At 37.4% G+C, this 1153433-nt stretch overlaps 2 protein-coding genes across 3 annotated transcripts; both read right to left on the reverse strand.

Annotated features, from left to right (window-relative positions):
• Positions 1–68401: 68401 nt before the first annotated feature.
• Positions 68402–856457, reverse strand: LOC134535514 (homeotic protein ultrabithorax-like). Of its 2 annotated transcripts, none has more exons than XM_063374651.1 (3): positions 855160–856457; positions 317539–317873; positions 68402–70714 (listed from the first exon to the last, which is right to left on the reverse strand). In XM_063374651.1, exons 1-2 carry the CDS (start codon positions 855791–855793, stop codon positions 317578–317580), a joined length of 930 nt encoding a protein of 309 aa, XP_063230721.1. In that variant the 5' UTR covers positions 855794–856457; the 3' UTR covers positions 68402–70714; positions 317539–317577. The 2 variants fall into 2 exon arrangements, with proteins under 2 accessions (XP_063230721.1, XP_063230722.1); XM_063374652.1 differs by lacking the exon at positions 68402–70714 and adding an exon at positions 196490–197350.
• Positions 126783–129626, reverse strand: LOC134535275 (uncharacterized). The gene is made up of 3 exons (XM_063374348.1): positions 129453–129626; positions 128924–129086; positions 126783–128731 (listed from the first exon to the last, which is right to left on the reverse strand). The coding sequence occupies exons 2-3, from the start codon at positions 129084–129086 to the stop codon at positions 127107–127109; spliced, it is 1788 nt and encodes a 595-aa protein (XP_063230418.1). The 5' UTR covers positions 129453–129626; the 3' UTR covers positions 126783–127106.
• Positions 856458–1153433: the final 296976 nt, after the last annotated feature.

Here is a 1153433-nt window from a genome sequence, read left to right on the forward strand (position 1 = left end):
AGGTTTAAAAAATATATCATTTAAAAATTACAATTCCATGCAATTATTGCTAATTTAACAATTTTTTTTAAAAGTAAAGTAAAGGCAATAAGAATATTTTCCCTGAATTGATATTTGATTTTAAAACAAATCACCGTGTTATTGAAACAAGTATTTTTTTTAACTAGATATAAGTTTGTCCAAAAATAAATAAATATAGGTATACACTCTACATTATTTAACAAAAAAATTTAAAATGTAACTTATAGTGTAGTAAATATTTTCTTGAATTAGGTATTAAACTTTATTAGATAGAAAAAGTCAATATATTAAGAAGTGCTATTAAGATTTGTATAAGAATGATTTAAGTTCCGAATAACATTTGTGGTAAGAAATATAATGTTACAAAATTTTTTAATTTAACAAATAGTTTTTACCAAAAATGTATAATAAAATTGTAATCTTATGTCTAATAATAGTCTTAAAATGTTGATGGGGCCAGTAAAGTGGGTTTAGTTTTGTGCGCTTATAGCCAGCATTAACCTTCGAGATTCCAACGGATCTGACCAAAGATTTCATTTCATCAGGGCTGTGACGTCACACCGACAGCGCGGTGTGAATAGTCTTGACACATAAAAGAGTTAAAATTCGACATTTTTCTGGGAAAACCATGGAAGGAACGTGATTTGAACCCTGTCATTCCCTAGGCCACAATTTCTGTATACCTGGAGTTCAGAACAATACTCCTTAAACAAAGTAAGTTAATATGATAGTGTAAAACAGTATAATTGGCTCAAGTCAGTCCAGGAACGCCAGTCCGTTTGTTTATAGGACTGGACAGGCATTCAATAATTACAATAATAATCGTAATGGTATATAGACCACGCCTATAAAAGATTGTTTTAAATAACAGTATATTCACGGAATTTTCATCATCCAATTCACCCCAAATAAAAAATGAGTTATTCATAATTTCAGATAGCTGGATCTTCGTAAAAACTACGCTATATTTCGACTTCCGATTTCTGTGTATGGGGTAAGATAACAACACGAAGAAATAAAAGTGTTTTTGTAGGAGTCTTAAAATGTTTTAGAATGTTTTGCTATTATAACAAGATTATTCTTGTTAATTCATCTTTAGAGTAAGTAAGAACAGCACCCTTGATTTAAAGAATATAACCGTACATTTATGAGGATCCCTGAATGATTGGTAACCCGCGTTCTGCGTAAATTTAAGAAGAACATTTTCACCAATGCAGTATAAACTTAAAATCTTCTTTGCCAAGTGGATGGCCACTAGTGTGAGTCATGGTGGATGCTTTTGGTCCAATGTTGAAGAAACAAGGGACATTGTAAATAATGGAATTCGTAAAATGACAACTTTTTTACTCAATTATTTTTGTAAATTTTGGTGTTTTTTTGTTGTACAATTTGTAAAAACAAATATATTGTTTTTGTATTTGAATTAAATAAAAAAGTACGTAGGTGATAGTATGAACGATCTACGTATCATATTGCAACTGTTGTTTTGTGAACAGTATTTGTAAACAATTTTATTGTTTATGTGAATGTCAGCGTTCGTAAACAAACATCATTAAATGTTTTGCAAGTGAAGTTGGGTAATGAATATCACTGGTACTGCTTTCACTGTTACACATTGCAGTAAATTTACGGACCTTTTAGCAAAGAGTTCACTCAAAATAAACGAAGAGTCTTTCATATAACTTAATCTTCGTGGAAACAACCCCGTATTTTGACTTCGGAGATCCACACAAGTGGAAGAATTAACTGGTTTTTTTTTTTTTGCAGTAACTTAACCAGTTTTTGAGTGTTTTGTTTGTTTGCAAAGATTTTCTTGTGGATTCATTTTCGATGTAGGTGAACTTATTTTCCGTAACTCTACAAAGATAGCGATGAATTTACGAAGATCCCTAGATAACTTGTAACCAGCTTGTTTTTTCTTGTTAATTTGAGGTAAAACATTTTAGGAGTGTTTGAGAACTGTCAAATTTGAAACAATTTACATCACATAGACTATAGTTTTGCGTCGACAGATAAACCTTGAAGCTGGCTGTGCTCCGAGTCAGGGAACACGGACATCATCTCGATTATCGATAAATGGTGTAGATACTGCATTCTATGGGGCTTTAAGACGCGATCGGGAGGGATAGCTTACATCTCGCCTCTTGAAATGATCGCTGCGTAACGTCAGTATATCTCTCGGCGACTTAATAAAGTTGTGTTATTGTTTCCGCGAGTTACTTTTATTGGCCATCATCCTGCCTTGCCAATTCTTCCATTCCTACTCTCTTGTCATCACCATCATCCTTCCTCCTCTCATCCTCACCTCAAGTGTGCGTTTCCTGTCGCGTCCTGTCGTGACATCACCATCGCAGACATAAGGTTGGCGATAAATGTTTCCAGCGACAAGTCCAGTTGTCGTGTCACAAGCTCCGTCATACTAATGTCGTGAAAGGCAAATTATTTCCTGCTCCTCAGTCTTTAACATTCCATTCCTCCTACCGTACTTCTTCTCCTCAACTGGTTTCCATCCCTTTTCCAATTTTATTTTACTGGCTTTCTGCGTCAGTCTGTCTGAAATACGGTTTCAAATGGGGTTGGAAACATCGATTATCTGATGTAATGTTTTATTTATATACTTTATATACTTACTTTTATAATACGAAGTTAAGGCATTTAGCCTTTTCTTACGCTTAACAAATAATACAGTAAACACAATGATACATTAAGAACAGTTTTAAAAACAATACTTAACATTATTATTCTAAACTTTTGAATAAATAATAAAATACACACATTTTTAATACTTAAAAGTGAAAATAGATGTAACAAATATAAAGAAAAAAAATTAAACACCCATTAAGTAATAAATGTGATACAAAAAAAATGAAATGAAAAACATAATAGGAATTTGCTAAATTTGTATGTAAACTCTGTTTATCTTTTAATACTGTTCATCATATGGAAATATTTAATCCTCTCACAGTTGTATATTAAGAACACACAAGGATCCTCTGAGGTTATAGCTAACACGTAACGCTCATGTGAAGAGTGTCTGTGCTCAAGCCCAACATAGCACAGTAGCGTAGGAAAGTACGTATGTCCGAGCCCTGGCTGTGGATGTGGGTGGGATCAATGACCGATTGCTCAGACGTCACGGCGGCCATCTTGGTAGACCTTGACTTTGATCTTAGATCTTGACCGCGGTGGCCATCTTGGATCCGCCTTTTTGTTTTCTCGAACTTTCCGCCATTTTTAATTATGATGTCACCATTGCATTTTTCTTTATTCCCGCCATTTTGGAAAAACTTTTTTTGTATGCCAGAAAATCGGTAAAAACTTTAAAATTGTAAAAAAAATCAAATTAATAAAAATTTAATAAAATGTTATTTTAAAAAACGCACTTACGTCATGGATCTCTGAGTCCTCAGTTCGAAACAGGTGAGGGCATAATAAAAATGGCGACCGATCCTTCCTCCACGGAAGCCGCCGGCAGACTAATCTCCCACCACTAATGCCAAGGTATATATATCGGCAGCTAGTATGATGTAACGTCCGCCATCTTGTTTTTGTCTGGTAGAATCCACTGCTCCCATGTTTGTTTAATTTTAACCCACTAGAGTGCAGTTATAAAATTATTATTGTGATACCCGCCAGCTTGAAATTTGGATGCCATCTTGGAAATTCGTAATTATTTAGCTATAAATTCGGGAAAAATTCCAAAAATTCTTTTTTAAAAATCTCCATTTTAAATACTGATAGATTCGATCGATTCCTGCCATTGCTGGACATGCGTTCGACAATGCCGATTTTAATGTCAAAACATTGGATGGGTTAAAAAAGGTTCCATGCAATGGGAGGTCTGGTTATAGTGCTGAAGAGCTCCGCAGTTTGCAGCTTCAGCGAGGGAGACTCGTGTGACAAGTCCCTGAGCTCGCATTTGGCGTGAATCTCTCACCTATCTTAGATGACATGAGACAGGAAGTCGGAACTAAATAAAGAATTGTGGAAGCTCATCTCGGACAGTCTTGAAAACCCTCCTGTCATCTCAGAAGATGACGTCTTGAACCAACCAGGTCCATCAAAGAGGGCAAAATTTTATTAAAATAAACTCATCCTCCAAATTAATTAAATATGTTAGATTTTCAGATATTTTTATATAGTATAATAATTATAATGATCATTCTAAGTATTAAAATACATTGAAAGTAAATGTCAACTACTTCTGAATTTTTGAAATCTGTAAATAAAAATAAAAATATATCATTTTTTGCTCAACTGTTGGGAGGGTGGTCACTTTGAGGTCCCCTGAGACCCCAGAAGAGTTAATAGAGATGGTGGGAGGAGGTTTTTGAACAGTAAACTAGGCCTTCAGACACCTAAATCTACTGAATAGGATGAATTTTTCCTAGAAATCAAGTAACTTGAAAAATAGGCCAAACTTTGAAAAGCTGAATCTCCGTTACTATTGGTCTTGTAATAACACTTATGGTACAAAATTGTTGAAATTTTAATCTACTTTAAAGGTAAATAGAACACTTGTTGCCGATAAACCAGTCCTTCCAGGTCAACATCGACAAAAATTGAAAAAAGGTCGAAAATTTCGAGGTTTTCTTGATTTTTTTTTTACTTTGACGCGGTCGTCTGCCGAGGTTGAAAACTTGTATTTAATATTCCCTTTAACAACATATCAAAAAATATCTGATTTGATGAATTTTTTGATGTCTAATATGACTGTACTACATAAAACATAGTACATTACTATCAGGCATTAATTCCCAAGCTGATTTAGGTAAATGTCTATTTGCAGAATCTCTTACCAATCAAGTGTTAAATATTTTTCAACGATTGTTTATACAGTCGTGAACACGGTAGTTAAGAATTAAAATATGTTTTCTTAACGTATGAATTTATTTTACTTAGAACGTAAATTAAAATAACTCATCCACAACACTGGCATCATTTTATTACTAAGTTCAGCTACATCGCTGTACGTAAAGAAATAAATAAAATATTGCTCAATGTTTTCGACAGAGGTATTAAAATACGATGTTGTTTACCTTCACAAAGAACGCCGGAAAAAATTGCGACTAGCAGGAAAGCAGAGTTGCCAGATTTACTTATATATAAATTTTCGTTCATTTTTAGAACATTTTGTAGAATATTTTGTCACATTTATAAAAAAAACCATTAATTGATCATTATTGTAGAATTAAAATTGGATTTATTTTATAAAAGAAAATTGTTTCTCATTTTTAGGTAAATGTTTTTCACCTGTTAATCAGTACGAATTTTAGTTAAACTTATAAATGTTTTTTATTTATGTTATTAATTGGAAGTCTAATTGTTTCAAATTAATCTGCTAAATATGAATTACTTTATCATCGTACTTAACAACATTTAAATAAAATAAATTTTAATGGCATTAAAGTATTTTCTTGTTTTTAACATATAAGTAAAATGCTTTCCTCGGTTCATCAGGACTATTACAATTTGGTTGGTAGTAAACGCCAGCCACATAACCAGCATTAACGTGATGAACAATACGCCTACGTCACTTAAATCACCAATTTAAACTAGAAACACTCTAGTAAATTGGTCAGAGAAATTAATAGAAAATATGTGTGTTCTTTATAAGGTGCATAGAATTTTGGCATCAAAATAAAATCACGTTGTAAAACAAAATAAATATACTAGTTACCTGGTTTATAAAAACAATGAATACGAAAGAGTTTACACTGTAATTTCTTTGTAAATGGAACATAAATATTGATGTAAAATAACAAATGTTTTCAAATTTGTACATTTACATGAAAACAGCTCTATCACTACAAAGTAGTGTTTGCAGTAATATTGGTTTTGGATTCTTACCCAGGCATTTATGCTTTGGTGATGTACCAGTACCTCCAATATTTAAAGTTATTTGTAATCCGTTTACCTGGATAGCTTTCCAGTAATGAACTGGGCACATTAACAAGCATAATGAAACCAAATTGAGTCCAATTATTGATTTTTCAATTATGCTTAAATTAAACGTCAATTAAAAAGTAAAATCATGCTTCAGTTTTCGTAAGAAATACTCACAATTGTCTCGAGAAAAAAAACGTATTAAATATATGTAAAAATAGCCATAGCCATGCGTTTTACGAAGTAACATCTTTCTTGGCAACTATTTTCCAAAGGAATCTTTTGTAAAAGTACAGAAGATCTATTTCTCTGTGTAGCACGTGGAACTGAAACAACCTGCAAGTACATACTCGCGCGGTGACTATAGGGAAGCCTACTTTTCACAGACGAGAGAGCCAAACTCCCGATCGTGCATCTTCGGTTTTTTTTTGTTCATTGTAAATAATTATGGCGGTATTGATAAAAGGAAAGACCATAAACAAGGCAATAGTATTTATTTGTAATTGTTTTTAGAGGAGTGTCCGTGAATGTTTATTTTGGACAACTCATGATACTAATGGTGAATTAGGTTAGGTTAGCTACATTATAAATACTTTAAAACATTTTGGACGGTTAATTTGGTCAGGATAGCTACATTAAAGATACTGTGAAATCATGTAAACGGTTTCCTAGCGCTGGATAGCTACATATTAAAAAGTTATTTGCTTATTTGCTAAGCAACCATAAAATTATTTTACAGTATTTTTAATGTAGCTATACTTACCTAATATAACCAATCATCCACAATCTTTTAAAGTATTTATAATGTAGCAAACATATGATGTATGTTAATGAATAATTTTAAGAATGTCATTCTATAAGTTAAACCCGCATATTTGGAGAATAAATGCCCGCGAATTTTTTCCCCCCAAATAAATACACCTATTGTGGTACGGAAAAAAAGCGAGCATGAACTTCGGGGAACTTCGGGTGTGGCTCTCGTCAGGGGCGCAACAACAGGGGGGGGGGGGGGCAGGGTGTTTTGCCCCCACCCCCCTTCTGAAACCTTGAAGTGGGGGCAAACGGGGGCAAAGAAAGTGCTGTGTAATCAATTTTTAGATAATAAAACTGCTTAAATAGCACCATTTTCCACCTTGAAATACAAATTTTCCCGGGGGAGGACCCCCGAACCACCCGCTTCAATAGGGGGGATCGATGATTCTTTATAATAATGTATATTGCCCCCCCCCCCCTTTTCGGAAATTTAGTTGTGGCGCCCCTGGCTCTCGTCTGTGAAAAGAATGCCTCCCACTGCCGCGATTCCGGCAACGTGGCAACGCTGGTTCCTCGGGGAACAGCTGATGACTCACGGGCCGCCATGTTGTCGGAATCCCCCGTGGAGCCGCCTGGCGGGCAGATGCTGAAGCTCCGGAGCGGTCACGAAGCGAGGTGGAACAACATGGCGCGGAAACTCTCCCGCTGGTTTTCCTTTCACGGCTGTCGGAAGATGAGTTGCGTCCGACCACGCGCCAGCTCTTTGGACCGGGGAAAAAAGGCCCCGGCGAGACACCAACATCGGTGTGGACCGTAAGTCTCGCAGCGCGCCCTTTGAAAACCTTGAAATTACGACATTCGACATTTTTAATTTTGAGGTTAACAGCTCGTTTACATAGAAGACTTTGGAGATGAAGACACGAGTTGGGGAAATCCCAAACAGGAATCCACCTTGGCCAATGGTTTAGGCACTGACCCGGAATCGTCCAGGAGTTCTTTTGGTCGACCATGGAAAACCGAAATCTTTATGGCTGGACAGGAATTTCAAAACCGCATAGGCCTACAACTTTTTTGATTCGTTACTAAAAAATTGATTGCAAAACGTGGGCTGATAATAATGGTTAGACCAGTTCCAAGTGACTATTGAATGCATTTCGTTTTGAACCGACATATTCCGACCATAGTTCGGACAGAGTAAAATAAAAACTTCAAGCAAACCGTATTTGGCTAGCTCACAAAAAATATTGATGAAGCAATATTGGAAATAAGCACGACGGACAATATTTCGTGGAAAGAAATAACATTGAGTAACGACAAAAAAAAAGTGTATTTAAAAAAAATATAGGGTAAATCCAGGAGAGATGGACCACCTTTTTTGAAACTCTTATAATTTTGTTATTTGTCAAGATATTGGTGAAGTAAATTTCGCTATGATATTCTGGTGATCTATGTATATGAAAAGCAAAGGTACCTATATGTAGAAAATTTACGTTAACAAAGTGAAGAAAAATGTTGAAAAATTTTGCAGTACTGGTCCATCTATACCATATACCTAGGGTTAGATGGACCAGGCTATATGGGAGAGATGGACCAGAATTGAAAAAGCTATTTAATATTTATGACTAACTTTAAATTCAGATTTAAGCACTCAATTAAATAAAATCGTTTCTGACGTACAACAAGTCTACAGTGCCTATACATTAACATGTTTTACAAGGTCTTTCTTCTTTCAGATGTAGTTTTTCAAAACCCGTAAAGATTTTAGTTCTTTTTTTCCACATACATCGCACTTATTTTCATACTTTGTGCAGTTCTCAGGCAACCAATGGGAACACACTGTGCATTTAATCCAGTGTTCTGTACCTTTTGTAGTATTGTAGTCCTCATTAAACCCGACACATTCATCTTCGTCCCAGTCACCATCATCACTGTCATCATACAAAATTGGCTGAGAAATCCTTTGGTGTTTGGTTTTTAATGTTTGGTAGGCATAACAGTCCTAGTTAGGATAGCTTCTTCTCTCCGTCCTTTTCTTTCTTCTTGTTCTTTTATTTTCTTCAGTTTGTCATGTTTTACTTGGGTAATACTTTGTACATTATCCTTAAAATTTAGTACTTTTGAAACACTTGCACTCTTACAACGGGCTGTAGTTTTTTGTTAAGATTGGAATAGGTGAGATGTTGTTCAAAATTTTTGTTGGCGTGGGGTTTTCGACCTCTTTGACTCCGGAGACAATGGTGGGCCCTGACGAAGTTCCAGGAGTCGCCAGGCATTCATCACTGATAGGCTGTTCGAAATGTCTTATAGGCAGAGCAGATTCGAGTGGAGGGGTAGACCTATCGGTGACTATGGTTGCTTCTTGGTTTGATGACAAACCAATGTCTCGAGAGTGTAGTTGAACAAAGATCGTTTCAGTAGCTTCAGAAAGTGGCGTTTCACTAGAACATCTTGTGTCAGGGGTAATGATTATTGAATCTTCACTAGGTGTCAGGTAAACGTAGTCTGGTATTGCAGACATGTTTAGCGGAATAATTCCACATGCCTTGATGCTGGAAACTGCATTTTCTACAGTCGCTGATTTGGACCAAGCACGTCTTAGCAACTTGTCAAATTGCAGTCTCGTAATCTGCTGCAATGGGTTGTTTCTCATGAACACATTACATTATTTGTTGTAGTTAGACTTCAAAGATTTAAAAAAGCTTCTGTCAAGTGGCTGGAAGAAATGGGTCGTGTGACTAGGAAGGCTAAGCAAAATTATATAATTTTCATCAGCGAATTCAAGCATTTCCACACTGATGCAATGGGAGGAGTGTCCGTCAAGAATCATCAGTACTTTTCCAGCAGGCTTTCTTTGCAAAAAGTCATGTTTCAACCAGTCGAAAACAAATTCAGAGGTTATGTAAGCAGATTTCACGTTCATTGCAATCATGGAACCCGGAGACATGCCATCACTGAACTCCTGTTTCTTATTCTTCCCTTTAAAAATGCAATAGGGAGGAATGTTGTTGCCCTTGCCATTGAAACAACATACTAGCCATGCGGACGTGCTACCCACCAGACCAATAACTCAATTATTGCATAGTACTTTTAAACAAATTTATATCTGTACTAAACAAGGGTCAACATAATAGGCGTATTGATCTTCAAAATCAAATTTACATTCGAATATAAAATTAATTTTTATACACAAATTGACTGAATTATATTTCAAATGACTACAAAAAGTTGTAAAAAATTATTAAAGGCTGTACGAGGTAAAGTGAGCATTTCGCAACTTTTAAATACGAATAAGAACACGCGACTAATGAGAAAACTTCATGTAATAGGCTCATATGCGATTATTTATATCCTATTTAAAAGTGGCCGAAAGATAATAATTTGATCGAATGATAAAAATAACTATGGCCTCAAAAGTGCTCACTTTACCGCATACAGCCTATATTGTATTTTTGTTTTTTAAGTAGGCCTAACGGAGAGAAGAATTTACCTTAAAAGTTTAGAAATTAACCTACAAATTACTTAACAATATGTTTTGTGACTAATTTTTTTTTGTAGAAACGACATTACAAATCTACAGCATACTCATTAATAATACGTAGGCCCATTTAAAACGATGGTCCATCTCTCCCACGATGGTCCATCTCTCCCACGATGGTCCATCTCTCCCACTTTATTTTCGTCCATCTATCCCGATAGTTAGGGAGAGTTGGACCAGGCCACCATTACGCCCCTGTTGTGCCCAGCGTAGCTACTCAACACTACAAAGATACGTTTAGCTTGTTTACATGTTGTAAGGAATGATGGTTCAAAAATATTGCAAAATACTGTCTCTACGACACAACTGCGTTCACATTAACGAAATTTTTGACCTACCTGTTTTCTATTTTCTTTAATGTCTTCTCAATTTACTCATACAAAGGAACTAAAACAACACAGCAAGCGCAATACGGTTGCCACGACACATTCCTACCAACCATGGCGCTTTCTATTAGCAGGTTCGTGAACTATGCCACCGGTCCATCTCACCCGGTGGTCCATCTCTCCTGGATTTACACTATTAGGTTACTCCTTTTTACTTTACAATTCGAACATAATTTACTTTACGAAATTCAAGTTCATGCTTCAATATTCCCCTTGAACAAATAAAAAAGTTAATTATAATTCACCACAATAATTAAAAAAAATTAAATAAATAAGTATACAAATGGAAGACTTACGCAGCCACTGTGTGGAGTTGCTTGTCTTCGGATTGTAGCAGCGTCAACGACGATGATATCATTGACGTCTCTGTCGACTTTGCGGTCGCCATCATCAGTAATCAGTAGGCTAACCTAATGAGGTCATTGCAAGTTCTCCTGTCTTTTAATTCTCTCTCCTGATAGGGCAATGATTCCCGACTGGCTGCAAATGGGGTGAGGAGGTGGCAGGGGGTGATTAATCAGTAGGTAACTGCTCCATGATGATAGCGACTGAAACGTCGGTGATAGGTAGGCCTACCTTCACCTTTGACGTGGCTACAACCCAGAAGCCAAGCAACTCCAAAGAGGTACGAACTTTGGATTCACAATTGTATTATCTTTGAAATATTTGTGCAATGCGAGTGCATGACTTAATGTAAGCTTTTGTAAATACGCCATTGCTAAGAACATGTATGTCTGTAGAAGAAAACTATAAAAAACCCAAAAGACAAAAAACACAAATTAAGCAAAAAAAGTTGCTGTTGTCAACAGGATATAAACACCACATAATATTCCATAACAGGAATATTGTCAACAAACATTGTTGACGAAAAGTTAGATGGACATTCTACTTTATTCGTTCTCTCTCTCTCTCTCTCTACTTATTGTTACGCCCCGATGAGTCATCTCTTTACGTCACCCTACCTGGTGTAAAGAAGTTTCACTTCTGTGCATTTGTTGATGGTCTTTTTTTCCCCTCCGTTGTGCGTGGCACAAAAGCAGCGGCAGGGGTGGAAGGCTCGAAGGCGACTGAATGCCGTGAGTTCGGGGCCCGCGCGGAGGCCATGCGTCATAGCAGATAAGGGCAGGTTGAAAGACGAGGTGGCACTTTTCTAATTGCGCGATCGCCGAGAATTAAGGGCGGTATCAGCTCGCAGCATGCAGCGGCGCCCCCGCCATTTATCAGGCTCATGGATGAGAAGTCGTGATGCATGGCGTCCTACCCTCCCACCCCTATCTCGCCCCCCCCCCCCAGATGGGTGGAAGGATGGGGGCAACGGTGCCCCCTTTCGCCAACCCCTTCTGGGCCTGGGCGCACAGGGAAAAAAAAAAACCACCCGCGCTATCTGCGACCGCCGGCCCACGCACGCTCGCCCGGGACAAACAAAAAAAAACATTTCCCTCACGGCAGCCTGGAGGTGACTTCTGTGTCTTCGCGGCTCGCCTCACGTGACACGTCCCGCGCGATCCTTTCTCCGAGTCGCGGGTTCGAATCCTGGGGTAACATTCTGCAGTATAATCTGCCGTGAATTTTAAGAAAATTTTTATAGCAGCTTGAACTTTCAGCCTGAACTCGAATCAAAACTATAATTTACACGTTTACATTTTAGAAATATTTATATCTGAAATATTTTACGCTTTTGAAGAGAAGGAGAAGGAAATTCGTCTTTGATGATTGTGTTTATCAGCTGGCTGAAGGCATAGTAATCGAATTATTAATGTTTAATATTTAGTTTGAATTTCGCATAATAAAAAATACTGTAAGTGCTAATTTGGTAACATGATTTCATCAATTAAACGAAAATTTGAATACAATTAAAAGTCTCATCTTGAAAAAAAAAAAAACTACTTGCAGGAATTTTTTTCTCAGGAATAACCAGAAACACTCGGAGAAAACCAACAGATGTTTCACCGGTAATAACCAGGAGCACGCGGAGAAAAAACCAACAGAAGCCAGGTCAGGAATGACAAAAAGCATTCGGAGAAAATCATCAAAATTTTTACAAGATTTATCAAATATTAAAAGAAATAATCAGGAGCACACAGGGAAAACCATCATACATTTTGCTAAACCTAGCTCAGCGAATAACGAAAAATTATGTTTAAAAAATACAAATAAAAAATCTGGCTTGTGCTAGAACTCAATATTTGATGAACAATGAAGAAGTTCACAAGCTGACAGAAGTTGTTGGTATTTTTAAGAAAATATTCGCACCTTAACGAAGTAGTCACTTTAGATCAAAAGTATACAAAACCTATCATATTTCAAATATATTATACTTCCCAATGCACTTGATACGTTGTATTAGAACAATAACTGTATGAAAGAAAAATTTTCCACTTAATTTTTAGGGTTATGGCCAATCATTTTACTAAATGAAAATCTAGTGATTTTTTTTGTTCGACACCAAATAGGCTATATGCTCTTTTAAATTTCGAAAAAGAGAAATAAAATATTTAATATTTAGAATGAAGTAATTTACTAATAAAATGTTGTAGATAACAAAAATAAAATACCAAATACTTTAACGAATATTTAACTGATTTCGGGCTTTTGCTTTATGGCCCTTTGGGTTCTCGAAAGGGCGCAAATCTACAGGATTCGTTTGGTGTGATTGGGGGGGGGAGATAATTTACAGGGTTACCCACGTGGCTCGAATGTTTTGCACGAGGGGTTTACCAACACGTGATCGCTGGACTGTGCTTGTATGTTGTATACTTCCCATAATCTGGCCTACATGCATGCAATAAGCAGAATAATATACAGAAATTGCTCCAGAAGACATAGTTTTGACATCTACTCTTTTCACAGTCACGCTTTTGCAACTACAGGCGGGCCCCTCTCAGTGAGGGGCGTCTTAATTCCAGGGGGGCTCTGCCCCCCCCCCCCTGAACTATCTGGGATCAACGCTTATGAGTTCTTGTATATTCTACGACCGTGCTCTTCTATTATAACAGTTAAAAATTCACCGGCCGTCTTTAAGACTATTCACATAAGCGATGTGTGTTTTTAAGCCATTTGAACATTCTGTAAATTATTACAGAACGGCTTTTATACGTTTCACCGCCCACTGGTAAATACCTCAAGCCAGGGTTTAGCAACATAGATCTTACTGCGTCCAAGTATTCGGGGAAGGGTGTTAAGAAAATTTATTGATATATTATGCACTACCCTTGACCTACTTCACGAAGTAAAAGCTTTCAGACATGCGTCCTTCTTCCTTACGTAATACTCAATTCTTCGTGATAAGAATTTCAGTTCTTGCAAAATAACTTCGGTAAAGGATTAGGTATTTATAGCAACAAAAAAACCACAATAAAGTCGACAACTTGTTTCATTAAAAAAATTGTTAAGTAGTTTGACTATACAGAAAGAAAAAAAAGTATAGGTATATAGTTTAAGTGGTTGACCGACAAACAGTATTATGATCCTATTTATTGTTTTTTTTAATCTATTGATTATATTAGGTTTTGGCCATAAGCAAGGACATACTCCAAAAATGATTGTTTGAAATGAGGATTGAAATGCCATACTGATTACACAGAATTCACAAAAATAATTTTAAATATATGTACTGTTGTCAATATAATTCGGTGAAAAAACTTGGTTCGCAAGGGTTTGCTCAATTAATAAGTACAGTTTTATTTATTACTAATGTATACAATATAATTTAATTACTGCACTCAAGATTTCTGTCCCCAACAATGAGTGTTACACTGATCATTGAAACACTAACACTTTCCACTCGAGCTTGGCCCGACAGTGGCTCGCTCTTCTGTCTGCCTCTGTCCGCTTCCTTCGCACACTCACCCACACCACGCCGCAGTGCAGTCCCCAACTATCGCTCGTCGCACCCGACTGGCGAACACTACTTTACATTTATTAGTGTCAAAGCCTCTGTTATCTAAAGGTTTAACAGATCTTTGCGCACCAAAATGTGGCTACAATTTACGGCTAACAAAAATTACAAGTGGCTGTATGTCTTGTCGTAAATAATAATCGAATACAATTTCACAGAGCATTCTACCACGGAAATGAAGCCTACACACAGGAAGGGTATTAACTTTCTTCAATCATTGTTTCCCGAACGAAGAAGAAAGAGCCACGAAACCTTAAATCCAACGTCTGTGACATTGTGCGGATCACCAAGCAGAAAACCGTTTTCAAAAAAGGTTTCACTGCGGATTATAGTCCCGTACTTTTCCGTGTGACCCATGTCCGCGAATCGGAGCCTAGGGCCTACTACCTTGAAGATTAGGACCACAATTCTATTCGTGGCGGCTTCTGTGAAGAGATTCAGCCTATGATGTATCCCGGTACATACTTGATGGAGATTTTTAAACCCAGAAAAGGTAGATCCTACATCAATGGTGTCATACTGGCGGATATAATGTATTCTTTGGAATTATTGGTAGGAGGTCTGTCTGCCGGTAGCTTCCGTAGAGGAATGATCCGTTGCTATTTTTAATAGAATGACCTTGCCTGGTTTGAACTGTAGACTCCGTGTTATTGGTACATTTTTAATCAAAATTTAAGTAATTTTTTTATAATTTTTGAATTTTCCCCCAATTATCTAGGTTAAAAAATATGGATTTAACTATGGTGAATTTTTTTCCAAATTTTATTAATAATTATTTATAAATTTTATAATTTCCCCAGTTTTTTTGCTTAAAATTACTGATTTTTAAACATGGTGGCCCTAACGAAATTTGCAACTATACATCATACACATCCAATATGGGTGTCGTAATGAAAATTGAAACGTAAGAGAGTGGTGCATTCGATTCCAAGACGGTGGGTTCCAAGGTTGAGGAAAATTCCAGAAAACAGAATGGCGAAAAAAACAAATTGCGGAATTCAAGATGGCGGATTCGAAATGGCTGCCGAGGTCAAGATCAAGGTCTGAATCAAGGCCATCTAAGATGGCCGCCGTGACGTCATGGCGGTCGGTCATTGACCACATCGCCACCGACTCCGTCTCCCCTCCCAGATCCAACTCCGGCCAAAATAAACTACTCTTGGGATCACAAAAGTAGCTCTCGTAAAAATATTATATGCTCTTGGTTAATTACTGCACAACAAATATGAGTGAATCTTTCAGTACTTGCCAGATGTGTATCCTACAGCCTCCGTAACGAGCAAAAAAAACATAAGTTCTAACGTTTCAAATACACTTCTGATACGAAATTCGGGCCTCGGCAAAGGAAATTTTATGTATTTTTTTTTTTTTTAAATAATTTAAAGCGTGATAAATACACTCAAATTCTGTTTTCAGTATTTATAGACGCGTAACAAACGCAGTTTTGGCAATTGGAGAAAGAATTCGCTACTGGTGCAGCTACATCGACTTACTGATCATTTGATTTGCAGAGCAAATTTTTAAACTATAAAATGAAACGGCTCCGATAAAACTGAAAAAGAGATGAAAAAGTGCTAAACACCTGATTTAAAACCTGATTGTCGACAAGGATTTTTTTTTTCAAAATACTTCCATCTTCTTGAAATTCACTTAACAATTGACACTGTTACGTTTCCCTTTGTCTCTATGAACTTTGGTTAGTGCCATCATCCACAGATGGCAGCGCCATTGTTGTTACAAATTTCCGTCTCTTTACTTCCGTCGCATTCACGAATTACTCCAACAAAATGCCGTATACCGAGAACTAATATATTGAACATTATAAATTATACAAGTGAATTTTTAAAAGACCTGGCTTTCAAAAAAAAGGGGGGGGAGGGGGAAGAAATTCTGATCCCCAGTGGTAAGTAAACTTAATCCTGCTAGAAACATTATTCAAATATATCACTTTTTTTTTTCTCCACCAACCCCAGCCCCCAAAATATCAGATTATTTGACATATCCCACAGTTATACAAATGTTACATATTAAAACATTTTGTACATTACTAACTTAAAATAAAGATGGAAAGAATATGTTACAATTGAATTATTTCATAAGCGATAAAAGGTAGTGTGTATTTTGGTACACACGTTTGAAGTTACACTGCTATGGCATTATTAAAGTATTAACCTGAAACAGTTAAAAACACATATACTTAGTATACCTACCTATGTTTGTAATTTTTATTTTTTGCTTAAACAACTGAAATCAGTCAGCAAATACTTCCTTCAAACAAACATTAACTTTATTGAGGTGATTAAAAATTAAATATTTAACAGTTAAAATTTCTTTAAGAAATTATTTTATTTTTCTTTCGGTTGGATGGATGTAGGCTAACAAGTTCTGTGACTCTACAGTATTATGGACGATGCTTTATATCTACATTTCAATGTTAACTAAAGTTTGAAAAATTATAATGCCAGGATTCTGACCTATTATTTAGTTATCCGTATCATCTTTTATGGTTATAAATTATAACATAAAGCATTAATTTGTTGTATTAATTTTTTTAAAAATATTTATGAGCATTTTAAATTTTGCATTGTTTCGAAAGCAAAATATACGGATGAATAACGCGGGTACACCATCTTTTCGAGATTTCTGAGACTTCCACAGATGGCAGCACCGTGTTTACATTTTTTTTTCTTTCCTAACGACTTTCGTTCCATTCGCGAAACTACTCGTACCATCTGCCGTTTACCGAGAGTTAAGATATCAGACGTCCAAAACAATATTTATTAAAAAAAATAAAAAATTACCATAAAATAAAACGCGCTATTTCCTTGTTTCAGACATCGCCTAGGGAGAAGGCAAACCCGAGCAGCGCGGGCAGTGGAAGGAGCAAGGAAGGGTTGCCCCACCCGTGACGCACGGCCGGAACTCCGCGCATGCGTCAGAAAGCCCGCGCGGACAGTAACTCAGGAGCGCTTCTGGCCGCGCGGCGCGCACCGAGGCCACCGCCCCGCCGTGTGTCGCGATGCAGTATGCATGTGGCGGCCGGGGCGAGGGGGTGGGGAGATCCTGGCAGGATTACAGGGGCGCGCGGCAGGCCCGGTCGCGAGCGGAATAATTCCTGGTTAAGGGCGAGGCCAGAAGTGTCCTGCCCGCCAGTTTTAAGCTCGGCCCGGCGATAAAGATGTCCGCGGACATTATTGAGTGGCTTATCCGTAATAACGGGCCCGGGCAGCCGAGAAGAGGAAGAGAGACGGCGGAAAGACGAGGCACGCGCAGCGGAAGTGGAGGGAGGAAGAGAGCGGTACACTCCGTTCAGGAAAAAAAAAATAAAAACAATTGAAATACGAGTAGGGAACCTACGAATCCATGAGGCTGGCCCACTGAGAACAAATTCTTCACCATGTGTTTATTATAGTGATCAGAAGTTTTGTTATTTTATTTCATAAATGCTGGTTATATTTCACCTATAATATATATATATATATATATATATATATATATATATATATATTTCCTTCATTTTACAAAAATAAACGTGGAACAGCTATGCAGTGGTGTATTTATAATCTTTATAAAAAAAAGAGTAAAAAAACACAACCTAAAGGAATTTTTGTGCAACTTATGCATTTTTCAAATGCTCTCAGTAATACTTGCGCATTATTTAAAATATTTAACTGACGTTATATAAAAACAAGATTGATGTGTCTTACATGAAATCAATTTACTGTCTAATAAAAAAAATTCCACTCAGTTAGTTAAGAGACTATACAAACAGAAAACTAACTCAGCTGTAGTCAATACATTCCTTAGCAAATAAACTTTGGTTATAGGCATATATTAATCATTTAAAGGCTTGGCTTACACACCAAATTAATAATTGAGTTTACTTGTTACTATTATTTTAGGGAATTTTCTGTTAATTTATTTCGATAGCCTTCTCGCGTTCATTGTTTGGTCACAAATTTTCTTACCAGATGTTTAATAAACGTTATTTTCATGTAGGCCACAGAATTAATCATAATAATGAACACTTATGTTACTTATTACCACTAGTGATGGTATTTAGTAAATTCCTTTTTCTTCAATGCAAGAGTAAAATCGCACAAATAACAGTTTTTAAAAGGAAACTAAGAAAACAACCCTGTATTTGAGACAGAGCTATAAGTTGAGGTAAAAAATAGGCTATACACAGTATTATTAAAGCACAATGTGAAGACGTTGTTTATAATTCATTTACAAATGAGAGTAGGAATTTTCCTTTTTAAATAGGAATACCTTAAGCAAAAGGAATGACGCCAAAAGCTGGACACGAATAGTTTCAAAATGGCGGTAAGTGCACGTCAGTTATCGACCCGTCGTTGACATGAACGATCCATCAATTATTGTAGATTGGCTACTTTTGATCCATCACGGTGTCATCTCAAAAATGCAGAATTGCAATATTATCTATACAACTGCTTTCATTATTCTTTCATTTATTTATTTCAAATGTAAAATTTTTATGAATTGATGATTTATGCCAACAGAAAAAGTATATTTCAAAGGGAAAAGTAAACTAGGTTTTATTGATTTTTTTATTCATAAAACGGTTTATTAAGCGACACTTTCACTTTTTTTTCTCGGCAAAACGGGATAAGGTGTAAAAAATAAACAACAATCGTGTTTACTTCAACCAGTTTAAGATGTTCGTTCTTTGAATGGTACTTGCAGCGGGAAAGATTCATTTAAGATCTCTTTTGGACATGCGCCATTGCTGGCGTTTGCCTATAATAACATTCCAACTCAGTTCAAGTAGTTGATAGAAATTGACACTTCGGGAGTCGTTAAGTCGACTCTTGACTCGCATATGAGAGGCGGCCACCTATATTCAATTGAAACAGTTCATCCCTAAGAGGATAGGAAAGGTCGCATCCTGCATGTATGAAGAAAATATAAAACCAATAAGAAAATCAGAACGACTTGACAGAAGTCTAGGGGTAATTGGTATTGACGGCTAGATATTTTCATTACTGAGAAATGAAAGTTCAGAAATACATTGAAAATTTAAAAATTAAAAAATGTCAACGGTTTTCATTAAATAGGTGCTCGAAACAAAAATCAACAAATATAAAATTAATTGGGCTGTTTTATTATTAAAAACCACAGGTAACAACTCTATAACTATCAAATCTTAGAGCGAATAATATTTCAATGTTTGGATTTTGACAATTGCTTAATATAATTTTTAAATAAGTTAAAATTACCTTAAATGCTAATATATTTTTCGTCTAAGATTCGCTTGGTTAAGATATTTTTTCTTATGTGATTTTAATAATTTTACAGCTTAAAATGTTTTCATATTTGTTAAATTTTTTTATTTCATTCCCTTATTTAATGAAAAACCGTTTGAAATTTTATTTTAGTCTACAACCCGTATTGAATATTTAAGTAGGTTAATGTCTCCGTGATGTAAATATGTATCTGACAAAACATACCCTATAGAATTCTGTCAAGTCATTCAGATTCTATATTGTTTATATATTCTCATCATTTATGCACAACGTGACATTTTCTATCCTCTTGAAGTGGTTTACCATTCTCATTACAAGCAAAAACTGGATCAATTACCATATGTACTTTAACAGTATTAGCTTATAAATAGAGACCTGTAAAATTCACGCTAATTACTGGGGCCAGGCTAGAATTCATAAATGTATACTAATAAATTCGATGTCCTTCTTTCCGGGTCACGCATGATTCGGTCATATTTTTTCCTGCGCTCTCAAGTCCTAGTTTTACTGTATTTTATTTTTGGTGGACTGCTTCTTATCAGTTTCTAATGAAATATTTCAGTTTGCAGCTATTATTTATTAGTCGCAGAAGCTAACATGGATCCTGGATCGTTGCCTGCAGCTGTATCGGAAGAACACTGCTGTAGAAACTTCAGCAAGGAATTTGCCCTGATAAGGAATTTTAGACGTCACGAGAATAATGATTGTGTTAGAAACCCACTATGCAAAATTTTAAGGTGTGATCGGTGTAGCATGTTGTTTACACGAAATGATAGCTTAAAAAAAAGGTCAGAACTTGTAAAACCAAGCACACTTTCGAGATAGAGGACAGCGATAAATCCACTACACTAATGAAGAGTGTGCTGCATGACGACAATAATTTTTCTTATCTTGAAAGTCCTTTTTTTTTTTTTTAGCACGCCTGATCTCGACAAAGAACTTAAATAGAAAAATGTTTACAGTTTAAGGAATACTGAAACCAATGGAATCACTAATAGAAAAAGTGAGAATACATTCAAGCCCATATCAGGTAGATTCTCCATACGTTGTAATAATGACGGACTCTTAAATCTGAAGCTTTTAGACGATGAAAAAGCTTCGACTTCAACGATTTCAAATTCTTTCAGTAATTCCGGTGAAGTCATTGACTTCTACGATGAGGGCGACAGTGACTCTGACGTATGTGACAAAACCAATCACTGTGATGAAGTACCTGAAGCTGGAGAGACTGAAGACGGTGTTGAAGCCCTGAGACAAAAAAATGGAAACGACGTGATGATATAAATTATTTTGATCAAGCTTACGATGATCACTGGGACGATAGAGATCTTAAAAATATCAGTAATAAACATCCCAGGAAGATAACGATAGCAGAAGAGATTGATTATACGAAATGGGAAAATACTAAAATATTGGTCGATCGTCTGAGGCTGATGGCTTCGCTTAGGGCAGGAAACTATTTGCACCTTAATGAAGTAGCCTTCATACTCAAAGAACTGAGGAAAGCTGTCTACATAGGTTCAATAATGACTTGTTTTACCTGCATTTGTATATAATTAAAAAAATACATTTCGTGTTTCAGAAAATAATGTTTTATTCCTCGATTTCTGATTTTTAATTCCGAAGGAGTCCTCGCAACAGCGTGTTAATGTGTGAATTGAATTTTAATGTGTGCATTGCGTGTTAATGTGTGCATTGCATGTTCATTGTGTGTTCGGTGTGTGCATTTTGTGTTCATTGCTTGTCCAGTATGTGTACTGTGTAACCATTGTGTGTTCTGTTTGTGTTCTGTGTGTCCATTGTGTGTGTTGTATGTCAATTATGTGTACTGTGTGAGTATGCTGTGTCCATGGTGTGTACTACGTGTGTACTGTGTGTTCATTGAATGTCCTTTGTTTGTATTGCGTGTCCATTGCATGCCCTTTGTGTGTACTATATGTTCTTTTCTTTTGTTGAATGTGTGTCGTTTCGTTAAATCTGTGTAGTCAAGATTGAAGTCAGGTCAATATTTACCTAATGGTTCGGAGAGGTCTGGTGTAACTGTCTGACACTGGACATGGTAAGAATTAGATCTATAGTCTATTACTATATAGAATCGTTTGTAGGAGAGAGAATGATTAATAAACACCACGAAATATAATGGGAAACAAAATTAAAATTTAATTTAAGCTTTAGTTACTCTTATTACCGTCTATGAATCAAACCAAGGACGGAAATATATGGAGTGAAACTTATATTAATAGACGATTTGATGATTTTAGAATTTTCTCCTAAATTATATTTTCATTATTACGAATTTCAAAGATGGTGGGCAATATGTTTTCAAAAGCTTATTGGAGGGTATATTAGACCAGGAACCTAAGCTGATTTTAGAATTTTTCACCATGTTTTATTGAATAAATGTTTTTTTATACCTAAAATTACCTTCCTTCCAATGACCAGCGATCGAACCGACAGGAACCGATCAAATCAATCAGTAAATTAATTTCAGAATTTTTTGATGATTTTTAGAAATTTTCTTGAATATCTAGCTAAATAAATATAGAATTTCAAGATGGTGGTCAAGACGGCCGACAAGATGGCGGATGCCATGTCAGTTGATTGTCTGTTAATATATAAAACTGCACTCTAGCGGGTAAAAATTAAACTAAAATGGTTGCAACCCATTATAGCAGATGTGTTTGTGTTACATGATACTGTCGGTCCTAGCATCGTTTACTGAAAACAAGATGGCGGCTGTGCTCTCTAGCAGGTGATGTGTGTTAACTAGCGCTCCTTGTAGCTGAAAATAAAGATGGCATCAACATCCTTAAGATGTTAAAATGATGGCTCCCATGATGCCAGAATCGAAAACAAGTGGCTGTGACATCAGATCCAAGATGGCAGATATGTTATTATAATCAAGATGGCAACCGTATAGAAAAATTCCAAATTTGGGGATTGGGGTGTTTGATGACATGATGGCGACATTCAAGATGGCGACTGAGGTCAAAAGTCATGGTCAATGGTCGAAATAAAGGTCTAATGGAAAAATAAAATTTCAAAGTCAAAATGTAAGGTCAAAGTCAATGGTATAGGTCAAAGGTGAAGGTTCAAATTCAAGGTCAAAGATCAGTCATCCAAGATGGCCGCCATGACGTCAGAGGTTGGTTGGTAATTGACCCCCTCCTAGGGAATCTGAACTTGGACCCTGTGTCAGAACATACATTCATATACTACTCATATGTATATCAATGTCAAGCGTACACAAAATTATTGTATTTTCATAATACTTGCAGTTTTTAGAAGAAAGTGTCTCCCAAACCCAAACTGTGGTGAAAATTAAGTTCAATTAAATATTGGTTTTCTTACAACAAAATGTTAGAAAAGGTATAAAATCTGATTTGAAATATTAATATAACTTATTAGGGCTACAATTTTTTTCAAATAATTCGTTAGTAAAACGTAAAAAAATGTTTTTAATTATGTAAAAAATATTATATCCACACAATATTTCATATAAAAGCAGTTCCGTCAGAACAGAGTGGTGACCACCACCTGGACCCTCTCTCACTCAAGTTTGTATGACGGTGGTTAAAAACCTTCTGGAACTCAATACAAAAAACATCGGCTCCGAAAAAGGCGCAACTGGAGATATTCCCTGTTTTACGCAGAAAACCCAAGTTTCTTCTAATTTAAAGCGGGTGCCTTGCAATTTAGAAACGGGGTGCCATCCTCAAATTTATACACCATCGTGCCGGAGTCAATCATTATTAGACTTGGCGAGCAAAAAAAAAATAAATATCCCACTTCACTACACCGCTTATAGGAGCTGTACAATGGTAGAGCGCAGTGGTGTGCCCGAGGAGATATTTTTTAAACCTCCCTTTCCACCGTTGCAGTAACGGTGGGCTGGCTGACTAATGGGCTTGAAGCTTAGGCATACGACAATAAGTTCTCATACAGCTCCCTCACGAGCATACATTTAAAAATACGCATTCGAATAAAAAGAAACACTCCAAATATTACCGCACGCTAAAACGATCCCTCCTTCATTTTAAGCGCCGGCATAAATTAAAAAACAAATGTTTGATACGTAGCCAAAAAGTATAAATTACTGGCTACCAAGCTGCGCTGTAGCTTCCTGGTGCAAGCTTTTTTTCGCTCTCTTTTCTTTATCGTAAAGCTCTTAAATGCTTCATCACATATTTTTAATTCAAAAAAATTATTCCCAAAGTAAAATAAAAACATGAAGATCGCTTTTATATTTAGGAAAAAAATTAATCCAGGAATAGATTTTTACATACAATTTATGTTTCTAGCTGAAAAATAATTACGTGGTGTAGAATTCACACATTTAGTTAAAATTTCGATTGTAAAAATAGAGGTTTATTTTACTACAAAAATTTGATCGCATATATATTAAGGATACTTTTCAGTCACTGGTGATAACTTCACGGTGTTTGATAAGGGAAGAATTTTCGTTTTAACAAAGAAAAAAATTGTAATGCCATTGCTATCATTTTAATTAACATGCATTTAAATTTATAGTTTTTATAGGTTATTTTAAAGAATATTTTACATTTAAGTAAAAACTAAAAAATAACAAACTTTGTTAAATTATGTATTTTATCAAGCAACACTAACATTCATTTCATACGTTTGCCGCATATCCAGCCTCGGAAAAAATAGCACAATGAATAAAATTCCGAGTGTTGAAGCCTGTATTTGATAATAATTTCACTATTTTAAATTTGTCGTAAATGACAGTTTTCTGTAAAACCACAACCAAAGACAAGTAAATACTTTTTTGTTTTACCAAAGTATAATGCTATATTTGTTTACTCAGTCATTTAAAAAGTAAAGGAAACTCACTTATATTTCACTAAACTGCCACCGAGTTAGTAAAAGATACAATCAGAAATTCACTTCAAATCCGTGGAATTTACATGGTTGCCATTGTAGTGTGGTAGGCATGTCTTGCATTATAATTTTCACTGATATAAGCCAGGGGCAGTGGGGTTCTTAAGGTTAGGACACGTGTACATATATAAATTCCTAATGCTACTATTAAGTTGTGTTTGCATTTTCATTTCACTCAAGGCTAGACTCGACATGCCTATGCATGGTCAGACCATTTAAAAGTGCTCATTGATATATTAAAAGGTCACATAGGTACTCTAACGGTCTCCATCATTATTATCCTCGTTTCTAAATGGCTCGTATCATCAGAGGCCATGTCAAGAGCACTGTAGTCCAATCATCAACGTGAGTAAGCTGTATGTGTTCTTCAAACATACTTAGGTGACCAATGAAGCCGTGAAATTATCATGGCTATAGTTGTGTTATTATTCGGCCCAGGCATGGGGTTATATTTAAGAAATATCTAATATATACAATTAAAAAATAATAAGAGTGGTATTCCAAGACAAAAAAAAAGGGTTTATGTATTGAATATGGTATATATGTACTTAACCGTATTCCTAGTGCACGATAGGACACGGCCTGTCCCTTACTTTTGGAGAACGGATTTTTGGTGTCCTATCCATTGCCGGTCTGTCTCCTAGATTCCGCGCATGCGTTGTTTACGTCCTTATGGCGGACCACAATTTGGCGCCATTAACTCGTATATAGCCAACTTTTGTGATCATCGCGTGACGTACCAAGAGTGTTTGTGCCAAAATGAAACTTTGTGATAGCGAAACTATCTTGCAATACATTTTGTATACTTCCGTGATAACAACAGAGAAATAACAGAACTTGAAAAGTAGCTACTTGAGAAATTTAGAAAAAAAAAAAGGATCTATTTATATATGATGGTGCCGTCCTCTCATAGCAATAATTGTATCGATGGTTACGAAACTTCCACCACAATGAGTTGAAACCATTTTCTAGCCTCGCGCAGGGCACCGTTTATTATAACGGTTGCCGATCCGTTGCCTTGATGGAATCGGTTTGTACACGTTCTGCAATACGGCCTACGAGTTATGTTACGGTCGTATCCCAACAAAGGCTACCCCACCCGAGCGGACTGGAATACAACCCTTAGTGCGGACTGTAGGTTTGTTAGATCCTCGAGGAGCAGTTTGAGCTCTGCGGCCTACAACTGGTGAATGGGATGCCTGAGTCTCCCCTCCGCGGGCACGTAGCCGTTGTAACGGTGTCTCTCTCCCCCCCCCCCTGCCCGAGCCAATCCCAAAGGCTCCAGGACGGCCTTACGTTCCTCCACAGACGCCTCCGGAAGCGACCAGGCACGTGTAGCTCGTGGCTACTTCCCTGGTCCTCGGCTGCAACTCGGCACTCGGTCACGTCATCTTCCACTCGGCACTCGGCACTCGGTCACGTCATCAGCCACTCGGCACTCGGCACTCGGTCACGTCATCTGCCACTCGGCACTCGGCACTCGGTCACGTCATCTGCCACTCGGCACTCGGCACTCGGTCACATCATCTGCCACTCGGCACTCGGTCACGTCATCTGCCTACACGGCACTCGGTCACGTCATCTGCCTACTCGGCACTCGGTCACGTCATCTGCCACTCGGCACTCGGTCACGTCATCTGCCACTCGGCACTCGGTCACGTCATCTACCACTCGGCACTCGGTCACGTCATCTGCCACTCGACACTCGGCACTCGGTCACGTCATCTGCCACTCAGCACTCGGTCACGTCATCTGCCACTCGACACTCGGCACTCGGTCACGTCATCTGCCACTCAGCACTCGGTCACGTCATCTGCCACTCTGCACTCGGTCACGTCATCTGCCACTCTGCACTCGGTCACGTCAACTGCCGCCCGGATTGCAACAGACGACATGATTTACTAGATCCTCAATTTTATCGATTAAACCCGGCGTCGAATAATAATATTTTTTGAATGCCTTGCGATTCAGATTCAATCCCCATTCAGATCCTTTTTTTAAATATTTTTTTAGTAAAACAATAAATAACTAAATAAAAAAAGAACAGAGGAATCAGAGGGAAATTCTCGGTAATTTCTATGGAAACCAGTTGCAGAAATTGTGGGCTATGGTTATTTTCGCATACATTTAATACTTTTTTCGACCCAATACTGAGTATTTCTTATGAAAATTGACGCATAATTTCATATTTCAAACGATTTTTCATTCAAGCATACTCATTTTGAGAATGGAAAATATATCCAAAAATTCATAAATAAGCCTTTTTTTTGTACCATGCTTATTATAGCCCCGTTAATTCTGGAAAGCCATTCAGGGAACGGTTTACTTTAACTATTGAAGGTACTGGGACATACTGCACACATTAAAAGCATAATGAAACAAAATAAAGTACAATTATTGAATGTTTAATTATATTGGATATGGATCTAAAAAAATATGCTTGAATGAAAAATACAATTAAAATATAAAATTACGCGCCAATTTTCGTAGGATATACTCATTATTATTTAGGAAAATTTATTTCGTATATGCAAAAATAACGTTAGCCATGTGATGTAAAATGTTACAATATATTTCTTCAAGTAAGTATTAAAAACTATTTATTGGCAACTGTTTTCTAAAGGAATCTTTTTTCAAAGTACAGAAAATATTTTTGTGCATAGAATAAATTAATTATTCCGAAAAAAAAACTGTTTAATTACTAAGGTTTGGCCTCACACCATATTGTTTTTTTTTTCGTTTTTTCATTACTACTTTTAATTAACTGCTATTTTTAAAATTTTAAAACCATAACTCCCATGCATTTGTTGCTCTGCCATCAATATTATCAATAGATATTTATTGTAATATCATGGGTGTGAAAAGACGTGCAAGCCATCAAAATTATCATCACTTGTGCACCTTTTTACGCCCATTACATTAATCTTACTGGATAATTTTTGATAATATTTATGACAGAAAAATAAATGCAAGGGAAGTATCGAGTTGAAATTTCATAAATAGCCTAATCATTAAAAAAAATAATGACGAAAAAATAAAATAAACATGGCGTGCTAGACCGGAACTTAAGTAACACTTTATTATCAGTACATTGGGACAGAATGCGAAAACGATATTTTGCATCAGAGAAAATTTACTTTAAATTACTACGAATCACGTTAAACTGCATGTTTAAAATCTCAGAACACTTTTTTTTTCTTTCAAAAATTCTAACGAAACTAATAGATACGTACTGAAAATTATTCTTTGCAATGGGGCGAAATTAATTTGAATCATTTCTGACGTACACCATTGCTATTTGGCGTATATTCAAAATAATGATTCAAATAAAATAAAACTAATTGAGGCAATTTTTTGTTTGCAGACTAAAACATTAAGCCTTATTAAAAATACCTCGAGTATTCGCCAACTGAGCTTTTTAAAGCGGTTACAAAAAATTTAGGACTCATTCACATGAATTATTTTATTTACCAACCATCACTGATTTGCACCGAATTTTCCTGCTGCTGAATTAGAGTGACTGTTTGTCACGAGTGCAGATAACTAAATAAGAGTTTAAAACATCCATCAATATAAAAAAAAATATTTCAACATTTTGGTTTCCCCTCATTTCCTCTTGACCTACTTTCTGTAGGCCACCTTTAATTTAAAATCAGAAGCATCAAACACACAACCCGCTTTCTATACCTGAAAACCTTTTAACGGTAACAGCCATCAGAATTAGGCCTACTTGATTTATTTACGCTACCACTCTAGATATGTATCGTGATTTTCCATTTTTTTTTCGATTATTAGCTTCCTGTTTTTGATATTTTTATCCCTATAAATATGTTTTACCTATGTAAACATCTACAGACTGTATTAGACAAGTTACCCTTACAGAAATTTAAAAAAAAAAACTTTGTTTCTGACGTTTTTTAGTTGACTCAATAGTTTTGAGAGCTCTATATGCATAATTATTGTGTGAAATGATTTGAATATTACTTGTATATGTAACATGTTTTAGTAGATTATATTAATTTAATTTTCTGGGCCAGTTAGTTCCATACCCTCTTTTAGTGTTTTAAATCCATTTTTTTTTCAGGACATATAAAAACTTAAGAAGTAACACAAATTTGTTGAAAATTTTTTTCAATAAAACCTTTTTCATTATATTTTGGTAGTGGCTTATTTAACTAGTATTTACAAAGTCTTAACCATGTCAGCATTCAAAAATTATGCAAACATGTACTGTATAACAAAATAAAAGGTGCTTATTCTACGTACAAAAAAGAAAAAAACATCACACCTTATTCTTAAATCTTAAGTCTAATGTAAATCATGCACACATCATTTTCAACATTAATTGGGAAAAAAATTAATATTTATTCCTCTCCATAATTACTTTAGCACATCTGCACTTTTTTTAAGCCAAATTGTTAATCTTCGTGAACAGATGCATCCACCGCGTTTGTCTCAGATCTTTTATTTTTATTTCAATTTGTTTAAATTTATTTACCGGATTTTCGAAACAGCATTTAATCGTTCAAGCAAGGAATAATTCACCAAAATATACTTCACGTCGATATGTAGTTTCTTCTCCTGTTTTATATTTTTTATCTTTAAGTGTGTTGTGCCTCGCGTCTGAGCATTTTCAACTTATAGGCATTTTTATTCATGTTTTTAAAATTATTTCTGCAATGAGGGACTTTGATTTAACACAGTTTTGCACTTGCAGTTGCAACTGTTTTGCCTTAGGTAACTTACTGTCATCGACGATGTTGTCATTGTGTTGTTCATTATATCTGTTTATCTTAATCGTTGTGTTCGTATATTTGTTGCGTTGTCCAGGTTTTTGTTGTCTTCCTGCATTTACTGGCTCGTCGTTGCTAGGCAAATATGTTCGTCTGTGCTGTTATTATTTTTTCATGATTAAATTACACGGAATTCTTGTGTTGTGTTATATTTAAGTTGGAATATGGTCGTCTAGTCGGTCGTCGTTGTGATGTCCATAATTCCTGTTTATTTACACCGTTGGGTTTATCTGTTTGACTTCAGCTTATTTAGGCTTGTGCTCTCTAAGTTTATGTTTTCAATTTTTTATTTCTTAATTTTCGTTTTTGAATTTTTTTCTATGACAAACAGTGCAAACCCCAAAGTCATATACAAGAAATTGTATTAAATGGATTATAACATTTTTTAATTTCTGCACTTCCCTTCGCTATTTTCCCATAACGTAATGACCTTGCGTTGGCTGTTGTGTATTTAATTTTTGTTAAGACGCTGCATTATTTGATATGCATTGGATTAAACGTTTTTTTTTTACGTTTTCAACGGTTTCTACATTCATCCATTCGACTTCTGTCCTGAGGATGTCTCCACAGTGCGCAGCTAACGGGAAATCGTTTTTTTTTTTAGAGACGCACTAAATTTTATTTACATTTAATTATCAGCTAAGCCCTAAAATTTCTGTGTCATTATTTCCAATCGATAATTGATAAATCTAATTTCTCACATTAAGTTAATAATTTACAAAGTGCCCTTTATTTCACTTTCTTGATAATCTTGATTAATTACTGTTATTTTTTGAATGGGTATAAAAAAATTCCAAGTTGAAAGACCAGTAAAAAAAATGTAGTAAAATATAAAGTTATTGCGTTAAGTCTTTTTGTGTGTTTTAAGTATAAACTATAACGTTGTTTCGTTACGAAAGTAAAACATGGTCATTATAAAGATTCCAAACAAAATTAGATAGTAGTAAGAAATCAGCACGCATCCAAAACTCTATTTAAAGGAAAGGATTATCATTAACAAAAGGACCCTTTACAAAACCAATAAAAGAGCCTGTAAGTTGAACAGTGTTTGAATGAAACAAATATAAAGTTTCATGGTGGTACTTTAAATCCAGTTACACTTCAGTCCCACTATGGAAACGCTTGAAACCTGGGACTTTGCCGGACTCGTTCTTACACAGTAAACTTACAAATTTTCCAGGGATCGTCGTTACTTTATAGTTATTTTCGTAGATTTAAGTGCACTAAGTTCACTTCCTTCGAAAATGAATCCATAAGAATAATTTCTGTATATTGTATCAGATTATTCAATAGCTGTTTAACACTACTAAAAAAACACATGTACATCTGTTGCATAGTAAAATATGTACGAAGATACTCTGTAACGAGTGTAGCTACACCCCTAGATTTTGGATGGATACTGTATCGCAACACACCGTCTGCCGCGGCGTGCAGGGCGAACAGGGGAGCTGAATTGTTGCCCCTTGGAAGGGCAGCCCTTCAGGATTTTTCTGGCAATAGTTAGTTTAGGTTAGTTTAGGTTAGGTTAGGTTAGTTTAGGTTAGGTTAGGTCACTTTACAAACTAACCACTGTCAGAAAAATCCTGAAGGGCTGCCCATCCAAGGGGCAACAATTCAGACAACCTTTCAGAAACACTTCTGTCAGAAAAATCCTGAAGGGCTGCCCTTCCAAGGGGCAAGTTTTCAGGATTATTTAAAAACTTAAAGAAACATGTTTTCAGAAATGGGATGGGCTGCCCTTCCAGTCGCTGTACAAACAAACCATTGCCAGAAAAATCCTGAAAGGCTGCCCTTTCAAGGGGCAGCATTTCAGTCGCCCCGAAGATACTCAGTAACGAGTGTAGCTACACCCCTGGATTTTGGATGGATACTGTACCGCAACACACCGTCTGCCGCGGCGTGCAAGGTGGACATGAGCGAAGGCAGGTTCGGATTTCGGCGCGGCCGTTTCGACCACCACTATGGGAAACTGAAGCCAAGCCATGCGGGAGCCTCGAAGCTAGTGAGTTCAAGAGCTATAAGTAGAGACCTGCAAAATTCGCGAATTCATTTCGCGCTAGGCTAAAATACAAATAGTTATACCTCAGTGCTGCCTCTGCTATTGGCTCACAACTCACCTGGGTGACTCTGGACCAACGAGAAACACCCAGCCAAAGCTTTATCGAATCACAGGCTGCTACGCTGGGACGTCTCACAAGACAGCAGCCAATGAGTGGGTGGCATTTGACCGAGTGTACGTAGAACTATGGAGTTCATCCTGGAGGTCATTGAACCCGCGAATTTTTCCGGTCCCTAGCTATAAGGAATGTATCTTGGTAAGCGTGTTCGTTGAACAAGAAAGGGGGGGGGGGGCAGATAACCCACCAACCAGGCCATCGATGAGAGACCTCCGAAGACCGTCAGACAAGCAACACCTCTCGTTGGTCCGGATCTCCGGATAATCCGAATCAGATATGTAGTAATTTTATTTAACGTCCACATTTTTTTTTAAAAAAAACTAAGTTGGCAAGAACGTAACTAAAAGTAAGCCTAATATTCACTTTTTAGTTTGATTCAATGTACAGTTCCTGCATAGATGGCAGAATCATGGTAGTAAATTGCTTTTTGTTGAGTTTCAGCAAGCGCACCGGTTGACAAACGCCATGGCTAATTGCTGTGTCAGCACGACACCACTTCAGCCGAACTATTTATGATAACGCGTGAGTCACCGTGCTTCATTAAAATGTCTTACATGTTTTACACAGGGAAAGTGGATGAATTTGTTGATAAGAAATGATGTAAAAAGTTAATTTAATACTATTAAATGTCTTGTAAACAATACAGCGCATGAATACTAAGTATTTTTTGTTACAAAACTGAGTCTTTTATAGGTAAAACGGTAATTATGCTTATTTTATGATTTTTTTTTGCTTATTACCCATATTACCCGGACTATCCAGATTTTCGATTGCCGGATTGCCTTCATTTTTAAGATGTCCGGATGAACGAGGTTTAACTGTACAGGAAAACCAGTTTCCCGAAGGTATTATCAAAAGACTTGCTAGCTCTTCGAAATTCTGTTTTTAGATTGAGCTTTGCGGTTTCTTTGCAGACAATGAACTTACAAAAGCTTTAACAACTATTCATTTAGGATTGCTGCTTGTTATATAGTAATTACAATTCAGTATGAGCGTTCGAAATTGAAAGATAACATCACTCGGAACCAATATATATATATATATATGTATATAGTTTTTAAAGGTAACGAAATGCCCTTTAGAAACCATTTTCGAGAAATATTACGTTTTAACCTCCCACTTATATTTAAGTAACTCCCCAAGCTTGTCAGGAAGGCATGATCCAGTGATGTTACTGGACGCAGCTGGTCAGTAAGGAGGAGCTGAATTGTTGCCCCTTGGAAGGGCAGCCCTTCAGGATTTTTCTGGCAATGGTTTGTTTGTACAGCGACTGGAAGGGCAGCCCATCAAATTTCTGAAAGCATGTTTCTTTAAGTGTTTAAATAATCCTGAAAACTTGCCCTTTGAAAGGGCAGCCCATCAGGAATTTTTTGACAGTAGTGTTTTTGAAAGGTGGTCAGAATTGTTGTACCTTGGATGGGCAGCCGTTCAGGATTTTTCTGACAGTGGTGTTTTTGAAAGTTTGTCTGAATTGTTGCCCCTTGGAAAGGCATCCCTTCAGGATTTTTCTGACAGTAGTGTTTTTGAAAGGTGGCAAGAATTGTTGTACCTTGGATGGGCAGCCCTTCAGGATTTTTCTGACAGTAGTGTTTTTGAAAAGTGGCCAGAATTGTTGTACCTTGGATGGGCAGCCCTTCAGGATTTTTCTGACGGTATTTTTGAAAGGTTGTCTGAATTGTTGCCCCTTGGAAGGGCAGCCCTTCAGGATTTTTCTGACAGTAGTGTTTTTGAAAGGTTGTCTGAATTGTTGCCCCTTGGATGGGCAACCCTTCAGGATTTTTCTGACCGTGGTTAGTTTAGGTTAGGTTAGGTTAGGTCACTTTACAAACTAACCACTGTCAGAAATATCCCGAAGTGCTGCCCATCCAAGGGGCAACAATTCAGACAACCTTTCAAAAACACTACTGTCAGGAAAATCCTGATGGGCTCCTCTTCCAAGGGGCAAGTTTTCAGGATTATTTAAACAATTAAAGAAACATGTTTTCAGAAATCGGATGAGCTGCTCTTCCAGTCACTGTACAAACAAACCATTGGCAGAAAAATCCTGAAGGGCTGCCCTTCCAAGGGGCAGCATTTCAGCCGCCCCGTCAGTAAGGTGACCACGGGACCACGCTTGCTGCTCTCAGATGGACAGCGTGCTCTGAGACCGGGACTGCTGTACCCGTCGCGACCCAGATGGACGGTCGGCGCGGTAATAGGTCGGGGCGCGCGGAAGAATTTGCGTCGCGCGTCGGAGGATTAGCGTGAAGAAGAAGAATGGCCGGCGCGGATGCTACGGTCAGACCACTAATTACGGGAGGGTCAAGTGGTCGGGGAGGGGGGGGGAGGGGGTGGCTGTGTACCGGGGACATCTGGCGCCCTTAATCCGGGTGATTTGCAGCCGGAGCCCGGAAAGGGAGAGCGGTGGAAAGGGGCGCGGGGGTGGACTTAGTGACTTAGGGAGGCCGGGGCCACATGCGCGCCGCCGGCGCGGGGGTTCGAACAGCGGACTGCGTGTGGCGCCCGGGGGGGGGGGGGGGGGGGTGTAACTATGCGTTACGACAGCACTTTTACACCGCCGCCGAGTACCAGCTGATACTCCGTGATGCCACATTACTCGTCGCCACGTTCCACTTAGTTAAACATAACACGTATATGTTCTCAATTACAAATATTATATGAATTAATATTCATTAATTTTTAAAAGGCACCTAGAATTTTTATTTTTTTTATTTTGAAAGCAGATATTTCAACCATAAATTTTAATTATTTTCTCTAGTGACGAAAAAAAAATTTAATAAATAAATCTGTGTTCAATTTTACTTAGTTCATTATTTTTTTTTAAAATACAATTTAAATTGATATCAAAGTATCAAGCTTTCATTATTTTTATAGCCGTTTAAACATTAAAATTTCATATTTTCCCATGCTTAATTAATGTTGTAAAAATTTGTTGTGTCTGTCCTTTGAAGTATGTTGATAGTTCCAGTTTAGTCACAACATTCTGCAAAATTTTCTTTATATAAAGGAATATTAATGAAACTTTTGTTGACCACTAAGAACAAAATTATATTTATCAAAGTACATTCATTTATATTACATTTTGAACAATAATGTAATATCTTATCATTATTAGAATGATTTATATTACATTTACAACAATAATGTAATATCTTATCATTAGTAGGTATATTTCGAAGAAAGACTACCTATTGTAGCCGTTACCATGGGGAACTTCCAGAAAATCTTTATAAGCCTTTATTTTTTTTTTTCGTTTCATTGTCCATAGACCCCAAAATCATCGTGAACTCAAATGTATGCGTGTGTCTGTGTGTGTATATATATATATATATCACCATTTTAATTGTTTTACGAATCACTTCGAAACTGATATATAAAATAAAGTACTTGAAATTCTCTTTCGAGTTCGTTAATGAGCAAAATTTCTTGAAAGATGTATAAATGGGGAATGCTTTTCGATAAACAGAAAAATCGCTAAAGATCCCAATACCCATTTGAGCGTATTATAATTTATCGGAGTAATACCAAAAACGTTTGCCTAAAACATTTTTAATACGACCAACCATAACAACAAGGGGTGAAAAAAAAACAAGGGTTGAAGGACAAATAAAAAAGCATAACTCCCTTAGTATGTTCAGTATCGAATCCGTTCAGCTTAACTGTAAATCTTCAATTTTTGGCCTAAAATCTTTACTGAAACGATTTTTGATAAAACGAACCATTGCAGCAAGCGGGTGATAAAAACAGGGGTAGAATTAAAAACAATTCATAATTTCCGTACCATGTACCGTAATAACTCCGTTATTTACAGTAACATTTAAATACTGTCTACAAATTTCGTTGAAATAATTTTTCATGCGACCAACAATTATAAAGAGGGGTGAAGAAAAAAAAGGGATAAAAAAATATATAACTTCCTTAGTAGGCATGCTATTAAATCTGTTAAAATTAGTTGTATACCTTAAATATATATTCAAAATCTTTTGCCTAAACGATTTTGGATACAACCAACGATCCCTGCAAAGGGTGGAATTAACAGTGGTAAAAAAATCATAACACCCTTAGTAAGCTTACCATCAAATCCGTTCAAATCGTTTGTAAATATTATAATTTTAATCGAAACTTTTGTCTGAAACAATTTTTGTATAGACTAACCATTCCTTGGATAGGCTGGAAAAAGAAACAAGGGTAGAAATAAAAAAAATTATTACCATTTACACCTTAATAGGCATAGTATGAAAAATCGTTCAAAGCTTTTCAATGCTAATGCGTTTAAAACATCCGTAATATTTTCGCTGCATGGAACATGACAAATTGTACATTAAGTTTTGAAATATACCAGAAGTTTATAAAAGTTTTCCGAACAATTACAGAATAAGAAGTGCTTCGAAATCTACCTACGCCTGTAGACTGTGCCAAAAGTTTTTTTTATATATTTGAAGTCAAAACATCCGTAATAGACATAAAATAGACGTAAATAAACATGAAGTACTTAAATAAATTACACTCTAACGGCACACACACACGTTTGTGGATTTTAAAAACGGCACCAGAAATTTACGTGTCTATGCATGGTTATTAAATAAATAATTCTAAAAATGGGAAAACATAATCTAAAAATTTTTGCTTGGCCTTAACCATGTTAGTATCTGTCTTTGAAAAAATGAGCACCTTTCAGTTTTTCTGCTGAAGCACACAGCTGTGTTTTTATTTTATTGGTTGCTGATGATGATGGTTAGAGATCTGGAAAATTTCCGTGTATGAGATTAGGTAGATGGCACGTGTATGTCACCTTCTCTTCGGGTTGAACATAATTCAGCCAGATGCTAACCTTTTTCATTGGCTTCCAGTCTTTCAGGGCGTGTTAAAAAAAACACGTGGTCGAGTGACGAAACAACTTCAAGTGTCCAAACATTTGCAACATAGACTGTCACCAGAGTAACGTGAATTTTGGTAGTTTATACTTAGTATAGCTCGTATTTATTGTTACGTTAGGAATTCTCAGGTGTTTGATGAATTTTTTTTTTTTAGTAAAGTAATATTACGATGATTAAAATTTATGATAACTGTGGCTTTGTGTAAGTGCCCAATTTTCCAGCATCAAAAAGCGTTCCTCCTTTGAGGAGAGATCACTTCCTAATTCCCCCTCCCCCCCCCCCCCCCTTAGAGGACGAAGAAAGCCTTCTGCCACCCAGGCGTGGACTAGTTCCTGAGGAGACACACAGAGGGTGCCAGGTTCGCAGCTTGATATTCCGTGCGCTTGTCGCTCCACTTTGTCTCGAGTAACCCACCCCCTCCCCGACCCCTAACACTAACCTTGTGAAACCTTGATTACCCCCCCCCCCCTCTGACGTCAGGTCTGGACGTCTGGGAGCGCGCACCTGTGTGCCTGAGTTACGAGCGATACTTCCATCAGCGGCGAGGCGAATAAAACTTCTCCCTTGAGTGGTTAGAGGGGGGGGGGGGGGTTAAGGATCTAATAATGCATCAAGACTATTGTCATTCTCCTAACGCTGTCAAGAAAAACATTTATACTTCAAGACGAAACTAAACGGCGATTTATTTAACGTACATTATATACATATATGCTAATACATCTCAACAAATTGACTAAATTTTATATTTTAAATAAATCCATATTAGTATAAGTATTAGCCTATGCCTAAATGTCTTTTAAAATAAAAGCCCATCTTTCCTTTCTCAGTTATGATATTCAATATTTATTACTTCTGTAAAAAGTCTAATTTTTTATAAAATTAGGTAGGGTATTATTTATTTTCTATTTTATTTTATATAGCTAGCGTACTAAGTGGCGCCTTATCGGGCAGCCAAGCATCGTGTCGAGTTCTAGATTTAAACACCTTTTTAAAACTTGTTAAGAATTTATAAATATATGCTAGAAAAAGTAGTGGAATTGAAGAGATTTTGCTCCTGCGTGTACTAAAAGTTTATTTTAATGATTCAGGTTAAAACGGAATGAAAAAGGCAGAAATGGAAATTTTCAATAAAATTATTAGATTTTATTATTTAAGTTCAACATTTTTTAATGTCATGTAGGGATGTAATAAATTGAAACTCGGTATAATTTTTTCTGTATTTTATTCAAATTTTTATGCTGTTAATTGTCAATTATTTCTTAATCATTAAAAAAATGGCAACGTGAAATTGATTGGCATGATTGACAATTTTTTATTACCTAATGAGTAATGATAAATCTATTGTTTCTTACTAACGCAATGAATAAAAGTATTTAACTTATTTTTGGCGGAATAAATATACTAAGAATATTTATTTTCAAAAAGCGTGAGTTCCATACACTTCCACTATAAACAATTTGGGTTACAACGAACAATTCCCTGTATTGAAAAAAATTCTTTGTTGCGTGACTTATTGGCTGTTATCAAGACATCACGCATATACCTCAGCTATTGTGAACCGTCTTTATCGAACTGGTTTGGATGCCACTTTAACCTCGGAGATACAGAATAAGAGGTATACTTTACGTTACAAGAAAGAAATATGATAAGCTGTACACAAAATTAAAACGGATTTATGCAATATATGAATACCAAAAAAATTGACCGGACTGATAGTTTAAACAATATCAGGAAACAATGTTAATTGTGTATTTTTGTAGTTAAAAAAAAGATTAAATAGGCAATATGCTCAAGCAAAGTTTGTTGATATAATTAAATATCTGAAAACGCATACATATCGTCAAAAAATATTGGACACCCTCAACGAAAATTATCACAACGTCACTGCTGATTCGGGTGTTTGATTTTTGAAAAGTCACATTAAAAACCTGGATCAGTGAAAGGATTATTAATGAAAATTTTCAGCAGTCTGATTATTTACAAAAAATGCAAGATTTGACCGAAGGAAATTTAAATAACATAGAAATATACCTACACTTTTTTTAATACGTTTGATTGAAAATTAAAACAAATTGAACAAACATATTAAAACAGTAGATCTGTAAACACGCTGCATATTTCAACTTTTTTGTTTCCAAACATTGTAGCTGACTATAAAGGACTGTTTCAGAAATAGCGAAGGGTTTCCCCACACAGTCCTGTTCGTGGCGTGACGCCCTAATAGCATTGCGTGCATGTTGAAATAGCAATATCCCGAACATATAATGTCCTTTCGTGAAGAGCGAGCAATATATTATAGGCCTACAATGGTGGGTGAAATAAAACATAACAAAAACCGTTCCATAGCGACAAGAAATAGGACATTGTGGGCCCACAAATTTGAAAGTTAGTACGAAGAAATATTTCCAAGTTTTAACTGAAGAGTTTTGTGGGAAATTACAACATTAATTTTCGTCAGCATAAAATATCAAATATTTTAGAAAAAACTTGTGGCGACCACATAATGGTTTTATTTTACTTGAAAATATTTATGAAAAAAACAATGTTTTGGTATTTTACTTAAATAAAATCAAGCTAGTGCTCAAGTGTTATTTCTGTTAAATTGTCACAAAAATTAACTGTTCATGCAAAAGTCCGGCTTGATTTATAATTATGTGTATCAAACTTTAAACACAACTGTACAAAGCCCATTTTAGACTTATTAAAAAATATATCTTTTAACGATGCGATTAGAGACACTAAATTAATTTTTTCATTACTGTTCTAAGTTAACTAAACATTTCTAACTAAATGCTTGCTAAGTATCTTAAAAGAGTGTTATCTAACAATACAGAAAATGTAATATGAAACTTTTTTTGCATCATTACAAATTTATTGTATCAATTATTTGAATAAAAAGAAGTCTCGCAATCATCACATAAATCAGGAATTTAACTTTTCAGTTTTATCGGCTTAAAATGGTTGCGTCACTGAGAGAATAATTTCGACAAATATTTGTTTTAATGGGACAAATTAAATACATTTATTTATATTTAATTCCTCGAAATATTATTTAATACACCATTTTGGGTATATGAAAAAAATTCTGTATTTACTTTGAACAATTTAATCAAAAATCAGTCATTTCATATCTAAATCCCAAAAAAAAAAAGGTTTGGAAGAACCACCAAATTTATTGTCTGGCTTTATTTTGTTCAAAACGTGTGTGTGTGTATGGCGTGATTGTTAATACAACCTGCCACAGACACTAATTATTTTTTATCGATATAAAATACAGATTTTAAATTTGCTCAATTCAACCATATCACATTTTTTTAAAAAGTAATGTCCCACAGCTCAAAGCGAGACAGAGAACAGTTACTAGGCCACTTAAATACTTTCGTAGTTTCTGAGTCACAGGCAAATTAATAATCCAAACCCTGCACCAAATCATTAGATTCTGTTTCTACTAAATAATTAATCGGGCTTCAAAGCACTGTCTACCGACAAGTGCACGACGTACGAACATGGGTAGAGACCGGAAAAATTCGCGAATTCATTTCGCGATTGGCTAAAATACAAATAGTTATATCTCAGTGCTGCCTCTGTTATTGGCTCACAACTCACCTGAATGAATCTGGGCCAATGAGAAACACCCAACCAAAGCTTTACCGAATCACAGGCTGCTACGTTGGGACGTCTCACAATACATCAGCCAATGAGTGGGTGGCATTTGACCGAGTGTACGTAGAACTATGGTGTTCATCCTGGAGATCATTGAACCCGCGAATTTTTCCGGTCCCTAAACATGGGTGGTAAATGAAAAGATACACACACTCACCAAGTTTCTGGCAAATTCTACAAATGTCCAATGAGTGTGCTCTCGATCACCCGGATCTCAACCTGGCGAGATTACAGTTCTCTCCACACGTTACCTAGCATGTTTCTGTCAATGCCTGTCACAACTACAGTGATGCGTTCCTCCAGTTCTGGCAGCGTTGTTGGCATTGGGGATACGTAAACTTTGACCTTAACATAGCCCCCCAGGAAGAAATCCCATGGCTTGGTAACCCGGTTACCTGGGGGGGGTGGGAAGGGGCGCGGCAACAGAGGAACATCGCCCGGATCAGCGATGTGGCAGCTCGCTGTAGTGAAAGGCTCCGACAATTGTGCTCCAGTGAGGTGGAGCCCCGTTCTTTTGAAGGAACCAGCAATCAGTTGTGGCAATAACCACAACTGCAACATATCCAGGTACACAGAACCAGTCACCGTCTTCTCGATGAAGAAAAACGGGGCCATAAACCTTGGATATGGCACAGAAGACAATCACGTGAGGCGAATTTGTTTTGAGCTTCACACAGACACGCGGAAATTTAGTACCCGACACTGTCACATAGTGAAGATTCACCTCGCGAGGTCATCATTATCTTCCATAGCTTTCTGCATTCGGGTAAAAAAAAAAAAAAAACTCCAATGATCATCCGGAGTGAGGTGTCGTAACAGTTGCAAACGGTATAGGGCTTAGAATTCAAACGCCACCGCAAAACATTCCACGCTGTTCTCTGCGGAATAGCCAGTTCACGGCTTGCATGTTCTGCGCACAAAGCTCAATCTCGGGAAGCCTTCTTTTCACAGACAAGAGAGCCAAACGCCCGATCGTGCATCTTCGGGTATTTTTTTTTTTGTTCATTGTAAATAAATATGGCGGTGTTGATAAAATGATACTAATGGTCAATTAGGTTAGGTTAGCTACATTATAAATACATTAAAACATTGTGGACGGTTGATTTGGTTAGGATAGCTACATTAGAGATACGGAAAAAAAGCATGAACTTCGGGGAACTTCGGGTTTTGGCTCTCTCGTCCGTGAAAAGAAGGCTTCCCCTCAGTCTCACGCAATCCACGGTTTCCTGTGAGACCCGCGGCCGTCCTGTAGCTACCACTCTGCACAGACAACCAGGATCACGTGACTGGCGAAACAAACGCCAAATGCTCTGGTGACCAGTTGCGGCTTTCCCGTGTTCACGTATACGAATGCACGCTGAACGCTCGCAACCGACGAACGCTTCGCATATTCTAACACACATAAACTCTTCTCTCGCACTGCCGCCATCTTGTAGGATGTCGTCAACAGGCCGGCCATCTAGCGTCGGGTTTTGTGAACTTGGTGAGTACATCCGGTACACTTTGTACGTCCCATACTTGCCATTAAACACTATTATGAAACCTGATGAATAGAGACCTGAAAAATTCGCGGATTCATTCGGTGATAGGCTAGAATTCAAACACATATACCTCGTAGATAATTTTGCTATTGGCTTACTGTTCATCTGGACGAATCTCAAACAGTTATAAACCCTCAACCACAGAAGGATAAAATCACAGGCAAACCGGCTGAGACGACTTAAAAGTCGGCAGCCAATGAACTTGCGTTATTTGCCCAAGTGTACAGGGGTATGTGCAGTCTATCCTGAAGACCATCGAAACCGCGAATTTTGCAGGTCTCTACTGATGAATCATATAAGATTTGCTATGCATACCTGAACGACTTTATTATTTGTAACATTTTAAAATAAAATCTATTTTGTTATCCTATTTTGGGTTGGTGAGAGAGAGGATGTTGGGGAGATTTATTTGGACGATTTAAATAACAAAATTTTCTCTCGATTACTTTAACTATTCATGCTGTAAAATATTTTATACTAACTTTGCAAGTTATTTTTTTTTAAAAATCTCAATGAAGAGTAGTGCAACACTGACCACCTCTTAAAAATAATTATCAATTAAAAAAAGGTGTTGTACAATTTTGAAATCTTTCTTAAATGAGTCATATTTTAAAATAATTTGCTTAATTAGTACGAAATGTCAAAGGTACACGATTAAATTTTTTTCCACATAAGTCGTGCAAAGATATTTTTCAAACCTTCAGCAAGTTTATTTTTATTTTCTATTGTCATCAATGTTGGGGTTATTCAGAATTGCGTAGCAAAAAATAATATAATTATATCATTGGTAAATTCGTAGTTACAGTATCTTATAATTTAGTGCTGGGTAATGCGAATTGACATCGCCTTTCTCGAGTTTCGGGCGTCGGGTCGGCCCGGGATGACGCGAATCATCACTGCCGCTCTCGTCGGTTCGAGAAGGGCACCCCAGGTACTTCAGCAGTGACGACGGCCTCTTCGAGAGCGGCGCGACGCGGAGCGACGGGGCTGTCAGAGTGCGACCGAGTGGCGCGCGACTGTGTGTGGACAGGTGCGAGGTAAGGGGCGAACCACTGTTGAGCCTAGCTCCAGTGTGGAACTTGACAGACATTGAGTGAATTGCGAAAAAACATTTTTAAGTTTCAGTGATTGGCGATCGGGCGTTTTTAAGTAAATTATTTATTAGTAATGTAAATATTAATAATAAATAAAAGTTAGTTGGAAAACTCCCACATATGTCTTAACAACATATAATGTAGCGTAGATGTTATAAATTCCATCGATCAAAATAATCTTTTCATTATAAATCTCAAAATATTAAAAATTCCTATAATCAGCAGTAAATAACCCTATGATTTAGGGTTTGCCTTTAGGTCATTTTCATTAACATATTTATTTTTCTTTATTTGAGTTAGCTACCACTTATGCTTGTAACGTTTTAAACAAATCTTACGCCAAATTTCTGAAGCATTATCATATACAAACAAAATAAAATACTATTCCGACGCTAATGGATGTAGGGACGCATCAGTGGATGCGAGCGTCGCATCTCTAGAAATCTCGATGTTAGTGGACGCGTGTATGTAGGGATGCATCGGCATCCCTTCTGAGAGTCCGGAAGCAACTCAAAGATGACCGCGTCCACAGCGATACACTTCTAGTGGATCCCTGAGCTATAAGTAGAGACCCGGAAAATTCGCGGGTTCAATGGCCTCCAGGATAGACTCCAATATCCTCTACATACTTGGGCAAATGCCTACTGTTCATTGGCTGCTGACATGTGAGTCGTCTCGACTGGGTGGCCTGTGATTCGACACTTCTTTGAGCGAGGGTCTCTAATTGGCCCTCAGTCCTCCAGATTAACAGTGAACCAAAGACAGAAGCAGCAATAAGGTATAGTTATTTTAATTTTAGCATAACACGAAATGAACCCGCGAATTTTTCGGGTCTCTAGCCTATAAGGGATCCATTAGGCTAGTATTCGGTTGCAGCTCAGGCCTTTAGTTGATCAATCGACCCGTAGGTAACATGCTTGTCCTCGTGTCGTAAGGTAGGGGCCGTGTGCTGGTGTGAAACAACCAAGCAAATGGAAACACCCTCGCCTCACCCCGCGCTCAGTCGCGAACGCGGGTGGCTCCAGAGTCGTCGGAACGGCGCTAATCGAGGCGGGGGAGGGGTAGATGAGGGGTGAGAAAGCTAGAGGAGGGGGAAGGAAGCCGCGCGCTCCTTGTTTGATATGCGAGGTCACGCCCAGTTGCGCGTCGGGACGCCCGCGGACGCCCAGCGGAGAGTCGGCGCTGCCACAGCCCGGGGGGAGGGTGGGGTGGAGGCCCGCGCTGCGCCTGTCGCGCGCCAGCCCCCAGCGCGTGCTCGCGTCGACCTGGCGCGTGAGGCGACTGTCGAGCGACCCTCGACGAACCGAACCAACCCCCATCCCCCTTTCACCCGGGGCGCGTCATTCCTCTTGCCGGCCGCCGACTCGCTGGCGCGCCGACTCAGCGCCGCGTGGCCAAAATTAACACCGTCTGGCCGCCGGACACACGCCGTATGCTAATGCGAGGTACCAACCCCGCTCATCCTCCCACAACCTCTCTCCTTCCTGCCTTAACTTCTCCTCAAACGTCCCGCGTCGCATCCTGTCGGCCGCGTGTGGCTGACTAACAGCGCTTGTGGCGTCCGCCGCAGAGACGCCGTCCACGTTACTAGACTACTATTGGCTCTTTCGCGCCACGCTCTTGATGTGCACAACCTATATTACATTTCAGCTCTCGGTACACTGTGTTTCGTGAGAGTAATTAATTTCGCCAATGGAAGACCATCTGTGGCGGATGGCGCTAAACAAAGTTCGCAAAGCCAAAGGGAAACTTCATAGTTTTAACTGTTAAATGAATTTCTAACCAAATTGGGCAGTATTTTTTTTAATAAACGTTCTTGTCGAAAATCAGGTCAAAACCCGTCAAATCATTTTCGCTTTTTATCGGAAACCGTTTCATTATATCTGTAAATGGAACGATTCGATAGTCGACGTAGCTGCTTCAGCAATGAACTCTAGTGAAAGATGAAGTGCGTCTAGAAATTAAGTTGAAAAACATAATTTGCGTATACAGTAGAACCTTGATTACCCGGGGTAGTGGGGGGAATGTCAGCACGGATAAGCGAAAATCACGGATAGTAGAATTTAAATGTAGGTACTTAAGTTATACAATACAGCAAAATTTCGTAAGTAATTTATACAAAACAGATGCACCCGGACTAGTATTTCTTCTAACAGATAATTATAGTCCGTCTTTGTCCATTAAATTTTCTACTTTTAATACGTAGTTTTTTGTATTACTCCTCTCTTGTCCCTTCTCTCATAAAATACATTTCCTTGGTTGGTTTTTTACCGCAAAAAAGTATTTTTAATTAAAACCCCGGTTAACCGATTACCCGGTTAAACGGGTCACGGAGAATCGAGGTTCTACTGTATATGTATTTATCACACTTGGAACAGTTTTCAAGAATTCTTCGATAATTTTCGTTTAGTAATTTCTTATTACAGGTGTATTTGCAACCAGATAACACATGTATTTGCCCATTACCGAGGATGGAAGTTTCACATCTCTGACGAGTACTAAAAGACTCACTCACAACTTTGGAATTTACACTTCTTTAGACGCGTTATGAAAATAATGATTAGAGTGAATTTTTGTGATGCGCGCACCATGCAAAAACATTTTCACAGGCTGAAAAATAGTACATACAAAAAAAAAATTTAATATGGTTTTACATCTCATACATTAGAATATTGGTCCATGTCATTAAAAACGATTATTTATTGCAAATATTAGATAACGATGTTATTTATATAAAATTTATCAAGTGTACTTATCATCGTTTTTATGAAAAATTGTGAAAATTAATTATTACGATGATTGCGTAGCATGCAACAAAAATTTATAGAACAAATGCAAATAAAAATATATATTTGCTTTTATATCATTTTCTTTAGTAATTGACATTGAATAGGGTCCATATAACTTGAAAAAAATATTTATTTTAAATATCAGTGTTCAAAATTGTGTTCCTAACATTTCATGTATAATATCATCGGTAGGGAAGTAATGTTAAGTTTATAGTATTATAAATAATTTGCGTTATATATTATTATAATTTTATTAAAAAAAAATTTAATTAATAAATAAGAATAGACGTTCAGAATATATATTGATTATGTATTAATTAAAATACATTACAATTATTTAAATGAATGATAAAATTAATTTGATAAACATGTTTACATTAATACTTAATAGTGGCATTTACTTAATTACTTTAAAATGAATTAATTTTAATTCAGACAATTTTTATAATGTAATAACATCCTTTATAATTTTTTTTATTCGCAAAGTAAATAAAACTTCAAAATAAACCTAATTTTTATTAATTATGTGATTGTCACTGACTATATGTCAATTCCCCCTGTGTTTCCAGAGCTGGGTGAAGAGCGCAGACAGTCCTCCTCTGTGTCGTCAGAGGACCGCCGTGATCGAAAGTCCAAAAACCTGTGCTTCCAGAGCGGGGTGCAGAGCGCAGACAGTCCTCGTCTGTGTCGTCAGAGGACCGCCGTGATCGAAGGTCCAATAACCTGTGCTTCCAGAGGGGGGTGAAGAGCGCAGACAGTCCTCCGCTGTGTCGTCAGAGGACCGCCGTGATCGAAGGTCCAATAACCTGTGCTTCCAGAGCGGGGTGAAGAGCGCATACAGTCCTCCGCTGTGTCGTCAGAGGACCGCCGTGATCGAAGGTCCAATAACCTGTGCTTCCAGAGCGGGTTGAAGAGCGCAGACAGGCCTGAGCTGTGTCGTCAGTGGACCGCCGAGAGAGAAAATCAAATATGTGCTTCCAGAGCAGGGTGAAGAGCGCAGACAGTCCTCGTCTGTGTCGACAGAGGACCGCCGAAAGGGAAGGTCCAATAACCTGTGCTTCCAGAGCGGGTTGAAGAGCGCAGACAGTCCTCCTCTGTGTCGTCAGAGGAAAGCCGTGATCGAAGGTCCAATAACCTGTTCTTCCAGAGCGGGGTGAAGAGCGCAGACAGTCCTCCGCTGTGTCGTCAGAGGACCGCCGTGATGGAAGGTCCAATAACCTGTGCTTCCAGAGATAGGTGAAAAGCGCAGACAGTCCTCCGCTGTGTCAACAGATGACCGCTGAGAAAGAAGGTCCAATAAACTGTGCTTCCAGAGCGGGGTGAAGAGCGTAGACAGTCCTCCGCTGTGTCGTCAGAGGACAGCTGAGAAAGAAAGTCCAATAAACTGTGCTTCCAGAGCGGGGTGAAGAGCGTAGACTATCCTCCGCTGTGTCGCCAGAGGACCGCTGAGAGAGAAAGTCCAATAAACTGTTCTTCCAAAGCAGGGTGAAGAGCGCAGACAGTCCTCCGCTGTGTCGTCAGAGGACCGCCGAGAGAGAAGGTCCAATAAACTGTGGTTCCAGAGCGGGGTAAAGAGCGTAGACAGTCCTCCGCTGTGTCGCCAGAGGACCGCTGAGAGAGAAGGTCCAATAAACTGTGCTTCTAGAGCGAGGTGAAGAGCGTAGACAGTCCTCCGCTTTGTCGCCAGAGGACCGCTGAGAGAGAAGGTCCAATAACCTGTGCTTCCAGAGCAGGGTGAAGAGCGTAGTCAGTGCTCCTCTGTGTCGTCAGAGGACCACCGTGATCGAGGTCCAATAACCTGTGCTTCCAGAGCGGGGTGAAGAGCACAGACAGACCTCCTCTGTGTCGTTAGAGTACCGCTGACAGAGAAGGTCCAATAAACTGTGCTTCCAGAGCAGGGTGAAGAGCGCAGACAGCCCTCCGCTGTGTCGTCAGAGGACCGCCAAGATTGAAGGTCCAATAACCTGTGCTTCCAGAGCGGGTTGAAGAGCGCAGACAGGCCTCCGCTGTTTCGACAGTGGACCGCCGAGAGAGAAGATCCAATATGTGCTTCCAGAGCGGGGTGAAGAGCGCAGACAGTCCTCGTCTGTGTCGACAGAGGACCGCAGAAAGGGAAGGTCCAATAACCTGTGCTTCCAGAGCAGGGTGAAGAGCGTAGACAGTCCTCCGCTGAGTCGTCAGAGGACCGCCATGATGGAAGGTCCAATAACCTGTGCTTCCAGAGATGGGTGAAAAGCGCAGACAGTCCTCCGCTGTGTCGACAGATGACCGCTGAGAAAGAAGGTCCAATAAACTGTGCTTCCAGAGCGGGGTGAATAGCGTAGACAGTCCTCCGCTGTGTCGTCAGAGGACAGCTGAGAAAGAAGGTCCAATAACCTGTGCTTCCAGAGCGGGGTGAAGAGCGTAGACAGTCCTCCGCTGTGTCGCCAGAGGACCGCTGAGAGAGAAGGTCCAATAACCTGTGCTTCCAGAGCAGGGTGAAGAGCGCAGACAGCCCTCCGCTGTGTCGTCAGAGGACCGCCATGATCGATAGTTCCAATAACCTGTGCTTCCAGAGCGGGTTAAAGAGCGCAGACAGGCCTCCGCTTTTTCGTCAGTGGACCGCCGAGAGAGAAGATCCAATATGTGCTTCCAGAGCGGGGTGAAGAGCACAGACAGTCCTCGTCTGTGTCGACAGAGGACCGCCGAAAGGGAAGGTCCAATAACCTGTGCTTCCAGAGCAGGGTGAAGAGCGTAGACAGTCCTCCGCTGTGTCATCTGAGGACAGCTGTGAAAGAAGGTCCAATAAACTGTGCTTCCAGAGCGGGGTGAAGAGCGTAGACAGTCCTCCGCTGTGTCGTCAGAGGACAGCTGAGAAAGAAGGTCCAATTAACTGTGCTTCCAGAGCGGGGTGAAGAGGGTAGACAGTTCTCCGCTGTGTCGCCAGAAGACCGCTGAGAGAGAAAGTCCAATAAATTGTGCTTCCAGAGCAGGGTGAAGAGCGCAGACAGTCCTCCGCTGTGTCGCCAGAGGACCGCTGAGAGAGAAGGTCCAATAAACTGTGCTTCCAGAGCAGGGTGAAGAGCGCAGACAGTCCTCCGCTGTGTCGTCAGAGGACAGCTGAGAAAGAAGGTCCAATAAACTGTGCTTCCAGAGCGGGGTGAAGAGTGTAGACAGTCCTCCGCTGTGTCGTCAGAGGACAGCTGAGAAAGAAGGTCCAATAAACTGTGCTTCCAGAGCGGGGTGAAGAGCTTAGACAGTCCTCCGCTGTGTCGCCAGAGGACCGCTGAGAGAGAAGGTCCAATAACCTGTGCTTCCAGAGCAGGGTGAAGAGCGTAGACAGTCCTCCGCTGTGTCGTCAGAGGACAGCTGAGAAAGAAGGTCCAATAAACTGTGCTTCAAGAGCGGGGTGAAGAGCGCAGACAGTCCTCGTCTGTGTCGCCAGAGGACCGCTGAGAGAGAAGGTCCAATAACCTGTGCTTCCAGAGCAGGGTGAAGAGCGTAGTCAGTCCTCCTCTGTGTCGTCAGAGGACAGCTGAGAAAGAAGGTCCAATAAACTGTGCTTCCAGAGCGGGGAAAAGAGCGTAGACAGTCCTCCGCTGTGTCGTCAGAGGACAGCTGAGAAAGAAGGTCCAATAACCTGTGCTTCCAGAGCGGGGTAAAGAGCGTAGACAGTCCTCCGCTGTGTCGCCAGAGGACAGCTGTGAAAGAAGGTCCAATAAACTGTGCTTCCAGAGCGGGGTGAAGAGCGTAGACAGTCTTCCGCTATGTCGCCAGAGGACCGCTGAGAGAGAAAGTCCAATAAACTGTGCTTCCAGAGCAGGGTGAAGAGCACAGACAGTCCTCCGCTGTGTCGCCAGAGGACCGCTGAGAGAGAAGGTCCAATAAACTGTGCTTCCAGAGCGGGGTGAAGAGCGTAGACAGTCCTCCGCTGTGTCGTCAGAGGACCGCCGAGAGAGAAGATCCAATATGTGCTTCCAGAGTGGGGTGAAGAGCGCAGACAGTCCTCCGCTGTGTCGTCAGAGGACCGCCGAGAGAGAAGGTCCAATAACCTGTGCTTCCAGAGCGGGGTGAAGAGCGTAGACAGTCCTCCGCTGTGTCGTCAGAGGACAGCTGAGAATGAAGGTCCAATAAACTGTGCTTCCAGAGCGAGGTGAAGAGCGTAGACAGTCCTCCGCTGTGTCGCCAGAGGACCGCTGAGAGAGAAGGTCCAATAACCTGTGCTTCCAGAGCAGGGTGAAGAGCGCAGACAGCCCTCCGCTGTGTCGTCAGAGGACCGCCGTGATCGAAGGTCCAATAACCTGTGCTTCCAGAGCGGGTTGAAGAGCGCAGACAGGCCTCCGCTGTTTCGTCAGTGGACCGCCGAGAGAGAAGATCCAATATGTGCTTCCAGAGCGGGGTGAAGAGCACAGACAGTCTTCGTCTGTGTCGACAGAGGACCGCCGAAAGGGAAGGTCCAATAACCTGTGCTTCCAGAGCAGGGTGAAGAGCGTAGACAGTCCTCCGCTGTGTCGTCAGAGGACAGCTGAGAAAGAAGGTCCAATAAACTGTGCTTCCAGAGCGGGGTGAAGAGCGTAGACAGTCCTCCGCTGTGTCGCCAGAGGACCGCTGAGAGAGAAAGTCCAATAAACTGTGCTTCCAGAGCAGGGTGAAGAGCGCAGACAGTCCTCCGCTGTGTCGCCAGAGGACCGCTGAGAGAGAAGGTCCAATAAACTGTGCTTCTAGAGCGGGGTGAAGAGCGTAGACAGTCCTCCGCTGTGTCGTCAGAGGACAGCTGAGAATGAAGGTCCAATAAACTGTGCTTCCAGAGCGAGGTGAAGAGCGTAGACAGTCCTCCGCTGTGTCGCCAGAGGACCGCTGAGAGAGAAGGTCCAATAACCTGTGCTTCCAGAGCAGGGTGAAGAGTGCAGACAGTCTTCCGCTGTGTCGTCAGAGGACCGCCGTGATCGAAGGTCCAATAACCTGTGCTTCCAGTTGGGTTGAAGAGCGCAGACAGGCCTCCGCTGTGTCGTCAATAGACCGCCGAGAGAGAAGATCCAATATGTGCTTCCAGAGCGGGGTGAAGAGCGCAGACAGTCCTCGTCTGTGTCAACAGAGGACCGCCGAAAGGGAAGGTCCAATAACCTCTGCTTCCAGAGCAGGGTGAAGAGCGTAGACAGTCCTCCGCTGTGTCGTCAGAGGACAGCTGAGAAAGAAGGTCCAATAAACTGTGCTTTCAGAGCGGGGTGAAGAGCGTAGACAGTCCTCCGCTGTGTCGACAGATGACCGCCGAGAGAGAAGGTCCAATAGCCTGTGCTTCCAGAGCGGGGTGAAGAGCGCAGACAGTCCTCGTCTGTGTCGACAGAGGAACGCCGAGAGAGAATGTCCAACAACCTGTGCTTCCAGAGCGGGGCGAAGAGCGCAGACAGACCTCCTCTGTGTCGTCAGAGGACCGCCGAGAGAGAAGGTCCAAAAAGCTGTGCTTCCAGAGCAGGGTGAAGAGCGCAGACAGCCTTTCGCTGTGTCGTCAGAGGACCGCCGTGATCGAAGGTCCAATAACCTGTGCTTCCAGAGCGGGTTGAAGAGCGCAGACAGGCCTCCGCTGTTTCGTTAGTGGACCGCCGAGAGAGAACATCCAATATGTGCTTCCAGAGTGGGGTGAAGAGCGCAGACAGTCCTCCATTGTGTCGTCAGAGGACAGCTGTGAAAGAAGGTCCAATAAACTGTGCTTCCAGAGTGGGGTGAAGAGCGTAGACAGTCCTCCGCTGTGTCGCCAGAGGACAGCTGTAAAAGAAGGTCTAATAAACTGTGCTTCCAGAGCGGGGTGAAGAGCGCAGACAGTCCTCGTCTGTGTCGACAGAGGAACGCCGAGAGAGAAGGTCCAATAACCTGTGCTTCCAGAGCGGGGTGAAGAGCGCAGACAGTCCTCGTCTGTGTCGACAGAGGAACGCCGAGAGAGAAGGTCCAATAACCTGTGCTTCCAGAGCGGGGTGAAGAGCGCAGACAGACCTCCTCTGTGTCGACAGAGGACCGCCGAGAGAGAAGGTCCAATAACCTGTGCTTCCAGAGCGGGGTGAAGAGCGCAGAAAGTCCTCCGCTGTGTCGTCAGAGGACCACCGAGATCAAATGTCCAATAACCTGTGCTTCCAGAGCGGGGTGAAGAGCGCAGACAGAACTCCTCTGTGTCGACAGAGGACCGCCGAGAGAGAAGGTCCAATAACCTGTGCTTCCAGAGCGGGGTGAAGAGCGCAGAAAGTCCTCCGCTGTGTCGTCAGAGGACCACCGAGATCAAATGTCCAATAACCTGTGCTTCCAGAGCGGGGTGAAGAGCGCAGACAGACCTCCTCTGTGTCGACATAGGACCGCCGAGAGAGAAGGTCCAGGCGCGACGTCCGGTCCCCGCGGCGCCGAGTGCTCTACCTGACATCCGGCCGGCGCTGTGACGTCACGGCGCCGCAGTTCATTCCTCCCTGCGCGGCGCTGGCGCCCTGCCACGGACACAGAGTCGCGACTCGAACAGAGTCGCGGTCTGGACCCTACTGCGTCCCAACTTCATGCATATTGCTGGCCTACGCTGTTTTGTAATCGCAAATCCTCACGTTTACAAAACATACTTTCAGCATTTTTCAGTGATAAGGTAGCAAGCAGTGACTTTACTTACCACTTTTAGGGCGCGTATTTTCTGTTTAATATAATTCTAGTTGCTTGCCTCCACTTGTAAATAATTATCTACCAACCACTGTTAAGAAAATCTTCAACCACTTATTATAGGATTAAATTCTTGGCAAATAGATGTTAGGGCACATTTGAATTGTAGCATGTTAATTTTTGCAGCAAACTCTATGAAACTGACCACCTTCATACGAATCGCACTGCCAGTATGGTTGCCATCCTGGTGTTTATTGAATTACATAATTAAAATAAATTTAATTTTTAATATATATTTCGTGTGTATTATATCAGAGTGTTATATTCATCACTATTTACGGGCACCTTACAACTAACTAGTACCATTATAGCGAAAATACTTGATCCACATTAATCAGTCAGATCTACATAATGTACATGTGAATTCTAGTCAACTAACTAGCTCTGTTTCCTATGCAAGAACCCGGGTAAATCTCTGAGTATAACAAATTTAGAAATTTCACAATTTATACGATGGTGTTGCATATAGCACAAATGACATTCAGTAATTAAATTTTTAAAAAATAAACGTAGCACAATCAAAGTATACACGTAAAATCATTTCCTGGCATATAATTTGTTTCAAATTATTTTAAAAAGTTATTCTTAAAAGTCGATCAATATGTTTCAGAATTTTCTAAGTGACGATTTTCCTTGCATTGGTTTAAGCCTTATCTAAGGTCATAAAATTATATTACAAGTTTTCACCGATATTTTCAGTTGTGATGTTGTGATGCAGTTTAATTCTCCTGAAAATGCCCGTACAAGACACTTGCGTGTTGGATAAACAAATATAATTTTTTTTACATTATTAATTTTGGGCATGATAATTAAAGAATATATACCGTGTCGTTATGCAGAACTGTAAAAATAATCAAGCAGCATTGAAAAGTTTTAAAAATAAAATTTCCAGCCCTGAATGCATAATATTAACATCGGTAATAGTGGCCACAGTTACCATTTACGTAATTATACACTCTCTTTTTAAAAAAATCAATTAATTTTTCGTATGTCGGACGTGTAAATTTGTAATTTTTCTTTTGTACGTTGCAGCCACAGGCGCGAAGCAGGCACCAGCGACCATCTGTGTGGCTGCGGCAGTCGTCCCACGCCGCCGTCGCGGTATGAATACTGTACTGCCGCCGATGATGGAAGGGCTTCCATCGCATAGAATAATCATTGCTCCCGGGCACCAAACCAGTGACCACAGCGCCTCCCTCCCTCACCCCCTCCCCGGGCGCCGTGATGAGGCTCGTTGTGATTACCGCCGCCCCAGCCCGTACACCCCGCGAATCAAAGTTTCATGAAGGGCGCAAATCACGGCCGACCCCCCACCCCCCTCCCGCTGAAGCGGTGACTGATGCGGCCGGGAGACATGAATCACGGATGAGGTGCGCACCGCGCGACAGTCGCCCTTATCAGCGCGGGACATGCCGACACCGTGATAACTGCCCTCCGCGCGAAGCCGGCCGGAACAACAGTCCAACCGCCACCGCCCCTCCCCTTTCACTTTCACCCCCTCCCCACACCCACCACCCCTCCCGCGACATAACAAACAAACTTTCTGCGCACCGATGATTTTCTACATTTGAGTTATGCAACTCTCCGCGGCCAGTTTTTCAACTCCGACTACGACAAATAAAATACAGACGACCGTGTGATACGCATATATTCCTGTCAAGTCTTTTTTTTTAATTATTTACATTGGTTTTCTTTCTTAATTGTAAATAATGACCATTAAATTCGTCACAATTCATGTTTGGAGTTCACGTGCTGCACCTTCTCATTGACAAGAAATTACAAAATTTACTTTCCCTCAACCATCTTTAAATTTACTGTTTATATTGATTTTAGATATTCACAAAATACAGCATAACTCAAAACTTTGCTTTTTAAATTAAACATATTTACTACTTACTTTGAAAGTAAGAAAACATTGTAGGTTATTGAGTTTAAATAGCGTAATATTAGAAACAATTAAATAAATTATGTGCACATGTAAACATGTTGTATGTATTACCTATTCAAGAATAAACATTTTACTTGATTCCGGGTAAAGCAAGTAACCCTATATTTTATGTAGTTAGAGACAAGACTGGTTGATAAAATATAATTAAATTTGTACTTTCTTTTCAATTAGTTGTATATAAAGACAAATTTTCTTTATAGAAATAAGAAAATATTTTTTTAAGAAATGTTTTCTATGGAATTTAACAAGTCACAAATTCTTCAAGATTTTAGTCCAAAGCCTTATATCAGGAAACCAGATAATGGTCTCCAGTGTGATCCTGGAAAATTTGAAACTTTTAAGACAGGGAATGTTTTGTTGGCGTTCTGACTTGCGAAACTCTTTTCTTCTAAACCAGTCAAACCATTTTTAAATTATATATTTTTTTTTGTAAATCGTCATGACAACGCTTTGAAGCTCTATTGGTTCATGTACGGTAAGATACTGTCATTATTGTAGTCATTAGTTAAGTCTGTCATTTACATGTTAATTAGCTGCTCCATTTATTGCCTCGCTACAAAGAAATTACTCAAGCGCAAATTATTTTTTTTTGAAGATGAAATTCAACTTGATAGTGCACCCACTTTTCTTATATGCTCAGTGGCGCACTCAGCATTGAATGTTGGGAAGAGGAGGGTGTGTAAGACCGTAGGTTTATGAGTGGTATTGAATGGTGATAAAATATTTTTCAATTTATTTCAAAGTTTAGGCGCAATCTGGAGTAGATTACTTATTGTTATACGCATGGTGAAAATATATAGGTGTGCATTTGCACACCTATCTCTGTCTTTGTTTAACAATTTGTGACGTCACTCTGAAAGTATTTTTCTATGGTAGATGGATACAGAAAAATGTACAACTATGTTCGAGCGTATTTTGCTCAAACTGCGACTATCAAAAAATAATTTAAGATTATGGCAGTTTGATTTTTGTTAAAGAAAATTAGAAGAGACATTGGTACTTATGATTAATGTAATTTTCTTTCTCCGTCTGACCAAGGTTTCAAATGAACAAAATCTACGAGAACTTTTAAGATTAACTAGTTTTTAATGTATCTCGGAGTGGTTGTAGTTTTTGTTTCATTGAAATACATTTAAACCACAAGTTTGGCTGAAATAAATTTATACTACAATTTTAGCGGTGACTCCAGTTAATCGTTAACCATCGTAACTAAACTGCTTGTAATTATTAATGTAGCTAACCAAATAACTAAAATTAACCAACTATTCAAATGATTTTCCAGTATTGTAGCTAACATAACATACTCAACATTCTATTCAAATGTTAAACAACCGTAAACGACTTAAAATATCTCAATGCCAATTTACATCAACTAAAATAGCATTAAGTAAACTCAAAAACTCAATTTCCATAACTTTATTTAATTTTTTTTAGAAAATTATCAAAATAATTACCTAAAAAACAAATGAAACCTACTCTGAAACATTAATATTAACTTTAGGATTTTTATTCCACAAATGTTTGTTATTCCTATCAACAGATTCTTACAGAAACGTATAATTGTATTAACTGCAACGTTTTGTTTTACTTTTACAGTTAGTAATTTAGGACACTTAATTATATTCTCCATAGTTAATGTATGTTAAATTGTACAAAAATATATTAATATGAGATCAATTTTCCCCCGAAAAATCGAGACTTGCATACGACAGATTAAGGACGTGAAAAGACTTTGGTGAAATTTGGGGTACAAGAAATAATACACAAAGTAATATAAATATTTAATATTAAGAAACTGTTTGATCTTACATTTTTTATATTGGGTAATTTACTCCTGTACAGATGGTAAATAACTTAACAAATATATACTGTTTTTTTTTAAACATGCAAAATCCCTTGTATTATGGAATTTACATTATATTATGTTTTAGATTACTAGAGCTCAATCAGTAAGTTGTGATATGTTAAGCATATTAAGTGTATCATTATCTTCCTAAATAAATATTTTGTATACCATTCGACCCAATTTCTTAATCTCTGAGCCGTTTTAAATCTGATGTGAAGTAGACCATTCCTTGTTTGGACATGTTATTTCTTAAGTTGTGTGCTTTTGCCTCTGCAGGTTGTAAACAATAGAGCAACCAGTTTAAATTAACCACACATTCAATTTTCACTGAATTTGGTAAACAAATAATTTATTGAGTACCAAGTTTACTTCTTTCCTATATTAATCTGTTAAAAAACAGTAAGAAAGTTGATAGGGTGGAATAGTTAGTTAAAATTAATATCTAAGTAGGTTTGATACCAAAATTCCTGACAAAATATACAATAATTAATTATATACGCGACAAACAATAATTTTATTTTGTATAATAAGCTCCTAATAGGTCAGCTTAAATATTATTTTTCATACTACGCAGTTTCCTTCATCAAAGGCCACACGTGTGCCAACTATGGTCATAAATTCCTTTGTGAAATACTTTACCGTTTGATAGAAACGAGCAGTGAAGATTAAAATAAAATAATTATCATTAGTGTTACCTTTTTATTTCTATAATTTTTATTTATTTTTAAATTTAATTCGTTCAAATCTACAAAAATATTATTGAGCCATATTTATTATTAAAAACCCTCATTACATTTATTCTTGTACCTACTGTATTTTATATTCTTGCCATAATGGGATATGGCTGCTAAGTGATATAATTTCAATCTTTTGTATGTGTTAATTACTTAATATGAATTGTATAGTTATATGATAAGAATAACTACTTAAACATGTATAAGTCCCAATGTTTTTTTTTCCGGAACGCACAAAGCTATTGCAGTGAAATGCAGAAAAAATATTACATGTGAAAGTGACATATGCTATCAGTAAAATAATTTGTTTCAGGATATATTGAAGGTAAATAAACAATTTAAACGTTCAAACCAAATATATTTTATTTTTATTACTGTTATAAATTTCTGATTTTATTACACTCCACTGTGTCAGAACGTGACTATTTAAACTCGTACTGAATATATGATGACGTTTACAATAGATGCCCTTAATTTTTCAACAATTTGTTACTGGTCCCTTATAAGATACGCAAATGGCATAAAAAGTTATAGCATCAAATTATATAAGTTTAATTTCATAAAAAAATATTCTGATCTAACGCACTTAGCAGGTTAAAAGCCCCAACATAAAGTTGAAATGCTCAGAGTTAATCCTACGATTTATTATTCTTAGCGTGCTTAGATGCATGTCAAAAAAAATATATTTTACCTGTATATTGACAAGTCTCGACTAGAATCTGATTGTTTGTCACAAATTTGTAGGTAACAATGATTAACAGTTTCAAAGTAAATTACCTAATAAGACCGTCAGAGAAATCACCGAAGTCTGAGATGTCGGCATGTCAAAAAATGTCGAAACAATTAATATTATTATCTGAGAAAAGTTTTCGGCACAAAAAAAAGCAAACACAAAAAAAGATGCTGAGTAAATAAATTGTTAGGTCATATAAAAAAAAACCAAAAGGGACATTTTCTGCACAGGGAATCATTCAGCTGTGAACAGCAAATCACGCTGAAATGTAATTTATTTTTTTTTTTCAGTGGGCTAAGCCTGGCGTTCGGGCGACAGATTTCCTGCTCGCGCCGGTCCGAAAGACAACACAATTGCTGGCCGCGAGTTGAGAGAGAAAAGCCGTGTTTTATGTGTGTTGCGTCCCGCCCTCCGGGCCGGGCGATCATTCTTCAGCGCATCAATAATTAGCTCCGCGACCGTTCAAAACCGCACGCGTCGCGGGAGATTTATGCGCCATCAAACTCGGCGGTCGTGAAGCAAATCCTCTCCTCCCCCCTCCATCGTCCACGTACCCTCCCCGCAATCCAACACTCCCTCAGTGGTCGAGGTCGCCGGAAAATTACCCTTACGGCAGCTGGCCGCGCTGGTTGTTGGGGCAGGGGAGGCGGGGGTGTCAGGACGTTTACTGGAAAAGAGAGTTGAGGGGGGGGGGGGGGGGGGGGGGGGTCGGCGAGCGGCTATGGTAAATCCTCGTGGATTACGGCCCGCGGGACGATCGAGAAGGGGTGAGGGGAAAGGGGTTCGTGAGGAAGGAGGGTGTAAAAATCGGCCAATGAGGGATGGTGTTTGCAGGTGGATGGGCTGTGGAGGAAGGACGTCACGATGGTGAGTTGTGTTGTGGGGAGGGGGTGCGTGCATCTATCGGGGTAGTTTGTCACCCCTGGTGGGTTTAAACACCCGCGGAAGCTAGAGGGGGGAGGAACGCTTTCCCTCTGACAGGGTTCCGCAACATCCTTGCAGCCTAGCATTCTCTCTCTTCATCTCTCTCTCTCTCTTTTGACCACTCGTCACCGCCGCCGAGTATTTGAACCTTTTGTTTATAAGGCCGGCATTTCATGAACCACAAATAAGGGTTTAGGTGTTGAATGTGCTGCATCTGTACCCTAACCGTTTTCCTAGTGCACAATAGGACACGGTCGATTCCCTTGTTATTAGGGAACGTATTTCGATGTCCTTTCTGTTGCCGACTTGTTTCCCGAATTCCGCGCATGCGCAGAGCTCTCTTTTTCTATGATTTCATCCAGATGGTGGACTCGCATCTGGCGCCATCAATTCTTGTAGGTACAGTCGCTTTAGGGAACATCGAGGGACATACCAAGCGAGTTGCTTGGCCAAATGAAGCTTTATGGTAGCGAAAGTATCCTTAGTAAACTTTAAAGGTCATAACAAGAAAAAATCACATCTTAAAAAGTAATTGAGAAAATTTGAAAGGCGGTTCTTATTTTGAGCGGTGGTGCTGATATCTCGAGTATTTTTGCAGGAACAGTTGTATTGATAGTTGAGAAACGTCAGCTAGAATGCGTTGAAACCAGTTTATAGCCTCGCGTAGGGCTTAAACGGTTGCGGATTTGTTTCCCTCACTGGGATTTATGTTAGGAAACGTTCCGTAATACGAGTTTGGTTACGGTCTTATCCCAACAAGGCAGTGCTTTTTCGCTACCTCATCGGAACGCCTTGAAAAACCGCCCTAATAGTAGTCACTTTCATGGAGTCAAACTCCCAAATAATCCGCGCTTGCGATTTTTTATTATTTTCTGGTTGCGTTAGCTGTGTTACAAAATAATATTCTCTAAGGAATTCGACATTTTGTTTTTTGAACTTGGAGGGCGGGTCTAGACGATAGACTCTATAATCGTACCAAAAAAATACTGATCTACACTAAATTGTGTGTTATGTTACGAACACAAAGTTTGCTTGATTTAGTTGTGACCATCGGAAGAGTTGATCGGGCGCCCGACTCAATTTCAGTGAATCTTAGAGTGTCTTTAATCGCAGCCGTTCTAACGACCACCTGTTAGGCGCCACTGAGGCTCACGCCGTCCTTCCCGTCGCAGTCTGGTGGCTGCTCTATCGGCAGATCGGGGAGTTATAATCTAAATCACAAAGATTAAATAGTCCAGTCGGTGGTGACCCTATACTTTGAGGGGCACTGGGATATTTACTTTTATGGACACCTTACCCTAAGTATTTGAAAAATTTACTCTTCCAAACCACGTTATTAACCCAAACTGTAACTTAAAACTCCACGATGGTTTTGTTAATTTATCTTAGGAAATTTCAATATTCTTTCGTGACAAATTATCCTCAGGTCAGTTTTATAAATGCTTACGATCAAATCTCCGGTAGAATATCGTCATTATACGTGTAAATAAAATCATTGAAAATTTTTGTAATACGAAATCATAAATGTAAATAGGTATTGACCAGCGAGTTAAAACACGAGGATGATATAATTGTAATTTTCTTATTCACAAAAATGTTCGCATTTTTAACAGAACACAAGAAAAACAAAAATAAATAAAAATGAAAAATCAGCGGCGTGGGACGCTGGCTTTCTCTTCTATAGAGCCTGCCCGAGACCAACTTTCAGGTAATCGGGAGACAAGAAAGTCTAAATATTACGAGGGTCATTTGAAATAACGTATGTTTGTAACGCATTCTAAATAACGTTTGTTTCTCTAGATATTTTTATGTAACATAATGTAACCAATAATGTTCGCAGTCTTTTCACGGCCATTGTCTGAAGTTGCTTGGCTTCTGGGTTGTAGCCGCGTACTTGGCGAATAATTCACCGACGTTTCGGTCAACATTGCAGTCTCCATCATCAGGAAACAGTTAGGTACCTACTGTAGGTAGGTAAATGAAGTAGGTAACTGCTCCCTGATGATTGCGACTGCAATGTCGACCGAAAAATCAGTGAATTATACGCCAAGAACGCGGCTACAGCCCAGAAGCCAGGCTACTCCATAATGTAACCAAACTTATTTTACTACACAAATGATCCCTTAGTTATTATTCTTTTGTAGTCATAATATAAACATAAATATTTATCATAGCGTATCACCAGTCTCTGCCTGCTGCACACCCAGCTACCGCCATTAACGTCCTCAGCTAAATGTCTGCGCGCCAATAGAAAAGCGCCACGCCGTGGTGACATGAAACAAACCACGCTAAGTGTCGCATTCACGCCAGCAGAGGCCGAAGGGTTGTGCCCACACTGGCGCGTTTTTAATCGAGCCACTTCCAGCATTGCAGATGTTTCTTCGAGTGTTGGCGGAATCTAGTTTCCACGCCGAAAGGTTAAGTTCAGATGTGCAGGAGAGAATCGCAATCTGGCACGTGCCTGCAAAGGAACACACACGGAGTTAAAAAAAAAAAGTAAGAAAGCGTTATGTTATTGCTCAACGAAGAGTCCGATGGATACAATATATTTTGTTTATGTAACTGGTGAAACACGCGTATATTATTTATAAACTGTATTATTTCATCTTTTACATTTTCACTTTCATTTAAATTTGGATTTATGCACAGAAAAAATAAAATTTGACGTACCCCTGTTTTTCCTCATTATAGATAACAACTTTTTCTAATTTTATAACAATTGCTTCTTTAATACAGGTATCAAAATTACTATCGTACTTGTTAGTAGATAAGCTGTTAAGCGTAATATTAATGAAAAAAAAACTTTTTGCATATTCAGTCTCTCAATTGATTAAATATTTCGATATGATTTTTTTAATAAAACAAAACTTTCACTCTTATGTGGTAAAATAATATATATAAAAGTAAAAACACGCTATGAAACTAATTATGTATTTTAGTCTTTCTCTGTTTCTTACCGTCTGATATATTTGCTTCGGAGATTTTATTTATTATTATAAATCCAACTTAGACCTCTTCTCTCTCCTTACATTCTATATGAAAAAAAAAACTATACTAATTCATTATAAAGATCATTATTGCTTAGTTTGTTATCGCCTGCTTGATTTATTTGGAGATAAGATTTATTACTAAATAATTCTGTGCTTTTTACTATATTCGATTTTAAATTTATTTAAAAAGCAAAAAAAGGTAGATAATTAATTATGTACCTTACGTACCCTTGGTTTCTTGTTTTTGTATTTGCTTCGGTGATGTTAATTTATTTTATGTAAAAATTTACCTAAACCCTTTTCAGTCTTTTTGTATACGATTCTTGAAAAAATTGTAAAAACACACTAAGTAACGCTTTATTCATATACGTTGTGCTTACATTCTTACTTCCCATTTTATTTAATTCAATCATTGCATTTTTATTGTAGAACAATATTCACCCCCTTTTCTCTCTCTTTGTACATTTATATAATTTTTAAGAAATTGTAAAAATGTCATAAGTAACTTACACTATAAATAATTATTTTTTTATTTTCCTAACAACATTTATTTGCTATAGGGATATGATTTATTACTATAAAAACTAACTTTTCCCATTTTCACCCTTTTGCGGTCGAATTAAACGTCACAAGACACGTCACTTTTCATGTAAGTTATTATTGCTCCGTTTTTACGTTTAACTTAATTTTCTTTAAATATATGATTTTTTTTAATATATATATAAACATGCAAAATAACTTGTCATATATATTATTCGTGCTCATTTTCATACCTTCCGCTTGAGTTGCTGTAATTTTTTTTATGAAAAAAAACCTACCCTATTTTCATTTTTTTTTTAACTTTAAAGTTTCTTAAACAGAGAAAATGCAATACTTAACTCTATATACAAGTTATTAAGTTTCGTTTCCTAAAGTCAAGTTCTAGTACAATGCATTTTGCTTCTTAAATCAAAACCTACACTTTTTACACCCCTTATGGTTTGTATCTAGCAAAATGATTAAAAAGTATGGCTACGTTTTGTTAATTTTATTATCCTATTCAATACAGAAGACCCTGATTCGCTAGTTTCAGAGATGTAATATTTTTAAATTAAAACTTAACTTGTCCCATTTCACACTCTCAACAGTAAAATAATGAAAATAAATAAATTCGTAATTCTATACTCTTAGTTTCTTACCTGTAGTTTAAGTACATTTGGAAGTATACGTTTATCTTCTTAAAATAAAACGTAACGACTTTACTTCATTTAGGTGTGTAATTTCGCACAACAGTAAAAAAAATATTATTGGATTTTATATTTACTGTCGATGCCCATTATATTTTATTAGGTAGGCTTGATTAGCTTTGGAGATATGATAAATTATTTTAAAACCATATTGAACCTTATTTTATCCCCATAAGGGTTTAATTTTGAAATAACATGAAGCCAAGTATTAAGTTATGTCGGAATAAACAAACACAAATTTTAACAACTAATTTTTTGTTTTCCAAATAATACAAGTAGTTGTTTCCAATTATTGTGTTTATTATATATCCATTCAATTTAAAAACTTTCCTTCCGGAAGAGTTTTATTATTAGTAAGCATAGATTGCATCAAGCCCACCCCATTCATCTCATCGACCACAACCCTTGGACATCAAAGTTAATGGACCTCTTAAGAAAGCTTTGTAACAAGGACTGTGAAATCTACACGAAAACTCACATCAGCGAGTATCTAAAATTCATACCACGCGAACTGGTAGAAATTTTCATTTTAACCTACATTCGTGTGGCTACACTGGAAAAGAGGGTCACTAGATTTTTTTATAGCAAGACTTTATCTGTTTAATTCCGAAAAATTTGGAAAATATTGTTTCGTTGCTGTTCGTGTAATTCATTCCACAGTTTACGTTCAATATAATGAATAAGAGAAGCAAATATCATCTACTCCTAGATCTCATCGACTTATAGTACTACAACCACATGCCAAAATAATGCAGATTTGTATACTGATCCTCTACCTTCATCATCTAGAGGAAATAATGAAATAAGTCAGCCTTCTTTAATCGCACTACGCGGCAGGCCTAGTTGAAAAATAAATCGCCAATTTATTAGTCATGTTCATCCGAATTAGCTGGACAAGGGCCTCAAGAAATGAGTACTTTGATATCACCATTTCAAAACCAAAAAATGGTAATTTTTAAGTAGTCAGTTAGAAGATATTGATTAAAAGTAGATGTACTGTGACAGATGAAAGGAAGAACATCATCCAGAAAATATTAATGATAGGTCAAGAAGACATGCAGAAGTGATCTTTCTTTGGAATCATCGTCTTCAAATGAAGAAGAGATAGAAGAATAAAATTGTGTGATGATATTGAAGGTTATGATATTGACCTAGTGCATTTTGGTGATGATTTTAACGTGTGTGATATATGCAATGGGTTTGGAAAATATATTGAATTATGGTTCCGATGTAGCCTAATTTTTGTTTCAAACGAGTCAATTCTGAACGCAGGGGCTATGAATCAGCTATGTCACTTTTGTTAATTTCCCAATTATGTCCCAATAGATGGCTATACAGCAGCCGAAGCCTATGTATGTCACTTTTGTTCATTATGCTAGTGTATCCTGATAAATGTAACTGTTTACGTTCAAGAGCTTATATGTTCAATGAAACCACTTGTCTTCTTAACACAGTATGAATAACTAGCAATCATTAATTCTAGAAAATTGATTTTCAAGGTCTTGAATTGTTTGATGTGCAAACTAAGATCCCAAAATATTTACTTCCAGTCAATCATTATGTTGATGGCTCTCTCATGCATGTCCCATAGGCACTTGAAAATATTGAGTATCAAATTATTCATAACTCAAAACGTTAATGAAAACACACTCTTTTATCAATTTAATGTCCAAAGTGAATGTATGAATGAAAAAAAAATGAATTAGATATTGGTGGAGTTTTCACGAGCATGAATGAAGGAAGCAATGAAGCATCAGTTGCAAGAGCAAGAACGCAGTGTTCTTCCACACACGAGACACCATAGTCGTGACTCGATGCAAAGGAAAGAAAATATTACACAATTTGATTGACATTAATAGTTATCATTGTATGTTAATCTTACCTGACTGCAAAAGCGGACGTAACTACCACGCAGTGTATAGATTCGTCGTAAAAATTGTAACCAATGTGATGTAATCAATGGAATTTGTTTTAATAAATAAGTGTATTTTTCCTTGTGATTTTAATTAAATTAATAATTTAAATAGGGGTTATGGTTTTGTCAATTAATAAAATGTTTTTTTTTTATGTTTTAAAAAATTTCAGAAAAAAAATTATTTTCAAACAAAACATGGACCTTATTATCTTATGCTTACGTAGTTCTAAGTTAAACTTTTTTTTAATCCCCCCCTAAAAAAACAGGAGTTACGAAGGGCACATAATATAAACAAAAGTATTTTCCAAATGAATCCAATACAATTTCACCAAATGCACTCTGTTTACAATGTACACTATATTGACTGCTAAACTGCAAAAATTATGTTATAATAATAAGTTTATCAGGGTTCGAAGCGTCCTACTAGCTCGTTTAGCCAGAGAACACAAATATCTCTTACTAAATAAAGACCTCTGAGGTCTCGAGTATCCTGACTTTCTTTATGTTGCAATTTTTACTGAAATAATTAAATTTTGTTATGTTATTGCTGAACGAAACATTATTGGCAGTCCTGGACCACAAAAATACTTAAATGCCAATGCAATTACGTGTAGACAAGGTTCTTAAGAGTTGGCGTCAATTATATTCACCAATACAAGTATAGATAATAGTCACACATACAACTCACTGCGTTATTTATTAACTCTTCCTAAACACTTCCTACGCACAATTCCATAGGTAATTGACTTAACCAAATGACTTAGTCATATCGTGTCACCCTTGTCCGACGGATGTAACAAAATTTCTAAATAAATACACTGATTATTATTTGCAACAAACTCCTACATTTTTACGTTATGATGGCGTCACTTACTTAAGAGTTCTTAATTTAAGCTAGTCTCGATTGATATTGTTGTAATAATAATAAATATCAATCCCTCCTAGAGGGGTCTCGACAAATGACCTGTAACAGAACTACGCATATGCATAGTCGGTAATTTCATAGACACGTATACTATCGAGAACATAAGAAAACAATGAATAAATAATAGCTGTCTGTCAATATTGATATAAATAAAACAGTTTGTACTAGACAGCTGTTTAGTTTAGGCACACTTGGATACGTTGCAGTGCTTAACAACTTGAAGCATTTGAGCGAGATGGTAAAGTCCCACTGTGATCACCCAATAAACCTCTAGTAAATATAAATTTATTCTTAAGATTGGAACACGTTTTTAAAAACCTGCAAAATTCGTGTTATTTTCTAGTTTCGCATTGTATTCCACAAACATGTGTAAAAGTCCACGCTGTGTGTTCATTGGCTGCTGCCACATTCCACATTCTCTTTGGGTCGCGCATGATTGGGCCAGAAGTTTTTCTAGGTGTTTTCAATGTGTTTTAGTTCCTGAGCTTGTCAAAAGACATACTTGCATTCTAGACTGTGAAAAATAATATCGTGAATCCTGCAGAACACCATTCATTGACATATTACAACTTTTTTATGACGATATGTTTTAGTATTATCTTTGAAAGACTTGTGCAATGGGAGTGCATGACATGATGTATGCTTTTGGACATACGCCATTGCTAAGCACGAAAGACGTTTCGGGAACTGCTATCTGCTCCCGTCCTCAGGCAGAGACGCACATAGTACGAAAACACAGGTGCGGCTGAGTAGGGGCTGGAAAAATGAGGGTATTTATCAGAGAATGGACTACATCTTGCTCAGCCAATGGCAGACAAGCTAACTCCCCATTGGTTGTGCTTGCTTAGCAATGGCGTATGTCCAAATGTGGTACTTGGTAGGAGTAATCTCGTGAATGGTACGGAAGTCTATGAAACGGAAATGTTTAACCACGGTGCTTTCATCTGTGGAATTCCCAGAAATCTCAGAAAATATGACAAACCTACGTGATTCATCCGTATATTTTTTTTCATGAACATTGTAGGATTCATGCCATGCATAGTATTAAAAAATTAAACTTAATAATAGTACAAATTGTATTTTAAACTTTATTTTATAATTCAAAGGTCATAAAAAGAAATAATGGCAATTTAAAAAAATACGTTGGAATCATGGCATTAAAAATCTTAGTTATTTTGGAAATGTAGAGATAGTGAATGTTCATCATACTGTAGAGACACAACAAACTGTTTGCCTATAAATTCTATGGCATGAAAAATTCGTAATGAATTTTTTTTTATGTTGAATCTTACATTTTTAACATTCTCAATAAGGTTATAAGATTAAGTTTTTTTTTTGTAATGCCATAGAAGTATAACTTATAACGTTTGTACCTAATTACACTCTTACCTCCCCCCTTTTTATCTTTTTGAGAAAGCAATAGTACCAACTTGTTAAACATAATTATAGTTACATTTTAAAAAGATGACCATTTTTTTTTTTTTTTTAGTTTTTCTCTAAAATGAATAGTACCTACTTAAAAATTTACAGCCGTTTTAAGATTTTAAAATAACTCCTCTAAAGTTTACCCTTAAGCAAAAAAAAAAAATTAGTGTTTCAAGAATTATCAACAAACCAATGAATATCGCCAGTGCAAAAGCGAAATAAGTACTTATTTTTAGCAACAAATAGTTTATTTTGCAACAAGTGAGCACATTACCGGCGAGTGTTTAATGACACGCTCATCTTTTTTATATTCTCATAATGCTGTAGTCCATGGGCGTAGATCCCAGGGGGGCCCAAACCACACACTGAGGGGGGGGGGGGGGGGCGGGAAATTAAGCTTGCAAAATCGTGACTGCGAAACGGGGTTCATAAACATAAACGTCAAAACTATGTTTTACGGAGGAAAAAAAGGGATGGGATGTATCGAAGTATAAAAGTATAAAAGTTATGATGAAAAAAAATTGGTTGTCTTTAAAGTCGGTTAACGGACGTTAGTTTAACGTGACAACGTCATAACAAAACATTGATGAAATTATTGCATACTTTTATGAATAAAATTGAATAATTTTTATTGAATTATCACTATTTTGTATGGATAAAAAGGACTGAAATGAAATCTACAATTTAATTGATAAATTTACTTTTATTTGCACTCATTTATTCAAATATGTTTATTACTTTAACGAACAGATTATTTTAACTATAACTTTTATACATGCTTGCTATTTAACTTCTTCCAATCTGTGTTATTCTGTTAAGGATAGGACGATGATAGGAAAAGTAAGAAACTAATGGGAGTGTATCAAGATTAATGTGCCTCGAAAAAGTCAAATCGATGGTTGTTCCAATCGAGTTGAAAAGAGATAGAAGCGGCGAAAGCGTACAATGAGCGTAACGGGACAACACGTAACGGGACAATGTGTGTAACGGGACAATGAGTCATCCTTTTTCGTGCGTGCAGCTGGCGTTAATCGATTTATTAGACGTTGTCACGTCAAATACTTTCTTTATATTTTAAAGTTTTCTGTTTATTGCGTGGATACAGGCCAAATTATGTGCAGTATACTATATACGATCACACTCTCCTGAGATGACTTGTGCAAATAAAACCGGTCCCCTTTTCGAATCCTACAGATTTTCGACCCTGCTGTTGTCTTTTATGAAATATGTAGTCTCTGTTGGATTTTTTCGAAATCGTGTCACTTATGATGTAACAAAAAGTTTAAGAAATCAGATACAACGGACTGCCTATTTGGCGAACCTGGCCATACATAATAGTAATTTATTTTAACATTTTATTTTTGAAATTGTTTCTTAAAAATTTAAGTGATACATTTTGGATGTGTTAAAAGGTGATTGAAGCATAATTGGGCTACGTAATTTCTGTTAAACAATATTATGTAAAATAATACGTATGTGGATCTTACTGAACAAAAGAGGTACCTACATTACAAAAAAATATATGTTATTTTAAAACTAATGACTTTTATTGAAATAAATTACAGTCACACATACATGTACGTTTACACATACTGGTATGTAAGCACAAAGATTTTTATTTATATTTGAGCAAAATGGAAGAAAACAAAATTAATACAAAAATCAACAACATTAAACAATTTCCTCTAATCTACAAATTAAAAAAGATTTAAAAAATATAAGGTACCAAACTTCAAAAAAATTTAATACATTTAACATCACTGAGGCATGGCTTGCCTGCTTTACGTATACTATGTAATTAAACTAGAGTCATGCACTTACACTGGCAATTTTTTTGACGTATACAAGAACAATTCAACAGCCAAAGCGGCATGCATTATCTTACTCATGAGCCATACATCATTTGTTAGAAACAAAATTTTTCCAAAACGCTTACAACCTACTGAATGGTTTATTCTAGTGATTGAACTATTTTACGTATATCGTTTTCATCAAAAAATCTCGTTTGTCTAATTCATTACACTGTACGACGGAATATCATCCTAAAATTTAGACAGACATGTCACTATGTTTTCTCATGACTTGTATATCATCTCCAAAAAAAAAAATCACCATTCTTAAGTTACCAAATGATGTTACATAAAATTAAAGTGAATTATATTTTTAATGAAAAAACTAAAAACAAGTGCATTCGTGGACGTCAAACATCAAAATAATCTCAACAGATATTTAAATCACGGCATTCAAACAACAGCGATTAAAGTTCAAAACTATATTAATGTAAGGTATGTTTATCAAATGTAACCAATAAAATACAATACAAACATATATAAGGATAAAATAGATTTTTTAAGTGTTTTTAGCAGAGATGATGAACACCGAGTACAAATAACAAGCGCTCATAATTATTTGGAACTTCATTTCAGTGTGCCCTCACATTTTTTAAACACTGTCGCAGTCAGACATAAATATGATTGCATTATTCAACTTATGTGTTTTTTCAGTACTCTTATAACACTACCGCCATTTTGTACCTTAAAAAGTGCAATAATAATTTACAACGCACTCCATAAAACAAAGACGTTAACACGTTGCTCGTACATAGGACTACTTTTAATTTAAACATACAACCTATATTCACACAAATAACCATACGCACAAATACTCCCAAAAAATATATATGCCACAGTTTCATCAATAATATTTTTATTCACTATAATCGTACTATGCACATCAATGATGAGAATGCTTATCAAATATAGTTCATGTTCCATGTTATATTTCGGGTCCAACACATAAACCGAATACAGGAAAAATAAATATGCTGTTCTGAGTTTGCAGTGAGAATAATTTTAAGTAGGCGTCGCCGAGACATTCGGTCACTTAACACGTTGTTCCGCTGTCCCACACTTTTCACACGCACACTTCGCACTGACAAAAAAATATATATGTTGTTCATGATTCGGACCTGCAGTGTTTGCTTCTGAGATTTGCTGCCGTCGCGACTTCAGAGACGACGAGACGCTTGTTTCTTCGCCAGACGAGACAGTTTTGTGGTCGGAATTAGGGAGCATCTAGCGCACACGAGACATAGTTGTTCTCTTTATTCCGCAATTAAGTTAGAAGGCTACACATGCAGCCATGCGAGTTACATCACGAGATAACTGGCAGTTGTATACGAACATAAGTACATGCTGCCAATTAAGTTTGAGTGCAAAAATGAGGTGATAATTTTTTTACTGTCGCTTACCAGCAAAGAAAAATCTGAGCTCGTAAGTATTTAGTCGTAAGCTTTATATGATTACTCCCTGGGGGTGGGTTATTTTCTATGACATCCAAAAGGCGTTAATAAATGCACCAATTAAAAGCTTCAAATTTTAATAATAATATTAAAACAATGGTGAATAAGAATTAATAAAAAAATTAATGTTTATAAGTTTTGTAAGTTTTTAGAGATTAAAAAAAACTTATAAATACTTTTTTGCACTTTTTATGTATCAACGTCAATTTATTTGTAGTAGACAACGTGTAATGTATTTTATTAGCAAAATTAGCGAAATACGTGAAATTTGGTTGGATTGTTTTTTTCGTCGCACGGAGGGTTCTCCGAGCAGGCTGGCAGGGCGGTTATGTCTCGCGTGCGCTGGGCCTAAGACCTTCCTCCGCTAATAGTAATTCCAGTTCCACGAGCTGGCGTCGAGGGCAAAGTCTCTCCTCCAGGCGGCGGCGATAGCGTCCGGGGGCGGCTGGGGGCGGCCGGCGTCCGCGCCGAAGTCGCGCTCTTCCGGCAGGGGCGGCGTCTGTAAAGGGAGCGGCACATCTTCAGGCGACTGACCTCCGCGCTCGCCGCCACAGCACACAGCACAGCACAGCACAGCACAGACACAGCACAACACAGGGCGACATGCTCAAGACGTCCGGGTCCCGCGCCTCCGCAGGAGCTAACACTGGGGCACTTGGTTGTCACTCTGGCACTCAGACACACACACACAGCTGGAGCTGATGGTTTCTTGAAGAATCACTTGCTTCTTTGTGGATTACACACTCAACCATTGTGAATCCAAACTAGCAAAGGTAAATGTGTGGCTTATGTTGAATTCTAAAAATATCTAAACATCCGTACCAATCAAGGTTATAAAAAATATCTAGGTATAAATTATCTAATTTTAAATCAAAGAAAAAGACTTTCAGAAACATTTAGATGGATAATTAGATTTTTTACACTATGAATATGGTGTCGCAAATAACCTGTGATTATAAAAGTTTTTTACAAAAATGGATGTTATAGAAGTTTATCTAAATAAACTATAAATATTAAACTCAAAAGTACCGCGAAACCCGGGAAAATCTTGTATTTTTTGATAATTTTAACAGTCTTATATTTATAGTGTACACTTCCAAGCATTGCATGTAAAATATAGGCAATACTATAAAATTGCAGTAAAAACATACACCTATAATGCATCATTTATGAAATAACAATATATTAAAATATTTTATCGAAGTGGCTAAATAATGTTACAAAAAATATGGCACTTATTTAAATGACTAAACAATTATAACAATTTACTTATTATATAGTATTTATCGTATCTTAAAATGTCAGTGAGTTTTAACGAAAAACTGGGTGAAATTGCGCCATTTCTCAACGTTACAAAGGTCAAAGAATTTAACAATATTGTTTTTGATTTTTATAAGTTCGCTTGCTCAATTAATAAAAATATTTCGCGAAACAGGGAATTGTGAACAAGAATATACCACATTAAATACGAACTGATTACAAAAATGTACCGTCTAAAGTGATTTAGACTTATTGGAAATCAATAATCATGGAGAGAATATTCATGTTACTCACCGAATTATTTTTTATTTCACCACCGAAAAAGTTTTTTTTCATTGGCACTGTATAAACATATATAATTTAAATCCTATTTTATTTAAAAAAATTACCTAAAAATAATTATTCATGAACGGCAAAACAGAATTCCATTAACTTTTGTTACCTCTCTTTAGCGAATTCTGACCATAATTTAAAGTCTGCATTAATATAGGCAGTAATTTTTTGCGAAACAATCTGATTGATAACTAGCATGCAATACGATATGTCTGCGACAGCATTTTCTGCCTTATGATTGGCAGCAGTATGCAAGAGAAACCATTGCCTTAATAGGCCAGGCCATTTAGTAAGCCTTTGCTTCCTTACAGAGTTTTTTGTGATTTGTATGCCGATAACGGGAGTGTAACTTAAAAACACTCAACCAATCTCGAAATACAAAAATTACTTAAGTGTTTCAATACACAATTGGTTTTTAAATATTTTCGCGAAATTTACTGTCTCTAGGCATTAAATAAAAATTACATCCACAGGAAACAATGTAGCATGTTACACAAACAAGTATAGGTATAAACAATTTTATAATCGCTGATATTGCAGTTAATAAAAATATTCAGTTCAGACGTAAGGCCTAATGGAGTAAGAGAGATTACTGCCAATACTTAGACGTATCCTATTATCGGATTATGTCAACGATATATAATATTTCTGTACTTTTATAAAAGATTCCTTTAGAAACGAGCTGCCAAAAAATAGTTTGTAATACTACAATAAAGTAATTGTAGCTTTGTACAACACATGACTATGGATATATTGGCATATTTGAAATAATTTATCGAAATGATGCTATGTCTTACGAAAATTAGCGCATAATTTTATATTTTATTTTATATATCATTCAAGCATAATTTTTAAAACCATGGAAATTATATTTGAATATTCAATAATTGCACTATATTTTGTTGCATCAAGCTTATTATGTGCAATAATTAATACTTGAAAGCTATTCAGGGAACGGCTTACACTTCACTTAAACTATTAGATGTACTGGGACAACACAAAGCATAAATGCCCGGGTAAGAATATGTGCCCAGTATAACTGCTACCACAATTTTGTAGTGATACATTTGTTTTTATGTAAATGTACAAATTTACACTAAATGTGTTTTTACATGAGTATTTCTGTTCCTTTTACAAAAAAAATACACTGCACGGCAATATATCCTGATAAGTATTCCAAGGTCCTCTCGCAGTGAACTAAGGACATCTTTAACTCTGATGACAGTTGAATTTATTCTATAAAACAGCCTAAAAATGTAAGACAATGTATATATATTTTTTTACATTACCGCTATGAAACCACAAGCATGTTTAAATTAAAATTTATTTGTAAACTAAAAGGTAAAACCTTGCTATTATTCAATGGTATTTTCATAGTTCTCTAAGCTTCCATAAGTTTTGCGACAACTACACAGGTTTTATTACTGCCTGCGAGAACAACATCATCAGAAATTCTATGAAATAATGCACTACAACATTAGTTTTGTCACGTAATCCTTTAGATATGAGGTTGAAAACACAAGCAATTGCACCAGCAATATTTTAGCAATGATCTACCATGGTAGATTATCAATAGCTTTCAGTGGAAAAGACTGATTTGTTCTGTCAGGTTCTAATTGAACTATTCCGGAAACTATCTGGCTGTAGACGGGTACATACATAATTATTGATTTATAAAGATATATAATTTATAACACTCCATTTGTAACAGGGGTATTATACTGCCAAATTATTATCTATTAATTGAGTAGTTCTGGGTAATTTTTTCTAAGAATGTCATGTATACATATTTTTAGTATAAAACTAATTTTTGAGGCCCAATTATACAATTAGAACACCCTTAAATGATGATTAAAACATTGTAAAAGAAAAAAATGTTCATAGATCTATAGGCACATCTCCCAAAAAAAATACATTCATTTTCGAATCTTTCTTCCTCGCAGCTGAATTTTAATTAAAAATTTTAAAAGTATAACTGAACAATTATTCGTGCATCGTAACTTCACATCTCAAAGCCAGGTCTACAAGGTAGAAATCTCAGTCGCAGGCAATGATTCAGAGTTGGTATCACGTGCGGCGAGGTGGTGTAAAAAAATATGCCAACGGGCATATATATATAAAAACTTATCGGAAACAGGAGCGACGCCTAAGGATTGGGCTCAGGCTCTCCCGACGCAATGCGCGAGCCCCGAGCCACATAAAAACCTACGCTCATCTCGTGATAAATGTTGATTCAACAAAACTTCATTGTATGAAAAATATCTCCTCTGGGAAACTTCCACTCGTAAATCCGCGAGAAAATATCTTCTCTCTTCGCAACGGGTCATGAGAAGAAGGAGGGGGGGAAGAGAGAGAAAAAAGGAAGAAAGTTGAGGATATCGCGCGTCACTGGAAGAACTCATTTTTCTTCCTCCTTCAGGACTCTTTCCTACTTTTCTTACGTTTATATTTCTTTTTGTTAAAAAAAAAAAATACGGCCGGAATATGAAAAGAGAGACGTATTATACGTGAGTTATCCCACGGGTGTGGATCGTCTGTAATAAACGCGTGTAAATTCGCGTCCAGACAAGGACGCCATGCCCCGAGTGTTGCACGCGAAGAGTTGGGACGGACATGGGGGAAGGATGGGACGTGTTTGCCTGGACGGCCGTTTGTCGGGCCATTATGCCCAGGTGTGAGTGGCGCGCACGGCATCTGGGTCTGGCCCCGGAGGCAAGTAGTTGGAGTGCGCGCAGGCAGAGTGGCCACCTGTTTCGCAGGCGGGCCGTAATTATCGTCAGCAGAGCCGCGAATTATTCGGTTGGATACTCATTGCTTAGCAAAGTAGACTTGAAGCACATTAACACATCTGCTTCACGTTTTTGATTGTCCCCGTGTACCTGAGAAACCTGCCTGGCGTCAGGTGGAGGGGCGTGCTTTCAAGCAACACGGAACCTTGAGATAGGCAACAAGCTTGTGTCGAAGCTTTGATAGGCCTATTCAAACACTTCTATCAGCTGTTCCCTGATTCTACCTTTGAGGTGCAAGTACATGGAGGGAGGAGGTGCGGAAAGCCTGACATGTTCCGGAAAACATGCTTCACGTTGTTGATTGGACTGCATTGCTATTCGCAAACACTTGACGAGTTATGAACAAGGCGAAGAAGTAGTTACGCAATCACAAGACAACTGCAATATCCTCGCTATATTATTTGGCGACAGTCTAGAATGCTGATGGTCATTGAACCACAAGTAATTAACACTTCTTGAAGCCGATAAAGAACACCTACGATGAAAATTTTACATCATGTGTGATCCGGAGAGACGTTTGATAGAATTGGAAATGTCGCATCCTACATGAATGACGAGAATATTAAACAATACTATAATCCGGACGACTTGACAGAATTAGACATGGTTGGTTTTATCTGCTGGATATTTTCATTATGGAGACCTGAACGTACATAAATAGTCAATATAGTGTATAATTAATATATTCTTTTAAAGAAATTGCAAACTGGTTTTTATCAAGTAAAGGCTTGAAACCAAAATATAAACAAATATGAAAACATCATGGCTGAATGATTACTATAATCACAATTGAAAAATCTCTCTGTTAAACAAATCTTAAAACGAAAAAGATTTCAATTTTTATTTAATTTTAACTTATTAAAACATTCTATTATGCAATCCTAAACGAAATAAAATTCAAATATATTTCATTCTAAGGGCTGGTTGATATAGATATTTTTATGTGATTTTAATAATTTTACAGTACATATTTTTTTATAATTTTTTTTGTTTTTTAGTTTTTTTTTATGGAAAACGGTATGCAATTTTTTTAAACTGTACGCTTTATTGACTATTTCTGTACATTCAAGTTTTTTCAATGAAAATATCTAGCCGACAAAACAAACCCCGTCGAATTCTGTGAAGTCTTTCAGATTCAATTATTGTTTTTGCGTATTTTCGTCATTCATTCACGATGCGACCTGGCCTGTCCTCTTAAATGTGGCAGCAGCCCCGGGACACACAACCCTGACTTGACAAGCAAGCGTTTTCGAACTTGATTTGAGCTTTTGGACATACGCCATTGCTAAGCACATGTATGTCTAGAAGAAAACTACAAGAAACACAAAAGACAAAAAACACAAATCAAGCAAAACATTGCTGTTGTCAACAGGATATATACACCACATAATATTCCATAACATGAATATGGTCAACAAACAAATAAAAACAAAGAAAAATGGACTAACAGAACGAAAAAAAAAACCACAAATGATGACAGCACAAAAATATCAAACCCCAAAAAAAAAAAAATGCTGTTGTTGACAACAGCAATTTTTTGCTTAATTTGTGTTTTTTTTGTCTTTTGTGTTTCTTGTAGTTTTCTTCAACAGACATACATGTGCTTAGCAATGGCGTATGTCCAAAAGCTTACATCAAGTCATGCACTCCCATTGCACAAATCTTTCAAAGATAATAAGCGTTTCTGGAGTCTGACTTGGCACCGATAAATATCGCTATTTTTAAATCATTCTACTCATTAGTGCCGAGCTATTCATTTCTGCTGATTTGCTTTAACACGTCTTAGAAACATAGTGTCAGAAGGAGCATCTTCTCAGTTAAGAAAGTAACAATTACATAATAATAAAAATAAATGAAAACTCCACTTATCTCTGATGGAGCTTCATAGTGAGAGCTCTGTCCCAGGTTAGACTAGATACATGTTGCCTGTGGTGTCGAATTCATGTATTTAATATTAAATGTCCGTTTTTTTAAAAAAAGGTACGTATTTTGAACTTTTTTGGTGACATCCTTGGTTTTATACCTTACATATATAATCGGGTCGATATAGTTATTTCATATCAGAATATAAACGCAAACAACACACATTCTATTCGAATACCTTACATTCGTTACCGCATTGGTACACTGGTAAGGGTTTGAACCTCAGATAAAAACAAGAAAAACCTAGCCCTCTCTCTGTGGGGCAAAAATAATATTTTCTAGTTAATGCAGATACATATTAATAAATCACTCAAGGATAAGCCTGATCTTGCAAGTAATTTATACGACTGGGTAGTGACCCATCACACTTTGTATGCGCGAGTCCCAAGATCTCACAAGCCTGGGTCGATTTGGTAGTTCGCTACAAACTGTGTTCGAATTGAAGATACTGTTAAACGGCCTACGCCATATCCAAGTATAGCCTACAGAAAATCAAGTATTTTCGATCTCTTAATCATTTTTAAACACAATCTCGTCACTGGTATGATACCTTATCTATGTATCGTCAACTAAATGAAAGATTGTAATATTTTAGTAGAAACGATATTCTGTGTAATTTTTATATTTATTTTGAAATGGATGAAGGTTACTTACGAAATTAATGTTGCCATAACAACATTCTGTGATAAACATAAATTCTTCAGTAATGAACAAAACTGCCCCAGATAGTACGCAGTACTACAGAACATGTGGGTAGCCTCTGCATACAGTAGAAATCTATGTGATTGTACAACAGCGATAGGAACCAAGAGTGAAGATCGATTCATGGATTAATTCTAGCACGATTTATGTCTAAAACTAATCTATTGTGGCTCTTAAGAAAGAACTATGAATCAGAATTTTTATGTAACATCAACATTGGAATCACTGATGTGGGATTAAAAATTAGTATTATCCCCAAATATGACGCGCGAACATCTATGCATCCTTTAATTACCCATGATTCTCGGTGCGTGCCAAGCCAGTTAATAACATCACTGCGAGTTTCGTTGATGTACACTTCGGTATTACTTCTTGAAGACCTCCAGGTTCGAATCTCGAAAAACCTTCCATGGAATAATCTCGAGAAACCTTCCACGGAGTTGGTTTGTGCGCCAAAATGTAAACATCCGATTCAAATCCTGGAGCGCAGGAAAATCTAGTGGCAAAAAAAGAAGCCAGTAAATCTTTCCGTGGGAAAGCATCTTCCTCGAAACGAAACTCCTGGAAAACAGGAAATATCTTAAGTAATATCTTTTTTTTATCCTAGGGATATATTTTCGTTTTACCCGAAAACTAACTTATCTTTAGTTGGAATCATGTCCCAAACTTTCTGCCGACCGTTCGAAAAGCGCTAACCCGAGCGCAAATAAAAATAAAAAGGAAAATACCAGCGTACTGAAATATCGTAAATACACAAACAACTACTTTGCCTCGCGCGTCTTATGTACGAAGCGAAAAAAAAAAAAAAAGAAAAGTGAGAGCCGTGGGAGGGAAATAAACAGGGCACGAGAAAAATCCCGGAGCGGTATATATAAACGAAAATGAATCCACTTGGCTGTGCTCTTTGCAGTGGAAGTTGAATAAATCCTCCGATTCATGAGCTTCGCTGCATTCACAAAGTCTTCGCGACTCACGGATACTTTATTCGAACCCCTTTCCCCCTCCCCGTGCTTTCCCCCTTTTTTCTCCTCCTTCCCGCCTGCCAACCCTTTCTCCCATGCCCTATCTGGCTCCTTCGCTTCGCCCTTGTATTTATCTGTGTTTGCGTTCCCTCCCACGGGGCGCGACGACGGAAGTCGGGAGACGGCAGAACGAGACCCGGGTAGTGGTGGGGGGGAGACGCCGGGAGACTGCCTGCGAGTCGATAACTCCCGCGCGATCGGCCCCGCCGCAGAGAGCTGCCCTCGACGGTCGCTCGCCCCCGCAGGACGACATCTCGCACCGCCGAGTACAAGCTATATAGAAGTCGCCAGCCCAGGTTAAAATTTCTAATACGGTTTTGAGGTAGTTGGTTAATTCACCGCCGCAATCGCCACCATCTCTAGGGCATCGACTTGTGGTGGTCCCTAGCGGACAAGTGTCGAACTCTTCAAACACCCCTTCCCCCTCCAGTTGAACGAACTTGAGCTGCAGTGAATGATTGGTGGGGGGTGCGGGGAATGACAGCGGGCGACAGAGCTGCGCTCTAACGAGTAAATAACAACTAAGACGATACAGGGCGTTACGGCAGCGCACTGCAGCGGTGAAGTTGCCAAGCTGCTCATCATACGCTTCTGAAAAACGTAGAGTAAACCCTATCCACTCGCGACTTCTATACAGTATATATATTCAAAGGTACAAAACACCTCCTCCGTAGTGACCATACTCACTGTCCCGCGGCGCGCACGACATGTTCCACGCGGATCCGACACCCTCGAAGCAAGGGAGTGGGTAATAAAACATGCTCAGCGCTTGAAGTAATGTCACGGATCCTAACTCACGTCTTAGTTGTCGCAGATACACAGCTAAGTTGAGAGATTTTGACGTGGCAAACGTCTAATAAATCGATGAACGCCGGCTGCGCGCACGAAAAAGTGTCCCGTAACGCATATTGTCCCGTTACGCTGTGTCCCGTTACGCTCATTGCACGCTTGCGCCGAATCTATCTCTCTTCCAATCGATTGGAAGAGCCATCGATTTGACTTTTTCGAGGCACATTAAACTTGAAACACTCCCATTCGTTTCCTACTTTTCCTATCATCATCCTATCCTTAACAGAATAACACAGATTGGAAGAAGTTAAATAGCAAACATGTATAAAAGTTATAATTAAAATAATCTGTTCGTTAAAAAAATGAACATATTTGAATTTTTTTAGTGCAAATAAAAGTAAATTTATCAATTAAATTATAGATTTCATTTCACTCCTTCTTTGTATCCATACAAAATAGTGATAATTCAATAAAAATGATTCAATTTTTTTCATAAAAGTATGCAATCATTTCATCAATGTTTTGTTATGACGTTGTCACTTTAAACTATCGTCCGTAAACCGACTTTACAGACAACCAATTGTTTTTATATTGGTTTTATTTTAACGCGCCTCTCCGACAGTAAGGTCGTAAGAGGCGGTAACGCATAATGACTCAAATTCGAGTTACATTAGGGGAAGGGGTGTGAATTACCCCTGGCTTATATTAATCAAACCATTAATTTATTTTCCTGGAGTTACGTGAATCCTCGTGGAAAAAAAAAAGGAAAAAAATCAGGATGGCTGCAGTTACATCCTGCGCTAGCTCATTCCGTTCTCTATTCGTGATTCTGTTGTTTATGAGCGTTTTTCCACGTCGCCCTTTTGAACGAAAGGCTGAAACGCACAGGCCTCAGTTCAGAATCCCACCGGCTCGTGAATTTGTCATTTAAAACAATGAAAGTGAAGGTCATGTTTCACGAATATACTGTGTATACAGCCTGAATCATGTTAGTTTTAACAAATTTGGACATTTCTCTAAAGTTGTACCTACGTGTAAGTTTCCTTATGCCAGTTTTATTCCATCAACAGGTTTTTGCAAACAACTTCACGCGATTGACAGTGTTCTTAAACAAATGTAATGTGATACTTTGCTAATGACATATGGGAAATGAATGCTTCCGGCAATACCATTGAAAACTGTCAAATTTGAAACATGTTTCATATCCTACAACATACTGTATCGCTATTAATTTTGTTCTATGAAAATGTTAATTCATACAAAATGTACAATTTTTGTGAAGTGACATTCCCATAAGAATGTGTGAGTTAGTAACTTCCACTCCTTAGAAATATTATAAAAAATATATTTTTATGTGAACTTAAGCGTCATCATCTTCTTCGTTCTTATCATCCTTATCATTTTTATACTCATTATCATTATCACCATGCTAATTTCATCACACTTTAAATATTAATTAGCTAAATATACTGTAAATCTTTTGAAATTAACACGAAAGCTGTTGAAACTGCTCCTAGCAGATTCAAAATCGAACAGTTTCAAAGGTTTATCAGTGAAATCCAAGTGATATGTAGGTTTAAACAGTTTCATATATAAATTTCCTTATGAGTCATTTCCTATCGTCATCATAATAATCATTACCTAACGCCTTTATTCTTCTATCACAAACGGTATACAAAAAACCCAGTGCAATAATGGGTCTAATAGGCGTAATCGAAAACTTTACAGAGCAGTGTTCGAAGCATTTGATTATTTAAAATAATTGTTTCTTATTTTGGATGCTATTCATGCACATTTTGAGCTGAAGTACTGCACAACTTGTTTAAAATTTCTGAACCCTTTAAGCAAATAAAGTTTGCGTAGGTAGGGGAAGGTCGGGTAATACCGGACAGCGGGTGATACCGGACAGTACCAGTTTCCAGAGGTGCGCGCTAGGGGCAGCACCAGTCGGTTGTTTGTCTCGTAGGTCTCTGTGAAGGACACGCAGTGTCGCCATTATGAGTTCGTGCGTTGTCTGCTTGTTGAGTAGTGCTACGTTTTATTGATTTTAGGCCAAGATCTTCTGCACGAAGATAACTTTGCCGGGTTGTTACAACATAACAAGTAAGATATTTATAAGTTTAAGTATAGTAACTTGTGTACTAACCATTTATATATTACCATACAGTGTAACATCTGTGTGCGACAAATACTAAATATTTTATGACGTAATTTCGATGGCATGTCCGTCGGGTAATATCGGACAACCTGCTGGAGGGTTATATCGGACGGTTGCGGGTGGTATCGGACACAATGGTAGAGTAATTTCCCGTCTATTCTGATTCAAGTATTCTTTCTATTTGCAGAAAATGGAGAAAAGAAGGGGAAGGTGGAAAGAAGAAGATATGAAATTAGCAGTAGAGCATGTTATAAATAAAGAAATGAGCATTAGAGAAGCAAGTGAACAATTTTCTGTTCCGAAGAGTACACTAGGTGATCGACTCATTAAACTTGGTTCGGGAAATGAGGCAATTATGAAACCACACATGGGTACTTTCAGTAATACATTCAGTGATGCACACGAGGAGCAGTTATACAACCATGTTAAAGCTTTAGATAGACAACTCATGCCATTAACTCGAGATGAATTTCTTAAATTATCTTTTGACTTGGCAGAACACCTAAATATTGATCATCGCTTCAATAAGCAAAAAGAGAGGGCTGGGAAAGACTTCTATTATGAGTTCATGAAGAGGCACCCCGATTTGAGCCTAAGGTCTGCAGAATCCACAAGTTTGCAGCGAGCTGCAGGGTTTAATAAAGAACAAGTTGATCGGTTTTATGAAAAGCTGACTGAATTAATGGACAAATATTCATTTAGTCCATCGCGGATCTTTAATGCAGATGAAACTGGGGTATCCTGTGTTCACAACAATCAACTGAAAGTCATGACAATAAAGGGAAAGAAACAAGTGGGGAAATTAACATCAGGCGAAAGAGGAAGAAATGTAACTGTTCTCTTATGCATCAATGCTTCTGGAGACATGTTTGTTCCCCCACTCTTTGTTTTCCCCAGAGTTCGCATCGATAAGGATCTCACTAAAGATGCTCCTGTTGGAAGTGTGTTTGACGGACAACAAAGTGGTTGGATAACCAAAGATGGATTCCTAAAATGGTTCAAATTATTTGTTGAACGAGTTGTGCCAAGTGAAAAGAACCCTACACTGTTAATTGTTGATGGTCATTCAAGTCACAAGGACTTAGAAGTGATTCTGTTTGCTCGTTCCCACCACGTCCATATCCTGAGTTTACCACCTCATACAACTCACAAAATGCAACCACTGGACAGAGTAGTTATGAAGCCATTTAAGAATGCTTTCAATGAAGCATGTTCTTTGTGGATGCGAAAATATCCAAAGCTGAAAATTGCTCTCAAGGACATAGCTGGACTGGTTAACTATGCATTAGCAAAAGTCTGCAGAATGGAACTCGCTCAATCAGCATTCATGTGCACTGGAATTTACCCACTCAACCGTAGCATATTCACAGACTTGGATTTCCATACTAGTTTGAATGACTTACCAATCACTGTTCAAGAAGAATCTCCACCGTGTGTTCGAAGACAGAGTTCACCAGAGCCTTCAACTTCAGATCAAGCAGTAGGTCTAACAACACAGCAAATGTCAACTCCATCATGCTCCAGAATGGAAGGTTCTGAAAGCACTGTACTGCACACTTCAGCCTTCAATGTAGTAGAACAAATTTCTCCACTTCCTAGCAGTGCAGTTGCCAAGTTGGCCTCACGAAAACGACGGGGAGACAGAAGTGAAGTTCTAACATCTAGCCCATACAAAAATGAGCTTGAAGCAAAAAGATGCAAGTTGAATGTGAATCAAAAGTCGCAAACCACTAAGAAACTAAAAGGGAAACATCTCAGAAAAACATCAATGCATAGAACACCCCAACCAAAAGTTCCATGTGCAACAAACGAAGAGACTACTGACTGTATCATTTGCGGTGAAAATTTCAGTGAGGATTGGATACAATGTACCATATGTAAAGGATGGGCACATGAAAACTGTGCTGACCTTGAAGGGGATGCTGTATTTTATAAGTGTGATGTTTGTAAGAAAACCTAAATGTTATTTACAGGCGGTATTTTGTAAAAATCTGAAGGGGAAATGACTGTCCGATATAACCCTCCAGTTTACTGAAACTTCCAAATACCACTGTTTGTTCAAATGTAAAATACTAATATTTCTAAATGTTTTGGCCCATTTTCTTTATTAGGCATTATAAATAATTAAAGTACAATTCCAGAGACATATGTACATTTCATTTTTTGCAGTAAGTTATATTTTTATTAAAAGAAAACCTAAGGTGTCCGGTACTGCCCGACCTTCCCCTATACATATCCCAATGGTCCGGTCAAAATAGACATTTTAAATAACAAAAATTCCGACTGAGCTGAATTTTGCTAGAGATCTTGGGTACACCAAAAGAAATTAAGTGCCAAAGGTCTCCATAGATCCCATATGTGCTAAAAAAGTTATTCAAGGTCAAAGGTCAATATTTTCTGTGTTTTGGATTTTTATCAAAAACGGTAAGTTTTATCAAAAATATAACCTGGACAAAAATTTTAGATTATAAAATTATCTACAAAAATATTCCTAACACTTTTTTTCCTAAGAATCACCATTCCTAAGATATCGCCATTATAAAAGTTGAAAGAGTTAGATACTACACTATGTATATGCACGCATTTCGACGCCAACTGTCAGGTAGTGTACTTGACGCGTTTTTTTGAATGTGGTTTCCGCGGTAGGCCTACTCCACAATCTGTTATGATGGAGTTTTATGGGAAAGTACTGTATTTACTGCATGATGATTGCTGATTTTCATATTGATATATCTGATTGATTTAAATTGTAGTTCTGATTTCTGTTAATATTCTAATCTGATTCATATTATTCAGATCAACTTCAACAGTGATGTCTTCTTCGATTTCTTCTTCTTCTTCTTCTTCTTCCTCTTCTTCTTGCTGGATGTTCAGAAATTGTTCAACTGTAGATGAATCAGCTGTCTCTTCATCGATATCGCACGAATCTTCGTCTATTGGATTAAATTGAATATTCGAGCAAGACTGGCCTTGAAAATTAGTGCACGCTGGTGAACAACCCAACCCTACTCTTCTACAGTCACATTTAGCAGTACAACATTTTTTTGCAATTGCAAAAAATAGTGTTTAGGAGTTTTTCCGGAAAAGGTGGGAGTATAGTTTGAATCGGTTTCAAAGTATTATCTATTAATTTCCAACCCCAGTCTTCGGGGTTCAGTTGATTGCCTAGCCATGTCTAAACTTGATAGTATACTCGATACAGGGGTTGATGAGCAGAAGCCGATGTTGGAGGAAGACAAGATAGTTGTACTTGTTTCTTGTTCCGTGCATTTTTTACAAAAGTTAAATATCTATACTTGTTGATTAAATTATTATTTTTTTTAGCTCCATAAAAAGCAAGGAGAAAGCGAATTCCTTTTGTGATTATCGTTTGAGGAGGAGAGTCAATATCTTAAAATACTTTAGTGCAATCAATTAAATCATTTTTCTCAAATAATTTCAAAACTGAGATTTTACCCCTTCATAACATTTCTGATTTGTTATTGCAACCGGTCATCGCATGTACAAATTAAACATGGTTTTGACATTTTGGATAAGCAGATAAACGTTTTGAAGAATATATTTTTGTTCGCTGTTGAGCATTTCCAGGTTTTAAATAGTAAATAACTTTATCAATTATTGGAGTCCGTGCAGTAAGAAGTATTAACAAATCAACATCTTCACCAACCACAACAGTTGTATTTGTTGCATTGAATTGTTCAATTGCTGTTTCAATTATGAGGACATCAGCGTCATTTTGAGCTTATTTAACTGCAATATTTTCAGTGGTCAGCTTGTCACTCAACATGGAAATGAAACGAGATTTATTATGAATGTTAGCGAGAAACTGTTGTTGGTTTGGTGGAACTGTCATAAATTGATGAAAGATAATCTCGGAACATGAATATGTTTTCGTAGTCCTGCGATGTTGTTCTGCAGCTTTAATGTTTTTTGTCGAGTCACTATAGCCATCAAATACTACCGTCACTCAATGACCATAGTGTCTGCATAGATACTGAACGTATTTTGCGAAAATGACGTTGAAAGTTTCTTCTCGATCCCACACAACGTGATGTAACAGATATCCTCCAACAATAATGTAACTAGCGTTTGTAGTATCAACTTCAGAATTGACTGATTGAAAGCAATCGTAAATGGCTGACTTTAGTGTTTTGCGCATTAAAAGTGCATCGAAGAGTGATAACGGGTAAGGGGTTAATTCATACTCGAAATTTTTTTTTCCATTTCATTCTCGAACGTCTTAGTGATACTCATGTGTTGGAATAATAATACAGGGTATATAGGTACCTCGTGCCACGTGGACCATATAGTAAGCAGTTGTTGCTCATGTGGGTAGAAAGGACTGGCTAAGGGACAGTTTCTATTGAGTGTATATTCTCAGAATTGTATATATTATACATATAAGAGACACAAATAGACATTTTTATTTATATTAAGTGCCTAACTACGTATTAACGTGGCATTTGTGTGCATATCATGTAGAATCGAACTCCTTCAACTCTTAGAATGACGATATCTTAGGAATAGTGATTTTTTTTTAAATATTGGAACCATTTTTGTAGATAATTTTGTAATCTACAAATTTTTTCTGGGCTATATTTTTGATAAAACTTACCATTTGTAGAAAAATAAAAAAAATAGAAATTTTACCTTTGACCTTGAATAACGTTTTTAGCACACATGGGATCTATGGGTACTTTCGGCACTTTATTTCTACTGGTGTACCCAAGGTCTCTACCAAAATTCAGCTCTGTAGGAATTTTTGTTATTTCATCACTATTTTTATGTCTATTTTGACCGGACTCCAACAGTTGCAACTAAACGAGCTTGCACGACAAAGACGGATTCAAGATCATCTGTCGCACAAACTCTTCTGATGTTTAGTCTGGGTTTAAACTGAATCAGTGGGTGTTTTCGAGCCCGATCAAACACCTACACTTTGAATACGTGTTTTTTTTTTTTGTTTTTTTTTTTAACGCAAATCGTTTAGGCTATTTGTCAAGTGCTGAGCTTCGCTAACGGGTCAACCACCGCCCTTTGTGCAGGCGCGTAGAGGGATGGGCTTTGGGAAAGGGGGGGGGGAGGGTGGGAAGAACGACATTCCGCTTGAAAACATAAATAACAACGTAATTTGAAATTAAAATTTTTCGTCGGAGAGAGTAAAATAAAAATAAAAATAAAAAAACACGCTGCATTAATTCGCCGTTAGTTATCGCCGTGTGTATTCTGGGCGAAGGGCGGGCGTGTGTTTACTCCCCCTTCTCTTCCGCCAGCACACCCCCAAACACCCCTAGTCCTGGTGACGAAGAGGGCGGGACTTTCTTTCTCTCGCCTGCGGAAAGTGGGAGCAAGTGGAGTGAAAAAAAAAAAAAAATGGCGAGAGAGGAGGGAGAAAAGGGTTCGGATAGTTCTCGATGTTGGTCCGTCGCCATGCAGCCAGCCGAAGTGTTGTGCCAAACATGTTGTTGCCAATGTTGGAAAAAAAATAAACTAAAATAAAATGGCCGGGCGAGTGCAGCGGAAATGTGCTCCAAGTACTCGACGATGCATTCACTGGGCGAGGGTTGGGTTTGGGGTGGAAAGGGGTGAGGGGTGTACCAGCCTCCCGGACGCTAGGCGTCTGGACCACCCCTTCTTCTCTTTTACTCCACGACCCATCAAGCCTCCTTCTCAGGCTTGGACTTCTCAGCGGCCTTCGAACCGATGCCCTGTTGCCAAACCGACAGAAATATTCATGTAAAAATCACAGATATTTGTAAAGTTGCACATTAACATGAAAACAACTGTATCACTACAAAATTGCTTTTGCAGTAGTACTGAGTTCGGATTCTTACGCAACATTTATTCACTATGTTGTCCCAGTACCTTCAACAGTTAAAGTTTTTTTTGTAAACCGTTTCCTGTATATCTTTCCGGTATAAGCTGCGCACATCAATCAGCATAATAAAACAAAATAAATTCCAATTATTTTATCAAGTTTTAAAAAAAATTAGGCTTGAATGAAAAATCAATTAAAATATAGAATTATGAGCAAAAATTTTGAAAGAAACAGAGTATTATCTAAAAAAAAAAAGTATTTCATACTTATATGTAAAACTAACCATAGTCATGTGTTGTACAATGTTAATATATTTTATTTGAAGTACTGTATTACAAATTATATCTTGTCAGATGGTTTCGAAAGGAATATTTTATAAATAAGAGTAAAGCAAATAATTTTCTGTGTGCGTTCCGGTCCGGGTAAGCAAATGTTTTTTTTTTCCCGAACTCTAGAGAGCTGGACATCTTACAATAAATGAATGAATGAAATAAATGAATTAGGGCTGAAGGATCCTATTCACCCTCAATGATGTGTTATTGCATTTTTCACGTCATTATTTTACTACAACGACTCCTGAAGTTTTACTTTGTTGGTACCTATGTGCATAACGACCTAAAAAATTCGCGTTATTATTGAAGAGAGGCTCAAATGCATGCCATTGTACCCTCTGGACACACTCTGAAATGCAATAAACAAATAACCAACAAAACACAATTTTAATGACACAGTCACATGGAATACCGGCCAAAGTTAAAATTTCTCAGCATAAAATGGACAATAGACGCCTACTTAAATATTTAAATAAAAGTGTGTGTAGAGTTTATTCATATACAAGTTAATACTGTGAAGTTTGCATATACATACCTCGCACTAAGAGTAAATTTTAGTCCACAAAATGAATCGCACCAAAACATTTCTTAATAATAATAGCTTTTTACGATCATGAATCGTAAAATTAATTGGAGCTGAAACGTAATTACTCATTCCTATCGATGAGATAATATATATTTTAAATATGCCGTGGTTATATCTTATTTACTTTCTCATTAGTTTCTTACGCCTATTAGGTATATGTATCAAGTAAGGAAATAAAATATGCAAGCGCAAACAGTTTATGTAGAATAATTTATGTAGAAACGATCATAATAAAAATACACGGATTTTTCGCAGTTTCATTTCGCAGAAATTGGAATCCTAAACATTAATCTTTTGCACCAAACGGCAGTTATGCTGACATGATTCTCTGTAATCGTGAGATAACTATTACAAGTTATAAGTAAAGATAGCAAAACACGCACCATCCTTAAAGGAGTAGAAGGGATGTGAATGTTGCATCATTACGCAAGAATTTCAGCACGGGACCAAATAAATAAGCTTAAATAATTATACCCTCCTAGCAATGGCAGTTAACTGTTAATCAGGGTGTATTTTAAGTCATGTATTAATAAGAGCTGGTAGAAAATACAATAAATTACATTTTTACTATCCCACTCAAATGCGGAACGAATTTTATATATATTAGTTAAAATGTATAGATTATTATTATTCGAGGGAAAATGTATGAAAAAATCAATTCCACAATACGTGTTCTTATTTTAAGAGAAGGTTCCAATGCATACCATATAAACTTTTGACAGCTCGGAAGAACAATAAACCAATAATACTATAAAAAAATTAATGACCTGACCAAAAGACCAAATAAAATACTGCCGATTTCTAGAAAATTTGTTATTTATGAATATGAAATGTAGTCTAAAATATAATAAATGATTTATGATAAATTTGATGAATTCCAGTCAATCGTTTTAAGAGATATACAATATATTGCAGGAACAATATAAGTTTACTGAGTTGTCTCTGCGGCGATTATAAACAATAAGTGGACTTGTTATTTAACAAGAAAACATACAACTGAAATAACCGAAATTGTGTATATGTACATTTATTTATATATTTGTGTACAGTAATTAATTGTTATTTTTGTTATGAACACCCCCCCCCCCCCAAATATAATGCTAAACACTACTGTTACACATCAATTACAGCTAATTTTTCATTCGTCGCGATGAAGCGAAGAGACAAATTATCCCCCTCCCATCTGTTTTCTCACGTTTGTAGATTAGTGTTTTGACGCCCCACCTTAAATTATCCTCCGGATCACAAACGGAAGAGCAACAATCCACGACGTAAAAAAAAAACACGTAATGGTTGGACACCGGGAACTTCAGCAGTGCTCGCCCTATCACACATTTCCCCACACCCCCTCCCCCCTACCCCTGTAGGCCCTGCGTCGCTCTGTACCGTCCGAGCGCTCACAATTCCTGATAAAATGCTTCTGATGCGAAAATAATCCCGCCACAAGTCAACGACTTTGAAATATAACCGGCTTTTAAAAAAAGATTTTTTTTCCCACCCCTTCCGAGGATAAAAACAGTAGGGATACGGGGAGGAGTGGCGTAAAGGGGTGGGGAAAAAAAACCTGCAAACAAGAACCGACCAACGCTAGCTACCGCAAGTGCAAATTTATCGCCGTCATCCAGCAAGAGCCGCGTTTCCCACCACCCCCCTCCCCCCTTCTTCCCCACTGACACGCCACGCACCTACGCTTCTAAAAACCCCATCGCGTCGTGCGCGAGAGAGAGAGATATATCGGCGAGGCTGGCGCTCAGATGGGCAGATTTACCGCGAAGTGGGTATTACCATAATTACTGCAGCGCTGGGAGCGGGCAGGCGCGGAAAATCAGGCGTCTCCATGGGGCGTCACGGCGCAACGAAGGCCGTCCCTTTGGACGCCCGGTGTCGTCTTGGGCTGCATTCCCTTTCGCGCTGCAGCGCCCGAGTTACTGCATCAGGAGACCAGTGATGACCAAACACATCGAGTCGTTTATATCACTTGTCATTGAAATAAATAGGGTATTATTTCGTATGTCTATGTTTAAAACAAACTTTGATTTTAAATAATTCTAAAACTTGAAGCTTGCAGATAATTATCTAGTTGAAGCAGGTCAACTAATCGTCCAAATGGACGTGTGTAGTCTCATGTAGATATCTGTCATGTGAAAGTGACAACATGGCGTACGAATAGAACCTAGCTCAATGCTACTTTGTTGAGCCAAAGTCACCCACAGCTAAACTCCGGTGAAGAAATATTCACGCATGTTAGTTTAACTTAACATATTTACACACCTGTGGGCTCGTAACTATAATAAGGTGTGTGATTAAGTTAATCAAATAATAATTTGTGTCAAAAAATTACCCCATGTCAAACTAAAGCGTTAAAATATTTACACCAGCAGAAATATTTAGTTACACAGCTAAAACAATATTCACATAAAACAGTTTAAAAATACTGATTTACACAAGTAAAATAAAAAATACATATATGAAAGAACAATATTTTCTTGCAAATATGGCCCGTGGCACGGTGCGCAACAATAAGCTGAAACCCCGTTGTGTTGCCCTCTGCCCAAATACTCTCTAAAGTCGGGGTGCCGTTAGACGCAGGCTGGAAATGATAGTGTGCTGTACGTTTCAGTATGCCTTGTTGTAATCATCTTAAAGAGTATTTGTTTACAACTGGCTCAAAGGTCATCAAAGGCAGACATCATCTAGAGTGTTTGTTTACAACTGGCTCAGGGTCATCCAAGGCAGCCATCCATTTTCAAGAGTGTTTGTTTACAACTGATTTAGTGTTATCAAAGACGTGTCAAGTCCACTGTACGTTCTTTAAATGATTCTTGCAATGGTAAATTTAAATTTAATACAATTATTTGGACCTAAGCCGTTGCAGTTCATGAGAAACATTTTCGTAGAGAGTTTCGAGAAAAAAAGTACTCATAATAACTGAACATAACCAACATCTCTCCATAAATTGGGCTTCGTTATGTTAACGACATATTTTTTGCCTAACAATATTGCCCTGAAAATTTGAAGGAGTTTGCCGATTTCCTCAATTCAATCTAGCCATCTGTACAGTTAACATATGAAGGGAAGTTGAAGGAAACTTAGTCTCCGTGTAAAACTGCAAGATCGCGACAGCATACCGACACATTCAGGCCCATATCTTCAATTTAATTCCTGCAATTTGAAAAACCCCAATACTGGCATAATTCCCATTTGAACTAACTGTTTCGAAATAAATTTTTTCAACAAGAAATCAGGCCTGATGAAAAAAATCATGTAAAAGATGAAATTGTGCAAATGGCTACCCACCTGGCATTATTAATCATCATATGACAACCACCAAATTTCAAATTACTTAACAGATAATTTTAGAAAAAGCAAGGGGCACATTGATATTTCCCTATGTCCGTAGTCTCTCGGAAGAAAATAAGACGCGTGGAAACACTCACAGACTAAGAACAGTTTTCAAGTCACTATACTATTAAAATATATTATTACCATAGTAAAACCAGCCATAGATAAGTTACAATGTCAGAACTGTGTTTATGGATCCCTTGTGAATGTGTTTGCATGTACATTTGAGAAACTAGCAAGAGCCCTTTTAACACGTCTTGAAGAGTACAAAAACCACATAAAGAAAGGGTAAACTCAAAAACCTAGACTTTTCGAACGTGCCTTATACAACATTCATAAAATAGGCCTACTCCGGGACAATTTTATACCTCTCGTACACAAAGAACACCCAACTAAAATGAAACTAAAGGAATCAGCATTTATTATCAGCAGCAACAACATTATCTGTCAACTAAGTATTGAATTTAAAAAATATATGAATATCTGTAATTAAAACTAACACATTAGTTACTACAAAACCCACTTGCAAAACAACACAACCGTTACAGCAAGACGACAGCTAATAACATCAGTCCTTAGGTGCGCGGCCAATCAGAAGATCCCTCGCCTGTCATTGGCTTTGCCAGGAGAGGGGGTCTAACACATAAATACCTCCTGTTTGTGCCTGATGACGGGAACAGATGTAAGTTCCCGAAACGTCGCAACTGTTTGGTCATATGAAGTCTGCTGTTTCCTCTGTGCTGTCTTTGTGTAGTCCATAATACCTGTTTAGTATCATCGAAGGCTTCGTCTGCCTGTGTTTTTCCGACGCTGAGGTCTGCTTGCATTTACTCTTCTTTGTTTAAAATGTTTCGTCGTTGCTACCCCACTGTGTTCGTCTGTGCGGTTATTTTTATCACTAAATTCCTTCTACGGAATCTTCTGTACTTTCTGATGATAAAAGTTTGACCTGAGCTGTTTCAAGCTTGTTCTCTGTGGGCTCATGTTTAAGTTTTTATTTTTCATTCTTGAAGTTATTCCATGACAAACAGTGAAAAACTGCAGTGACGTGTGTCCAAAAAAATTGTATTAAATCCAGTCCATTACAGTGTTCACAATGTGCATCCAATGTACCTGTATTGTTTTTAAGTCTACTTTGCTACATTATTAATTTGTAAAATAAGTGTGGCTCTACCTAACGTAAAATCGTAATCCTATCGTTACTTTTTTAAAGGTAGATTTCAAAGAAAGAATTCCTATTGAAGGCATTATCATGGTGCGAATTCCGGAAAATTTTTATAAGCCTTTTCGTTTCGTGGTCTATTGACCTCAAAACCATCGTCATATAAAAAGTTTATAAATATACATAACATTATTATGGACACGATAACTGTCGTAATTTTGCACAAATCACTTCCAAAATAATACATGAAATAAAGTAATGGAAAACCTTGGTTAGTTCGTTAATAGCCAAAATACGACCAAAGGGGTAGAAATGTGGAAGATTTTTTTTAAGAACAGAAAAATCACCGTAACTCCCATAATGTAACAAATATCGAATCCGTTTGAACGTTTTACAACTCGTAGGGTAATACCAAAAACTTTTGTCCAAATACAATTTTCATAATACTAACCATTACAACGCGTGGAAGAAACAAGGACTGGAGGACAATAAAAAGCATAAATCCCTTAGCAGGCATGAAATCTTATCCATTCAAATTGTTTATAAATCTAATAATTTTTATCTAATTGTTTTTTATCTAAAACCTTTGTATGAAACAATTCCTGACTAAACGAATGATTATAGCCTAAACAGGTGTTTAAAATTTAAACTATACGTACTACCTAAAGGCTTGGTAATTTATTTTAAACCATCTAAAGGTTATTTTATACCTTGGTTCGAAGCAAAGTTTATTACGACACCGTATTAGTGCAAGGGATGAAAAATAGTTTTTGAAAGTCTGAACATGTAATAACTACCATAGTAAGCATAATATTAAATTTTTCTCCGAACAATTCAATGCTGGATACAGCGAGTTAAAAAAAAATCGAATCATTTAAGCTGAATGTAATATGATAAAAGGTTTTATCTATAATTTTGGAATATTGGACAACATATGGGATGCCATGCACATTAAGTTCTGAAATTGTTCCAGAAGTTTTGTAGATGTTTCTAGAACAAAAAAGTTACTTCGAAATCTACCTACGTCTGTAGGCTGTACTAATAGGGATATTTTAAATATCACGGCACTTCTCTTTTTCTTTTTGCTACAAGAACCAAACTGCAGCCAAGCTGTATTTTTTTAATGGAACAAAATAATTATGTAAAGTTACAGATATTTGTTTATCTGCGAAAAAAAATTTGTAATTCTACAGTTGATTTCATGTAAATACATGAAATCAACTGTAAAACTACAAAAACAAATTTCGCCGTTATACATGGTTCAGATAATTACTCTAAAATGTATGCTTAGTGTTGTCCCAGGACCTCCAATAGTTAAGAAAAGTTATTCAATCCTTTCCATGAATAGCTTTTTATTATTAGGTGCCCACATTAGTAAGCATAGTAAAACCAAATAAAGTCAACTTATTAAATATTCAAATGTCTTTTCCGTGGATTAAAAAAAAATATCATGCTTGAATGAAAAATCACTTTAAAAAATAAAATTATTCACCAATTTTCGTAAGAAATGCTCAGTATTATCACGAAAAAAAATGTGTTTCATACGTGCAAAAATAACCATAACCAATGGTTGTTTTTTATAAACTTTACTTTATTTCTTGTGGTATTACAAATTATTCCTTGCTAACTGGTTTTCAATGGAATATATATATATATATATATATATAAAAACATTGGTTATGGTTATTTTTGCACAAATGAAAAATATATATATACATATAACTGTAAGTGTATGTGTGTTCTGTGTGCACGCACATAATCTGATGCATTTCCGTATGCACTTGATTCCTCGTCCACCAGGACGAATAAATCGCGCCAGATTTGACGTAAGCCCGGGGCGATCCGGCTTAATTGATTCGGGTCGCTATAAACACAAATCCTGAGCGCTTATGAACGCACCCGGCCACGCGCTTCAAGCCGCGGGCCCGCGGCGTGTTAACGACCGGCGAGGGAAGAGCGATTAGCTCTCCTCAGGAACAACTCCAGGAAAAGAGAGTTCCGCGCGCATCTGTTCGCCCATCGCCAAAACGCTCTGGCCGGGGTATTTAGCGTGCTTTGGCGAATTCTAGCCGCAGTGTGTTTCGACCACACGAGTGAGTGTAACCACGCTGGTGAAAATGTTCACCGTGAATTTTAAGAAATGCACCAACCATCGAGACAGATATCTTCACTACTTGATGTAAGCTTTTGGACATACGCCATTGCTAAGCATATGTATGTCTGTAGAAGAAAACTGCAGAAAACACAAACTAAACAAAAAATTGCTGTTGTCAACAGGATATAAACACAACATAATATTCCATAACAGGAATATGGTCAACTAACAAAGAAACATGGTCTAACAGAAAGAAAAAAAAACGCAAATGATGACAGCACAAAAAAAGTATTGAACCCAAAAAAATTCAGCACAAAAGTTGAAACGAGACCAAAACAGCAAAACGAAAAGACGAAACAAACAATAGTTTTCCAAAAACAGAAGAGAACGAAAAAAAAAAACCACAAATGATGACAGCACAAAAATATTGAACCCAAAAAAATTCAGCACAACAGTAAAAACGAGACAAAAACACGACAAAATGAAAAGACGAAACAAACACAACAGTTTTCTAAAACAGAAACAAGCGACGTTTCGGGAACTGCTATATGCTCCCGTCCTCAGGCAGAGACGCACATGGTACTAAAACACAGGTGCGACTATGGCAGACAAGCTGACTCCCCATTGGCTGTGCACCATGGAGTTAAGCGGATTGGTTATGGTAGGTTGAGTATTGGCTATTGTTTTGTGCTGCAGGGTTGATTCTCTCTTAATCAAAGGGAACCACATATTTTTTAATTCAATTCTCAGCTGGCTGAAAATATTTTTATTGCTAATAATGAAGGCTGATTCTTTGATTTTCCTTTTTATTTTATCGGGTTCCTGTATGAGTGGTGTGGAGTCTTCCCAGAGAATTTTGTGGCTATTTTCCCATGTATGTTCAGCAAGTCTGGATTTTAGGTTTTCACCCTTCTTGCAGTTGTTTTTGTGTTCTTTGATTCGGGTGGATAGAGCTCTGCCAGTTTCACCTACGTACATGTGGCCACATTCACAGGGGATCTGATACACACAGTTGTGGGTTTGTAATTTTTCTGTGGCTGGTTTCACTTTGGAAACAATACTTTCAATTATAGATTTAGAACAGAATGCTGTTTTAAGTCCATATTTGTTTCCCAGGCGTCTTATTTTTTCTGAAAGCCCTTGAACATAGGTACGGAATGACTAGGGTTCCTGCCGGTTTCTCGGTTTCTGTGGATTTGAATGTTTTGTTGGATTTCATGTGCTGTTTGATGGTGTTGACAGGGTAACCATTGGCTATGAGTTACTTTTTTATAAGTATGATTGTGTTCAACTGGAATAGATTTTTCATCAGAACAAATAATCTCAGCTCGGTTGGTTAGTGTGTGAATTATACCAGTTTTTGTTGTTTTGGGATGGTTGGATGCAAAATTAAGGTATTGGCCTGCGTGCGTAGGTTTCCTGTATACTTTAGTTTCCAGACTGTTGTTTTTTTTTCTGCTGACTAGTACATCCAGGAAAGGAATGCTACCAATGGTATAAATATTAGATGAAGTTTTTTGAAGCTTGACAAGTTTTGGTAAATAAAAATAAAACAATGCGTGTACAAAATATATTACACTTTTAAGTCACTATTAAAATAAAAAAATAATAATTTCCGATGAAAATTAAAAATTGTTTTCAAAATGGTGTAAAAGGCCTTGTTGTAGATTAAAAATTTTGAAAATTACTGTAATGTTTTTACGGTATAGTTGTGAAAGTTGGAAAACAAAACATGTGAAATATCTCCTGAATTAATAATTTTTCTAAAAAATATTTTAAGGCATTTATTATAGATTTTGAACTGTCCATTTGATTTCCAGAGCTTAGCCATGACGCACTAACACATCCTATATAGTTTCATTAAATCAAATGAAACAAAAAAAAATGTATAAGCAACTTAATTGCAACTTCTTGGTTTCACTGCATATCCTCACGTCATAATTGACCGAACATGTCTATTCATTACTAAAAAAATTTTTCTGAATAGTAACTAGATATTTTTTTTTTGTATTTGTTGTATTATTCGTAAGAACTATAGGCCCTATGTTTTTTTTTTTGAAATACAAATTCTTTCTACTTTTCAACTGGATAGTAAAAATTATTATTTTTATTGCTGGAAACCTATATAAAAAATAATAACGTATGTATCTTTTCATCAAAACTGAGTTCCTAATATGGCATATTATCAAGTTAACCAAAAAAAATCAGGTTATCAGTCACAGTCTGGATTAAGAACCACATCAGTTTTTTTTTCCTTCCAGGAATATGGATCCATGATAAACTGTGCGCTCGCCACATACATCTGAATCGCACACTGGAAATGAAGCACTGCGCCGGCTTAGACGCTGTTTGCGTAGCACGATTCGCTTTTCCGCAAACCGTCAACATTAATTATGTTTGGATTCGGGTTGTCCACCAGCCGAACCAGCACACACAAACACAACACAGGACACACACACAACAACAACAAAAAAATTACAACGAGGCGTCGGGCTGAAGCGAACACCAAGCGCCAGAATCTCATTAACTTCCGCGACATTAATTCCTAACGGCACGCGCTAACTCAACTCTCTGCTGCGGTCCACCCATCCAACCCCCCCCCCTTTCCCCCCCCCCCCCCCCAGCGAGCAAACAACAGCGGCTCTTATAAAATATGCCGCTTTGACGGGCAACATTCGAAAACACAGCGGTGGAAATTCTTCACTCACTCCGGTATCGCGTCGACCGCATTGTTTTAATTTAAATTGCTCTAACTCATTAAACACGTATTACAAGCGGCTGTTTCGTCGCATATATTTTTTTTACCCCCTCCCTTTCTAAAAACCACGTCCCGACACAGATTCTAATTTCATGCTGGAAACGACGAATTAATTTAATTCGAAAATAATTTTGGCGATACTTCGGACGTCACATCATGGTGGTGTACAGGTTTTTGATTTCCCCCCCCCCCCCCTAACCATGACATTTCCGCGGGCGGTTTCCGTAATTTGCACACCGCGAACAATTCGTGACACGCGAACAGACCGCGCACTGATGAAATGTCATGCCGAGGTCACAGAGGCGACTCTAAAACGTTAATGCATAAGTTTCCTCTTCTCGCTAACCCCCTTCCCCTTCACAACCCCTCTTCGCAACTCTAACGCCCAACCGAAAACATACGCCGCGGCCATCCATGCATCAAACGCCCGATTGCGATTCGCGTTACAAAACCTATTCATTAAGCCCGCTGCCCGTGACCAGACAAAAAACCGCACATAGATTAATATTTTTTTCCCTTTCTCCCTTTCCCCCTCTCTCTTTCTTTCTCTATCTCTCTTTATTTTTTTTAAATTTTTTTTTGCAGTTTGTTACTAGCCTGCATGCATGATAAAAACTGTTAGTAGAATCATGCCGCGCGAAAACCGGCCCGATTTATTTGCCATTTTTTATGCGTGTGCGTTGATGATACAAACACGGGAGAGCTGTTTTTCATGTAAATTTCTTTTTTATTCTTTATTCATTTTTTTTCGCGAGGGGAAGGGGGAGGGGGTGGAAGAGCACAGAGCACTGGGCGTGATTGCTAATGAACGACGGGCTAGTGAAGCGCATCGTGTGCATACGACCGCTGAAAAAACAACACCGTCATCGCTACGAAGCACTTGGAAACCGGCCAAGTAAGCCAATCTGTAAGTAGGCTTAAAGTGCATTTGTAGTCTAGCGCTTCAAGTACACCTATGATAACGAGTTTTTTGACGTGACGTCTAATAAATTGATGAACGCCGGCTGCACGCACGAAAAAGTGTCCCGTTACGCTCATTGTAGCTTGCGCCGCATCTATCTCTCTTCCACTCGATTGGAACAACCATCGATTTGACTTTTTCGAAGCACATTAAACTTTAAACACTCCCATTAGTTTCCTACTTTTCCTATCATCGTCGTATCCTAAACAGAATAACACAGATTGGAAGAAGTTAAATAGCAAACATGTATAAAAGTTATAGTTAAAATAATCTCTTCGTTAAAGTAACAAACATATTTGAATTAATGAGTGCAAATAAAAGTAAATTTATCAATTAAATTGTAGATTTCATTTCACTCCTTCTTTGTATCCATACAAAAAAGTGATGATTCAATAAAAATAATTCAATTTTATTCATAAAAGTATGCAATCACTTCATCAATGTTTTGTTATGACGTTGTTACGTTAAACTATCGTCCGTAAACCGACTTTACTGACAACCAAATTTTTTCTAGAAGTAAGGCCACAGGACAAATTTCTCCCCGTTCCGCGCCTTGGGAAAATGAACTGGTGAGGGTTCGGCAGGATGTGTTCTTTAAATGTTTCATGCATTCGGGAATTTTGATTCAATACAATACTTTAGACACACGCCATTGCATTTTTTGCACTGTTTGTGATGGAATAATAGTACATATAGTTACGCTAATCACTGACTTAATGGTTGTGTAACGCTGTAGGCTATATAATTTTCATTGCTCTTTGCTAACCTGTTCTTCCTAGGATTGCTGCCGAGTACGTGGTGCAAAGATAATATTCTGACTACATCTTGGTGTTGGGTAAGCCATTTTCCTGCACATCATCGGTAAGTTAAGTATCTTAAACGTATGATTCTGTGTTAATTTGTATAATTCTGTAAGTTAATGATTATGTGTTTGATCATTATCTTACCATACATGACCATTATTTTGCCATAAGTACCTATGCCCAATATCTTCGTTCCGTGTTTGAATGATTAATGTCATAAGGTAGATGAATGGTCTTTCCTTATACTTATGTGGGTATCACCTTTGTATGCAATGAAATATGAAATACATATGTTATTGTTCAATATATCTACACACGACCAACTGTATGTGACTTTCTTTGTCGCGATCAAGATTTGCAAGTCAAGAGAAAGTACAGGCCTATATTAACAAATAATTGAACAAATTAAAAAAAAAAACTCCATACAAATAAAAAAAGTGTTTTAAAATCATAAACCTATTTTAGTGAATGATATTGAATACTGGTCCATATAATAAATAAAAACATTTATTTATAGTGAATATTAGTGATACAAATTGTGTTTATAAATTTGTCAGGTGTATTTATATAAGTGAGCTTATGTACCCGCAGTATTATTTATTTGCATTACAAAATATTAATTATTACGTTACTTTTTAAAAACAGTGTGTTTACTGATTTTCATTAATAATTAAATTTTATCTCTATTATTTAACTAAATTTAATAATTATTTTTATATGCGAATTTATATTAGTAATTAAAACTGTGTATTTAGTTATTTATTTATTTTTATTAAATTTAAACTTTACCAACCGTATTTATAATTTTACTCCAGTCCTTTTTATTTTATTAATTTTAATTATTCGCATGCATAATTAAAGTCAGTTTTTTTATTATTTTTTATTCGGAGCGTAAAAGCCATGAAGCCTAAATGGCGTACCCACAAAAAAGGGCAGTGGCGTACGCACGAGGAAAAACATCAACATATAATGTCAATAAATTGATTTGAATAGGTCATTTACTTTCACTGTAAGTTTAGCGAATGAAAACGTTCCGTATTTATTAAACATAACATCATAGGCTTCTATGAACAAAGCGTCTGCAGTTTTTCGGAACCCTTCTCTTCCAATAACGACTTCGGAAAAGGCAAGACAAAACGCAAGAAAGTTGGACGTTGAACAGTACTTGGTTGCGTCATTGCACCTTGCGTAGTTTGTTAACTGGTACTCTGACAAGCTGTTGCTGAATATTTTGCGTATTGCTATCTTGCGTTCTTGCATCATCCAGGCACTAAGGTTCTATCCCTGCGTTTACCTGAAGTGGTTTGCTGCAATGTATTGTTTTTGTAAATGGAACAGAAATAGGCTATTCATGTAAAATTACAGATATTTACATGAAAACAACTTCATCATTACAAAATAGTGGTTTTTAGTAATACTGGGTTCGGATTCTTAATTCGTAATTTATGCTGGTTATGATTATTTGTAAAGCATCCCCTTAATAGCTTTCCAGTTTTAACTGTGCAGATAAATGAGCATAACAAAGCCAAATAAAGTCAAATTTTGGAATATTCGATTATATCTTCCATATTTTAAGAAAAATGATAGAAAGAAACATCAATTAAATTATTAAATTAAGCTCCAATCGTCATAATAAATACTCAGTATTAACTCGAAAAACTTATTTAATTGTGTAAAAATAACCATAATATTACAAACAATTTCTTAGCAACTGGTTTCCAAAGAATTTTATTTTTTTTTTTTTTTAAATAACTGCACATTAACTGAATGTGTGGTATTGTGAAAACTGTTTGCTGAACATTTTGCGTCGGGTCGTTACCGAAACGCCGAAATACCACAACGCCGAACGTACAATAACGCCGAATACCATAACGCCGAATGCCAAATTGACCGCAACGCCGACAACTAGAAAACTGCTGTGTACCACAACGCCGAAATACAGTAACGCCGAAAAATTTTGCTGCGGGGAGGGGGGGGACACAGGAGCAAAATGAAAAACAACTGAATGAATTTGTGTGCTAAGCTTTCCTAACCTAACCTTTGTGGCAGTCCTGCAATGACATTTTTCGGCGTTAATGTATTTCGGCGTTGTGGTAATTCGGCGTTGTGGTACACAGCAGTTTTCTAGCTGTCGGCGTTGTAGTCAATTTGGCATTCGGCGTTAAGGTTTTCGGCTTTATTGTACGTTCGGCGTTGTGGTATATCGGCGTTGTGGTGCGTCCCCTTTTGCGTCTTGCGATCTTGCGAGCATAAACCAGGTCCAAGTATCCATCCCAGAAATTACCGGGAGTAGTTTCCTGGAACCACGAGAAAATAGCTGGGACGGTATCCTAGCCCGGGTCCTCTGTAGTGCGAGCACCGCGTCATGCCGGCGAGCTGAAGAGCGCGGAGGAAGTTGTGTTCGGGAAGGATGGTGGAGGGTAAGAGGTGGAGAGGGGAGTGGGGAGGCTCGCAGTTGTGTACGTGGCTGCAGGCACGTGCGGATAACGTAAACAAAGCGCGCGGCGGTTTTATTGCAAGCGCGGCTCGCGAAAAGGAGCGGTTGAGGATGAAGTGAGGAAGGAAAGATCAACGAACGCCGACCACACACACACACACACAAGACGACGAAGCAGGAAACAACTATTCGATCATGATGGTACTTGGTACCATTATTCTGGTATTTTGTTTTTTTATAGTACTACTTACCATTATGAAGCCCCGTATACCATGTAACATAATAAACGGTCATGATACGCAAATATCCATTATGTGACTGCAGTGAGATCAAACTGATAAGCAGGTATAATTATTACTTCTTGAATCAATGTTTTGGTTACATAAAATGTTTTCGCTACTTAAGTTTACTAAGTATATAGGCTATGAATGATAGTGTTATTAATTCTTCAAAATAATTCACCAAAACAAAATCTCTATTCCTTTACTTTATGGTAATTAGTGTGTTTAATATTTACAACATAAATTTAGAAGATCATTTATAAAAAAAATAGGGGATTAATATTTTGTCAGAAATGTAGCATTATTTTCTGCCCGTGTACCATTATTTAAATTACCACATAACCGGTTGAGGAGTATTGTCTTTAGAAGATGCGTGCTAAGGGTTGAAGGAGGAGATGGCGCAAACGATGCTGTCGTAATTTATAAACACATAACTTAGAAAAACACAAGATAGAATTTTATAACTGGTGTGTTTCTAAGCTATGATGATTCTAAATTATGAGGTTTGGCGTTGTGTTTCTTAGTTACCTGTGTGTATCTAAGCTATGACAGTTTTAAGTTGCGTGTTTTTATGTTATGTATTTTCTAAGCTATGTGGTTGGACTTTAAATGTTTCTATGTTACTATCGTTATAACTTATGACATTTAAGTAATGTGGATTTTTCGAACATTGTAAGTTATGACTCTTATAATTGGTGTGTTTCTACTTTATGTGCGGATCCCATGGAGCAACACGCTGCGTCCTTCCAAGTTCACCTCCACCCCAAGGATATTGCAATAAATTTACCTCAACACTTTAAAATCCTGTTCGAAATACATACTTGTTCGTTCAGACATGGGTTAAAGTCAGGCTACATTTTAAAATTAAATCTTGTGCGAACTTGGCCATGGATGATTGGCAGATACTGATCTAGAATGTTCAAGTAATCTGTAACGAACTTAATTTGTTCAGTGCTGCGTCACATGAAATTTTAAAATTCCAAAACGTTATTTCGCATAGAAGAAACAATTACAGAAGGGGCAAGTAAAACGCACATGAATACATTCGGTCACAAAATCAAACCTTTTACTTTTACTTTCATGACACTGTTGTTTTTAAAAAACACACAGACACATGTTGGTGTCACAAAGAAATAACCACCAACATTTGAAGAGATTAGTGCCACCACTAACAGTCGGTGTAAAGTACCACAATTTTCTTTCAGGGTACTTATCAGAACAATATCGAGCCAGTTCATAATTGCTGTAAATCTAGTGAATATTTCAAAAGTCGTTCGACTAAAATCGTGTTTTATATCTTTTCAATCTTTTGAGGGAATAATTCTTTAGCAACAGAAGTTGGTATTTATTTCAATGAAAAGTTCCAGGAGCAGGGCCTACATGCCTGTGCATACAAGTTCATAAAGCTGGGTGTCGGTGGAGTTCCGGAATGCCAGTCACTTATAAGTAACATGCAGCTTGTCGCCGCTGATGCGAACAACCAGTGCCAGAGACCGCGTGACGTCACGTGACTGCCACGGGCCTCGAGTCAATCAACATGGGCGGTTGATGATCATTCCCGTCACACCTCAGAGCATCTTTGGTCTGATGAGCGCATCAACAGCCATCACCTATACGACCGCTGTGTGCGCGCCGAATACATAGGTATTTAAGGGGAAGAGTGACGCAGCAAGAAAGCATGCCTAGTTCTGTTACGTGAACTTGACAAGGAAGACGTGAACTTTACAAGGAAGATCGTTGATTCATCGTAGACCTAGCTCGAACCTACGCAGAAATAAAGCTTACGATCTAATCACCACATACAAACCAACATTATTTGGCGAATTATTTGGGTAGCAAAATGGACTTAAAGCACACGTACATAAGCTTCACGTTGGTGAATGGAATACAGTGCTCTTGATACGCGCTTGAAGATCCTGAGCCGGTTGTAATTAAAGAGAACAAATGGGCACCTAATTACGCCAAAGGATTTCACCTTGTTTACGACAAATCAGAACTCTTAAAACGCTATTTTTTTGTAAATAACCACGCTATCATGTATTTAATACTATTAAGTATGTGGCTCGTTAGGATATCTTTCAACTGAATTTTTTTTTTGTGTTTTTACAAAGCAAATCCTTGGAAACTCATTTACCACGAAATCACTTGAAGAACTACAAGGCAGAGCTTTACACAAAATTAAATTATACAATAAATAACTTGTAAAAGTACAAGGACTATTTTGAAATTTGCATTACGTAGAGATAAAAGACATATTTTTAAAATAATTTTCCTGTCTAACGCAATTACATATAAGATCTCTGAAATAAATTTTTTTTCTACATATTGGAACTTTGTTAAAAACCAAGGTATATCTTTTTTTGTTCATTTACATAAAATTTCTATGGAAACCAATTTCCAACAAATAGTTTGTAATAATACAAGAAAACTATTGTTAAATTTACACCACATAATTATGTTTACTTTTGCGTATTCGATATGAAGTACTTTTTTGGAAACAATACTACACATTTACTATCGCACTTACTGGAATTAGCACATATTTTAAATTTTGAGAATATTTTATACAAGCATTTTTCAAACCAAATATTCATCAATTGGCTTTGTTTGGTTTCATTTTGTTTAATACTGAACGCAGTTAGTACTGGAAAGCTATTTAGGTAACGGTTAAAAATAACTATAACTATTGGATGTACTGGGACAACACAAAGTATATATGCCCGGGCAAGAATCCGATCCCACTAATACTGCGAACATTATTTTATAGCACAGCCTACACGCGTAAGTATATTTCGAAGTACCTTCTTATTCTGTAATTGTTCTGGAAACTTCTATAAACTTCTGGAACATTTTAAAAACTTATGTTCATTTTTCCATATTCCAAGAAGTGAAAATATTTCGAATCCTTTTAACTCAATGCATCTAGCATTGAATAGCTTAGAAATATTTTTCATATTATGCCTTCTATCGTAGTAGTAAATGTTTTTATAAAATGCTATTTTTATCCCTTTTACAAATACTTGTTATGGACCAATACTTAGGAAAATATTAACACGATTTAAAACAAATTATAACAAATTTATTGTTTCAACCAATAGCTTAAAAAAATTCTTACGAATTTTACAAGAAATTATATTTGATACCACACCTAATAAAAAAGTTATGATAGGTCTTTTCACGCTTGTTATTTCCACCCCTTGCAGTAATAGTTTGTTACATAAAAATTTACTTTAGACACAAGTTTTAGAACATACTAAGGAAGTTAAAATAAATAAGAACGGATTTAATAGTGTACATGTTACGGAATTTTTATTTATATTTTTGTCCAAGCCCCCGTTATTTTCAACCCCGACCAGTAATGGTTCGTCTTGTAAAAAATTGTTTGAGACCAAATGTTTTATATTCTATAGTTTACCTAATAAGGAGTCGATATTTATTTTGTCCTTCAACCTTTGTTTTTTCCTCCCTTTGAAACAATGGTGGTTGTATCAAAAATTGTTTCAGAGTAAGAGAAATGTTTTGGATAACTTTTCTAAGGTTTACAAACAAAATAAACGTTTCTGATATTTTTACTACTCAGGAATTTATGATTATTTTTATCATTCAGCCCACTTTTTTTTCACTTCTGGCAGTATTGAATAGTCGAAAGTATAAAAAAATATTTCAGATGAAAGTTGTAGACAATATTTAAAGATGTTACATTAACTAACGGATTTAAGTGTACCTACCTGGCACGAAAATTATGTTTGTTTTTTTTATTCTGTCCCTGTTCTTCATCTTCTAGTTCAATTGTTCATTTTATCACAAATTACTCAAGATAATATTATTAAAAAAATTACAAGATTTTTAAACAATTTTAACGGATACGATAGTCAATAGTATGCCTACGAAGAGAGTTAATATTTATTTTTGTCCTTCAATCCTAGTTATTATTTTCACTCCTTGTTATAATTGTTTGACGTATAAAAATTGTATTTAACTAATATCGTGCATAATTTTTAAAGAATTCACAGTACATATGAGCGGATTAATTAGTGTACATGGTAAGGAAATTACGATTTTTATTTTTATTCTACCCATGTTTTATTCGTCCCCTTGCTGCAATGATTCGTTTTTTATAAAAAATTATTTCAGACGAAAGTTTTAGATAAAATTTTTAAGATTTACAGCTAATTCTAATGGATAAAATAGTGTGCCCATTAAGGGAATTATTAAATTTTTGTCCTCCGACTCTTGTTTTTCCCACCCCTTTCTGTTATGGTAGGTATATCAAAAATTGTTTAAGACAAAAGTTTTTGGTGTTACGCCTACGAGTTATAATATGTACAAATGGATGTGATGTTTGTATTATTAAGGAAGTTATACAGATTTTTCGGTTTTTTTAAACAAAACCTCCCTTTTTCTACCCTTTTGTTGGAATTTTGCCCATTAACGAAATATAAGTACCTACTTTATTTTGTGTCAGTTTGGAAGTGATTTGTGCAAAATTACGGCAGTTATCGTGTACAGAACATATTTCAACTTTTGAGTTGACGATGGTTTTGGTTTTGGTGTCTATGGACCATGAAACGAAAAACTATATAACAATTTTTCCGTAAGTCGCATCATGGTAACGGCTGCAATAGGTAGTCTTTCTTCGAAATCTATCTAAAAAATACAATGTATTGTTTTCAAGGAAATAAACGTACATAGACCAAATGAAAGTCATTGCGATGTAAAAAAATTTAAGTAACACAAGAAAAAAAATAAAGGAACTTTATTTTACTTTAGAATTTGTGCATAAGATAAAGTGCATATCAGCTTTACAGGAAATAATTTATTTTAATGTGTGAATCGAAAGAAAACCGGTAGCAAGTGATGAAAAAAAATGAGTAGCCTTAGAGTTTCTTTACATAAAAAACCGAACCAAAATAAGTTTAAAAGGGGGGTGGGGGAAAGTAACTTTTGTGAAGATGAGCTCCGACCGCTTGTAAAGAGGAAAAGGTTATCTTCACAAATGAAAACAAGCCCTAATCGCTAGGGTTTGGTTTCCACCATGTTGCCAGCCCTTATTGGTCGCCCCAGGGGCCGGCAAGGGAAGGGTGGTTTCGGCACCGCCAGCTGTAGAGGGTTGCTGGGGGGAAGGGGTGATGCTCCAACTCACCAATGTAGGAACAAGGGGAGGGGAGGCCGAAGAGGGCAACAAAAAGGGAGGCAGCCCTAATCGATATACCGGGTCAGCTTGGAAACATAGCATGTACCGTTACAGCGAGCATGGGATCAGGCGTTTTCAACACATACCTTCAACACTTTCTGCTAGACACCCGGGAAAAAAATTCGTGGATTCTTTTCGCGTTGCGCGGAATCCAAACACATTCACAATCATATCATTTCTGTGATTGGCTCACCATTTATCTGAAGGACTTTGAGCCAAACGAAAATCTTCAACCAAACAAGTGTCGAATCGGGAGCATCCCAGATGACAGGTCTAACATGTGGCATTTACCCGAGTATGCATGGAATCTTGGAGTATGTACTAGAGGTCATTGAAAACTAGAATTTTTTCCAGTACCTACTTATTACTAGACACCGGAAAAAAAAAGCGATTTCAGTGACCTACATCATCCTCTATGCACTTGGGCAAATGACGTCTGCTCATTGGCTACTGACTCGTTACACCTGTGTAACTGGGATGCCCGTGATTCGATACTTCTTTTGTTGAAGGTTTTTTCATTGTCCCAGGGCTCTTCAGCTGAAATCTAGCCCAATCGCTGGAACAGCGAGAAGGCAAACGTCGGTATTTGGATTCTAGCCTATCGCAAAATAAATACACGAATTTTTCAGCTCTTACTTATTACATCTCATTTCTCGTTACAATCCTATGTCTCTATCACGGATGAATATTTTTACGTAACAAGTTAAATTATATTATAATTAAAATTGTTTATTTATTATTATAACTATCGCAAATTGATTTTTTTTCACTTTGTCACAAGCCTTTATTTTTCGAAACGAAAAAATTATTTTATTTATAAAGAGAGCCAAAATGCAGCATAGCTTTATATATTTGATTTAATGATAGGTTCTATAGGCAATAGGTTACAATTGCTGTTTATGTTATTCATTTTGTAGTTATTCATAGCAAACATGGTTCTCTATTGCATCAAAAAAAAATTCATAAAAAAAATATGTTTAAAACGCTGTAAACTATTCTAAATGACGTTAATGATCCCAATTATACTATACTTAGGGGAACAAAATGTTATAATCAGTAAACATATTAGTCGAAATACCTGCAAAACGCACACATTATCTTTTTGACTAAATATTTTTGTTTTACATTAAAAACAAACCTTCCTGTCATATCAAACTAAATAACACAGTGACTATAATGTATTTTTGACGTGACAACGTCTAATAAATCGATGAACGCCGGCTGCACGCACGAAAAGGTGTCCCGTTACGCACATTTTTCAGTTACTCTGTGTCCCGTTACGCTCATTGTCCCGTTAAGCTCATTGTTCCGTTACGCTGTGTTCCGTTACGCTGTCGGCGAGTGCAGTAATAATAGGATATGTTACAATTGACTAAAAAATTATGGTGATTCATATAATTGATTATAGATATTTGATTACTTACAGTTATTAATATGAAAACGTGTTCATAATTATATTTAAACTTTAAAGCTAAACGCCAGTTTTTAAAATTAATTACAAGTAATCTACACGTGAACTGTTTCGTCAACTGTTTATAAAGTGAAGTGAAAAGTTAATCTGGTTTTCATTGCTTATTACAACAACAATTTTGGCAATAAAGGATAATTATTTTTGCATTTTAAAAATCTGATTACTTGTATAATTTTAAGTATTTATTCATAAAAGTATGCAATCATTTCATCTTTTTTTTGTTATGGCATTGTCACGTTAAACTATCGTCCGTAAACCGACTTTACAGATAACCAATTTTATATGATAAATGTCTAAATAAATATTTTTAAAAATGAAATGTATCATTCGTACAAAAGGACTTAGAGGAAAAAAATGTCGATTTAAAAAGAAGAATAGTTTCTTTGATTCCGAGAGAATATTATTTTTTTGTGGGGGAAGATTGTCGGAAGGATCCCAATGCTTCCAAAAAGCGGACGGCCAATGTTAGCGGGCCTGAGTTACGAGCAGTGCGTGGTACGCTGAGTCCCGAAGAAGCGAAGGGCGGAAGAACTGGGGGATATATATATATATGCGTGGTCTGCACGTACACACACGCACGCCCGTCTGTTATCATGAAGGAGAGCAGCCTGCTGGAAGCAGCACGCAATCACGCACGAACCAGGCAGCCGCTGGCAGTTGCGAGCTCGCCCTGATCGGGAAGTACAACACAGGCATGGTTGCACTTCGCGCCGCTTTCCGCGGAAGGGAAAACTTGCGTGACCTTGTATTTTTCAACAACGTTTGAAACCATTGCCTTACAATACATAGTGCCAATATTATTTTGCTGATTCATAAACAAAAAACAAAACAAAGTAGACTTGAAGCACATTATTTTACATCTACTTCACGTTGATGACTGAACTGTATTGCTATCTATCTATACACCAAGTGCGTGGTTTCATTAAAATATTAGTAAATTAGTTTTTTTTATAAATATGAATTTTTTTTTCCAATTTTTTTGGATGAAAATTACGGAGTTACAAGACGGTCGCCGTAGCAAAAATTGCAAAGGTAACGTCAAAATGCAAAATTGCGGAATCCAAGATATGGAAAAAGAAAATGGCGGCTGCGAAGTCAAATTTCAAAAATGGTTAAATCCAATATGGTGGTCCAAGTCAAGATTAAGATAAAATTTCAAGGTCAAGGTCATCCAAGATGGCGGACAGAATTCACAATCTACACTCTGACAGTTCGGAAACTCTTGTCTTGTCTGCATGAAATTTGCCATATTTGTTTGAAATTTATATAACAGGTACCGCGGAAGAAGGTCTCGTGGCTTACTCTTGGTCTATAGGCATGGCACTGGACATGACCTTCGGAGGAATCTCGTCTATACGCCTGCCAATGGAGATGACCTGGCGTCGTGGTTCCGAGACGTCTAGTCTATACGCCTTTTGATTGGACATTGCTTGGTGGTAAGGTGATGGTGACAGATCCCGATTGCATCGAGGCGACCTCTCAAGGGGTGTCAGTTGAAGGTGTAGATACCATTGTCACCGACAGCACTGGAGGAGACTTAACGTGTAAAGTGTCATCAGCAGCAACTTGTGGTGTTCTTAATGTGACTGCATAAAAAACTAGAAAATTCGCGAGTACCTAATACAGGATGGTAATAATGATACTAATCTTGTTAAATATTAGTACATGTGCTTTAGTCAGTTTATAGGTACGCTAAGGAAAATTGAAAATACACATCAGGAATTGCGACAGACTGGTTACGCATTAATCAGAAAACACACACATATATGTATGTATGTATGTATGTATATTCTGCGGCACAGACGTTTGCACACATGTTCAATGCGATACATAATTAAATATACATTTCTGTCGTTTTAACGAAACTAAAAACTCTAAGATGTGTGCTGTATGTGGTAATCAACCGTCATATGGAAGTGCCCTGAAATTCCGTGCCAAGACATGCAAATAATTAGCTTTTAACTCTAAGAAGACTGTATAAATCGAGTAACACTAGTAATTTGTTTGTTTTTGTACTTGTAGAATTTACATGTTAATATTTTGTTGTAAAAAAAAGGTGTTGTTTTATTTCTCAATAGGTAAAATGTTTTATTTAGAATATATTTTATTAAATTAACTTTTTTTTTGCATCGAGCAAGAATTAAATCAATAATTAAAATGAATCGAATGTAATAAACTGATTATTTTTAATGATTTTGGGATTTTTTTCTGTTTTTCTATGTTAATAATTACAAATTTCCAAGATGACAGTCAAAATGTCATTAGTGGCTTTCTGGAGGCTGGTAGATGAGTAAAGTAAGCCTCTTTTAGGATTTTCCCTATGTTTGATCAAATGTGTTTTTTTTTTAACATAAATTAAATATTTGTATCGACAAAGGATTACAACCAAGGACTAAAATGGATCAAATGATTCATCACATTAATAGTTTTTTTTTTTTAAGATTTGGAATTTTTCTAAATTTCTAGCTAAATAAATTTAGTTTTTTTTTTTTTTAATATTGTGGCCAAGTTGACTGACAAGATGGCGTGTTTCACGGAAATAAATACTTCTGCACTCTAACGCATAAATATTAAACTAATATGGTGGCAACACCTCTAGAAGACGATGTGCGTACTCTGAGAAACTAGCGCTCCTTTTTTGTAAAAGTACGCAACGTTTCCCTGTGCTTTCTTGTGGGTTTTTTTAAATTCTATTTTTCCCCTCGTGTTTATGTCTACATATAGTATAATTTTTGCTTGTTTCGCTTCATCCTGTTAATGATTCTCGTTGTCCCTTTGCAAGAAGAGACTATTATGTTTGGTATTGCTGTTTGTGGGCGCTACACAAGGTTTGTGGTGTTTCTCATCATTGTTATTTTATTATATATTATATTCATCGCCTTGGCCTCTGTATTCTATACTCACTGAATAAAGTATTTTTGAAAACCAAAACCCAGTGTCTTGTGAACTACTGCGCCCAATACTTCGCTTGTACTGTTGGCGGCACCTGTCACTGGTGAGTGTGAGGGTGGGATGTTGAGGGGAGGGGTGATGGCGAACACGTGTTCCTGCAGGTACGAGCGCGCGGCCGTGATGGCGCTCAGGCGCAAATTAACGCCGGTCACTAATCAACGGCGCGGCCGAGCAGGACGCGGAGGTAAATCGTGATTAGCGTCGCGTCAGCGCGGCGTCCCGGGGGCGCGCCCGCCGATGAATATGGACGACCCGACGCTACAGGACGCTCTTCCGTGACGGCGAGAGACATGCGTCCTCCCCCTTCTCCCCTTTTTAACCTTCTTGGACTGCCCCCCCCCCCCCCATCTTTTCATCAATTACTTCACGTACCTTACCGCTAGGCTGCGTGCATTAATCGTGGTAAAATCTGAACGCGCATTAACCTGCAATAGAGACCGGAAAAATTCGCAGATTCCTTTTGAGATAGGCTGGAATCCAAACTCGTTTAGCTTAATGCTGCGCCAGTGATTGGACCTCAGTTCACCTGAAGGTCTCTGAGCCAATGGTAAACACTCAACAAAAGAAGTATCGAATCATAAGAATCGCAGTAAACAGGTGTCCCGAGTCGGTAGCCAATGACCAGGTGATAGTTGCCCGAGTACATTGAGAATCGTGGAGTCTATCCTAGTGGTCATTGAAACCGCGAATTTTTCCAGTCCCTAGCAATACGCTGTGTCCCGTTTCGCTAATTGTACGCTTGCGCTGCATCTATCACACTTCCACTCGATTGGAACAACCATCGATTTGACTTTTTCGAGGCACATTCAACTTGAAACACTCCCATTCGTTTCCTACTTTTCCTATCATCGTTCTATCCTTAACAGAATAACACAGATTGGAAGAAGTTAAATAGCAAACATGTATAAAAGTTATAGTTAAAATAATGTCTTCGTTAAAGTAATAAACATATTTGAATTAATGAGTGCAAATAAAAGTAAATTTATCAATTAAATTGATAGATTTTATTTCACTCCTTTGTATACATACAAAATAGTGATAATTCAATAAAAATTATTCAATTTTATTCATAAAAGTATGCAATCATTTCATCAATGTTTTGTTATGACGTTGTCATGTTAAAATATCGTCTGTAAACCGACTTTACAAACAACCAATTTTTTTTTAAGTAAGCCGTAATATTTAGATGATTCAGGTTAAGTTGGACTCCTTTTTAACCATTTTAACCCTGGAGTATGAGACAAATCACACGTATTCTAAAAGCCACACCAACACCACATCTCCCACAGTTTTGGCATAGTTCCTCCCCGACAACCAAACAAGGACACATAATTCTCAAATATCAAAAAATCCTGCTCAAACACCTTCACCGAATTGTTCCAAACCCTAAACTCCTAAGATCCCAGGAAAAGTTCCACCTCGGAATCAGTGTCTTTAATCCTAACATCTGGAAGAAAGAATGACATCAAATGAATAAAAGGAACCACACTGTAATCCGAGACTCATACTCAACTGTTCTGATCTCCCCAGAAAAGTGTGGGAGTGTGGTCAGCTGTTAATAGGATCCAAGTTGGTCTCGGCACGATGGTAAAATGAAGTATTGCCTTAGAGACTTCTCGTGCGAGTGACAGGAAGCACAAAATATCGGTCACATACAGAGTAAAGCACGGATAACTTTTTTAGGAACAGTGACATTACAGATGTGTGTAACCTGGAAGAAAGCCTTCAAATGGCTTCAAAAATAATATATATATATATATATACAGTTTTAACTTGAGATATTTATATCAAGAGTACCTTTACTTTTAGTAATGTTTTATACATTTTTTCTTTGTTTTAATTTATTTTTACGAATAGCAGAACGCAAAAATTAGCAATAACATTTTTCTCTCTTTTGGCACTATTTTGTAGAGTTCAAGCATGTTCATAAATAAAGAATGATTATTTTTTGCGATAATATTTCGAGAAAAAATCTATGTCAAAACATCATCAGTATTTCGTGATTTTTAATTTTATTTTCGGCATATGTCTACACACTGCACACCAGTCGCAGCAATTGTGTGCGGAAGCGAACGCGTCCTGATTGGCCCAACAGAATAATTTCACTTGCAGACCGCCGCCAATCGCGCGGGCATACATTATTGCAGTCTATGAATGTTCGTGATTTTTCGTGAGAAATACTTGCCCCCCGTCTATAACTACGAATAAGCGCATGCAACATTAAAATTCCGTCCTTTCATTCACTCTGAAATAAACTGACCACAATTTCTTACCACAAAGAGGTCACGGTCATAAGTTTTGCTTCGGGTGTTTGCTTGATGTACAACTATGTGTAGACCCTGCGACGGTCGGCAGTCCATCGACCCGTGAAGTTTACAAAGCCTTTGCCGAATATCAACACGGATCGTGATAGGCCCGCAAGGGATTCGAATAAATTTCATGTTGCACGCTTCAATTGAGCGCCAGGTGGCACTTAATTTTTTAAATTTTTTATTTTTAAACTTGCTTGCACATCTGAGGCGGCAACGGGTCTTCGGAGTCGGTATTATGCTGCACGCACAAGTTCATACACTCTCCCCTCTACAAAAGAACTAAATTAGGAAGACGTCCCCAGAGTGCTGAAGTCACTTAAATACTAACTTGAAATACAACTGGCTAACTCGCTCCCTCCCTGCCAAGTACATTTACATAAAAAAAAACTTCTTTTTTTTTCCTCCACCCTCTTGGTTTTCTTTCATTTCGTTACACACCTTTTTTTTACCCTCTGTTGCTTCTTCTTTGTTCCCTTTCTGCCATCGCTTCTCACCCAGCCCGCCTCTTTCGAACCCCTCCTATATGGCATAGTCGTTCCTTACAAGTATTTCAAATTAACCAATGTGGTTACGGTGAGAGGAAAAAATCTTAAACACTCCAAACGGGTAGCGTTCACCCTTTCACGAAGAACCCTTTTCCGCATTAGATAAAAAAAAGGGGGAGGGGTAAATGGGTAGCAAAAAAAGTTAAAGTGTTGATGGCGCAAAGATTAAAAATTGAAGAATATGAGGTGATTGGTTGGGGAACAAACTGAAGGGAAAGGTGTTGATATATTTCTTAAATGGAAGTGTAAATTGCTCCATAATAATACAACTTATGAGAGTAACGGTATTATTAGCTTCGCTACTGAACACAAAGGAAATATGTTTCGGGGTGGAACGAAGTGCGTACAAAAGCCTAAAAAGTATAAAGTAAAATATTATTACTTTGAGTTATTGCAATAATATTCACTAAAGATATTGACGCAGACTTTTTTTTGTGGTAAATATCTTCAAGTACTTTAGTAGTCTATTGTAGGCTACTATTAATGACGATGAATTTTTTATTTTGGAAATTAAGGACAAACATTTATTATTTAAATTTCAAGCACAATGCACGTCAATTTTGATAAAAATTGGCTTACAGTTATTTTTATGTGTAACTGTGAATAAAGTGAAAACAAAATGTGGATACTTAAGGTGTAATCAGCATGGCGTACAAGTTTGTATTTCGTTTTAAACAATCATAAATTAGAAATTTAATTTGTTTAATGATTTTTGTCCTTATGTAAATAGAAATATAACACGTACAAAGAAGTATTTTTTCTGAGGGAAAACCAATTTCTTTATTTAAGACAAAGTTAGGATAGTTGAAAAGGTATTTCCAAACCGTTACAGGCGTTATTAGAGGAAACGAATTCGATGGAAAATTGAACACACTGCCAATATAATATAAAAATAATGATGGCCGTATGCTTTGGAAGATTCTGCTGACAAATTTGTTCGTATTCGTGAAAGCTTGGGCCTAGCTAGCATTTAAAATTCAACTTCCAGGCATTGGTTTCTTGACTGTTAATACATACCATGGGCGTAGATCCCGGGGGGGCCAGGGGGGCCCGGGCCCCCCCTGGAATTAATGGGCCCCTCCTTGGGGGGGCCCACTTTGTAATTTTAAAGTTAATGGTGTACACACCATATATATATATATCAGATTATTATTTACAACGATGACAGACACTTTGACATGCTTTACATTCCTACCTTCGAGTTCCGTAGTTATTTTCCCCTACCCCTTCTGCGAAAGCCATGGTATGGTGTTTTCCAGTGAGAACTTTGAAACCCTTAATTCCTAGAAACCGTTCATTCCAAAGGACGAAGCTAGGGTAGGGTTCCGTTAGCATTTCCTCCCCATTGTTACCCACACTACCTTGTCCTCTGAAAGGACAGTATTATAGGTTTCAGGTAGTCTGTTTTTAAAGTGGTTTTGCTCTCGTGTGCGCCAGTCTTCTGCTTTCTTGGCAAACATAAACATGGATAAGTTCGTGACGCGGAAGAAACGGAAAACAGAAATTGATTCTCACCTGGTAAGCTTGATTGTTTTATAAGTAGTGACTATTATTTAGGTAATATATTTTATTTAAGTGATTATGTAACGTTATTTTTTCCAGTAAATAAACAACTTAATACTTTAACAGTAATTATATTAGAATTTAGTTTATTTACCAACTGAAACTTATATACCATTTTCTGGAATTTTTTAGCTCATCTCCATCCGTATTTAAGTTAATAAGGAAGCAAACACGTCTCTTTCATAACTATTAAGCGGCATATTTTATCTGAATAATTCACTGCCAAAATACTGATTATACTAAATATAAGCCGAGAAATGTATGTGGTTCAATTAGCCGTAGGATAAATTTCATAGTTCTATCTCTGAGACTTTTCATTTGTGTCATTAAGTTTTTTTCTTTTTTACCTCATTGATGCCTTTACTAAATAAAATAGTCTTTAAGGGTTTTAATATGATTCGATCCTTCATTTTATTTTGATCCGTTTATTATTAGCTTTGGCGCTTTGGGTTTTTAGGGCGCATCAAAAACTGTGAACAAAGAATTTCACGAACAGCATTTGAATTGCAGTAATTATGTGATGTGGCATAAAAAACCCGACAAAGTGCGAGTCGGACTCGCGCACGAAGGGTTCCGTACCATTATCTATAAAAAAGGCAAAAAAAAAATCATGTCTGTTGTATGGGAGCACCACTTAAATATTTATTTTATTCTGTTTTAATATTTCTTGTTATAGCGACAACAGAAATACATCATTTGTGAAATTTTATTCCGTTTTCACGTTTGTTGTATGGGAGCCCCCCTTAAATATTTGTTTTATTTTAATTTAATCATTTATTTTTAAATTCAAATTAGAATAAACAATTTTGGAAAATGGTAATGTATGGGTGGGGTGTTATCTATTTGCATTCTATTCACGTATATTATTTTTATAGATTTTTTCATGGATATTTTCAATGATGTTTGAGAGATCACTTCTTATAGTCATTAATTAATAATTACTAAAACATATGTTGCTCTGCTTTATTGTTAATATCACTTACGTAAAAATAAAGTGTATAACATACGAGCTTATCATCCAGAGAAGACTTGTTTCGGTTGACCTCTAGCGCAAAATTCTTAAATCACAGAATTCACGGCCCCCCCCCTGGAAATCCTACAGATTTGCGCCCATGATACATACAGTCAACTCAATCAGGCCAAAATTTCATACATACTTTTGTAGAATGTTGGAGAAACATTACAGTTTTACAGTATGGTGGCATAAGATTGGAGTTGCTTGGCTCTGGGTGGTAGCCGTGTCGGAGGCGAAGATATCATCGAAGTTTCGGTCGACGTTGTTGACGCCATCATCAGGGAGCATTTACCTACTTTGAAAACGAGGAACTCCAGTATAACCGCGTCGAAGGTGAAAACATCACCGACTTATCGGTGAACGTTGCAGGCGCCATTATAAAGGAACAGATACCCGGCTACAACCCAGAAGCCAAGCAACCCGTTAAAGCCTGTGATCTTTGGTACCTATTATATTATTAAAAAAAATTTCATAACCATTGTCGACGAGTGATATTTGCCTATATTATTTTTTCTACCTTTGTACATATTATTACTCCATTCCTTACACTCTTACCTAAGAGATGTGTTGGCCAAGGGATGTTTCTGGTGGCTAGTGCAAGGGATTTCCCTACCCTCAACCATCACCCTCTTTTATCTGACTCTTGGTTTACTCTCCTCCCCCCTCCCTCCCCACCAACACCCCCAACCCGACATGGCTGTTCTTGCGCTTTTAAGTGCGCGGCTCTTAATTTGAATGTAGAACTATGTGACTTCGGGGAATTGCGCCGCCTGCCTCTTTCGTTCCAAACCCTCCTTTCCCCCTTCTCGCCATTCCTTTCACCCCTCAGACACACACTTTTCGTTACTCATTTCTCCATTCTCTTCGCGCTCACTTCCACACGCGCGCGAACACACACTCACGCCGACGCGACGTCTTGTGTTTCCCCAGCTTCTCTGCATGTCCTCCACCCCCCCCCCCCCGGTTCCACATTCCCACGCCCAGAGACAGCAAGCGACCTTCTTGCACGAGATGTTGGAGAAAGATGTTGGGGAAAGTTGATGGGGCAGGCCCAGCTAGCTTAAATATATAAAAAATATATATAGGGGGCCTATAATCAACTTTACACACTAATGTGTTCCATAATGCTTCCCTGGAATATCGCGTGCGACTCGTTCCGATTCATTACCTGCGGTGAGTATTATGTTTCTTGCGAATGCGATCACATGCGTTACTAATTTCTTCACATTACTTTGAATCTAGTAACAAGTTATAAAGAGCATATCTCAGCAGTGATTTGAAACAAATTCACTTGATAAACTAGTTTACAGAAGTTGCATTAATTGTAAAAAAAATATTATTTTACAAAAAGGTGACTGAAAAAAAATTGTAGTTTAAAGAAACGGAAGAAAAAAAATATTGCTTGAAAGTACTTAAAATTTTGTTAACACGTGTGTTTCACTAAAAACATACACGGAATGTTTGCCCTTACGTAATTTGATATGTTGTAGCTACATTTTATGTGAACAAAGATATTCGTAAAAAAACTTGTAAGAATTTTTTCATTCACCACTGATTCAAATTAATTCTTCCGATTGACGAATTATTTCCGATGCTTGGTCATTTTGAGAGTGTCTATCATGAGTCAATCATGACCTGATTAACTTATTTCCGCACCACTGCTCCTCGGAGGCCGTGATTGCCAGGGCATAAGGGTCATGTGGCGAGAGTCATGATCCCGATCACAGCACCCCGGCATGACTCATGTATGAGCACCCCGTCGGTACCTTGGCTGTTCCGAGCCCATCGTAATCTTGGAGGTACCTTCGCCTTATGCCTCTATGCGTAACGGTAACTCAAAACACTTTCAATACAGACACGATTATTTCCCGGATTTTTACTTCAGTGTAGACTTAATATGCCTATTTATAATCAACCTTAATGGGAATGATCATTTATCGGTACTAAGGTTTAATTAAATTTATTATGTTTGATTCTTAAACTTTGACAATAATTCACTAAATTAAAACGAGAATTTTGCACTCATAAATGCAAGCTTCTGTTGGGTGCATCTAGTCACTTTAATCTACGTGCGTCATTTTGACTGATTTTATCATTTTGAATACAGTAACAATCAACAATTAAATAAATTAAGTTATATTACATTAATTTTAGGCAGTTGAAAGTTAAAAAGAATAACTAAGTTAAATAAAAAAGTTAAATTATAACGTTTCAGAAACTCTATATATAAAAATAATAATATTTAAAAGAAAAAGTAGAAGTACATATTATACGACAGTATATAAAACCATACCTAAATAATAAAGAACTCTGAATTATCCAGTTAAAGGTTGACACATTTTTTATTTTATTTGAAGATGATAAAATGTTTTGATTTTTTTTTAGAAAATAAACCACAATTATTGGAATTAAATATCCAAATGCTCTCTCTGGGCAATGGTTTTATGAAATTGAGGAATAGATTAATTTTTATTCTATGTATGCCTTGTCGGATAATTGTAAGCTACATAATTTAACTGATTTTCTCTTCAATGCATACCAACTCGTTATAATATACAATAATTTAATATCAAATACTCTTAAAAGTTAAAAAAAAATTATTTGGGTATTTACGTAAGGTTTTCTTTTAAATGACTCGTAGAATAAGTTTTTGATTGTAATAAGTGATTTGATTGACGTTTTACACATTCCTCCCCAGGCGAGAATGCCATAATGCAGTACAAACTAAACAGGTCTCATAATTTGGTGGGCTACATTTGATTGAGTAATAACTGCTTGTTTATCACTGACTCAGGAGCTCTGTGGCTCAGGGGCTCAGAGTCTGAGGGTCTCAAGGGCTCAGGGTCTCCGGGCTCAGGGTCTCAGGATCTCAAGGGCTCAGTCAGTGGCTCAGGAATTCAGGGGCTCAGAATCTCAAGGGCCCAGGGGCTCACAGGCTCAGACTCGCATGGTCTCCAGGGCTCAGGATCTCCGGGTTTCAGGGGCTCAGTGGCTTAGAGTCTGAGGGTCTAAAGGGCTCGGGGTTTTTGGGGTCAGGGTCTCAGGTTCTCAAGGACTCAGGAACCCAGGGTCTCAAGAGTTCGGGGGCTCAGCGGCTCAGGGTCTCAGGGTCTCCGGGCTCAGGGGCTTGTCGAGTCCCGCAATTTAGTCATCAACTTGGGGCAGATGTATGTGCTCTGTGTCTGCTCAATTAATCCGCGAAATATATATAAATGAAACTGTAAATGTTTCTTCTGCTTTGTAAAGATAAATTTAAAGATAGGGAGATATAGACATAGATATAATTATATAGATGCATAGATAGAGAGGGTGATATACAGAGATATATAGAGTTGTAGAGAGATATGTATGGAGGGATATATTTATATACATATAGAGAGATGTAGACCGATAAAGATAGGGAGATGGATTGAGACATAGATATCAACATGGATACATAGAGAGATATAGTGTTATGAAGAGACAGAGTGATTGGGAGAGATTTGGATATATATAGAGGTATTGAGAGATTTATATAGATCGAGAGATATTGAGAGATAGAGGGATTAGAGAGATGCTTTGTATATGTGTACCTACTTTAAGCAAAAAAAAAAGTAAGTCATAGTAACGCATGCCGGGCATTAACTAGTAATCATATAAAAACAAACAAAAAATGCATAGCCCTTCCTTGTGCTTTTTCCCCCCTCTACTGCGAGGAAAGTGCAAGCACAAATGTTTACATCGATTCGCTCTCGGAGTGCTGACCTCAGTGGAGTCCTTGATTCATTGCAACATTTGGAGGACCTCTGGGGTTCCCACAGCCCTTCAACATTCTGTCCTCTCCCGTCTCTCTCTATCTCTCTCTCTCTCTCTGTCCTCCCACCCTGCATATATTAAACGCGGGAGCGTCCTCAATGCCCAGGGATAAACCAGTCATTCCATCTTTGTTTACTTCTGCCGGGGGATTTTCTGCGGAGGTTATGCGTTCAGCCCGCTTCAAAAATCGCTTATTCCAATGAGGGTCAGAACTGCAGCATTATTGGAAAAGGTCGATAACGAGCGAGCCCACAGTAACTCAACCACTGCGGTGAAATAATATCATCTTAATCTTTGCAAACTTAACGATTTGTAAATATACATCTTTTAAAAAATATTAAAGCTTAAATTACTGCAATTGCAAATAATTTGGTCATAAAAAATGTGTTTACCGAGGAAAACCATTTTCTAACCGATTCCAGTGTAAATTTCCTAATCAGATGACTTCAGAAATTATAAATAATTTTTAAATTTTAATTTATTTATATACTGTTTTATTTCCTTCATATGTTACATATTGAGACGTTTAAGAAAGAATAGAAAATTAATCAATTTTTGAGGAACTTACGTTGCATTAACGGGTAGTATTTATGTTTTATATCTTACAGGCAACGGGGTTAATGAAAGTACGAGAAAACACCAAGATTTAACTTATGTGGAGCATTTATTTTACTTGGAAAACATTTCCAAGAATGAGTCTTATGCACAATAGAGATAGCTAAATTGAAGAGTCATTTACCCATGCAGTTATCATTACCAGCAATTTATTTTTTTGGATGAGAAAAAAATCAGCGATGTAATTCGTCTGGAGCACAATGCTGTAAAAAACCAAAGCCACGGACTCTTGCGAAATATATATATATATATATATATATATATATATATATATATATATATATAAATGTGTGTGTGATTTGAGAAAATAAAGACAATTATAAGGGAGAAATAGTGTGTCCCCAGAAAAGTCAGTACTTGTCAAAGACACAATCTGCAAGTGATTCTACCAAAAAACTACAAGTAAATATAGTAAATTTCAAAATATAATACTTAAAAAAAGGTCAACACAACAAGCAGTTAAAGTGTTTTCGTACTCATTCTACATTGTTTATCAACACCCATGGTTACATAGAAAATAATATTCTTGACTAATATCTGTCGGTTTAGAGAGTGTTATATTGTAGCTGAGTAATTATGAATTCACATATAAATCCTTTTATGATATATTAATATATATATTATAATATATTATGATAAATTAAATAGTATCTAAATTACATAGTAACTACCCTAAAAATTTGTTTGCATTTATAAAACAAAACATTTTTTCACCTAGTCGTGTATATAGTAAGAAATTTAGCATAGTTTACAAAGGAATTATTTGGAAACAAGTAGCCCAAATATTTAATTTTAACTCTACAAGAAACGTATTTTGGAAAATGTATTATTTCTTAATACCATGTTGAATATTGTTTATGACAATACTGTGCAGAAATGATTGTAAAAATTAACAGTGTTTTATTTGTATATTCACACGAAAGCAAGTTGGCAACTATATAGTTTCCTAATAGTCTCTTTACAAAGTCAGTGTCGTCGGGCAAAGTTTTTCCTCCTCCCGCACAAAAAGACTTAACTGTCTGTCGGCTTCTAGCGGCACCGTCCCAGGAAGGTCAGGTGCGCAGATGCGCATCTGTCCAGCGCTTGGTGTCACTTCCCAAGGACAACGTGAACCATTGTCCCTCTTTTTTTACCGGTCCAGGAATTCCCAACGCCGACCACGCCACCTCTAACTGGTATATGTTCAAAATACCACCTCGTCGACTTTTTTTCTTCTTCTTTTTACTCCTGTCCTTTTGAAAGCCAGATAAGAAAGGCTTATTTCTGTTCCCCCGTCGCCGACCTGAACGCGTAACGAATGCCCTACCTGGGCGTCATCGCAGCTCCAGCTTTTTGTCCAGGAACGGACAGGGTCTTTGTTTCCACTAAGGACACTGAACCTGCGGGATCGTGTCGTTGACCCATTTGGAGGGGGATGATGTTCGAGTCGTGATGAATTACCTATCGTGCGTTGGTAGAGCCGGCCTCTATGTCTTAAAGCTTGGCGTAACCCCCCATGTTGTCACTGTGTATTTCCATTTCATTATTTCTCTCTTAAAAAAAAAGCGTTTTAAAATAAGGCAATTTTTTTAAGTACTTACGTTATCTTCTTCATGTTGAGAAGTCAGGAAAATGTAGCCTATATAATAATTATTTTTGCCTGAAAGTCTATACTGCGGATTTGTTTCTACACTCGAACGTGTCTGGTCTTTGGATCACGGGTTATTTGAAACGCACTAAAGGGCTGGAAGCCAATGAATAAAAAAACTAGAAAAACATTCAACCGAATCATGTGCGACCAGGAGTTGAGTTGGAATGCGGTAACAGACAATTAGGACACGACATCGACTTGATTACTCACGCATTTGCCTGGCTTCAGAAAATAACTTGAATTTTGCAGGTCTACAGCTATATATACTTACTTCGAATTAATGGAGCTTTCTTCAATAATAGGGCACTATTTACTTATCTAATAACATCTAAGAAAATTCTGGGCAGAATAAAAGTATTTAGGAACGAAATTAAGAAGTAAGTAGGTTATCCCGGTTGTTACCAGTTTAGTCAATAATACCTATTAATGTGTGATAAATTATCACTAAAAAAAAATTCAAAGACTATAGCTGTGTGTTAAAACTCCATAGCATCGTCTGTGTACCTCGATAGGTTGAGTTTCTTTCATGCACACGAATACTGTCCGCACGCGAATTAAAGTCATTCTTTGCGGAAGCAAGAGTGTACTGAATAAATTTGCTTATTTTGCATACGGCCACCAATCACAAGGAAGTAACCACACTGGAATAGATATGCAATGTTGCAGTTTAATAAACGTAAAGATTTTTTGGCTTTAATTTTATATATTTTTGCTTAAACGACAGAAATCTGTCTGTAAATACTTCAATCAGACTAACCTTAACCTTACTGAGCTGATTCAACATTTAAGTTTTAACAGTAAAATTTTTATCAGGAATTTTTATTTATTCATTATTGTGTCTATTAGGTACATGTAGGCTTACCATTTATAGTGTGTCTATAGTAGGTAAATTTTTTAAACTGTCATTATTTCGTTATATAACCATAAATTATAATATAAATTATTACAGTACCTATAGTTGTACTATTATAAAGATTAGTTTGCACACCATCCCCGATGTTCGCGATAGTTAATACCTATATATGGATGAATCATGTGGGTCCGCCATCTTTTCGAGATTTCGGAGACTTTCCGTGTTTACACAGTTCCGTTCCAGTCTACTTCCGTTCCATTCACAAAGTTACTCCTATTAAATGCCATATACCTAGAGCTAATATGTTTTCAATAAAAAAAAAAAATGTCAACTCATAGTATATCTTCCAATTTTGCGGAGATAATGATACAAATAATGCTTTCCTAAAGTTATTTTTCAAACAACTTATTTGTGGTTTTCTAAAGACGCGGAGAGCTAAACCAAAAAATAAAGCTTATTAAGCCAAATGCTCTGTTTGATAAGCTTAGTAGTTTATTTCATTTTCTTGTCATTAATGTAAATCGTTAAGAGATTTTTCCTTTAATTTTATTACAAAATGTTTTTTTGCAATCATCTTTGGTTGGTAATTTTTTTTTCACAGATATGTAGGCCTATTAAACTTCATTTTCGAACTGTATGTCTCGCAAGCAATCATTATTATGAAAAAAACGTTATTTTTATGGTTATTAATAACAGTTCAATTAAAATCTGCTAAGAAATTTTGAGAAGAAACCAAGAGTGATGTCGTTATAAATTTACAGAAAAAGCCACGAAATAATATTAGTAAAAATAATATGATATTAAAAAATATATAGTGTGAAACCGTCAATACAGCTGTTGAAAACAGCCTCACTAACTTACTTAGCTTCTAAAGGCGGAGTGAAAAACTCAAGGCAGACAAGATACAAAGCTAGTCAGAGGTGTATGTACGTGTGTTAGTGAGGCGGGATGATAAGTGCGCCGGTCGCTGGTGCTTCTAGCGCGGTATAGCCTTTAGGCGCAAGGGTCTGAACTGGCGCGCAGTCTTCTCGTCGTGCCTCGGACAGCTATGAAATTTGAGCGTTAGTCATTACATTATATGTCTGAGAAATGAAGATAAAGGTGTAATGAAAGTCATAGAGTGATTTCAGGAAACTTTACACGGCGTTTCGTGTTTAAAAATTTATTCTGAAAACACGCATTTTAGCCCTTACACCTCTCCAAAAAATTACAATATAAAGAGAAATACGTAAAAAGAACTACTGTTCACCCTCATTGCATTCCTAAATGCTTTTCGTAAACAGACCTCACTAGGATATCTAGAGAGTGGTTTCTTCTGAAACTCTGCGCACACTACATGTGCCCAGGTAGGCGGGCCTCTTAACTTGTACGCCATTACAAACATTCATTTTTTGACGTGAAAACGTCTAATAAATCGATGAACGCCGGCTGCACGCACGTAAAAGTGTCACATTACTCACATTGTCCCGTTACGCTGTGTTCCGTTACGCTCATTGTACACTTGCGCCGCATCTCTCTCTCTTCCACTCGATTGGAACAACCATCGATTTGACTTTTTCGAGGCACATTAAACTTGAAACACTCCCATTCGTTTCCTACTTTTCCTATCATCGTCCTATCCTTAATAGAATAACACAGATTGGAAGAAGTTAAATAGCAAACATGTATAAAAGTTATAGTTAAAATAATCTCTTCGTTAAATAAACATATTTTAATTAATGAGTGCAAATAAAAGTAAATTTATCAATTCAATTGTAGATTTCATTTCACTCCTTCTTTGTATCTATGCAAAATAGTGATAATTCAATAAAATTGATTCAATTTATTCATAAAACTATGCAATCATGTCATCAATGTTTTGTTATGACGTTGTCACGTTAAAGTATCGTCCGTAAACCGACTTTACAGACAACCAATTTTTATTTTTATTCTCTGGATGGCTATCTCTGACGTGCCGGGTTGTAGTTTGACGGAAAATGGCGCCCTCTTCCAGCGAGGAGGACAGGGCAACAGGACGTCTTCATCGTCCGGGCTCGCGGACGGACAGCGATGCGACGTACTTGCGGTGATGCTATCGATGTATCGATGCTGGCGAAAGGCTCGGTCATCGGGGGAAGGGATGGAAGTAGGACCACGAGAGGGTTTGGTAGTGGAAGGGGGGGGGGAATGGAGGGGAAAAGGCAATCCCTCCCGCCGCCCCACACAGCCCGGTACGGCTGCGGACATAAATCTCTGGGCTCCTCTAATTGGCTTCCTCACTACTCCCCACATCCCTTTACCCGCCATGCCCCCCCACCCTCCCTCCTAGTAGTAGGGTTGTGTCCGCCGCGGTAGGAGGCCGAAGGGGGTTCGGTAGATGGGGAGGGTGAAGGGGGTTGGGCACTGTAAAACTTCCGAGATGAAGAAAAATCGGTGGCTCCATCTGGCGTTCGGACGGCAGCTGAATAGCAAAGCGGCAACAAGAGTTTGCGTTCGGAGGAGCTGCCGAGAACTTACCCTCCGGTTTGCTGACTGCTCCTTGTATTTATCGCCGCCGTTTAATGGTCCCGAGTTCGAGCCGCGGAATGAATCCTATGTTAAGGGGCGTGCATTCTTCGCAAAGAAAAAAATATATATTCCAGACTATCCTTGCGTAAAAAAAAGTGTAGCACCGTCCGGGTTTCGTGAATGGCTGAGTTCCTAACATGTTCATGACTATTGTCTATTGACTGCGTCCTGGCAGCTAACAGACAGCTTAGATTAATTTCACACCATTCTCTTTAAAAATATTTAGATGGAATAACAAGCTCTTGTAAATAAGTAAAGTATTTTCCAATATCGTAAGAAAATATATTTATCAAATTCCTTTTTCTTATTAGCTTACGTATTTAAATAGCGGCCAACGGATATACAATATCATTAATAAAAGAGGAAATGATAATTTTCATTTTAAGTTTTTTTAACAGCTCTGAAAAAAACACAAATAAAATTTAACACTGCAAATACTGTATTGCAATATATATATATATATAGGGGAGACCGGGGCTGGTTGTAACAGTTTCGCTATTTTATTTTTTATCTGATCATGGATAATATAAACGGCACTTCTGACTGAGCTAACTTATTCAGTAGTTATTCTACTTTTACAAAACAATTTTTACATAAATTTTCCTCTAGCATATTTTTCTGTACAAATCTAAAACCTCGGAGGTGTAAAGTGTTACAACCTGCCCCGAGGCGGGGCTGGTTGTAACACACATTGGGGTAGGTTGTAACAACATTACTACAAGGTAAAATATAATTTTTACTGGGATTACTTATAACAAATTACTACTTATACAATATATTTCAACAAAAATTATTATTTTTTCACTTGTTTAACTTCAGTTTGTCAAATATTAAATGAACAGTGGTCCTCACTCAGAGATTTCATCTGATTGGCAATTATGACTAATATACATTTTAGATTTTTTTGCACAAGAAAAATGCGACCATAACTGGCAGTTTAGACAACGAACCCACTCCTCTCCTGGTTTGCTTGTAGAGAATGATTCCAAACACACTAAACAAAAGCACTCGCTTTCTTCCTCTGATGAGCTGCACTCTGCTGATCTTCGTTTTAGAGAACGTTTGGGCGTGGATTTTGCAGGCATGCGCGTTTGTGATACATTCCCTTTTATCTTAATCAAGCCTGGTGTTCCTCGTTTCGCAAATTCTTCTTCAATGGCTTTCTTCTCTGGAGTATCCGTCAAAATGGCACTTTTCCTGGTCTTTCTTCCTCCTTTCCTTTTCCTTGGAGCGACTTTAGGAAGAGGTAGAACCACTTCTGGAGAAAACTTCTCTGGTGTGTGGGAACAGTTAGAAAATGATTGAACTGGTGTTCCTTGTGAATCCCTGGACACATCGTGTGAACAACTTGGTGCTAAGTCTGGATCAGGCCTGTCTGTCACAAACGAAGGAGCGAAATCGGCATCCTGAAATATTTCCCTATTATAAGGATGTATTCCACATTTCTCAAATCCTTGTTGGATATTTCTTGGCGTTGTGGCAGTGGGAAAAGCTATCTTTAAGATTGAGGGAATATCATAGATTGACATAGGCTTAACTGTGCTCTCTGGTGTTTTGTTGTTCCTCAACCATGCATCCATTGCCGTATTGATCTGTTTTTTGAGTGGGGCAAAAGCACTTCGATCAAGTGGCTGAAGGCGATGAGTGCAGTGAGGTGGGAACGATAGCATTACAATGCCATTTTCTTTGGCAAAATCTAAACAGTCAGGAGCTAAATGCGACTGATGATTGTCTAGAAGGAGGAGGATAGGTTTCTCTGGGCTCGAACGAATACAAGAAACAAAATGCTTAAGAAAAAGCAAGAACTCTACCTCCGTAGTCCAGCCAGACTTATTTGCAGCACCTATACATCCAGTTGGACCATCTCTGATGAAGTGATCATAATACCTTACCCTAGGAAAAATAAACATAGGAGGGATAGCATTTCCAGCAGCATTTACTGCTACAGTTAGAGTAACTAACTGCCCTCGTTCAGATGATGTCATTGCTCCAATTTGTTTTACCCCCTTTCTTGCTACGATTTTTGAAGGATTCTGGACAGTAGTGACCCCGGTCTCATCTACATTCCAAATGTCATTAGCTGTGAAAGAATGGCGATCATAAACTTCAGAGAGTTTGTCAAAAAATTTTGAAACGTTGGCACGATTAAAACTAGAAGCCCTTCCCAAACTAGTTGCCTCTGGAGTCCGAATGGAAAGGTCTGGGTGGCGCTTTAAAAAGGAAGAGAGCCAATCTGCACCTGCTAGTTCTTTGTCACTCCATGTGTTTGGCATGGGAACATTATACTTCTTCCCACATAAGAATGCAAGATGACGTACATCACGTGGAGTGAGTCCAAAATATATGTCAGAACATGTTTTTATGTAGGAAACAAGAGCGATCTCTTGCAAAGGTGTAAATACCTGTCTGTTCCCATAATAACCAGCCAAAGGTTTCCACTCCTCTCGAAAATTAATATCGACTGCATTTAAACCTGAAACAATAGAAAAACCATACAGGCCTATGTTAATTTTGCTCCTGTTTTCACATAAGAAAATCTAAACTACGCAAAACCATATTTTTGTACTAATACAATAAAAAACGTTTACAACCCATTGTTGAGACGTATTTATGTTAGAAATCAAGCAGATGTAATTAAGAAAATTCATTAATGAATGCAACTTACGTTTGTTTTTCTTTTTTATGTACCTCCCAAGTGTCACATGGCAGATGTTGTACGTTTTCGCAGCATGCCTAACAGATCTTCCTTCTCTTACAACTTCAGCTGCTTTCTCCAACATGTCAATAGAATATTTTCCTTTGTCGGTTTTTCTTTTGTAGTTACGCATCTGAAATTAAAATTTGACTGGAAGTTATTAATTACATCTACAAGATAAAACCGTTTAAAATGTATTTTTTTTCTTTCATAAAAGACTTAAAAGGAACAATAAATTAGGAAAACGTGGTCACGGGGTAGGTTGTAACAGTACGTGGGGCAGGTTGTAACAGATTAATTTCGCTGTTACAACCTACCCCATGTGACATCATTATAGAAAACATTTAATTTTACCATATAGTTTGTATTTGTTTCCAATGCCAACAAAACATATCAGAACCTAAAGCTTAGGAGATTATTTTGCCCCGAAGACATTTTCTAAACTCCCTATACATTACGTACAATACGAATGTCAGTCAAACAAACAATATTTACTTACCTCGTCCAAAAACAAATTTTTCCTTCTTGTCGCCAGTGAAATCGTCCGACTGCCACAGTGTTACCACTCGCACTGAAGGCATCATAATGTGCCTTGATGGCTGAAACGATGATACGCTCTTGTGGCTGGTCGTGGAACTATTCGCCCTGTTACAACCTGCCCCTGTTACAACCAGCCCCGGTCTCCCCTATATATATATATATATATATATATATATATATATGCTGTACTAGATGTTCAAAAAATAATAACATTCAACTGAAAAGCAATATAAGTAAAATACTTTTAAATATCCCTGTGGTTCCACCAGACATTTTTAGAAAAGCCAAGATTGTATTGCAAATCCATTTCACTTCAGACTAGACCCAACTGGCGCATACCTGCACAATCCAGCCAATTTAGACTGCTCATTGAGGTCAACACCTTCGACGTGATTGGGTAACCACTTATTCCTCTCCTTGTTCACAACTGGCTCAAGGTCGTCGTCACTGTAATCCAATCATCAGCGTGAAGCAGATGCAGACGTTTTTCAAGCACACTTTGCTATCTAATAAATCTGCGAAACGATCTTGACTGTAGTGATTGGTAGTGTCAGTTCTGGCCACCTGACCATCTAGAAGTCGGGATCAGTGAGACGTGATGGTTAAAAACTGGTTAATTGAGCAAGGTGGTTCAGAGCACCCTTGGCCAGATGATAAACAAAAAAAAAAAATACAGCCCGGCGAATCAGCGGAGACGAAATACAGGAACAAAGCAGGGTGTGGTCTGAGCTTTGGGCGGCCATAATGAAAACGGCCATAAATCCGAAGGCCGCAGGAAAAAGAGAAAAACATAAAAAGAAGAAGGGGGAAGTGGGAACAAAAAAACACGAGACTACGACGTCTTCATTACTCCCGGGACTGTAGCTTCACGGGTGGGCAGAACCAGGCGAAATATAATTGCGCTGACCTTTGCGAGCAGGTGGTCATTCGACAACTCGGACCTCCGCGGCTTGAAGCAATCAAGTCCATTAAAGCAGCGTCGATCAGCAGCGAGACTTGAAGGCAAAAGGAGTGAGGGGGAACCGAAAGGAATGTACATCGACGCGACTCATTCTGTTAACAATGATCGCAGGATTTCGCAGCCAAATTCTGGAGTTGCTTGGCTTCTGGTTTGTAGCCGCGTCGAAGCCAGGCAAACTCATTATCATTCCGTTTCCAAAATGGAAGATCTGCAGGGTTTTATTGCCACGAGCAATCCGGCCAAGTAGAAATCTAAATGCTCCAAAACCTCAGCCCATTCGAGAAATCCAAAATCAAACGAATTATGTCTAGGCTTACTGAACGTGGTAAACATGGGTTTTCTATTGTTATGATTCAACTATAAGATGATCTCAATTCTTTACCATTCTAAGACAGAGTGATAGGGGCTCAAGACTAAGAATGAAAGACAATTCAATATAAAGACTTGATCTACTGTCACGTACTATTACAGTGTTAGTTGTCACCTAATTCCGACAATGATTAGGGAGTCTCGCTACCACACCTCGGCAGGTTCCTTACCCACGCTGTGCTGGGTCGCGCTCGCGGCAGGTTCTCGACGACGGACTGCGGCGGCCGAGGACCACGGCGCTCCGTGGTTCCGGCGTCACGACTTCAGCCGTCCAGTCGCCGGTGACCAGAAGAAGCCCCTTCTCGACGGTGGCTGTCGTTTTTATTCTTCCGTCCGCGTCCGTGTTGATGTTCCGTGTTGTCCTCTTTTCTCATGCAGCGGCGGTCGGCCTTCGGCGACCCGCGTCGCTGTTTCGCTGGCGGTGTTGAAAATGCTGACACCTCGTGTTTGACTCAGGGCGAGCCTCGAAGCCGCTTGCCAGAGTGCTCAGAGCGAGTCATAACACTATGCATTCATTCAACCTTATAAATATTCTAAAATTTTGTTCACTCCTGTGTATTGGGTATTTCATTATTATTATATTACTTTATTTTAATGGTGGTTCCTGTTGATATTCTACAATAAATCTCTCGCATTTGTTGTTACAGTTAGTGAAAACGCGGCCGGGTATTTTTTTTCACGAAAAAATTAAAACGTTTTAAAATTTGTAATTTATAGGACTGCCCTTTAAATAATATCAAGAAATGACAACACAATAAAATAACAAATTGGCTTGTAAGGCCAAAACTTAAATTGAGATTCCCAAGTTCTATTATAGACTAAAGCACTTAGCAAAAGTTTTAAGAGTGTAAGTTAAATTAGTTTATGTGAGAGTAAGATTTTCTTTTCCCGATCTCCTTTAAAGTGGCTTTGCTGTACGCTAGTTTTGTTTAGGATATAAGATTATTTTCTTTCAATTTACACTTGAAGCTCGGAATGAAAACACGGCGCGCTCGCATGCTTCACTATTAGAAATTACAGTAAATTTACTAACTTTTTAACAAAGATATTTGCTGAAATAAACGAAGAGATCTTCTTAGTTCCAGATAACTGAATCTTCGTTAAAACTACTCCGTATTATAACTTTCTAGTACCATGCTCCGCTGTAAACAGGGTCAACAGTAAAGTACCAGGAAGAAGGACGTTCAGGCTATAGATAAACAAGTTTTTTAATGTTTAAGTAGTATACCAAGATTATTTTTGTAGAATAGTGCTCAATGTAAGTGCAATAGTTAAACATTAATTTACGAATATAACCGCAATTTAACGAAGATACCTGGAATATTTGTAACCAGCTTTCTTTGTAGAATTAAGGTGAAAATGTTAAACAATGAAGCTGCAGGGCTTTCAACAGACGCCTTCGTGGGCTGTCCGCACGTCTCCTATCTCCAGTGGAGGTCACGGATATAGAGTCAGTAACGCTGCAGGGCATTCAACAGACGCCTTCGCGGGCTGTCCGCGCGTATCCTATCTCCGGCAGTGGTCACGTCTGCAGAGTCAGTAACGCTGCAGGGCTTTCAACAGACGCCTACGCGGGCTGTCCGCACGTCACCTATCTCTGGCATAGGTCACGTCTGCAGAGTCAGTAACGCTGCAGGGCTTTCAACAGACGCCTTCGCGGGCTGTCCGCACGTCACCTATCTCCGGCATAGGTCACGTCTGCAGAGTCAGTAACGCTGCAGGGCTTTCAACAGACGCCTACGCGGGCTGTCCGCGCATCTCCTATCTCCGGCATAGGTCACGTCTGCAGAGTCAGTAACGCTGCAGGGCTTTCAACAGACGCCTTCGCGGGCTGTCCGCGCGTCTCCTATCTCCGGCAGTGGTCACGTCTGCAGAGTCAGTAACGCTGCAGGGCTTTCAACAGACGCCTTCGCGGGCTGTCCGCACGTCACCTATCTCCGGCATAGGTCACGTCTGCAGAGTCAGTAACGCTGCAGGGCTTTCAACAGACGCCTACGCGGGCTGTCCGCGCGTCTCTTATCTCCGGCATAGGTCACGTCTGCAGAGTCAGTAACGCTGCAGGGCTTTCAACAGACGCCTACGCGGGCTGTCCGCACGTCACCTATCTCCGGCATAGGTCACGTCTGCAGAGTCAGTAACGCTGCAGGGCTTTCAACAGACGCCTTCGTGGGCTGTCCGCACGTTTCCTATCTCCGGCATAGGTCACGTCTGCAGAGTCAGTAACGTTGCAGGGCTTTCAACACACGCCTTCGCGGGCTGTTCGCGCGTCTCCTATCTCCGGCAGTGGTCACGTCTGCAGAGTCAGTAACGCTGCTCAACTTTCAACAGACGCCTTCGCGGGCTGTCCGCGCGTCTCCTATCTCCGGCAGTGTTCACGTCTGCAGAGTCAGTAACGCTGCAGGGCTTTCAACAGACGCCTTCGTGGGCTGTCCGCACGTTTCCTATCACCGGCATAGGTCACGTCTGCAGAGTCAGTAACGCTGCAGGGCTTTCAACAGACGCCTTCGTGGGCTGCCCGCGCATCTCCTATCTCCGGCAGTGGTCACGTCTGCAGAGTCAGTAACGCTGCAGGGCTTTCAACAGACGCCTTCGCGAACTGTCCGCCCGTCTCCTATCTCCGGCATAGGTCACGTCTGCAGTCAATGACACTGCAGGGCTTTTAACAGAAGCCTACGTGGGCTGTCCGGGCGTCTCCTATCTCCGGCAGAGGTCACGTCCTAGTCGGTGACGCTGCAGGGCTTTCAACAGACGCCTTCGCGGGCTGTCCGCGCATCTCCTATCTCCGGCAGAGGTCACGGATATAGAGTCAGTAACGCTGCAGGGATTTCAACAGACGCCTTCGCGAACTGTCCGCGCGTCTCCTATCTTCAGCAGAGGTCACGTCTGCAGTCAATGACACTGCAGGGCTTTCAACAGAAGCCTACGTGGGCTGTCCGGGCGTCTCCTATCTCCGGCAGAGGTCACGTCTGCAGTCGGTGATGCTGCTGGGCTTTTAACAGACGCCTTCGCGGACTGTCCGGGCATCTCCAATTTCCGGCAGAGGTCTGGTCTGCAGTCGGTGACGTTGCAGGGCTTTCAACAGACGCCTTCGCGGGCTGTCCGAGCATCTACTATCTCCGGCATAGGTCACGTCTGCAGTCGATGACGCTGCAGGGCTATCAACAGACGCCTTCGCGGACAGTCCGCGCGTCTCCTATCTCCGGCAGACGTCACGGAAATAGAGTCAGTAAAGCTGCAGGGCTTTCAACAGACTCCTTCGCGGGCTGTCCGCGCGTCTTCTATCTCCAGCAGAGGTCACGGATATAGAGTCAGTAACGCTGCAGGGATTTCAACAGACGTCTTCGCGGGCTGTCCGCGCGTCTTCTATCTCCGGCAGAGGTCACGGATATATAGTCAGTAACGCTGCAGCGATTTCAACAGACGTCTTCGCGGGATGTCCGCGCGTCTTCTATCTCCGGCATAGGTCAAGTCTGCAGACGATGACGCTGCAGGGCTTACAACATACGCCTTCGCGAGCTGTCAACGCGTCTCCTATCTTAGGCATAGGTCATGTCTGCAGTCAATGACACTGCAGGGCTTTCAACAGACTCCTTCGCGGGCTGTCCGAGCGTCTCCTATCTCCGGCAGTGGTCACGTCTGCAGAGTCAGTAACGCTTCAGGGTTTTCAACAGACGCCTTCGCGGGCTGTCCGCGCGTCTCCTATCTCTGGCATAGGTCACCTCTGTAGTCGATAACGCTGCAGGGCTTTCAACAGACGCCTTCGCGGGCTGTCCGCGCGTCTCCTATCTCCGGCAGAGGTCACGTCTGCAGTCGGAGATGCTGCAGGGCTTTAAACAGACGCCTTCGCGGGCTGTCCGCGCGTCTTCTATCTCCGGCAGTGGTCACGTCTGCAGAGTCAGTAACGCTGCAGGGTTTTCAACAGACGCCTTCGCGGGCTGTCCGCGCGTCTCCTATCTCTGGCATAGGTCACCTCTGTAGTCGATAACGCTGCAGGGCTTTCAACAGACGCCTTCGCGGGCTGTCCGCGCGTCTCCTATCTCCGGCAGAGGTCACGTCTGCAGTCGGTGATGCTGCAGGGCTTTCAACAGACGCTTTCGCGGGCTGTCCGCACGTCTCCTATCTCCAGTAGAGGTCACGGATATAGAGTCAGTAACGCTGCAGGGCTTTCAACACTCTCCTTCGCGGGCTATCCGCGCGTCTTCTATCTCTGGCAGAGGTCACGTCTGCAAGGTGATGCTGCAGGGCTTTCAACAGACGCCTTAGCGGGCTGTCCGGGCGTCTCTTATCTCCGCGCAGAGGTCACGTCTGCAGTCGGTGACGCTGCAGGGCTTTCAACAGACGCTTTCGCGGTCTGTCCGGGCGACTCCTATCTCCGACAGAGGTCACGTCTGCAGTTGGTGACGCTGCAGGGCTTTCAACAGGCACCTTCGTGGGCTGCTCGGGCGTCTCCTATCTCCGGCAGAGGTCACGTCTGCAGTCGGTGACGCTGCAGGACTTTCAACAGATGCCTTCGAGGGCTGTCTGGGCGTCTCCTATCTCCGGCAGAGGTCACGTCTGCAGTCGGTACCCTGCAGGGCTTTCAACAGACGCCTTCGCGGGCTGTCCGGGCATCTCCTTTTTCCGGCAGAGGTCACGTCTGCAGTCGCTTACGCTGCAGGGCTTTCAACAGATGCCTTCGCGGGCTGTCGGGGTGTCTCCTACTACGGCTGAGGTCATATCTGCAGTCGGTGACGCTGCAGGGCTTTCAACAAATGCCTTCGCGGGCTGTCCCTGCGTCTCCTGTCTCCGGCAGAGGTCACGGATACAGAGTCGGTGACTCTGTAGGGATTTTAACATACGCCTTCGCGGTCTGTCCGGGCGTGTCCTATCTCCGGCAGATCACATCTCCAGAGTCCGTGACGCTACAGATATTTCAACAGACGTCTTCGTGGGCTGTCCTGGCGTCTCCTATCTCCGGCTGAGGTCACGTCTGCAGAGTCAGTAACGCTGCAGGGCTTTCAACAGACGCCTTCGTGGGCTGTCCACGCGTCTCCTATCTCCGGCAGAGGTCACGGATACGGAGTCGGTGACGCTGCAGGGATTTCAACAGACGCCTTCGCGGGCTGTCCGGGCGTCTCCTATCTCCGGCAGAGGTCACGGATACAGAGTCGGTGACTCTGTAGGGATTTCAACAGACGCCTTCGCGGCCTGTCCGGGCGTCTCCTATCTCCGGCAGAGGTCACGTCTGCAGAGTCCGTGACGCTACAGATATTTCAACAGACGTCTTAGTGGGCTGTCCGGGCGTCTCCTATCTCCGGCTGAGGTCACGTCTGCAGAGCCAGTAACGCTGCAGGGTATTCAACAGACACCTTCGTTGGCTGTCCACGCGTCTCCTATCTCCGGCAGAGGTCACGGATACAGAGTCGGTGACGCTGCAGGGATGTCAACAGATGCCTTCGCGGGCTGTCCGGGCGTCTCCTATCTCCGGCAGAGTACACGGATATAGAGTCAGTAACGCTGCAGGGCTTTCAACAGACGCCTTTGCGGGATGTCCGGGCGTATCTTACTCCGGCAGAGGTCACGTCTGCAGTCGGTGACACTGCGAGGGGGTGGTCTCGGAGAACCAGGGATCGGCACCAAAGGGAATTCTTGCGAAACCCCCGCGGAGATAGCGAGAAGGGGGGTAGTAGGGGGGAGTGCAGGGCGCACGAAGAGGGACGGCGGCGCCGCTCCTACGGTTGATGTATGGATCAAGATACCGCGGACAAAACAGTTTTCCGCTGGCTTCGCAACTTTTCGGGTTTCTGGTCCGAAGAGATGTCTGGGTATGCGCGAGGGTTAAAAGTAGGAGTGCCAAGGGGAGGGTGAGGGGAAGCATGAGCGGGGAGTTTGGTTGCTGGGTCAGGGGTAGGTTGGCAGAGGGTGGTTCGGGTCGTATAAATTAGCGCAGATTCATGCCCCGGGATAAATCCGTGCGGGCTGGAGACCCTAGTGGAAAAAGGGGGGGGGGGGGATTAGGGGCTAGGGTGAGGGGGCTGCGGAGGTCAGAGAATAGGATATCGCGATCTGCGAGAGTTTGGCTTCCCTCCCCCTCCTCCGCCACTACCACATCCCCCGCGATCCCGCTTCTGGTTGGCTCCCAGATCACGTCAGCACAATCTCCCCCCCTCCTCCTCACCCTCCTTCTTCCTTGGCGAGCGTGACGCTATCTCGCGCCCGGCCTCAGCACCAGTTTTCGTCCCGACGCAACCCGCCGAGAGGTGATAGCTTCATCACGACCGTCTCTGCGCGCGCGCCGGCTTCCTCTTGGCCTGACACGGGGTGCGGCGATCTCCGGAGGCCACGCGCGTTACAAGCGAAACTTAACTTTTTAATACTCAACTGCAGCTATGAATAAAAAAAAATTGGTTGTCTGTAGAGTCGGTTTAGGGACGATAGTTTAACGTGATAACGTCATAACAAAACATTGATGAAATTATTGCATACTTTAAGAATAAAATTGAATCATTTTTATTTTAATAATAAAATAATAAATACTTGAAATTATACTAGTAATCAGATTTTTAAAATGCCTGAATAATTAAACTTTATTGCCGAAATTGTTGTAATAAGCAATGAAAACCACGTTAACTTTTCACTTCACTTTATAAACAGTCGACGAAACAGTTCACGTGTAGTTGACTTGTAATTAATTTTAAAAACTGGCAAATATAATTATGAAAAAGTTTTCATATAAATAAGCTGTAATCAAATATCTATCATCAATTATATGAATCACCATAATTTTTTAGTCAATTGTATTATAACCTAGTTTTACTGCACTCGCCGACAGCGAAACGGGACACAGCGTAACGGAACAATGTGCGTAACGGAACAATGTGGGTAACGGGACACTTTATCGTGCGTGTTTTATCTCCTCGGAGTCTGCAACTGACGTAATAGTTACACTAGCCTACTTTCTGACTTCATCAAATGTCCAAAGATAGGTCATGTGTGTTCATCAAATAAATAAAAGGTTAAAAATTTCTGCAAGTGATGGTTAAAACATTAAAAAAAAACTGACATATAAAGCCACTCTAAGTTATAAAAACGGTAGTTGAGGTATAGGCCGGTATTTAAAGACACAAAAAATAAAGGATCTTGTTTTGAATATGCTCCACCAGTACTCCAACCGTATTCCTAGTGCACGATAGCACACGGCCAGTCCATTATTTTTAGGGAACGGGTTTCGATGTTATATACGTAGCCGATCAGTTGCCAAAATTCTGCTCATGCGCAGAGCTAACTTATTCGTTGTTTTCGTCCACATGGCGGACCCGCGTCTGGCGCCATTAACTCTTATATAGTCACTTATGTGATCATCGGGGGACATACTACCAAGCGTGTTGGTGTGCCAAATTAAACTTCATGATAGCGAAACTAGCCTGGAATACTTACATTTCGAACACGTCGCTAGTATTTTTTGCAATTACAACTGTGTCGACTGTTGCGAAACGTCCGCCAGACTGCATTGTAACCAATTTCTAGTCTCGCGCAGGGCTCACCATTTATTAAAACTGTTGCCGATTTGTTTCCTTACCGAAATTTATTCTGGACAATTTCTGTAATACATAGACACCGGAAAAATTCGCGAATTCATTTCGCGATAGGCTAAAATACAAATAGTTATACCTCAGTGCTGCCTCTGTTATTGGCTCACAACTCACCTGGATGAATCAGGACCAATGAGAAACACCCAACCGAAGCTTTATACGAATCACAGGATGCCACGTTGGGACGTTTCACAAGACAGCAGCCAATGAGTGGAAGGCATTTGACCGAGTGTACGTAGAACTATGGAGTTCATCCTGTAGGTCATTGAACCAGCGAACTTTTCCGGTCCCTAGTAATATATCCCAAACGCTGCCTCAGCGGACGTCTTGGAATACCGCCCTGAGTCTTCCTGAGCACAGCGATGCGTGTGTTCGGGCGAGGGCACAACCTCCCACGTCGTCCGCGCAGTGGACGGAACCGGAAGGAGGAAGACCCGGCTTCCGGCGAAGGACCGTGAGTCCTCCTGAACGGACAGATGGCAGTTTAGATGGCGGCGGCGCGGACCGCCTCGGCTGGGTTCCGTTACACAGCTCCACGCGCATCAGGCTCCAACACCATACAGTCTACGCACAGGCTACGTCGCTATACACAGCGAAAAAAAAAAAAAATATTGGTTGTCTGTAAAGTCGGTTTACGGACGATAGTTTAACGTGACAACGTCATAACAAAACATTGATGAAATGATTGCATACTTTAATGAATTAAGTTGAATCATTTTTATTGAATTATCACTATTTTGTATGGGTACAAAGGAGTGAAATAAAATCTACAATTTAATTGATGAATTTACGTTTATTTGCACTCATTAACTCAAACAGATTATTTTAACTATAACTTTTATACATTTTTGCTATTTAACTTCTTCCTATCTGTGTTATTCTGTTAAGGATAGGACGATGATAGGAAAAGTAGGAAACGAATGGCAGTGTTTCAAGTTTAATGTGCCTCGAAAAAGTCAAATCGATGGTTGTTGCAATCGAGTGGAAGAGACATAGATGCGGCGCAAGCTTACAATGGGTGTTACGGGACAAAGCGTAACGGGAGAATGAGTCATCCTTTTTCGTGCGTGCAGCTGGCGTTCATCGATTTATTAGACGTTGTCACGTCAAAAAAAAATTTCTGTTCTTTTACAAAAGTCTTCTTTGAAAATTAGCTTCCAAGAAAAAGTTTGTGTTACTACAAGAAAAAAATTATAACTTTGAACAACGCATTGCTATTGTTATTTTTTGCATATATTAAATACGTTATTACGAAAATTGGCCCATAATTTTATACTTTAATTTAAATTTCAATCCAAACATAATCTAATATTCAACAATTTAACTTTATTTTATTGACTCATGCTTGTTATGAACGCAGTTAAATGTGGGAAGCTGTTCAGAGAACGGTTTACAAATAATTTTAATTATTGTGGTCACTGGGACAACATAAAGCATAAATGCACGGGTGAGAATCCTAACCCAATATTACTGCGAACACTATTTTGTAGTGATGAAGTAGTTTTTATGTTAATGTACAAATTTACAAATATAAGCACTTTAACATGAATGAATATATTCCTTTTTTTTAAATGCACCTTTTCTTATACTCAACGACATATCTATTGGCCTAGATAAAGTATATAATATTGGTCTGCTGCAAATAAATTAAGGGTAAAGTATTCCATGTTGCTGATCTAAGAAAAGACTAGGAAATGGTACACGATTGATAACAAACAGTTACACACATTCACAAACATTATTCACTTAGTAAGCGAGTCCTGAAATTCAAGTGTACATCGGAATGACACTGAAATGAAGTATGATCTCAAAAGTCACCAGAGGATTTTGGGAAACATCAAATAATAATTTTTACTCGTATAAGCAACATTTTATTTTTTTTATATTATTTGGAGTACCTGTCACGTTGACAGTGAGGCAGTCAAGAGACCAGCCCATTTCGGCTCCTAATGAACACAACATATTTGAATTGGCAAACGAATCTGCGATTTGCTGATTTCGAGAAACAAAAAAAAATTGTGAAGGATAGTTTTTTCACTCGTCAGAGATTTGTAACATTTAACCTCTGTAACTAGCAATTTAATGTTTTCTTATGATGAAAATACACTTAGGTATAATACGAAACTCGAACACGAAATTTAACGAACAATTCGTAAAATTAATGCCGAGTGTGATTAATTTATACGCAAATTGTTTTTTTCAAATACACATCTTGATGCGAATCACGCGTAGTTTCTGCATCCGCCACTAGATTTCGTTGCCGGAGCAGCTAAGTTGACTATTATATTATTTTATTAGCATGACAAAATTTAAAACTATTTAATGAAACGCCTCCGATAAAAGAGAAAAAGACTTGAAAAAATACTAAACACTTGCTTTGTGTCTGATTTCAGCAAATGTCTACAATCCTTCACACGGACTAACGTTGGTCGTCACCCCAGTTAAATTATCAAATTAACAACGTATATTATGCGAGTAACCTAACCGCCCCCCTATAACAGATATTTAATTTTATATGTCAATAACAGACAAAAAAAATGGTTGTCTGTAAAGTCGGTTTACGGACGATAGTTTAACGTGACAACGTCATTACAAAACATTCATGAAATTTCTGCATACTTTTATGAATAAAATGGAATATTTTTTTATTAAATTATCACTATTTTGTATGGATACAAAGAAGGAGTGAAATGAAATCTACAATTTAATTGGTAAATTTACTTTTATTTGCACTCATTAATTAAAATATGTTTAATACTTTACCGAACAGATTATTTTAACTATAACTTTTATACGTGTTTACCATTTAACTTCTTCCAATCTGTGTTATTCTGTTAAGAATAGGACGATGATAGGAAAAGTAGGAAACGAATGGGAGTGTTTCAAGTTGAATGTGCCTCGAAAAAGTCAAATCGATGGTTGTTCCAATCGAGTGGAAGAGAAATAGATGCGGCGCAAGCGTACAATCAGCGTAACGGGACACAGCGTAACGGGACACAACGTAACGGGACAATGTGCGTAATGGGACACTTTTTCGTGCGTGCAGCAGGCGTTCATCGATTTATTAGTCGTTGTCACGTCAAAAGATAAAAGTGCAACCACACAGAAAACAAGCCACAACCAGGTGATGTAAAAAAATGTTCAAACATAGACAGCACAAAATATTCCGTGTAAGGAATTAGTGAAACAGTTACTTCAGCACAGACGTACACAGTTAGCAAACAATGACGTGACAGTAGCAACAATAAAATTAAATACAGAAAAAAAGAACTTGTAAAACTCAAAGAAAAAAATAATAACCCAAAGATGGTACTGAACAGATAAAAAGACCAACACTACGACAACACAGAGATAGTCCGGCGAACCCATCGATGTCACACAACGGATATTCTGGCCACCACAACGACAGCATCACGGACGAACACCGCAGTCTTCCTAAGACAACGTAGTTAGTCAGTCCATCACCTTCTGCACTTCTGGGTAGGCAAACCTCTCGACAAGGTGGACAATGGCCCCGTCTAGAGGACCACTCGCCTAAACTCCCCGCGTGAGGTCAATGGCCATGTCACCGGCCCCACTTTGTCGGTCAGACGGTCCTGTCGACGCTGACCCTACAGCATGATGGCCTGCAACGCTGAGGTACTCGTTTAACGCGCTGTACCTGCTTGTAACTGCTCCCTGGTGATGGCTGGATCGCCACCAGCACGAGCTTCTTATATCCATGGGGAAACGTGACTTGGAGGTGTTTGAGGAGAAGCTAAAATGAGAAGCTGAGGCAACCACTACCAGGATCATTGCCACCCTTCCTCAACCATTCGGCTAACCTGTGACTTACCCAAAGGAATCCCAATCCTAAGAGTATCACGAGGCGCTTAACCAAGTCTATCATAACTCTGGTACCCCTCAGACAACCCAGAGAACTTTTGCTTCCAACCTCTACTAGCTGTCCAGGCTAGTGCCGGATCTTGTTTCCACCTTTCCACGGGGCGGCGACCTCTGAGCGAACAGAGCTGGCTGCTGTGTTGAAACGGTGTGGCGAACTGTTACGAAATATCGTGGACAATTGCGGACACCGCACTACTTGCAGGATCCCAACTGGGAGCTCATTGAGTGGTTCGTCAGCGAACACAGTCGGAGAGGACCGTGTTACGAGACACGACCTTCGCTAGTTCGCGTGATGGTGCCTTCGTACAGGTAACGGAACGCGGTCCCAAATCTTTCTCCCTATTCGTTCCCTACACACCCTCTCCCAGTAAGTACGTCCGTCACCGCGCCTTTTGTGAACCACGTTTTCAGGGAAATCTGCCGCAGGATAGAAGTAACTGATACCGACAGAAGCGTCCTCCACTGGTGTCTGAGCAATGGTTTGTGTCTACGTGAAGCATACGTATCACGCCGAATCAAGAGTGCCAAAAACAATTTAGCGCCAAGTATATGGTTACCCAGAGCTGACAGGAAAGTACCGCCAGACGTTTACCAGAACTCAAAAGACTCTCGAGACTTACATCGGGTTAATAAACTACATAAGAAACACAAAACGCAAAAAGTTAAATTACCACATTTCGGAATACCTAGTTATAACGCAAGAAGCAAAAGCGCAAATCAAGCATAGGCCCCACTTTCAACTTCTTGCGTTTAGGCTTGCCTTTCCATCTTCTCTATTTGAAGTATTGTTTTCCGAAAACGTATAGAGATGCAGACCTTTTGTTTATAGAAATCTACGATTTTCTTTTTTTATCAGAAACTTGAAATTTTACTTTACTAAAACTAGCGCTCAGTGAAAGGAAATAACTATCTTAATTAATATTATAAGGAATTTGACAAATTTATTCATAATAAGAAGCCCGCTTTAGAAAACTATTTCTACAGTTCTACACTTTCAAGTTTTAATGTTGGCGATATCTTTCGAATTGCTTGTTGTATAAACTAAAGCATAAATCTTATATTTGTGGCGCGTTGCGACCTCGTGCTCTAGCGTTTCTTGTGAAGTCGATAAGCTTAGCGTTAGGGAATTTGCGACTACGGTGACCATCAGTGCCAATTCGGAGTGTAACTCAAGTTGATCAAAGTCAATGGAGACGGACGAAGGATAAAACGGTGGGATGGGAGAAACTTATGCAATTCGGTAGTTAGGAGTAACTGGAGCACCTGCGATGTCATGACTCTTTTTCCTTCGCGTGGAAAATTCGGGCGTTGACCTCTTGAGATCTCGCCTCGGGGGCGAGCGAGCGTTGTGACAAGGCCTGATGAAGGTCAACGCCAAGTTCGCAAGGAGGGGATACGTTGCTTGTATCTTGTATGCACTCTTTATTTTGGCCTGCTTGCACGAAGTTAGCAAAAAACTTTATAGCATATATAAATTTTTTCCAATAAACAAAGTTTTCACGTTTATATTTATCAACCCTTTTTCACAGTCACGATTTTGAAGACGCAAGCGGACCCCCTCAGTGAGGGGCTCTTGAACACCAGGGGGTCCATCTGATCCCCCCCCCCCCCCCGGGATCTAGGCACATTCTCACCGCCGTGACAAGCCGCGACCGAAGACCAAAAGTCATATTGCCTACAGGTAGTAGACAGACAGTCATTGGACCGACAGCGGTTCCTCTGACATTTCGGGCAAAATGACTGCTACTTATGATACCCTCAAAAAGAGGTCACCTTCCAGCCTATTCACACAGTTACTTAATCTCGACGCATGAAACACTTACAGAAGATATTCCCGTGTGGCAAGCGCCCGCTCCCCGCACAGGTCAGCAGGGGTGTCCAGGCGCAGGGGTCGAGGGCACGTGACCCGGAAGCCACGAGAGCCAGGCCCACTTGTCAGCCGTGCGGGCTGCGACTGACGCCAAGTGCGGGCTCGAACCCTCGACCCCTGAGTCCGAGGAGGTGAGCGCGGGGGAGTTTATCAAACAGAGAGGGCCCGCACACGGCGACGCCCCCTATTTTTTTTTTCTTCCCGGTCCTCCGAGGGACCATCTCCTTGCCCCGATAAGACGAGGCAGCGGGCCGTGGATGTATCACGCCGCGCGCTCTGGCCCATAAATAAGCGGGCGCCGTAATGCGTCTCTTCCAATTGTCGCCGGAGTTATTTACGGCCGGGGCTCGGATACGATTGCGATTCGAGAAAGCAGAGAGAGCCCAGCAAGGGGTTGGGGGGGGGGGGGATGAGAAGAGCAACGGAAAATGGAGACTTTTTGTTTTTAATGGCGGTCCTTCCAGAGTTTCCCGTCCGATGGAGGAAGGTAAGTAGGTAGGTTTCCAACAGAGCCACAATCATTTCGCGGGTTTTATCGGCTAGCGAAGTACACCTGAAGCACATGTGCATCTGCTTTTCGATGATTGAACGACAGTACTCATGACACGCCCTTTGGCTCGCCTGAGTCTGTTATAAACAAAAAGAAGTGGTTACCCATTCACCTGTAACCCGCAAAAGTATTTGACATGAGCGTGTATCCAGGGAGGATATGGTGCCCTCCCTCCACGGCTCAGGAATTAAGAATCCTCTGGCTGTGGGGATCAGCTTGCGCTTGCAAAAGTGTGACTGTGAAACGGGTTTAATGTCAAAACTATATTTTATGGAAAATGTTCAGTATATTATAAATAATTTTTTTTGCTAATTGCACGCATATAGGCCAAAATATAGGAAGTATACAACATACAAGAATCGTAACCGGAGATGACTTGTCTGTTAACCCTACGCGCAAAACTCTCGAACTTGGGATGTGGCATTATTTTCGACCACCATAAAACTCTAAACAGGATTGATTATGTAGAGACAAGTTTAGCTAAGCCTGGAGTGAAAAGAATTCCTGAAATAGTCGAAGCATTAGCTATCACTACATAGTCTAAATTTTTGCGGTGTACATATTTGTCCATCAGCCTAGATAACAGGATCGTATGCGAACTGGTGATCTTTCCTTTGGCTTAATCCCCTGTTTAGGCTGGCCACCCAGAATCTGGGAAGTTTTATAGACTTTTTCATTTTCTTCAAGTCATGTTAGGCTTGTCAAAAAAAAACGATGGTTGAATAAAATCACGAAAGAATCTTAAAACTGTTTTGGATTGAGCTACTTTAGACAATAAGGAAAAGTGATTTAACTATTACGGCGATGAATTTTTTACTTCAAATTTATAGAAAAGGGATTCTAGCAAAATTTTTCTTTTGGACCTGGTTTAACAACCTTTTTAATTGTTTGATATTTATCAAGTGACAAAAACATGTATGATATATAACCCGCAGCTTCATTCTTACAATTTATGAGTATTGCTAAAAAAAATTACTATTGATACATCAGTATGTTATTAATTCTAAACATATTTACTAAATCAATAGACATAATAATTTTTTTAGGTGTATAACATATTTATTTCATTACAAAACCATTTAAGAATGATATTTTTAAATGGTTATGCTTAGACCTTTTTAATTTGTAGTATAGATTAGATATCTGTTTATGAAACTTCTGTATTAAAGTGTGTGCTGATAAATTTTACCTTATGAAATCACACTTATTATTTGCTCGTATCTGTGTACTTGAAGTAGAGTAGAATTTATTTAATAGGTACTCTTTTGTTTGTAATTTGTTGTTTTGTTTGTAAGAACTGTCACTTTAATAGTAATTTTAATTAAATCATTTTTTTCCCTTAAATTATCTTTTGAGGCTTTAAACCACCCCACAGGATGGGCCTCAACTTAAATATTGTGTGTAGACCAGCTGCAATCCCACAAAAAATCGACCAACTAAACGCGCTGTCTACACCCACGCAAACAAGCAGAGTAAAATAAACATTAGCGGAGAATATTATGAAAATAATTCGCGCAACGTTAGGCCCTACGGTGTGTACAGACAACTTACAATGACTTGTTATTGCATTTCGACTGCGATACATTTATTTTCAAAGAAAAAGCTTGACTTCATAAAAAGCAGTGGTTTTACACGCCTGATCTTACACGTCTGAATACAAAATAACTTACAACAGTAACAAAAAAAACAAAGACATTACAGTACGTTCAAAGATAGAGTCCAAGTCCGTGGGTTGCACTCGTACCAAGATTTTTTTACGGAAATGCAAAGTCTGAAAGGCCTTTGATTGTCTATTGCAAGTTTACTTATTGGGTGACATAGCGTAGGGATTTCTCCACAGCGTTTCGCAGTTGGAAAGGTGCGCAGGTTACACGTAGTGACGTCACGAAGCGTGCACAGCAACCGGTGTTAAATGGGTTGAGCTCGTTATTAACAAAAAAAAACTGAAGTGGAGAAATTAAATGATTTAAACAAAACTTCGAGTCTTTAGCATTATGTGTTCTCTTAATTACTTAATTACTCTTAATTACTTAATTACTTACTTTGTTTGTGAAAGCTTATCTTGCAGCTAACCAACTCCGCAAACGTTAAAGTCAATGTAGAAATATCACTAAATCATTTAAACGATCAAATTTCGGGGACCGAATCTTACAGACGCGGCGCTCAATCAGCACAGACGTGTATAAAAAAAAGGTTTTTCAAAATTCTCGACGACTCGTAATATAGCATGGGAGTGCGTTAAATACGAGTCGAAGGGTGGGCAAACGGCGACGACCTTACTTGAATGTCTCGTGGTTTGCAGTTGTCGAAAGGCCCCAGCTCAGGCCCCGTTGTGTGTGCTTGCAGCCGTCTGGGTCGCGTGCGCCTCGCACACGACTGCTTCAGCGACCACACTCGCTGTCCGGTAACTCGCTCCCTGCTCCCGGGCATTCACTCCCGTCGCGCATCGCAACTGCCGCGCGTCGGCCCACACACTCGTCTCACTGTCAGTCAGTGACGTCACAGCCGCCAGCAGCGCACTCGCGCTACGCGTCACACCACACTTGCTACCAACTCTTCCATTGCCAACTGTCACTTGTGCTCACTCAGGTACTGCAACCCTGCCAGAGTCTCTAACATGTGGTACGAGTGTAATAAATATTTGCCCACGTCTCTGTGCAAATTATATTACCCAAATGAATATGAACACAGTATAATAAAAACAGACTAAACACAAACTACTGCTCGGTAGGCAATACAACTAAAGGGCAACTAGAACTAAAGAAAGAAATACGTCCTAAATGACAGTAACAGAATTATAGCGAAACAAGGTTAAACTCACGTGAGGTGGGGCACACGCCTCACTTTTTACATCGAGAAAGGAACGAACCAAGTATTTAAATAAATCGAGTTAGCCTAATCATTCCATTACTATTGTTTAAATTATATTAAGAATGTTTTCCGAATTTCTAAGTTAGTTATTAAGAATTACCACTATGGCGGCCAAGACGAACACTCTAACAGATGAAAACAAGATGGTGGATCCAAGATGTCTGTCGTGACGTCATTCTGGTTAGCAAAGTGTATACCTACATTGGTATTAGTGGTGGGAGGTCAGTTACAGCTACCACCACAGAAAAAGGTTGCGTAACCATTTTTATTTTTTCTCTTACCGGCTTCGAAACCAGTACTCCGTGATGCAAATGAGATATATATAAAAATTTAATTAATTTTAAACCATTTTCTATTTTCTAGCATAATAATTGCGAATTTTCAAGATTCCGGACGTGAAATCATAATTTAAATAAATAATAGTTAAAAAAAAAACTAAAAAAAACGCTTTCATAGAAATCCAACTAAAAAAATAATTTTTAATAAATTTGAATTAAGAATAGTGTAATAAGAAAAAGTGTATTTTATTGTAAAAAAACGTGGGGTGCTTTTAAAGATATTATCAAAATGATAATCCTTCTATTCATATCTGTCAATAAAATATTTATAGCTATTGACACCATGCACCCCACGCTATTTTTACAATAAAATACATATTTTTCTTATATACATTACACTTAGTTCAAATTTATTAAAATTTATTTTCTTTTTTTAGTTGGATTTTCTATAAAAGCGTGTTTTTTAGTTTTTTAAACTATTATTTTTTTTCATTTTTAGTTGAATTTTCTTTATTACATCATTTTACTATTAAAGTGAGTTTGAGTAGATATTGGCTGCTTTAAAATATATATTCGATATAGCGTGTTCAAGAACCATAGTACACAATATTTTCAATATCCTACTATGAAAATCAATGATTTTCAATAAAATTGGGAAGTCATTGATGTTTATTCTAAGTCAGTAACTTATCCGAAAAATGAGCGATTTGGGCGCCTGCTGCCTCCCTTGGATGAGATAGCCTGTTCTCAGGTTCCCTCCGAAAATTTCATCTTATTCAAAGTCGGTAACTTATCCGAGAAATAGGTGATCGGCGCGCCTGGTAGTTTCCCTTCTTGGTCTTGGCGCAAAGACAATACCAGTTTTAGGAAAACAAAAAATCGCTGATCCTGATTATCCTAGTAAGGATAAAGGGTCTAACTGTTTAAAATATTGAATTGTCATCGGTCCTTGAAAAGTATGCCAAATTTCGAGTTAATCCGACGTTTTGAAGGGGGTCAAAATAGTGTTCAAAGTTTCCGTTACATACTAAGATACATACGTATGAAGCTAATAAAAGCGTGTTAAAAAAGGCAGAAGTTTCTATAACACAATATGGCAAATGTGCAGTAAACAAGATTCCTCATTAAAATTGTATCAAATTTAATTAATAATTTTTTTAATTTTTATGGATATATTACACGTTTACTCTCGCAGGGAATATAACTGAGGACCGAGTTGGATCAAGTAACTAAACAATTGGAGTAAACAATGTTTTTTTAATTTTTTGAAATTTTTTGAAATTGTTTTTTGGCCAAAATTAAAAAAAATTCAAGTTTATGGTAAAGGTCAAGGTCATGATCTATGATGCGGCTTCTGAGGACAAATGCCCCTCTCCGAGGAATTTTGGCCTCTCCAAATTTTTTGAGGGGGGGAAATGGGAAATTGTCCCTAAAAATTGGGAATATTTCACTCGAAATAGGGAAATTTCTATACATTTTGAGACATTTTTGAGGTATATTAGACACCAGTATGGCGACCGTAACGTCATAATCCAAGATGGTGGCCGGCTCCACGACACCACAGCCATAAGTCTGGCCCCGGAAATACATTTAGATACTACTTGTTCATTTATAAGAATATAATAATAAAATATATTATAATGTTGACATATAACACAACTAAAGGAGAGCTTGTATTATTTAACGCGTGAGAAACTTTAAATTAAAGCATCAACAAAAGTACTATGTACTACTGTATCTGCAAAGATGCAAGAATTTAAGGATTTGGTACACAAAGTGATAGGCTAGCTGTAACCAAAATTCGGTGCTTAGAAATAAGTTGATTTTAAAGTGAAAATGTTTTGCTATTGAGGCTAAAACTTACGAGCATTACGAAAATTCCGATAGCATAAGAGGAATAGTTAGCTACGAGTTGGGGGAACCGATAGAGGAGAAGGCAGATGAGAGGTAGGAATGACGCAGCATACTTGCACTCTTGCATACTTGCATACTTGTACAATTTCATACTTGCACACTTGCGCGACAGCATAATTTAGCGCTCGCATACTTATATAATATATAAATATATATATAAATTAAATAAATATAAATTATATAATAATGTAAATTATAATTAAAATATAATATAAATTATATAAATATATAAATTCTATAAATATAATATAAATTATAATTAAATTATAATAAAAATATAATAAAAATTATATAAATATATGAATTATATATATATATATATATATATAATCTGCGACCTCAGGCAAAGAGAATTGTGTTTCGTATACCTAAGCAATAAGTTTCACTTCTGTCGCACGTGGACTTCACGTGTGGCAAATACATGGTTGCAATTGTTTGTTGCAGTCATGTCTGCGGGTGTTCAAGATGCAAGATCACGTCCCAGACAAGAGAGCCACGAGCAGGGCGTCAAGACGCTGGCATCGCAAGAAGGACGGCCGAACAGACGACGCCCTTTATAAATTACTTTTAATCCTTCCTTTTTTTTTCAGCATCCTTTCCCAGTCCTTCGCCGACTTCCCGCAGTGTTTTCTCCAAGGATGCTATCGCAATTAAGGAAGAAGGGCCTTAAATTGCAACGGCGGCATTCCAAAGCGCTGGTCCGTCTGCGGAGAAATTCACCGAGGTCACGCGGTTTCACAGCACAGTGGACCGCTCAAACCTCTCAACACTTTAGGGTTTCAAAAATATAGAAACTTTATGCTATGGCAGAGAGGACATACTTCTTTGAAGTTTTCCCTACTAACAACATTGAAAAACATATTTGCATATATATCCTATAGTACGGATGGCGAACCAACGGCACGTGACAAAATAATTCAGGTACGCCAATAACTGATTAATCTAAGTACTTGATCGCTAAAAGTAACAAAGTACGAGCCTCATAAAACATAAAATACTTAGTAAACTTTACGATGGTTGTACAAATTTCATGTTGCAAATAAAAGAGTTTTTAAATTAATAGCATCTAGTTTTTTATATTTATCCCTCATTATTAATATTACTAAGTCAAAATTCTTTGATTGTACGTATTAGCAATAGATATTTTTTTCATAAATAATGGCACGTGCACCAATAAAGGTTCGAATACGATCAGGATTATGGCCAGATAAAATATTTGTCAAATATAAATCCTATTTACGTAACATTATGCAGTAAATGCAATTTATTATAAAAACATGAAATAAAATGACTAAAGAAAAGTCAAATTATTTATATACGGTAAAGAAATCAAAAATAATATTATTTTTGCAATGACTTTTATGTACCTGTATTCAAATTTATTCGAAAAATGTAATGAAAATGATAAAACTCGTGATATGAATGAACATATTAATGCATTGTGCAAGGCAAAAACTTTAGCCATTTATGCAGTTTTTAATTTATCAAATATATTTAGTACACGTAAGCCTCACAAATGTCTTTTTCCATAAAATCAGATACCGTATTGCAACCATCATTTGATTCGCTATGTTATAATTTATAGTTATAAAAAGTAATAATTACAACTTAAAAAAAATACGCATTGCTATTTTGACAATATTATTTAACACTGAAATATAGAAATAGCGCAGCGTTCATCACGTTCATAAAAATAAGGCAATAAAATGTTAGCCTACATATACCTATTCAACGCCATGTTGAATAAAATAGTTTTTACATCAAGTATTTATTGAGAGACAGCTAAATAATGTTATGGTTTGTTTGTAGGACATAGTTAAAAGCATATTTCTGTCGTTTAAGCAAAAGCAAAGAGTTATAATATGTGATTTCAAATGTTAAATTTTAATCTTGTTTCAATGTATATTTTGGAGTGCAAATTTTATTTGAAAAATACTAAAAAGATAGAACCGCGTTCTTAATGCTTCAGACAACTAACAAAATGATAAATATCTTTGACGCAATGTTCGTTCGAAAACCATTTTCCTGACTAATAAATTATAAGTAGGTATTTTTAAAGTCGTGATTATTATTGTTTTTACTATTCAATTTTTTAACAATTATTCCAGGCTAGTTTCATTACCACAAAGTTTACGTTGGCAAAACCATACGCTTAGTACCTACTTCCCCAATGTTCGCGAAAGTTTATATAGGCCTATACGGCTACATGTTGCCACACGTGGGTACGCTATCTTGACGATTTTGTCTGGTGACAATAGCAGTTTCTGCATGCATGCGCATCGAACTTTCAACCTGTTTAATTCACGTTTTGTAATTCGCGCTAATTACATTACATTTCTGGTACATAGTAAACTTTCAGCCTCAACGCGCCTAGAATTATGTATACCTACCCTCAATAATGCAGGCGATGACAAATCCGCTCTGGGAGGAAATGTCACAGGTTCAGCTTTGAGACATTTACATGCGAAGCGTTTGGTACTCCTGTTGTTAGGCTAGCCCCGAGGAATCAATAGTAGGTACCATCTTGTATGGGTTTTAAAAAGGGAAAATTTTGTTTTATTTTTTCCCCCTAAAATGAATACTTTTCGTATATTTATCAATCTTGGGATTATTCTAAAGTATTCTAATTAAAATTTCGTGTCTGAGTTAGGTATTATAGGTTTATATGCAATATTAGAACACATAAATTTATTTGTTACCGAGGTTAGATGTTTAGACATCACTGACGAGTACTGAAACACTCACATTTTATTTTTGTACTGCAGCAACATCAGCTTGACAACGTCATTTATGTAAACTAATCTACCTATCCGTAAACAATAAAAAGTATACTTTATTCATTTATACGACTTGAGCTATAACCTATATCCTCATTCTTACATACAACATAGTTAGGGGAGAGCTAGTATTATACAATACGTGGAAAACATTAAATAAAACCTTTACCAAAATTATTATTTATTACTTAACCTGCAAAGAGCCACGAATGTAAGGAATTGGTACACAAAGTGATAGCGGTTATCGAATTCCGGTGCTTGGAAAAAAATGACGTTTAATTTATTTTAGCTTTTATGTAGTAACATACACAAGATGGTTGGTTGTTTTTAAATTTACTGTAGGTGTCTTAAGTAAATATAAGAAGCTCTTGAGTTATTATCTGGTTGTACACTTTTTTAACAATTTTGTCTTCACTTTGTATTCTTCAGCTTCCCGTTTATAAAAATGTATATTCATTAAATTATTATAAACAAAATAAAGAATTATGCATGTGCATTAAACTTCAATAAATTTTCGCAACTTTTGGCATTATCTAAAATGAAAACGTGTAGGTACAAAAAAAGGAATACGAAGGGTGCATCATAAATGAGCAAACTCTAATTTAAAGTTCAGTAAATAACGGCGTTCTTCAGACCTCAACCACCACATCGTAATAACGAACTCTTGGATAAAATATTTTCCAGCGACTATAACTGAAATACATACTTGTGTGTACATCCATTCCAGTTTTTTTTTTTTTGGAACCAATACATTTGATCTGTGAGGTTCTTCCCGTGGTCTGACAGTATATTTAGCGAAGTCGACAAGTTGCTATCAACTCGTGTTAGCATATGAATTCACAAACTCGCGGACCGCAACTCGATATCTTCTTATTGGCAGCATCTTCTACCAGACGTGATATGTTGACTTTCCCTAGACTTTCCGTCTATTCCGCCCATAAAAGCAAACAAACTAGACAACAATTCTCTCTCTTCCATCTTTTCCTATCTCAACATTATATAGATATCTTTATTTCTGTTTTTTTTTTTTTTACCTCCTTCTCTCTTACAGTCCGTCTCTTTACTCTCTCCTACACACATACATTTTATTTTTTCTTCTTTATGTTCCATTCGTTCTATCAATATAAATTGCTTGAAGTTTTGGGAGAAAAGTTTCCTATTCTACTTTATACGTTCTATGCTGTATATTTTCTCTCTCACTCTCTCTCTCTTTGCTATCCCTCTCCGTCCGGTTCGCGACCTCAGGATTACAGCGTCACATGTACCACGTCGCGGACATACGGTCGAGCATCGTGCGGTGATGGCCAAGCGACTGTCGCCCTTGTGTCGCCAAGTCGGTTGGTCCATTGTCGGATGCTGCGGCACTTGTGAGATCACGTGCGGAGAGAGAGAGAGATGGCGGCGGGGAAGCGAGATATAACTAGCAAACTCGCACACAACACATTCTACGGCAGCAGAGGGGGGAAAAAAGGGCTGAAAGAAGATGGAAAAGTACTTTTTTTCTTCTTTTTCTCCCGTGAGAGTAGGCCGAGTCGAGCGGTTGGCTTGCGAATATCTTGGTACAGTCAGGTAGAGATAAAAATCTCTTGATTCTTCATTGTTGACTAAATTCGATTTAAAAAAATCGTTACTTTAAATGGTATCTAATGTAAATGAGCTTTTATTAATACCTAAACATTTATGCGAATACACACCAAGATAACTTTTCAACTTTTTTACGTTTAAATATATTCAAACCATACTTATAATAAAACAATCTAAACATTATATTTTCGTGAATTTTTAATAACCAACAAACATTGTAAGAATGTGGCCGAGGGATTGTTATTGAAATGTCAGAATCAAAGAGTTTAATGAATCTACAGAATACACATTCCTAAACAGATTTACGTATGTTGTGAAAAATAAATTTACCAGTTCAAACAATAAACTTTTGATAAACAATAAACAATATTTTATTTGTTGATATTCTAAATAAGCGTGAAAGGATTTTAACAATGAATGTCAAGGTATCAAGTTAATCGCTGTACTACCTAACTGGGGACCTCAATAGTAATTTCTGCGTGTATCATTTCAGCATTTCACAAAACGATTTCAGTTGATCGTCTGTGGAATCGTTTTAAGGATTCTCTTGGATATTATTAGCGGGATAATTTCCAATACATTCGTGCTACTTGTGTGTCCATTTTGTGGTTGCTTTTCATGATGTCCCTCCAAGGTGCAATTATGGTTAAGAGCAAGCTAATTCCGTTGCGAAGGTTAAGGCATTAATGTACGTGGTGATTTTACCAGTAAATGTGGATAAGTCAATTTGTGAGTCAACGCTGATAAGCCTACGGTCATAAATCAGAGTTAAATAAAAAATCAAATTATATAAAACGAAATGCTACTTTGTACAGAATGTTTTCAAGAACTATTATCTTGGGACATGAGCAAAAACATGATGAATATTTGCACAAAAAATATAATTTTTCTGTTCTTTTACAAAAGATTTCTTTAGAAAGTAGTTGCCAGTAAAGAGCTTGTAATACTAGAAGAAAGATTTTGTAACTTTGTAGAACATATGGCTATAGTTATTTTTGCATATATGAAAAACCTTTTTGGAGATAATACTGAGTATTTATTACGAAAATTGTTCCATAATTTAACATTTATATTTATGTTTCATTCGAGCATTGTTTTCTTAAACCACGGAAAATATAATTAAATATTCAATAATTGTACTTTTTTGTTTTATTAACTAGTTAAAACTATTAACCACTATTAACTATTAACCAGTTAACACTGGTAAGCTAGTCAGGGAACGGCTTACAAATAACTTCAACTATTGGAGGTACTGGGACAACAAAAAGCATAAATGCCAGGGTTAGAATTGGAACCCAGTATTACTACGAACACTATATTGTACTGATCAGGGGCGCAACAACCGGGGGGGGGGGGGGCAAGGGTATTCTGCCCACCTCTGAAACCATGAAGTGGGGGCAAACGGGGGCAAACGGGGGCAAATAAAGTGCTGTGTAATCATTTTTTAGATGATAAAACTGCTTAAATAGCACCATTTTCCACCTTGAAATACAAATTTTCCCGGGGGAGGAACCCCCCGACCCCCCGCTTCAATATTATTATCAATATATCGATTATTCTTTATAAATAAATTTCCCCCCCCCCTTTAGAAATTTAGTTGTTGCGCCCCTGGTAGTGATACAGTTGTTTTCGTTTGAATGTACAAAAACCAATGCAGTGAGGAGAGGAATACACTTAATCACATACTTGTTCACTATTATACAGTAATTTTTATTTAAACCTAAAATTGTAACTCGAAGATAGCTGATTCGTGAATATATGCTACGTTGAGAAAAGCGACCTTCAACTCGTAGGACACTTTACCGTTGCGACCACGTGATCCATGGGCAACCGTTTTTCTCCAGTCTGGAGGAAATAACAGGTCATCATGTTGGCATTAGGCGGGCGCACCTAAGCCTCGATGACGTAGTGCCTGCGTCACGGCCAGCTCCCGTGGCATCCATCTTTGTGCGGAGGGGGCGGGGGAGGAAATAAATATAAGGGGAGAGGAAAAGGGAAAGAAATCTCCCTCGCATCAGGCCAGCCACTCCAGGGGAGGTGTCGGGTTTGCCTCTCCTCTACCAGAATTGCAAACTAATCTACTTAATATTCTCGCCAACCTATACATCCTGGCTCCACGGGAGTAAAAAAAGTCCTCTTTCTTATTTTCTTCACACACATACACACAGACATCCATTATTTTTTAAGCTTCCTTTTTTTTTTTTTTTTTTTTTGAGAAAGAACATGTTTCTTGAACCCCTCGTAGGGGTGGCAAGGGGTGAGGCGGGACTTGATCGCAAATTACCCTCTGGGTGGAATGTCATTTTCAGGGGAAAATATTAGTTTCTAAACACAAGCGTTCCCTCTTCAGTCGCCCTTTTTATTTTCGCGGCTTCTTCGCAGCTTCCGAAACCGCCCGAACAAACCAGGATAACAATGAGCTAAATAATGTTACATGTGGATATTAAGAGCATAACACTTCATTTTGATTCATGTTTAGCAATGATTTTATTTGCATGTTTAACAAGGAACCTTTGGCATTTTGCTGCAAAGATAGTTTATTGTAATAATTACAGAGATGCATTATACCATTTCCAACAAAATGTTCTGCTGTCACTTTAAGTTTGTCATACTTGCAGACAATACATATTTTCCCAGAAAAACTATTGATTTCATTAATAATTATTAGTGATGTGTTCTCGTCATATAATTTTAAAGCGCGTAATGAATTAATAATAAGAACATGACTGGAACAAGCCAACAAATATTAACATGAATATACACATTATTCAGTTTTGATGTAGATATAATAAAATTCTTCCTTTAAAACTTTCATCCGCTCTGCGCATTTTTGCAATTCGAAATATGCATACGAATTGTGAAAACATTTATTTCAATTCAAATATCAATAATATGCCGTTACACAGTGTCTTTTGAAACGAAATTTTAAACATTTATTTTTAAACATTGTTAAGCTTAGTTCAGTAGTAATTCTTAAATTAATATCAACGAGTTTAAATTTTGTCAACAGTGGCTCTGAAATTAAGGAATGTAAGTTTTTTAATAATCTAAATATGCAGAAAATAAAACCGAGCACGATTGGTGTAACACATCACATTTATAAAGTTTGAAGTATGTATATGAATTGAACTAAAAATAAACAATAGAAAATATAAATTGTTCGTGCTGAAAATGAACAGACCTATAAACTACATAAAAGAATTTGTTTGATTTCACTGGACAACTACCAAAGATTGTGAATGAATTTGAATACAATTTAAGAACATTTTCCATTAAAGGTTGATGTTATTTACTGTTTTATTGAATTTTTTCCCGATACGTTTAGAACTATTAACTAGCGCTTTAAGAAAAATATTTGGAGGAAATTTTGAATTTTTTTGTCATCATTTACAATCTTTACCTAACTTTTTTTTCATAAGTTTTGTCTTTCCAGGCAAATATTTTTTTACGAAAGTAAATAATGACTTTCACACAAAACCAATTCAACATTTCACAACCATAATATTACTGGCATTCGTACATGCAAAACTGTAATACTAAAGTGAAATCTTAAAGTTACCGATGTTACTAAAATAGTCGCCTTTTTAAAGGCAAAACCTATAATTAGTGGTTTGGTGAAAAGAAATTTGACTGCTAACAGTTTCTTTAAATTAGTAGTTCTTAACAGTGCTTACTTTGTAATTATTCAGAATAACTAAAATATATTTTGAAAGTAAATTAAAACAGAGCAACGCAGAATATATACGAGATAAACTATGTATTCTTCTATCATTGTTCTGCCTCTTTGTGTGCCTTTTTTCTTTCCTGTCATGCCTCAAATCTATACGCTACGTGACATTTTTAGTATGCAGGATTTTGGTTTAAACCGGCCGGGATCTTGCCGTATATTGCCGAGAATTATGGTCAGATATTTTAGCTCTCCCACACGGAATACATTTCCAGAAAGAGAAATATCCTCTGACGTTGCGACCGGAATGAATTAGGAAAGAAATAAAATAAAAGTCCAACCTCAGTGCTGGCCTGAATTTTTTTTTTTTATAATTTATATTTTGTAACAAATATCTCACGAATACCCGAGGACAATTATGCATAACAGTTGCTTGCGGAAAAGGATTTGAGGGAACATACATTTTAAATTACTTTTCAGAAATTACTTCTATAAAATTATATTTTTTCCTTAAAAACAAAAGAATTTTATCGTATGTAATCCCCACAAAGACCGTAAGTGTTTAGCTAAATTACACCATTATACTTGTTTACGAATAAAACAGATTCTATTTCCATTAAAATATGAGCTAAAATTGAAAATTTTAAGGTTTGTCGGCAGCTGTTGTTGCTACTGCATTACGCACATGTGGCGTATGTCGTAGGCTCCATAACAACTAACCGAGTAATTCAAGTTAGTGAGCATGAAGTCAATAATTAAATAGCCCTGAGATGTGCGTAGAGTCCGCAATATTCCTGTACACTCTGTCTCATATGTCTGTGCCAAGTGACCTGTTGAGAGTTTTTGTCTTTTTGCTAATTTATAATTTTTACGAAAATAAATTTAAAATTTGTGCGTATAGCGCAGAAAACTAAAATTTAGCGAATCAAAAAGTTTTATCATGGAAAAATATATTTGAATTTATAACAAAAAAGGAAAAGCGTTGGTTGGTATTATATTATAAATTTTATAATTTTATATTTATTTTTCATTCTTTTTATATACAATTATGATTATTTAATCTCAATTTAATTTGCAACAAATATTTGAAAAAATTGTAAAATGCAACGGGAAAAAAACGAACATCCCTTAGGAGTTGTTCTCAAACGAATCTAGTGGTATGAAAATAGAAATATCCCACTTTGGCAGTTTGATCGAACCTAAAGCCTCTATCTCTGTCTCTCTTTCCTTAATCTTTTTTATTCAGTGAATATTTATAATGTTAGATAACAAATATTCTTATAAATAGATGACAATGAATGATTTAAACAGAAAACTATACTTCACCACTTTTTCTCAGTAAATATATACATATAATTTCAATTTACTGTCGATAATTACATTAAATGACTAGGACAGGATTAAAAATAATTTTCAAACAGAAATGAAAAACTTATCTCCGATTACAAAGAAAATTTGAGAAATTATTAAATTTAGCCCATACAATATGTTTTTCAATTCTCTGCACCAAAATGTGAAGGGCAATGACCAAATATTAATGTTAAAGAAAATATTTTGACTAAATGCAAAATTTTACTGAAAACCATATTTATAAAAAAGGCAAATAATTTTTACCATACCGAAGCCTACTGATTACATATTTTATTTTACAAAAAGGTTAACTTGAAAAACGCATGGCCCTTATATATATATATATATATATATATATATATATATATATCGATGTGTGTATACTATAGACTCCCAAACAGCTGGACCTATTTTAATAAAATTTTCAGGCAATCTTCAGATTAGCCCAGAGTGTGATCAAGTGAAGCAATCGGATCAACAGATATAGGCTATATATTTTTTTTCCAATTTTGTGTCATATTTTCAATACAAAATAATACAAAATTAGATTTTTCTATTTTTTTTATTTTTGAATATTTACAATTAACAGCGATATCAGGGTTGCTAGTAGGTACTATTATAAAACGGTAACTTTCTGTTTGTTTGTTCGAGAATCACGAAAAAACTATTGGACCGATATTGATGAACGTTTTTACTAGAAAGTATTTGGCAAAATTAAAAATTAGGCTATATATAATTACAGAATTTCACCCCTGGGGATGTAAACGTAGTAAATGTGGTTTTAGATAATTAATTATATTTCTGAAACCAATCAAGCTAAAGAAAAGATTTTCGGTACCAATAATTTAAATACATAGCATCTGACCAAAAATTTTAAATCTTACCGAGAAAAAAAAACACAAAAAAAGGGGGGGACAGCAGAAAGTATTTTTAAATATGAATAATACAATCCCAAAAATTAATAAATTATATTAAATGATATTGGGTAACAATATTGAACATACGAATATAAACAATCTTAATTTTTATATGTACTTTGTAAAATTCAACACCCAAGGGGTAAAAAAGGGTATATTTTAAAACGTTAAACGAACACTTAAAAGTCAATTAAAATAAGAGGTTATAAACTAAAAAAGACTTGCATCTAGAGTTATGTAGCTATTGCTCATTTTTTGCGTTTATAAATATTCGTCTTTTAATGGGAGTGAAAACGAGGTGTTTTTTTATTTAAAAATCGTATATCCGGTTTTAATTTTGTATGATGTAAATTAATTGTAAAAATAATAATAAACTATTAAATTATTATTTAAAATATGTGCAAGATTACGCCCCTAATGGGTGTGAAGGGGTTAAGTTTCATTAAAAGAAAAAAATGCATACTTGTAAACCTACTGGATCAAAGAGATATAAATTAAAAAACAACTTTAAGCATATAGAGTTACATTTTGTATTATTTTTTTAAGTTTTTTGGATTTCGTCTTTAAAAGATATGAAAAAGAGGTAAGTTATGATTTATCATAAAATATTAATATTCTCATGGCAAACCAGTTGGATGTAAAAATCTTAGCTTAAGCAACGTAAATAATTAATTACTTAGAGTAATTTGTGTCTATTTATTTATAAAAAAATGTTTTTTATTAGTCACATACTTTTCTTTAAATGGTAAGCTTTTAGCAATACTCTGATATAGCGCGAGCGAAGCCGCGGGTTTTAAGTTAGTTTGACATAAGTATAGAAATGATTTAGCACTATATTTAGAAAATTATTTCATACTTTGGCAAGGTAATATATAAATAAGTTTTGACCATCAACGTTTACACCAATGATTAGATTTTTTTTGTTGTAAGAAAACCCAAGTCAATTTTATATTGTGATAGAATTCCTCAATGCAATGTATTAATTACCATGAAATAAACATTAATTTTGGAATGAATAAATGAACTTCATCCACGACATGATTAAATCAATAGGAAGTGCCAAATGTAAAGAATTGTACTCAAGCAGCAAGTGACTGTTCATTGACGTCCATGCATGCATGAACAGCCCGCCCCTACCACGAAGAGATTCGACCACACTCTTAGGCAATTAATCACGTCCCAGAATTTGGAAATTAGTTACCTGGGTCAGACAGAGTCGTATCGTTTCGTCGTAGTAGTCTCCAGATTAGAAACTTGAAACAACCAAATGCTAAACATTCTTTTGGACATAATGCTTGCCTAAACTTTAAACAGGCTTGACCCGTTCTATGTATTTAATTATAATATAACTTTTAAATTTGTAAAAAATTTGAGAGGCTCAAATTCTACAAAATGCGACATATAACGTGCATAATTTTTGCATTATTAGCTGCCAAAGTTAATTTTTTAAGGTTTTCGCGGGGAAAGTGACTATGAGAACCAAACGGATGACAGAACTTAAATTTATTTTTTATGTTTAAAATCAACTGTAATATCTTATTGTAATCGCTTGTTTCATATAAATTAACTTATATATTTCTCTGCTGTCTAATGTTTGAGAATAGAGCTTTATGTTCACAACAATTTGAACACACTACGAAACATCGCAAGTTATTTCATAGTCTCTACTTATGTATTTAATTATAAGTGTTATCTGTTTTCAATTAGTTATTTCGTGGAAGCTGCCAATTAATTTTCGTAGGCAATGCAAAAATGATTTTGTAATGTCAGTGGTTATAGATATATTGTTCGTATGCTGCAAAAAAAAAAGAATTTTTGACGTGACAACATCTAATAAATCGATGAACGCCGGCTGCACACACGAAAAAGTGTCCTGTCACTCACATTGTCCCGTTACACTGTGACGTTACACTCATTGTACGCTTGCACCGCATCTATCTCTTTTCCACTCGATTGGAATAACCATCGATTTGACTTTTTCGGGGCACATTAAACTTGAAACACTCCCATTCGTTTCCTTCTTTTCCTATCATCGTCCTATGCTTAAAAGAATAACACAGATTAGAAGAAGTTAAATAGCAAACATTTCAAAATTATAGTTTAAATAATCTCTTCGTTAAAGTAATAAACATATTTGAATTAATGAGTGCAAATAAAAGTAAATTTATCAGTTAAATTGTAGATTTCATTCCACTCCTTTGTAGCCACACAAAATAGTTTTAATACAATAAAAGTTATTCCATTTTATTCATAAAATTATGCAATCATTTCATCAATGTTTTGCTATGACGTTGTCACGTTAAACTATCGTCCGTAAACCGACTTTACAGATGACCAATTTTTTTTTTGTTTGTTTCCACTGTTGCGGAGAAGGTTCTACTATTTCAAGTTCAGAACGCCGACATTTCCCAGACCGCCGCGCGAGCACAATCGCGCCTCTCGCTTTGTCCGCGGACCTAGGTGATGTGCTTCTCGCTCCGTGTATATACAGGTATAGCACCGGCCAGCACGCTCGGGCCACGAGGAGTAGGGGGGAAGCGGGGGGGGGGGGGGGGTGGCCGAACAAGAAGAAGAACAAGGAGAAGGAGACAAAGGAGAACGGGCGTACGGAATGGCGTCTTGGCGTGACGGGGAAGCATGGACGTCCGGCGTCCATTCCATCACGAGGGCATATCGCGTTCCCTCCCCTGCACCCCCTCCCCAACCGAACCAACCCGGCGCCTGCAGGGGGTTAATTGAATTTGCAGTAAGGTCGCATTTTTTTCCCTCCCCCCCCCCCCCCACCCACCGGCGCGTGGGTCCATTCAGTGGCGCACCCGGATTGAGTGGCCGGCGGTGTCTGCCGGCTGGGGGGTGAGAATTATGGGGGTGTTTGGGGTTAGTTGGTTCGGCGGTGGATCACGAGGGTGGATGCTGGCGACTCAACCCGCTGAGACGAGCTCCGAGTCGATCCGTGCGTGGCAGAAGAAAAAGTAACTCAGCCTATTTTTTGACGTGAATACGTCTTTAAAATTGCTTCCATAGTGAGAGGCCATTAAAAAAAAAAACCTAAATATAACAAAATCGGGGGATAAAGTTTGGAGTTGCAGCTACACATCTATCATCTACATCAAAAATTTAATTACACCACTGGATAGCAAATTGATCAAAGAATTCGTTACGCTAAGTGAAGACTGTGACGCATCGCGCGCGGTGGAGGGGGAAGCGCCGCGCCGCCATTTTGAGGTCATTTCGCTGATTTTCGAGATTTCAATTTAGTATAACTTTTGACTCGCAGAAGCTACGACGTTCGTTTAGGTATCAATCGTCAGCTATCGTCAAAATCTATCGATTGCATATATAACACATTAGTGTAAAATAGTTACAGTGAATACATATATATGTTATTAAAATAAAAAATATATAATCAAAAATATATCGTGTGCTTAGTGGAAAAAGTTTGTAAGTCCACTTTTTTGTGAAAATGAATTAACTTCACAGATGAAGTTGTAAGGGCAATATCTTCGCCAAGAAAACGTTTGGAAGTCCAAATAATGAATGATTTTGGACGTTTCCTTCTAGCTTTATTTCGGCAAGTCCATTATAACGCTATTCTAGGTAAGCAAAACTTGGTAAGTGAACTAACAGACTTTTTCCAGAAATTGGACTTACCGACTTTTTCCACTAAGCCCACGATATAATGTCGTTCGATACGCGTCAAAAAGCCAAATCCAAATTCAATGATCGTATAGGGTTGAAAAGGGCTTCCAAAAATCAATCGAATGATACCAATAAAACACCATATGACCGAGTGAAGCAGTGCCGGTATCGTAAAATAATGAATGCGGCCGAGTGGATCAACGACGGTGCCAGTACATCTGTAGCTGGAGCGGTTGAAATTATGCAAGTGGATGATGACTTCCTAGTGTTCAAACATGATTATAACATACATAAAATAGCGGTTTTTATATTTTGTATAGAAGATACTACCTGTTAAGTACACGTTTTCGCGTACAACACACGGCCGTGTCCATGACACAGCCACACCCCATTTTTATTTTGTAGCGCGAGATGCACAGAATAACGTACTTTATAAATCAAAACTCACAGGTGCGTTGCCCCTGCGGGCTTTAAGAACGCAACTTCACACACTGGTTGTGGTTTCTACGTCCTGCTGCTGCCATCTTGGTTTTGCCAAGTAACGATAGCTTTGTTATTATTCATAAATACGTTATTCGATGGGCTTTAGTGATATTGCTAGTACATTAAAATTGCATGTCGCGTGTCAGTATGTGTTTATATATTTACATATATAAGCCTGGAAATAAGGTTTCTAGTGGCACTGAGAGGCTTCAAAATATTTTATCCGCAGCGACCATTCCTCCCAAAATCGGTGGATCAAACATGGCATCAAATAGCGATGCAGTTACACCATTCTCTGCAGGTCGTTACACTTTCCGTCACACTTTCAGCGTTACACTATTTTTGTTACTCTACTTTTCGTTAAGCTCTGATGACGTTATCGCCTACACTTATCCTACGGGATGTTAAAAAAAAATTATTTCACTTCCAGAATTAAAATTTGTCTGGGAGGAAATAGGTATAGCCCGAAAAGTGTTTAACGTCACACGGGTTCGCACACAGGTCCAAAGTTCATAGTGAACCCCAAAACCACTCTGATACCAACTATTTTTTCATTTTATACTCCTTATAGTGCGACCAATTAAACAAAGAAAATATTCAGAAAAATAAACATAAGCAAGTCATAGTAACAACTGTTTCATAACTCGTTGAAATTAATAACGACACGTAAAGAACTAATATGAGAGGACAGTCAACTAACTGACACAAGAATTGGTAACTAAAAGAAACTGAAATAGGTATTTCGAGCATGAAAATACGTTTTTGTACATTTACCGATACATCATAAGTAGAGATCCGGAAAATTCGCGGGTTCAATAAACTCCAGGATAGACTCCAATATCCTCTACACACACGGGCAAATGCCAATTGTTCATTGGCTGCTGACTTGTGAGTCGTCTCGACTCGGTGGCCTGTGATTCGACACTTCTATGAGTGAGGGTCTCTAATTGGCCCTCAGTCCTCCAGATTAACAGTGAACCAATGACAGAAGCAGCACTAAGGTATAATTATATGAATTTTAGCGTAACACGAAATGAACCCGCGAATTTTCCGGGTCTCTAATCATAATATTTTAAAAGTACCAAATGACTGGCTACGTTGTGGTATGAGGTAAAAACCACTTGGAAAACTGTTAAAACAAAAATTGAAAGACGTATGGAAAAAAAATGAAAAAAGTAATGAGTTCACTCGCAGAAAATACGTAGAAGTGATTTGCACACAGTTATGTTCAACATCAGTGCTGACAACGCAACGAACACTCGCGTGTGTGTTTCACCGACGCAGTTGGCAGCCACAAGCCTTCGAACTGGGGGGTGGGGGGGGGACGCTGCGAGCTGCAGTATGGCTCAATAAAAAAAACACCCCACTCCTCTCTCCCGTGCTGCAGACTTATCTCCCGTATAAAATATGTATTACCCCTCGGGGGTCCCTTAAGAGACGCCGCCAGCCGCCAGATTCCAAGGCTATCGCCCGACGCGCCCTCGGGCCAATATTTCCACCATTTAGGAAAAGGAAACGCTTCTGATAATCATAAAAACGTCGAGCCACCCCCTTCCCCACCACTCCCTCCTTCCACACTCCCCGAGATCTCTCCTAAACTCCTTGCAATGAATGCCCCGCTTGCACCGGCTGGGATGAGAGATCAAATAAAGTATTGGGTTGAGTGTTGAGTGTAGAATGGAGGAAAGAAGACAAGCATTAAAAAAAAGGTACAAACGACATGCATCCAAGCGATTCCAATGGGAACGGAAAAATCAATGCACAAATATGGTCGTTTGCATGAAGCAATATGATGGACCAATTAAGCTGATGTCTATGATACACATACCGAGAGAAATTATCATAGAAAGCATTATAAAACAGGTGTTCACAATGTAGTGAATCATCTTTAATTTATTAATAATCTAGTTGTTGCATAAACAATAAGATAAATTCCATGATCGGATTTTCAGCTTTCAATATGTTATGATTTAGATGTAGAGGATTTTTTATACACGTTTACTTTCTAGACTGTATTTTGGCAGCTCCGTAACTCCTTGCTACAAATCCAAAGAACAAACGAATTTTTTATTTGTTTTAACTTCCCAGTAAATTTAAGATCAAGACTGTGGTAGTAGAGATCACTCTAATGGAGCAACTGTTGGTTCAGAGTTTATTGTGATTCAGAAACATTGTTATGAATTAAATAGCTGAAGTACCCAGGGCTGCTGGGCTTTACTCATCGGGAAGGGGTTTCTTATAATTGTTTGGAAAGGGTATAGTTTTACTGTCGAAATATCATGTAGACAATAGACTTAATTTAGATTGGAAAAAAATATTTTTTATAAATATTTAGGTATAACTTATTTTGCAAATCTCAAGGGTAAACAATGTTTTTCGTTTGTCCATCAGGAACGTCTTGAGCACGCCACGTATAGTTGTTCCGTTAGAAAAAACACGGCGTTTCCAAGACAAGGCCACACTATGTGATTGCCCCTGTGCCTTTTTGATACTCGTAGCGAATGCAAATCGGATGGGAGTGTACTCGCTTGAAATTTAAGAGCGTATTTGAATCACTGGGTATATCAACGGAATGCGACAGCAAACAATGTAATAGCAATTTACAGGATAGGAAGACAGCATCAGCAATGTAATATCCATTGCAGGTTATGAAGAAAGCATCGAAAATTGCAATAGCCTTGGCCAGAATATGAAGAGAGCATCAACAAAGCAATAGCGAAATTTCACTAACAAGTACCAAAATTATGCTATGAAGGGGCATGGGAAAGCGTGACGGACGTAGTTTTCCGAAATCTCATTAAGACAATGACGTTCCTCTAGTTGGAAGGTCTAGAGTGCAAAATTTAATCAAGATCAGAGCAAAACGGTATGTTTGTATAAGAAGAAAACAAACAAACAAAATGTGTACTTTATATATAGCTATAGATATGAAACCTCACGTAAAGTTGATGCTATGGTAATAAATTAAACATGCTGAAAAAAGGAGAATAATAAAACTACACACATTAAAAAGTAAAAAAAAATGTTTTTGAAACAGAATATGTTTAAAAAATTCATGACACTATATTTTTCTTGACGCCACAAACTAATTAATAGAAAGCATGAAGTACTTTCACGACATATTTTGTGGTTGCCACTTTCTTGTCCGACTGTGTTGATACATAGAAGGTAAATGCAAATGTCATCAAGACTACTCCAGAGTACAAATTGAGCCACGCTCAAGTCCTGCACCATACATCACGATACAATTAACTCACAATTACATTAGGTTCATAATGCAATGGATCCTTTCTATGAGCTGTCCCATTTCTTTCGCATTTTTGATGACTTGTGTAGCGTATGTCCGTGTCTGTAATGCCATCGTTGTCATAATAAATCACTATTAGAGTTTAAAAATGATCAGTCCGAACTAACAATTCGGAATTATCAGTCGTAACGGCAGTGTTTGAGTAAGGAAGGTGGATTGATCAGTCGGTACTGATGGACTGACGCACTGATGTATTTCCATCAAATCGGACTATCGGCTCGAGAACCCTCAGTTCGTGTGTGGGAACAGCGTCTCGCCAGTCCAAACAATCAGTCCATCAGATGATTGTCGTTGCAAACATCTTTGTTTATACTATTTAGTTGCTTTGATTTTCCCTCCCTCCCCCTTTTCTAACTAGCAGTGCAAATGCAACTGCAAAATCCAAAGTTTATTCCATATTCGGCGATGAAACGACACATCAACAGCAACAGCAACCAATCGAACGATCGTGTGTGGGGAAGCACTGAGCACCTGGACTTATTGTGTGCGCTGAGGGTCTCAATTCATGTCAGACTGTCAGCTCGAGCTGAGCGGTCTGAACTGGAAGCTGGACTGATTGTGTGTGCTGAGGGTCTCAATTCAAGCCCGACTGTCAGCTCGTGCTGAGCGGTCTGAACTGGAAGCTGGACTGATTGTGTGTGCTGAGGGTCTCAATTCAAGTCAGACTGTCAGCTCGAGCTGAGCGGTCTGAACTGGAAGCTGGACTGATTGTGTGAGCTGAGGGTCTCAATTCAAGCCCGACTGTCAGCTCGTGCTGAGCGGTCTGAACTGGAAGCTGGACTGAGTGTGTGTGCTGAGGGTCTCAATTCAAGTCAGACTGTCAGCTCGAGCTGAGCGGTCTGAACCGGAAGCTGGACTGATTGTGTGAGCTGAGGGTCTCAATTCAAGCCCGATTGTCAGCTCGTGCTGAGCGGTCTGAACTGGAAGCTGGACTGAGTGTGTGTGCTGAGGGTCTCAATTCAAGTCAGACTGTCAGCTCGAGCTGAGCGGTCTGAACCGGAAGCTGGACTGATTGTGTGAGCTGAGGGTCTCAATTCAAGCCCGATTGTCAGCTCGTGCTGAGCGGTCTGAACTGGAAGCTGGACTGATTGTGTGAGCTGAGGGTCTCAATTCAAGCCCGATTGTCAGCTCGTGCTGAGCGGTCTGAACTGGAAGCTGGACTGATTGTGTGAGCTGAGGGTCTCAATTCAAGCCAGACTGTCAGCTCGTGCTGAGCGGTCTGAACTGGAAGCTGGACTGATTGTGTGAGCTGAGGGTCTCAATTCAAGCCAGACTGTCAGCTCGTGCTGAGCGGTCTGAACTGGAAGCTGGACTGATTGTGTGAGCTGAGGGTCTCAATTCAAGCCCGATTGTCAGCTCGTGCTGAGCGGTCTGAACTGGAAGCTGGACTGATTGTGTGAGCTGAGGGTCTCAATTCAAGTCAGACTCTCAGCTCGAGCTGAGCGGTCTGAACTGGAAGCTGGACTGATTGTGTGAGCTGAGGGTCTCAATTCAAGCCAGACTGTCAGCTCGTGCTGAGCGGTCTGAACTGGAAGCTGGACTTATTGTGTGTGCTGACGGTCTCAACTCAAGTCAGACTGTCAGCTGGACTGGTCGCTTGTGGGGAGTCACAGCAATCGGCAGGTCACATGTTCGTTTCAGGTTTCTGTGCGGCGTGTTAGTTGACCACGTGCTGTACCACCACCCAAGTGGAGGGAACGGCAGAGTCACGCACAGTATGCTGAGTAATTACATGGTGATGAACCATTTCACTTTCACGGAGATTGCAATAAATTATTTTCAGCAATCTTTTTTTTCTGTTTTAAATACACTTTCGTGTAATGAACATACCTAAGATGCGTTACAGTGTCTGAGAATGATGTTCAAATGAATTCAGAGATTGTTGTCATTGGAAAATCCTCATCTGTAAATGACCACACTACATGTTTTTAAAACGAAAATATGATATATGAGAAAAAGATTTTTCGTTTTTACATCTATATCAGAGAACTTCAAACAACACATCTTCAACTCAACAATATTTGGAATTAAATTTTTGTCACGAAAATTACTAGATTACCAATTGTATCCAAAAAAATTTTCATTGCTGATTTTTTTTTCTTTCGAAGTGGAACTTCTATACATGTAAGGTAGGTCGAGGTGATGACTCATCAAATCGAAGCTAGAGTGCAATTTTTCAGGAATGGAGCAGGAAAAGAGAGCGGTAAAAAACCGAGTGCCTACTACCCACTTCGGGCAAGCGTTTAGAAAAGCGATGCCACACTTCAACATGGGCTGGAAACGACGAAGAGTTTTCCCTTAAAAAAAAAATTAAATTAAATTATATTATTATTTTTAAAATTTCTAAATATATTTTGATAGTGTTAGCGGGGGTTTACTTTCAGGTAATGGTTTAGTCATAACGTTCAAGTGGTTTATTGCAGTGTGAAGTTGAAGTTTCACTTCTAACGCGCGTGCGAGCACGCAACCCCCCCCCCCTCCCTTTCACAGCATAGCCTTCATAGTTAGAGACTGCCAACCGGGGAACATCTCTTGGGATGAGGAGGAAGAGAGGAGCGGAGAGAGGGGGGGCACCCTCGACCAATCACGAGCAGCGAGACGGGAAGGCTTGATCCCCAGCGAACATCCTTTTATATTGCGCTATCTTCGGACTCGGGGGGCAGGCTCTCTTTTGTCTCCCGTCGACGACTCAGCAGGGGGTGGGAGGGGGTGAGACGCGGTGGGTGCCGCTCCCGGAAACTGGCCGCGATGTGTCTGGATTGGTCGCCGACGGGTGATCCTTTTCCTCTCCCGCGGGATCTCGCCGGCGGCAGTGATATTTACTGGCGGTCTGCGTCGCCGCTCGGAGGCCCAGTGTATATATAGACATACCCTTCGGCCTGCGGGGGATGGGGGGGATGTGACATCTCCAAGGTCCATCAATCACCGCCGTGAATAAATAGAGAGTGAAGGTGGCGGCTCCGTTAAGCCCGGGTTAACGCCCGCCAAATAAACGTGAAGCTAAAGTTGACACGCACTGGTACACTGTTAAAAGTTTTTTTCACCTAAATTTTACAAAAAAACAAATCTTCGTTAGTAAACGTATATTTTCGTGTAAAAATTACTTTCTTTGATCACTTGTTAAAAATAAAATTAACCTATAGGAGTATTAAAAATCTGTCTTCTTCCTTCCAATGGAATGTTTACACTGTAAACAACAAGAAATATAATAATGTTAGCAGGCTTTCGCGGCCATTGTCTGAAGTAGCTTAAACCTGAATGTCAACTATGATTTATTTCTTCTAAGATATTTTCTGAGATAGTTAAGAATCCTTCGTATGTTTTGAGGTGCATTATTGGATGAACAGTTTGTATATTTTGGTTTAAGTGTGATTTCTTACCGTTTTCTTCTGCGTTAACTCGCTCCATCATATTAGCATCACATTAGCATTTTTCCCAATCCATAAAATTAACTCTAAGTCAAATTGCAGAATTTTGACTTTTAAATTAGTGAAGTAAATTTTGAGTTACCTTAGTAAGTATTTTATCTACCTTCAAGTAACCCAAAGGAAGCACAAAGACGGACATTCAAATTAAAGAAACAATATGGCTCTCTTTGTATTATTTGAATTCCTGAAGTTTTCCCTGCGGTACTGGAGATTATTTCTGATAGACGTTTAAATATTTTTGTGTACAAACAGAATTAATATTAGTTTTTGAAGAAAACAAAACAAAACTGAATAATCTTCCTAGTGTAGAATTAAACCAAATTAAGTCAAACAAATTATAGAAAAAATTATCACGAGTTCATATATGTTGCGAATAACATTGGATCAATTAGTGTATTGTACATAAGAAACATGTTCCCGAAACTACGTTGTCTTGCTGAAATAAATTTTTATTCACCCTTTTGGTGAATTAAAGCCTATTAATAATATATTTCAGCGCAAGAACATTTTAAATAGCCATATTGACTTTGAAACTATTTTGGGCAGTCAAAAAATTGTTTTTTTTTTTTTTGTAGCAGAAAAATTATTTTGCTGTCTCAACAAAACCATTCATTAGTTATGAAAAAAGCTTTCGCTGCCTTTTAATTCTCAAAAATACATTAATAACAGAGACCCCGTAATATATTGTTACAAGTTTCAGTACCCCTGTTTACGTCATGTTATAGGCACATGTTCTCAGAGAAATTATTTTCTCTTCCCCCAACACAAAACAGCTGTACACTCAGATATTTTCCTGTGAATACTGCACGTACCAGAAATAAACTACCCGAGTCCATTAGATTTCAAAATTCCCTTTCCATGTTTAAAAAAATCATTCAGGTACTAACTAGGCCCTGATGATCAGGTTAGCTGTGGTGTTAGGCATTTTTGACTGGATATACGTGAATGTGTGTTAATGTCAATGAATTATTATAAGAACATGTATGAGTAATTTTAAAATTGCTTTTTTTTGGTAATTTTTTTAATATTTCTGTCATAAAATATTTTACAAACCTTTGAAACTATATACTTATATATAATATTTATTTAAGCAATTTTAATTAACATTATACAGCATACAATGTTTTCTATAAAAGAGTGTTTATAATAAGATAATTTTAACTCTTACTGTCAAAAAATATCTCGCCAATGGTTTTATGGAAATTACTTTGTTTTACTGTGTACTGGCGCACTTGGATTTGTTTTATGAACACATCGATTCATAACAGCTCGCTTGGAGTCAAACTCGGCTTAAGTATGAAGGTGACTTCATGCAAACAATATCTTCGGTAAGCAACAAAATTAATTTCTAGAATGACATTTATTTACAAAAAAAATTACTAAGTTACACTTGGATTTATGACGGATATGAATTTATTTTTGGACCGGACTAGGTGCGTAACCGAAAAATAGTGTTAAAAACTGTAGTGGTCCTTCAATATATTGTCACCAGGTACAAACGTATCTCAATAAATAATACTTGCGCGTTTGGCGATGATTTTGGTTTTAAAACTGTTTAATTTCTTTAATTTTGACGTGACAACGTCTAATAAATCGATGAACGCCGGCTGCACGCACGAAAAAGGATGACTCATTGTTCCGTTACGCACATTGTCCCGTTACGCTCAATTTCCGCTTGCGCTGCATCTATCTCTCTTCCACTCGATTGGAACAACCATCGATTTGACTTTTTCGAGGCACATTAAACTTGAAACACTCCCATTCGTTTCCTACTTTTTCTATCATCGCCCTATCCTTAACAGAATAACACAGATTGGAAGAAGTTAAATAGCAAACATGTATAAAAGTTATAGTTAAAATAATCTCTTCGTTAAAGTAATAAACTTATTTGAATTTTTTAGTGCAAATAAAAGTAAATTTATCAATTAAATTGTAGATTTAATTTCACTCCTTCTTTGTATCCATACAAAATAGTGATAATTCAATAAAAATGATTCAATTTTATTCATAAAAGTATGCAATCATTTCATCAAAGTTTTGTTATGACGTTGTCACGTTAAAAAATCGTCCGTAAACCGACTTTACAGAAAACCAATTTTTTTATCTAATATTTTCTTTCATAGTATTTCGAGGAAATATATATAAGGATATTTTTTTTTGCATTTTTACACTAAAACTTTGTCAAGCCTGCAACTAACAAAAAACGTTACATAATCATTCCCCCATTTTGTCCCACGGATCATTGCGCTTGATCGATGTCCTCCCAGAGTTCGTTAAACTTTTCACTCACTTTGATCACGATCACGCATATGTTGAAACGGAATGTAATTTATGGAGAGTTCTGCGCAGCACGCGATAACAGCGTCAAATAAAAACCATCGGCCTGCAGCTGTGAAACCGCGAGAGTATTCGATACCATGTCGATTACGGAATGGACGGGTTGTTACTTGCCAACGCCACAATGACTAGTAATTGAAACCAAACTTTAAACGGTTTACAATGTTCAATGATAAATTTCTTTCCTGATACTCATATCCTTCACTACTGGGCAGAGACTTAATATATAAATTTTTCTGTGAGTCTAATATTTTGTAATGACTTTTTGAAACCATATAAAAATTTAAATAGGATATTTATAAAACATTTATATAACGATACAAATATTCTACAAGCCAGCGGCGAGTCTATTAGTAGGCTTTAACCATGTGTTAAGACTCAACATCACTATTAATGTTTAATTATTTAAATTAAATATGAATTCGACATAATATTGAATTTAATACTGTATTTTTCAACTTGTATTCAATTTCGAACTTTGCAAACATGTAAATTTACTTCTAGTGTTCGTCCATAACACAATATGAGTTTAGCCACAATTATTTGGCACATTCATTTAATTCCAGTTATGCTTATACTTGCTTGTTAATATTCAAACCTTTTAAGAGTGTTTATTGATGAATAACAAGATAACATTAGCAGATTACACGTGACAGGGCAACCACGACATTGCTGCCCAATGGAGTTACGAAAGTATCGTGACTCTAGCAACAAGTTCGAAAAATTTTCAGTTATCACAAAGTTTCCGACATTCAAACAAATAGCAGAAAACTTGTAACAAGTAGCTGATGAACACGTGTTTAAACCAAACAAAATATGTCGTGCTTATGTAGTGGAGCATTGAGAAAGAATTGCCCTTAAACAAAACTAACGTCATGAAAATAGAGTATCACCCCTTGGCACTTAAGGTTACTTCCTTTTGAGTAAAATCCATATATTATGACAAAGAATTAATTTCTCTCCAAGTCAGGTTTGACTCAACAGGTCCACACATAAACACGCAAAGGGAACTTGCTCACAGATTGATACCATTTTCTCTGGAGTGGGTTGCATGTGATTTGTAAGACTGAGATGTATTTTATTTGACTAAAGAATGAATCAAAAGTCTTCAGAGACGACAGCACACTTTTCCAAAGTCGCGCCTCTACTCTAGAGCCGTGAGGCGTTCGATATAGTGCATCACTTCGTTCTCTCTAAAGCTCTCAAGTAATCACTCACTCCTTTCGTTCGAGACGATGCACTCTCTCGCTGGCGAACAAACAGAACTATATTTCCAAAGTCACGACGTCATGTTTCAAATTTTCAGCACACTTTGAAGGTCCAAATTTCTGCTTGCGAATCCCCTAGCATAAACAATGGCCTAAATACTCGTAATAACCAAACAATTTAACATCCTTATAATTAAAATGAATAAAAATATATTAGTTTTTACATACCAACTACTTCATTACTTCAACTCTTTTTTTCACGTATCGATCTGGTGTCCATCAATAATCCCAAGCCTCAGTTGTGAAGGAACATGGTAGACGTCGAAGACCGTCACACGACTTACGCATTCTCGCTCTCTCTCTCTCTCTCTCTCTCTCTCTCTCTCTCTCTCTCTCTCACTCACTCTCTCTCTCTGACGTATTTCTGGTTTAAACGTAGTCTTGAGAGCACAATTTTTGAATGCTTAAATATCATCTATAGATTTTTGTAAACCAACGTTTAACTTCGTACAATTGCGGGAACTTAGTTGACTCTCTTTGAACAAGAACTCACGAAAATAATTTAAAAAAAATATATTCAACAACTTGTTGGGTGCTTGATTTCCGTGATCGTAGGACGTGGGTTGAGTTTAAAGCGAAATAAAATTTATATTTGCACGCCCATGTTTATATATCTTTAAAAAAGTGAGTTGGTCTTTTAGTACTCGCCAGAGATGCATAACATATAACCTCGGCAAAGATCGAATTCACGAGTTATCATGTAGCAAATACACTTATAATACGAATCTTTTAGGCGAAATTTAACGTATAAATTTTAAAAATAATTCGGAGAGCGATAAGTATATGCAAATTCACGCGAAACACACGAAGTTTCCGCACCCACCGCAAGAATTCGCTGCCGGAGCACTTACGTCTATTACTGAATCGTTTGATTAGCAAACCGATATTTTAAACTATTTAACGAAACAGCTCCGATAAAAGCGAAAAAACTTAAAAACCTTAATCCCGGCTTTGCACCTGATTTTCCACAAGGAATTTTATACTTTCTATCATGTTAAAATTCACTAAACAGTTAATCTTAAAAAGTTTCAATTTGGTTTTATGAACTTTGGTTCACGTTAACCGTCACAGATTGCAGCATCGTGGTTACACATTTCCGTTCCATGCGACTTCCGTTACATTCTCGAAATTACTCTCACCAAATGCCGTTACACATAAAAAAATAACTCGTAAGTTGGTATCAGTTGTAGTTTCTAAGACTATCCAGTCACCTGCAACCACAAAAATTAAAAACTTTGTTTATTTTAGGAGCAGACTTCGTTGAAAAATCCGTAGATTTGCTGCAGTTTCAAACAGATTCTAACAGTTTCTAACATCTGAGAAATGTTATTTGAGACCCGCACTAGAACAGTGCCCGGAGCTTTCGTGTCTCTGCAGACCGCGTCTCATTTCTCCGTCCACTTTGTTTCGCCCTGGAAGGGGGTGGGGGGAGGTGGGGACCGAGAGCGGACACGTGACAAACGAGCGGGCCAGGCGAGCGAACGAGATGACGGATGAAGGAGATGGCGAGGGCGGGAGGAGAAGAAGAGAACAGTGGAAGGAAGAGACGGAGAAAACAAATTTATCGCTTGGCCGCCTCGCCTTGCAGCTTCCACGGGGGACCAGATCTCACCCCCCCCCCCTTCCCCCCAACCCTGAAATTCTGATCCCCTCCAACACTTTCCCTCATCCACCCTCCCCTCCCCCACACCCTTATTGCTCTGCAGGGGCGTGGGGTAGCTGCAGATTGGGAACTTATTTGAAATTACAAAAAGTTTCCACCCCCGCCCCTCGGCTGCCACCGCCCTGCCGACTACCACCCCCTTCCGTGGGTTGAAGTATTGTCCGCATACATTAACCACATATGGAATAGGGATACATGCAGGCGACATATTATGTTCTGGATAGGGCCGTGTCATATAACATTGGCACACAGCTTGGAAAATGGAAGAGGGGATACACCAATCCAAACGAAATGTGCACCTACATGAAGAAATTTAACAGTCATCGTTTAGCTTATTTCGAATCATACAATTTATTAGAACATTAAAAATATTTTATGCGTTGACTTTTGTTTGACTCGCAGAATATTTCTGTAAATAGCGAATTTCATATGGTTTCAAGAAAAATCATTTAAAAACTATATGAGTGAATACAGACGTCAATCCATGTATGAGAATAGCAACTGCACCACTATTACATGTAATTTAAGTGACCCAGCACAATTTTGGTACTTTTTTAGTATTTGTTTTAAGTGGTTTTCATTTGATTTCATTTGGTTCAAAACCGTCACCTATAAATATCAGATGAAAATGTTTGTACGGCCCATAACAATACTTAAAAATTTATTGAAAAGAAAGGTGACTTTTAATTATTTCAAATAAATGATTTCAATTCAGCAGCAAAGTTTCCAGTGGTTTTAGAAACTTGTTCTATTAAACATGAGATCAGTGTTGCATATTAAATACTTCTTCTATTATTTGCAATAAGAAAAGTAGCTTTGCTTCAACTTCAGAGGCATGTATTACAGCCCTTGGAAAATACTTTAGATCATAACTAGTAGTTTAATTTTTACTTATTCTTTCAATTCAAACTTGCAGGAACATTTTGCCATTAACACTGTTGAAATAAAAATGTGAGCTAAGTGTATATGTTTCACACGACGCGTTGCTGATTTGATTGTGTATATGTTACAGCTATTCCCGTGTATTTAACTCTATAGCTTTTTGGCACCATATATTTCATAAAATGAAAACAATCAGTCTGCAAATACTTCCTACAGACATACCTTTACTTTTTTTGAGCTGATTCGACATTTATGGTTTAAAAGTAAATATTTCATCACGAAAATCTTATATTAAACATGGCGTCAACTATAAGCTAACAATTTCTTGTGTCTTCAGAATGACTAAAGCTGCACTATCACTTCTATTCAATGTTAACGAAGGGTTGTCAAAATTGTAATGCTGGCATTTTACATAATTTTTAAGTTGTCATTTATTTTATGACTATAAATTATATCAAAATATTATAACGATAGTTGCACTACTACAAAGTTTACTTTGTCTCAACATAAATCTCTTAGTACATCCCCCAATGTTCGCGAAAGTTAATACATACGGATGAATCACGTGAGTGTGCCATATTTTTTTTAGAGATTTATGAGACCTACACAGATTAAAGCACCGTGTTTAAACATTTTCGTTCCAAACAACTTTTGTTCCATGCACGAAATTACTCCTATTAAATGCCATTCACCGACATATAAAATGTTTACAGATCAAAAAAATAATAACTTCTTGCTAGGGACCGAAAAAATTCGCGGGTTCAATGACCTGTAGGATGAACTCCATACTTCTACGTACACTCGGTCAAATGCCACCCACTCATTGGCTGCTGTCTTGTGAGACGTTCCAACGTAGCAGCCTGTGATTCGATAAAGCTTTGTTTGGTGTTTCCCATTGGCCCAGAGTCATCCAGGTGAGTTCTGAACGAATAGCAGAGGCAGCACTGAAGTATAACGATTTGTATTTTAAGCCTATCGCGAAATGAATTCGCGAATTTTTCCGGTCTCTACTACTTGCATATCATATACTGTTAGCGCGTAAAAGCCGAAGACATACTCCAACGGGATTTACACCGACTCTTCCACTCCGTAACCGCCTCGGAGTATCCACTCGGGTGCAGTTTGACTTGCGCTCTTGATGAACATCTCGTCGGATACCAACAACTCCCCTTCATCCATCGCCCCAGCTGTCGAGGATCTTACACCCCCTCCTCCAAGCGTCCTCATCCGGGAGTCATAAAGTTGAAGGAAACTCGTCGGAGATGAATTCGCATCGTCCACTGTTCGCAACGGTTCGGGTAGGGTGGGGGTGAGGCGGTCGGATATTAATCTCCGCGGAACGTTAATTACATGACGCCATATTGCTTGGGGAGAGAGAGGGAGACTTTGGCGGGAGGGAAGGAGGGAGGTTCGGGGATGAGCTACTCATAATTACACCCCATTCATTGCGGGCTTGTGATCGCTCTTATTAGAGAGACACCGCACCGCCGCCAGCTCCTCCGACGGATGGTCGCTGGGGGAGGGGGGGAATGGGGAGTCGAGGATTGTTGTGGGGATAACACTCAGCTGTTGAAAAGGGGGCGGCGGAGACCAGGAGGAATTGAAGCGGGGGAAGGGGAATGGATTCCGAACGAGGGCGCGATGGCCGACCGCTCCTAAGATTGCGAATTAATTGGAGCCGCGAGCGCAACACGGTGATTATCCATCCGCGTCCCCTGGAGCTTAGATCCGACCGCGAACTACTTCCTCGCCGCGGCCATGTGTTCATCTGAGGACCTGGCAGTAACTCCTCGCGACTAGACCATCGGAAAACACTCCAAATATATCCGACTTGTCAGATATGAACACCCCGCAAATAATAATAAAAAGTAATTCTTTTTTTTTTCTTCGGACAACTCGGATTTTGAAATCCGAGTTCTGTACTCCGTTGAAAACAGGGTAAAGAATATTGCAAGTAATGAAAGTGTTTTTACCGAAGACTTAACAAATTTTACGAACGTCTGTTGTTGCTTCAAGATAATCCTAACGAAGATATCTCTAAATTAAAGAACATAGTATGTAAACAGTTTTTTCACCTTAAATTTAAGGCAAAGAATTTTTACTGAGTAAAATGAAAGGTTTTAGCTACAATAATAACTTAATGGAAATAAGCATCGATAAAATATTATCTACTGTTATGAGAAACAATCTTAAAATTATTATAAGCTAGTAAATAATTATGCCAAAAGTGGTATATAGATCTCCATATTGGTTTGTTTCTATTGACCAGCTTAAAACAGTGATTTCCTTTTCAATTCGTTGCTTGACTAACCAAATTATTTTTTATGCTCGTAAACTTGTTAAAGTATTACGTCCACAACCACTTGTTTACACCCGGAAGATACAAACTAGAGTCTGTTAGTTAAATACAGACTAATCGTTCTAATAATTAGTAGTATACGATGTATATACACGTATATGTATGTAGGCATAATTTAATTAAGAACTATAAAAAAATTTAACATCCAATATGGCTGATAGTGATTACGTTGAGGTGTACCGTTTAATTTGCTTCTACTTGTTTAACAAAATTTTTTTGGGAATTATTTGTTATATCAGTTAAGATAACGTTAAAATTCAAGGTGTATAATAAATTAGAGTTTTAAGAAATAACCCAATCTTTACGTGAAAAAGTAAGTTATATAGTGTCAATATTTGTGATCAATATGTGTGTATATATATATATATATACATATATATATACATACACACGCACACACTTGTCTTTTGTATCTGTAACAGAAATATATCACAAAAAATTTTTGAAACTGAACCTGAACGAGAAGTTACTTCACCCCTATAAATTAAAAATTTAAAAAACAACTCGTCAACTGTTTGGTGTTTTGTTATCACATATTACTTGCTGTTAGCACAAACATTGTTAGATATAGGATTAAACATACACAAAAACTGTTAAAAATTCGTCTCGTGAGTAGCAATTCTGTAGAAGTATATTAATACTATTTTAAGAGAACAAATTTTCTACGAAAATTAAAAGATTTTCTATTTTAAATAAAGATTTTATCATTTTTTATTCTTAAGAATTACTGTAGTCTGTGGCTCAAAGAATACTATTTTTTTTATAAAGTACTTCCGATCCAAAGCTGAACTAAATAAATCGGAGATATTTCCGAACCTACAAACTGAAAAAAATGTTTTGCAAACTGAACTGAAATAACTATGTAGACTTACACGATATTTAAAAAATTTTTACACATACTTGAAACCAACTGCATCGCTACAAAAAAATTGTTAGCAGTAATACCGGGTTTTAATTCTTGCCCTGGAATATAGATTTTTGTGTTTTCACGGTATCTACGCTAGTTAAAGTAATTCATAAAGTATTCCCTAAATACCTTTCCACTATTAACTGCGCACGCTAATGCCCATAATAAAACCAAATAAAGTCCAACTGTTAAATATTCAATTAGTTTAATGTGGTTTCAAAAAAATTATGCCTTTATAAAATTCAGTATTGAATTCAAAAAAGTTTTTCGTATACATGCAAACAATAATCTAAACAATGTGTTGTATATACACATAGTGAGATTAAAAGAAAATGGATCTATGATTCAAAATGTAATTATTTAACTAAACGGCACTAACGCCATCTATCAATTACCAGTTTAACCATATTAGTTGGTGTTCCAATGATGCCACATGCACATACACAAAATTTCATATCAATTCGAACTAGGTTCAAAAGATAAACATCACAGCCACCAACGCCACCTATTCGGCACTAACGTAACTATGTTTATCGGAGTAGTCATGTCGCCCTTTATATGTGTGCAAAGATTCATATCAATTGGGCTAACTGTTCGAGTTTTAGGTGAACATACATGCACGCATACATTCTGTTATATATACATATATATACTATACCTTATATAGTATTTTTATTTTCCTTGGCTGGCTTCCAAAAGAATCTTCTGTAAAATTAATTACGTAATTTTTTTTGACGTGACAACGTCTAATAAATCGATGAACGCCGGCTGCACGCACGAAAAAGTGTCCCGTTACGCTGTGTCCCGTTATGCTCATTGTACGCTTGTGCCGCATCTATCTCTCTTCCACTCGATTGGATCAACCATCGATTTGACTTTTTCGAGGCACATTAAACTTGAAACACTCCCATTCGTTTCCTACTTTTCCTATCATCGTCATATCCTTAACAGAATAACACAAATTGGAAGAAGTTAAATAGCAAACATGCATAAAAGTTATAGTTAAAAATATCTGTTCGTTAAAGTAATAAACATATTTGAATTAATGAGTGCAAATAAAAGTAAATTTATCAATTAAATTGTAGATTTCAATTCACTCCTTTGTATCCATACAAAATAGTGATAATTCAATAAAAATGATTCAATTTTATTCATAAACGTATGCAATCATTTCATCAGAGTTTTGTTATGACGTTGTCACGTTAAACTATCGTCCGTAAACCGACTTTACAGACAACCAATTTTTTCTTCTTCTGTGCAGTGATGCGCAGTGCGCGGGACAAACGGATTCCGGCCGACTTGAGAAACGTCCGAGAAGGAGTCTCGTCCTTTGAGCCAGGTGGCGACGATCGCTAGCTTCGGCCCTCGCGCGGCGGGAAACATGAGCTCGCTCGCGCTCATAAACATGAGCATTGAGACTGCGCCCAAGTGGCTCTTAAGCCCCCGCAGCAGTTTAGAAGGTCCCGTCGCGAATCGAATCGTCCCAGAACTCGCCTGCCCCGCCCGACACCCCGCGTTCTTTCTTCTTATTTTTTTTTTTCGAACTATGGGAGCGCGAAGATGAAGACGTGCACCGCGGACGAGAGAGAGAAAGAGAGAGCTGCGTGCCGACCAATCACGTATTAAATTACGTTTCGTGAGCGCGGGCGCAAGGCGCTCAAACCCTCCCGAGGAGAGATATTTATCAGCGGCGAGATTGCGTCCCTGCGATAAATATCAGCTGACAAGCGAGCGAGCTCGGCATGGGATGTGCCGGGCCAGTTGGGGAGCCGAGGAGGATCCTGGTTGGTCGGCTCGTTCCCCGCTGGTAACGTCTCCGAGTCGCGACAGGCGACGGTCTCTCTCCCTCTTCAGGGCATGCCCACTATTCCCCCCTGTCTCCACCAAAAAGAACTAGAGATAAAACCTGTGTTCCAATCCCGTCCGAAAACAACAGGTGTATAATCACAACCCCCACATCGTTAGAAAGCACAGTACATCCACCAACTTTAACGAAGAACTCTCCTCTAATTAAAGAAGAGTTCTTCATAATTTCAGGCAACTGGATCTCCCTGGAAACCACGCTGTAATTTCAACTTCCGAATTCTGTTTTTTACGGTTTAAACGTGTAAACGCACACGTGGAAGAAATGGGTGTGTTTTCGCAACGAGTCTTAATAGGATTCGGAATGTTTTGCTGATATTCCCACATTATTCTTGTGGGTGAACTCTATAGCCGTAAATTTTCGGAGGTAAAAATAAACTTACGAAGATCTCTTGATAATTTGTAACCAGCAATCTTCATAAATTTAAGGTGAAAATGTTTACTTGATAATCGTAAGTATATAGCTCGGGTGGTTTTTGAGAATTCCGCCAAGTTTCAAGAGCAATGAAGTCTATTTTTCAATCATGACAGCACAATGAGTGAAAGTAAATCCTTGTAATATAAATTTGTTAAGGGCCTGACGGAAAATTTGCCTTAATTTTTTTCCAACAACATAAAATGAAACAGAGTGGTTTGAACCTCTGTGGCAAACCAATTAGAAAAAAAAAGAATAATTGACAGTATTTAGAGTTAGTCGGTCGTTGCCTAGCTCTGAAAACTAACATTCGCGGATTCATTTCGCATACTCTCAACCAATAAAGTAATTATATAAGCCTAATGACCGGACACCCTGTTGGGACTATTCGCAAGTCCAAAGCCAATGAAATGAACCAATGTCGTTAGCCCAAGTACACAGGGGACAGTGGAGACTAATCTAGAGATCACTAAACCTACTAATGTTTTTGGTCTCTGTCCATTAAAACAGTGAATGAGAAGTGAGCTATCTCCGATATTTAAATAAGGATTATTTGAAGTTGGCTAACCACGAGAAAGCGCACGAAAGCAGTAAAACAAAGCGGACTGTGGCGTTGCTGTGGTTGATTTGCTTCCCTTCTTACAACTTGCACCGGTTTCTTCCTTAGTCTAACGACCAATAGGCGTTATGGACTGTGTCATGTTCTGACAACAGTGTTTTTTTAACAACTTTATGTGATTGTTAGTACCTACACAGAAAAATTTTTTTCTCTACTTTACAAAATATTCCTTTGGAAACCAGTTGCCAAGAAATAGTTTGTAATACTGCAATACGTTTTTCAATATAATACTGAGTATTTATTACAGAAAATTTGCGAATAATTTTATATTTAAATCGATGTTTCATTCAAGAAAAATTGTCTTATACCATGGAAAAGGTGATCAAATATTCAATAATTTGACTTTATTTTGTTGTATCATGCATTATTATGTGCGCAGTTAATACTGGAAAGCTATTTAGGGAACTGTTTACAAATAACTTTTAACTATTGAAGGTACTGGGTCAACGCAAAGCATAAATGCCCAGGTAATAATCCAAACCCAGTATTACTGCGAAAACTATTTTGTAGTGATGCTGTTATTTTCATGTACATTTGTAAATTTACAAATATTTGTAATTTTACATATATCTGTTTTTATTGTTATTATTGTGTGTTAGCAAACAAACGTCGAGTGTTTATTGGCAAGACGGAGTTGGAAAAGGGATACCACTGCAGTAGTATAGCTTGGCCGGTCCTGAAACAGGATGCAGGTAGTGGATTGAGATTGTCGGTCCGCCATCTTGGATTGTGACGTCACGGCGGCCATCTTGGATGGTTGTGACCTTGACCTTTGACCTTGACCTTGAATTTGATCCTCAAAAATCGCCAAAATCCGCCAAAATTGGGCAAAATTTGCCCAAAATTCCTCAAAATTCGCCAAAATTTCCATTTCTGTGGAAAAAAAGTTCCACCAAAAAATCTCAAAAAATTCCACAAATTAAAAATTTCTCTTTTCGAGGGAAAAATTTCCCGTTTCGAGGGAAAAATTCCCGTTTTTAGTCCTTAAAAATCCCAGCGGCTGAAAATTCCTAAAACTGGCTTAAGCATCCTTAACTCAAGCCTCAGTTAAGCCATTTCTAGGAATAAGGATACCATGACCGCCATCTTGAATTATGACGTCATCGTTGCAATTTCCGTTACGGCCGCCATTTTTAAATTTATTATCCGATTTTAACGAATTTTTTTTAAAAATTATAAAAAAATTCACCTAATAAAATTTTAATAAATTATTAATAAAAAATTACTTTTATGACACGGAGCTCGGAGTCCTCGGTTCGAACCCGACAGAGGCAAAAAAAATAAAAATGGCGACCGATCCTTCCCCCGAGGTGGCTGCAGGCATACTGACTCCCACCACTTTTTATCATCATCTAGTATGACGTCATGGCCGCCATCTTGTCTTCGATGCTGGAAGCCATCATCATTGTATCGTCGGCTAGAGTGCGCCGATGACATGTTAGTTTAATTCGTATCCGCTAGAGTGCAGTAATCATTTATTACTGTGACATCCACCATCTTGTCATTTGGCCGCCATCTTGAAAATCCGTAATTATTTAGCTAGAAATTCGGGAAAAGTTCCAAAATTCATTAAATAAATCACTCATTAATTTACATATTGATTCGATCGATTCCCGTCCTCGGTTCGATACCCGATCGTTGCAATAATGTTTAATCTTATGTAAAAAAAAAATAATTTAAATAAACCATGTTCAACATTCTTAAAGAGACTTTAAATCCTCTACTACCACCATCCTATCAGACATCAAGACCACCATATTGGAAATGTGTAATTTTAATGCTAGAGATCCGGGAAAAAGTTCAGAAATCATTAAATAAATTTCCGATCAATATACTGATTAATTAGATCGACTAAGATCCTTGGTACGATCTAGGATGATGCAAAAAAAAATAAATATATCATCAATTTAACATAATAGTAACAGGTTCGAGGAATTAAACACCGCAAGTTCTTTTACAAACATAATATTTATTACATAATTTCTATTCTACTACAGGATCACTTACGAAAGCCAACAATCTTATAATCATTTAGTTCCGCAGCGGTGTGAAATGACTAATTCTTAGCTCCAATCGGTTTATACTAGACAGAGTCCAGCCAGAACCTTTACAGACATAGTCCACCTCTTCTTGACAGAGTTTCTGGATACCGTTTTTAACAGTTTGCTTCACATCGTTAGAACTGTAAATTACTGCAGCAGATGTCTTGAATGCACACTTCTTCACTTCGTCATCGAACGGATATGGCTTTCCATATATACAGTCCAACCACAAGTTATATTTCAAAGGTCCGTTTGTTGCTACATCATCAGTAAGCTGATTGATTATCTTCTGTCTGATATCGTCAAGAAAATTACAAATGTCCTTCGACTCACCGAACGTATTTAGATAATAGTAGTCTTTCAACGTTCCACGAAATGCAGGCTGCGCCAAGTAGAAGCCATTATCGTTCACTTGTAATGCTACGAACACAGTCTTAGGTTTAGTTCCATGTTCAGACGTCATAACAATCGGTTGCTGGGCATCTGTTTTTTTGGTTGTACGCTTTCGTGTCTCCAATCTAAAGCGAGGAGTCGAAATGTCGGCAGGTAGTTCAGCAGTAGGAGCACAGACTCCACCTTTACATTTTTTCGCATGATGTCGCAAACTGTCAATTCGAGTAAACCATTTAAGGCACTCATCACATCGAAACTTCATGCGAGAAGGATTCTTCGCGCATTTGCTCCGCTCATGTCTTCGTGCATCATGGTAAAATGCGAACGACGTATCACAGTAGCTGCAAGGATACCGTGGTGATGAAGACGATCCTTTCAGACCCGATCCAGATACAGGCGTTGCAACAGTAGTACCATTTCCAGGCATTCTCTTATGCACACCGATGCATCGTTGTTGCGCCGAAACCTTTACTTTCTGCCGCACAGCAGGACCTTTGCATGCCTTCATGTGCGTTTTCATATTATCTTTTCTGGCAAACTGCTTATGACATTTCTCACAAACAAACATTTTACGATATAGGTTCTTGGCACATTCGCTCCTCTCGTGTCGCCGAGCATTGCTGTTGTTTGAGAAAATCTTGTCACAGTAACAGCACCGATGTTCGCTAGTTGTCAAATCAGCATCCATTGAAGTCTCCATCGAGGTCGTATCGTCGATCGTCGTGGTTTCCTGCACATCCAGCTCAGTAGTCATTAAAGTCTCTTCTGCTGGTGGTATCATGTCTGATGAAGTCTTCTCCAGTGTTGTCGTCGTCGTTGCCAACGGGATCTGCTCCACCATTGTCGTAGCTGTCGTCAAGGTTCCCGTAGACGATGATACAACGTCCATCGAGTACGACGTTAAAGTCGGTAAAGATGCCATCGAGTTCGCAAGAACTGGTAATTAATTACGCGACTTATTCACCAGATGAAATAATCTAGGTGATCCTTACACCGTCGACGACAGTAACAAACTGAGCGACCTGCTGTCTAGGACTCACTTATATACATGCTCCGAATGGAATAATACGCTAGTCAAATCAAGATCAATTTATTATAATACTAGAGTCAAAACAACATTAAAAATAGAAGGACCATCAACGAAAAGGCAGCACATTTGGAAGCACCGACAACGAAAAGGCAGCACCGACAACGAAAAGGCAGCACATTTGGAAGCACCGACAACGAAAAGGCAGCACATTTGGAAGCACCGACAAAGAAAAGGCAGCACCGCCAACGAAAAGGAAGCACATTTGGAAGCACCGACAAAGAAAAGGCAGCACCGCCAACGAAAAGGAAGCACATTTGGAAGCACCGACAAAGAAAAGGCAGCACCGCCAACGAAAAGGAAGCACATTTGGAAGCACCGACAACGAAAAGGCAGCACCGCCAAAGAAAAGACAGCACATTTGGAAGCACCGACAACGAAAAGGAAGCACCATCAACGAAAAGGCCGCACCGCCAACGAAAAGGAAGCACATTTGGAAGCACCGGCAAAGAAAAGGCAGCACCGCCCACGAAAAGGAAGCACATTTGGAAGCACCGACAAAGAAAAGGCAGCACCGACAACGAAAAGGAAGCACATTTGGAAGCACCGACAACGAAAAGGCAGCACCATCGACGAAAAGGAAGCACATTAATTTGTCATTGACTGCAATATTCATTGGTTCCAATATTCATTGGCTCCAATATTCATTGGCTCCAATATTCAATGGCTCCAATATTCATTGACTCCAATATTCATTGGCTCCATCAGTCATTGACACCTACAGTCGTTTGGTTCCAAAAGTCTTTTGTCCCCAAATATATTAGGCTAGAATTCTTCGAGTCTAAGAGACTATGAGACCACATGGCTACAGAACTACGTGACTACGAATCTTCAAGTTTACGAGACTGCGAGGCTACAGAGCTACGAAGCCTCTAGTACACAGGTTTACGTGACTGCGAGGATACAGGACTACCAGTCTGCATGAGTACTTGACTACGAAGCTACTCGTCTACAAGGCTACAATTACAGCATCTGTTTTCGTCAGAATTTTCTCTTTTGCTCCAACTGCACCACCAGCATTATGTTATAAGATTACAAGGCCGCCTGCTTACGTAGCTTCAAGTCTACGAGGATACTTGGATACGTAGCTTCAATTCTACGAGGTCCTAAGACTTCATGACTACGCGACTTCGAGCCATGAGGTTACGAGATTACGTGACTACGAATCTTCATGTTTACGAGACTGCGAGGCTACAGAGCTACGAAGCCTCTAGAAAACGAGTTTACGTGACTGCGTGGATACAGGAATACAAGTCTGCATGAGTTCTTGACTACGAAGCTACTCGTCTGCAAGGCTCCAATTGACACATCTGTCTTCGATGGAATTTTCTCTTTTGCTACATCTACACCATCAGCATTATGTTATAAGATTACAAAGCTACTTGCTTACGTAGCTTCAAGTCTACGAGGCTCCAATACATCATGACTACAAGACTACGAACCACGAGGTTACGAGACTATGCGATTGCAAGTCTTCAAGGTTACGTCATCGCGAGGCTATAGGACTACGAAGCTTCCAGAACGCATGGTTACGAGAATGCATGACTAATTGACCGCATGGCTACGAAACTTTATGTCTCTAACTGACTACAATAGCACTATTCAGTGGTGAGAGTTAATTTATTTCATGCAAAGGTACTTGCTGCAAGCAGTTCCGCTTTTTCAACATCAGATGACGTCATGTTTTGCTTGCAGGTAAAATAATATTTATTTATTTTATGCGGGATGCGGGTTGTTCACTATCGGTCGCATAAGAAGAATGGCATCGATAGTCTTCAAGGAGAAGGAAGTTCGTCCTTCCTGCTAGTGCTTCTCAGATTTCTCACGGTCCGCCATCTTGGATTGCGACGTCACGGCTGCCATCTTGGATGGGTGTGACTTTGACCTTTGACCGAAACCGCAGGAATGATCGCAAGCACACGGATTAACCATCATAATATTGGCAAGAATAATCAGGAGCACACGGAGAAAAACGACACATGTTTTCTCTGATATCATAAAATTACAGGAAAAAAAATATTTAAAAATAAAAATAAATTAATAAAAAAATTTAAAATAAAAACAAAAAATACATAAACTGATTCTGCTAGCTTGTAAACTTATCATTGTTGAGCAAAGATAGAGTTCTAGTACAAGCCAGAATTTTATGTATTTTTTGTTTTTATTTTAAATTTTTTTATTAATTTATTTTTATTTTTAAATATTTTTTTTTCCTGTAATTTTATGATATCAAAGAAAACATGTGTCGTTTTTCTCCGTGTGCTCCTGATTATTCTTGCCAATATTATGATGGTTTTCTCCGTGTGCTCCTGATTATTCTTATCAATATTATGATGGTTAATCCGTGTGCTTGCGATCATTCCTGCGGTTTCGGTCGCAATCCAAGATGGCGGACCGTGAGAAATCTGAGAAGCACTAGCAGGAAGGACGAACTTCCTTCTCCTTGAAGACTATCGATACCATTCTTCTTATGCGACCGATAGTGAACAACCCGCATCCCGCATAAAATAAATAAATATTATTTTACCTGCAAGCAAAACATGACGTCATCTGATGTTGAAAAAGCGGAACTGCTTGCAGCAAGTACCTTTGCATGAAATAAATTAACTCTCACCACTGAATAGTGCTATTGTAGTCAGTTAGAGACATAAAGTTTCGTAGCCATGCGGTCAATTAGTCATGCATTCTCGTAACCATGCGTTCTGGAAGCTTCGTAGTCCTATAGCCTCGCGATGACGTAACCTTGAAGACTTGCAATCGCATAGTCTCGTAACCTCGTGGTTCGTAGTCTTGTAGTCATGATGTATTGGAGCCTCGTAGACTTGAAGCTACGTAAGCAAGTAGCTTTGTAATCTTATAACATAATGCTGATGGTGTAGATGTAGCAAAAGAGAAAATTCCATCGAAGACAGATGTGTCAATTGGAGCCTTGCAGACGAGTAGCTTCGTAGTCAAGAACTCATGCAGACTTGTATTCCTGTATCCACGCAGTCACGTAAACTCGTTTTCTAGAGGCTTCGTAGCTCTGTAGCCTCGCAGTCTCGTAAACATGAAGATTCGTAGTCACGTAATCTCGTAACCTCATGGCTCGAAGTCGCGTAGTCATGAAGTCTTAGGACCTCGTAGAATTGAAGCTACGTATCCAAGTATCCTCGTAGACTTGAAGCTACGTAAGCAGGCGGCCTTGTAATCTTATAACATAATGCTGGTGGTGCAGTTGGAGCAAAAGAGAAAATTCTGACGAAAACAGATGCTGTAATTGTAGCCTTGTAGACGAGTAGCTTCGTAGTCAAGTACTCATGCAGACTGGTAGTCCTGTATCCTCGCAGTCACGTAAACCTGTGTACTAGAGGCTTCGTAGCTCTGTAGCCTCACAGTCTCGTAAACTTGAAGATTCGTAGTCACGTAGTTCTGTAGCCATGTGGTCTCATAGTCTCTTAGACTCGAAGAATTCTAGCCTAATATATTTGGGGCCAAAAGACTTTTGGAACCAAAAGACTGTAGGTGTCAATGACTGATGGAGCCAATGAATATTGGAGTCAATGAATATTGGAGCCATTGAATATTGGAGCCAATGAATATTGGAGCCAATGAATATTGGAACCAATGAATATTGCAGTCAATGACAAATTAATGTGCTTCCTTTTCGTCGATGGTGCTGCCTTTTCGTTGTCGGTGCTTCCAAATGTGCTGCCTTTTCGTTGTCGGTGCTGCCTTTTCTTTTTCGGTGCTTCCAAATGTGCTTCCTTTTCGTGGGCGGTGCTGCCTTTTCTTTGCCGGTGCTTCCAAATGTGCTTCCTTTTCGTTGGCGGTGCGGCCTTTTCGTTGATGGTGCTTCCTTTTCGTTGTCGGTGCTTCCAAATGTGCTGTCTTTTCTTTGGCGGTGCTGCCTTTTCGTTGTCGGTGCTTCCAAATGTGCTTCCTTTTCGTTGGCGGTGCTGCCTTTTCTTTGTCGGTGCTTCCAAATGTGCTTCCTTTTCGTTGGCGGTGCTGCCTTTTCTTTGTCGGTGCTTCCAAATGTGCTTCCTTTTCGTTGGCGGTGCTGCCTTTTCTTTGTCGGTGCTTCCAAATGTGCTGCCTTTTCGTTGTCGGTGCTGCCTTTTCGTTGTCGGTGCTTCCAAATGTGCTGCCTTTTCGTTGTCGGTGCTGCCTTTTCGTTGTCGGTGCTGCCTTTTCGTTGTCGGTGCTTCCAAATGTGCTGCCTTTTCGTTGATGGTCCTTCTATTTTTAATGTTGTTTTGACTCTAGTATTATAATAAATTGATCTTGATTTGACTAGCGTATTATTCCATTCGGAGCATGTATATAAGTGAGTCCTAGACAGCAGGTCGCTCAGTTTGTTACTGTCGTCGACGGTGTAAGGATCACCTAGATTATTTCATCTGGTGAATAAGTCGCGTAATTAATTACCAGTTCTTGCGAACTCGATGGCATCTTTACCGACTTTAACGTCGTACTCGATGGACGTTGTATCATCGTCTACGGGAACCTTGACGACAGCTACGACAATGGTGGAGCAGATCCCGTTGGCAACGACGACGACAACACTGGAGAAGACTTCATCAGACATGATACCACCAGCAGAAGAGACTTTAATGACTACTGAGCTGGATGTGCAGGAAACCACGACGATCGACGATACGACCTCGATGGAGACTTCAATGGATGCTGATTTGACAACTAGCGAACATCGGTGCTGTTACTGTGACAAGATTTTCTCAAACAACAGCAATGCTCGGCGACACGAGAGGAGCGAATGTGCCAAGAACCTATATCGTAAAATGTTTGTTTGTGAGAAATGTCATAAGCAGTTTGCCAGAAAAGATAATATGAAAACGCACATGAAGGCATGCAAAGGTCCTGCTGTGCGGCAGAAAGTAAAGGTTTCGGCGCAACAACGATGCATCGGTGTGCATAAGAGAATGCCTGGAAATGGTACTACTGTTGCAACGCCTGTATCTGGATCGGGTCTGAAAGGATCGTCTTCATCACCACGGTATCCTTGCAGCTACTGTGATACGTCGTTCGCATTTTACCATGATGCACGAAGACATGAGCGGAGCAAATGCGCGAAGAATCCTTCTCGCATGAAGTTTCGATGTGATGAGTGCCTTAAATGGTTTACTCGAATTGACAGTTTGCGACATCATGCGAAAAAATGTAAAGGTGGAGTCTGTGCTCCTACTGCTGAACTACCTGCCGACATTTCGACTCCTCGCTTTAGATTGGAGACACGAAAGCGTACAACCAAAAAAACAGATGCCCAGCAACCGATTGTTATGACGTCTGAACATGGAACTAAACCTAAGACTGTGTTCGTAGCATTACAAGTGAACGATAATGGCTTCTACTTGGCGCAGCCTGCATTTCGTGGAACGTTGAAAGACTACTATTATCTAAATACGTTCGGTGAGTCGAAGGACATTTGTAATTTTCTTGACGATATCAGACAGAAGATAATCAATCAGCTTACTGATGATGTAGCAACAAACGGACCTTTGAAATATAACTTGTGGTTGGACTGTATATATGGAAAGCCATATCCGTTCGATGACGAAGTGAAGAAGTGTGCATTCAAGACATCTGCTGCAGTAATTTACAGTTCTAACGATGTGAAGCAAACTGTTAAAAACGGTATCCAGAAACTCTGTCAAGAAGAGGTGGACTATGTCTGTAAAGGTTCTGGCTGGACTCTGTCTAGTATAAACCGATTGGAGCTAAGAATTAGTCATTTCACACCGCTGCGGAACTAAATGATTATAAGATTGTTGGCTTTCGTAAGTGATCCTGTAGTAGAATAGAAATTATGTAATAAATATTATGTTTGTAAAAGAACTTGCGGTGTTTAATTCCTCGAACCTGTTACTATTATGTTAAATTGATGATATATTTAATTTTTTTTTGCATCATCCTAGATCGTACCAAGGATCTTAGTCGATCTAATTAATCAGTATATTGATCGGAAATTTATTTAATGATTTCTGAACTTTTTCCCGGATCTCTAGCATTAAAATTACACATTTCCAATATGGTGGTCTTGATGTCTGATAGGATGGTGGTAGTAGAGGATTTAAAGTCTCTTTAAGAATGTTGAACATGGTTTATTTAAATTATTTTTTTTTACATAAGATTAAACATTATTGCAACGATCGGGTATCGAACCGAGGACGGGAATCGATCGAATCAATATGTAAATTAATGAGTGATTTATTTAATGAATTTTGGAACTTTTCCCGAATTTCTAGCTAAATAATTACGGATTTTCAAGATGGCGGCCAAATGACAAGATGGTGGATGTCACAGTAATAAATGATTACTGCACTCTAGCGGATACGAATTAAACTAACATGTCATCGGCGCACTCTAGCCGACGATACAATGATGATGGCTTCCAGCATCGAAGACAAGATGGCGGCCATGACGTCATACTAGATGATGATAAAAAGTGGTGGGAGTCAGTATGCCTGCAGCCACCTCGGGGGAAGGATCGGTCGCCATTTTTATTTTTTTTGCCTCTGTCGGGTTCGAACCGAGGACTCCGAGCTCCGTGTCATAAAAGTAATTTTTTATTAATAATTTATTAAAATTTTATTAGGTGAATTTTTTATAATTTTTAAAAAAAATTCGTTAAAATCGGATAATAAATTTAAAAATGGCGGCCGTAACGGAAATTGCAACGATGACGTCATAATTCAAGATGGCGGTCATGGTATCCTTATTCCTAGAAATGGCTTAACTGAGGCTTGAGTTAAGGATGCTTAAGCCAGTTTTAGGAATTTTCAGCCGCTGGGATTTTTAAGGACTAAAAACGGGAATTTTTCCTTCGAAACGGTAAATTTTTCCCTCGAAAAGAGAAATTTTTAATTTGTGGAATTTTTTGAGATTTTTTGGTGGAACTTTTTTTCCACAGAAATGGAAATTTTGGCGAATTTTGAGGAATTTTGGGCAAATTTTGCCCAATTTTGGCGGATTTTGGCGATTTTTGAGGATCAAATTCATGGTCAAGGTCAAAGGTCAAGGTCACAACCATCCAAGATGGCCGCCGTGACGTCACAATCCAAGATGGCGGACCGACAATCTCAATCCACTACCTGCATCCTGTTTCAGGACCGGCCAAGCTATACTACTCACTGCTACTACTTTTAAAGTCTGTCAAACTGGAGGCGAGTTGAGTGACACTGGCGCTAATCGAACACGTACAGCACGCCTCAGGCAACGACCACGGGTGGGGAAAGAGGCGATAAACATTCAGCACACAGAGAAAGGAAACAAAAGATGCCACCTCCTCCCTTCTTCCAAGCCCTTTACCGCGATTGGCTCACTTCAATTTTTCCGTCCTCATTCCAAACAAACGTGAATACCTAATATTTCACGTCAACTTGTAACTTTAACTCAAATTTGTGTCGTTTACATTTTGAGGGAAATAAAGAAATTTGGCAGCTCTCCTCTCTTCTTTCGGATAACATTTTAATAAACTAAAAAATATTATTTTTTTTATTTTAAAAAACTATTTCGAAATATAACTTAACTATAAGTATAACTAATTAATAAAACTCGTCATTTTTATTGAATGTAAAATGCAAGTGTTATATTTCAAATGTCGACAAACTAATTTTTGAGGCATTTTACATATACGTTTTGGTCAAGTTCAAAGTCTGGCCATCTATGCTTCCTATAATTTTACCAAAAAATAGTAGTTCTTCATCCTTCAACAATTCAACAAATTTCCCTTGCAAAATACAAAATGAAGCAATGCTAAGTTAACAGTAAAATATCCCCATTAATGGAATTTAAAATTTATACACTATTGGAGTCATGTTTTACCAAATTCATAAAATTATCTATGAAACAATCTGATTAGTTGTATTTGACTCTGAATTCGTGAACTATCAAATATATGAATTATGTTTGACGCACTATGGTCAAGTTCAGTTTGGGATAGTTTAATTAACTATAGAATATTATTATTTTTCTTTTAAAAATGCATACTTACGATGACCGCATATCACCCAGATTAATGACGCACGTAAGACGTTTCACCAATCATATGCAAAGTCGTTATATTCTTGAAGACACTTAAGGCAAGAAATACAATTTTTTTTTTTTTTTTTTTTCAAAACCAGTTCAGTGAATTTGTTTGTGGGTGGAGTCAACATACCTAACATCTGCTGTAATATCTACTAAATACCTATTATGTGTTAAACTCATATTGAAAACAAATCCAAATGTTTAGATCGACTCAGATTTCTATATTAATTTTTTGAGGGGTTGATAGAAAGCAGTAAAGTGAAATATCTACCAACCTGACAGACGTGCGTATAACGAGGCGTCTCCAGATAATCATTCATCTCAAATATCTGTAATTCGTAACGTAACCCTCCTATCGTAAATGATTGTATGAAGTAAATGTATTAAACATATATATATATATATACATTGGGAGAAGAAACACCTCAGAGGCAAGAAAATTTGTGTTTTGTATAGAATTTTGAGTTCAAGCTTGTCTTAATTAATGCGTTTGAAAATAAATAAAACCTAAAATAACAAAACATAAACTTCAGTATGATTTATTGTCATTTTAAATAAAGATATATAAGAATTTTAATATTTAAAAAGTGAATTAAATTAAACTCATTTTCAAATTTAAAAATATCTCTTACTTGATTTTTCGGGCTTATAAGATCTTTTTGCCAAGTATTATAACGTGCATGCATTAACAGCAAAAGCCGGAAAAAAGATTCTCTGGTCAAGATAAATATTACATAGCAATGAAGAAAGTAAAAATTTTAAAATATGATCTTTAAGGCCAACCACAGAAAAAAATTAAAGTGATAGCAAGTATAAAACTTTAAACACATTATTAATATCAGTACAGATAATCGTTTCAGACGAATTCAATTAAGATTCAACTGATGAAAATCTCACATGTAATATTGTTGTAACCAATATTTACTATTGCAAAATATTACAGTTTAAAGGAATAATATTTTTATAAATAATTTTACTTGATACTCAAAAAATTATAATTCTTGCAGTGCGATTATCGTTTAAAAACAAACAAAATGTTAGCAAATAAAAATGAGATGCAAACAAATAACTTTAAGAACGTTTAGAAAAATTCACCCCTAAACTAAACTCATTTTTTATTTATCAAAAATATTTTTTCAATACTTTTATTTTTTAAGAAGAAATGAATTTGTTTCAGTTAGAAGTAATTAAAATACAGCTAAATCATTAGCTTGCATTAGTTACTGTCTTCATTTATCTAAGTACGTTGACAGTAGCTATATATTAAACATTCTTAGCTGGCATTAAAAATAATGTTCCTTTAAAAGCAATGCTTAACAAAGCGTTAACTTTTCATGAATTGATTTTTCAAGACTTCAACGTATTGACAATTTTTACCAACATACAGAATTATTTGTGAAACATAATAAACCTTGAATTTTAAAATTAAAACATGTTTGGGTGTATATTTTTTTATTAAATAAAAGAAAATACAATTGAAATATCATTTTGAAATCGAAATTTACAAAAAAACTTGTTTGAGTGAAAATATTAGGTACATTGTGTTAAGGACCACAAACTTTTTTAATAAACGAAAGAAAATACTTGAAAATAGTGTATATCTAACATATGAAGCTTACTCAGCAAACAAAAAAAAACAATGTTTTTAAAAATCATAACTATACAAATTTGACCAATTATGTGAGGTTACAAAACTTTTGTTTAATCTGGAATGAAAGGAGTAAATTCGAGTAGCTACAGTGTTGATAGAAAGTTTATAAAATTATACACAAATGTAATTAGTTACAAATTGTTCTTTTTATATCCGTAATAATTTGATGGTCTGCTATATTATTTCAATTTGTGTTTGATAACACGCACAAATGCTAAAAGTTACATAAGTGACATTAGTAAATGAGTGAATCGGTAAAATGTAAATCAGTGCCTATTAAAGAAAATTGTTCTTAAGGTCGTATTTGATCAAAAACATTTATAAGATTCTGTGAAATAAATATTTTTATCACTGATTTCATTGTAACTATATGCATTTGTTGGTCGCCAAAATCAACCAAACTACAGTAAATTATACGACTGATCTTTTAGTGTTACAATGTAATTTTCTACCAGACGTAAAAAATAAGTAAATAGTTTTGTATAGTCTTCAGGTGACACATAAACGGATGGAAAGTGAAATGATTTAAATTGCTTGATATATAATTTATGTTGTGTGCAATATTAATATTGCTAATTAGCAGATGCATTAATTTTGATAATTAGCAGATGCATTAATTTTGATTTGCAAAATAGAATTAATTTTACATAAGATCCGTGCTTAATTAAGGTTGGAAGACGTCTTGCCTGAAACTAAACTAGTGTCATAAACCATATTTTATTCTACTCTTTTGTTATATTATACAATTTTTTTTGCTGACTTAAACAGCTCTTTTTGTGTACTCAAAGAATTACAAAACACGTCGGTTTTTAAAATTCTTCCCAGATGAGTTAAAACACACTGCCAACTTACCGCGTTGAGGAAGCAAACGGGTACTTCTATGCTTAAGTATTCACTGGCATAGAAGAAATTTGTTCTTTACCTGCAACAAAAAAAAAGAGATGTGCAGAATTAGCAATACTGATTCATAATATAATGTCTCATCATTATACTAGAAATCTAAAGTCTACAAGCAGAGACGTCACATGCTATAACCAGATAGGATATTTAAATGAAGAAAGGTTGCTGTGCTCTCATCTTTTATTTTAACAGTGACTCTGTCCTGACGAACAGCCATTTGTGCTATAGAAAATTTAAGACATCTGATATGAAGCGTGCGTTGCTCTCTTCTTTCATTTTCTTAATGACTCTATCCTATTGAATAGACCTCAGAATTAGAAAATTTAAGAAAACTGATTTTTTCATTAAAATTATTTATTTTGTTTATTACTCGATTCTTATTCTAAGCTTGTTACAAAAAAATACGTTATACAGAGTTGTAGTTCAATCTTTCACTTTTTAACAAATTACTTAATTTTAAAGATTATTTTTTTACTTTTTAGTTTATACAACTTAGAAAGTGTGTTCTTGTAATTATTTTTTTTAATTCCTCGAAATGGACCACAGAATCATTTTGTGTCATCAGAATCACGGATGCAACTATAAATTACAAAGAGCATACTGATAATCATAGACTAATAATTATTATAAATAAAACTATAATAATACTGAAAGTCCACATTATATAAATTTTGTTATGTTTCTCCAAAAGAGAAAGGGAACATTTCGTTGAAAAGGGCCAGAACCCAACCCCTTGAGTAGGGGGGGGGGGGTTGACCCACCGACGTCCAACTTCGTAATACTCCTCAAAATGCATCAAGAAATCAAATTTCAGAGTCCCGAAAATTTCGAAAGAAATTGATTCAACTCTCCCTCCCCCCTCGAGAACTCATATAAGGGGGTCCGATGGTGTCTGATGATCTTGGGAGCATGTCAGAATCAACGGACTTCAATTTTCCTGAATTTAGAAATATCGGGGGCATGTGACCCCCCTCGAGTGGGAAGGGGGCAGTTGAACCCCAGGGAACATTTTACACCATGCTCCGACCTCTTGGATCTGAAGCAATCTAAATCTAAAAGGAATATATTTTTGAAATCATCGAAATTTTCATGTTTTGCTTCAAGGGAAGCGGGGCAGCCTACCCCCAGGGAAATTGGCCACTATGCCCCGGCCTTATAGATAGGCCTACACAAAACACAAGGTTATTGCTACAGATCAAAATAGTGTTTTTTTTACCCCCAAGACCCTTCCCCTTAACTCTTCAGGTTATAGTCAAGAAATAATTCTATGATCATTCGGATTACATATACTTACAAAGTTTCAAGCCAACACGACAATTAGAAGTAGGCTAATTCAAATTTTAAATTTGATTACATAGTTACAAATGAATTATTATTTTTTTATAAATTCCTCTAAATGCGCTTCAAAATTAATTTTCAAAGTCCCGAAAATTTAGGGACCACCATGGAGGTCCTATGGTGCCAGAAGGCCCCGGAAGCACGTAAAAATTAACGTACTTGAATTGGCCCGACTTTCAAAAATTTGGGGGCAAGTGACCTCTCGCCTGAGGGAAAGAGGTGGGATTTTGTGGACCCTGAATTATTCGGAAGCACTTCAAATCGAAAAAGAATAAATTTTTGAAATTTTATAAATTTTGTGGTTTTAAATCACCCCCCCCCCCCCCCCCCCCCCACTTTTCACTCACTCACACACACACACAAATCTACAAGGGATCAGTTGACTTCGGGCAAATTTCCCATCATGCCCCGGCCTCAGTGATATACAAAAAGCATGGTTATTGCCCATAGCACGAAAGTAGTGGTTTTTTGATCCTATCCCACTACCCTTTCTCTTTACGGATCAAAGTCATGAAATTATTGTACTGTGTTCGGGTCACAAAGTTCAAATCGATACGACGATTAGAATTAGGTTAAAATTGACTTACAAGTATTGATTACATAGTTACAAGTGAAGCTGATAAATGCGTGTTAAAAACTGAAGAACACTGTCAGTGTCGCATAATCGTTTAATATGAATAGAAAATTACAAAATTTAGTAAACATACATTAAAAGTGCGAAAAAAATAATTTCACAACATGTTTTTCCCTATCCTCAATCCAGAGGTATTCTTTTTATCACCTTTCAGACAAAATACAGACTGCTAAAAGATTTTTAAAATACTACTGTTTTAAAATCTTATAACAATTGACACAAAAAATCAAATTCACAAAAAATAGAAGGCAGTATATTAATCCATGATGTAAACTTTGAAGAATACTTTAAGTATGTATCTACGTATATATTAAATGTGACTTTTTTTCTTTATAACCCTTTATTTTCAGGGAAATAAATTCCACTTTATTAGGAATTAATTTTGATTTCGTGTAAAGAAAACGAAAACGAAATACTTATTTTTCTTCAAATGTTCATTAGGTAAAATGTAACAACCCAGTGATTACCATAACCTACAATTTAGAGTATTTTTACACATAGTTGGAAAACGTCTGTGTGTATGTATGTGTGTGTATAACTATGAATAAAAAGTCTTAATTCTAATGGCTACCAACAGGCTCATTATACTGAAAATTACTCATCCTACTGTTAAGTTAGATTTTTAATCAACTCGTAGCTTATATAGACAAAAAAATTAATACTCTGGTAAACCAGACTGCAATTCTCATTCTTTTATATTAAATAGGTATGAAACTGAAGGATTCTGATAGAATGTCAAGTCAGTATTTGTAATAAGCGAACCGACATTGAACAGCAGTTGGCGTTATCTAACCGCACGTATTTTGTAGTTGGATTAGATAAGATTGATAAATTTGTAAAAACTTCTTTTTTTTTTTACTTTCAACATATTTAAAAATAAATTACTTATAATTGCTCATGAATAATTGTAAATATTTCAATTATATGGGTCTAGAAGACCCACATCCTTGTGGCAATGCTGGGCCTGGATGCTCGCATGGACCCCCCCCCCCCCTCAAGAAGCCACGCGAGTCTGAGCGAGGGTCGGTTAGTTCGAGTCCCGGCCGCACCGGCCTCGGGCGGCGCTAGCGGCGCGCGGGACATCAATAAACCTCGCGGGGAACAAGGATCGGCCAGCAGCTGTGAAATTGCAGGATGTGTGACGATAGTTATCAAGAAAACAAGCGAGCAACGAAATGAGGTGCCCCCTTTTTTTTTTAAAACAAATGGAACCCTGGAGGAGGGGGGTGGGGGTGGAGTGAATTAACGGCGAGGAGGACTCCGGGATGAATTTGAAGTGAAAATGTATGGGAGAAAAAGGATTATGCGAGGTAGCATCGGGTAGAGGGGAGACGGGAAAGAAGTGGCGCAGAAAGAAAAAAAAGAGGGGTATGAGGAGTGCGGACGAAGGAAAAGGGGCAAACAGGGCCGCGGAATAAGAATGCGCATATTAAAGGAAGCTAAGGCGATGGATCTTAAGCGCGCGACAGAGACGGAGGGACGCAGGAAAAGAAGAGGGATAGAGTGCGGTGGGGGAGAAAAAAAAACTTTAATTTATGAGGCAAAGTTAAGAGAAGTAGAAGAACGAGGGGGTGAGGGATGGTCGGGGGAGGGGGGCCAAGAAGGGTGGCTAGAAAGTGTGAGCCTAGGCAAAGCAAAAGGAAGCGGGAGTGGAAAAAAATTGTTCCTTCCCTTTTAGACTGTTCCAGGCACTCTGCGCGGAGCGTCAGATGGGACCATGTACAGTCCGTGCTCGCAAGTATTGAACCCACCACACCACTCCCCACAAGATGGATGCCCTTGTCGTGAACAGTTCAGCGCACTGTCATTTCGCGGCGACGATTAACTTATCTACCGAATTTGAAGGATGAAATAATGTGGTTGTTACTTTTAACTGTCGTAGATGTTACAGGACACTTCAGTGGTCAAAGATTCACAACGTTCTAATAACTGCATTTCGGTTGTCGAATGATGCTTGATATAATTTAAATAGCAAAATAAACAGTCGTGACGAGAAGTACAACATTAAAAATTACTCTATCCAAGGAAAGCTAAACATAAATTGCAAACAAATTTAAAAGAAGCAAGTCTTAAATACAGTTTCGAAAAAAATGAAAAACTTCCAAGCATGTGAGACCACGACAATGCCACACACGTGCATACACACCATCTGCATGCAGTGTAAGGATAACTCACAAGAAACCACTATGATCATGCACACCAGGTTTCTGCCATGCCCGCTACTCTGACCGAAGTGTGTGCCTAGTCAACCGAGGCTTTGTTCGTGCAAATCTTAGGATACAGCTTATATTTTGCTCTATTACATTGGAACTCTTATGTAAAAATTACTTTATAAAATCACACGTACTCATTTTACATCCTTTATGGGTAGAATTTCTGAAAATTGTAATAAAATCTGTAGTTATTATTTATTTAGGTACTGTTTAAAATTAAAATCTTATTTTCCACGTGTTTAACTTCAGATACATTTCTTTGCTAAAACATGTTGTTCACTTTTGAATTCCTTTGAGATGGCATTTTGTTATATAAAAACATAGCGATTAATTTATCGAAAAATATTAATTCGATAAAATCGGTTCATTATAATCCGTTAAATCGTTTTTGACTGATGCCGGGACCAACTGACAAACAGATTTAAAATTTTCAATATATATATATATTTTTTATTCCAAATAATGTAAATATGTAGCCGTTTACAGGAGATCTTTTTAATTAGTTCATGAAATATATATAATTGTTACCATTAACAATTTTTTTATTAGTATAGATGTTAGTTTCAAAACGCACTGCAGTTTTTTCAATGGAAATGCATGTTTCTATCCAAAAAATATAATTTTGCGTAGTTCACTTCCCAATCTCCGTCTTCTTCGCCGCCATATTTCCAGCTGCCAAGGTTCCAGCGTGAATTGAACCATCGATTTAAAATCGAGTTGTCGTCGAGGTGGGCTAAATTGAGCGCAAACGAAGATAGGGGGCCGGGAACTGCGCACGGGATGTGCGATAGCTGTGGCCGGGTCATGTCACCGAACCTAAAATTAGCACAAAGCCGGGAGTCTGCATGCACGGGAACAGAGTCTGCAACGCCTCATGATCCGAGCGATACAAACCTGACGGCTCATTAGATGCGCCGTGTCCCGACAGTGTTGTTAAAGGAAGATTTATGCTCTGACAGACTCCGGTAAAAAAATTAAAGGCAGCAGCTCTCCTTGAGTATATTTTAAGCTGTGCTGAAACTTGGGGATTAGCTCCACTTTCCTTCCTAGAGTTTCATTTGGAACTGCACGGTGTACACGAGCCCAACTGTTGGCGGCGTCTTAGTGTCAGCATTAGAAACATGCCGTGCATTAGAAACATGTCGTGGATGACTGGTGCTGCTGAACAATTATGCTATGCACTGTTTTTATTCGAGACTTTATTTGTCCCTCTTTTCCCTCACGTTCTAAATAGTGTGCCTTTTTGTTTAAAAATTCACAGTACATACATGGAACCATTCGTTCAACTTTCACCCGCAACTATGTATTATTGTTACGAAAAAATGTCCTTGAAGATGAACAACAGCAAAGTTTCGTTACTATAAAACGAGAGTTGCTTGCAAAATGTAATAATAAAGCTTGGACAAAAAGCCATAATATTATAGTCACAAATAAATATGTTTGACATTGTGGAAGTCATTCACTTTAAGCGGTATTAAATCCACTAATATATATATAAGTATAAATACATATCGACTTTCTATTGATAAAAGGTTCTTCGAGCTTAAAGTTGTCTATATTTTAGCATTGAAACTTCAAAGCGTCCCTGAAATGCGAAACGAAAATTTGTAGGATATAAAACTCTTGTCTGTTTGTTGAAAGGTAGCTCCATGCTTTGAACACAATTCAAATTGTATTAAACTGCATAACCTGTTGTTATTGTCAAAATTCATTCAATGAGGAAATATTTATTTTCTAATGCCAATGAAAATATATGGCATCCATGCACATCGCTGTTAGTTAAAAAAAAATTAAAAATTTAATACAATTTAATTGAACAAAATGATTCCTATGAAGTAGCTACTAAACTTCGAGAAAATATGCGTTTCTTGATGGTAAAAATAATGACTCGTTACAAATTTCCCTATATTTTGTAGTTCGGACTTCACGAGACAAATAGGTTATTAATTCGTCACATAGGTATACCTATGTGCTAATATAATGTCATGTTACATAGTTCTTGAATGGTTTTAGAGTGAAAAAGTATATTTAGTAAACTAATGACTATTGCATAATAACTGTTATTATAATTGTACCTACATTCACAATCATTTTGTTGCTTAAACAGCATTAATACAAAAAAAAACAAATATAAAAATTAAGAGCAATAAGATTACCTACGCATATGAACAAAAAAAGTAAAATTATTTCCATAATTTTTTTTTGCAAAAAAACTGATTTTTTAAAATTTAATGAATGATTCAATGATTTAATTAGAATGAATAAAAATTTTACCTCACCAGTCAGTCATAAAAGACCCTTAAATAATTAGTCCTTTGTTAGTCGCAATTCAAAAATTGATATCATTAGGGCTTAAAATTAAGCCTTATTTTGGACGCAAGAAATACCTTAAGAAATACTAAAAATAAAATAAATTCTGTAAATGTACCTACTGCTTTTAATCATTCGACCAGTATCAAATTTGGGAACGCATGATGGGAACAAATCACGATAGATTAAAAAAAATCCGGAATAAGAACCGTTTGTGTACACTGGCTTGCGCACAAAGAAAAAAAATTAAATTAACTTGCAATGTTACCACTTTATCTACACTATCGAGCCGTGTTTTGTTTCTGAGAATGGAGGCCACCGCCGGCTCAGTAATTAGTTCACGCCCGAGCAATGATCTCGAACTCTCCTTTATTGCTGCCAACACCACCAATCTAACATTCCCCCACCACACGCTCATCCAAGCCCCTACTTCGCGCCTCACCGCAGCCTCCCCACCCCCAACCCCCTCCGACCAACCCTCCACTAACCATGCTAATGTCTGCCTAATGCGCGCAGCTTTTGTGTTACCCCTTGTCTGCACTCGATATTTCATTCTTTATCTCCGCCTTATTTAACCTTCTGTTCGGGCGCAGGGGTGGCCAAGAAGCCTGCTCCGCGGGTATTTTTCTCGCGGGGTGCCTTCGACGGGGTTATTAACAAGCCGCACCCTCGCTACCGGCGCGTAATTTACCCCCGCAGTTAACTACGCCCACTTGAGAAGACCTGCCGCCCCCTTGTTGAACAAGCCTTCCCGTCGCGACACAACCCTGGGGGTCATGTTCTGTACTTTCACAGAAGATTCCTTCAGAAACCAGATGCTAAGGAGTAGTCTGTAATGGCTAACAAGAAAGGTGTTGTCACTTTGTACAACATATGTCTATGGTTATTTTCGTAAATATTAAATACTTACATTTTTAGACATATTACTGAGAGTTCCTTACGAATATTGGCACATTAAATTTTGTTATTTTAATTGATGATTCATTCAGAGCATATTTTTTTTTAAAACCATGAGGAAAAAAAATTGAAAATTAAATGATTGGACTTTAAACTGGGTAGCTATTCCGGGAACGGTTTACAATTATCTTTAACTACTGGAGGTACTGGGACAACATGCAGCAAAAATCTGAACCCAGTATTCCTGCCAACACTTATTTGTAGTGATACAGCTGTTTTCATGTAAATGTGGTATCTACTACTGATACTTCTGGCACTGCTGCTCTGCCAACAGTGTTCGTAAACAACATTATGTAGTTGTCAGTGTTCGTAAACAAACACTACACCATGCTTTGCAAATGACAGTTGGGAAATGGGTACGACTTTTACTATTTCTGGGAACTATTAAGATTCAGGCAAGTTACACGACGTAGAATTTATAAGCCTGCTTGCAGGTGCTTTCAGTATACTAGAGTTATTTTTATTATCAGAAACTCTTTTAATTTATATAATTTAATTGCTTTAAGAGTTAGAATTTTTCAATTCTTAATTTATGAGGTTTTATCGAAGCCATGTGATTACTTTATTCCTTGTGAGAAAAGTTTTTTATGGCCTTTGTTTAAAATCCATGTTACCAAGTCAAAATTAACTTTTGACTATCGTCTTCAGTGTTCCAGTAATTTTTGTACCACAAAATAATATACCAATTTTATACATTTATTATCAGTTGTTTGTCAACAATCTACGGGTTACATACAACTGGAAAATAAAACTTTAATTTTTCCTTAGTAACTTATTATTCAATATTAAAAACATCCGTCCCGTAAATCTTAAGTGTAACTGTAGTTACTAAACGTCAGCTTTGAGCGTTTAAATTCTGAGATAAATCCAAAACAAAAGAATACTTGAACTCTTATAGAAGTGTATTATTGAGTCAGATCGTTATTAAATATTACAGAACCTGCCTTTTAAAATGACAATTTTATTTTAAGTCACACTTTTAAGAAACCATAATGTGTTGCACTGACTAGATAATAGTAATTGTGGGAATTCCTAACTCTGTATCACAAACGTATAAACATACAAAACGTTATATTCTCTAAGATTTACCGAAAATTTATTATTTTCAAAATCTGCATAAAATTTCCCACCATATAAACGTTTAACCGAACAGAATGTTAACAGGTTTTAAAATATGTAAGGCTTATTAGACATTCTAAAAATTCTTAAATTTTAACTATTTTACTGACGAGGTAAAGTGTTTTTCTTTAAAATTAAAGATAAAAATATGTTATACTTAAGACCTAAAAATAATTTATTAAGTTATTACTAAAAAAATTTAACGATAATAAATTTATGCTGAAATATTAATTTTCTAAAAAATACGAACCTTTTATAAGATAAGGTGAAAGAGAAGGAAAAGTGTTTTATATATACGAGGATACTACGTCAGCATTTATTATTTTCAATAAATAATGTACCGGAATGCTATTTTAATAAAACCGGTTTGCTTTTTTGTATTTTACATTCGTTGCACCCAGCTGCGTTTATGATTTCTATAATTGATTTTCTTCTTATGAATATTATTTTAATACATTACTATTTTAAGTGACATTCCAAATCACTTTATGATTTATTACAGCCTCGTTAAAAACAGGGTAAGGAAATCATGATGAAAATTCATTAATATATTGCCTCCGTGTATAAAATTTTAAATCCAATCTGATTGTGATCTTCCCACGCGCACTTTTATATAATTTATTTTACGTTAAGGCTGTCTATTGTACTTTTCTTTATACTTTTTCTGCTTAAAAGTTCGATTAGATGTTTAGTTTCATATGGTTATTCAAATCAAACATCTAGTTCTTCAAACAACTGCATTTTCTGAACCATTTAGCGGTGCATGCATGCTCAGTTATATGACGTCATCATGACGTGTAGATGCTCCAAACTCCAATATGGTGCACAGTGGACTACAAGACTGAATAATGTCTGCACAATCACTCCCGGTCACTCCTGTCATACGATAAAAAAAAGGATTACGTGTTGTTTTCCACGACTGTGTTACTTTTTGTTATTTGGTAAATATATAAAATAATAATTTGTTCGCTTAAATTTTATAAGCTTAACAAGTATATTTAAAACTTACTCAACATAAATACAGGTAAACGTTATTTTTGCTTATTATATTAAATGTACCTACAACAGATAAATTAGTACCTATATCTAGTCTGTGTGTAACTTGTCTGGGAAAATTAGAGTCAAAGTAGAAGGCCATTGTACCAATGGTCTACGTATTCTTCTGCCAATATTGTTCTGTCAGCAATACTTTGCAAGTGATAGTTGGAAATTGAGTACCTATGCTAGTACTGCTTTTGAGAACTGCTGAATTTGAGACGAGTCTCATGGCACAGACTTTAAAGGAAATCATCCTTCTGATCCCCAACATATTTCATTGTTGTTGCGTACCACCATGTACGACACAACGTACAAACACTCTTGTTTAAGGTTTATTTTTATTTAAACATTCTTATTATAAAATTTACTGTTTTTGATATTTTCAAATTTTTTATTTTGATTTTTTTTTGTTTTTTATTTGGTTTATGAAAATTATTTTAGTTGCACATTTAAAGCTTATCGAATGTTTATTTTTTCATATATTTGGTTTTAAAAATAAACATATACATATATGGAAAGATATACGGAGTGTGTTTTTGAGCTCAAACGATTTGACCACTCTAGTTTGAGTATTCCCAATAGTTGTATTCTGCAATTTATATTTATATACCTATATGCGTATTATTTTTGAAGAGATTAGAGAAAACGGCGGTCTGAAGTGTACCACCATCTAAGCGATAGCCTCGAATGGTTTTGGGAAACCAATGAAATATGAAACCAGGATGCGAACCCAGTGCATCTCCAGAGTGAATTACCAGCCCGCCACCTGTGTCGACAAAAATTGTTTGGAATTGCTGATAATTGTTTACTTATTTGGTATTGCATTGCATTTGTAAGTTAATTATATTAATTTTACTGCCTATGATATTTTAATGGGTGACTTAATTTTATGCATTTTATTTATCGTCATTTCAATAAACTTCGTACCTACTCATTTATGTAATTAAGTGGAAGACAACGTTGCACGCTTTAATTTCGCCGCATTACCTTGTCAATAAAATAGATAGTATTACGCGGCGGGATCGAAACAGGATTTTTGACATGTAGTATTCATGGCGGACATTGCCGTGAGCCCTTCTAACACCCCCCCCCCCCCCCAATTCCACTCACCATAAATAATCTTGGCCCATCCCATTGGTCAACGCACCATTGTAATCTCATCACTCCTTTTAATCTATATTTACCTCGTTACCGACGAGACTTAAAAATCTTGTTTTTTTTTTATCGCCTGAATGACTTGCCTACAGTGCCTATATTAAATGCTTTTATAAAAATAGCCACCTTAGATAATAACGAAGAACTTTCTTTACAAAACTATATAGTAGTGTTCGTAATTTTACTATTATCTCTAAACATTTACCAGTAGGAACTGAAATTACTTATGAACATGAACTCACCAGAAAAGTTTCAAAGATTTAAAATAAAAATCAAGGAAAATTTTTCTAAATGCAAAAAAAAAATATATTTTAAAGTATTGTATAACCTATTTACATTGAAACATCTAGCCTTGAATTCCGGATGGTTTGAACAAAGATTAATTTGCCTGAAACTACGAATATTTATTTGTAGATAAAAAATTTCTAGCCGTGGGTATGTACAGGCATCGCACGACAGTTTGAACGGGTGTTAAAAAAAGGAAAGAAATGGTACGAAGGGTGGTATTCCAAGACGTTCGGGTAAGGAAGCAAATAAGCACTGTCTCGTTGGGATACGACTGTAACCTAACTCGCAGGCCGTATTCCAGGACGTGTCCAAACGGAATCTCAGTAAGGAAACAAATCAGCAGACCGTTATAATAAACGGTACCATGTGCGAGTCTAGAAACTGGGTTCAACGCATTTTAACGGACTATTTTCAACCATCGATACAACTGTTTCGGCAAAAATACTAGAGATATCAGCACCATCGCACAAAAAATTTTATAAATTTTATCAAGTAATTTTTTAGTTGCATGTTCTTATTTCTTGTTTTGACCAATAAAGTGTACAATATGTGTTCCAGGGTAGTTTCGCTTTAATAAAGTTTCATTTGGCACACCAACACGCTTGGTACGTACTCTGATCATGGCACCTGACACGGGTTACCATCTGCACGAAAACAACTAAAAAGTGAGCTCTGCACATGCGCGGAATTTGGGCAACACTAAAATCTATTCCCTAAAAATAAGGGACTATAGTTAAGGACCAGCGGGTTCAATGACCTCCAGGATGAACTCCATAGTTCTACGTACACTCGGTCAAATGCCACCCACTCATTGGCTGCTGTCTTGTGAAACGTCCCAACGTAGCAGCCTGTGATTCGATAAAGCTTAGGTTGGGTGTTTCTCATTCGCCCAGAGTCATCCAGGTGAGTTGTGAGCCAATAACAGAGGCAGCACTGAGGTATAACTATTTGTATTTTAGCCTATCGCGAAATGAATTCGCGAATTTTTCCGGTATCTACCTATAGTGCACTAGGAAAACGGTTAGGGTTCAGGTGTAGCATATTCAACACCTAAACCCTTATTTTATTTTTAGTCTTGGTATACCGGTCCAAATCTGTGAGGTTTTCCCGCGCGTGGACAGAGAACGCGGGTCACCCCTGGGCTCTGGCGACAATCCCTACCCCCCTCCCCCCTGCTGAAGCCCTCAGCTCAGCGCTGCGCCGAACACAGGCATCGCCGCTAGTATTTCAGCACGCATTTACATTCGCGCCGCGAGACAACACTATCTGCATGCAGATGTGTTCTGGCGCGACGAACATCCCCGCACAGGCCGGCGCTAGGCGTAGTGGGGCCGTCGCGAGAGACATAGCAGGGGAGGGGGTGTGTGGAAACGAAGAGGCAGGGTTGAAAACAAAAAAAAATTAAATAAATAAAACAATAATCAGCGCGCCGCAGTTTCGCATGACTAACCACCCGTAGTAACAAACGGCAGAGGGAATAATAATAATAACAGCGACGCTAGATAAGCATCGTTTGCGTTCTCTGCCCCGTTTTACGACCTGAAGACGCGGTGCGAAAAAAAAAAAAATTCCTCCTAATGACAGTCGCGACGCCATGCTAATAAGCTGAAGAAATGGGAGAATTAAACGAATTGCGACATGTTTATCATGTCTGTTTCCGGAGAGTACGCATCGTTGGGTTCCAAGTCTTATTAAGAAGGGGGGCGGGGTACCGGGTGTAGGGTCTACCAGGGGCGGCACTTAGGTCTCTGGCCAACACTCATGTCATTTAACTGCTCTTACATAATTTTAGTTCGCTTGCTGTTTTTATTCTTACGTTTTCACCACATATCCACGATTTTTTTTTGTGCTGTACAATGTCAAGCCAGTTATCAAAATTATGAACACTCGCGTGGATTTTCACCACTTTAAGATAACACTATTTTATACCTAAAGCCAAAATTTTGAACAACAAATTTTCATCAATAGCGTATAAATATATAATTAAAATAAATTTAAATAACCCACACTACGTGTTAGACATAGCATTCAGGACGAATTGTCATTAACATAAATTGTTCCTGCAGTTGATAATTGGAATAAATTAATCCGCAAACATCATTACGTATGACTCATGTCATGATTTTCGTGTATACACATGAAATCATCTGTTCCCCAAATTAATAGTTTCTTATTATTTTCTGAAATTCATCAGCAAACACTTGATGATGAATGCCAGTTTCAGGGTGGAATTTATAACAAAACTGAAATCGTAAAAATTACTCAACAATAATTTTGTGGACCACTAGCAGTATTTTTTCATTCATCTTTATATATTATACTATTTCCATGGTTATTGTGCGTGGCTACTGAATACACATGCCTAGCTACCAACTGGATGCGTCTTGCCACCTCTTGGACGTGCGTTCCAGGCCACTGATTGGACGTGCCTGGTTAGTCAACTGTCATGTATATATGTCCTGAAAACACATGTCAAGGCATGCAAAGGACTTGCTTCGAACCGTACCCTTCGAAGATTGCAGTAATCGTGGAACGGCAGTAATTTAATTTTTTTTGATATTGTACTAATTACATAAGAAATATTTAATTAGTAATTAATAAATTGTTACCTTATTTAATTTTTTTTGCATCGAACAATGATCAAACATAGAAAAGGAATCGATTGAATCACGCAGTAAATTAACTGTATATTTTTTGAGCATTTTTTTTTAAAAAAAGTTAGCTAATAAATTACTAAATTACGTCATGGTGGCCAAGATGGCTTAGGCAGCATACTGGTGTCTATTGGATGAGGAATTTAACCTACTTTTAGAATTTTTCATGATATTTTGAAAAGTTTTTTTTACATAAAATTTTATTTTATCAAGCAAGGATCGATTCAAGGACAAGAATCTGTGACATAAATTTGAGGCTGGTAGATGAGAAATTTATACATCTTTTAGGATTTTTTCACTGTATTTTATTAAATAAATTTATTTTTACCTGATATTACAAATTTTGCATTTAGCGCGGATCGCACCAAGGACAGAAATCAATTGAATCAACAAATATTTTAATAAGCAACATTTCTGACGATATTTTGGTAATTTTTTTTCGAATTTCTAGATAAACTTTAACAGGTTTTCAAAAATTGTAGATTCCAAGATGGCGGATGTGGCGTCGTCCAGAATGAGCGTCGAGGTCCTGATCAAAAACCACGTGCGGCGGACACGCCCGAACATGGCCGATTCCTCACGATTGGTAAGCCACAACTGAGTAAGCTGTGGTCCCATAAGAATAACATGGCGTTCGTATGCCCCCCTTTTTTTACACAACTTACACGGTTTGAAAAAACAAAGCTTGAATGATACATTTATAACTAAATAAAATGATGCACCAATTTTAGTAAGAAATATTCAGTATTATCTTGAAAAATGTATCTTATATATGTAAAAGAAACCATAGCCTTGTGTTGTACAAAGCTGGTTTCCAAATTAATACATATTATGTTAAATTACAAATTACGCTATTCTTTAAGGCTTACATTGCACAAAAAAAAATTTCTGTAGTTTAACATAATATTAATTTGGAAACCAGCTTTGTACAACACAAGGCTATGGTTAGGGACCGGAAAAATTCGCGAATTCAATAACCCACAGCATAGACTCCAAGATCCTCTATGCACTCGGACAAATTACAGCTGCTCTTTGGCTACTGGCTCGTGACAACTATCAACTAGAATGCTTTTGATTCGATACTTCTATCGTTGAGGATTATTCATTGGCTCTGATTTATTCTGACAACCTGTGGTCCAATCACTGAAGCAGCAAAAGGTTAAACACATTTGGATTACATTATATCGCGAAAATAAACCGCGAATTTTTCCGGTCTTTAGCTATGGTTTCTTTTACATTATATAAGATACATTTTTCGAGATAGTACTGATTATTTCTTACTAAAATTGGTGCATCATTTTATATAGTTATAAATGCAGTGTAAGCCATAAAGATTAGCGAACGCACACTACGCCTGCGTATGGAGACTTTCGCAGCGTCCCAGCCGCATGTCCGACAACGAAAACACAGATTTCGCGGTCCATCCTCGACATCCCTCCACTGTTGTCACGGTCTGCCTGCCGCCGTCGCAAAGTTTTTTTTGTTTTTTTTTTTGCCCCTCCGTGACGAACCCTTGCGACGTAACTTTCTCTCGGGGCGGAAAAAAAAACAGGGAAACGCACGTCGTTGTGAAGTTCCAGCCCTTCCAGTAAAAGAGAAGAGAAAAAAATAACGGGTGGTCAGTTTTTTGTCCGGTACCAACTTTCTAATTTCCTGTCCCTCTGGAGTGTCCCGCGCCTAAGAACTCTGGTGCTTGGCCTCAGTGCCGCCGGCTGCTCGGGTTGTTCGAACGTCTTAGCCGGAGACGTGCGGTTTTCGATTTATTAATCTGTGCGCCAGCCTAGAATGCAAATGTTGGTACGCTTTTAGTAGAGACCAGAAAAATTCGCGAGTTCATTTCACGACAGCCTGAAATTCAGATAGTTATACCTCAGTGCTGCCTCTGCTTTTGGCTCACAACTCACCTGGACGACTCTGGGCCAGTGAGAAACTCTCAACTGAAGCTGTATCGAATCACAGGCTGCTACGTTGGGGCACCTTCACAAGACAGCAGCCAATGAGAGGATGACATTTGACCGAGTGTACGTAGAACTATAAAGTTCATCCTAGAGGTCATTGAACCCGCAAATGTTTCTGGTCCCTACTAGAAGCCAAAGGAAAAATTCTGACGAAATCACGTGTGCGACCCGGAGCGAAGGGAAAATTTGGGAGCAGCCAATGAACACACGGCATCTCGTCTTGATTTCGAACATTCTAGCCCGGTTCCAGAATATAAGGCAATATTTTAAAGATGTCTTAGTCATCGTGTGTGTTGCAACAAGAGGATCTCGTGTTGAAATAGTGCTCTTTTCGGCTCTACACGACGTTTCAGAGGCGAATGGGTCGCTGTGCAGAGGTGGAGTCCTGGATGAAGGTAAGTTATGACCGAACTAGCACCTAACCCTTTTTTATTAATCTACAAATATTGTCATTTTTTACCGTGATCGTAATAAGAATTTTTATACTTGGTATTAGAAATAGCTTTACTACGATATTAAAAAATCCTTAAGTCGAGAAATATATGAATTTTAACATCTGAACTGTGTGAAAAACCAATATCAAAATTTTTTTTAAATACTGAATTTTATTAAAGTTTGAGTCATATCAGAATTTTTTTATCAATTATATTTTATATTTAAGATGTGGTTTCTTTGTACTTATATAAAACTAAGGGAAACGCTTTTCGTTTACTTTATTTTTCGATGTCTTGCAGGAAAATCAAAGTTTTTTTTATCATTACTATATCATTATGGCGTTAAGAAATAATACAGACAAAATCCAATTGTGCATATTGACATCCTTACATAATCTTCTAGGCCCTTAAGATAAAATTATTTCATCCTTTTTATATATTTTTTTACTTTCTTGTCCGCATAGATTTCTGCAAAGGAAACTCGGTTGCCTTTCTAACTTTGAATATTTCAAGTGGCAGATGAGGCGATGACAGAGGAGCAAAGGGAATGCGGGGTAAGACGTGTCGCTGACAGGCAGCGCGGGGCCACTGATAGAGGGAAGAGCTGATAACGAGCACACTCTTGTGGATAAGGATGAGCTCTGGAGGGATGCGGGCGGGTGTCGGCTGATCAGTTCTGGGATAACCAGGAACGAGTTCATTAGGGCGTATGTCTTGTTCGCGTGGCGTTGCGGAGTCTGGAGGAGGTATGCTTGCGAGAGGCTCGGTAGGTGAGGCTGTGTACCGTCTACATTTCAATGGCCTTTTCAGTTTTTGCTAAATAATAATAAATATAAGCAAAATTTCAATGTATCTGGATAAATAAAAATATTGATAATATTATTTTCATCACAGAAATAATATATGAAATGATAACTAAATTTGAAATAAGTGGTTATGTTAAATGTATTGTATACTTTCAGTAGGCAAAATTTCCGGCCCCTACCTCTTATAGACTTTGAGAAAAACTGCCTTTTAAAATAACATTGATATAGATAGGAGCGCAAATTTGTGACACGGCCTCTTAAGTGGCATGGCAGTCCTTCCGTTCCAGGCTATCATAAACAAACAACCCGTGTTACACACTACGGCTCTATGTCAGTTCCCCGACCTCGTCATAACCCCGACCGTTTCCCCTGCACTGCTTTGACCTCCCTCCACGATACCTCCTGGCAGCCCTTGGTCCGCCCCGCAGAAACATCACTGTTCCCATTGGCAGTGGTCAAATACTCTCCCATTGGCTGAGGGGAGGTGGCGGACCCGAGGGGTGGGGGGCACCCGAGGGGTGGGTGGGACCCGCACGGTGGTTGGGACTCGAATGTGGAGTGCTCGGGCGAACTGGGTATTAGGCGCTCATAACTGTGTGGGAGGTGAGGGAAACTTCCTGCGGCATTACAAATGCATTTATATGGTCTTTGATCATTGGTCTTTTATTTGAAATATTTACTGCATTCCACTTAAAATATGATGCTGTATGAAAAATAATATCTGCGTAATTCGCATTTTTTTTGTATCAAATACTAGTGTTCTCTCACCAGTCAATTATATATGTGCTTACATGCTTGATTTTTCATGAAAATATTTTTTTTTTAAGTGCCGCAACTATTGGTGAAAACTTACGGGTAAATAAGTTACGAGATAATACAGTAACATACGTACTTAAAAGTGTTCAGGTTATTTATTTCCGGCATTTTTTTTTTTGCGTGAAAATGTTTTGGTTATATTTTGTAAGAATTAAATACAAATAATTTTTTTACTTGGCAAAAAGCTCTATTTGTATCATATAAATATCTTCTAAATCCAAATAAACATTTCTAATATGACCAAAAATTCTAATGAAGGCAACTATTTTGTTTACTGCATGAATTAGTTTCATAAAAATTGGAAATCTACTCCGTGGTTGATCATTCTATTTAGGAAAAGAGCTCAACACGTTTTGGAAATGTATTCGCTAAAATAATTAAACTTTGTATTAGTGTTTATGAAATATTTCGTCAAAGTTATCAGTTTTCACGTTTATTTTGTGTATGATTTCACGACAATAAAAATTATTTAAAGTAAAGCGCTAAGATTTAAATGCATGATTCCTTTTTAAAGTTTTCTCTGTTTGCTCTACTATTAAGAAATTTTTAACAAATTCCCCTAAAGATTTGAAACCACAAATTTAGAAGTATTACACAACACTCGGAACTAGACAATTAATAAGCTGCTGTATTGACAATGAAAATTATGTTTGTGACATCGTTTCTTTCCAACTAATAAAAACTGAACCATTAAAATATTAAGTCATTGTTACAAAAAGAAAAAAAAAAACTGTTTGCATTATTTTAACGTTTAATGAAATATATGTTTATTTTAAGTAGACCTAATGATTGGCGTCTTTTTGTGGTAGGCCTACGTGTTTTTTTTTGTTGCCTTGTTAGGTAGATCTCAAAGAAATACTACCTATTGTAGCCGTTAGTATGGTGCGACTTCCGGAAAATTTTTGTAATGCTTTTCGTTTTAGGGTCCATAGACCACAAAACAATAGTTATCTCAAAAGTTTATATAGCCTTTATATTTATATATATATCTATATATACAATTCAAACTTTTATAGTCACGATAACTGTCGTAATTTTGCACAAATCACTTTCAAACTGATAAATGAAATCTAGTAATAGGAAATCTCGGTCGAGTTCGTTAATGGGCGATATCCGACCAAATGGGTAGAGATGGCTAAGGTTTTAAGGAAAACAGAAAAATCAAAATAACTCCCAAAATATTATTAGTATCACATCCGTTTGAACGTTTAATAAATGTTATGAGTAATACCAAAACATTTTATCTTAGATAACTTTTTGTACAATCAATCATAACTACAAGAGGTGAAAAAATCTGGGTTTTCAATAGAAATCATAACTCCCACAGTAGGAATAATATCAATTCCATTCAAATTGTGTATAAATCCTTTAATTTTTATCTAAAACTTTTGTAAAAAACAATTTTTGATGAGACGAACCATTGGTGAAAGGTGTGGAAAAAAACGGGTTTGAATATTTAAAGATAATAATAATTTCCGTACTATGTACGTTATTGAGCCCTAATCTTTTTAATTGAAAGAGTATTAATTTTATCTACAATTTTTGTCTGAAATAATTTTTTATACGACCAACCATTATTGCAAGGGGTTGAAAAAATTGGGGGGTTGAAAAACCAAAATTCCATATCTTCCTCAGTAGGCACACTATAAATTCCGTTATAATTGTGTATAAATGCTTATATTTTATCTAAAACCTTTGGTCGAAAATATTTTTTTTATAAGATGAACTCGGCGCAAGGGGATAAAAATGTTTTGCGATTAAAATCAAATTAATAATTTCTGTACTATGATCACTATTCAATCTGTTCTTATTCATTTAAATATAGTAAATATTAGATACAAGATACCTCTAAAAAAATTTAATTAAGAAACCATTGTTAATATTTAAAATGTCTCCAAGCGGATATTCATGATTTTTCTGGTAATGTTGTTAAAATGAATATAAGTCACTTTTGTTCCAACATAAAGAAATATAAAGGTCGAAATCTACCTGCTCCTGTAGGCTGCGCTGAAAGGGATTTTTTTCATGTGTTATGTGTCAACCTTGTTCAAACAACTAGGCTTATATATGTGTGTATATATATGTATATATAGATATATAAATCACAGCCAAAGAAGCAAATTGACGCAGTTTTAAAAATCTGGATAGTTTTATAAGTCACTATAGGCAAAACAAATGGTAGTTTTCACTTGCAGGTCATGACATATCTTTTAACACACCTGATTGTTATTGATGAGTTTTTCCGTCTCGTATGACTTCATTTTGACGAAACGTTACCCACCCAGATTAAAAATTTAGTTGGCCTATATAAAAATAGAAGTTCAACGAAATTTGTTTTTAGTAAATGGAATATTAATTTTATTAAAACTGTAATCGGTAAGTCACAATATTCTCATTTTAAGACATCTATAAAGAGAATATGGACATAAAAAGGGATTAAAAATAGAAACGGTAAAAAAACCAATGAAATGTGATAGGCGTGAAAGAGGTCTGAAAGGATAATCCAATTAATTGAATGCAGTTTTAGGTAGATATTGAATAAAGACTAGCTATTGTAGCCGTTACCACTCTACTTCTTTCGGAAAATGTTTATGTAGTTTTTCTTTTATTTGTCCGTCGACTGTTGTTGCCACCATATAAATTAATTGTTTACCCAAGTCATTGCTTATAATTTACTCACATACAATAAAATATTTAAAACCCCATATACGTTCACAACGAGCCTTCGGCAACATTTTCACGGAAAGTATTATTGAATATAAAATTTCATTCGAAACGACGGGACTTTTATTAGCGAAATGTACTGCAAACTTAGTTTTTTTTTTTTTGTTCTTCAAACGTCCTACTGCTACGGCAAAAAGAAAATAAAATCACTACTACAGTATTGTTACGAACTAATGTGGGGAGAATCTTCTGGATCTCAGAGAAAAAAAAAATTAAGAATGAAAACCAGCAATTTGAATTACCAATTTTATTATTTAATTTTTTTTCTTATTTCGTCTTTTAAGCGTGGGGAAAAGGGTTCAGTTATGTTAATTCATAAAACGTTATATCTCTATAAAAATAATGCTGGATGTAAGCTTTTTAATAGTATGATTTAATTAATACTCAGAAAATGTGCCTTCGAAGACGCGGGTTATTAGATAGTCCCTGAATAATACCAAGAATAATAATGAGTCTCGCAATGTCGCGCTGGCCGTGAGAGCTTAGAACCGTTGCAGTGTAAACCCCCTGCGAAACTCGGTCCACTCTAGTGAACCAACCTGTTTAGATAGACTCTCAATCAATACACTATCTTAGAGCTTCAAGAATACGCAAAAATATTTATACCGAAATTTTTCACATTGGGCTCTTCAGTTCGTTGCAAATCTTATTTTTAGCTGTTAGAGTCAACTACATTATTTGTAAGGTATTTTGGGTCAAGGTTGGTAATGAAATAGTCTATTGCAGAACTGGATTGTTTAGTGATTCTGGTGTGCTTATTAATTATTTTATGTAAGTTATATGAATTAAGGATGTGCACTAGTTTTTCTTTTTGCATTAGTCTCTTTTAAGAAGTCAATGTTTAGGTTACCACAGAGTATAATTGTGTTTTCCTTGCTTTGTTTATTATTTTATCCAGTTGTTTAAAAAATGAATCAATGTCTCCGTCAGGTGGCCTATAAATACATAGGCTAATATAATACATCTGTCAAATGCAAGTTTGATTTGAATATAGATACAACTACCTCCATTTATAAGTTCAGTTCGACGATAATTGGAAATCATGGTGTAATTTCGTATTGGGTAAAACGTAATTTCTTCATTATTTAACCAATGTTTAATAAAGCATGTAATATTTGGAGTAGTTGCTTCACTTTTTAATAGTGTAGTGTTAAATAACAAATCGAGATCAGTGAGTTTGTTTCTCAGTGACTGAATATTCTGGTGCAAGATGAGAAGCATAGGTTTGTTAGAAGCATGGTGTTTTCTTGTTTATTGAGAATATTATCTTCAGTTTGTGTACCATATGTATTGCTATTCCTAGATATTAAATTCCGGGACTTTACATTAATACTTCTTTTGACGTGATGTAGGCTACATCAAGCCTACATCAAGTCATGCACTCCCATTGCACAAATCTTTCAAAGATAATACTTCTGTTATTCGGAAAAACATTATTACTATTGTCAGTACTTATAGGTAGTGTGAATACATTCTCACCAAAATCAACTTTACAAGTACTTGTGTTTGAGTTTGAGAACCGAGCTTTACTGTATTTATTATTTATTAGTTCGGTTCCATTCTCTAGTTCCCCTGTACAGTAAAGCCTAAAGGAATAATCTCGGATATGCACTCCCCACCAGACATTGTTTTGGTAGAGCTATGGATTAGAGTAGTCAGTTTCTGTTTACCTTCGCGGCTCAAGTGCAATCCATGCCTGGTAAATAATTTCCTAGCTAACGTACTAGTTTATATAACTTGAACATTTTAAACAAATTACAAACATTGTTGATACTCCTATTTATGTCCTTTCCTGCTACATTAACACACGACAGAGTTGGTTGATCGGGACGGGGGGGGGGGGGGGGTGTAGTTCTGTAACAATCACATTTGTTTCACTAAAAAGTTTCTGTTATTGTTTCAGCACATTAATATCTTTATCACCTTCATTTTTGAAACATCATTGGATCCACCAATGATTACAGCTGAATCGTTATGACCAAGTTTTTTAATCACGTTTTCACTTTTTTCCAGGACAGTTTGTATACTTGCACCTGGTTTAATCATACTACATACACATTTTTCAGGCATTACATTACTCAACACACCAGCTATGCCTCTGCCATGACTGGCAGCAAGGATAACTATGTTACCTGATTTTTTGTGTTTCACTGAATCTTGTTTGATTGTGTGGTCTTGTTTGGTAGCCTCTTCTGCCCTTTTGTTCAGAGCATCAAACTTATTTGATACACGAATTGAAAAATCACACGGTAAAGTTGGCTTGCTGATTTTCCCTTACGCACCACTTGCGACCACAAGCACGGAGAAGGAAGACTCACTGCAGATTATTTACTTTTGTCAGACAGATTTAAGCTCAATTTGCAGTACATTTATGACTTCTCGTAGTGAACTCACCTCTTCCAGAAGTTGGAGGACAAGGACCACCTCCGTTTTCGTAGCACTATCGTCTGAGACAGTTGCACAAATTTGATGCGTTGTGTTGTACTCCCGCGATAGTGATGCCATGTAGTTTTCTTCGTCATCCATTAATTTGTATTACACAAGTGGCACACGTGGCACAGAGCCACTCATTTTCTGGAATATTTCTTTCCTCTATATTGCTACACTTATTGAAGTGATACCATTTGTCACAGTTTTCACATAGAATACCATTTCTTACTACTTTAGTACATTTCCCGCATTTGTTATCTCTTAAAACACAGTTTTTTGGCGGTATTAACGAACAACACTTCCGAGTCGGATGCAGTGACATCATGTTTGGATTTACCCCTAAGGAAGTGAGACAACTTGCGTACCTTTGTGCTAAAAAATATGGACTAAAAATGCCCCCCTCTTGGGCAGAAAAAGAAACAGCAGGAGTGAACTAGTTGTGTGGATTTTTGAAAAGACATCCAGAGCTATCAATAAGACAACCGGAAGAAACTAGCTAAGCCAGGATGACAAGTTTTAACAAGCATAATATGAATTAATTTTACAAGAAACTCTCTGATGTTTACTCACGTCACCCACCAGGGCTACTTCCTTCAAAAATTTGGAACTGTTATGAAACTGGAGTAACTACTGTGCTGAAACCAAATAAAATTGTCGCAGGAAAAGGAGTCAAACAAGTGGGAACAGTCACATCAGCAGAACGTGGTGAACTAGTAACTGTCGCTGCAGCGGTGATTGCACAGGGAACCTTTATTCCTCCTATGATTATCTTGCCAAGAAATAAATTCAAAGACCACTTCATACTAGACGGACCAGCCGGTTGCATTGGTGCTGCTACAGGATCTGGATGGATGACAGAGGACAGTTTTGTGCAATTTATGAAACATTTTATTGCCTAAACCAAACCGAACAGAGACGATACACTTCTATTGTTGTTACTAGACAACCAATCCTCTCTCCTTAGTGTTACAGTTTTGGATTTGTGTTAAGACAATGGTGTAGTACTCTTGTCATTTCCACCACACTGTTCACACCGGCTCCAGCCCCTTGACATTCGTGTTTACAGACCATTCAAGAAACTCTGTAGCAGGGGAGTCGATTCCTGGATAAAAATAAATCCAGGAAAATTTCTTAATATCTATGACTTGCCAAGTATGATTAAAGAATCATTCATGACATTATTCACAACTTGTAATATAATTCAGGATTTTCAGCTGCAGGCATTTTCCCACTGAATGTTGATAAGTTTCAAGACAGTGATTTTGCAGCTTCTTTTGTAACAGATCGTACTCTGCCTGAGGAAGGCATACAAAAAAATATAAGTCAAATAAAGGAAGTGAATGAAGTGTTTTCGGGCAGTGATCACCAACTAGATATCGTCCCTGGGCCCAGCAGTGTCCAAATATCAGACTATGGAGATTTAACGCAAACATTTTCACCTCAAGCTGTTCGCCCGTATCCTAAAGCAGGGCCACGGCAAGAATGAAGTTGAAATAGGAAAAAAAGGAAATGTGCAATTCTCACAGATACACCAGAGAAAACATTGCTGGAAATGGAAAAAGCCGCAAGAGAGAGTAAGAAGAAAAACAAACAAAAAAGTAAAATCTGCCCATTAAAATATCTAAGAAGAAAACAAGAATCAAAAGGAAACTTGAATTCAGGATTGATTCTTCGGAGAATCATCACAACACACTCACTGTCTGAACTGTGGAGAAATATTTAAGAATAATGAAGAATGAGTACAATTTTTAAGGTGAAAAATGTGGTCACATTGGTCCTGTGCTAAAAACAATCCTTTTTATGTGTGTATTGACTGTGCAGATAATGACACAGACGATTTAGAATCTGGAAATTCCGATAGCACTTCCAATGGTGCAATATGCCCCGCATGTGGGGCAAATTGCAACATGTGCAAGTGCTTTTTAAATAGATTATGTCAATGATAAATATTTTTTTTGCAATCATTATATTATATTGAATACTATGAATAAAAAATCATAGTATTCATAGGATGTAAGATTTTTTAAATATTCATAATATAAAACCAGAAAAAAAATTATAACTAATTTTTGTTGCAATGTGCCCCGGCTTCCTCTATGTATTCAGCTATAGTTTTTGTTCTGAACTCTTTCCAAATGAAAAAATATTCATGATGGAAATTTGTTTTTTTTTTTTACTTATTATATAGTTATAGTAATTTGGTTTCTAGTAGAATTATTACTTGGTACCTAAAACCACAGTTTCACTCCGCAACGTCTCACCGACACTTTATTTTCAGTGTTGTGCAAGTCTTCCGCTGCTGTTCTTTCTTAGGATAATACTTTATGGTGATTGCTGAACATTAAACAGAAACTTAGTTTAAAAAACGCACGATCGCAACAGATTTTATTTTGTACAAATACGTTAATTTCAGCTATGTTTCTTTCAAACATTAGACTCTTAGCCAGCGTAGCAAAATGCAGTGCAGCTTCACTGGCAACACCGGCCGGTGTATGTACACTAGCATGTTCAAATGAAATGTGTAGGTTGGCTTAGATTCAGTGCAAAATTATTAATGAGATCCAAAAGAACTGTTTTGTATTAAGATTGTGTACCATGGAAACGTACAAAGCATGTCATACATTGAATTAATACGGCATGAATACAATGTTTACACTTATAGAAAATACCTCTAAATTACTGTAGATTACTGTCGTTATAAAAAAAACCATATTCGTGATAACCGTAGGATATTTAAAAAATTAGATAATTTTTGTAAAAATGCCTTCTCTACATTTTCACTATCCAAAATACATACTAGTTTATTTATTATTTTCACCTAAAATTGTAAATTTAAGTAACAAATTAGTTAACAGTTTTTATTTAGAATATTACGATTAATTGTATATTTAGGTCATACAACACACACACAAAAGTTGGTGAATTAGCTTTTCGAAATAACTTTTTCTCTCCATTATATTAAACGCAACATGTTGGAATAGAAGCTGTATGTTATATTAAAAAATTTTTCTATTAAAATAAATATTCTTTCGATGTTTCTCTGGTGCTCAGCCACACTTAAATTGTTGTGTTTTTAAATATTTTGGTAGAGAGCTGCGTGAGCTACCCTATAACCGTATTTATAATTAGTGTTCATTTCCGTATACAATTAAAATAATAATAAATATAGGTTTAAGTAAAACCACTTTATATTGCGATTTTACCACGAAAAGCGAATACCATACCATATAACAACTTAAAACATATAAAGTCCCGTTTTTCTCTTACAAAATATTATAGTTATTAGTCATTTAATGTGCTTTGTAATCGCCTTCAATCGTCTTGGAATATTTTGGGCGACGTTATAAAAGCGACTAGGCTATAAGGTTATACTTTACTATAAAATTACAATTATGAGAAGGAACCGTTCACTTCAACTTTTGGCATACAGTACTATTTTTTGTGGGCGTTTTGCATCGATATGTACATGCGCTATCAAAATATTGGCTACATACAAACTATAAAAACATCAATCCAAGCCCAAATTCATGTTGAATTATTGTTATATTGTTCGTCTGCTGTTATATGAACACTTTTCAAATTTACAAGAAATTCATTTATTTTATGCAATTTTTTTTGTACTTATAGTGATCTTTGCAGATATTAAGTTAAAATTGGTCATTATTAAAAGTAGGTAATTATATTTTCAGCCAGTTCCATGTCTTATTAGGAGAAAAGTAAGAATAAATTGATCATATTTATAGTTCTAACAGTTCTACGTGACTTTATTCAATCGTTCATACTAGAAAGTATTATTTAATACGCCAGTGAAAGAAGGTAATGTAATATGGCCATCTATGTAAATTGATATCGCGATTTTACGAGCTAATATAGTTTTATACCACCAACGAACGCCACCTCTTATCTCTAAAATAATCTTTAAAAAATACTTCATATTTAATTCATGTTTATCAAGATACGGAAATACAAAGTAGATGATATTTTATTAAAAAGTATGAAATTTACGAACGAGCCATAAAAACTGGATCCGAATAATTCTAAATACTGTAGATCCTGATATCGTTCCAGACAAAACTTTATTTCTTTGTTTTTACGCTGTGTGGTTGGTAGTGTGAGGATCATTGGTGCCCGATTTCAGGAAAAGAGAAGAAATTATATTTAGCCTGTGAGTGTAATCTCTGAAACCTTCTATACTCCAGACAGCATTGTTGTAGCTTCCAGTCAGACAGGATTATTTGCTGCCACAATGACTTGTGTGTAAGAAGTTGAGCCGGAAGCAGCTTGTCGCAGAAGACAAAAACCTCAGCCAGATGCAGGTCCGCCTTCAATCCGTTATCGTTGCTAAGTACCCTGCCGGGACAAGACGATGCCTTTCACACCATTCCCATTCCTTACATATTTTGAACAGCTTTGTTGGGAATGGGAAAGATACCTGGTTGTTCCAACATTACTGAGAATGCAAAGCTCCTCCAACCTCATACCCCGACTAAATGCACGTGTCTGGTAAACCTATCTGACGTTCCTAAACAACCAAATGTATGTTGCTGGCCACGGATTGTACGTTGCTTCTTAATCGACTGTCATGTAAAACTGCCTTGAAAATACATGTCAGTGCATGCAAAGAACTCGATCCATCTTCCAAGAAGACTGAAGAGTTCGAGAAATGCTAGAAATCCTTGTTTGTACTTGTAGAAATAATGTAATAAATTTTCTTATTTGTAATTTTGTTGCATTTTCCCTTGAACATTGTAATTCAATATTAAGTTTAAATAGAGAAATATATTTTAACATAAAATTATCTGCGCCTTACTGGTGGTTGGTGTATGATGAATATATACCTTAGGATTTTTTTTTGTGTTTTCTTAGATATTTTTTCCCCTGATATTACCATTTGCGAATAAGGCAAGAATCGAATACGTGCAGGAATCACTCAAATTAATCCGTAAAATAACAAGCGAATTTTTTGATGATTTTTGGTCTTTTCCCCGAAGTTTTTGGTCAAAATTAAAGAATTTCAATCTTACAGTCCATGACGAGGCAGCTCAGAGTGGCTTGCTTTCATGATTTTTAAGCCATGTTTAGGACATAATGTTCTTTCAAATAGAAAAACCTTTTTTGGTTTTTAGATTTTAGAACTTTTATTTATTTTTTATTAATAAACAGGAAATTTTCTCTTGAAACGGAAATTTTTCCCTCGAAATATGGAAATTGTTAGGAATTTTGAGTCATTTATAAGATATTCCGATAGCGCACACACCCAAACATAGCTGAACTCATACTATCGCTGAAATGGTTTTACTTGTGATGAAAGTTTATTCAAGCAATTATATGGGTAAAATTTTAATTTATATGGTGGCTGCAACCTCTTGCAGACGAAAACAAGTTGGTAGATTCAAGATGGCTGCCATGAAATCATACTGGCTGACCAATCTGTGCTGGCATTAGAAGTGGAATGTCTATCTGCTGGATAAAAATGATTTTAACATAAAACTTAATCAAGCACAATAAAAAAATTGGGAACGAATAATAATCATACAAAAACCACCAAACTCAACATTACCATTTTGCGCAATTAAAACCCTAAGTTTGATAAAAGGATAGGGTTGTTTTTAAATAAAAACCAAAAGCTTCCAATTGAATAAGAAATAGACGTAAGATACTAAAAAAATTGTATCTGAAGTTACGTATTACTTTTTGTCGTTTATTAAAATACATCTTGTAATTACGTGGAAAAAGAGGTAGTATGTTTTTAAACATAACATTTCGGTAACTATTTAAGATGTTAATAAAATGGTAAGATAATAAATTAAAAATTATTATTTTACTTATTTGTATGATTCCGTCCTTACGTGGAAAGGTCGACGTTTCATGTAAAGACAAAAATTAATACTTCCGAAATTAATAAATATAAGAATTAGAAATTAAGAATTAACAACAAGGACATAAAGGTAAGCACTAAGCATATGATTTTTTCTTTAGTTTTTTTGCCTTCATTTTTAATGGTGCGAATAGGGAGTAAGTTATGTTTATAATATAGAAAAATTCATATCTCCATAGCAAATACAGCTGGCTGTAAGCAACTTCACATGAATTACTTTATTAAATTATTATCTGAAATACTTTAAACATGTTTAGATATTCGACCTCAAAGGCAGTTCGTGAAACGGGGCACGTTAGTTTTAATAGTAGTCTACTAAATCATATATTCAAGCAAATTAAGATGTTATTAAAAACTGAGCAAGAATAACATTCAAATGAGTTATTATGATTTAATATCGGTTTTAACGTTTATCATTTTCCCACATTCTACCACAAAAGGGGTGAAAAACCATTTGAATTTGTTTTTATTATAAAAGTCGTATCCCTAAAGCTAATGAAGCGGAATGTAAGTTATGTAGTAGGATTAACAAGCATGCAAAAACTATCGACTCTTTTCTACAAATTACAGAAGTTAACTTTTTAAGAGGTTAAATATTTCAATTACCTACTGTTTTAATATTAAAAAAATATATTATGAACAAATCCCACAAATTTGTGCTTAAGGAAATGATAAATGACCATACCTTAAGCTACCTAAGTTATTCAACATTCTCCGAATTATCACTTGTCAGTCTTAACAGAGGTTAATATTATTTTAAAAAAGTATTAAATTTATTTAATCTAATAAATAACCTGGGGTTGGTTTTTTTCTGGTTAACCAATATTGCTAAATTTACTTAATTCTTAATATTTACATCAGTATCCTAGTGGGAAAAGAAAAGATTGGTAAAAATTTGGATATACTGCTTAGTTAATAACAAAAAAACTAAGATTCAACTAATAAGTTCGATACTAAACTCTATACATGTACTCTAAATTTAAAAGAAAGATGCGATTGCATCAAATATTCTTAAAAACGTGATGTATTTGTCTAAATGTCAGATCCTTTGATTATTCTTTAGCTTAGGTCCAACCATAGAAAATTAATGTGACATTGTAAAAGATTCATAAACTTAATTGAAATAGTATAGATGTAAGTTTAATATATATAATATTTAATTGACTACCTCATGAAATGACAGGACGTGTAATTTCATCAAGGTAAACTATATCCTCGATCAGTCTTAAAAATAAGTTTTCAAATCCGATACCTAATCTTTACTAAAAATTAAAAATAGCATACCCATAACTACTAAGAAAACGGTTATTTTACAAAATATATTTTTATGCACCTGACGATTTATTGTGTCTGTTTATTTAGTTCAAATATTAGGAATAATTATATAAACACTTTTTTAAATTGTAAGATTTTAGCAACACTCTTAAAATTGCATGAGCGAAGACGCGAGTTATTAGCTATTCATTTAATAAGATTCTTCTGAGCGAAGCTTGGTCATCCATATATTGTAAGGAAAATTTGGGTCACGCTTAACACCTCGAATGTTACAAATTTATTTACTTCCAGTTGTTATAACATTTTGAAGTCTTGTTCATGTAATTTTTAGATGAAATAAGTCATGCTTATATTTACTGTCCATGCCGAACATTTCCAGTGTATATTATTGTAACAAACAATAGTCAGCTGAGTCGTCACTAATTTAAGCTCCAATGATATTGTCAAACTTAAGTTATTATGAACATAAATAATTGCACATAATAAAACGTAAGTTTACAAAATTAAAATAATCTAGTTTTGTTCTGAACTATAACATTTTATTTGCAAATTAAAGCTTTTTATGAACTCAATACAAACAAAAAAGAATGGCCACTACCTTGTAATTGAGTTTTTAACGAACCTTAATAACGATAAACCATTTTATCTACCTGAGGAAAGTTAAACACAAGAAAAGTGTGGTGAAATGAAAAAGCTTAACCGTTGTTTAAAACGGAGAGGTAACATTTAACAGTCGTAAATAAAACATTGTTTAACGACTGTGGTTCAATTGGCCCTTAGCCTTTTTTCATACACAACCGTTATATATATATATATATATATATATATTTATATATAAACTGCTAGTGTGGTGGATTGATATTTTAATTTAAAAATAAATCAAACGTAAATTGTTTCACCAATGAAGTCTCGTAGGCACGATCAAGCAGTATACGTCCATGCAATTTCTAAGCGCCGGATACTTCTGTTGGTTCGGCTCCTCTTCTGGAAAAAAAAAAATGGTCTTGCGGGAACGATCATAGCAAGCAAACGTTCCTGCTACCTCCATCTGCTTTGTGGTCCCCGGATACTTTCATTAAGAAAGTGAGCACTATTTCCATTATTCACAGTTAAGAAAAAGGGCCACATAAAAATTTCCTTAAGTTTTTCTATTGGCTTAAACATTTCGTTACCCGCCATTTTACGAGTCTATGCCGCCGCGCGGGGGGTCCCACCCCATAAGCTGGGCAGACAAAGGACTGACAGGATGTCTCGTGGAGGGCGGTGCGGGGGGTCCCACCCCTTCTGCGGGGCGGACCGAGGGCTGGCAGGATGTCTCGTGGAGGGAGGTCAAAGCAGTGCAGGGGAAACGGTCGGGGTTATGACGAGGTCGGGGAACTGTCCACTGGCCACACACTACATCTTCGTCCTTTGATCGACCGATGGTGTTCTGTGCATTAGGTCGAACCATTGTTATTAATTATTAAAATAACAGGTTCAATAAAACTACCCAGAGCATTGAAATAACATCTGTGAAATACTGGCAGCCCACATATTTACATAGCGGCAAGAACTATAGTTGTTTTCGTCACACAAACTCCAGCTACACGATAAAGTCCACGTTCTTGACGCGCTGGATGTCATTCAGTAGCATATATTTTTTATTTGGTAACTTAGATGTCAGTAAGTAAAAAGTAAATTTTTTGTCATTTTACAAACAGAACAATTATTTAGAAACTATTCTCCACGCACATAAAGTTTTGCAAAAAAAAATTCTGAAACTTTCAAAATATTTATTGTAATACCTCCTTCAGTTTATTGTGCTATTGTAAGAGTCAGCAATTTTTACCAAGCACAATATTTGTCTCTAATTTATCTAGGTTTTTATTTAAATTAAACTTAACCTATTATGTTGTAGACTTTATACAAAATAACATGTTCTGTATCACAATAAATTATTTGAAATACAGGATATTGCTATCTGCGTTTCTACAAAATATGTTTGAATGATTCATAAAGCGAAACCTTTAATAATCACAGAACAGTATTCTAATATATACAAACTGCTTACCTGTAATACTTAGTACGATAAAATGATATTAAAGCTAAAGTTGTTTTCTTGAAAATACTGACAAAATTAATGGTGCTGAATAAAATATATTGTAATCGATACAAAATATTTCCTTCTATTGTTAATCAATTTTTAAATTTATTTCCAAATATATATTTAACTCTTAAAAAATTTTTACTTCTTTATGGCACGAGACATTACTGAAAAAAACGAGCGAGGTAGTGCATTTATGAGATACAATTCCAGGGAGCCTCCAGTTTGAATTCCGATTGGTATTCGTCCTTACGTGAGGTTGCCGTGGTTTCTCGAAAACACATTCAAACACGTGTGTAGCCGATTTCTTCCCCTATGATCTGCACAGTCGTGATTTAGTACAATTTCTTGGAAAAACGCCAATGCAGTATTGCACTGTTTTTCATGGGAAAATTTCATAAATGCAATATAGGAAATAAAAAAAAAACATAAACCCTCAGAAAACAAGCCTAAATCAGCTGATGTCAAAAACATAAAATGTGTTCATTTGTGCTGTCGTCGTTGTGTTGTCCATAACCCCTGTTCAGGTTCATAGTTGGGTTTATCTGTTTGACATCAGCTGATTTACGCTTGTTTTTTGTGGGTTTATATTTTCATTTTTTATTTCTTATTTTGCATTTATGTTTTCTTTTTCATGAAAAACAGTTCATAATTGCTATGGCGTATTTCCATGAAATTGTATTAAATCAAAATTCCCCATTGAATGATAACTTTAAAGAACAACACAGTCATGATGATTGTTTACAATCATTTACAATCACATGAAATTATATAGCAACACAGTGGCAAAAGAATACATAGATAATTGGCACTGTTTCTGAGAACTGTCATTTTTGAAATAAGTTAAATGAGACATTCTACAAGCATCTACATATTTCTCTTTGCCAACGAGAGGTTAAGTGAAACAAAAATTGTGAGTGAGTCTTTGATATCGCTAGATATGTGTAACATACCTACCAAGCAAATTCATGTATTCTCATGTTGGAAATACACTTATAATACGAAACGCAGACACGAAATTCAACGCAGAATTCATTAAAATAATGACATGAATCACACTATTGAATCGTCTGATTAGCAGACCTATAGGTATAATGAAACGGCTCCAATGAAAACGAAAAAGACTTTAAAACACTAAAACCCGACTTTGCTCCTTATTTTCGACCAGGAACTTAATTAAAACACTTCCAATCATATTTATTATTTATTTATTGACTTAATGGAGAGATTAAATCTTTCAGCTTTCTCTTACACTTAATTATAGTAAGTACTGCCCCACTATACAAAAGAAAAAACTTCATAACATGTAATAATAAACTAACCTAAAATAATAGCTAAGGAACAAATCCAGACATTTACAATGCTAAGGAACGTAACAAACAAACGTTTAAAAACATTAAAAATTAAGAAGAACTTAAAATAGGTAATACAGCAAACGTAAAAGTGTTTAAAAAAATTAAACATGGTTGTGGAATCACTGGCGACATTGAACAATGTATTTCGTCACGTGTTAAAATTCATCAAAGAGTTAATGCTTTAAAGTTTCCCTTTGCCTAGTTAACTTTGGTTCATGCCATCCAAATGGTTACGAATTTCCGTCCCACTCACTAGAGACCGGAAATATTCGCGATTTCAATGACCTGTAGAATATACTCCATGATTCTATACGCACGCGGGAAAATTACATCTGCTCATTGGCTACTGACTCGTGTCGCCTGTTAACTGGGACGCTAGCGATTCGATATTTCTTTTGATAAAGGTTTTTCATTGGCCGAGTGTCATTCAGATAAACTGTGGCCCAATCACTGATGCAGTTAAAAGGCAAACTTTTTTGGATTATAGACTATCACGAAATGAATCCGCGAATTTTTCAGGTCTCTACCACTCACTCAATTATTCCGTACCAAATGCAAGTACACAAGAGGCTCAAATGTCACGCACATCAACAAACATGTTTGAGAACAGTGTTGATAATTGGACGCAGTTACGAGGCCGGCGAGTGGTTTAAGGGCCATCAGAGTCGCCGCGGCAGTCCATTACGCCGGCGACTCGGGCCGCGCTGCTGCGGCCGCGCAGGCGCAGTAAATCCGCGGCCGCCGTCTGCCGTCTCCGCGCGCCGCCGCAACAGGACGCGCTCCGGCCGGGGGCGGCGCCGGGGGCGGGCCGCAAGACGGACGGCCGACATTAGCGCAGATTTCCTTGTCCATTTGCGCGCCAAACTTTCTGGCCGCCCCCGAGACCTCGGGAACTTTGCTAATCCATCCGGGCGAGGATACACACCCTCCCCGTCCCACTAGCTCAACAGCAACCACCTCTCAGAGTTGCAACGCCGTCGGAGACGCCCGAACGTTTCCGCGCCGACGTACAGCTCATTCACGCAAATATCTTCCAATCCTTTCGTACAGACCTCCAAATTTTTTCAAGTGCAAACGAACGGAAGCTGATGAACAGAAATGTGACACAAATATGGCGGACCCACGTGTAGCAACGTAAACCCGTACATAGTCACCTTCGTTAACATCCCGGGACATACAAAACGTATTGGTGTGCCAAATGAAACTTCGTGACGGTGAAATTACCACGGAATATAGTTTACAAACTAAAATGGACATACTAAAAAGTAATCTCATGTTTTAAAAACCTAAGAAAACTGGAATTACAATGATAGTACTTATTAGATATCTTCCTCTTTCAAGGGTAGAATGTTTCAAACCTCACCAGCGGAAATTTTTTTAACCTTTTTAAATAATGTTTTATCTGCTCAATAAACCTTCATGTTTATTTATAAAAATTATTTACAGACCGATTTCAGTCGCTCAAGCAAAAACAATTAAATGTGTTTTAAAATGTTTCAAGTTAATAATTAGGTAATGCCAAAGATGTGTAAATTCTAAAGTGTGCTGTAATTTTTATTTATGTACTGACTTTATAGTAAATTTTAAGAGTATGGACAGTATTTTATTAAAATTCCTTGTTTAAAATCAGGTCCAAAGCCGAGGCTTGGAATTTTTTTAATTTTTTTTTTTTTTACTTTTAACGGCAATGTTCACGATTCAGGTAGCGAATTCTAGCGACGTGCACAGGATGTAAGTGTTTGATAATAGTATGTAGGCCTTTAAAATATAATATTTTATTATTTAGTTTACTCATCCCTAGAGACCTGCAAAATTCGCGGGTTCATTTCGTGATATGCTACAATTCAAATAATTATACCTTAGTGCTGCTTCTACCACTGGTTCACTGTTAATCTGGAGTAATGAGGGCCAATTAGAGACCCTCGCTCAAAGAAGTGTCGAATCACAGACACTCAGTCGAGACGACTCACAAGTCAGCAGCCAATGAACAGGTGGCATTTGCCCGAGTGTGTAGAGTGTAGTAGAGTCTATCCTGGAGGTCATTGAACCCGCAAATTTTGCAGGTCTCTACTCATCACTCTCGGCATTATTTAAAAAAAATCCTTCTTTAAATTTCGTGTTTGAGTTTCGTATTATAAGTTTGTTTCCAACATGAGCAACATGAGAAACATGACTATGCTGGTTACCGAGGTCAGAGTTTACACATCACTGGCGAGTACTGGAAGACTCGTTCAAATATTTTTTTTTCAATGGTCAACTTTCTGTGAAATTTCAGAATATTGCCGAAACTTTGCTGTCGTCACAAAACTTTACCATACCTTGATGTATCAAAATATATTTAATAAGCATTTCGTTCATTTCCAAACCAAATCAAAAAGTAATTATTATTATTATTTTTAGTAACTTACATTGACATTTGAACCCTCCTGGCAACACAATAATTTTCTTTTTCACAAAATATTTAAAGGAAGATAATAATTGGTTCAATGAAAAGAACTGTTCTAATTTTACAAGAAATTTGGATAGTTATTTTTTTTACCAGACTCGGCGTGGCATAATCTGGTTCGCACGCGCAGGTCCCAACGTGAACGGGAAGAAGTCAGAAATAATTTTGGCGTGACTGAGTCATTCGCTTGTCAGAGTTTATACGCCGTGGAAGGGAGAGGTATCCTTACTTATCCAGTACTAGTAGCCGAGAGAAGTGTGAACTCGTGACATATGGAAACACGCGGCAACTGACAGAGGAATATTAAAAAGGAGGAAACAAACATGTATTTTGGAATAAAATATTTCAAGGTCAATATTCATTTTCAAACTAAGCATACGCACTGTATTCAATTCAGTTTTCGTCTCAAATTGGATAGTCCTCAGAAGAAGAACAATTTGCACCCATTACCTATATTCACTTTCAAAGCATCACATGATATTTATTCACGAACAAAAACATCAACGTTTCAACGTGAAGTTTTTTTACAAACACTGTAGAGAGAACAAAAGCAGGAGTGTACGTATTGATATTACTCTCTTAATCTTAAAAATTGAGACAATAAACGTAACACGAACAATACTCACCAGGTTTATGCAACGCAAGGTCCTAAACTTACAATGGTTTTCTTTGGTAGTTGTAGTAAACTTATAAAATTTAATTAATTTACGCTTCATTTGTAAAAATTTTTGAGAAATTAGCGTTGATAATGTCACATACATTGGCACTGGCACCATGTTTTCGAAATCTTAGCTACAAACTAATTGAATGGGAATTAATTTTACGTAAATTAGTTTTTTTACAGCCATTGTATTAATTAGCTATTAGCTATTCCATGGAGTTAGCGACATTATTCATTCCTGCATTCGTCGCACGAAATACGGTGTTAAAATTCTTTGACTTTCCTCACTAATTGCTATAGGAACACTGCTGTCCTCTTGAGTAACGTAGTAGCAAAAACAAAAAAAAAAATGACCACGGAAAAACAATTTTTCTCAAGGCTCGTTTCACAATCCCATAGAGCCAGTTTCCGCGGAGAGAGAAAAAAATAATTTCGCAGCGGCATTTTATACAAAAAAAAATAGCCGTTCATCAAGCTGAGAATGGAATGAGAGATAGAACAGGAATAGTGATACCGACTCACTAACTCAAGATTTTTAGAGGAAAGGGAATTGAAGACGCTGACAGAGAAGGAGAAATAAAGGAAAATGCTGAAGATGAAAAAATAGTTTTTGTTTTGTCGTCTGAGACGTAGGAAGTAGTCTCACAGACTTGAGATGAAGAGGGAAAATGAAAGAGAAAAAGGAGGGGGCAGAGTCTGGGTAGCCATGTCTGGTGTACGGTTCCAAGAACGTATCCCATTGGTCGAATTCAAATTCCTTCTTCTGACTTCCAACAATCCCCAGGTAACCCTATTTATCATCTTGAAGAAGATAAACAGCGGCGGAGAAAAAAAAAAACACACGCACACAGACGCACGCGCGCGCGTTGGAAACACAAAAATAGAGAATCACAAACTACTTTTTTTTTATTCCAGCATAATACTAACGATGTCAAAAACATTTCTAGATATAAATATACTGTCTGCTAAAGTCGGGTTAGCAGAATTATTCCCGATTATTTTATTTTATCCTGAACAAACCAACTACTAAAACTTCTGGAACTGAATCGATGAGGGAAAAATTTTAAAACTCAACAAACTTTTAGCATAGAGCACCAACGTGAGATACACTTTCTGTATAAGCATGATGCGAGAGCAGAGGGATGGGTTATAACTGTAAAATGCCGAGCATTGTACAATATTACGAAAAACATGAAAAGAATGTGCATGGTAAAAATCTAATGGAATTGTGGCCTTAAGTAAACTAAGCGATAGAAAAAATTATATGCAAATTAATTCTTACTGAAACACTTCCGGATTTTGGCACCGAGTAGTGTGTAAAACAGTTAAATGCTCGTACTGAATTTTAAAAAGTTATTTCGACAAAATGAATTTGAAGCTAGAGTTTTAATTTGCACATTCATAATCATAAATTCTAGACATGAATAATTTGAACCTACTCCATTATGCTCATTAATTGAGACATTCCTGAAGAATGACACTATTACCTGTAGCGTTATAACATGGGCTAGGTGCCTTACAGAGGACTTACGTCACGCATTTGCAAGTTAACTAGTGTACAGAAAGCATATCTTTCCCCAGCTGATAAAAAGCATTATATCATAAAATTATTTCACATATCATTTATAATAATAGAATACCTTCGGTTAGATTTACTTTTTGAACCAAGTTTACAAAATATGTTATTTGACATACCCACCACTTCGTAAATTAAATTAATTTACCGGCGAACATGTATTGCAAATATAATCCTATGAATAGTTCATTTCAAGTATTTATAAAGAGTAGATCTCCGTTTTGAAACTCAACGCTTATTAATAAATATTTTCGATCTTTCAATTCATTAGAGTGTGTAGTAAGATAAAAATTCATATAATGTTAGATTTACTCACTGCTTTAGAGTTTGGGAGGTGGGAAAAAATATCACATTTAGTACATGAGATAGTCACGAACGATCCGTGATTTGACAACTGCGTTTCAAATGTTTTACAGGTGCGACAATCCACAGGAATCTCAGATTGTTATTTGCATTTAATTATAAAAATACTGTTCAATACCAGCCCAGAGCCTTTGTAAAATTATCCACGCCTTCCATAAGTAAGTCACGACAGTTTCGACCGCTAACCAGACATGACTAGAGACCTGCGAAATTCGCGGTTTCGATGACCTTCAGGATAGACTGCACATTCCCCTGTACACTCGGGCAAATAACGCAAGTTCATTGGCTGCCGACTTGTAAGTCGTCTCAGCTGGTTTGTCTGTGATTCGATCCTTCTTTGGTTGACGGTTTACCTATAACTGGTTGAGATTCGCCCAGATGAATAGTAAGCCAATAGCAAAATTATCTAAGAGTTATATGTGTTTGAATTCTAGCCTATCACCGAATGAATCCGCGAATTTTGCAGGTCTCTAGACATGACGCATGAATGCCTGATATACTCGTACTTAAAAACCGATATTTTTCGTCTACATAGATTTTGCTACGAATAATAGGTATTCCACGACTATTCGATGGCTAAGGCAAGGGCAGCGGGTTTTAACTGTGCATCGCACGTGGCCCAAGTCAACACCAGTTTCAAGGTCGCGTTGCGTCGCGATAATTCTTTCTACATAAACGCATGACGTATAGGCCTGAAGCTATTCCTTAAACTTCACCGTCCATAGTCATTGATATTTGAGTGAATCGTTTATAAGTTTTTAAATAAATAATTCGGCTACTAGGTTAGTCGAAAAAAATATAGCTACGTCTGTACCTCGGAGGCAAAACTTTATGACCACTTTTGGGCAAAACGTAATTTCAACCATAAACTTGACTATCGTTTGACATTCTTTATGGTGGCATGCAACACTAATATATACGTCGAAAATTCACATATTTGGGGTATAAAATAGTTGAGTAAATAAGTGCGGAATTCTTTGATTTAATTTACCAGCTCTCATTGAAATAAATATGTTTTTGTGGCGCTAGGTTTACTCGTATCCGGTCCTGTCATTCCTGTTCCAGTCAAGGGGGTGCGTCAAATTTTAGGTCGTTATTTTGTATTTAAGTGAAACGCTGCTAAACGTGTAGAATTTTTTTGTTTATATTCCAAGATTATTAACATTTTTCATGCATAATAAGCTGCCAAGTTTGAATTTTAACGTTTGTGGGGCGTACAAATAAAGAGAATCAACTGGAAAACAGGACTTATCCTGTTTAGGTTTTACGGAAATACTACTGGATACTCAAGAAACAGCTGGTTTTTCTTTCGGATAATTTTATTTAATTTTACCTGGCCCTTTCAAAATGCTCAAATTTTTGAGGATTTTGACAGCTAGCAAAATAAAATTAGTTTTTGAAATATTCATACAAACCCTTTCTTGAAGTAGCCAGCATCACATTGCCTTAAAGCATAGAAAGTTTGAGTCCAGTTTTACAGTTGATTTCTTTGTTTGTACGCCCCAAAAACAATAAAAATATATCTTTGGTAGCTAATCATGCAAAAAGTATACGATATATAATGTTAATTTCATAAAAGTTAACCCGTTTAAATGTCTAAACGTGTATCTGTGATTAACGTATATATAAAATCATGACCTTAATTGGGAGGCATCCCCTCAGGGTGGCCACCTGAATGCAGAGTTCCGGGTGTTAGCCTACAAACCGTTTGAGATTTGTTGAAAGTGTCTTATTACGAACAGCATTTAAGAGACATTGCTCTTGTAGGTACATACAAGTTTCGTTCAATGGTTTCTTTTTTATCATGTGACTTTTTGGACAGCTAAAAAAAGGATAAATGGGCGTTTTTCAAGTGCGTCTTTAGGTATGAAATTTTTTTTAACACAGTTTTGTTAGTAGCATAAGGAATGACTGGGGAGACTTAATCTTCAATATTCCAGCATAAAATGATAGTCACCGCTTGAATTCCCGAATAGAATCGTTACCAACGCCAGTTCGGCGTTCGTAGAGGCGAGGAGGGGCGCGATGCGCGAGCCAGTGTCGCCCTTGGCGCCCAGCCTGGCGGCCGCCTCAACCTATGTCGCTCCTGGCGAGCGCTGGGAAGGTCGCTCGAAGTACACCGCGGCAGATTTCTTCCTCAACACACGCCTGCATTTCGTCGTCGACTGCTGCTGCAAGTTATTGACCTCGTTGGAGAGACCAGAAGCCCAGCTCGAAAAAAATTAATGCAAGCTCCTTTCTACGCATGACGCGACGCATGACTTAGTATTTTATCTCTAGACTGTTGGGGATTTTTACACAGGGAACGGAATAAAAAGTGTACATTTCCCACGCAGCCTAAAAGCACGTTGAAACTGGAGAACTTGAGCCGGTGTTGCACAAACCTTGCCTAATAATATATTCCCGAAGCGTTGAGTGGACATGATTAATGCATTTCCAACCGTATCGTGGAGCTATTGATGAGGGGGGGGGGGGGGGTTAGGAGCCCACGGTAATTTACAAACCGTCAGCGCGAGGTTGGAAGATGAAAACGTTCCCCGAGAACAAGAAACCAGAACGGACCGGGAGATGGCGGGCCTCAGAAGAAGAAAACGTAAAGTATTTCATCGAAAGTCTCAATAAGACCTACAAACATCGACTGCAGGTTCATTACGAAAAAAAAAAGAAAAAAAAAACATAAACATATTGTTTTTAGTGGGGAAAACAGTTTCGAAAAGGATAGCACAATTAATTAACTAGATTTTTTATGGCCTAATATTTATTTTAATAAGTTATAACAAATAAGCTGGCTATCCAAGAAGCTATCGCTCCTTCACAATGTCCTCAAACCATTCTCCCACTGGACCTCGGCAACACCCTGATGCTTCTGTCCCCGATGCACCGGTCTTCGCACATGTAGCCCGTCGCTTGTATTCCACCTTCGCTCACCAAGCGGGTCACTCGCCCTCTTCGCTACACTGCCTCGGAGGCTGGCCTCACCGTTTTTATACCCCTCAGACCCCCTTCTGGAATGTTCTTGCAAGCTTTCGAAGTTTCGCGTCATCAGGGTTGACTTTATACCCGAAGCTCCCAGAACAATGGGTACGGTATCCTAGTTACGTCACTTCACGCAGGCGGGGCTCTGGAAACGTGCCGAAACCTCCAGAGACGCAGAGAGAACTGCGCTCTCGATGAGAGAGTGCAGAGGAAAGGTGGAGCAGGGGAGGGAATAGTGGGGAACCATTGCTAATTGGATTAAGCGTGTAGTCGTAATTGACCAAGATTCACCCACGTGGGCTGGCTATCGAGCTACTCGCTAGAGTTTCGAAACACTATAATATACTAGGTACGTATGGTTTAAAGAGCTTCCCCTAACTGACTGAATACGTTTTTGAAATTGGAGATACGCGACTAGTTTATTGTTAATATTTAATAAGGTAGGTATTTAATATGTAACACTGCCTTACTAGATATTTTTTTTAGTTTTGCAAAGTTCTAAAAGTACCGCCAAACTTAGTGTCGTAAAATGATCTAGTTGATAAACATAACTAGGGTTAACTCCCTTATTTGATATAAATATTTTTAACGCGTTGTACCCACAAGTTTTTTGATGAAATCATTTTTAAGAATGCGATCAATTTTTTCAATTGTTGCAGAAATTTGTTGACAGTTAGTGCTCATTCTTAAATACTTTCTCGTTCAGCTCCATCTTTAAAAGCGTGTTCCAAACTTTGGGATGACTTCATACCATAAGTCTTTTATATTAACAACTTATTTCCTTCGTGACGGACCAGCAGCCAGAGTTGGTCGGCCGAACTCAGACTCAGCCCGTATAAGCATATATAAATAACATATTAGCCAGGCATATCCGTCCTGCAGGAGGATTTATGGGGAGTGAAACATCGTACCCCGCAGTGCGTTGCCTCTCGTCGTATTTATTGATGTATGGCCGGTCGGGCCGTATGCATGTCCGGAGGTGAGACGGGCTGTGGTCTCGCCGTGCGGTGAGTTCGGACTCTTGCCTGGAGATTGTCGTGACTCGCAGCCTAAAACTTCTCTCCGGCAACACAAGCATTAGTCATCCGAGCCACAGCAGGAAAACAGATCCTTTGGTTGTGTTAAGTATAAGAACTTTCTTCGTGAGTATCTGAAGTCCTCGTATGGTATATTTGACTTAGTTGGTTGCTTAGTTGGTTTATTTGGGCCGCCATTAATGTTAATAAATAATATTTATATTTGTAAACTTAGTTGTAAAATAATCACATATACTTTTTTACGAATAAAATGCATCAGCAGCATGCAATAGAGATTGTTCTGATTCTTGTTATGAGATTTCTTTATTGAGGACAAAATACTTTCTTAACAGGATAATAGCCACGCAACATCATAAATATCCTACTATCCTACGTTGTCTTAAATAAACTCGTGTTATTTTTTTCCTAGCTGTTACGGTATAAATTTACTACACGAATGCAGCCTGTTGTAGGTTAAATAAATGTACTACGTAACATTAATAATAGCATAGGTCAAATTGTATTGTAATTTTATAGGTTTGTATAGCACCTGACTGTACAGGTTCTTTAGCTATAAGCAAAGAACCTTAGAACTCTGCTTCACGTTCTGAGAAAATCAAATCAAAACGAAAAAGATAAATGCTTTTCAGCATAAATGAAAAACGATTAATATTTGAGCGATTCTCGAGTAGGCTTCGCAAAGTCAGAGAGGTCTTGGCTGATCAAACATAATGCAACTCGAAATTTTTCTTCATTTTTGAGTTTTAAAGCCATGATGACCATGAGGTAGGTAACTTCGCATCTATAGTTTCTGTTTAAATTCGTTTTGGCATTTACAGATTTAAACTTCATAACTTCTTTACCACCCCAAAACCACTTCATTCCAACTACTACTTGTAAACTTTAACTCTTTACTAAGTTGGTTGTGTTTGCTTTCTTAAGAGATGGTAATTAAATTATTTCCTTCTGCTGAATAAAACTGCTGTTAAATTGTTTTGGAACATACACACTTCTTGCTAGGTTCGTCACTTAACGAGAATTACATTCCTGCACTTTTTAAGTAAATATGTTGCTATTTTTCTCATTAACGAAGCACAGTAACATTAATGTTAGAACCAAATATGTGTTATTCATTAACATAAAATATATTAATATACTAAAGTTAAATTTAAAAAATGTAATCAGAATAAATATTGTATTTACTTATTGGATAACAAAATTGCATACAGGCTTATGGCATCTTCATACTAACCCAGGTCAGCGGAAAAAGAATTAGATTAGTCGAGTACATCCACCTAATTGATGATAGTCGGTATTTATCCTAACAAAAAAATTGCCATTTTGTGTTATGTAAAATTCAGTCGTTCAACTTTCTCCAATCTTAAACATTCTGTGACGGTATCTTAAAATATGTCTGGACCATTAGTTTTCAACCATGTCCGTTTACTCGGGTTTCAGCAAATATTTAGCAATGTCACTTTTCAGGTGGACGAAACTATTTCTTACGCTTTTTTTGGACATTTCCCAAAAAATTCCAAGTCCAGATCTGACTTTGATAATATGAGCAAAGGCATCACCAGGGCTATAAACTTAAAGCGATAAATATTTAATGACAGTTTTTGTATTACAGAGGAATTCTATTTCCAAATACATTAAAATTAATTTAAAATCTTCATTCAACATTTTAGTAAATTCCAGTTAATTTTTCTTAAATAAATGAAAAAAAATATATTTTTAACAGCATAGAACATGTTTAGCAAACTCTGTGAAACAGCATGCCTTCAGTACACTCCAAAATATCAGTACACATGATTGATATTTTTACTTTCAGTGAATATTATTGGGTGTAAATTCATCTGTAAATGTTTAAATAACAGATTGAGTCAAACAATTAAAAAAAAATGTTACCAAGAATTCAATGAAATTGCCATAGATAAGTATACTATCCAACTAACATATAATTTTTGTACTGCTATATTTTTGTCTATACAAACAAGCATGTCCCTAGGAACACTCCTGGTAGCAAAAGTGTATTTATCGTCTCAGTTATGTGCCGTGAAAGAAAAAAAGGCGAATTTCTAAACCAAACAAATCTGGATAACCTGAAGAGAACAAACAAGTGAAACGACATTCGCGAAAAGTCAAGAAAGACGCCCCTTGAGACATCCCAAATGAAGAAAATCTTCTTACGTGCAATATTTCGAGAGGGGTGAGTTTGTTGGGAAAGGTATAGGGTTTAGTAAACAACCCTGCACTTTAATTGGAGTCATATTTCCTTTTGAATTTGCAGTAAATAGCGCGTCCGTCTTGTCAGAAAGAAGGGGGGCTGCGGCCTGTACCAACAGCGATAATGGCTGCCAGGTCCCCGCGTTCACCCGCTCGGATTTATTGTGTGTGCTTTTCCTTTTGTCGCGCGCGGGAGGGTTCGGTACCGTTTTAAGGGGACGAAGAAAGTTTAAAACGAGTGGTTGGGGGTAACGTATCTGCCCTACCCCTTCCCCCAACACTCCTTTCTCGGCAGCGCACTGTCGAACGAACACGTACTGTATAGGTAGAGACAACTGTATTTCGCGATTTCATTTCATGTCAAGGTACTTCACAAAACACTGTAGCTTTTTCTAAGAGTCATGGCAAATTGTGAGGGTGCAGCAGTACGGTGACCACATTTTCATTGGCCCCGTCAAGAGCGGACGACACCTATCACCGACCTCAGCCAATAACCACAGGAGAAAACCTACAGTATTTTGTGAAATACCTTGACACGAAATGTATTCGCGAAATACAGGTGTCCCTATGTATAGGTATACACTCTCAGGAACTGCGCTGTGACGTAACCTCCCACATCACCGTCGTCCTATTGCAACTCCCGAAACATTGTGGGAACGGTGCGTTGCCATTCCTGGTGAATACTAAACACACAGAAAAAAAAAAAATTTCTATACTTAAAAAAAAATAACCTTTGGAAATCAGTTGCTGAGAAATGGTTTTTAAAACTTCAAGAATTTTTGACCTCAAAGAAAGAGAGGTCCACCATCGCAATAGTATTGTCCTGAATGAAGTTTAACCGCAAAAGAGACGGTTTAAACTGGGATGCAACTGCATTTAGCAAGCAGAGAACACCGATTGGTGGATACGAAAGAGGTGACTTACCAGTTTGTTCGTGACACATCGCACCTTCAGATTCAAGTTAGCCAAGCAAAGATAATTAACATATTTTTTTTCACGTCAATAAAACAAGTAAATTGTTTAAAAGTTAATTTTTTTATTAATTCGTTTATTTTGAAACTATTAAAATGTAGCACTACACCGGTTTATAACTGGTATTATTTAACAAATACTGTTCTCTACATAACACTATAACCAATAAACATAACGTAAACAAACATTATAAGTAAAGACTACACAATACATTATTGATTCCGTATGACTATTTACACAAACTTTTGATAACATATGCCGACAAAACGAAGAAGTTATAAACTTTAATTAAATGATAACTACACTAATGTTTTATAGAACATCATCTGCAACATAAATTTTTCTATTTGATGTTTTATTTTTTATTATGGCTGGTGAAACACTATTTTGAAAGTGATATCTTCTTTTCTGTTTGGAGGTTCGGGAGATACTTTGACAAACGATAGTTAGTATGTTTTAGTTTTATGAAATGCTTTACTGGTTCCATGTGCCTAGGTATATTTATGATATCTCACTTGCCGATCTGTGATAGTTTTGTTGATCAGCGTGGCAGTAGCAAGAAAGTGAAATTTTTTAGTTAGACAATGCACCGCCATGAACAGTGTGTCTTCAACACTACACTATCTTTCAAGCAGCAATGCATGTTCCTCAGTGACCGTGAAGACGCTCATGAGGTGCTGGTGGTTCAATCCCCCGCGCATGATGTGATTTACCTCATTACTTTACCCAAGCCAAAGGCCCAAGAAAACCCCAAGTGATTAGGAGTCAACACCATGTTGTAGGGGTTTTAGCCCAAGTGTATGCCTGTTGTCGAGTTCCGTTGCCAACACACATCAGCTTACTGACTCGCAAAAGTCTTTCCGTTATATGATCAAAAAGAGTGATTTTTGTGACGTTAATTCCCTCTGTATATGTGAGTACTAGTTTAAAAAAATTACAATGTATTCTCTTTCACACTTTGAAAATACCTGCAAGTTATATATACAAAAGATGGAGGCTAGAAACTTTCCACAGGTTATGAGTTTATTAAAAACAAACATGAACTCTTAAACGTCTAGGCATGCTTACAAAACCCTCACAAATAGTTAATTACAGTCTTCCTTTCCCCCTCCCTTTTTTTCCAATCCCCTGTTTGCCCTGTTTACAATTTTTTTAAGAGCTTGGAAGTCTGGATCAGAAGAAGTTTAAGTCATGATGAACTATTACGAAACCTTCGTTTGTTGAAATAAATACATCGTTGTTAATTACGCAAATTAACTGTAGTTTCTAGCAGGGTATCGACTATGTAGAGCATTACTGACTCGTGCTTATTAGTACTAGACTATATAATTATCAATGCTACACTGAAAAACGGCCATTTTTAGCCATAATTTCGTTTCAAAGGACGCGAGTTCTTTAGATAGCTGGTGTTCAAACTATCTACCCTTGACGTGTGTTGTGTGTACTGACGATTCCTTGCACGAAGGAAAGAAACGGAACACAAGCAGTGTTAAATTATACTCTCGCGCTCTTTTTGCAGCGTCGCACAGTGAGGCCAAAACGCAAAAAGCTGGCCAAGACCTCAGATTAACTTGTATTCGAACAGAAATTGGTATACAAGGGTTTTCAAGGCCGCTGGTTACAAATAACAAAAATAAAATTACTGTAAACAAAATAGCGGGTCCAATATGGCGGACAAAAAGGGAAAAATATCGAAATTATATAGCAAAATGTTGGGGAGGGGGGAGATTTTAGATGTGGTTTGAAAATTCGAAGGGCTTATGATTAGTAGAAAACTCAATATTCCAAATACTAAAAAAAAAATTAACAAATTATAAAAATCATTTTCATAAAAACCATACCTTTTTTTGGATCTTTGGTTTAGTTTGTCACTTCAAATGTTATATTAAACTATTTATATTTATATTCTTAATTACATAGAATAAAATGTATTTTTTTACAAAAACAAACTTTTCTAATTGAAATCTTCATCAGAGTCAACATCCGAGTCGTCGGCTGAAATGAACCGCTCGTAGCTCGACCGCGCGGACACGACCCAGCAGGTCATCTTGAAGCGAGAGAGAGGGCGTCCGTAACTCCTCGCATTACCGCCAGGGGCGCGCCGCTAGTCATTACCTCGTCGCCGGGCCCTCGTTTCCGCTTCCTTCCGCAGGCCGGCCGCGCGCCCCACAGGTCGTCGATAAAACCGCGCCTCGCAGGGGGGAGGAGGGGAGCGGGGGTGGCTGCGGCCGGCTAGGCATGAGTCCCCGACCTGCCGAGACACCGCCTGGACGTCCCCACCAGGGTGTCCACAAGGAAAAAAATATTTCGTAGTACCAATTTAGGCGAGAAAAAAGTACTAGATTTGAAAAATAAGTCCTAAATTAGGTATAATTGGTTATGGTTTTAACAATTTAGGAAGTTATTACGACATTGCAATGCTCCAACTTAAATATCACACCACACACACACATACATTCCATAACTTGATGTAAGCTTTTGGACATACGCCATTGCTAAGCACAAGTATGTCTGTAGAGGAAAATTACAAAAAAAAAAAAAAAAAAAAAAACACAAATGACAAAAACTCAAATTAAGCAAAAAATTGCTGTTGTCAGGATTTAACACCACACAATACTCCGCAACAGGAATATGGTCAACAAACAAAGAAATACAAAGAAAAATGGACTAACAGAACGAACAAACCCCCCAGAAATGATGACAGCACAAAAATACTGAACCCAAAATATTCAGTACAACAGTTGAAACGAGACAAAAACACAGCAAAACGAAAAGACGAAAAGAAAACACTTTAGTTTTCCAAAAAACAGAAGAGAAACGAAAAAACCCCCACAAATGATGACAGTACAAAAATTATGTAACCAAAAAACTACAACACAACAGTCAAAATGAGACAAAAACACGACAAAACCAAAAGACGAAACAAACACAACAGTTTTCTAAAACAGAAACAAGCGACGTTTCGGGAACTGCTATCTGCTCCCGTCCTCAGGCAGAGACGCACATGGTACGAAAACACAGGTGCTTTTCAATGACGTATGTCCAAAAGCTTACATCAAGTCATGCACTCCCATTGCACAAATCTTTCAAAGATAATACCTATACATTCCATAGTTTTTAAAAATAATTACGCTTAATAAAACATATTGGAGTTACTGTAATATTATTACATTAAAGAAAAAAAGTACTTTATCTAAGCGTAAATGTACTAGACCACTAAAAAAAACTTATAAAAGTACTAGATCTAGTACGAAAGTACTAACTGTGAACATCCTGGTCGCCACTCGACCACGCGGAAAGCTACGGGGAAACCTTCTTTTCACAGACGAGAGAGCCAAACGGCCGATCGTGCATTTTTGGTTTTTTTTTTGTTCATTGTAAATGTGTTGATAAAAGGATACTAATTGTCAATGAGGTTAGGTTAGCTACATTATAAATACTTTAAAACATTGTGGACGGTTGATTTGGTTAGGATAGCTACTGTTCACGCATGCGTGAATATTTGCTGGACATAGACACTTTTTCTCTTTTCATTATGTTGACCTGTTTGTAGTGCTTGGCATTGTGGGTAAAAAAAAACTGGGAGTTTAGCAATATGGCAGTGTGTGTTAGTGGTTTGTGTTTAGTTTTGGTGAAAATAAAATACCTTATCCGGCAAATGTGTTGTTGAGTTTATATATCAAAACAGCTACATTATAGATACGGAAAAAGAAAAGCGAGCATGAACTTCGGGGAACTTCGGGTTTTGGCTCTCTAGTCTGTGTAAAGAAGGCTTCCCAAAGCTACGCCACGTCTAGTTCGCGACGTCGCGTCGGAGAGACGCCCCCCCCCCCCCCCTCCACATGACCGTCAATTGAAGATTCCGACGATGATGGTGTTCCGCTGGCTCTACACAGTAATTGAACGTTAAAAGAAACAAGTTCAAAAAGTTTCTCTAAAAAAAAGGGGATTGTCTGTAAAGTAGGTTTACGGACGATAATTTTACGTAACAAGTTCATAAGAAAACATTGATGAAAAATTGTAGGTATAGGTACTTTTTTTAATTTTTAAATATTATTTACAGTTTTTGCAAATTTAATCTAAATAATTTGTTTAAATATAATAACGAACAATTAGTTAAAAAGCCCGCCTTAACCTGATTGATATTACAGAAGATTTTCTCGCTCGGTGGTTGGCCGGTTCTTTCACGCTAGGCTCAGGCGGAACGTGACAATGAGTCATGCTTTTTCGTGCGTGCAGCCGACGTTCATCGATTTATAAGACGTTATCACGTCAAAAGAAAAGTATGTTTTAACAATTTCATCATTTTATGAAGCAGTTGTCTTGTGATGACGATACCAAAAATTTCTGGATCATTTCAGAATAAATACAAATTAATTCCCATGAATTAAAATACCAGGTATTGTCCTGCATATCCTGCCTTATATGTACATCCATCGATTTGTTCCACAATTCCGCGTGAAAACAGATATTTTTTGTTATCTGCGTATGAGCGAATTCAGCGAGAATCAAACACCCGGTGACATCGCCAGTTTCACCAACATAGCAGACATAGCTAGCATAGCGAACATAGCGAACATAAGGTCCTGTGTGGCCGTAGATTAATATTGCCACTCTTTGAAAGAAGCCATATGTTCTTTGTGGGAAAAAATTATTAACATAAAATAAGAAATAAAAAAATTGGTTGTCTGTAAAGTCGGTTTACGGACGATAGTTTAACGTGACAACGTCATAACAAAATATTGGTCATTTTTATTTTAATAATAAAATAATAAATACTTGAAATTATACTAGTAATCAGATTTTTAAAATGGAATAATAATTAACCTTTATTGCCGAAATTGTTGTTGTAATAAGCAATGAAAACCACAATAACATTTCACTTCACTTTATAAACAGTCGACGAAACAGTTCACGTGTAGATGACTTGTAATTAATTTTAAAAACTGGCGTTTAGCTTCTAAAGTTTAAATATAATTATGAACAAGTTTTCATATAAATAAACTGTAATAAAATATATATCATCAATTATATGAATCACCATAATTTTTTAGTCAATTGTAACATAACTTATTATTACTGCACTCGCCGACAGTGTAACGGAACACAGCGTAACGGAACAATGAGCGTAACGGGACACAGCGTAACGGAACAATGTGCGTAACGGGACACTTTTCCGTGCGTGCAGCCGGCGTTAATCGATTTATTAGACGTTGTCACGTCAAAAAACGAAAACATAAAGTAACAGAAAACAAGCCTAAATCAGCTGATGTCGAAGTGATAAACCCAACGATTCAGTTAAATAGTTATTATGGTGAACACAATGACGACAGCACAGACGTGAGACAGCCCAAGAATTCCGTTGAAGGAAGTTAGTAATGAAAAATATAATAACACCCAGTCGAACACAGTAGGTTTGCAACAACGAGACAATTTAAACAATGACACTAAATGCAGACAGACAAAAACCTGGACAACGCAGAAAATACACGAAAACAACGATGAAGATGAGCAAATGCTATGGACCGATGGCATTTATTTTTTTATCCAGGAAAATTTATTTGCATGTAATTTTGAGTCCTTACCAATTTTTTTTTTCCTTCTTCCTACAGGTGTTTGTAAAATGTCAGGCAAACATTTTTAAATAAATTTTTTGCTTGAATAACTTCAAAAAGTTAAACCTAAACACAAACAAATAAAAATAAAACTTCATAGGTAAAGTTAAAGCTTGAATGGTAAATTTATAAGAACAATTAAATGCAACCACAGCCAAGTTTACACCCTATCAACTTGGTATCAGAGTGAATAATTTAATTTTCACGATTAAACGTCAAATATATGGATTAATAGATGTCTTGACAGTGCAATACATTTCATTTGGTTTATAAATACAACATAAGATTTAGTGCAGAAAAAAAAATTTTTTTGTCATTTGACATGATACTTGTTTGACGTGTGCATGCAATCTAAATTTAAAACTGTTAAAACATTAGTGACATTTCATTGCAGAGTTGTGCCGTTGCACCCCGTAACGTTGCATGTACTCAACTTCTTATGATTTTTTTTTTGCAAACTGGACATTATGTAGGCTCAATTTTGTGAATTTTGAAAATAATTGCTTTGTTATGTAAGTTTTGTAGTTTAATCATATCTAAATGTAAATTGTGAGTAATGTGAAACCTATTTATAATCTAAAGTGAAGTACTTCAAGATATTCATACAACAAAAGGAAAAACTTTAATTGAAAGGACTTCATAAAAAATAAGTACTTGTTTTGAACACTAATATTTAATTGCCTTAATCTTTTTTCATTTACTTGAGATGTATTAGTGATGATTTTGGAACTAAACCTGTATGGTTTTAATTTTTACTCACCATGTTTGACGTCTTGTGTCAATATCTATGGTGTAGCTTCTTAAAGAGATGATATATGTTCCTCTTTCTTCTTCCTAATCGGTCAGCCATCATGTAAACATCATTATTAGAATTCTGTTTTAATCCTCTGGATTATGCGGTGAATTGACATATGTTCCTCTTTCTTCTTCCTAATCGGTCAGCCATCATGTAAACATCATTATTAGAATTCTGTTTTAATCCTCTGGATTATGCGGTGAATTGACTGCCGCTTACCGCCTTTTGGGTGAGTTTTCTTTCTTGATTCCCCCGGAATCATGTTCTTTATTTATTTTTGGCCGATATCTTAATATTGGTGATTTTTTGTTAATTTCTTTTAGCGGTCCTGTGAGTGGCGTGAGACATCTGGGCCATTCTTGATGTAGTCCACTAAGTACGGGACGGGAATGAGCCTTTTCTCCTCCGCTATTGGCATCAGGATGCAGCCTACTAATTAAGGAAATTTTACTTATTTATCTTTCGGCTTCCAGCATGTTTCGGCATGAAGTTTAATCTGCTTTCGGCATCATCGGCTCTATCGCGTAGAAAAATAAACAAGTGAAATGAACTTTCCATCGTTTCGTTAAATGAATAAAGTACATTTTAGTTAGTAACCTCAAAAATATTTTCTGTTATTGTAATTTCAATTGGTGTAAACAGCCATGTGCTTATTGTCTTTTATGTTTTATACTAGTACGGGGCCCCAAGCTTGCAGTTTTAATAATTTGATATTTTGTGAAACTGAATACTCATATCTTTGTTAGTTAAGTATGTGCATGATATTATTTAAATTATTTAAATAAGAATAAATGGCCTGAACCGAAATAAAAAGGTATTACCTATTTCATGTAAAATCAGTTCCTTTCGTAAATTAATTTAATAAATATTTGTGGTGTTCTGTTGGTTGTAAGAGCCACGTGATGAGTCAGTCGGCGTATTCTCTCTACTTGTATACCTCTACACATACAAGACAGTGCCATTGAGCCTAAGGTCCTGGAGCTTCCCTGTTGTGTCCACCCCACAAGGTTAACCTAACCGACTGAGGTGGATAGGGCAGAACAAAGTGTAAAATATTCCATATGGAATCTGAATTTAGAACTTTTAAAATAACTTTTTCAGCAAAATTTAAATGATTTTTCAATATTTTTAACAGTTTAATATTAGAGTGTACATGTCATTGGGTTAGTGGATACATTAACTTAGCCATCTGGTGGAAGTAAACAGAAATAATTTATCGTAGGGCTTCACCAAAAAGTTCAATTAGGCTTAATCAAATCAGAGTCACTCGATTAATGGCTTTGATCATCTGCAGTGCAATTTCGTCACTGTTTTCGGACAGAGTTTAGTAAGAGAAGCAGTCCACTTGAACAGCACCTATGTCAGTAGACGCATGTCAGTTTTAAATAAATAAACGTCGATATAATATTTACCTATAAACCAGCATAACAATAAAAATTCTAATAATTTTAAATATGCGAAGAACTGGTTTTAATTACTTGTTTGGATCAACAATTTTGAGGTATAACGTATTATTTACCAAAGTTAACAGTTTATTGTCATTTTTTACTTACCATTTTAAACAAAAAATAACCATATTTTAATTGTAGGTATTACCTAAACGACTACTACCAAACCAAAAATATGATGTAAATTGTTTTTTGTCAGAGGTGCAATGTGCGATGCCTAATAATAAGTACGCTAACAGCGTGGTGCACATAAATGAATGTCAGTAAAATCTTCGCGCATGCATAGAATGAAACACTTAATTGTACATTTTTATGTGACGCACTCTTTTTAACCGCGAAAAATGCCGCCTGTCCTCTGGTGGCGGGATTAAATTGTTTCAAATGTCATCTCTACACGTACGGCTCAGCGCGGACTTTTTGCGGACTTTTTATAGGAATTTTATAAATTCCAATCGTGCCACGAGAACAAAAGCATACGGTGACACCGAAAGAGATGCACGATATAAAAAAAAATATCCGCGTAATTGTTTAATACGAGCCTATTGTTTATGGCTGGAGCGTGACAGCGACAGAACCAGAGGATAGTAAAAAAAAAGTTATAAAAGATGAGAGAGGGAGAGAGTGGATTCTTTTGTGGTTCGAACCACGTTTCAAACGAACTCTGTTGCACGGCAGCCCCCCATATTGAAAATCTGTAGACAATGCAAGCCGTCAGTTATCGAAGTTAATATTAACCTGCAGGCCGCAAACATGGACAAAATAACTCCTTTCACCTCGGTTCTCTCTCTCTCCATCTTTGTCTCTCTCTCTCTTTCCCTCTCTCGTGTCAGGAATGATTTACGTGCCAAACCATGCACCGAGAGTAATAAAGACACATAATTGAAACAAACGAAAATCAGTAAAATACCGTTTAAAAAGAATAATTTTGGGACTATTTCAAACACTGATGTCCTCTCAATTGTGCTTTTTTTTTTTTTTTTTTTAGACAAAGCAAGGGTTTTGACTGAGGAACCAGAGGAATACAAGCGCTTTATAGTTGCCAATATGTAAGGCCTATTACATTAAACGTATTTCGACTGCAGAAGTGAATATTTTTGCAATGATGAAAAATACAAATTAAAAATAATTTTCTGTACATGTGATACGCATGTGAACTAACGTAGCAATAATAAATTTACCGAAAATAAAAGTTTTCATAAAAAGAGATGTATTTGTTAACTATAAAAGGTCTGCGATTATTACAAGAATTATCACAGCATTAATTTACACTTATGCTAAAGGAAGTCATTTTAATTCAGTGTCAAATATTAAACTAACTTGGCGTTGCTTTAATATATACAACCCTACGAAAAGATTTTTAAAAATTTCTTTAAAAAATTCTGCACATTATAAGCTAACCATTTTGATAGTTTTTTTACAAATGCTTGTTCTAAAGAACACATAATTATAAAAGAATTTATAATTTTTAAATAATAGGCTACTAAATTACGTAAAGTCTTACCACAATATTTTTTGTAACTGAGAACCAATATTTTACAAAAATTAATATTTTTGCAATGTCGGACTATGAATATGTATAATTGCTGTAATGAGGTTGGAATTGGTCATTATAAAAGCAAACTTAAAATATTTTTAAATTTTACAAATAAATTATTTTTCTCTCTTATAATTATATATAATAAAATCGAATAATTTTTTTTATTATATTCAATGGTAATACTGTGACAGTTTTTTTCCTGTACAGTAGAAACTTGCAAATAAAGTTATTGTAGAAACGCCAAGGATTTACTGAAATTGTAATCACTCTAGAGCCACCTTTATTCTGAAAAGTAAACTTAATTTTAATACCAAAATTAAAAATTTTCATGTCGCTTGAAAAAGTTAATAAGGGTAAATATTATTAATAAATAAAAATATAGAGTATATACTAAATTGTGTCTTAAGAGTGCGGTTTGAGTGTTTCCCAGTGGAATTGCATCAGTGACATTTAACTGAATTAAATAGAGGAATATTTGTATATTCCATTACCTTCTTCTTCAATACATACCGGTACTTAACAAGCTCTTCTTTGTTTAGCGAAAATGCTTTTGAAATTTTATAAAACATATTATAAGTAGTTTCGAATATAACATTTTTTTGTCAAAATGTAAAAAAAATTCCCATAGTATGTAAGTTGTCCACTGATTTAGGTAAAACTATAAATTAAAATTTTAACCCACCTAAATTTTATTTGTCTATTTAATTTTGGATATAATTATCGTAATATTATAAACTGTTTGGAATAGTAATTTAATATTTTACTAAACATAATTTGATATCACCTGGAGTGAAAAAATAATGTACCTACTACACCTTGGATGGTTATGACCAATATCCTATTCTAAATGTGAGTTAATAGTTTTTTTATAGCTATCCAAAAATGCATTCCTAATTTCTCAAATAAGCTACGCTTAGCTAATTTGGACTGGAACTGGAACATAATTTATTGTTTAAACCTAGGCAACTTGTTTTTTTACATTCCTATTTTAATCAATTTTTAAAGAAATATTGATGAATATGGAAGGAAGATACGTTCATCGTATTTCACCAAAGGGGTGTTAATTTTTATGAAAACAAATATTTTTCACGTGTGTCCCGAGTTTTATAACTTATCGAGATATGCTGCATTCATAAATCACGAAGTAAATATTCTGTTAATAGTTCAAGTCTCGGATCATGGTGAGTTACTTTTTCTTCATCTTTTTTATCTCCTTTGGAGGTTCCTAACCAGAATGTGTTGTATCAAGAGTTAAAGGTGTCTATACAGCAATAATAATCACTCTACGGGAGGTGGTACAACAAGCCAAAAGATATATCCTGTGCCAAACTCAAAAAAAAAAAAAATCTTCGCTGAAAGATTCGTGCTCACAAAATAAATTTGAGGAACACACCACCTGTGTTGGGGTCGTTCCAAAACATTACAACGTGATATCACGATGACGGCTTGGAAGAACCCAGCGGGAAGCGAATTCGGTCCCTTTTTTTCAAAATTCCCCCTTCCTCTCCCACTTTTCGAACCACCTTACATCACCACGGCCAACACGCTCACACTTTACACAAGACACGCTGGCCGGTGTTGTGATTTTCAATCGATGTTCCTACATGCAACATAAATATATCTGGAGCCTTTGCGGCCATCTACAATTTCTTAACCCCCCCCTCCTCAAAGAGGCTACTTCCCCACCGATTTATTTCCTCCTCTTCGCCTCCTCTGAGGATTCTACCTGTTCGTTTTGTTCTCAAGTTGTTGCTTCTTGCTTGCATTGTCCCCCTAACTCCCTCTCCGCTCTTCACTCTGCGCTCTTTCTTCTCTCGCTGTTTACTCTCAGCGCCAGATCGCGTGATACTGTCGCTACAGGGCGCCCCAGACAATGCTGCCCGCCTCTTATTTACGGCCCCGGAGCGGGGCCTCGTGTTGAAGACGTGTTCATCAGCAGCGGTCGCCGGCCCTCGGCGCGATAAACGTGATAGGTTGCTTTCAGGCGGTGCGCGCCGCATCTCCCGCGGATCACTACACGAGTCATTACGTGACTGCGCTGATTCGTGGAACCCCCACCCCGAGCGCTGCGGGTCACACAAGTAAATGCGCATGTTCTCAATCAACACGTTTCAAAACTACTTCATTATTGCTACATCAGATACTTGAGTGGAATTGACAAAAAAAATTTCTAGAGCTACCTTTTAAAAATTTTATTTCTGTAATGCTACGTAAAGACACACTTATTAAATACCTTCTTGGATAAATTATTTTAAAATAGGTATATTTCAAGCTACTAATACTTATATTTGTACATACAAATTTAAACTTTGGAAATTAACGGTTACGCTGGATTTTAATTTGACGTAGCAATGCACAGGTAAGATAAGTGACTGATCAAATAGCTTGTTTTTATATGGTTTACTCTCTGGCCATTGTCTGATTTCACTATTTTGTGCTGATATATAGGATACAACTTGTTTGGTTCTTGTGTAAAAGAAACTACTGTACATTTTATCAATCCAAATTTTACAAAATTTATATTTGACGCTGAAATATCTTTCTTTAAGTTCTGCATTCATACTGTCGAAATTGACGCCTTATGACGTCACATAAACCCAAACTAAGCATCCTTTTTTGTCACTTTACATACCTACATAGATATTTTGGGAGAAAACTCATTCAACCTTGTTTGGAAATGCGATGTTTTGGCAGCTAAGAAATATATTGAAATTGCTGGAATAACTATGTAATAAAAAATGGAAAAATAATATATATTAAGACATTTTTTTTAAGAAATCAAACACAAAAATTGTATTTAAATTTTCTTAAGTCTTGGCCTCACACTCCATGTTGTTTATTTTAATTTCTTGTCTCTACATTTATTACATGGCTGTTGCTAAACATTTATCAAGAATACTTGCTTGCATTCTATGCTTCGTCTTACATTTTACCAACATATGTTTATTAAATATTACCTAATATCGGTAAACATTCACGCAAGTTATAATTATTACTGTTATAGTTACTTGAGTGACCTTTCACACCTTAGAAAAAATTGTTTTACTAAATATAGTCTATGGTGAGAAAAATTGTGGCCAAACATAATTGGCACGATAGCTATTGTGATAAGGCATTGAAGCGGCTGAAATTCATCGTCAAATCAGTGAAGTGTATAGAGAAAACATTACAAACGATGGAGTGGTACGGAAATGGGTTACAGCTTTAAAAGATGGCTGCACGAGTGTTTATGATGAGGAACGAAGCGTGGCAACGTTCGGTCATTACTGAAGATTTTGGTGCAGATAGTTGACGAAAAAGTGGAAAAGAACAGACATTTACGATTTCTTCCTTATCCGATGAGTTTCCTCAAGTCTGCAATGGTCGCTGAATCAGGCGGCAGACTTATATGAGGATGGGATTAAAAAGCTGGTGGTACGATACAAGTGCCGTAATACTGGTGGAAATTATGTAGAAAAGGTACAGGATTTCATGTAAAAATATTGTTAGTAAAACTCGCCTCGTGGTTCAAAATTATAAATATAGCAAATATACGAAAAAAAATCCAAGATGACCATGTCTAGTCCTCATTAAACGCATATTAATTACGCAAACCATTTTTTTCATCGTTGACCTTCGACCACCTAGTCATGCACACCTGCTGCTACCCCCGCGAAGGGGTGAGGCGAGGGGGTGAGATGGAGACCAGGCAGGCACCAGCTTGGCTGGGGGGAGGAGAGGGAAAAAGTTTCCGTGCCTGCAACTGGGGGCTGTAAAAACTGGGCGCGCAACAGCCACTACCCTAACGGAGTGGCGCAGAGATCTCCAGCTCGTTGCACGTGGAGGAGGGGATTGGGGGTAGGGGAGGTGGGCAGGATCGCGAGAGAAGGGGAAAGATAGCCAACAGAAAGAAAGAAAAAAAACTTGTGTAAACGCAGAGACAATGTTTTTCATTTTCTTTATATTACCCTGGGTACTCGTAAAGGCATTACCCCATGACCGTGGCTAAGGGCACTTGTTTCCCAAAAGCCAATTTATTTTTTTCCCCCCTTCGTCTCTTGTGGGGTGTTGAAGAAGAGAGTGTTGTGGAAGGGGAAGAAGGGAATCGCACGGGGGTTGGTTCTGAGACGGGGTTTCCTCCTCTGGAACCAGAGGTGGGGACAGATTCCGAAGAAGTGAGATCCCATTGCTTTAATTGGCTAGGGGGCTTTCAATGATTGGCCAGTCGCTGAAAACCTTCCCACCGCTACACAGCATAGACGAGTTCTACGTTTATGGATCATGGATTCCCTCCTCAATTGACATTTTTTTTTCTCCTTCCATGAGGAACATACCGGGTGAATCTGAATTCGATCGACTAACTACGACAGCAGGTTCAAAACGAAAAAAAAAAAAAAAATTGAAAAAAACAAACTAATTATGGTTTTAAATACTTTCCAAGGCTGGAATACGCATTTTAAATAGAAAAAGAACCACTAGTTTATTAAAAAAAACCTATAAACAACGAATATTTGGATAATTTAATTGATAGTTTAATGGATAGTTTAATTGAAGCCGTCGTAAAATTTATTTCATTGAAATTACCGCAGGTAACATCCAACACATCTAAGTGACGTGTTGTAACCTCTAAATTCAATGAAAACATTTTTTCAACAGTGACAAGTTTTGATGTAGTTGTAAAACTGTGATCAATTTTAAATTGTCATGATGCTTAGTGTCATGTCTCAAATATTTATTATTATTAATTATAAGCAAGGTGTTCATCTCCAACTTTAAAACTTCTTTAGACCATCAGCCGCATGCACGTTAAAAACTATTTTTTTTCGTGATAAAACTGAAGCTTAGTTGTTCAGTCGAATTCAGACTCGCTCTGGAAAGATTTAATAAACCTCGACCCACGATAATTACGTATTGGTAACATTTCATTTTCAGTATAAACAATAACAGTCATCTCGTATTCAGTTATTGACAGTTCAGCTTAAGAAAGGGTTAGAATCAAACTAAAATACTTTTTTTGTTTATTATGCGTAATAACCAGCTAAAGGTGATGTAACGGTATAACGTTGGACTAGCATTGAATATGCCACCCATTTAAATCCCGGTCTGCTGATTTCCGTATTCCATAATTGTCACGACTTTTTCATTCCTCAGTTCCCCTGATGTGTGGGCCTAATAATGTATCATTTTATATTTACCTCGTTGGTACTGAGATGAAAAAATACACTCCAATTTAACCCAGATAAAAAAAATCTTAAGGAAGGTTTCAATTTCAAGTATTTTGATACCGCTTGCAATAAAGCTTCCGCATTAAATGTTTAGGCTCAGCAAGACACAGTACCTACTTAGCTTTGGCTACTTGTTGAAGTCAACCCTTGCGAACTGGTGCAATTGTCATGACGATTGTGGTCGCCCGCGTGAAATAATAAGTTATTTCCTCCCAGGGATTTTAAAACTAGAACCTGTTAGTAAATATGTGGTTGCAACGAAGTGTAGGAGGTCTGGGAGATAATATTTATGCCTTGACACGCCAAAAATTGATATTAAAGCAAAAAAAATTTGCAAATTCTAAAGTGGCGGGGTCTAAAAATGGCAAATTTTGTTATTCGAACCACTTCCATGGACTTGGTATTTCACTCTGTTCACAGCCTATGAACTTTGAATCTCATAATGAGCTCATTGGCGAGGTGGCCAATATTCTACTAGAAACAGTGACAACAAGTATGAATCAGAAGACATGACCTATTCAGACAGTGCCAGGACAGGGTGTGCCGGAAACTGTGCAATCATAGCAGATGCGAGTTTCGTGACCCGAGCGATACGAGACACGGTAAGCAACGAAGGTCGTAGATATTACCGCAGGAAGATGCTGCGCGATTACGAACACAACATTTTTCGTTAAACTCCGACTATTGATGACGGTGACACGGTATGTACCGTAATTTTTGAGTATGAACACATATTTATGACGGTATTTATTGCACCGCTGCTTACGTTATACACCGCACATGTTATCAGTCGGTTGTGTGAAACGAATAAGAGGTTAGTGATGCGAATTAACTATAACAAGTACCTATTAAATAATGTGAAATTTAGTGGCACGATTAGCTGGGCCTGTATGAGCTGAACTTATATAAAATGAATTTAAAAGTAAACAATATCTGGGTTTAGTAATTGATACCAAAGTACAGATATGCAAGTTTTATGTTTGCTATGGTGAAACCAAGTTTTTGCAACATTGACGACACAAATTTATTGTACTCTGCAATTAAATGAAATAATTACTTAACAAATCTCAGACAGAATTAAATTCTTTTAAAAAAAATAAATCTAGGACTAAAAAATAATAATATATCACCAAAACAAAAAATATTGTTTATTTAACGCAGACATTAAAGGTTCGGTGGTTGCTTGTATTTAATGTCACTGAACTGTACCGTAACTCACAAGTCCCGCGGATCATAACGAAAGACACAAAACACGTTGGTTCGTAATCACCAAATACGGTAGCTACGTGTTACGGCAGAGCAATGGAATGCCGCACACAACTTGTATGCACAAGACGTAGAAACTGGTAACTGCTGGCTCTAGTATTAAAGGAACTTAAATGAGTTGAGTCGAGGTTCCAATCACTCTATCCGAGTGTAAATGCAAAAAAAAAGGGAGAAAATACGCAAGTCAGATTTGGCAACATGAATTCAAATCCCTGCCTGTCCGACAGATTTTTTTATAAATAATTCGCCGGATAATGTAAAGAATAAATTTGTTTTGGTTATGAGAGATGAAACAAATAAATGCGGTGTAATTGTTGTGGATGAAGGATGATGATTGTGGATGTTTCGGAGCCCGGCGCGCGGTGAACATGCACAAAAATCGGGTCACAAAATTCATCCTTGGGCCACCTTCTTCTTCGGCGACGCAGTTTCAGAAGTTCTGGTTCGTGCATGCACAGGCCCAATCGAACCCTGTGCGTCTTGGACAGTTAGTCGCCTGCAACACGGAAGCCGCGAGCGAGCTCCGATGGAACAACACGCAACAACACGCAACAACACAGCACAACCCGTCACCACGCGGCGATGTGGATGTTTCCGACGTGCAGACGGGTGCACGCGACTCCTCAAACATCGGCCATTATTCCCGTCCTTCGAACATAACAGCTGGGGTTGAATTATTCATCGCTGCTGACATCTCGCATGAAATAAACATGTGTGAGAGAGATGGAAATAGTGAAGGACACGTGGTAAGGATTATGTGGACAGTAGAATATAGCTGTTCCATCAAATTTATCACCAGTACCTACTGCAGCAACTTATAACTAAACAATAATTTCTCCTGTGTTTTTTTTTGGCTTGACTGTTATTTTTTATGAATAATAGGAAAGTTAATAATGATTAGACGTTCTCGGATAAAAAATTTTTTTCGGCTAAATTCTCTTTCATATAGAAAACTGATTTAATTTTATACCCTTTATTTTGTACATTGTCCAACGCAATTAAAATTATAACTGACACTTATCAGTCAACTAAACAAATCGATTTGGAACATTTTTTTTTACCTTGTCAGAAAACATTTTAAAACAGTGAAACGTTATTTTTTCGACCTTATATAATAAAATTGGTAATTTCTCCCTTATATATTATAATTTTTGTTTTACAACAAAAATCCAATTAATTTTATGCTATAATAAATGTATTTACTTAAACATATTTTTGGTGACAATGTCATTTGAATTATATTAACATATAACTGACATAATAATGGGAAATATTAAAAGTAATAGGCAAGCATTTGTACTCAGTGTTTATAGTAAACCATATTTAAAAAATATTCATTTCGGTTATATTTCGAAATACATATTTATTCTAGAAATATTTCGGAAACTTCTATAAACTTCATAAACGTTTTAAGATCTTATGTACATAACATATATATGTTCTCCAATATAAAAAAATGATAAATTAAATATTTTCTCATTTTCCATGTAGCGAAAATATTACGAATATTTTGAACAATTAGTATCCAACATTGAATAGCTTAGAACGAATTTCGTATTATATAAAAATAATATACCTAGGCTAATTATTTATTTTTTGACCTTCAAACAGTATTTTTCATCCCTTGCACTAATAACGTGTTAGTATAAAAATTTGATTTGCACCAAGGTTTAAGATAGTATTGCAAATGGTTTAAAATAAAATCGAACGAATTCGTTACTAAGAATTTTTTTTTTTAATTTCAACCCCTGTTTTTACAGTAATAATACGTTTCATCAAACATTGTTTCAGCCAAAGTTTTTGATTAAGTTTAGAATTTATGCAATTAATTATAACGAATTTGATAGTTTCTATATCTATATATATAAAAATAATATTTTTTTTCGTGCCTTGTTATTTCCACCCCTTGAAGTAATAGTTGGTTGTATCAAAATTTATTTTAACAATACTTTTAAAAAAATATTTAGAATATTAAACAAAAATAAGAATGGAAATGATAGTGTACATGGTAGGGAAGTTTTATTTATTTTCTTATTCCAACCTCAGGTTTTTTCAACCCTTTGCAATAATAATTATAAAATTATTAATAAATACTTATTAAATTAATAAATACATATTAATAATTATATATTAAAAATTATAAAATTTGTTTAAGGCAAAACTTTTAGATAAAAAATTATAAGATTTACAAACAATTTGAACGAATTTTAATTTTTATTTTTGTCATTCAACCTTTGTTTATTCCTCTCCTTGATGTCACGGTAGGCCGTAGAAAACATTATTCCAAATAAAAGTTATAGATAATAATTAAAGGTTTTACGGAAAATTATAACGAATTTAATAATTTACATGATACGAAAATGATAAATATTTTAATTTTCTACGCTTAATTATTTCAACCTCCTGCATCATCTATTATTGATATTATTAAAATTGTTTCAGACAAAAGTTTTAGATAAACACTAAGTATAAGTTTTACAAATAATTAGAACGGTTTCGATTGTGTCCTTGCAGTTATGGTTGGTCTTATAAGAAATAGTTTCAGTTTATTCATAAATTATGCAATCATTTCATCAATGTTTAGTTATGACATTGTCACGTTAAACTATCGTCCGTAAACCGACTTTACAGACAACCAATATTTTTTTTTGTTATGACCAATCAAGTGTGCAAATTGTATTCCAGGCTAGTTTCGCTATCATGAAGTTCAATTTGGCAAACAAACACGCTTGGCACGTCCCCCGATGATGAAAAAGTGACTAAGTACATATTAGCTAATGTAACCAGACGCGGGTCCGCCATCTGGACGAAATTAACGAAAAAGTGAGCTCTGCGCATGCGCGGAATTTAGGATACAGATTGGCAACGGATAGGACACCAAAATGCGTTCCCTAAAAATAAGGGACTGGTCGTGCCCTATCGTGCACTAGGAATACGGTAAGGGTTCAGGTGTAGCAAACTCAACTAAACCCTTATTTTTGTGTCTTGGAATACCGGCCATAGACATTCCAGATTCTGAAAAAATATTTTGGGATCTACTTCTGTCGGTCAAAAATTGTCGACTAAATTTTAACTAGATGTCAACGTCATGTTGGTTATTTCATTTTCTATAATTATAATTTTTATCCCATAACTATTTCTGCAATTTAGCACGATGGGGCTCATTAGTGTATGTTCCATAACAGATTTAGTCCCCAGATAAAGGGATAATAATTAATGAACATTTACTTGAAATTGTATACAATTAAAGCTATATCACAATTTTATGTCATTTGTTTTCGTTTATGTAGGATTGATACGTATGTTTCACTATTTAGTATAAATAACTATGACGATGAAGGGCAGATAATTTTCGAAAAAAAAATCTCTCTCCGCTCATTAGACTGCATGCAATAAATTATGCCCTTGCAATATATTAATTGGCTGGAACATTTAAAACACATTTGCCTCCGCACAAAAATATATGTGATAAGAGAGCCGACAGGGAGACATGTGACTGAGAGAAACTTCATAAATCACGAAACACAGACGGTGCTACATTGTTGTGACACAGCTGGTATCGAAGTCATTTCGTGAAAAGTTCATCTTCTTACATATTTCGTATTCTTGCCAATCAGGTACATGGTATTTGCAGTTTGTAAAAAATCAGGCAAGTTTTCATAATTATTAACACTTCATTATGACTGTTTGCGTCATGGTAACTCTGTAGAACTTCATTGCCTGTGTTTCATAAGCTGTAGAATACTTAATTACAATTTAACTTCTATGTCAAAGATCGAAGATACTGAAAATAAAATTATGGCGGGTGTTGCCGAATGTTTTAGCATGTTTACCACCTGCGAGATACCCTTTAATAACTTAAAAACTAAAGTACAGACGAAACAAAACACTAAAGAACATTAACAAGTAGAGGTAATAATCATAGAAAGAAAATTTTACTGTAATAAAATATTTTGGAACAAACGGTAGATAGCTTATTTAAATAAACTTCTGCATGTACATTAACCCGGTGTGTTTATGGAATTATTGGTGAAACTGAACGATGTAAATTTGGCAACCTCACGTTAAAAAAATTAGTTTTTCTAGTCCCGCAACTCCAAAGCAATCCTTTCATAATAATGCGCCACAAATACAGTGAAATAATTGGAATAGTACTGTGTATATTGGGTGGGAATAAAAAGTTTAAAGCTCAATTTTGATCGTGACTAGTCTATTCCGTAACTACACCAGTTTGTTGCGCAGTCTGGGGTAGAATTTTCTTACAATTTTACAAACAAGTGTTAAGTGATTTGAAATTCGTCTTCCACGAAGTCGAAATCAATAAGTGATCGTGGAAACAAAGAATACTTTTCTGCATACATTTGTGACATGCCCGGACCGAGATATAGCCTATTGAGGTTTTGCAAAATGCCTACATTTTTACTTTTTTATTTTATTTTATGGGTAAGTACTACGAAGACAGATTTAGTCACTTAAATATTGTAGCCAAAACGAAATTTTTGTTAGGATTCAGCAAATTAAACATTTTATAACGACTGCACATTAATTATTATGACGTGTTTTTTTTTTTTTTTTGGCCACAACATCTATATCACTAACAAAATTGCTTTACAAGCCATCACAATTTCGGTTAACAGTTAAATTTTTTTTCACAGAGTAAGGTCACAAAAATTTATTTTTTTGCTAGCAGCAAAATAATTTTCTATGATTACAAACATGCATCTATACGTGAAATAAATAAATAAATAAATAAATAAATATGCTTTACAGTCAGGTCGTAAAATAATCTCGAAGATTTGGTAAATCTTTACACTTGATTCCTGAGATCTGGCTAGTCAATTATAATAGTCACTTGTAATATTTTATTTATTTTTTCCCATGTCAATCTATGCACCAAGACTCATCCCTACCCTAGGTGTTGTGTTTATTGCATTTTCATGTCATTATTTTTGTTGGCTACAACTCCTACGGCCGTTTTCATAGGTAGATATATAAGCTTCGCATATCACTTTCCTTGTTAATTTTTTCCCCGACAAATATATTTTATGCGTTATCTGCTACTTGTAAAATGTCAGGCAAATGCTAGTGATGAATTTTTTTTTTTAAACAAATGAATCATGGGTGTTTTTTTTTTTCCAGTTTTTCCAGAGATTTATATAACTTTACATATGAAGTCCTATTTAATTTTTTTTCTTAATGATACAAAATTTTAAATAAATCTAAATTAACGTGTGAAGCAGAATTAAAAGAGTGTGTTACGACTAGTGACAAGTTTAATTTTACATTAAATAACTTCTCAAAAATATATATATAAATGTTAAGTTTTTTTTTACTTATTAAATGACAAAAATATGTGCGTGCAATCCACGCGCGACTGAAATGAAACTTCTTGCTTATTATATTATTAGTTATAGGCTGAGTTCAAAGACCAATATATATATATATATATATACTTACTATATGCCAGTATGCGAGCGACAAATGATGCTATTGTGCAAGTATGCAAGTGTGCAAGTATGCAAGTGTGCTGAGTCATTTCTACCTCTCCCCTGCCGTCTCCACCTCTACCCGGTTCCCCTACCACGTATACCTAACTATTCCCCTCATGCGAAAGGAAATTTCGTAATTTTGTGAAAACACGGACTCAGAACATCGGACAACACGACATTACACGCCCATACACACGCATACTGATCACAGAGTAGGTACCACCCTGGCAGGCCACCCTGACTGGACTACGCGTGTGAAACCAGTCCAAGAGACACCAGCCACAGTGCTCACCAAAATTGAATAGCCATTGACGCCCACCACAGTGCCATGTATGTAAATAGTTAAACTTTAGTGCCATGTTTATGTACAATGAAAGACAATTAGTTACTGTGAATGTGTGTATAATATAAAGTGTAAATATTTTCTAGGTATAGACTCAAAACAAAAACATTGAGCCAAAAGAGGCACCAAAAAACATTACTAAAGATTTTTTTTTTAAATATCCTTCAATTTAAATATTGTTTTACTATAACCATATCAGAAATGTGTATATATATATATAATCTGAATTAGGTAAAAGAGCACTGATTGCTGGAATGCCATGTTGCAATAGCAAGATCTGTAAAGTGTAAAAAAGAGTGTCAATAAAAAAAAGTATTGAATTTTATTTACTTCCGTGTGCATGACCGTACATGGTTGTCGCGTGTCAGGGGGGAGACGTCATCTGGGAGGCCGAGCGGGCGGCTCGCGAGGAAGTGGCAACGTCGCAACGAGCCCTCGGCACGCTGCCATTCAGGGCTCCAGGGGTCCAGCGGCAGAAGGGAGGCGCGAACAATCACCCCTCAGGTCGCCTCCCCCCAGGCCAACACTCGCTACAGGACACCAGGTATACGGGAGAAGACATCTCTGCCATCTTGGCCTGAGCCTTTCCCCGCGGGAAGCCTTCATTTCACAGACGACACAGCCACACCCGAAGTTACCCGAAGTTCATGCTCGCTTTTCTTTCTTCGTTCTATCTCATTGTATAAACCATTTGTGCATTGGCGTAGCTGTGTTCATAAAGTTGGGGGGGACAAATAATGATTTTAATGTCATGTAAACCCATTCCCCTCTTACTATGCCGGGGGGGGGGGGGGGGGGGGTCTGGGGGTCCTCCACCGGAAAATTTTGATTTTAAAAGTGCAAAATAGCGCTTTTTAAGCAAACCATTGGATACATCGATGTTAAAATTATTATTGTTTCCTTAAGATAAAATTTAATGAGTGAAGAAATTACAAATAAAGTTGGGCAGAATAATATTATAAAATAAAAATATCACGGTCTAGAAAGTTGGGGGGACAGTCCCCTCCACCCAAAAAGTTCAGGGGGACACGACCCCCCTGTCCCCCCCGGTTCCTACGCCCCTGCATTGTGGCATTAAATTTTAAGGTCGATTAGGATAGGTTAGCTACATTATAAATACTTTAAAACATTATGGATGGTTGGTTATATATGGTAAGTATAGCTACATTAAAAATATTTACAATGAATAAAAAAAACCGAAGATGCACGATCGGACGTTTGGCTCTCTCGTCTGTGAAAAGAAGGCTTCCCCTTTACCCGCTGGACCAGGCCTCCGCAGTTGCGTGCGATGGCATACCTCGTGGCCCAGCGTGGTGAAAGCTACCATTTAGTGAGGGAAACTGTAATAAGGACGAGATCTCAAAATTCGTGATTTGGAATTTTCGGCTACGCTATGTATATTTATTTATTTTTGAAATTTTCCCCTACATCTCTGGAAACAAAATGGCATATAGGTTGTTTTTTTTGTAAATCTACAAAACAATACCTTTGAAACGGCACACTGCATTCCTGTGCGCTTAGACATTTATATTTAAAACTGTTACATCTGACACGCCAATACTGCAGTCTCCAGAATTGTGATAAAAATTGGACGTTCAATCATATATTGTGTTTGCCACAGAGATGTTTTACTTGAAGCATTACAATAATATATTTTGAAAACTTTTTTAAAAAATATGTGTTGTTTCCACGAACAATACTATAGGCATATATTTTTTTTTTACTGAGTAGGTACCTTTCGAACGATGACCATTGTCAGCTATAATATCTTTAGTACCTTATTTTAAAACTTCAGTATAAACTGTATGAGTTACACGATTTTATTTTGCAAAGTTGTACAACACATACCTATATATCTACATTTTATGTAGCTACATAGAAAATAAAAATGTAGGTATGAATTATAAATTGAAAGTCAGTCTTAGATCAATGTTTCCTGTGGTTAAAATTTGAAACCAGAATAAGTAAATATAGGAATATGATTATTATACATTACCACTTAGTGTTGCTTATATCGGCTTTTAAAATAAAAAGTAGGTACAATGCAAATATTTAATATTATTAAGTTTGCACTATTGTAAGTTTTTAATGTAAAAATAATTCAGGTAGAATGCATAGTCTACTGGAAAGTAACATGTAATATAAATACTTTGCAAATTGAGGTACAAAAATTATCTAGTGTGAAACATTTAATTTTAGCTCCCCTTATTTTGATTTTTTTTAGACATAGGTTCGACGACTACCCTAAAAATTAGAAATTATTTTCGCATTTACCTAAAAATGTGCCTATCTAACTGAAGGTTTCAAGTAATTTATATGGACAATAATTCTGATGTCTCCAACCAAACAACTATTTTATTTTAAATGTCTATTTTTCAAGTGTCTTCGATGTTATAAGGTCCCGTTTTCAAAAGGTTCTACTTATTTATTAAGAAATTAAAATTTATTTAAAATTCTATATATGATAAACTTTTCCTATTACACGGCTAATAGAAACGGTAAGAAGTCATATTCTACTAACCTTTAGTACGAAAACATTGGCCAATTGGAGTTACAAGTAGTTTTTACTTATAAAGTTTTGAAAAATAAAATTGAGAGGCTACTCTAAAATATGTTAATATGCATGTGGAGTGCAGAAATTTTCTAATTTTTCATGTGATAGATACTAATTACAAGAAAAACTGATAATCTGTGAACACGTTTGTGCCGAACGTTTAACGTGTTTATAATAAACGCGGAGAATTAAATAACTGTTTACTCAAAAAGAGTGTTATTTTAAATCTCATAACATAACAATTTCTTTTCTTTAAATCTTGCAAGTGCATTTGTAACATTTGAATGTTATGGCAATTGTTTCCCAAAGATTAATCTTACAGATTAAGTACAGGGTATTTTAAACGCCAGCCAATGTTAGGAATACTTTTTTTCAGATGTACCACCTACAAGATTAAATATGCATGCTTGGTCAAACTGCTTAAGTATGTATTTTTTGCATTATACCAAAGCAACACCAACAAAGCCATAAGAAATATACTTGTGTAAAGCTAGACGTCCGAATCATTCGCGTGTGTGCGTCTTGAGATTAAGTTTTGCTAATGTAAACGTAAATGGCAAAATACAATTATTAAAAAAAAGTTCGTTTATGTGTACCAGGATAGAAGGTTTACGTACGTAGGCCTACACAAGTGATCTTAACAAAAATGGAGAATGTCCGTTGGGTGAGGTCAGCGGCACATAAAATACATTTTCAAAATCGTGGAAATGTATTAATTTCGCTCAGTTATGCTTGTTATTCCGACCGCGAAGTTACAAAAGCGAGCGGCGAACTTGGGTTGTGTTCCAAGACTGATCGAGGGTTAGTGAATCTTAAACACACACACACACAACCCCGCCTTCACCCCACCATACACACACACACACACCAACTACAACCGGCACAAAAGGAACAAAAAACCGTATACACTAGTGGTCCCTAGCGGACGTGTCTGGAACTCCGAACCCTCTGAAATCAATGCTGGGGAGAGAGAAAATAAATCGGTTAACAACGAAACTAGGCCTGGTTCTCGCTGCGTATTACTTACTATTCGATATTGACAAGAGGATTTGTATGTCCCACAAACCAGATTTTTTTTTACTATTTATTTTCATAATTAAACGTTTTACTTTCAAAGTTTGCATTCAAACTTTATAAGTAACTGCTATCTAGCCATCAAGCTAATCGGTGTTCTTTGGAAATCATTATTCAAAGAGTATAGATAGAGAAACCGCTTTAATTTCATGGCGTAAAAATTAGCTAAATAAGATACTTTCAAAATTGTTAACCGTTAAAAATTTACAAGCCATGATTTGGCAACACTGAAAGAAAAAATATTTTTAAATTGAGAGGCTTTGATTTTTTCACAGTTTTTCCGCCGCTTTACACTCAAAATAAGATAGGCCTACATACATACATACATAAACATAATATATGCAGGTTAGAGTAAAACCTGTAATATAATTTAAATTCTGGTTCAAGTTTATTTTTCTTTATGAAAGTATATTTAGTTAAAATAAAATTTAGCCAAAAGAAAACACTTAGGCCACTTGAGGCATGCGTTCATGCACACAACTGTCGGAAAACAAGTACTTACTCTATGTTACCATTCTTCCAGTAATTTCCTACTTAACACCAACTATGAACCTCAGGTGTGGTCGTACCTAATTTAAAATAAACAGCGCTACGAGGTACATTAGATACAGTGGAAATTCAAACTTAGTTTTTTTTTTTTTTTTACTTTTTAGGCGATTTGAGTAAGTTTTAACAAAATCATTATCTGCTCTAGCAAACGCACTGTAATTCCCAGAGTAGGCCTACTGCATAATTCTTGAACGATTTTTGTTTACTGCTAAAATTCACCAACGTGTGTAATAAAGTTGATGTCATTTGATCATTGGATATTAGTTTTCTGATTTTTTTTAATGTGTCTCTCGCTGGCATCTAGTTCTTTAGTGCGTACTAAATTAGCCGTGATATATTGACTTGGCACCTTCACTTCAAGCGTGCAAGCATTTTGTCGCGGAATAATAACGCAAATTTGCAGTAGACGACTTTTTATATACGTAATTTTTTAATCATTTGTGTATAAATGACTATACTTACCTATGAAATATTTGATAACAATTTTGTACCTAATAACATTTTTTTTTTTTCAAATTAGTTGTTTTACAACGCCAGACAAATAAAATGGCATTCCGAAGAGTTCTCCGCGCGCTCTGCCGACTCGAAGGAGAGGTTCCCCCACGGCGCCGGCAGAGGCGCTGCAGTCGCGTCCAGGCGCGGGAGGGGAAGGGAGGGGAAGGTAGGGGTGGCTGGAGGGTGGGGGGAGCGGCCCAAGGAGGGGGAGCAGGAGGGAGTTATTGATCACGTCACACAAGCGGTCACGTGGTACCTTTTGTTCCGCCGCCAGCTGAGTCGGGGGCCGCATTAACTCCCCGTGGCGGTCCATATTGTTTCCAAATGTTTAGGGAGAGAGTGGAAACAAAAAAAAAAAAGAATAAGCGACGGGAGATACATGAAAAGGGCAGGCGACATGAAAAAACAAGGGGTGAGACAGGGGCCGCTGACACAATGTCGATGAAGTCTGGAAACTGGTAAAACAGGGGGAGAAAGAATGAAGTGTTTCAAAGGGAAAAGTTCGGTCACTTCATTTACGGCGCGTTAATACTAGGTCCTAGCTGGTACGCGACTCTATGCGTGGGTGGAATTTAGGGGAAAATAGTTCCTCCTCACTTTGATTAGTTTATTGCTTGAATTTCCTTTTCATTTCTTCTACGAGCTGTGCCTGGAAATTAATATTTTAGAAAAGTTCAATTCCTTTTTACGTTAGTATTTGTGCATCTGTGAAGCTTGTTCACATTTAAATGCACAGCACCTAAATTCTACGTTGGGTAATATAGTTTTAGTTTGGCTGATTATAACCTTTTAATGTTATTGGAAACTTAGATTTTCATTAATCACGATTATTTCCATGAAACAAATGACTTTTTATTTTGCCAACATTTAAAACCTTAGCCTATATTAAAAATTTAATGAAACAGGGATATACGTTTGGCTGTTGTTTATATGGCTATATGCATATGTTAAAAAAAAACTGTAAAACAATGTATAGGTAGACCTAGACCTAAAAAAAAATAATATTGAAGTCTTAAATGGTAGTGTTATTAATCGACTTTAATGTTTTGGCATAGGATTTTTTATTAATTATTATATAACGATAAGTATACGTACATATATGTTTTATAAATCAAATAGGTACTTATTGAATTGTATTGCAAACCTAAATGCAAATTAATACGTCAATCCAAGCATCAAATAAAAGCATTATTTGTGTAGTAGGCTACCTATTTACTTTTACGTTTTGTGTTTAGCCTTTGTTGTAAAATTATTCAATTTTTCTATTTTATTTCTTAATCAATAGAATCTTTTTTTTCTCTCAAAATTCCCAAAAATAATATCTACTAAAACTACAGAATGATAAGTTTACTTTTATTTACGAATAATAATTTTAAAATAAAGAAATTTAAACAAATGCTATATTCAACTGGTTAATTCAAAACTGCATTAGCTATAATTAGGCCTATATATCTATCAAGCGCTCATGTTACAACTAAAATATAAATTCGTTTTTATGTTTAAATAAACATTAATTTAATGAAATATTTTATAAATAAATAAACGATGGTAATGTTATAAATGTAATTAATCTTATGAATATAAACACGAAATCATGGGATAAATATAGCATAACTACAACCCTCTTAAGCCGCTTCATTGTAAAAGCCCTGTACGAGGCGAAGAGGGTCGCAACTGGTGTTACGTAAGGATGACGATGGAAGATAAATCCCTCCTCTAATGATATTGCCTTTGAGTTCCGGGCTGCGGCCGTTTTTACGGCTTTTTAAAAGGCGGTCGATATCGGGCCCGCTGAGAACCGGCCCACAGCGCACTTAGGCTGTTATGGGCCCGTTCCTTGTCGAGATGCGAGCCTTGCTTCACTACTGCCCTAAACGCGACCCAACTGTACTGTACCTAGAAGCCTGAGCCACGCGCAACAGCGGCCCAAGTCGCACGATCGCTGTATTGCCAAATAGTTTGCTTCTGACCCGAAATGGTTTACAGACCTTTCGCGCTACTTCATAGACTTATTCGGAATAATTTCGTAAAAAATATAGGCTACTTGCTCACATACCTATATTTACAAAAGCGTTAAAAGTTAATAGAGGAAATCGTTTGATAACTACAACATTGAAACATTTTATATTCCAAACACTTGTTAGCTATCTTTTTCCCCGGTTCTGAAATAATTTTCATAATAAAAAACATGCTATTAATAAAATTAATATTTCCTTTCAATTTTTTATCGTAACTGGCAGTCTACCATACATCACGTTTCTTAAGCTCTAAATAACCACATTAGATTTTAAAAGATAATAAATTATTCATATATGATTTCCTACGCTACTTATGTCAACTCACTAACAATCATATTCCTCAGGCACACTTTATTTCATCCATCCAGCTTCGAGTATCAAAAACATTTTAAATCACATTTAATAACGAGTAAACATAATATACCATAGCTTTATTTTAAGTGTATGCATTCCACGCATAAATAACAACACATAATAAATATATTATTTTTAATGTAGAAAAATGTTTAAAAAAAAACTAAAAGTAGTCTCCAGGGCTAAAAAAAACTACTTATTCGATGTAAATAATTGACAGCTATAGAGCATCCCACTCTTAGATTGCAGTGTGGAAGTAAATGGGCGCATTCTCTCTCTCTCTAACACACGCCGATTGCCGTTAGCACTGTCCTTGTTTCTTCGTGCGTTGTTGCCAAATATCAAACGAAATTTAAAATTTTAATTTTCGGACCAAGCTTTTTTTCATATTGTATAGAATCAAAAGACGCATCAGGCAATGCTTATTTTGAATACTAAACAATATTTTAAGTGTCCGAAAAAAATAAAAAACATAACTTATTCGCTGCGAACTGTTTTGAAGTATTCCGATATGCTTCACATCAAAAAAAGGAAACCAACATGTGTATTTCATTCATTTTTTTTATTAGTAAATTAATGCCTTAGGACGCCACCGAACAAATGTTAAGACAAAAACTGTACAGGTTTCACTTAAATATTTTTTTAAATATATTGAAATGCATTTTCTCACAAACTGACACATCAAAAAGTTGACCCGCGGAAAAAAATTTTCTATTAAAGATAGATGGGGGACGAAAGCGAAAAAAATGTTCACAATGAACTGAATTAGTTTTTAAAAGCAGCCCCATCTCAATTGCTTCTACAGTTTCCGTGGAAATAGCTGTTAAAGATGTGTCTTATCAGTACAAGAGCGCGCGCTGCCGTCGTAAGAGGAAACAGGGTCGTGTGTTTAGATAAGTGGGGTTCTGTCCTACAAGCAATTTCAAATACATGGCTTCCTTAGTCAACAAAAAATATTATAATCGCTTCTTGAACATAATATGTAAAATGTATGAAATAAATACGAAGGAATTCAATAGCGATCATGGTACAAAATTTTGAATTATTTTTCTATCCTTCTCAACACCAAGCATCTTATCAAACATTGTTTTAGACAAAGTTTTGGAAAATAATTATGATATTATTACAAACAATTTAAACAGATTTGATAAGGTGTCTACTAAGGCAGTTACGTTTTTTGTCCGGTGAAATTTTTTTTCGAACCCATGCAGTTATGGCTGGTCGTATCAAAAATGTATTTAGAAAACATTTTTCGGCATTAGGTAATCCGAGTTATCATACGTTAAAACGGATTCGATATTATTCATATTATGGGAGTTGTTGCGATTTTTCTGTTTTTCAAAAAATCTTCCCCATTTCGAACCAATTGTTCGGATTTTTCCCATAAATTACTCGACCGAGAATTTCCATTACCGTATTTTATTTATCATTTTGGACATGACTTGTCCAAAAATACGGCATTTATCGGGCCCATGAAAATGTGATAAATATATATAATTATATATATATATATATATATGGGATTTTTAGAACAGAAAAGAAAACTATAAAAAATATTCGTCTACAATAGGTAGTTTTTATTTGAAATTTACATAAAAGTGGCATTATTACAAATTTATATGTGTAATAGTATAAAATATTATAAATTACGTTATGATTTCTTAAAATGCTTCTTGTTCGATCCAAATTACAATGACACTGAACTCCTGAAATTCGTAATGTGTTAGAGATTTGGCAACAGCGCGCGCCATAAGCTGTGTACTGCAATCTAAGAGTGGGACGGGCTATAGTACTGTTTAATAGAGCCTACACGAAACGTAAAAATTCATGAATTGGCCTTGTAATTTCTATTTTAATATACGCAATGCCTACAGACTACTTCTAGACAGTTAGTTATAAACACATTAATGTTTTAGACCTGACATATAAAATTACTTAAAAATAATGGGGTTTCACATCCTATTATTATCTTCAATGTTCTTAGTACGTACCTTCTTACCTGAACTGTTGTGTATGACGTGGTAGAGTAAATAAAAAGATTTTATTTTTACTTCATTATTAGTTGGTATATTTTAATATTCTAATGATCAAACAATGCGCAAGATAATATATTTAGTTAAAATTACAAACAATTGTAAATTATAAGAAACTATTTTTACTACAATTTTTTTAACCAAATAAATGTGGAAAACGTTGTTAGAAAAATATTCAGTTGATCGTGTTCAGTTTACATTTGTTTTCCATTAAAACACTAGAAATTTTGTTTGTAAAAGTGGAAAAAAATTTCAAAATTGAGAAGTGTCCGAATTCCTGAACTTAAGACAAAACATTTAATTAAATCTTAATTAAACTGTAACACTATAAAATCAAAATAACCAAGTAACGTCTTAACTATGTAACAAGTGACATTCACTTGAAGATATACCTAATGTTTTATTGCTTGAAAAAGTTTTTCAGCTAAGTGATTACAGGCAAGATCAGGAGTTAATTTCTTGGGCTATTTAAAAGTAACAAAACATTCGGACAACTCTAAAGAAAACGTTTTTAAACGTACCAAAAATTCTATTGCAAGTGGCTTAAAATTATAGGCCTTTTTTTTTTGTATATTTTAGCACGGTAATAAGTTATACTTTAGACCTACGCTTCGTCATGAAATCATTTGACAGTGTGGTTGTAAATAACCTGGCGACTTTAAAAACGATTATAAATAAAATTATTCCTTGTGTTACTTATACCACTCTTGCTCCGAGAGCAACTAACTCATTACGTCAGCCGTCAGTCTTTAATCATTGTAGGTGGCCCCGGTATCTGTTTATGTTACACGCTTCGTTTTGCCACATCTTCCGACATCTTGACAACATCAGTTAATGTTAGCGGCCGAGTGGATGCTTAAACTAGCGTGGACTCTGGGAGCGTGTTTGGTGGTGATTGGGGGGGGGGGGGGGGAGAAGCAGGGTCATAACACTTCACTTTTACGATCCACAAACCTCTTTACGGCCTTTTGATGGCTTCATTAGACAGACCATAAAGATCATGCCGCGCGGCCGACAGAGTCGACGTTTTCACACCCCATAAAAATAAAAATGTGTCGTAAAAGGATTGAGAATAGCTACTCGCGTTACACGGATAGCTAATTAAATCCCAGTACTTTTTTTTTTGTGTTGTTCCTTTTGCTCTCCAGCGTATCCCAGTGCGTGTATCTATCGCCGATAAAAAAAAAATGAAAAGACGGTCCACGATAAAAAAAAATACTTATTAATCTCCTTCAAATTACATTTAAATTATATCTGTATACAAAAATTTACGGTTTCATTAATTTAAATTCAATAATTATACCTTTTGAGAGCGGTGATAAACAGTAAGAAACGACGTGTAAATTGGCAGACATGTTATTTTGCGCCAGTATTTCAATTTTATTTCAGCCACTGGTTGAAACAGTGTGGATTTATGAGGCAGGACGTGAAAACTCACCGCAGGCACAAAAAATCCGTTACGTGGCTGTGCGCCTGCGCGGGGAGACGTCAAGGCCGTGCTACTAGCCCACTTCACGGATGCAAAACAAACCATAAGAAAAAGGGAGGGAGGGAGCTATTCCGGCAGCCATCATGGAAGTGGGCTATTCTCTCCAGCTGCGCATGCTCAGTGTCTGGTTGAAGGAGGGTTTGGGTGTAGAAGGGGAGGAGAGTTGCAGCCACAGCTTCCAACCGCCGCCGCTAGCTGTCTCTGCCGGTGTGGTGTGGATTTCCCCCGTTTGGCGCGCCCGGCCATTAGCTACTAATTTCCGCGGCCAGGCAGCGCTACAATCTGGCGTGGAGCGCTGGCGCTACCTAGGTGGCGAGCGCTCGAACTACGTGGACGCGGGCCGGCGGAGTGATACGTTCCGCGTGCGGTCGCCCGCGGCCCGTCGGGAGAGCAAACAGACGAGTTTATAACCACGGAACGTTTTTACAACGTACTAAAAAACTCTCCAACAGGCACTTGCCACGGTTTTACAACTTTTGTAACCGCCTTACGGGTCGTAAAGCCAAATTTTACGACAAAATTGTGGTCTGTAAATCTTGAAGCGCGGACGAGAGCAGCTATACTGATTCCGTTTCCCCTGCCGCACCGGCTCCACCCCTCGCAGTGGCGCTAAACACTTGTCACGCCCATCGCTTGGAGGAGCGGTATCTCTCGCCAGGAGTAACTGTCGTCGTCACCACGAGATGGCAGTGGAGTAGCTATCATCTTACATCAGCCATGAAAATGCCGTGTTCCAAATGATCAACACATAATTTGTAATTTGTGATTTTGTGATGTTGTCATCATTAACTATATTATATGTGTGTGCGACTTTTTTCATTAACAATTTTCGTCAAAATGATAGTAAAATGTAGATTTTATAGCGAAGGATTTTACAATTTATATAATTTATTTTGATTACTACACCTATTCAAAATGTACAACGGTTCAATAGAATTCGGATGTTTTTATTATATTAGTTAAATTCAACATACTTATTTGATATAATTTTTTTTTTATTTACAATTTTTTTGAGTTGCGTATAATACAAAAGTCTAAAAACGAATTTATGAAAAACTTAGTCTACCTATTTTTTCTACAAACCGTGCCAATTGGAACAATAATTTTTTTAAAGTACAAATGTGGCACCTTAAAGGGGAGGGAATAGTAGGCTATAAATTTAAGCAGTCATTTTTTTTTATTAATTTCAATATTTATTTACTATTTCGTTTACAATTTTAAATTAGAAGTAAAATGCACAGGACTATCTAAACATCATTTTACTTTTATCTTCTTTCACGAAACGAAAAATAATGGTTCCTTCTATAAAAAAAAACACAAAAAAAATAATTTTAATTGACAGTTACACATATTGAAGCAATTGAACAAAAACGTTACATATGACAGCACTGTATACTACACAAGTGGAATTATGTGATTACCTATGTAGGAATCAATACAACTTATTAGCTAATATAAATAGTTTAATTAACACATTTAGGTATTTTATATTTTAAAGGCTATTAGGTATTCAGCAAACACTTAAAAGTTATATTGCCCGAGAAGACTGTGAATAAATTCTGTGTTCAGTGGCTTGAAATCCCATAAGCCTGGAATAAAATTTAAACTAGTTAGTAAAGTTAATTGAAACTAGGACTATGGTATGTGTTAAGACATTTCAGTACTGCGAAAATCCTTGGCTGTAATTTTTTTGAGAGTAAGAACTATCTAGACTGAGATGGCTAAAGAAAATTTTTACCCCAAGGAAAAATTATGAGTTTAAGAGTAACTGATAGGTATTTCTTTCGATACACATAAATTTCTGTTAAAATTTTTAAGTAACCAACAGCCTATTTATAAAAAATTCGCTGACAATTTTGCTCTCAAATTTTTGTCGTATAAGTTAAAACATGTGATTTAAATCGTAATCGCTTTTATTATATAGTTTGTTTTTTAAGAATACAAAAAAGTGAGTTTCAGATAATATTATATAACGAGCAGTTGTATACATAAAATATCAAGACATTTTTAATAGTAAAAATAAATTGGTATTAAGTTATTTGGCTATAGTAGACTATCCAGGCTAAATAAAATAGTTATATTAAAAGACAAATTTATTATAAAAGAAAATAACTTATCTTTAAAACAATAATGAAACTTGGATTTGGTTGGCAAATTTTATGAAATTATCAAAATAAAGATGAATATAATACGTGTGAGCTAAGTCTCTCGGGCATAAGTAAAAGCTAGAAAATTAAAAAGAAGAACAATGAAAGGAACAAACAGAATAAAGTTTTAACTCTAAAAATTGTAAGCTATTGATTATTTCACAAACGTATTCCTGTATAAATATAACTTGTTAAAATTGTTTAATTTTTTACAGCCAGAAAATAAATAAACAGAGCGCAATATTTGTTATCACTAAATATACTTTATTTCACTAACACAAAAATTTTCTACGTTCAATATTCTTGCAAATAATTTTACACGTTTATATAAATAAATAAAATAAATTGTGAAAAAGGAAGTCTATGTAGATTAGGCCTATGTAAGAATAATTTAGATTCCAAAACCCAAAAGAATTTATAAAGTAAATGTATAGTTTCAATTATGGAAATTACAACAAATTCTGTTAACGTGCTAAAATTATTTGGTTGTTATACTTACTTAAAATGTTTGAGAATAAATCAACACTTTAAGCAAACATTAAATTCCACGAACTGAATAAAGCAACACTTCGATAACAACTCAGGAATGGGAAATTTTAAGCTGTTACAAATACTTATGTATTATTTTTATATAGTGAATAATATAATACGCATTACGTACTATAAATTAATCTAAGCCTAAACGCTTGATTAACATATTTTTCTGAGATCAATGATTTTTAATATTAAACCAAGCGTTGTTTTGCTAATCCCGAGAATCTTGATTGATAAAATATGTTCATTAGCATACCAATTTCGAAACAATAATAAATAATTTATCCAAACAAATTCTAGATTTCTCTTTAGAATTATGTAGGAAAAATATATTACTCTTGTTTCATTTCTTACCCTCAACATAGAAAACTTTCAGGAATATTGCACAAGCTATTAACAGAGAAAGTGTAACAAAGAAGAGAGATGGATGTGAGAGTATTGTTCTTTCGGAAGAGTAATGTAGAGACCAGTGAAATTCGCGATTCCAAATCCCTAAAGGATAGACTTCATGATCCTCAATGCACTCGTGCAAATGACATCTGCTGATTGGTTACCGACTCTTAACACCTGTTGACTGGAATGGTCGTGATTCGCTAATTATTCTGTTAAAGATTTTTCATTGGCCCAGAGTCCTTCAGATAAACTGTGGCCCAATCAATAATATCAAAATTATTTGGACTCTGTCCTATCGCGAAGTGAATCCGCGAATTTTACAGGTCTCTAGTAATGAGGCAACTCCTGACAGCTGGCTTGGAGCCGACAAGGGATACCGCCGGCCAGTAGCAGCGGCGCTTGTGGTAGGCTGTACCTCTGCGCTGTGTGCATTGGCTCACAGTATTAGCCGGGTATTTATGGGGGTGTCTGCCTTCTAGCCCCCTCCCCAACCTTTTTAACATCACCCCGCCCCCCGGCGCACGTCAGGGATCGCATTAAGGCCACACCCGCCCCCCTCCGGAGTTACAAATTACTGCCGCCAGGTGCGCGGGTCGCTACTGCAGCCACTGCGCTCCAGACGCGAGGTAACTCGGCGTAGCCGGTCTTCGAACCCGCCCCAAGGGAGCAGTAAATAACGAAAAATGAAAAGAAAAATCAATCATAAATAAGGTCATAATGGCTCAGTCTCACACGCTGGGTAGGTTATTTTATTTTACAATCGATTTTTATCATCTGGTGACTTTTTATGTAAATTCCTCTCAATAACTCTCAAGCTATGAGTTTCGTCAGAAATTTCCTCAAACGATGGTTACTACATAAGTTATTATCTGCTCGAGGATTAATGCCATTTGCGTGACATTTATGGGAGATACCTAATGTTTAGTAAAAATCTGGTGAGAAAAATTTGAGACCCAAAAACAAAATAATGCAAGATGACTGCGGGAATGAACGTAAGAAGGAACACACTAAGTAAATATCAGTGATAAAGAAATGAAGTAACCCAATTTGTCGTTTCAGACTGGGGTTCAAGGAGCCACAAGCCAATGAATGCTACGCTCTCGCTTCTGTCGCTAAGTTCATGTGGAACAGCTATTCGGTCCGGAGGGGCGTTTTTCATGTCCGTTGCTTCCGTTTCATGTTACTTATGCATACAAGCGTTTTAGACGTTCTAATACAGTATGTCCATAAAATAATGTCCCAGTCATAAATTTAAAAAATATCAACTGTAAGCGTTTAACAGTAGCTCAAACCGTTTTTGATGAGCGCATACGCGAGTACTGCTATGAAGTTTTCTCGCTTGCAGTGTCACCTATGTTGAAAGAATAGCTCTCTCCCCAATTAGTAGAGGCTGAAACTCTAAACATTATTATGGAGCCCCTCCCTATTTGAATCTCTTTGTGCGAGAGTGGTTGAACGTCGAAGTCCCTGCCCATTGGATTGGTCGTAATGGTCGAGACGACAGAGCTCTTTTTCTCGCAAGCCTCCACGTTCACCTGACATAACACCATGCGATTTATTTTTTCCTTTGGAGCTTCATAATAGATCGTTTCTACGTTCCGTCGCTAACTAATGATTTGCCAGAGTTGAGACAGAGAATTGAAGAGGCTATTGCTACCATTACTCCGGACGTGTTAATCAAAGTCTGGGAAGAATTTGACTTTAATTTGGATGTGTGCCGTATTACTAAAGATGCGAATTAAATAACGTACATGTAAAGATTAGATAAATTTGTGTTACATATTATTTGACGGCAGGCTAGAATGCAGAAGTTTGTACACTTGAAAGTCCCTGGTCATTGGATAACGGGTTATTAAACACGCGCCCTAAGGAATGAAAAACTCGCAAGGAAACATCCTAACGAATCCTGTGCGACCCGGAGAGAAGGGAAAATGTGGTTGCGGCCAATGAACACATGACATCGACTTGACTGAGTGGCCTACACGTTTGTTTATTTTAGCCTGGCGCCAGAAAATAGCGCGTATTTTGCAACCGTCTTCCTACGTATTTACGTTAAATGTTTTGCTAAGGAATGCCTGTTTAATCAAACGTCAAAGTTGCTCCTGAGAGCTAGTTTATGTGTCTCGAAGGCAGGTAAAGATAGCTAAAAAAAATTATTTATTTATCAGTGTAATGTCTGTATCATTAGCCCGTTAACTGCAGTCGCCTATTCATTTTTAATAATCTGTGAGTCATAGATTCTTTAAAAAACAAAGTTAATTATGATGTGAGGTCAAATAACACTAATTCGTTATGAGGATGGATGAATCTTAAGCTCTCTAACAAACGTTCCATTCAGTTTCACGATATGCAGCTAGGTTGGTGGAACGGCAAGACTCTATTCCAGAGGTCCCTGGTTAGAATAAAGATCCCACAATCCTGATTTGGTATTTTCAGGGTTTCCTGAACCAACTCAAGCAGTGCCAATTCCTTCCCTCAAACCCCCGTTCAGCAAGGTAGCCCGGTGCGCATAGCACAACAGGCAATGAGCAAGGGAATAGATAATTGTAGCCAGCACAACACATCGCCATTTTAAAGGTGTCACGATTTGTTTTGTCGTGGAAAAGTCTGTTCGCTCGTTACAGTGATAAGTCAGTCGAACTTCCTTGTGCGGCAAAACACCGTCAGATTAGAATCGCTTACAACTACGAGACTAATAATACGTCAACAATGGCTGAGCCCACAAGATACATAGACGACAATGTCTGTACGTTTTTGTCTCGCAGAATTTGATTTTCCTGTGACGTCATCGTGCCAGTGCATGCGCATGAACGTCATTGTTACGAATTGGCTTTGTGTAAAGGAATAAAGTTGGTGTAGCGTGGAAGGCCAGTGGACAGTTCCCCGACCTCGTCATAACCCCGACCGTTTCCCCTGCACTGCTTTGACCTCCCTCCACGAGACATCCTGCCAGCCCTTGGTCCGCCCCGCAGAAGGGGTGGGTCCCCCCCGCACCCCCTCCAAGAGACATCCTGCCAGCCCTTTGTCTGCCCAGCTTATGGGGTGGGACCCCCCGCGCGGCGGCAAAGACTCGTAAAATGGCGGGTAGCGAAATGTTTAAGCCAATAGAAAAACTTAATGAAACTTTTATGTTTTCTTAACTGTAAATAATGGAAATAATGCTAATTTTCTTAATTAAAGTATCCGGGAACCACAAGGCAGATGGAGGTAGCAGGAACGTTTGCTTGCCATGATCGTTCCCGCAAGACCTTTTTTTTTTCCAGCAGAGGAGCCGAACCAACAGAAGTATCCGGCGCTTAGAAATTGCATGGACGTATACTGCTTGATCGTGCCTACGAGACTTCATTGGTGAAACAATTTACGTTTGATATATTTTAAAATTAAAATATAAATTAACCACACTAGCAGTTTATAAATATATATAACGGTTGTGTATGAAAAAAGGCTAAGGACCAATTGAACCACAGTCGTTAAACAATGTTTTATTAACGACTGTTAAATGTTACCTCTCCGTTTTAAACAACGATTAATCTTTTTCATTTCACCACACTTTTCTTGTGTTTAACTTTCCTCAGGTAGATAAAATGGTTTATCGTTATTAAGGTTCGTTAGAAACTCAATTACAAAGTAGTGGCCATTCTTTTTTGTTTGTATTGAGTTCATAAAAAGCTTTAATTTGCAAATAAAATTTTATAGTTCAGAACAAAACTAGATTATTTTAATTTTGTAAACTTACGTTTTATTATGTGCAATTATTTATGTTCATAATAACTTAAGTTTGACAATATCATTGGAGCTGAGATTAGTGACGACTCAGCTGACTATTGTTTGTTACAATAATATCCACTTGAAATGTTTGGCATGGACAGTAAATTTAAGCATAACTTATTTCGTCTAAAAATTACATGAACAAGACTTCAAAATGTTATAACAACTGGAAGTAAATAAATTTGTAACATTCGAGGTGTCAAGCGAGACCTAAATTTTCCTTACAATATCTGGATGACCAAGCTTCGCTCAGAAGAATCTTATTAAATGAATAGCTAATAACTCGCGTCTTCGCTCTTGCAATTTTAAGAGGGTTGCTAAAATCTTACAATTTAAAAAAGTGTATATATGATTAATTCCCAATATTTGGACTAAATAAACAGACACAATAAATCGTCAGGTGCATAAAAATATATTTTGTAAAATAACCGTTTTCGAAGTAGTTATGGGTATGCTATTTTTAATTTTTAGTAAAGATTAGGTATCGAATTTGAAAACTTATTTTTTAGACTGATCGAGGATATAGTTTACCTTGATGATATTACACTTCCTGCCATTTTATGCGGTAGTTAATTAAAACATATATTTATTAAACTTACATCTATACTTTTTCAATTACGTTTACGAATCTTTTTCAATGTCACATTCATTTTCTATGGTTGGACCTAAGCTCAGAATAATCAAAGGATCTGACATTTAGACAAATACATCCCGTTTTTAAGAATATTTGATGCAATCGCATTTTTCTTTTAAATGTAGAGTACATGTATAAAGTTTATTATCGAACTTATTAGTTGAATCTTGGTTTTTTTTTTTGTTATTAACTAAGCAGTAGGCCTATATCCAAATTTTTACCAATCTCTTCTTTCCCACTAGGATACTGATGTAAATATTAAGAATTAAGTAAATGTAGCAATATTGGTTAACCAGAAAAAAAAACCAAACCCAGCTTATTTATTAGATTAAATAAATTTATTACTTTTTAAAAATAATATTAACCTCTGTTAAGACTGACAAGTGATAATTCGGAGAATGTTGAATAACTAAGGTAGCGTAGGTATGTTCATTTATCATTTCCTTAGGCACAAATTTGTGGGATTTGTTCATAATATATATTTTTAATATTAAAACAGTAATTGAAATATTTAACCTCTTAAAAAGTTAACTTCTGTAATTTGTAGAAAAGGGTTGATAGTTTTTGCATGCTTGTAAATCCTACCACATAACTTACATTCCGCTTCATTATCTTTAGGGATACGACTTTTATAATAAAAACAAATTCAAATGGTTTTTCACCCCTTTAGTGGTAGAATGTGGGAAAATGATAAACGTTTAAACCGATATAAAATCATAATAACTCATTTGAATGTTATTCTTGCTCAAATTTTAACATCTTAATTTGCTTGAATATATGATTTAGTAGACTACTATTAAAACTAACGTGCCCCGTTTCACGCACTGCCTTTGAGGTCGAATATCTAAATATGTTTAAAGTATTCCAGATAATAATTTAATAAAGTAATTCATGTGAAGTTGCTTACAGCCAGCTGTATTTGCTAAGGATATATGAATTTTTCTATATAATAAACATAACTTACTCCCTATTCGCACCATTAAAAATGAAGGCAAAAAAAAAAACTAAAGAAAAAATCATATGCTTAGTGCTTACCTTTATGTGCTTGTTGTTGATTCTTAATTTCTAATTCTTTTATTTATTAATTTCATAAGTATTAATTTTTGTCTTTACATGAAACGTCGCCCCTTCCACGTAAGGACGGAATCATACAAATAAGTAAAATAACAATTTTTAATTTATTACCTTACCATTTTATTTACATCTTACTTAGTTACCGAAATTTGATGTTTAAAAACATACTACCTCATTTTCCACGTCATTACAAGATGTATTTTAATAAACGACAAAAAGTAATACGTAACTTCAGATGCAATTTTTTTTAGTATCTTACGTCTATTACTTATTCATTTGGAAGCTTTTGTTTTTTATTTAAAAACAACCCTATCCTTTTATCAAACCTAGGGTTTGAATTGCGCAAAATGGTAATGTTGAGTTTGGTGGTTTTTGTATTATTATTATTCGTTCCCAATTTTTTTATTGTGCTTGATTAAGTTTTAAGTTAAAATCATTTTATCCAGCAGATAGACATTCTACTTCTAATGCCAGAACAGTCTGGTCAGCCAGTATGATTTTATGGCAGCCATCTTGAATCTACCAACTTGTTTTCGTCTGTAAGAGGTTGCAGCCACCATATAAATTAAAATTTTACCCATATCATTGCTTGAATAAACTTTCATCACAAGTAAAACCATTTCAGCGATAGTACGAGTTCAGCTATGTTTGGGCGTGTGCGCTATCTGAATTCTTTATAAATGACTCAAAATTCCTAACAATTTTCATATTTCGAGGGAAAAATTTCCGTTTCAAGAGAAAATTTCCTGTTTATTAATAAATAAAAAAAACTAAAAATTCTAAAATCTAAAAACCAAAAAGGTTTTTCTATTTGAAAGAACCTTATGTCCTAAACATGGCTTAAAACTCCTGAAAGCAAGCCACTCTGAGCTGCCTCGACATGGACTGTAAGATTGAAATTCTTTAATTTTGACCAAAAACTTCGGGGAAAAGACCAAAAATAATCAAAAAATTCGCTTGTTATTTTACTGATTAATTCGAGTGATTCCTGCACTATTCGATCCTTGCCTTATTCGCAAATGGTAATATCAGGGGAAAAAAGATCTAATAAATTACAAAAAAAAAAAAAATCCTAAGGTATATATTCATCATACACCAACCACCAGTAAGGCGCAGATAATTTTAGGTTAAAATATATTTCTCTATTTAAACTTAATATTGAATTACAATGTCCAAGGGAAAATGCAACAAAATTACAAATGAGAAAATTTATTATATTATTTCCACCAGTAGGTACAAACAAGGATTACTAGCATTTCTCGAACTCTTCAGTCTTCTTGGAAGGTGGATCGGATTCTTTGCATGCACTGACATGTATTTTCAAGGCAGTTCTATATGACAGTCGATTAAGAAGCAATGTAGAATCAGTGGCCAGCAACATACATTTGGTTGTTTAGGAACGTCAGATAGGTTTGCCAGACACGTGCATTTAGTCGGGGTTTGGGGTTGGAGGAGCTTTGCATTCTCAGTAATGTTGGAACAACCAGGTATCTTTCCCATTCCCAACAAAGCTGGTCAAAATATGTAAGGAATGGGGATGGGGTGAAAGGCATCGTCTTGTCCCGGCAGGGTACTTAGCAGCGATAACGGATTGAAGGCGCACCTGCATCTGGCTGAGGTTTTTGTCTTCTGCGACAAGCTGCTTCCGACTCAACTTCTTACACACAAGACATAGTGGCAGCAAATAATCCTGTCTGACTGGAAGCTACAACAATGCTGTCTGGAGTATAGAAGTTATCAGAGATTTCACTCCCAGGCTAAATATAATTTCTTCTCTTTTCCTGAAATAGGGCACCAATGAGCACAAAGAAATGTAGTTTTGTCTGGAACGATATCAGGATCTAAAGTATTTAGAATTATTCGGGTCCAGTTTTTATGGCTCGTTAGTAAATTTCATACTTTTCAATAAAATATCATCTACTTTGTATTTCCGTATCTTGATAAACATGACATAAATATGAAGTATTTTTTAAAGATTATTTTAGAGACGGGAGGTGGCGTTCGTTGGTGGTATAAAACTATATTAGCTCGTAAAATCGCGATATCAATTTACATAGATGGCCACATTACAGTGCCTTCTTTCACTGGCGTATGTAAATAATACTTTCTAGTATGAACGATTGAATAAAGTCACGTAGAACTGTTAGAACTATAAATATGATCAATTTATTCTTACTTCTCTCCTAATAAGACATGGAACTGGCTGAAAATATAATTACCTACTTTTAATAATGACCAATTTTAACTGAATATCTGCAAAGATCACTATGAGTACAAAAAAATTTTTTTTCATAAAATAAATGAATTTCTTGTAAATTTGAAAAGTGTTCATATAACAGCAGACGAACAATATAACAATAATTCAACATGAATTTGGGCTTGGATTGATGTTTTTCTAGTTTGTATGTAGCCAATATTTTGATAGCGCATATACATATCGATGCAAAACGCCCACAAAAAATAGTACTGCATGCCAAAAGTTGAAGTGAACGGTTCCTTCTCATAGTTGTAATTTTATAGTAAAGTATAACCTTATAGCCTAGTCGCTTTTATAACGTCGCCCAAAATCTTCCAAGAGGATTGAAGGCGATTACAAAGCACATTAAATGACTAATAACTATAATATTTTGTAAGAGAAAAACGGGACTTTATATGTTTTAAGTTGTGATATGGTATGGTATTCGCTGTTCGTGGTAAAATCGCAATATAAAGTGGTTTTACTTAAACCTATATTATTTATTATTATTTTAATTGTATACAGAAATGAACACTAATTACAAACACGGTTATAGGGTAACTCACGCAGCTCTCTACCAAAATATTTAAAAACACAACAATTTAAGTGTGGCTGAGCACCAGAGAAACATCGAAATAATATTTATTTAAATAGAAAAACATTTTTAATATAACATGCAGCTTCTATTCCAACAAGTTGCGTTTAATATAATGTAGAGAAAATGTTATTTTGAAAAGCTAATTCACCATCTTTTTTGTGTGTTGTATGACCTAAATATACAATTAATCGTAATCTTCTAAATAAAAACTGTTTACTAATTTGTTACTTAAATTTACAATTTTAGGTGAAAATAATAAATAAACTAGTATGTATTTTTGATAGTGAAAATGTAGAGAAGGCATTTTTACAAAAAATATCTAATTTTTTTAAATATCCTACGGTTATCAAGAATATTGTTTTTATATAACGACAGTAATCTACAGTAATTTAGAGGTATTTTTTATAAGTGTAAACATTGTAGTCATGCCGTATTAATTCGATGTATGACATGCTTTGTACGTTTCCATGGTACACAATCTTAATACAAAACAGTTGTTTGTGGATCTCATCAATAATTTTGCACTGAATCTAAGCCAAGCTACACATTTCATTCGAACATGCTAGTATACATACACCGGCCGGTGTTGCCAGTGAAGCTGCACTGCATTTTGCTACGCTGGCTAAGAATCTAATATTTGAAAGAAACATAGCTGAAATTAACGTATTTGTACAAAATAAAATCTGTTGCGATCGTGCGTTTTTTAAACTAAGTTTCAGTTTAATGTTCAGCAATAACCATAAAGTATTATCCTAAGAAAGAACAGCAGCGGAAGACTTGCACAACACTGAAAATAAAGTGTCGGTGGGGCGTTGCGGAGTGAAACTGTGGTTTTAGGTACCAAGTAATAGTTCTACTAGAAACCAAATTACTATAACTATATAATAAGTAAAAAAAAAACAAATTTCCATCATGAATATTTTTTCATTTGGAAAGAGTTCAGAACAAAAACTATAGCTGAATACATAGAGGAATTAGTTATAATTTTTTTTTCTTGTTTTGTATTATGAATATTTAAAATATTTAACATCCTATGAATACTATGATTTTTTATCCACAGTATTCAATATAATATAATGATTGCATAAAAATATTTATCATTGACATAATCTATTTAAAAAGCACTTGCACATGTTGCACTTTGCCCGACATGCGGGGCATATTGCACCATTGGAAGGGCCACATTGAAACATTATCTAATTCGGAATTTCCAGATTCTAAATCTTCTGTGTCATTATCTGCACAGTCAATACACACAAAAAAAAGGATTGTTTTTAGCACAGGACCAATGTGACCACATTTTTCACCTTACATTGTACTCATTCTTCATTATTCTTATATATTTCTCCACAGTTCAGACAGTGAGTGTGTTGTGATGATTCTCCGAAGAATCATCACTGAATTCAAGTTTCCTTTTGATTCTTGTTTTCTTCTTAGATATTTTGATGGGCAGGTTTTACTTTTTTGTTTGTTTTTCTTCTTACTCTCTCTTGCGGCTTTTTCCATTTCCAGCAATGTTTTCTCTGGTGTAGCTATCTGTGAGAATTGCACATTTCATTTTTTTCCTATTTCGACTGCATACTTGCCGTGGCCCTGCTTTAGGATACGGGCAAACAGCTTGAGGTGAAAATGTTTGCGTTAAATCTCCATAGTCTGATATTTGGACACCGCTGGGCCCAGGGACGATATCTAGTTGGTTATCACTGCCCGAAAACACTTCATTCACTTCCTTTATTTGACTTATATATTTTTTGTATGCCTTCCTCGGGCAGAGTACGATCTGTTACAAAAGAAGCTGCAAAATCACTGTCTTGAAACTTATCAACATTCAGTAGGAAAATGCCTGCAGCTGAAAATCCTGAAGTAATATTACAAGGTGTGAATGATGTCATGAATTCTTCTTTAATCATACTTGGCAAGTCGTAGATATTAAGAGTTTTTCCTGGATTTATTTTTATCCAGGAATCGACTCCCCTGCTATAGTTTCTCGAATGGTCTGTAAACACGAATGTCAAGGGGCTGGAGCCGGTGTGAACAGTGTGGTGGAAATGACAAGAGTACTACACCATTGTCTTTACACAAATCCAAAACTGTAACACTAAGGTGAGAGGAATGGTTGTCTAGTAACAACAATAGAAGTGGATCGTCTTTGTTCGGTTTGGTTTAGGCAATAAAATGTTTCATAAATTGCACAAAACTGTCCTCTGCCATCCATCCAGATCCTGTAGCAGCACCAATGCAACCAGCTGGTCCATCTAGTATGAAGTGGTCTTTGAATTTATTTCTTGGCAAGATAATCATAGGAGGAATAAAGGTTCCCTGTGCAATCACCGCTGCAGAAACAGTTACGAGTTCACCACGTTCTGCTGATGTGACTGTTCCCACTTGTTTGACTCCTTTTCCTGCGACAATTTTATTTGGTTTCAGCACAGTAGTTGCTCCAGTTTCATAACAGTTCCAAATTTTTGAAGGAAGTAGCCCTGATGGGTGACGTGAGTAAACATCAGAGAGTTTCTTGTAAAATTCATTCATATTATGCTTTTTAAAACTTGTCATCCTGGCTTAGCTAGTTTCTTCCGGTTGTCTTATTGATAGCTCTGGATGTCTTTTCAAAAATCCACACAACCAGTCCACTCCTGCTGTTTCTTTTTCTGCCCAAGATGGGGGCATTTTTAGTCCATATTTTTTATCACAAAGGTACCCTTAGGGGTCAATCCAAACATGATGTCACTGCATCCGACTCGGAAGTGTTGTTCGTTAATACCGCCAAAAAACTGTGTTTTAAGAGATAACAAACTCGGGAAATGTACTAAAGTAGTAAGAAATGGTATTCTATGTGAAAACTGTGACAAATGGTATCACTTCAATAAGTGTAGCAATATAGAGGAAAGAAATATTCCAGAAAATGAGTGGGCCTGTGCCACGTGTGCCACTTGTGTAATACAAATTAATGGATGATGAAGAAAACTACACGGCATCACTGTAGAGGGAGTACAACACAACGCATAACATTTGTGCAACTGTCTCAGACGATAGTGCTACGAAAACGCAGGTGGTCCTTGTCATCCAACTTCTGGAAGAGGTGAGTTCACTACGAGAAGTCATAAATGTACTGAAAATTGAGCTTAAATCTGTCTGACAAAGGTAAAGAAACTGCAGTGAGTCTTCCTTCTCCGTGATTGCGGTCGCAAGTGGTGCGTAAGCGGAAGTTCAGCAAGACAACTTTACCGTGTGATTTTTCCATTCGTGTATCAAATAAGTTTGATGCTCTGAAAAACAGGGCAGAAGAGGCTACCAAACAAGACCACACAATCAAACGCGATTCAGTGAAACACAAAAAGTCAGGTAACATAGTTATCCTTGCTGCCAGTCATGGCAGAGGCATAGCTGGCGTGTTGAGTAATGTAATGCCTGAAAAATGTGTATTTGGTATGATTAAACCAGGTGCAAGTATACAAACCGTCCTGGTAAAAAGTGAAAAACTTGGTCACAACGATTCAGCTGTAATCATTGGTGGATCCAATGATGTTTCAAAAATGAAGGTGATAAAGTGATTAATGTGCTGAAACAAAAACAGAAACTTTTTAGTGAAACAAATGTGATATTGTTACAGAACGACCCCCCCCCCCCTCCCGTCCCGTCCCGATCAACCAACTTGGTCGTGTGTTAATGTAGTAGTAAAGGACATAAATAGGAGTATCAACAATGTTTGTAATTTGTTTAAAAATGTTCAAGTTATAGAAACTAGTACATTAGCTAGGAAATTATTTACCAGGCATGGATTGCACTTGAGCCGCGAAGGTAAACAGAAACTGACTACTCTAATCCATAGCTCTACCAAAACAATGTCAGGTGGGGAGTGCATATCCGAGATTATTCCTTTAAGCTTTACTGTACAGGGGAACTAGAGAATGGAACTGAACTAATAAATAATAAATACAGTAAAGCTCGGTTCTCAAACTCAAACACAAGTACTTTTAAAGTTGATTTTGGTGAGAATGTATTCACACTACCTATAAGTACTGACAATGGTAATTTTTTTTTCCGAATAACAGAAGTACTATATATTTGAAAGATTTGTGCAATTGGAGTGCATGACTTTATGTAGGCTTGATGTAGCCTACATCAAGTCAACAGAAGTATTAATGTAAAGTCCCGGAATTTAATATCTAGGAATAGCAATACATATGGTACACAAACTAAAGATAATATTCTCAATAAACAAGACAAACACAATGCTTCTAACAAACCTATGCGTCTCATATTGCACCAGAATATGCAGTCACTGAGAAACAAACTCACTGATCTCGATTTGTTATTTAACACTACACTGTTAAAAAGTGAAGCAACTACTCCAAATATTACATGCTTTACTAAACATTGGTTAAATAATGAAGAAATTGCGTTTTACTCAATACCAAATTACACTATGATTTCCAATTATTGTCGAACTGAACCTATAAATGGAGGTAGTTGTATCTATATTCAAATCAAACTTGTATTTGACAGATGAATTATATTATGTATTTATAGGCCACCTGACAGAGACATTGATTCATTTTTTAAACAACTCGATAAAATAATAAACAAAGCATGGAAAACACATTAATACTCTGTGGTGACCTAAACATTGACTTCTTAAAAGAGACTAATGCAAAAAGAAAATAGTGCACATCCTTAATTCATATAACTTAAATAACATAATTAATAAGCACACCAGAATCACTAAACAATCCAGTTCTGTAATAGACTATTTCATTACCAACCTTGACCCAAAATACCTTACAAATAATGTAATGGACTATGGACTCTCAGATCATATGGCTCAGATAGTTAAAGTGCATCAATGACATGTACCTGATAGGAAAAATAAAATAAAATATAGGCGCATTTATAGGCACAATAAAACAATTTTCTTAAATATTTTGGATAAGGAAACTCGATGGATATCGATGAAATGACAGCCATTGAACAAAAATTTAAATGCATAACAGAAAAATTAACAATCATCATAAATGCCACATTTCCGTTAAAACACGTTACAACTGACCAAAAACCCAAACAATGGCTAACCAAGGGAATAATTTCATCCAGTAAAAAGCTAAAGAGCTTATATTTATTAAGTAAAACCTATAGTCAGACCACACATTTTCAGCAGTATTACAAGAACTACAAAAAAAAAAATTATAGGAGTGTAATACGACAGGGTAAGAGGATGTATTTACAGAACAGGATAAATCTAAGTGAAAATAAAATGACCACAACATGGAAAATAATCAATTCTGAACTAGGTAGGGACACTAAACTGGCAAAATAAATCAATAAACTAGAAATAAATGGCAAAGTAATACAGGACAGTGAGCAGATTGCTTCAGAATTCAATATGTTTTTCACTAATATTGCTGTACACTAAATTCAACACAAAACAGACAAATAACAGAATCTATTCAAAGTCTGAAACATCATTGTCCCTTTAACAATAAGACCATTTACTTATACCCAACATCAGCAAAAGAAATAATAAAATTTATAAAACAATTAAAAAACTCAAATTCTTCAGATATCTATGGCATATCAAACAAAATGATAAAAGTTTCTGGACATCACATTTCTAAGCAACTATCAAAACTAATGAATGAAGTTTTTCTGGAAGGTATTGTACCATACTGTTAGAAAAAAACAAATAATACTCCCTGTCTATAAAAAAGGAATTACAACAGATGCAGCAAACTATAGGCCTATTAGTTTACTACCAATTTTTGCCAAAATCTTTTAAAAAGTACTTTACAATAGACTATCACTTTTCTTCAGAGACTGCAATATTTTGAACAATAATCAATATGGTTTTCAATAACATAAATCAACATTAAATGCTATACATAATTTCACTAGTAAAGTTATTAACATTTTGGTCTATATTAATGACCTGCCTCTAAACATTCCACAGGCCAACACAGCCGTAACTTATACTGAGAGCTAACATGTTACACATCAGAACATCCAACATCAATTAATGCAAATGAGTCATTGAAGAGAGAAAAAAAATTGCTCTGCGAGGTGAGGTAGAAATCGACAGTGGCAGCCCCAAGTAGCCGAACAATGAAGGCAAGGATGGGATTAGCCTAACTCTCGGCAAGGGAACGAATATCTGAACAAAAATACACGGACAGGTCATGGTCACTAATGTCATGTTTAGATTTACAGGGAATCCAAGAAATAAACCATCCAGCGCTGCGCCTATTTCCTGCCGCTCAAAACAGCTATTAGCCCAGGAAACAAAGAAATAAAAAGGACATATCTGTGAAAAATTTGTGCAAATACGAAATTTTATACATTGGTACAGTTGACTATGCTTAATAACATACCGTTAGTTACTGTTATAGACCTTGTGCGTATCACCGAAAACATGCAATTAAGTTCTATATAACAGCGACTTAAAGCAGTCCCTTAAAATGCTTCCCAATTATGCAGTTTTAAAAGAATTTTTCCAATAACCAATCGGAATAATGTAAAAACGCTATTTAACATATTTATGTTAAAAATATTTCGTGTGTTAAGATTAAGGATAGGATTTAATTCAAATTATTTATAAAGTAAGTTTTATATTTAATCTCTACCACCCGAACAGCTAAAAATAAGATTTGCATCGAACTGAAGAGCCCAATGTGAAAAATTTCGGTATAAATATTTTTGCGTATTCTTTAAGCTCTAAGACAGTGTATTGATTGAGAGTCTATCTAAACAGGTTGGTTCACTAGAGTGGACCGAGTTTCGCAGAGGGTTTACACTGCAACGGTTCTAAGCTCTCACGGCCAGCGCGACATTGCGAGACTCATTATTATTTTTGGTATTATTCAGGGACTAGCTAATAACCCGCGTCTTCGATAGCACATTTTCTGAGTATTAATAAAATCATACTATTAAAAAGCTTACATCCAGCATTATTTTTATAGAGATACTAGCTGACCCGGCGAACTTCGTACCGCCTTAGCGTAGCAATGATGCACTACTTTATTTTGTATAGCTGACCTATCTTAGGTATGAGTACCTATTTAATTTGAACTGAAATCTATAATATCCTCCATATAAAAATGAATCCATAATTCCCTGGTATCACTATAACTGAAAAGGACCTTACTAATTTAATTAAATAAAAAACAAAATATATATTGTCAAAATAGTGTTTATTCCATAGGATTCAATAATTCCACTAATGTTTTTACAAATTGCTATTGAACAACTTGGCATTTTTAAGTAAACAATGAGCTCAATACCACGCGCGCTCTATAAATCAACTAATAGTCTCTGTACCCCTCACTGCTTCTCTCTACTCTAATGCTTTTTGATAAACTATATTTTTAGTTTTATGTTCTGGCGCGTAAATAAATAATGTTGATGGTTTTCCGACACGGGAACAGGCGACATATAATTGGCCATGTGAAAAACATGGATTTTCTAGGTTGATGCCACATACACTTAGCGACTGCCCTTGCGATTTATTTATTGACATTGCAAATGCTAGCCGCACTGGAAACTGTAAACGCTTAAAGCTGAATGGCATGTCGTTCGGTATCATAGGGATGCGTGGGATTAAAACATCTTCGCCTTTGTACTTCCCTTTCAAAATTGTGGCTTCGATGACATTGTTCAATAATTTCTTCACCGCAAGCTGGGTGCCATTACACAGACGTGGCTGGTTTATGTTCCGTAACATAATAATTACTGATCCGATTTTTAATTGCAGATTATGAGGTGGTAAGCCAGGTAATTCAAGCGAATTTAAAAATTCTGTTGGATAATTCACAACTTCATCTTCATTAGTAACGGAATCAACTGATTTGTAATTCTTCAATTCGCCAGCTATTTTCTCTTGAATCAGAAAATTCATTTCGTTCACATCAACATTTTTTGCAGCCAATATAACACGTTCGCTTAACCAAACGTGATTTACGTAATTTTGAGCAATGTTTGGGAAAACCATCTCCATGAGTTCGGTCTTTGATTCACAAAAGTTACAAAAATTGGTAGGGAATGTAATGTATCCAGATGATGTATCAACAGCAATATTACCATTACCAATATCGAGCAGTTGTTTGGAAAAAAGTTCTCCAGGCTGGTCTCCTTGCAATTCGACTCTCATGTTTATACTCAATTTAAGTGTTTTAATGTATTTCCATAAAATGGACGACTTCAAACATGCATTTAGTTCATCAGCTGGCGTTGAGCGTGGAACAACTGGCAATATTTGTCGAAAATCACCTGCCAATAGTATCATTGCACCACCAAACCGGTTTTTGTTATTTCGTAAATCTTGCATTGAGCGATCTAATGCCTCCAAAGATTTTTTGTGTGCCATCGTGCATTCATCCCAAATGATCAATCTGGTTTGCTGCAGCACTTTGGCCATGGCAGAATTCCTCGAAAGGTTGCAAGTTGGAGTTTCATTTATTTGAAGGTTTAACGGCAACTTGAGAGCTGAATGAACTGTTCGACCGCCTTCCAACAACGTAGCTGCAATACCTGATGAAGCTAGGGCTAGTGCAATTCCATTTTGCGATCGAATCGTGGCCAAAATCAATGATAACAAAAACGTTTTTCCAGTTCCACCAGGAGCATCTAAAAAATAAAATCCACCAGTTCCATCGTTCACTACTTTCATGAGCGTATCGTAGGCATATTTTTGTTGTTAAAAGGGGAACTGTTATATCAACCATTTCTCGTAATGTTTCAGAATCGTATTGAGCTTCGCGTCTCAATTTTTGATCAAATGTGTCGTGCATTGGGCGATTGGGTGCTATCATTCCTATTTGTGTTAATACTTTGTTGGTAAGCATCAAGCACATGTCCTCAATTAAAATTAATGCTTCATTGTGAATTTCTTCGTTCATTTGTAAATCTGCATTCGATGTTCTAAGACGCATCTGATGCAATATATCTTCCGCCATATGATCTTTGTATTTATGCCATAAATCAGTCGGTGTTGATGGGAAGCATGTAGACAAAATTATAGAAAATAATGTTCGTATTTGTTTAGCATTTGACAAAATCACAGCATCTTCGAGAGTGTGGTCCCAATGAGTGTCATTTTCTAACAATCCCAAATGTTGACAGGCTTCTCTGTATGTGCCACACAATAGACCATTAACAGTTCGCAGATGTTGGAATGATGTTGGACCACGAACATTTACTAACAGTAAACGCAAATAAAAACACTCGTCTTGACTGGGATGGACAGCATAAAGACGGCCTAGTGCATCGGTGGAAAATACTTGTGGATAACCTGGAACTGGCTGTCCTCGTTTACGTCGTTGAAATTTTTTTGATGATTGATTCCAGGTATAATATCTTGGCATTTCGGAGTAAAGTAGCGTTCAGGCAAAATCATCATTCTGGCACATTTCAATGAAGCTGGTTAATGTTGTCGATGGTGGCCTGTCAACTCGTTGTAATACGTTTGCATCTGTAAAATACACCCGTTGACCATTTTCCAAATGTACGGCCAAGTGAACAACAGTAGGGTGTCGTTCATGTATAGGAAACGAAAATATACGCCACATGCCTTCGTTACTACTAACATAGCGACCCATTTGATATTGAGTGACTTCATCATTTGAATTTTCGGCAGCAACTCCGAAGACAGCCATATCACTACCTTTGTTCACATACTTGCAAATGTATTTAATAGATTTTACGGAATGGCAAAATTCGACGTTTATGTGTGCTTTATATGCCTTGCAGAGTAATGGCGAAAACGGAACAACCCAACGATTATCAACTTCAATGTCCTGTCGATTTAATTTGACTATTGTTGACTTTCCATTGTCATCAATGGATCGGCGGCGATAAAGTGTATATCCATCATTTCCAGTAATAGTTTCTGCTACTAATTGTCTTGGGTAGCGTTTTGAACATTTTCCTTCAACCATACATGGAGAGTTGGGATTTAATATTCCACATGGACCATGTATCATATTTTTTGTAATAACCTCATGTAACAGTGGGTCTTCATTATAATCGGGAATTTCTGCTGATATAACATGATCAATTTCATTCGGTCTTATCCTCTCAACCAACCAAATGAGGATATGTGCATGTGGTAATCCGCGTTTTTGCCACTCAACTGAGTACATCCAACAGCGCGTCTCGCCGAACACGCGATGCTTAACAATAAAATCCATGAGTGATTTTAATTTCATTTTGAACACCCTTGCAGTGATATCGTGGCGATCAATGGGTGATTGGCTAGTAAATAATTCTTGTTGAATTTCTGTCCACTTTGGATTGCATGTGAATGTGATAAACAAATCTGGTGTGCCATAATGTCGTACATAGCACATAGCATCTTGAGCATATTCATGCATATGACGCGGACTTCCGACGTATGTTGCTGGGAGAATAGTTGTTCTGCCAACATTCTGTGCATTTCCATCAGCATTAATGGCATCCCGAAGATGAATGTATTCCTCGGAACGGAGTTTTGCCTGGTTCAACCTGATAAATGTCAATCGTTCAGTTTCAACTTTCACATACATATCCACAGCGTATTGGTGAAATAGACGCCGACATTTTAAGATGTGATTGTCCTCATTTTCCCGAACCATCATTCTGTATGAATAATAATTCATTGAACTAACTTTTTTGTTCGTGTCAGCACCTGTAAACAATTTTTTGTGTTAATTATATAAATTTTAAGTTAGTAAACATATATTTTAATGTAGTAAACATATTGTTAACAATTTACCTGTAACTGGATTTATCATCTTCATTGAAATATGATAGCCGTCTTCACCTTGCCAAAATAAGATAGGATATTGTAAGGCATCATATGATCGATGTGTTTCAGACACACGCTGAAGCTGATTGTTCCGCCGATGTAAAACAATGTCTCGGTTTTCTAAATTTTCACCCACGACAACAATAGCCACTTCATCAATTGTTGGCGCATTAAAACGTCCAGCATGTTGTCCTGCAGGCACCTTATCGGCTCTGATGACAATTTTGTGATTATCTGATGGCATGCGGTCTAATGCAGTTGTGAATAATGCAACTAATTCATTGTGTTGATGGAAAAATGTTTGAAGTTGTTCCACAATGGATCTTTTCACTGAGTTGTTGTGTGCGCAACGCTGATCGACTTCTCTAGCTGAATTGCCCATAAAATATATTTGCAAAAATTTATAGTCTTCATCAGGCATTGGCAATAAGGAACCTGTTCGATGATATATTTGACCCTGAATCTGCAAAAATATAAATATGTATATAGGTTATTGTATAGCAAATTGTAACACCATGTGGCTGGAAAAATATTGCCACAATACTTTACATCATTTTTTCAAATTAAAACTACTTTAAACCTCGACATTGAGCAGCCTTCAATGGCAGCTTTAGGTAATAGTCTTTACCAAGTATTGGAACACCTTGCTCATGCCACTATGAAATACAACATGTTATAAAATGTTGCTGATTAAGTCATTTGATTATAGACTATTATTAAGTATTTGACTTATTGCTTACAAAATAAACACATCACTGGCTCAACATATTTTGCACCAGCTACATGGTTGTAAAACTAAAAAAATTGTTTACCATTATACTTACTTACTTTGAAAGTAGGCATAAAATTGTCTCGAATAACTTTTGTTGCTCCAAATGATGTCATTTGAAAGCAATTATTGTACTGCTGGATATGAGACAAAAAATGATAAGAATCTTGGCAAATTCCAGAAACCAATGAATGTAGTGGCTCTGGAGGCGGTACAAATGGCGTGAATTTGACTTGGCCGCTGGCGCAACACAATCCAGGGGCTTCATTTTTAAATTTCAATGCCTTGCAATGTGGGCACACAATATTCATTAGTCCAATAGCAACAATTTGCTCTGAACTGTAATCAATTGCCACATTATAACTGAATGCAGCTCTGTGGGGATTAAACACAACATTCCTATCTTGATATCGATTCCGTTCAAGTTCATTTCGCGCTTCGCGTTGCTCATCACTTTGATTTGCTCGTATATTTCTTTGACTTGCCGTATTTCGAGTTCTGCGGCCTAAGCTTGTACGTCTGGTTGGTGGGATTGTTAAAAACGAAAATCCAACTGAAAATAAAAAGCTCTCATACATTTTCTGTATAACCATGTATACCAAATTATAGTATTGTGTAGTCACCAAAAAGTTCTAAAAATCAATATGAAGCTGTGAACTTACCATGATTAACAAACACTTATTAGCAAACAAAAATCTTCTTAGTCTTTAAAACAATTATATGTCAAACGACATAAATTTACATTAAAAAAGTTCAAAAATGAAAATTCAACTGTAAATTAAAGAAAACGGTTGTATTCTTCTTTATAAGTAAGTATATCACACAAAAACAAACATAGAAAATGTTTACATAATGTATTGATTTGTTTTTCTATTTTTAAACTGCAACACAGTAATAACGAATTATGGCATGACAATGGCCTAGGCAGAATGTACACAGCCAGAATAGCCTGCGCCAGCAGCTCTGTACCGAATGTACCGGTACAATATGTAGTAAAACACTAATGCTGATAAATATTTCCTAAACGATACAGTTTCTTTACATCCTCTTTGAAGATATTTGCAGCAAACATTCTGTCAATTCTATGTCAAACGTCATAAGGTTACTTTAAAAATATTTATATTGTACAAAGTGTAGGGTTAGTTTGGAAATAATTTTATGTATGGTGGTTTAGTATTCTTAAATTTTCTAATTTTCCGTTAAATTTTTTCTTTCATAAGAACCTTCTCGTGACAATAACAAACACAACAAAAAAAAGAATTAGTGAAATCGGTTCAGTCATTTACGCGTGATGGCGTGGCCAAGGGAAATAGGAATTCATTATTCTTAAATTTTCTAATTTTCCGCACAATTTTCTTAATTTTTTCTTTCATAAGAACCTTCTCCTGACCATAGCAAACACAACAAAAAAAAAATTAGTGAAATCGGTCCAGCCGTTCACGCGTGATGCCGTGACCAAGGAAAACGGGTTTCATTTTTATATATATAGATAACGTTTTATGATTAAACATAACCGAACCCTTTTCCCCACGCTTAAAAGACGAAATAAGAAAAAAATTAAATAATAAAATTTGTAACTCAAATTGCTGGTTTTCATTCTTAATTTTTTTCTCTGAGATCCAGAAGATTCTCTCCACATTATTTAGTAATAATACTGTAGGTAGTGATTTTATTTTCTTTTTGGCGTAGAAGTATGACGTTTGAAGAACCAAAAAAATAAACTAAGTTTGCAGTACATTTCGCTAATAAAAGTGCCGTCGTTTCGAAAAAAAATTTTATATTCATTAATACTTTCCATGAAAATTTTGCCGAAGGCTCGTTGTGAAAGTATATGGGGTTTTAAATATTTTATTGTATTTGAGTAAATTATAAGCAATGACTTGGGTAAACAATTAATTTATATGGTGGCAACAACAGTCGACGGACAAATAAAAGAAAAACTACATAAACATTTTTCGAAAGAAGTACAGTGATAACGGCTACAATAGCTAGTCTTTATTCAATATCTACATAAAACTGTATTCAATTAATTGGATTATCCTTTCAGACCTCTTTCACACCCATCACATTTCATTGGGTTTTTTACCGTTTCTATTTTTAATCCCTTTTAATGTCCATATCCTCTTTATATATGATTTAAAATGCGAATATTGTGACTTACCGATTACAGTTTTAATAAAATCAATATTCCAATTACTAAAAAACAAATTTCGTTGAACTTCTATTTTTATATAGGCCAACTAAATGTTTAATCTGGGTGGGTAACGTTTCGTCAAAATGAGGTCATACGAGACGGAAAAACTCATCAATAACAATCAGGTGGGTTAAAAGATATGTCATGACCTGCAAGTGAAAACAACCATTTGTTTTGCCTATAGTGACTTATAAAACTATCCAGATTTTTTAAACTGTGACAATTTGCTTCATTGGCTGTGATTTATATACCTATATATATATATATATATATATATATATGTATGTATATATATATATATATATATATATATATAAGCCTAGTTGTTTGAACAAGGTTGACACATAACACATGAAAAAAATCCCTTTCGGCGCAGCCTACAAGAGCAGGTAGATTTCGACGTTTATATTTCTTTATGCTGGAAGAAAAGTGACTTATATTCATTTAAACAACATTACCAGAAAAATCATCAATATCCGCTTAGAGACATTTTAAATTTTAACAATGGTTTATTAATTAAAATTTTTTTAGAGGTATCTTGTATCTAATATTTACTATATTTAAATGAATAAGAACAGTTTGAATAGTGATTATAGTACAGAAATTATTAATTTGTTTTTAATCGCACAACATTTTTTATCCCATTGCACCGAGTTCATCTTATAAAAAAATTATTTTCGACCAAAGGTTTTAGATAAAATATAAGGATTTATACACAATTCTAACGGAATTGATAGTGTGCCTACTGAGGAAGATATGGAATTTTTGGTTTTTCAACCCCCCAATTTTTTCCACCCCTTGCAATAATGGTTCGTCGTATAAAAAATTATTTCAGACAAAAATTGTAAATAAAATTAATACTCTTTCAATAAAAAAGATTAGGAATCAATAACGTACATAGTACGGAAATTATTATTATCTTTAAATATTCAAACCCTGTTTTTTCCACACCTTTTACCAATGGTTCGTCTCATCAATAATTGTTTTTGACAAAAGTTTTAGATAAAAATTAAAGGATTTATACACAATTTGAATGGAATTGATATTATTCCTACTGTGGGAGTTATGATTTATTTTGACAACCCAGATTTTTTCACTTCTTGCAGTTATGATTGGTTGTACAAAATGTTATCTAAGATAAAATTTTTTGGTATTACTCATAACATTTATTAAACGTTCAAACGGATGTGATACTAATCATATTTTGGGAGTTATTTCGATTTTTCTGTATTTCTTAAAACCTTAGCCATCTCTGCCCATTTGGTCGGATATCGCCCATTAACGAACTCGACCGAGATTTCATTTATCAGTTTGAAAGTTATTTGTGCAAAATTACGACAGTTAGTCTATCGTGACTATAAAAGTTTGAATTGTATATATATATAGTAGATATATATATATAAATATAAAGGCTATATAAACTTTTGAGATGACTATTGTTTTGGGGTCTATGGACCCTAAAACGAAAAGCATTACAAAAATTTTCCGGAAGTCGCACCATGCTAACGGCTACAATAGGTAGTATTTCTTTGAGATCTACCTAACAAGGCAACAAAAAAAAACACGTAGGCCTACCACAAAAAGACGCTAATCATTACTTAAAATAAACATATATTTCATTAAATGTTAAAATAATGCAAACAGTTTTTTTTCTTTTTGTAACTATGACTTGATATTTTAATGGTTCAGTTTTGTTCAGTTGGAAAGAATCGATGTCACAAACATAATTTTCATTGTCAATACAGCAGCTTATTAATTGTCCAGTTCTGAGTGTTGTGTAATACTTCTAAATTTGTGGTTTCAAATCTTTAGGGGAATTTGTTAAAAATTTCTTAATAGTAGAGCAAACAGAGAAAACTTTAAAAAGGAATCATGTATTTAAATCTTAGCGCTTTACTTTAAATAATTTTTATCGTCGTGATCATACACGAAATAAATTTGAAAACTGATAAATTTGAAAAAAAATATTTCATAAACACTAATACAAAGTTTAATTATTTTAGCTAATACATTTCCAAAACGTGTTAAGCTCTTTTCCTAAATAGAATGATCAACCACAGAGTAGATTTACAATTTTTATGAAACTAATTCATGCAGTAAACAAAATAGTTGCCTTCATTAGAATTTTTGATCATATTAGAGATGTTTATTTGGATTTAGAAGATATTGATATGATAAAAATAGAGCTTGTTGACAAGTAAAAGAATGATTTGTATTTAATTGTTACAAAATATAACCAAAACAATTTCACGCAAAAAAAATTGCGGGGAATAAATAACCTGAACACTTTTAAGTATGTATGTTACTGTATTATCTCGTAACTTATTTACCCGTTAGTTTTCACCAATAGTTGCGGCACTTAAAAAATAATAATTTTCATGAAAAATCAAGCACGTAAGCACATATATAATTGAATGGTGAGAGAACACTAGTATTTGATACAAAAAAATGCGAATTACGCAGATATTATGTTTCATACTGCATTATAATTTAAGTGGAATGCAGTAAATATTTCAAATAAAAGACCAATGATCAAAGACCATATGAATGCATTTGTAATGCCGCAGGAAGTTTCCTTCACCTCCCACACAGTTATAAGCGCCTAATACCCAGTTCGCCCGAGCACTCCGCATTCGAGTCCCAACCACCGTGCGGGTCCCACCCACCCCTTGGGACCCCCCCCCCCTTCGGGTCCACCACCACCCCTCAGCCAATGGGAGAGTATTTGGCCACTGCCAATGGGAACAGTGATGTTTCTGCGTGGCGGACCAAGGGCTGCCAGGAGGTATCGTGGAGGGAGGTCGAAGCAGTGCAGGGGAAACGGTCGGGGTTATGACGAGGTCGGGGAACTGACATAGAGCCAGCGTGGAAATCGCGTTTAGTCAGGACATTTATTCGGGTGTCATTGTGCATAGCTTGACACTGGGGGGAGGGGGGGTGCAATAGGATCCAAAGTGAGGCAGTAAACATGTTCACCGGAATATAAGTGAAACTCTGTTTTAAATTGAAAATTATTTCAAAATAATTACAGATGTCTCGTAAGACTCGTAAATATGCTCGGAATTATAGAAAACAAAAGTCAGACTTTTTCACGAAAAATCCACGGCGCTGACCCGTACTGCGCCTTTCTCTGTATTTTTCTCTCGTGCCTGACATCTGGTTGACAGCGATGTCATTTGAAACAGCGACACAAGAACACCTAGGCGCCCTGTTTAGCTGCGGCTGTAATGGCCCTGTAAGAATAGCGGACCACACTTGGAGACCCTGAGGAACGTCAACCCCCACCACCCCGAGAAGAGACGAATTTAAAAATAGGCAAGAAGTGGACTTGCGAAAGAGAGAGAATGCTTTCGAAATCAAAATACGGTATCCCGAGCAGTTATTGGAACACAAGTAAGGGGACAGTTGAAACAATGTGATCCACAGTTGGCTGTAACTACACGGTAGAAATATTTTTAAGATTGTAAAAATATTTTTTTTGAAATTAGTTGCTAATGATCCTATAAACGAAGACATTGTAAATTTTACAATATATTCCTGTGGAATACCTTTATTAAACTAATGGTGTGTTTGAACGAGTAAATATTGTAGCTTACAAATTATGATAAGAATGGGGCTACAGCATGAATTTTGTAAGTTCCAAAGCATGTGTTCGAAAAATTTAGGGTCTATAACATTGATGTTTTAAGCACTAGGTACAGTAAAATAATCTGCACTCTATGTTTCCAAAAAAGAATACAAATATAATAAGAAATAAATGGCTCCTAGGGGTTATCATTGAAAAGCATCAGCCATTCAACACTCTTCGTTTTGTAACTTCCGCGATCCAACACCTTCACTAGAGACTCTATTGGCCGCTCCATGAACTATTTAACTACTCTCGCTATGATGCCACCTGTTCTTCTGGTGTAGTGCCGTACATATTTTGGTTTTTGATCACAAATTTGGCATATACATACACGCATCTACAAGCAGGCTGAAAAAATATCCTAGTTTGAAGTTTTTGTGTAAACTGATATATTCTTTCTTTTACAAAAAAAATTAAAGTTTTAAGGATAGTTTTATATTCAACGTTACCTCACATGTAATTGGGAGAAAATCGCTGAGCTATGCTTGAATATATCGACGCACCCATGAACATATGTCTAAATATTATATAAAAATATATTGTAGTGCAATTCTGTGAGTTAGTGGATTTACATGGTCCTAAATGCATACTTCTAATATGTTTGACAAAATATCTTTTTTATGCAATGTCTGGAAAATGTATAGCCTACCACTGTCGGAAAATGTTTCCATAAATGGTTAAATCTTCATGATCACAAACCATTCCTTAGCTCAGTTAATTTTAATTTTTTTTTAATTATTCATTGAAACAACGGAAACATCCACTCGCTAGCGAAAAGCCCCCCGCTTCCGTGCTTCCATTCATGGCAATTCCCGTTCGGCTCGACAACTCTCTACCGGCACGCACGCCTGGAAATCTGCTAATTCAATCACGCCCCGCGCAGACCACAGCGGCGCGTTGCGCTAGCGACAATTTACAACATTCCTCCCCACTCCTCACCGGCCCGCTGGTGGGGGTCAAAAACGTGTCGGGGAGGAGGAAGGGGGGTTGGTTGAGAGAGGGTACGTTTCGTTGTCCGGGGAACAACTCGATATTCGGGGGGCAGGCGATAGCCGCCCATGATCACGCGGTGGACATAACGCACATGGACGTGCATAGTTGATGAGCGGAATTCGGAAAGAGTTCATGGTGAGGAGGGGGGAGGGGGTAACTTCGTTCCCCAGTCGCGGCCAACTGCGGGCAAGGCGTCCCCTCTGCCCCCCCCCCCCCACAAGGGAGATGGGGGGTGTTGCAGCTTGACCGCGCGGGGCAACAGACCCTACGCACCCGGGGGAACTGGGCAGCGTTGCATTATTTACCGCATCGGCCGGCGCGCGCAACAGTGGCCGGGCGCGCAAACCCAATAAAGCATTCCGGGGGAATCACGTCGTAAAGTTCGGCGGGCGCGCGCGGGTTAATTCTGCGAGGCCTCGCGAGAGAGCGGGCCGTTTGGAAACACACACAACGGCCCCTCCCCATTGGCCGGCCAGACAACAGCCTTCCAATCAACCTCCCCTCACCACCGCCTCCTGCACACCCCGAGAACAATCATTTCACAACGGCATAATAATACGTTTTCAATTTAACATGAGCTGGGAAAGGGGGGAGGTATGGGGTTATCTGTAGCGCGCAGAGCGGCTGCGGCGACGTTAATGCCGAGATTCGCCCTTTACCGGCGCGCTGATCAGATAGCCGCAGCGCCCGTTGGGCTTCCGCCAGCCAATCAGGGAACATCGCGATCCCTTTGTTTTTGTTGTTTCGCGCTTTCAGCCACGCTTTAAAGTATCGAGATACTTCTTCTCAGGTGTTTTCATCTGGAGAATAAAGGGTTCTGGAGTGAGATCTTTGTTGAGCAGCTGATTCAGTGTAGTTGAAATTCAACATAGTAAACTTTATCAGTTGTACATTTAAATTTGAATATCATGTCGGCTATAGTTCATATAACAAATGTATTAATTAAGAGCTAGAGAAGTATATAACTCATTTTTATACAGCATAGGGACTATCGATTACTAACATGTAGGTACTTTATAAAACGCCTATCTTAATTATGGGGAAATTAATATGATAATATTACTGCAACGTTGTATTTATAACATGAAAATGTAAAAAAATAAATAACATTTTAAAATTAAAATAAAGTACATAAATAAATTAATTCAGATTTTTTCAGGCCATTGGCATATTGTAAGATTTGTCGTCGTTAAGGCAAAGAACTAATAATAAAATATGTTGAAACTTTTAAAGTGTGACGGATTATATATAATAACTAGACAGTTGCCATTCTTCAAAATGAAAGAACTTCTGAACCCACAATGATTTTACAAAGGTGACATTTTACCTCAGCATATACTTGGAATACTGGACCTTCCATTCTATGCCTTAACGAAACCAAATACTTGTTATTTATTTACTATATATATATATATATATATATATATATAACGAATACAACACACTTTAATACAAGATGTTTAAAGGTTTATGTCTTTCCCTGTAAACGTTCCGTCAGACACATGTTTTTTTTTTTCATTTTTTCATTCACAAAAAAAATGATTCGTGTGTGCTGCAAAATATTTTGTGACAATTTGCTTTAGTGAAAATTTAGATGAGAATACCTAAAGATAGCTTTAGGACCAGAACTTTGCTTGTCAGACATTCAAATGTAAATTTTCCACTGATATTATGAATGCATAATTTTGGGGTCACCAAAGATATAGCTTGTTGACATTAAATAAATTTTCAGAACCATAAAAATGTTATTTCGTACATCAACAATTTTATTTTATTTTACTTTAACGATCTACGTGATATTGCTGGGAAAATAATATAACACGAGATGTTTATTTTGATTTTTGTAGTGAGTCATAAATGCTCAAAGATTTAAAAATAAACGCATCACAACGTCACTCTGAAACTAACAGCGGTGATCCGATAGAGATGTCTACTTTGGCCGAATTTTAGGCTGGCCGGCGGCTGAGTGCTACGTTGCGCCTACACATCACGGCTGATATGATAATATTCTGTAAACCTTGTTAGTTCGAAATCATGTTTGCTCGCTCGAACGCCTCCCCGCTCCCCTCTGGCGGGCGCCAAAGGCCATAAATTCGGCCCGGCGCGCGCCTGGCCGTGTCCACAAACGTTGTAATTTGCCCCGTGGAGGACTCCGCGCGAACATTGCAGCTGCACTGCGCATGCGCTGTGTGCTCGCCGATTCTCCCGACCAATCAAGAACCAATTCACCCGTTGAGGGGTTTGGAACAGCAGGGGCTGAGGTCTATATTTCCGGAGCTCCCGGCCAATCATAAAGCATCTCGCGTCGAATGGGGGGCGCGGGAGTGTGTATGAACTCTCGGGACGGTAGTTGTCGGGAGACGGTTCTGGGCCGGGGAAAAAGGGGGTGGCAGCGGTATTGTGGCGATCAGTTTGTTCGTTATATGGGTGCCATATTGTAATAAAAGTTTGCCACCCTACCACCCTCCCAAAACCCGATTATTCCCTAACTGGAGATGGTCCCTCGTGGCGGTCCAATAAAACTTTTACTGCCCGCGCGCAGTTTCCTAGGATCTCGTTCCTAGTCCCCAAGGGCCGAGGAAAACCAGAAATTATGAACTTGGAATGTTATACATAACCTTCGAGTCGAGACTCTCTTACACACACATTGTGGAAATTCTAAGCTGAATAGGCCTGTTCACATTCATTTGGGATTCTTGGAAGTACACGTTAAAAAGTTTGGGCTATAGTTTTGTAACCACGCAGCGCGCACAAAAAAAAAACTTTATAAAGTAAGTAAGCCTAGAATCTCGTGACATAAGACACATAAATCTTCAAGGTGTGTTTCTGATTCAATTAAAAAATTTTCATAATTGATTAGAATAAAAAATTCCAATCTACCATCATAACAGCATTAAATTACTCTCTTGAACAAACAGACAGGATTAGCTATATTTCAGTAGGTACATTGGGTAAAAGTGTGATTGATAAATAATTACGTATCACATTGAAAGAAAACTAGCAGGAATAAAAACATCAGTGAAGCTGTACTCTCTAATAAGGGAACCAACGTTAATGACTCTTAAGACATAATTATGTTTCCAGTTCTGTGGTATTTATTTTTAAAATCGTCGTATATTTGGTTAACGGTACGGATGATTAGAACCACGGTAACAACCTCCACGACCCTTTTACCGGTAATTACGTGGTAGGCTATATGTAGTTTAAATAATTTATGTAACCTTGGCCATGTGCCTTTAGTTACTCTTGCAGTAGCGTTTCTAAATAACGTTTTTAAGTGTAACGACCTGAAATTAAAGTCCTTTTTTTTTTTTGCTTTCAAACAAGCCCAGAGAGTGCCTTGACCCTGGCTGAAAGTCCCTGCCCAAGTCCGGGCAGGAAGTGAACGACCAAAGGACCACGGGACTGAAACCAGGTCCATAAACAAAGGAGTGAACCTGTTTGCCCCCACCCCTCGTGCCACGTGACTGTTACACAGGGACCAGCTCCGCTGCCCCGCATGACCACGATAGAGCGGTCAGCATGTCTGGTGAGCAGTGGTCAAGAGAACTGTAACCAGCGCGGGAGCGGACACTGTTGAACATCCTGTGTAGCGCAAGCGCGGCTGCAGAAGGGGGGCGGTGGGGGCGATAGCCGCTTCCGAGACCAATTTTATTGATTAGTGTGTATTTATGTTTACTTAAATATTTAATTTCATATGTTAAACTTTTATCTCATCAAAAGTTGCATGGAGCTACTAACGTTCTGTATTTGAAACATGTAGGCCTAATTTGTAAATAATATTCCAAGGCCCATATCTGACCACTTTCATATTTTGCAACTACGACCTTTCTTTGTGTGTAATAGCCCCTCCCGTAAAGTCATCCTGAAGTCGCCATTGGTGTAGCACGTCCACGCGTGACCTTCGACAAGCCTTTTCCCCAGCTCATTTCATTTGGGTCCAAAAATTTAATCATTTTCGCACGCTATCGCGGCCATTGTCTTGAAGTAGCTTGGCTTCCAGGGTTGTAGCCGCGTCCTCGGCGAATAATTCTCCGAACGTTTCGGTCGACATTTGCAGTCGCCATCATCAGGGAGCAGTTACCTATTTGCCAAGGACACGGCTACAACCCAGAAGCCAAGCTACTTCCCAAAATTTTAATTTATATCTATTGTAAATATGATTTTCACGAATCCTTCAAGCGACATGAATAATGCCAATCGCCAATCAATTAGGTGTTACGTGTGCTACCTGAAATGTTGTTAAACCTCACCGTCTACGAATCAAATATAAATTTTAAAAACATGTAGGCTATAGGCTAGTGCTATACGTTTCTGTTTAATAATGTAGATGAACTTGGTATTTTAGGCTGACAGGCTATTAGTTTATTTAGAGGAGGGAGTTGACGGTTGAATGTTTTCCATGTTTTTTTGTTTTTTTTTTAAGATGGTTAAATTTTTCTCACCGAAAATTCAGTCAAAAACGAATCGGTGAAATAAGTTACATCCCCGGTGAAACTTTGAAATCATTCGAATAGTTTTTTGAAAGGGTTAATTTCCGCGATTGCAACGGAGCATGTATTTTTTTCAATGAACCAGCAATGAGCCGAAAAAAGAGTTCGTTATTTAACGTGTGTATGGGGCTCGTGGCGTGACTGCAGTTCCCGTTGGAACCGCGGCTCCTGTTGAGGGAGGAGTGGGGGGGGGGGGGAGGGTGGTGGAGTGACCGCGTGTTGCGCGCGGGCCGGCCCCCTCCGCGCTGCGCCTGACAGCCGTCCATCATCGCTACCCGCAGTACGAGTGCCCCCGGCGCTACGTCACTGGCCGCGCCCGCTAGCACTCCCGTCCGTTCGGGCGGGGACGCACCACAGCGCCAAAATACCACAACGCCGAATGCCAAATTGACTGCAACACCGACAGCTAGAAAACTGCTGTGTACCACAACGCCGAATTACCACAACACCGAAATACATTAACCCCGAAAAATGTAATTGCATGACTGCCACAAAGGTTAGGTTAGGTAAGGTTAGCACACAAATTCATTCAGTTGTTTTTTTTTTTTTCATTTTACTCCTGTTGCCCCCCTCCCCGCAGCATAATTTTTCGGCGTTACTGTATTTCGACGTTTTGGTACACAGCAGTTTTCTAGCTGACGGCGTTGCGGTCAATTTGGCATTCGGCGTTATGGTATTCGGCGTTATTGTACGTTCGGCGTTGTGGTAACGACCCCGCCCGGGCTCCAGGACAAGGGAAGCCTTCATTTCACAGACGAGAGAGCCACACCCGGTAGTATTTTTATTGAACATATTTTTACAACCACCGCAATTCTTGTAGCTGTTGTAAAATAATTGTGTTGGGGGGGGGGGGGGGGGGGAAGACAACTTTGAGATAAAAGACGCAATGAACCGAGAGCCGAAGTTTATTGTTTGAATTCCAAATCATTCTGTTTACTACAATAAATCCCACATATACGAATTCTTTCACGATCGTAGCCTTTTTCTCGCGGCAAGTATCCGAGGATGGTGACATTATCTTCGAACACCACACAAGGGAAGTTCACTATTTCGACTCTTTTATACCTAATGGGTGCACTCTTTCTACCACGCCGACAGTATGCAATGTGTCTGGCGATCGTATCCAAACATTCGAAGGTGAACTAAAAAAAAAAAAAAAAACATTAACTGCGCGTAAACTATGATTCCGTAGATACGAAAGCCATCAGTTATGAATAAAAGAATCCATGGATTGAAGCCAAAAAAATAATTGAGGTGTAATTTCTCCAGTAGGCCTATCAGATACATCAGACGATGTTTCAAGCGGGAGGAAAACAAAATTGGTTTTTGTAGCCGTGTTGTCCTCCTATGTTTACCAAAATTGTCGTCCGATTGAGTGGAGATAGTCTCGAAAGAGCGTCTACACCCGAGCCAACGACAACTAAAATAACTACAACTTACACCCCACAACAACTCTGTGATAATTATTTAAATTACAATTTCGGCGGCAGGCTTGCAGGGACACCCATTTTCCTTCCCCCTCAAAGTGACGCGCGGAGACACACGTGATTAAGGGGTCGCAGTAAGGACATCGGGTGAGGGGGGGGGGGAAGGACACAAAGTGCGGCAGCTCGCAAGAAACACGTTTTTGGGTGTAAGGGGGGGGGGGTTAACTAGCACGCAATTAGCGTCATAATCGCAGCGTCCACTTCCCGACCGACGCACGCAAGCAGCCCGCTGTTTGCCTCCGTCATGTGTGTTCCCTGGTGGGGTTGGGTGTTAGCTCGTGGGGGAAGGGATGGGGAGGGGGAGTGTTTTGGCTCGTAATTGTAACCCGCACGCACGCTCGTGAACGCCGAGCCCAGCTCGTAGGATTCCAGCCGAGAGAACCGACGAAATTGAAATATATATTTTTTTTTTAGCTCTAACGATTATACCAACAACACCATGTCAATTAAAGCTATTTATTTTTAACTGATGCTTATATCGTGGGGTTGATGGGAAAGATTGGTAGTTAACAAGTGTCAAGTATTTTTCTGTCATCATTGAGACTAACTTGTACTCATCACAATTTTTTTTTCATGTCTGTAATATCAATTAGAAATTGGCTTTGAGCTTCCTGAATTCTTCCGGACGCCGAAATCGTCCTCTTCGCCCTTGGTTAAAACAACACACCACGTTTTTTTTTAAATTGGGCTTAACAATCTTGTTCCAACAACCCAACTGCATTGCTAAGGAAGACATCCGAAATCAAAATTCAGTCCTCCTATCATTTGTAATTTCTGTAGTAACTTGCAAGTAGATCCTAGAAAATCAGACGTATGCTTTTCATACGTACGTAGGTAATCTTGGAAGGAAGTGGTAAAAAATTATTTAGTTTCTTTAGTCCTTGAAAACCAACGAATGCTGCCATCATACGTCAGAAACTAAATAAAAAGAAATAAATATACAGAGGTAATATTTATTTTCCTTGAAAATCAAATGAACAAAAAAGTAGTTCGCCTGCTATTTAATTTAAATTAACTTAAATATTAATTACAACTTTCGTAATTTTAGTATTTTTCTTTATTTGACGTTGTGTAACGGTTTATCACTATCAAATTTGTGAATGTTTCGGGAGTGCAATAAAACTTTAAAAATTATAAGCAAATTATTTGTTTGTATAAGTATATTTTTTAAACAAGATCACTTAAATATCAACACTACATTTAAAATTGTTTTTCATGGTAATTCTAACCCAAATAACGATACGCTGTCTGCGCGTAGTCACGCAGCATATTACTTTAAAAGGTACACATTTATATTTTGCTGCAATAGCAATATAAAGTGTATAATTCTTTATCTTTTAAATAGCGGTTAGCATATAGTTAAACAAATAAATTGCTTCTTGCAATTATATAAACCAAATAACAGTAATATTGTCTTTGATACCATAAGAAACTCAAGTATGTGCATTAAAATAATATACTGTCTCAAAATTTTAGCGTAGCTATTCAGAAGAAATATTTTACTAATTATTAAGTATTTTTATAATTTGGCTTATTGGTAATAATTGTGGTACTTTATTTGTCTTCTTATTTCGCAAGGTTTTTGCAACTTCAATGGCTATACGAAAACATAATTTTTATTGTTATATTTCTGATGCATGACAACGAAAACAATATTTCTTCAAATAAAATTAAAATACCTGCACACTTGGAAATTACAGTAAAGTTGAAACTTTTCAATGAATTCACCTTTAATACACCAAACGTTCTTCGTAATGTCAGATAACTGGATATTCGTAGAAAACACGTCGTATTTCGACTCCAGAGTTTTGTTTTTAGGATAAACGTGACGTAGAAGAAATAAGTGTTTATGCAGGTGTCTTAAGGGTTCTTTAATGTGTGGCTAGTGTGCCAATATTATTTTCGTGGATGCATGTTAAAATTCAATGCATAGGAAAAAAAATCTGTAAGTACTTTAAAAATTTCCTTTGGAAATTAGTTGCCAAAGAATAGTGTGTAATACTACAAGAAATATATTGCAACTTTGTACAACACATGGCAATGGTTATTTTTGCATTATGAAATACGTTTTTTTAGATAATTCTGAGGATTTACTGCGAAAATTGGTACATATATTTATATTTGTATTGATGTTTCATTCAAGCATATTTTTTTAAACCATCGTAAAGATAAACGAATACTCAATAATTGTACCTACTATATTTTATTTTATTATGCTTATGAATGTACGCATTTAATACAAGAAAGCGATTCAGTGAAAGGTTTACAAATAACTTTAACTATTGGAGGTACTGGGAAAACACAAAGCATAAATGCCCGGGCAAGAATCAGAACCCAGTTTTACTACAAACACGTTTTTGTGGTGATACAGCTGTTTTAATATAAATGTACAAATTTACAAATATCTTTAATTTTACGTGAGTATTTCTGGTCAATTCATAAAAAAAATTAATTTGAGTGTATACTTAGTACTAGAGCTGTAGCAAACCGTATGTATTCGGTACTGAGTAACGGGTGCGCCATCTAGTAACGAGTAACGAAACGTTACACACGAATGCATTTCGTTACTCGCATTTTTCGTATGTTTTACGCATGCGAGTGCTTATTCGTTACAAAGAACGATGTTTGTTTATTAAATAAAGTATAATTTGGAAATTCGTCGTCCAAGTTTTTTTACTGTTTATTAAAGGTATTGTGTGTGTAGACATAGTTTGAGATTGGAACAGAAACAACGAAAGAAAGTATTTTTTTACAAATTATAAATATGTATGTTTTTGTTTTTTATTATCGCTTATTATCACGTTTTTTGTTCTTATGTTAAAAGAGATATTATAATAAAGCCGCTCTAATGAGTTTTAATTGTTTCTTGGCTAACAAAAATTATCAAATATTTTTAATTGTTTATATTCGATTTAAGTATTATTATTTACGCGACGTCATACTGTACGCGTACGCAATACGACTCGATTCGTTGCTGCAACATAAAACAGCATGTTATGCGCTATCAGAAGTAACGAGTAACGTAACGATACGAAAGTAACGAATACATACGGGTACGTTTTTTTCGTTACTTTTACACCTAGGTATACTTAGTACCCGTAAATTAACGAAAACAACCGTAAATTTACGAAAAATTCTGGATAATTTGTAGCCGAGTTCTTCGTTAATTAAAAATGAACATTTTTAGTGGCGTGTAAGGTGGCACGCCGAAAGCAGGGGTTATTCTTAACTCACTGCAGAGTTAAAAAAATTTTGTTTTGAGTTACTTATGGATTGTTGAAAACACAAATAGGCACATAAATCAAACGTGGGACTAACATTGTGTAAGTTTCTTCTTTCCTAAATCTCGAACCAAGACAGACTCGCGATTTACAGATGGCGGTACGTGATTAAAGCGAAACCATCCCGCTGTAAAAGAAGTGTTTCTGGTTACGGCGACGAAGTGTTTTACAAAACCTGTTTTCATATGACAAGTCTGTAAATTAAATCTCTCCACTGATAAACATTAGGTATCATCAGATCAAATGATATGAGAGCTCAGCTAATAGATTCGATTGGGTGTTATGTAATCAAAGCGCCATATAGCAGCAGAGTTATGGATTAATAAATAACATATGACCTCCGCTTATTATTTGATTTAAGTAGAAATTTAAGAAACTATTACATCGTAAATAAAGTTAATTTATACTTTTTTGCCTTGTGTACCCAACAACAAACTATATTGAGATAGTTATCAGATTAATTGTAGGTAATTTTTGTTCTTTTATACTAGCATTTGTTGGCAGAATAGGGGGAGGATTTCTGTCATATAAGTTCCAAGGGTCAATGAAAAAACAAATAATTTTATTTTTTTTCTATGTTTTTAAAATTGAAATTAGCACTTGGGAACTCAGAGGAAAAAATTTCAATTAAAGTCAACACCTAGAGGCTAGCTAAATGCTTACTTAATAGATTTCTATGTCTTTTATTTAACGTGATAACAGATATAGTTTAAAAAATTGGTCCACTGGTTTTCTTGCTGTTGTTTGAAAGTCGCGCAGAGATCTAAATTTTTCATTCCAGACAGAAAAAATTATTAGATAAGAATGTGAATATTTATTATTGTAGGTTACCTCATTTACACTTAAAGTGTTTTTTAAAATTTAAACTTTTGTAGGATAAGCCTCAGGTTAATTACCCATTTATATGCTTAGAGACTTAATCACTAAAAGGTAATTTTTGTTGTGGAACGAGAAAAACAAATAATATGCCTTAGCATAACCCGTCAATAAACACTTTTAAATTAGTAAAATATCTCTAGTTTCATTAAAAGGGATAAACATTGTAAGATTTCTTTATTTTTTTAATCAAACTGTGTTTTTTAGGAAAACGCTGTTTTATTAATGTAAGTTTACATATTTTTGAGTAAATCAGTTAAAATAATCATGCGGTGAACGTAAATATATCAATTTAAACTAGAAATACATTTTTAATAGTCTAAAAAATAAGAACCCTTATAAGCTGTTTGGGCCCTGCATTTATATAAAAAAAAAGTCCTACTACAAAAATTTTAAAACCATCTTTCTAATAAAAAAAGGGTTTCACCAATGAATAATAATTTAAAGTATATGTTATGTCTCAAAGGAACCAAGACGTCTTAATGTATGAAATCAGTGCTTTTATCATATGAGTACCATGCGTGAGCTAGAAAGGGCCAGTAAACCTTGTGCGTTTATCTCTTGAGTAACATATTATTTGGTTTAAAGACTATGTACGGTGCATACGCCGGTACTGCGTGTGTTTTTTTTTTGGGGGGGGGGGGGGGAGACTTGCGTTTTACCCTCGGGTTGAACATTTTCCTGGAGACTATGATTTGTCATAAAATTGAAGGGCCTGTATAGTTATCTACGTGCTTACAGGTAGGCTACATACAGGCCTACCAAAATTATTTATTTATCAAGTACTTCGAACAACATGTTTCTGTTAGTTTCAAATTATCAAAAATTTTAGCATTTACATTTTAAAAAAATGTAGGTACGTAGTCTAGGTAAAAAAAAATTAATAATTGTTATTTCCTGAATTATAAAACAGGCTATGAATAAAAAAGCTACTTTTATAAAAAAAATCTGTTTGATTTTAAAAGTACACATATTGTTCACTACTGATTGACCAGTACAATAAAATAGTCCTTAGTTGGGCGTACTTATGTAATATGTTTGTAAGTTTTGATTTCTAAACTTATATAGTTGTAAGCTAATTTCGCATCAGCCACTAGTGTTGGATAACATCCTGTTAATTATTGTGTAGCTGTCATAGGTTCTTGCTTTTATAATGGTGTGTTCTGAAAATGAATGTTATTGAGAAAAAATTTATACAATTTTAGGGCCACTTTTAAATTATTTTACTCGATAATTTCAAAATCTTTTAAATCACAATAACACACATTGTAAAATAAAACGTACTTAATCAATATTTTTTCTTTAAGCTGTTAGTACGTTCGCTAACATTAAAATAAAACTTATAATTAGTTTTTAATGCTTAAAAGATAATTTTAAAGCATCCACAAGTTCCAACAATAAAGTTGTGACAAAATGTATAAGTACATGATAAAATAAGCAGACTCAAATAGGCTATGCATAACTGAGAAAATAAACATAGGATAAATCTTTTGAATACGCGGGTAGGATCAAACATGAAGCTAAGCATGGGCCAAATTAAGATACATATAACAAAAAAATTTTCATTGGTTTGCAATGTTAAGTAGCGTTCAATAACAAAAAAACTTAGAGCAAAATTTTCGTAAAACGTATCCACAAATATAAGTAATATCAAAAAAATGATAACTTACAAAAATAATACACGTGGTTTTAAACAGTAATACTGGCGAATAAGCCAATGTAGGTCGTGTTGTCGTGAGTCTGCACGCATAAAACATTTTTCCGTACTTTTACAAAAAAAATCATTTGGAAAACAGTTGCTTGGAAAATCTGTACACTACTTACAAGAAAGATATTGTAACTTTGTATGACAGATGGCTATATTTTTGCGTAGACTATATGAAATACATTTTACGAGATAATACCGTATTTACGAAAATTGGAGCATAATTTTATATTTGAATAGATGTGTCACTCAGGCATAATTATTTTAAGCCATGGAAAATATATTCGAATATTAAATAATTGGACTTTATTTTGTTTTTTTATGCTTTTGATTTGGACAGTTAATAAATACTGGAAAGGTATTCAGGGTAATGTTTACAAATAATTAGAACTATTGGGGTAATAATCCGAGCTCAGTATTACTGCGAAAACTGTTTTGTAGTGATAAAAAATTTTTCATGGAAGTAAACAAAGTTTACAAATATCTGTAATTTTACATTAACATTTCTGTTCAATTAAAAAAAAATCGCATGTATGACTAAAATTCTAAAAGATGAAGGGGTCGTACCTACATGATCGTGAGTCTCGGGAATATTCAGGAAGATATGTACACCTATATCGTCGCAGGTCTGCGGGAAAAGCGTCAGAAGAGGTGGGCCTACCTTGTCGCCGCCATGCTGCAGGTAGCCGGACGCCCTGTCCTACTCGGCCTGCTGCTGCTGCGCCGCCGCCGCCGCCGCCGCAGCCGCCGCCTTCTGCGCCTGCGCCTGCTTCTCCTGCTCGTTGAGCTCCTTGATCGCCTGGATCTCCTTCTTCAGCTTCATGCGGCGGTTCTGGAACCAGATCTTGATCTGGCGCTCCGTGAGGCAGAGCGCGTGCGCCATCTCGATGCGCCGCCGCCGCGTCAGGTAGTGGTTCGTGTGGAACTCCTTCTCCAGCTCCAGCGTCTGGTAGCGCGTGTAGGTCTGGCGGCCTCTCCTCCGCAGGCCGTTGGCGCCTGCAACACCGAGGACACGCGCCCGTCACACCCAGCACTCTCTCCTCAAGAGTACACTATCGTGTGAACCTTGACACGCGTCCATCACAACCAGCACACTCTCCTCAAGGGTACACTATCGTGTGAACCTTGACACGCGTCCATCACAACCAGCACTCTCTCTCTCTCGTCAAGAGTACACTATCGTGTGAACCTTGACACGCGTCCATCACAACCAGCACACTCTCCTCAAGGGTACACTATCGTGTGAACCTTGACACGCATCCATCACAACCAGCACTCTCTCTCTCTCGTCAAGAGTACACTATCGTGTGAACCTTGACACGCGTCCATCACAACCAGCACTCTCTCTCTCGTCAAGAGTACACTATCGTGTGAACCTTGACACGCGTCCATCACAACCAGCACTCTCTCTCTCATCAAGGGTACACTATCGTGAGAACCGTGACACACGTCCGTCACAACCAGCACTCTCTCCTCAAGGGTACACTATCGTGAGAACCGTGACACACGTCCGTCACATCCAGCACTCTCTCTCTCCTCAACGGTACACTATCGTGTGAACCTTGACACGCATCCATCACAACCAGCACTCTCTCTCTCGTCAAGAGTACACTATCGTGTGAACCTTGACACGCGTCCATCACAACCAGCACTCTCTCTCTCGTCAAGAGTACACTATCGTGTGAACCTTGACACGCGTCCATCACAACCAGCACTCTCTCTCTCGTCAAGAGTACACTATCGTGTGAACCTTGACACGCGTCCATCACAACCAGCACACTCTCCTCAAGGGTACACTATCGTGTGAACCTTGACACGCATCCATCACAACCAGCACTCTCTCTCTCTCGTCAAGAGTACACTATCGTGTGAACCTTGACACGCGTCCATCACAACCAGCACTCTCTCTCTCTCGTCAAGAGTACACTATCGTGTGAACCTTGACACGCGTCCATCACAACCAGCACTCTCTCTCTCATCAAGGGTACACTATCGTGAGAACCGTGACACACGTCCGTCACAACCAGCACTCTCTCCTCAAGGGTACACTATCGTGAGAACCGTGACACACGTCCGTCACATCCAGCACTCTCTCTCTCCTCAACGGTACACTATCGTGTGAACCTTGACACGCATCCATCACAACCAGCACTCTCTCTCTCGTCAAGAGTACACTATCGTGTGAACCTTGACACGCGTCCATCACAACCAGCACTCTCTCTCTCGTCAAGAGTACACTATCGTGTGAACCTTGACACGCGTCCATCACAACCAGCACTCTCTCTCTCGTCAAGAGTACACTATCGTGTGAACCTTGACACGCGTCCATCACAACCAGCACTCTCTCTCTCCTCAAGGGTACACTATCGTGAGAACCTTGACAGGCGTCCGTCACAACCAGCACTCTCTCTCTCGTCAAGAGTACACTATCGTGTGAACCTTGACACGCGTCCATCACAACCAGCACTCTCTCTCTCGTCAAGAGTACACTATCGTGTGAACCTTGACACGCGTCCATCACAACCAGCACTCTCTCTCTCATCAAGGGTACACTATCGTGAGAACCGTGACACACGTCCGTCACAACCAGCACTCTCTCCTCAAGGGTACACTATCGTGAGAACCGTGACACACGTCCGTCACATCCAGCACTCTCTCTCTCCTCAACGGTACACTATCGTGTGAACCTTGACACGCATCCATCACAACCAGCACTCTCTCTCTCGTCAAGAGTACACTATCGTGTGAACCTTGACACGCGTCCATCACAACCAGCACTCTCTCTCTCGTCAAGAGTACACTATCGTGTGAACCTTGACACGCGTCCATCACAACCAGCACTCTCTCTCTCGTCAAGAGTACACTATCGTGTGAACCTTGACACGCGTCCATCACAACCAGCACACTCTCCTCAAGGGTACACTATCGTGTGAACCTTGACACGCATCCATCACAACCAGCACTCTCTCTCTCTCGTCAAGAGTACACTATCGTGTGAACCTTGACACGCGTCCATCACAACCAGCACTCTCTCTCTCGTCAAGAGTACACTATCGTGTGAACCTTGACACGCGTCCATCACAACCAGCACTCTCTCTCTCATCAAGGGTACACTATCGTGAGAACCGTGACACACGTCCGTCACAACCAGCACTCTCTCCTCAAGAGTACACTATCGTGTGAACCTTGACACGCGTCCATCACAACCAGCACACTCTCCTCAACGGTACACTATCGTGTGAACCTTGACACGCATCCATCACAACCAGCACTCTCTCTCTCGTCAAGAGTACACTATCGTGTGAACCTTGACACGCGTCCATCACAACCAGCACTCTCTCTCTCGTCAAGAGTACACTATCGTGTGAACCTTGACACGCGTCCATCACAACCAGCACTCTCTCTCTCGTCAAGAGTACACTATCGTGTGAACCTTGACACGCGTCCATCACAACCAGCACTCTCTCTCTCTCCTCAAGGGTACACTATCGTGAGAACCTTGACAGGCGTCCGTCACAACCAGCACTCTCTCTCTCGTCAAGAGTACACTATCGTGTGAACCTTGACACGCGTCCATCACAACCAGCACTCTCTCTCTCGTCAAGAGTACACTATCGTGTGAACCTTGACACGCGTCCATCACAACCAGCACTCTCTCTCTCGTCAAGAGTACACTATCGTGTGAACCTTGACACGCGTCCATCACAACCAGCACTCTCTCTCTCTCCTCAAGGGTACACTATCGTGAGAACCTTGACAGGCGTCCGTCACAACCAGCACTCTCTCTCTCGTCAAGAGTACACTATCGTGTGAACCTTGACACGCGTCCATCACAACCAGCACTCTCTCTCTCGTCAAGAGTACACTATCGTGTGAACCTTGACACGCGTCCATCACAACCAGCACTCTCTCTCTCCTCAAGGGTACACTATCGTGAGAACCTTGACAGGCGTCCGTCACAACCAGCACTCTCTCCTTTAGGGTACACTATCGTGAGAACCTTGATAGGCGTCCGTCACAACCAGCACTCTCTCCTCTAGGGTACCTACACTATCGTGTGAATCTTGACACGCGTCCGTCACATCCAGCACTCTCTCTCTCGTCAAGGGTACACTATGGTGTGAACATTGACACGCGTCCATCACAACCAGCACTCTCTCTCCTCAAGAGTACACTATCGTGAGAACCGTGACACACGTCCGTCACATCCAGCACTCTCTCTCTCCTCAACGGTACACTATCGTGTGAACCTTGACGTGCGTTCATCACAACTAGCACTCTCTCTCGTCAAGAGTACACTATCGTGTGAACCTTGACACGCGTCCATAACAACCAGCACTCTCTCCTTAAGGGTACACTACCGTGTGAACCTTAACACGCGTCCATCACAACCTCAAGGGTACACTATCGTGTGTACCTTGACACGCGTCCGTCACATCCATAACACTCTCTCTTCAAGGGTCCTTTGAAACATAACTTCCGAAAATTTAAACAGTGTTGGAAATAACCGTAAGTTTACGACTTTCCAACATCTCAAAGAAAGAACCCGTTCTTCATATTTTATATTGCATTATGGTCGAACACTACATCTTCAAATGTAATGATCTTTAATCTTAACGAAATCTTTTTTTAAAACAATGCTTAACGTAGCCCCTAAAGTTTTTGTGTGTTAACGAACAAAGATAAACAAGGAACATTGGTTTCGTGTGCTGCACAAGTAACTGAAAGAAAAAAATAATTACTGCAAAGTTGTTTTAAAATTCAGTTGGCAGTAGTTTCTATTCATCGCTACTTAACATATTGCGCCATTAATTCATTATCATTTATGTCGGTTGCCAATTGACGTAGATACACAGAAGAAAATCACTAATGTGACTAACGGGTGCATTTATGTATTTCCATTAATATACTTAAGGAATTGTTCACGGTAACCAAATAACATTCGATCCGTGTGTCAACGCTCTTACTGTGTAATGACCAAAAGAGGAAGAAGGATAGGCAGTTAAAAGATATTTTTTGTAATATTTGTTTCTTACTCGTTCGTTGAACTCACCTTCGTTCAACTTCCCCACACGGAACCGTAAATTACCTTTCGCCCTTCTCCTCTCTCTCTCATGGCGTTCCCGCTTTTTTTTTTATCTCGCTTAGATTCGTCTAATACTTCTCTCCGTCCCGCTTTTCCACCCCACCAGCCCAAACCTCGTTTTCATCCTGCCAGGAACATCGGCTCCGTCGGGCTGATATATGGACCCACTACAGCCATGCATCAAACCGTATTTGTCACGACTCCACCGAGACCAAGATAAAATACCTACAAGCATTTTCAAAACACAGGAAAACGTCTGGGTACAGTAGACCACAAATTATGTGGGGTGCCGCATCATAATTCGTAGCGCTAAACGACAGTTAAGGATTTCGATGTTCCACGACTGTGTATTTTTGACCTTTTGGTAACATTAAGTATTATTACAAACCATTTTCTGCACTTACAATCCTGTGAAAGCAGCTAGTTTTTACCAGTGGTAAACTTTAAGGTATAATTTTTATTAGTTATTTTGAAAAATACATGACTAACAAAATCAATAAATCCATGACATGATTTGTTTTTGTTAAATTTATTTACAAAACCCCGTGAAAAAAGTAGTACCGGTGGAACACAGAATAAGATATAATTAATGTGCAATACCTTTTTTGAAAATTTTTAGCAACATCGTAATCACTTTTGTAATTAGCTATAAGCGTCAGTATGAATCTACTTAATCAAAAAAGACTTCTTTTTATAGCCTGTTTTCAGTTATTTTTTTATCTATTTTGCGTTTCGGAGAAGAGAAGGATTTTAATTATATTTCTAAGAAGGGAAAAAAAATTATGTGTTCCATTTAGCAGTTTCATGAGGGCCTACGGCCTGTTTTTTCGATAAAGAATCAATCGTAGTTTGCCACGAATTAGTGCTGCGTGTAGGTATAAATGAAATAAGTAATAGAAACAAATATACAATGTTATAGGTATAAAGATCTTTGACAGAACCAGTAGGTACGGTAACGGTAGTTAAATCATGTATTAAAAATTTTGATTATATTTTATTTAATATGATCAATGTTATTTTGATTTGGTAAGCAATTATAAAACCATTTACTTTAAAAGATTAACAAACTACTAATTTAGGAAATTAATATTTTAAATTTTATATTATTCTTTTATATTGTAATTGCTGAGCAGCAGTCCAAGATGAAAACAAGAAAATATTGAAGAATTCTTATTGAAAACTACAAAATGCAAACTACCAACTGCGAAACCAATATCGGAAAACGGCTTTCATTTATCCTGGTAAAAAAATGTAGGCTTTTAAATCGTGTGGCATTTCATAATGGCCCAAAATAATAACTAAATTGTATGAATATTTTTTTAACACACTTATAGCCATAAAAATTTAACTAAAGAAAATATGATTATTTTAAGTAGGCCTATGTTAAAAATAATGATTATTCTTTATTATTAATATCAATTACTTGATCAGAATATTTTTAACCAGATATTAAAATAAAATTGTCTTAGTTAAATTAAACTCTTCTAGGTCGCGTGAAGGTAAGAATAGTCAGCCGTATAGGATCTATAGCTATCTGTTAATCAGACACATTTTCTTACGTGCACTTAAGTGGTTTCCTCCAATTAAGTAAACCCGTGATTTAACTCCACGAGTCGTCCATTTTCAAAAATCTAAGACTTTTTCTTTGTGGAGGGAACCAGGAAGTTGGTCGTAATAACAGGGGTGGAAGCTATGCTAGAGCCATGCACCCTACCCTACTTGAAAGTGAATCCTCTAATGAGAGGTTTGATGTTAAAAGTGGAGATACTCAACGGTCGAGGTAGGCCACGCTTGAGTTGTTAATGAGAACAGCGACCCAAGAATGCGTAGAATGCCTCAGATTAGAACTTCCATTTATTTATTTTCCTCCTTACCCTTCATCGTATATGAAAGAGCACCCAGCTCTCGGTAGTGTGAAAACGACGAGTAGCTTACATCGTGTGTATCTGTGCTTTTGCGCCCACGCATTGCTACTTATTACCTTGTTTTGGCAACGCTGGATTTTTGTGAGTGTTAAATACCTTCCAGCACGTGTATGCCCAAGTTTTTATTTACTAGGTACCTGTAAATTAGCTTTTTTGGTTAAATTTTTCAATGGTTACTGCTTATCATTGAAAATTTAGTTAAAAGACTAATTGTGCTTTCTATATTATTACATATTTAATTATATATTAGGCTATGTTTATGTTATGTTTATTATTTTTAATATTAATGATGATGAAGCCAATAACAAACAATTTGCAAGAAAATGCGAATTGCCATAACTGCGTTAACAATGAAATATAAAATTAATAAAAAAATAAAAAAATGTACCTGTAATTCCTTGTTACCGAAACTGTTAACGCATCTTTCATTCATTCATGCCAATTGCATAAAAGGTAATGAGGCAATTTAATCTCATGAGATCTTGTTCTGAGTTCAGGAACCCGTCTTACCTGAAGTTATTTCAACAAAAACAGACAAGTGCCTAGACTCGTCTGAGCGCAAGGACAGATTATCTATAGTGCTCCGGGCAACTTTGACCGCGGTGGAATGTGAAGTTAAAAAAAGCTTATTGCAGGGCAATAAAGGGTTACTTTGCGGATGATTAATCGCGAGATTTTGGGACTAGTCCAAAGCTTTTTCTCCACCTCCCTCCTAAGAGCTTTTTTTTCCGCTTTGATCGATTGCAAAAAAAAATACGTGTGCCTCAATAACTCTGGCTAAAATTGTATGTAATGTAGTTAATGCAATCTTGTCCTTCGGATCTTTTTTTCAAATCTACATCTGTAGGTATAGGCTACTCCATTGATAACGCACTTAGTTGTATTCATACCATCCCGTCTCCAAATAGAGAAGCACAATTTGCAGGTCTCTGTAGGCAGGCCTATAATGTTCAGGTGGAAAGAAAGAAGGGGAGGACAGGTGCGATGGAGAAATGAAAGCAGAATCATGTTTGCGGTTCGCTTAACGTCACCATTCATACATCTTGATTTTCAAACAGAAGAAAATTAATTTCATTCCTTTTCCATATAATTTTTTTAAATGAAAACATGTTAAGTCGTCTAATTTGATTGTAGAGAGTTATTTTCATTCACTGTGCAAAAATGTTAAAAAAAAAATAAAATTAAAAGACGTGATGTACATAATACGTAAAACAACATCGTAGCCTTCTATACACACATCGTCTGCGCATTTAAAAGTTTTCGAAACACTTCACTTCAAATATGGAAGGCGGAAATGCAAGTCGAAAAATAAGACGTTGAAAGTAGGGCGATGCTTGGGTTGCGATTTTAGTCTTACGGGAATTTGATGAAGCGGCAGTGAGATTTTTACGTGTTGCGTTTCTTGCGTGTTTCGTGCGCCCGACGCAAGAGCAGCCCGACGGGTGTTCAAGCAGGGAATCTATACAGACGATATAGCCAAACGGCCGAACTGCATCTTCGGTTTTTTTTTTGTTCATTGTAAATAAATATGGCGGTGTTGATAAAAGGATACTAATGGTCAATTAGGTTAGGTTAGCTACATTATAAATACTTTAAAACATTGTGGACGGTTGATTTGGTTAGGATAGCTGCATAAAAGATACTGAAAAAAAAAAAGCATGAACTTCGGGGAACTTCGGGTTTTGGCTCTCTCGTCTGTGAAATGAGGCTTCCCGTTCACGCAGCCCACCTGCGCAGCCCGAGAAGGCCATCGCGCCGGGGAGCCTCCTCATTGGCTGGGCGCGCGCCCTCCCCCTCCCCGGCGACTGGGCGCGCCAGAACCCGACTGACCGCCGCGGCCATCGGGAGCGCCAGAGCGGTCCGCCCCCTGTCGCAGTCTCCAGCTGTCCCGCCCCAAGGCGCAGTGCAGTTAGGAAACATTACCGCACGTTGCAGTTCTTTACTTCGACCTATTGCGTTACAATTCATGCATTTAATCATTGAAATTCGTTTCAATTAAAGTAGGTACACTTATTTCGTTATAAATAGGTTATTTTGATGCTTTTTTAAGATTTTTTTTTACTTCATTTGATTTATTTTATTACATTTGGGTACAAATCATTTTATTTCTATTGTATAGAGTGATTTTGTTTGATGTATTACTAGAGACCCGGAAAATTCGCGGGTCCATTGGCTGCTGACTTGTGAGTCGTCTCGACTGGGTGGCCTGTGATTCGACACTTCTATGAGTGAGGGTCTCTAATTGGCCCTCAGTCCTCCAGATTAACAGTGAACCAATGACAGAAGCAGCACTAAGGTAAAAATTTTTGAATTTTAGCATTACACGAAATGAACCCGCGAATTTTCCGGATATCTATGTATTATTTTCCGGGTCTCTATGTATTACGTAGGGACAGGCATTTTCCGCGAAAACATCTGTACAATTATTAGACTGCAACAAGTTATACCCGCGCCTTTGGTTTCTTCCTTGTGATTGGTGGCCGTCTGCGAGAGAAGTCGTTGCCTTATTTGACCGGGCCACTCAGGACGCGTTTACTTCCGCACTGAGTCACTGTGATTGGTGTTGTTACAATCGATATGTACCTGGGAGAAACTCACCCAACAACGAAACACACACGATGCTATAGTGTTTTAATTTTCATCTAGTCTCAAAATCTTTTCGCGAAATATGCATGTCCCTATGTATTAGATTTCCGACTCATTATTATTTCGGTTATTTCACCATAAAATGTACAGTTAGGCAACATTACCACACATTTCAGCCCTTTCCTTTGATTTATTTCGTTACAATTCAAGCATCTGACTTCCACAGTGACGACCACCCAGGGCCCCGCCAGACGTGAAGCCGCTTTTCCCCCATTTGTTTCCTGATTTTCACACACCAATATGGCGGACGTTTGTTTGTATTTGTATCCGCTGTTCCAGCCTGCTTTTATTAACGACTGTAGTTAAGCTGATCAAAAAAATATTACTGGTTAAATGTATTACAAGTCCAAAACGAATTTTCATAATACAAAAGTAATGAAATGAGTTGCGAACTTTACCTCCTATTTAACCTACAATACAGGTACAGCTGATACATTTGTAAACAAATGTCTGCCATATTGGTACATGTAATACATCGAAATCTCCCTCCTCCCCTTTTTTCTTCACCTCCCTTCCACGCGTCAACCCTTTTACCCTTTCCCGAAGATCTTACAGTTTAATTTTTTTTTTTTTTTTCGATATATTACCCTCCTTTACGATGTAACATGAACCTAATTTCGTACCATCGGTCGTCGAAATTTAAGTTCCGGGTTCGATTAACAAGTTTTTTTAAAGAGGGTTTATTCCGACCTCTCTTTTCTCTGGGGTCTATTCCAAAACCACCCTCCAATTATGTCCGTCACTCAAAAATATTTGGGCACTGCAAAATTAAATGGCCTGGGCTATCCCTGGGCCTCGCCGACTTTCGGTACGAGGGACTCTGGGTTCGAGTCTCAGGAAGGTATGGGTGTGATAAAGTATTGTCTAAATTTTCCAAAAAAAAATATGAAAGTCGAAAAAAAATCCAAAACAAACTGCCAAACTGTCATAAAGTGTTAGCGTTCTGAAAATTGCAAATTACCAACGACCGAAGCATATTTATCAGAATACAATTAAATAAAAAATCCTAAAAACAGTGGTTCGAGCTTCTGGCTGGCGTGCTAAGGGAAAAGGGTTATATTCCAAGGAGGGTAGGGCTTTTCAACTCCTGGAAAACACGCTTCCTGGGTCCAGAGCTGGGTTATCGCTTCACCTTTGCACTGCGGAAAGGCAACGGCTAACCACTGCAGGTTCATATCGCCTAGTTCGCCGCCGTCACGCGATGGTCCTCCTTTCCATGCCGATGGCTGGCATACAATAAAGCCTTTTTGGCCAAAACATGCCTATTCATCGTTCTTGAGTTACGACATTTTCTAATTATAAATAAATTATAAGTTTTACGTCACGCGGTCATTTAAAGAGGTTCTGGGAGACACAGCCGCAAAGATTTCAACAGGCTCCAAACCACTTGAATATTTTTATACTCGGTGAATATAAAATTTGAGTCCTGTAGGGACAAAAGAAATTGTCGTATTTATAAGACGATACGTCAGTTAAATCCTTAGATACGTCTCTGTAATTGCCGTAATTTTGCTAATTAATTTTTTAAAAATGATTTTTTTCAAAGATCGTTTATATAAATGATAATATTTCTAAGCAGTTATTATTTATAATGCATCCCAATAACAGCTCGTTATGGCGTTTGTTTTCGTGCATGGCGGACATGATATAGTCTATTTTCTCAATGCCTACATTGTGCAAAAAAAATTTGAATAGTTTTTATAATGATTTAAAAATGTGTTCCTTATTGCACCAAGTTGGCACAGGAAGAAAGACACGCTTTTCAAAAGCGCTGGAGCATCAGACAGGTGGTAGCAGCGGGAGTAGCCGACACTCACTCGAGTTGGGATCATAAACAGTCGACGGCCGCCGGCGGAGGAGTTCCGAGGCCCAGCCACACACCTGCAGGAGAGCATGAATGAACCGGCGGAGTCCCGATCACTAAACGGCGTTTACCTCCGCCCGCGCGGGGTTTACGAGCCGGCGATCACGCCGCAGAACAAACAATCCCCCCTGTTCCCGCCCTCAATTACCACGCCCCCCTCCGACAGGCCGGTTCCGCGATCCGAGGATTGAGTCGTTCACCAGAAGAGGCCCGTCTTCCGTCTACCTCCCCCCCCCCCCTCCCCCTCTGGCAAGGCGTATTCAAATCAATCCCGGATTGGGTGAGTTACTTTCACAGTCGCCCGTACGCGCGCCTGTAATTTGGCCTGCCATCTTCGCCCGCCCGAACACAATAACTCCGCGTCTTAATGACTGCTTTCAGCCCACACCTCCTTCGCTCCTCTTTGGATCTCTTTTCTTCGTCTTCGGTACCGACTCTCCGTTTGAAGCGGTGCTTCCACACTTTCAGATCTCCAAGCAGATTTCGCAGGCACAAGCCACTATTGTCTAAGCTGGATGGAGCACGCGAAGAACAACCGCAATCGAGCCTATGAAGACCTCACGTTTTACGTTAATGATTTTTTTTATGGACTCCCTCGCGCTTCTCTCTTCTTAAAAATCTTTCTCTTTCTCTTCTCCCCTTCCAGAAGTTCGGACGTGCTCCAGCTATCTCCGGTGGACAGGAGGAGGGTCGTAAACAAGCGGTGGGACGTAAACTTGGTTTACGGGGTCGTATAGTCGAATTACGCGTCAATTAGCGAAACCGGCGTCGCGTCCGACGAATAAAGCAAGTGTTAACTCTGAATTAAGGTGGCGGAGGGGTTTCCGGGCGCAGGGGAAGGTTAGTTTCGTTCTTGGGAAGGAGGGGGGGACGAGGTTAAGATTGAATTAGTCGCCGAGACGGGAAACCACAGGCCGAGCAGTGGAAGACAGGGTTTAGACTGCAGCATCCGTAGACGTGATCGTGTGAATGGCGAAGACTATACAGTTGTTCTGTTTGCTTTACCGGAGCTTTCCGTCATTTTTTTTTTCGTTACTATTTTTTGATGTTCGTTGTGTTCGTGAAATTGATTTTTTTTAAAAAAAAAATCCTGATCGTCAGGTGCAATGTATTACAAACATGAATAAAGTGAATTTGTTACTCAACCAAAAATGTTACCCGGTGGTCATTTTAGCCATTGCCTAACGATGCTATTTATAGACATAAATGTTTGTGGTTTGTTTAATAATTTTGATCACAAATGAGGTAATCATAAACACTGCCTCTTTATGACTCCTAGTTGGGTTTTTTTTCAATCAGATTATTTAATTGACTTTGAAACAATTGTGACGAATTTAGACAATACAAATTTTCACCCATGACTTGCCCTGGATGTTACCTAAGTAATGTGAAACTTGGTAAAATCTAGGTTACATTTAGTTAATCATAATTTATCATAAAAAAGTCGTTTATAGATAATTAACTTTAAAGTAGTGTTAATATATTTTGATCACATAGTCTAAAATAATAATTTGTATGGATTTAAATTTTTAGTTGTGTTTTCCACACAATCTATAAAAAAATAATATTTTTCTCAATTTTTTTTGCATAAAAATATACGAAATTTGTAGGTAATAGGCCTAAAATGTAAAGGTGGAAAGAAAGCGAAATTTAATTTCAATTTGAAGTACATTATTTTCTACTTGAGTAGCTCAAACTTTTATATTTCATAGAGCTGTTTAAGTTATGATGTTATAAATTAAAGCAATTTATAGATTTTTCAACTAAAAGTGGGGACCAATAGATACCTACCTATCGCAGATAAACGAAGAGTTAATGGTTCGAGATATAGATACACTAAGAATATTTGTTGAAACTTAACCGGATTCCTACCAACTAGATCTTTTTTTTTCTTTGTAACGTTAACGTGTACTACGTGTTATACAGAATAGTGCTTAAGCTGAAAACTTGCCAGTTTTTGAAAGTTATGTTAATATTCCAAGATAATCCAAGTAAGTAATTTGTTCAAGTAAATAGTTTTTATACTGGTATATTTTAATGATAACTGTAATTTTTTTAAGATCCTTTGAATAATTTGGAGGTTTATTATTTATTTCATAACTGTAACGTGAACTCATTTAACAGATCTGAATCAGTCAAAATTTGGAGGAAAATTTAAGTCAACAGGTCAAGAATAAAACTTTAACGAAAGCACTTCTCTTCACTATTTTTCTAAACAATTAAACTATTTACTCAAGTATTTAAGCTCATTCCTGTACAGCTTATGACGCATTTGGCAGCCCATTTTTGGAAAAATATCTGATGCCATTATTTGAATTTCGAAAGAAACCATCTATAAGCTTAACCAAAGTTTGATTAACTGTGTTGCTAGGAAACAAGTTTGTTTCTAAATATTTATTAGGAAACCCGATAAAATAAAAACACACGCCGAATACCTTTAAAAAATGTTTTCTCGCCTCCATCCATGGAGCGAGTTCCTAAACAAGTTTTACCTCCCATCCGAGCGATGGGTTGTTAATTCCCACCAGCTCGCGCCTAACATCTTGCACGATAATTTATTGTAAATATGGCTGAGCGGGCCGGAGACGCAACGAAAGATTCATGCATAAAATTATTAATTTAAAAATATAATTTGGTTTAGAACACGCATAAAGGATGTCGCGCACTGAATACTCTCAAGCCAGGCGCGCTGAAATCAGAAGCAAATTAATCGCCAGCCAAGCAAGCGACGTACAGCACAATGCATGGGCCTGAGTGGGTCTAAGTGGATGTTAGCAGCTGTGAGCGGGTTTAGGCAGGCCTGAGCTGGTGTAAGTGGGTCTAAGCTGACGTGAATGGATCTGAGCGAGTCTGAGTGGGCGTGAGTGTTTCTGAGCGGGTATGTGCAGGTCTGAGCGGGTGTGAGTGTGACTAAGTGTGTCTGAACAGGTGCGAGTTTGTCTAACGGGGCGGAGCGGCCTCAGCAGGTCTGAGTTGTTGTTGTGTGTGTGAGTCCGAGCGAGTCTGAGCTGGCGTGAGTGGGTCTGAGCTGATGCGAGTGGGTCTAAGTGGGCCTGTTTGATTCTGAGCGGGTGTGAGTGGGTCTAAGTTAGTCTTAGCTGGTGTGAGTGGATCTGAGCTGTTGTGAGTGGGTCTGAGCTGGTGTCAGTGGGTCTAAGCGGGTCTGACCTGGCGTGAGTAAGTCTGAACGAGTGTACATCGGATCTGGTCTGATCTGGTGTTAGTGGGTCAAAGCGAGTATAGTATGAGTGGGTGTGTGAGGGTATGACTTATTTGTTTCGTATTAATCATATACAACTGTAAAATATCAACAATAGCCTGAAAATTCGCGAATGAAGCCGCGGGTTATAAGTTAGTAACTAATGTATATGTTAACTAATTTCATACTTTTTATGAGAAATTATTTCAAAATTTGGCTGCATACTTTCAGTTTTATGCATTAGCCAGTGTTGAAACAACAACAAAAGCATGAGGAATGCGGATGGTTGGCCATGCAACCTAAAAGAAAATTGTTTAATCATTAAAACAATCATTACTTAAATGTCTGTTAGCATCTGTGGCTGACAAATCTGACAGCCTACACTAGAAAGCAGTTATTAGGAATGGTAAATATATTAAAATAACAAGCTGAAATCATCGGAAAAAAGTTACAGTTTTATAATTTTAAAATTCATTCGCTGAAATTATACGTAGGATTTTACTGATAAACATGAACCCTTTCCAACTGATTCACAGTCAGATTTATTGTATGTGGAGAATATTCCAAGCTATTTCAAGTGTAGAGAGGGTAGCTAGCTATACACAACTCGAAACGTCTGATTTACGCCCTCTTTTATAAAACCGCAGACGAAGTTTTATGATTATTATTATTATGCGGAAGCGAATAGTAAAAATAAAAAAAAATCCGTCCGAGTTGTTCTCAGCACTCCTCTGCAATATGAAAATGGAGAAGGAAGAGAAATTGCGTCGCATTTTTTTTTTATTCGTTTCTTCGCCGCATGCCTTTGCGAACGTCCCTCGCAGGCAAATGCCGCCTCGCAACATCCTGGCGAAGTGAAGAGGATTCTGTGACCGACCCCTCCCCCCGCCCTGCCCTTGCTTGTCGGAGCACCAGGTGATGTATGCCCGTGTTTACACAGTCGCCCGCGCGTCTGGCGAAATAACCCCGCCTCCCCCTTACCTTCATTCCACCCGGGGCGATCGCAGTGCATCATGTTTACGGGTTGATAGGAGTTGGGGCGGCAGTTGGCCGAGATGAGAATTGAGAAGGGCCGAAGAGACAGACGAAGAGAAGGGAGGAGAAGATAACATTTGGGGAATCCAGAATCCACCCTCAAGGTACATGTCCCGTTTTGTCCGTACCATCAGCCGCGCAGTGCTCACATACGGTCACACAGCCAGACGCAGTTCCTTTTAGGTTTCCACTCCGCAGAATCTTCAGCTTTCCTCCGTCTGTTCTTTTCATTTCTTTCTCTCTCTCTCTCTCTCTCTCTCTCTCTCTCGCTCGAAGAATATTTCTCGACAGCCCTTCCTTAACAAGTCGGTCTCCCAAAAAAAAAAAAAAAACCAACTTCCACCACTTACCCTTTCCACTGTCTCCCTTCTTTTTTTCTATCTTTCCCCCTTATCTTGTTTATGTTGACCAATCGGGCAAGAAGAAAAATAACTTCGTGCTCCGACTGTGACTTCGCTGCTTAAGAGTTTCCAATTTCATTTTGTCCTTTCTCAATTACTTTCTCAGAATTTCGTCACGTTCGGTCGTTGTTTTAAAGTGCTGCGGACATCCGTGTGAGCTTTGCTAATAGATAAAACAAAATTATTGTCATTCTTTCAAATAGGTACTACAGGTTAACATTAGTATACGATAAAAAAAACTCACTAAAAGTAATAAATGGCTTTATAATTTAAAAGGGACAAAATAAACTTATCTACTATCCAAGTTAACTAAGAAAGTAAAATAAAGAAAAATAAATATTTCTTAATTATTTCAATTATAAGTAAGGTCTTTTTGTGTTCATTTGTTGTGTAGTATTACACTTTTTTCAGCTACTTTTGTCACCTGAAATTTACTGAGTGTTATTTAATAAAGAATACAACGCGTGACTTTTTAAAACTAGCAAATATCGTTTACTAAATGAATGGTGGCAGAATCAACGACTAAAAACACCACGTGTAACAGATTTCTTGTGATAAATTTAAAAAAAAAAGTAGTCATAAAATTATTGTAAAGACATGAAACAAATAACACGCCACGTGGGACCGTTTCTTAAACCAGCCAAATTTGTGTAAATATTTGAAGACAGACTGGAACCTATGCCATTAAACACTTAAACTGCGTTTTTGAAGGGCAATAAATATCTAAATAAAACCCCTGAAAAAATTACCGAAACAAATATCCGGTCAATATATGATAGACGCCGAATTATTTTTGTACAAATGTATTATTTCAGTAGACTACGGTGCTATAATATAACATTAATTATGCAAGATGCTTCTTTTGCCTGGAGCCACATTATTTCGCGGCTTCAATTTACCCCAGGGTAGACTCAATTTACCTATACAAAATCAAGCATTTTTTAGAGTAGCCTACTCATTGGTCTAAAACAAGGTCACAGCATTTAACGAGTGACAAGTGTTTGGGCAACTCAGTAATTTCTTCGTTTAAAACTGTTTCCGCATTGCCAAGGACTTACAAACAATGTTACTATTTTTTTTTAAATTATTTTACAAGTGATTTAAATTGCAACACATTTTCCAAGAATTCTCCTCGTATAATTACAAGGAAAAGCACTGTATTACAATCAAAAACGTGAAGTCGATGCACGTTTTCTTCAAGCCTGAATTGTTACCCAACGAGTACGCACAATAAGAGTGGCTCTGCTTACATCACATAAAAAGAATTATTGAAGACACGACACTTTAATTGCAGGGAAACAAATCTTCCCGTTAAAAAAAAAATAAAAAATCGAATGAAGTTGGCGCGTATCCAGAGTAAAAATTGAAACGAACAAGGGTTGAATTTTCCCAGTGCTCCCCAATTTTGTGTCGTCTGCGTTTTGGGGGCTCAGACAAGCAGCCTTTTTTTTTACAACCACCCAATTACGAAATTTCATCAAAACCTACTACGCGCGCTCACTCTTGTTTTTCAGTCCACCCCCTTACTCCCCTTCCCCCTCCACACACCAGCCGCCAACCAACTACGTCATCGTAGCAGCTCTCTATCCTTACCAGATCGAACTTTTTTGCTCCTGGATTACGTACGAAACTTTAATAACTTCCCCTACTCGACCTTTCTCACACACTCGTTTTAACTCTAACTACTGTGTTTTTTTTCAAAGTTTTTTTAAAGATTTTGCAGAAAAAAATTACACAACTCCGTCATTTAATAGCCACCTACCATTCCCACAAGGGCTGCCAGTGCTAGTTCAGACCATTACACAAGTCTATCAAAGCCCATTACCACCAATAACCCGAGATGGAGTTACAAAATAAAGCAGTTTTAACAATCGGAATGGTTTTGTTAGGGTAATGCGTGTTGAAGCATTGGCAGCGTGACGGATAAACGAAGGGGGAAAAAAACTTAAATCGTTTCTAACAAGAATTTAAAAAGTCGTAAGAGGCTTTAATATTCCACATTCCTGTTTTAGTCTCCAGGCTAGGTTGATTGCAAAGGATTATTATCCGCAAATTATATGTTATTCACGACCGAGAAAAACAGAAATTTAATAATCAATAATTCATTATAAATGGCTTTGAGTAGTCTTTTAAATGTACCTTTCTTTTGCCATGGTAACAGAAAGTTTTTTTTCTTTCAGTTTAGCGTTGAGTCATAACGTCACCCTTCTAACACTTTAACAAATAATTAGAAGGCGTTTAAATTCATATTGTCATTGTATTATATGCAAAAATAAAACTGCGTGAAAAATGCATTTTTTTGCGAAACATATTTGAAGTAGGTTACATTAAAAATGAATGTTTATACAAAATTTAATCTTTCTGTGTAGTCTATGTCAATAAAAACGTGGGTGGTGTCGTTATAGCAGAGCCTTTTGCATAGCGGAACTTGCGTTTCGATCTACGCCTGCGGTGAGAATAGCGAATTCCGTCTACTGAAACATACAGGACACTTTTACATTAGAAGCAAAAGCAGAACGATATCGCTGCAAAATAGTTAAAATTATTTATAGCTACTAAATACTAATTGCCACTGACTTAGTATTTCACTTAAATCCTTTGGGAAATTAAAAGACAAGTTCACGTTTCCAAGCTCTGTAACTTCAGGAATTAGGAAACAAGGCAAATAATTAAAAAAAAAATTCTACTTTTAACGTGCATTAAATAGCAGCTCGCATTAATTTTGTCTAACTAACAAAATAAAGGTTTGACAATATTAATTTATCTAATTGCAAAGACTATTAGCATAAAAAAATACGAATCTTTAATTTCAAAACAGGCCGTAGCTACGTAGGCTACATGAAGCACACATTTATACTCAGCGTTCGCGTTAAGATAGTACATCCAAGTTTCAACGAAAAATGTTTACTTCATGTGATCTAATGGAAAATTCCAGCGATAATCTCTTCTTAAGTATGATATCGAACAAAATAGCCCATTTCTGGTGGGTCCTGAAAAAGCAGCTACAAAAAATATTAATTAACTTGGGCATTCAATAAACTACGTAGGTTTATGTAGCCTGTGTTTTCTCCAAATTATCGGAGAGGAATTAGCTTTTGCAGAATCAACAGTTTCTCTATAGAAATTGTAAAAGGAGTTTAAATAATGGCAGTTCTTCCTGGGCGTCATCCACCGCCCCCAAGCCGTAGTCAAGACGAACGAACCGAGTTTAATTGGAAGTCTTGAGAGTGCGGTCCCCAGCCGATAGCTTAAGGGAGAGGGTTTGAGCTGGTTTATGGAGGTAGGGGAAAAAAACCACCCCAAAGAAAAGAAGGGTGATGCTGGGGGGGGGGGGGGGGGGGACCTGCATACACTCGCAGAAAATAGGGACACAATTTATACCTTTTTTTTTCCTTTCCTCAGCCCTCCTTTTCGTTTTCCTATCTCGTCCCACGGCCCCCCCCCCCCTAGAACTTCTCTTCTTTGGTAACCACCCCTTTCTTATTTCGCACTTGCAGCCCGCTATCGCAGCTTGCCCCTCTGAGACATTAGTCACCGCGCTGGCAGGCACATGCATAGATACACACACGTAGCTACAGGCTGCAGCCTCCCACAGGGCGGGGTTGGGGGGGGGGGGGGAAGGAGGGTGGCACGCCGGAGAGATAAAGAGCGCGTGCGAGCACACACTGCGTAATCTACGTGTGCGGCTCGCGGCCGCCGCGTACAAGCCCTCCCAGTCGGCTGCAGCTCGTGAGACAGCGAGTAGGACGTCGTCTGCTGTGGCGGCCATAGCTCGGGGTGTCTTGGCACGAAGCTGCGATTCACTGCGATATCTCGCTCAAGTTCTTCACAGCGAAAAAAAAAAATAAACTGTCCAATGACACTGTTTATCCCTAGTGCTAACAAAAAAGTTCACAAAAATAAAGCTAATGTATATGGCAACCTGTGTTTCAGTACCATCGAACACAATACATCTCGTAGTAATTTTCCAAAATAAGGTTTTATGTTTTCTTAAATGGATTTTTTCCAGAGGGGATCGGTTTTTTAAGTACTTTTGTTTGCTTACAGGAAGTATTTTTTTTTTAAAAAAAATTCATTCCTTGTACAAACCTAACATAAAACAACGCGTCATAATGATTTCTGAGCTCAAATATTGCACAGAACCTAACACGTATCTTTAAAGTTTCCGAAGATGGTTCATTTATTGGTAAAGCCATGATTATTTAGCGGATTAACATGGTGTCAAAGTAGACGTGAAACTAATATACATCTGTTCCATGTTTATAATTGGACTACAATGCTCTTGAAACGCTCCTGGCGACCCTAGGCCAGTTATATACGAGAAGTATCAGTGGGTATCCAATCACTTAATTTGTCAAAGGATGTGACCTTGTTATCGACCAATGAGCAATTAAAAAAGGCTAGAACAAATATTGGGCAAGTTGAGGTTAACCTGGTTTGAAATGAAACTGCAAAATAATTTCAATTCTACCCAATAATATTGTAGGTATTTATGTAAGGATAATGGCCTCTACCTGTAGCATGACACGTAAAACCAAACCGAATAAATAAATAATAGTTTTAAAAGCATGTAGGTAAATATGTTTTAAAATAAATGTTCTCCAAATGAAACGGCTTCATTAATATAACTTACTGTCGACTTCATAATATTGAAATATTCAGTGATTTTAGCTCAGTGGAAAACCAAGTATAAAGTCTGTGTCTACAAAATCATATCTTTTAAATGATTATTTTTCTATCATATATAATTATTAAAAAATAAAAAAATTATACCTTTCAACATAATTAATTATCTCAGATGTTTGATAAAAAAACAGCCAAATGTTTATCGTTGCTTTGATAGTATGAATGCAATGAGTTAACTCAGCTTCCAGTATCGTTTACCTCTATCCTTTTTCTATTAAGTCGTTTATCATGGATGGACACAAATAGCCTAAAGACAAGGCAAAACAGCTTGTTCTGCATTCGTTATTAATAGTAAAGCTTATAGCCCAATGTCATATAGCTAGATATTTTTTACATAACATAATTTACAATAAAACTAATATACGGATTCTCGCAAGAAAAGTGTCTCGAACAATTTCGCAAGAGTAAACACGAATACTTTATTATTTAAAATTTTAAAATTAACGAATTTTTAATTAAACTAAACAAAAATTCATTGCAGATATATTCAAGAAATAATACCTATAAAATACACAGTTAATATGAGCACACCTGTAAATATGATCATTTTATATATAAAAGAGTAGTTCAAGAACAAAAGGAACCCAAGAGAAAGCAATAAAATATTACCGTCTCTCGTCACTAGCTGTTGTTTTATTTGTCTTACCATGAAGGATAAGAAGCCAGTGAAAAACACTCAGGAAAACATCCGACTGAATCATGTGCGATCCGGCAGAAGCCAATGAACACACAATGACATCGACTTGATTACGCACACGTTTTTGGATTCTAGTTTGTGCCAGACAATAGGCTCCCAATGGAACTTTTGTTGGGACCAACCTTTTGCTGATTTGCATGAACAAAGAGCCAGTGGATTTTATTCAGAACGAGTTCTTCATATTGTGTATTTCCTTATGTTTCTTCAAATGAAGTCAGACTGTCCGAAGAAGAGGAATACGATCCGTTAGTTACGTGGTGTGGAGTCGTGACAGGAGATCGCCTTTGGAGACCACACAAGTGAATATCGAAGAAAAATTAATGCCAAAGGTCTATCACAATGCATGTTTGCCCAAAATGCCTTGATGACAGGCTTACCAAAACCATGCAACTCTCTATCCCTCCACGTTTCCCTTCCGGCGCAGCATATTCCAATTTCGTTCTTCAACTGATAAACATAACTGTATGCCTCGAACCCAATCAACAAGTGGATTGGACCTTATTTACCTATTATTCTTGTTAGCGATGCGTGGGATTTCTCAGTCTTTCACTATACACTTTTCAACATCGCATAGTAATTTTTCTTGTTACTCTGACTACAAAATTATCATTGCCGCTGTTACATCGTTACGTAACTGCTATCCAACTGTCAAACAAAACATGGATCAACTAACCTAAAAGTAGCTTTGTTTAAGTAAACATGCAGGTTTTTGCCTTTTCATTTTTCGTAAGGATTTTTATATTTTAAGCATTAAGTTCGAGACAAGGGACATACATAACCATTAATGGAACCTCAATTAATCAATTTATACACTAGTTAAATTGTTTGTACTCAGGTACCGCAACATTTATACTTGCTATAGTAGTTTTCCTTCTTCGTTAAATATTTATAATTGATATTTATTGCCAATCAAATGAAAAACTCTGATTCTACCATAAAATATATGGTCTATAGGCAAACAGGTTAATTTATTTGGTAACTGTATCAGTGTAAGTTAGAAGTATGCCTATGTTATATTCTCTCTCAGCTTTTTTAAATGATTTTAAAAAAGCATAAAAGTTTCAAATAATTTTAATGTCATAACATAAACATCACTGTACCATGTATAAAATTCCCAGTCGCTTGGTATTTATTATATTTAATTGGCGACACCATGATTATGAACTGTTTATATTATTAAAACAGATAAAATTTTATTTCAATAAAAAATATTTCACTTTCTTGAATTTCATTTAACTTTTTAATTAAATGTTTTGATTTAAATATAGTTAGATGCGTGTAATATATAATTCTCTTTATATAAGCTCAGAGAATTTGAAAAACCTTGTTGTAATGATCATGAGGTGTAAAACAGCATTCACATTTAAGTTTCTGTACCAACATGTTTTAAAAGAGAATTTATTAATTTTATTGTAACTCGCATTAAATGTAGTTAGTGAGCTGGCAAATTACTTTGTGAACCAGTGTCAATGATCTCTGGATATTTCATGGGGCAGTGATTGCAATGCAAGTCAGTTGGGTCTACAATCTTTTAAACTTAAGTGAAATTAAGTCCTTAATGTAAACTGCATGTTTGTGATGTGTAATTTTGTGAAAATGGAACGGAAGTTGATGAACTGAAATGTGACATAAAGATGACGGACCCACGTGTAGAAGCATAAATCCGTATATAATCACTTGCGTAAACATTATGGGACATACCAAACGTATTTATGAGCCAAGTTAAACTTTGTAATAGTACAAATATCCTTAACTCATTATGTTATAATTTAAAGTCATAGAAAGAAATAGTGAAAGTATTAATAATACGCAATTCAATTTTGACAATCCTTAGTAAACACTGAAAAGTAGAGGAAACGCAACGTTCGTCATACTATAGACAAGAAAATGTTAGCCTAATTATATTCGACGTCATGTTTAATAAAACATTTTCGTGGTTAAATGTTTGCTGTTAAATCTTAAATGATAAATCATCTCAATAAGGTTAAGTTTGTGTGTAGGAAATATTTAAAGAATGATTTATGTCGTTTAAGCATAACAAAATAAACATAAATATACTTAGTTTTATAAAATGTGTTTTAAAAGCTTTCAGATCGATAGGTATATGTAATTTTCAATCTTTATATTGGACCGCAAGTTTTAGTACGAAAAATACTTACTGCGTTTGTAATGCTTTAGAGAACCAAGACAATTTTAAATTTTATTGACGCCATTATTGTTCCAATACAATTTTCCTAGCTAATTAAATTTTGATAATTTTAAAGATGGGATTATTTCTTGTTTTTAAAAATTCAAGTTTACAAAATGTATTACAGGATAGTTTCATAGATGCGCCAGGTATAGCCCCTGGCCACTATGCTGGTTGGTGTGCAACAGGAAATAGTTTTACCGTTTTCCCTTAAAAATAATACTTTTCATATATTTATCACGCTCGGCATTATTGCTCGTTAACGAGGTTAGATGTTTACTTATCACGGGCGAGTACTGAAATACTAGCTCAGATTATTATTTTTTTGTTACTAGCTATAAAATAATATTTTTGTTTCCATGAATATGCAATATATTTTCATGTTAATCAAACTCACTTGATGAAAAAATTATATTTTTTTTTCATTTACTAGATACAATTGTTTTTAACTGTAGCCTTAAAAAAAATATTAAAAATTTGTTTTACAAAACATAGTTTCAAATAGAAAATAAAGTTTTAATGGAAATGCTTGCAGCCAAACATATAGATACATAGTCTACTTTATCGTGTTCACGGGAAAAAAGTCTTTAAAAGAAAATTCTCTAAAAACTGTTTCTTTAACAATAATTCTCACATTTGATGATCAGATAAAACAAGGCCTTTATTGGCAGATGCATTACGCTCCTACGGGTAACGGTAACAAAATTATTTTATCCGCCAGGTTCTTTCCCCGACCCTCCTTACAGAAAAAAAAAATATATCTCCGGCGCAACTCTGATGAACTGGCGCCATTAAGGCGCCGTATCGCGCCGCCTCACTCTTCCTCGAGGAGGGGGCGCCGCGCCGATAAGGGTTATTTTCCCCCGCCGCGGCGGCGCATTAGGGGCAGGGACGCATCTCGCCGCCGCTAAGCTGCGCGCATACTCGCACGGGCTGTATCTCGCGTGCGGCGGGCAGATAGGCGCGCCCTCGGAGCCATCCGCCATGCGTCGCACGAGTGCTGCTGAGCCGGGTGCGCAGTTGGAAAACAATAACACTAACAGTAGGTCTTTTGGAACACCGTGTTTTCGAACATACTGATTCGCAATAGCTAGAGACCTGCAAAATTCGCGGATTCATTCGGTGATAGGCTACAATTCAAACACATATACCTACCTCTTAGATAATTTTGCTATTGGCTTACTGTTCATCTGGACGAATCTCAACTAGTTATAAACCCTCAACCAAAGGAGGATCGAATCACAGACGAATCAGCTGAGACGACTTACAAGTCGGCAGCCAATGAACTTGCGTTATTTTCCCGAGTGTACAGGGGTATGATCAGTCTATCCTGAAGGACATCGAAACCGCGAATTTTGCAGGTTTCTATCAATGGGTAGAGACCGGAAAAATAAGCGCTGGAATTCACATAATTATACCTTTAAACTGTTTTATCTATTAGCTCAGTGTTCGTCTCCACGGTTTTAGGCCAACGAGAAACTCTCAACCAAAGAAGTATCGAAACACATAGGCAAACCAGTAGAGATGATTCACAGGTCAGCAGCTAATGAACTGACGTTATTTTCCTTAGTATATACAGGACTGTAGAGTCTATCCTGAAGTTAATCTATACCGCGAATTTTTCCGTTCCTTATCAATGGGTAGGGGCAGGCATTTTCCGCGAATAAATCTGAACGACTATTAGACTGCAAAAATATGTATCCGCACCAGAGGCTTCTTCCTTGTGATTGGCGTCCATTTGCGAGAGGAGTCGCCTATTTTGACCGGGCCACTCAGGACTCGTTTGCTTCCGCACTGAATTTCTGTGATTGTTGCTGTAAAATTGGACATACGCCTGGAATAAACTCACCCAATCGCGAAACACAGACGGTGCTACAGTGTTTTAACTTATACCTAACTAGTCTCGGAATCTTTTCGCGAAATATGCATGGCCCTATCAATGGGTGTTTTGTGGTGACTGCACTCCCTCTGAAGAGCCTCGACAGCGCAATTCGCAACTGTTCCAACAGCGTGAGTGCGGCCGCGGCGCCGGGCAGTTAGCTCCGAAGGGAGGGTGACTGATGGCGGCGCTTCGCCCGATACGCCCTGACGCGCCTGGCGCGAGGCATAAGTCACGCGGCCTCCGCCCCTCCCTCGCCACACCTCGCTCTCCGGAGAACCACGTCAAAGTTGACACGCTATATGTGGTATCAAAGTCAACACCCTATATCTGGGAACAGGAAAAATTCGCGTTTTCAATCACCTCCTGATGCGATGGACTCCACAGTTCTCTGTACACTCGGGCAAATGTCAGCAGTTCATTGGTTGCCGACCGATCAGACGTCTCAGTTTGGTATTCTGTGATTCGGCAATTCTTTGGTTGAGGGTTTCACATTGGCCGAGAGTATTCCCTACAAGCTGTGTGCTAGAAGTTGAAGCAGTTTGAAGGTATACCTAATTCCGCAATAATTCCGCGATTTGTTCCGGTCTGAAGCTATGACTTCTTCGACTCTCGTCATACTCCTGACTGTAGGTCTAGATTGTTCTAACTGGAGTGTACAGTCAGACGGCGACTGCGACAGCTAAAATGTTTTACGACTTAAGATTTTCCTTTCGCGTTCTTCTTTATTTACAGTCAGCACGTTTGGACAGACGCTTGGACAGACGTTGTGACGCAGTCACACGATGGACAGAATTGTATGCAAATACCTGGCGAACCATTTTCAGCATTTTTTCGAATTTTTTTTAGGTATATACCTTATGGGTAGGGACACCTGTATTTCGCGATTTTTTTTTCATGTCAAGGTATTTCACAAAACACTGTAGCTTTTTCTAAGAGTCATAGCAAATTGTGAAGGTGCAGCAGTACGGTGACCACATTCTCATTGGCCCTGTCAAAAGCGGGACGACACCTCTCACCAACCTCAGCCAATAACCACAGGAGAAAAGCTACAGTATTTTGTGAAATACCTTGACACGAAAAAAAATCGCGAAATACAGGTGTCCCTACTTATGGGGCGATAAAATACATACATGAAAAATTATACATAAGCAAATATGATGGTGAATAGTTCAACTATTCGCATAAATGTGCCAGTTTCTTTAAGTAAGATACCTGAAAATCTTTTCAGAGATGATTTCCTCGCGAACATATTTAATTATTTATATTTAACGTGTGACTATAAACTGGGCGATTTGGCAGAAGGCTGCTAGAAATCAAAGTTTCATGACTTTCAGTAAGTACCATTACTGTCTTATATTTTTCGTGAACGTTGTGACATTCGTGACGTATATTTATCCTATAGCAAGCAAAGCAACGAATTAGCAGCACTGGATTTAACTACATGGGACTTCAAAGATCCTTCTACAATTGTATGGTCCTCTGTCCTGTGTGGTTGTCGAAGTCATTGGCGTGTAGAATTGTTTTCTTTAGAAATGACTAGGCTCCAATTGTAATAATTACGTTAAAAGAGAATTCGTTATGGTCTTAGTAAACCTTTTCATGTGCGATCTTTTACCGAAACAAAATTTTCAAAACCAAATTATAAAAAATAATATTATGCAATATTAACCAATTATGCTTTTTTTTGTTTCTACATCTTCCCCTTAAGAATGGGTAATTAAAAACAATGTGCTTGCATAATGCGTGACTGTCACATGTCAATCAGCCGTTGTTTACATAAATGTTTAAAAGAAAGCATGTTCGGTTGCCTTTGACGTTTGACTCGACATACTCCGGCCATACGCTGGGAACGCGCTCCGTCAAAGTAATCACCATAATCACCTGGCCCACGCCCGCAGATAACGAACCTCCCTTTGCCTCGGGAGACGCGCAGTGTTCAATCGAACCGCGTCTGAAACCCGCAGCCGGTAGACGGTATCACGCTAACGATGACTTGGATCAGGGGGGACTGCGTTCTACTGTCATCTCAGGGAGAAGCCAGAGGCCATGGGGTTGATATGATGGTACTTTTAAAGTACCGTTCACTTAAAGTATCACCTATGATGCCTTTTTTTTTTTTTTTCAACATTCTAGAGTTTCACTGAACCAGCACTCACACTGAACTTGCCAGCCTACGCAGATTTCTCCATCTGCTTCTGTAAGTATATAGGCTATATGTATACAGGTTAAGTTTGATTTCGACCAAAAAACTCGGGCTGCAGATAATGAGTTCAAAACATATATACATTTTATGGTCCAAAGTGCTTCTCAGAGCTTTGTACTGGGAGATGGACAACAATTTTATTCTAAATAATTCATAAAGTATTTGAGAGAGAACACTGAACATCTGAATTATGTTTAAATGTCCCAAGTTCTACAAGTTCCGCGAATTTGTCCCTGTATCCAAATTTTTTCATTCAAATAATTATTTGGAGGAAAAAATTTTTTGTTTTACATATTTTTGGTGAAATGTTACTACCCACTATAATTTCAATTAAGTAATTTTGCTACAGTGACAAAATTCGTGGTGTTGGTAGTAGAACTGCAATCAATTAAACATAATCTAGACGACCAGTGATCTATCTTAAAAACTGTCTCTATTATTTATAAAAAAAATGTTCAGCCCAACTTCAAAAATGTATAATAGCCTTGGGAAGCACTATAGATTATAAGACGTAGTATTAGAGGTTTTCAACTTATTTTTACGTGATAAATTTGCAGCTGAAGTGTACTGGTAGAATTCAGAGTCATTCTGTTAGAAATGTGTATGTAGGCTTTTTGTACATAAAAATCTACAGTTCTATTCCAAGCATGAAGCAACTTTGCACTCTCGATATTAAAAACAATAGGAAGGTCACTTTCACAATACCTACATTTCGAAAATCCCTCCATCCTCTTTTCCCACCCCTTAAAAAGGACTTTGTATTCCTTAGTGAAATTTAGAACACAAACATTCAAAATGAGAGGAAAATTACTGTCTACATCTCAGGTTTCTTTGGACAGGCAACAAAAAACAATGTGTTCTCTCAAAGATTTGAACTTACGTTTATGTGTGTACACACACATATATATGTATTTATATGCATATATATACACACACATGCACACAAACATTCGTTTAGTTGTTAGTATTCTATCCAAAAAAATAATAAGTTTCAGTTTTATTACAGCTTGGTAAAATGTTGCACAATTTAGCTTGGAGAAAAATAAGAAAATAATTATTTACCTGAGATTACAATAAAAAAAACCACCACCATCTCCGAAGTGAAGCCTCGTAACTTTGTGTAAAACCCTGGGAACGCCGGGTGCTTCATCTTGTTTTAAAATAAATTTCGATTATATAAACCAATTATACATTTGCCTAGATACTAGTGTGACAAATGGTTTTTATGATATACACGAAACTCGAAAGGCACAAGAGAATTACTCAATTTTTCTGGCAGAAATTTTAAATTTTGTACGTTGATCTAGAAAATTTATTGTGCGACGACAGGACTCGTTCATAAACCTAAACTTGAACAGTTTTCGAGTTGTTACGTATGACTGAATTTGCTGTAATCGCCTTACGTAACTCTCCGTGTGGTTGCGTGTAGCTAAGGAAACATTATTGACAGCAAAAAGTGGTTTTCTATCACTTGTCAATGCCGCATTATCATACAGCCATTAAAATTAATGTACTTCTCAGATGAAAGGTTGTGGGCATTAAGAAATAGGTGAGTGGTTGCGAGAGTCTAACTGCTTCGGGCAAAACGAGTGCACATGTCGGCAGCAAAAAGTCGCGAATCAAACGTATAATGTACGCCCGGACGCTCGTAAGGCGAGGGTGATAACATACCTACTTCGAGGACAAAGAAGCGAGCAACAAAACATAACCCCTACATAGCTGCTACCCAAAAGTTAAAAAGCCCTCTTCTCACTACTTAAAAATTGAATGAAGTTTGAATGTTCAAGTAGCACAAAGTCTTTGGCAGTCCAGTCTTCAAGAGCAGAAGACGAAAGAGGTTATTTCCGCTGTCTGCAATTGGCTTTCATTTCGAAGGATGCTTGCCCTGTGATTATAATTTCGGACAATTTGCTGTGATAGCGAATAATACGAGTGCAGAGGAAGTCCAAAAGGTAAAAAAAGATATATATTTTTTTGGTAATGTGGGAGGGAAGAAGTAAGATGTGTGCTGAAAGAAGAAACGTAATAGCGTTTAGACAGGTGTTATTGGCAGCGTGCTAAAGTGGAGTAAAAGTCGAAGCAGCCATGCTCACTGACAGTTCAAACGAAGATGTTGTAGGGTGGGGGTGAAAGTAGAGAGAGTGTTTTACGGGAAGACTATGAGGCCGGGAGGGAAGCAAACTTCCCTGCATCGAGCGAGTGGACAGGATCAGCAAGAATCTGTCTCGTCTGTAGATAGCCGCTGTCCATGAAACATGGGTCCCAATTAACAAGGCTCCAGATACGAGTGACGCAAGAAAAAAAATAAAACTTTTAAGGAAGGAGGGGGGGAAGTTGCCTCGGTTTTTCAAGGTCGTGGGGTCTGTTGACCCTCACTTAATTTTTTTTTAAACTGTTGTGAATGCTTTTTCTCCGCTCTCCAGCAAGAAAAACAAAATAAAAATAAAAACTTCCGCAGCATAATAATCCTTGGTAATTATATCATATCAGTTGCCACACACACACACGTTTTACTAATGCATATTTAAAACGCATCTTGTGTTTTAAGTCACGTCTGCCTTCGTCTCCTCAAATTCTGAAAGCATTAAAATGATGGTTTACGATATTATGCTACGGTAATTGTAAGGCTCTGTAATTTTTTCTGCAGAAAATGATGAACCTAAAGAAAAAACATTTTGTCGTAGAATAATTATAAACAAAGTAACACCATTTTTTTATCGAAATTGTCCCAACAGCAACGCTAATAAAAATACAACCTTTGATTTAACCACACAGTGCCTGGCGTCTGAATATTTTTGTAATGCATAGACGCGACTTCAAGATTGTGCGTGCGTATTATTTTAATCTTGTCAGGTCATAAATAAAACTGCTTCGATGTGAAACATTAGCTCTGACCGCAAAGCCTGCAATCATCATTATTCCCGTAGAATTTAAATTGTAAAATATTTAAAATCTTAGCGTAACTTTATCCATAAAATGGTGTTCTGCAGAAAAAAATGTTCAGTTGGTAACCTTTCATTAAAATCCAAAGTAGACACACGTCTTTACCCAAAACGATTGCAACTAGATAATTAAAAAAAAAAAAAATACTAAGAACTCAAAGCTGGGGAAAACATGGTTTAGTTTTTAATTACCATCGTGTACTATTTTAGATATGAATGTACAGTATTATATTAAAATATTGTGCCATTTTGAGGTTAATAACTGAAGTGTACCTGTCTACACAAATTTGTGTGTGTATTGAACTCATTACTGACTTTACTGAAGTACTAATGTAACACTCGTACTAAATGAACATTCGGACGTCCAATAACTGAGAGATGTTCAATGAATATGTAAACGTACTAGTTTTAGTGTTTTCCATACGATTTCAGTAGAGAATTATTAAAAAGAATATACTGTTTTCAATATATCTTGGAAATTCAGGTCTTTTGGATATGCACGTGTTTGTAGTACTACCTTTCAACTTGCTTTTTCTATTTCTGATAACTAGTAATTCAAGTAAATTTTCAAATTTTGAGAATCGGATGCTTCCTTCAGAACAAAATAATACCTCAATACTACAAATAAAATCAAACCAGCTAGTAACCATGCAATCATCAACAAACTAAGCAGACTCTGGTATTACTAAAAATAAACAAAAAAAAATTGTTTTCTAGATAAACATTTTAGTAAATAAGACCACAAGACCACAATCAATTATTTTTAACTGGAAATATTATTCATTTGTAAACTTTATTGTAAACGGTACATACTTGTATTGTTTATATATATCTAAAGTAATAATTTTATCGAATCTTTCGTGTAATGTTGAGTATCAAATATTATTTTTTAATTCTTTGAAAGCTTTTAATGTCTTTTTATCACTCGATAAAATACTGAATCATGTTAAAAATATAATTACAAATTCTTTGCACGTTTAAGACGCTCAACTGAAAAAAAAAAATGGTATGTGCCACAAATAGGTGTCACCCTATAGTTATTAATTTTCAATTCATATTTTTAGCTATAGATTTTTGACGTGTCAAAATTGTAGCTCTCGATATACTGCATTTGGTTGGAGTAATTTCATGAATGGAAAGGAAGTGAATTGGAACGGCAGTGTGACTAAACACGATACTGCCAATTCTAAAAGTCTCAGAAATCTCGAAATATGGTGGACCCACGTAATTAATCCATTTATATAATTTTACCCCAGCTATGGGGAAAGTGCGTGTAATTGTTTTCGTGTGTCGCGAACTATTTATTATTTATAATTATTTCATGTGGATGTGTTTTAGCTCCTGTGTTATTACGAAGGATGCTATTTTGTGTGTTTTACAATGATTTACAAGGTAACCTGCATTTAAACAGGTATTTCCATTATTCTTTCAGTGTGTCACGAGTTAAATTAATTTATTATATTCGCCTCTGACATTAATTAGCATGTGTTTTTTACTTAATTTGTATTTATTGGTCAATTGTTTGCATGAAAATTGCTGGGCTTTCTATATTTTCACAGTTTTCAACCAAAATTTTTTCCCTGAAAATTGTGTAAATTTTGAATAGAGTATCACATGAAATTTAATAACACAATGAAGTCAATATTACCTACACTACTGCTTACACAGTGCGCATAACTGCATATAAGCTGTTCCGAAACTACCCAAAGCAAATCAAATGCACCAAAAATTATTATTTTTTACTACCCCTAACCCACACTGCCTACACCGTACGCATGAACTGCATGGCACCTATTCCAAAACTAACCGAAGCGCATCAAATGCGCCTAATTTGTGAAACGTTTTAGGAGATAAATAAAAATTGTAGGAAGTTGATAATAAGTTTAGGAAATATAAACAAATAAAAAATAAGGATATATAAAAATTAGCCTAACCTAACGTAATGTATAGTACTGTAAAGTAATGTAACTTTACCTAACCTAATCTTGGAAGTCCATTAGTATGATTAGAAGACAAACAAGATTAAGAATGTTGAAACTCTAATAAGGCATAACGTTTCTCAACTCACAGGAAGATTCTTAACTCTACTGAGGTCTGTAACCTCCCAGCGTATGTTGTAGCCAGGGCCATGGTTATATCGATACCTACGTCTGGTAAATGCCTATCCTTTGCGTTGGCGTGTCTCGTCGGCTTATTGAAGCTCGCTAGTAGTAGTTGAACCCATCATTAACATTGTGTCAAATGAGAGATTCCTTTAAAATATTATATTTTTTCCTGATTTCGTTTCATGTTTTTGACATTTTTTCCCCAGATTACTATTTCTTCATTCTTTTTGGTTTTTGGTATATCAGCTTCACTAAGCGGAATGGTAAGTTGCCAGAACTGTCTATATGACCGTGGCCAACGCTCTGGCTCCCGCATGCTAACTTCACTTATCACTTTGAGTCGGCGGCGGGAGAATTACCCGCCTTGTCTCGGCAAGAGCTCACCTGGTAGAGAGATACTTCACCCCCTCCCCCAAACTTCTATCAACCCACCATATTTATCGTGGTAACCAAACCTCCATCCACGGACTTTATTTATGGTTAATTTTAAGGTGATTTTACGTGTTTTTAATTGATGGACTGGTCTCTTCATTGAGTAGATATCTGCCTGGAAGCTTGCAGCATTGTTGTTGAACTTACTTAAAAGTTATGCTGTGTCGTAACGAGAGGGCGGCGTGCGAAATGAAAGTGTATTTTAATTGGTGCTGTTCTTCCCTATAATTTTTTTGGTCCCACTCTTATGGAAACTTAGGGTTTTGTTAATTTGGCTCGCACTTAAGTAAATTTTGCTTGCTTCTTTTGATGTGTTACGTCATGGCTCTCTATGTACAGTATACGGCATTTGGTAAGTACGAGTAACTTCGTGAATGAAACGGATGTCGTATGGAACTGAAATGTGAAGCCACGGTGCTGCAATCTGTGGCTGTTGACTCGAACCAAAGTTCACAAAGCCAAAGGGAAACTTTATAGCATTAACTGTTTAGTGAATTTCAACAAGATAGACAGAACATTAATAAATTAGGTCCAAGCCAGGGTTTAGTTTATTTTTCAAGTATTTTTTCGATTTTATCGGTGCCGTTACATTACATACTTTTAACATTTCGCTCTTCAAATCGAATGATTCTTTAGTCGACGTAGCTGCTCCGGCAACGAAATCTGGAGGCGAGTGCGGAAACTATGTATGATTAGAGACAGGAAAAATTCGCGGGTTCAATGACCTCTAGGATAGCCTCCAAAATATTCTGTACATTAAGGCAAATGTCACCTGTTCATTGGATGATTATTTGTGAGTCGTCTCGACTGGGTGGCCTGTGATTCGATACTTCCATGGTTGAGGGTCTCTAATTGGCCCTCAGTCCTCCAGATTAACAGTGAACCCATGGCAGAAGCAGCACAAAGGTATAATTGTTTGAATGTTAGTATATCACGAAATGAATCCACGAATTTTTCCGGTCTCTATGTATGATTAACGTACAGAAATTTAGTTGAAAACACCATTTGCGTATATTAATCACTCTTGGCATTTTTTTAAAGAATTGAACGTTCATTTCGTGTCCCTAGTTCCGCATTATAAGATGATTTCAACATGAACAACACGAGAAACATGATTATGCTGGTTAACGAGGTTAGATGTTTACACATCACTATGGACCGGAAAAATTCGCGGTTTCGATGACCTTTAGGATAAACTATACAGTCCTGTATATACTAAGGAAAATAACGCCAGTTCATTGGCTGCTGACCTGCGAGTCGTCTCTACTGGTTTTCATGTGATTCGATACTTCTTTGGTTGAGGGTTTCTCATTGGCCTGGAGCCGTGGAGACGAACACTGAGCTAATAGCAAAAACAGCCTGAAGGTATAATTATTGGAATTCCAGCGCATCACGAAAAGAATCCGCGAATTTTTCCGGTCTCTACACATCACTGACGAGAACTGAAAGACTCACTCACCTCCATGACGTCACAGTCTCGTCTCTGAGTGGGGAGTAGAACAAGACGCCCCTTGAATAAATGTGGAAACACCACAAAAAGGAGGGGAAACTTATCAGTAAGTAACCTACCATCTTATATCGGGTGAGGAGGGGAGAGGAAAAAGTGTACTCATACTTCTGCCATCGTAAAGAATACTTAAAAAAAACGCAACTCCATTTACTTTAATTGGTTAAAACCTCAGTGGTAGAATAAAGAAAAAAGGGACTGAGGTGGTGTGGGTGGAAGTATGATAGAAGTGGGGAAACAAGGAAACGTCTCAGGCTGCTGGGATAAGGGCTGCTGCGTTTTGAGGGATGGGCGCCCAGGACAAATTGGATTCGGGCCGGAGATTGAGATATCCAAGGAGCCAATCCATAGTCGGGTCCATTATTTGTGATGAACGGTAGGGGGGAGTACTAACCTCGCAAGCAGGGAGATTGTCTCCCTGCCTCTGGAACATTTGGACAGATAAGAGGAGAAGGGAATAAAGTAAGAGCAATCACGTAACTACACTCTCAGCTTACTACGCACAAAAACATTGAATTTCAATTTACTCTGAAAGAAATCACAACAGCGAAAAAGAAATTCTACAGTTTTACCTTTTTCTGCGTTATAGCATACCAATATATCTTATTTTCAAACGCAAAAGAGGATTGAAAATAAATCGCGCTGTCGCAAATCCTTTCAAACATTTATGTTACTGTTCTATTGGATCAGTAACTAACGACTGCTTTTTGAATTTCTTCTTTAATACTATACATAAAAAAACACTTCACAACGACAAGGACACTTCCCTTCTGTCACATGCCTTATTGTATACTAAAAATAATATGAAGTACAGAAATTAGCTATAAAAAAGTGTATTCCTAGCCTCTCAAATGTAACAAATCACAGAATATTACCATGTATAGCAGGCAACTTTGAGTAAAGTAAACTATGTATATTCATACGAGATATTCATTGATAATTTCCATGTATAGTGTAGCCTACATAATTAGTTTATTCTAATAATAAAATAGTTTGAGGCAAAAAGTATGTACATTGGATGAGTTGATAAAAAAACTGTAAGAAACTGCTATTTACATTATTGAAAATTAAAAATTATAGTGTTTAGAATTTTTGTTCGTTTGTCTGTTCGAGCAATCAAAAGCTACTTGACAGGTTTTTTATGAACTTTTGTTCATTTGAAAGGTCTATGCCTAACTTAAAATCTAGGCAATATTTTACTACTAGCGCACTAAATTGCGGAGAGAAAAAAATACAACCAGAGTTATGGCAAAGGTAATATTCATTGCACTTAAAGTTTCGCAGGGATTTGTGAACAGAAAATGGCTTACCCCATGCTGCATGGACACGTGAAGACTTTTTTTTAAGTTTACGAGTCTTGAGGGTAAAGTTCCACAGTATTTTTTCAGTGTAGCCCGTCCATGAACATGAACATACTTCACTGTTGGTGGCTGCCGTGAACGCTAACCCGCGAACTTTCGTCCTTGCAGAACTGCGCCAACCACGCCAACCACGCGAACCACGCCGACGCAGCGCGGAGTTCACGCGAGTGCGTTTTTCACGCCCGGCACGACGCAGAACGGGAAGCTACTATTCACTGGCCCCGAGAAAGATGCTTGAAAGTGCATCCGTAGGGGCATGCAGATTTCGCGAAAAGATTTCGAGACAAGCTGAAAGTTAAAACACCGTAGCATCGTCTGTGTTTAGTAATTGGTAGAGACCTGCAAAATTCGCGGATTCAGTGACCTCCAGGATAGACTCTACTACACTCTACACACTCGGGTAAATGCCACCTGTTCATTGGCTGCTGACTTGTGAGTCGTCTCGACCGAGTGTCTGTGATTCGACACTTCTTTGAGCGAGGGTCTCTAATTGGCTCTCATTACTCCAGATTAACAGTCAACCAGTGGTAGAAGCAGTGCTAAGGTATAATTATTTAAATTGTATCATATCTCGAAATGAATCCGCGAATTTTGCAGGTCTCTACATATACCTTTAAGCTGGCTTTACTATTGGCTCACTGTTCGTCTGGGCGTTTCCGGGCCAATGAGAAACCCTCAACCAAAGAAGTAACGAATCACTAAAGACCTGAAAAATTCGCTATTTCGATGTCCTTCAGGATAGACTGCACATACCCCTGTACATTCGGGCAAATAACGCAAGTTCATTGGCTGCCGACTTGTAAGTCGTCTCAGCTGGTTTGTCTGTGATTCGATCCTCCTTTGGTTGAGGGTTTATAACTGGTTGAGATTCGTCGAGATGAGCAGTAAGCCAATAGCAAAATTATCTAAGAGGTATATGTGTTTGAATTCTAGCCTATCACCGAATGAATCCGCGAATTTTGCAGGTCTCTAGGTATATGTATATGAATTTCAGACTATCGCGAAATGAATCTGAGAATTTTTCTGGTCTCTACTCATGGAACGGAAATGTGTAACCACATGGCTGCCGTCTGTGGCGGTTTGCATGAACCAAAGTTCACAAAGCCAAAGAAAACTTTATAGCGTTAACTTTTTAATGAATTTTAACAATATGGGCAGTAGTTTAGTAACATTCCTTGTTTAAAATGCAAAGTCAGGGTTTAGTATCTTTTCAAATATTTTTTCGCTTCAATCGGAATCGTTGCGGTCTGCTTATGATATGATTCAATAGTCGACGTCACTGCTCCGGCAGTGAATTCTAGCGGCGGGTGGGGAAACTACTTTTGTTTTGATTCTAATTTTTAAACAATAAATCAATTAAAATATAAAATTATACGCCAATTTTAGTAAGAAATACTCAGTATTCTCTCGAAAAAAAAAACTTTTTTCATACATGGAAAAATAACCATAGCCACATGTTGTACAAAGTTAAATATATCTTTCTTGTAGTATCATAAGAAATTTCTTGGAAACTGGTTTCCAAAGTAATCGAGCACGTGGAGCATGGAGCGATCGTCTCCTTACTGGAAACTGCAGCCAAAATTTACAATCCAGGCATATTTAATAATGTTCGCAGGCTTTCACGGGCATTGATTGAAGTAGCTTGGCTTCTGGGTTGCAGCCATCATCAGGAAGCAGTAGGTAACTGCTCCCTGATGATGGTGACTGCAATGTCGACCGAAACGTCGGTGAATTATTCGCCAAGTATACGGCTGCAACCCAGAAGCCAAGCTACTTAAGATATATTTAAGTCGCGAAAATACTATTTAATTATGTAATTTATAAAAAAAAAATCACTTTGCTGCGGCATCCGTGAGCTCTATGTAACAAACGTTTGAGAAAAGGTTTGTAGCAGTGTGTAAATAGCTTGTTGGCGATTGGCCGCGAGCACTCGGAGGTTGGCCGCACTGCCTCCCCGCCATGACGGGACGGGACGACTCTCCGAGGTTCACGCCGCATGTGTCTCGCATCTTGCCGGCGCCCTGCAGTCACATTATAATGATTTAATGCGGCGCACCTCCCCCCTGCGCCACACCTTGCCCGCCCAGGAGCCGGGATTTACGACCGCCATGCGGGCTTCCCCGCCGCCCGTCTCAGGAATAGATTCCTGCCCCCGGAGTGATCTATGCGCGCGCGGGTCATTGTAAGGTCATCGCGCGAGGCTGCGGTGTGTTCCCGACCAGGAGGGAGGGCGGGCGATAGGTGGCCAGACAGGAGGTGAAAGTTTCAGGAATCCTGCACTCTAAAGAGCTTCGAGCTCCAGGAAGACTTCAGAGACAACTCCTCCACCGCCCATCTCTAGCAACAACGAGAGACCATGTCGTTGCAGGTAAAGCACAATTCTGTAACAGGCAAGTCCGCAAAACCGTCAGACTGTAGTTATCATTGAACCTTAGGTGGTTTGACACGAGCAGTAAGACTAAGGGCCTATTGAGGTCTAGTGCAGGGTTGCAAACGCGTTCTGTGCTTGCTCGCGACTGTACTACTCTCTTACAGCACCCACCAAGAGCTAGTAATCCCCTACTCCTTTCCCCCAAGATACTGAATCCGTGAAGACCAATCACAAGCATGCGGCTGGGCACAAACCAATTTAAAAAAAATTCTGTACTTTTATAAAAGATTTCTTTGGAAACCAGTTGCCAAGAAATAGTTTTTTTTTTTTTGCTACAAAAATATATTGTAACTTTTACAACACATTTTAACTTTGCATAAATGAAATATGATTTTAAAGAAAATCAAGTCACTTTAAACAATTAGCGGTATTTTGACGAATTTAAATGTATTAAAAATCTTAAAAATTGACAAATAAATAATAATAACTAAATTTTGTATTAGTATTCATAAAATTTAAAGTTAAAAAGAGCAAATAATTTAAATAAAAGAAATTATAACATTGTTTCAAAAATTCTATGTTATAATTTCTCTTATTTAATTTCTCTTTTTAACTTAAAATTTTATGAATACTTATGTAAGATTTATTAACTTATTTTAATTTATTCGTCAATTGTTAGCCTACTAGTTTTCTATCGCTTGATTTCCATACATTGGCTCGTTACAGCATTTAGTCTGGAAGTTCAATGGAATTCCTTAAGTTCTAAGTCATCGGAGTTTAGAATTGAATTAATAGTTGGGAATGTCTACAACGAAGGACAATTTTCAATTTTATTTGTCAAACAACTGTTATGGCATACAAACTGTTGAAAACAACAGGGCATATACCGGTTCATGCATCTCTCTTAGGATTTTTTGTAAACCCTGCATACAAGCAGATAGTTTTTTTTGCATTTATTTCAAATTATAATGTTAAGCGCATATCTGCGTCCTCACAAATAAAGCTAACTAAATGTATCATCCACCTATTTAACTGGGTGGAGATTGAGTAACATTATCATAACGAAGACATTTTTTATAGAGTACACAGAGTCGGTCCTGGTTGTCGAAACCTGTTTCACTTTGAGAAGAGGCCGCATTGAAAAGTAATCAAAGTTTTGTTTTTCTCACTGCACGAAGATAAATTTTCCTCCAGAGATAATTGCTTATTCGATATCATCTATCACGAACTTTATTACGTTGTGTGGCTGAAAAGCCTGCCGTTCAAAGAGTTCGTACGTAATTATGTACGAAGAAACTGATCTTTGGTCATTATTTCGTTCAGAGGCGAGCACTTAATGTAAAGAGGAAGCGTGCGGTATGAACTGTCGTTAACTTTGTTTTGTTTCACAAACAGATAACTAACTGGTTATTGATAACTTAGATAAAAAAACGTTAACAACCACACAAGTGTTCCAACAAACAGTTGCAAGATAATTCAGGGCTATGACAATCTGACGAAATATTTTATCGAAAGTTAAACATGTGCTAAATAATACAAACAGAAAACTTATATATTTTAAACTCATATACTCAAAATAGTTTTAATTTTGGATATTAAAATTGCAGAGTTTTTATTCCGTTTGATTAAGTGACATATTTGTTAACCTATAAAGACGATTGAAATAAAGGCACATTATTTATTCATACGCTGTAACGCCTTTATGAAATGTAAAAGACGACAGTAGCTATAAAGAAGAGAAAGCTTCTTAGTGCCGTGCTTACTATGGGAAAAAAAAGAGGTGTTATTCATACGATTATTATTATTTCTGTGTTCCCTCTCCTTTTTACTAAACCGACTCTCACTATAACTTGTGTGGACGTTTAGGACCTATGTGATATTCGATTTAACAGAATGATGTCACCGAAGGTCCTTGTTTCATCACAACTCTAATTTTAAAGCGTTTAAAAGTTTTGTCAGGAAAGAAACTAAAATATATATTTTTTTCCATGCGAACATTTAACTTATTATTAGTCCTTTAGCCACAATGTTAAGATAGCCCACAAAATAATATTAGATAATGAGGAGTCAAAATATGAGGTAGACGTACACCAATAGGCTACACCTATTAGTTATTCAAACTTATTTTCTGCAATGTTTACCTACCACACCAGTTTTGATGTTTCCCTAAAAACATCTATCTCGATTCCAAGAACTTGGCGTTTTACGCCAGAGCGTTCATCTTTCATTTTACTTTCATAAAAATATATTTTTTTTGCCAAATTTGGATTTAAAATTAATATGTCAGCAACATCACTGCCGATTTCCAAGTCTGTATGCTTGACTAATGAAACCTATGCGAGAGCGCAAGTATGCCAGTGTGCTATAATAATCCAAACATTCCATTGGTCGAACCACTCCTGAGCCCCCTCCCGCTCCGCAAAATCAAGCGCAGCCCCCATTGGTAGATGATTTTTGTAAAATCCGTTCTTATTGGATGTCTATGTAGCAAAGGTGTGTGTGTATGCATAGGTATGTGTATATATATACACGTGTCAAATTTCCAGTCTTTAGGTCTTATAGATATGAATAATAATTTGTGGTGAGAGTGTCTTGATTCAGTAAGTGGTATTTCGCTTATCTCTCTTTACTATTGTAAAACTGTAGCTTTCTGTTTGTCTGTTTGTTTGTTCGAGCATCACGCAAAAACTACTGGACCGATTTTCTTATGATTAGTCTTAAAAACTTGTACATATTTTATCTCTCTAGAACACGAGAGCAGCTTAAAAGAAATGAAATATTAGGTTGTGTTGAAACAAACACATGGCGTCAAATATATTTTAAATTGTAGGTTCTATAAAGTATTACGAACGAGGCGATATCTTTTTAGCTTTTATTAGCCTCACTTGTATATATATATTATCAAATTTGTTAGGATTAGACTTAAGAAATTTGCCACAAACGGAAAGAGCTCGAGATATCTTTACATGAACAGCTACTGTCCGATGATTTGGGCGTTTTTTTTATATAGCCTACCAATATTAACTCTAAGCGTTTGCAAATAATGGATCACTGAAGGCAAACTAGCTGGGCAACGCCAAAACTGGCACGTCAGCGTGATTATGACGTCAGAGCACGGATACGTTTCACCTCAAGACCACGTGCTGTACAGCACGGCACGGAACGGCGTACACAGTGCCGTTCATGCCGTTGATCGGCCGGTTGACCCCAAGCGCCTGATGGAGGAATCGGAACTACTGTTCGGCTTGCACGGTGCGCACTGTGCAGGTAGCCGAACACAGGCTCGGTTCGTCGGGCGTGGCGGCCTTCCCCTACTCGCATCCACTCCCCTCTTTCCGATGGTCCCAAGAGACACAGCCCGCGGAGGACTAGACAGGAGGGGGTAGGGGGATTCGTAGGGAGAGATGGCGGCGGAGAAGCTGTCACACGCGGAGATTTATCTCCGAGACGGGAGGCTGCGGGTCCATGGGAGCAAGAAGGGACGCACGCTCGCTCTCGCGGAGTTTAAAACCCCCGGCATCATCAGATCACGACCAGATATTAGTACACGTCCGCCTCGACACGTTTCTCCTTGCCGGGGTGTGTGGTGGGGGAGGGGGTGGGGTGAAATATTTATCGTGCGTTACATTCGTTCTCATCTATCTCCTCCGTAATCTGGCTTTCCCACGTGATGCTATACGCTCCGGCGCGCATTCTATCCCTGCTGAGAAACATAGCTTCGGTGCTGACCCCTGCACTGTGTAGCACCTCAAACGAAAAAAAAAAAAAAAAAAAAAAAGTGACCAGAGTCCTTCAGAACTCGCCAGTGATGTGTAACTCCTAACCTCGGCTACGAGAGAATTTATGTGTTCTCATGTTGCAAATACACTCATAATAGTCTACGTAACTCGGACACAGATTCAAAGTAGAATTCTTTGAAATTATGCAGAACTTAATAAATATACACAAAATGAGTCACCAAGACAAATGAAAGAAAGCATGACGTAAAATCTACATATTTGAGTCATTTTACATAAGTATGTTCGTTGACAATGAACGCATGATTTCGGCTTGAGTGTGGAAACTGTTGTAAAGCATGTCCGAAATGTTTCGGTACTGATTGCTTGTCTATTAACAAGTGAATGGGACCAGAAACAATTCTTTCCTCAGCGATAATTGCATAGTTGGAAGTGTCTTATGTATTCAATTGAAGACAGGAGTGTCCGCAGCTAAGCGAGACTATGTCTCATCGAGTCCAACATCATCAAGATTGAACGCGGAGAAGAATAAACTTTAGAAGTACTTACTCTAGAGTCCGCTGTGTCCACACAGACAGGAATTTCAGTAAAATCGCAGACTGATCAACGAATAGCCTAGGCCTCAAATAAACCAAGAGTTCTCCGTAGTTTCAGATAGCTGGATCTAAGTAAAAATTGCATCGTATTCCGACAAGAGGTTTGTGTTTTGTTGTAAACATGGTAAACATTTATGAGGAAGAAAGATGAGTGTTTGTGTAGTAGATCTGACAAAGTTTTGAAAGTTTATTTTTTTTACGAAGGTATCCCAAAATTTTCGAAAATCTTTGGATAATTTCTATGAAACTAGTGTTCTTCGTAAAATCAATTTTAAAATTGTATATCTACAGTGTACCTCCATTCACGTAAGACGACCTTATGAATTACGTCAAAGCAGTGAAGGCAGCCAAGGTTTCATTTTGTTAAAATAATAAACTAATGATCTTGTTACGAAGGGTATTAAAAATTCCATGGCAGTGTACACAGGCTTAAAAATGACGGGAGTTACCCAGATTACAGTGAGCCCTGAACGAGTGCCGATGACTCAAGACGCCTCGTGCGCAGGAGACATAAAAAAGAGCCTTAATTTCCGCCGAAGCCAGGGATCGAGCCACGTGGGGGGGGGGAGAAAGGGGGGGGGGGGAATATAAATCCATGGCTGGCCGGCCACGCATAATAGATTTGTTCGAGTCATAAATCCGGTCAGCATGGACGGGCAGCACGGAAGAAACTTACAAGAGCCTCCTTGCAGGTCAACGATCTTATATCCTCTCTCTCTCTCTCTCTCTCTGGGGATAGAGACCCGCTGCTCGGGACAGCGACGTCGAACATCGCGTCGGGAGGAGTAATGTGTCGGGGCACTCCGGCCCAGGAATGCGATAGCGGGTCACGCTACGCGCCGAAGCAGCGCTGGGATCGTCGCAGGTCCGTGTGGCCGTTGAACGTAGGAACAGCACGTCGACGGAGCTGACAGAGGCCAGGGGTTCGATCCCCTTCCTTCCCGGTTAAATAAAAAATAGCAAAGACTAAATAAGTAAATTACAGAAAATTAGCTATACATGAAGTTAAAAAGAGATAAATTTGGAAGGAATGTTATAATTCTTGGTGGGTTAAAATGAAGTTACAGTGCTCCAGGCCTCATACACAGAAGCAAAAAGCAATTTTGTTTCTAAGTGGTCTGTATTTAATGCCGGTTTGCAAACGTGTTACTGCAAGTAAGTTGTCTCACACAAACTTAAAATGTGTGTTTCATGTTTTAATAACATTAACATATGCGTATTTATGACTTGTTCCAAACGAAATCATCAAAACATTTGCTTAAGAACAACGCATTTAAAAAACATACAAACCAAAATATAAAATGTACATTTTTATGTAAACTGAGTTCTGAAAGTTTACTATTCCCTGAGATTTTAGTACGATAGCCATTTATTTTAAATTAAATTATAAAAAAAACTTAATCATAAAAAATAACATAATTGTCATACTGGACTCCCCACTTCACAAAATCCTAGCTACGGTCCAATATACAGTGATAGGCAAGCAAAGAAAAATAATCCCTAACTATAACTACACTTCCGCAGACAGAACTATCCTAGAATATTACACTGTAAAATGTTCCAGTAAATTAACTGACTTCCAAAACAAACTTAACCTTAACTTAAATAACGTTCCATCGTCGTTCCAGATAGCTGGATGTTTCTAGAATACAGGCCAGACACTACTGAGTGTTGGGTTTTGCTGTAAAAAGGGTTCGACCTGGGTGTGTACAGTTGAATCGGCAACATGATTTTTGTGAGTTCATGTTTATAGTAAATAAACTCAGTACCCGAAAACACATGAATGTATCCGTAAATTTAAAAATATGCTGAATATAAATTGCAACCATTGTTCCTCGTAAATTTTAGATGAAAATTCATAACACTGATATATTCTCTCCGCAGTAAAGTCTCCATTTTAGAAAATATCAGTAACAAACATTGGAGTTAGGGCCTATGTTTTTTCTGTCTTGTCAACCACAACACTTCCTAGATTGAATTGGGCCCACAACCAAAAGCTCATACATACCTTCTGCTTCTTATGGGTAACTCAGAGGGTTGAACCATATTGCACATCATGCCTCAGCGAAGCACTTACCGATGGCTTAGGATTTTGAAAAAATGTATCGTCTAAAAATCAGTCATTGTCATCGGTCAGTTCAATATGTGCACCAAACTCAGTTGGTAGATGAAAGATTTATACAACTGGAAGAGGTACATTCTCTGAAAATGCTACCATGAATAGCATCAGATTAGTGAAATTCCTTTGGCAAGATTCTATTCGTTCCAAAAAAGGGAAATCAAACTAGGCTTGGGCTTACGAACATTTCGCGAAATTCGGTAATTCAAAAATAAATCTAACATTATTTATTTTTTCTGTGGTTAGTTTAATTTACTGAATCATTGCAATTTTGACGTTCACCTTGTTGGTGTTGGGTGTGGGTAATATCCTATTTTCATAAAATTGCATAAAGTACTTTCACATTTACTGTTTTTTTCTGTTCCAAAATCTTATTTTTTTTCTATCAGTAGTTTATATACATATATAAAAATGAATGATTGTTTGTTTGTCCTTTATGCGTTCTATAGCTACCATTCATCCTATTGCGATAAAACTTTGGTGAGTTGTTGTGCGCATGCCCGCGGAGGTTTCTGAATCATTGCAACCATTTTAAAATAGGCGCGTTTCATATACATTTTAACGGCAGTTGGTATGTTTTAAGTTGTATGAGCGCGCACGCATGAAATAACTCAATTGTATTAAATGTAAAATAGACATACAGAGTGACAGATTGATAGAGAGAGATAGAGTGATACAGAGATAGAGATAGAGAGATAAATAAAAAGATATATAAATATATATGGAGATAAAGGTTTTAGAGGAGAAAGAGAGTGGGAGATATAAATGGGATATATTTAGAGAGAGGTAAAGTTAGAGATAAAGGTAGATATATATAGAGATATACAGAGGGATACAGAGAGAGATATACTTAGATATAGACGGATATTTTGAGAATAGAGTGATGCTTTGTTCAAAAGACTTCTCAAAACAAACTTAAAAAAAAAACAACTAAATACTGAATGAGGCATTGCAACGCATGCCAGGCATTAGCTGGTGAGAAATACAAACTCTTATTTTTTTTAAAACTGTGGCACGCACACGACACCGCAGGCAAGTCGGGAGACACAGTCGCCAACACGCACTCCCCCGCGCTCACGTCGCGCAGTCGCCAGAGACGGCGGCCCTGGGGAGATATGGGTGTCGGCGTCCCGGCTGTAAATAAGGCAATTTGAGGGAGAGTTGGAGATGGCTTTCTGACGGGAGGGGTTGAGGGGAGAGATGGCTCCGTGATCCACGAGCTGGCTGCGGTCGCTGTGTTTGAGCCTGGGATGAGGAGAGAGAGTACCTCCCCAACTGTCCCTCTCTCTTTTTTTTTATTCTACTTCGGTCACACATTAATCAAAAAAAAAATATTTTCGGGGGTGGGAAATGGGCGGGCGAGGCCACTTAACCGCCGATGGTGAATAAGTGCCACGCGGTCGGCAGTACGTCATCGCGCTGCCGCTGTGTATGTGTGGGAGGGGGGAGGGAGTGGCTGAAAACACTCGCCAAGCAAAGAATCGCACCGACCAGATATATTGGATTCTGCGTCGAGACGTCACCTCACCGTGTACGGAAGTTGTTTACGACCAGCGCGGTTTATTCCGCCGCCGACTACTTCGCCGCAACGTTCAGACCTGATGTCACACTAACACTAATTATCGGTAACGTTTGGAGATTACTATGACTACCTACACTGTTAAAAAAAATTTAACCTCCAATTAATAATTAACGCTGATTACACAAATTCCGGGGGACCTTCGTGAATTAACGTAAACATTTTTTAAAATTAAATTAACGGATACTAAGTAACTTACTACGAACATATGTAGCTAATCTCAGAAGTATCATCTTAAAATATCAATAACAGAAAAAATATGATGCTCAAACAAAATAATTAAGTCTACAGCAAAATACATTTTACATCCTTTCAAATACATGCTAACCCCTTTCTAAAACGGAATACAGACTTCTGTATTCGAGATTTATGCGTAGTTTCTACGAAAAATCTTTATTTTATTTGGGTTACGTTCTTTGTTTAAAATCCCAAAATCCGTGAATATTATCTGTTTCTTTCGGTGACTGAATTTCACTGTTTTCGGGTGTTTTCCTCTGATTCTGAAGTGAATTCCACTATCTTAAAAATACAGATTCTCCAGTGTCGTCCACTAACTAACCAGACGGCAAAAGAATTTTGAGTAACTAATATTTAACGCAGATATCTAAGCAGTAACTCTATGTCATTTAAGTGCAAAAAAATGTATGAAAAAATGTCCGAGTTAATTGATAGATTTTTAAGGGGGTAGCATCAAACGTTAGTGAAAACTATATATTTTTTGTAACATGATAGCACATTATTTATCGACACTACGAATCTGAAAATATTTCTCCCACGAACAGAAACTACAAAAACTATTCGAATGGTTTTAATTTTTAAGTAATGAAATATGAAATTTAAAAAAATCATCCATTGTCCAGATTTGGGTAATTTTTTTTTACTGTTTGTGAGAATGAAAGAAAGAATTTAAAACTATAGGCAAAAAGGTAATTTTTTCTGAAGAAGTTGATGTATTAAAAACCTATCGTTGTCGCTTTAAATTCCGAGATTTCTTTTCCGCTGTTTGTGAAAGTATTGGTGGTTTCCCATCCGTGTTGTGCTGCAGCTAGGCGAAGCCAGCCCGGAGCCAGCCAATAGAGAGAGGTGTGAGTGAGACCCTTTGGGAGGGGGGGGGGAGGCAGGTTGTGTGAGCGCGCGTGGGGAGGAAGATAACGGCAACGAGAACGACACCCTTGTGACAGAAATAAATTCTCAATGATTGCTTTCAGTACATCTATCCACAGTATCATGTGCTTGTCGAGGGAGCCATATTGCTCGCTACCGTCATGGCGGCCTGCCGCGCGCGCTATGCCAAAGGAAGAACACAGACCGACACGCGCACAGACTAACACAGCTCCGGTGTGTTTCCATAGCATTGCGTGTGCGCACATTCGTACACAATACGAACATGGAAAAGAAAAACGGGGTTGTCTGTAAAGTCGGTTTACGGACGATAATTTTACGTGATAACGTCATAAGAAAATATTGATAAAAAAAATTGCATACTTTTTTTAATTTTCAAATATTACCTATTTACAGATTTTGCAAATTTAAATTAAATAATTTGTTTAAATATAATCACGAACGATTAGTTGTAGAAATAAACTGAAATCAAATGAATGTCAAGAAATTGTTAATTTGAAATGACGAAATTGGACAAATAAATCAATTTTTTTAAATTGCTGCTTTTAAAAAGCCTGCCTTAAGGGGCCCGCCTACATGCAGTGCAAAGTGAGCTGCAGAGGTTTAACAATCAGTTGTTTTTATCGAAACTATTTGACATGCGATTACCGATTTCGGATATAAAAGAGATTAAGGTACCGGGCATGATCCTAAAGTTGTTTAAGATGTCTCAGACATATAGTCGATTAGTAAATGCATGCTGAATAAGCCTAATTAGCGTATTTTCAGAGGCACGCCAAGCTCACAGTTGCGTAAAACCACTTTTGGATCGTGCACCAATCCTTTCTCTTTCGCTGCGTATATAATTTGCACTAGGTCACAACGGAAAATTTTGAGAAAAACCGTGATTTCTACGACGTGTGCTGCGCGAATGTTCTTCCCGGTATGTGGCGCCGCCACGGCCGCTTGACCTTGGATGACGAGGCAGGATGAAGGGGGGTCTCCGCGCTGCCTTTCTTCCTGTCCTCTTTCAGTTGTGCTTCGCTTGCCCGGACTGAATACTCACCCCGGCTAGGGCGGGCCTGTGGACACCAGACCGGGCTGAGTACACGCGTATTCCACAGTTAGTTGTGTTGAGGCCGAACGACATTAGAATTCAGCGTGACTGCAGGCGGGGTCATAAGGCAAGGTTACGACAGAATGCACCTCGGAAGAAGAACAAAACCATTAAAGGAAGTAAACGCCAAATCGTTGGGCATAAGTAATATTTCATTATACAAGTGATATATTCAAATCGATTTTATATGGCTTTGTTAGTTACGTATTTATTAATTTTATTTTATATGTGGCCATTAATATTTTTAATGGTATAAATTTATATGCAATCAACACTTTTAACCAAAATATGCATTTAACCATTTTAAAAACGCCAAGTTGAAATAAAGAATTTCACGTAACATTTAAAAAAGTATTTTTTTTTAACTTCAATTGTGAATGAACGTAAGAATAAGAAGAGCCTTTTTTTTTGGAGGGGGGGAAGGGTTCTTATTTGGTAAGCAGAATTTGGTGCCCAGAGCAATTAGCTACAAACTGTTCGGTGTGTGCAAACATGCATAAATATTGCAGTATTTCAGACAGTGTAAGTTTAATTTGGACATAGAAGCTTGTCATTATAGTCACAATTAAAACAAATAGTATTTTGCCGGCTGTCCATGGCTGACTGTGATAGTTTGTAGTGGGAACACCTCTACACATTTGAAAATTTTTATACAGAAAACAAGAATAATAAGTCATAAATAGCATTTGTTGCATGTTATTAATGGCCGTACGATTAGTACACACTTCTATGTTTTTTTCCGGTGATTCAAACCATAAACGTCGGAATCTAGCAACATACGTGCGGTTCTGGAAGTTGGAAGTGTATGCGTTCGGAGACGTACACGTGTCAATCTCGCTAAGCTCAGACTCACAGTTGACAAACGGAACTCCGTGAGAGCGGTTCAAAAAAAGTATCATATTGCATTATCGCCGCTGCTAATTGTAAAACCTTGACGAATTCCACAGGTTACTAAGAGACGTGTAATGTGTAGCCGCCGCTAAAATAAGAAAAAAACGACGCTGTGTTTATACTAATATCTCGTGTCACTTAAACCTCTCTGTGCGCTGGCGTGTTACGCATTGCGGAAAAAAGTTATCGTCTGTGCACATACCGTTCCACTCGTCTCACGTCACATTCTCATCAAGCACCCGAGCCCGGCAGTCGGACTGCATGCCTGACATTATAGCCCGCAGAATAAAACCATTTGGATATAAATGTTCAATTTTTAGTTTCTTTTGCTTACGAAGAGGCGACGCCGGACGTTTCGGCATCTAGGACCTTATTCACAATGCGCAGTCCGCAGTTTGACAACTTGCAACCGGCAGGCGGCAGTCGGAGATAAACTGTTCCACAGACAGCAGTCCAGCAGTCGCCAGTCGAGCAGTGGGATATCATCTAACTTCATTTCCGACTGCCAGACCGTCCCGGAGCAATGGCATACAAGAGATCCCACGCGGAATGACTGAAGAGTTTTAACATCAGCCGTCGTGTTTAAAATCTGCATGGATGCAACTGACAAAGTATTTTATAAAATTGACAAAGCTATATTCTGGCTGCAGGCACGGCGGCTCAAACAGAATGGATAAGTTGTTTCTGGTTGAGGCAAACGAATGGTGTTTAACCATTCAAAAACATGGCATATGAACATCCGAGGCCAAACATCCTGATGCCATTAAGACCAGGTGACATCAGGATGAAAGAAGAAAAGTTAGTGCTCCTGGAATACCCTCACGGGTTCAGTCCTAGGAGGTGGAGGTGGTGAGGCTAGGCCGGGCTTCGGCCCGAAACAACTTGCCAGACCGCCAGCTGCCAAAATATTTTCACCTATCAGAAAATCTTTCGCGATGATGTGGTTTAATCAAATACTCCCTTGGTCATGTTATGTAATTTTGACTGGCGACTCCGGAATGCTGACTATGAACTACGTGTTGCCTACCGATGCTACGCTAACTGCAATCCTAAATTTTGCTTTGGAATTATACAAAAAAACATTTACCACCTAAAACCCTGCAATGAAAATATTTAGCAAATATCTCAAATTTTAAAATTGATTTTTTTATGTTACCTTCTTTAATATCGATATTAATGATAATACCAATTTTAAAGCTTTAATAAAACCGGCCCGTTGTCGTATATCAGGTTTTTTCTATTTACGAAATTCATGAACACTATCGTTTTTACATGTTTTATGTATAACGTATTCTATATAACTAATATTAAACAATCGAAGGATTATCAGCATTTGTTGTGAAACTTTCCTATAATGTAATAATAACACGTGTAGGGCCTATTGACGAAACAATCGTTCGTTAAATTTTTGTAATACGTATATATGTAAATTTGAGGCAACATTCCTTTTAAACTTGCTGTGCTTATTCAAAGGAAACGTGCAATTAAAAATAATGCATCATTAGAAATGAAATTATTTTAGGAATGTGTATCTGATGAAAGACGATCCAAGGATGAATCTTTCGCACACACTGTATGCTGATGTAGAATGTAACGCCGACCCTAGTTGTTTCATGGTACGGAAAACTTAAAATTTTGTAATGAAAATTTTTGAACTGTAAATGGACCTTTCTTTTCCATCTACAACGACGCGTCTTCACAAAAAAAAATATTTTTGTCAAAAATATTTAGTTAATATTTTTTCCTTAAAATATTCTCATCAATACTAATATTATAAATGCGAAAGTAACTCTGTCTGTCTGTCTGTCTGTCTGTCTGTTTGTTTGTTACCTTTTCCCGGCTGAACGGCTGAACGGATCGTAATGAAATTTGGCAAGGAGATAGATTATATCCTGGGGATGGACATAGGCTATATTTTGTCTAAAAAAAAAAAAAATAATTAAACGTGTTAAAAAAATATATCTTAATTTTATGTAATGTGTGTCATAGATATACAAACTGTTAGTGTCATTCCTCTATGCCTGCCGTGCAATAGCTTTCAAGCCATTACGTTACGTTTTTCTATTGTAAGGAACTAAGTAGAGAGTAAGAAAAAAATAAAGATCTTGACAGTTTGTAGTGTCACCATATTTGTTTCAATTTTCAATACCGTTTTTGTATATTACAATTTAAATTGCAGAAAAAAATCATGTTTCATAAACACATAAATAGTGAGTGTGTGTCATTTCTCTATGTCCACGAGGTCTTGCCGCGTCAATTTTCTCCTTCGGGCGAACCCGTCCGCTTAGTTAAATAAACAGCTTTTATCGTTGAATGATTTCATGATTTATTTCATGAAAATCTGCTCTCATAAAAAAGTAAGTTTTATAGTCATTCAATAGGTATCTCTTTCTCTCTCTCTCTCTCTCTCTCTCTCTCTCTCTCTCTCTCTCTCTCTCTCTCTCTCTCTCTCTGAAGATCAATCTATGAATCGTTACACATTTATTTCCTTTATTTTTTTTATTTTGATTTGATACAATATGATTTCACTAAAAATCTATTTCTACCCCTTCCTATTTTCATTTCCACATTACGAAGTTTCACTTCTTCCGCGCGGAGGGACTCCACGCAATATTTTTGCATGCAATTAAAAACTATTTTTTAATGATGCCAAAGAAGTATAACTTCTCATGCGCGTACCTAAGTACACGCACCCATTTATTAAATTTAATTTCTTCTATATTTTTTCTCCCTACCTAGGGCACTCATAATTCTTTTAAATTTCACGTGTATGTTTTCAATGTCATTCGAGTTGTACAATTTTTTTTGTCAAATTGGTCATTATTTATACTTTGTTTTATTTTGGAAACATACGTATTTTAGGTATTATGACAAATAAAAAAAAATAATTACACTAATATTCTTAGGTTTTTATTGTGTGGATAGGTTGAAGTTTAATATTAAGTAGGTATATAAATTCGTAAACTTATAAATTTCTTCGAAATTTATTCATAGGTTGGTAGGGCCTACTAATATTTATATTTGTATAGTTTGAAGTTTAATATTATGTATGTACGTAAATTCTTAAACATAGAGTTATTTATTAATTTATTTAGAAAATTATTAGTAGGTAGGTAATAAGTTTTTCTATTTGTCAATATTGTTATTATGGTAGATAGGAGTACAGTAAATGCCTACATTCTTATATTCCTTTATATCTCTTTCGTTTTGGAGTGTTCCCGAGCCATTCGGGGTCCTCAACATCACACACACCCCCCCCCCCCCCCCCAGGTGGTTAAAGCCCCAAAATTTCGAAAGTTTAAATTTTTTAAAAAATCTTTTTTTTTTAGATTTTAAGTGTTTTCGAGTCATTCAGGGTCCTCGAACACCCCCCCCCCCCCCCCCCTCTAGGAAAAAGCCCCAAAATTTCGATAATTTTAGGAATTTCAAATATCTATTCTTTCGAGATGGAGTGCTTCGAAACATTCGAGGTCTTGAACCTCCACCCCCCCCCCCCCCCCTCTCTCCCTTCCCCAAAAGTGAAAGCCACAAAATTTCGAAAAATTGGAGGAAATTGTATTAAAATTAAGTCATTACGAACTAAAGTGTCCGGGGCATGGTGGAACTTTTACCCAAAGTCGACTTCCCACCCAATTTTGAGGGAGGGGGGGGGGATGCGAAACCCCAAAATTTCGAAATATTTCTTAAATTTAAGAATACTTTTTACTATTTGGAGTGTTTCCAAGCCATTCGGGGTCCTCAAACTACCCTCCCCCCACAAGGAGTCAAAGACCCAATAATTAAAAAATTTCGGAAAATTTCCAAAAGCCTATTCTCTTTCGATTTGGAGTGTTTACGAGCCATTCGTGGTCCTCAACAACACACCCACCCCCCTCAGGGGTCAAAACCCCAAAATTTAAAAAAATTCAAGTATCATTCTCTTTCGATTTTTATTGTTTTTCAGCCATTCAGGGTCCTCAAAATCACCACTCCCCCTCTGGGGACAAAGCCCCAAAATTTCGAAAATTTCAGGAATTTCAAATATCATTTCTTTCGAGATGGAGTGTTCCAAACCATTCGAGGTCCTGAACATCCACTTTCCGCAAAAGTGAAAGCCCTAAAATTTCGAAATATAAGAATATATATAATTGGATGTTGGCATGTATGACGTCGATAAACTCTTACACCGTTTGACCGATCGCCATGAAATTTGGCACATCGAAGTGTTTTTATCATGAAGAAGGTTTTTATGCTATCCATTTTTTTTGTAACTCGCCGCTAGATGGCGCTGTAGCGCATCAACTTCTAAACCTTTCAACCGATCGCCATGGGTAAACAGAAAATCATAGGTCACAGATACACAAACAGTAATTATGTATCATTTCTTAATGTCCAACACACTGGACATATCGCTATCCATTTTGCTGTAACTCGCGGACAATATATCACCCGGTGTTCAGCCCGGGCAAAGCCGGGTACTGCAGCTAGTAAATATATAACCCTTATAATATCGTCGAATTGCATTCTTATTTCCATTATTTTTTTCACTTATTGTGACATAGTAGGCTATTCAAAAAAATATGACGAAGTTGCATACAAATATATCGGGGCTCCTTGCGCTGCCTAATGTTTCAAAATGCTCTCGCTGAAAATAATATAATGACTTCATCTAACTTAAGAGCATTTATTCAACTTCTAAAAATCGTAAAAATCGTACTTTATTCATAAGAAAATAAACATTAATGTTTATATTTAAAAAAATGTATTTCACTGGGTGCTTCATTCTGTATATTATTTTTGTTTTTATCTTCTGCCAGCCATTTTACAAAACAGATAATGCGCGTTAGATATTTTGACCTTGAGTGCTTTGCCCTGTGTCGTGCATCTCTGCGCCCGGCGAGCCGAGCCAGTCGCTCGGAGAGAGTGTTTATTAGGCTAACGCTATGTCACGTAAGTTAATACTGTGAAATGTTTTGTAATTTAGATTCTGAATTATTATTTTATTGTTTCCAAGTAAATCTGTCTATATGCCGAGTTTGATGTGCTCTTAATAATTAGGTACAGGCTGAGAATCTCGAACTATGCTATCTTACACCTCTGTCGTGAGGCACCTCTATCAAGAAGTGTGTGACTGAGTGGTATGTTTTGTGATCGAGTTGTAATTTTTGATGTTTAACATCTTGGCTCTCTGTATAAATGGATTGTCCGCAACCGAAATTGCTTTACATATTGTTACAGTAAAAAACTATGCCTGTAAGTACCATGAAGAAATTCAGTCAGTGTATGTTGGAGGATTGCGTAAGCAAGTAACTTTGCATACAGCAATATTGAACTACTTTAATTCTGAATAGGAAAAGCTTAAGTAAGTTTTAATATGACAGTGACACACAAGTTCCTTTCCTTTTGATTCGGGCTAAAGCATACGAAATAATTACAATTTATCTAGCGTAACCACATATTATATTTGTCGTTGTAGCAGTTAGAACCATACAGAAATGGGACCTGTAGAGTGTCAAATATGTAGTAAACAACAAAACAATACTGCCACATACATTATGAAACATAAATTTGGGCAAAGCATGAATCATAAAAATGAGATATGCCATGACTGATTTCCTACTGTTTATGACGTAAATTAGAGGTGTAGTAAATCTAAGTGAGTGATACTTTGGTCTAAATTTGGTAGATTTAAATTTAATTTGAACTTATTGTACTGTAAGGTCCCTTGTTTAAAATCACTGGTTTTTAACCAACTCCACAGTTGTACAATACATGTGAAAAAAAAAATTAACAATAAGAAATCTAGTTTTATATGCACACACACTTTATATGTATATATGTAAATGCATACACATATTTACATATCAAATGTATAGATATACATTTATGATTGCGACCACTACGATGCCCATTCCCTTAGCAGTTTCCATAAAAATTTTCTGTTAGCGCGCCTGCTCCCGTGTGGGTAGCATTTCAGCAACCTTTCAAGGGGTTTGTAACTGGGAATAAAGGTTTTCATACCGAAAATATTAGCTAAAACCGTACTAGAACGTGTTCGATTTTTTCTGCTTTACCCACGAGCCAATGTTGCCAAGATGATTGACCCGCGTGTAAGAACATAAACCTGTATATATTAACTTATGCAAACATTAGGAAACGTATTAGTTTCCCAAATTAAATTTTATGGTATTGGAGTATTCTGAAATATATTTGGTAAACTAAAATAGTTACAGCATTGCTCTACTGATAATACATAATCTCCTACAAAAGTTCCCATTGACTTTGTTGTGCGTCTATAAAGCGCGCTATTTTTCAACTTAGGTAATGGAATATAATTTATTTCGATAAAATATTACTGATTCAAAAAATATGCTTACAGCAAATACCTACTAAAACATTTTATTTGTTTATCCTATTGTTATAATAACATTAAATTTATAGCTTAGTCATTTGGTTTGATTGTTTAATACAAGTAGTTTTAACAAATAATTAATTATCTAAATTTATTAGGAAATTATTCTCCATATATTATTACTGAATAAACTTAGCAAATCATAGAAACCCCACACCTGTTAGTCTAAACGAAAATGCGATGGTTTTCCTTCACTTCAGATTTCAGTTTACTATGCGAACTACTACATTAAACTGAGCGTGTTTATTTGTCTCACTTGTTAACGAAAATTGTTAATTACAATTTCTTTTAAGTAGTAGAATAAGTTAGTAACCAATCAGTATGTACGTACGTATAAAATATGTGAATCGGGACCATTTGGAATTAGTACAATACAAATAGCACATTTAATATTGTGAATTAGTTGAATGAGCTGTCTTATTTATGTTATCTTATGAATATATAATAAATAAACTACATTTGAGCAAACTTCATTAATTTTACAATTGCTCGGTTTTTTTTAATACCGCACAAATTTGTTTTATTTTTTGCAAGTGAAGTCAGGAAGATTAAATACCAAGTTCATCCACCAGGTTACATTATTTTTAAATACACCGTGAGATTTTTTATATATTTTCAGTAATTGGTTGAATGGACAATAACATGTCTATCCTAGCCCAAAAAGCATGATTTGTCGGCAAATGCGTTGTTAGGTTTTCTGTTAGTATTCTAGGTATCGTGTGAATGGAGTAACTAATTATTTCTTCTCTTCTGCTAGATAAACTTTTGCTCATTTTTATCCCCATGGGTATAATTGAAGGTATAGCATAAATTTGGCAGCTGTGTAATGGGCTTAATTTAAATGAAGAATATGCGGTCCTAACCTTCACAAACAATAACTGGAGGATTAAATTCTGAAGTGTAAGAAGTTGAAACGCCAACGTACGAAACATATGTTCCAGATTAGGTTATCAACTAAATTAAAAAAAAATATGCTTTCTTCAAAGTCATTTAAAAACCAATTCCAAAAATTCTTTTTCATCAGAAATTATGTTTACCTTTTTTACTTGCACATACTCCCCTTTAGAACAAGGTTTTTTTTAAACCGATATAAGTTAAATCTACGCTAAAGTTTAATGACAGGAAAATGTATTAAACTGGGAATGTTTATTGGTTCAAGCAGAGCTAGAAAATTTTATCATTCAGTTACCAGTAATTTAATAGGTCTGTACTTTTAGGTAATGTTATATCGATCTTAAAAATTGCAAGACTTGTGTTTCTATAATAAGCAGATAGAGCATTATAATTTGGGAAACTGTTGGCGTAATATAGGCTTATACTGTGCGTCTTGTACGGGATAGCCTAGCGTGTGGATTATTCAGGACACAAATATGCATTGCTGTGGACAGGGAAGCGAGCGGTCGCCAGCTACACGTTCCTTATCACCACGGCCTGCTATCATTCTCTCATTCTCTGCGTCTGTCTTCTCCCCTCCTCACGCGTTGCGTTCAAGGTCGCGTCAAGGAAGAAGGGAAGAGGAAGGTGGCCGGAGCTGTGTCCCCCCCACTCCCCAGCTGCCCTCCTCCCTGCTCAGTGTTTCTTCGACTCGCCACCCTGCTTGGAGGAAAAACTACAACTCTTGAGCCCGAGCGGTGAAAAAATCGGCCACGAGGCGGGCCCCTTAACCTGTTTGATATTATAGAGGATAATCTCGCACGGTGATTGGCCGGTTCTTGCACGCTCGGTTCAGGCGGAACGTGAAAATGAGTCATGCTTTTTCGTGCGTGTAGCCGGCGTCTCAATCCAAGATGGTGGTTCGGCACACGGCACCGGACCCTGGAACCTGGCGCCGGAGGAACCAATATATACTACTCTAGAGGTTGTTTTAAACGTTCATTGTTGCATCACATTGTAACCCCATGTACTAAGTTCAGTGAGCTGATATACGGCTGCTTTGGGCTGGCGATTAGCACAACAAACTGCAATACAATTTTTTCTGGATCGTACGTAACATTTAAGTACCATCTATCAGTAGTGGGTGCAACTTCATGAGTCCGTTAACCATGGTATGAACACTTACAAAAGTTCTGGTGTAATACAATTTTTTTTTCGTAATACTACTACTTGTGGATAAGTTCGGTGTTTTTTTTTTTAAAATATAGCATTTTTAAAAAATTCATGCATGTGTGGTGATCCCGGGCGTTAAAAATAAAAATTAACAAATATAAGACTGTATAGGAATGTTTGCAAGTAGGCAAGCGGGCAAGTATGCGTGCATTTATGCAAGTGTTCGAGTGCGCAAAAATGGATAATAATCATAAAAAAAAATTTAACGCCCCACTTTTGAGCCCTCTAATCCTCATCGTTACACTTTTCGTTAGCTGCTTCAGCGTCACGCTTTTAGTTGCAGTCTGATGACGTCATAGCCTCGACGGGCCCCATACTTCGAATGTCTCGCCGTGTGACGAATCTTCACTGCGGTTGAAGCGGGAAGCCTTCTTTTCACAGACGAGAGAGCCAAACGCCCGATCGTGCATCTTCGGTTTTTTTTCCTTCATTGTAACTCATGATAACTAATGGTCAATTAGGTTAGGTTATGTACATTATAAATACTTTAAAACATTGCGGACGGTTGATTTGGTTAGGATAGCTACATTAAAGATACTGTGAAATCATGTAAACGGTTTCCTAGCGTTGGTCAGCTACATATTAAAAAGTTATTTGCTAAGCAACCATAAAATGATTTTACAGTATTTTTAATGTAGCTATACTTACCTAATATAACCAACCATCCAAAATGTTTTAAAGTATTTATAATGTAGCTTACCTATCATAATCGACCGCAAAATTTAATGCCACGCCGGTTTATACAATGAGATAGAACGGAAAAAAAAAACCGAGCATGAACTTCGGGGAACTTCGGGTGTGGCTCTCTCGTCTGTGAAATGAAGGTTTCCCGGTCGAAGCGGCCCGCGCCGGGCATCTTGGTCGCCGTCCGCCACGTGGTCTCCCCCTCCTTCCCCCTCCCCCTTGGCGCTCCTCGTTGTCGATGCAAATGGATTCCCGCCGCGGCTATCAAGGCGTGTCGCAACTTGCCGGAGCGTCATTTCATATTCCTCCCTAATTAGCGGGCCATTAGGCGGGTCCCGAGCACCGCTGCCCTTCGCCGGCCGACGACATGCCGTCCCTACAGGGAGGCCAGTTCGACCTGCCTACACGCAGCGAAGCCTTCCAAGAGAGGCACGTCCAGGGAGGCCCAACTCAACAGGCGGAATGTGGCCACTAAACAAACTGTGCGGTTGAGAAATGCCAACATCAAAAATTAAGTTTCAAATATAAATAAAACATTACATTTTCTTAAACATAATAACTAGAGACCGGAAAAATTCGCGAATTCATTTCGCGATAGGCTAAAATACAAATAGTTATACCTCAGTGCTGCCTCTGTTATTGGCTCACAACTCACCTGGATGAATCTGGGCCAATGAGAAACACCCGACCAAAGCTTTATCGAATCACAGGCTGCTACGTTGGGACGTTTCAGAAGACAGCAGCCAATGAGTGGGTGGCATTTGACCGAGTGTACGTAGAACTATGGAGTTCATCCTGGAGGTCATTAAACCCGCGAATTTTTCCGGTCCCTAAAATTAACTAAAAAACATTATTTTTTAAAAAATTTTCAGTTTATAATTTATGGAATGCCTTATTGGCGTAGTTATTAAGTAGCTTATACATATTGAAAAAATATTGCACAATGGAATATTTTTTTACATGTTGAATTATACTGAAAGGAATGAAATAGGCATGGCTGCCATGTGCACACGTGCAGAAGTGTGCACGTAGGAATTTTTTTATTTTTTGCAATTGAAACTGAGGTTATGAATTTCAACACTCATACTTTTTGGTTATGCAGATTTCTTTTTTTGAAAGAAAAGATAAAGCATTTTTAACATGGTGGTTTGGTTGTTCCATATTGAAAAATAGATTACGTGAATATTGATTCCCAGTAACGAACCAGCACAAAAATAAAAATAAAATAAAGGTTGCCAAACAGTTGCTTTCGAAAATTTAAATTCATTTAGGTTGTTGAGTCACTTAAAAGTGCCGAGCAGTTTGCTGATTTCCAAATATAATAAGAGCGTTATTATAGCATTGATTTGCAACTCTATCTTCCTTGTTTTGCGGTCACATCGATGTTTATAACTTTCTCAGGGCAGTCAATGGCGTGAGAGAACTGCGTAGCTCAGTTATCAAACGTGTAGCGGATACAGGCTCCGTGTATTTCCAATGAATCCGTTAGTAGACCGTTACTCCAACGATTACCTTAGCAAGAAGTGTGGCGAAGTGCTCGCTTCAATAACTTTATTCAGCGATAAGAATTTTCAAACTTTCAACTCCACCTAACATGTGTGTTGTCCAGTTACAGTTAAGGATAAGAATTTTTGATGCATGTCTAAGATTTATATAACAGTGAAATACTCGATTTCCTGCAACAAATGTCCTCTCTCCGTGGTGCGACTTCACGCACGTGAGGGCGGTCATTGAACAAATACACAGAAAATTTTTTTTCCCTGTACTTTAAAAAAGATTCCTTTGGTAACCAGTATTGCCAAGGAAACTTTTTTAATACCTACTAAATGAAAGATACTGTAACTTTGTACAACACATGGCTATGGTTATTTTTGCATAAGTATATGAAATACGTATTTCGAGATAATATTGAGTATCTGTTACAAAAATTGGCACATATTTTTCTTTTATTTTGAGGTTTAGTTTCCAGCATATTATCATTATTTTTTAAACTTTGGTAGAAATAATTGAAATTTGAACCATTGGACTTAGTTTTGTTATATTTTGCTTTTTAATGTTCGCAGTTAATACTGGAAAGCTAGTCAGGGAACGGTTTACAAATAACTCTATGTCAATTCAATTATTTACTAATCGAGGTAGACATTTCAAGTAAAGCTGAAAGGTTGATTTCAAGGAAAAAGTGTAATTGAGTTCAATTTCATGTTCTCTGTTGATCTTTTTTTAATGGAACAGAAATGTTCATGCAAAATTAGAGACGTTTGTAAATTTGTACATGTACATGAAAACAATTTTCATTATTACATAATAGTGTTCGCAGTAATACTGGGTTTGATTCTTACCTGGGTATTTTATGCTTTGTGTTATCCAAGTATCTCCAATAGTTAAAATTATGTGTAACACGATAAAATTAAGTTTAATTGTTGATTACTATCTTATATTTTCCATGGTTAAAAAAATTCTTCAATTGAACAACCGTAAAAATATAAAATTATACGCCAAGTTTAATCATTTCTATCTCAAAAATTATTTCATATATGCGTAGTATTACAAACTACTTCGTGGGAACGGGTTTACAAAAGTCTTTTTTGAAATAAGTAGTACATAATTTTTTTGTGTATTGCTTATTTTGAACAAGTATCCTTGTATGTGAATAAAATGAAATTACAGGAAAGCTCCTTAGCGTGTGGCTGAGTCTTGGTAATAAAAAAACTCCGCCGTCCAAGCTAACGCTGGCACGCAGCCACATGAATAAAAAAAGGTCCAAAATGAAATACGGACATTTAATCGATGGGCGTGTCCCGGAGGAATCACTCCCCGCGAGCTGCTCACGGCAAGGAGCAGAAATTCAGACATTATCTCAATTGTCCCGGCAGGCCTCCGCTATTAAATATGGCGTGCCACCGTTCCCTTGATTGCTGCGCGGGGTTAAATGAAGCAATGGTTGGAAAAATAAATTAGTAGGAGGGAGTTTCAGCCCTCCCCACGTCTGGAAGTCCGGACGTGTGTTCGTAATCCGTCAGCGCTCGGATGTAAGCCCGTCGCATTGTGCACTCGTGAGGGGACGCACCACAACGCCGAAATACCACAACGCCGAACGTTCAATAACGCCGAAAACCATAACGCAAAATGCCAAATTGACTACAACGCCGACAGCTAGAAAACTGCTCTGCACCACAACGCCGAAAAATGTCATTGCAGGACTGCCACAAAGGTTAGATTAGGTAAGGTTAGCACACAAATTCATTCAGTAGTTTTTTCATTTTGCTCCTGTGCCCCCCCCCCCCCCCCCCCGCCACCACGAAGCAACATTTTTCGGCGTTACTGTATTTCGGCGTTGTGGTACAAAGCAGTTTTCTAGCTGTCGGCGTTGCGGTCAATTTGGCATTCGGCGTTATGGTATTCGGCGTTGTGGTATTTCGGCGTTGTGGTAACGACCCCACTCGATAAACTCTTGGTTCGCTGCCGGGCTGCGACCCCCGCGCGCAGATCGCGTGGGCCACTGTCCGCACGAAGCCGCAAGCCAATCAGCGGTCTTGCATTTCACCCTACTCTGCTGCCAGATAGACACACGGTACGCTAATTGTCAATCAATGTCTGGCTATCAATTAACGTACATTTATAGACTTTTATTGTTAGGGACCGGAAAAAATCGCGGGTTCAATGACCTCTAGGATGAACTCCATAGTTCTACGTACACTCGGAAAAATGCCACCCACTCGTTGGCTGCTGTCTTGTGAAACGTCCCAACGTAGCAGCCTGTGATTCAATAAAGCTTCGGTTGGGTGTTTCTCTATGGGCAAGAGTCATCCAGGTGAGTTGTGAGCCAATAACAGAGGCAGCACTGAGGTATAACTATTTGTATTTTAGCATATCGCGAAATGAATTCGCGAATTTTTCAGGTATCTACTCTAACGACATTACACCCTCCTCTCTCACTCTCGGCTCGTGTCTGCGTTGCTTAGATCGCGTCTCTTCGACGATTTTGAAGGTCTCCAGCTGCGAGGCGTGCGAGGCAAACAAATTTGCTGTCATCGCGGCTGTGTTGTGCTAAACGCGAGCAAACACTACCACCCGGCCCCCCGCCTGTGATGACCTTGTAAACGGTATCTGCTGGCGGCGGTGTTTCGTCATCGCTATGACTTAGCGGACCGTGTCATTCCCGAACGCGATTTTAATATTATTGATAACCATTAAAACAATTTTCTGGATCTTTGATATTACTAAGTTAAGTATCAATAATTTTATGGCCGTGTCAATATAATAAACAAAGCAACAGAAATTACGATGTGACTTTAGAATATAAATTTGTTTCATTTTAGAAAACATCTAAAAATTGCATTGTTATTTTATTCTTTGATAAATTAAAAAATATTGGCTTCCGTTGTTTATTACCCTTTCAGCCACACTTTAAAATTTCCTAAGATATTTTTTTTTTATTTCAAGGAAACATTTTTATATTTAGTAATAATATTATAGTATAATTACAAATCATATTAATATATACATTTTAAATTATGACATATAATTTAATACATTTGTTCACAACCTTAAAGAATGATGTCAACTAGACTGTAGGCTACACCAGACCAAAACATTCAAACTTTAAATGATCCACCATCATTAATATAAAAAATGTTAACCTTTTTAAAAATGATTCATGCAATACGGAATTTTGTTTTAAATATTTCTTAGGCATACGCCACTGCAGTTATGCATTGTATTTCATGGGAAAAGTTAACAAATATAAAATAAGAAATAAAATTGAAAATATAACCCACAGAATATGCCATGCAGTTAAACCCAACGATGTACCTAAAAAAAAAGATTTTATGGTCATCTAAACGATGACAGGACAGAAGAACATATTCAAAATTTAAAATCAGGCACCACAAGAATTCCCTGGAAGGAATTTAGTTATGACAAAATTATAATAACAGCACAGACCTAACAACGACAAGACAGTTTCAACAATAACAGTAAATGCAGACGTATGAAACCTGCTGTGTTCGTCGACGTTGTCGTATTTGTGTTGTCCATAAAACCTGCTTTAGGTTCATGGTTTGTTTCATCAGTTTTACATCAGCTGATTTTGGTCTTGTTTCCTGTACAAATACGTCTAATACGTCTAATACGTCTAATACGTCTAATAAATCGATGAACGCCGGCTACACGCACGAAAAAGTGTCCCGTTACGCACATTGTCCCGTTACGCACATTGTCCCGTTACGCTCATTGTACGTTTGCGCCGGATCTATCTATCTTCCCCTCGATTAGAACAACCATCGATTTGACTTTTTCGAGGCACATTAAACTTGAAACACTCCCATTCGTTTCCTACTTTTCCTATCATCGTCCTATCCTTAACAGAATAACACAGATTGGAAGAACTTAAATAGCAAACAAGTATAAAAGTTATAGTTAAAATAATCTCTTCGTTAAAGTAATAAACATATTTGAATTAATGAGTGCAAATAAAAGTAAATTTATGAATTAAATTGTAGATTTCATTTCACTCCTTCTTTGTACCAATACAAAATAGTGATAATTCAATAAAAAATGATTCAATTTTATTAATAAAAGTATGCAATCATTTCATCAATGTTTTGTTATGACGTTGTCACGTTAAACTATCGTCCGTAAAAGGACTTTACAAACAACCAATTTTTTTTCTTATTATGAATTTTTGAGTTTTTTTTTTCCACGTGACAAACAGTGCCAAACTGTGGTGCAGTAATGTCCGGTAGGTTGTATTGAATCATAAATTGTTTCCTTCGGTTGACGAACAGCCTGAAGGGGTTGACCCGGCTGCCGAGATAGGAGTCACAAGGAACATGGAGTGTGAACCACTGCTGGCGCGGGAGGACTCAGCTCGTGCGACGCGTTGTTCGGCGGCGGCACCGCAGAGGCGAACACGGCGCGCGCGTCTCCAGGGACGCCTCCGAGTGGAGAGGGGGGGGGGGGACTTGTTAGCACCGACGCCAGGGGTGACGCTGTCGAGACGACTAGCGACGGTATTCCCGGACGCGCGAGCCGGGAGTGGTTCATGTCCGCGGGAGTGGTACCCTCCGCGCAGCTGGGGACAACCCGAAACAGCCTCACCCCTGTTCCTACCGACAAGGTCTTCCCTGTCCTTAGTCTTCACTTGAGGCAACTGCAAGTAATTTCGTTTACGTGTAAACATCCAAACTCTCTTCGAAATATTTGTGCAATGGGAGCGCATGACTTGATGTAAGCTTTTGGACATACGCCATTGCTAAGCACATGTATGTCTGTAGAAGAAAACAGTCGCACCATGTGTTTTCGTACCATGTGCGTCTCTGCCTGAGGACGGGAGCAGATAGCAGTTCCCGAAACGTCGTTTTTTTCTGTTTTGGAAAACTATTGTGTTTGTTTCGTCTTTTCGTTTTGTCGTGTTTTTTTTTTTCGTTTCAACTGTTGTGCTGAATTTTTTTTGGGTTCAATATTTTTGTGCTGTCATCATTTGTGGGGGTTCTTTTTCGTTCTCTTCTGTTTTGGAAAACTATTGTGTTTGTTTCGTCTTTTCGTTTTGTCGTGTTTTTGTCCCGTTTCAACTATTTGTGCTCAATTTTTTTGGGTTCAATATTTTTGTGCTGTCATCATTTGTGTTTTTTTTTTTCGTTCTCTTAGTCCATTTTACTTTGTTTTTCTTTGTTTGTTGACCATATTCCTGTTATGGAATATTATGTGGTGTTTATTTCCTGTTGACAACAGCAACTGTTTGCTTAATTTGTGTGTTTTGGGTATTTTTTAGTTTTCTTCTACAGACATACATGTGCTTAGCAATGGCGTATGTCCAAAAGCTTACATAAAGTCATCTAAACTCTCGGTGTACGACTTTTTGGTGGGAGTAATTTCGTGAAAAATGGTAACGGAAGTCGATGCACGGAAATGTAACACAAAGAAGGTGGACACACGTGTAGCAACATAAACCCGTAAATGGTCAATTTCGTAAAAAATTATAGCACATACCAAACGCATTGGTGTGCCAAATGAATGTTCATGATAGCAAACACAAAAAAATGGCGTAGTAAAATGTACCTAATCTCAATTTTTAAAATACATAAGAGACCTAGCATTTAAACGAATATCCTATATAAAGTTACGCTCATCACTCACGCACTGACAATGTCACGCCAAAGACATGTGTACACCTTAGAGACAAGCATAACATGAAGCAAAAATGTTAGCCTACTCCGTGAAGATGTGTTTTAAAATAGAAGATTTAAGTTAACAATAGAGTAACATTTGAAATGCAGATACGTAAGTGAAAAGCACTTTCATTATTAAATTAAATTGTTTGTTGTACCTATTCACCATTTTTGAACGGCGTATCAGTTGATTTATAACTAACTATTAGGCTATACGTATATATACTAAAAAAGACTTATAGATATAGCAGAAAATTTAGCTTCAAACAAAAAATTGTGTAAATTTATCCTTTTTTGGAAAATGTGAGTTGCGTCACTGTGAATCTTTTGATTATAGGCTATTTTGAAATTTGTAGTTTATGCCCTTTCGAAAATCATTTTTTTCTTAAGTTTTAAATAGCCTATACTTATATTTTTGAATTTTTAATTTTCTTATAAACCATTGCTATGTTAGTCTTTAATGTATGTATTATAAAGTATGTTTGTAAGTCCGGATTTGTTTTAGCTGATTTGTTTTTTTTGTAGTTACACCGTTCAGAATTTTAATATAGGTAATATTCTTCTTTGTGGTTATTTAATTTCTTCCTGCTAAAACTATCTATTAATAGTACAGATATATTTTATAGGCATATATATATATTCAAATATTTTGCTTTTTACGTACATATAAAATATTAGGCCTACCTACATATATCAGAAATTATTTTTATTTGCACAATATTAAAAGAAATTGAACATTTTTATATTAATTTCGTTTATATTATATTAAAGTATTATATATATTCATACATTTTCAACGGGCGCCTTACAGTCGGCTAGTAATAAATATTCTTATTTCAATATGACTCCATACTCTGTAGCACAGCGGCCATGTGCGCGCTTCATAACCTGAAGAGACGTAGTTCGAATATCGCTCAATAATGTTAAGGTTTGTTTGTAGGGAGTATTTCAAAAATGAATACAGTCCTTTAAGCAAAACAAAATAGACAAAAAATATATTTGGTGTTATAAATGTGTTTTCAAATGTTTCAGATTAATATTTTAGTAATACCAAAGACGTATAGCGCTAATCGTGTGCTAATCTCTATAGTATTACCTATTTAGTGAATTTTAACCATATGCGAAGAATTTGAATAAAATTCCTTAACAAAAATCAATTCTAAAACCGGAGATTATTATTTTTTTAAGTTTTTTTTTTTATCGGAGCCGCGCTGTTTCCAGTGCATGATGGTGGCAAGTAACGTTTACGATGCAGGCAGCGATTTCTAGCGGCGAGCATAAAGTAAGTTTGTGATTCGCGTCTCTAAATTTTGGTATATATTTGATAAGCATATATTTATAAAGTACAGTATATTTATCACGCTCAGGATTATTTTAAAAAATCCTACTTCAAACTTAGTGTTTGAGTTTCGTGTTATAAGTTGATTTGCAAAATGAACGGCGTGAGGAAGATATTTTTTTTTTAATTTTAAAAATTTATTTTGTCTCAAATTTGCCAAAGAAAATTGTGATCTTTAAATGAAAGCTTATTTATTTTATCAAAATTTAATAATACCAAAATAAGTGAACTGGTAAATTATCAAAGCCACGACCATTTTATTGCTATCTTACTGTCACGACTGTGTATGATTGCTTGTAAATCTGCGTCTACACCTCACAATTAACATTATCCTTTTTTTGTTTTCCATTGTTTATTCTTATTTTTTCATGTTTTTTTAATTTGTATTTGTTTTATATTTCTATAGCGCCAGCCTATTTTGGACTATGTCTGTTGGCCGGTTCTAAATAAATGTATTAATAAAAAAATGACCACTTTTTTAATAATAATATTACACATATTTAGCTTGTCGGTTATTTTTATCACCGACGTGACGACCCTAGTTTATTGATCCTTAGCAAACTGAGACGAAACTAACTTACACCCATGCCTCATCGTTTATCACGTATTCTGAACATCGGATGACAAAGTTATAAAATTCGTGAATATTTTCATTGCATTTTTGATGATATAATTGTTTGTTAGTATAACTACACCAAGATTATTTATTTACAATATATTTTTTCATAAACACCAGTATAAAATAAGTCCCTACTTAATACAAATTGGTCGTTAATCACCTACATTTACTTCCGTCTTCTTATCTCAAAAAGCACGACTGTGAAATGGGTCGAACGGAAGATACATGCAACTAAATAAACGCTAAATAGGAGCTGGAGTAAACGAGAGTAAAAAAAACGGAAATAGCCACACCTACAAAATTTATTTCACTTTGCTAATTACATGCCGAGGGGTAAAAAATGTCGGAGAAAAACTCGCGCTACCTAACAGTCGCTTACCCCGGGGCGGGAAGTAAAGATGGAAGACCCTGGGAGGAGTGATTTATCGGCCATCGGTTGTCATGGCAACACGGGACCCCTCGCCCGGCTAACTGCGTCTCCCCAGCTGTCCCTATTCCGTATTCTTCCACGCCCATCCAGCCCTCCTCCCGTCGACCCTTCGCCCATACATCGGCTCATTCTTCGGGCTTATGGCGGGGGAGAAACTTCCCCCTCCCCACCACCCATATTCTCTGCAGCCCAGAAGAGACATCTCACAGTGGATGTAAAACACCTGTTCAGATTCTCAAGGAACAAATTCCCCTACAAAATATTCTCGGCGACAGTACAAGACGGGTAATTTATCTATAACCAAAATCCTGCGGCTTTTAGATAGAAGAAAACATACTGTCAGGACGCTCTACAAAAATATTCTTTAATCCTAGTTTCAGAGGACGTGTACTATAAATTTAATAAATTATGTCTTCGGTGTGATAGACCGATAAAAAAACGCATACAAGTTGCCAGACTTATTCCCAAATTTCTCAACAAAACTATGTGAATTTTAACACAAGTCGCAGCCTAATATGCCCCGGTTATTTTTGAGTTCTAAACAAGAAAACATGAAGACGAAGCTGAACTATGAAAGACATTGAGAATTAAGCTTGTATTGCTGAATCGGCGAATAAGAATTTCAAAAAGAACAACCACGATATTGTATGCTAACACTAGAATTTTATATCGATTTTCTAAATGATTAAGTATATTCATTTTGATAGCCGATGTCAACTAAAACCAACACTAATTTAAAACTCATTCTATAATTGTTCCAGAAAAGCAAATTATCTAAGTCATTTGTAAATTTTACTGGACTTCAATATTTTGGCACCACACTTAATTTTTCAGAGTAGGCCTAATAATATTATTATTGCATAAAAAATACAATTTATGTGCATGAACACATGTCAGCAGCAAAAATATATTTTTTGATAATTATAATTGCTGTAAAAAATAAAATAAAATTTCACTCAAAAATAAGTATATTTACGGAATTCGGGTATCAGTAACTGAATACAATTTTTTCAACTGTTAGTTGTACTAATGTGTATTGAACTGTAGTGCCTTACCCATTCCACTGTTCCGTCTGTGAAAAGCGTCTTATGGCCAGTTTCATAATAAGCGAGGGTAAAAACACTGAAAAAACGAGAGCTGGCATTCCGTTCTTATAGACAGCTTCTCCTGAAGACCTCCAGATGGCGTGTGGTGTTCGTCAAATGTCACGCGGTAAATTGCTCTCTCGGCGATGATAATTAAAGGCTACTTCACTTGCCGGTCAACAGTGAATGTAGTCGAATGTGAGTCAAACGATCACGCGAAAGTCATTGACGAAGATATTTTTCATTTCGCAGACAGATTCTGTGAAAAATAATATTTTTTATGTCTTTAAAATGAAGAGTTCGTTTTTAAATATAGGTATTTATAGAAAAAAACTCTGTTGAATTATTTAAATATATAAAATTATAAGTTCTGTCTCATTATGAATAAAATTTGAAATTAAAAAAAAACTTTTGCGTTTTCCTTTATACTCATTTTGGTAACGCTTGAGTTACCTCCATTTGCTCTATGGTATGTCTGCTGCTTATCCCAAAATGAGTGTCTCATATTAATGGAAAACAAATAACTCCAATGAAGGATCGTGCTTCAAAACCAACTTCAAGTTAGTCAAGATAAATAGTACGCAAGATGTCAGCAGGTCTGAGCAAAATTGTACTCTTTGGATAAGACGGTAAGTCACTACCGTTCGCTAACAAGCTCTTTCCCCAGCTATAATGCAATGGCTTTGTGAACGTGCGGAAGAGAACTAAGTTTACAAAATGTGTCTAGCAAAACACACAAACCGGATTCCCTGACCTATCCGAAACTTCTTCCGATCTGCAAAAACTTTTGACTAGCCAAAACATGTAGGCCTAATATTGTATGGAAAACAACCAATCCAATGTTATTGCGCTGCTTCTTAAAACACTGATATAGTCACAACGTTCTAACAGATTGTTCAGTGTCGTGACGAAAATGTTTACACACGCACTCGCATAAAGTGACGTTTTAACATCATGTACAGAATACCTTGTCACGTGCCAGAAAATGAAACCTCTGCTAATAAAACTTACCATCAAAATTTCAATAAACAAGGACTGAACCCAAGCAGAAAAATCATGACGAATGGGTCAATGATCCTTTGTCTAACCGTTTATTATAAACTCTCTGACCCAACATATATTTTCCTGATGTTTCCAGGAACTAAACATTCCCTGACTATTTCAGGTTTTCTCTGTTCATCGTGGTTCCGGACACTATATTGCAAGCACGTATTAGCGACATAGTTAATAGTTTTTATAAGCGAGTAATATATTGGTACTTCAAACATAGTATATGTGTTGCGTAACATGATCTCTTCGCGGCTAACATACCTACTGTTCTGGATAGAACTAATTACAGTTACATGTAAATTAGATTTCAGGTGAATTATGTGATGGCTAACTATTTTTTTATTTTTAATTTAGTTTGCATTCAGGTTTTTCTTAGTATTACTTTATCACAGAATTGTTTTTAGTTAAGAGTGAGGAGCTCGCTTCTCACCGGAGACCGCGGAAGAATCTCCGAGCAGCGTTTGCACGCACGCACACACGCAAGCAGAACACAAGCAGAACACAAGCGTCGGCCAGACAAGTGTGAGAGCCGCTTCAACAACGAGCATTTACATAAACACACCCGGAGACACTCCTCGCCCGTGGCTCTCTCGTTCTCTCTCTCTCTCCCATTCCTCCTTTACCTCTTCGCCTGAACACTCGCTACCCCCCCGGGTGAACTCTTCGTACCTGCTCCCCCGCGCTAACTGCTTCCAAGGCACCGACCCCCATCGTCAACACCTTGCCTGCTCTGGAAGCTCGGCCCAGGCGGCTGCAGAGAGGTTTCCTGCCGCCCGGACACGGCGTGATACTTTCCGCGTGCCTGACGAAACAAGTCACCTGTCTATATTTATTTACTGAATTTACACTTCTTTGGGCGCGATATGAAACAATGATGGAAGTGAAAAATTAACGATGCGCGTGCACCGTGCAACGAAATTTTCACAGAATGAAAAAGAGGCTACACACAAAAAAAAAGTCGTCGTAAAAATACAATAACTTATATATTTATATTTCGGCTTTTAAATCTTCAGTATACTTTAGTGAATGATATTGAATACTGGTGCATATATCACTAAAACATGAATTCAATGTATACTGGTGCATATATCACTAAAACATGAATTCAATGTGAAAATTAGTGATAGAAATGGTGTTTAAAAAAACCTTTTCAAGTTTATTTATATAAGAGAGGTTATGTTCCCGTATGTCTAATTTATTTGCATAATAAATTTTAAATTAAAGCATTATTTCTAATGAATAAAATAAACTAACGCATTAGAATAAACATGCATGATATTTATTGATTTTAATTACTGATAAATAATTTTATAAAAATGTTTGTAGGTATTAATATCTAATACTAAAAATTTATTTTATTAAATTTATATTTTACCAACAATATTTATAACATCACTCCAGTCCTTTTATAATTTTATTCTCTTAATAATTGCCATGCAAAACTAAAGTTAGTTTTTTTTTATTTTTCCATGTAAGGAAAACTTCTAACGCACATAAATAAGTACACGCACCCTTTTTTTTATTTATTATCGTCCAAACCACATTTTCTCAATTAAAATATACAATGTAATTTTACAAAAATAATCATAACATAACCATAACAGGTGATAAAATATGTAATAAGACAGAAATAAGATTTAAGCTTTGACCAAAAGTTCTAAGATAAGAGGTATCCATAGCCAAATTTAAACGAAAAGTTAATATTAAGGTAACTTAAAATTAGACATAGGAATGCATATGCTGGAAAGTAAATAGCACTTATAAATCCGGCGATGTCAAAACAATATAAGCAACATTACGTTGAGACTAGTCGCCCAGACATAGGCCTACACACACATATTTAAACAGTAGGTAAGCCGCGAAGTGATGTTGGTAAGTAGGTATTCTAAAGATGTTATTTTCAGTGTGTGTTTGAAATAGCTGGGGTTATTTATTGCCTTAAAAAGCCTGGTCTAGTTCGTTCCAGAGCCTGCAACTCGTGGCTGCAAAAGATCCTGGCAAATATTTGAATGAATGTACGGGTATTGACAGCATAGAGTCCTAGATACTTTAATTGAGGTTGCTTGGCTTGCAAATTATAGTCGCGTCAATGACGACGGGTCCACCGAAATTTCGGTTGATATTACAGTTTCCTTCGATATTAAAAAATAACTCATTTAGCTTTTGGGTAAAGAAAACCCTCAACAAAAATATTTTTGAATTACCCTTCTGTAGGATTAATTTTACTCTCATATACGAAAGAATAGTTTGCTGAGGAAAGCAAGACTCTCTCAGAACAAAATTGCGGGTTTAGTTTTGTTGCGTTAACACTCTTAAATTGTATCATGCATTACTGCAAATGTCTATCAGGTAGGCCTTCAATATAAGCTTATGTTCACATGCATAATAAAAAAATTTGTTTTTTCAATTTTTCCGACAATTTTATTTTGGATTTATAAAAATTATTACTTCTTAATGTCGATCTAAATATTGGCCTTTGAGTACTTGATCGTTAATAATCCCAATTTTTTTTCAGTATTCTTTAAGAATATCTTCTAGAAAATTATGTCTAATATATGCTTTACAAAAATATGTTTATGATTTTAAACGTTTCTCATTAATAGAAAAAAAAAACTTACTGTACCAGGTAAATGTATGAATGTGTAGGTGATTTAAAATAATTTATCTGTCCCAAAATTCGATAAAACTTTCTTTGTCACACTACCACAATATGCACAGGTTATAAAGTGGATAATAGTACTAGGATTAAAAAAAAATTGCACAACCTTTTTTAATCTTAAATCCAACGAAACTTTAAAGAAAATGGTAAGTTATAATTCATTTTAATTGATAATGATTTTAACTGTAAAGACGAAGTTTCACGTGTATAATTAATTCTAGAGCTATGAAAATCAGTAGCCTAGTGTTATTTTTAGACTCCATATATGCAATATGGTTTACGATTTTCAAATGACAACCACTTCATGAAGCAAAATCAATTAAGCATTTATAAATATTTTATTTAAATGAAAATTCATAAGAAGTATATACGCAATCGTAAAAGAGTGCTTTAATTAATGTGCTATGAAGTTTTTGAACGTATTAAATTACAATATAGATGGCCTATTACATTAAACCTGTAAAATAATTGATGCTATTAAATGCTGCTGTATAATTATTAAGTCGTCTGAACGACATGACGTTTTAATTAATAGATGAATATTCATAACTTAACTTTAGGTGCTCTGTGTGTGTTTTAAATTCTGTCACTTTGATTGTATTTTCTTTCTATAACGGGCATATAAAGATATACCTAATTAAGTATGTGCATTTACTTTAGTAATAGGACTCACATGTAAAAAATTTAAAAATACATAGGGAACAAATATTTTAATGCAACCTAACAGTACTGTGCACAATAATTTTTAATTCACGTCACATACGTCATTAATTGTTAAAATATTTTACAAAAATTGATAACCGCAATCCCATCCTACGTGAGCTAAATTTGTTATAGTGACAGACACTTTCTTCAATATTGTAACCTGCCTGTTTTAAAGGTGGACATGTACGGATTATTTACTTAAGTCTTTGATGAAATAGTTTCTTGTAAAAACAATTGCATTATCTAATCGAAAAAAATTTTTACAACCGCTGAAATTTTACATTGAAAAAAAATAAATTTCAAACACAGTACATAATGTTTACGGATTGCGGGGCAGACATCTGACGAGTGACAACTAATGACAAAACAAGCAATTTTTCCGTGCACACAAGCGTGACAAACGAACTGCCGGCTCGACAGTAAGGCCTAAAGGTAGGATGGATGATAAGAGTGACACTAGCTGGTACTTCTAGCGCTTTATCGCTTCTAAGCGCAGGGCTCTAACCTGGCGCGCAGTCTTCCCGTAATGCATAGGGAAACTATGAGATTCGAGTGGTGCCCTTAAAATCCCGTATGTGAGGAACCCCTCCCTCCCACGTCACTCGTCTACCAACCACGCCTGTGCCCGGCAACTGTGAACTCTACCACTGAAGCGACTACCGACCACTCGACAGCCAATCAAGCCCCGCATCGCGTACGGACGCCCCAGAGTTATGACTACTGTTTCCATTTTAATGACGAGCGAGAGAGAGAGGGAAATATATGTTTGATCTATTGGACGGATCGTAACCATCCTCTTGTACATCCATCCTCCTATCATTTTCCCTTCTTTTTTTTCTCTCCCTTTCTTCTCCACCTACGAGAGAGAATTCTGTTCCTTTAGTTTTTTTTTTGTCCAGGGAGGTTTTATTGGCCCGGAACGCGCTCGCTCGCAGCATTTCAAACAGGGGCGGCGTACATCTGGGTCTCCATCTCCCGGGAATATAAAAAAAAGGGGGGGGGGGTCTGAGAGTTCTGGTTTGAGAGAGGCATGAAGGGCGAGAGGAAGCAACGTGTGTTTCATTCTCCCCGTTTACGAGATTGTCTACGTGCTTGATTTTTCACACTTGTGTGCCGTCAGTCGGTCTGCGCCGAAGCGACGGTGGCGCGAACTCACTAGCAGTGGACAGGCGATAAACAAGCGTTACGTATTTTGACGTGACAACGTCTAATGAATCGATGAACGCCGGCTGCAAACACGAAAAAGTGTCCCGTTACGCACATTGTTCCGTTACGCACATAGTTCCGTTTCGCTGTGTCCCGTTACGCTCATTGTACGCTTGCGCCGCATCTATCCCTCTTCCACTCGACTGTTTATAAAAAGAAGTGAAAACTTAATGTGGTTTTCATTGCTTATTACAACAATAATTTCGGCAATAAAGGTTAATTATTCTTGCTTTTAAAAAATATGATTACTAGTATAATTTCAAGTATTTATTCTTTTATTATTAAAAAAAAAAATGGTTCAATTTTATTCATAAAGTATGCAATCATTTCATCAACGTTTTGTTATGACGTCACGTTAAACTATCATTCGTAAACCGACTTTACAGAAAACCAATTTTTTTTCTACGTTATTAAAGTAACAATGGCGGGAATCATCTTATTCTTACAATAGTTTTATTTTGCCTTGTGAATAAAACCTGTAGAATGACCTCAGTATATGACATGGACAAACATTTTACGTGGTAGCTTTAGTGATTACAAATTAATTTGTTTTAAAATTCATATTTCATCGGTGACGTGCTTCAAAATTAGTGATTTTTATTATGTGTTTTAAATTCAATATTTTTTTGAAACAGGAGGTTATCTAGTATAGTATTAGTGCAGCGGATGATATTAAAAAGTCCAATGAAATTTATGAATAAACACACGATATTTAATCTACATTTCTAACTACAGTAAAAAAAATCATCCTCAATTAAAGAACAAAATAAGCAGCTGATAAATTTGTGCGATTTGGTTTCAGGAAGATTCAGAAGAAGAAAAAAACACGTAAATACAAAACGTTATATATTTCCTTGTGTAGGTACTGTAGGATTGCAATATGAGTTGGTACCGTAACGAGTGTGTATTTATTGAGATAAAGTTCTATTTATTTTAGTTCACAAAAAAATGAATAAATTCAAATAAAGAAAAAGTAATATATTTGTAAGTAATAAAATAAAAGTATCATCCCCGCCTCTAAGGGACTGTCGGAACGAGCACACGAGGGACGCCGCCCCTGCGGAGAGAGGGTGGCTGCAACCCGCCACACGCCGCCCCTGCGGTGAGAGGGTGGCTGCAACCCGCCACACGCCGGCCGGATTGCAATAAACTGACCCGGGGCGTGATGCGTCCAGGGCGGGGCGCCGCGGACAATATTGGCCTGTCGGGAGCCCGTCGGCCAGCTGCACCATGAGAGGGGGGGCGGCGGAGAGGGGCGACTCAGGGTCGCTCCGGCCACCATATGGTCCGCCCGCAACCCCCGCCGCTGAGGGAACCCACCCCCCACCTCCATCCCCGCTCGCAGTCGAGGTTCTCCTGAGACACACGCCGCGGCATTCACGAAGGAACAAGTCTTTCGCTGACCGCCAGATGTTGCAAATAAAAAAAATTGGTTTTTCTGTAAAGTCGGTTTACGGACGATAGTTTAACGTGACAACGTCATAACATAACATTGACGAAATTGGCACAAGCGTATAATGAGCGTAACAGGACACAGTGTAACGGGACAATGTTCGTAACGGGACACTTTTTCGTGCGTGCAGCCGGCGTTCATCGTTTTATTAGACGTTGTCACGTCAACATGATACGAAAATCTGACACGAAGCTTTAGTTAAAATTCTATAATATTACCGAGCGTGATAAATATACTCATCGATAATACGTTCACTAATCAAGTAGTAGCTACATGCCAAATTTTCCTGACGCGAGTCGCACACTTGCTTTCTACGCCCGCCGCTAGAATTGGCTGCCTGCATCGAAAATATTTCCTGCAGCAATCACCCGCAGATGGCAGCACAAAACAAACAGAAATTTTAAACAGTTAGAAACGGCTCCGATAAATGTTTAAAAAAAACCTTGAAAAATTCCTATATCTCGGCTCTTGACCAGATTTTTAGCAAGGGATTTTATTGAAATACTCACCATCTTATAAAATTTACTAAACAGTTAATACTTTAAAGTTTTTTCACACGTTGTAAGTTACAATTATCTGGCATTACTAAAATATTAACTTTTTAAAGAATATATTTTAAATCTAAGTATATGCTTGTACATTATTTTTTGCTTAAACTACAGAAATCAGTTTATAAATACTTCATACAAACAAACCTTAACTTTCTTGAGCTTATTCAACAGTATTATTGCATTGCAATGTTATTAAAAAGGTAAAAAACATTCCAGTGACGAGATTCGAATCACGTCATTTGAGGTTAATAAGCGCTCTCTACCGCTATACTACCGAGCCCGTTGACGTATCGGAAGGTGAATATGTATTTTAATCATTGTAATGGCTAGAGACTGGAAAAATTCGCGATTTCGATTACCTCTAGGATAGACTCCACAACCCCCTACCTACTCAGGCAAATGCCACCTGCTCATTGGCTACTGACTCGTGACACCTGTCAACTGGGACGCTTGCGATTCGATACTTTTTTGGTTGAAGGTTTTTCATTGGCTCAAAGTCCTTCAGATAAACTGTAATCCAATCAGAGAAGCAATATAAAGGTACAGTTGTTTGGATTCTATCATATCGTGAAATGAATCCGCGAATTTTTCAGGTCTCTACCCATCGCGCCCAAGGAAGTTTCACTAAAAAAAATAATAATAATACCTGCCTACCACGGAAGGTTGATCCCGAAGTAACTTGCGGCTGTTTCGGAAGGGAGGATGCAAGACAACGCGCGGTCAGGTGGCGGGGACAATGCCGATAAGCCCGGGTAATTGGGCGCGTCGCCCGCCAGATAAACACAGCCGACCACGCGACTGTGACGTACGACCCTCATTGTCCCGCCCTGCGCCCGCGGGTGCCGAAGCGCGCGTTCACCTCCCCTCCCCCAACTGTGCTAGCCCACGCCCACGCCATGATGAAGAGCGGACCGTCGCGTCGGTGCGAAAACTACCCCCCTCCACCCTTCTCCCCGAAAGCACGCAAACCACGCACACACACTCGTTCCCCCGGGGCTACCACTCACGCGTTTTGCCGATCTTCGCGCGACGCGGCCGGGGGCTGGTTTACCGCGCGCCTCCTGGGCCTCGTCAGCTCGCCATCAGAGCTGACCACGGCGAGGGGCGTCCGGGGGGCGCGTGCATCCGCGCTCTCGCCAGCTGCAGCTGTAGCCAGCTGCAGCTGTAGCCGCGGGCTTCCAGCGAGTCAAGCACGGGTCTGCCACTGAACCTAGCTACACACTGCACTAACTACGCAATGCTGATATAACGGAAAAAAGGGGGGTTGTCTGTAAAAGTCAGTTTACGGACAATAATTTTATGTGATAACGTCATAAGAAAACAGTGATGAAAAATTTGCATACTTTTTTAATTTTTAAATATTATTTACATATTTTGCAAATTTAATTTAAATAATTTGTTTAAATATAATCACGATGGTTTTAAAAAGCCCGCCTTAACCTGTTTGATATTATGGAAGATTTTTCTCGCACGGTGGTTGGCCGGTTCATGCACCCTCGGCTCAGGCGGAACGTGACAATTAGTCATGCTTTTTTCGTGCGGGCAGCCGGCGTTCATCGATTTATTAGACGTTATGTATAACGTCAAAAAGTGATAATGCAAAAACCCTAAATAGGCCGCCTAATTTGATTTACGCTCTTTTCCTTATGGTCATAAACCAGGAAAAGCCTAGGGGGCGAATCCACTACGCACCTAAAATGCCCTTTCGCCTCTACGAGAAAGGCAGAAAGTGGGAGTGTATTCTGTCTTTTTTACGTGAAAAGAGCGGAATCTGTTATTATATTGTTGAAAACTGTGAAACAAAGTTCAATGCACACGATTTGGATTGCTTCAGAATTTAAAAGTTTGAACGAGACAGCATTTTTAAACACGCATTCTGGTTATGTTAAAGGACTTTGATTGAATATTCACCGAACGACAAATGTCTTGGAATTAGACCTCTCGAGTAGTATAAAGATCAATTTCTTTTCGCGTGCCTGTACTTGACACATATTCGAGCCTCAGCTGTCAACACGTCATTATCAATTGATTCTCCACTTTCCTTTAACTGTGTTTTGCGTGATGACCTCGCTCTAGACGAGACGTTAAAAAAAAGTCAAAACATATATCTGCTGAAAATTCCTGTCTTGTTTGATGAGTAAAACAACTTGCAGAAGAAATTAGATATCGTATTTAAGTACAGTATAGAAAGCATACTTTATGATATTTGAATCCCTGGAAGAAAAACATAATTTTAAAATAACATTTATGGAAGAGAGTTTTAGAGAATATGATTCATTTTCTCTCGAGAAAATGATTCATTTTCTCTAAATGAAGCTAAATGCGTGTAATTTTATTGTTGAAAAATATAGCACACGGTTTCATCTTCCATGTTCTACATCTGTTCTGCACGGGATGTAAGAAATAACCAAGGTATTTAAAAAAGGAATGGGGGGGAGAGAGGAAGAAATTTATAACGAGGGCAGGCCACCCATTTTGATCACCGTAGCCAATTACAACCCGTCCCCCCACCGTTCTTCCTTGACGCGCAGGATTCAATTCTTGCCCAAAAGGACGATCCTGGCATCTGGCGGGTGGCACACCTTCTGGGCAGCCACCAATCACGTTGGGAACTCGTTGAAGATGGCAGCTGCTACCCGCCCATTACTCAATCTGCATGCAACCCGGTATCCTCTATAAACCGCGAAAAAAAAAAATTATACAACCAAAGATATCTTTGAAAACTAGTTGCCAAAATGTTTTCTTGAAACTAACAAATATATAGGCTTAAATTGTAAACTTAACTCCTGTGGACTGCATAAAAAATTGTTTTATCTGAGCAGACGAATATTTTTTTGTCTAAAAAATTATAACAGTGAAGTTATTTAATTAATTTTGTGTGTTCCACATCAGTGTGTTATAAAATGTACTGTGAATTGATGACTTGCAGCATTACAATAAAACATTTGAGCTACTTTTTTTTTTTTACAAAAACTTCCCTTGTAAAACGATCTTATTATGAATCAGTTATTATAAACCTCTTACTAACCATAAAGGAAGGCAGAGGAAAAGGAAGACGTCTGTTACCGAAGACCTTAAGATACTGCTCGAAACTTAATTTGTTTGAAACCCAAATAATAGTGTAGAAATGTTTTGTGTGTAATCATCATAAGGTTGTATGGTAAATTACCGAAAATCTCAGGACCTTTATAATCACCCTGCTCTCATATATCAGGGACAAAAACCACCGCTATCTTCTTCATATAGGTACGTAGTACAAACACGTGATCACGTTGAGAAAATTATTTCGTAGAGCCAAAGGAATTTTCTTTCTTAAAAATGAATATGACCTAAATACGAGTACGCATCATGTAAAATTTTACCTTCGTTTACATTTTAATTATTTTTTTCTGAATATGAGCAATTTTATTTAATACCTAATTTGAACCAGCATGTTCACCGAAATCCCTCATATAGCATTATTTTATAGATAAAAAGTAACTACTAACTTTAGTGGAAAATTCGTATGGTACTAAAGTATTCATGTTATTAATTGCATATTTTATTGGTAATTTAGTTATTTTATCTGTTACCTTTAATACGGAAACATTAAAGAATTGTGATCGAAAATTTAAGATGTAGCTTAAATTATATGAGAAAATACAGTTTACCAATTTTACATTTATTAATCTCTAGTTAAATAAGCGATTAACATTTACATAAAACATTGTTATTAAATAAAAAGGAACTATAAAATTTCAGGTTTTCAGTGAATTCTAAATATTATTAAAAGCCCTCTGTATACTAAAACCTTATGAGTTATTTATTCATGCCTTCAGACTTTGTGTTAAGCAATTGTATATACTCAACCTGGATTTTTTTATTACGTATTTTGTTTCATTAGGTTTCTGGTAGCTAGGCTTACATTCTCCATGGTTATTTCGCCTAAACTGCAGTGCAAATGCTAATGTTCAAATTTTATAAGTGACAAAATCACCCAGTTTAATCACACAATTTTCTTGTCACGATAGAGTTAAACTATATATTTTTACAGCTTATAACATGCATATATAGTAATACATGTTTGTATGTAACATGAGGAGACGTGTCACTTCTTTTAATTTCCAATGTACAAACGATCTCGATGGTTAAAGAAAAATATTCACAACAATCATGTTTTTTTGCCCGATGAGCCAACAAATGATGAAACCGAGGGTGGGATAAATCTTGAAGGGAGCCTGTACTCCAAATAACTTCCCCGAGAAAAATTGTTATGTATTTATTTTATTTATCGTCTTAATTGGTGGCGAAGTTAAGGCCTTTTCTTACACTTAACCACTTTTCTGAAATTACATCAAATAGTGGAATATTAAAAAATTAAGCATGATATAAGCAGATGTTGACTAAATATTAAGAGAACAGATTAAAATTTTAACTTAATGTTCAAATATTTAATATTACAAAATATTCAACCATAACTAATTTAAAGTAATTAAAATTAAGCATAGATATACATAAAAAGGAAAGTAATTAAACATACAGCAATAGTATCAAAACCGGAGGAAAAAAATAGGCGCTACTACATTAAAACCAGTCACTCGCACATTCACACACAGATTCAAGCAGTAGGGTATAGCGGCGAAGTGGTCATGGTAAGCACTTGTTACAAAGATGTTTTTTTTCAGCCTGTAGTTAAAGGAAGCTAGATTTTTTGTTTGCCTTGTCGCTTTGCGCGAAAACTGCCCGGGAAAGCTAGCTAGCTACTTCCCTCTCGTGGGAACAATCGGAGTTGGCCAGCGCGGCAAGAAAGGAACGCGGCCGTTAAAAGTTTTTCGCGGGCAAATACGCGACGCCATCGCGCTCCCTGCTTCACGGCGCGCCGGCGGACACTGTCTCGACGGGGCGGTGTGTCTGCCCAGGTCGACCCCTGTCTCCATCCGCCGGCCCTCCGTGTCTCCGGGCGAGGGGCAGGTCGCAGCCCCGCGCTTTCCCCATTTCCCCGGAAAGGAAAATCAAAAGCATTTTCCCGGCCGCCGAGCACGCTGCCCCTCCCCACAGACGGCTAAGCTATTGAACGGCCACCCCAGGGTCGCACGGAAGGGCAGATGTCACGCCTGCAGAGATGACTCTCACACGCTCCAAGAACACTGCCGAGCCAAGTCTACTGGAAAACACTTTCCTATGACATGACAAAACACAACCGCGTCTCAATCACGAAGTGATTTATCGAGGGAAAAAAAATATATTGGGGAAAACATTTCGGGCAGCAATTTCCCCCCTATACCAAGAATAGACTCCTGTCCAGACCATTCACTAAAACGGCAACAAAACTCTGTTTCTTTTTCTTTTTTTTTTCAATGTGATGGTTCCAAACGGTTGAGTTTCGTAACGGGAACTCGCACGTTCGGCGAACATTCCAAACTGATGATGGTTCGATGCCCTGTTCCCGAAACGGCTTCGAAAGCACCAAGTCGGTTGAGAATTCTGAGAGACACTTTGTTCGCTTTAGTTGCATGACAGTGGTCTGTAAAATCCAGAGCACTAACCCAGTTTGAGGTGCTTACTTAGCCCTAGCTCGAGAAGCGACTTAAAACATACTGTAAAAACATATAAAACAGTGACATAACATTAAATATGCTACACCTTTTTTAAATACGAGAAACATATTAATAACTGCAGCGCCATGAAGTAGGTTCATATAAATAAAATTAAAGATCAAGACAACTACCATTGATAAACTGAAAAAGTGATTGCTGAAGAACCATCATAGACAAAACAGACAAGAGCATAATCAATAATGTTACATACTTATATATTACAATATAAACTACTATTTTGCTGGATTCTATTGTAACTTTGAGAAGAGGAGAGCACGAAAATTTGCTATAATGGATTGTAAACTATTTGTCTTTGGAGAATATTTGACAAGTATTATATTTTTTGTAATACCACAAGAAATGTTTTGTTCATTTCACAGCGCATTACTGTTGAACATAAAAAAATAATAATTGTATATTCACTTTCACTACAAGCATGGAATTTAAAAAGATGCGTTATTAGATTAAGCATTAAATTTAAATAAAAAAAATCGTGTGTAGGGGCCTATGTGTTGTAGATTGTTAGTTGTGTGACATGAAAGAATTTGCAAATGTGTATTATATATAATTCTTTGTAAATATGAAGAAATAATATCAGCAGGAGAAGGAAAAAAAAACAGTGTTTGTCGTAAATATTTTAAAAAGAAGTTTTCTGGAAAAAATTAGAATGATACATATTTATAAAATCCTTTTCTTCCCCGCACCCATAATGGGTTAACGCTTCCAAATGTTCTGGTCACCGTAAGCCATGTTTCATACTTGAGTAAAGCATAAATTTAAAAAATTTCATTTCATGCTGTAGTTATAATGTACAGGAAGAACATTAATAAATATATATATCATATATATAATACGATATTGGTATGTATGACGTTGATAAACTCCGACATCGTTTGGCCGATCACCATGAAATTTGGCACATCGCAGTGATTTTTAATGGAGAAGGTATTTATGCTTTTGTAACTCGCCGCTAGATGGCGCTGCAGCGCATCAACTTTTAAACAATTCAACCGATCACCATGGTTAAGCAGAAAATCATAGGTCATAGACATCCAAACAGTAATTTTGTGTTAAATCTCTATGTTCACCACACTGTCATATAGCGCTATCCATTTTGCTTTAACTCACGGACAATGAATCATCCTGTGTTCAGCCCGGGCAACGCCAGGTACTGCAGCTAGTTATTTGTATACACGTTATTACACATAATTCACCAAGTAATTGACAATACCTTGCACCGTAGTAAATTATTTAAAAATTTACCCGTCAAACGTATGGGTGTAATGATAAATTAGGAATGGTAAAATTATATTTTCCATGAATGAATTTGATCTCTTCTTAATTTTTGTAAGAACAAATTCAGCTTAAAATAAGTTTACCATATTTGAATCGTTATGTTTCGATTCCATTTTTAAGATAATTACTTATTTTCTTTTTAACTCCAAAAAAATATTTTGTAACTCTTCTGAACATGTAATTCGAATATCTACTTAATAAAACTCTTGTAACACTGACTGACTAACTGACTGATTAGCGTATAGCCTGAACCATTGGAGCTAAAGATTTGAAATTTGGAGGAAATATTCCTGACATTAAGTATTCCAGGGTGGCACTAAAAAGGGATTGTTTAATATTCCATCCCTAAGGTGGTGAAAAGGGGTGTTAAATATATGAAAAAATTAATTTTTTTAAATTACGATAGTGAAATTTTGTAAATATACTCTTCAAAATACCTTGTGTTTCATTAGTTTTGAAAATTCATCTCCTAAGGGCGGTGGTGTTCGAAATCATTAAAGATCTAAATTCCTTTCTTTTTTTTTTTGTTCGAAAATCCCCATGGCAAGAATTTGGCATTGTTTATGCATTCTTGGTCTCCGTTAAAATTCTGCGGGTATTTCCCGTTTTTTCAAGAAAATTAATTGAAACTCAGCAGTGATGTTTGTTATGTTACATAAGACATCATCCGAGAACGAGGTTTGCCGAAAATCAGCTTCTAAAGGTGGTTTAGCCCCTGCAGCGCCAGGTACGCAAGCTGGTGTTTTAAGAAACCTCTCACGCCAGCAGTGACGCATGAGGATAGAAACATGTTGAATCAGGGTTGGTTCAGGGCGAGTATAAAGGAGCGGGGGCCTCTTCTCTTGCAGTTGCCCCGACCCACCTGCCCGGAGTACTTGCGCAAATTAAACTCGGTCTGGTCTCCGCGGGGCAACGACCAGTCATCGATCTGGGGCCTGATAGCTGGACAGGTTTTAATTAACCCGGTCGCTCGAGGTGGGCGGCAGGTGGGGGGGAGAGCAGAAAAACTGGCGGACTGCAGATGCGTGCCTTTCCCGGCATGCCACAGTCCGTACCGCTCAGCTTGTTTGCGGTACTAGTCGTGCCTTTTCCCCGACCACCGCTTGCATAGCAGCGCCAAGGTGTTTGGTTGGGAGCGCGCCGTTTGGCCTAAAATATTTGGCCTAAAACTGTTTCAGAACATTCATTTGGCCTAAACTTTTTTTACCTAAAGTCATTAGGCCTAAAATTATTTGGCCTAAAGACGTTTGGCCTAAACATATTTGGCCTAAAACCCTAATATTGTTTGGCATAAAGTCACATGGCCTAAAAATATTTAGCCTAATTTTAGGCAAAATTATTTTAGGCCTACTGGCGGGTACCCGTTTGGTTTGCGAACACTCACAACCAGGGCCGCAACTCTGAAGGATTCCCAAGGGGGGGAGGGGAGGCCCGAAGATTTGCGCATTGGTTTTAACCAACAGAAAGACGTTGCATACTTCCCATATGTTTGCCTGTATGCACGCGGATAAGTTTATAATACACAGAAAATTTTCAGCGGAACATAGGTTTTTGGTTCACGTTTATCAACCCCGCTTCAAAGTCACGCTTTTGCAAGCTCAAGAGTGCCCCCCTCCCTTCTCTGTGAGGAGCTTCTTGATTACAGGGGGTCCAACCCCCCTTGCCCCCTCAGTAACCACACCCATGCTCACAACCACGTGAAATTGTTAACAGACACTGTTGACACAACATCAGTGGGAGAAGGATACTAATTTTAAGACGTGTAAAATTTTAGGCATTGAGATTATATCATCACCTGATGTCTTCGGCGGAACTGGGGAAAATTTTGAGTTATTAATAAAGGAGCGGAAAATTTCGCTGATTCAGTCGGTCGCAAGCTAGAATGCAAATCTTCAAACTCTTGCAGCGCTTTGATGATTTGGACGCCCTTCTACGACAGTGAAACAACTATGCTTAGCTAGAAGTAAGCGAATCAGGTAGCGCTTATTAATGATAGCAAAACGTTTCTCAATTATAAATCAGCCACTGGAACAGCAAAAAGTTTGTAGAGAAAAAATAAGGCTTTGAATTTTAGATTGCGGTCAAACGAACTCGTGAAATTTCCGGATCTATAGTTATTACGAAGGAAACCATTTATTTACTAATTGCAACAAAATATTGTTTATTTACTACCTGCTACAAAATATTGATTTATGTTCATACAAAAAAATTATATCGCGTGAAATTAGCAATACTTATGCACAATTGATTTAATTTACTTCGCCACGTTAAAATATGTCTATAAATCAATCAATTTCGTTGGGCCAGCAATATTTTCAGCAACAGATTTTGTTTTAAATTTTGTTTCAGTTCACACAAAAGATCTATTTCACTAAATACAAAATAATTTGTTGAGACAAACAAATATAGCATATCATGCTTGGGAAATTAATTCCACGTATGTAGTATCTCTTTCTGGCGCCACCTAACGTCTGATACAATATATTCAACTATGCTTTCAAAACTACTAACTGAAAGCAAGATTCAGGCCGGATTTTAAATTTAAATTTCAGATTATTTTTTTTTTTGTTTCGTATATCTTGTGACAAACGAGTGCATTCTGTACCGCAAATTGAAGTTTGAAAGAAAGGGAGCAAGTTTATAGCTGTAAAAAAATTAATAAAACTTTCCAAACGCAAACTTTCTGTTACGGTGAGATAAATCTACGTGTTGCGAATAAATAAGTCAGGGTGGCGTGTTGCTGCGTTGAAAACATTGGCGGCGCAGTTCGTGGGGGAGATATTTTTTTTTCTCAACCGCTCGTGATTTATTCCGCGCTGAGCCGGGCTGGCGCAGCTGTTACCGTGGCTGTACCGCGGCCAGCAGCGTCCCGTACATGTTTTTAATAAAGTTGGGAAACTCTAGCGAGCTCCGCGCGCGCGTGTGCGCTGCCCAGTTCTAAGTACCAAGTTTCTAAAGGCCTTGCGAAGAAGATAACAGAGTGTAAACAATATTCCTGTATAACATTTACTGGCGACCTTTACTGATGCAGCCTTAAAAAAAAAGAATCCTTTGATGTAAAAGCTGCACGTAGTTTGATTTGGCTCTCTCTCTCACACACAGTCTATGATGCTGGGCTGGGTAGCCTCAGCCTCCTATCGTGGCGACGAAATGGGGTAAAATTTTCCTTACACAGTAAAAAAAAATGTTTATACTTTTAAAATTTTAGTCCTTGGAGTATTAAGTTGCCAACGATATATCCTAACTTGTAAAATTGCAAGGCAGAGATTTGTACCATTGGCAATTTTACAAAACTCTGGCCGGCAGTTTTACGAGTGATATCGTTGGGAACTCAGTTTCCAAGGATTTACCTTATAAAAAATAAAATAAAAATTTTCAAAGTGTATGGCCCTTAGGAGATCGTGTCTGTGGTGTTCCATCCCGTAAGGCAGTAAATAGATGCTACCAGAGACGGCACGTAAACTACTACCCGGCTAGAAAGATGATTGATTCTCTCTCTGTTTAAGTAGGCTATGTAAGAAAAGGTTTAACTTTTACATAACCAGGTGTATCAAAAAGTAAATAAATTTGGGACGGATATTTATTTGCATGTGTTTACAGATTCCCTATGATATTATTTCAAGTAATAATAATAAATGGTAAGCGTTTAATTTTAACAATTTGCATTAATAAGTACACAGAATAAATTTGAAAGTAATTTGCACATGCATTTGACTATCGTAAATTCCAGAAAAATCTCTTATTCTTCCCACAATTTGCAGTGGAGATGTAACTGATCAGAGTGAAGCATCTGCTGCCGACATGCATACAGATTGAGCGTTAACCCATTAAATTGGGTTTATTTCACTTTCAAAATATAATTTTTTGATAAGAACAGATGATTGATGATTAATAATTAAGTGGTGATAATAGATTGCGTTTCGTGTACTACAAAGTTTTTGTCTCCACTGAATTTAAGCTGCTGTTTGAGAAAAGTCAAGAATATATCAATAAATAGCTATAACGTTTTTCTCTCTTATAGCCTACCGTCATGATTATTCAATCAAGTAGTTTTTTTTTTAGTTTTAACCACTAGGTTAATAATATAGGCTACATAACAACTTAATTCTATAGTCCCATTATGAAATTTTTGTTAATAAAAATTTAGAATCAGAAAATATTTATTTTATTTATATAATGATCTCACCCACACACACCACCATATTCTGGTGATAGACTATTTAGGTAGAAGTTTGAAAACTATCCTACTGTTAAAAAACCCCTCGAAAATATTTTCCTTGCACGAGATTCGAACCCACAACCCCTCGCTCGCAAGCTGGCACTTTACCAACTGTGTATACATAAAGCTGTTAAAAAAAAAAATACTGTAAATCAGTGGGATTTACTCCAAAAACTTTTATAACAGCTCAACCAGATTTAAAATGGAACAGTTTAGAAGGTTTTTTTCCGTGGACATTACACAGATCCGCATTAGCTTTTTAACAGTTCCATATTATGTGAAGTGCGGAGATTAACTGTCAACAATGTTAAGAAATTAAAAATCCAACATGGCCGCGGGGGTGGGGAGTAGTCGGGCCGCTGGCAAGCCGCCGTGCAGGTTCTATGGTTGCAGTTGCTGGGGAGAAGGGAAGGGGGGAGGGACTAATGAGGAGGGGTGGTAGGGGTATCTGCCGCGTCTTCGTGGGAGGTCTGGGCTTCTCGACCGCACAGGGGGCGCCACATCGCCGCGGCCAGTCCGCCAGACCACCGGTGGCTCCTTATACAGCCTGTCCCGTGTCACTAGTCTCAGCTTCAACACGTTCTCGAAAGTAGTTCCAAAAAACCAAAAAAATGACTTTTGTTTACGAACACTCGTTCACGTTGTCGCGGGTATCACTAAAGGAACAGGAAACCCTAACAAGGCAGGAAAGAACGGATGCGAGTGTGTCAGAAAATTATATAGGTGCCCAGTAGAATTCGTAAATAGGCTACAACAATTATTTAACAGGAATATTCTCACAAACGAATATCTCATCTCATTTTAGAACTGACATTGATCGTTATGATATTTCACCTAAACTATTTCGATCAGCCAATGGTGAATTGATTAATGCCCCTACCAAACGGCATACACAGACATGTTAGGGGTAATGACGATTCTGATTGTGTACGAAGGTACACACAGACCCTAAAGACACAAGGATACGCATATCATGTTTACTTCTTTCTATAACTGTATTATTTGAGACATGTAAGCCTGGACGACACAGACTATACCCACCCTATCCTCCTCCCTAACCTGTTTTCCCCCTCCAGTATTTCCCAAGCAACCCAACGGAACTGCTACCCGAGGCTATGAAGAAAACTACGTAGTTTTATAGAAATTTTTTACCTCATAAAAACTGTTCACTGATAAAAATGCACAGCAATATTAAAATTGTTAAAATATTTCAATTTAGAAATCATAAAATTTTTGCTAATAAACAGTAATAAGTATATAGCCTACTTTTTTCAAGTATTTGTACTTGCAGATTAATGTTCTTTATAATACAAGTTTAACTGGAAATGAAAAGATTCTGGAACCAAATATGTAAATGATAAAAACTGTTCACTGATAAAAATGCACAGCAATATGAAAATGGTAAAAATATTTCAATTTTTAAATCATAAAAATTTTGCTAATGAACAGTATCTAATTTTTTTTTTTCAAAGCAAGGAAAGTATTTGTACTTGCAGATTAATGTTATTTTTAATACAAGTTTAACTGAAAATGAATAGATTCTGGAGGCAAATATTAACTAACGTAAGGTGTAACTTTAAACGTAATGACACTAGGGCTTGTTTTTCGCTAGTAAGGACAGTACGTTGGTGAATACAAAGTGAGTTTTATTATTCAGAAATATGCTAGCGGTAGACGTGATCCAATCAGATCAATGCTGGTGTAAAATTGTCTACCTTAGAATTAAAATGATTTTAAGATTATCTTTTTACTTGTAGAAACTTAAGCTTCTGTATCAAATGCGATACGAAAGTTTTGTGACAAAAAAACAATTAAGAAATATCACGAAAACTAATTATCAGGTGCTTTTGCTGCCCAATAACCAACGCGAAACAAATGTGCACGTGCTTCAAGTCTACTTCGCTATGCGATGAATCCCGCGTGGCTGCATCTACCGCGGACGAACGCTTGGCATGGTCACCGCGTTTCCCTCCTCAACGCGCAGCTCCAGCCGCGCGCGGTGATTGGTCACTTTGAACGCCAACCACTGTCGTCATTGGCTGCTGCAGCGGAGACAACTGTCCGGCGCGAGACAGCGCTTCACGGGCGCGCGCTGCGAAACGAAACAAAACGCTCCGGGAAAAATATCGTCGAGGGATGAAGCACATTCGTGGTGCCGCGACCGCGCGGAATATTAATCTATTGTTTTCCTCAAATCTGTAGTATTCGTAAGGGTAGGGGGAGGGAAGTCGCGGTAATTTTCTGCGGTTGAAGGTGGGGACGGGAGGTGCAGCCCGAGACTTTTGAACGTGGGGTTAACCCTCATGTCGTCTCTGGATAGGGTGATACGGTGCTCGCATGTTATATACTGCACATATTTTGCCTGCGTGCACGCGATAAGTAGAAAACTATAAAAAACACAGAATGTTTTCCATGAGACATAGTTTTGATACTTAACCCATTTCACAGTCAACGCTTTAGCAATTGCATGCAGACCCCCCCCCCCCCCCCCACTCCTAAAGTGAGGTTTTTTTTTTTAATTCCAGGGGGCTGCCCCCTTACCAACGTATCAACGCCTATGCTGCAAATTGTATTCATTTTGTAGATTTATTTAAAGGTCCTAAAAAAATATACAACCATTACAAAAATATCTTCCTAAAAGATACAATATGAAATTATTATATTATTAAGGAAATAAATAATTTAACAGTTACCAAAACATTTTTCTTTCACTAATCACTAAGGACGGTAAATATTTGCGGTTTCATTGACATCTATTATGTGTAGAATCCACGATCCTTTATCTACTCGGGAAAACTACAACAGCTCATGGATTTACTGAGGAGGCTACTGGCAAGCTTGTTATTCAATACTTGCTTCGTTGCGGGTTATCCATCGGTTCAGATACCTTCAGGTAAAATGTGGTCCAATACTGAAGCAGAAAAAAGTTAAACTCGTTTGTATTTTATCGCGAAATTAAACTGCGATTTTTTCCGGTATCTACTAATGACTGCAGTCATTAAAAATTCCCATTATTTTTGAGGCCAGGCTAGAATCCACAATAGTGAGAGTACCCAAGTGTCATGTGTTCATTGGCTGCTGCCACATTTCACCCTTCCTCCGGAAAATATTACGCAACGTCCGCTGCTTATTTATGTATTTTTTCCGATTTGATTGTATATTCATGATTCGCATTTGAGATGCTTTAAATATGCGAATAATAATTCATTCCGGAAAATAATTAAAAACCGTTCCTTAGTAAAGATGAACAAAAAATTCCAATGATTACATTACGCGCAGAGCATAGAATTGCATAAATTTTTTCATGGCTTAAGCAATTTTTACAACAAGCAAAAACTGGTTTTTACCTAACCACAGTATGTTAAAACTGACTTGATAAATGCTGTAGTTATTACTTCTTACCTTTCAATTAATCATTTTGTTTTGATGGTTAAATAAAATGGATTTCTCTTAATATGGACATAATTAAAACCAAAAAATTATAATATTTGGAAAAATGTTTTATAAATTTACTGTAAACTTTATTATTAAAAACATTTTCGCTTAAATTTATGTATTTACTGCTTACAACTTGATACGAAAAAAATATCAATTAAATTTATAGTCTGGCGCAAAAAGGTGAATAAATCATAGAAAGTTAATAGATTATATATAGGTATATTATTGCACGCTTTATACCATTCATTACGTATGTTACTAGTAGATACTGTTGACAAACATGATGTAAGTAGAACGTAAAATGTAGCGCATAAGAGGTCACTACATAATACTTTCTATAAGTGTGCTGCAGAAGTAAGCTCTTTTATCTAGTTAAAGATTAAAATATTAAATCATTTGGAACATTTCAGAAACTTGATATGTATGCACTTTTGTTTTGTAGAAACGAGGTATTCATAAACATACATTAAAACTACAAGTATACAACGAAAAACATACGTTAATTTAACATTTATATTATTTTCATAAATATAGGTAGTCAATTTTATTTAAAATCGCAAGATGGATATTAAAACAGATTTAGCGTAAGAATTATTTTGAAAAAGTTATAGGTACCTACATTTAATCACATGTATACTTAGCCTACTGTACAGTTCCCAAAGTGTTTACCGCAGTACTTCAAAGAATGATACACTAGAAATATACATATATTTTATGGCAATCTGACTGATTTATAGGAAACAAATAGGTAATGATTATTTGTTCTCGGTCAGAAAATTATTTACTTATTTATAATCGAATGCTACTTTCTTTCGCTAGGCAAGAGAATAAGATATAAAAAGACTTTTAATGTGTTAACCGTTTCCGCTACGTTCCCCATCTCTCCGTAAAGCCCTTTCGTAAGTGACACGGATGGCGCAAACAGGTAAGTAAATCATGGAAAAAAGCTTCTTATAATGACACTCTACGGACCTACACACGTATGGGTTAGCTGTGAATCTTTCATTTTTTTCCGTGTACGTTAATCCGTATGACCAACTGAAGACTAGTTTTTGACCTCTGTAATAGCCATGATTGTTAACGTTTAAAATAAGTCGACACTTGTTTGCAGTACAATAATATTTGTACACGACCAGAGTTCAAGCATAACTTTGTGGTTTATTTTTGTTGTATAACTATCTAAAGTACCCAGCGTTGCCCAGGCCGAACACATCAGAATATAAGGAACAATACTACCGAGTTTCAAGTCTGTAGGACATACACTTCTAAAACAGGAAATTCTGATTTTAAAGTATAATTAATTGCACAATCGCACGCATCAAGGCTACGCATCAGCAAAACCGAGACTTTAATCTTCAGCTTCATTTTGTGTGAAGGCAGGTAACCCTTAGGCAAAATGTGATGGACGCACCAAATGATAGCGCGTTATGCCATATCCTATAATGATGAAGTTCTAAACTGTTATTAGCGCCTTTAGTTTGCTAGCAGTCGCGAGCTTCACTAAGTGGATGGGTTTCGCAAGAAAAAAATATTATAGGAATTTGCCAGAACTTACTATATGACTGTGTCGCGGACATAAAGAAATGACACAAATTCACCGCATGTCTACGACGACCTCCTATGATTTTCGATTATAAACCTGAATTAAACTCTTTTTTTTCACTCCCTTAGGGATGGAATTTCGTTATTATAAGTAGTCCCTCTCCGGCCCATAAAATATCTAGGGCCTATATGCAAAAAAAAAAAATCATGTCGATCCGTTGCTCCGTTTAAGAAGAACTAACAGACATACACACTTTCGCATTAATATGGATATATATATATATACACCTCAATCACGACATTGTTATGTTCTCGTATCTTATTATTTTTTATTGAATTAAAGGTTTTTAAACATATCAATAATGTGTCCATGTCTTCAACCTATAGGCCTACGTCCGCAAATAACCTTTCGGGGGTAGCTTTACGTTGGTTGTGGCTTGTTGCTTGTGGACTCGACGGACGGACATCGAAGCCATGCTCCGTGCGCTGTGTGTCCGTGACACAGCGGCACGGACCCAGTAAGAGGCTGGATCGCGCAGAAGGCGAGAGACACAGAAGGCCGCCGTCTGAGCAATCTGCATGGCCTCCCCAAAGCTCCGCTCAGCCAAACACCGTTGGCGCGGGGGTTTAGGAAGGGGGTGGGTGTGGAGCAGGGGTACGCTCGAGGGGTTATCGAGAAAATCCCTCCTCGAAGTAGCGCAGCAAAGAGGAGGTATTTTCGGAGCGTCCCTCGGAATCCAGCCCCCGGGCGAAACGAGCTTCCCCTAAAGAGACGGCCTTGATCTCCAAGGAAGTATCCGCGCCGCCAGAAACGCATCACGCCTCCCCCCCTCCAAGAAGCCACCACTGGCTGCGGTTTATCCGCGCCAGAGGACCCAGCCCTCTGGTTTCTATTAAAACCCCTCCGCAGTTTCGGGAAAACTGCTTCGGGATCGCTTAGTTTGTTTACGGGCTCGAAGGGAAATGTGCGCGAGAAACCTGCATGATTTTATTTCCTGGGGTTCTTTACATTCTCACAAAGGTGAATCCTTCTTGAGAAAGCTTTTCTCCGAATATCAGGGAATCACATATATATGGTAATAAAAAGTAGAATAAACTGTACATTTTTCTAAATCACCTAAGAAACAGAATTTAAGTAACTTGAAATTTTTGCTAGCATACATCAATTTGCATTGACCTGAAAACATAGGGCCTATATAGTAATAGAAACGTTTTATTAATTTGTCACTTGGGGTTATTATTGCAAAAAATTAAAATGAATCATATAGAAATAGTATATGTACTTAAAATGAAAATGTACGAGGTAAAGTGTGTGTACATTGGATGAAATTTTAAAGAAAAAAATGTTTGGGAAATAGTTACTAACATTATTCGAAACTCAGAAAAACAAAAATTACTCACAACTCAAAATTATGTTTGGTAATGTTTGTTAAATGTTTTGATGGCCACAAAACTGTTGGTTATTTTGATTTTATTTATAGTTACTGTTAGTTTTGTATGATAAAGTTTATATATATTTGAGAAGAATGAGTTTCTGAGTATCATAATTTAAGTTGATTGCAATCTTTTATTTAGAATTTATATTTATTTTATTCAAAAATATTTTTATAGTTAAAATTTTTTTCTTCAATTTATCAATTTCAAAACCTACATAAAATAATACCTTTTTCTATCTAAAATCCAACGTGGTTATATGCAGTAAAGTTTAGTCGCACATGTAACCATGATTCAAAGTAATTCATTATTTTATTTTTATCATCTTGCACGATAAATAACGGATGTAACTTATCTGCACCAGTAGCCTACACCACAAAATACGTTAAGGAACCACGTTTGCCATGATGAATAAATATAAGAAACGTTGAAAAAATATATGCAATAGCAATGAGATTTCTTTAAATTTTCAAAATTTTGTTTATTTATTTTAGTGTTTATATCTCGTGAACTACGAGTACATTGTAGATTTACAAACACAATATCTACATGTCCAGTAAAATGAGGAAGGCAAAAGCCCTGACATAGTGTGAGCACCCATCCTAGAGTTGCCTAGGGTGATTTCCAGAAAACCGTGGAACACATAGGTACATCAGGATGGCTTCGGATTCGAACCCGGGTGCCCCAAATACAAGTCCTTCGTTTAACCGTTGCATCCCTTCACTTGGTCGTGACGCAGAAGCTCGCGGAAGAATCACGAGCAACTGTTGGCATATAAGTTAAAACACGTGCCGCGGTGACGACGCGGGAGGGGAGGTAGGGGAAACAGAGGGAGGGGAGGTTAATTCTCTTGGGACGTGAAGGTGAGAGAAGCTAAAGGTCGCGAGATTAATGCCCTCTAAATGACCGCTGCCCACCAAGAGAGTCAGAAGGGGGGGGGGGGGGCGAGGGTTATTACACAAACGAGTGGGCCGGACCTACCCCTTCACCCCACTCATTTCCCCCACCACATGGAGGTTAAGGGGTGGAAGTGGGTGTAATGGGAGGGGGAAAGAGGGACCACGCAGCGAGCTGGTAATACCGCGCATGACTTAACACGGGATTAGCGAGCGCGGGGGTCGTGCGGTCTAGGGGGGGGGGGGGAGGGGGTTGGAGAGTGATGTATGACGCGATTACTCGCGGGGGTAAACTGCGTGCTGATAACACCTCCCACCCCCCTCTCGCAAATCCCCACAACCCCGCCATAGAGGTGTAGGTATGAAAAACGGGCAAGGTGGCGCCAAGGGAAATAGGAGAGTATACCCCCCCTTCGCTGTGAAACTCACACAATCAGCGAGCAACCCCTGGCGCGGTTGCCACGTTTGCGAACACCCTGTGGTGTGCAACTACCGGGAGTCGCTGGAGGACCTTCACTGGCTTCAACGGCCTCAAGGGTTGGAGCCAACACCCCGCCGCGTGGCGATAAGAGCTGACTCCTTCCTTTTCTTCCCTGGCTACGGATCAAAACAGAATTTATGGCTGGGAAGTGAAACAAATCACTTAAATCTTTCTGGGATAAACGAATCTCAATGAAACATATACCTTTTTTTTTAACATGACGACATAGAAGATGTAGGTCCTAAACAAAAACTCAACTTCAAAAACACGCCAGTAGTATGTAAATGGGGCTCCTGAAACTGGCTTCAGGCTGTGGTGCTGTGTGTCCTTTCCGCCATCTTGGATTGTGACGTCACGGCGGCCATCTTGGATGAGCGTAACGGGACACAACGTAACGGGAAACAGCGTAACGGGACATAACGTAACGGGATAAGTAGATCACGGCGGCCATCTTGGATCCGCCATCTTGGATCCGCCATTTTGGATGACGTCATTTTGTTTTCTAGAAAATTCAGGCATTGTGTTTTCCGCCATATTGGATGATGACGTCACCGTTGCAATTTCCGTTACGGCCGCCATCTTTAACTTTTTTATTTATTATCCGATTTTAATGAAATTTTTTTTTAAAAATTATAAAAAAATTTAAATAATATAAATTTAATAAAATATTTATAAAAAACAAACATTATCGATACGGAGCACGGAGTCCTCGGTTCGAACCCGACGAGGTCAAAAAATTAATAATGGCGACCGATCCTTCCCCCTGTGGTGGCTGCTGACAGACTGCCCCCCCACCACTTTTTTCAAAGCATATATATCGACAGTGAGCATGACGTCATGTCCGCCATCTTGAAATCTGGACGCCATCTTGAAAATCTTTATTTATTATCCGATTTTAATGAAACAAATTCCAAAATTCATCAAAAAATTAACGTATTTGAATTCTGTTTGATTATATCGATGTACGTCCTTGGTTCGATTCCCGGCGAGAGTAAACGATCAATCCTTCCTCCATGAAAGCTACCTAGACTGATCTACCACCAACAATACCAAGGTTTATATCATCAACTGGTATGACATCATGTCCGCCATCTTGTCTTCATCCGCTGGAGTCCACCATCTTGTTTTCGTCTGCTAGAGTGTGCCGATACCATGTAGTATAATTATCTGGTCACCATACTTTTGTCCTCAACTGTTGTCATTGACCTTGGCCTTTGACCTTGACCTTGAAATTTGACCTTGACCTTGAAATTTGACCTTGACCTTGAAATTTGACCTTGACCTTGAAATTTGACCTTGACATTGAAATTTGACCTTGACCTTGAAATTTGACCTTGACATTGAAATTTGACTTTGTCCTCGAAATTTGACTTTGTCCTTGTTGTCCATCATGGATCCGACATTTTATGTTCAGTAGATGCTACCAGGAGCTACCACCTGCTGGAGTAAGCCATCTTGTGTGTGTGTACTCGTATTATAGAGTTCATTTCCATCTGGATAATTTTATTCTAACCCGCTACAGTACAGTAATCATTTATTACTGTGACACACGCCATCTTGAAATTTGGACGCCATCTTGAAAATCCGTAATTTTAATGCTAGAGATTCGGGAAAAAGTTCAAAATTCATTAAATAAATTTGTAATCTATATACTGATTGATTGGATCGACTAAGGTCCTTGGTTCGATCACTGACCGATAAAAAAAACTCTAATATTTTAAAAAGAACCACTAAAGTGACAGGTTTGAGAAAATAAAAAACACCACAAGTTCTATTAAAAAAAATTTATTACATAAATTCAATACACTACTACAAGTACATAAAAAAAACACTGACAAATTACTAAAGCCTTTTTGGATTCCTCGATTCAAACAGTCTTCTTATTGTACGGACTAAGCCTTTTACATGTCTTTAAATGTCTATCCGATCAGGTCATCACCGCAGCCAGAGACGGACTGAAGTTCATATCACTTATATTATCTCATTAGACGGTACAACACATGAGTCAAATCAATAACCATGTTCATTATATGTCTCGGAGCATTTTTTATAATGACGATGTAAGCTATCGAGACGTGAAATTAGTTTATTGCACTTATTGCACTGAAATTGTATTCTTTGATCATTATTAGAACAACCGCTTCTTTCATGTCTGCGAGCATTTGAGGTGATAGTAAATGATGCTCCACAGTATTTGCACTGATGCGAAGTACGCTCTTCATTAATTGAAGAATCCATTGCTGATGATGAAACTTCAGCTGATGGTGGAACAGCACATATCGGTTCGCAAGAACAGGTAATTACGCGACTTATGCACCAGAAGAAACAAACTAGGCGATCCTTACACCACCGACGTCAGTAACAAACCGAGCGTCCTGCTGTCTAGGACTCGCTTATATACATGCACCGTATGGAATAATACGATAGTCAAATCAATATCAATTTACTAAAATACTAGAGTCAAAACAACATTAAAAAATAGAAGCACCATCAACAAAAAAGGAAGCAAATTTGGACGCACCTACAAAAAAGGAAAAACAAAAGGAAGCACCGACAACGAAAAGGAAGCACCGCCAACGAAAAGGAAGCACATTTGGAAGCACCGACAACGAAAAGACAGCACCGACATCGAAATGGAAGCACATTTGGAAGCACCGACAACGAAAAGGCAGCACCGACAACGAAAAGGAAGCACATTTGGAAGCACCGACAACGAAAAGACAGCACCGACATCGAAAAGACAGCACCGACATCGAAAAGGCAGCACATTTGGAAGCACCGACAACGAAAAGGCAGCACCGACAACGAAAAGGCAGCACCGGCATCGAAAAGGAAGCACATTTGGAAGCACCGACAACGAAAAGGCAGCACCGGCATCGAAAAGGAAGCACATTTGGAAGCACCGACAACGAAAAGGCAGCACCGGCATCGAAAAGGAAGCACATTTGGAAGCACCGACAAAGAAAAGGCAGCACCGACAACGAAAAAGAAGCACATTTGGAAGCACTGACAACGAAAAGACAGCACCGCCATCGAAAAGGAAGCACATTTGGAAGCACTGACAACGAAAAGGTAGCACCGACAACGAAAAGGAAGCACATTTGGAAGTACTGACAACGAAAAGGCAGCACATTTGGAAGCACTGACAACGAAAAGGTAGCACCGACAACAAAAAGGAAGCACATTTGGAAGCACTGACAACGAAAAGGCAGCACCGACAACGAAAAGGAAGCACATTTGGAAGCACTGACAACGAAAAGGCAGCACCGTCAACGAAAAGGAAGCACATTTGGAAGCACTGACAACGAAAAGACAGCACCGACAACGAAAAGGAAGCACATTTGGAAGCACTGACAACGAAAAGGCAGCACAGCCAACGAAAATGCAGCTCATTTGGAAGCACCGACATCGAAAAGGAAGCACCATCAACGAAAAGGCCGCACCATCAACGAAAAGGAAGCACATTTGGAAGCACAAGTTACGAGAACTTAGTCTTAGTTAGAAATCTGAATACAAGAAAAAAAAAAAAACATTAAATTTTTATAATTGCAATTATTTATTTCTTTACATTATACAAATACAAGTAAAACAAGCCATTATTATATGTAGCCAGCTTTCCTCAGTTCTTTGAGTATGATTGATATTTCTTTGATGCACGAATAGTTTCCTGCACAAAGCGAGTCATGTAGAAGTCTTAGCCGGTCAACCAATATGTTTGGATCGTTCCATGAAGTGTAATCAGTCTCTTCTACCACCATCTTCATTGCTTGATTATTATAAATATTATTTTCTCTGGTGTCTTCCGTTTTAACACCATCCTCAGGGTTACTTTCATCATCTAGCCAGCGATCATCACAAGCTTGATCCGATTTATTTAATATATCACGTTGTTTCCATCGTTTCGGTCTCAGGACACCACCACAGTCTTCGATCTTGCCTGCTTTAGTTGCTTCATCACAGTCTATACCTTTGTCAACAGCCGCAGAGTCGCTGTAGCAATCACCGTAGAAGGCATCATCTTCACCTAGATTACCGTAAGAATTCGATGTCGATGATGTCGAAGCGTCTTCATCGTCTTCATGCTTCCTTTTTAGGAGTCCATCATTTTTACAAAGTAGGAAAGATCTACTTGAATTCGGCTGGAATGTATTCTCACTTTTTACGTTAAAGATTCTTCCATTGTCTTCATTCTTCCATAAATCATAATTGTCCTTCAATTTAAGTTCTTTGTCGAGATCGGAAGAACCGCAATCATAATCTCTCCCAAGACAAGGAAAATTATTGTCGTAATGCAGATCACTCTTCCTTAGTCTAGTAGAGCCATCGTTGTCCTCTAGCTTGTACACAGGCTTGACGTTACAAGTTCTGTCATGTCTTTTTAAGCTCTCTCTCCGCGTAAACGACTTGCTACATCGAACACAACTTATCATATTACGTAGTGGATTTTTATCACAGTCATTCTTCTCGTGTTGTCTTCCATTCTTTCTCAAGATAAATTCTTTGCTGCAAAACTTACACCTGTGTCCTTTCGTTACAGCAACAGTCACCGAATCAGGATTCATATTAGTTACTGAGACTATGGTCAGATGCAAACTGAATTAATTAAATTAGATACATTACTTAAATATAATTTTTAATATTTCATCTGCAAGAATTAAGTTACATCATACAAAAGAAATTGTTACATGTGGTCTCGATTATTAGCATGTGATGTCGCCACGTGTTGTGTTGAGTCATAATTTATTTAGTTGTTTTATGTGGTATGCGGGAAGCTCACTAACGATCGCAAAACAAGGATGGCTTCGCTAGACATCAAGGAGAAGGAAGTTTGTCTTACATGTTAGTGCTCCACGGATGTCTCATGACATATTATTTGACTGAGTAATGGTTGCTTAATTTTTATTTCCACCTGGTAAAAAAATTACAAGTGCTGATTTAGTAACAGATATTCTCGAATTAAATGTAACTCTAAATAACACGTCATGACTCATTAGGTAAAAAATCCGTCATGCAGAGAGCGGTTTCTCATAATAGACAGAAACACTTGAAGAAACCACAGGAATAATCAGGAGTTCATGGAGAAATCCATCATAATATTGAAAAAATAATAGGGAGCACACGGAGAAAACCATCTCACGTTTCTTTGTTATCATATAAATACAGAAAAAATATTTAATAATAAAATAAATTAATAAAAAAATTTAAATTGAAAACAAATTAAATTGAAAGCAGGAAATAATCAGGAGCACACGGAGAAAACCATCATATTATTGACATGGATAATCAGATGCACTCGGAGAAAACCACCACACGTTTTCTTTGAAATCATAAAATTACAGGGAAAAAATTTTTTAAAAATAAATAAAAAAAAATCAAAAAAGGATAAAATTACCAAAATACATAAAATTCTGGCTTGTACTAGAACTCTATCTTTGTTACACAATGAGAAGTTCACAAGCTAGCAGAATCTATTTATGTATTTTGGTAATTTTTTCCTTTTTTGAATTTTTTTTATTTATTTTTAAAAAAATTTTTCCCTGTAATTTTATGATTTCAAAGAAAACGTGTGGTGGTTTTCTCCGAGTGCATCTGATTATCCATGTCAATAATATGATGGTTTTCTCCGTGTGCTCCTGATTATTTCCTGCTTTCAATTTAATTTGTTTTCAATTTAAATTTTTTTATTAATTTATTTTATTATTAAATATTTTTTTCTGTATTTATATGATAACAAAGAAACGTGAGATGGTTTTCTCCGTGTGCTCCCTATTATTTTTTCAATATTATGATGGATTTCTCCATGAACTCCTGATTATTCCTGTGGATTCTTCAAGTGTTTCTGTCTATTATGAGAAACCGCTCTCTGCATGACGGATTTTTTACCTAATGAGTCATGACGTGTTATTTAGAGTTACATTTAATTCGAGAATATCTGTTACTAAATCAGCACTTGTAATTTTTTTACCAGGTGGAAATAAAAATTAAGCAACCATTACTCAGTCAAATAATATGTCATGAGACATCCGTGGAGCACTAACATGTAAGACAAACTTCCTTCTCCTTGATGTCTAGCGAAGCCATCCTTGTTTTGCGATCGTTAGTGAGCTTCCCGCATACCACATAAAACAACTAAATAAATTATGACTCAACACAACACGTGGCGACATCACATGCTAATAATCGAGACCACATGTAACAATTTCTTTTGTATGATGTAACTTAATTCTTGCAGATGAAATATTAAAAATTATATTTAAGTAATGTATCTAATTTAATTAATTCAGTTTGCATCTGACCATAGTCTCAGTAACTAATATGAATCCTGATTCGGTGACTGTTGCTGTAACGAAAGGACACAGGTGTAAGTTTTGCAGCAAAGAATTTATCTTGAGAAAGAATGGAAGACAACACGAGAAGAATGACTGTGATAAAAATCCACTACGTAATATGATAAGTTGTGTTCGATGTAGCAAGTCGTTTACGCGGAGAGAGAGCTTAAAAAGACATGACAGAACTTGTAACGTCAAGCCTGTGTACAAGCTAGAGGACAACGATGGCTCTACTAGACTAAGGAAGAGTGATCTGCATTACGACAATAATTTTCCTTGTCTTGGGAGAGATTATGATTGCGGTTCTTCCGATCTCGACAAAGAACTTAAATTGAAGGACAATTATGATTTATGGAAGAATGAAGACAATGGAAGAATCTTTAACGTAAAAAGTGAGAATACATTCCAGCCGAATTCAAGTAGATCTTTCCTACTTTGTAAAAATGATGGACTCCTAAAAAGGAAGCATGAAGACGATGAAGACGCTTCGACATCATCGACATCGAATTCTTACGGTAATCTAGGTGAAGATGATGCCTTCTACGGTGATTGCTACAGCGACTCTGCGGCTGTTGACAAAGGTATAGACTGTGATGAAGCAACTAAAGCAGGCAAGATCGAAGACTGTGGTGGTGTCCTGAGACCGAAACGATGGAAACAACGTGATATATTAAATAAATCGGATCAAGCTTGTGATGATCGCTGGCTAGATGATGAAAGTAACCCTGAGGATGGTGTTAAAACGGAAGACACCAGAGAAAATAATATTTATAATAATCAAGCAATGAAGATGGTGGTAGAAGAGACTGATTACACTTCATGGAACGATCCAAACATATTGGTTGACCGGCTAAGACTTCTACATGACTCGCTTTGTGCAGGAAACTATTCGTGCATCAAAGAAATATCAATCATACTCAAAGAACTGAGGAAATCTGGCTACATATAATAATGGCTTGTTTTACTTGTATTTGTATAATGTAAAGAAATAAATAATTGCAATTATAAAAATTTAATGTTTTTTTTTTCTTGTATTCAGATTTCTAACTAAGACTAAGTTCTCGTAACTTGTGCTTCCAAATGTGCTTCCTTTTCGTTGATGGTGCGGCCTTTTCGTTGATGGTGCTTCCTTTTCGATGTCGGTGCTTCCAAATGAGCTGCATTTTCGTTGGCTGTGCTGCCTTTTCGTTGTCAGTGCTTCCAAATGTGCTTCCTTTTCGTTGTCGGTGCTGTCTTTTCGTTGTCAGTGCTTCCAAATGTGCTTCCTTTTCGTTGACGGTGCTGCCTTTTCGTTGTCAGTGCTTCCAAATGTGCTTCCTTTTCGTTGTCGGTGCTGCCTTTTCGTTGTCAGTGCTTCCAAATGTGCTTCCTTTTTGTTGTCGGTGCTACCTTTTCGTTGTCAGTGCTTCCAAATGTGCTGCCTTTTCGTTGTCAGTACTTCCAAATGTGCTTCCTTTTCGTTGTCGGTGCTACCTTTTCGTTGTCAGTGCTTCCAAATGTGCTTCCTTTTCGATGGCGGTGCTGTCTTTTCGTTGTCAGTGCTTCCAAATGTGCTTCTTTTTCGTTGTCGGTGCTGCCTTTTCTTTGTCGGTGCTTCCAAATGTGCTTCCTTTTCGATGCCGGTGCTGCCTTTTCGTTGTCGGTGCTTCCAAATGTGCTTCCTTTTCGATGCCGGTGCTGCCTTTTCGTTGTCGGTGCTTCCAAATGTGCTTCCTTTTCGATGCCGGTGCTGCCTTTTCGTTGTCGGTGCTGCCTTTTCGTTGTCGGTGCTTCCAAATGTGCTGCCTTTTCGATGTCGGTGCTGTCTTTTCGTTGTCGGTGCTTCCAAATGTGCTTCCTTTTCGTTGTCGGTGCTGCCTTTTCGTTGTCGGTGCTTCCAAATGTGCTTCCATTTCGATGTCGGTGCTGTCTTTTCGTTGTCGGTGCTTCCAAATGTGCTTCCTTTTCGTTGGCGGTGCTTCCTTTTCGTTGTCGGTGCTTCCTTTTGTTTTTCCTTTTTTGTAGGTGCGTCCAAATTTGCTTCCTTTTTTGTTGATGGTGCTTCAATTTTTTAATGTTGTTTTGACTCTAGTATTTTAGTAAATTGATATTGATTTGACTATCGTATTATTACATACGGTGCATGTATATAAGCGAGTCCTAGACAGCAGGACGCTCGGTTTGTTACTGACGTCGGTGGTGTAAGGATCGCCTAGTTTGTTTCTTCTGGTGCATAAGTCGCGTAATTACCTGTTCTTGCGAACCGATATGTGCTGTTCCACCATCAGCTGAAGTTTCATCATCAGCAATGGATTCTTCAATTAATGAAGAGCGTACTTAGCATCAGTGCAAATACTGTGGAGCATCATTTACTATCACCTCAAATGCTCGCAGACATGAAAGAAGCGGTTGTTCTAATAATGATCAAAGAATACAATTTCAGTGCAATAAGTGCAATAAACTAATTTCACGTCTCGATAGCTTACATCGTCATTATAAAAAATGCTCCGAGACATATAATGAACATGGTTATTGATTTGACTCATGTGTTGTACCGTCTAATGAGATAATATAAGTGATATGAACTTCAGTCCGTCTCTGGCTGCGGTGATGACCTGATCGGATAGACATTTAAAGACATGTAAAAGGCTTAGTCCGTACAATAAGAAGACTGTTTGAATCGAGGAATCCAAAAAGGCTTTAGTAATTTGTCAGTGTTTTTTTTATGTACTTGTAGTAGTGTATTGAATTTATGTAATAAATTTTTTTTAATAGAACTTGTGGTGTTTTTTATTTTCTCAAACCTGTCACTTTAGTGGTTCTTTTTAAAATATTAGAGTTTTTTTATCGGTCAGTGATCGAACCAAGGACCTTAGTCGATCCAATCAATCAGTATATAGATTACAAATTTATTTAATGAATTTTTAACTTTTTCCCGAATATCTAGCATTAAAATTACGGATTTTCAAGATGGCGTCCAAATTTCAAGATGGCGTGTGTCACAGTAATAAATGATTACTGCACTGTAGCGGGTTAGAATAAATTTATCCAGATGGAAATGTACTCTATAATACGAGTACACACACACAAGATGGCATACTCCAGCAGGTGGTAGCTCCTGGTAGCATCTACTGAACATAAAATGTTGGATCCATGATGGTCGACAAGGACAAAGTCAAATTTCGAGGACAAAGTCAAATTTCAATGTCAAGGTCAAATTTCAAGGTCAAGGTCAAATTTCAATGTCAAGGTCAAATTTCAAGGTCAAGGTCAAATTTCAAGGTCAAGGTCAAATTTCAAGGTCAAGGTAAAATTTCAAGGTCAAGGTAAAATTTCAAGGTCAAGGTCAAAGTTGAAGGTCAAGGTCAAATTTCAAGGTCAAGGTCAATGTTCAAGGTCAAAGGCCAAGGTCAATGATCAATGTCAACAGTTGAGGACAAAAGTATGGTGACCAGATAATTATACTACATGGTAACGGCACACTCTAGCAGACGAAAACAAGATGGTGGACTCCAGCGGATGAAGACAAGATGGCGGACATGATGTCATACCAGCTGATGGTAAATACCTAGTTATTGGTGGTGGTAGGTCAGTCTGTAGGTGGCTTCTGTGGAGGAAGGATCGACCGTTTACTCTCGTCGGGAATCGAGCCAAGGACGTACATCGATATTATCAAACAGAATTCAAATACATTAATTTTTTGATGAATTTTGGAATTTTTTTCATTAAAATCGGATAATAAATAAAGATTTTCAAGATGGCGTCCAGATTTCAAGATGGCGGACATGACGTCATGCTCACTGTCGATATATATGCTTTGAAAAAAGTGGTGGGGGTCATTCTGTCAGCAGCCACCACAGGGGGAAGGATCGGTCGCCATTTTTAATTTTTTGACCTCGTCGGGTTCGAACCGAGGACTCCGAGCTCCGTATCGATAATGTTTGTTTTTTATAAATATTTTATTAAATTTATATTATTTAAATTTTTTTATAATTTTAAAAAAAAAATTCATTAAAATCGGATAATAAATAAAAAAGTTAATGATGGCGGCCGTAACGAAAATTGCAACGGTGACGTCATCATCCAATATGGCGGACAACACAATGCCGGAATTTTCTAGAAAACAAAATGACGTCATCCAAAATGGCGGATCCAAGATGGCGGATCCAAGATGGCTGCCGTGATCTACTTGTCCCGTTACGTTATGTCCCGTTACGCTGTGTCCCGTTACGCTGTGTCCCGTTACGCTGTGTCCCGTTACGCCGGCTGCACGCACGAAAAAGTGTCACGTTACGCATATTGTCACGTTACGCATATTGTCACGTTACGCTCGTCCAAGATGGCCGCCGTGACGTCACAATCCAAGATGGCGGACACCGACACACACACCACAGCCAGAAGCCAGTTTCAGGAGCCCCATTTACATACTACTCACGCCAAAGATCAGTTTTGAACGCATGCGAAAATCATTATTTAAAACGTCGTTAAATTAAGTAGCTACGGATGGTGATTGAAAAATTCTGTCAGCACAGCCGTTATAATTTTAGGCGAATATGTATTGCTTTGAATAAATAACAGTTTGCAAGTTCCGCACACTTGAGAGAACTAATGATTGAAACAGCTTTGTACACTATAATGACATATAAAAAGAATAATTTTTTTTATGAAGTCTATCAGTTAAGTACTCAAGAAACGTGTCATAATATGTACATATACTACACTAATAACTGCACTTTGTAGGTTTGTTTTACTATTTAATCACACGTGTTTCTCTATATTATAGTGCCGGGCTTCATTATATCTTCCTTGCAGATAAAATCTAAAAGCAATATGCTCGAAGTAAATAAGGTACAATAGTAAGAAGTGAAATGCTGGATAGCAAGATAGTGTGTGTCCATTGTACACGAATAATACTACCACTGAGCAAAATTCACAGCGAAGTAGTAGAAACCATTTTGAAGTATATGTTTTGCAGTTATTCAAAAATATTTTAGAGCAGCATAGTGTTCTACAAACATAGATATTCTTACTAAATAAATGCAGTTCAACCTTCTGTGCACTAAAGATTCGAAAACTGGCCAGCTCTTCACTGGCTGGCACATCACAATTTACGTCAGTCAAACAGTAGTCAGAAGCACAAGAAGTAGCCTATATGATTGGCTTACAATGAAATATATATATTTTTATGACCCTGCAAAATATTTAGAATAATTTCGCTTATTCTAAAAAAAAAGTTATAACGTAAATAACGTTACGTTTTGTTTGACTGACCATTTTCCAGGTGCGCAGTGCATCTTAAATACCTACTTACTTCCACTATTAATTGCAGTATTTATGTTGTTCGACTTTAACTTCAGAGGCATGTAGCCTATTACTACTTTGGACTTTAGATACTTTAGACAATATGTCGTAAACATTATATTTTTAACTTCGGTAATTTCGTAATTAACCTGCATCAGAAGATTGTTCATCGAGTTCTGACTCATCCTATCAGTATACTTTTTATGTTAATTTTTTAGACCAAAATTGCGTGGACTGCAAAGTAATTTAAGTTAGGGTGATGACCCGTTCCAGGTCATTACGTTATTTTTTTACGTTTAACACTATTACACTTGTAGAATTTTTTGAGTGGCCAAGCATAAAAAAATGTTAAATATATATTATATGTGTCTGTGTGGCATATGTTTTGCATTATTACCTGGCAAATATGAATTTTTAACATTTTTGTATAGTATAAATAAGAAGAACCAAATAAAAAAAATAACTGAAAATTTTTATTTTTTAAAGGCAATGCTGGTGGATGCTGAGTGGTATGGTTTTATATATATATATATATATATATATATATATATATATATATTTAATTATTTCAGTAAAATTTATTTTATTTAATTAATTCTATTTAAAACATAAAAATTCTGAATATTTTAAAAGACTAGGTAAACCTAATTTTTTTTAAAAGTAATTATGCCTTATTATTTAGTAGACAATATATTTTACTTTAGCCTAATATTAATAGGCTTAAGTTTTATATTTACGCTTCGTTTGTCCGCAAAAAGTGTTACAGTAGCCTACTATGAACAAAATCGTTACATTGCAGAACGTTCGTTATTCGTTTGAATATAACTTAATGTAACCTATGACAGAAATATTCAAACCAAAAACTTGCAAATAAATAAAAAAATATAATATAAATTAAATAATATAAATTATAAAGTATGTATCCCAACCGTGATTCATGTTATTGTTGCTATTTGTGGCATTAGAAATATATTAATATTTTTAATATTTTAGTATGACATACCGTAATTATATGATCAACTAAAGTAGTAACTAATTAATATATCGTGATTTCAGAGACCATTTACTTGGTTTCAGTCATCTGATAATTTTATTGTTGACTTAATTAAGTTATTAATATGTACAATTTCAACAACAATAGGTAGGCTATATATATATATATATATATATATATATATAGTTTGTTCCGCACATTTCTGAACATTGACCAAAAATTAGACCTCTTCGATTTAACTTTATTCTTGCTTGATTTAATCGTCCACGCGTTCCGCTAATCTTAACACCTCTTAGATGGCAATTTTCAACAATGTGTGAAATCCATAGATGTTACGATGATTAGAAAAAAAAATGTTGACCCGAAACGCGTTCGAAATGAATGGCCGCGAGGCTTGGCGCAACCCACGGCTGGCGGGAGACAATCTGGACGCTGTCTCTCGGGCACTCGGAGCGGACCCCCCAGGGCGGCGCCAGACACTTCCCAGCGGGCAACTAGGCCGGCCTTCATTAGCTCGGAGCTGTCCGGACACACTCGACAAGCCTCCACGCGCCACTCAGTCGCCACTCTGTCGCCTTCTCCACTTTTTGTTATCCTTAGGGACCGGAAAAATTCGCGGGTTCAATAACCTCCAGGATGAACTCCATAGTTCTACGTACACTCAGTCGAATGCCACCCACTCATTGGCTGCTGTCTTGTGAGACGTCCCAACGTAGCAGCCTGTGATTCGATAAAGCTTCGGTTAGGTGTTTCTCATTGGCCCAGAGTCATCCAGGTGAGTTGTGAGCCAATAACAGAGGCAGCACTGAGGTATTACTATTTGTACCTATTTTAGCCTATCGCGAAATGAATTCGGGAATTTTTCCGGTCTCTAGTTATCCTTCACTGTGCGAATTTATTCATTTATCTACTCGTCTTGTTTTTAAATGCGGCGATGTTAAGGCGTGGACACCGCCTAACATTACACTTAAGCACACATTAAAAATATATAGCTATATTACTTTTATTAAAAAAATAAACATAAAAAACGAACACTTTTAAAAAAATTACATAAAAAATTAAGAAAGTATATTACGCTTAAACCACGGGAAAATCGTAACGATCAAGAGTTGCAAGTCCAGTGAAAGTGTATATTGAAATCAATCAACAGCAAGGAAGATAATTGAAACATAGGAAACAATTAATCCGCAATTTAGTTTTTAAAGAGGTTTTTCATTAAAATCAATTTTTTTTAATATTTATTTTACACGAGCAGACCCGGCCACGCGTTGCTGTGGCTGAGTGTTTTAGAAGGATTTAAAAGACAAAATTTAACACAGATTAACATAGCCTTTTCAATTCTATTTTATTATTAAATATTCTGATTACCTTTACTTATAATAAATCACAATTCATTATATTAATAAATACTCTGATTATTTCTATCTATAATAAATCACAAATAAAGTTTAATGAAGCGCCAATCGGTGTACAATATTTTTGGTCAGCCTATATTTTGTTAACACAAATAAGCTTGATGGTCTTCCTACACGTGAACATGCTACGTTTAATTATTGCCCATGCGAGAAACATGGATTTTCTAAGTCTAATCCGCAAATAGACATTGTTTGGCCTTGTGATTTATTTATAGCCATCGCAAAAGCCAAATGAATGGGGAATTGCAGTCTTTTGAATGGTATTGGGGAATTTGATGGCATCATTGGAATACGTGGTAGCAGAACGATTTCTCCTTTAAACTTGCCTGTCAAAATAGTTGCTTCGATAACATTTCCGGTGATTTTTTTGATAACCAAACGTGTGCCAGTTTGTGTTACAGTGCGTAATCAGTTTATTATTAATTATAAATTATTAAGACCATTAATCGAAATAAAAACTATCCAATCTCTCAATTTGGAAAAAATTACACATAAATGCCAATTTTCATCGAAATCTGTTGACTTGGTGAAGAGTTCACTGGAAACAAACATCAGGACACTGGATCAGGGGCGTAGCCAGGGAGGGTTTTAGGGGTTCGAACCCCCCCCCCCCCCCACCCCCTTAGCACTAAATCTTTAATTAATTTCTTATTCATCACTCAAACAATTTTCATATTAAAATTAATAAAATTTTTACCATTACAATATTTAAATTTAAGTACCGAAAACTGCTAAAATAGCACTATTTTACACCTTAAAATCCATATTTTCCCGGGGGAGGACCCCCGGACCCCCCGCTTTAATACGGGGGGAAGGGGGGGGGGGCATGCTTCTTAACACCCCCCATACGCTAATCCTGGCTACGCCACTGCACTGGATTTATATAAATTAAGATATGTATGTGAAAGAAATAATTTTTATTTGCACAGTATTCAAATAAATTGAAATTTTAATAAAAAATTTGTGTAAATTATATTAAAGTGTTTGTTATATTCATCAATTTTCAAGGGGCACCTTAGGTGCCTTACAGCCTCCTAGTGAAATATAGTTACACTAATTATTTAATTTAAACTGCAGGCAAAATTACAAAAAAAAAAAAATGGGGAAAATCGATTGAGGAAAACACGCCCTGGATGTCTTCAGTTCTTCAGTTTCCACGTAAAGTATCGGCAAGGGCGCGGTGGGAATATAACTCGCCACGTGTTGCGCATGAATTAAACATGCGGGGCGTCATGCGCCAGACCACGCTCGAAGCGGCCCGAGCATTAAGCGCGAAGGGTTTGCCAGGTGGAGCGGGAAAGGGGTGGGAGATAGGTTGGAAAATAAAAACCATCCTCAACTCGCATGTTCCTGAATTAATTTTGAAAGTAGCGTCGTAATTTTTACCCCTCCCGCGCTGTGGGGCCCATCTGCCACCAGGCTAGGGAGTTGCTTCTGGTTGTTTACCATGTCGGCGAACTTGCGCAAACAAGTCCGCACTTTCGCGTTTGCTGAACTTGCGCCTTTCGGAACAAGGGGGGTGGGGAGAGAGAAGGAGGAGGAAAGCACAGGGAAAGCTTGCTAAGTCGGGGAGGGGGTGTGGCCGCCACACATTAACATTCGAGAACGAAAAATATCATTTTAAACCAGCAAATATGACTGGGAATTTTTTTTCAACACCCTAATCTTTTAAACTAGTTATAGCCTACTATTTCAAAACAATTTCATTATGACTGGCTTTTACTTATAATTTTTTTGAAGAAAAAAAATCCCCAAAGAATCACTGGCAATAGTCATGCCATTGTTTAAATTTTATTTGTTTAAAAAAACCTCAACATTTGGTTTCATAAGAATATTAACTTAAGCTCAGAACTATTTCTATATATTCTTTTAACTTTGGTTAATATTAAAATTTAATTCCTAAATGAAGCTGGCTGATGATTATTTTATTTCCTGTATGTTAAAGTTACATGCATTTTTACATAGGTAGTCATTTACATAAAAAAATATTTAGGAACATGAGGAATCATGCAAACTAAATTAAAGTTATGGCTTATAATGGCAATTGAGTTCAACGTAAATAAATAGTTTGGTATTAAACCATGCAAGTGAATGGGCGTAATAAACAATTACGCAACATATATTCACTATAGTTATATTTATGGCATCTCAACTTTATTAGTTGAGGTAAAAATTAATCATAGTTAACTAAAAATAACGATAGGCCTACGGTAAATTTTTCATGCATCAAAAAGGTTTATTATCTATATTGCACCCATGTTAAAAAATTTAACGAAAATATTTTTAGCTGTGTTCATTAAACTAACTTGGTCTAAAGGTGGTATGATTATATTACTTAAAGCAAATAAATATAAACATACAAAAAGTAATAATTAATATTTTTAATCACTAGCACCTGTTCTTTTCAAAATTTGAGAAACAAAATAATATTTTTTTTTTCAATCTACGCCAAATTCTTGAGAGAAAAAGCATTAACTTTGGCTTGTGACAAAACAATAGTTTTTTTGACAGCAACTATACAACACTTTATTTAAAGCCGGAATTGGAAAAAAAAAATGAAATGGCTGCAGTTGGTCTGTATTTTTTATACGACACAAACAGAAACTTAGTTTTCCTACACGTTTTATGACTGGCACATTAGGCGAAATGCATACATAATTTTAACAAAAAAACATTTGTAAACATGTTTTTGATTCATACACAAGTCTAGTATTATTAATTTTTGTTTATTTGAAATATAACTGCTAAGCAAATTATAATTCATTTACTATGTTTGCGACACACGAAAATACTGGATTATTCCATGAAGGATTTCACAATGTTATAAATATTAATTTTGTAAGAGAGAGTTTTAAATTACTACGAGAAGAGACAGACAGAATGTATTACAGTGTTTCGTGAAGAGAGTAGCCAGTTCTATTGTGCGGTCTTTGAACGCAGAACAAGGCATCTTCGCGCATCCTTCATTTCGTATTCTCTCAAAAAGCTGGGAGTGGACGGAGAGAGAAAGAGAGAGAGAAGAAAATATCCGGGGTCTAGGAAATTCCTAACCAGGACTCGATATTTCCTGAATATATGCGGGCGGTATATCAGCAGCCGCGGCCAGGCAGTGGATCCTTTCATGCAATTCAAAACAGCGCCGCGCTTAGACCGCCCCGCGGCGCTAGAGGTTCGCGCAGCCAAGGACATTACACACTTGACGGACGACAAAGAAGAGAGAAATAAAAAAATAGATTCTCCACGTAGCAGACCATTAACAGGACCAGTTTGTTTCCAAAAGCGCGTTTCGTAAGGAAGGAATAAATTAATGAATCACTCCTGCAAGACTATATAGTTATTTTTATCAGCTTAGCCGAGAGGCAGATTTATGCAAAGAAATAACAGGTAAACACAAGTCCTTAAGGTTTTGTAACCAAATTTTCCAGCAAGGAGTATATTCTAAAACCAATATAATTGTTTAAAATAATATATTAATTTTCTTACAGTTCTCATAATATGTAAATGAATTCGACCATTGTAACCTCTCGTTTATTTGCGAACGCCATTTCAACCTTTATTCACTTTAAGGATAATGGCATAGACCCATTCATCTGTTCAATACTTAAATCAACATATTAATTTTTATTTTTTCAAACTTAACACCAAAAACCCTTCCGAATTGTTCTTTGGTACACAAATTAAATACCGAGTTCTTAAAACTCATCACCATATAAAACATAAGCAAGTTGGTTCCTTTTTCTTTAAAGAAACTCTGTTTTTGTGTTATTCATGAAGGAAAAAAAAATACGTTGCGAATTTAAATATCACGGGCATCTACGAAATTAGCCCCGAAGGGGAAAAATAAAGGTTCTAGGTATTGGCGAAGAAAACGGCAATATTAAGTAACCTTCAAGTGCAAAGCGAGAATGAAAAGAAGAAAAAAAAAGGAGATTGGACAACTGGCGGGGCGACAATGCGGAAAAGGAAATATATGAATGTGCAAGGGGAGTCGAGGCTGGATTCCCATGGCCGCAGTTCGAGAGAAGTTATCTCCCACGCCTCCTAGGAGGAAGGCTTCGTTGCGAGCGCTCTGTGCGCCTGAATACGTAATTTTTCCTGAGGATTGCGAATTTTTTAAAGCCTACGATACTGTATTTTTTTTAGCAAGTGGGCCTCGAAGAGGTCTCCCAACTTTTTTTTTTTTTTCCAAAAAATATATTCCAGCCACGCAGAGCTCTCCACACCGACGCATTTCCAAGTTAGAAAGTTACGATATCCAAGATTTGCGAAGACCTAAAATTTCGAAGAAAAAAAGAGCGTTATTTTTTTGCGAGCATTTAATTTATGCAATAGACCGAAAATACCTTTTCATTATAAAAAAAATTATTATCCCGGAGATGAAAGAACGTAACAGGAGTCTGAATATGGGTCTGTGAATCTTAGGCAACACGCACGACACTGGCCGGGCCATGGAGTTACCGAAATTGTCGTATTTCAAAACATCACTTTGTTTTTGGAATTGCAGCAGCCAGTGAACGGGCCATGAAAATGAATGTGAACGACTATCATTTTCTTTCGGCGCAAGCCGAAGTCTGTTTCTGAAGTTGAGATGACTTCTGAAGTTAACTTCAGAAAACTTAAATGCTCTTTGGAAAAGTATTTCGATAATTTAAATTCTTGTAATAGTAATAACCTTTAAACTGTCGTGATATAAAATAGCTTTATGAAAAAATTATAAAATGTTAATTATTTTAAATATAGGAAATTGTTCTAAATAGATTAATCTTGCTGATAATCTGTTGCAATTGCTCCATTGGATCATGTGAAAACGACTGATTATTTAAGCAAGAGAATTTCGCTTATTTATCAGTGATTAACTCTGATTTTACATAGTTTCATCTCACCCGAAAAAAATTACCATTAACTACACCCTAGAATCTCATCAACTTTCGTAATCTCTAATGATCTGGAGGTCAGGGAGATGTTAAGCTAAATACAATACATTCCACAAATCTGAGTTTGTTTGGTTTACCATGTTCAAATATTTGGCTGTCCCACGCTTAGTGTTCGCCGAGGCACCTGTGAAAAAAATTGGTTGTCTGTAAAGTCGTTTAACGGACGATAGTTTAACATGACGTCATAACAAAACATTGATGAAATGATTGCATACTTTTATGAATAAAATTGAATCATTTTTATTGAATTATCGCTATGTTGTATGGATACAAAGAAGGAGTGAAATTAAATCTACAATTTAATTGATAAATTTACTTTTATTTCCACTCATTAATTCAAATATAAGTATTTATTACTTTAACGAAGACATTATTTGAACTATAACTTTTATACATGTTTACTATTTAACTTCTTCCAATCTGCGTTATTCTGTTAAGGATAGGACGATGATAGTAAAAGTAGGAAACTAATGGGAGTGTTTCAAGTTTAATGTGCCTCGAAAAAGTCAAATCGATGGTTGTTCCAATCGAGTGGAAGAGAGATAGATGCGGCGCAAGCGTACAATGAGAGAAACGGGACAAAGCGTAATGGGACAATGTGCGTAACGGGACAATGAGTCATCTTTTTTCGTGCGTGCAGCCGGCGTTCATCGATTTATTGGACGTTGTCACGTCAAAAAGTGACACCTTAGCTTCAACAGAGTACAGGCATAGTCTGAGCCATGTAACTTGTTCAAAATTTGGTGGTTCTCGAACGTAGTACCAGAATTACCCCCAACTATCATTTGTAAAGCATCGCATGGCGATTGTTTGCGAAAATTGACAATCACATGATTTTGTTTACAGACACTGATAACCGAAGAACAGCGGCAGAATAAATATCTATACTAGTATCCTACTTCTGAGAACGGCGAAACTTTGAGTCAAGCTACGGCAGACAGGCTATGTGTCCATTCCACGGCCTCGGGCGAATCCGGTCTGAGCCTCCGGAGGGAACGGGCAGCGCAGTAATTGGTCGCGGGCGCCGGCCAATCAGAATGCAGCCCGCCGCGCCGCTGCAGAAGCGCGCCTGGCGTACATAAAGCCCGCGTTCATCATGCAACGCGCGTTGCCGAGCAAGAAAGGGGCAGGTGTAGGAGTGGAGGGGGAGATAATCGTCCAATGAACAGAGCTCTTTCGGGAGCGCTGCGGTATTCTCGCTTCTTTTACCTCATCTGAAAATTTAGACCCATTATTTAAATTTTTTTCTTTAAAGATAGAAAAAAGTTGCATTATTATTTCTTCATAGAATCTAGCCTGGTTTCAAGCTAGACACAATCGTAAAAAAAAAAATGTTAGCGAGTCTTTCAGTATTCTCCAGAGAAGTATAACATCTTACCTCGTTAGCGAGCAAATTCAATGTGTTCTCATGTTGCAACATCACTTATAATACGAGACTCGGACACGAAATTTATCATAGAATTCTTTAGAATAATGCCGAGCCTGATTAATATATGCAAATTGTGTTTTAAACTACATTTCTGGATGCGTATCCAACGTAGTTTCCGAAACCGCCGCTAGAATTCGTTGACGGAGTAGCTAGCTTCATTCACTACAGGATCATTCGATTTGCAGAGCATAATTTTAAACTATAAGTATGTATATATTAACGGAGAGAAAACAACTTAAAAAAATACTAAAAACCGGCTCTGGACCTGATTTTCGAAACGGAATCTTATTAAAATACTGCCCATATTGTTGAAATTCACTAAACAGTTAATACTATAAAGTTTCTCTTTGGCTTCGTGAACTTTGGTTAGTTCGATCCGCCACAGATGACACCATCATGTTTACGCAATTTTGTTCAATGCCACTTCCGTTCCATTCCGAAATTTCTTATTTACTGTTGCTACATTTAACCTTCAGCCTGCTTAATGTGTATGGTTTAATCATATGAATGCGTTTTACTCAGAGTGTGTCATCGTCCCATTATGAAACAGAACTGTCATTTAAATGTAGGTTTAATAGTAGCTATAGGTATGTGCAATCCTGTCTGGAAGTAGTAATTCGAACCCGCACAACTCCATACATAGGTATACAGTTGACAATTTGTAAGCCTACTTTTAAGAAGTTATAAATGAAAGAAACAACTGCAATTTTAATTTTGTAACCAATTTTGCTTTTCCGTTCGTGAAATTATTTCACAACGAAAATATTAAAATTTTCTGCTCACCCGAAATGTCGGGTTATAGCATTTTCAGATCATTTTTCGGTTTTATTCAAATATTATAGTTGTGTTGCTATTAAAGGATTGGAAATTTTATTTGTGTTGGTATATTTTCGCCAAATATATTCTGCTGAATGTTATTTGCTATTATTAAAACATCCAGAAAATATTCATAACTGATATTTTTTTGTTTTACTAATTGCGTTGCAAAAACTCACGTGTATGGTTGGTTATATTTCTGTTTTTCCACAGATAGGTATTGCATCCTTGATCTAAGCTACTTTATATCATTTTCGATCATTTCCTTAGTGAATACATGGAACCACAGAAAAAAATCCAACATAAGTCAAATATTCATTGATCCTTATAAAAAAATTCGCTGTAATGACTGTTAGATATATAACAGAGTTTATCAGACACAATCATTTAAAATTTACTTCATTAAATTTGGGTTTGAAGCTGTATTTTTATATTGGTATGGCTTAATCATTTTCGGAACAATCGTTAAGGGCCATACTTTATCCAGTAGCTTCAGCGTATTCACTGGTGCATTCAAAGGCGAAACCAAACTAATTTTTATTAATCAGGGCCCTTATAGACCACTAGAAACAAGTTATAGAAGCTTACCAAATTTATCGATTGGTAAATGTCTTAATGCCAGATTATTTGAAGTCTTGCACATGTGCTATTGGGAAACAATGGGGGGAAAAATCTCCGTTGGCCTGAATGAAATGTGTGTCCTTTTGACGCGATAACGTCTTATAAATCGATGAACGCTGGCTGCCCGCACGAAAAAAGCATGACTCATTGTCACGTTCCACCTGAGTCGAGCGTGCAAGAACCGGCCGACCACCGTGCGAGGAAATCTTCTATAATATCATACAGGTTAAGGCGGGCTTTTTAACTAATTGTTCGTGATTATATTTAAACAAATTATTTAAATTAAATTTGCAAAAAAAACTGTAAATAATATTTGAAAATTAAACAGAATTCAATTTTTCATCAATGTTTTCTTATGGCGTTATCACGTAAAATTATCATCCGTAAAGCGACTTTACAGACAACCCCCTTTTTTTCCTTACAGTAAAGTTGTCTTAACGAGTAGCACGTGGCATTGTTAGCAGACACAATATTTTATTCGGAATAAAGCGAAACTACGTGTTAGTTGCAGTTCCACGGTGATTGCCGGCTCGGAGGCGTGAGTGGAACTGGATTTGAAGGTCCAGGTGATGTCACAGCGGGGTCATGTCACACAGGGGTCAAAGGGCAGTGGGCACCACGCCAATCCTCTCCGATGTAACACCGGCGAAGGTGTCACGGGACGAGCTTGGGGGGGGGGGGGAAGATCCTCGGGGATTTCGCCGTACAAATTGGCCGGACAAGGCAGAAACCCTGTAGAACCGTGGGGGTGGGGGGACATGTATTATATTCCCCGCAGCGAACCCCCGCAGCCCAGTATTCGAACTGCAGCAGCCTCAACCCCCCACCCCCGGCGACACGGTGTTATATTTCGCGCGAGCTCGCGGGGAAATGACGGCGGAACACGGCGGAAACACGGCTCGTCGCCTGCCCCGGCCGGCGGAAGAGCCGTGAAATATCGCCCGGCGCGCACGGCCGTGTATATGGATTTTAATCGCTCTCGCGCGGAGGGGTACACGACACACGCAGCCCCCGAGCCTCGATTCTGCACTGCGACACGTGTCCTTCAGCACAACGTGATGTTTGATTACTATCCGGAACTACAATTCCACTATGGAGCCAATACTGCAGTTATTTAGAAGCCATGAAAAAAAAAATATAACTGTCATTTAAATTAATGGCGAAACTCTTTATTTTTCAAACCATTCTTTGGATTTACAATTGTTGGTGTGCTTATGGTCAAAAATTCAACTGAAAGTATTTACATTTTTATAATTTTTATTTGTATCCACTAATACATAAACTATGTTACAATACTGCAATTTAATTTTGTTATTTTACCAGAAATTTTTTTTTAGTTTTTTCGAACTCGTTTCTGCATAAATTACAAAGACTATGTCGTTTTATGAAATATGTTAATCATACAAATGGAACTAACAATATTTACTTTTTTACGAGTGTATGAGAGTATTGGTATGGCAGGGAGGTGCCATTTAAATGCAAACAAGTGTTGTACAGCATTTACTATGCACTGAAATAATTTTTTTGTATATTTTACAAGAAAAATCCTTGGAAACCCTGTTGCCAAGGATATTACTTGTAAAACTACAAGGCAGAGCTTCGTACCATGTGCGATTTTTCAAGGCTCTGCCTTGTAGTTTTGCAAGAAATATCCTTGGCAACAGGGTTTCCAAGAATTTCCCTTGTAAAAGAACAAATTTTAGAGTGTGTGCCCATAGTTACTAACGGGGCAGAGACTTGGACTGTGGACAACATAGATGATGGAAAGATCACAGCAATAGGTATGAAGTTACGCACTTACGTACGAGGCGAGACAGAATCAGGAATTAGATGGTGCAAGCAAGAACAGGAGTACAGGAACAAAAATGACTGTGTTATTACATACATGCTTCCTACTTGAAGGAATCTGCAGAACATCCCATCCACGTTGTACCGAGATTGCCTCAGCAGAATCCAACTTTTGGACCATGAAGCCACTTGCTGCATCAGCTGACAACCTTCGCAATTCATTCACACGCAGTCCAGGTTTGAATGTAAAGAACAACAGTCCCTGTTTCTGCTCTCATATTGTAAAAACTGTTGAGTCCGTTATGTTAATAAATACGTGATTACAAAAAAGACAGTAGAGACCATTTGATTTCTAACCCTTGAATTTTTGTAGATACGTTTTGATGTGCATGTTTATAGTTGACTAGTATTCGGTTTACTTGTACCTATGTACATCTATCTGACCAGATTTTTTGTTTGTTGTTAATTAATTTTTCTTAGTTTTTTATTTTATAGTTTTTTAAGAAATTTTCCAATTTCTTTTCCTTCATACCTATTAATGGGATCATATTTGTTGGTTTAGAGTTAGTTTTTAATTTTACACAAGGTTTTTTGTGATACATTTTTCTAATTTTTGGAATTTATATATTACTTTAAGACCTGCAATATTTTTATAAACTAATTGCAAGATGTATTAATTAATTAAAGAAATGTCATATACTTACTATATTTATCTCATATAATTATTATTGCTTAGGCTTTGTTTCTGTATAATTAATATAATACCTTTTCTTTAGTACAAGAAAACCTAAAGTATCCGTATTACCTAAATACTTTGTTTAAAATTTTGATAACAATTTACTGAATGCCATTGTTTCTTATAGGCTTGTTTTTAAAGAAAATAATTTATTCTAAATCCTCTATGGTTAAAAATTCAGATTTAGAATGCAAGTATATGTTACCGTGCAACAAATCAAACATATCTAACTTAGCCATGCGAGCGAACCAGACCATAATTTTTTTCTCCTTCTTTAGTTTCACTAATCGCCATCTCGGTATAAAACTCCGAGTAAAATATCCGGCAGTGACAAACACACCACCGGAAATAAAAGGAAAAAAAAATCATTTGAATTCAGAATCCGTCGCAGCGCGCATATATACGCCTGCCTCAGATTCCAAAGGAAATATATACGTCTGCCTAATATGAAAGACACGACGCCATTAATCACGTTAGCATGACGTATGTGGCCCTGTAGCCCCGCCCACTAGCCATGCTGCATTGAATAATAAATTGCGCCAGAGTAGAATGCTGGGGAGTGGGGGTGGGGAGGGGCAAAGCTTCCTCCCACAGAGGAGAGAAATAAAACCAGTCTGGGAGCTTTAACATGGTGGGGACGAGATCAAGGTCAGCTATCGGGTCTCTGGAGCTTGAGGTTCGGGAATAACTGAATAACTCCATTACACTCGAACCGCCAGGAAACCTGTTAATATGTTCTCGTTATTAATGCATTCCGGTGGCCGGGGAGTATAAATCGTACCGCGAGCAATTTAAATCAGAGCTATGGGGGGGATCATTTGTAATCACGGTCATAAATCCGCTGTAGCCTTCGCGGTCATTGGCTTTATACACTGTGGTACAGTCGAACAGTCCACAGACGGGTCTCTGATGTCCTTGATGTCAATGACCATTTAATGCACACTGTACGAAGATATTGGGCAATTAACCATAATTTTGTATGGCTGAAGTCAAAAATTGCAAACGTTAAAAATTGAGTTCCCGTGAACCCACAATGACTTCTCTGCTATTTGTAGCAAAAGTTTAATGTTTAGGATATAGGCTATAGGTAAAACATTTTTTTAAAACATCGCTTTTAATGTATATTTGAAAGTAATATCCCTTGCAAGATTTTGAAAGTTATCAAAAAAACATATTTTACAAGTTATCAGAACCAAAATAGATTGTGGTTCATAACGTCCAGCAATATATTATATATAGTAATAATAAAACTGTTCGATGTAAAAAGTCTGTCATTAAATGAAAAGATAAAATCACTATTGCAAATGGCTATTAACAATATTTAAAACTATTTTTTTTTTTAATTTCTTCAGCTGTTTTTGTTCTGTCATAAATCGAAAACTACTTGACAAACTAAAAAAAAAGTGTATTAATAAGGTTTTTGTCTGACCTAAACACTAGGCTATATATAAACGGTTCCCTAAATTGAACCAAGCGCAGGGTTTATTTATTTTTCTAAAAATAATACATTTATTTTTACCTTTATTAAAGTTTTATGTTGTGTAACTACATACTTAATACTGATATTGAACACATTTTCTGAAAATTTATGTTTTAGTATTCAAAACTCTGTAACATTTTAAAGGATAGTTCAACAAAGACATAATGTACATACATTCGCAGCGGCCTTCGCGTGATTTTGACTCACTGGTTTTCTGTACGTCAGAGGAAACTACATTTTGTCAGCTTCCGAAGCAGCCGAGAGAGTTCGAGTATCCACATTAACTGTGATTGTTACCCGGTGTCGACAGGTGTTGGCCGGGAGTTCCTGAACCTCCGTGTATCTCCACCTCCAACGCTCAAGCTGCATTATGCATTTAATCCACTTCGGCGAGGCATCCACTTTCCTAGATACACGAAAAAAAAAAAAAATTTCGTTCCTCCAAGTTTATTTTTATCAAGCGAAAACACCCCATCTGCTTGTAATTTTTGGTCAGTCTTTGGCTATGCGAAAACGCTATCACATCGCAAAGGTCCGATTAAAATAATAATGATGTCAATATCCGATGCCGCGACACACTTTTGCAAACTATCATGCATGTAATAAACTTGAACACGTTTTATAAAATTCAAACTTTACTGATATAGTAGAATAATAAGCCCTTAACAATCACTGCAATTGGCCATTTTGTTCACATTAAAACATTTCAATTAACTCCGTAAAAATATGTAAGTTAATTATAAGTGCTAGGCCAGGGGGTTTACTGGCCGTATATTACACAAAAATATTGTTATTATTTATTTTCATTGAGGTTCAGAAATCATTGCTTTTTTTTTTTACATTCAGTGAGCAATAAGTAAAAAAAAAAATAGGAATTGAAAAGACATATTTCATCAAAATATTTTTAGCGGGATCCTCATGGCATTTGTAACTCTCAAGTCATGTCAATGTGTCAATATCGATATGTACCTGTAATTTTAATATTTTGATCTGGCATCCAACATCCATTATCCGCACGTAAAATTGTTACATTCCTCGTAGCTTTTCCAATTGAATTGAGAAGGTTTTGTCTGCTACAAAACCAACGTGGGAAAAACAGTACGAATACTTTTCCTCGGGAGAAAAAAATTAATTCGATGGGAAAATTACTTTTTTTTTTAATTTCTACATTTTAAAAATGTTGTTCGTACTGTAATTATTTTACGTGAAAACAACTGTGTCACTATAAAATAGGTTGACAGTAATATACTGGGTTCGGATTCTTTCCCGGACGTTTATGCTTTGTGTTGCCCCAGTAGTAGAGTTATTTGCAAGAGTAGGGGCAGTGCCGCCTGGTGCTTGGTGCTTGGTGCTCTGTGCTTGCGCCCTCTGGCGTCGGCCGCCGGCTGCGAGGCTGCGAGGACGATGGGGAGCCGCAGGCCGACCCTAAGCCCCTGCAGAGTTACTGCCGTGTCAGTAGGATTGAGGCTCGGTGTAAATCCAGCCGGGCCTTCCCCCTGCCCACTAGCCTACACCCCCTCGACCAACCCCTCGCTGGACTCGGAGCGGGAGACGGACACATGTTGGTGGTGACTCGGTCGCTCGTTGGCCGGAGGGAAGGGGGTGGAGGTCGCGACCCGGCGAGGTGTGCGGTCGAAAGGGGAACTCTCACACTCTCTCTCTGATGAGGCAGCGAAGTTCAGCTTCCGCGCGATCAAACAAGCCGGCGCGAAGAAGATTCCGCTAAACTGTTGGGAAACCACGGTGGATTCACTCATTTGTAGAGACCGGAAAAATTCGCGAATTCGTTTCGCGATAGCTAAAATTAATAAAAATAGTTTTACCTCAGTGCTGCCTCTGCTATTGGCTCACAACTCACCTGGATGACTCTGGGCCAATGAGAAACACCCAACCGAAGTTTTATCGAATCACAGGCTGCTACATTGGGACGTCTCACAAGACAGCAGCCAATGAGTGGGTGGCATCTGACCGAGTGTACGTAGGACTATGGAGTTCATCCTACAGGCTATAGAACCCGCAAATTTTTCCGGTAAAAAAAAAAGGTAAACATTTGCGCGAGGAACAGTTGGATCGGACCGACGGCAGTCCTAGCTGCGGTGTTCCGCCGTCGGGAGGGAACAGTCACAGGGCCGGGGCGCTGGTTCGTGAAGCTCATCACGTGGTCTTTGATGCATCGTCCTCCCTGCGACCACCTCCCCCCCCCAAAGGGACCCCAGAGACGACACGAGACACCCCGCCAGGACCAGAACAATGCCGGACCGCCGCAGCCTCACACGACGCGTGTAGCTCTCGAGTTCTCGCCGGTTCTGGCCTCCGCCGTGATTCACGGCCCGCTGCAATCCTTTCTCCCAACTAAGATAAATGTCCTCTTGCCCACAAGCATGCTCAGGTTCTCCCCCACCCCCTCCCGCTCCTACACCCAACAAGCACACACGCACTTATTTAAAAAAAAAAAATAAAGGAAAGGACTGACCTTTCATCCCAACAGTAGACGCGCCATACACCCCATCTCAGAGTTTTTACCTAACACGAGCGCCTTTGTCCAGAGGTCCGCTTTGTTCACCCTGTCGTGAGGCATTGTTTTTTTAAAAGGGTGAGCTCTTGAACTTTCTCTTCTTTTGGGAAAGGGAGGGAGGGGCAGAGCTTAAAGCACACCGCGCAACATTGCGAAGTACCTACCCCTGGATTTCAAGGTATTTTAGAAAGCTTCGAGGAAACCTCATTCAAGACAAAAAAAACTTCTTCAACCACCTCTACCTCTACTTTTTAAGTTTCGAAATATCCACGGAGGCTTCGCTAAAAAAAAAAAAAAATTGAAAAACCAGACTACATATAGACTTCCTGTGTATGCCTTTCATATATTTTTCTTCAACTGTACTCTAGCTTCTTGATTTTACAAAATCATTATTCGTCACCCTACATGGAGTAACCTCCCTCATCATGGCCGGATTTAGGGGAGGGCCTCCACAAACGGAGGGCCCCCACAAACGGAAGGTTCCGTTCATTAACACTAAAATTTAATTTCATATAATTCTTGTCTCCGGATATATTTAAGTATGTTTTTTTTTTAAATACTAAGAGAATCTACTTGATTTCACAATAAATTATTTATTGGAAAACTCGGCTGAAAAAAATTGTTCATTTTATTTGGAAAATAATTTGGGGCCAGGGGGCCTCCGCTCCTCTGTTGCCCCGAGGCCTCCAGACCTCTAAATCCGGCCCTGTCCCTCATTATATAGTCTGATAAAGTGAAGATGAATACTTAAACTTATGCTAAGTGAACAACTTGAAGGCGGACAGAACTCAAACTAAGACTGTGAATCAGATACATTTGGCTTTGAATGAGTTCGGACTGATTACCCTGATAGAGCAGTTTAATGGATTATCAGGACAGCCTCGCTGACAGTCACTGGGCCACGGTAAGGGAGTGGCCAGATGACCCATCCTCTACGAAAGGTATCCAGATTCGATTCCCGGTGGAGTTGAACCAGGGATGCTTTGCAAGCGGGAAACATGACGGACGTTACCGTGAGACAGTTGTTTTATTTGGAGAACTCTCGTTCCTCGCAAAGATTAATTTCTTTGAGCCTCCATTCTTACCTAAGCTTTCTTCATCTTAATAGGGACCTGCAAAATTCACGCTATTACTTAGTGACAGCCTGGAATGTAAATTACTGTACCTGCACTGGAACGTCCCGGCTTGGTCATTGATAGGGACAGGAAAAATTCGTGGGTTCAATGAACTCCATAGTTCTACGTACACTCGGTCAAATGCCACCCACTCATTGGCAGCTTGTTTGTAATACGTCCCAACGTAGCAGCCTGTGATTCGATAAAGCTTTTGTTGGGTGTTTCTCATTGGCCCAGATTCTTCCAGGTGAGTTGTGAGAGACAGAACTGAGGTATAACTATTTGTATTTTAGCCTATCACGAAATGAATTCGCGAATTTTTCCGGTCTCTACTAATGGGTCACTGTTGATTTGGAAGACCTTTTGCCAATTGGAGACCATCAGTCAACGAAATACCGAATCATAGTTACCCAGTTGAGACGCCTCACAAGTCAGCAGCAAATTAGCATGCGACGTTCGGCCGAGTGTGCAAAGGATCGAGGAGTCCAACCTAGGAGTCACTGACCCAGTCCCTAAACATAATCAATGGCGTCGCGTCGTTTGACTCGGCGAATTTCGTTACGACTACGAACATAGGTCGCTGCAGATCCGGCGACGGTAATCCGACCCCCCTTCCATACAAACCCAAAGCACAAGAAGCGCGGGCGAGATTACCGCGGCACCGGCGGGAGCTTTGCGCCCGCGGCGGACTCTTGCTTCACGTGCACACGTGCACACGTGCACACGTGCACACGTGCACACGTGCACACGTACACGCAGCACCGGCGGGGAGCAGCACGCGGCGCGGAACTTGGCGGATACTTGCCGTCTTAGCGGCAACTTCGGGCGAGGCGTAAGGTGTGTTGTGCGCGGGGCGCAAACTTCGGTAATCTCCAGACACAGGAGCGAGCTGCCGCAACTCTAAGAACCTGCGTATTTCGTGGCGAGCACTGCTGCTAATTTAGCTTTTTCCCCTCCCGATCTTCTCTGTAGTATTCACTACATTCGCAAGCCAAACTTCCCCACAGCCAATACAAACAAACACGCAGGGAAGTTAAGCTTCTCGGGCACTCTCAAAAATTGCTTTGTAATCATGATTATATCTTACATATTTTTTAAAGCAAAAAAAAAATAATGAATGTTTAATAAGTACTACGTATATTTTTCACTAGTAAATTTAATTTCAGTCCTTTCGTGATCACGGAGATAAAAAAAAATTTAATGTAAGAGTTTTTTTTGTAGAGAAAAGAATTTTTATTTCAGTAAACTAATATTTTCTTGCATATGAAATAGGTTTAGGGCCCAATCTATATTTCTCGAAATTACCTTTCATAATAAACATCCTTTTACAAGAAGGACCTTTAGCTTATACCTATAATTTTTAGCATAGGCCTACAGGTGTATGATATTAAATGTTACTATTTTTAACTTATGACTACATAGGTTACATAATTGACTGGTTTTTCGGTACATAGGAAACCCATGCCCATAATTTTTTATATCTAACTTACCCTTTGTCTGTCTGGTTTACAAGAAAAAAAACTTTGAGTGAGTTTTATTATTTTTAGTATAGTGCTTTCGTGTTTAGACAAAAAATTTTACCAACTGGTATACATAAAAAATGCCATAGACGAAAGCAAATACTTAGAGCATAAATCGTTTTGCGGTCTTAATGTAGCCTGTATACCTGTAAAATTTATGTTAATTTCACAAACGTGTGTGTAATCAAGTCAATATCATGTTTTTTTATTGGTTGCTGCCACATTTTGCCTTCTCTCCGGGTCGCATATGATTCGATCAGATGTTATCCTAGCTGTTTTTCATTGTATTCTGTTTCTTCAGGGTATGGCAAATAACTCGTGATACAATAACCAGGCACTTTTAAGTGTCCTACAAACTTAAGCATTCTAGACTGCCGGCAGATATTATGTATCCAGAATTTTGCACGTTTCTAATTACGTGGAAACACTATACATGTAAGCTAAGTGAAGCTCTAAATTTTATATTAAAAACCACAAAATTTTACATACAGTGTATTAAATAATAAGTTTTTAATATCAACGACAATCACATTTGTAACCAATAAAAACATTTAAAAAAAACAGTAGGTTTGAGAGTCGTGCGATTTTATTTAGTCATAAATGGTTAGTAAGTCTGTGATATAAAGAAACAATACATTTAGAGCAATAATAGTCAGATATAACTTAATGTTAAAAATAAATTGGGACTGTACTTAGACTGCTTCTAGTTTTATAGCGATGTTTTGCGCAGACATTCCTAAAACCATAGCAGTAGGCCTCAGAAACCAGGCAAGTATTCTGCAAGGATGATTGATAGGGGGGGGGATAGGTTCAGGAGGGAAAAGCGGGCTTCAGCAGAGGCGAAAAGGGAGAAGGAAGACAAAACCGCGAGACTTGGAAGAAGGGGATGGCTGGTGAGGCGAGCACTGCCCTTCCAGTTAGGAACGGGACGAACGCAGGGAAGGGTTGTGTTCCAGACCCAGCACGCAGACGCAGTGATACATCGCAGGCGGCGAGGACGTCTGGTAACACGCGGGGGTGATGTACAACGGGCAGGGTAGTCGTCGCCATGTCAGCGTGGAAGGGGGGGGGGGGAGTCTGGTGCCTAGATGCTGAAAGCGAGCCGCCGGGCAGGGCGAGGGAGGGATCTAGGGAACCATCGCAAAGGCCTCCATGGCCGCGGGCGAGATAACGCCACAGATAACGTGACGCTTTGATGCACGACGGACCCTTGTGCTTGTAAACCCACCCCGGCACACTTTGTCCCCTCCTCATCCTTCTTTGGGTTGGGGGGGGGGGGGGTGTAACGCATTTTCTTTCTACCCTTGCGGCAAACGTAAAAAAAGTGGAGAGAACACGTGGAAACCGGCGGAATGGGCAATAAAAATATTTCCACAACCCCGCCTTTGAAGTACAAAACTATCCGTGGTCACGGAAAATGTGACGAAGTGTGTATCTGGAGATGTTGGGGATGACCTTCCAGTCGCTGCTAATAGGCTATTGGTCGACTAAACACGATCGGAACACGAAACATTGAAACCCGAGGTCATAACTTTATTTTAAAATTCCTGAAAGTTTAACTGCAACACCAGCAGTTGATCCCAGCCAATGCATAAATCATTTTTATTTAATATCTTAAAAAGCTATAATTTTAAATGTATAATTGTAAATTTTAGGAGTGCCATAAAATAAAACCATCTGAATACCTATATTCTCTAAGTCTGCCAAAAAGTATACTTTAAGCCCATACAAGGGATATGATTGACAGTGGAAATGTTATATTTAATGTATAAATTTGACTTGAATAATATGTTTGAATTTTTATTGGGATTTTACATGTTCGATGATTGCCAATTTTTTCTTTCGCTATCTATCTAATGAGATGGTTCATAGTTATTTGGATCTCTAAGAGTAGGAATAACACGAATCAGTGACAGAGTGAGATTTTTTCAAGTGGTCTGTTTGTAGCTACTTTTTATTTATGGTTTTGGGTAATTGGAAACCGCGACGATAGGAGAATACTAAATTCACGCTTGATAAATCTATATAGAACACAACAGAAACTAAACAGCATTTACATCTTGAATAGTTTGCATATTAAGTTTCAGAATTTTTTGTATGATATAGAAAATTATTTTGTAAGAAAGTGAGATCGTATTGAGATTTTTTTCATAACAGCACCAGTTTAAACAAAGAAAAATAATAAATGAACTGGTTTCTATACAAACATCTTGAAGATCTATGAGGTTGAGAAACGGATAATTAATTAATTTAGGTTATAAGTGCAACCATATCAAATACAAAAGTCACAAAAGATAATACAAAATATATGTAAAATTATTTTTTATTTCACTGAATACCCATAATTTTGATGGTAAGTTAAAAAATAACAACAAATAATATACTCCTTTAAGTCTATGCATTTTTTTTATCTGAATGTAAAAACTAGCAACAAATTTGTTTTACAAAATTAACCACGTATTAAAAATAAAATGTTTTTCTAACACATTATTATTATTAAAATAAAATGCCTCAATGGTCGCAAGGACACAACAATAATGCATAGCAACAGATCGATTAATCGATATCAAGTCCTGGCATGAAAATATCGATTAATTAATGTCTGTGTGTCGCTTAAAACACTTCACATTTCTCGCCACCTCACACTCGTTTTTTTCTTTCGAGAAAAAACAACCCACAAGAGGAATCGTAATCACGCGAACGAAGTACCAGTGCCACAATCGATAGGCGCAGAGTCGCAGTCGATAATCGCGCGGAGGCGGCGAGATAACGCGAGGGAAACAGGCGAGCCGCGCAGAGGACGCCGCGCGGGTCGATAAAGCGGAAAGCCGGCAACAATATTGTAACTCGCTCGGGCGAACTTGTGGCTGGGGAGGAGGAGAGGATTCGGGAAAGGAAAGGGAATGGTGGATGGAGGGGGGGATGGAAACGCGAGGGGTGCCAAAGGAGGAAACCCGAGAGAAGAAAGGGGTTGGCGTAAGAAAACTTGCTAAGGGAGCCCGCAAGTGAGGGGCAAAAACCGGCAGGCAGTGAATTAGACGCCGAGCCTTGGGCGGGGGGAAAAAAGCAGAATGAGGTGGTGGAGGACGGGGGGAAACAAGGAATATCCATTCAACTTAGGAGATAAATCTTTTTCTTCTTGTCTTTCCACTAGAAACCCCTCCTCTATAACCTCCCTCCCCCCTTTCCGCACAGGCGTGGGCAAAACCCTGTGAGGCACGCGCTCGCAAACGATACATATTCTGCCGACTTTTGCAAACCATACAAAATACGCAGAAAGAAATTTTACTTACTCAAAATTCTGTCCAGAATATTAAAATATTTCACGTAATTAAAAAAATTACAGCATTTTCTTTATTTATTTACAGAATTGGAGGTTTACTAAAGAGTTTTCACGACATATCTTGAAGTGTCGGCGTTATTTCTTACGCTGATATTTCTTACCCCATCAGTGGGTGGTGCCGGTGAACATTATTTTTTTCGATCTAATACTGACAACATAGTGCATTAATTTTTCCGCAAAAGGCAAAGCTGTCAGCACCTGTAGACTACAACTTCTGAACAACGGCCATATCGATTGCCGAAGCGGAAATAAATTTTTTAAAAGAATCCTGACTCATGTACGATCTATTTTAAGATACAAACTGTCACGATAAGATTATTAATGGTGTCTATTAGTAATGTATTAATAATTATATACATATATCTATATAAAACAACGAAAAACGTCGTTGAATGCTGGATTAAATATCATGTAGGGGATTGTCACCACACAGGTTTGAATTGTCAGAATACTGTGGCCCCCAGGCCACATTTATGTTATTTATTTATTTTAGTTATTATTGATTTTACGAATTATTTCCATTTTTAAATAATTTCTTTTTGTTAAATCTTATTTAATGTTATTTTTGGTTAATTATTTAATTATTGTGATTTTTTCTTTTATAGTTTTATTCTGATTTGGTGTCATTCTAGTTTTATTGTTATTCTATATATATATCGATTGTGTTTTCATGGCCGGCTACTGGGAGCGCGGGTTCGATGCACCGATGACGTCATGAGCGGTCGAGTGCCGGCGGGGGCGGACTGAACTGTGCGCCGCGGTCTGTTGGTATTGGGAGTCGCCGCGACCGGACGTGTGTCGCGAGGCAGGGAACACGGCTTGTCGACTCTGCACCGGCCAGTCCTCACCGGGGCCTGCTGAGATGGTGCCTTGCCTTACCCAGAGGCGTGTTCAGCGGGAAGATATTCGCAAGCTACGCTAAGGTAAAGAGGCGACACATAGCTTTGGCAGTAGCGGGTTGTGGATCAAGATTTATTATTAAAAAGAAGCATAGTTTTGTGAGGCGAACTTTTATATGAACTGCGTATAATGGTGCAAGCTTATGGATTAGACCTTCCCGTTCTTTAAAATGGATAAATGCTCCTTGGCTGGACTATGATAAAGGTGGAGTGTAGAAATTGCTGGTATGCCCTGAAGAGATTTATTCTTTAAATTATTTTTACCTGCGAGATTTGCCCTCAGAACTAAAAACATTTTTTGTGCAGCCGCCTCATTGCGATTGAGTGATTTTTTGCCTGGCGCATTTGACAGAACTATATCTACGTATTTTCTGAAGGTCACGGTTATCAGCTGTTTGATTCGTGGAAGCAAGACCTGCAAATATTTATGATCGTGCACGTAAATAAATCCGGCTCCCAGTAGGACTCTTTTTGGACTTTTATAATTAATTGTTTTTATTATATAGTATTTTTATAGTATTTATATTTTCTGATTATATAGGTATTGTGGATCTTCTGAAGATGGTATTAATAATAAAATTTTGAGTAGCCTTAATCTTTTTGATTGTTGAAATGAGCCAAAGTCTTGCTGTATACGTTCGTAGTATTTATGCCTTTCATAGCTCGACCGCCCGGGTGCGACTTTTTGGAGCGAATTACCTTTTTTTGGTTTTCCTTTTTTTTGTATTGATAGTTACCCAGGTGAGTCGGGGACGGGACCTCCCTTCCAATTTTCCCGGAAGGCGGGTTTCAATACGGCATAATGTGACGCAGTTGAAGTTACTTTTTAGCCTCACAATCGCCATATTGGTCGACACAAAACATTGCGGGAATGGAGCTTGATAACGTTTCAGGTCGGTTAGTAAGTATGAATTAGATACTCCATCGTTAAAAACAGTCATTTTCACAAACAACATAAAAGGCATTAAAACTGTTTACACAGTGCAAAATTTCCACCACACAGTAAAAATTCATTGTGCTTTTTACAAGGAAAATATTTGGAAATCCAGTTGCCAAGGGTATCACTTGTAAGACTTCCAGACAGAGCTGTGTAAAATTGTAATGGTACAAAGCTCTGCCTTGCAATTTTACAAGTGATATCGTTAGCAACTGAGTTTCCAACGATAATCATTGTAAAGGTACGCATTTTTTTTTACAGTCTTCTACCAATGTTTTGGGCGTCTAACAAAAATGGCGAAACAATTAGCTGAAGGAAAATAAGGCTTCACATAGTTGACATGTAATCATGCAGACGCGACCACCCCCTGATTGTTACTAAACTAAACGGTAGGTTAGGTTAGGTCAGCAACATTTAACGTACTCTAAAGTTGTGAAAATCTTGCACATGTAAGTTACACGAAGCTGCGCTTCCCACCGGCGAACTTCGCATATTTTCGGAGACTAAACATCGGATATCTTCGGAGACTGAACATCGAATATGTTCGGACATTGAACTTCGTTTATGTTCGGAGACTGAACTTCGAATATGTCTGGAGACTCTGTCCAACATTTCATTCAGACCATCCTCTGTCTCCTGTAAATTCCTACACGTAATGCATGACAATTTGCATCCCTCATGAATGCGCCCAGGCATGTGTCCATGCAGGTTTTACCTGGGCCCAACCTATCTCTAGTTATAGTCTAGATTGAAGAGTGAGGGGAGTTAGTCATGGCAACAATCCCTTACATGGCTGGCCAATCCCCTCCTAGCACATGATGCATGCGACCCTCTCCCTGCATGGCTAATCCCAGCATGACTAGGCGTATAGGCTTCGGCCTGAGACGCACCTAGGTCCCTCCTTAACCCGGACCCCTCTAAAATACACTTAGTTTTAGTTAGGTTAGAAAAAAAATGTTCGGAGACTAAACTACGGATATGTTTGGAGACTGAACTCGGATATTTTTCGGAGACTGAACGGGGGCCAAAGAAAAGGAAAGTCTTGGCGTTGTCGACGAGGAAGCGAAAATGCACCGGCGGCAGCGGGCGTTTAACGACTGGTTTCAAGTCCCCGCTGGACTCGTCTACGGAGCGGCCCTGGGACCTCAGTCCGCTGCCGCTAAAAGCAGCGGGGTCTGCTTTCATCATATTCCTCCCGTTCCTAATGATCGTCGTTTGTCTGGTGCGCGCGCCTCCGCCTTGCTCACAGGCAAGGAGCTGCTATCGCGCTGGGGAGGGCGTGCCCAGTGCTCGTTGTCTGTGTACATCATGCCGCGAGATGTTTATCCCCATCCCTCCTCCTCTTCCTCCTCCTCCTCAGCATTCTCCCCCCCCCCCCCGGGAGCAAAGCTACGCCGTCAGAAATCACAATAAACCTCGGGACTGTTCAGCGAAGATTGCAGCTCACACCAATAAAGATTTATTCGTGCATCAAGATAAGTAAATGGATCTTCGTAGAAACAACGTCGTCCGAATTATGTTTTTTCATGTAAAAAATAAGTAATCACGTGTAAGGAAGAATTTTTTTTTATGCTGTACACACAACCAGTTTTTAAAGCGATTGTTAATAATCAAAGATCATGCTTGTAAGTTCGTGTTCAAGGTAAGGATAAACCCCAGTAGCTGAACATCTTACGAAGATTTTTGGATAATTTGTGAAGAGTTTGTTCGTTGATTTTAAAAAGTTTTCACGGAGTACGAGCTCCGCATGGGGAAGGAATGGGAAGAGAGCAATCATATTTCGTTATATTTTTTCGGCTGTGATATACAACTCGTCTTTTATTTATTGAATAATTACCACATTTAAAGAAGTTATGAAACATAAAATTAAAAAAAAATAGTAGGTATTTAAAAATATTTGGAAATTATTCAAAATGTTCTAAGCTCACTGTATCAACAGCACAAACCTGTCAACAGTGCGCTGATTTGTATTACAATCACTACAGTAAGAAAAACAACTATTCAATCAGCCACAGAGCGGATATCATTATATTTTCGCAAATACTATTTTATTGATACTTATCTTACTTTAAAAATAAAAAAAATAAAATACGCTGGAAAATTCTGAGAGGATTGGAAAACTGGACCTTAGGTCCATATAGCAGGTAGACGTAAAATGTTAATCCTCCCATTAATTCAACGTTCTTGGCACAGCATATGTATACCTTCACGGGACAAAATATGTCTTGGTTAATCTTACGGCCATAAAGGATACATTGAACTTCCATAACACGTACACACATCCAAAGGCAAAAAAACCAAATACAGTAAAGCTGGTAATAAATATTCTGAGAATAAGAACGCTCGCAAGAGGAATACGATACTTTGAAGGAAAATCTTGAAGTAAGTGTTTTAAATATGTAGTTACTTGTAGGTAGGCTAAATCTTATATCTGTATTTGCAAAAGTTGCCGTGCATAATGGAAAAGTATTTCTTTCATTACCTAATAATACGGAGAAATAACGCTAGCGTTAAAACTTAAAACAAAAAACGTATAGACAGATAACAGAAAAAAACGTTTGTAAACGTTTATAAACTATTCATTCATGTCTACAAATTAACATTTTATAATGATTTACCAAGCAATTTACTGTTTTATTTACGAAATATAAGATATTAATATTTCCTCAAAATTAAGTAGCCTACGTATATAAGTAGAAAAATATTACTTAATAATTATTTAAAACATCTTCCTTAGTCTACAACCCTATATGTAAATTAAATTACAATTCAGTCTTCTTCATTAATGATTTAATTGTTGCAATTATGATTGGGCTTAGGCAGATACATACGATTGTCATCTTAGGAAACATTAATTTTACTCAATCACTCCATCCGTCCTTATTATCTCTCTCTAATTTACATTAACTGTTTAGCCTTGAAGTTTTTCATGAACTATGTTGGTAATATATACAAGCCACTTGTCTTTTAGTTTTATTTTAAAGTAAATATTACATGTTTAATTGAAATAAAATGGTTAAGAATCTTCTATAATTTAATCTGTTAAAATAACAAACATAAAATAGTAAGTCATGAAATGGTAGTTTATTAAAACAATAAGAACTATTACCAGACAATTTAATACAGTATAACTTATAAAAAGGGAACTAATGAAAGTATGTCCATGCCTTTGCACACGAGTCTCTCAGATATATACTCCAGGGAGAAGAAACTAGTGTGTAGAGACCGGAAAAATCAGCGATTTCAATTACCTAAACGATAGATTCCATAATCCTCTATTCATTCGGGCAAATTACATCTGCTCACTGACTACTGATTCGTGACCCCTATTAACTAGGATGCTCGTGATTCGATACTCATTTTGCTAAATGTTTTTCATTGATCCAGAGTCCTTCAGATAAAGTATAGCCCGATCACTGAAGCAGCAAAAAAAGGCAAATGTATTAATTTGGATATAGTTTATCCCGAAATGAATCCGCAAATTTTTTCAGATTTCTACGATTGTTCAATTCATCATTATGCATAAGTAAATTAAGAAATAAAAGTTTGTAATCGTATGATTGTAATTTGAAACCGTTAAAAGTTATTTTTAAAAGCACATGCTTTTTTTTTCTTACCTTATGTCTGGGAAATTTACCGCTTCTGTAGAAACACTCTGTAATTTAAGAATAAAATATTTAGGAAACTAGATTATTGTTGAAATATTTTCTTGGAGCAGCATAAAGTATATGAAACTTATTTGTGCAATTAATGAAACATAAGGATTTTTCTAAACAAGCATCAAGGCTGTGTTCCAATTATTAATTATAAAGTCCCACGTCAGTTGTGTTAGAAAACGTAGAATAATGTTCTAATTGTAACATGCCAATCGAATATTTTCCGAAGTATTTTCTCGTCAAACGTACTAGAGTAAAGTTGTAGGCACTTATTGGCGATGGTGCGCCTCTGTTGTGGGCTGAAGTCCACCGCAGAGAGCAGGCCTTATTAACCTCCCGGGGGCCATGCGCCACTTCCCCGACTGGAACAACTCCCCGACATGGCTTCAGGGAGACATCCGCGCATCGCCCGCCCGCTCTCGATGGCCAATAAAAACCCGGACGGGAACGATTCCGCAGGTACTCGTCAAGCGGCAACCGGTTATCGCTGCCGTTTTGTTTTTGTTCTAGCGTTCTCTCCGATGTCCCGGGCGGTGGAGGGGGGGGGGGGGGGTTGATTGAGAAGCAGAGAAAAAGGGAGTGGTCGGAGAAGAGGAAGAGGAGATAAAGATTGAAGGCAGACCGCCGAGCCAATTACTCGGCGAACTGGGCGCTTCAAATGAAACGTAGCATTTCTTTTTTCCTGCTCTGTTAAGCTAGAAAAGAGATAGAGGGAGATAGTGTGAGAGTGGAAAACTCTGCAAGTTGGCTCATGCCGAGATCACAACAGTGCAAAGGGAGCGACGCGATGGATTCGCATGTTTGTTTAAACCAATTTTTACGGACATACACCATTGATATCCAGCAATGGCGCACCAATGTCTATGAATTGTTTAAAAACCAACCAATAGAGACTGGAAAAATTCGCGAATTCATTTCGCGATAGGCTAAAATACAAATAGTTATACCTCAGTGCTGCCTCTGCTATTGGCTCACAACTCACCTGGATGACTCTGGGCCAATGAGAAACACCCAACCAAAGCTTTATCGAATCGCAGGCTGCTACAATGGGACGTCTCACAAGACAGCAGCCAATGTGTGTGTGGAATTTGACCGAGTGTACGTAGAACTATGGTCATTGAACCCGCGAATTTTTCCGTTCCCTACCAACAAAATGAAAAATCTTAAGTAGGCCTACTTTCCGATCAGAAATATTGTGAAATATTGTAATACGTTAAAATAGAATTGTTTTAATATAATTTTTAAGTATAACATCTTAGCTCTAGGTAGACGGCTTTTGATAGAAGTAATATCGTGAATAGAACGGAAGTCGCATGGAACGGAAATGTGTAACCACGGTGCTGCCATCTGTGGTGGATGGCACGAACCAAAGTTCACAAAGCCAAAGGGAAACTTTTTACTATTATCAACTGTTTAATGAACTTAAAAAAAAATTAAGATAGAGAGTAGTTTGATAAAATTCCTTGTCGAAAATCAGGTATAAAGCAGGATTTTAGTAATTTTTTATTCAAATATATATAGTTTTCAAAATATATATAGTATATATATATTATATATATATACATATGTATACATATATATATGTATATACATATATATATTCAAAATATATATAGTTTAAAATTTCAGTTTGCTAATCAAATTATTCAATAGTCAACGTGTGATTCGCGTAAGAATTGTAGTTAAAAAACTAATTATGTAAATTTATTACGCTAGACATTACCTATCTTAAGAAATCTACGTTAAATTTCGTGTCCGAGTTTCGTATTATAAGTGTATATGCAGCATGAGATCACATGAACTCACTCGTTACCGAGGTTAGAGATGTTACACATCTCTGGGGAGTACTAAAAGACTCGCTTACGTGTTTGTTTTAAGATAATATAGAATTTTTTTTTATGACACTAGTACATCAAAGCAAACCCGTCAACATTTAGGGATGTCGTATACGCATTATTAATACGAAATTAATGGAAACATTTAATATCTAGTGGTGCGTTTCTGTTTGTCGTGGGGATAAAAATGGCATGTTCACAATGATGAGATGTTTTTGTCGCTTCGGATACTTAGCATCGCGTCTGTGGCACTGTCATTCCTAAGCCGTGAGATACGGGAAGTTGCCAAGAATTCTCTATTTGTTCGCACCTCCCTCATGCCGCCTCTTTGGACCAGAGTAGAGTGTGTGTTTTCGCATTGTGATTTCCCTCTCCGGAAAAAAAAATAATTTATGTTCATAAGATGACTACCTATCACGTTATATAAATCAAACTGCAGATCGACATTAAAAACTTCACAGTATCATTGATTATTTATAAACTATACTTTTAAGCCCTCGTGGTAACAGGCTATCTGAATTAAAGCACAATCATCACTATTAATATTTCATAAAAAAGTTACTGAAAGAAAACAAATTTCTTAATTTGTATAGGTGTATTTATCGCTTGTGTTAAAATGTAAAATTATAAAATCAACCTCTGAAAACTTTTCACAGCCTGTGGCTGTGTCTAGTTCATACAAAATTCTTCTTATTTGATACCCTTCTAAGTTGGCACCGAACGAATTATTAAAAGTTTGAGAACTTGAGAGTCTGAAGAGACGACTTTGTGCTGATGTTGATGGGTAGGGGCAGACAATTTTCGCGAATAAATCTGAACGCCTATTAGACTGCAACAAGGTATACTCGTAGCAGCGTTTTCTTCCTTGTGATTGGCGGCCGTTTGAGAGAGAAGTCGTAGTCTTGTTTGACCGAGCCACTAGGAACGCGTTTGCATCCGCACTGAATTACTTTGATTGGTGTGCTAAAATTATACATGTGCCTGAAATATTTACACCCAGTCACAAAACAAAGAAGATGTTACAGTGTTTTAACTTATAACTATGTAGACTAGAAATCATGGCCCTATTATGGGTAGTGAATGTTGACGCACGCGAGCCACGCACGGATCACGCAGCCAATGAGAGACCTTGTATCGCCTGCTGGCCCGGACACCGCCGCCGTCACTCAGCCTTATCTCCGCGGCGCGCGAGAAGAGACGCGCGCCGACACGGAGATAGCACGCGTGTTTGTTCGCTGGGACAGTCGGGTCCGCAGAACACGGCCCCCTCGTGGTCCCGGCCCCAGGCACGCATTGCGTCCCAGCAAACAGCGCCACAGTACAGTCGCTGGTCGCAGCAAAGTGGACACCCACGGCCTGTTCGTCGATCACACGTCATCTCACGCCTTCCTGCGCAGTTATTTTTGACGTTAGAACGTCTAATAAATCGATGAACGCCAGCTGCACGCACGAAAAAGTGTCCCGTTTCGCACATTGATCCGTTACGCTGTGTCCCGTTACGCTCATTGTTCCGTTACGCTGTGTTCCGTTACGCTGTCGGCGAGTGCAGTAATAATAGGTTATGTTACAATTGACAAAAAAATTATGGTGATCCATATAATTGATGATAGATATTTGATTACAGTTTATTTATATGAAAACTTGTTCATAATTATAATTAAACTTTATAGCTAAAAGCCAGTTTTTAAAATTAATTACAATTCGTCTACACGTGTACTGTTTCGTCGACTGTTTATAAAGTGAAGTGAAAAGTTAATGTGGTTTTCATTGCTTTTTACAACAACAATTTCGGCAATAAAGGTTAATTATTCTTGCATTTTAAAAATCTGATTACTAGTATAATTTCAAGTATTTATTCTTTTATTATTAAAATAAAAATGATTCAATTTTATTAATTAAATTATTTCATCATTTCATCAATGTTTTGTTATGACGTCACGTTAAACTATCATCCGTAAACCAACTTTACAGACAACCAATTATTTTTATGGTTGTCCGTGTCCTTGATACACAGGATATCCATAAAAGAATATCCCATATTCAATGGTATATTATGACATAAAACTAACCTAGTTTTTCTTACATATACGGTACACATCCAACCTGCAGTCCAATTCTTTCCACACTTTGGTTAATACTTCCGGAGTAATAGAAGAAATACAATTCTGTGCCTCAACTCTGGAAAATCATTAAGTAGCGGTGGAATGTAGACACGATCTAACAAGAAGCTCCAAAACTGGAAATCGCATGGCTTTATGTCAGGTGAACGTGGATGCCAGCGAAAAAGAGCACTGTCGTCGACCTTTACGACCAATCCAACGGTCAGGGACTTCGACAGTTAAAATTTAAATGAAAGGCACGTTAAACTAGAATTACAGATTCACTCTTAACAAATTACAGAACACAAAACGCTCTACGCTCAGGACGTCGCTATAAAACAACAAACAACAAAGCAGTACTAGCGCATGCGCTTATTGAGTTACTCTCTTTAATTGAAACCTTGAACCAAAACTCTGCAACGCTTACCGCTGATACTATTAATATTTGTATCTGTGAAGTTCTTTTATGAACATACTGTATGTTGGCCAAATTTAAACAATTACTGACAACTTAACAGTTTTCATTCAAATGTTCGCGAATTGCTTGAAATAAACCAAATTTCAAATAGGATTAACTATGATGCTAATAATGATAATTCATACTGCTGTTTCATGGAATCCAAGCACCAAAACCTTTTCCGACATTGAAATTACCCTACTAAGTTACTACAGGAATGATTACAATATACTCTTACTTCAGGCAATTTCCCTACCCCATTCTACATTTTTTTTCTTCCTGTCTCAGCAATATAAGAAATATACTACAATGAAATTTACAATCAAAGCACATTTCACCCAACAGGTATAAAATGAGCAATTGACCATAAAATGTTATCCTGGGCAATATACAGTTTGCAAAATTATTATTTCCATCAAAAATTCATGATTACCTAATACTACCAGTCTTTTCCAGTTTTTAAAATTAAATAATGCGAAATATATTTGACTATGCTTCGAAGTAATACACTTTTATAGTAGCCTACCTTACGTTATATTAATGTTAGTCAAAATCAACTACGGGTTGTTAACGGCCGATAATTTTAAGTATAATAAAGTACATTTGGTTTGAATACACCAAGATTTTACATTTCATTAAAAATTGTGTTAAATCGAAATTCCCCATTTAATATGCTAACATACTGTTTCCTACGTAGATATTTTCCATTACCCTGAGTTTTCTAAAGAATAGACAGAGTAAAGTATAAATAGGGTAGAGCGAGGTGCGCACCCCAAGGGAAGACTCGGCGAGCGGCCACGGAGCTAGAGGCTCTCTCTCTGTCTCTCTCTCTCTCTCTGGCGACCGCGTGACCTCTGCCCCTCCCCCTCAAGGGGTCAGCCCAGACACACCGCCGCTCGCTGCGCCCGGCCGGCTTCCGTTCCGGTTATTAACGCGCTCGTAAGCACTCCATTAGCGTCAACCGCGGCGTTGCGAGCTCCTCCCGACCGCAGATTACCCGCCGCGTGGCCGTTCAGGCTGCGTCCCGCCACCGCACGGACACGCGGACTTCAGCTGGACTCCCGGAGAAGGCGAGACAGTTGCAGTCCCGATGAACAAGCTCATCGGTAAGCAGTGATACAATGATCGCCATCGGGGATGTTCAAATACAGACATTTGCATTCTAGACTGTCAGCAAATAATAACGTGGATTTTGTTGGGCTCTATCAATGTAAACTCAATAGCTTGTGGAATGCTGTTTCTTTTATATATGTAAAGGTCTTTTTAATTTGACTTGTCGAAATGTTATCTCAACCATTGGTTACAAAATAAAATATTCCCAATCACATTTTTTTTTATTACTTCCATGGCAGTTTTAATTCACACACTAAAACTTGACACGGCCAAACACGTCAAGAAATATTTGATGTTTTATCATCTCAGTTTTTGGAAATGGCATTTGGTGGGAGTAATTTCTTGAATGCGACGAAAGCCAACGAACGGAAATGTATCACAACCACGGTGGAATTTTACAAAGACAAAGTGAAACATTATTGTATTCAATTTTAAATTAATTTTAACAAGATGGCCAGAATTTTAATAAAATTCCTTGTCGAAAATCAGATGCAGATTCAGGGTTTAGTATTTATTTTTTTTCAAGAAGTATTTTTTCACTTTTATGGGAGCCGTTCCATTAAAAAGTTTAAAATTTCTATCTCCTATTCAAATGATTCGACTGTCCACCTTGCTTCTCCGACAGAGAATAGGGCTACTAGTGCCGGGAACGGAAACTAAGTACGTGTGATTCACGTCCAGAATATTATCACGCTCAGCATGATTTTAAAGAATTGTACGTTAAATTTCGTGTCGGAGTTGCGTATTATAAATGTATTTTCAATATATCATCACATGAATTTACTCGTCATCGATGTTAGATGTTACATATCACAAAGGTTAATTTTCTAATCATAATTACACTAAAATAATGAGCGGTACTTACCTATAGCCAAACGAACATGTTATAGTGTTAGGTATAGCAACGCGACTCACCTGAAACAAAAAAGACAAATAAAAATTAGTTGAATTTGAGTCAGCAAACTAAGATTAGGTGCTATTAACATTGGTATGTGATTCTGGTGCTTGAGATAATTCGAAGTTATTTACATAGCTATTCACACTATTTAAATATATAATAATAAATATGCAAGAATGTAGGCTATGTTACGAGTTGAGTTTTAAATATACGGACAGTCGAAAATTCTTGGTACACAGAGATTACAGTTTTTAAAATATGCAGAAAAAAAAACAACGTGAATTAATCAGGTCCCTACTTATCAAAAAATCTACGTATGTTTCCAAGTGAACAGCACTGCGCACATTTTTAGAATACAAATGTCGCTCTTTATGTGCTTTTGTAAAATTATCTCCGCCAGACTACATTTCACCCTGGCACACTTTTCCTTAAAAACATTTCATTTAAAAATAAACTTTTTATAAAAATGCACAATAAGTCCTCTGTAAGCTGCACAGAGTTGTGTTTTGAATATTCAGTTTTATTACTTTTTTTTTGTATGGCGTTTTTTGAAAACAGATTTTGGTGATAAAACTATCTGTAAATTTAAAATGATATAGTTTTAAGGTTTTGAAAGTAAAAAAATATATTAAATTAATTAATGTTCGAGTTAACTCTCTTAGATAAATAAAATCTCATAATCGCAAGAATGCCAAAGTTATTATGCAAATTACCTCTCTTTATTCTGTTCTTTTTTAAGGAGAACGTATAGGAACAGATCCATCTGCATTTCAACAGGATTAAAGTACAAAAAATTTTATACCGCTTGACTATGAACCATTTATTTCGTTAAAGCACGTGGAAAGCTTAAAGTTATTAGTGGCTGGCTGCTACAATTTCCTCTATGAACACACTGGCGAATTGAATTGAATTCGTTGTAGGTACGACTTACAACTGGAGTAACTGACAACAGTTAACAGACACTGTGTTATTGTATTTGTGAATCATTTAAGTGTGAATTATGCCTTAAGGGATATTTGACCTCGCCATCTTCCAATTAAAAATATCTTGCAATAAATGTTCCGAATTAGATCTTTTTTTTCTGTTTAACATAACATTGACCTTAGCTTTGACCAATTGTCGAAGTCAACACTCGTGAACTGGTATAGTTCATAGAACTTCATAGTTTCAGTCGCGGGCGCGAAACAGTAAGTAAGTAAATCAACAAGGTATAGAAGGTCTGGGAGATATTAGTTATAGCTTGACGTTATAACAGTTGGGATGAATTGTTCACAATGAGAATCATTGCAAACAAATGGATATATATATAATAAGGCGGGGCGTAATCCCCCTTAACGAAAACAACATTTCAATTTTAAACTGTATAAAATTGTTCTATTGGCATAAAACCCCGTGGAGACCAGTATGTAGAGACCGGGAAAATTCGCGAATTCATTTCGCGATAGGCTAAAATACAAATAGTTATACCTCAGTGCTGCCTCTGCTATCGGCTCACAATTCACCTGGATGACTCTGGGCCAATGGGAAACACCCAGCCGAAGCTTTATCGAATCACAGGCTGCTACGTTGGGACGTTTCACAAGACAGCAGCCAATGAGTGGGTGGCATTTGACCGAGTGTTCGTAGAACTATGGAGTTCGTCCTGGAGTGTCATTGAACCCGCGAATTATTCCGGTCCCTGCCAATGTGGCGTGCTCCAGTGGTTATCTCTCGCCGCTAGCGGTCCGGACGGATGACGCATGTGCCCGGGGAAGGAGTGGAAGGTTGGGGAAGGGAGGGTAAGGCCAGTAATAAAGCCGGGACTTCAGCCGGGCCCGAGATGTCGTCCCGTCACATGAGGAATGCCGCGCGGAGCTGCGGCAATATCCGAGCCACGCCCTTCGCGAGATGCATGGACGGGGGCAGGCGGGTGGAGAACACGTGACACCATCGCAGAAGTGCTCCGATCCAACCCTCTTCCATAGTCACATCTAGCGATCGCATACCCTGCATCACATTTCCAGACGTGCTTCGATTTTGTTATTAAGGGCGGTCGCGCATTCTTTCAAAGAAACTCATGAGTCATGGGTGCCGTCATTCAGAAGGAGGAGAAACATGAACTGAAAGAACCTCATGCAAAATTCTACAGACTTAAAGCATTACAATTTTTTTACGTGATAACGTCTAATAAATCGATGAACGCCGACTGCACGCACGAAAAAGTTTCCCGTTACGTACATTGTCCCGTTATGCTGTGTCCCGTTACGCTCATTTTATACGCTTGCGCAGCATCTATCTCTCTTACACTCGATTGGAACAACCATTGATTTGACTTTTTCGAGGCACATTAAACTTGAAACACTCCCATTCGTTTCCTACTTTTCCTATCATCGTCCTATCCTTAACAGAATAACACAGATTGGAAGAAGTTAAATAGCAAACCTGTATAACATTTATAGTTAATATAATCTCTTCGTTAAAGTAATAAACATATTTGAATTAATGAGTGCAAATAAAAGTAAATTTATCAATAAAATTGTAGATTTCATTTGACTCCTTCTTTCTATCCATAGAAAATAGTGATAATTCAATAAAAATTATTCATTTTTATTCATAAAAGTATGCTATCATTTCATCAATGTTTTTTATGACGTCACGTTAAACTATCGTCCGTAAACCGACTTTACAGACAACAAATATTTTTTTTTGTTTTGTTTACGTTTCATATCGAACATTTTTGACTTCCATAATGCAGAGCTCCCATCTTAAGAGAATTCCAAAGGTCATTACTTAGTGCCTATTGACTATATTATTACTGTTTTTTTTTCATTCCCTAATGTTAATTGTATTCTAAACGCCAGTAACTTTATAGAGGAATCTATTTTAGCAGACAGTCATTATTGACTTCAGTCATTCCGTTAAATAAAAAAAAAAATGAAAAATTAATAGATAGAAAATTTTAAGGCCCTAAAAACCAATATTTATGTTTCGCACCCTTAAGGTATCATTTAAGTGTAAAATGAGGGACATATTATTTTGTACGCTTTTATACCCGACTGCAATTAATTTCACTGAGACAAATGTGTTAGTACAGGTACTGTTAATTTAAAAAAAGCACTGTTTACAATGTAACCAGGGATCTTAGTAAATTTACAGATTTGTTCATAGATAGAAGGGTACTTAAGTGACTTAATTTGAACATAAACACACGAGGAGAGTAGGTATTAGGGTGTTAATAAAAAAACCTCAATAACTTTTAAATTACCTATAGGTCCTACAGTAAAAAAATTCTTCTTTCCATCAAACACAAGATTATCGCGTAGATTTTACGAAGAGCCGGTTACATGAACCATCGAAGAACGTTTCTTTAATTTTAATATTATTTCTAAAAGTAAGTATATGTTTTCTTTAATGTGTAGGCTAGTATCTTAGCTCTCGGTATACTGCTTTGGTAGGAGTAGTTTCGTGAATGGAACGGAAGTCGCATGAAACGGAAATGTGTAACCACAGTGCTGCCATCTGTGGGGTATGGCACAAACCAAATTTCACAAAGCCCAAGGGAAACGTTACAGTATTAACTGCTTAATGAGTTTAAACAATATATAGGCAGTAGTTTGATAAAAATTTCCTTGTCGAAAATCAGCTCCAAAACCGGGAGTTTCGTATTTTTTCAAATCTTTTTCGCTTGTATTGGAGACTTTTCATTATACTTATACCTATTTTATAATTTCGGTCTGCAAATCGAATGATGTAATAGTCGATGTAGCTGTTCCGGCAAGGAATTCAATTGCACGGTGCGAAAACTACGTGTAAATCGTTTTAAATTTCATGTCTGAGTTTAGAATTATAGGTAGGTGAGTTTATTTGCAACATGAGAACACGTGAATTATCTCGTTACCGGGGTTAAACGTTATACTATAGATCTCTGGCGAGTACAGAAAGACTTGCTCACTTTTTTTAATGTAATACTTCATTAGGCGCGTTATAAATAAAATGACGAAAGTTAATTTTTACGAAGCGCGCGCACCATGCAACGAAATTTTTACACGATGGAAAAAAGGCTACATACTAATAAAAATTATAGGTATGCATACCTATGCTTTCAAAATCTTATCCTTTAGTGATTGATATTGAATACTTGTTCATATAATTGAAATATGTATTTATTGTGAATTTTAGTGATATCAATTGTGTTTAAAATAATTTTTGAAGTGCATTTATATGAGTGAAGTTATGTTCGCTTATGCATAATTTATTAGCGCTATAAAATATTAATTATTGCATTATTGTTTGATAAAAAAATTAAATTTAAATTAAATATAGGAACATATTTAGCATATTATTTATTTCAAATATTATTAAATTTTATTTTAATTAATTTACTATATAAAATAATTAATTTTATACTCGTCGTTATATTAATATTGAATACTGATTGTTTATTTTTATATATTTTTAATTTAATATAATATGTACTTTATCAAACGTATTTAAAATATCACTGCAGTATTTTATTATTTCAATTCTATTAATTGTTTGCGTTCAAAATAAAAGTTAGTTCTTTAGTAGGTTCACCAAGTAAGTACCTACAACTTCTAACGCGCGTGCATACGTACCTACACGCACCCATTAGTAGGCACCTCCGCGGGGGCTGCGACAACCCGTCCGACAAGGGAAGCCTCCTTTTCACAGACGAGAGGGCCAAAACCCATAGTTCCCCGAAGTTCATGCTTTTTTTTTTGTATCTTCAATGTAGCTATCCTAACCAAATCAACCGTCCAGAATGTTTTTAAGTATTTATAATGTAGCTAACCTAACCTAATTGACCATTAATAGAGACCTGTAAAATTCGCGGATTCATTTCGCGATAGGATAGAGTCCAAATACTTTTGAAATTATTTTGCTTCAGTGATTGGGCCACAGTTTATCTGAAGGACTCGGGGCCAATGAAAAATCTTTAACAGAAGAATTAGTAAATCACGATCATTCCAGTCAACAGGTGTTACGAGTCGGTAACCAAGCAGCAGATGTAATTTGCACGAGTGCATAGAGGATCATGGAGTTTTTATCCTTTAGGGATTTGAAATCGCGAATTTTACAGGTCTCTAACCATTAGTAGCCTTTTATCAACACCACCATATTTATTTACAACGAACAAAAAAAAAAAAAAAACAACCGAAGATGCACGATCGGGCGGTTTGGCTCTCTCGCCTGTGAAGAGAAGGCTTCCCGTCGACGGGCGGCCAGGCCTGCCAACCGGCACGTGCGAGGCTGCGCTGCACTCCGAGTAATGGCGCGAGGCCCGGATATTGCGCGGTCTCCCGCAGAACGGCAATTACAAAAAAAAAAAAAATATCCCGCCCCCTCCCAGCAACACAACAAGGGAGTGATGGTCCTCGTCCTATGGGAGAGGAGGGCAGAGAAAGGAAATGGGAAGTTGGAGGAAGAAGCATGCCCGAGACGTGACGCGACGGCGAAATGAACGCGAAGGCTCTTCCCCCCCCCCTTCCCCCCGCTCCTAAACCCGAGAAAGACGTGACGAGGATCTTCCAGACAGGCCCACCAACATACAGAGTATCGCACACACGTATACGTATTTCGGCTGTGTCTCGCCACCATTTTGTAGGTGCTTCATCGACGCGGTGTTGGGAAGGGGGGGGGGGAAGGATAGTGTTGGGAGGAAAAACAGGTGACGACGTCATGAAGGCGAAGCGCTCTTCTCATCACGAGGAAGGAAATCCCCACGCCACTCACCGTACAAACGATTCTCTCCACAGACCCGAAAGTTAACTTTAGAGATAATAATATTACAACAAATTTTCAAGACGTAATGATTTTTTTGATTAGTGGGCAAAATATATTTGCAACTCTACAATCAAGACATTGTTCATGTCTAAAGGAATTGGGCACAAAAAAAACCGTTTGTGAAGCAAAGACACTTTTGAAACAAAATTCCAATGTCTCCCATTTTTAAAATGCAGCAAAATTTTTAATGTATATTCTATATATTTTATTAATCTTATTATTTTTTCAAACCTCGTGCTAGGATACGTAGGACTGAAATACAGCTTAAATTCTAAAATTGTCTATTTAATTTTTGAAAATACATTCAAGCCATTTTTCAGAACCATTCATTTTAAAATATAATATTTCATCACGTACATAGAGGAACTAATAAATTTAATAATTTTTATTTAGATTTACATTATACTGTTATGTATTTGAGCAATTGCAGACATACAGCCAATCAGTACTTTTGGAATAAACTGCGAATAGCTACGAAATTTTTGAAACTACTACTTGAGCTGTTTCAACATATCAAACATTTTCTCTTGGATAAAAAAGGCTAGTTCAAACGAGCTTTCAGTTATTTATCTTACACCTCTAGCCTATACTGGAGAAAACCCGTTTGAATGGAACATACCTTTGATATCTTGACAGAAAGTACTTACAAACTGTTACAGTTTATAACCACTTAAACCTATTTCCTACAATGGCCTTCAACATATTCTTGTGAAAAATATATTACTCGTGTCGTATTACAAGGAAAGGAAAGATTATCATACTTGCCTTGAGTAGTAAAGGTTGCATGTTAGGCTACTAACGAAGTAAGTTATCGTAGTGAGTTACCGTTTCTGGCAAACCCACATCGAGGAAAAAAAATAATAAAAATGAAAAATTATACGCTACCGTATTGACAGCTAACATGCAGCACCGTTTACAGTTTTCCAACAGTAAAATAACGTTTACGGAAACGATCATGCCTAACAAATTTATCATCATAAAAACCTTACTCTATGATAATACATGTAAGTACGTCTGATCCTAAACACCTTTTCAATATGCAGTTTAAATTGCAGAAAATTTTATTTCAAGCTCGATTTTATGTTTGTTGTGGTTAAAATACAGTAAAAAATAATTACGTAATATACTAGTTTTGTATTATAAAATTATAGTTAAAAATCATGCTAACTGTGAATTTACGTTCTTATATTTATTAAATTGTGAGTGAATTTCGGTTGGCAACGTAATAAATAATAAATAAACAAACACAAAACACTACTGCAGATGAAGTAGCTCGAGTAATTTACACCTAAAAAATAATAATAAATGATTGGTAAAATTAGTTGGAGTTTGATATCAATTTGACAGTATAATTCGTGTCGGTATAAAATCAGTAATAAACCAGTTTAGATGGGCCTCATCGGTCGTAATGTCGCACATGTCGCTCATGTCGCTCATGTAGCGTGCGAGGGTCGGGGGTTCGATCTCAGCATCGCGTCGTGATCAAAGTTTATGAGCACGGAGTCGTTTCGCAAGTAGTTCGCAGGCCACTATAATCTCGGAGCCTCTGCTCGTAATCGTTTGACTCAAACCGTTTAAAACAAAAAAAAAATTGGTTGCCTGTAAAGTCGGTTTACGGACGATAGTTTAACGTGACAACGTCATAACAAAACATTGATAAAATGATTGCATACTTTTATGAAAAAAATTGAATAATTTTTTCTTGAATTATCACTATTTTGTATGGATACAAAGAAGGAGTGAAATGAAATCTACAATTTAATTGATAAATTTACTTTATTTGCACTCATTAATTCAAATATATTTATTACTTTAACGAAGAGATTATTTTAACTATAACTTTTATACATGTTTGCTATTTAACTTCTTCCAATCTGTATTATTCTGTTAAGGATAGGACGATGATAGGAAAAGTAGGAAACGAATGGGAGTGTTTCAAGTTTAATGTGACTCTAAAAAGTCAAATCGTTGGTTGTTCCAATCGAGTGGAAGAGAGATAGATGCGGCGCAAGCGTACAATGAGCGTAACGGGACACAGCGTAACGGGAGAATGTGCGTAACGGGACACTTTTTCGTGCGTGCAGTCGGCGTTTATCGATTTATTAGACGTTGTTTCGTAAAATAACTGTTTGATAATGAAAAAAAATTCGGCAATGTGATTTTTTTAGGTTGCGGATATAAGTATAGGCCTACCTACATATTTTATTTTTATTTTTGTAAATGGAACAGATATATTCCTGTAAAACAGATGTTTGTACATTTGTACATTTAAATTAAAACGATTGCATCACTACGAAATAGTGTTCGAAGAAACTCTTGGTTAGGATTCTTAACCGGCCATTTTATGCTTTGTGACTTCCCAGTATATACAATAGTTATAAAAATTATTTGTAAACGGTTCCCTAAATAGCTTTCCTGTTTTGACTGCGCACATACTAGGCACGATACAACAAAATAAAGCCAAATTGTTTAATATCTTATTTCATTAAATAGTTTAAACAATAGACGGTTGAATGAAATATCAATTAAAATAATAAATAACATTCAATATACGCAAAGAAAACATTTTTATACATGTGCAGTACTAATTCACAATCACTTTATTGTAGTATTTCAAACTATTCTTGACAACTTATTTAAACATAAATGTTTTTTGAAATTACAGAATTTTTTTTGTGTGAATAAACATTACCGAACTAGGCCTTTATGCAGAAACGCGGGGAGAATGATGTTTTATGGAGGAGGTGGGAAATCATGTTATTTATTTATTTCAAAGTCCCTCCAACCAGATTTCAGATAGCGGTAAACAAATGGAAGTTTGCCCCGAGGGCAGTGGTCGAAGGAGACAACTGATTGTACTCCGGAGTGCGGACGGGTCTGGTCCGCGCTGTCGCCATGGCAACTGCAGGCCGACGGCAACCAATGAGCGCCGGGAACAGCTCTCGCCGGGGTCATCCCACGCGGCGCGCCAATAAACGCCGCCCTCTCAGTCGCGGCGCCAGACAGTACTTCCCCGCCGTAAAACTATATTGCACTTCCATGTGCGCCCCACGAGGATCTTGCTCACTGGCAGGGAATAAAATAAAAAAAACCAACGGAAAAAAAAATCATCAAAGAAAATTAACACGTAAGCGAGTCTTTCAATACTCGCCTGAAATGTGTAACAAATGACATCGATAAAGAGCAAACTCACGTGTTCTCATGTTGCAAATATAGCTATAATGCGAAACACGGACACAAAATAATGCCGAACGTGATAATATACATAAATATTTTGACGTGACAACGTCTAATAAATCCATGAACGCCGGCTGCACATGTCTAAAAAAGTGTCCAGTTACGCACATTGTCCCGTTACGCTGTGTCCCGTTACGCTCATCGTACGCTTGCGCCGCTTCTCTCTTCCACTCGATTGGAACAACCATCGATTTGACTTTTTCGAGGCACATTAAACTTGAAACACTCCCATTCGTTTCCTACTTTTCCTATCATCGTCCTATTCTTAACAGAATAACACAGATTGGAAGAAGTTAAAAAGGAAACATGTGTAAAAGTTATAGTTAAAATTATCTCTTCGAATTCATTTCGCGATAGGCTAGCATCAAAACAACTATACCTTCGTACCGCTTCTGCGATTGGCCCACATTTTATCCGGGGAACTGTGAGCCAATGGGAAACACTAAAACAAGAAAGTGCAGAATTACGGACAGCCTAGTTGAGACGTCTCACGCGTCAGTAGCCAATGAACAGGTGTCATTTCCGCGAGTATTTAAAGGACTATGGAGTCTATCCTAAAGGTCAATGAATCCGCGAATTTTGCAGGTCTCTAGTAATAGGTAAACATATTTGAATTAATGAGTAAAAATAAAAGTAAATTTATTAATTAAAGTGTAGGTATCATTTCACTCCTTTTTTGTATCCATACAAAATAGTGATAACTCAATAAAAATTATTCAATTTTATTCATAAAAGTATGCAATCATTTCATTAATGTTTTGTTATGACGTCACGTTAAACTACCGTCCATAAACTGACTTTACAGACAACCAATTTTTTAAGAAGATAGACTTGTTTTACTAAACCTTAATTCATTCAAACAGTAATGTATTAATGGCGTGTTTTTTATCGACTACATTTCTCGACGCGAATTAAACGTAGGTTTTGCACCCACCGCTAATATTAGTTGCCGGAGCAGCTACGTCGACTATCGAATTATTCTATTTGCAAAGCGAAAGTAGGTAATGAACCGGTAATAGTAAACACCGGTTTTGGACCTGATTTTTTTTTACAAGGAATTTTATTAAAATACTGTCTATCTTGTCAAAATTCAGTGAAAAGTTATTACTTTAAAGTTTCCCATTGGCTTTGTGAACTTCGGTTTACGCCATCCGCCGCAGATGGCACCACCGTGATTACACATTCCGTCGCATGCGACTTCCGTTCCATTCATGAAATTACTCCTGTCCAAATTCTGTGTACCGAAATCTTACATGTTTCATAGTCAAGTATTTTATTACAAACAAACTTTTGAAGCCAGTATGGAGTCTTATAGTTCTTATCACCTTCCCCTCCCCAGCCTCTCCCCTCCTACCGCGGATCGTCAAAACCCACCCAACCATCAAAAGTGATGGACGGTACGCAAAATGGCATGAATGATTCTTTTTTCCTTAAAAAAATGCGTATGATGCCAAAGTAATTCTTGGTAAAATAGTTGCCAAAAAAATTGTTTTTATAATGCTACAAGTGAAATTTTGCACATTTTCTAAAACATTTCTGTGGGACACGCAAAATTTAACCTGTGCCGCTATGTTTATCATTATTTAGGATACTGACATAATTACTTGTTTAGATAAACGATTTTTTTCATGTATCCTGCTTTAATGTTTGAAACATTTGAGTCTTCACATTTATGTTTCTAGATTTTTCGAGAAAAGATGTCAGCAATAAATTTCTAAAATAATTCTTTATAATATTAATAAAAAAAGTAGTTAACTGATTACATGCTGCATCTCAATCGTGATTTTAATTAGTTTATTGACGGTAACTTAACATCTTGTTAATTAAATTATGCTGACTGGCAAATCCGCACACTACACTGGGAAACTGTGTTTGTGTTAGGATAATTCATGCCAAAAAATCAGTGTAAATAACTTATAATTCATATGTTAATCAATTTATCTAATTAAATTCAATTATAGGAAAGCACAGGCTCAAACTGAAAAATTTATTCTTTTAAACCAACCACTATGATTTGAGAAGTCATTAATATTTTTTTTAAACTAAAAATGTAGCTTCTAATATTTTAATTTGTTTTGCAACACATATTTAAATTAACAGTGTCGATGTGTTGTACTGTAATAAATTTAAATAGACTTTATTGTATGTCTGGGAAAAATATAATTATTTTTTAATTATTGTGGACTGTAATAATTAAGATGATTGCTGCAAGTGAATTGTTCAAAGCAATTTCAGTTTAAAGCAAAATCTCCAGTAGATTTTCAATAGTAATATATTTTAACTTATAGGCTTATCTGACAACACAAGAGTTCGGGGCCCACGGGGTAGCTGACGCTAGGAGGCCGAGCGATCCTGCCTCGTGACAATATAATATATATATTTTTTAATATATACTAGGCTATATCAAACCACATTTTAAATATTTCGCGGTCTGGACTACGGAAATCCATCATATTTTGCGTGAAAAAAATCAAAATCCTAACATTCAATTCTCACCAAACGTTAAAATGATACACTGGTTTTGATTGAAGACGTATGTGTTGGGCAATCGCTAAGAAAAAAACCTGGTACAATTGGACATGTCTGCGCCGAACAGATCTGCAAACTACCTTTAGAGCGAGATTTGCAACGAGAAACACAGTTTGATGTAGACGAACTGGGTACTTTTGTCCAAACGAATCTTCCGAAATTGGTTTCAGAACAACGAGAAGCGTATGACAAAATAATGCATTCAATTAGAATCAAAAGAGGTGGGTTTTATTTTATAGCAACTATAGGATCACAAAAAAAAAAACATATTGCACTGGCAATTGCATCACGTGGAATTGTGGTAACCATTTTGGTGGTTGGTCGAACAGCGCATTGAGCTTTAAAGTTGCCATTGAGTATTCAAAATACTGAGTTAACAACATGCAATATCAGAAAAAATTCTGGAATGGGTAAAGTACTACATTCATGTCAACTCATTATGTGGGACGAATGTACTATGGCCCACAAAAAATCATTAGAATCTCTTCATCGTAGACTAAAATACTTGAGAAAAAATAAACAGCTGTTTGGTGGTGCACCGATTTTTATGGTCTGGTGACTTTTTGACAAACACTACCCGATATATCGCGCTCAAAACCCTCTGATGAACTTAATGCATTCCTCAAATCGTCAGTTTTATGGCTCCAAGCACATACATTGTCTTTAAATGCCTAATATGCGTGTACATTTCAAGATGAAACATTGCAAAACCATTGTTAGATATTGGACATGGGAATATGGTGACTGATGAATTCACACAATGTATTCCATTGCCAGCACACATCTGTAAAATCATAGCAACAGCAGACGAATCGATTGACAAATTTTCCCAAAATATCACACAAGCCAAAAGTTATCAGTGGCTGAGTGAACGTACTATATTAACAGCTATAAACAAAGACGCCATTGCAATTAATTTCAGCATTCAAAACAAAATACCCGGAGAGAGGATAACTTACAAGTCATTCGATTCTGTAATGAACTCAAGGTGAAGTAGTGAATTAATCAACTGAATTTTTGATTTCACTTGAATTGCCACGCATGCCGCTACACGTGATGACATTTAAAATTGGCGTGCTCGTCAATCTTCTCTGAAATATCAACCCACCGCGACTTTGCAACGGTACCAGACTTTCAGTGAAGAAAATGATGTACGATATCATCGAAACTACAATTTTAAAAGAACAATTTGAAGGAGAAGATGTAGCCTACTGTGGCCACGCATCCCAATGATTCAGACAGATATGCCATTCGAGTTCAAACGCTTTCAGTTTCAGATGCGACTCGCTTTTGCAATGACCATCAACAAGGCGCAAGGACAATCCTCACAAGCTTTTTGACTGAATTGGAAAATCCGTGCTTCTCAAATGGACAGCTGTATGTGGCTTGCTCACGTGTCGGAAAACCTTCTGACTTATACGTGTCCGGGAAAACTAAAAAAAAAATAATTGTGAATTCAAAAGCTCTTCAACAAACAGATTAAAAAAAAAAAACAATTCTGTTTTTTAACGTGACATTGTGAAGCATGCCGGGCACAGATAGTATGCATTATAAAATAAAATAAAGTTAAATTATTGAATATTTATTAGATATATTTTCCAAGGTTCAAAAACATTATGATTGAATTAAAAATCAATTTAAATATAAAATGATGCGCCAATTTCCTTAATAAAAACGCATTTAATGTAGGCAAAAATAATAACAGCCATGTGTTGCACAAAATTACATTATATTTCTTGTAGATACTATTGCCGACTATTTCTTGGGGCAAACGTTTTCCAAAGGATTTTGTTTTGTAAAAGTGCAGATCTTTTTACTGTGTGTAGCATTATTGTCCCTTAACTTTCGTACTGCGTAATGAAATGGGGACCACTGCAGGATCACAACGTCATGAGAAGCTCAGGGGTGACAAAGCCTCCACCTCCGCAGCGGTGCTAGGTGGTCGCCTTGCTCGGACACGGGCGTCGAGGTGACGTCCTCATCACCGTCACTCTGTCAGTGTCAGCCCACCGGAGAACTGTACTGCGGTCCCGTTCTCTGTTCGTCGACAATGTTCTCTCCTCGCGAGTCCCATCTCAGGGGGCGGTCCCGCTGCGCCCAGACCACATTCTCGTCTGGTCGCGTCGAGCAAGGTCACGACAGCGCAAGGAGGTGACACTTCACTCTCTTGCCTTCCACCACTTCTTCTACTTCTTCTCCTTCTTCTTCTTCACAGAGAGGGGATCCTTGGCCGCCCAGACCGCTACGGTGTCCAACACAGTCCAGCTAGTGCCTGGTGTCAAAACTAATCGTGTAGTAAAATACCTACAGGTGCACATTATCATTCTTAAGAAAAATTAATTATAATATTTTAAAAAATAAGCAAAGAAATTTGAGCGGGACTTCCAGTACACGCCAGTCATGAGTTACATACAACCTCAGTATCGAGCAAAATTTTTATGTTCTCATTTTGTAAAAATACATTTATATGTAATACGAAATTTGGACACGAACTTTTAAGATAAAATTCTTTTAAAAAAAAGCCCGGCGTAATAAAAATAAGAAAATTTCTAAACGAGACGCACAGTAGTTTCTGCACCCAACACTATAATTTGCTACCGGAGCAGCTACGTCGATTATTGAATCATTTGATTAGCAGTGCGAAATGTTTAACTGTATAATAAATCGGCTCCGAAGAAAGCGAAAAAGACTAGAAAAAAATACCGAACCCCGTCTTTAACATGATTCTGGACAAGGAATTTCTTTAAAATACATATAACCTTGTTAAAATTCATTAAACAGTCAATATTATAAAGTTCCCCTGTGTCTTTGTGAAAATTAGTTCGGGTTATCCCCCACAGATGCAGCATCGTGGTTGTTATACATTTCCGTTCCTTGACTTCCGTCGCATTTATGAATTTACTCCCACCAAATTCCGTATACCGAGAACTATTATGTTATATATTTTGAAAAAAAGAAACCTTACGTTTAATTAACACTTGAATATTCTTTGAATTTAATGTCCTCATTAACTATACAAAGACGTACGCAAATTAACGAATATCCTTGGATAATTTGTTACCAGCGTTCTTGTAAATTTAACGTGAGAATATTTAGCAGTGTTACCAGAATGTGGCAAAAGTCACGTCTAAGCGTCTAACGGTACATCTGTTTGATTGGACTAGGGTACGTATTGACAAATAAATGGCGATAAATCACTTACCGGTCGATACAGGAGATGTACCTATCTGCACCCTGGCCGGCCGAGGTGTTATCAGCTCACATGGAGCTGTTGGTATGCCTATTAGGTTCCACAGTCATTTGGGTCCAGAATTGTCGTCCGTTTAGGTTCGAGTTGTTACTGCTAACTCCGCTTCCCTTCGCCGGCCCATCTTTCAGCCTCGTCCGACAACCGCTCCCTTTTATTAAGGTCGGCTCGCAGGGTCGGGACAATATGTACGGCGGCCCTTCCCGCTAAGCCCTTCCGCGTCTCCTGATGGGGGAGGGTCAGAGGGGAGGCCGCATTCTGTCGGCCCACCTCCGACCCGACCCGGGCAACCAGGTCCGAAGCTGAACTCCCCCCTAACCCCTCCCGCCCTACAACCGTCTTTCAGAGCCACCCAGGCTATCCCACAGGCTCTTACACAGGATCCTCCCGCCCCATTTTCTCGCTGACGTTCTCATTAACTCCATTAATTAAGCACGAGTGTTAGCCTCCCGTGAGGGCGCGCCGACATTGTGCTCCGCCCTTCCGCTCTCGGCTACTCGCGCGGGTCGTGGGTGGGGGGAGCTTTTGTTCCCCCGCTTGATTTAAAGACCTTGCAAATTCCGGGCCAGCTTGAAGCAACGCTTGCTAGGCGTGGAGAGTAGGGGGTGTGGAAGCGAATGCGTTTTACGCGTTGCTGCAAAAAGTACACAAATCGCGGCCATTAGAGTGGTGTATGTTGGCCGGGCCGAGCCCTGATGTCGAAGCGTGGAGCCGGAACCGATGTCCGCCATCTTGGATTCTGACGTCAGGGGGCCATCTTGCATTATCTTTGCCTCGACCTTAAAAAATTGCCAAAAAGACTCAAAATTACTCCAAATTTACCAGAAATCTCCTAAATCCGCAAACATTTTCATTTTTTTTTTTGAAAAAAAAAATTCCTCCAAAAATTTCGAAATATCTGAACAAATTAAATTTTTCCTATTTTGAGGGGAAAATTCTTGTTTCGAGGGAAAATTTCCCCCGTCAGTCTTCAAAAATGCCAGAATTTTAATAGAAAATTTTTTAATTAAAACAATAATTATATTTTTATAAAAACCTTCCACCGTTTTCAAATAATGTCATGGCCGCCATCTTGAAAATCTGTAATTAATATCCAAAAATTAAGAAAGATTATTTGAATACATTTTTAATAAACATGATAATTAAAAAACGCATTTACATAATAGATTCTTCAGTTCAAACCTGGTGAGAAAAAAAATGGATACTCGTGAACTAAAGGTAAACACTTTAGTGTTTATCGCTAAGATGTCTAGCGGGCAAGTAAACTTTTCTAACAAATACGAATTGACAGTTTTGTAAGTTCTACACTCCCTTATCTTCAGACTAATTGATTCTTCAAAATTGGAGAAAAAATGCATTGATAATATTTTGATCGTTATAACAATGGAATGTACCATGTGCTTAAGGGCCCCGCCTAACTGTGCATACTTGCAGTGTGCAATGCTTCAGAAGAAAACACGCGATTCTAAAATTCCTTAAGATAGATGAATATTAACATTTTTTGGTAAATTTGTAAATTAGGTCAAAGTAAACTGTAGGACTAATAAAAGTTCCACTTTGAGCACTTTATGGAGGCCTACCCAAATATTTTATAACGGTTGAGATTCTCTCCGCATATCCTAATAGGCACTCAAAAGACTGTTAGTTCCTCTGTCTTCAAATTTTTAAAATCATATATTTTTATCTTTTTCACGTTATACTAAAGGGCATTGTGGGTAATGGCTTACAAAGTCAGTTAGTTTTCTTAAGTACATAAGCGGTGGGACTGTTAAGAACCTAGAGTCAATGCCACGAACATCCCACCACAGAAAAAAATTATGCATTGTCAGCCATAAACCTATTATTATAAACGTTTTTCGTAAGTCGATAAAGGCAAACATTTTGCTATATTTCACATTTTGAAGCATTTTTTTTAGCAAAAAAATATTTAAAACTTTAGCAATAAATAAGCTTTGTATGGGATGACTTACTACTTTATTTTAAGCTTTATGTTGAATTGTGTTTCATAAATGTTTTTAATGTGAGGTTGGTTTAACGATTTATGTATGAATACGCGTATAAAAATATGTAGGTTTGTGACGAAATATTTTTATAAAATAAAAAGTAAGTATAGGTGCTCGGGCTAAATTGAACCGATAGCTGCAAAAATAATTTTTAATTTTTATGTTAACTGAACTTTACTGAACCGATAGCTGCAAAAATAATTTTTAATTTTTATGTTAACTGAACTTTACAAATTTTTTGTAAGTTTGAAATTATGCTACAAGAAAATACTTTCAAATGGCTAGCTGGCAAAATATTTTTGTAACAATATAAATAAGGGTTTGTAGTTTTTCTAAAAAAAAATTTTTGTTTTGTTTAAACCAAGAGCGAGTAGTTTTGTTTTGTAACTTAGGTGTAGACCTATACATGTCATGATATATTAAACCAGTAAAGTCAGACAAAATTCACTGACTGTGTTCTATTTTTAGTGCTAAACAAATATTATGGTTTCTTGTTTACAATATATATATACTTATATATATTTTTGTATGCCTATACATATTTGTGAAAGTTTGAAGTAAAGCGTAATTATTAGAGACCGGAAAAATTCCCGAATTCATTTCGCGATAGGCTAAAATAGCTCAGTGCTGCCTCTGTTATTGGCTCACAACTCACCTGGATGAATCTGGGCCAATGAGAAACACCCAACCAAAGCTTTATCGAATCACAGGCTGCTACGTTGGGACGTCTCACAAGACAGCAGCCAATGAGTGGGTGGCATTTGACCGAGTGTATGTAGAACTATGGAGTTCAGTTCATCCTGGAGGTCATTGAACCCGCGAATTTTTCCGGTCCCTAGTAATTATTGATTATTCTAGTTAATGTTAACTCTGTCTGCAACAGATCACAGGACTTTGACGAAGCCGTAGTTTCTACGAAGATGCAGCTATCTGAAACATCGTTTATTTGAAACGCATAATTTGTTGAATGAAAATCCCTTAAATTTACAATAAATATTCTGACAGCGTAGTGTGAAGAGGGAAAGAACGTTAGGTGCCTTTCAGATGCAGGTTGGTTTGGTGGGGAGGGCTAGAGGGGAAGCCGGAAGTCCGCGCGGATGTGCCCGAATCCTTCGCGAGCAATCAGAGGGTTATCACCGCGTCCAGTGTAACTGCGCCGCCTCCCGCCTGGAACTGTAATTTCTGCCTGACTTTCCTGACCCCTCCTTCCTTTCCATCCCCTCACGCTGCTTTACCGTCCCTCTAGTAGGACCCTCTCACACTGTCAAACATCTGTCTCCAACTATATCTGAGAACAGAATTGGAGAGGTAGTACCTACTGGACGGAAAATGGCTTCCAATTTACTCCATCCAATAAATATTGACACATAGCCTCAAATATTATTTTTTAAATTATTTCACACTATCAATTTTTATTTTTGGTCTGAGCTATCCCAGTCTTATCAATTTTAATCTAATTTTTAAATTAAGTAGGTAATGCTTCACAGTGCTGCACGGAATTTGAAACTTATTAGCCTATGCTATTTGAGCTTTTTGACCTCACGACGTCTAATAAATCGATGAACGCCGGCTGCACGCACGAAAAAGGATTACTCATTGTCCCGTTACGCACATTGTCCCTTTACGCTTTGTCCCGTTACGCTCATTGTACGCTTGCGCCGCATCTATCTCTCTTCCACTCGATTGGAACAACCATCGTTTTGACTTTTTCGAGGCACATTAAACTTGAAACACTCCCATTCGTTTCCTACATTCCTATCATCGTCCTATCCTTAACAGAATAACACAGATTGGAAGAAGTTTAATAGCAAACATGTATAAAATGTATAGTTAAAATAATCTGTTCGTTAAAGTAATAAACACTCCTACATATTTGAATTATTGAGTGCAAATAAAAGTACATTTATCAATTAAATTGTAGATTTCATTTCACTCCTTTTTTTTGTATCCATACAAAATAGTGATAATTCAAAAAAAATTTCAATTTTATTCATAAAAGTATGCAATCATTTCATCAATGTTTTGTTATGACGTTGTCACACTAAACTATCGTCCGTAAACCGACTTAACAGATAACCATTTTATATATTTTTTTATTTTAAATTCTCTACTGACATATCACTAAACATCATATATTTTTACCAGTAAATATAAATACATTTAGCACCAACATTCTCTATACTGTTGATGTTAAATTATGATAGTACTTATATGAGTGAAGGTAAAGTGATTTTTGCTCAATAAATCTCTGCAAAACTAAATACCTTTTTTACAAACATAGCCTAATAACTTAGGTATATTTTAAAGAAATACTACCTATTGTAGCCGTTACCATAGTGCAACTTGCAGAACCTTTTTTATAGTTTCTCGTTTTATGTTCCATAAATCCCAAAAACAATGGTCAACTCAAAAACTTAAAAAAATATATATAGCTATATCACAATTTTGTGATTACGATAACTGCCGCAATATTTCACAAATCTCTTCCAAACTGATACAAAGAATCTAGTAGTGGAAAATCTCGGTCGAGTTCGTTGAAGGGAAATACCCGACCAAAGGGGTAGAAATGGGGAAGGTTTTTTTTATATAATCAAAAAAATCGCCGTACTTCCTATAATATGGAAAATATCACATATGTTTGAACGTATTATAACTCAAAAGAGTAATACCAAAATATTTTGTCATAACTCTCTTCATAGGAACAATATCGAATTTGTTGCGAATTTTATATTAATTTTATAATTTTTATCTAAAACGTTTGACCTAAACTATTTATGAATAAATTAATTATTGCTGCATGAGATTGAAAATGTAAGGACGTAACTTGAAAGAAAATTCTCAACTCCTTTAGTTCGTACAATATCAAATGCGTTTAAATTTATGGCTTATTTAATAATTTGTATCTAAAAATTTTGATTGAAACAATTTTTAATAAAACTTATACGAACAATCATTAGGCACCTGCATGGGGTAGAATAAACTTGGGCTGCAAGATAAAAAAAATCATAACACCCTTCGTAGGCACAATGCAAAATTGTTCGGATATTTTGTAAAACTTATAATTTTTAGCTAAAACTTTTGAATAAAACAATTTTTGATTAGACGAACCATTGCTGAAAGGGGTTGAATGAATGAGGAGTAGAATTTAAAAAATTCATAACTTCCTTAGTAAGAACATAATCAAATCCATTCTCATTGTTTGTAAATCTCATAATTATTATCTAAAAAAAATTTTTGAAACAATTTTTGATAATAGAAACCATTATTGCCAGAGGCTGAAAAAAACTTGAGGATGGAATGATAAAATAAATAGAACTTCCCTAACCGTTACATTATCGAATTCATTATTTTTTTTAACTGTCTAAACATTGACTAAAACTATTGTTAAAATAAATTTTAGTTTACCCAACCATTACTGTATGGGGTGGAAATAACAAGATTTGAATGTAAAAATATTCATTAATTTTTTTAACATATAATTTATTGTATGAATCATAAACTTCAACAAAAATCTTTGGCTGAAACAATTTATGATGAATCTAATTATAACTGTAAAAACATGGGATGAAATTTAAAAAAAATTCTAAACTTTCGTAGCATCAAACCTACGCCTGTAGGCTGTGCCGAAAGGTTTTTTTATATTGACAGTTACTGTGATGCTATGAATTAAAGTTTTAGTTTACCAATTATTATGGTTTACAAATAAAATAAACACCTAAGTGTTGCACATGTCAATAACATTTCATTTATGGTTAAATTGGCTCAAATGTACAAAAACTAATTTTATCTTAATACTGATGTATATTTAAAATTTACATTTAAAAACATGAAGTGAGTCCTTTATTTTATAACTTTATTTTTTTTAAGATTCAGCCAATACTTCAAAACCAATTAAGGACAAATGATTTGTTGGGTAAGAAATCAGGAGTTTTGAATTTAAATAAATGACTCACAATTAATTTGGAGAGATTTTTGGAAAATACTAGTCCCAGCCATGTAAAAAATTACTACCAGCATTCAAAACAGAATATCTTCTTACACAAACAAAACATTTAAATAAAACATAACAACCATTCAACATATAAAAGATTTTTTTTTAATACTCCATTTTACTAAAAACATTATGTTTGCAATTTTCAAAATCATATATTTTAAGCATCTAATTTGAAGCGGCCCTGTTTGGATATCTTTGTACGTCAAAGAGAGCAAATTAGGTACTTAACAAAGACATTACATGCGCACGGAATGTTGAATAGTTTCCACAAGGTACTGTGAACAATATGAGACTCTTCAAACAAAAGCCTAGGGGCGTGACCACTTACCATGCCATTGAATTTTAATGTACGTAAGACAACTAAATCACATTCATATACGTCATAAACTTTTACCCCAACGCATATATAAATTATTCATTTCGTTAAAGCACTATCAAAGCCTGCAAGCTGTATTATTAATGGGTTACTTCATTTGCAACGTTGTCAGTCAACGTAATTAAAGTGCATTCCAACTGAAGTGAGTCCTTAAAAATATAGTAAAATTTTCTGCAGTTTTGTAATCAACTTTTGTAATGACTAAATTTAAGTTGAAAAGTATATTGTTCCACGACTTTAAATGTTTGAATTTCTATTTAATCATTTTATTGATTTCGCTCTGATTTATTTCAAAATAACCTTTACTTTAAATTTGAAATTTTTGCACAGTAATTTATTTCATCGTTGTGAATTATTCAAGAATGTAGTAGCTAAGTAGATAAAACGCAAAATATTTTTAATATTTAGAATGGTTCGTATATTTTATATACCTATAGAAATAGGGAGCAAAATATATATTTATTTTAATATCATATAATATTTATTTTGCGAAATATTTGATCAAGTTTTCAAAACAGATTTTAGGACTGCAAATTAGTAGATGCTGTTAAAGAAAAATTAATTGTAAAATAAACCTCTCAAAAATAAAAACACTAGTAAGATATTATAGTGGTATCAGTAAAATTTTACCATGTTTGAAAAGAACTAGAAATTTTTATTTGAAAAATTATTTTTATACATTTTTTGATATTTTAATTTTCATATAATTAATTACATACTATTATGCTTCAGTAAGTTTCATTACATTCGAACTAATGATAAACTGGGGAGAGTAAAATTGTTTGAAAATCATTTTTAAAAAAATTATGGTTATATGATGTTCCTACTTTATATTTAATTCCCTAGAACAACCTCATAAATAAAACCAAAGAAAAATACATAACTAAACACAGCAAAACAGTACAATATCAGCTGCAGTCAATATTAAAATGACTAGACAGCACAGCAGAGAATTGTGTGGAAGGAATTTAATCAGAAAAATATTTCAGCAAATACGGAAAATGTCAACTGAAAACGATGAGCAGCTGCAAAATAAGAGTAAATACAGACAAACAACAACAATGGACAGCATAGTGACAAACAAACTAACCCAACGATGATATCATCACGAAAAAAATTCTCTGCTGTGCTATCTAGGCATTTTAACATTTGATTGCAGCTGATTTTGACCTGTTATCAGTGTGTTTAAGTTTATACCTTTTTATCTTTGTTTTACATTCCTGAGTTTCTTCTGTGACATACAGTGTAAAACAGCAATTGCTTATGCCCATAAAATTGTTTTAAAACAAACACTGACAGTGTAAGAATCATTTAAATAACATTTTAAATAGTATACGTCTTGTGTTGTAGGTAAAAGGTGTGATTTTGGGTCATCAAACCATTTTTTTATAGATTTTTAAAGTGCACTGTGCTGATATAAACAACAAGCATAAACTGCATGAACTGTTATAGCACATAGATACCAATTTAATAAAATAATATAGTCTCGATGTAATTAACTTAAATGCAACTTTTTCTGAAAGTGTAATGTTGAGGACTGGAATAAGGTATAAAACAGCAGTATGGTTGTGTATATATAATATTTCCAATATTAAAAAGCACAATTAAAATTTGTGCCTTTCTAAAATAAAAATTAATTTCACATTCAATGGTCAAATTTAGTTCTTGGAAATGTTTACATTAATAAAATAGTTGGAAAAAAATTAAATTTTATAGTTACACAAGAGAAGTAATTCGAACGTGATAGTTGGTTAAATTCTGGCTTTATCTGAAGTCCCATAACGTGACGGTAATATTTCAACAAAACATTTTTTCTTTACGTCTAAAAAGGTAAACAATATTATATCTTTTTTCATCGCAAATCGATTAAAATTTTAGAAATTAATGTAGTTTCCTTTTGGAAGATTAATTTATTTTTTGCTCCATGTTGTATTGTCTTTGATAAAAAAAATTATGTAAGATTGAGTGAATGGTTCCTGGATGAATACATGTATAAAAAAGTGTGGGTTTACAACAAAATATTACGGAAAATTTGTTGCCAAAATAACTACAATGTAATGGTAGGCCTACACGGAAAAATACCCTAATTTTTATATAGCTGTCTGTATAACTTGTAACATGTTTTCTGTACCTCCATGTTTATTATAAATTAGGAATTAAAAATACTTGCTTCTTTGAATAAACCACTAGTTTACAGCGTTCCATTGGAAGGTGTCGTGAAATGTAAAATATTACTTATGTATGAATATTATACAAAAAAAAACATTGAAGCAGATAGTTTGACAAATATTTCTTTGCAAAATGACGTAACATTTTTACAGTGCATATCGTAGGCCCTGAAGCGTGAAAGAAGTAATAAGATATTTTTCGCACGGTTTGGCCCGGCTTGATGCGTTGCCAGCTACTACAGAGAAGTTGCCACCATAAACTTGTTGATCCGCTCAGGTTTGGAGACATGCCGCGCTCAATGTTTGATCGATGTGTACGAGAGTAGGCCGTTTAAGTGTTCACAATGGCGTGTACTTGCGTCAGGAATCAAAGGGCGTCAATGTTGAATAATGTTACAAACACAAATCTAAATTTCTCAAAAATAATAATCTTAATTTCATACATGATGTTTTTTTTTGTGAATGACTTCCACGCGCTATAAGAATATACTTATATTGAGAACAAATAATTGACATAGGTATATAATTTTAAATGTTAAATCGAATACCAAATTATTCACGAACATCAAATATCATATTATTCACGAATATCGGATACACAATTATTCACGGATATCAAATTATTCACGAATACCGAATATATGTCGAGTGCTCAGGCACTTCCAGTACCTGGCAAACTAAATTCACGCGCAATATCTGTTTATTTTAAAGTATTTAAATATTACCTCATTAGATTAATTCTAAGATTGTTTTAATTTACTGTAATTTACTGCGTACATAATTATGATAAACGAAAGAAAATAAAGATATATTTTCTCGTGTAGTCCCGGAAAACAATGTTAAATATAGAGTGTAATTTTTAAAATCAGCCTAAGATAAAATTATGCTATAAAAGTAGAATGTATTTGTTTCACTTCTGATACGTAATCTTAACATACAAAACCGTTTTGTGAGTACTACAATAAGTATATCGTTTTTAATAAAGTTACCATCAAATATGTTGTGTAAAACTCCACAACGTGGCTTATTTAGCTACAGTAAGGTGGTTTTGTAGAAATTCCGGAAGAGTTTTGCTGCTAGCACAAAATATTTAATGTTGTTTAACTTATGTTAACAACAATACTAAGTGGAGTCCACTAAAAAATTTAATTCTGTGTTTTTACCATATTTATATAATATTATACATAGTATTAAATAGAAGTTCTATGATGTAAATTAAGACCACATAATTTATTTTTACTTAACATTATACTAGCGCGATTAAATTCATTCTAATCAATAACAGTAAACTCTCACGCATTACAACCGGGGGAAAAGCGTAAGAATAGATAAAACGGTTGTACTTAATTTAATTTTAATGTGCAGCTTAATTCTCTATAACATGGTCATAAATAAAAATAGTATTCAAACGTAAGAATAAATTGGCTAGTTAGATATAGAATAAGATGATTTCGTCTCACATGGTTAGTCTATATAAATATTAATACGCTCTTAAATGTAGGGGATTATATGTTTATAATTAAATCTCATGAGCACAATAATTTTTTTTTTCACTAAACCATTTTTCTAATCACTTGTAACCGTATACAAAATCATCAAAACATTTACAATTCATCTACTAAGAATCTATGTTTTTTTTTTTTTTAAGGCTTATGTCATGTAATATAATTTTCAATAATAATCAAGTATGTTATATAATGAGAAAAGAGTACAAAAATATCATTCAAAGCAGACTACGGCATGAGAAAAGATATCACGTAAACGATGTCACTGCAGCAAACATTAAAAGCAAGTTCTTCCGCAACATCTCCGCGCGCGCATGCCCGTGCGACACCCCTCTCTGCCCTTCCCCCTCCAACCCTTCATCAAGGAATCAATGAACTTCGGTCCCGGTCGGAATGGACACGTGCCGGGGACAATAACAATATTGCAGCACCGACCGTTCCCGCGAGGGGGGGTGCCAACCTCGTAAATCCAAAATGGACTTACGGTCCAACAGCAAGGGAGAAGCAAATAAAAAATAGTCGAAGAGTCGAATAACTAGAACATTGTCGCTGGAGACGTCGAGACTTCCTGCGGCTTCTGAGCCGGCAAGAGTTAAGGCGTAAAGAAATTTAATGATAATTGTTATTGTTTTTGTTGTTGTTGAGCGTGGCGTCGGTCCGGGCCACGTCGAGCGGCGACAAGAGGCAGGTCGCGGAAGGAACGGCGCAGGCACTCACCTTGCTGACGGCCACGACGCCCCGGGCACACGCGACGCCGCCGCAGGGCCGCGCGCACACCACGGACCGGCGTCGGCCGCGGGAAAGACGCGTATCGCCCCGCCGCCGGGCGTTCCCCCTCCCCCCTCCCACCCACCAACACACACCGCGGGGGGAAAGAAAATCAATACGGCCGCGGGGCCTCCTGCTGTCCCCCCTCTTAACAAGCGGGGGCGGCTGTCTCCCTCTAGCCTGCTCCTCCCGCCCTAGCTCTATCTCGCTCGAGCAGCCCGACCCCTCTGCGCGTCCCGGGACATGCGTGACGGGCTCCGCGGAGCTGTCCGTGGTTAGAGCCCCGCGTCCCCTGCGAGTCCGATCTCCCGTATTCCCCACCATCACGCGACATTGGCAACTCTGTGGCTGCTAGCACCGCGAGTCCGATCTCCCGTATTCCCCATCCATCACGCGACATTGGCAACTCTGTGGCTGCTAGCACCGCGAGTCCGATCTCCCGTATCCCCCATCCATCACGCGACATTGGCAACTCTGTGGCTGCTAGCACCGCGAGTCCGATCTCCCGTATTCCCCATCCATCACGCGACATTGGCAACTCTGTGGCTGCTAGCACCGCGAGTCCGATCTCCCGTATTCCCCATCCATCACGCGACATTGGCAACTCTGTGGCTGCTAGCACCGCGAGTCCGATCTCCCGTATCCCCCATCCATCACGCGACATTGGCAAATCTGTGGCTGCTAGCACCGCGAGTCCGATCTCCCGTATTCCCCATCCATCACGCGACATTGGCAACTCTGTGGCTGCTAGCACCGCGAGTCCGATCTCCCGTATCCCCCATCCATCACGCGACATTGGCAAATCTGTGGCTGCTAGCACCGCGAGTCCGATCTCCCGTATTCCCCATCCATCACGCGACATTGGCAACTCTGTGGCTGCTAGCACCGCGAGTCCGATCTCCCGTATTCCCCATCCATCACGCGACATTGGCAACTCTGTGGCTGCTAGCACCGCGAGTCCGATCTCCCGTATCCCCCATCCATCACGCGACATTGGCAACTCTGTGGCTGCTAGCACCGCGAGTCCGATCTCCCGTATTCCCCATCCATCACGCGACATTGGCAACTCTGTGGCTGCTAGCACCGCGAGTCCGATCTCCCGTATCCCCCATCCATCACGCGACATTGGCAAATCTGTGGCTGCTAGCACCGCGAGTCCGATCTCCCGTATTCCCCATCCATCACGCGACATTGGCAACTCTGTGGCTGCTAGCACCGCGAGTCCGATCTCCCGTATTCCCCATCCATCACGCGACATTGGCAACTCTGTGGCTGCTAGCACCGCGAGTCCGATCTCCCGTATTCCCCATCCATCACGCGACATTGGCAACTCTGAGGCTGCTGGCACCGCGAGTCCGATCTCCCGTATTCCCCACCATCACGCGACATTGGCAACTCTGTGGCTGCTAGCACCGCGAGTCCGATCTCCCGTATTCCCCATCCATCACGCGACATTGGCAACTCTGTGGCTGCTAGCACCGCGAGTCCGATCTCCCGTATTCCCCATCCATCACGCGACATTGGCAACTCTGTGGCTGCTAGCACCGCGAGTCCGATCTCCCGTATTCCCCATCCATCACGCGACATTGGCAACTCTGTGGCTGCTAGCACCGCGAGTCCGATCTCCCGTATTCCCCATCCATCACGCGACATTGGCAACTCTGAGGCTGCTGGCACCGCGAGTCTGATCTCCCGTATTCCCCACCATCACGCGACATTGGCAACTCTGTGGCTGCTAGCACCGCGAGTCCGATCTCCCGTATTCCCCATCCATCACGCGACATTGGCAACTCTGTGGCTGCTAGCACCGCGAGTCCGATCTCCCGTATTCCCCATCCATCACGCGACATTGGCAACTCTGTGGCTGCTAGCACCGCGAGTCCGATCTCCCGTATTCCCCATCCATCACGCGACATTGGCAACTCTGTGGCTGCTAGAACAGCGAGTCCGATCTCCCGTATTCCCCACCATCACGCGATATTGGCAAATCTGAGGCTGCTGGCACCGCGAGTCCGATCTCCCGTATTCCCCACCATCACGCGACATTGGCAACTCTGTGGCTGCTAGCACCGCGAGTCCGATCTCCAGTATTCCCCATCCATCACGCGACATTGGCAACTCTGTGGCTGCTAGCACCGCGAGTCCGTTCTCCCGTATTCCCCATCCATCACGCGACATTGGCAACTCTGTGGCTGCTAGCACCGCGAGTCCGATCTCCCGTATTCCCCATCCATCACGCGACATTGGCAACTCTGTGGCTGCTAGCACCGCGAGTCCGATCTCCCGTATTCCCCATCCATCACGCGACATTGGCAACTCTGTGGCTGCTAGAACAGCGAGTCCGATCTCCCGTATTCCCCACCATCACGCGACATTGGCAACTCTGAGGCTGCTGGCACCGCGAGTCCGATCTCCCGTATTCCCCACCATCACGCGACATTGGCAACTCTGAGGCTGCTGGCACCGCGAGTCCGATCTCCCGTATTCCCCATCCATCACGCGACATTGGCAACTCTGTGGCTGCTAGAACAGCGAGTCCGATCTCTCGTATTCCCCATCCATCACGCGACATTGGCAACTCTGTGGCTGCTAGAACAGCGAGTCCGATCTCCCGTATTCCCCACAATCACGCGACATTGGCAACTCTGAGGCTGCTGGCACCGCGAGTCCGATCTCCCGTATTCCCCACCATCACGCGACATTGGCAACTCTGTGGCTGCTAGCACTGCGAGTCCGATCTCTCGTATTCCCCACCCATCACGCGACATTGGCAACTCTGTGGCTGCTAGCACTGCGAGTCCGATCTCTCGTATTCCCCACCCATCACGCGACATTGGCAACTCTGTGGCTGCTAGAACAGCGAGTCCCATCTCCCGTATTCCCCACAATCACGCAACATTGGCAACTCTGTGGCTGCTAGAACAGCGAGTCCGATCTCCCGTATTCCACTCCATCACGCGACATTGGCCACTCTGTGGCTGTTGGAACCGCGAGTCCGATCTCTCGTATTCCCCACCATCACGCGACATTAGCAACTCTGTGGCTGCTAGAACAGCGAGTCCCATCTCCCGTATTCCCCACAATCACGCAACATTGGCAACACTGAGGCTGCTGGCACCGCGAGTCCGATCTCCCGTATTCCCCATCCATCACGCGACATTGGCAACTCTGTGGCTGCTAGCACCGCGAGTCCGATCTCCCGTATTCCCCACCATCACGCGACATTGGCAACTCTGAGGCTGCTGGCACCGCGAGTCCGATCTCCCGTATTCCCCATCCATCACGCGACATTGGCAACTCTGTGGCTGCTAGAACAGCGAGTCCGATCTCCCGTATTCCCCATCCATCACGCGACATTGGCAACTCTGTGGCTGCTAGAACAGCGAGTCCGATCTCCCGTATTCCCCACAATCACGCGACATTGGCAACTCTGAGGCTGCTGGCACCGCGAGTCCGATCTCCCGTATTCCCCACCATCACGCGACATTGGCAACTCTGTGGCTGCTAGAACAGAGAGCCATCTCCCGTATTCCCCACAATCACGCAACATTGGCAACTCTGAGGCTGCTGGCACCGCGAGTCCGATCTCCCGTATTCCCCATCCATCACGCGACATTGGCAACTCTGTGGCTGCTAGAACAGCGAGTCCGATCTCCCGTATTCCCCACAATCACGCGACATTGGCAACTCTGAGGCTGCTGGCACCGCGAGTCCGATCTCCCGTATTCCCCACCATCACGCGACATTGGCAACTCTGTGGCTGCTAGCACTGCGAGTCCGATCTCTCGTATTCCCCACCCATCACGCGACATTGGCAACTCTGTGGCTGCTAGAACAGCGAGTCCCATCTCCCGTATTCCCCACAATCACGCAACATTGGCAACTCTGAGGCTGCTAGCACCGCGAGTCCGATCTCCCGTATTCCCCATCCATCACGCGACATTGGCAACTCTGTGGCTGCTAGAACAGCGAGTCCGATCTCCCGTATTCCACACCATCACGCGACATTGGCCACTCTGTGGCTGTTGGCACCGCGAGTCCGATCTCTCGTATTCCCCACCATCACGCGACATTAGCAACTCTGTGGCTGCTAGCACTGCGAGTCCGATATCTCGTATTCCCCACCATCACGCGACATTGGTAACTCTGTGGCTACTGGCACCACGAGTCCGATATCACGTATTCCCCACCCATCACGCGACATTGGCAACTCTGTGGCTGCTAGAACAGCGAGTCCGATCTCCCGTATTCCCCACAATCACGCGACATTGGCAACTCTGAGGCTGCTGGCACCGCGAGTCCGATCTCCCGTATTCCCCACCCATCACGCGACATTGGCAACTCTGTGGCTGCTAGAACAGCGAGTCCGATCTCTCGTATTCCCCACAATCACGCGACATTGGCAACTCTGAGGCTGCTGGCACCGCGAGTCCGATCTCCCGTATTCCCCACCCATCACGCGACATTGGCAACTCTGTGGCTGCTATAACAGCGAGTCCGATATCTCGTATTCCCCACCATCACGCGACATTGGCAACTCTGCAGCTGCTAGAACCGCGAGTCCGATCTCTTGTATTCCCCACCATCACGCGACATTGGCAACTCTGTGGCTGCTAGCACCGTGAGTCCGATCTCTCATATTCCCCACCATCACGCGACATTAGCAACTCTGTGGCTACTAGCACTGCGAGTCCGATCTCTCGTATTCCCCACCATCACGCGACATTGGCAACTCTGTGGCTGCTAGTACTGCAAGTCCGATCTCTCGTATTCCCCACCATCACGCGACATTGGCAACTCTGTGGCTACTAGTACTGCAAGTCCGATCTCTCGTATTCCTTACCATCACGCGACATTGGCAACTCTGTGGCTGCTAGCACCGCGAGTCCGATCTCTCGTATTCCCCACCATCACGCGACATTGGCAACTCTGTGGCTACTAGTACTGCAAGTCCGATCTCTCGTATTCCCCACCCATCACGCGAAAATGGCAACTCTGTGGCTGCTAGAACAGCGAGTCCGATATCTCGTATTCCCCACCATCACGTGACATTGGCAACTCTGTGGCTGCTAGCACCGCGAGTCCGATCTCTTGTATTCCCCACAGTCACGCGACATTGGCAACTCTGTGGCTGCTAGAACAGCGAGTCCGATCTCTCGTATTCCCCACCATCACGCGACATTGGCAACCCTGTGGCTGCTAGCACCGCGAGTCCGATCTCTTGTATTCCCCACAATCACGCGACATTGGCAACTCTGAGGCTGCTGGCACAGCGAGTCCTATCTCCCGTATTCCCCACCCATCACGCGACATTGGCAACTCTGTGGCTGCTAGAACAGCGAGTCTGATCTCCCGTATTCCCCACAATCACGCGACATTGGCAACTCTGTGGCTACTAGAACAGCGAGTCCGATCACCCGTATTCCCCACCATCACGCGACATTTGCCACTCTTTGGTTGCTAGCACCGCGAGTCCGATCTCTCGTATTACTTACCCATCTCGCGACGTTAGAAAATAACTTGCGTCTTTCCAGAAATATTCTTTCCTACAGAAAAATTGCAAAAAGTGTAGTAGTGTTTTTTATAGAATATCTTAGCACAAACCCGGTTATCACGTTAGACCTTCATCTCTAAGTGGAGGTTGAGCGGCGCAGCCGTAAGATAACGGAATGGCAGCCGGTGGGCGTAGGTTCGCATCCCAGTTTGACCAATGTGACTTTCGTATTCCACGTCTTTCCGAGTTCCCTCCAGGCAAATGCTGGTACCATGTAATTATTTTGGTTTTTGTAAATGGACCAGAAATATCCATGTAAAATTACAGATTTTTATAAATATTGTACACTTACATGAAAAAATCTGAATCGCTACAAATATTGTTCGCAGTAATATTAGGTTCCAGTACCTTTAATAGTTAAAATTTATTTGTAAACCAGTCCCTCAATAACTTTCCAGTTTAACTGCACTCATTAGTAAGAATAATACAAGAAAATTAAGTCAAATTGTTAAATATTAGACTATTTATTCGACAGTTTAAAAATCACGCAAAAATAAATAAAAAATAGAATTATATTTCATATATGAATCAGTCCCTGCAGAAAGTACTTCAGTCATGAAATCATTGAAAAAGAGTTAACTCTATATTAATGGTTTCATATATTGTATAAATCTTTTTACAATAAAAAAACTCATTCAAGAGACTAGAAAGCGGTATAACCGACAGTCAAATTATATACTGTCATGCAGAAAGGTCCTCAGTCAATGACTGAAGACCTTTCTGCAGGGAAGTGTCGTTCACGCTTATTTGACTACTGTTTTGCGCCAATTTTAACAGCTGAGAGTTAAGTGAGGTTTTATTCGCCTATAGGCTGCATAATTATGCTGCTTTTTTTTTTTTTTAGATTTCATTCATAGCTTGTGTGGTATTTTATTAGTAAATAAATGGAAGAAATCCCTAAGGTATGGAAAAAAAATAGTAATATGTCGTCATGGGCTAGAAAAAAACTAAGTTTGCGAAGGACAAATGCAAAGAATACACGGATAACAAGGGATAACTAGTGCCAGACTAACAAACCGGAGCTTACTACAAATTACTACGAATTGAAGTAATGAATACATCATGTCTTAATTAGTTGTATACAGCCGAGTAGGGCCTATTTTATTTTTAAATTCAAACAGTCTTCATAACCATAATGCTTGGAATATTATATAGATGTAAGAGGAAGGACTTTTTAAGAGAATTAGTGAAGTGAACCAGCTTTTCATCCTGACCCGATTCCATGTGCTGTCAACGAAAGATGAGCAGGAAATATTTATTCAGTCCCTCATAGATAGGGACACCTGTATTTCGCGATTTTTTTTCGTGTCAAGGTATTTCACAAAATACTGTAGCTTTTCTCCTGTGGTTATTGGCTGATGTCGGTGAGAGGTGTCGTCTCGCTTTTGACAGGGCCAATGAGAATGTGGTCACCGTACTGCTGCACCTTCACAATTTGCTATGACTCTTAGAAAAAGCTACAGTGTTTTGTGAAATACCTTGACATGAAAAAAAATCGCGAAATACAGGTGTCCCTACTCATAGATAATCACGATGTCAAGCAACGCCTACTTCGTAGAGGAGAAGATACACGAAAAAATACACTGCCAAAATATATACCAGGAAGGCATCTCTAAAACAATCCCAAATGAAGTTTGTTATTTTTTGTGTCACTACTTGAAGGATGTCCTTCCAGAGAGTACTGAATTACATTTGCACTCACACAACTAGACAACTGTAGTGGGTTAAATAAGAATTATTCATTATCAAGTCTACGTTTGTCAATGACTGACCTTCAGTAATTCAACAAAATTGAATACTTCTTCTCCATAAGAGGCCATTCATTCCTTAAGTGTGCATGAACTCACAACATTCACTGTGAACGAAATTATTTCTGCATACATTCTAGATTTCAAGAAAAGGTGACAGCCATACAATAAGAGCTGTATCTAAGAACAAACGTCCTGCAAAAGTGTGCCACGAGCCAAAATATTTATTTTGGTATTAGCAACATGACGCATTTGTTTAACAATACTGAGTTAAGAGGTAAGTTAATATGGTAGCATGAGAGTTCATAAATGGATTAGTGAGTTATACCTACACCCCATCTTTCACAACCCGGGAAACCAATATCAAACGTTCCTGTGGAAAAAAAAGTCAGCCTATCAGGAGTGGTTCCTTTGGAAAAAGGAAAATTCAGTGATTCACATAAACTGTTTCGCTTTGTACCCAACGAACATCAAGACATTTACAACAGCATCGTTCATTGACCGACCGCTACTGAATCAGGCGATGAGGACGAGTAGAGACCGGAAAAATTCGCGAATTCATTTCGCGATAGGCTAAAACACAAATAGTTATACCTCAGTGCTGCCTCTGTTATTGGCTCACAACTCACCTGGATGAATCTGGCCCAATGAGAAACACCCAACCAAAGCTTTATCGAATCACAGGCTGCTACGTTGGGACGTCTCACAAGACAGCAGCCAATGAGTGGGTGACATTTGACCGAGTGTACGTAGATCTATGGAGTTCATCCTAAAGTTCATTGAACACGCGAATTTTCCGGTCCCTAAGGACGAGTAATAAAGTGCATTACATGATGGAAATGACATACGTTTTAAAGCTTACTGACTTTCATGTTTGTAAATATATACCTATGTATACAATGTGTGGTGCATTTTAAAGTAAACAGTATTAATTTTTTGCCAATAATCCTATCAGTTAAATCATTTCAAGTTTTTTGATGATTAGAGACCCGGAAAATTCGCGGGTTCAATGACCTCCAGAATAGACTCCAATTTCCTCTACACACTCGGGCAAATGCCAACTGTTCATTGGCTGCTGACTTGTGAGTCGTCTCGACTGGGTGGCCTGTGATTCGACACTTCAATGAGTGAGGGTCTCTAATTGGCCCTCAGTCCTCCAGATTAACAGTGAACTAATTACAGAAGCAGCACTAAGGTATAATTATTTGAATTTTAGCATAACACGAAATGAACCCGCGAATTTTCCGGGTCTCTTGATGATAGATACAAAATTGCCTAATCACGCAGAAATGGCCTCAGTCAAGATATTTTCAAAAATCATAAGGGTCAAAACAATATTATTGGGATGATTTTAAGTACTATGCAGAATCACATTAATTCCTTTATTTAAAATGAATGTTTTACATTTTTCTGAATAATAGTTTAATAGTAAAATAGTTATTTTAGTTGTCTGAAAACTATGGTTGACTAAGGCCCTGTCTGCAAGTACCAATTCGTATTCAAAAATATCAATGGCAATGTGTTGTACAAATTTACAATATCTTTACTGTAGTATTGCAAACTACTTCATGGCATCTGTTTTCCAAAGGAATCTTTTGTAAAAGTACGCAACGTTTCCCTGTGTTGTCTGAACTATTGCGCCCAATACTTCACTTGTACTGTTGGTGGCACCTGTCACTGGTGAGGGAGGATAGACGCCCCTTGGGGGGCGGGGGTGAGGGGAGGGGGTGATGGCGAACACGTGTTCCTGTAGGTACCAGTGCCCGGCCGTGGTGGCGCTCGGGCGCAAATTAACGCCGGTTTTCTGTGTATGGGTACTTAAAATAGGCCATGGCTGAGTCTTCCCCAGTGTCCTTGATCCATGAAGTGCGTTAAGCGACACAAACAGTAACAGTAGGTCGTGAGCACAAGATTTGACCGCCATGTTTCCCACCCTGCTGATTCACAACAGCGCATAGTTCGGTCGTATGCATGGGTTATAGGTCATGCGCATGGGAGGGTAATTAATATAATTTATTTATGTTACGGACGCATGGCGCAACAACCAATGACAGTAGAGTAGAAAGCGGTTTTTGCGGGACTAGAAAAATCTTGATATTAGTCAATCATAGTTTGGCTAGAGATTGTCTAGATATTACAATGCTCAGACGCAATTCCTGGTTTAAAAATTAATTAATACTTTTTTTTAAAGTCAATTTTTCGTGGTTAGTATTATTAACTAAAAAATGTTTATAACCCTTATTTATTAATATGTTTAAAATTTATTCTCACAAGTTGCTGGTAGTATGTTACGGGATAATCATTTGGTAGTTAATAGTTACTAACAATGTCAACAGATGTCGGATGCAACGCGAAATTTCATTGGCTGAACTAATTTCGCACGAGTCATGTGCAGAGTCATGCACATGGCCTACTATGCACTCGTGTTTTTTTAATTTTAATTGTGAACTCAGCCATATCTTTCCTAATGACCTACTGCAGACCCAGACTAAAAAGAAAAAAAATATATATCTAATGATAACTTCTGGGTCAGAGTACCAAAGTGCGTAGAATTGTCGTTCGATCAATATAATTATTAAGTTTCGTGACATTTTTGTAGTATTGAACGGTATCGAGCTGAATAGTAATGTAATAAAGTTTCAACTAAAGTTTTACACTTTTACGTCCTGATAGGTTCATTTACGAGTAGTTCATTAACATTGTCTAAAGCCACAGCACATTCACGGGTAGGTACAAAAGGCGATGAACACACCTTTTAATACCGTAATCCTATGCCGGGAGTATGAATTACATGTATTTTGAAGGATATAATACAACCACCTCCCGGAAGAAAAGGAGGTGGATGAAAGCAAACTATCAACTGCAAAGATAAAAATAATTGTGTACTTCAACAAAATATTTCTTTGGAAACCAGATGGCAAGAACTAGTTTTGCAATCTACTATAAGAAATAATATTGTAACTTTGTAGGCTACAACACATGTGTATGGTTATTTTGCATTATATGATATAAGTTTTTCGAGATAATACTAAGTATTTCTTTAAAATAACGAATAATTTAATTTTATTCTATATTCCATTTAAGCCCAACTACATTTATTTCAAACCATGAAAAAGATAATAGAATTATTAATTACAACTGCAATATATTTAGTTTACAAATAACTCTAACTATTGGAGGTACTGTGACAACACAATGCATAATTGCCCAAGTAAGAGTCCGAGCCCAGTATTATTACAGTGAACACTATTTTTTAGTGATAGCGTAGACATTTAACATTTGACATAAGTTGATTTGGTCTTTTTCTCCTTTTATTTATGCATTTAGCATTGCTTTCCATTTTTTTTTAGGTAATTCGTAGACGTCCTGTGCAAGCCAGCAATAGCGTATTTCCATAAAATTGTTTGAAAACATATATTGAATGGTGACTTTTGCTTGTATATATTTACCAATACCTTAGAACGTTTTAAATCTTTCCGTATAGATGTCGGTTCTAGACAGCCGGAGTTTCGGTTCCGACGTGTTGGTTAACTTCCCGTCGCGTCTTGTACCTCGTTAGCAGTCGCCCACACCCGAAGCGACGCAGATGTACAGGAGGGGCTGCATCTTGCTCCTGGGGCGTGGCACGGCAAGTGAGGCTGTCACGTGGGCAACTAGCTCTCCCCGCAGCACCGAACAGGGCCGAAGCGGTCCCTCGGCGCCCTAATTAGTTCCGGTAGCAGGCACCGACAGGCAGGCGGGATGCTGCGCCGTTTCCGAGGACTGGCGGTTAGTTCACGCTCGAACCGAGGCGAGCACAGCACAATCGTCTCAACACTACAATCTGAAAAAAAAATAATTTTGACGTGACAACATCTAATAAATCGATGAACGCCAGATGCACGCACGAAAAAGTGTCCCGTTACGCACATAGTCCCGTTACTCTGTGTCCCGTTACGCTCATTGTACGCTTGCGCCGCATCTATCTCTCTTCCACTCGATTGAAACAACCATCGATTTGACTTTTTCGAGGCACAATAAACTTGAAACACCCCCATTCGTTTCCTACTTTTCCTATCATCGTCCTATCCCTAACAGAATAACACAGATTGGAAGAAGTTAAATAGCAAACATGTACAAAAGTTATAGTTAAAATAATCTCTTCGTTAAAGTTATAAACATATTTGAATTAATGAGTGCAAATAAAAGTAAATTTATCAATTAAAATGTAGATTTAATTTCACTCCTTTGTATCCCTACAAAATAGTGATAACTCAATAAAAATATTCAATTTTATTCATAAAATAAAAGTATGCAATCCTTTCATCAATGTTTTGTTATGATGTTGTCACGTTAAACTATCGTCCGTTAACCAAATTTTCAGACAACCAATTTTTTTAAATGTTCCTAGACATATAATAGAAGCTACACTGTTAAAAATTTTCACCTTAAAATTTTGAGATGAACGCTGGTTACAAATGATCCAGGGATCTTCACATATTTACGGCTATCTTCGTAAACTTTCGGACTAGTCAACTTACTTTAAATATGAATCCAAAAGAAAATGCTTAGTATTTTAATAAAAAAATTCTATAACTTGTTTAGTTTGCAGTAAGAACATGCTTATTTTGTCCACCTTGTTAACAAAGAAACGTCAAATCCGAAGTCGATAAATGGCGTAGTTTCTACGAGAGATTCAGTTATTTGAAATTACCAAGACCTCTTCGTTTAGCTGAGTTTAATTGTTCGTTTAATAGTCCGTAAATTTACTTTAATTTCTAACAGTGTTCTGACGTATACAATTGTATGGAAAAAACTTCTCATAAATCCATGGCTAGACAGACTTTTGTTTCACGGACTCATGTGGTAGGAAAGTAGACTTGAAAACACACGTACATTTGCTTCACGTTGATAGTAGGACTACAGTGCTCTCGACACACCCTTCACGGAGCTAATTCAGATATAAATAACAAACTAAAGAAGTATTTTCGCCCAATAACGTGCAATCCTCCAGAGGATGTGACTTAGTTATCGACCAATGATAATTCTGAAATGGACTGATTACGTACAGCCAAGTTGAGTATAGCTTGGAGTGGAAATCTACGAAATAATCGCGGATCCATCCATTGCATATCTCCAGAATTTTCTTAGGAATATATCAAATGCATAGGAAATATACAATGTCTGTGTGATAAATTTACCATACAATTATCGTGATAATAGCTTCCGTTACATGCTTTGAAATGTTACTAAGAACATACAACAAGTTTCAAAGGATTTAAACTGAAATGAAAATTAAATTGGTATTGAACTTGTTTTATCAGTTCTCAGCTTCTCAAAATCGAATAATAAGAGATTCCTGCTCAAGCTGATCATAATTTTTATAAGTAAATGTTGTGTTTAAAAATTTTACCTTATATTTACAAAAAAAACACTGTTACACATTATTCAGGAATCTCTCGATAAATTTACTTTTTGGAATTTACTTTACTTAATTTCAACATTAACTCGCCAGAATCATCCTAGTGCATTATAATTATTAAATAATTTAAAAACTTTAAAATCAAAACCAGAACTATTTGACTCTCTTCTAATGGACGGTTTACCTTGTTTACTACGGACCACAGAACTGGAAATTGGGGTTTTGGAAGTAGTTTATGTGATGATATTTTTATTTGGAGCTACGAAGATCCATTTGTTTATTTGAGGTTCATTTTTGGTTATAGTTCATATATTTACTGTATTTTACGTCTAGCTGGAGTACTCTGTAAACACGTAATTGTTTTACAAATATTTTTATGACCACAATATATGGCTACGAATACTTAGTATTGTTTCACGTCAGTGTGCTGCGTTGCAAAGAACATCTTGCGGCAACAGACTAAGATTTTTATGTGCCTCAGTCCCCTTGGCCAAAGCCCAGTGCTCATAAATCATAAAACATGTAGGGCCTATAAGGTTGGGCGCAGACTTATTATTTACCTTCCATTGGCACGCAGAATCGCCGAGGACGGTAAAGCGTTAGAGTTACATCAAAATGTTTTTATGAATTTACAGTTTCTGGCATATTTCGGAATTAGGTAATACTCTAGAAAATTTCTCAAGTAAATAGCCTTCTTGCATAAAATCCAAAAGCTTCATCCATTTTTAATCACAATATCAATTTATAGTTACCACTGAAATAAAAATTAATCCCGAATTCGTTGAATTGTCCGAATACGTTGTAGGTTTATCTCCAAAAATAAAGCAACTATGATTATTTGGTTTTCTTAGTTAAAAGTAAACAAATGACCATATAAAGTGGTTCTGGGCTTGTGTTTTTTTGGAAGGGGATTGAAATAGAAACACGTATCTACTACTGCACACTTGATTTTGATTTTTTGACATCAGCTGGTATAAGATGTACAAATATTATTTTTCGAATCAGATTTTTTTAATTTAGTCAACACGTTGAGGTATATACGTGAGTCCATTCCTAGTTACATAGATAACAATTTCCATGAAAGTTTTCACGCTATTAACAGCCTTTCAAAGAGACATGAAGCAATTAAAAGATTAAAAATACTATCCTCAGACAAGTGGTGAACTTACAAAGTAAGGGTAAATTACCATGCACTACCTAGAAAGAACAATTAACATGATAACAAAGTAATTATTGTAATCTTAAAAAGGACAAGTGCACTGTTTTTTCTCTGAATTGGAAAACAATTTACTTCAATACACTTGTTTTAGGCGCGAAAATTAATTTTCCCGGTAATAATAATAGCTTTAAAAGCTCGAGCAAACGATAAGTGTAAAAATTCTAGATCCAGCAACCAAAAAATTTGTTGTATCGGTCAGTTATTCTAATTACGCGTTTATCGACATTGCATGAACTGGATCCTGTTCCCAGGAATCAAGTTCTTGCACATAGAGTTGAAAGTATTTTGATACTGGCAAAAAACTGGTCAATAAACCGATAATTACAGCAAAACCTAATGGCCTGAGGTGTACAAGAAGTATCGATTAATATCGCTAAATAACCAGTCACTGGTTATCTATATTCGCCGTTATAGAAATGTTCTTCGAATATACCAGCACTGGCCAAAAAAAGATGACCATGTTTAGCAAGAAGCTTTACTTAATACCCACTTGCGTAAAAATGTAATCACTATAATTATATATTTTTTTCAATTTATATTATCAGTAAAATGTTTTTTTATAATAAATAGGAAAATAGTTTTACAAAATCTTTGAAAACTCTTTCGGTATATCGCAACACATTTAGAGAAACAATATTGAATTGATCCGTTTTCAAAAATAGTAAAACAAGTAACAAGCAAAATAATTTTCTTTAGCGAATTTTGTGTTTTCAGAGAATCGAGATGCCTTGGACTAATTGCAGTCAGATAGAATAAATAATACCTGCATATTTATGAGTAAATAATTGTGTACCTACTACAATAGTAGGAATACGGAAAGAATTGCAAATTACTATAAACGCAGCTTGTGAATTAATTAATTTTTATCTTACATGGTTAAAAATGCCAAACAATTTAAAACATTTTGTAATGCTGGTCAAAACATATACTATTATTTTTCTGTTCATTACCAATAATATCTGCACAACTGTTATTATCGTAGCAGCAATTTCATTGGAATAGAAATCAAATTTTGAAACTTAATTTGCAGTGGGCAGGCTAATTTACATACATACCTAGCCATATGCTTTCGATAAAATTGTATGTTTCATCTCGAGTCTTTTGATTAAAAAAAAGCAAAATGAACCTATGATTGAAAACAGTTAACGGTTTTATCCAAAGAATTCGATTTTGTTTATTAAATAATAAAAATATCATCTCAAAACTAGATGTAGTAGGTATAGCACTACATAACTTAAGAACTGGTTTAAAAAATACACAAAAACACAAGAAACGCAAGATACAAATATATTTAAAAAATTACGTTTTTAAACGCTCCTTTATAAACTATGCAACGCAAGAATCGTCTTATTTTCAACTTAATGCGTTTCGGCTTGCGTTTCCACCCTTCAAGTTCCGAAAACATTTTTTTTGAAGATTCCGCGGTTATGTAAACATATAACTTAAGTAGGCTATATCAGTTTTTACTGGTAAAACATTATTACAGTTAAAAAAATAACACTTTTAAAACAAATGAGTAAAAATTTGATATCTTCTCGTGATACATAAATTATCAAAGATGCAAGGGAAATAACTTTCTTTTGAGCCGTTACACTATCAATTTGTAAAGTTGGCGACTTGTGACTTGCGTGCTTTATGAACCCCCGTGATTTTCTTGCGTTGTTAGTGGTTGCGTTATTTGTGTAGTTTATAACCCGGCCGAATAGCACATTTTCATTATTTTTTATAAATTATTTAATATTTAATAGTATTACAGACTAAACATACCATTTAGTAGGCCCCCAAATACAAAAACGAAAAGAAATGTAAGTTGAAATTTTTAACAATTACCTATGTTTTAGTTGTTACATTCTTTGTAAGATCTTAAAAGTGGCTGGAAATCCTTAATGTTTAGCTGTACGTTAGGTGCAATGCTAAAACAAAATGAAACTTTGAAGAATAATTTTGAAATAAAAGATCTATAGAGGTCTATAGAGTCATTACCTGTGTACAAACAAAACCCTTTTGAATGAAGACATTTTTTTCAAAATTTAATGTTTCTACCTGAAGAAAACCGCCTGATTGGTTAATACCCCGTCCTCGGGCTTCGATATTAAAAAAAATGGGGGGGAGGGGGGGGGAAACAAACGATTTCTTTACCTGAGCAGAACTGAAGCCATTCCTGGGGGAGCCCGCGCGATCGCACACAGCGACTGAAGGAATTTCCACGTCCAGCGCACACGAACAGCGCCTGAGAAGTGTGGGAACACACCACGAGACGGCCAGTGCTGGAGGTAGACAAGACGCACGCATCTTGCGCCCCACGGTTCAAGGCAAACTTCTTCCCGGTAATTCTGGGAAATAACACACCTCAGATTCGACTGTAAAAAAATATATACCTTCGCTGGGTAGCCCTTTTCTTTCTGAACGTGCCCGCTGGCTATTTTCACCTAAATGTTTTTGCTCTTTTCCAACAGGTTGATGGCGTAATCAAGCATATGTCTCCCGCGTTCCTGAAGGCGAGACACGCGAAGTAATGGCGCGAAAAATGGGGCGCGCCCGGCACCATACGTCCTCGGCCATTTGGACGAGAGTCCAAAACTGCGTCGGCCGGGCGAAAGAGGGGTCCTGATGAGAAGGGTGAGTTTCTTTCTCTTTTTTTTTCCCTTCATCCCTCTGGTAACCCAGAACCCCACATCCCCTTTGCTCGACCGGTTGCGCTACTACCCTTCCTGAAACTCCGGGCCCGTCGCGGCTTGATTAGTTTAGTGACGTCAGAGGGAAAGGTGCCAGGGCGGAAAGCGCACAAACAAATTAAATAGTAAAATCCCAGTTGGTATTACTGACATGCATCTCGCGAATTCATTGTGGTTCATTCGCCATCGCCCAAATTGCACGTCTACGCATGGTCTAGCTTATAATACGTTTATTAGATACGGTTAGTTTGGCAAAAATGCGTTGTGCTCTGTCAGATTAAATAACGTAGAAAATTAAAAATATTAGATTTGAAACGTGGGCTATAACAATAAAAATTGAAAACGGTTGCTTACACTAAGGCTAATTTAAGATACATTTTTTTGTTCTGCAATATACCTGGAGACCTTAGACAGAACATGTTCTATCGTAAGCCTTATACCTATACTCACATAAGGATAGACTAGTTCTAAAGTAAGTCCCTTAAAGGTAACAAAACCACGTTGAAAAATATATATTTTAATTTTCAAAATCAGTCATGTTTGGTAACATAATTAACAACCCAATTACAGAAAGCATCATTCCTTTTAATTTAGTAGTTTTGACGTACACTCACCAAATTATTCTTAAAAGAGCATTTGTGACTACAGGAGGACTTTTCATTCATCTAAATATATATATATATAATTAACTAAATTAAAAAATATAAATACCTATATTTAACTAAATGATTCAGCTTGAGGTAAGCTCATAGGTAAGTTATATGTTATAGCTATATAACTATACTATACTAAATAATAAAAAAAAAATATTTTTTTCTCAGTTTCTCGTGAACTAAAATGCTTTTTCAAACTTAAAAATAATTATAAATAAAACTTCGAAAAAAAATATTACGCTATTTAGCCCCACAAAATAAATATTTTATCTAATCATTGCCGTTACGGTAAGCTTTTCTAAGGTTAAATTATAGATTTTAGTTTAAGCCTATGATTTTACCTCCTGTGTTTTACGGAGCTTCTTTTATAAAAACACACCCATATACGTGGAGGTTCTGGTAGGAAAAAAAAGAAGAAAACGCTTTTTAATACGTGGGAAATATTTGCACTGAAAACAAAAATGCATGGAAAACCATTATTTATATCTTTGGAACACCGGCATGTTTTTGCGACGGCTACACTTTACGGGAAATCAATACGAATATCCTGAATGCGTTGGAGGGGAATCTTTGCCCTGCCTAGGCTCATGTAGCTTACAGAAGGAAATTCAAACATTGAAAGCCATAATAATACGTATTAGAATTTTTTTTTTGTGCCCAGAAATATAACTTACAGGTTGATTTTTATTAATTATTTTGTAAAGAAGAATCCAAAATGTCTAGAGTTATAATAACAATTCTGTTTTAGAAAAATTGAAATCTGATGACGCCTTGGCATTTGAGAAATACTTTCCGACTGGCAGTACGTTAGTTCAGCAAGAATTTAGTAAATAATTTATAGTCCACAAATAATTAAATAAAAGTAGGCCTACACAGGTACATAGTTTTGAGAGTTCGGTTATAAGAATACTTGTGAAAAAAACATAAATATATTTTATTTGCAGACATTTCTTTGATAGAATAAATAATTTGTATGTTTTGTACCTTTTATACATTCAGTGAATTTGAACTGATGAAAAAATAATTTCCATTAAAAAAACTTTGCCTATAATTTAATTTAGTACATATAATACAATTCTGAGTTGCCGTAAAATTTAGCTTAGAAATTGCTGCACTTGTGCACTATTTTTTTCATTATTTTCAATCTTACAAAATAACGAAAGTGTTCTTATTTATTATGTCAATTTTAGGTAGGCCATGTGTCCCTATAGCTGACTTATTTAAAAGATGAATACGTTTTAAAATTTTTAATTTACATGAATATTTATTAATTAATTTGACAAATAATAATGAACATATAAAAAATTTTAAATTTTGTATTTGCATGTTACTCTCCAATTAAAAATGAATCAAGTAGGCTACTTAATTTAATATTAGATGATATCGTAATGCTGCACCGCTGATGAAACGGTTGGCAAGTCTGTAAGAACCGTGAGTTACAGGCTCTGGAATAAACTAGACCAAACGACAAGGCAAACAAAAAATCTAGCTTCCTTTAAGTACAGGCTGAAAAAAAAAAACATATTTGTAACAGCTGCTTACCATGACCACTTCGCCGCTACCCTACTGCTTGAATCTGTGTGTGAATGTGCGAGTGACTGGTTTTAATGTAAGTAGTAGCACCTAATTTTTTTTGATACTATTTGCTGTATGTTTAAAAACTTTCCTTTTTATGTATGTTTATTATGCTTAATTTTTAATTCCTTTAAATTAGTTAAGGTTGAATCTTTTGTAAAAGTTAATATTTGAACTTTAAGTTTAAATTTTAATCTTTTCTCTTAATATTTAGTCAACATCTGCTTACATCATGCTTAATTTTTAATATTCCACTATTTGATGCAATTGCAGACAAGTGGTTAAGTGTGAGAAAAGGCGTACCGCCTTAACTTCGCCAATAAAGACGATAAATGAAAAAATTAATAAATATGTTTAATCACTTTCTTTTTTATGTAGTTATGTCTATGATTAAATTTTTTATTACTTTAAATTAGTTATGGTTGAATCTTTTGTAAAAGTTAACATTTGAACATTAAGTTAAAATTTTAATTTGTTCTCTTAATATTTAGTCAACATCTGCTTACATCATGCTTAATTTTTAATATTCCACTATTTGATGCAATTGCAGACAAGTGGTTAAGAGTTAGAAAAGGCGTACCGCCTTAACTTCGCCAATAAAGACGATAAATGAAAAAATTAATAAATATGTTTTATCACTTTCTTTTTTATGTAGTTGCCTATGTCTATGCTTAATGTTTTTATTACTTTAAATTAGTTATGGTTGAATCTTTTGTAATAGTTGAATATTTGAACATTATGTTAAAATTTTAAATTGCTCTCTTAATATTTAATCAGCATCTGCTTATATCATGCTTAATTTTTAATATTCCACTTTTTTATGTAATTGCAGAAAAGTGGTTAAGTGTGAGACGCCAATAAAGACGATAAATAAATAAATAAATAAATAAATAAATAAGATAGAAATCAAAAGTAGTAGCCTACACGTAGCCGCTCCTACCGGGGCCATAGCGGCGCGCGGCTGGCGGCCGCCGGCCCCTCGACTCGCCGCCAGAAAGCGCGCTGCGGCCCCGCCCCTGCGTGCTCCCTGCCGCCACTCGCGTGAACCCCTCCGGCCGCCATCTTGGCGCGCGGCGCGCCGGCCGCAGTCCGGCCGTTGCGAGGCGTCCGCGGGACCCGACCGCGCGTAACACGTCGTCAACACGCACCGTCGAGGGAGGGGGAGGGGGCAAGAAGAATCAAAAGTGTCGTTATGTTCCACGTGACGTGGCGCTCGCGTCTCTCGTCGTTTTCCCGGGGACTTATCACGTGTGATTCTCGTGCGCCGGCTTCCCCTCCCGAGCGACCTGAAGCCACCATTTGCTGCCTCCTGCAGTCCCGGCTTTGCAACGTTTTGCTTTGCTGTAGTGCGCTTTTTTCCACACAAAAAAAAAAGCTTTCGTGTGCTGATACAGGTTTTATTAATTTTCTGCCATTTACAGCTTATAACAGCATGTTTTATTTTTAACCTGCATGATAATTCATTGCATGTTTATGACATGTGTAGTAATTTATTTCACGTCATTTAAAGTATTGTTTTTTAAAAAAAAAAAAGTTTAAACTTAGGTACTAGGTACGTGCAGATTGAAGTAAAATTGATTCTCGAAGGATTATTTTGGAAATAAAAATGTCTACGTCGACCTCGGCGATAGAGTTATTATGTGGTCTGACGGAATCGTTGAGGTTAGCCGGCGGCGGTCGGGTCGATATTTCTTTTACTATCCTTTTTTTTTTCCCCGCGTGGCTCTTCTGTTATTTTTGAGGTCGGTAGTGAGACATCTTAGCGTCTTACTATTCTTGTTTACTTTTAAAGGCACATTAGAAACAACAATAAATTTGAGCTTTTATCAAATTTTAACTATATTACTTGAAAAACTTAATAGCCAAAATAATCCCGAGATGTTTTCGAATGTTTAAAATTTTTGAATCACTAATGTATATTTAATTATTAAAATATTATTGTAATAAATTCATATTTGTTAGTTATATAAATAAATGCTACCACATTTATCGATAGGATCTATAAGCTTAGTAAAATCGTTTCTGTTTCTAACAGAATAAATAGGGCTATATAATTACTAGGTTTTTCTAAATCGTGTATTGTAGAATTGCATGAAAATAATAATAATAATAATAATAACTGTTTGGGGTCATTAGTTTTTGGGTACCTTTAGGTAAAGCATGCTACAAAATTTTGGAATCGAAGCTATTTTTAAATTAATTCCCACAGTCTTATGAAAGACATTAAAGCGAGTTAACATTAATAATTTATTTCAAATGACTTATTAAATACAATTCCTTGAAATCACTTACATTAATATTAGTTATTCATCTTAAAGCATGGTATTGTGGCTTAAGGCGAAATAACTAACATAAGAATTACAAAAGTTAATAAAATTGGTGCTTAGCCTACTCTGCAACTTATCTGCGACATGTAGGTATAAGTAGAAACCTCATAGCATGAACTTAATTGTATCCTTAAGTAAATTAAATCCGCTTAATCATTCAGGATCACAAGAAGCACAAGTACGAAATCCATATCTATATATAAAACAGATGCTACTGTTCCTAAAATATGGTTCAAGAGTTTATTGGAGCATTATTACACTAAAGCTTTCTCTAAGGAGAGACCACTTCGCTCTTCAAGAATAACTAAAGAGTGAACATGATGATTCTGAAATACCTTTTACTTGCATATACATTACACTACGTTTAAGAATAAGTAACGCTACAAAAATATTTTGATAACATGATTTTTCTTCAAGATCTGATGCACCAGAAAGGCCATTACATCGCTGCACATTACTTGGTTAGAGTTTTACACTGTTAAGTTCTTACTGGTACTTTGATTTTTTCTAGCCTAGCCTAAGAATATTATACCTATAAATCAAGAGTATCACACATAATTGCTGCCATAGCAAAATTAGTAAGTTAAAAATGATTTTTTTTTAACCTAGGCTACATATTTTTTACAAATTAATGTCTAAACACTCATGCTTACCTGCTACTAGGTACTAAAGCACTCACTTATGACACAGACACTGATCATTATATATAATGTGTGTATTGCAACAATACAGGTATAGTTAATGATTTGATAAAATAATTACATAGGCCACACTTAATCAGATGATTAAATATGATTACCAGAACTCGTTTTTTAATTATATACTATTTTGGCAGTATTTTTTTCTGGAAATAAGTGCAGTCTGTTCGATATTAGATATAAAAAAGTTACATAAACAGACGTAACAGTTTTTTTAATAATTGTCCATTATGCGAAGGGTATTCAGAGGAGTATTAGTAACATCATAACAGATAAATAATTAAATCCTTCCATAATTGTTGACGGCATGGCAGTTATGACATAGTGAGCCTCGAGCAATTGTATTTGCCCTCACCTGTTTTTCAGTACTGACAGAAAGAAAAACAGTACCTGAGGGGGGGAAAATGAGGTTTTTTCTAACTACACCAAAAAAATCATAGCATGGGTGAAATAATTTTTCATGAGAGAATTAAACATGTTAGCTAACTTAATCATTTTAGGTTTTAGTGGCCAGGTAATATATAGCTGTAGGTATTAATAACTTTGGCTGAAATAAAATATTTATTGAGTACAAAAAAGGTTTTAGGTAAACATACATATAAAAAATTCTTAAGTGATATCATTTTGGGTTTTTTTAAGAGGCTAATAGCCCAAAGACAACCAATTGAAACATTACCTGCAAATGCTAACGAACTTAAAAAAAGTGAAAGAAGAATTATAATATTAATTTTTTAGAAATTATTTTAATCAAACGTGCATAAAAATTGTAGTATTTACTAGCAACGAGATTGTATGTAGTGGAATAGGTAGATATAACCAAAGCTTTTTAGGAACGAATATTTCCATCAAACAACGTCATTAATGCACTTACATAGATCTTGACAAATTTATTTTTATAGTGACGATTAAAAATTAATCATGTAGGTCTATATGTTATTTTATTTTTTTTAAACATTTTATAGTATATATTGTTAGTATTCTCGTACATGTTTTTTTTCTACGTGAATATGGAACGAAATCCATTAATGCCGTTCTGATTTAGGTTTTAAATTGTTTCCCGGAAGCACACCGGAAAAAGCTGAAATGTTTCCTTAAAAATAAATAGAAACATCCTGGTTACTATCAACAAAACGTTAAGCCTATAAAATATGTAAATATAAAATCTTTAGCGGTACGAATGCTGATTTCGTAACCCCACAGTCACAAAGTATTTAATTGCAGTATTTGCAGTGATATTTTTTTCTGGAAAAAGTCAAAATTATTAGTTTGTTAGTAAAAGAAGGCGTTTAGAGTGTAAGAAGACAACAAATTGATGGTTAACAAAAGAGTTATTGGTAGTTTTAAACCAATGGAAATTTCTGATTGGGTTTAGGTAGCTATAATTACATATTTCAGTCCTCTTAGTACCTTAAGTCAATAAAGATTTTACTGATGCACAAAAACACAACATATAATTCGAATTTTTGTAAGCATAAAGTTTTAAATGCAAACTACAACAGGCATGTTTCATATCATGGTTAAAAAATCTTTCTCCGCAAATAAGTAATGCAAACATAAGGGGTAAAAGGAAACAGTTGGGTACTATAAAAATTGACGATTGCATTAATTTCATTTTAGGTACCTTAAACATGAAGAATGGTGAAAAATATATACTATTTTTGTTATTTTGTATTAAACAAAATATATGGTAGTTACTTCCTTCTTTTTTTTTCATTCGAATTTGCAAATATTTAAAACACGCAAGAATTACCAAACAAATACACACAGACTTATTACAGTCATATTTATGGTTATAATTCGAAAATCAATCTAGTGACTTACTTACCATAATTATTAAAAAAATTATTTTTTCCCTAAAATTTCCCAAACCAATCATGCACTTTTAATAACACTAAGTAGGTAGCCTACATCAATTACCTATGTTTTGTGTCAATAATATAGGTAAATACTAGGTAAATTTACAGCATTAATTACTTTAAATGATATTTTTACACCAAACTATATGTGAGTAACATGAAAACCAAAGTTATCTTAAACTTGATAAAACTTAGCCATTTAGTTGAAGTCTAATAATAATATATTTCACGTGAGTCACTTAAAAAAAAAGACAGAAATAATAAGACAGGAAATCGTTCAATGTACTCACATCGCTGTTATTCAAAACATTTAAAATATCAAACATCGTAATAGTCAAAACGGCGGTACAATATGACTATAAATAAGGTATCCCTTATGATACTACCTAGTCATGAGTGAATTCGAACTTCACAAACTTCATATCAAATGTGACACTTATGTCAGGAAAATTTATTTAACAATATTTGTTTAAGTTCACGTTTTACTTCTAAATATAGTTACCTTCATATTAACTATAGGTGTACCAACAAATTAGTACTTTTTTTTTGGGGGGGGGGGGGGGGGGGCGAAAATTTTTCTCAACAGATACTTTCTAACTTCACTGACATTTCAGTTAGATGACACTAATATTTATTTTTTCGTACAATATATACTGAATATTTTTTTGTCGACGAAAGATAAATTTGTACCCTGAAGAAAATAAATAATTATCGACAGAAAATTGCGCTAGAGTCAGTAATAAGTAGGGGAATGCATATTTCGCGAAAAGATTCCGAGATTAGCTGAAAGTCAAAACAATGTAGCACCGTCTGTGTTCCGTGATTGGGTGAGTTTATTTCAGGTACATGTCGATTGTGACAACAACAATCACATGAAGTCAGTGTGGAATCAAACGCGTCCTGAGTGGCTTGGTAAAACAAGGCGACGACTTCTCTCGCAGACGGCCGCCAATCACAAGGAAGAAACCGCTGGTGCGGGTATACCTTGTTGCAGTCTAATAGACGTTCACGTTTTTTTTCGCGAAAAATGCCTGCCCCTAGTAATAAGTGATTTATAATTACGTGTTCGCTGGGTTCGTCTGTTTGTCCCTGTGTTGTCCAAAATGGTTTTTTTTCCATGTATCTACGGTAATTTTAGCAAACTGTCTCGTTGTTGTCAAACCAGTTTGTTCGTAAAATTGCTTCCACGGAATTATCTGTGCTGTCTATGCTTTCTACTTTTGACATCAGCTGATTCTGAAGTGTTTTCTGTGTGTTTATTAATTAAATTAATTTATTAATTAAAAAACTCTAAGAGTGTGTCACAACTTCAAGGGTAGATTTTTATTCATTAATATCCAGAAAAAAAGATGATATTTATTGCGAAAAAATTTCTGAACGCCCCTTAGATTGTTTCCTTGTTACCCTGTTTGGTCGAGCCACTCAGGACGTGTTGGAAGACTGCTATAGTTGTGCTGACAGTATGAAATAAACCCAGCCAACCACGAAACACGGACACAAAGCTTTAACTAGGGACCGGAAAAATTCGCGGGTTCAATGACATCCAGGATGAACTCCATAGTTATACGTACACACGGTCAAATGCCACCCACTCATTGGCTGCTGTCTTGCGAGACGTCCCAACGTAGCAGCCTGTGATTCGATAAAGCTTCGGTTGGGTGTTTCTCATTGGCCCAGATTCATCCAGGTGAGTTGTGAGCCAATAGCAGAGGCAGCACTGAGGTATAACTATTTGTATTTTAGCCTATCGCGAGATGAATTCGCGAATTTTTCCGGTCTCTAGCTTTAACACGCAGCTGGCTTGGACATGTTTTCGCGAGGGGTGCGTGGTCGACCGAGGGGAGATGCCTGCCCGGCGCTCGGCACGTGGCTGGCCAGCGCCAAGGACGACCCAGTAGCCGCGACGACGTCAGGCGGCCTTGAGAGCCGAGGATTGCGTCACTGGACCATCTCCTCCGCGCGAGCCTGGCCGGGAGAGGCACGCACTCCTGGCTCCGTCGACCAGCGCGCTGAGAGGCGCTTGGAACACGGGCTGTGTCCATAATGGCCCGTCTACAATAGCAATGTCCTAAACTGTGTCCGAAGGACACTCGTCGCTGATTGGTCCGCGTGACCCTCTGACGTCATGCGTCAAGTGGGCGAAGGTCCGAACCTACCTGGTCCGAAGACATTCGTCAATTTGAACTTTTTGTCCCAACCTGTGTACTTCGGACACAGAAAAAGAACAGAACACTCGCGACATCTCAATTTCCGGTTCCCGTTTGAAAACGTGGTGTTTGTTTTTGTTATTGAAGGAAATGGAAGGTGTTAGTCACTTATAACTTACATAACTTTCATAAGTTCAATCTCAAACTACAAAGCATCAAAACAATAAACAAAAACATTTGGTTTGGCACATTTACTGCGCTCTGGTGACAACTTTAGATATCAATACATTCGGATATCGGACATCGCAATTGTGGACAGGCAGTTTTCGGTGAGACAATGTGACGTCACTCAGATTCGGATAAGGACACGGACCACGCACAGGTTCGGACTATTGTAGACGGGCTCTAACACACACATCCCTACACCCCTTAGCAAAGGCAGCCACAATGCAGAGGACGCATTTCCGTTAGCACCACCTGTTGAAAGTTGGTCGTACTAATGTTCACGTAGCCATTATGTGGCAGCAAAACGTAAATTACAAAGACCAATTAAAAAAAATAGTATCATAGAGTGGATTTTGTGAATTTTAACGACCAAAATTAATATATTGTTTTGGATCTCAAATTATATTTAAAAAAAAAAATAACATTGATCATTAAATACCCCTATAAATTTGAATTCGCCTAACGATATTTTTTATTAACGCCTCTATTTGTCTCTGTTTTAGTTATCACTTACGATTTATATAAAAACATAGTAAAACACGATTCCGACGCTAATGGATGTAGGGACGCATCGGTGGATGCGAGTGTCGCATCTCTAGAAGTCTCGACTTTAGTGGACGCGTGTAGGGATGCAACGGCATCCCTGGTTAGAATTCGGAAGCATCGCAAATATGGCCACGTTCACTACAATGCGCGTTTAGTGGATCCCTTAGCTAAGGGTTCCATTGAGCCGGCATTCGGATGCAGCTACAATCTCTGTGGCGAAATCGTTCAGAACAAGAAGTTTCATATATTAAGTGTTGGACATTGCGAGTTCTCGCTATAGCCACGAATATACCATGGATTTATTTCACTAAGTACAAGCTGTCCTGATTTCAGCGACGAAGTTACTGATCAGTAGGGACATGTATTTTTCGCTTCAACAGTTTATTCGTTGCAGTTGGCGGTATTCTGCAAGATAAGCCATTGCCGCGTTTGACAAGGTCGATCCAGACGCGTTTTCGTCCACACAAGATTGTGCCATTTGCCTGCACACAACAGATATGTGCATACCTGAGAGAAACTCAACTAATCATAAAACACGTCTTCAATGTTTTTATCTCACCGCTAGTACCGAAATCTTTACGTGAAAAACACATGCCCCTACTGATCAGTAGGTACGCTACTTATAAAATTAACGTGAATGCCTGGTGCCAGGCTATATTTCACTAACATGTGGGTATTCAGGTAGATGTCATGAGTTCATTGGCTGATGCTGCTGCCACATGTTGCACCTTCTCTCAAAAAAATTACATTGGTCTACACAGAGTTATTACCTATGGGTAGAGAGAAAAAAATTTCGCGGATTCATTTCGTGATATTCTCAAATGTGACATAAAGCGGAAGCATAACAAAGGTAACTTTTAATCTGGCTAACTACTGATCAATTATATAACCTCAATAAAAGAAGTATCAAAACACAAGCTACCCAGCTGAGACGCCTCACAAATCAGAAGCCAATGAAAAGGCGACATTGGGCCAAATATGCAGAGGATCGTTGAGTCTATCCTGAATGTCATTGAACCCGCGAATTATTCCAGTCCCTATCAATGGGGCACCACGACATTAGATCAATTAACTTACAATTTATTTTAATGGTGTGTTTTTGCAGATGGTTTTCTCATAATTGAGCTGCTGAAAGCCGGCCCACAGTATCTGGTGTTATAGCTTCAAACACAAATCATACGAAACTTTTAACGTGCAGTTATATAATTACACCCATATATCATGACACAAATGGCTTTTTTCCATCAAAGTTGCACAACACATAGCCTAATCAAAAATAGTAAATCGTGCAGTAGAAACCAAATGTCCATAGTGTAGTAATATGAACCACAGACACAGTTTCGCTGTAAGCCGAAATATCAAGAATGACATTAAGCTTATACGTGGGATTACACTCGAGGAGCTAACTTGTAAAGTTGTGTTTAAGTGTTGCGTGATTTTACACAGTTAAATATGTTTCAAAAAGTACATTATTTAAGATCATGTTTTGGATAATTGTTGCTAAGATATTGAACTGCATTGCTTCAATAAATTTTTTGTGAGACTAACAAAATGTAATCCGTAACTTACATGTTAAAAATAATTTGGTAGACTGCATTAAGCACTTGTTTTTTTCAGATAAGCCCCTAAACAATTAACTGTACAAATTCCTAATGAGTGTATTTAAAATATACACTTTTAAGTTTGTATATTTAAAAGAAAACCCCATTTTTCTCAAAGGGTTTCAAAATAAATCTTAGTTGTGCTACAAACATTTGTTTACAGTGTACGCTTCCGTAGCCTATAGAGTTGACCGGCTAGCGTTTGGATAATTTTCTTTGCTTCGCGTGACGCCCTAGGTTGCTGAAAAGACAAGACCCCAGACAACGTGTATAATTTCGTGTTAGGATAACATTCAAATATGTACTTATCCCCTAAACTGCTTTCGCTATTGCGACAAGGTTTGTAGGGAATGCTCTTGGCTAGCAGAAATTTCTCAACTAAAGAATAACCGAATCAAAGACTCACAAGTTTAAACTTTTCAGCAGTTGGCAGCCAGTGAATAGGTGAAATTTGCCCGAGTCTACAGATAACTGAGAAGTTTATCCTAGATGTCAAAGTAAACGCGGATTTTTTTTTCGGAACCTTTGCTATTTCTTGTGAAACTCAGATTACAATACTAGATTCCTATCAGTAATGCAACATATGCAACATTGTTGGAGACAGAGCTTCTTGCAGGAGAATGTCAATCAGCAATATCGCCACTGTGGGGATCGAAAAATGAAATGAGTGATTAAAGATAAAACTTAGTATGTTTAGGTGATTTATTGGCCTACAAAGAGGACTTGAAGTTCATTTACATCTGCTTTACGTGAATGATTGGGTTATAAGGGTGCTCTTGATACGTCCGTTACTATCCTGAGCCGGTTGCAAGCTAGGAGAAGAAGTGGTTACCCAATCACATGTAAACCTACCAGTAAACACACTAAAAAGACTTGATTATATAGTACAGGCACGTTGGGTATATAGCCTGGAAAGGTTTCAATTAGAGAAATAACAGTGGATCTACGAATAGCGACGTTGCCTCGAATCGTCGCATAAAGTCGAAGCAGTTTGCTCCGTAGTTCCCAATAGTTCTTCAATTAATTTACGGTATAAGTATAAACTTCATCCTGGTACACGAAAAAATAAAATCAAGCAAGCGAAAATGGTAGGTTTCTTGTCATTGAATTCTTAATGTTAGTAGGTCAAGCTCGAATATACGATTCACTAAAATAGTTGGCGATGACAAATTGTGTGATCACTAGAGGTGAATTAATTGGGTTCTGAAGCGAGTGATATTTTAATTACTTGTATCTTTCTTGCGCTGAACATCGGGTCCTGGGCGGCAGTCCTATATTTAGCACGTGAAGGGTTGTTTAGAAGAAGGGGAAAAGGGGTGGGCAGGCATGGTTGAAACACTCTGCCAGATTTTTGGGTGAGGAGGAGAGGGGGGGAGTCGTCTGTGGCGACTCAGGCCGCTCTCGTGATCGATGGATTGGCGCCGACTGATTTACGACGACCACAGATATGGCAGCCCCAATCTAGAATGTTTACTTCTTCACGCTCGACGGAGTTCCAAGTTGGGTGTCTTGGAGAGGGGAAGTGAGGAAATTGGAAGTCAGCAGAGATGATTGTGACCCCGTCTTAAGAAAAAAGATATGCTCATCCGTACCAGTGTTTCAAAATTCACTGCACAATGAAACTCATCTAATCTAGCACATTTCGCCATCCCATTTGATTGTATGCTCGGAACTCAAAACGGTGAAACGCCAGAGGGCGCTTTTCAGCAAACGGTATACACACGCAGTTAACAGCAGCTGTGGTCATTTGAGGCGTGTATCCCCAACGAGATGGATTTTGTACGTGAATAAACAGAAGGACGACATGAGTTGCATGCACGGACTTGCTAGACACAAAGTAAAGGAAGAACGAAATCTTTGCCGAGAACCTTTTTTCCAGCGAGACGCGTGTGAAGTGTGAAGCCTGCGTCACTGCTAGCGACCGCAATTTTGAGCAGTTGCTGTGATGTGGAATTAGTGGAACTTTAATACGACGGATACAACAGTTTCCTTAAGTTCATTTGTGTCCTGTCATTAATTGTTTGTCGCTTGTTTATGTTATTTCGTATCACTTCACGTACCGCCCTCTAGTGCTTCACTGCTTGAGCTCCGAGCATGTAGGCCAATGTGGTGGTGTTTGTTTATCTTGTTGTGTTCTATTGCTCCATTTACGAATGCACTATGAATTTTAAAACATTCTGTAGTCTTTATTTCGTTATACTTATAGCTAATTCTTGCAATATTTCTCGACCAAAACATAAAGGTACGTAACTCCATATCCTAATATGTTGTCAGTTAAAAGAAGAAGATATAGGTATCATTCTACATTTAAGTTAAATACAGTGATGACTGTCAGGAGTTGAATCCAATTGGTCAGATATTCTATATGAATTGCACTGATTACGTGTTACGGGCATTTCAAATTTATTGAACTTTAACTTTTGAAATTGAGATATTCTGATTTTTATTTTAATGAATGTATAAAAGCATGCCATTATGGTTTGTATGGATTTTATTTTCAAATTTGTTACTCACATTTTTGGCGTAGAAAGTGGGTTTTCAACGCTCTCTCTCATATTGTTTATTTATGCACTGAAGTATTGACCAATCTTAGCTAACACTTCCAAGTGCCTAAGCCGATAAAATTTCATGTGAAAATCGTGAATATAGCGGGAAATAATAGACTGTAAATGTTCCGACTCTTGCTAAACGGTAGACAACCTGCTACATTGCCGCAATTAAATAAAGTATTTCATTTTTCAATTTCTATACTGTTAATTTCTTTTATCAATAAATTACGAAAACCTTCGTATGTTTATACAGGTATTTCTTTGGAAAATGTAGATATAGGTACTGAATTTCCTTTCTACTAAAATCACCTCAAGAATAAGTCAACTTGGAGTGTTAAAAATAACTCTTAGCGACTTGTTAAGTCTATGACAAAAAAAAACATTTACCATGCGCACGTTTGCCCTGTCCACAACGAAACAGATCTTGAAAGACGGAATCCATTTGGTAGATGATAAGATGCATCGCCCGTTCTAAAGGTCTTTATTCCTTGATAAAACAGCAAAAATTAGGTGGTAAAGCCCAATTTTGAGGACAGAGAATCGGTAAAATGGAGGTATGGGCATTGGAAGAAAATGGCGCTGCCTATACTTTACACGAAATTCTCAATACCAACTCATATGATGTAGTCAGATCTAAAGTCCATGAAGCCATTGTTTTAAGGTAATAATACTTATTCCCAGGCCAAATTTATCCGAATCGTTTAATGTATTGATACATGAACACAGGGTCTCAGGTCTTGAATTTACACATGTATAGCCTAATATAATTAATAACAACCAGTTTGACATCCCTATATCACAACACTTAGCAAGTTAACCGTGTGAAGTTTAAAATAAATAGGGCACAATCCACACAATAATTATCTGGGGTTATTATAACTTCTTCGAAGAAACAATTATCTGGAACTAAGAAGAAACTTCCGTTTGTTTGATGATTGTTTGACTTCTAGCAGTAAATCATACGTGTGTTTTATTGCAATAACCTACATTTTTGGACATCATTTGGCAATTCAGCGTGTTTGGGCAGTGCGTTAGGAATTTCTTGCTCAGGTTTAAGAGGTAATATGTTCTTTCAAGCCAGAAAGCATTCTCTACCCCACTCACTCCTGCACTATATTATTTTTTTGTCTTCACAGCAAATGGTGCAGCGTATTATTTTTTCCAGGTCTATTATATAGGTGACCTTGCACAGAAGGCGAATAGTTTATCATTATGCAGTCAGGAGACTCAGGAAGTGTTTTTCTTAAGAACAGGATGCAAGGTTAAGCAACGTTAACTAGGAAGAAAGATCTGTTGTGACATAGATATCGGTCAGAACATATGATTATCGTAATGATGAGTCTTTTTACCCATGACATGGGTGTCGCGAGCACAGGCAACGCCACGGAAATGACAGACGTGTCGTTCCTGCGATTGCCGAGGCAGGATGATTCCGCGATGGTTAACCATTGCCTTCCGCGGGATGAAGGTGAAAGGGACATCACAAACACCCAGTCCTGAATCATTGGGAAGGTTGTTAAAATGCCCTATCTGGCCGAGAAAACAACCCGGGCCCCTTCGCCCACTAGCCATACGCGCTAGCCACTGGACCACGTATAGGCGGACCTACTTAGACGTACAAGTACTTTTAAATGCCAAGGTCTTTCTTAAATGCGGGTATCTGCCGTCTCCTTATATGCGAATGTGGCGTAGAAAAGGATTTCGTTAGTTTGTTGAGGCTTGCATCAACGCATTAATCCACCTGTGAACTGGCTCACGTGGGAGAATGTGATTGTGCGATTTTCAACAGTAATAATGAGTACCCCTATTCTCAATATTTACTTGAATATCTATCTACCTTTGCATTATCAAATTTCATTGTTTTAAGCGAATTATTGGTTTTTATACGGCTGATGATGGCACAGTGTTTTTAAATAGTGAACGAAGTGGGAATACTTATGTTTTTATTTTAACGCAAAATCATCTATATACTTAATGCCCTAAATCAATCGTCTAAAAAAAAACAACTGAGCACTTGAATCTCATCTCTTTTTTTACAACTAGGCTGAAGTTAGTACGCAAATGTATGAGTGCTGTCCTTGACAGCAATTTTAACCCTGTTAAAACAAAGTATTTTTTGTCAGTCTTGTAAATGTAAATAAATGCTAAGCTACTTCTACACAAACAAAGAAAATGGCATGAAGGGTGAAACTATTTTGTCAATAAAAAGCATGTTTGGAAGTGAAATTTGTACCGAAACACAGTCGGTAAAGAAGAGAGATATTCTTAAGGAGCATACCATTTCAAAATGATTTTGTGATGAAACAGAACGTATAAATAAGTAGTTGGTGTTATTATTTGATACTTTAAATCTGTTTTATTAAAAATACCACACTGAACATTTTCCTCTTAAATAAACATAACGTACTTAAAATTAATTATTTGACCAAGTAGTAATATTATTTACAATATAAAATGCGATAATTGGCCAAGTTATTTCATACTACGTAAAAGAATTTTGAAACAGAAAAAAAAGCAGACTTAAAAATGTACGATTTAGGCTTAATATTGTGTTTACTTTCCGTATATGTAATCAGATTTAAGATAATCAGAAGCTGGCATAATGTTTTCACCATATTAGTAATGGGTAATCAATATCAGTTTGTTGTAAGCTTTCACTGTAGGCCAAAAACATGTGAAGGTGCTAGCAGACCAACAATCACAGCATAAATAAGAGACCACTGGGTGGTTTGTGACAACGATGGTGGTGATGATGATGATGATGATGATGATGTGTTTGAGAACCGATTGACTGGCCAGTAACGCCCTTCGTTCTGAACACGCGCGCAACTGGCTGCGAGAGAGAACTATCCCCGACACCTGGTGCGCGCTACGAGGCGATGTTTTACTGCTGCTCCGAAAACAGAAAGTGTATTTTTAATACGTTTTCCTTCCTTCTAAACTGTTTTTTTTTTCCTTTCCTTTTGCTTCTTCCTTCCTTCGTACACACGCGCGGAGGAGTCTGAGAGGAAGGACCTCAGAGAGAGAGAGAGAGAGAGAGAGAAAGAGAGAGATTCTTCGGGTTAGAGGGCGGGTGACATTACTCAAGAGGAGAAAGTTTCTTATTTTTGTCCCGGTGTCAAGTCGCGTAAACTCGCAAGGGGGAGCGAAAGAGGAGGGTGAAAAGGAGGGGGGGTATATATATTTTTTTGTGGTTCGGGGGCGGATGCGAAGGGTTTCCGTCGGGCTGATGGGGGGGGGGGGGGAAATAAACTCCTTCAAGAGGGTGACTGCAGTTATTCCTGGCGGCTGTTGCGCCGAGGAAGGAAGAGCCTCGACTTGGGGTCAAGCACGCTGCGCTCACCGGCCAGGCCGCGTCTGTCAGCTGCGTCGCTCCAGCTGCTCCAGCCGCGTCACGTCTCGGACGCAGCTCCAGGAGCGACGCAGTTATTCCCCTTTATTGCCACCGGCCATTTCCAACAGCTACTCCTGCAAGTCCATCTCCGTACCTCCATCGCACAGATATATCACCACACAGAAAACAACATTTATGTACTTTCACAAAAGATTCTTTTGAAAATCAATTACCAAGAAGTAGTTAGTTATATTACAAGAATGATATTGTAACTTTGTACCACATATATCATAGGTATTTGAAATATAAGTATATATATATATTTTTTGAGATAATACTGAGTAATATTTTGAAGAAAATTAGCTCTTTATTTTATATAGGTATTAATACATATTTCATTGGAGGCACTGGGACAACACAAAGCGTAAATGCCCAAGTAAGAATCCGAGTCCAGTATTCCTGCAAACAATATTTTGTAGCCATGTAGTAATTTTCATTTAAATGTAGAAATTTACAATTATCTACAATTTTTCATGAATATTTCTGCTCCATTTACAAAAAAAAAATTCCGTGCATATATTTACATTTTATATATTTATATTATCTAATATCAGTGGGAATTCACGCCATTGATAATAATTATGACCAAATGTATCATATTTTACATAACGAAAATCACGATTATAGTAAAACTTTTTGATAAAATATTGCGACAAAAAATTACAGAAATGAAAAAATATTTTTTAAAAAAGGATTACATTAAAGCGTATATGGCAAAATTGTTCTATGTAAATACGTGTGGCAACTTTCGTTAAATTTCGTAAAATAAAATTGTTAACGTTTTAAATTAAGTTCCTACCTAATGGAACTGATAAACCTATACAACTGTACGAAAAGTTTACCATATAAAGATGCACATATTCTGTCTTGTTGGTAGGATTTACAGTGAGAATAGGAATAAAATCAGATGTTTAGCTTCAGAATGCAAATATTGTAACCTATAGGTAACTACAAAATTTGGCTTACAGTCGATCATTTGCGAACTTCATCACTTAAGATTAAAGGAATAATAAAACAACACTTTAACGTAATAAGAAAGATTTATCCAATATGTCTATAATAACATCTTTAAACATTGCTCTAAACCTCCATAAGCTTCCGACATCGGCAGCCCAGTGTTGGCCTCGTAATTGACTCGTAAAGAGACGGAACAGTTTAGGTCTCAACCAATTGACCTAAAGATGACTTTAAGTACCACTTCATCTGAATACTGGCGTTTGGGACGCCCGAAACTACTAATTGTTTCAAAAGTGATTACATTCACTACTAGCCATATTTGACTTCTCCAAACAAGAAATAATTATTACCATTAGGCCATGGTATTCATCACCAAAACAAGAACAAACTTATGTTTACAGTTAAAAATAAATCGTAGGCTACATGCTGGTTTTAGGTGACATTGATTTATTTCAAATCTGTTATTAGTGAATTATATTTAAGGTATTTCCATAGAACCTACAGACTAACCGATAAACACTGGCTGCATGAAGTCTGTTTGTCATCGGAACCATTTCCAATAGTGAAACATTAAATTAAATATAATTTTTATAGCGGTTAGGCGTAGTATGCCACATCAATTCTTTTATTTTACAAAAAAAAAAAAAAATTCACCAATTAAAACCAGTTGGAACATCTAAAACAACAATTACAGTGATTGGAACTTATAGATGAAAAAGGTGAACACTTTTCATTTCTAGAATGTAATATCCCCAAAATGCATTATTAAACTTCCAAGGTATGGCTTCATTTGTTGTTGTAAGATTTAAATATATTTTTTAAATTTAAATTTCTATAAGAATTTGTATGTCGTATTAAAACATTTTCAATTAATTTACAGTTTTATTTGATTGCTGTGCACATTTATAGATAGTAGCTCTAAGTCAAAATAAATTTGACCTGCTGAATCTCAAGGCAGAAAAATTTGTTTGGTTTCATGGTTAATTTATAGCACTATAAAATATTTTTCACGTGTTTTTTTTTACAAAGAAATACGGGACTGGCCGTGTCCTATCGTGCGCAAGGAATGGGTACAGGTGTCTCTTGGAATACCTGCCTCGAGTCTGCAGTGGAATGAGCCCGCGGGACACCTAACCACGGCTGGGGTTGATTCGCCACGCAGCGCTCGGCGCGGGGAAGCCTTGATTTCACAGACGAGAGAGCCACACCCGAAGTTCCCCGAAGTTCATGCTCGCTTTTTTTTTCCGTGCCACAACAGATGTATTTATTTGGGTGAAAAAAAAATCGCGGGCATATATTCTCCAAATGCGCGGGTTTAACTTATAAGGTCATAAGATGTCATTATTAAAATTATTCATTAACATACATCATAGGTTAGCTACATTATAATTACTTTAAAACATTGTGGATGGTTGGTTATAATTAAGTAAGTATAGCTACATTAAAAATACTGTAAAGTCATTTTATGGTTGCTTAGCAAATAACTTTTTAATATGTAGCTATCCAGGGCTAGGAAACCGTTTACATGATTTCACAGTATCTTTAATATAGCTGTTCTAACCAAATCAACCGTCCAAAAATTTTTTAAGTATTTATAATGTAGCTAACCTAATTGACCATTAGTTATCATGAGTTGTCCAAAATAAACATTCACGGGCACTCCTCTAAAAACAATTACAAATAAATACCGTTGCCTTGCTTATGGTCTTTCCTTTTATCAACACCGCCATATTTATTTACAATGAACAAAAAAAAAACCGAAGATGCACGATCGGGCGTTTGGCTCTCTCGTCTTTGAAAAGATGGCTTCCCCTCGGCGCGGTGCGAAGTAGAAGCCATCTCCCGACAGGCACCGTCGTGGACGGCCATCTCGCGTCGCCCGGGCTGCCGGCGGCCATGCTGCCCTGCTCACTGCTCGCGCCGTTCCGTTACCCGCGCCGTGCGCACCGTGCGTCAGCAGTCGGCGACCTCGACTGCACTGCCGCCTGCGAGTCCACAAATGAAGTAACGTGATCGGAAGAGCGTGACGATGGAATGCACTGGGAAAAATCGATTTTTAAATGTTTTTTTTTTTTTCATTTTGACGTGACAACGTCTAATAAATCGATGAACGCCGGCTGCACAGACGAAAAAAAAGTCCCGTTACGCACATTGTCCCGTTACGCCGTGTCCCGTTACGCTCATTGTACGCTTCCGCCGCATCTATCTCTCTTCCACTCGACTGGAACAAACATCGATTTGAATTTTTCGAAGCACATTGAACTTGAAACACTCCCATACGTTTCCTACTTTTCCTATCATCGTCCTATCCTTAACAGAATAACACAGATTGGAAGAAGTTAAATAGCAAACATGAATAAAAGTTATAGTTAATATAATCTCTTCGTTAAAGTAATAAACATATTTGAATTAAGTAATGAGTGCAAATAAAAGTAAATTGATCAATTAAATTGTAGATTTCATTTCACTCCTTCTTTGTATCCATACAAAATAGTGACAATTCGATCAAAATGATTCAATTTTATTCATAAAATTATGCAATCATTTCATCAATGTTTTGTTATGACGTCACGTTAAACTATCGTCCGTAAACCGACTTTACATACAAACATTTTTTTTCTTCATTTTTGTCTTGAACGGAGGCTCAAGATGTCAGTCTCGCACTCTCGCGTAGTAGAGTATTATTATTAGCCTACCTAATAATAGAGATAATATTTAACGCCTCAAGACTTGTTTATTGCCAGGATGCTCGCGATACACTTTCGAAACGTCAAGGTTTTTTTTTTGTTTTAGAACCATTTCTTCTTTACATGTTTGGCTAAATTACACCTTCTAATTGCACCTTCTTCAGTTATTATAGAAGTGATTAGGTAATAACACATTACCGTAAAAAAACTACATTTAACAGATATATTAAATAAATATTCATGATTTTTACTACTTTTTAATTATTTGATTCTTAAATTGATACCCTACACAAACATTTTAATCATTATTTTTTTAAAATATTAATGCGCTCTTTGAATTGACAAAAGAACTAGCTAGTTGCAGTAGCTCCATCTATCGTGTCCATTGTGAACTCTCCTTGGGTACAAAATCTTCTTGTAAAGAAAATTTAATTACCAGTTATATCATTGGGGCCTAATAATTATTACTATTACTGAAACGTTAATTTTCACGACCATTAACATTTCAAATTCGAAAAGTCGACACTGTTAATTTAAAGAATTCTTTCAGGTCTTTCACGTGTTAAAGTTATTTATTTTTAATCTGTCCAGACATGCGTGTGGATATGGAATTCTTTTTTCCATTATGCGTGGCTATTGGAGTCGCTGATGATGGGGTGATTCTTGCCCCGGTGGTCGAACTGAGAGACCAATCAGCGCGCCGCCTGGGTGATTGGGAGCTTGACCCCCTGACTGCCCATTGGTAGAGACCGGAACAATTTACGGGTTCAATGACCTCCAGGATAGACTCCAATATCCTCTACAAACTCGGGAAAATGCCAACTGTTCATTGGCTGCTGACTTGTGAGTCGTCTCGACTGGGTGGCCTGTGATTCGACACTTCTATGAGTGAGGGTCTCTAATTGGCCCTCAGTCCTCCAGATTAACAGTGAACCAATGGCAGAAGCAGCACTAAGGTATAATTATTTGAATTTTAGCATAACACGAAATGAACCCGCGAATTTTTCAGGTCTCTACCCATTGGTTGATCGGTGATCGGACCACCCTCTGATGGCGAAGCTACTCTGTCGCACGAGCCACGGCCAGCTGTCGGCGGGAGACTGCACTGCACGTCGCCTGCCCACGGTAGACACACGAGGCACTACGTCATACAAATATTCTACCAATCAGTACCTTGTTCCCGAAGTATTTTATTTTAGTACACAGAGAAACCCGTCGTAGCTACATTTGTTTTATCAACCATCTCTGCGGGACTCACAATTTGATGCAGCTACGATTTTGTACAAGTTACACGGTTTTACAAGATGCTTCCCTAAAGTTATTGTAATGGTTTCCCAGCATTTGTAATATATGCTTAAACGCACCACTGACATGCGTAACGCCGCACTCGTGCGGGCCAATGAGCGAGCGGGCGCGCTTCTAATTGGTGAGTTTTTCACGCATCACTATATCCCTTCACGTATTCCGATTAGACTGCACTCCAAGTGCGCATAACATTGTTCACTCGTAGTAACGTCAGTAGTAATTTCCTTATTTCATTCCAGATATTTATAAATACACAAGTAAACAGTTTTGAAAATATTTTTCCATAAAATTTATTTGTAAAATTACACAAAATCTTTCCCCTTACCGCTAAAACACAAGTCAGCTGTCTCAGACTCATCGACCGGCGAAAGGCCGCAGGGCGAATGAAGCACTGTGTACAGGAAACGTTTACCTACTAATTCGTTATGCTAAGTATGCGAGTCCCCGCCTTTAACCCCCCCCCCCCCCCCTACACCCTTTCCCATACTCCGAGCTCCGTTGCAACATAAACACGTCCCTAATTACACCGCTGCGCCGTCGACATGGCTCGGGGCTGGAATGCGGACGCTTCTGTGTCGCTTCAAGGGCATAAATTCCGTCCTCCCCTCCTTCATCGCTGAACCACCCCTCCGTCTGTCCCCTGGGCCATTTCCGCCCCCCCCCCCCCCTTTTCCGAGGCGCGTCAGTGTCGCAAGGAGAACATATTACACAGCGCGCGACTTAGCGACGTTGATTTATAGCGAGGGAATTTGACAGATTGAGAGCCTTGTCTATACTTAAACATTGCTTTATCGTTGACTCTGATAGTTCTGATTGGTGGAAGAGGCTCACGGTGCGTTTAACCATTGAATATATATTTATATATAATGTGTATATATATATAATGTCTATAGGCCTATATGTATTTATATAATTTATATATTTACAATGGTTTAACTCATGTAATGAGTGGGGACATTTTTTTTCCTCGTAAAAAAATTAATCTAATCTCTCAATATGATTGCTTCCTTGTAATCAGCGACCGTCTGCAATAGACGCCTTTGTCCGTGTTCGACCGTGTTTGTTTCCGCACTGAATGGCGATGGTGTGCTGACAGAAGACATGGCAGAAACTCAGCCAAACACGTAACCCAGACAATGCTACGAAAGCTTCCAAGTCACAGCTGGTCTGGAAAATATTTTCGCACAAAATGCACGGCCCTTAAATGACAAAACAAATACTGTTTATTTTTGGACGAAGGCATCGTCTATTACGGCACATATCACCTGAAACTGAAAACCGTGGAAACCTTATAAAAAATACTCCGAGACTAAGAGATTTATTAATCGATTACTTTCATTTTGGCTGACTATAACTGGATGATGGTAAAATTTGTGAGGTTATGATGAGATTTTAAAATACCGTAAATAAAATTTAAATAATACAAATATGTGAGCAAATATGTGTTTCACTACTCGCCAGTGATGTGTGAACCTCTGATCTCAGTATCGAGCGGATTCATGAGTTTTCATGTTGCAAATAAGTTAGTTTGACAATAAAAAACCACTCTCCGAAGCGAATCAAGCGTGAGGTAACAAACCAAGGGAGAATAATGTTGAACTGAGAAATAATAACATTAAAAAGAGGGAGGAACCTTAGTCATACAAACAACCAAGTGGGAGGGTGATTTTTTTTGTTGGGAAATTTTATTTATTAGTGCTAAGAATAACATACTATCACTCTACTCACACGTAGGATAAGAAAATTGATACCAGTATTATACATTTCAAATTAAGATGCGATTTTTCTTTAAATCTTCAAACGATGTAGTTGTCTGTAATGAAGTGAAAAAGCGAAAGTTTAATTTTAATAATTCTGTGCATATAATCAAATTAAACGGTAGTGGAAATGTCAGAGATTACAAAATATAAATTAAAGTTAAATACAAACGAGCGTTTTACATAATTTCTAAATTTGGGCATCTTTATGGAATAAAACAAAGAGAATATACTTAGTCCTTTCAATTTTAAATTCACCCTAAAATTTAATTTTTCTATCATATTTTTATAGGTACTAATATTTAATAAAACAAAATTGTCAAATGTTATGAAGACTTTTTATACCTATTTCTTCATGTGTACAATCTGCGATATATGGTTTTTATTTGAAATAATAATAATTCCCTAATAAATTGTCTAGGAAATACTTGTTTAATTCGAATTAACGTTATTGTGCAACATTTTCCACGTGTAGGTACCTACTCCGCGTTGCGAGGGTACCGGACTAGGCTCGCCAGGGGGTTTATTCTAAGTTTTTCGTTTGTTCTGTAAGTTTTCTATGTCAATTCCGACATACTGCTTGTTCACCGATCGGAACAAATAAGTTTTACCGACAATTTTGTAAAATGCTATTCTGAGTGCTCCATCGGTACGAGGGTCCGCTCCTTCGGCAATGTTCGGGTCTAACGGTTCCCCACCCCTTCTCTTCTGCCTCCTCCTGCCGGGCGTTCCAGACAACCAACATGGCGAAACTAAACAGCCGTCACATCTTCATAAATCATAGCTATTTATTTAAACTCTGCGTTTGCAAAACGTTTAAGATACTGTAAAAACGTGGAAAAACATAGGCCCTGTGTAATGAATAATGCCGTGTCGTAAATGAATGATACATCTTGTCCTTGTTTAACACTAAACAAGGAAAATTTAGTGTGAAATTTTCCCGCTGTATGCTGATAAATTACTCTATGTACCCACACGTGTACATTTGAGTTGGAGGAAAATGGTATTCGTCATAAGAAAAAAATCTTGTGCAGTTGACACAAGATTAGATGTTACATAATCAATTTATTATCTTTTAATATCAGAATGTTATTAAAGTATGACAGTGTTTTGATGGTTACTAGGTGAATTCGTGCATTAAACATTGAAAAACTTAAGGAATTAGATTTTATAAAGTTAAAAAAAAAATACCGATTAACCAAAAATAAATACTTGTACACTCTTATTCTCAAGTCTTATCCGCATTTTATATAATTGTATATTAAGTAATAAGAATTGTATCGACCATTCATCTCAGTTGATAGGGTGACTGCATCACATGTTATATTTACTTCGTGAGATTGGTTTGGGCTCTATTCTCCAACAATTTTTTTTAATTCTATAAGTTGATTATTCATTTTCATTTTAAAAAATAAAAAAAAAATTAGGTGGATTTTTATTACAGTCTACTATAACCTTACTTTATCAGTGCAATCTCAGGTAATCTCGCTTAACAAAATATAATCTTTTCACTCTAATTGTCTGAATAAATATTAATTATTTTGAACACGGTTCAAAACAAGATAGGCTATAATTTTTTTTAAATGTAAGTCTTGAAAAAATTCTTATGTAATTGAAACATTTAATACGAAAATAATAGCACTAAACAATATATGAGCATGCTGATAAAGATAGGCAAAATCTGTTTAAGACTTAAAATTCTATGTACCTTTAGACAATTTTTAAGTCTTTAATTGTTTGAACATCAATTACACCAATTTAATTTCGGGAGAAAGAAATTGTTTAAGGGACGATTTGAACTCACAAAATTTTTTCGTTGTGGTTAAAACGCCACTCTGCCACTTCTTCCTTGGTATGATGGAATGAGAAAAAACTATAGCTAATATAAGAAGTCGTTTGTATTGGAATTACAGGTAGGTATACCTAAACAGAAATTCGTAAGTGTATTTAAAAATAATTATTTTAATAATAATGCAAGTGGTGTCTAAAGAGTGAATGTGTGCGACTGTTGCCACCACGCTTCCAAGCCGCCATGTTTGAAAGCGAGTGGCCGATCGTGAAGTGAGGTTCCGAGAACCCAGTGGTAGTCGTGCTCTACCGATCGGCGATCACCGAGCATCAAGACGCCACTCGTAACTGAGAATACCGAACACGTGAAATATCTTCCGATAATCGTCATTTTTTACATTCGGGAACTCCTGTCCGAGTAGCTTGGAATAAACCGCCAGGTGTTGTCGTCATTGTCCTGGACTTCCCCTCCTTCTCGTATACATGAACGACCAGTGTGAGGTCGTGAGGGGAGTGCTGGAGGGAGGGTCGTTGGAGCGCATGCGCAGACGAGGTCTGCCATTTACCACTTCCCCACCCCTCCTTCACAACCTCTCCCCGGCCACCGCCGTGCTCACTCAACTTGGCGGCCCGCCGTCTCCAGGCCGCATCGCATGTGCCTGCAGGGAAGCCTAAGAAGTACATCAAGTTCTGCCCCTGCCCGAACACGCCTAAATATTCACCTTCGGCCAACCTCGGGTTCATTTATATATATTTATATTTCTCTGTTTATTTTAATGTAGCTATACTAACCTAACTAACCGTCCGTAGTGTTTTAAAGTGTTTTAATGTAGCTGACCTAACCGACCACTTTTAATATTTAAATTCACTTTTTCCTGCTCAAAAATAAAACAAATCCCGAGGTTGGCCGAAGGTGAATATTCGGGCGTGTTCGGGCAGGGACAGAGCTTGATGTACATCTTAGGCTTCTCGTGCTTGCAGTCCTATAGCCTGTCCCACGCTTCCATTGCAGTACACAGCAAATCTAACACTGTTTCCAGATTGATTCTACCCGGGTTGTTGAAATTTTAGATTTTTATTTCGAATGCATCGTTGGTCATAATAAATTATATTATATTTTTTAAAACTATTTTTGATTTTTCAAACATAACATAGTGTTTATGACATCTACAGTATTATTATTACAGTTGTCATTCTGACGGATCAAAATAATAATTGGTGTTCAGCATCTAATTATTTCATAGGAGTAATAATTTGTAACAGTCAGTCACCATGCTGAAAGGAGCCAAATGTCAGAAAACAAAATGATATAAACAAAATGTTAACAAAAAAATGTTAACTTATATGGCGTCTTTCAATTAGGCCTAAATCTTTTAAGAAATAATCAGATTATTCTCTTTTATGAAATTTACCAGGAAAATGTATTCCCACCATTCTCATTCCAAATTTTACCTTACCAAGTACAATAATTTTAATGATACATTAAGCAAATTTCCATTACATTACAAAGTTGTTTTTGAAACGTTTGTGATCCGTGGCTTGCATCTGGCAACAGCGCTAATAGCAGAAATCGCGCATTGGAAGGAGAAAGTAAATGCCTATTTTAATGCACACTGCAGTCTAAGTATGAGATATGCTATAGCTCTACTCACCATGAATTGCCTATGGCTATGGGGTATTTAAAAATCTGCCAATCATTGACTGTTAATTTGTTTCAGGTGAGTAGATAAATACAGGATACCACTGAAAACGTAATTGCGCATAGAAATCATCCTTAGAGCAAGGTGATGTAAGCCCAAGCTAATTTTTAAAATACAATTTGCCTGAATATAAAGTCATATTTTTGTTTTTAAGTTTGGTGCTTATAAACTTGCCCCATAATGTCACATAATTTGACAACTGTTTTTTTTTTTTTAATTCACCATTTGTAGATGCAAGTTATTTTCTTAAATTCGTTACCATAACAAAAAAAAAACATTTCTTTTAATTTTTTTATATTGCACGAAAAAAATATATTGGCTGTTTACTTACTCTAAGTAGGGATGTCCTTTACCTTTACCCGAATAAAAACATTTGGGAGGATTCAGAATGTGCGTATTGTTTTGATTTTTAATACTTATTTTATGAAATAAGTAATTAAAGGATTCATAAACATCCTAGATGGATGCGTTCAGACACTGTTTTTGTTTTTGGTATTGTTTTTAAATTCTTGATACTATAAAGAAAACTTTTTAAAATGATTGTATCATAGTTATGATACCTATACCCATAAATCTAAGTACTACCTAGCTACACAATACTCATCTGTGAATTAATCAAAAATATTTAATATTAAGTGCTGTAATTCACAGATTATTCTAGCAATTATCAAGAATACAGTGACAACATTTGTAAACAAAATACAAAAAGAGAGACTTACAAACTTATAATACGGTAGGTACGTTTTGCAAAAAAAATTAAGAGCTCTAGAAAATTCCAATAAAAATAAAATAGTATTATGCTGTGATTCATCTAAACACAAACATTAAAAAAATACATTTCTCTCTAAAAATATAAAAGTTTAGGGCTTATTTTAAGTCAACCGGTGTTGACATGAGCATGTGAAACATAAAATCACAAAATTCAAACAAAAAAGATTCAACATCTAAATTAAAATTAGGACGTTAGGTCGGTTTAGAAGAAAGAGTTTACTCGGATATTTTCTAAATTAAATAGGAATTCACTTACATGTAAAATTAAGTTTCTGTCTATTACTTTATCTATTAGTAAAATATTAAAGTAAACATAGGTTTCAAAAATGGCTACAATTTTAGCTGTAGGTACTTGTTTGCACTTTTGCATATCTTGAAAGTAACCCAAAACCATTTAGCCTAATGGTCAGTTCTTATCAACATACAGTACCTACCTACTAATTTTTTTCCAATCACACTGACATTTTCCGAAGGTCTAAAATTATCGCTAAATTTTCCGCCCATTCTTTAAAACATTTATTAAAGTTAGGCCTAGATCTACGGCAAGTAAAAACATTTTAAGTTTACCTACATACACTGAAAAATTGTTTCTACTTTTAAAAGGATATTTCTTGGAAACTATTTGCCATTTGTAAAATTGAAAATGGTACAAAGCTCTGCCTTGCAGTTTTACTAGTTATATCGTTGGCAACAGAGTTTCCAAAGATTTTCTTTGTAAAAAGTACAAAATTTGCTTACAGTATTGTCTTACGTTATACCTTTGTCAGCTTATCGTTAATTATAGGTATTCCTTTATTTATTACGTAGGCTTAGCTATAAGTATTTGTTCCTATAACCTTAGGTAATTGTATTTTAAGATTTGAATAGATTTATCATTAAAGAATATCTTTAATGTTACCTATTAGTAATGTTGAAAATATTTACTCGAGTGATTTAGTAAAAGACAGTTCAACATCACTACAAAAATAAAAATTAATATACAAACTTTGGTATTACAAAAAATAATAAACTTAACGAAATAATAAACTAAACACCACTACAAAAGCTTTGAACAATACTGTAAATGAATGCTCATGTAAAGCGCACACACTTAAAACTAACTACATTTACCAGTGATCACAAGCGCCTCACAGAGAAACGTCCGCTCGCTATAGTAGCAGCCGCACGAAGGGGGAGCAAGCAGTCTTTGTTCCTCCCATCTTGTGCGCGCGTAACCAGGAAACCGGTTTCCATGGCGACGCGCCCTGGCAACCAATAGGGGGCCCCGACCCGACTTCCCCCCCTCCCCGAGGGCTGATGCGCGGGAGCTGATGCGCACTGGGCAGCGGCTCGACAAACGGGCTATCGACTCCCAATGGAACAAACGACCCGACGCGAGAGCCACCTTGAACTATCAAGTTGAACGCAACTGGGGCTTCCACCGAGCGCCCGGAAAAGAAAAGAAGATGAAAAGGAAAACTTCTATTTCGTTTGCGCGTTTGGGAGTTGGCGAATTGAACTGCAAGAAGGTCGCAAACACCAGGAGAGAATCTCTCTAATGCTGGGTGAATTTCATGTTGAAATATTTTTTTTTACCCTAATGTAACATTAAATCACGGAATAATACTTCGCGCTAGGCCGCACCTACACATTTCGCAGTCGATGCAAATTATAGATAAGTGCAGACGATGACGGACGATGGCCGAGGATGATTTATTTATTTTCCTCTGGACCTGCGCCAGGTATTCTTGTTTTTTTTTTATCCCTCCGGCGACTGTGAGAGACGCCTTTGTGGCTTTATCCAAACGGCGCCGGGCACGGCCTGTGGAACCAAAACAAAACAAAACAAAACCGCGCTCGCTGGGGATGAAGTCATTTTCAGGTCGGTTCCTCGTCTTGCCCCGAGCCACTAGAGTTCCCCTTTGGGAGATTCTGCCATCCTCCTCTCCCCACTGGTGTTAACCCTCCCCCCTTTCCTCTTCCAGGGCGATCAGGAAATACCGTCGCGGGAACGCGATGTACAGAGTGTAAAGTCGCAAGGAACACGCTTTTCTGCAAGCAAGCGCGCACGAAACGACGTTTCTCTTGTAAAACGTTTTATCGTTTTTCCATTCCAGAAGTTCCATTGAAACTTTGAGTTTGTAAGTATGATTCTTAAATCATGAAGTTAAAGTTCAAGCGAACAATAAATTAATTAAATGAATCATAATTGAATAGCAGTGGAAAATTTTATGCTCAAAAATTGTAATGTTTATTAACTATCTCAGGGATATCTTGGAATATCATATAAAAAGACGTGAAAGAATAAATAGGTGGTCATTTAAAAACCAACAAGAAACATTTTCAAACACTCGTTGCATAATACATTTGTGTAGTATTGAATTCATGTCCTTTAAAGTATATATTTAAACAAGATTGAAGATCTTCCAAAAAAAAAAAACGGTATGGTACGTCAGAGCGTACTTAGCAACAAAGTGAAATCCTACAAGGCGACTGATGCCAGATAGTTAATTCAGTCTTGTTGTCGGACACGCCCAGCAAAGGACTTGACAGTTTATGTTAAACAGTTTGTATTGCGAAACCAGTCGGTGGTAAAATTCACGAGCCTTAACGCGTTAACGGTCCGCGCGGCTTAACACTCGCGCATTCATTAAACACAGCCAAGAGAAACTGCACTGACAGTCAGATCCGCATGTTTAGGTAAGCCTCACGACTAATATGAGTTATCGGCGCTTTCCTCACGCCTAACTTTGGGATGTTCGGCCGGGGGATCGTTCGAGGGAGAAGGATGCAGGATAGATAGAGAGGAGAGAGAGGGAGAGAGAGAGAGAGAGAGAGAGAGAGAGAGAGATATGGAAACTGCAGTCGGTCTGCGCACGCACGTATACGCTCTGCGCACACATCCTATGCGCATGCGCGCCAGTAAAGCGCCCGGCGCTCATATTTCGCGCCCTAATTATCGCGGCGTCTGAGCAAGGTAGCTTAATGCTAATTAATACCGTGCGTAGATTATCATTACTTGTGATGTGCAATTAGCGAGGTGGTAGCCTCCTCCCTTCCCCTTTCACCGTCCAGGGCTCTCCTTATCCGCAGAACAGCATACCCTCCTCGCCGACCATGCCATTGTATAATATACATTATTACCGGCCGTTATGCAAAAGAAATGGGTCGGGGCTGACGATGAGAACCGGAGGTAAAACAAAGCGACTGCGAAACTGCGCCTCTTAAAAAATAAAGCGGGATTAGTAATTAATGGGCGCGATGGAGAACAAAGGCGGAGCCAGCTAGGCGGCGCTGTTGAGCACGAAGGCGAAAACTCAGCAGTTAATAGATAAGGATCTGTGGGTTAGAAATATCAGGACAAGTGTCTAGTATGCCGCCATCTAGAGCCAAGGATACTTCATCGATTCACTTGGAATATCAACCATCTGCTTCTCGTTGGTGATTCTACTACGGTGCTCTTGAAATGTCCTTGACGACCCAAGCAATTTATAAACAAGGGAAAGAAAATGTCAAGTGTGACCGCCAAAGGATGTGACATTGTCGTCGACCAATTAGCACTCTGAAAAGACTTTATTTATGTGGGCATACTGACTCTAGCATTAAGAGACTGAATGCACGTAATAATGCTGGCTGTCGATCACTCGTTCAAGGTATGTTCACAACGAAGGCAAGTAAATGGTTGTACATTTTTTTTTAAATGCAAATGCTTTGTGGTGTAACTTTTTAAAAAAATAATATTATTTTTCGTATGTCTACCGTAATGGCAGAGATGATCAATAAAATTGGAAAACGAGGTTTGTGCAGTCATAGGTAACATCTTCTGTGATTCGCAAAGTTTTCGTTCATGTCTAGTGCCGGGCTAGAATCCACAAACGTATAGCCTACGTCATCAAGTCGATGTCACGTGTTCATTGACTGCTGTCACAATTCGAGAAAAGTTCGAATTCGTTTACCAAGATAAGTAAAATGAGATTTATTACAACGTACATTTACAGCAAATTATATTTATAGCTAGTTATTTCCAGTGAACTATGACAATCAGAAGTTCTTTTTTTCCATTTAACTGCTTTGTATTTTTTATGCTAAACCATCTTATGAGTGGCTATAGCTTCCGCATAAAAGCGAGAAATTTAGTAAGTAAGAAAACTAAATTACCTATCTTTTTTGCTTTCGACTGGACGGAATTGTTTGTTTATTTACTATCGTTTTTATTATACTAGCGAAGTTAAAGCGTAACAACTTTTCTTACCTTAAATACAGTTTGTGCTATTACATCATTCGTTGAAATTTTACCTACATGTTAACATAAATTAAATATAACATAAACATTATGGATGCTAAATCAGGTAATAAGGTACGTTCAAAGACAACCATTTAAAAAATTAAACCAAAAACTCTAATTTACAGGTAACTAAAAATTAAGCAAAAGAATAACGTGCTGGAAAGTAATTAACACTCTAAAATTCCGACATTGAGAAAAAAAACAAATAATAAGAATAAGTAGGTATTAATACACGTTGAAATCAGTCCCCCACGCACTCACACACAGATTCAAGCAGTAGGAAAGTGATCATGTTAAGTAGGTGCCCCAAAGACGTTTGAAATTAGCTAGGTGTTTTTCTTTTGTTTCTGCTATGCCCCGCCCGATTGACCGACGGCCGATGCTCGCATTAAGGGCTGTGCTGAAGGGAGGCGGGGCAGAAACGACAGGTGCGCGCGCAGGAATACACGGGCGCGGTCATCTCCAGACAAAAACAGGCTGTGATTATTTTAATAACGCCGCCGCTTCGTCGCCAGAACGGCAGCGTCGCCGCGCGCGGCTAATAATAACAGACTGACGGGGAAGGCGAGTGAAACGTTCTGGCGGGGAGGGGGTAAGGGGACGAGGTTTATTATTTTTTTTTTTTTAGCCCGACGAACCGGCGTCGGCGCAAGAGAGCAGAGAGCGAGAGCGAGGCGTCCCTATGCCTGAGGCGTGTCCAGCTCCAGATGAGGCCCGGACCGCCATGAATATTTATCGACACGAAGCAGTGTTTATGGAGGAGGTGCATTGTCATCGCTGCGGGGGGTGGGGGGGGGGGGTTCAAGGAAGATAAAAAAATATATAATAAATGTGGAAGTTGAAGAGGGTTCGATTCTCCACGAGCTATTTTCTGGTTCCAGGCTGGAAATCCACAAACGTGTCAAGTGTTCATTGGCTTCTGACACATTTCACTAACACAAAAAAAGAAATTGATTATTCTTTATCAGAAGAATCCTTTTGGAAACCAGTTGCCAAGAAATATATTTAACTTTGTACAACACATGGATAATTGGCTCAAAATTTGATATATTAATTGATGCGTTGTTCAATTAGGTATATTTTTACCTGTGGAAAATTTAATCGAATTTTCAATAACTGGACTTTATTTGACTGAAAATCTGTTCAAGGAACGGTTTACAAATAACTTTTAACTACTTGAGTAACTGGGACAACGCAAAGCATAAATGTCCGGGTAAAATACGAACCCAGTATTACTGCAACACTATTTTTTTTTCATGCAAAAGTAAAAATTGATTAATATCTGTAATTTAACATGAATATTTGTGTTCCATTTACATAAAGTATATATATTCAGTGTAGTGATACAGTGACTAGGTACGTTTGAATGTGCAAATATTTGCATTTTAGACCATCGCAAAAACATAAGACTTTAGCATGTCTCGAATATCTACTATTGGTCGTGTAATTCAGAAATGCGTGTCGCTTGAATCCTACAACGCCAGGTTCATAAGCAGTGGTACAAATAAAAAAAAATGTTTGTTTGATATAAAACCAAATATTTCACTAAATATTTTGCTGGCCTAGCAAAATTTCTTTTCAAACCATTTTGATTGCTTTTTCCACCTATATCACACTAAAGTTGAGCTGAAATAATTTTGTTAAGTAAACAAATTATTTTCTACCAAACAAAAATTTTTTTTTCGATCAACCTACTAGCCTGTGTTTAAATCGGAAAATGCAAACACATATATTTTTGGAGACCAGCAAATTTAACTCTTTGAGTAATTCAAATAAATACCCCCTTCCCCCTATTCAAATCAAACAAACACACAGGAAATTTATGAGTAGAGCTGAAATGTTTACTATAATATTTGTTAAAAATAGGCACTTCAATGATACCGAACCGTATTTCAATAAAATGCTTGGAAATCGACCCAATAGATGAATGAGATTAATAATATACTAGGAATGGAAAAAAAAATATCTCATTTACCGATGGTCAGTCTTCAATACTTACAAAGTTAGGTTCATAGAAAATGTGTCATTCTGTTCTTGTATTGACTGTATATTCCTTGTTATTGACTGGTTCAGGGTCGACAAGGGCGCGTCAAGGTCACTGCAGTCCAATCATCAATATGAACAGATGTAGACGTGTTTCAAGACTATTTTTGCTGCCAAAAGCCCCCGCAAAACAATCGAGGCTCTGGCAAGAGTTATACCTGCACACACGTGCTCTTGCCTCTGTTGTGTACAACTCAAACAAAAAATCTTAAGTGTAATCGATCGTGGGCGTCTTACTGGTGTAATATTCAAACGACTAGAAATTACCCACATTAATTCCAGGTGCTTGTAAGGTGGCAGTTTCATCCTGTGGCTGATAAATAACCATGCAGGCGAGACATTACTCCTCAATCGTGCTATTTACCTGTCCTCACATTATAAAAAAATGCATTAAATCATCTAATGACGGCTATTAAGAGTGGAGATACCTTTAAGGACACAAAAAGCAACTATGATTAACTGTCGAGCAAAAAACGCAAGCCTGAATCGCATCAGCCTTATTAGACTCAAGGTAACGTGCAGAAATTTGTGATCTTTTCCTTGTTATTAATACTTACTGCGTTTAAATTTTTTTTCACTTTTTTTTTGTTTAAGTCTCTCTCCAATTATTTCATATATAGTTATCGAATTGCCTTACCTTACTTCATTATGCTCTATATCACAAGAGTTAAAAGTACATTTAATGTTCAATTTTTTACAAAAATTTTAAATGTAGGGTAATCTCTGGCAGTTAAGTCAAACAATAACAGGCTTACAGATTTAATATCATGATAGGCTATGCCCTATACCGTTTAATCTTACCTAGCTCGGTATTTCAAGCAATATCTCGCAATTAGTTATTCTAAGCATTTTAAGAATTTAATATCAACTTTGACAACACAAAAGTGGGTGCAAAATCTAGAAATGCCTGTGTCGTACATAGGTACTTGCGCAATTTGCGTTATTAATTATTTGGTGACAGTCTAGAATGTAAATGCCCGTGGTCATTGGACCACTGGTTATTTAACACGCCCTAAAAGACTAGAAGCCAATGAGCATCGCTCTAGGAAACCTCTGACCAAATCTTGTGCTACCCAAATTGGTTAAATGTACCAGTAACCAATTAACACATACATCAACTTGATTACGCACACTGTCGTGGATACTAGTCTAACAAGAATATTACGCTCATCCTCCATAGTTAAAATGTTGATTTAATGATGTTCTTTTGATTTATTTCCTAGCGACAAGATGTTGAAGCAAACGTAAGTTAATTACGGAGAGCAGTCGAGTAACGTAGGCAGGGATGTGAGGGGATAATCTCGTAGGGAGGTCAATAGGAGAGGTTGCGTAGCATTTTTAAAAATGTTGAGCCCTCACAAGGGGAATATTACAAGAGTGTTAATGATATAATGCCTTGGAATCCTTAAATACTATGCGATATACGCCTCAGTATCATTTGGAGTCTACAACGCCGGAATTACAAAATTTCGTCGCCTCCTTCCGTCCGTCATAAGCTATGTAACTTCATACTTTGACGGACGGACTGTTGAAATTATAACCTCCAAATGTCTGCAAGAGTTTTGCGTGTCACACATTTTAAAGGTTGTGATTTGAAATAAAATTCGTTCGATTCACATAAGTGTAATTAATTATGCATGGTAACTCTGAAAATGTGAATAAATTGAGTTTTATGGTTTGTAAGTGCATAGCTTACATGATTGCCAAACTAATATAATTATAAAATATAATTTTCTATAAAATTTTGGTTTTGTCTGCTGGATGGACGGATGACGAATGAACGGATGCGATATGCTATTTTAATTCCTGTCTTTGGTATTTATTTTAATGGTAGAGTATTTTAAAAGTGTACACAGGAAAAAAATATTATGTACTTTTACAAATGTTTCCTTTGGAAACCAGTCGGTAAGATATTGTTTCTTATATCACAAGAAAAATATTTTAACTTTGTACAACTCATGGCTATTTTTTATTTTTGCATGTATTAAATACGTTTTTCTAGATTAAGTATTTCTTACGAAAATTGGCGCATAATTATATATTTTAATTGTTTTTTATTCCAACATAATTTTTAAACCATTGTAAAGATAATTTATTATTTTATAATTTGGAATTGTTTTGTTTTATTATGCTTATAAATGTGCGCAGTTAAGGGCCCCGCCTATTCGGGAAGAATATTTGTTAGTGAGGCGGGATGATAAGAGCGGCGCTTGCTGGTTCTTCTAGAGCGGTATCGCCTCTAAGCGCAAGGCTCTGAACTGACACGCAGTCTTATCGTCGTCACAGGATAACTTCAAAAATTTGAGCAGTGACCATTAAATTATATGGCGGAGAAATGAAGATAAAGGTGTAATGAAGTCCCTTAAATACTTTCAATAATCTCTACCTGTTTCATGCCTAAAAATTACTCTGAAAACACGCCTTTTAGCCAGTTTCACTATTCTACGAACACAGTTTAAAAACTTAGTCCGGAAACAAACCCACTTTTCGGCCCTCAGCGAGATTTTAAATGATTTAGTTAATGGAACCCACTCGGATATCTCGAGTAGTTTTCAAAACGCGTTGATTTTCCTGAAGCTCTGCGCACCGTGTGTGTTCCCGGGCAGACGGGGACCTTAATGCTGGAAACCTATTTAGGTAACGGTTTACAAAAAATAACTTTCCAACCATTGGAGACAACACAAAGCATAGGCTAAATGCCCGGGTAATAGATAATACGATACAGTTTTATTTTTTTTCGTGTAAATGTACACGTTTACAAATATCTGTCTAACTAGCTGCCCGACCAGGCTTCGCACGGCTATACTAATGGAAAAAAAATCAAGCCACATCTCCCATTTACAGTAATGGTAAAAAAAAATTCAGTGAAAATTTATTACAATGCTGTATAATGTACCGGAGAGAAAATGAATAGCACCGATGGTTTCCCGACTCGTGTACGCAATGTACAACTGATGTACCCGTACTTCGCTACGGCAGTCTACAGGAAGATCACTCTTGCGTCGCTCATTATACATGCCCCTCCTTGTGGGTACGCCACTGCCGTGCGATGACCGTTGCCATGGAGACGCAGAAGGCATGAACAATGCAAAATCCCGTTCTCATGCAGACAAAGTACCCACTGTTGCCTGGTTTTAACCACCCATTGGATCTAATTTTCGGAAATTGTCATCCTGCGTAACATAAGGAACATTACTGTGAAGTTTCAAGTCTGTAAAATATATATACTTGAAAAAAAAGGGCAATAAAAACCAAATCAAACACACAGAGAGGAAAAAAAACAATATTTTAGGTTTGCGATTTAAAGTGATGAAAAGTATTTAAATACTAATTTAACTCTTATGAGGTACTGATTGCTTCGTTGTTAATATCACACGGGTGTTTTTTTTTACTTTTATGGGAAAATTAAGAATGATATGGCATCTAGTGCGTGGCATTGTCAACACACACTTCGTACGTGTACTCCATGTTGTATCTAACCCCCTCCAACGCATTTGATTCTAAAGTGGACTTTTAGTAAGGATCCATAATGTTATTGATAATAAAATGTAGCCTATAGCCTTCCTCGATAAATGTACTATCCAACACTGAAAGAATTTTTCAAATCGGACCAGTGGTTCCTGAGATTAGCGCGTTCAAACAAACAAACAAACTCTTCAGCTTTACAATATTAGTATAGATTTTACAGTAAATTACAGTTTGTTGTTTGCCCCCATGCCCTTAGTTCTCTGGTGAGCCCAGCAATTGCGTGTGCGACGTCACGGCGTCAGCGTTGCCACGGGTGGCGTCATGGCGTGAGGGTTGAGAAGGTGGGGAGGGGGGAAGGGGGGTACTGGCATGGCGCCACGGGCTTCAGTCCTCTCGCGTCACTTCCGGGCTGGCTCGAGTGTGTGGAAGAGGGGGTTGGGGGGGGGGGGGGGGTTGTTTGAGCGAGCCGTGCTGTGCACTGGTCCAAACAACCCGAGTTCTCAACCGAGAGGAAACTGTTATTTTCAGTCGACATAATATTTATACGTGCCAAAGAAAATACACAAAGTTTAAAATAAATGCATAAAATAAATATACATATCTGTATCTCGGAGGATTACGACACTAAGCCACTTTATGTTAATTTTGGAAATATCGTCGATCTTACTGCGGTATTCCAAGACATTCGGGTAAGGTAGCGAATAAGCACTACCTTTCTGGGATGGAACTGTAACCTAACTCCCAGACCGTAGCCTATTTAGGAACGTGTCCGAACCCGATCCCTGTTAGGTAACGAAAAAGTAACCGTTTTAATAAAACTATGGCTTGCGCGAGGCTAGAAACTGAATTGAATGCATTCTAGCGGACGTATAGCAACCATCGTTACATTTGCTATGCCAAAAATCCTACAGATAGAAGGACTATAGCGCGAATTAAATTGTGTAATTTTAACTTTCTCGAGTACTTTTAAAGTTGCGATTATTTGTTTCCAATGCCATGTATTTCAGGATAGTTTCACTATCATAGTGTTTCATATGGCACACCAAAACGCTTGGTACGTACCTCGATTGTAACAATAATGACTATATACATTTTAATGGCGCCAGATGCGGTTCAGACATCTGGACGAAATCAACGAAAAAGTGAGCTCTGTGCATGCGCGGAATTTGGGCAAAGGATAGGACAACAAAATCGTTTGCCTAAAAATAGGGTTCTGGCCGTGTGCTATCGTGCACTATAAATATGGTTAGGGTACAGATGTAGCATATTCAACCCCTAAACCCTTATTTATGTCTTGGAATACCGGCCTTAGTGTTGTACCTATATCTCTAGAAAGAACGACAAACTAGGTAATATTAATGGTTAAAAGTGCTTTTTGCCTGAAAGTGGATAATGTTGGAGGTATTTACTAATGTGTATGTGTGCGCGCGCGTGTGTGTGTGTAACGGAATCGCGTCTGCGGCAGATATATGCGAGTGTAGCGTGTTACTGACTATTCCTGGTCTAGAAGTGGTTGAGATCAGTAGCTGGAAATTCAAATAGACCGATATGTACCCAAGCAGGGTTCAAAATCGACACGATAGATAGCGCTACTATAGCTAGCTAGTGCTTTTGAAAATTAATAGAGAGTGTTAATACCTATAATTAAATAAATATTGAAATTTTGAATGACGTAATTAAATGTATAAATTAAATAATAAATAGTTGTAAAAACGAAAATAATTATTTTATATTATTTGTTGTTATTTGTTTTATTACGGTAATGTTATACCACTTGATCGCTTCTATAGTAACCGAAAAAAATTAATTTATCAGTTATAATATAGTCCATAATGTAAAATTTATAACGTGATAATACCCTCTGAGCGTAATGAAATTGTATACTTAGAGCATCCTGGCAAAAAAGAATTCTTGAGGCGTTTATTATTATTAATACTATAGTTTGCGAGACTAGCGCTTCCGTTTGAGCTTAAACAAACCGTTTGCAATCGATTTTTTCAATACATTCTATCATCACGCACTTTCGATCACTTTACTTCATTTTTAGATTCTTAGGTGGTAGCGTAGTCGGTGATTGTACGCGGGTATAGAAAAACCTCCGTAGCGTGGTCGGATGTACACCGGCTTACGATGCGAGGGGTTTCTGGGTTCGAGTCCCGGGTAAGGCATGGGTGTCACATATACAAACTGATATTTTATTACGATTTGATAACGATGTTTGAACGAGGACACATTGGCCTTTCGGCTGTTGTTGACAAGCTGAAGGCCACTTAACAAATAATGAAAAAAATGTTGTGTTTCCAGTCTTTTAGACATACGGTCGGTCGCTGGTTGATATGGTGGTATGGTGTAGAGAGGAGGAAAACAAGATGGAGGCCTGCCGCACCGCATACAGGTTAACACGAAAAATTGACTGTGTTGACTGTGTGTTTTTCTTGTAGCTTTTAGGATTACTTACAGATTTCGGCGTGAAGTATAGGTGGAATATATATTTTCTAAATATTGTTAGATTTGTTCAACAGAAGGGATACAGACGACAAAACAAACATTTTAAAAATGTGTCTCTGGTTGTAACACTTTAATGCATTTTTTTTTTCGAAATTTATATAATTAGGTATATTTGTCGTGAAGTAACATGTTTCCCACAGGACTCCCTCCTTTGTGCTTGCACGCATCTCTCTAAAATGTATAATTGAAAATTTGTAATCAATCGCGAACGAAGTTGTGGCACAGCTAATAGTTTCAAATATTTTGTTGCAGGAAAGATTTTTTTCAAACGACTTAAGTTTTGCCTTTACTTAAATGTAAGTAAATAATGTTTTGTAAGTTTTCATAGAAATACTTAGGGAACTTGTTGCCAAAACTATATATTTTTAAACGTACAAAGGGAACGTCGTAAATTGTACAAATTAATTCCTATTTTAACATTATATTATATAAATGTAAGCTTTTTGATAAATCAAGAAAGTAATGGGTTGTCACAAGTCATAAAATAACTTGAATTTGCAGGTTACAATTTGCTTGTTACACGTAAAATATTATACTCATGGCATCACAGTAAAATAATTTGAAAACTAGTTCACCAAAAAATTTAATAGTAAGAAATAGAAAATATAGCTGTAAATTGATTACATCGGCTGTTCCTGGCAGTTTAACAAAAAAAAAATGTTGCTATTTATGTCTTGAGACACAAATTTACTGGATACTAGGATACAACCATATAACTTATGGAACACATCTCGTAGCATCCATCACGTGTTGAGAAGAACCTTAAGCTTTGGAGAGAAAGTCAGCAGAGGGTTCAAAAAAAATGGGAGGATTTTTTTTACCTTCACCACCGTGAACGCAGTGGGGCACTGCGAATATCCCTTCCTCCTCCCTGACACGAAAAACTTTCTCTTCGACCTTTTGAAAAAAATAAAAAACGGAGGTCGCTTTCGAAGTAGCTATTCTCCAACTCAACTTTCACATCCCACCCAAAAAAGATTCTTTTGTCATTTTTCTTCCCCAAACCTTCAAACGTTCCAGAGTTGTAAAACAGTGCTCTCTCTCTCTTTTCGAAACAACTTTGGCAGTCCCGTTAAAAAATCCCACATTGACTAACGGTTTGTATTATATTATTTTGATCTACACTGCTTCTTGTGGTAGCCATAAACAAGGAAATAAATTGTTCAAAAAATTTTCATTTTGAAGGATATCAGACATCTTTGCAAAAGTTTTGTATTGCACAGTTGACAGCGATCGGCAATACAAAAATGACACCACACTACGTACTATATTCCCTATTAGTGGAAAATTTACTAGTCTCTCCGGAAACTGCAGTTGAGGTATACCAGAATAGTTAAAAAAATTATATAAAGTAGTTTTATATTCTAACACACGATGATATTTTTTAACCGAGTTAAAACATACTTTTATTGTGGTACACAGTGCTGAATGTTTTAAAATTAAAGTTAATCAATTTTATGGATGGATCAGATATTTTAATGTATGTATAACACAATATAAACCTATTAACTTACGATTAGTGCAATTTAATTTAAATTAGTTATTTCAGCTGGCCGGTTGTGAACCTTGCAATTCAACGTAATCTCTGTCCAGATATTTAACTGACCAAACATTGCAAGATGATTAATGATTAATAACCATGAAAAAAATCGTGTGATGAATCTTTTATTTTAAGACAAGTTTTAGTGGACTGTTAAATGGCACATAACAATTATGAGCTACGATAATACAATCATACATATATAACTATAAATTAAGAAATTATAGGATTCCCAAAAAATTCACTATTTTTTTTTGCGATGACACATGAGTCGTGTCGGAAGTACTGAATTTCCCGTTTCATTCTCTGGTGTTTCTCCTCATTTTTGTCTTCCGCTGTGTAAAACCGATACAACCTCGCCTCGGGGTGTGATAATTCAGCGGGAGGCGCGAAACGGAAAGCAAGATGAACAAAAAAAAAAATTCAAAAAGAAGGAGAGAACAAAACGAATGTTCGCGAAGAGGCCGGAAGCGGAAGTGAGGAATTATTTTCGCGAGGAAGAGGCGACGCTTGGAAGATCAATACCAGGAAAACAGAAAGAGAGGGGAGAAGTATACGACCGCCCCCCTTCCAACTCTTGCCCCGTGGTAGCGTCTCTCGAACACCCTTCCACCCCCTTCCAAGCAGCTCTCCCAGCATCCCTTATCCGGGGAACCGAGGAGAGATGAATGCGGTCCACAGCCGGTGAACAATGGCGCGCGGCCTGGGCAACTCTTCAGGGCTGGGCCCAAAAATAGGGCACGCGGTCTCCCAGGAGAGGCGCTCTGTGCGTCCGTCCCCCTCGCACTCATAGCCCCAAGTGTCCCCCTGCCATCTCAGCATCTTCAGATTTCCGCACTCAAGCATCACAGCCGGAGATGGGGCGCAATCTCGAACTCGTGAGCTTTTCAACGGAACCCGGGTTTGAGATCAGCAATTATGACTCTGGCACCACACGTCGATTTTTTTAAAAATTGTATTGTCCTTAACTATCAACTATGGGACTTTCCTGTAAATTAACTCAACAAAGTTTTCTCACTAGATATAGACATTTAACGTTATTTTCTAGCTATAAAATTTTAAGAATTGTTAACAATTATAAAAGAATTGCGTGAAGTTTTGTGACTATTAAATAATCTATAAAATAAATCTGTTGAGATAATTTGAGACCAAACGTAATATGTAAGAGTGCTATCGTAAGTAATTCATAGTAAAACTCTTTAAATAACAGTGCATGTTGCCAATAAATGAGACCTATCCTCAACACACCACGAAGGACATACTTAATGGTGGATGATCTATCCCTGCGCAGACGTGAGAAATGTGTTCTTCATTGCAAAATAACTTTCCAGACACTTGGATCTACAGTGACTGCTTAGAATCTCACTAGCTTCATTATTTCAAAGTTTTATTGTTCTGTTTTCTTAATAATACTATCATAAATTTATCAATGCCTTGACACCTACAATTGCATCGACAGTGTCTTGATTTGACGTCAATCTCTAACTTTTTAACTGTTTATTTTTGGGTTTAATGAAGGTTTCTTCGTTATTTGTAGTAGGTATCAACGCTGTGATCAAAACTTTGTAATTCTGTTTCGCGGTTTACATAAACGGGACAAACTCACCCGTGAAAGAAATTAAGCATGTTTTCGCACGAGTATTAGTATTTTTTTTCATGTTTTGCTAATAGAACCATATTATTCTTGTGGGTTCATGTTCAAAGCAGATGAACTTAGTACTTGTAAATTTACGAAGTTTGCTAATAATTTATAAAGATCCCTGGATAATTTGTGACCAGTAGAACTATTCTTCGTAAATTTAAGGTGAACATTTTTTTACATTATAAGAATAACTCAACAAACAGAAATTAGTTGACAGAGAGGTAATATGCACGCGGTTATTGGAGTTTGGAAACATACTGCAGATCAGGGCAGATGAGGGAGAAATCGGCGCTGGCCAACGTGTGCAACGATGCACAACTTGCTCTGTGAACGGTTATTGAAGTAGTAGATACCACCAGATTATAATATGACTTGATGTACGCTTTTGGACATACGCCATTGCAAAGCACATGTATGTCTGTATAAGATAACTACAAAAAACCCAAAAGACAAAAACACAAATTAAGCAAAAAGTTGCTGTCGTTAACAATTTTTTTCCATAAGGAATATTATGTGGTGTTTATATCCTGTTGACAACAGCAATTTTTTGCTTAATTTGTGTTTTTGTCTTTTGAGTTTTTTGTAGTTCTCTTCTACAGACATACATGTGCTTAGCAATGGAGTATGTCCAAAAACTTACATCAAGTCATGCACTCTCATTGCACAAATCTTTCAAAGATTCAGATTATAATATGCAAATCTGTTTAGGAATTTGTTTTACTCAAATAAAAATATTTAGTATACGAAAAAATTAAGCGTAATTCACTCACGTAATAATATACAATGTAATTATCATTATCGTATATAATGGTAATTATCTTCTCTTTTTAAGAAAAAAAATTACCAGAACGTTTTAAGGAAATTCGCGAATATACTTTCCGAATATCAATCATGCATAAAAACAACACCAACTATTCTTTGAAATTCTAGCTTTTAAATAAAAAAATTTAATTGTGAACTTTCTTGTTTAAGAACACCATACCAAAATGTTTTGAAAGTCTCATGCAAACATACCACTATTATTGTCAATTAGAAAACTTCAATTTCACTCTACTTAGGTATAGCCATGAGTTGACAAACATTTTGTCCGATTATGGCAACGTAATTTGTAGCATTTCTATGTACTTTTGCATCTCAATAGCTTCATAGAAATAAGTCATCAAATAAAAATGTTTGTAAATTTTTTTAACGCAAGAACCGCATTGTATGGTCATAAGGTGAACGAGATAAAATATTTGAAGTGAAACTTCTTGTCAGTCGTTAGAGCGTTACTAAAAGTGCAGCGCTCATATTTGGTGCGATCAATGGTGGAGTTCTGGAAGGAGGAGGGGGAAATAACGAAGAAAAATGGGAGTCAAACAAATCTGAACCTCTAGTATCAAGTTTCAATTCTAACGAACGTGTTGACCATTCACTGATTTTGTTTTTTGTGAAATATGCTAATATGTTTTTATTTTCGGAAGGCTATAGCTCAGTGAGATTGGAAATCATTGTCCTCCACGACAGTGGGCGGTGTTTCACGTGGGTAGCATTGAGGAGTTCCAACAATGGAATAACGGACGTCTTGGAGACCCTTCCCCATTGGCGGCAGCCGCGGTCACGTGGGAGGCAGGCTGGCCAACAGCCGCACGGACCTGTTACTGACGAAGTCCCGGTTTGTAAAACTACGCAAGGCACGCAACTTCGCAAAAAAAAAAAAAAAAAAAGCAACAAGCAACAAACGCAAGTAAATAACGTTCTTTTAAGAAGCACGCAAGTTACAAGAAGTACCAACCCTACAATACACAGAGAAAATATTATTGTACTGTTATAAATGATTTTTTTTTAAACCAGTTGCCAAGAAATAGTTTTTAATATTACAAGAAAAAAATTTTTAACTCTCTACAACACATTGTTATTGTTAATTTTGCAAATATGAAATAGGTTTTGAGTGATAATTTTATATAGGTATTAATTTATGTTTCATTCAAGCATAATTTACTTTGAACAATGGAAAATAAAATCAATTATTCATGTATTAGACCATATTTGGTTTTTATTATGCTTATTAAAATGCCTAGTTACTTCTGAAAAACTATAACTATTGGAGGTACAGGGAAAACACAAGAGTAGCCTACCTATAGACGGCCGGTTTTAATCCGAACTTCGTATTACTGCGAACACACTTTTTTGGTGATATATTTTGTAGTTTTTTTTTTCGTGCAACTGTACAGATGTAGAAATATCTGTAAGTTGACGTAAAACAAATGACGGTGTGTGCTGATCCACGAGGCGGGTGTCGTGCACCGAGAGAAAGGTTTGTTTGCCTCAACAAAATATTTGTAGCCTATATGGCGAAATAAATATATTTTGTTAATTAAAACAAACATTTTGTAGTAGGACAGATTCTGTTGACCCAACAAAATGATTTTGTCAACTCAAATATATATATTTGGTTAGGTGTAACAAATCATTTTTATTACTTACCGAGTTCGGTTAAGCTAACGAAATATTTTGTTACAGCGATTTAATATTTGTTTCGCCATAATGTAAACAAATATTTGTTTGATTCGAGCAAACCTTTTTTTCTCCGTGCGGGTTCGAGCCTCGTGGGCCGTCCTGCTCCCAGGAGGAGCCCGCGTCCAAGGCCGCCGTGGGGCGCTGGCGGGCGCGCGGCCGAGGACACGGCAGGTCGCGGGGGAAGTCGGCGTGCGTGACTCGCCCCATCCACTCATTGTTCCCGGGACCACTCACCGCTCGGTCAGCGGACAGCAGGCGCGGCAACAAGCACCGGCGAGCGAACTGAACAGCCCTGGGCGGTGGCTAACGAGCTCTGCCTCGCAATCAAGGCAGCGTGTCTCGAGAACTGACAACTAGAAACAAGCTCTCATCTTTAAAAAAATAAATAAATAATTTACTCATGTCGAGCACCTACCTGTACTTAATGGTTCAGAGTAAACATTTCCATACAAAATAAATTAACTATGCTGGAGTAACTATGCAGTTGCAATGGAATTTCTGAGAAATATTGAACACAATCAAACTCTTTATCTCACAGATGCATAAAAGAATTAGTTTGAAAAAACATAATTTATCTTATATTTTAGAACAAGCTTTAGGTTAAAAATTAAAAAAAAAAAAATGTTACCTTAAATTTTTCAACACGGTTTTGACTAAAAATTGGTAGATTACAAATCGACGGTAAAAAATATATAGACCTATGTATTACTGCGATTGCATGGACCATAATTTCCTTCTTGTCAAAATCGCACGTGGAAAACACTTGGAGACTTTTCAATCGCCCTTCTGTCCGTTTCTGTCAGCTTCTGTGCCTCCGCGCACATTCCATTGAAGTCAAGACGAGATCTCCGCGAGGCGCATCACAATGCAGAAAACGAGCATTGATTCCCCCCCCCCCCCCCCAGGCGAAGATGCGCGCTTTTATCGGACCTTCCCATCTGGCCGGGGTCACGCAACATCGCGAGTTCATCTCGCCCGGATATCTCCCCTCCCCCCCCTCTTCAGCACCCCTCCGCCAATCCACGAGCTCCTTTCCCCTTGCATTCACTTTCGTCATAATTGAATACCATCAAGTCGCAATAGCGACGGAGGGAGATCACCCCCCCCCCCTCCCCCCCACAAATCGCAACGGCTTCGACAAAGCAATTTCGGAGACAATCGCATGCGGCGCACCAAAGTGCACTGAGTTCCGTTTCCTCGGCCTCGTTCACTGGCGCGCACCTGGCCAATGGTGGACAGGAAAATGCACCTTAGCATCAAATGTGGCCGGTTACGTGCTGATTCGTGGAAACATTTACCCGGTCCTTTTAAGGGACGGAAGAACAATTAAAATTTAATAAAATAATAAAATTTAAAATCTAATCCGACTACGGTGAACAAAAACGAAGGAAATAAATTGTTTGCTGATTTATATTTGATTATAAATGAATTAGACAAGTCTTTTTATATGTTAAATATTCATGTTTATTTAGTTTTACTGAAATCATCTTGTAATTTAACATTAATGACGTTACAATTCAATTCAATGGATTCGTCGTAGTCCGTTTAAAATAAAACATTATAATATGATAGAGAAATACCAACATTCAAATGAAATTGCCAGAAGACTTCAATAGAATTAAATATCAAAATAAATATATATTTACAGCCTACATAAATAATCTATAAGTCATTACAAATAATTTTATAAGTTTTTACTTATTATTGAGCTAAAAAGTATTAAAACAACAGACTTAAGAGATTTTAAAAGTATTAGTAATAAAAATGCAAGGAAAATGGCAGCAGCCGAAGAGATTAATTACAGATTGATCGACAAGTTGATTTCTACTTGCCTTTGCAAAATGATGAAAATTTATCCAAGACCAAACAACCATGACAATACCTCGTGAAATAAGAAGTGTGTAATGCATACTTTAATGCCTTTTTTTATCAGCATGTGTATAAAAGCAAAAAAATCATTTTTTAATTAAAAAAAATTGTTCTATACATTTTAATCTAATTTCTAGCGAAGACTGACTTAAAGATGTGAAAATCGTAATCAACATTAACGTAAATACAAACATACATTGACTGCCAAAAACTAAACCATTCCTTTTGGCTTCGTAGTCGGGTAAAAAATCTCAAAAATTGTAAAAAAACGTATTTTAATAGATTACATTTTAAATCCATAAAACTTATAGCTTAACAATAATAACACCCAACATTTTGTGTGATATATTAGTAAAATATTTATGTTCTTTTTAGCACTTATATGTTTCTACTTCGCTAAAAAATCTGTTCGAGGTAGATAATCCATTACCCTGTGCAGCAGCATGAAGTAACAGAACAATACGGCACAGCCTTTGATGTCGTTGCATTCATGCGCCGAACGGAACACGGTCCCCCTCACTGCAGTGTCACCGGGCGTTGCCGTGGCGACCGGCAACGTAAATCAACGTCCCATTAGAAAGCTTTGGATGCCAAGGTCGGCGCACCTTGCACGCGAAGAAAGATTCCAAAGGAATCGCCGTGACAGGGGGGGGAAAAAGGCTAAAGAACCAGATTAAAAAACTGTTCAACGAATTTTAGGGTTTACGCCGAATTTTTGGCTCCACAGCGTAGGAAGATGCTGTCATAACGTCATAACACATTCACAACATACACATATCTTAGAAACACATTATTAAAAAATACATAATTTTTCTCATTTATGCCGACTCTAAATTATGAAATTCTTACTTGTGATGTTTATAACATGTGTGTTTCTATGTAATGTTGTTTCTGGATTGGTGAGTAATCTTTGTGTTTTTATAAGTTTCGTGTTTTTATTTTATGATATTTCAAAATTGCTGTTTCCTATTTATTAATATTTAATGTTACCTACGTTCCTAAAAGTAACTGTGTTTCTAAGTTGTAAATATTTTTAAGTTAGGATAGTGCTAAATTTTTATGATCGTTCAAACTTATGAGAGTTATAGTTTATGTGGATTTTCGTAATAATTCTAAATCATGACTGTTATACGCCGGGAGATCACTGGGACTGACAGTTCTCTTCGGCCTAAGCTGACTGATGCGATGATGGGTTTAATTTCCTGTCCCCACGGTCAGCGGTGCTAACTCCAGTATTCCAAGAGGCCACGGTGGCTGAATGGTCAGATCACTCGCCGGTAACTGGTGTGCGTCGTGGACTTGTCTCCCGCGTTCATAACAATTTATATAGATATATATATATAATTTGAAACAATGAAACGGCTAAAAAATTGGTATTTACACGAAAAAATTTTATATATGAAAAATTATAAACTCGGTATTATAATTAGTAAAGGGACGTTTGTTACATTCCATTATAAAAAAAGTGGGTCACGTTTAAATTTCCAAAAAGGCGCTTCACCGGCTTGAGAACTGCACGTCAGTTTGGAGCCTCGAGCATAGAGGCGAAGTGGTGTGTGATTCGCCAGCCAGTGTCACTCTTAGCGTCGCACGCTCTATTAGAGCTCGCGAGATCTACCAGGAGACCCAGGTTTGAGTTACAGCCCAGCCATGCAAGAAATTGCTGGGATGGGAATTTACACAGAGAATTTTTGTACTTACAAAATATTCCTTTTGAAACCAGTTGTCAAGATATAGTTTGTAATACTAGAAGAAAAATACTGTAGCTTTGTACAACAGATGGCTATGGTTATTTTTTGCATATTTGAAATACGCTTTTCGAGATAATCCTCAATATTTCTTACGCAAATTGGTGCATCATTTAAAATTATAAATGATGTTTTATTCACGCATAAATTTTTTTTTAAATATGGAACAGATATACGAACATTAAAAAATTTGACTTTATGTTGATGAGATAAGCTTATTTGTGAGCTCATTTAATGCTGGACAGCTATTCAGGGAACTTTAGCTATTGTAGCTACTGGGACAACACAAATCATTAGTTCCTAGGCAATAATCTGGACTCAGTATTACTGCAAACATATCTTTGTCGCGATACAATTACTTTCAAATAAATGTGCAACTAAAGAAATATCTGTAATTTTGTATGATTATTTGTTCCATTTCGTAAAGATTACCTCTAACATGAAAGTAGTGAAAAGAAGACGGGAGAATGAGCTCAGTTGGTGAGCCAGCACAGTAGTGGAGACCATCGGCGAGGGCTCCTCTCAACAGGGTGGGGGGGGGGGGGGGGATCGTCCTGGTGCTCAGACTTGTTGCTCAATCAGGCAACACCGCCGCAGGGTGAGCTGCAACTGTACTGTCATCACAGCCATTGCGGGCCTCGAGGTCCGAGTGCAAGATCCGGGCATCGAACCGCGGGCCCGCGTAGAGTTACAGGCCACGGATTGCCGCCCACTACCTCTAGTTGTGAAAATGGATACTAGGTTTTAACGGTGATGTGGATAACGGCTGTTTGGTGACCCTGAGGTGTTGTGAGTGGTGTGGTTCGGCGGGGGTTGCAGTAAGTACTCGAACCCGTGATTGTGCCGAGGGCGATTTCAGGAGCACAGTGGGAGAATGTGCATTAGTGCGATTTGGGTTCGTGGGTTCGAATCCCAGTGGAGAATGTTTGAGCGGGCTGCATGCCCTGCGCTCTCCATGTGGAGGCCTACTGGGGCCGCGGTCCGACCACCGGGTGACCCGGCGAGACCTCGCTCCAAGGGTAGCTCCCGGGGGGGGGGGGGTCCCTCGGGCCGTGAGGGAGGGAGGGAGGGAGGGAGGGAGGGAGGCCGAAACAGCGAGAACGACGACGCGAAGAAAACGGCTCCGCAAGAAGCGCGGGCGCGGAAGGAACGAGATAGACCGCGGCCGGGGAAAGTGTAGGTGGAAGAGCAGGAGAGGTATGCAAATGTCGGTAGCCATGGAAACCCAAACCGATATTAAGGTGAGGCTCCGCTCGCGCGGGTGAGGTATTGCTCCTGGGTTCCATCCCGAAAGGTTCGACGCAGGGGAGGTGTAGAGCGGAGTGAGGAGGGAGTAAAAAAAGGGGGTGGAGGGGTAACTTTACGAGGTGCCTGCCGGGAAATTTCTCCCCCGCCCGTTATAACGAGGCTACGAGCTTCGGGCCCTGTGGTGAGGGGAGGGTGTGGGTGAGCTGCGCGCGTGCGAAACAATTTTACGACCGAAAGGAAACCGCCCCGCGTGGCTGCGGGGAAAAGGGTAAAAAACCCCAGCCGGCGGGAAATGGCCGACAACCCAAAGGTGAACTGTTGAGTGGTCTAGTACATAAAAAAAAGTGGTTGAATCACTGTGGGAATGTGTGTGTGGGGGGGATGTGAAACACATGTTAACTTCCCGGGGTCTCGGTAGCGAAGTGAATGAAAAGGATCCCTTATCGACTCGCCAGGGCTAACAGAATAAATAGTGCATTATGCAAACCGCTCCTACGCGCGAACCTTCTTGATATGTTAAAAACCTCGGCCCCCAACGCTCGTTCACGCTCCCCGCAACTGCCAACCCGGCAGCGAATAAAAACCTCTGACCAACTTATTCCTCGGGCGATACAAACGGATTGATACTGTTATAGTGCACTTTAATCTCATTTCATTGCCAGTTCGGAATACTCAAGAGAAGGCGTTTCTCGGCTTTCTCTTCTTTAGTACCTGAGAATCTGCCGCCGAAGTAGTTACGGCGGAGAATATATTACATAATAGTATAGTAGTATAAACAATCAATATTATGTTACTACATAGGCCTACATCTGTAACCCGCCCTTCTAACAATAACGTCAGTTACGTCCTTTGAACTGGTTTAAAATACTTGCTCCGGCTAGGCTCAGGGTAAAATTACAAGACTGTGGTTGAGGGATCAGACATGTATAAATTCACATTTGAAAATAAAAATGGCCACGCGTCTATTTTGGCCGCTGGAAGTTTAATTTTTAAAATATTTAACATAACAACTAATAGAATTCTATAGAAAATCATGGACGGTAGTATCTATGATTCAGTAATTGAAACTATTTCGTGCTTCCAAAGGCCGACGCAATTCCCAGGGGACGGCGTTAACGCTTCAGGTGCCAGAACCGAATCAAATGCCAAACAGCGCCGACCCTTCGAAGGTCGGACAAGTCAGAGCGCCTTCACGGCAGTATCCAGACTCCAGATACTACCCCGCACATGGTCCCTCGAGGAGACCAGGTCAGTGACCCGGGGATCTCCCGGTCCACCAATCAGCACTCATCTGACAAACCCTAAGTCCCGCTCCCGTAGCAAAGTTTCGTGTTTGTGGGCATCCGTTTTATTCTGATCTCTTTGAATTTCTATATTTCTGTTACAGTTAAACACTGGTACATCAAGTTGTTGCATCAGAAGAAACATTCGTATAATAGTTTGGAAAACAGTTTTGAGTGTAATGTTCTCCTCTCCTGTAAACGCAGCTCCCCACCGGCCATAAGAAAGGATATGGGCTGTCGGCCCACAGCCTCTGGTGCAGTCAGCAGGATGTTCCTCCACCCGCTGTCTCTTAGGAGTGCGCAGTTCAGCCCGGCTGTCAGCCCACAGCCTCTGTGCAGTCAGCAGGATGTTCCTCCACCCGCTGTCTCTTAGGAGTGCGCAGTTCAGCCCGGCTGTCAGCCCACAGCCTCTGTGCAGTCAGCAGGATGTTCCTCCACCCGCTGTCTCTTAGGAGTGCGCAGTTCAGCCCGGCTGTCAGCCCACAGCCTCTGTGCAGTCAGCAGGATGTTCCTCCACCCGCTGTCTCTTAGGAGTGCGCAGTTCAGCCCGGCTGTCAGCCCACAGCCTCTGTGCAGTCAGCAGGATGTTCCTCCACCCGCTGTCTCTTAGGAGTGCGCAGTTCAGCCCGGCTGTCAGCCCACAGCCTCTGTGCAGTCAGCAGGATGTTCCTCCACCCGCTGTCTCTTAGGAGTGCGCAGTTCAGCCCGGCTGTCGGCCCACAGCCTCTGGTGCAGTCAGCAGGATGTTCCTCCACCCGCTGTCTCTTAGGAGTGCGCAGTTCAGCCCGGCTGTCGGCCCACAGCCTCTGTGCAGTCAGCAGGATGTTCCTCCACCCGCTGTCTCTTAGGAGTGCGCAGTTCAGCCCGGCTGTCAGCCCACAGCCTCTGTGCAGTCAGCAGGATGTTCCTCCACCCGCTGTCTCTTAGGAGTGCGCAGTTCAGCCCGGCTGTCAGCCCACAGCCTCTGTGCAGTCAGCAGGATGTTCCTCCACCCGCTGTCTCTTAGGAGTGCGCAGTTCAGCCCGGCTGTCAGCCCACAGCCTCTGTGCAGTCAGCAGGATGTTCCTCCACCCGCTGTCTCTTAGGAGTGCGCAGTTCAGCCCGGCTGTCAGCCCACAGCCTCTGTGCAGTCAGCAGGATGTTCCTCCACCCGCTGTCTCTTAGGAGTGCGCAGTTCAGCCCGGCTGTCAGCCCACAGCCTCTGTGCAGTCAGCAGGATGTTCCTCCACCCGCTGTCTCTTAGGAGTGCGCAGTTCAGCCCGGCTGTCGGCCCACAGCCTCTGGTGCAGTCAGCACGATGTTCCTCCACCCGCTGTCTCTTAGGAGTGCGCAGTTCAGCCCGGCTGTCAGCCCACAGCCTCTGTGCAGTCAGCAGGATGTTCCTCCACCCGCTGTCTCTTAGGAGTGCGCAGTTCAGCCCGGCTGTCAGCCCACAGCCTCTGTGCAGTCAGCAGGATGTTCCTCCACCCGCTGTCTCTTAGGAGTGCGCAGTTCAGCCCGGCTGTCAGCCCACAGCCTCTGTGCAGTCAGCAGGATGTTCCTCCACCCGCTGTCTCTTAGGAGTGCGCAGTTCAGCCCGGCTGTCAGCCCACAGCCTCTGTGCAGTCAGCAGGATGTTCCTCCACCCGCTGTCTCTTAGGAGTGCGCAGTTCAGCCCGGCTGTCGGCCCACAGCCTCTGGTGCAGTCAGCACGATGTTCCTCCACCCGCTGTCTCTTAGGAGTGCGCAGTTCAGCCCGGCTGTCAGCCCACAGCCTCTGTGCAGTCAGCAGGATGTTCCTCCACCCGCTGTCTCTTAGGAGTGCGCAGTTCAGCCCGGCTGTCAGCCCACAGCCTCTGTGCAGTCAGCAGGATGTTCCTCCACCCGCTGTCTCTTAGGAGTGCGCAGTTCAGCCCGGCTGTCAGCCCACAGCCTCTGTGCAGTCAGCAGGATGTTCCTCCACCCGCTGTCTCTTAGGAGTGCGCAGTTCAGCCCGGCTGTCAGCCCACAGCCTCTGTGCAGTCAGCAGGATGTTCCTCCACCCGCTGTCTCTTAGGAGTGCGCAGTTCAGCCCGGCTGTCAGCCCACAGCCTCTGTGCAGTCAGCAGGATGTTCCTCCACCCGCTGTCTCTTAGGAGTGCGCAGTTCAGCCCGGCTGTCAGCCCACAGCCTCTGTGCAGTCAGCAGGATGTTCCTCCACCCGCTGTCTCTTAGGAGTGCGCAGTTCAGCCCGGCTGTCAGCCCACAGCCTCTGTGCAGTCAGCAGGATGTTCCTCCACCCGCTGTCTCTTAGGAGTGCGCAGTTCAGCCCGGCTGTCAGCCAACAGCCTCTGTGCAGTCAGCAGGATGTTCCTCCACCCGCTGTCTCTTAGGAGTGCGCAGTTCAGCCCGGCTGTCGGCCCACAGCCTCTGGTGCAGTCAGCACGATGTTCCTCCACCCGCTGTCTCTTAGGAGTGCGCAGTTCAGCCCGGCTGTCAGCCCACAGCCTCTGTGCAGTCAGCAGGATGTTCCTCCACCCGCTGTCTCTTAGGAGTGCGCAGTTCAGCCCGGCTGTCAGCCCACAGCCTCTGTGCAGTCAGCAGGATGTTCCTCCACCCGCTGTCTCTTAGGAGTGCGCAGTTCAGCCCGGCTGTCAGCCCACAGCCTCTGTGCAGTCAGCAGGATGTTCCTCCACCCGCTGTCTCTTAGGAGTGCGCAGTTCAGCCCGGCTGTCAGCCCACAGCCTCTGTGCAGTCAGCAGGATGTTCCTCCACCCGCTGTCTCTTAGGAGTGCGCAGTTCAGCCCGGCTGTCGGCCCACAGCCTCTGGTGCAGTCAGCAGGATGTTCCTCCACCCGCTGTCTCTTAGGAGTGCGCAGTTCAGCCCGGCTGTCAGCCCACAGCCTCTGTGCAGTCAGCAGGATGTTCCTCCACCCGCTGTCTCTTAGGAGTGCGCAGTTCAGCCCGGCTGTCGGCCCACAGCCTCTGGTGCAGTCAGCAGGATGTTCCTCCACCCGCTGTCTCTTAGGAGTGCGCAGTTCAGCCCGGCTGTCGGCCCACAGCCTCTGTGCAGTCAGCAGGATGTTCCTCCACCCGCTGTCTCTTAGGAGTGCGCAGTTCAGCCCGGCTGTCAGCCCACAGCCTCTGTGCAGTCAGCAGGATGTTCCTCCACCCGCTGTCTCTTAGGAGTGCGCAGTTCAGCCCGGCTGTCAGCCCACAGCCTCTGTGCAGTCAGCAGGATGTTCCTCCACCCGCTGTCTCTTAGGAGTGCGCAGTTCAGCCCGGCTGTCAGCCCACAGCCTCTGTGCAGTCAGCAGGATGTTCCTCCACCCGCTGTCTCTTAGGAGTGCGCAGTTCAGCCCGGCTGTCAGCCCACAGCCTCTGTGCAGTCAGCAGGATGTTCCTCCACCCGCTGTCTCTTAGGAGTGCGCAGTTCAGCCCGGCTGTCAGCCCACAGCCTCTGTGCAGTCAGCAGGATGTTCCTCCACCCGCTGTCTCTTAGGAGTGCGCAGTTCAGCCCGGCTGTCGGCCCACAGCCTCTGGTGCAGTCAGCACGATGTTCCTCCACCCGCTGTCTCTTAGGAGTGCGCAGTTCAGCCCGGCTGTCGGCCCACAGCCTCTGTGCAGTCAGCAGGATGTTCCTCCACCCGCTGTCTCTTAGGAGTGCGCAGTTCAGCCCGGCTGTCAGCCCACAGCCTCTGTGCAGTCAGCAGGATGTTCCTCCACCCGCTGTCTCTTAGGAGTGCGCAGTTCAGCCCGGCTGTCAGCCCACAGCCTCTGTGCAGTCAGCAGGATGTTCCTCCACCCGCTGTCTCTTAGGAGTGCGCAGTTCAGCCCGGCTGTCAGCCCACAGCCTCTGTGCAGTCAGCAGGATGTTCCTCCACCCGCTGTCTCTTAGGAGTGCGCAGTTCAGCCCGGCTGTCAGCCCACAGCCTCTGTGCAGTCAGCAGGATGTTCCTCCACCCGCTGTCTCTTAGGAGTGCGCAGTTCAGCCCGGCTGTCAGCCCACAGCCTCTGTGCAGTCAGCAGGATGTTCCTCCACCCGCTGTCTCTTAGGAGTGCGCAGTTCAGCCCGGCTGTCAGCCCACAGCCTCTGTGCAGTCAGCAGGATGTTCCTCCACCCGCTGTCTCTTAGGAGTGCGCAGTTCAGCCCGGCTGTCAGCCAACAGCCTCTGTGCAGTCAGCAGGATGTTCCTCCACCCGCTGTCTCTTAGGAGTGCGCAGTTCAGCCCGGCTGTCGGCCCACAGCCTCTGGTGCAGTCAGCACGATGTTCCTCCACCCGCTGTCTCTTAGGAGTGCGCAGTTCAGCCCGGCTGTCAGCCCACAGCCTCTGTGCAGTCAGCAGGATGTTCCTCCACCCGCTGTCTCTTAGGAGTGCGCAGTTCAGCCCGGCTGTCAGCCCACAGCCTCTGTGCAGTCAGCAGGATGTTCCTCCACCCGCTGTCTCTTAGGAGTGCGCAGTTCAGCCCGGCTGTCAGCCCACAGCCTCTGTGCAGTCAGCAGGATGTTCCTCCACCCGCTGTCTCTTAGGAGTGCGCAGTTCAGCCCGGCTGTCAGCCCACAGCCTCTGTGCAGTCAGCAGGATGTTCCTCCACCCGCTGTCTCTTAGGAGTGCGCAGTTCAGCCCGGCTGTCGGCCCACAGCCTCTGGTGCAGTCAGCAGGATGTTCCTCCACCCGCTGTCTCTTAGGAGTGCGCAGTTCAGCCCGGCTGTCAGCCCACAGCCTCTGTGCAGTCAGCAGGATGTTCCTCCACCCGCTGTCTCTTAGGAGTGCGCAGTTCAGCCCGGCTGTCAGCCCACAGCCTCTGTGCAGTCAGCAGGATGTTCCTCCACCCGCTGTCTCTTAGGAGTGCGCAGTTCAGCCCGGCTGTCAGCCCACAGCCTCTGTGCAGTCAGCAGGATGTTCCTCCACCCGCTGTCTCTTAGGAGTGCGCAGTTCAGCCCGACTGTCGGCCCACAGCCTCTGGTGCAGTCAGCAGAATGTTCCTCCACCCGCTGTCTCTTAGGAGTGCGCAGTTCAGCCCGGCTGTCGGCCCACAGCCTCTGGTGCAGTCAGCAGGATGTTCCTCCACCCGCTGTCTCTTAGGAGTGCGCAGTTCAGCCCGGCTGTCGGCCCACAGCCTCTGTGCAGTCAGCAGGATGTTCCTCCACCCGCTGTCTCTTAGGAGTGCGCAGTTCAGCCCGGCTGTCAGCCCACAGCCTCTGTGCAGTCAGCAGGATGTTCCTCCACCCGCTGTCTCTTAGGAGTGCGCAGTTCAGCCCGGCTGTCAGCCCACAGCCTCTGTGCAGTCAGCAGGATGTTCCTCCACCCGCTGTCTCTTAGGAGTGCGCAGTTCAGCCCGGCTGTCAGCCCACAGCCTCTGTGCAGTCAGCAGGATGTTCCTCCACCCGCTGTCTCTTAGGAGTGCGCAGTTCAGCCCGGCTGTCAGCCCACAGCCTCTGTGCAGTCAGCAGGATGTTCCTCCACCCGCTGTCTCTTAGGAGTGCGCAGTTCAGCCCGGCTGTCAGCCCACAGCCTCTGTGCAGTCAGCAGGATGTTCCTCCACCCGCTGTCTCTTAGGAGTGCGCCGTTCAGCCCGGCTGTCGGCCCACAGCCTCTGTGCAGTCAGCAGGATGTTCCTCCACGCGCTGTCTCTTAGGAGTGCGCAGTTCAGCCCGGCTGTCGGCCCACAGCCTCTGTGCAGTCAGCAGGATGTTCCTCCACCCGCTGTCTCTTAGGAGTGCGCCGTTCAGCCCGGCTGTCGGCCCACAGCCTCTGGTGCAGTCAGCAGGATGTTCCTCCACCCGCTGTCTCTTAGGAGTGCGCCGTTCAGCCCGGCTGTCGGCCCACAGCCTCTGTGCAGTCAGCAGGATGTTCCTCCACCCGCTGTCTCTTAGGAGTGCGCAGTTCAGCCCGGCTGTCAGCCCACAGCCTCTGTGCAGTCAGCAGGATGTTCCTCCACCCGCTGTCTCTTAGGAGTGCGCAGTTAGCCCGGCTGTCGGCCCACAGCCTCTGTGCAGTCAGCAGGATGTTCCTCCACCCGCTGTCTCTTAGGAGTGCGCAGTTCAGCCCGGCTGTCGGCCCACAGCCTCTGTGCAGTCAGCAGGATGTTCCTCCACCCGCTGTCTCTTAGGAGTGCGCAGTTCAGCCCGGCTGTCGGCCCACAGCCTCTGTGCAGTCAGCAGGATGTTCCTCCACCCGCTGTCTCTTAGGAGTGCGCAGTTCAGCCCAGCTGTCGGCCCACAGCCTCTGTGCAGTCAGCAGGATGTTCCTCCACCCGCTGTCTCTTAGGAGTGCGCAGTTCAGCCCGGCTGTCAGCCCACAGCCTCTGTGCAGTCAGCAGGATGTTCCTCCACCCGCTGTCTCTTAGGAGTGCGCAGTTCAGCCCGGCTGTCAGCCCACAGCCTCTGTGCAGTCAGAAGGGTGTTCCTCCACCCGCTGTCTCTTAGGAGTGCGCAGTTCAGCCCGGCTGTCAGCCCACAGCCTCTGTGCAGTCAGCAGGATGTTCCTCCACCCGCTGTCTCTTAGGAGTGCGCAGTTCAGCCCGGCTGTCGGCCCACAGCCTCTGTGCAGTCAGCAGGATGTTCCTCCACCCGCTGTCTCTTAGGAGTGCGCAGTTCAGCCCGGCTGTCAGCCCACAGCCTCTGTGCAGTCAGCAGGATGTTCCTCCACCCGCTGTCTCTTAGGAGTGCGCAGTTCAGCCCGGCTGTCGGCCCACAGCCTCTGTGCAGTCAGAAGGATGTTCCTCCACCCGCTGTCTCTTAGGAGTGCGCCGTTCAGCCCCGGCTGTGGTGCAGGGTTTATATACTGAATATTTGACACTAAACCTTTAGTTTTAATATTAATTAATAATTTCCCCATACCTTAAATAGGTTTTTAATAAAAATTAAGTGAAATGTGTCCATTACACTTTGTATAATATATGACAAATAAAAAAATATTTTTTTATTGCGTCTGTTTATTTAATTGCGAGCATTTATAAGGTATCAAAGGAGTGATTATATAGCTACTAATGATAATAATTGAACGGTCAATCTTATGTAGCCTATTACCATTTAAAAATAAATAAATGTGATACCTGATCCTTTCTTTAATTTGCAGTTTATGTGTGAGTAATTTTTTGTAACAACATAACTGTTGTATTTCTGTTTTAAGTTCTTTTAACGTTATTAACATAATGTATGTTGATGTTTTTTAGTAGTGCAAATTTTCTGATTTTTAATTCTTAGGCTTAGTTTAGTATTATAATTTTTATGAAGTATGGATTTTTGGGTAGTTGTGTAGTACTTTGTTTAAGTGCAAGAGAAGGCTTAACGAGTAAACTTCGCCATTAAGTCGATAAAAAATAGTTTAACTTGTGAACACAAACATGGGAGTGTACAAAATTTCACTAACTACTTATTGGCGTCCGGGTTAAGGCAACGTTCTTGCAGCCAATCACGAGGCCAAGAAGTGGTTTTGTGTGAGTCGCTACGAAAGCATACGATCTACAATTGAAGTTTTATTAGTATTTCAGGTAGCCTTAATGTTTTGGGCCGATCAGAAAATTTTTACAGTTTCGTTCGGATTGGTAGTGTCTCCGATAATCTCTTCTTTGTTTTTCTTTTTGACGCGATAACGTCTTATAAATCGACGAACGCCGGCTGCACGCACGAAAAAATGGTCACGTTCCGCCTGAGACGAGCGTGCGAGAACCGGCCAAACACAGGTGCGAGAAAATCTTCTGTGATATCAAACAGGTTAAGGCGGGCTTTTTTTAACTAATTGTTCGTGATTATATCTAAACAAATTATTTAAATTAAATTTGCAAAAAAACTGTAAACAATATTTTGAAAATAAAAAAAGTACGCAATTTTTCATCAATGGTTTTCTTATGACGTTATCACGTAAAAATATCGTCCGTAAACCGATTTTACGGACAAACCCCCCCCCCCCCCCCCCAATCCCTTTTTAATCCGCGAGGACTTCATGCTGGGGTTGTGTCGCCCTCTCACCCGACTCCATCACGGATCATCGCGTCGGAGGGGAGACCACGGGTCGCTGTAGGTGTGTGCCCCTCGCTTCCGCGGTCCGGCGGAAGGGAAGCTGACCCCTTCCCCGCCCTCCCCCAACCCCACCCCATGCACAGTGCAGCCTGCCACAAGTGGCTCTTATAACACCGGGCCTGGGCAAGGAGGGTCCGCTGAAGCACTGCTCCGGGTAGGACAAGGATGGAGTTACAAGAGTGACACTCCTCAAGCCGAGTTCACAATTTAAAAAAAAAATAATAGCGAGTGCACAGCAGGCCATGCACACGACTGCTGTGCGAAAATTGTTCACAATTGAAAACCTATACGGTCCGTTTCAGCAAATGAAATTTCGCGGCGTGTCCCAACAATTGTAGGTTTATTTACTTAATTATTTATCGTCTTTATTGGTGGTGAAGTTAAGGCTGTATGCCTTTTCTTAAAATTAACCTCTTTTCTGCAATTACATCAAATAGTGGAATATTAAAAATTAAGCATGATATAAGCAGATTTTGACTAAATATTAAGAGACCAAATTAAAATTTTAACTTAATGTTGAAATATTAACTATTAAAAAGATTCAACCAAGGCATACTAATTTACAGTAATTAAAAATTAAGCATAGACATACCTATATAAAAAGGAAAGTAATTAAACATACAGCAAATAGTATCAAAAATAATAGGCTCTACTACATTAAAACCAGTCACTCGCACATTCACACACAGATTCAAGCAATAGGGTAGCGGCGAAGTGGTCATGGTAAGCAGTTGTTTCAAAGATGTTTTTTTTCATCCTGTACTTAAAGGAAGCTAGATTTTTTGTTTGCCTTGTCAAATATATTCACTAACAAATGATTATCCCCTGGCATCTGACCATCAATTCGTGAAAACATTTTTTTTTAACATACAAACTAATTTAGGTTATGTAAAAGTTTTTAGTTAGCCATTTTAAACACTTACACGTCATATGCCTACAATAATTTCTCAAAACTAATGATTTTTTTTTAAATTTATGAAATGCATTAAACAAATTTAATTTAAGAGCTGCTAGTGGTATGCATCTTGTATTTATAGAACTACCTGTGGTAGTTACCCAAGGGAAAGCGGGGAGGTTTTCAAATAAATATGAGAGCAGACGTAAGTGCGCACTATATGCTACTTCCATTGTTTTAGTAATTAACTGCGTGGGGTTTCTTTGAAATAGCCAAAGAAATCTTTCCATTTATTCCATGTACTTTTATCCGGCTACTTTTCTTCGCTTCGTTTCTTCCTTTCCTCCATTTATTTGATTGGATTTTTTTTCTTCTCCCGCTCACCGACCTTCGGTACTTTACTTCGATGTAAATTTATTCTTCAATTCTTCTTAGTGTGCCTCCACTCCCCCTAAGTACTCTCAGCTTTACCCATAACATGAAAAAGTGGCGTCCGTATTATTTTTAAACGTTCCTGCCCACAGCTTTGCATAAATCTTATCTCTCCCTCCCCCTCTTTTCCTAGTTTTCGGACCTTCATTGTCATGGAATTTTTTTTGAGGTACCTTTAAACTCATATAATTTACGGGAACTGGAAATGTGAAGAGAAAAGGCGTGGGTACTGACACCCTGAAGAAAAAGTATTCGAATTAAGACAAATCGACTAGGATCCACCAGAGTAGGCATAATGGGAGAAGAGGGGGGTAAATGCGTTTATTAAACGAAAATACTCTAACGAACATGTAAATAGCTACACGATATCAGTTAGAAACACGGTTGACTTTATACTATAAGGATGAAAATGTTAATGATTAATTTATTAATAGTTCCTGGACACATAACTGACTCGCTGTGCCGGAATTATTTAATTTTTCTGGAGTAAAATATTTTCAATACATAGAAAAATACACGAGAAAATGTCCGTACTGTTTTTCTTTAAATTTATAATGTGTAACGTTGTAATCAATAATATCTATTTAGTTTGGACACATTCTGTTTCGATGCTACTTTTTTTGCGAGCTGTTGAAAAAAATGTATTTTTTTTTTATTTCGCCCTAGAACACGGCGATTCTGACTTGTTCCACTTGGGGGCTTTAATGCAAAAGAGAGAGAGAGAGAAAGCTATTGCTCTCGAATGAGCACCGGATTGTAATGCATGCAGATGAGGCAACACTGAAATAATAGCATCAGGAGAAAGAGTGCGAGCGAACAGGGTGTCGAACGGAGAGAACAAAAAATAGGGGGGAGCGAGAAGAAGGGAGAAAAATTCCAATTACATTTTGTGTGCGCAGGTTGGCAGCAGTGCATCAAAAGTCCCACGGTGATAAATCCCAGCCCCTGGTCCGCCCGGAGTGGGTGGCTTGGTAACGAACTTTCAGACACCCCCTTCCCGCCCCCCTCTCGCTCCTTTTTCCATCCCAGTAGTTGCAGCATTCAGAAATAGTGGGGGGGAGGGGAGGCTCAATTCTTCTCGCCACGACCCACTTGGGACCGCAGGGAACATGGCGGACAAGTGAAGGAAGGGGGAAGGGGGAGAGGCAAAGAGGCACTTCTTCGTTTCGCAGGACGTCCAGGGGTAAAGAGTCCTCGCCATCCTTCTTACTCCGGAGGTCCCTGTCTGCCACACCCGCGGCGCTGGCACGTCCTGCCCGGAAATATGGGGCCCATAAGACCTCGCCGGCAACCTCCTTCCTGCCCCCCTCCCCCGATCCGGGCCCCTTCGCACACGTCGACGAACCTGCAGGGAAGCTCCCTCGGACCCGCCGCCCGAACACACTCTTGCAAAGTCTCTTCCCCTTCCCACGTCAGGAGCTACCTCAACGCAAGTTAGGCCCGCGCCAACGTCGCCGCAACTGCCGTAACTCTGGCGCCGCCAACTGCGAGCTCTGACGCTACGGCGATGACTTACGTGTTTAGTATACGGCGCTTTTGTTAACGAGCGTATAGGCCTACCAGGACTCCGACTAATGCCACTGCGATGGGTAATATTTATTTATATTGCAATTTCGCCTCTTGGCGTATTATTTACAAAATTATTCGTAAAAGAGATAGCCTTTGAATTTGTTTTATTTCATTTAACGTGAAATAAATTTACGTACATGCAACAAACCGGCTTTTAAACTTAACTAACTATATAACGTACTTTTAAGTGTAATCAATGAATAATAAACCATCCTTTTGTGATGTGCACTCAACAACTTGGCTGATGTGTTATTCATAGGTTATAATAATCTTAAACATTGTTTATATAATTCTTTAAAACGTAAACCAAAAAAATAACAAACATCTACACCCTGCTTGAAATAGGGTGACTGGTGTGTTGAAAAAAATAACTGCATTATTTATTTTAAATAATTAACGTTATTTTTTTAAAACATTTGTTGACTTTTTTTTCACAAACACGTAAATACACCGTATCCATGGTTTACTATTCATTACACGACTAAAACTAAAGTTGAGTCTTCGGATAGGAAATGAGGGATTCTAATATTGGTGTTCGCAATGCATGTTAATAAACACAAGAAAACTTAAGAATATTCTTTACGGAATTTTGTTCTTGCGAAATCGACTGGCTGGCACTCACGAAGTAAGACTTTACCAAAACACAAATTTATTAATAGTGAACGTATTTTTAAGTTGTGATTTTTTTAACATTATCGTTTACATAATATATAACAGGATTGATTTGCTATCACAAAGATTTATTTTGTACACCTGTACGTCTTTGGTGCGGGTAAAGATATTTCCATCTCCGTTGCATGCTAAAATTTCACACTCAACGCGTCTAAATAAGTATAACTTAAACTTTTTTTTTCTCGAAAATCTTATGTGAATACTGGAATTTCCAACTCCGTGTGTAGATATTGGTGGGCTACTCCTTTTGTCTTCTTGTGCTAGAGTCACGTGCTGTCTCCTTAGCGCGTCATCTTTTCCCTACCCCTTCTTTGCCCACCTGGCAGGGCCTGGGAGATAACCATATGATTTACTGCGGACATCCCAAGAAGGTTACATAGACGACAGACATGGAGAATACGAGGACAAAAAGTATTTCTCTACCTCTCTCTTTCTCCTCAGTCATTTCTTTACCCCAGAAAACAGTCGGGAAGGGATATTGGAAGGCATGAAATCGGCGCACCTTTTATTTTGTGCCCAAACAACTTCGAAACTGCTCCGCACACTTCAATAAATTTCCCCGAACGGGATAAAAATAGCGGGACGGCCTGGTTGAGTGATCGATAGTGCGGCGCGACAGTCGATACGTTATTCCCATGTCATAACTCCCTCTCCTTGCCCTGCTGAAGTCGGCGTGGTGGTAATACTGTTGTCGAGGTGGATGTTTCCATTCTGCCCTGCAATGTTTCACCCGTCACTTGTTTGTCCCGCAACGAAAGAAAATGTATTCGCAAGTGGAATTTCATGAGATGAGCGGCATATTCCATTCTCGTACCCCCGGTTAAACGAAGTAAGCAGTAGAAAATCTTTAATGTGGATGGTTTTCAATCGGTAGTACCACACTAATAGGTATACATAGGCCTATATAACAAAAATATACAGAACATATTATTAACTAAACGGTATTACAGGTATTTTAAAATAATTTTTGTTTGGTTTTTCATATAGTACATTGTTAATTCTTCAAAACTTGTTCAAACACCACGTGGGTATCATCCGTCAAACTACAGGACGGCTTCTGGACGTGTGATGTGTAGGTGTCCGTCGTTCCTGGTCAAATTATGAAATGAGATCTCTACGGGGAAGAATCTTGAGGAAATCCGGCCAAGATCTCCGGCACTGAGTCCAAAATTTCGCCATGAATCATATTTAAGAGAACCTAACAAGTGGTTCGAAACTAACTGTCATCTTGGAATTTTGTTACCTAAAGCCTCTGTACATAATCATGTGGTTTAAAAATATTACCTTTGACAATGTGAAAACATTTGTTTTAGGGACCAAATTTTTTTATCTACCTGTAATCATTGAAGACTGGCGATAAAGGGACAGGAATTTTCAGTATTGCAAATGTTTTAAATCACAGAGAATTTTCGAACTGACATACAATTTACTTGCTTCTATTTGTAGATAGAGCACCTAATTGTTCTGCTCTGTCTCTGATTTTTTTATCAGTTTTTTTCTACAAATTAACATTCTACTTGCGTACCCATTATTCCTTTTATTAAAGATTCGTGAAATTTAATGTTTTTGAAGTGAACATTTGAAATACTAGAACTATTTGTGTAAATTGATAATTTTTTTCTTAAAAAACCAAAAAAATTCAACCCTTGGTTAGATTATAGATGAAATTAGTATGCTTGCTTTTAATATGGCACTAGTTGAAATCCTCTTTATACCTGTGCTTTTCCCATCAGTTCTTAAATCGTTGCTGACCAAAACGGTCGAAAGGCCAATACGTTAGAATAGCAGCCTGTAATTCATGAATTCGTTTCTCCAACAGTTCTGTCACATATAAGTGTTTGCCTGGTATGCTGTGCTACAATATGTCGGCCTGGTATGCTGTGCTACAAGACGGAAGGGCTACGGTTCAGTTGGTACACACCCTCCCCCTTCCGGAGGCCGCACTGGATCCTTAGTGTGTTCTCTGTCAATGAACACATTGTATCTCTTCACACAGGCTAACGTATGTGCCACCAGTACTTCCACCAACGTCAGTGTTTTTTACCCTTACAATGTTCGTGTAGGTATTTTTAAGTGAAAAAACTATCAAAATTGTAAATCTACAATGATAATAATTTGATAAATTCACGTAAATTTACGTATGCAATACATGTTCAAATTTACCATTAAGTACAGTGAATTTTACGTAAGAATATTTAGTGAATTTACATAAACTTTAAATTGTGCTTCTTCAGCCTCTTGGTTCACGAAATTATCTGTATAGCGATTTTTTTTTTGTAATTTTATCACGGTTTAGCACATAAACAAACACTTATAAGTGAGAGAACTGTTGGAGAAACGAATTCATGAATTACAGGCTGATATTCTAACGTATTGGCCTTTCGATCGTTTTGGTCAGCAACGATTTAAGAACTTATGGGAGAAGCACAGGTATAAAGAGGAGTTCAACTAGTGCCATATTACAAGCAAGCATACTAATTTCGATTTATAATCTAACCAAGGGTTGATTTTTTTTTTGTTTTTGAGAAAAAATTTTATCAAATGACACAACTAGTTCACGTCTGGACCCGCCGCTGACGGTGAGGCGCGCGGCAACCCCGCATTGCGTGGTCCGTGATCGTTCTGTGTTTCCGCGCGTGCCGGGAGCGGGGGAAATGGCGCGTGGCGACAGCGTGTAGGCCCACGCGCTCGACAATCACTTCGCTCCGGAGAACAGCGCTGATTGCCCGGCTTGCAAGCACGCCCAGGCGGTTGTGCGCGGATAAGCATCGCGCTGGGACACGCACCAACCTCGTAAACTACCTACTCAAATCCTTTACAACACAGCTAAAAAGGATTTTAAGACCACATATTCTCAGTCTGGCCGTCAGCTGGACATTTCCCTCATTCTTTCCAAGAATTCCATTGTTCTAAAATGCCTTTACTTGGGTAAAAAAAGACGTTTTAAAAATAATAAAAGTGTATATTGTGTGGTTTGCGATGGCTAAATGTATAATGTGTATTGCCGGCATGTGTGTTCTATTCACGGTGTATATAAATTAGTTTATTATTTTTAACATTACAATATTACTTAAATTTAATTATAATAAATAACTTTAAATCACTTAAAACATTTAATAGATGTAGTTATGAAAGCTTCATAAATATTATTAAAAAATGTATCTGAGTTTCACAGTATTATTCGTTGCAGACTTCACAAGCTGACGCATCAGACAAGGAATTCATTCTCGTTTGCAGTTTAACTATTGATAAATAATCCCGTGACATACCATTACGTAGCTCAATTGTGCAATTCTTTAAAGTGATTTTAAAAAGCACAAAACATTTCGCAATACTGTTTTTTTAATGATTCTTGCTATAGGTAAAATGGATTGAAAACATATTTATGGACATACGCCATTGATGGTTTTAACTGTATATCTTTTTTTTCTCTGTGACAAACAGTGAAAACAAACAATGGCGTATGTCCGTAAAATGTTATTATCGTCTCGCAAGTAGAATGTTTGCCTAGCTCACGCAAAAATGAGTTACATAATGATGCTCTTGCTTCCGTGGTCGAGTCTTCAAACTTAACCGATGGCACTTAGATCAATCGTTAATATATACCTAATGAAACGGTTCCAATAAAAGTGAAAATAATTAAAAAATAATAAACACTGGCTTTAGACCTGATACTTGACAAAGAACTTTATTAAAATACCACCCATGTTGTTAAAAAGCATTAAACATTTAACAATAGAAAGTTTCCCTTTGTCTTTGTAAACTTTGGTTCCAGCCATCCGCCACAGATGGCAGCACAGTGGTAACACACTTCCGTTTCACGCAATTACTCCTACCAAATGCCGTATACCGAGAGCTATGATGTTTACATAGGTACCCGAAACTGGAGCTGTTAGGAAATTTTGATTTATGGAAACATGAAGTAAATAATTAGAAATATGTATGTATTCTCAAAGTATTTAGATGAAATGGTTTGATAAAGTCTAATCCAGTTTCACTAATCCATAAAAGTTGTAGTGCATAACTTGGGTTCAGCTTTTGTTTGTGTTGTCTAAAGTTTTTTTGCGCTTGGGGGTGGATTCTGCGATGACTTAGTTTCCAGGATTTTTGTAACTGTGTGAACGGTTTTGAGTTGTGACTATGGCACTGTTAGGAAGTAAATGTTTTCAATTAAAACATTATATGTTTTGTTCATTGAAAGACGTGGCGACATCAGGGAAACTTCAGGGTATTCTGTGTGTGCCCCTTTCTGGACACACTGTTATGGACACGTTATACTCGAAGTGAACGGCTACTTTCACCATAATAACGACCAACCTTGCCACACAAAGGGCTTAGGCCAGATTTTCAAACTGTGCAAGAAACAAAAAAACACACCACGAAAAAGAACGAAACCCCAGAAAATCACGTTCGTCTATAAAGCACAAAAGTCGGGAGACATTGCAAACCCTAAAACTTGAATTGGTTAAACAGTGCAAAACAACTTTCTCCCCCTAGGTTTATTTGATATTTTACGTTTATAATTAAAAACACTTTCGAAATGAGCGATTATCTGATTAAAAGTTTTTTTTACTGTGGTAAGTTTAACAATCAAATACGTGTTCTGTTGTTTTAGCGTTAACCAACAACGTAGCGTTCTGTGCACATTAACATTTCAGAACACTAAATATGGACGGTGGAAAACTTAAACAGGAATAAGGCCTTACCATCTTGAAATTTCAAATATTTTGATACTGGTTGCAATAAAGCTTCCATGCTAACTTTTTTGGTCTTAAATAGCATAGGACATAGCTTTGGCTACTTGTTGAAGTCAAAACTTGCGAACTTGTGTGATTTTGTGACAGGCCTAGTTGAAGTCGCCCGCCTGAAGTAATAAGTTATTTCCTCGCGGTGCTTACAGATTTGTTAGTAAATATGTGGTTTGCAAGAAGTTACAGACAGAAGGTCTGGGAGATATGATCTAAGCCTTGACATGCCAATAAAATTGGGATAAATATATAAAAAATTAGAACTATAGCAAAAAGAGATGTAAGTCCAAGATGTCAGGGTCATAACACAAGAATTTTAAAATTGGCCGACGCTTGAGATGAGTTTATTTCTTCTTTTTGCGTGTTTAAAAACAGTTATTTAAAAACGTCTCGCGGTTGTTTGTTGCTTTGTTGGGAGGTTAATAACCCGCTGTTTGAGGTGGCGGCAGGCGGGAGTTGGCCCCTCCCCCCTCTCCCGCTAGACCCCGCGGATGTCAGCGGGGAAGACCACACCCCGCTAGGGTGTCGGCACCACGACGCCTACAACACGCGCCCCTTCCTTGACTTCTCTAGGATGTTCGGAACCGTACCCGATTTTCAGAACAGGCAATTTCGGTACTAGTCTTCAACGGTACCGAGAATTCCTGGTACTTTCGGCAATTTTTTTTTATTATTTTTTAATTAATGTTGCAGCAGTCGGCGATCGAAGCAGTAAAAAGTTTGAACGATTAAAAAAGTATAGATGACAAAAAGTAAAAAAGAAAATTATTTGTTTTCCAATTTTTTTTATTTTGCTTTAAGTATTTACTAACGTGAACAAATCGCTTTATACTCAGTCTTACTCTTAATACTTAACTTTGGAAGAAAAAAAAACAAATAAACAAATAATCTTTTTAAAGCGTGACAAATCTCAGAATTACTAACATAAAATAACATTTAATATTTTTTATAACAAACTTAAAAGAAAAAAATTTCGTTACTTAAAGAATATTGGTGCAACAACCACAGGCACTAGCACACACGGGGACTAGCTCACACACGGGCAATAGTGCACACACACAGCCACTAGCATGCAGGCACTAAAACAAACAGGCACTATCTCACACACAAGCACTAGCATACAGAAGCACTAGCACACTCAGGCAGTAGCACGCACACAGGCACTAGCACACACACAGGAACTAGCACACTCAGGTATTAGCACACACACAGGCACTAGCACACACAGGCACTAGCACACACACAGGCACTAGCACACACACAGACACTAGCACACCCTCGGGCACACTCAGGCACTAGCACGCACACAGGCACTAGCACACACACAGGAACTAGCACACTCAGGTATTAGCACACACACAGGCACTAGCACACAGAGGCACTAGCACATACACAGGCACTAGCACACACACAGACACTAGCACACCCTCGGGCACACTCAGGCACTAGCACGCACACAGGCACTAGCACACACACAGGAACTAGCACACTCAGGTATTAGCACACACACAGGCACTAACTAGCACACACAGGCACTAGCACACACACAGGCACTAGCACACACACAGACACTAGCACACCCTCGGGCACACTCAGGCACTAGCACACACACAAACACTAGCAGACACAGAAGTCCGAGCACCGCCTGCCGAGGAGTGCCCGCAAAGACCGTCTCGCCAAGGGAGAGCGTCAAATGAAAGTAACCTTAGCGAGCAATAAAAACTAAGTTTCACGTTCTCGGTCTCGAGTCCCGAAAGTATAGAATAACCGGGAATCGATTTTTACTATATCGAAAGTACCGGGAATTCCCGGGCCTTTTGGGACTGAGATTTCCTGGACGAACAACGGCGAAGGCTGTTCCGTAAGTCCGTGTCGCTCGCTAGGCAGGAATGCGTCGATTGTACTCCAAGGTCGTCTATCTCACGTGCTCGTGACCGGGTGAAGGAGGGAGAGGGTAATCTTGACATTGCGAGCGGCGCTATTTCCCTCTGTAATAACTATTTCCTTAGCTTAACAGTTTCCTACAGATAATGAGCTATTTCAGCAATCACAATGAAACGAGACAAAACTGAACTAATGATGAGTAGCTACTAAAGATATCTACTTCATGACGGAAAAATATTCTTATTGGTATGAAATTCAAAATTGCTCTTTAAAGTGGCCCACTCGAAAAATGATCCATTATATTCTTCTGTGGCGTCACTTTCTGTATCATGTCACATGGAAATAGCAATTTTACCAAGATAGTGTCTTTAGTTTAGAACTTAAGATAAGAGTATGCAACCACACACAACTTCGGTGGTCTTAACTCCCGGGCGTTTTAAATATTACCTCTGACCGCCGTTATGCCAAGTCGATGGTGGAAAACGATTGAAGCGCAAATATATAAACTACTGCTAATGGGAAAGGCTGCCCTTCTCTACTTCTTAATGAATTATTGCAATCAAAATATTAGCATCTATATATTAGCAAGAGTTAGACATACAGTCAATGATGAAAAGCCCCAAATGGTTTACCTAACACAAAAAATATAGATACTCCAAGAGTTTACAGTAAGTAAATAAAACAGAAGTCAGAGAGTAGTTCTAAAATATTTTTCTAATAATATTATCCAAATAACTTAAAGCATGATAGATAAGAATGTCCTATTATAATAGCAAGAACTGTCAAAGAATTTAAATGCTACAAAAACTTATTATGACCTTAAGTAACGGGCCTTTTTTAAGATCAAAGTACAACCATGCAATTTCTATTATACGAATATTTGATTTTTTGACTAAGTATAAATTGTAATTTATGAATTCTTAGTGCTCAGACTGTCGAAAACCATTATTTTTGTATACTGCAAGCCATTTCGCTTCGTGTCCCTAATTAATAATAATGATACACCAATATTAAATTATTTTGATTACGATTTTATATGAGAGGAATTCCCTAATTTAATTAGGGTGCTATTTCAAGCGTATTTCCAATAATTGATGCATTCAGAGTAAAAATGTTTTGATATTTTTAAAACGAAATTCTTCGGTAACTTGTTGACAAAATGTTGTGTATATTGCTGTGCTATAACTAACTAATTGTACATATTCTAAAAAACAATTATTTGATAAATTCAAATTAATACTGTAACACCGTGTTTAAGATGGTATAGTACACTGAATTTTATTTTTTTTTTAGATATAACATTACTTTTATGGGTTCCTTATTTTTTTTGTTTATTTTACACTGTTTGTCTTGCATGTAGCTATATGCTTGATATCCTCTTACGATTTTTTAAATTATAAAATTTAGTTTTTGGGTAGTGGCACACGTCTAGCGAGAGCTGTTACATTTACTTTTTGCAAAACTTATTTTATCCTGCTAAGATTCATGATGGATTTCAATGTCCAAGACCACCCGAGGAATAAGATTTAAACTGATCTTTGACGACTCAAGCGTCTTCCAGTTGTGGAGATTTATACAAATAAAAAAGTCCAAAAAAATTATTATATACAATATGTAATAATATTAAATAATCTTATTTAAAACTGTGAATGACACGCAGAACTCTGTTTCAACGACTTGTAACGAACCGTAATGGTGGTGGTACGTGTTGTTCGCACGACAAGACAATACCCGCGGGGGAAGCGGGGCGGAAAGTCGCAGAGGATCCGCAGATGGGCGGCTAACAGCTGACCTTGAGGTTCGTCGACCGCGAACAAGATGTCTCTGCTCTGCGGCAGACTAAGCGATGTCGCCGGCTGTCGTTCCATCAGCCCCATTCCACCCTTGTCCCACCCCCCTCCAACCCTTCCACCAACCCTCCCCCATTTTTGCTAAAAGACCACTTTCCCTTTTCATCGTCTGATTTCTTTCCCCCCCCCAAACCGCCCTTCCAACATCCTTCCGAGGCTTTGTTAGGTCAGGAGCGTGCATGCTCCATGGCCATAGAAGTAAAAAGGTATTTCAGCAGCTCCTGGGTCACGGCTAAAACCATACACCAACCATCATTACGGACCTGCGAAATTCACGTTACTTTGTGCTGTCCCGGATGGAATCCACAGAACGTGTGCATAGTCAATTCGTTAACACGTTTCCATCGCCTGCTGCCACATTTCACGTCGACTCCAGTTCTTTCATGTTTTGGTCAGTTGTTTTTTTTTATAGGTGTTGTTCAATGATATATAGTCCTTGGTGAGGGGTTAGAGTTTCCAAATAACCTGTGATCCAATGATAAGAGTCATTCTACATAGTCGCCAAATAATGACGAGAATTTTGCAGGTCCCCAACAATCACTGTATAAACGATAAAACATTGAGAATAAAATTTGTATCATCTAAGTGGTACTATTCAAATTCTATATCTCTCTTAATTTCCCATCCGCACTTCCAAAAATAAATTCTTTTAGTGATAAGTTTTGCTTGAAATTTTTTATCTACAATTCTCTCAGCACGCCAAGGAAAATTCAGTTACGAGGGTTGGTACTTAAATAGTGGCAACTATTTATTTACAACCGATACAAAGATACACATGTTACAAAGTTTTACTCCTCTTCAATGTAGTCACCAGCATTGTGTAAAAACAACCCGTTGCCAGCGACGTGAAAGTTGTATGGTACCTTTAGCAGCGCCCGTTGTATTGATAGTTCACGAAGCGGTCTAATGCCAGAAGAGTCTCTGGAACATTTCTGAAGAGAATGCCACTAAGTAGTTCCTTCATCGTAGATAACGAGTCAAAGTCGCAAGTTGGAGTATGTTTAATAGTAGGTACAGCACGTCATTCTATTATATCTGAGTTACTAATAAGCAAGATTACAGATCAAACATATGTTTATCATTAAACGTAATGCAAACTTTTGATATGTAGCATTTCCCTGAGAATTTATTGTATGTAATTTATTTTGCAACACAATAAATAAACATTACCTGCCTTAATGTGGCAGCGTAAACTGCGCCGCTATTTACCTACACATTAGCAGCCTAGTGGCTCGAAGTTCGGGCTTAACTTCCCGTTTACTCGCGATAACACAGATCAGAGATGTTGGGAAGGGCATCATCCACGGCTAACCGTAAGTAACCATCACGGTATTGGAGAAACTGAGATCCGTAACGTGAAAGAGTCTAGTAACGGGTCTCTGAGCCACTTCGCTCCATGGCTAACTTTGGCTCATGCGTTCTGTGGCACAATCTGAAATAAAACAAGGGTGTCTTGTTTAAATAATGTAGATTGAATATTTTTAAATTAAGCACATGTACCCTTTACTACTCAAAAATAAAATTACTAAATTTAGATTCTTCGTTGAGACATACTAGCTCATGAGATGTGCATTGGAAAAAAGTTGCAGGGCTGTCCAAATATTTTTTAATTAAAACTTTTTTCCAGTTTTTATAGTAATATCTTTTAATCTTATTCTACAGTCCCATCCTTGAAGTTTATTTCTTTGATCAGTATCTTAAGAAAACTCAAGTCATCGTGACCTGTCTGTGAAAAGCGTAAATTGTAGCTAAAATTAGGTTAAATTTAACGTAAAATTTTTTAAAAAAATATAATTTTGATATAAAATCTATTACTATAAAATATTATTTTTAAATTTAAAATGAAAACTCGGTAAATTGCTGTTGATCTATTACACATTTGTATATAAGTTACAATTACTATTATTTCTGTGATGTAGGTAGAAGTTATTCAGTGATTAATATCCGAGATTGAAATGGACGTTTGTCCTGAACAGTGAAAATGTAAATAATAAATTCTCTCATGTTTCTTTCTTCACGACGTTGAAATTGAAATCATTCTTCGTGACAGCGGATAAGGAATCCACTGGGAATTAATACTGGAGAGAAAGAGAGAGGAAAAAGAAGGGAGAGAGAGTTGGTAAAGAGTATAGATAACCGTCACGCAGTCTAGAAAATTTCTTCCCAATATATCACTCTTGTCTAGCAAACTGATTTATGACCAATTGCATCACAAGGATGAGTTATAGCGCACTTTCGCTGCACGTAATTACTTGTCAATGACCTCACGAAAGATACGCTTGCGGTGTTGCTAGATTGTTCTGTCTGTCTGCAATGGTCATCTTTTTGAAAAATTCGTAGATTTTTTTAACCAGAAGTTTTTGTATATTGCCCTATATTTTATTTTACACTACGTGTGTTGGAAAACATATTTTTGATCTGTGATCTTGGTTTTTAGTTACTCATATCTAAGAGAATGTAAATTGTTTCGTTAGTGGAACCGAACCACTATTAGGTATTTAGTCAATACTCTTCGCTCCAGGCTGGAATTAGGTACTATTTATATCAACAGTGTCAGCAGCTGTCCATCTATTAGACTAACTAAGCTTGGTTTTTATAACGGCCGTTCTTGGCGTGTCAATATAATTGTATTTAAATTATTTAAAGTAATTGTTATAGTTAGAAGAAAACTTTTTTTTGTGGAATGGCGGGTGGGAAAAGAGAAAGATATTTAACTAAAATACCACCACTTGGATTAAACATATTTTAATCTCGATGTTTTATCGTTTATTAATGAAAATATAACCCTGTAATGGCAGGATCAAAAATTGGTAGATTTTCAATATTTTCACTTGTAGTCATTTTAAAAATATAAGTATATACCTCCAGTGATTTCACATAGAAAACCTTTTTGTTGTAAAATATAATTTCAATGTAGAAACCTGCAAAATTCCCTGTAATATTTGGAGAGAGACAGGAATACACGCCATTATAGACCTAAACATCGTTCACATTGGACCACAAGTAGATTTGACACCCCCGTAACAATATACTAATAAAAATTACAAATTTCATATGACCCAATGATATGCCGTTTGTTTTGAAGGTTAATTGTGAATTCATTTAAAAATTACTGGTTAACCACTTCTCCTTGGGCGTGTTAAGAGCTAAATAATTAACGTGATGCAGATGTTCATTCCCTTAAAGTCTACATTGCTAGGCAATTAATCCGCGAAAAAAAAAATTTGCTTAACTAACGGACAGTAGATGCATACCTGAATGTGTACGAATGTACGAAGTTCATATTGGTGGAGGATAAAAAAAGAGAACAGCAAAATTCGCGTGAAGGGTCCCCAATCATTGGTGTATGGACTACGCGAAGTCTTCGAGTTGTCTCTGGCGTCGAATGGGGCAGCGCGCAGTCGTGCACGACATGTGTGATCTGCGGGTCCATTAGACTTCCGCACGGCGCCTGACACAACCCCCGACTGCCCGAGGGAACACTCCCCCCCCCCCCCCCCCGGGTGCTGGAGGAAGGCGATAACGCGGCGCTGTTAAATGCCGACAAATGGCACTAAGCACGACGATAAATATCTTCCCCACCCCACCAGGCGTCTCCCCGAAGCCGAGCGTCGCTAATACCGTAGCGTCCAACCCAGGGCAACAACAACCACCGACACAGTAGAGAAATCCGCGATTTCGATGAACTCTAGGATACTTCACAATTCTCCACAAACCTGCCCATTGGCTACTGACTTGCTACACATATCAACGAGGACGACAGTGATTTGATGCTTCTTTTACTGAGGGTCCTTCATTAGCCCAGAGTCCCTCTAGCTAAACTGTTTCCCAATCAGCGAAGCAGCATGAAGGTAAAGAGGTTTTGATTCCAGCCTTTCGCGAAATGAACACGCGAATTCTTTTTTCCGGTCTCTACCTATGATAGAGACCGAAAAAATTTGCGAATTCATTTCGCGATAGGCTAAAATACAAATAGTTATACCTCATTGCTGCCTCTGTTATTGGCTCAGAACTCACCTAGATGACTCTGGGCCATTGGGAAACACCCAACCGAAGCTTTATCGAATCACAGGCTGCTACGTTGGGACGTTTCACAAGATAGCAGCCATTGGGTGGGTGGCATTTGACCGAGTGTACGTAAAACTATGGAGTTCATCCTGGAGGTCATTGAACTTTTTCCGGTCCCTAGCTATGGACATACAACAGCAAAATGTGCGTTGTTTTCCTCGTAATCTAGACGATGTCATCTGTTAGTTGGCCGCTGCCTTATTTTTTCACTTTCTCTCCGGGTCACACGTGATTGTGTTGCATTTTTATCGATGCACTTCTAGTCCTTCAGGGCTTGTCAAATAACCTGTGATATAATGACCACAGACAAATGTTTGCATTTTCGACTGTCGCCGAAAATTAACATGAAATTTGTATTGTTCTGTCTGCTATACGGAACTCTAAATTAAATCTTTGACTAACATAGCATTAGGTAATATTTCTTGTAGCCATAATTATGTTTTGATTACGTCATTCTCTCATTCGTTCATTAAAAAATCCACTTTGTGATCTGCGACGCATATACGGTTAAAGACCTTTAAAATGCTTTTGGTACCTTGGGTACTTCAGATATGGATATCCATTGATCTGTAACGGAATCTTGACTAGAACCTTTCTCAATTACTGTGAACAGGCCGGTCAAGATTATGGAACCGCTGCTCACGAAAACTTGAACCGTGGTAACTGTTCACGAAAATTGTCGGTTCTCAGACCGTCCTGTTCCTGCCCTAACCACCATAGAAGCTCGAGTTTACACGCATGATTAGAGGTTTCGTTGTATGGACCATCCATCATCGCTGCTTGAAGAGTCACGTGTTACGTGCAGCTATGCATCCTATGAAAATTTCGTTGCATGGTGCGTGCGCATCGTAAAAATTGACTCTGATCCTTTTTTTTTGTAAAGAAGTATAACCTCAAAAAGAAGTATAACCTATTTAGTATAACTTTATTATAAGTTATACTAAAGAAGTTTAACTTCAAAAAACGCGGGAAATGCTAGGTGCCCTTTATATAATTTTTGATTTATTTTTCGAACTGTAATATTCTTTGAGGTTACAATAGTTTGGATCGTTACACAAATATTTATTTGCATTAATTATACCAAATTCGTCATTAAGAACTATTTTAATTACAACTAATACTGGCTTGAAGTATAAATTTACGTGTTGAAAATAGAAGTTGTTTGGCAGGACAATAATTTTGCATTGGCTCATATTTAAACCAATATAAGTATTTGTTTTAGCAAAGAAAGCGATTTGTTTGTGTATCATAACTTTAAACTATCATCATGCAACATCTGAGAACTAAAATTTGTTGAATTTGTTTAGTATAATCACATAAAACATGGAGCATGCATAGGTACTTATAAATACATGACAAACTCTTAAACACGTCTTGTTTATTCTTTTCCCCCTGCAGAAATACTGCTGCACTGGCACTATGAATTAGCACATTTACGAGAGACTAATGCTGTCATATCTACCTATATCAGAAAAGTCGTATTCAAAGTGTGACTTGAGCAAAAGATTCCCATGACATTTTTAGCCTCGGTTTCAGATTATCAATGCTAGTTTGGTTACTGCACAAGGGTACCTATGTATAGGCCTATGTTTGAAAAACCTAATTTTATTTAAATTGTAAAAGTACAAATTATACTTATTTGAAAATAATGTAATACAACGCCATTGTCAAAACTTATTAGGGCTAGTAAATTTAGGGTAAGCCCTAAGTATAAACTTTACCTTACAACTATTTGATTTATTGGTGCAATTTTATTCTGCTAACCCATTTTATATTATGGTAGCCCTTATACTAAATAATTTTAACGTAATGGGTAATTTATTAAAACAATAAAATTTCCGGTCATATTTACCTATACGGTAAGCTTGACTCTTAATAATCAGTTCTATCCGTCTGTCAACTATCCATCATCCATCCGTCCGTCATCCCTTATTCATTCATTATCCGTTATCAGTTTGTCGTCTACTCGTCAGTTGACATGCCGAGCGATTTGCAACACTCCACTCATACATCATGATACTTTCCATTTTTATGCTACCAACTGACTATATAGTAAAAGGCTTAATTGTTTGAGGAAATTAGCTATCTTTTGAACGTTGATAAGTTTGACGATCATTTTGTTAATATAAGCTAGGCACTTATAAATCATTTAACTCATTTTTTTTCGCTCAGATAGATATTTACTTATATTATATGTTACTTCACGTAACTAAAAATTCAGAAATTTTTTTTATATCAAAAATTAAAATGTGTTCAAACGCAAGTTCAATTTAAGTTTTTTTTTAATCCAGCCAAAAAAAATACTTAGACAATTTTTGAAATAATAACAGTTGACCGACAATGCCTATCAATCAATTTGGAGGTTATAGGCTAATTTTTTTTGGTAAAACTTGATAAGCTCTTGTTGGACGAACATATATAATTTTTCAGTCCATTAAATTGGATGCAGGTCATGTGATTGACGTAAGAATAAAACAGACTACCGTTGAGTCCAGCCTTAAAGTCATACGAGCATTCATTTTTTGTTTTACAGTTCAGAGTTCAGAAATAAGTTCTCCGCACGTGTTATGCATATCGTAGTATGAATGACCATTATTTCTGAAAGGATATATATTTTTTCTTTCCCTGGGGCATTGCTTGTACGAGGATAATATATATTTTTTCCAGCCGTTTCCAATTCAGAGAGTTTCCGCGATAAAAAAAAAATTAAGCGAACAGAACGCCTCGCTATCGCCGCGATGCCCAACTCCCTTTTTCTGAATTCTCTCAGGTGCCGAGCGTGTTAATTATTAGGCGCGGCTATAAATTAACTGTAATTTCGCCTTCTGCTTTATTAACGCGCGCGGGGCGGCTTTATCAAGCTCGCACTCCGCGCCGTATTGTATTCGGCCACTGGCCACAGCGGTGGGACTGCCCTGTGGAGGGGGGTGGAAGCGGGGGTGGTTGGAGAGAAGGGGGTGGGAACATGTAACAAAGCAAAAGCCATGCGGCTCCTCTTCGCCGGCGCCGTGCTTTATGGCGTTTGACGGCTGTTAAACGTTTTCATTTTGTCCGCGAAACTGGTTCACCGTGAACACGGGGCCCCACGGGCGAAGCGTCCCTGCGGGGGTGGGAGGGGGAGGGGAAGGGGGGGGGACCAGCCTGATAAACATGGCGGCTATAATGATGTAACTGTCGCCGGGATATTGAAAATAAGCGAGCCGCGATAAAATACAGTAAAATACAGAGGCGCCCGTTGTTTCCGTCGGTTTCCCCCGCGGGATTCACCGCCGGCCAGAGACTACACGGTCCTCTATACGCTACAAACGCTGCAGTCGGAGAATTATTTTTCGACTGTTTTATCATTTGCGCAGGCACTTGATTGTTTTAAATTCTGTTCAAATGTAGCGCGCCTCAACCTTAGAGACCGGAAAAATTCGCGAATTCATTTCGTGATAGACTAAAATACAAATAGTTATAGGTACCTCAGTGCTGCCTCTGTTATTGGCTCACAACTCACCTGGACGACTGTGGGCCAGTGAGAAACACCCAACCGAAGCTTTATCGAATCACAGGCTGCTACGTTGGGACGTCTCACAAGACAGCAGCCAATGAGTGGGTGGCATTTGACCGAGTGTACGTACAACTATGGAGTTCATCCTAGAGGTCATTGAACCCGCGAATTTTTCCGATCCCTATAGTCATCCTTAGATTGCAGTGCGCGTTTAAATAGGCAGTTTCTCTCTCTTTTCCAATGCAAAATGTCTGCCATTAGCTCTGTTTTTGTCTCGGTGTGCTCTGTTTGCCAGATGCACACCATTCAGCATAAATATTTTCAAGCACAACTTTGTGATGCAATCCAAAATTTTCTAGTATGTATCTGAAACTTTGTATTTTAAGTAAAATTTGCAATGAGCATCATCTGTTAATAGTTATTATTTATTTTTAAGGAGTGGTAATTGAAATAAGTCATCTAGTTTGAATTTTTTAAAAATATTTTATTGTATTAAAAATGATTTTGGTCTTTTAACCGTGGGGCACAATCGTATGGAATGCCGGGTTATTAATAGTGATGGACTACCACTAATAATTTCTCCTTTGAAATATTACTTGGTGTTTGGGATTGAATATTTTTCGGAATCACTACAACTACTTACCTATGCTGAATACTGTCAAAATGCAATAATTTATAGTCTTAAAAATCAGCCAAAATTAAATTTAAAAAAATCAAACTTACTATAATGAAATATTTTATATTTAATAAAAAGTGTAATGTTAACAAGCCGAGTAGGTACATAGTAGGTATCTATCTGACAACAGTGGTTGCCAATTACTGTGTACTGCAATACCAGCGAGAGACATTCTATATACGTCTATAGGTATAAGGATATAAGTAGGTATACATAAATATATAAACATCTATCCAAGTTTAATTTTTCACCTACCTCTGACGTATTCCAAAATTGCGAGAGCTATTAATATATTTACAGAATTTATATTAGTTTTCACAATTAAAATAAGCCAGAGCGTATGTATAAATAGCGATCACAATGACCAATTTGAAGATGTAAAATGTAACCAGGCGACCAAAATATGTTTTAGCTTTACAACATTTAAATACGAATTATTTTATCATATTAGACGTAAAAATGTTTTTATTAATTCTATACATAGTATGAAATGTAATGAATTTAGAGAAAAAAATTGTTCACTTTGAATATCTAGGGCTCGGCGCGCACATAATTAGACAAGGCGCGACGCGATATGTCGCGACACCAAAATATGCCTCGCGACAGCTTAACTACGTATTTTCACATCTGAACACCGTCTTTTCACGACAGCTTAACACCGTATTTTCGTTTAATTATTTCTTCCCGCATTCTTTAAATCCAATATTGCTTTCGTGATACTCCTTCAAACATGAAATATGTAAAATAGGTATTGCCTCTACTAAAAATTCTAATAGATCTGCATATATAGCTCAATACTGAGGAAAAATCAATTAAAATACTTTACAAGTGAATATCAAAAAGGACTTGGTAATCTATAAACACACTGCAGCATGTCTTTGTTGTCAATTTTTTTTATACTACACATGCGCAGAACACTGCAGCCATCAGACGGCCTGCTCGCGACGATATTGGAGCAGACATTCGACATTGTCGCCTCGTGTGTGATCGCGACAGTTTTGTGGCGTCGTCCCGTGTCTGATCCTGTGTGCATTGCTTTTATATAAATACATGTTTCCTGCCTCATTCTGTGTGTGCCCGGCTTAAGCAGAAACTCAACTAAGTATGACGTTCTATTTGTACTGATTCCTGTGTAAAATAGTACACAATTAAGTTATATTGATTTCCATGAAATTTGAAAAGGAAATACCCATTTTGATAAAAAAAAATTGACGCGATCACCCATTTTAACGTCGAACCTCTTTGAAAAATTTTAAACATTACAAAACTTCGTAAAAACATTCACACAACCGACGGAATTGTAAAGTAAGTTAAAAACACGTGACATACAGAAAACTTACCTTTTCCGGAGTCACTGCGTATGGGGAAGTGACCATTGCAGCCATTTATTTACATGCGTAGAGAGACACGTGCGATTTAACATAATTTTTTTAAAATATTATAACAAATGTGCAATATCTCATTAACTCACTCAAAAACCACCCAGAAAAAAAATATAAAATAACGCTCCACTAGCAACACTCACACAGGCATTAAAACAATTTAGACTTTTCCATTTTTTACGGTTTACAGATATAATTTTTTTGTAATATTATAACAATCATAATTGATAAATTCAGACTATTTGCGGTTTACAGCAGTAACTTAGAGCTTTGTCATTAATAAAAGATTATTAAAAAGTTCCAAATGCTAGGATATCATAGGTATAAAAGACAGATACCTAGTTAAGATAAATATTTAAAACAAGCCAATATTAATTATGATATTTCGCCACAAAGTAATTAATTGAGTAATGGTCTTCTGTGTTTTAAGAAACAAATTATGGTCGATTGTTGACGAATACTGCATCTTGTTATTTGCAGATTACCATTTAGGTGTTGCTTGGTGTCAGCGTCATTACGATGTAAGTTCTGCAGAAAGTGGCTTGTTTGCGTATGTGCTAAGTACAGATACAAAGATGCTGAAAGCTTTAAATAGACATCATGAACAACTATATTTATAATAACACAAACACTTTAAACAGAGAAGCGACGAATGGTTCGCATGCATGGCATTGAAGATTACAATTCAATTAAAATAAAATAAAATTAGTGAAAGGTCTTTGCAAACAGCTTATTGGTGCTAGTTTCGTCAATTTCCCTAGTAATTAATCAAATGGGTGTTCCGGGATAGTACAAAAATATATTTAGGTACTGAGACCAGCTTTAATGAGAGTCACACTAAAATAAATTTTTGCTTGTCTGAAAAAAAATTTTTGTTTGTAAATTGCGAAATAAATGTAGGCCTACACGAAAAAAAGGAAAGATTCGGTTGACCCGACAACATGGTTTTGTAAACTCACTATATATTATATTATGGATACAAAATCGATTTTAGTAAATATTTGTTTCTTCATAGCAAATAAATATTTTTTTGTCTCAAATTTTTTTTTTCTCTGTGCACACTACACAGAATATTTTCGTTATCTTTTTCTTCGGTTGATAGTTTACTGTCTTTAATTTTTTGACCCCAGACATGATAGTGACCTTTAATAATATAAAATATAAGTTGGAAAAATATAAAGTTTTGTTGAACAAGACATGCTCTTTGATTAGAAAGATTTTTAAAAAAATATTTTATTTCAATCTCAACTTTAAACAAAAAAAAAAAAGACTTACCAAAAATGGCTTGCTTGTAGCGATAGTGGATGAAAAGAGCAAAATCTCACCTGAAATAAAGAAGAAAAACACTTGTTAATACTTATTCACAGAGTCTTTTTTAAATACCTATACTTTGTACGTAGGTCTACGTTGCTATGTAAAGCTGAAAATTTAACTCTTAAACTTATTTCACACTTATTGCAGACTCCGAAATGTTACGTCATCTAAAAATAAATAGTAACACGTTTGTGACTACAGAACCAGTGACATTAATCGTAAAATAAACTTAAACTCGAAAGTTTTCGAGGCTTTTTACCGACACTTAAGCTGGACACACAATTACCCGTCTCATCCGTCCGTCACAAGTCCGACCGTCAATTATGTGACATACAACCAATCAGATGACCCGAAAAATTCCATCCGTCCGTCCGTCAAAGCCTTGCCATGCATTAAAATTAAAATTAAAATAAAAATAGTTAAGATCTAAGCGCATAGGGATGTTACCAAAAAGAGATTTCGAATAAACTGGTATTTCTGTGAGCACCTTTGTTTCAGACATAGTCTTTGCCATGTAACGTGTCTAAAATTTAACCCTTTTTTTATAAGTACCAATGGTTTACGTGTCCTTCTGCCAATGTAATTCGGTCAGCAGTCATAATCAATTGCTTCCAGCGCGTGGCCGGATCAGCAAAGTAAAATGTCACCATCTTTCTCTGCCCATCCACAATTCCTCATCCGTAGAGACCTGGAAAATTCGCGGGTTCATTTCGTGTTATGCTAAAATTCAAATAATTATACCTTAGTGCTGTGTCTGTCATTAGTTCACTGTTAATATTGAGGAATGAGGGCCAATTAGAGTCCCTCACTCATAGACATGTCGAATCACAGGCCACCCAGTCAAGACGACTCACAAGTCAGCAGCCAATGAACAGTTGGCATTTGCCCAAGTGTGTAGAGGATATTGGAGTCTATCCTGGAGGTCACTGAAAGTGCGAATTTTTCCGGTCTCTACTCATCCGTCATTTGATTGACGTCGCAGCTAGCCCGTCAAGCGAGGAGAGGCAGGTACAGAGAGGTGACGATGGGACAGTAAGAAGATCCTGCCACTGGGTGAATGAGGACTTTGGTTGTGTGGTCGACGCATCGCCGGGGGAAAGGGGGGTGGGTATCGCAATACGGAATCGTTTGGCAGAAAAAGGACGGGTCCACCAAGAGCGTATGTGCATGTGGGAAGCGCGGAGAGGAGAAAGAGAGAGAGAGAGAGAGAGAGAGAGAGAGAGAGAGAGAGAAATACCACGCGCGTGTGTGAGCAGGGAAAGAAGGGGCACTGGTTAGCTCGAATATTTACGATGCGTTCATTTGCGTCCCGATGTTTAATCTCGCCCTCTTTCCCTCCCCCACAGACCTCCCACCCCTCCTCCGTGTTCCAGGCTTGTTGTTTCGGTTGGTTCGCTGCGAGAGAGTCCAGTTGAAGGGGGGTGGGGGAGGTTTGCCAGGGTAGCGGGAGTGGGGAATGGGGCCGTACATGGGCTAGTGTTGGGGCAGTGATGCAAGGCCCAGAGGGGAATTGGCCCATCCCCGCGGTGTAGAGCTCACACGAGTCTGCCCTGGCTTCATTCGTTTGTTCGTCTGTTATATTCACAATCCATATCTCCGCTGGCTCTCTCTCTCTTTCTCTTGCACACGCTCGAATCATGCACTAGCTATCTCTCTCTCTTTCTCTCATTACTCCCCAGCCTCCCTTTCACACTCGCCGACATTTTATCATGCAAAAGTGGGTTGGGAAGGGGGAGAGGAGGGAGTGAAATGCGAAAATGCGAGTCTCTATCTTCGTTTTCGGAGTAGTAGGAATCGAAAAAATACATGTTTTTGCTTTGTCTGCTTAGGGCGTTCTGATATGTATTTTTCAAAGTTAAAGAATTAGAAAATAAAAAGGGGGAGAATGCCTTTTTTCTGGTTTCATTGCGTATTGGCGGAAATCCACGAATACTATTAGTTATGTACGTATATAGGCCTATATAAAAAAAAAGAAATCTGGCGACAAGAAATGTATTTTTTAAAGCCTTCACATTTTAGTTTTACGATTATTTTTCTCAAACAAATTTATGTCTGCTATTTGCTGCAAACTTCACAACAACAGCTTGTCTTCTCGACATTTTAATTTCGACGCATTTCAAACCCACTATTTTCTGAAATATTAAACACATAAAATCTTTCGCTTCGTCGTTGCCACTTGAATTTATACTATAATGGATGTTACAGTGCATCAACAACACATCTCATCCCAAAAGTTCACCAAATATCTTAATTTTTCAAGTTAAAAAATTTATTTACGCAAAGATAGATATAGCTGTTGAGTAGTTGAATGAAGTATAAAATGAAAATATTTTGCTGATAATATTAAGTTGTTCATTTTATTTAAAAGATTTGTTAATTACTAAAACAAAATTTTGGTTATTAAATTAAATTGGAACTAGGTTTACCTGTACTATTATGTTATTAATACAAAACAATTATTTTTTGTATCTGATGACATTAAATCATCGTGCTGAGATACATTGCTGTCAGTCTTCTTATTTTGTAATTAACTCATAAAGCGGTCGCTTATTCGCTATACAGATCATCCCGCACTTTCTTGCTTCAAAGTGTTTCCCGGTAATTTGCTATATTAAGGACCTATATATTATTTTCTAATTTCCCTGTGCTTCATCGTTAAGACTTATCAGAGTTTAAGAACGAAAGGTTATCTCCAGCTTGGAAAAAAGTTGTTCAAATGTTTATTGTTTATAATATTCCCCCTTAGTAGGAAAAAAAAACTATGTAAGTAGGCTAAATAAAAGCTGTCCATAGGAAAAAGTGTTAAAATATTATTTACGTTAAAATGATATGTTATATGTATATATGTGTTATATACCTATATGTGTTGTATATCTGTAAAGTAATAATCTATTTTGAAAGGGATATCTCAAACTTAAAGGCTAACTTCAGTTTTTTTTATACTAGTCCCAGTTTTCAATACTGATTTACCATGTATTTTTAATCGACGAACTACTGTCCTTAGCTCGACACACTCTTTGAAGCCAATAACCGTGGCGTTATTACTATTACTTCGTCTTCCATCGTCACATGAAATAATAAATTACTCTTACCGGTTATTACGTGCTGGATCTTGTTTCATAATAAACCAACTATCATAAAATGATCAAGATTTTTATGATATTTATTCAAGCAAATATTTTTCATACAGCCTACAAACTATTGACATAATTCCGAAATATATGTCAACGCAATTGAAAATTTTACCAACTGAAAACTAATGTGAAAAATTAATGCCGGGCTATGTTTTTTTTTTAATTTTTTTTTAATATAACCCTTTTAGAGCCACGTTTATTTCATGGACTCATTGTGAGGAAAAGTGGACTTGAAGCCTATTCTTGAAGTATGCTTTACGTCGATGATTGATCTACAGTGCTCTTGTTTATCTCCAGCGTGTTTACCTAATCCTAATACTGATCAACGAGCATTTTAAAGCAGGCAAGATGAGTCTATATAAAAGCTGTATTTAATAGAAGTAGTATACAGTAGTAGGTACTGGTCCTGGGTGCTGGGCGAAGTGTTGGTGTAGGGTCAGCCATCTTGGATTGTGACTTCACAGTGGCCATCTTGGTATCAAAAATTACACAAAATTCCTCATAAGTACTAAAAAAAAAATCACTATGTCGAGTGGATACTTCCCGTTGTAATCCACAGAAATGTCGATTCGTGACCTCTGACCTTGACCCCGGTCGCCATGTCGGCCAGCATGAAGAGATGTGGCGCAGGCGGTGCGGGAGACAGAGACGGGAGTCCCAAGGCGCGGTGCAGCCTGCTAGGCGGCGAGTGTTCCGGGCGAGCTGGTTGCAGGTGGGCGAGGTTGGCGAGGTGGGCGAGGTGGGCGAGGTGGGCCAGGTGGGCCAGGTGGGCTGGGAGTGGGCGCCAATGTACAGCCCAGCCGCACAATACCCCCTCCGAGTCCCCATTATGAGGCTATGATTTGTTTCCGGCAGTCGGCGGCGGGCCCATGTGCGTTATCTGGCTCGGGCTGCGATGGTTCTATGGCGAAAGGAACGGTTCGGAAAACCGCGTGGGAAGGGGGGGGGGGGGTGTGTTTCTGGATTTTGAAGCAGGGATGGTAAGGGGGGGAGGTGGAGGGGGAAGAACTGATGGCATACACGCCCACCGGGCCCAAACCGCTCGTGGGCCAAAATCTTCCAGAGAATTATGACTGACGATGGCGGCGGCGGCGGTACGGCGAATTTCTCCAGGGGATTTGGCCACGTTCGGGGCCGGGCTTTTGTGAAGCCGAGGGGGTGGGGGAAGGGGGGCGAGTAGGGATGATGTAGCGGCGTGCAACGTGGCGGCAAATGAGCTCGCCGATATAAAGCCGTTAGCGATGACATCAGTATTCGAGACAGGGAAAGAGAGTCTAGAGTGAGATGGCTATAGGTGGGATCCACGTTATCTCGGCTCGGTGGCGGGGAAATCGATTGCTGGCGGGGATAATCCACGAAAAAAGGTGGCTGTCTGTATCCCCCCCCTTCTCTTTTACCCTGTTTTATTGCCGTCAGAGTTTTCGGTGACAATACGCGCGAGGAATATTTGACGGTAAAAATGGGGCGGTGATAAAGAAACAGCTTGCACGTGTGTCCTTTTGTATATTTTTTTATAGCCGCATTTGGACAGAAGCTTTACGTCGATTTACAAACACGAGATATCGAAAGTGTGACGGTTGCTCCAGTCGGTTTACTTTCCATCGTCTATTTTTCATTTCGCGCATGATAACCAGACAGTTTTTTGTTCTCAGAATCATTATTTTATAATAAATATTCTTATGTAAGTGTCGTTAATTTTTTTTCAGTTACCCTCTTTATTCCAAGTAATTGAAACAACTTACTGAGGCTTTCACGAAACATCCCAAATTGTGTGTTTTTAGGATTTTGCATAACCATTCTGGATAAAAAAAAAAAAAAGATTTATTTCGACAGCCTTGCAACATTAATGTAACTTATTCTGGAGAATTATCGAGTATTTTAAGGACGAGAACGTTTTCATCTGCCGAGTAATGCACACTATTTATGAGATTGTGAGAGAGAGAGAGAGAGAGAGAGAGGATTGTCGAATGATGGCGGCAGACAGGCAAGGACTGCCCTCCCTCCACCCCCTCCCAAGCACTAAGCCATACCACTCCTTTCAAATGCAGATTATTCTGGCTCGGGGCAGCGACTGAAAGGGGTGCAGAAATTATGACGTCACAGCCGCATTGCATCAAAATGACGCGCCTGTAGAGAAGAGTTGCCGAGGAAAGATTTCATCGTAGAAAATAGAAAGTGAACGAATAAACAAATTAGTTGACCTATTTTTTTCTTTTAAGAATTTCGACTTAATTATAAAGTTTTGTAAGGTATGATCAATAACAGGGGCTTGTTTTATTGTTAAAAAAAATTTCCAGTAGGTAAAACTAAGAAAATGACGTAATGTATTTCAATGTATTTTTTTAAGGCTTGGCTCCATCGGCCTGTTAACTTTTTGGTATTTTTGTAATTGAATATTCGCATGCATAAATAATTTAAAAATTAGATTTTAGAAGCAATTTTTTTATGTTACCCAGCTTTGCTAACGCAGAAAATGATCTTCTAGTTATTGAACACGATGCAATTAATATTTTAGGCTATAGTCTACCTATTGAATAAAACAGAAAAAAGTATAAGTATATTTCGTACATAAAAATATTTGCCATCAAAATGCATTAAACCAACATGAACGGCGAAGTCAAGCTTTAAGTGACTTCCCTGATGTTATCACATAAGTTCAAATACAGTCACAAATAATTACAGGTAAACCATTTTCTGCGGCAGGATTATCATAAATACTTGAACAAAATTTTACTAAGAAAAATAGCAATCGCATATCAAAAATAAAAGCCGAAATGCTATTTCAGTAAACATATTTTGTAATGAACAAACAGAAGTTAATGGCAGTGAATGTACAATACTTATAAATAAATCAGGTTTTTTTTTTGTGTTACATTTGTCTGAAATAGATTTTGGTACTTTTGAGAAGATAGAAGAAGTAATATTATGGTGGGGCTGAGTAATGATGAAGTTTATTGAAAAATCTAAATCGTACACTCTAAAAAAAATTCGAATTGTTACAATGATAGTCCTTGGAAACTCAGTTGCTAACATACAACTTATAAAATTGGAAGGCCAAGTTTGCACTATTTACAATTTTACAAAGCTTCTACCTTGCAGTTTTGCAAGTCATATCGTTGGCAACTGAGTTTCCAAAAATTTCCTTGTAAAATTTATGAATTTCTTTATAGTGTAGGTTTTAGTAACCATAATCAGGAACTTCAGTATTTCGACAAGTGTTAATTAACAAGTGGCTACATGGATTAAGTATATACAGAGGCATAGAAAACAAGGTATAAGAAGCACGAAATATCAGAACCACAAGAAACATTCACCAGCACCGCCATACATTAAGAGGGCCATCTGGTCGTGGTGCACGTGTGTTAGTCAGGCGGATTGATAAGCGCGATGCTCGCTGATGCTTCTAACGCGGTATCCCCTCTAAGCGCAAGGCTCTGAACTGGCGTGCAGTTTTCTCGTCGTCACAGAATAACTGTGAAATTGAATCTGTACCGGTTGTCTTATGCCTAAAATTTACTCTGAAAACAAGAGTTTTACCCATTTTAACTGTTTTAAAAATACAGTTTAAAAACTTAATCCTAAATCAAAAGTACTTTTCGGCCCTCAGCGTATTCTTAAATGATTATTGTAAGCAACCCCATTCGGATATCTTGAGTAGTTTTGAAAGTCGCGTTTTTTTCTTCCTGAATCTCTGCGCACCATGTGTGTGCACAAGCAGACGGCGTCCTTAAAGAAATCATTGAAGGAATAGCCAAAGTATTTTAAAAAGAAATCAGTTCAGAGGGCCCGTCAATAAAGTGATACCAAAAAATATATATATTCCTTCGATCCAGCGTCTTTTGTTATTTCAAGGTGCATATATTTAAGAATGCACATTTAAAACACGAAAGGCGTTAAATAAAATCCACAAATAATGTATTCGAGGTGTGGCCCACTTAAGAGACCACCTCTCATCCTAACACACGTCACGCCGCGAGGCAGAATCTGCACATTGTCAGCAACGATCAAAACTGAATCCCACATAATCGCGTTCCAACGACCCAGCCAGCCCGGGTGCACAGGAGCGTATACGACGCGCGTAAGTGGTGGTCACTCGTAATGACGGACGTAAAGGCTGGAATACGGGCTGCAGCACGTGTTACGAACGCCTACCCCTGGTTTTTTGCGCCGCCCGGAGACGTAAACCCATTCATCTGCGGGCGCCCGGAGAAGGGGTTCCTGTGCGCAGGCGGTACCAAACTGGTTTCCGATTCTCCTGTCTCGCAACGACGCTCGCTTCGCTGATTGCTTTGCCGATAGAACACTGCAGCAGTGCCCTCGGGGCGACAGCTTGTCTCATCCTTGACGGGTCGGCATCGAGGAGTGCAGTTCAAGTTGCTAGCTAAACCTATCTCTAGAGACAGGAAAAATACAAATAGTTATGCCTCAGTGCTGCCTCTGCTATTGGCTCACAACTCACCTGGATGAATATGGGCCAATGAGAAACACCCAACCGAAGCTTTATCGAATCACAGGCTGCTACGTTGGGACGTTTCACAAGACAGCAGCCAATGAGTGGGTGGCATTTGACCGAGTGTACGTAGAACTATGGAGTTCATCCTGGAGGTCATTGAACCCGCGAATTTTTCCGGTCCCTATATATGTAGCCTAGACAAAATTCTGCCCATGCTATGATATCAAAGCATAACTTTTTTTTTCTTCGTTAAATTAATATTTAGTAACCTAGAAATGACATTTCACTGTTTTGATATTTGTTACTTTTACGTGCAATAGTGAATATTCAATAGTGAAATGTTCCGAGAGTTCCATCTCCGTTTACGTGATCCGTCTCCGTTTTTATGAGCCATGTACATAGGATGGGCCTTATTGGAAATATTCTCTCAGGGTCCCCGAGTGTATCCTGTGGCAACGAAGACAGAATTGTCAGTGTCTGAGCCTAGCCTCCGGCTTCGCTCACCATAGGCATCAAACGGATGTGCAAATGGTTTGCATCACACTGCGTCCTCAACTTGAAAATGAATATATTAATTAACCACCCTCCCCCCCCCCCCTCCCCCGTTAATTCTCGTCCTTGGGTTGGATGCTGCACTTGCCGTCGTCGTGGTTGTAAGCTCAGCCATGTCTCGACAAAACTTTCAACGGGACCGAACTCAGGACTTCCGGAACGTAACCGTTACAATTACTATTTGTTGTTTGGAAAATAGTTGCCTTATTCATTTTTGTGACATTGGCAAGTAATTGCAAAAGATATTATCTTTAAAAATAATAATGATGAAAAAGTAGGTAATGGTTTTGTATTTTCGACATTGGCCTTTATAAAATTTACATTTTACTTAGGCTACAAAATAACAAAACCAAAACGATCGGAATTTTGTCACGTAAGATATATTTTAAATATATAAAAATGTTTATACTGCAGTTTGTTAAACGTGGTGATATTTGCTGAGATATATATTTTTTTCTAATTGTTACTGTATCCACCTAAATTTACATTATATCCTCGGTAAAATTGGAGGGTTCATTTTATGACGAGATCGAGTTGGAAGACACCTACGCCTAGCATTTCAAAAACTCATAATTTAGCGACAGTTACTCTTTGCCTATTTGATAGGAAGAGTTTTTAAACGAGAGTTCACGCATCTTCAGATTTTTATGTAAAATATTGTTTAGGTAAGGTCTGTTACATAAATTAAATTCATTTTAAAATATTTTCTTCGTTTTTTTTTCTCCGGTAGGGTATAAATGATCGTTTCAAAGATTTTTTTTTTTCGTTAAGTTTACATATTGTTACGAACGCAGATAGGACCGCGACACGCGCCAAGTTCGGAGCTGGCTGGCGGCCCTGCCAGCCAGAGGCGTCACGCGCCGAGTCACGTGCGGCCCACTGGCGTAAGGCATACAACGCGTGCCTGGCCGGGTTACAAGGGTCGTCGCTACCCCCTCCCCACCCCCTCCCCACTCACTCCCCTAGCATCGTCCTCCCGCGGCGCTGTTATCTATCGCTGAGCGGCTTTGGGAATCCCTCGGGCCACTGCGCGAAGTAGCTAGAATGGACGCAGCCCTTCTGGACTGTTCGGGAATGACGCGATTTGTCACAGCTGCTCTCGTAGGTTCTGGAAGAACGACGCACGAGTACTTAACCAGTGACACCGTCCTCCGTATTAGTTCCCGAGTTCCGAGAGCGAAGGGAAGTGCGACATCGGCGAAGAGCGTGAGATAATCTCCCCCTGAGAGTGGCGCGACGCGGAGTTCGACTGGATCGTTAGAGTGTGCAAGACTGTGTGTGTGTGTGTGTGTGTGTGTGTGGACAGGTTCTTGGTAAGGGGCAAATCACTGTTGATCCTTTCTCCAGTGAGTAGTGCGAACAATGGAACTTTTCAGACATTGAGTGACTTGAGATTAAAAATTTTCAAGTGCTAGTAATTCGTGATCGGACATTTTGAAGTACAATTATTTATTATTAATATGAATATTAATAATTAATAAAACTGTGAAATAATCTATTTTGGCTATCCCTTACGAACCCAGTTCTCCCCACTTAAGACTTTACAATATAATAAAAAATATGCTACTCTATTGGTCTTTCATGTGTACTCATTTTAAAAATACACTTAAAATACAAAATTTGGACATGAAATTTAACCTAGAATTGTTCAAAATTTTGCCGAGCTATATAAATATACGTAAAATGTGTTTTCAACTAAATTTCTGTATGTGAATACAGTAGTTTCCACACCCGCCACTAGAATTCGCTGTGGAGCAGCTAACGACGACTATCGAATCATTCTTTTTGCAGTCCAAAATTTTTAACTACGGATATAATGATACGGCTCCAATAAAACCGAAAAAGACTTTAAAAAACACTAAACCCCGGATTTATACCTGATTTTCAACAAAGAATCTTTTCAAAATACTGCCCATTTTGTTAAAATTCATTAAACAGTTAATAGTATAAAGTTTCGCTTTGGGATTGGTTCGCGCCATCCACCACAAATAGCAAAACCATCTGTTACACATTTCCGTTCCTTTACTTCCGCCGCATTCACATTAATCCAACCAAATGCAATATACTGAGAGCTAAGAGCTAAGATGTTACAAATCAAAAAAAAAAGTAAGATCTTTGTTAAAGTATTATAATTTTCTTAAAAAATTGGTCATTCATTTTTTCCTAGGAGGGGTAGGTTTTAATGTAACTATGTTATTGTCTAAAGATTGTTTGTGTTAGGTGATAAACATATAAAATGCTGCCGCCTTGAAGCTGCGTAGGTATAATTCCAAGCGACGAACTTGTGGTTTGTTCGGGTTTGGATCGGTGATCATGAATTTTGGGCTTCCCGTTGGGCGTGTGTACGTTTTCCGAAAAATATTTTTAACTATTTGTATTTCTAGCTTTCAAATTGCGTGCACGTGGGCACGTTCAACGCGTCATGGGGCCACTGCTTTTGACTTTTGTGAACGACCAGAGAGAAAATCTACATTGGGTACGTGCACCAAAAAAAAAGAGGCAGGTTTTTTTTTTAAAAAAAATGCGAGAAGTGGGCAATTTTTATGATCGCGTGGTCGCGCGCGCAGCCCCCCCCCCCCCCCCCCCCCCCCTTTTTCTATTACCAGGCCGCAGTATGGCGAGTGCGAAGCGCGGTTCATTACCACAATCCAGCTCGCGAAAAGATTGGACGCATTGATCAAATGTGGGACCAGGACAATTTATCCCCTCAACCCCCACCACACCTTTTCCCCCCCTTTTTGGTACCCACGCTTCGTGACTTTACCTCTCTCCTCTACCAACCGTCGCACCAGCAACCCAAATACAGCTTCCTCGTCCTGCATTTGGCATCGCGGTAATTGACCACGTGGTCGGACCGCCGGAACTTAGCGAGAAATGGAGTGCATAGTGATTATTAACTCACAAACACACACACATATATAGTGGGTTCTTTTTACATTATTGGTAGTTTAAATTTAAATATGCCATAATTAGTTATGGGTCGAATACCAATTTACTGGAATCCAAAATTCGAATTAGAATCCCGAATAAAACCTACGAATCCGAGTCTAGGTCTCAAGGGTAAAAAAAAATGAAACTATACAAGAAATTAAAAATAATAACTACGGCGTTGAAACAATTAAACCTTTTAGAAGTTTGTTCTGCAAACTAAGTTTCAGAGTCAATACGTTTTGTTAGTTTATTTATATAATTACATGTTATAAGTATAATTTGTCGGGGAATTTTAACCGACAAAATAGGCTTGCAAAAAAAATTGAATAAATATAATTTAGAAGTTATCATCCTTGAATTGTTTAGTTTACTATTTCCTCTAATATCTTTCTTCGAATCTTTTTCCTACGATATCGAATCCTTTGAAATCTAAGGATTTGTTTTGATTCTTCAGTAGGTATAAGTTTCCTCAAATACTGTAATGTCAAATCGTCTATTTTTCAAGTAACATTTTAATAAAAATTATATCTCGGAAAGATTATATTTTAGGAAACGGTGCATTTTTAAACAAGACGCTCCCTCATGTAACAGCAGAAGCTATAGTGAAACACGGCGTTGTTCGTACGCACAGGTTTTTTGGGGATTCGATAGCCCCGGCATCAGAAGATGAACGATCAGCTTCTCGCGTCTCCATAACTCGCTCGCAAGCCGAAGAGACGGCGCACAAAGGCGCTCGGACAATAACGGTAGAAAGGCTTCCCGGCAAAGACAATTCGCGTTATCTCTGACCCGGCGTTAATTGATCATCGCTGCGTTTCGCTCGCGCGCCGGCGGTATGGAGCAATTTAGTCGCCGGCGGCAAACAAGCCCGTGCTATCTCGACCCAGGGAGTCTGCCCAGGGGCTTGGAGGGAGGAAGCGGGAGGAGGGGGGCTGCAGGAGGCAGTAAATTTGCTATAGCCGCAATTTACAGCCGCCGAGGTGCTAGAATGGGGAGTAATGTGTAGTTTGCCGACAGAGAGAGAGAGAGAGAGAGAGAGAGAGAGAGAGAGAGGCGCAGTGCAGGAACGGGCAGAGAAGGAGCTGGTGTGTGTACCTACAACACTCGAGAATCATGCCGGCAAATAATTAGGCTCGCTATTTTACGAGTTTCTGGGAGCCTCAAGCGCCGCTGTATGCGCGTGCACGAGCGTATATTCCTCGGGCAATCATCGCGAGCAACAGTTGATGGATTCTTCAGATTTGACCATTATCTACGTAATATTGCTTCAAATGTTGATGGATGCATTAGTCAGACATGTGACAACCGGTCCTCCCTAGAAAAAAAAAAAAAAACAAACATCCAGGCGTCGTATCATTGCTAGAGACCCGGAAAAAAAAAAAAAACAGGATAATTTCTGGTGTCAGACTGGAATCAACAAACGTATGTATAATCAAGTTGGTGGCTGCCACATTTCACCTTTTCTTCGGCTACGTACGTTTTTCGATCTGATGTTTTCCTTGGTGAATTTAATTGTATTTTAGTCCCAACCATTAGAACAATGTAATAATAAAAAATCGTAAGCTATTATTTGCTAATATAATTTCTTGTAAATTTATAAAAAAAATAAATAACTATAATGCTGTTAAGGACATAAATGTTATGCTTTATATTATCAAGACAATACCTTGGCATGAGAAACATGGAGTGAAATGTTACATTTACGTATGTCTCACTGCTGTGTGTTTACAAAATTTCATTATTTTCCTTGTATTTTCGTAAATAGATTCGAAAAAATATCTTTCAACAAATTTTTTTTACTGTCTGTTAGATAAGAAATGGCTGACCTTTTTATTCATATACCTACTCAGAAAAAAGCATCGAAAAAATTACACATTAGGTACAGTCTTAAAACGACAGATCTGTTACAACTAATTATTTGTCACCTCGTGAAGCTCTTAGCCTACAAAATGGCAAAGTTTTGAAATTCTGTGTATGGGACATATGCTACACACCAACTGCAATTATACTGTAGTTTGTGGCAACATTAAAAACATGTTTAAGATCTTAAGATAATAATCGATTCCAGGAGTTTGTAAGTCCAGTTGTGGTAACTGTCTTACATTCCAAGCAACGAAAACTAATAAATAGTTTTGCCATTTTGTAGAGAAATACTGGTTGTTTACTTTATACGTAATGGGCACTTTGAAGTCTTCTGCTAAAAATCAATTTTTCAAAAGCACAATGTCTAGTCTTCTTTCAGGTTAATGTATCAGCAACCAGTTAACGTTTTTCAGGGAACTAGAAAAAAAGTAAGGCGTTCGAAGTAAATTTACAAAAATTGGATTCGTCAGGACCCGCTGTAGAGAATGAAGAGGGTCCCGCCTTTCCGACTTCATGAGGTTTTTTTTTCTCTCTCTCTGCGCCCGTTGCTCGAGGGGAAATTCCCCGCTGTTTTCCGATTCGCTGAGCCAGGCATTCGAGGGACACGTGATACTTCTTCCACGGCTGCGGCAAGGGGTTCTCCGGTCCCTGTTGGTGGGTGGAGACGCAATAAACGGCCGAGAGACGCTGGGGTGATGAAAATCCTCAGCCGGAAAATAGTTGGTTCGTGGGAGGGTCCAGAAGCGAGAGGCAGCAAGAAGACTTCCAAGTGAAGTCTCGGAGGGGGTTCGCCATCAAAAGAAAACACAGAACGAGAAATTAAAGGAGGTATTAAACGGGATCCCAAGTCCTCTGAAATTAAAGGGGCCTGGTGAGAAGAATGATTGCGAGTCTCACCCCCCTCTTTCCCTCCTGCAATGTAAACCCAACCCCTCCCCCGATCTCCAGCCATCATTCCGCCAGGCCTGTTTTCTGCTGCAGGCAGTAATGCGTCTAATTGCTACTCCAAACCCTTTCACACCATTCGTTACAAGGGTGATGCTCGCTTTTTTTTAACGACTGGATTGCTTTATTATGGCAATTATGGGATTTGCGCAGGGTTTAGTAATAAGAGAAGAAGGGACCCCTCCCTTTTCTTTCCTGCCTCCCTACTTCCGCCATCTTCTAAAATAGTTCTCACTTGTGGACTTTAACTTTGATTCCCTCCCCCTGCACGGTAATATTTCGGTTGATTGCGTATTTTGTCGAAGGGCTGTGTTTTTTTTTTTTAACAAGCAAAGGCCTATTATCATCTTTTTTATGGTGCCAAACAAATTGGAACAACTCATCACTTCGTTGTTACGGAATAACGTTTCCACTAGGGGGAAGAGAATAGCAAGATATTAACTTTCAGAAAATTTAGGCTCTTTATAATGTCGTGTCCCTTAACTCCACAGAAAGAAAAATACTCCAGATCCAAATAACATTTGCTAGATTAGTTTAATGTAATAATAATTCTCATGGCTGAATGTAATATTTCAGTACAATTCAAAAGTATGAAACAAATGAATCAACTCAATTGATTTTGTTCTTGATCATAGGTATTTAACTCAAGTAATTCGTCCTTATTAAGCATACTGTAAATGGTTAAACATTATTTGATTTTTTTTAATGTTTGTTTTATGTTATCTGCTGTTTGTTTACCCTTTTTGTGCCTAGATATTGATGGAAAGATTTTCTACTGTTAATAGTTTATAAAATACGCCCGAATTATAACAGATTATTAAAAATTATTAAGGACTTAAACGTTTTTCTTTTGAATTGTGTATAATAACTGTTTATAGGCATTACCTAAAGTGGCTGCGCCAAAATGATTGAAACAGTGAAGTTTCTTCCGATCAGTTTAGGCATATGATAACGAATCGTAGTGGATTAAGTGAACTCTTACTGATTAGTTCGTTGTGCATGACATGAGAGGCCATTCCGTTAGAGCTTGATTTGTGTACACGAGCATGCACTAAGCGTGTGGTTTTTTAGCCACGTCTATTAGACCGATGTTCAGAGCCCGGCGCATTAATTTTATATAGCTAAAGCACACTCTCTGGTAACCTCTAAGAAAGGGGAGTCGCATTCAACAGGGACGTAGTTGACTAACGAGTGATTTCCACATGCATTAAGTGTTAAATTTTTTTTTTATACAGTTCAAGCATAGTTTCTACGTCTAGCTTAAATATACGTCATTCTACTTCCGTCTGATCCAGCGCATCAATATAGCGCAAGCGATTGATACGTTAGCGTCAAAGTATATTGTGACCTGATTCTAGGAACATGCTCATTTTTGTATTAACTAGTTAATAGGCTGCCTTGAATGGGCTTATTAAGTGCAAGTGTATATACTCACACTGGTTTTATTCGGATGTTGAGTATATGATCGCAGGTGATGCTTGGATTTGCTGAAAAGTTGAATATGGCGTAAAATAATAAGTAATTCAATAACACGAAGTGCCGTATTTAGAAGTTTGCGCGCGAACCATTCCGTTCAAGACGCGCCAAAACGTTCCGTTATTACATACACTACGAGCATGAATCGCATGAAGTTGCGAGAAGACGTTTGCGGGATGGCACGTCGGATGACTAACGAAAACTCGCAAACATCTAGGAAGTTTTCTATAATTTTTCTAAATCTTTCCTAAGTATCATTTTTATTCTTTGGAAGTTTGCGGAATTGCTTGAAATGAACTTGCTGTGCATGATGGCTAATCAAAGCATAATTCTGGGCGTTGCAACCTAAATCTAACTCATTGCAAGAGCGATTCCGTGTTTGCAGGCTTGTGCTTGCCACCGTATTCTTTCGCGGTCAGGTTTCAAAGGTCTCGCTGATTTTTATACATCTGCAAACTTCAGGGGTTTTTTTTTTGGTGCCGGCTAAAGTTTGCAAACGCGTGCGCGTAGTCATGACAATTTCATTAAATGCTCACACTTAACTCCTTTTGCCCGAGTCGCACATAAATTCGGTTAGATGTTTTCTTATGTGTATTTCACTTGCTTCTAGTCCTTCAGGACGTATTAAAATAAAACGGGATCCAATGCTCAGAGACGTACAAGTGTAGGAACATTGCATTCTAACCTGACGCTTAACAATAACTTTTATTTCGCAGGCCTTCCAAATCAATACACTGTTAAAAATTTTCATATCAAATTGACAGAAAAAATTGGTTAAAAATTATCAAGAAATCTTCGTTAATCTACGGGTACTGAGTTAACTTCCTTTGAACATGAAACCAAAAGAATAATATTGGTGTATAAGCAGGTCATTCAAAAACTTGTTTAGACAACACTGTTATTCTTTTACGTGTGTTGTTTTCCCTGTTTATACTGAAAAAAAAAAACAGAAGTTGAAATATGGCTTAGATTTTAAGAAGATCCAGTTATCCTAAATAATGAATTCTTGGCTTGTTTCAGGTGAAATATAAGTAGAAAATTCCGTAAAATTACTGAGATTTCTGACAGTGTATCGGCTCGCCATATAACAGGCACAATGCTAAAAACGTTCACCTTAATTTTACGAATAATGCTATTTTTCATATTATCCAGGGGTCTTCGTTATTTAACGGTTATCTTCGTAAGTTCACGGGTAATGATTTCACTTACATAGATGCACCAATCCACAGTTAATAATTTCCGTGTTCACAAATAGAAATTGAAAAACCTTGTTTTGTTAACAGCAATAATCCCCCTTCCTCCTTGCACTTTTGCTTGTTTGCCCTGTTTGCGAAGATTCTGCTGTCTGAAATTACGAAGAACTGTTCGCGTTTTTTTTCAGGTGATTTCTACAAAGTTAGTTACATTTACTGTGTATTTTCTGAGCGTGAACTGTCCGTGTGCAGCCGTTCTGCAGCAGCGCGTGTCCGGGGAGACGACACAGGAAGCCTGGCCACTTTGTCGACGGCGCAGACCTGCTATTAGAGACTCGTCGCCGACGACACACATCTGGGGGGACGGATCTCCTTGCATCTTCACCTGCGAACAAGCGGTGTTGGCCGCCTCTGCATTCCCGGCACTCGACACGAGCTCTGACCGTGTGACCGCCATCACGCCAACTGCCCGCTCTGACACAGGTGAACCCAGCTAGGACTTACAGTTTGTATTAAACTGTGGAAAAAAAAAAAAAAAAAACTATGTTGAATGTTTCACACGGGAATTCTTTGATAACTGTTCGCCAAAATATTTTATTGGATTATCACAAACTAAAATGTTGCACATTTTATAATACGCTTATGTGAAATATACGAAATGTAGCCTGAAACGCCATGTTATCATAATTTTATACTACAATACTACAATATTCCCCAGTGCTGTAAAATACAATTATAGACACTTATATTAGTAGATATGTAAAAATATTTTTGTCAAATGTTTTAAAAATAATGTATCTGCCAGTTATTGATTTTTTTCACTACATGGATATACAAGGCAAAAGCGATCTTACGGTCACACCAAAAACGGAACACGCTGTAGCTGTGTGCAGAAACATTCTAAATTAAAGTTTTGTAAATGTTTTAACAGAAGAAAAATGTGCTGGAAAAATATTCAACCACGTCATTTATTATTTTAAGGATGGAAATTTGAATTCAAACATCTTATTTCAAGGTATGGCCGTGTGGTATAGCTTAAAAATTGCTTGAAAGTATATACAATTAAATCCGGATAACATAGATGCATTTTCTACATATAATCTCTCTGTAAAAATGTGGAAAGCAATTTAATCTCCTTTGCTGTAATGAGCAAAATTTTGTAGGTTGTTCAGCACAATCTGTTAATAATATTTCTGAAATGAACGAGTCACTAGGCGTATTAACTTATCCCTGCAAACAAACTTGTTAATTGCAATCATAGATTTAGCTTAAAAGTTTAATAGCCCGCGTGTTATTTGTTTTATCAAATTAAGCTCGTGGTATGACATAAAATATGCATTTTGTTATTTTAAATATTACATTAGTAGAAGAAAAGTAAAACAAAATAAATCTTTTAAAGTGCTGAAAATTCGGGAAGGTAATCTCAATTACTATTGCACTAGCAAGTGTGGGGAAAGATTCATGTAAAGGAAAAACCACTGGTCTAAATTTTATCGACTATATTCTTTGTTATTTTATGGTATTGAATATCCTTATCAAACCTTATTTACCTACACTATTACCTACAATGAACTGCGTTCGGAGTAAAGATGAATTTTTCTATCGCGCACAACCCTGCGTGATACTTTATTGTAATTACTGCACAATTATATGAGGGTGAGAAATGATTACGAAGCAGCAACTAGACAACAAACTACGATGTTCAGAAATGCGCGCTGCAGCTCATTCAGACCAACATCGGTCTTGAAAATGCAATTTCAGGCGGCCGAGCTTTTTGGGGGGGTGGAGATTGTGGAAGGGGAAGGAGGGTTGAAATTATACTCTCCGCAACTTGGAGCCGTATCTCAGAGCCTGCGGGGAGGACTTACCTTGTATAGTGTTATCTCCGTCTCGCTCGCGACTGCGCGCGAAAACTCTTCCCTTCTCTTCGCGCGGCGGAACCCTTTCCGAGGGGGTTGTTTAGTTCCCCGGCTCGCTAATAAACCAGCGCATATACATACTGCATTCTTACCTCGCCCTCCCCACCCCACCCCACCGCCCAAGACATACCAGCCCGGGCAGACCCTCCGCCGCCTAATATAATCCAATGAAACACAAATTCCGCCCTTCCGTGCCCAATAAAATACCCTGTCGCACCCTCGCCCTCTTCAGCTCCCCTCCAGTGTCTTTAAGAGTTTCGGAATTTTTTTTCTTGAAAGAACCGTGTGTGGGGGACGAAGTGTAGGGAACAATGTCAAGTGTTGAGCTAAGATCTTTTTTTTTTTTTGTCACGCCTTGGTGTTCAGGCTTCTAACATCCTCCTCGAGGTCTCGGAAGCAAAGGCTCATGTGGTTGAAGATGCTGAACAGGTGATTATCCAATGATTTATGAGCACTGAGTAGGTTTCCACGAGGAGCTCATGTCGCCTTTAACCTTTCTGTGCTGCATCGCTAGGATGCTGTAACTTATAACTTTGAAAACTTTCGAACATCCCCCTTACACTCAGTTGAAAAAATAAAGAAAACGCACTTCAGTTGCTGGTATCTAGATGCAGATAGTAGCCTTAAGTCATCGAGGAAATTCAAGTAGATGGATTCTATACTCACAGCAGTACGATTCGTTTGGATTTTCTGTAGCTAAATTAGATTAAACTAAATTAAGCGGGATAGCTATGACGTAACTGGTAGCTAACTGTTTTTAGGTACAAATTACAAAAAAAAAAATTGATTGAATTCTTTAGTTATGTAGGTGTGATTTTTTTAGCAGGTAGGCCTACATAGCTGAGAAATATGATGGTTTAACTAACGTAAGAGGAACTATGATGGATACAAAAAACAAACTTATATTAGGTATATATTAGTTTGTAGGCCCAGGTTTATTATGAAAGTTCACGCCTACCGATGGCTATCCTAGACCAGAAATAATATACCTGTTTAAAAAAAAAATGTAAAAACGCTTTTAATGCAATTTTTTCATCTTACCTGAATCATGCCCAATAATAAAGTTCATATGCAATATGTTTGATAGTAAATTATGCTAGGCAATTCAGTTAGTATTAATTTATAGGAACGTGACGTGACATGACATGACATTTTAGTACAACTAATTAATACACGAAACTGCTTACAATAATTTGCATCATCAACCGGGTCGAACGAAAGTTGTTTCAGTAAGCTGCGAGGAGACGAATAAGTTTTCTCTGTGTTAATTATATTTCACATTGTTGCTTAACAAACGGCAGAAATGCGTGCGCACAAAGAAAATTCTTCCCCCGCGGACAGAGAAAATTTTAAAATGCAATTTCGCGTTCAGTCCGCATCTTCATTTTCTTATCTCCTCTCTTTTCATGAAACCTCACCCACCCTATTCCCCCCCCCCCCCTTCCCCTCAGTTACCCACAATTGAGCTAACTAAACAAACGTGGCGGCGCACCGAAACGGGCTTAGATAACTCTTCTTTCTTTCTCTACCCCCATCCCGCTTTCTCTTCGCCAATTCTTCTTGACGGCGTTGCCTCTTCTTACTTCTCTTCCTTACAGGTCTTTCTTTCTTCCCCCTTTCCCCCCCCCCCCCCTATTCTTCCACCCACACACCCCTCCCAAACCACCTAAATTCAAGACGCAATATTTATGGAAATTAGCTGTCTACATCCCTAAATGAAAGTAATACGTTTCTGGCTCGCAGTCAGCACATGTTGGGGCGGAAAGGGAAGTCAGAAGAGAATCCATCCCCTCCCTCTTCCCGCCGCATGGAAGTAAATAAAGATGAAAAGGAAAAGAACCCTGGAAACCAGAAAAGAAGACGAGAGGCGCAAAGAAATAAAGAAGAGTAACCGGTGAAGTAATGAGATAATTTTAATGGCCCTCGTCTGTGTACTGTTTTTTTTTCCTCTCCCTCTAGAAATTTTTAATTGCAAAAAATGACGATCGCCCCTTCCCAACTTCATTCTGGATATTCTTCTGTGGTTTTTATTCCCTTGAGCGATGTTCAGGGGAGGGCGGTTAGCCAGCGAGAGGCTCGTAATGAGAGAGCATTTAAGGGGAAGCAGTTAGCGCTTTAAGTGGCTTACCGCGCAGTGGGAACTCCGACCGCAGATGTGGCAAGTCTTGGATGCTTGTGTCAAGGATCCGGGGGACCTCTGCTGCAAATATTGACTTCTGCTTCACTGGCCTTAACGACGATGGATGGTGATAAAAGCGACTAACATCTTGGTAGTACATATTTGTTTGTAAATTAAGTAAACTATACCTAACATTTTTTTTGAGCAAAGCAAAGATGAACAATACCATAACTACTTGGTACAATATCAAATTATTAAATTATTTCAACTGCGGGGAAAAAATATCGTCGACTAGTGAATATTATATACCTAGGGGCACGCATATTTCGCAGAAAAGATTCCGAGACCAGCTGAAAGTCAAAACAATGTAGCACCGTCTGTGTTCCGTTATTGGGTGAGTTTCTATCAGGTACATGTCAATTGTCACAACACCAATCACATTAAGTCAGTGCGAAATCAAACGCGTCCTGCGTGGCTCGGTCAAACAAGGCGACGACTTCTCTTGCAGACGGCCGCCAAACACAAGGAAGAAACCTCTGGTGCGGGTGTACCTTGTTGCAGTCTAGTAGACGTTCATGTTTTTTCGCGAAAAATGCATGGCCCTATATATACATAAAAAGGATAATTGGTAGAAAAACATATCATGCCATTAACAAGGAGTCAATATGTTTGAAGTCTACGTGTGCGTATATGATCATCATATGCCTTTAAAAAGTACAATACACGTACGGACTTTTCGCAGAGGAATGCACATCAAATTGAACGAGTGGTTTTTCGTAGTTCCAATTAACTAGATTTTCGTAGAAGTTACGCCGTATTCCAACATTGTTTCTGTTTCCTGTTGTGAACAGTAAGCTTGCACGTAGAAGGAATTATTAGTTTGTATTCCAAGATAAGTATTTTGATATAGTGTTTAAATTAGGTTATATAGTGCCCGAAAATATAAGAAGATATTAGTAAATTGAAGAAAATTCCTGGATAATTTGTAATCAGAATCCTTCGTAGATTTAAGGTGAAAATTTCTTACATCGGAGCTAAAACTCGTCTCAGAGGGAATGTTTGAATCATTTATATATGTAATTCATTTTATGCATCTCTCTCTCTCTCTCTCTCTCTCTCTCTCTATATATATATATATATATATATATATATATATATATATATATATATAAATCATTGTGCACAAAACTGTTTTGCTAAATTTTATTTATCACAGATGTGTATAAATATGGTCAATCAGTTAATTTCCTCGTATTATTTTTTTTATAAAGTAACGTTTTTCCAGGTATCCTTACTAATGTTATAAATGTGAAAGAGTGTTTGTTGGTTTGTCCTGCTTTCAAGCAGAAATGGAGCAACGGATCGATATGATTTTTTGCTAAGAGATAGTTTAAGAGCCGGATAGTGACATAAACTACTTTCTATCCCAGGAAAATGCATGGTTCCTGTGGGATGGACCTGGAGCGAAATTATGTAAATAACACTTCATGCTGAAATGCCTGAACGGAGGGCAACAAACAATGCATCAATTGCTTGCAGTTCGGGTTAGAATTGTGGATTAGTTATAATTTATACTCAATTTTTATTTTGTTTTGTTACTGTGTATGTTAAGTGTTGCGTAATGCCTCGCAAACGTGAATAAAGTCCAAACAATTAATTTTCAGTGACATGTTCCTTTGTTCCAGTTATGTTCTGGTCCAGCTACTGAAATAAATCAATCACCTTTGAAAAGGCGTAGCATTTTATTTGTATTTTCTCAAAAAAAAAATGCTGTAGAAATTACAACATTTTTCTTGCAATGTTACTAAAAGATTTATTGACAACTTGTCTCCAAAAATGCTTTTTGCTACGTTACAATTATTTTACTGTGTACAGAATTTACTTTCTTTTAACATGAACTCATGAGAATAAACTGAGTATAGATGTTAATAATGCCTTAAAAACTGGTTAATATACTAAAGCCAACACTCTTCTGCCGTAGCCTACACTTCCCTGTTTATTATGATGATACAACAGAGCGAGAAGTCATAATCCAGGCTATAGTTTCAACAACGACGGATCACTTCGTTTATTTCAAACGCGTTCTTTGTTGAAATTTCTGTAATTTTCTGTAATTTCTAACAGTGTTTGTAGCCTACATCATTCTGCTGTATAAGTGTTTTTTTTTGTTTTTTTTAACTGTAGTTTGGCACATAACTATATCCGCATATTTGCATTCATTCGCTGGTTTTTACTGTTGTAGAATTTATCGTGTGGACCAAAAATTGCTGCAGCACTATGAAATCGATTTTTTATATGCTGCATTGCTTTCGATTTTTTTCATTGGCACTGAAATAATCTTAAAAATATATTATACATTGTTTCTCGACTTTGTGAATATTTGGGCAGAAAAAAACCAAAGCAAATAAAAAATAATACCACGCCAAATTCCGATGCTCTAATGTAATGATAACATGAGATAAAAACCCTATAATCACTACTCGATTTCACTTTGTACTCCTACTTGAACTAATCGTGGTAGCGTTTCGATGTTGACATTATATAGGCCTATATTTGTTTATTTATGTTTTTGAGTGCTAGTTGTATAATTATAGCCTAAGAACATCCGACTATTTTTTTTAAATATGTACCTATTTAAATCATGTGCTTTAATATGAAAAGAATTACAAACGACTTGCATGAAATACAACATTTAAAAAATTAATGGTATAATAAATTATCGTATTGTATGCAGAGCTTAATTATTTTATTAAAAAAATTATATTGAAAGAAATAATATATTTTCTATGGAGAACTGCATAATTTCCGTTATTTTGGTGGCAGGCTAGAATCCAAAAACATGTGTATAATCAAGTCGATGTGATCAGTTCATTGGCTGCTGCCGCGTTTCACCTTCTGTCCGAAGCTCACATGATTCTCTCAGATGTTTTCCTAATTGTTACTTTTATTTGCTCTTAGTCCTTCAGGGCGTGTCAAATAATCCGTGTTCCATTGTCCAGGGGTACTTAAGTGTAGAAACAATTACATTTTACACTGTCACCAAATAATAACGCGAATTATGATGCAGATCGCTAAATATATAACTACATATATTTAAAATGGATGTTGGTATGATTGGCGACGATAAACTACGTCACCGTTTCACCGATCGCCATGAAAGTTGGCACATCGAAGTTTTTTTGTTTTCATGGAGAAGGCTTTTATGCCATCCACTTTGTAACTCACAACTAGATTGCGCTGCACTGCATCAACTATAACAATAAATAAACAATAGCAGGACAACGTATAGTGTTTTATAATATTTCTTACTAAAAAGAATTGGCGGATAATCATTAGAGACCGGAAAAATTCGCGAATTCATTTCGCGATAGGCTAAAATACAAATAGTTATACCTGAATGCTGCCTCTGTTATTGGTTCACAACTCACCTGGATGACTCTGGGCCAAAGAGAAACACCCAACCGAAGCTTTATCGAATCACAGGCTGCTACGTTGGGACTTTTCACAAGACAGCAGACAATGAGTGGGTGGCATTTGACCGAATGTACGTAGAACTATGGAGTTCATCCTGGAGGTCATTGAACCCGCGAATTTTTCCGATCCCTATGTATTTGTTTAGTGAGTACAAAATTGAATACCATTTAAAACGCTTTATAGATTCTAGATTGCATACAAACCATCCATTTGAGATAAGTATATAGAGGTAAATAAACAAAGTGTTTTATAATATTTCTTACTAAAAAAATTGGGGGATAATCATTAATAGTTAAGTAATTAATTGATTGATTGCTTGACGAATTTATTCTGAAGTGGTTCCGTTGTCGTCGTGCTGACGAACAACAGGTGCAGTATTCGCAAGTCCCGCTCGGGACCGCACGAGAGGCTCGTGGGAGGCGCGCTGCTGCCTGACGCGGCGATGGCGCGTATCGACCGCTCACCGGCCAATCACAGCCCTCGCACCCGGCCACGCGGGGGTTTCCCGCGCGCGCGCTCGCTCCCGGGGCCGCGGGAGGCCCCCGCGCATGCGCGCTGGAGCGCAGCAACTCCCCCCTCCTCCGCTTCGTGGCCCTTCCTCCAGCCTTATCCTCCTTGGCAGTCAGGCACACTCACGTGCGCGGAAACTGAGCCGATATATAAAAATCACGTGCGTCGATTTATAACAATGTTGACGACGCATAAAATTATTATTGAAGGGTTTAATCGGTTTCCTTTCCATATATTCACCTCTCAAGCGCCATAGACTGTAGTTCAACGTAATTTTTTTTTTCGAGTCACTGAAAGTAAGGACAATATGCCAACATTTATTTAAAAATATTGTTACTCTTTTAAATAACACTAAGGTGCCGCTATACATAATATACAAAATATTAAACTTACACGTGATTTAAAAGTGTAAATTTAGTCTGTTTTCCCCTCTTCTCTAACATTTTTATTTCTATGTGAACTTCTTTATAAGAGGCGTGGAAACAATAAAAATTAATGAATCTTTATTTTTTTGTCGAAAATTAAATATCAAAAGTTCCCTATAGGTATAACAGATAGAAAAGTATTAAAAATTTGGATTGCGTTCTAATATTTCCTTACCGTATTATGCCATCTGGAACCGGCTGTAAAATTGTTTCAATTCAAAACTGAAAAAATTAACTGTGCCATCGGATGGTATTTGTTACATAGCCTATCCTACGTTATTTAGGTACGTTACACACATTAACTGCTTTGTATACTCACTCCTACTACCCAATAATTCTGATATTACTCTAACGGCTGAAAAACGGTTTCACTTAAAAATAAAAATAAACACTTCTCCCAACAAATTTTCGAAACCATTAAACCCCAAAATCTAGATACAATTGCTCCCTGGCATACATGAGTAATTAAATTTAAATCGTGGATAAAATAACGCAAGAAAGATATTTAGGCATGCAGGAGATAATCTGCCAGCATTACGATTTAAAAATAATTTTCTTGATTGAGCGTTGAGAGAAAAAATAATATTGCTATCAGTGATTCCATAGCGCAATGTTGCAGCGTCGTCTGACCACAAACGAAGTCCATAGGTAGGTGCAGGTATTTTTCGCGAAAAGATCTGAACGCCTATTAGACTGCAACAAGGTATACTTACCCGCAACTGTGGTTTCTTCCTTGTGATTGGCGTTCGTCTGCGAGAGAAGTCGTTGCCTTATTTGACCGAGCCATTTAAGACGCTTTTGCTTCCGTACTGAATTATTGTGATTGGTGTTGTAACAATCGACATGTAACTGAAAGAAAATCGCCCAATAACGGAACACAGACAATGCTACAGTGTTTAACTTTCATCTAGTCTCAAAATCGTTTCGCGAAATCTGTATGCCCCTATCCATAGACTATTTGAAAAAAAAAACCCGCTACTATGCGCGCTTTACGTGTAGATAGTTTAGTGGTGAGCTGAAAGAATGCAAGACCTTCACCCTTCCCCAAACACCTCACTGCGAAAGAAACACTAAAAACTAAATTGACTGATTTAATTTTCACTGTTACTTAAGGCAGAATTGCAATAGCCCGTCGCCTCGGTCCGTCATCCGTCCGACCGACATTTTTTTTCGTCCGATAACGCCACGCATATAGCCAAAGCATTTACAACATGACTTCATCCGTTCGTCAGAACATTTTCTCAAGTAAGTATTTTTCTCTCTTAGATCGAGATTTTTTTACTATTTATTTAATTTTTTGCACGTTTTGTATTAGCATATCCTCGGAAAATTTCGGAGTCGTGATTGAATTGTCTGGACATGATTTTACACATCTGCACGACCTAATACTAACACCACAGAACAGTATTCTTGAAACAACTGACTGTCGCAGATTAAAAGATATAGATATAATTAGGAACAGGAATTTTTCGCGAATAAATCTAAACGCCTTTAGACTGCAACAAGGTATACCCGCACCAGAGGTTTCTTCCTTGTGATTGGCGGCCGTCTGCGAAAGAAGTCGTTGCCCTTTTTGACCGAGCCACTCAGAGCGCGTTTTCTTCCCCACTGAATAACTGTGATTGGTGTTGTAACAATCTACATGGGCCTGTAAGAAATTCACCCAATCACTAAACACAGACGATTCTACAGTGTTTTAACTTATTACTAATCTCGGAATCTTTTCGCGAAATATGCATGGCCCTAGATATAATCCATCCGCCCGTCAAAAGTATGAGTTTGCCAAACGTCTGACGGGCCCACGAAATAAATTTTTCGGACTCTCCGATTGGCTGCGGCTCACGTGTCCGACGGACAGAGTCGACGGGCTATTGTAATTCTTCCTTTATTAACAGTGAAAATTAAATGAGTCAATTTGGTTTTTAGTGTTTCTTTCGCAGTGAGGTGTTAATGAAGTAGTTTCTGCAGGGGAAGGGTGAAGGAGAAAGGAGGGGGTATCGAAGACGTAAGTCCAACCGAACCCCGTCGAGGTGAGCATGCAGAGGGCGTGGCCGGGCATTCAACTAGCCCGCCTCCATTCCTCCTCCGACACCTCATTCCCGTCCAACGACCCATTTCCTGATCGCTATCGCGGCGCGCGAGGCATCGCGTCTTGACCACCCCTCCCCTGCGCAACTCCGCCGAATATAAACAACTCGTTAAACCCCCTTCGCAATCTTCTCTCCTACTCCCCCGTTCCCATTCCCCCCCCCCCCCCCCCCCACCCTTTAGCACCCCTGCACGAAGCAGCCGACCAACTTGAACTCTTCATCCAGCCCGGCGGGTGGTTGTAGGCTGTCGAAACATTTCTCCCTTCGACTCTCCAACTCCTTCTGCAAACACGCTCGCCCCATTCTCTTCAATCCTCTGGAGTTAAACCCTGGAGGGCTGTATCTTTCTTGAAGCCAGGTCTCGCATACAATGTTGAGGCTTCTTAAGAATTTTTAATCAGTTTGACGCTGACGCCACAAAACTGCCAAACTATCCACCAGCGAAAACACGGAAATCTGAATTCTCTCGTTTGATCATTGTGCATCTATCAAATAGGTCTGCAGTAAATATTATTACGTAAGAAATGTCATTTAAAATAAATATTACATGGAAAACTAAATTACCAATATCAAACCTATATTGAACGATTTATTTACTAGAACACTTAGTTTCTCCTTTCGGTAGTGAATTCCAATTTGAGCAAAACTAGTTTCAATGTCTAGCTCTTCTTTATTCTCTAACACATACCTACTAAAGGATTTTTTTTGTATATTGAAAAAACTTTCTTCAGCTGAATTTTGTTATTTCAGGAAATTTGATGGTTCCTCCAAAAAATTTGGAAGGGAAATTTCTTTCAAACGGGTAAAATTTAGAACCCCCCAGAAATGTAATGGTTAGGCCTACTATTTCAATGATTTTAGGTATTGTTTGCTTTTTAGGAAAATTGTAAGAATTTCGGGTTTATATAGGTAAATATCATATTTTATTCTAAACAACATCAAGATTTTCTTGGATTATCAACTATTCGAAGCATTTATTATTTTATGAATATGAAATAACTTCTGCTAACACCGTTCATTTTAAACAATACCTTGCCCATTTTATGAAATAGCGATTTTACCTACGAAAATGTTTGCCTATTCAGCTTATGCATGATTGAAATATTTAGAAACAAATATCATGTTAAAGCGATTATAAAAGTTTTGAATAATTATAGTACGTGATAAAGGACGTTATTTCATTTCTTTCACAACCTGCAAATATTTACCCAGGTTCAAAAAATACAATATGTTTTCCACGCAAAACAAAATTTCGGTACCTACATTCCGAATGGAATGTTTATACCTATAGGGAAAAAAATCTGATTTAAAGAGACATGTGAAAATAATGTTATTTCCTGGGGTCAGGCTAGAATTCACACACTTGTGCGCAATGAAGACAATGTCATGTGTTTATTGCCTGCTGCTAATTTTCACGTTCTCGCCGTGTCAGGCAATTTCCTGTGTGTTATTCTTTGGCTTATAGTCATTCAGGGCGTGTCAATTAACTCTGTGGTTCAATTACCAAGGACGTTCAGTGTACAAATTGTTGCAATATAAACTGTCGCCGAACAGTATAGCAAATTTTGCTCGTCTCTGCAAATAGATACTTGGCACCATGCAACTGTTCCTTTAATAAATACACGGACCTGTTCTAAACTACGGCTTAGAATCTTATATTTAGAGACTACTGTGCTGATTCAGTGCTACTTACGTACTTAACAGGCACATCCATCAGTGAATTACATTTATGCATGCAATAATACACGCGTAAAACAAACGTGATACAATTAACGCCAAATAATAGAGTCAACAAAAGAAATAAAACCCATCACACATACAAAAACAAGCTCAAAAACTCTTTATATAGTTTAAAAATTACACAGATTTGCAAACCACACAATATTTACAAAATCTGTTGTTTCAGGCTTTATGTTTATTTTAAGTAATTTACAAAAGGTTTAAATTTTTTTTTTTAAACGTTCTACTTGAGCTTCAGTTATCTATAATACGGTAACACATTGCGTTCCATTATATTTCTCGGTTTACGTAATAAATAAATAACGCATCGCAGTTCCATAAATTGACGTCTATATCAGTAATTATTACGGGTAATCTGTAATATTTGGCAGCACTGCTGCTGGTACTGTGGTTTGGAAGCTACTATCTTGTAAACCTATTACTAGTGATACGGACTTTTCGCAGATTCATTTGGTCGCAAGCTAAAATGCATGTCTCTATACTCAAGAACTGTGTTAATGATTGGACCGCAGTTATTTGGACACGCCCCTCTGTGACCGTGAGCCAATGATGCAAGGCTTGCAGGGAAGTAAGCGAATCAGAACGTGCCGATTATGAGAACAAAAATATTCTCACTTAGAATTCAGCCAATGGAAAAGAGCAAACAAAATATTTAGAATTTTAGCCTGACGCCAAACGAATCCGCGAAAAGTCCGTACCCGTACCTATTACTAGGGACCGGAAAAATTCGCGAGTTCAATGACCTGTAGGATGAACTCCATAGTTCTACGTACACTGGGTCAAATGTCACTCACTCAATGGTTTCTGTCTTGTGAGACGTTCCAGCGTAGCAGCCTGTGATTCGATAAAGCTTTGGTCAGGTGTTTGTCATTGGCCCAGAGTCATCCAGGTGAGTTGTGAACCAAAAGCAGAGGCAGCACTGAGGTATAAAAATTTGCATTTTAGCCTCTCGCGAAATGAATTCGCGAATTTTTCCGGTCTCTACCTATTACATAACTGTTTTGTTTCCCCCCTCCCTTCACACTCTCTGGTTACAGTGCAATACGCACTGTGAGAGCGCTCTTAACACAACGAAGAACATCTCCGCCTTTAATTTCTCGGGTGACACAAACCCCCGCCCCAAGGAAGGTATAGTAGACGTCCTCCACTGAAATCCAGTCCGTAAATCTGTTTGATGCGCGTCTCGAGATTACTGCGGATGGATGTGGGGCCCCGGCTGGCTCCGGGAGAAAAGTAACCCTGCTCTCCTAATCTACAGCGGGGGCGAAACTCCCGGCGAAAATTAACCCAACTCCGTGGCCCTGCGCCGGTGAGGAATGGGAATGGGGAAGTAGATCTTCCTCTCCGCGTGACCCGCCAATGAGAGAGTCGGATTTACTCGGCCAAGTCCTTCACCCTTGAGGGACTCCCTGAGTTCGACGAAGTGCGGTTACACTCTCAATCAGTGATTCATTCGCGCCAGTGGAATGATTGCAACTGATAATTCTGCTTAAGGGTTCGTTTCCTACTTTTCCCTATGATTTAAGATCAAATTTTATAATATGCCTATGTTTGATATTTTTTAAAAATTGTTATCAAAAAAAGTGCCTTTTTTTAATTACATATTTATATTGCAATTATAGAATGAACTGACAACCTGAAATCTCATAATAAACATTTTTTTAACTAACAGTTTGTAGTAACCTTTATCGTAAAACATATTAGTTTTAAAAAAATCTAAAAATCTTAACATTTCGTTCTTCCAAAAATTTTGGAAAAATAAATGTTACAGAGTTTTTGGAAAACCAATTTACGATAAAGGCTATATAAATCCGTTTAATTCAAAAATAAATTCTGAAATTAAAATTTATAATTAACTTTGTAATTGTTAAAATCAATATCTGCTCAATCATATAATCGATAAAAACTTTTTGTAAGCAATTAATAATTTTTATATTATGATATTTAATGCATGTTATTAGAAAAACGCAAAATAATTTGACCATAATTAAACAAACCAATTATTTTTTAAAATAAATTTGTTGCACTGTAACGCATATTGCAATGAACAAGTAAATGTTTGTTTTAGGCCTTCCTTCCTGAACGTGCGACGGCCTTGCACACGAAAAGTAAAAAATAGGAAATGATATGTGATAGTATTTATATGTGTAACGAAAAACGAGAAAACTGTATGAGACGGGTTTTGACTGTTACATAAAAAATCTTATATTCTTTTAAAATAATTTGTTATCCCATACATCACAACAAACACCATTAAAATTTAAGAAAATTTTTTAACGTTCAATTATTATTTATGGAATCTAATTTATTCAAGACCATCTGGAAAAATCATTTGCTAGTGCAAATCAATGTGTTGGTTTGCAGATGAGATTATAATGAAACAAAAAAAATGCTACGAGTGGTTTAGGTATGTTTTTTTGTGATTATTGGCTTCGAGAAGACTGCACTTAACATGAAAATGTGTGTCCCTAATGTGGAAAACAATATTGCTAACATGAAGGCATGTAAAGAGTGAATATTTCATTTATAAACACAATGGTTTAATATTTTTTTTGATAGTTAATTGTAATCTTTAATACCGTTATTCTTTTCAGCTGAAATTAGTTACCGACATAAGAATATTTCTTCCTTAATAAAAAAAAATTAAAATTTGTAAACTGTTCCCAGCGATACTTCATTGAATGATTAACTGATAAAAATTCAAATTATTTAATTAGGAACTATGTTTTTTTAATAACATTTAACAATTTCTGGTACATCTATATAATAACATTTGGACCTTCTCAGACATAGAACTCAAAATAAGTACTTATGTCCACAAACTTAAAGAAAACATCACTGCGCAACATCGGGACTAATAAGATATGTCGATGAATTCAAATGTTCAGACTTATATATAAAATCATAAAAAAAACATTGTTCGTCTCTCTTTGAATTATTATACGTAGGTATAATTGATTTTTTTTACAAAACTAATTTTATTTACTTAAGTTATATTCTATTTAAAGATAGATAGGTACTACCTATATATTTATACGCATTAACGCTGATTATAATTAACTTAGGCCTATAACATATTTAAACGTGCAAGATTTATTTCAGTAGTTCAATTAGAATTTCTTTTATCATTAATTCATTTTGGAGAACAGAGCTTTAGAAATGACTACTACAGTGTTAGAAATAACAGAAGGTTTATGGATTTTTTGAAGAAGGAAACTAACTCAAATAAGTTAAGAGTTCTTCGTAATTTCAAATAACTTAATCTTCGTGGAAAATACGCCGTATTCCATCACCCTAGTTGTATGTTTCGTTCTAAACAAAGGTGAACGCAAACGTGGACAAAGTAAATTTAACAGGTTTTAAATGTTTTGCTAATCTACCAAGAATATTCTTTTTGATTCACGTTCAAAGTGAGTGAGGTCAGTGTTCGTAAACTTACGACCACCTTCGTAAGTAACTTACGAAGGTGGTCGTAAGTTTACGAAGATCCCTGGATAATCTGTAACCAGAGTTCTTGGTGAATTTAAGGTAAAATATTTTTTAACAGTTTAGTTATTGAAATTGCAGCTTCGAGGGAATTCCTAGTCACGTGTGGCGCTCTGCCGCCAGAAGTCTGGCAGCTCCAAACAGCGGTACCACTGCCAGCACCGTGTTACCAGCCCGGCTACCCCGCGCGCGGCAAGCTGCCAAGAGCGCCAGTCAGCTTGTTGGTAACTGTACTCTCTTACAGTATAACACAACCGCAAAACTCTCCTTTGTAAACACTTAAGTGATACCGACCTTTTTTCAACCCACAGCTCACAATTCCACATGCGAACCTTTCATTCCGAACCAACCTCAGTTGTTAACATATAACTTGTAAAATTGCAAGGCAGAGCTTGGCACCATTTGCATTTTACAAAGCTTCTACCTTGCAGTTTTACAAAGTGATATAGTTGGAAACTGAGTTTCCAAGGATTTTCCTTTTAAAAAGTAGGAATTTCTTAATAGTGTAGGTTTTAGTGACCAGAATCAGAAACTTCAGCATGTCAAAAAGTGTGTATTAAACAAAGTATAAGAAGCTAGAAAAATCAGAACCACTAGGAACATTCACCAACACCGCCATGCATTACGGGGCCCGCCTAGTCAGGATTGTATCTATGTTAGTGATGCTGGGATGATAAGCGCGACTCTCGCTGGTGCTTCTAGCGCGGTATCGCCTCTAAGCACAAGGCTCTGAACTGACCCACAGTCTTTTCGTCGGGCATAGGTCGACTATGGAATTTGAGCGGTGATCGTAACATTATATGAGGTAGAGGGGACGATAAAGTCATTTCAAGAATATTTATCAGTTGCTTGATGCCTAACATTTAGGTATCTACTCTGAGAAGACGTCATTATAGCCATTTGAATTATTTTAAAAATTACAGTTTAAAATCTTAACCCAGAATCAAAACCTAATTGGCCCTCAGTGAATTTTTAAATGCTTTTCGTAATCGGATATATTGAGTAGTTTTCATATTGCGTTGTTTTTCCTGAAGCTCTGCACACCGTAGATATGTGGACTGGGTGGGTGGAGTCGTTAAAGTTAGTACTTATTTGAATTTACATCTAAACGGTTTTCTACGTTTATATTGCCTGTAATGATTTTTACTGACCTTTTCAATCACGCTTCATAATAGTTAAAAGCAAGAAGTATAAGTAAAAAAGCTTCAGTATTTTTTTAATGCATAACCTATGCATACATAATTTTTAAAAAAAATGCAGAAAAGTAAATCTTGAAATCACAGGTTTTTTTTAAAAAAAATTGTTTACATTTTGAAAAATGTAAATGCAATTTTTTTGGTTAGGTATATTGTTATGAAACAGTGCCGAGCTACCAAAAAGGTAATGATTCTTCTTTAACATACACCATAAACACCACTATGGTAGACAACCTGACAAAACCATCCTGTATGCTTAGTTGCTTTAAAACAAAAGTTCAGTACGAAATCGCTTAAAATAGAATCTTCCATACGATTCCAACATAGCAATATACGTGCTCGTCACGTTATATATATTTTTTTGTTGCAAAAATATCAAGATAAATCAATTTGAAATACTTGCGTAGATTTTGGTTGTCAGTGTTCAAACATGAAGCAGGTGCAGAAGCTGTTATCACAATAAAAAGCAGCGAGGCCAGCACACTCTGCGATACGCATGTTTTTATTTATAACGTATCAGAAGTATTGAGTAACCGTAAATCACTTGTAGGACAGATTTTTCACGGATATGGATTTCATCAAATAAAACAATTAGCCTACTCTATATGGCTTTATTGGAAATCGGTCAATTTCTATAAGTGGTTTTGTAGAGTAAATAAGATTGGAATAGGATATTGGGATTATATGAATAACAGACCAGCATATTGTCTGAAAAAGTAAATTTCATAGCTGTTGTTAAAAAAAGTTAAGTGATTAAAAAAATTCAATAAACTTAAAGACTTGTTTCGTGATTATGTACAGATTATGTGTTTATAAACTCACATTCTACCAAATGGTACAAAGTGTATCCTTAATCTGCCGATATCCTAGGTAATAATGCCTCTTTACCATTTCTGCTTTCAGTCTGACCTTGCATATTGGTTTTATACCTTCACGTATCACTCTGTAAAATTTTTGGGCTGGGGGGGGGGGGGGACATAAACGAAAAAAAAACACCATATTGGTTTCAAAGTGTTTAATGCCATACAGGTATTTCATATTAAAAAATTATTTGCCTTCATTACGGCAAAGATCACACTTACAGACTTTTTTAAATTGCTATTTACAGAGTATTATTACAGTTATTATAATTCACTAAAAATGAATTCAACATGCTTCAAAAAGCCAATGAATTCACAGGGGCAAATATTTATTTATTTGTAGCTGTCAGTCATAGGTGCCACTGACGTCTGAAATTCCACTGAATTGTATATGCTTGAATTTTAACGTATCCAAATTTTGTTCAGGGAAAAAAAAAACTAGGGCATGTATTAAAAAATTGGTTGTCTGTAAAGTCGGTTTACGGACGATAGTTTAACGTGACAATGTCATAACAAAACATTGATGAAATTATTGCATACTTTATGAATAAAATTGAATCATTTTAATTTTAATAATAAAAGAATAAATACTTGAAATTATACTAGTAATCAGATTTTTAAAATGCAAGAATAATTAACCTTTATTGCCGAAATTGTTTTTGTAATAAGCAATAAAAACAACATTAACTTTTCACTTCACTTTATAAACAGTCGAGTGGGAGAGAGATAGATGCGGTGCAAGCCTACAATGAGCGTAACGGGACAGAGCGTAAAGGAACAATGTGCGTAACGGGACACTTTTTCCTGCGTGCAGCCGGCGTTCATCGATTTATTAGACGTTGTCACGTCAAAAATCGATAGAGAAAAAAATAGTGATGGTGTGAAGTGTTTGCAACCCGGATGGCGTGCGCCCACCCTTGTCTGACCGACGCACGTAAGGGTGTTGTCGGCGCGAACTCCCCTCCCCATGAAGGGCGCGTGCGTGTCGCGACATGTCGCCGTCTCGGCAGACAGGCTTGCCTGCCCTCGCGGGACGCAGATATCCTCGGTCCTCGTTAGGCCCGGTGCACACGCGCGCTGCGGCGCCGGAGATGCGTTCTCGGAAGGCTTGAGTGATAAGAAATAATGCACACACAGCTGCGGCGCGGCAGCGGCACCGCACGTCCATTGCACGTCCACTGTGCTTACATTTTTGTCCGTAGATCCCACAGGCACGCTGCGGCGCCGCACGTCCAACTACGTTCCTTAGTACATTGGTGTCAATTGAGCAGTGCACACGTGCGGTCGATTGCCGCAAAGTGAGATGGCAGCATCACGTGAATTTGAAGACATATTAGATGTTGAACTCTTCATCGCAGAAGTTAAAAGTTATCTAGAGATATGGAACGTAGCCGTTAAAGAATACCATGATCGTAATAAAAAAGAAGTGCGTGGATCAACATGTGCCGTAAATTTTGCGAATCGTTTGACGAAAAGGATGACAAGGAAAAAAACGAAATATGTAAGTATACATTATACTTTATTTTAATGAATGCCTATATGTTAATCTATATAAATACAGACAAGAAAGTAGTGTATCCAATAAACATTTTTATACCAGGTACACAAAGAATACCAGTTTACGTTTGTACACATCCATCTCGTTAGTCGGCATCATTCAGACGGTGCGGTATTTGTCCGCACTGTGTGAATGTGTTTCTGCGGCAACGTTGCGGCGCCGCAGCGGTGCCGTGCGGACAATGTCCGCACGTGTGCACCGGGCCTAAGACGGTCGAGTGGCTTCCTGGTAGGGCCTGGAAAAATTTCGCGGTTTGAATGACCTCTAGGATGGACACCACGATCCTGTATGTACGCGGGAATATTACACCAGCTCATTGGCTACTGACTCGTGACACCTGCTAACTGGGATGTTCATGTTTCGATACTTCTTACGTTGAGGGTCATTTGTTGGCTCACAGTCCTTCAGGCAAACTGTGTTCCAATCACGGAAGCGGCAGTAAGTTACACGCACATGGATTCTAGCCTATCGCGAAATGAACCCGCGAGTTTTTCCTGTCTCTGCTTCCTGGTGCGTGGCCCAGTTACCGCTCTGTCTTCCGAGGGGACAGCTACAAGTAGGGACCTGGAAAATTCGCGGTTTCGATTACCTCCAGGATAGTCTACACAGTCCTCTGCACACTCGGGCAAATAACGCCTGTTCGTTGGCTGCTGACATGTGAGTCGTCTGAACTTGGTGTTTGCCCGAGATTCGTCACTTCTTTGGTCGAGGGTTTCTCATTGGCCCAGAGTCGCCCAGACGAACAGTGAGCCAATAGCCAGAGAAGCTTAAAGTTATACGTAAATGAATTTCAGACTATCGCGAAATGAATCTGCGAATTTTTCCGGTCTCTAGCTAAAAGTGCCCCAGTCAATTTGATTGTTTTGGAATTCGTAATATGAAACCAGGGTAAAATTATTTAAACTGTTACATTCAAACTAATTATTCTTTGTAGCCTAAGCTTAAAGCAAAATATGCATTTTCTTTAAATATTTATTCTTACAACGCACCGCATGGTTCAAAAAAAAATTCTAAAAAAAAGCCCTGAATTGGCGTGTATAATATGGCATAACCTATTTTTATATTTTTTACCCTGTATTTTTTGCGAAGTTTTGAACTAAGTAGTTATGTATGTAGCTTAAAGAGAATATTTACCTATATTTGTACTTGTAGAAATGAAAACTGTATAATTTAGTTAAATTTTTAAGATATTTCCCACTGTGTTTCAAGGTACCAGAGGGTGTATTAAAAAATAAATGAGCAATTTGTACCATGGTACACATTACATGACATTATATAGTACTTTTTGTTCTTTAACAGAAATGTAAAACATAGAAATACAAATAGAAAAAAAATTAAAATGATCTCCATTAGTTATAAAAATTTTTATTCAAATTAAAAAAAATTACAAACTAAAAAAATGGAGTCTATAGGCCTAAAGTGTTCCATGGTACAAAACTATCCCCTACTTACTCAAGCATCAGCCAATCACACGGATATTGCGATCATTAGCAGGGCCCGTGCGAGGCAATGCTCTGTGCTCACAATAGAATTACCAGTGGTACACATTTACTCTCGAATGCAAAATTTGAGTTATTTGTAGAGACCGGAAAAATTCGCGGGTTAAACGACCTTCAGTATATACTCCAATATCCTCTACACACTCGGGCAAATGCCACCTGTACATTGGCTGCTGACTTGTGAGTCGTCTCGACTGGGTGGCTTGAGATTCGACAATTCTATCAGTAAGGGTCTTTAATTGGACCTCAGTCCTCCACATTAACAGTGAACCAATGGCACAAGCAGTAGTAAGGTATAATTATTTGAATTTTAGCATACACGAAATGAATTCGCGAATTTTTCAGGTCTCTAGTTATTTGCTGGGGAAAGGCTGGAATCCACAAACATGTGCGTGGTCAAGTTGATGTCGTGTGTTCATTGGCTGCTGCCACGTTACCACTTCTCCACCGGGTCACACATGATTCGGTCAGATGTTTCCCTGGGTGTCTTTCACCAGCTTCTAGTCTAGCGGTAAAATATACCGTGAAATACCGTGATAATGTAGCTTTAGCCTCTTGTTTAGTTTTCAAATTTTGGCTTCGTTACAGCATAGTTATAAATTCAGTTAAATTCCAAGAGTTACAAATGACTATCGCTAGAGATTGCTTCCTCTGTGAAGTCACTGACGTTTAGTATAAAATAAATGTTTGATAAAGACTACGATATTCTGGTGTCAGTGTTAATATACACTTTGTAAATCACTTACTGTGTGATGTACGCCTTGATTAAGGGAAATTTGGAATATTGAACAATAAATATTTTTTAAGGCATAAGGTAGGTCGAAATTAATTTAGCGTCTTTCTATCTCTCTCCCATTACATGACTTACATGTGAAATAAATTAATAACAAATATAGAAACCTGAAAGAGTTATAAGCCAGGGATGTTCAAGTATTCTAGAGTTAAAGACTGTCACCAAATTGTAACTCAAATTTTATAGCTCCTGCACGTTGTGTTTGCTAACAAACACTGTTGGAACAACAGTGAGTGGCAGGCGCGTGTGTGCAGACAAGTTCCGCGACACAGACTATAGAGACGTACCACTGGGCCGCTAGTTGCGTTTTGGGTGGGCGCCTGTTAGCATTCACCGGCGCAGAACCCCTGCCTCTTGCGAGCACCTTATCAAGGAGACCTTGCGACACCGCCATTGCAATCACGGGACAATGACATCCGGGCTCCCGCAACCACGGTGCTTGCGTACCGTGGTCGGACCACTCGCTGAATAACAATAGCAGACCTGCAACGTTCTTGTACTCCGCGCTTTGACTACTGCAACGTTTCACTTACCTTACCCGTGACTGGGTCGTTTGAGTTTGGTAATGTTGTTATTGGTAGAGACCTGAAAAATTCACGGGTTCATTTCTTGTTATGCTAAAATTCAAATAATTATACGTTAGTGCAGCTTCTGTCATTGGTTCACTGTTAATCTGGAGGACTGAGGGCCAATTAGAGACCCTCACTCATAGAAGTGTCGAATCACAGACCACCCAGTCGAAACGATTCACAAGTCAGCAGCCAATGAACAATTGGCATTTGCCCGAGTGTGTAAAGGATATTGGAGTCCATCCTGGAGGTCATTGAACCCAGGAATTTTTCCGGTCTCTATCGATAAAGCTTCGGTAGGGTGTTTCTCATTGGCCCAGAGTCATCCAGGTGAGTTGTGAGCCAATAACAGAGGCAGCACTGTGGTATAACTAATTGTATTTTAGCCTATCGCGAAATGAATTCGCGAAATTTTCCGGTCTCTAGTTATTGGTTTCATGTCCTTCGAGGAATGTCAAACCTACATATGGTCCAACTAAAGCGCAGTTTAAGTGTACAGTAATGGTTAGCAGCCAAGCATAGCACATCTATACCTACGTATATATTCAAAAATAATGACGCGAATTTTGCAGGCCTCTAAAATAACTAGCGCGTTGCGGTGTTATGTGTCTGACAGGTATTCGTTTTTTTTCTCCATCGTATGGCTCATTCGTGATGATTCTAAGGATTTTAAACTAACGTTAATATAATTTTCCGCAACCAGGTTTATTTAATTTTGTCCATAATTTAATAGGCGGTAATTCCTTTATTATTTTCTTAAAATTAATCTTCACGTCTCGCTGACAATGAGGTCAACCATACTGATTTTTGAATTGATGGATTTACGAAATCCATAAAAATCCGAGATTGGGATAACCGAGCCACATTTAGAACACGAGTCCTCTTCCACGAGAGTCCAGTGTGTGATCAATACCGGCTGAGATTTAATGTTGGGTCCATTAGTTCGATTGAAGCTTGTTATTTGTGGATTTATGTTTTCATTTTTATTTCTTGTACCTATTGCATTATTTAGTTTTTTCCACGACAAACAGTTTGAAACTGCAATGGCGTATGTCAAAAAAATTGCATTAAATCGAAAGTACCCATTTCATGAATCATTTAAGGAACATAACTTTTTACTCATTTCGCCCGTTTTCAAATTTTGGCTTTGTTACAACATAGTTTACACTTCAGTTAAATACCAAAAGTTAAAAATGACTGGATGCTACAGATTTTTTTCCCCTGCGAAGTCATGACGTTTAGTAGGCTATTAACAACTCTGCTATTATATTTCCGAATATATGTTCAGATTGACTGTGGTTCATTGTTGTTGTTTTGTTTGTTTATTGGATTTTTATACTTGCAGACCTTTATCACATTCAGTTGATACACGCATAACCTATAACTGGGATGTTAACTTTTGTTTATTTTAAAAGCCCTAGAAACCTCTAGCACGATTACAAACTTTTATCACTGAAGTGTACTACGTTACTATAAATGCCTCGTCGAACAGAAAACATTTACCCTCTTCAATTTTCCGTCCAATCTTTTAATAGACTAAGGATGAGAACGTTAATGTTTAAGCGCAAGCAACTTTAATATATCCAGGAAATATTATCCTTGTTAGAGTCTATTTCCATTGTAAAATTCCAGATATTAAATTTAATTAAAATTTAAAAAAAAAATTCAGGTAATGTTTTTAGATGTCCTACTCAATTTCCCATTGTTTATCGTCTATTAAATACGAAATATTTCACATATTAACTAGTTAATAAGTAATCATACATAAGAGCTTCACCCACTAATACCTTACAGACTACATATGCATATATATGTTTATTTTTATAGACTAGCGTTAAATAGGCCAAGAAGTAGAGGAAGTGCGGGTATTATGGAATACCATTTTTATTTCAAGGTTGTTGAGTTTAAGGAAAGAGCTTATAATCTGAAATTGCATGCAGGTAAATTTTACAGTTATGACGATATATTTGGATACACACGGACAGCAAAATCATGTATTAAGTACAGTAAAATATCATTTTTGCAAAAAAACACAATTGGAGGGTAATATGAAATAGTCGGGTAATATGGAATATGCATAGTTATTAAGGAAACGTAAACCTAATTGTAAGTCACATGAAGGTTATTTAGGAAATATACATGCCTTTCAATGAAAAACATACATAAACATATAAAATAATAATAAAAACCCAAATGCAAGCATTTATGCTGACCTCAGCACAGTCATCATGTGACCATAAATAACATGACAAACACTGCACTTTGCAATACCAAAATCGGATATTGTCAAGCTAAATAAAGATATTCTTACTTAACAGGGAAAGAAATAGAAGAGGAGTGTGTAAATTACAAAATAAAATTTTTTAAATCACTTACAAAAATCGCAAATGTAATCCATTTTTTCCGCACCAGCACAGTCATTATGTGCCCATAACGAACATGACAAACACCGCACCCACACTTCTCCTCGTGAGTCCTGTGAAAACATCCCTTGACAAAATATGCACTCAGCATCCCCAGAATCAGGCGTTGATGTGGGTATGAAGTCCAGCTCGGATGACTTATCTGAGATGAAAGTTTGGTTGTCACTGTTGGATTCATCTTCAACATGTCTCGACGAACAGGAACGTTTCTGCGCTAATTTTATCTTTTTGCTCGGCACAAGAGCTTGCTTCAAGTGTAATTTCTTCTTTGATTTTTCAATGTCATTACTCAAGACTTTGCCACATTTGACTTGCTTTGCAGTTATATCCGCCTCTAACTTAGACTTGTATGGTGACGAAGTGAGGACAGAGGAAGTTCCTGGCTTCTACCCCTGTTTGATGTTTTTTTTGCGGGTGGAGCAGGAGAAATATGACTAGGTAAGACCAAATCAGGCGTTTTCGAACAACCAGCAACTGATAGAACTGGAAAAATTGTAGGGCTGGTATCGACATCTGTGGATGGATCATTGCATGCTGAAGGTGATTCGGTAATTTGTTTTCGTTGCGTGAAGGTCAAAGCAGAAGGCAGATAATCGTCCTCTGTGAATATATTCCTGGATACTGGATAGATTCCTGTGGCCTTGAAACCATTCACTGCAATGTCACCTCTTTGTACCTTTAAATAAGCACGTCCAAAATATTCCATAATGTCAAACACACTGAATGGCCGTGAGCTATGTCTCAGAAATATACGAACCTCTTCACTGAAGTGGGTTGGTTTTCAAAGGTCCCATGAACGATTTATCTAACGGTTGCAACTTGTGTGTTGTGTGAGGTGGTATGCAGATAATCGTTAACATGATTTTCTCTCGCCATGTTGATAAGTTCAATGTTCCTCTTGTGGGTAGAGTGGCCATCCAGTACCAACAAAACCGGAGCTTCCTTTGTGGGTTTTGCATGTCGCAGGAAATGCTCAAACCACTTAGTAATAATGTTTGTTTGAACCCAGCCACTAGGGTGGCATGTTGCGATAGAGCCAGGTGGAGCACCTCTCATAAGTTGTTCATTCATGTTTTTACGGGGGAAAATAATTATAGGTGGAATAAATTGACCACCAGCACTCATACATGGAATGATAGTTACTAATGACCCTCTTTCCGCTGATGTCAAGGCCCCGATTTGACGTTTCCCACGAAGTCCTACAACATGAGGGATTTTACTTTGCACTGCCGACAAACCAGTTTCATCGACATTGAAGATGCGATCTGCAGAATAGTTATGCTTCTCAAACTGTTTTTCCAGCAGATCGAAAAACGCACTCACTTCTTCTTTGTTAAACCCTTTGGCTCTGGAAAATGATGTACCCGTTGGCTTGCGAATAGACAACTTGTCCTTATTCCTTGTCATAAACCCGTGAAACCAATCTTTCCCTGCTTTGTCGTTTTGTCCAAATGGATGGGCTAAGTTATTGCGCACAGCTAGCTGAAATGCTAATATACAAACATCTTTGCTGGTAAGGCCATAAAACATGGCCTCCATTTCAACTAAGTACTTCACAAGCTCTTCCTCCAACTCAGCGGTAAACAATGGCTTACGACCAAGTTTTGTAGATGCTGCTTTCTTGGTGTCTAGCACCTTATTGTTGGCAAGTCTAAAAAGTGTAGCCCTTGGTACCTGGAACACTTTCGATGCCTTGAGGTATCCCATCTTCTTCTCCCTAACGGCGCAGATTGCTTTTGCCATTTGATCCTCCTTCCATAGCTTCCTTTTCTTAGTTTTGTCTTTCTTTTTACCCATATCTGGAAGATAGAAAAAAAACAGACTATAGGTATTATAACCCCTTGTTTCGTAATGGTCGTCATAAGTAGTTGAAAACCTGGCTCCACAAAAATTTATTTAGCATATACGCAACTAATGTATTAGCACAAGTTGACATTTACAACGCCTAAAAGTAGCATTCAAGTTTGGCACATGCATAGAATAACATTGCATACGCCTAAAAGGCTACATTAGGTGACTTCTGCTCTAATTGTGCGAGCATGCGTTGGCAATATTGAAAAATTACAACTCCCTAAACAATAAGCTGTAACGAGAGCCATTAGAACATTTAGTTTGCATTTTTTGTGCATGTATTATTTTTAGCACTATAGCAATAATTGTTTGTTAAGTGGTCTTACATACAACGATATTAAGCTTAAAACAATTACATTTACCTAAGTCGAAGCTATTTATAATTTGTAATTACACTGATTTCTTACAATAACTGGAAAATACATATTATTACTTATGTTCTTAAGCGTTAAATAAACATTAATAGCGTTCATTTACTTTTTAATCAAATTGCGGTCAATTTGGAATACCTAAATTTTCGTCGGGTAATATGGAATAGTAGGTATTCCATATTACCCGACTCGCCATATTTAAAATTTGCCGTTCTCCTAACCTTACTAGTTGAAAATGAAAAGACTACATTCTTGGAAATAACACTGCGGACTATTACTCTTTATCATACATCATGATTAACAGTGTTAAGAAACTTCTAAATACTGTTAACATTTTTCAAACACTCACCTGCAAAAACTTTCCAAATGCAAAAACCAAACAATTGATTATAAAACGGCCCATACACGACCGACGTTCATGCGACTGAATTCATAGCCTCTAGCGAGCACAGGGAAGTAGTTCGACCGCTCTCTCACAGGTTTCAGCACCTTACAGTTGAGATATCCACCTATTCCATATTACCCGCCTATTCCATAATACCCGCACTTCCTCTACCTACCTATGTATGTTACAATATCAGAATATTTTTTTTTGTAGTTTTACATGCTTAATTGTTTGTTTTTTATTATATGAATGGTATGATGAGTCCATGGTTTATGTGCCCGAGCCGGGTGAACTCAGGAAACGCCGCGGTCGTGGAGGAGTCTGCAATGGATTTTTGTTGCCTTTCGCATTGTGGAGTTGGAGGGTCAACACAAAACACATCCTGGACACGTAAAGTAAATTTTTCTGTCATTAAAAGTCTCAGAACCGACTAAGAATGGAACCCATTACAATCCAGGAACTCTAAACAGAGCAAATAGGTCGCATATAGCCTACTTTGAACACAAACGTGTAATTATTTAACGTTCACACCTGTTTGTCAAGCATAGATTTTTAGCGGCTGAAGGTAGTGTGCGCTAACATAGCACAAAGTAAATGCGGAAATTTTCATGTAATTATATTTTTCAATTAGTTACCGACGACCATAGACTTGAACTGCAGCATTGTAGGCTACTCGGGGTTACTCCGGGTGTGTATGCTTGGAAATACTGTTTACAACGTAACCCCGATTGCCAACATAAACATAATATGGTACTATGTTTTATTTAATGTCAAATTATTATGTTTACATGACAGTGCGGAGCGATAACTGCTAAATTATAGTTTTTTTGTTATTATGTTTAAGATTTTTTTTAACGTAAATGTCGATTGACGTTTGGCGCATAACGAAGGCTGGCGCTAATTTTAAAGCCTTTATTTCTCAGTTTTAAGTGACATAATATTAGGAAAATTATACAAAAAAGAGGTGAAGACTAAAAAGGAGACAGACTGGGAGGCCATATTTTGAAGCATCGAGCAATTGTGATTGGCCTATCCTAATTTGATATTATCAATTAATGTTGATAGTTTAGGTTATTACTATTGTTAGATCTGGAATATACGACTCCCTAGCAAGTTTTTTTTATTAACAGAGGGTTTTACGGCACATAAACTAGTTGGTTTGAAGTATTTTAAATAGTGTGTCCAAGATTTTCGTTAGTGCTTAGTGTAGTCATGTTGTATGATCTAATGAGTTTTGAACCATCAGATATCGTGACGCTAATACTGTCACAAGGCAGTACTAAGGTCATTTTAGGCGAATCTGTTGCCTACCTTCAGACGTGACTTCATGCAACTAAGATTAGAGCGCCTGTATGTAGGCAGGATATAGATAGGTAAAGTTAGGCGAGGTTGTTGCCTAGCTTCAGGCATGACTTCGCTGAACTAATTGATTAAGATGAGTCTGTCCAAATAGGTTTTTATGGTTAGAGGGTTTTCCATTTCTCGTCTTTTTTTTTTTTCGTCAGAAGTATCTACTCTACAAAAGCTGCGCTGTTAAGTGACTGCCTCTTATTTTGTAAGTCACCCTGCTGTTCACACCAACCACATAGAATACGATAGCTGAAGAACTTATAATTTTCACTGTCTCAGCCATTTGTGCCATGTCGATTTATGGATGGTACAATGCCACACAAGATGGAAACTTATGTTTTTAATTCTTACTTATTGTATAAATGTAACTCAAAATGGTATGATGCATATGGGCGTAATAGATGTAAAAAAATTGTATGACAAACAAAATTGAACAATTTTACTGTCAAGAGAAAGCATAATTTTCAGAACTTAAGTTTATCATAAAATTATTTATTTAAAAAATTGTGTATTAAACATAAGCGAATTTTGTTTGTTTACATTAAATTTGTATTGGAGAACACTTAGGCGTAAAATTTACATTATTTAAAATTTGTTAAATTTTTCAGAAGTGTAATTATTCTAAGGAAATGTATCTAATGCATGTTTTTTATATTAAATATCTATTTCTTTTTAATAGCTTCTTCAACAGCAGTTTGCACAGAATTACATAGGCCTTAAATATACATGCTGCTATGAAATATTTTGAAGGTATGAAAATTTAACAATTTTTTCCCATTAATATTCATGGTTTTGAATTGCCATATGTTTTAATATACCTATATCCTACATTAAATGTGTCCAATCTAATATTAACAACAGTAAAAATAAATCAAAGGCAAAGTCATGGTACAGGTAGTAGTGCTAACATGTTTACAGTCTCTTTACTAATTTAAATGACGTCATGTTACCTACAGACTTGGTGTTCTAGTAATCAGTGTTCCCGATTTTTTACTCAATGGTCGTGGGTTCAAGCCCTACTTTGATTAAACATAGACTATAGGCTAAGTGGTATTATGATTAGTTTAAAATATCAATATTCTCTTAAATAAATGACATGTAAAATATAATAAATATAACACAGCTAAAACATTGATAAAATTAAACGAAATGGAGATCATGTAAAACTTTAAACTTTAAAATTGTAGATAATTAATTAACTATAAATTATTGTCATAGACCAAATGTTTGTGTTACAGTTTATTTTTATCAGTGAAATAATTAAATGTGTTTTAATCGTATCATTCAACAAAACGTTTGCCAACACTTATGTTAAGGCCAACCGATTGTTTAAAAAAAGATTTGAAGTAGTGGTACGTTTATTAGTAATATTCTAATGGTATTTAAAGAATTTATAATTAATCACAATTAATACAGCATTATTTACGTCACCCATTCCACAGGTAGGTATCTTTGTCCAACCAAAACACTAACCCATTTTTTTCTAAAATTGAAAATATAATAAAATATAACCTACGACGTGGGTACATTCCAAAATACACCATGGGTAACTAAGCGCAGGCGGCATACAAGCACAGAGTCAAATGCGACCACAAAAACCATAAATCTTTCTGTTTGTGTTTCAGGGCTGCCAGGTGGTCGGACAGCCAGCGCGCCGCGGCCATCTTTGATGACGCATTGCCTGCCGCCTGGCGGTAGGGGCGGGCACTAATTCTTGCCGCGGTACAGCGGGGGACACAGAATACGAGTCGGTACAGCTGCGGACGCAGAATGAGAGCAGTGGCCACCCCCCCGCGCGTATAATGGATGTTATTTATTCCTGCAAGATGTGGACCACAATGGTCGGGTGGTCACATCATTCGTGTCTAATCAAGGCAAGTGGGAAACATAGCGGACGTTGCCTCGATTCATTGCCTCATCATTCATTCCGTCAACGCTCCACTATCATATAATCGTCCCTCATCGTCTGTAAAGTCCTTGATACCAACACACGTTAAACCCTAGCACATAAATTCGTTCAATTATATTCATGAACAACGGTGTTTCAAAAAAAATTTTTCAAGCACACCGTACTAATGAGGAGTTACTGTTTATAGAACGTAGGGTTTAAATAAAAACTTCTACACTATTAAAATTATTCACCTTAAATTTACGAAAAACGTTGGTTAAAAATTATCCACTGGTCTTAGTAAATTCACGGTTATCTTCGTAATTTGACAGGTGCTGAGTTCAACTTTGAACATGAATCAACAATAATATTATTAAACAACAAAATTTAAAAAAAAAAAAAAAAAGTTTCAGTCTACAGCGAAAGTCCTTTTTTCTTCCACGTGTGTATTTACTTTGTTTAAAAATAAACTCAGATGTCGGGATCCAAAGTAATTTCTATGAAGATTCAGTTACACGAGACAACGGAGAAGTTTTCGTTTCTTTCATGTTAATTCTTCATTGTAAAGTCAGTAATTTACTTAATTTCTAACAGTGTTACACGTCCTTTGAGGATTACTGTAACAAAATAAGTTATTTGTTTGCATTCCTGAAAACAAATCCATTACTTTTTATGAGCATTTTAGTTTTTATCTTCACAAACACACACAAACCCCCACCACCAATACATAGAAAGTACACGATATATACCTACCCAAGAACAAGCACCTAGTAAATAGTAAGCATTATGATTATTTAGGTATAACATTGTTATAGACGAAAATAAGATTAAAACATAAACTTAAAAAAATAAATCTAGAAACCTGTCGCTTCAAAATATGTTATTAAAGAGAAACTGTTATGTTTCACAGAATTATGTATTTTGACAAAACGCTTGTTGTTTACCCACATTTTATAAAATATATACATGCATATTAAATTACCTTCACTCAAATGTTTTTGGAACTGCATCATTGTGTGTTTTAATTAATAATGGTAACCTTATACGTCGCTAAACATTTTTACCCCAAATTGAGCATTCAGATGTTAGTCTGTTTTGTTATGCAGTGCAGTTAGCATTTTTGTTGAAAGAAATTTTTATTTAGTAACGTAGTAAGTTTTCTACTAAAAATATCATTGTAACTATTTAACTGTGATACAACAAGTGATAGTTTTACGCAACCTAAAGCCAGCAATTTTAATATTAATGCAAAATATTTTTGCTTTTAAACTATTTTATTTAACAGATACCTATGTCTATCACCTTTCACATTTATGTTGCTGAAAAAAAAAATATTTTTAATTTTATGATTTATAAGTTGTTAGTTTTGCATAATGCCAAGCCTAATTCGTTAGTCAAGTGTTTTATGAAAAAAATGTTTTCAGTTAAAGAGCTGAATTTATTTTTATCATGTAGTTTTAATCAACACGTTTTTTTTCCCCGTCCAACATTCGCTGGCGCTTGCTCCGGGAGTGTTACTATTTCCATGTTGGCCTGTAGAGGGAGGGGAAAAGCCACGTGTAGTATCCCCCCCTTTCCCAGCTGACGAGACCCAGCCCCCACAGAAACCCTCCCTCCGCTGACGTCATTGAGCCCTCCTCCTCCGCCATTAAAAAATTCAGTCCGCGGCCGGCAGCACAGAGTTCCGCCGACCGCCGCTAGATGGCAGCAGAGCGCTCGCGCGGGCCCCAGTGTGTTCCCTCGGCAGGACGGCTAGTTGGCTGGCTCATTCGCCAGCCAGCCTCCTTACCGCGAGGGGCGGTGAATAGTACAGTTGCTGGTCGACGGGAAAACACCACAATAGCAATACAATAGCCACAATCACCAACTCCTTTCAATCAAGTAGTCTCATGTGTTTGAATTTTTCCTGGCTGCAAAATTATTCCAATAATTGCAGCAACCCATACCATGTTTATAATTTAATAAAACAATGTTTACTTTTTGGGGCCAAATGGCCGGTATTTTTACTGTGTAAATTGATCGTTTAAATGCAACATCTCAAAGCACATTTCATTATCATAATTTATGTTCCAATAAAAACTTATATATGCTCTTTTGCATGAATCTGCATGAAATATTCTTGCGCTGAAATAACTTAAACAACACATTTTTTTTGTATCATCTGAGACGTACGGTATTGTGTTTTTTTACAGTTTGGATATTACATAGGCCTAAGATTTTTTTTAAGTTAAACGCAAAGAAAGGTATCATTTACACTGAAGTTTAGAACATATCAATAATGTCAATGAATGTAACAAGCTACCTGTCTGTCTCGTCATATACACTGATATTTTATTTTAATTATAGATCTGATTACCGGAATAATATTTTAAGATTATTCAAGCTAACCCTAATTGCATGCAAGTAAGTTAATGACGTTTAAATTCAAATTGTAACTACATTTAATTATTCATTTTAAACTTAAAAATTATAAATTCATAAATCTGTGCACAAGTGAGGTTGCATGCGTGAACAAAGATAGGCCTTAAAGAAAGTGCTCAAAAATAATTGTTGGTTATTTGCTAACATTTAAATAGTAATTTTTAGCCCACAATCCGGAAAACTAACCATTGTATTAGTTATTTGTGTATATGGATTTTAGGTTTATTTACAGAGTAACTGTTCGTAAATATTAAGGTAGATTTCTTTAAATAAATTGAATTTTTTTAAAGGTATTTGTGGGTTCTAATTTGATTATTATCTGTCTGTAACATAATGTTTGAAAAACTTTATCGATCATTCTTAGTAAGATAATCAGTGTTAAAGAAATTGTAGTTCTAGCCTTCTGAAAATAAGAAAAAAAAAATTCTTTATTGGTTCGGGTTACTAAATGAATAAAAAATAAAGGCAAATGTAGGCAATGCTTGTTTTTTTTCTTACTTCATCAAAACCTACTTTAACACAGAATCGCTCGAATATACTTATAAGTTTACTCTAAGAGTCATCCATTCGGAATAGTTACCTGGATATGTGAACACAATCTTAGGAATAATTAAGACTTTATTCACTTTAAGCAATATAATGTTAAAAGTGTAAGTATGTATGTTAAAAGTGTAAGTATGTCTGTATGACTAAGAAATAATCAAATTAATTATAAGTATTTTAAAATGTGAACTTGTCCTTATGTTTAGTTATTTTAAGTTCTTTAGAAAAAAATCTTTTAACATGTAGACCTTTAAAAATTGCTTGAAAATCTTTTTGTTTTGACACAACAGTTTGTACTATTTAAGTAACTGAGCGTTTTTCGACAATCATGTAGGTATACAACACAGGGAACATGCGCCTGTTTCGCCGATGTCGCTGTCGTAACACGGTCGTCTCAGCCACGACATTAGGACTCAGGCAGCTGGAACAGCTGACTGGCCTGTGACGTCACGCTTCCCGAGCCATTGTATCATTTGAGGGGGGGGGGGGGGGAGGAATGGGGTCAGGGAAGGGGAAAGCACAGGACAGGTAAAGGAGAACCCAGCCAGATTTAATTTTGTGAGGGACCGAGATAGCAAACTTTGTGTTTTAAAAAAAGTTAACCTAGTAGCCTATGTTCCGTAAAAGCATTTGTACCTTTACAAAAAAATTCTATGTTGGGAAATATAAGTTATCAAAATATTGGGTTTTACCCACAATTAAAATATTGTACAACTAAAAATACATAGTTGAACAAAAAAATATTGTTTTTATTTTATTTTTATGAACGTTTTTCATAAACATGGTAAATACAACATTAGCGTGTTTAGATCCAGATTAAGGCCACATCCACACATTTCACAATGTATTCTATTGTTCATAGTTTACTTTGTTCCAAAAATATTTCAGTAAATAATTGACGAACAATTGTTTAACAAAGGTGGAGATAATGTTTTCATGTGTTATATTTTCTCATGTGGTTTGTATATATTAAATTGTCGACTGCATAATAATTAATAATTTACATTGAATTGCATCTTTATATTAAAATCTTGATATTATTTTTATTTTATTTAGTGAAAGTAAGAGCCTTTCAGGTACCAGTAAAAAATATAGGTAAAATTGAGGATTTTTTAACATAGCTGTTTCTGCCTTATCATTTTTTAAACTACACTTAATCGCAAACTGATGTTCTATTTCTATCTTAAACTCTAGCGTTACATGCTACAAAATGAAAAAAATTAAAAACATTTTGTACTTATTAATCTATATATTAATGATTAAGAAACTATAGCAATAAAAAGAAAACTAGATATTGAAATTGTCATTTTATAAAACACCTTGTCGCACCTCATTAGAAACGACAAACAATTTACAATAATGGTTTTCAAAATAAACCGATAATTTTTATGACTGTTTATCATTTTAAGTAGGCCTTTCTTACCATTGCAAGTTACCATTAAAGCTGACATTACGAAATAAATAAAAATATTTATTTCCGGCCATTAAATTTAATGAAACTTAAAAAAATAGAAACAAATTAATTCTTAAGAACGATAGCTCTTTTCGTGCAATAGCTACAGAAGTCTAAATAAACTCTATTTAAAAGCAAATTGTACTTACAATTACTGTAGTGAATCAAAATAAAACTATTTTATGTATTTTATTGCTTAACTGTTATCAGGTACATAGTGTAGGAAATAGTTTTACCATTTAAAGTTTTTAAGTATGTGCTGCCTTGAATGCACTATTTAATATCCCATAAAACTCTAATGTCATTTAATTTGGTTCAGTTTGTTGCGGTCATAGAAGTTGGTTGTTTTGAATAATGGCACAGCGGGGATTGTAGACTTACCTATAATTATTAAAAAAAAGATTGGCGGTGTTTTTCAGGCAATGGACGCAAACTAAGCTCTCTAACGATCTGTGGGATTTTAATGTTGATGAATAATTGTAGGGGAAGGTGTGCAAGATGCGTTTCGGGCATACTCATCTTCGTCAGGCAAGAAGAACGGGCAGGTTCACAGCAAGAAAGCGTAATTAAATATTATAATGGGCGGGCAGCGTGTGTAGCGCCTAGAGTTATCAACCAAAACATGTGTAAAACGCAGGTGGGCGAAGTTATGATCCCGGAAAGTTGACTGGAACGTACAAAATGATCGTCGTGTACGTTTCAGACAAAGCCCTTTACATGCCGTAAATCCGGGAAGAGTTTTAAGAATAGACGACTATACAAAATATTGGAGATGGCGCGATCTTCTTTTTTGGTGGCAGTAAAGTGTTTCTGTGAAGCTCACTAAACCGGTTCGAGCTCATGACTTTTGAGCGTGGGTACACGGAGCGATAGAGAGAGAGAGAGAGAGAGAGAGAGAGAGAGAGAGAGAGAGAGAGAGAGAGAGAGAGAGAGACGGCGTTGTTAAACAAAGTGAAATGAAATCCAGCGTCGGAACCTGTGTCGGGCTGTATCATTACCAGCTGGGGCCGTGGAAGCTGCAACCAACCCTCTTTAAGGGCGAACTTCGCCATGGCGAAACGGGCGAAACTGGTCCTTAAGGCTTCACGCGGCCACCTACCGTTCATCTCGCTTTGATTTAGGAGCCTCATATTCTATCCCCCCCCCCCTTTTCCACTCCTCTTCCCCTTCCCCCTTGCACGGACCCCTTGTAGTGTTTTATGAACATGGGTTTAAATTATCTACCTGCACAATCCGTCCGGCATTGAACTGGCCGGCGGGCTGCGCGCAATAGCGCGCCAAGTCGCCGCCTTATCGCAACCACGCCTCGCAAAGTGACCTTCTCTATCGCGGCGTCTCGTATCTGGAATGTGGTTGGACGCCGTGCATATCGAGTGTAATATCAGCGCCGCCTTCTTTACGGCATGTTAACAGGGGCCGTGCACACACGAGAGAAGACCTATCGCCAGGTTCGGGCGCACAATGGCCGAATAGACCGTGTAATTTATGTTACGGTTGTATCTGCACAAGGAAAATATACTGTATGATTAATAATATCTCCAGCCTCCTCGGTAGCACCACAAAAAAAATATTGTCACATCGCATCACAATTTCAATTTGAAAAAGGTTAGTTGTAATTGCTGCAAGATAGTGAAATTTAATTAGAAATTCATGTGTACTTCAATAAAGTTTATTTCATTGAATGAATTTTACTCTTTCCTCCAGTGATTTACATTGATTTCGCATTTGATTTCACGATTGTTCTTACCACGTGCTACAAATAATTTATAGCATTCTAGATAGGTACCTATCCGCTCTATATAAGCCTAAGTAGTAAATAATATAAAGGTAGAGGTGTTTATTTAAAGTTTGAGTCTTACCTTCCACAAAAAATGCCAAATTGATTTTTTTTCTACCATAAGTACATAGGCCTAATGTTTAAACTTTAGTGGATGGAACTGTGTTTGTATGTAGTTTTCTTGTAAACACGGGGTTTAATCCATCATTCTTGGCTATAACATTATCATTATTTCTGTTTCATTGCAGTTCCTTTACTTTATGTTTCACAATGTGAGTAGCTGCTGCGTATTAATTTTTGTTATTGTTTTTTTTTTGCACCTGATGTTCTTTAAATATTTTTTTCTTTATTCGTAGTGTCTCGCGAATATGCATAATTAATTTATTGCTTATTAATTGCTTTGCAGTACTCACTAGACGTTTATTTTCTCTGTTTTCAGAGATGGGTAATACACGCCTCTTTTATCCTACAGTTTCCTTTTGAAATATATATCTATAAGTACATGCAAAGATCTTTAATATTCATTGGTGACACAAGTCCAGCGTTTATATCAACACGTTGCTTGCAGGGAACTCCATAAAAGACAGAAAGTACTCATTGGCAAAGGAAAACCCACTTACGGTTTATCGTTTACCATTTGTTGCTTGGGGAGGCTTGAGATAGCGAAACATTCATATTTATAGGTCCATTGCAGCTTATAATTTTTAACACAATAAGTGAAAATTTATAAAAATGATAATGATAATAATGTGGTGATCTACTGGGGGCATGATTGTAACCCAGAAATCACATTTGGGTGATAACTATGACTGGGAAAAACTGTTATTGTCTTCCGCAGTGTTGAGGTGAAGGAACAGGTGATTTTTTCACAGGTGAAACAATCCCTAACTTAGCTGGGAGTCCAACTCGGGACTTTGCCAGAAGCACTAACCACAGAGGGAAATGTTATACAAATGAATATTAATTTGAAAATAAAATATTGCTGTGTGATTTATATTCACGCGTGTTTCGCAAACATTGGTATTATTTATTATCATATAAAAATAATTGTACAGTATTTCAGTGTACCTATTTAAATTAATTTTGCTAGCAGAGGTGTAAGCAATTTTAAAATAAATGAATAAATGTTAATGCAACCAATTATTACGTTTATTGTAAAAATAAGTATGTATAATCTTGCAGTTAAGCGGAGCAACAGTTAAAAAAGGAGGAAACTTTTGTAATTAAGTTGTGCAAGTGTTATTACGCGGTTGTATATAACCAAATTAATGGCTTAGACAATTTCCTCGATAACCATTATTGCTGAAGCGTCACGTTAACTAGCAAGGCGAAGGTCAGTGGTACATTCCCAGTTCTCAGCGTGACGTAGGATAATATAGTTTACAGGAAACCAGGTTCGAATCCTGACACGAACATCCTGATTTAGATTTTATCATTTTCTCCCGAAATCTCTATGCAGAGACGGCTCCTTGCTATAGAGCCTACAGCTGATTTCTTCCTTAAAAGTCCTGGTCATGTCGCTTGCTGCCTTTCGCAACGCCGTCGTCGTCAAAAAAGGTTAAACTCAATAAATTATATTTAATGACAACTGGAGTGAAGCAGAGTTAACTAGCCCATAATCTGGGAGATCCCATATTCTTCAGGTAGCCTACAAAGTGTTTAGTAAAAAGTTGTATGTTGTAAGTTCTTACCATCATTAGATCGATTTTCTCGCTCTCATGAGAGTCAAAACTACCAACATAATTATTTTCGAAGTGACACGAATAAACTGCTTGGGTAAAATAACAAAGAGATAAGAATTATTATAACGAGCTTGGCTGAAATAGAATATCTGATGTTTTTTGTGTTCAACGGTGACACGATAAACTTAGTGCTGAATACCTTAACGCCACATGCTCACAATATGTTCCGATCGTACCACTTACCTTTTCAAATAGAACTGGATTTGATGATTTATAAAATAATCCATTGTTTGACTAGAATGATATGGGGTGGCCCTGAAGATAATACTAGGTCGTACTTTTTGGGTTCTGAGAGTTCCATTCTCAGCCCAGAAACAATCTTATCTTCTGGAGCTAGCATGAAATATAGCCTATCTGGTAACACTGCATTGCAACAGCGCATGCGTATGAAGACCTTGTGCACCTCCATGTGCTATAAAAACCCAGCAATTTGGCGTTTAGTTAAACGAATACCATGTCAGTGGCGAATTGGGCCGGAATTCTCACAAGAGGAGCAGCTATTTAAAAGATAACTGGTTCTCCCTGTGATAATTAATAAAGAAAAATGGATGGGTTTACGTAGTGCAGTCCTGGTATTAGGCCTATAGCGTAATCAGCCAATCTCTTTTAAATATTTTCCACTTCTTGTTGAAAACAAGTTGTCAAACAATTCTTCGTAACACTACGGGTGAAATTGTGTAAATGTTACAAAATGGTACTTTTAAATTTACAAAAATAATTCTGCATTTCAATGTTTAGTGTAGGCTGAGCTATAAAAACGCAGCACCTACATGTAGTATTGTTCGTTTGAAAAGTGTTTATAAATAATTTAGCAAATAGTCGCAACAAAAATAATTAGTAAAAGTACATAAAATGTTACTATGTACTTAATAACATTGAAAATCATAATCACATACCCTGGAATAAGGTGTTATATTTCAGCACAAGCTCAAACTGTACAGTCTTTAATGTAAGCCCGTCTTGAAAAATCAACTTTGCTTTGGCTGCCGCGTTGTCAGATGTTGGACCATTTTGAATGTAACTCAGTCATTGTATTAAATTAGTGTAAAAATGTTTGGGAAATAATTACACAAATTTTTAATGCGTGTATTGGTAATAGGGGTCGAACTGCACTGGTAGAAGAAATGTACATTAATTTTTATGTATGAAGAAAAAACAAACAATCACACCAGTGATATATGGTGGTATTGAAATTTCTTGAAAATATAATTTGACACTTGACACTTCTCAAAAGTAACACCAGTGGTTTGGTATCATTATTCAACTCTTGTTCTTGTAAGAGTGTTTGTAGACAACTTCATGTGTTCGTAAACAAACATCATGTGTTGTTTACCAATATGAAATTTGGTAAATGGATACCACTGGTACTATTTTTTGAGGTCTGTAAAATTTGAAACAAGTCACACAAAACATACTTTAAGTAGTCTCTTTTTCTTCTTCTGGAGCAGAGTTGTGTTCATTGTGTTTTATTTGCAGGCTGTTTTGAGCGCAGTCGCTTCATGTGTCCTTGTTGCGCTGGGCGCTTCGGCGGGGAAATGTCGCATGCCAGTGAAAGATGCGTGCGAGAAGGAGGCAGTTAGGAAGGGAAAAGGCATTTTACCGACCAGGACATGATATAGGCACACACCCACACACACACACTCGCTCGCCAACACACGTACAGTACACGCTCCCAGCCGCATTAAAACAATTCACTCCCCAAGGTGCTAACACAGTGCTACCTTTATTCGCCAACATTGTGTTACATAAAAATAAAGGCATAAAACCAAAACAAGAAAAACTTCTTATGAACACACCCTACTTGGCACAAGCTCATTAACAACTTGCAATAAAATATTTCTCACATACACCATTCATTTTAACTAGACACAGTTATTGGCTTATTATTCATTTGGAAACATACATTTTTAACCACTTTTATTTGCAGTGGTACTCTATAAAATGTTTTGCTCTCTTTTAGCATACACAACCGTCCATACATTATCGATAAAACAGGAGGTTCTAAAAACCGTAAAGGTTATCTTGTCAACTAGTAGCTAGGGATAGTACCCAAGCACAATTTATTACACCTACGTACCGACTTCTGTGTTGTTAATAGATTCGGTTCTCCGTAGTTGACTTAAAGTTATTGATAAAAAATAATTTTCCTCTTAGTTGTACTGGAATTAAAATTTCATATACATAGCATCTGTACTTACCCGGAGGGGAATTATATAGGCCTGTATAAACGTAGCATGACCATGGTGATATAGTAAAATCTGACGCATGTTTGTGGCTGTCATCAGGTGGGTAGTAAAATAAATATCAACACGCATTAAAAACGCCAGGGCAAACATGTGCTGTTCGATGATTCGACGGGTGAAACCACCCCTGCTGACACGAACAATATCACTCGCTCCGACCAAGTCACGGCTATTATCTCTCGTGGTACAACCGCATTCCGTGATAGCAATGAACTACCCTTTTGTGCACTTAACTGTGTGTGTGCCGTGAAAATGTATTAAGGGACGGAAAGGGAGGGGGGGAAGCAAGTGTTGGTCGCTGTGTCTGTATCGCGTGCATGCACAAAAGAGGACAAGGGGTGAAGCGGGGGTCGGAGGGTGGAACGCAGTCCGAAAAGAGATTTTATGGCGGCCATAATTCATCTGTTCTCGCCCCGCTGCCGCGCGCGGCGCAGCGGTGGAGACATCTGTCGGACGATTTAACAACTACTCGGGAGGTCGCCATGCGAGTCGATACCTGCCGCGGCGCGAGACAAGTTTGATTACGTATTCATGGTGCTTCCGCCTGGCCTGGCTCGCCGCGTTGCGTACGAGCTCTGATGCCGGGCAAGACAAGCCTGCGAGCGGTGGCAACGTTGGTTCAGCTCCTTCTGATATGGCCTCGAACAGAACACTCAACGAAGCGATATGGATAAAAATAATTGGTTGTCTATAAAGTCGGTTTACGGACGATAGTTTAACGTGACAACGTCATAACAAAACATTAATGAAATGATTGCATAATTTTATGAATAAAATTGAATCATTTGTATTGAATTATCACTATTTTGTATGGATACAAAGAAGGAGTGAAATGAAATCTACAATTTAATTGATTAATTTACTTCTATCTGCACTCATTAATTCAAATATGTTTATTACTTTAACGAAGAGATTATTTTAACTATAACTTTTATACATGTTTGCTATTTAACTTCTTCCAATCTGTTTTATTCTGTTAAAGATAAGACGATGATAGGAAAAGTAGGAAACTAATGGGAGTGTTTCAAGTTTAATCTGCCTCGAAAAAGTTAAATCGATGGTTGTTCCAATCGAGGGGAAAAGAGATAGATGCGGCGCAAGCGTATAATGAGCGTAACGGGACAAAGCGTAACGGAACAATGTGCGTAATGGGTCAATGAGTCATCTGTTTTCATGCGTGCAGCCGGCGTTTATCGATTTATTAGTGGTTGTCAGTCAAAAAGTGTTATTATCTTATAGATTATCTGTATCAATACAAACATGAAGTTATTGTTTTAGCTAACCGGCTTATTTTACTCGTTCCCAAATTCCGTTTTCAAGTAATTTCATTTAACAGTTTGTTCAGGTGTAAAGACAGTGTTGCCTTTAATAATAAAATCCAATATTGAGCTGTGTAAGTAAAAAAAATCGAAACAGAATTTTAAAATGAGAATATAAAATGGACAACGTTTTAACACGTTTATGAGAGAAAGGGGAAAAAATCAATGGTTAAAAAAAATGTGTTCGTTATTATTGCATGCGACTCAAATTAATGTTATATGTTCTATGTTTTCACCACGCATATATTAGCTTGACCTGTAGGGTATGTATGAATGGACTATGTAATAAAATCTTTCCATTCAATATTTACCCATTTTTTTACATCCGAATGTGTTAAAAAAATTTTTACATATAAAAATAATCTCTGAAATACAATATTTTGGTAACTTAAGACCTCAGTGTTAATATGGTCAAACAACCACTAATTTGGAGCAATGGGTAATAACCATGCTTTTTGTGTACCTATCCATGAAGTCGGGGCATGGTGGGAATTTTCTCCGGGGTGGACTGTGCCTCTAGTGAAGGATGGATTTTGATGAGGGGGGGGGGGGTTGCTTAAAGACCCAAAATTTAGAAAGTTTTAAAAATTAATGTTTTTCTTTTTTTCTTTTGAGTATTTCCGATCCAAAAGGTTGGCTTATGGTGGAACATGTGCCCGGGGAAGGGGCAATGACAAGATGATTTGTAATAGATTTTCTATTACTAATTTTAGGATATAGTCATTAAGAAATTTTAGGATATGTTCATTACGAAGATGAAAGAAGGTAGCACCCCACTCTTTTTTATTATACAGAGTTGTGGTGCTAATCAGAGTAAGGGTAACGTAATTAATGTTTGTTAAAATCGTATTTAATACGGGGAACTTATTTCAAAGAGTTAAATACCGAAATTCAATGAAATAGGTAAAATTTAAGTGTTGGAATACGCTGTTCGTTTGTATTGTTTATGATGTGTTGTACCGACTATCTATTTTTGTCATCGTTAGGTTCGTCTGTTTGTCGCTGTTTTGTCCAAGGTGTTGTTCGTCTGTTTTTTTTTTATCTTGTTACAACTGTCTTTTCGTTGTCAGCACATTCTGTTCACCTGTGCCGTAATATTTTTTTTTCGATAATTCCTTCTGTGCTGTCTATGAATTTAACATAACATCGGAAGATGTGTGCTTGTTGTTTTTCTTTCTAGTCTTTCTTGTCCATTCTTATAGTTTCTATCAGGCAAACAGTGAAAACAAGAAAATATTTATGACCACAAAAATGGTTTAACAGATAACATAGAAATGTTATACATTTATCAATGCATATTTAATCTATAAATTTAAATCTTGAAATATATTTCAAGAAGGGTGCGTACAGTAGTAACGTTTGTAGATTAGCTTGGTATTGCGACGGTAAAATCTTGATAGTGTTGTTTACTAGAGCCTAAATACTTCCGAGGCATCATTTCACTCCTGGCTAGACTCAACTTTCCTATTCATATGTAGGCCTACCTAATGTAAAGCCTTTGTTGGTGTGCCCATTGATGGATAACCGTGCTATCACACACCTTGCTACCCACTGAACTAGTGAAACAACGGGGACTCAAGCTATCGAGCATTTTTTTTTTTGTGGAACAGAAATATTCCATTAAAATGACAGATATTTGTAAATTTGTACATGTACTTGAAAACAACTTTTACCAGTACATATTAGTGTTCGCAGTTATTACCGGGAATGTCTACTGTGTGTTGTCTCAGTACATAACTACAATAGTTCCCTGAATAGCTTCCCGGTATTAACTGCGCACATTGATGGGCATAGTAAAACAAAATAAAAGTCAAATTGTTGAATATTCAATAATCTTTTCCAAGGTTTAAGAATGTATGAGAAAAAAGTAACGGTAGTCAAGTCTTGTACAAAGTTACAATATATTACAAACCACTTCTTTGCAACTTTTGTCCAAAGGAATATTTTGTAAATGATAAGACAATTTTTTTTTTCCTGTGCATGGTCGCGTCTATCACTGAGCAAAATTTGAGTTTTGGGCAAACCTTTTTCGCGGGGGTTTTTCTTGGCTGGCTTTGGGGACTGGTGTTTGGCTGGACAGTGGCGTGGCGTGGCGTGGCCGGCTACCTGTCGGCGGGAGGGAGGGAGGGGGTAGGAAACTATGTGGAGTGGAGGGGGCAGACGCCCGCGGGCGAGGCCAGATTACGGCGATCACGCCACCGAGTGGTCAGGGGAGGGGGGAAGGGACGCCATCGACCAACAGCCTTGTGATGGGCGCTCGTAAAGCATGGCCACGTTGTTGTCTGGCAGCTGCCGGCCCGACAGCCGGCCTGCTGGCCGCTCGGGCGAGCGCTAATTTGCCGCACATACGCTCTCTTCAACGTCTCCTTTTCTTTTTTCTTCATTTACGAACGAAAGCAGGTTACAAACCATTAGACATCCTGCGAATTCACGTAATTTCCTTGTACCACTACCAAATCCACACACCTGCACGCATTTCAACTTCCTGCTGTGATTGCTTGCGATTGGGTTAGTTGAATTTTGTAATGTCATTTTTTTTTTTTTTTTGTCGAGTCAGAACTACCTGTATGGCCCAATTATAAAGTAGTTCAAGAGTAAGGATAATGATATGCTTACAGCCTCTCACGTAATAACAGTATTTTGCATGTCCATACATATTATCCATTGAGGTCCTTAAGTGTTCCAATGTTTCAATAAGTCTCTACTGGGCCAGGCCTTTTCATTTTTATTTCCCTTGTCCGGATGTTTTTTTTTTCGTGAAAAATGTCAACATTAATGGATAAAGGTATAATTCCATTTTTATTAGCATGTGTTATATTGTGCTGGTTTATATATCGTATTGGAAAAAAACTTTTATCAGATTATATTGCTTAGTAAGATAATGACGCAATTTTATCGGAATTTAATGTTAGAATTTATAAAACTAACCTGATTATAATTTGTCACGAAAGAATATCAATATATCTTAAGATAAATTAGCAAAACCCTCGTCGAAATTTAAGTAACTTTCTTTGAACACGATATCGTAGGAATAGTTTTGGAGTGTTAACGAAACTCTCAATAACTAAAATAAAGTTTTAAAATCTATCTATCAACGATACTTGGCTGAATAAATTTTTTACAGTTACTTCAATGACAAACATTAAAAGAAATTATAGGCCTATATAGGATATGAGTGATGTAGTAGTTTATTACATAGCATGAAGTTTAAAGTATGAAACTTTTTAATACTATTTTTTAACTATTAATTACTACACGTGTACTGAGAGTTTATGTGAATATATAAATGGTGAATTTTTGAGTGCATTCTAATTAAAAAATTACCAAATTGCAAAAAAAAAAGTTAACAATAGAACACGGTCTTAATGCACAACTTCAGAAGCTTTTTATAATAAATTTAGCGTTTTTAAATGCAGACATGCAAAATGATAGAGTATATTTTAACCGGAGAGAATCTGCGCCATGACCGATGCAACGTGTGGATAAGCAAGTTAATGTCAGACCCAGAGATGTGTTTCCGCACGTAGCGCACCTCATCAGAGCGCGTAACTGGGCGGTCGGTGTGTGCCGCCGCTCGTCAGATGTTTCGCGCGAGAAGCTTCCGGCGCTGAAATTACAGTTGGCACAACTGCCGTGGGGCAATCGCTGCAGTCTGGACAACTTTGAAATATAAAACATCTATCGCAAGGCCATGTAATTTAACGTAATAATTTCTTGAGGGCACAGTTACATAGCGGGAAATTAGGACCATATCTTAGCAGCTCGTCTTTTTCTCACATATGAGCGCTTAGATCAATGCTTTTCTTGTTTAATATAGCTTGAGTTATGTATGTTTAAATGATCGTTTCTGGTAGCCTTAGATACGATATACTTGCAGATGACTGTGAATTTTCACCAGAGGGTTTTATCCATTAGGTAATCTCGCCAAACTGAGAAATTGTTAGAAACATAAATACGGAATTATCTCGCCCCCTACCATCGAGTTGTTTTTGTTTGTTTGTTACTCTCAGCAGTTAACGAAATTTGTATGGACATAGGCCTATATTTATAAAATTAAGTTAGAAAATAAATTCTGTACGTAGGCCCTATAAGCTTCCCAGCTCTAGATACCCAGAAAATGAACATTTAGCTACTTATTTAAATTACTTCAGAGCGATTATTCACGAAAATATTTAATTATACGTTAAATACTTTCCAGGAATTTGTTTAATAATTAAAAAAAAAGATATTTTGGGTTAAAAATATTTAAGTACCTAAGCGAAGATGTTTTTAAAATTATTTAAATTGCTGTCATTAAAAATTGCGTTTTTTGACATAGTATATTATGCATCCGAAATACAGATATATGTCGTAGAAGATTTAAACTTAGTATAATTAAAAATTTGTTTCGGAGATTTACCATAGCAAAAAATGACATCGCTCATAATTTTGTTCAGGGAACAGTTAAATGCATATGAAATGTAGGTACTATATTCACTTGGCAAATTTACCAACAGTTGTTTATGTTAAAAAACTTTAAATTTTTTAGGTATTTTTTTCCCAAACATTTATAACAGAGTCCTGGCTCTCTGAACCTGCTATATCTGCAATTCAACTCCTAAGATTGGACGAGAGATGTAATTTTTTTTTAATTTGTTCGCCGAAATATATATATATATATATATATATATATATATATATATATAGGCCTATTTTGTTTATGAACGGTGTATATTTTAAATTACTTAGCGCTAACGGATGAAACTAACAACTAAGAACTCCGAAAAATTAACAATTATGTAGTTTTATCATTCACAAACTGAAAAATTATTTATGAAGTAGCTATGATTTAAAATTGCTCTAATTTTTTTTCCGCTACGAAAGGAACTCATATTAAAATATAGATTTGCTTTTCTATGTCTTATCTCCGAATATTTCCACCGATTGCTTAGTCCGATCTCACCAATTCCAAGTATGAGACATGCCGAAAATGATGTAGATATAGCCTATTTAAAACTCTTCTTTCTTCATATGCAGTGTGAGCGTTCTTTAATGTATGCTCTTTATTAATATTGATTTACACAAAGCAAATGCACTCACTCATATAAAATTTACTTAATACCTTTTTCAAAGAAGGCGCTTGAACGACTACAACAATAATTATTACCCAATTTCTGTATTGATCGAGGAATGATTGGAGCATAAATATATAGCAAATTTTATGTTACTTGAACACGGCCATAGGGGCATTAAAAACCATTTGATGATTTCATTTCATTGTTTATCATTGTATTCAAAAGTATTGTCCTCATAAAAGGTAAATAAATTTTTATCAAACGTTAAAGAGTGAAGTATTTTACTAATGAACAGGTTTATCACAGCATCTAATAAAAATTAACAATTATCTGTCTTACAAATCTTCTGCTGCAGAATGTTTCTTCTCCGTATCTTTGTAATAAATAAAGTGTAAAACTATATAAATTTCAATGGAAAAATAAAATTAATATTTTAATTATTACTTTATCTTTTGTGTTACTACGGGAATTGAGGACGCATTTGGTCACACTATATTAGGTATGTATACATACATTAAAACGTGTTTATGCAGAGTTTATGAGCGCCGTAGATTAATTTTTTTTGGTGATAGCATAAATCTATTATAATAAAAATAATATTTAAGTAAATGCATTCTATGAATTTCTTGTGGCCATCAAACAAAGATGTTCCGACTACTTCTTAAAATCCTTACATAAAAAAAAATTATTTTTCTAAGCAAAACTTACCTTAAAAAATCGTAAATTTGTAGGTTTATAAATTTGGATTGGACTAGTAAATTAGTGCGTTTTAATGATTTCGAAAACATAAATTCCGACGCACATTCTGTTGCTAACAAATCGATCTCTCTTCTGTAGAGGCAACTAAAGAGTGAAATAAAAACAAATTACTTTCACTGCGCAAATAACCATTACATCAGCAGAAATAACGTTTATTTTTTTACGAGTGTTGCAACGCAATTACATGTTCAGAGGGAAACGTGCGCACGAAGGAAACAATTAAAACCGCAAGCCCGATTACACCTACTGTTTATTTATCACGTCCCATTACTGACAATGTTTCAGGGTTCGGACAAATGTCTCTCGTCGAAAGCGAGTCCCTTGGAGGCAGGTGAGTGGTGAGAAGTCGCGATGGAGCAGATACCAGCTGGTGAAACGGGATCACCCGTAGCTTTGAATATATATATACTGTATAGAAGTCGCCAGCCCAGGTTAAAATTTCTAATACGGTTTTGAGGTAGTTGGTTAATTCACCGCCGCAATCGCCACCATCTCTAGGGCATCGACTTGTGGTGGTCCCTAGCGGACAAGTGTCGAATTCTTCAAACACCCCTTCCCCCTCCCGCTGAACGAACTTGAGCTGCAGTGAATGATTGGTGGGGGGTGCGGGGAATGAAAGCGGGCGACAGAGCTGCGCTCTAACGTGTAAATAACAACTAAGACGATACAGGGCGTTACGGCAGCGCACTGCAGCGGTGAAGTTCCCAAGCTGCTCATCATACGCTTCTGAAAAACGTAGAGTAGATCCTATCCACTCGCGACTTCTATACAGTATATATATTCAAAGCCCGTAGAAACACACCTGCCCATATCAGCGTCCACTACAATCTCCACTTGCGAAAATAAAAAAAACTTTCACACCACCGGGAAATGAACCTGGTTCACACTGAGAGAAAGGATTGTTCGCCTCAACAAAATATTTCTTCGTATATGGCGAAATAAATATAATTTGTTAATTCAAACAAATATTTTGCAGTAGGAAAGATTCTGTTGACCCAACAAAATGTTTTTTCAACTCAACTGTATATTTGTTAGGTGTAACAAATCATTTTTGTTACGTACCAAAATTGGTTAAGCTAACAAAATATTTTGTTACAGCAAGTAAATATTTGTTTCGCCATAATATATAAACAAATTATTGTTTGATTCAAACAAACCTTTTTCTCTGTGCACTTAGGCCGGTGGCTAGTAACATGAACACTTGTTTTTAAATATTGAAATTAAATACTAACTTGGTAAATTATCTTTGTCAAACTATACAGCTGTTTTATTTTCGACAGGTTTTTTTTTTAAATTTTTTTTTCTCGTGAATGGAACGGAAATGTGTAATCACAGCGCCACCATCTGTGGCGATTTGAGAGAACCAAAGTTCACAAAGACATAGAGGTAATTTATAGTATTAACTATTTACTTTATTTTTAACAAGATACGCAGTTTTTGAATTAAATTTTTAGTCGAAAATCAGGTCCAAAGTCAGGGTTTAGTATTTCTTCAAGTTTTCTTCGCTCTAATCGAAATTGTATTATTAAAGAATTTAAAAACTCGCTCTTCAAATCGCATGATTCGATAGTCAGCGTTGCTGCTCCGGTGCGGAAACTACTTTTACCTAATTATAGTCCAGAAATATAGTTGAAACACAGTTTGCGTATATACGCCACTATTTTAAAGAATTTCAAAGTTAAATTTCGTGTCCCGGGTTTCGTATTAGGTTACAATTTTATTTGCAACAAGAGATCATGCTTATACATAATATTGAATTTTAATAAATTGCTCTTTTTAACTTTCATCTCTATATAACTAATGTAAAGTTTTTTGCGTTATATTTTGTATATTTATTTCTCAGTTATTATACATTTACAAATGTTTACAATCGTTAAAATACCGCATGTAATTTGAAGTGACTAGATGCACTCACATACAAGCTTGCTTTCGTGAGTGCTAAATTTCCTGGTTAATTAAGTGAATATTTTTAACAAAGTGTGAAAAATGGGAAATAATTTATTATTTTATGAATTTGCTCGTCAGCGAGGTTGGATGAGTGGCGAGCACCGGAAGACGGACTAGTTCCTCGGCCGGGACACGAACCCAGACCGCTCGAGGTGCGACCCGGGTGCGCCGACCCGCGCGAGAGAGAGAGAGAGAGAGACGTCGACACGTCAGGTGGTTTGTGAGGGCGAATCGATCCCGAGAACCTCCCCTCTCCCCTGGCCGGGCCCTAGGTCGCCCTTCGCGGCCGCACGCGACCTTGCGACCAGGGCAGCGCTGGCCGCGCGTGCGAACTGCCCCTTAAGGCCCCCGCCTTAAGGGCGCCGCCTGCCCGGGCACACACGCGGTGCGCAGAGCTCCAGGGAAAAACTACGCGATTTCAAACCTACTCGACATACCCGACTGGGATCTCTTTACGAAAAAACATTTAACAATTCGCTGACAGCCGAAAAGTAGGTACTTTTGATTTCGGATTAAGTTTTTAAACTTTTATTATAGAAGAGTTAAAATGGCTGGAAGGCTTGGTGTTACAAAGTAATCTTTAGGCGTAAAACAACCGGTACAGATTCTTGAAAGCACCTAAGGTACTTGCATTACAACTTTTTTATTAATTTTTACGACATAAAATGTTACGGGCACCGCTTAAAATTTCACAGTTGTTCTATGGACGACGAGAAGACTGCGCGTTCTCGCAGCCTTGCGCTTAGAGGCGATACCTCGCTAGAAGCACCAGCGAGCGTCGCTCTTATCATTCCGCCTCACTAACATAGATACATCCCGACAAGACGGGCCTCTTAAGACCATAGCGGGTTACTGCATTTCATGCCAATGATTTTTGCTAGGACAATTTTTTAAAGAATTTTCCATTATATTAGCAATCCATAAGGGGGGGTGCTTTTTTTCGCGAAATAATATTATTGCTAATTAGACTGCCATAAGAAGAGATCAGAAAAATTCGTAGATTCATTTCGCGGTAGGCTATATATTTCGAATAGTTTCTGTGACTAGGCAACAGTTTATGTGAGGACTCTGAGTCAATGAGGAACTCTCATCAATAAAATTATCGAATAACTGGCAAACCAATTTAGTTATCTCCCATATGAGCGATTATTGGGCAGGGGACCCTTTGCCTAAGTGCGCACAGCACTGCGAAGACTCTCTCAGAGGTCATTGAAACTGCGAATTTTCCCAGTCCCCGGCTATAAGGCATGCCCGCGCGAGCGATATTTCCCTTGTGATTGGCGGCGGTCTGTAGGAGAAGCATTACCCTGTTCGGCCGGACCATTCAGGACGCGTTTGCCTCTGCACTTGGATGGCTGTGATTGGTGAGCTGACAGTAGACATGTGCCTGAAATAAACACATCCAACCACGAAACACAGACAGTGATACAGAGTTTTAACGCGCAGATGTTCTGAAAATCTTTTCGCGAGAAGTACATGGCCTATGTGAATTTTGCTTTCTGTAGCAAAATTTTGTCATTGTTATATTCCATACTAAATGTTATTATTCCTGCTTGGTTAATCGCACCGTGGTTGCGCGATACAAGCTCAGTTTCTGGGTAACACAGACTGAATTTCTTCTGTGGTCTCATGCTCAAAATTTTTTTTCCCCATAAAAATCGTTCATTTGGCAAGAAACTAAAAATTCTACATTTTGGTGAAGATAAGCCAACTCTCGGTTTCACCCACCAATTCTGAACAATTTATATTTTCTGGTCATTATTTTAGTTTAACTACAATTACTTTGGATGTTTTACTATAAAAAAATATTGCTTATTACATGTTCGATACAAATTTTTTTATAGTTATGATTCATGATAACTGCAATTTTTGATGTGTAACGTCTTAGCTCTCGGCATACGGTGTTTGATGGGAGTAATTTTTTAATTTCGATTGCGGACATGTGTAACAATTACGGTGCAGCCCTCTGTGGCGGATGTTGTGAGCGAAAGTTCACAAAGCCTAAGGAAAACTTCATGGTATTATATTTTTCATGAATATTAACAAGATGGGTAGTATTTTATTATAATTCCTGGTCAAAAATCATGTTAAAAGCCGGGTATTTGTATTTTTTCAATTCTTTCTATCTTTTATCGAAGCCATTTAACTATACCTACAGTTTAACTTTTCAGTCTGCAAATAGAATGAATCAACAGTTAACGTAGATGTACTGGCAGCTAATTTTAGCTGCCAGTACGAAAACTACGTGTGATTTACGTCCAGAAAAGTATTTGAAAACCCCATTTTTGTAAATTTATTATGCTTGACATTATTTTAAAGAATTCTACTTTTATTTTCGTGATCGAGTTTCGTATTATAAATGTATTTGCACATGAGAACATATGAATGTGCTCATTACTGAGGCTAGATTTTATACATCACTGGCGAGAACTGAAAGACTCGTAGTCATTTTTTTTTTCAAAACGTAACGTAAGTATTTATAATCAACGATTTTAGTTTGACTAATTGTGTCAAGGTTACTCTCGAGGAGATTATAGTTTCACGTAAAATCGTCAAACTACCTGTACATATTTACTGTGTATTTTTCTAAAAAATAATACATTTCATTTTTTTTAGTAACAAACTCTCAGAGAACCATTTTGAAGTTTTAGCCTGCTTTTTCAAAGTAGAATAAATTGGATTACAGAATTAACACATTCTCAGTTAAAATTATATTATAGCCTACTGGTTACTACATTATATAATTTTTATTTAATTAGATTTATTGAACTTTTTTGGTGTCAATTTTCTATAGAAATGTAGGAAATTTGACCTTATACACCTCAGATTCGAAAACCTCTGGAATCAAACACAGACTCCCTCATGCCGAGGTTGTACCTTCAACCAACTGTGCAAATAAGTTGGGTGTGTCAAATGCATTAATGTTCGTTACAATACGTTAAAGTGAGTGTTAAAATAGCAAATTTGTATTATAATTGTTAACATAGCTATATCGGGGTATTTTTGTGGGTAATGGAGGCCGACTCGACAAAGATTGATTTTCAATTTAAATTTTGAAACACATACGTTGAAGATCGTGGTAACTAAAGCAATAATGTATAGGAATTAACTTAATCAATAAAAAAATTTAATTGGCTTCAGAATAAAAGAGTGCACTAGTGATAACGATCGAAGCGAATATTCAAACAATTGTGTCTTAAACACTTGTGCATTTCGCTTGCGTCCTTAATATCCGCAACGCCTCATTGGTATGCAAAGATAAATTGACGTTTGTTGCTTGATAAACATAATGCACGTTCAACGCTTAGGTCCAATAGTGGTTACGCAGAACTCGACCACACCACAAGCTTGCCTTCATCGCCTCGGTAGAGTCATGCGACATTCGAATTACTTTCTTTCGAATTATTTTCTTGTTCCAAGATAGAATCGACAAACGTGTGTTTTATGAAGTCGGTGTCATGTGATAAAATGCTTGCTGCCTCATTTCACATTCTGTTCGGGTCGAACCAGATGAGGCGAGATGTTTATCTAGGTGTTTTACAATGGTTTCTATACAACCCGTGATCCAGTGAACAGGGACATGGTAGTACATAGTTAGAAAGTGCAGTAAATTTACGAACTTCCAACGAAAATTCAACTCAAATAAACGAAGTGTTCTTCGTAATCTAAAATAACTAACTTCGTCAAAACGACGCCGAAACAACTCCCGAGTTGTGTGTTTCGTTGTAAACAAAAAAATTAAACACGCACACATGGACAAACGAAGTGTGTTCTTGCTATGGACTTAACCAGTTTCTGAATGTTTTTGTAATATATTATACCAAGAATATTCTTTTGGATTCATGTTCAAAGCCAGTGAATGTCGTAAGTTGAAAATTAAAATTTTTATCAGTGTGTGCAATTATTTGCATTATAGACTGTCGCCAAACAATAAAGTGAAAATAGCAGGTGTCTACCCGTTGGACTATCGAGTCCTGAAACAGCTACAGGTGCAGGCGACCCTCTTCAAATCGACCACCCCTTTAAAAGCAAATAGCGGTCGCGGACAACCAACGTCCCCCCCACCCCCCTTTAAGTCCGCCAAAAAGCCCTTTTATTCCCGTTGGAAGCCTGGCAGGCCCGGGGCCGGTCCGTCAGCTTGACTCGCTGCCAGATCCGATAGCGTGCCGCGCGGGACGTCGTATCGATTAATCGCCGCTCGAAGGGTCGTAGCTTTAGAATCCGTCACCCCATCGCTGGAACAGGGTGAGGGGATAAGTGGGGGGGGGGGGGAGGGGCTGAGCGCCGCCGCCCACTTAGCGGCCGCCAGCGCTGCTCTATCTGATGGCTTATTGCTCCGTGCGAGCCCCAGTTGCCTACAGCTTGACCTCCCGAGTCCGCTGGCTGGAGCGAGTTGGGCATCGCTATGCTGGTGAAGCTATACCTACCTACCTACGGTGCGAGCCGGACCCCTTGATGTGACTCCAACTCACACTGCAGGTTTGTACGTTTGTACATTCACGTGAAAACAACTTTTCACTACGCAAAACAGTGTTCGCAGTAATACTTACTGAATCCGGATTCTTAACCGGGCATTTATGCTTCGTGTTGTCCCAATACCTCAAATTATTAAAGTTATTTATAAAAATGCTCCCTGAATAGCTTTCCAGTTATCAACTGCACATATTAACAAGCATAAAAAACAAAAAAAAAATAGTCCAATTATTGGATATTCGGTTATATTTTCCATGGTTTGCAATAATTATGCTTAAATGAAACATGACTTAAAATTATTCGCCGATTTTCGTAAGAAATACTCAATATTATCTCGAAAACCGTATTTCATGTATGCGAAAACTACCATAGATAAGTTTTGTAGGTACAGTGTTACAATATATTTATTGTAATATTACAAACTATTTCTTTGGTAGCTGGTTTCCAAAGGAGTTTTTGTAAAAGTAGGTACACAAATATATTTTATGTTTACGAGCTCCGTGCTTAATGCACACACTCTAAATTGGAATTGGTTAAAACTTTTCTAAATCAGAGAAAAATTTAACTAAGACTTTGTTTAATTGCTGAAACTATTGAATCGGTGGATTTTTAATGTTTGTTTCCGTGGGATAGTGAAATTTCACTGTTCCATGAGCGGATTTCCCTTATTTACTAGTAGGTACTTTTTTCTCATACTCAAACTCATAGTGAAGTCTTGCGTTTTAACAGCCAGTAACAACCTGTTAGCATAATTATCAGTATCTTAAAATTTCTTCTTTCAAAGCACAAATCAAAAATGTTGAATTCAATCTTGCTTTGAGCTTTCCGGAAAAAACAACAGTGTGGCTCTGCTTCCGAAAGTAGTATTGCAATAGTAAAATATTGAGTACTTACAATCTAGAAGACTCAAGATAAAATTCGATCCACAAGAAAAAATGCTCGGATGGTTTGCTATACTATATGTCGTAGTGGGTTCAATCTTCGCTAAAACTAATTCGCATTATTATTATTTTGATTTGATTCCGTTGAGGCCGTTCCCATCTGGACCCAAACACTCACTGCAAGCTCAACTCGTTTATCAAAGCCCAAAGTACACTTTATATTGCCCAGATGGGGCCTAACCTGCATATTAAAAAAAAACGAGGATATAACCTAAATGCTGAAAAACTTTAGAATATGACAGAACATTAACAAGACAAAAACAAGCAATTTTCATTAATTGTATTCAATAGTGAACATATATGCAAAGTATTCCATAAACACCGAAAATATTATTAGATATAGGTATGTACAGTACGTTTTTTTAAGTACATTGAGTTTATATTTTTTTAATAACTCGAATTGATGTCAAACATTTTCAACTGTTAAAGATACATATCTCAAGTTAATTTATAAGAAACGTTTTTGAACAATAAACTATTAATCTTTGAAAAATATCACAATTTAGGCTACAATTACAAATAATGTAAAGGCTTTGGAGAGTTAAGTTACTTTTACTGCTTGTAAACAAATATGGCCACCAAGTAAACAACACAAAAGGTACAGAAAGTGCAAATAATTGCAGAGTATTATGAGCATCAAAATCTGTGTTACATTCAATTTACTTCACGAGGTGCATCACACTCAAAAGACCAAGGATAAAGGCGTCAGGAAAAATTAGTGAAATTCACAATTAACAGCAAACATATCAAACTTTAAAAAATGGCAGGCCATTAAGAAAATAATGAACACAAAAATTTTACTTAGCTCTCCAATAACCTCCATAAACTCGTGCGTTTCTCTCTCTCTCTCTCTCACACACACACACACTCTCTCTCTCTCTCTCTCTCTCTCTCTCCGATGTCATCGATTCACTGTGGCATCGTCTTGATGTTCCTTGCTGCTCTATCCTGAACTTCTTAAAATCCCAAGTACTTATACCCTAAATACCTCCCCCTCACTCCTATTGCCTCTCAACTTCTCTGGGTTGAAATCAAAAGGACGGTTACAGAAAGTTCTAGAAGGTTCTTCATTGTGTTCCAAATAATTGATACATAGGCAAGTCTTCCGGTTGTATTCTCCTCCTTGCTAAGATCTCGGTTGGTACCCTTAGTTTGAAGCTGTTTTGGAAGGAACCTTCGTCATTTTGCTTGCAGGATACTGTCTTAAACAGCACACACCAGTAGCCTCTGTATGACTTGTGATGTCACAATATAATGATTCCACGTGGTAACAGTTAAGGTAATGTTTCTCTCATGTCCTTAAATGATTTTAATTTAGACCAATACACACAGTCAAACCGTCTACAATGATCACTCTGCCAACGAAACCAACACAATTTAAAAAAAAAAACTGTACAATGAAATGGCTCCGATAAAAGCGAAAACGATTTTTAAATAAATACTAAACCTCGTCTTTTAGTCTGATTTTCAACAAGGACTTATATAAAACTACTGCCTATCTTTTTAAAATTCGTTAAACTGTTAGTACTACGTTTCCCTTTGTCTGTGTGAACTGTGGTGAGCGGACGCGAACCTTACGTAGTTTCCGCAACCGCCGCTAGAATTCGTAGCTGGAGCAGCTACTTTGACTATCCAATCATCCGATTTGCAGAGCGAACATTTAAACTAAGTATATAAAGAAACTGCTCCGTTAGATACGAATAAGACTTGAGAAATAATAATAATTTGATTAAATAACAGCCCATCTTGTTCAAAATTCACTTAACAGTTAATACTATAAAGTTTTCCCTTTGGCTTTGCGAACATCGGTTCGCGCCATCCGACACAGATGGCAGCACCGTGGTTACAACTTTTTTACGTTCTGTGCCGCTTACGTTACGCTCGCGAAATCACTCCTGCCGAGCGCCGTTTGCCGACGGCTAAGTTCTTTGACGTGACAACGTTTAATAAATTGATGAACGCCGGCTGCACCCACGAAAAATAGTCCCGTTACGCACATTGTCCCGTTAAGTTGTGTCCCGTTACGATGCGTCCCGTTACGCTCATTGTACGCTTGCGCCGCATCTATCTCTCTTCCACTCGATTGGAACAACCATCGATTTGACTTTTTCGAGTCACATTAAACTTGAAACACTCCCATTCGTTTCCTACTTTCGTCCTATCCTTAACAGAATAACACAGATTGTAAGAAGTTAAATAGCAAACATGTATAAAATTTATAGTTAAAATAATCTCTTCGTTAAAGTAATAAACATATTTGAATTGATGAATGCAAATAAAAGTAAATTTATCAATTAAATTGTAGATTTCATTTCACTCCTTTGAATCCATAAAAAATAGTGATGATTCAATAAAAATTATTCAATTTTATTCATAAAATTATGCAATCATTTCAACAATGTTTTGTTATGACTTTGTCACGTTAAACTATCGTCCGTAAACCGACTTTACAGAAACCAATTATTTACTCAATCGAGAATGGACGGTAACGGTCGGTGAGGAACAGAGCAGCGGAGTGGGGCGGTGAACAAGCGTCGAGGCGCGGCCCGGGACGGAAGTTACGCGCGGACGACCGACGGCGGGCGTCGAGCCGGAGTCCCGGCCGGAGAACGAGACCTCATCCCCCTCCCACCCTCCTCCTCGCCCGCGGAGCTAAATCACCGCGGCTTGGCCCGTCCCGCCGACTGCAGACTTACAACGGGGCCCGCGGCGCGGACTAATTATTAATTGCTGTTTCGAGATCGGCCTCTCTTGTTCGCCGCTCAGGACCCGGCATCTTCGGAAAACCAGTTGCCAAGAAATTGTTCCTAATACCACCAGAAACACGATCTGGCTTTGTACAACAAGTGGCTGTGTTTGAAAGATTTGTGTAGTGGGAGTGCCTGACTTGATGTAAGCTTTTGGACATACGCCATTGCTTAGCAATGGCGTATGTCCAAAAGCTTACATCAAGTCATGCACTCCCATTGCACAAATCGTTCAAAGATAATGCTTAGCAATGGCGTATGTCCATAGGCTTACATCAAGTCATGCACTCCCATTGCACAAATCGTTCAAAGATAATGCTTAGCAATGACGTATGTCCAAAAGCTTACATCAAGTCACGCGACTGTGGCTATTTTTTTTGCATAGCTGTGTGTAATAACACTAAGTATTTCTTACGAAAATCGCCGCACAATTTTTTTTTTTGTATTTTTGAATAATGTTTAATACAAGCATAATTGAAAGATATTCAGGGATATTGGAGGTACTGGGACAACAAAAAATCATATATACCCGGGTAGGAATCTGAACCCCAGTACTACTGAGAACACTATTTTGTAGTGTTATAAGTAGTTATTTTCATGTAAATGCACAAATTTACAAATATCTGTAATTTTCCATGAATATTTGTTCCATTTACAAAAATATATATATTAACAGTGCAATTAACTGACAATAATGTAATTTCACTTTTAAGGGTAGAGATAAGCCTTCGTTAAAACTTATATCACACATTAAGAGATTTTCAAAGATTGTAAATGTGTGTCTAAAGACAATATTATAGTTGCATTCATTCTTTAAATAACGAGTGACGTACCAAAGTCCAGTGACTTGACAGGGAAAACTATTTTTACAGCAGCGAGTCATGATTAACTTGAAACATTTCATGGCTTTAACCCAAATTTAGTAAACTGAAAGGTGAAAAATTGTTATGGCCTAGAAAATATTGCAATCAAGAGACATGGTAATTCAGTTCCTATTTTATCCCCTTAAATTTACGAATAATATAGATTACAAATCATCCATGAGTCTCACGAAAATGTAAAAGAATTTTCATAAATTTATAAATATCGGGTTCAATCTTTTTAACATGAACTCAAAATAATCGTCTTATAGCCTAAACAATACCTTCAAAAACTGGCCAAGCTTTCAAAATAATGACAGTGTGTGATTTTAATGAGATGCTACTATTTTTTTATTATTTGTAAATTTTTCCCGATTATTAAAGTAAATTTTTAAGGATTTTCAAGATGGTGGACGTGAACATTATTCAAAATGGCGGCCATTACATCCCAACTGTCAATGTGTTGACCTCAGCGGCTTTAGAGCTGATTGCCGATAAGGAGTTAAAACCGCTTTTAGGAATTTTTGTTCTTTCAAAGGCAAAAGTCTTTTGAGGTTTTTGAAATTTAATTTTTTGGTTTTTGTGTACCCCTTGAAAAAGAAATTTTAGAATTTTTAGATTTTCGGGCGAAATTTTTTCCTAAAAACTTGACAAAATTTCAAGTCAATTTGGTAATAGTGACAAATTTAGAAGGTAAGATATGCGCGTTATAAGTTATACTTACTTGGCTTAATAAAAAAACTAAATTTAATTTGCACACAATAAATTAATAGAAATAAAATAATAAAATGACTGCAGTGATATTATTAATAATGTTGGTATATTATAAAGTAAATCATATTAAAATTTTAAATAAATATTCAGTATTAAATATTAATATAAACATGTGTAAAATTGATTTTTTAATTTAGTAAAATAATCGTAACATATTTTTATAAATAATGAAAATAAATAAAAATTTTGAATATTCTTTCAGATTTATCAAATAAATTATTCTTTTGAAATTTTATTGACATAATGTATCAATATTAATGCAAATAAATTATTTATGTACGAGAACATAAGGACAATTATATAAATACACATGCAATTTTTTTAAACATTATTTATATCACTAATATTCAATAATAAATAAATGTTTTTACTATATGAACCAGTATTCAATATCAATAAATTAAGTATGTAATTTAAGATAACACACATATATTTTTTATTTGTATACAGCCTTTTATTATTCTGTCAATTTTTGTTGCAAGTTGAGTTGTGCGTGAATCTTAAAAATTCACTCTTATCATTTTTTCTAAACGCGCCTAAACAAGTAAAACATCAAAAAAGTGAGCTAGTCTTTCAGTACCTGCCAGAGAGTTTTAACATCTAACATCGATAACGAGCAAATTTATGTGTTCCCATGTCGTAATTACACTTATAATACGATACTCGGACCTCAGACACGAAATTTAACGTAGAATTCTTTAAAATATTTCCGAGCGTAATACACATATACGCAAATTGTGATTTAAACTACTTTTTAGACGCGAATCACACGTATTTTCGGCACCCGACGCTAGAATTCGCTGCCGGGGCACCAATGTCAACTATTGATTCATTTGATATATGATATAAAATAACTGCTACGATAGAAGTGAAAAAGACTTAAAAAAAAAAATACTTAACGTCGTATTTGGACCCGATTATTCCCTTTATTTCTAAGAGCTTTGGCTCGCGCCATGAACTACGAATGGCAACACCGTATTTACACATTTCCTTCCATGCGACCGTTTTCCGTTCACAAAATTACTCCTATCAAATGTCGTATGGATACCGAGAGTTAAGATATTTAAAAATCAAAATTTGTTTGATTTTACTTAAACAACACGAAAGAAAGGGGTTGTAATTTGGCGTTTATATTACAAAGATATATTTATTTGAAGCTACGAATAATTCCTCGTTTATTTGAGATGGATTCTTTGTTGAAAAGCACGTAAATTTATTGTAGACTAATAACAGTCAATTCACATACATACTTTAATGATAGTAGAATAATCAGGGGGGACAACTTTTAAACGAAATAACAGATAATTTATCTCAATTTGAAAAAAGAAACTAAACTAAAATCCATACCAACGGACAATTTTTGCAATTGTCACATGTCTTGTTGGCATGTTTGATCAAAAATGAGTAGACCATGTGATTCTTGCTAAAACAAAAATTAGCTAAATCTGGAATTAGGTATATTTTATGGTACATGCCATAACTGATCTATTGATTCTGTAAAATTGGCTTATTTAAGCTGCTTACTTTGACCTGTCATGCGGGATCAGATGATTTCGGCAATGAATGTCGGAAATTCATCTCTCTTACCTTAGATTAACCAATTAAAAAATTAAGCACACTGTTAATTGAAAAAGACTGTTAGTTATTTACCAATATTATCCAGGAATTTTCTGAATTTTGTGGTTATTCGTAAATATACAGGTATTGAGTTCTCCTACTTTAAAAATAAATAAATAATATCATTACAAAACATTAAAAAAACTGTTGAGCCTACAGAAAAAATAAAACATTTTTTTTTCCTTTCACGCGTGTGCTTATCTTGTTTTCCAAGAAACACTGAAGTATAAATCGGATCCTAGAGTATTGTTAACGAATACCCAGTTATATGAGATAACAAAGAACTCTTCCTTTATTTGAGGTTAATTCTTAGCTGAAAATTCCGCAAATTTACAATAATTCCTACAAGTGTATAAACTGCTTTAATTTATTTAGAATCTTTAACAATTAACAGACCAACAATATGTATTTCTGCTTAGACTGATAATTACTATACATTTTTTTCTCACATTATACATTTTTTTACGATTTAGTGATGATGACCTTTTAAAACATGTGTTGATATTTTGCTGTAAACAAAATAATTTTCGTTGTTAGTGATTTATAAGTCATTTTATATTGACATTACCGAGATTTAGTATAATAAATACGCGGGGCTGATTGTAATACAGCTCCCAAAAGCATTCAAAGATATTTATAATAGATATAATCTCCCACAAAAAATGTACGGAAGTAGTTGAAAGTTTAGTGTATGTGTGTTTTTATACACACACATATAAACACGTTCTAAACAGCTGCGTTTATTTTTTGTCTGCTTAAATACGTGTTTTTTTGTGCAAATTGCGCAATTAAAACAAGAATCTTACGTGCATTATGCATGGTTAATTTTACATGCGCATTTCACTCATGAGAACACGTCATTATGAACACCAAACAGCATGCATGCATTAAACATAAATTGCAATTCTCCCTCGGTAACAATTTGGAGCAATTAGACCTAAGTTAATTTCACGAATATATTATTCCTGGCAAATTATGATGAAGATGACAAGCCACTGAATACCGTGGTGCAGTTGATCGGGAACCATGATTATGGAAGGTTGTATTCTATGTTCATACCTACGGAAAGTCATGCACTTATAGACAACACACTTGTGTGCATTAAGTTAGGGTTCGAAAAGCGAAAATAAAGATTCACTCAAATTCCTGCTGTGCACTTAAGTGATTTCAGTTTGATAGCAATTAATTTACCTTTCGAATAATTTTATTGTTTAGCTACTAATTAATTAATTAATTACCTAGCGATATACTTCAATATCAAAACGGAAACCATTTTGCTTTTCTAAAACAGTCTCTGTCTTTTGTTTTCATGTTTGCAATTCATATGACATCCTGTGAGCAAAAGTTGAACTATTTGGTAATCCGTCGGCAGAGCGAGTGAAACTGACTTATACCTATTTGATATTTAGCACCTAAAGTGTGCAGAATACTTTATTTCATACTTACTTTTTCTATTTTTTTTGTATCGTAGGGAAATCATATATTGAGCATTGTACCTAAGTATGATTAGATATACATAAAATAATCTTAACTAGTTGACCACTGACATTATTCATGAAATAAAATGCTAAACTATTTCCTGTTTCAGTGAGAGAATCAATGAACCTAAAAATAAAATAGAATTATTTGATAAATTAAATGCCAATTCCATTTGAGGCAATTCATAACGGCTCATTATGGAATATATATATTTAAAAATGGAAGATCTATTATTATGATGTCATAACACATTACTTGTAATAAGGATATTAAGAGTGTTTATATGCATACACACAACACAAACAAATAAATCATCTCACCAACTGATGCATGTGTCAAAACATGTATCATCGTAATGACTCATTAGCAACTTGAGCTCAGTATAAAAATTTATTTATACCTATCAATATTTTTTAAGAAAAAATTATTTGAATCTATAGGCTATTGGAATCATTGCATGTTATGGTCCGTGAAAAAATAAGTAAGTCAGGCAAAAGTCGTAGAATTATGTTCGTGGGTTGGTTGTATTGGACAACCTTTATTGTTGGTTCAACATTTTGACGTGATGACGTCTTATGAATCGATGAACGCCGGCTGCACGCACGAAAAAGCATAACTCATTGTCACGTTCCGCCTGAGCCGAGCGTGCAAGAACCGGCAAACCACCGTGCGAGAAAATCTTCTAGGTTAAGGCGGGCTTTTTAACTAATTGTTCGTGATTATATTCAAACAAATTATTTAAATTAAATTTGCAAAAAAAGTAAATAAAATTTTAAAATTAAAAAGTATGCATTTTTTGATCAATGTTTTCTTATGACGTTATCACTTACTAGAACTATCGTCCGTAAACTGACTTTACAGAAAACACCATTTTTTTCTTTATCATTCTGCGATATTTATTCCCAATTAATGTGTATTATAAGTTGAATAGGATCATATTTTAAGTATTTCTCATTATCCTGTGAAAGCTGAGCGGTGTCCGACAGGGACGGCTCAAGCGCGCCGGCCGAAGTCAGGCGCTGGCAGAGAGACCGCCGAGACCTCCCAGAGCGGTTGGAAAGCTGTGTTCGGAGAGGATTAGGTAACGAGCCGTCATCACGGAAAGTGAAAACCCGTCGCCCAGAAGTAGCTCTCCCCCCCCCCCCCCCCTCGCCACCTCCTCCCCCCGCTACTCATCACTACAAAAAACTACAAACCCTCGAATTTCCCCGATCGGCTGAGAAGCAAACCATCACCCTTTGCCCCCCACACCCCCTTTTTCACGGCCCTATCATCACATCGACCGTTCGCGGTGCCTGCGGGTTATCAGTCGAGTCGAACAACGGGCGAGCTCGGCACGTACACCGCACGGTGAGAAGTTACCACTGCTTCCACAAATAAGCTGAGTGAGGCAGGGGGGCTAGTAGCCCTAGCCCCTGGTCACACCTTCCTTGACTTCTCTGTCTTCATTTTACTTGCTCTGGAATGTTAAATTGATCTGTAGGGCAAAGTAATTTTCGCGAAAAGATTTCCAGAACAGCTGTGTGTTAAAAACTCTGTAACATTTTCTGTGTGGTTGGCTGGGTTTATTCCAGGTGCATGTCTACTGTCGGCGCACCAATCACAGCCATCCAGTGCGGAAGCAAAAACTTCCTGAATGGCCCGGCCAAGCTTGACAATGGCTTCTCTCGCAGACGGCCGCCAATCACAAGGGAGAAACCGCTGATGCGGATATACCTTGTTGCAGTCTAGTAAGTGTTCAGAACTTTTCGCGAAATCTGCATGCCCCTATTGATCTGTAAGCCGACTCCTAATCTACCCTCAAAGGGAGCATATTTGGGAGGACAGGTGGAGGGCGCCGACCACGGGTTGAAACACAGATGCTAGCACAAATAACACACAGCCACGGTATTCTCGCGGATTCGTTTCGCTCCAGGCTAGACATAACTTGCCTATACGTGGAGCAACGCTCTTCCCTCGAGACGATTTCCAGGCCAGCTGTGCGTTGAAACTGTGTAGATGTATCTTGTGTCCCGTGGTCGGCCGGGTTTGATTCCAGGCACGCGTCTACTCTCAGCGCACCAATCACAGCCATCCAGTGCGGGAGCAAACGCGTCCTGAGTGGCCCGGCCGAACAGGGCAATTGCATCTCTTGCAGACAAGGGAACAATCGGTAGCGCGGGTATACCTTACCGCAGTCTAACGAGCAATCAGATTAGTTAGCTCAAAATACATGTCCCTGCCTATACGTAACCCTTTATGGGGTGCGTATTAATGATTGGGTAACCGCTTACACTCCTTGTGTATGCCTGGCTCAAGGTAGTCAAGAGCACAGCAGTGTAGTCACCAATTTGAAGCAGATTTAAATGTTCTCAAAGCTGCGTTGCTACCTAATGAATCCACGAAACAATAGTGTACTCAACGAATAATTATTTTTAAGGTATAGTTTCCCTTAGTTTGAACAAGCAAGTGCAGGATTTTCTTTTATAAGTATAACTTTAAACCTGAAAAATGATTTTTTTAAACAGGTATTTTTATGAAAAGTAGGAGCGGGAAATTTTCGCGAATAAATCTGAACGCCTACTAGACTGCAACAAGGTATACCCACAACAGCGGTTTCTTCCTTGTGATTGGCGGCCGTCTGCTTCCACACTGAATTAGTGTGATTGGTTGTTGTAACAATCGACATGCACCTCAAAGTAACTCACCCAATCACGAAACACAGACGATGCTACAGTGTTTTAACTTCCAGCTACTCTCGGGATCTTTTTGCGAAATTTTCATGGCCCTAATGATAAGTGGAAATTCTGTTGGGTATTTGCGCGTAGTGGGGGTGGCGGTAGCTAGGAAGTCAGATCACTCGCCTTACATCAAGGCGATCCGGGCTCGTTTCCTGGCATTGCCGTTACTCGGAAGGTTTTTTCAGGGTACTTCCATCACAGCACAATTACCATATAATAGGTCACAGAAGAAACCTTGAAGTCGTGACCACTGGGTACTGGTTCTCCGAGTATGGAAATTCTGCTACAAGAGAATTTCTTTTTCGTACTCAAGGTAGTAAATTTCACAACGAATTCAAGTGACAGATATTCAGCGTCTATGAAATAAAGTGCCGGAATTAAAAAATTTTAAGTACGACAGTGACAAAATATTTAACTTATTGGAATCAGGTAACACTAGTTATAATTATAAGTGTGAACATGCGAATGCAGCGTTTATTTTGTACATTTAAATGTACTGTGTTTCGTAATTTACAAAAATTAGGTTTAATAAAAGGTAATTTTTTATGATCACGCGTTTGTTAATATTTTTTTACTTTTTTATTGCATTGACTCTGGGATGTGTATGACGTTGTTTAAGAACGTCGACATAAATTTATAGTCTCTCTCGTGATTTTTTTGGTCTCAAATCGTATTATTCCCAAAAGAAGTTCACATGGTCAACGTATCTCTCTGTTAATTTGTCAAAGATATTATTTAAAAAAAAAAAGTGAGCGAGTGTTTCATTACTCGCCTTAGAGGTGTAACATCTAACCCGGCAACGAAAAAATCCCTATTACTTTGAATGGAGCAACAAGCAACTTTTTACGGCCTTTCTCCTCCAGTTTGTGATTTTTTCCTCACGCTTACGCAACCTGCATTCTCGCATGAACTGTGGTCTCAATTTACTCAGCCATCAAAAAAAAAATCTTATCGATTCAGGAAATTATTAAGGAGATATAAAGACACAAATCAATCACAGGACGTATTTCTTAATACCTACTTCATAGAAATAACTTGCAGGAATGAATTCGTATCTCAAACTATTTATTAACACTAGTTTTTTTAAATACAAGACTGGTACAATTATTGTATATATTACATACCTATAACACATTATTTTTTCTCAACTTATTTATGACGTATTCGAAAAGCCACATGGCAATGTATAGCGCTGTTCAAGACTACTTTTAGTAGAACGAACGGTAAACAGCTGTGTCTTCTCTCTCTCTCTCTCTCTCTCTCTCTCTCTCTCTCTCTCTATCTCTCTCTCACTTCAAACGCCATGGAAATGTTTGCGCTCGCTGACACGTTGCAGCGCAAGTGCCAACTGTTGCCTCCCTACTTCCTGTTACGCATTTCCGTCGCATTCACTCCCACAAAATGCCGTATACCAAAAGCGAAGGATGTTACACACTAAAAAAAAAATCTTCATGTGCTTGTCAGTGTTTTTGTCATTGGCGCTAGTTTTTAAGAACTGTCAAATTTGACGTGACACAGACTTTACCCTACGAGTCTTGGCAAGAAAGTGGGTGGGGAAAAAAGGTGTTGTGGTTGGCGGGGGGGGGGGGGGGGGGGGGAACTAGGGAACGTGGGAGGTTGCACGAATCGCCGCTAGCGGCGCTGGCGTCTCTCGCGAGCTGGCTCATTGTGTAGCGGCTGTTAGTTCCGCGTCTGGCCGCGGGAGCGCTAGCGGCGGCGACTTGTGATCACAGCGTGCTCTAACCGCTCCCGAATATCTGTTCGAAACGCCCAGGCATGCGGCAGAGAACGAAATTATCCTTGCGGCCAAACACTTACCAAACTACACTTAAAATCCTCTCCCCCCACCTGAACAATAAAACATAATACACGTCGTTAACATGTCACGATTTTTCATACCTGCACGAACAGTTATCGCTACATAAACAATGCCGCAATTATTCAGAGAACCAGTAATTCGTTGGTAGCGTCTTAAATTTTCGGGCAAGTATTGCGATAAGGTACAATTGAATCGAACTGCTGGCAGTTTCAAATTTAGGTTAGTTAAAAATGTATCCCAACAGAGTAGGTAATGGATTTCTAAGATTTGTTGAGGTTTCTGAAGTAAATTTTTGTGCTTTTTAAGAAAAAATTGAATTAAAATGCCAAAATTGAGAAAAAACACGTAAACATGAATTTTTAATAGCTCCATGGCTATCCTAGATACTGGTAACACAATTTGAACTTAGACTCAATGGAGTGGGTGAGAAAACTCGCTTTGACAACCACCAAAGTGGTCACGGCACGCTTCACTTACTCCTTTATAACCATTCATTGTCATTAGAAAAATAAATTACTAATGGAAACTGTTAGTATTGTTTGTTATACGTAGTGGTAAATGTACGTTTGTAATGTATAGACAAAATGGAGCATCTGAGATTCTCTGGCAAATATTTTACTAACATTTGGTAAACTTACTAATACACGATAAAAGGAAAATAATGTTCATAACGGGAGGAATGTTTTTTCTTCTTTTTTTTTTTAAGTTTTAGCCTAACTGCCTTGTGTTATTGCTGGAAAAGAAAATTTTCGTGAGTTTGACGGGCCGAACTGGCCAAACCAAATATTAGTATACTTTTGAAAGATCTTATAGGTACTTTAAATTATTTGTAATTGTTGAATGATTAAAGTACAAATATGGCATAAAATGTACCAAAAATATTGTTTTAATAGAGGTTTGCATAATCTGCTTTATTATTTTCCAACAGTCTAGAATGCACATGTCTGTACAGTTCAACGTCCCTAGTTATTAGACCACGGACTAGGAAAAAAAGTCTAGGAAAAACATGTCCGACTCATTTGTAGGGACCAGAAAAATTCGCGGGTTCGACCTCCAGGATGAACTCAATAGTTCTACGTACACTCGGTCAATGCCACCCACTCATTGGCTGCTGTCTTGTGAAACGTCCTAACGTAGCAGCCTGTGATTCGATAGAGCTTCGGTTGGGTGTTTCTCATTGGCCCAGATTCATCCAGGTGAGTTGTGAGCCAATAACAGAGGCAGCACTGACGTATAACTATTTGTATTTTTAGCCTATCGCGAAATTAATTCGCGAATTTTTCCGGTCTCTACTCATTTGCTACCCGAAGAGAAGGCGAAGTGAGGCAATGCCGACGAACACGTGACTTCTACTCCACTGCGCACACGATTGTGGGCATAGATAACCTGTTGTTCTAGCCGTGGCAAGTGCACGCGCAGTTTTCGCTAGCACCGTAAATGCTGGTCGCTGTTCCCCATCGTGGCCTGGACGAGGGAGTAACAGCCGTGACACTCAGATCTGCGCTTACCTGTCCGCCCTCGGTCATACGTCACGGGAGAAAACCTGATCCTGTCTCTGCTCTGTCTGCCGCTTGTCCCAAGTCATCTACACATAGCTTCGAGCAATCCCAGATAAAACTGCTTTAATAACTGGTCCGAGTGTGATTTGATAGTTTGAATCTCTCACCTTGTAATATATATAATATACAGGATGTCCTTTAAGTTCCTTTACCATTACATGCTGTTACTACAACCAAACGGGAAAAAATGTGGTTTTTACTAAAAGGGTCTCACATTGAGACGGTGTGATTAGAAAACAAACTTAGGGACGCGTGGAACATAATGGTGAAAACCGCCACCGTTATTCTCTTCCTGTTTGGTTGTAGTAACAGTATGTAATGGTAACAGGACTTTATGGACAACCTGTATGTATATATATGTGTATATATGTGTATATATATGTATATATATATATGGAACATAAATTTTATAGCCTAAACGCATTAACACTGGGTTCGGATTCTTACCCGGGCATTTATGCTTTGTGTTGTCCCACTATGTACCTACCTACATTAGTTAAAGTTAAGTATTTTAAAACCGTTACCTGAATATCTTTTCAGTATTAACTGCGCGCACTAATAAGCAAGAAACAACAAATTAAAGTCAAACTGTTGAATATTCAGTTATGTTTTTCGTGGTTTGAATTTTTTTATGCTTGATTGAAAACTCTGTTAAAATATAAAATCATAACTGCAAAAAATTTCCATAGCCATGTGTTGTAGAAATTTACAATTTCATTCTTGTATTATTACAAATTATTATTTTTGGCAACTTGTTTCCAAAAGAAACTTTTGTCACAGAAGGCGAAATGTTTTTCTGTGTAGAGCCAAGATTATTTCGCGGATTCATTTCACTTCAGTTTAGACTAAATTTGCATCTAATCAAGCCTTTTAAGATCGCTCATTGGGCGACAACAAGGCGGGTTACGTGTGATTGGTAGAGACCTGCAAAATTCGCGGATTCATTCGGTGATAGGCTAGAATTCTAACACATATACCTCTTAGATAATTTTGCTATTGGCTTACTGTTCATCTGTACGAATCTCAACCAGTTATAAACCCTCAACCAAAGAAGGATCGTATCACAGACAAACCAGCTGAGACGACTTACAAGTCGGCAGCCAATGAACTTGCGTTATTGGCCCGAGTGTACAGGGGTATGTGCAGTCTGTCCTGAAGGCCATCGAAACCGCGAAATTTGGCAGGTCTCTAGTGATTGGGTCATCACTTCTTCTGTTTGTTTGTAACTGTCTCGGGGCCGTCATGAGTGCCAAAAGCACCGTAGTACAAACATCAACGTGGAGCAGGTGTATATGCATCTACAGCTGATAAGCGAATACAACTTTAATTTAAGTATTTCCTTTTTTTTGCGATCATCCTTCGCATACATGGGGCCTTAGTAATAAAATATATACAGGATTGCGGCAAAGCCCGAGCTCCATGTGCAGGAAACGTCCGCCCACTGAAGATAAATCGACAAGACCAGCCTCTTTAAAGGGTGGTTAATTGAACAGCGGCAGGGTGACTTCGGTTGCGCAAGCACTCTGTTTGTAATGTCCAGTTAACCTCACCCAACCCCCTCCGACCAGTCTTCCTAACCCAATACCTTCCCCTTTTTTTGTTTTACCTACGCCAACCGAACAATCCCTTAAAAGCGCCGACTTGGTAATAAGTCAAGTACATCGCTTGAAAACTAGGACCACATATACTTTTTTGCGTAAGGGGGTAGTTTTTCGTGTAGTTTTGAATTTATAATTTTGGATTGTTTCTCGGTTAAGAAAATTAAATCAGTAGTGAAAATATTGTTAATATTAAATTAAATAATGGATTTCATTACATCAATAAGTATTATTTATAATTTTTGTAGAACACTGATAGCAATATAATAAATTATTTTAATCTTAGCATTAAAACATGTGTTATACAATCTTGAATACACAGTTTTCCATTGCATTTGTCGTAAAAGAATGTGTTTTAGGATATCGTTCATTAATCACTCAAATATTTAATTTCTTTGAAAATCCAGAAAATTTCAGGTCAAATTATAGAAATACATCGTCATTACCAAACTACTGAATGGTCTTCTGAGTTGTTTGACCTTTGAGTTGTTACAATGTATACTGTTAGTAAAAAAAAAAAAATCCGCGAAATTATAAAATGTAGGATGGTTCAGCTTTCTCAAAATCAGTTCTGCGTTTTCATTAATTAAAAAATCTACTCCAGTCATAAATTAACGTTAATTCACGAATATTACAATACATTGCCAATAAATAAACCTTATTTAAACTGTTTCTCATTCACATAGCAATTCGGATAATTAACTTTAGACTGTATGATATAAAATACGATGTTATTTATAGGTACTTATACATACAGTGTCGCATGCAATAACATGTTAAGTCACATAACTGCACGTGTTGATATTGTAAAATAATGTAAGTAGTTTGCTTGTATCATATATTTGCCCCTACGAACAGTTAAAGTGAGAGGAAGATTTCATTTAACTTTTAGAAGCATCTAGTTTGTAACTGCTGGCACTATATTCACGTCACTGAAATCCTTTCACAGCTGAAGAGATTGTATGCCAGCAGTACGTATAGTATGCATCCTCGTAACAGTTTGATGTTGCATAAAGCTTGTCACACCAGACTTACATTGGAGTCGACATCATAATATAGTCAGTGAGATTTCAGATTTTGCATTTAAATTTCAAGAATAAATAGTTCAGTAAATTGTTATCTTTATACAGTAACGTGATTAAATTGGGTACGGCAGTGATTTCCATGTGATCGACGATGATTTTCGTTCTGCAGAATCACCTCAATAAATAAAAACCGGTGTTATTGCAAACCCACGTAAAGAGCTAAATAACCCAACGAAGAAAAAAAAAAGAAGAGCAAAATCACTTTTATTTTGCATTTGAATTTTTCCTTGCGCAAATTGGTAATAGATCATGAACATTGTAGAAAACAATTTTCTTCCCAATTACGTACCGCACTTTGAGGGAAATTATATATTTGCTTTATAAAATAAGTATCACTTCTTTATTCCAAGAGAAATGCAAATCCATATTACCTAATTTTTAGATGTAAATAAATCATATTGAATAAATAAGAAGAAACGCAGGCAAAAGAGAGAGCCTACTTCTACGAACAACAACCTGCATTTGAAGAGGTCTAACAGAGAAACTTTGGATGCAAGTTAATGAGTTGAAAACGTATGAACTTAGTCGTATGATTTAAGTGCTTCCTAAGGCTGGACTACACCTTTAAATTTGGAGCTGAATCAGACTTATTTTTTGAAATACCGAATAAAGAGAGTATTAAAAATGGAACATTAAGTTATAAGAGTTTAATTGAACCAATATCTGCAACCATAAAAAAATTGCTGCAGTAAAGTAAACATAAAAATTATTGATGGTAACACAGTTATTTTCCAAAAATTTTGTTGAAGTATGTTTATGTATAAACACACATATATATATACATAATTTTTCCTATTCTTGAACCAATAAAACCATATTGTTGATGCTATGTTTGTAAACTATAACATATAACAATCTGATGCACTATCGTTTGCAAGTTAAACCTAAGTGCGCGAGTCCAACGGGCTATTGGTATTTTAATGCATTGACTTGTGTTACTGTCGATAGGAGATTATAGTGTTTTAAATTTAGTTTGCAGATTATAGAAAGCATTTTATAGATTGGCTAATCTAATTTAAATGTTTCATGATAGTGTCCGTTAAAATATTTGCATGCCACAAAAAAACGTTACAAATTAGAGTATTCGTCATTCCTCAGTAAAAAAAAAAAATAATCACGTAAATTAATATTTAAAGAAATCAGGTCCTCTTTGGGTAAAATATTTTTTTTTTTTTTGCTTTTGAAAAATGGTATGAATCTCATTCAGATGTGGAAGTTTTTCAGGTAATAATACAGAAACGTGCATGCGAAATTTAAATAAATCAACGCCATTTTTTTTTAAACTTCTATTGAAAACTCAGCGCTTCGAAAGGGCAGGTTTCCCCCCGAACGGCGCGGGATTGTGCGGTGGGACAATGACCCGTCCCAAACCCCGTAAACAAAGTCCAGCGCAATGAGCACCTTTCCTATCTTTCACACCTTTGTAGTCGCGCGCCGCTGCGGCATTCAGCCGCTATCCGGAGCGACTCGCCGACGGCCAGGTCTGCGACGGGGGGGGGGGGGGGGTCAACACGCCCCCTGCCCCCCTCCCCCACACGGGGACAACAGGGGCACTGCCGGGGACACGTGTGACGCCGAGAGCGTCCGTGGAGCAGCGCCATTCGTCACGGCTCGCCGTCCGCCCCGGAAATCTCTCCCCACCCCCTCAGGATACCAACCCCTTCGACGGCCAACCCGTGTCCATATTTGAAACCAACCCATTTTCAACCCCCCAGCGGCACCCAGGCAATCTGGCCCTGCCGAAACCCGCATCAGGTTGTCCTGCAAAACACTTCCACACGTCCAACTAGAGACCGGAAAAATTCGCGAATTCATTTCGCGATAGGCTAAAAATACAAATAGTTATACCTCATTGCTGCCTCTGTTATTGGCTCACGACTCACCTGGATGGCTCTGGGGCAATGAGAAACACCAAACCGAAGCTTTATCGAATCGCAGGCTTCTACTTTGGGACGTCTCACAAGACAGCAGCCAATGAGTGGGTGGCATTTGACCGAGTGTACGTAGAACTATGGAGTTCATCCTGGAAGTCATTGAACCCGCAAATTTTTCCGGTCCCTACGTCCAACTTTCGCAGGAACAGGCTCAAAGTAACAACCACAACTCATTCCACTCTAGGCCTGTAGTCCAGTCACCAACTTCACAGAACAAGGAAAAGTTCTGTACTTTTAATAATGTTCGCAGGCTTTCACGGCAATTGTCTGAAGTAGATTGGCTCCTGGGTTGTAGCCGTGTCCATGGCAAATAATTCACCGACGTTTCGGTCAACATTGCAGTCGCCATCATCAGGAAGCAGTTTCCTACTGTAGGTACTGTAGGTAACTGCTCTCTGATGATGGCGACTTCAATGTTGACCGAAACGTCGGTGAATTGTTTGCCATGGACACGGCTACAACCCAGAAGCCAAGCTAGTTCTGTACTTTTACAAAATATTAGTTTGGAACAAAAATTGCAGGTTTACGCGGCCACTGTGTGGCTTCTGGGTTCGAAGGCGAAGGCATCCCCGACGTTTTGATCGACGTCGCAGTTCCCATCATCAGGGAGCAGTTACCTGCTGATGTTATTTCAATTAGTCTCCCCTGAGCGGGGAGTGTTCCCCGAATCGCTGCAGCTGTGTGCCAGTCGGGGCCTTCCTCTACTCTCGTTTGCCTGTTGGTTTGGCCGATCGGAGCTGGGCTTCTGTGATTGGCTAGGAGTGCTGGCCAATCAGTGGCCTATTCTCTTCTGGTTGGCTGGGCATTTTGGCCAACAAGAGGCAATCTGTCTGTTTTTGGATGCAAAACTAGGTGGCCTAAGGAAACAATTTCCTGAGAAATATTTTGTAATAAGTAGCTACTACAAGAAATAAATTTTAACTTTGTTAAACTAATGTATATGGTTATTAATATACGTTCTACGTGTAGGGTCGAACCCTCCCAGGCAACAAAGTTATGTCAATCCGTCTTTCTTTGCTAGTGGCATCACTTTTCATTTGGTTCGCCTTCCAGAAAACGAGGAAAAAATAATTGTCACCACTTGCGCCATTTAAATTGTGACTTATTTCTCAGCCTGGATTTAAAAACAATATCTTACTGCGTAGATATAGGCGGAGTGAGTTCACTTTTAAAACTTTCGTTCGCAGTCGAACTTTCTCTGTTCAAGGAGTGAGGAAAAATATTGATATTCTTTATAGGCTACAAGCAATATTTAAACCCTACCTTATATGAGCGATTAAGATATTTTCCACGATGCTCATATGAACTTATATCTTAATGGCCGATGTTTATGGAAGTATATTTAATGCGGATAATATAAGATCAAACAAGCTACATATGTATAAAAGCATAGTGTGTTAACATAGAATTTCCAGTTGCATTGATAGGGAGTTTCCCAGATATCTGTTTTTGTTCTGTAGTGGCTACTTTTTATATGCTACAGTCAAAAATAATTTTTACTTATGTTCCTAAATATCTAATGAAATATTTGAACATAAAAATTTGTATGGGAAATTTAATATAAGTTATCTGTTTAATACCAATTACTTTAAGTAAATGTCTAGAATTTCAATTAAAATTTTGCGGTAAAAGTAACACTATAAGTTTTTAATTTGTCGCTCTGGAAATGTTTTCAGGAAAATTACTTATTTTAGGTTAAAAATTTATGACGTTTATTGGTCAAGCGACGTAATGTTCATAGTAGGCATAGCATAAGATTCTCTTCTTATACTGGAACAAAAATATTCATGTAGCATTACCGATAATTGAAAATTTGTACTTTTACATGAAAACAACTGTAGCACTACAGAATAGTGTTCACAGTAACAATGGGTTCGGATTCTTTCTTATTCCTGCATTTATGCTGGGCATTGTTCCAGTAACTCAAATAGTTATGCTTATTTGTAAAACGTTTCCTGCTAACATTAATAAGCATAAGAAAAATAAAATAATGTCAATTTTTTTAATATTTGAAAATAAGTTCAATGGTTTAACAAAAATTATGCTTCAATGAATCTTCAATTTAAATATAAAATCATGCAACAATTTAAAACTAATTTCATATGTGCAAAAATTACCATGGTCATGAGTAGTCGTCCATATTTACAGTATCTTTCTTGGCAACTGGTTTCCAAAGGAATATTTTGTAAAAGTACAGATTTTTGTTTTGTGTGGCCATAAAACATTCCTCCAGCAGCCTTACCCAGCCCTTTAGGTACCTGTGTATTCACTCGACGACCAACCCCTTTCCTTTTTTTTTTTTTAGTTTCTCCTCCCGCGCACATATTTCCCCCCTGCGCTACCCGAGCGCGGAGGGCAGGCTAATGAATGCAGGGCCCCGGCGGCCTTCAGAGTTCTTGGAGGCGCGCGTCGTCGCATTAAAATGTCATCAGCTGCGAGAGCAGGACCGCAGGGCAGGTCTCCCCCCTCCTTCACACTTCCCCCAAGAGAGCCAATGGGCATGTCGCGGCTCGAGCGAGGAGCCACACACCTTCCTGCGGGAAGGCGGTGGTTCTTTTCCCGCGTCCGAGGACGTGAAAAGACTGGCAGCGCCTGCTGAGGGAAAATTACGAGTGGCATACACCGCGAATCTTAAAATGGAAACAACGGTATCACTACAAAAATAGTGTCCGCAGCAATACTGGGTTCAGATTCTTACCCGTGCGTCTATGCTTTGTGTTGTCCCAGCACCAATATTTGTTTCCTGAATAGCTTTCCTGTATTAACTGCGCACATTAATAAACACGATAAAACATAATTAAGTCCAATTATTGAACAATACAGCATGAAAAATCAATGGAAATATAATAATATGCGAAAATTTTCATAAGAAAAACTCAGTTTTATATCGGAAAACGTATTTTACCAAGGCAGAAATAACCAAAACCACGTGTTGTACAAAGTTACAATATATTTCTGGTAGGGTTACAAACTATTTCTTGGCAACTAGTTTCCAAAGTAGTCCTTTGTAAAATAACAGAAAAATAAGATTACAGTAGGGTAGAGACTTAGGTAGTAAAGTAGACATGTTAATCATATACGTAGCCTAAACAAGCTTCAATTTCATGACCCTGAGTTAGTTATAAACAAGGGAACACCGCCAAAGGATTGTATATTTATTTATATATAAATGCAAGATTATTCCAGCCTGAATAAATTGAATTCAATGAAATAATCGTGTCTCCAATATTAGCATATGTATTATACAAAAAGGTAAGTGAAAATTAAATTACAACAATTATCTATTTGTAGAACTAAGATTAATTCATTTATTCTTTTCGTTAAAGACTAAACTTAAAAAAGTTCTTTAAGTGAGCGCGTTCGTTACCGATGCTCTTTCCACCCTTGGATCAGGTCGCACAGTGTGACTGGGGCAACACTTGTAGTAGTAGTAGTACTAGTAGTAGTGTAGTAGTAGTTGTTGTTGTTAAGATTGTTGTTTATAACTGGATCAGGGTCGCTCAGGGTTGGTCAAGAGAATTGTTCCAGTCATTTAAAAACAGTTTAAAGGTTTATACCAGGTCTATTTTGCACGAATGGAAAACAATCTTTAAATTACACACAAGTTTTAATCATTTTACAATTTGTCACGTATTTTCTTTAGAAATAAATTGATCGTAATTTTATTCAGACGTTTCTAGAAAATCAAATAACCTGATTTGGTTAAAATACACGAGTGCACTGACCTTTAATTAAATATCTGCTGTATGTTTCACATTTGGATGTTTTACATAAAATTACACCTATAACTAGTATTAAATTTAATAAATGTAATTTTTTTATCAGTGCAATGCAGTTGCGTGTACACACTTAGGTAATTGTAGAAGTTCTTAGTATTTTTCAGAGTAAATAAAATCGACCAAACAACCAAGTAGGTATACGTATATAAATAAAAATTTGCAGGCGGTGAATTTAAACATGCTTACATGTATATATACACTAACAGTTTGACATATTTACTAAAGAATTGCTATTGTATATCAAAATATTTAATAATAATTTCACCCGCGCACATAAATAAAAAAAATCCATCACGCGTTGGTGTGAAATTACACTAAATTCGGCGGAGACTGATCCCACATACCATTTATGTAAAATCACACAATTGTTTTGTCTTGTAAGTATAAATAATTTATGGTAGGTATATAATTTTTTTTGAAAAATCTATTAGAACCATAAAACCAACACATGTAGGTATATTAGCCATCGTCATGCATTTCAAGTTCCTGTAATCGCCATTAGCTCAGCAAGATATCGCTCAGGTGGCGGGAAAGTTGCACCAGAGATGGTTCTTACAACTCCACGGCACAACTCTTCAATAACGAGTGACTGGCTGCCCTCCAATAAAATGGTTAGAAAACCCTTGTATTTTTTGAAATCCGTTTGCCTAATAATTTTATGTGGCACAGCTACCGTCAAACAAAACGCAAATACAATAAAAAATTATATGCCAGGTTGATGGAGATGAATTTCAGATTCACGAGATACACACATTTTTTTTAATGTGTTGAGAAACTGTGAATGTTTTCTGAACAAGGTGTACAACCTTCTCGGGAGCCTGTTTTCATAAAGGCAGAACGCGGACAGAATTCCCAGCGAGAGAAAAAAAAATAACAATGCGTTGTTTTGTACAGGAGCGTGTTAAGGGGAGGAAGGGTTTCAGCGGAGCGGAGTGGGGATAATTTGTGTGGTCCGCATGAGGGACGAGACCCTTGTGACTAATTACTGGTCCGCCGCAATCCCTCCCCCCTCCTGCCCTTCTCTCCCTGAACCGGAGCAATGGGGACGATGTCGGTTCAGATCTCCGGCAGGGCGTAGGCACAAACTCGCGCACGAAAACGGTCTAAAAAAACTATAAACCTAAACACAGTGCGAAGTCTTACCTTCCATACTTATTTCAACCTCACTAAATGCCTGCTGAAGTAATATTGTAATCTGGTATTAGGATGAACTCAACACACGCGTTAGCAGCCAATGGGCAATGACCACTAACTTATTACCTATTACTAGAGACTTGACAAATTCGCAGGTTCAATGACCTCCAGGATAGACTCCACAATCCTCTACACTCTCGGGTAAATTCCAACTGTTCATTGGCTGCTGACTTGTGAGTCGTCTCGACTGGGCGGCCTGTGATTTGACACTTCTATGAGTGATGGTCTCTAATTGGCCCTCATTACTCCAGATTAACAGTGAACCAATGGCAGAAGCAGCACTAAGGTATAATTATTTGAATTGTAGCATTTCACGAAATGAATCCGCGAATTTTTCAGGTCTCTACCTATAACTAAAATAAGTTGGTGTTTATTGCCCATTGGCTGTTGCTAAATGTTTTTAACTTCCACCCGGATTGCGTGTGAATGGTTCATTTGAATTATTGTTTAAGTATTGCGGTTGTTTTCTTTTCCGGGGCATGTCAAAACCACCTGTGGCTGGCTAAGGACTGGAACAATTCTCTGGTTCAATGACTCCAGGATGGACTCCATAGTCATCTGAATATTCGGGCAAATGTCTCACATTCATTGGCTGCTAGCGTGAGCGAGGTCTCAAATGGATTGCTGTGATTCGATATTTCTTTGGTTGAAGATTTCCCATTGGCTTAGAGTCCTCCGCATGTAATATGGGTGGGGACCGGAATAAATTCTCGTTTAAAATGAGCTCTTGACTGGAAACCACAGTTCTCTGATTACTCGTGCAAGTGTCAACTTGTTTATTGGCCGCCGACTGCTGAAACATCTGAACTTGGGAGCCTGTGATTTGGAGATTCCTTAGTTTACAGTGTGTTTTATTGGCCAAGAGTATTCCCTTACAAACCTTGGGTCAATAGCGGAAGTAGTTTATAGGTAAACACATTTAAATTTTATCCCATCATAAAATGAATCCGCGAATTTATCACATCCCTAAATAGGGGCAAATTGCATATGACGAAAAGTAACTCTGAATTTTCAGGTCTCTGCCTATGGTCTAGTGAAAAAAAAATTCAGATTTGTAAATGGTGTGTATTACAACTTCTCTTTAAATAATAACACTAATTTGGCAGATCACTGGTAATGTTAGACTGTTTTACCTATATGACTATTTCGCCTAATATCTGACGTTTACACAATATTTTCATGTTCAACTTACTTCATTCTTTATTTATTTTCACAGACCCCCTAACATTAGATACTGTAACAATTCACAGCTCCATTGCCATCTGCTATGAGCACCACAGTCCTGTACATCCAAGAGAAAATATCACTTTTTCATTGACTACTGATGCGTGAGCCGTCACAATCAGGTAGTTCCTTAATCGGTTACTCTTTGGTTGACATTGAAATTAATTCGCTCATAATTATTCTTATGTATACCAGGCTCGACTGAGCAGTCCTACTCAAAAACAAGGGACGTTAGAAGTTTAATCGGCTTGCCGTTTTTGTAAACCGCCACTGCCTTAGGGTTGTTTGTACCATGGAACTGTTTCTGCAACAGAATTAAGTTTTCATGACGTTCGGTTTGCCATTTATTAAGTTTGGTCAATTACTTTCTTGAGAATGTGTGCCCTTTACCTCATTTTTTTTTCTCCGGGTACGAGTTTAGGCAGGTTAAAAAAGATAAAAATATTGTGCATTTCTTCGAAATTGCTTTAAGCGAGCTATGCGGTTTTCGATTTTACGTGGTAAAAATGTAAAGTTTCTTTTTCTTCCCCTTCATCAGCGAAAAAAAAAAAAAATAATTATCACGCCAATCTGTGAAAGGGAGTTCTTACAACATGGCGAGAGAGTTTTGTATTCAGTCGCCGTTCGAGATATGTTTTTTTTTTTTTTTGCCTTGGCGTTATTCGTAGTTCCCCTCGGACAGGTGTTCGAGCGCCGCGGGCGGAGAGGTGGAAGCGACCAATCAGCTGGCTGGACTCCGGGGCGACCGGCGCGCCAGGACGGAGGTCGCCGCTGGCCGCTGGCGGTGCGACAAGCTCCCGGCTGTTGGGCCAGGCCCGCGCGGTCCCCGCCTGTACCCCCCGTCGCCTTTGAACATCGTGTCTCGCTACAACTCGACAAATAATTGGTTGTCTGTAAAGTCGGTTTACGGACGATAGTTTAAACGTGACGTCATAACAAAACATTGATGAAATTATTGCATAATTTTGTGAATAAAATTTAATAATTTTTATTGAATTATCACTATTTTTTATGGATACAAAGAAGGAGTGAAATGAAATCTACAATTTAATTAATAAATTTACTTTTATTTGCACTCATTAGGCCTAATTCAAATATGTTTATTACTTTAACGAAAAGATTATTTTAACTCAAACTTTTATACATGTTCGCTATTTAACTTCTTCCAATCTGTGTTATTCTGTTAAGGATAGGACGATGATAGGAAAAGTAGGAAACGAATGGGAGTGTTTCAAGTTTAATGTGCCTCGAAAAAGTCAAATCGATGGTTTTTCCAATCGAGTGGAAGAGAGATAGATGCGGCGCAAGCGTACAATGCGCGTAACGGGACACAGCGTAACGGGACAATATGCGTAACGGGACACTTTTTCTTCTGTGCAGCCGGCGTTCATCAATTTATTAGACGTTGTCACGTCAAAAAAAAACGGGGTATTGTTTGTAAAGTCAGTTTACGGACGATAATTTTCCGTGATAACGTCATAAGAAAACATTGATGAAAAATTACATACTTTTTAATTTTTAAATCTTATTTACAGTTTTTGAAAATTTAATTTAAATAATTTGTTTAAATATAATCACGAAAAATTAATTAAAAAGCCCGCCTTAACCTGTTTGATATCATAGAAGATTTTCTCGCACTGTGGTTGGCCGGTTCTTGCACGCTCGGCTCAGGCCGAACGTGACAATTCTTCGTGTGTGCAGCCGGCGTTCATAGATTTATAAGACGTTATCGCATCAAAAACAATCAAGTATAACCGAAATAGATTTGATGATGAAGTAGGCGAGGTTGTAGAAAACAAGCTTGGACGCAAAAGAAAGGTTCAAGGATAAGAGTTAACCATTGAAGAAAGTAATTTACATGAAACCGAAAAATAAGCGATGGCATAGGCTAAGGGGTCTCAAAAAGGTTGTGAACACTATAGTTTTTGGATGATCATAGTACACCAGTAATCAACACTACGAATCTGAAAAAATTTCACATCCTAGAATAAACTACATTAATTGTACGCATAAGCTTAAATTTTTATTTTTGTGCCTGAAAGTATTAAAGAGAGAAAGTAAGCATAAAGGAAAAAATATTTTATTTCTTCAGTTAATGGAGTATTTAAAAACTAAAGTCATTAAATTAAATTCCGAGATTTCTTCCGAACGACTTTAGGTCAAACGCGAATCAATGAAAATAATGATAAAATGGTTTTATTTATTAGTTAAAATGGGCTACCAATAATATAATATTAAAAATTTTGCAGATTTTTCAATACACTCTTTAGAACACAAAACTAATTGTATAAATGTTTATTGTATACTGAGATACCATGGTAGATAGTGTTTCGTTCAGATAAATCAATTTTATTACACACAGTAATACATTGTAAAATTGAATTTTTTACTCAAAGTTTTCAAATGTTGTATCAATAAATATTTTAATTTTTTTTTTGCAATCGATATGATTTATTTAAGTTAGGATACATCACCATTAGCTTTTCAAAAAATTGTAATACCATAGTTTAATTGTCGCTTCTCATGGTATGCACTCAATGAATGCAAGTTTGTAACTTTGCAAAGACATTAATTGGAATTTCAGTTGCCTAGATATTTAATTGTAAATGTCAGTAGTATAACCTAAAATATAGTAAGCTTTATAAAAATAATCCTGTGTAGTAGATAAAACTTTTTGTTTATCTGAACAAGTAAGTATTGACGTGTTAATAATTATTGTTACCAGCTAGTAATAGAAACCATAGTAGGTACTGCATGTAGAATTGTACATTATTTTACTCGTAGCTTTATAATATAATTCCCAAACAATTTCCTTTTAAAAGGTTACCTTTATTTTTACAGTGTGTCATAACCTCGCCAAGCTAACACATCGCGTGACAAGAAGACTTAAAACTGTTCCAACCGCCACGCAGAGATAAAGAAAGCGAAGAGAGAAAGAAAAGAAAGAAAAGTACTACACCGGTGACGAAGTGGGAGCCGGATTTTTACGATGTGTCGCACAGCCGCATTACGCCCCATTTGAAGAAATGGTTTCCGGCTGGTCAGTTACCCCTCCCTCCCTGCCCCCACGAGACTTTTCTTCACGAGAACCCCAGTAGTGGCTACTACCGCTCTCTCTCTCCCCATTCACTCAATCTCTCTCACTCTAACCACTACACGTTAAAAGTTACGTACCGACAGAGTAGGTGGCCAAAATACTTTCAGCTTCAGTTAGAGTATAAAAAAAAACCGTACTATTCATTGGCCCTGAGTCAGATGCCCGAAGAATTCACGTTCATGAATTTTACAATTTTTTTTTTTTAAAGTGAAACTTCTTAAACAGCTGGTAGGGTCAAGCGAGGCAACGAATCATCTTATCGAGAGAAAAAAAAATGCAACTTTAAGGATTGGGACCCTCGATTTTTGGAGAGGGGAGGTGGATTATGATATGAGACCCACTCTCGTCACTTTCAGGCAGGTGTTGGTAAAGCGAAGCTACAGCACTGCATTTTCTTTTCGTCACTTTTGGCCACTCATCAACGAGAAACAGCTGTAGGTAAGTTATACTTTTCTAGCCAATGAATCCGCAGAATTTTAATAGCTCTACAAATAAGAAATATTATCATATTTTTATTTTAGATAGCCCTTCCAGTATATTTATCCACTGAAAAGGAGAGTCTATATATCAATAATACACGGAGTATATCAAACCTTGAATGTGTGGGTTAATGTGTACCTACATTCTAGTGGACATCATAATTTATAGTTATGAAATAAATTGATTTTATTTTACTTTTATTATTTATAAGTTTGCTAAAAACTAAAATCTATGTACATAAAATGGGATGTTGGTATGTATGCATGTATGTTGACGTCGATAAACTCCGACACCATTTGACAGATCGCCATGAAAATTGGTCTACATAAATATTTGAGCACGGAGAATATTTTCGCGATATTCAAATTGTAATAACTCTTCACTAGATAGCACTGCAGCACATCAAATTCTAAACCGTTCAACCGATCGCCATGGATAAAAAGAAAATCATAGGTCATGGACATACAAACAGTAATTGTATGTCATTTCTCTATGTCCACCACACTGCCATACCCTATATATAGGTGAACCCTATGTTCAGCCCGGGCAACGCCGTGTACTGCAGTTATTATTATGTTATTAGTAGGAAATTGACATTTGTTATCACACCCAACTAAACTATTTTTGGACATCTTATCTGTCAATAAACATTAAACATGTTTGTATTACATGCAAATAAAATATACTTGTAAGTCATAGATATCAATTAATTTATAAAATATCAAATTTGCTATAACTCAAGGAACACATAGCAACTTATACTGATTCTGACTGATTGATAATTGATGAATAAGTTTAATAATAACAAATAGTGATTATCATTTTGATTAATAATTGGTAAGTAAGTATTAAATGTAAGTGCTATATCAATAAATATTATTATTTTAATTGTAGGCAAATGACATTTGTATCACACTCAATTGAACTTTTTTTGGACATATTATCTGTCAAAAAAACATTAAATACTGACAGTTATTTGAAAATAAAGTATCCACAGGCAGAAAAACGTCTGTAACGCTATATGAATTCTGTTTTCGATACTTACAAAGTGTAACATTGTCATTGCTCTTTGCTAACCTGTTCCTCCTAGCATTGTTGCTGAGTCTGTGTGAAAATATTGGTCATAGAGTCATATTTTGACGAGGCAGATAATTTCAGCAGTTTTCAGTAATAAAGCAGCGAGCCGTGGCATGGTTTCCAACGTTTCGACCGCGTATATCTGTAATAATAGCCTATAATCCAAGTTGTTGGCCTCTGCTTGCAAGTATGGAACTACCAACCACTGTTGTGTCAATTTTCCATCGCTAATGATGGGATTAAACTGTTTACAAATATATGTTAGGGCACATTTTGAATTGTTACTTGCTAATGTTGCGAACATTAATTCAATAGACTCGAATCCACAGGAAAGAAGATTAACGAATGACCGGAAATAATTGATTTTCCAAGAGGCTCTTCATTAAAAACAATCAAAGACAATTCATTTTAAATAAATATAATGTTATATTATTTAAAAAGTTTGTAAATATCATCGTTTTTCAATGGCCGCCTTGGCGCCTTACAACTAACTAGTTAGGCATGTATTAGTAGAGACCGGAAAAATTCGCGAATTCATTTCGCGATAGGCTAAAATACATATAGTTATACCTCAGTGCTGCCTCTGTTATTATTGGCTCAAAACTCACATGGATGACTCTGGGCCAATGAGAAACACCCAACCGAAGTTTTATCGAATCACAGGCTGCTACGTTGGGACATTTCACAAGACAGCAGCCAATAAGTGGGTGGCATTCAACCGAGTGTACGTAGAACTATGGAGTTCATCCTGGAGGTCATTGAACCCGCGAATTTTTCCGGTCCCTATGTATTAGGAATAGACGAAGTGTTACTGTAAGGGTAAAAATTAAACGCAATTCAACTGCGCTGCCATGTCCAGCTTAATCTGTGGAATGTAAAAGTGTGCTAGGACTGGTGTTTGTGCGACTGTGAATGTGTTTATCGGGGGCCAGGAGCAGGTCACAGAGGGGTCGCGTGCTTCGCGGTCACAAGAGGAGGACGGTGAAGGGGGTAGGAGGGAGCCGCCGTGTATCTACCCCGCGCCGCTTGCGAGTTTTCCCACGCAGGTGCCGCGACCAGTTCATACGTCACGGCGGAGCCTCCGGGCGACAGAACTGCAGTTCATCCACCCCCATCCCCCCCATCATATTAGCGTCTGCGTCTCTCCGCGCGGGGGTTGAGTTACGTCCGCAGTTACGCGTCACGACGCCGTCCGTCAGCATCGCACGCACGTCCGCCTCTTCCCGTGCGAATGTCCGCCGCCGTGGACTCGTGGTCTCACAAGCACCGTGCGAAGCCTGCAATTCCCAGCGCTCCCAATTACTACCAAAAAACTGTGTAAAAATATTTTTGACGTGACGACTAATAAATCGATGAACGCCGGCTGCACGCACGAAAAAATTGTCCCGTAACGCACATTGTCCCGTTACTCTGTGTCCCGTTACGCTCATTGTACGCTTGCGCCGCATCTGTCTCTCTTACACTCGATTGGAACAACCATCGATTTGAATTTTTCGAGGCACATTAAACTTGAAACACTCCCATTCGTTTCCTACTTTTCCTATCATCGTCCTATCCTTAACAGAATAACACAGATTGGAAGAAGTTAAATAGCAAACATGTATAAAAGTTGTAGTTAAAGTAATCTGTTCGTTAAAGTAATAAACACATTTGAATTAATGAGTGCAAATAAAAGTAAATTTATCAATTAAATTGTAGATTTCATTTCACTCCTTCTTTGTATCCATACAAAATAGTGATAATTCAATAAAAATGATTCAATTTTGTAAATAAAAGTATGCAATCATTTCATCAATGTTTTGTTATGACGTTGTCACGTTAAACTATCGTCCGTAAAACGACTTTACAGACAACCAATTTTTAGCTTCATACAATATTTACCACTCCTAGGGAACTCAAGGAACTTTTCCCTCGAAATTTACTACATCATTAGTTCCACCTCTTAAGAGCTGCGCGTTTTCTGTCAGCCAGTCTTAGAGTTCTATTAGGTGAATAGTTTCGCACAGTAAACTATTTGTTTTGGTGTAGTAAAATGTGTACTTTGATTCGTTGTTCGCATTAAACTGCTAGACTCACGCACTCGTTGATATAATTTGAACTTGTTTCGGGTAATTATAATGGGTATTTTCATAGAGAGATCTACCAAAAAGGGGGATTTTTTAGATGGAGCGAAATATCGGACCAACAGTAGGTACCTGTTAATATTTTATTATTGACACTCCAAAAAAAATTAGTTTTACATATCTATAAATATTCTTTTCATATAAACTATACTTATATCTATCTTTAATTGGTTTAGGAGGAAGTTTAATTACATAGGAAATATGCAATATATGTTTATGTGGTTTACTAAGATGAAAAACTTGGTTTACAATAATATATTAGTATTATATTATTAACGTTCAATAAAACTACTTACTTTTTACTTCCTTAATCTATATACTATTATAAAACTGTCTGTTTGTTTGTTCGAGCATCACGCAAAAAATAATGAACATATTTTGATGAATCTTTTGTGTTAAAAAAAAACGAAAAAGCATGACTCATTGTCACGTTCCGCCTGAGCAGAGCGTGCAAGAACCGGCCAAGCACCGTGCGAGAAAATCTTCTATAATATCAAACAGGTTAAAGCGAGCATTTTGAAAGCAGCAATTTAAAAATTTTGATTTATTTGTCCAATTTCGTAATTTCAAGTTAACAATTTATTGACATTGATTTGATTTCAGTTTGTTTCTATAACTAATTGTTCGTGAATGTATTTAAACAAATTATTTAAATAAAATTTGCAAAAACTGTAAATAGTGTTTGAAAATTAAAAAGTATGCAATTTTTCATCAATGTTTTATTATGACGTTATTACGTAAAATTATCGTCCGTAAACCGACTTTACAGACAACCACCACTTTTTTTTTAAGTGTGTAGTTTTAGTTCACAAAAAATCATTTATCACGACCAATCATGTTTCGAGGCAGCCAAGGTTGGTTGCAGGCGGGAAAAAAAGCCCTTCAATTTCGTTATCTGGTGTTCCGACGATCAGCGGGGAAGAGGTCTCGTCAGCGGCCAGTCCGCCGAGCGCGCCGAGCTAGCCGGCCCGCACCACGCATCGCGGCTCACTAACCAGGCTAATTACACAGTTTTCATTAAGGAGGCGGGCCGTGTAAAACCACCGGCGGAATCATGGAGGCATCCTCCGCTGCATCCAGGGACAAGAGCGAAGCGACCTTGAGGCCGAGACGTACACCCGGCAAATAGAGTTCGCTTCTCGCGTTCCTTCCTTAAGCGACTGTCAAACGTGCCTTCTCATAATTACCACGTAGGTTTACTTATGCCATGCTTCTACAGCGTTCATACCATGATTTATATCCACAGATTGTGATAGTTCATTTATATATATACAGAATTGTATATATTAAAAATACATATTTTTTGACGTCCATTTTCTGAAGTGAAAATATCTTTGGTCGCGATGGGAGTAAAATTTCAAGGCCGAATTTAAATGCACACATTGTTGTGACACTTTTCTGACGCGAAAAAGACAAAGAATAGGAACTTGGCCAAAGAGTGACAAAGAGAGCACTATGATGTACCTATATATGCTGCTGGGCTCGCTTTGTGCGATGATTCGTCGCCTACACAAAAAAAAAAAAAAACCCGAGGTAGATGAATGAAAGAGTAATAAGACAGAGAGTGAGCAAATGCGCTTGTTTCAGAAAATATATGTAGGTATCGTGTACAGTCATCTGTGAGTGTCTTGAATTTTGTATTTGCTACCAGCGAGCTCGCGTTCCTCCATGTTCAACCAGCAGCGTAGAGAGCACTATTGAGACAGTCCCTGGATTTCCCGCATAGATAGCGCTACTGGTTATGAATTGCATATTTTTTTCAGAGATTTGGCGTGCTCCAAATGGCAAAATTGTTTTAAAAAAACATTAACACGCACGGGTTTTCTTTATGGTGTATTTCAACAATGAGTAATATTTATTTAGAAAATGTTCTCCTTTCTCTTTTTCTTTCTGCCAATTTACCCCTTTCGATATACTTACGAGTCGAAGTTTGAATTGCCAATGAAGTTTCAATTCTAACATGTGTACTTAGTTACACGTGCATTTTTTTCCCCCTGTAACAATAAAACATGTTGCAGCTGTTGTTTTTGGAATCCTCATTCCGGTGTAAGACTTTCTCAATTAACGTTTTTCGATGTTTTATATTTACTTGCCAATAATTAAATTATTTCTTTACTGCTCCATCTGGCTACGCATTTATCCAATTTTTATAATAGCTAATGTTATTTGAATTTAAAGTTTTCTCATGAGGTGGACTAAGAGAACGAAAAAACCCTTACAAATTATGACAGCACAAAAATATTGAATCAAACAAAGAAAATTCAACACAACAGTTCAAACGAGACATTTTTCTTTGTTTTTCTTTGTTTGATGACCATATTCCTGTTATAGAATATTATGTGGTGTTTATATCCTGTTGACAACAGCAATTTTTTGCTTATTTTGTGTTTTTGTCTTTTGGGTTTTTTGGAGTTTTCTTCTACAGACATACATGTGCTTAGCAATGGCGTATGTCCAAAAGCTTACATAAAGTCATTATAAGTTTATTTGGAACATGTACTTGAGAACACATGTGTTTGCTCAATACCGAGGTTAGATGTTAGCGCGTATGAAAAAAAATTCAATAATACAGAATTTCCTATATTCTACGTCGAAGTTCCGAAATACGATCCGAATCGTAAGGAAGTTTGGTTTAACAATACAACCTTGAACAAATGCTGCATTCAGTGAGAAATCAGCCGTGAAAAGTATAACCGTATTCTTACGTCGCTAACACAACCTGGAGCTACAAATAACACTTTTCGGCTTTCGTGCATAGTCAATTATTCACTTAGTATTTTCAGGCCAGTTTCAGTTTTCACACGTTCAAATTAATCATTCGCCAATAACAGACAAGCATGAAGTGTGCGGACAGCAGGTGATTGGTTAAGAACAATCCCTGACAAGTCGCAAGGACGCAAGGGACATGTCATTTCACGAAAGACTGCATCGGCGATTGTACTGTATATTTTGTTTTGTAAATGGAACAGAAATAATAATGCATAAATTAGAGATATGTGAAAATTACATGTTACATGAAAACAACTGTATTACTACAAAATAGTGTCCGCACTTATACTAGGTTCGGATTCTTACCCGGGCATTTATGCTTTATGTTGTCGTTATACCTAGTTAAAAGATATTTGTAAACCGTTCCCTGAATAGTATTTGAGTATTAGCGGTGCATATAAGCACGATGCAACAAATTACATTGAAATTGCTAAATATTCGATTATATTTTACACGGTAAAAAAAATTCTAGAACAAATCTTTAATAAAAATATAATACTAAGAGGTAATTTTCGTAAAACAAATACCAAGCATTATTCCGAAAAACCAATTTCATATATGCAAAAAATACCATAGCCATGATTTTGTACAATGTATTACTTGTAGTTTCAAACAATTTCCAGGCAATTGGTTTTCAAAGGAATATTTTATAAAAGTTTTTTTTTTTCCCCTTCGTGTGTACGCATACTTGCGGCTAATCGAAACGCCAATAAAATACAATCTTTCCTTCACTCAAACAAATTGCCTATAGTTTATTAGTGTTCTTCAGTGTCCAACTAGCAATGCGTTTTTGTCCTGCTGGTTCATAATTATTTTTTGTTTCGCTCAGAGCGGCCGTGATAGCTGCAGGAAAAACAAACAACAATTAGGGGTGTCGCGTGATTATAATCATCGTTCCGGTACTTTGTGGATTTAAGGAACGAACTCGTTGAGGAAATGAGAACTCTAAAAAAATAAGAAAAAAAATTTCCCCACGATAGTGAGAAGACGCCGAAAGCAACCAGCTTGTGAAGGAGTTAGCAAGCTTTGTTACGAGAATAGGTCTACAGAGCGAACTCCAGCAAACATGTGGAGTTTGGAATCCGTCATCCGTCTTTCAATGGCTATTTCCACGAAAATTTTGCGGATTCAATTCACCCCAGCCTGCACTCAGCTTAAATTATATATAATCAAGCTCATTTGTTGATAACGTAATTAATTTCTTTATAGGGTTTTACGTACATAATTGGGTAATCACTTCTTCTCCTTGTTCATACCTGGCTCAGGTTTGTCAAGGGCGTGTCAAAGTGAAACAGATGTAAAGGTGCTTCCAGTCTACTTTGCCACACATAAAAATTCTGTACTTTTTAATATATTCTTTTGGAAACCAGTCTGTAACTACAAAACAATATATTGTTAGATGATATAATATCCATATTATGCTTATATATGAGCAGTTAATATTGAAAAGCTATTTAGGGAACGGTTTTACAAATAAATTTTATCTATTGGAGGCACTGGGACAATACATTCCCAGTATTATTGCAAACACACTTTTGTAGTGGTACAGTTGTTTTCATGTGAATGTACAAGTTTACAATTACATGTAATTTTACGGGATTGTTTCTGTACCATTTACAAAAAAAAATTACATCGTACCCCCAAGAACCAGTAACGTAGACGTAGCTCAATAGCTGCACCAAAATTCAAATTGAAGAAAGTAGATTTCTACACTTGATCCAGTTGACGTGAGAGTTGGACGCAGGAGTATGAACCACCTTCAGGAAGGTTGTGGCTCGCCTGTGGTGCAAGTGGAGTTGAACGAGACGCCAGACGAGACAGCGACTCGTGCAAGCCAAGGTCCCGACACTCCTCGACATTGAAGGATGGCTGGAGGCCTTTTGGGCTTGGGGTGGGGGAGATTCCAAGGTCACATCTGCATTGACGGCGGCTGTCCGTACGAGACTTGAGGGTTTCTAGCCCTGGGTGTGGATGGGGTAGGGGTCGTGCCCGCGACTAAAGGCAAAAAAAAAAAAAAAAAAAAAGCCTTCAGGTATTTTTTTCTTAACAACAGTTCGGTGCCAGGGAATTTTGGGGCGTTTTCAGTTGAAAAGATACGTGACCGAAAATAATGTGTCGACAGAGTTTTTTGTCTCCCGAAAGAAACAGCATTATTAGCAAAGGTAAGACTGAAAAGTCCTCTCCGGAGAGACAAAAAAAATGTTCAGCACATTTCAAACGGCAGCCAGAGATAAGAACTGGAGACACAAATAAATAAGTTAAATGTTGTCTTTTCATTTAGTGTAGGGCGTCGTGCCTTCAAGTAATGTTCCCAAAACGTTCTTTTGATTATTTCTAGGTTAATCGTTTACTAACGCGTCTCCGAGTGGGAGTACATCTAAATTTATATTTTTAATTATCTTCTTTATAGTAAAGTAACATCGAAATATGTATTTCAGTAAATCAATACACAAAACAAAATCTTAGCCAGTCTTTTATAATCAAACGTATTCCATTTAAATAACTATGGTACCGTATAAAAAGTGGACACGAAATGTTATTCATACATGGATATTTTTATAAACAGTTTTGCACGAGTAAATGTATGTTAAAAAAAATTGCGTGTATTTTTGTAGGAAACCCAAATTGGTTCTTGATGGATCAACAAGGAATGGTTTCAGTCTCCAGGACTAAGGGTACACAATTCTCGGGCGGCCTGTAGCTCATGTAAAATTGTAATCTCGGCCCGGCCACAGCCTAGTTCGCCGCCTGGCCGCCAGGATGCAGGCGCGACGCTGCGTCCTTGATCGAGCGTGCGTGTGTGTACACCCGTCGTCATAAAAATCGCAGCACTGTGTAAGCACCGAGAGACCAGGTTCCTGTTTCACACCGGAGAAAGTCTTGTTATTTACAACTGTAAAAAAAAAAACCTTGTGATTTAATGTATTTACAAGCTGATGTTTCACATAAAGTTTGAAAAGTTGTCACTAACACACAAATGTTTCAGTTGAGTGTGTTACGTGTTGTTGCAAATAACAAGTATGACAACATTACCAGCGAGAGAACAAACAGGCTATTACTGTTTAGTTGATGTATGTATATATTTGTTTACGTTTCAACTTCACTTCTGGATTCTTTTTATTTCTACTCATCATAGGAAGAACTAGAGTAGGCCTACAACATATATCTAGAAGGATTATTTCTATACTTGTAAATTTAACCTACCCTAAGATGTGAGCTGGGTAGAATAGTAACAAGTGTCAGCTACAGATTTGTTTGCTAAAACTTTCAATAACCCAGGTATTTAGAAGCCAACAAGTAAATCACGAGTAAGCTTGTGAAAATACACAAATCTGTGAAAGGATACACAAGTGGTTTGGTAAAACCCTTGTTTAACTATACATTTTCACTCAAATTCTATTTTTTTTTTAATTAAAAAACTTGTAGTTTTGTGAAATGGACCCCAGAGGTTGAGGGACCCTTACTCCCAAAGCAAGCGCTGTGAGCGGTGGTGACGTTTTTGTTCGTTTCGTTTTTAGGTCACAAATATATTTTCAACGCTTCAAGAAAGTATGAATTATTCAAAAAACGGTTCACACGTTATCAACATTAGTAGGCTATACTCAATTTTTTTTATATTCTGTATTTCAGACTGATTGAGTTAGTTGTGCGCACTCCACCTTTTAGCGCAAATCGCAGCTGAACTTGCCAGTATGCAAGTTATAATCTATGGAGATTATAGGTTTTCTAGTTAGTTGCATGGCGCCCATTGAAAGATGATGAATACAACAAAAACTTTAATTTAATATGCCTGAAATTTTCATTAAAAATTTAAGTTATTTTAATATTGCGCAAAAGGAAATTATTTCCTATTTATGAAATGATATAAAAAAAATTACAAAAAAATTTCTGTAATGAACAAACTTTATTGCGTGTGGATTAATTGTCTCTGGTCATTCAATAATCTTTCTTGCTGTGGATTCGATTCAATATACACCAGGATGGCAACCATATTTGCAGTACGATTCGTATGAATGTGCTCAATTAAATACAACAAATTAGCAAGCTACATTAACAACATTAGCAAGCTACAATTCAAATGTGCCTTAACATTTATTTGCAATCAATATAATCCTATCATTAGCGCTGGTAAATTGACACGAACCTGGTTGCTATATTCATATTTGCAATTGGAGGCCAACAACTTGAATTATATTAAACCGATGTACGCGGCCAAAACATGGTAAACAAAGTCACGGCTCACTACTTTGTCGCTGAACAATGCTGAAAGTATAATTTAGAGACGAATATCAGTCGTTCTGTAGCATAAGATCGCATTGTCATTGATGAGCCAATGAAAGTTTTTTTTTTTTTCAGAGGCCTCGAGCATGTTGCTAGAATAAGTGAGAAGCGCAACGCAAAAGTGAGAAGCACCAAGACAAAACTGTGGGTAACTTCTTCAAGGAAACAATCGACGAAGAGTTAGTTAGGACGAAAGAGACAACTCAAGCTGAATACAGGAGTTAACACAGACTCACGGTGCACGAAACTTTACATATTAAAGGCTGCCGGTTTGTCACTTGTAGTATGTCAGATAACTGGTCTCAAAATTGACAGTTCTGAAAAGTAGTATCAAAAGTAATCCTTTCCAAATTTGGGAGAAGTAACATGTCACGGACTATATCCAGATGCGTAAACATTTCACTCTTTCTCGACTTTATATGACTTATCGCCACGTAAAAGCAAGCCACTTTAAACCTTGAGACACTTATATTTTGTGCTCATAAAGAACCGAATGCATAAAAACTTCAGTGCGGTATACTAAAAGACAATACAGTAATTTTACAAAGAAAATGAAATCCTCGATGCCTGCGCCATCTCAGCCTTAGTGCTTTATTGGTAGACCTGCAATTCCCGTTTTCTGAATTTTATATTTGTTACTAGCGACCATAATATCGCTTCTAATTGTGAATCTTCAAAAGTTTCCGACAAAAAATAAAAAATCTAATTTTGTATTAATATGTATTGAAAATGACACGAAATTGCCACAAAAATCTGTAGATCCGATCGCTACTAAACTTCACAGGATCACCCGAAGGCCTAATCTGAAGATTTCCCGAAAATTTCATCAAAATCGGTCAAACAGGTTTGGTGTCGATGGGGAACATGTATACACACATCGATTTTTAAACATACCTATGTATACATATGAGGTTCTCGAGTTTAAAGTTTGCGTTATTTTCTAAGCTGCATACGGAATTTTCTAATCTGATTGAAATTAAACTTTGCCAAACGTATTTATATTACCACTCCAGACTTTTTTTACTTTACTTCTATAAATTATTTGCATGCAAAATTAAAGTAAGTTTTCATGACGCCAATTCAGTATAACTTCTAACGCGCGTACCTACATTAGTACACGCATCCCTTTTTTATGTGCTTATGGTCCTTCAGGTTGTGTCAGTTAAACCACGATACAATGACCAGGCTCTTTCAAGTGAACATACGTTTGCATTCTAGACTCTTGTCAAAATTTGCAGAAGTCCATTTATTAATCATTTCCCTATTTATATATTTATATATTAAGAATTAGTGTACAGTAAATATATTTAAACGAGCGCCCCAACAGTAAAAAAAAATTCTGTTTCATCGAGTGCTACTAAGTGAGGATTAATATTTAACTAGGCCCACTCAGTGGCTGAATGCCGCTTTAAAAACATGCGGTTGGGTAGTAATAACTTTCCCTACCAATCGCGGAGCAGTTTGATGCATCGCTCCCCAGAGGACGATCTAGTCCGCGCCGGCTGGTCGGAGACCGTACACCCACGCAACCAACTGGGAGAGGCTTTTGTACGGTTAACACGCGTGTTTTTTTTTTTAATTACCGGCAAACGTCAGTGAGAGCCCGCAGAAACAACACGCGACCAGTTCAGACCGGTCATCCCGAGCTGACAGTCTGGATTGAATTGAGCCCCATCAGCACACGCGATCAGTCCATGTGCTCAGTTCAGACCTACTGACAGTTTGAACTGAATTGGAAAACTTCCCCACGCACAATCAGTCTTGTGTTTGCTGTTGGTTGTGTCGTTTAATCGTAGAATATGGAATAAACTTTGGATGTAAGATATGCCGAAGTAACAATTTGTTCTGAAAATATTTTGTAAACTTCTGGAATATTTTAAGAAATTTATGTACTAATATATTTATGTTCTGCAATATTACAAAATGACCGATCATATATATTCTCATTTTCCATGCAGCGAAAATATTAAGACTATTTTTAACTCTAAGTATTTACCATTGAAAAATTTTGAAAGAATTTTATATTATATTCCAAATTAGGTAATTAATTGTTTTAACCTTCAAACGCTATTTTATCCTTGCACTAATAACGTGGTCGTACAAAAAATTGCATTCCATAGTATCAAGATGGTTTAAAATAAATTCAAATGGATTTGATACTAAGATATTTTGATTTTTTTTAAATTTAAACCATAATTTTATTGTAGTAATATTTTAATCAAAAATATTTCAATCAGTGTTTTCGATGACGTTTACGATTTATACAGTACATTATAACGGATTTAATAGTAATTAAAAATTAACTATCATTTTCACTTTCAAACCTTGTTATGAAACACCCTTTCCAATAATGTTTTATTCTATTCAAAATTGTTGCAGACAAATTTTTTTAATGAAAAAAAAACGTGTTTCCTATTTCGGGAAAAAAATTTATCCTCGTAAAAAATATATATTTTTTATTTTCTTTAAAAATTCTTTAAAAAATCCCGGAGGTGCCATTATTCTTAAATAAGAGTCATTTTGCTTACAGAGGAGCCATTTTCCAAAGAGGATTATTTTCCGAAGAGAGGGGCCATTTTACTTGTTGAGAGGCCCATTTCCTTAACAGACTCGCGGCACGCGCAGATCACTCGGTCAAGAAACTTCGCTTGCGATCGTCATTTGGCTGCGCTGATTGCCCCTGCTCGCATCCAGGCCGTGGCCAGGACTTTGTGAAGGAGGTGGTCCAATCTATCCGTGATGTCATTTGCTGTGAGAAATATTTCTTTATAATGGAATCTTAACATATTGTCTCACTATAATCTTTTTTAAAACTACAATGTTAATAAATATGAATTTAAGTAATTTCTTTTGACGTGACAACGTCTAATAAATCGATTAACGCCGGCTGCACGCACGAAAAAGTGTCCCGTTACGCACGTTGTCCCGTTACACTCATTGTACGCTTGCGCCGCATCTATCTCTCTTCCACTCGATTGGAAAAACCATCGATTTGACTTTTTCGAGGCACGTTAAACTTGAAACACTCTCATTCCTTTCCTACTTTTCCTATCATCGTCCTATCCTTAACAGAACAACACAGATTGGAAGAAGTTAAATAGCAAACATGTATAAAAGTTATAGTTAAAATAATTTGTTCGTTAAAGTAATAAACATATTTGAATTAATGGGTGCAAATAAAAGTAAATTTATCAATTAAATTGTAGATTTCATTTCACTCCTTCTTTGTATCCATACAAAATAGTTATAATTCAATAAAAATGATTCAATTCTATTCATAAAAGTATGCAATCATTTCATTAATGTTTTGTTATGACGTCACGTTAAACTATCGTCCGTAAACCGACTTTACAGACAACCAATTTTTGCTTGATAAAAGAAAGCTGTACACATCATATTTTAGTTTATAATTTAATATTTGGATGGCCGTGTGGCAAAGGCCTCGTACATACAACCCGGGTAGACTTAATGCACGAGCATGGAGTCGTTCTTCAAATGTTTTTGGTGTCCACTTTTATTTTGGAGGTTCTTTTACTGTGTTACGTGTAAACTCGTGTAAAACATATAGTTAATGTTTAAATACACACACGAATAAACATTTATCCATTACTCAATAGGATATTAAAAAAAAAAAAAAAGATTGAAAATTGTCGTGAGAGATTTCATTCTGGCGCGAAAAGGACAAATAATAGGTTGCGGACGGTGCAGAGAACTCGTCGGGCCTCGTGCGGCTCAGGTTGAACCCTGCCATGCTGCAGGGATAGGCGGGTCGCGGTCTGCGCCTGAAGCCACCCCGACTTGCTGGCATCTAGTAAGGGAGTATTTGGACAGAGGGCAACACCACGGGGTTTGAGCTTATTGTTGTGCAGTTCTTTCAACTACGTATTATTTTAATTATTTGTGTAAATCAATATATTTATATGATTATTGTTTTAGCTGTGTGTAGCTACTAAATATTTTTTGAAGTTAAACTTCTTTGAGCGCGAGGAGAGTAAAATTTCAATTGCAATATTTCAAGACCAAATATTAATGCATCGTTTTCGTGGAAAATTGTTTTGAAACGTTTCTGACGCCTAAGGGGTATTATGAGAGCACTTAACGAGTCGAGGTATGAATTTCCAAAGAAGTTTCACTTCTATCACGAACTCTGTTTTTTTTTACTACCCCCTTTGATAATAAAAATACGCGGCACATCACCTTGTTGGAACCATCGAGATAAAGACACGGCTGGTGTGCCCTTTAGAGGCAGCCCGGGAGCAAACACCCGGCTACCTCGACGGCCGCAAGGCCATCCCAGCCTCCCACCCTGACCTAGTCTGCGCGGGGAGAGGACGTCTGGCGGCGAGGGATAGGTGAGTGAGCGACCCCCCGCGGGGGGGACGAGGAGGTGGCAACACCCCCTTCCCTCGGGGAGAAGCGGCAACGTCGCCCGCCGCGCAGGTATGGCGGCCGGCAGCCGGTCGCGGAAGTCTGTGTGTTGGTTAGGAAAAAAAAGGGAGTGTTTTGGTTGGGGGGGGGGGGGGGTCTAATTACTCGACTGGTTTCGCCGCGGCTGTGAAGCGAGAGGCAGGCAGGTGAGCGATGTGTTCGAGTTACGTCAGCAAGCTCTCTCTCTCTCTCTCTCTCTCTCTCTCTCTCTCTCTCTCTCTCTCTCTCTCCTCTCCTCTCTCCCCTTGTTCGCCGCAAACAAGCCCGCTTCGACTAACCGTGACGGGGCCAGGCCGACCGGCCTACGTGCTTCTAGACCTATGTAGAGCGTGCATGGTCGACTCATGTCCAGCCCCTTGATTAATTTTTTTTTTAAAGATTAAAGCTGCTTTTTTCTGCATACACTGCAAAAATATTTGCAAACGGTTAAAGCTGTGTTCACAATTAAGAAACAAAACCGAGTTGTTCACTGTTTCACGATGAAATTATTTACCGTTGATTTTAGCCAATGAAATTGCGTTATAATTGTAACACCTGTCAACATCATTAGTAAATAAAAATTATAAGGTGAATAGCAGCCTCTTTATGACAAGTTACTGGAAAAATGTTAGTGAACATACGTTTAAGGAACCGAAAATTATGTTTACAATTGTTTATAAACATTTAGTAATGTCTAGTAACTAATCTAGGTAATCTTAAAAACTATTAGATAACTTAACGTTTGAATCGATGCCAACTGAAATAGTTTTTTTTATCACGATTTTACTACCATAAAAAATACATGTTTCCTATTTTTAAAATTTTTTTAAATATAGATATGTCCCCGTTTTATGCCATTGATAGTTGTCTTCAAAACAGATCATAAACACAAAAAAACAGCTTAGGTGGGACTCGAACTGATCACTTTAGTGTAGAAGTTAGATAATTTGATAACTACATAATCAAGGAAGGCAAAGATTATGTCAATGGAACGTGCATACAAGCTGCAATTATTTATTTTCAAAGTAAAAATTACCAGAGCAGTTTAATACCCCAACAATTATTTGCTGATTTAGGATAGATTATTAAAAAAAAATTTCACAAGAAGTTAGTTCAAAATAGTGGGGGTTAAATATTGTGCGCACGCACCATGTTTATGTTACTGTTAATTATTTAAATATAAATGAACATTAACACATAAACTATTGTAAGAATTATTTAACTTATCTGAAATTAAAAGAGTTCGGTCCATAATGCTGTGATCATTATGCGTATTAAAATAGACGTTTGCCTTGAACTCAAGAGGTTCCGGCGAAAAGAACAATAAAGCACAACAAACGAAACACTGTGTTAAACATCCAAACAAAATGGCAAAACCGCTGAGAAGCAACAAAAACAATTCTTCGCAGAAACGTGGGCATTTGAGAAAATGTTTACCGTGATACGTTATTAAGTTGGTACAATCAAAACTACTTTGCAAAATCCATTAGAACTTCTATTTGCAACTAAAAACTAAGACGTGAACACATTAAAAAAATATGTTTGTACGTTGTGTTAGCATGCGGCAGCAAGCATTAGGTACTGCACTCGGTTTAATCAGAAGTCAGTACCAGTGTTAATTCCGCACATGCCAAAATGTTTTCTATAAACCTAAAATTATTTTTCTATTTATTATTAGCGAAAATTATCTGTAGCTGAGGCACAAAATCAAATAAATAAAATCAATAAAACAACATTGATATCCCGCCGATAGTAAGCATATGTTGTTATCACGCTGTTTTAATAATATTTCAGGCAATTTTGTTGTAATTTTTTAAAACTGAGCGCAGCAAACTATTAATTATAGCCTATATCATAAAGCTGTATTATTTTCTTGAATATCGTATCACACAACGAAATTTTAGACTGGTTAGTATAAAAGAGAACATGTACGGTTACACGATTTTTAATTGTTCAATTTGGTTTCAATTATCATATCAAGGTTTTGAAATGAGAAGTAAATAAAGTGTCAATATATATTCTCGCGAAATGTTTTTTTGCATTGAGTCAACACCAATAAATGTGTCATAATTAATTAAAAAATATATATTTTTTGGTGAGGTAACTATATTGGTAGAACTGTTTATTTTCCTTGAGTGGCATTCATTACTGCCAGATCCAGGGGCTGTCGTGGATTCATTGGGTAGCAAAGTAGACTTGGAGATCATTTACTTCATCTGCTTCACGTTGATGACAGTGCTCTTGACACGACCTTGAGCCAGTTATAAACCAGTAGAAACACGCCGCAGGAGTTACCGACCAATGAGCGCGCCCAGATGGCTTGATTATGTTGAGTCTAGCTTGAAGTGGAATGAATACGTCAAATAATAATAGCGGCTGTGACCATTGTTCGCAGCTCGCCACAGCGATAACGCAGACACGGCTTTCCGGCGGTGACAATAACACGCCTCCCGCCGCGCGGGGAGCAAAAGGCCTACCGGAAGGAGCGGGAAAGTTGCGGCCAAAGTCTCTCCAGAACACAGTCCGCGGGTCGTGAAAGGGCTCGCCTCTCTGTGTCACCCCCCTCCTCCTAGGTCCAGCACAATCACCGCGAGAGACCCGGGTGTAGTTTCGGCGGCGCGGGCTCTCTTCGGAAAGCCATGCATCACCCGCCGGGAGACAATTAGGGAATTCTTTCATTCGGCGCGCGGCCGTCCCATTACGAGTTCGCCGAGCCGGGCTCGCCTGCGATGCGAGCTCCGGACTCGTTGTGCCCCAGGGCCGCTTTCGCTCCGTCTTTGTTCCTGCTCTGTGCGCGGACCACAAAGCAACGACGCGTGAGCGAACTGCTTCGTCATCTGAATCACTAGTGACCGGAAAAACTCGCGGTTTCATTTCGCGATAGGTTAGAATCCAAATGTGTTTAACCTTTTGCAGCTTCAGTGATTGTACCACTAGTTGTCTGAAGGGCACTGTGCCAATGAATAATCCTCAACGAAAGAAGTATCGAATCAAAAGCATTCTATTTAATAGTTTTCACGATTCAGTAGCCAATGAGCAGATGTAATTTGTCCGAGTGCATATAGGATCTTGAAGTCCATCCTGTAGGTCGTTTTCCGGTCCCTATGAATCACAAATACGGTCCAGGCGCGGTTGATTCCACTACCGCTCAACAGTCGGGTGGGCTAGAGCAACGAAAACCTAAAAATGTCACTCTTCAGAGTGGGGAGCTCGATTGGTAGAGTGGTGCTGGCGAAAGGAGAGATGCTGAAAGTAACGAATAATAAGAGAGTTAGGAGACACTGGAGATTCTTTACATGGTTTTCGTTGCCTTTTATTTATTTATTTTGTTTTAGCTGTGAACCAAATGTGTGTACTTTATTGAACATGTGTTTAAAATATTTTTTCTGACATTATGACTGGAAACATATTTTGCATTTAATTACTCAGAAAATGATTGTAACTCTTGATAGATAATTCCGCAAATGACATTTTATTGTATTTGCAAATGATGTTATCAAATTTCACTGCCAAATATAATGAGTCAAAATAAAAACAAGTAGCCGTTGCTACGTTATGGATGCCTAGTCCTCAAACCAATTAAACCATATTACTTTGAATGTCCTCGTATGCATAGTGTGTTCTAATAATTGAAAATAGAAATCATAAAGGTTTAGGGCTGAATATATGCCTATTTACGTTTAAGATAAACAATCAAGTGGAATAAATGTATATACTTCAATCTTATACACAAGCCATAATTTATTCGTGGAATTTAGTATAGTATTTTTATGTACTCTCACAGATCCTAAATAACATAGCCAAATAATTTCTCGATCTTTACGTAATACTTGTTATCAGTTTTTACATTTATAAAATATTACATCATTGAACATTCTAGCTGCAGAAATTAATGAAATAATTTACTTATAAATATATGTATATGTGTATGAATACTACCGACGTAACATGTAGGCTATATCTATTTTTTTAATTTCTAATTCTTTAGGCAGTACGAAAAATCTGCCATAAGTGAGGGTTTCAGGCTATTTACCAGAAAAAATGGTATGGTTTTATGGCATACCATGAAAAATTGGGTAAATTGTTAGAATGAATTCTACGAACTTTGTTATGCTGGAAAATTATAAGAGTTTTCAGTGAAACTTATGATTTTGAAGAAAAAAATGTTTGTTTTTTATCTGCACTATCGATATCTGTTTAAATACTTGCGTATTTTACTAAAAAAACAAACACAAAACCTAAGTTTTAAGCCCATATTTTATTTATTAGGCTAGACCTCTGTTCTGATACTATTTTCGTTCCAAACTGCTTTGTAAGATGCACACTTCTCAGCTTCGTCGGAAACTCCGCACTAATTAAACCGAGGCCTCTTCGCGGTCGGGTAAAATACCGAAGCCTTCCTTCGAATTTAAACAGGAGCGCAAATTGAATTGTTTCCAGAAATACTCTTTGCATTCTGTTCGCAGTTTCCAATTAAACGCGCAGGAGAAAGATCTCCAGGCTTTCCCCTTGGGCCAATCCTTTTTCCCTCGCACTTCGCGACTGCTCCCGTTCCTGGCCTCCATTCCAGAAGTTCTGTCTTAAAGACGCATCACCTCTCTATAGGCGAAGAAGTTCCGAGGATGGCGATGCGTCTTCGACGTGCAAAATAACCGCACGCGCACCATCTGGTGATGTTTCTCTATTTCTTATACTTCGCTTGTCCTTGCTCCCTATCCTGAAGGAAAAAAAAAAAACCTTTTACTCTTACCCACTTCATTCTTTTTTCTTTCTGCAATTTGCCGAGCGGGAAAGAAAGGAGAGGGGGTGAAGAGAAGATCAAGTCGAATGAAATAAAGGAAGAAATGTGGTCGCAGTAAGTCCTGCGGCTGTCTCGCCACACCTCCTTCCCCCAGAAGCCCTCGAAAACAATGTCCTTCCACGGAGGTCCTGGCTGCCCGGTTCGAAACTCGTTGCAACATGGTATAGCGGGAGAACTTGCGTCGGAATTGGACAAAATTTAACTCGAGTACACCATTTATGCTTGGTCTTACCGACTGGTGTATAAAAAGTGTGATGTGAGAAACAGCACTGAAAACAACAAAATATCCTGCTATCCCTACTAATATTATACATGCGAAAGTTTGTTTGATATTCCTTTCACGCAGCAACGAAGCAACGGATTGACATGATTTTTTACATACATATAGTTTATGGGCCGAAGAGTACATATAATTATACAATTACATCCATAAGGGAGCGAAAAAAAATGTTAACGGTTGTTTGATATTAATACTTAGCTGATTTCAAGGTATTTTCATTCCTTAAGTAATAAGGTTACACTGAACTTAAGGTAGGGGCATGCATTTTTCACGAAAAAAAAATTGGTTGTCTGTGAGGTCGGTTTACGGACGATAGTTTATCGTGACAACGTCATAACAAAACATTGATGAAATGTTTGCATACTTTTATGAATAAAATTGAATAATTTTTATTGAATTATCACTGTTTTGTATGGATACAAAGGAGTGAAATGAAATATACAATTAAATTAATAAATTTACTTTTATTTGCACTCATTAATTCAAATATGTTTATTACTTTAACGAAGAGATTATTTTAACTATAATTTTTATACATGTTGCTATTTAACTTCTTCCAATCTGTGTTATTCTGTTAAGGATAGGACGATGATAGGAAAAGTAGGAAACGAATGGGAGTGTTTCAAGTTTAATGTGCCTCGAAAAAGTCAAATCGATGGTTGTTCCAATCGAGTGGAAGAGAGATAGATACGGCGCAAGCGTACAATGAGCGTAACGGGACACAGCGTAACGAGACACTTTTCCGTGCGTGCAGCCGGCGTTCATCGATTTATTTGACGTTGTCACGTCAAAAAATCAGAACGCTTGTTCGATTGCAACAAGTTATCCTTGCGCCAGCAGATTTTTCCTTGTAATTGGCAACTGCTTGCAAGATTATATATTGCCTTATTTGGCCGGGCCATTCAGGACACTGGGATTGGTGTGCCAAGGGTGGGCGTGTATCTAAAAGAAACTCGTCCGATAACGAAACAGAGACGATATTGCAGTGTTTTAACACACAGTGTGTCTTGAAAATTTTCGCGAAAATTATATGTCCCACACCTATAGGCTATTTACGATGTTAGGTGTAAACTAATAAGTACGATGCTTGACTTAAGAGTTGGTCAGACACGATCTGAACGAACTAAGATGTGTAATTAAGTATATAATTAAGTACATGGCATAACGTTCACCAAAATTACATCTTGGTATTGCGATGCACTATAAGAAAAAAATGTATACATGACTATAAAGTATTCTTACACAAACTTATATACAATATTACGTTGTAGAATCCGCAAAATATAAGAGATTTGAAATAGGCGCGCGCTAATAAGAGAGCCCTAGAAAACCCTTCGCCACGGACAAGGACAAAGTCCTCTGGAAAGACAAAAACACAGGTGGGAGGAAAACTGGAAGCATTAAGAAGAAACGGGCAGGTGCTTGAAAGAGATAGCTGCAGACAGGAGCACATGGCGGAAGGATAAATGAGTCCATGCACGGATTAAGGTGCGAGTCGCCATAATTGGCTACTACAGCGTAATGGAAAAAGTGCACTTCATAAATATCACCCCCCACCCCCCTTTACAGTTCCAAGAAGGAGATTTACAGGAGAACTCACTACCCACGTATATTGCTTGGCTTGGAAAAGTTTAATTCTTGCTTCCTTATCCTCTACCGGTTTTTAGTTCCTTCTTCAGCTGCCGTGAGTAAATGTAAGAACTACATCGTACATGTAAAAACGTTAGTTATTTAAAACTATTTTTTCAATATGTTTAGCTGTGTCGAAATTACAATCAACCAAACAAAACCATTTTGTGCTACAGTGTTGAATATTTTCACTTAGAATGTTTTGAAAAACTCTGAATGTAAATTATCAAGAAGTCTTTATCAATTTACGGATGTCTCAGTAAATTTACGGCTCCTGAGTTTACTTTACTTTGAACAAGAATCTACGATTACCTGTCACCTTGGAATAGTAACAAAATTGAAATAAAATAAATGGTTGGTTCTTAAGAATAAACTCTTCTTTGTTTCCACGTGCATGTTTATCTTGTTTACAGCGGCATCCGATCTGGTTTCTACGAAGATAAAGGTAATGGAACTAAGAAAGCACTCTTTCTTTATTTAAGGTGCAGTATTCGTTGAAAACTTTGTAAACTAAGTGTAATTTCTAATAGTGTAGCATGCAGACAGTTAAAAATATATCTAACGAAAATCTTACCACAAAAATTAAGTTAGTTTTTTCTGTTCATTTGACTCTTCTTAAGTTATTTAAGTATTACACTTTTCTCGAGACTTCCAATTCACTGATATGGGTAATATAACACTCGGGTTTCAACTTCACTGTTCATAGACAGATGGAGTCCTCTCTCCTATTATAGCCGATCCACAAGTATCTTTATTGTATATCAACGTTTCATATAAATAAAAATTTTATAATTAGATATAAGTTGATCGTAAATTTGTTCCAAACCCCGCTGTAATGTCAAAATTATGTGACATTTCGATAAAAATTAGATCATTTTTTTTTTCAATCTTTACAAAGAAAAACAAATAAGTACTTAAGAACTTACAACTTCCCTGAGTTTCAAATGCACTGTTTGTGAAATATTTCTTATAAATTATTTATGAGCGATTAGCCCCAGGCAGAGGGGGTTATTTGAGCTGGGTCCCCCCCCCCCCTTAAATTTAGAAGCCCCTCACTGCAGGAGCCAACTTGCGCTTGCAAAAACGTAATTGTTGAACGTGATTTATAAACGTTATTTTACGGGCATCTACCCCCTGTGAATTCTACCTATTTTTGCCCCTGGTTATAGGTTATTAATTTTTTTTAAATCTCCAGTTTAAAGTATACGATCATAAATGTATGCAAAAATTACACAGATTTTTCGTATGTTGAATGCGCTCGCCTTGGCAAAATATGCTGAAAAAGACCGCACACAATGTTTCACGGACAAATCAGCCATAAATATCGCCGGCCATAAAGTGCCGGGCTAATCACCCGATTTAATTTCAATTTTTTGTTCCCAAAAGCCAAGAAAAAAATACCCCGCAGATTGCGGGGCCAGCGAGTAGTCCATGTATGGCAGAATCCACTCTTCGTTAAATTTGCATGGATATATGAGCTAGGACCATGTAAGTGCAACGCGGATACGCAAGGTTAAGAGGCAACTGTGGTAGGAAATGGTAACATGCCAAGAGCTGTGTATCTCTCACCATCCCGCACGGCATCACGGAACTACTATGATACTAGCAGTGATAGTACGGTATCATGTACCAGTGGCGTAAACTTTGTACAACTGAATTAACAACCGTCGTCAGGGTTCCAGTCTATATACCTACTGCTTAAACTCTTGCGCCGATACCGAGGTGAAGGTGGCACAACTGTGAGAAGTTGGTCACGCATTCGAGGGTAAATGGGTTCGAATCTCGGTCCTGATTTCGGTTTTCCGTGAGTTTGCTGAAATCATCCAATGCAAATGAACAAAAAACAACATTTTTTACAATACGACAAGTAGTGACTATGACACGCCCTCCCGACGAATAACGAAAAAAGCAAAATGCACCATAGAGAGTTTAAGCTGACAGTTACGTTTCGTTAACGAGGAAAGAATTACAACATGCAGTAGTTGCACACTATTTTAAAACGCTATCTTTCCACACTACACATCATTTATTATGGCCGGGAAAATGTCTGTTTGAATATAAATGCGCGGAAACTAGGGATTTGTAAGCGTGACGCAATCACCTCAGGCTTAGAGCTCGCTTAAAAGCTGGCGTCGTCCTGCCCCTTTAAGTCATTATTCCGTGCAAAACCCCTCCCCTCTTCCCTTTTCCTTTAATCTCTGGGAGTAACCGAGGCAGATAAGTCATGCTCTGACAAACACACTCGTTCTTGCGTTTAACAAAACAGGCGCAGAAACAAAGAGACCGCCGTTTCGACCATTTGCATACACGACACCCTGACTGAGTCCAGACTGCTGCCGGCTCTACTGTGTTCCCAACTGCCTTTACTTTTATTTTTTTGTCTCGGCGGGACGGAAAATAACACCAAGGCCCACGGGAAACTTCAAGCGTGATTTTCGAACGGGTGAATTATCCAAATCATTTGCACCCTGGAACCGTGCAATTTAAAATTCATGTTGTTTGACAACTACTCCTCTGAGCGATTTTCCACTCCACCACAAACAGAATGTAAATGGGTGGTTCTTGTATGGTGCTTGCAATTAAAAAGTTTCACTTTTTTTTTATAGAGGAAACATAACACAAACCAGCAGTCACCGTCATTTAATAAATGATATGAGCAGTAACTTTTTTTATGTGTATAAAGAAGGCAAAATGAAACTTAATTGAAACTACGTTATAAAATAATGCACATCGTCTACCACTTCTAGAAAAGTTATGTTACCCCGTTTTTGCGGTAAGGGTTTACTATCACCTCCAAAAATATAATGAGTCATATTTGTGTGAAATAAGTTCTTTAAAATTTTTTACAAAAAGAACAAATTTTTAAAATATATCAAAGCGAAAACATTCTTGGCGATTAAACATCTAAATTACAGTTTTTCTGCAATGAAAAAAAAATTATTTAGTATCCGTACCTAATGAATATTCTGTTATTGCAGCTATAGGGACTAGTGCCAGCATTTTAAGATATTCAATAATCCTTTTGTAGCTACCCTCAATTTGAATATAAATATCATCCAAATTCAGTCTTACCACTGATACAAAAAAAAGTGATCTTGAACTAAAAATATCATAGGGAAATTATAATTTAAGTTTATTATTAGCGCACTTATATTTTCTTATAAATGAATAAATATTATACGAAAAAATTAAATTCCATTAAATTTCGTACTTCGAAACATGTATCAAACCATCGTAATGCTTAGTGTATGGGTATATTGTAACAGCAGTTTCGTTGATTGTGGTCTCACACTTAAACAACCTTTCGGGTTTCTAGCAACTTATAAATAACAAATAACATTTTTAATGAATAAATAACCTCTCACACAACTTCAAATAGGTAAAATTTTACATAGGTATTTTCCAAACTTTCCTTAAAATTCAATTAAAAGTTTTGAACTTAATTGTTCGGAAAATTATCAATTAAAATATCATGTCCGTCCTATATTTGCCTAGGAAAAAGGAGAATGGTTCTATGTGTATACTAAATATAACCGATATAATTCGTTTTATAACTTTTATTCCACGTTTAGAAAAGTGACTAAAGTTTTAGTGTATAACTTGCTACTCTGGAGACAAAGGGGGATTATTTTTACGTACTCCAAGAGCAATTTCTGGTTTTGATAGTCAGTTACGGTAAAAAAAAGTACCTCTTTCAGATGATAAGTCGTGATCACACCATCGATTATTTTTGAGGTTCGATTAGCACACCGAGTTATAGACTAACCCGTATATAAAACACGCAGAGCATTGTGAGTCAGAGTTTTTAACAGATATGAAGTTTGAAATATCATGAAATCGCAGTTAGGCACCAAGTTATAGTTCACACCAGTGAACTTTAGATGCGTGGACCGCCAAACATATTCCATGTCGGAAATAAGTAAACCGTTTTCCACGATGGTTAGATATTGGCAAAGTGCACTATGCCACTAGTGCTGCTTAGAGAGTTTAAGCTGATGATTATGTTTCGATAACATGGAAATCATTTCAACAGGGTGTCGTTGCATAAGCTATAAAAATGCTATCTTTGCCATTACACATAATTTTTATGACCAAGAAAACGTCTGTTTGAAAAAAGATTTAATTTTGTAAAAATATTGTTTGAAATCTATATAAGCAGTTAAGTTGGCTTTCACAGTCAATAAAAAAAGATTAGTTTCTAATAATTGATGAGCGTGGTAGCGATAAACAGTCAGGCTTAGCCTACTGAGCAAATGCCTATAGTACGTTCCTCATATATATGGAAAGGTAAAACAGGCCTGTTCAAGTTACCGCTTGTGCACACACGAAGACGCCGCGCTTAGCACGAGGAGAAATACCAGCGCACGCGCTACTAGTACCGTAGTCACGGCGCGGAACTGGCACTGAAAGTACTGTACAATAGTCACGGCGCGGGTCTTGCGACGCAAGTACCGTAGTTACGGCACGGCTCTGGCGACGCAAGAACCGTAGTTACGGCACGGGGCCCGGCGGCCCAAGAGGACGTGTAAAGCGCTGGCGACTCCGGGGATGAAGCGCGGGGTTAAAGGGGTGTGAGGGGAGGGGGTAGCTGCGTAACGAATGGCGGGGGCGGTGGTGTCCAGGTCCCACACCGTAGCCCGGGTGAGGCAGAAGGGGGGGGGGGGAAAGTCAAGGACCGGAGGGGTGGGGTGTAGTAACGTAATCAATAAACCACCCCGTGCCTACTGGGGAGGGGGGTGGCAGGGGGGTGAGATCGCCGCGTAGGGCCGGTCTTAAAACAATCCCGGGCAATGCGCGGCTAAAGCCCTTGCGCTCATTCTCGCCGACGTGACGTCACGCCCCGTTACGTATCCCCGTGTCATTGCAATATTTTCCCATCATGACTCTCAAAGGTTAACAATTAACACTTACTTATAAAACATGTTGGCAGAATATTTTTTTTAAAGTTAACGAACAAAATAATTAGGCCTACTTGAATTTTCGAGTGACGTTACCTACAAATAGTTAATCGCTGGTAGCTGATATTATTTCTTAACCTTAAGTTGTGTGCAAGATTTAAAGACAATAATTCACAGTGCTTCCAGTCTCTTGATAAAGGAATGTTATACTTGAAATAAATTATAGGTAGGTTTTATTTTATAAAACTTTTGCGCAGAAAGGCTTTAGATACATCACTTCTAAGAATTAAGTATGCTCAGAACTACTTGGTACCTGCCATGTGTGTATGCAACGTTAAGTTTCGTACAGAACTAACGACTAAACTTTCCACTGCCCCTCCCGTTTTTAGTTTTGTTTTGACAATGTTGCCAGAATGCTAATGGTGTATTTTTTATATATTAAGTACTTCAATAAGAGCTGGGAAACAGCCCGACACTAATTAGGTTGAGCGACCAGACGACATTTTCGATCAGTTCTGCAGACGATTTGAGACTAAAACGTCCCATCGAAAATTCCAAACTGTTACTATACAAAAAATACTCTTTCGTCTCAAACAAAGCTAAACTGAATAAATAAACAGTTTCTTCCAAATTAGGAAAACCGTTACTTAAACTTGAAATCATACATATCTAAACAAATAAGTAACTAATTTTTGCATTTAAACTCATATTTTGCAAAAAAAAAAAAACATTGAAAATAAAAGAGAATGGACAAAAAATATCTAGTCTCAGAGAACACGTGTAATGAACTGCTACGCATTGTCCTTCGATGAGTGTTTAATTCATACGTTCATAACACTTAAAAATAAATTAATAAACCCCGGCTCCGGACCTTATTTTCGACAAGGAATTTTATTGAAATGATAATCTTTTTTTTTTATTCACTAAACACTTAACACTATAAAGTTTTCCCTTTTTCTTTGAGAACTTTGGTGCGTGCCCTCCGCCACAAAAGGCAGCAACACGGTTGTTACACATTTACGTACCTCGACTTCCATCGCATTCACGAAATTACTTTCGCTAATTGAAGCACAAGTGGTTTTACATTCATTCCCGCCAAGCTGAGTGTGAGAGACAGCCGTGACTGTGAAGTCCTCCTCAGCCGTGAATGTGAAGTCCTCCTCAGCCGTGACTGTGAAGTCCTCCTCAGCCTTGACTGTGAAGTCCTCCTCAGCCGCGAATGTGAATTCCTCCTCAGCCGTGACTGTGAAGTCCTCTTCAGCCGTGAATGTGAAGTCCTCCTCAGCCGTGAATGTGAAGTCCTCCTCAGCCGTGACTGTGAAGTCCTCCTCAGCCGTGAATGTGAAGTCCTCCTCAGCCGCGAATGTGAATTCCTCCTCAGCCGTGACTGTGAAGTCCTCTTCAGCCGTGAATGTGAAGTCCTCCTTAGCCGTGAATGTGAAGTCCTCCTCAGCCGTGACTGTGAAGTCCTCCTCAGCCGCGAATGTGAATTCCTCCTCAGCCGTGACTGTGAAGTCCTCTTCAGCCGTGAATGTGAAGTCCTCCTCAGCCGTGAATGTGAAGTCCTCCTCAGCCGTGACTGTGAAGTCCTCCTCAGCCGTGACTGTGAAGTCCTCCTCAGCCGTGAGTGTGAAGTCCTCTTCAGCCGTGAATGTGAAGTCCTCCTCAGCCGTGAATGTGAAGTCCTCCTCAGCCGCGAATGTGAATTCCTCCTCAGCCGTGACTGTGAAGTCCTCCTCAGCCGTGAGTGTGAACTCCTCTTCAGCCGTGAATGTGAAGTCCTCCTCAGCCGTGACTGTGAAGTCCTCCTCAGCCGCGAATGTGAATTCCTCCTCAGCCGTGACTGTGAAGTCCTCCTCAGCCGTGAGTGTGAAGTCCTCTTCAGCCGCGAATGTGAATTCCTCCTCAGCCGTGACTGTGAAGTCCTCCTCAGCCGTGAGTGTGAAGTCCTCCTCAGCCGCGAATGTGAATTCCTCCTCAGCCGTGACTGTGAAGTCCTCCTCAGCCGCGAATGTGAATTCCTCCTCAGCCGTGACTGTGAAGTCCTCCTCAGCCGTGAGTGTGAAGTCCTCTTCAGCCGTGAATGTGAAGTCCTCCTCAGCCGTGACTGTGAAGTCCTCCTCAGCCGCGAATGTGAATTCCTCCTCAGCCGTGACTGTGAAGTCCTCTTCAGCCGTGAATGTGAAGTCCTCCTCAGCCGTGAATGTGAAGTCCTCCTCAGCCGCGAATGTGAATTCCTCCTCAGCCGTGACTGTGAAGTCCTCTTCAGCCGTGAGTGTGAAGTCCTCCTCAGCCGTGAATGTGAAGTCCTCCTCAGCCGTGAGTGTGAAGTCCTCCTCAGCCGTGAATGTGAAGTCCTCCTCAGCCGTGAATGTGAAGTCCTCCTCAGCCGTGACTGTGAAGTCCTCCTCAGCCGTGAATGTGAAGTCCTCCTCAACCGTGTATGTAAAGTCCTCCTCAGCCGTGACTGCCGTACAAGAGCGCAGTTATGTCAGTTCATCAAGTTGGGGTTAAGACTTCTCTCGCTGTAAACATATATACTGCAGTTGGTTTTAACAAAACCACAAATGAAATTCCCGTCGTAATTTTGTGAAACATAGGACCTACAGCGTAGATTTGAAATCACACTATGTAGTACATTTAGTATACGTTGGAGTGACCTAACCGGTATAGATAGCGGCCCAAATAAAAATAACCGATCATATCACTCACAAGACATGATGAAGATATAACGTTGATACTGATCGGTACTCAGTCACTCACTCAATCCTATCTAAGAAAACATTCAAAACTTTTTTTTAAATACAATAACATAGGGTCATGTTTGTTCCCAAATCCTCACAAATATTATATTTCCGTTTTCTTTACATTTGGAGACGTCGCGTCGGCAAACAATTACCGCAATTAGATGGTACTGGTAACTGCATCTGTTACGGAATACAGGAAGTAGCGTAGCATTTTAATCGAGTTGGCTTCAGGAAAACAAAAACGACTGGGGTCAGAAATTCAAAGGGTCGCACTGGGATCTGAACACGGCTCCTCCGTGAGGCCAGTCCAATGTGTGTGTTTGTGTGTGCGTGCGTGCGAGCGCTTCACCACTGCCCCCCCCCCCCCCCCCCAAAATCCTGGGCCAAGGCCCACGGGTATCGCATAGGTTAACTAGCCTACACGGAAATATTTTTCATCCGGGCAAAATAAGAATTTTTTTTTGTTTCAATGTCGCAGTAATCTTTTTTTTTTTTACGCCCCAAGTCAGCAGCGAGTGCGCGAAGCCATAAATCGCGCGGCAAGCGGCGGAGAATAATAACGCGGAAGATACATCGCCCGCCGCGCCCGACAATGCAGGGTCTTTTGTTCGAGGCCCGGCCAGGTCGCGCGCCGTCACCCGTCCAGGGTGTCAGGGAGGGGGGGGGGGGGGAGTCAGCCCCGGGAAGCCTACAGTTGGCGGGGGAGTAAGAGCCACACCCCAACAGTTCCCGAATTCTCCGACGTCTGCCGATTGCTCGTAAAAAAATATACACCATGTTTAGAGACCGGAAAAATTCGCGAATTCATATCGCAATAGGCTAAAATACAAATAGTTATATCTCAGTGCTGCCTCTGCTATTGGCTCACAACTCACCTGGATGACTCTAGGCCAATGAGAAACACCCGACAAAAGCTTTATCGAATCACAGGCTGCTACGTTCGGGACGTCTCACAAGACAGCAGCCAATGAGTGGGTGACATTGGACCGAGTGTACGTAGAACTATGGAGTTCATTCTGCAGGTCATTGAACCCGTGAATTTTTCCGGTCCCTAAACCTATTGCAAGGATTCATATATTTTTCGGTCACACACAGTATTTTTTTTTTCATTTTGAAAATAGAACAGAAATATTCATCTAAAAAAATAAGATATTAGTAAAAAATTTTACACGTTTACATTAAAACAACTGTATAACTACAAAATAGTTTTCGCAGTAGGTAATACTGGATTCTGATTCTTACCCGGTCACTTATGCTTGGTGAGGTCCCAGTGCCTCTAATAGTTATGTTATTTGAAAACCGATTCCCCGAATAGATTTACTTTTTTAACTGCGCACATAAATAAGAACAATAAAACAAAATAAAGTTAAATTATATATGATTTGTTTGTCTTTCATATGGTTTAAAAATATATAACCTTGGATGAAACACCAATTAACATATAACATCTTGCGCCAATTTTCCTAAGAAATAACTCAATGTTATCTCGAAAAACATATGCCAAAATAACCATAGCCATGTGTTGTACAAATTTACAATACTTATATTTCTTGTGGTATAAGAAATTATTTCTTGGCATCTTGTTTCCAATATAATCTTTTGTAAAAGTAGATAATTTTTTTTGTGTGTTTAAAGTATTTTAAATAAGGCTAACCTAACCTAACCATCATTACAGTTGAGTTATTATAACCTAAACCCTCCCTGAAAATAAGTAAATAACTATCGTTTATTCACTGACAGAACCTAAGAGGAAAATAACTCGACTACAAAAAAAGTGATTATAGCTTGGAACGTTTGTCTAGTATTTTTCTAGCTTCGAAGCGAGTAAACTTAAATCTTTAGTTCATAATCGTTCCCCAACGATTCTTGACAAATAAAACTATTTTGACCGACATTTCATCATTATTTTATAGAGAATTTAATAGCATTAGGTTTAACATAAAAATCGAATGTGATGAATTTTTGTTAAAAACATTGTAATCCATTACGTTTATAAGTTAATTGATATCAACTGAATTGAATGTAGGACCTACTTGTGATTTTGAATGACCTCACGTTTCACGAAAAGTGAGGAAATACTCGAACGAAATGATCTTTTCCTCCGAGTAGATATAAGAAAATCTAATTCCACAAATTTTCTTTCCAAAAAAAATTATCTAGCCAGTGAAGCTTTCATGAAATCAAATATTATGGAGCAATAAATAATGACTGCTTGAGATTTTCTAGTTGAAAATAACGCAAAGACAATATAATTTATTGACACGAGTGTTTTTGATCAACAGCCGTCATTTAAAAAAAAACAACTAAGCCGACTGTTTATGAGGAAACCCTGACGCTATTAACACCGTCAAAACGCTACGAGCTACAATTTTTTTCTTTTTCGCGAGCATTCCGTAGTTTCGGGAGCGACGTAGCGTTAAGTCACGCGGAGGGTACGAAGCCACAGGCGCAATAAACAAACGCATTGCGAACAATGTTGCGATCGGTCAGCTTCGCGGCCAGGGGGGAAGAATATTTTATCGACGGCCGGCAGGAACATAACTCCCGCGTGCTTAATAAACGACACTTAATTCTTCAACGCTCGTTTCAGAACTCGTAAGTTAGAGCGCCGCGCAGCTAAATGGGCAGTAGCCTCGCAGAGGGGTTAAGGAGTGGTTTGGGGGGGGGGGAAGGGGGGGTTAAAGGGGGAATGGAGATTATATTTACTGCGCTATCATTCCGTAACACCTTGTTAGACAAGGATCGCGAGGCAGCATCGACGGGACTACGCCGTTTTCAGTTAATGGCCGCGGCAAGAGAAAGAGAAAAGGAGAGAGAGAGAAAGAGAGAGAGATACCACAGGAGAAAGGGAAGAACGTCGGGCTCCTAGTTCGGTACGGTGCGATAGTGCGACACCAGGTCAGTCCGAAAAAAAAAAGAACGACCACGCGTTATGGAAAACGCAGGTAGGGGAGGACCCAAATCGTCTTGTTTCGTGGCTGACGGAGGCTGATTTAAAAAGGCCGTCTGACTGGGATAACAGTTTTTCTTAGAACCCGCCCGAGTCAGTAAAAGTGTTGTTTGATTACCAATAATATTCAACAATACTGATACCGTAGCCTATGCATTAGGTATCTTATTCCTCAGTCGTAACTATCATGTTCATTTAATACTGAACAATTAACGCAACTTACACGAATGTTTAAGCTCAAATATCTTGTTATTCGTGTTTTTTTTAAATACAGCCGACTGTGTAAATACAACTATGAACGATATATTTTTTTTTTTTTTAGAAATTTATATCTTTCCTTTTATGTCTTCTTTTTGACAAGGTTAACGTAAATTTTTATATTACAACATTTTGAACATATAGCAAAGTTGTGACTGATTAAGACAAGTACAAATTTACACCCATGACATATCTGGGACTCGAACTCAGAAATCCTCGTACAGAAATCCTGCGTGCATTCAACTGCACTTTGGAGATCAACGATTATTAAAAAATGGCACCACGTAACGATTTGTTTAAATAGTGCTTATAAACATTAAGTATTCTTAAATTCAATTAGGATCTGTCAATATGCATAGGCTATAAGTTACAAATGCTTCAATTTAATTTTACGAAGAACTCTGGTTAAAAATAATCCCAGGTTCTCCATAAATTTGTGGGTGTTTAGTAATATTTCTGAGTAAACCTATACATTCAACACGAATTCACAAGCTTCCTCATGGAGCAATAGCGAAGCGCTCAACGCCTGCCACAATCTTCTTGTTTGCCTTGTTTACAACAGGATACGGAACCAGGAAGTCAGAATCCAAGGTAGTTTATTCAAAGTTTCAGTTATTTGAAACTACGAAAGTACCTACCGTTCTTCATCGAATATTCCATAAAATTCTAATGCGTATAATCTTAGCTCACCGTATATAGCATTTGGTAAGAGTAATTTCGTGAATGCGACGGAAGTCAAGAAACGGAAATGTGTTACAATGACGGTACTGCCATACTAGGTGGATAGCGCGCACTAAAGATTACGAAGACAAAAAGGAACCGCTATAGTATTAAATGTTTAATGTGTTTGAACAAGATGAGCAGTAATTTAATAACATTCCTTTTTGAATTTCATGTCCAAAAAAGTTTTTTTTTTGTTTCAAATATTTTTCGCTTTTATCAGAGCCATTTCGTTATATAATTTAAAAAATTCGGTCGATTAATCAAATGATTTGATAGTCGACGTAGCTGCTCCGGCAGTGAATTCTAGTGGAGGGTGTGGAAACTACATGTAATTCGCGTCCAGAAATATAGTTGAAAACACAATTTGCGTATATCTATCACGCTCGGCATTATTTTGAAGAATTCTACGTTAAATTTCGTGTCAGAGTTTCGTATTACAAGTGTACTTATCTACAACATGAGAATACATGAATTTACTCGTTACAGAGGTCAGAGGTTACGAATCTCTGCGAGTATTTTAAAAAAGCGTCAAAGTAAGTTTGGCAAACTGTTAAAGATGGCTTCGCCGAGTCTCTTATAATGCGGGTCCAGTAATTTACCGTTGCTAAATACATGTGAATTTTGGAATTTTTTCGCTGTGGGGTTAATATTTACAAAGACCTCCGAGCGATCTACCAACACTATTTTTTCCATTAGCTGATATCCTGTAGCTATGGGCTCGCGGTCGTATAGAGGTCAAGTCAAAATAACTGTGGCACAATCATTAACTCAATTGCAATTAAATACAGATAGTTTTGCAGTCTAGCTTGCAAACATATGAATGACTCTGTGGTTCCACTCATGACTGTAGATGACATGGCTGTGTTCATTCGAGCCTTGGTAATCGGTTCTTTGGCAGCTGTACTCGTTAGAAACCGCTTTCAGTCCTGACTGTCTGATTAAGTTTGGACTGATGTCACTCATTCCGCCTGCCTTTCCCGAGTATCACTGTGTCTATTTGAGAGTAATTCTTACACGTGTACTTTTTTTAATGTTTTTGCTGGACGGCGTCGCCGGCACTGACCGCCTCCAGTCTTGGACTGGACAATGAAGCTGCACCTGGGTGTGCAACCAGCGCTTCTGGCGGTGATCTCTCTGTCGGGCGAGGTCGGGCGAGGTCGGGCGAGGTCGGGCCTGGACCAGAGGTCGACGCGGGATCGTGTCCGGCGCTGAGAAGCCCTGATTGGTGGGGTCGCCGTCACCTGCCCGACCAGAGGCGACCCCCCACCCCCCTCTCACCCTCCCGCAACCAAGTGCTCCTGTAAGCCCGCCGATAAGGCCGGGTCGTCACCCCGAACATTCCAGCTACCGCGTCTGTCTCCGGATGGTTTATGCCCCTGGTATCGACGTCGAGGCAATCTGGTACGTGACTCTCTTCGACCGCTGCTTCTGGCTGGGGTGACGTCACATCAAGCCTTCCGGATTCCTCCTTCCTTTCGTCTTTTTCCGTGGAAGATCGTAAAGCTGTGCCACCAGGGAACAAGGCGCGCTGGTACACTGCTCAACCGTAATACGCTTTACAAGGGAATTCTTTGGTAACTCGTTGCAATGCTTAACTCGTTCATGTGAAACATGCAATATTTTCGATATACATAACCCTTTGTTTGTATTAATTTAAGCGACTTATTTTCACATAAATCGGTAGGTTTATACAAAATTTCCGCTAATTGCGTTATTTGTAAGCATACACCTATAGGTAATGACTTGTAATAAACCTTAATAACGCTGTTGGCGCAACTACCTTTTTGGAACTCTACGTGACGGTTTCTGGTTCGTGAGATTTAATATCCATCACAAAAAATGTAAGTGAATAATCCGGATGACACTGTTAATTAAAGGCATGCTTTCCGACAGATTCTGCGCAAGAAGGAATACACATTACACGGCAAAGATGTAGAGTGGGAATCATTTCACAAATGAAAATATGATAAATAGCGTCCTGAGAAAAGAAATCTATAGTATGAAGTTCGTAAAGGATACGTGAATTTACTTTACATGCCGCAGATTAACTCGTAGTTTCTTAGCAGCTGATTTTTATGCTACGACAATGTTTCTATGATGGTGTTGCAGGGTATAACCTGTTTTTTTTTTAAATAACTCATTGTGAAAATATCATATTCCTTTAAATTGTATAAAAATAACCACCACGTGTTATTTGTTCAACGGAAATATAATTTTCAGGCTTACCAATAAAACAATAGATTTGCACTCTACTCTCTGAAACCACAACACTTTTTCTTCGATACATGAAAATATGTTCTTATTTTACACCAATTTTAGCGATGGAGATTACGGGAAAATGTCTCTAATAAAACCAATAAATCTTGAAAATTTTTAATTAAAACTTGGAACAAATATTTACATTATAGATTTATTTTGTTATAATGACCATTTTTAGTAAATACTAAATATTTTGCAGAACTTACTGAATGACAGTGTCATACATTTGATTTATTCTATTGATTTCCTGTTACAAAGTTTTTTGCGAGAGATTAAATTTTCCCCACTGTGAAATGTATTACGTGTATAGCTACTTGATTTTTATTTAACCTAGATCATGATATCAAATGACTTCTAAAACGGGGCAAGGTAAGTTGTTGCAGGCAGTTTTTTTCTCTTCCGCAAATGAAAAAAAAAACTGGTTACTTCATCTGTAGCGAGCACATAAAATTCAAACTATGTGTGTCCAATTGAAGTGGTAGCCTACTGTACAGCATATACTGCCATTAATTAAGTGATTAACATCTTGAGCAACAGTGTCTGGCGCACATGAATTTTATTGTTGAAGCGACGGCGATTATCATGTTCTCGGCGTGTGACGTGTTAATGTGGAAGCTGGTTGGTGCAGCCACCCCGGCGGTCGCGTAGGAATCACCGCCTCGCTCTCGCGAGAAAGTCGTAAAGCAGCTGCTGCGGCGGTGAAACCTGTTATCACGAAGGAGCTTGAAGTAGGTCAGAGTGCTGGCCCGGACTAGTTCTACACCAACCTAATCTAAATAAAAAAAATTCGGTCCTCCGGAGAAGTACAGCTTATTGAAATTATTGAATGTTAGTTGGGCCCACTGCCTCCTTTACAACGAGGTACCTACATGGCCAGGTGCGCAATCCTGTGCACAGAAAACAGTTTTCCGTACTTTTACAATAGATTCCTTTGGAAACCAATGGGCAAGAAATAGTTTGTAATAATACAATAAGGATATTGTAAATTTTTTTCAACACAGGGATATGGTTTTTTTTGCATACTTATATTAATTGGCGCATAATTTTATATTTTAATAGGTGTTTCATTGAAACATATATTTTTTAACCACGGGGAGCAAACCTAATTTAATTTATTAAATGAATAATATTATAAAAATAAATCGTTAAGACGAAGGCAATATACACAGTTTACCACATGAATTTTTTTTTACTAGGACTGCCTTAAAAATTTGCCTTTAAGGTTTAAAAAACCATTAAATTATGACCTTTATTGTATAAAATATCTATTAAACGCGTAACAAAGAAACCGATGAAGGGACTGACGATGGACTTCAGTAATGACCCAGGCATTTGCATGGAGTTATTTCGAAAAATCAATGAAGGCCGAAAATAGCGTGACGACACCGTGACTCCAAACCCGCGTCACCACAATAATTATTATTAGAAACTCCTCGGAAAGAAGACCAAGGGAGAGGTCGTCACATATTATTGCTCTCTCGAGTGTCTGGTCGTATTGATGACAGTGCCGGGGGTAGGTACTCGTTTAGTAGACTGAATAAATAAGTGAGCGATTACTTGCCACTCGTAGTCGAGTTGTGTCAAGCGCGAGTAAGTGAGCGTGTTGTCGCTAGTCCAGCGAGTGTTTTATAGAAAAAAAAGCTCTTAAAATTAGCTTCACTCACGCAATAGCTTACGTAAGATTACAATATTCTGAGTTGAATATTAACTATACACTATATGCCATGTTGCTTTCTTCCATCTACTATCAGGATTCTAACGCTCAATAAACACACCGCCATACCACCAGCCAAACGTGAGTAAACGTGAGTAATTTAGACAACAACGCTTTAACCTCACTCGTTGAAGTAAACTGGTTATATTTATTGTAATAAGTTATTTTGGTAGCAAGGATTACATTTTCGTGTGATTTGGTAGTAAACTATAAACCTCGTAAGTAATAATTGGCCTTTTGACGAGACAACGTTTAATAAATCGATGAACGCCGGCTGCACGCACGAAAAAGTGTCCCGTTACTCACATTGTTCCGTTGCGCCGCATCTATCTCTCTTCCACTCGATTGGCCTATGCGTCCGAGGAGAAGAAAGACAGCGGCAGCACACAACTTACATCTACACGTGAACTGTTTCGTCGACTGGTTATAAAGTGAAATGAAAAGTTCATGTGGTGTTCATTGCTTATTACAACAACAATTTCGGCAATAAATGTTAATTATTCTTGCATTTTAAAAATCTGATTGCTAGTATTATTTCAAGTATTTATTCTTTTATTATTAAAAAAAGTAGCATCTGTCGGCGAGTGCAGTAATAATAGGTTATGTTAAATATTTGATTACAGATAATTTATTTATATGAAAACTTGTTCATAATTATATTTAAACGAAAAGTTAATGTGGTTTTCATTGCGTATTACAACAAAAATTTCGTCAATAAAGGTTAATTATTCTTGCATTTTAAAAATCTGATTACTAATATAATTTCAAGTATTTATACTTTTACTATTAAAATAAAAATGATTAAATTTTGTTCATAAATGTTATGCAATCATTTCATCAGTGTTTTGTTATGACGATGTCACGTTAAACTATCTTCCGTAAACTGACTTTAAAGACAACCAATTTTTTTGATACATAACGCTGTATACATTTACCACGGTGCTCCCAAAATGTTGGACGCTACAAAACATTAGGCGTAAGAGCCGTAAGTATTTCAGGTGTGGGTTAAGCAAGGATGTTACAGAGTCTCGAATGTGCGTGTGCGAAGTCTGTAAACGCCGGTGAGCTAGAGGGCACAACGATACTCTCAGAAGATTACATCGCATCTAAGCGCAAGAAACCAAAGTGGCGTGGGCGTAGCTATTTTCGTCCGAGACTTAATCGGAACATACCATCAAAATACTGCGAGCATTACATTCTCACGTAAATTGCCAAAGTGCGTTTTTTCCCCTTCATATTAACTACCTACGTCTTCAAGGAAAAGAAGAGAAACCGATAGCATTGCGAAACTGAAGTAAAAATTGTAAAAGAATAAGTTAATAACTCTGCGCTACTTAATGATTTAAAATTCCCTGAGTGTAAGTGGACATATTTAGTTTTAATTCGAATCAGTGCAATAGAATTGGAAATTTTTTGGATAAAATTTCATCAAAAATAGTTTGGTTCATAATATTTTTAGAAAGGAATTAATATACAAGATAGATTTATGTAACAGGCAACTTCTCTATAACAGGTGATTTATTAATATTAGTGTGAAATCACTTTTAATAAATTAGGATCAGACTTATTTCTTACCGAATCATATTCAAGCAGAATTGTATAAAATTAAGCTCAAACATGTATTCTACTGAACGGTGTACACGCATTATTTAAGATGAGATATCACTTGTAGAATTTACCGAACGGTGTGTGAGTATAATTTTAAGGAAAATGAGAGACTGTCGTAGATCCTAGAGAATAGTGAATAACCAAGGAGAATTTCAAAATATGAGGGACGCTCGTAGAAGTTAATGAAAGTGTATAACAGAACAATTATTGTGTCAGATGGACGGTTGTAGAAGTTAGGGATGAGTATATAAAAGAAGAATTTTAGGAGATAGACGGTCTTTAAAATGACATTTAGAAGATGGGTTGTCGTAGATGTTAGGAAAAGGTGTAAAATAGAAGAATTAAAAAAAAGAGACGTTGTTGCATATGCTATTGAGTAGTGTATAAATAAGCAGAATTTAAAAAAAATGAGGGATGGTTGTAGAATTCAGCGAACAGTGTATAAAAAAATAGTTTCAGAAAATGGATGATCGCAGATGTTAGTGAGCAGTGTTTAAAGGAATAAATTTATAAGATTGGAGGTTGAAGAAGTTAGGGAACTGTGTATGAAAGAAGAATTTCCGAAGCTAGATGCTCATGGAAGTAAGCTGAGTGTGTGGGTATTTGAAACACATTAGACCTGCAGTCGAGTGTGTCACGTCATGCATGAAGTCGCGAGCGAAGCGCTAAGGCTCTTGCGGCCTACAAGCGCGCGGTTTCGCGGACTTGCAGATAGGTGCATGAATAATTAACTCTGGCATCGTAGGTGTGTGTGGGTGTGAGGGCAGGAGGGAGGAAGGAAATAAAAGGGCGCGGGGAAAGGTGGTTTAGAGAGGGAAAGGGGTAGATGATTCATTGCAATTACACACGTAACCAATAGCAGCCTTCCTCCTCCTTCTGTATGCAGAGTTCGTCATGATCGTTATACACGTGTGTGGCTCGCACTTAATGCCGTCAAAGTTTATCAGTTGCACCTATTGCAAGTAAGTAGGTACCTGTGTTTACTATCGTTTTTCCCGCCAATAAACAATTTTATTTATTAGCGCAATCGTTTATCTGCCAACATAGATTAATAGCATAGTCATCCCCTAGATAACAATAACTTCCGTTATTCTTGTAAGAAAATTAAATGTTAATTTTTTTAAAAAAATTAAGTACATATTATCATGTAATTGGAAAAAATAAATTAATTGCGTAATACTACACAAATGTTTATGGCCTCTAATATATTACAGGAACATACATCTAATATTAAAATAGCTAATGTTAAAAATTATAATGTCCTCTTTTTATTACTAAGCCCAATTTTTAAAATTATTTACTTGAGTCATTTTAACGTAGCATAGCGTATTTCTGGTTAGTTTTGCAAATATAAAGTAACTGCATTAATACACATGCAGATCAACGAATGTTCAATAAACTTATGCTTAGTTTCATACAGCAGGAGCTGACCACATTGTTATGCTAGTAATAATTCCCACTAGTTTGTGATTTATTAGTGTGCACGATGGTTGTAATGTCACGATGTTAGACTGGCTATCATGCTGCAACATTTAACCAAGTTCAATTATTGACAAAATTAAATAATGCCTATCAGTTCACATCATTAATTAACAGACTTAAGTCTCAATTTGTTTTTGTGAAATCCATTTCACTTATTTAGTTTTGTGTAGATTTACTAAAGAAACTACGTAAAATTTACTAGTAGGTATTAGTGGCAAATATACACACATTTATTGAATACGTTTATTGACATCCCATGAAAAAAATTACCGCTACGAAAATATTACCAAATCAATTAAATTGTGGTTGTACAATTTTAATAGTATTTTTAGTTTAACTTAAGAAAAGAAAGACGGACAGCATAGATATAAGAGAATCTGCTGCCACATACAATCTGTGTAAAACAACTTTGTTTTTTAAGTTTATAAACGCAGTACGAAAACGAAATTTAATTTTTAAAAGGTTGCATAGTGCACGAATGACAAGAATATAAATCCAATAATAGAATCTGAACGCCTTGACAGTTTTTGATGGCGTTGGTTTTGTCAGCTAGATAATTTCATTAAGGAGACATTATTTTGCCTACGCAAAAATTCAATACAGCATACAGTTAAAAAAATATAATTTTTTTCTTCATAAAATAAGAGCGTGCAACCAAAAAAACGAAACAAATCGTAATAAAGTATTACAATCTCACAATAAAAACCTCAAAACTAACCAAATCTTGAAGCGAAATATATTTCAATTATTTTATTTTACAGTTTCATAACAGAATGTTCAAATACGTAAATATGAACTTAAATTTTATATATAGTTTGTTTCTAATATTTCAGAATTATAGTGACTATTCTTATGGGATTTTAAAACTTCACAGCCAAATAATTTTCATTTATATAAATATACAAAATTTAAAGTCTTATTTTATGAAAAACCATTAAAAATATTTTAACTACACACAGTGTTGACTATCTCTGTACATTACGTTCTTCGTAATGAAAATATCTAGCCGACAAAGCCAATTCCATCGAAATAAGTTAATTCGCTGACATTATATATTTTTTATATTCTCGTCATTCAAGCACGATGCGACCTTGCCAATCCTCTGAAGCTTAAGTAACACTAGCTTGGTAGTGCTCTGAAAATAATCATAAGCTCGGAGAAGCTATTTTATTAAATTATTTTGCGATATTAGGATACGAAGTACAAGTAACTACAATTTAAAGGTGGCAAGCAATTTTTTTTCTCTAACAATGCTTTTACGGCGTGAATATTTAAAGAATCTAATTACGTGTAAAAAAATATCGATTATCTATTTTACGTAAAATCATTAAGATCAAGTTGACAAGTGTTTCGGCCATTATTCCAGCATAATCAACTAAAAATGCATATAAGTATTATTATTTATAAGAATAAACGTCTGACTTAACTGCAATTATAAAGTAATCTTGACGTTAATTATTGGCGAAAGCTAATAAAATAGCGCAAATTAAGGGAATATAACAAAAAAAATCATCTTCATTTAAGCAATAACATATTAAAGCAATAATTTAACCGTACAGCAATTTAGTGGTAAAATTAAATGACTGTTATATGTTAAAAACATTCAGATTTGTTTAAATAATTATTTATAGGCTATTTGACACGTTCAGTTGAACAATTGTAGAAATATTTTTTTCTGTAAATTGAACATCCAATCTCATGAGTTAAATGCTTTTACAAAATGCCGAATGGCAAAACTGAAAAAAAAATTGTGTACCAATGAATTTTTACCAAGTAAAAACAACATTTACCTTGAGAAAACAACGATAATTAATTTATCATGTTTAAAACACTATTATGAATGTTACGCTGATTTAATTATAGACTGGAATGTTTCAAAGTAGTCAAATTATTTTAGTTTGTAAACCTTGGTTAGAAATATTAAAGCTAGATATTTGTTTACATTAAATAAGTAACAAACATTTATAAAAAAAATTTAATGGTTTTGATGAGGACCTCAGCTCAGTGTGTGTGTGTATGTGTGTATATATATATATATACACACATACATACATATTATGAAAAGCATGCTTCCAAAAAATTCCCCCGATAAACTACATCACGTTTTCCTCGGGGTGACTGGCCGGGCCAGGTTAAACGCACCGGCCACATTTCCCACGCGGTACGCGTAGCAATCTTCGGCGCTCGGACTACAGGGTGCGTGAGCCGCCTCAGCCACTGGCCTTTCCGGCGCTATCAGACTCCCTGAGCCCGATTACATCATCACTAAGCTGCTTCAGTGAGATCATTCTGAAGATGTTCTATTCTGGGGTTGCCCTCACAATGATTTTAGCTTATCATGTTTCTGCTTCCATGGATCTACACTGTAATTTTTGTTTTGTAAATGAAAAAAAAAAATAATTCATGTAAAATTACAGATATTTGTTAATTTGCACATTTACATGATAAAAACTGTATAACCACTAGTCTACATAGTGCTCTCAGTAATGCATTAATAAACATAAGAAAACAACATAAAGTTTCATTATTAAGTATTCGATTATCTTTTACATGGTAAAAAAATGCTGAATGAAAAATCAATTAAAAAATAAAATTATGTGCAAAATTTTGAAAAAAATCTTCAGTATTATCTCGAAAGATGTAGGCCTATTTCATATATTCAAAAATAACAATAGCCGTGTGTTGTGTGAAGTTACAATAATCTTCTTGTAGCATTACAGACTATCTTTTGGAGCAACATTACGTTAAATTACGTCTGAAATACGTTTACTTAAATGTGCGTCGCTATTAATGTTTAGCTTAATATTTCGCTTATCTATAATATAGCGAAGTCTAAGAAAAAATATAATAATAAATTTAACTAGTTTATTTTTGTGTCCTTACAACGCAAACAATTTTGAGTTATTTCACACGCCAGAGTTATTAAAAAACAGTAGCTGTGTAAGTCAAGGTTGCATACCTTTTCCAATACAATAGTAAACTACAAACACAGACAGTCTCACTTTCCCAAGCCGCAAGTTGATTCCGAATACTACAGAAAAGGTAAAAACAGCTAAGTAAAAATAAAAGTGTATTCCGATTATTAAACAAGTTGTAAAATTGTGCAGAAATCTTTTTTGGAAACATGACGTTTCAATGTAAAAAAAATCATAATATTCTTGCGTTCCCTGCAACCTTTACAGTTACAATGACATCCAGTCTGCGAGATCCTGTGTCTTAAGGGGCCCGCCTAGTCAGGGATGTATGTGTGTTAGTGAGGCGGGATGATAAGCGCGACGCTCGCTAGTATTTCTAGCGCGGTATAGCCTCTAAGCGCAAGGCTCTGAACTGACGCGCAGTCTTCTCGTCGTCACAGGATAACTGTGAAATTTGAGCGGTGACCGTAACGTAATATGGCCGAGAAATGAAGATAAATGTTTAATGCAAGTCCCTTAAGTGCTTTCAAGAATCTGTACTGGTTGTTTTACGCCTAAAAATTACTCTGAAATCATGCGTTTGAGCCATTTTAACTCTTAGAAAAATACGGCTTAATAACTTAATCCGAAATCAAAAGTACTTTTCGCCCCACAGCGAACTCTTAAACGCTTTTCGTCAGCAGACCCCACTCGGATATCTTGAGTAGTTTTGAAATCGCGTTGTTTATCCTGAAGCTCTGCACACCGTATGTGTGTCCGGCGGAGCCCTTAAGCTTCGCGCCGCAGGCACACTGGCGGGGTTCGCCTCTGTACTCGTCCGCTGTTCTGTGCCCGCATTTGCATGTTATCGGCGGCTCGCGAATTTTAATTTCCGCCGGCGCAGACGCAGAGGTGGAGTCTCCGGAGAGTTTGTGGGCCGTGAAGGGGGGGGGGGGGGGTGGAGGGGGAAGGGACCGCTGGCTACCTGGAGACCCCGACCAGCAGCCCTGGGACTCATCGGGGTCAGCTGATTGGCTCTCTGGAGGCGGGCAATTACCTGCGGCGGCCTCGCGGAGGCACCGTAGCAGCTCGAACTTCGCACAGCCACCGCGGCGCACCTGATGATACCTGCCTATTCCCCCGCCATTTGCAACAACTCTTAAGAAAACATATCCATAAGAAGGTAGTAACCTAAATTATTTTGCTTCCATTATTTCGATTTTGACGTGACATGGTCTAATAAATCGAATGAACGCCGGCTGCACGCACAACAAAAGGTTGACTCATTGTCCCGTTACGCTAATTGTCCCGTTACGCTTTGTCCCGTTACGCTCATTGTACGCTTGCCCCGCATCTATCTCTCTTCCACTCGATTAGAACAACCATCGACTTGACTTTTTCGAGGCACATTAAACTTGAAACACTCCCATTCGTTTCCTACTTTTCCTATCATCGTCCTATTCTTAAAAGAATAACACAGATTGGAAGAAGTTAAATAGCAAACATGTATAAAAATTATAGTTAAAATAATCTGTTCGTTAAAGTAATAAACATATTTGAATTAATGAGTGCAAATAAAAGTAAATTTATCAATTAAATTGTAGATTTCATTTCACTCCTTCTTTGTATCCATACAAAATAGTGATAATTCAATAAAAATGATTCAATTTTATTCATAAAATTATGTAATCATTTCATTAATGTTTTTTTATGACGTTGTCACGTTAAACTATCGTCCGTAAACTTTACAGACAACCAATTTTTTAAACTTTATTATTTAATATATAACTATAACTACAGTAATTGAAGTTATAATTCTCTAGGCACGTTATAGAAAAATGATGAGTGTATTTTTACGACGCAAGTGCACCGTGCAAAGAAATTTTCACAGGAAAATGTCGGATCCACGTGTATGAACATAAACCCATGTATAGTCACTTTCATAAAAAATTAGGGGACATACCAAACGGTGTGCCAAATGAAAATTTATGACAGCGAAACTATCCTGGAATATGTTCGGTGAACTAAGATAGTCACAGTAAAGAATAATTACAATTTTAGAAAGAAAAAAAACAAAGAATACTGTTATTACAACTATTATAGTACATACTTGCTGGCATCTAGTAAGGAAGTATTTGGCCACAGGACAATACGACGGGATTTCAGCTTATTGTGCACTGCGCCACGGTTCATATTCGCAAGAAAATAGTGTTTTTTCAAGTACATATTATTTTAATTACTTGTGTAAATCAGTATTGTTAAACAGTGTTATATGAATATTGGTTTAGTTGTGTTACTAAATGAGTTTTTTTTTTGTTTGTGTGATGCTTGTCACGCTTTAGTTTGACAGAGTAATTATTTGTCACGAATTATTATTTGATTAACACGAGCCCAGGAGTGTGTCAATATTATAAGTCCAACTAAGAATATGCCAGTTAAAACACGTTTCAACTAATCCCGTGCGTGGCAGTACGGTTATAATGTAAAGAATTGCCGTGAACAGGTCCGTGTCGTTTAGTTATCACGTCCCTTGAGCGGCGGAAATGGTGTCATTGTTCATTCATTTGACGGCAGATCATTATCAATGCCTTTGAAAGCAGAATCCGTTGTACTTAACTCAATGATGAGGTAATATTTGCAGAAATACAAACTCAGTCTAATGGAATGCTCGATCGCATCTAACCTATACATAAAATAAAATAAATAAAATAACTGATTACAATGTTTTAGCTTTGCTTTTAACCAAACAAATTTTCTCTATTAAGTGAATATTTAATAGGTGAGAATCTTTATTGTTAGTTAATCAATATTGATTGATCAATAATTATCGTTACACTGAGTTGTTATTTTTAAATAACTAATCATTTGTAAATTCGTGTTTATTAACATATTTATTTATTAATTGAAATGATAAAAAAGATAATAAAGTAAGGAGTCTTACAAAATACTTGAAAAATAAATGAAAGCAAATAACCGCCACGCAGTTTTATCTTATTAAATTGTATAAATGGTTTGCTGAGTAATACTAAGTTATATTATAAATGAGGTTGAGAATAAAATTTATCGAAGTTAATTACGTTTTTAAAAAGTGTGTAAATTTTAGTTAGAATAGTTTTCATGCTATAGTTGGGGCCTTGAAAATCTTAATGTAACATTTTACACTGTGTTTATTTCAACAGTGAGTTATATGTATTGTTTATTAATCAACAATATTATTGATATCCTGAGCAGTTATTTTAAAGTAAAAAATTTTTTATTTCATGTTTATTTAGAAAATTATATTCTTTCTATCTTTTTCATTATCTACCGATTTACAACTTACGATTCGAGGTTTGGACTGCCAAATAAGTTTTACTTCTATTACATGTTCTGAGTTATACGCGCTCTTTTTTTTTTGCTTCAAGATAAGCTATAAAACTAACTCTAAAGCAAGGATGTGGTAATTTGCTAGTTCAGTTAATAAAAATAAGTTATGTTTTAAATCAGTACCTTTACAACTTACGAATAAAAAAGAAGTATATTTATGGACGTCTGCTATTTTTTGAAAGTCGCAAGCGTGTATATGTCTGTAGTCTGTGCGAGATAAAAACAACATTAGTGTCATCTGCATTTGTAATTTACGCAGTGACGACATATTATCAAAGTGAAAAATCTGCAGTGGAAAACTTCCTCGCTGTCGATATCAGTAAACAGTTAATTAAACAACGCATTCACTCTACACACGCAAGATTGTACATTTAGATAAACAAAACCTAGATAGAGAGATAGCCATTAAACTATATATTTTGCTCGTGTGCGTCTACCTACCTACATGATATTGATTTATACTTGAACTAAAATACTGCAATATCTATTTTTTAAATTATTATCTATACTCGTGAATTATTAAATGATATTAAGTTAACAAGATTGGATAGTTTACGGTGGTGATTCATACGCATGTTATATACTTTCAAAAAATCCTTAAATATGTAGTCTATCACCTCACCTAATCATGAAAGAAAATTTCAGTTTTTTGTTATATAGCTTTGTGGAAACATTTTGCTCCAAAAATTTTGTTATTAAATAAAATGATATAAAATATGTATAAACATTGCTTTATAAACGTATATCCATATTTTCTGATTATATAAAATATTTATATCACACACTATTCATTTAACTGATATACAAGTCTTACTTTAGTTGTCAAATAACGTGTCTTATCTTATGTGAATGATAAAATATAATGCCAAGATAACTATTTATTAACATTAACTGTCTATGGACTTGATATTAAATGAAAAATGAAACTGAATTAAGTTATCTGTAAAATGTTCGGCGAATTTCTTTTCATGTAACGATGTAGAATAATTCATATTCTAAGCTATACATAGTCGTGTCAAAAAGTAAAACATAGCATTCTCCGTAAATTAACAGTACCCCTAAATTTATTCATATAATAATTAAACCGATGTTTATCCGCAATCTCCTCAAACAAAAGATACCTAAACATGAATCTTATATCTTTAAACGGGCAATTCTTATATATATATATATATATATATATATATATATACACACACACACACACACACACACACACCTAATCTGAATTTCGGAAACAGCTCCAACGATTTTCATGAAATTTAGTATGCGGGGGGTTTCGGGGTGATAAATCGGTATAGCTAGGATTCATTTTCAGAAAATGTCGTTTTATTAGTGTTTTCAATTATTTATATATATATATATAATCTGAATCTCGGAAACGGCTCCAACGATTTTCATGAAATTTAGTATGCAGGGGGTTTCGGGGGCGAAAATAATCAGGTTTCCACTCGTCCCACACGTACTGCTAAAGTAAGATGCTTGCAAAACTTGACTAACATTATACGAGCAGAAAGGTCTTATGATTTAGATGTTTGACGAGAGCGTGCGTCACAAAGTGTGGCCGCTGAAAAAAAATACTATTCATATTTCATCATTTCATCAGTAAGTAATTCGTATTTAAATATAATTGATAAAAAAACACAATTTACAAAAAAAATTTTCGAGCAAAGCTTGGTCATCCAGATAATGTTTATTTAAACATTAAAAAAAAGAGCGTTTTATTGTTACCAAAAAGTCAAACTACTCTTACGTGATTATGTAACAACAACATAACTAATAAAGTAAAGTAACAAAATAATAGGATTTCAGTGTTTAAGTTTTCAAAATTCGGTTAATATTTAAAAATTTAAAGATTATTTCTCCACTCCTTAGCAGACAGACAGTTTTCTGATGAACCATACGGTAATATTCGTGCTTCAAAAAATTAATCGATAATGATAGTTGATAACTTATGTACATACGTTTTTCTTCCGACCTCTAAACAGTTGAAATAAACTATCATATTTTTATGTTAACCCAGTTATAAAGGCAAACAACCAAAGAAATAGATCATGGACATAGTACAGTTTTATTTTAATAAAAGGCCCGAGCAATTTTCTCCTAGGATAAATAATTTCCACTTAAAACATGCTAATTAAAATTTTCCTTCTTGTTCTGTTGTAGAAGTAACTCAAAAATACTACAAAAAATTCTTCCATTTTTATTAGGACAAAAACTATAATGTTTTAGTTAAACCTAAATTCCAGAATTTTAGGTGAAGTACAAAAAATTTTTTTGATTGATTTCATCGGATTTATTAAGTTTTATGTAAGATATTGTAATAAATTACTTTTACTATAAAAAATTAAAAAACATAGCTAATTTAATAATATGTAGAAGTTTATAGTATTTTAATCATATTTATGTTCTTCAACAGTGAGATATTTAAAGTATTATAAAATAGTTATTTTTACCTGGAAACATTAAATTGACCACAGCACAGCCCCTGCTAAGATTAGTTAACTGTAAATGCTGTTTGCATAATATATAGATAATTAGGTAGATTTATGGGCTTGTGGGAAAAAGTATAGACTACCACTTTTACACGAATACGGCAAATACACTACCGATTAACACGTCGGAGGAAACTTCAGTGTATTATCTACTTACGAACACTGTACCTGTGAAAGCGTACGAACTTTATAAGTTTTCCATCTGCTACTTATGGTCGTACAACACACTTTGTAAAGTATGTATACGTGGCGTAGTAGTAAGTCACTAGAATCGCATTCAAAAGGACACGGGTGGAAACTTTATATTGGTTTTCCATGATATACCTACAGAAAATACTCTAGGAAAAGAAATACTAGTTAATTTATTTCTGAAGGCCACAGACAATTCATTTCTCACACAGAAAAATATTTCTGTACATTTTAAAAGATTCCTTTGGAGACCAGTTGCCAAGAATTAGTTTTTAATAATAAAAGAAATATAATAAATATTTGTACAACACATGGCTCCGGTTATTATAGCATAAATGAAATACTTTTTTTTTTAGGTAATACTAGATATTTCTTAGAAAATTGAGATAATTTTTTATTTTGATTGATTTTTTATTTAAGCATGATTTTTAATGGAAAAGATAATTTACTATACATATTTGTTTCATTATGCTTATAAATGTTCGCAGTTAATACTGGAAACATGTTCAGGGATATTGGAGGCACTGGGACAGCACAAAGCATAAATGCCCGGGTAAGAAACCCAACCCAGTAGGTACTACTGCGAACTATATCGTGTAGTGATACAGTTGTTTTCATGTAAATGTACGAAATTACAATATCTGTAATTTCACAGGAATGTTTATGTTCCATTTACAAGAATAATTCACAGTGCAGTGTTCTTGGCTGTGCAGATGTGTGTTCCCATGTCGAAAGACTTCACTGTCGAGGAGATGTGAGGCAAACCATTTTTTCAACCTCACCAAATCACTAAACGCGGGCGCAAAACCAGGTCACTCTGACTGCCTCAAAACAAAGGAAGGGGTCCGATAAACACAAAGGGAATGCGGAAAGTGACTTAAGATTGTGATGGTGGACGGCAACCCCACTATCTCCGATCAGTCCCGAACACATCCGAATTTCGCGGCTCTATAATTAGTAAAACTTCCTGTTCGAAATTAAAAAAAAAAATTACAGATTTTCATAAACTTCGTACATTTCATTTATCCTTTTCATACATTTCCGGGATTAAAACTAAACTACAACACCGAAAGAGTACAATTAATAATAATACCGAAGAAACTCGAAAGCAGATTATCAGGCGTCCTGACTAGGGATGAGTGAAAAGCAGGTTTTTTTTTGTAGGTGGTCGGAGCGTGTGTATACGTTACGGCTAGTTACGACCTGACCTTTGTGCATCGTTCCCCATACCAGCGGTGCCATTCTCGCTATCTGTCGGCCCATGCATTATGCATCGAGGACCCGGAGGGGAAACAAGGGGAAACAAAAGTGGCTCACTGACGCGTGCCCACACACACGCACGCACGCACGCACTAGGCGAGCCGACGCAAGCGCCGCACCTTGACGGAGTCCCGAAGACTTTCTCGTCGCCTGCGCGCTCTTCCTCCAGCTGTCATAACTTAGAAGCACGCAACTTAGTAACACACACGAGAAAAGTGTCTAAGCTATGACAGTTCTAAGTCATCACTTTTAAGTTATGACGTTTCTAAATTAAAACAGTTTTAAGTTGTGTCTTTTACGTCATGATAGTTCTAAGTTATGACATTCTAAGTTATGACGGTTCTAAGTTGTGTGTTTCTAAGTAATGAACGTTCTAACCTGACAGTTCTAAGTTATGTGGTTGTTTTCAAGAATTATAAGTTATGACTGCTCTAAGTTGTGACTTTCTAAGTTATGTGGGCATTTAGACATCCGCCAGGGCCGCCCGCTGCCTCAGCTGGAGATTAACACGCCGTTACTCACAGGGACGCGTCGCTCTCAAAATCACACCAGCCAATCAGCAAGTGCCGCAATTGTTGCATAAGGGGTATCAGGCCTCTCCATCTTGAAATTTCCCTTGCAAAGAAAGCTTCCGTGTTATTTTTTTTTTTTGGCTCGACTTGGCATAGTACTTATAATTCGCTACTTGTTGCAGATAACACTACCGTTACTGGCGTGATTTGCAATATAGTTGTAGTCACCCGCGTAAAGTACCTATAGGCAGATATGATTTATGCCTTGGCATGCCAAAAAGTTGAGGTAAACAGTTAAAATTATAAGGATCGCAGGCTTTCGTGGTCATTGCCCAGAGTTGCTTGGCTTCTGGGTTGTAGCCGCGTCTAAGGCTAAGATAAACTGCTCCCTGATGATGGTGACAGCTACGTAGACCGAAACGTCGGTGATATCTTCGCCTTCGTCGCGGCTACAACCCAGAAGCCAAGAAACACCAGTTGAAATTATAGCAAAAAAAAAAAAAAAAAAAAAATCCAATACTGTGGGGCTTGATCCCCCTTAACTTGCTGGACTTTCCCATCAACTACTCACTACCTTAAGGGTTGGATCGCCACCAGCACAAACTCGCAAGAGCCGGAGGGATATGGATACCTACGCCATTTCAACACAACTAGGAGGTATTTGAGGATGAGCTACGACGATAAGCTACGACGAGAAGTTTAATAACCTATTCCAGCATCATTTCTACCAAATCTCTCTTAACCTAATAAGCCTTGACTGTAGATGACTCAATAATAATAATTCAAAATACTTATGACTGTTAAAATAATTCTTTTTTATTAAACATTTGTTGTAAAATTTGTTAAAATAATTGTACGTAATTGTTGAAAGAAGTAAATAAAATTTAATTGATATACTTCTCATAAACCATTTAATTGTACCCACCCTAAATTTGGTACGATTAATTTAAATTCTTAAGAAATGTTGTAGTATCGCTTTAATACATCTAAAATTTCCTCTACAGTAAATATTTAAAGCCACTTCTTCCGTAACATATTAAAGAAAATTTAAAAACAAATTTCCGTAACATTAAATTTTATTCCGATGCAGTTTATTTTATAACGAAGGCCTATGAGAAGTTACGAATGTTGAATTTCATTAACACTGAAATAAACAAAGTGACATGATATTTTATAACATTGATAATGTTACAGCTGTGTCCACTCTGCTACACGTATTGTTTCACGTTTTTGATGTTTGGGCCACAACCTTTTTGCTTTATTTAATTTTAGTTCAGAAAAGTACTTTATATACCTATTCAAAGCTATATTTTTACAAGGTGAGAGCGTAATTTTTTATTCGCTTCATCCATTCTGTAAATAATAAAAACATATATCATGTAAACTATTATTTTTAAATCATCAGCATTTAGGCTATGTTAAAGTTTTCGATTTACAGTTTGTTTTGCCTTTTATAATTTGAATCCATGATGTCGGAACTATTATCAAAAATTTATCCCATCACTTTTTTTTATACTCGAAATATCCTATATCTATTACGGCTGTATTAAACCTCATTTTATACTTGTTGATAAATGATATTTACGTGCGGGTGGCGGGGGGGGGGGGGGGGGGGGTTGGAGGGGCGCAACGAGTATGTTAACAAAACCACCACTTCACTTCATTTAAAGCTCAAATTATCATGCAATTTATTTATATTCTAATGGCAAGAAAAGCTTTGTTTATTTACAAATTTTGAGGATGTGCCATTAACTAATACAGTTATTTGACGTTACGACTGATAATTATGTACAAATTATGAGAAGTGAGTAACAGGATTAAACCTGGATAATTGAGTTTATTTCAAAATGGGATTAAGATAATCTTTTCCTGCTGTCAATGTCCATGATCATTTAAGCGAAATTTTTTGTTACGGGTATTTCGCGGTTTCATTGGGTATCAAAGTAGACTTAAAGCACATAAACATCTGCAAAATTTCTGTCACTAATAAGCTCTTTCATAGACACATCAATATATAATTTCGTTGCCACCAGAAAATTATAATTGATTCTTTACTGACATGGTATTTTATTAAGCTTAAAAAATTTATTTTTTAATGGTAAAATAATTTCACGTAGTTATGCCCTTGCTTATCCTCTCATAGGTTGTGGTGGTAATAACCTCTAGAATGGATGATGTCATCTGTTACATACCTAGACGGCACAAATAAATCCGTGGAAAATTTTTCAGCACCGACAAACACAGTGTACCTACTGACAACGACGAAACAGTTGCAACAAGAACAGTTAATACAGAAAAATAAAATTAAAATAATTGTAAACACTGCGAAATACGTATTAAAAGGTGCAACTAGACAGGTTTTCTAAGGCTAAGAACAATTGTATGTGCAATATATTCACGTAGTAACTACTGCTGTCGTTGACTACGTATTAGATTTAAATGTAACCAGGCCCGTGTGTAAAACGATAATCATATTTCTTTGTTTTTCTTTTATTTTTTATGTTTTCTCGACAAATTCTTTGTTTAACTTCTAAATTTTTTTAATCTTCACATATGCATATTACATAAGTTGGTTAACATCGTGCCCCTTACCTGAAATACATATTTTGAGAACGTAACTGCGTTATTGTCAGTCATAAACATGTTTTCCTTTGGAGCTTCTTTCAGTGATAAGTTGTAGCCTTAAACCTGTATAACGTTTCACAAGAAATAATGTCATGAACCAAAATATTCACATTTTTTAAAAAATAATTGCAGCTTAGTAAACATGTAAAAGAATATAAAGTTACATGTGCTGTCGATGTTTATATATTTCACAGAATAACGCTGATTTTCCCCGTTAAAAACTAGTGTTTACAACCTAAGATGTACAATTCGGCCGGCAGCCACATTTGGCAACACCGCCAGCTCAGTGGAGTCCTTGGAGAGAGAGAGAAAGAAAGAAGGGAGACAGAAAGTGGGAGATTCTTTCTGTTTCTCCCCCCTTTCCGGTTCAGCACCCCTTAAAAAAAGAAGCTGGTCCAACCCCCTGGTCTGACGGCCGCCCAGGTCTTTCAACCCCTGGAGCCAGAGGTTTTTTTCATCCCTTCTCCCCCCACCCACCCCCAAATACCGGGAGGTTTCACTGGAGTCAGACGCGAACAATGGTCGCACAGCCGGGGGTGGGTTTTTGCTAGCATCTTCATTTGAGCAGCCATAAACCCCGCACGTTACCAGCTGACATGTTCCTTACGCCTCAATTACACTGACCCTGTTTACTATAGTTAGCACGCTCTGTTCGATATGAAGTGGCACTTTTTGACTGGGTGCTATAGCGAAACATTAAGACTTAGACAGCCGGATATTTAGACATTGTTAACAAAACAAACACTGATTCATTTAGCATAAGACTAGCTAATCATGCATTAGGAATTATTTTGTAAATGTTATAAGAATAATATCAGACCTTGTCAAAAACGTGAGAAGGTAGGCTATCTCTTATACCTAGTGTGTTTATGCCACAATGGAGTGCACGTTTCTGACATAACTTTATAAACATTTTAATCTAGCCAGCTTAATATTTTCATAATTTTTGAAATAAATACTGATAAATAGATCGCTAGCCAAGATTTTTGATAGTTTTTTTTTTTTTGCCTTTTTTAGAGTCTTCCCTTTCGTTGTCTAAGAAAAAAATATTTGGGGCTTACTAAAATTCAATGCTCAGGTTTAGCTGTGGTGTCAATAATGTGTGGCTGAATATATATGACTCTGTTAATGAATTATTATTATTGGAATAAATATTTATAGTTTAATGATAGTTTATGTCTTGGTTAGTTATAAAGGAAATGTTATTTCACAAAATAGTTTTACTGTCGTTAAAATTATGTTAATATTTAAATTACATTTTAATAGCATAATATATAACTTAACGTTATATCATGTTTTAAGTATCCTATGTGTTCATATTCTATTTTTATACTTTCTGCAAATTGGTTTATTTAGTTTTTATTTTATTGTACTGGTTATTTGTGTTCATATTTCTTGATTTCAGTTGTTATTTATGTTATCTTACATGCACCTATTTGTAAATACTTCTGTATTTAGGGGAAACATGTTTTGAATTGGCTTTATAAAATGAACCTATAGTATAAAATTAAATTTTATTAAAATACATTTTTTTTGTGCTTTTAGAGCTTGATTCCTCAAATGAATCCATTAAAATAATTTTACTAGTTCATGTGATATGGCCTACAATAGCTACTCTCATGTGAATTCACACGTTGCTAACAAACTAATTAAATGTAATCACGCTGACACTTAAATGGCCGCTATCTTTGCTCCATCGAGTGAAATCACGCCTTTGTCTCATTTTCTCTCTACTTACGAGTCATTTCTGTTAATTAATTAATTGTTCACTGAAGTCTGGATAAAAAGGCGAAAGTACGATTTATTAATAAACGACAACGTTTTTTCTCCATTTGCTTTAATTGTAAATATTGAGCACACGTTAAAGCTTAAGGAAAGAGACGTGAATATAGAACAAATATTTAAGTTCTCGGGAATACTTTTGTAAGTGAGTTAATAGGTTTTACTCGGCCTGTGTTATCAACAGCACTCACTAAGCTAGTGACCACATACCAACACACGTACGAGATTTTTTTCCAAGCAACGAGTAGCTTTCACTTGGACACAACATACGAGTTCACGCGGTGAATAACTCACCATCCAGTGGTGACACTAAGGGCGAAACTTCGCCGTGCTTTAAGCACCTTGTCGTCTCTAATGCGCAAGGCTCTGAATCCTCTTCAGCAGCGCGCATCTACAGGAATTTAAACCAGCCACCACATTATATATTGACAGAGTAATAAAGATGAAGTTAGATTTACAACCCCCTGCCACTTTAGATATTATGCACCCTAAGTATTGTGCACTCGAAGCAAGATCGTAAACAAAACTGCTACCCAAAGCATTTATAACGCGATAGGCACTAAATGGAAGAAATTAGGAAACTTGTAAAATAAGTTACATTTATTTTAATTTATTTTTGGAATCAGTAATGCTGGTGTAAATAACTATATTGTCTTATTTTTTGAACAGTCACTCAAGTTCTGTAGGTACATTAAAATCGAATTTTTTTACGTTGCTAAACATGGAATGTAAGGTAAAAACCTGTATAGGCCCTTCAAAAGTACGAGAAATTCTCAGAAAGACCTTGCTATAAATTGTAAATTTTTTTGGGCAAAAATAAAATGCATAAGGAAATGAATGCATGCACAGGAAAAATGTTCTCTACGTTTTCAAAGGATTCCTTTGGAAACCAGTTACCAAGAAATATTTTGTAATACTACAAGAAATAGTACCTATGTACAACACAAGTCTATGGTAATTTTGTGCATAAATGAAATTCGTTTTACGAGCTAATAATAAATATTTTGAAGAAATATTGGGGCATAGATTTATATTATAATTGCTAATCCATTAAGCATAATTTTTAACCAATTTAAAAGATAGTAAAATATTCAATAATCAGAATTTATATTTACTATTTTTTTATATTTATTTTAGTTACTGGGATAACACAAAACATAAATGCCCGGGTAAGAATCCAAACACTGTTTTGTAGTGGTACAGTTGTATTCGTTTAAATACAAAAAAAATACAACCATCTATGATTTTACATTGATATTTCTGTTCCATTTTCAACAAAAAAAAGTAACAGTGTACCACATTTGTATTTGTTCTTGGTGTTGTTCCAGATGGTGAACGGGACAAGGAGGTCGTCACACGAGGTGGTGACGCCGCGAAGCCACAACCTTGTGGGTCTCGAAGCAGAGTGGCGCTAGAAGAGTCACAGCGTAGTGGGTCTCGAAGCAGAGTTGCGCTGGAAGAGTCACAGCCGTGTGTGTCTCGAAGCAGAGTGGCGCTAGAAGAGTCACAGCCTAGTGGGTCTCGAAGCAGAGTGGCGCTAGAAGAGTCACAGCCGTGTGTGTCTCGAAGCAGAGTGGCGCAAGAATAGTCACAGCCTAGTGGGTCTCGAAGCAGAGTGGCGCTAGAAGAGTCACAGCCTAGTGGGTCTCGAAGCAGAGTGGCGCTGGAAGAGTCACAGCCTTGTGGGTCTCGAAGAAGAGTGACGCTGGAAGAGTCACAGCCTTGTGGGTCTCGAAGCAGAGTGGCGCTGGAAGAGTCACAGCCTTGTGGGTCTCGAAGCAGAGTGGCGCTGGAAGAGTCACAGCCTTGTGGGTCTCGAAGCAGAGTGGCGCTGGAAGAGTCACAGCCTTGTGGGTCTCGAAGCAGAGTGGCGCTGGAAGAGTCACAGCCTTGTGGGTCTCGAAGCAGAGTGGCGCTGGAAGAGTCACAGCCTTGTGGGTCTCGAAGCAGAGTGGCGCTGGAAGAGTCACAGCCTTGTGGGTCTCGAAGCAGAGTGGCGCTGGAAGAGTCACAGCCTTGTGGGTCTCGAAGCAGAGTGGCGCTGGAAGAGTCACAGCCTTGTGGGTCTCGAAGCAGAGTGGCGCTGGAAGAGTCACAGCCTCGTGGGTCTCGAAGCAGAGTGGCGCTGGAAGAGTCACAGCCTCGTGGGTCTCGAAGCAGAGTGGCGCTGGAAGAGACACAGCCTTGTGGGTCTCGAACAAGAGTGGCGCTGGAAGAGTCACAGCCTTGTGGGTCTCGAAGCAGAGTGGCGCTGGAAGAGTCACAGCCTTGTGGGTCTCGAAGCAGAGTGACGCTGGAAGAGTCACAGCCTTGTGGGTCTCGAAGCAGAGTGGCGCTGGAAGAGTCACAGCCTTGTGGGTCTCGAACAGAGTGGCGCTGGAAGAGTCACAGCCTTGTGGGTCTCGAAGCAGAGTGGCGCTGGAAGAGTCACAGCCTTGTGGGTCTCGAAGCAGAGTGGCGCTGGAAGAGTCACAGCCGTGTGTGTCTCGAAGCAGAGTGGCGCTGGAAGAGTCACAGCCTTGTGGGTCTCGAAGCAGAGTGACGCTGGAAGAGTCACAGCCTTGTGGGTCTCGAAGCAGAGTGGCGCTGGAAGAGTCACAGCCTTGTGGGTCTCGAAGCAGAGTGGCGCTGGAAGAGTCACAGCCTTGTGGGTCTCGAAGCAGAGTGGCGCTGGAAGAGTCACAGCCTTGTGGGTCTCGAAGCAGAGTGGCGCTAGAAGAGTCACAGCCGTGTGTGTCTCGAAGCAGAGTGGCGCTAGAAGAGTCACAGCCAAGTGGGTCTCGAAGCAGAGTGGCGCTAGAAGAGTCACAGCCTAGTGGGTCTCGAAGCAGAGTGGCGCTGGAAGAGTCACAGCCTTGTGGGTCTCGAAGCAGAGTGGCGCTGGAAGAGTCACAGCCTTGTGGGTCTCGAAGCAGAGTGACGCTGGAAGAGTCACAGCCTTGTGGGTCTCGAAGCAGAGTGGCGCTGGAAGAGTCACAGCCTTGTGGGTCTCGAAGCAGAGGAGTTGCGCGCTGCGGCATATACGGCGAGGCCGCGCATGCGCACAGAGCCCGAGGCCAGAAGCCCGCGGCGCTAGGCAGGAAGGCCGGCGAACACAGTCGTGCCTCGCGGCCGTAAATAATACCACCCCGTCGAAGTTAAGTGGGCCGATAAAACAGCGGACTCTGGCCACCTCCGACGCACGCCGCGTCACTCAACCCCCTCTTTACAATGGACTCACCTGATCAAAACCGCACGTGCTTTTTTGATATAGAAAAACTTTTTTTTCAATACGCATGCGCCATGTTTATCGTGCGGATTCATTTCACTGCAGGCTACACCCGACTCGTCTGTGAACATCATCGAATATTTTGACGTGACAACGTCTAATAAATCGATGAAAGCCGGCTGCACGCACGAAAGTGTCCCGTAACGCACATTGTCCCGTTACGCTGTGTCCCGTTACGCTCATTGTACGCTTGCGCCGCATCTATCTCTCTTCCACTCGATTGGAACAACCATCGATTTGACTTTTTCGAGGCACATTAAACTTGAAACACTCCCATTCGTTTCCTACTTTTCCTATCATTATCCTAAACTTAACAGAATAACACAGATTGGAAGAAGTTAAATAACAAACATGTATAAAATTTATAGTTAAAATAATCTCTTCGTTACAGTAATAAAAATATTTGAATTAATAAGTTCAAATAAAAGTAAATTTATCTATTAAATTGTAGATTTCAATTCACTCCTTCTTTGTATCCATACAAAATAGTGATAATTCATTAAAAATGATTTAATTTTATTCATAAAAGTATGCAATCATTTAATCAATGTTTTGTTATTACGTTGTCACGTTAAACTATCGTCCGTAAACCGACTTTACAGATAACCAATTTTTTTATATATTGTTCATTGGTCGATAATTATGTCACTTTATTTAGCGGTATTACACGTTATTACACTCTCCTTCTCGTTGTTTATAACTATAGGGCTACATATATTTCGCGAAAAGATCCCGAGAATAGCTGTCAGTTTGAAACACTGTAGCATCGTCTCGTGTTTCGTGATTGGGTGAGTTTCTCTCCGGTGCACGTCTACTGTTACAACAGCAATCACGGTAATTCAACGCGGAAGAAAAAGCGCCCTTAGTGGCTCGGTCAAAAAAGGCAACGGCTTCTCTCGCAGAAGGCCGTCAATCACGTGGGGTCTGTATAACTTGTTGCATTCTAAAAGGCGTTCTGATTATTTTCATGAAAAAAATACCTGCCCTATTCATAACAAACTCAGGGTCGTCAATAATTGTGCATAGTCCAATCATCAACCTGCTAACCAATGAATAAGTGTAAAAATCGCAACTCTAGTAATATTTATAGGCTTGCCAAACTATCTTTACTTTTTTGCAGCAGTCTGTATTGCAAATTTTCGTTCTCTTTAAACGTCTCTGGTCATTGAATCACGGGTTATTTTACACTTTCCTAAGGACTAGAAGCCAATGTAATACATCCAGGAACACCGCTGGCCGAATCATGTGCGATCCGGAGAGAAGGTAAATTGTGGCATCAGTCAATGAACACATGACATCGACTTCATTACGCACATTTTTGAGGATTCTGGCCTGGAACCAGAAAAAAAAATCTCGCAGGTGATGCTAAATTTAAGCACAAAAAAAAAGGCGTAAGGGATCTAATTTAAATTATTTATAAACTTTTAATATTTTACAGGTGGTAATGGTGTTACTGTATTATATCCAAATCAGAAAACCAGTTGATGTATTTTGTTTCTCTAAAACTTGCGGGAAAAAAAGTAACATTAAAAGATTTTTTTTAAACATATAAAACAATTTTAACTTGCTCAAAATTGCATGCGTGTAGTAGAAATAAGAAAAAGAAAATAACGTTTACGTATAAATTAATAACTAAAACCATGATCGAAAATCTGTAGGATTCCCAGCGGGGCCTCACGGGATAACATTTATCATTCCCATTTCACAGTTTCACAGTCACGATTTTGCAAGGGCAAGCGGACCCCCCTCAGTGAGGGGCTTTTTTATTTCAGGGGGGTCTGTCCCCCCCCCCCCCCCCCGGATCTATGCTCATGAATAAAAAATTTAAATTAACTGCCTTAATTTCGGTTGCTCATATTTAAATAATGTTTTTTCAATCACATAATCATTACAACATAAAGTTATAGGCTAAACTGAACAAATTTGGAGCTGAAATAATTTTTTTTTTTAACAATAAGGCCACGCCTCAACAAATTTTCCGAGCATATTTACGCCAATCGACACATTTCCTCGAATGAAGCTTCTTCGTAACAAGTAACAGAAATCAAGCTTACCTGTTGGGTGATTGTTTGCTGCTTTTGGCAAACCTCGAACAAGATTTTTGTCACGTTTATTGCATCATAAATATAGGTACCTACGTATCAAAGTGAAAACTACGCTTATAAATTTAAAGTTGTGTTATGACGTACTTCAAAACAATACACAAAACGGATAGGGAATAACGGTGCTTATTTGGTAGTATGATTGAGGAAAGATTAGTGTGAAATTGTGAACTGAGATTCAAATAGTATGTTAGAAGTAGAGAAACGAAACTACGGAATCTAAGAATGAGCGCCTATAGCCTTTCAGGAATGAGGAGTGGTGCAGTGTAATCGATATCCTACAGTTGAATCAGGTCAACAATGTCGGTAAGCGAGTGTACCCGAGGGACTGAGATAACCAGGGTAATTATGATTGTAGGTGATTGATTTCCGGTGATGTCAAAGGGCATCGCATCTGGGTAGTTAGCACACTGCCCAGCGCCGTACGCACTAATTTAGACACTAACTTAGAGGCAACCTCGACAGCTGTCACTATGGTTCTTAATTTAGTTTTTAATGTTTTGTGGTTGAGGAGCAATGTTTGGATTTTTTCATATGTGTACCGTTTGAAACAGTGGGGAAAATAAGTAATAAATAAAATGTTCCCTATTTCACAGCGAAGGAACGATGGTGAATTGTTTGTGGGCATCAACCAGAGACTACATTCCACCGGCATCGAAATCACAGACTCCAGGATGAAAGTCAACGTTTTATTCCAGGGTGCAAGTTAACGTGTTATTTGATGAAGAATCTCAATCGGAAAATATAGCATGTTATTTATTTATTTGGGTGATCAGTCTGGTAGGTAATAATTAACGTAGTTTAGAATATAAAAGAGCCCCAATAACTCAACCGTTAATTCTAACTTCACATGTTGTAACACCTCACAGATATATCTTCATAAAAATAATACTATATATTCACAAATATAAGACGTGGTCAACTTATACAGTTGATTTTTCGCTATTTTGCTTAATAATTTGTTAGTGGTTAGCATTCATTATGGGTTAAGCATGAAGGTTTATTTGTAAACGAAGTGGAACCCAGTTAATTACCATGTACATGAATAAATACATAAAAACTATCATGTATAGGCTATATATATGTACATACATAGAAAAACCACACACACCTTCTCTTAGAAAGGGCTTCTTGCCTCATATTTTCAATAGTTGATTTAAAACACATTTGGGGTTATTACACTGGTTTATATTCTAGTGGTTTCAAATGAAAATCCCGATAAAGGTATCAATTGTATAAATATTTCTTTGTCATTAACTGAAGCGAACTTGGTTCGATTTGCTAAAAAAAAAGTTCAGATGCGTATTTTATAAAACACTGTAAATAATTTAGGCGATTAACCCATCCCCCCCCCCCCCCCCCAAACAAATAAATAAGTGTAATGTCCTGCACTGTTTTTAATTCCGTCACAGGTCAAGTGGGAATTTTATGTTTTGATTTGTTCGTCAAATAAACTTCTTAAACCCCGTATTAATGCAGGTTTATATGCGTTATTATATTTCATTTACTAGCGTGCTTTACGCCAATACTGCATATCAGTACTTATTTGTATTTTTAAAAAGTGTGCGCCCACACAGAAAATAAAAATTTATATACTTTTTACAAAAGATTCGTTTGGAAACCAGTAGCTAGAAATATTTTGTTACTTTGTACAACACATGGCTACGGTTTTTTATGCTTATATTAAATACGTTTTTTTTGTGAAAATACCAAGTATTTTTTGAGAAAATTGATGCATTATTCTAAATTTTAATCTATGTTTCATTCAAACATGGATATTTTAAAATATGAAATCGAAAATCGAATATTTAATAATTGATCCTTATTTTGTTTTATCATGCCGTTTAATGTGCGCAGTTAATACTGAGAAGATATTCAATGAACGGTTTACAAATAACTTTACTATTGAAGGTACTGGGACAAAACGAAGCCTAAATGCCTTGTTCAGAATATGAACCCAGTACTACTGCACACAATATTGTGTAATGATATATGACAACATTCTTTTGTATGTAAATGCACATATTTAAATATCTGTTGGATGTACAAAGAAAAATTATAATGCATACGATCGTTTATGTAAATATATTTTAACGCGAATTTCAAGCACGGAACTGAATCACACTGTTGCCAATCATAACTTACAAAACAGTTTTCACGCTGCAATGCTGCTGAAGATCGATTGTGGCGATTAAGAAATGGCCAGAGAGTTTAAACGATTATCGGCTCTGCTCCGAGCCCCGCCCATCGAGTGACTCAGCGCTCGAGTTTAGATTCGATACAAAATTGGTACGGCGAGCTCTTTAATTAGGAGGTACCGTCGATTTCGGCATCGCTCTGCAAGGCCGATCGCGATGTTAAGAAACCCACCACAGCACATTCCAGTTTCAGAAAACACGGGAGGTAACGGTACACGACATTCTATACGCATCCAATGGCTCCTACCGACAAACTTTGGCTGCATGTTCCACAGGAAAATATGAGTGGACAATATACATGACTTGATGTAAGTTTTTGGACATACGCCATTGCTAAGAACTTGTTGAAGAAAAACTAATAAATAAAATAAATAAAAATACACAAGAAAGACAAAAAAAAACACAAAATTAAGCAAACAATTGCTGTTGTCAACAAGAATATAAACACCACAAAATATTCCGAAACAGAAATATGGTCAACAAACAAAGAAAAAACAAAGAAAAAAGTACTAAGTGAACAAAAAAACACACAAATGATGACAACACAAAAATATTGAAACCAAAATAATTCAGCACAACAGTTGAAACGAGACAAAAACACGACAAAACGAAAAGACAAAAAAATACAATAGTTTTACCAAAACAGAAACAAGCGACGTTTCGGGAACTGCTATCTGCTCCCGTCCTCAGGCAGAGACGCACATGGTACGGAAACACAGGTGCGACGGAAAATATACATAAGACTTACGGCCTTAACCGATTGCCAAAACTGTACATGTGCCTTTGAAGTTGGAAGGAAACAATTCTTTTGTTGAACATAATAAAGAAAAAAAATTAGATGAAAAATTTATCGTCTGGATACAGTTTAACTGAACTAAGTTCCACAACCACCGCAAACTTTTCGCTGCCATAACAAGATTTATTTGAAATAATTAGTGTTATCCCCATGTCAGTAAGGTGTATGAAAAATAATGGGTTTACTCAAATAATTTCGATGGAATAAGTTAACGCCATCAGCGACAAGTTGTACAGTAGTTGTGGAAAATTATCCAGACGCTGTTTCATTTATAAAAAAAGGCATACTTACTCAATTATTTTTAGTTAAATGGTTGTTCAACTTCAAACTAGAATATCACCCTTGGGAAGCACTTTCGACCACAATATTTGTGTGTGTGTATATCGACTTTTTTCCGACATGGAGTTTATCAGTCGAATTCTGACTTACCATATATAGATAGACCTGGCATATTGGCATTATTTTGTGGAGAGATGCTGGCATGTCAAATGTTAAACACTTGAACTGCGTTCTTTTGTGATCATAGTTATTTATGACACGCTCAGAAGTACACTGATAAAAATATTCACCTTCAATTTACGAAGAATGCTGGTTATAAATTACCCAGGAATCGTCGTAAATTTTCTGATAACTTGTTAAAATTACGGACACTGAGTTTACTTACTTTGAACATGAATCCAAACGAATATTCTTGGTATGTTAACATAACATTCCAAAACTGGTTGAATCCACAGCAAGAACACTCATATTTTTTCTCTTTTGTCCACGTGTTTTAAAAGAAACATACAATTCAGAAGTTTAAATAAGGCGTAGTGTCTACGAATATTCAGTTATTTCAAATAACGAAGGACACTATATTATTTTTAATTCTTCGTTGAAAAGTCCGTAGATTTACTACAATTTATAACAGGTATAAGAAACAAATGGAAAACTTATAAAAAATTTTCATCACGCAGGTACTGACCGGGAGCAGGATTTAAAGTGATTTTTTAGGGTCTAAAGTTATTAGAATTCAACACTTAGGCAGACCGTGAGTAGCAACCGTGAGTAGCAGGCTCTGGAATAAACTAGACCAAGCGACAAGGCAAACAAAAAACCTAGCTTCCTTTAAGAACAGGCTGAAAAAACATCTTTTTAACAACTGCTTACCATGACCACATCGCCGCTACCCTATTGCTTGAATCTGTGTGTGAATGTGCGAGTGACTAGTTTTAATGTAGCAGCACCTATTTTTTTGACATTTTTGCTGTATGTTTAATCACTTTCCTTTTTATGTACGTCTATGCTTCATTTTAAATTACTTTAAATTATTTATGGTTGAATCTTTTGTAATAGCTAATATTTGAACATTAAGTTAAAATTTTAATTTGTTGTCTTAATATTTAGTCAACATCTGCTTATATCATGCTTAATTTTTTTAATATTACACTATTTGATGTAATTGCAGAAAAGTGGTAGGATGTAAGAAAAGGCGTACCGCCTTATCTTCGCCACCAATAAAGACGATAAATAAATAAATAAATAATAAATAAACAGTTATGTGGGGCGGGGGGGGATGCTCAGACTTCACGTTCATGTAGCACGTTACTCGGCGTTATCAGCGGTTAGCGATAAAACTACGGGGAAAAACTTAACCTCTCGAGTACTGATTCGGTGACTGGATGAAAATTTTTGGGCAAGCGCCACTGCAGAGCTGTGTATGTCACAGAGAGCTCAAAAACCTGACATAAATTGACACAAATAGCATTTTAAGGCAGGAAGCTTAAGATATTTAAAGTTCTACACTATACTTACCGATATTTAAAGTTCTACACTATACTTACCTATACTTATAGGTGCAAGAATCGCTATTGTTTTCGTCGTTAATTTAATGTTTTCTTCTGTGTTTATTTAAGTTAGTCAGTTTTTTTTCATTCATGTGTGTACTTTTTCATGTAATTTTGTCTTTTGACGTTTTTATATTTTAATTTAAATTTTCCTTGTTCGTCGTTAAGTTTTCTCATAGGAACTAACATAATGTATTCTGTGAAATTCCGTAGGTTGTGTGTTGTAATTATATAATTAATAGGCCATACATTTCTACTAAGACTGATATATTATCACCTAAACTTATGCTCTCTGAAATGAACAAAGTACAGAATTTTTCATTTGACTACTAGTCCAAATTAAAACCATTATTCAAATTTTTGAGTTTGGCAGTCTAAATCCTTTCTGAAGGTACCTGTGGTTCATGTGTTAGGTTTCCTGACTTTTAACACGGGTTCTATTCCCGTCAATAAAGTAAGTAATTCTAAATACAAAACTTTCTCCGTCTCGCCTTATTGACACATGTGGAGATAAAGTAAACCTAACACATATTTTTGGTTTTAAAAGATTTATTATGTTTTTTATCATTGCTGAAACGCTTTATGACATATGCTTAGACCACGACATAATTTTTTTATACCATTATAATGTTCTTTGAATGGTTTAAGCAATGAGAAAAACTGTATCTTTGGACATAGGCTATATGGCGTATATTTAATATTACATCTTCGAAGCATTATGAGGGTTGTAGTCGTTTACAAAAATTAATTCAGTAACTTAAGGGGGTAAACTCTTCAGGCATGCCACCTAATTATAGTATATGCTCTTACGAAGCCAAATTTCGATAATTATACAACGGCAAATTGTTCTGCCAAAAAAAATGTTGAAAAAACGATGACTTCTTTTGATTTCTATAAATTCCCTTGTATATTTCCGTACATATCGGTGCGACTTCAAAACCTTTTTCCCACTTAATACTAACAAAAAGTACTTCGAATTGCTAGGTGTTTTAATTGGTCTTACCCGGGCTTTCAGAATTAAATAAATTACAACCATTAGTTTGTCAAGGAATGCGCGGCTGATGGACTTGGGTGGAGAACTCTTTAAACGCACCTGCCGCTTTCCGTTCGAACGAAGCGATAACAGGCAGTAAAAATTCCAATGAGACGGGAGGCCCCACCAATCATGGCCAGCCTCGTTCTTTTAAGTCTTCTGTTTGTAGCGAAGACCTGGTACAGCCGTGTATACGGAAGCTATTCGAACACGTTGCTGTATCAGTTTGGGAACAAGATGAAAGTTGATTGAAAATTAGTAAAACTTTTTCATAAATATTTTGCATTTATATTTCAAATTTTTGTCAGCCCTGCTTAAATTCTAATTTCAATTGCCTTCATTCTTCCTACGTTTATGGAATGAAGCTAATGTCGTTGGTAAATTCATAATTACTGAACCATTTATTATTTTAAAAAATGACATTTTACAACACAAAATATAAATACATTTCAGTTGCAAAATAAATTAATCATTAAAATATTTCCTAATTAAACTATTGGAATTATTTTTTTGAGTCTTAAGTTTATACGTTCATATAATTTGAGATATTAAGCAGTATATTTTATTCTTCAAAATGTTGTGTTTCACATAAATCTTAGATTATCTGATATTTTAATATCTTAAAGTGCCAGCTAAACTATAAGCCACATTGATGGATGACGGTTAAAAAAACTATCATCCTACCTGAAGAACCTGGATTAGAATTTCAGAGATTCCGTATCGAATTTGTCACGTGTGAAAAATGATGAGAACCGTATACTCATGAACTTCACCCTATCCCCTCAACGATTGCCGGTACAAAAGTACTCCTCTGCTATATTTCACATTATCCTCATTTCGCATTGTTCGCTTTTCACGGCGGCCAGGTGACTCGCATTAAGTCTCTCATTTAGAGAGCCGCTGCCCCGACATAATCCAAGTCTCTTTACAACATAGACTTCGCACACAGAGAAGCATACATGTACGTTTAATAAAATGTGAGCGAGTATTTTGATGCTCGCCAGTGATTTGTGACATCTAACCTCGGAAACAAGCAAATTCAAGTGTGCTTATGTTGAAAATACACTTATAACACGAAATTTAACTTATATATATATTTAAATCATGTCAAACGTGATAAATATATACAAATAGTTGTTCAAATACATTTACAGACGCAAATTACTCGTCGTTTCCGCACCCGCCGCCAGAATTCGTTGTTGGAGCATCTCCGCGTTGGCTTTTGAATCATTTGATTAACAGACTGAAATTTTAAACTATATTATAAAACGGCTTCGTTAATAGCGAAAAAGACTTGAAAAAATACTCAACCCCGGCTTTGAACCTGATTCTCGAAATGAAATTTTATTAAAATAATGCTAATCTTGTTGAAATTCACTGATACTACAAAGTTTCCCTTTTGTCTTCATATACTTTGTTTCGTGCTATCTGCCACAGAGCGCAGCAACCGTGGTGGTTACACATTTCCATCCCTTGACATCCGTCGCATTCGCGAAACTGCTCTCACCAAATGCCGTATACCGAGAGATAGATTGTTACATATCAGTTATTTTGGGATAGGCTACTATAGTCACCAAATTTATTTTCTGTAACTTTAAAAGAAAACATTGCATGCTCATTTCCAAACATGTTCCTGAAGAAAATACCCAGATTATAATGCAAAAAAATAATAAAATTTATTAATTCCACAGCAAAATATTGCTGTAGATCTAAAAATAAATTTCCTGGAATTTTAGTTACAAATACTCTGCAATGATGTAAAAATAATACTGTGCATGGGCCAGAAATGAACTATAAATGACCTTTGTTTATTTTAATTTTATTACACTTATTAACCATGCTCATCATGAGGCGGCTTACAAGCCACAGTCAATAATCCAACAAAAGTATTGCCTTAGTCGGCGGAATTCCAACCCAGGACTTTTCAAACCGAACATGATCCTCCGCCCAACTGCGAAATGGTGGCGGGCCTGGAAATATCAAGAACTTTCCCACGCCATCACGATGCAGACAAGGCAATTTCGCATAACCTGTTCGCTGCACATTTATCACGGAGGAGGTGTTTTTATTTTTTATTCGACCTCCGATGTACTAACCACCGCTGAGTGTGTCCTTCCTCTTCGTCCACAAAGAAAAAAAAAACAAGTGAAAACATGGGGTTATGCTTCTTTTGCTCCAAAGGCAAGACATGTGGTCGTAAAAACCCAAAATAGTGATTTTGCCGTATGTTTGCATGCATGTTTAAACAGGTATGACATTCACCGCTGCTACGATAGTCATTACTTATCCCTGTGTTCCAGTGATATTCGCGACTTGCCAGAACTTAAATAGATGTATCAAAGCAGCATGCATGTCGTCACGTAGTCACTGTAGTTTGTTTGACTCTGTTACTACCGTACATAAACAATGGAAGAACATTAATGATTAATTATTCACAGTAAAAGGTTCAATGCATTCTAATCGGAAAACTTGTGAAAAACATATACTTTGTACAGTAATTAAATGAAATAATTTAGCAAATGTACATTTTAATAGTATCAGATATAAGATTTGTAGAGTTTTAGTTCAAGGTCACAATTATAGAGCAACGCAAACAGTTTTAGATAAGCGCATGCGGGAGTACTGCTGTGTAGTTTTCTCGCTTGCAGCGCCACCTATGTTGAAAGACCGGCTCTTTCCCCAATTAGTAGAAGGTAAAACCTGTTAACGTTATTTGTCAAACAGTATGTAGCCCCTACCCATTGGAATCTATTCGTACGAAAGTGCTTGAACGTCGAAGTACCTGACCATTGGATTGGCCGTAATGGTCGAGACGATAGAGCTCTTTTCTCGGTTGCCTCCACGTTCACCTGACATAACGCCCTGCAATTTTCATTTTCCTTTGGGGCTTTAAAAATGATCATGTCTGCATTCCGCCGCTACCTAAAGATTTTTTAGAGTTGTGACAGAGAATTGAAAAGGCTTTAGTTCGGATGTGTTCCGTATAACTGAAAGTGCACATATTGCACCTTTGTAAAAAAAAAATTATGTAAGTTTACCTTCAACTTGATGTATGATTGTTGTAAATAATGAAAATTAAATTCTGTACTTTTTGCATACATATTCTGGTGACACGTGCTCGCAGCAGTTGGCAGCCCTGGCCGTGACCACGTGGGCCTCGTCTCATTGCTGATTCCCCCCTCCCCCCGGGTAGGAACCCCCACCCGCCCATTCGTCGGCGCGGAACAACCACTGCGCGGGAATTTTAAACAGTTGGCGACCCTCCTGTCCACCTCAAACCCTTTTCCCCCGCCCCCCCCCCCCTCTAGGGAAGGGGGGGGGGGTTGGTCGGCCCTTCGTTCGTTCCCGACGGCGCGGCGGCGCGAATTTATCGCCGCGCGACGAACGCCGGATAAATCATCGCTTCAAACGCACTCGCGGATCGAGAGCACCCCGGCGCGGTCCGAGGCCTCGTTAATTACCTGCGCGGGGCCCCGCCCCCACCGCTCATGAGCCCGCATGAGGGGCGGCGGCTCATATTCCCCGACGGCTGGCAGTACGTCCCCCTCCCCCGGGTGAGAACTCCCCGCTGTCCCAACCTGTACGACACTGAAGTTGTTGGAACTGCTCCTTTCGAATCAGTTCACTTCGCGACTGAATCTCACTCATTCAACAACGGACTTCTTTACTCTTCCGTAAACCAGATTAAATTCTGATTTATGAGTCAGTCACAACTCTTCAGTCACCATCGCTTTAATGACTCAATGTCGCTGTTTCACTTTTAAGATGTATTTGCCTTTGATCAGTTTGTAGGGACTGGTGAATTCGCCGATTCAACGTTCTGCAGAATGGACCCCAAAGTCCTCTGTATAGTTCCGTCAAAGTCGTCTCTTCAGTGACCTCTACATGTGCGTGGGCTCTGCTCGTGATTCGGCACTTCTTCAGAAGCAGGTTTTATCATCGTCCCGTCTGAGCTGTTGCTCGGTCGAAGCTCCAATTCGCCACGGGTACACGTGTTTCGATTCTAACCTGACGTGAAATGACCCCACGAGTTTTTCCTGTCTCTACTTGTTCAGCTGTGTTATGAACCTTCGACCGACAGAACAGACGGTTAGAATCCATATTTTTTACGGGTGAAGATGTGTGACTTAGTTCGGATAGACGTCCAGTGACTTTCCATATGATTCGGGATCCGTGTAACAAAAATTCAGGCAAGACTTTAATCAGCCATGTCTGCACTGAGACGGCAGTAAGGTAGTCGAGGTACAAAAATTTATGATTGCTACAGTTTGGTCTTCAACCGTTGCGCTTTATTTCTGATGACAAAATTCACGAAAAGGTATTGTCAATTCATGACAACCTGCTCTAGAAAGATAAAAACAGACCTGTTTTCCGGAATGCAGAAAACAAATTAAACATTTCCGTACTTTTTGTAGCATCTTGATTCAAGTTCGAACATCTAATTAGCTAAACGAAGAATCCTTCACTAGTATATAAACAGATAAACACACTTGGAGATATTTAACATGGTAGAAATCGGCTGCTTTTTAAATTTACTTTTCAATAAAGGCTAACTTTTCATCTTTTACTGGTTGTGAGGGTCGGGGTAAAGTTATTTTTTGACTGATAAAATTATCAATCGGAATTTATTTGGCCTAATTAATTACCGTATTTTAAAATATTATACTTGGTTTTTTTTTATATTTTAATGTACTAGGAGAAACACGAAAATAAATCATAATTTAAAATTATAGAGATTTATTATTCCATATAGGCAATTAACCATTAATAAAACTTACATCAGAAGTCTCAGAATTTCTAAAAATTTCACGGACATCTCTACGGAAATTTTTACCAAATCTTTCCCGTTGTTTAACAGAAATAAAAATTTTGACAGTTTTACTGTAAACAGTAACTGAGAGTGAAGTAGATACATATATATTAGACATCGTTTCAAACTCAAATATTATAATTTTTTTTAAAAGAAGCACTTCTAGTCTCTCTGACAGTTAGTACTTTTGGACATTAAAAGTTGCTGAGAAATCATTACTTCTGAGATGGTTTTGAGAAATGAGAGAGTGCAAGCGTTTGTTATAAATTAGGTCGTGGCTTATTAAAGCATAGGCCAGCATAGAGGTGGCCTAACGAACCAACCCACAGCAACTCAGTTAGAAATTGCAGTAATTCGATCAACAATTTCAACGAATAATCAGTCTTAAATAAACTAAGAGTTCTTTGTAATTTCAAATAACTGAATCTTCGTAGAAATTACACCGTATTTTGATTTCAGATTGTTATGTTACGTACTAAACAAAGATAAAAACACATGTGAACAAAAGAAGAGTGTTCTTAACGAGTTTTGAAAGTTTTTTTTTAACATAACAAGAATATTCTTTTGGATTCATATTCAAAGAATGTGCACTCAATGTGCTTAAATTTACGAAAATAGCCGCACATTTACGCAAATCCCTGGGTAATTTGTAACCAGCGTTCGTCGTAAATTGAAGGTGAAATTTTTTAACAGTGTAGACTTAAAACTCAAATTTTACCACACAGCGCTTTGCCCGAGATTCGAAATGCATAATAGAACTCATTGTCTTTGGGCGGGATTCGATAACTGGCACGGTGTCAAACACGAAACTCGTCTGAAGAGAGAATCATTAGCTTTAACAGCGGGCAAACTGAATTGATGAAAAGAGAGGAGTGGATGAAGAGAGATAGAGAGAGAGACACGATTGTCCAGTTCCATTTTTTACACAGCCACATTTTCATACACCCCCTGGTAACCAAAAAGGAAAAAAAAAAATTACACAAAAATGAAAACTGAAATAAACATAATTTTCCTTAAAAAAATAAACTAAATGACAATGTACCAAAATAATTATAAAAATACAAAATAGAAACAAGGATTAAAAGAGAAGAAAATAAAGTATAAAACAAAAAATAGGCTATATACCAGCCTGAAGACGTTCAGGTTGATATTCCCAACCAAAAATCAAAAATATTGTAGGGATAAGACTAGCTTCAAAACATAAATAAAACTAAATTAAATTATTAACTGAAAAAGTAATAAATAATATAATAAAGAAAAATAAAGAAAAAAAGAAACTCCTCGGCACTATAGGTTCAGTCCTAAATCGTTAAGCTCCACTCTTAGGTGCTTCGACGTCCTGATTGAAGAGGCCCGCGACGGGACACAGGAACGAAACCACAAAACCATTTGACTGTTGGAAAGGTGTTCAGCGAACACGCGTTTAACCCCCGACAACATTTCGCCGTTTCATTTCTCAACATAACATGCGAGCGTCATTATAAACGTAAACAACGTTTTGTTCTATTCTTCTACGTTGTCGCCATACACTGTAATCTATTTTTTTTTTTGTAAATGGAATAAAAATATTAATGTTAAATCACTGATATTTGCCTATTCGTTCATTTCGACCATCAAAACACGAAGTGGCGTAACTGCAAAAATGCCGATGTTGAGATATACTGGCTACAGACATATCTTTACGTGGTCTATCATGTCACGAAGTGGCGTAACTTAATTCCCAATGGTTTTGAAGATATAATGCTTTTTCATTTCGTCGTAAGTGTTTTGGAGACTATTCAGCAAAACACGTACTGACTTAAGTTAACTTACGCCTGTTCGTGTTTTCCGAAAAAAAAAATTGTTGACTATTTCTCGTTTTACACGAAGTGGCGTAACTACATGTGGGGCGGTCGGAAAATGCAACCTAATTGTTTTGTTGCACAAAGATGGGAATAGAGGGAAAACACCGGAAGGAAGACTGATACCGCAATACCGCACTATCTATATACTGATCTGCACCACTATCTGCTCGTCTGTCCATCACAACACATGCTTTAGATGTAGAGCCCAGGTAAGCATTTTGTTAAAATATTACTTATTAGGCCTACAACCATAACTAACCCTTAACCACAGACGTGAAACTTTTGTGCGTATATACAGGCGTGAGGTCCCACGCTGCAAATAATGCTGACACTAACACAGACGTGAAGTCAGGTGTCAGATAACCACTTATCGCTCCGACGGCAGAGAGAAGACTGAATGGTAGGAAGGTACTGAAGATCATGTGTCCACGAGGTTACTGGTTACTGATGGCAGAGGGCGTCAGAACGCTGTGTGGTCCCGGGGACCTCATGTCTGTGGTTAAGGGTTAATAAATTAGTCTGCATATAATTTGTACATCAAGAACACTTATGTTCACATTTAAATGCATTGTTTGATAAACTGTTTATTAGTGAATTATTACTGCAGGTAAAATTAACTCTAGGCTATTTTGAAGTGGACGTTACAACATACATTGCAAGTTTAATTTTGTATATTTATAATACATTACTTATTGTATCTTACAGATCGACGCTGGAGTTTGCATGCAAGTAAGAAGTGGACTAAAAGAAGATGGACGCTTTAGTGAAGTGGACTGACGGCACCCGGAACGTGGTGAGATTAACTGATTTAATTCCAGTTGATAAGGGCAATGCTTTTAAAAAAGGCTCCAAAGTTAAAATGCTTTACAATAAAACATTTTATTTTGGAACAATAATATTGTTAGAAAACAGTGATTCAGATAGCATGTCTGATGAAGACGAACAGGCATTGGCCGAATTTGTGCCTCTTTCCCGCCTTAAGAGCAATAACAGAGATACCGAAGCTGATCACAACCCCAACACTTCATTTGGAAATACAGATATAGCCTCTAATGTAGACTTAAATTGTTTTGGTAGTGAACCCGATGACAGCGACGCGGATCCAGATTTTACAGAACTGTGCGAATTAAAAAAATGTAAACTAGTAGGTGTTCAAACATGTTGTTGTGGATTGCTTGTTTGCAAATCCCACTGGTCAAAAAATGAATGTGACCATATTGTTTTAACTGATAGCAGCGATGAAAGATTCATTGCTAAATCTCCAAAGAAGAAAAAGAAGAAACCCCAACCTAAGTTTGCAGAAAAGAATAATATTGATAATACAGATCCCATGCATTCTACATGTACTTCCAACGGTTGTAACTTAGAGATTTTTGCAGCTTGTGTGAGATGTCTTGAGTTACTATGCTTTAGACATTTTGAGGAAAGTGATGAGTGCAAAAACCATACAGATAATTTAGAAAAATTGGAAACGCTCATCGAAGAGCCAAGAGAGCCAGAAGATTTTGTTACAGAAGGGTCTGCACGAGAATTTCCCTTAGAAAAACGGTACAAAATAAATAGACAGAAAGAAAGAAAACAAAGGAGAAACACTGGTCACGGCTATACACAAGAAAAGTCTTACAATTTAGTTGCTCCAAGAGAAATTAAAGACCGTTGCATTGGTAGATTCTGTGAGAAAACCAAGAAGTCTTGTAGTAAATTTACAGATGAAGACAGACAAAATATTTTCAAGTCGTACTATGCTATGGGTAGTCTTCAATTACAACGAGAGTTCATTGCAAGACACATAGTGTCAGGGGCAACAAAACGCAAAACTACAGTTGGCGACAGTCGTAGAGCACAGTCAAAACAGTATTTTTTAACATTAAAAAATGAAAAAGAAGCAGTGTGCAAAAAGTTTTTTCTTAATACTCTTAGTATTAGTGAACGAACAGCAAGAACAGCTGTTGGAAAAGTAGCAGAGACAGGTGTTTTAGAACCAGAAAAGCGTGGAGGAAGACAGGAAACCCTAGCAGCTAGAGATGCAGATATTCGTAAGCGAATGACCGATCACATCAACAGATTTCCAAGAGTAGAAGCGCATTACTGCAGGGCTAATACAACCAGAGAATTTCTACATGATGATTTGAATATTAAAAAAAATGTTTAACCTTTACCAAAGTGAAGATCCCAACGCCAACAAGGGCAGCATCGGGTTATACAGACTTATTTTTAGAAGTTTAAATTTAAGTTTTCATCATCGTAAAAAAGATATGTGTACTCTCTGTATGACTTACAAGACAGGCGATGGAGACACAAAGGACAGAATTAAACAGAGGTATGACCAACACATTGCGGAAAAAACAAAAGTTAGAGCAATAAAGGAAAGGTGTAAAGCAGCAGCAATTGAAAACAAAACTAATGTTTGTTTAGTATTTGACCTTCAGCAAGTAATCTTCTTGCCGAAAACCAACGAGAGCGCCGTATTTTATAAAAGACGCTTATCAGTGTACAACTTTACAATATACGACTTGGGACTGTCATTGTTTTACTTGGAATGAGTCAATAAGTAAAAGAGGTTCATCTGAAATTGCTTCTTGCATATTCCTCATGCTTAAGGAGCATGATAAAAACAACGTAGGCAAAAAAGTGACTTTGTTTGCTGATGGCTGTTCTGGACAGAACAAAAATAGTATTCTGCCTGCAATGTTCCTTTACTTTTTGTTCAATAGCTCTAACATTTCTGAAATTAGTTTGAGATTTTTTGAACCTTACCATGGTCAAAATGAAGGTGATGCTGCTCACAGTGCGATTGGCCATGCCATAAATCAAGCAGGCGATCTGTTTGTTCCTTCCCAGCTGGTACCAATAATTAAACTCGCCAGAAGGGCGCATCCTTACATAGTCCATCAAATGGAAACAAGGGACTTTTTGGACTTTAAAAGACTCTCCAAAGAACTGCGCATTCTCACCATTCGAGAGGATAACGAAAAAGGACAACCCATAAATTGGCCTAACATGGTAGAGTATGCTTTTAAGAAAGACCATCCTACAACAGTTTTTTTCAAGAACAGCCATCTTGATGAAACGTACAGGTCATTTACTTTAAAACGTGATGCTGACAAGAACCTGAAGATGCCCCTAGATCGTCTCAACGTTCTACCGCAGGCTATAACAAAAGAAAAGTTCAAGGATCTGATATCACTTTGCGAAGGACCTACTCCCGTTGTAAGGGCTGCAGAGTTTCAGAACTATTACAGGTCCTTACCTAATTAACTTTTCAAAGATTGTTGTCTAGAAGAGATGAAACTTGAATATCGTTATTAGTGTTTCTTCTTTGTTATTGATATTTTATCAATCAATATTATTTAGTTAAGATAAGTTTTTTTATCATTTTGTATGGTTTTTAAAGCTAAACAGTACTGTTTTTATTGAAATTGACATCAGGTTATTTTATTTTACTTTTTTTTAAAACAAATTTTTTATTTTATGAAACCAACAAAGTTGAGTATCACTAAGTGGATATTGTAGTTCTGATAATAATTATTTTGCCTAGTTTTTGTTGTTTAGAAATTTTTGTTTAAGAGTGTAGATTTTTCAATGTATACATGTTAGTTTCACTATAGTAAAAATTTTTATGTAAGCAGTTTTCAAACCTCTACTTTTTTAAAACCATAACATATTATGTGAAGCTACTCGATTAAAAAATTTTTTTAATAATACACTGTGTGAAGAAGGCCCAATAATTAATGCTGAGTGATTGAGTTATTTACTGCTAATATGATATACTTTCCTAATAACCTTTAGTGTTTGTACTAACAAACGATTTGTATTGTTATAAGTAATAAAACTTGAACATTTTTCATTATTTAAATGTTTTATTTCGCGGCGTAACTCTGCAATGAATGAAAACAACAAAACACGAAGTGGCGTAACTACAACATTTTTTATATTTTATTATAAATCTTAAAATATAAATTTGTAATAAATAAAGTAATTATAGGTAACCCAAGTCAGACATCTTAAATATATATAAAAAATTAAATGAAGGGTTTTCTAGTTTGGGATTGTGCGGTATAGCACTTCAAACATAGGTGCTTTTCTTATTTTTGCTCTCCTGAAAAGTTGGCATTTTACAGATACGCCACTTCGTGTTTTGATGGTCGATTTACACGAAAACAACTTGTCACTACAAAATAGTTTCCGCCGTAATACTGGGATCAGATTCATACCCGAGCATTTAGCGTTGTGTTTGTTTTCCCAGTACCTCCAGTAGTTAAAAGTTATTTGCAAACCGTTTCATGAATAGCTTTACAGAGTTAACTGTGCACATAAATAATCTTAATAAAACAAAATAATTCCAACTGTTGAATATTCGATTGTAGTTTGCATGGTTTATAATATTATGCTTGTATGAAACATTAATGAAAATATTTATTATGCGCCAATTTTAGTTATAAATCCTTATCATCTCAAAAAAAAGTATTTTTAGGCAAAAATAACCATAGCCATGTATTTTACTAGGTTTCAATATCTTTCCTCTGGTATTTAAATTATTTCTTGGTAACTGGTTTCAAAAGGAATATTTTGAAGGAAAAAAAATAACAGAAAAAGAAATTCTGTGTACAAATTTAAACATTTGTCATTAATAGGGACCAGAAAAATTCGCGGGTTCAATGACTTCCAGTATGAACTCCATAGTTCTACGTACACTCGGTCAAATGTCACCCTTCATTGGCTGCTGTCTTGTGAAACGTCCCAACGTAGCAGCCTGTGATTAGATAAAGCTTTGGTTGGGTGTTTCTCATTGGCCCAGATTCATCCAGGTGTTGTGAGGCAATAACAGAGGCAGCACTGAGGTATAACTATTTGTATTTTAACCTATCGCGAAATGAATTCGCGAATTTTTATGGTATCTAGTCATTACATACCATTAAATTTTCTATGCTTTCCGCCTGCTCAGTTACCGCCAAGTTGTTGAACAAGTGATTAACGTCCTCTTTCAGTTCGTTGTCACTTCCCTGTAAAGTGAAATGTCTAACCTGTTGAATTATTTTCTTCAATCGTCCATTTGAGTTCGGCAGTCACGACTGAAGGTCGGCCCGAGCATGAATATTCGTTCGCCCGCCATTAATCTTGAGGCACCATTTTCGAACTGAAGCTTCATTCGTCACATGACCATAAACCTCGGTTATCTATTCGTAAATTTCGCTCTGCAGAACATTTTTTTTCTCATTTAAAAAAGTATATTACAGTACGAACCTCACACTTGGCGGGATCTTTAATTTTGTTTCAAATTTTAAAGTGATACTATAAAGAGTAAACGACCATTGTGTTTAGCTGTTAGCGTCAGACTAGCGCGAAGGAATGGGAATGTACATGTTGCGTTGTGGAATGGTGGAAAAGAGTTGACTGCGAGTCCGTTAGAAACTGATGAACTCAGCACAACACAAATGTCACGGGCACCGGGGAAGTAACAGGACATAGTGCAAAGTAAGAAACCATCCCAGAACTTGCCTGGGGTATTTTCGGTATATCATTGCAAACTGTGATCAGGATAGTTGGAGCATGAGTCCTACATCGCTCAATTTTTCTGCGTCCATTCTGCGGCAATTTGAAACCACAATACTCGTCGGCCAAGTCAAGAATAGCTAGCTTCATAGAAGACGGTAATAGTTGGTATCCTAAGTTTATGCTATCGTAAATGAGAATTGTAAATTACCGTTACACATTTTTGACTTTCCTTAGTTTCAAAGATCATTGTAGGGCCACTAGGCTCGGAATCAATGTAGGGATAAAAGGGTTTTAAGGGATACTTTCAGACTAATTATAAATAAATATGTTTTCCCTTGAGCGTTAAATATAAAAATTAAAACATATTCCATGCTATGCATAAAAAAAATACATTACCTTTCCTACGAAAATTAAACTTTATAAAACATAAGAGTTCGCAGCTACCAAATGACCTTAGTCGAGATCTTAATTAGATGCACATCTGCAAGCAGATCTACCAAATAAAGCATACGTAATTGTAGGTAGGATTTTTTGGAACACTTTAGTGATTTGATTTGCAAGCGATGCGTCCAGTTTGCTAAAATGTGAAAAAAGATCGCAAGCGTTAATAAGCATCAATTTAATATAAAAAATAACCTTCGAAACCTTTCTCAGACAGAAAAAAAACAGCGATTGATTTTGATTTAATTTTCCGGCAATTAACCGAACTCGAAAGCGAATCGTGGCCTTCACAAGAGCCAATTGGGCAGCTCTGCTGCACAAGGCTCGTTAAAACTTCGAATAGATTAAACCTGCTGCGGTTAAGAAATGTCCCTGTTCACAAACAAGACCACAAGTAATTGTCGTATCGTCATTTAAAACTTTTGTGAGAAAATACGGCAATTTAAGCGGCACCCTAAAGGTAAATATTTTTTTCGAAAATTGTAACAAAGAGATCAAGTAGGTTAGAAAACATCTAGTTTAAAATGAAGCGCGCAGATGCAGTGGTAAGGCACCCTACTCTTGTTTCAAAGAAACCGAGTTCGAATTATGCTCGACCAACCCGATTTTGTTTCTGTGTTTTCACGAAATCACTCCGGTGAATACTGGGACAGTTGCTTTCTATAAGCCTTGGTCGATTAAATCTGTGTGTAAATATATATTCATATTTTGTTACAGAGCTTTAAATTACTGTAGACTAGAATCAAAATATGCATGTATACAGCCATAATTTATTTTAACGGGCTAAAAATAATAATAAAAACTATTGCGTGTAATCTACGTAATATCGTATAAAAGAACCAGAACGTGTCAAAAACAGCTGACGGTGGTTGTATAGCGGAGTAGGCGACCGGCGGGGAGGTCAAGTTTGAAACCGGGAAGGCAAATTTTCCACAAGTCGGAAATTTTCGAACTGACCGGGAAGCTACACTTTTTTTTTTAACTTTATAATTTTTGTGTTGATATCGCTTGTAATTTTCATCATCAACTGGTCAACCATCCCATATACATGTAGGCTATAATTTTTGTTACTGGCGTTTGACGAATTCAGACGACACAAGTTCACACCTCGTCCTTCTCTGACCTGGGACTCGAAACCTGTGGCCCGCCTCGGTTTGAAGCCCGTGGAGAAAGTGGTTTGACGGTGTACCTATCCGCCCGGCCATCGGACCGCCTTAGTTTGAGGCCCTTGAAGCGGTTGGGTGGTGGGGGTACTTCACGCGCCTCCCACGCACACAGGCATCCCACACACACACAGATACGTCTTGAAGTACCCCTCTTCTCCTCTCCCCACTCTTCGGCATTCCCTTCACCGAATCACCGTTGACCCCGTCTGATAAGCATCCGCAGCGCCCTCTTCGAGGACCGGTTTAACACGTTCTCCACGGAGGGCCATTACCACTCTTACCCCGGGATCTTACCACGGCGTTGTAACCTCTGGCGGCAGCGGAAACACCGTGGACCCGTGTTCGCCCGGAGAGCTCCCCACTCTTCCCTCCCCCCCCCCTCCGAAACTACGCAATGCCTTAATGTTTGCTCACCTTGCCGTGGGAATATCGACAACTGGCACCTGAGCTTGGGCTCAGAGATCCCCCGTCAGCAAAAAAAAAAAAAAAAAAAAAAAAATACACACTTTTATTTTCCTACACCAAACCTTTGCAATAACTGTCACAAACAATTTTCAATAAGACCATTATTTTTTTACCATTTAAAATTGACTGTTGATACATTAAAAAAACACGCATACTGCCGATCTTCAGTGCCTATAGTACAGCCGCGCTACGCAAGAAGCTCGAATCACTTGACGCACGCGTTCATCTGCTCAAAAAACACGTTGCTTGAAACTCATTATGAGTATGAGATGATACGGCAAAAAATTCGTTTGGATTAACTTAGGTGTAACTTACAAACATTGAAAATGAACTTACGTAGGCCTATGTCTAGAATTATGATTTCTGCAGTCAGTAAATCACTTTGCAAGAAAAAAAAAGTTTAGGACGCACACGATACGCCACAACTTCGAAGAGCAATAGTGTTGCTGTCTTGGCAAGCCAAGGACACGTTGGACTAAACATGAACATGAGGCAGTGGCATGAGTGACATGAGACAGTGGCATGGGTGAGGATCTTCACGGTCCTTGATCTACGAGTGACCTAAATACGTTATTGTACAGATTAACAATTAGTTTAGTACATTCCACAGGAACGTTTTTGTAGGTTAATAATAACAAGTTCAAGCAGATAGTATTTAAAAAAATTACTTTTTAAAATAAAAAAAAATTGGTTGTCTGTAAAGTCGGTTTACTGACGATAGTTTAACGTGACAAAGTCATTACAAAACATTGATAAAATTATTGCATACTTTTATCAATAAAATTGAATCATTTTTATTGAATTATCACGATTTTGTATGGATACAAAGAAGGAGTGAAATGAAATCTACAATTTAATTGATAAATTTACTTTAATTTGCACTCATTAATTCAAATATGTTATTACTTTAACGAACAGATTATTTTAACTATAACTTTTATACATGTTTGCTATTTAAATTCTTCCAATCTGTGTTATTCTGTTACGGATAGGACGATGATAGGAAAAGTAGGAAACGAATGGGAGTGTTTCAAGGATGATGTGAAGGAAAATGGCTTACCCAACACCAAAATGCAGTCAAAAATAATATATTTGCGCCACGGACTCTGCAGCAATGCTAGGAGGAACGGGTTAGCAAAGAGCAATGAAAATGTTATATTGAAATGCATGAAAACAGAATAACGCCATGGACTCGGTCGCAATGCTAGGAGGTTCAGGTTAGCAAAAAGCAATATAAAATGAGCGTAACGGGACACAGCGAAACGGGACAATGTGCGTAACGGGACATTTTTTCGTGCGCGCAGCCGGCGTTCATCGATTTATTAGACGTCACGTCAAAAAATTTTACAGTCAGACAATTTCGTTTTCCACAAAACCGAGGGCGTAAATAACAATAAACGCTTTATGCTTTAGTGTTATGTCAACACGCAATATACTGTTTGTTGACAGTCATTCACGGCACCAAGTGAAAGAAAGTCACGGAAATAATATTTATTTATATGTGTGTTTTCATGTTTTCAGGACATGAAAACATGACATCAACGAGGACATGGCCGTGAGAAGGTCGAGTGAGTCTGCCGACTCATGAGGCGACGAAGAAGACTGACGACATGCAGTACGAGAGAAGACCCAGAACCTGCGGTGTGCGGCATAAGCTGCAGTTTACGTGCACCATTTCACCGTGTCAGCAGGGAAACATGGCATTATGGCGTACTTAAGGACGACCGCTATTCATACATCACGAAAATATCCTGTTGCGGACTCACTCTGAATAGACTATAAATGGCCTTAATTGACTGAAATGAACTTGAAAGTGATATTTTTTATGTTGTTACTTCTTCAGTCGCATTGAGTGTGAAATTTTAGCAAGCAACGGAATTGCAATCAAGTGCGCGCGCACCGCTGAAGGAAGTTAAACATGATGAAGTCTAATGCGCATGCTCTGAAACATCGAAAGACTGGTAGATCAAGTTACCCGTTTTCACCGATCAAAGTAGCCATCATGTCAAAAGTGTAAATCCTTGTGGATCAGGTAATACGTAATATTTTATCGAAATAAATATATAGGTACCAATGTATTATATAGTGTACATGCCCGTGCGCGTTTCAGCTATACCAAGGAGCCGAAGTCATTTAGATAGCCGACCACGTGTGGTGGCATTAACCTGTACATAGTCGCTTTCGCGAACATCGGGGGACGTAGCAAGTGTGTTGGTGTGCCAATAAATCTTCCTTATAGTGAAAATATTCTGTAATACATTATATGTAATTAAATTAGCTATAAAATAAATAATTTAAAATTACATTTAAAAAAAATTAATAAACAAATATTCACCAACATGCTTTACCTAATTTTTTTAGGATAAAGGTTAAATACGTAAAATATTTTTACAAGGATAGTGATTAGAATTACGCCAATAGAAAATATTTCCTTTACTTATTATACTATTTAAGATTGTAGTTTAAACATTAATATGTAAGTAAATTATGTTATTAACTACTAGTTATTTGATTGAAGGATTTTTATAATAACTTTTAGTACACAGCTCAGCACGTTGGTTCAGTCATATAAAACTAGGTAGGCATAGCAATTTTTTTACCCCCTATCCCCTATTTATACCCTTTAAAATGGAATTTTGTGACTTCTTGATGAAATTTAACACACTCGATATTCATAAAAAAATAATAATAATTTCGACACCTGATTTCGAAAATAAGCTTCTCAATTTCTCTGCATCCTTCTAATAGTTATAATTTTTGACATAAAAAATTTCATTTTTGTACTTGACTTACTCTAAAAATAATCTTTGCACTGCATTAATCCCGGGCAATGTCGAGTACTTTAGCTTATATGTATATACAGGCTGCACATAAACAACTCTATACTCTAACAACAAATATGTTTAGTGACGAAAGCTTCGTTACCAAATTGTTATCATTTTACGCAACTATTACCTAATTTAAAAATAGTCAAGTGCATTAGTAAATTAAAAAAGTACAATTTCTAACGCGTGAATATAAGTAGGCTACATGCATACCTATTTTTTAAAGCTGAGTACATTTAAAAGCATGCCGATCGACTTATTATTTTTTTCCTTCCATAGAATGTAGTAATTTAAGCGATCATTATATCGTGAAGTCTTGTAGACTAATATTTAAGGTGAAACTGAGAGATTCCTGGCAATTTAGCCAGTAGTATTAATACTCACACTAACACACACAGAAACACGAAAAAAATATTGTAAGAAATTTCAAAAATAGTTTGTATTAATCACATGATTTTTTTAGTTGCACATAATTCAACATCAGATGCAAATAAAGTAAATTAATTAAAAAATGCAATGCTAGGTATAAAGGCACAGGTTATAGTTATAACGTTAAAGTCAATACAATTTTTGTTTAATTAACATGAACATTATAAAAAGTTTGTATGAAAATAGTTATGGGGGAACTTTAAATATGTGGCGTAACTTTCCCTTTATTAAAATCATATTTAAGTTACTTTTTGAAATAAATTAATATTTTCAGGCTTTTTAAATTACGCATCAATGTGTTGAAACAATAATAAAATAATTTTAAAGCTTGACATATGTTTAAATTGCAATGCAGCCTTAAACTTATTTACACAAACCAAGCGAACAATAAAATCACTGCCTATAAAATTTGACTTATTAAGCTCAGTTAAAGAAAAAATAAGGTAAATTTCTAATTATTTATGAATCAAAACTTTCCAGTTAAAATTTAAATATAATTAACACAGAACACTGAAAACATATTAAATTTTCTTTAATTACATGAAGTCTGAAAGAAATGTCAATGTACCAACGAGTAACATTTCATACAGGAAAAGTATTTGAAAGATTTTTTAAGTCTATAGAAGAATGAATTATTTTTGTTTTATTTTAATTGTTTTCTAAATTTGTATCTAATTAAACATTACGTGATGCGAACCAATAATAGGTAAATATTTCAAGTAGGCTACTGTTAATGTAAAAAATATTTTTAAATGACGCTAAAACTGGCTAAAAATTTTAACAGAAAGTACTTATTGATTTTACGGTAGGTTAATTAAGAACAAATACACTTATTTGGGCTTTGATAAATACCATTAAAACTATTTAAATTAGATTAAACTGTGAAATTACAATTTCTGATGGTTGTACTCAAGGAACTTCCACTTATCACGAATACTATTTTTTTTTTTAAATACCGGTCTTTCTAAAAACTTGATCCAAAACAAGTTGCCTACAAAGACCGCGAAAGAAACTTCTTATGGTAATTAACCTGCATCGCTAAATAACAGATTGCTGAAAAACACAATTTATTTGTAACCATCAGAGCATGTTATAAACAAGATATGTTTATTCATTAAACTTACTCTGATTTGGTAATTTGCCAAACAGACTCTGCCAAAAGTTAATTTCGAAACAAGAATTCTACCAAATTGAAAGTTGCAACTTCATTTTAGATTTTATTAATTTACTTTAAAAAATGCAAAATATCGGAAATTTATTTGTAAAATTTGTGTAGTTCCTAATGTATTAATTTCATACCTGCAGTCCTAGGTTTTCAGAGTGTTAAATATGAATACCGGCCAATAATTGTTGGTATCAAACAATAATTTAATTGTCTTTACAAAACCATTTATTAGTGCTAATAAAAATTTTTGTCACTAAGAAACCAAATCATGGCAACTAAAATTATTTTAAATTTGTCAACACCCAAGCCAATCGATTCCACAATGCTTAATTAAATTTTTGTGTTTCACATGGACTCACAGTTTAAAAAAAAATGTTACATTTACGTAATATAGCCAAGGATTTTTTTCTACCTTTATCTATGCACAGACGAACTCATTAAAACCTATTTCAAGCAAGGCTTTGTTATGCGACACTTTATCTAACAGACCTAACAGTACCCTGAGTGGTGTTATATTCTATATCATGTAATTTGTCAAAATGTAGTATCAGTGTTTTTTTTTTCCCAACTGTCACTTGGAAAGCATTACATGAGCATTAGATTAAGTTTCTTTACGGACACCGAAAACCAAATTAGGGAGCACGCCTAGTCAAGGGTGTATGTGTGTTAGTGAAACGAGTTGATTAGTGCGCCGCTCGCTGGTGGTTTTAGCGCGGTATCGCCTTTAGGAGCAAGGCTCGGAACTGGCGCGCAGTCATCTCGTCAGGCATAGGACCACTATGATATTTGAGCAGGAACTGTGAAATTATATGACAGAGAAATAAAGATAAAAGTGAAATGAAAATCCGTTAAATGTTTTCAAGAATATGTACCGGTTTTTTTATGCCTAAAAATTCATCTGAATACACGCATTTTAACTTTTAAAAATTCATTTTATAAACGTAATCCGGAAAGCACTCAGCGAATTCTTAAATGATTTTCGTGAACATACCCCATTTGGATACGATGAGTAGTAGTTTTCAAATCGCGTTGTAGTTCCTTGAAGCTCTGCGCACAGCGTGTGTGTCCGGGCAGGGGAATCCATATTTTCACAGACGAGAGAGTCAAACGCCCGATCGTACATCTTCGGTTTTTTTTTTTTGTTCATTGTAAATAAATACGGTGTTGTTGATAAAAGGATACTAATGGTCAATTAGGTTAGTTTAGCTACTTTATAAATACTTTAAAACATTGTGGCCGGTTTATTTGGTTAGGATAGCTACATTAAAGATACGGAAAAAAACATAAACTTCGGGGAACTTCGGGTTTTGGCTGTCTCGTCTGTGAAAAGAAGGCTTCCCGTCCGGGCAGACGGCGCCCTTAAGTTGTTTACAAACATTTTCTACAGAGCAACAGTGGCGGAAAAATACATAGGCGTGTGGCACTACTTTCGTTAGACCGACTCAGCCGAATGAAGGCGGCGCTGAGCTGTTATCGGATCCCAAGCGATCGAGGCGCGGCGCTCAGTCGTCGTCGTCAGGCAGGCAACCTTGGAGCGAGAAACAGCGCGCGGACGTGATCACGTGATCGCCAGAACCTGTCCCGCCATCGCTTCAGGACGTGACGTCACACACGCGCAGGTCTCGCAGAGTACCTGCTTCTGAGGTCTCAGTGTTCGCAGCAGACATTAGTTATCACCTGCCAACAACATCTGTGCAAACAAGTTTGCAACATTTATATCACTAGCTGTAGTAGTCGCCGGAAAGAAATTATACTTATTTTAATTTCTTCGCAAACCCTTCTCATGCACCAAGATTTCTGGAAACTTATATATTGGTTTATCTGTAACTGTTTAATCAGACTATGTCAAGAAGGAAGACAAATTGTATCGTATATTCTACTTGTTTAGTTGATAAAACTGTTTTAGCTTAAGAAACAATGTATTTGTTTTAGGCCTAAGCTAATTTTATATCACAAAATAAATTTAAGTTAAAAATAACATTTAAATTTAAAAGTACAGCTTACAAAATTCACCGTTTAGTTTTTGCATGTTCCATTATACATTGTTATTATATACAATTTTTTATATTGTGATACTATTTATTATTTTTTACACATACCGTATCTGGGTGGGGTAAATGAAAAAATCATGCGTGATGACATTATTGAGGGAATAAAAGCAGAAATTTTCCTAAGCAAGAATAAGCTTATATTTTTAAACATCGACATGTTTTCATGAAAAATTACCTCTACTTGCAGCAAAGTGACGTATATATTTTGATTTAAGATAACATTTCTCCGTATACTATGTCACGAAATTTTGATGTTTCGGGAGACCTATTTTTTGATTGGTTTTAACGCTATTTTAAGTTTCAATGGGTAGTTCTTAATAAAACATTTACACATTAACAGCGATAATCTTTACTAGGTGAAAGTCGTATTTTCACGATATTTATGAATGTTTTAACTGTGCGAACATTATTTCATAGAGTAAATCAACCTACTATTCTCTACCTCAGGTATACAAAGTGACAATTTTTTTTTTGCTGGCAGAAATATTCGCGTAAAAATACAGATTTTTATACATTTGTACATTTAGGCCTATACTAAAACAGTGCTACAAAACAGTGTTCGCAGTAGCACTGGGTTCGGCTTCTTACCCGGGCATTTGTGCCTTGTGTTGTCCCAGTACCTCAGATAGTTAAAAGTTATTTCTAAACAGTTCCCTGAATAGATTTCCAGTATTAACTGCGCACAATTAATGAGCATAGTAAAACATAACAATTTATAATTATTGAGAACTCTATCAGGTTCTACATAGTCTAAAAAAAATGGTTATGATTAGAGACCGGAAAAATTCGCGAATTCATTTCGCGATAGGCTAAAATACAAATAGTTATACCTCAGTGCTGCCTCTGCTATTGGCTCACAACTCACCTGGATGACTCTGGGCCAATGAGAAACGCCCAACCGAAGCTTTATCGAATCACAGGCTGCTACGTTTGGACGTCTCACAAGACAGCAGCCAATGAGTGGGTCGCATTTGACCGAGTGTACGTAGAACTGTGGAGTTCATCCTGGAGGTCATTGAACCCGCGAATTTTTCCTGTCCCTATCCATTAATATATTAGTTGATGCGCCAATAACCGCAAGCCTATAGCCATGTACCTTGGCAGGTGGTTTCCGAAGGCACCTCGGGTGGAAGATGTGCGACTGCGGCGCGGAAGCCAGATCTCCCCCGGGGTCGGGAGGGTGTGAGGGGGGCTGCGACCATTACGCCCGTAATGGCGGGCGGGGCTATTAGCGCGCGCGCCACGCGCGGGCACGTAGCGGCCGTGTGTGCGCAGTTCGTTCCCGCGCCAGACGTCCTGCGTCACCGCCGACTTTCCTCCCCCCTCTGGTGTTTGCTCTCCCAGGGGGTTCTCCTCGACTTGTTCGGCGCGGCGCCCCACCTGGCATTTCAGCGGCCGTACAGATCGGGAAGCGAGAATTAACTATCTGCTGCACTTCTCTGACGTGGCGATAGTAAACCTCTGAAGTCGCTCTGGCCATGGGCGTTGATTCCTTCCCCTAACCACCCCCCCCCTCCCGGGGGCTCCAATGGCCCAGTTACGCTTGCAAAGTAGTAACAGTTCAAAGTCAAAACTATGTTTTCCTGCTAGGGACCGGAAAAATTCGCAGGTTCCGATAACCTCCAGTATGAACTCCATAGTTTTACGTACACTCGGGGCCGGTTGCACCAATAACTGTTCGGATCTGAGATCGTTAGATCTTTGTTTCAGTGTGATCTCAAGTCGAATCTGAGATCCAGTGTATATGTGTTGCACCAAAGTGAACTTACGAGTTCAGACATTCGATCTCACGACCTATGTTTTGGTTGGTAAAGATAGATTATAAAATGAAAGCAAGTTTTCTATTGGCTACTGAATTCAGTCTAGTCACAGAGAATTTTCTTTAGTATGTTTGAAGTTCTTGCTGTAAATGTTTGCATCTTGATATTTACATACAAGCCTATTTGTTTATTGATAACAAACTTGTGGTCGGTTGTGAGTTGACTGGGGTACACGCGGGTACACATGACGATGTAAAAGAAATTTTCAGTAGGTACCTAAAAAAGGTTTTTTTTCTCTGAAAAAGAAAAAAATCATCCTTGTCGATTTGTTGCAAGAAAGACGATATTTTAGAGTGTAAGAGAACTGATGGCGTGTTTTGTAAGCAGAAGGAAGAATCTTGGCAAGAATTGTCATAATTTTTTAAATAACATTATGATGACAATTACCGTACTTCGGGCGTACCTAAAAATATATCGGCCTAAATTTCCTGTAAAATATTGTAGCCCTTCAAAATATCAATTGTAAACAAACCAGTATCTATGCGAACACGACTACAAAACACAACAAACCAACGAAAAATACACAAGATCTCTGATCCAACTGCTCTGAACCATCAATTTCAGTGGTTCAAACAGAGGTTCACATCAATCCTATGTCAGAAGGTTAACTCGAATGGTGCAATCCGTTTGTGTGACGATCCTGGTTCATTACCTCGTATGATCTCGGATCGACCAGCGATCTTCAATGGTGCAACCAGCCATCGGTCAAATGCCACCCACCCATATTGGCTGCTGTATTGTGAGACGTCCCAACGTAGCAGCCTGTGACTCGATAAAGCTTCGGTTGGGTGTTTACTCATTGGCCCCAGCGTCATCCAGGTGAGTTGTGAGCCAATAGCAGAGGCAGCACTGAGGTAGGTATAACTATTTGTATTTTAGCCTGTTGCGAAATGAATTCGCGAATATTTCCGGTCTGTATTTCCTGCTTATCGCACGCACGTGGGCAGAACTCTCGGACCGCGCGGACACACCTCCGTCGGAATCCCACAGTTGCGCGCTCGTGGCTCGCGCAGTAGCTGAAAAAATTTTGCCCTGGAGACCACTTGTTATTTGAATAATGGCTGCATCCGAACACACAGGGATACTGCCATCCATGGCACACACACATCCCTACGTCCCTTGGCATACGCAGCCAAGACGTGGATGACGCATTTCGAATAGATGGGTAGTATCTATACGAATTATTTTACTACTAGCACCACCTCTTTACATTTGGTCGTTCTATGTTCAGGTAGCAATTTTAAGTTGTGTTACCTACATATATTCAGCAAAACGTAAATAACGACCTATTAAAAAATATATATGTAGCGTTATTGTTATAAATGTAAGCGATCAATATTATATTGAATATCAAATTATAAAAAAAAACTTATAATAAGAATTAAGTACCCTTTATATGTTTTGAACAAATATTGTGCCGAAAAATTGAAGGAATTATATAAACTAATAAAATAAAACATGGCTCCGAAGCTAATGGACGTAGGAACGCATCAGTGGTTGCTAGTGTTGCATCCCTAGAAATTTCGATTTAGTGGACGCAACATCGTAGTAGGAAATTAGTTTCCAGAATAAAATATTTTAAAGCTACAAGAATAATATTGTACATTTTTTTTAACACGCCGCTGTTTCATATATTAAAAAAATTTAAAACTCCATGTTTACCGTAAATTAGAAAAGTACAGTACGCCTATACTTCGTTATTTGAATATATACATATTATACACAAATGTGTTTTATTTGAATATCTTAGCATACTTATGATTTAATTTACGAAAGTTCTTCTTTAAAAAAGTCTAAAAATTACACTAAGAAATGACGCTTGCTACGTCCCCCGATGTTCGCGAAAGCGACTATGTACAGGTTAATGCTGCCACACGTGGTCGGCTATCTAAATGCATCCCTTGTGAGAGTCCGGAAGCAACTCATAGATGACCGCGTCCACAACGATACACTTCTAGTGGATGCCTGAGCTAAGCGACCCGTTAGGCTAGTATTCGGATCCAGCACTCGGATGTCTCGATTTCGTGACAGCATTCACGCGACACCGAGTCGAGCTGGACCATTCGTAGCATCCTATAATCTTATCGCATTGTTTACCCGCGCCTCGATACTATTTTTTTAATGAAAACAGATTAATCGCCTATCTGTAAGCGCAGGTATTTTTCGCGAAAAGATCTGAACGCCTATTAGACGCAACAAGGTATACCCGCACCCGTGGTTTCTTCCTTGTGATAGGCGGCCGTCTGCGAGAGAAGTCGTTGCCTTAATTGGCGGAGCCATTCAGGACGCGTTTTCTTCCGCGCTGAATTTCCGTGATTGGTGTTGTTACAATCGATATGTATCTGGGAGAAACTCACCCAATCACGAGACACAGACGATGCTACAGTGTTTTAACTTTCATCTAGTCTCGAAATCTTTTCACGAAATCTGCATGCCCCTACATATCTGCAATGGAACTGGGTCTTAACATGAAATAAATATTACTTAAAAATAATGTGAGATTTGATGTCATTCAGTTAAATTGTTAATAAAATGTTCGTATATATGAAGTAAAGGGCATCATACCCATTTTTGTGTGAAATGGAGTTGGGACAACTAAAACATTAGTCTATTATCTTTAAAACAGTGTTTTCGCCTAATATATACGAATTTACCAAGAACAGTTTAGGCCTATTAAAGTTTCGAAACAAACCTGAAAAAAGAACTAAAAAAAAATCAAAAACTTTCTTTATTGAAAATTTAAAAATTTGTAACATAGACTATAGGTATGGAACCTCCGGGGTAAGGATATATAGATATAGGTCTACTATGACTGTTAGTTATTTACAGCTTCGTATACAAAAAAATTTCCAATCTATTGTAACGAAGTTTAACGTGATCTTAATTTATGATATAAAGTACCACTTTGAACATTTCTCATCCCGATAACAAAACAATGTTTTTTGAACAAATTGCAAGTCTGTTTTTACACACATTGTTATAAAAATATTTAACATAACATTATACATAATCAAACACATAGAATTATTTTTTGTCTAAGCGTCAAAAACTTTCATTAGTAAACTGACTGCAGTTCATTAACGATTTATTAATTTGTTTGCAATTTGCTAATTTATGATATTTGGCTTTAAAATTTTAACTCAAACTATTTGCGATACGGCTTTCATAGTTTTATTTATTGGGCAGTTTGTTCTACTAAAATTTTAGCTCAAGAAATTGTTGCACAAAAGGATTTTTTAATAATATTAAAACTAGACACATTCACTATCACCTAATACTACGCAAATACATTATTTGTAGTTTATAATTACGTTATAGGCGTATTTTGTTCATATAGAACCAGTGTTTTTACAGCTTAATAATTATGTCAAAAATATATTTACAATTAACAATATATTAAGATATAATGGTAAGTTCAACTATAAATAACTATTTTACTTAACGCTTGTTTCAATGAATATTTTAACTGCTTGCTAGATTTATATTAATATACATAGATTTGTAAAATATTTGACTTTTTTTAAGTACATAATTTTTAAGTATTAAAACTCCTTAAAAAAAATTCCTTGGTTAAATTGTCGTCTCTCTACTTCGTTTTACTCTTGGTTTGGTTTCTATAGCTCCACCAAGGCCCAAACACAGTCAAACTTTCGCGTATCATACCTTCCAAAATGTTTGTTCAAATAATTTTTGAGGACTATGACGTCACCGAAATAGTCAAAGTACAGCGATGTTTGTTCGAAAACTTTAATGATTTCAGTTTCCATGAAAAATATTTTGTATAAAGGACTGATTCTAAAACATGTATGATTTTGTACGAAATCAGATACGTACTTAATCATAATGGTGCCTTGCGTAAAACGGAAATGGCGTCCGTTTATGTAACAATGGATTTATGAAATGAGTTAGTGCACATGTTCAAGTAATACCTACGGTTGAAAGGATAATCATACTGAATGTAATTGTAATGTTTTTTAAAAAAAAATATCTCTGCAAGGAAAATTACCGAGTGCTGCTGAGAAGTAATTTGCCCGTGCGTTTCCTGTTGTGCTCGCAAGTTGGCAAAAAAAAAATAATTAGAGGACTGGAATGATTGTATTAATACGGTTAGTAAATTATAAATTCATAAAATTAAAATTTTTAAATAGATACTTATTATTCAGTATTAATATAAATACGCGTATAAAATAAATTAAATTAATAAAATATTCAAGATAAAATGTATGAATTAAAATCAATAAATATTCTAACATTTTATTCTAATTAGCCTATTCAATAAATAATTTAATAAATTATAGTTTACAATGCAAATAAATTAAAAATACAGGAACATAAACAACTTTCATAAATATACTTGAAAAAGTTTATAAACATAATTTATATCACTAATCTATATTTACAATATATTAATGTTTTTTAATTATACGACCAGTATTCAATATCAATCACTAATGTATAGGATTTAAAAGCCTATATATAATTTTTATTTGTATGTAGTCTTTTTTTTTTCATCCTGTGTAAATTTAGTTGCATGTGGCGCTCGCAAAAATTCATAAAAAAAAATTTACTCTCATCATTTTTTTCATAGCGACCCTAAAGAGGTATAACTTCAAAAATATACGTGAAAAAACTTATATGTAAATAACTTTGAATAATCACAGAACATTCACTTTAATATAAACGATTATTAATGTGATTTAAGTTTACAGATGTTTCAAAGTTACGAAATGCACAAACAAGTTTGAAAATTTCTTCCTAGCAACGTGCTTCGTTATTTAAATTTAAATATTAATATCTGAATCGAAAAGATTGAGTTAGCTTAGTCTTACAGTGGATTTATATTGTGAAAAAAAAAATTGGAACATTTTGGAGTCTGGGAAATCGGAAGTCATATTTTTGACGTGACAACGTCTAATAAATCGATGAACGCTGGCTGCACGCACGAAAAATTGTCCCACTACGGCTGTCCCACTACGAATGTGTCCTGTTTACGCATGCGTGGCATCACTCTGATATGTTGTGGACGGTACAGAGAAATCGGCCGGCACGTGGTGGCGTACTGCTCAGGTTTCACCCCGCCATGCTGCAGGGATAGGCGGGTCGCGCCGGTTGGATCACGCCTGCGCATGTCGCCACACACGGCTTGGGTTCGAGGTTATTGTTGTGCACCGCGCCACGGGAGTATATTCGCAAGGAAATGGCGTTCTTACAAGTACGTATTATTTTAATTACTAGTGTAAATCAGAATATTTAAACAGTGTTGTATGATTATTGTTTTAGCTGTGTAACTAAATATTTATTGCTGGTATGATACATGATACTTTTCACGCTTTAGTTTGACATGGGTAATTATTTGTCATGTGTTATTATTTGATCAACTAAATCCCTCACTGTATTATAGTCATGAGCCCACGAGCGTGTAAATATTTCGAGTCCAACAGAGAATATGCTAGTTAAAATAAATTCAAACAATATCGTGCGTGGAATATTATTAATTTATAACATCTGAATCAATAGTTTCCAATATGGCCTCGTAGCTGTGCGGTTAGCAACGCTAACTGCCAATCCACAGGATGACGGTTCGAATCCCGGCAGAAGCGAATTGTTTTTGTACTTGTAAAAATAAATAATACTTCAAAAGTAATACATATATTTGAATTAATGAATGCAAATAAAAGTATTTTTTAAATTAAATTTACATTTAATTTCACTCCTTTGTATCCATACAAAATAATTATAATTCAATAAAAATAATTCAATTTTATTCATAAAAGTATGCAGGGGGTAGATTTTATCATACAAAAAATAGAAAAAATTCTTCAAAAAAATACTTCCTTAAAGAATATAATATTTTTAATGCCTAAATGGTTTGGTTGCAAAAACCTATTACGGCTCAGTCTCAGGCCGAATATATTTCCTTTTCTTCTGGATCAATCATTTCATCAATGTTTTGTTATGACGTTGTCACGTTAAACTATCGTCCGTAAACTGACTTTACAGACAACCAATTTTTTTTTCTCCAAAATTTCGCCTCCAGCTCTAATGTAATACACGGTTGGAGACGACAGTATGACAGTGGTACGGGTCTGTAGAGACGACGTTCCGTCCAGGCCGCCAGCCTCGCGGATCGGGGAAGCCTAAGAAGTCCATCAAGTTCTGTCCCTGCGCGCACACGCCCGAACAATTCACCTTCGGCCAACTTTGGGATTTGTTTTATTTTTGCGCAGGAAAAATGAATTCAAATATTAAAAGTGGTCGGTTAAGTTAGCTACATTAAAACACTTTAAAACACTATGGACTGTTGGTTAGGTTAGTATAGCTAGCTACATTAAAATAAACAGAGAAATATAAATATATATAAATAAACCCGAGGTTGGCCGAAGGTGAATTGTTCGGATGTAATCGGGAAAGGCAGAACTTTATGTGCATCTTAGGCTTCCCCGCGTAGCGCGCGTCGGCGCAGGGCAGGCAGTCGCGCAGCAAGAAAATCCCCGCCCGCGATGTTAATGGAGCACCGGTGGCATTTAGTTCCGGTCTGTTGGTGGCCGTGGCGCCTCGCGCGGAGCTCCAGATCTAATTACGCCCTAGGGACGGCAACCAGGTCGCTCGCTGTCGCCAGAGTAGCCTACACTGTGAAGGAAAAAAAAAAAAACTATTTTGTGATCTCACAAATCAGTTCGTTGGGAAAATTAGTTTCCGAAATATCATCTCGTAGTTATGCACAGATGACAGAATACTGAACGAAACATGAAACGATGAACATAAAATTTTTTTATAGTGATTCATAGTTTAAAAAATTATTTCAGAGTAATTTTGAAAAAAAAATTGCCAATGTATAAAAAAAATGGTTTTCTCAAGCAATTTAAAAAGATAAAATAATTATGTTCTACGAAAAAAAATCATTCCTTAGTGTTTGTTGATAGTAAACGTGTCAATTTTAGACTTATTTAAAGAATAACTTTCGTAAATTAAATCATTTGCTATGACATTCAAATAAAACACATTATTGTATAATATATATCCAAACAACGAAGTATAGGCGTACTGTACTTTTCTAATTTACGGTAAACATGGAGTTTGAAATTTTTTTAATATATCAAAAAGCGGTGTGTTGAAAAAAATGTACAATATTAATCTTGTAGCTTTAAAAAAAATTTATTCTGGAAACTAATTTCCGAATACGATGTTGCGATGATAAATTCTACAGGGGTCGTTGTTAAAATACCTAAACACCAGAACTACATATACCTAATTTCTTAACTTTCCAATAATCTCAAAGGAAAGGTTTTATTTATCTTTTACCGATAGGAAATATATTATTTTATATGTAACGCATAAAGACTAATCTTTTGGACATCGCAGTAAATTTATCATTGCTCTTGAACAAACTTGATAAATACTTTCTTATATTTAACTTTAGAAATCACATTTTTTATTGTATTGGGATTTATATAGTTAAAATAACTGTTTTAACTAAAATAGCCATAGGCTCGAAAGTTACGAATTCATGGTGTTATAAAAATCATACATCTCAAAATTCATTTATTTTAGTTCTATATTACTTGAAACAAGAACACATTTAGGAATATCCAATTCCAATGTTATAGGCCTACTTTCTCCATGCTGAAAGAAATTGAGTGTTAAATTTAATGAATTGGTATTATTTTGTCTATTGTATACTTATTACATATTTTTAAGTGTCCCTAAATTTTAGAAATAAATTACAGCCGCGTTTATTGAATCTCTGCTAGCGCGGGATTAAGTCAAATAAAATAATTAATATAATTAATTACGGATTGCCCACCACAGATGTAGTTTTTAAATATAAAGCAGGTATTTAACATAGATGTCGAGAATGTTTCTTCATCTAAAACGAACTATAACAGTCTTTGATACCTACGTCATTAATTGCTTCATAAATGACATGTCAATCTAAAGCAACAGGAATAGTAAACTGTTGTATAGGGCTAATAAGAGCTTACGACTAAAAATGGTTATTTTTGTTGTTCAATTCATAAATAACTCTGCGTAAGCTTCAAAAGTGTAATAGAAGATTTATCGTTATCAATATAGTTTTTTCAACATGTAGTAAAATTTATAATAAATATCTTTACTTTCTTATCTTCTATAATAATAAATAAACATATTATGTTAACCTCAACAAAAAATGTTAACAAATTAAATTCATTGAATTTTTATGTGGACAACTTTAATCTTTTTAACTCATATTGCCTTTGAAATTTAATATTTTGAGAACAAATAAAATCGTTCCTTCATAATAAACTTCGAACATTGTTATGGGACGCCACGATAAACGGCCTGACTAAATTTGGGATGTTCCTTCTATGCTTTTGTATATTATAATATTAATATAAAGTGCACAAAACTGCAGTAGGTTGACTTATCTATGAAAAAAACTTTAATCATATAATAAGATATTTGCTAGTTTATTTGAATTTGAAAAGAATGCTACAACTAAATTGGTGATGACAGAAGCGAGGCAGGACATGGTTATTTAATCAGGCATGCGTCACCAAATAATTGGTTGTATAAATAAAATTATACGAAAGAAAACTATCCTTACACAGTTATGTTAACCGCATTTTGTAACGTCTCTGGTAATCCAACAGAAATTATACCCAGACCGGCTGTTTTAGTCGGTAGGTACATAAACTTCATCTGTACCTACACATTTAGAGGAGCAAAACAATCACTTCAATTGTAATTTAAATACGAGAAAAATAAGAATCTACAGACTAGACGAATAGTTAGATTTAAGTCGACACACTGTAAAACAACTTTTTTTTTAATTTTACAAGGATAGATCTTGGAAACTCAGTTGCCTTGTAAAATTGAAAGGCAGAGCTTTGTACTATTTGCAATTTTACAAAGCTCTACCATGCAGTTTTACACGTGATATAGTTGTCAACTGGGATTTCAAGGATTTCCCTTGTAAAAATTACACAATTTTTTGTTAGTATAAGTGACTAACGAAAAACTTCAAGATAAAACCATCCAGTGTGACAGGAAGGAAAAAACATTAACGATTGGTATGTTCAAAGTATCCGCACATCGGTAGTTGTCAGCGAAAATTTACGTCGCAAAGGGTCGATTTGGCTGAAAGCTTAAATAGTGTTTTAAGAAGAAGTGATGAGGTGTTTGAAATATTTTAACGAATTATTTAATAGTCATGGGGTTGTCACAGCATGAGTCTAAAACCTTTAACATAGGTAATAAGTAGACCCCCTATAGTCTGATTACTGAACGAGACTGGCTGCATGGCCAATCATTGTAAAAAAATTAATAAATATGTTATATCAAATTTTAAAGACGCGAAAAGAATGCCAATAATTCATAAAACATGTTTGACTTTAAAATGAATCATAAAATTTTCAATTTAGACTTTTCCCTTTTTCATTTACATTTAAATTTAAGAATTTCGCAAATAATTATAATTTTTTTCTTATTTTTCAACATATTAATATTTGTAAATTTCATATTTAATTAATTATATATGCTTAAAATAAAAGTTGTTATTACTTTAAAAAGTCAGTCAAATGTATTATAATAAATAATAGGTATTGCATTTAAATTAAATAAAAAAGTCGGGGAAAATGAACCTACAGCTAAACGATAACATACAACATGAACAGGGAAAACATTTTGTACAAGAAACCCAAAAGGATTTTAGTGATCAGATAATAAATGATTTGATTCACTATTTAGTACTTCAGATGAGTTAGTGTTTATTTGTTTCTTATGGTATGAGCATAAAATAATATAAAAATAAAAGGAATGCAAGACATAACCCGGGATGCATAAAATTGATCATTTAAATAAAAATTTTAATGTATTTTGGAAGCAGAAACTATCACAGACTAGTTTGTCCAAAATTAGACTAATGTGCCATTCATATCCAACCATTTTGAAAAAAACATTCTTCACTGTACTTAAACATAAGTTTCTCATAATTGAATCGATGCCATATAGCCTATTTGGTATAAAAATTTTAATTTGAATAATTATATTTATTAAAATTTTATATTACCTTTATATGCCATATAATCATATATTATATCAAATGACGTTTTTAGACATTAAAATTATATGATAATTGTTTTTAAAATTTAATTTAATACGCGGTTATTATAAATTCATTTAAATGTTTTAGGTCTGCAAAAAGACTCGGTGCTGGCAGCGAAAATACTTATCTGTATTTAATAAACTTGCGGTAAAAACAAATAAGTTAATGTTTACAGTTTTCCTTTAATAAGTCATTACAATATTTGTCCAGGTAGAAAAAAAGGAAACAAATATCAGTACCTCGGATTTATACCACGAGCATCACACTATAAATAAAACTTACAGTTATTTTGGTTATTTTTTCCAAATAAAATTATCGTGAAGTAATTACATAATTTTTATCCTCTAACAATGCATTTAATTTTTAAAATATTTTTTTATGTTTGTTTTTATTTCTAGAATCTGTGTGCGTGTATTAATTGTTTATTTCCTGAACAGTATACGTTTTAATTCAATTTAATTACAACGTTTTAGATTGTTACGTGTTGAAATGAGAATTTAACATATCAAATCAGTAAAGAAATTAAAAAGTACAATAGTATAATGGTGTCACTACAAACATCTGAATTTGTATTTATGAAATCATGGCGCAAAATTGTTCTAAACACAAAATACTGCGGGTACAAAATATTTTTCATAGTAAAAAAAAACTCGTCACTTGGCTGAGGGCACGATAACATTTGGAATAAAACAGTTAAGTCGGCCAATGACTAGTACATGATTGTGAATTCATTATGTTAGGGTATGCGTGATCTACATATTGTGATAATTCATACAAGAAATTAAAACGTATTTCTGAGAGATTTTTCATTCGTTGGTTAGAGACTTACTTTGCATCATATTATGTAATAATCATAGATTTTTTTCCCTTCTTCAGAAAACTGTATATCGATAAACATATCCAAAAATTAAATACAAGTGAATTCTCTACAAATCGAAGAACAGCTTTAAAACTAACTAGCAGAACCCGGCAGATGTTACCTGCCAGACGGACGGTTTCTTTGTAATATAGAATCTATAAAGCGTTTGAAATTATATTAAATTTAATCTCACTCACCAATTACTAATCACAGTCACTTTTTGTTGTTATTTATGATTAAGAACAGTGAAAATCACAACGAACCAATTTTCATGGCGATCGGTTGAACGTAATAGAAGTTGATGCGCTGCAGCGCCATCTAGCGGAAAGTTACAAAAAAAAAGATAGCATAAAAACCTTCCCCATGAAAAAAATACTTCGATGTGCCAACTTTAATTGCGATCGGTCAAACGGTGTCGGAGTTTTTTAACGTCATACATACCAACATCCTACTTAGTATGTAGGCCCTATAGATAACAGCTGTTACATGTTTGCTTCGGCCCTGTTGAATTGATGCTACATAACCAAGGACACAATGCCGCAATGGTTCGTTTGCGAGCTTGGTCCATGTCATTGTGTTCGTGCGGGTGTCGTGTCAAGGCTGACACCAGATGCTTTGGAAAAACATCGTCAATGAATTATAGGCAAAAACTACGCCTGGAAAGAACGCAGTTTATTTTTATTCTATGTTTTTAGACCTACATTTCAATGAGGAAACTCACGAAACATGTAAAAAGCCATAAACTTTTGTTTTACGAACTAACGAGAAATTCCTTTTAATATTAAAAAATAACGATAACTTCCAACGCCCGATAAGTCTTCGTATCTTAGTATTTACCATAATATGAAAAATACGTAAAATTAAGTAAATTTAGAATAAAGATGTGTTATTCTAACGTAAGTTTGTAAGCAGTATGCGTACTTGAAAGTGTCAATTTCTCTACAAATCCGGCATGAAATACGTCTTTATTAAAATTGGGGCCAAAAACATAGTTTGGTATAATTTTGCTTCACGAAAGAGTGTTTAATTATTCAGAAACGGGGCGACGTTGTCCAGAATTTCACGAAGACGCCTGCTGTTTTTTCAAAAGTGGTGACAACGAAGAAATTGGGCATCTTGCGACAGGTGTGTGTCCATGGCAAGCGGAAACAGTTTTGTTTGTTTTTTCCCGCGCAAACGAGCGCGCGCTGCCCAGGTCGCGCGGTAATGAAGAAGTAGCGGTGTTGCCAGTGGCTTGTTCCCGGGTCTCCGGCGAGTGGGAGGAGCCTCGTGGCATGACGGACTACCTTGCGGGGGAAGACCTGGCCCTCTGTGACAGAGGACCACAAGCCTACCCCTTGCCCCCTCCAGAATACCTGCGCGGCATCTTCCGCCCCTCCCCGCCCGAACACTGGAGCCCACACAGCTTTACCGCTCCCGCCCGTGATTAATGATATGAGGATAGGTAATGCGTGTTGCAAGCGAAAGGTTGTTGATTAATAGACCGAGCCGGCGAAGGAGGGGGGGGGGGGACGGGGTGGGGAGAAGTAGGAATGGCCGAACCACTCGAGGGAAACCCCGGCGAAGCCGGGAGGATAAAGAAACCCGCGGGAAACAAGAGGCGACGTGGAAAAGAGAAACACGGGTGGCCGCGGTGGATGTAACACGGTGATATATGAAACATGTGAATTTAAGTTGGAGTGGGAGATATATACCGGGCGGTGTACATCATCTGCTCCTGTCTGGTGGCGTGAAGGCTGCGAACGCAACGCAAGGCCGGCGTCGTGACGAATGGCGGGAGTTTTCGTCGGCGGGGAGGCAGGGTGGGTGTGGGGGCCGCTTCCACGGGGCTTAACGCCGCGGCGGAACTGCTGGGGCGCGCGGAGGACCGCGGATAAGAGATAAGACCCACCGGCGCTTGTCCGTGGCACGGCACACACGTGCCTATAGGTGGCGGGAGTTTCCCTCAACAGAACCAAGGCGCTAGGAACGCAACGACGCAACACAGTAACATGACTTGATGTAAGCTTTTGGACATACGCCATTGCTAATCACATGTATGTCTGTAGAAGAAAAATTAAAAAATACCCAAAAGACAATAACACAAAATAAGCAAAAAATTGCTGCTGTCAACAGGATATAAACACCAAACAATATTCCATAACAGAAATTTTTTTGCTTGATTTGTGTTTTTGTCTTTTGGGTTTTTTTTTTTAGTTTTCTACTACAGACATACATGTGATTAGCAATGGCGTATGTCCAAAAGCTTACATCAAGTCATGCACTCCCATTGCACAAATCTTTCAAAGGTAACACAGTAACACCCGTGCAAGTCGCAAGATGACACCAACACTATAACTTAAATATATAAAATAAAACCTATATGTTACCGCGGACTTCTTTCGTATTTATCGCGGAGATAAATAAAATTGTCAATAATTTTATTGGTAAGAGTTAATTTCTTTCGCCATGTGAGAGTTAAACATGTGCAAACATGATGTATAGGCCTATGATAAAAATAACACGTGGGCTACCATTCTTATAATGCCTGCGTATTTGAAAGTTTTCGGAACACTTATCTTTAAACATGGCCGTCGAAAACGCGAGCCAAAACGCAAGAAAGCTTGAAAGTTAAACGATACTTGCGTTGCGCTACTGGGCCTTGCGAAATTTATAAACCGGTGCTTTAAAATATGATTTCTGAACATTTTGCGTCTTGCGTTTCTTGCATAGTTTATAAAACCGGCTTTAAACACGTTTCACAGTGACGCGTAAACGTAAAGAACGGACACGGAACACGGAATCGCAAGATATTTACGTTTTGATATCCGTCTGCTGATTTCACAGAGCACGGAAACTTAACAAACGGTAACCAATGAGAATGTTAGGAAATTCTGAAACTAACACACATCACAAGAATATAACATGCGCCTACAAATATTCTTACATTTGTAACAAATTTTTAACGTATCTGATTAATAAACAATCATAGATACCACAGCAGCCTAAAATTCGTCTTCTATTGGTCACACGGAGTAAACGTAAATAGAAGATACGGGAGTTGCCCAGGTAATTCGAAAGCGCCTCTGTCCACGTGGGTGCCATATTGCAGAACGGTCCTAAAGTTGATGTGCTATAAAAAAATGCGCCAAGTCTTTGACCGAATTGTTGCATACTAAACCCACTGAAATCCACAATTTTCCTACTGAAATAAAATCCCGTGCGCGTGACTATACAAACTATAGCTACATGTGACGTCAGGCTACACGAAAACACTGATCTCCGTAGCGCAGCTGGTCAAGGAAACAGCTCGTATTGGTGAGGTTCATGGCCCAAAATCCTAGAACAAAGGGGTGCGCATAGCTGTTACAAATGTTAGTTAGTTATTATTGTATTGTTATCGGGTATTTTAGTAGTTCACCGCGTGTAAATATGGAATGTTAATTAGCCCTAAAATTTTTTTAAAAACTTTTACGTATATTTCTAGTGCAATGGAACGCAGGTTTCAATCGTAACATTTAAAGTTAAAAAAATTTTTTTAACAGTGTAGATTACGCGTTTTCCGCATGTATCACGCGTTAGCTGTACACAGGCCGATATCGTCGCACGAACTTGTCGCTGCTCGCTCTCGACTCAGCCGTCTTGCCGCGGGCTGAGCGAGATGGAACAATACCACCGAGGAGGCACAGCACCACGCGACATCCCAGCGAGAGAGAGCCTCGAAGCCGCGGTCACGCACTGTCGCCGGGTTCGAGGAGGTCGGAGGTAGCTGCGTCCTCTCCTGGAGGGCCTCTGAGGCGGGGGCGGCCATCTCCCCGGCCGCTGGAAGCCGCTGGAAGCCGCTGGAAACCGCTCCCTCGCCGCGGTGCTCGCCTGGAACCGCTCTGCTCGCAACTGCGCGCGCCGCGCCGGAACACACATCCCCGGCAGAAGGGGCCAAAATAAATACAACCTATTATTACGAGAACAGGCATGGCGAGAGGGTGGTAAGGCCGCGGACTCTCCAAGCTGTAGAAAGAGAGGGGAGCGCGCGAAGGGAAGAAAAGAACTGAAATGGGGAGGGACGCGAGTGGGGAGAAAAAAAAAGGGCCAGCGGTCTGAGCTATTCTTCTGTTTGAAAGGGCAGCATCATAATGGCCGACGTAGCGTCGGAGGGTGGGGGATGGTACACCGGCCTTGCAAAGCGTTGCGACACGTAACGTTCTGTAGAAGAAGAAAAAAACATAGCCTAGAAAAACTAATTAACTTCCTAAAATTCAATACATTACTGTAATAGCGTGCTGTTTCCGTTCAGCGAAGAAGAGTTAATTGAATCCTACCTAAGTACTTATTATTGATTTTTTTACTGTGTTGGTTAACACATGTAGAATTGTCGCTCCAAGCCATATTAAAACTTTGTGAAGGGCCTTTATATGTATTTAAAAAAAATTGTTACAACTGCTAAAAAAAAACTGGCCACAAACGTTTGACGCTCAAAAAAATTGGTCCTTTTACCCCATAGTATACTGTAAAATATGTTTACTTAGCAGTGTTATGTTAATTTGCAGCCTATCGATATTCCGTATACTTTATAAATTATTACCACAAACCAAACGTGTTTATTATTTACATACAGCTGACAAATTAATTTTATTAATTATTTAGATTATTTTTATGTGTTTAAATTACGTAAATGAATGTTTTACAATAAGGAAGCCAAATAAACTGTATTGCTGGTTATTGTTATGAATAAACTATTAATAAACTAATTCGACTTTGCTAAAATAAGTAAGATATCACGTTAGGGAGATAAAAAACACTCTAACGAATTAACGAATTAACGAATTTGATAGTAGACAAAATTATATCAATATGTGAATTCCAACAGGACTTCCAATTTTAATAATATAGTAAAGATGAAAAATATTAAATAGGTAGGCTACTTCTTGTAACTTGAAGTAACTAATTTTTTTAAACTATTATGTTTCGGTTTTGAAAGAACTTGTTTACTCATATATGTTTCCCCCCAAATAATGTCAGTAGCCTATTTTATTGCTTAAAATGCAAAATTATTCTAGTAATAAGTTACGTATAGTTAAAATTAAATTTATGACATAAATAATAATGTAAAAAAGAGAGTATGAGTTTGTTGGAAAGAAATAAACATTCACTGTTATAAAGTTAAATTATTCCAGATTAACATACGCTATGTTTTTTCCAAACGTTTTTGGTTTCGTAATATAAAACAATATTTCTAAAAGTAAATGGAATGAAATAACTATACAGATATAATTCTTGGGTTACGCTGATTAAACCGTTAAACATATAACGAAATATCAAAGTAACCCCGCCACTTTCGCGTTCCAAATACCTGTATTATCGTATTTATACAGCCTTAAATAATTAATGTATCGCACACAAGAGAAAATAATTATTGGATTTTTTCTCTTATTTTATTTTGTTGTATTCAGACAGTTTTTGTTACTTTTTTTAATTTGGAAAATATAGGAAAAAATATTTTATTGTCCATGCGGAAGCGAGTATTACAAATATTATAATTATAAAATTACTTAAATTTTTGCAGAGCAACACTGTTAAAAACTTTGGACTTTAAATTTATGAAAAACGCTGGTTACAAATAATCCAGGGATCTTCATAAATGTAAGGGTACTAAGTTCACCTTTTATGAACAATAACCGACAAGAATTGTATATCCAGCGTCCTTAACGCTTTATTCGCACAACAAAAGCTTGCGAGATACACGTTATGATTGTTTAATTTTGCTGTAGTTAAAAGTGTTGCTCTTCATATTACAAATTGACGTTGCTTTTCCGGGAGGCTCTTGGGTTTTTGTGCGAATGACCTCTGATGCTTTATCTGCATGTGCAATCTAAAACTATTTATGTACACGCGAAAGCGTGCAATCCTGCAGTGTGCAAACTTGTAGCGATAATGAAGATATGGGTACTTTAACATGTTGGCAACTGGTTTCTCTTCCTGACTTCAGCAAGTCTACCTCACATTTGAGCAACATTGTAATTAATTATATTTTTATATTTTATCAAAAACAAATAAGGAGGGAGTAAAAAAACCTACTACTCATCTCTTTCTTAAGTTAATTTATTACACTATAAACTTGCTAAGAAAAACATTGCAAAATTAAATGTATTTATTCCTGGTACTAAAATAAAAGTGTCTCACTAAATATTTGTAATAGTCGGAATAGAACTAGTTTATGCATAAATATTAATTATTACTAGCACTATCCATTAAACATTTTAACCCTTGAGGTTTGTTTCACTATAATGTCTATAGCTAAGCTGTAAAATATATTTGGTGTATTCCTAATCATTTAATGAAAATTATTAACCTATTCAACTTTATGGGGCTTTCACCATATAAAAATGGTATATTTCCTAAGCATTTAATTTTTTCCTAAACAAATTCCAATGAGATACCATGGATTCAAGGTAAATTTACCATGTTCATATCTTCTATTTCGTGTTTATGAACGTTAACAAAAACAATTTACAGTGATGTTTTGAGGTAGTTTTTCTGTAACTCGACCCGCAGAAAAATAAAATAAAAATTATAGTCAGAGTGGATTGGTTTGTTAGGAAGAATAGAAAACATTCTTTGCCCTTATTATTTTAAAATATCAGAATATAATTGTAATGAAGTTGAAATGTAGTAGTTACAAAGTACACATACTTATAAGGAAAAATACATCTGGGAAAATTTTTGTTTTCATTAATTTTTTTACGGATTCCTTTATAAACCAATAAAAAAAAATATTTTGGGAACGAGTTATGAAGTGGTCTGAAAGTACGTTCATAAGCCTAAATGCGAGAATAACTCTCAGAAGTCCAGTGGTTTAACGTACATATGTACGTACAGAACGTATTAAAGGTACATATTAGGTACAGAATTGCTTTGATAAACACAAACATTTTATTTCTGTAGTACGTTCACATGAAGAAAAATTACTCTGATGTAAGGAAGATCTTTGAAAACCATTTTTCAAAAAAAAAAATTGTAAAGCTACAAGCCAACCGAATGTAAGTTTACATACATAGCTTACATACAAAATATATGCTGATAGTGTTTATATGTTTAACGCATTTGTGATACTGCAATACTTCCATGTTAAGATAAAGCATATTTTTGTATATTACAAGGAGAATATTGTTAACTTTTTAATGTTCTGTTTACAAAACCACGATAAATTATTTAAGCAATTATGTTTTAAAGAATTTATTTATAAAAGGTTTCACAGTGGAATTGGTAATTATAATGGCCATTAAGTGCAAAATAATTAAAATATATGTTCATATTATGTCCGTAACTCATATCGAGGCCAAAAACTTAATCGAAATTTTGTAAAACAATTACCAAAAAAAACTGCGTATGGAAATTTAAATACATGAAAATCAGGTCGTATGAGTTTTCCTCCGCGAAATATCTTAGGGGACATACATTTTTTTCAGAACAAGTTAAAAATAATTTGGTATCCATGGGCCAGGTCCGGGATTAAAATAAAAAAAAAACATATTGCGGGGATGGGGAAATAGTAGTAACCAGAAATTTAGAAATTGTAACCACCTCACCCTCCCCTCCCTGCAGGGGGGAATAAAGGGCAAAAGTAGTCGAGATGAAAACAACTAGGTTGAGGCAGATAGATATACTGTGCTGTTTAAGTAACAAATATTCGTTTACAACAAGGATATAAAAAGAAGCTAATAAAAAGCAACTAGACTAGATAAATAGATACCTCAACATTGAGTACTAAAACTTAAAGAAAATTTAAAAACACGTTTGCTTTTGCAAACTTCACAAACCGCGCAAACGCGGAAGAAGAAAAATCACCAACACAATTTGACGGCGCAGCCTGTTACAAAATTATTTTGTATTATAGCACAGGAGCAGAGCTTGCCAAATAATTTGTTTTTAATGTTCAAAACACTTTTTTTACATGAAAAATTTCTAACCTGGAATGTGAAACAAAAAAGTGACGTTTTTATTAAAAAAAATCTCTAAAACATTTTAATGTTGTATGCTGCTCGCGTCCCACTATTTTTTTTTTTAAACATTACTTATACAAACTTATCAAATATAAACAAAAAGATAAAAATAAATTTGAAAAATTACACTATTTTGTATCAATTTCATTACATAAAAAAATTCAATGGTTTGGAAAAAGTGTACAGCCAACAAAACACTTTTTACAACACTAAAAGAAATTCCGTACATACTTCCATATATATATGTACCTATACCTATATATATATACACCTATATATCAGTATTGTGTGTATGTCATACAAAATGTATAACATATCACCGTTTAAATAACATATTTGGAGACTTCAGAAAAAATATTTTGGTATAGAAATGTTGTAGAGACGTAAAATGTACAACCTATTAATAGAGACTGGAAAAATTCGCGATTTCGATGACCTCTAGGATAGACTCCACAATCCCTACACACTCGGGCAAACGCCACCTGCTCGTTGGCTATTGACTCGTAACATCTGTCAACTGGGAAGCTTGCGATTCGATACTTTTTTGGTTGAAGGTTTTTCTTGGCTCAAAGTCCTTCAGATAAACTGTGAGTCAATCACAGAAGGAATATAAAGATACAGTTGTTTGGATTATAGCATATCATGGAATGAACCCGCGAATTTTTCCTGTCTCTACCTATTAAGCCCTTCTGTTATTGTTAGAATTTTTTTTCTGTTACAGCCTTCAAAATAAATATGAGTGTTCGTGATGACACAGAGATGTGCTGGCGGAGCGGTGTCTCGGGTCCAGGCGAATGACCGAGCACCACGTGTTTCCAAGGTCGACCGACTCCGCGGGCGGCGGACACAAAAATCCAAGGTCGCGCTGCGACCAGGGGACAACTGTCCGCCAGCCGGGGCGGCGAACTGACCTTCGCAACAACAAAACACCAGCACCCCCCCCCCCCCCCCCCTTTTCCATCCCCACCGGTGGTTTACGCGCCGTTACAGTTTTTTCTCCCTCGCCGCCGGGAAATGAAAAGGACGAACCCCCCCGAAACGGTCGCGTGAGTAGTTTGCAGAAGTGAAGTTGTTAAAAGATGTGCCTGTTGCGGAAACTCGTAAAAACTTCTTTTTTTTTTACAGCTGTGTGGGTGGGCACGCCGGGGAAAAAGGGGAGTAGAAGAGGAACCGAACAGATGAAGAGCTAACAAAACACTGCCAGGTGGTGCGTGGGTAACTAGTTAGCTATCTCTTTCTTTCTCTATCTCTCTTTCTTCTTCTGCTATAAAACTCGCAAAAAAGAAAAGAAAAAAGCCTTAAGAACTCTTGGGGGCCAGAGCGAATTAAAACCATACCCTTTGCCTTATGTTTGCCAGTTACACTGTACCTCGAAAACCAACCCAATTGACGACTTTAACGCTGGATTCGCATTCAGAATCCAACGGCGTGGACGTATTCAGACCACGGTCATATAGACAGGTCTGGCAACTCCTACGCTCTCCATCCGCTTGATGAAACTCGCGGCAGCATGCGAACTAACGGCGCTAGTAGTAGTGATGCGCATTATTACATTGTGTTAAATTGGAGTTTCGTTTTAAATTGGGCATGTTTTTTTTTTTTTTTTTTAAACTCTGTTTGGTTTTAAATTGATGTTACAATTTAGGATTTTTAATTTATTTGGGAACTTTGTAGGGTTTTAATGTATAGCAATAATGTGAAATTTGGCCACAATTGTCCGTTAAAAGTTGGAGTGCTGAGAATGCGGATCCCAAATAAACTGGGATATCCCATTAGATGGATGAATAATCGTTTGTTGTGCATTTTAATCTTCAAGCAAGTGTCATTCTATTAAACGTGAATTTTTTAATCCAGTAATGATTTTTAATGAAAGTAAGATTTCAGCTATAATTTTCCCGGTATTGCAGCATGCCATCTATTTTTTCCTTCTACCGGGTCCTTAGGCACGTATAAAAAGGAGGAAAAAAAAAACTTGATGGTTTTGAGCCGTAACCTTCATTACAGCCAGGCGCAATACAAGAGCGAGGCATTCTCTTTCACCTGTTCAACTGGAATGACAAATGCGAAAAAAAAAATTGTAGGCAGTTGGTACAGAATAGGCATTTACCAAGCACCCAAACGAATGAAAGCATAGTAATCTAGGGGGGAAAAAACTTCAAAAATTGAGACGGAATTAGAAATAACATGATATTATATTCAACATTTCAATTTAACGCAATGTTAATGGGTTCAACTAAGTAGGCTACTACTAGTGACGTTAGTTAGCAGGCCTCCGCAAACTTCACTAAGCCGACGAGACACACCAATCCCTCACCTATCCCTCACTTAGCACGTCTTGGCAATAAAATATTTTCAAGTTTTTTTATTATTAAACCACGAATTTAAATTGGTATTGACCAGTACCTACTTCAATTCACATGCTAATGAAATTTTTAATTTTCCTTTAACCAATAATGTCCATATTTTTAACAGAGCACTAGACCAACAAGTAACAAAAAAGAATGATAAATCACCGGCGTGGGTCCCCGCCACGCCTTAGAACCAGGGGCGCAACGACAGGGGGGGGGGGGGCAAGGGTATTTTGTCCCCCCCCCCTCTTCCAAAGAAACCTTGAAGTGGGGGCAAACGGGGGCAAAGAAAGTGCTGTGTAATCAAGTTTTAGATAATAAAACTGCTTAAATAGCACCATTTTCCACCTTGAAATACAAATTTTCCCGGGGGAGGACCCCCGGACCACCCGCTTCAATAGGGGGGATCGATGATTCTTTATAAAAAGGTATATTGCTCCTCTTTAGAAATTTAGTTGTTGCGCCCCTGCTTAGAACCACCAAGGTTTGTTTGGTTCACTATTGCGAGGAGTTCAATGAACCGCCTGGCGACACACGATGTGCTCAATCAAATAAATCACCTATTTTGGTTTCGAGCTATTCGCTCAATAAATGGCAATTTTATGTCATAGTGGTGCATGGTTTAACTTAAGTTTAATTAATCATCAAATATAGTGTATTTTGGCAAGTATTTAAAAATAATCATTAGCTACTAGTTCCTATTTTATGCATGATTTTATCACGAGTGTTACTTTATGGTTTTGACAACCTTTAGAGGCATTTTTCTTATATTTCAATCATATAATGAATTAATAACAATTGAAGAGTATAATTCCAAAACTCGCTAAGTCCATTTTCCTACTTTGTGGAAAAATTCACTTTTGTCGCTGTCCTACAACTATTTAACACATCGTTGTGATATTACCAGAAGTAATCATTCTTATATTTAGAAAAATTTTGATAAGGTGCGTGTAAATCAGTACAGTATTATTAATTGTATAAATATCAAAATATATCCCAAAACCAGCTCAGTCCTAGGACTGAGCGAGTTTTCAGTGGTTTTATTAGAGTTTAAACTATTATTCACATTATAAAATGTTGATTGATAAATTAATTCCAACAAATTATGTTACTATGTATGCCTTTGGATTTCAATTATATTATTTGTTAATATAAGCCGTGTTTGGTTATACATTTACATTAAGTGCATACATTTACACACAAAGCTATTAATAAGGGATACTTACTGTGATAGATATAATCTGTAATTGCACAGATTCCAAACAAGGTGAATACAGGGCCATAACCAAATACGTAAAAACACAATAACGAAGTGGGTTTGTTCCAAAATGTGATGCACCTATCGAGCATGCTCTCTTACTGCTTGTTATGATAAAAAATAGTACAGTATTAATAAAATAACAACAGTAAGTGACTATGAGGTGAACGTATAATATGTGTAAATCTTTAAAATCAATGATAAATAACAAATACTACAAAAATATATTCACCTATTATTATTGAGGATAAATGAATTACAACATTGTAATTTAAATACATTTTAATTGCTCATAATTTTAAGTACATGGTTAAAATAACTTGTAAATATGAGGTATTGCTTATAATGATACTATAGACGCAACTACCACCATCATACGGCATACTGGATGGGTTTTTGGACTGAGCGAGTTTTCAGGACGACAGTGCCAAGGACTGAGCAAGTTATGAGATTTACTTGCATCTTTCGAACCCTATAACAAAGGAACCGGGCTACTTTCGACGACGATTGATATTTTAAAAGATGGAGACATATTTTAACTGAATTGAACTGCAATTACCTCAGTTTCGCCAAAAATGGACTTAGCGAGTTTTGGAATTCTACTCTTCAATTATAAACTGAACTTTTCAGGGTTGGTCTTTGCCATACCAACTTTTTTTTACGATATCATTCATAAATAGGTAAAAATTCTGATTTTCCAAAACTCTGAAGATCTCAGTACAATAAACAATAACAATTTTTTTCGGTGGAGCGTTTCTTATTGGTCCAGGGTACTCCATACGAAATTTCAGCCAATTAGGTTTGGATAAACCTAATTGTTATTTATTCACGAATTATATTATAAAAATACATATATATACATATATATATATATAACCAATACCGCTTACAAACGTTTAGGCCTAACTTAAAACTGTATTTTAAACGATAACATTCTCTTTGTTCTTGTTAGGAATGAAATATAAAATGACCTTTAAGTTTATCAAAATCATTAGGTAAACACCCGCTTATAAAAACCATAAAATCTTTTTTAATAAATACTCATGGTGATATTATTAATTCCTTTAAGAAAATAAACAAAAATTGCTAAGTGTAGAAAAACAATAATTATTGATAGGTACTGCCTTCGTAAGCACTAAATAGTTTTGCATAAAATTAAGTAAAAGTATTTAATCTCTTAATGCTTCCTAAAAAGTGAAACCATTAAATTGATTGCAACTTAACTATATTTTTTAAAACGAAATTCAGGAAAACATATGTTGATGATGTTAATTCCACAAAGCCAATTGTAACGTTGTATGTAAACGAGGCTGAATGACACGTGGTTTTCAAAGAAAACTCTGTCCGACCACGTGGTAGGAAAGGAGGTGGCATGGATGGTAAGTGTTGTTTGTCCGCCCGAAGCGAAAGCACGCAGCTATAAAATTGCGCTCGCCGCCATGTTCAGGAACGGGTTCCTTCGAAGTGTGAGAAAACTGGCTCGTCGGTTGTTCCGTTGTCGGCTCTATTCACACAAGGTCCTAAGCTGTCATCACGGCCGATGATCATGCCTTGTTAAAAGCCGCCGGTGAAGAAATAAAGAACAGAATAAGTAGATTTAGCTGGATTCATCTATTTATATTGATCAGAAGTAATCAGTGAACTTTTAAAAATAATTTTAAAAAAATGGGAAAGTTACCTTTGAAAAAGCTTTCAGCATACGTGATTAATATTTGAATTTGCCAAACATACTAGTGACCAGAATTCGATTCCCGGCGGAGTCAGATCCGGGTTTTTCCGCATGTGGGAAACGTGACGGACGTTTCCTTGGTCCGTGGGTTTTCTCGGCGTACTCCCGTTTCCCCAACCAATTGATACTTCTCCAGGCTGTCCCTAGGATAGAGCAGCCGGCTTCTGTAAATTGTCAACCCCGTTCCATCCATTAGACTCTGCCTCAGGGCAACTACATGTCGATTTTCTTTTTCACAAGTGAGAAAGTAAAAAAAAAAATGGTTAACTCCATGACGAAATTGACACCATTAACAGCTTACATATGTTTTCATTTCTTTTGGCACAGTGTTTTGAATTGTTCTGTATATTACATTTCAAATTTGCCCGATGAAAATACAAAAACAATGTGCGTCGATATCACACAACTATAAAAAAAATCAAACGTTCCGTGCTCACCAGCAAAATCAATTTAAATAAAAAAAAGTAAAAATGATCCCTTTGTGTGCCTCTCCCACACAAAAATCCAAAATTTATTTATGCTTAAAGTTTTGTCGCAGTTATGACATATTTCCATTTTCAGAACTTTCGAAGTCTCTCTTAATAACTAAACAATTCAGTGTACTTTCGTGTTAAAATATAGGGTATCTTCCGGCACGGTATGATGTAAAAAAACTGTTAAGCTGAGTTTACTGATGCAAGCAGTTATGCGCTTCCGTCAGCCATATGACATACAGTCAGTCATGTGACATACAGACAGTCATGAGACATACAATTAGTCAGGTGACATACAGCCTGTCAGATGTTCAGAAAAGATATATTTGTCCAGTCTTTCAATCAAAATTCCATCGGGACGAAGGGATACCTACAATCATCGTCATTCAAACTTTTACTCTAGCGTATATTGGCTTGAAATGCTATTTCCTTAGAAATTTGAATTATTTTTATTAGTTAATTTTTTAATGCGACAAATTTACCCTAAAAGTCTAAAGCATAAACAAAAAAACATAATGAAGCTGAAGTCTTCTGGTGATCTACCAAATAATAAGGAACCTTGCCAACACCAACTCATAAAGGCTTATGATATATATTTAGCAAGTAAACCTAGAAAAAACAAATTGAAACAATACCAACCATTACAGGCACGAATGTAACTTTCTTTACTAGGGATTATTTTGAGAGTGTTTATACATTTTGGTCTTGTTAGCGGACAGCATTGGCTTGCAAGAAAGCTGCGACAAACACATGAGAACTTATTGTAGAGTTCACAGTAAGGTATAATTGGACAGGGAAAGAAAATCGGTCATCATTTTCATCAGGGGACTCTCCAAAAATACTAGAATTTGTGTAAAGGGATTTTTTTTGGACATGGTGAAATTGAAATCAGGAATTATTAACCGGAGTTCAAAACCGGAGCGTTTCTTAGTGCCAGTTTAGAACTCTACATCATTCAGTTACACACTTATGTAACAATTTAGAAATTACATGAGTTTTTAATGGGTTTGCCATTACTGATTTGGAAACAATATCTTGATGAGGCAAGCAAAATACGTGATTTCATTTGCGGTCATTATTTGATGGCTGTGATCGCATTGGGCTCATATACTGCAAACTGTGTGAACCGTTAGAATAATTATTAACAGGTAGTAACTAAGAAGTTCAGAGCGCACTTCAATAGGCTGTAATATATAGATTTTTAAATGTACCTGAAAGTATAACGTAAGATAGTAAAAAAAAAATAAGATTGGTCATAGTATTTTACTCGGATCAAATAAAATTACTATAGAAAACTAACCTAATATTATATTCAAAAAGAAACGTTGTGAATAAAGAAATTATGTACATAGCCAGTAGTATAAAATAGTATGTCCCGTGCCAGGTTCCAGTATAAGGAGTGAGAAGGGGTCAATGACCGACTGACCTCTGACGCCACGGCGGCCATCTTGGGCAGATTACAGATATTCTGAATTAAGTGATACATACGTCGTATCTCAGCACACAACTAAATGTTTTGACAGAGTTGTATCGGTACAGGAATAAATACGTAGCTTCTGGTAGTTTAGCACGCAATCAGTAGAGACTGGAAAAATTCGCGCTTTCAATGTCCTCTAGGATAGACTCCACAACCCCCTACATACTCAGGCAAATGCCTCCAGTTCATTGGCTATCGACTCGTGACATCTGTCGACTGGGACGCTTGCGATTCGATACTTTTTTTGGTTGAAGGTTTTCCATTGGCTGAAAGTCCTTCAGACAAACTGTAAGCCAATCACAGAAGCAATATAAAGGTACAGTTGTTTCGATTCTAGCATAACGCGAAATGAATCCGCGAAATTTTCCCGTCTCTAGCAATCAGAGCCTGTCGACACGGGGGAGAGGAATTGCTCGTGTCGCGGTAGAACATCGCTCGCCGAGCTGAACAGACGACAGGCACGCCACTAGCCGGAGCGACCATCGCTCCAGCAGACCCGCTGTGTCACGTGACGGGCGGGACTCGAACCATCGACGGACCCTCACCGCAGTGATTGCCGGTTTCGACCGCCCGAGAATGTAGCAGAGAGGATAGCCTATACACACATTATTTTTTTTTTTGAGAAGGGTTGATGAGGGAGAAGGGTAGCCGGGCGAGAAGAGGAGGAAAACGATATTTTGTTTTATAACCGAGGCCGGAGCTGAAATATTCATCGGCTCGCAACTGACTGTTGCCGCGGAGCGCTGCGAGATTGCGGCCTAGCCGTAAATAAATCCTTCCGCTGCGCTGGAACCGGACGAGATCGTCTCTGCGGATTGTGCGGCGGCGTCAATCCTCTGTGCGCATGCGTCGACGTCCCCCGTGACGGATGGACGGATGGGTGACGCAGACACGCGCCATCCCGGACGAGAAGAAACGTAAACACAGAGACCGGGAAAAAAATTCGCGGATTCATTTCGCGGCATGCTGAAATCCAAACGTGTGTGCGCCTCTAAGCGGCTCCCGCTATCGGAACACAGTTTTGTAGGGAATGCTCTTGACCAATGAGTAGAGACCGGAAAAATTCGCGATTTCAATGACCTCTAGGATGGACTCCATGATCCTCTATGCACTCGGGAGAATTGCATCTGCTCATTGGTTACTGACTCGTGACACCTGTTAACTGGGATGCTCGTGATTCGATACTTCTTTTGTTTACATTTTTTCATAGGCCTAAAGTCTTTGAGATATAGGTAACTACTGCGGTCCAATCACCGAAGCAGCAAAAATGCAAACTTTTTGGATTCTAGCCTATCGTGAAATTAATGCGCGAATTTTTCATATCTCTACCAATGAGAAAACCTTAACCAAAGAATTACCGAATCACAGGCCACCAAACGGAGACGTCTCATCAGTCAGCAACAGGCTGAGTATACAGATAACTGTGGAGTCTGTCGCGTAGGTAATTGAAAACACGAATTTTTTGAGTTCCTAAATGTAAATCACTCGAAATGGTGTTTTATCACCATAACAATTTTATATTGTTTAAGTTTAGTTTTCCAAAAGCTACAATAATCTTGTGGTTTTAATCGTTTTTGAATTAGGTTGGCCTAGTTTTTGTTTAATTTTTAGTTGTTGGGAGTGTAATTACGGTAGAAGCCAATCTCTGTGGCGAATTGGCGAGGAGTTACTGGTTCTAGCCCTTAGTAGTGTTGGTTTTGTGTGCCTTTTTTATTTTAAAGTCCGGATCAGACTACTAACAGCACGAAGAGGAGCATAAATGATCCCCGTTAATATCGCATCAGTTTGGCTAGATTTGATGGTTAGGCCTATCACTGGCTGTCAAATGAGATAAACGCTTTTCAGGCAGTGAACATGCGCGAAATGCAAATAGCGATTGTAATTGCATTAGATAGATGAGTACCTATAATACCGCCACGTAAAGTTTCCTATGTAGTCTACCTAAGTATCCATAATTTCGGAACGCGATTCCATTGTCAATGCAATTTTTTTTTTTTTCGTTTCTGAAATAGCTAATGGTTTATTATTCGAAGCCTTCATAACACAAAACAAGTAATTTGATCTATTTAGCCCACCACCAACTAAAAACCATGCTTAAAAAACTCTGAGTTAGTGGTCCACCTACCTAGTGTACTTAAATTATTGCAAGTAACTATTAAACTTAATCACGGTACGTTAACGCAATATATATATTAATATATATTTATATGTATATATACACACACACACACACACCTGGTAGCGGAATGTCTTCTATCAAGGCAGTTGGCGTTCGGAAAATACTCATTCGAAGCCTTCCACTTGGTCAAAATGTTTATTTTTGCACTGTGTATAATTGAAACTACAAATCTACTGCACTCACTAAAGGCTGTGAAGTGAACACTGAAACACGCTTTTCCAAAGTTAAACTTAGTGTATACTCCAGGCTTTTGCGGCCACTGACCGATAAAACTATCTTGGCTTTCGCGGTAGTGCCGCACCGCAACGGTGGTGTGTGGTGACGTTTCGAGCTGCACTGCATCAGGCATCGTCAGCGTTGAAATTCAACAGTCGTAGTAAAGAACCGCTAGTTTTGTCAGGTCACGACTTCACGTCACACGGCTAAGCACAAGGGTTTAGGTGACGACTCCTCCATGCTTGACGTGGGCTGAGAAACAGTCAGGTACCGACTCAGTGCTCATGAATCTGAGCAATACCGAGGTATTCGGATAGAAGTCACGATCCTCGCCTTTTGTATGTTACGCCTTTTTGAGCACAGTCCCTGAGGAACCTATCCGATTTATCTCATTCGCTGTATCCTATTTTAAACTGATTCGTATCTGATGTATGTGGCAAAAAAATTTGTAAAAAGGAACGCAGAACTGTAGAAAAACACCACTGATTTATATCTTAGGCATAATTAATCGACATTGCTGTGTATATGAAATTTTAATTTTTATGACATTTAACTAAACAAAATTATGTTTTAAAAATATTAATTGTCAGTATCCGGAAAAAATATATATATATGTCGGGTAGGTATCTCGCCAGAGGTAGAGACAGGATTATTTCGCGAAGTATAGCTTACTGTAAGAAATTTTTGTATATTTTACAAGGAAAATCCTTGGAAACCCTGTTACCAAGGATATGACTTGTAAATCTACAAGGCAGAGCTTTTTGTACCATGTGCGATTTTGCAAGGCTCTGCCTTGTAGTTTTGCAAGAAATATCCTTGGAAACAGGGTTTCCAAGAATTTCCCTTGTAAAAGTACAATTTTTTTTTTTTTTTTTAGAGTGTGAAGCTCACAAACACCTCTTCGCGGTGATTATTGGACTACAGTGCTCTTGACATGCCTCTGACGACACTTAGCTAGTTATATAAAAAGAGAATTGGTTACCCAATCACGTAACAACCGCTAAAGGATACGACCTTCACATCCACCAATAAGCACACTAAAAGGTTTTGATCATGTGCGCGCCGGTTTCAGTCCAGCCTGGAGGGAAATGAATCGACAATAAGCGAGTGTCCGCGCATGGCACACACTGCAGGAACCTGCGCTGTTACTTTATTGGGCGCCCGGGGCCACCAATCATCTAAGCCTTCAGATCTGCTAACATCCTTGCCAGCAAACAGTTCTCAGTTGAGCGTAAAATTCGGGACGCGTCGATTGGACAGCACCCCTTCTACTTTCCGACCAAATCACGTTCTTCCCTTTGGCTGCCGCGAATTCGTCCAAGCACTCATGGCGACTATAATAGTGATGGTGGGTTGGGAGGCTGGGAGTTAGGTAAAAAAATCCAATCCGTGTTCATTTGGGGAGATGGTCGTTGGCGTGACCGAAGAAAATTAGGCGAGGAGAAACTACGGTGGTTGGACGTTGCCTTTCGCAGTTTTGAAGCGGAGGGGCAAAAAACAACACCCAGTATTTAATCCTGGAACTACAATTTCCACGTGTGGGTAAAACCCTTACATGCCGGGAATCGAATGAAGAATTAAACGCTTAAGGGATAAAGCCTTGCAATTTTGCATATACCTAAACTTACATAATAATATAGCTATTCTTATAACAAAAATAAATAGAAGTGTAAAAGATGGTATGACCTTATTTAAAATGAAACAGGCACGTGTTTCACTTTTTTTTTAAATTTAAATTTTTTAAAGTAATTAATTACATACATTTCTTACAATGATAAATAGAGACTGGAAAAATTCGCGGCTTCATTTCGTGATATGCTAAAATTCAAATAATTATACCGTTGTGCTGCTTCTGATATTGGTTCACTGTTAATATGTAGGAATCTTGGCCAATTAGAGACAATCAATCAAAGAAGTATCCAATCACAAGTTACCCACTTGAGACGCCTCAAAATTCAGTTCCCAATGAACGGGCGCCGTTTGCCCAAGTAGGCAGAGGATCGTGTATTCTATCCTGGAGGTCATTGAACTCGCGAATTTTTCCAGTATCTAATGATAAAATACAAGCAATACCCTAAAAAGGCGCGGACTACTAGTTAGTATACGGTATGTATAACGTTTTCATTAAAAAGCCTATAGTAGGCCTATATATATAGCATAGTTGCATGGGAAATATATTAATAATTTTAACATTTTAAATTTCCAAGCGATTTCTTACAGCGTAGGGTGAAGGAGTACAAGATAATGACCTATCCAGCGGTCGATAACTGAACAGTAACACAGTTGCTACTGTAAAGTCAAAAGCATACTGCCAGCGATATACACTCACCGTGAAAACATGTTTCTCACCGAACACAAAACTATAGAATATTCAGGCAAGTAATCAAAAGACACTCTTCATTTGTTTTCGACAGTCGAACACGCGTAGGTGTAGAATAAAAAGGACACTGTCTGTCCACCGTGCATGCAAAGTGGAATAATATATGTCCTATAATTCAGCTTAGAAACCACAAAAATTCGGATTTCAGATTTTTTTTATTGGTTTTGCATTCGACAAAACTGTACATAGTTTAGAGGAATAAGGAATATTACATGTTCTACAGTTCAACTAAATTACTGCATTCGACAAGTTTGTACGTTATTTAGAGGAAGAGAGTAAACGTTTTCGCGATAGAAGTACAATGAAGTCTGTTGGCAATTTATTCAATTCCAGTTATATTAACAAGCATTCACGTGGCGTTCTCTTATATCGGTAGCATATATCTGGGAGGATCATGCTAAAGTTCAAACGGGTGTTTCTTTTAATAAAAAAAATTGTATTGTCGACTATATAAGGCCTTATATTAATAAAACACTTTCTCAATTCTTGTTATTTTCTGGCACCAGGATCAAACATACACATAAGTCAATGCGTATTTTCCACTGGCTAATGCCACATTTACCCGGATTTCATGTAAGTGGATATTTATACTTTGCAAAGTTGCTATAAGATGCTTGTCCTTTAGGAAGTGTCAAAACTGCCTACAGTCCAAAACAAATACTTAAAAATTATTTTGTATGTTGCCAACGATATTGCTTGTAAAACTACAAGTCAGAGCTTTGTAAAAACTGCACATGGTGCACAGCTATGCCGTGTAGTTTTTCAAGTGATATCGTTGGCAACCAAATTTCCAAAGATTTTCCTTGTAAACAGTACAAAAAGGTTTTTCCAGGGTAACGCCTACTTCACAGGTCTCTATCAACAATGTCTAGAAATATTTTCCACAAGTTTATGATGCTTCAGATCCAGAAGAGAGATATATTTGGTTTACCCGTATCGCCGATGCGTCGGTCGACCACTAACGGTGTGATAACAGTGCAGCGATTTCATTTTCATCTCGCCCGCTGCACCGCCTTGTGCAGACGAAGGTCAAGTTTCTAATCAAGTGGGTTCCTGTCACATGAACATGCGGAGGGAGTGTGCGGGGGGTGGGGGGAAACCACCGTGTTCCCAAAGGAGGGCGCGAAAAGCTCTTGCGTCGATTGAAAGTCAAACGCCCCGCGCGAGAAGGAAGGTAGAGAGAGCAGTCGCCGCAAAGTGCGGGGGAGAAGCAGAAATGGGGAATGGCGTCGTATAGAGAGAGAGAAAGAGAGAGAGAGAGAGAGAGAGAGAGAAAGAGAGAGAGAGAGAGAGAGAGAGAGAGGGTGTGTGAAAGGGTTAAAGAGGGTGAGAGGGGGTGGGAAGAGAGGCAAATCGGCGGGCGGTAAAGGCCGCGCCGGCGCGCGATATTGGAGACATTTACGACCTAGTTCGCTTTTATTTTATAGACTCCCGGGCCGCGGAACGACCGGGCGAGGAGCGGTATACGGGCCGTACACAACACACACACAGCACACACACAGCACACACACAGCACACACACAGCGTGCTCCTGAGCTCGAGAGCAGCTCGCCACGTGGTCCCACGCGAACAGGTTGCCCCAGAAGCACTGCGAGCTCCCGCGACGCGACGCCAAGGTAGTTCCAGGTCCATTATTTTGTATTCGCCTCAAGCGTAATTACCTTTCACTCTCCCCACGTGGACTTTTGTGTGGTTTATCAGACACCAGACTTCTCAGGTACCTACTAACCACAAAGAATTTCACAATAGCGAAATTGCATACTTGCCATGTAAGAATATTTCAGATTTGAATTAAACAATTTATAAATTTTTAAAACAATATTTTTTTTCATTAGGTATCTACTAATGACGGTTTATTATTTTTATTTCTGTTATATTTTTAAATGATTTTATTAAAATTGTTGTTAAGTAAGTTAAGAAAGTAAATGATCAATAGTTTAGTATGGTTAGTTAGATGGGCGAAAATAATATCAATTTTCTAGAGAAAACTAGTTATAAAACAGCAATGCCACCGACATCCAAGCATAGAGTCTAAAAGTCTAAAAATTTTCCCCGTACATTGCTTACCCCACCTAAGGTCACCCCCCGCCGTACATAGCACAAGAAAATAATACTTAATGCGCCTAACTTAAAGGTACTAAATAGTAATGCTTACTGGAAAGGGTTCGCCATAGTCACGTGACCTAGTGGACAATGTTGACTGTATTGAATCCTAGTCATCGCCTCGGGGTAACTTACATGGCGTGTATGCGATGAAGTAGTCAAGGTGAAACTGCAATGGCTTGCCGTCGCCTTCTCCTGTATGAACGCAACATCCAGTTCAAACTCAGGAAAGAAAATTTTCTAATAGGATAAAATTCTATAGGTACCTGGCCAGGAATTGAACCTGAGATTTGGTTTGCCACCCAGAACGACAGCAAAGGCGCGTGTTTAGTGTACCTTTAGTAGCCTACAGAATTATTTTGTTTTCGTCTCTAAATATTTGACACTATTTTTGTTGAGAAAAATACTTGGTAGGGTAGCGTCAACGAAATGTATTTTTTAAAATATAATATCTAACATTTTGATACAATGGTGGAGATTGATTAGTGTTTTTACGTTCGAACACATCCTTGTTTGAGTTCGCCCTATCAAGCTTTTCGAGTCGGTCATAGTTAAGAAGTTGTTCTTTGAAATAAACTATTCCGTTGTAGTTACGTCCAGTTAACTGTAACTGATACCTAACAGGTAACTGAGATAGTATCATCGCTATAAATTCTTCACATTCCATGTTACAGTCTAGATAACCTGTCCTCTCATACATGTTGCTTATGTGGGCTTCTAGGTTTTGAAATCTCCTAGGTTCGAACTTTTCAGAATGTAACTGAATACGCAAATTACTTTGTACTCTGGTACTCCAGAATTGTTATAGAAATGACTTGCGGAAAGAACTATAATCAGTGATCGAATCTTTGAGTAGTTCCCACCAATAGTATGCGGTGTCTTTCAAACAATGACTGATGTTTTTCAGCCTATCCGTTTCCGATAACTTGAATATATTACAGTACTCCTCGTATTGGTTGAGAAATTTCCTGGGGTTCACTGTACTTTTTCCAGCATACGTAGGAATGTTGTCCAAAAATTTCCTAGCGGGATGGTGTAGTGTTAACATGGGGTCAGTAACTAAATGTTTATAAATTTTATTTTTGGAGCTCGTCTCTGGGAATTTTTAAAATGATGAAGCATATATTTAGCGGTAGCATTTAATTAAAACTCTTGTGATCCGACAATAAAAAGTCACGAAAAACTGTCAATTACATGTCAAAAGCCGATGAGCAGCGAATAGGCCTATGTATCCGATTACTTAGCAAAATCGAGAATCTTTATATATATATTTCTTGTGTGCGTGTGTATGTCACTGAACTCCTAGACGGCTGGACCGATTTTGATGAAATTTTGTGTGTGAGTTCACGGGGATTCGAGGATGGTTTAGATTCACAATTTGATATTTTATCTCGATTCTGAGTTAAGAAAAACTAAAAAAAAACACGCTTTAAAAGCAAAAATTGCAACGCATTATTAGAAGCCATTAAGTTTTGCTATTGTAAGGAACTAAGTAGAGAGTAAGAAAAAAATAAAGATCCTGACAGTTTATAGTGTCGCCATATTTGTTTCAATTTTCAATACCTTTTTGTATATTACAATTTAAATTGCAGAAAAAAATCATGTTTCATAGCCACACAAATAGTGAGTGTGTGTCATTTCTCTATGTCCACGAGGTCTCGCCGCGTCAATTTTCTCCTTGGAGCGAACCCGTCCGCTTGATTAAATAAACAGCTTTTATCGTTGAATGATTTCATGATTTATTTAATGAAAATAAGCTCTAAAAAAAATTAGTTAGATAGACATTCAATAGGTGTCTTTCTCTCACTCTCTCTCTCTAACATGTATGTAGCTTGCTCGCGGGTCAGTAATGCAGACAATCTTTACATTCTAGCTCGAGACGGAAAAAACAGTAAATGTGGTTTACAAAGACATTTTATGAAGTGTCTTCCCGTCATTACATTTGAAAGTAGAAACATATTTACTCAAAATTTAGGTAGTAACATCTTTTTATTGCAAAGACTGAAATAGAGGTGAGAAAAATTATCATTTGTGAACATAAGAAAACTACTACAACTGTATCAACTGTTATGTTATAATGTTTAAATTTCTAAATGGTGCAAGATAATACAAAATTCCATGCGGAAAAAGTCGTGGGCAGCAGATACGTATAGTTATAGGTGTGGGGCTATGCGTGCTAATTTTTCATATACTGCATGGATGCGAACATGTAAGAATAATCTATCTATCTTACTATAATAAAACAGTACTTTTTCTGTCTGTCTGTTTGTACGCGATTTTGATGAAATTTTGTGTGTGAGTTCACGGGGATTCGAGGATGGTTTAGATTCACAATTGGATATTTTATCTCGATTCTGAGTTAAGAAAAACTAAAAAAACACGCTTTAAAAGCAAAAAAACTAAGCATTGTTGATAATTAGCCTCCATGACAACGGGCTTTTGCATTGTTGTTGCCTTCTGCGTAACCATGGGAAAGGTTTTTGGTAACGGCAGTGGCGTGTCCAAGAGGAGGGGTATGTATAATGAGAAGATACAAAATGTCCAGCGTAGAAATACTTACCGCCATATCCATATCTCACAAAAAGTACATTTGGGCAGGACAATGTCTGTCAGGTCCGCTAGAAAGATATATAGAGAGATAGAGATATAAATAGAAAGATAGAGTTATAGAGATATACATAGAGAGATAGAGAATTAGAGAGATAAAGAGAGATGCTTAGTATACGTTTAAAAAATTACAAAAAAAAAAAATTATTGAGGCATTGCAACGCATGCCGGGCATTATCTAGTACCCTATAGAAATATGTAGGGACAGGCATTTTTCGCGAATAAATCTGAACTCCTATTAGACTGAAACAAGGTATACCTGCACCAGCGGTTTCTTCCTTGTGATTGACGGTCGTCTGCGGGAGAAGACGTTGCCTTACTTGACCCTGCCACTCATAACACATTTTTTCCGCACTAAACTACTGTTATTGGTGTTGTAACGATCGACGTGGAACTGAAATAAACTCATCAAACCACGAAACTCAGATGATGCTACCGTGTTCTAACTTTCAGCTAGTCACGGAATCATTTCGCGAAATATGTATGCCCCTATAAATATGCCATACAAAAAATGTCAAATTCCCTAGGTAAAGTTAGAGACTGGAAAACGATTGCGAAAACCTTTTTGATTTTGTGAGGTCATCAAGTGCGCTGCAGAAGTGTTGACACACTCGAAGGTAGTCTCAAATGATAAACAGACAAGCATCAACAATATGGTCGAATATCATTTAGCTTGTTCAAGAATAAAGTGTCTCTGACAACAGCAACCAATAAACAAATTTGAGGCCTAAAAATTCATTTTTTCTGTCCAGTCTAAATATTTTTCGGCAATTTTTCTCGACGTAAAAAGAAAGTTTTTAGATGTAAATACAGTGTATGCAAAAGTGACCATACGAATAAATTTTAACATTGTATACTACCTATTAAAATTTTTCATTTACTTATATAGCTCATTGAAGGTTACCATGGGTTAATAGTAAGGGGCAGCCATTCTACGCGAAAAGATCTGCACACCTATTAGACTGCAACAAGGTATACCCCACCTGTGGTTTCTTCCTTGTGATTGGCGGCCGTCTGCGAGAGAAGTCGTTGAAGACGCGTTTGCTTCCGCACTGAATTACTGCGATTGGAGTTGTAACAATAGATATGTATATGGGAGGAACCCACCCAATCACGAAACACAGACGATGCTACAGTGTTTTAACTTTCAGCTAGTCTCAAAATCTTTTCGCGAAATCTGCATGGCCATAGTTAATAAAAATAAAAATTACAATTTGCAATTTCTAGAGAACATCAATATTCGCGTTGTTTTCTAGTGCCAGGCTAGAATCCAAAAATACTAAGCGTAATAAAGTCAATTTGTGTGCAATGGCCGCTGCCAAAGATCACCTTCTCTCCTGTTATCGCGTGATTCGGTCAGATGGTTTACCAAGAGTGGTTCATTGTCTTCCAGACATTTAAGGCGTTTTAAAATAACACGTGGTTTTAATGACTGGGATCGCTCAAATGTAAAGACTGTTGCCCGATATAAACGTTGAGTCTGGCAGTTTTCTTGCCGTTTCTTATTAGTAGGGATTGGGGAAAAAAATGCGCTGGTTCAATGACCTGCAGGATATACTCCACCGTCCTCTGCATACTTGGGCAAACGTCGCCTCTTCATTGGCTGCTGACTTGTGAGGCGACTCGACTGGGTTAACTTGTGATTAGGGGCAGGAAATTTTCGCGAAAAAATCTGAACGCCTACTAGACTGCAACAAGGTATACCCACACCAGCGGTTTCTTCCTTGTGATTGGCTGCCGTCTGCGAGAGAAGTCGTTGCCTTGTTTGCATGAGCCACTAAGGACGAGTTTGCTTCCACCCTGAATTAGTGTGATTGGTTGTTGTAACAATCGACATGCACCTCAAAGTAACTCACCCAGTCATGAAACACGGACGATGCTACAGTGTTTTAACTTCCAGCTTCTCTCGGGATCTTTTCGCGAAATTTTCATGGCCCTACTTGTGATCTTATACTTCTTCGGCTGAGGGTCTCTAATTGGCCATTTTTTCTCCAGATTAACAATGAACCAATGGTAAAATTGTTTGAATTTTAGCATACGACGAAATGAATCCGCGAAATTTTCCTGTCTGTACTCATCAGTAGAGACCGGAAAAATTCGCGTATTCATTTCGTTATAGGCTGAAATTCAAACATGTGTACAATATTCTGCTGGTTCTGCTATTGGCTCGCAGTTTAACTACAGCTCTCTGGGCCAATGAGAGACTATCGACCAAAGAAGCGTCGAATCACAAGCTACCCAGTGGAGACGCCTCTCAATTTAGTACCCACTGAACACGCGGGTTTACTTGAGTAATGCAGAGGATAATGGAGGCTATCCTAGAGGTCATTCAATCCGTGAATTTTTCCGGTCCCTACTCATCAGCACAGCAATTTCGCTTGAACGCGCGGAACTTTGACCATCGCTAGCCGTCGGGACAGCTGCGGCGTCGACGGCGGGTGGTCTGGGTTCGAGCCTCGAGCCTCCTGGGCGCCCGTCGACCGCGTCCAAGCGCCGCGCACGATCCGCCCGACAGAGAGCGCGCCGCGCTCACGGACCGCGGAGAACCGAAATGAAATACGCCTCGTTTTATTTTGGCGTCGCCCGGGCCACAAATCCCGAAGACGTCAGTCCCGTACGCGGGTAGCTTAATTTCCTGTCCCAATTCATCACCTCTTTCTTCCCCCCCACACTTCTCTGTTCCCTCCTTCACACCACCCCTCCTCCACTCATTTCTCTCGGCAACCCATTGCCACACTCGATGTATACCATACCTATCCCTGTGTCCCCCCACTCTCCCACCCAGACTCCATTGTGACCTTTTACTGTTCGTGGCATGGGAGGGGAGTCCAAGCGAGGTCACCACGAAAGCCCATAAACAACTCTCTTCCAGTTCTCCGCTGAAGTTGGGATTTATTAATACGCGTCAAAGATTAGAAGCTATTTTTTTTTTCATCCACCGAGAAAAATAAAACAACCGTCTTGGAAATTGCATGTCCGACGCATGGTTGAATGAATTTTTCGGCGTCCACCCGTAACTTTAATTTATATAGCCTACTAAATAACCGGTGGGGGAAAAAAATTCAAATTACTGTTTTTTTCAAATCAAACCCCTTTGTTTACCGGTACAACCTACCGCAAAACAATAAGGCATTGCGTAGGAAACGTAAAAAATTGCTTTTTTCAATTACCTTTACGATAGACTCAACAGTTCTCTGAATACTCGCGCGAATGCCACCTGTTCATTGGCCACCAACTAATGAGACGTCTACATTTGGAGCCCGTGATTCAGCGATTCTTTGGTTGAGGGTTTATCATCGGCCAAGGCGTATTCCCTACAAACTATGTGCCAAGAGAGCCATACACATTTGAAATTTCACCATACCACGAAATGAATCTGCGATTTTTTTTTTTCGGTCTCTAACATTGCCCGAGATTCGATGTGAAATAAACCAGAAGGTTTTCCCACACATTTTTAGTTCGCGTTACATTGTACAACCTATCATCGTATTTATTTGTTCCTCTGAACAATACACCATTGCTGACTTGAGCGATACCCTTCGCCATGATACCACACGTAAAACATATTTTGCGGTAATCAAAAAAACTGCACTACACAACTCTTTTATTAAAACCAGTTATTATATCAGTAGAAGCTCATTCGGATGCAAATGTTTATCATTTTCACGCATGTGGAACTAGAAGTATGTGGTGTTTCGAACCAGTATGACAAAAGTAAAATTTACTTTCCTCTTGGAATCCAAAAATATATTTCTAGAGAAAAGTGCACAACTATGTGAAATGACACAAATACCTTTACTGTTTTTTTTTAAAAGAATGTAATAAACAAAATGAATGATGACATATTTACTTGCTAAAAAAGTTATCATTACTTCTTTATGTATTAACAATAGAAGGGCTTTCATGGGTTTATCTGAAAAAAAAAATCACTAGTTTTGGGCTACTCAGGTTAAAATTATTAGTTTCGTCCACAAAGTTGACAGCAAAAAACTTATATTTATACATGAGTAAAATAACTAAGTATAACGTAATAAGCGAATAAGAATTCATTAAAATACAATGTCTCTGAGTTTTCTTTCAAGTCATTGCAAGTAAAAATTTTTGCCATTAAAAATATTAACCATTAATTTAAAAAAAAACTGCATTTGATTTCTGAGTTATTCAAGTTATCCCTAATACATATCTCTTTTTTCCGCTTGAATACAAATAAATTTGAAAGCTAGCAAAGAATTATTTCAAAGTTTTAATTTAAATTACTGCACTTTATTTAGGCACTCAGTAAAATGTGGATATATTTATCTTTCGGAAATTAGTTCCGAAATCTGGATTAGAATAAAAGCCGTAAAATTAAAAATCATGACTAATTGAAAAATTTTAAGAGAATACTACATTGAATCGTAATGTAAGATTGTCATTTGTCTATACGACAGTTCGTTAGAGGTTATACTTATTAAAAGTTGTAAATACATAAAGGGTCTATTCACACGAAGTAATAAGAGCACCGTGGCTGCATTGCACGAGTCCTTTTGTCCCATGGCTCACTTTCTCGCGCGTGCTTTTTTCTTTCACTTACACTGTTTCATTTCGCATGCCTTTAAAGCACCCCAGGGGATCAATACAGCTAGCCGACGGACACTACACGTTACAAACACATCAAGCCACTTGGCGCGACGCGAACCGCACACGGCAGCAAATCATATCCCTGCGATACACTGGTTCCAGAGATTTGCGCGTGCCTGCTACTATACGTGCCGAAAACATCAAGCCACTTGGCGCGACGCAAACTGCACACGGCAGCAAATCACACCTCTGCGATACACTGGTTCTGGAGATTTGCGCACGCCTGCTACTACACGTGCCGAAAACATCAAGCCACTTGGCATGACGTGGACTGCACTCGGCGGCAAATCACACACCTGCGACACTCTGGCTCCGGAGATTTGTGCCAGCCGAATACAGATAGTACCAAATACATTCACTTCGTCCTAAACACGAGGTATTGCCTCAGCGTTAAAGTTGTTTGAACCTTCCATTAACGCGTGAAATTTTTTTTCTGCGCAAACAAAAGTGTTTTGAATTAAAACAGAATGTTTGTTTTCTTATATTATTAAATTTATATTTTTTTCCGATTTTATTGTAGACCTATACCACAACATTTACAAGTTAAAACAAGATAAGTGTTGTTTAATTTATTTAAAAGCTTTTTATCATAATGTATATTATTGAAAAAAAATTAGAAGGTTTATAAATACACGAATACTGTAAATATAACGGCCATTTCGGAAGTGAAAATGTTTTACCAAAACAATTTGTTTAATAAATTTATTATTTGGGTTTTTTAAGAGACGTATCCCATTGGTGTCCTCTTATATATTATCTAGTCGCGGATAACATAAACACTTAGGATTCATTTCACGTAAGGCTGTATTTAAAACGATTTATCATTGATGCTGCTGCGATTATCCACTGATTCATTTCTTATGTTTTGTACTTTCAGCGGACGAGTAGCCTGCCTATGATTAGGCTAAGTGAAGTTTACCAACACGCCAAGAGAAGGATATTTAACTTAAAACGAGGACTGTTTTTTAACCTTCGATTGGTTATAAAAAATAAATATTTACAAAAAATAATAATTTTATCACTAAAATTACAGCAGGCTCTTACTTATTTGTCTAATAATCGCCAAAACGATCGACGCATTTGTCATATCGTAACACAAACTTATCTATGCATTCTTCGAAAAAACAGTCCTTGAAGTTGGGCATTCCTCTCAATTATATATTATATAGAAAACAAATCACGTTGGTTTTCAATATAACTTTTTTTACATTTAATTATTTTGTACAGACAAAAATACTTTATACTTTTTGTCTGAAATATTACGGCTTGTTAATCGAGAATATTTATCATATAAAAACCTATGTAACTGTGGCTTGGTAATTAATAACTAGAGACCCATCAATTACGGTAATTCGTAGGGACCGGAAAAATTCGCGGGTTCAATGACCTCCAGGATGAACTCCATAGTTCTACGTACACTCGGTCAAATGTCACCCACTCATTGGCTGCTGTCTTGTGAGACGTCCCAACGTAGCAGCCTGTGATTCGATAAAGCTTAGGTTGGGTGTTTCTCATTGGCCCAGATTCATCCAGGTGAGTGGTGAGCCAATAAAAGAGGCAGCACTGAGGTATAACTATTTGTATTTTAGCCTATCGCGAAATGAATTCGCGAATTTTTCCGGTATGTAGTAATTCGTTTGAAATCAAATTAAAATTCAAAACCTTATGTTTTCTGTTCTAAGTTTTGCTTTTCCGTTGGCTGATTTCTAAGTGAGAAACAATTCTCTCTCATTAATTGGCGCTACCTGATTCGCTTTCTTCTCTCCTAGCTAAAGCATCGTTTGTTCGCTGTCGTAGAGGGGCAAGTCCAAATAACTGCGGTCCAATCATTAATACATTGCAAAAGTATGGAGATTTGCATTCTATCTTGTGACCTAATGAATCCGCAAAATGTCCGTACCTCTATTAATAAATTACGTAGTACGCATATGAAAGCATACATAACGCTGCGTTCGTTTGTCTAGTATCAGTTCTCGTCAGGCGAAACGCAAAAAGTAGCCTATACTGAGACCTGTAGCATACAATATAGAACCATGATTCAATTGGTTGGAAACAGGACTCACTGTTAGCAATGCAGACTTGAAGCACACATACATGTACTTCAAGTTTATGCTTGTACTACAGTGCTCTTGGGGATTTTGTGACGACACTTCGACACAGTTTTGAACAAGAAGAAGAATTATTTACTCAATCACGCGCAACCCGTCAAAGAATGTGACATTGTTTTCCACCAATGAGCACTCGAAAATACTTGAATGTGTATATAGACCAGTCAAGTCTAGTCTGGAGTGAAATAAATCCGTGAAATAATGGAAAATCAGAAACTTAGGCAAGCATATATATTTTCCTATGTGCCTTAATGACAGCGAAAGTATTACAGAAGTCAATATAATAATAACCATACAATATTTAATGACCTGCAAATTTCACGTATAAACGTTTTATTTGATTACAGTATAGAGTGAAAGTTTCTGTACTCTCGAAAGTCACTGGAAATTTGTATCACAGGTGATCTGCAGGACTAGCAGAAAGTGAAAAAAAAAAAACAAAAAAAAAACAGGAAAACATCTGGCCAAATATTTTGGGATGCGGGGAGAACATAAATTTAGACAGCAACCACCAATGAACACGTGACATCGACTTGAATATGCACACTTTTGTGGATTACGTATGACCTGGCACCGGAAAGTAACGTGAATGTAATAAGTCACTAGCAAAACGTAAGGAATTTGGAACGGTTTTGGCCATTGTTTCAGTACTACCGCAGAATTTTCCGGGAGTGATGTAAAAAATTTATTATTGATAATTTAGATATTCGCGGTTTGACTAAGTACTCGAAAAACTAAAGCCAATGATTGATCACTACGACTAATTCCTCAGTAGACGAGAATACTGGGAAAAAAATTGGTCCATTTGAAACATTTACTAAGTTAAATTTTAGCATTTGTGTTCATAGCTGTTAATTTTAAATAGCGTAGTTATTCCCTGAGATTCAAATTTGAAAATATAAGTTTCTTCGGTACAATCATAGTGGCTATGAAGAACGAAAAGTTTATTTGGCAGGTTGAAGATGCTTCAGATTAATCGCTGTTTACCTGCGCTATAGCTCAGTGGTAGGTATATTGGCAGGCTAAAATCAATAAACGTGAGCGTAATGAAGTTATTATCACGTGTTCATTGGCTGCTGCCACATTCCGCCTTCTCTCCGGGTCGCGCATGAATTAGTCACGTTTCTTCCGATTTGTTTTTTATTGGCCTCTAAGTTCTTCAGAGCGGGCGTGCCGAATAACCCGCTGTATACAATTTCCAGTAGAGACCGGAAAAATTCGCGAATTCATTTCAGGATAGGCTAAAATACAAATAGTTATACCTCAGTACTGCATATGTTATTGGCTCATAACTCACCTGGATGACTTTGGGCCATTGAGAAACACCCAACCGAAGCTTTATCGAATCACAGGCTGCTACGTTGGAACGTTTCACAAGACAGCAGCCAATGAGTGGGTGTACGTACAACTATGGAGTTCAACCTGGAAAGCATCGAACCCGCGAATTTTTCCGGTCCCTATAATTACCAGGAACGATCAAGAGTACAATCGTTTTCATTATAGACTGTCACCAAACGATAACGCTCATTTTGCAGGTCTCTATTCGCGGCTTGGTTACCCGGAAATAAAGCTGAACTGTAAAACATTTTGTACTTTTTGCAAGGAAAACCCATGCCCAAGATATATTTTATAAGACTATAGGGCAAACGTTTTTAAAATTGCCAATGGTACAAAAATTTTGCCGTGCAATTTCACAAGTGATTTTTTGGTAACTGAGTTTCCAAGGACTATCCTTGTAATAGTAAAAAGCCAAAACATTATTTTTGCAGTATATGTATACGCGGAGACCGGAAATATTCACGTTTTAATTTCGCGATAGGCGAAAATTCAAACACTTGTACCTTCGTGCCAGCTCTGTTATTGGCTCACATTTTTAACCGGGGGACTCTGGGCCAATGAGAAACTTTTAGCCGACGGATAATAGATAGGGACACCTGTATTTCGCGAATACATTTCGTGTCTAGGTATATCGCAAAACACCGTAGTTTTTTTCTTTTAGTTATTGGCTGTGGTCGGCGAGAGGTGTTTTCCCGCACTTGACGGGGACAATGGGAATGTGGATACCGTACTGCTGCACGCACACGACTCGCCATTACTCTAAGAAAAAGCTACAGTGTTTTGTGACATACCTTGACACGAAATGTATTCGCGAAATACAGGTGTCCCTAATTATAGAATCACAACCAACCCAGCTTAGACGCATTACAAGTCGACAGTATCTGAACATGAGCACGCGGAAGATTTCGGAGTCCATCCCAGAGGTAAAAGAGCCCGAGTATCCCACCAGTCCTTGGTTGTACGTCATTAACGCGGTAGTTGGCTGACGGTCGCGCGCCCGTAGGAAATGAGAGCAATTAGCGCTCTGCTCCTTGAGAATATATTTTTTACAACGAGCGCAGAAGCACTTCTCGTGCTCCGCCCAAAGTCCAGGTCGTGTGTCACTCGAAGTGCTCACGTGATTAACAGCTGTGCTGCGCTGCCTTGACCTCCGGTGAGGGTGACCAGTCTGTCCTTGACCTTCCGAAAATCCGCGCACAGAATAGAAATTTCTGTACTTTAACAAAATATTCCTTTGAAACAAATTGCCAAGAAATTGTTAGTAATACAACAATAAAGGTATTGAAACATTGTACAACACATGGGTATGGTTATTTTTTTATACACGAAATATTTTTTATTTTTTTTTTTTAGAAATAATAGTGAGTATTTCTTACCAAAATTGGCGTATACTTTTATGTTTTAATTGAGGTTTCATTGAAGTACAGTTTTTTTAAAATAATGATAAAGATAATCGAATATTCAATAATGGGACTTTATTTACCTCTATTATGATTATTAATGTGTGCAGTTAAAATTGGAACGGTTTACGAATAACTAACTATTGGAGATAGCTACTGGGACATCACAAAGCATAAATACTCGGGTAAGAATCAGAACCCAGTATTATTTTAAAAAATATTTTGTAGTGATACATTTGCTTTCATGTAAATGTACATTTTACAGATATCTGTAATTTGACATTAATATATCTGTTCCATTTATCAAAAAAATGTTTACGTTGTGCACTACCTTAAATCTTCAGCAAGTGACCATTTTCATCCTTGACCTACCGCGAATCCACATGCACTCAATGTGACCGACGACGTCTGTAGTGGTTGTGCTTGAAACAGTGCTTAGATGCGAAGAATTCTGGGTTTGAGTCCCGGGCAAAGCTTGTACGTGTGTAGCGTTTTTTTAAATTTCAATATTAGGTTAAATTTGGAATATAAGACACAACCTCCACTTTCCCTCGCGCCACGCAGATTAGGCCGACAGCAGAAAAAATTGTGGCGTTAAAACATAAGTAAATTTAAATTTATGTTCTACGCGCTTAGCTCTTAACTACTCCGGTTCTCTCATGCACATTTGCTTTAACTCATTTTAAGCGTGCCTTGAAACTCTAATTAATAAATAGGACACAGCAAGAAAAGAAAATTTTTTTTAGCCTACTTTATATAATAGCCTATACGCCATTCAGTAGGTCATCAGTCCAAAAGTAATCTCAATTCGTATCTATAAAATGTTTGCGTCCGAAAAGTGATAAAAGTAGCTGGTTATTAACTGGACTTCCTTTCGGTAAAATGCTGTTCGATTCCTAGTTAGATCTTTGTATTGCGCGGAATCTTGATATCATTCCGGAGCAAATGCCGAGATTGTTCTCTGGAAAATACATTGGCCAATACTCTTTCACGTTTCCTTGATTTTCTTTTTCTCGATGCCTTGTCACTCTGCTGTGAACGAGACGTTCTCACATAAATAAATAACCATCTTGCCCAAATATTGGTGGCACAACCAAGTCAACGTAAAGATGCTTACTTGAATCAGTCCAGAGCTAAACTAACGCATTCGCGCCAACTTTTGAAAGTAAAAAGTCAGTTAATGTCTTATGAAGCTAGTTACTGTATTTGATGTAGGCACATGGCTTGTTTTGTGACATAAAATATCTGTTTTCGGTAATGCAGTTAAATATAATATTCTCATTTGAAATATTTTGGGACTCATTAAACTGACAGTGTTAAATTATGGTCCCAGTATGTTTTGGTACAGACTAGTATATAAAAGTGAAGAAATATATTTTATTTTAAACTGATTTGACAATAACCTCTTTGTATACCTACACTCTGATCCCACCATTAACGCAAAGATGATGTATAAATTATTTAAGACTACTCTGATAGCTACTGAATAGGTACGTGAAATAATCGTGGCTGTTCAAAAGTAAACATGAAAGTTATGCGAAGAAGAGGGAAATCAGCGCATATCCTCTTTAAACCCGAGCGACGCCCCCACGTGGCGAATGCCAGCCGGCAGGTCAATGTTTGCGGGAAGGTCAGTAGCGACGCGCCCCTAACGCTGCACCGAGCGAAAACCTCGGTGTGTGGAAAGGGGTGGAGAGAGGTGGAACGGCCCAGTTCGCCCTCATACGTCATCGCTCATCCGGCGAGCCTGGCATGCGGCGAACGGTGGACGGAGGGAATGGCGGAATAAGGATGATAGAGAGAGAGGGGGGTGAAGGGGGGAGGCTGATCCAAGTCGCGCCGGTGTCTGCGCCGCGACGCCGCAAAACCGTGCCGCTGTGGCTTTGCGAGTTTTAATTTTTTTTTGCAAACAAATAAAAAATGAACGATAAAGCGCCGGGGGATAAACAGGAGAACAGCTGCGACCCGTATTACGTTGCAGCGCACACGTTAACTCAACACGCGTTCGCTAAAAGCCCTTGGTGCTCCGCTACAGAATACTACAGTCAGTACTCTTACTCTCTCTCTCACACACACACACTGGTTAGGCCTTTCTGGAGTTGATTTCCGTAAAATGATCTTTTTTGATAGTGATATAGCATTAAGAACATGGATGCCAAATGTCGAGTTTGTAGATCTTACCGTTCCGGAGATAGTGCCACCTTCTAAATTCCCTAACCAATCCACCATTTAACATCCTCTTGGGAGATAAATAATATAAAATTATATTTTTAGGAATCTCATAGTATTAAAATTAGGAACATAACTGCCGAATTTATATCTTGTAGTTTTTTATACTAACGCAGTTTGGCACAAGCTGAATTTCATAACCTCCCCCCAATCCCTCTTAAGATTATGGTTTTCTTTAAAATCCAATATTACTGGATGCTGACATAAAATAAGAAGCATTCTTACAAAAATTTCTTGTTTGTAGTCTTCTAGTTCCGGATATTGTGCCATCCACTGGATTAAGTCACCCACCTTCATTCACCGTCGTGGACGTTGATTTCCATAAAAATCAAATCTTACTGGATGATTTTATACTATAAGCAACATGGCTGCCAAATTTCAAGTCATATTTTCCAGATAACTGGTGATTAGTGATTCAGAAATTGGTATCTTAGGACCTATGGATTATACTTCTAAACTTAAAAAGAAAAAAAATTGATCACCAGTATAGAGGAGGTTTTGTAAAGATTCTGCAGGAACTGTTAAAATATACTAAAACTATACTTCTACTATATACTACTACTACTAAACTATTTCCTGGTTTAAAAAGTAATGCACTATTTTAACGCATTTCTTTAGCTTTAGCAGATTTCTTTTTGGAGTAAAATACATGCCCCTAACTATTGAACGATTGTGTTTCGCATAAAAAAAAATTACATCACTATAGGCTATATATATACATACATACATACATACAAATATCATTGTTCTGAGACTTCTGTTGACTCAAGAGTTGAACGTAGTTAGTAGGCCTACTGTGTGCCAATGAGAAAAACGTCGACCAGAGAATTATAGAGTCGGAGACTAACCGGTAAAGAGGTCTCGTAGGTAGGCCATTCACCAGACACTGAACAGGTGACATTTGACTGGGTATTCAGATTACTGTGGAGTCCATCCAGGAGGTCACTGAACCAGCGAATTTTTCCAGTCACTACGAACTAGAGACCGGAAAAATTCGCAGATTCGTTTAGTGATAGGCTAGAATGCTATCTATTGTACATCTTCGTTGCTATTGTTATTGGTTCACAGTTTGTGTCGCGGAGAAACCCTCATCCACTTAAGTATCGAATCACAGGCAAGCAAGTTGAGAACTCTGAAAAGTCAGCAGCCAATGAACAGGTGGTATTTGCCCGAGTATGTAAAGGGCTATCATGTCCATCCCTGAGGTCATTGAACCAACGAAATTTTCCGGTCCCTACAACGACCTAAAAAAAATCAGTCACTTCATTTTGGGTTGAAGAGGGGGGGGGGGGGGGGGGGGAAGCGAAATGTCACAAAACGAGCGAGAATTTTTCACGACGACAGCCATCGAGGACCATCCATCACGGATTTTTTTCAGGAGCGAAACCCAGAATGAAAATAAGTACATATAAATAACCGCGCACACGAATGTTTGCAGGCTCGCGAGCGATGCCTATACAAGGCGAGGATCGGATCGCTCTGGTCACAATCTTCCAGCGCGCGGGGCTGGGGCAATACAGCGTCGACGGAGCTGCAGCGGCCTCGACGAATACGCCATAAACAATTTCCGGGGGCGTCCATGGCGGGGGATCGCGCGACCCGTGATTTACGCCCACGCCCCCCCCCCTCCCCTCCTTGTCGACACGGCGACGTATTTCTGCCGACCCGCTCGGCCACTCGGTGCATCGCGGCGATTTTTCGCTATAACACACGGTCACGTCTCCGCAAAACGGTAAATCAACCGACTCCCGTATCACTCATAGTTAACTTCACCTCCCCCCGTGAAATATGTAACTCCTGAAAATGTTAAAAAAAATAATAATAATAAGTGGGATGAGTAGAAAGAGAGAGAAAGGCACACATTGCGGATAGTACCTACCTATATATAGCCTACCGTGCGTGACAACACATTAATTACTAATAAAAGTAATTACCCCCCCACCCCCCACAGTAAATATTTGAAAATAAACGTTTACGCCGTAAGCGACCGTGCAGTTACAATAAAAACCGAGATGCAGGGAGGAAAAATAAACTAGTTTTTTTTTTAATAAAAAATAAAAATGAAATGGGAACGTAGGGGGTCTGAAGGTTAGGCATTAATTCTGTGTGGCCACATTCTTCCGACTGGCCGGGAGTGGGAGGCTGAGGATGTTGGTTGAAGAGGGGGGGGGGGGGGAGAAAGGGCTGTGAAATAGGAGGATAGTATATAGAAGAGGAGGGGAAAGAAAGCAGAGCGCTGCGTTAGTGAATATTAGCTTTATCGTTCCGAAAAATCTGTGTTCCTCCCCTCTCCCACCTTTTTTTTGGAGTTTTTTCCCTACGTAATGCCGCGACTTGAAAGCTTCCTTACGCGGTTTCTGGAGGGTGGCTCACCGCAGTATAGCGAAGTTACAAATGCTGCCTCCCTGGATGTTTTGTGAACTTCACCTCTAGTTAGAGCCACGGTGAATGTTAAAAAAATTACTGTTCTGCTCGGATGGCAGGCACTAGGACGAAAGTCATTTGAACGAAATTTCGGCCGAGTGACTTTAGGCCTAGTGCTTTTTCGGCCTAGTGTCTTTCGGTCTAGCACCTCTTGGCCAACTGCGTTTTGGGCTAGTTACTTCCAGGCTAGTGCCTTTCGGCGTAGTGATTTTCAGCATAGGGATTTTCGGCCTACTGATTTTCGGGATAGTGATTTTCTGCCTACTGCCGCTTCCTATTCTGCTCAGTTCTTTTCCTCAGTCCTTGTTCCTTTCAAAGAGCAGATGAAAGCCTTCGTCCTACACAGCGAGATACAACAGTAACGCCACTGACATTCGAAGGAAGAACGCATTTGGAATAAAGCGTGGTCGTATTATTTTTTCAGATACACACACACACACACATACATACATATATATATATATATGTATAACGTAAACAAATTTAAGTTTTAAAAAATTACGTGACACTTCTTTTTATCTATTTTTTTTATAATATTAGATAAATTAACCAGCAAGCCTAGATGTGTACACCACATGCCATAACATTGCATGGTTGTCATTAAAAATACATTTACTAAAATGAAATTTAATTTAAGTATGGTACTTTTTATTTTGTGAAATAATTCTAAACAAGTTTCCTGTTTCTGAAATGTACGATGTAAGCCTAAGATTGTTCGGAATATACAAACTAGTTCATGAGATATGACCTTCTAACTCATCAGGTCTGGAAAGCTGCCAATTTAAAAATAATAAAAAAGTGACTAACCTAGTTTATGTGTTGAAAAAAAGCTGTTCTCCTTCACTGGTAATGGTAACTACTCCATTACACAGTATAAGTGTTACACACAAACTCGTAAAATTTACGATTGAAGCGTAGCCGCAGAAACACATGGTGTACACTGTAAAAATTGTTTGTACTTTTACAAGGATAGTCCTGGGAAACTCATTTGACAACGATATAACTTTTAAAATTGCAAGGCAGAGTTTAGTACCATTACAATTTTACAAAGCTCTACCATGCAGTTTTACAAGTTATGTGGTTGGCAACTGGGTTTCCAAGGATTTTCCTTGTAGAAGTACAAACTAAGGCCTTAATATTTTTTATTTACTTGCTGTGTGAATTTATATTGACACAAACATTTAACCCCCCCCCCCCCCCCGTATTTTATGACAGTTAAAATCTGAGTATCACTATTTATTGAAATGTTTCCAAGGCTTTTAATCTTATATAAGAATATACCTATATAGCCTACTACGTGATTCTTGAGATAAACATCTCTAATTTATTTTTAGTCAGTTTTTAATACATTTGTACTATCTTGAATGTCGTTTATTTAAAGACGTTTATTCAAGTTGTATAGCGTTAAACAGTTCAAAACGTCTTCATAAACGGAACATAACAGTTTGCAATCTTTCAGTTTCCTGTGTCATTTAAAAAACATTTAAGTTTTAAATGTGAAAAAACACAGCGAGAGGACTGTTTAAATTAAAAAACATTGAATAAAAATGCCAAAAATTTCCGTATACAGATATTTCCAACAAATATTTCACTTTAATGAAATTTTTTTTTATATAACGTTGGACAATATGCCGATAAGAACACTTCACACATCAGTATTTGGTATGCACAAAAAAATTAGCTTACATATGTTTTCAAAAATCATCAACAAGTAAGGCTAATATGAAAATGAATTAGGGACTATCTTAAATTTATGCGCTTTTCTTGCAAAATTTAAATAAGAATTTTAATAATTCAATCATACCTTTTGTTGATAGAGAAATTCCGACGAAATATTGCAGGAGAAGGTAAAATTTAATCATTAACTTGGTTTTTATATTGCTGAAATTCCAAACTATCATCTTACATCAAACGTTTTTATTTACAATATATATATAATATATCGAAACAATTGATAGTGTTCTTAAGGTGTCATTAATGTGAATCTAATGGTCAGATGTCTAAAAAATATTTAATAACATTAAGATCATTAATCAATAAATTTATACTGCTTGACATCAGACGAAAAAAATATCATAGTCTCAGAATATTTTTGGCCAAGTGTATACCTGTTCCACCTGCTTCAGAACTCATTAAATGAACGTCACGTCCGCGAAATAGCTCATGAGGCTGGAACCTAGAGGCCTAACTAGTTTTCACACATGTGTTCATAATACATGTTTGGTTTTATCACTGCAGATGGCCCATCCTCTTATAATTAACTGCCGTCTGTAGCTGTGTTTCCGCGGATCCGAAATGGTTGCGTTGCGCGGCTACACGGTTACGTTCCGACGCACGTGAAGAATTTGCATAAACTCGACAGGGATAAAACGGCTGTTTTACTTGTTTATGTGTCACTGATGGAAATTTACAGCTCACGCCCTGCAAGCTACGGCGGAATTTCCTGTTCGCACTTCGTTACCTCATTTGTCATTTCCACACGTCAAGGTGTCGCGGTGTGCCGTGAGCGCTACGTGAACAGCTTGACAGCAGATCATAGTAATGAGTATATACCTTCCCGGTTATCGTTATATCTTTGGAGTCAGTCTAGGATGCAAATATCTGTACACTTGAGGTTCCCTGGTCATTGGGCCACGGGTCGCGCTCCGAGGGACTACAACCCAATGAAAAGCCGCTGACCGAATATGTGTAGGGACCGGAAAAATTCGCGGGTTCAATGACCTGCAGGATGAACTCCATAGTTCTACGTGCACTCGGTCAAATGCCACCCACTCATTGGCTGCTGTCTTGTGAAACTTCCCAACGTAGCAGCCTGTGATTCGGCGAAGCTTCGGTTGGGTATTTCTCATTGGCCCAGAGTCATCCATGAGAGTTGTGAGCCAATAACAGAGGCAGCACTGAGGTAAAACTATTTGTATTTTAGCCTATCGCGAAATGAATTCACGAATTTTTCCGGTCTCTAAATATTTGCGACCCTGAAAGAAGGTGAAATATGTCGTAGCAGCCAATGAACACGTGAAATTGACTTGACTTTACACAGAAAACCGTTTATGTACTTTTATCAAAGATTCATTTGCAAACCAGTTGCCCATAAATAGTTTGTAACTCATCAAAACATAAAAGTATTGTAAATTTTTACAACATTTGGCTATGGTTATTTTTGCATTTATGAAATAAAATTTCGAGATAATACTGAGTAGGCCTATTCATTACGAATGGCGCATACTTTTATATTTTAACTAGGTGCCCGACCCAGCTTCGCACGGCTATACTAATGGAAACAAATTAAGCCACATCTCCCATTTACAGTAATAGTAAATTTAAAAAAATTCAATGAAAATTTATTACAATGCTGTATAATTTACCGGAGAGAAAATGAATAGCACCGATGGTTTCCCGACTCGTGCACGCATCGTACAACTGATGTACCCGTACTTCGCTACGACAGTCTACAGGCAGATCACTCTTGCGCCGCTCATTATACATGCCCCTCATTGTGGGTACGCCACCGCTGCGCGATGCCCGTTGCCATGGAGACGCAGCAGGCATGAACAATGCAAAATCCTGTTCTCAGGCAGACAAGTACCCACTGTTGCCTGGTTTTAACCACCCATGGGATCTAATTTTAGCAAAATGTCATCCTAAGTAAAATAAGGAACATTACTGCGAAGTTTTAAGTCTGTAAAATATATATATATACTTGGAAAAAAAAGACAATAAAAAACAAATTAAACACAGAGAGAGGAAAAAAAACAATGGTTTAGGTTTGCGATTTAAAGTGATAAAAAGTATTTAAATACTAATTGTACTCTTATGAGGGCACTGATTGCTTCGTTGTTAATATCACACGGGTGTTTTTTTTTACTTGTATGGGAAAATTAAGAATGATAAAGCATCTAGTGCGTGGCAACAATGTTAATAGGCAATAGCGCCTGCGGCATTAACACACACTTCATGCGTGTACTGCATGTTGTATCTAACCCCCTCCAACGCATTTGATTCTAAATTGGACTTTTAGTAAGGATCCCTAATGTTATTGATAATATAATATAGCATATATCCTTCCTCGATAAATGTACTATTCAACACTGAAAGAATTTTTCAAATCGGACCAGTGGTTCCTGAGATTATCGCGTTCAAACAAACAAACTCTTTAGCTTTATAATATTAGTATAGATTGATGTTTCGTTCAATCATAAAATGTTATATCATAGGAAAGATAATTAAAATTGATAATTGGAATTTATTATGGATTATTATGCTTATTAATGTGCGCAGTTGATACTCGATAGCTATTCAAGGAACGGTTTACAAATTATTTTAACCATTGGATGTACTGGAATAAAAAAAAGCATAATAAATTCCCGGGTAAGAACACGAACCTAGTACCTATAACTGCGAACACAATTTTTTAGTGATACAGTGGTTTTCATGTAAGTGTACAATTTTACAAATACCTATCTGTAATTTTGCACGAATATTTCTGTTTAATTTAAAAAAATTACAGTGTACACAGGTTTGGGTTTTTTCATCTGACTTAAGAGAATTTGCCTATTTTGAAAACTTTCAAATAGAGTTTTTACAACGCTGCGGCAGTCTACGGACAGAACTTTCTCCCAATGCTCATTATACTTGGCCCTATTCGTGGGTAACCCACGGCCGTGCCTTTGACGGAAAAAATACACTAATTTTAATAAAATCATCACATGAAACAAATAAAAGTAATGTAATCTGAGATAAACAAGAATAAATAGAAGCCAAAGACGTCACTTGGATACAACAGTTCTTAATAGTCTTTAATTTGGCATTTATCTCACTAATACCGTGTTAATATGATCTAAAGGATGAGAGAAATACTTCAAAAGAGAATGAGGGATGAAAAGTGCAGTTGCCGTTTCCAGAAGACAAAGAAAGAATCGTCAACAACGCGACGGTGATGCTAATGAGATCATCGAGAAAAAGTGGTCCAAAATAGCTATAAAAAATTTAATAGAACAGAACTAAATTTTGGGCTCTATGACTCACCGTCTCCGCAGTACTCGCTCTACAGACGGACAATTTTTTTTTTTAAATATTAATATAGATTTGGTATTGGTGGTAACCAATAAAGCACATGTCATTGGGGCCACACAAAATTTTATTCTCGAAAGTTACGTTTAACTTGCTTAGAAAAAAATATATATACAAAAGCGTACTCTTTCAAGATAGCCACATCAACCACTCTGAAGTTTAAAAGTTTTAAATGTTTTTATAAGCGTTCAGATGGTTCTAGAAGTGATAATATATTAAACACAGCTATAAGTGATATACTATGGAATACAAGCGACAAGGCTAACACACATGAAGAATGAACAGATCAAATAATTAATGAAATTATTTTTATACCCAACCGTGCGTGCATAAACATAATCGGAATCGTTAAAGACGTTACAGAAATTAATAATAGGTGCGCTTTAAAGAGACTCGAAGATGCAAGGATAACTGTCTTGTTGAGGAGGGGAAGGAGGGGTGGGAGGGGGCAGAAGGCCTGAAGTTGGCGGGGAGTCGACCGAGGAAGTCAGAGATAAGTGCACTTAGAAAACGGTTCATTTATGAAACTATTCTGTTTGCTATCTGGAAAAAATACGACTTTCGCCCGCAGGGAGCCCGCAAACCGTCTTCCTACGGGGCGAAAATTTTCTTAACTCAAACTCCATATATTTTAACCGCCCTCCTATATCAGATACGGCACGTGCTAAGGAAAATTCGCAAGGGGTGGCCCACTCAACCCCCTTCCCAAATAAAACTTTTTTTTTTTGCTTGCATAGTCCGACGTATTTCATTAAAGGAGAAAAAAAAAAAAATTCCGTGCGCAGTTGGTAGGTAGCGGAAGGGGGGTGGGCAAATGAGTTATTAGGGCAATAACACTATTTTAAATCTGATGACGCACAACAGGGCGGGCGCAGATAGTGTGTACCATCGAGCGCCGGGGACGGCAGTGGCCAAGAAGCGCACAGAGGGGTGGCTGGCGCTTGTGCACACACGCGGGGTGTTAATAGTCTATTAGGGGTGGGAGGCTCCTTTGGTTTTTAAATGCGATGCGAAACACCGGAGAAAGGGGGTGGGGAGAGCGAGAAACCCGGCTATGCGCACGTTCCAGGCATAAAACTGATTTTTTTTTTTAATGTTGTTGTGGGAATGATGAACGGCAGGGCGGCAGGAGGGTGGGCGCTAGTGACTGGGATCCGCACATCCCCGCAGCTAGCGACCCCCCCGCAAATTGCAGCGTCGCTATCGGAAACGATTCCTCGCGCCAGCGCACCTGTTGGGTCGGTCACGGGAAAATTATTGAATAACCCTAATATATTTACCTTCATTAAATTTTTGAAAAAAAAAAGTTAAATTTAATAAATATATAAATTTGCTTAAAAATATTTTTGGAAAGATTAGTAAATCTTTTTTTTTTTTTACTGTAGAATGAAGTCAACTAATAACCCGCGGCTACGCTCGCACAATTTCTTAGTATTGCTAAAATCTTACCATTAGAAAAAGTTATCTAATTTATTCCAAACATTTTTACTGAACAAATAGACAATATATGTCAAAAGCATAAATTATTTCATAACATAACTGGTTAAGAAAGATGTTTTTGGAATAGTTATGCGTGAGCCCCTTTTTTAATATACTCAAAATAATCCACTACTCTTAATTAAATACGGAGTTATAATTATTAACCTTTAAAAGATACTTATCCTTTTTCACCCCTTAGGGGTTGTTTTTTGCTATGTATAAAAATTGTGGTATTAAGTTTTCGTATGTTTCATTCTTGGTACCCAATATCACTAACTAAACTTAATTAAATTAGAAGATATAATGATTAATTTTTAAAACATACATCTTTTTCTTCATTTAGGGGTCGAATTTCGCAAAATATAAACATTATTATTGTAATTTTTTGTATGCTTATAATTTGGACCCAAAATCATTCATTACGCTTTATTAAATTTGGAGATATAATTATTTTTTAAAACATAGTTACCTCTTTTTAACATTTAGGGGCTGAATTTCGCAAAATATAAACATTTTGGATGGGGGTTTTCGATTAGTCATGAATGGTACCCGAAATCGTTCATTACACCTAATTAAATTCGGGGATATAATAATTAACGTTTTAAACATTGTTACCCCTTTTCCATCCATTAAGGTTTTAAATTCCCAAAATATAAGAATTGTGGTGGGTGATTTCCAAATGTTAATTATTGTTACCCAATATAGTTTATTAAGCTTGATTAGCTTCAGATATATAATTAATCATCTTAAAAACATATTTACCTATTTTTCATTCCCTTGGAAGTGGAATTCTGTATTTAGACATAGCCTTGTTTCTAAGTTAGTAAAAGACGTTACCATTAAAGAAAACTTCAAAATCCTTCCCGGAGTTTTCGTTTGATGCTCGAAGAAACAGACAAACAGACAAAATAAAAAAAAATTAAAACTATATTTTTGGGTTCTTAATAATGTATCTTCCTACATTTTATTTTTTTAAAAACGTTAAATTTATATGTAAATTTTTCATGTATGTATTGGTTAATTATATGTTTAGAAAGGTTAACACAAACCTTTATTTTAGACGGTAGAAACAATTCATGTTTTTGCAATTATATCGAAATTGTTACTTATATGCCGAAATTGTAACTTTTTCTGCAAGTAATTGGAATGCTACAATATTTGAAACCAACCGTCGATTAAATTAGTCAATATCTGTTTGTATGGGTAAAAGTTTGAGCTTCACAAAAAAAAAGCTTAAACCATGAGGGAACAAAAATTAGTTAAATTGTCTGCCAGTGTATGTTCCACATATGAATTAAAATTTCCTTAGAGATAAGGAGTTTTACGTGTCCGATTAGGTATATTTCTTAAATACTGTACTCTACTGTCGGGACACAGTGGCTAGAGGGACTTAGTGAACCAAAAGTATCCGGTCAGATTCTCAGCCGGGTCTAGGAATTTACTTGCGGGAAATTTCCTTCACATTACTACACTGCACAGAGGCAATAGCAAATCACGTTGCTATGAGAACATTAACTCAAGCGATAATTTACTTACTATTACTAAAAAGTCTTTGTTTTGAGTAAATTGTATTACGTTAAGGCTAGCATTTCAATATTAAAAATTGGTCGGTTTTCAGATGAATTACATCTACTCCATCACTAAAAACGTATTCAAAAACTAGTCACCAACAGTATGTTTTATAAAACTCCAACAGAGTAAATCTTACACCATATTTCTGTAAATTATGCAAAATTATGCTTTATTTATAAAGTAATTATATAATTATCAAAATTTATTATTATAGTAAAGATAACAACGAAATGTTGCATATTTCATATAAATGTGATATGAAAGTTACTTTTTATCACATGTTAGTAAAAAAAAATATAAATTCCCCCTTCCACTACCAAATATTAAAAGTAAAAAAAATAGTTGTTTCAAAGCGTATTTGAAAAAAAAACAGGTTAAAAAACTAAATAAATTATTAAATTTAACTTTGAGATGAAAACTACTTCCATCTCAAAATTATATATCAACATCGCTCAAGCAGTACATTTTATGACATTAATAAACCTAGAATTGACAAATATTACTTGGTATCTAGTCATGTCAACGCCGTGGTCAGTTGAGTTAAATATACGTCACACAAAACTTAACATTTTCAATCCGAGTCAGGCGTGTTTCAAACTGGTTATCGAACAACTACACCTTGAATGTCGATTATAGCTTTATGCGGTACCATCGTCACTACAAAAAAAAAGAATCATAAAAGAGATTTACTGGCTTGTATTTGAATTGGTCCATTAGTTTAACAGGTTCTGCTACACGAGCGCCTACATCGACTGGAATATAAAATAATAATTTATACAGGAACACATCTGCCGTTGTTTGGCAAGCAAATAAGCATTCCGAGGTGTGTTTTGCAAGCGAACCTTTTTTTCTCGCAGTTTTTGGGCTGAACTTTCGAAACAGAACTTAATAAGACGATGTGTGTGAGAAACGGCATATGACATGTTATTGCATTTTCATGCTATGATTTATTCTAATATAGAATGCTTTTTTCGTAGATTTTCCCATACATAGGCATCGAATTTTGTCACAGGTTGTGGGCTAGATTTTATCTCCTATTTGTTATAAATTCTGGAAAATATTAAAATAATTATGATTATTTATTGATTATGATGGTTCAGAAGTTAACTTTAAGATTTTAATTGCTTGATAACACGTTCAAAATTTTTTTATTGTTTTACTTTTGACATATTTCTTCATAAAAAAGACGTATCTAGCGAAAAGCCAAAAAGCCAAACCTTAATTTTTTTTTAGTATTTTTCTCAATTTTCTCGAAAGAGTTAAATAAAATATGGTAGATAAATTTTAAAACATTTTCCTAGAAACAAAACATTATAAATGCATATGGAATAATATTTTAACAATTATTTTACAAGAAATCATCACTGCTCACAGGGTTTCAGACAAAGAAACAGGTCGGAAATGCACAGCAGACTACTAATGTACATAGTATTGTAATGAACTTCCATATGGGTTTTATTAAAATATCACTTGGAATGGCTACTTATTTTGTTATGTAAAAATTTATATTCATAGGAAAGGCATGATATTTGTTTGGTAAACTTTCCATAACCCATAATATGTTAAGGATCATTACTGAATATATTTTAAAACTGTACAAAGCCAGTGTTGAAATTATTTTTATACTTGAGATGCTTTTACAAGCGAATTAATTGTAATTAATTATTTTGTAGTTATTGAAATGAAAAAATTGGTATTCAGTTAGTCATATCAAAGATTCTTGTCTTTTATTTGTTACAGTTATCACATAAGTAATAAGTTTCCAATTACTTTCCTAATTAATGGTTCTAAATCGTACTTAAAATTAATAATATATCAAACCAATGCTAGAAAATCAAGCGAGATATTACTTTCGTTAAAGTACTGACTTTGCCTTTCAAGGATCTGGGTTTATATCCCTTTACAGCTAACCTGATTTAGATATCCTACGTTTACGTTAAAACACTCATAGAGTCATAAAACATTTTCGTTTGGTTGGATTAGGCCTTTCCAATTTATTTCCCAATTTTCTTTATTTTTGTGGTGTGATTACTAAGATAGTTATGAATTTATTTTTCTATTTTAACCACTCTTTATCAAACCTTTAAAACAACGGTAAGTTGTATTAAAAATTGTTTCAAACAAAAGTTATAGATAATATTTATAAGGTTTAGAAATAATTTTAATGGATTTAATATTGTAATTACTACGGGAGATAATTTTTTTCTTCAAACCCAGTTATTTTCCACCCCTTGCAGTAATAGTTGATCGTACAAAAAATATTTTTGACAAAAATGTAGATAATAATTTATGGTTTTACAATAAACTAGAATGGATTAAATAATGTACTTGGTACGGAATTAATTTTTTTTTATAATTCTACCCCTGTATTTTCCATCCTAGTTAGATTTTTAGCTGTGCGGATGTTTGACTTAGCCAGTAATTGTACCAATAAAATTACACTACCATTAAAAATTCATTGTAAAAATGTGAGAAAATAAGGAAAAGAAATTGTAATAGTGATATTCATCCTTTTTATATAACCAAGTAATAAACCCTTTAATGTCTGTTCAAATATTTTTTTTTAAACAAAACAATATTTCAGGCTCGCAATTATTTTAATACAAAATAACTTTAATGTTCAACCACGATTCGAGTACAAAATTGTTTTGCTTCGACTCGTTAATTAAATAGAAAGTGCTAAAGAAATTGAATATCGATTCGCTTCGACTTAAAAGTTCGCTCGTGATGAACTCGGATGATTACAGATTTGGAGACACCTTCGTTAAAGTTTCAAGTAGAAGGTTATTTCGAGGTATAATAACGTTCTTAATGGCGACGTTTGCTAGAAGTCACGCGCGGGCAAAAAAAAAAGGGGGGGGGGCTAGTACAGTTCTGTCAAAAATAATATTACTAAATACATAAGAAAGCATGCTGCACTCGCAGAATTTATCACGTACCTACATTACCTACGCATTTCAGAGAATCGTGAAATAGATGTAGTATTAACCACAACGTAACTTAATGCATATGTAGGCTATATTACTTTAATAAAAATACGTAGACATTTATACGTAAGGTATTGAATTTCTCGAAATTACTTTCAACATTTCTAGTAATTATTTACCAGCAAATATTTTATTGCAGAAATCATGTTTATTATTAGTAAAACTCTTATTTTAGAAAATTGATTTTTTTTGGGCAGATTTCAGAAAAAAGACTAAAACCCTTTGACTAAAACAATTTTTGATGAGACGAACTATTACTGTAAAACAAGGGTATTGATATTAAAAATTTATAAAACTTTCTTACTTTGAATTTGTTCGAATTTATTTTAAACCTTGGCCCAAATCAAATTTTTATACGACAACGTATCGCAAATTTTTATACGACAACGTATCCGTGCAAGAGGTGAAAAATAGTGATTGAATGTAAAAATAATGCGTTTCTACCTTAGTAGCCATAATATGAAATTCGGTCAAGTTAGTCAATGTTGGATGCATTGAGTTAAAAAAAAAAAATATTTAAACACATCTTCGGTACACAAAATATGAGAAAATTTTTAATCGATTATTTTGCAATAATGGAGAACATATAGGATGATGTTAATATTAAGTTCTTAAAATGTTAGAGAATTTTATAGTAGATTTATTTTTCAAAACATTTCAAGAAGAAATATGTACGTTCTTCGAAATCTACCTACGGCTGTATGCTGTATGCTTTACTTCCTATTCTTTTACTACTAAATATATTTTATTTATGTTTTAAAATTATTTTGTTTGCGTTTTTTTATATAAAACTACCTTGTATAAGAATGAATTGCAGTTTTGGTATTTGGTACCATTTTTATATTTTAGTTTGTTGTAATGTTTGTAATTATTTTTTTTTAATAATTTTTGTAAAAATAGATATTGGTGATGAATTATTATATTATTGTTATTATAACACGGCAATTTATTTATAAATCAACACTTCTTATTTTTATATTAATATTATATTTTTGGTTTTTATATTCTTTTTTTTTATATATTTTATTTGTAGTGTCAGGATCATGAAGTTGGTCATTTAATATTTTTGTGGAAACGAACTAGCGACCGTGGATTAGTTAGAACCTAATGATTACGAGTGCAGAGGCAACCGAAACTTCGGACAGTAATTCCTTAGGTATTCTTTGAACAGCGAATGCAGATAAAGGACTTGGAAAATTCCAAAACGTTATAACTACTGTATACCTAGTTAAAGAATGGAAATATTATAAATATTGTGTTCACACTAATACGAATCAACCATCGTATGTCCAATGTACACACTTCACCGTGTGATTTGTTTCCGCATTATCCACGTGGCAGGTAGAAACACGAAGCAAAAAAAAAACAACTGAATGATTGTAATTAATCAGAGCTTAACAATTGTTTCTACAGAATGACATCATCGAATTTCCCTAAAATTCTGGGCCACCCACAGGGTAAGATGTATGGCGCGAGTTGCACCATTTTTTTTTTGAAAGGAAGGAAGAAGGGAGGGTTTATATCAATCACTTAAAAACGATTTTTATAAACTAATTTTCAAAATTTTTTGGGTTGGTATACCCGGATAACCTTTTGGACACCGTCAAATTAAAATTTTACATTAACACTGAACATTAAATAGGGGCTTCTGGCGCAGGCTACAGGCTTAAGGAGGAGACGGTCAATGACCTGGCACCATCTTGAATTTTTTTAGAAAAAAATTACTCAAAATTACTCAACAATGCCTGTAACATATCTTTTGATTGGGGGGGGGGATATAGGTGGATTAAAGGGGGTGGTAATGCACCATCATCATTGGGCGGGGGTGATGGACACCTCTGCTAATACTTACAGGTTGCCCTGAGTCGGCCACGCGCCGTGACGTCACAACCCGCGATATGCTCGTATCGATAGCTCGAAATGCGCCGGAGCTTTATGGCGTTATAATGGCTCGAAGAGGCGGCGGAACGCGCCCTGTCGCGTAAATAACGCGCCGGGGCTGGCTGCGCCCGCCTATCGCGCGCCCGCGCTGGTTTACGACTCCGTCAAGAACTGCCCGCCCCTCGCCACGCCGCAATCTACACCGGCGAAACAAAAGCTTCTAATTAGGAGCTGTTCCCATTGTCACCGGCGACTAATTACTGAAGTGTTGAAGTGATCGGTAGTGAAGTGCGTGGTCCCGGGGGAGGAGGAGGTCTTCCCAAGTGATTGTTTACGACACGGGTAAACACCATGAGCCGGAGAAGTACGGCGATGTGAAGTTACCACGATGCGAACAGATGTGCACACAGACAGATTAATGGAGCCGTGATTATTTCGCGGATTTATCTCCCTCCAGTTTAATCTTGCACATAATTAAACTTTTTATTTTTATTTTTAGAATGCTCACTGTTCAATAACAAGGCGTGATCCTTTGGCGGGTTTCGCGTTGATTGCGCAACCACTTCGCCTGCTTGTTAAAAACTAATTCAAGGTCGTCCAGGGCGTGGTAAGAGCGCTGTAATGTTATGTTCTTAGAGTCTACTTTGCCACCCGATGAAGCAGTGCAATAATCGTGGCTCTCCTAATCCACTCTGACATTGAGACAAGAGCGAGCGCTTAGGATTGTATGTGGGAGGGGGGGGGGGGGGTAGGGGAACGGGCAAGGCAGTCAACTTCACATTTTTTCCTCGACGAAGGGCTTCGAACAAACATTTGACCAAACGTATTTTTATACTTAATATTTAGAAACAGTGATTTTTCGCGAAACAACCTGGTGGCTAACTAAAATGCATCACAACGTGTCTGCGACAGAAAATTAAAGCCTTGTGATTGGCAGCCGTCTGCAAGAGAAGTCATTTAACTCATTTGGCCGGGTCATTTAGAAAGCGTTCGCGCCTCGGTACAGAATCGCTGTGATTTTGTGTGCCGATTATGGACACTCAACCAATACACGAAACACAGATGATACTACAGTGCTTTAACATACATTTGTTATGGAAATTATTTTGTTTTCGTTGTAAATCACTGCCTCTTGCAATATTTTACCCAAAACGATGGACAAGCCATGCAAACATTATTGTGTATTACTACAAAAATGCTCGGATTAATTCCAAATAAAACTATTTAGTATCACGTTATATTGTTTTTTAAAATTACAAACGTCAAGCTCAATAGGCAAGGGTCTTGGGTTCGATTCCAACATCCCGACTTGATTAAAATTTAAGATCACAAGAGTTGGCTACAAGAGGTTTTGTGCTCACAATAATCTTGAAAATACCTTCACCTTAAGTCTTGTGCACCGCGTGAAGATGAATTTTTTAAAAATACTACAGAATCGGGTTTGTGCAAGAAATTAACTTGGAGACGACGATGGGTTATGTAATTATATTTAATATATGTAAGTAGCTCAGGAAATATTTTTAGCAATACTTAAAAAATTCTTATTCAATTATTAAGATTTTACGGTTAATATATTTTTTTAAAATTAAATTAATGTTTTTGTTACAAAATCAAAAATAATAATTACCTTTCAGGTTACTCACTTCGAAAGTTGCAAAACAAACTGTTCAGAAGCCGGAAATGAATACTTATTAACATATTCGTTCATAAAAATTAAAATATTTTTAGTAATATGTACAGGAAAAATTTATATTGGCTAAAACCAGCTTTGCAGAACATTAAAAATTTGGCTGAAAGAACCATAAAAGATACACATATAAAAATTGAACATTTTGCATTGTTTTTGATAACTTAACTTCAAATGAAATTAGTGCATTTATTGGTTCCCTCAATTTTCTCAAACCAAATTCATAATAAGCTCACGTCTAACTGCAATTATATGGGAAGGTGGTCAGACCGATGAAGGATTCAAGCCTCTATAAAATGATTGACCAACTAGCTCATTACGTACAGCGGAGCTTTCTTTTTGAAGGTTTTGCCTCCAAACGCTAAGATTCTGTTTTTTGCTATTACGCTGGCCAGAGAATGAAAAAGCTCATTAATGAAATAGTTAATAATCAAAAGGGGTGACTATAAGATTAAAATATTTAATGGCAAGATGATGATACATTACTGAATTGTTTCTTAAATAGCATCAACGTTTACTTTGGTATTATTGTGCGTAACCGCCGAAAAACAAGCATTGCGTTGATTTTCTGGATTAATTTCAGGCCAGATTTATGAAATACAACATTCATTAAAAATGAATAATGATGGCTGACTTCCACTGTCATTGTAGTAGGACACTGTTACTCTGATGATGACGAATGCAACGTCGACCGAAACGTCAGTGAAATTTTTTGACGCAGCAAAAAAATACAAGTCAAGCGACCTCACTGATTAAAATACAAATAATGTAAATAATGACGAAAATAATAACTACTTATATGGTCCTCGATATCGAAACTTATTTACACTATGTTTTATTTTGTAAAAATGGAACGGAAATATTCATGTAATATTACAGATGTTTGTAAATTTACATGGAAAAAACCTTATCACTACAAAATAGTGTGCGCAGTAATACCGGGTTCGGATATCACCCATGAATTTATTTTCCAACAGTTCAAACCATTCCCTGAATAATTTTCCAGTATTTACTGAGCACTTTGACAAGTATAATAGAAGAAAATAATGTCCAATTATTTAACATTCGACTTTCTTTTTCCCTGGTTTAAAAATAATCCTGCTTGAATGAAATATCGCAAGAAATACTCAGTATTATTATTTAGATAAACGAGTTTCATAAATGCAAAAATAACTATAGCCATGTGTTGTGCAAAAATGCAATATATTTATTGTAATATTACAAACTATTTATTAGCAATTGGTTTTCAAAGGAACCTTTGTAAAATTTAAAAAATATATATATTTTCCTCTGTGTACTGCCGGCGCACCTACCGTAAATAGGCCAGGTCGAATTCCCAGTTCTGAAAAATGCCTCTTATCTCGGCTCACCTGCCACCGTTATAAATTTATCTGCAACTTCCCCGCCGGCGCGCGGGAAAGCCAGCATACAATCGCCTGCATTAGGCTCGACGATTGTTTCCTCCCACGCGATGCCCATCGATCCGGATGAAAACTGCACATTGTATATGCGTCTGCGCGAACTTGCAGGGTTTCCCTATACAATGCGACTTGGTGTCGCGTTGCAATGTCTGCTGTGACCGTGGTCGCTGGCGCGTGAGCTAAGGGTCTTGGGTTCGATCCCTTCCCGTCAGGCATGCTCTAAAACGCATGGCCTATCAACACCTGTATTCGGCATCCGATTTTCCGCTACCCAGTAGAATAACCTTTAGGCTCCCATCTGGGTGGGCGCGCGAAATATTTTTTTTTATTATAACAGTCAATTTTACATCAAGCCTCCTTAAACGTTTATTTCAAAACACGTAATTTTTAAAGTTTAGTTTTATTTAAATTTTCATTTATAATTTTAACAATTGTTAAATTAGTGGCTTGGTTTTAAAAGTAATGTAAATATTTATTTTAAATATTATGTATTGTAAATAATTTTTTAATATTTCAACAACACTTATCATGTTTGTTTTTGTGATGCAGTATTATTGCAGGAATTTGCATGACATATAAAGGGTCTAGTTATGTTATGTTTTCTTTTACAAAGTAAGTTCTTATAGTAAGAATTTTTTTTACTGTTTACATTAAAGCTTGATTTCAAAAGATGCATGCAAATTTATTACCCAAAAAGTCGCAAGTAATATTTTCCCTCAATTCTTCAAGATAAAATAGCCCTGAAGAAAATTAAATACTGATTCTTTATACAATTTCTGGCAACAGTTACTTCCCGGGGCTTGGGGTGCCGAGTGAACTCTATCATCAATGACAAAAAAAAGTGAGCGAGTCTTTCAGTACTCGCCAATGATTAGAGACCCGAAAAATTCGCGGGTTCAATGACCTCCAGGATTGACTCCAATATCCTCTACACACTCGGGCAAATGCCAACTGTTCATTGGCTGCTGACTTGTGAGTCGTCTCGACTGGGTGGCCTGTGATTCGACACTTCAATGAGTGAGGGTCTCTAATTGGCCCTCAGTCCTCCAGATTAACAGTGAACCAATGACAGAAGCAGCACTTAGGTATAATTATTTGAATTTTAGCATAACACGAAATGAACCCGCGAATTTTTCAGGTCTCTACCAATGATGTATAACATCTAATCTCGGTATCGAGCAAATTCATATGTAACTAGTAACATGAAATCTAACGCAGAATTCTTTAATATAATGCCGAGCGTGATAAATGTACGCAATTTGTTATTTAAACTACATTTCTGCAAGCGAATCACACGTAGATTCCGCACCCGCCTAGAATTAGATGCCGGAGCAGCTACATCGACTATCGAATCATTCAATTTGCAGAGCGACATTTTAAACTAAACAATTAACGATAAAAGCGAAAAAGACTAATCCTCGGTTTTGGACATGATTTTTGTCAAGGATTTTTTTTTTTTAAATACTGCCCATCTTAAAATTCATCAAAGATGATGTTATTTTGCTTGGCTAATTTTAATTCGAGCGACCCGCCACAGACTACAGTACTGTGGTTACACATTTCCGTTCCACAGAATTACTCCTACCAAATGCCGTGAACCGAAGGCTTAGATGTTACACATCGAAACAATCGATTGCCCGGCACTTGTGTTCCAGCGCGCAAGCAGTTTGCTGAGGCGACCTCGAGGGCCGCTGAGCGGAAAGAAGAATCGACCGTGAACAATATAGCGAGGCGGATACCCATCGATCTCTCGCCGTCGGAAGAGATGGAACTGCAGGGTATCGATATCGGTACAGCTCCTACCAGAGGCGTGCGCAAACATCAAGTCATTCCTTCGTCTGCCTAGATAATCTGAACACTTTTAAATTCCTGCTGAGTGTTTTCCATATATCTCTGTCTAGAAGTCGTTTTGGTATATTAAACTACGTGTGATAGAGCACCGTCTCAAACGTCATGTTATTTTTTTTTGTCATTACTAGTATAAAATTTGTAATTCTCATTATATCACTTTTGCATGTGTTGTTCTGCTTCAACTAATTTCAATGCATAATTATTTAGTGTAATATCATGAGAGCAAAACGTCGCGTAAGTTATGATGACGAATTAAACTACACTAATTTGTTGAAAATGTTGTTGGCAGGCCAAAAAATTAAAGGGAGGTATCGAGTTAAAATCTTATAAATAGCCCTTCAATAAAATTAATGACAAAAAAAATAAACATGTCGTGAGAGACCTAGCATAAATTTGTTCAGTTGTCGAACTTTCTCGCAGAAATCTTTGGCAACACGAGAGTCTGCAATTCACTGTAAACTCTTCTGAAACACTTATTATTGTAAGAAATACATTTTTTACGTGACATCATTACTGTAGGGCGAATCAGGAACGTTCTGTATTACAGTAAGTGTATTTTCATTGGCTGAGTTGGATGCGGAGCGAAATTCTTTAGCGGGCAAGAGCCAATAAGTAAAAAACCTGTTGTAAACATGGACAAAGTGTATTGAAGTCTATCAAACGGTAAAAATTTACCCTTGATAAATCTTAGAGACCCGGAAAATTTGCGGGTTCATTTCGTGTTATGCTAAAATTCAAATAATTATACCTTAGTGCTGTTTCTGTCATTGGTTCACTGTTAATCTGAAGGACTGAGGGCCATTTAGAGACCCTCACTCATAGAAGTGTCGAATCACAGGCCACCCAGTCGAGACGACTCACAAGTCAGCAGCCAATGAACAATTGGCATTTTCCCAAGTGTGTAGAGGATATTGGAGTCTATCCTGGAGGTCATTGAACCCGCGAATTTTCCGGGTCTCTAGACCTCTAAATACAACACCACGGCAGACAACTGCTGGAGACCAGAAAAAACAACGGATTAGCTTTGTGAGAGGCTAGGTTACAAACAATTGTAAATTATTACTAATTGTGCGACCAAGTCGCAGCTTATCTAAAGGATTTACAGCCAGTGAAAATACTTTAGGCAAAAGAAGTATCCAACAGGACAATACGTCTCGCTTTTAGGTGGCACTTGCCCGAGGATATAGGAGATTGAGAAATCTATATCCTAGAGGTCATTCAACCCAAAAAAGGTTTCTATTCATTGCTACTTGATTCCCTTTATAAAAAAATCACTTTAAGGTGTTTACAATAAAAATATATTAAACGTATGTTAAAAGATAAAATGTGATTCGAATGAGTGCTAGAATGCATTATATGTAGTGTCTTAAATTTTGTTTAAAATTATGAGCTTAATTATACATAATACCACAATTATTCAAAAATAATACCTACGTATTTTGATACATACTGGTATTTATCATCACGAGAGTCCCAACTGCATAGACATGCACACATTTATGTCAGGTCGTTTACTTTACTTAAAAATACATTCATTTAAAAAAATTAAAGAACAAATATTTTTTTGAAACGGGAGGGGGGTGTTTATCCCTTAATTCGTTCGTCTCACAGGGCCTCTTCAAGTATTCTCTAGTGCCAGATATAAAGAACATAAGTCTAATGGAAACCGAGTTGACTCATGGCCTTTATACTGGACACTAAAGATTTCATATAGGGTTTGGGCAAAAGAAATCTTATATTATGTATGTTACTTGTCTCAAGTGGTACCCATTCTTCAACTGTAAATTACTTGCGAAGCATCATAATTATATAGCCTACCGGAAAATTTCGCGGATTAATTTTGCTATAACTTCAACACATGTTTATCTTCATAACACTTCATTGACTGGGCAACAGCTTAACTGGAGGACTGAGCAACAACGAAAGCACCCTCAACAAAATAAGTACCAAATCACTGTCATCTGTGTTGACAGGTCTCACAAGTCAGTAGCCAATGAGCATGTGGTCTTTGTCCGAGTGTGTAGAGGATTGTGAACTCTGTCCTAGAAGTAATCTAAATCGCAAATTTTTCCGGTCCCAAATAATGAGATGTTTGTCTGAAAACACCGACAAACACATGAAGTTGTTAACAAACGCTGTTGAACGAACAACAGTGGCGGAAGGATAAGTAGACCATTGGTAGCCTACTCCGTACTTACGATAACTGTCAAATATGAGACCCGCACGACACAGACAACCAGTGCGCGCGTCTTTGAATTCCAGCAAGGGTACTCCAGGGTAACTAGTTCCCGGCAGTTTTATGTCGTCCTAGCCGCCTTAACACGTGTACGGTGGGCGGGCAAGGCGAACAGGGTTGAAAAGGGAAGGGGGCTATTATGGCTGTCTCACCCCGGCGGGTAGGAAAGGAGGCCCATTATAAAACAACGAAGGGCAAACAGCTGATTGGTATCCAGACGAGGATAGTCACGTGCAGAAAAAAATCAGTTTCTTCAGACGGTATTCACCTAGACGTGAGTATACGTAGAGTTACGATTAATACGGGATCGATTTCACACCAGGCTGGACTCAAATCTGCCTATAACACAACCAAATCTTCTTAAGGCTCGTTTTCACACACCATGATGATTTTTTCGTCCTTTCCGTCATCACTTTTTCAATGCCATGTCTAAAATTTTAACTCCACGCCTCACTTGCATTTGTTGATATGCTACAAATATTTTTTAACAAATATTCACTTAACTTATAATATCATGGATGCAAAAAGTGTTGCAAGTGATGATAATTACAAAGACTAACGCAGACTACCTTACCTTACCTAGATGTGTTATTCCCTAATGTTTCTGTCCGGATTTTGTCACTACTCACTATTTTATTTTCCTAAAAAAATGCAAGTTTTTTCCCTTGTCTTAAGGAAATTATTTTCTTGCAGTATGAATAAAAAATAACTAAACTCGGAAAAAAAACTCATTTGTCAACCGAGGAACAAAATGTATGACAAAATGGGCCAGCAAAATTTGCGTTAGTTTGCAGTGTCAGACTAGAATCCACAATCGTGTGCGTGATCAAGTCAATGTCAAGTGCTCATTGCCTGCTGCTTCATTTTAACCTCCCTTCTGGGTCCTCTCCTAGGTGTTTTTAATTGCCTTGTAGTAGGGACTGGAAAAAATCGCTGTTTCGATTACCTTCAGGGTAGACTACACAGTCCTCAGTATACTCGGGAAAATAACGCCTGTTCATTGGCTGTTCACTTGTGAGTCATCTCAACTACTTAGTTTGCTTGTGATACCCTACTTCATTGGTTGAGCATTTCCCATTGGCCCAGAGTCGTCCAGATGAATAGTGAACCAATAACAAAAGCAGCTTTAAGGTATATGTATTGGAATCTTAGCGTATCGCGAAATGAATCCGCGAATTTTTCCGGTCTCTACCTCGTAGCCCCTCAGGGCGCAACAAACAACCTGTGGTCCAACAACCAGGGACGATCAAGCGTACGAATGTTTGCATTCTAGACTGTCGCCAGGTAACAACGCAAGTTTTGCAGGTCTGTTACGTGAGTGGTTTTAACACCAGAGATGACTGCGGTGGGTGTGGTTGAAGGTGTTGCAAGTGCATATTTTCCCACACGCCTTTACCTACCTCAATGACAGAATTATGCGATTACAAGGTCATATGAACCATTACGCTGTGAAGGTTTCCTTTCAAAACCATTGGCCAATAAATAGTTTGTAACACTGCAAGAATGATATTGTAACATTATACAACTATTGGCTATGGTTATTTTTGCACATATTAAATGGGTTTTACGACAATTGGCGTATATTTTCATATTTTAATTGACTCTTTCAAAGCATAATGTTTTTGAACCAAGCTTAAAGATAATCGATTAGTCATTAATAGGACATTATTTTGTATAGCATTATTATTAATATTCGCTGTTAATACCGGAAAGCTATTCAGGGAACGGTTTACATATATTTTTAAATATTGGAGATGTTGAGATAACAAAAATCATAAATTATCGGGTAATAATCCAGACCCAGTATTAAAGCGAAATCGTTTTCATGTAGATAAATGAACAATATTACAAATATCTGTAATTTTACACGATATTTCTGTTCCCTTAAAATTTAAAATACAGTACAATTACAGAAACATTAGGTATCGGTTGCTCGCTCGGTACTTGTCTCGGTGCGAGCAGGGTTGTGATTCTCATTGTTAAAAAATGTCACCTTAAACTAACGAAGAACACTGGTTGAAAATTGTCTAGGGATGTTCTTAAATGTATTCTCATTGTTAAAAAATGTCACCTTAAACTAACGAAGAACACTGGTTGAAAATTGTCTAGGGATGTTCTTAAATGTATCGTTCTTTTCGAAATTTACGGGTACTGAGTTTAATTACTGTAAATATAAATTAACAAGAATAATCTTGTTATGTATGCATGTAAAACATCAAATATTTGCTAAACTAATGCAAAACATTGTGAGCGAGTATTTCACCATCAATGTGCAACATCTTACATCGGTAACGAGCAAAATTTGTGTATTTACATTTTGCAAGTATACTAATAAGACGACATTCGGACATGAAATAAATCGTAGAATTCTTTAAAATAATGCCAAACTGGAAAAAAAAAAAAAAAAAAAAAGCTCATTGTGTTTTCAACTACAAATCTGGACGCTTTTCGCAGGTAGTATGCACAACCGTCACTAGAATTCTCTGCCAGAGCAGTTACGTCGACTAATGAATCATTACATTTTAAGACCGAAATTTAAACTTTAAAATAAAAGTGAATAAAGACCTGAAAAAAATACTAAACCTCGGCTTTGGACCTGATTTTTGACAAGTAATTTTACTTAAATACTGCCCATCTTGTTAAAATTCATTAAACATTAACCTATTACTATAAATATTCCTTTTGTCTTGGTGAACTTTGGTTCGCGCCATCCGCCACAGATGGCAGCACCGTGGTTACACATTTCCGTTCCATGCGACTTCCGTTCCATTCACGAAATTGCTCCCACCAAATACTGTATACTGAGAGCTAATATGTTACACATTAAAAAAAAAATATAAGTCTACTGCTAATACAATTCATCGAATACCTTAGAAGTAGAAAAAAGATTTTATGGTTTTACTTTTAGTACAATATTGTTTTTAAAACAGTGGATTTAGGTGTTATTTTAATTTAATAAAAATTAGTTGTCTGTATAGTCGGTTTACGGACGATAGTTTAATGAGACAATGTCATAACAAAACATTGATGAAATGATTGCATAATTTTATGAATAAAATTGAATCATTTTAATTGAATTATAGCTATGTTGTATAGATACAAAGAAGGAGTGAAATGAAATCGACAATTTAATTGATAAATTTAATTTTATTTGCACTCATTAATTTAAATATGTTATTACTTTAAGGAAGAGATTATTTTAACTATAACTTTTATACATGTTTGCTATTTAACTTCTTCCAATCTGTGTTATTCTGTTAAGGATAGGACGATGATAGGAAAAGTAGGAAACGAATGGGAGTGTTTCAAGTTTAATGTGCCTCGAAAAAGTCAAATCGATGGTTGTTCCAATCGAGTGGAAGAGAGATAGATGCGGCGTAACGGGACACAGCGTAATGGGACAATGTGCCTAACGGGACACTTTTTCGTGAGTGCAGCCGACGTTCATCGATTTATTAGACGTTGTCGCGTCAAAAACTATCTTCTGCGTGTGTGTGTGTGTTAACTCTGTTTATATCGAAAAACAGAACTTGAAAGTGGAATAACGAATCATTTTCTGCGGAGATTCAGCTACCTGAAATAACAAATAACTCTTCGTTTGTTAGAGGTGAATTCTTCGCTGAAACGTCCGTGCATATACCTACTGTAACTTCTAACAGTGTACAAGCGACGCGTCGGCGATAGTGGTCGTTACGTGTCGACCATGCAGCGGGGCTCCGAGTCAGACGTTTGACGGAACACAAGAGGACAGACTACACTAAGTTACGACACCAGGTCGGTACTTCGGTACCTCCCGTGTCGGTAGTTGTGATCCCGCACAGTCTTGGATGCCTTGTGCAACGTTAAAATTTTCAGAAAATACAATAACAAAAAGTGAGGGTAGTCTTTCAGTACTAGCCTGAGATGTGTAACATCCAACCTCGGGTAGCGAGCAAATCAATGTAATTATCACGTGAAAATACACTTATAATAGCTACAAAATTCCGGCCTCATACACGACATTTAACGTAGAATTGTTTAAAACGATTCCGAACGTGATAATTATAGTACGCAATATGTGTTTTCAAATACATTTCTGGATGAGAATCACCTGTACTTTCCTGACCCGCCGCTGCTGCCGGAAACATAAAGGTGGCCACGTCGATTATCGAACCATTCGATTAGCAGATGGATATTTTCTTACATAAAAAATGGCTCCGATTGAAACGAAAGAGTCTCGAAACAATAATAAAACCCGGGCTTGGACCTAATTTTCGACACGTAATTTATATTAAAATACTGCCCATCTGTTTAAAATTCACTAGACAGTTAATACTATAAATTTTCCCTTAGTCTTTGTAAACTTTGGTACTCGTCATCCTCCGCAGATAGCAGCACCGTCGCTCTCAACTTTTTGGTAACATATTTCCGTCGCATTTCTTCCTGTTACACATCTCCGTTGCACTCAACAAATGCCGTATAGACCTACCGAGAGCTAAGATGTTAAACATCAAGAATTCTAACGACATTTCTGGAATAAGTTAGACAGTAGACAAATAAAAGTGGATGGGTGTTGGAGAGGAAATTGCCGTAGCATTAAAGTAAGGAATCTATGCAACCATTTTTTTTCCTGGAGGGATTTGGGGATAGGTAGGATGTAAATCCGCAATCTGGTTGGCCGGAAAAGGATTCTTACCCGTGTGTTTTGGAATGCGAGTCAATGTTTTTATGGTTGCAAAACCTCGCTCCAATATGTTTGGAAATTAAGAAAACTTTTTTTTCATAAAGCTGCCTTTATTTTCCTTTCACAATATTTTTTAAGTCGTCAGGAGGATAATGTAGGTAGTAGAACTAGTACTATTGAAAACCTGCTTCGTAGTTGGACTATTTTATCACAGCTAAATACAAGGGAAGACACTATTTTTTGCATTTTGTTTGAAAAGCCTACACCACTATGTCCGTTTGTACCTGTACCTGCTAGGTACCACCATTTTTTTTTGTTGATGCTGTTATGGAACGAGGTAAAAAATTGAATCTGTGAGTGATTGTACTAACCAACACCTCAAAAAAACATATTTTGCTCGCTGTGCTACTGGAAAAACAAAAAAAAAAATGTCACAATATCTTACTTTAAATTTAAATAAAATTCGATTTTGGAAAATCACTGATTACCTATAGTTAGTCTAATACTGCATTATGCTTCTGCAAAACCGTTTAATATATTTTAATGCTTAAAAAATCCTGCTAATTTAATATATTTACGTTGAGAACCTTTAAAACGGACTACTTTGGTTAGTAAACTAGCAAATATGTAGATTATTAAACCCTGAATATGTTAAAAAAAATATGTTACGGCATAACAAAGGAATAATAATATATTTCCCTAAATATTTATATGACTGCTACTAAAGCCTTTTTTCAAATTGGATTTATTATATTAACCAACCTACAAGTATGTGAGTGTGTTACTCTAATAAAAATTTCCCATTAAAAATACAAAAACTCTTCTTAAAAATTACCCAAAAATATTCGTATATGTGTGTGTGTTAACACTTACGGACACATACATTTAGGCCTTTATTCATGATCGGGTGAACATACCGCTGTATTAAAAAACGAAAGAACAATGCTGTTATTTTTTAGGCGCACACTTTGTCAACGAGTGAGTAAAATCTACTGCACTTTCCTACAGACAAAACTATATGTTAGTTAAAAACTACAGTAACTTTCTTCCAGGGTTACTGATGTTAATGCTTACGTCCTTTTTTTTTTTGCGAACCTACAAGATAATTTCGTTTTTTTACCAAGTTGGTTTGTTGTGATTGAAACCGCCACACCCGCCTCGGAGCCAGCGTTCAGAGCTGTTCCTAGTTGTCCCTAACTGTCCCTAGCTGTCCCTAGCTGTCCCTGCAGTCCGCCGCGGACCAGATGAGCACTGCTTCACACCGGCGGGACAAAGAGGGAGGCTGGCATTAGTCGGTCCGCGCCGAGCAGGTATTATCGACTTTTACCGCCACGGGGCAGGGAAAAAATCTCTCCGTAAATCAAGCATTGCGCCAATAAATACGTGGGATCGTCCTACATTTGATACGTCCTCCGCGCCAACCAAGTCGCAGTTCCCTTTCAAACAAACTTACTTTTTAAAAAAGGTTTAGTATGTAGCTGCCGCATATCTGAGCAAGTTAAAACAATTATACTCACAAAATAATTACATACAATTTTCTGTTATTGCAATTAAAACTATAAAAAAAATTAAACGATAAATTTACAAATTTTATTTTAAGGTTGAATTAATTATTTTGCAATGTCTGCAATTACGTATATAGGCAAACTTTTGTTTTAGATTACCATGTGTGTGTCTTTATTACAACAGAATAAATTTTAACTTGAGACAGAGTAAGAATTTTTGTGATTTTTTGTATCTTAAACAAATACCATACTATGTTTTCGGACATTTCCTCAGCTAATATTATTTTTTTTAAAGTTTATTTACGTTTTGGATACTAAATTTTCGCCTTAGTTTCAGTGCAAGGTAAGAAATTACTGGAATTTTGAAGATATTTAACAAGGCTTTACGTGTTGTATTAATAAATCTTTGTACTTACTCTATTTATCTTTATGATGAATTAAAACATTTTTGTACATTCACAAAAGCCTACCCTTAAAAACATCTGTTCAATTTACAAAAAATATATAGTGAAATAGCAGTTATGTGTTTAGTTATTACCTATGTTCGCATTTGTTGCTTATTGTTTACCTACATAGGATATTGATAATAAATTGACATACTTATAAATCAATAGTAGGCCTACTCAAAGCTTTGAACACTTGAAATATTTCTACAATATAAAGTACTGAATAAAAAAGGGAATAACTTTAAATATACAGAAATAAGTCAATAATAAGTAAGAAATATACTAACAATAGGTAAAATTAAAAATGAATTAAATTGTTTGAACTTAACTTCCCTCATGGATATTGGTTATGGATTTGAAATGTAGAGTTCTTTCATTCTCAATCTTACATGTTTTTCGCGTAATAGGCCTACAATTTAGGCACCGCATTATATTAGTCATTTCCTGTTTTAATGTAAATGAATTGTGTATATATTAGTAACGAACGCTTAAGGCTTAACAGATGATGCAAATGTACACAATTTTACGATTCTTTGGTTTACAAGTGATCATAACGGTCACATTTGTTTTACTTGTAGATATTTTGATTAAAATCCAAATAATAAATTTCTGTAGGATTATTTTATATTCTTACCTACACAAAGAAATTTTTTTCCACAATAAATAGCTAAAAAAACTTTCCTCGAAATAAATTTTCTTGTGTAACACAATTAAAATTGGTATTTATATAAAGCATATTTTCTTTATAGGAAAATATAGGAAGCTTTTTTTAAAAGACTCAGCAAGAGGTAGATTAGTCACCTTTTTAAAATTGGTTTACAACTATTCACGCATATTGAACTGAAATAATCATGTAAAAATTACAGATAGGCCTATTTGTAAATTTGAACATTTATCAGAAATAAACTGTATCGCTAACGCAAAAAAAAAAAAAAAGTTTGCAGTAATACTGGTTTCGGATTCTTGTCCGGACATTTATGGTTTGTGCTGTCTCAGTTAACTACAATTATTAAAGTTATTTGAAAACCGTTTACTAAATAACTGTATAACTGCGCACATTAACTAGCATAATATATATGCACCAATTTTTGAAAGCGCTAAAAGAAAACTAAGGATTATATCCAAAAAGTACACCTACGCAAAAATATCCATTTGAAATGTGTTGTACAAATAACTTATATAACATTTTTCTTTTAGTATTACAAACCATTTCTCTTGGCAACTGGTTTCCAAAGAAATATTTTGTAAAAGTAAAAAAATAAATTTTCTTATAAAATACACGAGAAAAAGACAGGTTGTGATACAGTTTTCACTAAGAAAAATAATTTTCTTTTGTTAGACATATCACACCTTAGATTATTTAGACAATATCCTTTACAATAATAAAGCTTGATTTTAGTTAGTAGGCTACTTGTCGTTATTAATTTTCCTGTAAGTATACCTACCTATACTCTAAATTTTAAATTATTTAATTCATTCCATTGCATGCATTTAAGTGACTGTCAAGTGATCTATCCGACTGACGATGATAATTCATTAAATTCCATCACTTTCATTAAATATTCACAGTGAAATTCGATGGATTACCAATAAAAAATTCCCGTGCAGAAATTTTAAACACTTACTTTTAAATTTTATTGATTTTAGTAACTGATTAAAACTTTTAGAGTTTAGAAAATATACCTATTGCAAAAAATTACATTTCAAACTTATTTAAAAAGCAACTTCATTTTAATTTAAATTGTAGTGTTTAATATTTTAAATATGGAGGTTTGTAGAAGTAAAAGATGACATCAACAAACAATTTAACACATTGTAATACCTTTTCACGTGTTCAACGGACAGCTAGACCCACAATGCACTCTGTGAAAGATAAGTTGTCACTTTTTGACAGGTGGTGACATTGACAGGTGAACATTGTGACGCAAATAAAACACCGAACACCGTCTAGACCAGCTGCTAATCTATCAATATTTACATTGTATATTTTAAGAGATTTAATACTCAGATTTAAGGCCTGAATACACTCTGAGCGATGGTAAAAAAAAAAATTCTTTTTTTTTTTTTGTAGAGAAGAGAGTAGCTATTTTCACGAGCCAGAAACCTAGAGTAATAATAATAAAAATAACATGTGCGCAGGAATGGCGGGGCGGGGAAAAAGGTCACGTGAATGTCAATGAACCCTCCCTCTGGCTGCGGGCTTTGGAATTTTGGCGCCACAGTTAGGGTCCGCTGGGCCGGCCCCGGAGGGGGGGGGGGGGTGTCAGGGGTTGCGAAGGGGAGAGAACAGGACCGGAAAGAGAACGGCGAAGAGCAGGAAGTGCGAGGGAAACAGGGTGCGTGGTTGTTCCAGGAGTCATCCCCCACTATCGCGGCCGCCCCTTCGGCTACCAACCCTTCTGAATCAGAGGGCGAGCCGGATGCGAGAGGGACGTGGCGACAATGCCGGAAAGATTGCCGGGGAAAAGGGGCAGGTTTGGGGGGTGGGCGCCCCTCACGCCGAATTAACCACGGCACCTTGCTAACCCACTGACCCAGCACGGGGCTCGCCAGGAGACAAGAGCTCTCGTGGGGAACAGCAGCGCCTATCTAGTGGCCAAAAACTGCATTTCTCGTTCACGTTCCATTCCAGAAGGAACAAGCACACAAGGCAAAAATCTTTTACTCACATGAGAAAGTTTTGTTTGTTTTAGGTGCTATACTACACTGTTATGTAATAAAGAAATTATTTGGGAAAAAAATCGCAAAAATAATATAATTTATACAAACATAACATAACGATTTTGAAACACAATTCTTTGCACTATACCTATTTATCGAATAGTTATCTGCGCAAGCAGATTATGGTTATCTTAACACCATAGGCCGAAGTTTTGCTTGGCCCACAGAAACTTCAGATGTGATGATTTACGATTTATTGTAGCTAAATAATTTCATCGTAAAAGGCACAAACATTTTCCCACGTGTTGATAGTTATTCTGCCGTCAAGTAATAAAATATCTGTCTCACAGCATGTACAACTACAATAAAATCAAATTTATTACAGAATTACAATACGCAACATGTATTTGACATAAAAAAAGTAGGTATATGAAATAACTACATGCATTTATCTTACTTATAATAGGCTTCGAGAAGATGTAGGTACGTGTCCACCAAATTTATTTATTTACCGGCTACGAAATATTTTTACCATCGCACTTGTTTGACTTATGAAAAATATCTGGTTTGTTGCAGAATATTAGTAGTTTGCCTGAAGATAACTATGCCGTATTAAAATAATTTTACCTAACCCTAAAAAAAAGATGAATTTTTACTGTTTTACCAAATAAATTCACCCAAAATTTTATTTTCCATAGATATCTTTCTCTCGCAATTAGGCCTAAGCATATATTTCCTTGCACACTAACATTAAAAATGAAATAAATTAAATGATTAGAAAACTTTTAAAAAATTATAGACCTACTACCTCTGGGATCTTAAGTAACTAGGTGATAATTTAATCGAATTTGGCAGCACAAAATACATTTAAAGCGAACATAGAACCTGTTGTAGTTACTTTACGGCAAAAAAACTTAACTGATTTTAAGGTTGGTTTAAAATAATTTTTAGTTTATTTAATTATTTAATTGTATTTCAAGAAAATGTTGGCATAAGTAAATTTTATTTTCACAAAACACTAACTACTAAATCACAACGATTTAGATCTACACTACTTCGCGAATACTCTTACCAGCAATTCCGTCTAAGTTTGTTATGTGTATCTAAGACGTTTGGTAACTGAATAATTTTTAGATAATTTGCATCATTTAATTCAGCATGTTTGGCAAAGTCATTGAGAAATCAAGGTGGTATTGACGAAGAAATATTTTTCAAACAGAGCACCTGTTTACAATATAATCTCGGACGCCTAACTATAATTACTAAATCAAAGCTCCTAGCACAGCTAAACAAGTTTGAATGTTTTAACATGTATTATTAAATCATTTTATGACATACGTTGTATTTCAGTTATGTAATTATAGGTGAGTTACTGAGATGATATGTTTAAATAAAATAATTACAATTAACATCTAATCAAATTAAAACATCAGTTCATACTTAATATTTCAAAAAATATATATTTTGGCAACTAAGGTTTACAAATAAATAATAGTATGTAATTTACGTGTGGAGGCAATGAATGAATTTGGCAAACATTGTGTGGGAAGTTAAGAAGTCGCGGTGAATTCGAGTGTTGTTTACGACCAGTTTACTTTCAGACGGAGCTCTTTACTGCCCCGTCTTCGCACCTCGCGCGTAACAGGTGATTTTCACTGTGTTTTAATTATCGCGCCACAAATGTGATAATCATCTCCAGCCGACTTGTTAGCACCGCTCCCGGAACACTCCGGCAGCTTTGATGGCCCATTGCCGCGGCTATTCCCGCGAGTCCATAAACTGCTTCTTTTTTTTTTTTTGAGGGGTTCGTTTACGATCTCGTCGGAGGCCTTGCCCCCCAGCCGGCTCGTAAAACACAAAAGGGCCCTGGCCGCCCCCTTCGCAAGGGGTGGGGGGTGGGCTCGCGTGAATGACCCCGCGGTGAAAACAGCCCTCAGACACGCCCGATTGTCGTCAGCCCAGCTTCCGGGGGCGCCTGAAGTGTTCTGGCACTCCGACACCGATCTCGAATTTCCATGTCACGACTTTACATGCCATTAAAACTTCTTTATCCGTAGCTTATCATAGTTTACTAAAATAGCATAGCTACTGCAGTGCTATAGATAACTGAAAATTTTTGAACCACAAATAAAATATACTAAATATTTATTTTCTAAACGTATAAAATTATATTAGAAAATTTCATTTCGTCGATAGAGAGTAGCAACATGTTTACTGGGCTGGGAGCGCAATAAAACACGTCCCTATAACTATACTTACTGAAAATCAGTACGTATGTAATAAACAACTATCACTAAATAGTCTGCACGGCTTCGCCATGTTTTAGCATTATTTTTTTTTACATTTCCCCTGCATGTTTACGACTACGTGCTACATACACGACGCCTATAGGTAAAGGCAACAGAGGCGGCAGGTGGCCGACTGACCTGCTATGGCCATCCACGGGTAGAAGGTGTGGTTGGCGGGCTGCTGGTGCAGCTGCGTGGCCACGGGCGGCTGGCTGGGCGCGGAGTTGAGCGAGCACGTGTTCCACGAGGCCAGCGCCGCCGCCGTGGTCCTGCCCCCCGCCGCCGCCGGCGCGCCCGGGCTGGACGCCGGGTCGCCGCCCACCAGCCCCACGGAGGCGGCGCCGTAGCCGGCGACGCGCGAGTCGGGCGTGCAGGCGGCGGGCCGCACCACGGGGCCGCCGCCGCCCCCGGCGCCGTTGGGCCACGCCTCCTTCACGGCGGCGGCGGCGGCGGCGGCGTAGCCGTTCTGCTGGTCGGGCGTCTTGGAGCAGTCGGGCTTGCCGTAGCCGCCCCCGGGCGCGGCGCCGCCCTGGTTGTCGACGCCCGAGGACGAGTAGAGCTTGCAGGCGGCCGCCACCGAGGCGTCGTAGGGCGAGTCCTGCGGCGGGCGGGCCTGGTGCAGCGAGTGGTGGTGGTGCTGCGACGAGGCGTAGGGCGACATGCCCAGGCCCAGCGGGAAGCGGTAGGCCTGGTCGTGGTGGTGCGTGGCCGCCGCCGCGCCCTGGTGGTGGTGCCCGCCGTAGAAGCCGCTCTGCTCGAAGTACGAGTTCATCTCGGAGCTCGCGCCTGTCCGACTGTCCCGAGCACTCAGTCACTGCGCGGGGCTACCCCATCCGCAGTCCTTCCTTCCCTTCGCTTCTCGCTCGCCCGCCGGCTTTTACGACGCTATAACCCGCTCCCGCCGAGACAGCGCGAGAGAGACGGAGCGAAAACAATCTTTTACGACACTTTAAACGCCTCTCTCGCCGCCGAGCAGCCAATAATACAGCAGTAAAGATACCCTGCACTCACCCACAGACAGCCTTTATCTTGCGATTAGATTCAACCAAAAAAAAAAAAAGTCCCGAGAACAGTTTTATTTTTATTACTACAGCTGCAACACGATCGAGGAAAACATGTTCTTGTCTTTTAACTCATCAGGAAAAAAAATTAAATTAAAAACAATATCACGTAGCACCTCTTCCGGGTAGAATTGTCATTTTGATGAGTCCCTTGCAGACGTTGCGAAACTGTAAACCTTGCCTTAATTTTTGTTTTTATCAATTAATAACAGGAAATAAAAAATTATGAGAATTAAATAAAAAGGGTTATGATGGCGATGACTAGTTTGCGTGAGCGCGGGGTGAAGAGGGCGAGGCGATAACCGTGACGGAGGATCGCGACGACAGCCGAGACGCGTGGCCAGACCTCAGAGCGCCGCACTTGCTATCGCAGCGCCCGACTATCACCGACTGCACCGGCCCGCGCGGCGTGCTCCGATCAAAGAGCCCCCCCCCCCCCCCGGCCAACCCTCTCCCCCCCCACTCTTTGAGGCACCGCTCGCGCCAGACGAGTAAACATTCAAGGCCCACCCCGAGCTCCCGCGAAGGGGGGAGGGGTGTTTAAGGGGCGTAAAGCTCTATCCGGGTCCTCGCGCGCGCGCGCCGGTGTCTGTCTCTGCGTGCGCGCGCCGCGGGGAAGCTAGTGCCGCGAAGATGGATCACGCCAAGATTTACCGGAGACGTGTCAAAGTGTTTCCCCCTCCGCGAGGCAGGATCGACAGTCTTTGCGCCCGGCGGGGGAGCGGGGGGAAGTCCTGCGATGCGCTTACGGACCAATCAGCGACGAATTCGCCGCGCCCGGTTGTCTGGGAGGGAAGGGAGAAAGCCCGGGAGCTCGCGGGCCGCTGCGCGTGTGCTCCTCCGCGGGACGGAAAGTAGTTCCGTCGTCCCTCCCCTTTTTTCGCTGCTCGGCAGGACCGTGCAGCACGTGCCGTGCGCCTCTCCCCTTCCTGCTGGAGATTCCGTTTCCCCCGCGGCACGGCTGGCGGCATTGGCTCCGCCCATTCCGCCCTCCCCCTCCGGCGCAGGGGAGAAGGAGCGGTCTCCATGCTGGTCGGGGAGAACCGGAGCATGCAGCGCCGGCTAGCGGACCGAGCTGGAACTACGAGCGCTGGCGCGCCGCTCAGGCAAGTAAACAGTGTCGGGATAGGTGGCGTCATAACATCAATCTATTTATTTCCCCACAGAAACTTCAAAACCTCAGTAAAAAAAGTTTGCGTTTGAAAACACAGTAGTAAAAGTGAATTGCAGGGACACAAGTGGAGGTTTTCCTTTATATTTATTTTATACAATAGATTTTACGTGGACAATTTAAGACAAATTAAAAATCGTTTAGAAATTTGAAACAAAGCTAAATAATTGAATGATTTTTAAAAAATACTGGTTAAATGTTTCGGATATTAAAATTTGTATATTTTAAATCATTTATTTAAAGCCGTGAGTTTTGGAATAAGTTTCTTCTAGGTACACTATTGCTGAAGCATACCCAACTGCACTCGTAGATACAATTGCCTCGGACTAAATACAGTAGTTAACTATAAAACGGTCAGAATTCTATAATTCAATTAAAAATTGTTATTTCAAGGAGAATAATAATTGATTAACTTTAATATCTCTATAAATTTTCGAGTTGGCTGACCATTATTTTGATACAACTGCAATAGCTTTATTTACTTCTCGTAAAATCATTTCTGGTAGCAAGAACTTGGACCATGGGTGTGATTTCATTTCTGACATGACCGCAAGCTATGGTGGAGTTGTGTCGAGAACTTTGCCCAAAGGCATGGGTTAAGTAGAATGCTAATGAATACGCATCCAGAAATACAGGTTACGGATGGATAATCAAGCCAAGTAATTTATATGCTGCGATAATATTTTTGAACGAAGATTAAGATGGAGTGCAGAAAAATAAAACCGAAAGAGTAATTTATTTTTCATCGTTAGTGCCTGTAACATTTTCGGTCTGTATATTAACGTATAGCCATGCAGCATTCTTGAACGGAGATAGGCTCTCACATAACTTATCTCTTGTGCTTGAAAAAAATCAAGCATAAAAATTACGAACCAGTTGCCCTTGAATTTACACAGAAGATACAGAATAAAAACTCACCTAATATCGATCGCTTTCAGAAGAACCATCAAAAAAATAAAGAAAAAGAAAAAAGTCTATGAAATCATTCTCAGATTAATAAGTTAATTCGTGTAGAATGAAAGGATACGAGGACAATTTAATATGTAGTTTTATTAAAATGATAATTTCGATAGCAACATTAGCTTTAAATGCCGCAACTAAGTACACTGAAAGAAATGTTTGTATATTTTACAAGGAAAATCCTTGGAAACCCTGTTGCCAAGGATATTACTTGTAAAACTACAAGGCAGAGCTTTGTACCATGTGCGATTTTGCAAGGCTCTGCTTTGTAGTTTTGCAAGAAATATCCTTGGCAACAGGGTTTCTAAGAATTTCCCTTGTAAAAGTACAAATTTTTTTTAGAGTGTATTTGTTTCAAGATTATGTAGGCTACTACATTTGGCAGACAAAAACACAAGAACTGTTCCAGTTAACAATCTATAACTGTAATATTATAAAATGCAATTATTTTGCTTCTCAGTAAATATTTATGTGGTAGAAAAAATTATTTAAAGGAAATTGGCCACGTATATTATTTCGCTGGTACAACAAATTTGAATAAGGACAACAACACGCTTAGAGAATAAATTTTAACCAAAAATATTAAGCCGAGATAATTTTTTTTTTCTGTTTATGTACCAACTTAAATCAAAAAGCAAGATACCTAAATTATAACCTTTAGCCAAAAAATTAATTTCATTAGATCACAGATACTTGAATTGAATATTAAGTAATTTCATTACTAGAGGACTTTATGTATTTTAAATTATAAAATAATTTTTCATTGTAGGTTAGTAAAATTTTAAATGATGTTCTTTATTTTTTAAGTATGTCTTAATTCGATAGTTAATATGCAGATGCAGCAAAAATCAAGATATAAACCTTTTTGCTTGATGCAAAAAATAATTTTAAAATAAACTTTATATTAAATATTTGTTGATAAATATAAGTAGTAAATCTAATTAATCTCATACAGCATCGAAACTAAAAATTCAGCAATGAAAATTTTGCCAACTTGAGAACAGTACAAATGTATTTATTCAATACATTTTTTTTTAATTTACTGGTATTTTATCAGCAAAACCTGATAAAACACTGTAAACATAATTAGATGAGTAGCTTAATATATTTAAAGAAAAATTGCATATTATTAACAGCTACAAGTGAAAACTTAAAAAAAGGATATTTTATTTGTTACACACCTCGGGAGGGCACGTAAGTTACAATCATACTTTGGTTTGTTTGTTTATAATACATTCCGTTGTCACACTAAGGTATTCGATTTTATTCTATGGAGAGTTGAGACGAAGTATGGAAAGAACATATATTGCTAGATTAATTTCTGCACTCACTTAAGAATGTCCTTAAACTGATAGGTAGTCTATGTATTACGAAATCACTCTTAAAGATGGCATTCTGAAACGTCGGGAAATCAGTAGTTATAAACTACCTACTACCCATCATTAATTAACTTCTTGATTAAGACCTACTCCTCTTTTGTCGGCAAATACCTTAATCATCACTAACATAAGCTAAACATAGTATGCCTACTTACAGTTTTGAATATAAGTTTTATGTAAACCCTAGTCTGTGTTCGAAATACAAGGTAAGAAACGTTTAGATTACCTTACTCCTTAGCTACCGAAACTGTAAAACATTGACTCTGGCTGTTTGTTTAAAGTAATATAATTTATTTTCAACAAACATTCATCGTTCAAATGTAACATTATTTAATTTTATTCCAACGAAAAAACTTTATTTAAGTGTTATTGCAATTCATTATCAACAAAACAATATCATTAAAATCTGTTGATGTTACACAGAATAGTTACAAAAAACTACCGCCAATTCGCACCTTATTTTCATCGAAGGCATTGCCATTAAAACCTATCTGTGGGCACAAAACACTTGGGTAGGACGCAAGTATAAGTGCACACGATTGTACTCAGATTAAAAAATAGCTAAAGTCATGGTTATTTCGCGGTTTAATTGGGCACTAAACTAGACCTAAAGCACATATAAAACCGCTACACGTTAGTGATTTTACTACAGTGCTCTTGACATGTCCTTCAACACCCTGGCCAGTTACAAACAAGAAGTGGTTATCAAATCACGTTTAACACGACATCAAAGGATGTGACATTGTTATCGATCAATAAGCACTTTGTAAATGCTTGATTTATATAGGCATATTGAGTCTAGCCCGAAGAGCATAAAAACACAAAATAATGCTTGTTCTAGTTGTATCCCACAAACGAATGCAGTTAGGTATAATTATAACAGAAAGAGTTATTTAGGTTTTAAGTTTTGCAGCTGAAAAATCTTTCATTATTTTTGAGAAAAATAGGTAGCCTACTGTTAAATGGTAAGACAGCTTTGTAATTTGGAAAATATCGTGGTTTATTTAATTTTAAAGAATTACTCGTGAGTAATTACCGTTAAATGCTTCTCATGAATCCGACAGAAACTTACCTTGTCCAAAGAATAGACCTTGGTAATTAGAAGTTCGGGCGTGCGTTAATGCCATCTTTACCAAAATAATAATTGAAATCAATACGGTAACGACTCCTCCCTACCCATCCCATCTGAATAGATAATAAACCTTGAGGATTGTAATGGCGTTTGTCGCTAGTTACTTGCTGCTGTGTTATTAACATACTATTTGTTTAACATTGAACATTTCATAATGGTACTTCTACTATTTTTCCGAGCAAGCTATAAACAAACTTTTAAAAATTAGTCTTTAAACAGCTGCGGTTTGTTTCGTTAACCAGTTGCTACACACCTGCAAAATTGGCATTTATTATTTGAAGTCAGCTTAGAATAAAAATGTCTGTGCTCTCAAATTCCCTGGCATCACGAGTTATTTGACAATGAAAACCACATAGAAAAATATTTGACCGAAGCATGTTCGACCTGAAGAGAAGGTGAAATGTGGTAACAAACAATGAACACGTGACATCGACTTGATTACGATGACAAATTTGGAGTTTATACTGCTACCGTAAAATGAAGTAAATTTTGCAGTTATCTACCAGTTGCTAAGTAGAGCGACATTAGCTTATGAACACACACAACACACACTCCATGTGATTACTACACTTGTAATATATATTTTTTAAATTGAACAGAAATATTCATATAAGAAATACAGATAGTAGTGCGTTTGTACGTTTACATGAAAACCGCTGTACCACTAAAAAAATAGTGTTCACATTGATACTGGGTTGGGATTCTTATCCGAGCATTTATGCTTTATTTGGTCTCAGTAGGTACATCCAATTGTTAAAGATATTTGTAAACCGTTCCCTGAATAGTTTTCCATTATTAACTGCGCAAATTAAAACGCATAATAAAACAAAATAATGTAAAATGATTGAATATTCGGTTATCTCGAAAAAAGTCGTATTAGGTATATGCAAAAATAAACACAACCACGTGTTGTACAAAGCTAAAATGTAGTATTAGAAACTATTTATTGGCAACTGGTTTCCAAAGGGATTTTTTTTCAAAAGTACAGAAAAGAAAAATGTTTTCTTTGTAAAGCCAGACTACGTTCGTGTCAGAGGAAGGCCGCAGGCGAGTGTTCCATAGTGTTCCATGGTGTTCCATAGTGCTCCATAATGTCTCATAGTGCTCCATAGTGTTCCATGGTGTTCCATAGTATTCCATAGTGCTCCATGGTGTTCCATAGTAAACCATAGTGCTCCATGGTGCTCCATGGTGCTCCATAGTGTTCCACAGTGCTCCAAAGTGTTTCATAGTGCTCCATAGTGTCCCATAGTATTCCATGGTGTTCCATAGTACTCCATAGTGCTCCATGGTGTTCCATAGTATTCCATAGTGCTCCATGGTGCTCCATAGTGTTTCATAGTGCTCCATGGTGCTCCATAGCGTTCCACAGTGCTCCATAGTTTTCATAGTACTCCATAGTGTCCTATAGTATTCCATGGTGTTCCATTCTTTTCCATAGTGCTCCATGGTTCTCCATGGTGCTCCATGGTGCTCCATAGTTTCATAGGGCTCCATGGTGCTCCATAGTGTTTCATAGTGCTCCATGGTGCTTCATGGTGCTCCATAGTGTTCCACAGTGCTCCATAGTGTTCCACAGTGCTCCATGGTGCTCCATAGTGTTCCACAGTGTTCCAGACGAACAGGTTGCGCTGGGAGGGATCGAGTGGTGTGCTGGCCTCTGGAAGGATTGGGGAGGAGGGTGTAGGCAGAAGGGAGGTGTTGTCGACAAGCGCGGTTACGGGCAGTAAAAGTCCCTCTCATCCAGGCCGTCAGGTGAGCGTCGAGATGTTTACCGCCACTCGCGCCGGGTCGTAAACGTCAGGCGAGGCCTTTATGGGAGGGGCGTACGGCGCGCTCGTGCCTCTCCAAGTGCGTGCGCGCGCACACTCCAGGAAAAAGGCGGCAAATTCAAAACTGCTTAATTGTCAGAACTTCGATACAACAGGTTAAAATATTTTTTCTCGTTATACTTACTTATTTAATAAAAATAAATAGTTTTTATTGTTGAACATATCAAAAATATGAAAAAGTTCAGCTATGTCATAGCACAATTATCAATTATGTATAAATTAGAATGGTACGGTTTGCTGAAATTCCACTGATTTTAAATTCACTTGGAAATGGTATACCCGAAAATAATATATAATTACCTAATTACACCAGGAAATTCGGCGATTTACATATATCCATGTGCTTGCTCAGACAAGTAGTATGTTTATTAAACATGGTAGTAAAACTTAAGCCTTATTTTAGAATAATAATTTTATTATCTGACAAAGACAATACTTCTAAGTTGCTGCTTAACATTTTGTTTTATTACATATACCTACCTATAAATATAAAACATAATTAGCAGAAACTACAGTCAAAAAATAATTTTTTTGTAGTGATTGTAAAGTAATAATTTGTCCGCACCATCCGGCCTGGCCCATATGTGCAAGCAATTTCTGTACGTTGCAACGAAAAGGCCCAAGTTACATTTTAACGAAAAGTATGGAATATCAATTTATCGCAGGATTAAATTTATTGAGATTTATTTTACAGTATTCTTAATTTATTAGGCTTAGGTGAATAATGAAATTGTTGGTTCTGAAATTTGGTTAAAATTGACTTCTGAACACTCTGTACCAACGCATAGAAATTGAACTTTAATCCTACCTGCACATTTAGGCCGATCTGAACGGGAATTTTCATCATGGATAACCCATTTATGACTTTCCTTGAAGTAAGGGTTGGTCGTTTCAAAAACTGTTTCTTACCTAAGTTTTAGATAACATATAAGAGGTTTACAACAACCTTCCATGGATTTGATGAAGTATGAAATTTTTTAAACCACATGTTTCAACTCTTAAGCTAATAGTTCGTGTTTAAAAAAGTAATATAAGGAATTATGGCAATACTCTTAAAATGTCTTAAAATGAATTCATTGTCACCATATTAAGCGAGTGTTAATTAATTTTTGTAAATAAATCCTCTTCATTTGTACCCCATTAACACGATTTTGACATCAACGAACACGGCCGACATTTTCCATCGACATTTTTTTTTTTTGCATCAGTCAGGAAGTAATCTTTACATAATGACGGCATTTACCGTGTCCACAAAAATGTGACAGACACAAGGCCAGTCTAGTTTCAATAATTCCAACCCACGACACCTGCTGCAGTTTTATCGCAAAAATATTAGTATACATGTACAGTATAGGCTACAACTTATGGTTTATATTGTTTTCCAATATTCGTACATGCTAACAATAGAGAAAGTTTTTAAGCTGGGACAGTAGTGTCATTGAAATAAATAAGAGTTAACTTCTTAATTCCTATAAAGTTTTGTGACATGGTAGTTAAGAAGGTTTTTTAAAAAAAAACATATCAGTAACACACGTATAAAAAAAACTTTGTATTATTAAATGTATTGTTTCACTTAACAAAAGTACCCCTGATTCGTAGCAGCTCTAGCTGACTAGGTGTCATGCGAGTTGCAAACCAGCCAGGCGTAGCAGTTTATTTGTACTGTGGAGAAAATAATACTAACACCAGCCATACTCTCAGTGTTACATTTTAAATACTTGTTTCTCTTATTTGCAGTATATTAGTTGTTCAGCTCCAGATTCAAAGGTGGTGTTGATGATAGTTTTGGACTAAAGACCATGAAATGGAAAGTAGGTAGACTTTTCCTGGATGTCACAGCCAGGTGACGACTGCATTAGCTGGTATTTCTTCGAAATCTACCTAAAACCATACTCTCAGTAGAAACTGCAAGACATGCACTTAGACTTGTTCTACTTTAATCAAATAAATTGGGAATTGACAACGTAACATTCAATCGTTTTAGCTGACAATAACTTACTAATTTCACATTTTTCTCACATAGCCTATATGACGAAAATCCTAAACATAGAGGACCATGATTACTATAAAATTTAATTTACGAAAGGGGTGAATACATTTAACTTAAATACAATAATTTTTTTGTTGCGTATGTCAGGCCCTTAGAGGATTCATTTCACTCCAAGATATACTGAACATGTATATAATAATAAACCATTTTTAGAGTGATCATTGGTCAATAACAAGGTCTCATCAGACGCGAGTTACTCTTGACTGAATAACCACTTTTCTTTGTCGTCATTTGTAGTCCAATCATCAACGCTGATACATATGTGCTTCAAGTCTACTTTGCTGCCAAATGAATCCGCGAATATATCGCGGGTGTATCTATACTTTTAACATTTTGAAACTTTGAAACTATCATTAAAAGGTGCGCCCTAAAAAACAATTTTACATGTGTCTGTTACCACCATTCTTTCCAAAATAAGTCATCGTTGTGGCCGTCGGCCCGGCTGACAGAAAAACAGTTCAAAAACAATCATGGCGTCGCATCGGCAGTCTAGGTCGTTTCGGTGACTTAGGGAAACTAACACCAATTAATGTTTGACATATTACAATGAAGAATAATAGTGGATTTATAATTCTTCTTTTGAATTGTTGCTGATAAATTAAATATTAATTTCAAATAATTGTTTAGGCAACTTTAATTACATTTGATTGCCTTTATGAAAGAAAACATTCATAAGAAAAAAAAGAGTTTCCTCTTTGTAAATACTTCACATACTCGTGCGTCACGTAGGATAACAGCGCAAAGTGTCTGCCGTGTAGACTCATAGCGTAGAGACCTGCAATTTCAAATCCCTAAAGGATAGACTCCATGATACTCTACGCACTCGTGCAAATTACATCTGCTGATTGGTTACCGACTCGTAACACCCGTTGACTGGAATGATCGTGATTCGCTAATTCTTCTGTTAAAGATTTTTCATTGGCCCAGAGTCTTTCAGATAAACTGTTGCCGAATCACTGAAGCAAAATAATGTCAAAAGTATTTGGACTCTATCCTATCGCGAAATGAATCCGCGAATTTTGCAGGTCTCTACTCATAGGTAAAGGTATTCTACTGCAGCAGTGTGTTGTATCTGCGAGGTGCCGCCGCGTATGCTGATGCCGTTAATAAACAAGAACACATCCGGTAAGTCGGGAAACTATCAACAATCGAAATACCCAATAAAAGAGTTGTACAAAATTCTTCTAGAAACTAATGGAGTAACGATTATTTCGCGGAACCATTGGCTAACAACGCAAACTTGAAGCAAATATACATTGCTTCATGTTGATGATTGGTCAATAGAGCCCTTGACAAGAATTTGACTACTAAGATCCAGTTACGAGCAAGAAGAAAAGGATACCCAATCACGTGTAACGTGCCAAATAATTTAGCCTTGACGTCGTCTGGTTTTATGTATAGGCATATTGAGTCTAGCCTGGAGTGAAATAAATTAGCAATTGCTGGAAAAAAAGGTTTGTCTCCATTTAAACAAAAAAACAATTTTCAAATAAATTTTAATGCTATAGTTGTGTATTTCAAATACAATGAAATTATTAGGAAAGCGCTGAAGAACAAAGTTTAAAAGAGTGGCCTTATATGTCCCAACAACAGTTTTCGAAATTCGTATATCATTAGATAACCAACCTTTTTAAACCAATACAGTAAGCCCTACATTACATGGAATTTTCATAAAATTCTAGTATTCGAAAAGCATTAAAAAAAAACACATTACAGCTCTCTTATTAAAATTTTTGAAGAAACATAAAGGAAATCAAATGTATGTGCTGAATTATGTGATTATCCACACGATTGTAGCGGAAACGTAAAATAAAAAAATCTCATATATATATTATATAGGTTATCAATTGTATTGAACCATTTAGAAATACCTTAACATGCCAAGAACGCTAAAACATTGAATATCAATAACATAACTCAATATTGTACTGGATGTAGGCTATGTTCATTGAGTAGATGTCATTTAGAAACTCTGCGCTGTTGGAGAACAAAACATTTTAAAATGAAAAAGTGAATTATTCATTTTAATATATAATTTATATTAATCACAGCAATCAGCATATTTTTAAAAATAAATCAGTATTAACTGTTACAATAGCATGGGTGAAAAATTATTGATTTTTATAAACAAGTTTATGTTATTCAGAAGGTAATTATAATGTTTGCAAATAATTATTAATTTTTATGGAATTTCACTGAATTACTAAATGTTCAGTTTTACACTAATTAAATGGAACAATAAATATTATTTATTTTAACAAAGCATTTTAATAAATATTTGCTAACCAATTTTTATCATAGGATATAAGTGAATTTAAGATTAAAATTTAAAATTCTACATTATAAAAGAAATGATTTTGTTTTAATAAATTGTATTAGTTCGTAATTTAATTTAATATTGATCAGCCATTCCAAAACTACTTTACAAAGCAAGGATAACTAAAGAAGCTTTTTTGGAAACATAAATCGAATGTAGCAATGAATTTCTCCATAAAAATAAAAATAAAAATGCACATGTTGTTCAAACAATTTTAAAATTATCTTCTTTTGTACAAATAAACCTACGTATGAATTTTGTATGAGATTATTTTTATTATTGACATCATACAGAATAACAAAGCACAATTTTTTTTGGTAATATTTTACTCACAAATATAGTTGATAATATTTCAATACTTTGACATTACAAAATGTTGAAATCGTGAAAAAGGACCCAACCTTTCTATTTGAAAATTTTAGGTCTGCTTTCTTCCCCAATGGATACTCCAGTAACGATTAGTGCAGAGCGATCTAGCGAGGACGGCCTGAACTACGTGTAGGATCTTCTTTAGTATCGATAGACTCGGCTGTCAAAATACTAATTTTGCATTTTTTTAACATTTAACATTTTTTAAACTTTTCAACTAAATAAATTATTTAAAACTCAATAAAATATTGAGTCTTAGGAAGAAATATTTTTAAAAAGTAATTATATAATTATGAAAAGAAAAAAGTACTATTGCTATAATGTTGTATAGCATCGAAAATTTTAACGTAAATCTTTTAAACACATACGTATTTAATGAAAGTTTATGAGATCCTTTCATGTGTAGCATAAATACAAAAGATTTTGAAAAATAATTTATATCACATATTATTCTTCTAGCAAAAAAATACATATTTTTATTGTAGTAGTTCCAAACAAAAAAATGATCTATAATTACTAGAGGATATAGTGGCAATATTGTTTTATATAGTTTAATACGTAAAACATTAGCATTTAACAATGCTGAAATTTTTTACTAGAATTCAAAGTGAAATTAATTTAGTTTCGAAAAACCAAGTGTTGGTAACAAATCCACAAAAAATGTGTACGCCGAGTATTTTTCCAACGAAATTACCATTACAAACATTTCTTTTAAAATAATTTGCAGTTTTTATAAATAGTTACCTTATAATTGGGGAAAATAATTATATATATAAATAGGCCCTATCTACCTACTTATTTTTATTGTTGGTAAAACAAATAAATTAAACGAAAACAATTATTTATTGCTTTTAATAATAAAAAAGTTAAATATCAATAAAATGGTCTATATTTTTTTTTAAATAAGGAAAATTTTAATGTTTGAAGAGCTATGTAAAAAAATTGGTTGTCTGTAAAGTCGGTTTACTAACGATAGTTTAACGTGACAACGTCATAACAGAACATTGATGAAATGATTGATCCAGAAGAAAATGAAATATCCAATTCGGCCTGAGACAGCCGTAATAGGTTTTTGCAACCAAACCATTTAGGCATTAAAAATAAGTTATTCTTTGAGGAAGTAATTTTTTTTTTTTTCTATCTTTTGTATGATAATATCTATCTCTGCATACTTTTATGAATAAAATTGAATAATTTTTATTGAATTATCACTATTTTGTATGTATACAAAGAAGGACTGAAATGAAATCTACAATTTAACTGATAAATTTACTTTTATTTGCACTCAATAATTCAAATGTTTATTACTTTTGTAGTGTCGCGCGCGCCGTATTTATTTTTACAAGTACAAAAATGAAGGTATAGCGGCGGCAGCCATTCGATCCGTCAACCTATGGATTGGTAGTGAGTGATGCTAACCGCACAGCCACGAGGCCATATTGGAAATAATGGTTTCAGATGTTGTATATATATATTTATAAAAAATTTGTTTTGTGTTGTAGAAGTTTTGAAAACGTATGTAGTCCGCCATGTTTATTACTTATAGTGGTAGGCGGGAAATTTAAAATATATTGTCGGCTGCTAGTCGGGCGCCATGTTTATACTAAATTCAAGATCGTTGAGAATTTTTACGCTTTTTCGCAATTACACATTTAACGACGAAGTTTGTTCGTCGTGAAATTAAACGTAGAATTTAATAAAAATGCCATTGAAGTTAATAAAAAAGTATTAGTAAGTTTAAGAAAGAATTTCGGCTTTAATCTCCAACCCAGACGCTCGTGGTGCGCTGGGGCCGAGATTAAAATTCTTCGAGAATATTTTACGTTTTTATGTCTTCCAGTGCTCAAAATGATATGCAATTGTGGCCCCGGGTACAAAATTTTTATTTATAATTCATTAATAATAACGCCCCTTGTGATAAACAAAGGAAAATATGTATTAACGAGTGCCTGGTTTCCGCGTAAGACTGTGAGCCTAACGGGACACATCGTAGTGGGACAATGTGATTAACGGGACACTTTTCCGTGCGTGCAGCCGGCGTTCATCGATTTATTAGACGTTGTCACGTCAACATATTCACAACAAGCATTTGTAAAAAATTTCGTGATTTAAGAAGAAATATATGTTTATATTTTAAAATCTTTATCCAAAAAACTGTAGATAACAAGAAGCAATGCATGTACAATTGGAGTTGATGGTATTTACAAAGTAGGTATATATATATATATATATATATATATATATAGCTTTTGCTCGGAGTTAGCGTATTTCAATTATATTGACGTGACAACGTCTAATAAATCGATGAACGTCGGCTGCACGCACGAAAAATGTCCCGTAACGCACATTGTCCCACTACGATGTGTCCCATTACGCTCATTGTACGCTTGCGCCGCATCTATCTCTCCTCCACTCGATTTGAACAACCATCGATTTGACTTTTCAATCATGTTTTCGTCGTTTGAATTATTAATATTATGTAATTTAACGATCGTCCACCGATTTTCAGCACAATCGGTACGGTTATTTAAAAGTAATGTTGAATTTTCAAATAAGTTTTTGTACGAACAATGGTGTTTTACAGTTACACATAATAATTCAAATTACACCCGGGATATTTTGCACAATGTTTAAAAAAATATATTGTAACACATTATAAATAGGTTTTGTGTATTTGGGATGCGTATTTGTTATAAAATCGTATTATAAAAACTAAATAATATTATTACCCTATTGTGCTGTCATCTACGGTGACGGACGCGAACCGAACGAATCGCGCTATCTACCCGCTTCCGCGGCAAACCAGGCACTCGTTAATACATATTTTCCTTTGTTTATCGCGAAGGGCGTTATTATTACAGAATTATAAATAATATTTCGTGCCCGGGGACACAATTGCATATCATTTTGAGCACTGGAAGACATAAAAACGTAAAATATTCTCGACGAATTTTAATCTCAGCCCCAGCGCACCACGAGCGTCTGGGTTGGAGATTAAAACCAAAATTCGTTCTTAAAGTTACTAATACTTATTTTATTAACTGCAAGGGCATTTTTTTTAAATTCTACTTTTAGTTTCACGACGAACAAACTTCGTTAAATGTGTAATTGCGAAAAAGCGTAAAACAATCTCGACGATCTTGAAGTTAAATAGCAAACATGTATAAAAGTTATAGTTAAAATAATCTCTTCGTTAAAGTAATAAACATATTTGAATTAATAAGTGCAAATAAAAGTAAATTTATCAATTAAATTGTAGATTTCATTTCACTCCTTCTTTGTATCCATACAAACCAGTGATAATTCAATAAAAATGATTCAATTTTATTCATAAAAGTATGCTATCATGTCATCAATGTTTTGTTATTACGTTGTCACGTTAAACTATCGTTCGTAAACCGACTTTACAGACAACCAATTTCTTTTTAGACTTGATTAAAATATGAAACAGTTGGAAATAAGTCAGACGATGCTACGAATACCAGCATGGTTTTACTTGCTGAAGTCACATACGTCAATCACGATTATTTCACACCAGGTGGGCTTCAACTTGTCCATACATAAACATTTTTTTAGAGTGCTCATTGATCGACAATGTCACTTTCGTGGCAGATTACACTTGATTGCGTAACCAGGCATGAGTTCGTCAAGTCTATTTCGCTACTTAGCGAATCCACGAAATAAACACGACTCTAGACATTAACAAGTCTGTTACCAGTCTTGCATTAAACTCAACAGGATTTGGTCACAGTTAATGTGTTCTACAACAGCCAGGCATATAGCAGCTTTGGGCTTCAACAGCTACATATTGATATAAAGATCCTATCATTTCTATTTATTTTCGAATAACGAACAGAGCCAAAAACATGTGTGTGTACCTTTCCTCTGCGTGACTGGACCGTTGGTACGTGGCACGCCCCAGAAGGACTGCGGGCCAATAGGGAACATAGCTGAGGCATTGTTACCATGCGGCGCGAAACTAACATACTGCCTATTGGCACACAAAAATAATACTTTTTATTTTCGAACTTTGCAGGTCTCTACGCGTCAGTAATTGTCAACCTCTCCGTGACACATTCCCAGTTCAAGTGCAGAGGGGATGCCGTGTGTTTTCCTGTCAGTTCAGGTTTAAGTTCCAAAAATAATTGTAGCCAGTCATAGCCACCTTATTTAGAATCAGGGTTGAACCCTTCTCTGCGAAACTGTAAGCTAATTGTCGAATAATTTTAGGTGTTGGCAGGAAACCTGCTTCGTCCGGTCGTTGCATATGGTGCTTCACTTGAGCTTTTTCATGTTCAGTTCCAAGACAACCTTAAACATTTAATGTCATCTTGCAGGCTATAGCTAGTGTGTATGCAGTGGTATGAAATAATTTGCATAATCTGTTAAATTGTTAAATTACCTGCAGGTCCAGGTACCCATTTAGGAAATATTACTATAATCCATTAGCCATTTCAGAGTTCGCAGGGGCTGTGATGCAACTGAGACGCATCCCAAATCGTCATCTCCCATCCTTACATCTTCAGAAGCGAGAATTAACTTTTCCTAATGACCGTTTTCCTGTCGTAAGTAGGGGGCCTAATCTGAATAAAGAAAGGCGTGCAACTAATGATGAGGAAAACAAAATTAATACACATCAGGAATATTGGTTTTGCTTCAGCGCTAAGCAAGAAACTAAATTGTGAAGTAAAACGCTACATGTATTTTTTTTTCGCACATTACCCGGTTGGAAATTGCCAAACTGCCTTTTCACGCGTGAAAATGTTTCGCTACTATGCATGTTAAACATTTAAGTAAATAAAAGAAAATTAATATTAATATGTCTTAATAAAGCATCTTTAATTATTATAAACAGGAACTCCCTGGAAAATAATTCACCTACAAACTATAAGCGACGTAACTACAAGACATTACTCATCAGGGATGGCTCTGGATCCTCACAGCGATCGCCCTCCATGCGGCTAGAGTGGCTACCTTTGGGTAGTGTCAGAACTACGAGCACCTCTGGAATCTTCCCCAAACTAGCATCTTTCCACAACTAGCATCTTCCCCCAGCTGGCCAGCCATCGCGATGCAGGTAGTGTCTATCAATTACTGTTACAAGCCTAATCCGATTAGCAGAGGCGCCTCGCTACCCCAACCCCATCCCAAGCGCGTTCCCAAAGAGCCCCGAGATTCTCTCCATCTCTCAGGGGTTCGGCACGTTCCCAGAGCTCCGTCTGCGGCAAGTGGCGCAGCTAGGACGCCACTTTTCTCGAAGCTTCGAGTGTTAAGTCGGGGGTTCTGACGACGCGACAACAGGATGGGACTTAGCAGGTATTCAAGACGGAGGTCGGCCTGGAGCGAGTAGTGAGGACGTGAGAGAGGCGGCTCCTCGGAGCGACCTGAGAGACCAGCGAAGTGACCCCTTGGCGAGCGATAGCGGACGACGAGCGAAGGGCTCCGTGTGCGGAGATTGGTGCATCGGGGACCGAAGCATCAGGGTGTGGTTTGTGCGGCGGACGAGGAAGTAGTGCGAAACAGCGTGTTAAAGACGGAGGTACGAAGTAAGAGACGAGCAGTAGAGAGAGCAACTTCTGGGCCAAGCTCCTGTGGAGGTAGTAAATTGTGGACTTAATAAAATAACGATTTATTATGGACAGACCATTAATTTGTTATAACTTAATTAATAGTATAAATATTAGGTAATAGCCTAAATAAAATTAATAGTTAATTTATTGGAATATCATTTACGGACATATTTTTCCACTCATAACACTATATATTGTTTCATAGTAATTATTTTTAGATTTAGAGATTTTTTTTTGTAAATAATATGTTTAAAATAATATTTTTTTTGTTTCTAAATGCCATGCCACATATTGTATTTATTGTTTAATGTACACAACTATACTAAAAAACAATTCGTTGTTAAAATTGTAATACTTATTCATGTTTCTCTGGCCCTCAGATTAGTTTGAAGAAAGATATTTGGGCGTCAAAAAGAGTGAAGTTAGCCGTAATTTAACTATTTTATGCCCTACGCGTGTCTGCAACGAGTTAGAACAAGTTTTTCTCAGGCCTGTGGTGTTATGGGTTTGTGATACACCTATGTATTTGGTTCATAGGTATATATCTAAAACTAGGGACCAACAGTATTGACACGCATGATAAATAGGCTAAATTAAAAACACTGGAACTATTTAGATTTATGCTTTACAAAAATTGTATTAAAACTTTAAACGCTTAAGGGTTTATGTCCCTTTCTAGGCCATTAATTTATATTTTCGTTCCACGCTGTTAAACCTCTCGACGTTTTGAGTGGTTGAACTTTAAAAAAAGGAAATATATATAGCACACATTTTACATAATTAGCTAGCAATGTTGCTTTTTTTTTACGGTTTGTGCAATTGGATAAGGAGAAACTAGAACTTTTTAGGTTAAAAGTAAATTCTACTGGCGGCAATGTAATACCCCACAGTTTGATTTCTTTCAGAAAAATTATTCAATTTTACCTGGCCTTTCACAATCATTTAAATATTTATGATTTAAAAGCGCCTGATAAAATTAAATAATTTTTTCCTCAGAAAAATTTAAACCAAACTACACAGTAGCCACCAGAATTGCTTTTAAACTCAAATATTTTCTGTTATTTATTTTATTTTTTACTTCTTATCCATACGGCACAAAGATATAAAAAAAAAATAAAATTTAACACCTAATTATGCAAAAGTATGCACTATATATATTTCATTTTGTTGAATTTCGGCCACTCAAAAAGTCTATAAATTTAACAGTGTAAAATGTAAAAATAAAATAATGGATTACGCCATATATCGTTAAACAGATTTACAGCTTTTAAAAGTTAATATTTAAGTTCAGTGTTCATGTATGTTTCAATAATAATTCAGAACCATTCATTTCATAGTTACCTAGGTAAGTTTTGGCTGTTGAACAAAGCAGTCGGGTTTAATTTGAAAAAGAAAAATACTGACCAGTAACTGCACAGTGTAAAATTTTTTTGGGAAATTTTAAGACAAATAATATTAAACATAAATAATGAAAATAAATGTGTTATATTAACACAGGAAATCTCATAAAAATCAGCAAGAAAAACTGTAAAAATGGGCCTTTTGTCACAGGCATTTTGTTTACCATGATAGGTAACATAGGTAACCCGTCATTTTTATTTGGTTAAAGCTTAATCTCACTTGTAATGACTAAAATTTGTGAATAACAAGAAAAATAAAAAATAAAAACTTAATGCATCGCCTTATTGTTATTGTGAAATTAGGAAATTTTGGTAGCAAAACAACGGGAGTAAGAAAACCATCAGTTTCTGTACTTGGTAGATCTAATATATAATGTTTAGAGTCCCGGAAATTTCGCGGATTCACTTCGTGTTATGCTAAAATTCAAATAATTATACCTTAGAGCTGCTTCTGCCATTGGTTCACTGTTAATCTGGAGGACTGAAGGCCAATTAGAGACCCTCACTCATAGAAGTGTCGAATCACAGGCCACCCAGTTGAGACTACTCACAAGTCAGCAGCCAATGAACAGTTGGCATTTGCCCGAGTGTGTAGAGGATATTGGAGTCTATCCTGGAGGTCATTGAATCCGCGAATTTTCCGGGACTCTAATAATGTTATACATTCGAGATGCAACGCAAGTATGAGTAGCCTGATATTATTACCAAAAATGATTGGTTTTCAGTTAATCATATGGCGTTTTTTAAGCTATATTAATGGAAGATATATTTTTTTAAACTGTACAGTATTATTTTTAACTCAATCTTCTCTTTGCATTAGCTCTGTCATGAAAAGCTTCTGAAATTAAACTAACAACAATTTCGGGGGGGGGGGGGGGGGAGGGAATAGTTGCAAAATATATAATAATTTAAGTTTTAAATCACATATAGCAATAGGTTAGTTATTAACAATATTTATTGTGTCATTCAAATCGAATATTATAACATCATCAAATTTTCATATGGGGATTACTTTTTACATTGAGAGGAATTGGTGTAATAAAAAGGTATAGACACCATATGTCAACTGAAAAAAATGAAAAAGTGGCAACATTAGTTTACAATCAAGCTACTTACTAAAACTTCAGCCAACCTCTAAGCCCTTAACAGGATAAGGTGTTTTTAATTTCAAAATTATTAGCTACACATCTGTTTAGTTTTTTTATGAAAATACCAAGAAATAATTATATTATGTGAGTCTTCCTTAAATTATTCATTGAGCTTAATTAACATATTTCAAATATGTTTTTTTTTAATGTTTTCACCGCGTCTGGATGCAGCAGGGAAACCTACCGAGACATGCGGAAAGAACTCCGCAAACGACGCGCTGCCAACATTCCCCGGGGCTACTTCTTGGGTCTGACGGACGTCAAATAACCGCGCGGGCAGATTACGAGCGCCGTAGCGACTCGACGTCGTAAATAACGAGCGCAAACAGGTCGTCACTTCAGCTTCATCGCTCCTCCGGTTTCACGCCTTTTAAAAACCAGGCTTTGATTTATCGTTATTATTATTATTTTTTTGTAAACGGGACCACACAACTCGGACAAACTCACATTATCCTCACCTCGAAATTTACGTCCGCGCTCCTCCTAGCGGCGTGAGCAGTCACCAACGGGCGGCGGGGAAGGGAGAAGAAAAAAAAAACGCGTTTATCAACGACCTTTCTAACTTGGCAGAAAGTGGCCCTTAAAAACTCGTAAAAACACTCCAACGTCTCTTTTTACCTTTTTTTTTGTGTCCCCTACCCCCCTCCTTTTCCACGGGCCAAGTCGTGTTCACTGCGCTTATAATCCACTCAATTCGTTTAGTGGCCAATAACACGGGCCTACATGCCCACCTCAGCTTCGCCATTCAAGTGAAAAGGTCCTCCCGCGCCCCGACGGGGCAGGGGGAGGGCGGGTGGGTTATGGCCCACTTCAAATTATCGCTTGATGGCCAATTCAAAGCGTCGAGATTGGCTCGTAAAGCGGGGCTTGTATTGCGAGCGAGAGGGAAGGCGCGGGAGAGAGAAGGCGCGTGTTCGTGTGTAGATGTCCCGAGATACGGCGCTCGGCGGCGCCTGCTGTTCTCGCTGTTCTTCCCCGGGAACAGGGCGAGAAGAACAGAAGACGTTGGAAAGAGAAGGGGGAAAAAAATAATCTTCAAGAACTGCAGTCCTCGGGGTGCGTGTGCAAAAAAGTCTACCGAGGGCAAGGGTTGGAAAAAAAAAAAAAAAAAAGCATTTTCGCTCTGTGACTCAATTTGGGGAATTTTCTCGTACGTCCCACCAATGGTACGCAGGGATTTGATATACAAACCTTACTCGGTATGCTTAGTACTTATAGGACAAAATTATTAGTACACATTTATTAAATTTAAAAATAAATACTTCCAATGGAAACTGGGACATTATACTAGAACATATTCTCTACGTGAAATATTTTGCAGAGTTTTAATTGAAAAGTTTAGTGACCATCTAAAATATATAAACTTATGTTTAGATTAAGTAATAATTACTGTTTCTAGTGTGATTAGTCGTTGATGCGAAAAAAATCTATAACGAGCGTTTAGTAAGTGGTTGTGACTCATCCTTTGCTAACAACTAAAACCAAAATACTTTAAAAGAAAGTACGGCCAGTTAATGTTTGTATGAAAGCATACCTTCAAAATAGTACCATTAAAAGCAGTTGTCAGAGATCTAAGGTTCAGCGACCTAGGATCGTGAGTTTGCGACCCGGCTTGGGTGGACATTTTGAAGTGAAACTTCTAATAGCCTCTATGGTATGTTCAGATCAAAGAGTAAAATGTGATATGTAAAGCATTGGGGTTCACAATTTATGTTTTTCAGCAGGGGGGAGGGAGAAAATTTAACAAAGCAAAGACAGTCGGGCAACTAACTGTAAGACTATTTGCAAGGTTTGTTTAAGTTGTGAACTACAGTTTGAAAATCTGTGTGTACTTAATTAAATGCAAATTTAATAGCTTATAAGGGGTTTACATCCAATATGTTATAGTAAGATCATACTAACTTTGTTGTGTGATAATAATACACCAACCTTGTGTATGTAATTTTACGTAAGCAGTATATCCATTTTTAAACACTGTCAACAATGTTAATTTACTCAATTGTATCCTCGTATATCTCCACAGTAAAAAAAAAGATTTTTTCACCTTTGAAGTAAGTGTATATTTAACGTAAGTACGAGAATGTTGTGAAAACTCATTGTGTTATTTATATGCAGCGCATGTCGCCAAAACTGTAAAATATACTATACTAACCATAACTTACAAAAAATCGACTGTGTTTTTTTACATAAATGTAATTGTGAAATTCAAACTTTGTTGATATGACCTTCATCAAAAATACATATGCAATGTTTTGTTACTTTACATGTTTAAAAGTACTTATTAGTTTCTTCTCCATTGGTGGAGTAAAATGACACTGAACCTAGTGAATAATTACTTTGACGTTAGATGTAATAGCTGGAACTTTAACAAGTGACAATAGCGCCCCTGGCAGCTGATTTTAGAAATTGAAATATTGCGTGTGGAACAAAAGTGAATAAAAGAAGCAGTCGAAGACACCCCAGTGATCAAATCGGCTTCTTAGGAATTTATCTACAAATAATACAACTATTTTTAGTTAATATATTATCTCTATTGCCGTTATTTCCACCCTATTATGTAGCCTAATGATGAAGTCGTTGCTTTCGGAGTACAAGATGAACATCTGCGATCAAAGCTCGGCCCAAACAAACCGCTCTGAATTAGGTAGCCTATATAAAGGTGTCTTCAAGAAGCCACACTAGCGACACCTATTTACGAACCACAGAATCTTCCATTAAGTCGTACAAAGTGAAATGTTGATTTATAATTTTAATTGATGAATGATAGAAACAAACATAGAGAGGCGTAATTTTACACAGACAAAAAGGGTGTAATGCGTTCTTATATAGATTATGTGTATATTTACATTAAAGAAAGTAAAATAACTAATACACTGTGTAAATTTAAGCATACAGTGTATATTCAATTATCATGCTAAATAGTTAATGCGCGTCTGAGACGTGTAAAATTACAACTACTTGACGAAACTGTGTCTTTATGCATACCTGTGTGGGTTAAAATGTACTTAAACATGTAGGGTAAAAACACACCTACATCAGTGGAGATAGACATAAATAGGGACCGGAAAAATTCGCGGGTTCAATGACCTCCAGGATGAACTCCATAGTTATACGTACACTCGGTCAAATTCCACCCACTCATTGGCTGCTGTCTTGTGAAACGTCGCATCGTAGCAGCCTGTGATTCGATAAAGCTTTGATTGGGTGTTTCTCATTGGCCCAGATTCATCCAGGTGAGTTGTGAGCCAATAACAGAGGCAGCACTGAGGTATAAATATTTGTATTTTAGCCTATCGCGAAATGAATTCGCGAATTTTTCCGGTCTCTAGACATAAATGGGTGAAAAATTACATTTTTTTACAGTGTAGCATTGTAGTGCCATACTCGTAGCGTGAGCCTCGCTGATTGGCCACGAATGATCGCGCCCCTTGCACGCACGCCACAAATCACAGAGCGGTCACATCGGACGTCTATCGTCAGTGATTGCGACACGCCATCAGTCACCGACGCGCGTGATCGCCGGGTCAGGTCACGTGGCCGGGCTGTGGTTGATTACGTCGCGTGATTGACTGACTGCCAGTCTTCCGCGCGGAGCGACTGTAGTAGCAGATCGTTAGTGCCAACTATTCGCCCGCCAAGAAAACCTATGTATTTGTCGAAATATTCTTCGTCTATCTCAGATTGAATCCTGGTGCACCACAATAATTCTTTGTTCCTTTTATCTGTTCAAATATTTAACATATTTGATTTATATCTTATATAAATGGAAATTATTTTTGACGTGACAACGTCTAAAAAAAAAATTCATGTCGGGTGCACGCACGAAAAAGTGTCCCGTTACGCACATTGTTCCGTTACACTGTGTTCCGTTACGCTGTCGGCGAGTGCAGTAATAATAGGTTATGTTACAATTGACTAAAAATTTATGGTGATTTATATAATTGATGATAGATATTTGATTACACTTTATTTATATGAAAACTTGTTCATAATTATATTTAAACTTTATAGCTAAACGCCAGTTTTTAAAATTAATTACAAGTCATCTACACGTGAACTGTTTCGTCGACTGTTTATAAAGTGAAGTGAAAATTTAATGTGTTTTTCATTGCTTATTACAACAATAATTTCGGCAATAAACGTTAATTATTCTTGCATTTTAAAAATCTGATTACTAGTATAATTTCAAGTAATTATTCTTTTATTATTAAAATAAAAATGAATCAATTTTATTCATAAAAGTATACAATCATTTCATCAATGTTTTGTTATGACGTTGTCACGTTAAACTATCGTCCGTAAACCGACTTTACAGACAAGCAATTTTTTATAATGATCAGCGTTACTGAATTCTGTAAAATTTACTAAATGTATTATAAAGATTCCTTTCGGCACAGCCTACAGGCGTAGTTAGATTACTGTGTATCTTTTTCTTCTGTAAATATTTTGAGAACTTCTAATATACTTCAGGAAAATATTAAGAACTTAATGTACATACCATATTAATCGTACGTTCTACAATATTACAAAACTATCGACAATTATTTTTTCATTTTCTTTGCAGTTTTTTACTCAATGCATCCATTATTGAATAGCTTATAACGAATTACATTTTATGCCAACTAAGGTAGTTAATCTTTATATTTTATATTCTATATATTTTTTTAACTTCAATTATTATTTTTCATTCCTCGCACTAATAACATGGTCGTATAAAAATTTGTTTGGTAAAGTTTTAAAATAATACTATGATGTTTTAAAACAAATCGGAACGGAATTTTATAATAAGAAAGGTTTAATTTTTTTCAATATCAATACATGTTTCAATGATAATAATTAATTAAGTACATGAAAAATTGTTTAAGATAAAACTTAGGATCTATACAGTAAAATATTACTGATTTGATAGTATATATATTAAAAAAGTTTTTTTTTTTAACTTTCGACAGCAAAAAATTGCTCTTAATTGCTCAACATGTGCATATTCATTGCTTTTTTGCAGGCATTAATTAAACTACATGCTCTTATTTGAATGAAGATGTTCTTACAAAAATGTGCAAATAAATTGAAAATGTCAATGTTTTCTTTGAAAAGAGGTAAATATGTTTTATAATGAATAAAGCCTTTAATTATATTTTTCATCTAAAGGTTCATATACTATATATATTATATATATAAAATATATAGGTGCGTGGTTTAGTTCCTCGATAAAAATTAAAATTGTAACAGTTTCGTCATGTGTTTTATGTGATGCATATTTTACAAGTTATTTCAACATTACTTATTTTGCACTTTAAGTTGCAAAAACATTTTCACCAAAATTCGTTTTTATTTTGAACACTTTTAAAAATGAATTATTTCTTAATTTTATAAAAACAAATTGCTACTCATGTTTATGAAAAATAGGCACATAGTTTAAATTCTCGATAAACATTTAATATTAAATTATTTTGGACATTATTTTGAATCTACATCAAACTAGCAATAGCGTATATCAAAAATAATTTTTAAATTGAATATTAAGTTATCCTAATTCGATATACAATTTAGCAACTATATTGCCATATTTCCTTTTTGATTTGAAAACAGGGGAAACTGTAGTAACATCTCAAACGTTTCGTTATAGTTTGTGATTCGTAGAGTCTGGACACATTCCCTGGCAAAGCGAAATGCAGGATATAATTTACAGTCTTCTGTAAACTTTCCACTTACTAATTCGCTGGTAACTGTGTGACTGTCTGGTCTAGATAAAGCCCATGATTAGTGTTTTATTTGTGTTGCGGTTTTGTTATAAGCGTATAGAAATAAGCATGAAATGTAGGCCAGTCACAGACGCAAATCAGAGGTAGATAAGGTCAAATTCTAGCCGGTTTCGAAATATATTCGCGTATTTTACCGGTCTCCAGTGAATCGGCTAATGATATAGACCAGTGAATTTTTAACGAGTTAATTTATCGATAGCCTAGAACGCAAACCTCTGTTACCTTTTAGGACACTTTTAGGACTGTTACACACAAATACACACACACACACAGAAAGAGAGAATTTTTTTGTATATTTACAAAATATTCCTTTATAAACCAGTTACCAATAAATAGTTTGTAATACTGGAAGAAAAAAATATTGTAAATAAGTATAACACTTCACTATGGTTATTTTTGCGTATATGAATAACGTTTTTGGAAAAAAATAATGAGTAGTTCATGTCGCATTTAAGAAAATGGGTGCAAAATTTAAAATTTTGACTGCCGTTTTATTCGAGCATTATTTGTTTCAACCATGGACAAGTTAATATTATATCTAATTATTTGAATATATTTTGATTTATTATGATTATTTATGTGTACACCTAATACTGAAAAAGCTATTCAGGGAACGGTTTTCAAAATAATAGTAACTAATGTTAGTACTGGGAGAACACAAAGCGTAAATGCCTAGGGAAGAATCCGAACCCAGTGTTACTACGAACATAATTTTTGTAGCGATATAGTATCTGTAGTATTGTATGATTATTTAAGTTCCAGTGCAAGAAAAAAATACAGTGCAGCATAGAACATTTAAATCAATGAGATACCATCACACAAAGTCGTACATCAAGTAATGGGCAACCTGTGATATTTTTTAACGGAAGCATACAGTAGAAGGGTGTTAGTTTATCGAGTATTTAGAAGAATGTTGAGACTATACTAGAAGTCCCTAGCCATCAGAAAGTCTAATTTGATGACTCAGTGTTTATAATTTCTGTTTGTTTGGGTTTGGTATCTTTCAACTGTGTGAAAACTTCCTTATTGGGTTCAGTCCAGGGTTAAATGTTGCCTCTTGAACGTTGTACCTACTCCTCATTTCTGCCTAGTCAGGTTATGTATGACCATCTCCCGTGGTGATAGCTGGAACCACAAACAGGCTTTCTGGACAAGTCAACCTTAACATCAAACTAATTATCAACATCAACCAATTGAAAACTTGACACACCTCAAAAGACTTCGAGCCAGTGGAAAACATTTCGAGTTTGATTTGCTTGGTTCCACTGTCACGTGTCATTAACTTGTATAAAATATGAGAGCTCTAAAAAAAAGGAGTATCAAGGATAACTTTTTCTCAAATGTCCCTTGCAAAACTTCAAAACATCATGTTTGTTCACGATAAGCACACGTAGTAGACAGAAGGTTACGTAAGTATACCATTTGTCTTACTTTTGTAAACAGCCATATCTGTGATACACTACAAAAAAATTTATAACTTAATTTTACGGAGATCGCTGATTACAAATAATCCAGGGATCTTCATTAACCCACGGTTATCTTCGTCTATTTACGGTTAATTTAACTTACAATGAGAACGAATCCAGTAGAATGGCCTTGGAGTATCAACAACAGTGAAACGACCCTTCTTCCTTACACTTCCCTGTCTGACCTGTCTACAGCTGATCATGGAACTAGAAATTGCATAATAAGGCGTATTTTTTTTTTTACAAAGATTCCTTTATCTGAAACTAGCTGCCCGACCTGGCTTCGCACGGCTATACTAATGGAAAAAATTACGCCATATCTCCCATTTACAGTAATGGTAAATAAAAAAAATTCAGTGAAAATTTATTACAATGCTGTATAATGTACCTGAGAGAAAATGAATAGCACCGATGGTTTCCCGACTCGTGCACGCAACGTACAACTGATGTTCCCGTACTTCGCTACGGCAGTCTACAGGCAGATCACTCTTGCGCCGCTCATTATACATGCCCCTCCTTGTGGGTACGGCACTGCCGCGCGATGCCCGTTGCCATGGAGACGCAGCAGGCATGAACAATGCAAAATGCTGTTCTCATGCAGACAAAGTACCCACTGTTGCCTGGTTTTAACCACCCATGGGATCTAATTTTCGGAAAATGTTATCCTGCATAACATAAGGAACATTACTGTGAAGTTTCAAGTCTGTAAAATATATACACTTGAAAAAAAGGGCAATAAAAAAACAAATTAAACACAGAGAGAGGAAAAAAAACAATAATTTAGGTTTGCGATTTAAAGTGATAAAAAGTATTTAAATATTAATTAAACTCTTATGAGGGTACTGATTGCTTCGTTGTTAATATCACACGGGTGTTTTTTACTTGTATGGTAAAATTAAGAATGATAAGGCATCTAGTGCGTGGCAACAATGTTAATAGGCAATAGGAAATAAACTTCTAGCGCCTGCGGCATTGTCAACACACACTTCGTACGTGTACTGCATGTTGTATCTAACCCCCTCCAACGCATTTGATTCTAAATTGGACTTTTAGTAAGGATCCCTTATGTTATTGATAATATAATATAGCCTTTAGACTTCCTCGATAAATGTACTATCCAACACTGAAAGAATTTTTCAAATAGGACCAGTGGTTCCTGAGTTTAGCGCGTTAAAAAAACAAATAACAAATAAATTCTTCAGCTTTATAAGTTAATATTAGTATAGATTAAGAAGAAGCCTTCGTTTGTTCCAGGTAATTTCGTTAATAAGTCCGTAGATATATAGTAGCCTATTTTCTTATTGTGTAGGTACGTTACGCGACATAGAATCGGATGACACTGAGCATAGCTGAAATTGATCAGGGGAGAAACTTACGCCAGACAAGGTTTAACAGCCGAGGTATAACGGACTAGTATTCTAGTGGAATTCTGACGATGTGACGGGATCTCTAGGTGTAGGCTACATCTGCACTTCCTGAACAAAAGGTACGCAATTCGGAACCCTGTTGCAGCTTTAGAGGTCCGGGTGAGTGCTGGGAATAGGTAGAGACCGGAAAAATTCTCAGATTTGTTTCGTGATAGGCTAGAATGCTATCTATTGTGCATCTTCGTTGCTATTGTTATTGGTTCACAGTTTGTGTCGCGGACTTTGGGCCAATGAGAAACCCTCATCCATTTAAGTATCGAATCACAGGCAAGAAAATTGAGAACTCTGAAAAGTCTGCAGCCAATAAACAGGTGTTATTTGCCCGAGTATGTGAAGAGCTATCGGGTCCATCCTAGAGGTCATTGAACCTGCGAATTTTTCCGGTCCCTAGGAATAGGTAAGAAAATAGCAGCTCGCTGAAGACAAGCAGGTCCTCGAGTGGCGCCGTCGGCGGCCTGACGCTGGAGGCGAGTCACCGTCTTCGGGGGGAAGCCTTCTTTTCACAGACGAGAGAGCCAAACCCCTGATCGTGCATTTTCGGTTCTTTTTGTTCATTGTAACTCATGATAGCTAATGGTCAATTAGGTTAGGTTAGCTACATTATAAATACTTTAACACATTGTGGACTGTTGATTTGGTTAGGACAGCTACATTAAAGATAATGTGAAATCATGTAAACGGTTTCCTAGCCCTGGATAGCTACATAGCCTATTAAAAAGTTATTTGCTAAGCAACCATAAAATGATTTTAAAGTATTTTTTTATGTAGCTATACTTACCTAATATAACCAACCATCCTCGATGTTTTAAAGTATTTATAATGTAGCTAAACCTAAACCGTATCGACCGCAAAATTTAATGCCACACCGGTTTATACAATGAGATAGAACGGAAATAAACAAAGCGAGCATGAACTTGGGGGAACTTCGGGTGTGGCTCTCTCGTCTGTGAAATGAATGCTTCCCACCGTCGGGCGCGCGCAGGTCGAGCCTGTGGATTCCCCCCCCCCCCCCCGCACACATCTGATCCCAGTCGACGGGGCCTGCTATGTATAGCCGCGGCTCGGCTCGACCTCCAGGCAACAGCCCGCGCGCGCTCGACGCATCCCGGCCAAACATGCGCCGGCGGTTTCTTTTGTAAACGGAACAGAAATACTCACGTGCACGCGGTAACACTGGGTTAGGATTCTTACCCAACCACTTATGTTTGTGTCGTTCTAGTACCTATAACTAGTGACCGGAAAAATTCGCGGATTCAGGTTCTGCTATTGGCTCGCAGTTTAACAGGAGCTCTCTGGGCCAATGAGAGACTATCGACCAAAGAAGCGTCGATCACATGCTACCCAGTGGAGACGCCTCACAATTTAGTAACCAATGAACACGCGTGTTTACTTGAGAAATGCAGAGGATAATGGAGGCTATCCTAGAGGTCATTGAATCCGCGAATTTTTCCGGTCCCTACCTATAACTAGAGCCCGGGAAAATTCGCGGATTCAATGACCTCCAGGGTAGACTCCAATATCCTCTACACACTCGGGCAAATGCCAACTGTTCATTGGCTGCTGACTTGTGAGTCGTCTCGACTGGGTGGCCTGTGATTCGACACTTCTATGAGTGAGGGTCTCTAATTGGCCCTCAGTCCTCCAGATTAACAGTGAACCAATGTCAGAAGCAGCACTAAGGTACAATTATTTGAATTTTAGCATAACACGAAATGAACCCGCGAATTTTTCAGGTCTCTACCTATTACATGTAAATAAAGTTCCCCGAATAGCTTTAAAATATTAACTACGCACATTTACGAGCATCGTAAAACAAAATAAAGTCAAATGGGTGAATATTCGATCACCTATTCCCTAGATTTAAAAAAAAAACATGCTTTCATGAGACACCAATTAAAATTATGCGTCAATTTTCGTAAGGAATACTAAATTTTATGTATATGCAAAAATAACCATACCCGTGGGTTGTACAAAATTATATAACTTTTCTTGTAGCATTACAAACTATTTGTTGGCTATTGGTTTCCAAAAGAATCTTTTGTAAAAATAAAGATTTTTTTATTCCTTCTGTGTGACATCCGTGGGAAATGAGATGTTGAAATTATGCAAACAGTTGAAAACGAGCTTGAGACATGCTAAGTCGAAGGAACAGAAAATCTGCGCGAGTTCATGTGGTGATGTGGTGACTTCTGTATAGATTTCACAAATGGGCCAAAGTTTAACACGTCCTGGAAAATCCTGAGCCAATAGTAAGTCAGCGTGGTAAAATTCGTGTCCTTAAATACTTACAGTCAGAATTAAAATAATATCTTACCTCATTTTCATTCTTCTTAGGGATTTAAAACCTATAATACTTCCGCCTCAGAGTTTTTATTTTGTGTAATAAAACCCTATTACCCCGTTTTTACTTATTTAACTTAAAGATTCCCAAAACTGGAAAATGCTTTCTTATAATCATTTGTGAATTAAAACCATACTTATTTATTTACTTTCACTTTAGTAAAATCAGTAACTATAATTATACTTACTAAATTAAATTTAAATTACTTTTACCCCTTATACGTGAAAATTTATTCAATTTTGCAGTGATGTTCGTAGTTTGGGAACTCTAGTTTTATATCCATTACTTATATTTATATCAGCCTAATTGCTTTTAAAATTATAAAATAAAAAATCTAAACATGTTTTGACTCCTTTGAATTTAATTTAAAAAGTACAAAGAGAGAGTAGAATACTCTAATGCATTTTTCACCTACTTATGATTACTATCCTTACCCAATATTACATCACTAGCTTAATTAGCTTCGTGGATATTTTTAAATATCAAAACAAACTCACACATTTTTTTGCCCTGTTAGCGATCATACATCAAATTAATATCCGTTCTTTTTCTTGCAAACCAATTGAACACTTTAATATTTTGAAGTTACAATTGTGTTTCTATAAACTAAACTCGCCCCATTTTCACCTCATTTAATATTTAATTTAAAAATTTAATAAATTGGACATTATGTAAGCATGATGTTTTGGCTGATTTTCTTATTTTCCACTTGATTTGCTTCAGAAATATTGTGTTTATATTTTGAATACAAACTTTCACACTTTTCATTCCTATTAAGGTTAAAGAAAAAAAAACTAATACACGCTGCTTGAATAAATAAGTATATGATTTTAATTTGTTCTTGGTTTCTTATCTCCCTCTCTAGTAGATTTTAGGATTTCATTTACCTTCTAAATTACGAAATATCCGGTTTTACATTCATTAGTGTTCTGGAAACTGGTAAAAAGGAGTTTGCTTTTTCTAACGCTTATGGTTATCTTGGAAGCTATAAATTTTTATTATCAAAACATTTTCACCACCTTTTAAACCACTTAGCTAAGGTATTTTGTTAGTATAAAACATCAAAACAAAAATATATCAAGATACGTTCTGAAGTTTTTGCGTAATGCCTTAAGAAACCGACAAAAAAATAATAAAAATTGTAACCTTATATTTGAGTTTAACGTAATGTAAACATAAATTTTCCATCGATTAAATTTTGAGGCTTGCAACATTCAGAATTTTCAGAGCAAATGTTTTTTTCGTAAATATAAAGTCTTCTTGAGTGAAATCGATATTATTGCTAAAGAAATAATTTCTAATGATTATTGCCTTTTTAAAATAATTGTAGCTATGAATTATTGAGTCAGTGCGTTAAGGATTTTAAATTTTCTTTATGGTACACAACTTACAGCTGGTTAAGAATACATAAAGTTGAGATTACTGGGCGCTTTCTTGGTGTATTTTTTATCACCGCATTGTAAACACATTTATTTCACTTATTAAAAGCTTCCTTCCATACAAATAATGTGGTAGAGATTTATTGAGTGTATTGTAGTGTAATAATGTGTATTTTTACGATGACTCGTCGCCATCAGAAAAATTATATTTCACAATTATTAGTATAAGTAAAGAAGGCTAATTTCTTATATGCTTTTTACTATGGCTGATATATATATATAGATATATATATATATCAGCCATAATAACAACCATATATATATATGGATTTTTCTTTTCTTCAAATAGGTGTGGTTCGCATTGATATTTATATTAGGGATCATACACAGCGATATTTCAGCGAACGTGATACAAAATTGTAATCGCTCAGCAAAGCAAATAGATAATATTTATATCCCCGTAATAAAGCTGGTCTCACACCTTTGACCTTGCTGTGTCTAAATATTCAACACAACACCCTATATCAGTTTTTCTTTACAATATATTCACCTGCGTACTCTTTTTAGTTTTTGCCAATTACAAATTTTCATTAAAATAAATAATATGGCATTTTAATATGGAATTAGATTTTTATGGATTTTCCAGCGCAGTGTCAAAGAAATTTATAACTATAAATATTAACCTGGCATATAACAGGTAACATGTATCCAATGAATATCTAGTGACTTAATATGCTACAAAAAACAAAAATCAATGTTCATGTAGAGGAACATCCGTAGCAACGTTTCTGGATAAAAATAATAGCACGAAAACGTAAATACCCAAAAAAGTTGTACTATAGGTAACGCAAGGTACTCACTAAGGTCGACACAAGCACGCACATCAAGTGCCTAGTCACCTCTAAGAGCACGCCAATGAGCGAGCGTGCAGTCTTTTCGTCTTTCTACGTGGAACTATGGGACTTTAGCGTGGATGATGACATTATAGAATTCGGGATATCAATTTTCGTCGAAGTAGTTTTTTTTTACAGGTAAATATGTCTTAAACTGACATCAGATTATCTCAATATCGGCTTTGCATTGCTGTTATAATTCCTAAAAATTCTGTAAGCACAATAATATTATTGTGTCGTAAAATGTTTCGCTGAAATAATAATTTTATGCTTTCAAATTAAAATTTTTATTTGATTCCGGTGAATTATATTTAATTATTTTCACCTTAAAATGTAAAAATAAATTTAAATTTTAGTATTTTTTTTTTTACCTTGAAATCTTCCCTACAGTATATCTTAGTTGAATAGATAAACACTGACAACTGGTATGGCCCCGCATCCAACTATTTATAATTATTTGCCGAAGCCACAAAGGTCTTCTCTCAGAGCAGGAAAACGTTCCTGCTGGTGTTGGATTGTGTGTAGAAGTCAAGGCACTGGAGGAGGTAGAGGGGTGAAGAAGGGGGGGAAAGATAAACGTGGCTGGAGAGATGGAAAAGCGGCGTTCCAAGGGAGAGTGCGTGGATCCGTATCCCAGGCACACATTCCCCCAGTCGGCAGTCGGCAGAGACTGCTGGTACACGGACCGTTAAGGCCGGTTCACGCAGCTGTCTCCTCGCGGACATGACCACGGCGTGACCTGGGTGAACCGGGCGAGTTGACACTGCGTCGGTGCGGAGTTGCCTGCTCCTCAGCATCGCCCACACCCGGGGTCGAACCCAGGACGGGGACTGTCACTCTTGCAAGACTGGGGGTTTGCGGACGTACCTCCATCTTGACTCACCCGCCGGAAGCTATAGATACTGACAGATACGGATTTAAATATAGAATGACTTGTAAGCTTTTTTAATGATCAAATTTTGCAGTGAAAATTTGTTTTCCTTGAAATTGTAACTCGATTTCCACCGGTTCGTTTATGCTATTTCACAAAGGTGTTTTTTTCCCGGTTTTATTACTAAATATGATCAATTCAATCCATTACAAAAACGTAAATACAGTGTAAATTTAATGAAGTGAGTAGATTAATATTTCAATGAATAATTTGGAGATTAAAAATTTAGTCGAATATTAAAACGCGTTTTATTTTATTTCGAAAATTGTCAAAATGAGTTTTGATTGAATGTTTGTAAGCCCGACCGCACTGAGAAAAAAGGTTTGTTTGCCTCAACAAAATATTTGTTTATATATATTTGCTAAATAAATATAATTTGTTAATTCAAACAAATATTTTGTAGTAGGAAAGATACTGTTGACCCAACATTATGATTTTGTCAACTCAAATGTATATTTGGTTAGGTGTAACAAAACAATTTTGTTACTTTCCAAGTTTGGTTAAGCTAGCAAAATATTTTACTACAGCAAGTAAATATTTGTTTCGCCATATATAAACAATTATTTGTTTGATTCAAACAAATCCTTTTCTCTGTGCGTGGACAACATTATTTATGTTCCTTCAGCGACTGCGACTCTTGTTTTCCGTTGACGTTCTCGCTCGCACGAGCGTGAACGAACCTTTAATACTTCTCGGGTTCTCTCTCTCCCCACTACTCCGGGTCTTCGTCGTGCCTTGCACTCGTATTCCTCTCCTTCCCCTCTTCATCCTAGCTCCATCCTTCTCCCGAGCGCCGCCGGACTCCGCGCGCGCTGTTGTTAATTACTAACGGACTCATTAAACCGGCGAGCCGCCACGAAGCGCCTTAAGTGCCTGTTTGTTTACAAATTCTGCAGCGGTAGTTTTAAAAACCCATTTTGCCGTTTTTTTTAATGTCATAGTGGGTTAACACGTGTGGCGTTTTTGTGTTACTGTGTCATTGATAGACACCGACGAAATTCAAGTTATTTTATTTTTTCGAGACAAGACGAATGTAAACGTTTATAAACTTTAGATTCCCTTGCCATTGTTAACGGGTTATTTGCCACTCACCAAAAGACTTGAAGAAAATGAAAGTGACGTTGGAAAACATCTGACCGATGGTGGAATATGGTAGCAGCCGATAAAAACGTGACATCCACTTCATTACGAACAGGTGTGGAGATTATAACCTGTCACCGAAGAAATAACGTGAATTTTACATTTCCTGGTCGATATCATACTTATTTGTTTTTAAAGGCCTCGTCAAATAAAATAAAATCACAATCAATAAACTTACAAGTGTCTTACATTTTATTAAAGTGCTTAATTCCATCAGCCAAATCAGAATATTTCAAAAACTCAGTTTACAACGTTCCTGAATTTTATTTATTCGATACTCTGCATTATTATAACATTACTTGCCTTGGAAAGGGTGACAGACGACATGAAATAATTAATGTTTTGCTTGGCACAATAACTTGTAAAACTCTGCATTGGCATAAAGATCGCATCTTTGAAATATCAATACTCCCAATAATATATTCAAACAGAAACATTTCCTACATGTCACTGTAACTACTTTATGACATCAGTTACGTCTGTGAAAGTATGTTAACTTTTCAAATGAAATTTATTATTTAAAGTAGAAATCTAGGCTATAATAAGTATACCAAATGGATTTCCGCCTGAGGCTCTCTGTTATAACTTACGTATTCATAGTTTCGGAATGCAGGCATACGAGATTTAAGATCGGAGCCAGGGTCAGTAGTCATTGGAAAAATTCATTATTTCAGCACATAGTAGGTAGGCTATTTTTTAATTATAATTAAATCATCGATATAGCAGAAATTCACTCCACTTTTTGTTTAAACTTTACGTTTTATTTATTTCAGATGTTAAATAAATTTCCCCAAGGAAAAAAAGTCATTCACCTCATTAAGACGTGATATCACCGATTATTTAGACGTAGTAAAAATTAAGCTAAAAACCAAACTCGAGGCATGGAGCTTTCAACAGCAGTGCTGGAAACCGTACTTGAATGTTACACGGGAAGTGGATTCTTTGTAGCCCTTGACGAAAAAATAAAAAAGATGAATCCTTTGGTTTTTTTCCCTTCATATTTTTTTTTGTTTCTTTTCAGGGAGAGCGAGGTGAAGGATGGACCCAGTAAGAAAAGAAAAGAAAGGAGGAAGGGTGGCGGGGTCGGGGGAGAGGACGGGCCAACCAGACCTCAGCTCGCAGCCAGTTTCGGAAGACAGCCCCCGGGGGGCGACGGCATCCTGCCGCATGGCCTACACTACCAGACACAGAATCGGAGCGAGCGACCCACCAAGAATGGCAAGAAAAATAACTGTTAAAATAAAAAAAAATACTGTGCAGAGAAACTCATAATATGTGTGTTTTTTTTTAATTGTTAACCACCATTATTCAATTTTTTTTAAAAGAGCTACGTAATTTAGAATTAAAAACTTCCGCGGTGCTTTCATGAACCCTAAAGGGAGGATTAACTTCCATTCATCCCACCCCATTCCGAAATGAAAATAAAAAGTAGCAATGCCCTATAGTAAGAGATAATTTGTACTTATCCTCTTAAACGGTTATTGGAAAAAATTACTAAATAATGTTTTTTTTTCCTTTCGGTGTTTTTTATTATTATATGGCTCAACATACCCTTTTTCCTTATTAAAGTGTTTACATACGAACAATTTCCCCACCCCCTTCCAGGGCTTACCTGTCGGATCTCAATGAAAGCCCCTCTCCTTCTTTTCCTTCCGTGAAATTTCAAAAATATTGCCCCCCTTTTTGTTTTAGATGGATACGGTCTTGGCTAAGAATAAGAGTAAAAGTAAGCCAAAGTGAAGAAATAACTATTTTTTTTGTATAATGGAAAAATGTGTTCCTACTTTTTTTTATACACTGTAATGACGAAATATTTCGCTTGCCATTCCCAAAGCTGGTATATTTTTGGCCTTATTTAGAAAATATAAACTATCAAAAGTGTTTGAGTGGATTTGTTTATTTAATTTTTGAAATAAATATTTATTTTGCTTTTAAATAAACTCTTTTTTTATTTTTCTGAAAATTTTTCTGTGCCTTCTTTTAAATAAGTTCAGCATGACTTCATCGCAGCCACATTTTGACCGTCCAAGAACACGGTCAACGTTTATGTGGAATCTTACGTCCCGCTGCTAAACTGAATATCTTCAACTTTAAGGGCCCCGCCTCACCAGAAACACACACGGAATGCAGAGCTTCAGAAAAAACGAAGTGTTTTCAAAAATACTCCGAGTGGGGTCTCTTAACGAAAAGCATTCGAGAATTAGCGTATTGCCAAATAGTAGTTTGGTGTACGGATTAAGATTTAAAACTGTATTTTTAGAAGAGTTAATATGGCTAAAATGCGTGTTTTCAATGTAATTTTTAGACATGAAACAACCGGTATGGATTATTAAGGGACTTGCATTAAACCTTTATCTTCATTTCTCCACCATATAATGTTACAGTCACCGATACCGATTCATAGTTGTCCTGCGCAAGACGAGAAGACTGCGCCCCATTTCAGAGACTTGCTTTTAGAGGCGACGCCGCGCTAGAAGCACCAGCGAGCGTAGCACTTATAAACCGGTCTCACTAACACAGATACACCCTGACGTGGCTAGACCTTTTAAGGGGGAAAGATTAGAACTAAAAAACGGAATTTTAAAATATTTAATGCAGTAAAATTGTTATCGTTTGCTATTAAACATATTCTTTTGTTAAGGCATAGATCTAGCATTATTATAATTTCTAAGCCAAATACATGGTGTCTATTGACTCTTTTTCACGGGTATAGAAATCTTAAAAAAATTATTAAATACTAAACGTTAATTACTTTACAGAGAAAAATATTTTTGACATCCATTCACGGTAAGTTTGAAAAATTCCATAAAATTAAATATAGCATGTTTTAACTCAGCCAAATTAAAAAAAAATGAACGACAGAAAATAGTCATACATTAACAGCTGTTTGATCCAAGATGGTGTCTGACGGTCCGTATATTTTTATTTTAACCTCCCGTAGGTTTTTATCTCTTAACAGTATCAAAAAAAAGTGGCTATCCGCATCTGTCTGTCTGTTCGCTTACTTCATCTAAACTGCACGATAGATTTTGATGCGATTTTTCACCGCATTTAGATTACTTTTTTTTTCGGAAGGTTAATTTATGTAATACATTCATATTAAATTCAAAGAAAGCAGAGAAAGCAAAATGTTTTTAAATCAAGTCGTATAAAGACGCTTTCATGGCACTTGCGTGTTTTACGCTAACTTATGCCTGACTGCTACGATAAAATAATGTGCTACAGAATTGTAGGTTTTAAATAAACATACAGAAAATTCCGTGATAGCATTGTGTTTCTTCTAAGGGTGACCCACAGTAACCATTTTTATCTTCAAAACAATGAGATATTTGTAAAGATATTTTGACCGACATAGTATTAAAATTTATCCAATTAAACATGTTAGTTATTTTAGCATATAATTGAAATCAGAATTGATTTTACACCATGCCAATTAAATTAGTAGATCGCATCCGTGCATATCCTGTGCAGGTCGCTAGGGTCCTAAATAAAGTAAAATGCTCCTACGGCGTGGATCGAATGGGACGAACAGGGAGCTACGAGAGCTGTTATTGGCCGAAATGCGGAGCGTTTAACGACCTCTGACACGTAGCTGGCCGTAGGGGACGCTCTCTCATGCAGCGAGAGACAGGAACTGCAGACGGTAGACGTAGGGGCAGGCATTTATTCACGAATAAGTCTAAACGCCTGTTAGACTGCAACAAGGTATACGCGCACCAGCGGTTTCTTCCTTGTGATTGGTGGCCGTCTGCGAGAGAAGTAGTTGCCTTATTTGGCTGGGCCACTCAGGACGCATTTGGTTCCGCAATGAATCACTGTGATTGGTGTTTTAAAAATCGTCATGTACCTGAAAGAAACTCACCCAATCACGAAACACAGACGATGCTACAGTGTTTTACCTTTCAGCTAGTCTCTGAATCTTTTCGCGAACTATGCATGGCCCAAGGTTGACGGGTCAGCCTCCCGACTCGACACACGCTTTGTGAGGGAAGCTTGGGTCAGCGCTGCAAGGCCACGGACACGGAGACGGATCTCCCAGTACACTTCACTGTCGCATCTGCTGCTTCTACAGTCCACTAAAACGCAACAAATGGCAACCAATGAGATTGCGTTTAAAGGGACGAAATATTGAATTTATTAATAATATTGTTACGATTTATTAAAATGAAGATAATAAATCGTTGTGTGGGAAAATTACCGGGTTTGTAAATTATAGCCCTATTAAAGATTTTATTAACACACAGTTTTATTTATTGCAACTATTTACATCCCTAGCAAATACTCTTCTTGAAAAGCCTAATAATCAATTACACCTAAAGAAATTTATATTCTCCAGTCACTCATTTTTTACACACGGCACGCCTCGCTGGGCCGCACCTATGGCGCAACTCTCGCCGCAGCACCCCTCGTGGACCTCCGTCGTGGGACTCCGCCGCCGCACTCCGCCGCCACCATCTCACTTCTTTTCACCGAGGATCCGCTCGACGCTTCGTTCGGACCTTCGCTCGGGACTCTCGTCACACCCGCGACACTATCGCACAGACTCTCTCGCCCCGGAACTCCGTCGCACCCGCGACACTAACGCCCGGACTATCGCAACGGAACTAAACTCTCCGCCCCGAAACCTTCGTCCAAGGACTTTGCCGATCCGCCGCCCCGCGGCGCTATCACCCCAAAAACTGCGCCGCAGGAAAACTCCCGACTCAACTCAAATGGAGGCCGGGGTTCTGGGCTTATATAGGCCCAGGCGCCCTTCTAGAATTCACGATCGCAGCTGGGGCCAGTCGCGTCATTCCGCACCGACCCGACGACGCGAGAAATCTCTAGACACGCGTCGGCAGCTGTCGGGTGTCAGTTATGTCGCTGAGATAAAGCGTCGCGCGGGGAGCGGATGGAAGGAGGGAGTGGAAGTGGCGACCCTTGTAATCCACCAGACTCGCGCGGCACGTCTCACATTGCGGCGGTCACGTGATGTCAGCTAGTTCTGCACCTGCGCGCCGCGGCCCTGCTTACGTTCGTAACAATATATATATATTTATAGCTGATGTAGCCTACTTGTGCTTCACTACGGCAGTCTAGGGCAGAATACACCCTAAATGCTCCTACATGCCCCCTCCTTGTGAGTACGCCACTGCCGAGCTTCGAATGGAAAAAAAATCGAACTATGCAATGCCCGTTGCCATGGATATAAAATTAGCCAGTCGACGAATCCAACCCGAACTGCAAGCAACTGATGCTATGGCCGTTGGCATGGAGGCGCAGAAGGTATAACAATGCAAAAGCCTGTTACCATAGATACAAATAAAGCTCCTGATCCACCCCACATGAGCCGTGCTTTTTTTCCGGGATAAAAAAAGTAGCCTTATGTCACTCTCCGGCCCATGACTATCTCTATGCAAAAAAAAAACATGTCAATAAGTTGCTGCGTTGCTGCGTGAAAGAAAGACAAACCTACAAACACACTTCCGCATTTTTAATACTATAAGTAGGATGCTTTGAGAACATAGCACTGGCAGAAATTGCATATATAATGAAAATTAACCACAAAATAATAGAAAACTAGATATTATTGTACTCGAAACAATTTTTAAAGTTTTTGGAACATAAATAAACATGACTACTACCGCAAACAAATACTCGGCTTCTATCGGTCGCACTGAGCTACGTAGACATTGCCGAGTTAATCCGCGCGGGTCATTCCCCGTCTGCGCGCTGTTGTAGACACTCTGTTCCTTGATATCCGTCTCCGTTTACGTGATTGGTCTGCGTTTCCGTGTCATTTTCTAACGGGCCTCACAGGCAGTCCGTTATCGCCAGGTGCGCGGCGCGCCTCGGGTCTCGGCCGAGGAACGTTAAACACGGCGGTCCCCTTAATCGCGGCGCGCTTTGCATGATCGGTCGATCCCCTGCAGCGCCGTGATTTCAAACGATTGTATCTCCGATACCAGTGGCTTTTCTACACCAAAATGGGAGACGCACGAAGGAATTAATCAGGGTGTTAAGTCCCGTCTACTTCAATGTAGTTTGAAACTGTGATGTTGAAAACAGCGTTGGAATGTACTTAACCGGGTTTGAGGGGGGGGGGGGGAATATCTTTCCGGTACAATGGGTTTCACGTCCATTCCAGATTTGCGATTTTGAGGGATTATCGATAGTCAGATCGTACCAACCTTACTTGGGTACCGACTCTTGTCAAGTATTGGGACTCTCCCATCGCGATAACGACGCCTCACCGATCACTGTTACAGAGCAACAAATGCTGGTTAGGATTAGGTACACATACGTACAATTTGAAAAAAGTATAGTAAAATTGTTAATTCATTATAAATACGATGAAAATAGTATACGAGAAACGCATTAAAAATAATAATTAAATAACGAGTTCAAGAAGTCTGACTGAAAAACTAAAAGTCATGGGTTCAATACTCCAACTGTTCACTTAGTTGAATACAAAAGTTTATTCAATAATCATAAAATAAGAGAAGTCAAACTTTTTCAAAAACAACAAAGATTAAAAGGCTTAACTACGAAACATATAGGTGATATGTATGGTAAAGATAATTTTTTATAAGTAATGTAAATTTACAAAAAAAAAGATAATAAAATATTAAAATAATTTTTGCATTTGAAGTAAAACTACTCATTTGTTAATAAACATATCCACAACTATGGCAAATTTACCTAAACGCAGAATTTGTACTTTATACATTTGATAACAATTTTGACAGAGCTCAAAAGCAAAAGACAGCAAAAAAATACACGTGAAGGTCTAAAATTACGCTAACATCAGTGAGGTCAGCTGCCACATACATTAAGTGTAAAGTTACACTTTTTTCTGTGCAAACATGCGTTTAACACATGTATTTTTTCTTATAAATGCTTCGTTCTTGGGCTGGAGAGGAGAAAATGCTGAACAAAATTACGGTCGGTTCCCAAAAAAAGTGATGGCGCACCAAATAAATTTAAAACAGGTTTTTATTCATATAAATGCCCTACAGTTAAAATAGTTTAGCTTATTAGTGCAGTCCTGGAGAACAATTTAATACCTACCTGTACTTTTGAAAACAACTTTCGACAAAATAACCTACCGGTAAATGCACACGAATCGACTTAAACATCATGTGGTATGTGACCCACCAGGCAGGAAGCGATTAAGAAAACGTTTTACCAGGTGTTGAGGTCTAGTAAAATTAATACGCAGTTGAAAATATTCAGTACTATTTAAATGAATAATTGAAAAACTAGAAAATATTTTGAGTTATGGAAAACTTTTCTCTGGACTGTATTAATCAAGTTATTAACAAACACAAATATATTCGTAGTAAAAATATTTATTTTTACCAGAGCGTACATGAACTAGAATATATACACGTAGATTTTTCAATTCATATACTTAGTTGGTTGCCAGTGAGAAGTATGTTTTAGTTCATATTCGCTCAGGTATTTTTTTTTTTATAATTCGCCATAGCTATATGTGTTCCTAAAAATTAGAACTCATGCAGTATTTCTATAGATTTTTATCTCCCAAAATGTACATGCAAGAAGTTTTAAAGGTTAACTATTATGAATAGAATTTAAGCACATGTTCACTCTACTGTTAAAATTTCAATTTTCTTTGTTAGCTGAGTATTTGTGTATGACAAAATTGCTGAATGAAAAAAAATATTTTTTGCGAAAGATTTTAGAAATACAAATTTTTTGTACACGGTGTATTTTTGTAAATGGGTATAGCCACAAAGTGGGTGCAAAAGCCTGCATACTGATTATTTCGCCATGAAATGAAAGTGTGGTCTATCAACATTCTACAGAAACGAGCTACTGGCGAAGAAGTTGCGTGTAAGGAAGTAAAAATTATGTAGCCTAAAGTGTGGGCCAGTATCACTTTCATAGACCACTTACTTTTACCCTGTACACAATTTTCGTTAACGTTAATATAAACATAAAATGGAAGTCATAAAACTTTACATTGTTTTGGAAACGAACAATACAAGTATGGTATATATCCTAAACACAGAACGTTTTCCTAAACAGATTCATGAGAGATACTATGAATTCATGGGAAATATATTTACTCAATGTAACTATTGGATGACTTTCATTAAATATTTAGGAACATTAAAAAAGGTTCTTATAGTTTATGAAGTTGAGGATCTTTTTAAAATGTATGAATGTTAATGCCACTCTATAACAGTCACAATTAGTGCGTGCTCTACTATGAAAAATAAAATAATCGTTTGAGTTTCCACAAGCGGCTATATTGAAGAAAAAACTAAATTGAAAACTCCACATTTAAATGATATATAAAGGTTTTTTCATAAAGTTTATGCCAATAATATATTAAAAACTAAGTAATACAATCTTATTTATTAATTAAAATTACTAAATTAACACATATTTTTTTCAGATAAATAATATAGAATAAGTAAGATCTGATTAAATATAGAGCTGCATAGTCATAATTTTACCCCAAATGAACAGTGTTGCTGGAAAAAAAATTCCAATTGCAAAACTGCGTTTCGTTTTTAAGCTTGAGTAAAATTAATGAATAGATTTTCTATATATTGGTGGTCGCTTAGGAATGAAAGAGTGTGGCCTTTTGTATTGGCTCAAGAATATCTTAAAAAGTATCCAGTTTATATAACAGTAAAACCCAACATTCCTATAACATTATAATGTAAAAAATGTATTAGAACTGTTTAATGTATAAAATATAAAACGATGTATCATGCCATAAAATATGCACACAATCATCAGAATAATAAACAATAAATCAGATACAATGTTGAAACTTACCATTATCTCGTCATCCAATTGATTTGAATCGGACCAAAAGCTAGCGGAACATCGTCTGAAACAAAAGAGATTGTGTTTTATGGTTACTCGGTGTTAGGCGTTAAGTGAACTCATAAGCATTCACTGCACTGCCTTACAAGATTCAGTAGTAGTTGGAGTTTATGTACGCCACTTACAGCATATCGCAATTATTAAGGGTCATATTCGCCTTCCAAAAATCTTTTGTAGCAATGGTTTTTGTGAAAAGTATCATAAAACGTTTTGAAATTAATTGAAGATTTTTTTTTTACTCTACAGGAAGATAAAATTCTCACAAAATAAAAGAGGGTTAAACGTTTAATAGCTCAATTGATGCAGTTTTATTGGTGTATTTTTTTGCATAATGAACAAAAAATTCCTTATGATTTTAAAGAATTTAATGTGTCCCTTGGAAATGAATCTAAACTATGAGTGGCCTACTGAAACTCTACCTGAATTTCTAATGCTAAAGTATACAAACTAAGTGGCAAACTTCTTGTTTCTATTTTATCATGAGGCTGTGAATGATTACTAACCATTGGCTAATGGAAGAAAAAAAATTAGGTTCAAATCGTCTGTGTTTAAATATTTTTCCAAGATTATTTATCACCAATGGCTGTAATATTCAGCCAAATTCAGACTATTGTTACGAGTGGGGAAAACATCTGAAAAGAACAGCCCAATTTATAAAATAACTACAGTTATATTAATTATATAGATTTAATACTTATTTTATCATAACATTTTAAATGTCTGTACATAAATTAATCCCTCTTTAATCAAGTTCACAATTTACTCGACCCACTTAAGCTTGGTTCGACGTTGGCTCTCACCACTGCTCGTCTGACCGCCCACCTCTGTCCCAACACACTGTCTCGCGTTACTCTCTCGTCTACTACTGATAAACACCGTCACGGATGCTTCGGTCACCGATGCACTAATATTCGTACACGAAGCCTGTCGTTCGTAGTTCGCTAATACTCACCAAGGGGTCACTCACCTTCTTCAATTCACTGCTTTCGTTTAAATACCTGACAAGTCAGGCCCTGGAAAGGTCTCGTAGCCTTCCAAAGTTTTATGTCATCAGAATCACTAACTGAACACTCAAAGCTACAAGAACAATAGCGTTCTAGTTATGCCACTTTACGCAATCGGGACTTTGGGTACGAGTTGGACCCTCAAGAGACGCAGAGAATCTCCGAGCTCAAAGGGAAAACACCCGGGAATGGGAAAGGGATAGCTAGGCACCGCTGCTAATCGGATTACCATGCAGTGATATTACAATGACAGGAGCTACCAGCATCGCGTCCCGCCCGCAGGCTGGCACGCAAGTTGCTGGCGAGCCTCATTGCTAGCATTCGCAACACTTTTCTCTCAATCTTGTTCATATCGATCAGGTAACACAACTTCTGGTGTATTACCTCAATCGGTCCAAATGTACCACTAAATTCGTCCCCTCTTTCCTCTTTGGATGCTGTAGACCATAAATTTTAGTAGTTTCCACATTTCGTATGGATGTTCAGAAGTCTCTTAAAGCTTAGAGCTGCTGCCTTTCTTTCGATGCGAATTGTATAGCCACACCAAATCGCCTTCTCGTAATCCGGCGAGTTAGCTTTCATTTCGTACCTTGCCTTCATCCTGTTCGTCGCTATTCGAAGTTTTTTTGGGCTTTATCTTGTATAAGTGTCATTCGCTCCTCGAGATGATAGACATAGTCGGGGGTTCCCGTTGGCTCTTCGCGAGAACGACTAGATCACAGGGTAGTCTCAAATCCTGTCCAAAAATAATGGTTGCAGGAATCTGCCCACTTCAGTCATGAATAAAAGCTCTAAATGCCATCAGAAACAACTGGATGTATTGGTCAATGTCTTGTTGGTGGTCAGCCACAACCTTGGCAAGGTGTTACTCTACTTTTCACCATACCATCAAACTGAGTATGAAATTCTGTAGTCCTGGTTGGCTTTATCCCCAGTAACCAACACTCCTCCTGGAATAAGATCTACTCAAAATTGCGACCTTCGTCTGAGTGCAGCTCCATCGGTAGCCTGACTATGCATATTACGTTTTTGACTAATACATCCACAGGGCTTTCTGGATAGGAAGAGCATAAGCCTCTGGCTACTTACTGAAAGAATCAGTTGTCTCCAGGATATACTGGATACTATCTTTAGTTTTCATAAAATGACTACCCTCTCGAATGGTACTTCAACATTGTAGGACTTAATTCTTCCATGACTACATTACTATGTTCTTTTGTTGTCTGAAAATGTGTCGTACTGTTTATACCACACCTTTATATCCTGACAGCACTGCAACCAGTAGTAGCGCTGATGAATCTTTGCTAGAGGTTTATTTACTCCAAAATGGCCACCCGAGGTTACATCACACATTTATTTCAGCATTTCTGGCACTATGCTTGTCTGGAGTGGTAAAAAATTTCCCATTTGAACACTCCTGTGTCCTCTTCTATGACCCAACTACAAGAATTAAGGAATTCTATTGTGCCCAAAAAGCTTTAACAGCCTATTGGTCACTGGATATCTTATGCCATGATTTACATCCTATATCTCTCATTAACTAGCATATAATGCACCCTGGGCCAGAGTCTTCTCACTGTGCCACTTTTATTCTGTCATGGTCCCATTTTACCTTGCTGTCAAGGATAGATGTACAAAGGATATCTTCAATTCCTTCGTTCTTCTATTCTCATTTGAATGGGTGCAGTGCTTCTTCCCCTTTGAGCTCGGATATTATATGCATCTTTTGAGAGTTAGGAACATCACGGAGCCCCATCTGCATGAAGTGGTGTAACTTGCCTGCCATTGTTCTTGGGGCTTTGAATATTAAGTTGTATGTTATGATGAAGTGACACTTAGGAGGTCCATGAGAACTTACCACGGCAGGCCTCGGCTGGTATATAAACGGAAAGACTGACTTACGAGGGAAGTGAAGTAAAGAGGGTGAGTGACCCAATAGTGAGTGATAGTGGATATCAGGCGATGGGCTTCGTGTGCGAAGACTGGTGTATCGGGGTCCGAAGAATCCAGGACAGAGTTGTGTCAGCGGCGGATGAGTGGGTAGTGCAAGGCAGTGAGGTGTGCAGTAAGAGATGAGCAGTAGGGATAGACACTGTCGAGACGAGCCCCAGAGGGAAGACTAAATTGAGGACTTAATGGAAGAGTGATTAATTCGTGGTAACACATTAAAATTGTTATAATTAAAATAATAGTTTGAATATTACATACAAAATAAAACTGGATTTAATTAATTGGGCTATCCTGTCTGGGCCTGTTTACCTCACTTGTAAAAATTGGTGTCAGAATTGAGATAGTCCTAATTAATAAATGTAGATTTTTTTTTAAATAAACTAAAAAATGAAATAAATGAAAAATCATACACTAGAGAAAATGAACAATAAAATGAAGAGTGGCCAAGAGGAATTAAGAATGAAATAAAGAGTACCCAGGAAGAAATGAAGATAAGCCAAGAAAAAATGGACAGAATCCAGGCGATAATGGAAAGTAGCCAGGAAGAGTTGATAAATAAAATAAAAAATGAAATACAGGAACAGACAATAAGAGGCGAAGAATGTCATTAAAACAAAAACTGGCAATATGAAGAGGGCTCAAGAAGATACGCAGAGGACACTAGTAGCTGCTCAAGATAAAATGAAGGAGATTGAAGAAACCAGTAGATAGTTTGAAGGTTAAGTTCAGTGTTTATAACAGAATCTTGCACAAGAACAGCAAATTTCCCGACATGAGCAACATCTAGCTGAACATTGAGAGGTAGTGGCACAACAGCTAATTTAGCTTGAAAAGGCCACAGGACGATGTGTAGAATCGGTAACGGAGAAGTGGCATCGGATTATTATGGAAGTGAAAGCTGCTGCCAACTGAAAGAGTGTGTATGGTGAAGTGAAGGTGTAAGCCACTCTAAATGGCCACCCAACGTTAAAGACATCCCTTTTCGTTCGCCATTCTTAGTGGGCAGTATACAGGCGATAGTTTGAGGCAGCTGTAATCATTAATGGGTGGAGCGCAGAAGAGAGAACCACAGCACTTGTTTTGGCTCTTCATAGACTTCCCCTCGAGCTGCTTGAGACCGTACCAGTTCCAGACCACAGGAAATATTCAATGTTGGTGGAAGCCCTAGAAATGAGTTATGGCGAATGACATATGGTTGAGATGTACAGGACCTCTTTGAAGACAAACCAACAGCGATTCTCAGAAATACTTCAGGAATTTAAGGCTTACATCAAGAGATTCGTGCACCTTGCTTCTACTGAGGCCTGTGCAGAGTTACGAAAACAAATAGCTATTATTGCATTAATAGATGGACTCTGAATGCAGAGGTAAAGCCAACACTTCGTTTGGCCACTACAAGAAGAGTTGCGATGTCCTGGATCATGCCCTGGAGATATAATCGCCATACAATGCATTCAGGAACACCAATATCAGGACGATAAGAATTGAATTAGTAACATACCATGAGGAAAATACAAATGCCACCACCAGCGAAGGGGTTATAGCCAGGGGTCGGAAGAAGTTGCTGAATGGTATTAAATGTCCCCAGTTTTGGAGGACAGGAAGTCTGCCAGTGTTTTGCCTGCCAAGTTGACTATCCACCATGTAAAATAAAAACTCCACAGCAAGAAGATCAACACAGAAACGAGCAGTATGAAGGTTGTTGTTGGTATGAAGGAATACATGCCGGCTCTTACAGGAACAATAGCCCTGAGGGCCTTCCTTGTATCCTTACTTTGTACAGACAATGACAGTCTACTACTGAATTGATGTGGCAACAGCAGGCAGTGCTAAATTACTGTTGACACTGGGGCCTCATCATCCATAGTTCGCACAGACATGATAAGCAGCGAAAGGCTTAGAAGAACAACACTACCATACAGACTGAGGAAAACAACTGGGGCATGTGCATGAATCAACAAACCTGGATATAAGAATCGAAACAGGGGTATTTTCATGGACTTTTCTGGTTACTGACATAACTATGGATGGCTATCATGAATAAATATGTATTTGTTGTTCATGACATGGAATTAAAGGTATTATGGATTAGAGGGAAGGATATAGCAATTTTAAGTGCTAGTAATGTAATAATGAAAGAAGTGGTAAATGAAACTTTTTCAATCCGAACCAATCAAGCGTTTATAATAGCAACTATGTTACAGGATAATTCAAGGGGCAACTGCAGGGTTGTAGAAACTAATAATTGCTCGAAGTACTAAAGTAGTATAGGAATGTATGTCCTAGGACACGGGTTCTGGGTGTGGTGCCAGTGCCGGTGTCCGCCATCTTGGATTGTGACGTCACGGCGGCCATCTTGGATGGTTGTGACCTTGACCTTTGACCTTTACCTTGACCCCGGCGGCCATTTTGGATCCGCCATCTTGGATCCGCCATTTTGGATGACGTCATTGTGTTCTAGAAAATTCCGGCGATGTGTTTTCCGCCATATTGGATCATGACGTCACCGTTGCAATTTCCGTTACGGCCGCCATCTTTAACTTTTTTATTTATTATCCGATTTTAATGAAACTTTTTTTTAAAAAATTAAAAAAAAATTAATAATAAAATTTTAATAAAAATTTTTAAAAAACAAACATTAACGACACGGAGTTCGGACTCCTCGGTTCTAACCCGACGAATGCAAAAAAAATTAAAAATGGCGACAGGCTCCTTCCTCAACGGTGGTTGCAGGCAGACTGACTCCCACCACTTTTTTCAAAGCATATATATCGTCACCTAGTATGACGTAACGTCCACCATCTTGAAATTTGGACGCCATCTTGAAAATCTTTATTTATTATCCGATTTTAATGAAAAAAATTCCAAAATTCATCAAAAAATTAACGTATTTGAATTCTGTTTGATTATATCGATGTACGTCCTTGGTTCGATTCCCGGCGAGAGTAAACGGTCGATCCTTCCTCCATGAAAGCTACCTAGACTAATCTAACACCAACAATACCAAGGTATATATCGTCAACTGGTATGACATCATGTCCGCCATCTTGTCTTCATCCGCTGGAGACCACCATCTTGTTTTCGTCTGCTAGAGTGTGCCGATACCATGTAGTATAATTATCTGGTCACCATACATTTGTCCTCAACTGTTGACATTGAACTTTGTCCTTGACCTTGAACTTTGACCTTGACCTTGAAATTTGACCTTGACCTTGAATTAGACCTTGACCTTGAAATTAGACCTTGACCTTGAAATTTGACATTGACCTTGAAATTTGACCTTGACCTTGAAATTAGACATTGTCCTTGAAATTTGACTTTGTCCTTGTCGACCATCATGGATCCGACATTTTATGTGCAGTACACGCTACCAGGAGCTACCACCTGCTGGAGTACGCCATATTGTGTGTACTTGTATTATAGAGTACATTTCCATCTGGATAATTTTATTCTAACCCGCTACAGTGCAGTAATCATTTATTATGGAGGTGCCCTCCGCCATCTTGAAATTCGGCTGCCATCTTGAAATCATGTAATAATGTAGCTAGAAAGGCGGGAAAAAAATCCAAAATTCATTAAATAAATCACTCATTAATTTACATATTGATTCGATCGATTCCCGTCCTCGGTTCGATCCCTGGCCGATACAAAACAACTTTAATTTAAAAAAAATACTAAAAAAGTGTTAGGTTTGAGAAAATAAAAACCCCACAAATTCTTTTAAAAAAAATTTATTACATAAATTCAATACACTACTACAAGTACAAAAAAAACACTGACAAATTACCAAAGCCTTTTGGATTCCTCGATTCAAACAGTCTTCTTATTGTATGGACTAAGCCTTTTACATGACTTTAAATGTCTATCCGATCCGTTCATCACCACAGCCAGAGACGGACTGAAGTTCATAGCACTTATATATAGTCTCATTAGCCGATACAACACATGAGTCAAATCAATAACCATGTTCATTATACGTCTCGGAGCATTTTTTTATAATGACGATGTAAGCTATCGAGACGTGAAATTAGTTTATTGCACTTATTGCACTGAAATTGTATTCTTTGAACATTATTAGAACAACCGCTTCTTTCATGTCTGCGAGCATTTGAGGTGATAGTAAATGATGCACCACAGTATTTGCACTGATGCGAAGTACGCTCTTCATTAATTGAAGTATTCCATGCTGATGAAACTTCAGCTGATGGTGGAACAGCACATATCGAAGTCTCCTCCAGTGTTGTCAGAGGCGTTGCCAACGGGATCTGCTCCAACATCGTCGGCGCCGACGTCATGGTTCCCGTAGACGATGGTACATCCTCCATCGAGTACGACGTTAAAGTCGGTAAAGATGCCATCTAAGTCTCAAGAACAGGCAATTACGCGACTTATGCACCAGAAGAAACAAACTAGGTGATCCGTACACCGTCGACGGCAGTAACAAACTGAGCGGCCTGCTGTCTAGGACTCGTTTATATACATTAACCGGTTTGAATAATACGCTAGTCAAATCAAGAACAATTTACTAAAATACTAGAGTCAAAACAACATTAAAAAAATAGAAGCACAATCAACAAAAAAGGAAGCACATTAGGAAGCACCTTCAAAAAAGGAAAAAAAAACAATAGGAAGCACCGACAACGAAAAGGCAGCACAATAGGAAGCACCGACTACGAAAAAACAGCACATTTGGAAGCGCCGACTACGAAAAAACAGCACATTTGGAAGCACCGACTACGAAAAGGCAGCACATTTGACAGCACCAAAAACGAAAAGGCAGCACATTTGGAAGCACCGACAACGAAAAGGCAGCACATTTGGAAGCACTGACTACGAAAAGGCAGCACATTTGACAGCACCGACAACGAAAAGGCAGCACATTTGGAAGCACCGACTACGAAAAGGCAGCACATTTGGAAGCACCGACTAAGAAAAGGCAGCACATTTGGAAGCACCGACTACGAAAAGGCAGCACATTTGGAAGCACCGACTACGAAAAGGCTGCACATTTGACAGCACCGACAACGAAAAGGCAGCACATTTGGAAGCACCGACTACGAAAAGGCAGCACATTGGGAAGCACAGACTAAGAAAAGGCAGCACATTTGGCAGCACCGACAACGAAAAGGCAGCACATTTGGAAGCACCGACTACGAAAAGGCAGCACATTTGACAGCACCGACTACGAAAAGGCAGCACATTTGGAAGCACCGACTACGAAAAGGCAGCACATTTGGAAGCACCGACTACGAAAAGGCAGCACATTTGGAAGCACCGACTAAGAAAAGGCAGCACATTTGGCAGCACCGATAACGAAAAGGCAGCACATTTGAAAGTGCCATCATCGAAAAGGCAGCACATTTGGAAGCTCCATCAACAAAAAAAGGCAAAGAGGAAGCACAAGTTACGAGATCTAAGTCTTAGAAATCAGAATACAAGAAATAAAAACATTAAATTCTTATAATCTAAATTATTTATTTTATTGCTTTACATTATACAAATGCAAGTAAAACAAGCTATTATTGTATGTAGCCAGCATTCCTCAGTTCCTTGAGTATGAAGGATATTTCTTTGATGCACGAATAGTTTCCTGCACAAAGCGAACCATGTAGAAGTCTTAGCCGGTCAACCAACACGTTTGGATCTTTCCATGATGTGTAATCAATTTCTTCTACCACCATCTTCCTTGCACCTTTATATATATTATGATCTCTGGTGTCTTCCGTTTTACCGCCAACCTCAGGGTAACTTTCATGTTTGAGACGGTGATCATCACAAGCTTGATCAGATTTATTTAATATATCACGTCGTTTCCACCGTTTCGGTCTCAGGACACCGCCACATTCTTCGATCTTGGCAGCTTTAGGTGCTTCATCATAGTCTATGTCTTTGTCAACAGCCTCAGAGTCACTGTAACAATCACCGTAGAAGGAATCGTCTTCACCCAATTTACCGTAATAATTCGATGTTGATGATGTTGAAGTGTCTTCATCGTCTTCATGCTTCCTTTTTAAGAGTCCATCATTTTTACAAAGTAGGAAAGATCTACTTGAATTCGGCTGGAATATATTCTCACTTTTCACGTTAAGGATTCTTCCATTGTCATCATTCTTCCGTAAATCATCAACCTCCTTCAATTTAAGTTCTTTGTCGAGATCGGAAGAGCCAAGAAAATTATTGTCGTAATGCAGATCACTCTTCCTTAGGATAGTAGATTCATCGTTGTCCTCTAGCTTGTACGCAGGCTTGGCGCTACAAGTTCTGCCATGTCTTTTTAGGCTCTCTCTCCGTGTAAACAACTTGCTACATCGAACACAACTTATCATATTGCGCAGTGGATTTTTAACACAGTCATTCTTCTCGTGTTGTCTTTTATTCTTTCTCAAGATAAACTCTTTACTGCAAAACTTACACCTATGTTCTTTCGATACAGCGTCAGATCCCAAATCAGAATTCATATTAGTTACTGAGACTAATGCCAGATACCAATTGAGTGTTTTAAATTAGATCCAATACTTAAATATAATTTTTTTCATATTTCATCAGCGAGAATTAATATATCTCATGCAAAAGTACTTTATGTATGTAGTTCTGCTTTTCAACAACAGATGTCGCCACATGTTGCTTGCAGGTAAATAATATTTAGTTCTTTTATGCGGGATGCGGGATGCTCACTAACGATCGCAAAAGAAGGATGGCTTCGCTAGACTCCAAGGAAAAGGAAGTTCGTGACGCATGTTGGTGCTCCACAGATGTCTCATGGCATAATATTAATTTGACTGAGTAATGATATGTGTTAATTCCACCTGATAAAAATATTGCAAGTTTTGATTTAGTAGCAGACATTATCGAATTAAATGTAACTCCAAATAAAATGACATGTCTCATTAGACAAAAAAAATCCATGCAGAGAGCGGTTTCTCAGAATAGTCAGAAACACTTGAAGAAACCACAGGAATGATTGCAAGAACACGGGAAAAACCATCAAAATATTGACAAGAATAATCAGGAGCACACGGAGAAAACCATCAAAATATTGACAAGAATATTCAGGAGCACACGGAGAAAACCACCATAATATTGACAAGAATAATCGGAAGCACACGGAGAAAACCGCCACAAGTTTTCTTTGTTATCATAAAATAACAGAAAAAAAATTAATAAATAAAAAAACACAACAAATTCAAAAACTGATTATGCTAGCTTGTGAACTTCTCATTGTTGAGCAAAGATAGAGTTCTAGTCCAAGCCAGAATCAGTTTTTGAATTTGTTGTGTTTTTTTATTTATTAATTTTTTTCCTGTAATTTTATGATAACAAAGAAAACTTGTGGCGGTTTTCTCCGTGTGCTTCCGATTATTCTTGTCAATATTATGGTGGTTTTCTCCGTGTGCTCCTGAATATTCTTGTCAATATTTTGATGGTTTTCTCCGTGTGCTCCTGATTATTCTTGTCAATATTTTGATGGTTTTTCCCGTGTTCTTGCAATCATTCCTGTGGTTTCTTCAAGTGTTTCTGACTATTCTGAGAAACCGCTCTCTGCATGGATTTTTTTTGTCTAATGAGACATGTCATTTTATTTGGAGTTACATTTAATTCGATAATGTCTGCTACTAAATCAAAACTTGCAATATTTTTATCAGGTGGAATTAACACATATCATTACTCAGTCAAATTAATATTATGCCATGAGACATCTGTGGAGCACCAACATGCGTCACGAACTTCCTTTTCCTTGGAGTCTAGCGAAGCCATCCTTCTTTTGCGATCGTTAGTGAGCATCCCGCATCCCGCATAAAAGAACTAAATATTATTTACCTGCAAGCAACATGTGGCGACATCTGTTGTTGAAAAGCAGAACTACATACATAAAGTACTTTTGCATGAGATATATTAATTCTCGCTGATGAAATATGAAAAAATTTATATTTAAGTATTGGATCTAATTTAAAACACTCAATTGGTATCTGGCATTAGTCTCAGTAACTAATATGAATTCTGATTTGGGATCTGACGCTGTATCGAAAGAACATAGGTGTAAGTTTTGCAGTAAAGAGTTTATCTTGAGAAAGAATAAAAGACAACACGAGAAGAATGACTGTGTTAAAAATCCACTGCGCAATATGATAAGTTGTGTTCGATGTAGCAAGTTGTTTACACGGAGAGAGAGCCTAAAAAGACATGGCAGAACTTGTAGCGCCAAGCCTGCGTACAAGCTAGAGGACAACGATGAATCTACTATCCTAAGGAAGAGTGATCTGCATTACGACAATAATTTTCTTGGCTCTTCCGATCTCGACAAAGAACTTAAATTGAAGGAGGTTGATGATTTACGGAAGAATGATGACAATGGAAGAATCCTTAACGTGAAAAGTGAGAATATATTCCAGCCGAATTCAAGTAGATCTTTCCTACTTTGTAAAAATGATGGACTCTTAAAAAGGAAGCATGAAGACGATGAAGACACTTCAACATCATCAACATCGAATTATTACGGTAAATTGGGTGAAGACGATTCCTTCTACGGTGATTGTTACAGTGACTCTGAGGCTGTTGACAAAGACATAGACTATGATGAAGCACCTAAAGCTGCCAAGATCGAAGAATGTGGCGGTGTCCTGAGACCGAAACGGTGGAAACGACGTGATATATTAAATAAATCTGATCAAGCTTGTGATGATCACCGTCTCAAACATGAAAGTTACCCTGAGGTTGGCGGTAAAACGGAAGACACCAGAGATCATAATATATATAAAGGTGCAAGGAAGATGGTGGTAGAAGAAATTGATTACACATCATGGAAAGATCCAAACGTGTTGGTTGACCGGCTAAGACTTCTACATGGTTCGCTTTGTGCAGGAAACTATTCGTGCATCAAAGAAATATCCTTCATACTCAAGGAACTGAGGAATGCTGGCTACATACAATAATAGCTTGTTTTACTTGCATTTGTATAATGTAAAGCAATAAAATAAATAATTTAGATTATAAGAATTTAATGTTTTTATTTCTTGTATTCTGATTTCTAAGACTTAGATCTCGTAACTTGTGCTTCCTCTTTGCCTTTTTTTGTTGATGGAGCTTCCAAATGTGCTGCCTTTTCGATGATGACACTTTCAAATGTGCTGCCTTTTCGTTATCGGTGCTGCCAAATGTGCTGCCTTTTCTTAGTCGGTGCTTCCAAATGTGCTGCCTTTTCGTAGTCGGTGCTTCCAAATGTGCTGCCTTTTCGTAGTCGGTGCTTCCAAATGTGCTGCCTTTTCGTAGTCGGTGCTGTCAAATGTGCTGCCTTTTCGTAGTCGGTGCTTCCAAATGTGCTGCCTTTTCGTTGTCGGTGCTGCCAAATGTGCTGCCTTTTCTTAGTCGGTGCTTCCCAATGTGCTGCCTTTTCGTAGTCGGTGCTTCCAAATGTGCTGCCTTTTCGTTGTCGGTGCTGTCAAATGTGCAGCCTTTTCGTAGTCGGTGCTTCCAAATGTGCTGCCTTTTCGTAGTCGGTGCTTCCAAATGTGCTGCCTTTTCTTAGTCGGTGCTTCCAAATGTGCTGCCTTTTCGTAGTCGGTGCTTCCAAATGTGCTGCCTTTTCGTTGTCGGTGCTGTCAAATGTGCTGCCTTTTCGTAGTCAGTGCTTCCAAATGTGCTGCCTTTTCGTTGTCGGTGCTTCCAAATGTGCTGCCTTTTCGTTGTCGGTGCTGTCAAATGTGCTGCATTTTCGTAGTCGGTGCTTCCAAATGTGCTGTTTTTTCGTAGTCGGCGCTTCCAAATGTGCTGTTTTTTCGTAGTCGGTGCTTCCTATTGTGCTGCCTTTTCGTTGTCGGTGCTTCCTATTGTTTTTTTTTCCTTTTTTGAAGGTGCTTCCTAATGTGCTTCCTTTTTTGTTGATTGTGCTTCTATTTTTTAATGTTGTTTTGACTCTAGTATTTTAGTAAATTGTTCTTGATTTGACTAGCGTATTATTCAAACCGGTTAATGTATATAAACGAGTCCTAGACAGCAGGCCGCTCAGTTTGTTACTGCCGTCGACGGTGTACGGATCACCTAGTTTGTTTCTTCTGGTGCATAAGTCGCGTAATTGCCTGTTCGTGAGACTTAGATGGCATCTTTACCGACTTTAACGTCGTACTCGATGGAGGATGTACCATCGTCTACGGGAACCATGACGTCGGCGCCGACGATGTTGGAGCAGATCCCGTTGGCAACGCCTCTGACAACACTGGAGGAGACTTCGATATGTGCTGTTCCACCATCAGCTGAAGTTTCATCAGCATGGAATACTTCAATTAATGAAGAGCGTACTTCGCATCAGTGCAAATACTGTGGTGCATCATTTACTATCACCTCAAATGCTCGCAGACATGAAAGAAGCGGTTGTTCTAATAATGTTCAAAGAATACAATTTCAGTGCAATAAGTGCAATAAACTAATTTCACGTCTCGATAGCTTACATCGTCATTATAAAAAAATGCTCCGAGACGTATAATGAACATGGTTATTGATTTGACTCATGTGTTGTATCGGCTAATGAGACTATATATAAGTGCTATGAACTTCAGTCCGTCTCTGGCTGTGGTAATGAACGGATCGGATAGACATTTAAAGTCATGTAAAAGGCTTAGTCCATACAATAAGAAGACTGTTTGAATCGAGGAATCCAAAAGGCTTTGGTAATTTGTCAGTGTTTTTTTTGTACTTGTAGTAGTGTATTGAATTTATGTAATAAATTTTTTTTTAAAAGAACTTGTGGGGTTTTTATTTTCTCAAACCTAACACTTTTTTAGTATTTTTTTTAAATTAAAGTTGTTTTGTATCGGCCAGGGATCGAACCGAGGACGGGAATCGATCGAATCAATATGTAAATTAATGAGTGATTTATTTAATGAATTTTGGATTTTTTTCCCGCCTTTCTAGCTACATTATTACATGATTTCAAGATGGCAGCCGAATTTCAAGATGGCGGAGGGCACCTCCATAATAAATGATTACTGCACTGTAGCGGGTTAGAATAAAATTATCCAGATGGAAATGTACTCTATAATACAAGTACACACAATATGGCGTACTCCAGCAGGTGGTAGCTCCTGGTAGCGTGTACTGCACATAAAATGTCGGATCCATGATGGTCGACAAGGACAAAGTCAAATTTCAAGGACAATGTCTAATTTCAAGGTCAAGGTCAAATTTCAAGGTCAATGTCAAATTTCAAGGTCAAGGTCTAATTTCAAGGTCAAGGTCAAATTCAAGGTCAAGGTCAAAGTTCAAGGTCAAGGACAAAGTTCAATGTCAACAGTTGAGGACAAATGTATGGTGACCAGATAATTATACATGGTATCGGCACACTCTAGCAGACGAAAACAAGATGGTGGTCTCCAGCGGATGAAGACAAGATGGCGGACATGATGTCATACCAGTTGACGATATATACCTTGGTATTGTTGGTGTTAGATCAGTCTAGGTAGCTTTCATGGAGGAAGGATCGACCGTTTACTCTCGCCGGGAATCGAACCAAGGACGTACATCGATATAATCAAACAGAATTCAAATACGTTAATTTTTTGATGAATTTTGGAATTTTTTTCATTAAAATCGGATAATAAATAAAGATTTTCAAGATGGCGTCCAAATTTCAAGATGGTGGACGTTACGTCATACTAGGTGACGATATATATGCTTTGAAAAAAGTGGTGGGAGTCAGTCTGCCTGCAACCACTGTTGAGGAAGGAGCCTGTCGCCATTTTTAATTTTTTTTGCATTCGTCGGGTTCGAACCGAGGACTCCGAACTCCGTGTCGTTAATGTTTGTTTTTTAAATATTTTTTATTAAAATTTTATTATTAATTTTTTTTAATTTTTTAAAAAAAAGTTTCATTAAAATCGGATAATAAATAAAAAAGTTAAAGATGGCGGCCGTAACGGAAATTGCAACGGTGACGTCATCATCCAATATGGCGGAAAACACATCGCCGGAATTTTCTAGAACACAATGACGTCATCCAAAATGGCGGATCCAAGATGGCGGATCCAAAATGGCCGACGGGGTCAAGGTCAAGGGTCAAGGTCACAACCATCCAAGATGGCCGCCGTGACGTCACAATCCAAGATGGCGGACACCGGCACCGGCACCACACCCAGAACCCGTGTCCTAGGACATACATTCCTATACTACTTACTAAGATTGGTAAAGTCATAACAGTAAGGATTTTTAATCACGACACAAAAATCACGGTCCTGAAACAAAAAAGAGCCAATAGCTAAAAGTGAACCAGTCCTCTGGATAGCTCAGTGTGAAGCTACTCCACCTGGCACGCACACTCTATCACCTATGAGCCCTGAACTAGAGCAGTTAAAGTCAAATAGATCTCAGGAGAGTCTCGACCTTGAAGAAGTAGAAGTAACTGTTATTCTTACAAAACAAACATGATGTGTTCTCCATAGGGGATACTTATCTTTGAAGACCTAACCCAGTTTTCCATTACATTAACACAGGCAAGAATGAAGAAAACAATATGACAGGCACTACGATGGCTGCCTTTAGAAAGACAAGAAGAGCCGAGAAGTTTATTTCAGATGTGTCAAAGAGTGTGGTAATATAACCATGAACGAGTACCTGGGCATCCCAAGTCGTTCTGGTAGCAAAGAAGGATGGCATACTCAGGTTACGTGTGTACTACCAGAAGCTGAATTACATCACCAAAATTAAGAGCTACTCCCTTCCATGTATCGATGTCACTCTCGATACACTTTCAGACACTAGGTGATTCTTGAAAATGGGCTTGAAGAGCAATTTCTGGCAAGTGGAGCTTAATCCAAAGGACAAGGAGAAGACTACTTTCTCATCAAGAAGTGTTCCAGTTTACTGTGCTGCTGTTTGGGTTACTTAATGCTCCTGCAACTTTTTAAAGACTATTGGAACATGTGTTGCAAGGTTTGACGTGCAAACATGCCTAGTATATCTGGACGGCATTATTGCGATAAGAAATGCTGTGAAGTAGCATCTAACAATACACAAACATGTGTGTGATTAAATCGATGTCATGTGCTTTTTGGCTGCTGTCACATTTTACCTACTCTCCGCGTCGCACGTTGATTCATTCGGCGTGTCAAATAAATAGTGTACAAACATTTGCATTTGAAGCTCCCGCTGTACGACAACGCGAAATTCGTAGGTCCCTATCTGCTCACGAGTTCATCAGAGAGGCTGGCCTCCAGACCGTGCCGCCAAGGCAAGCGAGTGTGTAAATCCAAGGAGATAATGGCGCCGAAGCACCTGTTCATTCGCGGGCGTCGGCGACGGGAGAACAGGCGGCCGTGTTGGCCGAGAACACCTCGGGAACCACGTGATTGAACGCTGTTCTGGATGGCATGTTCAGGGCGAGCAGGGGAGTCCCCCCTCCACCCCTCGCGGCACGACAGGTTGGCCAGACTGCCAGGGAGGTGGATGACTGACGACCTGGCGTGCGCGCCCAAGTCGCTGCCTCCTTGTACGGCCAGGGAGTCGTGCGTGTTCATCTGCGTGCTTGCGTGCAGCCTTCTGACCCTCCCCCCTGCTCCGAGACGGGTAAGCTTTCCTCGTGCTGCGCTCACGTCCACTCTGGCTTTTGACTCGGCCTTACAAGTCGTTTTGGGATACCTGCAGAGCCACGATTCTTTCGTAGAAACACCGGGCAGCAAAGTAGAAACTGAGCCATTCATACACAGTAAATAGAGATACGGAAATCTCGCACATTCGTCAAGTCGCAAGTTAGAATGGAAAGCTTCGCACTCTCGCGCTGTGTCCATAATTGGACCGCAGTTTTTTTGGACAAGCCCCTCTACGACCGTGGGCAAAAGATTCCCAGCTAGGAAAGAAGTAAGCGAATCAGATAGCGCCAATGAACAAGGTTAAAAATTTTTTTCGCTAAGAAATCAACCAATGGGAAATAAAAAATAGGTTCGAGCAGACCTATGACTTTGAATTCTACCCTGAGGCCAGACGAATCAGCGAAATGTCCAGGTCTAGAACCATAAACAATGAGAAAAGTGGTTACCCAATAATGTGTAACCCACCAAGTGATGTGACTTTGATACTGATCAAAGTTCTTGACATTTTCCAGCTTCGATTTCTGCTATCAAAGGTTGGTGTTAACCCCCGCCCCCCTTTTCCAACAAGAAAAGTTATGGTTGGTGGTAAACAGGAAACTGATAATATTGTTCTACAATAGCAAAACACAATAAAATATATTTTTAATACCAGTTAGTAAAAATTATTTTCTAATATCACGCGCGATAAACTTAAATTGTGAAAGAAATTTATATTTTACGTAGTGTGATATATCAAAAATATATTTGTTTAATACCAGTGCTTTAAAATAAGTTAAACGACAATTTGCATATAGAATTTCGTAAGCATTCTTTGATAAAAACTCTAAGGTAAATACAATAAAGTTTTTAAAGACATAAATTTAAGCCTAGACTTTCGATCCATAGTAAAGTAATGAAATCGATGCCGAATATTTTCTAATTTTCTGACTATAAGTATTTTAATCTTTCTCAGATTAAAAAAAAATAATGGGTTAAAACATTTTCTTCATTAAAATAAATTAAGTGCAGTTTTGCAGTTAATTCTAGGCTTGCTGTTTTTGGGCGAAAGTTAAAATCAGGGGTCACAAAATTAATCATTGGAAACGGAAATTTACCACGAAAGGTTATCAAGGAAGCACGTACTTGTTGCTAAGCTTATCATTATATGTTTTGCAGTTTTCCATCCCTGCAACCTACCAGCGCCATGTTCGGTGATCCGCTGGCTGACTTGATAAGACTATCTCTCGTGGTGGGTGGTCGGACTTTAAACACGGTCATCTCTGAGCGCACAAAATAGACTAATTAGATTTTTTTTCAGCACGAAAGTGAAAAAAGAAAAAAAAAAGTTCAACGTCAAAAAAATCGTGTTTTAAAACTGACAATCAGAATGACTACAGGCAAACATACAGTGCACTTAAACGATTGGTTAAATTCTCTTATATATACTCGAGTTATATAAAGGTTGAAATAAATATTTGGCTAGGATTTTATCGAATATGTTGAATGTTGGTGAGTTTATCTACGTATGCAATAATATTACAATAAATACATTCCCCCAAAACCGGATTAGTAACTGCTAATTAAGTTCATATAAACATTTCATATAAACATTTCCTAGCTTTTGAGAGAAAACATTTAGCCAAATAACATTTAAACAACAACCTTTCGGCACAACCTACAGGCATAGGAAGATTTCAAAGTAACTTTTTTTTCTGGAAATATTTTGGAAACTTCTACAAAATTCGGGAACATTTTAAGAACATAATGTTAATAACATATTTGAGTTCTCCAATATTACAATATGATCGATTAAATATTTGCTCATTTTCCATACAGCGTAAATATTAAGACTATTTTTATTTCATTATATCTACCATTGAACAACTTAAACCGGTTTCTTATTAGGTATATGATAAAGAAGGTAATTATGTAATTGATTTAAATTTCCAACACACTTTTTCTTCCCTTGCACTAATAACGTGGTCGTATAAATTTTTTTGCACCAAGTTTTAAGATAATATTAACATGGTTTAAAATAAATTTGAATGAATTTGATACTAAGAAATTTTGAATTTTTTAAAATTTCAACGCCTGTTTTTACGGTAGTTTTTCGTATCATCAAAAAATGTTTCAGCCAAAGTTTTACATGAAATTTGGTATTTATACAATAAAAAAATCATGGATCTGATATTAAATCTATTCGAACAATTAAGTATATATTTTTTTCAAACCTTGTTATTTCTACCTTTGCAGTAATGGATGGTTGCATAAAACATTATTTTAACAATAGTTTTATTCAATGTTTAGAAGGTTTAAAAAAATGAATGTATTCGCAAGTGTATATGACTGGGAATTTCTTATTCCAACCACATTTCTTTAAAAACCTTGCAATAATGGTTTGTTTTATCAAATATTGTTAAACAAAAAAGTTGTAGATAAAAATTATAATATTAACAAACAATTTGAACTGATTTTATACTGTGCCTAATTTGGGAGTTATTATTATTTTGTGTTCCAACCGTTGTTTTTTCCACTCTTGCAGTAATGGATGGTCATATAAAAAATATTTTCTGCCAAAAGTTGCAGATAAATTTTTTATATTTTATAGTAAAAAGAAATGGATTTAATGGTGTACAAGGTATGGATTTTATTATTATTATTAGCGGTGATAAAATTTTAGTATATAATAATATGTTTCAATAATTTCCTTCCAATTTCGTAATATATCTTTCTAGCAAAACATTATTATCTTTGTATTTAGAGGTTCACGAGCGAGTGAATATACCTGATCTCCCGGGTCTATGAGATAAAGCAATTCATTCAATATGGTGGGCTTCATTCAACCTTTAAAATTACTAGCTCCATCTAGCCACGCCATGGCAAGAAACTCTCCACTCTCAAACTGTATCAGTTATTAATAAAATATAACTCTTACTGAATATTATGCTTACTAGATGTTGTCAACTGGCGAATTAGTGGGCTTGGATGGCTGAGGATTCTTTTAAAAAGTACTCGAACATACTGTGGTGAAAAGAACTGATAAATAAGTCAAATTTCAGCCACTAAAATAATCAATAAGAATAAACACTATTAACGCGGAACGTTTGAAAATATTCTCAGTAGTTTCAACGATTTTATTTATTTCAAAAGAAAGAAAAATAACTTATCGACGACCAGGATGTATTTTGTAAGTACCTAAATCGTCGTCTAATGTAACTGAATATATATATATATATATATATATATATATATATATATATATATATATATATATCTGTGCGTAACCACCACGCGCGTTAGAAGTGAAAATTCACATTTAAATAAATATCCAGTTATTCACACCGGAGGTTCGCCATTGTAAACATGGCGTCGAAAAAAAAACCTTCAGAGAGTCTCACATATTTGTCTGACACTTTACTTTATATGTTAATTCCTTCTCCTCCCTCCCCCCGGGTCTAGAAGCGTTCTATAGAGTGCCTTGCACTTTTCCGTACGCGCTGTGATGAATCACTGGCTTTGGCAAACTCTGCCAGTTTGTGAATCATCATGTATCTACGGTCGATACCAATGGCGGTTCCAGGAAGACCTCTCGGGCAGGGCTCTCACACACAGGAGGATGCAGTTAGCTAATAATCATGAAATTGCCCTTGGGATATTCACCAACTATTTGGTCTCAAATACTGAAATTTAGTATTTTCGTACAAATTATGATTGAAAGAAGAGTTTAGCACATTAACGAAAGTATTTAAGTTAACATTAAAAGTAAAATATGGGCTCTGCGCCCTGCGCCCTTCCTCTGGAGCCGCGCTTGGTCGATGCGGGGAAGAACTCGGCAGGGCTGGCACCGTCTGGGCGGCCAGTGCAGAGGCTTGTGACTCACCTGGCGTGTTTCTGACGAGGACCTCGTGCAACGCTAGTCGCCCCGGCCGCCTGCAGACCGCAGAGCCCACTGGGGGCTGTCCGCCGCGGCCAGATCGAGGCAGCTACGACGGGACCTTCCCCGTCGGCGGGATATGATTTAGCCCCGCCGCGCCGATCAGCAGGTCGGGCCACAGGGGGAGGAAGGTGGGTATCGTGCGGCCAGCATCTCCTCGCCGCAGCCAACCGCAACCCGGCAACCCGGCAACCCAAGGGACGAAATTGGACCTCCAGACCTCACCTTCATTTTACTATCCCAGGTAAACGCTTCGTCGACCTCTTTTTCTCAAAGACTCACGCGCTTCTGGCCTTGAAAACAATTTATTCGAAAATTGAAACAGTGGAAAACTTAAAACGCAACAGAGATTTCCAAATTTTTTATAACAAGCTGAACCTGGACACTTCATTTTACAGCAACCCGGGTCCAAAACCTGGTTCGAAAATAACTTTGATTTTGATTTTCCATTGTTTCAAGAGAGCAAGTGCAGGTTGGTGCGGAGTTGGTAGAATTGGAAGGCAATTTGGAAAAAAAAATCAATTTGGTCATGAACTTCGATTGTAAAATTGTCTGAGAATATTTCCGCAACATACCTAATTTACGTGGTAGTCAGCCTGATGAATTAATAAATTTTTGTCTAGAAGTCTTTATTATGGGATTTTATATCCTTAAGTAAATAAATATGTATACTATCACACATAGTTATCTGTATAAAACCATAAACATTTATTTTACACTATTGCTGTAACTATATAGGTATAATTCTAAAAATTTAAAACACCACCAAAATCTTTAAGTGCTCTTACCTTCTAAAGTATTCGTATTAGGGAAAAACTAAGAGTTTATATTTTTTCCCCTTTTTTCAAACCAAATTATATGTTTAACAGGATGGCACTATTATTTTTTTTAAACAAGTACGTATATCACTTTTGCAGTGGAGTGATTCATTGGATTGGTTCGTTGGTATTCTTGAATCTATAAGTACACTTTTTGCTTTTGGGTACACTTTAGAGCAGGAGTTATTTTAAAAACCTTAAAATGGCGGGGGTAAAACGGCCAAAATATCCCCCCCTTTTGAAACCCAACTATAATTCTGTTTATTAAGATGGTACTATTGATTTCTCGAAATAAAAATGAATGGCGCACGATGCTCTCTACTTCCTGTTTCACATTTCTGCTCCTAAAATTCTATCGTCTTAACGAAATTACTCCCTCCAAATGCCGTATATCGAGAACTAAGTTGTGAACCATTAACCATTTAAAAATAAGAAGATCTTGTTTATTTATTAAAGCACATTAGTATGTCAACATTGCGTCATGAAAATTTGCACATCAATATTTTTGAAGAAAATAAATTCCTACAGGCTAAACTGATTGGCGTATAAATTATTTCCTTTGCTCTACTTATCTGATACCTACAGTTAACTAACCATGAAACGGTACACACTGGGGGAATGTGGCTATATGTACAGCGACCAGACAATAGTCATCCCTCCAAAGTTGGTGCGGGTTCGACTCCCGTCAGATCAGACCTGGCAGAGGGACAGTCTCGTGGGCTTTAGTAGCGAGTGGGTGAACTACTTGGGCGAGGTGGAAGTAGTGATCGACCACATCGATCGCAACTCATTCACACGGACGATCCGCCGCCGATAAGAAGGTCGGCGGTTATAGGGGCGTTCGTCCCATCTTTCCTCATCAGGGAAGCAAGAATTATAAATACCGAATCCGAAACCTTTGGGTAATGAATGTGTAACACTTCAAAGAACACTACAGGAAATAACCATGCACCATGCGACTGTAATTATTCGTACAAGGGTTGTTATCGTTAAAAAGCCTTACGATAATTTATTATGGGTCTATAAATCCACGTGTAAAATTTATTTTTAATAAAAAATCAGCCCAAGACAATCGAGAATCAAAAGTAAAATTTACGACGTTAACAAATATCCATTTATAAACCTAGCAAGATGGAGAAAAAAATACAGAAAGCAAGGTAAATTTTTTTAAATTTCTTTCATTCAGTATTGTATTTAACACTTACATGGATATTTGTAGTGAAGTGTACCGAAAACGTGGAATGTTGCTAACGAAATGATTATTGAAGGCAACGATCTCCTCTTTATGAAACGCATTACGTTTAAACATATTGTACTACGTATAGAACAGTGAAAACAAAAGTTCATTTTAAATGCTTCTATTATAAATGTCACACTATTCGAGAAAAATATTATTCAAGAAGGTGAAAAAAATTTCCATACTTTTATACTGTCAAATTATACGTTCGGTAATTTCTTCCGATGCACGTGGTTTATAAACGACCGCGGAGTTCTTGCGTTGGTTGCGAGTAAAAGGCCCTTGCTCTCAAAAGTTTCTGGCAAAGTGTATAAACCAAGCTTACATCACGTGGCTGTACTATTTTTTCGGTGGTCTAACCGGCACGACCTTGGGCTAAGGCAATCGAAGGCGGCCGGCTTCATCGAGTCTCAGACTCGAGTATTATTTTCATTTTAGTGTACTTAATACATTTAAATACACGTTGGTTTCAGTGAAGTGATGTCTCCATGTGTGACGTAAATTTGTTTTCTGATTTGTAGGTACTTGGTATAAATTATGGATATGTACTTTGTATATTTTTTTTCATACGTGGAGTGTATTATTAATTGTATGTTGTGGAACTTTTATTAGACTTGTTTATTTTCTTTGAAAATTTTTCATTCTACATTGGAAATTCTTAATATTTGATCCAAAACTTTGACCTCGTCATGAAACAATGAACGTGGAACGCGTCTTTTGGGCACGAGGAAATGCCGCGTGGTTCGCTTAAGCCCTGGATGAAACGTTTAAAACTGGCAACAGTGTGCTTTCGGACTGTACAATGACGCCGTAACTGTTGACTTCTTGAAACGCGGCCGGGAACAGTGAACCCTTTGTCCCGAAGCTATCAGCTCTGACGGCGCTCGGACATAGATTTATTACAGGGAGAACAGGCAGACGCCAGACTGCACTCAAGAGGGTGGGGCGAGGGGTGGAGGGTCGCAGTCACCACTTGACGTCAATTTCCTTCCCCAGTCGCACAGAAGGGTCTCATGAATGTTATCTCAAGTCTCCTCTAGTCTGGCCAGTAAATAAAAAAAAAAAATATAAGACGAAATGAAGAATTTTTTTTTGCTTGCATATAACTGAGTGTTAAAGGTAATTAAATCACGTTACAAGGTGCTGGAATAATTTACAAAAATCACCTGGGTCTACTTTAACAAAGAAACATTTTTGCCATAAATCATAATTGTGAAACCATGTTGTACTTTTTACAAGGAAATTGCTTCGAAACCAGTTGACAACGATATCACTTGTAAAATTGCAAGGTAGAGCTGTGTAAAATTGCGAAGGGTGCAAAGCTCTGCCTTGCAGTTTTACAGTGATATCTTTGGCACCTTGGTTTCCAAGGACTATCCGTGTTAAAGTAAAACAAATGTTTTACAGTGTACAAACTTTATGATTATACTAATATTAGTTTGGAAACAAGAAAACTAGTTGACAAAGTTATGTTTGTAATAAAAGCTAAGTAATAATAATTTAACGACACATAAACAATACAAAATTATGCTGTATCTGATCAAGTATTGTGTATTTTCTTTGTCAACATGATTGTGGTGGACTTAAAAAAATAATTTAGATTCAGATAGTCTGTGTTATTCAACTTGTCTCCAATTACACAGATTAAAAAAGTATAACCGGTGGTAGCCTTTTATCAAAAATGAATGGTGAAGCACCAGAGAACGGTTGTTTACGAACGCTGACAACCACATAAAGTTGTTCATAAACACAGTTGACAAAACAACAGTGGTAGAATGATACATTGACATTTGGTACTACTTTTGAGAGTTGTGCATTTTAAGATAAGTTACATGAAACAGACAATATGCTTCATTGAAATGTCATATATATATATAAATAAATAATTATATATATGTATAATATAGGATGTTTGTAGGTATGACGTTGATAAACTCGGACACCGTTTTCATGGAGAAGATTTTTGTGCTATCCGTTTTGTTTGCAACTCGGCGTTAGATGACGCTGCAGCGCATCAACTTCTAAACCGTTTAACCTATCGCATGGGTAAACTGAAAATCATAGGTCACAGACATACAAACAGTAATTGTGTGTTATTTGTCTATGTCCACCACACTGTCATACAACACTATCCATTTATCTTGGACTCGCGGACAATATCACCCTGTGTTCAGCCTGGGAAATGCAGGGTACTGCAGCTATTAACATATATATTGCGTTAACTGTTTTATAGATTTACAATAAAGAAAACTGATTTATCTTTTGTTGTGTTGTAAAATACAGATCTTTAGTTTCTGACATCAAAAGCGATCAAGTGAAATTCCTGTAGGACTGGATGAAAAAATGGAAATAGTTTTTATTTATCAAAATTACTTTGTAATTAATTGTTCACAAATGTCTCTTTGAATTTTCACAGTAATTTAGGTTTCCTGTAATACGAAGTAAGTTACCTACGACATTCTGACATGGCGTGACATTCTGAGTAGCCTACTCTTAGTGGCAGGAAGCGGTGGTTTTTTTCTACATATTTAATTGAAGTTAAAAAAAAACATTTATTGCATATGGTGTTCATGTATTCATTACTAATGGACAATGTATGTAGTCACATCCTCCTGATGGTCCACGCTATGTTGGCAGGACACACAATATATTGGTTGAACTCTAGTGCTTCAGTAGTAGACACAGTTTTAAAGGACTAAATATTATGGAAGTGACTGTTTAACGATAGAAAATTATTAATCATCAGACGTGGTCAACAGTCATTTTAGCAAATTTTCCGGGTGTTGCAATATGGTGATGTTAGGTAAAACGTGACTTCAACTACGCCGGATCATGCCATCTAATGACAATTTTTTACTTCATAACTAAACGACATGTGATGCTTAAAATCCAAAATAATGTCTTGCTACCTCAACTAATGTAGATTAAGAAGTTGCTTATATCTAAGATGAGATAAATTCTTTCGGACAGAAGTCTGTATTGTCGCAGAACCCGTCCAAACATGCAAATCGAAATTGCCATCTTGAATACGAAGTATCTACCATTAGCTACCTCACTTGCATATTCATATAGTGGTTACTTTAACATTCGTGCCGGCAGCAGTATAGAACCGACTCCTGAAACGTCTGTCTGGCACGTGTGGCGTAATTCACGTATTTGGCTTCATGTGTTAATGAGAAACAGCTAAAAAAAATACACAGAGATAAGGTAAAAGCAAAAGGTTGGATTGAGGATATGTGAAAACCATATATTAAAACCTCCGGATAAAGGCACTAACCGAATTGAATTCTTTCCAGTGGCCTATAAAAAATCAACAGCGAAACTCTAGCTTTCATATTAAGAACCATATATTTTTCGCGTAGATGTGTGTTGAAGCGCTGAAGCATCCCATGTGTTTCGGGACTGGCTGGATTCCTTTACAGATACAAGTCTCCTACCAGCACACGAATAACAGTGATTTTGTTCGGAAGCAAACGCGTTCCGAATGGCCCGGCCAAATAAGGCAATGGCTTCTCTTATAGACGGCCACCAATTTCAAAGAAGAAAACGCAGGAATCAGCATACATAACTCCAGTATTATGAGGATATAGATATTTACGTTAAAAAAAACCCTGTGCATATTGACGACTAAACAACACCTATTGGAGTGTATGGTGCATTCCCAAGCAGAACGTATACCTCGAATGTAATAAATATATTTAACGTCAATCTCCTCCCTGGAGTTTTATGACATATTATTACTGTCGTCTGGCGTTTTTTCTTGTATTCATGATTCCCAAGCACAGGACTGTTTATCTGTTTGCCGGTTTGCCTGTTCGCCTGTTCACCTGTTCGCCTGTTCACCTGTTCGCCTGTTCGCCTGTTCACCTGTCTGCCTGTCTGCCTGTCTGCCTGTATGCCTGTCTGCCTGTATGCCTGTCTGCCTGTCTGCCTGTTTGCCTGTCTGCCTGTCTGCCTGTCTGCCTGTCTGCCTGTCTGCCTGTCTGCCTGTTTGCCTGTTTGCCTGTTTGCTTGTCTGCCTGTTTGGTCTCCTTCGGGCGACGCCACGTAGTTGGTAAATTATTGCAGAATCCCTCTTCGATTGAAATCTCAGGTGCTTTGTGGTTTTAACAATCACGATGATAGTTTAGATCACTTCGCTTAGAAATTGAGCACTATTGGTAAATTCATACACCATTTTGGATTTTTATTTATTTCACTCATTGCAGATTAGAATGAAGTATTATCTAACACTGGGACGAGTATTCTCTCCACTTGCCATATTTAACGACCAATAATAATCCCAAACAGTGGTACCCCACCCCCTCCTTTTTCCCCGTTTCCACCCCCCTACTCCCTCACGCAATTCCTGCTGAACGTATACGGCATAGTATAGCTTATAACTTGTCTTAAATGTGACCGATTTAAAAATTTGCGCCACTGTAACCCATTTCCCAACTGCCACTTGTAAAGCAACACACTGACAGTCATATAGAGTTGTTTACAAACTCTGCTGACATAACAACAACAGTGACTGAAGGATACGCATCCATTAGTGTGTACTAGGTACGTTTGAGAACTGTCTGATTTAAGACAAGTGTCATGACACATACTTTTGGCCAGGGATCGCCAAAGTTTCGAGTGAAATGAGCCAAATATTAAGTAAACAGATTGCCCAATTTTTCAAAGAGCTTCAACATGTATTTTCTCTGCATCTACATGGAATATTAAGGCTATTAAAACGAGTTAAAATCAAACTATTTTATTCACAAATCCAACATAAAGTTTTTAATATAAACGGCTACTTAGAAAAAAAAACACGTTAATGTAAAATAATTGTAGTTATTACAAGAGCTCTATTGATGAAACAAGAAAAACTAAATTATTTAATTAAATAATAATTATAATAAAAGCACACCCAGACGAGTGCTGGTGGTGATGGTAGGTGCGAGCGCGCAGGTTAAGGACTTGCGTTGAGATTGTGTCGTTTGGTTTTGTTGTGCTGTGGCAGCGCAGAGAGCTGTAGAGCCTTAACATCCCACGAAAAGTGCCACATGCGGCTCACGATACGCGGTTTGCCCACCCCTGAGCAAGAGGGTTTTCCGTGTATATTCAAACCGTTGTCACGTCTCTTTCCTAAAATGAATGGAACGTGAAATTGGTTTAACGTTTCGTCTACAACGCGTTAATTTAAAACGGCAAGGTGCAATTAGATGGTAATTGAGTATTTAAGGAATGAGCGGGTGAGTGGAACGGGAGTACCTCGAGAAAACCCACAAGCAATGGCACCGTACGCCGCGTCTTTCACTTACGTAAAATATGGGTTCGAATGGGAACGTAAATCGAAACCTGGCTTGCCTAGGTGGTATCTGATCGCTCAACTCAAACCACAAGCGACCCACGTCGCATAAACGGAGCCACTATCTGTCAATAGTAATGTCTAGATACCTGCAAAATTCGCGGATTCATTCGGTGATAGGCTATAATTCAAACACATATACCTCTTTGATAATTTTGCTATTGGCTTACTGTTCATCTGGACGAATCTCAACCAGTTATAAACCCTCAACCAAAGAAGGATCGAATCACAGACAAACCAGCTGAGACGACTTACAAGTTAGCAGCCAATGAACTTGGGTTATTTGCCCGAGTGTACAGGGGTATGTGCAGTCTATCCTGAAGGCCATCGAAACCGCGAATTTTGCAGGTCTCTAGTAATGTCACATATTTTGGCGGGTTACAATTGTGATTTGGCAACCACTTATTATTATTTTTAACTGGCTCAGGATAATCAAGGACGTGTCAAGAGCACCGTAGTCAAAGCATCAACGTAAAGCGAACGTATCTGAAGAACTTGGAATCCGGGCCGGTACTTAGTCAGTGGGTTGATTGCGAACGCACGTTCTGCCATGCGAGACGCGGTAATCATTGAAGGTCGTAGAGTTTACCGTAGGAAGAAGCTGCGTGGTTGCGAACACAAAACGTTTCCTTAAACTCGGACTATTGATGACTTTGAAACGGTATGGGCCGTAATCTATGAGTATAAACACACACTTCGAAAGGTATTTAACCCACCAAAGCTACATTATATACCTACCACGTGTGTATCAGTTGGTGGTGCGAAACGAATACGAGGCTAGCGATGGAATTTATCTATACTAAGTATTAAATAATGTGTAATTTTAGTGGCACTGTTAATTTTATCAAAGCTTGGTGTGTTTGGAACCACACCGATTTACAAAGAAGTTTTACGTAGACAATATTTGAGGTTACGAACAGTTACCGCACTACTTTAATCTATGATTTTATGTTTTATATGGCTAAACACAGGTATCGCATCATCGTCGACAAAATTTATTTTACTCCATGATTAAATGAAATAATTATTGGACAAATCACAGATATTTTTTTAATGCTTGAAACGAAAATAAAATATAAAAATAAATATCTTAACATCACTGAAACTAAAAAAAAAAATAAGATAGTTTAACACACACATTACAATTTTCAGTGGTTGTTGGCTTTTGACGACACTTAATTTTAACATGGCTCACCAGTCCCACGCGTGGCGTAGACACTCGGACTCCAAGATCTGCATAATGTCACTCAAAATAAATATAGTAAGATAACATCTTAAGATTAAAAAAACATTTAGGGAAGGGGGGGGGGGTTAGCAGTAGAGCTGGTACAGGGACGTCTAACCTCCTTGTGACAGGGGGTATGGGGTGTGTTGACTGAAAAAAAAGTATCACCTATTAATCCCACATCGTTTCATATTTATTTCCGGTAAACTATGGCCAACACATCAATAAATAAATAAATAATGTGAAACTACTCTTTTCACAATAAATAAATAAATAATCCTTGGAAATAAATAAACAATAATTTATCCTCTTCTTAGCATGAGTATTAACTTTTAGAATGAAATGTTGGATTTTAATCACTAGAGACCTGCAAAATTCGCGGATTCAATGACCTCCAGGATAGACTCTACTACTTTCTACACACTCGGGTGAATGCCAACTGTTCATTGGCTGCTGACTTGTGAGTCGTCTCGACTGAGTGTCTGTGATTCGACACTTCTATGAGCGAGGGTCTCTAATTGGCCCTCATTACTCCAGATTAACAGTGAACCAGTGGTAGAAGCAGCGCTAAGGTGTAATTATTTTAATTGTAGCATATCACGAAATGAATCCGCAAATTTAGCAGGTCTCTAGTAATCACCAAATACGGTAGGTACGTGTTTCCATAGCGCGTGAAGGACACCGCATGTCTGCTTGAGTGTTAGCAATCAGCCCGCAGGGCAGGCAAGGCTCGGACGCTGTGCACTCCCAGAGAGGCGTTTCTCGCGACTGTATACGGGCTCTATAGATTTTGTTGACGAAACAGTCGCGTAATCCGATTTTGTAAAAAGAAAAAAAAAGACTTGGTGACCGATTACTTAAGTCTATTTTTTTATTATTCTGCATCCAAAGAAGCTAGCCTGATAACAGTAATTACATAGAGACCAGAAAAAAATTAACGGATTCGTTCCTTGATAGGCTGCGATCCAAACTCGTTCACCTCAGTGATTGGACCTCTGTATATCTGGAGGATTCTGAGCCAGTGAGACAAGTATGGAATCCCGAATAAGTAGCCAACACGCAGGTGTAATGTTGCGAAATTTTCCCAGAACTTAGTAATAGTATTTTATGTTTCAGTGAATTATGTCCATCGAATCAGAACAACTCCGCCCTGGGCCACGGAGAGTTCAACTACAAGACTAATCCTTCCTTCATCGTCGAGAGAAACCAGGGAATCTCGGCTGGAATTCAGAGAGCAGCAGACACAACAAGGGTTTGGTGGTGGTGGGGTTGTTTCAAGGGGGAAGGGGGATCGCTTGTTTAAATATTCCAAGCGCAAGTGGAAGGGGAGGCGATGTTGGTCGACGACAACTCCACGAGGTCTGTCCCGGGCGCGGCCGGATGGTCGGAAGGGGAGGTTCTCCCACCCGTCGTGTGCGGGCCTCGTCGGGGCCAGAAGTCGGGGGCTCCTCTCCCCTTCTCCCCCCCCCCCTTGGCGATCACCTCTAAGACTTGATGTAAGCTTTTGGGCGTACGCCATTGCTAAGCACACGTATGTCTGTAGAAGAAAACTACAAAAAAAAAGTCAAAAACACAAATTAAGCATGTTATGGAATATTTTGGGGTGTTTATATCCTGTTGACAACAGCAATTTTTTTGCTTAATTTGTGTTTTTTTGGTCTTTTTTTTTTTGTAGTTTTCTTCTACATACATACATGTGCTTAGCAATGGCCTATGTCCAAAAACTTACATCAAGTCATGCACTCCCATTGCACAAATCTTTCACAGATATGATCACCTCTATCCCCACCCGGTGGCGCTTCCCGTGGATAATCCTCTTCATTACCAGCGGATTAGCATGTCAAACATGTGTCTCCACATATACTCGACAACAGTGTCTGAAGTGTGGTAACGGACGGATAGTAAGCTTGCAAATATCTCCACCCAAATAAATCTGGACAGACTACCTACCTAAAATAGCCTACGTTTTAAATCATGTCACACTAACAAATTTTTATTTTTTGGTCTGCGCTATCTCAAACAATTTCCATTTTAATCCCATTTCTAAATTAAAATAACGCATCACCATGCTGGATCGAATAATTTTATTTACTATTCTATTTTTTGCATTTTGTATTTTTTTCATCTTGCATAAATTTAATCCTCATTAATATTCGTTGCGTGACAAAATGTTCAGTAGCTATTTAAATAATAGAAACATTGTTTCCTTTTCACACGTAAACTTATTAGGGTTAAAATTATTTTAGTTACTTCACTTTCATAACCTCTTTAATCGCCCAATGTGTTAATTTCCATTCTAAAGATTCGTTATGATGGGAACGGATGTCATTTCCATTTTAGCTGGGCACGCCGAATGTCAAAATTGACCACAACGCCGACAGCTAGAAAACTGCTGTGTACCACAACGCCGAAATAACAACTGAATGAATTTGTGTGTGTTTCTTAAATGTACATTCCTTAACGCCGAAATACCAAAATCAAACCTAACCTTACCTTACCTAACCTAACCTAGCCTATTCTAGCCTAGCCTAACCTAGCCTAACTTAACCTAGCATAACCTAACCTAGTATAACCTAACCCAGTCTAACCTAACCTAGTCTAACCTAACCTAACCTTTGTGGCAGTCCTGCAATTACATTTTACGGCGTTAGTGTATTTCGGCGTTGTGGTGCGTCCCCCGGTTGCACCAACATGCAGCAGCCTCTACGTGCCAGTCACAGAACTGACGTGCCGTCTTCCGTCGGCGACGCGCCTGTGTGAGGGGCTTAAAGCGGTGACTCCGTGATTTTAGCTTTAATATTAAAAACATGGGCTCCCTGCACAATCCTACATATAGGTACGCACATCACTCACTCACTGACTCTGTAACGACAAAGAGATATGTATGTGTACTTTGAAGACAAGGATATCATGAAAATGAAATATTAGCCTATGCCATAAAAATATGTACTAAATATAAAATGGAAGTGTAACAATAGAATAACATTTGAAATACAGCTAAACATGTGGTAAAAAACATAATTGTTAAATGGAAATGTTTGTTATATTCTTCATTTATCAACGGGAGTCTTACTAAACTGCTTAGTTTACAATGTGTGTAGAACTTTTCATTTACCTAAAAAGTACCTTAAAAACTCCGTTTTTGCCTTTCTTACTGGCTAAGAAATACGCGTTGATGACAAAAAATAAGAAACAAAACTTTTACACGAAAGTAAAATGGTTCTTAAATGCTGTTAGTAATCAGAAACTTTCAAAAACATCTTGAGCGGTTTGTAACTGTACACTGTGAATTATTTTAGTAAATGGAAGAGACGTATTCACGTACAATTACAGATATTTCTATATTTATACATTTACCTGAAAACAACTGTATCACTACAAAATAATATTCGCAGTGATACTGGGTTCGGATTCTTACTCAGACATTTTTGCTTTGTGTTGTCCCAGTACCTCCATTAGTTAAAACCGTTCCCTGAATAGCTTTTCAGTATTGACTGCGCACATTAATAAGCACAAAAACCCAAATTTAGTCGAATTGTTGAAAATTCGATTATCTTTTACATAGTTTAAAAAATAATGTTTGAAAAAAATTCAATGGAAAAAAAATTATGAGCCAATTTTCGTAAGAAATAAGTTACTCACTATTATCTCGAAAACGCATTTCATATATGCCAAAATGACCATAGCAATTTGCTGTACAAAGTTACAAAATCTCTATTTTAGTATTTCAGGCTATTTCTTGTCAACTGACTTCCAGAGGAATCTCTTGTAAAATAACAAATTTATTTTTTTCCTATGTAGTGTTCTGAGACATTATGTATGTAACGAGAGAATGCAACCAGATGGGGAAAACAAGAAACCTCTCTCGCCAAATATACAGATGCAAGACGTAAGTGTGGTCAGTTGTCGGAGCACACGCCTCTATCTCTAAAGCGACAAGGGCAAGATTCCTGGCGGGGAGAAACACAGCATGTGAGGAGAGTTTTCGTCTGGAGTCACAATAGCGATGGGCGCGACGTGGCTGGCGCTACGCGATGGACGCAACGCGACGGACGCGACGCGACGAACGCGACGCGAGTAAAATAAATTTCTAGCCAATCACGTTCAACACATATCTTACCTCAGCTACACAAAATTTCGAAAACACTGCAGGGTTTCTGATTAGAAATATTTTCCATTTACACAGCATAACAGGCGAGACTGTACTGAAATAGGTTGGGAATTTAATTTTGGAACTTTATAATTAAAATGGTGCATTGATGATAACAGTTCACTATATAATTCTGAAAAATAATTTTTTTAAGGATTCATTAATCAATATTGCCTATCTGTGGAATCCTTGTAAATGTGTTCACGTACAGTGATTTTTTAATAAACCATATTTCTCTTAAAAATTTCGATTATAAAAACTGGAAAACATTGATAGCTGCCATGTGTTTGTTGCATGTACTATTACATATTTTAATTGTTTATTTTAGTTGGTCTTAACCATACAATAAACTTTGCTGTCACATCAAATTCTTCGGGTCGCAGTTCGAGCTATAGTGATTCAAATATGTGACGTTGCTGGTTACCAATAATGAGGTTTTCACTATGGCTTTCATTCATGGCCATTCTGCCTCTGTACCTAATATTGAAAAGCCTTATTCCACATCGCATTTCACGAAGACGTTTCAATATACCGAGAAATGTTGGTCTCGGGCCATTGCACTGACTGCAGATGATCTACTATGTGCGCAAAAACTGCAAATTAAGCCCAACACCCATCGCATTTTGGTTTTCGTCTATTGTAAAACTAAAGGCCGGGCTACATTCGAAATATCACGTGCACAGCTCACACTCACGGAAGCTGAATGTACACAAACACATAGCTTCTGACACACTGGAAAATATAACGCGCACTAGAAATCGGCACACACAAATTTGTCAAACTTCCAACTTTTCTCTTGCTGTACGCCGATTTTTGTTCGCAAGTAGTCAACAGAAACTAAGTTAAGAGTTGCTTGGCAGACAATGGCCACTAATGATTTTGGGTTCTTGGTGATTTCATTGTAACAAAATGGGCAAAAAATAGGTGTGGGGGCACTCGATGGTGGATGTTTTTTTCATAATTCAAATTGTCAGAAAGTTCTATAGGCCAAGATAATGGAAGGTAATTACATACTCAAATATGGCAATAAAAAAATTGGAATGATAGAACATGAGAAAATTGAATCCAAGATGGCGACAGTAATGTGAAAATCCTAAATACGAAGCTACAAGTCACAGGGCTCATCAGTAGTGACATAAACCAAGATAGCAGCCGTAAATTATGTTTTAGGTCAGAGGTAATAATGAAATAGTCTAACATGGTGGTTGTAAATGTGAAAATTTAAGAGAATGAGAAAATGAAAACAAAAATGATGGTCGTAACGCAAAACACAACATTCTAGAAAACTATTCTAGATTTAAAAATGTTTGAAAGTTATACATTTCAAAATGGGGGAAGGTTCTATAAAACAAAATGGCGACAGTAATTTGAAAATTCAGATCCTCAATCTTCAAGACTTATTAGTGGTAATGTAATCGAAGATAGTAGAATGATCTAGAATTCAAAATGGCGAAAGATCCTAGAAAACAAATGGTGATAGAAAATGATCTAATCCAAAATGGCAACTGGAAATAGCGTATACCAAGATGGCGGCTGGAAATGTCATAATCCAAGAGGGCAACAGGAAAATATGTTATTCAAGATAGTGGCCAGAAAAGACGTAATCAAAAATGGTGGTCAGAAATGACATAATCCAAGATGACGATGAAGACTTCAGGGGCCAAATGTCACTAGTCCGGTCACCCAATGCCTCATTTGTCTGTTCACGGAGGTATACATAATCATACTACTGATGATATTAAGTATTATTGTGGAGCTGCAAAAGGGTTTACAAAATTATCCAAGTATTTATATATTACATTTCTAGAATTTTTTTTAGTTATTTTTGGCACTTTATTTATTCGGGTAACGTATCATTGGCCCATATTAATAGACTAAAGTTTGCAAATAACTCTGTATGAAAACGTCTACGAGTGTACTAGTTCAGTGCTAAAATGAGCTATGATATTTTCTTGGTCACCCTTAGCTGGCAGTTGAGAAACAATGTTACTTGTTGCCTATACAACAATACCCTTTGATCAAGTCTCTTAAAAAACCTTATCTTTTGAAGCATTAAGCATTGTGTTCTAAGAGGAACACTTAACTTTCCTTTTAACTTCCAAAGTATTATGGTATCTGGAAGCTACAATCTCGCAACCTATGATGTACAGTGTCATTTTATGTCTATAATTTCAGCAGTTCCTTGAAGCAACACGAATTATTTATGACAAATACTTTCTATTGGGCAATAATCTTCAAAATTATTTATTTAATCAATTATTTTCATAACTAGTTTGACATAAAATCACAATGAAAATTTTATTTGTCTTTTTTTTTCCATTTACGAATTTAGCCCAGTTATATTGGTCTTACACTATACGTAACGTAATCAATAACGCAAAGTAATATAATTAACAAGTTGGTAAATCATTAAAAGGTCAAGTAATTGTATACCTAGTAAATAACAGTCATAGTCCTTTTCCATAAATGATTTCAGTGAAGCGTTGGTATCGAATCATACGAGACATATAGTTTAAAAAAAACACATATGAAACTTTTTTTTCCTTGTTCTTCCTAAATTGCAGCCTTGGACGGACTCACCCCAGAGCCACATAAAAGAAACTGGTCAAAGGGGAGAGAAGAAAAAAATGCACCACGAGAACCTCCCTCCCCTTCACGGCAATTTTCTTTTTAGGTCCCGTTTCTTTAAAAGAATGCTTTACCTGGCTGCAAATTGTTCTCCCAACCCTTTGTACAGAAGAGTGACGTCAGGGTCACGTAAGCTTTCAATGCCTGGGGTTGCTTCGACCAGGCACTGATGGGGTGACGAAGTGAGGATTCCTGGCGCTCTCTACGTCACCACAAAAAAAAAAGTGAGCCAAACTTCCAGTACTCGTCAGTACACCTATATTCGTTAACAAGCAGAGTCACGTGTTATCATGTTGCAAATACACTTATTATACCAAATTCGGACACCAAATTGTTCGTAGAATTCTTTAAAATAACGCTGAGCGTGATGAATATATATATATATATATATATATATATATATATATAATTGTGCTTTCAATAACATTTCTGGACTCTAATTACACGTAGTTTTCACACCCGCTGCTAGAATTCGCTGCAACAGCAGCTATGTCCACTATTGAATCATCACATTCGCAGACCGAAATTTTAAACTAAGTATGTAGTGAAACGGCTCCTATTAAGGATAAAAAGGCTTGAAAATACACTCAAAACCTGTCTTTGGACATGATTTTCAACAAGGAATTTTATTAAAACACTGCGCATCTTGTTAAAATGTATTAAACAGTTATTACTAGAAAGTTTCCCTTTGGATTTGTGAACTTTGGTTAGCTCCTTCTGCCACAGATGGCAGCACAGTTGTTAAACATTTCCATTCGTTAGAATTCCGTCTCATTCAAGAAATTACTCCTACCAAATGACTATACATCAAAAACAAGTCTTCAACTAAAAATACTTTTCTGTACTTGTTTTTATAGCTAATGGTTCCTATATTCATTTATTCAGGACATCTTATGTAACCTAATTATAAAGAATTTATTATATTTATCTTAAAAAACGCTAATCACAATGAAAATACATCCGTAAATAAACTGCTTCTTACTGACAAATCATATGAGTCTATCGAATGTCGGTTTACAAGGCATGTTGGGTCTCATTTTATAATTATAGTATTATATTGGTACGCGAAGTTAAAATTAGCCGTTTGGAGTGAGTTCGTCGGGGTGGTATTTTTTTGTCATAAAAAGCATAGTCAAATTAACTAGATTATTCTTATAATTTTACTTACAATTTAAGGACAAGAGCGACAATTTATAGACTATCTAAGCTATAGGGCTGCCTACCAAAAATGAGGGAAAATGTTCACAATGCCAAAAATGCCAGGCACAAGCGTGTTTTATTTTCTGAGAGGTAGTTGCGCTAACCAAATAACTGAAAAAACGTGTCCACTAAACGCCTAGAAATAAAACGTTACATATTTCTCTTTTTAAATAAAACTTACTTTGTTTTCCGCATTATTATTTCGAAAATGTTGGGTTTATCTTCCTTTCTTCTAGTTTACCATACAACCAAACATAATTTATCCCGGACGCTTAATTAGGCTTATGCTTTACCTATGCATTACCTATGCTATGTAATGCTAAGGATGAACACAAAGAAACACATAGTCTGCGCATAACATAATTCACAAATTACAACAAAAAGTAAAATATTATTAGTAAGGTTTTAAGAGTGTTATTAGTTGCAGAATAACTAAATGCAATTTTTTTTAATTTGGTAAGAAACAAAAAAAAATGTTAATCTATGTATTTGTGCCGATTTAATATCGTTGTAAATAAATAATAAAACCAGTAAAAAAAGTGTACGCTTAAGCTAGAACGTTACCGGGATTATTTATTTATTTTTAATATATCAAAATGTTGCCTTTCCCTCCGAAATTACCAAATGATTGTAGTAATTTAAATTTATTTTTGTGCACTTGTATCTAATATGAATAAATTATTTAACAGTAGAGATCAATTAAAAATATTAAATTACAGATGAAAAATAACTTTTAAACTATTTACCTTCAAAATTAAGAAAGAAAGAATTTTTATTGATTAATTTTTTTTGGTTAAGTTATAATCTATAGTACCGTCTATTAGATATAGGCCTACAAACAAAAAAAAATTGGCATAAAAATTTTAGAGTGAGGAAAAAATTTCAGTTATTTTCCATTGTAAAACTTTGTTTTGCATGTTTGTTACATTACAGAAATACCTCGCTAAATTTGTACGTTTATTTCACTGGCCTACTTGTGTTCCCTCGAGTTTTATCAACTCCGCAAAAGCAAATAACACCGTGGAAGCTCGACTTTTATGGCAGCATATTCGGTTCTGGACGAAAGGAACGTTGGCGAAGGGAAAAAAAAAACAGTCGGTTGGGGGGAATACAGAGAGAGAGGGAAATAGCGCGGCGGAACAGAGGAAGAGAGAGAGAGAGAGCGCGCGGCGTGTTCCCATGATGCTGCGCGCTCGAGCGCAAGATGGCGTCTGTTGTCAAGCTCCAGCGCGCGGCGGCAGGGGAGGGGCGGGGCCAGCGCGTGGTGGCATCTGGCGGCGCAGGGAAAACAAAGGAAATAAACACTTCCAGACTGCGCGGCTAACTTTCAAATCACAAGGTGACGCGTGATCCCGGTTATTAACGCAATCATCGACTCCGGTAACGTCTTCTGTTCGGGACCGCTCAAGGTTTATTGATCTGCTCTCCGTTCGCGCCACGGGAAAGAAGGATGGGTGGGGGGAGAAGGGACAGGAGGGAGGCGCCATGTTGGCTTCACCGCTCTCTGTCTCTGTCTGCTTCGCGGAGCTGCAGCCACGAAGCACGAGACGCATTTCCCGGCGACAGAAATCTCGGAGGGAATTTTCGTCCCGCTGGGTTTCCGCTCCTTGTCCACCGGGTTATGAAAATACATCCGAAGCTTCGTTTGCCCGGGGGAAAAAAAAAATAAATACGTTACGCGATTTTGTTTTTGAGCGCGATCTTGCGGTAAGTGGAATGATGCATTCAGGAATGAGGCGAGTAAATCTGTAGACGAGAAGAAACTTCGGTTTCCCTTTTTTGCACTGTGGTTTGATCTTTGTAGTTTGTTGGCTGCATGCTTCTCGCAAGCCGTTTACCGCTGGGTAGGCGGCCATGACAGGCGAAATTCTTACGTTGTTCTGATCGGACGCCAGTAACTACAAAGCGTGATGTTTCGCGTGTAATTTAACTGTTGTTAATTGTAGTACACTCGTATATCATTAAAAAATTACTTAAATTAGAATTGCACGAGTAATTAGACACTGTAGGTACTTCCAGCCGTTTATTTAGACGCCTAAACTGTGTAATGTGTCTCGGAAAATAAGTAGCTAGTGTTTAAGTGCTCAGTTTTATAACGGGGAATATTTTAGAGGATGATGATATTTACTTTGATTCCGAGAGCCATGCGCCGGTGGCTCAAGGTCAGCTCCCCGCGACAAGGGCTCTGCTATGCCAGTTTATAAATAAATATGTTGGAGGGCAACGCGCGAAGAGTTACGGCTCGGAAACACGCCACATTTAGGTTTCATCGCGAGATATATTTATCCTTGTATTTGTTTTATTTTTTTCTTTCTCTCTCGCGCTCTCTCTTTCTCTCTCCCTTTTGTGAATGCGAAGAGATAGACGACGTGGGAGTGTGGTACACGTCGTGGAAACGCCGTGGAGATGCCAAAGAGAAGAGGAGGAGAATTGGAAAAAAATATAGTTTAAAAAATTTAAAAAAAGACGCTTTTATCGGTGAATGAACTAAAATTTTTAAAAAATAAATATTTAAACTAAGTTTTTCGTCCAACTGCCGAATATAGCATCACTATTCTGTAAAACCGAAAAAATGGGGTGCTGTCTTATTTCATTTTAGTAATCAATGTAGCCTAAAATTTTCTTACTGACTATATCCTTAAATTTTCGATTTACTATATCCTCAAATTAGTAATAGAAAATTTAAGACATTATATCCAACACCCCAGTTTATATAGTAATTTTTGTAATGACTATATCCTACAATTTTCGAAATGACTATAAGTATTTTAAAATTTTTGTGTTGACTATGTCGTAAAATTAGTGATAGAAAATCTACTCCAAATTATTTTGTTATTACTGATACTAAATTTAAGACAAATTATATCTAGCACCCCATTACTACTTTTAAAGGTCATATTGTTATTTATTTCATATATTCATTTTTGCAATGACTACACCCTAAAAATAGTGATACAAAATTTAAAACAAATGCTATCAAGCACCCCACGCTTTTAGTTATACAGAGTTGTGGTGCATTATTCGGCTGTTTGGACAAAAAACTTAATTTTAAATTTTATATTGATATTTCATTTTTAACCTTTTAGTTAATTCAACGATAAAAGCGGTTTTTTTATTTTTTAAAACTATAAGTATATTTTATTTTTTTGTCTCAAAATAAAATGTGGGCATGTTTGATACAGTTGTCATTATACATTATGTACATCATGGTTTCTCACAGCACATTAGCAATACCACATTATCACAGAACTGCAGGCATTATTTAATAAAAAATACTGCAATTGTCTTAGCTTGCCAGTTAAAAAATTATTAAGAAATTAAATAACAAACGTTTGTGGTTTGAAAAACTAATTTAAAGGAAGACTGATCTAAACTTGTGAGTTCTAGGTAAAATTAAAGCTCTTGACCGTTTTTCAAGTATATATATATATGTACAGGCTTGAAACTCTGCAGGGATATTCTTTACCTATATTACATACCTACACATTAACTGAGCACGGGGTTTTCCTAAAATCATCCTTCAAGGCGTGTTTCGAGAGCGTTAAAGATTTTAGGGTTTTAATACCTCCCCCGGCACATTTTCCACCATATTCCACATATTGAAAATTCCTACCTCTTGGAAATTCTAATAAAAAATAACATTTTTAAAATTTTCGAAATCTAAGGGCCTTAGCCCCCCCCCCCCCCCCCGTCTTTTTCCCGTGACATTTTCCACCATTACCAGACCTTTTGGATCGGAAACACTCCAAATTGAAAAGACATAGATTTTTAACATATTCAAAATTGCCACAATGCCCCGACCTCATGGATACACAAAAAGCATGATTATTAGCCATAGCTCTAAATTAGTATTTTTGACCATCTTACCTCCCACTCCTCCTGAACAATAAGGTTTTACGTTATAAAAATATTGTATTGTCAGAGTTTCTTGATATGCATGCAAAATTTTTACACATTCGGATGACGAAAAGTGGGTAAACATTGAATGAAAAGATGTTATTACATAGTCCATTCATAAATACATGTCAAGAGTGGTAAAAAGGAAGACTAAGGAAATCGAACTTATTGCTCCCGTAAATAAGAGCGAACGGAAATACATTACGGAACGATTTATCGGTTTTCATTCGACATCCTGTTTCTTGTTGGTTCAAATGTTCTTTTATTTAATTATTTATTCTGCTCGCGCCGTCGACATTTTTAAACGACTTAAGAGAAATAAAACTGATTCACTACAGACAGTTATAGCTATTTCACTTTTAACTAAGAAAACGTTTTATGTTACCTCATGTATAAATGTAGGCCTACTTATATTTTATAGTAAAATACATGACAATGACTTTCTGCTAACCAACATAATAATTATGTCTCTTTCATTTGGATTCAAATAAACAATATGGGTGAATGTTTAAAAATATTAATTCTTGGACATAGTAACATTTTCTTCGTCGGAGAAAACAATAAAATAAAACAAATAATACACAATAATGTATAAAAACACTATTTCTTTGTATAAAAGCACTTAAGTGCTATCTGCCATTATTTTCTGTTTTAGTTGTAAAATAAAACATTATTTGGAAAAAAAGTCTATTATTTTCCAACAAAATCAGGACAACATACATACAGCACAGAAATGATTTCAGTACGCCCTTATATGTAATCGTAAAACATAAAAGTTACATAGACTGGTATAAATAATTATTATATGTTCGTATTCACATGCAATCACAAAAAATATAAAGACATTTTTATGCGATGCGTTTTGAGCACACTAAATATCCATACGCAGTAGATGTAATTACTCAAATCGTGGTTTAAGTTCTGCCAAAATGCTCTATGCCTATTCGTTTGTAGATAATCTGTGGAACTTACATATATAAATAAATTTAATTTATATGGAGATTAATTGAATAATATGGTATTCTTATTTTAATCTCATTATTAGTGGATTTTTTCCCATATTGCGAAATTATTTCAATAAATAAAACCTTTTTGTTCAAAAAATTAAACCAAACCTAATAAAAATAATGGTTTAAAGACCAAACAGTTATAGTACTGAACTTAAAATAGGAAGCTTACTTTCTGTGAAGACAAAATTTTTTTTCTCATTATTTTGGTTTTTAAAGCAAAAATAAATAATTCATCCTATTTGCATTATTTGGGTTAGAATACTGTGAAAAGTTGTTCAATTTTTTTTGTATTAAAACGTCACTTCTTTGATAAATTTCTCAGGCCTATAAGCAATCATTCATATTAAAGACATAGGGGAAAAAATCCGTAAGTGATATTTGAATTGAGTTGTATCAAGCTGCTATCACAAAAACTTTATAAAAATCTAAAATTAATGCAGTATAATTACGGAAAATAGTGGAAATCTTACAGTATTTTTTTCTAAAGGTAATAATTTTTTTTTAGAAAAATTAAAAGCTGACCATTTGTTCAGTAACCTTCAGGCTCATATGTTACACATATAAGATCTTATGTTGATCCCTGTTGCAATAAGTCGTTTCCTCAAAAAGTACAAAAAATTTTCGCTTTATATTAATTTCTTTCCTTAATAAAAATACCATTCTTTTAAGTATCCATACCTTCTAAGGGACTGCTGAAAACTTACTAAAGTATTATTCAAGATATATCTGTTGCGATAAATTATTCAAGTTACTGCAACCAAATGTTCAGTGGTGGTGAGTGCAACTAAAACTACCATGCTTTGTTTCTACACATTCCACACCATCTAAGGAGACGATTTTAAATGTACAGAAGGTACATGTGGGCATTAACTACAAATATAACTACCGTGTTCCGTTCTCAAAATTTCTACTTAAATATATTTTAAATATTTGGATTAAATTGACATGCATATCAAATTTAAATAGAAAAACAAAGCTTGAAAATCATGGTACACATTCAAGGAAATTTTTAGTTTTATACAAGTAAATCATTAAAAAAAACGATTAAACATATTTTGCATTTCATAATTGTTTTTTTTTTTTTTTACAAATCATATAGTGAAATCAGACACATAATTGTTATTTTACATCTTTAAAAAAAATATTGAATTTTATTATCCCTCCTGTTTTCAGGTGACATTAATTTATTACTTTCTACAACCACATCATCTTTGAATGCTTAAAATAATAGCTCACGCAAACAAAGACCTAATAAGTTAGTGTGATTCACACAAAAGAGAGAGGATTAACTTCATTTGTTTTCCTATTTCTCCTCGGAGGGTTTATGGCATCTTTTATGTCCGTACAAGTTCTATAACGCTCTCAAGAGTTCTTTTTTATCATTTGACTTCTACCTTTTCTATAATTATTACTTAAAAATTTTATTATTTTATTTATACATACAACACAAATTGAAACAGTAAAAAAAAACCTATTTGGTGAAAAACAATAACATAGGTTTGATTCCAAACGTTTGAAAGAAAATTTAAAATTCTATTTCCGGAGAGTGAGGCCAGGTTTAGCCTGTAGTTTGTTTTGTAAGCCAACTGCCAAAGTTACTTACTTCATGCACGTTTTTACTGCTTCAAAAAAAATATATCCTTCTGATAGCATCGATTTTCAGTAAAAACTACTGACGTCATTTCTTAATCTTATTCAAATAGCATTTCATTGATAAGCCTGCCATTGATTGCTTACTATTTTTTTTTTTTCGAACAGTGAGCCATTTCACTTAGCTGAGCCATTTGTAACCAAAGCCAGATGGTTATGCAACATTATTTTTTATTATAGCAAATGGTGAAGGACTTATAAAATACATTTTCTTTCTCAGAAACACGTCAAGAAATTAATTTTTTTTTGACCAGAACACTATAGAAAACAAACCATCATCAACATATACATAAATACAAATTGCACGTAAGTCTACGAAAAGCGCCAGTTACTGTTTCTGTTTGTTTTTAAATACGAGTTCAATCTTATTTTACAGTTTTTTTGTATTTCGACTTCGTCATTAACTTAAATCACATATTTTGAACAATACCTAAATAAAATTATAATAAATATTCTTGAAAATTAATGTTAGCAGAAATGACATCAACACATGACATTGCTATGATTCGAACACTGACACAGGAAATTTGGATGAGTTTACCTGCCATAGAACACTTAAAGAGGCCATTTATATATTAGCTACAAATCCTATTCATTCTGGTTAGCCACAGGTTCAAAATACTATTTAGCTACCAAGCATATCCACAGAAGGTGGAGTTAACATTATTGCCTGTCAGTAAGTGTGATCACAGCTGGTACTATTCCCTGTTACTTTCACTGCGCTGAATTCTAGTAAACTATTTTTCCTTAACTTGTCTATATAGTAAATCCGCTCAAGGGCATATATAGCTCAAAACAAAACGGGAAGGGGCGAAATTCTCTTTTAAAAAATGCATCATGACATAGTAAAAAAAAAGCAACCAAAGATAGAACATAATATATAAAAAAGGTACGGTAAAACCAATTTCTGAGGATATCAAAGTGTAGGTCTTGATCCTGGCTTTTTCCCATCGGAAGCGGAGACAAACTGCCCCACTCCCTTCTGTCTATCCTTGATACGCCCTTGCATCCGCTGCCTCTGTAAATGCGTAAACAAGACCTACACACTTTATTCGGCGATGTCAACTGTTTGTCGACATGAAGGTGGGTGTGGAGTGACCACATCATTCACCTTTTACCAGGGGGGGTCTGGGTTCGGAACCCGGTGGGGTCTGACCAGGTCGTTGCCTTGCGCCAGTGGAGTTTTTTTTTGGTCCTTTAGTTACTTCCGTGTCAACGAGACGGCTCAAGTAACTCCATTCCATTCCGACGATTTTTTTGTTAAAACTACCGTTCCAGATCGTCAGCTTCCACATGTATCTAAGTAAGTATACCTACGTACCTTTCTGAAGCGCAGACACTTGCAAAACTCTCGTCATAATTCGGCGAGTCCAAATTTCCACCGTTTGTACATTTAAACGTTTCTTGTCATTGAATCACGGGTTGTTCGACACGCCCTGAATCTGACCGAATTGTGTGCGACCCAGAAAGGGTGAAAATTCAGTAACCAATAGACATACGACAGCGACTTGATTACGCTCACGTTCGTGTATCTTAGCCCGGCACCAGGAAAAAGAACGCGAATTTGGCAAATGTCTGTAGTGAACACCAAGAATAAGCTGCCACCTCTTCAGTTTCGGTATGGTCACATATTGAGGATTATTTTTCCTCTCGGTTTCCGGCGTTTGGTAGGAGTAATTTCGTGAATGGAACGGAAGTCACATGGAACGAAAATGTGTAACCACGGTGCCTCCATCTGTGGAGGATGACGCGAGCAAAAGTTCACAAAGCCGAAGTGAGACTTTATAGCTTTAACTTTTTAATGAATTTGAAACGGTTGGACAGTATTTTAATAAAATACTTTGTCAAAAATAAGTTACAAAGTTGGTTTTTAGAAATTTTTCGAATCTTCTTTTATGGGAACCGTTTCATTATACAGTTTCAAATAAATCGCTCTGCAAAGCGAATGTTTCGATAGCCGACGTACCTGCTCCGGCAGAAAATTCTAGCGGTGGGTGCGAAAACTACGTGTGTATCATGTAGTTGAAAACACAATTTGTGTTTATATTTATCACGCTCGGCACTGTTTTATAGAATTCTACGTTAAATTTCGTGTCCGAGTTTCGTATTATAAGTGTGTTTGCGAACCTGAGAACACAAGGATTTGCTCGGTAGGGAGGTTAGGTGTTACACGTCTCTGGCGAACGGGTACTAAAGGACTCACTCAAAAGTACCCGCATGTGAGTCCTCGAAACAGGTACAAACAGGGCGACGAGGCACGCGCTGTCATGAGAATAACGGTAAGCGATGTCTGGGTGACTAGTGCGAGTTCAAGTGAATCAAGATTTTCGGGGTAGAGATCACAATCAAAAGACGCCATTTATTGTTTCATACTCTTTTCAATGCCTTAAAAATTGTTATTTAAAATTTACTTTATCTAAAGTACAGGTCACACATTAAGAGATTTGAAAGGATCATAACGTAGTGTCTTTTGATATTATATCAATTGTAGTCATTAAAAAAAATTAATTTATTCTAAATGACAGACATTATTTATATATTTTTTGTGATTAACTCAGGCTAATTTTTAAAACTGAACAAAACGAATTTGTTATTTACTATAAAATTTCAAAAACAAAATGCTTTTATGGTTACAATCCCCCCTACCTTCCTGTGGCACAGCTCTATGAAATTTGATTATTTGAAACTGTTACAAATAATAGCATTTGGGTTCATGTAGGCTACTCATATTTTCTCCGCTTAACCTGCTCACTTTTACGTGCTATTTCAGTGACTTAAGTTGCTTTTCATCCCACTATATTAAGCATAGATTTCTGATAAAATCCACTGTTGCTTAGCTTCTGGAAGTTAGCCGCGTCAAAGGCGAAGATATCACCGACGTTTCGGTCGACGTTGCAGTCGCCATCATCAGGGAGCAGTTACCTACTGAGATTATTACAAGTTCTCTTGCCTTTTAATGCTCTCGCCTGAGAGGAGAGTGTTTCCAGATTGGCTGCACCCGTGGGCCAATAAGAGTCTTCCTTTCTTCTGGTTAGCCTGTTAGTTTGGCAATTTGGAGGTGAGATTCTGTAATTGGCTGGGATCAGGGGCGCAACAACTAAATTTCCAAAGGGGAGGGGGGGCAATATATCTTTTTATAAAGAATCATCGATCCCCCCTAATGTAGCGGGGGGGGGGGGGGGTTCCTCCCCCGGGAAAATTTGTATTTCAAGGTGGAAAATGGTGCTATTTAAGCAGTTTTATTATCTAAAAATTGATTACACAACAGTTTATTTGCCCCCGTTTACCCCACTTCAAGGTTTCAGAGGGGGGGGGGGGGGCAAAGTACCCTTACCCCCCCCCCCCCCCCCTGTTGTTGCGCCCTTGGTTGGAGTGCTGGTCAATCAGTGGCCTCTCCTCTTCTGATTGGCTGGATTGTATGGCCAACCAGAGGCGATCTGTCTGTTGTTGGATCAAAAGCTAGGTTTTGAGGATTTCTGAAGTTTGTGTCCCATATTTTGCTTCATTTGTATCCATCCTCTCTATTTATGTTCGATGGGTTTTTTATTATTTTAACCGATTCTCGAATGTATTTTCTTCTTTTATTGTGGGATGTTGGCTGAGGTGTGGACCTGGTCGAATTCAGTGCTGTGTCTGGTTTCCAAAGAGTGTTCTTCTATAGTTGATCGTCAGTTTTCATGTTTATCGTCGCCCATATGTTCTTTAACTCTTTAACTCGCCTGCCAGTTTTCTCTTTATATAATTGGCCACATGAACATGGAAACTTGTACACACTGGCTAGATTATAGGCTAGAGTTTTATCTTTCACTGATATCAGAGACACCACAATCTGGTTTATAGGTTACAGAATTGCATGCATTTTATTCTTCCTATGAATTATGACTACTTGGTTCCAAATTGCTTTGATGAAAGAAATGAAATATTTGTTAGGAAAATGTTCGTTCTTTTGCTCTTGAGGTAGCTTCGGGGCTTCCTTAATTTCAGATTTTGAGTAACCATTTGTTGGAAAAGCAGTTGTTACATGTTTTTAGCTCTTCCTCAATGCTGTCTTCTTCGCAAATTGATCTATCTCTATTTACTTATGTGAAAATAACATTTCTCTTCTTAAATGTTGGGTGATGTGAACACGTCTGTAGAAACATGTCTGTGTGGGTTGGTTTTCTGTAAACACTGTGGCCGATGTTGTTATCCTCTCCTTCTGTGACCAAGACATCCAGAAAAGGCAAATTTACTTTTACTTTCACCTCCATTTTAGCTGACTGGTATTTATTGCCTTCTCTTCAAATCCTGCCATTAAAATGTTGGCTAAGAGGGGAAAGAGAGGTGAGCCCATGGTGGTGCCTTCTTGTTGCTTGCAGATCTGCCCCTTGAGTGAGAATAAGGAAAGACAATAAGTGATCTGTGATCTTCGCTATGTCTCTGCTCAGGTGGTATTTTCCCAGGTGTGTGAAGAGAATTTGAAGGGCTTCTGGGACAGGCACTTTGGCGAAGTAGCATTACCACATCGGAACTGACCAGTAGATATGTTGGTAAAAGAGATAGTTGCTTGGGAATCGAAATGAAATGTGAAGAATTTCCGACACAAGAGACTGGAGTGGGAACTAGAGTTTGGGTTGTTCTATTCAAGTCAAGTCCAAAATGTAGACGACTCACGAGTGCACCCAAGCAGACTCTAACTCGGAACAGTCCACAACCAGCCACGCTCCGTTGTGAGACTGGCTCTTGCTGGTGCGTGCGTGCGTGGGAAGTCCCGAAGAAGGTTCGGGGGGGGGGGGGGGGGGTTGGGGGAGCTAGGAGTTGTGGAAGCGGGGGAAGGAGGCAGGGGGGGAAGTAATCCTAATCAGACGCCCGAGCGCGCTACAAGCCCCACGCGGAGTCGCGTCCGACTCGTAAACACGTCGGGCGCGTAAGTCGCGGGGGCCGGCCGCGCCGTAAGTCAAGCCGGATCTTGAGTCATGAGGACCGGGCTCCTCGGAGGGAGAAGGAGAGATGGAGCGAGGGAGAAGTTGTAGACGTGTTCCCGAGACCGCGCGCGAGAGAGACGGGTAGGCGACTCACGAACGGAATTTACAAGCAGCCGGGAGACCCGCCGAAGAGACCAACAAGCCAAGCTTTTTATTTTTTTTTAATTTTATTTTTCTTTAAATTCCCTTCGCCAGATCCTCTCGCTGCGGGTAACGAAGTATCAAAACACACACACACACACGCTAAAGCGCGGCGGTTGGAAGTAGCGCTGGAGAGAGTTAAAGTACCGACAAGACGGGAGTACCATGTTCTCTCTCCCTCGTTGGTACTCCTTCGCAGGGTACTCACGCCGAGGCTAATCAGGCTACCGCGTGCTTCGTCCAACTCGGCAGAGCCACAAGAAGCATCCAATAAATGACCGTGGGTATGGAGAAGGATAATTACCATAACGTTAAGGGCACCGTTAAGGCGGTGACCGATCTCACCCGAAGTTACGTACTCAGATGCCAGGAAGTGACATCACGAGAGCTGTCCGAATCAGATGTGAAATAAGCATGTACTTCTGCAAAAGAATGAATCTGTGTGCTTCTCGGACTCTTCCAGGTAAATAATATTTGCCATTTTCAGAAGCGTTTTGAAGATTCAATTTGAGAGAACTTTTCGATATTTTATAGACTTCTCAAGACATTGTAACTTTATATTTTATTGATGATAGACTGAAAATAAAAAAAAATTAAATTTTTTTTTATAAAAGGATGTATCAAAAATACTTGCACATATATACCAATCGTGACTAAACGAAATAAAAGTACAATCTCAAAGTTAATAGCCTTGACTACGAGTGCCAGCAATGAAGCGTAAACTATTTTTAATTTTAGCAATCTTTATTTATTGGAAGAGCATCATGTGGCAAGTATTCGGCGTCGCAAGTATACTGCATAGCTAAGATCATTAAATTGTAATCCGCCAAATACATTTCATTTTCGTCAATAATAGGGTCTAAACCGATTTAATGCTTGATTTGTTCCCCAGCTATTAGAAAAATATTAACTATTTTCGAGTTGAGTTTTGGTACGAATACAAAGATTTTTTTTTATCCACTCATTACGTTACAATTTTTCGTTTGGTCTGAGAAAAAAAAATATATTTCTTAGTTTTCTTATATGAATTTTCTAGGTATTACATATACCTAAACATTTTCAGGATCGAGATTACTGGAAATTTCTAGCAGAGATGCCTGAATAATTTTCTGGAAAATAAATAGCAAAATTTTGACTTCTTTTTTAAATTTTCAGAAGTCATCTTTTGATGGATATTTATTAAAATTAGTTCTCCAACGTCGTCTGAAGCTGCTTGGTTTATTTTTAAAATGAGTTATTTGCGAATGAATTTATAATTGTGGTTTATTTCTCGCGAGCGTGACAACTGCTGGACTGCAGGCGGCGACACACGCCAGCATTGACCAGGGACTGGGGGAGTGTCAGCGCTTGTCTGGAGTGCGGGAACCACGGTCTGCTGAGTCAGGCTGGTCGTACCAAGACCCGAACCCGAGTCCTTTGAAATGATTCCATGGCGCCACTTCCCTTCGGCTCGCTGTGATTTTACTTACCAACGAGTCAAACATCTACTGCTATTGACTTTTAGCTTGTGTGTGAACACCTTAAGTGGCATGGAACGAAAAAAAAAAAATTATAAGCACGGTGCTGTCATATGTGACGGATGGTTTAAGAAATTTTGAAAAGATGGTGGGCCCGCGTAATTCATCCGTAGGCTACATATTTCTTGCGTTAACATCGCTTAATTTACACTGCACATATGTATTACAAATAAAATTTTTATAATTGTACAACTATTCTTTAATAGGCCTACTTCAAAAATAAATTATGACAACTAATAAAACACATTTAAATTCTGGCATTACAACCCTTAGTTAACACTGAAATATAGAGCGTTAATATTACTGTAGATACACAACAAATTGTTAGCCTACAAATATATTCGACGCCATGAAATACAAAGAAATTCGTGATGACATTTTTACTGTAAAATCAGCACAATAAAGTTAATGTTTGTTTGTAAAAATTATTTACGGTCTGATTTCTGTCCTTTAAGCACAAATATACATACATATACTTAGTGTTATAATATGTCTTTCAAATGGTTTCAGGTTAATATTTTAGTAATGCCTTAGAAGTATAACTTCTAACGTGTGCAAATATGTACCTACATACTCCCTTTTTTTACAGTTCGACAGATTCATTGACTTTTAATTTAACTTTTTTTTTCGACCAGTCAAGGATGTACAAATCTACGCCCCTACACCTCACCCGGGATTCGAATCTAAAACCCCTAAAGCCGCCGTGCTCCCAAGTGCACTTCGGAAGTCAGCATAGTTATTTTGTGTGACTAGTATGCAGCGAGTCACCAATAACAGTCTGCTTTAAATTTTAAAAAAATATTTATATTTCTGCTAAGTTCTCTAGCGACATCGTTCCGTGTGATTACGTTCAGTAGTTTCGTGTAAGTACCAGCGCAGTTCCGGCGCGTGATACTGAACTGCAGTACTTTGGCTCGGGGCAACTGCGGCAAGTTTACGTCACGTCTACTGCCTCTCTTTTACCGCCCTCACTAACGAAACACAAAACTCAACGGTGCCGAAGAGATGAAGATACCAAGATTTTACTCACATGCCTGTAACCAGCTCAAAAGAGAAAACGCAAAACCTAATTGTTTTTTTAAGTGAAACTTCTTTACAGACGGCACAGAGTGAACTGAGGCGATAAATCAAAAAATTCAATCCTTAAGGTGCGAAAAAGGAGAATGTTTTTAAGATTAATAATTATATCCCCAAAATTAAAAAAAATAGTAGCAAGTGATTTTGTTTACCAATAATAAAAATACAACCCCTAACCCCAAAGTTTAAAAATCAGATACTTTATCTATACTAAAAAAAGGGTATTTGCATAACATCTCTCAAAAAATATCATTCTTAAAAAGTTATGTTATGAAATAAATATTTCTGATACCTTATTTTTTCTATTTATTCAGTAATGTTGCCTTATCTAGATCAGGTTGCGGAGAACACCAATATATACTAAAACCACACGAAAATATGACTAAATATAGTGTACCTATATGCTGAAGTAATCTAAATAATCTATAAATAATCCTATTTCTTTAATAATTTAGTATGTGTAAGATATTTGCGTTTACTTAGTATGTAAAATTTTTATCTAAAAAATTAAAAAGAATTTGTTAAAGAAAAGTTTTTTAACACATGTCATTGATACAAAAAAGTATAAGTAAATAACGACCAAAAAAAACCAGCGAGCGGGTACTTGTAACTAGTCTAAGATATATTGAAATAGATAAAGCTATATTTAATTTGACTATTGATATTGTTTTGATTAAACAAAAATTTAAAATACTGAATCTATAGCTATTTCTTAGATATGAAATAGTTTTGAAATAGGTTATTTTTAAGTTGATCGAATTGTCATATATTTATCGATCCACAACAAAAAAAGCTAAGAGTTGTTGGTCTTACTCTGTCATTTGTTTTATATTAAAAATTTATGAACTAAAACAAAATTAAATTATTTTAATTTGTTGTTTAATTATGGTAGCCTAAGCTTACATTAAAATCATTTAGTAAAATGTTGGAGCGTTCTGCATTACAATTATTAACTCGTGCTTCCAAAAATCCAAGTAAAAGATTAAAATCTGTGGTCAAATAAATAAAATTAAAAACGTTTTTTCGCAGGCTAGAAGAAAATTTTGTTAACAACTTTCTCGAAGCGATACAGCCCCAAAACCGAATAGGTTGTATTTTATTACAGTGCAGTAATACTCGGAGGTGAACGCAGTCGATTAAAACATTCGGCAATCTGCTACGGTCGGTGGCCGACTCAATCAGCACACAGGTAACCGACTGCTTTTATCTTTTTTTACCCTCTCCGCGCGGGACTTTATTCTCGCAGCGAGGTGGCCGAAGTGGGCCGAACGGGCGCTCGGATCGCCCATTTTCGGGCGCGTGAGCCGAATGAAGATTCGGGAGACGGCGATGGTGGGGAGAGAGAGAAGAAAGAGGGCAAGGGGAGGAAATCAGTATAGTGGGGGGGGATGGGAGGAGATGGGAGAAGGACGGCCAGAGGGGGTCAGGGGTTAGAACGGTAGAACAGCTGTATTGATCGTTCCCAGGCCATCTTCGTGGCAGCAATGGCCCAGGGACTCAAACCCCCGACGGGGAGGGAGGTAAGATATGGCGACCGCTCTTGCAGGCTCTTGCAGGCTGAAAAGAGACAATTCTTTCATTTGTTTTTTTTACCTCTCGACAAACGCCGCTTCACCGCAGCAGGTGGCCGAAGACACTTAAACAACTCCGTTATTGCCGATGCGGTCAGTTTTAACCGCGGCACACTTCGCCTCATCTGGAGTGACGGGCTTGTTAAGGGCAGTGGAGCGCGGGACTCAAACCGGGCCGGCTCTACCCAATCTACTTCTACTGTAGACTTAGCTATCTCCGAGCGCTAATGCGGCGGAGAGATGGTGCTGGAGATAGTTCCAGCGCGACTGATACTGCCCAACCACTGTGCCAGGTTGTCGGCTGGCTCAAAGCCCACTTTGTGTTTCCGTACCTTTTATTATTTCCCGTGCGCAGTTGCGGGTTATGTGATACTAATTGTATTTAACTCCTAGTGAGAGAAAATGGGAACATGTGCAAACATTTAGGCCTACGCTTCCATCAAACTATGCATCAACAAACGCTACACATAAAAAAATGTTTATGCAGAATTTTTTAGGTACCTACTTACAATATATTTTGAATATTAAAATACGAACCATTGAATTATATTTATTTGAATTTTTGATTGAATATAAAGTTGTATTTTTTATTAAGTTTAAATAAATCAATAACATTACACATTTGATCATTTATTTAATTTAAGATAAATTTTTAAGATATTGTTAAATATTTTATAACTATAGGTACATTAAGAATATTACGTCATTTTTTTATTTGCGTGGGTTAAATAAATACAGAGCTAGTTTTTACTTATTAAAAAATCTCCACGTCACTTATTAGAATTAAAATGAGAAGGGTTCGAAGAAATATGCCTAACTAGGAATAGAAATGAACCAATAAAAGACTAAAATTCAACAATTTAACAGGAATTAGTCAAAAGATGTATTGATATTAATAATTTGTCTATTTTATTTATTTATATTTAAATGCCTGCCATTAATAGGTAGAAGAGGTTAAAAGCATATCATGTGTGGAAAAACACATAAATATTGAACAGAACCATAAAGTGGTAACGGGCACCTTACTCTACAAACAAAGATTTAAAAAAATAATCTTAAGCTTTAGTGCCAACTATTAAACTATTACCAAAATTATATCGTCTGTCATATTGGCATGGGACGCACAGAACCTAATCAGGCTGCTAAGAACTAACAAAAAAACCTCAGAAGACATTAAAAATAACATTTAAAAAACTCGGAATTCCCTTTGTGGAGATTTTCTTAAGTTTACTTGAACATGGTGTTTCATTTTGATTCACCGTAATTATATGAAAATATTTTTGCATTAAATATAATAAAAAACAAATTATTTTTCTATACAATGGATATTTATTGAACTACCTCTTGTCTGATCGATTATAAATTTGGTACACTACTTAAATCCGACGACACTGCAATAATATGGTAACCATTACCTAATGTTACAAACAAGACAGTTTACAGACACATAACTTCGACAACTTACATCAGTTGGGGTCATTTAGCCATGGTCTGATGAAGGAGCAGACAGGCCATCACAGAAACTCAGCTTCATATAATAAAAAATTGTATATAATAAAACGAAATAAACCATATTAGTATTCAGCGTGAAAGGAAACAATAAATAATAATTATTATCTTTTGTAAATTTTTATAAACTATATAATACTCAAATACTATATAGCAATCATAAACTTAATCTTAATATTTAAAACATTATATTTATATTTATTAGTTATTAACTATATAGCGTAGGTATTATATTAACAGTAAAATAACATCTAATTATATTGGCTTTAGGCTTGTATCTATAAAATTAAATATTAATAAAATACCTACTTAAAAGGCTATTATATGATTATAAATACTCTTAGTAGTAAAAATTAGGTATTTACACCAATAATCAAGACATAAAAAAACAAATAATCGCAAATAATTAATTCATATACCATAACACAAGGAAAAAATATAACGGTTGATAAAAGATTTCAACAAAAATTTCAATGTTTCACTTAAAATTACGAAGGAAATGTTTTAACTGCTTAGGTATGTGAACTATTTGTTCTAAGGTGGTGCCAATGAGTCGATCTTCCCGTGTATAAGTTGGAATGATGATAATTTATAGGTAATAAGTAGGCTACTAAAGTTTAAAAATTGTAATAAAACGTAATTCAAAATTAAAAAACTCATGCAAAATGAATACTTTAAAATTAAAACAAATTATATATTGTCATTAGATTGAAATAAGGCGTCAGGGGGACCACTAAGTTAAAATTGGAACTAAACAAGTTTCACATTGGTATGTAGAAACATATGTACATATAACTATATCAAATTATTTTACATAAAATGTTAGGGTAAATATATATATACCTATGACAATCTTTCGGAGTATAAATTAACTAGCCAACTTGATTAGTGACTTGGGCGCAGGTTTTTTGTATTGACTCTTTTTGGCTTTCTAAAAGTTATTTTTTAAGGTTTTATTTAAGTTTTAGTTACCATGTACAGGATTTTGTAAAAAATAATAGTATATTTTAAATAAAATTTTGAAACCTTACATACATATCACAAGGCTCTTGAAATTCGGTCTAGGTAATCTAATCCAGGTCTTTGTCCAATATTCCTGAACTGAGATAATGCAGGTCTATAATGAATTCACAGTTGAGAAGAAATGAAGCAAAAAAAATCAATAAATCAAATATTCTGTTAATCTTGTGTATCAACTGCATTAGGTATGAAGAAAGCGTTGAAGTTATAAACAAAAGTTGTTGGCGGAAATGTGCAGCTATTCAGCTGAAAACTTATTTTAGAACTTAGAAGGACAAGTACATAGCTAGAAACTACGGGAAAGCAACTCACATTCCTATTGCAAATGTGACGTACACTGCAGTACGTTGAAGCATATAAATATATCTACTCCAATTTTGACCGTGGCACGTCAAAGTCTAGTGCGCTGCAGTTGTTCCCTTACCCTTTGCGAACTGGGGCATTGTGTGGAGTAAAGAAACATCATTTCGCGTGTTTGAATGTCACTGCCTTCATGCGGGTGACGAAACACGGATGTTTCTTGTTGTGAAAAACCATGTTAGATTCAAAACCTGTATACTTGGGTATACTCGACTCAGTGATCGGTACCTTCAACATGAAAATTAGAAGAGGAATGCTTCAGTGGCAAACCATGAATGCCACATAAATTAAATAATGCAGTCGTTGAATCATTGAATATTTGTACAGACTTAAGTATACAGATTTTATATATTTATTTATTCTGTTGTTGATGCCACAACTATTTACCAGTAAACTAAATTGAGGTTTTCATGGAAATTGTTTTATAAATACCCAACATACAACCACACTATTACGTGAGTATTGTTAATTGTAAAACTCACAGCTACCAGATATCTCACAACAATCTCTGGGTAAGCGATTTGCCCCCAATAGTCACAAAATGTACATTATTAAGGTACTTTAGTATGTGAAGAGATTTCGTTGGTAATGTAGTTCACAAATGCGTGGAAATGCGTACCAGGTAATTATTTATACTTTCAATGCAAATAAATGTAGTAATTAAAAAAGTTATTTTACAAGTCAGTTGCTCGCCGAAAGTTATTTTCATTTCGAACACAAGCCTAGTAACAACTCGACGTCGCGTCGTTGTTCACGACATGCGTGGCCTTGTTGAGTTAGTAACGTTCAGAGTCAGTTTGTTTTCTCTGCAGGGAAGAACGCCAAACGCCAGACACTGTTGTGGTTTATTCCCTGCCCCTTACTCCAAGTCCGGCCAAGTTACGACCCGTATTGGCGCTTCAGAACAGGTCACGCGACGCTATATCTTTGGGAACGAGAGTGAAGCAGTGGACGTATCTTGGCCTCAGGGTTTTTTTCCTTGGCTACTGGGCGTTAGAGACTTGTCTGACATCCTTTACTTTACAATCACGAAAGACTAATGCACCCGAACCCCATATTCTATCTGTACGTTATGATTTACAACATGACTATTTATATCATGAAAGATAAAAATAACACGAAATAAAAGTAGAGCATCCAGGTTGTACCAACTCGTGTCTTTGCTAAATCATCAGGAAAGTTATGTAGCACACATTTAACAAATCTCTTTTTCATTGATATGTATTCCAAAACAATAAAAATACGGGGAAAAGGGGTTTGTCTGTAAAGTCGGTTTATAGACGATAATTTTACGTGATAACGTCATAAGAAAACATTTATGAAAAATTGTATACTTTTTAATTTTAAAATATTATTTACAGTTTCTGCAATTTAATTTAAATAATTTGTTTCAATATAATCACGAACAATTAGTTGAAAAGTCCGCCTTATCCTGTTTGATATTGTAGAAGATTTTCTTGCACGGTGGTTGGCCGGTTCTTAAACGCTCGGCTCAGGCGGAACGTGACAATTTTTCGTTCGTGCAGCCGGTGTTCATCGATTTATAAGACGTTATCACGTCAAAAGAATTTAATTTTCTTTTTAAGATCAAAATGCTCCGGTTTTTCAGTCCTCACAGGACATCTGGTTTAGAAGAGTTATGCTTGAAATGTCTAACAGCAATCATCAATAGTAATAGTTATTTTGATTTACACTTAAAATAGTGTCATGTAATTATGTGTTTTTTGAAAGTATTTAAATTTATATTCAAATAGTATCACACTAGAAATGACGTATAAAGAAAACTCGATGTTTTAGAACTTACTTTGACTCATCTTTACAACGTACACTTCAATATACAAAAATCCCTTTGGGGATAACAACTACCATTTATTAACAATCTCCATTTATTGATTAACAATTTGCTTTTCAACTCTGTAATAAAGCATGTAACGGAATCGAAATTAAATAGATCACATTCAAGTCAATGACTCATTCCTAATAGGTCAATAATGTCATGGTGCAGCATAAAATAGTAACATTATAAATGAAATACCTAACCTTAATCCACAGAGTAAGTTTCCAATATCAAACAATTTCAATAGTCTATGGACAACAAGAACAATTTGTATTTTATGAAAATGTAGCATAAATATCACGCTCTAAGAGAAATGAAATATCAAACGTGGTTATATGGTCATAGAGTAAATCAAACCCATAGAACTTACAATAAACAATTTAACTTAATTTGTGTAAATAAGTACTTTTGTTTGTACGAAAACCAAATTATTTACGAAAAGGGCATGATTAACGTATTTATATATTTATAAGCAATAGGATCCTTTTAAAGACAGGATTCTTTTCAGTCTACTGTATCTGCTTGTTAAGTTCAATCACTTATTACTTTATTGTTTTCTAAATGTAAAAAATATAATGTAGTGTTGGTTGATTCAAAAAACCTGTCATGAATTTGTACATTGATATTTATTATCACAATAATTCATAACCAAATGACACATTTTAATCAAACGAATCAAGGGCAACAATTGGGGAAGGAAATAAATAGGTTATTTTCTGGGAAATTATCGATGTATTTGTTAATAAATATTATTTCAGCAAAGAATAGTTTTTATCGTATTTGATTAAAATTGTGTGGATTTTATTGGTATGTGTTATTTTCAAGGATAAAGACTATCTACCTCAGTGGCAGCAACCAAGGAAAAGGATAAACTTTATTTGCACAATCCATAATTGTAAATGGGTTGTAATGTATACATATCTGGGGTCTTTTGAAGACAATTTAAATCCCGGAATACATCTACTTTATTACAAATAAATGTGCATACATAACGTACAACTAGTTCTGAAGGAATGAAAACCCTGACACTGTATACGATAACGATACTGTTACGATTTGGATTATACAGAAAAATACATAATACCTAGTACTTGTAAAATCACAATTGCAATTGAGGAATATATGTAATTATTATAAATATAGACATTTTTGCACCTTTAATATAAAATATAAAGTTACGAGACAAAACTAAACATCATCCATTCTCACGAACACATGCATTTTAAAGGTTGGGATGACACTTATGGTACAATTTATTTTACATGCAGTGAACTACATGTTTATAAGCAATCGCATATAAAACTATATAAACTAATTACATTTTATCTTATGTGGACTATAAACCTACTTACAAAACATTGCGTAATTTTAGTATAAATATTGCCTACAATGAATTATTTCTCTATTTGCACATAAAAATTGTCCAGCCACTTGATTATTTAAAATTCACTTGAAATACTCTCATTTTAATAAAGAGCATTTAAGGGTTTAAACAGCATAACCAAAGCCATCGTCGGTTCGCATTTAATTGCCAAATGTTCTCGCATAATGCATACTGTAACTACTTCAATATAAATAGAAAAATATTCTCCACTTTTCAAAACAATAATAATAATTTTTAGCAATAAGGGCACACTACTACTTCATTGTTATTGGATAAAACCTTCCACAGAAATTCGAACACGGACGAATAAAAGTCTTCCATGAAAACGGCCACTGCTATTGAACCATCCATACCAGCTGACATGGAAGAACATCCGAGGAAACTTCCACCGTGTGATAGGGCCTTTAACGTTATGTTGACAATATCAGGACGTTTTCGTACGAGATACTAGCGTTGAGTTTGTCTGCCACCATTCACGCCTTAGCTATTCGGCAGCAACTTTCTTTTATCTGAAATGTTTTTTGTTTGCATTTTTTTCAATTGTCATCTAATCCAAAAACAAAATCATTTCGTAATGCAAGACTGATGGAAAAAATTTTCAAGTCTTCTAACCTACATACTTATAAGTATACATATGGAAATGTGCTAGTATTAGTAGCAATAATAAATTAGCAAAAGCAATGTAATTATTGATATCTACAGGTATTATTTGTTTGGCAAAAATTTAATTTCTGTGTAATGTTGCAAAACTAACTTTTCCAAATTGTTTTACTGTATTTCTAATTACAAACACGTTCTTTCGAATGATTTAAATCTAACTTTTTAATGATACTTCAGACCTAATATGTTAGTGTAAATGCATTTAGAAAACAAAGGAAAACTGAATAATTAATTCAAGGGCACTGTTTCATGTTTCGGATCTGAATATTTGAAATTAAATTAATCGAGTATGTTCTTCATGACTGCCTTTATATCTAAACCAAACAGAGGTCAGTAGAAAAACCCAAAGGAGTATCATTTTATAAACTGAAGTTACTTGTTTGTTATTTGAGATAAATACCAATTCCGTTAGCTTGTTTAAAGCGCAAATATTTTGGAATCAATATATAATATTTATCATGTTAATGAAAGTATCTGAAGGTTAAAACTTGGAGTGAACGTGTTGGCACGATATCAGTCTTCTGAACCCCTTTAAAATAAATTTTAATTACTTTTCTTGTCCGGTCTGAACGGGGTTATCTTTGCATTCCGCCAGTGCTCTGACACCATGTTTCTTTCGCCCCACGGTAAAAAACGTCAGAGATCTTGCCTAACTTTAAGTGCGTCTCCGCCGCTGGAGTAGAATGCTGTGTTGGCGAGGAGTTATGTGGATGGAGAGGCAGTGTAACTGAGGCCGCGTCGTGCGCTGTTTCGGAACACGTGCTGAGGATTTATGTGTTTTTCTTCCCTTGCTGGGTAGCTGAAAAAAAATAAAGAATGGAGAAGAATGCTAAAGCTTGTTATTTAAAGGTTGCATAAAACTTTTTTTTTTAATTTATTTGGTAGGTTGTACAGGAAATGTGTTACGCAAAATACTTAAATTAACTAGGAGAAGCGAGATTACGGGTCACGCAGCGAATGTGCAACAGAGCTTTGCGTTAAAGTTAAAGAAATTATTCAGATGTGAACACTCTTAAAGTTTAAATTGTAAACGCCAATGATAATGGGTAAAATTGTACTAACAAACTGTTTAAAAAGGTTTTATTATGAAATATATTCTTTACAGTATTGAATTATTTTCAACGAAATACTTTAAAATTTCAGTAGTATAGCGGATATTATAAACAAATTTTGGTAACATTCAATCCATTTTTACAGTTAACTCATATACATATGTAACATAAAGTAAAGATGGGTTGCAATATTGCCGTTAAGAAGGTTAATATACGTATGAGTTCAGTGCTAATTACAACTTAGAAATATTTATTCTTTTTATATATTCCATAGTTAAATAGCCTATCGATTTAGTTTGATTACCACTACAAAGTATTTTTAATGTGATGAGTCGTTTCAGGGAGAAGGTTTTAAAAATCCCTTATCCGGCCTAGAATCGCACCCTGAGTCCCTTTTATATATAAATATTTTGAAATTAGTTGAAATCGTAAGCAGGATAAGGCATAAACAAAATTTTTTTACAACTTTTCATCTTTAAATAGCTTATTGTTAGTAAACTGGTTATGTAGCATTTATACGCTGGAGGAACAAAAACCTTGTTAGTTTAATTAAATGATTACAGATGAAGTAATAGTTACACTAGAACATGGGCGTGGATCCAAAGGGGGTAAGAGGGCCCGACCCCCCTGGAATTAAAGAGCCCCTCCCTTATAGGGACCCACTAGCGCTTGCAAAATCGTTACTATGAAAAGTATGTGATAAACGTAACTTAACCTCCCCCCCCCCTCATTTATCCCTTTACTGGGTAAAACCAATCGTTTTTCGCTCTTGCACTCGACCACGAATATTTTCTCATTAGTCTTTGGAACAATGTTACATGGTTCGTTGAACCTTAAAATGAACTAATAAATACTTGGTGGCATGTTTATGTGAATGTTAAAAAAAATTCAAGATTCTAGAACCTAAACTCATTTAAAAACCACTTCTTGAATAATTAGTTTTTTTTTTCCTTCGGGCAATTAAAGCTTTTAATAATTTTAACAAGTTTTATGTAATGAAGTCATGTTATATTATTAAATACATTACTCCTCTACAGTTTGCTGTGATTATTTTTCTAGGTGATAAATGAGTCACATATCAAAACATGGTAATTACGCAAACAAGGCATAGTTTGTGGGCTTTGTTTGCATAAACATAAATTTTGGTTACTAATTACCCAATCCAAACTTGAAAGAGCGAAATTATTTAAGCAGGAAATTAATTACGTGTCAACGAAAAACTGCTAAAGAAAAGAATGTAATTAAAGTTCTTTCTTCTAGTCACTAGATTTGTAGCCGTAAATTCTCACCGTCGAAGTAAATGAATTTAAATTGATATTCATATTGGTTCGCCCGTATACGAAGAGTTACATAACGTTAGTAAACAGCCAACCGCTATCCCCGCTGGTACAAAAATGTTTGCCTTAGCAAGAATAATTTTTACAATGCCTCAAAATAAAATTTATTTTGTATTGGATAAACTTAGTGCGGACGTTTCCTGATACTTTAATAAACAGTTGAGACAATTTGTTTATGTAATGTTCTGATTTAAATAATTTTATACAATAACATTTAGTAAAACGAAATCCATATAAATGATAAACGTGATTCACACATCTTCCCATCAATTTCGCAGGAAACAAACATTTATTTTTATAATATCGTAATATACCTATATTCGTTTTACACAGACCATATTTAATAAGACTATGTCAGGTGTCCTTTTGAAATATTTTGGTTTTTCCTGTACACAGAATTTTATTAACTAACTGGAAGCATACAGAGCTTGTAAAATAATAATTTTAGAACTTATATTTAAATAATACTGCCATTTAATGTTATTTTGCGTCGCTGTAAACATGCAGTTACTTAAACAAGTTATACACAATTGCTTCACTTGGGTTCATTAAGATAAAGAGAGTAAGTTTTCTTTTAAGACTCACTATAATTACGATTATAAAAAAAATTGCCAAGTTACTGCGCTTCAAAAAGTAGGTTTAAATGCGTTTCATCAGTTTACGAGTTTAAGTCACACAAACCTACAAACAAACTCACATTATTTATTGTTACAATATCAGTATAGATAATCTTTTATATAGGCCACATTTAATCTTGAGACGCTCACGGCACATTCAAGTTGACTTAGCTTTGGTTAGGATTTTCATACAAAAATAACACTACAAGAAAATGGGGAGGGGGAATTCCGTTTGGTTGTTCATTAGCAGGAACAAACTTCGAAATCCGGAATTTTGGGGCAAATATTGTTGTTAAAACATGTAGCTTATATCATACACATTCGAAAGGAGTATATAATTAGTATAAGTTCGGTTTGAAAAAAAAAAACAGCTACTCTTGTACTATATGTCAGGAATCTGAAGAGACAAAAAGACTTATAGTAAGCTGCCAGTCCCTTGTAGGCTATACGAACATAAATTTGCGACTTAAAAATAATTTGTACGGCCAACCTTATTCCTTCTGATAAACTCAAACCGGACAGTTTTTAAAATAAGTAGAATTCCAGTAGTAAAAAATGGGTCGTATAAGTAACCAAATCGTTACTTTCATTAGTCAGTAACAATATTTATGTTTTTAACTTCAAGTATTCAGCTTTCAGGGCTTCAAATATGGCGGAGCAGGTTTCCAGAATATTTCGTCCAAGCAACTGAGAGGAAACAGCACAGCTGAACTTTAAAGCTTCGTAACTTCTGCCAGTAGCTAGGAAGCGCAGGGTAGCAATTAGTCGTTTTTCTGGGCTTACTGATTCTCGTAGCTTAGTGTTCATTAATTCTAATTTTTTTTAGATACAAGATTTAACAATACATTGAATGTACATTTATCCATCCTCAAATAACTATGAAGGTCTGTTGGTTCTGAGATTTCCAGCTCTCTCAGCATTGACATGTCACTATAACGATTTCGTTCCACAAGCCACCTTTTAGACCAAACTCTTCGTTTCTTTTTTCGTGGCTCTTGATTCAAACAAAATTATCCGCCAAACAGTGCAATGCTACTTGCAGCCATTGTGCAAGAATAACACCGACTGTCTTTATAGAGAAAGAGACGAGCATGCTCGTGTAGTGTGTGGTAGCGACCGTGCGGCGAGCATGCTCGCGAGCATGTCCGCTAGCGTATGGGGCGCTTTAAACTATTATTTCAGCCCTCTAGTCTGTTAGCAGCCTCGAAATATAGCTAAAATAAAAAACAATACAGTCTGTGCTTACCTCTGAGTGGGTTACAGTTGTATTCTTAATTTTTCAATTTTTTTCTTAAATTTTCTTTGTAAGTATTCGGAATAAGATGTACATTTACGAGACATAATTAGCTCTAAAATATGTAAAAATAAATAAGCTCTGTACATGGCGGTAACACGGTAACTCGTTGCTAATCATATACCTACTGTACCGATTACCTTGCATACGTGGTTGATTTATGACGAAGCCTCAGAACTCGCCCAAATAAAAAGAGCTGTGTATATGTTCATTATAAAAAAAGCAAGTTGTCTGTGAATAAACTGTAGCAGCTGGCAGGAGAGCGAGTGCGCGGGTAGACGTGCGAGTGCGCGAGTAGACGAGCGAGTGCGCGAGTAGACGAGCGAGTGCGCGAGTAGACGAACGAGTGTACGAGTAGATGAGCGAGTGCGCGAGTAGACGAGCGAGTGCGCGAGTAGACGAACGAGTGTGCGAGTAGATGAGCGAGTGCGCGAATAGACGAGCGAGAGTCTGTGCGTGCTGGAGCGTGGCAGGCGTAGCACGGAGGTATGGGAGCGTGCCTGCCACTTGTAAATCGTTTATTTTTTATGCGTCTGTAAAAGGCTATTTCTTAGCTTTTATAGCGCCTCGTAAAGGCCAGACGCGAAGTATATGTTTGCCCGGCTAGGAGGAGGGGAGGGGAATAGAAAGAGGGAGAGAGAGAGAGAGATTGAGAGAGAGAGAGAGAGAGAAAGTAAAAGGTGAAAGGGGTTAGCCATCACAACTGCGTGTATCAAGGTTACGAGTTACTACTTCCATACGCCAGGCCGTACGCTTGGGCTATATAGCAAAGGTGTTGCTTTTTTATAGCTGCAAACGGTTGAGTTTGATTTCTGTAGCGGCATGCACGATACAAGTAGTTCCTCATGTGTTGGTGTATTATTTTTTTTTCAAACAATGTCATTCATTAATCTCCACACGCAATGATTTGTCCATTGTAAATAAATTACAACTTGTCGAATTATTCTTTTAATATTGGGAATAGACCTACGTTTATATGATTTGAATTACTTTGCTCCAAACAATAAGAAGGAGGAGGTCATATAAACCAAAGAAGGAGCTGGAAACTTGTTTTGGTTTATATGACCTCTATAGGACCGTAAAAATTACACCTGCTCATTGGCTGCTGACTCTTGACACCTGTAAAACCGGGAACCTTGTGATTTAATAGTCTTTTACCACTTAAATGGTTTGGCTTACGTTTGAATACATTTTTAACAAATAAAAATATCTTAATAAATATGAGAGCAAAAAATTGATTAAGATAAATTATTAATAATGTGCTTTACTTCCATGATCGTCAATCTAATATGCCTATAACTGATACATTTTCACTATTATTTCAGCACTCTAGTCTGTTAGCAGCCTCGAAATGAAAAACAAAAGTACCTATTCGATGGACGTGCAGCTCATTGTGAATCGCTCTGCCTGTTGACGGACGGACGGATGATGGGCGGATGACTGACGGACGGGTGACGAACGGATGACAGACGGGTGACGGACGGGTGACGAACGGATGACAGACAGGCGACGGACGGATGGTGAACGGACGGGTGATGGACGGATGACAGACAGGTGACGGACGGATGACAGACGGACAAGTGACGGACGGATGACAGACGGACAAGTGACGGACGGATGGCGGATGTACAGATGACGGACGGATGACGGACTGGTGACAGACGGATGGCGGACTGGTGACGGACGGATGGCGGACTGGTGACGGACGGATGGTGAACGCATGGGTGACGGGCGATGGTGAACGGACGAGTGACGGATGGATGGCTGACTGATGGGTGACGGACGGACATGTGACGGACGGATGCGACGTACCATCGTGAGTCCACCTCAACGCCCGCGGCAATGGAGCGGTAATATCTAATTCGCCGCAGAGCAAACAGCTCGTGACGCGCGCGCGTGGAGATAGCATCGCACACCAGACAGGGGCTGCCTCGCTTTGTTCGCGGCCCGCGCAGAGAGAGAGCCGGTCATTACGGCAACTAAGGACCCGGTGAACGCCGGCCTATGATCACACCCTCCCGCCGTCATCACTTGGACGCCAAAAATATAAACAAAACACCACGAAATATTCAAGTTTCGGCTTGTACGGCCCATACACTGTTAGAAATTACTTACAAGAACTGTTCACACTTTTAAAGAATTTATACCCATGAAAAAAAACACAATTTTTTGTGTACTTCCAAATCTTCGTGGAAACTACACCAGTAAACGACTTCTATTTTAAATTGTTCCGTTGTAAACAGGGTCAATATGCACGTTGCTATAGACATAACACGATATTGAAGTTTCAATTAATGCTCTAAAATAATTATTGTGATTTCATGTACAAAATAAACGATCTAATCTTAGAACCCTTTAGATTATAATAATATCCGTAAATTTATGATATCTGAATGATTTGTAAGCAGTGGTCTTCGTAAATTGAAAGTGTGAATAGTTTAACAGTATTAACTAATGATACATGATCTAGAGTGATCTGTTCTTCTAAGCTAATGATCATCATTATCTTACGATTTTACTGTCATAACTTGCAGAATCAGTCGTTAAATAATTGATACTTTCGATTTTTTGCAAATGCTACCCAAACAAAGAATAAAAAAAAATATGGGATTCAAAAAGTAATCAGGTGCAGAACAGATATTTCAATGCACTTGCAATGAAAACTCTAACACTAACTTCATTTAAACTCGGACATTCGTAGTACAACACCTCAACTGACAGTTGTTCCGCTGTTTTCTTTTCCAGGACGTGTTTGATGCTGATTCTTAGAGCTACAATTATTTCACGGATTTATTTCACTCTACGCTAGAAATCAGCTTTACAATCCAACTTTTTAAGAGTGCTCCTATTAGGCTTGGGGCCGTGTAGGCTTGGGGCCATGTTAGGCGCGTGGTCCTGTTAGGCGCGGGGCCGTATTATGTCTGAGATCCTGTTAGGCGCGGGGCACTGTCAGGCGGGGCCGTCTAAAAGCGAGGCCCTGCTAGGCGCGTGGCCCTGTTAGGCGGGTGCCCTGTTAGGCTTGAGCCCATCTAGTTACGGTGCCCTGCTAGGCGGGGGCCCTGTTAGGCTTGAGCCCATCTAGTTACGGTGCCCTGCTAGGCGGGGGCCCTGTTAGGCTTGAGCCCATCTAGTTACGGTGCCCTGCTAGGCGGGGACCCTATTAGGCGTGGCCCCATATAGTCGCAGTGCCCTGCTAGGCGAGGGCCCTGTAAGTTGGGGGCCCTGTTAGGCTTGGGCCCATCTAGTCGCCGTGCCCTGCTAGCCACATGGCCCTGCAAGATGCTGGGCCCAGCTAGCCGCACGGTTCTGCTAGGCACGAGACCCTGATAGGCGCAGGGCCCTGCTTGGCGCGAGGCCCTGCTAGGCTCGGGGCCCTGCTAGGCTCGGGGCCCATCTAGTCACGGGGCCCTGCTGGGTGTGGGGCCGTCCCAAGGCCAGAAGACCCCGAGGCCCAGAGGCGCTTGCCTCGTGGCGGACCGCGGTTCAAGGTCGCGACGGGCAGCGGGCCGCGAGCTCTGCACGGGCCACGGCGCGGAGTCAACGCTCCCACCCGCCGAAACGAGCCCGGGGGAAGGAAGATTAAGTATGGGTGTGGGAACGGGACGAGAGAATCATGGCATAAGTACAAGGCGAGCGCACAAATCTTAACATACTCGCCCGCGGCTTCCCGACTCGATTATACTCGCGGGTCGTTCACTAAGGTGTGAATTTCCCAGCTGGACGAACTCTTCCCTTTTCCTCTCCGAAACACGTAAGTAACCAGGCCTATCATTTTCAGCACAATTTAGCCGTGACGCAAAATTCTTCTCTAGCTACGCGAAAGAAAAAAAAATTCACCTTGAATCCAAACCGGCCCTTTTACAGTAAAGTATAAACAATTTTATGAATACTTACATTTATTTATTATAAAATCAGTAAAAAAAATTCGCAGTTAATATTTTTTGCAATGACCATGAAAGAAAGAACCATCTGAACAAATTGTTTGAAATACTGTCAATAAACGTATACGTACATACCTGCAAAATCTCATAAAAATTATTACAGCTATAACTGTCAGGCTCTGTGATGGACGAAAATGGCATTAAAAAATTACGAAAATAATTATCAAACCGGAACTGGCGATTTATTATTCTGTGAGTGTGCACTTCATGTCATAAATTAGTCTGCTCGAAAAAAAAAACACTTGTCTTTGTGCTTTAACAACATTAAAGTCTTAACTTGAAGTAACTAAGGAGATGAACGGAATAAGTAGGCTTTATGTGTATAAATATATATTTAAAAGGAGTTTTATTTTTACAACTAATGATTTAATTAGCTAAAATTGCAACCCAATAAATTAATAAGTTACACTTGTGCATAATTTTTACATATTTTGTTGTAGGCCTCATCTCCTTTTCAGAGTTTTTTGCAACGTTTAGTTGGAAAAATATAATTTCCGACGTTTTTGAGAACAATGAAGAGAAATGGTGTACAAAAATTATCATGCCAAGCGAACTGAGTCAATGGTCGTAAAAGTTTGGCCAAAGACACACTTTCAGTTATATTCTAATCCATTTGGTTATTTCTTTATAAGTACTTTTATATTCCTATATCTGCACTGGTTAAGGTAGCCTTATTACATACAAAAGTTTTTTGATAAATCTAGCAATAGTACTTACACGAACTCAAAAAATTATTCACAACGTGAACATCTGTTTGTGCAGTGATATTAACTCTTGCAGTACAAGTGACTTTACCATGGTAGTTTGTTTTTCGTATACTTACTAAAGGCTCACACTAATTCAAGCTGTTTACTGATGATCTTTATTTAATGTTTACACTATCAGGGCTAAGGAAAGTTTAACCACGTGTAGGTATACTAATACCTATGACATAACGAATAATAAACGGAGGCTAATTTCTGCCAGACACTCTTCATTTGTAATAGCTTATTAAGCGTAAACACAAAAATAAAATCATACGAAATCACTGATGCACAAAGTCTCCGACAAACATCAAAACAGAGGTGAAAAGGTCAGATTATCTTGAGTTCGAGGTTATTGACACTTAAAGATTAAATAGCTAGTTAGAGTCAATAATGAGCATGTAAACGTTTTACTATCAACAATTTAATTTCCTTTCAATTTATGAAACACCACGTAATCAAAAATAAATGATTGCCATTTATTGCAATCACTTTTTAAAAAAAACATAGAAAAACTCGAATGCCTATAGTTGGCATAGAGACGATGTACAGTATTCAAAAAAGTATATTTTAAAGTGATTTTTTTATAATAATACTTCATTTTCCCCTTGCATGATTTCCGGTGTTGAAATTTTTAAAAGCTTAAAAAGCAGGTGTATAAATTTACTTGTTCACTACCCATCCAATTTTATAATTTTCGCTTTATTGACTTCGGTGAACTGCATATTATTCTGTAAAAATTTATTTCCTTTTTTTTCCCACCCCTTTGGGGAGTAGAATTTCGTTAGCATATTTAGCAGTGTTTTTAATTATGCGTAGAAAATTATTAAGAAACAAAGTTTTATCGAAATTACTTGAGTTAAATTCGAGTGACATCGGAACAACAAATTGACAAACAAAAATTTAATTTTTAAATATATATTTTTGTTCTAACAACGATAGTTTCGATTTCCCTTCGTTTTATTTAATTCACGCTATGTACGGTCTACTTTACCTTGAAATGTGTTATAGGGTAAAGTAAGGTAATTTCGTGACACAGGTAATTTCGTGACATTTTTTATGACGTTTGTAACGAAAATACCAGCGGTTTTTTGGAGCTGAATTTTGGTCTGGTAGTTTCAGCGTTCTCCGCTAAATAGTGTGGTATGTATCCTTCCTGTCTTGGAATGCGTCAACGTCACAAAACAAAAGTTTTCGTAAAAGTGAGCAAAGTTTCGTTAAATATGAGTACTCTTTTGCAGGTTTAACTTCGAATATTCATAAAAGGATCCATGTACATGGTATGTTAGCATTTAATACACAGTTTTGTAGAGAATATAAACCTCTTAAAGTGTGAATAATTGTATGATTTTGTGCTTCTGCATACAGTTATTGCTTATGTTGTTCATGGCGTTTCTTAGCATTTTTGTCCTTGCTAAAGATAAATTTTCAAAGCCTTTAATATGAATTGATCTTGTAAGTTTTCTAAGCTTGTTAGAACAAAATTATTATGAGAGTTTGTGTTGTAAATTAAGTTTACAATAACTTAGTTTCACTTAGAAAGCTAATTATAGTGTGTCACGAAATTACCTATATCACGAAATTACCTATATCACGAAATTACCTATATGCTATCACAAAAATACATTGGCTATTTTTTTATTTTAAAGTTGAATGATGAATAAAGCAAGAAGTAAATACAGCAAATATGACTCCAGACAGTTAATTGCAGCTGCTGAATTAGTTAAACAACAAAATTGTTCACTTTATAAAGCCTCCGAGGAAATGGGTGTGCCATGGAGTACACTAAGAGACTATTTAAAAAATATCCCCTGTGAAAACAGAAATGAACCTCTGCCAAAACTAGGAAGACCATTCGCTCTCACTTCAAACCTAGAAATTAGTCTGTATAATTACATCATAGAGATGCAAGAGTTAGGATTTGGTTTAACTGTTTCTACAGTAAGGAAAGTAGCACATGAACTCGCAAAAAGTGCCGGCCGTGAAAATTTATTAAATTCTGACTGTGAAAGTGCTAGCAAATGGTGGTGGACAAATTTCAAGAGTAGGTACAACCTCTCATTAAGAGCTCCAGAAAACCTTGCAGCATACAAGGCTTCTATGGCAAATGAAGAAATCATTTGGGATTTTTATATTAAATTAGAGGAATTACTGGACCGATTGGATATCAAAGAAGCACCTGATAGGCTATGGAACTGTGACGAAACAGGTCTTTCGTATGTCGTGAAAGCAAACAAAGTTGTAACAGCAGTGGGAAAGCGATATGTTTATAAGAGAGTTTATGCATACAGGGGAGAATCACATACAGTTTTGGGATGTGTGTGCGCAAATGGGACATGGATTCCGCCTATGATTATTTTCAAAGGTGTCAGGTGGAACGATAGGTAACCTAAAGAGAGATTGTTTGCCTAATGCAATAGTGAAGTTCTCTCCAAAAGGGTGGATTAACAGTGATCTGTTCTTTGAATGGTTCCAGTTCTTTGTAGCCTCCATTCCTCCTGCTCGACCAGTCATCCTCTTCATGGATTCACACGCATCGCATATTAACCCTGAAGTTATTTCGTTTGCGAAAGAAAATCAGATTTTTTTATTTACTTTCCCAGCCCATACAACTCATTTTTTGCAACCGTTAGATGTAGGAGTTTACAAATCCTTAAAATCACATTGGGTCAACGTCTTAACTCCTACATGAAGGAAAATCCAATGGAAAAACCAAATAGAACAAATTTTCATACGATTATGAATACTGCCTTTATTGGGAGCTTCTGCACTAAGAACATTACAAATTCTTTCAAGAAAATGGGAATTTATCCATTCAACAAGTGTGCTATACCTAAGGAAGCTTTTGAACCCTCCAAACTAACAAACAAGCCTCTACCTCAAGAACAGCTGGAAAAGGATCAGATATTGGTAGCTGACAAGATCTTGGTCCTGTCATCAATGTCAAGAGACACACTCATTAACAAAGGAAAGAGAAAGCGAGACTCAAGTGCAAGATGCCTTACTCCAGTAGACCTGCCACTTCAACTTTAGATGCTGCCCTACTAACATCGAATCCTGTAATGTCATCATCGAAGGATATCTTATCAACCACAAAGGCTACCCCATCAACGTCCAAGGCTACCCAATCAACTTCCAAGGCTGTCCCATCAACTACTAAGGCTACACCATCAACTTCCAAGGCTGACCCATCAACTTCCAAGATTGTCCCATCAACTTCCAAGGCTGTTCCATCAAATTCCAAGATTGTCCCATCAACTTCCAAGATTGTCCCATCAACTTCCAAGGCTGTCCCATCAACTTCCAAGATTGTCCCATCAACTTCCAAGGCTGTTCCATGAACTTCCAAGAATGTTCCATCAATTTCCAAGAATATCCCATCAACTTCCAAGGCTGTCCCATCAACTTCCAAGATTGTCCCATCAACTTCCAAGGCTGTTCCATCAACTTCCAAGATTGTCCCATCAACTTCAAAAGCTTCGACACCAACATTAGAACCGTCCATATCTGGTCCAGAACTTCGCGAATGCAAGACAAAATCAAAGGAAGTCCAAATTCTTGATGAAGATTGGATCTGTGGTATGTGCGGGAACAGTTATTTCAGAGACGTTCAAATAAGAAATGGCGCTAAATGGCTACAATGCTGTTATTGCTTGATGCCTTATCACGAAGAGTGCCAACCTGCTGATTCTGGGGAACTAGTTTTCATGTATGATAATTGTGCTAATGCTGAAAGTGAGTTGAGCGATGTAAGCATCTAAATAAACTAGACTAAACCTAATTTTTCGAAGGTTATTTGAATTTTTTTTTATGATGAAATGAAGAAAAAAGCAATTAGAATGCATGTTACAAGTTAAAATTATATTATTTGTTATTATAGTTGGTAATTGTTTGAAAATATTTGTGTTGTTATTGTATCACGAAATTGCCTAACCCCTATCACGAAATTAGATACGCATATCACGAAATTACCTGTCAAACCATTTAAAATTTGAAATTAAATTTTGTGTTGAAAAGATGTATATAATGGTAAGTATATTACTTATAATGTTAGTATTACACAAATGTTAAACAATTTTGCCCAAATACGACAGTAATTGTTGAATAAAACAATATTTATTAGCGAAAAATTAATTTTATCACGAAATTACCTTACTTTCCTAATTATCATCAAAGACTCGGTCGATGTCAGACTGACGGTGCAGTGCACAGCGACACGCGAGAGGATGGGACGACGCAGATGATGTCGTCGAGGAAGGAGGTCGTCGTGTAAGGCAGGGCGGACCCGGGGAATCTTGGCACCTATGGAGGCCATGCCGACACCAAGAGCCCTCGTGGTCTCAGGGGACCGCTCAGCCTGATGCGCGCTCGGAGGGCTGCGATATACCCCTCCCCCTTCCCCCAGCCCAAGACCCCCCCCCCCCACCTTAACCACGGACCCGGAGGCCAGGGCAACAGCCCCCCCCCACCTCCACCCTCTTCAACTACCCTAGAGCACCCCCAGACATGGCAACAACCGCATAAGCCAAGGGGTTGGCGCGCGCCCGGCAGGTTTTTTTCTTTTTTCTTTGAAAACTGCAGCCAAGTACCTCGTTCGCAGCGTCTGTATGGCCCCGGGGCTGAGCACATCCACTCCAGCAACCGTCGTCCCCTGCGCCGGGCCTCGTAACAACCCCTTAAACCGTTTACCTCCGCCGTGTGCCGGGGAGGGCGTCGATGCGGCTCGCTTGATAACCGGCGCGGCGACCACACTCTGCCTGCTGGCTCGCCCCAGTCCCAGCCCGAGAGAGAGAGAGAGAGAGAGAGAGAGAGAGAGAAAGACACAGAAAGAGAGAGAAAGAGATGTAGAGAGACAAAGAAACTGAAAGAGAGAGAGAAAGTGATGTAGAGAGACAAAGAAACTGAAAGAGAGACAAAGTGATGTAGAGAGATAAAGAAACCAAAAGAGAGAGAAAGTTATTTAGAGATATAGAAACCGAAAGAGAGATAAAGAGATATAGAGAGATAAAGAAACCGAAAGAGTGAGAAAGAGATATAGAGAGATAAAAAAACAGAAAGAGAGAGAAAGCGAAATAGAGAGATTAAGAAACCGAAAGAGAGAGAGAGTAAAAAAGCGAGAGAAAGATTGTTAGATATAAAGAGAGAGAAAGAGATATAGAGAGATTAGAAAACCGAAAGAGAGAGAAAGAGAAATAGAGAGATAAAGAAACCAAAAGAGAGAGTAAAAGAGTGAGAGAAAGATTGTGAGATAAAGCGAGTGAGAGATAAAGCGAGTGAGAGATAAAGCGAGTGAGAGATAAAGTGAGTGAGAGATAAAGAGAGAGAACAGAGATAAGAGAGAGAGGGGGAGAGAGAGAGGGAGTGTGTGTTTCCGCAGCAACGTGAGTACTGCCAGTCGCAGCAGGCAGCGACTCCTTGTCTCCAACACCAGTTCGTTCCCACGCGCGCGACAGGGAATACACGAGGTCTGTACACGCACTTACACTATTCTGGCCGACAGCACTATGAAAACATAATAACGCTACAAACTTTGAAAAGATTTAAAGAGCCTATTGCTGTTCGCTTTAGACACTCGTAAATGTTGCTTGCCTGCAAACAATAGGTATTTCATGCAAGGAATATTTCTAAAATTGATTGTTATAATAAATAAAACTACATCGCGTAAACTCACTGGCAGATCAGTCGTGAGATGAATTTTTGATATGTTTTCAGTAAAATTGTCTTTTTAAATTTACATGAAAGCATTATTAGTAAAAATCAATAAGCGATAATCTCAGTACCTAATATTTTAATAAATATTTTTGATGCTTGGCTTTAGTTTGACATACTAAATTATAGCATAGGGTAGCAACATAGATTAGAAAACCTGGCTTGGTATTTTTTGCTTATTTTCGTACAGCTATTAAATTGTTAGAGTGAATGTATTATGTATGAGTTAGTGCGGGCCAACTACTACATATACCTACACGCAAAATTTCGATAAAATTGTTCGAAACTTTTGTGCGTGACAGAATTATAGAATTCACTTTTGTATAACATTATAGAATGGATTGCTATAAAAAATTAGAACTAAAACTTTTAAGTTATTACTGTGGCGCTACCGGGAACAAGTTATGTAAAATACTAATTAAGACAGGGAAGAAATTAAAAAAAGGGCGCGTGTATTTATGTACGCACTTAGAAGTTAAACTTACTTGGCGAAATAATAAAAAAACATTAAATTTGCATGCAAAAAAATTAAAAGAAATGAAATAATAAAATTACTGGAGTGATGTTATAAATATGGTTGTACAGTTTAAATTCAATCAAATTAATAATTCTGTAAGCAGGCATACCATTGTCAATGAACTAGGCAAGTTGCGTCTAATGACGATAGATAGCAGTTAATGTTAAATACTATCTAGACAGTTGTATTGAAAATTGTTGTGATAGGCACCAGCTAAACTCAGAGTGTAACTTTATGTTATAGGTATATCGGGACTTATGTAGTAGGTGTGTTTACCAAGTGATGTACTGTTCCCTGACGATAGTGTAACTTCACACATAAGAGGGATAGGAAATTTTTAGGGTTCTATAATTTTTGATCAATTTATAATCATGCGTTCAAAGTAGAACTTTACTAGTGTCAGCCCATGTCTTCAATGCAATCTAAGAATGAATCAATGGGTTTATGATAGCTAAAAATATGATCAATAAACTTATTATAATTGTCACAATTCTAATGCTAACACCGGATACTACCACAGAGCTTAGAATTTAGAGTAGCGAATTACGAGCTGCGAAAATATGCGAAAATAGGCAAAAGTATGCAAAAGTAGTTGAAAATATGTAAACGTTTACAAAAGTATTTGAAAGTTTATGACATCTTACGCAATCACTCACCGGCCATCTCTCTCTCTCTCTCTCTCTCTCTCTCTCTCTCTCTCTCTCTCTCTCTTTCTTTACCACCTCCAAGGTAGCGTTAGAATGTAACGTAAACGTTAAACGCAAGAACCTCTTATAATAATTAAAACTTCAATAAAGATAATAGATGTACAGAGGTTGTTTTTGCGAATAATATCAATAATAAACTTACGACAATATAGGCATCCAATGAACACGCTAAGATATTGATATAATCGAGATTAGAGGAGTTTTAGGCACAACAACTGTTAGGCTTACAAACTTGGTTGACTTGTCATTAATTGCAAAATGGCAAAAATTAAAATAATTTTATTACTGAAAAAAATATTAGGTAACTCAATTACAAAACAGAGTAGTACACATGTTACTAATTCAAGTAATTTTTTTACAAGAAAACTTAAAGAAGATAAGGTGTTAAAGTTCAAAGAACATAGGTAAAAAATTATTTTCTGGATAGACTTGGGCAGCTGAAGAATTGACAAAGTATTTATTTTAAATACATAAAAATAACTTCATGATTCCTCATTTTTACATATTTTAGACGTTTCAAGTTTTAATAGATCTAAAATACTAAACTATACAGGAACCGATGAAAAAGTGTAGGGTCAATGTTAAGAATCAGACTATTTCCATCTTTAAAAAATGTTAACTACGATTTCAAATTTTAACTCGTACCTACATAAGTTTTAAATTTTCGTAAGTAGACAAAAATATAGACTAAATATCTACTTATGATTGCATATAGAATTGCTTTTAAGACAATGATATAGAAACGAATACTACAAAAGTGGTTCCGGTATTCCTACGCCAAAATGTTCAAAAATAATATCATTCAACTGAAAAAATCTGAAAAAAATAAGCTAAACGAATATCATCACTGTATAGACTAAATATTATTCAGTGGATAACAATATTTTGGATGAAATATTACTGTTTTGTGTAAAATTCATTCCAACAAATATTTGGTGAAGTACAAAAAAAATTAATTTGTGGCAACCATATAAGTTAATTGATAGAAAACAATTATCAAACGAGGAAATAGGTATTAAGTAGGCATATTCAAGGATCTACAACTTCATTGACAATAAAATATTGTGTTATTGCCATAAAACGTTCGGCCATGTGAATTAATTTGTGTCTGGAGCCTGAAAACGCAATTATTGTAAACCTAAATAATCTTTAAGTTATGTTTTATTAACGACCAAACCTCACATAATAATTAATTATTTTGGCTATTACAATATTAAGTACACTTGTTGAATTAGACGCCCTTAATTAATTATTTAATGTTTTTTTATTACAAAAGAATTGTATTTAATGTTCACTTAATCAGTATCCAACTCATGAAAGCAATTAGTGAGTACCAAAACCAGGTAAAACGCAATTAAAAATTAATGGGTGAAAATTGGAAATCCTTTAGGAAATTAATGTTATATTTTTGGGGTAAAGAAGAATAAAAGCTTATGAAAGACACTGTATATTTTAAAACTAAGAATTTTCTCTCTTTGTTCTATTACTAAACGACAAATTTTTCTATATATTATATGTATTAATATAGCTTTCTCAAATACGGCTTATTGTTTTCGTTTATATTAACATTAAAGCTGTTTTCGGAATAATGGTTATAACGTTTATTTATGATATTAAAGTAGTTAAAACCACAACACTAACAAATATAATTGATTTTAAAACAATGTATCACAGTGATAATAATTGGCATTCCAGCAATTATACAACCCTTTTACCAGGCAATTCTACTTATGTATTTATAAATAAATGATTTATGTAATTTTATATTTCACGCTAAATAATATGAAGTTACGTCAGTTCAAAGCAAATAATATTTACTTCACTAACTTTTAAATAAAAAACATCAACTTTGTAAAATATGATCTACAACAATTATCTTTGTAGGTACACCTTATAGACTAATATTACTACATTTACTCATCATATTTGAAAAACATTTCTAGAAAACAAGCGTTGTTTATGTTAAAAAAAAATTGTTAACAGAATATCAAAATTTATTTTGTAGTAAGTAAATTAACTTTTTTCAAAATAGCTTTTGTAAAGACTATTCCTTAAAAGATGCTGTCAGTATTATTACTGACTTAAATGAAAACATGAATGCTCATATTAAAAAACGTAACTTTTCGTAAATTTTGTATTGAACATATAAGGATAACTTCCACTATAACTATGCGAATGTTTTATAAAGTAAATATTAGTATTTTCTTATATATATAATTTAATTTGATATCTGAACAGAAAAGGAAGTTAATTATTAGTTACGGAAAGATATTCGCACCTGAGGTTTACATATGTAGACTATATAAAGGCCCTTAGCATAGATCTATATTATGCCGCCAAAACAGTGTATTTTAATGACCTTCAATTTAAATAGTTTATGCTACACTTTCAGAAAGTGGAATAAGTGGTTGTATTATGAATGCCTGAGTAATGTTATTAAATGTTGCATAAAGAAACGTTAATTTCTCCATTATATTGAACTTAAATAGTAAACTTAATTTAAATTCAAAAATTATATTAAAGTAGGCCTATTCAGTATTTTATAAAACTTTGTATCAATGTTTGATAGTAAAGGTATATTATTATAAAAAAATGATAAAATAATTAAAAATGTAATTTTATTTGTGAAATTATAGGTATGTTTAGGCCAATACATATTTCATTAATATTATATTTTCTTCCTTTCAAATAATTTTTGAAAAAAAAAAAAAATTTTTTTCTCCGTTCGTTACTAAGGTACGCATATCCCTCAGTGGTAGCCTATACCAAATGTTTCAGACCTTAAAATTGTTTATACAATAACAATTTTTTTTATTGTTGACAACAAAAGCTTAGGCATTGTTTCTGTTATCTACCAACAACGCCAGTATCATTTACATTGTTTGAAATTACAGTAAATATAAATAAATTTCTATGAAGAATTTTAATAAAATAAACAAAGAGTTGTTCGTAATTTAAGATGGTTGGAACTTCGTATAACCTACACCGTATTTAAAATTCCGAGTTTTGTTTGTCGGTAGAAACAGGTAAACAATCTCCTAGAAGATACTTATAATTGTTTGTTTTTGTATGAGTCTTTACAGTCTTTGAGAGTGTTATTTCTATACCAAGACTGTTCTTGTAGGCTCATGTTTCAATTATGTGAACTTAGAACTAGTGGTCTGCCATTTATCGAAATATATTCCATATTCGTGAATAATTTGATATTACTTATATTTAAATTTTCAAAATGAATTTTTTTCTTCAAATTTATTGTTTCTAGTTGATAGGCTTAAACAAAGTCGGACACTTCAATAAAAAAAATTAGAAAACTGTAACATGTATGAGGTTAAAATGATTTATTCAGAAATTTAGATTTGTACTGAAAAATTTTACACACATTGTTTTATATTCAAACAGTCAATGATTATGAATTTTATTGTTAAAAATATATTTTATTAACCAACATAAAAAACGACGAGGTTCTCTATTCGTGTATATATATATATATATATATATATATTAGCTGACCCGGCAAACGTTGTTTTGCCATATAAATTATTTCTAGGGAATTCCTAGCTGCAGTACCCAGCGCTGCCCGGGCTGAACACAGGGTGAAGGGGACCTTTTTAGAAATCAGATGTAGTTAGTAACTTTTATTGTCTTCTTAATTTGAATGTCAATTGTGCAAAATAATTTATATCACTTTCAGATCCCGACAGACGTTGTTCTCCAATGTATAGTTATTTACCTGTATATATCGAAAAATTGGTGGTCTGTATGCAATCTAGACTTTATAAAGCACTATAGAAAAAAGCTGAAAAATAAGAGATTACTAATATTGAAATGATTCCATTATCAAGCTAATGCTCAGCATGCATTACAATGCCTCATTCAGTTTTGTTTTGTAATATGTTTAAAGTAGTTACACATAAACAAATCATCCATTCATATCTCTAAATATATATTTATCTCTATTTACATCTATATATGTATCTCTCTATCTCTATTTATCTCTTTATATCTACATATGTACATATATAATTAGCTCCCACTATCTCTATCTCTTCTAAATATAAATCTCTATATAGCGCTATGCATCTATATATCTATTTATCTAACCCATTTCATTCTCTATACCTCGCTCTATCTCAACTTATCTCTCTGTCTCTCTCATTCTCACTCTGTATATAAATCACTCTATCTCTGACTCTCTTTTATATTTAAATAAATTGTGTCATGCATGTGCACTTATACAACAAAAACAGACGAAGTGCCGTTATATAATATGAAATAAACACATTTTTTTGAAACGATTTGTGCTCCAACTATTGCAAAATAGTTATACCGTCTGAGAAACCTTCACGGGCATGCGCATAACAACTCACCAAAATTGCATCGCAATTGGATGAATGGTATAGGAACATATACGGCACAAACAAACGAAAATTAAAGACATGACAAACGCATCAAACGATGGTGCGTTTAAAATTCAAGGCAACTAACGCTATCTATTGACGAAGTTAAGAACAAAACTGTTATGAGCGCCTTTATTTTGCTAGCTGCTGCGAGCTCCACTAAGCGAGCTGGTCTCACCAAGGAGAAAAATGTGAATTTGCCAGACCTTACTATGTGTATGATCGTGTGGCAGACATAAAGAAATGACACTCACTCACTATTTGTATGTCTATGACCTATGATTTTTTTTGTTATAAAATGAAATTATCACTTTTTCACTCCCTTAGGGATGGCATTTCATATTAATATGTGGTCTATGAGTTAATCCAGGTAATGAGCTCGCTGTAGGCGGGGAAGGTTGATCAAGTGTTAATTGATCAGCTATCGACCGGGGTTGAAAAATATAAAAATATATTAAAAATTAAGGGTTGATGATAGAAGGGTGAAAATTTAGGGTTGTATGTATTTTCTAATGCCACATTATAAAAAAAATAAAATAAAAACTTTTGTCCAAAAATTAAAAAAAAAAATGTTAGGGGTGGACTACCCCTAACATTTAGGGGGATGAAAAATAGATGTTGGCCGATTCTCATAGATACCGGATAAGCACAAAAAATTTCATCAAAATCGGCCAAGCCGTTTCGGAGGAGTATGGCAACGAAAACTGTGACACAAGAATTTTATATATTATATATATATATATATATATATATATATATATATATATATATATATATATATAAATTTAATATTCATGAATATCGTGATATTCGACTCAAAAATTCTATTTGAATGCAAAATAACTTTATTCGCAGAAGTCTATTTACGAAGATAACGATGAATTAAAGAAGAACCATGTATAATTTTTAACCAGGGTTCGTCGTAAATTTAAGCTGAAAATTTTAAGGTTATACTACTTAAGACGCTTTACGAAAAAAATCATTAGAACGAATTTTTTCTATGTGCGCGCACTATCCAATAAATTATTCACAGGACAAAAAAAGGCTACATAAAATAAAACATTTTATATTTGTTCTTAAATCTTATACTTTGGTCATTGATATTGAATACCGGTCAAAAATATACAAAAAAATATTTATTTTTAATATCAGTGATAGAAATTGTGTTATATAGGCTCAAACTTTTTAAAGCGTATTTACATAAGTGATCTTATGCTCTGACCTGTCTTTACAAATTATAACTTTATTATTTAATAACTCATGAAAATTTATGAATCAGGGTAAACTTTTAGCATATTTGTGTTTTTATTATTAATTAAATTAAATCTAGATTAATTACTAAATTAAATTTATACACGTGTTTATATTAATATTAAATACTGAGAGTTTATATATTAATTTGTTTTAATTATACTTTACCGACCGTATACATTATATTTTATTGTATTTTTTTCTTCTATTGAATATTAGCAAGCGAAATGCCAGTTGATTGTCACCGCGCCGAGAGAGTGTAGCTTGTAACACGCGTGGAACAAGGCGGGCCGCCATGCCGGCGCGCCGGTCCGGACCGCGATGGCGCGGAGGCGGGTCTCCCGGGGAGGCAGGCCTCGGTCGCCGCGAGATCTCCCGGCCATTGTGGCGCGCTTCGCCCTCGGCTCATCGGAGCCTGCTACGTGTAAACCACTGCCGGATTACTACCCGGGCATTCGTTCTAAGCTTCGTCCCCAGTCATTCATAAACCGTTCCCCTTATTAGTAGGGACCGGAAAAAATACGCGGATTCCTGTCGAGACGGGCTGGAATCCAAACTCGTTTAGCTTAATGCTGCGTCAGTGATTGGACCGCAATTTACCTGAAGGACTCTGAGCCAATGGCAAACACTCAACCAAAGAAGTATCGAATCATAAGAACCGCAGTAAACAGGTGTCCCGAGTCGGTAGCCAATGACCAGGCGATAGTTGCCCGAGTACACAGAGAATCGTGGAGTCTATCCTAGTGGCCATTGAAACCGCGAATTTTTCCAGTCCCTACTTATTAGCTTTCCAGTATTTACTGCGCACTTTAAATAAGCATGGTAAAACAACATTTATCGTTTCCATTGTTTCAAAAAAAAAAAAGGAATTACGTTTGAATGAAAAACCAATTAAAATATAAAAATATGAGCTCCTTTATGTGATAAATACTCAGTAGGCCTATATATATTATTGCGAGAAAAAAGTATTTCATAAATGCAAAAATAGCCATCTATGTAGCTACTTGTGTTGTACAATTGTAGTATTAGGTACTATTTCTTGGAAACTGGTTTCAAAAGTTTTTATTGTTCCATGTGTGACTTCCATACGCTGTTTGTGATTTAGCAAAGGGGGAAAAAAAAATACCGACATCCTAGTTTTCAAACGTTTTGCTGCATATTAACTTGTGCTAAATTGATTTATTTTCTTAGAGTAATACACATTCGGCATTTAAATTCAATGCGATAAAAATTAACTACGTGTTTATTCTAAAAAAATATATATATATTTTTAAGTACGTAGTGTTTGTATTATCACCGAATAATAAAGTTATTTGTAAATTTATCAATGACGTTCGTACTATTTTTAAATATTTTAAGTTTTTTTCCCTTGTATGTTGAAATTAATTTGGTAATTTTGACATGAATTTGTTTAATAACGACGAGACACAGCAATCCAGCACGTTAATTACTATGAAACGGACAAAGTCTGGTAAAAAATAACATTCATAATCATTCTTTGTATCTAGACATAAAGCTAGCTGTAATTTGTGAGGTGGCCAACTTTATTTTATGTGGTAACGTACAATCAGATTTATCATAATTTACAGGTAATTAAACTCTTTGGCAAACCTACAGGTATTTATTACAATTCACCGAAAAACATGTTTATTGTAATTGATAGGTATGCAGTTGAATGGCGAAGGGCTATTCTCCCATTCCTATTCCATTATATTTTGTTTCATTATAATAACTTAATGATATTTTAATATATTCCTATAAGTGTACGCCATTTCTATTATGTCCATAATTGCTGCGATTAAATATATTTTCTTGGAGAAAAACATTATGATATGTTTTAGGCTTATGCGATAATCTTGCTCGATGACAATTTATATACTTATAAGCCTTCTAAAATAATCTTTTTTGTAAATTAATTTTACTTATTATAAGTCGACACTTTACTTGACAAAATGATTCAAATATCTTTACGCATAGGCATTATGTGGTGAACATTTTAAATATAGACATAAATATTGAATTATTTTAATAGTAGAATTAATACTTCCTTATGTGTTTCAATAAATACTTCAAATGAAAATGAAATAGCTATCTAAAAGCCTATTCTTACATTTTTTTTATTTATGCCTTAACCGATTATCCAATTCGATAACTGGATTTATTTCAACCTTAAATATGAAATTCAGTTTTAAACTTTCATGTTACACATTTTAGGCGTTCCTTTACTCAGATGCATATTTATTCACAACTATTTGTGATTAAAACACCAAATCTTAGAATGTTTTTATAGTCCAATAATATATAAACAAGAATAACATATGGATATTCCCTAACACTATTTATTACACCGATAAACTTTAACGGCAATAATAAAGTAAAGGCTTTATAGCCTAATAATGTATTTAAATGAGAATAATGTTGTAATCTTATTTTAAGATATGTTTAATACAAACTATTAAAAACGAGTGTTGAAAAATTTTACATTATCAGATTAAATCAATAGTTTCAAATATAAAATTAGTCATTATTGGTTTAATTAAATTTTTTTTGTATCATTTAGCAGCTATTTCATTGATTACACTTATAACATTTGCGGATAGTTTTAAAGCACAGTGCTCCATCACAATATTACAACACAGTCGCTAACAAATTATTTTTTAACCTATAGCAAGGACATAAATAACCAAAAACTAACTAACGAATACGATTGTACTGTATAGAATAAGTAATAGCTATTATAAGAATTTTCATGAATATACTCACTAAAATTTTCCGAAACTAATTTAAATATAGATTTTTTTTTGTTTTCACGTGGGTTTACTATGTAATAATGCACATTGTTAAGCAGGCAATACAAGATAACCTACACTTAAGTTTTTCATAAAAATTATGATATAGTTATATTTTAAATACAAATTTAATTATTTTAATGGTATTTTAATCTACAGTTTTGATACAAGTAATCAATAAAAATTGCTTGAAAATGAAATAATAGTTTTTTGTTTAACAAAGCGGTTGATATTTTTTTTGTTATTGCTGTCTGCTTAGTAGGCCTATGCATACAAATATGTGTGTGTGTATATATATATATATATATATATACATACCTATATATATACATACAAATATGTGTGTATGTATATATATGCCTACACATGTAAAAAATAATACTTTCTAATCAAAATTTTATTTTAATTGCTAAACGTGTAGCAAAAGACATTACATAAACTTTCTACCAAATTAAACATTAACTAGGGGTACTGAAATGTAATGCATCTTAGCCTACTTTTCTTGTACTTAAGTTATATTAGTTGAATTATAAATCTATTTTTCGATAGTAACTTGAATACAAATACCTAATATACAATCGCTGACCTGGAATATATTTAATGTGAAAAATAAAAATATTCTCAAAATATAAAATAGTAGCAATTAAAATAGTTATGAACGCTTTTTGAGACTATTTTTTTTTAATTTCTCTTAATTTAAAGCCAACACTAAAAAGGCCACTCTTTGCTGTCTGTAATTTTATGGTCAAGTCAACTTAAATTTGTCGAGAACGAAATTTTCGCATAGCACACATATTTTATCTCTATTTATCTATAGCATTTTACTTTATAAACTAAACAGTATTGGGTTTTATACTATTCGACCAAGGTAATGTTATTTTGACGTTGCTATGGAATTTGAGGATGCTTATTTACAAAGCAATAAAACTAAGAAATTTTTCAATATTTAAAATTACCTCATATTAATTTATTTTGCTTTATGTGGTACATAACGTTTATTCAAAAAATGTCAGCTAGTCCGTTGCAATAAACCAAAATTTTAAAGTTACAAATTATATATATTGTTCATTTAGGTTACTTAAATGTTTTGGTATGAAACATTATTAAAAAGTTAAATTGTAGGAAAAATCGTAAAAAGGGAATGATAAACTCTAACCTACGACCCCCCTCCCCCTGGGAATCATAAAAATTTTTGACCATGATTGCAGACCTATCTTTTATACAACTGTTCTCCTGTAAGCAGACATATTTACGACGTATAAAACCCACAAACATTGCGATAAATTTTAATCTTGGATAAGGTACAAAATATAATTTACTGAAAAGTTGTTTACATTTTGTTAAGTGGTGTCATCAATTTTTTTAAAGTGGACACGAAAAGCCTCAAGGTAGGCTACAGGGTACAACCATCTGGACTTTCTATTCTCTGCATGGAATGTGATATGTCTCAGTGGTTTTGCACGGAGTGTTTCAAAGCTAAGAAATCACGCACACATAAATATATTCATACATTTTGAAATATTTTTATGCTTACATGATATGAATTATAACCTATACTTATGATAGTAATATAAATCATTTTTATAAGCCCCACTTTCATTCAGCTTTGGGCTCCAATTTAAAATTAATGGGAAAAATTCAAAACCTCTAACATTCCAGATCAAAATTAAAATTGATATTTACTATTAACCAAATCTAAACATGTTAATTTGTTTTTTGGCCCATTACATATTGCAGTCCTACGCGAGAATAATCATACGATATTAGCCTACTTCAGCTTGTTTTACTTTGAATAAATTTCATACGTGATTTTTAACCCATGTTTGGTGTTTGTTGTAAATGCACTTCTTGTTTGGGAAATTATACCTACAGACATATTAATGTTCTCAGCTTTTAATTTAAAATAAAAAATATATTTTTCCATTATTTTGGCCTAAATGTATTTAAATATTTAAGAAGTAAAATGTTTTTTCATACTAACGATGGAAAGATAACATCACGGCAGCCGTCTTCTTCTGCCAAACAATTTTTACGTGAAAGTTGCGTCAGACGAAAATTACATCTATATAACGCGAATGCTTGAAGAAATATTATTTAATCTAACCATTAAATAACATGGTATAATGTAACATTATTTAAAATTCCTATATGGAGCACGATTCATTTGTCTCCAGAAAAAGAAAAAAAGAAATGCGCGTTAGTAATTTCACTTCTTCGGAATGGTTAGATTACACATTAAGGAAATACCTTTTAAGCTTCACGGGAATACGTTTCTGTTGCATTGACGCTTTCTTTTCTGGCAACGAAGGATAATCCAGATACAGAAAATGGCATTTGTTAATTAGACCATTTATTTCGTACAAATCATGAGCCAGATGTAGCGCAATACGTGTTACCTTTAGACTGCAATTTCGAAAAATGAACTAAACCATATAAGTTAGTTAATATCAAAATCTAGCAATCGCACAGCATTCGTCAATAAAATAAGAAAAAGTAAAAAAATAGTATTGACGCCATGTTTGTTGTAATAAGTGTTTCTCTTCTAATTAATTTTAAGTAAACGTGAAGAAAACAAATTGCAGCTACTGTGTTCGAGGGTTTCAAAATTTGAATTAAAAAAATAGTTTCTACTAGTTATAGCTAATAGTTTTGAATTAAAAAATATATATAAAGATAATATTTTTCAACTTGTTTGTTACATGAAATATTTTTCATTCGTTTGAAATAAACCACGCGGTTCTTTGTATATCTTGCGTTTGACTACAACTGGAAGAACCGCAAATTCATATGGGAATTTACTCGGTTAAAGTTTCGTTTTATAGTGCGCGTGCTTTTCGTTGTACACCAAAATTGTATTCTTAACTTGCCTAAAGAAGTATAACTTCAATAAAAGCGATTTTTACTGTTACGTAGTGGAAATTATATTAAACAACTTGACACCGCACATTCGTTGTGTTGTGAACAATTATTTTGTAAAATTATTGAATACTAGGACCTTAAAAATTTATAGGCATTTGATTTATGAGATTTCCGGCACTTAAGTAACATGGTAAATCACTTCGTAATGCTATTAAATTACATTTATGGAGAAGGTTATAAACAAATCATTAATGAATGAAAAATGTGAACAATTCTCTGTAATTCATGTTTACTTGCACAGCATTATTACGGAAACCATATTACTCTTATCACATAGGTTTGTTTAGTGTAATCTATTATAATAATCATAAATAAAAATTACCTTCGTTAAACTATAATTTATGTGAAATTGTTTACAAAATAATACTTAAATTAACTTACTAGTGATATCACTTCTTCTCATTTAAATATAGTTATACGTTTACGAGAGAGAAGTGCGTGCTACAGTGCTTAGTGCTGACTCAATCAGACTCCATAAATAAATAATGCATATCAAAGCCGAAATCAATCCGCTTTAGCGGTTACGTGCAGGACCTGTCGCGCTGCCAATCTTCACATTTTGTGATGTGATACATGAAGAACAACTGTTACGTGAAGATTACTGCAGAAAGAAGCTATCCGAGTACGAACTTAACATGTTCCATTTAACTCTTTGACCATTGATGACGTGGTGACTTTGGGCATGAACTCACTTTTCACACGGTGTTCGTTGCGCAGATGCTACGTTACATCCAAAGTTGGTAATAATAAGCGTATAAAGGTTTATCGAAGTAATTTAACTAATATAGTGAGTATGAAATAGTGGCAAATTTTAGTGGCATGATTTTATAATAACATAGTTGAATGAGTTATGATGCCAAGTTTACTAAAACTGAAGTGTTTAAAGCAAAATTTAGTAGTTTTATTTTTAATTTTTCTTCGGAAATGCGCACGTTTAACAACATCACGACATAAAATTTACGTTTGTGTCTTAAAGGTAGGTATATAATTACAGCAAAAAAAAAAGGCAAAATTTTGAAATCAGTTACAGCGAAACAAAGCAGAAAATATTTTTTTTTCCGAAAAAAGTAGCTTATTCTACGAATACAATGAACCAATGAGTAGAGACCTGCAAAATTCGCGGGTTCAATGACCTCCAGGATAGACTCAACTACACTCTGCACACTCGGGCAAATGCCACCTGTTCATTGGCTGCTGACTTGTGAGTCGTCTCGACTGAGTATCTGTGATTCTACACTTCTTTGAGCGAGGGTCTCTAATTTGCCCTCATTAATCCAGATTAACAGTGAACCAGTGGTAGAAGTAGCGCAAAGGTATAATTATTTGAATTGTATCGTATCACGAAATGAATCCGCGAATTTTGCAGGTCTCTACCAATGAGTGGTTGCTTGCTTGTTGAAGTCGTTAATTCGTAGCGTGGCTCACAAACGCACTCCGGGTGTCGTCGCTGGCGCGTGGCGAACTACGCACGTCTCCACGAGAGTTCAGGATCAGCCCGCATCGCACGGCACACTCGTGCACGCATCAGGCACGTACCGCCGAGCGCGCCATTGCCCCCGCAGCCGCGAGAGCACACCTCCTAGTCGGTCCGGGGCGGCGAGATGGCCCGCGGTACAGTCGCGTCCGGCCGCAAACCGAGCACTCTCCGTCCCGCTCTCCCGAGCTCAGCTAGTGACATCAGCCCCAACACTTGGGAACGATAACAGGTGTAAAAGTTTCAGAACCACTTTTTTTGACGTGACAACGTATAATAAATCGATGAACGCCGGCTGCACGCACGAAAAAGTGTCCCGTTACGCACATTGTCTCGTTACGCTTTGTCCCGTTACGCTCATTGTACGCTTGCGCCGCATCTATCTCTCTTCCACTCTATTGGAACAACCATCGATTTGACTTTTTCGAGGCACATTCAACTTGAAACACTCCCATTCGTTTCCTCCTTTTCCTATCATCGTCGTATCCTTAACAGAATAACACAGATTGGAAGAAGTTAAATAGCAAACATGTACAAAAGTTCTAGTTAAAATAATCTCTTCGTTAAAGTAATAAACATATTTGAATTAATGAGTGCAAATAAAAGTAAATTTATCAATTAAATTGTAGATTTAATTTCACTCCTTCTTTGTATCCATACAAAATAGTGATAATTCAATAAAAATGATTCAATTTTATTCATAAAAGTATGTAATCATTTCATCAATGTTTTGTTATGACGTCACGTTAAACTATCGTCCGTAAACCGACTTTACAGACAACCAATTTTTTTAAACCACATTGTGAATCTCAACAATTATGTTATACACGAAAAGGTCTGCTTATACCTATTTACGTAACTTACTATGATTTAAAAGACTAACTTAAGTGTTATGAACATAGCCCTTTAAATTAATAAACTTAATGGCTACACATGTATTATTTACATTCTTGTCTTTATGAGCTAATTTTATCACTCGTTAGTTTTTTTTAAGTCTCTTTTGATAGTTGCTAAGTTTTTGTATAGGGTAGACCGGGGGAAATAGGGTCACGGGGTTAACCGGGTCATCGTAGCAAGATCTGCTATCTTGCGGCGAAAGAATGAACTGGAGTCTACGGAACCTACCGAAGAGTGCTGCTATCTGTCTATACAACCGTCCACTACAAGACGAACATCGTCTGTGACAACATTCTGGTAGTCTGTGCGACATGAACCCGAACCTGTGCAGTCCTGAAGTGGAAAATTCTTAACAATGTAAGTTTTATTTTGTGTTACGTAAGCCTTTACGTTCGCATTTCGAAAAAGTATTGTAGTTTAAGTAATGGAGTACGAAAATATGTACCCAATTAACATTCTTCTGCATTACTGAAGCTCTACATATTTGACAGAATTTATAATATTTTTCTTTTCTTAAAAGTGCGAAATGGGGTAATTCGGGTCGCTGCCGTTGGGGTAAAACGAGTCACTGCATACAGTGGGGAAATCGGGTCGCTTCATATTTGCTCTATATTGTGAAGCACTTTATTCTTCTTTCTCAGTTTTTAAGTTAAGACCTAATTTAAATAAGTGTAAAAATGAATTTAAGGCACATGACTTCAACTTAAGTTAAAATTTGTAAGTACTTATAATAATATTGAAGTGCAGGACATGTTAAAATAATGAAAATATTATCCATGTAAATATAGAATAACGAGTTCAAAATGAAGCAGAGAGTTTGACAACATATATATTGTCGTTTATTTTATTGACGAAATGATTTTTAATGAGTAATATGTAAACACGCTAAATTAATAAATAATGAAAAACGTTACACATTTTGTAATGCCAAGCCAGGTATTCGAAACCAAGTCATCTACACTCCTTCTATAGTTTTGAGCCAGGTTATCTTTTAAGTTTAATAATATTTTAGGATAAGGTAAATGTTGTGCGATGTTGAATTTTTTAAGTTTAATAGTCTGAGTTTAGTTTATGTGCATGGTTAATGCAAAACTTGAATTTTGTCCACAAAGATTTTGCAGAATCTAAAAATAAAAAAATTAACATTTAAATTAAAAACAACTCTGTAGTTTTGGAGTGGAAAAAGTGAACAGGCTTATTATTTAGTTTATTCCGCATATAAGTTGTATCAAATTAAAAATATAAACACCCTTTTCATTTAAATAGAATTCCATTTGTTATCATATAGTTGGCCTAACTTATGTCACGGACAATAAATACTAGGGTTGAAAAGCAGCATAACTGCATCCTCTTTAACATATAATTTAGACGAAAACTACTGTGTTAAAAAACAAATGCATTTTTGCTGCCTGGGTTATCTGTTATAGATGCCGAGGAACTACATCCGAAAAACTACTCATGGTTCCTGGTCAATCTCTGTGATGGATGAAGCTGTTAGAGCAGTAAAAGATGGCGAGTATTCTGTAAGGAAAGCAGCTAATGTGTTTGGCGTGCCTTTTTCTTCTCTGCAAAGAAGAACATCTGCTCCAGATAACTCGCCAGTGTCCGCAGTCGGTCGTAAATCGGTGCTACCACCTGATGTTGAGAAAGCACTAGCAGTGAGGCTTATATACTTATCTACTAGAGGTTTTGGCTTAACTCCGAGCAGTATACGCAAATATGCCTTCAAGTATGCCACAATGCATGGAATACAGCACAGCTTCAACACTGAAAAGAACATGGCTGGGGAAGACTGGTTTCATGGATTTATGAAGCGACATCCAGAGCTTTCAATTAGAAAAGCTGAAGGTCTGTCTCGTGCCAGAATAAATGGAATGCAGCGTGAGACAGTAAATCAATTTTATGATGAATTGAAGCGGCTGATAGTGGAGTGCAATCTTCAAGGCATGCCGGAAAGCATTTACAACCAAGATGAAACAGGACTGCCAATGAACAATAAACCTCCTAATGTGGTAGCTCTGAAAGGTTCACGTGATGTTGTTTCAATGACAAATGTGGAACGTGGAGAAAATGTCACAGTGATTGCATGTGTTTCAGGTACTGGTACATACATACCACCCTTTGTAATATTTAAAGGAAAGAGGATGAAGAATGAATATTGTGACAACATGCCAGTTGGAACAGAAGTGTGCATGACAGAATCGGGATGGGTAAATGAGGAGGCCTTTAGCAAGTGGCTGGAACACTTTAACAAACACAGAACACCAGGAAAAGTAATAATGATTCTTGATGGACATACATCCCACACTTCACTTTCAACAGTTGATTTGTGCGAAAAGTTTAACATTGAAGTTTTGCTACTACCCCCACATACAACACATGCACTTCAGCCCCTTGATGTATGTGTTTTCAAGCCACTAAAGACTTACTACCACCAGCAAGCAACGTCGTGGCAACACAGCAACCCGAACAGACCAATTACAAAATTAAGTTTTGGAGGAATTTTTAAAAATGCTTGGAACTTAGCTGCAACAGTTGGGAATGGGGTGAAGGGGTTTGAAGCAACTGGTATTTACCCTCTCAATACCACTGCTATTTCAAGCCACAAATTTGTGTCAGAAATAGTGTTTTCTCCTGAGTCGTTGGAACAGAGCTGTGTTTCGATCTCTGATATGACTACCACATCTTCTTCCCCGTCGATCCAGCAGATTGAATCTACGGACATCAGAAAAGAACATAACCTTTTCACTGCCAAATATGTAAGTGGAAGGAGTACCACAGAAGAAGTGAGAGGTCTGTTACCAACACCGGAAAAATTAACACCAAAGAGAATAGGTAAACGAAAACCTGTTGCTTCTCTAAGGCTACTGTCAAAAGAGAATCGCACATTGTTGGAATCCAGGAAATTGAAAAGCAAGAAGCAGGTGTTAAGTTCAAAGCACAGCAAAATTGAACCTCTGAAGACGAAGAAGCGAACAAAAGCTAAAAACACATCCGAGTTGGAAATTTTGGAAGAAGGCCAGGATGATGAGGAAGATGTTCTCTGCAATATGTGCAAAATTGCATACAAAGACATCAGAAGCTGCACTGCTGGAGACTGGAATCAGTGCCAGTCTTGCAAAATGTGGTACTATGAGAGCTGTGTCAATGCTTTTCAGTGTAAACAGTTTGTATGCGGAATGTGTCTGTCAAAACAGTAAAGAAAATCTGTTGACCCGATTTGCCCCACTTGTGATCCGATTTACCCCACTTCTGTCCAAATCGGGTCAAAACATTTCATTTTCCTTTTATCAAGTTTAATGTCAATTCATAAGGAAGATTGGTTAATGTTTGTATGTAAATATGTACATAAATGTATGACTGATATTACTGTATATTATTTTATGGTAAATAAATATTGGTTTTATACATATTCAGGAATTTCAAAAAATTGACCCGATTTCCCCCAGTCTACCCTAGGTAATTTCAGTTAAACTCAGACACTTTATTAAAACACTGTTTAAATAAAAGTTATTGTAATGCCTAGACATATAATCTGTTATACGTAGGTTTTGTGTGACAAAGTTTAGGCTAAGCGTAGCCAAATGTAGGTATAAACTTCGGCACAAAAAAAAAACGAAGGAAAAAAATAGATACTGTTGTTTATCTCCTGCCGATAACAGGGTAGCGTCGACATTGAAAACAGCCATTATATATATTGGAATTTATAATTAGCGTTCTCCACTCTGCCAACTACTATTGCCAACACGTAAATTAAACGCGAGGCAATCATTTGTGCCCTGATTCCTCTCGAAGTGAGTGTACCTCAATAGGAAATTTCGTTCACAGCCAGAAGCTCCGATTATGATTGTTTTATTTTCTGAAACTTCTTGCTCCAAATTAAAAAAAAATAATACACCGCACTTAAAAAACCCACAATTTATTAAAAAAAACAACATGTTTTACGGGGAAAATAAATGGCGAGTAAGAAATGTTTTACGTTTAAGAGTGTATCAGGGTGTATATAAATAATGTTTATCAAGTCGCTGTTGCACGTACTTCACTGCGAGAGAAGTCCCACAGAAAAGCGACGTTAGTGATCCAAGCGAAAGTCGTGAGTGGAGATAGAGTTGAACAAATAAAGATCTCGACGGCAGCAATGAAATGTGTGTTTGATATGCAAATTGATCGTTATTTAAGTGCGCCAGGGACTTGGTAGGCCGGTGGAAGAAGGAGTTTCTCGTTTTTGTACACGGCTCGTTAATCGCCCAAGTGACGTCTGCGTGAACGAGCCCGGAGCGGTTCTGCCCGGGGTCGTTACCACAACGCCGAAATACCACAACGCCGAATGCCCAATTGACCGCAACGCCGACAGCTAGAAAACTGCTGTGTACCACAACGCTGAAATACAGTAACGCCGAAAAATGTTGCTGCTAGAAGGGGGGGGGGGGGCCACAGGAGCAAAATGAAAAAACAACTGAATGAATTTGTGCTACCCTTACCTAACCTAACCTTGGTGGCAGTCATGCAATGACATTTTTCGGCGTTAATGTATTTCGGCGTTGTGGTAATTCGGCGTTGTGGTACACAGCAGTTTTCTAGCTGTCGGTGTTGCTGTCAAGTTGGCATTCGGCGTTATGGTTTTCGGCGTTATTGTACGTTCGGCGTTGTGGTATTTCGGCGTTGTGGTGCGTCCCCGTTCTGCCCGTATTCCCTCATCAGCTCACCACGAGACGCTAATGCTGCAACCACAGTAGCGCGACATTTGCGACGCGACATCGATATATCGTGTCGTGGTGAACATGCACGGTTTTTTTTACCCGCGCAACAACATAAATGTTTCAATAAAATTCCCCATTACAAGAATCATTTTAAGAACAAACATAAACAATCAATAAATTACAAATAGGATGCTTTTAGTCACTACATACGCGAATAGATGTTTTCACGTCGCAGTGTGATAACCCGAAACCTACTTCACTTATACATGCGATACTTTAACTTATACTTAATGATAATTTTTGTGTACGTTAGACATACTCAAGTGTCATTAATTAGGAGTTTAAAAGTAATATGAATATAAAGGATAGGCCTATACAATTAGGGAACTAAATAAAAACGCATTTATGTTACTTCAAATACGCTTGCGTAAAGTGTTTGAGGGAAAATGAATAGTTAGATAAAAAGTTAATTTTTGGATCTTCTTAAATTTAAGATTTATGGTAGGCCTATCAATTTTATTTTCATATGACACCACAAAATGCTGGTTAATCAAGGGTGAGACGCACCGCTCATGTAATTTTTAGTAGGTCTACCATTTTTACATTTTATTTTGCAACTTCAAAGAAACAGCACAACAGTAAAATCTGAGATTGTCAAGGAAACCATTTTTTTTAAAATTAAATTGGCACTGCAAAATGTCTTGGGATGACAAATAAAAAAACTGTTTCAAATTAAAACAAAAAAAATATTTAAGTAGTAGAAGTTTAGTTTTTTTAAGGGAGAGAAACGAAGAATTGTTTGTAGCATAATTTTCCACCAAATATTCGAAGGGTATCATAAAATTGAAGAACGTTTACGAGATTTTGCGTATTTGCAAGTATTTGCGTATGTAAGCCAGTTGCTTTGTCGTAATAATGAGCTTTCGATTCATTCTAAAATGGCTTTACTTACACTGTAAACAATTTTCACATTAAATTACGAAGAATTTGTTATTAATTCTTCATTACCTTAGTACATAGTTTATTGACTTTGAACACGAATCCACGAAAATAATCATAGTACATATACTAGTAAAACATTCAAAAACTTGATAAGCCTCCTGCAAAAACACTTATTTCTTCTGATAGTGTGGTTACCTTCAAAAACGTAATTTGGAAGTCAAAATATGTACGACATGGTTTTTGCGACGATTCAGTTATAGAAAATTACGAAAAACTCTTTGTTTAATTCAGGTGAATTCATCGTTGAAAAGTCCGTTAATTTATTGTAATTTCTAAGAGTGTACAGATTATATATATATATATTTTTTGTAAAAGGCCTGCCTTCAGTTTTCCGTTGCTAAACGGTGTAAAGTCTGAATCATGAAAACTTTCCCATGTGTGATACTTCTCAAAGAAGTACCACCGTTACCCATTTCCCAAATAACTTGCAAAGCATCACAAACTACAAGCTACCTGATGTTGTTTACAAACACTGTTGATAGAACCACAGTCAGTATACTTCGACCAAAGGTCCAGTCTGAGGCTGGTTACATGCCACCGACTATATCGTCGGCGGACACTGTGTTTACAAGGTCACGGCGCGGAAAGCCATGCGCGCGCGAGCAAACGACCCGCTAGGGTTGCACGTAATGAATAACACCGCGCGGTACAGTCGGGTCAGAGAGATATCTTACATCCCGTCTACCGGCAGCTTTTCACCATGTGGCGAGATTTATGCATGTCTTTCAATAATTTATCTCATAACTAGAGACCGAAAAAAAACGCGAGTTCATTTCGCGATAGGCTAAGATACAAATCGTTATACCTCATTGCTGCCTCTGCTATCGGCTAACAACCCACCTGGATGACTCTGGACCAATGAGAAACACCCAACATAAAGCTTTATCGAATAACAGGCTGCTACGCTGGAACGTCTCACAAGACAGCAGCCAACGAGCGCGTGGCTTTTGACCGAGTGTACGTAGAACAATGGAGTTCATCCTACAGGTCATTGAACCCGCGAATTTTTCCGGTCCCTACTCAGAACGTCTCTGTATTTGCCGGATATTTATAGTGTTCACTATTGACATCTAAAAAGGTCGTATATTCTAGGAAATCCGTTGATTGGAAAATTGGTTTTTCATGCACAACAGTTTAAGCAAGCCACGTACGAGGTGGGACCCAAAAATGATCGGAATCGTAATGTTGTGCATCATGTACCTAATTGCAGCACCAGTATTCGTCGCTTGGGAGCTGTCGTGGTACCTATCCTGAGCCAGTCTGCCAAGTGGCGTCACCCAAAAACAACGAATGTGGATTCTCTGTCAGTTCTCTGTGTGTGTTTAGTGCACTCGTGACAGGAAAAAAATGGCTTCATTTTACTTGGCAAGAATACAGCAGAAACTTCACAGCCGCACGTTGTTGGTGAGAATAGGCCTTTTTTTCAGGTCACGAATGCATTAAAGAGACGCATATCATTTTATCATTTTCACCTTTTAGAATCAACCCAATGCAGAATCAAAATTTCAGGAGCGTTCACATTGTCTGCTAGCTTTTGTAAGCAAGCACTATGTAAAAGTAAGTACACGAAACAAACACTTCCTTATGTGCTGCAATTAGAAGGGTATCGGGGCTGTCAACCTGTCAGAATAAACAACAAATACGTTCAGGATGAACGGAAGATATGTCCATTTTCTTCGCGAGCTGTCTGTAGGCTGCGAGGCGCATACTGCTTCCATCTGCCTCGACGATACCGTCCGGAAGCATTAGGCAGCGCCCCTCGCCGCGTCAAGCATACGGCAGCACGGCCAATTATTGCCGGAGGAGGTAGAGAAAAAAAAATGAAATAATAATGGGAGGGCGTGTTCGTGACGTCATTATCGTGATGCGCTGTTCACCTTTCCTCGCGCATCCACCGCGGGCCACTGTGTTTGACCGCCCATCGGGTCCGCTCGCAGGTGACACCACGTTTCTACGAGCGCTGTACAAGGGGAAGATGTGGAACATTTGTATGGTCTTTATTCCACCTCTCCCCACCCCCCCCCCCTCCCCAACCAGATAAAAAAATATTGTATTATAATTGTAATCAATAACTATCCAGAGCTAGTCAAGTACGCTTTAAAATTTCATGTTTTCAAAAAAATTATGTTGGATAATTTTCTCTTACAAGAAGCTCTTGTGTACCTACACGCGAAACAATTTAAAGACATTGTTCCAGAAATGTGCATTTATTGCGATTTCGTAAATGCAGTATATTATTTAATTTAGGAAAACACTTTTTTTTTGTTATTTAAGGATATCCAAAAATCCTTTCGATTTCATAATTTGGCATTTCTTGCAAAAATTCTTACAGGGACCTACATAAAACGCATGATTTTTTTTAAAAATTAAGTTTCAAAAATCAAGACTTCAACCTGTTTTAATCAATCTTGAAATAAATTAAATGTATTTAATTTTACTTATGTTGACATAGTAAACTTGTAATTATATTAAAACCATCTCGTAAAATGCTTTCAACAAAAACAATATCGTTCAGTTTGTATTTAAAACTAAAGTAAAGTAAAATATTTTTGTATCTATAAAACATATTAGGTTTTTAAGAGAATAATAATGCATGGAAACAGTGATTTTGTACTATACATTATTTATTTATGTATTTATGTATGCCGAATATTAAATCCTCAAGGGTTTATATATATTTTAGTAAGTAGGTCACTTTATCAAAATCATGATATTCAAAAGATATTAAAAATTAGTTAAGTGTTTATATGGTTAAAATGTTTACCTGATATAAAGTTGTGGGTAATTTTCAGAAAGTGCGTTTAACTATTAGGAATCTCTTAAAAAAAAAAAAGTAACTATACGTCCCTTAATAGGTGTTCTGATTTGTGCTGAATGATATGCCAACACTAGCGAGACCTTAAATCGAGCATCAGCATGGATGTAAGCAGTTTTATAGTCGTACACTCACCAGGATTGTCTTTGTCCGTGCTCGCTCACGCATCATGCATAGGATACTTGGCGAGGAGGCTGAATGGACGATGGTTTCAATTTGCGATCTCCGGGGTAAAAAAAAAAAAATTGCATAGGAAACCACGTCGTTTTGTCGATTTCATGATTTCTGTGCTTGGCTTTGTGACGTTAACCTCCATTCTTCTTACACTCCCTAACTAATTCACCAGAATTAAAAGGTTACACAGAAACATGTGATGAAATCCTGAGTTCTGTTCCAATTCAGGTAAATGTAACTTAAAAAAAACTTGTAATATATCAGCCTATATTAGCTATGAAGAAAAAAAAACTGCTCTTCGAGTTATTTTATTTTGCAATGATTCACTGGGGAATTAAGTATGGGTCATGTAACTGTCTGAAATGTAAAAGTATTTGAAAATAGTACCAGCGGTATCTACTTCCTCAACGTCACTTGTAAAGAAACTCATGATGCCTGTTGACGAACCCTGACAAACATAAGAAGTTTACGTAACAACAGTGGCAGAAGAATACACTGTAAAAAGTTTTATCTTGTAATTTTACAAGGATGGTCCTTGGAAACTCAGTTGCCAACTATATATCTTGTAAAATTGCAAGGCAGAGCTTTGTACCATTTGCAATCATACAAATCTTTGCCTAGCAGTTCTACAAGTGATATCGTTGGCAATTGAGTTTCCACGAATATTCCTTGTAAAAAGTACCAATTTTTTTACAGTGCACTTACGCTCTTGATACTTAATTTTTAAAATTGTCGTATTTGAGACACATGATGTATTAGAAATACCGCACTTACGCCAAGAAAAACCAATTCACCGGGTACACACCGACGAATATTCAAAGGAGTTGGAGACGCGTTGAGTTCGTTGGCGTATCAGCACACTTAACGAAACCCTTTGATCCCACGCACCCACACGATCTCAGCCATTGGGCTCAGCAACGCGTCACTTTGAACCGCCGCACTGGAGACCAAAGGGACTTTCACACGTACACACCCAGAACCGCACTTCCTCCCACACATGCCAACGAGACACTGGCGCGAAAAACGTTCCCATCTGCTCCAGAGGACTCCCGGACAACCCGCCTCCCGCCTGAAGCGTGAGGAAGAGGCCCAGGTCGGCGGCGGATGAAATACTACTGCAGCGGGCGTGCATAGAACCCACCCCCCTTCACCACGCGTCGTAAAAGAACTTCGTGGCCCCACTCTACAGGAGACATCCTCTGACCGCCCGCGCAAGCTTCGTTAGGTCGACTCCAACGATGAGGTAGTAACAAAAGGGTCAAGCGCTATTGACGCCGGACAAACCCTCTCTCATGCCAGCCATAAACCAGGGTAGAATGTCCAACCCCCTTCCATTTTCAAAACCGACACCCCCTTGTCCAACATGACTCTAGAACCATAAACCACCCTAGCCAGCACCGTGTAAAAAAAAATCGTGACCACGTAATGTCGATTCCTCACAGAAACCCCGCCGTATTGAAAAGAATTCTTCCAGGTTGGGCAACAGTGACCTTGAAACTTCAGCGTCGGCTATTCGTCGTAAATCACCGAACCCCTTTTTTTTAACCCTCACTGGTTGAATGGCCTTTAGAGGAAGACTTTGTCTAGGCGTGGATAGATTTACGTCCAGCTGTGTTCTAGAGACTGCGTCGGAATTCCCGTAGGCCTATATGTGCGGGCCGTTTTCGTCTACAATTCTATGGTTCAGTCATCTACAATAACATTCCGGGGTGAATTGAACCTGAGGCAACGGAAGATTATTATTTATCAATAAATGGTCAAAAGTCAATGTTTAAAATATAACTTTTGTTGAATTCTAAGTGTTTTTGAAGTAAAATTAACACTAGCAAACAATATCACACACTTCAGAAAATTTTAAATAAGGTGATCAATATTATACACTAAACATTCTTAACATATTCCAGTAGCCAACATATTTGCTTGTTAACCTTCGAATAAAACAGCATAAATCGTACAAAACATTCCGTGGAAATATATAAGATTCGTGTTTTAACTAAACAGGAATAATTACAGTCCCCCAAATCGAAATTCCCATGGATCAACAAATCTATTTTTTTTTTTATCCATCTCATCGTTGTTACCACCAGAATTTAATTTTAAATCACGAGTCATTAATGAACATTGTCTATTGATTTATCGAAAACACTAAATAATTCATATTATTGATGTTACAAATAAATTAATACAGAAACAAAAGAAGGGCAAGAAAATTTTTTTAAAGATCGTAGTTAAAAGCGTCTCATATAAGAAAACGTTTTTTTTTAATATACTGTATGATAAAAATTTGGTAACGTTACTAAACGTGCGATGGAAGTATAATGAAAGTTAATACACGATATGGCTTAGGAACGCAACAAAATCCTTTTATGGAATAGAAAGTGCTACTGCTTACTTCATTAAGTTTATTATTCCTCAATAATGATTCACGGATGTCCAAAGGACTATAATAATTTTAGTTTCATAAGCCTAAAACGGTAATGCGAGAGCATGATAACTTCGAAATTAGATCACATGCTTTTACCAAATGTGTTAAAAATATGATCATCTCTAATGATCTCGAACATGCGACGAAAGAATACGGTGTCTATAAATACTGGGGTATTACATATTTTTTTTATAACACACGGAATGCGGTTATAACAGTACACTGTGCTAGTATCAAAGGGGATTACGATTGAATTCGATGGAACTGTGACATACTATACCTATACATACCTAAACATACATAAATACCATACATAAATACCATACATACATAAATACCATACATAAACATACTATCCCATCACTAAAGTGTTAAATGTAATGTATGATTAAAGGAATAGCTTAAGTTTGACATATCTGTAATCAGCCACATACGGTAACATTTAGAGGCCTTAGATTTTTGTTGATTTGAAGAGGGACTAAGTGCTGTTGTCGACCTGAAGAGAGAGAGAGAGATCAAAGCACTCTCACACTCTCTCTCTCTCTCTCTCTCTCTCTCTCGCTGGAATTGCCGCTGTGCGGTGATCTTGCGGTCGGTTAACAAGCATTACGTGATCACCCGCAGTTCAGCAAGCCACCGAGCTATCGTACGTGCCGCGTTTCCGAGATGGCTTCAGGAACTTTTCTCGTAACTTACAGCAGGTGTTTCGCGAAAAAAAAAAAAAAAAAATGTTCAGGACAATCAAAACATTAACACTCGCCTCAGTAACCGTGAAAAGTTTATTCCTAGTAATCACTATTATTATTGATGAAAACGTGTATTTATGGACGTTAAAGTTTGTGTTACAGGGCAGGTACTTATGTGAAAACTTGTTTTTCGACGGAAAGGAATTGTGCGGTGTAGTATATAGCCTATCTAAGTAACTCGAAAAATAAGACTTTATTGGTGGCGAAGTTTTAGCGAAACACCTTATTTTAAAATTAAATACAATTTGTAAATAACATTTTACTAACTACGTTTTACAAAACACAGTCCAACATAACCAAGAAATTTGACAATAAAATAGTTATAATTTTCTGCTTAACAAACATAATTTCTAGTAAAATTGTCAAAAACAAGAGTTAAATTTTGCCAAATAAAAAAAAAACAACTAATTTAAATACTTGTCTCAATCAGGTATATAGGTACCTACGCATGTAACAATTAAATTAAGGATAAAACATTTTACGCTGCCAAAACAAAACAAAAAAAATCGCATTATCTTATCATAACAGATGCACGTGTAAAATTATAAATAAATATATACTTATATTGAAATATATATATATCCCTCTTCGTGAATACCGTTAGAAGCAAGGGTGGGCCCCTAAACGACTTTTATTTTTGGAAATAAAGGTTTGACTTGGTGGTGTTGGCTTGACGAATCGCCGGTTGCATTGTTTCCTAAAGTGTTTTGTGGGCATAGCTCACGAGGGCGCGGGTTAAAAAAGAATCTGGACAGACCGCTCGTTCCTCCCCTTGTTCGGGAAGGACCGCGCTAGGGTGAGGAAAAGGGAGGGGGGGGGGGGGCGACGCTTCTAAAAAACTTCGTCCTTGACCGCCCAGAGCGCGCGGGGCGAAGGGTCCCCCGTGCGCTACCAGCGCGGTCCACCAGTCCTCAGGGTGTCCACAGTTAGTACTTTCCTACTAGATCTAGTTGTTATAACTTTTTTAGTGGTCTAGTACATTTTTCTTTAATATAATAATATTATAGCAACTCCAATATGTTTTATTATTAAGCGTAAATATTTTTAAAAACTATGAAATTTATGTGTGTGTGGTGTGATATCGAGCATTGCAATTTTATAATAACTTCCTAAATTCTTAAAAACCATAACAAATTATAATTTAGTACTTTTATTTTTCAAATATAGTACTTTTTTCTCGCCTAAGTTGGTACTAAATATTTTTTCCTTGTGGACACCCTGCCAGTCCTTCGCCTTCGGAGCGTGGCAAGGAGGTCCCCCCCCCCCCCCCCCCCCTGCTTGCTCACAGGTTCAGGCCTTCACCTCAGCCTTCATCCCAGCGCTGCGAGAGGCAGCGGTGAACCACGGCAGTATCCTCCTTCGAGAGAACCTTCCACTGTTAGAAATCACAGTACTAAATTCACGAACTTTATAATGACGAATGTACCTGAAATAAAACGGAGAACTCTTCGTAATTTCAAATGAACTGAATCTTCGTTTGAAACTACGCCGCAATTAAATTTCAGCGTTGTGTGTTTCGCTCCAGGTAAAGGCAAAAACAGATGCTTTTGGTGTGTACCTAACCACTTTTTTCAACGTTTTGTTAACATACCAAGTATCTTCTATTTGGATTCATGTTTAAAATGAGTGAACTAAGTATCCGCATATTTACGAAAATAGATGTAAACTTACGAAGACCCCCGGATAATTTGTAGCCAGCGTTCTTCGTAAATTTAAGGTGAAAAATTTCTATCCGTGCGGGAACACCGTGGGTTTCACCGCCGCAGCACTACACCTGTGGACACTGCTCCCAAAGCCCAGCATTTCCCATTATCCTTCCGCCAACTTCAGAGTTGAGTTAGTACACATGAACTGTAAAAATGTCTTAGCTTCACAAAGTAACCATTAAAAATATAATTGCAAGAATACTGGACGTTTTAAGGAATCTAATCTACTAGTTTTTTTAACACGTTTTTTAAATGTCTCAGGAAGAACTCGTATTCTTGAAGTTTATCGCCTATATAATATTTTGAAAAAAACTTGGTCACGCGAAATTAAAGTAGCGAGGTACTGCAAAAACAAAAATTAAATTGTAAACCAACATCTAAGAACACCTTAAGATTCAACAAAGCCGAATTAAATAAATGTTATTTATAAAAATAAAAGTACAAGTGATGTTGAAGTAATATTTTAGATGCATAGTTAGTTAGGTACTAATCATGTTGAATAAAATTTTCGAAACATGATGTGAGATATTACAGATGAATGAAAAATAAATTTTATCGCAAAATTTTTAATGTTTCAAATGCTTAAACAATAAAGCTGGCTAGTGATGTGTGTTTGTGTGTATGTGCATGTGTTTCCTCTCGGTAAATGAGTTTATAAAAAAAACGGTTCAATTTACGTATCAGGCGCGTTTATTTTGCACATTTTTGTCCGAGAGTGTGTGGTATTTTTCACTCTCGTGCTTGATCGAGATCACGAACGCTTATCAAAATTACGAAGGGCAATCCGGATCATGTTTGGGTTCCGAAATTGGGGAGGAGAACGCATATCACGTTTCGTCGGCCCGAGATGGACAAAAAAAAATTCGCGACGCGTTATCGCTTCAATGACGCATGGCCCAGGGAATCGTGATTTGCAGCACTAATTACAGTTTTCAACGTGTCGGTCCGCTCGCTCGCTAATAGCTCCCCCCTGCGCTCGGGATGGCATTTTAATTAAACTGCAAATCACGAGGTACGCTGAACGTCCTTCTGCCACGGAGAGTTTGATAATTGGATTATGTTTCGTAAACAACAACAACAAACAAAAGGTTTGTCTGCCTAAAGAGACACTTCATTCAACGTGAAAACCATTATGAACCAATTTTTAATATTTTACCTTTGATGTTCTATAAGAGCGAAATGAAATATTTAGCTAAAAATAATAATCGTTTGTTTTGTGAAACTATAAATTTCTCGTGCTGTCGGGAAAATTATGAAACTATCATAAAATAAGGTCAAAGTCTCTTGGAGATTCATTTTGAATATCAGGTAATGCATGCAACCAATTAAACAGTTTTCAATATTTTAATAAAAATTCGTTGAATTAGTCTGAATCTGAAATTAGAAACCCTGCTCTAAATATGATATATATCCGACAGAACATTGGTTGAAATTTCTCTATTGGAATCAGTAAAATACTTTTGATTATTTAAGAGGCAACTGTATATTGATTTGGCAGCATACACATTGAATATTTTAAGTTAACTTCACAACACCAGCTACCAAGTATACCTAATGGTACAGGATGGGGCAAAAGACGTGTATTGGTTTTGGACTATTATAAAATCGGGGTAACTTACAGAAAAAAAGTTTATTTTATTAAAATCCCCTCTTATTTTTCTTCAAATTCTGAAGATCACATCAGGAAGATGGTGGTCATCAGCAGCGATGCCTTGAACAACAAGCATGGAAGGGAAATAAATTTATTTAATCGTGAAAGTTGACTCGTTAGCTGCAAGGAATCGTGAGGAATTATAGCCTCCCAGCAAAATGTTAAGGCGGCGTTTGTTGCAACACGTTTCGTTTTCGGATCCCCGCCCATTCTTTTCGTTTCCTATCCGCTCAATTCCCTCCTCTCTCCTCTTTCTTACTTCCCCGTCAACACGCTAGGGTGTGTTGGTGTGTACGAGCCCCCAACCCCATTCGTCCCCTCCCTCAGGAGTTAAGAGCACATCCCACCAGGGCTTAACGCAACTTTACGGTCGTCCGGGGCAGCACTCGGACTTTGGCCAGACCGTAGAGGGATAAATCCTTATTAACAAGTGACTTACTGCGTCAGTTGCTTTGTGGACGGCGTCCAGGATAGCTAAGGAGATGTTAGATTGAGGAAGAGAAGTAGGGGTGGGGGTTTGGGCAGTATTAATGACACCTTCCCCAATTCCCCTTCTCACAAAAAAAAAAAAGAACACAACCTTATTGTAGATCAGAGCCTATTTCCACCTTCTAGCATAGCGGAAGGAGAAAATGGGAAACACTCATTAATAACACGTCATTAATGGTGAACAAGTCTTCTTTGGTAACATCTGAAACTTCCTTCCACCAACTTTTTTTCTTCTTTCTAGTGTCGTCGGGACCTCACGCGCCAACACGCACAAGAAAGCTCACGTAAATCACAGAACTGATGCAACGCAATTAGAAACGTGGAATGTAAAAAAAAAAAGCCACCGACATCTTATTAGTCGTCGGCCAAAAATTAATGGGGGTTTCCTGCTGAATGCATAAGAAGTTAACTTGAGTTACGACGTGGTATCCACAGGGGGTCGTTACAATCTTGGATCGTCAGTGTCTGTTCAAACTACCCAAGTCACAGTTTTGAAGCGACGGTAACAAACTCGCGAAGCTGAACAAGTCATGCATCAGTGCTACCGAACAACAACTATGGAGTAGCTGGTATGGTGTTGTAAACTGCGAACGTGGGCCTTGTTGATAAATTCGACCGTAACCAAGCACAACAGCTGAAATAAAACCTTTCAGCATATTTACAGTTTATAATTACTTCACTATAGTAGATAGATTTGCACGGCTAAAAACAGATTTTTAACACTGCATGTTTTCTTCTTAGATTCACTATGGAAAATCTGATAACTAAGTTAATGTCAACTTTCAACAGTTATTTTCGTAGCTGGCCTTCAATTCAAAACGAAACTGCGTTGACGTGATAGAAAGGTACTTATTTACAGAAACCCGGATTTATGTCCAAAAATTATTTTCCCCTTATATCTAAATATTATAAATCAAGGTCGCTATCCGCGTGTCTGTTTTTTCACTTAATTCTTCTAAACTATACACCGGATTTTTATGCATATTTCACCATATTTAAATAATTTCTTCAGAAAGGTTTATGTAACTTATATTAAATATTCACATAAAATTTAAAGACAGTAAATAAATCTGAATGTTCGGTAATAACGTAGTAAAAAGACTCTTTAAAGGCGTTTACAAGGCTTATAACACTGTGCATAAAATTAATATGCTACATAATTGTATGTTTTAAAAATGCCTAAAGAAAAGTACGGGATATTATATGTTTTTTCTTCCAAGGATGAACCACAGTAAACATTTTATCTTAAAAAGAAATTCTTAATTTATGGGCTGTGTTATTAGTATGTATGGAATTTTTTATAACACCAGACACATATGAGAACTTGACACTTATATTTATTAACTTATTAAATATAAATGAGGCCACATTAGTAAATCGCATCCGTGCAAAGCCGCGGCTTATCACGTGTGAACAAAATTGTGGCGCACGTGGTTATTTTATTACTTGTGAAAGCCAATAAAACAGCAAATTGGTTGTTTTTCTTTAGATTTAAATATAAACATGTATATGATTTTTAAAATAAAAAGGGTGAATCCATATATAGTAATGTGTCTGTATAAGACTGAAATAATTTTTATAATCCGTCCAGAAAAACAAACGGTCTGTATTTATTATAAGGTATATATATCGTAGAAAGGAAGGCAATTTTTAGTGTTTTAAACTAATAACAGAGAGGGAAAAAACATAACAAGGATAAATACTGACCTGTGATTTAGAGTGTTTTTAGTAGTTTTATACGGGAAAATAATTTAACAGTTGCCGTAAATGTTTATGTCGTTTTACAGAAGAAACTATTTCTTATCTCATTAGAGAAAATATTCTTTTTTATATTTGTTAAATATTCGTACATGTTTGGTCTTACTGACATAATTGGATCTTTCTTCCGTCTTTCTTACCCTATTAGACCGGGTCAAAAGAAAATCTGCTAGTTCGTTTATTAATGCAAGACCAACTACAATGACCAGGGATATACTTTGAAAGTAATTACAATTTTTATTGATCGTAAATAAGCAGGTAATTGAGTAAAATTGTTTGGACATTGGCAATATTGCAAATCTGTACGGTTGCTGAATACATGTGAGTGTCCAAAAATGTTCATTGGTGGTCAACAAAATATATACCCGGACATGAAAGTGTTATATTATAAATCCTTACCGCTACAATTATAACATAACTAAATAAATCCATTCACAATTAACAGATGCATTATTATTTCACGTTGTTGATTGGTCTACAGTACTCTTGACACGACCTCGGTGACCTTGAGGCATTTGTGAACAAGGAGAATAAGTGACTATCTAATAACGCGTAACTCGCCAAGGGATGTAACCATGTTAACGACCAAAGATTACTCTAAAAAATTGGTTGTCTGTAAAGTCGGTTTACGGACGATAGTTTAACGTGACAACGTCGTAACAAAACATTGATGAAATTATTGCATACTTTTATGAGTAAAATTGAATCATTTTAATTTAAATATTAAAAGAATAAATACTTGAAATTATACTAGTAATCAGATTTTTAAAATTCAAGAATAATTAAGCTTTATTGCCGAAATTGTTGTTGTAATAATCAATGAAAACCATATTAACTTTTCACTTCACTTTATGAACAGTCGACGAAACAGTTCACGTGTAAGTGACTTGTAATTAATTTTAATAACTGGCGTTTATCTATAAAGTTTAAATATAATTATGAACAAGTTTTCATATAAATAAAGTGTAATCAAATATATATCATCAATTATATGTATCACCATAAGTTTTTAGTCAATTGTAACATAACCTATTATTACTGCACTCGCCGACAGCGTAACGGAACACAGCGCAACGGAAAAATGAGCGTAACGGGACACAGCGTAACGGAACAATGTGCGTAACGGGACACTTTCGTGCGTGCAGCCGGCATTCATCGATTTATTAGACGTTGTAACCAAATGTTTTGTTTTTGTTATGTATAGCCAAGTTGAGTCTAGCCTGCACACTGTTAAATATTTTACCTTCAATTTTCGAAGAAGGCTGGTTACAAACTATCCAGGGATCTGAGTAAATTTACGGACACTAAGTTCACTTACTTTGAATATGAATCAAAAAGAATAATTGTGGTATAGGTATTAAAAAAAACAACTGGTTAAATCTGGTCAAGGTGTGTGTTTATCTTTGTTTAGAACGAAAATACAACTCGGAAGTCGAAACACTGTGTAGTTTCTACGAAGATTAAGTTATTTGTAATTACCAAGAACTCTTCTCTTATTTGAGTTAAATTCTTCGTTGCAAGGTTCGTAAATTCACTGTTATTTCTAACAGTGGACAGGAGCGCTGAAACGTTCCAGAGAACTTAAGGTTGTCAGGAGGGAGAGCGATAGAACCTCTTTGCCTGCTGTTTGATTTCAAATTCTCTTCTGTTCTTTGGGGGGAATGATAGATTATTTTAGTAAGTATATCTTAGGATTTCAAACCCCTGCCCGCGTACGCCCCTGATACCCGGAATTAGCCGAAGGAAGCGTAAAGTGGTTAAGGAGTATGTTTAGCGGAATATTTGGTAAAATCTTTGGAAACACTGATATGTTCGCGAGTGTTGGTACTGCTGTTCCTGCAGGTGACTGTCCCACTCTCCGCGGGGGCGTGGCGCGCTGTTTGAACAGCCTCCCGCGCGCACACACGGGGCATTACGACCGCATCTGGCTCGCAAGCCTGTAGCGAACTGTATAAGACTGAAATAATTTTTTATAATCCGTCCAGGAAAACAAAAAACTGTCTGTATTTATTATAAGGTAGGTATATATTGTAGAAAGGAAGGCCATTTTTAGTGTTTTAAACTAATAACAGAGAGGAAAAAAAAAACAAAACAAGGATAAAAAACTGACCTGTGATTTTGAGTGTCTTTAGTAGTTTTATACGGGAAATAATTTAACATCAGGAGTCACAGGATTATTGTACCTCCAGTGCAGGGACGGAAGTATTCATTCCTCTTAATGGTAAGATATTTATTTTGTGGGAATTTTTTTTGTATTATGGTAATAGTAATAATATCCTTGAAATTTTTCCGTCATAAAGTAACTTTATTTAAACGTAAACTTATATAAAGTGTAATTTATTAATAAGTTATTTTAGAGCATTGTTTCTGGTATGGGGTAGTCGAAAAATCACTTTGAGCTTTATGAAAGATTTTTTTAGCTGATATGGAATCAATTAATTAATTTGACGTAATCATGGGTTTCAGGTTCCCTAGCAGGGATGTCATCAGGGAGGGATTTAAGGGGGGATTGCCATAAACCTAAGTTAAAAAAAAAATTGGTTATCTTCCTTTTGTTGTTGTGTATTGAAACCTAGTTAAAAGCTATGTCACACAGTAAAACTTTTGGCCAAACTAAATTTGACAATAGAGTTGGAAGGTAATATTGGCTTGCTATGTTATCTACCGAATAACGTTGGTTAGGAAAACCTCAAATACTTATTGTTTTAAATCATCTCACACTATCAAATTTTATTTTGGACTGATCTAGTTCAATCTTTTCAATTTGAATGTTATTTTTAATTTAAATAGTTCACCAAAGTTCTGGTTGGAAATTTTGAACATGTTATGATTGTTGTGGATTTATTATCTTATAAAAATTTCATAAATTTAAATCACATTAATACTAATTAAATAATAAAACAAAAGTTCCGTGAATTTGAATAGTTATAGACACAGTTTTTGATTTTAACATAAAATTATTTTGCATGCAACGTTCATATGAACATTATTTGAGTTATTTCACCTTAATAACTTATTTTACAAAACATAATATGTTCATCGCCATTTTAAAGTCTCTTTGCGGTGGAAATGGAAGCCATTTACATTTTAACTGGGCACAATTATTATGATTGGCTGATTCCGTCCAACATTCTACATATTTCAGAACCAGTTTCTATGCGTAAAAAATATTTCATGGAAACTCAAGTCATCCAAACTGAAAAAAAAAAAAAAAAAATGGCTGCGCCAGTGACGTTTTCGGTGACGTCATCACCTTCCGACATGATCCAACCAAACATATTGGAAGGTGTTGGAAGCGAAAGTTTAACAGTGTGCCAGTGCCTTAAAGAGGAAAAATCGGTAGAAACAGTGCTAAGCAATCACCATCAATGTGTTTTTGTAAACAAGGAATAATGAGCTGCAATTAAAATATCCTCTTAAAATATTGTTCAAAATTTTCTTTATAATATTAGTTCTGTGTTGTTATTGTTTATTAGTGCATGGCACAATGGACCCTAATCCCCCATGAAAGAAGTTGAATTCAGAAAAATGCCTCCCTCCTTACCCTTTTCCTCGTTTTGATTTCAAAGTGGCAACAGCGTGGCCCGAGTTGTTATATGAAATGTTATTTGCAGATTTTGCACTGTATACTATACATAAGTAGCTATGTAACAATTAAAGTCATGTCTGTCTGTTACTTTATAACACGAAAACTACTTAACTGATAGATCTGAAATTTTTCATGTAGATAGTTTTCACACGTTAAAGGAATATGGGACCTTAGCCGTTCTGAAATGTTTCACAGTTTCAAGTTGGTGACCTTTTTAATAGCTTGCTGTATCAACCGAATTTTACTTCTTGCCGATAAGTAACATTGCTAATGTAATGTCAAAATATTGTCCAAATAGAATTTGTAGACCAGTTACTAGATTATACATTTTTTCTTACAAAATTTATTTTTGTTTTCAGGTTTAAGGATACGAACCGTGCAAAATAACCAGCTCATAACGAAGAATGGAGAACTGAATAAATCAGAATGTATTGCGACGAAACGGATATTTAACCTGACAAAGATGGGTACTAAAGGTCTTACAGCTAGTAATGTCTGCGAAGAGAATCAATTAAGGTCTCTTGGGAGGCAGTTGCCATCAATCACAGTTTTATTGTCAGGACTCTTGCTAACAATCCGACCGGTTTGAGCCTACAGGCTAAGCACGGATAGTGAGCGCATGCCTGATGGAAGAGTAGTGAAGTGTAGAGAATTGTGAGCGGCAGTTGCACTGTGTCTGCAGTCAGATGAATTGATGAAATCGTTTGGTCGAGGAAGTGCTTGTAAAGTAAAAAGATAAATAAAGTTGTGTGCCAAGAGAATCGGCACAAAAAAGGTTCGTGCCCTAAATTATTTCATTTCATCTCGAAACCAGTAGTTTCTACGAATCTATGTAAAAATAAAGTCAATTTTCGGTTCCAAAAAGAAATCTCAATTTCGTGATGATTCAACGGCTGCACACTTTAAATCGGAAATTGTTCTTCCTGCTCTCAGCGCATTCGACCTGATTTTTTTAATGTGTAACATCTTAGCTCTCAATATACGGCATTTTGTAGGAGTAATTTCGTGAAAGGAACAAATTCACTTGGAACGTAAATATTTAACCACGGTGCTGCCATCTGTGACAAAGTTCACAAAAAAACAATAGGAAGTTTTATAGTATTTACTGTTTAATGTAGTTTAACAAGATGGGCAGTATTTTAATAAAATTCCTTGTCGAAAATCAGTATTTTTTTCAAGTCATTTTTGTTTTTATCGGAGACGTTTCATTATACCTATAGTTTAAACTTTCGGTCTGCAAATGGAATGATTCGATAGTTGACGTAGCTGCTATGGCAGCGAATTATAGCGGCGGGTGCGGAAACTACGTGTGATTCGCGTCCAGAAATTTAGCTAAAAACACAATTTTGCGTAAATTTACCACGCTCAACATTATTTTAAAGAATTTTAAATTTAAATTTCGTATCCGACCTTGGTTTCAAATGCATTATTGCAACATTAGAACACATGCATTTTCTCGGTACCGTTGTTAGATGTTACACATCTCCGGCACGAGTACTGATAAAAACTCGCTTACATTTTTTTCTTCGCAGTGCGTGAACCAACGAATAAATCGTTCGAGTACAGATGTTCAGGCTGATTTACAACAGAGCTTCCCTCTCGCGGTGCCCCTGCGAGCAAAAATTTACGTCCGGTCGGCCGGCGCGGCGGTTGGAAAATAAAACACAGCGCGTCGCTTCCCCGGGCGTGTTGTACCTGCCCACGAGTGTTACTTCCGGCGGCGTGTGAGGCACTGCGTGTTTACACGCCCCTCTCGTCCCCCGTGTAAACGGACGTGATCCGTGTGAAAGGAGTGTTTGGAAGCCGGGAGACGAGTAGAGGTACGTGACTATACCCGCGGTGGCTGTGGTGAAGAGGCGGGCGGGAGGTGGGTTTGGAAAACACAATATTTATCGCCCGGAACTTTTGATGTGGCACTGAGCGGCGCGTCATCTATCAGCTCCCAGAAGCTGGCGGCTGTTTACGAGTCGACACAGCGGAGTGATCGCCGCCGCTGATTGTAAGTGTACGTAGCGCGCACATCCCCCCACCCCCTCGTCGTAAAACGTTTTACGATCGCCCGTAAATCAACTTTTACTGATTGTTATGCCCGCGGAAGGGTAAATAACGACTCGTTGGTTCACGCCCTTAGCCCGGGTATTTGTTTGGTGATGAGACCCAAGACGCCATAGCTCACACGTAAACAGGCCCCGCGCGTTACCTGCCTGCCTTGAAAACATTTGTGCGATTGGGACTGATGTTTCCACGTTCACTGCAAATTATGGCAGTCTTTTTTTACAACAATCCAAAATTCAACGAAGAAATCTTAATATAGGTCTATATATAAATTTAGTGCCCTGATGTTTGTTTCCAGTGAACTCTTCACCAAGTCAACCGATTTCGATGAAAATTGGCATTTATGTGCAATTTTTTCCAACTTGACAGATAGGATGGTTTTTATTTAGATTAATGGTCTGAATAATTTATAATTAATAATAAACTATTAGCAATGTTGATTGGTGTTTAAGCCCGGGAAACAGTGGGTACTTCGTCTCCATGACAACGTTGCGTGCTCGAGAGTCGGGAAACCATCGGTGCTATTCGTTTTTTCTTCGGTACATTACAAAGCACTGTATTAAGTTTGTGTCAAACTGAATTAATTTTCATTTTATTTCATTTATTATAACTGTAAATAAGAGATTTGGTCTCATTTCACCCCCTCCCCCCAATTAATACAACGGTGCGAAGCCGGGTCGGGCAGCTAGTAAGTTATAAATGCACTATAGACCTGCTACAGCTTTTCACCGATGCGATCTACTAATGTGGCGACATTTTGATTTAATTAGTAAGTACTTATAAGTATTAAATCCGGTAATTCAAAAAAATATTTAGAAACACGTACTGCCAATAAATAAATAATTTCTTTGTAAACAATGTTTTCAACTTTTTCTCAAGACACAACACAAACAAATTTTGTTTAGAAACACAACCGAAATGGCTACGCATTGATGTCCACTTGGAAAGAACTCAACGCTCAAATCTATTCCTGCATAAGACTTATAATTCTGTAGTACGTTAATTTGATGTATTAATCATGTTTTAGTCAGCCTAAGGCATGTAAGCACCTTTAAAGCGTCTTTTTACGACTGTATTACAATACATCGATATTCTTCTACTGTCTTTAAATTTAATATGAATGTTTCATACACATAAATCTTCAGGAACAAATGATCTAAATTAAGGTGTAAACCACATCAAAATGCATTGTGTAATTTAGAAAAAGTAAGCGAACAAATAGAATGATGCGGATAGCGTTTTAGTTGTATACTATTTTGAGATGTTTATGATACAAAGAAAATTATTTATAATGTGGTTACTACGTTTATTTAAAAAAAATTAAGTAAAATGATATCTACAAACACCTTTAAATTTGTTGAATAAGAACCGACGATCAGAACATTGTTGTAACAACCAGCTTAATACGCTAGTTAATAACATTTATCCATCTGTGAACGCTTCGTTTACAATTTCTAACCAATTTTACCGGGAAATTTTAACTAACAACTTTTCCAAACAAGCTGAGCTTACCCAGCTCATAGTAATGTCGTTTTTTTTTTTTTTTTTTTTTTTTTTTGGTCATGACTGGCTGATTCGTTTGCACAGAACACATTTTCTCTACTTTTACAAAAATTCGTATGGAAAACAGTTGCAAATAAATACTTTCTAATAGGCCTACCACAAGAAACTTTGTACAAAACATGAATATGTTTATTTTTGCACATATGAAATACGTTTTTCGAGATGATACTGAGTATTTCCTACAAAAATTCAATCATAATTCTATATTTTGATTGATGTTTCATTCAAGCATAATTTTTTTATACCATTAAGATAACTGAATATTCAAAAAGTTGACTTTGTATTGATGTATCATGCTTATTTACACAGTCAAGATTGCAAAGCTATTTATGTAACGGGTGCTACCGCTAGTGCTATATAATTATTTTACTAAGCAAACCATAACGGTTTTTCACACGATAGAAAAACAAGGCTTATCGCCTTAGCTTCGCCACCAAAATAAATAAAGACGATGGTAAAATGAAATAAAGGTAAAGATGAAATACACTCACCTGTACGCTTCCATACTTGCACGCATTCTTGTACACTATTTTTAGATATTTGTGTGGCGTACAGATCGCATATTTTCCGCCATCAGTGACTTCTCACCTCAAATGCGCGGAGAGGCCACGCACGTGTTTTATTTCTGGACGCGAATCAGGAGTAGTTTCCGCACCAGGAACAGCTACGTCGAAAATCGGATAATTCGATTTGCAGAGAGAAATGTAGAACTATACATATAATGAAATGGCTCCTATGAAAGCGAAAAAAGACTTGAAAAAAATATCTAACCCCAGTTTTGGACCTGATTTTCAAAAATAAATTATATTATAACAATGCCCATCTTGTAAATAATAATTAAAAAAAATTGGTTGTCTGTAAGGTCGGTTTACGGACAATAGTTTAACGTGACAACGTCATAACAAAACATTGGTGAAATGATTGCATACGTTTATGAATAAAATTGAATCATTTTTATTGAATCATAACTATTTTGTACAAAGAATAAGTGAAATGAAAACTAAAATTTAATTGATAAATTTACTTTTATTTGGACTCAATAATTCAAATATGTTTATAACTTTAACGAAGAGATTATTTTAACTATAACTTTTATACAAGTTTGCTATTTAACTTCTTCCAATCTGTGTTATTCTGTTAAGGATAGGACGATGATAGGAAAAGTAGGAAACGAATGGGAGTGTTTCAAGTTTAATGTGCCTCGAAAAAGCCAAATCGATGGTTGTTCCAATCGAGTGGAAGAGAGATAGATGCGGCGCAAATGTACAATGAGCGTAACGGGACACAACGTAACGGGACAATGTGCGCAACGGGACACTTTTTCGTGCGTGCAGCCGGCGTTCATCGATTTTATTAGACGTCACGTCAGAAGGTTAATACTTGAAAGTTTCCCTTTGGCTTTGAAAACATGTGTTCGTGCCATACGCTTAACATTTATAGGGGGTGAGGGGTGATCGCCGTGAGAGTATGGGGGGGGGGGGGGATGTGCGTCACAGACACACCCTCCCTCGCAGGCCCCATTCGACCCCGGAGCAGGCCACGCGCACCAACAGCACTGGCCCGTGAGTGTTTTGTCGCCGCTGGCGAGGCGGTCAGCGACGGGGTGGTGGGTCAAGGAATGGAGAGGGGGTGTCCCGCATGAACGTAAAACAGAAACCACTGGGGGTTTACGTCCACAGGGACGACTTCGTCGACTCGCTTTTTTTCATTCTCCCCCCCCCCCCCCTCCCGCGGCGGCGCGGTCCGCGATTTACCTCCTCCAGCCTCGCGAAATTTCACCAGCAGCTCTCCCAGAGGTGAACGTTTCACCGGCCTCTATTAAAAAAAAAAAAAAGGTCACAAAGATGTCACCGAGAGAAAAAAAAATAGCTAGAGAGAAATTTCATGTGTTTTCATGTTACGGACACACTAATAATACGAAACTCGGACACGAAATTTTAACGTAGAATTCTATTAAAATAATGACGGATGTGAAAGATATACGCAAATTTGTGTTTTCAACTGAAATTTCTGGACGCGAATCAGGAGTAGTTACCGCACCAGGAGCAGCTACGTCGAATATCGGATAATTCGATTTGCAGAGAGAAATGTTGAACTATATAATGAAATTGCTCCTATAAAAGCGAGAAAAAAAAAGACTTAAAAAAATCTAAACCCCGGCTTTGGATCTGATTTTCGAAAATTAATTTTATTAAAACACTGCCCATCTTTTTAATATTAATTAAACAGTTAATACTTGAAAGTTTACCTTTGGCTTTGAAAATATTGGTTCGCGCCATCCGCCACACATGGCAGCACTGTGGCTACACATTTCCGTTCCCTGTGAATTCCGTTCCATTCAACGAAATTACTCCTACCAAATGCTATATACCTACCGTTACACATAAAAATGAGAATACGTGGTAATGTATAGAAACATGCGAAATAAGCGTTGTTATTTGGAGAAAATGTATAATTTGCATAATTATACGTTACAAAGGAATTTTCATTGGTCGATTGGATGAGACCAGGAATATAGGCTACGCGTTCTTTTATGTTTCCAGGATAGAATCTACAAACGATTTCGCAATCAAGTTGATGACACGGTTCGCTGGTTTCTGCCATCATAAATAACATTCCCTTCGGGTCGCACAAGTTTCGGTCAAAAGTTTGGCCCAGTTGATTTATTGGCCAATGACGAGTATCGTTCAAGCTATCTTTCTAGACTGCTGCCAACAGTTAATGCAGATCGCTTGTCACAGAACAAATAACCACTAGGAAAATACCTGACTACAATATGGTCCTACTAGATATACCTATAGCCTACCTACTTTAATGTTTTTTGAGCACAAGTGTCTGGTACACTGTTAGAAATTACCTTAAATGTACGGAAATTCCAATGAAAACATTTAAATCAAATTAACTAAGAGTTCTTCATCATTTCAAATAATTAAATCTTCGTAAAAATTACGTCATATTATGACTTCCAAATTTGTATGTTTTGTTCTAAACAAAGACAAACGCACACAAAGTAAGAGTGTTTTTGCAATGGACTGAACTTTTTGTTTAGTTTTGTTAGTACCTATACCAATAATATCATTTGGATTCATGTTCAAAGTAAGTGAACTCACTGTCCGTACACTTACGAATATCCCTGGATGATTTGTAACCAGCATTCTTCGTAATTTAAAGGTGAAAAATTTTAACAGTGTACTAGAATATAACGCAATTTTCACAGGTTTCTAGTGGTACGTCATCAATTGAAATATTTACACCGACAAACTTCCTTCTACATTTGACTTCGCCATGAAGTGTATTTCTTCCCTTTGTAATCTCTTGTGCATCCTTTTTTTTCCTTCAAAATTCTACGGCAATATTGCCAAGAACCTGCTGATAGGTATCAATGTTTTTATAATTTTCATGAAAAAATGAGGCCGGTAATCAAGAATATTTCTCATCACAGAACGTTTTTTTTTTTTGCGACACAATACTGTATGCTTTGAAAATAATAAAATAATGCTAAAACAAATTAAGGTAACGTGCTGCGTGTTCGTTTTGTAATAAGAAATTCACAACGAAACAAGACAGGAAAAATGATGAGTAAAACTAGTCGCCAAATGGACGAGCAACGATCTTCCTGCACCCATGCATGGCATGTTTAGAATATGGATCAGTGGAGTTGCACGATTACTAATGTCAATTAGGGGAGCTTTAGTTCCGGATCCTGCTTTGACTGTGAGTTATAGCTGAGTTGTTTTTGCGCCACGAGTTACGCTGTGAGTCCGTACTTTATAACATGTCACAGTTGGGTAAAGCATGCGGAACAGTAGGTAAGCGAGAGACTTAATTGAGGAACAGCTAAAAGAGTAATTTTAAAATCAAATTTCATTTCAAAAATTAAAATATTTACAGTAAAAATAAATCATGTGAAAAATGTTTTACTACTTTTCGCATTACGTCAAATAAAAATATTCTTAGCAAAATAATTTTTAACAAGATAATAAATAATAACCATAATATATTAAGAACAAACGGTTTTAATGCTAATAAAATATCAAGCCTTTCAGCTGACCTACTGCAATTTATTCATGTCTTCCAGTCAGAATGGACGGATTAAGTAGTAGTTTTTATCTACTCTCGTAGTTGCAGTACCCGGCTTTGCCCGGGCTGAACACAGAGTGAAGGGGACCTTTTTCGAAATCATATTTAGTTAGTAATAATTGTCTTCTTGATTTGAATGTCAAGTGTGCAAGATAATTTCTATCACTGGCAGAACCCGGCAGATGTTGTTCTGCCAATGTAATCAAGAGACTATAAAGTACTATAGAAAAAAAGTGGAAAAATGAAAGATTACTGATAATGAAAATATTCCATTATCTAGCTAATGCTCTGCATGCGTTGCAATGCCTCATTCAATTTTGTTTTGTTATTTATTTGAAGTAGTTACACATATACAAAGCATCTTTCTATATCTCCTAATATATATCAAACTTTATCTCTATCTACACATAAATATCTAAATCTCTCTATTTATCTCTTTATTTCTACATATATACAACTATATCTCCCACTATCTCTATGTCTCTCCTCTACACACCAATCACTATGCATTTCTATATGTGCCTCTATATAGCTCTATATGTCTATATATGTTTTTCTAAATCCATTCCATTCTCTATACCTCGCTCTATTTCCCTCTGTCTCTCTGTCTCTCTGTCTCTCTATCTCACTCTATATCTATTATTATATCTTTTTCTGAATCTCTTTTATATTTAATACAATTCAGTTGTTTCATGCGTGTGCACTCATACAACGAAAACAGACGAACTGCGTCTCTACAATATGAAATAAACACATTCGTTGAAACGACTTTCGGGCTATATATTGTTTATAACTAGAGCCACGGAAATTTCGCGGATTCATTTGCTAGAATGCAAACCTCCACACTGTCGCACTTTGTTCATGATTGGACCGCAGTTATCTGGACACGCCCCTCTACGACCGTGAGCCAACGATGTCCAGCTAGGAGAGAAGTAAGCGAATCAGGTAGTGCCAAATAACAAGGATAAAAATGTTCTCGCTAAGAAATCAACCAATGGGAAAGTAAATATGGGTCGAGCACACCTATAACTTTGAATTCTATCCTGAGGCCAGAGGAATCCGCGAAATTTCTGGGAATCTATTTATAACACACACGAACTGAAATAGGCTATAGCTGTTTTTAATTTATTCAATTCAATCCTGTGAATGATCGCTGTTTATAATTAATTGACTTCAATACTTTAATGTGTGTGCACTCATACATCGAAAACACACGAACAGCCGCTAAACTATATGAAATACATAAATTTGCTGAAACGATTTGTGCGTCACCTATTGTAAAATAGTTGTACTAACTCAGAATCCTTCGCGGGCATGCGCACAACAACTCACCAAAATTTCATCGTATTCGGATGAATGGTATAGGAACGCATACAGGACAAAGAAACGAAAATTCAAGACATGACGGACGCCTCAAACGATAGCGCGTTTATAATTCAATGCACCGCCATGTCTTGACGCAGTTCAAAAACTGAACTGTTATAGCGCCGTTAGTGCGCTAGCCGCTGCGAGCTCCACTAAGCGGACGGGTCTCACCAAGGAGAAGGATAGGAAGTTGCCAGACATTATTATGTGTGTGACCGTGTGTCGGACATAGATAAATGACACACACTCACTGTTTGTATGTTTTATGTTTATGACCTATGATTATCTGTTATTAAAATGAATTTACCCCTTTTTACTCCATTAGGAATGGATTTTCATAGTAATATGTGACCTATGCGTTAATCTAGGTTATGAACTAGCTGTATGCCAAATCTCATCCAAATTCGTTCAGCAGTTCGGGCGTCGAGGAGTAACAAACATACACACCAACTTTCGCTTTTATAATATTAGTAGGATATATATATATATATGTATATATAATTGTTTGTATGTATGTAGTACGTTGATAAAATCCGACAACATTTGGCCGATCGCCATGAGAGATGGCACATCAATGTTTTCTTTTTTTTTTCATGAAGTATGTTATTATGCTATACTTTTTTTTGTAACTCGCCGTTAGATGAAGCGGCAGCGCATCAACTTCTAAACCGTTCAACCGATCGCCATGGGTAAACAGAAAATCATAGGTTACTGACATACAAACCGTAATTATGTATTATTTCTCTATGTCCGCCACACTGTCATATAGCGCTATCCATTTTGCTTTAACGGGAAATATATCATCACCCCGTGATCAGTCCGGAAAACGCGGGGTGCTGCTACAGCTAGTGCTATATAATTATTTTACTAAGTAAACCGTAAAGGTGTTTCACACGATAGAAAAACAACTAATTGTATTATCATGTTGATAAAATGTCAAAAAAAAATTGATTAAAAAAACTTAAATTGTTAAAATTTTAGGTAAGGTGTTAATAAATTTAATAAAGTTTAAAAGCCTGTAAAATTCGCGATTTCAAATCCCTAAAGGATAGACTCCATGATCCTCTACGGACTCGTGCAAATTACATCTGCTGATTGGTTATCGACTCGTAACACCTATTGACTGGAATGATCGTGTTTCGCTAATTATTCTGTTAAAGATTTTTCATTGGCCCAGAGTCCTTCAGATAAACTGTGGCCCAATTACTGAAGCAAAATAATGTCAAAAGTATTTGGACTCTATCCTATCGCGAAATGAATCCGCGAATTTTACAGGTCTCTAGCAATTTACCGTTTCGGGATACTATAAAATTGTATTTCAAGCGTAAGATAATGGTTGAATTCTATGTGAGTTCCCTGCCATGTCCAGTAGCAGACCTGGACGAGGAGACCAACTGAGGATGTTAATATTCCATGAGAACGCAGAGTCGGGGATCAGGTATCGCGCGGCTTGCGCCCAACACAACGGCTCATTCGGCGCGACAGCCGCGCTGGCCTGGGCTTTCCCACGGCCAGCCGTCTGCACGGGACACGCCGAGGAAACATCTCACTCGGCCACGCGCTCTGCAGCAACCTTGGAGAATTATGGCTCGGGGTGAAAAGGGCTACGGTTTGTCGGCGCATTTTCAGGTGTCCTGGAGCGGGTTTATTCCGTAACGTACCAAACTTCCCCGCTCCACCCTTAACTCTCTCCTTGACGTCTCAATGTCCAGGCTTGACAGTTTATTCGCTAACGACCTCATGGGGGATGACCAACTCTGAGGGCGATCCCCCTCCCTTTTGGAGAACGAGGACTGGTTCTTAACGCGTTAACGCGACGCCGGGGTGGGTGAGAAAAAAAAAGGACGCCCGGTCGCCATTACAGATACGCCGTCACACGACCCCCCTCCCCGGCCCGTGGTGCACCCTACATCACCCTTCATCAAGGGGTGGGGAGTCGACTTCCATCGCCGCGGTAGCCATGGCGCTGAGGCCTCTGGGGCGCGAGAACCGCCCAAGTGACACACATCCCTCCGGTCAAGCGCCTTTTGTGCGCGGCTCTGGAACCAGACCGGGGTCTCTTGTTCCGTAGCCTCTGTATGGACAACTCTCGTCCGCTGGAACGAAGGGTTCCTTTTGCAAGCCTTTTATCTTCCCGACCAGAAGTTTAAATCTACATTTTAAAAGGTACGTGTCTTCGATGTGTGACCGAGTGTGTTCAAATGAAGTGACGATAAGATTCATACCGGTGTCTCATTCAGATTACCAGCTTAGTTAACTGAGGCATACCAACGTGTACATTTCCGCAAAATTTTTCATCAACATGAAGATATTAAACAGTAGTGGTTGGCATTTTTCACAAAAAAAAAAACTGAACGCACATTAGCATGCAACAAGATAATACACACACCAGCTGTTTCGTACGTGCATTTGGTGGCCGTTTGAGAGAGTTGACTGAGCCACCTAGGACGCGTTTGCTTCCGCACTGAATTACTGTGATTGGTGTGCCGACAGCACACAGGTAAATGAAAGAAACTCCATCAATCACGAAACACAAACGATACAACAGTGTTTTTAATTTCAGCTAATCTCAATTTTTTTTCGCGAAAAATGCATGCCCCTATTAACTAGTCAATGAAGAGGATGTATGTTCTTAAATTTAAGTCACTCTAGCTAGCAATTGGCTAGCAGAACATAGTATGTAAGTAGCTAAAAACATCGGACGAATGCATTACAGGGATACGATCATGGCTCAAGCAAATCAATTCCACGTTAAAATTACAAAATTAAGATTATGAGATCGTAACAGATTTTAATCGATGGAAGCTAAAACAAAATTTAACCAAATCATTCTAAATTAGCCAAGTGTAATGGTCCTGCCACTAGATACCACGTATAAACACAACATTAAGGATAATTACATTCACCCATGATCAACCTCGCAGCTTGAAAGTAATTCGCAAGGGAAAATCGCATCAATTCCATCAAGTAGTTAGTATTGTTGAACATAGACGTCAACAAAACATCAGCAAGGAATTAGCGTTATATTTCATATTACAAAAAAAAAAAAATGTTTTGCCATTTAGACTGGACAGAGAAGACTTCAGATATAACATGGCAAATACTGCACCACGCTCCCTAACGACTTTCTTCCATGTCAATAAATATTGCAAATATGCTATTACCACGCAACAAACGTGTTGGCAATAATTTAAACTATTAAGAACGTACGCTCCTATAGAAACGATTCTAACTTAATCATACGTTTATCTTGCATTGTAAATTTTTCGGTAACGTTTCTAAACATAGGTAGGCTACCTACCTATAAAGAATATGATTTTACCCTACAAATGAATGTTAATTTTTTTTAAACTTATGGTAAATTTCCAGTTACTTTAACTCCTTCCTAATCATAATTTACAAGTAATATAATGTTTAGGAAACAACTTTAGCATTCGTTATTCATTATTAACCACATCTATTAGATTGATAAATCAGAAAATTATCTCTTCAAATGTAAACGCAACTTTTCATTAACAGCACAGTTTTATCATAACACTTATACACATATTAAAGTGCCAAGACACATGAAAGATTATAATATGTTAACCATAATTTACAATACCTATGTGATAGTGCAGTAATGCTGACATAGGGCATAGAGATACGGGATGAGTTAAACCGCAACTACTATTATTTTTTCATTGGTTTTAGCTCGTATGTATGTTGACATAAGCATAATTATTTTTTTTCAAATGTGAGTTCCAGAAAGGTTTAAATTAGTAGGCCCCTACAGATTGATAATAAATCCATTCTGTTTTATTGTATAATCTTAAATTATTATTTACAACTTTCGTCTGAAATAATTTTTATCCGACCAACCATTCCCATAAGGGAGAAATAAACAGGGGTTGGATTACAAAAAATGCATAACTCCCTTCGTAGGTAAACTATCATATTTGTTTGAATTGGTTGTAAATATTACAACTTTTACCTAAAACCTTTGACTAAAACCAATTTTGATAATACAAACCATTAATGCAATGGGTTCATAAAACCTGGTGTGGAAACAAAATAAATAAATCTTCCATACCATGTGCTTTAACGAATTAATGTTTGTTTTTTTAACTTTTTAAATATTGTTGAAAACTTTTGTCAAATTAAATTATTTATTACAAATCATTACTGCAAGATGTGGAAATAAGGGTAGAAGGACAAAATGTCATTCCTTTTTTTAAATAGATATAGGTAGGTACAATCAAAACCATTATAATTTATTTTAAAACTCCTAAACTTTATCTAAAATCTTTGGCTGAAACATGATTTGTTGAAATGTACTCTTAACGTAAGAACTGAAATTTAAATAACAACTTAAAATAAAAAATAAAAACATTTTACTATCAAATGCATCAGAATTTAATAATAACCATTTTAATATTATCTCAAACTTTTGTCCAAAAATTTGTATTGATCACGGTATTAGAGGTAGGGCTGAAAATAGTGTTTTGATGTCCAAAATAATTGCAAAAGTACCTTAGTAGGCATCATATGAAATTAGTTAAGACATTCAATGATGGATGCATTAAGTTAAAATAATCAAAATATTTTCGCTGCATGGAATATGAGGAAATGTCAAATCCATCTTTTTAGAATATTAGTGAACATATAGGATATTATGTAGGCTAAATTAAGTTTTTAAAATGTCCAAGGAAATTATATCATTTTCAAAAATATTTCCAAAATAAAAAGGAACTTCGAAATCTACCTTTACCTGTGGGCTGTGCGCGAAAGGTTATTTTTATTTTATAGTCTTCATCATCTTCTTTTGCATTAGCCAACGCGTATTGCCACCTAGAATGAAGTGCATTAATACCATAGGTATTTCATTTTATTTTTATTATAAATACAAAAATAATTGAAAGTATAATTAATTAAAAAGAACTGTTACTTCAGCAACATGATTTTGTTGTTGCCATAAAGCTTTGTTTATTGGTGACGACATCATCTTATGTGCACTCTACAAAATTGTTTTATCGTAACCTCATATTATTTAGCAAAATTGTTAATAAAAACATTTAAGATTTTTTTTTGTTTTAAAACTCAATCTTTAAAATTCATTAATTTTTAGATAATGTGTTGAAGAATTCCTACAATATTACAAATAATGCAGTTATGGTTTAGAATATACTCATACGTTATGTGTGAGGCCTGAATCTTGGCTTTTCGCCAAAGTGGACTGGATATTTATCAAAAGACCCAAACTAACAGAACATTTAATAGCTCTGCCAAAATATGTCTTAAATTTATTGAACTTAACATTTATTTTGAAATCCCTATTTAAACTTAATGTAGGTAGGTAAGAGCCTATAACTATATATTATTTATTTGCTAATGATTAATTAAGACAATTTCAAAACCATGCCCAAAACCAATGCTAAATATACCCTGTAAGGTTTCTTGTTACTTTATTTATTATAAAGTAGTTGGAAACCTTTTAAGTATAAAAGTATATTTCGGTAGTTAATATATCAGTGATTTCTTAATTTGACTCTGTACAATCCCTTAAATAAAAAAATATATATGTAAATCTTTTGTGGTTTAATGCCATCTTTCGCTTTATTTTGACAGTATTTATCACTGGTTTTAAAAATAATTTCCAAGTACGAGGTAGGTATAAGATCTTTCTTCACAATGCAACCCAGTAAGTGTAGAAATTTAGTGAAGAAATGTGTGAAAGGCGCAGAAGCTATTGCGCGGTATGTTATCACTAACAAAGCGTTAAGCCGACAGGTAAAGTCGCGCGTGGTCAGTGCAAAGTTCATCCTCGCTGCGGGGCCGCGGGAGTGCGAAATAATCCCGGCGTGAGTTAAGCCCGCTCACACCCCGGCGGCGAAACCCAGCCCGCGGATTATTTAAACACCATCTAAATTAACACCTAAATTGTTTATAGCGGCCGGGCGTCGGGGCGGGAATATTAAGCAGAAACCGCCCTGGGCGCGTATCTCACCGCGGGGCTTAATGGAGCTTGTTGGACCGAGACCATGGAGCCTGCATCGAGCTATCACCGCGTGGTCGCCTGCCCGGGTTTTGTAATGACCCTGTTCCCTGTTTTATCGAAATAACTCTGGTTTTGCAATTCGGAACAAATGTACATATTACAATGGATTGGGTGTTTAACTTACTTTTAATTTAAGTCTACAAAATTTGTATGGTTTTCAAAACGCGATATTAACATTATGTTATTAATTTCGTATATTCCAAATTCATTTATTTGGCCCAATTTATTTTCTTTACCTTACTTAAAGCTGCAAGTAAGAATATATATATATAATTTTTTGTAATTAATATCTGTATGATGGTTCCTCCGAGCCTAGGGTTCCTGGAGATGAGCCGAGAAACCGAGCGCCATATTGGATTGTAACGTCATGGTGGCCATCTTGGATGACATTGACCTTGACCTTCAAAGTTTGCCAGAAATGGCCAAAAAGACTAAAATTCTTACCAATTTACCAAAAAATTAGCTAAAATCAGCCAAAATTTCCAGTTTTTTGAAGAAAAAAAATTTTCACTAAAAAATCTTAAAAAAAAAAAAAAATTTTTCCATATTTCAAGGGAAAAATTACCTTTATAAGGGAAAATTTGCCATTTTAAGTTCTCAAAAATGTTAATAGGTTGAAAATTATCCTATGCGACTTCACTTCCCCAAGAGAAAGCTGCACAAAGCCGCCGACCATTAGGATGTCATGGCACCCATTTAGAATTATGAAGTCACAATTGAACGTTTTGTTACGGCTGCCATCTTGAATAATGATGTCACAATTGAAAGTTTTGTTACGGCTGCCATCTTGAAAAAAACAATTTTATGCTAGAAAATCGGAGAAAATTTAAAAATAATAAAAAATTTAATAAGTACAATTTCAATAATAATCTCCGTTATTTTGAAATTATGACGTCACATCCGTCATCTGAAAATCCGTAATAATTTAGCTCGTATCTGGGGGAAAAAAAATTATTATATAACAATTTTAAATACAATTTTGTTAAAATTTAAATTAAAAAACGCATTCACATCATGTAGTCATTAGTTAGAACTCGGAGAGAGCAATAAAATGGCGACGGATCCTTTCTCCACCGAATTCAACGACAGACGGACCTCCCACTACCAATGCCAAAGTAGATATATCTCCAAGTAGTATGACGTCTCTCCTGCCATCTTATTTTCGTCTGCTGGAGGCCGCCATCTTGGTTCTGACATATTGTTTTCATCTGCTAGAGGCCGCTATCATCATGTTAGTTTGATTTTCACCCGCTAGAGTGCAGTAATTGTTTAGTGCCACGGTGCCCGCCATCTTATTGCCTAGGCAGCATCTCGGAAATATATATTTATTAAGATAGAAATTCGAGAAAAAGTCCAAAATTCATAAAACAAATCGGCATTTAATTAATCGAATTATTCGATCGATTACAGTGCTTGGCTTGATACTTGCTCGAACCAAAAAAAGTAATTTTAGGTAAAAAAACTCTTATTTAATAAAATAGGGTGAAAAGCCCTAAATACAGCTTATGTTCCTAGTCTATCAGCCTCCAGTAAGAAGATGATGACATATTGGCCGCCATCTTGGAAAATCATAACATTTGACCTAGAAATTCGGAAAATGTTACAACAATCATAAAAATAACACTCATTTATGTACTAAGTCATTCGTTAGTTATCCTTCCTCGGTTATCTTCCTTAGTAAATAAAAAAATACCATTTTAATTTAATATCACTTAAATTTACCATAAAAGTAACAGGTTCAAGAAACAAAAAATAAAAATCACGAACAAAAAATTATTACATAAATCCTACACTACTACAGGAACGATGGTACAACTTATATATAGTTCGATGTGGAATATGGTAAAGATACCATCGAGTTCACAAGAACCCTCATTACGTGACGTATGCACCAGATGAGACGAACTTGGTGATCCTTACACCTCTGTAGCCATTATACTGAGAGTCGCGTCATCCAGTCCTCGCTTGTATATATTGCGCTGGAATAATATGCGATTCAAAACACGAACCAATTACATTATTATGCAAGTAAAAATAAATAAAAAAGGAAGCACATTTAAAGAAAAGGCCACACATTTGTACAAAATTTCAAATTGGTAGAATACGATCTTATCACAGGGATACGATCTGATCGCAGGGAAACGATCTAGTTGCAGGGATATGATCTGATCGCAGGGATACGATCTAGAGGCAGGGATACGATCTAGTCGCAGGGATACGATCTGATCGCAGGGATACGATCTAGTCGCAGGGATACGATCTAGTCGCAGGGATACGATCTAGTCGCAGGGATACGATCTAGTAGCAGGGATACGATATAGTTGCAGGGATACTATCTGATCGCAGGGATACGATCTAGTTGCAGGGATACAATCTAGTCGCAGGGATACGATCTAGTCGCAGGGATACGATCTCGTCGCAGGGATACGACCTCAGTGGGATACGATAATACAGGCTTGACTACATACATTTAATGAAGAACATTCAACTCAGTAGGATGCGATCACCAATTTACAGTAGGATATAATGCCTCCAGCAGTCATTGGCTCCAAAAGTCATTGGCTCCGAGAGTCATTAGCTCTCAAAGTCGTTGTTTACAACTGTATTTGACTCCAAATGTCTTTGGTACCAGTTGTTTTACGCCTAACGGCTCCAATGTCATTTGGTTACAAGACGACTTGGCTAAGAGACTACAAGACTACGAATCTACAAGTCTACATGGCTACAAGGCTACAAGTCTACATGGCTACTAGGCTACAAGTCTACGAGGCTACGAGGCTACGAGACTATATGGTTATAACTGCCTCTGACTACATTCAACTGCGAGAGTTAATATATCTCATGTAAAAGAACTTGTTGTAAGTAGTCCGGATTCTTGCCAACAGATATCGCGATGTTTATTATTGTAGTGAGTATCGATTTATTTTGTTTGAATTCCACCCGATAAAAATATTTTAAGTGCTGATTTAGTAACAGAAATTCACTTTACTAAATGTAACTCTGAATAAAATTGCATTTCTCATCAAGTAAAAAAAAAAAATAAAAAAAAAATCTTTCTTGTCAGAAATAACCAGAAGCCCTCGGAGTACAACAGCAGATTTCTCAACATGAATAATCCGGTGCATACAGAGAAAACTAACTAAATTTTGACAGGAATAATCAGGAGCACACGCAGGCATCCTAAATCTAATACACTAAAAACAAAATACAAATAAAAAATTACAGAAATTCTAAAGAAAAAATCTTAAAATAAAAAAAATGGTTGTCTGTATAGTCGGTTTACAGACGATACTTTAACGTGACGTCATAAAACATTGATGAAATGATTACATACTTTTATGAATAAAATTAAATAATTTTTATTGAATTATCAGAATTTTATATCGATACAAAGAAGGAGTGAAATGAAATCTACAATTTAATTGATAAATTTACTTTTATTTGCACTCATTAATTCAAATATGTTTATTACTTTAACGAAGAGATTATTTTAACTATAACTTTTATACATGTTTGCTATTTAACTTCTTCCAATCTGTGTTATTCTGTTAAGAATAGGGCGATGATAGGAAAAGTAGGAAATGAATGGGTGTGTTTTAAGTTGAATGTGCCTCTAAAAAGTCAAATCGATGGTTGTTCCAATCGAGTGCAAGAGAGATAGATGCGGCGAAAGCGTACAATGAGCGTAACGGGACACAGCATAACGGGACAAGGTGCGTTACGGGACACTTTTTCGTGCGTGCAGCCGGCGTTCATAGATTTTTTAGACGTTGTCACGTCAAAAATTAATTTAAATTTAAATAATTCTGGCGTGTACTAGAACTGAATCCTTTCTTAACCAAGGGGTAGTACACAAGCTGGCAGAAGCTGTTGTTATATTTTTAAAACTTTATATTTTTATAAATGTTTGTAATTTATATTTGTATTTATTAACTTTTAGTCAGATTCCTGAATATGCGACGTCTCACTACGTATGTTGCTTTCATAATACCCGGAAACGTAACAAATGGTAACCAATGACCAATGATATTGCATTTGAAGGTTACGAAATATTAATTTAGTTTAAAAATATTATGCTTCGTGACGGCAGTATGGTCAGAATTAGATAAATAATAAAAATAAACCACAAGGTAATACTAGAACTTTAGTTTGACTTGTACTTGAAACAATTTTTAACATATTTAGAACATAAACAAACACGGCTACCACTGCGACCAAATACTCGGCTTCTATTGGTCGCACGGAGCCAAGTAAACGTAAAAGCTCAACGTTGTAGATTAAATACGTATGTACGGTTCCGTCTCCGTCTGCGTGACATTGTATAACGGGCAAAAAAGAAAAAAAATGGGTGCGTACTAACTTTAAATTTGCGTGCAAATAATTAATTGAAATAAAATAATAAAATGTCTGGATTAATACTATAAATGCAGTTGGTAGAGTATAAATTCAATCAAATTAAAAAAAATTAAATAAATAGCCAGCATTTAATTATAATATAAACAAGTGTATAAAATAATTTTTTTATTTTAGTAAAATAATCAAGATAAATTTTATTTGAAAATGAAAATCGTTTAATATGGTGAATGGTTATTCCTATTAAATAATTTTTAACATTAATTAAATTACAACGTAATAATTTTTAATGGAAATAAATTAAACATACGGGAAAATAACCTCACTTATAAAATACACTTTAATTATTTACAAACACAATTTTTATCACTTATGATCACAATAAATAAATGTTTTTAATCATGTGAAACAATATTCAGTATCAGTCACTAAAGTCTTATATTTAAAAAGCAACAATATAATTTTTCTTTTTAAGTAGCATACCCATTTTTTTCTTCCTGTGAAAATTTTGTTGAATGGCGCGCGCGCATCGTAATAATTAACCCTCATCATTTTCTCATAAATTAAAAAAGACACTATCACTGTAAGGGAAATGGTTATCGTGCGGGGCTGGCTTCAGTGTTCTATCGAGTGCCGGTGCATGACGCTCACCTTGAAACCGGCGAAACGAGTGTGTACTGAACTGAAGCGAGCATGTACTGACTTGAAGCGAGTATGTACTGACGTGAATAGAGTATATGCCGTCATGAGAAGATTATGTACCGTTATGAGAAGAGTATGTACTGACGTGAAAAGAGTATTTAATGAAGTGAAATGATTATATACTGACGTGAAACGAGTATGTACCGACGTGAAGCGAGCATGTACCGACGTGAAGCGAGCATGTACCGACGTGAAACGAGTATCTACAGATGTGAAAAGAGTACGTACTGAAGTGAAACGAGTATGTACCGACGTGAACCGAGTAATGTACTGACGTGAATCGAGCATGTGTCGATGAAAAACGAGTAGGTATGTACTGACGTAAAACGATTATGTCCTGACGTGAAGCGAGGTTGTACCGACGTGAAACGAGTATGTATCGACGTGAAGCTAGTATTTACCAACGTGAAACGAGTATGTACCGACGTGAACCGAGTAATGTACTGACGTGAATCGAGCATGTGTCGATGAGAAACAATTATGTGTAATGACGTAAAACGATTGTCCTGACGTGAAGCGAGTATGTAATACCGTTAAACGAATATGTAATGAGGAAAAGCGAGTACATTCTGAAGTGAATCGAGCATGTGCCGATATGAAACTAGTATGATTTACGTGAAGCGAGCATGTACTGACGTGAAGCGAGCATGTACTGACGTGAAGCGAGCATATACTGACGTGAAGCGAGTATGTACTGACGTGAAGCGAGCATGTACTGACGTGAAGTGAAGCGAGCATGTACTGAAGCAAGCGTGCGCGTCGAGCGACCCCCACCCCCAGCACGGCCGAGGGCGCTCGTAATCACGCCCCGCGCCGGCACGAGGCGAGAACGCAGCAGATAAACCTGTCAGGACCGGAGAATTGTCCCGCCGGGGCCCCATTGTGGCGTGCCGGCCCACGAGCTGCCCCGCCCTCATTGTCGTCCAGGTCTAGCCGAGTCGCCACGCATACCCTGCCTGATGTCACAGGCAAGATACAGCCTCTGCAACTGGATCTTTGTAGAATACAACAGGGCCAACACCGATGCAGAAGCAAGAAAGAGTGTTTTTGCATGGGCCAAGTTTTTGGTGTTGTTGAAACTCTAAAACGATTCTAACGAGTTTTTCTTCAAAGCAATAAAAATTCTAAGTTCCTGTAATTTTACGAAAATATTAGAACATTTGCTAATATCCCTAGATTATTAAAAAAACAATATCCTTAGTAAATTTAAGTTAAAAAAACTTTTAACAGTGTAAGGGGCTAGCATAAAAATATCATCCACTTGGGAGTTTCCCGCTACACCATCTTCCTCATAATGACCCCTCCCTTCATTTGTTATTTTAATGTAATTTGCTTCTCTTTTTACTTACGTGCCAAGATGCTCCAAGTACCTACAAACCTTTAACGATACTTCATTCACCTGGTTGATGGGTGGATTTTGTGCGTAAAGCAATAAGTCATAACTTACACAGTTTGAAACACTCAATAGTTCAGCAGTCAGGAAATGCATTCATAATTCAGGTAATTTATCTTTAATCTAATGAAAGTTACAAAATTTTGAAAATTTAATATTGATATTACACTTTTCTTGATTATTCACATGAAGAAAGTTTCCTGGTGTAACATAGTAAATAAAACAATGTCCCTACAATAACACCTTTGTGCAAACAGGCAGTTGCAAAGTCTTGATGCTAGAAGCGTCTACCCCTGCGTATTTTACTGATTCCCAGTAACTTTCTCATTATTTTCATTACTCGTTACCGATTTCAAGCGAACTGTTTTGATTCAGAGATCTTAACAAAAATTTTAAAAGGTCTACCCGAGTAAGGCTAAATTCACACTTTGAAACACAATGAAAGAGAAGCAATGATTGCGACATGAACACACCCATCAAGTACCCTCTCACCACTAATCTTAAAGCCTTGACCTAGTGCTCAGTATTTTCGTCTTGCTGCATGAAACTGTACATGGGACCACATCATCTGATCGCATGTTTAAAATCCCAAATTTTGCATTACGTAGGCATTAGAATCTTAATTAATTCTTATAAAATATTTTTATAGTAACAGTATCAGCACATTAACATTAGCAAGCAGTAAAGAAGCTGTCACTCATGTACTTACGTGATACGATGATTAAATGCTATTCAAAGTCAGATAGTTTAGAATACTTTTCACTTTTACAACACAGAGATTTCTGTAGCTCCATGTGCCATTTTTTTTGCAGTCGATGGTAAATGGAAGTTCATTAATTATTTTTGTCTGAAAATTAAATAGTTGAATTTTAACCCTGTGGCTGATAATTTTAATGTGGCTTTACATTTCGATGACTGTGAAGTCTTTATAGAAGGGTGAGGTACAACTACTCTTTCAAGTGAATATTGGTATAACATGTATACATTTTATCTGCAGTAAAGTACCAGATACACATTTTCTCGGAGTGATACCAGAGAACCTTGGTCACCGCCACCCAAAATCAAAATGGCGGACATCTTTCGATCGTGTTTAGTTCCCTGGGATGTTTCGCTCGTACTTACATTCCACCAATGATATTTTTCCAATGTAAATTCCACGTCACAATGGACTATTTTAAATGTTGCTAATAGCAAATGATTCTCCTCGTTTATGAATTGGTCAGTATAAATAATTAATTTATAATTTAAAAAACTTGTGTGAAATAGTTCGTATATGAAATAAACATTATAAACAATCCAAAAATTTAATAATAATTTGAAAATATTCTGTATTATTTATACAAGAACTTCATCGATAGTCTACTATCCTTCTCAATGACTGGATACTAATGCTGTTTATGATATAGTAAGGGCCTGAATAAAACCGGAGATTGATGCAATTTGTATATGACACAAAAGATCTCGAAATTGAGAATGAAATAAGAGCTGGAAATGAATAAGAATAATATAATTTGTAATAGGTTTGTAAAAATATGACTTGTGTTTATGCAGAATTTAACGCTTTTGGAGTTGAAATAAACTTTTAATTATTTAAGTTGAAGGTTAGTTGTCAAAAAACAAGAAATCAATATTTAATAGCTATATAAAATAAAACCGAACAAGTTAGCGACGTGATACCAAATTTAAATTTGTTAATTGCTCTTTACAATTGCTGTAAATGAGCACTGTAATATTTTTGATAATATGCCCAGGTTCTCGAGCTCAGGTTCTTATTACAAACCAAAAAAGGATAAGGCCAGTGGTTAGTTAATATTAAAAAAACATTCATAGTAAAATCAACCGTTTGGATTATAACCTTTTATTGGCCTTCGAAATTTTAAGATGTTAGTTTCTTCAGTTATTTTTCATCTTTAGTTTTATGCTTTGGCAGAAATTAATAAATTGATAATTCAGCTATCAATGATAGTTCATAAAGAAAGGTTTTTTTATTAAAATACTTTCTATATATGTAGTGTTTGTATTTGGCATTTTACAGTATCTGGTCTTTTATTAATATTCTTCGTGTGTTTGTGTACTGCGAGCGGTGTAAATCAGCGGTGGGGCATATCCACGGAATTAATTGAATTTCGCGCTGTTAAGGTTGGCCGCCACTGCACCAGGGGGACAGTTTGAGGTCGTGGGGCTGGTGGGGGGGGGGGGGTGTTGCGGTTGGCACGTGTGTGTGCGTGTGTGTGTGTGTGTGAGCGGAGGGAAAAGGTTCGCCTGCGGTCGGACGATGCACTCGGCGCGCCATTACACCCCGGCTCTCCGGCGCGGCGCTGCGTGGCGGGCCGGCCTACGCTTCCAGGGGATCGCCTGCTGCCGCGCGCCGGCCCGCATTCCTGGCGCAATTGGAAAAGCGTCGCGTTCCCGGCATTCCGCGCGCGGCGCGCCGGCCGCGACAAGAACCATTCGCACGCGCGGCCCGTTAAGCGACACTGCCCCTTGTGGGGGGGGGAGGGGGGGGGTGATACGCCCTTCCGCCGGACCCATCGTCACCGCGACCGAAAACACCGGTCCTCATGTGCACGGTAGAAAAAATTAATAATAGAAACTGTACATTTAACGAACGCACCGTAAATAGAACTGAAATAAATTTCGATTCCGTCTACAATCAAATCTATATAAATATAAAATGTAAACGTTCGTTTGAAAACTTAAATATCTTGGAAATTATTCACCGAATGATTTGGAATTTCGACACAACGTTGCATTCGATAAGCGCGTGTTTTTATATAGGTCATATGGTCACACATGTGACATGTAAAAGGATAGATAAAATATGTTTGTAAAGATAAAGATATAAATAGGTAAATATAGAAATACAGAAATAGAGACATATAGAGAGGTATAGAGATGTATAAAGAGATAGTCAGAGGGGGCTATATATATATATATATATATATATATATATGGATAGGAAAATATGCTGAGTGAAAGATAGAAACATAGATGTATAAAGATATATATAGAAAGAGATAAAGTGATATGGAGATATATGGATACATATTTATATATAGATAGAGGTATCGAGAGACTTTTATCTATTATATAGAGAGAAATACAGTGAGATTTATAAAGGGACATATGTAGAGAGATAGGGAGATATATGCTTTGTATACGTGTAACTACTTAAAACCAAATAAAAAAAAATAAAGAGGCATTTATGTATTTATATTCTACTAGCTGCAGTACCCGGCGTTACCAGGGCTGAACACAGGGTGAGGGGGACCTTTTTCGAAATCAGATGTAGACAGTAATTGTCTACTTAATTTGAATGTCAAGTGTGTAAAATAATTTATATCACTTTCATATCCCGACAGACGTTGTTCTCCAATGTATAGTTATTTACCAGTATATATATAAAAATTGGTGGTCTGTATGTAATCTAGACTATATAAAGCACTATAGAAAAAAGCTGAAAAATAAGAGATTACTAATATTCAAAAGATTCCATTATCTAGCTAATGCTCGGCATGCATTGCAATGCCTCATTCAGTTTTGTTTTGTAATATGTTTGAAGAAGTTGCACATATACAAATCATATATCCATATATATATTTATCTCTATCTACATCTATATATCTATGTATCTCTCTATCTCTATCTCTCGAAAGAGAACAGATATTCGAAATTTCTGAAATTTTCGAAATTTTGGGGCTTTGTCTCTTGAGGAGGGGGTATGTTGAGGACCCTGAATGGCTCGGAAACACTCAAAATCTAAAGAGATTAGATTTTTGAAATTTTTGAAACTTCATAATTTTGGGGCTTTGACTCCTTGTGGGGGGAGGTTAGTTTGAGCACCCCGAATGGCTAGGAAACACTCCAAATCGAAAAAAAAGTATATATTTTAAAAAAAATTGAAAATTTTCGAAATTTTGGGTTTTTGCATTTTTCACCCCCCCCCTCTTCCACCCCCCCCCCCCCAATTTTGATGTAGAAGTCGTCTTTGGGTAAATTTTCCACCATGCCCCGGACAATTTAGTTCATAATGATTTAATTTTAATACAATTTCCTCCAATTTTTCGAAATTTTAGGGCTTTAATTTTTGTGGAAGGGTGGCTTGGGGGGGGGGGGGGGGGGGAGGTTCAGGTCCTCGAATGGTTCGGAACGCTCCATCTCGAAATATAGATTTTTGAAATTCCTGAAATTTTCGAAATTTTGGGGCTTTGTCCTCAGAGGGAGGGGGTGATTTTGAGGACCCAGAATGGCTGGGAAACATTTAAAATCGAAAGAGAATGATTTTTGAAATTTTATAAATTTTTGGGCTTTAACCATTCATTTGGGGGGGGGGGGGGAGGTTAATGTTGAGGACCCCGAATGGCTCGTAAACACTCCAAATCGAAAGAGAATAGATTTTAAAAATTTTGGCAATTTTTGAATTATTGGGTTTTTGACCCCTTGTGGGGGGAGGGTAGTTTGAGGACCCAAAATGGCTCGGAAACACTCCAAATAGCAAAAAAGTGTACTTAGTTTTTTTGTCTTTTCAACCCGTTATTTTCCACCCCTTGCAGTAATGGTTGGTCATATAAAAAAATTACTTCGGAAGAAAGTTGATAACATTTTTAAGTTTTACAGTAAAAAAAAATGAATTTAATAGTATAAGGGGTTAGGATTTTATGATTTTTTTTAATTTCCACCACTTTTTTTAAACCGCTTGCAGTAATTGTTAGTGGCTGGTGCGGAAACTCTGAGATTTGCGTCATTAAATCTAGTTGAAAACACAAATTTCGTATATATTTATTACGTTCAATATTATTTTAGATAATTCTAAGTTAAATTCAGTGTCCGAGTTTCGTATTATAAGTGTATTTGTAACATGAGAACACGTGAATTTGTGCATTACCGAGGTTAGATGTTACACATCTCTGGCGAGTTCTGAAAAAAATCATTAACATGTTTTTAATTACTTTGAACATGAACTCACGAGAATAATAATAAAGTATTAACAAAATCTAAAAAAAAAATCGTTTTTAGTACATATAACTCTTCTTTCTTCCACATGCATTTTTATATTGTTTACATCAGAACTTAGAATTGGGAAATCGGAGTCCAGCGTAGTATTAAAGAAGATACAGCGATTTTGAACTACAAATTCGATTTTTTATTTGACATGCAATATTTGTTTAAAATTCTGCAAAATTAATGCGATTTCTAACAGCGTGAGCAGGTTATATTGGTAAAATATGACTTTAATGACAGCTATAAGTTATTACAATACCGTTTTCCTCCTCTAAGATATACCTAAACTAAACTTCAAACACGTGTAGGTACATTAATGTTCGGGACAGTTACAAGCTTATCACAAAACCAGAGTTCTAACCAAACTGATCGCAATCAAGCCCTGAACAAAACCTGCGGCTTACAAAAAAAAAGTTGTCTGTAATGTCGGTTTGCGGACGATAATTTTACGTGAAAACGTTATAAAAAAACATTGATGAAAAATTGCATACTTTTTTTTCATTTTAAAATATCATTTACAGTTTTTGCCAATTTAAATTAAATAATTGGTTTAAATATAGGCCTAATCAAGAACAATTAGTTATAGAAATAAACTGAAATCATATCAATGTCAATAAATTGTTAATTTAAAATTACGAAATTGGACAAACAAATCAAATTTTTTAAATTGCTGCTTTTAAAAAGCCAGCCTTAACCTGTTTGATATTATAGAAGATTTTCTCACACGGTGGTTGGCAGGTTCTTGCACGCTCGGCTCAGGCGGAACGTGACAATGAGTTATGCTTTTTCGTGCATTCAGCAAGCGATCATCGATTTATAAGACGTTATCACTTAAAAAAAAACACACCAAATTTGGTAAGTTTAAAACATAAGGTGTTCTTTAACGCGGAATTTTTCGCGTTGGCACCGATCGAGAAACACGCGTTCGGATATTTTTCGGTTAGACCGTTTGAAATTTGCTGGATCTAACCACGAAAAGACTTAGCTAAGTCTAATTTTCGTACTGTGTTTAAGCAGATCGTTATAATTTGCTTTAAATATCATTAAAGTATATTTATATATTTTTTCTGTTATTTCTGTTAAAATTACTCTGACGTTCGATAACTTGGCGAATACGCTTGTCTATAAATTCCGTGGCGAGTTGAAACTGCAGCTTCCTCTCTGTAGGGTGCATCGTAATTTCCTTTGTTCCTCGATTACTCCCGACGAACTCATGCCCTTGGAAAGGAATTCCATAAAAAAACATATATATAGTTCTTATGAAGTGTTCGTTGTCAAAAATTACATCAAATATTACTATTAAAAAATTAATTTTACTAAAAAAATGTTCATCTACCAAAATGCTATACAAAACGCTGAGGGAATGCGCAAATATTTCATGTTTAAGTCAATAGTTTACTTCTGGAAACATAAACTTAAATATGTATGTATATTCTAAACCAAGTTTATGTTCGCCCACTGAGTTGCACGCAAAACGCTAACGGAGATTCTGTGCCACCACAAAGTCACATACTAAAATTCTTGTTTATCCAAACCAACACCATCTACAATCAGATCAGCTGTACTCACAATTTCTCTCGTCGCTGCAGCAGAAACACTCGTAGCTAATCTCAAACAAGGCATTTAAATGTCTTCTTGCGTTTTAATAAATATACCCAGGACTATCCCCGAAAGCCGAACAAACGTGCTCGAGGCTCATCGTATAAAACTCGAAGTCCCGTGAAAAGTTCTGCACCGCGCCCGGGCATGGCCTGTACACTCCAACAGTCGCGGGCCCATTTGACTCCCCGCGCACAGACACTACAACGAGGTGTCGCCTCAGCTAGCCGCGGACTCCGAATGTCTCGTCACTTCACACACCACGGCCAACGTATTTATTACAGGGCAGCCAACTCACACTTCCTATTGCCAACTGTCATGTAAACTCTCTACACGAAGAAACTGATTCCGCACTCCCGCGCAACTCCCCAGTGATGCAATAGAATTAAAAACAACAATAAATTATTTTAAAAAAAAAGCTATGAGAAATAACTTTTAATTAAAAAACTAAACTAACAATTAAATATAACATCATTTAAATATTTAGAAACGATAATTAAAAAATAACTAAACAAAGATAAACTCTTTTTTTATATAAACAGTCTCAAAGACAAAACAGTATTTTGGCCAGAGGCCTGGCTTCATCGTCTATTCATGAATATTCATCAATATTTCCTAATAAACATAGCTGTTTCAGTTCAAGAATTTTTTTTGTTTAATTTACATGTGAACGTAAAATTAATTTTTACTATACCTAAGTGAAAATAAACGTTATTGGCCTACCTATTATAAAATAACATAACAAATGGGCTGAGCTATCTTTTAAAGTCATTATTATAGCAATAAAATTAAAAATTAAAATTATTAATACGTTTGTGCGTAAAGTACACTATGTACGATTCAGTAATCTGCTATAAAAAACAAAAGAGATTGTTTCATCGACGACACCTGAACCACCTCAAATTGAGAGTAACTTCGACACGCTCGCTCTGTCCCGCACTACCGAAGACAATGTGATTAGGGAAGGGCGCGAGTAATGCTGGTTTCTTACGTGTTTTAAAAGTTGTGATTACTTCTTGCTATGGATGTTTAAGTGTGCCAAATATACCCACTGCAATACAATTATATTTGTGACACCAATACGCTTGGTGCTTCCATTACATAACTCTGCGATGAAAAAGGTTTAAAAAAAATTGGTTGACTGTAAAGTTGGTTTACGGACGATAGTTTAACGTAACGTCATAACAAAACATTGATGAAATGATTGCATACTTTTATAAATAAAATTGAATAATTTTATTGAATTATCACTATTTTGTATGGATACAAACAAAGAGTGAAATGAAATATACAATTTAATTGATAAATTTACTTTTATTTGCATTCATTAATTCAAATATGTTTATTACTTTAACGAACAGATTATTTTAACTATAACTTTTATACATGTTTGCTATTTAACTTCTTCCAATCTGTGTTATTCTGTTAAGGATAGGACGATGATAGGAAAAGTAGGAAACGAATGGGAGTGTTTCAAGTTTAATGTGCCTCGAAAAAGTCAAATCGATGGTTGTTCCAATCGAGTGGAAGAGAGATAGATGCGGCGCCAGCGTACAATGAGCGTAATGGGACACAGCGTAACGGGACAATGCGCGCAACGGGACACTTTTTCGTGCGTGCAGCCGACGTTCAACGATTTACTAGACGTTGTCACGTCAATGATATCCTGAAGGCCAGCGTGAAGGTGTCCGGAACGTCTTCACCCGCGAATCAGAATTCCCTGAGTCGGCGCGACGGTCGCAGCTAGCTCCAGAGTCCCCCAGATTCCCGGGGAAGGACGCGAGGGGTTCACCATCCTCCAGCCCGCCACTCCTGGAAGAGGCCGGATCCTGGAAGGCTGCGGAGGACCTACGCCCTCAGCGGCGCTCCATCTCTCCCGGAGACGCGCCCAGTATCTCTCGCGCGGGCGCTATCTCCCATTCCAATCTATCTTCGATTAGGGCTCTTACCCCCTCTTTCCCCTTGCGACTCCCTTCACCCCCTCCACCCTGCGCGGCCCGAGAAGGCGACGGATTCCCCGAGCAAGACCTCTCTCGCCTAGCGCGAACTCCCGCCCTTAATTCACGGCCGCCATTTTGCCCCGGCTCCCACGACCCTGCTGCTCGCTGGCGGCGGAACGAGGAAGTAATTCCGTCCGCGTTGCGAGCCCCCTTACCCCCTCCCACTTCTCTAACCCACCCTTTGCGTTCCGCCGGGGTTAAAAAATAGTGTCGGGGCGCCCGGAAATGTTCTGGGCCGTTGGCGTAAACATTCGTGGGCTCAGGCGGCTTAAGTTAAATTGCCTGCGAAAGTTATTTCTTCTTCTTTTTTTTATTTGTGTGAGGGGGTTGGCGTATCTGATATGCACACTAGCCATCTTATCACTCCATAAAGTTTAAAACATTATTGGATGTTCAGCCAGAAAGTAGTATAGGAATGTATTTTCTGGGCGCTGGAGTCGGCATGAGGATTGAGGATAGAGTCATAGACCTACTGAATTATGACGTCACAACGACCATCTTATACTGAAGATTCCTCAAATATGAATTAAATTTCCTTAAATTCCCTAAAAATTCCCTTGTTTAGGGAAAATTTCCTGTTTTATTTCCAAAACCAATCTGGAGAGGCGAAAATTCCTCGAAGAGAGGCAATATTCATCGGAAAAGGGGAAATATTTTTCAGTAGCCTCATCAGAGGTACACTTTAAATATTTAATTTTAGACCGAAAAAATCAGAAAAAATCCCAAAAAATATAAAAAAATAATAATTGTTTACTTCCATGTTTAGCTACTTAATCCGTATCAGTTCTCGGTTCGATTCGCAGAAAGAGTAAACATTTAATTTACATATTAAAAATATTTTTAATTCTTTGTTACAATTTAAATAAAATTTTAATACAAAATTGTTTACGTTAACACCTGTCATATTCAATTCTAGAAACGTTACGCTTTTCGTTACACCCGCCATATTGAAATTCCATAATAGTACTTATCCGATTTTAAAAGGAAAAATTTTTAAATTCATAAAAAAAAAAAAATTTTTTATTCACACATACGACACGGAGTATTCTGTTCAAACCCGGCGAGGTTAAAATAAATTGGCGACGGATACTTTCTCCAAGCCACCCGGCAGACAGACCGCCCACCACTAATGCCACGGTAGATATTACGCCAAACAGTAGAACTTCACGTTCGCCATCTTGGATTCGACATTTTGTTTTCATCTGCTACAGTGGGTTGGCACTGCTGCCACGTTAGTTTAAATTTTACCCGCTAGAGTGCAAGAATCATTTTTTTGGCAGGATGACCGCCATATTGTCAGCCATATTGGCCTTCATCTTGAAATTACGTAATTATTTCGCTAGAAATTTGGGGAAAACTGCAAAATACATTTAAAAAATCGTTTTATAAGAATAATGATTGATTCGATAACCTTGGTTAGTTTCTTATTCGATGCAAAAAATATAAATAATTTAATTAAAATTACCAAACAAATAACAGGTTCGAGAACAAACAACAAAATTACAAATAAAAAAATGTATTACAGAAATTCTGCAAGTACAACAAAATTCAAATTACAACTGTTTCTCAATGTCTGCAGTCTTCTTAGAAGGCGAATGAGTCCTTTGCATGCCTTGCCATATGTTTACAGGGGATCTCCACGTGACAGCCGATTAACCAATCGCGTACAGTCGGTGGCCAGGTAGGTTCATCCAGTTGGTTAGTCAGGCTAACACAGGAACGTCTATTCATTGGCCACTCACACACGTCCAGTCGATTAGAAAGGCTATGCTTGTCTATAAACGTCAGTTATAGGTTGGCCAGGCACGCACGTCCAGTCGGTTGGTCAGGCTAAAATGCCACGTTGGTGGCCGGACACGTCTATACAGTAGCCAGAATCGCATGTCTAGTAGGTGGCCAGACCACCTCCAATTGGTAGCCAGATACAACTAGTAGGTGGTCAAACACATATAGTCAGTAGCCAAGAGTTATTTTTCGTCGATACTCAGCTGAAATTTAAAAAAAAAGGTTCTTCTACAAAATCATGCGCATAGGCCAAGTATCTATGAACTACGAGGACAGGTCATTCATGTCCAGTGACAGGCGTATAGACCAGTCGTCTCCAAATCACGAGGCCAATCATGTCCTAAGTAAAGACTTATCGTTGCACATTCATAAAAAGCACATTCTAAAAAGAAATCACATTCGTCAAAGAGGGAGCACATTTAGACGCACAGTCGACATAAAGGAAGCACATTTAAAGAAAAGGATGTAACTTTAGACCAAAATTCCACTCAATAAGATACGATCTCATCGAAAGGAATACGGTACAGGGATACCATCTCGCCACAGAGATACGATCTCATCAGTGGGGAACCATAATACAGGCTTGACTACGTAAATTTAAATAAAAAGATGTACATTTTCACGAACATTCAACTCATTAGGATGTGATCGGCTATTTACGGTATGATAAAGCGCCTCCAACAATCTTTGGCTCTGAAAGTCATTGGCTCCAAAAGCCATTGGCTCCAAAAGTCATTTGCTCCAAATGTCATTGGCTCCAAAATTCATTGTCTCCAAACGTATTTGGCTTCAATAGTCTTTGGCTCCAAATGTTTTGCGCTCCAAATGTCTTTGCAGAACTGTAAGACTACAAGTCTACGAGGCTCCAACAAGCTACGAGACTAAGAGACTTCTAAGCTACGAAACTACGAGGCTAAATGGCAACAGGCTACGAGACTACAGGGCTACATGTTTCTTGGCTACAAAGCTACAAGCCTATGAGACTACAAGGTTGCAAGTCTACGAGGCTACGAAAATACGAGTCTACAAGGCAGCAACTGGCTACAATAGCTTCATTCAGCAGCAATAGTTAATTTATCTCATGAGAATAGATTTTGTTTCCAAAATCCGATATTAAAGTAACTTTTTTGTGTTTTATAAACTAAAGCTTACATCATTTTATCAATAAGTTTCACAATTATGTTTCAAGTGGTTGTAGTAGCCAAGGGTATAACTGTAGTTTTATTTTTATAAATCAGATGTACACAGTAATTTTCTTCCTATTTAATAATTTCCATTTTTTGGGGGGGGGGGGGGGGAGGAGATATTGGAGTTTTTTGTTTTGTTTTTATTAACGCGTAGACAGTGAGTGACCTTCATCTTGTTTCGAAAGTCAATGGTGCAAAATTAAATCAAGCTTGGGATAACACTGTAGGCCTACGTTTGTTAAAAAAAAAAAAAAACAGAAACTTTTTTATGTACAAATTGGTTTCCTTCATATAATAAATCATTTTTATTTTTAATTTCTTGGATAAACTTCTCTACCGAAAAGTTTTGTTTCTTTGGTTGGTTGTAACCGACCTGTTTTATTTTTCTTACTTAATTGGTTGGGATATATTAATTTCCAGGAATAAACTGTATAAATATAATTTAAAAAAAATGTAAGTATGTACAAATTTATACTATAAAAGAATATCAGACTCATTAAACACATTAGGTACATGAGTTTGGAAGTGAGTAATAAACATCATCGCTTTGTCACGTTCATGAGTCACGTAGACGGAATAAAGTATACGTAAGGTTGACATTGTTAGTTCACGTTTACATCTTCAAATCACCTGAGGTAGAGCTCGTAAAAAACTAGCGTGCTCCTCTCAAAGGTCCGGACTTATCGTCGAAGCAGAGTCGTTCATTCACGTTTGTTTGGGCGGAACCACGCAACCAAATCCGCATTGAGTAGCTACGCCAGCGCGGAAGGCGATGAAATCAGCAGCGAGTGGTGATGGTCGCGAGTGGACTGCTTTGGCACCGGTCCATCCCACAGTCTCGTCGGTGTAAGGACAGTTACGAGTCCCTGAAGCGGCACCTCTCTTGGACCGGCGATCAGCATTTACGAGGTCCGTCCACAAACATACATACGCAGCCCGCCCCTCTGCGACGAACTGTTAACTCTACCAAGTCGCTGGCAACCGACGGAAATTATTGTCTTCGTTTATTCTTCTGACAGAAATAGCTTCTGGCACGACTCGGACGAGATGTAATTTTGTTTACTCCTCCCCGCAGTGCATGTCTTCTGATGTTAAGAGTCGTTCGGAGTCGCCGCAAAGAACATATGAACTGCTTCCTACCACCCCCCCTCCCCCCTCAACAGTGCAACTTCAAAGTTTTCGTATCGGAAAAACTGTACCTACCTCAGTACCAAACAACCCTAAATCGCAATTAGACGTCTTTACATGAAAATACATATATTGCACTTTCAATTACACTCTTTTTTTCCCTTTAACCACCGTATGTGTGTGACATGCAATGTATTCCAGTTGGCTGACTTACCAACAGCGACAGCTACATAACACATTGCTACTGGACATACGTTCGCTAGGCTCATATACCACTCACTAAATGCTTTACAAAAAATTGTTGTTTGATTTGTGATGTAATGGTTAGCTGTAAAAAAGAACTTGCAAGACATTATCTGCAATAAATGAAATGTCGCTTAATTTGGATTTAGGTTCGTTTGGGTTTCAGTTACAGAATAAAAGGAACTATATAAAGTAGCCTACGCATATTATAGGCCTATATATGTATAAATTTATTTTTAACTTGCCTAGTAAGTATAATATTTATTTTGTTTAAATGTAATCAAGCGTAAAATGATAGCGTAGGCCTACGTTTATACTTTAATTAATGGTAAAATCGTTTTCATTGCAAAAATATCCTGATTTCCAAAATATTTCTCATGCAAAAACAAGTCTGTAGTCAGGACATGATTGGCCTCGTGGTTCGGAGACGCCTGGTCTATATGACTGACATTGTGCATGAGCTGTTTAAAATGTTCGCTGATTAGGTATCGAAAAATTAGACCTTTGGCTACTGACTGTATGTGACTGACCACCAAATAGACATGCCCGACCAATCTACTAGTTGAGTCTGGCCAACCTACTAGATGTGTCTGTCCAACCTAACTGACATGCCTAGCCACCGACTGAATGTGCCTGGTTAATTGACTGTAATGTGGAGATTCCCTGAAAACATGTCAAAGCATTCAAAGGACTTGATTCGCCTTCTAAGAAGACTGTAGAAATTGAGAAATGATTGTGTTTTTTTTTTACTTGGTAGAATTTAGGTAGTATTTTTTTTTTTAATTTTGATTTTTCTCGAATTTTTTTTTTGTAAATGTATCTGGTATATAATTAAATTACTTTTTGCATCAGTCAAGGATCGAACCTAGGATGGATATCGATCGAATCAATAATTTATTTAATAAGTGTTTTATTTGATGAATTTGGTAATTTTTTCCTAATTTTCAGCTTAATAATTAGGGAATTTAAAGAAGGCTGTCTATATCATCATGTTTACTGGAGGGCAGTAGATGAGAATTTGCCTTTTAGAATTTTTTGAGGAAAAATGGGAAATTTTCCTTATAAACGGGAATTTGTCCTCGAAATTGAAAATAATATTTTTGGAATTTCGAGTCATTTTTGAGGAGTTTTGAAGGTCAAGGTTTTCTAAGGTGTCCGTCGTGACGTCGTAATTAAAATGGCGACCGTCTATCCTTATCCTTTACTTACTTCTAGGAACACTCCTGCGCTCGGAGGAACATTAATTTATAGGCCTATACTACTTACATTCTACTTAAATTTGTATACTTTATATCTTTATTCAATGAGAACTACTCAATAATGTACATGAATAAGAACGGAGTTCTCAGTTTGGTATAACGAGTTTAAATAAATTAATATATTATTTAATCGCATTTTAGTAAAATAATTGTAATACTTTAGATACTTGTCCAAATATAGGTATTTACTTGAAACGACGTAAATTTGCGAAATATAGTTGCCTATTAAATATCTGTACCAACCATGTTTGGTACAGATTTAGTAAAGAAGCAAGGTACAAATTGAGAATTTTTTTATTTGCTTTCTTGGTAGAATGTGATTTTTTTTTCAGGAAAAAAAAAGCTGGGTAAACAAGAATAGACTTTGATACAAAATGAATACTCCATTCCTAAAAACACAAAGTTTTGCGTTATGTCACTGTGAAGTCTTTTAAAATTTGAACGACAGTGTAACAGCTACTGCAAAGGGGGTCGAAGTTCAGGGTGCAAGGCGCTATCTGATATCTTGATACAAACTTAATCCCTCGGCCGGCAAGCCGTAACGACCAATCATATCGATTTAGTCATTAGCACTCTCGAAGGCGGGGGGTGGGAGCATGGAGAAGGTAAAGTTGACCCTCTGAATTGCGTCTTGTGTCCCCCCTCCCCTCCAACTCACCCAGGCTTCCGTCTTCTAACCACGACGCTTGTATAAGAGCTTAAAGACGCCGGCGCTCATCAGAAAGATGAAGACATTCACGTTTAATGCTTCAAGAGATTACTGCATGCTGTGAAAATAAAGCGAAATTTCTATTTTTCTGGTGGACTATAAAGAATCCTTTTTATATTTATTAATTGTTCTGGCTGTACATACGGGCTGTGAAATAACAAACATATTAAATTTTTAAAGGTATGTGATGGTAGCAGTGACAACATGTTAAGAGGTGTTGAAAATAACAGTTATTGTGATTGTAATGTAACCTTGCTGTTTTCCATTGCCTATAGCTGCTTTAACTGGTCATTCTCATTCTTTTTAAATTATTTCGAGAATACATCATAAATAGTTTTATAAAAATTACGGAATTGAAATTTTCGGGCTTGAAAATTCAACCTACATAATTTTACAACGAATAGAGTGGTCATCTTCCCCCCATTTTTTTATTCAACAATATATCATCAATATTATGTTAGACTGTACCGTCAAATATTCTGTTATCAATTACAAACACAATCTGTTAAAAATAACAGTTAGGTATATTTTACACGTAGAAAACGGTAGCAGTAACCATATTAAGTTGCTACTTGGAATTTACAGTTTTGCAAAACTTTAGTCCTAGCAGATTATGTTCTCTAAGTTATTTAGTGCGTCCAATTGTTTTCAGTACTATTTTTGGTATTCAAAAAAATTTTGGTTGCGACTAGAATTTGAAAATATTTGTCGCCTTTTCTTTTTCTTAAAGTGCCATTTATTAGGTGTTCATATAACAAAACAGTTTATTTAAGTTAGCACAAAACAAGTAGAACTTATTTTCGTAAAAAAAAATAACCTTTACAATATTACATTGATAAATAAAATTTTGAATTAATTAAAGTGTAATATCGGACCCCTAAAAATATACTGCTACAACTAAATACTTTTTGAGATAATGACCCATGAAAATTTTAATTTACCATTTGTGAGTATATTTTTCAATAGGAAGTTTTTAATTTAGTGAAAGTGTGTATTACCTAATCACGTATGATTACAGACAACAATTTTATTATTAAGTTAGGTTTCACTGTTGTTGCAGTTCAATATATAAAAATTAAAATAAAAAAACTGCTATAGCATAAAATTTAGCATACAATAAAATAATCTTCACACTAACGCGGCAACAATGAAATATGTAGCACTTTATTGAATATAATCCTCATGGATACATTTTTTTTAATGTTTCTTGCGATTGGGAAGCTTGATTTAAATGATTTTCACGGACATACGTCATTGCATGTTTTTAATTTATGTCATAGAGAAGCCACAAGAATTAACAAGAAAGTTGAATACACAAACTCACAGAAAACCAGCCAAAATAAGCTGATGTAAAATGTTACACAAACACATAGACAGCACAGAGAGAATTCCGCGGAAGGAAATAGTCGGAAAAAACATCACAGCACAGACATTCATTGGACTGACAACAACGAGACAGTTTTAACAACAGATAATACAGAAAAACAGAAACTTGTACAACAAAACGAAAAACAGATGCACCCAACGATGAAAATAAACAAAAACTACGACGGCAACGACGAACAGAGTAGACTTCCTATGACAAAACAGTTGCGACGTTTCGGGATCTGACGTCTGTTCCCGTCATCAGGCTCAAACAGACTGAGAGAAAACACTGGAAAAGAATTTGTTTTATGTGTTTGACAACCTCTCCTAGCGCGGCCAAAGACAGGTGAGCAGTGTTGTTGATCTTCATATTGTTTTTCGTAATAAGTTACTTTCTATACTTATTAAAGGTTCATTGAATAACTGCTACATCTGTGGATCTGACATGCTGTGAAACGGTTTTAGCAATGTTAAACTGTCCAATACCCACATGTGGCAGTCTTGGATTAACGGTTGTGACGAAAAAACCGTTTATTTACATTTGATAATATTATGTTAATCAGTATTTTACTGCTTGATTGTTAGGAACTTCAGAGTGCATCTCTAGGGACAATAGTATTATATGCAAACAAGAGATGCCATTTGTCAGCAACATACCTTAGCCCTCTATGTGGTACTGAAATATGTTATTTTTAAAATAAGTATTTATTTAAATGTTTTACTAGTGCATGCATTTTGATTCCATTTTGATGTTTGTTTATCTCATGTTTGCACTCATTTAATTTTGTTTTCACGAACTTTACATTTGACGTCTGTTCGCCAGGGCCACAGCTGGCCAGTAAGAATAATTCTTTGAGATCATGGCATAGTTTAAACGTTCTGGATAAAGCTTTTTTCTGGGACAAGATGCCATCGAAAACAGACGTTGAAAAGGTATCTTAATACAAATAATCGTGTGTATTTAGCTCTCTTGAGCAATCCAGATTAAAATTGTTGGATTCCAATGATTTGAAGCCTAGGAAAGTATATAGGACAAAGTAAACTCCACAAGGAGTTGTAACATTGAGTGTGCAACATAAGTGCGAAGTAAGTGTTGGAAAAATTTCAGAAACTATTGAATATAAATTCCTATATTTTAAGTACGCCAGTTGTGTAAGAGAGTAAATATACATCATAAAACGTATTGCTATGTATTAACTGTGTTAAAAATACTGATTCCTACTGATTTATCAGTTTTATTACTTGTTATTGAAAAGACGTTACGTTTACTACGTGCAGATAAATTTAAAATTAATTTTATTTTCCTCCCCAGAAGTTTGATGATTTTGAGTCTCTTGTCACCCTGAATCTACACTTTCAGAATATCACAAGTAACTACTACATACGTGTTAGTAAAATTAGTAGTTTTATAAATATTAATATTACTTATCAGTTTGTGTGCTATTAATATCAGTAAAAGTAGAAAACTGGAAACAACTCATGTGTCCTTAATTTTCCCAACGTACATTTCCAGAAAATTAGCAAGAGGGTCCGGTAAAGTTATGCTAAACTGTATTTTAAAAATAAATAAATCCTTCATTTCACCGAGTACCTTAAGATTACTGTTGAAGGTTTACACGTGTTCTTGTGTGTCAATCTTTTAAACATGTAAACTGCATCCTGTTAAATGTCCTGACCACAACCATATATATACATTTAAAATTTTCCTAAGACTAAAATCTGCAGTTAGGAATGTTAGTCACTTAAAAACATTGTCGAGTAATCTATTTTTGTGTAAAGTTATCAGGTTTACAGTTAATACCTGCCAATTTTTACTTATATTAAATGGATATTATTCACATGTCTTTATTATATCTGGCTATCAATACTCATTCTACTTTGTTGTGAGAAATGTAATCATTCTAGGCTTTCTAATAAATTTTAATATTATTATTATCATCACTACACATAAAGGTATTGTCTACCCAAAAGGGTAATATATAAATACAAATATTATAACTTATAAATAATTTGGCTATCCAAGAGGGACCCTTATATAGCCTTTAAATAACTGGCGAACCACGTGTAAACAACAATTGTACATGTACACACAAAGGAGGTGTACATGGGAAACCATACTATTGCCGACAAACTGTGCAATACTGCGGAAATTTTATTATCCAGCATCTTAGAAATATGCAAAAGAAACAAGTGTTAAATACCAATAAAATTTATATGAAATTCAAATAAATAGTTTTCGGTAACAAACCAATTTGTGATATCGGAAAAGATGTAGCTTGAATCTGAATTTTTTTTAGTAGTTTCAGTGTTGTTTCTAGTGCGCGATGTCTTAATTAGTATTGTAAATAATAAAAAATCATCGAAATGGCTAGCTTGTAGCATATGCATTTGTTCAGATATTTGCTACCCAAATGTGTGAAGCTTTACTACGTAAGCCATATGTGCTAAACGTATTAGTAAAAATGGCGTCTGCAATAAAGTAAGTCCTCGGGTCACGCCATTCTTCTAATGCTGTTTCCCCACTCGGCGTATGGTCGTTAAAACGAAACGCCAATAATGAAATAAGCTGAACGAATTGCTGATGGCGGCTGAGTGAAATTTTTTTATGGGGTTGAGGGGAACAATTTGAGGGGTGGTTTAAAGAGGGGGCGTATCGAGTGATGTATGCGAGCAAATTCGTCAGATTTCGCTTCCCTATGCCTTCTCCTAACGACGTCCTGAAAAATCCATTACGCATTTTCTTCCCTGCGTCAGCAGCCTGCGTCTCGCCGTGTGCCCTCGCTTCCTTGGGTAACATCTGTGAGTGTTTTCCATTAGGCGCCTGAGTTATGCCCCTGCGTCCCCTCCTCGCCCCTCCTCCCCCCGGCAAACTTATGTGGACCCTTCGGCGCCCTTTTGACTCTCCGCACCCTGTGCGCAATCCCCTTAATGCCTCGGGGAAGAAGCTTCAAGGATCGCTGGTGATTACATGTTGGATCCCTCGGTGAGTTGGGGGAGGGGGTTCTTATTCGTGGGTTGGGGAGGGGGAACCCGTTGTTTGAAGGAATTCGGCACGCATTTAAGGTTGGCGCTAGAAAAATACGCATTTCCCTCTCTCCTAGCCCAGAGCGAGACCATTCGTCTCAAGTATCAAACTCAGAGATACTGTGGTCCCTCGTCATTTATGGGTCATACACCAAACGTTAAACTGTCTCATCATTTGTTAAACCGAGAAACAGAGGTGCTGATACTTTCTATAAAAAACAAACAAAAAACCTTTGTCTGTAGTTCCTTTTAGATGTCGCCTTGCCGACATCAGTAAAACGAGGTAAAATATTATTTTTAAAATACACATGCATGGAAAGGAAAACTTCAAATCTCATAAACATTGGATACATACATTATTAATACATTATCGATAATAGCAAGATACTGACATACTTAAAATCATGCCAATTGGACGCGCAGTTTAAAATTCTGATAATCGGCCGGATGGGGCTACGGCCGATATATGAAATGCTAAGGCCAATTATTTATTTATTACTAGCTGACGCACCAATGCTTCGTTGCGTCAGCCTACAGGCAGAACATACTCTCAATGCTTATTATACATGTCCCTCTTCTTGGGTACGGCACTGCCACGCCTTCAGAGGAAAACAATAAATAATTGGAATATTTAAAATAAACTTATAAAACAAAAATCTTTACAACTCAGATAAACGGTAAAAATTATAGACAGCAACGTCATCTTGGATACAACAGTTTTTAACATCCTACAAATTTGCATTTATTTAAGTAATCTGGAGTCAATATGATTCGATGCATTGGAGATTATCAGGAAAATTTTATTGAAAATCTATACAACAAAATTATTTAAAAAATGCTAAAACGAATTTTGAAAAAAAAAATATCCTACTCCATTTCACTGCTCTAGGCCTATGTGAAAGACAAACAAACAGACAGACAAAACAAAACTCTATCTTTTATTAATTACACACACACACATATATATATATATATATATACTTGCCTTCAAGTGGACAACCATATGCCAAACAAGCAAGGTGGATTCAGGATTTAATACACCATGGCCTATCGCAATGAGCCCCCCCCCCCCCCCCCCCCTTTTTCGCAAAGTACTTTCCTGACGATGTAAGCTTTTGGACATACGCCATTGCTAAGCACATTTATTTCTGTAGAAGAAAACTACAAAAGAGCCAAAAGACAAAAAACACAATTTAAGCAAAAAATTGCTGTTGTCAACAGGATATAAACATCACATAATATTCCATAACAGGAATATGGTCAACAAACAAAGAAAAACAAAGAAAAATGGACTAAGAGAACGAAAAAAAAAAACACAAATGATGACAGCACAAAGTACTTGCCTGGGAGTGACCTCGGGAAACCACACAGAGAACTGGATCAGGATGGACGGACAGGTGTCGAACCCCTGCCCTCACTCACGCGGTTCCCACCAGCAATTGCTGCACCACACCACTAAGTGACTCTTAGCGCTTTCTGCTTCCGTGCTGGGGTTTCAGGGAGTTCAACGTGGATGTGATACCTACACAGATTCTGCCTTCATCCGACTGCAATAAATTACTGGGAAAATGTTTCAAATAGTCGAAAAGTGTATTTGGAGGATACAAAATCGTACCCCTCCCTTTTAAAAAGCTCTACAATGCTTTAATAACGAAATGGGTAGTTATACAAATTATGGTTTATACCTTGGTACATAAATGACGCATTGAGAATTGTATTTCAGGGAGTTTAGACTGCTTGAAGGTGTTTAAAATATCTTTCTTGATCTATATAATTTTTTAAAATATTGCTAAAAATCTATTTAATTCAGTTTACAAATCTGAAAAATTAGAATAATTTGTATGACTAAGAAAAATATCTCGGCACGTAATGCAAATGTCTCCAAAGATACAACAAAACGTGTTGCTACAGTTGTATTTATTAAAGATTCTCTTAGTGTCAGATTTAATTCCCCAATTATATTTGACAAAAAGGTATGAATGGTAATATTGGACAATAAGTATGTTGTTTCCAACTTCTTAATCAAACTATGTTTGGGAAGAAACCTGAAACTGGTTTTCATCCTTTCATAGTTTCAGTTTATGTGTTGACTGAGTTATGTAAAGCAATTTAGTTTTTATATTATTTTAATATTAAAGAAATGCAAGACAATAAAGCACGAAGATTTTCAACTTTTTTATAATTCTTGTGCATAACTTATTATAACTAAAAACTTTGTAAATTTAAATTATATAAATACTCGTTGCATAATGAACTGAAAGTTCTGCGAAATTTTATTTTTATTTTTTATGTAGATTTCGAAGAAAGACTTCCTATTAGCAACACACGGAAAATTTGTATATAGTTTATTTATATATGACCCAAAACCATCGTCAACTCAAAATTTGATATGTATGTGTATATATATAAATATATATATGTTTGTATGTATGTATACATATATATATAGACAGTTTTACATCAAAATTTTATGGACACGATGAATGCCGTTATTTTGCACCAATCACTTTCAAACTGATATATAAAATAAAGTACATAATGGAAATTTTCGGTCGAGTTCGTTAATTGGAAAAATTCAATTTAAAGGGTAGAAATGGGGAAGGTTTTTTGAAAAACAGAAAAAAACGCTATAGCTTCCTAAATATGGCAAGTATTCCATCCGTTTGAACGTATTATAACTCGAAGGAGTATTACCAAAAAAATTTCTCTAAATACATTTTTTATATGACCAACCATAACTGCAAGGGATGAAAAAAATCAACATTTGGAGGACAAAAACATTCATAACTCCCTTAGTAGGCACACTATTATATCCATTTAAATTATTTGTAAATTATATGTTTTTTATCTAAAACTTTGTCAGAAACAATTTCTGATTAAAAGAACAATTGCAGCAAGAGGGTGGAAAAATGTTTCTACCCTTGTACGGGTAGAATGAAAAAAAAATAATTGGTTTTGTACCATCTTCACTACTGAGTCAGTTATTATTTATTGTAGAACCTTAAAATACTATCTAAAACTTTCGTTTGAATTAAATTTTCATACGCCGAACCATTACAGCAACGGGTGGAATAAAACAAGTGTTGAAGGACAAAAAATTCCTAGCTCCTTTAATAGAAACACTATCGAATCCGTTCGGATTGTATGTAAATCGTAAAAAATTTTTTATCTAAAACTTTTGTCTGAAACAATTTTTGATATAAACGAACTATTTAAGCAAGGAGATGAATAAAACAGGGTTAGAAATAAAATTCATAATATTCGTACCTACTAAGTACGTTATTAAATCAATTATTATTTATTGTAAACCCTTAAAATATGTTTACAACTTTCGTTCAAAATAATTTTCTATACCACCAGCCATTATAGCAAAAAATAAGTGTTGAAAGACCAAAAAATTAATAACATCTATAGTAGATAAATTCTCAATTCCGTTCATACTTTTTGTAAACCTAATTAATGTTATGAAAACCTTTTGTCTGCAACATTTTTGGATAAAACAACCATTGTTGCAAAGGGTGGAAAAAACGGAGGTTAAAGGTCAAAAAATATTTTTAAATCCCTCGTTAGGTAACTGTAGAATATATAACAAATGATTGTAAATCTTCTACAAATTATCTCAATCTTTGGTCTGAAACAATTTTTTTTATAAGACGAATCATTATTGCAAGGCATGGAAATAACAAGGGTTGAATGACAAAAAATTATAAATTTTTATTAGACATACTATCAAATCCATTATATTTATTGTAAAAATTAAAACATTTGTAAAAACCTTTTCGGAAACAATTCTTGATGAGCCGAACTATTATAGAAAAACCGTGGAGGGGTTGTAATACAAAAATAATTTCAAACTTTTTTTTCAAACCATGTTAATATTATCCTAAGCTTTGTCCAAAGCAATTTTTTATACATCCCCGCATTGGTATAAGGGATAAAAAATAGTGCTTTAAAGTGAAAAAAAATCCACTACTAACTTAAAAATCATAATATGACAAATCGTTCTAAGCTATTCAATGATAGATGCATTTTGTTAAAAAACTTCCAAACATTTTCATGCATTGAATAAGAGAAAATTTTTAATCGATCATTTTGGAATATTGAAGAATATATATGATGTAATGTACATTAAGTTTTTAAAATGTCCCAGAAGTTTACAGAACATTTTTAGAACTAGTAGATACTTCAAAATCTATCTACGCCTGTAGGCTGTGCTGATATGAAACTTAGATAACTTACTTTACATAGTTCAATAATACTATTTTTTTTAATGTTTTTAGTTTTATAGTCCCTTTTAATCTCCCACGTGTTATTCGCCATTTTAAAAAAATCGTCGAGTCTGAAATGCAAGCCTCTTCCGTTTTTTTTCCTGGAAACGATTCTGATTAGCTGATTCCGTCCAACATCAAACCTTATTTAGAAACCGTCCTAAATACAAAATATTTGCTGGAAACTCGAGTGAAGCAACTTGTCAAAATAATATGGTTTGTTAGTGAAGTTTTCGCTGAGAAGACGAACGTTGACAAAATACATTTGATTTGAAACATAATGAAACTGGCGTTTTCACATAGGAATAATAATCATGTAAAGGAGTCTTACTGAATATGTAAGTGGTTCTGAATTTAAAAAATTATATTGTTTTCTCGACCTCCTTTCTATAGCCCTCTTCAGGCCTCTGGATTCTCTTCCTTGTTTTCTTTATCATCATAATATTGAAATGAATGTTTTTAATAAAAAAAACATAATATATTTGAAATAGCAGTACAATATAAGTAAATGAATATAGTTCATATGGGGACAGGGGCTGGGGGCTGGGGATCGGGGATCCGCGGCAGCTACCTTAAGGCTTCGCTTCATCAGCCATGTTGGATTACGTTACTTCCGCCGGCCATGCACGCACGAAAAAGTGTCCCGTTACGTTCATCAGCCATGTACGCACGAAAAAATGTCCCGTTACAGTAGTAGGAAATGGGGGGTTCAAGGCCAGGCGGAGGATCGAGGATCCGGCGGCCGACCTTGACCTTTGACCTTGACCTTGAACTTAAACCTTGAACATTGACCTTGAACCTAGACCTTGACCCTTGACCTTTAACTATGACCTTGACATTTAACCTTGACCTTGAACTTTGACCTTTGACTTTTAAGTTTTGACCTTTGACCTTGAACATTGACCTTGACCTTTAACTATGACCTTGACCTTAGACCTTGACCTTGAAATTTGACCCTGACATTGAAATTCGACCCTGACCTTTAGCCTTGCGACCCTCGATGTTGCCAACCTCTTGGATGACGTCATCTAATCCGTATGCTAATCCATGCTAATCCATGCTAATCTATGCTAATCCATGCCAATCTATGCCAATCTATGCTAATCCGTATGCTAATCTATGCCAATTCGTATGCCAATCTATGCCATTTTGTTTTCGTCTGCTGGAAGCCACCAACTTGGATGATTCCACGACCACCATATTGTTTTTTTTTCTTTTCTGCTGGAGGCCACCATCTTGGATTACGTCACTTCCGGTCGCCATCTTGGATTACATCACTTCCGGCCGCCATCTTGGATTTGACTTTAACCTTTAACCCCGACGACCATTTTGTTTTCTAGAACATTCCACTTTATTATGACGTCATGTCAGCCATCTTGAAAATCCTTATTTATTATCCGATTTTAATTTTAAAAAATAAAAATTAATAATTTAATTTTAATTAAATGTTACAATTATCTAGCACCACACTCCTATACATTGCGTTTACATCATCGAGCGCCCCACTCTTCTACATTATGATTACATCATCGAACACCCCACTCAACCCTGTCGCAATTTTTCGTAACACCACCAGCTTTAAAATAAATTTATTATAAAAACAATAATCTAAACCATTATCGTCTGATGGAGGCAGCTATCCTGGATTCCGCCATATTGATTTCATCCGATGATGTCATCACCATCCTAAAGCACCTTAGTGTATGTAAGGACGACTTTCTATCCAGTACCAATGTTGTTATGATCCTTATAGACCATAAAATCCTCAGTCATTTTGTTGTTGTGACAACCATTTATTCTTAAAGGCATAATCATTTACAGGTTTTAACTAACATATATGTTATTATTTCATTGCTGCGGATGCGATAGTTAAAGTAATTATAATTTTAAAAAATATAAATTTATTACTCCATCTTAGCGGACCAGAAATTTTTCAGAGTCCGAGTTTGCGTACTCGTGTTTAAAAGCTGCATGGAAGCAGATATTTTAATGTTTGCGTGCAATTTCACATTTTTTAAATTTTGATTAACTTGAATAAAGGTTCTATATTTAAAATAATAAGCAGTATGTAGGTATTGTCATATTTATTTAAATAACCTCGAACGCTACAAAAACAAAATTCTGGATTAAAGAAAAATACATACACATCAAACGAATCTATACAACATAAAATGAAACCATATAGCAAAAATGAAACCATATAGCAAAAATGGAAACTATACAACGAAAATGGAAACTATAAAACAAAAAACGGAAACTATAAAACAAAAAACGGAAACTATAAAACAAAAAAACGGAAACTATACAACAGAAATGGAAACAATACAACAAAAATTGAGACTATACAAGAAATTGAAACTAAACAACAAAAAAAAACTGAAACTATACAACAAATTGAAACAGCAACACCCAAACTATTCGCAAAAAATATTTACATGTCATCTCCGACATACCCGTGGGGGACCGTGCGGATACCATCTTCACAGATCAGCCGTTTGTCGTCCTCCCACGTTATGGCCAGATTATTACTGTACTCAGTATAGAGTATGTGCTGCCTCGACCGTATGGCCCTAACGCATGCCCTCCTAGTGCGGTGGTCTTGCAGGCCATCCAGGTAGTCACCGAATGTGATGCGGTTTTTGACCACACAACGCTGGATGCCCTTGGCCTTTTTCTCGACCATGCCACCGCACTTGTAGGCATAGAGTTTGGCCCGCAGACTGACAAACTCGCTCATTACTTCGCCCCCACACTCGTCCTTGAATTTGCCAACAACCTTTTTGTTGACTGGGGAGAAGCAAGGGTGGCCGGGCGGGTAGCAGCTGGTGTCGAACTTCCCCATCAGTATAGGGTCGGCTTTGAGGTCATGGTAGAAATCATCGGTGTGTATCTCATAGACAAAACTATCAGTGTCCATGTAAGCTAGGTGAATGTTTTCTGCATATTTGGGTTTCATTGTGCTGTAATGGAAGTCGTACATCAGGGTCTTTGAGAGATCAAGTACTGTGAGTCCGGCATAGATCGGTTTGTCGAAAATTATGGTCTCGTGGTTCAGGTGGACTATAGTCAAATTCGGTTCGTACATTGTGCGGTCCTTGAAGGACGGGCAACACACCAGTTTCTTGAACCGCTTCTCGGAACACACCAACTCCATTTTGAGCCTCCGCCTCTTGTTCTCCATCAATTTTCCGAAGGTGGAGTTCACAGCCAACTTGAAGAACTCCTTCTCGAATTCGTTGGCTGCTGCTTTACGCTTGTTGGTGTTCAGTCGTATATAGGGCTCCAACCATGCCGACTGCTCAAACTGGAGGACTCGGTGTATCTTAGTCACTCTCAGCCCATGCGATACTGCTTGCTGGAGGTTTTTGTAGTGGACAATGTAGTGCTCTTTATTTTCCAACGTTGTCATCAGCTTTGATTGTTTTGAGCCGGGAGGACATTGATTCACTGGGAGAAACGGAAGGTCTTTGTGACTTTCGTGGAGCTCGTGAGGGTACTCCACGTCACACTCAATTATGTAGCCAGTAGGTGAATTTTCCGGAATAGACATAACATCAATGGACGTATCCGACCATTTGAAATGACGAATTGGAAGCGGCAGAGACATCGCCCACTCGTACAAATTATTTGCATCAATATACTCTAGGAATATGGATGGCTTGGAAGCATCATATGTCTCAGGCACATATGAATTATTCGCAACACAATGACGTTTGATGCTTTGTGCTACGCCTCCACGAATACCGGCTTCCACAAACATGTACATATCATAATCGGTAAGAAGCTCTAGCTGTACACCTGTGGTTCGAAGCATCGCGTCGAAAGCGAACCCAGGACAAGAAATGTAGTGAGACGGGTCTAAACTATATGTCTCCAAACATATTGAACGGAAATTCTCGAATACATCTGCTAGGATCAGAACATCCGTCTTCAGGTACAAGTCAGCGTACTCTCCTAAGGTAGCACACTGAAACTTGTCCCAGACTTTCATTGCATGAGCGTAATCCGTCTCTGAAATCCCAGTATCGGTCAGACTGTTGTAGAAATCGCCGATAAGTGGAAGACTAGTATCTTCCAAACGAGCAAAAGAATCCACAAAGTCGTAGGGGAAGACCCCCTTGCGGGTTACCAACTCCAACTCATCAGGAGCGAAAAACTCAGCAGTACTGACAAACTTGTCTGCAGGCAAGAACTCAGCGAGCGAAGCAAGACCCCGACTCATAAAGCGGAACGTATCAACAAACTGGATGCTGAACTTATCATGCAACTTCTTGGAAAAAGTTATCAGCTTCTCTTCCGAATTAGGAATTATGAAGATGTCTTTAGTGTCGTACCCCAACTTCCTGATAATAAAGTTCTGGTCGTACGCCAGGTTGTGGAAGAACACAATCATCTTTTTTGGTCTGCACCTGAGAAGGTTGCAGTCATTACATGCAGGTCCAATAAATTCGCCGGTGAAGTGAATATGGTCACGGACTTTCTTTGAATTTCCCCCGAACTTTCCTCCACAGTAGCAACACACACTTGCTTGCAGAAAAGCAGTGTTCTGTGCATGTGTGAGCGGAGTCATAGGAACAGACGTAGAAAATATTTTCTGTACATCATGTCCAATCTCCACAATGCGAGAAATGAACTTATCCTCTGCGTCACAACCACGATACACTTCAGGCTGTGAAGGAAGTGAAGAAGTGAGGTGTGCTGGAATGACGGAGTTATCTGCTTTCACGTAAATGCAGTAGCTGTATGCTTTATGCTTTTGGTACTGCAGCGTGTATGACTCATCAGGATTCGGGTGACATGTATGGATTTTCTCCAGAATAGCTTCAAAGTCACAATATGCCACGATGGGCATCTTATCACTGTGATGGAAGTTTTTGAACTTCAGAACAGGAGGCTGACCGTTCTCATCAAGCTGTGGCATTTCCATCCTAACAGCAGCATGCTGTTTGCAGAGCTCACTGTGTTCTGCCAAACACTGAAGACCATTGAGCCCGCTAACCCTATCCTGATCATCATAATGCTTGAAGCATCTTTTGCAAACGTGGATAGCATCATGATGTGTAGTTAGTTGGGACCGAACCAGGGCAGAAAAATTTTTAATGTAGGTGAAATGGGACGAATTGTCATTAACCAAGAGCAGAAGGTCGAAATGATGTTCTTTTTCTTCAGGAACGACTCGTGCAGGAACAACATTCAGGTTCTCGTCGATACTGTAAATGTTGATGGAGACTCCAGGGTTCTGTTTTTCAAACAGCGGTATTTGCCTGATTGGAGTAGGAAACTCGACATTGTTGAAATTGAATTTATCTTCCAAGTCATGGTAGCGCTGGTTGACACGTTCTGGGTGCTCGCCTTCCACGTACTTCACAAGAATTGACCACTTGAAGCACATGTGATCATCCAGGTTTTGTGGATTTATCACTGCGAATTTGTCTTTGATGGAAGTAGGTAGTTCGATGTAGGAGCTGGCACGGAGTGGATCAAGCTTGTTGATTCGTAGTTGAAGTCGGCTAACGGCCGACAAAGTCCATCCGGACCCCTTACCCATGTAATCTCCCTCCTCCTTGCAGATCTTGGAGACGGACTCGGCAACTGCTTCCTCCACCTCGTGAACTGCGTAGAGGGGTACATTAATGGTTTTGAAGGCCCTTTTGTCTTCGCTGGCATCCATAGGTTTTTCGTAGTCGCACTCCAGCATTATGTTAAACTTCAGCGGCCCATTCTCCTCTATCTCCTCTATGAGCTGGCTTATTATTTTGTTCTTGATGGAGTTGAGGTACGTACAGATATCCTTCTCAGAACTTGAGGTATTTACAGCAACATACGTCTTCAAGTTACCCTTGAAACCTACTTCGGCGGTGATGAAGCCGTGGGTATTGGCCAAACCCATGCCGGTCACCACCTTTGTACGATTTGGTTTAGGTGTAACTGCAGGCTTAATTGCTGTCATCCTCTGCTTTTTGGTGGGAGGTGGAGCAGGTCCCTTGCATACCTTGATGTGGGCTTTTAACTTATCTACCCTGGAAAACTCCTTAGCACAGTTTTCACATGAATGTGCTTTGCGGTTAGGGTTTAGTCCGCAAGCCGACTTTTCATGACGTCTGGCATCATTAGAATAGGTGAAGGTCTTGTAGCAGAAGCTACACAGGGTGCCTGATGTCGTCGCGACAGCTCCAGTGCATGATACAAGGTGCTGCTGCATCTTGTCGCTGCGTGCGACCATCTTCCCACACAGGTGGCACTGCTGGAAGTTACGAAGCTGATTCTCAGCACACTGACGCTCGTGCCGGTAGCGGTTGTTGCCTACCGTGAAGGTAGCAGGACAGAAACGGCATTTCTGCACGGTAGACGTCATCATAGCAATCGGTAGTCCGGTCTCAACGTACGGAACAGGCGAAGGAAGCTCGACGTACGGAGAACTATAACAAACGAATAAAGAAAACAATGTAGCTAGATGTTACACGAAAAAGTTGCAAACATAACCTCAAAACTCTAACCCTCAATCTTATTAACCCAAACTGTTAGCAATGTTACTAAATAAAAAATTTGCAAACATAACCTCAAAACTCTAGCCCTCAAGCTTACTTACCTAAACTGTTAGCAATGTAACTAAATAAAAAAGTTGCAAACATAACCTCATAGCTGCTCCTTCATGTACAATCCAAAAAATGGTATAATATTTAAAGTACTGGTAAAAGTTAAAGCTGAAAAAGTATTCAATGTTAAATAAAAATGATTGATTACATAACCTCAAAACTACTCTAATGCACACCCCAAAAATGCTAGAATATTTAAAGTACTGTTAAAAGTTTAAGCTAAACAATTCCTGTTTACCCACACATAAGTGTACAGAGAAAAAACTAGCTATCTTATAACCTACAAAAAAGCTGAGAAACATAAAAATATTAACGAAACATGTAGCATACCTCAAAAAACGATGAAGTGGAGCAGTATCATGCACTGGAGCTGTCGCCACGACATCAGGCACCCTGTGTAGCTTCTGCTACAAGACCTTCACCTATGCTAATGATGCCAGACGTCATGAGAAGTCGGCTTGCGGACTAAACCCTAACCGCAAAGCACATTCATGTGAAAACTGTGCTAAGGAGTTTTCCAGGGTAGATAAGTTAAAAGCCCACATCAAGGTATGCAAGGGACCTGCTCCACCTCCCACCAAAAAGCAGAGGATGACAGCAATTAAGCCTGCAGTTACACCTAAACCAAATCGTACAAAGATGGTGACCGGCATGGGTTTGGCCAATACCCACGGCTTCATCACCGCCGAAGTAGGTTTCAAGGGTAACTTGAAGACGTACGTTGCTGTAAATACCTCAAGTTCTGAGAAGGATATCTGTACGTACCTCAACTCCATCAAGAACAAAATAATAAGCCAGCTCATAGAGGAGATAGAGGAGAATGGGCCGCTGAAGTTTAACATAATGCTGGAGTGCGACTACGAAAAACCTACGGATGCCAGCGAAGACAAGAGGGCCTTCAAAACCATTAATGTACCCCTCTACGCAGTTCACGAGGTGGAGGAAGCAGTTGCCGAGTCTGTCTCCAAGATCTGCAAGGAGGAGGGAGATTACATAGGTAAGGGGTCCGGATGGACTTTGTCGGCCGTTAAGCGACTTCAACTACGAATCAACAAGCTTGATCCACTCCGTGCCAGCTCCTACATCGAACTACCTACTTCCATCAAAGACAAATTCGCAGTGATAAATCCACAAAACCTGGATGATCACATGTGCTTCAAGTGGTCAATTCTTGTGAAGTACGTGGAAGGCGAGCACCCAGAACGTGTCAAACAGCGCTACCATGACTTGGAAGATAAATTCAATTTCAACAATGTCGAGTTTCCTACTCCAATCAGGCAAATACCGCTGTTTGAAAAACAGAACCCTGGAGTCTCCATCAACATTTACAGTATCGACGAGAACCTGAATGTTGTTCCTGCACGAGTCGTTCCTGAAGAAAAATAACATCATTTCGACCTTCTGCTCTTGGTTAATGACAATTCGTCCCATTTCACCTACATTAAAAATTTTTCTGCCCTGGTTCGGTCCCAACTAACTACACATCATGATGCTATCCACGTTTGCAAAAGATGCTTCAAGCATTATGATGATCAGGATAGGGTTAGCGGGCTCACTGGTCTTCAGTGTTTGGCAGAACACAGTGAGCTCTGCAAACAGCATGCTGCTGTTAGGATGGAAATGCCACAGCTTGATGAGAACGGTCAGCCTCCTGTTCTGAAGTTCAAAAACTTCCATCACAGTGATAAGATGCCCATCGTGGCATATTGTGACTTTGAAGCTATTCTGGAGAAAATCCATACATGTCACCCGAATCCTGATGAGTCATACACGCTGCAGTACCAAAAGCATAAAGCATACAGCTACTGCATTTACGTGAAAGCAGATAACTCCGTCATTCCAGCACACCTCACTTCTTCACTTCCTTCACAGCCTGAAGTGTATCGTGGTTGTGACGCAGAGGATAAGTTCATTTCTCGCATTGTGGAGATTGGACATGATGTACAGAAAATATTTTCTACGTCTGTTCCTATGACTCCGCTCACACATGCACAGAACACTGCTTTTCTGCAAGCAAGTGTGTGTTGCTACTGTGGAGGAAAGTTCGGGGGAAATTCAAAGAAAGTCCGTGACCATATTCACTTCACCGGCGAATTTATTGGACCTGCATGTAATGACTGCAACCTTCTCAGGTGCAGACCAAAAAAGATGATTGTGTTCTTCCACAACCTGGCGTACGACCAGAACTTTATTATCAGGAAGTTGGGGTACGACACTAAAGACATCTTCATAATTCCTAATTCGGAAGAGAAGCTGATAACTTTTTCCAAGAAGTTGCATGATAAGTTCAGCATCCAGTTTGTTGATACGTTCCGCTTTATGAGTCGGGGTCTTGCTTCGCTCGCTGAGTTCTTGCCTGCAGACAAGTTTGTCAGTACTGCTGAGTTTTTCGCTCCTGATGAGTTGGAGTTGGTAACCCGCAAGGGGGTCTTCCCCTACGACTTTGTGGATTCTTTTGCTCGTTTGGAAGATACTAGTCTTCCACTTATCGGCGATTTCTACAACAGTCTGACCGATACTGGGATTTCAGAGACGGATTACGCTCATGCAATGAAAGTCTGGGACAAGTTTCAGTGTGCTACCTTAGGAGAGTACGCTGACTTGTACCTGAAGACGGATGTTCTGATCCTAGCAGATGTATTCGAGAATTTCCGTTCAATATGTTTGGAGACATATAGTTTAGACCCGTCTCACTACATTTCTTGTCCTGGGTTCGCTTTCGACGCGATGCTTCGAACCACAGGTGTACAGCTAGAGCTTCTTACCGATTATGATATGTACATGTTTGTGGAAGCCGGTATTCGTGGAGGCGTAGCACAAAGCATCAAACGTCATTGTGTTGCGAATAATTCATATGTGCCTGAGACATATGATGCTTCCAAGCCATCCATATTCCTAGAGTATATTGATGCAAATAATTTGTACGAGTGGGCGATGTCTCTGCCGCTTCCAATTCGTCATTTCAAATGGTCGGATACGTCCATTGATGTTATGTCTATTCCGGAAAATTCACCTACTGGCTACATAATTGAGTGTGACGTGGAGTACCCTCACGAGCTCCACGAATGTCACAAAGACCTTCCGTTTCTCCCAGTGAATCAATGTCCTCCCGGCTCAAAACAATCAAAGCTGATGACAACGTTGGAAAATAAAGAGCACTACATTGTCCACTACAAAAACCTCCAGCAAGCAGTATCGCATGGGCTGAGAGTGACTAAGATACACCGAGTCCTCCAGTTTGAGCAGTCGGCATGGTTGGAGCCCTATATACGACTGAACACCAACAAGCGTAAAGCAGCAGCCAACGAATTCGAGAAGGAGTTCTTCAAGTTGGCTGTGAACTCCACCTTCGGAAAATTGATGGAGAACAAGAGGCGGAGGCTCAAAATGGAGTTGGTGTGTTCCGAGAAGCGGTTCAAGAAACTGGTGTGTTGCCCGTCCTTCAAGGACCGCACAATGTACGAACCGAATTTGACTCTAGTCCACCTGAACCACGAGACCATAATTTTCGACAAACCGATCTATGCCGGACTCACAGTACTTGATCTCTCAAAGACCCTGATGTACGACTTCCATTACAGCACAATGAAACCCAAATATGCAGAAAACATTCACCTAGCTTACATGGACACTGATAGTTTTGTCTATGAGATACACACCGATGATTTCTACCATGACCTCAAAGCCGACCCTATACTGATGGGGAAGTTCGATACCAGCTGCTACCCGCCCGGCCACCCTTGCTTCTCCCTAGTCAACAAAAAGGTTGTTGGCAAATTCAAGGACGAGTGTGGGGGCGAAGTAATGAGCGAGTTTGTCAGTCTGCGGGCCAAACTCTATGCCTACAAGTGCGGTGGCATGGTCGAGAAAAAGGCCAAGGGCATCCAGCATTGTGTGGTCAAAAACCGCATCACATTCGGTGACTACCTGGATGCCCTGCAAGACCACCGCACTAGGAGGGCAGGCGTTAGGGCCATACGGTCGAGGCAGCACATACTCTATACTGAGTACAGTAATAATCTGGCCATAACGTGGGAGGACGACAAACGGCTGATCTGTGAAGATGGTATCCGCACGGTCCCCCACGGGTATGTCGGAGATGACATGTAAATATTTTTTGCGAATAGTTTTGGTGTTGCTGTTTCAATTTGTTGTATAGTTTCAGTTTTTTTTGTTTAGTTTCAATTTATTGTATAGTCTCAATTTTTGTTGTATTGTTTTCATTTCTGTTGTATAGTTTCCTTTTTTTGTTTTATAGTTTCCGTTTTTTGTTTTATAGTTTCCGTTTTTTGTTTTATAGTTTCCATTTTCGTTGTATAGTTTCCATTTTTGCTATATGGTTTCATTTTTGCTATATGGTTTCATTTTATGTTGTATAGATTCGTTTGATGTGTATGTATTTTTCTTTAATCCAGAATTTTGTTTTTGTTGCGTTCGAGGTTATTTAAATAAATATGACAATACCTACATACTGCTTATTATTTTAAATATAGAACCTTTATTCAAGTTAATCAAAATTTAAAAAATGTGAAATTGCACGCAAACATTAAAATATCTGCTTCCATGCAGCTTTTAAACACGAGTACGCAAACTCGGACTCTGAAAAATTTCTGGTCCGCTAAGATGGAGTAATAAATTTATATTTTTTAAAATTATAATTACTTTAACTATCGCATCCGCAGCAATGAAATAATAACATATATGTTAGTTAAAACCTGTAAATGATTATGCCTTTAAGAATAAATGGTTGTCACAACAACAAAATGACTGAGGATTTTATGGTCTATAAGGATCATAACAACATTGGTACTGGATAGAAAGTCGTCCTTACATACACTAAGGTGCTTTAGGATGGTGATGACATCATCGGATGAAATCAATATGGCGGAATCCAGGATAGCTGCCTCCATCAGACGATAATGGTTTAGATTATTGTTTTTATAATAAATTTATTTTAAAGCTGGTGGTGTTACGAAAAATTGCGACAGGGTTGAGTGGGGTGTTCGATGATGTAATCGTAATGTAGAAGAGTGGGGCGCTCGATGATGTAAACGCAATGTATAGGAGTGTGGTGCTAGATAATTGTAACATTTAATTAAAATTAAATTACTAATTTTTATTTTTTAAAATTAAAATCGGATAATAAATAAGGTTTTTCAAGATGGCTGACATGACGTCATAATCAAGTGGAATGTTCTAGAAAACAAAATGGTCGTCGGGGTCAAAGGTTAAAGTCAAATCCAAGATGGCGGCCGGAAGTGATGTAATCCAAGATGGCGACCGGAAGTGACGTAATCCAAGATGGTGGCCTCCAGCAGAAAAGAAAAAAAAAACAATATGGTGGTCGTGGAATCATCCAAGTTGGTGGCTTCCAGCAGACGAAAACAAAATGGCATAGATTGGCATACGAATTGGCATAGATTAGCATACGGATTAGCATAGATTGGCATAGATTGGCATGGATTAGCATATATTAGCATGGATTAGCATGGATTAGCATACGGATTAGATGACGTCATCCAAGAGGTTGGCAACATCGAGGGTCGCAAGGCTAAAGGTCAGGGTCGAATTTCAATGTCAGGGTCAAATTTCAAGGTCAAGGTCTAAGGTCAAGGTCATAGTTAAAGGTCAAGGTCAATGTTCAAGGTCAAAGGTCAAAACTTAAAGGTCAAAGGTCAAAGTTCAAGGTCAAGGTTAAATGTCAAGGTCATAGTTAAAGGTCAAGGGTCAAGGTTAGGTTCAAGGTCAATGTTAAAGGTCAAAGTTCAAGGTCAAGGTCAAAGGTCAAGGTCATGGTCAAAGATCAAGGTCATAATTAAAGGACAAGGATCAAGGTCAAGGGTCAAGGTCAAGGTCAATGTTCAAGGTCAATGTTCAAGGTCAAGGTCAAAGGTCAAGGTCGGCCGCCGGATCCTCGATCCTCCGCCTGGCCTTGAACCCCCTATTTCCTACTACTGTAACGGGACATTTTTTCGAGCGTACATGGCTGGTGAACGTATCGGGACACTTTTTCGTGCGTGCATGGCCGGCGGAAGTGACGTAATCCAACATGGCTGATGAAGCGAAGCCTTAAGGTAGCTGCCGCGGATCCCCGATCCCCAGCCCCCAGCCCCTGACCTCATATGAACTATATTCATTTACTTATATATATGCTAACAAAAAATTATTCAAGAATTTATGAAGAAAAAGGATCAAGAACTTTATGTTAGTTAGGGCAATGCAAGTAAAAATGTGACACATTAATTGTAGATACATAGATATGGAAGAATTTCTTTCAATAAGAAACATGGTTATAAAGAGTTATGCAGAATCCATGATTTGTCAAGTTTTTTCCCATTATTTTGCAGGTGAAGTCTACAGTACCGCCTTCTTTCAAGTGCCCTGGCTTGTGATGCCATTTGCGCATCACTTCAAGCGTGCAATAGGTTTAGTTTTACGGAGCTCATGTAAGGTTGCAGAAGTACCTGGTTGCTTCAATTATAATTCAATACGGCAAAGGATAATAATGGAGATTTTTTGTAATCACACGATTTGTTTTGGTATTTTTTTCAGTGATCAGGTAAAGTTGTGTTTATTAATCACCACGCTTATTTAAAATTTAGAAGATTTATAGAGTATTTGAATGCTTATTATAAACACGGAATTTTTAGTTCTGTATCTCGGAAGCATAAGACAATATGTCCACTCTTGAGCAAAATGCACTTTTAACCATAAACTTGACCACAGTTTGACCTACTTTCTTGTGGCGTACAGCAATAATAACTATGATATATAAAAATAATTACGTATTTGGGGTAGAAAATAGTTGAGCAAAAAAGAGGTACTATTAAAAATTCTTTAAACAGCTCTAATGAAAAATATTGTTGTTCTTTACAGTGTGTTAAGTCTTCAAAGTACAGAATTATACATTTATTTCAAAACAATTTGCTGTGAAATTCTCACTGTTATTTTGAACTATTATTCACATAACTGTTTAATAAACAACAATTATCTGGCAGTTGAGTACAACATGTATTTCCGGGATTGGGCGTGTTTCACGCCGGCCAAACAGGCAGGCGAGACGCGACCACTGGACCGAGAGAGAAACTGAGCTCCAGCACTTCTCGATTCCCCTCGAGAAGAGGTTTATTTGCAGGCTCGCTGACGCGCCAGGCTCAGGGCCTGCTTGACCTCGCCCCTCCCCCCCCCCCCCAACCCCGCAAACACAGCGAGCACCCGACACCTGAGCGTCTTTCAGCGCCGACACCCGCCGAGGTGCGCCGGAGGCGGGCGGGTTGTTTACCTAAGCACCGGGGCGAAATGGTGGCGGCGCTTCTCCCGTCGACGCAACATCCTCCCTCCCCCCTCCTCATCAGCCTCTCCCGAACCGACGCCCACACGCACATCCGTCTCGATTCCTCCCTCCCCGAAAATAACTCCACCGGGAGATTTGTACCCTCTCCCTCCGCACGCAACGAACCCCCCAAAAAAGAAAAAAGAAAACAATAGTTGTCTGAGCGTCCATGAACTCAGCCCTCGACCCATTAACTCAACCTCCTACGGAACCAGGGATGGAGGGGGGTTGGGAACTAAAATAAAATAATAAAAAAAAGTCTGTCGGAGTAAGAGGTTAGGACTTTTTCTCTCTGTCTCTCTCCGTCTCTCTCTCCTGTGCGGCGGCAGCCATTGCCTTCTCGTAATTCTCCGAGAGGCTCAAGTTCTTTGTGTACTTTTACACCTCGGGAGGAACTCGCGTTATAAACCAGCCGCCCGCAGGACACTTCCCATAATTCCTCGCGGGCGAGAGGACGGTCTAAATAAATCTCTCCCCCCCCCCTCCTCCTGCGTGGTCCGGAGCTGTTCCTACTTGTTATCTGCTGGGGTACGACGAGGATAAAAAGGCTGCGAGAAGAGAGAGAAAGGCCCAAGTCCCCGTATGGAGTGCCCCATGCCGAGAAGGCTTGCCAGTCCCCTTGATAAAGTCCCACGTGTGCTCGCATGCCTCTGACCCCGGAGGTACGCGCAGGTCGGCTGCGAAACTGGACACCGCCTTGGCGTCTCTTCGGGGTACACTCTGGTGCTGATGCGCAGCGGTCCCCGTGTGTCGCACGTGGCGCTCTAGGGGAACATCTCTCGGCCACTTTGTTCGCGTTGTCTGCTCCTCGGGCTCCTGTCATCGACTCCAAGGGCTATAAGCCTCTTGAAGCTGGTCCCAGTACGAGCCAGTACAGTTGCGAACAGACCTCGAGCAAACTCAGTGGCCTAATGGAATCAACTCTATGAAATGCTGGGTTAGGTACCCAATTAGTCTATGTGATTTTCATGGAGTACCATCTCCCTCTGGTTAAAATATTCAACTCTCTTGGCTTTAAACTCCTGTTGACAAACATGCAGAATCAACCATGGCAATGAACTGTATATTTCCTAGCTGTGCCCTTCAAGGACCAGTTACTGGGGCCGAGATCTGCGCATTAGTGGTGAAGAGGCGGATAAAATGTCTGCTGTTCGAGTCGTTTAATTTTTGAGTACATCACATGTGATATGTTTAAAGAAACCTGAAGTTGCGTAAAAGCACTCCTCCACCAGATGTTTCGACTATTTTACTCTTCCGGTTCCTTCGTATCTTGTGGCTTTTTGGGTTCAGAGTATTGCTTATAAAGTAATAAATTTAAAAAATTGCATGTAGTTAGGTATGTTGTGGAGTAATTACCCACAGATGTGACAGTAGTTAACGATAATACTTTTAAAATTATAAGTGCGAAAGTGTGTTTGTTGGTTTGTTGGTTTCCTTCTTTCACGCAGCAACGGAGAAACGGATCGACATGATTTTTTTACAAAGAGATAGTTTATGGTTCGGAGAGTGACATAGAATACATTTTATCTCCCAAAAAAAGCGTGATTTCTGTGGAATATATCTGGAGCGTAATTCTGTAATTAACTCTTCATGCTAAGTATAATTGGTAGCGGGCTTTTGCATTGTTTATACCTTTTGCGTCTTTATGGCAACGACCATTGCAGAAGTTGCTTGCAGTTCAGGATCTATTTGTCTCTAAGTTAATATCTCTACACAATTTGTTTGTTTTTTTTTTTACTGTGGAAATCATGTCCCGAATGTGGTTTAGCTCGGGAAACGCCATGTTACTTCAGCTAGTTTTTAATAAAATTATAATGTTTCATTACAAATTTTGCTATTCTAGTTAAATGAACGTTCTCTAAGCACAAATTTAATTAATGTATTTTTATAGTTTTATATTTGTTATTTATTCTTTGGTTTCTTTTGTCAAAATTATCCTTCAATAAACTTCTGATTTGGCAGAACTTTTCGTTGGAGGGTCCTAGCGAGTTATTTTTATTAAAAAAATTAATTATTCTTCGATCGTTCATGGTCACTACATGTGTTTTATAGCCAGTATAGATTTGTTTATTTAATCGATATCGATACGAAAATAGGCTACAGGAAGTAATCAAGAATAGTTCTTAGTTACTAAGTTAAACCCAAACCAATTAATTTTAAAAATTTTAAAGAAGAGTTTGAAATTTTATCTTTTTGGCAAAAACCATGGTGATTTTGGACTTGATTTCTTTCGAAGAACGAACATTCTATCCATTGACAGATGTATTGCAATTCCGAACATTTATTTCCTGGATATTGTGCATCGCGAAACTTCGTAACAGCCGATTTGGTAGAGTAATTATGTAAAAAATGCACAATTATAACATTTATTTCAACGACCAGTTTGGAAGCTGTACTAAGGAATCATAGCAGTATTCCACTTCGTGGCCTTGGCTTGCTGACAAGCATCGAATCTGCCAGTGGCTGCTGTGGTTTGCAAGACATTGCCGAGAGGAACAAGCTTCTAAAGTCCATTTTAATGTTCAAACGGCTAACATTCTTGATAGAGAGAATTTCAACATAAGTATCTTTAGATATTAACTGATGCTAGCACAACAGTTTTAATGTAATTAATGCACACACTACTGAAAAATGTGCTGATAATAACAGTTGTACCGGTTACGTTCAGGGCAACTCCATGAGACACAAGCTAACCGGAAATTACATATTTTACGTTAGCATAACTTCGATACGGCTTTATTTCTAATTTAACATAATATTTTCGTTATTTTAATTATTTGTGGGTGCCCATGTTTTTACATCAATTATACGTTTTTCTAGTGTTGTACAAGGAAGATTGGATTCATTTTTCACAGAAACCCCCGGATTCTTATCAAAATACACCCTTAAATCGTCGCAAAAATTGGCTCATCCGTTTTTACTTTAATCCTACTTTATATGAGTAGTGAAACATCTGTAGTTTCTACTTCGTCAATGACTGTGATATGTGTAACAGATCAATTAATTTCTTGTCCTATTCATATCTCCGATACCAAAAGGCCACAATTCAAAAGTGATCAGCTGTGTCTATCAATATTACAAAAAAAATTGGTTTTCTGTAAAGTCGGTTTACGGACGATAGTTTAACGTGACAACGTCATAACAAAACATTGACTAAATGATTACATACTTTTATGAATAAAATTGATTCATTTTTTTTAATTGTCACTATTTTGTATGGATACCAAGAAGGAGTGAAATGAAATCTACACTTTAATTGATAAATTTACTTTTATTTTCACTCATTAATTCAAATATGTTTATTACTTTAACGAAGAGATTATTTTAACCATAACTTTTATGTATACATGTTTAATATTTAACTTCTTCCAATCTGTGTTATTCTGTTAAGGATAGGACGATGATAGGAAAAGTAGGAAACGAATGGGAGTGTTTCAAGTTTAATGTGCCTCAAAAAAGTCAAATCGATGGTTGTTCTAATCGAGTGGAAGAGGGATAGATGCGGCGCAAGCGTACAATGAGCGTAACGGGACACAGCGCAACGGGAAAATGTGCGTAACGTGACACTTTTTCGTGCGTGCAGCCAGCGTTCATCGATTTATTAGACGTTGTCACGTCAATAAAAACATTTTGTAGTGTGTTCTTGCAAGAAAAATGTTTCAATTTATATTATCTTTCACCGAATTCATTACGAAATGAACACATTATCTTGTTCTAAACATTTTGTCATTTAATCTTTATCAACAAAGACCTGAGGAAATTCGCGTTATTTTCTTGTTTACTGTAATTTTGTTTTTGGAACTGGAACAGAAATATTCATGTAACATTACCGATATTTGTACATTTTTACATTTATATGAACACAACTTATCATTACAAAATAGTGTTCGCAGTAATACTGCGTTCAGATTCTTACCCGGTCATTCATGCTTTGTGTTGTCCTAGTACGAAAATCACTTGAAATTTAAGATAATGCGCCCATTTTCGTAGGGAATACTCAGTATAATCTCGAAAAACTTATTTAATATATGTAAAAAAAACATAGCCATGTGTTGTACAAATTTACAATACCATTGCTTGTAGTATTAAAAAACTATTTTTGTAAACTCGTTTCCAAAGGTATTTTTAGTAAAAGAACAGAATTTTTTTTCTGTGTTTGAGGATCAACTCCTCACACCTGTACACAAATAAGTCGATGTCAAATGTCAATTGGCTGCTGCGACATTTTATCCTCCGGCCGGATTGTCCGTGACTGGGTGTTTTGAATTTTGTATTGTTGTTGCTTGTTTCCTGTCCTTCGGGTCGAGACAAAACTGCCCATGGTCCAATGAAAATGCAGTTCAAGTGTATAATGCTATGCATTCCCATCTCTTTCGAAATAACTAATAACGCTAATTGACACAATTATACCAAATAGAAAACTTATTTTTAAATTTTCATTGAGTTAAGTTTGGTTTTTTTTTTTGCATCGTTTCAGAGCGAATCGAACAAGAACTAATTCTTACATTTGCCTGGACTTTGGTTTTCTTCAGGTCGTGGTACGCTTTCACTATAACGCAGTAATAAGATTTTCAAGAAAATATTATTTTCATTCAATTAAACGTGCATGTTGTAAATAATATTCTAAATTAAACACGTAAAAATCTAAACATTTCTACTAAATTTTATTGCAATAAAGTTATGTAACGCGTCACTACAGCGATTTACCTCTTTATGACATTAACGTATTTTAAGTAAAATTTAGTACTACAATTATAAAATTTGTTCTGTTTTGTAGCTTAGTCGTTAATAATGTAAATTTGCATGAAATTTAATTTACAATTTTGATTTTCCAACTAAAATCATTTTTTGAATTAAAAATTGCAAATTAGTTGAGAAAGATTAACAGATTTACAATGATTTATCGACAGTGTAATTTTACTCAATGTTATTATAGGCCATTATTTAAAATAAATACAGTTTTAACTAACACGAAGTAAATGGGACTCAATACGAAATTCTTTGGAATATGCATATTCATTTAAGCCTCACGCATTCAAATGTAAATCAATAACACATTTTCGGAGGAAAATGGTTCAAAGAAAATTTCATGCGTCAGTAATTTCATAATTACATTCTCATCATAAAGAACCGGTTTGGTAAGATTATAAATAAGTATGTGGTTTCCATGATAGTGATTTCAGACGTTTATAGCGAAGCATTAAAAGCCACAATGATAGCTAAAAGAACACTTTTAATTTGAATAATATTTTTAAGAAAGCTTAATAGTTTAGAGTTCAATATTTGTGAGCTCTGTATAGCTACCCATTAGTCTATTGATAGGTAAAACTATTCGCGATTTCAATGACCTCTAGTGTAGACTTCACAATCCTCTACACACTAAGGACAAATACCACCTGCTCATTGGCTGCTGACTTGTGAGACTTTCAACGATGATGACAGTGATTTGCTACTACTTTTGTTGAGGGTTCTTCATTGGCTCAAGAGAATGAAGGTAAACATGTTTGTGATTTCAGCCTATTGCGAAATGAATCCTCGAATTTTTCCGGTCTCTAGATATAGCCTAGATTATTTAACGAATTCATTGGAAAACAAAGTATACATTAAAAATATGCACATCTTCTTGACGTCAATGCTTGGACTGCAGTGTTATTGTCACGCTCTTGACTTCCTGAACCAGTTATAAACACATAGAATAAGTAGTTACACAAAAACTCGTCAAATTAGTGACATCACTATCGAAGGATAAGCACTCTAAATATTTGATTAAATATAGTCAGAATGAGTCTAGCCTGTTGTGAAATAAGCAAAATATACTAGGGTTCATACTATGGATAACGCTCACCTACGGAGGTGAGGCATCAAATTCTTTCTTCTACGTCATTCCTCTTCAAGTGTCTCACATTCGCGCCAAAGTATCTTTATCGTCTGAATGGCGCCTTTTCGATGTGTAACATCTTAGCATTTGTTGGGATGTGTAACGACATGAGAAAAAAACAACAGTGCTGCCATCTGTGGCGGATGACGCGAACTAAAGTTTACAAAGACAAAGGGAATCTTTAAAATATTAACTGTCTGATAGGCAATATTTTAACAAAATTCCTTTTGGGAAATCGGTTCCAAAGCCCAGAAATAGCATTTTCCAAGTTTTTTTTTTTTTTGCTTTTATTGGAGCCGTTTCATTATATAGTTTAAAATGTCATTCTGCAAATGTAATTATTCGATAGTCGACGTAGCTACTCCGGGAGCGAATTCTAGCGGTCGGTGTGGAAACTATGTGCGATTCGGGTCCAGAAGTATATTTTAAAACAAAATTTGCGAACATTCAACACGCTCGACATTATTTTAAAGAATTTTACGTTACATTTCGTGAACGAGTTTCGTATACGTGTATTTGCACGATACCGAGGTTAGATGTTACACATCACTGGTGAGTATCGAAAGACTTCTCACCTTATTTGGAGAGCGGTGGGTGAAGGTCACAGCAGGTCGTGTCGCCTTCACGTGCCCACAGACTTATGAATCGTCGTCCTCTCCCCTCCTCGCACCCACTGCCAACAAACCAACCCCTATTCTTCTTTTTTTACCTCGCGAGACACCCCCAGCGCCGCCGTCTAGTCGCCCAGAACACAATCGACTCCACCCAGCTCTCGCATCCCCGACACACGGCGTCAAGGATCGTATACATGTCGCCACGCACTTGAATAATAATTCTCAAAAAAAAACCTCTAGGCTGGACGCACCCCTTACCTTAACGGGGTGTGTGTTTTTTTTAAAGATAGCTCTTTGTTGGTTGGAAAAGATGGCCAGCGTTTTTAAAAGTAGGAAGAGGTGGTGGTCGAAGGAAGAAACCAAACGAACAGGAGCTAGCGTGTTTGGCCATCAGTATTTCTCGTGCGGCTGCCGCGACAAATTTCAACGCAGTTAACTATTCGGCTGTGTCGGGAGGCTAAAAAAAAAAAAAAAAAAAAAAAAAAACATTCCTAGCGGCAGACATATTAATGACTTTGTGCCACTGCCAACCCAGTTGCTATAATAAACCCTGAAATTTTGTATATATACTTTTTTTAAGTCCCAGGGGCTCTTCCCATAAATATGTCCTCAAGAGAAATTTGTTTCGCCTTTGGGACTGGAAACAAAATAAAATAAATAATCGTAAATATAATTTCTTACTAATTCCTAGTAACAGCATCTGAAGTGTTTCTTTATGTCACGTGCTTGAAAAAATATAATAAAAAATAATAAAAAATTGACTGTCCACCATCAACAGTAAGGTTAGTGAAAAATGTATACTTCACCAAAATATTATAATCACGCCCTTTTCAAAAATCGTACACAAAATTTGAGATATTAAAATGTACAATAACTTCAACTAGAATTTATCAACTGTAGTAATTTTTCATTCCATATGTTAATAAGCAAAATACATATTTTAAAAGATAATTACACCTATGAAATTATTCTTATACCTACTTATCTGTAGCTCAAAAACTGACAGTGATAATATTTACCTATGCTCAAATCCGGGAAAAAAAAAATTATTTAATGTTGATCTTCAGTACAAACTAACAATCCAGGTCAGTTAGTCAACAAACGATTAATTTGAGAGCATTACATAAAAACAATATGGAGAGTAAAAGTTTTATGGTTTTCAAGAATTTTTTTTTCTTTTCAAATTGTGTATTGGAAGTATTCTGATTCCCACGAAGATATTTGTTTCGAAGTTGCAAATATTTTGAGTTTTGAACGTAAGTAATTTTTGTGAGTTTAAAACATTGACAACAAATCGTTAAAAAATATCCATCTTATTAATGGTTTAGAATTTACTTTATTGGCTCGCATAACGTTTCTGAAGAAAAACAGACTTATGAAAATTCAAGAAATATGTAAATAGCTATAGGAAGGAAAAAAAAATTATCACTCTCATGTTTGCGTAAACACATATATCAGGCTGTGAGAATGTGGAACGTCCCATAGGACCCATTTGAGAACCGCGAAACAGCGGCGTTTTTCCATAAAAATAAAAATAAAAAGGGCGGTGGCTTGAAAAGTTTGTAATGTAATTGCAGGAGCGCGAAATGCTTCGTTTTCAGCGACTGCGCGCGGCAGTGGCGCGCCTCCCGTGACAAATGGTTTTATTTAAAAACTGGTCCACCGACGCCGAGCGGAGAGACGAAAACCCGGAGCGGAAATTGGATTGGCCCGCGAGATTTACTGCCCCGCGCGCGCTGCTATGGAAATTAAATTTCGAATGGTGGGGGGAAGCATTCTCTCTTCTTCCCTAGCTGTTTTCTCTTTCGTCCGCTATCCCTGCGTCCGCTCGGAGGATAAAGGATAGGAATTCCAATGGAGTAAATATTGGATTTCGTTATTCAGGATTTTTTTCCCTTCCAACTTCATCCGATGCCCGCCTAAACACGTTGCTGCTAAAACAGGCCATTTTTTAGAGCAGCAATGACAACACGCATTTATTTAGAAAAAAGTTACAAAAGAAACTGTTAAATTAATTAATAGAAATTTTATTAAATTAATAATTACTCAAGCGCAAATCGCTTATATTATGTGGATAAATACCACTCAAAAGACGGCATCTTAAAAAATCTTAACAGATTTCGGGACATAACTGTATTCTAACGTTTAATTTTCCAAATTCTGTTTCCTTTATGAATAACAAATAATGAAATGGAATGCGTGAAGTTAAAATTGACTAGGTGTAACGTCACGTGAAGACTCTTAACGTTGAGGGATGAATCCAGTTTTGGGAAAGTACGCTACCACACACGTCCACGGATGAAATATTTTTGACGTGTCAACGTCTAATAAATCGATGAACCCCGGCTGCACGCACGAAAAAGTGTCCCGTTACACACATTGTCCCGTTACGTTGTGTCCCGTTACGCTCATTGCACGCTTGCGCCGCATCTATCTCTCTTCCACTCGATTGGAACAACCATCGATTTGACTTTTTCAAGGCACATTAAACTTGAAACACTCCCATTCGTTTCCTACTTTTCCTATCATCGTCCTATCCTTAACAGAAGAACACATTTTGAAGAAGTTAAATAGCAAACATGTATAAAAGTTGTAGTTAAAATAATCTCTTCGTTAAAGTAATAAACATATTTGAATTAATGAGTGCAAATAAAAGTAAATTTATCAATTAAATTGTAGATTTCATTTTACTACTTCTTTGTATCCATACGAAATAGTGATAATTCAATAAAAATGATTAAATTTTATTCATAAAAGTATTCAATCATTTCATCAATGTTTTGTTATGACGTCACGTTAAACTATCGTCCGTAACCGACTTTACAGACAGCCAAATTTTGTTTATTTTCCCCCATATTTTAATAATTGTGATTTTAAGCTGCATTATCATTGTTTTTTTTGTATTAACTCACTGTATTTCCAGTCTTTAAACCGATAAGTGCCAACAAATCAAGGCCTTTTTGGGCGTCGACCTACGGGGAGGGGTGCCCTAGACCTCCTTCACTGAGTAGCTAAGCAGCCCCTCGCTTGCAAAAGCGTGACTTGTAAAACGGGGTTGCTAAACGTAAACATAAAAACTATGTTTAATTTGAAAACTTTTAGTGTATATTATAGTATTCTGCTTATTACATGCATCTAGGCCAAAATTTGGGCAATATACAACATGCAAAAACCATATTCAGAGATTAATTTTTCGGATAACCCCACGCTTAAAACTCCCCCCCCCCCCCTCCTTCCTGTTGAAAGTAAGAATACATACAATGGAGCCCATATTTAGTAGATCCACCATACATTGGAATAATGATGGACACTTAAAAAGGAAGATTTTAGACGATAAAGAAGCTGTTACGTCAACGATTTCGAGTTCTTACAGTAATTCAGGTGAAGATGCTGACTTCTATGGAAATGTCGACAGTGACTCTGCAGCTGGTGACGCGATCGAAGACTGTGCTGAAGCATCTAAAGCATGCAAGCTCGAAAACTGTGATGAAGCCCTGAGACTAAAACGATGGAAACGTTGTAAAAAAATTAATTATTCTGATAAAGCTTACGATGATCGCTGGGACAAAAGTGATATTAAAATAATTTATAATAAACATGCATGGAAGATAGCAGCAGAATATATTAATTACTCCTCATGGGAAAATCCTAAAATATTGTATGACAGGTTAAGACTAGGTACATACTTCGCTATGTGCAGTAAACTATTCGCACATCAAAGAAGTAGTCCTAATACTCAAATAACTGAGGGAAGCTGGCGACATACTATAATTACTTGTTTTACACGAATTTGTATAATTAAAAATAATATATTATATTGAAAATTTAAAAAGTGATTGTTGTTATTTCACGAATTATGATTTCTAGGCCCGAGTTCATGTTAATGCGTGTTCAATATCTGCATTACATGCCCATTGCATGTCCTTTGTGTGTGTGTGTGTGTGTAATGTGTGTTCATTCCGTGTCTGCAGTGTGTACTGTGTTCATTCCGTTTCCTGTGTGTATTGTGTGTTCATTCTGTGTCCTGTGTGTACTGTATGTACTGTATCCAGAGTGTGTTCTTTTCTTGATTTGAGTCTGTGTTGTTTCGTTAAATGCGCAATGCCAAATCTGTAGTATCTCTGAATATTTACTAGTCCATAACCTCTTTGTCTTGATAAAACATTTTTCAAGGATTTTTGGTCCTCTTGTAAGCGTAAAAACATGATCCGTTGGTCTAAATGCTTGTAATTGATTTTATCGATACTTTAGATCTGACAGTTCGAAGACTTTGTCTTTACTGGCTGAAATATGTTATATCAGCTATCGACGAAGATGGTCATGAGGTTTGGAAATGTCTGGTCTATATGACTGACTCTGTTAACGACCTAGTCTCGTGGTCCGTAGAAACTTGGCCTATACGTATAGCATTTTACATGAAATTGTCGGTATGTATTATAAGTATCGAATAATTAGACTTCCATGTTAGACATAGGGCAACGTATTTAATTCGTTGAACAGGTATTTTTTCTAGTGATGATTTTCGTAGAGTAAATGATTGATAAACTCCACGAAAGGTAATGGGAAACAGAATATAAAATTTATTTTAAGCTTTAGTTATCCTTATCACTGGCCGATAATCAAACCAATGACGGAAATCTATCGCACTAATCATAATTTTATTAAGTGGATTTTTGATGAATTTTGGAATTTTGCCGAAATTTCTATGTTAATAAATACAAACTCCCGAGATGGCAGCCTAATCGGCTCATGGGAAGCCGGCAGTAAAGAAATTTAAGCTGATTTTAGGATTTTTGACATGATTTATTAAATAAGTATTTTTTACAAGTAGTGTACAAATGTATGCCCGGGAATAGGGTACAGGGTGTGGAGCCGGGAGTCGACTGCTATCTTGGATTTATGACGTCACGGCGGCTATCTTGGATGACCTTGACCTTGATCTTTGACCTTAAAACTATGCCAATTTTTGCCAAATTTGCCCCTAATCCCCTTAAATTCGCTAAAAATCTCTATAATTAGCCAAAAATTCCAGTTTTTTTGGGGGGGGGGGGAAATCACACCGTTGAGATTTCCGTTACGGCCGCCATTTCGAAAATATTTATTTATTATCCGATTTTAATAAAACAATTCTGAATTTTATAAAAAAATATTTTATCAAATTTAATAATAAAAATTTAAAAAAATATTATTAAAAAAAATGAAATGTACACTTACACCATGGAACTCGGAGTCCTCGGTTCAAACCCGGAGAGGCCAAAAATAAAAACATGTCAGGTCCTTCCTCCACGGAAGCCACCGGCTGACAGACCTCACACCACTTATGCCAAAGTACATATATCGTCAGCTAGTATGACGTCATGTCCACCATCTTGAAAATGAGTAATTATTATCCGATTAAAAAAAATTTAAAATTTATAGAAAATTAATTAATTTAAATTTAATAAAATATTATTATATAAATGTATGTTTCGTTATGCCCGCCATCCTGGATGAGTAAGTGTCATCGGTACACTTTTCGTTACGTCCACCAAATTGTATTCTATAAATGTTGCATGTTTCGTTACGGCCTCCATCTTGAAAATCCGTAATTTTAAAGCTAGAAATTCAGAAAATATTCCCAAAAAAATATTTTAAATTGCCTACTTCAAGTGTATAGTTACTTAAACGATTTCGGTCCTCGGTTCGGTTCCCGACGAGAGTAAACCAGTAATTTATTAATATATTTAAAAAAATCATAGTAAAAAGTAATAAAAACGTTTTACATCACACCCGACATTTTGAATAATGTCACCACTGTATCAATTATCGTTACTGACGCCATCTTGAAAATCTTTATTTATTATCCGATTTTAATGAAAACAGTTCAAAATCCACCATAAATTAACTTATTAATATACTGATTGCTTATATCGATTCCCGTCCTCGGTTTGAACCCGGTAAGAGCAAAAAATAAAAAATACAGATTCTTCCTCCACAGAAGCCACCTGCAGACTGACCTCCCACCAAAAATACCAAGGTATATATATTTTCAGCTGGTATGACGGCATGGTTGCCATCTTGTCTTCATCCGCTGGAGGCCACCATCTTTTTTTGTCTGCTAGAGTGTGCTAACACCATGTTATTGTAATTTTCTGTTCACCATACCTTTTACCACGACTGTTGGCATTTAACTTTGACCTTGAACTGTAAACATTGTCCATGACCTTTGAATTTGACCTTTGACCTTGACCTTGTATTCCAATATGGCGGCCGTGATGTCACAAATCCAAGATGGCGGTCGGCTCCAGGCTCCACATCCTGAACTCTGTCTCCGGACATACATTTGTACACTACTTTTACATCAAATTAATTTTTTTGCATCGGTTAAGAATCGAAGCCAGGACAGGAATCCATTAATTCAATCAGTAAATTAATGAGTGCTTTTTGTTGAATTTTTCCCGAATTTATAGGTTTATTATTACGAATTTTCAAGATGGCGTACATAACGACTTAGTGAAGGCTGGTAGACTAGGAGCCTATGCGACTTTTAGGATTTTCAACATTATTTATTGATATGATTATTTAAAAAAAAAATTTTTTTTGCGTCACCCAGGGATTTAACCATAGACATGAGACGATCTAATCTATCAGTATATTAATTGAAAATTTATTTAATATATTGTGGAGTTTTTCCCGAAATTAAAGCTAAATAATTACCAATTTCCAAGGTGGCATCTACATTTCAAAATGGCGGCGCCACAGTAATAAATGACTACTGCACTCTAGCAGGTAAAAATTAAACTAACATGATGGTGGACATGACCTCATACTAGCTGGTGACAAATATATACCCTGGCATTAGCCTGCGGCTTCCGTGGAGTTAGGATCTGCTTATTTTATTTTTATTTATGTCCTCGCTGGGTTTGAACCGAGGACATAAGTGATTGTTTTAAATAATATGTTATTAAATTTTGATTATTTTTTTTTAATTTTAATTTTTTTTCCACTAAAATCTGAAATTAAATACAGATTTTCAAGATGACGGACACGGATTCATACTAGCTGACAATATATATACCTAGCATTAAGTAATGGTAAGTCAGTCTGCCGGTGGCTTGGCAGGTCGTGGCACGCCCTGGGTGGCATTCATCAAGTATGGGAAAAAGGCTCAGTACGAAAATTTCGGTAATTTGAGACCGCCTCTATAACTATACTGATACCTTGGCAGGACTAGGCTGCACTACAATTGCAAAACATAACAGTCGCTCAACCAAACAAACTGCGAGCACTTGTGTTTGAGATTTCTCGTTCGAAATAAATAAAAGACTTGTGCAATATTGAGAAATGATCAGTCATGTATATAAAACTTACCTTACAGGTCATAGTTCGGAACTGCGGGCAGTTCATTTTCCACCTCTAGAACTGGAAGGAGAGTGGTGTATTGTACTAGGATATTTTAAAACATATAATGCCATACCGAATATTAAGATAAATGCAAGCTCAACTACCTGAAAAAGTAAGGGACCACTCAAGAAATAAAGTGACCTGTTAGCTCTAGTAAATTTGATGACAATGCAAGTTATATCAAGGAAAAAATACCACTAGATTTAGACTAAGTGGAAATCCCAGCATGCAAAAAAGCATTTTAATGTGAAGTAAAAATATCAACATTACGAAACCAGACACTATAGTTAAGATGCTAGGTTTCGAACAGAAAATTATGCTGCAGGAAAATCATATGAATTTAATCAAACAGTAAAAATATTGCCCATGAATGGCAAGTGGAACGTATCTCAATGGAAGACTAAACAACATGCTACACGCGTTTTTACCAATTGCCCCGCCAGTATATAAACTGGTTGAAGCGCAGCAAAGTATCATTTACCTTCCATTCGCCCTGAAGTGCGCACACGAAGTCGTCGTCAGAATCGTTGACCAACGAGGACGCTTGGTGAATATCCTAAACGAAGCAATAACATGACAATTGAACTTGAAGCTATGAACATAAAGTTTTTGATGCCAGAAATTCATAAAAGAAATCGCATTGTCTTTCAGAAAACCAGTTCGCTACAAGTTGTTGGTGCTTTATTACCTGACAAAGTAATGTAATATCTCAGTATAGGTCAGGTTATAAATAAATATGGAAGATTAATTCCTAAACATAGAAGACCAGGTACATTTAGATGACAGAAATAGAAAAATGGAACTTCACGAATACCAGCCTTTCCTGCTCGGACTGTACACACTGTTAACGTATGTATGCATCACTGTACAGCACAATGTTATCTGTTCCTTACCTTTGCAGTCGTTTTTATGTTTAAGAGGCACACTGCCAAAGGCAGATGAAGGTCACACAACCACTATTAAAATCTCCTGAAATGATATATTTCACCCAACAAATCAATTTTCATATGTAACTAATGGTGTCCAGTAAGACCAAACGAGTTGTATGGACTTACATCCGCGATGTAAAACAACCTTTCGCTCATGCCGAGATGCCTTGCTGGGACCTCGAGGATGTTTGCAAGCTTCCGTTTATGTCAAAGGAAAATTAAAAGTATGTACTTCTCTAGTTATGCTTCTCGGATTCACTGAAGACTACAAGCAATAATCATTAATACGAAACAAGAGCTTGTACTGCTTTTAGCCAAAACACACATTAATGCGATAGTCTCTGCAGCAGATAATCCTAAGGATGTCTCACTCAGTCGCTGCACTCTCACGATCCAGTAGAACTCCGCGTCTCGCAACTCTCTTGTTGGGGGGGGGGGGGGAGGGGGGTTGTCTCTCAATTTCTTCGTCGATGTCGCACTCCCCCTCCCTCGCTCGCGGAACCTCGGAACTGTCGCCGGACTCGCTCGGAATCCGCTCGGAACTCCCGCGGATGAATTCTTGAGGAACTGTTTCGGGGAACTATTCGCGACACCCGTCGCTGAACTCACCACGGAACTGCCGCGTTGCTTAAGTACCTCAGGGAGCCCTTATCGAACCGAAGAGAGCAGCTGTGATGTGTTGCGTCATCCCAGGCTTACCCGATGCCCAAACAGTCCAGAAGGGCGGCATAAATTCACGCTGCTCCACGCAGCCGGTCAGCTATAGATAACATAATGATGCGCGGGTAGCCCGTGGGGATGGTGTGGGGCAGAGGTATAGCGAATACCCTTGTACCCCGGTAAGGCGCTCGTGGCATGTCTTACGTCAGTGGACGGCACGTGACACGGTGCGTGACGCAATTGGCCGTGCCAGGCCGCCAGCCAGCTCCGAACCTGTCATCGCCGTCTGGTCTCTCGCGTTCCTAACAATATTTTGAAAAAATGTACTCGATAGTGTACATGGTACAAAAGTTTTTTTAATTTCAACTTGTGGTTTTATCTACTGCTCTCAATAATGGTTGTTCGTATAATATACTTATTATTTAGGACGAAAGTTGTGGTTAATATTTTATGACTTCATAATAAATAAGCACAGTCTTAATAGCATACATGGTACATAAATTATGAATTTATTTTTTGTTCCTACCACCGTTTATTTTAATCCCTTGGAAGAATGGTTTGTATTACCAAAAATTGTTCCAGACAAAAGTTTAAGATAAAATTTTTAATATTTAGAAACAAATTGTACAGATTTGGAGATGTGCTTGCTGAGTAGTCGCGAATTTTTTTTTGTCTTTTAGTATCTGTTCCACACTTTGCAAAAATGGTTGGTTGTATCAAAAATTGTTACAGACAAAAGTTATTGATAATATTTTAATATCTTACAATAAATGATAGTGGATTTAATAACGTGTATGTATGGATCCTGAAATTATATTTTAAAAAAATTATTTCTAACCATTTTTAATTCAATCCCTTACAGTTTTATTTTGTGTTATCAAAAATTGTTTCATATAGAAGTTTTAGATAAAAATTATGATTCACAGACAATTTAGTGTGGATAACTTACTAAGGGAGTTATGCATTTTTTATCCTTCAATCCTTGTTTTTTTTCCTGCCCCTTGCAGTAATGGTTGGTCGTATAAAAAAAATCATTTTACACGAACGTTGTAGATAATAATATCTACGAACTTTGAAAAAAAAAAAAAAAACCTTGTGTATACATTCCAAGTGTTGTCTCAGTTTAAAACTTCCGTATATTCACCTTAAATTCTGACAGTGTTATGAGAGTTATATTCCTAAGTTTATTTCACGTGACTTGTTTCAAGTTTAAAAGTGTCTGTAAACAACTTCCCGTGGTTGCGAGTGTTTTTTTTTTTTTTTTTATAAAGCAAAACACGATCGGAACCAGTTGGTGAATAGGTACCGCTGGTACTACTTTTTATAACTGTCAAATTTTGTGAGTGCGTGACACAAATGGTACAGACATGGCCAGCGAGCGCATGGTATTTCTTCATCCCGCGCTTCACGAGGTCGGGAGCTCCCTATTCCAGGCCGCCATTCTCGCCGTTCTTCCCTCCACCTCTTCCCCTCCCCCCTCACCCATGAGAGCGGCTGTGCTGTTGGCGCCGTTGTGGAGGAGCGACCCCCCTGGGGGACCGCGGTGGCCAATTACCTGAAGACTTATCTGCTCGCGGCCCATTGCGCCTAGGCGCGCGCCGTCATCGCCAGGCGCGCCGGCCGACTTCCGCGCCATTGCCCGCGGAGGCCCGGGCAGCCAGCGGCGCCAATCTACCGGAAACCCGAGCACCCCCCTACCTCCCCCCCCTCCCCACTGCCATACACACGCGCGCCCTGCAGCATCCGTCACGGAAACCGTTCTCCGCACAAGCCCACGTTACGCCCGAGCGATTCCTCGCGACCGGAGAAAACAAACTTCCAACCCCACGTTCCGATTCTCCGCTCCCACTTTCAGCTCACACCGAGTTACGAATCGATTATCATCCGCGCAAAAAAATCGTATTTGGAGAGGAACCGCATGAACCGTTCGCTTGAGGCTATGAACTGCGTACAGCATAACCGTGCATGACCACGTGACTTTAAACACTAGCGTACTATTTACTTACTGCCACAAAAATATTTCATCAAAAATTTTTGTAGGTAGTAAAATACAACATTTTTCTCCATTTTTGTTATCTTCTAACTTATACGGAATATGTTTATAGAATTAGTTTCTCCTTGAAGATGTATCGTTGAAAGTGAGGCCATTGAAGCCTTTTTAAAAGAAGGGGCGTATAAATTGGCCGTGGCGTTGATGAAGTATTAATCTTTGAAACATAATATAATCAAGCTTAAATTATATGACCTAATTATTTACCCATTAGTTTGCACAGTTTGAATTTAAATGTAGTCGTGACTCATGGCTGATAGATTCTACCTAACAGGTAACTAAGGAATATATTTTAATGTAAAAAAAAAGTTTTCTTCCGTTCACTAAGAACTATGTAGGTGCCGCAAATAGTAAACACAAAGACGAAAACATAAATAAACGGTTCTAAGACAAAGAAAATCCACTCTACTAATGGTTCTCATAAGAACTGCAGTCTTGGATGGAGCCTATAACAATTCTAAAGATTGGACATAGTCATGAAATTATCAGACTATTTTAACGACTATGTTTTCCATCTGGGATATTGACGGGAAAACTAATATTCGTATTACGACGTAGTTTTGGCACAATGTTATAAATTACAGTAATTTTACGTTCCCCTAAACGAAGATAAACGAAGGGTTTTCCATATCATACAAAAAATTTCCCCAGATTTCATCTTTCGAATAATATGTTTCGATGTAAACAGAGTAAACACACACTCGAAGGGAATAAGGGTGGTTTTTTAATGCAATTAACATGTTTTTTAATCCTCCAAGATAATTCTTAAGAATTAATTTTGAAAAATAAGTAAAATCAGTGCATTGAAATTCACGAATTTCTTAAGAATATTTGTAAGTAGTGTTCTTTGTAAGTTTTAGGTGAACGTTTTAGACAGCCCGGGCTCAGTATTAAGTATACCTCTAATTCATATACCAAACGAGCACTCTTCAGATATTAGGGTGTAGCGGATGCTTTATTTCTGCGCTTCAGCGACCAATACCAGCAACACGTCAAATTGGCTAAAATCACAGCAACCAAGGACGCAGCCAAAACGTGCCAGTTTAGTTCAAGTGCATCAACATGAGTGACATTGCCCTCAGCTCTATCGTAAATAAACTTTCTGAAGCTGGTCTTTAAGTTTGACAAACATATGGTTCGAAAATACAAAATACCATTCTCGATTGTTCGAATTTTAGTATTAAGAGGAATGCTCCGACGATCAGCTCCACACTCGGGCGCCGCACATGCGCGGAGCGCGCCACTCGCGCATCCCAAATAAAAAAACACCGGAATTGTGGTATGAGTCCAAGCAGAGGTTGGCACACCCACGCACACACTTCTCGTACACTTCCGGTACACGGTTTCTGCGTTGGTGGCACCCATACTCTATTCAATAAAAATTATAAATAAATTACAAAACATATTTCCGTTAAAAATTACAATATTTTGGAGAAGAAAATAAGCGCAGTCTAATATTTATAAGCAAAAAAAAAAAGGAAATTACAAAAAATACAAAGTGCCAAAACTATTAGAACTTGAAGTGAAAATATGAAATTTAAAAAAAATGTATATAGGTATTTAGACAGAACGCAAGTTATGAGGCGTGTCAACCGCCTCACTTACTTTCGTTCAGGCAATTCAAATATAATTTTTAAGTTGGTAAAATATGACCATAATGTAGAAAATATAGTGGGAGGTAAATTATAAAGAATGATTGTATAAAATTTTACAAAAAATTAGAGACGAAGAAAAATAAAAAAAGGGAAACTTGCAGCAAAAGAGATAAATTATGAAGCAACATGAAGTTTTACTTGTCCCTGTGTTATGTTACAGACTTGTGTAAATAACATTGAAATAAACTCAGAAACATATTATTAACCTCTCTTTTTAAAACATTTAACACTTATCACAATGGACGTAATTTTTATCAAATTTATCATTTGCAAAACAATGGTAAAATAAAGCAGCGTACTAAAACATATTTGCTATAAGTAAAATTATAATTTTTTACGAATACATTATCCACAACATAAAAAATTTGTGTGGCATAATTTTTGTTTTATCTATATTGAATTATATTAAACAAAGTCGCTATTCGCGTCTGTTTGTTCGTTTATTTCTTCTAAAAATACACAATGGTTTTGATGCAGTTTTCAACATTTTTTAAAGAATTTCTTCTGGAAAGTTAATGTGTATAATACACAAATACTAATTGTGAAGATAGTAAAGCCATCTTACAAAGACGCTTTAAGGGCGCTTACATGGCTTACGTAAACTTAAACATAACTAAATCATAAAATTAATTTACTACAGAACTGTAGGTCTTAAAATCGTCTACAGAATAGCATATGTGACGCTAGTGGATTAAACATATGATATCAATATTTGATCTAACTTTTTTAAAAATGAAACTAGAGATTTTCATATTAAAATTAAAACTACGTTTTAATACAAGTTTGAAAAATTGTGCTCATATAAATTATTAATCTGTTAAAAGCAAAAAAAAAAATAATTATAAAAAAACACATTATAGATTTTATTAAATGGTAAATTTTATGATATATATTGAAAATGTGTTAAAACAGACTAATATTTCTTCATAAAATTTCGGTTGCTAACAAATGTTAGTGTCCATTCAAAGTGAATTTTTAATACTTTTCTTTCTGTTTTAAATCTTTAGTCTATAAAAGAAGGTTTTCCTGTAATTATATATATATATATATATATATATATATATATATCAATATTATAATGAATCCTTATAACGCCAGGCTCCAATTGTTTTATCAAAACACTAATCCAATGATTTAAAATTTTGCTCTCCAACCTAATGGAACGCTTTTTACTAGGTCACTTCATCTTTAATTATTATTCTATTTTAAAAGTTTTTCAGTATTTCAGGTTCGATTACTGCCGCAGCAATGACCTTGTGGAGATAGGCTACTGAAGGATAAATGACTGGAAGAAACTGGAGGTTCTGAAAGGCAGTAGTAAAGCCAGGCAGTCTCTCCTGCTGTACCTACTCTTTCCGAGGGAAAGTCTCGCGGGAAAGTTCCCCGACTGAGGATTGCGAGTGAGGCACGGATTGCCATCCGGCGCCCGTGCCTGGGCTGCCGTATCGCGCCGGTCCCGATAGATCCAGCAGCGAGCCCTCTGATGGCCTCCCTCACCCCCTCGCGTCCTCCCCCGGTTAAGGGCAGGCCAGAGATAACTCCACTCCCATCCTCTTCCCATCACGTCCCCACCGCGCCTTCTCTTCGCCCCTTCTTTCCGTTCCCTCCATTTGTCTTGCGCTCTCTTCATTAACTCTTCATTTCCTGGCAGTCCCTATCCTCCCCTTTCCACGTCATTTCCTGCTCCCGAAAATTTTCTACCCTTCGCAATCATCCCACGTCCACGGCCTGGGGACGTACAGGGCCGGTGGGGAGGTGGGGGTGGGCAGGTACAGTCTGTGTCCTGGACTCAGAGCTGTTCTGTCATTTCGTCAACAAACATTGTGTGCTGTTGCTTGTTTGCAAGTGACACTGCCGAATTCCAGACAAAAAAAACATCAAAACAGACAACAGCCAGTTCTTCATGGCGGTAGCTTCAGTTCAACCACGGTTAACGAACTTAAAAAAAAAAATATCCTTTTTTTTTGGACTGGAGGGCTATCACAAATATTCCAAAGAGAGGTGAAATAAAATATAAATATGTTGTCTGTCTACATGCGTTAAAGATTATTGCGACAGGTATTATTAAGTGAATGTCTGTAAGTCTTTCTGAAGTATTTTGATTATTTCGGTATGTTTATGAACTCAGCATTTATTTTGGACTCCCGAGTATCCGTACAGTCGCTGTTTCGATAAGTCGCAGCGAATGAAATCGTAGCTCACAGTTTGACTTTGATCTAAACGATTTATCTATATTTTTATTTTTCGATGTTGTTTTTATGAAACTTCAGAAATATTTGAATTTAAATTTGTTGAGTTTGCTGGTATTAAAATGAATTCTTTATGTGTGGTTTGCGTTTGCTGACGTCTTTGGACGTGGTTGACATCATAGCAAAGCCCACATTTTGAATGTTTTGAAAGTTGATTTATGCAGGTTTTGTAACTTTCTTAATTAACATCCCTTCCATCCCAACTACCAAGTTGTTTTGACGTGGCAGTTTGTACAGCAGCTCAAATCGAGTTTAATACTAAGGCATTTAGCCATAAGTAGGCCTACATGCCGGAAAGCAACTGGAAGTATTATTTAAGTGTTATCTGTAAATCAACATCATCAGTACAGCTTCCTAGACTGTGTGAATCCAACCATTGTTACAACGTCCGGTTAATATTCTCTGCTACTGATGCCACTCGCTCATAATCCCTATAGTCTAGATTTATTTTTCCTTAAAACATTGTTTAAAGTAGACGTTTAGGTACTGCCATTGGTTTTGAGAACATTTAGTGATTTTAAATATTTAAAACTAATTTCTGAACTTTTTCGCATAGCGACAACTTGTTTAACCAATTGACTGTGATTAAAACGACTTTAACCGCTATTTACGGCCGAAAGTAAATATATTTTAATTGTCATGAACCATTATTTTCCGATACATATTGTTTGTCATAATATAAATTATCTGATAACATTTGAAATGCTACTGTCCGACTGCCCTGTTTTTCAGTTTGAATTTGAGCCTAAGCGTATATTATAATGTTTAAAAATTTTCTGGTTTTAGGAGATCTTATATTTGTAATGAATATAAAACTTGTGTTTATAGTATTTCTGTTTGACAGTATTGTTGATTGTAGTGTGTTATGGTAAATGCTATGTAATGGTATTGTTGTGTGTGACAAAGAGTCATTATACAAAATTTGTTTAAATTAAATTCAAACCAGCTCCTTATTATTTTTTCATCAATTTGTTTAAAAAATTCGTTGGTTAATTTTCGTAGTCTGAAAAGTATTGTTCAATAAAGTGATTTTTATAGGTAATTTTGTTAATGTGTCTATAACCTGCTTGCAAACATAAACAGGTCCACACTCCTGCTCATTAACCATTCCTAAGCCAATCTATTCTGTCTAAAATAATTCTGGCACAGCTTACTAACCGACACAATATTTTCCTATTAAATGTTAGGGGGCTGGTTCAACTTCACATAATTAAACAATTTAAATGTCTTGAAGACATCCACTTGTAAATGTTTTTATGACTTATGGTTAAGCACAGTAGAGCCAAATTAAAGAAATAAAACCTACAAGATTAATGGAGCTCATAAACATTTGTACACTAAAGCGCTCATTGTTGTGAGTCATTCCTGAGTTAGGACGAAACATGTTACCATCCAGCATACCTACCATTTGAGTCAGAGAAATTTGTATTCATGGTCAACGAACGCTCCCAAAACAGCCAAAAATATTCACAATTTAAAATACTTAAAAAAAATAAAGACACATGAATTACTGCCATTATAAGAGTTTTTTTTACAATATTTTAGCTCAATTTATCTCATTCAGAAAAATGAAAAAAAGTAATAATAGGAATTTTTGTCAATATTTTTATGTACATAGCTTTATCTGATTTAAATCTCGTTTTTATTTCTATAGTCTGTCCCATGCAACATGTACTACATTTGAAATTTCTGAATAGTAGATCCTTCCAGTGGTAACAATTTATCGACATTTGCAAAGCAACACATTTTGTTAGTTTACGAACACTGACAATCGCATCAAGTTGTTTAAAACTTCAGTTTACGGAACAACAGTGGCATAAGGATACGTGGATACACTTTTGAGAACTGTCCAATTGGAAACAAGTGACATGACAAATCAACGCTTTTCTTTTATAGAGTTGATGGTGATATTCGATGTTCATTTTATTTAACTATTCCTTAGCAGAGTCTTGCTTCTGTCCCTCCAAATGTCTCTAAGAGTCAGCAAATATGTTTTTATACTTTTTTTTAGCATTTTACTTAGTCTCAGTAATTTCCTAAACACCATGAGTAGTATATAAATGGTGGAGCTTGGACTGGTACTGGTCGTGGATGGGGATGGGGTCGATGAGGGACCTCTGACTTCATGGGTGACCATCTTGGACTCAAAATTCCTAAAAATTACTCAAAATTTTCCTATTTCGTGGGTGATACCCGTTTTTAGGGAAAATTTCCGTTTTAAATACAAAAAAAAAATCTGGAGAGACCAAAATTCCTCGGAGAAAGGCAATATTCCTAGGAGAGGGGCAACATTATTCATAAGTTCCATCAGAGGTCATGACTGTGACCTTGGATGTAAAGTTTAATTTCTTTAATTTTTGGCCAAAAAGTTCCAAAAGGTTCCAAAAAATATTTAAAAAAAAAGAAATTTACATTCAATTTTAAGTCATAAATACATCTCAGTCCTCGTTTCGATTCGCGACGAGAGTAAACATGAAATTTATATATAAAAATGTTTAAAATTTCTTAATTACAACTAAAATAAAATTTTTATTAAAAAATATTTGTGTCACAACCGCCATCTTGGACTCTATAAACGTTGTATGATTCGTTTTAATCGTCCTCTTGAAAATTGGTAATTATTACCTGATGTTATCGTGAAAAACTATCAAATAAATAAGAACTTTAATAAATAAATTAAATTTTAATTAAAAACGCACTTACGTCATGGAGTTAGAAGTCTTCGGATTGAATCCGAAGAGGTCATTTGATTAAGAAATGGCGATGGATTCTTCCTCCACGGAAGCCACCGGTAGACTGATCTCCCATGAATGCCATCTTGTTGTCGTCTTCTGGAGAGCGCTATCGCTATATTAGTTTAATTTTAACCAGCTAGAATGCAGTTATTATTTACGCCCGGGCACCCGCCATCTTGTCGGTAGTCTAGGCAACCATCTTAATGATTTTTATTTTTTAGCTAGGAATAATTCCAAAAACCATCAAAGAGCACTTGTTAAAATAATGATTAACTCGATGAATATGTGTTTTTGGTTCGATCCTTGCTTGATGCAATAAAAGATAGATAATTTAAATTACCAAAAAAAGGTTCAATAAAAACAACAAAATTAGGAATATAAAATTCGTTACAGAAATTTTACAAGTAAAAAAAAAAACAAGCAAATTTAAAGCGTTTCTCTGTGTCAACAGACTTCTTAAAAGGCGAAAAGAAAACTTTGCATGCATAAACATGTGTTTTAAGGGCATCTCCACGTGAAAGTCTATTAACCAGCCACGTCCTGTCGGTATCCAGGTACATCCAGTCAGTGGCAAGGTACATCTATTCGGTTGGTCAGGCTAACACGTCAAGTTGGTGGTGAGGTACGCCGAGTCGGTGACCATGCACATCAGTCGGTTGGCCACTCGTATTGAAAGGCTATAACGTCCAGTTGGTGGCCAGGTGCGCAAGTCGGTGGCCAAATCACGCCTCTGCAATAGCCAGGAACGCAAGTCGAGTAAGTGGCCAGACCACCTCCAGTTGGTAGCAAGGCGCATCCAGTAGGTGTTCAGAAACATTCACTCAGTAGCCAAGAGGTATTTTTCAACGATACTCGGCGAACATTTAAACATTTCATATAAATAATTATGTGTATAGGCCAATAGTCCACAAACCAAGAGATAATTTTACAAAAAGTACGCAGCTTTGGATGAAAATGCAACTTAGTAGGTTATGATATCATCACAGGGATACGATATTAACGCAGGAACACGGTCTCATCGCAGGGATACAATCACATCAGTAGGATACGATAAAACAGGCTTGACTACGTACATTTAAAGAAAATGAGGTACTTTTAAACAAACATTCAACTCAGTAGAATGTGATTGTTATTTAACGGAAGGCTGCAATGGATCAATTTGTCTTTGGCTTAAACTGCATGTGACTCCAAAAGTCATTTGCTTAAAAAATTAATTGGCTCTAAAAGGCATCAACATCAAAAGCCTCAGGATCAAACACACTTTGGCTCCAACAGTTTTTGGCTTCGACAGTCTTTGGGTCAAAAAGTCATTGTCTCCAAACGTTATCGGCTACAAAGGTCTAATGCTCAAACAGTCTTTGGATAAAAATATTGTTGGATACAAAATTCTTTGGCTCCAACAGTCTTTGACTCCAAGAATCATTGTCATCAAAAGTCATTGGCTGTAAATTCTTTGGCTCCAAAAATCTTTGGCTACCAAAGTCATTGGCTACAAAGGTTTTTGTCTCCAACAGTATTTAGTTCCAAAATGCATTGGCTCCAACAGTCTTATGCTCCAAATGTAATTGGCTACTAAAAGGCTTTGGTTCCAACAGTCTTTGGCTCCAAAAGTCATCCGCTTGAAAGGTCTTTCGTTCAAACAGTTTTTGGTTCCAAATGTCATTGGCTCCAAATACCCTTGTATCATAAATTCTTTCGCTCTAAAAGTCTTTGGTTCCAAATACCATTGGCTCCAAATGTCATCAGATCCAAATGTCGTTGGCTCCAAAAGTCATTAGCTTGAGTCTTAGGCCTAACTGCCCCTGCAACACTTAGCTACAAGGCGATTTGCCTAGGAAGTTATAATACATCATAACTAAAAGGTTACGAGACTACGATCTGCAGGACTACAAGACTAAGAGGCAACAGGATATAATTAAGCCACGAGAGTTAATTTTTCACATGCAACAAACCTGTTGCAAGTAGTCTCGATTCTTACAACAGTTAGCGCCACATGTTGGGTAGTACAGGCAGTCGCCCTTTCATGTGGGATGCAGATCGCCGTAGAACGAGGGCTTCGCTAGAAACCTAGCAGGAGGAAGTTTGTCTTGCGTGATAAGTAGTGATTCTCACCCGACTTAAGGCATATTATTTGACTAAATAATGATTATTTTGTTTGAATTCCGCTTAGTAACAGAAATTCTCTATTTAAATTTATATCAGATTAAAATTGCTGTCTCATTAAGTAAAAAATTTCCCATGCGGTGATTGATTTCTCAGAAATAACCTGAGGCACTCGGAGAACATCGGCAGAAGTCTCGCCAGAAATAACTAGGAGCTCACGGAAAAACCAATAGAAGCGTCGCCTTGATTGACCAGAAAAAAATATTTGGCAGGAATAATCAGGAGCACATTGAAAAAATTTAAAAAAAAAATATTTGAGATGAATAATCAGGAGCACACGCAGAAAATCATCAAAATGGCAAGAATTATCAGGAACACATGGAGAAAACTAAAGCACGTTAGTAGTATATGTATATTGAGGGCTTCGGCTACTGGAGTCGGAGTGTGGAGCTGGAGCATGTCCATCATCTTGGATTGTGACATCCCGGCGGCCATTTTGAGTGACCTTGACTTTGACTTTTGACCTTATCCTTCAAAATTGGCTAAAAATGACTCAAAATTACTCAAAATTTGTTTTAAAATCGCAAAAGTCCGCCAAAATATCCAGTTTTTAGGGAAATAATTCCGCCATAAAATCTCAAAAAATCGGAAAAATTAATATTTTTCCATTCCAAAGGAAATTCTCGTATTGAGGGTACATTTTCCGTTTTAGTCTTCAAAAAGCCAGAAGCTTGAAAAGTACGCAAATCGGCTTAAATTACGCATCTTTAAGCCGCCCTTAGCCGCTGAGGTCATGACCTCGACATTAATAATTATGTACGCCATTTTGAATTGTGTTTTCACTCTTGCAAGAATCGTTACAGCCACCATCGCGAAAATCCGTATTATTTACTGATTTTAATGGGAAAAATTTTAAAATTAATTAATTTTTAATAAAAAACTTCTACCATTTTTCAAATTGTCCGCAATCTGGAAAATCCACAATTTTTAGCCAGAAATTTTGAAAAAAATTTATTATTCTCATTATAATAAAATTTTAACTTTAAAATTCGCACTTACGTCATGGATACCTTGGTTTGAATCCGATGAGGTCCAAATAAAAATGGCGATCGATCCTTCCTCCGCAGAAGTCAACGACAGACTGAACTCCTACCACTAATATCAAGGTACATATTTTATACCAGCCAGTATGACGTCACATCCGCCATCTTGGATCTGCCACTTTGTTTTCGTCTGCTGGAGGCTGCCATCCTGGTATTGACGAACTAAAACGGTTTTTTTTTTGTTGGCTTGAGACTTGGAGTAATGTGTGTCTATTGTTTGTAGTGTGTGTAATGTGTGTCCATTTAATGTACTGTGTGTGTACTGAGTGTTCATTGAGTGTGTACTGTGAGTTCATTATGTGTCCAGTGTGTGTACTGTGTGTCCATTGCGTGTACTGTGTGTACTGTATTTTCATACGTGTCCAGTGTGTTTAGTGCGTGTCCATTGTGTGTCCAGTTTGTCCTTTTCTTTTGTTGATTGCGTGTCTTTCGTTAAATGTGCTTTTTTTTGGTCTGCTAACCTTTTTATTTTGTTTTGGCTCGTGCATTATAGTGAATGGTTCTTGTTTTGAGTAGCATATTATTCGATCGGTCGCGGGTTTATAAGCGAGTCCCAGACGGAGGACTTTCAGTTTGTTAATGGCTACGATGGTGTAATTTGACACATCTAATAAATAACTAACGTAAAAATCTGTTTTTTGAGATCTTGATGGCACCTTTACCCTCTTTAACACCGAACTCGATGGAAGTTGTACCATCGTTCACGGCAACCCTGACGGCAGTGACGACGACGGCGACGCAGATCCCGTGGACATCGTCGACGACAACCACGAAGACCTCGATGGAAGCTTTACCATCGACTGCGGAGATCTCGTCAGAGCGGATGCCGATCACGATGGAATGTTCATCATCGTCATCAGCAACAATGGAGGAGACTTCAACTACAGATTATTGAAACCTGATTTATGGATGAATACGCACGCCTCTTGTGGCCAGTGCCCGCTCACCACTGACCACATGCTTGTACCTACGTCACGACTGAAATGCCCTGCGACACTTCTTCCATATCTTCTCGGGGTCCCTACAAGTCTCTCGTCACCCGAGTACTCTCGTGTTCGCTGCTATCGCCCCGTGGAGCTCGCCAAGCTCTCCACTCCAAATCACGCACCTCACGCACTTGCCGTCCAGGGCCTTAAAGGCCCGCTGAAGTCTCCGGTAACCCGCGTTACTACGAGGGCTTCCAGACTTCTCGGCGCCCAGGGACTGGCGAGGCCAGTGACGTGCGAGCCTCGTGGTCTGACGCGGGGCACTCGCACTATGAAGGGGGGGGGGGGCTTATTGACAGGCCGCGCGCGATGGGGAAGCCTTCTTTTCACAGACCAGAGAGCCAAACGCCCGGTTTTTTTTGTTCATTGTAAAAGGTTAGGTTAGCTACATTATAAATACTTTAAAACATTTTGGACGGTTGATTTGGTTAGGATAGCTACATTAAAGATACTGTGAAATCATGTAAACGGTTTCCTAGCCCTGGATAGCTACATATTAAAAAGTTATTTGCTAAGCAACCATAAAATGATTTTACAATATTTTTAATGTAGCTCTTCTTACCTAATATAACCAACCATCCACAATGTTTTTAAGTATTTATAATGTAGCTAACATATCCTAATCGACCGCAAAATTTAATGCCACACCTGTTTATACAGTGAGATAGAACGAAAAAAAAAAGCGAGCATGAACTTCGGGGAACTTCGGGTGTGGCTCTGTCGTCTGTGAAAAGAAGGCTTGCCCGCGCGATGCACTTCTCATATTCCAAGGCAGGCTGGCCACGCGCGGCACGCACTAGGTATAGAAGGGAGGGGGGCGTCACCATGCAACGCACGTCAAGCAAGACTGCCCGCCTCAGTAACAATGTACACACGACATGGACACGAGCGATACCTTCCAAGTTGTAGTAAATGGGATATTATAAAAGTTAAAAGCTACGCAACAGTTTGTAATAATTATCCTTTGCATGACACCTTACAACTGAAGAACCACGCGAAGTAAATATTTAATGACAAAATTTCTGACCAAACATGTTTCATTTGAGATCAGGAGTGTACACACAATTTCGCCGCAAAAAAAAATAAAATTGGGGAGGGGTAGTAATAGAACCACCTTTCAAATGGGGAATGATAATTCTTTTATGAATTTGGGGGTAGACCACCTTTATCTTCCCCATCTTCTTGCTTAAGCCCCTGTAAAAGATATAAGGGGGTGGTAAACTTGTAGGAGGAACTCACTCTAAAATGTTTGTTTGCATCAACGATATATTTCTATGTGGTGATAAATTACTCTAAAGAGTTTATAAAAACAAATATTCCGTCACAGTGTAACCCCCGCCCCCTTTATTCCTTCAGGGGTTAAACACAAGATGTTAACTAACGTCCAAAATGTTGAACACATTTGAATTTTTAAAAAAAAGTGTGCAGCAACCTGCAGAGTGACCAAGAATAACAGATAGCAAAGTTAAGACCATTCGGAGTGAAATAAATTGTTAAGACTTCTTAATGAATTTATTTGACGTATTTAGTCGTATAGCAAAACTTTTGCACCTGCGTTTACACAAAATTTAAACCTACAAAGATTTATACTAAACTAATGACTAAATTTCCAATCTCTGTTAAGTCTATGTTTTGGGTGTGCCACCAATTTATCACTATTATTGTGTGTGCGAACAAGTCTCTGCACGACTCGTGAACGAAAAGAATGTGAAGTGTAAGTTAATTGAAAATTTCTCCAAAACTTAAATGAATTTCGCAGACAGGTCCGGGAAGAAAACTGAAGCCATAGTTCGTAATGAAACTGCAGTATTAGGAAACAAATATGAACATGTCAAAACTGATTTTCGCAGCTGTGCTGATAGTGCAGGCCTAGTGTAGAGAGCCTGTTACTCCCCCACGCCCACCTCCTTCCCACTGCAGACACACAGGTGGCTACCGCAGGGATTACACTGCACGCGCCGCGCTCGCAGTCCAGTGCGCGCGGCTAGATTACCCTGGCCACTGCTTGCCTCGTGGTGCAGGCCTAGTGTAGAGAGCCTGTCACTCCCCCAGGCCCACCTCCTTCCCACTGCAGACACACAGGTGGCTACCGCAGGGATTACACTGCACGCGCCGCGCTCGCAGTCCAGTGCGCGCGGCTAGATTACCCTGGGCACTGCTTGCCACACAGTTGTCTCGTGTCGGAGGCGCGCGGGAACGTAACAGACGTTACGCTTTAACACTAGTTCCAAAACTAAAATGAAGTAGTTGCGGGGCTGTGACAAACTGTCAAAATAGTTCTATGATAATTCACCCCCCCCCCCCAAAAAAAAAAATAATGAAAACGTGCCGCATGAACCAAAGTTAGTTCTATCCCTCGGAATCAGCAAACTGGAAAGGCACTTCTTCCATGCCGAACTTAAATTCTGGAAACTGGGCGGCTATTAATTTGGCAGCTGGGGAGTTGCAGCCAGAATCCAAGCGGTGCTCGTCGCTCTGGCGGTCGTGCAGTCTCTCTGCACTAGATGTTCCGGCCCACGAAGGTATTGAGCGCCCCACTCTCCGTCGTGTCACACCACCGGGCGTCACGAAGCAGACTCTTCTGCGGCCCCGACGATCAGCTGCACACTCGGGCGCCGCGCATGCGCGGAGTGCGCAACTCGCGCATCCCAAAGAACTCACCTGAATTCTGGTATGAGTCCCAGCACAGCAGGTACACCCACGCACACACTTCTCGTACACTTCCGGTACGCCTTTGCTGCGTTGGTGGCACCCCTAATCGATTTAATAAAAATTATAAAAAAATTACAAAAAAAAATGTCCGTTAAAATGAAAATATTTTTTAGAAGCAATAAAGCGCAACTGAATAATTATAAGCAATGATGGTAAATTACTAAAAATACAATTTGCCAAATCTAGTAGACCTTGAAGTGAAAATATAAAATAAAAAATATTTGGACAAAACACAAGTCATGAGGCGTGCCATCCGCCTCAATAGAACATATTTTTTGGACCTAACAAAATGGTTTCGTTAACCAAACTTTATTTATTTTTAACTGTAAAAAATCATTTATGTCAGTCATTAAATTTGGTTAGGTCAAAATTATGTTGTTTTTTTTTTAGAGCGAAGTTATATTGTTTTACCACATACAATGGTTTTTCTGTACCAATCCATTCTATTCCTCTGTGCAGACTCCGCCAAGTGGAGAAGAAGGAATAGAAACATGCGAATGGGCCTAATGTCTCTTCGACCTCGAGGCCTCGAGAGACGATGACTGAATGGATCACTGACGGAATGAGCGGGTGGGGGAAACGGGAGTACCCCGAGGTAACCCACCGACACACGGCGGCGCCTGCCAGGGTCACCCACGTGTGACCTGGCCTGGAACGCCTGGACGGTAGGCGAGTGCTCTGAACACTCGGCCACCGGAGAGTTGAGTAGTCTGGTCATGGCGTGAAGGTGGCCAATGACACGCGGCCGTAATGACGTACACCGCTGCGCGTACCAGACGGACCAGGCCCGCTCTTCAGCGCTACGTGTGCCGTAAGCTCGTCGCCCACTACAGCGCGCCGCGCAGCCCTGCGGAAGTTTCCGAAGGTTCCGCTCGTGGCGGTCGCACACTACAGACGCCGTTTCATGATTCCGACCGCTCAGTTCCTTCAGTGTTGACCTAGTGTACAGGTGAATCGCGTGACTGGTTTTGTTCTAAACAAACAAAGGATAATCCCATTAATATAGACACATAAAATATATTAAATAAAGTAATAAACTCTCAAACTTTACCTGAACTAATATTTTTACTCTGGATAAGTACGGCCACGTGCGCAGATCTCGTAAACAGACTCAACAAGGATACCGATCATGACCGAGTGGCACCGAAGGCACCCGAAGGTTGTGTCAGCCCAAATTTTCCTCCGTTTGCCACCGCACACTGTAGCAAGCCGCCGCGCCGCGCAGGAATATTCCGCTCCGAATTCTCCCGAGAGTTGCGGCGCCGGAACAATTCCGCGGCGGACAGGGCCGTAGTGGGCGAATCCTGGTTTAAATACATGCAAACTGTTGAGCTGGAATTCTTTCCAGGGCTGCGCGGGGCTGCGCGGCGCGGCGCGGCGAAGTGGGCGACGAGCTGTAGAAGCCGTCATGTACCGCGCGCGTCTGCCGCCTTGGCGTGCGTGCGTGAGCCTACAGACGCCGCGCCAATGTTAGAGCCTCAGCCTCTTGGACGTGACGCGCCAGGCGGTGTGAGGAATATCTCCACGCAGCATCGTCGCGGTTCGCCCCCTGGGAGCTCCTTGCCCCCTCGAACCCTCGCGGTTACCGCGGCGGGACTCCGTCCTCGCGTCGAGATTGCCCACGAAACAGCTTCCCAGCGCCGGCCGTAAAAAGTAACGCGGCATAATACTGCAGTTAAGCTTTAAACGCTTCCAAAGAGCCTGAGCGCATTAAATCACTATAGCTCTACTCTAAATACTTCTAACATATCAGATAAATATTTTATAAAATTTATATAAAAAGTTTAAAAAAAATATATTTATCAACGTAAAGGTAGCGTCTAGTATGCTTGACAGTTTCATCTTAAATATTTAACTATTCTCTCAGCTTTGGAAGAAAAATATTCATTTAGAGTTTAGTCATGGTTATTATGATGTTTTTGTTTTATTCCTTAACCTGAATTTTGTTTTCTGGATAAAATAAATCAGAGTGCAATTATTTTAAGTAAGAAATTTATAAAGGAGCGGATTTCTTTATGTAAAATATACACAACAATTAAATATAACATAAATATTCTTATGAAGAAACTAAGGCAATAAATAAACTCGTTGCGTTAGTAACATCTGCCTAAATAAAATATGGCTACACGTTTTTTTATCAATATTATTTCATTATTTTTGCCACTTTACCTTATTCATAAATATTCTGAAGTACACGAGGTTAAAAAAAGGAGGTTTTTGTTTTGTCTGTTGGTTCCGGCATCACTTAAAAACAACACAATAGATTTAGATGAAATTTTTTTTGTTAGGTGATTCGTTAACTTAAAAACATGGCTATAAAATATTTCAGAATTCCACCTCTAAGGGGGGTAAAAGGGGCATAAGGTTTTCAGGTGATTATACATATCTATGAAGCTATTCAAGCCGAAGAAAATATATTAAATACATATCAGTAATAAACATACCAAAAATTAACAACTTTTTTACACAATTTTGTGATATTCTCACGTATATGGTAAAAAAAGAGTAAACTTGATTAAAGAAGAAAAATGCATGCTTCCGAATCTTCTAGAACAAGAGGTAAGAAACTAAGACCGAACAACATCCATATAGAGTTACATATTATATTTTTCCTATTTGATAATTATGCTGTAAAAGGCGGAAAAACTGGAATTGAGTTTTGTTTTACTTAAAAAAAATTGCGAAACTAATAAATCTGGGTCTAGAATTATCAGTAAGAATAATCTATACTAATAACAAAACTGTTTGAGGCAAATGTCTGTACATTGGATTAAATGATGAAAAAACTATTGGAAATGGCTATTTACATTATTGAGAACTCTAAATTATAGTGTTGTCAATTTTTTGACAGTTTGTTTTTCTGTCTGTTTGTCTTTTTGTCTGTTTGTTTCTTTGAGCATCAATTGAAAATTACTGAACGGATATAGATAACTTTTTTATTAAAAGAGTGTTTAGCTGGTGACGGTGAAAAAAGGGTGAATATGGTTTAAAGAAAATTAATTGTATCTCTGAAACTATTCAAGCCAAATAAAAGTTATTAGGTACAAGAACTAACGTACAAAAACTACCCACCAATTTTATTTTTTTGCAAAATTCAACACCTAAAGGGTGAAATGTGGTATATCTTTAAGATTAATAATATATATCGAAAAATAACTAAGCAAATGAAATTATATTGAGTACAATAATAAACATACAATAACTACCAAACCACAATAATATATTAAATTTTCCGAAATTTATCCCTTAAGGTATGAAAAAGGGATATGTAATTTTAAAGAATAATAATTTTATCTCCGATGTATTAAAGCGTTATAAATGATATTGGGTACCAATCTTAAACATACGAAAACTACTAACCACAATTTTTAACATTTTGCAAAATTCAACCTTTAAGGGAAGTATTTTAAAATAACAACAATATCTCCGAATTTAATTAAGCATTGTATATGACATTAGATACTAATAATAAAATTACCCAAATTACTACCCTCAATTATTACATTTTGCGAATTACAAACTCTAAGGGGTTAAAAAATATATATAAATGGTTTTATGATAATTATATCTCAAAATTAAATAAGGCGTAGTAAATTATTTTGTGTTCCAATTAAATAAACAAACAAAACTGATTCATTGGTTTAAAAAATTTGCTTTAATCATCGATGCTTAAAATTGTAGCGCTTTATTTACATGAGTATGAAGATATATATTATATGCTGTATTTCCGAAGAAAAAAAACATATTTTTGTTGGTAGCAATATGTTGAAAAACATATTGATAAAACACGATAAACATTTCTGGACAAACTGAAACTAAACCATTGTCAGGAAATGGAAAGTTCATTTCTACCAAATACGTTTCCAAATTTGATAACCCAATGAAAAATCAGTGCTGGGGGAAACGCCTAAAAATTTCACAATTTTTTTTCCGAAAGTGTTATAAAACATTGTCTGACGATAAATATGAAGCAATCTGTACAAAATAAATATTCTTTTGTGCCTGGCTGTAAAACTCGTCACCTGTCAAAATTTTCAACAGATATTTAGGAAGCTTACGAGAAAATTAAATGCCAGTCAGGCTGTCCTTTTTATCACTAAACTGAAAATCATCTTTGTAAATTATACCCTTTTAAAACTGTTTTTTGATGTCGGATTTGTTTGTTATGTAAAATTTTCCTATTTCTTAAGTTATTTAGTCCTCAACATATGCTAAATAAATGTCGGGATCAAAACCACAACAGCCAAAATAAGTAGTAAGACACAAGCAGCATTAATGATTGAAGAGTTCCGGTTTTCACGTTTTAAGAATATAAAACAAATTGACACTTTGAAAAACAAAAGTTTTTAAACGGTCTAAAAGTATAAATTGCTTGTTCCAAGCCCCGCCGAGATGATAACCCCATACTGATTCCTAACCCAATTCATATTGTCCTAAAAATTTGCTATTGTTGATCTTTAACAACAATGAATTAACTTGTAATATTAAAAACGAAAAACGTGGGCCGCATGCGATCGATAATAGAAAGACGTGTAGGGAGTTTCTGTCGTTGATAAAACTCACACAGCAGTTCATATCATTTGCAGAACTATACATGCATCAATCGTTTATAGGAACACCGAAAAGATTCTAACTAAAAGCGATTGTGTTATGTTGTTAACGATTTTGAATTCAACCTTCCAAAAGTAGTGATGAAGCTAGTGACGGGATGGTTGTTGAAAATCGTTGTTTGGGTTGGAAATTGAGTCGCGTGAAGACACTTTGGGCGACCCGGGTTTTTCGGGGCACCGGGTACCGGCGGCCCCGTCTCGGAGCTGCGGGGGCGCCATCGTGCAAACTTCGCCAATGAGCAGCCACCCCCTCCCCCCAAACTTCTTCGGGCAGAGACCCCCATTGTTCCGCCCCCCGTCCGCGTGGCTCGGACTGCGATATCCAGCCGGCGGCCGGAGGAGAGAGAAGCTCTATCCCTTCTGGACCATTCTCCCATCCGGAGTCGCGCGGGGACCTTCATCGCCGCCGCTTCCGGCTTCCGGGGGGAGGGGCCGGGGGTTCAATCACCGCTCCGGGGTGCAGGGAGGGGGGAATCCGGGCCGCGAAGCCCGCATGCGGCGCGCTCTCGTGACTGATGCTACCAGCAGCGAGCGGCGTCTGACTCCTTTATGGCCCGTCGTCACCCACCCCGGGGTGTCCACAAGGAAAAAATATTTCGTACCAACTTAGGCGAGAAAAAAGTACTAGATTTGAAAAAAAAATTACTAAATTATAATTTGTTATGGTTTTAACAATTTAGGAAGTTATTATGACATTGCAATGCTCTAACTTAAATATATCACACCAAACACACGCATACATTCCATAGTTTTTAAAAATCATTACGCTTAATAATAAAACATATTGGAGTTACTGTAATAATATTATATTAAAGAAAAAAGTACTAGATCTGTACTTGACCACTAAAAAACTTATAAAAGTACTAGATCTAGTAGGAAAGTACTAACTGTGGACACCCTGCCCACCACCGAGCAGCGACGCGCCCAGAGGCTTGGTCGCGAACACGAGACACCGCAAGCAACAAGGGCCGCGCGGATTACCGCAGGAAGAAGCTGCTTCATTGCCAACAAAAAAACATTTTTCCTTAAACTCCGACTTTTGCTGACGTTCTAACGGCGTGTGCCGTAATCTTTGAGCACGAACACACATTCCGGAAGGTATTTATCGCACGTCAGTTTATGTACCAGAGGTTAATTAAACTATGATAAGTATTAAATGATGTGAAATTTTAAATGGCGCGATATTTCCTTTCCACACAGCCGGGTGTATGAGGGGGAAAAATTACAATTAAGTTTGACGTAAACAATATTTGAGGTTAGAAACTGTTACCGCCGTTTCACGTTTTCTATGGCAAAACACAGGTACTGAAACATTGAAAACACAAATTTATTTTACTTCAATCATAAATGTAATAATAATTATTGAACACGTCAAAGATAGTTTTAAATGCTCGATACAGAAATTAAATCTAATAATAAATATTTGTGTATCAGTGGAAAAAAAAATTGGGTTTGCTTACTTTTGGCGTGACTGATTTATACCGTGGTTCACACAAGTGCCACGTATTTATAACCTAACGAAGCACACACCGCATGTTGGTTCTCCCAATAGGGCAAGTGTTTCGGTGGAAAGTTGAGAACACCGCATGTCCGTTCGTCATCAACCCGCTGGGGACTCTGCATAGTCCGGGTCTCGTTCTCAGCAGTGGAACCTGTGGTCCACTGTTTTCCCCTGAACGGTGAATGTGAACAACTTAGTGTGGTAGCCGGTGCTCGTGAACAAATTCCAACTCTGGATTTGCAGTTGACCATTGGAAAACTTTGTCAAGTTCAAGACGTTTTACATGACATAGACTTTAGCCATCCACGGGGCACCGACGCTCGCAATTCCACACTCTGAACACGAAGTAATTGAAACTGCTCCAAAACAAGGGAATCTGACTTGATGTAAGCTTTTGGACATACGCCATTGCTGAGCACATGTATGTCTGTATAAGAAAACTATAAAAAACCAAAAGACAAAAAACACTAATTATGCAAAAATTGCTGTTGTCAACAGGATATATACACCACATAATATTCCATAACAGGAATATGGTCAAAAAACAAAGAAAAAACATACATGTGCTTAGCAATGGCGTATGTCCAAAAGGTTACATCAAGTCATGCACTCCCATTGCACAAATCTTTCAAAGAAAATAACAAGGGAATCTGACCGCATGTAAGTTTAACTACTTAATTCGTTTGAATGTGTGGATGTATGCAGTTTGTTTTCAATCACGAAATTCCTTATGTTTGTGCACTTGAAAGTCCCAGGTCATTGTATCATACGGTATATGACGCGCCCTGAAGGGTTTCAAACCATTTTAAAACACCTAGGAAAACATCTGACCGACCAGGAAAGAAGGTGAAAGGTGACAGCACCCAAAAAAAAAACACATGGCAACGACATGATTATGCAGACGTTTAGGGAGTCCAGCCCTGCCCTACAAAATAACGTGAATTTCCCGGTTCTTTGATAATTAAGATTTATTTTGTTTTATTGAGTTTCATTATCTTTAGAATTGATTGTCGGTGACGCAGGCTACATTTATTTCCCCGTCAGCAACGGTGCTATGTCGACTTTCGTTTCAGTTAGTCAAATTACTACTTCAGGTTTGTAGTTCGCTATTTTAGACACGACAGTCATGAAACATTTTGACCTCAAAAACAGCGATTTTTTTTTCAAAGCCATACGTCAATTTTTTTTTAAATTTTTCTTTTCGGGTTTTAAAAGTTTCATCTAACGCTCTAAAAATTCTCCTTCTCTAACGCTTTGCGTCTATGTTGAAATGTATCTAATGTGCTGAATCGTGTCTTACACGGTTTACCAAATTCAACTTTTTTTTTCGTTACTACAAACTGGGTTTAGGCATGTGCAAGTCAGATAAAAAAATTCCCTTTCGGCACAACCTACAGGCGTAGGTAGATTCGAAGTACCTATTTATAGTGGAAATATTTTGTAAACTTCTGTAAACTTTGGGAACTTTTAAGAACTTAATGTGCATAATATATTTATGTTCTCCAATAGTAAAAAAATTATTGCTTAAATATTTGCTCATTATCCAGGCAGTTATAATATTACGAAAATTTTTAACTCACTGAATCCAACATTAAATTGTTTACAACACAGCACTGAATAGCTTAGAACGAATTTCATATTATATACCAACTCAGATAATAATTTAATTTTTTTGACCTTCAAACACTATTTTTCATCCCTTGCAATAATAACGTAGTGGTATAAAAATTTGATTTTCACCAAGGTTAAAGAAAATATTAAAATGGTTTAACATAAATTCAAACAAATTTGATACCGTACTAGAAAATTTTTAATTTTTCAATTATTTTTTAAAATTTGAACCCATTTTTTTGCTGTTAGTTACGTTTCATCAAAATTGTTTCAGCCAATGTCTTAGATGAAGTTAAGGATTCATAGAATAAATTATAACGGATGATATTATATCTATTAAAAAAGTAATGATTATTTTTTTACTTTCAAACGTAATTTCCACCCCTTGTAGTAATGGTTGAGTAAACCAAAAACCTTTTTTAACAATAGATTCAGTCAATAATTTGACAGTTAAACAATAATAATATTGGAGTCGATAGTATACCGGATAGCGTAGTTTTATTTATTTTCTCATTCCAACTCCAGGTTTTTTCAAACCCTTGCAATAATGGTTTGTATTATAAAATTTTTTTACATACAACAGTTATATATTTGTGAGCTGATGATGGTCACGGGGCCCCAGTCTGATGCCCTTCTTGCGCTGCTCTGGAGCTACTACATTTGAGGACTGTTTTTGTACGGGAAAAGTTACAAGGCACAGACTATATATTCTGGTACGAAAAACAGCAAACGGGTCACTAGGTTGGCTGGACGCCAAGACGTTTGGCTCGGACAGAATGCAGTGCGTGCGGCTGGGCTGGGAAAGTGTTCGAACGCACGACCGCAAGAAAGGCAGAAGAAGAAGAAAAATATCACGAGTAAATGCGGTGACTGGACAACGTCATGACAACCACGCCGAGATATAAGACAAGCAGGCGGCCTTCCTTCGACAAGCAAAAGCACTCCCACAAGAAGTGGTCCTCGCTATAGCATGGGCTTGATAGGCGGGTAGACGCCGACATTCGAGGCGACTCGGTGAAGCTTCCCGCCTAGCCTTCGGCTCTACTCTACTTGCAACAGGAGCCACGATTATTCCGCAGGTTCACTGCATACCAAAACGCAGCATGTCAATAAATGAACGTCCCAGTTTTAACAGTATCAACTGCAAGCGTTGTAGACTGTTGGTTCAAGGTCACAATTAAATGGTAACTCAAAATCTTAATATATATAAATCCAGTGTCCTGATGTTTGTTTCCAGTGAACTCTTCACCAAGTCAACCGATTTCGATGAAAATTGGCATTTATGTGTAATTTTTCCCAACTTGAGAGATGCGATAGTTTTTATTTCGATTAATGGTCTTAATAATTTATAATTGATAATAAACTGATTATCAATGTTGATTGGTGTTTAAGCCCGGTAAACAGTGGGTACTTCGTCTCCATGACAACGTCGCGTGTATTGTTGTATTAAGTTTTTGTCAAAATTAATTAATTTTAATTTTATTTCATTTATTATAACTGTAAATAAGAGATTTGGTCTCATTCACCCCCCCCCCCCCCCCCCCGCAATTAATACAACCGTGCGAAGCCGGGTCGGGCAGCTAGTAGTCTTATATAATCACATGCGCGAGTAAAGCTTTGCAGTTTTTCTCGCTTCAGCGCCACCTACGCAAATGGTCGACCTCTGAGCTTAAAGCGTTTTGTGTTCTGCAATTTTCTATGCTTGAGACGGTAATTTTAGTTGTTACGTGCGTTTTGTTTAAAGTCCATGCCAGTTACAGTTGCTACATGCTTTAAAGATTGGTCGTAATGGTTGAGACGACAGAGCTCTTTTCCGCTGTCCTCCACGTACGTTCACTTGACATAACGCCATGCGATTTTTTTTTTCCTTTGGGGCTTTATAAAATATTGTGTTATTTTCCGCCGATAACTAATCTTTTGCCCGAGTTTAGACAAAGAATTGAAGAGGCTATCGCCTCCATTACTCCGGAATTGTAAACCAGAGTGTGGGAAGAAAGGGACATTAGGTTGGATGTTTGCCGTTTAGCTGAAGATACACTATTGAACATTTGTAACATTTGTAATAAAAAATAAGTTAGTTTTTCTTCAATTTGATGTATGGTTTATTGTAAACAGTCCAAATTAAAATGTTATAATATACCACTGAAACTGGAACATGGACATGAACTGGAACATGAAAATGGACATCCTGTACATTTGCTTCACGTTGTTGATTGGACTGCAATGCTCTTGGCACACTATTGACGACCTAGAGTCAATAATAAACAATGAGAAGACGTTGGTACCTAAACTAGTGTAACCCTCAAATGACGTGACCTTGTTATCTACACGTGAGCACTCTTAAAAGGACTTGAAAATGTTTTGTAGAGACATTTGGAATAATCGTTCTTCTACCAGAGTGAACTCTAAGTCAGTGTATATTTATTGTCCGTGGCCTCCAGCCTGATTGCCTGTGATTGGGTCATTTGGAATTTTTGTGTGTGGTTATTGGTTTCTTGTCCTGCGCAGCTTGTTAATTTATTCCATGTTCGAATGAGAACGCAGTTCAAGTGCACAATGCCATGTACTCTAGCCTATCTACAAATAACAACGCGAATTTTGCATACAATTATTGATTGGTTGAATCACGGTTATTTAACTTATTGTTTTCGCTCCATTATCATTTATCCCCCCCCCTCTTACTTCTTGTCGACAGATGTTACTAGAGACGTACACACATGCCATACAAGTCAGGTAAATTAGGGAAAGAACTGGCAGTCACCTGTAGTAAGGAACGGTCCCATCATTAGCATAGGGTAAATTAGGCAAACCGTCTGAAACGTGGTCGGACTGTTGCTAGTCCAACGTTTTACTGTTGCGACGCACTGCACGGAATTTTCGCTCCAGTGTGGACTCACTTTCCCATAGCAAACACACTGACCCTTCTGCAGGCTTATTTGCGAGCCGATACCACAGTCGGATTCTTTTTGATTTTTGGTACTCTGCTGCAAATGATAAGTACATAGCTTATTGCTGCTCTCTGTTGATTACTGGCTCAGGTTTTTGCAGAATGGGTGAAGTGAAATAAGAATCAATCATCAAATTTAAACCAATCTTTACGCCGTTTTGTATGTGCTTAAAATTCCAGTATGCTTCCCACAGAAAAAACTCATTCTTCTGAATCTTTACAAAAGATTCCTTTGGGAACTAGTGGCCAAGAAATAGTTTGTAATACTATAAGAAAGATACTGTAACCTTTTATAGCACATGGCTATGTTTTATTGATGTTTCATTCAAGCATAATAGTTTTAAATGACGGAAAAGATAATCGAATATTTAAAAATTTCACTTTATTATGTTTTATCATACTAATTTATGTATATATCTGTAAAGATATTTAGGGAACGGTTTACAAATAACTTTAACTATTGGAGGTACTGGGACAACACAAATCATTAATACCCGGGTAAGAATCCGAACCCAGTACTACTGCCAATTTTTTATTTGTAGTGATACAGTGGTTTTCATGTAAATGTACAATTTTACAAATATCTGTAATTTTGCAAGAATGTTTCTGTTCCATTTACAAAATAAACACTGTTAAATGAGTACGTGAATATAAACGTAACAATTTCATAAAAAAATTTAATCGTCTTACTGTTCATTTGTTTTAAAGTAAGGTTTTCGTAGGTATTTATCAGCTGGTAGTTTGTATATTGTACAGAGAGTATTATTATTAGCTAAAACCATTAACAATAAAATCTGTTAAGAGAAGTTTTCTAAATCAAAATATTTTACGAAAAACGATTGTCATCTAATTCCACGAATTAAGTAAAGTTATTTTGTTTGGTGAAGTAACTCACCATTAAGTTCTCTTGACCTTGCGCAATTTAAAGCGATTTAATGTAAATTTTTACTGTACAAGAACTGAATTTTTTAAAGTCTCATTGGTTTGAACACATACTGGTCCAAAAATTATTTTAAAAATTTATTTCGTGCTAATGTACAGTCACATATAGACATAAACTTACAGTATATTTCATATTGTGATTTAGCTTGATTTTATTTTCTAACGATTGTTGCCTTCACGATTGTACACAAAAATTATTGGGCTCCAGTTTATTGTCTGGCTCCGAATCTTCATTTTAATATATGCATTTTCAGAATAAGGCATGATTTTAATTTTCCAGTATTTGGAAGTAAATGTGTAGCAATCCTATTACGCATAATTTATTATTTTTTCTATTATTAAATTTGTGCATGTTGTTAGCAATTATATAATTAATTATGAATACATACAACAATAAATGTTAAATAAATTGTGGAAATAATCTTTAATGTTACATTGTAATCAAGCCACGTTTTTATTTGAAAATTAAAATCAACATTTTAAAGTTGCATACGTTATTTTTTCATTCATAACCTATATTTTGTATATATTGTACATAATTTCATAGTGGGCTTCTTCTTTATCTATTTAACAGTATAAATAAGGTGCAATTCTTCAAATTACCCAAGAATCGTTATTGAAAAAAATTATAAGAAAATAATTTTTTATGCGTTTTTAATAAATTTACTGTGCCAAAAGACCAAATAATTTAAGCAAATAATTTTTCTAGTTGATAAGGATCTAAAAATTTTTAATGTAGAGTTTCTGACAAATTTATAAAAAAATATTTTTATTCATTTTTATAAAAAAAAGTTTTAGTGTGTACCTACTTAGTGCTATTCGTATTAATTTATTGGCAAATATTAGTTTTTATTCATTTCAGTTTTTTTTTAAATTTTATCTTGAATATTACAATGCAAGTTATACAGTTACATTATTTTTATGGTGGTAATCGTGCCGCGTGGATGGCCTTAGTTTCCAAGCACAGCGCTAGCGCCATCACAAGAGCGGTGGTGGCCGGCGGAACTAGCAGGCAACCTGCAGTGGACCGCGGCCGGAGTTGCGGGCCCGCGCCGCTGCCATCTATCGGCTGTTCACTTAACTACGTGCCGACCCTCTCGGATTTAACATTTTTAAAGGAAACTACAAAAAAAAATATCTTAGCTTTTTTTTTTTGTGATATGCACTAGAGTTTAGTTAACAAAATCGCATAAATTTAAATTGTACTTTGTATTATTTTGCTTATTTATTTAATGAGGTCTGAGTTTACCGATTGTCAAAAAAATTAGAATATTTCACGTTCATTTATGATTTACAGAAATTCTAGTAAGATATTAATAATTCAATATTATCATAGTTTAATACAGGAATACGACTTACTCATTTTTACGAAAATGCCTATTAATATTTTTAAAGTCACTTAATACAACTAAAAACGTAGTTGGCGAATCCAAACTTCTTTTAGACAATTATTGTTAGTCCCACAATATTCAAATGTTCGCGAATTTGTATTTCAGGCCATTAAATTATTATGTATTCAGAATTCACGTATTGTCGGTATTACGATAACATTTTTAAAGAAGTGTTTGAGGACGATTAATATTGTTTCTCAGGCATATCTCTTGATCTTAAATTAGTTTATAAAATCACCCGCTTGCCATATTGCCACTATTCTGTACTTAAAGGTTTAGGTATTTAATGTTGTATACGAGTCCTTTGATAACCGTTAATTGAAGTGTACACGTAAGAGATAAGGTGAAAATGTATAATAATAATACACAACAATATTCCAACTAACTGGTTAAAATATAATTTAAAATATTAGTCTCAATCACTTCAATAGATTGCAAGCATTTCTTATAGCCTATTTTACTAAGAATTATCTCCTGAAAGCGAATTAAATTTATACTCTTTTGATGAATAAATAAGTTTTAAAAATTAAATAAATGAATAACAGTATTTTTAGCAAAACATTGTTTATTCTACCCCTTCCAGTAATGATTGGTCATGTAAAATATATTTCAAAAGAAAGTTGTGGATAATAATTGAAGCTTTACAATAAAATAGAACGGATTTAACAATGTATGGTACTTAAATTATGATTTTTTTTAATTCTACCCTTTATTTTTTCCGCCCCCTTCCACCATTGCTCGTCTTATCAAAAACTGTTTCAGACAAAATTTATTTATAAACATTATTATAAGATAAACAAATAATGTGAAGAGATTTGATAGTGTATACCTACTAAGAGAGTAACGATTTTTTTTTAATTTTACCCCTTATTATTTTAATTTCTTGCTGAAATGGTTCGTCTAATCAACAATTGTTTCAGACAAAAGTTTTGGATACAAATTATAAGATTAATACATCATTTGTACCTATTCGATGCTGTGCCCACGAAGGGAGGTATGATTTTTTTTTGTCCTGCAACCCTTGTTTTTTCTTCCCCTAGCAGTTATGGTTGGTAGTATCAAAAACCTTTTCAGACAAAAGATTTTGGTATTACTCCTGGGAGTTATTATAAGTTGAAACGGATGTGATAATTTCCATAATATGGGAGTAACGGCAATTTTTCTGTTTTACAAGAAACCATCCCTATTTATAGCCATTTGGTTCGATACTGTCCATAAACCAACTCGCCAAGATAGTTCACTACTAGAATTTATGTATCAGTTTGGATGTGTTTAAAAAAAATTTAGACAGTTATCGTATTCAGAAAATTTTTATTTTAATGATTTTTTTGGGGTTTACGGACCATGAAAAGATAAACAATATAAAAATGGTCCGAAATTCCCACCATGGTAACTACTACAATTGGCATTATTACTTTGAAATCTACCTAAATTGCCAAAGTAGGTATTTGATTAAATATCAGCGAACAATAAATTCAATTGAGTAGAATAAATATTTTTTCTCAGAAAGGTCAATGAACTATCATTGTGATTTCAATGAATAATTTTTAGTCGTAAACTGGTGAATTTCACTTACATACGAAACACATCATAAAATATTTATGTCTGTTTTACATTGGGATTTAAGAAACGTGTTAATAAGTTATGCAGAAACAAGAGAACCATGCTTTCATTTAAATTCATAAATCATAAATTTTGTTCATGCTGGTCTCACTTGAACCTAAAACGCAATGCAAGTAAAACGCAAATTACTAAACTTTTAACACGCAAGGTAAAACTTAAATGCCGAGATGGGGCCTAACCTGCATTTTTAATTCAAAATAGAAGGGAAAATAACCTATGTTCAAAAATTCTGACAGGTGGCAGAACATCAACAAGATAATATATGTTTGATTATATTTTGACTATATTTTCATCAAAATAATACATAGATATCAAAAATGGTCTTCAAATCTATCTTAAAATTTTAGGTACATATAATTTGTTTAAAATACACTCACAATGGTATAAGTAGTATAGTAGTATATAAGTTTGGCTGGGTCTTTTTAAGCTCTATCTTCGCGTCTACGACTTGTTTCACCGAACACAACTTATAATTTTGCTTACTGGGTTTTTAACACGTCATTCTTCTTGTCATGTTGTCTAGCATTATTTCTCAAGAGAGATTCCTTGATGTGAGCTACCAGGCTAGCTTCAACATGACAAACCACAACTGATTCAATGAATTCTACTGCACCCTCATCCTGGGGCCTCAAATAGCTCATAAGGTCACATTTCATATCAGCTCATGGATCTACTAAGCTGCTGCAGCACTTGTGTGTTTTCTTCAACTTACTACCATGGACAGATTTCTTGGCCTGTTTCAACATAACGAAAAAACACTGCCACCACCTATTCTACTGCACCAAGGTTATTGGGTTTCAGAGGGTTTATAGTGTGAAACCAGTCACATTTAATATCAACCCATGGCAATAATAAAGATGCTACAAGCCTTTTAGTTTTTCTTGAACTTACTCCTACCGATAAATATGAAGCGGGCTTTCGGGCCTGCTTCGAAGTACGAAACATCTCACCCACTCTGGGCATAGGGTTTCAGAAGGGTGATACGGTGAAACAAGTAACATTTCGTATCAGCCCATGATAATAATAATGATGATGCTACAGACCTTGCGGTTTTTCTTGAACTTAAACCCATCAAAAGATGCAATGGGCTTCCAGGTCTGTTTCAACATATGAAACAACCACTATCCCATGGGTTTTATTCCATCCTAGATAGAGGTTTTAGAGGAGTCATAAGGTGACACCAGTAATGTTTCAGATCAACCCATGGCAGTAATAAAGATGCTACAGCTCATTTTTTTTTCTTGACCTTAACCCCATGGACAGATGCAGAGTTATTCCGGGCTTTCTTTAACATATTGTTACGAATGCGAGAGACCAGACCGTGGAGCTGGCTGGCCGCCCTGCACGGCGATAACGTGCGGCCCGCTGACGTGAGGCATGCCACGCGCGCCTGGCCGGATTACAAGGGTCGTCGCTACCCTCCACTCCCTCCACTCCTCCCGCAACGTCCTGCCTCGGCGCTGGTATCTATCGCTGAGCGGCCTTGGGAATTCCGCGGGACGCCGAGCGAGCAAGCGATGCCACCCTTCTGGACTGTTCGGGCGTCGGGTCGGCCCGGGATGACGCGAAGGTTCGAGAAGGGCGCTACAGACTACTTAAGCACCGATACCGGCCTCCGCGGCAACTGTGAGTGCCGGGAGTGCGGAAGGTGCGGCGGAGTTCTTGGGGCGACGAAGTCTCGCGATGGTGAGGACCGATGAGTGCCGCGAGTGCGGTGAGAGTTCGGCGACGGAGTTTTGTCGAGGAGCGCGGCGAAGTTTCGCGATGGGAGCCGAGCGAGTTCTGCGGAGTTCCGAGGGGATTCCGAGCTAAGGGAAGTGCGACATCGGCGAAGAGGGCGTGAGACCCCCCTCTGAGAGTGCATAATGCGGAGCGACGGGATCGTAAGTGCGACTGAGTGGTGCGAGACTGTGTGTGTGGACAGGCGCGAGATAAGGGGCGAAAAATTGTTGAGCCTAACTCCAGCGAGGAGTGCGAACTGCGGAAATTGATAGACATTGAGTGACTTGATAAATATTTTTCAGTGCCAGTGATTTGTGTTGTATGTCAATATAAGTAATCATTATAACTGTAATAAAACTTAATGGGGCTATCCCTTAAGAACCCAATTCTCCCCACATTATAAATCGTAACAATACTAAACAGCCACTGCCACCCCGTATTTTACTCCACACTGGATTTGGGGTGTTTAGAGGAGTCATAATGATAAATCATTCACATTATACTTAATCCTATGGCATTCCGAAGATGCTACTTGGAAGGTTCCTAAAACTGACTCACACTGACAGGCGCTTTAGGGGCTGCGGTCGAGCTCCATGGGACTCCCTTGAATGTTTCTCGGATTGCCTTCATGTATTTAAGCCCGAAGACCTGACAGGCTTTTCAAATCTGAATCAAACCTCACCAGACAACCATCGCAGTTATCTTGGTAAGGAGATCTTGCCTTATCATTATTTATAATTTCTTCTTGGTTGAAAGATTTAACGTCCAAAAACCTCTGCGCTCGTGAATCTGAACCACCCCAATGCTGATCATTGTCAACGAGTCTGGCTTAAATTGAAGTATTTTCCAGCCAGCAGAACTGTCTGTAAGGCAGTCGACGACACAATGGGCTCAGGGAACATCTGACATAGGCCTCTTCTGTTCACAAGCTGAGTCCCATAGGGGGTTGTCGCAGGTGGTGAATAGCTATGCGAGTCACGGAGCTAGCGATGCGCTGTCTGTTAGCTTTTAGGATAAATGTGCGGACTTTTAAAGAAGAATATTCTTTAAAACAATGAAAAGATTAATATTTACATATATCTATATCTTCGTAAAAACTACGTTGTATTCAGTGTTTCAAGTCTGTGTTCGTTAATAAATAATAGGCTATAAATAGGCATCTGAAGTGAGAAGGTTTTTTTATGTGTGACATCTCAGCTCTCGGTATACGGGATTTGTTGGGAGTAATTTCGTAAATGCGATGAAAAGACAAAGAACGGAAATGTGTAACAACCACGGTGCTGCCATCTGTGGCGAATGCGCGGACCAAACATCACAAAGACATGGGGAAATATAATGGTATGATTTGTTTAATGACTTTGATAAATATTGGCAGGATTTTAATTAAATACAGTATAGAAAATCAGTTCAAAAGTCGTGGTATGATCTGAGGAGCGACTATCTTAGTTCCCCGTGTAAAGGACCAAATTGATACCCCTATGGGGCTAAGTTGTGTAATAAACCTTTCTCTGGGCTAGAGGTGTTTCGTACTTATTGGGTACCTACCATCCCATTGCTAGGACTGCATTTGAAGCTTCTCTCGTTTAGTGTTAATCCACGTAACTATTGACGAAAACTTCAAAAAAATAGTAAATTAAATTGTAAATGAATTTTCTTTATTCTAAACAAATGTAAGTGAGGTATCGTGACTTTATTTTTTATTCCACTAAACAACAAAATGTTAAAACAAACTGCAGTACGTATGAAAACAGTCAAGACCAAATTTAACAGATTATTTATAGAAGACGACTAAAGTATCATAGTAATATGGGTCAACATGATTTTGTCGGTGTTAAAAATTGTTTAACCTATTTTTTTGGTAACTCATTTCAAATATTATTAGACTATTATCATTATTAAAAAAGGCCAGCACGTCACAATACAGGAAAAAAAATTTAATGACCCCAAATTTGTTTCTTGTGTTGTTGTAATAAAGTGTTCGGTTACTGAATGTTTTTCAGTGCTGTTATACAGAAAATAAGTCGTGTGCCTGTTAAAAAATAACTATATTTTTATTTACGTAACTCTCATCCTCTCGTTTTCTTTCTATAGTTTATATGCAAAATAAAACGTTGTTTCATTGAAAAGAAAATTTTATATTTAAATATATGATGAATAGTAAGTTCTCAATACCAAATAATGTTAATATCTTTAAAAGCAAAGAGTGTACGTAGTGCAGAATTTTTATGGACATTTTTAAATATTACAAAATCAAATTGTTCCATCAAAACAAGTTTTAAATTTACGAGCCAAAAACTAGCCCAAAACTATTAATCATAATGCCTTGTCGACACTTAAATGGAATTGGGACGCGGTCTTGCGGGCTTTAGAAAACTTTAAAAAAAAAAAAGTTCCAATATGGCCGGGCCTTAACTTGGGGGGTTGAATATGATATCCCGTGACCCCTGCGAGAGGGGGGAGGGAGTTAGCAGGGGGGAGTGGGGGAGGGTGTGTTTCCGGTCCGGGATGAAGCTGCGAGATGCGGGAGTTCGCACCTCGTATCGCGGAGGGCCGCTAGAGGGTGGGGGGGGGGGGGGGGGAGTAGGGGAGGCGGAGTTATTGGAAGTGCCGCGCTAGGAGTCCCCGCGGGAGACGTAGAACCAATTTGCATGATCCCGCAGGAGCCTTCCATCCAGCCCCGGGGTTTCCGGGAAAGGAAACAGAGAGAGAGAGAGAGATACGCGTCTAGGAGGAAGGAATGCCCTACGCTCAAAAAAAAAAAAGAGGTAGGGGAAGGGACCGCGAGAGAGTTGGCCAGTGATGGCTTTACAACTCAATCTTACGACGACTGCAGCGCCGGAGGCGGCTACGCGGTGAATTATTCAGCGCAGTAACGCCACCGTCTCCCCCTTCAACCCCCCGCCAAGCCACTCCACCCCCTGGCGACCGTAAACTCTCGAGCGGCAAGTCCCTGCGAGAGAGGAAGGGAGAAAAACTCACCCCTTTTTTTCCCTCCTTTCTCCCAGCCACTCCAACCCTTGCTGACGCCATCATGCAGCACAGAGGGTGGAAGGAGGGGGTGGGGTTGGGCGAATCCACGCTTCAACCCAGGAGGCTGACACTAACTCTTGTCTGAAGTAAATCCCTATGCTATTACAACCCCGACATAATTCAGCAGCCTGAATGAATTTAATGTGTGTCTTGTATACGAGCGGGAATATTGTTTTCCGACAGTCAAAAATTGCACTATTTTGCATATTAAATATTTAATGGCTCTACGTAAAGATATTTAATTTTTTCGTGTATTAATTAACACCATTGTAATGGACATACATAAAACTATCCGAAAGGGTGGCCACACACTTACACTTGATTATGTTTTAGTGCAGATTTTTATAGTCATACGTATACTTTCGTGGTTTCGTGGTTAAAAATCCTAATTCAATTAGTTCTGAACATTTAAAATGGACCGAAATGATGTTGGGTGGACAATATAATAAAAAATCTTTCCGTAACCAAAAACTAATGAGTAAATAATTACCTCTGCAAGCAAAATATCCAAGAAAATGCAGCGCTGCATGGTTGTAAAATTTGTTAAGCTTATTAATGTGAGCAGCTAATACCGGAAAGTTATTCTGGGAACGGTTTACAAATAACTTTAACTATTGGAGGTACTGGGATCACACAAAAACATACTTGCCCGTGTAAAAATCTGAAGCCGGTATTGCTGCGAACATTTCTTTTGCAGGGATGCAGTTGTTTTCATGTAAATATACAGACTTTAAAGTATTTGTATATGTATTTACTTTAAAATATCTGCTCCGTTAAAAAAAAGTTACAGTGTAGTCACCAATACATATTAAAAAATTATTCTTTACTTACATATTATTTGAAAGTTTCGTTTCTTGTATTTGGTGACTGCGGTTTTTAGTTACACCGCCCATTCACCAAGAGATTATCTAATAAGGAAGTTCCGCCAACATGGAGATGACATTTCTAGTTCCGCCAACATGGAGATGACATTTCTAGCTCCGCCAACATGGAGATGACATTTCTAGTTCCGCCAACATGAAGATGACGTTTCTGTCTCTCTCTACTTACTCTGTGCTTCGAGCTGTCCGACAGTAAGTCGACGAGACCGCGTTCTAGTGAGACTGTGGAAACCCACCTCACCTACTTTGCCTGACTAATATGTATATTTTTTTCCTCTGATCATTACTAATGAACAAATATTATACAAAACCGCACTACGGAATTTGAGTTGCTGCTATACCCAGTTGTGAAAAAATATAAACTTTTGCATACATATTTGTTAAATTTAGTTTGCAAACACTACCAGTTTACCAATACTCAATAAATTACAAAATATGAATTGCTAAAATAAATTATTTTCTGCATAACAATATCCAATTTTTTTTAATTATTTAAACTTCAAATAATATCGAAGATTATAGTTTTATTAACCATTTATAAAAAAAATATGGCTCTTCATATCTTCTAATGAATGAACTTTGTTGAAATATCATATATAAGCCATTTGAATCTTCTCTATTTCACATTTTTAAATTTGATTATTTTGCGAACATAAGCACTTTACTTACGTTACAAATGACTAATAGGCCTAAATTTCTCGCTAACTATGCATTACACCGAAACATTATAAAGCTAATAAATTCTATTCTAGATTATTTCTAAATTTTTAAAATTATAAATATATTTGTTTAAAGAAAATTTGTACAATTTTCTCAATTAAAACAATAATTGTATTCTAACGCTTTTATAAAACAGATTATGATCAATTCATTATTCTTGCGATTTAAAGCCTCTAGATTTGAATATTTTATATTTGGTCAAACAGTGTTCACGAATAATTGCATTTAGACCCTCAATAAATAATTCCGCAATAATTTGAACCTAGGTATTAATAGGTACATAAATTCATCAGAAAAATATTTCTAATTTTGATTCTATAGCTGGAAAATTTTGGATATTTAACAATTATAAAAACTAGTGATGGCTCAAATTTCAATTACTTATCTTGAATCCGAATCTCGAATTGGAATCCCAAAGTAGAAGTATATGGTAGTATTCAAAGCCCTGGGTTTCCGCTGTGGTGTGTGGTGTTGGGATCCGCGATCTTGGATTGTGACGTTTCGGCGGCTATCTTGGCTGACCTTGACCTTAGACCTTGATCTGTGACCTTGACCCCGGTGGCCATCTTGGATTCCGTCACTTTAATTCTCACATCAAACATTTTGTTTTCCGATATCTTGAACTATGACGTCAACATTGCAAATTTCGTTATGGTCGCGAACTTGAAAATCCATAATTATTATCCAATTTTAATAAGCAAAGATTAAAAATTAATAAAAAAATAAATTATCACTTTTTAATAAAAATTTTAAATGAAAAACGCACTTACGTCATGGAGTAAGATGGGGCAAGATTGCGCGTCGGGTAAGAGTGCGCACGTGCTGTTTCTCCATGAACGATTTTCAGCAGTTGGTCACAGTGTTTTGCTGGCTGAAGGTAACATGGCGGATAGAAATTTGGTGTAGTTTCATTGAAGTGCGCCAGTTACTTGCTTCAATATGAGGTATGTACGATTTTCACACACATTTATGTAATTTTGTGCTTCGAGAACTTAAGCTTCTTCAAAAATTATATATGTAAGAATATAATTTCAGTTATTCAGACATATTTCACACTGTTTTTGTTACATATTCATAGCAAGATCGTAAGAAACAGTTTATGCATTGTGCTGCGATCTACTGTGAAAATGTACAACTACGTGTGGGGCAAGAGTGCGCCTGTAGAGAGGGGGCAAAAGTGCGCAATGCGTATTCTTGCCCCGCATTTATACTAAGGGCAAAACAAACGCAAATATTTTATCTCGACATAATTTTCCTCCTCATAGAATTTTTAATATGGACGAAACAGGACTCAAAACTGTTGCAAATAAGGTTCCTAAAGTGGTGAGTAAACGAGGTAAAAGGTGTGTAGGAAAGGTTGTTTCAGCAGAGAGAGACCAATTTGTCACTGCGGTTTGCTGCATGTCTGCGGGTGGAAATTATGTTCCTTCAGCAGTAATCTTTCCGCGAAAAAGGCTAAAGGAAGAACCATTGAATGGGGCGCCACCAGGGACAACAATGCTGTGTTCAGACTCAGATTACATCAACTCAGAATTATTCGTAGAGCGGTTAAAGTATTTTCAGAAACATGTCCTAGCATCTAAAGAAAATCCAGCTCTACTTACTTTAGACAACCACTCTTCACATCTCAGTTTGAATGCAATTTTGTACTGCAGGGAACACTGTATTCCTGTGCTTTCAATTCCACCCCATAGTAGTCACAAAATTCAACCGTTAGATCGTTTTTTCTTCAAGGCATTGAAGGACTTCTACTCACAAGCATCCGGCCAATGGTTGCTGAACAACCCTGGCCGTTGTATAACTCTGTTTCAAATAGTAGAATTGTTCGGTATTGCGTACAACAGATGTGCAACAGTTAAAAAATCGATACAAGCCTTTATAGTATGTGGAATTTACCCATTAAATCACCACATTTTCACTGAAGAAGACTTCTTGCCATCATCTGTAACTGATTAATTTGTTCAATAGCATTCATACTTTTCTGAGATTACAACCTGTAATATTTCCCCTTCTTGCTCTAATATTGGGGCAGCATCATCATCCAATTCTACTTCTAGTACTACAGCAGAAAAACCTTCATGTTCCATTCGCTCAGCTTTTGTGGTGAAGTCGCCTAATCAAAACTGTTGTAGTGGACCAAGAACTGATGTTTCACTACAAGATATTGTGCCCCTACCAAGAAGAAAGGAAAAGAAATAAAATCGTAGGAATAAGGGGAAGAAATCCGAAATTGTGTCTGTAACGCCATTTAAAGAAGAACTATAAGCAAATACAGAAGCAAAGACAGAAGAAAAGACTTCAGCTTCTGGAATATTGAAAACAAGAAATAATCCAATTACAAGGAAAAGATTGTTTGAAACTACAACAGCGGAAAAGTGTTCAAGTAAGAAAGTAAAATCAAAGTCAACAGAGGAAATCTTGAGAACTGATACTTTTTGTCCAGCATGTGAGGAACAATATCGTGATCCACCATCAGAGGACTGGATCCAGTGTAGTATGTGTATGGAATGGTGGCATGAATCATGTTCTAATTATGATAATATTAGCAACTTTGTTTGTGATTATTGTTAAAGTATCCTTGTCTACAGATAAGTCTACAGCTACTTTTAATTATGATAGTACTTTCACTACTTCTTGACATATTAACCATTGAACTAGTAACTAGTTAAACTGTTATTATTTATCGATATGACAAAGTAGTAGCTGAATTTATAACCATAAAATGAAACTAATTGGATAAAAATATGTATAAAAACTTTTGATAATTTTTCCATTTGCTTTTGTAGCAGTTTGTGTGTGACTTGAATTATTGCGCACTTATGCCCCACTTAAAATGCACTCTTGCCCCACTATGGGGTAAAAGTGCATTTTTGCATCACATTTTTGAAATTTTTTTTTCTATAATTACATAAGATGTTACGTTTATGTTGTCTTAGTATAAGAAACTAAATATAATATACTAAATATAACCAAAGTAACATGTCATTATTGGATTTTACATGCGAGAAAAATGAATGAGAATCTTAGATGCGTAATCTTGCCCCACCTTACCTAATCGGTTCTAACCCGGTGAGAGGAAAACAAAACTGGTGACAGATGCATCCTTCACGAAAGCCAACGACAGACTGATCTCCCACCACTAATACCAATGTATATATTATGGCAGCTAAGATAAATTCATGTCCGCCATCTTGTTTTCGTATTCTAGAGGCCGCCATCTTGTTTTCGTTTGCTAGAGTGCGCTACCGCCATATTATTTTAGTTTTCCCCCGCTAGAGTCTAGTAGGTATTCATTTATTACTGTGGCGCCCGCCATCTTGAAATTTGGGTACCATCTTGGAAATTCGTTATTATTTAAATATAAAATCCGGAAAAAATCCTAAATTAATTTAAAAAGTCAGTAATTAATATACTGATTGATTCGATCGATTCCTTTCCTTGCTGTCAAGAGTAAAAATTAAAATATTTTATGAGACGTGAAAAATATTAACTAAGCTGTGTAAGGTTCAACCGTTTAAATGATTTTTTTTTGTTTCGCAAATACACGTTCTCAGGATAAATTAATACTGTAATTGTATTTAGATAATTGCAAGTATTTATTAAACAAAAGACTTGGGGAATAGTGAGAGGATAGGGATGAAGAAATGTTTGACCTTTTAAACTTCAGAGGATATCAGTGTTGAATTTTATTAATTTACTTTATTTCCTCTAATATTAATTTATGTATATTTTTCCTCGAATATCGAATACTAAGGATTTAATGTTTTTAAGGGATATGAGAATTTAAGGATTTGATTTGGCCGTGCCTAATTAAAACTATCCACCTAATGTTTTATAAATATATATATTTTTTTACATTCGAAACAAATATTTTTATTTTTATTTTGTCTTAAATTTGAATTTTCGTTTTGAATACTTATATCATCCATATACACTTATTTGGTAAACAATAGTTGTGAAAAATTAGCACTTCACATTAATGTCTTAATTACATAAACAGCAGTATCTTCTAAAATATTTAACTCATTTAAAATTTGTACGTAAATGCTTCAAATGTTGGGTCTTTGTAAATATAACTTAAGCAAATTATAGAATATTAAAATAATTTTACCCTGATTATATGTAATAAAGCAATGCAATACTTCACACAAATACTTTAGTAAAAATTATAAATTTAAATATGTTTCTAGTAAACGCAAAGTTAAGTATTAAGTAACTGATTAATTATTTAAATATGTATGCTCATTTGCTTAAATATGGCATCCAAATTAAAATACTTGCATAATATTTTCATTTATTTAAATATTTCTACAAAAACTATATTAGATTTTAACTCTTTCTAAACGAAAAATCCATTATTTTATGAAACTCAGACATTAATGGAATTTTTATTTTAAGTCTTTCAAATAAAATGTTAGAAAAGTTTTTAATTTGAAATAAATTATAATATTAATGTTTATTTGATGTAATATTTGTTAAGTGCCAATCTATTAAAGGTAATGACTGTTGGCAGGTACTCAAATAACAATAATAATTGAATAATTAAATGTTATATTTATAATATTTACAATTTACCCTTCAGTATGAGAGAATTAATCAAGAAAAAAAGATAATGAAGCTGTACTTTTTTTTTGTCAAAACGAAGAGCATTTGAAAAAGTGATATCTCGCCAAGAGTGGAGAGTCGCTAATGGTGACGTCAACTGACGACGACTGCTCCTACACTTCTATCTCTTCTCTCCTCCACTGCCTCATCCTCCTCGTGACCTCCGCGGTCTCTGGGTGGTGCCGAGGAGCATCTCTTCGCCACGTGCTCAGGCATGGGCGTCGCAACCGGGGGGGGGGGGGGGGGCGACACGTCCCCCCCAATAATAAAAGTCTTCAATTTCGTCCCCTCCAATAATATATTTAGTTTCGTAGGTATATTAAAAATATGATTTCTGTGATACAACCCATATGTTGCGCATGGTGCAATTAGTCCAATCGTGGTAATGTGAGCACTGTGTTTTTACAAATTTGTTCTCTGAAAATATTTTTTATAAAAAATAAATTATATATTGCAACCCACTATAATAAGAATATTTAGGAAAGAAAAATGCCTAAAATACACCTTTTTGCACCTTCAAACCCCAAATTTTCCTGGGGGAAGACCCCCGGATCCCTCGCTTTTTTTTTTAATATAGGGGATGGATATTCCTCAACAACTAAATTAATTGCAGTCTCCCCCAAAAATATATCCTTGCGACACCCATGGCTCGGGCGAGTGCGGTCCCGGCCGTAAACCCGAGCGGCAATTAGGCGTGGGAAGTCGTCCCTTTACGACGGCGGGAGGTTTGACTGCGTCCATCGCCGACGAGGGGTCGCGGGTTGCAGACACAGCGCACCGCGCCGCATCCAGGCTGGCCCGAGCACCTGGCGCAGCGACCAGACACTGGACTCGAGTTACACTCCCAGTTACTGGACCCTGGCCTCTGGTACCCTCCCAGTCAACAACAGGGAGCGATCCCTACCAGTTCTGTACATTATAAAAGCTCTGGAATGATTTTTAAAACTGAACTGGAAGTTACTCCCACACTACCCTTCAAGGGCGCATTTTGGGAGGGGAACGTTGAGATATGCCGGCCGCAAGATCGGAATACCTATATTCATCCCAATCATATCACCCAGAGTCCAGTTTCCCTTCTGGCCTCGTTAGATCAAACCAGGCAAATGCTGCAACAGTCCCTTGCATAAGATATTTCGGATACCTTTCTCATTATTCATGTTCTGTGTCAACGACACGGAAGCCACGAATAAAATTTAAAATGAGTGAACAGATATTGAAAGAGTTGGTTCACTTTAAAAAAAAATAACTATACCTGTAATGGATCTGCGAACCTCTGAAATCAATGTCAGGTGTATAATCAGGATTGCTAAACCACCAGAGTAACCTCTGGAAGGAAGAGGCGAGGATAAGGAAGAGAAATATGTCAGGAGGACGTGGAATGAGTGGAATTAAGACAACTGGATCTCCGCACTTATCATTGTGAGGATCTGCCTTAGGATGGAGAGTCATGAGCTGTACTCAAAAACTATTCCATGCTGTTATGTTCCATGCTCATGCTCTAAAAAAATTGCGCTGTACAACTTCGGTCACTGGATGCCACCATTCTCACCAGCATCTAACCAAGGACCTTTAGCGTGCACGACTTGCTCGTAGTACCTACTGACTACCGCGTAGGCAACCCGCTCAACTCGTTGACAACTATCATCCTGTACATAAGTTAATCTTAAATGATTCTCGGTACAACTGTCATTACTTTAGCTCTCGGTTGAACCTAACTTTCTCTGCGCACGACCAACTGTGAGGCCATCGTAAGGCCGTTCCTACGTTGAGTGACCTCTGACCTGTGACAAAAACGCGTTTAGTCGATTAGGGGAGGGAGGTGGGGGGAGGGGGAAACTCTGCAAGTCTGCGAATCTCAGCACAATGCGAGGATGTGCTGACATGTATAAACACGCCTTTCCCGCTCAGTCACGAGGGGCGAAGAACGATCTCTCTGCTGACGAGGCAGACAAACCGTCTTCCCGTAGCAAACTGTCTCGCAGATGTTGTAGAATTATGTTCCATTACATACCGTGAATATATGGGGGGAAAAAACCACCATTTACAAACTACCTAGAGATCTTTTTAAAGTGAACGAGCTTTGAGTTTACTTTTTTTTTGTATAAACTCACAACATAAAACTTTTTTGCTTCGTAATCAAACCTTCAGAAATATTCATTACACAGAAAACACTCACTTCTTCATTCAGTGCGCATGATAGAGCTGTTCACAATGATGCACAACATTTGGAATTCGGGATCCCGTGAAGTTTCTTTCTACGAAGATTTAGTTACATGTATGTCATGTGTAAATTGTCCGGCACATAATCATGATCAATACTCTTTTTTTTTACTCATTGCATCACTATACAGCAGAGATTCCTCATCAAAAAATATTTTTTTTTACACAAATATGGAATGAGCTAAAAAAAACTATTTGCAGCATGAAGGGTTATTAGTCCCGAGTGATATTACACCGAAGAGGATGACTCAATGATTGAGCTACGCGCTTAAGTGAAGTTCCTCTTCGCACTGACTGGTAACTGTAGACATTTAACACGAACGCGGTAACTTCTGAAAAAAGATATGTGGAAATGGGGACTGATAAAACAACCCAAAGACTCCATATTGCTTTCAAAAGTTTTTATTTCATAACAATACCTCTATACTGGAAGCACAATAAAAAAAAAAAAACTTCCCCGTAACAAATTCATTGAAGGGAAAGTACTAGTGGTAAAAAAAAATCAGTAGAAACATGTAGTTTGATCATTTCAATGGTGAAACTTTCACAGGTGTTGCTTGTAGTTGTGGTGACGTCATACATCATGGCCATTATTGCACTTTAAAAAACTGCCTTATATTTATGTTGGTATTTAAAAGATTTCAATTTTGGTACCTCTATGGAAAGGTATTTTTAAGAGCTGAAAGGAATGTCGGAAAATTATATTGCGGGAAATGAATAATGTAATTGCTACTTGAGTTTAAGATAAATAAAGTGAAACATTTTTTTTAAAAAAAATTAAGTTTGTTGCTTTAGTCGGTTTTTGATAATTTTTTTATTATTTCACGGTAGAAATGTATAAATAAATATATAAAAAAGTTATCTGTAATAAAAACAACAATAAAATGAAATTACTGACTAAATAACAAGAAAATATATCCACATAACATTAACTTACTATGCATAAAAAAGGTTTTAACAAATTCAAACTTTTAATGAGTATAAATATAAAATAGAGGGGTTACAAATCGGCCTCGTCAACTCCATCACTGTCTCCATCGGTGTAATTAGAAGGAAATATCAAATACCACAAACAGATTATCCATTGCACTGTGGTTAACATCGGCTTTTCACACATGACAGGGGTAAGCACTTCCTATTCCACACACGAGTTTCCAACTGTCTTACGAGTGACTGAATCTGGTTTCTCAACTATTTTCCACACAAATGCTTGAATTATGTAAGCGCACCTGCACCTAGAGGCAGGTAGAATATCTCTGAGGGCTTTCTTGGCCGTGAACACATGCCACTATAATTTTGCAAGTAATCTTGGGTTACGATTGTGGGAATTACAGGTCCAGAAGAATATCCCAAAATATTAATTACGGTTAAATTTATAAGCTTACTAGCTGAAGTAACTGGCTATGCTCGGGCTATACACATTATAATATAAGGGATATCACAACCGAATTTTAAGTATGTAGGGCATCCACTTAAAAAAACGGGAAATTTTGATTTTAAATTCCCATTGATTGCACAGTCTCAGCGCTTCAAAGCTACCTACGCATTAGTGAAACCGGGACAACAATCTTCAGCTTCATTTTGTGAGAAGGCAGGTGAACCCCTAGACAAGACGTGAAGGACCCACCAAACTATAGCGCGTTACAAATTCAAGGCAACGCCGTCTATTGACGAAGTTGTAAACTCAACTGTATTAGAGACTTTAGTTAGTTAACAGCCGCAAGATTCACTTAGTGGATGGGTTTTGCCAAGGATAAGGACAGGAATTTGCCAATCTTAACCGTATGACCGTTTGGCGGACATAGAGAAAAGCTCAAATTCATTGTTTGTTGTGTCGAAGAGCTATATAATATGATTTACCTATTACAAAACTGAGTTTATCCCCTTTCCACTTCCTTAGGAATAGATATAATTACTTTATTATATTTAGTCTATGTCACTCTCTGTCTAATAAACTACCTATATGCAAAAAATCACGTCGATCGTTGCTCTGTTGCTGGGTGAAAGAAGGACCAACAGACAAACACACTTTCGCATTTAAATTATTAGTAGAAATATTTACACTATTAATAAACTTACAACAGTTTCTTATGTCGGTCTACACATTAATCACAACTTCATTTGTCCACTATTCACTCTCCCCATCGGCGCTCAAGCTCGACAATGTCCTCTTCTGTTCGTCTCTTACCTCGCACCTCGGTCCCAACACACTGCTTCGCCCTACTGCACGTCCGTGTCGCGACGTAGTCCCTCGCCAAGGGGCCACTGACCCTCTTCACTGTACCGCCCTTGCAGATATCTCCGAGGATTCTCTGCTATCGCGAGTGTCTCGGCGTCTCGGTGTCTTATATACCTGTGAAGTCCCGCCCTGTCTCGTAGCCCTACGAAAGCTCGCGTCATCAGAGTCGACTTAAGGGTTCCTCCTACCCGGGCACACACACACGGTGTGCAGAGCTTCAGGAAAAACAACGCGATTTCAAAACTACTCAAGATATCCGAGTGGGGTCTGCTTACGAAAAGCATTTAAGATTTCGCTGAGGGCCGAAAAGTGCTTTTGACTTTGGATTAAGTTTTTAAACTGTATTTTTAAAAGAGTTAAAATGGCTGAAACGCATGTTTTCAGAGTAATTTTTAGGCGTAAAACAATCGGTACAGATTCTTGAAAGCACTTAAGGGACTTGCAATACACTTTTAGCTTAATTTCTCCGCAATATAATGTTACGGTCACCGCTCAAATTTCACAGTTATCCTGTGACGACGAGAAGACTGCGCGCCAGTTCAGAGGAGACACCGCGCTAGAAGCACCAGCGAGCGTCGTGCTTATCATCTCGCCTCACTAACACATATACACACCTGACGAGGCGGGCCCCTTAACACCCGACGCTGCGAGAACAATGGCGTCCTAGTTACGCCGCTTCATGCGGACAGGGCCTGCGGAATTGCCCAAGACTTGATAGGAACAGAGAGGCGCCGCTCCTGATAGTATTACCATCTAGTGGGGTGGTGGGTGCTACAGGTGCCTTCCCTCGACCCCCCGCAGGCCGGCGCGCTGGGCTGACTGGCCTGCCTCATCTCCAGCAGCCTCACAACACAGGCCGGCCTAGTCTCTGGCATCCTCGTAACAATACGGAGTTCATCACTATGCCAGTGTTTCCTTTGGGTCATTTTGGAGAACACATCAGTCTGATCTGTACATATTTCCACTGCGAAAAAGCCCTCAATTCTCCCATTTCATCAACGATTGCAACCCAGCTATTTGGTTGGTAAGCTTGAACAGATATATATATATATATATATATATATTTTTTTTCTGTGGGTTTCAACAAACTTAAAGTTAATGATTAGTTTACTTTTAACTGAACATTGATGTCTTTTTTTCCATCTGCTACAAAAGTGGGTCCAGCCACAACCCATTTCACTTCCTGCTTTTTTTTTTTTTTCTGAGATCGTGCGACAATCAGAAGTCGTGCAAAAAGTGAATGATCTGCATCCTACTCTGTAACAAATCCAACACTTTATTTGTTTGTAAGGGGTAGAGCATAGTGTAATATTTTTTTTTTTTACAAATATGCAGAAACAGACTGATCCACAATGAAATATAAGATGCTTTTTAACGTTTCATATAAATATTGAACTGATTCAATTTGGCTAGCATCTGGTGTGATGTTCTTGCTGAATAATTCCTTTGTAGCGTTCATGAACTCGAGAACATCAATCTGATAATGATTTCAAACACACCACAGTTTACCGCAAAGTATTAAAACGGCTTTAGTAACGATTTTTTATTTAGGCCTATGTGGTACTTTATAGCTTCCGCTTTTAATGATCCAACACAGAGACTCAGAGCACAAATACTGTTAAACCTATGTCTGAACTAATATTATTTTGCGGGGCTACTAGAAGTGTTCCGTAGGAGATTTATTCATTGACAATTGATTCAATTTTCTTTTTTCTTTTCTTTGATACAACACACAGAAACACTATTTGTCAGTTTCCCTAACTTGCAGAATCCCTTCAATAATTAGTCTACCGATTTTTTACGTAATATTTTATATTGAAATATAAAAAATAACATTAATAAAACCAAACATGGTCAAAGTAAAATAACAAAAAAATTACTTACATAATTAATTACGATTTCCAAAAAAATTACAATTAGACAGCACCGCTTAACACAGAGAAAAAAGCCGTCAATTTCGGGCTAAACAAGTAATTTTTTAGCCTAATTCCAGGTGTAAACGAAATATATATATATATATATATATATATATATATATATATATATATATATATTGCAATACTTGCTTTGCACATTTCATTCAGCAATTAAAAGTACCATTCTAATAAGATATAACGACCAAGATAATGCATTTTCTTCAAGTGGAATAGCTAGTGGCCATCTTGAATGATGTCGCCACATCTATATGCAACACCTGTAAAGGTTTTCACAATGAAAATTACCGAAGAAATTTTTACTTATTAAATGGCACCACTAGTACATTCATTTAATTAAATTTGCCACGGGAAACATAGCATTGTGTCTTATAACCAGTAGGTAGGTGTATTCTCTGCTAAACTCCAATCATTTCACAGTTTTTCACAGTTTTACAAAGCCACCCTGGAAAAAACTTCAGCTATTCTGTTTAATAGTATGGTATGTTTTAACAAAAATCATTTAGGAAAAAAATAAAACTAAAATAAAAATTGTACTGCCTTAAAACTGTTCAAAGCAAGATGACATCTTTATATTCCTATGCATTCCCTTTAAATGCACAAAAAAATTTTTTATTAAAATCATTATCGAATTTTTTAAACTTAAAAACCCAGTTCCGGACAAATCAGTCTGAGTAGCTCTAGTTGAATGTGCGTTTCCTCTTTTCCTGAGAAAATATATATAGTATCTAAAATTGTGCACCTACTAGTGGCCAGTAGCAGATATTCAAATGGCCTGGCCGCGAGTTAATTTCGGGGCTGTTAAGGCACCAAACAGCGTGAAATGTCGGTCGGCACATGTCGGACCGCAGCTCACGCAGTCTGCCGATTCAGGCCCCGCACCCCCGCCCATCCTGCACAGCGCAGGAGCGAGTGCTCATGTCGCCTAATGCAGACTAATGAATTTATTAGTTGTAATTAAGTTTTGGATATGCGGGGCCCGGGGCCCCCGGACCGTAATGCCCGGAGCTAACCCGGAGTTATGGGCGCGCTCTGCCGGAGTTCTCCGGGCTTTAGCGCGCGGGAATCAACAGAGAAGACTCCTAATGGCGGCGAGTAATTAAAAACTTTCCTTGCTTCCAACCCCTTCTCCCCCCCCCCTCCTCCTTCCCTCATCCTAGCTGCTCGAGGTATTTTAGATTCGGGTTTTCGGCCGCTACATCCTTTTTACTTCCAGGGCGAGGCCACGTTCGCTTAACCTCCCAGCCAAACCTCTTCAACCCTGCTGGTCAGGAGGAGGGAACAACACACCTCCGCATTACGCCTTTCGTCCGTGGAGGAGTTCTTTTTTTTTTCAACTTCTTAATCACCGCAGACATTCTCGCATTAGGAACTTTTCGTTGCATGCCTCGGCGTAACGTTGTTCCGCAAAACCCGCTCTTACGATGCAACACGGAGCCCCCGTTAGTATTTTCTACTACTGCCGGTGGACACACGAGCTACGGATGTTAGCAGTTTCTCTATCGTAGGTGCATTTATTTGAAAAATAAAAAAATTGGCTTTCTATCTGTCAAAGGCAGTCGTGCTCAACTAGTGGTAAATAAATTGTTTGGAAACAATTTCGTAAGATAATTCTCCTCTTAATCCAACACCACGAAAGTGTAAATTGTGAAACACGTTTATTTGGAATAAACAGAACACATATTTTAGCTGAAAATGCAGCTGTTTTTTTTCTTTTAAAATATGAATAACGTGGAGTTGTGGCAAACTATTGTTTAGGTACCGTTGAAATCTTAGATAAAGTAAAATTTACACGAAGAGCTTATCTATATTATCTTGCTAATAACCCACGGCTTCGTTCGCGCACTTTCTGAGTACTGATAAAATCTTGCAATTTAAAGAAAAGCATGTGATTCATTCCAAACATTTTTACTAAATAAAAAATTACACTATTATTTGTCAAGTGCATAAGAGATTTGTTTCATAACAAAACCGTTTAAGAATATTTGTTTAACTGGTTATGCGTAGCCATTATTACTTTTTATAATATATTAAGTATCTGATGTTAAAATTTCTGTTTTAGATGATTATATATTTTACCTTGATAAAATCACACTTACCTACTCTTCATTTAATGAGGTAGAAAATTTAAAAAAATTGGAAATATGTTTCAGTTTGGAAGAGAATTGTGAAAAAATTCGGCAGTTATCATGTCCACAAAATTGTAATATATAAAGATATAAAAATATATAAACATTTGTGTTGACAATGGTTTTGGGGTATATGGGTCATGAAACGAAAAACTATATAAAAAGTTTCTGAAAGTCGCACCATGGGAAAGGCTACAATAGGTAGTATTTACCCGAAATCTACCTAAAAAAATTCATCAAAATCTGCATTCAGAGAGGAAATTTTTCACAAGTTAAACATCCCGGATCCAATCAGTAATCGAAACCCAGGATTTGTTTTCCACCAGCCAGGAACTATAACCACATTTATGTATTTATTTTAAACAAGTGACCCGCCCCGTCTTCGTACGGATGCATCTACCTACTGAAGTAAGTACTTATAATTATCAAGTTCTCGCAAGTGTTCGCTGTTTTTAAAATTTATACATCTGCTAACACGTACTGCCGATAACTAAAGAATTTTCTTGAAAACAATGTTGACAAGTTTTTTCTTACGAAACAACACATACAGCATTTGTTTGGAAGTCACACGAAAAAGGGAATCATATAGCCAGCTGTCCATGTGAAAAGCACTCCATTCTCAAAAATATTCCTTGTTATTGTGGATCATCCTTATACGATAGGCATATGCTATAGTCTTTTTAAGACCTACAATTTTGTAGGACGTTAATTTGATGTATCAGTCAGGTAGTCAACGTAAGCCATGTAATCGACCTGAAAGCGTATTTTTAATACTTGATTACAAAATATCAAGATTTATTTACCATATTTAAATTTAATAAGAATCTATTTTACACATAAACCCACCGAAATAAAATCTCTATTTGATCTCAAAACCGCATCAGAATCCATAGTATAGTTTAGAAGACGTAATCGAACAAACTGACGCGAAAAGCGACTTAGTTTATTACTGTTTAGAGATAATAAGCCAACCATCCCACCTCTATGACTTCTTATTAAAGTTAATTTGATGAATTCAATATATTTATGGTCTTAAACATGAATATTGTTACGAATTTAGACGATAACTATTACACCAATTGAACGTCCAGGACAGAAAGCGGGCGAGTATTCAACTGCGCTAGCACTTTTGAGGAGATCGGCAAGCGCATATATATGTATATGTATGTATATATATACATATGTATATGTATATATGCATATATAAATATATATATGCACACACACTTATAAGAGCAAATCTTCAGAATAGTCAGGCAGGCTGTGGTTTTCACGCAACTCGTGTCCCAGGCGTAGGAATGTCTGGTCTGTGTCCTTGTTGGTAAATATGTATATATGTACAAATCAATAACGATTATCCGGGTGTGTTAAAAAGAAAAAATAAACCTCAAAGTTGAGATATAAATTTGCGGATAAAAGACGCGGGCTATCGGCGCTATATTCGCTGCTGAAGAGGAGATAGTAGTACTTGGGTTAAAATAATCCCATGTCCTCACGCTAAGCCGTGTAGCGCATATACAAGATGCATAGTTCGTATCCCAGCTCGTCCAGACAGTATATATGGATTTCCTGGGCCTATAAATAGGCATCAAGTTTCGCCTTTAGCAAACTTTAAATGCAAGGCAAGTTTTCATGGGAATTTTAGGCGTGATACTTGACTTGAATTAGTGACCTATGCCACATATGGAATATCTAAAACCCAGAGATTCAGATTTTTGTGGCAAAATATGTTTTCTGTAGTAGAAACCAAATAAAGTAGGCGTACGCTGAATTTCGTGGACAATGTTTGAACTGGCTTTGCATATCATAAGGTAAAATCTACTCATACACAATTCCACACAAAGATTCATGCAGTATGTAATACTCAAATTGATCACGCTAACGAAATGCGCCAAGGAATCTTTTTCAGCTTATGCTTGTTAGAAGTTGAATCTTTTGATTTTAAAATCAACGATAATTTTTAAAAACATGAATTTTTAAATTCATCAAAAAAAAACCTGAATAATTAATTTCGCCGATGAAAATTATCGAAAGTATCTAAATCCTTCAGCGAGTAGCCTTCGTTTTATGGCCGAAACCAAGACGTTATAATATTTTGGAGAAAGAAAAATTACCTCTCTAAATGTATGAGTTACGTCATAAAGTTATAAATAACATGAATAATATTGCAGCTATACACGTAAAAATTTTTTTAACAAATAATACTGAAACATGTTAAGTTGCTTTGACCTAACATATTGTGACTAGGTCATGTCAAAGATAAGACCTAGATAAATGTTGTTTTTTTTTAAGTTCGTGTTTCATATTTTTCAATTCTGAGATTTCAGTATAATAATTTTATTATAAAATTAATAACATACAGTTACACAAATTACGTATGACAAAAGTGCGTTTTTGATAAAAAAAAATTATAAACTTCCAATTTAAGATTTAAAATCACAGATAATTTATACTTTATATCGTGTAATTAAGTAATTACACATTAAGTAAGATATTTTTTTAAACTGTAATAATACTTGCATGGACTGAAGTTCACAAAGAAAAAAAATATAAACATATTAAGTTTACTTATTTTTACTAAAAAAAATACAAGTAATTGAAAACATATTAACAAGGGAATTATTTTTGGCCGTCAAAGAATTTTAGTTGCCCATTTATTTAAAAAAAAAAGGGGGGGGGAGTTTTCTGTAAAGTCGGTTTACGGACGATAATTTTACGTGATAACTTCATAAAAAAAAATTATGAAAAATTGCATACTTTTTTAATTTTCAAATATTACCTATTATAGTTTTTGAAAATTTAAATTAAAAAATTTGTTTAAATATTATCACGAACAATTAGTTAAAAAGCCCGCCTTAACCTGTTTGATATTATAGAACATTTTCTCGCACGGTGGTTGGCCGGTTCTTGCACGCTCGGCTCAGGCGGAACGTGACAATTTTTCGTGCGTGCAGCCGGCGTTAATCGATTTATAAGACGTTATCACGTCAAAAATTCATTAGCAGAGTGTAAGAGGTTTTCGATTTAGAATATCTGCAGCTTTTAAATGTATAGTAAACACGAAGTTTTCCAGTAGATATATGTTCTCCCAAGATAACTGCTCAAAAACATCGTATAGATCCTCCTTTACCCCTCGCTGAATTAGGAATAGGGTGGGGGGATGAAGCGCCCTGGTCGCCAAAGTAGAGCGCGTGGTATAAGGCGATGAGGGGTGGGGGGTGGTTGCCTTGAAGGAAATATTGCCTCTCCTGCCACTTTATACAGCAGAACTGGAGGGGCAAAAAATATATATAACAAAGGAGTGGATGGGAAAGGGTGGAAAACAACTCCTCGGAACACTCAGTGCGGGAAGTGGAGAGGGGGGGAGAAACTTCTTTGAAAAGATGAAGCTGTAAAGTAAAGAAAGGAAGATGTATGGTACAGCCACGTCATAAAAGAAGTAGCTCTTTGGTGGGCGAAGAAGAAAGTAAAGCCTAAATTATCGCCCCTGGCATATCCAAGATACTTGTTTATACTATATTATATTTGTAGCTTAAACACGACTCACAGTAAACAGGTCATTAGCTTTTAAAATTATAGCTGATGGATGTAATAAATTTTAGATTAGAAATAAAAATGGCTAAATTTAATTTTAAGTATTGCAGGGACTTTCGAGGAAAATGATATTGCATACATTGCAAAGCAAATAAAAATAATGCATACTAAGAAACTCTAGTTCTGTGTCTGGTTTATGAAATATATTTCACAATTTCTGATTGTTCATGATAGTGTGATAAGTGAAAAAAATATATAGCCTATATAATTATACGGCCTACGTCATACCTTTATATCATTACCTCCACCGCGTTAGTAGATACTACCAACAAAATTAACATAAAATTTTACTTATAAAAACTGGATGGTCACTTTTGGCATAGTTTCCCTATAATTTTGATGTATTTTCATTCAGTAAACTGGCTTGAATTTACCCAATGAAAAATGTTATTAATCGTAAAAATTTTTTACATACAAAATGTTAACCTTTTTTGTGCATAGACTAAGTAGTCTTAGTTTTATAATTTTAATGATTAAGGGTAAAAGGGTATTTAAAATATAGATTTAGTAAATATTTCTATGTTAAATAACGAAGAAAAAATAAAATAAATTATTTATACGGGTTTTTAAATCAACATTTTTGTTTCTACGTTTAGAGAGTTAACTATGGCTAACTTTAACCAGATGTAAAACAATATTGTTGTTTAATGCTAAATTAAACTAAAATACACTTGACGCAATTTTTTATTAAGATAAAGCAAATATATTTCTAGTGGTTTGGCCAATTAATGGGTTTAGATTAGCATTAATTACTTATTAATTATATCAAATCTGTTCAATAAAATGGCATTACTAAGGGAAAATGTAGTGTTATGAAGTTTTATTTATAGCGGATGATGTTTTCAGAAATACACAGCGATTATATTAATAGATCTGTGCCTATTCGTCTATGCAATTACTGTACTAGAGATGGCGACTCTGCACTGCATGGAAAATAATATTCTCTACTTTTACAAAAGATACCTTTGAAAAACCAATTTCCAAGGAATAGTTTGTAATAGCCTAATATGGTTATTTGTGCGTATAGACTATGGAAACTTTTTCCGAGATAATACTGAGTACTTATTTCGAAAATTGGCGCATAATTTTATATACTTTTTTTAATGTTTCATTAAAGAATAATTATTTTTAAACCTTGGAAATGATAACAGAATATCCAATAAGTGAACTTTACTTTATTTTGTATGCTGATTAATAAGCGCAGTTAATAATGAATAACTATTCAAGGAACGGTTTACAAATAACTTTAACTATTGGAGGTACTGGGATAGCACAAAACATAAATTCCTGTGTATGAATCCGAAAACAATATTAATGCGAACAATATTTTGTAGTTATACAGGTGTTTTCATTTAATGTAAACATGTTCATGTAGCTATATGTAATTAAACATAATGTTACTGTTCCATTTACAAAAAAAAATACTGTGTGGCCGTAAATATGGAGTAGGTTTAATTATTTAGCCTTAGCTGAGCTACATTTTACAATGCAGTATGCACAATGCAGTATGCATTTGCACAATGCAGTATGTCACAAAGTTTTGTCCATGGACGGTTTTATTTACTTTGTTAGATAACAATGTTTAAATGTTATTAGAAACTCTAAATAATAGGCCAATAACATTGTATTTTAGTGACATTAACATTTACAGTCATTCAAATGAGGATGGCATATTGTAAGAAACAAAATAAATGGAGAAAAATTTAACATACTTTTGCCGTGTAACTTGGTTCAAATTTAAACTTTTACAACAGAAAGGTTAAAAGGTTACGCGAAGTACTTAAGGCAAATACAGATATTAAATTAATAAACAACAGAACAACCTTGACAACTGGAGTGTCGACATAACAGAGGTTATACGACATGGTCTCTTTAAAAACAAAGCTGTGGTATTTTGAAAACCAGAATATACGTTTGGGAACGTATTGTTTAATAGTATTTATACTTTTTCAACTCACATTTATAAGACAATTTTAGTTATACGTCAGTTTCGCAAAATGCTGAATACAATGTATGTACCTAGTTAATATTTATTTGTTATACATTAAGCCAATGTATCCTGATTAAAAGAATAAAGCTAGTCGATCTCTCTCTAAATATATATACTTATATACATAGAAAGAGATTTAAATTGCGTATATATACTTGTTTGCTATATGCTAGTGTACACATATATATATATATATTTATATATACTAGCAGAACCCTGTACACGTTGTCCTGCCAGTGTTTATTTATTTATTATGAACGTTTATTCAAATTGATAAGATTATTTTACTTATATTGGTATAAATTGATGATAAATTACATACATTTTTCATTAATAATGGAAGTAGAGGCTCTGTTCCCGTTAGTTTCCTCTCGCGCTTCAGATGTTTCAGCAGCTCTACTGGCTGACAGTTGCCGCGCATTTCGGGCTGATCATCAAATGTTTGATTTTTTTTTTTTTGCGTGGGATTTAAAATAGTTTTCGATGTTAATGGTTATTGACAGATGAGACGTCCCAAAATAATTGGCATAAATGTCATCCTTTTATAAACAAAATAATAATAAGTTATTCGTGTCGATGTCCAGCAGTCCAAAGATAGACCACGCAAATGCCTGTTGTTTATATAGGGTAGACCGGGGGAAATCGGGTCACGGGGTAAACCGGGTCATCGTAACAAGATCTGCTGTCTTGTGGCGAAAGAATGAACTGGAGTCTACGGAACCTACCAAAGAGTGCTGCTATCTGTCTATACAACCGTCCACTACAAGGCGAACATCGTCTGCAACAACATTCTGGTAGTCTGTGCGACATGAACTTGAACCTGTGTAGTCCTGAAGTGGAAAATTCTTAACAATGTAAGTTTTATTTTGTTTCAAATAAGCCTTTACGTTCGCATTTCGAAATAGTATTGTAGTTTAAGTAATGGAGTATGAAAATATGTACCCAATTAACATTATTCTGCATTACTGAAGCTCTATATGTTTGACAGAATTTATAATCTTTTTCTTTGTTTTAAAGTGCAAAATGGGGTAACTCGGGTCGCTGCCGTTGGGGTAAAACGAGTCACTGCATACAGTGGGGAAATCGGGTCGCTTCATATATTTGCTATATATTGTGAAGCACTTTATTCTTCTTTCTCAATTTTTAAGTTAAGACCTATTCTAAATAAGTGGAAAAAATGAATTTAAGGCACATGACTTCAACTTTAGTTAAAATTTGTAAGTACTTATAATAATATTAAAGTTTAGGACATGTTAAAATAATGAAAATATTATCCATGTAAATATAGAATTACAAGTTCACTGCCAAAGATGTAAGTGGAAGTAGCACCACAAAAGAAGTGAAATTCCTGTTACCAACACCGGAAAAATTAACACCAAAGAGAATAGGTGAACGAAAAACTGTTGCTTCTCTAAGGCTACTGTCAAAAGAGAATCGCACATTGTTGGAATCCAGGAAATTGAAAAGCAAGATGCAGGTGTTAAATTAAGTTCAAAGCAAAGCAAAATTGAACCTCTGAAGACGAAGAAGCGAACAAAAACTAAAAACACATCCGAGTTGTAAATTTTGGAAGAAGGCCAGGATGATGAGGAAGATGTTCTCTGCAACATGTGCAAAATTGCATACAAAGACATCAGAAGCTGCACTGCTGGAGACTGGATTCAGTGCCAGTCTTGCAAAATGTGGTACCATGAGCGCTGTGTCAATGCTTTTCAGTGTAAACAGTTTTAATGCGGAATGTGTCTGTCAAAACAGTAAAGAAAATCTGTTGATCCGATTTACCCCACTTGTGATCCGATTTACCCCACTTCTGTCCAAATCGGGTCAAAACATTTCATTTTCCTTTTATCAAGTTTAATGTCAATTCGTAAGGAAGATTGGCTAATGTTTGTATGTAAATATGTACATAAATGTATAACTGATATTACTGTAGATTACTTTATAGTAAATCAATATTGGTTTTATACTTATTCAGTAATTTCAAAAAATTTACCCGATTTCCTCCGGTCTACCCTATATATAAAAAAAAGAATAATGGTTATTCAAATTGATGTCCAGAACTTCAGACGATAATGATATTCCATTTTAAAATCACTCGTAAATTACCAATCATAGTCGTAATCACTATTTGTTGTTGTTGAGATTAAGGGCATTAAACATTGCAATATACCAACTGTTATGACGATCGGTTGAATGGAATATAAGGTGATCCACTGCAGCGCTATCTAGTGAAGAGTTACAGCAAATGGATATCGCGAAAATATTCTTCTTGTTCAAATATATTTGTATAACACTTTTAAAGGCGATCGTTTGAGCTGTGTAGAAGTTAATTCACTGCAACGCCATCTAGCGGCGAGGTACAAAAAATGGATAGCATACAAACCTTCTCCATACTGAACTAAAAAAGCAAGCTTCATGTACTACAGGATCAAGCCAAAAGAATCATACCATCAGTATTAAGCCGTCAGGATCCAGTGATATAGGTTATTTAAATATATGAAACGTAAGAATAAGCGTATTTTTAATTCTCCATAGTTGGCTACAGTTATGATAAATAAATAGATATACAATTACGGGTAAACAATGACTGCGAGTGGCAGTGTGAAAACATGGGTATAGTAATGAAAGATTTAATCTGTTATTATTCACAAACTAGTAGAAATTAAGAAACCATCCCATCAGGTTAAATTTAGGGACGTGTGTAGGATTGAAAAAAATGTGTTCCGATTTTTTATTTCCTTTATAAAAAGCTGCTACGTCCGATATTTACTAGCCGTGGTTCTAGAATCATTGGTGACACTGAACAATGTATTTCATTATCCCACGTTTCAACTTTGAGAGTGTTTCTGAGCCTCGCTACTTTGTAGGCAGCCTATTACAATCGCGCGCCTCAAATAAAGTTGGAAAAGAACTACGTTTTGTGAGCGGTTTTACAGAGCACAAAGTCCAATTTAGAGCGTATATTAGATCTGACTATCCCTTGAGGATAACATTTGGTTGCTAAATTAGTCTGGGATATAATATTTCTAAATTTAATAAGCGATGTGAAAGTCGCTATTGTAAAGTCGCTATCAAAAAAGCTGGTCTGTATACGCCAACAAAAATCTACGAAATATTTTATATAGTATTACTTGTTCTTGGACATGTTTTCTGGATTCTTTGTAACGTTGACGCCAGGAGTTTCTGTTAAATTGGTATATCACCACTCACCGTAGCAAGACACTCCACCCAGTTCACCTTCGCAAGAAACAGAAGGCACTAGTTTTTGCAGCGATAAAATGAGAATGATTTTCTGCATACATATGTGTCATGTCAAGGTCATGAACCATCATTATTAAGCAAAAAACCTAAGTTATTAACAGTTTTAATAACTTATGGCAAACCCCTTTAGATTATCTGTCTTAGTAAAGAATATTCCAATCTGCTCAATAAAATTCTTAGCTCAATTAATATTGAAAAATATTTTTTTTACAGTTTAACAATTATCATATGACTATCGACTTAGTGATTGAAATCTGAATTGTTGATATTGATAGCAACATTGAGGTGATACTCGTATCTGCAGCCTGCGACTCACCAGAGCCAACTAACGGTCACCAGGACGGACTGCCGTTTATTACAACGCACTGCTGGCGACCAATCAGATACAGTCCTAACCAATGAGTAGCATTTTCATAAAAAAAAAATCAAAATAGGCAATATTAAAATGTAAAGTTCCAATCACATGCTGGAAAAAAAAAACCTTTGGAAAACATATTTACCATTATCAATTCACGGCTTACCTCTGCTTGAATATGTATGATGGTAAGTACTGTAATGTAATACTACTTAGGTATGATTATCTGGTTTTGACAACGCCGGAATTTTTAAGTGTTAATTACTTTCCAGCAAATTTATGCCTATGCTTAATTTTTCGTTATCTTTAAATTAGCTTTGAGGTTAAATTTTGTAATGGTTATCTCTTATCTTTGAACATTTATTTAGATTTTAATTCTGATTTATATCTTATCAAGTATTTAATCATATTTTATGTTTATGATACGCTTACTTTTGCAAAATCTTAATGTATGATATGATAGCGGAAAAAGTGTTTTAAGTGTTTATCCAAGCCATCAATAAAGACTATAAATAAACAAATGAATAATTAATCTAAAAGAATGTGACAATCAATTATTCTGAAGGTTTTAGATTAAATCTTACAGAAAGTGAAATCAGGATGTAGCCAATGAACACATGGCGTAGACTTGATCACACCTTACGCACACGTTTGTGGATTCCAGAAAAAATTCGCGGGTTCAATGACCTCCAGGATGAACTCCATAGTTCTACGTACATTCGGTCAAATGCCACCCATTCATTGGCTGCTGTCTTGTGAGACGTCTCAACGTAGCAGCCTGTGATTCGATAAAGCTTTGGTTGGGTGTTTCTCATTGGCCCAGATTCATCCAGGTGAGTTGTGAGCCAATAACAGAGGCAGCACTGAGGTATAACTCTTTGTATTTTATCCTATCGCGAAATGAATTCACGAATTTTTCCGGTCTCTACGAATAGTCTCTTGCATAGACATGCAAGCAGCTGAGGCAGGTGTTGTATAAGCTGTGGTGCAAGTCAGCCTTGGCTGGCTCGCGAGGATAGGTGTGCGCCGTTGTCGCCTAAGAACAGGGAGGGACCTGGCCTGGTTGTAAATCACCCCCCGCGCCATGACAAGCCCCACATTGTCGCAAAAGGGTGTGGGTGTCTATGGTGAACTGGACATTTAGACCGGGGGAAGCGGGGTTACCCTACAACCCTTCTCAAAAAAAAAAGAGTCAACCATCCTTCATGCCCTCGGGAGGCCTTTGTGAGCAGACCTCCCACGAACTTACCGTTAAGTCGGTCACTCTTGCGGTGCGGTTTTTTTTAATTTTTTTTGCCGTTGCGAAGGTCACAAGCGCGTTTCCTGGTTCACGGTTTTTTTTTTTACGAAAATAGTTGCGTGGTCTTGCACAAGCCTTACCAACCTTTTTTTTTTCTCCCTCTTGTCTCAGACGGGTTTGTGCGCGTTTCGCGAGCGACAGGTTAGCCGCACTGTGAGCGACACGAAGGTGGACTACTGTAGCTTTTATTCTTGTCCGACTGCATGATGGCGTTGAGGAGAACTATATATAGCTTATGGTGCTAAGAAGCGAGCAATTTGGTGTATACACTGTTAACAATTCTCACCTTTAATTTACGAAGAACGATGGCTTCAAATTATCCAATGATATTCGTAAATTTACGGCTATCTTCTTCAATTTACGGATACTGAGTTCACTTCCTTTGAGTATGAATATTCTTGGTATTATTACATTAAATTCAAAAACTGGTTAAGTCTATAGCAAGAACACTCTTAATTTGTCCAAGTGTGTGCTTACCTTTCTTAAGAACGAAACATACAACTCGGAAGTCGAAATATGGCGTAGTTTCTATGAGGTGTCAGTTATTTGGAAATTATGAAGAACTCTTCGTTTATTTGAGTTCAACTTCGTAGGAAATTCCGCAAAAGTAGTGTAATTTATAGATGTGATAACCTGTCAACAGCATGAGACAAACTTATGGAGAACTGCACACACTATACCTATCTGTAACTGGGGAAATATTCCGACGATATTTTTTTATGAGTATCCTACCAGCAAGTGTTGGTACAAACATTTGGTTGAAATGTTTCGAAGTACTCGTGATCGGATCATAAGCCACAACACTGGACCAAATTTAACAGTGCCAGATCATAGTTCTTTGCCTCGGGAATCAATTTATTCGGTTCGTGAGCCAATAATGCGCCAGGTCGCTCTATCGTGAGCGATTGACTTGTGCCAGTTTGGCCTACCCCATAAACTTCTCTTAGCCTAGCCTATTTTTTCGTTGCTTGAGATGGATCGCTGTCGCCAATCTGGCCGCTGCCTTAGGCCGGTGTCACGCTGTGAAGTGTTTGAACCGGAAAATTCGCCAGTTTATAATCGTTGATTTCTTCTACACTAATAAAAATGTTCATCTTCAATTTACGAAGAATACTGGTTATAAATTATCCAGGGATCTTCACATATTTACGGACACTGAGTTCACTTACTTTGAACATAAATCCAAAAGAATATTCCTGACATATTAACAATAAATTCAAAAACAAATTTATTCTACAGTAAGAACAATCTTCTATTGTCCTCTTGTTGTTTATATCGAAACAAACCAATTGGAAGTCGAAATACGGCGTAGTTTTAACGAAGATTCAGTCATTTGAAATTGCAAAGACATCTTCGTTTATTTTCGTTATATTCTTAATTGAAAAGTACGTAAATTTACTGTAATTTCTAGGAGTGTAGATCAATTACTGGGATTAGAAAAAATTCGCGATTTCGATTACTTTAGTGGTAGACTACACTACTGGTTGTAAAGGTCTGCCTTCTATAAACATAAATTCCAAGGAAGGCATCACATATTAATGATTACCTTTATTTCGTTTTAGTGGGGCCAAAATAGCCTGCCCAAAGCCTACAAGACATTACGTCACAAAATGAGTGTAGTAATGAACGCCAGTTAATTGGCTTCTGACTTGTAAATCGTCTGAACTAATTTGTCTGTGATTGGGTACTTCTATGATGATTTCTCACTGGCCCAGAGTTATCCAGATAAACAGTGACCCTGTAGCAAAAGCAGCTAAAATGTAGCCTATATGTATTTTAATTTTAGTCAATCTTGAAATTAATAAGCTAATTCTTCCAGTCTGTTATCAATTGTTTGTTTACATTTTTGATTTTGATAAATTTAATTAGTTCATTCTTGAGAGATCTGCATTGTGCTCTCTAAGAAAAGCAGGCGAAAGAATATTCAGTTAAAAAATACGCTTCGAAATTTCTAGTCGCATAGTCTTAGAGACACGTTCAAATACCAAGAGACAAAGAAAACTTTTAATAAAACGATTTTGGATAATTTCGTATTATTACATTTCTGGTAAATGACAGTTATTTTTTTGTGTGTTACTGATCTAGTAGTTCTGAGAAAAAAAACTAGTTAGAATACAAATCCATTCATTTTGATTTCGATAGAACTCCTCCAGGATTTTATATACCTATGTGTTGTTAAAGTAATATTTATCTTGGAATAAATCTAAAAATAGTTGGGAGAGTGTGTGACAAATAAAAGTTAGAAATCTATTCTATACTTCTATGTGTATTTTATGCCATAAAACAAACCCGCTAGTAAAAATAAAATATTACTCATGGTTTCGTACTTACCTACTCTACTTTCTGTGTCCATGAAATACATGATAAACCCTATTTTAAAGTGTTTTGAATCACTGTCAATCCAGTTTAGACATACCTACATTTCTTAAGCGAGCAGCCATCAAGCATGTGACATTGGACCTAGTGTGTAAAATCATGTTACAATACGCCTTTACACGTTTCGTTGCCATGGCATTAAAAAAAATGAGGGAATATTTGTAAGAGTCATTAATTAGCAAACCAGGTAAATACTTTACTCCGCATCTTAAAAACAAGATCTACTCCACAGTCTCTACAGTTGAGGCTATGGTTGTTCTCAGCATAGCTGTAATCTCATTAAAAGGTACCTACTCATTAGGCACCGCCATCTTGAATAATTTATTACTTCACTCGGATGACTACAACTGTCATGATAATCACAACAGTTAACAAGTGTTGATATCAACAAGTATCCAAAGCTAAATCATGCCATACCAAATCAAAAAAAAAAATTAGCACGGAAGTTTTACTGCAAGCAGTTCAAAATATTTAAAACTGCAAGATGGCGTAACCTAAACCCACCTAGCCTACACTTATACACTCACAGTGTCGAACTGTCAAACCTTCGCTTCCGACAATTCCAATAAAGTTACAGGGTCACGACGACCACGAAAACGTCACTAGTGCATTTATGTTAATTTGAAAACCTATCTGACTTATTTTTTTAGTTATTTCTTCATGCAACTTATTTTATTACTTAAGTTGAAATAAATTTAATTCTATCCTTTTAATTTTGTGTTATAACATCCGTCACCAAAAGGTAATTTGAATGACTATTTAAAACTTTTATTATTATTATTGGCACAGCATACCAACCATAGACCATCAAAACGATTTTTTTTTCGGTTTATGAATGTAACCGTCGTTAAAATAAAAACACTGCTTTGTCGCATTTCCAAACTTCCATTCCCAGGAATTGTTTCCAACCAGCGCTCTCTCCCAAACTTCTCTCTCTCTCTCTCTCTCTCTCTCTCTCTCCCTCCAGTTCTTTCTTGCCTCTCACACTCCCACCTCTATTCCCCCCTCCTTTAACTCCTTTCCTTCGTCTCCGCTGCCGAGGAAAATTCAAATTGGGGAAGAGAAATATTCGAGGAACGTGGGTGTTGGCGCTGCGGGACTCGCAGAAAATTGCGTCGCAAATCACGAGCCGCGCGCGTCTTGCCGCAGCTCAGGGGTGTCCAAGAGCCGTGCTGGCTCGGGCTCGCCTACACTGCCTGCAGCCACGACCTCAAACCGTCATCAAAAATATTTAAAAAAATTGGTTGTCTAGTTTAACGTGACAACGTCATAACAAAACAATTGATGAAATGATTGCATTCTTTTATGAATAAAATTGAATCATTTTATTTTAATAATAAAAGAATAAATACTTGAAATTATACTAGTAATCATATTTTTAAAATGCAAGAATAATTAATCTTTATTGCCGAAATTGTTGTTGTAATAAGCAATGAAAACCACATTAACTTTTCACTTCACTTTATAACCAGTCGACGAAACAGTTCACGTGTAGATGACTTGTAATTAATTTTAAAAACTGACGTTTAGCTATAAAGTTTAAATATAATTATGAACCAGTTTTCATATAAATAAATTGTAATCAAATATCTTCGTCCATGCAATGCACCGACGTTATTGTTCTTCCAGCTATGCTTTCTGTTTGCTTGAAAGATGACCGTGTAACAAAATATAGGCTGAAAAGTGGTAATATTTAGGCCAGCAATCTAATTAAGTCAAAATGATATGTTGAAAACAAGCCCTAGCAGCTTAACCTTAAAAGATGCGAGATCCCGGGGACATTATCAGTATCGAAATATTGGTTAGGCCAGGGGTCGCCAGTATTTCGAGTGAGATGAGCCAAATATTAAGTAAACAGATTCTACAAATATTTTTAGAGAACCGCCACATGTATTATTTTCTCTGTATCTACAAGAAATTAATGTCGATATATAAACGAGATAAAATAAAAATATTTTATTCACAAATTCAACATAAATTATTTAAATACTTAAGGAGGAAACACGTAAATGTAAACATATGGAATTCCTTGGTAAAGCTCTGCTGATAGAACAAGAAAAGTTAAATTATTTTAATTAATAATTAAAATAAATTAACACCTGGGCGAGTGCTGTCGGTGATGGTAGGCTGTCAGCTCACAGGTTGAGGACATGCGCTGTGATTGGTTTAGTTGAGCTGTGGCAGCGCAGTGAGCTGTGTTTGGCGTGTGTTGGAACTAACTTAAAATTATTACACGTGTCGGCTGTGGTGGTTAACTTTCGGTTCGCCAGCCCACTTCAGAAAGAGATGTAATTTGAGCATGTCGTTTCAAGCTGTTGCAATTAAAGCGCAGGTAATGCTGTAAGTGGTGCCTCACTTTGTGGATTGAGACATTTTGACTGTTAGTGGGGCTACTTTTGAACTGGTTTCCGTTTATACGGCCATTTTAAGTACTTGGGAAGTAATCAAAAATATCTGGGCTTTTCTAAAAATGTTACTTGGGTATAGTATGGTTGCACATGAATCTCTTTGAACATCAGCAGGTAATTTTTTGGCCTTAGCTCTGAACTGGGACTCTTTAAATATTTTGCAAGCTAAAGCAGTCAATATAGTTTGCCTTGAGATATCTACGTTCCATATCCCTAGCCTCAGCGATAATTTTAAGAACATGAAATTTACTTTGGGACGGGCGAAGAAGTTTGGGTCGCGCAACAATTGTGTTCTGTGACGAAGTTATACACGAGTGTGGAGGCGTTTGCTCGTGTTCCAAATGAACATATTGGCGTACTAAATTAATGTTAGTGTGTTTTTGATGCACGCTTAAAGTGAATGATTGTGGGCTTAATTTTTGCGAGAAATAGTCTTGTGGCTTAAGAATTACTTAAAGCTCTTAGCCATCACAATCGACGCCTGTCATGACACCCTTATTTGTTGTTCACGAGTCTTTCAGCTCCAAAGATACCATTTTTAATTTTTTTCTAATTTTTAGTAAGTTTAGGCCTTGTCGATAATATGTCTATGTTAAATTTATACACGAAAGGATAGTTGCGCGTGTTATTTAGATTTCAATGACTTTTATTGCATTGGTTTATCTTTGCCTTTTATAGTAGTTTTTTTTTTGTATTTACCTTTTTGGGGCATTATAGACTTGATTGTAAATTTAAAATTTTACATTTTCTTGTATATGCCTAACGTTTTATATCATAAAATTTACGGCTTTAAACAACCTAGAATACCAGGTATTTTCTATAATTTTGATGGTATATAGCTATGTGCTGCAGCTGATTGTAATTTTTACCTTTAGTTGCCCAAGTTAAATACATACTGGTGATGTTATTTGTAGATTGATTTGGCTTTCAGTGATTAGATGCTGGTCTATCATATATTACGTCTTTCCTTTCAGATGCCCTGCATTGATTACTTTAATTTCGTTCTGCGCATATTTCAGTTTTGGCAACTGCGACTGCCACTTCTGATTCGGATCGACATTAGAGACCCATTTAACGCATCATGTTGACATCTCCATATTTATTTCAAATGCTAAAGTCAGCCATATTGAATTTTTTTAATATTACCTTTGACTAATGACATCCCTGACATGATCTTTGACTATTTCTTCATCAGCATCGCCATATTACCCTATGGCATCTATGAAAATGTCCTCATCACCTTTGACCTATGATATCGTTGTAGCAACATAGAACTTACCGCCATATTGGATTACATCATTTCCGCCAAAAATGTTGACTTTTGAACTTTCCGCCATCTTGGATATTTTCACCACCACCTTTGACTTATTACAACTCTACCGTAAACTTGGTATATGTCGTCATCAATAGTAATATATTGACCTATCACATATTGGGGTGTCATCATCACCTAGAAATATCTAATTACTTCATTCCTATTGGATAAATCATTTCCGTCCATTTTAAATTCTAGAACTTAATGTCATCTTGGATTACGTTGTCATAACCTTTGACGTTTAACATCACCGTCATCACCTCCTCATCTTCATAGTCATCATAGTCTTCTCTCTCCTTCCATTTCGTACATACATCCACCATCTTGGATATTTTTCTCATGCTCTCCCATTTAAATACGCCATCTTGTATTTAATGTTCACCGCTCTTCTATTTTACTTACTGAACCAACATCTTGTATTTCATTTGCCCATCATCTCATATATTTAACCAGGAAATAGGCTATGTCTATATTTTATTATTTATCCCCTGCTAAAGTATTCCGATGTATTGTTTTTTAGTATTGTTAGTTCGACAGTCATCATTTAGGGCCGGTTTCACCAACGTAGTTTAAGCAAATTAATCTCGATTAGTTTCAATATAAACTCGTTTAGTCGATTGTGCGTTTCACCACATGCGTAATCTCGATTTTCCAGAGTAAAGCGAGATTTTATATTAACTGGCCAAGTTCTTCCAGTTTGCGCAGCTAATCTCTCTTAACGTATTTGAACGAATGGCTCGAGCAGCTTACAATGTTATATTTGAAGAAGAAGAAGATTCGGATGGAGAAAAAAAAAGCCACTGCAACCAAAACAATCAGCACTAATGCCATAAAATACCTTGCCTGTGCATAACGTTTCAATTCGGTTGTCAGCATGTATCTTTCTCGTCAGTTTCTCCCACGACGATTTCAGCTGGTCTGGCATTCGGTGGTATTGATTGCAAATCGAATTGAATTCGGCCGCAATAATCTCCCATTCTTTCGCCTTCTGCTTTGTGTGACAGCATCTGTACGACGATTTTCAATCACAGAGAAGTGTTCCGTTACTTGATCTAATAAAACTGCCTTCTTATGTGGCGAACGATTTCGACTTCTTTGTCGCTTTTCTTTAATTGCAGCTGAAACTGCACCATTGACAATCATGTTTATATGCGATATGACAATTTCCACGGTATTGCTAATTTTTCAAAAAAAAATAAAAACAAGTTGTTTTTAGGTTGATGCGGGCACCATAAAATACGCTCGACCAAAAGCTGCATCTACAAGAGGGGAAAAAATACATATTCGGGTATTTACGGCAGATATTAGGGTATATTCGCTAGGTAATGGGTGTTTTTATGTGGATGGCATTTATAAATCGAGTTTTGGAAATCTCGATTAATTTAAACTTATGTAACGATGGTGAAACACACTTCGGAATTAAACTTACGATTATTCTTAATCTAGTTTTGTAAATCTCGTTTTGTAACAAAATTAAACCTGCTTGGTGAAACCGGCCCTTAGTACGTTATTTACGATAACCGAAGATGCATACCAGAGTGCTGTTTATTTCATCATTAACCTAAAGACCAAAGAAGTGTATAAAATATAAAAGTGCATCACACTAGTCATCCCAAATACTAATTTAAAATAATTTATACCAAGGTTATTAGGCTCAGGCATTTAAACTATTAAGACAGGAATAATCACCAAGCATTTTACATCGAAGACCTAACTTGAAAATTTATACAGATATTTTTATAATAATATTATTTATTTGAGTTTGATTTAAGAATTTCTTCAATTCAATTCAATTCCATTCAAACCTAGTTCATTATTATCTAATCGTATGGCATTTTAACTGGGAAACATAATGTTAGAAAAATTACTTATTTATTGTAATAGTCAAATATGTTTTTTTACATGAGTACAAACCATTCTTATTACTATGCCTACATACTGTATGTCGGAATATTTACTCATTTTACAACCAAACAAAAGGTTTATATTTCAGCATAGGTTTGGTAGAATATACTTTATTACCATTATTATATATATAGTTGTTACTATAAAATATTAATCAGGTCAAATCAAGCGAAAAAAATTATAAATATTTAACATATATTTATTAAGATTTTATTATACATTGTTTTACATTAAATAAATGTGTCAGTATACATCTACATCTGTAGTGGGTCGAAATGACCAATTCTCAGCTCCAGACGGTTTACCAAAGTCAGCGTCCAACCAGACCCATGCTCATGTAGGCCTACGCATTCATTTTCTTCAATGCAGAGTTTTTCGACACTCTTTTAACTGACGGCTTCACATCGTTTAAAGCGTAAATTGCAGGAGCCGATTTCATGAAAATGCACTTGCTGACTTGATTTTCATGCGGCTCCAGTTTACCATGAATACATTCCAACCACGAGTCCGAAATCTGGATCCATAATCCTCTGTGCTCGGAGGTACCAAATCTATCTACTTAGGTTGGCTAATGGACAGCTGAATACGGCTGTGCTACACAGTCTCTGAACCATGATACTTCTGAGATAACTCTTTATTATTGTCTATTATACATGTAGTAGCTGCTTATTAGTTACGACTGTATCTTTATTGGTGACTATTTTGAGGAATGGAAAAAGGTTACATTACTGGTAGGCATAATCTAAACATTTAGTTATTTAAATTTTAGTAGGTTAACCAATAATTTATTTCCCTA

This window comes from Bacillus rossius, chromosome 8 (genome assembly GCF_032445375.1).
Source record: "Bacillus rossius redtenbacheri isolate Brsri chromosome 8, Brsri_v3, whole genome shotgun sequence".
NCBI classification, from domain to species: Eukaryota; Metazoa; Arthropoda; class Insecta; order Phasmatodea; family Bacillidae; genus Bacillus; species Bacillus rossius.

Coding starts and splice junctions, on each gene's coding strand:
- LOC134535275 (XM_063374348.1), bottom strand. CDS start 129,086: ATGCGTAACTACAAAAGAAAAACCGACAAAGGAAAATATTCTATTGAC. Junction 128,732..128,923: donor CATAAAAAAGAAAAACAAAC/GTAAGTTGCATT, acceptor CTATTGTTTCAG/GTTTAAATGCAGTCGATATT.
- LOC134535514 (XM_063374651.1), bottom strand. CDS start 855,793: ATGAACTCGTACTTCGAGCAGAGCGGCTTCTACGGCGGGCACCACCAC. Junction 317,874..855,159: donor CCCGTGGATGGCCATAGCAG/GTCAGTCGGCCA, acceptor TCGGTGTTGCAG/GCGCCAACGGCCTGCGGAGG.